We start from the raw sequence: 1,153,433 nt of genomic DNA, 5'->3' as shown, positions 1-1,153,433 counted from the left end.
TACTAATGGACTATGCTAAACAAGTTAAATGTCTTACCTGTGACTAAACATTTTCCACACACATAGCTACACACAGCCTACTTGGTCCCCACATTTCCCACTCTCCCACGCTGAATAACCTGAAGCCACAAGACTCTTCTCACAGGCTTTATTTCCCTACGTGGGAGCATTGATTTTTGACCTGGTTACATGTACTTTGACGAACACAGAAGCTTTTCGGCATGTTTTGTTATTTTTGTGTAAGAAAAAATTGAAGTCGAAGTTGGCTCTTTTACACTTGGGGTCAATGGGAAAGAATGTTTGTTTTCCCCAATTTGTAGGTGTGGTCGAGGGGAATTCCTTATTATTCCGTGAATATCGACTCGGACTATGGAGAAAGACAAGGGCAAATGTTGGTGTGTGTTGGCATCTCTTGTCCACTCTTCTATTCTCATCTCTTCTCTATCTCTATCTCTTTCCTCTTAGCTCTGGGGTGTTTATCTATTCCTTTAATAGTTCTGATTTACACGCTATTGTCCTCTTTTCTTTCCGCTCTGCTCTTTTCCCCGTGTTAGAAGCCTTTAGTGCCCCTTCATAAGCACAGAGAGACAGACAGGGAAGAGAGAGAGAGAGAAAGAGAGTTAGAGAGAGAGGCACCCACCAAGAGTGTGCTGGAGCCAATCTCAATGTGATGATTAAATCACAATGGCTTATTTTTTCGTTGGTGCCTGAACTCCTTGTCAACTTCTCCTCCACACAGATACATCACACTCATATACCTGTCTGGCTCAGGGCTGCAGGTTATTGTCATTGGGTTACACTTGGAATTAGTGTTTAGAAAAGTGCATAGAGAGCATTCCAGGTGACATAGGTGCCGAGGTAACCTGAGTTTACAAGGTCAAGCCATTAAGTTGATGGGAGTTGGATCTCTGTTTGAAATTGCTGCATAAACACATGCAATCTTAATAGGCTAGGGAAACAGCATTTTATTGTGTTTACTGAGGGAGCTTACTTTTTTATGCAGCACCACACACAAGAATGCACTGACACATAAATATATACAAACATGCTGGTATGTACTCACACACGCACACGCACACACACGCACACGCACATGCACACGCACACACACACACACACACACACACACACACACACACACACACACACACACACACACACACACACACACACACACACACACACACACACACACACCCTGCCCATCAGGATTAAATAAAACATGTTATGTGAGTGGTTACGTAGCCGTCAAAGTGTGTGTCTGTGTGTGTGTGTGTGTGTGTGTGTGTGTGTGTGTGTGTGTGTGTGTGTGTGTGTGTGTGTGTGTGTGTGTGTGTGTGTGTGTGTGTGTGTGTGTGTGCGTGTGCGTGTGTGTGTGGTGTGCGCGCTGATGTGTGAGTGTTCTTTAGAGACAGCGGGGGACAGACACCTCACACTGAGTGAGAGATGGATGGTGAGATGAAAGATGAGTCTGGTGGTATGTTGAACTCATCCTCCCTCTATCCTCCACCATTATGTAACAGTTCAAAAACTGCAACATCCTTCTGGGCTTTGTGAGAAGCAATAGTATTATAATCATGGTCTGGTAGGACAAGACTGTCAACAGTTAGTTTGTCATGGTATGTGAGGACCACAACGACCAGACCACAGAGATGCACTGTACTTCTCTCTTCCTCAGTCCAGACAAAAGATATAGAGGGTTCTAAAGGAGGGAGAGAGGGAGAGAGGGAGCGAGCGAGATAGGGAGGGATGTTGCGAGCCACAGTCACAGTACAACACAGAACGGAGCACATTTGCTCCTATTCATGATGTAATTTCAATCACGATTAAGCTGTTCGCTGTTCTCTCCAATAGGAATCATATGGAGAAAATAGAAAAGAGTTGATCACTAACATTAAACCCTATGAAGTCTTTAAAGTCATGACCTGAAAGTGCCTTGACATCATATACAGGTCATGACTTTTGGTTCATGGATGAAGACTTCATGTTTTGCTTGGCTGAAAAGCAATTGAAGTAGAAGACAATTTCATTGAAAGTTCTGGCCTTGAGAAAGATAAAATGTGAATTTCAGAGTCAAGGCCAGGGAGCTTTCCAGGGAGGTTAAAACTCTGTAATCTCTGTGTAGTTTTCCTCTCTGTCAAGTCTGTGTGGTCTGTCACTACCTGCTGTTAGTTCAGACTACTCTAAGCAGTCCAGTCTCAATACACATTACACAATATCTCCTTGAGTCCTGGAAGAAAAGTTACTTCAGCAGCCAAGTTTTATCAAATAACTTCAACTACTTTCTGACAACATCTGGGGATTGGGTCAAACTGGGCAGTATTTATTTCTAATGTAGTTCCTCAGCTACTAGCTAGAGGGCATAGTGGGTGAAGGGCACAGCCTTGCTGTTAAAAGGCCTGCTATTCTTACCCTTAACAACAGTCTCAAAAGCCAGTTAACAAGACACATCACTGCATGGCAAACACAGTGCTAAATATGGACCTCTCTATCTTTAGGGAACGACAACTGAATCAAGATGTAGATAAGAATTGTGTATAGAGTAGTGTTGCTGTTGTAGTGAAGTCCAACGCTTACAGAGAATGACTGTTACATTGACATTGTCTCATTCTGTTAGCTTAGCTAGCTCCAAAACACACGTAAAGACACTGTGTGGTCTACAGTATTGGTGTTTACTTTGGTCTCAGAGAACACAGTTACGGTTAAAGCATTTGGCAAAGGGTACTACTAAGAGTGTACCACTCCAAACAGCGAGGATGCTGGGTAAACATGTGGCTGTGTTCTGGTTGGCTGGGACCATCCGAGGGGACAAAGGGTCATCAGGGGTCAGTCTCATGTGGGACACTGGGGCTGGAGTCATCTAGTAAAACACTAAATGGGTAACATGTAAATATTTGTGGAGTAAACTGTGAGTGTGTACAGGACATTCAACCCACGCCAAGGCCCATTAACAAATGCCTGACTGGAGAGCATGTGGGTTTTTAATATGGTGTTTGATATATGGTATTTCACAGTTTATCCAATCTTGTCTTGACTGGAGTTTATATAGTAATTTAATTACATGTTTTATTGACATTACATACACAATACATGATGTAGGCCTATAGCAGGGGAGTTTCTCAATGGGTTTTGTGAGGTTTCTAAGTGATCATCTCCAGTAAGGTTCCCATCTCTTATTCCCTTTTACGACCAGTACAAATGGGTTTAGAACGTATATGAACTGACCTACCTTTTATCCAAACGTGATGCTCATGATACATGAGCCACTCTTTTGTTTATTTCCAACATCATCAGCAGGTTTTGGGAAGAGGATGAACGGGGGGGTATGACTGTAAGTAAGTGTGTGTGTGTGTGTGTGTGTGTGTGAAGAGGCATTAACGTGGCAAGGATAGATCTTCATGATACATATCCCGTGTCTTACTTTGTCATAGAATAAACTAAGGCACTGGCATAGTTACATAGTGTTGTCTGTCTTGAGCAATAGTCTCCCGTATTAGTTTCTCTCTCTAACATTTTCTGTTCCGCCGGCCACTTGGAAAGGTCTGCTGGGACTGGAGCTGATTGAAGTGAAGAGGGGGGTTGGGGGGAATTCAGCTTTTGGGGAGAGAGGCAGGTGTAATGACAAGGATGGAGCATGCATCAAGGTAAAGAGACATTAATGAGGAAGTTGGCCTTCTGTTTTCATGGCTGTTACCATGATTACACCTCTGATACAGCGCAAACATTCTAAAAGTCAATCACATATTGTTTATCTGCGTTGGTTTGAATCCCAGCCTAAGAAGCTCTGGGCAAAAGTAGTTGATGACATAGATCAGGGGTAGGCAGCCCTTTTCCTGGAGTGCCACAGGTACAGCAAGATTTTGTTCTAACTATACACCACACCAGACCAACTGAGCTAATTGATCAGTTCAGTGATTGCCTAAATTCAACACACCTGGTCTTCCAGATCAGTTCAATCTTAAACATGAAGTGCCTGCAGCCCTCCAGGACCAGGGTTGCCTACCCCTGACATAGGGAATAGAGAACCTTTCTTTACTCGCCCACAGTGACAATGACCCATTCCTGATTGGTCTAGACACTCCATTCTAAAGAGTTATGTGGCCTGCTAACACAGGTCATTGTTTCCTGCCTCACCCCATTTGGATAAGTGTTAGATAAAGATAATGCAGTAAAAATGTACTAAGTGGGTTTAGTAGGGATGAGTTGTGGCCTGTGACACATTTTCTCTTCACACCCTGCTACATTATTCTGCGAGGTTAGCGCATGATACTAGGCTATACATACAACTGAATGAATGCTTGTGTGGTGCGCTACGTGGCGTGAATGCCAACCCAGATAGAGATAGATGTAATGGGTAACGCATGATCAAAATACCCTTCAGTGTGCTGGGGTAAATATACTGTGAGACTCGAGGAGGGACGCATTTAGAGCGGGGAGAATGCTAGCTAAGTATGTGCATTCCTCCAAGGGGATGCCGCTAGACAGGCAGGAAAAGGGGAAGAAATTGTGGCTCTGGAGATAGACAGTCACACTGACATGAGGGGGAAAGAGCAGGCTATCTGGGCGACTACGATAGCGGGGTCTTCTGAGAAGAGCCATCAGAATGAGGTTTTCATGGGCTTATGAAGGAGTGTCAGAATGTTCTGACATGGACGCCTTTCTTAGTGACTGACTGTCTGTCAAAACAAATAGAATGGTTATGCAACTTAAAGAGATGTGCCTGCCTGCTTTTTAGATTTCCTGCCTTTCCTAGGGATATTACAGGCCATAGTTAAACTGGAGGACTCTGTGTGCTTTTGTTTGTGTAACTATGTTTTTATACGTCATTTCATTTCAAAATGGTAGACATTGTCCCTGCACCCTGACAAACAGTCTTCAGTATTTTATACACTTCACAACTACGAAGTGCCAAATATTATTAATATGTGAGAGAGAGAGAGAGAGAGAGAGAGAGAGAGAGAGAGAGAGAGAGAGAGAGAGAGAGAGAGAGAGAGAGAGAGAGAGAGAGAGAGAGAGAGAGAGAGAGGTTAAGTCTCTCTTCTCTAATCTAATCGGAGACTCCCTTTGTTGAACAGCTCAATGTCAAACAAACTATTCAACCTTTTAAGGAGACATTTATTCACAGTCATACTTATTAGTATTAACATTACATTCATTATCATTCTTAATGGTTAAATTTACGTTGACAACTTAGACAAGTTCTGTAGCCACTACAAATTTAGAAATGCGATCCGAGATCTGCCATTGCCAAGTACACTACATTACCAAAGGTATGTGGACACCTGCTCGTCGAACATCTCATTCCAAAATCTTGGGCATTAATATGGAGTTGGTCTCCCCTTTGCTGCTATAACAGCCTCCACTCTTCTGGGAAGGCTTTCCACTAGATGTTGGAACATTGCTGTGGGAGGATTAGTAAGGTTGGGCACTGATGTTGGGTATTAGGTCTGGCTTGCAGTCGGCGTTCCAATTCATCCCAAAGGTGTTCGATGGGGTTGAGGTCAGAGCTTTGTGCAGGTCAGTCAAGTTCTTCCACACCGATCTTGACAAAACATTTCTGTATGGACCTTGCTTTGTGCACAGGGTCATTGTCATGCTGAAACAGCAAAGGGCCTACCCCAAACTGTTACCACAAAGTTGGAAACACAGAATCATTTAGAATGTCATTGTATGCTGTAGAGTTAAGATTTCCCTTCAATGGAACTAAGAGACCTAGCAGTGGAAAAACAGCTCCAGACCATTATTCCTCCTCCACTAAACTTTACAGTTGGCACTATGCATTCAGGCAGGTAACATTTTCCTGGCATCCTCCAAACACAGATTAGTCCATCGGACTGCCAGATGGTGAAGCGTGATTCATCACTACAGAGAATGCATTTCCACTGCTCCAGAGTCCAATGGCGGCGAGCTTTACACCACTCCAGCTGACGCTTGGCATTGCGCATGGTGATCTTAGGCTTGAGTACGGCTGCTCGGCCATGGAAACCCATTTCATGACGCTCCTAACGAACAGTTGTTGTGCTGACTTTGCTTCCAGAGGCAGTTCGGAAGTGTTGCAACAGAGGACAGACAATTTTTACGCACTACTCATTTCAGCACTCGGCAGACCCATTCTGTGAGCTTGTGTGGCCTACCACTTCGCGACTGAGACGTTGTTGCTCCTAGACGTTTCCACTTCACAATAACAGCCCCTAAAGTTGAACGAGGCAGCTCTAGCAGTGCAGACATTTGACCAACTGACTTGTTGGGAAGGTGACATCCTATGACGGTGCCATGTTGAAAGTCATTGAGCTCTTCAGTAAGGCCATTCTACTGCCAATGTTTGTCTATGGAGATTGCATGGCTGGGTGCTCTATTTTATACACCAGTCAGCAACGGGCGTGGCTGAAATAGCCAAATCCACTAATTTGAAGGGGTGCCCACATACTTTGTATATATAGTGTATTAATGAAAGATCGGTGCTTATGCACAAAATACTTTATCAGTATGTTGATTACCCTCCCTAAACCCACAAAGAGCATCCTCCTCTGGCTGACCAAGTTCAGAGTATAGGATATGCACTGACTATACAAAACATTTCTCATTCCATGAGATAGACTGACCAGGTGAATCCAGGTGAAAGCTATGATCCCTTATTGATGTAACTTGTTAAATCTACTTCAATCAGTGTAGATGAAGGGGAGGAGGCCGATTAAATAAGGATTTTTAAGCCTTGAGACAATTGAGACATGGATTGTGTATGTGTGCCATTCAGAGGCTGAATGGCCAACACAAAAAATGTAAGTGCCTTTGAATGGAATATGGTAGTAGCTGCCAGGCACACCGGTTTGAGTGTGTCAAGAATGGTCCACCACCCAAAGGACATCCAGTCAACCTGACACAAGTGTGGGCAGCATTGGAGTCAACATCCCTGTGGAAGGCATTCGACTCCTAGAGTCCATGCCCTGACGAATTGAGGCTGTTCTGAGGGCAAAAGGGGGGGAGTTCAACTCAATGTTAGGAGGGTGTTCCTAATGTGTTGTACCTGTCCTAAAATAGAATCATTTCAGATCTGCACAAATACCTAGGAGCTGAAGGCCAACTTAGGTTTCAGTATCAGAACACCAAGTTATAAACGTCATGAATGGCACCCTTTTTCCTTGGGACGTAGCCATGATAAGTTGCCATTCAGAATGCCCACGCTCAGTAGTCTGCAGAATGCAGCCAGGCGGTCTGTCCAAAGTTCCCAGCTCCAATCCCCATCAGGTGGTGTTGCTACCAAGTGGGCCAGCCATTTAACATTTTGACATTTTAGTCATATAGCAGATGCTCTTATCCAGAGCGACTTACAGTAGTGAGTGCATATATTTTCATAACTTATCGTACCAACCCACACCCCACTAACCAAACCTCTAGACTTGACCCTGCCATAAGGTCAGCCTTGCGTTAGCTCCCTCTCTCTCTACAGGAGCTCAGTTCCTCAGTCTAAAATGAAATGTTTTCTTAAATCCCTGCCACAATGGCTTGGTAATCCCCAGCTAATGAAGAGAAGCTCTTTTGTTTGTTTGTGTGGCGGTGATTGTGTGGCTGCTTCCTCTGAGGCTTTAGCGTGCTGGGGTCTTAGAAGCAGCATTATGAGACACAGTGGGAATGGGCTATGGGAACAGTCTGCCTTCATCCATTTAGAACGAAATGTTGCTTGGCACTGATTCAGGAACAGTGTGGAGGAACATTGGTGAGTGGGGATTTGCTTCTAAGGCCTTATAAAGTGCAGGAGAGCTGAGAGACTGAGGGAGAGGTGGACAGTGCCCTCAGATCAATCATGTTTTATTTGCATACAGCTTTTTCTGTCCTTAAGTGCTCAACTTAACAGTCACCCAGGCCCAAAGTTCACAAGAGACTTGAAAAGGTTGACAGGACTGCCATTGCCAAGTGAGGGAGGGATGTAGCTTCTCTGTCCAGCTCCTCTCTTCCCGACAAACCTCTTGTCACTACCTACCTAATTTCCCTCTGTGTGTAGTGTACAGGCGTGGGTTGGCATAGGAGGTTGTGTGGTGTCCACAACAAGACATCCACAACAAACTAGCCCTTGACGTCTGGCTATGTGGAGAACATCCAGCAGGCCCCTCTCTTCATCCTCCATGCAGTGTGTGAATGTGTGAATGTGTGTGTGTGTGTGTGTGTGTGTGTGTGTGTGTGTGTGTGTGTGTGTGTGTGTGTGTGTGTGTGTGTGTGTGTGTGTGTGTGTGTGTGTGTGTGTGTGTGTGTGTGTGTGTGTGTGTGTGTGTGTGGTGTGTGTGTGTGTGGGGCGTGTATGTGTGTGTGTGCGTGCACGTGTGTTTGTGTAGGTAGTGACTGCCTGTTGGGTGCGTTAGTGGCACCGGTTGCCATAGCAGTGCTTTGGCAAGTATTGTGTAGAGAGGAGACACACTCACTATGTCAGTGAACAAGCCTTTCACCAGTCGATAAACACACACTGACTCAGACACACTCGACACACTTCTACGCAGGGAGTTTCAAGGCAGATCTTTCTCTCCATACTCCGTTGCCAGGTTCCACAAGCTCATAGTTAAGGTGTGAGGTTAGTTGGGGCTGGAGATGGAACTTGATAATGTTCATCACTCATTCTCCCTTCCTCTTTTTCTCTCTCTCATCGTCTCTCTCTTTCTCTCTCATCCCTCAGTCCCACCCTCCACTGCCCAGAGGTCCATCTCCTTCTTTCTCACTCCCTGTTCTGTATCTCCCTCCATCATCTTCTTCAGTACAGCCTGTTCTGTAACCCTGTTCCCTGCCTGGGGAGATGTCAGGTAATTCCATCCCTATGTCACCCTGACTCCTAACAACTGTGTTAGAGAGTGTGTGTGGTGGTGTTGTGTTTTGGAGGTGGTAGAGAGCCAGTTGGGGAGTCTTCATCGCTGACATTAGCTGAGAGAACACCCTGCTCTCTCTATCTCTGTGTGTAGCACATTGATCCCACAGAGAGAACACGGCTTCTTCCCAAATAGAACCCAATTCCTTATTTAGTGCACTACTTTTGACCAGGACCCATAAGGCTCTATATGACTACATAGAGAGTAGGGTTCCATTTAGGATGCACACCAAAGCACCTTGAACAACAACAGAAAGCCCAGTCCTTTTCCCACAGGCACGATACAGCCAATAGATCATGTTGATGGTCAAATAGTACAACGTCTATGTCATATTCATCTCCTTGTTTACTCACTATCTATTTGACCCTTTATCTGACCTGTTCATGCTCATAAGTACCTCATGGAGTACATGACGTTAACCAAGTTTCATAACTCATCTGAACTTTATATGACCATAATGTACCCGCGGTCATGTCTCCATATCCAATGGTAACACAACACGGTCTGTGCTACAGAGAAAAGGATATTGTTCTCTAGCCATGTGCTACTGACCCAACAAGAACCACATTATCCAGCGCTTACTTCATCTTCCAAATCTCATTTCAGGAATGCCAATGTTTAAAGGCCCAGTGCAGTCAAAATTATGTTTTTGCCTGTGTTTTGTATCATATTGTACAACAGCTGTTAAAACTAACACTGTAAAAGTGGGATTTTGTTTTACCACTGTTAATTCCTGATAGTTGCTGGTTGAAAATACAATCTACACAAGACCTTCTAATCAGCAGGTTTGCATGGGCGGGAGTTTCGGCTTTCCGTGGTGACATCGCCATGCGGTAAATTGGTTAATAGACCAATAACAAAGAGAGTTCCAGACCTCTGCCAATAACAGCTAGTTTTCAGTTTTCCCCTCCCCACTCAGACCACTCCCAGACTGTCCTACAAAATTCTTGCTTGAAAAATAGTTTTTTGCTAAAAAGCTATTTTTGCCCATTTTCATGGAACTCTATTACAGTAAGGTACTTACTTATTATGGCCTGTGTCAGTAAATGTAAAAGTATTTGATATTGATATAAAAACGTCTATTAAATAAGCTTCTGATGAGGTATTTTAATATAATTTTTGAATTTATAGCCATAAATAATATTTCCACAGTAGTTGATTGTCACGTGTGCTCCCTCTCCGGCCTCTAGGTCACCAGGCTGCTCATTAGGGTGCACACCTGTCACCAGCGTTAGACGCATAATGACTCACGTGGACTACATCACCTCCTTGATACCCTGCCCTATTTATGTCACTCCCTTTGGTTTCATTCCTAGTCGTCATTGTTCCTGTTCTATGTCGGTGCCCTGTTCGTGGTTCTTGTTATTTTATTTAATGAATGTATTCACTCCCTGACCTTGCTTCCCGACTTTCAGCGTACGTCGTTACAGAATGACGACTCATCAAAGGGAGTGTTTTTTTGTTGTTGTGTTTGGGGTAATGTCGGGACCGGGTGTTGGAGCCGGAGCTATCTGGGAGGCCTCAGCCGGTTTGTAGGCTCCCATGCTTCAGCGCGTTCGATAGGCTCCCATGACGAATTTGGGTGAACAGGTTCCCATGCCTCAGCCGGGGTAACCAGGGAGGTCTCAGCCGGCTCATCAGGTTCACTCCTCTGCCGGTTCATCAGGTTTCTGCGCCTCAGGATCGTCCCTGTGGTTGGCGTCCTGCGGCTGGACCCGAACGCGCCGGGGGGCACTGTCACGTATGCTGTCTCTCCGGTGCTCTAGGTCGTCATGCTCCCGTGCCTCAGCCAGATGGACAGGTTCCCGAGCCTTAGCAGAGGTGACCGGTCTGCTCCTGAACCCCGGGATCGTCATCTTGGTCGGCGTCCTGAGGCTGGAGCTGCGCGTTGGGGAGGGAGTACTGTCACGTGTGCTCCCTCTCCGGCCTCTAGGTCAGCAGGCTGCTCGTTAGGGAGCACACCTGTCACCAGCGTTAGGCGCATAATGACACTCCTTGATTACCTGCCCTATTTATGTCACTCCCTTTGGTTTCTTCTCCAGTTGTCATTGTTCCTGTTCTATGTCGGTGCGCTGTTTGTTTCTTGTTTTGTTCTTTAATTTATTAAATGTATTTACTTCCTGACCTTGCTTCCAGACTTTCAGCTTACATCGTTACATTGATGTCCAGGAGCTTGAGCTTTCCACTTTGGTATATGTGGTTTTTCACCAATGAATACAGTAACAAACTAACTTTTGATTGGCATTGAGTTGAGGGCATGCATTAGCCTGTGAATTGGGACAGTCCTGCCTATCATGTACCACTCTATTCTCATGTCCTGACGTTGTACTGATATATCTCTGGCTTAGACAGCAAAGTAGACACAGGAACTTCTGTGTGGAGATGATAAAGACAGAGCAATTTACTGCTCAGATAAACTCAGTGCCTGGAAACCAGTCGACCGATACTGCTTTGGAGTTGGGCTCCATGCTATTCTGTTCAATAGGTTTCTTCTATGGAGAGCAAGGTAATAGTATATTCTATTCCACATTTTAAACATTTCTACGCTTTGAAATGATGTACATGAAAAAAACGAGGATTATTACTGGTTATAATATGTAGCCTATAAGCCTGCTACAATGTTACACTGTTCTTCCATGACGTGCTAGCTGGTGTGTAGCTCTGTTGTAATGTATATACAGTAACTCATGCACAGTGTTAATGGGGAAACCACTTGCAAAATATCCTTGTGTTATCTTATGACGAGCTAGGTGTTGTTTTCCCCTGTTGTGATACATGGTGTAGGGATGTATCTCGCACACAGTCTCCAGAGAAGACCATGTGAGGATCTAGGTGTTTACCTCAGCTGAGAGGTGGAGTGTGACCCGCAGTGACCATGTCTGACCCGAATCATTCCCCAGATGCTCTCTCTCTCTCCCTCTGCCATCCTCAAGTGGAATGCCGTTTACACCATTCCTCCCAGGTCCCCCTCTTCCCTATTTTCCTGCTACAGCTTTCCAAAAACTGCCCTTTTGTCTTGCTGATGGCTGAACTCCACCTCTGAGATTCCCTTCAGGGTAAATACCCTAGGTTAGATTTAGGGTCAGGTCTTCGGGTCTCCCCCTCCCTCTCCCCTTCTCCTCTTTTTCTTCTCCTGTCGCTGTCAGATGAGGGGTCAGGTCTCCCCCTCTCCCCTGTCTCCCCCTTTCCTTTTTTCTTCCCTCTCCCTTCGCTGTCAAAGGAATTTCTCATCAGCGCTGCGCTGGCTGTGATGAATGTCTCACTGCTACCTTTGACAGGGAGGCCGGGAATGAAGAAGAATTCCTATAGCTAATAATAGTCAGATGGAAGCACCCCCCTCAAAAATACCTTCTGTTGTTGTTTCTTTAACAATGCTTCAGGAATGTCGTCCTTTCCAAGGACCTATGGAAAAGGGTATAGGCCGCTCAGAATTGGGGACTGGAAGGCATGCCAAAGTTGTAGACGAAATTGCTTACCAAGGCTGATCTGTGGCCTTTTGGGAATGTCGCTAACGTTGGGGCTTTTGAAGTCTAAGGAAGCCTGGTTGGTCTATGTGAAGAGATCCACATTGTTCCACAACATCCTGTACACCACAGGAAGTTCTTACTCAGACAGGAAGCAGCCATGTCCTGCAAGTGCTGAATAACAGCAGGAAGAGACTGGGTGGGCGGGGGGGGGGGGGGGGGGGGGGGGCTGGGGTCAGATTAAAAAGAAGCCACACACACACAAACATTTACTTTACAGAGTGAGGAGTGACTTATGGTTCTGTTTCCTGGCTGTGGTTTATTGAGATTGTCATTAGACACACTGGTTGATTGTGTGAGACTGTATTGGACTTTTCAGAATGTGTGTATACGTGTCTTTATCAATGTGTGCATGCTTGTTTGTGTGTTTGCGTGGGTGTGTATATCAATTTGTTTGTGTGTGTATCAATGTGTGTGCCCACAAAACACTGCACAGAGGACCCATGGCTCCAGCTTTCTTGCCCTGTCCTCTTCTCCTCCAGTGAGTGTTGAGTGATATCTGAGGGTGCTTTCTGACTAACAATGGAGGGTCCTAGGAGGAGGATTCTACAGTTACAGACAGAATACAATTATCGTTCGTTCTAAATGTTCCATTGCCATACTGGCTGGCAACGTTCTTATCCCTTACTTGCTAGCTAGCCAATTACGGCTAACATACAGTCATGTCAAACAGTGCAGCCAGAATAACAACAGTAGCTGCATTTGCATTTGCATTTGTTTGAACTGTTTTCTAGTGGCATTTATTTGGACACATCCATAACAATTAGTTAATAAGGCACGATTTTGCCTGGCATAGAAAATGTGCTCTCTCGTCAGCACAATGTTGTTCAGAGGAGCTATTCAACAACACAGCTAACACAGTCACTTCAAACAGAAGCTGGAAAGACTGCAAACTAGCTGCACTTCGTTTCGTTTGACATTTTTCATTTGTGACCGTCGGGAATTGGGACATGGTATATTTTTATATTGGATAAAAGTAGAGACTCAGAACTAGAAAATTGTATATCATACGCTACAGTTGAAAAACAATGGGAAAGTAATTCTGCTTTGAAAGTTGATAAACTTGTAACCTCCACTTTTGAGAAAATGACCCTTTGAATGTTTTGGTAAACCTACTGGAGAGCTTTTCTTTGTCTACACCCATTCAGCATCGTTCACAACCTCTTAAGCCTTAGCCCCACCCATCTCTTTAAGTATTTACATGTGAGGCCATGACCTTAACAACCAAAGATTTCAAGACTAAAGGCTAGTTTATACTAGGGGTGTGTTCATAAATTCAGTCTGGAGTGCCAGAGTGTGCGCAGAGTGCGCTCTGGGCTTTTGTAAACTCAGAGCATTGTCAGATTGTCTGTTCGTAAATTCAGAGCGTTTTGCCTCGGAGCATTCAGAGCGCACACTGGACGCTCTGGCTGAGGAGTAGGGTTGATCCGAAGGTTCTGACTTAACAACAGCAGGCAAGCACCCAAGCTAATTGGCTGAGGTTGGCTAGCTTGCTAGCTACTTCCAGATGCAAATGAGAGAACAACTCACTCTGACCATTTTACTCGCCCTACCAGAGCTAGTTAGGCTATTTTTACATTATCAATAGCGTCGGTGACTGTAACTGTGTGGCTGGCAACAATTTAATTACGCTTTTTTGTCAACGTTTACTGACACTGGCCATATTCAACTGGTGTTGAGCGTTCGTAAATTCGTCAGTTATTCTGCATTCTGGCACACTCAGAAGAGAGTGCTCTGAAATCGCTGTAGATAGCCAGAACGAATTTACCAACTACATCTATTGACAGTTGTCGCAATGAAATCATGAACATTCTATTGAAATGGTTACTTGCATAGATAGTGGAATATTTTGTTTAAACATGTAGCTACAGTAGCTAGCTAAACAATGAACCAACTAATAACATTAGTACCCTGCATGAATCTGCATGTAGCTAACCAACCAGGTTCAATGTTAGCTAGTTGATAACATTAGTCAATAACTAGTAATGCAAATGTCTCTGAGATACGAATAATATTACTACATAGATCCTATATGTAACGTTAGTTAGCGAGCCAGCCAGCTAATGTTAGCTAGATAGCTAACAGTACTCTTTAACTTGAAATGAAAATGACTTTCTGACAAAATTAGAAATGTGTAATATCTGAAAATATCACGAGCTAGACTATCTTACCCATATACATGGATGGACGCTTCTCCCTCTCTGTGACGGATGCCATGGTTTCCCTTAGTTTGAAGATGTAATCCGGAGACAGGTGTTTTATACAATAGCCTTCTGTGTGTTCTCTTTTCGACTCACTAAGCATATGTGCAATCAAACGTCAGAATTTCTCAATCTCCTTAGCTATCATACTCTAATTCCACTGATTTCAAAACTCGGTCCTACTACGTGATATCTTTCAAAAAGCCACGTTAGAAAGGATAACCTACACATACTGACCAGCTCATGTTATAGACAGAAGCGGGCTACATGGAAGACCAATCTGAGCTCATCTCTCGGCATGACCAGCCAAGCCATTATTTCAGCCAATCATGGCTATCGGGAGGGTTCCTACCTTTTTCCATGGCTAAACCAACTAGGCTCCAAATTTAACAATTGTATTCGTTTTTACAGATGGCATACAAGTTTGTTATTAAAGCACAGAAGCATTTCTGTTATTTAAAAAAAAATCTAAATGCATTTTAATTTTAAATTGCTCTCCCGTGAAGTAGTGATGCTCGACTGACTGAGAAACGCTGCCTGCCTGTCTGTCTCGTCCCGCCTCCCAACACGTTCATTACTATGGGACACCTGGAGATCGGATTTCAATATTGAAACAATGTTGCAAATGTCAGAGAGACAGACAGCAAGATTTACCAGACACTTAAACAATTATGTCATGAAGGATAGGATATCAAAGAAATGAGAAGTGAACAATGTGCATCAGGAATGTGCTAACAAGTCAGTGACGTCAAAGCGCTCGCATTAACCCATAAAAGTCTATTTGATAAAAAATGTTATTTGGCCTTGATGTTATTAGCCTATACAAGCGCATTGAATAACAATATTTTTTTTTTTTGCTAATTTATTAAAAACAAAAACCAGAAATATCGTATTTACATAAGTATTCAAATCCTTTGCTATGAGACTCGAGATTGAGCTCAGGTGCATCCTGCTTCCATTGATCCTTGAGATGTTTCTACAACTTGATTGGAGTCCACCTGTGGTAAATTAAATTGATTGGACATGGTTTGGAAAGGCACACACCTGTCTACATAAGGTCCCACAGTTGACAGTGCATGTCAAGTAAAAAAGCCATGAGGTTGAAAGAATTGTCCACAGAGCTCTGAGACAGGATTGTGTCCAGGCACAGATCTGGGGAAGGGTACCAAAAAATGTCTGCAACATTGAAGGTCCCCAAGAACACAGTGGCCTCCATCATTCGTAAATGGAAGAAGTTTGGAACCACCAAGACTCTTCCTAGAGCTGGTCGCCCGGCCAAACTGAGCAATCGGGTGAGAAGGGCCTTGGTCAGGGATGTGACCAAAAACCCGAAGGACAACCATCTCTGCAGCACTCCACAAATCAGGCCTTTATGGTAGAGTGGCCAGACGGAAGCCACTCCTCCAGTAAAAGTAACATGACAGCCCGCTTGGAGTTTGCCAAAAGGCACCTAAAAGGTTTGGTTTGATGCAACCAAGATGGATCTCTTTGGCCTGAATGCCAAGCGTCATGTCTGGAGGAAGCCTGGCTCCATCCCTATGGTGAAGCATGGGGGTGGCAGCATCATGCTGTGGGGATGTTTTTCAGCCCAGGGACTGGGAGACTAGTTAGGATCGAGGAAAAGATGAACGGAGCAAATTACCGATAGATCTTTGATGAAAACCTGCCCCAGAGTGCACAGGACCTCAGACTGGGGTGAAGGTTCACCTTCCAACAGGATTACGACCCTAAGCATTCAACCAAGACAACACAGGATTGGCATCGGGACAAGTCTCCGAATGTCCTTGAGTGACCCAGCCAGAGCCTGGACTTGAACCCAATCGAACATCTCTTGAGAGACCTGAAAATAGCTGTGCAGCAACGCTCCCTATCGAACCTGATAGCGCTGGAGAGGATCTGCAGAGAAGCTTGTAATGTCATACCCAAGAAGAATCGAGGCTGTAATCGCTGACAAAGGTGCTTCAACAAAGTACTGAGTAAAGGGTCTGAATACTTATGTAAATGTGATATTTCTGTTTTTATTATTTTTAATAAATTAGCACAAAAAAACAACTTTGTTGTTATGGGCTATTGTGTGTAGATTGAGGCTGTAACCTAACAAAATGTGGAAAAAGTCAAGGGGTTTGAATACTTTCCGAAGGCCCTGTATATCTGAGAGAGATAAGGAAACATTATTATTTTACATCTATTTACCCCTTATTTTTGGCACTAAACAGTCTCCATATATACTTCAGCAAATTTCTTTCAACTGGTACCGGGGGACTTTCAGACAAGTCTTGTGAGGCCTGTGGGCATCCTAGAACAAAACAACCAACATATACGTGTCCGTGAGATTCTCGCCGTTCCGAGGTGTCATATTAGTGTGTAGCCCAGACACATCCAATGCAAAAAAACAGATATCTCTACCTTAAACTGACAGAATGTTTTGGGGATTTTTGTATTATGTGAATTAGAATTCCACGGGGGCGCGTACATCAACCTTAGGGGGTTAAAGAAAAGAACAAGTCGGCCATGTTGAAAAGAAAGTCAAAACTCGCCTTTATGTTGTAGTGAACGTGCACTTCATCTTCCTCCTGTCCTTCCCTTACACAATAAGGGACTCAAACTGTGCCATTGGGTTCAAATTTTAGAGCATTACGGTTCAAGTTCACTCATTGAGGTTAGCGTTTGCATTTGACCGTGTCTCTCCCTTCTCGTCTAACCTCCGCCCAAGAAAACGTCTCATGGCCTCCATTAGACCCGTTTTCTTCTATTCCCATCTTTTTTTCCATTCTTCACCAAGACCCATTGTTTCTCCCATACCCCCAGGAGAGAACTCAGAGAAGCCTTATCCTCTGCTTTTTGTCCTCCTCCCATTCCACCCTTCTCCTCTCAATGTCAGGAAACCGGGTCTAAACGGTTCACACAAACCCAAACCTGCTCAGATGGAGGAAGGGAAAGAAAGCAGGCCTGAAGGAAAGAAGGAAAAGGCCAGCCCTACATTGTCCCATGGTGAATAGTCAAGTTGTTTTTCGAAGGAGGAGAGTCGGAAGACCAATGAAAAGGAAGGAAGTGTCCTTGGGGAGGCATGAAGAAGGTCAGGCTAGGGCAGCAGGCTGTAGCAGCCGGGCAGCAGCAGGATCGAAATGCTGAATGGAGGTTAGCTATACAAAGACTAAAATGATGGAGGCCAACCCTTCACCTTGGGGGATTTACTGTGGGCTGTGCTGCAGTGTGAATTGATTGGGGTGTTTTTAGCAGCAGTGGTTTGTTTAGGTGTACTGGATGTGTGAATAAAGTTGTCTTTTGGGGGTGTTTTACTGGATGTGTGAGTACAATTTTTATTTGTGTGCACTGTATGTGTGGGTTAGTGTTTGTAAGTGCTGTGTGCGTGAATATGTACTGTACAGTCATGGCCAAAAGTTTTGAGAATGACACAAATATTAATTTCCACAAAGTTTGCTGCTTCAGTGTCTTTAGATATTTTTGTCAGATGTTACTATGGAATACTGAAGTATAATTACAAGCATTTCATAAGTGTCAAAGGCTTTTATTGACAATTACATGAAGTTGATGCAAAGAGTCAATATTTGCAGTGTTGACCCTTCTTTTTCAAGACCTCTGCAATCCGCCCTGGCATGCTGTCAATTAACGTCTGGGCCACATCCTGACTGAGGGCAGCCCATTCTTGCATAATCAATGCTTGGAGTTTGTCAGAATGAGATTAAGGTCCTGGCCATGGACCCAAAATATCGGTGTTTTGTTCCCCGAGCCACTTAGTTATCACTTTTGCCTTATGGTGTCACGTCCTGACCAGTAATAAGATTATTTGCTATTGTAGTTTGGTCAGGACGTGGCAGAGGGTATTTTGTTTATGTGTGTCGGGGTGATGGTTTATGTAGTGGGGTGTTTGATTTATTATTTCCGGGTTTTTTGGTCACTGCTATATGTTAGTCTATTTCTATGTTCTTTCTAGTTAGTCCGTTTCTATGTGTAGTTAATTGGGGTGTGGACTCTCAATTGAAGGCAGGGGTTGTCTAGTTGCCTTTGATTGAGAATCCTATATATTAGGGTGTGTTTGTGATTTGTGGGAGGTTGTTTCTTGTTTTGCTGAGTGTGCCTGACAAGACTGTTTTGTTGTTCGTGCGTTCTTCATTTTGTTGTTTTTGGTGTTCCCTTGATTTAAAATAAATGATAAGATGAGCATCCACATTCCTGCTGCGTTTTGGTCCTCCATTCCCGACGACAACCGTTACATATGGAAGGTGCTCCATCATGCTGGAAAAGGCATTGTTCGTCACCAAACTGTTCCTGGATGGTTGGGAGAAGTTGCTCTCGGAGTATGTGTTGGTACCATTCTTTATTCATGGCTGTGTTCTTAGGCAAAATTGTGAGTGAGCCCACAACCTTGTCTGAGAAGCAACCCAACACATGAATGGTCTCAGGATGCGTTATTGTTGACATGACACAGGACTGATGGTAGCGCTCACCTTATCTTCTCCGGACAAGCTTTTTTCCAGATGCCCCAGACAATTGGAAAGGGGATTCATCAGAGAAAATGACTTTACCCTAGTCCTCAGCAGTCCAATCCCTGTAGCTTTTGCAGAATATCAGTCTGTCCCTGATGTTTTTCCTGGAGAGAAGTGGCTTCTTTGCTGCCCTTCTTGACACCAGGCCATCCTCCAAAAGTCTTCGCCTCACCGTGCGTGCAGATGTACTCACACCTGCCTGCTGCCATTCCTGAGCAAGCTCTGTACTGGTGGTGCACGATCCTGCAGCTGAATCAACTTTAGGAGACGGTCCTGGCTCTTGCTGGACTTTCTTGGGCACCCTGAAACCTTCTTCACAACAATTGAACCGCTCTCCTTGAAGTTCTTGATGATCCGATAAATGGTTGATTTAGGTGCAATCTTACTGGCTGCAATATCCTTGCCTGTGAAGCCCTTTTTTTGCAAAGCAATGATGACGGCACGTGTTTCCTTGCAGGTAGCCATGGTTGACAGAGGAAGAACAATGATTCCAAGCACCACCCTCCTTTTGAAGCTTCCAGTCTGTTATTCGAACTCAATCAGTATGACAGAGTGATCTCCAGCCTTGTCCTCGTCAACACTCACACCTGTGTTAACGAGAGAATCACTGACATGATGTTAGCTGGTCCTTTTGTGGCAGGGCTGAAATGCAGTGGAAATGTTTTTGGGGGATTCAATTCATTTGCATGGCAAAGAGGGACTTTGCAATTAATTGCAATTCATCTGATCACCCTTCATAACATTCTGGAGTATATGCAAATTGCCATCATACAAACTGAGGCAGCAGACTTTGTGAAAATTAATATTTGTGTCATTCTCAAAACTTTTGGCCACGACTGTATTTCTGTGTCTGGGTGTGTAGTGTTTATTTGCTTTCACTGTTTGCGAGAAACGTGAGCACATGTGAGTGAGTGAATGTGTGTATGTACGTTCCCCTTCTCTGTTTCCTCTCATGCCATATCCCAGCTCTCTGTTATCAGGGAACAACAAGGCAGTGGTGTGACTGCCAGCTGATGTTCTGAACTACATCATGCGTGTGTCAATCAATCAAATGTTATTTGTCACATGCGCCGAATACAGCAGGAGCAGGTAGACTTTACTGTGATATGCTTGCTTACGAGCCGTTCCCAATGATGCAGAGTTAAACATAAGAAAAATATAGTAATACAAGAATGAAGCTATATACAGGGAGTACCAGTACCATATCATTGTGCAGGGATACAAGGTATTTGAAGTAGATCTGTACATAAAGGCAGGGTAAAGTGAATAGGCATCAGAATAGATAATAAGAGTCAAATAAAAAACAGAGTAGCATCAGCATGTGATGAGTGTGAAAGTATATGTGGGGGTGTGTGTGTGTTATGTCTGTGTGTGGGTTTGTGTGAGAGTGTCAGTGTAGTGTGTGAGAGTGTCAGTGTAGTGTGTGAGAGTGAGTGAGTGTATATATAGTCTTGTAAGTGTGCATAGATAGGGTCAATGCAGATAGTCTGGGTAACCATTTAATTATCTATTTAGCAATCTTATGGCTATTTAGAAGTCTTATGGCTTGGGGGGAGAAGCTGTCTCTGAGCCTGTTAGTCAGTTTGCGAGACGGTAGCACAGTGAACAGTCTATGGGTTGGGTGGCTGAAGTCTTTGCCAATTTTTTTGTGCCTTCCTCTGATACCACCAGATATAGATGTCTTGGATGGCTGCAGTCGAGGTCAGGTGCATTTGCCATGCCAATTGGTGATGCAGTGAGTCAAGATGCTCTCGATGGTGCAGCTGTAGAACTTTTTGAGAATCTGTGGGTCAATGCCAAATATTTTTAGTCTCCTGGGGGAAGAGATGCTATCTTGCCCTCTTCACAACTGTGCAGATGTGTATGGACCCTGCTAAGTCCTTAGTGATGTGGACACCAAGGAACTTGATGCTCTCGACCCGCTCCACTACAGCCTCGCCGATGTGGATGGGGGTGTGCTCTCCCCTCTTTTTCTTGTAGTCCACGATCAGCTCCTTGGTTTTTCTGACATTGAGGGAGAGGATGTTGACATTGGCACCACACTGCCATGTCTCTGAGCTCCTCCTTGTAGGTTATCTCATGGCCGTCGGTGATCAGGCCTACCACCGGCGTGTCATCAGCAAACTTGATGATGGTGTTGGAGTTGTGCGTGGCCACACAGTCGTGGGTGAACAGGGAGTACAGGAGGGGACTAAGCACACCACTGAGGGGCCCCCGTGTTGAGGGTATTAAACTCTCCTGTAATCCCTGTACTCCCGGATCCAGTTTCAGATGGAAGTGTTCAGTCCCAGGGTCCCGAGCTTGCTGATGGGCTTGGAGGTGACAATGGTGTTGAACGCTGAGCTGTAGTCTATGAACAGCATTCTCTCATAGTTCTTTCCGCTCTTGTCCAGGTGGGAAAGAGCAGTGTGAAATGAAATTGATATGTTGGGGCAGAATGCAAATTGGAGTTGGTCTAGGGTGTCTAGGATGATGGTGTTGATGTGTGTCATGACCAGCCTTTCAAAGCACTTCATACAGATGTGAGTGCTATGCGATAATAGTAATTTAGGCATGTTACCTTGGAGTTCTTGGGAACAGGGACAATGGTGGTCATCTTGAAGCATGTTGGGATTAGCCTTCCCTGTAGCTCAGTTGGTAGAGCATGGTGTTTGCAACGCCAGGGTTGTGGGTTCGATTCCCACGGGGGGCCAGCACAGAAAAAAATAAAATAAAAAAAAATGTATGAAATTGTATGAAATGTATGCATTCACTACTGTAAGTCGCTCTGGATAAGAGCGTCTGCTAAAAATGACTATAATAATTACAGACTGGGACAAGGAGAGATTCTAAATGTCTATCAAGACACTTGCCAGCTGGTCTGCACATGCTCTGAGAACGCTATTCTTTCTGGCCCGGTGGCCTTGCGAGTGTTTACCTGTTTCAAAGTTTTATTCACATCGGCCACAGAGAGTGAGATCACACAGTCATCTGGACAACACGAGCTTTCATGTAAGACTCTGTGTTGTTTTCTTCAAAGTGAGCATAAAAGGCATTTAGCTCGTTTGGAGTTCTGTGTCACTGGGCATCTCATAGCTGGGTTTCCCTTTGTAGTCCATTATCAACTGCAAGCCCTCCCACATCTGACGAGTGTCGGAACCGGTGTAATAGGATTCCAACTTCCTCCTTTATCGTTCTTTTTCATGTTTTTTTGTCTCATCGGCGGTCGTAGCGTGCTTTCTTGTATGTGTCTATGTCTGAGTCCTGTTCCTTGTAAGCGGTAGCTCTAGCCTTTATCCCAGTGTGGTTACTGCCTGTAATACATGGTTTTTGGTTTGGATACGTTCATATGGTCACTGTGGGGAAGACATCTTCTATGCATTTATTGATGAAGCCCGTGACTGTGGTAAACTCCTCAATTCCAATGGGTGAATCCCGGAACATGTCCCAGTCTGTACCTGCAAAACAGTCTTGTAGCCTTGTATCTGCTTCATCAGACCACTTCCTTATTGAGTGCATCACTGGTACAGGAGGATAGAGTTGTGGAAACAGGAGGATAGAGTTGTGGTCTGATTTGCCGAAGGGAGTGCGAGGGAGTGCCTTATATGCATTTCTGTGGGTAGAATAAAAGTGGTCTAGAGTTTTAGCACCCCTTGTGGTGCAGGAGACATGTTGGTAGAATTAATTTAGCATGGTATTAAGTCCCCTGGTGTTAAAGTCTCCGCCCACAAAAAACGCTGCCTCTGGATGTGCGGTTTCTTGTTTGTTTATGCCCCATATAGTTTGTAAGTGCCAAAGTGGTGTTGGCTTGTGGTGGGATGTAGAAAGTTGTGATAATTATGGATGAGAACTCTCTTTGTAGATAAAAAGCTGTGTAGCTTACCATGAGATATTCTATATCAGGTGAGCAAAAGCTCGAGATTTCTTTCACACTGAAATCAGAGCACCAGTTGTTGTTTATGAAGACGCACAACCCTCCCCCTTTGGACTTGCCCGAGAAAGCTGTCGTTCGATCGTGTCGCTACATGGAGAAACTACTTTGTTCTATGTTCATAGATTTAGCCAGCCAAGTATCTTCAAAGCATATAATATTGTTGTTTTCTGATAGGAGACTCTCAAACGAAGCTCATCCATCTTATTCTCAAGTGACTGGACATTTGCCAATAAAACGGAGGGGTGTGTTGGTCGATTTACCCTTCGTCTCAGTCTCACCAGGACGCCAGCCCATGAAACAACAGCTGAGTCAGAGTCGGAATTGTTGTTGAAATCGAAGTTAGTAACTGTCGATCTGATGTCCAAAGTGCTAGGCGGTCAAATGTGATAATAGCATTACCGATGTATTTTTTTTCTCAATAAACCTAAAAAAGTCACTAAATAGCAAAGTCAGTTTGGAACTCGTAAGATGTCGACCTTCCCTGTTAGTGCCATCTTGTGTGTATGTGATGTGTTCATAAATGAGTGTGGGTATGTACAGTTGAAGTCGGAAGTTTACATACACTTAGGTTGGAGTCATTAAGACCTGTTTTTCAACCACTCCACAAATTTCTTGTTAACAAACTATAGTTTTGGCAAGTCGGTTAGTACATATACTTTGTGCATGACACAAGTAATTTTTCCAACAATTGTTTACAGACAGATTATTTCACTTATAATTCACTGTATCACAATTCCGGTGGGTCAGAAGTTTACATACACTAAGTTGACTGTGCCTTTAAACAGCTTGGAACATTCCAGAAAAGGATGTCATGGCTTTAGAAGCTTCTGATAGGCTAATTGACATAATTTGAGTCAATTGGAATTGTACCTGTGGATGTATTTCAAGACCTACCTTCAAACTCAGTGCCTCTTTGCTTGACATCATGGGAAAATCAAAAGAAATCAGCCAAGACCTCAGAGAAAAAAATGTAGACCTCCACAAGTCTGGTTCATCCTTGGGAGCAATTTCCAAACACCTGAAGTACCATGTTCATGTGTACAAACAATAGTACGCAAGTATAAACATCATGGGTTCATGCAGCCGTCATACCACTCAGGAAGGAGACGTGTTTCTGTCTCCTAGAGATGAACATTCTTTGGTGTGAAAAGTGCAAATCAATCCCAGAACAACAGCAAAGGACTTTGTGAAGATGCTGGAGGAAACAGGTACAAAAGTATCTATATCCACAGTAAAACGAGTCCTATATCGACATAACCTGAAAGGCCGCTCAGCAAAGATGAAGCCACTATTCCAAAACCACCATAAAAAAAGCCAGTTTGCAACTGCACATGGGGACAAAGATCGTACTTTTTGGAGAAATGTCCTCTGGTCTGATGAAACAAAAATAGAACTGTTTGGCCATAATGACCATCGTTATGTTTGGAGGAAAAAGGGGGAGGCTTGCAAGCCGAAGAACACCATCCCAACCGTGAAGCACGGGGGTGGCAGCATCATGTTGTGGGGGTGCTTTGCTGTAGGAGGGACTGGTGCACTTCACAAAATAGATGGCATCATGAGGAGGGAAAACTATGTGGATATTTTGAAGCAACATCTCAAGACATCAGTCGGGAAGTTAAAGCTTGGTCGCAAAGGGGTCTTCCAAATGGACAGTGACCCCAAGCATACTTCCAAAGTTGTGGCACAATGGCTTAAGGACAACAAAGTCAAGGTATTGGAGTGGCCATCACAAAGCCCTGACCTCAATCCTATAGAAAATGTGTGGGAAGAACTGAAAAAGCGTGTGCGAGCAAGGAGGCCTACAAACCTGACTCAGTTACACCAGCTCTGTCAGGAGGCATGGGACAAAATTCACTCAACTTATTGTGGGAACGTTGTTGAAGGATACACAAAACATTTCATCCAAGTTTAACAATTTAAAGGCAATGCTACCAAATACTAAGTGAGTATATGTAAATGTTTGACCCACTGGGAATGCGATGAAATAAATAAAAGCTGAAATAAATCATTCTCTCTACTATTATTCTGACATTTCACATTCATAAAATAAAGTGGTGATCCTATCTGACCTAAGACAGGGAATTTTTACTAGAATTAAATGTCAGGAATTGTGAAAAACTGAGTTGAAATGTATTTGGCTAAGGTGTATGTAAACTTCCGACTTCAGCTGTATATGCATTGTTTGCGACCGATCAGCCCCCCATCGACCCAACCCATCAGACCTCTTGCCCACAGCCCTTAAGTGTGTTTCTGGCTCTAAGCCCCTTGGCCTGGAGGTGCAGGCCCACTGGTGTCTGTCCTCAGTGGAGCACGTGAGAGTTTGTTTCTGCTGTGGACCACTGCTGTGTAGACATTGGGGCTCAGGGTTACAGTATATATAGTGGATCTGGCCCTGCTGTTGTTCCTCTGTCCTGAGCAGACTGCTATGCCACTGTGTGAGGGGTTGGGGAGGGGTTCAGGCTTCACAGACTTCAGAAATGAAAGTGATGGAGAACGCCAGAGATTCACTATTTTAACACTTTAACATGAACAATTGATCACTTATTCCAATTGTTATACCTGTATTTCAATCTTAAAACCAATACTTTCATTGTTTGCATATGGTTAATTTCTTCTTATGTCATATAAAACATTATTATGTAGTAGGCATTCAGGTTATACGTAGGTATGTGCGACAAAGGTTAAATACAGTGCAATCAGAAAGTATTCAGACGATTGGATATTTTCCACATTTTGTTACGTTACAGCCTTATTCTAAAATGGATTAAATAATATTTTTCCTCATCAATCTACACACAAAACCCCATAATGACAGTGAAAATATTTTTTGCAAATGTAAAAAGATAAATACCTTATTTACATAAGTATTCAGACCCTTTGCTATGACACTCGAAATTGAGCTCAGGTGCATCTTGTTTCCATTAATCATCCTTGAGATGTTTCTACAACTTGATTAGAGTCCACCTGTGGTAAATTTAATTGATTGGACATGATTTGGACAGGCACACACCAGTCAATATATGGTCCCACTGTTAACAATGCATGTCAGAGCAAAAACCAAGCCATGAGGTCGAAGGAATTGCCGTAGAGCTCCGAGACAGGATTGTGTCGAGGCACAGATCTGGGGAAGAGTACAAAAACAATGTCTGCAGCATTGAAGGTCCCCAAGAACACAGTGGCCTCCATCATTCTTAAATGGAAGAAGTTTGCAACCACCAAGACAATTCCTCTTCCAAACTGAGTGATCGGGGGAGAAGGGCCTTGGTCAAGGAGGTGACCAAGAACCCAATTGTCACTCTGACAGAGCTCCAGAGTTCCTCTCTGGAGATGGGAGAACCTTCCAGTCGGACAAACATCTCTGCAGCACTTCACCAATCAGGCCTTTATGGTAGAGTGGTCAGACAGAAGTGGCTCCTCAGTAAAAGGCACATGACAGCCCAATTGGAGTTTACCAAAAGTCACCTAAAGGACTCTTAGACCATGAGAAACAAGATTCTCTGGTCTGATGAAACCAAGATTGAACTCTTTGGCCTGAATGCCAAGTGTCAGGCCTGGATGCAACCTGGCACCATCCCTACGGTGAAGCATGGGGATGGCAGCATCATGCTGTGGGGATGTTTTTCAGCGGCAGGGACTGGGAGACTAGTCAGGATCAAGGGAAAGATGAACGGAGCAAAGTACAGAGTGCTCAGGACCTCAGACTGGGCTTACATTCCAACAGGACAAGGACCCTAAGCATACAACCAAGACAACACAGGAGTGGCTTTGAGACAAGTCTCTGAATATCCTTGAGTGGCCCAGCCAGAGCCCGGACTTGAAACGGATCGAACAACTTTGGAGCTACCTGAAAATAGATGTGCACCAATGCTCCCCATCTAACCTGACAGAGCTTGAGAGGATCTGCAGAAAAGAATGGGAGAAACTCCACAAATGCAGGTGTGCCAAGCTTGTAGCGTCATACCTAAGACTCGAGGCTGTAATCGCTGCCAAAGGTGCTTCAACACTGAGTTCTGGGTAAAGGGTCTGAATACTTATGTAAATGTGATCTTTCAGTTGTTGTTTTTTTTATACATTTTCTTTGTCATTATGGGGTATTGTGAGTGTGGATTGATGAGGGAAAAAAGCTTTTTAATCCATTTTAGAATAAGGCTGTAACGTAACAAAATGTGATAAAAGTCAAGAGGTCTGAGTACTTTCCGAATGTACTGTATACAGTATCTTATCACCCGTGATACAAGTCAGTATTTGACGTCCATCCATGTCTGAAGACGTTGGGAGATTATGTGGAACCCAGCCACTAGGGGCAACAGTGAACGCAGTTAACTTGATTTTGGTTTTGCTAGGACATGGTGGATGGGCTTAAGCATCTGCCTCTGATTTCAAAAGTTGCAAGTTTGAATCCAGCAATAGAACGTTTTTGATATTTTTGTAATCCTATCCCAAACCTTAACACTTACCTTAAAAATGTACAGTTAATGCCTAAACTTATCCTTAAACAGTCTGTAATTTGACATTTGGAACAACTTCGAAGTTTGATGTTTGAGCAACATGGATGAACATCTAAATCTGACATGAGAATGTGAGGGCTGGTAGTTTAACATGCTATTGTATTTACTCTGTCTATAGCTATTCAGTCAGTAAGTAGTTTTAGGTTATGTTGCTATGTTCCTCTTATGAAAAACAACGCACCTTCAAGGCAGCAAGAAATTACAGCCCTAAACTAGGTCTGCATCACGTCACCAGACAGCATCCTACATTCCGTGAAAAATTCCCCTTTATCATCAGGGTACAGGAAGTTCGGAAAATTGGAAAGCTCTGTTCTTATGATAACAAATTATTATGTTACATGTAGTAGGAAACCCATAAACATTCCCTTTAAGAGACACAATAGAAGGGAGTCCATGTGTTCCTGTAGGTTGTAATGGGTCTTAATTGCAGTTGGAGGGTTGTTTCAAAGCGTCACATGAGCCTGGCGTTGAGTGCTTTATGGTATGAAGGGGCCTGTAACATGAGGACCTCCTCTCAATGGCTAGAACCTCATCGTGTGTCTTCATTTGGAGATCCCCGCTGAAGACTATAGCGTGTGTGTGTGTGTGTGTGTGTGTGTGTGTGTGTGTGTGTGTGTGTGTGTGTGGGGGGAGAGAAAGGCAGGCGGACAGATGCAAACCATATTCCCCTGTGTCTGTGGTCAGTAATGTGGAGTTATGACCTCTGGATTAGCTATTCCTACAGTAAACCCTGTCGGTAAATAGCAGGAGGCCTGGGCTGGCCTGACTTCCCCTCATCCTCTCTGGTTACTGGGGCAAAGCCTGGCAGACAGCTCCCAGGGGTTTGGGGCACCCTGGTTCTCATGTTCCCACACTAAGATTGAACACTTTATTTTGATGTTGCTGCTGACCCTACTGACCTCAATGGGATCTGGTCGTTGCACAAGTGTGTGTGTGTGTGTGTGTGTGTGTGTGTGTGTGTGTGTGTGTGTGTGTGTGTGTGTGTGTGTGTGTGTGTGTGTGTGTGTGTGTGTGTGTGTGTGTGTGTGTGTGTGTGTGTGTGTGTGTGTGTGTGTGTGTGTGTGTGGGGCTGTGCATTTGTGTATGTTTGTCAGCCTTGAGCGTCTGGGGCTTGGAGGTGGACAGGAGGCTACTAATGACCTACACAGACATACACATGTACATTGAACAAAAATATAAACGCAACAATTTCAACAATTTTACTGAGTTACAGTTCATACAGTATGAGGAAATCAGTCAATTGAAATAAATGAATCTGGGCCTAATCTATGGATTTCACGACAGGGAATATAGATATACATCTGTTGATCGCAGATACCTTATAAAAAATGGGCCTCACAATGGGCCTCAGGATCTCGCAACGGTATTTCTGTGCATTCAAATTGCCTTCAATAAATGCAATGGTGATCGTTGTCCGTAGTTTATGCCTGCCAATACCATAACCCCACCGCAACCTTGGGAAACTCTGTTCACAATGTTGACATCAGCAAACCACTCACCCCCTCGACGCCATACAAGTGGTCTGCAGTTGTGAGTCCGTTTGGACGTGTTGCCAAATTCTCTAAAACAACGTTGGAGGTGGCTTATGGTAGAGAAATTAACATTAAATTCTCTGGCAACAGCTCTGGTGGACATTCCTGCATAAGCATGCCAATTGTACGCTCCCTCAACTTGAGATATCTGAGGCAATGTGTTGGGTGACAAAGTGCACATTTTAGAGTAGCCTTTCATTGTCCCCAGCACAAAGTGCACCTGTGTAATGATCATGTTGTTTAATCAGCTTCTTGATATGCCACACCCGTCAGGTGAATGGATTATCTTAGCAAAGGACAAATGCTCACTAACAGGGATGCAAAGAAATTTGTGCTCCAAATTTTTGATTAATATGTGTTTTGTGCGTATGGAAAATATCTGGGGCTTTTTATTTCAGCTCATGAAACATGGGACCAACACTTTACATGTCGCGTTTATATTTTTGTTCAGTTTAGATACATACACTGAGCTTAGGGGAGCCAGTCATACAGCAGTTTCTCATTGTCTGTAATCATACTTTAGGCCAGAGTAGTTAGTACTTGTGTCATTTTCTGTGTACGCAGATAACGTTAATCTTTAGATGCTAGTTTACAGCATCTGTTGTTTTGGTAGGCATCCCAGTAGCTCTACTTTCAGTCACACCTTTAGCAGTGTCAAGGGAACTCGCCAGCTCAGTATCTGAACTCTGGCTATGATCAAAACACTACACAGGGTACAAGCAAACAGATTATGTGTGCTTTAGACTGGGATTTGTTGAATAGGTGGATAGGAGGCATTACAGCTTCAGTTTGACTTTGATTTTGTTTTAACATGGCACTGACCTCGACTATGTACACAACTCTTGGTTCAATAGCACAATTAAGTGCTTTTTAAGTCAGTGTCTGTGCTGTTATTCTCATTTGTCACTTTGAGACACAGGCAGAGGAAAGCAACTACTGTACCTAATGTATGGGGAAATGGGTTCCCAATGAGACCATTGCAGAGAGAAGCACTTGTTTCTCTGCTTTTCAATTGTTTCAGTGCAATAACAGCCACACACACACACACACACACACACACACACACACACACACACACACACACACACACACACACACACCACACACACACACACACAGAAATCTCCACCTCCCCCAGGACAGTTTCGGACCAGCAGATTACCGGAGAATGACCCCTTCATCCACTCCTCCCCCTCTTTTCTTTCTCAGCCAATCAGAGACAGAGGGACTCAGGAAGTGTAATGTGACACTGGAGCCTATAGGCTTAGGCTTAGGCTTAATTGGGGCCAGGGCTACCAGACTGCTGTCACACTCTTTTCACACACAAACTCACACACAAACACAACTTGGCTCTCTCACACATACTCACACATACACAGCGTAGGCCACCCTCACTCACTCACACACACACATGCATTCACTCTCGGTCAGCCACACATTCACACACAGAGACAGGCCAGGAGGCGGTAGGAGTATGTGCTGAGGTGCTGTTGAGAATTAGCCAGAGAGGGGGCTGGCTGTGTGTGTTACAGACTGGACTAGATACCCTTTACCTCTATCACACTGCATACTTAAGCCTAGGAGATAGTGGCACAGGAGGGACTAGTGGCTTTAGGGGCCCAGTGTGAGGCTCTAGGGGCCCATCTCTACTGTGACTGGGGAGACTGGATGATGCAGTGTGTGCTCTCCCTACTCTCCCTTCAGCTCAGTGCCGGATCCCCATGCAGCTGTGACGTTGGCCCCGACGGGTCCAAGAAGTCTAAGAAATCCAAGAACCTGTAAGTAACCAAACAACCTTTGATTTACTGTTTCCTGTCTTTGTTTTTTACCCTCTCTCTTCTCATCTTTGTAGTTAATATTGAGAATGTCTTTGTGTTGTGAATGGGGAATCCCATGTCATGTGTTCTAGCAGTGCAGACATTTGGTCAAACTAGCATTAGTAATGCTGCTTTATGGAGTTTCCCTATTTTACGTAAATTGGATCCATGAACACTGTTGAATAAGAGAATGTCTCAAAAATGTGGGATTCTTTTGTTTCCCATTCTTGGCTGTGGCTGCTATGAACTCTAAATACACAGTTTCATTTGCTGTAGCTCTATTATGCTAACCTTTATAATCCAAAGATAAAGAGTTTTTTGTTCATTGTAGGAGTAGTGTGGCGTAATGCAATAATTGTTTTTCTTATACTGCACATGGATGACCTTGCAGCATACAGTACAGTGTCTCCTCATGTCAATGTCTTTAGCCTTAATTCTATGGCCTCATGGCAATCAAACATGGCTGAAGCCACAAGCCCATACTTGCCATTCACTCTCCCACAGACTTTTAACAGAGGTGTCAGATCTAGGGATAGGCATTTGAAATTATTTCACAATTTGAATAATAGAATCAATATCTATCCAGCTAGTCGAAATACAAGTGTTTTAAAGAAACATTCTTTTTTTTTCAACTTCAATGGGGAGTCGGGACTCAGGAGAGGTGGTGTAATCTGTTGTTTCAGCACAGGTAGGCTGTTCATATTTAAACAGCCTACCTGTTGGGAGACCATTGTAGCCTACTGCTTCTCATTTTAGCCAACTTAATTCTGTAATTGTAAATCCATTTGCATTGATTAGAAATCTCCCACTTCACATGCGACACATGGAGCCTCTGACGGTGCTGCTGCTTCGATTGACTGACAATAACAAGCTACATGTGAAAAGTGTCTAGGGTACCGGTATGTCTTTTTTATGGGTGGCACGCATAAAAACTGTCATAAAACTGTTGTTTAATTGAAATGTTTAATGTCATGTTCTATCATTGTATGTTTCAATGTCACATAGGTCATTTAATTTTAGACAAGCGTTCTCAATAAAATAGCTAACGGCCTGTTTTGAATTAGATGTAAAATGGTGCGTGTGCAGTGCATTCGTAAAGTATTCAGACCCTTTGTCTTTTTCCAAATTTTGTTAAGTTACAGCCTTATTCGAAAACAGATTATATAGCTATTTTTCCTCATCAATCTACACACAATACCCCATAATAACATTTTTGCAAATGTATTAAAAATTCAAAACGGAAATATCCCATTTACATAAGTATTCAGACTCTTTACTCAGTACTTGGTTGAAGCACCTTTGGCAGCGATTACAGCCTTGAGTCTTCTTGGGTAGGACGCTACAAGCTTGGCACACCTGTATTTGGGGAGTTTCACACATTCTTCTCTGCAGATTCTCTCAAGCTCTGTCAGGTTGGATGGGGAGCGTTGCTGCACAGCTATTTTCAGTTCTCTCCAGAGATTATCAATCAGGTTCAAGTCCGGGCTCTGGCTGGGCCACTCAAAGACATTCAGAGACTTGTCCCGAAGTGATCGTTGGGTTCTTGGTCACCTCCCTGACCAAGGCCCTTCTCTCCCAATTGCTCAGTTTGGCCTAGGAAGATTGCTCAGTCAGCTCTAGGAAGAGTCTTGGTGGTTTCAAACTTCTTCCATTTAAGAATAATGGAGGCCACGGTGTTCTTGGGGACCTTCATTGCTGCAGAAATCTTTTGGTACCCTTCCCCTGATCTGTGCTGCGACACAATCCTGTCTCGGAGCTCTACGGACAATTCCTTCAACCTCATGGATTGGTTTTTGCTCTGACATGCACTGTCAACTGTGGGACCTTATATACAGTAGACAGGTGTGTGCCTGTCCAAATCATGTCCAATCAATTTACCACAGGTGGACTCCAATCAAGTTGTAGAAACATCTCAAGGATGATCAATGGAAACAGGCTCCACCTGAGCTCTGAATACTTATGTAAATAAGGTATTTCTGCTTTTCTGTATTATATTTGCAAAAAATTATAGAAACCTGTTTTCACCTTGCCATTATTGGGTATTGTGTGTAGATTGATGAGGGGAAACAACTATTTTATCATTTTTAGAATAAGGCTGTAACGTAACAAAATGTGTAAAAAGTCAAGGGGTCTGAATACTTTCCGAATGCACTATATGTGTTGTCAAATGTGTGTGTTGACGGGGATTCCTGTTCCGTTATCGCCTCAGTGATTCATCAGCTGTTGATTGAGCCTTCTTCACACTATCACATGGAGATGAAAGGAGAATTCACAGCCAGAGGACAATGTCCATTTAAAGTGGCTGCTCAGCCTGAATGCTGATAGCTACTCAGCAAATCAACAGCTGATGAAAATTGAAATCAGAAGCGTCAAAAGCCACATTTTAGCATAATCATTAAGTAAATACAATATGTATTTTCAGTTTAGATGTTAATGACGTGTCACTACTTGACATATGTTTTTGAGTTTACATTCAGATAAAGGTGACGCCCCTAGGCCATGTGTGGGTTTACCTGTCATGATCCCCCCTCCCCCTCACAATGGTATCCCTCGCCACTTTTTGAATGCCCCTGGATAGTCTGTTTATAGAGCTGAGAGTCTGAGAATGTAAATGTGCAGTTGTTGAGAGGGATGTACCACACCTCCTATGAGGAGTGAGTGAGTTTGCGTGCGTGCGTGTGCGTGTGCGTGTGTGTGTGTGTGTGTGTGTGTGTGTGTGTGTGTGTGTGTGTGTGTGTGACTAAAGTGTCTGTTTCCAAGTCCTTAAGTGTCACCTCAATGTCACACTTCCTCTGAAGTGAGTCTACAGATGTAGGATCTTAATTTGAGCCAGATTGCTATAGTAGGAAAATAACCCTGCAGCATCAGGAAATGTGAATTATAATTAATGGACCTTTTTGTAAGGGTTGATACATTTTTCAATAGGGCAAATCAAGCCTGAAATGTCAAAGTGGAAATTACAGAATTTAGAAGCCTTTTTAAAACTCAAATACATTACAAGTTTGCATTTCTTGCATTGCAGGAAAAGTCTCAGCAACAAAAGACGGATCAATTTAAATCCTACATATGTACATGTTGAGTGGATGTGTATTGTTGTCTTCTCTTGGAGGTTTTTCCGATTAGAATTTTCTGTCTAGTCTCAATTGAGCATAATGTGACTGACCCAATTCCAATGTATGTTCTCGATATTTACACCTAGTTAATAGGGATAGCGGGACACCAGTCGGGACACCAGTCGACAACATCCGGTGAAATTGGAGGGTGCGCAATTCAAGTAAATAATCTTAATATTAAACATTCATGAACATTCAAGTATCTTATATCATTTTAAAGCTTAAATTCTTGTTAATCTAACTGCATTGTCTGATTTCAAAAAGGCTTTACGGCGAAAGCATACCATGCGATTATCTGAGGACGGCACCCCACATCAACATGTTTTTCAACCAGCACAGGCTTCATAAAGTCACAAATAGCGATTTATTAAATCACTTACTTTTGAAGATCTTTCTCTGTTTGCAATCCCAAGGGTCCCAGCTACAACATGAATGGTCATTTTGTTAGATAAAATCCTTCTTTATATCCCAAAAAGTCCTAAAAGCTACCGCTAAACTTTGTCCAAACAAGTCAAACAACGTTTCTTTTTAATCCTCAGGTACACTAAAATGAAAAATAAACTATAATAATAGGAAAGGAAAATGAGTAAGTGTGCGCCCTCTCCCTTGCGCGCCGAAAGATAAAAACAAGCCTGAAACCTTGAATAAAGACTGTTGACATCTAGTGGAAGCCATAGGAATTGCAATGTGGGAGACAGATTTACATAGAAACAATAGGTTCCCATTATAAGAGCCTGGGAGCTCAAAAAAAAGAAATGTTCCAGTTGGATTTTCTTCGGATTTTCGCCTGCCATATCTATTCTGCTATTGTCTCAGACATTATTTTAACAGTTATAGAAACTTCCAAGTGTTTTCTATCCAATACTACCAATTATATGCATATCATGGCTTCTGGGCCTGAGTAACAGGCAGTTTACTTTGGGCATCTCAATTCAGGAAACTAGATTCTATCCCAGAGAGGTTTTAAAGAAACATACCACTCAAAAATCTACAGACTTACGAAACAAATACCAAAATATTGTTTTTGAGTGGTATTTTCCTTTAGCACTCACACATACACAGACGCCCAATTATGGAACACACACACACACACACACACACACACACACACACACACACACACACACACACACACACACACACACACACACACACACACACACACACACACACACACACACACACACACACACACACACACTGAGTCACTGAAACACACCAGAGCTCTAACATCAAAGACCTTGTAGCTAAGTGCTTGTGTTGCTACCGCATCCATCCCCCTGGTGATACAGTACCTGTGTATGCTGTCTCGGGAATCTGGTCCTCTCTACAGGCTGATACCCCAGCCTATTCACTGTGAGATGGAGCTCCAGGAAGTTAAAACGTGACATGCCAGATGTGGGGAATAATCATCTAAAACAGTATATGCAGTCACTTACACCATCAGGCATATGTGCGTTACAGCGCTGCGGGTTACAAGAACGTAAAATAGAGTTGTTGCTTTTGAGTAATTTCCCAAAAGCATAGGTAGGGAGGATATTGCTGAACCTGGGGATTGACGTGTACAACGGTTGGATTACAATTTAATTGCGTTTGGTTGGGGTTACAGGAGTATTTCCTTTAGGGTAATCACATTTATATCTCTTACATGTTTCCAGTTAGTGTGTGCTACATATACTACCTTGATTAAGCACTTTGCTCAAGATGAATCTACAATGTCCTTTATTCGAACCCGTGACAATCTACTGAGTTACTCAACTATGTAGCTGTAAACTGCACCTGTCCCTACTACCCCATTACCTCTTCTTTAACAGGTATTCTTTTTCTCTCCTTTTCTCATCCATCCATCAGATTTCACTCTCTCCATTGTTTTCTTTTACCAGGAGACTGAGTTCAGTCTGAAACCTGAAGCCTTGTCTTTGTAAATTATGCCCCTTCTTTCCCCCCTGGCTCTGTCTTTCATCCCTCCCCCCTTCCTTGGTGAAGACCTCTCAACCTTCCCTCTGGGCCTCCGTATGTGTCTTGAGCCTTTCCAGACTTAATCTCCTCATGATCTTACTCCTGGTCCAATCACCAAAGAGTGTATACGCTATGCAACCTTCAGTCTTCTCAGAGGCCCCCCATACATACGTAGGAGGCCAGGTCAGGATACAAAGCTGTAGATCATTCCTGTGGCTCAAAGACCCCCGAAAGGCAGTCATTTACCGTGTGTGTGTACTTGGATGGAGTCAGATTTTTTTGAGCAATGCACGCCTTTTGGTAACATGGTCTGTGTTTTTTTTATTGTCTTCTCATTTGGGGTGAAAGCAAGGAAGAGTCGTCATCCCTTGCTAGCAGTAGCTAACTGACTTGAGCCTGACAAAAACATAGCAAGTTAGCTAGCCTTTAGTTTTCCACACATCCATGTGAAACAATCAGATTTATAATTAAATAATATGCCCTAGCAATATTGTTATACTTGCCAGTGTGACTTACAGTATTATCCCAGTTTAATATGCTGCTTCAATGTGTTCAGTTCCATCAGATAAAAATAGAACTTCATATCAGGAGAAGGCACATGGCTACCAGCATTTTTACAATTTTACTCCTCAACAAAATACCTTTCATTGTTTAAACAGTCGCTGAGATTATATTTAGTTATCAATGCAAAATTCTACTTTAAATGCACAGCAGCCTATGGCAAGAAAAAATTATGTGAACCCTTTGGAATTACCTGGATTTCTGCATAAATTTGACATAAAATTTGATCTGATCTTCGTCTAAGTCACAACAATAGACAAACACAGTGTGCTTAAACTAATAACACACAAATTATTGTATTTTTCTTGTCTATATTGAATACATAATTTAAACATTCACAGTGTAGGTTGGAAAAAGTATGTGAACCCCTAGGCTAATGACTTCTCCAAAAGCTAATTGGAGTCAGGAGTCAACTAAACTGGAGTCGAATCAATGAGACGAGAATGGAGAATTTGGTTAGAGCTGCCCTGCCCCATAAAAAACAAAGTTTGAGTTTGCTATTCACAAGAAGCATTGCCTGAGAAGAACCATGCCTCGAACAAAAGAGATCTCAGAAGACCTACGATTAAGAATTGTTGCCTTGCATAAAGCTGGAAAGGGTTACAAAAGTAGTCAGTCCACGGTAAGACAAATTGTCTATAAATGGAGAAATTTCAGCACTGTTGCTACTCTCCCTAGGAGTGGCCGTCCTGCAAAGATGACTGCAAGAGCACAGCGCAGAATGCTCAATGAGGTTAAGAAGAATCCTAGTGTCTGCTAAAGACTTCCAAAAATCTCTGGAAGATGCTAACATCTCTGTTGACGAGTCTACAATACCTAAAACACTAAACAAGAATGGTGTACATGGGAGGACACCACGGAAGAAGCCACTGCTGTCCAAAACAAACATTGCTGTACGTCTGAAGTTTGCAAAAGAGCACCTGGATGTTCCACAGCGCTACTGGCAAAATATTCTGTGGACAGATGAAACTAAATTTGTCATTTGGAAGGAACACACAACACTATGTGTGGAGAAAAAAATGCACAGCACACCAACATCAAAACCTCATCCCAACTGTGAACTATGGTGGAGGGAGCATCATGGTTTGGGGCTGCTTTGTTGCCTCAGGGACTGGACAACTTGATATCATCGACGGGAAAATGAATTCCCAAGTTTATCAGGACATTTTGCAGGAGGATGTAAGGCTATCTTTCCGCCAATTGAAACTCAACAGAAGTTAGGTGTTGCAACAGGACAACAACCCAAAACACAGAAGTAAATCAACAACAGAATGTCTTGAACAGAAGAAAATATGCCTTCTGGAGTGGCCCAGTCAGTCCTGACCTCAACCCAATTGAGATGCTGTGGCATGACCTCAAGAGAGACGTTCACACCAGACATCCCAAGACTATTGTGGAAGTGAAACAGTTTGTAAAGAGAAACGGTTCAAAATTCCTCCTGACCGTTGTGCAGGTCTGATCCACAACTACAGAAAACGTTTGGTTGAATTTATTGCTGCCAAAGGAGGGTCAACCTGTTACTAAATCCAAGGGTTCACATACTTTCCCAACTTGCACTGTGAATGTTTACACGGTGTGTTCAATTGAGACATGAACAATTATAATTGTCTCTGTGTTATTAGTTTAAGCAGACTGTGTTTGTCTATTGTTGTGAGTTAGATTAAGATCAGATAACATTTTATGACCAATTTATGCAGATGTCCAGGTAATTCTAAAGGGTTCACATACTTTTTTCCAAGCAACAGCTTCATTGCCTCCACAATACTGCCCCCAAAACAGCATAATGAACTTTCCCTAGAGTCACAGATTTGGAGCTGTGCAAAAATCTGTTGATATAGCAACACTGTGATGTAAGCAGGACTATGTTCTACAAGGAGCCGCCCATTTTGTGATATGCGTAGGTCTGTAGACCCCTTAAGCCCCATGTTTAACACACATTTCCACTTACGTACGTAGGGAGAAAATCAACACATGAGATTGTTAGGAAAACTATGCAATATGGGCTCAATGCGACTGCAACTTGATGTTTTGCATAAATTGTGCATTGATGTTGCTGGACATGTTTGAGTTGTGCATTCGTATCTCACATTCCAAATCGACCGGTCCTGAGTAGGAATAAACCAGTAACTCCTTGTGGAATGGAAAACAATTGCAACAATGTTTACTGGTATTTAATACTCTGCTATTCAAGACTATAATGGACATTAAGCTTGGACTGTTAATTAGCTAATAAGTATTAATGAATAGTCCTGGGTAAGGGCTAACGTGACTGTGGCCTTAGTGTCTGCTTTGAGGTGGTTGTTGTAGCTCGCACCGGTTGACCGTGCTAGATAATGGCCAGTAGGGGATTATAAGTGGGGAGGGAGCAGAAGTCATCAGTCATACTGTACCTGTGTTAAGTTTACGCAGTGGTGACACCCGGTTTTTGGATGGCCTATAGCGAGAGTCTGTTGTAGCCGAAACGTTAGGAGCCTCCGGAAGCAGAATGTGTAGGTTTTTGAAGAGCATATTTGATTGAATTCCAGACAAAGTTTGTAAGAGGGAACCTGAGTTTAATGCTGAGTAGGTATGGCCTTTATCCAGACAGGCTACTAGACAGGCCACTCTCTCTCCTCACCTAGCCCCCTCTCCCTCTTTCTCTCCTTCCCTCCTCTCCATACACACACACTTACACACACACACACACCACCCGAAGAAAGGATAACATTTCACTAGATGTGCTAGTATAAAATCCACCTGTTGTTGTGCTACATGACAGAAACAAAATGAAACGGTGGAAATTGATTTTTGAGTCATCTCTAGTTATGTCTGCTAGTGATAGTGAAGATGGTTGTCATATTGCTGTAGTAGTAGTAATAGCTTGTTCTACCAGGTCAATAGTAGTTGTTGCAGCATTTGTAATAGTCTAGTATTAGAGGGTTTACTACTTGCTGTTGCAGAGGTAATAGCAGTAACAGGTGTAGTTGTAACAGTAGTAGCTATTAAGTGGTTATATATTTGTGAAAGCGAAAGCATTTCCTACCCCATAAAACCCAGGCTTGTCCGGGCTTAGACAGAATGCAGCTCCATCCTCTCAGAATAACACCTTGTGATTGGGTGAGCCTTGAGCCCGCCTCCCCTGGCCCCTGGACTATATAAAGCTACAGCAGAACCTCTCCGGGTTAGAGGAATGTGACAACTGAATTACCCCTGCCCCGAGCACAGCGCTCTGACGCTCTGACACACACACTGTACACACAGGACTACACACAGGACCCTAAAGACTTGTGCCCATGTTCCCTGCTATGGTTGACTTCTCGGAGAAGTACCTGGAAAGGTAAGAAGTTGGAACCCATGGGTGGTATGCTCTGTGTGCTCTCTGCTGCATTAGGAAGAAGTAGGGAGAGGGAGGGAGAGAAGGAGGGAGATGATGTTTTAGGCTCTGTGGGGTACTACTGAAAAGCTGTTAGGAGGCCAGCTGACCTCTCTTCTGAATCTCATTTGCCAGTCGCTGGGTGAGAGGACTCCCGTGTGATTAAAACTATTTTGAGGAGACCTCAACTTGTAGCTAAAGATTGGCCTTGTCTTTTAATAATCGGCCTGGATTTCTTATGTGGTCTCTGTGGTTTGTTAGGTGGGTAATGTTGATAATTTAGATTTACATTTGGCAGATGGCTCAGTTAAGGGGGGACGGGTCCGTGCAGTGTTGATTTATACATACTGAACAATGTAGGACAATTCCTATGTTCAGCATTTGCTTTGGTTAGAAAAGAACGTACTACTGTATTTCCAGACAGAATTCAGATGCTCTCAGGCGCTCATGCAAAGGCACATTTCTGTCCCAGTGTGTTTGCCTGCTCTGTTTTTAAACAGCCTACCTCTATGCCATAGAACGACTCTGGAAACCCACATTCTTATTTACTCTGTGGTAAAAGAACGTCAGGAGCCTACTGTCTCTTGCTCCGTGATATCCTCATGTTGTTGTTGTTGTTGTTGTGACTCATAGTGGGGAATAACAGGGACATGTGCAGCTATGCCATGTTATGCAGACACACACACACACACACACACACACACACACACACACACACACACACACACACACACACACACACACACACCCTACACAGACACACACACACCTACACATACACAGACACACAGACACACAGACACACACACATTAAAACTTGAAACTTGAAACAAACACACAGACACACAGAGGCGAGGTATGTGTGTGTTCTGTGTACACGGTGCAGGGCCAGGCACATAATCTACTGCAAACAGCCAGAGTGGCAGACGGGGCAAAAACAAGCCCAAAGGCTACCTCCTATCCCTCTACCCTCTACGCCCTCCCCTGGCTGTAGGTGGATGGGGGCTGCCTGGAGGTGTCGAGAGGGGATCCAGTACACCGTGGGAAACAGAGCCACCGGGTGGAACAGGAAGGTGGGATGTATAAGGGATCCACTTCAAAGCAACAGCAGCTGTGTTTTAACAAGCCTGACGAACTGACATGGTGGAAACATCTAGTACAGTAGGTCAGAGCAGGACTGACTGTAGGCACCAGACAATGGGTGCTGATAGGCAGGCGTTTTCTTTGATTCTTTAGTGGGACTTGACAGTAATATGCATTTGTGCATCTTTCATGCTCCTATACATGTATAACTGTGTAGTACATTGGTGAAAGTCACCCAGTAAAATATTAGTTGAGTAAAAGTCTTAAAGTATTTGGTTTAATATATATTTAAATGTGCACTTTGCAGAAATCACTTCGCCATATCCTCATTGCTAAAATTCTAATAGTTAGCCTAATTTCAGTTTACGTGACAGCAATTATAGTGTAGAGAATCATTGTACCATCCTAACCGCTGTGAAATTTATTTTCAATTACCAAAAATATTGTTTTCAGCTGTTTGAAGCTGGTGTACAAAACCGGACATAAAATATGCAAAAATGAAATTTAAGAATGGGGAGCATAGAAATAGCGCACATACTGCTTCTTAGACTTGCTTTCAATGAGAATGACAGACCTATAACTGATATTTCTATGTGAATTTGGTCCGTAGCCCAAAAAGTTACATATTGCAGCTTTAAGTATCAAAAGTAAATCTAATTGCTGAAATATACTTGACTTCAACGGGATTGGTGTCCCGTCCACGGGACGGTTGAGCAAACGTAGGCTAATGCGATTAGCATGAGGTTGTAAGTAACAAGAACATTTCCCAGGACATAGACATATCTGATATTGGCAGAAAGCTTAAATTCTTGTTAATCTAACTTCACTGTCCAATTTACGGTAGCTATTACAGTGAAAGAATACCATGCTATTGTTTGAGGAGAGTGCACAATTTTGAACATGAAAGTTATTAATAAACAAATTAGGCACATTTGGGCAGTCTTGATACAACATTTGAAGAGAAATGCAATGGTTCCATTGGATCAGTCTAAAACTGTGCACATACACTGATGCCATCTAGTGGCCAAAATCTAAATTGCACCTGGGCTGGAATAATACATTATGGCCTTTCTCTTGCATTTCAAAGATGATGGTACAAAAAAAATACAAAAGAATGGTTGGTTTTTTCTTTGTATTATATTTTACTAGATCTTTTGTGTTATATTCTACTACATTCCTTTCACATTTCCATATACTTAAAGTTCTTTCCTTTCAAATGGTACCAAGAATATGCATATCCTTGCTTCAGGGCCTGAGCTACAGGCAGTTAGATTTGGGTATGTCATTTTAGGCGAAAATTGAAAAAAAATGTCTAATCCTGTATCAAAAGTAAAAATATAAATAATTACAAATTCCTTATTTTAATCAAACCAGACGGCACCCTTTTCTTGTTTTTATTTATTTACGGATAGCCAGGAGCACACTCCAACACGCAGACATAATTTACAAATGAAGCATGTGTGTTTAGTGAGTCCGCCAGATCAGAGGCAGTATGGATGACCAGGGACGTTCTCTTGATAAGTGCGTGAACTGGACCATTTTCCTATCCTTTCCTGTCCTGGGTGCTAAGGAAAGTGTATGGAGTAAAAAGTTTGTTATTTTCTTTAGGAATGTACTGAAAAGTAAAAGTTGTCAAAACTTTCAATTGTAGTACAGATACCCCCAAATACTTCAGTAAAAATACTTTAAAGTAGTACTTAAGTGCTTTACACATGGGTACTATACTATGTTATTACTTTGTTGTTGCACATTTCTAGTACATCAATGCAGTGCTTTATCTCTCTATGTGATCTAATGTTGGTGTTGACATGCCCCCCTGTAGCCCCCGTGATTGTTAGTCAGTCAGTCAGTCAGGCAGTCACAGTCTAGCACATCTACAGTGCATTTGCAGTGTGTCTCTCTGCACCTCCCCAGCGCTCCAGCTCTCCCCTTGAGTTCTTAGTGCTTAGCTAGCTAGAGATCCCTGGGAGCGTGGCCCAGTTTCACGGTACCAGTATTAGCTTGGAGAGAGGCTATTACTGTCTCTAATGTGAGCCAGGAGAAGTGGGAATAACACAGAGACCTGAGATAATTGCAGCGCCAAAGACCCTCCAGCCCACTCTACACGGACACAAGCACGCACACACACACACACACGTCTCTGCCCGGCAGATAGGGAACATGGGAGGTAACAGAAGTATTTTCTGGATGGATGGGATTAGAGAGCATCTCCCATAGAGGGATGTGGCCATTTTTAAAGCAGATTACCCTGTCAGGGTTAGGGCTATGTTTAACGAAGAGAGGAACACACAGAATGTCTTCCACTGCTGCTGGTGGGTGGGCGATTAGCTCTGTAGCCGGGGTATGTTATGCAGAGTTAGGAGTGGTGGGAGAGGGGTTGAGGGTTAAATGCAGGAGACAAAGAGATGAGACAAGGAGAGCAGACAATGCTGGGCTCTCTCTCTCTCTCTCTCTCTCTCCTCACATTCCATTGATCCCCTCTCCTCTTGCCCCTTCACCTCTTTGCATTACCAGTTGTTCTCCCAGCAGGTTGTTTGTTTTCTTGGGGTAGCTAGCCTGGGGGCAGGGGGCCTGACGACACCCAGCCGTGTGGTGAACAAGCTAACTGAGCTGTGTAGAATGTGTCCCCTGCCTGCCCTTTGTGGATGTGTGGCTGTGGTGTCTTCCCTGTGCCGAATGGGAACTCTGATACTGGCCTTTGCTGTAGCCCTCAGGCCCTCAGGCCCAGTGTATGAGCTAATAATCACAGAAGCAACGTGATGGATGGCCGTGGCCAGAGAGCTGCCATGTGCGTAACCTCCTTATCACTGCCTCAGCCTAAGACGCGTTTCAGCAGCCTCACATGTGCTTGGCTCTCGATAACACGTATAGACTCATGGCATAGGTTTATAGAATGGCATTAACACAAACAAGTAGGGTATTCAACTACTGAAACTTTGAGATGGTTTGAATGGATTGTAGGATGGTCTGTTAAGCAAAATTACATTTTACTGTAGTTTTCATCACTATAGTGTAGTTTATTCCCCTGCAAAAACGGTGAGATTTGTAAATCCGAAGGGGATTTTTTACTATCATCATCTTTTAATACCAAACAATTGAATGTTATTAGTTATTATTCTGCTACAGTACATTAAAATGTTGAGAATGGAGGGCCATATCTCTGTAGTACACTAATCCAGCCAGAAAGTGGCGATGTAGAGTTGTGAATTCAGATCCCTCTCCCAGTTCTCACTGACCAGTGTTCACAGCCCTGTGATATATTTCCACCCAGCCCGGACCAGCGGAGTTCACTCAAGTTGTATTGAAACCAGACCTGCATAATAAATGGTATCATTAAGCTTGCAAATTTTTTCCAGGGCTCATAAAAAACGAGTCCCTTTTCTCACATACGTTGGCATGGCACCCCTATTCGGCTTTAACCTCACATAGTTATAAGCCAAACGGCGATGGACACAAAATATAGAGCAATCAAATACATTCCACTTCTCTATGATGATTTTATGCCTTTCTAAAACAGCTTTTTATTTGAGGTAGTGATCACTTCAGACTGGTGACTGTGGGTTGTTGAGAGAAAAACTGTGCCAGAGGTAGAGTGTAATGTTTTTAATGTTTTTCACCACATCAACAACCCAATTTTACTCCACACTAGAGCTAGCTCCTCATCTGGATAGAGCATGGTTTAATACAGCCCTACTCTGGAATATTAAAATCATGCCCATTGCAACACCTATAACCTTTTATGGTGCCGTGTTAAAGATCACCTTCTGTTTTTAGATGAATCACAATGGCTGCTAAGCCTGTCACCCAGATAGCCCTAAAAAAATACACACTAATCAGGGACAGGATTTTAGAAAAAGATTGTTCACATTCCTGGAGGTCCGCCTTTTTTTATTTTTTACAATCAATTTCCTGATCTCGCTCAGTGAGAAATGCAGAGACATCCGGTGTCAGGGGGACGGGATGGAGGGGTTTGCACATGGTCCATTCTCTCTCTATCTCTCTCTCTGGCTGGAGGATCACCCTCTCTCTCCCATCCTGCTGAAGAGATAGGAGAGGAGAGAAGAAGTTCTGTCTTGTAGCCTTCAGAGCCACTTCCAGAAGATTCGCCACGAGGAGACAATAACCCTCTAACCAGCCCCAGCTTGAGGACATGTATATATATATATATATATATATATATATATATATATATATATACTTTTTTTTATGGCTGGAAACCCCACATGATCAGGTGCACAGAGAGGGCCTTTGGATACTGGCAGAGAGGGTGAGGGTGTACATATGTACAGTATGCATGTGTGTGTTTAAATGTGTGTGTGTTAGCGTTTATACTGAATGTGTGTGTGTTTTCAGGCTCCAAATATTAAATGCTTTTTTTTGGTTTGGTGGTCTCACTGGGGCTCTTGGTGGCATTAGGCCAGCTGACAGTGACTAGGACAGCGGCGTGTTAGCGCGTGAGCTAATAGCTAATACACAGTGGAAATCAACCAGGAAATGGGAATCGTGTGGGGTCGTGTCCCTTTGAGGAAGCATGTGAGGTCAGAGGGAGGAGCCAGGAGCCAGCCAGGGATTGTTGGAAAGCATGGAAGACTAGGGTCTCTGGGGAGATGGTGATGGGAAACGGAGTTGCAGGGTGTTGTTGATGGTGGGGGGTATAGTTTGGGTGATGGGGGTGCAGCTGTGCACCGTGTCCCATCCCGAGGGCCCCGGCCCTGGGTTATCTCCCTCTCAGGGTCCCTTTCGGCACCTGGAGAATGGTGTGATCGCGCAGAGGAGTGAGTCTCTCCTCCTTCACTGCCAGATTCACTCACTCCCTGCATAAGGACCTGCCAGGGATAGAACTAGAGGAGAGATATATTGAAAGAAGACATTGACAACGGAGAGGGAGAGATACTAGCTGTCACTGTGCTGTAACTTCCACTGGACACCACTCTACTCTACTGCACTTGAATATCCTGCTGAAGTCTGAAATGTATACAGCCCTGGCACTTTTTCCCTTTTCTGATTTTGAGCATACGGAACTGATCTGAACCACTGGAGTTTGTCTTTAAACTTGAGCTGTGTTTACCATGACTTGGATTGAATTGTTTTGTTTTTAATTTCTGGAAGACTCAACCCCCTTCTCCCCAGTTGGTCTCTCCACATCCCTTTCTTCATTCTCTCTGTTTTTCTCTCTCCATTTCTTTCTTTCTTTCTTTCTCTCTGTCCTTCCAATACTCAGGGCCAAAGACATGAAGAACCGGCTTGCTTTCCTGAGGAGGAGGAATGAGTCTCCCGGAAGCAACCCTGCTGGAAAATTCGACAAGTCCTTGAAGTCAGTAAAGTGAGTTTTTTTGTTTGCAACTATGTGTGTTTGTCAGTGTGTTTGTCGTGTGTGTTTGTCACATGCCCGCTTTCTGGGTCTCACCCCAGCTGGTGATGACTTGGCTCAGAGAGACAGACTATTTAGCACTGTGAAGAAGTGCTTGTAAAGCCACTGAGAGAAAGACAGAAGTGAAGGAGGGAAGAAAGGAGGAGTGCTAACTGATTAATTACGTCTCAATGTGTTTAACGATCTCTGGTTGATCCGTAAGCTAAGACGGATGTGATAGCCGTTACAGGTTAGGCAGATGTTATGGCTTTGGTTAAGGCAGCCATATAGTTCTTTTATGTTCCTATTTCTACCTGTTTAAATAGAGAATGTTTCAGAGAGTGTATCTCTATTAGATTTGATGTATGTGTTCTGGTGGTTGATTTTGAGTTGTAACACTGTGAAATATTGATGGATCAGTGATGGGTCAACTCTTGTAACAGAGCGATAGGTCCAGTCAGACTACAACAACATCCATGGTTACATGTCTATTTCTATACTGTAGCTATATGGCTAGTTTGATTGACAAAACTGATCCTGGTCCTGTTCAATGGCTAATGTATGTCTAATGTATAGTCTGCCATTACGTCTTTAGAGTATGCTCGCTTGAACACAAGCTGCATCTACTCAACTGCTATTTAAAATAAATTCAAGCGTGCATAATGTAATAAATATCGCCCAGCAACTGTAACAGAGCGAGCAGGAGGTCCATTTGTTTGCATATGTGAAAGTAGTCAGTCATACATTATACTGCATTATGCAATGTTGTAGAGAGAGACATACATGTTTTGTCCACAGACAGAGAGAGAGAGAGAGAGAGAGAGAGAGAGAGAGAGAGAGAGAGAGAGAGAGAGAGAGAGAGAGAGAGAGAGAGAGAGAGAGAGAGATTTAATTAATTCACAGAACCAGTTGCAACAGTAACTGATAAAAATGTAAATAAGGTAGAAAATGGAAACAAGGAACCAGTAGTGTCTCTGCATGTAGTGTTATTAGAATGGATTCAAATGGTTGGGTCCTATATTCCTCTGTTGCCATTTCAATAAGGCTGCATATGTGTTGAAGGAGAAGAAGTTTATCCTGTATCAGAGAGCAGAGCGAATGAGGGAAGCAAGGGGCGGGCATAAAAGCTGGGGGGTGGACCCTCAGGTTCAAACCCTCTCCCCATTGGCCGGCTTAGTCCCTCCCCTCCCTGCCTCCTGAGCTGCAGTGAGAGGGAGTATAAGATGAGTAGTCTAGTGGAGGAAGTTAGACAGTTTTAGGCACACACACTCATACCGACTCACACACGCTCGCTCACACACAGCCCCAGAGCGCCAGAGTGTGAAAGAGAGAAAAACAAAGAAAGAGAGAATAAGAAGAAAGGAATAGTAATTGAACAGAGGACTAGCCGAAGGACCCCACTGACGCCCCTTACCAGTACAGTGGAGCACAGAGCTTCGGATGGGTCACACTATGAGAAACCTGGCAGAGATGGGCTTGCTAAAGAACCGCTCCGCTTTCATTTGCAGGCCCACCCCGGAGGAGGCACTCAAATGGGGGGAATCTCTGGACAAGCTGCTGGCCCATAAATGTAAGTTTGCCTTTCCTTCTTATCTTCTCCTTCTTTATTCTCTCCATCCATGTAATCAATCTAACCCAGGGGCATAAAGGAAATGACTAATGCCCATCTGGGTTGATTGCCATATGGTCCAATGTGGGTCTGGTTTAAGTTGAACTGAAACATGGGGAACAATTGCATTGATTATGAATAAGGAACAATGTGCATGTGTTTTTGGGGGGGGGGGGTGTCTGGTACGGGTTGTAAATATGCTCATATTGACGTGCATTAAGCATGCATGCCTTGCTTGTGCTTGTTGCTTTTGCGAAGTGAATTCAGTGTGTGTGTGCGTTGTTGCACGCCTGGAGTGAATGGGCAGTCTGTTGAGGCACTCTGCTGCAGCTCTCCCACTAATCCCAGTGGATGAATAGAACCATGCATTAGTGTATGGGGAGAGCGACCAGATTATAGGCTAGGTGGCTGATAGAGAGAGGGAGAGAGAATGCTTCAGAGTAGTGTTACTATATTTATATGCTTCCATAATTCATAGCCTTGGTCTGAGTGCTGTGGGGTTGGTTGTTAAAATCCCTATTCAACTCCCTCTCTTAGCGGAACAACACTTTAGTGAGACAACACTTGAATCCCATTCTTTTCCTCCCTTTGCTCTTAGTGTAATGTAATCAGCCCAGGGGGGTTCATGTGAACGGAAAGGTGTGTGCAACCAGGCAGGGTGGGAATCTGCTTCCTGCTATTCATATCCTGCTGATGGCTTTTCCTTAAGTAATTAAAAACACCAATCCCAATAGCCAAAGCAACAGAAATGTATTGACAAGCAAACTGACCCCACCTAGAACAAGAAAGGCTTCTCTTTGTTCAGAGACGACATTGAAAAAGGCTTTCCAATTACTGGTGTCGATGACAGGAAAAAGTAACAGAGTATAGTGTAGGGTCAGTGGGGTGATGCTGGATAATTGTTGCATATGGGAGGTGACTGGATAGGTGTCTCGGAGGTGACTGCATGCTGGCTTTAGTCCCCTTTTTAACAGCGTGATTCAATGGACTTGGCTACTGTGCTATTTTAGGTAGTCTCCCACATTGAGAGAGATGCCGCTGTGTTGCCATGGCTCTCCAGTCACATCCACTAACCCACACCTCTGTCTTTCATCTTCCTTTCAGATGGTCTGGCAGCATTCAGAGCTTTCCTGCGAACAGAGTTCAGCGAAGAGAATCTGGAATTCTGGCTAGCATGCGAGGATTACAAAAAGATTAAGTCGCAATCCAAGATGGCGTCCAAAGCCAAGAAAGTATTTGCTGAATACATCGCCATCCAGTCTTGTAAAGAGGTGAGCAGCAATCCCCATACAAACACAGACCCGTACCCACAAGGGATGGTGGAAAATACCATTAAACAGTCATTTACCCTCTCCAGCCATTAGGCAATGTTTATACCTAAATGAGCTCTCCATTTCCATTTTCCAAATTGTTTACTTTGACTTACTGGAAAAGACTTAGTCAGCGGCCCCTCAATTAAGATAGTGTTCTCTAATCCCAACCTCACTCATCTTGATTCAGCCTTTATACGAATGTCCGCTTCTAACTCCTGCCTGACAGAAACTAGGCCATGAATGAACTTGTTCCTGCTGTAAATAGAAAAAGCTGTGATTTTGGCAGGCCCCCTCAGCATTGTTCCCCTGCTAAAGATGTTAGGTGATGAATGTGTAATGCCTGTCAGAAGGTGCTCCCACAAGGGAACGAGTGAGCTGGAGAGGACGTGAGATCATTCCAGACAAACTGGCTTTCTTTGGCCGCCTGACATGCACCAAATAGACTCCCTCACTTTTCTCCTTTCCCTTTTTGTTTCAAACCTGGAGAGCTGGGTAGAAACTTCAAATCACAAATCAGCCCCAACAGCTTGAACCAGTTATCAGTAGCACTGAAACTAACCTGTTCTGCTGCTTATTCCCTTCTCTCGTTCCCTTTCTCAGGTGAACTTGGACTCGTACACCCGAGAGCACACCAAGGACAACCTTCAGAATGTGACGCGCTCCTGCTTTGACTTGGCCCAGCGCAGGATATATGGCCTGATGGAGAAGGACTCGTACCCCCGCTTCCTCCGCTCAGAACTCTACATGGACTTAGTCAACCAGAAGAAGGCCAGCACCACGTCCACCTCCTCATCGTCGTAAACACACAGAGATCGAGAGAGAAAGTGAGAGACGATGACGAAAGAGAGAAGACATTGACTTGAAAGCAGGGGGAGGTTGATTTTCTTATACGTTCGCTGTTTTGTTTCTGCCATCTTCCTGTCCGACTATAATTTGGGTGTGAGAGAGACAGCAAACTAGGCTGTGGCATTGAGGGGATGTTGTTTACACAACGACCATAATGACGGGCCGATGGTGGATGGATGAAGGGATGGAGAGGAGAGCCCAGTCAGGACAGCTGGTCAAGTCATGTGACGGCTGGACGCTTCTCTGATCACTCTCATTGATAATTGATCACTGTCTGTGGTTCATAACGATATATGTTGGTTTGTCCGGACGTACTGTAGAAAGGATGGGGTGCTGAAACCTCCGCAGACATGAAGACAGTCCGGTACTGTTTTGGCGCTTTTGTTGATATTTTCCTTCTTTTTTTTTTACACCCCCCCATCCTCCTCCTCCTTTAGAGCCAGTTCAAATGCTGTTGGTACGACGCAAAGGTTTGTTTTGTCCTAGATTCTCAATGTCTCACAATGCATTCATGACCATTTCCAAACGGGCTTGCGAGAAAAAGGAGAAACGTGATAGCTGGATCAATGTCTGGATGACTGGACGAAAAGCCGCTTTTTGTCCGGTTTTGTATCTTTTTTTCTGTTCAAGGTGTACACAACTCTCTCAAGCACAGTCAGCATCTGTTCTGTTCAGCACTCTCTCAGAGGGTCTCACCTTATCGCATTCATCCAAATAATACAGCAAAAGACACTGCGAGACAGAGGGAAAAGAGAGAGAGAAAGATGGAAAAATACCAACAATGGAACGGACCAAAACTGCAAAAGCAGAGATGTGCCACTCTCACTCAAAAAGACTTGCTGCCTGTCTCCAAAGACCGTCGAAAAAAGAGAAGTAACACTTGACTGTGTTCTGATAAGCAATTCATTGTAGCGCCACCTAGACTCAACGAGGCAGCATTCTCAGGACATTAAGGCACTTGACTATGAAGCTTCCAAGCTTGATTTTATTGTTATTCATTTTTGTTTTTACACAGAAAATGTCTTTTTTTTATCGTTTTAAGTTCAAACCTGCACTCCATAAGTATACTGAGCAATACTGTTGGGAGGTTGCTCTTTTCATAGACATAAAAAATGTAATAAATGCTTCACCTGTACAAAGGTCTGCCTATTTATTTAGATATCTTGCTGGATGCTTCACCCATTGCACTCAGATGAAAGCTCTCCCTTCCCCTAACCACAAACCAGGTCCACCGCTGTCCTGACTTTAAGTGCAATATGTTTTTGTTTATTTTCCTTTTTTTCCATTTTTATCAGAAAGACAATGTCTTGAGCTCTGTATTATACACTTTATTTGTAAGAGTTGTGTTGCAAAATTCTGCTATAAAGTTGATTTACAGTTTAAGTAATTAATCAAGAATAGATACATGAATTAAGCAAGTCATTCTAACTGTGTACCCTGGCAGCAGGCAGCTAGGGGTTAAGGATGTACATATAATTCTTTAAGAAAATAAAGAAAAAACAAGAAAAAAACAAGAGGTTTCACTTGTATTGAGCTGGAACCTGGCTGTATCTATGTAAATATGAGAGACTCAAAGCTATAAGATGACATGTATTGTTATAAAAATGAGGAAGGGTGGCTACGGTCTGCCCTTTCCTGGTCATACACTGCTTGTCAGGAGTTTTCTGAAATGTATTTGATCATTTTCATTGTTTACAATTCAAACGCATCTCCCAAGATAGCAAGCGAAAAAGACAATAGAAATACATTTGGTGTTATTGCTGAAAATAAATAAAACAACCAGCTGGTGAAATAATAAATAATGTCTCTGAATTTTAATTCGCTGTGAATTGTATGTCATATCAGTATGTCCACTTTGTTACATGTTGCTAATCCAAAACAATTAGCTGGAGAAGAAATACATATGCATATCCAACATCTATTACAGTATGAGCGCCAATGTACTAACCACATACTACACAACAGTATTAAAAGATAGCCTGGGTACCTGGGCTCTGTATATTGTGCACATACAGTACAGTGTGTACAAAAAGACTGCAAAAATAAACATCAATGGAGGAGGAGGCAATCCCTTCTTTAATTTTTTTATTTAACTAGGCAAGTCAGTTAACCTCCCTGGGCAAGGCAGGACGCTTGCGTCCCACCTACTCAACAGCCAGTGGAATCGTGTGGCGCAAAATACAAATACCTCATAAATGCTATAACTTCAATTTCTCAAACATATGACTATTTTACACCATTTTAAAGACAAGACTCGTTAATCTAACCACACTGTCCGATTTCCAAAAGGCTTTACAGCGAAAGGAAAACATTAGATTATGTCAGGAGAGTACCCTGCCAAAAATAATCACACAGCCATTTTCAAAGCATGCATATATGTCACAAAAACCAAAACCACAGCTAAATGCAGCACTAACCTTTGATGATCTTCATCAGATGACACTCCTAGGACATTATGTTATACAATACATGCATGTTTTGTTCAATCAAGTTCATAGTTATATCAAAAACCAGCTTTTCACATTAGCATGTGATGTTCAGAACTAGCATACTCACCGCAAACTTCCGGTGAATTTACTAAATTACTCACGATAAACGTTTACAAAATACATAACAATTATTTTAAGAATTATAGATACAGAACTCCTTTATGCAATCGCGGTGTCAGATTTTAAAATAGCTTTTCAGCGAAAGCACATTTTGCAATATTCTGAGTAGATAGCCCGGCCATCACGGCTAGCTAATTTGACACCCACCAAGTTTGGCCCTCACCAAACTCAGATTTACTATAAGAAAAATTGGATTACCTTTGCTGTTCTTCGTCAGAATGCACTCCCAGGACTTCTACTTCAACAACAAATGTTGTTTTGGTTCGAAATAATCCATTGTTATATTGAAATAGCTCCATTTTGTTCATGCGTTCAGGTAACTATCCGAAGGGTATTCTAAATTCTAAATATTCCATTACCGTACTTCGAAGCATGTCAAACGCTGTTTAAAATCAATTTTTATGCGATTTTTCTCGTAAAATAGCGATAATATTCCAACCGGGTAACGTTGTATTCGTTCAAAGACTGAAAGAACAAAATGGAGAATTCACATGAACGCGCATCTCCAGTGTCACTGTCCCCAGGCAGGCCAATAACAAACTCTGCTGCTGTTTTTCGCGCAGAGACTGCAGAGCTCTCATTCCACTTTCTGGCGCCTTCTGAGAGCCAATGGAAGCCTTAGAAAATGTCACGTTACAGCAGAGATGCTGTATTTTTGATAGAGATAACCTAGAAGGACAACAAATTGTCAGACAGGGCACTTCCCGCATGGAATCTTCTCAGGTTTTGGCCTGCCATATGAGTTCTGTTATACTCACAGACACCATTCAAACAGTTTTAGAAACTTTAGAGTGTTTTCTATCCAAATCTACTAATTATATGCAGGAGTAGTAACCAGATTAAATCGGTATGTTTTTTATCCGGCCGTGCAAATACTGCCCCCTAGCCCCAACAGGTTTTAAGAACAAATTTAAGAACAAGTTCTTATTTTACAATGACAGCCTACCCCGGCCAAACCCTCCCCTAACAGGATTCAATCCAATCAGCAATAGATAATACCGCGCTTGACACTTAATTTCTGATTGAGCCGATATACAGTACCAGTCAAAAGTTTGGACACAGCTATTCCTTCAAGGGTTTTTATTTATTTTCTACATTTTAGAATAAAAGTGAAGACAACAAAACTATGAAAAAACAAATATGGAATCATGTAGTAACCAAAAAAGTGTTAAACAAATATATTTTATATTTGAGATTCTTCATAGTAGCCACCCTTTGCCTTGATGACAGCTTTGCACACTCTTGGCATTCTCTCAACCAGCTTCACCTGGAATGCTTTTCCAACAGTCTTGAAGGAGTTCCCACACATGCTGAGCCCTTGTTGGCTGCTTTTCCTTCACTCTGCGGTCTAACTCATCCCAAACCATATCAATTGGGTTGAGTTCGGGTGATTGTGGAGGCCAGGACATCTGATGCAGCACTCCATCACTCTCCTTCTTAGTCAAATAGCCCTTACACAGCCTGGAGGTGTGTTGGGTCATTGTCCTGTTGAAAAACAAATGATAGTCCCACTAAGTGATACCAGCAAAGCACCCCTATACCATCACACCTCCTCCTCCATGCTTCACGGTGGGAACCACACATGTGAGATCATCCATTCACCTACTATGCATCTCACAAAGACCAAACCTCAAATGTGGACTCATCAAACCAAAGTCCAGATTTCCACCGGTCTAATGTCCGTTGCTCGTGTATCTTGGCCCAAGCAAGTCTCTTCTTCTTATTGGTGTCCCTTAGTAGTGGTTTCTTTGCAGGAGCTATTGACCATGAAGACGTGATTCACGCAGTCTCCTCTGAACAGTTGATGTTGAGATGTGTCTGTTACATGACCTCTGTGAAGCATTTATTTGGGCTGCAATTTCTGAGGATGGTAACTCTAATGAACCTATCTGCTGCAGCAGAGGTAACTTTGTGGTGAGAGCCAGTTTCATCATAGCGCTTGATGTTTTTTTTGACTGCACTTGAAGAAACTTCCAAAGTTCTTGAAATTTTCCGCATTGACTGACCTTCATGTCTTAAAGAAATGATGGCCTGTCATTTCTCTTTGCTTATTTGAGCTGTTCTTGCCATAATATGGACATGGTCTTTTACCAAATAGGGCTATCGTCTGTATACCCCCCTACCTTGTCACAACACAACTGATTGGCTCAAACGCATTAAGTAGGAAAGAAATTCCTCAAATTAACTTTTAACCTCTATGGGCTAGGTGGGACGCTTGCGTCCCACCTACTCAACAGCCAGTTGAATCCTGTGGCACGTTATTCAAATACCTTAGATATGATATTACTTCAATTTTTCAAAAATATGACTATTTTATACCATTTTAAAGATAAGACTCTCGTTAATCTAACCACACTGTCCGATTTCAAAAAGGCTTTACAACGAAAGCAAAACATTAGATTATGTCAGCAGAGTACCGAGCCAGAAATCATCAGACACCCATTTTTCAAGCTAGCATATAATGTCACATAAACCCAAACCACAGCTAAATGTAGCACTAACCTTTGATGATCTTCATCAGATGACAACCCTAGGACATTATGTTATACAATACATGCATGTTTTGTTCAATCAAGTTCATATTTATATCAAAAAACAGCTTTTTACATTAGCATGTGACTAGCATGTGACTAGCATTCCCACTGAACACTGCCGGTGAATTTACTAAATTACTCACGATAAACGTTCACAAAAAGCATAACAAGTATTTTAAGAATTATAGATACAGAACTCCTCTATGCACTCGATATGTCCGATTTTAAAATAGCGTTTCGGTGAAAGCACATTTTGCAATATTCTCAGTAGATAGCCCGGCATCACAGGGCTAGCTATTTAGACACCCAGCAGGTTTAGCACTCATCAAAGTCAGATTTACTATAAGAAAAATGTAATTACCTTTGTTCTCTTCGTCAGAATGCACTTCCGGGACTTCTACTTCAATAACAAATGTTGGTTTGGTCCAAAATAATCCATCGTTATATCCAAACAGCGGCGTTTTGTTCGTGCGTTCTAGACACTATCCTAAAGGCTAAATAAGGGTGACGAGCGTGGCGCAATTCATGACAAAAGAATTCTAAATATTCCATTACCGTACTTCGAAGCATGTCAACCGCTGTTTAAAATACATTTTTATGCCATTTTTCTCATAAAAAAGCGATAATATTCCGACCGGGAATCTGCGTTTAGATAAACAGACAAAGGAAAAGAAACCATTCGGTCGAAGCGGGCACGCGCCTAAGCCCATAGTACTCTGAGTGGCCACTTGCCAAAAGCGATAAAGTGTTTCAGCCAGAGCTTGCCTCGATATCGTTCAACGTTTTCCCGGGCTCTGAGACCCTATGGAAGACGTAGGAAGTGTCACGTTATTGCACAGATCCTGAGTCTTCAATAAAAAGAGCCAAGATGAAACACTACTTCTCAGACAGGCCACTTCCTGCTTGAAATCTTCTCAGGTTTTGGCCTGCCATAGGAGTTCTGTTATACTCACAGACACCATTCAAACAGTTTTAGAAACTTTAGGGTGTTTTCTATCCAAAGCCAATAATTATATGCATATTCTAGTTACTGGGCAGGAGTAGTAACCAGATTAAATCGGGTACGTTTTTTATCCAGCCGTGTCAATACTGCCCCCTAGCCCTAACAGGTTAACAAGGCACACCTGTTAATTGAAATGCATTCCAGGTGACTACCTTATGAAGCTGGTTGAGAGAATGCCAACATCTGTGCAAAGCTGTAATCAAGGCAAAGGGTGGCTATTTTGAAGATTCTCAAATCGAAAAAATATTTGTTTAACACTTTTTTGGTTACTACATGGTTCCACGTGTTATTTAATAGTTTTTATGTCTTCAATATAATTCTAAAATAGTACAAATAAAGAAGAACCCTGGAATTAGTAGGTGTGTCCAAAGTTTTGACTGGTACTGTATGTAGCTTGAATGCAGTCTCTGCGAACAAAATAATGTTGCCTTTAAAAGGTGCCTAGTCGACAAAGTGCGATCGGATTGAATCCCGGACTGTTTCCCGACATATTTCCCTGATCTGCAAAGAAAATGTACAATAAAGTATATTAACTAAGGACTCTATTCAATCTGTATCCCGGAAGCGTTACAGATTGCAAAATAGAAATGTAGAGGTAATTTCCGATTGAACAAACATGGATGCAGTCTTCACTAATGCGGGAACATTGCCTTTAAATTTCTGTAACTCTGTAATGCTGAATTCCCGCGACACGGATTGAATAAAGCCTTTATTGGTGCAGAGAAAAACAACAAACATCACTGATTTAATGACCGTACACTATGAGGAAAATTAAGAATAAGGGCACTATTCAATCTGTATTGCTGAAGCTTTACAGATAGCTTGCTAGAGATTTAAAGGTAATTTCCTACTGAGCCGACATCTGCATTGTTAACAGTAAATGAAGTCTCCGATAATGCGGGAATATTGCCTTTAAATTTCAATAACTCTGCAATGTTGAATTTCAGCAATACGTATTGAATAAAGCCACATTCTGCTTCTGTAGCCTCTTTCTGTCCACCCAGTGGAAAAAAGATCTTGTGCCCACTTTCCAAATGGACCTCTGTTGTTGTCAGCTCACAGACGGAAGGAGAGGGGAAAGACAGAGGAAACGGTCGGTGGTCTATGATGAGTTTTAGGGTGGGGGTTGGGTGGGGGGTAAGTAGGGGTGGTATAGGACTTGTGGAAGGAAGGGGGGTGAGGAGGGTGTTTTTAGCATCTGAGCAGTTGGGGGTTTGAAGAGGCAGTTACTGTAGAGATAGAAACTTTAATCTCCTTCACCAGCTGCCGTCTGTTTTTCACGCAGACAAGCACTTGAACATGTGCTCACACACACACATACACACTCGTGCAGATACGCACACACACGCACGGAAACATGCACGCACACACACACCACTTGCCCTCGACCTCTCTATTGCTCTTGTTTCCTCCCCTTGTCTGTCTTGTCTTTATTCTACTCCTTTCTATCTCCAGTCTTTTTTTCCTCCCACCATGGAGGCACTAGTCACGAGCCAGCCTCTTATCCTAAATCCTCTTCCTTCCTCCCAGATATCTGTTTCTGCCATATCCCCACGTCAGTCATTCCCTAAAACGGACTGTTGTTTTAGCTACAGCAGAGCACTTCACATTTCCTGTTTATTGCCTCCTTTGTCCCAATTCAACAATGTCTACCACCGTCCCCTGGTAAATAGTGTCACGTTCTGACCAGTATAAGGGGTTATTTGTTATTGTAGTTTGGTCAGGACGTGGCAGGGGTGTGTTTGTTTTGTGTTGTCGGGGTTTTTGGGTAGTGTTCTACGTTTTGTATTTCTATGTTCTATTTTCTAGTTATTCTATTTCTATGTTTAGTTTATTGTTTTGACCTTCAATTGGAGGCAGCTGTTCCTCGTTGCCTCTAATTGAAGGTCCTATTTAGTAGGGGTGTTTTTCATGGGGTTTTTGTGGGTGGTTGTTCCTTGTGTAGTTGTGTTCCTTACAGGACTGGTTCTCGTTGGTGGCTTTTTGTAGTAAGTGTTTTGTTTCGTTTTCTTCTCATTTAATAAAGAAGATGAGCATACACAGTCCCGCTGCGCCTTGGTCTAATCAGTACGACGAACGTGACAAATAGACTTTACATTACATTTTCATATGCTTGAAAACTGAAAATATTCTACCCAGTGAAGGAGAAGCTGTTTCGTTGGCCATCTGGAACAACAGACTTGGAGAAATGTGAAATGTGTTTCATATCTTGAGTGTTTATTGTCATGGTATCCATGTAACATCCTTACTTTACAAACAAACAATGACAAATCCTCTCAGAACATGGAAACTGAACCTCAACTAAGTTTCTTAGGTCGGGATTCAATCAAATACGCATTGTATACAAATGCACTGTACTTGACTTTTAAAGCTGATTAACTCTTGAGCCGACATTTGCAGCGTGCTCCGCAATGCGTTTGACCGCTTGTGTGCAATGCTCTTGACCGCTTGTCTGAAATACGCCTCTGATTGAATCCCGGCCAAAGTGCTGTGTCTCACATGCATATCCCCCTAGGATCATTTCAAATGGAATGCTCTTCTTGATGGAGTCACTCTGTTACCATATGACCGGTCATTTATGGTTCTGATCATGCTGACATGATCTGTTCCTAACCATCGTGTTTCAGATAAATGTTCCATCTACAGTATAATTCCCTAATGTAAGAATTTACAGTCTTCTATCTGATTCCTCCTCACCATAAGGTAATTGTATCATGTTTTATAAATCATGGCATTGACTCACTGTAATACAGCAATTATAATTCTGAGTGCATGTGGTGGAATGTTTATTGTTCATGTGCTCCTATAGTCCACAATTAAACCTCACTGAGCCTTTGACAAGCTCTGCTTTGACATTAAGAAGCAGTCAGACTAGATGCATTTTGGTCCACAACTCAACAGAGTGCTTGTTGACTGCTCTCAAAATCTTCTCTCCCACACAGTGTGAATGCATATACTGTGTGTGCCATCAATAGGGGGCTTTAGACTTGATTCATCTGTAATACTCAAACCAGCAATCCCACTGGCTCTTGGTGAGTTGCTTAGGAACTGCCACATCTCCCAGCTGCAATTACCCTAACCATGCGACCCCCTGAATGCTGGTTGGCCCGGGAGGGGGAGGAATTGTTGGAGAGAAGTGGCCTCACAGCAGCATGGCAACAGGGTGACTGGGGGTGAGTGGTGGCACTGTGTGTGTGTGTTTGTGTGTGCGGGCATTAGTGTGTGTTTGTGCATGTGTGTATGTGTGTGCGTATGTGTGTGTGTTAATGTCGGGAAGCAGCCTCTCTAAAACAGCTGCCCCCCCTTGAGTCTCAGCCAAAGAAGCCCAATTCCCTCCCACATAGCACAGGAAGGACCCAGCAGCAGGTGTCCTCTCAGTGCCCGTGCAGAATGAGCTGCAGCTTAATGGAACAAAGAGGACAACATTGAGTCAAGACAGCTCTGTTTTTCTCACTTAAGCACATTGTTAATCAAGTCTCTATCTCCCTGAGTTTGTGTGTTTGTGTGTGTGTCAGCGCTGACCAGCCCTATTCAGACAGCTCAGCATAACGTGAAGAACAGGACACGCTCATACACAGTCGATGTTCTTAGACACGCTCATACACAGTTGATGTTCTGAGACACGCACATACACAGTCGATGTTCTTAGACACGCTCATAGACAGTCGATGTTCTTAGACACGCTCATAGACAGTCGATGTTCTGAGACACGCTCATAGACAGTCGATGTTCTGAGACACGCACATACACAGTTGATGTTCTGAGATAGTCGATGTTATTTGTTTGTTTGTCTTTCTTTCAGGACTGGTAGATTTCTAGGGAACCATGATGCTAGTGGGGGATTGCATGGATGTGTTTTGCACACCTGTGCGAATTGGTGTGTGTGTATTTGTATGGATGTGAATGTTGTCAAAAACGTTTGTGAGTAATAATGTGTGTGTTGTCACCAATCCTGGTCCCAGATGGGCATGTGGCTCTGAGTGGGAAGTAGATGGAGGAGTGGGTTGGATTATGGGGTAGCGTAGAGAGGTCTAGGGGCATATAAGGACATGCCACCAGGGGTCTTTTCATAGTCCCCAAATCTAGAACAAATTCAAGAAAATGTACGGTATTATATAGAGCTTATATAGAGCCCTTGTTGCATGGAACTTCCTTCCATCTCATATTTCTCAAATAAACAGCAAATCTGGTTTAAAAAAACAGATAAAACAACACCTCGCGGCACAACGCCGCTCCCCTATTTGACCTAGATAGTCTGTGTGTATGCATTGATATGTAGGCTACTTGTGCCTTTTTAAAAATGTATGTATTTCTGTCCTTGAGCTGTTCTTGTCTAATGATGTTCTGTATTATGTAATTCTCTATTATGTTTCATGTTTTGTGTGGACCCCAGGAAGAGTAGCTGCTGCTTTTGCAACAGCTAATGGGGATCCTAATAAAATACCAAAATACCAAATGCCACAGTATCTGCTGGCACCTCTCTATGACATTTGATTAACTTATCTTTGTCTCAACACCTGACTACCAAGTTATGGATCAGTTGCATTTCAAAATAATAGAAATACATAATCGGCTGATTCTGCAGGACTGGAATCCACTGAAGGATAATGTTGTCTCTCTCTCCTGTAAAGTTTTATTTGTGTTTCAGTCTTGACCAGAAAGGCACAATGTGTACGTAAAGAGAGAAAGGAAACCATAGAGGTAACACATCGACCACATCTCTCCCTCATGTAAGGTTTGAGTCAATGCACCACGCTGGATAAAACTAATATCCACCTCCTATCCTGGGTGAAGTACAAGTACACCATGTGAACCACGGCTCCCACTGACTTGTAGGTCACAGGTTGACTGACAGACGGACAACTGGATGGGAAACACTGCTGAGGGTCAAAGGTCAAAAGCTGTGCTGATTCCCCTGCAGCTGTGGCCCACTATCCAATTGTATTCAATTTAACCGCTGGGATTTCATCCGTTTGTGGCTGGGGTTCGGCTTTCCCTCGGTGGGTATCTGGGGGTGTGTGTGTGTGTGTGTGTGTGTGTGTGTGTGTGTGTGTGTGTGTGTGTGTGTGTGTGTGTGTGTGTGTGTGTGTGTGTGTGTGTGTGTGTGTGTGTGTGTGTGTGTGTGTGTGTGTGTGTGTGTGTGTGTGTGTGTGTGTGTGTGTGTGTGTGTGTGTGTGTGTGTGGTGTGCACACGTGTGCATGTATGTTTGGGGGTAAGTTTACAGGATAAAGATCCAGGTCCAAGGCCGGCAGCTGCCCTGTCCAGCTGTGCTGAGTACACTACATGTCTTTTAGGATTTGAACGTGTTGCTCAAATGAATGGACCATTTTCTTTCTGTGGGGTTAAGGACCAGCACATTTAGAGACAAGTCTTATCTAGTTAATGCTGACTCAGAGAGAGGACGCATGTGGTTTAATGAGTTTCAGGAAATAGGAAATGCCTTACAGTGCCTTAATAGTCAGAATCTTATTAAAGTAAATGTTATCTCAGGGTTAAGTCAAGCTATAGCCTTTCCCTCTGAGAGTCTAAAATAGTCTCAATGCAATAATGAATGATAATGATCACAGTAATATCACGATCAGTGCTCCGGTCAAAGTTGCAGCGCATTTCAGGCCAGGTCTCTGTATCATCGCTGTGTGTGTAGGTGGCAGGGAAGTCAGGCGCAGGAGAAACCAACTTGGTATCACTGGAGTTGTTTTAATAAAATAATATACAAACAACGAACTCCAAAACCAAAACGTACATAAAATAACATGGGCAACAATACCCGTAGCTCACTACTACAAAATACACAACACAAAATAACATACAAACAATCTCAGACGAGGACATGAGGGGAAACAGAGGGTTAAATACACAACAGGTAATGAATGGGATTGGAACCAGGTGTGTGTGAAAACAAGACAAAACCAATGGATAATGAAAAATGGATCAGTGATGGCTAGAAGACCGGTGACGTCGACCGCCGAGCACCACCCGAGCAAGGAGGGGCATCGACTTGGGCAGAAGTCGTGACACTCTGTCTCTTTCTGGAAACGTCATGGTTGATATAAAGTCATAGATCTATCCAGGCTGCCAACCTTAATTCAGCTCAACGGACATCAACGTTTATGCTTGGCCAGTAGTCATCGTGACCACTGTCTCTTGAGAGGAAGAAACTCCAGTGTGGACATTTGTCATGGAGCATACACCAATAAAGTTAACTTCATAAGCGTGCTGAGTGACGCTAGCGAATATCCTGTTGTTGCGTCACCAATGTTCCAGTGCCAGAAGCGGATACAAGGTTAGCGTGGGAGGCAATAAAGGAAATAAATCAGAGATGAGAGATGAGAGGAGGAAGAGCATGTGTTGTGTTTGTGTGTGGACAACGTATTTTGTGTGTTTGATGTACTTGTATATGTGTGTGTGTGTGTGTGTGTGTGTTGGGGTCATGTCCTCATGAAATCCTTTGTTTTGGTTGTGTCTGTCCATCTGTCTCTCCGGGGCTCCTATTCCTAGAGGGAGGATTGTTTACTTCCTCAAATATCATACTGTCTACAAATCAACAGATACCAGACACCCCATTATGTATTCCAATACGAAGAATAAAAGCACAGCGGCATCCTCTCTACATGATACCCCCTGGGCACAGACTTCAGTTCAACGTCTAGTTTTGATTTACATTTGGTTGAGTTGTCAACGAACGTGAATTCAATGTGAAATCAACCAAAAAAAATGACCATGTTATTGGATTTAGGTTAAAAGTTGGGGGAAAATTAAGAAATTCCCTTACGTTGATGACTTTTTGCAAATCCAATCAGTTTTCCATGTTGATTCAGTCATCACATTGAAATGTTTGGTTGAAATGGCATGGAAACAACGTTGATTAACCCAGTTTTTGCCCAGTGGGTATGATAAAAGCTAGCATGAGTTATAATGGAAGATATACATTGAGTGTACAACTCATTAGGAACACCTTCCTAATATTGAGTTGCACCCTCTTTAGTCCTCAGAACAGTACTCAATTAATTGGGGCATGGACTACAAGGTGTCGAAAGCGTTCCACAAGGATGCTGTCCCATGTTGACTCCAATGCTTCCCAAAGTTGTGTCAAATTGGCTGGATGTCATTTGGGTGGTGGACCATACACATAGGAAACTCGTGAGCCTGGCACCTACTACCAAACCCAGTTCAAAAGCACTTCAATATTTTGTCTTTCCCATTCACTCTCTGAATGGCACACATATACAATCCGTCTCAATTGTTACAAGTCTTAAAAATCCTTCTTTAACCTGTCTTCTCCCCTTCATCTACACTGATGGATGTGGATTTAACAAGTTATATTGATAAGGGATCATAGCTTTCACCTGGATTCACCTGATCAGTCTATGTCATGGAAAGAGCAGGTGTTCCTAATGTTTTGTTCACTCAGTACTTAGCTGGGCATACCAGAGCATACTGGAATTAGGTAATAATGTTAGTGGGCTAAATTGTAGCAACATGCCTGCCTACACAAAGGTATTGTGTAACACTTTTTAAAATAAAATATCCCCGTATGCTGTCAATGATTTCCCACTCTCCTCTACAATATGTGATTCCCGTTGTTAATTCATACTCTATGACCATAATTATACTGTATACTGAAAAGAGATTATGAGTTTAATCATGTATCAGGCCTTCAGGGCTGTAATCAGGGTGAGTAATCACAAGCAATATGTGGGTAGCAACTAGGGACAATCACAAAGGGGGCTATCATCAAGACACTTTGGGAGATTAATGTGGATGATCAATGTGCCGAATACAACAGGTGTAGACCTTACCGTGAAATGCTTACTTACAAGCCCTTAGCCAACAATGCAGTTTTAAGAAAATAAGAGTTAAGAAAATATTTACTAAATAACTAAAAAAGTAACACAAGGAAATAACAATTACTAGGCTATATACAAACGGGTACCGGTACCGAGTCAACGTGCAGGGTTACGAGGTAATTGAGGTTATATGTACATGTACAGTAGGTAGGGGTAAAGTGACTATACATAGATAATAAACAGCAAGTACCAGCAGTGTAAAATGCGAATAGTCCAGGTAGCCATTTAATTAATTGTTCAGTAGTCTTATGGCTTGGGGGTAGAAGTTGATGAAAGTTTTACTAAGCCACAGTCCACTGGTGACACAATTTTAATTGAACTAGAAACCCACTGACTGGAAGAGCTTAGTGACTAGGCAATCTTGTCTTCACATCCATGACCACTCACTTCACTTAAGGGCCTATACTGTGGATATTTTTGGTTTTTCATTTCCACCATTTTGTCCAAGAGATCAAATAAAATACAATTTTATTTGTCACATTCGCCGAATATAACAGGTGTAGACCTTACAGTGAAATGCTTACTTACAAGCCCTTAACAAACAATGCAGTTTTAAGAAAATATTTAAAAAAAAACATTTTAAAGTAAGAAAAAGGAAAAACAATAATTAAAGAGCAGCAGTAAATAACAAAAGTGGGGCAATATACAGGGGTACCAGTACAGAGTCAATGTGTCAATGTGCGGGGGCACTGGTGTCGAGGTAGTTGAGGTAATTATGTACATGCGGGTAGGGTGTTTAAAGTGGCTATGCATAGATGATAATAGAGAGTAGCAGCAGCGTGGGGGGTGGGGGGGTGCAAATAGTCTGGGTAGCCATTTAATTAGCTGTTCAGGAGTCTTATGGCTTGGGGGAAGAAGCTGTTTCGAAGCCTCTTGGACCTAGACTTGGCACTCCGGTACCGTTTGCCATGCGGTAGCAGAGAGAACAGTCTATGACTAGGGTGGCTGGAGTCTTTGACAATTTTTAGGGCCTTCTTCTGACACCGCCTGGTATAGAGGTCCTGGATGGCAGGAAGCTTGGCCCCGGTGATGTACTAGGCCGTGCTCACTACCTTCTGTAGTGCCTTGCGGTCGGAGGCCGAGCACTTGCCATACCAGGCAGTGATGCAACCCGTCAGGATGCTCCCGATGGTGCAGCTGTAAAACATTTTGAGGATCTGAGGACCCATGCTAAATCTTTTCAGTCTCCTGAGGGGGAATAGGTTTTGTCGTGCTCTCTTCACGACTGTCTTGGTGTGCTTGGACCCTGTTAGTATTATACACCATTTTAAAGATAAACTTCTCGTTAATCCAACCACAGTGTCTGATTTCAAAAAGGCTTTACGGTGAAAGCACACCATGCAATTATGTGGTCAGCGCCTAGCCACAAAAAACCATACAGCCATTTTCCAAAGAAGGAGAGGTGTCACAAAAGTCAGAAATAGCATTACAATTAATCACTAACCTTTGATGATCTTCATCTGATGGCACTCCCAGGTCTCCATGTTAGACAATAAATGTTTGTTTTGTTCGATAAAATCAATCTTTATGTCCCAATACCTCCTTTTTGTTCACGCGTTTAGTTCACTATTCCAAATGCACAAGGCGCGGGCACTAAGTCCAGACGAAAAGTCAAAAAAGTTCCATTACAGTTTATAGAAACATGTCAAACGATGTATAGAATCAATCTTTAGGATGTTTTTATCATAAATTTTCAATAATATTCCAACCAGACAATTCCTTTGTCTTTAGAAATGAAAGGGAACGGAGAAAGGAACTAAAGGCTTTCAGCCTGACCACTGGTTCCAACAGCTCTTATTCGCTCCCCTTTTATAATAGAAGCCTGAAACAACGTTCTGAAGACTGTTGACATCTAGTGGAAGCCTTAGGAAGTGCAATCTGACCCCACAGACACTGGATATTCGATAGGCATTCACTTGAAAACTACAAAACTCAGAATTCCCACTTCCTGGTTGGATTTTTCTCAGGTTTTCGCCTGCCATATGAGTTCTGTTATACTCACAGACAGTATTTTAACAGTTTTGGAAACTTTAGAGTGTTTTCCATCCAAATCTAGTAATTATATGCATATTCTAGCTTCTGGGCCTGAGTAACAGGCAGTTTACTCTGGGCACGCTTTTCATCCAAACTTCCCAATGCTGCCCCCTATCCTTAAAGAGTTTTAATATGATAGAAATAGGAGACAGAGAAAGTCGGGGTAACTTATAATTAAGACATTTGAGAGTGCCCATCCCTGCAAGTTAAAAATACATACAATTTAAATTCTGAATAATGGCACAGCATTTCATCATTTTTACAGCGGGAAATTTCATATGTTAATGTTCTTCAGTCTGAAAAAATAAAGTAGATGCTTTTTCCACTTGGAACCGGTAGGTTTGCTAGATTTAATTCATATTTTCGTCGCGCATAAAGGTGGTGGAATTATTTGGGACTTAAGTCAAGGTCAGAATACGGGTATCTGTAGACACACCTCTGCCACACCTTCATTTATTCAATCTCCACCCCAAGTGGATTGCGGGTGAATAGCATGCTATTTTCATGATTAAGTTAAAGCTCAGAATACGCACTGAGCGAAAATTGCATAAAAACTTATTCCATTCCATATACGGGCACATAACTCAGGTCGGAATTGCACATGGCCTCTATCTGCACATGGCCTCTATCTGCACATGGCCTCTTTCTGCACATGGTCTCTATCTACACATGGTCTCTATCTACACATGGTCTCTATCTACACATGGTCTCTATCTACACATGGTCTCTATCAGCACATGGTCTTTATCTACACATGGTCTCTATCTGCACATGGTCTCTATCTACACATGGCCTCTTTCTGCACATGGTCTCTATCTACACATGGTCTCTATCTACACATAGTCTTTATCTACACATGGTCTCTATCAGCACATGGTCTTTATCTACACATGGTCTCTATCTACACATGGTCTCTATCTACACATGGTCTCTATCTACACATGGTCTCTATCAGCACATGGTCTCTATCTACACATGGCCTCTATCAGCACATGGTCTCTATCTACACATGGTCTCTATCAGCACATGGTCTTTATCTACACATGGTCTCTATCAGCACATGGTCTTTATCTACACATGGTCTCTATCAGCACATGGTCTCTATCAGCACATAGTCTCTATCTACACATGGTCTCTATCAGCACATGGTCTCTATCTACACATGGTCTCTATCAGCACATGGCCTCTATCAGCACATGGTCTCTATCAGCACATGGTCTCTACCTACACATGGTCTCTATCAGCACATGGTCTCTATCAGCACATGGTCTCTATCTACACATGGTCTCTATCAGCACATGGTCTCTATCAGCACATGGTCTTTATCTACACATGGTCTCTATCAGCACATGGTCTCTATCTACACATGGTCTCTATCAGCACATGGCCTCTATCAGCACATGGTCTCTATCAGCACATGGTCTCTACCTACACATGGTCTCTATCAGCACATGGTCTCTATCAGCACATGGTCTCTATCTACACATGGTCTCTATCAGCACATGGTCTCTATCAGCACATGGTCTTTATCTACACATGGTCTCTATCAGCACATGGTCTCTATCTACACATGGTCTCTATCTACACATGGTCTCTATCAGCACATGGTCTCTATCAGCACATGGTCTTTATCTACACATGGTCTCTATCTACACATGGTCTCTATCAGCACATAGTCTTTATCTACACATGGTCTCTATCTACACATGGTCTCTATCTACACATGGTCTCTATCAGCACATGGTCTCTATCTACACATGGTCTCTATCTACACATGGTCTTTATCTACACATGGTCTCTATCAGCACATGGTCTTTATCTACACATGGTCTCTATCTACACATGGTCTCTATCAACACATGGTCTTTATCTACACATGGTCTTTATCTACACATGGTCTCTATCCCCCCCTCTCTCTTTCCAGACACAACATAATCAACACCATGTGGACACACCAGGTTCCTGTCTCTCCTTTTCTGTCCCTTAGCCTTCCCCTTCTCTATATATATCCCCCTCTTTCTCTCTCACTCTGCCGTCACAACTGAGTGCATTTGCTGGAAGTTGTATCAAGCACAAGAGTCACTGGCGTCAGCAGTGTGGCCAAGTGAGGATGATCAAACTCAGAGGCAGGGTACATTGTATGCATTTAGGAGTTCAATGGTGCACCAGTTGTACCTAGCTGATGCAATATGAACAGAGCTGCCATAAGCCAGGACCTAACAACCCAAAAAACAGACATGCAACACGAGAGAAGCTGTTGTTGGGCATATAGTCCAAAATCTATGGTATAGTCCATATTCTATTCTATTCTATTCTAAACTTCAGTGTGCATTTGTGTGCATGTGTACATTGTGTTGCAATAAACTAGGTTTTAATGGATACAGTGAGATCTCTCTTGATTAATATCCAATGAATGAGTCATTGGTGGAAATAGAAAGCAATAAGTCCTAGAATGAATGGTACAAAACTGTATCAGTAACAGTAAAAAAAAGTTGAGATAAGAGATATTGAGCAGAAAAACAGTTTGATACATTGCCTATGCATGAGCTTATCTCTGCGAAAGGATGCAGCTTCCAACAGAGTTATTATTACCTCATCGCTACCGGATGTAGACTGCAAAGAACAACATGAGAACAATACACACGATTTGTTATCACCTATCTGCCCCAATATCGTTACACAACAGAGTAGCAGCCTAACATTGTGAGCAGCTTTTTTTTTTGTCAGCCGTTTAGTCATTTTACACCATATAAGGTCCTTCCGCTGAGCCATAGCCCCTTTACATGGACACTCATTAACTCTACTGTAAAACCATTATTTGTCCTAATTGTGAAATTAGTTGGGAACGGAAATGAATGCGCATGAATCAGCCTTGATGTCACAGAGTCAGAACTACAATCTGATCATTACCCAAACAGCCATTCTCACAGCGTAATTTCTAGTGTTGATTCAGGAGTTAAATTAACTCAGTAAGTGTTAAATGAACAATCATTGGTGTAAAAGAACCATAGTGTTGGTGCTAATAACCAGAGTTAAACCAAAACCACACCCATCATTATCATATATCCTGAGGGCACACACACTTACTGTGTTGTGAATTCTGTTTTTGAAATTGTATAACTGCCTTAATTTTTCTTTGGCAGCAGCTAATGGGGATTCATAATAAATACAAATACAGGACTGAAAATAAATTAATGCATCAACCATGGGCTCTATTTAAAATGTATCGCTGAAGCGTTAAAGATTGTGTGATAGAAAGTTAAAGGTAATTTCAATTGAGCCTACATATGAAGCACTTACCGTGAATTTCAATCACCCTGTAACGTTGAACTCAATACAATATGGATTGTACAGAGTCCCATGTCTCTGTCACTAGCAAACACAGTCATGGGTGGTAACTCTACAATTCACTCGAAAGGCAAGGCACTTTAAGCAGTGTGTAAATTTAACACTGAAAAGTGTGGACGCATACAGACAAGGGAACAGTGTTAAATGTAACACTTTCAGGGAATTTGCTGTTTAGTATCAACAAAACAGTCTGAAGAGGGGATGCAGAAGCACGTACAACCCAGGAGCAGCCCAGAAATGGTATCGTAGCTACAGGACCAAACACCACGTAATGTCGGCAGCAGGAGCCAATGCTTACTTCCACTTCAGGGAAACAAACTTTTTCTTACTCCTAATCATGTGTTTTTCTTTTGCATTGGATAGCGTACACAAACAGAAGCAAAGCATGTTGCCATATACAGTTTATAGTTTTGACTACTGGGATGCCTTGCTTATTATATTACAGTGACTTATTGGTGCTGTTTGACTGCAAATCATGTGAAACTATTTTAGTTAAGGGCTCTGTAGGAAACAACTTAACTCAGAGTTACGTTGGTCCAAAACCAGGAACCGAATAAAAGTACTGTAATGCTCTTTCCAGATAATTTATGTTGACATGGGAAGAGTATTTCCAATTAAATGCGTTGGCTTTGTAAGAAATCAGGTGGCCGTCCTTGAAGAATCTCATCTTCCTTTGACGTTTCTTCTTGGTATTAGCTACAGCATCCAAATCCAAGACCTCATCACCAGTGGTGTCAGCCAAAGGGTATAAGAGAATGGGGGAAACGAAGGCACTAGTAATGGAACTCAGAACCATGGCAACTATACTCCCTTGGATAAATAGTTTGCTGGAATTGTTTTGAAGAGTGAAATTAAGGCCATTGGTTGTGCCAATGGAGAGAAGGTCTGTGTATTACAATACTTTGATGTGACACACTGATACTTCACAGGTTCTTCCATGAGGTCTCTGATGTGCTTGGGTTAGTGAATGAAGCATGGGAACTGCGAGAGAGGAACATGACGCTGTTTCAAAATAGGCAGAGGTAGAAAGAGTGACATGCTCCATCTGTCCCTCTCACTCATTGGTTCTCTCTGGGGTTTTTTCTTCTCTCATTTGTTTTCCCAGGTCCTCTGTAAATCCTACCTTTGGCGCTCTGTGTGTTGTGGATAGATCATGTGGAGTGAGTGGGGATCGCTATGAGTGGCTTTTCTAAGACTGAGGGGAATCGTAGTGCAGCAGGAAAAACACAGAACAGCCTTTGAACATATGTCACTGTGGATTGATTGCCATTAGGAAAGCTGGAATCCAAAACATGGACAAAATTGGCAATTTGATGCATTCAGAATAACAAACTGAGTGCGCTTGTGAAGAAGGCTCTTTTACAAGGGCATAAAAAAGTAGTGTGTGTGCGTTAATGTGTGTGTGTGTGTGTGTGTGTGTGTGTGTGTGTGTGTACAGTCTTGTATTCAAATCAAATGTATTTATATAGCCCTTCTTACATCAGCTGATATCTCAAAGTGCTGTACAGAAACCCAGCCTAAAACCCCAAACAACAAGCAATGCAGGTGTAGAAGCACGGTGTCTAGGAAAAACTCCCTAGAAAGGCCAAAACCTAGGAAGAAACCTAGAGAGGAACCAGGCTATGAGGGGTGGCCAGTCCTCTTCTGGCTGTGCCAGGTGGAGATTATAACAGCACATGGCCTAGATGTTCAAATGTTCATAAATGACCAGCATTGTCAAATAATAATAATCATAGTAGTTGTCGAGGGTGCAACAAGTCAGTAACACAAGAGTAAGTGTCAGTTGGCTTTTTCATAGCCATATACATATACATTCATATACATTACAGTGACCTTTGTTAAACAGCTAAACCATCTGGAAAGTTTTGGGATTTACAAACTACAGGCCACTAAGTACCCTGGTTTAAATGAAGATACCTTTCCTGTAGGGTCATGAGAGGTCCATTTACTGTTATCTAGTGAACTTTTTGCTCTATTGCCTTCAGCTATGTCTAGACTGTTGTGGTCCATGTTTGCTGTGTTCTAGTGTACTATAAAATAGATGGCTCTCCTATTCTTAGCACTTTCCAAGTCATATTCAAGGTTAGAACTACCTTTCTATGGGTTCTGATCATTCTAGCCTTGAGTTGCATTTTTGATAACATAATTACAGTATTTCCCTTTTGAATGTGTATAGTATTGCTTACTAGGTAATGTCCAATGAATTCTGTAACCACTCCCTCTTCAAATCACGGTTGATTGGAAAAAGCTGTTCAAAAGAGGACATTGTATTATCATATTGTTGTACTCCCTGACAAAGGCCATGCAGCCGAAACGGGTCAGAGTTTTTAAACTTTGTTTCCATTGAACATGCCATACAAATAAAGGCATTTTAATGACCACTAATACACAACAAATACATTCACAGTCATGTGACCATGCGCACACAAACACACACACACACCAGGGTTGGGCTCAATTCAATTGAAATTCAAATTGAATTGGCCCCACCCCACAGGATGTAGAATTTTTATTTCATTTTGAGTGACGGGAAGTAGAATTTAATTCAGTGCAATTCAAAGACATTTTAATAAAAGTAACCATGAATTCTGCTCTGTATCAGAGAATTCTACAGGAGAATGTCAGGCCATCCGTCTGTGAGCTGAAGCACGGCTGGGTCATGCAGCAAGACAATGATCTAAAACACACAATCAAGCCTACATGACAATGGTTAAAAACAACAAATTAGACATTCTGGAATGGCCTAGTCAAAGTCCAGACCTAATCCCAATTGAGATGTTGTGGCAGGACTTGAAACGAGCAGTTCATGCTTGAAAACCCACATATGTCACTGAGTTAAAGCAGTTCTGCAAGCAAGAGTGGACCAAAATTCCTCCACAGCGATCTAAGAGACACTGATCAACAGCTACAGAAAGCATTTGGTTGCAGGCGTTGCAGCTAAAGGTGGCACAACAAGTTATTGAGTGTAAGGGGGCAATTACTTTTTCACACAGGAAAATTGGTTGTTGCATGATTTTGTTAATTAAATACATAAAATAAGTATCCATTTGTTTTGTGATTTGTAAACTCAGGTTCCCTTTATCTAATATTAGATTTTGGTTTAAAATCCCAAAATAGAGAAAATCAGAAAGGGGGCAAATACTTTTTCATAGCAATGTATTTGTATAGAGTACACCTAATACAGAAAATTACAGGCATTTAAATTTCACTGAATTCAATTGTAATTCATTTCATTCAAATTTGAATTGCAATTCTTTATCCTGTTTACTGCTTCAATATCTTTATGGCATCATGAATTCAGCAATCACTCAGGTTAATGTCAGTAATTGCAAGAGCAATATGGCACTTCACACAGTAGAGCCCATAACTAGCCACGACAGTCTGTTTTTCTCTCTCAACAGATGTTTCTTGCAACACATCCCAGCTGTCATGTGTTTATAAACACTTCCTTATGGTAATTTTGTCAGGGCACGTATAGCGTACAACACACAAAGAACACAGTTCAACAAGTGACAACTTATCTAAAATCTGAAATTGTAGTAAATTAAACATTAATTATATATTTTCTGGGGGGTCAGTGATAAACAATAGCAAAATATTCATTTGATTTAAATTAAATAAAAATACATCTCAGATCTGGTGACATGAAATTAGGAAAATTCAAGTTTCTACTTCAGTTTAACTAAGAAGAGGCATCAAGTGCAGCTAAACTCAGGAAGTATATTTAAGGAGCAGAGTAGATTGCACAGCTGGAAGAAAGAGAACTCAGGGAGAGAGGACAGACTTCATGAAGAACTACAAGCCATATACAATATATTTATATATATTTTTCGTACTCATCTTTTAAATCCAATTATGCCTTGCTACCTTTCTCAAGGGAAGAAGCTATAGGAATACAGAACATCTGCTACTGTTTTGTGGCTGGTTCACGTGACGTCGGTCCCTTGAGCCTCGGTAATACTGTGCAACCGTACCCCATCACACCATGTACTTCTGTATCATCTACCTGTGAATGGGAGACAAACATGGAAACATACAGACAAAAATAGGACCTACAGAAAAAAGCCTCCATGTCCCTCTGTCTGAAGCACCTCTTGGTGTATGCCCTACAACGATGTCCATTGATACTAACACCCCAGTAATGATTTACCTCTCATCACCCAAGTTTCTACTCAGTTGACTCACTGGTGGTGAGTCAGACATGACCAAGTGAGCCCAGTTCCACCTCCACATATGTCAAACTTCTGCAGTCTACTTCTCTGCCCTCAGCGGGGACTTTTATTCCCGGCAGAGATAACTGTATTCTCTGTCTGTTTGAGATGGTGGCTGATAAATTGAATGTTAAGTGTTATTCCTGTGTAACAACATGGGGATGTTATTTCCTGTAGTCTGGATTAGGTTTGTGAGTCAAATCACTGCTGTATATAAGACAACGACCATAAATATACAGTACAGCTGTTTATGTGAATAAGGTTAAGGTCTTTAAGTGGAGGGTCTGAATGTTGCATCACTAAGGATGTGGGATAGGACAACTACATGATGTTTATTTTCAGGTGTTAAATACAGAAGCTACCTCTTAGAGTTACCGTAAAAATAGATCTGGCCATCCAAAACGTATTGTCTTACACGTCCAGTTAATAAGCCCTTAATGGACTTTGAATGGTGTAGTACAAACCTTCACCGGCAACTAACTAGCATTTCAATGGGACTCCTCAGCACTTCAGCCCTCTTCACTGTCCCCACTCCCCTGAGCCTACATTGTATATCGGTGAATCAATTTCAACATCCATGTCCCTCCCAGTCTATTCCGGGGTTACGTCGTGCTCTTCGAAATTCAGTTTGACCAATTAATAATAAATAAACACCTATTTCAACTATGACCTGTCAATATCTGGAATATACAGTTGAAGTCGGAAGTTTACATACACTTAGGTTAGAGTCATTAAAAGTCGATTTTCAACCACTCCACAAATTTCTTGTTAACAAACTATAGTTTTGGCAAGTCGGTTAGGACATCGACTTTGTGCATGACACAAATCATTTTTCCAACAATTGTTTACAGACAGATTATTTAATTTATAATTCACTGTATCAGAATTCCAATGAATCAGAAGTTTACATACACTAAGTTGACTGTGCCTTAAACAGCTTGGAAAATTCCAGAAAATTATGTCATAGCTTTAAGAAGCTTCTGATAGGCTAATTGACATCATTTGAGTCAATTGGAGGTGTACCTGTGGATGTATTTCAAGGCCTACCTCCAAACTCAGTCCCTCTTTGCTTGACTTCATGCGAAAATCAAAAGAAATCAGCCAAGACCTCAGAAAAAATATTGTAGACCTCCACAAGTCTGGTTCATTCTTGGGAGAAATTTCCAAATGCCTGAAGACACCACGTTCATCTGTACAAACAATAGTACGCAAGTATAAACACGCAGCAATCATACCGCTCAGGAAGGAGACGCGTTCTGTCTCCTAGAGATGAACGTACTTTGGTGCGAAAAGTGCAAATCAATCCCAGAACAACAGCAAAGGACCTTGTGAAGATGCTGGAGGAAACAGGTACAAAAGTATCTATATCCACTGTAAAACGAGTCCTAATCGACAGCAAGGATGAAGCCACTGCTCCAAAACCACCATTAAAAAGCCAGACTACGGTTTGCAACTGCACATGGAGACAAAGATTATACTTTTTGGAGAAATATCCTCTGGTCTGATGAAACAAAAATAGAACTGTTTGACCATAATGACCATCGTTATGTTTGGAGGAAAAAGGGGGGGTTTGCAAGCCGAAGAACACCATCCCAACCGTGAAGCACGGGGGTGGCAGCATCATGTTGTGGGGATGCTTTGCTGCAGGAGGGACTGATGCACTTCACAAAATAGATGGCAACATGAGGTAGGAAAATTATGTGGATATATTGAAGCAACATCTCAAGACATCAGTCGGGAAGTTAAAGCTTGGTCGCAAATGGATTTTCCAAATGGACAAGGACCCCAAGCACTTCCAAAGTTGTGGCAAAATGGCTTAAGGACAACATAGTCAAGGTATTGGAGTGGACATCACAAAGCCCTGACCTCAATCCCATAGAACATTTGTGGGCAGAACTTAAAAAGCGTGTATGAGCATGGAGGCCTACAAACCTGACTCAGTTACACCAGCTCTGTCATGAGGAATGGGCCAAAATTCACCCAACTTATTGTGGGAAGCTTGTGGAAGGCTACCTAAAACATTTGACCCAGGTTAAACAATTTAAAGGCATTGCTACCAAATACTAATTGAGTGTATGTAAATTTCTGACCCACTGAGAATGTGATGAAAGCGAAATAAATAAATAAATAAATCTCTCTGCTATTATTCTAACATTTCACATACATAAAATGAAGTGGGGATCCTAACTGACCTAAGACAGGTCATGTTTATGAGGATTAAATGTCAGGAATTGTGAAAAACTGAGTTAAAATGTATTTGGCTAAGATGTATGTAAACTTCCGACTTCAACTGTAAATATATATGCGTTCTTCTCTGTGTAGCTGGGCAGCCAAGCGTCCAGTCCCCTCTCTGACCCACCAACTAGCAATCAATAGGAGTTTACTCATGGATTAGATGTACTGTACCACATCTGCAGGTGGTTATTCCAGATGAATGAACTCACTTCCCCCCACCCTACCTATCTGGGCCACTCGGTTATGTAACCAGAGAGCACTAGCCCTTCTCCATCCACTCTGTTTGTCCTCCATCTCTCCCTCTCACTTTCCCCTCTCTTTTCTGATATCTTATTGAGTCAGTGTACACATCATGCATCTTTGTGCTCCCAGTACATTTTAGACGTGGAGACGGAGACGTAACAGCATTTTGTCTGCCCTCAATACCCACTGTGTGAAGAGGAGAAAGGCAAAGGGAGGCAGGCAGGTAGGCGGTGCAAACATACAAAGTCAACCAGGAAGGAACATCTGAGTCAGTAATAGCAGATCATAGAGATAGAGGACTCATCATTATATCTGTGCCATTATAGCATATGTGGATGGACAGCGCCATTGAGGCTATTTGGTAAAAGACCAAGTCCATATTATGGCAAGAACAGCTCAAATGACAGTCCATCATTACTTTGAGACATGAAGGTCAATCAATCCAGACAATTTCAAGAACTTTTCAAGTTTCTTCAAGTGCAGTCGCAAAAAAAAATCAAGTGATATGATGAAACTTGCTCCGACCGCCACAGGAAAGGAAGACCCAGAGTTACCTCTGCTGCAGAGGATAAGTTCATTAGAGTTACCATCCTCAGAAATTGCTGCCCAAGTAAAAAACTGACACATCTCAACATCAACTGTTCAGAGGAGACTGAGTGAATCAGGCCTTCATGGTCGAATTGCTGCAAAGAAACCACACCAATAATAAGAAGGGACTTGCTTTGGCCAAGAAACCCGAGCAATGGACGGTAAACTGGTGGAAATCTGTCCTTTGGTCTGATGAGTCCAAACTTGAGAATTTTGGTTCCAACCACCGTGTCTTTGTGAGAAACAGAATAGGTGAACTGATGATCTCCACATGTGTGGTTCCCACCGTGAATCATGGAGGAGGAGGATGGTGTGGGGGTTCTTTAGCGGTGACACTGTCTGCGATTTTTTTAGAATTCAGATCAAATCAAATTGTATTGGTCACATACACATGTTTAGCAGATGTTATTGTGGGTGTAGCGAAATGCTTGTGTTTCTAGCTCCAACATGTACCCAATACACACACATCTAAGTAAAGAAATTGAATTAATAATATAAATTCAGCAAAAAAAGAAACGTCCTCTCACTGTCAACTGCATTTACTTTCAGCAAACTTAACATGTGTAAATATTTGCATGAACATAACAAGATTAAACAACTGAGACATAAACTGAACAAGTTCAAAAGACATGTGACTAACAGAAATGGAATAATGTGTCCCTGAACAAAGGGGGGTCAAAATCTAAAGGAACAGTCAGTATCTCGTGTGGCCAGCAGCTGCGTTAAGTACTGCAGTGCTTCTCCTCCTCATGGACTGCACCAGATTTGCCAGTTCTTGCTGTGAGATGTTACCCCACTCTCCACCAAGGCACCTGCAAGTTCCTGGACATTTCTGGGGGGAATTGCCCAAGCCCTGACCCTCCGATCCAACAGGTCCCAGACGTGCTCAATGGGATTGAGATCCGGGCTCTTTGCTGGCCATGGCAGAACACTGACATTCCTGTCTTGCAGGAAATCATGCACAGAGCGAGCAGTATGGCTGGTGGCATTGTTATGCTGGAGGGTCATGTCAGGATGAGCCTGCCGGAAGGGTACCACATGAGGGAGGAGGATGTCTTCCCTGTAACGCACAGCATTGAGATTGCCTGCAATGACAAGAAGCTCAGTCTGATGATGCTGTAACACACCGCCCCAGACCATGATGGACCCTCCACCTCCAAATCGATCCTGCTACAGAATACATGCCTCGGTGTAACACTCATTCCTTCAACGATAAACGCAAATCCGACCATCACCCCTGGTGAGACAAAACCGCGACTCGTCAGTGAAGAGCACTTTTTGCCAGTCCTGTCTGGTCCAGCGACGGTGGGTTTGTGCCCATAGGAAACGTTGTTGCCGGTGATGTCTGGTGAGGACCTGCCTTACAACAGGCCTACAGGCCTCAGTCCAGTCTCAGTCAGCTTATTGCGGTTAGTCTGAGCACTGATGGAGGGATTGTGCGTTCCTGGTGTAACTCGGGCTGTTGTTGTTGCCATCCTGTACCTGTCCTGCAGGTGTGATGTTTGGATGTACCGATCCTGTGCAGGTGTTGTTACACGTGGTCTGCCACTGCAAGGATGATCAGCTGTCCGTCCTGTCTCCCTGTGGCGCTGTCTTAGGCGTCTCACAGTACGGGCATTGCAATTTATTGCCCTGGCCACATCTGGAGTCCTCATGCCTCCTTGCAGCATGCCTAAGGCACGTTAACGCAGATGAGCAGGGACCCCGGGCATCTTTTTTTTGGTGTTTTTCAGAGTCAGTAGAACAGCCTCTTTAGTGTCCTAAGTTTTCATAACTGTAACCTTAATTGCCTACCGTCTGTAAGCTGTTAGTGTCTTAACGACCGTTCCACAGGTGTATGTTCATTAATTGTTTATGGTTCATTGAACAAGCATGGGAAACAGCGTTTAAACCCTTAACAATAAAGATCTGTGAAGTTATTTGGATTTTTAAGAATTATCTTTGAAAGACAGGGTCCTGAAAAAGGAACGTATCTTTTTTTGCTGAGTTTATAAATATACGGATGAGCAATGTCAGAGCGGCATAGACTAAGATAAAGTAAAATAGAATAGAATACAGTATATACATATGAGATGAGTAATGCTAAATATGTAAACGTTATTAAAGTGACTAGTGTTCTATTTATTAAAGTTGCCAGTGATTTTAAGTCTATGTTTAATAGGCAGCAGCCTCTAATGTGCTAGTGATGGCTATTTAACAGTCTGATGGCCTTGAGAAGCTGTTTTTCAGTCTCTCGGTCCCAGCTTTGATGCACCTGTACTGAACTCGCCTTCTGGATGATAACGGAGGGAACAGGCAGTGATTCGGGTGGTTGTTGTCCTTGATGATCTTTTTGGCCTTCCTGTGACATCGGGTGCATGAGGTGTCCTGGAGGGCAGGTAGTGTGACCCCGGTGATGCATTGGGCAGACCGCACCACCCTCTGGAGAGCCCTGCGATTACAGGTGGTGCAATTGCTGTACCAGGCGGTGATACAACCCGACAGGATGCTCTCAATTGTGCATCTGTAAAAGTTTGCGAGGGTTTTAGGTGCGAAGCCAAATTTCTTCAGCCTCCTGAGGTTGCAGATGCGCTGTTGCGCCTTCTTCACCACAATGCCTGTGTGGGTGGACCATTTCAGTTTATCAGTGATGTGTACACCGATGAACCTCCACTGAGGTCTTGTCCATGTGCATAGGTGGCTGCTCCCTCTGCTGTTTCCTGAAGTCCACGATCATCTCCTTTGTTTTGTTGACGTTGAGTGAGAGGTTATTTTCCTGGCACCACACTCCCAGAGCCCTTACCTCCTACCTGTAGTCTTGTCATTGCTGGTAATCAAGCCTACTTTTATTGTGTCGTCTTCAAACTTGATGATTGAGTTGGAGGCGTGCGTGGCCACACAGTCTTGGGTGAACAGGGAGTACAGGAGGGGGCTGAGCATGCACCCTTTTGGGGCCCCAGTTCAAGGCACACTTAATCAGCATGGCTACCACAGCATTCTGCAGTGATACACCATCCCATCTGGTTTGCGCTTAGTGGGACTATCATTTGTTTTTCAACAGGACAATGACCCAACACACCTCCAGGCTGTGTAAGGGCTATTTCACCAAGAAGGAGAGTGATGGAGTGCTGCATCAGATTTCCTGGCCTCCACAATCACCCAACCTCAACCCAATTATGATGGTTTGGGATGAGTTGGACCGCAGAGCAAAAGAAAAGTAGCCAACAAGTGCTCAGCATATGTGGGAACTCCTTCAAGACTGTAGGAAAAAGTTTCCTGGTGAAGCCTGGTGAATGCCAAGAGTGTGCAAAGTTGTCATCAAGGCGAAAGGTGGCTACTTTGAAGAATCTAAAATATATTTTGATTTGTTTAACACTTTTTTGGGGTTACTACGTGATTCCATATGTGTTATTTCATAGTTTTGATGTCTTCACTATTATTCTACAATGTAGAAAATAGTAAAAAAAAAAAGGCTTCCCCCAAAAATGTATCTTTCGTCTCTCTGTGTCTCATAATTTTCCTTAAATTCTCAGGAGGCTGAATGTATCTCACAGGAGAAAGCATCCAAGTGAGCGAAACAGCGCCCCTCTGTCCTTCTTTGTGTAGGCCATCTATCTGATGCTGTCTGGTCCAAACGAGTATGACGTTGTTGCCGTAAGTAGCACTGAAGGTAAGGGAAGCCAGCGAGCATCTGGTCTCCCCTGACAAAATTGTCAAGGAACCAGCTTGTATTAGGCATCAATCCTATCAAATCCCGTTGACAGCATATGACATTGACAGAATTGTTGCATCTCGCTGTGTTGTTGTCCTCCAGTGGCTAGCTAGCCAGCTAGGTAAAATTTGCCCTTTCCTCAATTAGCCATGGATGGAGACAGGGATTTGGACTTGTGGTTTTACTTAATTCTCCGAGACTGGCTAATGATTATAACGGAGATTCGGATCCAACCATTAATTCATACATTGTTATGCCCCTGGCCTGAGAGAATGGAAGTTCAGTATGTAGGTACTGTCGATGTTAACTCGCTAACGTTACCCATGAATGGAAGTTAGGCTAGTGACCAAACATTTTAGTCAGGTAGCCTAGGACAACAACAAATAAAATAGTGTACTGTATGATAGAGTGATAGACCATTTCGTCAACATGAAAGAGAGCAGGATGGCGTTGCCGTTTCTTTACAAGTAGGGTGAGTCAACATGTTTTTCTACTTGACTTCCCCAGTGATTTTACCCACGCACCGCTACTGCATGTTCCACAGCGTTTGATATGCTGTTCACAAATGTTTCTGTTAGATAATATGAAGGGCTGCTAGTCATCTAATTTAACCCTATCCAATTGATATGTACAAAACAGAGTGAACAGAACAGAGCAAAAATAACAGTCTCTAAAATAGAATGTGTTTATGATCCTTTCAGTTTGCAAAGAAAAAGGACAAGAGTTTTCAAACACAACCAGGAATAAAAAATGATATCCAAAGCGTTGCACATCTGCACCGACAGAGCTTTGCCGAGAATACAGGATTGCACTCACACTTCTCAGAAATACATCTGGCCCACCACCCCCTCTCCACCCCGCTGATAGAAAAAACTCCTTTTAGAAAGATAAATATTTGGAAGCTGCGTGCCAGCGAGAATCAATCTTTACTCAATTGTATAAAGTTTATCTTCCATCACTAAGAATGTGGTGAATGATGGTTTTGGACGGTGCTGAGGGCTCAAAGCGGAGTCTAACCTGGCAAGGAGGCTGTACTGTCATTGGCTCATCTTCCCCCAGAGGCCCAATCCAAATGGCTAACTGTCTCTCACAGTGTTGCTAGGAGATGAAAGGTCTTCGGAGCAGAGACTGTAATTACGTAATACAAATTGTAACATGTATCTTTCTGTCTCTGTCTGGGGTAGACTAATGATACAAGCATTCGGGAAGTATTCAGACCCCTTGACTTGGTCCAAATTTTGTTACGGATCTCTTTGTACTTTGCTCCGTTCGTCTTTCCGTCGACCCTGACTAGTCTCGCAGTCCCTGCCACTGAAAAACATCCCCACTGTATGATGATGCCACCACCATGCTTTACTGTCGGGATGGTGCCAGGTTTCCTCCAGACATGACGCTTGGCATTCAGGCCAAAGAGTTCAATCTTGGTTTCATAAGACCAGAGAATCTAATTTCTCATGGGCAGAGTCATTTAGGTGCCTATTGTCAAACTCCAAGCGGGCTGTCGTGCATTTTACTGAGAAGTGGCTTCCGTCTGGCCACTCTACCATAGAGGCCTGATTGGGGGAGTGCTGCAGAGATGGTTGTCCTTCTGGAAGGTTCTCCCATCTTCACAGAGGAACTCTAGAGCTCTGTCAGAGTGACAATCGGGTTCTTGGTCACCTCCCTGACCAAAGGCCTTCCGCCCCGATTGGTGGTTCCAAATGTTTTCCATTTAAAAATGATGGAGGCCACTGTGTTCTTGGGGACTGTCAATTCTCAGAAATGTTTTGGTACCCTTCTCCAGATCTTTTCCTCGACACATTCCTGTCTCTGAGCTTTATGGACAATTCTTTCGACCTCATGGCTTGGTTTTTGCTCTGACATGCACTGTCAACTGTGGAACCTTATAGACAGGTGTGTTCCTTTCCAAATAATGTCCGATCAATTGAATTCAACACAGGTGGACTCCAATCAAGTTGTAGAAACATCTCAAGGATGATCAATGAAAACAAGATGCACCTGAGCTCAATTTCGAGTCTTATAGCAAAGGTTCTGAGAACTTATGTAAATAAGTATTATGTATTTCTATTTTTAATAAATTTGCAAACATTTCTACAACCCTGTTTTTTCTTTGTCATTATGGGTATTGTGTGTAGATTGAAGATTGAAGATTTTTATTTAATCCATTTTAGAATAAGGCTGTAACGTAACAAAATGTAGAAAAGTGGAAGGGGTCTGAATACTTTCCGAATGCAGTGTATATGTCAAAGTGTGTGACTATGTCTCCATAGGGACAGCATCATGGCTCAGGCAATAATGTGAGAGTTGCGGTTTTGTATAGGATCCCCTGATTATCACAAGGATAATTTACGTGTAATTACTTATATCCATGACTTATGAGGAATCACAAATCCTAGCGTCTGTATCACCTCTGAAATATTTGGGTCCTAATAAATATGGGTAATTCCTCTTTAGGGACCAAGTCATGGCTGAGCCAATAATGTGAGTTTTGTGTATCAGAATTAGAAGAATGTGTGTCTGAATGAATACATGTTTTAGAATATATTGTACTTTATATGACATAATGGACAGAAAGGTCACTCTTACTTTTTGTTAACTGTGAAGTCTGCATGTACATGTGCTTTTACTGGAGAGCTAAATCAGCTGATAAGAACATAGATCTGAATGGAAAAGGACAAGGAGCATCCATTACAAAGAGTACCACACTGACCAACACAAGATATATTAGTCTGTGATTATAGCAGTTCAAAATGCTCAGAGAAGAGTAATCAGGAACACATTGTGAATCTGTATTTTTAAACCCCTAGAGTTGATAGCGTGTCAATCTAAGTAACATAATAAAAAAATCCCCATCAAAATCTTGGACGCGTCTCAATCCATCGCATCCGCCGACGTCGCGCTTCCGCATCTGCAGTGAAAGGTGGCAGAGCTAGAGCGGTGTTTGTAAGACCATGAGACGTCCCGAAAATCAGTCTTCTCACGAAAACGTCTGTAGCGTCCGAACGGTTTGGACTACAAACTATACTGACCCCACTACGGAAAGGGGAGACTCTCTACGACCCCCACAAGTGTCACGGATGGAAGTATGGAGGTAGTTTTCTGCCAAAAAAACCTCTCTGGATGGTGTTCTCTGTTTTGCACTATGACCCCCACAAGTGCCAAGGGACTCGTCTGAAGTCAGCACCGTCGATGTGCCAACTTCGCTTTGTAGCTTCCGAACCCTTTGGGCTATAAACAAATGTGACACCACTGTGGAAAGGGGAGATTCTCACAAACAAGGTGGCATTCTCCGTTTTGCTCTACAAGCCCCAGAAGTGTAACCGGTACAGGTTTAAAAACATTCATGGAAAGTAGTTAATGGAAAGTTGTATGAAAGTAGTTTTGTGCCTACACAAAACAAGGCTTAAATATATGTAAAGAAAAAACGCCTCACAAGTCCTCAACTGACAGCTTCATTAAATAGTACCCGCAAAACACCAATCTCAAATTCAACAGTGAAGAGTCGACTCCGGGATGCTGGCCTTCTAGGCAGTGTTGCAAAGAAAAAGCCATATCTCAGACTGGCCAATAAAAAGAAAAGATTAAGATGGGGAAAAGAACAAAGACACTGGACAGAGGAACTCTGCCTAGAAGGCCAGCATCCCGGAGTCGCCTCTTCACTGTTGAATTTGAGATTGGTGTTTTGCGGGTACTATTTAATGAAGCTGCCAGTTGAGGACTTGTGAGGCATCTGTTTCTCAAACTAGACACTCTAATGTACTTGTCCTCTTGCTGAGTTGTGCACTTGGACCTCCCACTCTTTCTATTCTGGTTAGAGCAGTTTGCGCTGTTCTGTGAAGGGAGTAGTACACAGCGTTGTACGAGCTCTTCAGTTTCTTGGCAATTTCTCACATGGAATAGCCTTCATTTCTCAGAACAAGAGTAGACTGACGAGTTTCAGAAGCAAGTTCTTTGTTTCTGGCCATTTTGAGCCTGTAATCGAACCCACAAATGCTGATGCTCCAGATACTCACCTAGTCTAAAGAAGGCCAGATTTATTGCTTCTTTAATCAGAACAACAGTTTTCAGTTGTGCTAACATAATTACAAAAGGGTTTCTAATAATCAATTGGCCTTTTTAAAATGATAATCTTGGATTAGCTCACATAATGGGCCTCTTCGCCTATGGAGATATTCCATAAAATATCTGTCGTTTCCAGCTACAATAGTCATTTACAATATTAACAATGTCTACACTGTATTTCTGATCAATTGGATGTTATTTTAATGGTGAAAAAATGTGCTTTTATATATATATATATATATATATATATATAATATATATGTGTGTTTGTGTTCTGAGCTTTATTATATCTCCTAGATAGGACAAACACTTCAAAACCTTGTTTCTTATTATTGATTTTTTGACTGTCTTTTTTGCCATTTATGAATGTGTTATTCAATGCGTTTCTCTGGGCTATAGAAGAAAAGGCCAAATTCAATATTTGATCAAATAATTTTTCTGATTATTTTTTGATACCTAAAGGGGTCCTAAAATTAAATTCAAAGTATGAAAATCTTATAACAATTCCATATGTCAGCTTAGAATCTTGGTCAGGATGAGGAAAATTGTAGAGTAGCTCTACTATGACCTCCCATCACTCTCTCAGAAATGGGAAGCTCCCAAAAGCTCCCAATTGTGGTTTGTGATGGCTTTTTGTGTGCGTGTGCGTGTGTGTGTGTGTGTGTGTGTGTGTGTGTGTGTGTGTATGTGTGCAAGCATGCATGCATGTATATGTTTTGTGTCAGTGTCATCCTCTGTCTCCGACGATTCCTGGTGTGTAATTTCCAGCAGTCTGCACCTAGGGATGGCACAATTATTGTAATATCGTGTAACCAACAAGTATGGACAGTAAACGTGAACTAAATAAAGAAATAATCCTTATCATCTTAATACATATTAATTTTAGGAGAAGGGGGGATTCAATTTTATTTTCAAGTAGTTAATAGTTCACCCAATAGCAGCTTTTCATTTTTACATGAAGTGGGTAAAGTTAGTAATCATTTTACGAGCAGAGCGGCATGGTTGGGAGAAGCTTCTTTTCAAGAAGTTTCAAGCGGTCGGAACCATCAATTTCTTTAGACAAGGGTGTCACCAAAGCTGTGTTGTCTTCATTAGGTATGTCGTAGGTCATTTTCAAAGATAAATAACATGCTGAAAACATTGTTCAAAAAAAAAAGTAATTTTCTTGACAATCAATCATTACCCCAAATTCCATAATCGTCACAGCCCTATCGGCACCACACTGCTTTCAGACGTTTTTAGCATGGGAACAAGGGACGCTTGTGAAGTAGCTTTTGGCGGTGACATCATCAGATGTGGCCCGGGACTGCTGGGGGATTTACTGGCTGTTGAGTGGATGTTGATGCTACACAGCACTCTTCCTGCCAAAACACTGCAGACCTCATGGCTGAAATATTTGTTATTAGCTTTGTATTTTAACCATCAAAGGTACATGCAGACAGGCAGCCTTCAGCCCCATTAAGAGCTGAGAGGGGTTTTAATCGTCTGTAGTACAACTTCTCCCACTGTAACTCAGCCTTTGTTGACATTGTTCAGTGTTTCTCTCAGCTGTTTTTTAATTTTGAAAGAACATTTACATTTACTGATCATTTTAAATAATGTTTCAGTTCTATCTTAAACCATTTAAAGAGGGTTTTGTTTTCTGCCCACTTCATCTTTTGAATAAAGAATCTTCCAAGTAAAATTATCAAATGAACTATTCAAATTTATATATGGGTCCATAACAGTTGGGTTAAAATAAAACATAATATCAGTCTTCCAAATAAACATTAACAGTAGATTCCCTTCAAATAAAGTATTGTAACTTAATTCCAAAATTTCTGACATGAGATTAGTCCCAAAATAAACAGTCGATAGTTTCTGGATCACAAGCACAAAACATACATTTGTCATCTATAGAAATGTTGAATCTGTGTACAATAAAGGTCTTTACAGGGAACACTCTGTGAATGAGTTTATATGATACTTCTTTCACCTTGTTAGATATACAATATTTGCTAGACAACAACAAAACGTTGTTCCAGTTCACTTGTCTCAGGGCTGCATTCCAGTACATTCTAGCAGAGGGAATAGTAACACCTTGAGAGAGCTTTATTATACACATGTTATTACATTCAGTTTTAAATGTCAAATTGTTCAAGCTAAATTGAGGCTACAAATTCCTCAACAGTTGCAGTTGGAGTACCACTATATTATCCTAAGCGAAGAACCTGATTTCTAGGGGAAGCACTAACAATTATTTGAAACTCCTCAGGAGTGACTATTAGTGATAATATTCCAGATTGTATATCTATGTGGGGAAAAGTTATGTTTGTACATGATATTCCAAGTCAGAAGTTCTTGTTTATGAAAGTTGGCAAGTTTAATAGGGATTTTAGCCACATCAAAGTTGCACTTGAGTAAGAACTCTAGACCACCAACATGTTGGAATATTAAATTAGGGATTATATTCCAAATGAAATCCTTATTTCTCACTTTTCTATCCATTTGATCTTAAAGATTATATTAGTGGTTTTAAAATCCAGAGCATTCGGGCCAACTCCTTTTCGGGCCAAAATAGTTGTAGCTCAGTTCTTCAATCCTGGTGTTCTATGTAAATTGTAATTTAACCACAAAAAAAATACAACACAAATGAATGATAATGTGTGTGATTGTTTGTTTGATGCGGTCTAACAAAGGAATGAACACGTGACACAGTTTCTACAAACTTTTTTGACACATTCTATACAAAAGTAGCCTGCATAATATGATTCATTTTCTATGATGTTCTGCAAGGGGAGGACTCCACATCATTTCCAACAGTGAGCTCATGTGAGGCTGTCAATAAACATTCTATACAACATTTTGTGACACATTCCATACAAAAAGTAGCCTACTACATAATATTCATATTCTATGAAGTTCTCCACGGGCACAACAGTGTTGGTTGGGTAGGTGAGTCATCACAGTGTTGGGTAGGTGAGTCACCACTGTGTTGGGTAGGTGAGTCATCACAGTGTTGGGTAGGTGAACAACCACAGTGTTGGGTAGGTGAGCCGTCACAGTGTTGGGTAGGTGAGTCACCACAGTGTTGGGTAGGTGAGTCACCACTGTGTTGGGTAGATGAACAACCACAGTGTTGGTTAGGTGAAACATCACTGTGCCACTCAGTGAATGAGTCATCTTCCAGCCTGCCAGCCAGTGGTTGCTAAAAAGGTTACCTTCTGTATTTCCACAGTTTCCATTGTTACGCACTGTTATCATTCCTGTCCTTGGCAGTCTGAGAGAGGTCCATGCTCAACCTGTCTATGGCAATCAAAACAGCCAGAACACAACACAATCACACTGAGGTAAGACCCGCCTGCAAAACCCAGACAGCCAATATAGGTTACTCCAAAATGCCTTCAGAGCCAAGAAATGAGTGTTGTGTTATATACGGTATGTAACCATAACAGAATTAGACATGAATGGCGATGATGTACTATGATAATGTACTGTATGTTACATTTACATTACATTTAAGTCATTTAGCAGACGCTCTTATCCAGAGCGACTTACAAATTGGTGCATTCACCTTATGATATCCAGTGGAACAACCACTTTACATTAGTGCATCTAAATCTTTTAAGGGGGGGGGGGGGGTTAGAAGGATTACTTTATCCTATCCTAGGTATTCCTTAAAGAGGTGGGGTTTCAGGTGTCTCCGGAAGGTGGTGATTGACTCCGCTGTCCTGGCGTCGTGAGGGAGCTTGTTCCACCATTGGGGTGCCAGAGCAGCGAACAGTTTTGACTGGGCTGAGCGGGAACTGTGCTTCCGCAGAGGTAGGGGGGCCAGCAGGCCAGAGGTGGATGAACGCAGTGCCCTTGTTTGGGTGTAGGGCCTGATTAGAGCCTGAAGGTACGGAGGTGCCGTTCCCTTCACAGCTCCGTAGGCAATCACCATGGTCTTGTAGCGGATGCGAGCTTCAACTGGAAGCCAGTGGAGAGAGCGGAGGAGCGGGGTATGTGTGTGGTGGGTCTGAATTGTAAAGGCGTGTTATATGTTATATTAGTTTGACCTGAGCTATTACTTTGCTTAAAGGTCAGAAAAGTAAAAAATATGGATTTGTTGTAAAAAAGCATATTTCTGTGTTTATTCATTCCCTGGCCTTTTACGAAAATGTATGTTTTCCCAGCTATATTTTGTAACCATGGTGACAGTGGTGTGGTTGGCAGAAATGCACAACAGTAAAGCAATTCATTTTATTGTCCTGGTGCCTCCAACACATTGAAGTGGTTTATTTTCTCTGTATGTTTAGCCGGGAGAAGCTGAGGAACAGTTACAGCAAGAGAGAACATGTGGGATTTGGAATGTCAGCAGTCAAGGACACATCACCCCAAATCACCCTGACGGAATTATCCAGTAACATTACACGGAATTCCATAATACTCAGAACTATCCTTGTGTCATCTAATATAATACAGTATGTTGCTAATTTGGTATATCAATTGTAATTTTGAAGTTACCAACCTTTAATAACAGAAAGTTACAATCTTTATGTCTAATGTGGCAGATTCCAAAAATATGTGGAAATAATTCTCTGAAGAACCTAAAATAGCTTTGTAGATGTTGTGTGTACACTACCAATGGCAGATAAATATCTCAGCAAACACTCGAGTCATCCACTAATGTGCTGCTAAATTCATATCGGAGACCTGTTGAACCTCTTGAACTAAGTGCATATTCATGTGATAGCTAATCATTGATGGGCATGGGAGAACAACAACAAGACCTGGTGACTTAGATAATAATAATGTATCTGTAAAACAGACAAAATTCAGATAAAAACACTTCAAAACAAGCTCATACTGCCACTTCCAATAGACCCTGGCCAAATTTGGTGGAAATAAGACTTCAAAGGCCATCCAGATTATTTGTAGTAGTCCTGTGTTATGTTTTCCACTGTTGGATCACATTTTGTTGGTGGATAAGTTAATAAGAATATTATCACAGACAATTAGCTTAATGCTGGCTATGCAGACTGAGGCAGATAGCTAAAGTAATACTGCAAAAAATGTGCAATACACTTTTTTCCCTGAATACAAAGTGTTATGTTTGGGGCAAATCCAGGGCAACACATTACTGAGTACCGCCATCCATATTTTCAAGCATAGTGGTGGCCTCATCATGTTATTGGTATGCTTGTAATCGTTAAGGACTGGGGAGTTTTTTAGGATAAAAAATAAACTGAATGGAGTTATGCACAGGCAAAATCCTAGAGGAAAACTTGGTTCAGTCTGCTTTTCCACCAGACACTGGGAGATGAATTCACCTTTCAACAGGACAATAACCTAAAACACAAGGCCAAATCTACACTGGAGTTGCTTACCAAGTTAATGTTCCTTAGTGGCAGAGTTACAGTTTTGACCTAAATCTGCTTGACAATATATGGCAAGACCTGAAAATGGTTGTCTAGCAATGATCAACAGCCAATTTGAAAGAGCTTGAAGAATTTTTAAAAGAATAATGGGCAAATGTTGCACAATCCAGGTGTAGAAAGCTCTTAGAGATTTACCCAGTAAGACTCACAGCTGTAATCAGTGCCAAAGGTGATTCTAAGATGTATTGACTCAGGAGGTTGAATACTTATGTAATCAAGATGAGTGTTTTTTTATATACATGTTTTACAAATGTTCGAATTTTTCTTCCACTTTGACACTACAGAGTATTTTGTGTAAATCGTTGACCAAAAAATGACAATGAAATCCATGTTAATCCCACTTTGTAACACAACAAAATGTGGAAAAAGTCAATGGGAGTGAATATTTCTAAAGTCACTGTACCTAACAGGGTTAGCGAGTAACAGATTACATGTAATCCGTTACATGTAACGAATTACAAAATATTGTAACTTTGATCCGTTACATTACCAACAAAACTATTGTAATCAGATTACAGATCATTTTGAAAAACTAGATGATTACTTGTTAGATTACTTTTAAATTCAGAAAAGATGTTTGCAAAAAAAATCTTAGACACTGTTTTCTCAATGACATTCAAATCAGCATTGAAAAAACGTGCAAAAAAAAGTGTCCTGCCTGAGCAAGTATGATCACAGGTCAGAGACCACTACAATGACACACCTGCATTTGATGGATCGCAGGACAAGAGCAGGAGTAGGCTTTTGTAGGCTACAGTCCAAGCTATGTCTTTCAATGGTGCGACTGCTGTTGGCATCCAAAGATTATCCAACTTGAATAAACTCTTGGAGGTAAGGAGGACAGCAGTTGTGTAGCCTACAGGTGACATGGATATCACTTAGGGAGTGGTCGAAATTTACACAATTGTAACCTGGGAAAAATGTGGGAGGTTCATGCTTTTTCAATTTCATCAGGGGGAGGGATTAGTATTTTTGTTTTTAGTCCAGAGGAGGGTCATGTAATTTTTTGTCGATGAAATATTGCTCAGGGTTTGAGAATTAGTTGCTTGGTATCTTGAAAATGTGTATCTTGATGTGTGCCCGATGATGCCCCTCATCCCTGGTTCTCTGTTGGGCACTCAATAATTGGCCCAGCGTCGTCTGGGTTTGGCCAGGGTAGGCCGTCATTGTAAATAATAATTTGTTCTTAGTGACTTGCCTAGTTAAATAAAGGTTCAAATAAAAATATCAAGTGCACCTAGAGTGGTCTTAATCAAATTATCCATAGCCGATACTATAGGCTATAGGCCTATGCTATACGAAGATCATGGTGGGAGAAGCACAGGGCAAAGTTATATTTCTTAGAAAATGTACTTCCTTCCTGAGTTTTGCACTGCTGGGATGGTGTATATTAGACTAGGCTAAACTGCATTACACACTGCATTGGGTAGGCGTTCACAATCAAGAGCCCCAGCCTGCCCTGCTTTTTCTGATGTAAACTATTTTGTGCTGCCTAACCAATGACTGTGCTGTGTACGGTGGCACTTCAGGAGGCGAGTCAAAGGCTTCTTCAGAAAAAAATATGTATATGTCAAAAACATTTCATATCTCTGAGCACCTACTGATGTCCTGTTCAGTTTGAGAGGGAGAGGGCGAAGATGAGAAAGAGGACTGCTATAATTTATTTTAATAAAAACAATATGTTTTGTTGCCCGTAATGAAGCTATTTATCAGTTATTTACCTCAAAATAAGCCATTTGAGTAATTTACATAACTTAAATCACTATGAAGCAGCAACCGCGGAGATGGACAGCACATGGGTGCTATAAGAAAGCTAATTTGAGAAGGCCTAATTCATTTAAACAGCCTTTATTTTAATTTGACATTAGGCTACTAATCACAAGAGGGCTTTGTGTTGGAGCCTATTTCTTCCTATTCAAGAAATATGAGGTTAGGCCTATCTGTTCGACAGACAAGAATTATAGTCAACTATCCATAGATTTTGTCAGCCAATTCCTTCAGTCACCATGCACTCCTTAGATATCTCAGTGTCATTGAAGAGCTTGGTGTGTTAAGTTCAACCAAGGAAGGAATTGAGGGGTATGTGATGGTATTCTGATTTTTGGAGACATTTCCTGCAGTCAAATGTCCAAATTTCCCTCTAGTGGCCTCATGGGTGGAACGTTATTAATATGTTTCATGATTTCATAATAAATAAACATTTTTTTTTTAAATGATGCAGAAAATCCGGTGTTTCTATGTCAAACAGTTTTGTAATATTTCAGTCTACTTTTATGTATATAAAGTGTAATATTTTGTACATTTAAACAATTTCTGACATGGTATAGGTGTCTTCTTTTTTTAAACCAACAACCAGCGCTGCAACAACATGCATATACAGTATATTTCGCATTTAGGCTGTAAAAAATTATTATGTAGAATTAAATCATAATTAAGCAAAAAAAATGCCTTATTTGGCTATACAGTCATACTTCAGTGCCTTTGAATTCACTTTTAGAAACACGAGTTTGGCCAGTCTTTGGTTTGAGGATCATGCAGTGAGATATGTTTGCATTGTTTATTAATTTAGCCAAGCAGATACTCTTGTATTCCAATGGCCACAGTCAACACAAATCTATTTTGTAACAACAATATCATGGAATAAAATACAATAAATTAGAAAGTCATAGTTTCTCAAATGAGTGCATATGGGACTACTTCAGTTGTAACTGGTTCTGTAGTGCTACATTTTTACAGTTGATAGACAACTTTAGCACTCTTCCAAACTTAGACTATCCTCTTTTTTAACAATAGCCTGTATAGAAATCAAAATGTCTCTGGTGCCGCAACATGTGCTCATTCGTTGTCATGCTCTGTTGTGATATTAAATAAGATTAAATGGATATCTTTTCACCCCTAATATTGTCCTCAGTGTTCTGTGAATCCACAATCTTCTGTCTACTTTGCCATGTAATGCTTATAAAACGAAGAATAGTTTCTAAAACTGTATATCTAAGGCTCTGGTCTGTCTTAGGAGTGACGGCAAATGGTAGGCATGTTCTCTGCTATACACTTTATGTTTGAATTATTATTTTGGGTATAGGGGAGTGTCACTTGTTTTGTTTTTTCAAGCATTCAGGGAGGGTCAGGTAAAAATATATATTACTGAATGGAGGACCATCCATTTTCATTTCAAAGAGGTACAATTTTCTCAAGGTACCCCTCATTATAAATAACATATAGTCCCTTATTGATACAGTTTCTACATAGCACATTGATGTGAATCACTCTGCTGCTCTCTCATTTAACTATTTGCGCCTTACAGATTGTGGTTGCTGTGGATGGCTGTTAAAACATGCATACATGTATTTTAACCCAATAATGGTTGAAATGAAGAAGTTTAAGCTGTCCATCAATCACTGATCGCTGTCCATCAAAGACTTCGTTTTTTAATGTAAAGATATAACCTTTTAGCATGATTATCACATCAAAACAAATGTTATTTGGCACATGTGCCAAATACAACAGGTGTAGACCTTACAGTGAAATTCTTACTTACTAGGTCTTAACAAACAATGCAGTTTTAAGAAAATACCCCCCAAAATGTAAGAGATAAGAATAACTAATAATTAAATAGCAGCAGTAAAATAACAATATGCTATGTACAGGGAGTACCTGTACCGAGTCAATGTATCAATGTGCGAGGGCACCGGTGTCGAGGTAATTATGTACATGTAGGTAGAGCTAATAAAGTGGCTATGTATAGATAATAACAGAGAGTAGCAGCAGCGTGGGGGGTGGGGGGATGCAAATAGTCTGGGTAGCCATTTAATTAGCTGTTCAGGAGTCTTATGGCTTGGGGGAAGAAGCTGTTTAGAAGCCTCTTGGACCTAGACTTGGCGCACCGGTACTGCTTGCCATGCGGTAGCAGAGAGAACAGTCGATGACTAGGGTGGCTGGAGTCTTTGACAATTTTTAGGGACTTCCTCTGACACCGCCTGGTATAGAGGTCCTGGATGGCAGGAAGCTTGGCCCCGGTATTGCCTTGCGGTCAGAGGCCGAGCAGTTGCCATACCAGGCGGTGATGCAACCCGTCAGGATGCTCTCGATGGTGCAGCTGCAAAACCTTTTGAGGATCTGAGGACCCATGCCAAATCTTTTCAATCTCCTGAGGGGGAATAGGTATTGTCGTGCCCTCTTCACAACTGTCTTGGTGTGCTTGGACCATGTTAGTTTGTTGGTGTTGTGGACGCCAAGGAACTTGAAGCTCTCAACCTGCTCCACTGCAGCCTCGTTGATGAGAATTGGGGCGTGCTCGGTCCTCCTTTTCCTATAGTCCACAATCATCTCCGTGTCTTGATCACATTGAAGGAGAGGTTGTTGTCCTTGCACCACACAGTCAGGTCTCTGACCTCCTCCCTATAGGCTGTCTAAATGTTGTCGGTGATCAGGCCAACCACTGTTGTGTCATCAGCAAACCTAATGATGGTGTTGGAGTTGTGCCTGGCCGTGCAGTCATGAGTGAACAGGGAGTGCAGGAGGGGATTGAGCATGCACCCCTGAGGGGCCCCTGTGTTGAGGATCAGCGTAGCGGATGTGTTGTTACCTACCCTTACTACCTGGGGGCAGCCCGTCAGGAAGTCCAGGATCCAGTTGCAAAGGGAGGTGTTTAGTCACAGAGTCCTTAGCTTAGTGATGAGCTTTGAGGGCACTATGGTGTTGAACGCTGATCTGTAGTCAATCTGTAGTAGAAATCAATAGGTTATAAGAAACCTACATAACCAACCCATAAATTAAAATGAAACATCCATTTATGGCCAGCTATGTACACTCTAACATTGATTTATCCTGCAGTAGATGTTGTTGACTTTGGTAATATTCATTTGTCTTCTTCTAATGCCTCAAGGGGAAAGTAATCTAAAAGTAAATAGTAATCAGATTATGTTACTGGGTGTTGGTAATCCAAGAATTATGTTAACCTGTCTGGGGTATGTGGAACGCTAGCGTCCCACCGGTGGGACACACTGCCAACAGCCAGTGAAATAGCAGGGCGCCAAATTCAAAACAACAAAAATCTCATAATTCAAATTTCTCAAACATACAACTATTTTACACCATTTTAAAGATGAACTTCTCGTTAATCCAACCACATTGTCCGATTTCAAAAAGGCTTTACGGCGAAAGCATAGCATTAGATTATGATAGGACAGCACCTAGACAAGAAAAACCACACAGCCATTTTCCAAGCAAGGAGAGGCGTCACAAAAACCAGAAATACAGCAAAAATGTATCACTAACCTTTGATGATCTTCATCAGATGGCACTCATAGGACTTCATGTTACACAATACATGTATGTTTTGCTCAATAAAGTTCATATTTATATCCAAAAACCCCATTTTACATTGGCGTGTAATGTTCAGAAATGTTTTGCCTCCCAAAACTTCCGGTGAATGAGCACATCAATTTACAGAAATACTCATCATAAACATTGATAAAATATTAAACTGGTATTCAAAGAATTATAGATACTCTTCTCTTTAATGCAACCGCTGTGTCAGATTTCAAAAAAACTTTACGGCGAAAGCACACTTTGCAATAATCTGAGTACAGCGTTTAGACACAAAACCAAAACCGCCATTTTGTGGAGTCAACAAAACTCAGAAATAATATTATAAATATTCACTTACCTTTGATGATCTTCGTCGGAATGCACTCCCAGGAATCCCAGTTCCCCAATAAATGTTAATTTGTTTCGATAAAGTCCATATATATGTCCAAATACCTCCTTTTTGTTCACGCATTCGGTCGAGTACACCAAACGCGCTGTGCTCGCGCATTAAGTTCAGACAAAAAGTCAAAAGTTATATTACAGTTCGTAGAAACGTCAAACGATGTATAGAATCAATCTTTAGGATGTTTTTATCATAAATCTTCCATAATATTGCAACCAGACAAGACCTTTGTCTTCAAAAAAGAAAAGGAACACAGCTAACTCTCATGTGAGTGCGCGTCACTGAGCTCATGTATTTTTCTCACTCATCTACTTCCAGGAGCTCTTATTCTCTCCCTATTCACAGTAGAAGCATGAAACAATGTTCTAAAGACTGTTGACATCTAGTGGAAGCCTTAGGAAGTGCAAAATGAACCCTAAGTCACTGTATACTGTATAGGCAATCACTTGAAAAACTACAAACCTCAGATTTCCACACTTCCTGGTTGGATTTTTCTCAGGTTTTTGCCTGCCATATGAGTTCTGTTATACTCACAGACATCATTCAAACCGTTTTAGAAATTTCTGAGTGTTTTCTATCCAAATCTACTAATAATATACATATCCTACCTTCTGAGCTTGAGTAGCAGGCAGTTTACTACGGGCACGCCTTTCATCCGGACGTCAAAATACTGTCCCCTACCCTAGAGAAGTTTAAGGATTACAATTTTGGATAGGTAATGGATTACAGTTAGATTACAGTTAGAAACGTACCTACCCAACAATGGATTACAGTTATAAACTGACCTACTCCAACCTACCATTTTCTTTGCCTTCTTAACCCTCAGAGAAAAGAAAATGGGATTCATTTTAGAGGTTTAAAATAGCTCCTGAACTCAGTCTCCTGGCCATCTTCTGCTGTTTTTCAAAGGTATGTATACCTTTATGCAATCACATTAGACAGCAACTTAGCAATGGTGTGAATTTTAATGAATAGAGTTGGGAAGAGGGCACATTTAGAGACATAATAGTTCACTGATTTTAAAGGTTGCATATCAATGATGGTTGAGACTGGTGTCTCTCAGACAATGGCACAGGGGGTGAGTGGGGTTGACTGATCTTCACAAGCAGTTTGCAGCTATATCTGGATATAAGCTTTTTAATTATGAAAGAAAATGTAGAGTATGGCATTTCCTTCAGTGGCCGTGTGTGCTGTTTAAGATGAGGGAGTACTATTTTATTTTTTCATGAGCATGGCCTTATTTCTATTACAGAATATTGGATGACTGTCATTCATATTCCATTCACCCAGTTCAACGTAACAGCGATAGGTTTAGGTTACTACATGATACTCAAATTTTCCATGTACCCATCATGAGGTTGCTACAACCTAGCCTATGAAGGAAAGTTTACCACGTAGGTGCACACAGGTCCAGAGAAAAATGTAAGGTGACAGGGTGTAATCATTAGTCCAACAGATGCAAACAAGAGTTTCTATTGGACAAATTCAGGTATGTTTATCCCCGTTTTGTTCTGTTTGCTTCCATTTAAGAAACATTTCTCAACAGAATCGGCGGAATGCTACACCCCTGATCATGCAATTACATAGTTCACTTTCATTGTAGCCACGTTGTATTCCTTCTTGCATCTATGCGCTCTCCTCCTCTCACCTTTTCCCTTTGCTTGTGGACTTCAATGCACAGCACATCATCTGTATGTGACCAGGCAACTAAACCTTTCCATGCCAAACCATATCATAACCGCTACAAACAACCTACATCGTTGTCACCATATTAGCTAAAGTAACGTCATAGTCAACATAGCTAATAGAACTAACGCGTTAGTAAACCCGCTACAATCATGCAGTAACGTTACAGTATAATTAATTAGTAAAATCTTACCTTAAAATCAATGTGCAAAAAACCTAGCTAAAGAACATTAGCTTACATGGGCTAGTTGATCTGGTATTTCTGACAAGTTATAAATAGCTCTCTAAGGTATGCAATGACCGACATGTCAACAGGAAAACTGATGATACACTACCCAATTTTGAAACGGCACCTTGTGCATGCTATTATTACAACTTGCAAGAGTAAGTTGAAAGCTGGGCTGAGTTCCACAGTTTGGGAACCACTGGTCTATGGGAGATGCTGTTTTAAGCAGCTCCATGGATCACAGTTATTTACGACATGGAGCAGATGAGAGAGCGAGAGAGAGAGAGAGAGAGAGAGAGAGAGAGGAGAGAGAGAGAGAGGAGAGAGAGAGAGAGAGAGAGAGAGATGAGTGCGACTATATGGGATTGAAGCTCAGGGTCCAAACCTCAGTTAGCATGCATTAATAAAGCTATGTAAAAAAGCGATCACACTCCATACATGAAATATCCATGCTGCTTTTAGAATCAAAGCAACAACTCTCATTTAGAGAAAATCAACAAGCAGAGCAGAGTTTAGGGGTGGGTGAGGGAGGCATAGGGGAAGAAGGAGGGTCTATGTCCATATGGGAGGGTCTATGTCCCGATAACATAGCCTTACATCCTAACTTCAAAGTCCTTGTCCTTACTGACCTGCAAACAACGAGGATGTTCCCCTTTCTCCTCAGTTTGAGCTGAAATAGGGCAGGCCAGATACAGTATACCTACTGCACACTCTCCAAGGAAAATGGAGTGTTGCAAACTGCAGCTGTAACTCCTGAAATACCTTCCCTACTTTGACCACGTACAGACAAACACAGGTGATACAGGCTGGACAGAGAAATAATTGTTTATGTGCATTGATAATATCAAAGCTTTTTTTTGAAGCAGCCATTCCCTTTTTTTTTAGCTGCAGTGTATATTTTCATTGTGTTCATTCTCCAACTTCATTCTCTCTTAGATCTCATAAACAAAATGTGTTTGTTCATAATGTGAGTGGGATGTGTGTGTATGTGCGTGCATGTGTGTGTGCATTCAACTTGTAGAGCCTACAAGGTTCTCATGCGTGTGTTTTCTCTCACCTCCCTGTCACAGTTCAGAGGTGAAGTTCAATTCCAAGGTAAACTGAGTTGACGCAGAGCTTTGCCAAAACAGGGAAACGTGACTTGGAGACATGACTCTACGTCCCTCAATACACAAACCTGCTCCAAGACAGATCTTCCTCATCTAGAACAGTAGCTCTTAAGGTCAGTGCTGTGTGACCCATCTAATGCCTGATGGTTGTCTCGTGATCCACCAAACTGATAGAACAACGAATTGACACACTCCTCGTTCACTCGACCACTTAACCGCTCGATCACAGAGGAGAGAGGATGGAGGAGAGAGGATGGAGGAGGGTCTTTTTCCCAAACGAGAAAACTCCTATGTTGTTGCACCTGTTTGTATGGGGTGACATGAGACTGGCACTTGGTTTTCCCATCTTCATTCACTTTTGTGCAGCCTGGCTGTTTGGCTCAGGGTCGGTCAGCTAGACTACACTGCTCCCCTCCACACCCTGAAAGGCTACCCTTCTGCTTCACTATGTGTCAATGGAGTAGTAGAGGTGTGTGTGGGCTTGCGCCCTTGTGTGTGTGTGGCGTGAGAAGTGAGTGTGTGAATAGTGTTTGTTTAAGATGGTGGGGTGGCAGTGTTCTAGGTCTAAGACATATTTTATTATTTTACAACATGATCGTTTGGTTATGTGTATTCAAGTCATTTCATATCATAATCATACAATCTAAATGGAAGTTTCACCTTTGCTCTCAATTTGTTAATAACCCCTTGGTTTGCAGAGTGTATAACGTGTGAGTGTGTGGGTGTGTGTGATAGCCATGTGTGGTGTGTGTAGAGAGTGCTACAACAACCGTGTACATGAGTGCTGTGTGTTTTTAGCATGTGCGTGTTATGATGACAGTAGTGATCTGAAAACTCCCACTGTTCTTTGTTCGATAGCTCTGCGGTCGTCTGTGATCACACTGTCCACTATGGACCTTTGATCAGAAACAGTCATGTGGGCTGCATGCACGGCTGAAGCATCAAACCGTAGCCACTCAACATGAGAGACAGCTAGACAACAGTGTTTCTAAGAGAGCGCTGTGAGAGTGAATGGAAAGGCCATGGCCCTAGAGACTGACAGAGGAACAGAGCGGTGTGAAGAGACAAGGATCTGAATAGGAGATGAGAAGGTGCTCTGTCTCTACATTTAGTCACATGTCATAAATGAACAAGCCAATTGTGTTACAGTTTTCTAGGTGTTATGATGATCATGTCAGGTCATGCTGTAAATGACTGTGTGTGGATGAACTTACTTGGATTGTTCTTTAACTTGAACTTTAACAGGATTATGTACTGCAAGCTTGTTTAATACATGATATACATCACATGTGACCCAGTAAGGTCACGCACCCTGTGACCAGATACGCCTGTTTTTCTTAGCCTGCTTTGACCTGACAGTGACGAACTGTAGTTCATACCGCATGTGGATGTACAAATCAAATCTAATGTTATTTGTCAAATGCGCCAAATACAACAGGTGTAGACTTTACCGGGCAATGCTTACTTACAAGCCATTAACCAACAATGCAGTTCAAGAAATAGAGTTAAGAAAATATTTACTAAATAAACGAAAGAAAAACAATAACGAGGCAATATAGAGGGGGTACCGGTACCGAGTCAATTTGCGGGGTACAGGTTAGTCGAGGTAATTTGTATATGTAGGTAGGGGTAAAGTGATAATAAACAGTGAGTAGCAGCGATGTAAAAACAAAAGGGGGGGGGGGGGGGGGGGGGAATCAATGTAAATACTCCAGATGGCCATTTGATTAATTGTTCAAAAGTCTTATGGCTTGGGGGTAGAAGCTGTTCAGGAGCCTATTGGACCTAGACTTGGCGCTCCGATACCGTTTGCCATGCAGTAGCAGAGAGAACAGTCTATGCTTTGGGTGACTGGAGTCTTTGACAATTGTGTAGGTCCTTCCTCTGAAACCGCCTAGTATAGAGGTCCTGGATGGCAGGAAGCTTGACCCCAGTGATGTACTGGGTCGTACGCACTACCCTTTGTAGAGCCTTACGGTCAGATGCCGAGCAATTGCCATACCAGGCGGTGATGCAACCGGTAAGGATGCTCTCGGTCCATCTAAATAATGTTTTTGCATCTGAGGACCCATGCCGAATCTTTTCAGTCTCCTGAAGGGGAAAAGGTGTTGTCGTGCCCTCTTCACAACTGTCTTGGTGTGTTTGGACCATAATAGTTTATTGGTGATGTGGACACCAAGGAACTTGAAACTCTCGACCCGCTCCACTTCAGTCCCGTCGATGTTAATGGGGGCCTGTTCAGCCCTCCTTTTCTTATTGTCCACGATCAGCTCTTTTGTCTTGCTCACATTGAGGGAGAGGTTGTTGTCCTGGCACCACACGGTCAGGTCTCTGACCTCCTCCCTATAGGCTGTCTCATCTTTGTCGGTGATCAGGCCTACCACTGTCGTGTCGTAAGCAAACTTAATGATGGTGTTGTAGTCGTGCTTGGCCACGCAGTCGTGGGTGAACAGGGAGTGCAGGAGGGGACTAAGCACACACACCTGAAGGGCCCCCGTGTTGAGGATCAGTGTAGCAGATGTGTTGTTGCCTACCCTTACCACCTGGGGGCGGTCCGTCAGGATGTCCAGGATCCAGTTGCAGAGGGAGGTGTTTAGTGCCAGGGTCCTTAGCTTAGTGATGAGCTTTGAGGACACTATGGTGTTGAAAGCTGAGTTGTAGTCAACAAACAGCATTCTCACATAGGTGTTATTTTTGTCTAGGTGGGAAAGGGCAGTGTGGAGTGCGATTGAGATTCCGTCATCTGTGGATCTGTTGGGACGGTATGCGAAATGGAGTGGGTCTAGGGTTTCCGGCATGATGGTATTGATGTGAGCCATGACCAGCCTTTCAAAGCACTTCATGGCTGCCAACGTGAGTTTTACAGGGCGGTAATCATTTAACCCAGTTACCTTCACTTTCTTGGGCACAGGGACTATGGTGGTCTGTTTGAAACATGTAGGTATTACATAGTTGGTCAGGGAGAGGTTGAAAACGGCAGTTGGTCTGCGCATGCTTTGAGTACACATCCTGGTAATCCATCTGGCCCTGCGGCTTTGTGAATGTTGACCTGTTTAAAGGTCGTTCAGCCACGTCTCGTTAAAACACAAGATATTACAGTTTTTAATGTCCCGTTGGTAGGATAGTCTTAATCGTAGATAGTCCAGTTTATTTTCTAATGCTTTCACGTTGGCCAATAATACGGTGGGTTGTGGTAGTTACTTACTTGCCGGCACCCCACCTTCCTCCCCTTTTTCTCTTTCTTTTCTTTACACGGATGACAGTGATTTGGCCCTCGTCTCGACAAAGCAGTATATCCTTCACGTCAGACTCATTAAAGAAAGAATCTTCGTCCAGCACTTTTCGGTCATAAGAGACGGAAGCAGCAACATTATGTACAAATGAATTACAAACAATGCGAAAAAAAAGAAAAAAAATAGCTCAGCTTGCTAGGAGCCCGTAAAACAGCAGCCATCCCCTCTGGTGCCATTATCATGATCAGAATTCAAGGCAAAAGGGTGCGTGCGTGTGTGCATATACATGTGCATTATTTGTGTACACACACGTGAGCATGTGATTATTTGTGTGTGTGTGTGTCTGTGTGTGTGTCTGTGTGTGTGTGTGTGTGTGTGTGTGTGTGTGTGTGTGTGTGTGTGTGTGTTCAATGTGTGGGCGTGGGAAGAGCTGATAAATTACCACTGGTCCCACGGGGCGGCAGGTTGACCTTTGTCAAGGAAACAGCTTGCTGAGATAGATGAACTGAGCTCTGCACCAAGGCTGACTAGAACACATGTTCTCCTCTCCCACACACAGCACGCCTAATGACGGCTAACTGTCACTGTGTACAACAGGTGGCTGGCTGAATGGACATCCTATTTAAGGCACGTCAAAAATACCTAGAGTAGCAATGAAAAAGGCAATGGACTGAATAGGTTCAGCAGACCATGAGATTATTTCAAAAGCAAGGGAGTCTCAGTTATGTGGATGAGGAAGTTTGACCCTCAGCCCTCCCTCACTAACTGGTTGTTTTTTCTAGTATACACATGATACCAGGAACTGGTATCCCAAGAATAATTAATTATCTGATTACAAGTCAAGAATGAAAAAACAAAAACCTGTCCCAGCCTTACACACAACACAATGTCCCAGTCTGTCGCCAAGTGACATAGCCAGGCCCCTCTGGTGAATTTTGGTACAATACAGCACTGATCTGAAAAGCACCAATGGATCTTTAATAGAGCCCGGAGGACCAATAGTGAGTATCAGACTTATCCAACCTACTAGTCTTAGTCTCACACTCTATTTATGGATCCGATCGATCTGGGTTGAAAGGCATGGATGGAGCTTCCACTGAGCTCATTAGGACTGCTACTGCCCCTGCATTTATATTACCCTCTCAATATACAGCTGATACCTTTCAGCCACACGCACACTCTATTTTCCTCAGCTCCCACTCTCTCTATTCAGGGCAAGCTATCTAACAATATGGTGCCTGAGTTTGGAGTCCAGTTGTTGTATTTTAAGCCCAGTGTTGAGGGCTATTCTTACTGCTCCCTGAGAAAGAGAAGACTAGATGAATTGGTTCAATCCAACCAGTCCCGTTTTGGCCAGAGGTTGTGTTTGGGTATTATAGTGGGCATGTGGTAAAGGAGACCACACACACACACAATCCAAAACGAAAGGGGAGGCATGTTTTGTAGACCCCGGAGTGGATGACATATTATAGAGTTTACATCATCATCATCATCATCAGAGAGATCAATATTATCACCGTTGGCTTCTGTCTCTCTCCGTAATAGAGTACAGGCAAGTCGTTTGGTGTTATGACTAGAACAGCCGATTAATGTATTAAACTGTTAAAATAGACGCCCCAATTGGCAATAATTGGTGTTTTTAAGGCCTGGCTATTCTAGTATTACATAAACGGGTGCAAACACACACACAGACATACACACTCCGCGGTCAGTGACTCATTCAAACCATTCCACTAACCATTGACTTTCATCAGTCTCTTAGCAACAACGGCTTGATCCCCAAGCAGCCACAAGGCATTGCATTTCTCTTTTCTTCTGATGTAAAATTAGAAAATAGTATTATTGAGTGACTGGTACTGTAACTGTTTTAAGCTCTCTGTTGGCTGGGTTACAAGCCCATAGGCACCATTACAGATTGGACTTCATCGTGTCACAGAAGAAAATGCCTTTCAGGACGTACCAATCAAACGGCTGTGTTTTTGTTTACAAATTGCTCCCGACACATAAACACTAATAGAGCACATCCATATACTTGTGAAGGTAATCAAACATTTTAATCGTAACCTAAACCATTTTGGAATTTGAAACTAGGGTTAGGTTTAGGGTCAATGAAGGGTTGCAAAGGGAGGGTATATTACTGGTAACTTTCAAAGTTTACAAGTAAACTACTAGAATATTGCTAAATTACATCCAGTGGCCTTTTTTGGTTACTTCAGGTTATCACAGGTAATTGAACTCTGTAATTATCTCTGGCCCTCTGGGTTCCTTATCACATATAAAATATATAAAATAATAATATTTTTTTAAATGAATGACAAAGCCATAAAACATTATCCTAAATACAGTATAAACCATCAACTTAGTGAATACCATTGGTGTTTTATCCTTTATCCTTATCCTTATGTGCGTCAATCTAAGTAACAAAATAGAAAAAAAACATTAAATATCCTTCTTTTTTTTACAAACTTTTAGTTATTTTACTATGTCTAAATATTTCTTTGTTGTAAATGTTTTGTTGCCAAACTGGAGGCAGTTGTGAAAAAAGTCAATAGTTAGAAGACTTGCAGTGGTGTAAAGTACTTAAGTCAAAATACTTTTGGGGGGTATCTGTACTTAACTTTAGTATGTATATTTTTGACAACTTTTACTTTTACTTCACTACATTCCTAATGAAAATAATGTACTTTTTACTCCATACATTTTTCCTGACACCCAAAAGTACATTTTATATTGTTAGCAGGACAGGAAAATGGTCCTATTCAGGCAATTCTCTGGTCATCCTCACTGCATCTAATCTGGCGGACTCACTAAACACCCACGCTTAGTTTATACTGTACATGCCCCAACAAGAAGCCATGGATTACAGGCAGCATCCGCACTGAGTTAAAGGCTAGAACTGCCGCTTTCAAGGAGCGGGACTATAACCCGGAAGCTTTATAAGAAATCTCGCTATGCCTTCCGACGAACCATCAAACAGGCAAAGCATTAATACAGGACTAAGATCGAGTCGTACTACACCAGCTCGGACGCTCGTAGGATGTTTCAAGGCCTGCAAACCATTACAGACTACAAAGGGAAGCACAGTCGAGAGCTGCCCAGTGACACAAGCCTACCGGACGAGCTAAACTACTTCTATGCTCGCTTCAAGGCAAATAACACTGAAACATGCATGAGAGCACCAGCTGTACCGGAAGACTGTGTGATCACGCTCTCCACAGCCGATGTGAGTAAGACCTTTAGACAGGTCAACATTCACAAGTCCGCAAGGCCAGACGGATTACCAGGACGTGTACTGCGAGCATGCACTGACCAACTAGCAAGTGTCTTCACTGACATTTTCAACCTCTCCCTGACCACGTGTGTAATACCAACATGTTTTAAGCAGACCACCATAGTGCCTGTGCCCAAGAACACTAAGGTAACCTGCCTAAATGACTACTGACCCATGGCACTCACGTCTGTAGCCATGAAGTGCTTTGAAAGGCTGTTCATGGCTCACATTAACATCATCATCCCAGAAACCCTAGACCCACTCCAATTTGCATACCGCCCCAACAGATCCACGGATGATGCAGTCCCTATTGCACTCCACACTGCCCTTTCCCACCTGGACAAAAGGAACACCTATGTGAGAATGCTATTCATTGATTACAGCTCAGTGTTCAACACCATAGTGCCCTCAAAGCTCATCAATAAGCTAAGGACCCTGAGACTAAACAACTCCCTCTGCAACTGGATTCTGGACTTCCTGGCAGGCCGCCCCCAGGTGGTAAGGGTAGGTAACAACACTTCCGCCATGCTAATCCTCAACACAGGGGCCTCTCAGTGGTGTGTGCTCAGCCCCCTCCTGTACTCCCTGTTCACTCATGACTACACGGCCAGGCACGACTCCAACACCATCATTAAATTTGCTGATCACCGACAACAACGAGACAGCCTATAGTGAGGAGGTCAGAGACCTGGCTTTGTGGTGCTAGGACAACAACCTCTCCCTCAATGTGATCAAGACAAAGGAGATGATTGTGAACTACAGGAAATAGAGGACCTAGCATTCCCCCATTCTCATCGACAGGGCTGCAGTGGAGCAGGTTGAGAGCTTCAAGTTCCTTGGTGTCCACATCACCAACAAACTAACATGGTCCAAGCACATCATGACAGTTGTGAAGCAGGCACGACAAAACCTATTCCCCCTCAGGAGACTGAAAAGATTTGTTATGGGTCCTCAGATCCTCAAAAGGTTCTACAGCTGCACCATTGAGAGCATTCTGACTGGTTGCGTCACTGCCTGGTATGGCAACTGCTCGGCCTCCGACCGCAAGGCACTACAGAGGGTAGTGCGAACGGCCCAGTACATCACTGCGGCCAAGCTTCCTGCCATCCAGGACCTCTATACTAGGCGTTGTCAGAGGAAGGCCATAAAAATTGTCAAAGACTTCAGCCACCTTACTCATAGGCTGTTCTCTCTGCTACCACAAGGCAAGCGGTACCGGAGCACCAAGTCTAGGTCCAAGAGGCTTCTAAACAGCTTCTACCCCCAAGCCATAAGGCTCCTGAACATCTTGTCAAATGGCAACCCAGACTATTTGCGTTGCCCTCCTCCCCTCTCCACACCACTGTCACTCTCTGTTGTCATCTATGCATAGACAAATCCAAGATGGCGTAGCAGTCAGACGTCTTTGTCCTTCGTCTTGTCGTGTCCCATGTATATACCTTTTTATATATTTTTCTTCACATATCTTTTTATATTTTTCTAAACCTCAACTTCAAAATACTCTCCTTCAACCCGCCTCACCCAATGTGGTGTGGATCTGTTTTTTCTAAAGTATTTTTATTTACCTCAGAACCGGAATCCCACAACAGAAGCTAGCCAGCTCACTTGCTACCAGCTAGTAGTCAGCTAACCACCGCTAGCGGTCATCAGCTAACCTTTAGCTCGGAAAGCTCTCGCCAGTTTGTACAACGCGACTCAAACCAGAGCATAACGGACCTATTTCTCTCCATATCCCCAGATTCCTACCGCAAGCTCTGAACCTTTTCACCTGGATCTTCACAGCTAGCTAGCTGCTATCCGAGTGACTACTCCTGGCAAACGTCTGTCCTGAAGCAAGCACCAATTAGCCTAGAGCTAGCCCATGCTAGGCCCATTCTCCCGGCTTGCTGAAGAGGCCCATCAGCCACTCCTGGGCTACAATACCCGAACCCCTTCTACTGCCGGTACGGGGCACGGAACCCCGCTGATCCTTCACGGCTGGACTACGACGTAATCTGCTCAAGAGGGTACTCAACTGGCCCCTACATCGCGACGTCCCCTGAATGCCCATCTGCTAGCCTGTTAGCCTGCTAGCCGCGGCCCGCTAGCTGTCTAGAGCATATTGGACTGTTAGCTGAATAGATCCATCGGCCAATTTCTTGGGCTGCTATACCTATTTTGCCAATTGGACTTGGACCCCTCTGCTACTCGGAACCCTACTGATCCACCACGACTGGTCTATCGACGTCACCACACACATAGGCTAAAAAAGACTTTCCACCGTCGAGACGTCCCTCTAAGGCCCTTCTGCTAGCTTGCTAGCCCCGGCCTGCTAGCTGTCTGAATCGCCATTTCTCCAGCCAGCCCAACCACTCTCTGCACCCCTATGATCACCCGGCTATGCATGCCTCTCCCTAATATCAATATGCCTTGTCCATTATTGTCCTGGTTAGTGATTATTGTCTTATTTCACTGTAGAGCCTCTAGCCCTGCTCAATATGCCTTAACCAACCATTTAGTTCCACCTCCCACATATGCGGTGACATCTCCTGGTTTAAACGTCTCTAGAGACAATATCTCTCTCATCATTACTCAATGCCTAGGCTTACCTCCAATGTACTCACATCCTACCATACCTTTTTCTGTACATTATGCCTTGAATCTATTCTATCATGCCCAGAAACATGCTCCTTTTACTCTCTGTTCCGAACATACTAGACGACCAGATCTGATAGCCTTTAGCTGTACCCTTATCCTACTCCTCCTCTGTTCCTCTGGTGATGTAGAAGTTAATCCAGGCCCTGCAGTGCCTAGCTCCACTCCTACTCCCCATGTGCTCTCATTTCTTGACTTCTGTAACCGTAAAAGCCTTGGTTTCATGCATGATAACATTAGAAGCCTCCTCCCTAAGTTTGTTTTATTCACTGCTTTAGCACACTCTGCCAACCCAGATGTCCTAGCCATGTCTGAATCCTGGCTTAGGAAGACCACCAAAACCCCTGAAATGTCCATCCCTAACTACAACATTTTCCGACAAGATAGAACTGCCAAGGGGGGCGGTGTTGCAATCTACTGCAGAGATAGCCTGCAAAGTTCTGTCTTACTATCCAAGTCTGTACCCAAACAATTCAAGCTCCTACTTTTAAAAATCCACCTTTCCAGAAACAAGTCTCTCACCATTGCCGCTTGCTATAGACCACTCTCTCCCCCCAGCTGTGCCCTGGACACCATATGTGAATTGATTGCCCCCCATCTAGCTTCAGAGCTCGTGCTGCTAGGTGACCTAAACTGGGACATGCTTAACACCCCGGCCATCCTACAATCTAAGCTTGATGCCCTCAATCTCACACAAATGATCAATGAACCCACCAGCTACAACCCCAAATCCGTAAACACGGGCACCCTCATAGATATCATCCTAACCAACTTGCCCTCCAAATACATCTTTGCTTTTTTCAACCAAGATCTCAGCGATCACTGCCTCATTGCCTGCATCCGTAATGAGTCTGCGGTCAAACGACCACCCCTCATCACTGTCAAATGCTCCCTAAAACACTTCAGTGAGCAGGCCTTTCTAATTGACCTGGCCCGGGTATCCTGGAAGGATTTTGACCTCATCCCGTCAGAAGAGGATGCCTGGTTATTCTTTGAAAGTGCTTTCCTCACCATCTTAAATAAGCATGCCCCATTCAAACATTTTTGAACCAGGTTTGGTTACTAGTCCAGACCTGACTACCCTTGACCAGCACAAAAACATCCTGTGGCGTTCTGCATTAGCATCGAATAGCCCCCGTGATATGCAACTTTTCAGGGAAGTTGGGAACCAATATACACAGGCAGTTAGGAAAGCTAGCTTTTTCAAGCAGAAATGTGCATCCTGTAGAACATCCTGTAGAACAAACTCAAAAAAGTTCTGGGACACTGTAAAGTCCATGGAGAATAAAAAAAACCTCCTCCCAGCTGCTGAGGCTAGGAAACACTGTCACCACCGACAAATCCACAGCTTGCCATGCTTTCCACCTGGCTACCCCTAACCCACCACAAAGCAACTCACCCAAACCTCCCCCTTCACCCAAATCCAGAGAGCTGAATTTTTTATTACCTTTATTTAACTAGGCAAGTCAGTTTAAGAACAAATTCTTATTTTCAATGACAGCCTAGGAACCGTGGGTTAACTAGCCTGTTCAGGGGCAGAATGACAGATCTGTAATTTGTCAGCTCAGGCTTTGAATTTTGCAACCTTTCGGTTACTAGTTCATCACTCTAACCACTAGGCTACCCTGCGCCCCACACTATAGGTTTACGTGTATCGTTCTGAAAGAGCTGCAAAACCTGGACCCCTACAAATCAGCCGGGCTAGACAATCGGGACGCTCTCTTTCTAAAGTTATCTGCCGAAATTGTTGCAACCCCTATTACTAGCCTGTTCAACCTCTCTTCCATATTGTCTGAGATTCCCAAAAATTGGAAAGCTGCCGTGGTCATCCCCATCTTCAAAGAGGGAGACACTAGACCCAAACTGCTACAGACCTATATCTATCCTACCCTGCCTTTCTAAGGTCTTTGAAAGCCAAGTTAACAAACAGATTACTGAACATTTAGAATCACACCGTACCTTCTCCGCTATGCAATCTGGTTTCAGAGCTGGTCATGGGTGCACCTCAGCCACACTCAAGGTCCTGAACGATATCATAACCGCCATCGATAAGAGACAATACTGTGCAGCTGTATTCATCGACCTGGCCAAGGCTTTCGACTCTGTCAATCACCACATTCTTATCGGCAGACTCAACAGCCTTGGTTTCTCAAATGATTGCCTCACCTGGTTCACCAACTACTTCTCCAATAGAGTTCAGTGTGTCAAATCGGAGGGCCTGTTGTCCAGACCTCTGGCAGTCTCTATGGGGTTGCCACAGGGTTCAATTCTTGGGCCGACTCTCTTCTCTGTATACATCAATGATGTCGCTCTTGCTGCTGGTGATTCTCTGATCCACCTCTATGCAGACGACGCCATTCTGTATACCTCTGGCCCTTCTTTGGACACTGTGTTAACTAACCTCCAGACGAGCTTCAATGCCATACAACTCTCCTTCCATGGCCTCCAACTGCTCTTAAATACAAGTAAAACTAAATGCATGCTATTCAACCGATCGCTGCCCGCACCCTCCCGCCCATCCAGCATCACTACCCTGAACGGTTCTGACATAGAATATGTGGACAACTACAAATACCTAGGTGTCTGGTTAGACTGTAAACTCTCCTTCCAGACTCACATTAAGCATCTCCAATCCAAAATAAAATCTAGAATCAGCTTCCTATTTTGCAACAAAGCATCCTTCACTCATGCTGCCAAACATACCCTCGTAAAACTGACTATCCTACCAATCCTCGACTTCGGCGATGTCATTTACGAAATAGCCTCCAACAATCTACTCAAGAAATTGGATGCAGTCTATCACAGTGCGATCCGTTTTCTCACCAAAGCCCCATATACTATCCACCACTGCAACCTGTACGCTCTCGTTGGCTGGCCCTCGCTTCCTACTCGTCGCCAAACCCACTGGCTCCAGGTCATCTACAAGTCTCTGCTAGATAAAGCCCGCCTTATCTCAGCTCACTGGTCACCATAGCAGCACCCACCCGTAGCACTCGCTCCAGCAGGTATATCTCACTGGTCACCCCCAAAGCCAATTCTTCCTTTGGCCATCTTTCCTTACAGTTCTCTGCTGCCAATGACTGGAACGAACAGCAAAACGTTACTGAAGCTGGAGACTCATATCTCCCTCACTAGCTTTAAGCACCAGCTGTCAGAGCAGCTCACAGATCACTGCACCAGTACATAGCCCATCTAACTACCTCACCCTCATACTGGATTTATTTATCTTGCTCCTTTGAACTTGGTATCTATGTGTTGGATTATGCATTTGTTTGAAATTGTTTGAAGTTAATTGGCGACATGGTCCGTTTTGCAATGGCTTGCAGATTTGATGACGATGACACTTGCGATACAATGTAGTTGACCGTTATCTTGTATTGTGTTCCCTTCCTTCCTGCATTAGCACTGACTGTTTGGTTTGTGGTTTGTTCAGGATATTGGATCCAGTAGTGAGGGTATAGTATTGCGTTTGTTTATTCTCCTCCATTTGCCAGGGCCTGCTGCCTTCTCCAGCGGCCAGAATTACTTTAGTTTTATGGTCTCTCAGGGTAATTGATCATGTCAAAGGCACACTTGGAAATGAAATATACATTTAACTTGCCAAGTTCATCGACAAAAGGTACGAACCACTAATACGCTCCCCTGCGCTTGACTGTGATTTTTATTTGCTGTGATAAGGAGTTTTACAGCCGAGCCGTGCAAGGCTGTATGAGAATCAGCATCACACACGTACACATGTACACACACACATGCACACAAATCTTTACACACACAGGTCTTACAGTGTTTTACAATCACTCAGAGTTGGGGTAGGGGAGGGTAGGAACCAATGATTTACACTAGGTGACTATGTAAGCTGTTTTGAAGCCACCATGCTTCCATCTAGGCACTCCCCCAACATTGTAAAAAAAATTGGAAGCTATAGAAATGCATTTGTTACAGTTTTTTTCAATTGCTAACATGCATTGGTTGAAACTGAAGTCATATTGTCAAAACTCTTCACACAGTCAGCGAAACAGAAGTGTATGTGGACCAAACTGTGAATCATTTTTCATTGCTTTCACACAAAATGCATTCAATGACCACTTTCCCCTCGAAATCCATTAACTCTTTTCTCATTCATACGCCACCACCTGTAAAACTATATATTTGCAGCACATATTTTCAAATGCTAACACACTGTTTCCAAAACTGTTAAAAACACATTCAAAACAGAATGATGGCAAATGTCGTGCATTAACCAGATTGAAACATGTAGAAGATCTCAGCAGAATATTTAATCATTCCAAACACAGCTGATTGCAATTTCAGCTGAAACCCTACCTAAGTGTCCTGTTTTTAGTCTCGTTATCAAACCGACAAAATAGGACGGCTTCGGAATGATATAGTTTGGAAACATGGATCAAGAAAGACAGGTTGGTGGGGAAAGAGAGGGAGAATGCGTGGAGGACAAAGGAGAGGAAGACCAAGAGCGGTGGTCTCTGATGAGATAAGGGCCACAATTATTGACCATGTTGTAAACCAATACAATAAAGTATTTTCAAATTTTTACATGTGAAGGGGTTAAACCAAGGCCTCATACCTTTTAAAGGGTTAATAAATTGTGTTATGATAAACTGTAAGGTCTCCTCTTCTAGGAGACCTCTGTGTGTGTATTAACACCTGTTTTGAGTGTTGTGCCATTCAGACACTATCAGAAGGTGGAAACCGCCTACGTTCATACATACTCCTCCTGTCTGGGCCCCAACTGGCTATCTGAGGTTCTGAGAATACGACTGGTTTTCTGAGAAAAGAAGGCTGCCGCAGGTCTGATGAAAACAGTCACTTGTCAGAAGATGCTTGGACTCGTTCACCTTGTTTTGACCCTATACTTGTGATGAAAGGTCAAGTTTCGATCAAACCCACTTCTGAGCTTTTAATTGCTGACAATATGGTTGCTGCTGTCAGGGGGAGGTTAGATTTATTAAAATGTTGTTGCCAGGGAAACTCATGCAAGGAGGACTGGGAGAGACTATATGAGTTACAAGATGTCTTAGACATTTTGCAGAACCTGGGGAGAGCTATTATGTACTGTACTCTGTACCAACTTCTGCCTACAATTGTATTACTAAAGGAGTATTTTAATACTTAAACAAAGAGTCTGTGTTTCCTTTCCATTACTAATGTATGTTTGATAATTATATAGACCTGATCATTTGTTGAAGAAATTGACCAACACATGTACCGACATTTTGAAATATATTGATTGTTTTGTGTTTTTCAATAGGATCCAAAGGTTGCCTCCCACAGGAGGGAGAGGCAGAATATTATCAGATGTGCAGGAAATTGCCGTTGTTGACATGGTAATTGGCAACAATACAATAATACTGCGGGAAATTCAGGATGGAGTGCTGGCAGACAATATAACTTTTGAGAATGTGAATACGGTCAGCACAACGACAATTGCCAGAGTCCTAGAGAAACATAAAATAAGGATGAAGCAGTTGTACACTGTAACCTTTGAGAGAAACGGTGAACGTGTGAAAGAACTCCGGTATCAATATGTCCAGGTCAGATGTCTGTTCAATAACCAAACAGGGTACATACACAGCTATGCATAATGTAAAGTACTGTAAAACTGGGGATTTACTGTATTTTTGAGAGTAATGGAGATGGAAGCCAGGCAAACTGCACATACATTCATCTTTGAGGATGAAGTTGGATTCAACCTGGCAAAAACACGCCGCAGGGGAAGAAATGTGATTGGACAGAGAGCAACCGTGGATGTCCCAGGCCAGAGAGGAGCTGACATCACAATGTGTGCAGCACTGTCCAATGATGGTTCGCTGTTACACAAACCACTCATTGGCCCCTACAATATAGAGAGGCTCATTTATTTTATTGATGACCTGCATAATCGACTTGTGCCAGTGGTGGAGAGAGGGGCAAGAGACTCCCCTACCTTCATTGTTGTGTGGGATAATGTGGCATTCCACCACTCTGATGCAGTCACAGACTGGTTAGCTGCACATCCCAGGATGTCAGTACTCTTCCTGCCTCCATACTCCCCCTTCCTAAACCCAATAGAGGGTTTTTTTCTCTGCGTGAAGGTGGAAGGTTTATGACCACCATCCAGATGACCAGATGTCCTTACAGGATGCCATGAATGTGGCGTGTGGAGACACTTCTCCTGAAGACTGCCAGGGTTGGATTAGACATTCCAGAAGATACCTTCCAAGATGCATCGCCAGAGAAGACATAAGAAATGATGTTGATGAGAATTTGTGGCCAAATGCAGGAGAGAGGGAGAACTAGAATCTTCACAGTACTATACAGAATGAGTGATTATCATATACATGTTGATGCGAACTAGAACCCTCACAGTACTGAACAGTATGAGTGATTATACTATACATGTTGATGAGAACTAGAACCCTCACAGTACTGTACAGTATGAGTGATTATACTACACATGTTGATGAGAACTAGAACCCTCACAGCACTGTACAGTAAGAGTGATTATACTATACATGTTGATGAGAACTAGAACCCTCACAGTACTGTACAGTATGAGTGAGTATACTACACATGTTAATGAGAACTAGAACCCTCAGTGATGTACAGTATGAGTGATTATAGTATACATGTTGATGAGTACTAGAAACGTCACAGTACTTACTGTACAGTATGAGTGATTATACTACAAATGTTGATGAGAACTAGAACCCTCACAGCACTGTACAGTATGAGTGATTATAGTATACATGTTGATGAGAACTGGAACCCTCACAGTACTGTACAGTATGAGTGATTATACTATACATGTTGATGAGAACTAGAACCCTCACAGTGCTGTACAGCATGAGTGAGAATACTACACATGTTAAATGAGACCTAGAAAACTCAGTGCTGTACAATATGAGTGATTATACTACAAATGTTGATGAGAACTAGAACACTCACAGTACGGTACAGTATGAGTGATTATACTACACATGTTGATGAGAACTAGAACCCTCACCGTACTGTACAGTATGAGTGAGTATACTACACATGTTAATGAGAACTAGAACCCTCAGTGATGTACAGTATGAGTGATTATAGTATACATGTTGATGAGTACTAGAAACGTCACAGTACTTACTGTACAGTATGAGTGATTATACTACAAATGTTGATGAGAACTAGAACCCTCACAGCACTGTACAGTATGAGTGATTATAGTATACATGTTGATGAGAACTGGAACCCTCACAGTACTGTACAGTATGAGTGATTATACTATACATGTTGATGAGAACTAGAACCCTCACAGTGCTGTACAGCATGAGTGAGAATACTACACATGTTAAATGAGACCTAGAAAACTCAGTGCTGTACAATATGAGTGATTATACTACAAATGTTGATGAGAACTAGAACACTCACAGTACGGTACAGTATGAGTGATTATACTACACATGTTGATGAGAACTAGAACCCTCACAGTACTGTACAGTATGAGTGATTATACTACACATGTTGATGAGAACTAGAACCCTCACAGTGCTGTACAGTATGAGTGATTATACTGTACATGTTGATGAGAACTAGAACCCTCACAGTACTGTACAGTATGAGTGATTATACTATACATGTTGATGAGATCTAGAACCCTCACAGTGCTAAACAGTATAAGTGAATATACTTCACATGTTGATTAGAACTAGAACCCTCACAGTGCTGTACAGCATGAGTGATTATAGTATACTTTTTGATGAGAACTAGAATCCTCACAGTACTGTACAGTATGAGTGATTATACTACACATGTTCATGAGAACTAGAACCCTTACAGTACTTACTGTACAGTATGAGTGATTATACTATACATGTTGATGAGAATTATAACCCTCACAGTACCGTGCAGTATGAGTGATTTTACTATAAATGTTGATGAGAACTAGAACCCTCACAGTGCTGTACAGTTTGAGCGATAATACTATACATGTTGATGAGAACAAGAACCCTCACAGTACTGAAAAGTATGAGTGAGTATTCTTCACATGTTGATGAGAACTAGAACCCTCACAGTACTGTACAGTATGAGTGATTATACTACACATGTTGGTGAGAACTAGAACCCTCACAGTACTGTACAGTATGAGTGATTATACTACACATGTTGATGAGAACTAGAACCCTCACAGTACTGTACAGTATGAGTGATTAAAGTATACATGTTGATGAGAACTAGAATCCTCACAGTACTGAACAGTATGAGTGATTATACTATACATGTCAAGGAGAACAAGAACCCTCACATTACTGTACAGTATGAGTGATTAAAGTATACATGTTGATGAGAACTAGAATCCTCACAGTACTGAACAGTATGAGTGATTATACTATACATGTCAATGAGAACAAGAACCTTCACAGTACTGTACAGTATGAGTGACTATACTATACATGTTGATGAGAACTAGAATCCTCACAGTACTGTACAGTATGAGTGATTATACAGTACATGTTGAAGAGAACTACAACCCTCACAGTACTATAAAGTATGAGGGAATACACAACACATGTTGATGAGAACTAGAACCCTTACAGTGCTGTACAGTTTGAGTGAGTATACTACACATGTTAATGAGAACTAGAACTCTCACATTACTGTACAGTATGAGTGATTATACTACACATGTTGATGAGAACTAAAATCCTCACAGTACTGAACAGTATGTGTGATTATACTACACATGTTGATGAGAACTAGAATCCTCACAGTACTGTATAGTATGAGTGATTATACTACACATGTTAATGAGAACTAGAACCCTCACAGAACTTACTGTACAGTATGAGTGATTATGCTGTACAAGTTGATGAGAACTAGAACCCTCAGAGTACTGTACTGTGTGAGTGATTATACTATACGTGGTGATGAGAACTAGAACCCTCACAGTACTGAACAGTATGAGTGATTATACTATACATGTTGATGAGTATTAGAACCCTCACAGTGCTGTACAGTTTGAGCGATAATACTATACATTTTGATGAGAACAAGAACCCTCACAGTACTTACTGTAGAGTATGAGTGATTTTATTGTATATGTTGATGAGAACTATAACCCGCACCATACTTACTGTACAGTATGAGCGTTTATACTATACATGTTGATGAGAACTAAATTCCTCACAGTAATGAACAGTATGTGTAATTATACTACACATGTTGATGAGAACTAGAACCTTCGCTGTACGTACTGTAGAGTATGAGTGATTATACTATACATGTTGATAAGAACTAGAACCCTCACAGTGCTGTACAGTATGAGTGAGTATACAACACAGGTTGATGAGAAATACAACCCTCACTGTACTGTACAGTATGAGTGATTATACTACAAATGTTGATGAGAACTAGAACACTCACAGTACTGTACAGTATGAGTGAGTATACAACACATGTTGAGGAGAACTAGAACCCTCACAGTACTGTACAGTATGAGTGATTATACTATACTTGTTGATGAGAACTACAACCCTCACAGTACTTACTGTAGAGAATGAGTGATTATACTACACATGTTGATGAGATCTAGAACCCTCACAGTACTTACTGTACAGTATGAGTGAGTATACTACACATGTTGATGAGAACTAGAACCCTCACAGTATTGTACAGTATGAGTTATTATACTACACATGCTGATGAGAGCAAGAACCCTCTCAGTACTGTACAGTATGAGTGATTATACTGTACATGTTGATGAGAACACGAACTCTAACAGTACTGTCCATTATGAGTGATTATACTATACTTGTTGATGAGAACTACAACCCTCACAGTACTGTACAGTGTGAGTGATTATATATTTCTTGTTGATGAGAAATTGAACCCTCACAGTACTATACAGTATGTGTGATTATACTACACATGTTGATGAGAACTAGAACCTTCGCAGTACTGTACAGTATGAATGATTATACTATACATGTTGATGAGAACTGGAGCACTCACTGTACGGTACTGAATGAGTGATTATACTATACGTGTTGATGAGAACTAGAACCCTCACAGTACTGTACAGTATGAGTGAATATACTACACATGTTGATGAGAACTAGAACCCTCATAGTACTGTACAGTATGAGCGATTATACTATACATGTTGATGAGAACTAGAACCCTCACAGTACTATACAGTATGAGTGATTATACTATACATGTTGATGAGAACTAGAACCCTCACAGTACTATACAGTATGAGTGATTATACAACACATGCTGATGAGAACTAGAACCCTCACAGTACTGTACAGTATGAGTGATTATACTACACATGTTGATGAGAACTAGAACCCTCATAGTACTGTAAAGTATGAGCGATTATACTATACATGTTGATGAGAACTAGAATCCTCACAGTACTGTACAGTATGAGTGATATACTACACATGTTGATGAGAACTAGAATCCTCTCAGTACTGTATAGTATGAGTGATTATACTATACATGTTGATGAAAACTAGAAAACTCACAGTACTGTACAGTATGAGTGATTATACTATACATGTTGATGAGAACTGGAACCCTCACAGTACTGTACAGTATGAGTGATTATACTATACATGTCAATGAGAACAAGAACCCTCACAGTACTGTACAGTATGAGTGAATATACTACACATGTTGATGAGAACTAGAACCCTCAAAGTGGTGTACAGTATGAGTTAGTATACTACACATGTTAATGAGACCTAGAAACCTCAGTGCTGTTCAGTATGAGTGATTATACTACACATGTTGATGAGAACTAGAACCCTCATAGTACTGTACAGTATGAGCGATTATACTATACATGTTGATGAGAACTAGATCCCTCACAGTACTGTACAGTATGAGCGATTATACTATACATGTTGATGAGAACTAGAACCCTCATAGTACTGTAAAGTATGAGTGATTATACTACACATGTTGATGAGAACTAGAACCCTCACAGTATTGTACAGTATGAGTGATTAAAGTATACATGTTGATGAGAACTAGAATCCTCACAGTACTGTACAGTATGAGTTATTATACTATACATGTTGATGAGAAATAGAACCCTCACAATACCGTGCAGTATGAGTGATTTTACTATACATGTTGATGAGAACTATAACCCTCACAGTACTGTACAGTATGAGTGATTATACTGTACATGTTGATGAGAACTATAAACCGCACCATACTTACTGTACAGTATGAGCGTTTATACTATACATGTTGATGAGAACTAGAACCCTCACAGTGCTGTACAGTATGAGTGATTATACTATACATGTTGATGAGAACTAGAACCCTCACAGTGCATACTTTACAGTATGAGTGATTATACTATACATGTTGATGAGAACTAGAACCCTCACAGTACTGTACAGTATGAGTGATTATACTGTACATGTTGATGAGAACACAAACTCTAACAGTACTGTACATTATGAGTGATTATACTATACTTGTTGATGAGAACTACAACTCTCACAGTACTTACTGTAGAGAATGAGTGATTATACTACATATGTTGATGAGATCTAGAACCCTCACAGTACTTACTGTACAGTATGAGTGAGTATACTACACATGTTGATGAGAACTAGAACCTTCACAGTATTGTACAGTATGAGTTATTATACTACACATGCTGATGAGCGCAAGAACCCTCACAGTATTGTACAGTATGAGTGATTAAAGTATACATGTTGATGAGAACTAGAATCCTCATAGTACTGTACAGTATGAGTGATTATACTATACATGTTGATGAGAACTAGAACCCTCACAGTACCGTGCAGTATGAGTGATTTTACTATACATGTTGATGAGAACTATAACCCTCACAGTACTGTACAGTGTGAGTGATTATATATTTCTTGTTGATGAGAACTAGAACCATCACAGTACTGTACAGTATGAGTGATTATACTATACATGTTGATGAGTACTAAAATCCTCACAGTGCTGTACAGTATGACAGTATGAGTGATTATACTACACATGTTGATGACAACTAGAACCTTCGCAGTACGTACTGTAGAGTATGAGTGATTATACTATACATGTTGATAAGAATTAGAACCCTCACAGTACTGTACAGTATGAATGATTATACTATACATGTTGATGAGAACTAGAACCCTCACAGTACTGTACAGTATGAGTGAATATACTACACATGTTGATGAGAACTAGAACCCTCACAGTACTGAACAGTATGAGTGAGTATTCTTCACATGTTGATGAGAACTAGAACCCTCACAGTACTGAACAGTATGAGTGAGTATTCTTCACATGTTGATGAGAACTAGAACCCTCACAGTACGGTACTGAATGAGTGATTATACTATACGTGTTGATGAGAACTAGAACCCTCACAGTACTGTACAGTATGAGTGAATATACTACACATGTTGATGAGAACTAGAACCCTCACAGTACTGAACAGTATGAGTGAGTATTCTTCACATGTTGACGAGAACTAGAACCCTCACAGTACTGAACAGTATGAGTGAGTATTCTTCACATGTTGATGAGAACTAGAACCCTCACAGTACCGTGCAGTATGAGTGATTTTACTATACATGTTGATGAGAACTAGAACCCTCACAGTGCTGTACAGTTTGAGCGATAATACTATACATGTTGATGAGAACAAGAACCCTCACAGTACTGAACAGTATGAGTGAGTATTCTTCACATGTTGATGAGAACTACAACCCTCACAGTGCTGTACAGTATGAGTGATTATACTATACATGTCAATGAGAACAAGAACCCTCACAGTACTGTACAGTATGAGTGATTATACTACACATGTTGATGAGAACTAGAACCCTCACAGTACTTACTGTACAGTATGAGTGATTATACTTTACATGTTGATGAGAACTAGAACCCTCACAGTACCGTGCAGTATGAGTGATTTTACTATACATGTTGATGAGAACTATAACCCTCACAGTACTGTACTGTGTGAGTGATTATATATTTCTTGTTGATGAGAACTAGAACCCTCACAGTACTGTACAGTATGAGTGATTATACTATACATGTTGATGAGTACTAAAATCCTCACAGTAATGAACAGTATGTGTGATTATACTACACATGTTGATGAGAACTAGAACCCTCACAGTGCTGTACAGTATGAATGATTATACTTGTTACGGATACAGGTATCCTGTGTGTGTATCCTGTGTTTCTTTTCTCTCCTTCTCCTCCTCACAGGTGACAATCATCACTCCTCAATCAGTCCCCAATCAGAAGACACCTGTTCCTTTTCCCTCACCCAATCAGTCCCTTTCCCTTGGTTTAAAACCCCAGTCAGTTGCAATCTCTCGCTAGCTCATTCTCACTCTGTGATCAATCTTTGTGCTCATTCGCTCAATCGCTCGTGTCCAATCTCTATCTCCCTGTGTCTCTCTCTATCTCTGTATTGATCTCTTTTGTTTTTGCAACTACATGTCACATTTGTCCGGTAATCCTGTGAGTATTGTTTTGTTGTTTGACTGTTTGTTTGTTTGGTGAGAAAAGGGGGTACCAAGACAAGTCGCCCATGGGCATACATTACCCGTAGGAATACTGTGTCTAAGTACCCTAGTTAGAACTGGGCGGACCACCCTCCTGTATTTTTGGTTAACTAGCTGTTGTTGAAATAGGCTAGTCTAGCTTAGGGGTGGTTTTGGATTATTGTTTCTTTGCTTGGGTCCCGCTCAGCCCCTTTTCTCACACCCCCCCCTTACCGTGTGTTTAGCCTCTTGAGGATACCCTAGGATAGGGGGCGCCACAGCGCATTTTGAAAAAAATTCGTTCCCATTTTCAACGGCCTACTAATCAAACTCAGAAGCTAGGACATGCATATACTTATTATATATGGATAGAAAACACCCTAAAGTTTCTAAAACTGTTTGAATGGTGTCTGAGTATAACAGAACTCCTATGGCAGTCAAAACCCCGAGACCGATTGAAACAGGAAGTGGAATTCAGAATTGTGGACTCGACTTCTCATCTTTCCCTATTAATCACAGCGTTAACAATGGTTCAGTGAGCACTTCCTATTGCTTCCACTAGATGTCGCCAGTCTTTTCACAGTGGTTTGAGCATTATACAGTCGAAACTCAGTGAATGAGACGCGTTGGAAATTGGTCACAGGGGATGGGCCATCACCATTATGACGCCGGCGGCCATGTCTACCCCCACCTTTGTAAACGGTTTGAAACACAATGAAATCATCCCCCTCGAATCTTATTGGCTCTCTTGGTGTTACAGGCCCTGAAGATTGTTTTACAACGTTTGACATGTTTGAATGAACCTAAATGGGGAAAAAAACGTTTTATTTCGAAACGGCTGTGCCGCGCCCGGCAGAGTATTTGGATACAGCATTCAGACGCGCTAACAACAGAAAGCTAATGGAACATAAATGATGGACTTTTTAGACCGAAAATACATCTGTTGTGGACCTGGGATTCCTGGAAGTGCTTTCTGATGAAGACAACTAAAGGTAGGCGATTATTGACAATATTATACAAGATGAGATGTGACATGCGATTGTTCCAAGATGGCGCCGAGCTCGGTTTATTAGCTCATTTTCTGTGTATCGCATCTCCTTTTATCGCAAAGTGTGATTACCCAGTAAAGTTAATTTAAAATCTGGTATGACAGGTGTTCTCAAGAGATTCATCTATAAATGTTAGATTGACAATATAAATTTAAAAAATCGTTTTCGAATAGTAATAAATGGAATTATGCGCTGTTTCCCGGGACGCATTTGAGGGGAAAATAGTCAGTCAACGTTACGCGCCGACGTAAAATGCTGTTTTTATATATAAATATGACCTTTATTGAACAAAAGAATGCATGCATTGTATAACATGATGTCCTAGGTGTGTCATCTGATGAAGTTTGTAAAAGGTTAGTGCTGCATTTAGCTGTTTTTTGGTTATTTGTGATGCAAGTGGTTGGTCGGAAAATGGCTATGTTGCTGCTTTTTACGATGGACTCATCTAACATAATCTAATGATTTGCTTTTCCTGTAAAACCTTTTTGAAATCGGACGACGTGGGTCGATTCAGGAGAGGTGTATCTATTAAAAAAAAATATATATATATATATATATATTTTTGAAAAAAATTATGATTTTTTTTAATGCTAATTGGCGATATGATTTTTCGCTGGATTTTGATCCCGCTAACGGGATCAGACGCTGAAGAGGTTTTAAACAATAAACCTTTAGTGTTTGACGGTAGATTTCAGTTGTCTATGGTTTTTGTTCTCACTGTTACTTTTCACTATTATAATTTGCATGATTTATGTTACGGGTCTCAGTTCCATCTCCCCTAGACTGCAGGGCCAAAGGGATTCGTAACAATACTACACATGTTGATGAGAACTAGAACCCTCACAGTACTTACTGTACAGTATGAGTGATTATACTATACAAGTTGATGAGAACTATAACCCTCATAGTACTGTACAGTATGAGCGATTATACTATACATGTTGATGCGAACTAGAACCCTCACAGTACTATACAGTATGAGTGATTATACTACACATGCTGATGAGAACTAGAACCCTCACAGTACTTACTGTACAGTATGAGTGAGTATACTACACATGTTGATGAGAACTAGAACCCTCACAGTATTGTACAGTATGAGTGAGTATACTACACATGTTGATGAGAACTAGAACACTCACATTACTGTACAGTATGAGTGAATATACTATACATGTTGATGAGAACTAGAACCCTCACAGTACTGTACAGTATGAGTGAGTATACTACACATGTTAATGAGACCTAGAAACCTCAGTGCTGTTCAGTATGTGTGTTTATGTTCCACATGTTGATGAGAACTAGAACCCTCATAGTACGGTACTGTATGAGTGATTATACTATACATGTTGATGAGAACTAGAACCCTCACAGTATTGTACAGTATGAGTGATTATACTACATGTTATTGAGAACTAGAACCCTCACAGTACCTACTGTACAGTATGAGTGAATATACTATACATGTTAATGAGACCTAGAAACCTCAGTGCTGTTCAGTATGTGTGATTATACTACACATGTTGATGAGAACTAGAACCCTCACAGTACTTACTGTACAGTATGAGTGATTATACTATACATGTTGATGAGAACTAGAACCCTCACAGTACTGTACAGTGAGTGATTATACTATACATGTTGATGAGAACTAGAACCATCACAGTACTATACAGTATGAGTGATTATACTATACATGTTGATGAGAACTAGAACCCTCACAGTACTGTACAGTATGAGTGATTATACTACACATGTTGATGAGATCTAGAACCCTCACAGTATTGTACATTATGAGTGATTATACGACACATGTTGATGAGAACTAGAACCATCACAGTACTTACTGTAGAAAATGAGTGATTATACTACACATGTTGATGAGATCTAGAACCCTCACAGTACTTACTGTACAGTATGAGTGAGTATACTACACATGTTGATGAGAACTAGAACCCTCACAGTAGTTAATGTACAGTTTGAGTGATTATACTATACATGTTGATGAGAACTAGAACCCTCACACTACTTACTGTACAGTATGAGTAAGTATACTACACATGTTGATGATGTTCTTTTTGTAATTGTTATTGTAGCCCTGGAATTTCACGAATTTGTTTTTTGTTTCAACATAATGCTGCATTTCTGATTCATTCTTGTTATATAGACTTTAGTACTGTCAATAATGTGAAAAGGTGTTATCCTGTTTAGGATAGGGGGCAGTATTGACACGGCTGGATAAAAAACGTACCCGATTTAATCTGGTTACCACTCCTACCCAGTAACTAGAATATGCATATACTTATTACATATGGATAGAAAACACCCTAAAGTTTCTAAAACTGTTTGAATGGTGTCTGAGTATAACAGAACTCATTTGGCAGGCAAAAACCTGACAAGGTTTCAGGCAGGAAGTGGCCTGTCTGACAAGGTGTCGTTCTTCTTGTCTCTGTTTATTGAAGAGTGAGGATCTTAGCTGTCCCGTGACACTTCCTACGGCTGCCATAGGGTCTCAGAAGGCGGCAAAAAGCTGAATCGTGGCTTTTCAGGCTCTGGCTGAAACAAAGTAGCGCGTTTGGGTAGTGGCTGGTTACAGTACTGTGAGACTCAGGCTCGTGCCCGCGTCGACCGACAGCTTTGTTTACTTTCCTCAGTTTAGCTAAATGGACATTCCCGGTCGGAATATTATCGCTTTTTTACGAGAAAAATGGCATAAAAATGGATTTTAAACAGCGGTTGACATGCCTCGAAGTACGGTAATGGAATATTTAGATTTTTTTTGTCACGAATTGCGCCATGCGCGCGACCCTGATTTACCATTTCAGATGGTGTCTGGGACGCACGAACAAAACGCCGCTATTCGGATATAACGATGGATTATTTTGGACCAAACCAACATTTGTTATTGAAGTAGCAGTCCTGGGAGTGCATTCTGACGAAGACAACAAAATGTAATCAAACTTTTATAATAGTAAATATGATTATGGTGAGTGCTAAACTTGCCGGGTGTCTAAATAGCTAGCCCGTGATGCCTGGGCTATGTACTTAGAATATTGCAAAATGTGCTTTCACCAAAAAGCTATTTTAAAATCGGACATATCGAGTGCATAGAGGAGGTCTGTATCTATAATTCTTAAAATAATTGTTATGCTTTTTGTGAACGTTTATCGTGAGTAATTTAGTAAAATGTTAGCGAATTCCTCCGGAAGTTTGCGGGGGGTATGCTAGTTCTGAATGTCACATGCTAATGTAAAAAGCTGGTTTTTGATATAAATATGAACTTGATTGAACAAAACATGCATGTATAACATAATGTCCTAGGGTTGTCATCTGATGAAGATCATCAAAGGTTAGTACTGCATTTAGCTGTCTTCTGGGTTTATGTGACATTATATGCTAGCTTGAAAAATGGGTGTCTGATTATTTCTGGCTTGGTACTCTGCTGACATAATTTAATGTTTTGCTTTCGTTGTAAAGCCTTTTTGAAATCGGACAGTGTGGTTAGATTAACGAGAGTCTTGTCTTTAAATAGCTGTAAAATAGTCATATATTTGAGAAATTGAAGTAATAGGATTTTTAAGGTTTTGAAAATCGCGCCACAGGCTTCAAGTGGCTGTTACGTAGGTGGGACGAATTCGTCCCGCCTAGCCCATAGAGGTTATTCTTATTCTATAATGAAATACTGATTTATGTGAAAAATCATTCAAACCTCAAGAGAAATTCATCATTTATGTAATGTTCCCTGTTAGTGTTTTTTAGGTCAGTGTGTTATGAGTGACAATGTATGCTTCTGAGTGAGAGTTGTTGCCAGTGTTATGGTCGAACAAGCTTATTTTGAGACACTTATGAAGTGTTTTGGTGGTTTGAGTGAGTTTTGGAGGTGAGATTAACTGTTTGGCCAAGATGTACAGTTGAAGTCGGAAGTTTACATTCACCTTAGCTAAATACATTTGAACTCAGTTTTTCACAATTCCTCACGTTTAATCCTAGTAAAATTAGCTGTCAATTAGGATCACCATTTTTTTTTAAGAATGTGAAATGTCAGAATAATAGTAGAGAGAATTACTTTTTTCAGCTTTTATTTCATTCATTACATCCCCAGTAGGTCAGAAGTATACATACATTCAATTAGTATTTGGTAGCATTGCCTTTAAATTGTTTAACTTGGGTCAAACGTTTCAGGTATCCTTCCACAAGCTTCCCACAATAAGTTGGGTGAATTTTGGTCCATTCCTCCTGACAGAGCTGGTGTAACTGAGTCCGGTTTGTAGGTCTCCTTGCTCACACATGCTTTTTTGGTTCTGCCCACACATTTTCTATGGGATTGAGGTCAGGGCTTTGTGATGGCCACTCCAATACCTTCACTTTGTTGTCTTTAAGCCATTTTGCCACAACTTTAGAAGTATGCTTGGGGTCATTGTCCATTTGGAAGACCCATTTGCAAACAAGCCTTAACTTCCTGACTGATGTCTTGAGATGTTGCTTCAAAATATCCACAGAATTTTCCTTCCTCATGTTGCCATCTATTTTATGAAGTGCACCAGTCCCTAATGCAGCAATGCACCCCCACAACATGATGCTGCCACCCCCGTGCTTCACGGTTGGGATATTGTTCTTTGGCTTGCAAGCCTCCCCCTTTTTCTTTGCTGTTGTTCTGGGATTGATTTGCACTTTTCACACAAGTACTTTCATCTCTAGGAGACAGAACGCATCTCCTTCCTGAGTGGTATGATGGCTCCGTGGTCCCATTGTGTTTAAACTTGCGTACTATTGTTTGTACAGATGAACGTGGTACCTTCAGGCATTTGGAAATTGCTCCCAACGATGAACCAGACTTGTGGATGTCTACAAATGTTTTTCTTTGGTCTTGGATGATTTCTTTTGATTTTCCCATGATGTCAAACAAAGAGTCACTGGGTTTGAAGGTAGGCCTTGAAATACATCCACAGATACACCTCCAATTGACTCAAATTATGTCAATTAGCCAATCAGAAGCTTCTAAAGCCATTACATCATTTTCTGGAATTTTCCAAGCTGTTTAAAGGTACAGTCAACTTAGTGTATATAAACTTATGACCCACTGGAATTGTGATACAGTGATTTATAAGTGAAATAATCTGTCTGTAAAAAAATAGTTGGAAAAATGATTTGTGTCATCCACAAAGTCGATATCTTAACCGATTTGCCAAAACAATAGTTTGTTAACAAGAAATTTGTGGAGTGGTTGAAAAATGAGTTTTAATGACTCCAACCTAAGTGTATGTAAACTTCCGACTTCAACTGTATGTTGGTAATGCAGACTGTGTGAAGAGTTTTGAAAAAGTGGCTTCAGTATTGACCGATGCTTGTTAGCAATTGAACAAAACTGTAATGTCAATATTTATTTTATCCACGTGTATTCTATTAGACACGTTAATACATTCTTTTAAATTATGTTTGCGGGCTAAACACAAAAAGGTTTACAGTTACTGTCCACACTACAACAACAAAAATATCTAAATACATGTAGTATTGTCCTTTAAATATTTCATTGACATACTGTGGAATTCCATTCATTCCTATGGAGGACTGCTCCTACTGGGGAGTGCCAATATTACTGACCTGTGGTTCAAAGCCTCTAACTGGCCAATACACAGCATCAGTAATCCAGGTTTAATATACAGTACCAGTAAAAAACGTTTGGAAACACCTACTCATTCAAGGGTTTTTCTTTAATTGTTATATTTTCTATGTTGTAGAATAATAGTGACGACATCAAAACTATGAAAAGCACACATGGAATCATGTAGTAACCAAAAAAAGTGTTACATTTTATATTTGAGATTCTTCAAAGTAGCCACCTGTTGCCTTGATGACAGCTTTGCACACTCTTGGCATTCTGTCAACCAGATTCATGAGGTAGTCACCTAGAATGCATTTTAATTAACAAGTGTGCCTTGTTAAAAGTTAAATTGTGGAATTTCTTTCCTTCCTAATGCGTTTGAGCCAAACTTTGTGTTGTAACAAGGAAGGGTTGGTATACAGAAGATGGCCCTATTTGCTAAAAGAACAAGTCCATATTTGCCTAGTTGACTTGCCTAGTTAAACAAAGGTTAAAAAAGTATATATATGTATATATATTATGACAAGAACAGCTCAAATAATCAAAGAGAAACGATAGTCCATCATTACTTTAAGACATGAAGGTCAGTCAATCGGGAACATTTCAAGAACTTTGAAAGTTTCTTCAAGTGCAGTTGAAAAAAACCATCAAGCGCTGTGATGAAACTGGCTCTCATGAGGACCGCCACAGGAAAGGAAGACCCAGATGTACCTCTGCTGCAAAGGATAAGTTCATTAGAGTTTCCAGCCTCAGAAATTGTAGCCCAAATAAATGCTTCACAGAGTTCAAGTAACAACATCAACTGTTCAGAGGAGACTGTTTGAATCAAACGCCAATAACAAGAAATTTGAAATGTTTGGTTCCAACCACCGTGTCTTTGTGAAATGCAGAGTACGTGAAGATTTCCGTATGTGTGGTTCCCACCGTGAAGCATGGAGGTGTGATGGTGTGGAGGTGCTTTGCTTGTGAGATTGTTGGTGATTTATTTAGAATTCAAGGCACACTTAACCAGCATGGCTACAAAATAATTTTGCAGCAATACGCCATACCATCTGGTTTGCGCTTAGTGGGACTATCATTTGTTTTTCAAAAGGACAATGACCCAACACACCTCCAGTCTGTGTAAGGGCTATTTGACCAAGAAGGAGAGTGATGGAGTGCTGCATCAGATGACCTGGCCTCCACAATCACCCGACCTCAACCCAATTGTGATGGTTTGGAATGAGTTGGACTGCAGAGTGAAAGAAAAGCAGCCAACAAGTGCTCAGCATATGTGGGAACTCCTTCAAGACTGTTGGAAAATCATTCCAGGTGAAGCTGGTTGAGAGAATGCCAAGAGTGTGCAAAGCTGTAATGAAGGCAAAGGGTGGCTACTTTGAATAATCTAAAATCTATTTGTTTAACACTTTTTTGGTTACTACATGATTCCATATGTGTTATTTCATAGGTTTGATGTCTTAACTATTATTCTGCAATGTAGAAAATATCAAAAATTAAGAAAAACCCTTGAATGAGTATGTGTCCAAACTTTTGACTGGTACTGTTCATCATTGGTAGTAACTCAACAGTGTATGGAGGACTTTTTTTTTTGTTTATCCTCAAAGGTTATAGGGTTGCTAGGCTATTAGACATTTTCTGGAAAAATGTAATACAGAGTTTTCCCCCTACTGCTTTCCCCCATAGTTATTTTGGTGGTGCATAAAGGCCTCTCCCTGGGCCTGAACCAGTCAGAACGCTGTGACTCACCTGCTGGAACCGTCCAGACGTGGTATCTCACTCTTCCATGGCACACATTTTCATAAGTGTGTTTTCGTATTATTTTTTGAAACAGAGAGGGGAAAGGGAGAGGTTATAAGAATGAGAGCAAGAGGGAGATAGAAAGCGAGGGAGCAAAAGACAGACATTCACTCTTTTAAACTGTTGCATGTATATTGTCAACCGAGTGTAAAAAAACTGTTCTGCACGGCAGATAAAGTATTGATCTCTACAGGAAGACATTTATCATAAGATCAAATCAAATGTATTTATATAGCTCTTCGTACATCAGCTGATATCTCAAAGTGCTGTACAGAAACCCAGCCTAAAACCCCAAACAGCAAGCAATGCATGTGAAAGAAGCACGGTGGCTAGGAAAAACTCCCTATAAAGGCCAAAAACCTAGGAAGAAACCTAGAGAGGAACCAGGCTATGAGGGATGGCCAGTCCTCTTCTGGCTGTGCCGGGTGGATATTATAACAGAACATGGTCAAGATGTTAAGATGTTCATAAATGACCAGCATGGTCAAATAATAATAATCATAGTAGTTGTCAAGGGTGCAGCAAGCACATCCGGTGAACAGGTCAGGGTTCCATAGGCAGAACAGTTGAAACTGGAGCAGCAGCAGCACAGCCAGGTAGACTGGGGACAGCAAGGAGTCATCATGCCAGGTAGTCCTGAGGCATGGTCCTAGGGCTCAGGTCCTCCGAAAGAGAGAAAGAGAGAATTAGAGAGAGCATATTTAAATTCACACAGGACACCGGATAAGACAAGAGAAATACTCCAGATGTAACAGACTGACCCTAGCCCCCCGACACATAAACTACTGCAGCATAAATACTGGAGGCTGAGACAGGAGGGATCAGAAGACACTGTGGCCCCATCCGATGAGAGAGATTGAGTGAATGCACGCTAGAAGCCCTTCACTCCAAATGTTATTACAGTGTGACAGTGGATGACATTTTATTACACTGTATTCTCACAGCACTCCTATGCACAGGGGAGAGTGAGTTTTGTGCACTTATGGAAAGCATCTTTGAAGCACTTTTTGAAGCTTTGACTTCATATTGAAAAGTAGAACTTGATTGGTGAAACTGACACATCTGTTTGAGATATCACAACAAAGTTACTGCAAACGACAAACACTGTTTTTTTCCCCCTTGGACATCATTGCACTCGCGAAAGAACAACAGAATATGTACTGCCATAATGCAGGTTCAGTCTTTAAGGCAAGGATGCAGGTTTTACCAACAAAACACAATCTAGCATCTGGTAACCGGCAAACCATGACACGTTTTGTGCATCACACACTGAGTCAAATGTAATGGAGTCTGTTGTACATGTTTGGAATGGTTGTTGCTCATACAACAATATGTACATAGCTAGACACAAACACCTTGTTGGCCTGATAGACAGAGGTGAGACAGGTAGTCTCACCAACCACACACATCCATAAACATTGTTGTGTAAGAGAAAGCTGGTTTGATGTTGACACTAACCAGGTTTCCATCCAACCTTTTAATGCGAGTAAAGTACATGTCGGATAAAAAAAAATGCCATGACAGGCCTGATGGAAACAGAAAAGGTGGGATCTTGTGTCGATAAAAAATGTATTATGCAAGAAGTATCTGTGGAAATGCTTTTATGCGCAAATATTGATGTAATAACCATCATATCAAAGTCAAATTGGAAGTCACAAGAATAGGGTGGCAGCGTAGCCAAGTGGTTAGAGTGTTTGACTTGTAACCGAAAGGTTGCAAGATCAAATCCCTGAACTGACAAGGTAAAAATCTGTTCTGCTGTTGAAGTTGGCAGTAAACCCACTGTTCCTAGGCTGTCATTGAAAATAACAATTTGTTCTTAGCTGACTTGCCTAGTTAAATAGAGGTAAAATATACATGTTTTGTGACCCTCTCACTATGACTCATCTGGGAAAGCATGCAGTTTATTAGGCTACAGATTAAATTAGTTATAATGAACTTCACAGGGTGGTGAAAGTGCAAGGTGATAAGCTTGATGCTCCTTTCCAATAAATATCGAGGGTCTTACTCTGGTGACATGATCATTGTTGCTTAGCTGCTGTTTGTCAAATAAAAATAAGTATTTTTATATGTTCTATGAGCTACATGGTGACATTCAACCACATGTTTCAACTGGAATATAGCAAAAAGGATTTGAAACAAGGAGCTGGATCTAGAAGCTCAGCTACAGCAGATGACAAATACAAATACGGTTGCTAACTAAGTCTGTAATGTTTCCTGCAAGCCACCTAGCTTGCTATCTATCTTTAGTTTACCTATTGAAAGCCATATTGTGTATTGCTGGCAAACATACTACTGTGGTACAGTGGGGGGAGATAGAAAACAAAATATGTTTGCTAACTTAGCTATCTACCTACCTAGCTAACTACCTAAGTTAGCTAAACAACTACGGGTAGAAATAACAATGACAGAAAATAGAAGGGGGTTTACAATCTGAAATCAACACTGAGTTTATCAAATATTAGGACCCCCTGTGGACCCCCTCAGTACCCCATCATGGACTCTACAAGGTGTCCAAAGCGTTCCACAGGGATGCTGGCCCATGTTGACAACACTGATTCCCACAGTTGTGTCAAGCTGGCTGGATGTCCTTTGGGTGGTGGACCATTCGTTATACACACAGGAAACTGTTAAGTATGAAAAACCCAGCAGGGTTATAGTTCTTGACACAAACCGGTGTGCCTGGCACCTACTACCATACCTCGTTCAAAGGCTCTTCCATGTTTTGTCTTGTCCCTTCACCCCTTGAATGGGAGACATACACAATCCATGTCTCAATTGTCTCAAGGCTTAAAAATCATTCTTTAACCTGTCTCCTCCCCTTCATCTACACTCATTGAAGTGGATTTAATAAGTGACATCAATAAGGGATCACAGCTTTCACCTGAATTCACCTGGTAAGTCTATGTTATGGAAATAGCAGGTTATCTTATTGTTTTGTATACTCACTGTATTGTATCTTGATTGTAAAACCTCTTCTCTTTTTAGTTGTTGACATGGCTACTAATCAGGAAGCTACAATGTTACAACCAACCACCTAAAGCTAGGTTTACCAGCAAACATTAGCACTTGACTGGAGTCGGCTAGCTAGTTAGCCTGGCGCCTGCTAAATTGTTATGTGCCACGCCTCATGTTTGTAACTTGTTAGCAAACATATGTAACATCAGCAATGGTAAATAATTTAGCTAGTTATGTAACATAATTGATGAGGGTTGACATTGATTATGACAGTGGATGCATTTTAATAACACAAAATTATAAGCATGACGCAAGATAGCATTCCAAACAATTATGGCTATCCAGCTACCTACCTAGCTAGCTAAGTTTTTACTAGCTAACAGTGAGGAGAAACATTGATACAGCAATTTACTGTTGTAAATATAAAACTGATCAGCTGGTTTTACTACATGTTATGCTGGCACATTACAATTGTTGTTCAAACTGTACAAACGAGTATATTCTATATTTTCTTGTCTTATAGACAATACCATGTGGTGCCTGGGCTTCTTCCTGAGTGGATTCCAGATAGAAAGAAACATAATTCCTCTGCTTTCCTGCGCCATTGTAGCAGAACTGTATCCCGTGATCTGTATCCCTCTGGACGGATTGGACATTATGCTGGATTTCAAGCAGAAAATTACTCGAGGAGCTGAATGGCAGTTTCATCATGACAACACTCCTCCCACAGCTGTACAAGTATTTCCTGAACTTTACTACACCAATCATACTGTATTTTCTTACTGTATTTTATTTGTGAATGACAATTTCATCATGACTCTCCCATCATCTGCTGATCACCAGTTGTCTTTGCTACAGATTGTTACACAAGGTAATGTGATTTAACCAGAGTTTTGGTATCCATTACTGGGAGTTACAGGATAGGTACTGTTTGGTGAAGCACAGAGAATTTTAGACCAACCTTAGCTTTGCAATTCTCTCTACGTCCTCGATTTGTGGAAACATGAGTCTCATAAAATGTCTGTGTCCAATTGCAGGGGGTCAGTTTGAATTCAGAAGATGCTCCGTTATTAAAATGAATAACATTTTTTTTGCTCCATGAAGTAATCCAACAATGCGTACGCTGCTATTTCAAGTCTTCTCTCTTTGATCAAGACAGGTGTCTGTCATCATGACATGCAGCACTTTGGGGTGGACACCCACCTGTGAAAAAAAGATCAGAATTTGGCTGCCTGTGTAAACGCAGCTATAGTCCTTTATCTGGATTCGGTATACTGGCAATGGTGTTTGGCATGGTGTGCTGTGGAAGCGGAGACTATTTGTGCTTGTGGCGAATGGCCTTGTCCTGTCCGCGGTGTACAGCCAGTTGGATAAGACTCTGCGGTGTAGGATGTGGTGTAGGGCTTCTAGACCGTAGCCCATTCCTGCAGTCAAATGGCCTAGTGGCCTCATGGGTGGAATGGTATTTTATAATTAATAAAATAAAAACATTTTAAACAGCCAAAAATCCAGTGTTTCTATGTCAAGCAGTTTTTGTTATATTTCAGTCTTCTGTGATGTATATCAAGTGTAATATTGTGATGCAAAAACATTTTTTTTTAAATAAATTTGAACTCTATATCTGACATGGTAAAGTTGTCTTATTTTTTTAAGACCATAACCATGTGTGAGGTGTATACTTTTGTTTCAAACTAGATTTGTTTAAGACTACCAATAATTATTCTGTGTGACCCAGATTTAGCCCACTGCAGTAAAAGGTCAAGGTCTTTCTTAAAGGTATCAACCGATTCAGACCTAAGTGTTTAAAGACAGACCAGTGGATTGTTTATGGACAATGAGGGACATTGGGAGCTGCTTTTGAGAGGAAAGATCAGTCAACAAAGTAAATGGGCTGGGGAGCTGCGGAACGTGTGAATAGTCTTACACGGGCAGTTCTTACACAGCATGTATTCTTGTGTATGGGAGATTGAGGAGAAATGGCACCTTTCAATCGTTCTTATAAATAATAAAACATTTACTGACTCTAAGCACAACCCTGCACAACCAAAACGCCATTCCTCATCTCAAAGATCTATCTGTAAACCTCCCTCAGCCCATTGACTTTGACAGATAATTGTTGTCAATAGTAGTCCTTTGCAGGGGATTTTTGTAGACGTGTCTTTGCATTGTGTTTAAAGAATCTTCAGAGAGAAGAATGAGGTTGTGTCATTACTGTTGGAGTCTTGATTTTATATGTTTCAGTGTCCCTTGCTGGTTTTGTCCCACAATCCTGTTGTACTCCATAACCGCGAGGTGTGTCCGCTCCCTTATACTCGTGTAGCCAGAATTCCACCGCTTTGGGTTATTTTTCAGCAGGGCCTGTGGAAGGACTCCAGATAACCTGAGTTTTACAAAGAGAAAAGGGGTAGACTAAATTGATTACATGGTCAGGAAGGTACTCTGCGTTCCTCAGGCTACATCTAACCACCTTTAACCCCATAACACAAACACAAACCCATATAAACACTAGCCAATTTATGTTTTTTTTATTTTCTTTATTTCACCTTTATTTAACCAGGTAGGTCAGTTGAGAACATGTTCTCATTTACAATTGCGACCTGGCCAAGATAAAGCAAAGCAGTGTGACACAAACAACAACACAGTTACACATGGAATGAACAAACGTACAGTCAATAACACAATAGAAAAGTCTATATACAGTGTGTGCAAATGAAGTAAGATTAGGGAGGTAAGGCAATACATAGGCCGTAGTGGCGAAATAATTATGCCACGTTTATGCCATGCTTGGTTCACTAGCAGCCGAATACACAGGAAGTCGAAACGTACCAATTCTACCAGTGAAATTAAAATGCGCTCACTCTAGTTTGTGGTTTCGATAATTTTTATGTTTATTACAAAAACGTAATGTTGTTAATATAGTAGCGGCTATATGCCGTGTCAAAGCCAGGGTGAAATATCCCTTTAAGTCCCACAACATCAGCTCTGACCTAAGGTATTGGCTCATGTGTGTGGGGTTTTCTTAAACTAGTTTGATTTCAATGATTATTATAAGTGACAAGAAATCATTAGATGAAATTATCCGTGGGCTGATTCTTTGTATGGCTCAGCATGCAACCTGTTTTTTTTTTTTTTCTTCTGTCTAATGAAACATAAAAAAACGAGTAACTTTATCTCAAATAGTCCATCTCTGTCTCTGGAGAGGAGGCCTAATGGTTTCCAGATGACCAATAGAGTATTTATGAAGGGAGAGAGGCCAGTGTTAGGATGTAATGTTCCATTGGGCATAAATTATCTAACCGGGCCAGGCATGTGTGGCTTGGCTGGGGAGGATCTGTGTGTGTGGTGGGATATGTGGCGTGTGTGTGTATGTGTGCATGCATGCGTGTGTGTGGAGGTTTAACAGGTTGATACTAGCTGCTATTTCAGGATCTTTACCTGTTCATCTGAAACTAAACTTCCATGCTGACTGCGTCGGCGGATCTGTTGGCCATAAGACCACTTTTGTCTGACTTCCCTACGCCAAGGTCATATGGCTCTGATTAGGTACAGTATGTAAGTTAGGTATGTGAGTGACTGAGTAACTGAGTGAGTGTGGGTAGGCTATATATGTGTGTGTGACACAGATCCTTGCCAATTGTGCATCAGTGGAAATGTGACTGGTTTCAGGCTAAATTGTGGATGGGGTTGATTATTGACAACTATGAAGTGGTCAGAAATACAGAGTATTCTGGTCTCTCCAAGATTAGACACTTGAAAAGAAAAACACAGGGGGGGAAATCCACCCGCTATGGCAGTGCAACCATTGGAATAGTGAAATGTTGACACCAGAACAGGAGTCCTGTATTTACATTGTCCGTTCCCTAATACACTATAAGATGAACGATTAAAACCCTACACAGTTCATATAAAATACAACATAATCTGTGGTATTTCAGAAGGATAACATTCATTTGCTGATTCATATCCAAGCTAATAGGAGTGGACACGTGTGCAGCATGCCAAATTACATATCGTTACCCTGTATCAACAGAGCTCTGGTGCAGAATTCAGATGTTCCATACATACTTTTTATTTTATTTGAGCTTTGAAAATGGGAAAGGCAAGGGAATCATAATGCACAGCTGTTCTACATCAATCTACCGGTGTGCAGTTTAATTTGTTAGGGAGAAGCGTAATGGGCTAAAAATAGAGCTGTTCATTTACCTAAGACCTCTCTCTGGTAGAGAGATTATCTTTGTTTCTGACAAACAAATGCATGTGTGACATTTGGGGGGCTCAGTTGTGGCAAATAGATACGTTTCCCTCTCTTTTGGATTATTGATATACTTCACACTGGCGGTCAAAGTTTCAGCGCCAAGAAACACCAAGTGGAACAGTAACTGTGAGAACTGTTTCTGGGGAGGAATACATCAAAAATTACTGAAAGACTTCCAAAATGTCCGCCCCATGTGTTTATTATTACCCCTTCTACATATTTCCAGAATCAGACCTCCTCCAACAATAGTCCCACATCAGTAGCTCCAGCAGAATACTCTTGATTGATTTACAAGTTGCCGTGACAAGGCCAAAAATAACTCTTGACATTCTCTCTCCCTCTCTCATTTTCTCTCACACTTGTTGTTTCTCTCTCTTCTCTCCTCACACTCACATACACACTTGCACAAAATTGCTTGACACACAAATACTGTAAAAAAAAAAAAAAATTTTTTTTTTTAAAAAGAGTGTGAGTAGCCCCCATGCAAATTCTCTCCATTACAATGCATTTAGTTAGGCGCAATTAGTTAGGTTGAGTATTATGCAGGTGGTAGTGCATACTTTTGGCTTCATGTACTTTAATTATTGTTTAGAGAAGGATGAACATCTCCACTCACCACCCGCTGGACAAAAACTGGTTGAGTCAACATTGTTTCCACGTCATAAAAAATAAATAATCTATGTGATGACATTGAATCAACGTGGAAAACTGATTGGATTTGCAAAAAATTATCAAAGTAGGGGAATTCTGTATTTTTTCACCCAACTTTTAACCTAAATCAATGACATGACATTTATTTTCTGATTTCACGTTGAATTCATCCAAATGTAAATCAAAACTAGACATTGAAATGACGTCTGAGCCCAGTGTGCAGATGTTCTCTTTCTCTCTCAGCAGGCTTATCCCTCTGAACCACCTGAGACGCTATTCTACTGATTGGCTAATTCTCCACAGGAAATGGAAAACAGATGCTACTGTTTCTATATTGAATTTTTAGGTTAGGTAGAGTATCTCCCATCGTTTTGGGACGTGTTCAAGAGCGATATTGGATTGGAACTGAATCTGGTCCATGGGGTCCACTGAATGTACGTTTTATCTCTGGGGTTCATTAAAACGTTTCTGTTTGGCTTATATTCCGAGTGTTGTTTTAGAGAGAGTGAAAAAGAGAGAAAGCTGGAGGAAGTTCGAGGTCTATTCCATGAGACTCCTGAAACTGTGGACAGTCTTTGCGGTCAATTGACCCTGAGCCTGTCTCACTCTGCGTGCCTCATCATGTGTCTCATGAATGGACTGAGCAAGTGCCAGCCAGCCCTACTCCCTCCTTGTCTGTTGTGCCTGAAATGCTCATTGTGTTTTAATTGCTGCCACCAATGCGACCCCAGTAACCAGGCTGACCACACAAATCATAATTTCCTGTTTATTAGTTTGGACATATTTTTTCATGGCTTTAAACATGATGAGCTCACTAACTCAACAATGGAGAGTCTTCCAATTGCAAAAAAAAAGATTTTTAAGATTTTTAAAAATCTCAAGCTGTCCAGATTTGGAAGATGACCGTGTTTAATTTCCTTTAGAAAAAGTAAATAAAAGCTTAGTCTTCCATTTGGGTTCCAGTGGTCCCTTGACTTGACCCAATGATTTAAGTGGAGTAGTGGAAAAAATACATTTTGGATTGTGTTATTTGTGGGGAAAAGGGCTCATATAAAAAGGGTAGTAGGAGCACTTCACTGCATTCAACATCCAAGCTCAGACAGAGCCAAGAAATGTCTTTGATCCCACCAAATCTTGACAAGAAAAGCATCTGTGTTTTTCTTCAGAAATAATGGTACATACTGTTTGCCAAGGCTACCTCGGTGAACTCTAGGTGTCACCTACTTGTTGGCATGTTGTTGTTGTCGTCATTGAATAGAACAACAAGTGTTGAGCCAAAAGCAGACACTGCCAGGCAGAGACAAGAGGTGTTTAAACTGAAATAACTGATCTAAGCTTTGTCTCACTGTCAGCTGGTTTTGATAAAGAAAGGGCAACGTAAATATGTTTGTCATGCATTCAGAATGCACGGGGTGTGTCAGGAAGCAATACTACAGGCTGCAAGGGAAGGATCTATGGCATTAATCAAGTTCATTATCAAATGATTCCACTTCACACCACCAAGGCTGAGGCCCCAAGAGGAAGAGTGGGGCTTCTCATTGACAAACCCCTTCTGTCATTCACACCCATTCAGAGTTGCTACCCCTGTTGACGTGGACATACTGTATTGATCTGGTTCAGCTGGATGGTAAACATTGAGAGTCACATGCACACACACACACACACACACACCACACCCACACACCCGATCATCAATTACACATAAAAAAGTATGGTAAGGGACTGATTGAAAGTTACAGAATGGTTACCTGGAGGAAAATGGGGGAGGGTCATGCTTTTTCAATTTCAGTCAAGGTGATTTTTAAAATCTAGTCCAGAGCAGGGTCATGTCATTTGTAATTGATGAAAGTTCAGTATTTCTCAGTGTTTTAGAGTTAGTTGCTTATTAGGCTATATATTGATGTGTGCCCAATGCCGCCCCTCATCTCTGTGCGCCTATAGGCTATTTAGTGTGATCTCAATCAAAAGACCCATAGCCTATAGGCTACGAAGTGCATGCTTGGAGAAGCACAGAGCAAAGTTAGATTTCTAAGATAGCTGCTGGGATGGTGTAAATACAACTGGGCTGCATTACACACTGCATTGGATATTCCAGCCCTAAGCCTCTGCCTGCTCTGCTCTTACTGATCAAAACACTTTGTGTGTTGCCTAACCAATGGCTGTGTTGTGTAGGCCTAAGGTGGCAGTTCAGGAGAAGAGTCAAAGACTGCTTCCAAAAATAATTATTGATTAGGCCCAGACCAAGAAATGCACCATCTTGCACTCAGACTTGCCTATAGCCTATGTTCTGTTCAGTTTGAGAAGGAGAGCGCGAAGATGAGAAGGAGGACCGAAGGACAACAGAGTTATTGACCTCACAATAAGCCAGATTCTAGTAACTTACATTGTGGTGCTGAAACTTGAAGCAGCAGCCGCAGCACAATCAATCGGAAATTAACAGCTCATGGTGCTGAAACTAGGCAAATTTGAGTAGGCATAATTCATTTCAACAGTCTTCATTTTAATTAGACTTTACTAACAACAAGAGGGCTTTGTGTTAGAGCCTATTTCTTCTTATTTAAGAAATAAGAGTTAGGCCTATCTGTTTGACAGACTATATTAGGCTATAGGCTGCTATATCCATAAATCTGTCTGTCAATTTCTCCACCCACCATGCACTCTTTAAATAACAGACCTTTACTGACACTGAGGTAGGCTAAGTTAAAACCAAGACTTGAATTGAGGAGGTATGAGAGGGTATGCCGTATGTCTACCTTTTATTAAAGAAAATGTCAAAAAGCACAGGCCTGCCCCTTGTTAGCTTAAGATTCTGAAGAAAATAAACCGGATCTGATTATATAAAGTGATTTATAACAGCGCTTTGGTCCGCAATGCTTTATGCTAGAAACAAGCTGTAAAATACGTGGACAAGATGTGACTCCGATGCATTTGGGAATATCATTGTTTCATTTATTTGACATTCAGAGGCTGAGCTACAACCTTCTATAGCCGAGGAGACAAACAATAGACTTTGCTTGGGACATAATCATTTTCAGTACAATAGAAGATGTTTAAACACAGACAGCTTTTAGGGAAACATTTGTGAACTCCTCTTGTTGGGTTAAGCCACGGAAGAAGAGTAGCCAGCAGTTAAAGCTTAACATTTTCTGCGTTGGTAGGCAGACTCTGTCTGGATAAGTCAACATTTTTTATGTACCATACTCAGATTCCTGATGACATCTCAGATTTTATTATTTGCAAACAGGGACAGTTTCGTGGCAAACAAGACACACCGATTTGGCATTGGAGAAATATGATAAGATGAACACATCGGCCTATCTCTCTGTCCATTCTAAAACTGTCATTTTTGGTAATTTGTGTGGTATTAAAATAGTTCTGCTAATATGTGTTATTAGGTAGAATTGCATGAAATGTTAATAAAAGGCCATTGTTTCCCGGACCTGCAAATATGGTGAAAGATTCATACAATGCTTTTACTATAAAGGAAATCTTTCCACCCTACTCTTGTCTATAGTGGTCTGCAAACCCACAACCTTCTGGTCCACTGCCTTGTATGCTATCAAAATTCCTGTATTGCCATGTAATGCTTTCAGGACGAAGAACAGTTTCTAAAACTGCATATCGAAGGCTCTGGTCTGTCCAAGACGTGAGGGTAAAGGGTAGACATGTTCTCTGCTATCCATTTTGTTTAAATTATTATTTTGGGTAAAGGGGAAGATCACATGTTTTTTTAAGCATTCAGGGAGGGTTTAGGCAACATATATTTTGCTGAAGGGAGGGCTGTCCATTTTCATTTCAGAGGTCTGATTTTCTCCATGTAACCCTTATTATAAATAAAGGTTCACTCCTTAAGATTTAGGCGGCCAAGGCTGTGGGGAGGGGGATGTGTAGGGAGTAAGGTTTGTGTGTGGCTTATGACAAGGTGGAGGTCAGAAGTTGTGAAAGAGGGTACATGCCGTGCAAACAGCCCTATACCACGGGAGCTCTAATCTGGTGAGGGGTGAGGAGGAGATGGAGAGAAATAGTGAGAGAGTGAGAGCAAGAAAAGGACATAACATCTGATGCCCGGTGCCCCCTGGGTCCCCAGCCAGACATCCTATCCCCACACACCACTTATACAACTGCATGCATGCACACACACACTGGCATGCACGCACACATGCATCCCACTCAGAGATGCCCAGACACAGACATCAAGATGTCCCCTTTATTCCAGTCCACCTCTGTTTTCTTTTGTCTGTCTGGATCCATCATGGAATTTTTCTCTATTGACATCAGCGGTGTGTAGAAATAAACTGCCTTAGCTTTGTATCACCAATGTTTGTCTTGGAAATGAGAAAGCAGCAGCCTTTTTTTGGGAGCCCCAACATTACTAGGGAAAGAAACAGTATTTTTCGACTGATGTCCCTAAAGTTGGATTTGTTTGGCGAGGCCTCTCTATCAGAAGTGTGGCCAAGGCATATGATCGCAGACATTTCCTCCGGAAAGACAAGATGGCTGCTTGCTGCAGATTTTTTGGAGCCTCACAGGGCTGGCGAGATGGGAACACTCACAGTGGACTCACAACAGCATCCAGAAACAAAGGGACAATGATACTGTACAGTCAGGGATTTCTTTGTGTCCCCTAAAGTTTTTTGTAAAGCATTATTATTGTTACTTATTTATTTTTGTCAACAAAGACTGTAAAATCACCAGGAATTCAGCTGAAAATCTGTTCAAATATATTTTCGACAAAATAAGAAATGTGACAATGTCTCAATGTGATATGAAATAATGTCTCAAGATATGAAATGGTTGTTATTTTCAAATACAATCTATTTTAGGGCTTAGATGTAGTCAACTTGCAGTATACAAATTATAATAATTATGATCTGGCCCCCCCGTCCATCCAATCTGACAAAAATCAGCACGCGGCTGAATCTAGCTGCCACCCTGTTGAACACGCAGCACCACGCTTGGATGTCTCTTTTACATGAATGAATAAGATTATATGGACAGGGGGGCCTGATCCTAGATCAGCATTCCTACAATGAGACGCTTTGTGACTATGGGAACAGTCTCAACTCAAACTCTCAGTTCTACTGGAAGTAGCAAGGAAATTGAGAGGGATGAATGTCAAATATGACATGAAAATCTACAGTAGAGACATGGAACCAAGTGCACTGAGTCACAGTAGAGATGGAGTAATGTGTTTAGAATAACATATTTCCACAGGGGGAAGGATTTGCCCTTGGTTCTGTCATGGTGTTGGGAGATAACATCAAGATTTCTGACTTACAATACAGAAGGCTAAAGTGAGATGTGATTCAACCTCGCTCTCGCATTCCTGAGACCCGCCATGACGTTCCGTCCCTCAGGCCCACTGGCGTGAAACCCACAGCTCTGTGGCAGAGTTATGTCCCATGGCCGTACCATTAGAATTGAGACTTATTCAGACCTTTATGGGGGGCTGTGAGTAAACAAACACCCCATGTGTTTCCTCCACCCCCCTGTTCCTCCTCCTTGCCCACTACTGTATATTTTGGGCATTTAAGGTAGGCCCCAAAGCAGTGGCATAGGGGCGTGAAGATGGCGCCAGGGTGTAAGGTTGGCTGGCAAGTGTTGATTCGGGGACTGGAAATTCACTAGGGCACTATCTGAGGCTTAGCCTAGCAGCTGGGATGCTGGGCTAGAGAGGGCGCTCATGGGACTGGGCTGAAAGAGTGTCCTCTTGGTGGAAATACAGTACATCCTCTTCAGGATGATGTTCATCCTTATCAGTAGTGCCCTTTCGACGGGCTTTCATCAGTCAAGAACTTAATGTTTTATGGAAACGTACACCTGATTACATAAATGTGTTGAGAAACAACAGCAATATGATTTTCTACTGTCTCATTTCTGTTGGTCTTCTGGGGGCTATTGCTTTAAAAAATAAAGTGTTTTGTGGAAGACTAGACATTGTAGACATTTAAGTCCATATATTCACTAGGCTTACAGCCCATTTGCTGATGGTGTGAATATGTTTTGCTAACACTTTAAACTAAGGTCTAGTAATATTATCAATAAAGGACATTGTATTAATGATTTATTTATACATTTGTATTATACATGAAAACTACACAAATAGCATTTTTTATTGTAACTAACTGCAAATAATAATATGTATATAGCATATAGAAGATGCTTTTATCCAAAACGACTTACAGTCATGTGTGCATACATTTTACGTACCGGTGGTCCCGGGAATTGATGTAACGTCTGCTTCCAACTCACACCCTCAAACACTTAGATCCCCTGAACGCAGCTCACTTTCCAGCCCACTTTCCAGCTCACACTCTCAAACACCTAGATCCCCTGAACGCAGCTCACTCTCCAGATCCCAATCACCTGAATTTGAATCACCTGTTCACACACCTGTATGTCATTATCACACAATATTTAGTTCAGTTCTTTGCACCCCATCACTGTGAGGTATTGTTTGTTTTGTGACACACGGCTGTCAGAGCTCAGTCCTTTGGGTAGTGGACCATTCCTGATACACACGGGAAACGGTTGAGCATGAAAAACCCAGCAGCGTTGCAGTTCTTGACCCAAACAGGTGCCGCTGCCATCTGCTACCATACCCCGTTCAAAGGCGCTTAAATATTTTGTCTTGCCCATTCACCCTTTCAATGGCACACCTACACTATCCATGTCACAAGGCTTACAAAACCTTATTTAATCTGATTAAAGTGGGTGTAAAAAGTGACATCAAATATGGATAATAGCTTTCACCTGGAATCACCTGGTCAATCTACGCCGTGGAAAGAACAGGCGTCCTTCATGTTTTGTACACTCAGTGTAAGTGATAATGTACAGCTATTGTTACATTTTAAGAGGAAATGTATTTTCCCAGTGCCATGTATCTTTTGGAAGTGAAAACATGAGCACTACAAGTGCAGTACAGACCAGCCTTGTCTTGTTAGCAGGAATTGTTCCTGAAGTCTTTCCGAAGGTCAGAGTCAGACTGTGGTTGCTGAGTGGTTGTATCATCACGTCGTCTGGGGCTTTTTTGTCAGGTGTGGCTTTGGCTTGGCAGGATGTTACATCATAGGATGAGTCAGGCCTGTGTGTTTCTAGCCGTCTGGCCTATCAAGTATGCAGTGAATTTCCTTTGCAACCCCCTGTTCCTCAAGCATTTCACACACCAGCTGGGAGTGTTGTCTTGTGTCACTGTCAGCTTCTATTCTCAGTGACTGTCTGTTTCCATTGCACACTGACTGACCTGAACTGTTCTGTAGATACAATCAGAGCACTTAGCACTGCAAAAGGCCTGTCACTCAATGCACTGAAGTGCTTGTACTTCACATGTGTTATCCATTCCCCTTCTGGTACAGCAAAAAAGTGGTTGGGGGGATAATATCTAAAATATCTAAATAGAACGTACATAGAGTGCAAAGATGATTTAACATGATGTTGAAAGATTGTATGAGTGACTGTGTGTGCTTATGTGTGAGAGAGAGTATGCAAGAAGAGAGAGTGAATGAGAGGGGCTCTGTAGGGATTCAACTAATTATCTAATTTGCAGGTTATTCCGGGGACTTGATCTAGCATTTGCTGTGCAATTGGGTGTCCTGAAATCGATTCCCAATGCACCGCTGACTGCAGCCTGTGGGACTGGGGAATCTAGGGTTATCTGGATGTCACTTCCGCACAAGGCTATGGTCTTACATAACTGCTAAGCCAAGTATCCCCCTGAGTACACACTCTAGCAAAGATGAAAAAACATTTGCTTCCCACTCCTCACCCTTTATAGACATCCATTTGCTGCTGCAATTAACTAAGCCGCAGATAACACCCACTGAGTACCTTCGGAAGTGGTTGGAAGGAGATGTGGCTGAGAGTTTATTTGAGAGGTGATTCCCGGTGCCTGATTCACTGTGGCCCCTGCTTCCTCTCCAAACAGGGCAAATCTTTGGCATGCTGATCAGGCTAGCTAATCATGAGTTAGCAAGCCACCAGACAGGCAGAAACTAAAATGATCTATAGTCATTCAGACACATTAAGTCGCCTGCGTTATTTTTGGCAACCCACAGTAAGTTTGTCAGCAGTCGGATGACTGAAATTGGTAAGACAAAAAGGGTGTTAAAGGATCCTTTGTATCCGGATGGTCCCCATGAACAATAACACTCTTTGATACATCCTCCCTCTCTTCTCTCCATTTCCTGGGCCAGTAGTTTGCTAGGGGTGAGTTGGATGCAGTGTGAGAGAGAAAGCATGTAAAATAGAGGGAAAAACAGAGGAAAGCAACTGCCAATGAGGCAGTGGGTGTGAGAGACACAACGGTCTCATTGTTACATTTGCTACAAATATTGCCAACTGGGCCTGTACGGGCAGGATGGACAGAGGGTTATGAAATCTGCCGATATACACGCCTTCCTGAACCAAACATCACTTTCAGCAAGGAAAAAGGAATCATTGTTGTTAGGATTTGGATTGATATACTCAAACCAGAGGTTTGTTTTGGGGTCAATAGAGCAATAGGTCAGAGGTCAAGAAGACATGAATGTCTCTGAAGCCAGTGTGATTGAATATCTGTCATCTGAAAGCTATTCCTAGAATTGAAAAAGAGAAGAGAGTAATTTAAATTGGCCGAACTACCCAATGTGAATTTCAGGTTCCCATCCAACATTATTGTTTACTCAGCTAACCATATACAATATACTGTAGGTGTTCATCTCATCTCTACAGGTCTAGGTCTACAATTGTGTTACAATGTTTGGGTTCTCTATTATGGAATATCTGCTCTATTCCTTTTGAACATGTTTGACCTTCACCAAGTCCTGTACAATCACCATATTTTTCTGTCTGGGAGGTCCTTTAAATTCAAAGCCCACTGTCTGTATTGTAGATCAATGATTGCGTTTGAATGAAGTACTGTACACCCTCCATCAGTGCTTAGTTATAACCCTCTGGGACATTTTGTCAATACATTTAATTTAATTCATTAAGACTGATGGAATTTGTTATTGTCTGAAATATGTCAACATGTACTGCAATATGATTAAAAGATTTATTAAAGGGATGTTGCTAACCTAAATGATCTTGTAGGAACATATAGAGTGACCACATTTAAAATACCCAAATGAGGTACAACAGGATGCCACATACACACACACACACAAAAATAAATCTCCCTCCCATTCATGGTGTAGTGCAAATGTTTTAAGTGCCGGAGACCAATACAAATGTAAATTACGTCATCATTTCTCAACCTTTGTACAGACAGAATGCCATTATAGGATATGCATAAAATACATCCTCCAACTGTAACGTCTGCCTATGCCCACACACATACTGTTGGAGCTAGGAACACAAGCATTTCGCTACATCCGCCATAACATCTGCTAAATATGTATGTGACCAATAAAATTTGATTTGATATTGTCTCAATATTTTTATATTATTTTTAATGCCCTCAAGCACCAAGATAGACATACCTAATTTCAAAATAGGCCTATGAATCATCTCTGTCAATCATGAATGATAATTCTTCACATTTTACCTGTGAAATGTCCCAAATCATCTGCCAGACATTCATTTGATCTCAATCAGTTTCACGTTAATATGCATTTAGATCTTCTTGAATTACTGTTTCGTGAGCAAATTAGAGAAGATAGTGTTAACAAACTAGGCTATATAGCCTTCCTATTTTTGTTTCAATCCAAGCACCTTCTGCCTAGTGATGCGCACTGTTGAGTTTTGGCCATATGATACATCATAAAATCAATTAAGAAATTAGGTGGTGTTTTTGGTGTAACAGTAAGGTTATATGCTTTTATATTTGGTTCTGTTACGTAGAATACTAATGAATCATTATGTGCTATTCCAAGACCTTGATTCAGCTTTGATCTAACTTTACTAAAAGAGCACCATTGTGAGAAGTGGTGGCTCAGGCAGCAATACACCCCTGCATTCCAATAAACACAACAAGCAACTGAAGCACACCTAGCCAACACTTTTGCCTCATGCAAAATTTGGTTATGCATAAACGAGAGACAACTGTGGCTGTTTTTTGAAAATCTGGGAATATTTGGCCAAAGAAACATTTCTGGTTGGTCTCAGGGAAAGTAAAACAGTTAGGATGGGAGAGTTTTAAAAAACAGGCTTGAGTAAAGTAGCGGCAAATATGTTAAATGAGCAACTAATGAGCATGGAGAGCCTCACAAGTTTGACAAAATTACCTTATATCTCTCAATCTAATATATCTATTTACTTACTTTTGTACATCTTCATCAGAAGCATGCTAGTTAGGACTAAATATGACTCGTTTCAAGAACCTAGGCATATGTCACATGTCACTACTTCACAAGAGAGGCATTTGAATGTAAATATACATTTTTTATCAAAATGCATTTTTTGGGCAGAAAGGCCTTCTGGAACATGTTAACTTTCATGTGCCTTAATAACAAACTTGTATTCCATACGTAAATACAAATAAAATTGTTAAATTACGAGCCTAATTGGTTTAGCTACGGAAAAAGCCGTAGCTTTTTTATAACCTTCCTCTAGCCATGAATGGCTGGAATAATGAATGCGCTTGTCACGTTCTTCAAAATGAGTGGACCAAGGCGCAGCGTGTGTTGGGTCCTACATCTTTATTTCAGTGAAACTAGAAACAAAACTTACAAAGAACGTGAAGTTGTAGTGTCACAAGCACATACTCAAACAAACAATATGCCACAAACGCAGGTGGGAAAACGGCTACCTAAACATGATCCCCAATTAGAGGCAACGATTACCAGCTGCCTCTAATTGGGAACCATACAAAAACACCAACATAAATTTAAACTAGAACACCCCCTAGTCACGCCCCGACCTACTACACCATAGAGAACCAAGGGCTCTCTATGGTCAGGGCGTGACAGCGCAGGACATGCCGGGAGAGGAGTTTGGATTGGTCTGCCATGTAGAATGCTTCTGTTTATAACATGAGCTGCTCAGTATGTGTTGATAGTCCTTTCTACTACACCATCGGGAACTACAAAAGTTTTGCTACTTTTCTCAACAACATTGATGCCCTGAATTTAGCAGGCGCTATCGACAGATCAGTTGGTCATTGTGAACTGGAGTGACTTGACATAACGCTGGCCAAACAAGATGTAGCTACAAACAAAACTGAATTAAATGGTTCCAGTCTGCCGGAAAGCATTCATCCATGTATACGGGTAAGAATCTAGGTACATTTTCAGATATTGTGATTGCGCCAGAGGGGAAGGCTGCCGTCTTATCGGCTCTTAACCAACCATGTTATTTTGTTTGTTTTTCGCATTGTTCATAACTTGTTTTGTACACAATGTTGCTGCTACCGTCTCTTATGACCGAAAAGAGTTTCTGGACATCCGAACTGCGATTGCTCACCTCAAACTGGATGAAAAGTTAATCTTCAATGAGTTGGACGGGAGAGATATAATACAGACACACGACCAGGCCCAGATCCCCGTCATTCGCTGGAGAAGGAAATGCAGATTTCGCAGAAAGAGATCAGGGTGCCTTGTGAGGATCAGGCAACGAGTGGCTAACCTGCCCATGCCTTCCGTCCTGCTAGCTAAAGTTCCATCGCTGGAAAATAAATGGGACGAACTGAAAGCACGTTTATCCTACCAACGGGACATTGAAAACTGTAATATCTTGTGTTTCACCAAGTCGTGGCTGAACAACGACATTAAAAACATAAAGCTGGCGGGTTATACACTCTATCGGCAGGACAGAACAGCAGCCTCTGGTAAGACACGATGCAGGGGCCTATGCATATTTGCAAACAACAGCTGGTGCGTGATATCTAAGGAAGTCTCAAGGATTTCCTCACCTGAGGTAGAGTATCTCATGATAAGCTGTAGAGCACACTATCTAACTAGAGAGTTTTCATCTGTATTTTTCATAGCTGTCTACATACCACCACAGACCGATGCTGGGACTAAAACCACACTCAATGAGCTGTATTCCACCATAAGCAAACAGGAAAACGCTCATCCAGAGGCTGCCTTCCTAGTGGACGGGGACTTTAATGCAGGGAAACTTAAATCAGTTTTACCTCATTTCTATCAGCATGTTAAATGTGCAACCAGAGGGAAAAATTGTAGACCACCTTTATTCCACACACAGAGACTCGTACAAAGCTCTCCCTCGCCCTCCATTTGACAAATCTGACCATAATTCTATCCTCCTGATTCCTGCTTACAAGCAAAAATGAAATTGCATGTCCAGGGTGGAGGTCCGAACAAAGGATCCACTTCGGGAAAGTCCTATTCCTGGTCGTAATGATGGTAAGTTGCCATCACTTTTATATCCAATAGTTCTTCCCGGTTGTATGTAATAACACTTGAGATTTTCTGGGCTAACAATATATGAAATAGTACATAAAAAAAACTTTATTTTCTAAGGACCTGAAGCAAGGCGACCATCTCTGTCGGCGCCATCACCCCAGGAGGCTGAAGAAATTTGGCTTGTCATCTAAAACACTCACAAACTTTTACAGATGCACAATCGAGAGCATCCTGTTGGGCTGTATCACCGCCTGGTACAGCAATTGCACAGCCCTCAACCGCAAGACTCTCCAGAGGGTAGTGCGGTCAAAACAACGCATCTCTGCCAACATACAGACTTAAATCTCTGGCCACTTAAATAAATGTACTTAATAAAGGTATCACTAGTCACTTTAAAAATCGGCACTTTAATAATGTTTACATATCGTACATAACTCATCTCATAAGTATATACTGTATTCTAAACCATCTACTGCATCTTGCCTATGCCACACACCATCACTCATCCATATATTTTCATGTACAGTTGAAGTCGGAAGTTTACATACACTTAGACATTTACATGTACATTTACGTCATTTAGCAGACGCTCTTGTTTTTCAACCACTCCACAAATATCTTGTCAACAAACTATTGTTTTGGCAAGTCAGTTAAGACATCAACTTTGTGGATGACACAAGTAATTTTTCCAACAATTGTTTACAGACAGATTGTTTCACTTATAATTCACTGTATCACAATTCCAGTGGGTCAGCGGTTTACATACACTAAGTTTACTGTGCCTTTAAACAGCTTGGAACATATCAGAAAATGATGTCATGGCTTTACAAGCTTCTGATAGGCTAATTGACATAATTTGAGTCAATTGGAGGTGCACCTGTGGATGTATTTCAAGGCCTACCTCCAAACTCAGTGCTGCTTTGCTTGACATCATGGGAAAATCAAAAGAAATCAGCCAAGACCTCAGAGAAAAAAATTGCAGATCTCCACAAGTCTGGTTCATCCTTGGGAGCAATTTCCAAACGCCTGAAGGTACCACATTCATCTATACAAACAATAGTACACAAGTATAAACATCATGGGACCACGCAGCCGTCATACCGCTCAGGAAGGAGACGTGTTCTGTCTCCTAGAGATGAATGTACTTTGCTGAGAAAAGTGCAAATCAATCCCAGAACAACAGCAAAGGACCTTGTGAAGATGCTGGAGGAAACAGGTACAAAAGTATCTATATCCACAGTAAAACGAGTCCTATATCGACATAACCTGAAATGCCGCTCAGCAAGGAAGAAGCCACTGCTCCAAAACTGCCATAAAAAAGCCAGACTACGGTTTGCAACTGCACATGGAGACAAAGATTGTACTTTTTGGAGAAATGTCCTCTGGTTTGATGAAACAAAAATAGAACTGTTTGGCAATAATGACCATCATTATGTTTGGAGGAACAAGGGGGAGGCTTGCAAGCCGAAGAACACCATCCCAACCGTGAAGCACGGGGGTGGCAGCATCATGTTGTGGGGGTGCTTTGCTGCATTAGGGACTGGTGCACTTCACAAAATAGATGGCATCGTGAGGAATGGAAAATTATGTGTATGTATTGAAGCAACATCTCAAGACATCAGTCAGGAAGTTAAAGCTTGGTCGCAAATGGGTCTTCCAAATGGACAATGACCCCAAGCATACTTCCAAAGTTGTTGCAAAATGGCTTAAGGACCACAAAGTCAAGGTATTGGAGTGGCCATATCAAAGCCCTGACTTCAATCCTATAGAACATGTGGGGCAGAACTGAAAAAGCGTGTGCAAGCAAGGAGGCCTACAAACCTGACTCAGTTACACCAGCTCTGTCAGGAGGAATGGGCCAAGATTCATCCAACTTATTGTGGGAAGCTTCTGGAAGGCTACCTGAAACATTTGACCTAAGTTAAACAGTTTCAAGGCAATGCTGCCAAATACTAATTGAGTGTATGTAAACTTCTGACCCAATGGGAATGTGATGAAAGAAATAAAAGCTTAAAGAAATCATTCGCTCTACTATTATTCTGACATTTCACATTCTTAAAATGAGGTGGTGATCCTAACTGACCCAAGACAGGGAATTGTTACTAGGATTAAATGTCAGAAAATGTGAAAACTGAGTTTAAATGTACAACTGTATATGCATTGTTTGCGACCGATCAGCCCCCCATCGACCGATCAGCCCCCCATCTAGCTAGCTAGATGTCTAAACAAAAGACTACATGTCTAAACAAAACACTTTGCCAGATGATTACATGACCATCAAGTTAGCCAGGTGTCTGGGGGTTGGTTATAGCATTTCCTTCACATGACCCACCAATTTAGACAACTGTGTGTCAGATAAGTGTCATCTATTCATTTTTAAATATTTATGAATATTATCTGGACACTATCTGTTTTTGCTATGGCTACTTTGCAAGTATCCATTTCACTGTACTGTTTACACATTCTGTATCCTGTGCATGTGATAAATAAACTTTTAATTTGATTTGATATATTGTGTGTTTACCAGAGACGTTGTTCTTCACATTACCATGACCTGCACCAAAGTCAGATTAGGATATAGGCCAAGGACTAAATAAAGTGTATTTTTACCTGCGGTTTTTCCTTATTATAGGCTACTAATTTCAGCACTTTTAGTCTTGAAATATTTTGTTGTTTACTACACTAATCACTCTGTTGCGAATCCTTAAGGTGATGGGTGGGGCTAAGGCTTAAAATGGGTGTAGACAAAGAAGAGCCTTCTAGTAGGTGTACCAAAACATTTTAGGGCCATTTTCTCAACAGTGGAGTTACAAGTTTATCAACTTTCAAAGCAGAATTACTTTCCCATTGTTCTTCAACTGCAGTGTCTGATATAGCATTTTATAGCTCGGAGTCTATACTTTTATCCAAAGTAAAAAACACTGTTTCAAATTTTGCTGCATAAGGTCGAATTGAGGCAGTCGGTCAAAAATGTCCTCTCCAGAATGGATTTGAGAAATACTGTATGATTGGTTGATGATAGGCCTATAGCATTGGCCTACGTCTCGTCTTGCGCAGAATATCAGATCTCAACAAAGATTGGATACATATTTAACATCACCAGTAGGCTAGACTACCACATCCTTATGATATACTTTATATATTTTCATACGCGTAACCTGACTGCAAGAGACAGGTTGGGATGTCTGACTGAAATATGGTAAAAATCTACTTTTTTCTAAATTAGTGGTGTTTGAATTCATTGATAAAATGTAGGACATGATTGTTTGGTTGCGTGACGTGGGACAAAGGGCCAAAATGCAGCACAGTCTGGGACAGTCTGGGACATGTATCCACCCTTGGAACGTTCAATATTACAATAACTGTATAACATCTCTCTGAGACACCGAATTTACGACTTTCTAATGAATGCGTCTGCGTCACGTCAGGGGTTCTGTAAGCATGCTGGAGACTAGAGAAAATCAAATTTCTAAATGCTTCAGCTGTGGCTCCCTGTGGCTCAGTTGGTAGAGTATGGTGTTTGCAACGCCAGCATGGTGTGTGCAACGCCAGGGTTGTGGGTTTGATTCCCACGGGGGGCCAGTACAAAAAATAAATAAAATAAGTATGCATGAAATGAAATGTATGCATTCACTACTGTAAGTTGCTCTGGATAAGAGTGTCTGCTAAATGACTAAAATGTAAAAAATAGTTGCATTCCTCTCTTTAGCACAAAGACACAACAACGGCCAATGTGATCGTCCAATATCCTCTCTAGCGCCCTAGTAACAGTACAGGGCACATTATATTAACCGCAGGAGCGTCATATGTGTATAATATCCAGGAATGGAAAGTGTTTCCCCGAAGTGAGTAGAAGGTAAGTTCTCTTCTGGCTCACAGTTTGTCTATGCACTGTTTTCAATTGACCTAAAGCCATACTATGACACAGAAGCATACTGTGTGTCCTATTTAATCAAATCATTTTCCATATTAAATCTCAGCCTACCTTTCAGTGCAGTCCGAATATGATTTTCAGTAAAAGAAACAATGTCTCCTTAAATATGTTTTCCATAGATCCTATCCACAACCCTATGAAACTCCACAGATGATCCCAATGAAGCAGAATTTGGGAAGTGGGACTATTCCCAGTTACAGTTACCCACCAGGGTGCATCCATGCTAGCCTGCCATGGAGAGCCCAGTCACAGACACACACTAACAATAGGCTACTGAAAGACTGACAGACACGTCACATATGTGTCGCCGCCTCAATTCGGGCTTATGTAGCAAAACTTGAAACAGTGTTTTTTACTTTGGATACAAGTAGAGACTCAGAGATAGAAAATTGTATACCATACACTGCAGTTGAAGAACAATGGGAAAGTAATTCTCTTTTGAAAGTAGATAAACCTGTTAACCCCACCTTTGGGAAAATTAACCTTTGGTACACCTACTGGAGAGCTCTTCTTTGTCTACACCCATTCAGCATCGTTCACACCCTCTTAAGCCTTAGCCCCACCCATCACCTTAAGGATTCGCATGTGAGGCATTTTCTAAACAGAGTGATTAGTGTAGTAAACAACTAAATATTTCAAGACTAAAAGCGGTGAAAGTAGCAGCCTAGGCAGTGGGGGTTTATTCGATCGCCTACGATTTCTCAGAAGGCAGCCCACCCTCCGGACCCTTTTTCTCCACCTTCTCTTCATGCAAATGACGGGGATCTGGGCTTGTTCACTTCACGGGAAAGCAGTATGTCCTTCACGTTGGGCTCGCCTGTTCGTGGTGAGTAATCGCAGTTCTGATGTCCAGAAGTTATTTTCGGTCATAAGAAACGTAAGCAGCAACATTATGTACAAAATAAGTTACAAACAACGCAAAGAAAGAAACACAATTGGTTAGGAACACGTAAAACGTCAGCCTTCTTCTCTGGCGTCATCTAACTTGTTTGGCCAGTGTTGTGTCGAGTCACAGTGGTTCACACTGACAGTGGCCTTGGCAAAAAGTAGCAAATCACTTTTTCCAAATGATCTGTCGATAGCGCCTGCTAAATTCAGGGCATCAATGTTGTTGTGAAAAGTAGGAAAACAACTTTTGAAGTACTCGATGGCTAACGTTATATATTTCAAAAACGGCGCGGTAGAAAAGACTATCAACACGTACTGAGCAGCTCACATTATAAACAGAAGCATTCAACATGGCAGACCAATCCAAACTCCTCTCCCGGCATGTCCAGCCCATCCATTATCTCAGCCAATCATGGCAAGCGGGAAGGTTCCTACCTTTTCCATGACTAAACCAACTAGGCTCGTCATTTAAATGTTTTATTTGTATTTACGGATGGAATACAAGTTTGTTATTAAGGCACATGTAAGTTCACATGTTCCAGAAGGCATTTCAGCCAAAAATTGCATTTTGATAAAAGATGTTTATGTTCAAATGCCTCTTCTGTGAAGTAGTGATGTGCGACATACGCCTAGTTTCCTGAAACGAGTTCACATATTCCAGACATGTACGGTCAGTTTTTAAAGAGATTTACATGTGGTAAGGCTTGTGATTGGGGCGGTTTAACATTTGCGCAATGGGGAGCCTCTTCCACGGAGTGGAATTACTTAAGTTATGTGGAATGAATGGAATGCCAAACATGCTATATAAAACAGAAGAGCTCCATTCAAAAAGCAGGCATTGTGAGTAACATAAAACCTATTTGTCTGGACTGCTTTGGAAAGGTCACCCATCATACTTGCGCTCAAGGTGGTTCTATATTGCTCCGACATGCACTGTCAACTGTGGGACCTTATATAGACAGCCTTTCCAAACGTCCAATCAATTGACTTTACCACAGGTGGACTCCAATCAAGTTGTAGAAACTTCTCAAGGATGATCAAAGGAAACAGAATGCACCTGAGCTCAATTTCGAGTCTCAGGGTCTAAATACTTAAGGCATCTGTTTTTTATTTTTAATAATAAAATCTGTTTTCGCTTTGTCATTATGGGGTATTGTGTGTAGATTGATATGGAAAATGTTTTATTTAGTCCATTTTAGAATAAGGCAGTAAAGTTTAAAAATGTGGAAAAAATGAAGGGGTAAGAGCTGGGCCAGTTTTAATTTTTTTGCGGAGTGGGGGAGGTTAAAGATGAGGATTTAAGGAGGATATAATGATTCATGATCTGTGCTTAGAATAACCTTCAAGCTCCAGGACTATTACAATCTGGGATGAGATTCCTCAATGTCAGTGGTCACCAACCTTTTCTGAGTCAAGATAACTTTGAGTCAAAATGCAAGCTAAGATATACCGCTCAGATTTATTTACACACGACTTAAATAATGTAAGCCCACGCAACATTAACCAATTAAAAATCAATGAGGTTTGTGCACTAGGCTATCAGCCCAAAATAGTATCATTGCATATTGACTATGCTTCTCAGATCATTTTGGAATTATATATTTTTTAAATTGGGTATGTGATCACACTGGTAATAGATTATTTGATGTTTTACTTGTGAGGCACAGCTAAGTGAGCATAATAATTTGTTTCTTATTTTTTTATTGGACTGATGGACCCCATCTGATGGTCAGTCTGAGGGGAGGGAGGGAGCAGAGGTGAGGCTGTCTCTCACCCGACTCACCCTCCCTCCATCCCTCCGCCCTCCAGGGAGAAAAGGGGATACAGTCTTCCAGCTGATGATTAAACTCAAGTTGCACTGCATTATTTCTGCCTCATGCACGAATTAATGTTGTTACTGCTATGACCAGAGAAAGTGAAATATTCCTCGATATTAAAAAAGACACAAGCTGCTAATAAAACGCAAGCTTATCGGAAGGAATACTTTGCTATACTCATTCATTGCATCTGCAGTGCTGGTGGCTTATATGGGTGTGTCCCCGGGTTTGGAGCGAGTAGTCGCACTTCGCTTCGCTCCGCAGGTAATATTACATTTCATTACATTACAACGGTTTGATTTGTTTGATCTGAGCAATTTTTCTTAGCTAGCTACATAGCCGTCTTTGTATCAAAGATAATTGTGTAGTTTAGAGTAATTAGAGTAATTATCGAGGTTAGCTAGCCAGCTGTTTTCGTCCTCCTAACTTAGTCAACACTGCTAGCTAGCCAACTAGCCAACTTCTACCGACTAGCAGCACTGTAGAAATTATTACATTACAACGGAATTACTTGATTAGTGTAGTGTTAGCTAGCTACATAGTTGTCTTTGCTGTCTTTGTATCTAAGATAATTGTGTAGTTTAGAGTAATTATCGAGGTTAGCTAGCCAGCCGTGACGCGACGCGACGCCGTTGTCCAGACTCCAGACTTAGTCAACACACCTAGTCATCATCAAACCCACTGCTAGCTAGCCGACCTTTACTGACTAGCAGCACTGTAGAAACTAATACATTACAACGGAACGATTTGACTAGTGCAGTGTTAGCTAGCTACATAGTTGTCTTTGTCATAGTTTGATAATTGTGTAGTTTAGAGTAATTATCGAGGTTAGCTAGCCAGCTATTTTCGTCCCCCGCGACGCCATTTTTCCAAACCTAGCCAACTATTACCGACGAGCAGCATTGTAGAAACTAAATACATTACAAAGGAACGTCTTGATTAGTGCTATGTTAGCTAGCTACATAGTTGCTTTTGTATCATGATAAGGTGTAGTACTGAAACTATCGAGGTTACCTAGCCAGCTACACGTTCAAACAAAGTCAACAACGCAGCCACTGCTAGCTAGCCTACTTCACCAGCCAGCAGTACTGTATCATTTGTCATTTTAGTCAATACGATTTTTGCAACTTAAGCTTAACTTTCTGAACATTCGAGACGTGTAGTCCACTTGTCATTCCAACCTCCTTTGCATTAGCGTAGCCTCTTCTGTAGCCTGTCTACTATGTGTCTGTCTATCCCTGTTCTCTCCCCTCTGCACAGGCCACACAAACGCTTCACACCGCGTGGCCACTGCCACTCTAACCTGGTGGTCCGAGCGCACACAACCCACCCGCACAACCCACGTGGAGTTCCATGTGCAGAGTTCATCTCAGCCTATGCTGCCCTCCAGTCCCTCGACTTCTTGGCGCTGACGGAAACATGGATTACCACAGATAACACTGCTACTCCTACTGCTCTGTCCTCGTCTGTCCACGTGTTCTCGCATACCCCGAGAGCATCTGGCCAGCGGTGTGGTGGCACTGGAATCCTCATCTCTCCCAAGTGGACATTCTCTCTTTCTCCCCTGACCCATCTGTCTATCTCCTCATTTGAATTCCATGCTGTCACAGTTACCAGCCCTTTCAAGCTTAACATCCTTATCATTTATCGCCCTCCAGGCTCCCTTGGAGAGTTCATCAATGAGCTTGACGTCTTGATAAGTTCCTTTCCTGAGGATGGCTCACTTCTCATAGTTCTGGGTGACTTTAACCTCCCCACGTCTACCTTTGACTCATTCCTCTCTGCCTCCTTCTTTCCACTCCTCTCCTCTTTTGACCTCACACTCTCACCTTCCCCCCATACTCACAAGGCAGGCAATACGCTTGACCTCATCTTTACTAGATGCTGTTCTTCCACTAATCTCATTGCAACTCCCCTCCAAGTCTCCGACCACTACCTTGTATCCTTTTCCCTCTCGCTCTCATCCAACACTTCTCACTCTGCCCCTACTCGGATGGTATTGCGCCGTCCCAACCTTCGCTCTCTCTCTCCCGCTACTCTCTCCTCTTCCATCCTATTATCTCTTATCATTTATCACCCTCCAGGTTCCCTTGGAGAGTTCATCAATGAGCTTGATGCCTTGATAAGTTCCTTTCCTGAGGATTGTAAAGTCACCCCTCACAATCCTGGGTGAGTTTAACCTGTTTGGGATAGGGGGCAGTATTTTCACGGCCGGATAAAAAACTTACCCGATTTAATCTGCTTACTACTCCTGCCCAGTAACTAGAATATGCATATAATTAGTAGATTTAGATAGAAAACACTCTAGTTTCTAAAACTGTTTGAATGGTGTCTGTGAGTATAACAGAACTCATATGGCAGGCCAAAACCGGAGAAGATTCTATACGGGAAGTGCCCTGTCTGACCATTTCTTGTCCTTCTATAGCCTCTCTATCGAAAATACAGCCTCTGTGCTGTAACGTGACATTTTCTAAGGCTTTCATTGGCTCTAGGAAGGCGCCAGAACGTGGAATGATAGCTCTGCAGTCTCTGGGCAAAAAACAGCAGGGGTTTTGGTGAGTGGTCCTTCTGAGGACAATAACACTGGCACACGTGTGCACAAGACGACTCCATTTTTTTCTTTCTCTCTTCGAACGAATACGTCGTCGCCCGGTTGGAATATTATCGCTATTTTACGGGAAAAATCGCATAAAAATTTATTTTAAACAGCGTTTGACATGCTTCGAAGTACGGTAATGGAATATTTAGAATTTTTTTGTCACGAAATGCGCTCGTGCGTCACCCTTCGGATAGTGACTTGAACGCACGAACAAAACGGAGCTATTTGGATATAACTATGGGTTATTTCGAACCAAAACAACATTTGTTGTTGAAGTAGAAGTCCTGGGAGTGCATTCTGACGAAGAACAGCAAAGGTAATCCAATTTTTCTTATAGTAAATCTGAGTTTGGTGAGTGCCAAACTTGGTGGGTGTCAAAATAGCTAGCCGTGATGGCCGGGCTATCTACTCAGAATATTGCAAAATGTGCTTTCACCGAAAAGCTATTTTAAAATCGGACACCGCGATTGCATAAAGGAGTTCTGTATCTATAATTCTTAAAAGAATAGTTATGTTTTTTGTCAACGTTTATTGTGAGTAATTTAGTAAATTCACCGGAAGTTTTCGGTGGGTATGCTAGTTCTGAACAAAACATGCTAATGTAAAAAGCTGGTTTTTGATATAAATATGAACTTGATTGAACAAAACATGCATGTATTGTATAACATAATGTCCTAGGAGTGTCATCTGATGAAGATCAAAGGTTAGTGCTGCATTTAGCTGTGGTTTTGTTTTTTGTGACATATAGGCTAGCTTGAAAAATGGGTGTGTGATTATTTCTGGCTGGGTACTCTCCTGACATAATCTAATGTTTTGCTTTCGCTGTAAAGCCTTTTTGAAATCGGACAATGTGGTTAGATAAAAGAGAGTCTTATCTTTCAAATGGTTAAAATAGTCATATGTTTGAGAAATTGAAATTATAGCATTTTTAAGGTTTTTCGTATTTCGCGCCAGGAACGCCTGTCCATTAACCTCCCTACGTCTACCTTTGACTCATTTCTCTCTGCCTCCTTCTTTCCACTCCTCTCCTCTTTTGACCTAAACCTCTCACCGTCCCCCCCTACTCACAAGGCAGGCAATACGCTTGACCTCATCTTTACTAGATGCTGTTCTTCTACTAATCTCACTGCAACTCCTCTCCAAGTCTCCGACCACTACCTTGTATCCTTTTCCCTCTCGCTCTCCTCCAACACTACTCACTCTGCCCCTACTTAGATGGTATTGCGCCGTCGCAACCTTCGCTCTCTCTCTCCTGCTACTCTCTCCTCTTCCATCCTATCATCTCTTCCCTCTGCTCAACCCTTCTCCAACCAATCTCCTGATTCTGCCTCCTCAAACCTCCTCTCCTCCCTTTCTGCATCCTTTGACTCTCTATGTCCCCTATCCTCCCGGCCGGCTCGGTCCTCCCCTCCTGCTCCATGGCTTGACGACTCATTGTGAGCTCACAGAACAGGGCTCCGGGCAGCCGAGCTGAAATGGAGGAAAACTAGCCTCCCTGCGGACCTGGCATCTTTTCACTCCCTCCTCTCCACATTTTCTTCCTCTGTTTCTGCTGCTAAAGCCACTTTCTACCACTCTAAATTCCAAGCATCTGCCTCTAACCCTAGGAAGCTCTTTGCCACCTTCTCCTCCCTCCTGAATCCTCCTCCCCCCACCTCCTCCCTCTCTGCGGATGACTTTGTCAAACATTTTGAAAAGAAGGTTGACGACATCTGATCCTCGTTTGTTAAGTCAAACGACATCGCTGGTCCTGCTCACATTGCCCTACCCTATGCTTTGAGCTCTTTCTCCCCTCTCTCTCCAGATGAAATCGGCCGGCCGCCCAACAACCTGCCCGCTTGACTCTATCCCCTCCTCTCTTCTCCAGACCATTTCCGGAGACCATCTCCCTCACCTCACCTCGCTCATCAACTCATCCTTGACCGCTGGCTACGTCCCTTCTGTCTTCAAGAGAGTGAGAGTTGCACCCCTTCTCAAAAAACCTACACTCGATCCCTCCGATGTCAACAACTACAGACCAGTATGCCTTCTTTCTTTTCTCTCCAAAACTCTTGAGCGTGCCGTCCTTGGCCAGCTCTCTTGCTATCTCTCTCAGAATGACCTTCTTGATCCAAATCAGTCGGGTTTCAAGACTGGTCATTCAACTGAGACTGCTCTTCTCTGTATCACGGAGGCTCTCCGCACTGCTAAAGCTAACTCTCTCTCCTCTGCTCTCATCCTTCTAGACCTATCTGCTGCCTTTGATACTGTGAACCATCAGATCCTCCTCTCCACCCTCTCCGAGCTGGGCATCTTCGGCGCGGCTCACTCTTGGATTGCGTCCTACCTGACAGGTCGCTCCTACCAGGTGGCGTGGCGAGAATCCGTCTCCGCACCACGTGCTCTCACCACTGGTGTCCCCCAGGGCTCAGTTCTAGGCCCTCTCCTATTCTCGCTATACACCAAGTCACTTGGATCTGTCATATCCTCACATGGTCTCTCCTATCATTGCTACGCAGACGACACACAATTAATATTCTCCTTTCCCCCTTCTGATAACCAGATGGCGAATCGCATCTCTGCATGTCTGGCAGACATATCAGTGTGGATGACGGATCACCACCTCAAGCTGAACCTCGGCAAGACGGAGCTGCTCCGCCTCCCAGGGAAGGACTGCCCGTTCCATGATATCGCCATCACGGTTGACAACTCCATTGTGTCCTCCTCCCAGAGTGCTAAGAGCCTTGGCGTGACCCTGGACAACACCCTGTCGTTCTCCGCTAACATCAAGTCGGTGACCCGATCCTGTAGGTTCATGCTCTACAACATTCGCAGAGTACGACCCTGCCTCACACAGGAAGCGGCACAGGTCCTAATCCAGGTACTTGTCATCTCCCGTCTGGATTACTGCAACTCGCTGCTGGCGGGGCTCCCTGCCTGTGCCTTAAAACCCCTACAACTCATCCAGAATGCCGGAGCCCGTCTGGTGTTCAACCTTCCCAAGTTCTCTCACGTCACCCCGCTCCTCCGCACACTCCACTGGCTTCCAGTTGAAGCTTGCATCTGCTACAAGACCATGGTGCCTGCCTACGGAGCTGTGAGGGGAACGGCACCTCCGTACCTTCAGGCTCTGATCAGTCCCTACACCCAAACAAGGGCACTGCGTTCATCCACCTCTGGCCTGTTCGCCTCCCTACCTCTGTGGAAGCACAGTTCCCGCTCAGCCCAGTCAAAACTGTTCGCTGCTCTGGCACCCCAATGGTGGAACAAGCTCCCTCATGACGCCAGGACAGCAGAGTCAATCACCACCTTCCGGAGACACCTGAAACCCCACCTTTTTAAGGAATACCTGGGATAGGCTTAAGTAATCCTTCTAACCCTCCCCCCCACCCTCCCCCACAAAAAAGATATACATGTACTATTGTAAAGTGGTTGTTCCACTAGATATCATAAGGTGAATGCACCAATTTCTAAGTTGCTCTGGATAAGAGCGTCTGCTAAATGACGTAAATGTAAATGTATGTAAGAATGCTGTTCAATGACTACAGCTCAGCATTCAACACCATAGTACCCTCAAAGCTCATCATTAAGCTTGAGGCCCTGGGTCTCAACCCCGCCCTGTGCAATTGGGTCCTGGACTATCTGACGGGCCGCCCCACAGGTGGTGAAGGTAGGATACAACATCTCCACTTCGCTGATCCTCAACACTGGGGCCCTACAAGGGTGCGTGCTCAGCCACCTCCTGTTTACCCATGACTGTTGGCCATGCACGCCTTTAACTCAATCATCAAGTTTGCAGTCGGTCAAACAGTAGTGGGCTTGATCACCAACAACAACGAGACAGCCTACAGGGAGGAGGTGAGGGCACTCGGAGTGTGATGTCAGGAAAACAACCTCTCACTCAACGTCAACAAACAAAGGAGATGATCGTGGACTTCAGGAAACAGCAGAGGGAGCACCCCCCTATTCACATCGACGGGACAGCAGTGGAGAAGGTGGAAAGTTTTAAGTTCCTCAGCGTACACATCACGGACAAACTGAAATGGTCCAGCCACACAGACAGTGTGGTGAAGAAGGCACAACAGCGCCTCTTCAACATCTGGAGGCTGAAGAAATTTGGCTTGTCACCTAAAACCCTCACAAACTTTTACAGATGCACAATTGAGAGCATCCTGTCGGGCTGTATCACCGGCTGGTACGGCAACTGCACCGCCCACAACCACAATACTCTCCCGAGGGTGGATCGGTATGCACAACGCATCACCAGGTGCAAACTACCTGCCCTCCAGGACACCTACAACACCCAATGTCACAGGAAGTGTCACAGGAAGGCCAAAAAGATCATCAAGGACAACAACCACCCGAGCCACTGCCTGTTCACCCTGCTACCATCCTGAAGGCAAGGTCAGTACAGGTGCATCAAAGCTGGGACCAAGAGACTGAAAAACAGCTTCTATATCAAGGCCATCAGACTGTTAAACAGCCATCACTGGAACAGAGAGGCTGCTGCCTACATACAGACCCGAAATCATTGGCCACTTCAATAAATGGATCACTAGTCACTTTAATAATGCCACTTTAATAATGTTTACATATCTTGCATTACTCATCTCATATGTATATACTGTATTCTATACCATCTATTGCAACTTGCCTATGCCCCTCGGTCATTGCTCGTCCATATAATTATATGTGCATATTCTTATTCCATCCCTTTACTTTGATTTGTGTGTATTAGGTAGTTGTCGTGGAATTGTTAGATTACTTGTTAGATATTACTGCACTGTTGGAACTAGAAGCATTAGAATTTCGCTACACTCACATTAACATCTGCTAACCATGTGTATGTGACCAATAAAATGTGATTTGCGCACCTACCGCTAACAGTGCGAAACAAATTTAAAAAATAGGAACGCAAGGCTTTATCGTTGGGTTTTTTCAGAAATGTTTGGTGATCGACTAGGAATGCTTTGGACATCGACCAGTTGATCACGATTGACCAGTTGATGATCACTGCGTGACCACTGCTCTATGTTAACAGATTAGAGCCTAGCGCTAATGTTTGGCCGACAATCCCCTGTCTCTGACGTCAGCAGGGAGGTTGGTTTTGGCTCCGTTTTAGATTATGATGATGAATTATGGAGGATTTTACCCACACAAGATAAAAGGGGATGATGGCTCTAGTTCCCTACATGTTGGTGTGTGTGTGTCTCTCAGTGTAAGTGTTTGTGTGTGTGCACACGTTAGCTCGCAATTCTGCAGCTGGACCATCAAAGTTATTTGATTCCTATTTTTAGAAACATTCGTAGAAATAATACAAGGGGATGAATAAAATATAATGTATTTTCTCATGACTATGCATACCCTTGCCTTTGCATAAATGTAGAAGAATTAGTCAAGTTTAGTATGGCTTAGGGTTAATGTTTTACTACAAACTATTTTTATGGTAAGACAATGAAACACAGTAATTGAGCTGTATCATGATGAATCCATAAGAATAAAGAGGATAATGCAGTTGTATCTCAATCGAAAACTAACTAACCTACAACGTTAGCAAGGTTAAGGACCTGTTGAGGACCCCTTCGCTATATCAATCCCAGTAACGGGATTCTTTGACAACATCCGGCGAAATATGACATTAAACATTCTTGAAAATACAAGTGTCTTACACCCTTCAAAAGATTCGAATCTTGGTAATCAAACTCCGTTGTCCGATTTAAAATAGCTAATACAGAGAAACAATGGCATGCTTTTCTTTGAGAAGAGCAATCAACAACAACAAACTTTTTCCGCCATGACAGGTATGACACATTCACATTTGACGGAAAAAATAAGACTTACATTCTGATATCTTGCTCTTATTTCTCATCCTGGGGGTCTCAGGGATCAAATGAAGTGCCGTTTTCTTTGATAAAATCCATTTTTATAGCCTAACACGAAACATTTCGTAAACCGCTTGTGTCCTGAATTCCGTGTCTATCAACTTTTGACGAAGCGTTTGATGTAATTACACACACTAAGCAGACGTTTATCTAGTCATGGTTGGTTTCATTGCAATCCTCTGGATGTTTGTAACACAGCCAAAACTGATCGGTTTTTTTGTGGGGCATATTGACCGAAATAATCTGATTTGAAGACAACGAGCAATGACGTCATTGCGCACCAATAATATTAGCAATGTTTCGTTGATTGACAGTATTTTTGTCCAATGGTCATTGATTTTCTTGAAATCTAGCTTGGTAGATAGCCAATGAGCTGAGGTAAAAGCCAGTATGTGATGGTTGTGGGTTGGAACACCAGCCCTTATCAGTAAATGCACACGTAACGAACTTCATTCGTCATTGAAGATCAGACTTGTTGCAGGCATACACCGTTACGCACAGTTGTATTTTGTGAAGAGTAGTTTCAGCGATTTTAGCGATTCTAAAGAAAACATCATGGCGAATAAATCTGGAAAAGCGAAGTCTAAGGCTAACTTTACAGATTTGCAAATTTTAGAAGAAATAGATAGGGAAAGTGAGACCGAATATTTGCTTGACGATGAATCGTCATCCAGCCATAGCTTTGATTCGGAAGCTGAAGAACTGTTTCTACAGGGAGAGGACATTCTTCTGGATCGGTGAGTACGAATGCCATTGTTTGTAATATAAATAATTTGTTATTTTTTGGCAAAATTGTTTTTTTTGTGGAATTTGTTGGGGGGAGAACAGCAAACAAACACATGGCCACTGTTGGGGGGGGCAGGCAGGCCCACAATGGCCGTAGTTGAATGAAACAGCACTTGACCATAGTGACTGCTCTATATAATACATATGACCCATAACCTGTGTGTTTGTTTGTATGTTTGTATGTATGTATGTATGTATGTATGTATGTATGTATGTATGTATGTATGTATGTATGTATTACATTTTTTATAAAAATAGAATGGGGTAGAACAGCAAACAAACACATGGCCACTGTTGGGGGGAGGGCAGGCAGGCCAACAATGGCCGTAGTTGAATGAAACAGCACTTGACCATAGTGACTGCTCTATATAATACATATGACCCATAACCTGTGTGTTTGTTTGGGTGGATGTGTGTATGTATGTATTACATTGTTTATAAAAATAGAATGGGGTAGAACGTGTTTATTTTACGTGATGATACAAGGCTCATACATAACAAATCTTTTTTTTAATGTTTTCTTTCACAGTGGTAGCGACTCTGACTGGGAGCCCCCGGTGTCAAGGTGCCCATCCCCCTATGAAGCTGGTTCATCCAGCCAGACACCTGCTGTCTCTGGCGCCACACCTACCCCCGCCCGGCCATCTAGAGGTGGGAAGACGTCAAATAAGCGGAGGAAGGGAAGCGTGGAACCTGCTGGCAGAGAGGTAGATGGGCGTTGGCACACTGTGCTGGAGGAGGATGAAGATCAAGTTCCACCAGTATTTTGGCCGAAAAGGCAGCCAGGGCCACAACTAGACATGACAGTGAAGTACAGCCCCCTTCAACTATTTCAGCTGTTTTTCACCCCGTCAGTTATTGATTCACTTGTGTCTAACACCAACAAGTATGAAGCAAAAAAGCAAGCAGGCAAGAAAGATGCATGGAAGCCCATTTTCATGCAAGACCTTTTCTGCTTCCTTTCGATTGTCATTTACATGGGGCTGGTGAAGCTGAAATTCCTCAAGGCTTACTGGAAAACATCCCCGCTCTATCAACTGCCTTTCCCACCCACTGTGATGTCCTGTAAAAGGTTTTTATTTATCTGTGGCACCATTCGTACCAACAGAGTGGGTTTTCCGAAGATGAAGGTAAATGACATGCCTAAGCGGGCTGAGCGGGGAGCGATGCGATGGATTCGCCAAGATGGCCTGCTCTTCGTGAAGTGGATGGATACCAGAGAGGTGGTGATGTGCAGTACTATCCACAAGTCCTTCAGTGGCAATCACGTCGTCAGGCGTGTGAAGGGCGCTACTGGGGCATGGGCCACAAAAAATTTCCCCATTCCTGGAGCTATCAAGGATTACAACAAGGGCATGGAAAGTGTGGACCTTTTAGACGCACTGATCGGATCTTACAATGTTCTTAAGAAGACCATGAAATGGTACAAGACATTGTTTTATCATTTCATCGACATTGCTGTGGTCAATTTCTTCATCGTCCAGAAGGAAATGGCTAAGAGCTGTGGACAGCCACCCATCTCCCAGCTAGCCTTCAGGGAGCAGCTCATCCAGGAGCTTGCAGACTACAGCACAAAGTCCACTGCATCACCTTCTGCCCCCTCTACCTCTGCCCCCTCTACCTCTGCCCCCTCTACTCCTGCCGCCAGTAGTGTTCACATGCCAAAGTTCATAACTGCAGGCATGAATGTGCCTCGGGGCCAAAAGGGCACAGCATGGAGACGTCGTTGTGTTCTTTGCCGCATGAAGTCCCCCATCACCTGCAACACATGTTCGGTTTGCCTGTGCTTTACAGCAGAAAGGGACTGCTATGGGACATGGCACCAGCAGCAGAATATTGTGTAGAGGACTGAGGGTCTTCCAAGGGTCTACCTACCCCTGTTATATTTTTGTAAATATTTTTTCAATTTTTGGGGGGCATTTTGTGTAGGTATTTGCATAAAAATGTACCTTTTTTTGGTCAATATTTTTTGCACATTTTCATTCAAAAAAATTGTTGGATTTGCATTTTCTTACTTTGTATATAGTTATTTGCACTAAAAATGAACCTTCTTTTGACAACTATTTTCTGAGCAATATTTTTTGCACATTTTCATTAAAAAAAATTGTTGGAATTGCATTTTCTTACTTTGTATATAGTTATTTGCACAAAAAAATGTACCTTCTTTTGACAACTCTTTTCTGACCAATAATTTTTGCACATTTTTATAAAAAAATATTTTATATAATTATTTGTATAAAAATTTATAAAAAATATAAAAAAGGGCCAAATTTTTATAAAAAGTTTTTTTTTTTATGATACAATTGCATATTGTTATGTTGTATATAGTTAGTGGCATAAAAATATATCACTTCACCAATTCGGCCACTTGGACATATTAGGGAAACTTGTGTGGGACACCTGGGTGACTTCATGCTAAATGTCATGTAGCTCACTCATTTTTGAAGTTATCAATCTGAAACTTTGCACAACTACAGTTGCCCTCATGTGTTCGCCAACTAAATTGTCCCCGGCATCCTATCTGACTGTTTGGCATTTGCTGTACATTGAAAGATGATGCTACAACAATAACAAAACAGAATGTATGCTCTTTCTTTCTCTTTTCTTCTAACAGATCTATTGTGTTACATTCTCCTACATTCAAATTTACATTCCCACAAACTTCGGAATGTTTCCTTTCAAATGATAACAAGAATATGCATATCCTTGCTTCTGGGCCTGAACTGCAGGCAGTTAGATTTGGGTATGTCTTCAGGCAGAAATTGAGAAGGGGGGTATTACTCTAAATGAAGCGCCGTGTGAAGTGTTATCTGGCCACAGTCACCCAATTACTGATCTGATTCATTCAATCATTTCACACACATCAAAGGTTGGTCACACTTTATTTAGATAGAGGATTTACAGATGGACAATCCGGACTACAGATTATCATACTATCAACAAACTGTTGATAAGCAACTGCTTGCTAAGGTTACGGTTAGGGTTAGGTTTAGAATAAGAGTTAGGGTAAGGGTTAAGGTTAGGTTAAGAGTTAAGTTTGGGTTAGGATAAGAGTTAGGGTTAGTAGATAGTTAGTTGAAAGGTTACTGATCGTCTGCAGAGCATCTACAGATGGACTAGCCAAATAAAGTGTTACCCAAAGGTTTAATAGGAAACCTATCCCAAGCCTGGCCTGTTGAGGAGTGACGGACTCCATCCTAGCTGGAGGGGTGCTCTCATCTTATCTACAAACATAGACAGGGCTCTAGCTCCACAATGAGATAGGGTGCAGGCCAGGCAGCAGGCTGTTAGCCAGCCTGCCAGCTTAGTAGAGTCTGCCACTAGCACAGTCAGTGTAGTCAGCTCAGCTATCCCTATTGAGACTGTGGCTGTGCCTCGACCTAGGTTGGGCAAAACTAAACATGGCGGTGTTTGCCTTAGCAATCTCACTGGAATAAAGACCTCCATTCCTGCCATTATTGAAAGAGATTGTGATACTTCACATCTCAAAATAGGGCTACTTAATATTAGATCCCTCACTTCCAAGGCAGTTACAGTCAATTAACTAATCACTGATCATAATCTTGATGTGATTGGCCTGACTGAAACATGGCTTAAGCCTAATGAATTTACTGTGTTAAATGAGGCCTCACCTCCTGGTTACACTAGTGACCATATCCCTCGCGCATTTGGCAAAGGTGGAGGTGTTGCTAACATTTATGATAGCACATTTCAATTTACCAACAAAAAAAACGACGTTTTCGTCTTTTGAGCTTCTAGTCATGAAATCTATGCAGCCTACTCAATCACTTTTTATAGCTGCTGTTTACAAGCCTCCTGGACCATATACAGCGTTCCTCACCGAGTTCCCTAAATTCCTATCGGACCTTGTAATCAGGGCAGATAATATTCAAATTTTTTGTGAATTTAATATTCACATGGAAAAGTTCACAGACCCACTCCAAAAGGCTTTCGGAGCCATCATCGACTCAGTGGGTTTTGTCCAACATGTCTCCGGACCTACTCTCTGCCACAGTCATACTCTGGACCTAGTTTTGTCCCGTGGAATAAATGTTGTGGATCTTAATGTTTTTCCTCATAACCCTGGACTATCGGAACACCATTTTATTACGTTTGCAATCGCAACAAATAATCTGCTCAGACCCCAACCAAGGATCATCAAAAGTCGTGCTATAAATTCTCAGACAACCCAAAGATTCTTAGATGCCCTTCCAGACACCCTCTGCCTACCCAAGGACGTCAGAGTACAAAAATCAGTTAACCACCTAACTGAGGAACTCAATTTAACCTTGCGCAATACCCTAGATGCAGTCGCAACCCTAAAAACAAAAAACATTTGTCATTAGAAACTAGCTCCCTGGTATACAGAAAATACCCGAGCTCTGAAGCAAGCTTCCAGAAAATTGGAATGGAAATGGCGCCACACCAAACTGGAAGTCTTCCGACTAGCTTGGAAAGACAGTACCGTGCAGTATCGAAGAGCCCTCACTGCTGCTCGATCATGCTATTTTCCAACTTAATTGAGGAAAATAAGAACAATCCAAAATGTATTTTTGATACTGTCGCAAAGCTAACTAAAAAGCAGCATTCCCCAAGAGAGGATGGCTTTCACTTCAGCAGTGGACTTCTTTGAGGAAAAGATCATGATCATTAGAAAGCAAATTACAGACTCCTCTTTAAATCTGCATATTCCTCCAAAGCTCAGTTGTCCTGAGTCTGCACAACTCTGCCAGGACCTAGGATCAAGGGAGACACTCAAGTGTTTTAGTACTATATCTCTTGACACAATGATGAAAATAATCATGGCCTCTAAACCTTCAAGCTGCATACTGGACCCTATTCCAACTAAACTACTGAAAGAACTGCTTCCTGTGCTTGGCCCTCCAATGTTGAACATAATAAACGGCTCTCTATCCACCGGATGTGTACCAAACTCACTAAAAGTGGCAGTAATAAAGCCTCTATTGAAAAAGCCAAACTTTGACCCAGAAAATATAAAAACTATCTGCCTATATTGAATCTCCCATTCCTCTCAAAAAATTTTGAAAAAGCTGTTGCTCAGCAACTCACTGCCTTCCTGAAAAAAAACAATGTATACGAAACGCTTCAGTCTGGTTTTAAACCCCATCGTAGCACTGAGACGGCACTTGTGAAGGTGGTAAATTACCTTTTAATGGCATCAGACCGAGGCTCTGCATCTGTCCTCGTGCTCCTAGACCTTAGTGCTGCTTTTGATACCATCGATCACCACATTCTTTTGGAGAGATTGGAAACCCAAATTGGTTCTGGCCTGGTTTAGATCTTATTTGTCGGAAAGATATCAGTTTGTCTCTGTGGATGGTTTGTCCTCTGACAAATCAACAGTAAATGTCGGTGTTCCTCAAGGTTCCGTTTTGGGACCACAATTGTTTTCACTATATATTTTACCTCTTGGTGATGTCATTCGGAAACATAATGTTAACTTTCACTGCTATGCGGATGACATACAGCTGTACATTTTGATGAAACATGGTGAAGCCCCAAAATTGCCTTCGCTGGAAGGCTGTGTTTCAGACATAAGGAAGTGGATGTTTGTTCTAGGTCCCAAGAAACAAAGAGATCTTCTGTTAAATCTGACAATTAATCTTGATGGTTGTACAGTCGTCTCAAATAAAACTGTGAAGGACCTCGGCGTTACTCTGGACCCTGATCTCTCTTTTGACGAACATATCAAGAATGTTTCAAGGACAGCTTTTTTCCATCTACGTAACATTGCAAAAATCTGAAACTTTCTGTCCAAAAATGATGCAGAAAATTAATCCATGCTTTTGTCACTTCCAGGTTAGACTACTGCAATGCTCTACTTTCCGGCTACACGGATAAAGCACTAAATAAACTTCAGTTAGTGCTAAACACGGCTGCTAGAATCTTGACTAGAACCAAAAAATGTGATCATACTACTCCAGTGCTAGCCTCTCTACACTGGCTTCCTGTTAAGGCAAAGGCTGATTTCAAGGTTCTACTGCTAACCTACAAAGCATTACATGGGCTTGCTCCTACCTATCTTTCCAATTTGGTCCTGCCGTACATACCTACACATACGCTACGGTCACAAGACGCAGGCCTCCTTATTGTCCCTAGAATTTGTAAGCAAACAGTTGGAGGCAGGGCTTTCTCCTATAGAGCTCCATTTTTATGGAATGGTCAGCTTACCCATGTGAGAGACGCAGACTCGGTCTCAACCTTTAAGTCTTTATTGAAAACTCATCTCTTCAGTAGGTCCTATGATTAAGTGTAGTCTGGCCCAGGAGTGTGAAGGTGAACAGAAAGGCACTGGAGCAACGAACCGCCCTTGCTGTCTCTGCCTGGCCGGTTCCCCTCTCTCCACTGGGATTCTCTGCCTCTAACCCTATTATGGGGGCTGAGTCACTGGCTTACTGGTGTTCTTCCATGCCGTCCCTAGGAGGGGTGTGTCACTTGAATGGGTTGAGTCACTGACGTGATCTTCCTGTCTGGGTTGGCGCCCCCCTCCCCCCCCTTGGGTTGTGCCGTGGTGGAAATCTTTGAGGGTTATATTTATGCTGCAGTAGTTTGTGTCGGGGGGCTAGGGTCAGTCTGTTATATCTGGAGTATTTCTCCTGTCTTATCCGGTGTCCTGTGTGTCCTTAAGTTCTGGTTCCTCTCAAGGTTTCTTCCTAGGTTCTGGCCTTTCTATGGAGTTTTTCCTAGCCACCGTGCTTCTACACCTGCATTGCTTGCTGTTTGGGGTTTTAGGCTGGGTTTCTGTACAGCACTTTGAGATAACAGTTGATGTAAGAAGGGCTTTATAAATACATTTGATTTGATTTAATCACTCTCTTGGGAATATCAATTATGGAGAGGCATGCAATATGAGCTCATGATTGACGTATGCTCTGACTATAACAAAAATGGCTGCAGAAAGTAGCAACTTATGATACACATTTTTTTTCAATTGAAAACATACACATTAGATGTTTCATTAACATGTATACAGTGCCAGTCAAAAGTTTGGACACACCTACTCATTCCAGGGTTTTCCTCTATTTTGACTATTTTCTACATTGCAGAATAATAGTGAAAACATCAAAACTATATGGAATCATGTAGTAACCAAAAAAAGTCTTAAACAAATCAAAATATATTTTATATTTGAGATTCTTCAAAGTTGCCACCCTTTGCCTTGATGACAGCTTTACACAATCTTTGCATTCTCTCAACCAGCTTCATGAGGTAGTCACCTGGAATGCATTTCAATTAACAGGTGTGCCTTGTTAAAAGTTAATTTGTGGAATTTGCTTTCCTTCTTAATGCGTTTGAGTTGTGTTGTGACAAGGTAAGGGTGGTATACAGAAGATAGCCCTATTTGGTAAAAGACCAAGTCCATATTATGGCAAGAACAGCTCAAATAAGCAAAGAGAAATGGCAGTCCATCATTATTTTAAGAGATGAAGGTCAGTCAATCTGGAGAATTTCAAGAACTTCAAGTGCAGTCACAAAACCATCATGCGCTATGATGAAACTGGCTCTCATGAGTTAGCTAATCCAAGTTTATAATTTTAAAATGATAAAATTGGATTAGCTAACACAATGTGCCATTGTGATGGTTGCTGATAATGGGCCTCTGTACGCCTATGTAGATATTCCATTAAAAATCATCTGTTTCCTGCTTCAATAGTCATTTACAACATTAACACTGTCTACACTGTATTTCGGATCAATTTGATGTTATTTTGGGGCGGCAGGTAGCCTAGTGGTTAGAGAGTTGGGCCAGTAACTGAAAGGTTGCTAGATCGAATGTATCTCTGATGTTGCTAACCAAAACGTCAGACTATGTTTCCAATACATTTTGTCCACCTCTTTGGTAATGTCCTTTTGCAGACATGGCTTAGTGCATTCTCTGATCCACCTGGATTAGGTTTTACTTCGAAAGAGACAAAAAGCTTGAAAATGTTATAATTTTTTTTATTAGAAAATTGAGGATTGAATTGAAAATAGCTTATTTCATCAATAGCAGCTGATAAAATGATGTGCTTGCTTCATAGAACCACTACTTCATACTATCCTTAAAATGGCACAAAAACTATTGAAGGATTAGTGAAGAAAATGTTACATCATCTCTATCCACTCAATGCGCAAACATGAACTTTACTTTTTACTTGTTGGCACCTTTTATATTTAGGTTGTCGGCTACCATAAGAAGGTGGATTTGGCTTCATGCGAAAATATAACACGGCATGCAATTCCCCAAGCCACCATTATGCAATTACACATATGATGAAGAAATATGCTTCCATATGTGTCTTTAAACCGGGCACGCCAGCAACACGGTTCATGCAAGTGGCAGGAGTTGGCCGGTATCCTTATTTTTTCCTTCACTCCAAAAAAACCTTTTTGTAGACAGCTTAATAACCTGTCGGAACCATTTTCCATGGGGAAGGAGGTTAAGACATGAGATATGCTCCAGGGAAGATTGCTACTGTTACGCCATGAGAAAACAAGGCCAAATGGGTTCACTGAGATAAATAGGAAATATTACTCAAAGGTAAAATTATATCATCTCAATATCAAATCATTTCTGGGTAACAATTAAGTGCCTTACTGTGATTGCTTTAAAAAAAAAGAATGTCAAAAAGAAACTATGACTGCCTGGGAGTGGTCTGAGTAGAGAGGAGAAAACTGATAACTAGCTATTATTGACAGAGAGGTTTGGAACTCTCGTTCTTATTGGTCTATTAACTAATTTACCGGCTGGTGATGTCACCAGACAGTCCAAAACTCCATCCCACCATAACAGGCAACATTTTCAAACAGCTCTTACACTAAAAGGGAATGATCATCATTTTCATTATTTCACAGTATTATTTCAATCTCAGTGTGGAAATATATATAAAACACAGGAAACTCACATTCTTTGACTGCACTGGGCCTTTAAGGGGGAACATTGAGATAAAAAGGAAGTAGACAGAAAAATATCCACCATGATTTGGTATGTAATGATGAGGCTAGACCATTTTGAAAGTACAGTAGTCCTAGGCCAGCTGGTCTGGCCACTTCATCCAAAACAGTCACAATCAATGTAATCGGTGGGGGAACTGAGGTAAGGAAAATGTGTTATTACATCAGAATATGACACCCGCAGTCGAAGATTACGAAATGGCCACTTTCACATGGTTGAAAGGCTTCTGGAAAAGCACCACAAGGTGATTTACCTCAGACCAGGCAAGCAAGAAGGTATTGGATGAACCCTGGCATCCAGGCTTTCTCAGAGGGATGGAAGCGCTTACCTTCACTTTCCCCTTCTCTCTCCACCACTCACTGTGTCCATTTTGACTGCTGTGGGCATTAGGCTTCCCCTGTCTGCTGGGAGATAGGGAAGCATGTAAGTAGTCTGGGTAGCCATTTGACTAGGTGTTCAGGAGTCTTATGGCTTGGGGGTAGAAGCTGTTTAGAAGCCTCTTGGACCTAGACTTAGCGCTCTGGTACCGCTTGCCGTGCGGTAGCAGAGAGAACAGTCTTTGACTAGGGTGGCTGGAGTCTTTGACAATTTTTAGGGCCTTCCTCTCACACCGCCTGGTATAGAGGTCCTGGATGGCAGGAAGCTTGGCCCCAGTGACGTACTGAGACGTACATACTACCCTCTGTAGTGCCTTGCTGATCAGGCCTACCACTGTTGTGTCATCGGCAAACTTAATGATAGTGTTGGAGTCGTGCCTGGCCGTGCAGTCATGAGTGAACAGGGAGTACAGGAAGGGACTGAGCACGCACCCCTGAGGTGCCCCCGTGTTGAGGATCAGCGTGGCGGATGTGTTGTTACCTACCCTTACCACCTGGGGGTGGCCGACAGGAAGTCCAGGATCCAGTTGCAGAGGGAGGTGTTTAGTCCCAGGGTCCTTAGCTTAGTGATGAGCTTTGAGGGCACTATGGTGTTGAACGTTGAGCTGTAGTCAATGAATAGTATTCTCACATAGGTGTTCCTTTTGTCCAGGTGTGAAAGGACAGTGTGGAGTGCAATTGCATCATCTGTGGATCTGTTGGGGCGGTGTGCAAATTGGAGTGTGTCTAGGGTTTCTGGGACAATGGTGTTGATGTGAGACATGACCAGACTTTCAAATCACTTCATGGCTACAGACGTGAGTGCTACGAGTTGATAGCCATTTAGGCAGGTTACCTTAGTGTTCTTGGGCACAGGGACTATGGTGGTCAGCTTAATGAAATAACAGGATGTATGGCTTTCCCAGGCATTTCAGATAATCACATAATATCCCTGCTGGATTGTAGCCGTACTGTAATACAGCTAATGGTCTGTAATTTGGGGCTATAGTGGGTCCTCGTGGTTTACTTTGTCCTTGTGATTGTGGTTGGGGTTATGGGTGATGAAAGGCAATTGGACCACAGCTGCACTCTCCCAAAAACACCCTAAACGCACACCTCCCACTCAACATTGACCGCCGTGGCTGATTTCCCATCACCCCCTGGGCGCTGACAACCGACTCATAACACTGCGGTTTCCTCGCATCTACCCCTATGCCGTCTCCAAGACAACCAGTTATATACAGTAAACACTGAAGTGTCAAAACATGATTCACTGGGGCTCTATGAAGAGCAGAGATACAAAGGGTCTATAACTTGACTAATTGGACCACTTTTAGGACTAATATGTTTATATATTTTTTTCTGTCGGGTTGTAAGGGAGATTAATTGAACTAGCAAGGGGGAAAGTTATAGCGGAGTAAAAAAGTTTAGCATTGAGATGGCGGGCTTCCAGTTGGTCGTATGCCAACCTTCCAAAGTTGGGCTTTTCATTTATGTTTAATTTACTGACTGTTTACTCACAAACTCTCTTTCCACCTTCCACACATATATCTCTGAAAAGAATCCAGTTGTCAATAGTCCATGTATAGTCCTCCTTTACAGTATGGATGTGGGTGCTGTTTTGCTCTGTGCAACAAAAGCTAATAGCCATTCTTTCATGACAATAACGAGCTAATATGGCTGTAGAACATCAATTCGAAATCAGTTTTACCAATTCAAAAACAAGTGAAAGCCCTCTGACACTAGAGCCATTTTCGAGTAATTGTGAAGTATAGGTGGAATGCTAAAAATGAAATTCTGACAATTCACTCCAGAACACAATAACTTATTCTCCAAAGGATGAAAGGCAATATGTTTTTTTATGAAGCTCAGAGCATGTAGGGCAGTGCAGCTAACGTTTTGGCATTACATGTCATATTGGGATTTGGAACTGACTTGCTTATTGTCTTTCTACAGGCTGGCCCATGACATTTAACTATGGCAGATTGGGATATTTTTTTATGATTAGACAATCTGACAATGTTTACCCCAATACCCTGTAATATTGTTTTTGTTGGAAATAAAATGCTCCTGCACAGGTACAAGCTAATTAAATAAGTACAAGTGCAACCAAATATATTGTTGATTAACACATTTTCTCTTTCTTTCTTTGCATTCTTGACTGAACACCTGCCTGGGCATTATGCAGCTATGCAACTTTCTGTTCTCTATGAACCCTCAACGTAGCCTAACCAGCCTGAACGAAGATGAAGTCATCCCTGACCCCTGTCTTGGCTGTCACCACGGAACTGACCCTAAGAAGCCTTTCACTCTCCAGGTCAGACAGAAACCTGCTTGCCCCTCCATCCGCGTCCACATTCCTCAGGGTCTGTTAACTTCACATTCCAGCCGCTAAATGCCTCAGGAGACCTGCCCCACTGGCCCCCCACCTAGCCATCCCGACCCCCATCCTCTCCCCCTCATCTCCCATCCCTCTTCTCTGGGCTTGTGGTTAGTGATCCTACTACATCAGTCTGGTTACATAACCAGCTGTATAAATATTGCAAGTGCTATAGCTATCTCCATATTGTTTTTTCTGGGCTATTAATACTTCAGGGGCTGCCTGGCTAGAGATGAAGAACGAGGGGAGAGAGGAACAGGGCTTTAATGGAAGATGAGAGTGTACACAGTAACTGTCAAGAAATAAAGAAATCGGGGCAGCTCTATCAAATCTTTCCTGTCAGCCAGACAATAACACAATCTCTGACAGCCTCGTCAGACCCAGGTTTGAACTGGTAGCTTTATCATGCATTCTATATTTACCGATACTGAGTGCGTTGCATTTCTCTTGAAACCTCATTGATAATGAAGTTACAGTAAACTTCACAGTTCACTGAGCAAACCACTTAATGCTGACCATATTTAATTGTGATTAAAGATTAACCCCAAGCTTTTGCGTGATCTTCTAGTGAGCGCTCGTGCTAAACTGATGTTTTCTTCAAAAAGGAACTTGATCTTTCTATCACGTTTTGTTATCACCCATTTAATCACATACAGACAAATATTTTGAGTCACTGAATTACTGAAGTCAGGTAGTAATAATAATTTGGAGGGTGCTTATATTAGGCCTGTTACACAAAAATTTCTTTTTTTGCATATCCCAACTCCCCCTGAGACACCCGCAGGGAGTGGGGTCAAGGTCACCATTGTACAGCGCCCTTGGAACAATTAGGTTTAAGTGCCTTGCTTAAGGGAACCGTGACAGATTTTTTTTCTTCACCTTGTCAGTTACAGTATTGCAACCAGCAACCTTTCGGTTACTGGCCCAACACTCTAACCTCGAGGCTACGGCCGCTCTGGGTCTAAGAATGTAATGTTTTGGTCATTTGAAGCACTTAATAATTGACCAAATGTAGCTCTAGTCTTAAGCTATACCCCTGCTAACAACTCAAACAAGTGTTTTGTTGTGTCTGTATAACTTTTTATTTTTATTTGTTGCATTTATTTATTTTTTCAATCGTAAGTTTTATGTTGTTTTGATTTTTAGTTTTTTTATATATACTGTGAACTTCTTTGAAATGGAATTGCATGTTCTAGGTGTGTTTACCTATCTGTGGAGTCTCATTATTGCAACGTGCCATTTGTATATTTTCTCATGTCTGGCACAAAAATTAAAGCAGTAGAAATGTATTTTCTCTGTTGTCCAGACGCTAGATTGGACCAAGAGCCAATGAATAAATCCATTTATTCTCCCCCCTCAGGCTAGACTATATATAGCTCTGTCTGCATATGATTAGTTATGCTGTTAAAGTGAAAACACACCAAAAACGCTAATTTCCACCCACCAAGAAGAGAGAAAAAATAACAACATATTTTCCATTCACACATCAAGGGCTGGACGGCATATATAAACTGAAAGCTAACATTTTTGGGTTTGTTTATTTTTCTCTGAAGTATTTCATTGTGGCACCGCTTGACTCAAAAAAAGACTGGGTTAAAAATAACCCACTTTTACATTTTAAATTAATCTAGAATCTGATAGAATGTTCATATTTCATGTACCAAGGTTCATATTTGTGTTATTTAAGCCATTGTGTAAAATAGGCCATTTTAACAAGTCAAATCCAACATTTTACATTCTGACAGCACAGGGCCTGAACCATTATGGCCTGTTGTTAGAGATGGAAAATTAATCTGCAAATAAATATATTTTCTTCTCCAAGAGCATATGAATGGTGGTTTTGTTAGGATTTAGCTTTGGCCATTTATGTAAAAATAATAATAAAACTTGTGAAAAGCACAAAATATGACGTCAATAAAATTCCAGCCTGGCCTCCAGGATTTGTCTGGAATGTGTCACTGCTTGGATAGTAATTTTATCTCTGCACTTTTTACTAGCTTTGACAATTTCTTGGCAAATAACAACTTTTAAATCGATTGAATATGTGAATCATTAAACACATTCTCAGAAGAGACCAAAATACTACATTGTCCAAAAATAGGCATTTTCAGGACTTTTTAATAGTTACGGGCTTAGTTGTGGATTCTCTCCTTGCGTTGGCCTGGTGTTGGCCTATGGTCGCAGGTCTGTTTGTTCTGTCCTGTCAACTACTATGGTCATTGTAACACCATAGGCGTTGGCGAGACAGCACAAACAGATCTGGGACCAGGCTAGGTATTATCCTGCCCCCCTCTCACATGACTATGGTGACACTATTTACCAGAATGCCGCATCCACTACACTTAAACCTTTGGATGCAGTCTACCATAGCGCCCTTCCCTTTATTACAGGTGACAGTTTTAATACTCGTTACTGCATCTTGTATCAGAAGGTCGGCTGGACCTCACAAAAGGCCCGTAGATCACTTCATTACTCCTTTTTTTTTTTTTACAAAGCTCTGCTCCACAAGCTTCCAACATACCTCACTTCTCTGGTGAAATATAACAATACAGGAGACCAAACTCGTTTGCAGGGTTGGTTAACTCGAGGACCCACTTGTCTCCACAAAGTTTGGTAAATCCGCCTTTAGTTTTAATGCACCACAATTATGGAATAGCTTACAAAACAAATTACACCTTGATTCCCTGCTGCCGATAGGGCAGTTTAAATCTCTGTTGTTAAATGAGTTCACTGAAGTGTGCAATTGTTTCAGTTCATTATTATAACTTGTTATAATAACCTGATGTAATGTATTTAGAGCTGTTGAGTAGTTTATATTTTTGTTGTTGCTGTATTGGATGTAATTAGTGCACCATTTTAAATGAGACATTGGTCTCGATTAGGTTCCTCTGAATAAATCTAAGTTAATAAAACAAAAAACAAAAACATTCCTTCACTAGAAGGCTAATCAACCCAGCCGTGCTGGTCAGTCCTGTTCTTTGAACCAGGGCATGTGGGTGGACACCCCAGGAGGAGGGAGGGACGGAGAGACTCACCCCAGGAAGCCAAGGATGGATATATTCACCTGGGAAGAGAAAAGAGCAACAAAGGACAGGATAAGGAAGACGAAGGGAGAAGTGAAAGATATGACATGGAGGAGAGAGAAAGGAAGAACTAGAGGATGAAGAAAAAGGGAAGAGGAGAAGGGGAATATAGAGAAGGGAGAATTGAAGAGGGCAAGAGAAGAAATAGGATGAAAATAGATCATGAGTGCAGGGGAAATAGCTCAGAGATGGAAGAGAGAGAGAGGGAAAATGGTAAATTGGTAAGAGAGAGGGCCAATGGCTTTATTTTAGCCTACCCAGACCCTCTTTGGTTCGGTCCAGCCGGCAGAGGATGACGCACAACAATACTCAAATTCAATTCAAGCTAGCGGGAAAAACATGAGAGGAGTCCCAGGGTAGTAGAGTGATCTGCAGTGCCCTGTGACTGGAACCCTAATGGAAGAAATGTAGACTGGGCAGCCAAGCGAGGAATAAACTCAGGGGAAGGAGAGTTGAAAAGCATGAGCTTTCTGTGTATGTGTGTGTACTACATTATGCATGGTCTAATTCAGCGGTAGTATGATTTCCTGTTAGCAGTCATTACTCTGTCTTGTTTCTCTGAGTTAAATGTTAAATACAGGGGGTCTTAACAGCATCTTTCATCTGTCAATGCCTTATTGCTTAAATGGCCAGGCATTGGATTACCTGTTTATTTCAGGGTCCACAAGGCTCTAGTGATAGCATTTATAAGGAAAATGAAAGCACTTTTATCATGGGTATTCCCCCCACCCTCCTCTATTCTTAAACTCTTGTATTCAATACTTTATAGGAAGCATTAAGTGAAATCATTATCCTGGAATGTTTCGTAACTTTATTTCCTGGGGGAAACCATCTGGCCAATGTTTTGACAAGCTTCTAGGGGGGTTTCATAACTTTCTGACACATCATTGGTTGTTTTGTTCTAGATGGGGACTTTAACATATTTTTGTGTTTGGATAGATTACAATAAAAGGGCACTCTTCTCATTACAGTAGATCCCAGGCCATGTTGGCGTTGTCATGTAAGCACAGATCTTGGATCAGTTTATCCTTTTCAAAACGTAACCTTCCCATTAGGCACCATTGTTTTTATATACACTACCATTCCATGAAATCATACATGAAATGAGATGCAAAATGAAATATAGGAAATATAGTCAAGATGTTGATCAGGTTATAAATAATGATTTTTAATTGAAATAATAATTGTGTCCTTCAAACTTTGCTTTCGTCAAAGAATCCTCCATTTGCAGCAATTACAGCCTTGCAGACCTTTGGCATTCTAGTTGTCAATTTGTTGAGATAATCTGAAGAGATTTCACCCCATGCTTCCTGAAGCACCTCCCACAAGTTGGATTGGCTTGATGGGCACTTCTTACGTATCATACGGTCAAGCTGCTCCCACAACAGCTCAATAGGGTTGAGATCCGGTGACTGTGCTGGCCACTCCATTATAGACAGAATACCAGCAGACGGCTTCTTCCCTAAATAGTTATTGCATAGTTTGGAGCTGTGCTTTGGGTCATTGTCCTGTTGTAGGAGGAAATTGGCTCCAATTTAGCGGCGTCCACAGGGTATGGCATGGCGTTGCAAAATGGAGTGATAGCCTTCCTTCTTCAAGATCCTTTTTACCCTGTACAAATCTCCCACTTTACCACCACCAAAGCACCCCCAGACCATCACATTGCCTCCACCATGCACCACCAAGCACTCCTCCAGCATCTTTAAAAAAAAATCTGCATCTCACGAATGTTTTTCTTTGTGATCCGAACACCGCTAACTTAGATATGTCTGTCCATAACACTTCTTTCCAATCTTCCTCTGTCCAGTGTCTGTATTATTTTGCCCATCTTAATCTTTTATTTTTATTGGCCAGTCTGAGATATGGCTTTTTCTTTGCAACTCTGCCTAGAAGGCCAGCATCCCGGAGTCGACTCTTCACTGTTGACATTGAGACTGGTGTTTTGCGAGTACTATTTAATGAAGCTGCCAGTTGAGGACTTGTGAGGCATCTGTTTCTCAAACTAGACATTCTAATGTACTTGTCCACTTGCTCAGTTGTGCACCGGGGCCTCCAGTTCCTCTTTCTATTCTGGTTAGAGCCAGTTTGCGCTGTTCTGTGAAGGGAGTAGTACACAGCGTTATACAAGATCTTTAGTTTCTTAGTAATTTCTAGCATGGAATAACCTTCATTTCTCAGAACAAGAATAGACTGATGAGTTTCAGAAGAAAGAAAGTTCTTTGTTTCTGGCCATTTTGAGCCTGTAATCGAACCCACAAATGCTGATGCTCCAGATACCCAACTAGTCTAAAGATGGCCAGTTTAATTGATTCTTTAATCAGCACAAAAGTTTTCAGCTGTGCTAACATAATTACAAAGGGGTTTTCTAATGATCAATTAGTCTTTTAAAATTATAAACTTGGATTAGCTAACACAATGTGCCATTGGAACACAGGAGTGATAGTTGCTGATAATGGGCCTCTGTACGCCTATGTAGACATTCCATTGAAAATCAGCCGATTCCAGCTACAATAGTCATTTACAACATTAACAATGTCTACACTGCATTTCTGATCAATTTGATGTTATTTTAATGGACAAAAAATGTGATAGTCTTTCAAAAACAAGGACATTTTTAAGTGACCCCTAACTTTTGAATGGTAGTGTATATATCTGATCAGTTTTACCTTCCTCCTACCCCTCTAGATGTTTCCACTCAAGGCTGTGCAGAAACAAAATCAGCACCATGCAGAGTCAACACACTTCCCGCCTCTCTCTCCCCAGAGCCACACACACTACACTGTACACTACTGAGGTCTGATCCCCATTAACCCTCCATTAAGCCTTATGACTGCTAATGACACCTAATGACCTAATGAAAGGCCTGGAATAGCACCAGGCTCCCTGGCTTCATACCCTCCATACCATACTATTACTATCCCACCACGGAGCCACATGCCTGGGCTAGGGACCTGGGCTGGGATCTGGGCTGCATACACAACCCAGCCTACCTCTGGCTAAGGGATAATGCAAAGATCCTCAGGACTGGAAATAGCCCCTGTTAGAGGACTGGAAATAGCCCCTGTGTGTGTGTGTGTGTGTGTGTGTGTGTGTGTGTGTGTTTGCGCGCGCATGCGTGTGTGCGTGCATGTGTATGTACAGTACATGTTGGCATGCAAATCTCAGATGGACCATCAAGGTTATTTGATTCTTATTTTTAGAAACATACGTCAAAACATTACAAGCCTGCATTTATTATCTATCCTGTTGCCTAGTCACTTTATTTGTAGTTATATGTACATATCTACCTCAATTACCTCATAACCCTGTACATTGACTTGGTACTGGTACCCCTTGTATATGTAAGTTATTATTACTCATTGTGTATTTATTACTACGTGTTTTACCTTTCTATTATTTCTTTCTCTCTGCATTTTTGGGAAGGACCAGCAAGTAAGCATTTCACTGTTAGTCCACACCTGATGTTTATGAAGCATGTGACAATACAATTAGGTTGAAATTAGAAAGGAAAAGGGGGGATACCTAGTCAGTTGTCCAACTGAATGTATTCAACTGAAATGTGTCTTCTGCATTTAACCCAAACCCTCTGAATCAGAGAGGTTCGGAGGGCTGCCATAATCAACATCCATGTCTTCGACACCCGGTGAACAGTGGGTTAACTGCCTTGCTCAGGGGCAGAATTAAGATTTTTACATTGCCAGCTCGGGGATTCGATCCAGCAACGTTCCGGGTACTGGCCCAACACTCTATCCACTAGGCTACTTGCCGCCACAGAGGATGAGGATGAATGAAAGAGGATGAATGAAATAGCATGACCTTTCTCATGGTCATGCATACAGAAGCACCTTTGCATCAATGAAGAAGGCTTAGTCAAGCTTCGCATGGCTTACTAATGTGTGCATTCGTGACTTAGTGCATGTGTGCTTTTGTGTGTGTCTGCGCTTTTGTGTGTGTGTGCATCCTTTTGTGCATGCATGAGCACCCATTCTTTCCAACTTTTCAGCTGACTTCAGGTTTCCATCCTTTTTTGTTTTGTTTGTTTTGTTTTTCTATTTCACAAACAACACAAAAATAAATAAAAGCCCACTATAGAAAACATTCTCCAAGGTGATCAGCATACAATGAGTGCAAAACAATTAGCAATACATCTCTTTCCATGACACTGACCAGGTGAAACCAGGTGAAAGCTGTGATCGCTTATTGATGTAACCTGTTAAATCCACTTCAATCAGTGTAGATGAAGGGGTGGAGACAGGTTAAAGAAAGATTTTATAAACCTCGAGACAACTGAGACATGGATTGTGTATGTGTGCCATTCAGAGGGTGAATGGGCAAGACAAAATATTTAAGTGCCTTTGAACGGGGTATGGTAGTAGGTGCCAGGCGCACTGGTTTGAGTGTGTCAAAAACTGTAACGCTGCTGGGTTTTTTCCGCTCAACAGTTTCCTGTGTGTATCTAGAATGGACCACAACCCAAAGGACATCCAGCCAACAGCAGGCCAGTGGTCGAAAACGAGTCATTGATGAAATAGGACAAAGGAGGCTAACACAAATTGTGCAGAGCAACAGATGGGCTACAGTTAGTCAACTGACAGTCCAGTACAACATAGGTGCACAAAGACCCATAAAAAAATGCACAACTCGTTGTACCTTGACACGAATGGGGTATGGAAGATGACAACCTTACAGAGTTCCACTTCTTTAAGCAAAAAAAAAGATCCTGCATTTGCAGTGGGCTAAGGAACAAAAACACTAGACATTGGAAAACAATTCCTGGTCTGATGAATCCTAGTTCCTGCTGTTTCATGCTGATTGGACCACTAGGGTATGGCAACCTGGTCTCAGAGCATTTTGTATTATTCTGTACTTAAATTCTGACACTCCATTCAGTTTCATGTGTTACGTTTCACATGGTATTTTTTCATTTATGGATGTTCATCATCCATTTCGTAAGATATTGTCACGTCGGCATAAATGGTCGGGAGACAGGCGCAGCAATGCGTAATATGGGTTTTTATTTCCCAAATTACAGCGTGCCGTGTAAAGGCACGGGGACGAAGACCAAACAAACACATATACAAAACACAGGGTTGAGACCCAAACAAAAGGAGCAAGGAGTACCTCGAATAAATAACACAAGCACATAATGATACCATACGGGACGAGACCCGTAATCATCTGTGCAACACACATGACACAAAAGCAAAACAACACAGCACAGGTACTCACACGACCAACGGACATTGTAACAATAATCGACAGGACAATGGTAAACCAAGGACACACTTATACAATTACTAATCAAATGGGTTTGGGGACCAGGTGTGCGTAATGACAGTTCCGGAGGGATCCGTGACAAATATGTTATGAAATACAATTCGTATATGTTATGAATTGCAAAATGTACAATATGTTTTATGAATTTGCAACGTATGATATGTTACGAATTCCAATTTGTTGTGGCTAACATTAGCTAGGTGGCAAATGCTAATGATAGCTAGCTGGCTAATGTTAGCTAGGTTAGGGGTTAGAGTTAAGGTTAAGAGTTAGGTTAAAGGGTTAAGGTTATGGTTAGAGGAAGGATTAGCTAAAATGGTTAAGGTTAGGTGAAGGGTTAGCTAACATGCTAAGCAGTTGCAAAGTAGATAAAAGTTGTAAGTAGTTAAAATGTTGTCCATGATGAGATTCGAACATGCAACCTTTGGGTTGCTAGATGTTCGGGTTTTACGCCCCCCCCCCATCCCCCCATTTAACCACCCTCCTTTTGTTTTTGCCTTATGTAACCATCTGTCCAAACATAACATATCATAGAGTACCACATAATACCCATAAAACCTAGCGGTCAAACAAGGAAATGGTTCCAATAATTTTTTTTCCACCATTCATTTTTCCCATAAGGGATTTTAGAAACACTTAAAATAAGGGCTGTGTTTAGTGTAGGCTTACCCTGGCGTGACATTTTGATAATATTCGCCTGTATTTACCACCAAAACATTAGCTGCTAATGTGGCTATCATAAAGTGCTATAAATGCCATGATGATCTGGACGAGACTGCTGAATCGAGGAAAAGGTAAGAATCTCTGGATTCATTTTGTAATTAATAAATTGGTACATTTCTTTACATTGATAATTCTGTGAACTGTGTTGTGCAAGTTTTAAATTGACACAATACCTGTTAGCAAAGGTGTCAGCTAGAGATGATGTGCAGGAGCTTGCAGGGATTTGTAGTCGTGCACGATGTTTACTTTGATGCTAATTAGCATTTTTGAATCTGCGAGTAAATAGAGCCGAATATATTGACAAAAGTCACCTTCTCCGAGAGAGATTTACATGTTTATCAAAACGTCATGCCAGGGTAAGCCTACATGCAACACAGCCCCTATTTTAGGTTTTTCTAAAATTACATTTTTTTTTCCCCTGGTGGAAAAACTATTGGAACCATTTCCCTGTTTGACTGCTAGGTTTTATGGGTACTATGACACCTCCACTGTATGGGCTCTATAGTAATTTCAGTGTCCCAGATGTACATTTACTCTGTTACTTCTAATCTATGAGATCAGGCTGGGTATGGAGAAAACCACATGAATACACGCATCCATCATGCCACGTGCCAACATTGCAGGCTGGTGGTGATGGTGGATGGTGTGTTTTCGTGACACACATTGGGCCACTTGATAAAAGTTTGAATGCCACAGGATATCTGAACATCACTGCCAATCAGGTGAATCCCTTCATGGCAGCAGTGTATACATCTGCAAACAGATTTTTTTCAGCATGATAATGCCCCATGCCACAAGGCTAGGATTATCCAGGAATGGTTCCACAAACATTACAGTGAATTCAGCTTACTGCAGTGGCCTGCCCAGTCACCAGATCTCAATCCAATTGAGCAACTGTGGGATGAGATGGAGTGAGCTATTCGAAGGAGAGATCCACTACCAGCTAACTTGAAATAACTGTGGGAAGCATTGGAGTTAACATGGGCCAGCATCCATGTGGAACGCCATCAACACCTTGTAGAGTCCATGCCCTGACGAATTGAGGCTGTTCTGAGGGCAAAAGTGTGTGCATCTCAATATTAGGAAGGTGTTCCAAATGTTTTGTACACTCAGTGTATGTCCTCCAAATTCTGTCAGTTTATTGTTTAACTTTATAATATACAATATCTAAAGGGATGTTACGAGATAGTTCTGTCCTCAAGTTTGTTATAGAGGGTGAGTACAAGACATTCCAATTGATGGCTATGCATGTTTTTTGCAGCAAATAGACCTAAACTCAGCAAAAAAAGAAACGTCCATTTTTCAGGACCCTGTCTTTCAAAGATAATTTGTAAAAATCCAAATAACTTCACAGATCTTCATTGTAAAGGGTTTAAACACTGTTTCCCAGGCTTGTTCAATGAACCAAAAACAATTAATGAACATGCACCTGTGGAATGGTCGTTAAGACACTAACAGCTTACAGACGGTAGGCAATTAAGGTCACAGTTATGAAAACTTCGGACACTAAAGAGAACTTTCTACTGACTCTTAAAAACACCAAAAGAAAGATGCCCAGGGTCCCTGCTCATCTGCGTGAACGTGCCTTAGGCATGCTGCAAGGAGGCATGAGGACTGCAGATGTGGCCAGGGCAATAAATTGCAATGTCTGTACTGTGAGATGCCTAAGACAGCGCTACATGGAGACAGGGCGGACAGCTGATCGTCCTCGCAGTGGCAGACCACGTGTAACAACACCTGCACAGGATTGGTACATCCGAACATCAGACCTGCGGGACAGGTACAGGATGGCAACAACAACTGCCCGAGTTACACCAGGAACACACAATCCCTCCATCAGTGCTCAGACTGTCTCAGACTGACGCAAAAGGCTGAGAGAAGCTGGACTGAGGGCTTGTAGGCCTGTTGTAACCAGGTCCTCACCAGACATCACCGGCAACAACATCGCCTATGGACACAAACCCACCGTCGCTGGACCAGACAGGACTGGCAAAAAGTGCTCCTCTCTGACGAGTCGTGGTTTTGTCTCACCAGGGGTGATGGTCGGATTCGCGTTTATCGTTGAAGGAATGAGCGTTACACAGAAGGAATGAGTGTTACACTGTGCTCTGGAGCGGGATCGATTTGGAGGTGGAGGATCTGTCATGGTCTGGGGCGGTGTGTCACAGCATCATCGGACTGAGCTTGTTGTCATTGCAGGCAATCTCAATGCTGTGTGTTACCCTTCCTGCAGGCTCATCCTGACATGACCCTCCAGCATGACAATGCCACCAGCCATACTGCTCGTTCTGTGCGTGATTTCCTGTAAGACAGGAATGTCAGTGTTCTGCAATGGCCAGCGAAGAGCCCGGATCTCAATCCCATTGAGCACGTCTGGGACCTGTTGGACCGGAGGGTGAGGGCTAGGGCCATTCCCCCCAGAAATGTCCGGGAACTTGCAGGTGCCTTGGTGGAAGAGTGGGGTAACATCTCACAGCAAGAACTAGCAAATATGGTGCAGTCCATGAGGAGGAGAGGCACTGCAGTGCTTAATGCAGCTGGTGGCCACACCAGATACTGACTGTTACTTTTGATTTTGACCCCTTTGTTCAGGGACACATTATTCCATTTCTGTTAGTCACATGTCTGTGGAACATGTTCAGTTTATGTCTCAGTTGTTGAATCTTGTTATGTTCATACAAATATTTACACGTTAAGTTTGCTGAAATAAACGCAGTTGACAGTGAGAGAACGTTTCTTTTTTTGCTGAGTTTAGATTACAAAACTTTCTCTGATATTGATCACCAATATTTACATTTCCTAACAGACATAATTGTGGCGATGGATGAATATAAATTCCTAGACGCAATGAAATGACAGCACATATAGTGCTTTAGGTTACGTTACTTTACAGCCTTAATCTAAAATGGATTACATCGTTTTTTTCCTCATCAATCTACACACAATACCCCATGATGACTAAGCAAAAACAGGTTTTTAGACATTTTTGCAAATGTATTAAAAATATACCACTGAAATATCACATTTACAGAAGTATTCAGACCCTTTACTCAGTACTTTGTTGAAGCACCTTTGGCAGCGATTACAGCCTCGAGTCTTCTTGGGTATGACGCTACAAGCTTGGCACACCTGTATTTTGGGAGTTTCTCACATTCTTCTCTGCAGATCCTCTCAAGCACTGTCAGGTTGGAATGGGAGCATCGCTGCACAGTTATTTTCAGGTCTCTCCAGAGATGTTTGACCGGGTTCAAGTCCGGGCTCTGGCTGGGCCACTCAAGTACATTCAGAGACGTGTCCCGAAGCCACTCCTGCGTTGTCTTGGCTGTGTGCTTAGGGTCGTTGTCCTGTTGGAAGGTAAACCTTCGCTCCAGTCTGAAGTCCTGAGCGCTGTGGAGCAGGTTTTCATCAAGGATCTCTCTTTACTTTGCTCCATTCATCTTTCCTTGATCCTGAGTAGACTTCCAGTCCCTGCTGTTGAAAAACATCCCCACAGCATGATGCTACCACCACCTTGATTCACTGTAGGGATGGTGCCTGGTTTCCTCCAGACGTGACGCTTGGCATTCAGGCCAAAGATTTCAATCTTGGTTTCATCAGACCAGAAAATCTTGTTTCACATGGTCTGAGAGTACTTTAGTGGCCTTTTGGCAAACTCCAAGCGGGCTGTCATGTGTCTTTTATTGAGGAGTGGCTTCCGTCTGGCTTCTCTACCATAAAGGCCTGATTGGTGGAGTGCTGCAGAGATGGTTGTTCTTCTGGAAGGTTCTCCCATCTCCAAAGAGGAACTCTGGATTTCTATCAGAGTGACCATCAGGTTTTTGGTCACCTCCCTGACCAAGGCCTATCTCCCTCGATTGCTCAGTTTGGCCGGACAGCCAGCTCTAGGAAGAGTCTTGGTGGTTCCAAACTTCTTCTATTTAAGAATGATGGAGGCCGCTGTGTTCTTGGGGACCTTCAATGCTGCAGAAATTTTTTTGGTACGCTTACACAGATTTGTGCCTCGACACAATCCTGTCTCGGAGCTCTACGGACAATTATTGCGACCTCATGGCTTGGTTTTTGCTCTGACATGCACTGTCAACTGTGGGACCTTATATAGACAGTTGTTTGCCTTTCCAAATCATGTCCAATCAATTGAATTTACCACAGGTGGACTCTAATCAAGTTGTAGAAACATCTCAAGGATGATCAATGGAAACAGGATACACCTGAGCTGTAATGTAACAAAATGTGAAAAAAGTCAAAGGGTCTGAATAATTTCCGGACGCACTGTACATTTTCCCAGAATGGTGTCAGTTTGTCACAGGACCACATCATATGTAATAGTGTTCCTTTGTGCTTTTTTGCATCTCCAACAGAGAAGTGACATTTCTGGGTGCATTAGATGCATTTTGGCAGGGGTGTAGTAATTATCTTAAATTGCAGTAGTTTATGTCTTAGGTTGTAGGAGCAGGTATGAGCATTTTCACATATCTGTGACCAATGGCTCTCCTCACTTTCTTCCTTTAGTTTCCCATTTTTTCCTTGGGTTCTGAACCATCAGGTACTTTCAATCAACCCTTGATGTACTGTAACTCAGCAATCAACTTCTTTGGCGCAGCAGCTTCTTTCAGTATTTTTTATCTGCTAAATGCCTTAGGTTCATCCAGACTCTGTTGAAGTGATTAAATAACATTTCAGAGTTGTACAAACTTAAAGAAGTCGGCCTTGAATAATCCAAATGTTTCCTGTAATTGACTGAATGACAGTAATGATCCATCATAGCACACGCTCAAAATCATCAAAATATTTCCAATAGGAAAGAAATAAACATTGAATAAAAGTGAATTTGGATTATGGGTTGCCCAGGGTAAATTGGACTGGTGACTGGTTTCTACCATGACATTGGACGTTTGATTGAAGCTGGTTCTGGGTCATTGATCACCATGCTCCCCTAGGGCCGTGTATTTTATATGACCTGCTCTTTTCTCCACTTGTTTTCCCTCTATTTCTTAGATGAACTGAATACCCTCTGTGACATATTTACTAAATCGGCGGACCTTGAGATTAAAAAGGAAGGAATATTAATATTTACTACCACACGAGAGGTGGTAGGATAGGATAACATCACTGTGCAAAAGGCATATTTCTTTCTAGCATCAGTACAATATTAGTTTGACTTTATTTTCCTCAGCAGACAACATTGACCTCTCTAATAGGTTGGCACTGAAATAGCAGTTGGCACTGAAAAAGCCACGTTTTTTCCTATTTTGCCTTGAGTTGTCATGACAACGCTGCAATACCTTAGTTTATTTATCTGTGTGTTTTGGAAGATAGGTGAATCATATTTCAAAACCACTTTTACTCTGATGAATTACTGTTCCTGTACATAGAAGTGCTAGATTACTGTCAAGATAAAGATTATTTGTGCATATGGGCTGGTTCAAACATACTCCAAAGAATTTAATCAAAGCATTGGATAGGGGTAGCAACATGCAGGGTAACATTTGAACAATGCTTAACAGAGTATGTCTGAGGGGTACATACTGAGTGGCGGAAAACAACCATTTCTTGTTTAGCTCGGCTGGGTGTGACATCTGAAGGAGGTGTGTGTGTGTGTGTGTGTGTGTGTGTGTGTGTGTGTGTGTGTGTGTGTGTGTGTGTGTGTGTGTGTGTGTGTGTGTGTGTGTGTGTGTGTGTGTGTGTGTGTGTGTGCGTGTGCGTGTGCGTTCCTGAGTGTGTGTATGTGTGTAATATGTTGGGGAGTGCTGATGGAAGAGGGATGGATGTATGAATGAAGATGTGCTGCAGTGTTTTGTAACATTGCTCCCTGGGCAGCAACATCTCTGTCTCAGCCTCACCCTCAGCCCCTGCCTCCATCAGCACAAGAGGGGGGATGGAGATGGAGAGAGGTGGAGAAAGTAAGGGGAGGTAGAGAGGAAGGAGAGAGAAAGAATAGAGAAAGGGAGAAAGGGGGTGGAGAAAGGGAGGGTACCGGAGATAGGACACAGAAACAAAGAGGTGAGAGAGAAACGAAGAAGAAAAAAGAACAGAGGATAGAGAGAAAGGAAAAAGAGGGAAGGATGGGAGAGAGAAAGGGGAAAGGATATCGAGAGAATCAGACAGGGGAAAGGAATGACAGAGACAAAAACAGAGTGAAAAAGAGGAGGGAGGAAATATTGAGATCCTCAGAGAGCATTCAATCAAAAGTAAATTAGAACACTGTGTACCCACATGGCCCTCCACCGTCCCCTGCATCCCCATAACTTCAGGCCCTGACCAAGCCCTGCAGGTCTCTAATCATTCAACGTCCAGAAATAAATCATTCTCTTAATTCTATTAAAGGCCCAGTGCAGCCAAAAACTTGATTTCCTGTGCTTTGTATACACAACATGACCAAAGTATTTGGACACCTGGTCTTTGAACATCTCATTCCAAATCATGGGCATTAACATGGAGTTGGTCCACCCTTTGCTGTTATAACATCCTCCACTCTTCTAGGAAGGCTTTCCATTAGATGTTGGAACATTGCTGCGGGGACTTGCTCCATTCAGCCACAAGAGCATTAGTGAGGTCGAACACTGATGTTGGGCGATTAGGCCTGGCTCGCTGTCGGTGTTCCAATTCATCCCAAAGATGTCCGATGGGGTTGAGGTCAGGGCAGGCCAGTCAAGTTCTTCCACACCGATCTCGACAAACCATTTCTGTTTGGACCTCACTTTGTGCACGGGGTCATTGTCATGCTAAAACAGGAAAGGGCCTTCCCCAAACTGTTGCCACAAAGTTGGAAGCACAGATTAATCTAGAATGTCATTGTATGCTGTACCATTAAGATTTCCTTCACTGGAACTAAGGGTCCTAGCACGAACCATGAAAAACAGCCCCAGACCATTATTCCTCCTTCACTAAACTTTACAGTTGGCACTATGCATTGGGGCAGGTAGTGTTCTCCTGGCATCCGCCAAACCCAGATTTGGCCATCAGACTGCCATCTGGTGAAGCGTGATTTATCACTCCAGAGAACGTGTTTCCACTGCTCCAGTGTCCAAAGGCGGCGAACTTTACACCACTCCAGCCGACGCTTGGCATTGTGCATGGTGACCTTAGGCTTGTGTGCAGCTGCTCGGCCATCTAAACCCATTTCATGAAGCTCCCGACGAACACTTATTGTGCTGACATTGCTTCCATAGGCAGTTTGGAACTCGGTAGTGAGTGTTGCAACTGAGGACAGACTATTTTTACGAGCTACGCGCTTCAGCACTCGGTGGTCCCATTTTGTGAGCTTGTGTGGCCTACCACTCCTGGCTGAGCCATTGTTGCTCCTAGACATTTCCACTTCACAATAACAGCACTTACAGTTTACCGGGGAAGCTCTAGCAGGGCAGACATTTGATGAACTGACTTGTTGGAAAGGTGGCATCCTATGACGGTACCATGTTGAAAGTCACTGAGCTCTTCAGTAAGGCCATTCTACTGACAATGTTTGTCTATGGAGATTGCATGTCTGTGTGCTCAATTTTATACACCTGTCAGCAACGGATGTGGCTGAAATAGCCAAATCCACTAACTTGAAGTGGTGTCCACATACTTTTGTATATATAGTGTATATTTCCACAGTATGACATTCGAATAATACTATGAAATTGTGATAATTACTATAATGCCCTTTTAATGCAAGAGCTGTTTGAAAATACTGCCAGAAATTTCAGCCTGTTTCGGTGAGGTGGATTTTCGGGCCCTCCCCACTCAGGCCCCTCTCAGACAGTCAAAAAGTATAGCTTTTATTTTAGGCGGTAGATCAGCTTTAATATTGCAGATAAATTGTTGCTTCCATCAATGTAATTGTCTGCATCATTTCCAATTCCCCATATATATTTTTTTATATATATTTTCCTTTATTATTTTCCCCTAACTCTACCACCCCTTCTCTAATTGGAGTAAACTAATAGATATCAACACTTAAGCTTCTACTTCCATCTTACACATTCTATATGCTTTTTACGGACACAGTATTTTTAACTGTGCTGTTTCACAAAAGTTCTGAACCTATGTACATTTTATGGACACAGTATATATTATTTTTTTATTGAATATTTAAAACATATAATACACTTGCAGTGAAGCCGCTCAAAAACAACATCACACTAGTCATCTAACAGCCTCCCATCCAGAGCGACACACAGAAGCAACCAGGGTCAACGATCTCCCACAAGGTCAAAAACGGGGACCCAAACCATCAGCCACCAGCCCAAGCTTCCAACAGCCAGGCCACCAGCCCTCCAAGATCCCCCCCACAGTTCCCCAAGAGCTGCCCCTCAACCATCCGAGACCCAGCTCCCCTCCCACAGCCCCCCCGAGAAAATAAGATACAAATAAAATACAAAAACAATTCCATTCCCCACCCCCAAGACCCCCCCCCCCCCGCAATAACCAAGAAAATGAACAAAAGAGAAAGACAAAGGAAAACAGAAAACAACAATGCAAAAATCAAAACACATTAAGGACAACAAAAATAATAGCAGCAAGGCCAACTGAATATGTTTGAGTGCATGTATGGCACAATTTACATGTGTGTGTCCGTCTTTGTGCACCTGTGTGCATTTGAATGAGTGTGTGTGTATATGCATGTGTACAAACACCTGCACGGCATCAGCCTCAGGCAAACTGGAATTAGCTGTAAAAACACTGCCCCTCGGTGTCATTCAAACTGACTTTTTGTTATGTTTTATTTTGACTTATTTTGACTATTTTTTATACTTTTATCTTTGACCGTCATTCTATCCCCCGCCCAGCAACTTCACTCCCACTTCCACATCCCAACCCTCAGCTTCCCTCAACCCATCCCACCTATCTCTGCTGGCCAGCCTCTTCAGATTTCTATGCACCGTATATCTTTCAACTATGCTGTGATGTTTAACATACAATTTCAATCTATCTATCGAATAGAATCCACAGATTGCGAGTTCAAGAAAAATACTTTTACTAAGAGTATTAGTATATTAGTTATTGACTGACTCGGTCTCTCCAGATCTCCCAACAGTACTATTTCCAGGGTCAATTTTAGATCCATGTTATGCATTTTCAGCCATTCCTGAACATGAGACCAAAAACAGGCTACCTGAGGGCAACATTTTGTTGGTGGCAAAAATTCTAGGTAATTTAGTTGAAAAGCACAAAGTCTTGAATCTTGCTTCATTTAATATATCAACTCATACACCCTGTACCATGGAATCCGTATATCAACAATCTCTTCCCAACTATTTTGCAATCTGTATGGCACAGCCTGGTCCTCAAATGAAACTGCTATACTTTCCTATTTATGCTATTTTTATTCCTCCACCAGTTTTGATACTTTATATTGGGCAGACAGACCAGTTCCCTACCTTCTCCCGCTGCCACTTGCCTCCTCCTTTTTTGGGGTAATGCTGTAATCAATTGGTTGTACTCTTGGATTGAGCAGACCTTCCTGTACAATTCTGATAACTCCATGAAAGACATAACTCTACCAGTCCAATTTACAATAGAATTGAACCTCTACGGGATCGGTGTCCCCCCCGTGGGAAGGTTGAGCTAACGTAGTCTAATGTGATTAGCATGAGGTTGTAAATAACAAAAAAATCCCGATATGGGCAAATTTCTGATATGGGCAAAAAGCTTAAATTCTTGTTAATCTAACTGCACTGTTCAATTTACAGTAGCTATTACAGTGAAATAATACCATTGCTATTGTTTGAGGAGAGTGCACAAATATGAACTTGAAAATGTATTAATAAACAAATTAGGCACATTTGGGCACTCTTGACACAACATTTTGAACAGATATACAATGGTTCATTTGACCAGTCTAACACTTTGCACATACACTGCTGCCATCTAGTGGCCAACATCTAAATTGCGCTTGGGCTGGAATAATACAATACGGCCTTTCGCTTGCATTTCAAAGATGATGGAGAAAAAATATGCATGTTTTTTTCTTTGTATTATCTTCTTTTTTTTCAACTTTATTTAACAAGGTAGGCAAGTTGAAAACAAGTTCTCATTTACAATTGCAACCTGGCCAAGATAAAGCAAAGCAGTTCGACACATACAACAACACAGAGTTACACATGGAGTAAAACAAACATAATACAGTAGAAAAATAAGTCTATATACAATGTGAGCAAATGAGGTGAGATAAGGGAGGTAAAGGCAAAAAAGGCCATGGTGGCAAAGTAAATACAATATAGCAAGTAAAACACTGGAACGGTAGATTTGTAGTGGAAGAAAGTGCAAAGTAGAAATATAAATAATGGGGTGCAAAGGAGCAAAATAAATAAATAAACACAGTAGGGGAAGAGGTAGTTGTTTGGGCTAAATTATAGATGGGCTATGTACAGGTGCAGTGATCTGTGAGCTGCTCTGACAGTTGGTTTTTAAAGCTAGTGAGGGAGATAAGTGTTTCCAGTTTCAGAGATTTTTGTAGTTCGTTCCAGTCATTGGCAGCAGAGAACTGGAAGGAGAGACGGCCAAAGGAGGAATTGGCTTTGGGGGTGACCAGAGAGATATACCTGCTGGAGCGCGTGCTACAGGTGGGTGCTGCTACGGTGACCAGTGAGCTGAGGTAAGGGGGGACTTCACCTAGCAGGGTCTTGTAGATGACCTGGAGCCAGTGGGTTTGGCGACGAGTATGAAGCGAGGGCCAGCCAACAAGAGTGTACAGGTCGCAGTGGTGGGTAGTATATGGGGCTTTGGTGACAAAACAGATGGCACTGTGATAGACTGCATCCAGTTTATTGAGTAGGGTATTGAGGCTATTTTGTAAATGACATCGCCGAAGACAAGGATCGGTAGGATGGTCAGTTTTACGAGGGTATGTTTGGCAGCATGAGTGAAGGATGCTTTGTTGCGAAATAGGAAGCCAATTCTAGATTTAACTTTCGATTGGAAATGTTTGATGTGAGTCTGGAAGGAGAACTTACAGTCTAACCAGACACCTAGGTATTTGTAGTTGTCCACATATTCTAAGTAAGAACCGTCCAGAGTAGTGATGCTGGATGGTCGGGCAGGTGTGGGCAGCGATCGGTTGAAGAGCATGCATTTAGTTTTACTTGTATTTAAGAGCAGTTGGAGGCCATGGAAGGAGAGTTGTATGGCATTGAAGCTCGTCTGGAGGGTTGTTAACACAGTGTCCAAAGAAGGGCCAGAAGTATACAGAATGGCGTCGTCTTCGTAGAGGTGGATCAGAGACTCACCAGCAGCAAGAGCGACATCATTGATGTATACAGAGAAAAGAGTTGGCCAGAGGCCCGGACAACAGGCCATCCGATTTGACACATTGAACTCTATCAGAGAAGTAGTTGGTGAACCAGGCGAGGCAATCGTTTGAGAAACCAAGGCTATTGAGTCTGCCGATGAGGATGTGGTGATTGACATATTTGAAAGCCTTGGTCAGGTCAATGAATACGGCAGCACAGTATTGTTTCTTATCGATGGCGGTTACGATATCGTTTAGGACCTTGAGCGTGGCTGAGGTGCACCCATGACCAGCTCTGAAACCAGATTGCATAGCGGAGAAGGTGCGGTGGGAATCGAAATGGTTGGTAATTTGTTTGTTGACTTGGCTATCGAAGACCTTAGAAAGGCAGGGTAGGATAGATATTGGTCTGTAGCAGTTTGGGTCAAGAGTGTCCCCTCCTTTGAAGAGGGGGATGACAGCAGCTGCTTTCCAATCTTTTGGAATCTCAGACGACACGAAAGAGAGGTTGAACAGGCTAGTAATAGGGGTTGCAACAATTTCGGCAGATAATTATAGAAAGAAAGGGTCCAGATTGTCTAGCCCGGCTGATTTGTAGGGGCCCAGATTTTGCAGCTCTTTCAGAACATCAGCTGACTGGATTTGGGAGAAGGAGAAATGGGGAAGGCTTGGGCGAGTAGCTGTGGGGGTGTGCTGTTGACTGCGGTAGGGGTAGCCAGGTGGAAAGCATCGCCAGCCGTAAAAAAATGCTTATTGAAATTCTCAATTATAGTGGATTTATTGAAGGTGAAGGTGAGTTTCCTATCCTCATTGCAGTGGGCAGCTGGGAGGAGGTGTTCTTATTCTCCATGGACTTTACAATATCCCAGAACTTTTTTGAGTTTGTGTTGCAGGAAGCAAATTTTTGCTTGAAAAAGCTAGCCTTGGCTTTTCTAACTGCATGTGTATATTGGTTTCTAACTTCCCTGAAAAGTTGCATATCACGGGCGCTGTTCGATGCTAATGCAGAATGCCACAGGATGTTTTTGTGTTGGTTAAGGGCAGTCAGGTCTGGAGAGAACCAAGAGCTATATCTGTTCCTGGTTCTACATTTCTTGAATGGGGCATGCTTATTTAAGATAGTGAGGAAGGCATTTAAAAAAAAATAACCAGGCATCCTCTACTGACGGGATGAGGTCAATATCCTTCCAGGATATTGACCCGGGCCAGGTCAATTAGAACGGCTTGCTTGCTGAAATGTTTCAGGGAGCGTTTGACAGTGATGAGTGGAGGTTGTTTGACCGCTTACCCATTACGGATGCAGGCAATGAGGCAGTGATCGCTGAGATCTTGGTTGAAAACAGCAGAGTTTTATTTAGAGGGCAAGTTGGTTACGATGATATCTATGAGGTTGCCCATGTTTACGGCTTTGGGGTAGTACCTGGTAGGTTCATTGATAATTTGTGTGAGATTGAGGGCATCAAGCTTAGATTGTAGGATGGCTGGGGTGTTAAGCATGTCCCAGTTTAGGTCACCTAGCAGCACGAGCTCTGAAGATAGATGGGGGGCAATCAGTTCACATATGGTGTCCAGAGCACAGCTGGGGGCAGAGGCTGGTCTATAGCAGGCGGCAACGGTGAGAGACTTGTTTTTAGAGAGATGGATTTTTAAAAGTAGAAGTTCAAATTGTTTGGGTACAGACCTGGATAGTAGGACAGAACTCTGCAGGCTATCTCTGCAGTAAAGTGCAACACCGCCCCTTTTGGCCATTCTATCTTGTCGGAAAATGTTAGGGATGGAAATTTCAGAGTTTTTGGTGGACTTCCTTAGCCAGGATTCAGACACGGCTAGGACATCCGAGTTGGCAGAGTGTGCTAAAACAGTGAATAAAACAAACTTAGGGAGAAGGCTTCTAATGTTAACATGCATGAAACCAAGGCTATTACGGTTACAGAAGTCATCAAAAGAGAGCGCCTGGGGAGTAGGAGTGGAGCTAGGCAGTGCAGGGCCTGGATTCACCTCTACATCACCAGAGGAACAAAGGAGGAGTAGAATAAGGGTACGGCTAAAAGCTATGAGAATTTGTCGTCTATGACGTCCAGAATAGCGAGTAAAAGGAGCAGGTTTCTGGGGGCGATAAAATAGCTTCAAGGTATAATGTACAGACAAAGGTATGGTAGGATGTGAATACAGTGGAGGTAAACCTAGGCATTGAGTGATGATGAGAGAGATATTGTCTCTAGAAACATCATTGAAACCAGAAGATGTCATAGCATGTGTGGGTAGTGGAACTGAAAGGTTGGATAAGGTATAATGAGCAGGGCTAGAGGCTTTACAGTGAAATAAGCCAATAAACACTAACCAGAACAGCAATGGACAAGGAATATTGACATTAAGGAGAGGAGAGAAAATTGTCCGATAGACCTATTCAGATAGCAGCCGATAAGACAGCTAACGATTAGCGGGCCGCAGATGGGCGTTCAGGTTACGTCGTGACGGAGAGGCCAGTTGGATAACTCCCTAGGGGAGATAACATCGGTAGTCCAGTCGTGAAGGCCCAATGGGGCTCCGCATCGGCAGTAAAACGGGTCCGGATAGGTGATTGTAGCCCAGGAGTGGCTGATGGAACTCTTCAGCTGGCTAGCTCCGGAATAATTGATGTTAGCTCCAGGACTGACGTTAGCCAATAGTCACTCGGGTAGCAGCTAGCTAGCTGCAACGTCCAGGTGTAAATGTCCAGAGCTTGCGGTAGAAATCCGGGGATATGGAGAGAAAATAGGTCCGGTATGCTCTGGTCTGAGTCACGCTGTACAAAACTGGCGATAGCTTTTCGAGTTAAGGGATAGCTGATGACCGCCAACCGTGGCTAGCTGAACTCCAACGTTAGCCAGTGAACTGGCCAACCTCTGGCTAACCTCTGGCTAGCTTCTGTTGAGGATTTCAGATTTCAGGTAAATCATTTAAAAAAAAAAAATTGGTGAGGCGGGTTGCAGGAGAGTGTTTTGAGGTTGAGTTTTTAGAAAAAAATATATAAAAAAGATATGCGAAGAAAATATATAAATATAAATATATATATACATGGGACACGACAAGACGAAGGACAAAGACTTCTGACTGCTACGCCATCTTGGATATAAGGATATATATGGATATTTTACCAGATCTAATGTGTTATATTCTCCTACATTAATTTCACATTTCCACAAACTTCAAAGTGTTTCCTTTCAAATGGTATCAAGAATATGCATATCATTGCTTCAGGTCCTGAGCTACAGGCAGTTAGATTTGGGTATGTCATTTCATAGTTTCAGATTGTAAATTAAAGATAGACATTTTAGCTAAAAGTATTATTATATTATGGATGGATTGACTATGAGTTTTCAAATCACCCAGCAGTGCTATTTGCAGAGTTAGCTCCAGGTAAATGTTGCAATTCTTCAACCATTCCTGGACCTGTGACCAAAAACAAGCTACATACTGTTTGGACTGTACCAAAACAAATTATCTAATGATTATGTCTCTTCGCAACAAAATCTGCAGAGCTGGGATTGTTGTATCCACCATATAACGTTCTATAGGTTGCAAGAATTTTGTAAAATAATTTATATTAAAAATGCAGACAGTGGTAATTTTGCACAGAAAAAGTATTTTGTTGACACAGTTTCTAAAATGGAGTATCAAGTCAAGTATTTCATTAACTGCAAATCCACTCATGTCATCTACAGATTGGAATGTCCACAGTGCAAGGTGTTCTACATTGGACGGACAAAGAAACGCCTTCTAGAACGCTTAGCGAAACACAAGTATACCATATGGGTAGGCAATGAAGACTACCCCATGGCAAGCCACTATAAGTCTTTAAAACATGGCAACCTGTAACGCCCTGGCCATAGAGAGGGTTTTTTTGTTCTCTATTTTGGTTAGGCTAGGGTGTTACATGGGTGGGCGTTCTATGTTTATTTTTCTATGTTGGTTTGTTTCTTTGGTTTGGCCATGTGTGGCTCTCAATCAGGAACAGCTGTAGATTGTTGTTGCTGATTGAGAGTCATACATAGGCAGCCTGTTTTTCCTTTGGGGATTGTGGGTGATTATTTTCTGTCTAGGTTTGTGTTAATCCTGACAGGACTGTTTGGCTGTCGTTTCTTTTCGTGGTTTGTTTGTAGTGTTCATTAGTTTATTAAAATCCTTTATGATGAACACATCCTCCGCTGCACCTTGGTCTCATTGCGACGACTGTCGTTACACAACCCTGCCTCCCTACAAGCTATGAGTATTGATCATCTTCTGGCCTCAATTTGAAAAGGGGACCATTTTAAACATCTAAACCACAGGGAAAGTTTGGGGATTTACAAACTACAGGCCACTAAGTACCCTGGTTTAAATGAAGATATGGATTTCTTACCTTTCCTGTAGGGTCATGAGAGGTCCATTTACTGTTATCTAGTGAACTTTTTGCTCTATTGCCTTCAACTATGTCTAGACTGTTGTGGTCCATGTTTGCTGTGTTCTAGTGTACTATAAAATAGATGGCTCTCCTATTCTTAGCACTTTGCCCAGTCATATTCAAGGTTAGAACTACTTTCCTATGGGTTCCGATCATTCTAGCCTTGAGTTTCATTTTTGATAACATAATTACAGTATTTCCCTTTTGAACGTGTATAGTATTGCTTACTAGGTAATGTCAAATGAATTCTGTAACCACTCCCTCTTCAAATCAGGGTTGATTGGAAAAAGCTGTTCAAAAGAGGACATTGTATTATCATATCGTTGTACTCCCTGACAAAGGCCATGCAGCCGAAACGCATCAGAGTTTTTAAACTTTGTTTCCATTGAACATGCCATACAAATGAAGGCATTTTAATTCACTATAAGAAGAGTGCCTTGGTCCTACTTTCTTTTTGATGATCAATTTAGCCCTTTTACCGAAGAGCACCTTCTGTCTACCAAAATCTACTATTTGGAACCTTAGCAGCTCTTCCCTTAATTTTTTTTCTACAAGAAAAATTCTACGTTTTGAATCCGGCGTCGTTTTGTATATCAGTTCATAAACCATATGCCATGGAATTGGTACATCAAAAATGTTTTCCCAACTATTTTTCGATCTATATGGCACAGCTATTAAGGAACTGCTAAGATGCTATTTTTGCTTATTTTTTTTACATTTTAAATGAAAATATCACACTAAGGTACTTAATTGTTACCCAGAAATGATTTGATAATGAGATCAAACGGCTGCATTGGACCTTTAAGCTTTGTACCTTCCTCTGGCATTCTTATGGTCTTTGACTTTAGCTAGTACTGCTGAGAGAGAGAGGTGCATGCATGAGATCAATGCTGTTGTGTCCATATAAATATATGAAGGCTTGATGTTAACATGAGAGCCCTACTGGAGACGAGAGGAATGCTCAGAAGGGTTTTGATAATGTGCAGACTTTTGGTCAGTCGGAGAAGACCTACATTAAAAGGACATTAAAGAAGGGAAGATGAATGGTACACAACTTTGTAATGAGGTGTGGGAGCCAGAGTGATTTTGATTTGATTTGTGGGGAGAAAGGAGAAGAAGAGTGCCTCTTAATTATTATTGTGGCTGCTCCTTGGTTCGGTAGGACCGTATAGATTCTTGCTGCTGTTAGTAGGCATTCTTGGTTTTCATCAAAATAATCTGGGCTATTTTTGCTCTCTTTCCATTACCGATCAGATTCACATCCCTACCGCTGAAGTAATCAGTGCTAAGACCAATCTTCAGAGAGGGAATTTACAGTTTAACTGCTCTTGACAGTCTCAGTCTTCATATATAAAGATGACGAATGGATAGTTGGAATATAGGACATGTTTAGATAGTGTCTATATAAGCACAGTAGCATGGCTGATTCCCATTTAGATAAATCTGATCCATTTAATTCAATTATAAATGGGTGTGACTGGACCTGCCTTGGCCTTATATTTTCTATTCCAATTCTCATTGACATCACTTTGCCCATTCTTAACAGGAGAGCATATCAACTTGATTCAGTCAGAAAATCAGAGGATAGATTGTGCCCAGTTTAAGGCCCTGGAAAATGCATTTTGTTTGTAGCCAGAGGTTTAAAGCTTTATCCCCTTAGTGAGCAAACAAACACAGGTGTCAGAGGAAAACTTCTGATGGCCAGAACTTCACTTTCTTTGGATGAAGATTTGAATAATTCCTCAAGAGCTTGTTGCAATTGACTCGAAAGTAACCTGAAGACATATCGCTTGTTTTCAATTAGCCAAAGCAGCCTCAATTGCCTCACTGTTTGTATCCAATAAGTAAATAAAGCTCAAAGGGCATAACTGACCAAATTAAATGAAGTCTTAAATTGATTGATAGGTAGTATAATGATGCTGGAAACATAATTATTAGGAGGTCTTAGGAGGTCTCCACATTGCATCAAGAGTGAAACTCTTAATTCTCTGCTAAATTGTGAGAACAGTGTCTTAAGATGCTTGACCCACAGAGCAAATCACCAAGGACATTCTATTCTCCTTTTGTTTGCAACATAACTAAATTGATTCATGGTGTTGCCAGCTCTCTCTCTTTTTTTCTCCCTCTCTCCCACTTTTTGGCACACTTCATATAAATGAAACAGACGCTAACTTTGTTGGCACTACTGTCAACAGGGCTATTTTGGAATTTAGCAAAGTGGGAATTCATGTGCAACAAAATGCACTCTTTGGCATGTTATTTGTCCCTATGAGAGCATTACCCAGATACTTTGGTTTGGGAGGAGAACAACATGCTCAGAATGTCATACAGATGTAGGATCATTCTTTTGTAGCTGAGAATTTTCCTGCACAACACGAAATGCAAATTTGTAGTGTATTCAAGGTTTGTAATTTCCACTTTAAAATGTCAGACTTGATTTGCCTAACAGAAAATAAAAAAAATGTCCATTATTTATAATCCACGTAATAATTAACATTTCATGTAGCTGCAGGATTATTTTCCTGTCGCAAACTGTCTCAAATTAAGATACTACATCTGTAGACATGTTTCATTGGCCCTCGTTTGACTCTCAAAAGAGCATGTCTTGCCAGAATAGAGAGTGACCCTTTTATAGCCATGATGATGACTTCTCCAAACGTTGCATCACCGCTTTAAAAGAAATTGTCCTTGGACTCCTGAGATTGTTCCTCTCATGTCTCCACTTTTAACGGTCGGGGCTAATGAGCTTCCAATAATAGTTCAGTCATTTGGAAGATGTCAGTGTTCAGGTTACAGCTTCCTGTCTGCTAAACCTCACTGGACCGTATTCCTGATGGATCAGCGCTCTAATTTGCTTTACCTGATGATGAGCATCCCCTTTCCAATCTATAAATCCTCAAACTTTCGTCAGGGGTTCCTCTTGACCCAGAAAACCACGATGATTACAACACACCCCGGTAGTCACATTAGCATTTTCCCTCTTGTTTATACGGTGAGTGGGATTCAAGTATGAGGTCAAAGAATAATGAATCTATTAAGTAGGACACTGTGAAGGTTGAGCTATATATCTTCAAGAAGCGATTTGTATAGAAAGAGACTTGGAGGTCACTAGTGCCTGTGATAATAGATGAACAACCAATTCTTTCATTTTAATAACTGTCTATTTTACGCAGTGCATACAGTGTGATGTGTTACATACAGTATGATAGAATCCTACTTATAACATCTACAGTACAGGGTAAGTGCATGTGGTAGAGGTAAAAAGACACATCCTTGGAGGATCAACTAAGGGTATACCTTCAACTATCTCTACAATACCCTCGCTCAACACACACACATTTTTTTTATTTAACAAGGTAGGCATGTTGAGAACAACTTCTCATTTACAACTGCGACCTGACCAAGATAAAGCAAAGCAGTGCAACACAAACAACAACACAGAGTTACACATGGAATAAACAAACATACGTCAATAATACAATTGAAAAAGTCTATATACAGTGTGTGCAAATGAGGTAGGATAACAGAGGTAAGGCAATAAATAGGCCATAGTGGCGAAATAATTGCAATATAGCAATTAAACACTGGAGTGATAGATGTGCAGAAGATGAGTGTACAAGTACAGATACTGGGGTGCAAAGGAGCAAAATAAATAAAATAGATAACAGTATGGGGATGAGGTAGTTGGATGGGCTAATTACAGGTGGGCTATGTACAGGTGCAGTGATCTATGAGCTGCTCTGACAGCTGGTGCTTAAAGCTAGTGAGGGAGATATGAGTCTCCAGCTTCAGTGATTTTTGCAGTTCGTTCCAGTCATTGGCAGCAGAGAACTGGAAGGAAAGGCGGCCGAAGGAGGAATTGGCTTTGGGGGTGACCATTGAGATATACCTGCAGGAGCACCTGCTACAGGTGGGTGCTGCTATGGTGACCAGTGAGCTGAGATAAGGCGGGGCTTTGCCTAGCAAAGACTTATAGACGACCTGGAGCCAGTGGGTTTGGCGACGAATATGAAGCGAGGGCCAGCCAACGAGAGTATAAAGGTCGCAATGGTGGGTAGTATATGGGGCTTTGGTGACAAAACGGATGGCACTGTGATAGACTGCATCAAATTTGCTGAGTAGAGTGTTGGAGGCTATTTTGTAAATGACATCGCCGAATTCAAGGATCAGTAGGATAGTCAGTTTTACGAGGGTATGTTTGGCAGCATGAGTAAAGGATGCTTTGTTGCGAAATAGGAAGCTGATTCTTGATTTAATTTTAGATTGGAGATGCTTAATGTGAGCCTGGAAGGAGAGTTTACAGTCTAACCAGACACCTAGGTATTTGTAGTTGTCCACATATTCTAAGTCAGAACCGTCCAGAGTAGTGATGCTGGGCGGGCGGGCGGGCGGGCAGGTGTGAGCAACGATCGGTTGAAGAGCATGCATTTAGTTTAACTTGCATTTAAGAGCAGTTGGAGGCCACGGAAAGAGAGTTGTATGGCATTGAAGCTCGTCTGGAGGTTAGTTAACTCAGTGTCCAAAGAAGGGCCAGAAGTATACAGAATGGTGTCGTCTGCGTAGAGGTGGATCAGAGAATCACCAGCAGCAGAGCGACATCATTGATGTATACAGAGAAGTGAGTCGGCCCGAGAATTGAACCCTGTGGCACCCCCATAGAGACTTCAAGAGGTCCGGACAACAGGCCCTCCGATTTGACACACTGAACTCTGTCTGAGAAGTAGTTGGTGAACCAGGCGAAGCAGTCATTTAAGAAACCAAGGCTGTTGAGGCTGCCGATAAGAATGTGGTGATTGACAGAGTCGAAAGCCTTGGCCAGGTCGATGAATACAGCTACACAGTATTGTCTCTTATCGATGGCGGTTATGATATCGTTCAGGACCTTGAACATAACCACCCATCCACACACACACTTGGACACGTACGCACCCAAGCACACAGACACAAACATGTGCATATACATGCGCACACACACACACACACACACACACTACATACATGCACAGATTCATTTAGGTCAGACATTATCCTGCCCCCACATAGAAAGGTGAAAGGTGAAAGATCAACGGAACAGAAGCATGCAGTATGGTCCACTGCAAATACTCCAAGCAATAGTACAATACACTGATAAACAGCTTCTCAAAAGAGATTGATGATCTCAGAAGAGCTACCCTGTTTAATTCCCTTTAATCCTACCTTCACATTCTTTCTCTTCAATTACTCCCATTGTCTTGTATTCCCTTGACTCTGCCTCTGTTTAAAGTACCAGGGTCTTTTCTCTGAGCCTTCATATGAACGAGCAGATTGTTCTTAGTGAATATCTGAGTGATCCCAGAAGGGGTCTCTCTCTAGGCGCTCTTACATAAGCCAGACACCGCTGTGTAAAGACACTCTTGTTTCTCAAATAACTAAGCCACATCTTTCACTAGTTCTTCATTTTATCCCTTTAAGGCCCTAACCCATATATCCAGGCGTTGCCTGCCTGCCTCCTTGCACCACTTTAGCGTTCCATGAATGGAGCATTTTGGAAAAACTCAAATTCTGAATGGATTTGGGGCTGGAATTTTTTAACCAAACTCGTTTCCCTCCAGTTAGTGTTCCCACTGCCCTGGTTCTAAGGGGTATAAACATGGCCAAAATGTGTGGTGGGAGTTGTTTCAGTTGTTGTTGTTTTTTTGTGGGGTTTTACTCTTTTCATCAAGAAGTTTTGGCTGCATTCAGAGTTGCGAGAGTTGGTTTAGGTAATTATTCCATGTCCCTGACATTATTTAATTCAGGTTGAGGAGGGTGACTGTGTACATGCACCTCTCTCCAAATAAACACTGTTGTCAAGAATTAATCAGTCTTACCTAAGCTCTCTTTTTCTCCCCTATGGGGGTTGTTCGAACTTGGACTGTGCCAGATAGTATTGCTTGCCGAGTTTTGGGATAAGATGTTATTTTTAAGCATTGCTTGCGAAGTTTACGTAATGGCACAGTGAAAAGACTGTCTAGTAATGCAGTCCACTTTGAATCACATAGATGAAATAACAGAGTCTTAGCGCATACTGAGCCCTCCAAATCATCAAGAGGATGTATCCAAAAAGATCGTAGTCAGGCAGTTTTTCACTATGCACCATGAGCACCTGAATACAGTTATTTGAGATGCTTTTATGCAATAGGCTACTGTAGGCCAGTGGCCCATTTTTTGTGCCATAATCAATTTACTGAAGGTCTGCGTAAAATGCTTGCTTTGCACTCAACTCAGCCTTGCAGTGTGTACATTGCACTGCATAGTGTAATGCTGAATGACTTATGAATAGGGTTTCATAGGGTTATTCCAACCCCATGAATCATAGGGTTGTTATGTATCCTACCAATACCTTTCAAAGCATGTTGATGCTTGGAATACTGTACCATTATGATGAGCAAACAAGCTTACACAAGTGAACCAGAGCTGGCATTATGCTTTGAGGTTAAAATGACTCATTCTCAAAGACAGAGGCCCTATTTGATTATTCAATATGTTCTACGAAAACAACATTCAGGAATAGATGCAATGATTGCATGTGATGAAGGATGAACTATTCTAATAATGGTATCATACATATTATGGGATTTTCAAATACATTACCACACAATATCACTGACTGCATCAAATGTGCTTGGAGGAATAGTGCTCTGAGTAAAGTGCACAGAATAGAATGCCGTAAACGAAGAGCATGGAGGCAGACTCAAGCCACTGTAGCTTATTATCCCCCCCTACTGGATAGAAGGGAGCACTGCAAGATGAACATCACTTCACTTATACACAAAAGCCTATTCATTTGTTATTGATAAATCAACCATTGATATGAAACGCAATCTCAACTTCCAAACACTTCCACATTGGGTGCTTTTTATGTGTCTTGTATCAGTTTGTTCATTCAGTATTGCTTTTCTGTGCTTCACTGTGTAACTACAATCACTGCTTCACTGTCTCAAGCTCCTCAGCTCATCAGACACGAGTCACATTCCTTCATTTGCCCTTTTGTCCTATTTCCCTCCAACTGTATGTGGAACTCACAAAGGGGAACACTCACACACTCAGACGCGCCTGGCAGGCCGTCCAGCTTCCGCTCCATGCCATCCCTGCTCCCCCACTGCCGATACCCGTTTGGGGCCAAACCTGCCCCCTCTCCACCCCCGGCCTGGTTTCCCATGTGCTCCGGCTGCCAAAGGCGACCACGTAGACTCCTGTATGTGTCCAGACTCCTGTTCGACCTGGCAGCTAATCGCTGGCAGCCTAGGACTGTGTCCCTGTGTGACTCAGGCTGTTCTTGTGAATGAGATAGAGACAGACAGACTGTTACAGACCCATATCCTCTCCCCACAAACAACCCACACAAATTCTCTTTGGCCATGACCCAGACACAGTCACACACTGTTTTAGGGGAGATGTGGGAAGGAGTTGACTGAATGACTGAATGACTGGAGTGATTGATGATTCAACACTTTTCATTACAATGGAGTTTGGGCTGAATATCAAGGGTACATTGTTTTGCCTCAACACATAGAGATGCCACTCTCTTGATATCCCTGTCCGTCTGTCCGCCCATCTATCTATCTTTGTCCTAAGTTTATGTGCTCTGTGTATGCTTCAGTTCCAGTCTTCCCCAGGTGTGTGTATTCTAATGTATGGTAATCTCCAGGTCTTCCTGCATCCTTCTCAGTGGCTGCAGCCTGCAGCAGTCCCAGACCAATTTCACATCCAGGTGCTGGGGAAATGGCAGGTGTGCTTCACATGCCTCTGTGCCCGTCTGTGTGTGCTCTGCTTGTCCTTCTGTGTTTGCACTGTAAGCTCTCCAGGCCCACGCGGATAAAGGTCCCTCTGTCTCTGTTCGTGTCTCTGGGACCTAGGATCAATGGCTGGCTCTAGTAGGAGATGGGAATAACTGAAGGAGGTGAAGAATGAGGAAAAGCACTGCAAAAAAAACACAAATGCCCCCAAATAATTCACTCTCACTCTTCTAATTCAGTGTGACCGTTTTTTCTCTTGTGGTCTTTTCTCCCACCTGGTTAACCTGGTGGTCTTTTCTCCCACCAGGTTATCCTAGTGGTCTTTTCTCCCACCTGGTTAACCTAGTGGTCTTTTCTCCCACCTGGTTAACCTAGTGGTCTTTTCTCCCACCTGGTTTACCTAGTGGTCTTTTCTCCCACCTGGTTAACCTGGTGGTCTTTTCTCCCACCAGGTTATCCTAGTGGTCTTTTTCTCCCACCTGGTTAACCTAGTGGTCTTTTCTCCCACCTGGTTAACCTAGTGGTCTTTTCTCCCACCTGGTTTACCTAGTGGTCTTTTCTCCCACCTGGTTGATCTAGTGGTCTTTTCTCCCACCTGGTTAACCTAGTGGTCTTTTCTCCCACCTGGTTAACCTAGTGGTCTTTTCTCCCACCTGGTTAACCTAGTGGTCTTTTCTCTCACCTGGTTTACATAGTGGTCTTTTCTCCCACCTGGTTTACCTAGTGTCTGTCTCGCGCTTTATTTTTATTCTCTCTTTTTGCCCTTATACCATTTGTAAATATTTTATTGTCACCAATGTTTGTCATTCAATAGTTCTGTATAACTCCTTGATTTTCTTCACTGACTTTATTTTAAATGTCTTTATTACATTTTTCAAAGAACATTGAAACTGCTTGATTTACGCCAAACTCGATCAACAGTTACTCCTATTTCCAGACAAGGTCTGAGCGAATATGTAGGCTATGAGAACCACATTTTTGCTGAGACATGGCCGTGAGGAATTCGAAGCAGCTTTGTCTTTGCTCAATTCTATGATCTCAGTACAATTAATTTTCCTTTGCTTTATTTTGCTTTATTTAAAATAAACGCAGACAGCATCCAGGGGCGGTGGATTTAGCCGACTAACGTGATATACACTAAGTGTACAAAACCTTTCTAACCCCCCCACCCCCTTTTGTCTTCAGAGAAGTCTCAATTAATCTGGGCATGGACTCTACAAGATGTCGAAACTTCGTCGGGGCATGGACTCTACAAGGTGTTCCACAGGGATGTTGGCCCATGTTGACTCCAATGCTTCCCACAATTGTGTCAAGTTCACGGGGCACAACCCCTGTGCTATCGTGGAACACAAGTACAGGACATTACAAGGCTGCTTCCTACCGTTTTACGACAGCTGCCGGGGGCTGACGCTGTCGTAATCCATGTGGGGTCAAACAACATTAGGAGGGCTAGCTCGGAACTGCTGAAGATGGATTTGAAAGAATTGATTCAAGTTCTGAAAGATTCCAAAAAGTGACAATTATTTCAGGCCCAGTACCTCGCTGGGCCGCAGCTGTGAAAGATTCAGCAGGCTACTGGCATTACACACATGGTTAAAATACTACTGTAGCTCTGTTGGCATACCTAAATAACTTTGACACCTTTTGGAAACAGAAGGTGCTCTACAGGAATGACAGAGTCCATCCAAATCATCTTGGCTCCTGGATGCTGTCAACGCATTTCAGGGCTGTGTTGAGACAATGACTTATCAGTGACCCAAGCCCTGCTCAGATAATCCCTACCATTGTGTTGCTGAGTTGTCGTGTTGCTGCTGCAAATGTACCTTGTCCCAGGGCTTTGGCAGTCATAACGTAAGTAACCTAATTTATGTCCCTCTAACTCCCCTGAATGCCTCTGTCAATCCTACAGCTATTGTATGCAGTACATGCGCCTATGAACCTGAGTTATATTGTTAGCACTGAGGCGGTCTGCCATACTAGGAAGTCCACTGTGTGCAGCTCACCCTGCACTATCTGCTCAAACATAAATAGCCCTGTCATGTCTATCTCTAAGCCTCCCAGTAAAGCAATACAAACAATCAAGAATCCCAGAAAAGTGCAAAAAATAGCCCACATTAACATATGTAGAAAGAAACAAGGTTCATGAAATCGATAACTTGCTAGTAACAGATGACATTCATATACTGACTATCTTTGAAACTCACATAGATAATACCTTTGATGATACAGTGGTAGCAATACATGGTTTCAATATCTTCAGAAGAGACAGGAATGACAATGGTGGAGGTGTTGCCGTGAATGTTCAGAGTTATATTCCTGTAAAGCTTAGGGAGGATCTCATGTCAAATGCTGATATGGCTACAGTAATTTGGCTACAGGTTCACCTGCCTCACCTAAAGCCCATTCTTGTGGGAAGCGGCTATATACCACCAAGTGCTAGCAGTCAGTATCTGGATAATATGTGTGAAATGCTTGATAATGTATGTAAAATTGTATACCTGCCTTAATTATTCTGGACCACAGGAAGAGTAGGGGATCCATAATAAATACAAATACAAATAGCCTCCACAATCCAGTGGAAGAGACACTGCTTAGACCGCAAGCTGAATTAGCAAAGGTTGGTCACAAAACCGGATATCCCGGACTGGTTCGAGCAAGGGCCGCCTGAGCGTGCTCCAAGCCGAGACAAAGTACACATAATCAAATGACAAAATGTGGAAAAGGTGAATGGGTCTGACATGGCATGCACTGTGGCTGAAAATGTTTATGCAGGGAAATGCTTGCAGCACTGGTTTTAGCTCGAGAGCCAGAAACATGCTGCACTGAGATTGGAGTCAGACAGCTCTTTTTCTGGTTTCTTATGAAGCCTAAAGACTGAATACTTGACACTAGCATGGAAGTATGTAACGCTGCTTGCCCCCTCGACTCCGCCGCCACCAGCCAATCATTGTAATAGCCGGCGGCTCGTGAGCATTCTGAATTTGTAGACTCTGATGTGCTTGCTGAGGGCACATAGGTCTAGAATGGGATGCATGTTCCTTTTCCTAACCAGGAATACTGTCTGTACCAGCAGTCCCAGATCTTCGACATATGAACCACTCTGGTTTGAAGACGGGAGGATATTTCCTCCCTCAAAACGGGAACTGAGGCCTCGGGAACAGTCGACGTGATGACACTGCATGGGGGACGCACAACAAATTATAGCCTGTACCCTGACGTCACTGTTCACATGATCCAGGGTGACATTGGTTGGAGCAGACAGCAAGAGTCCCATGACATCCCTTCTGAAGGGATCAGTGACATTGGCCGTGCCAGCTGGGAGTACTGTGGTCACAACGAGCCTCACTCGATTAGGCTGGCACCCGGCACTGGACAGCACACATTAAATATAAACCCAGGGAATAAACATTATCATGGAGGTTACGCTACTGACCAGTCATAGGTACCTAGCAGGGAATGGAATAGACAGTTATGAAAAACTGACCCCTTCTGTTGTAACAAACCGATAGGGGTGGTTCTTCATTTAACATAATTCCCAGGAATTAAAAACGTTGAGCTGTAGACAGCTCATTTGAGGGCTCATATGAACCACAGAGACTGTGTGTGTCCGATAATAGCATGGTCGCGTCCAACCCTGCTCATTCCCTCAACTCCGCTGCCAACAACTAATCATCTATAAAGCCCATAACCTGTATCACTAGACAACTTATAGGGACTACTGATCTACAGGCAGGAATCAGCAATGAATCCCAATAATAAGCAATCTATGGGGAGCGGCGCCCCCTTGTCACTCTCACCCTGGGAACACCACGTGAACACTGTGAAACATTGGGTAACAGAGGGAACAGCATTAAACATGGACAAGCTTCCAACTTACGTTGTGCTTCCGTGAAACTTAATAGCCTGCATGAAGCCCGGCCCCTTTACGGGCACAGGGGGCTCTGGCATTGGCTGACGTAGCACCACGTTTGCCAAACGTGGGGTCACTGTTGTCATAGTAATGTTTTTGCGGAGGGGCGCACTAGTCACTCAGACACATGCCAAGGCCCTTCACTCCAGAGGTTACCCAAGCCAAGTGCTAGGGGTGCTGCTTCTTCATCGGAGGTGCATGCAAACCCCATTTCCTTCTCGTCCTAAAACTCCAGGAACTGAAAATAGGAATGGGGCTGCCATAACGCCGGGGGAATAAGTTTCACACACCAGAAGTTAAGCATGCTAGCCAATGTTAGCCAGGAGACTTTTTAGCATTAGCTCGGCTAGCTAGCCTCTTTGACCGCAGCATGGTCCATTTAGAATAACCAAGCGACTTAACGCTACATGAGCAACTCCACTGTGGGAAGGCAGGAATAGCTAGTCATAGCTCAGCTTGGCGAGTTAGTCATAGCTCACCTCATCGAGTTATCCAACCTGGCTAGCACGCTATGAAGCACTCCTTTAGCTAGCCCAGTCTCGAAAGTCCACTGGGCCCTTCATCAACAAGTCTGGGAAGAGAGGCAACCAGTGCTTGATCGAGGCAGACACAGACTGCTGTGGGTACCCTCTGAATCTGGCCGCCCTCTCTCTTCAAGTAGCCTCCCGTAACCTGCGACAGATTTCACAGGAGCCAGGGTGGGCGCACTCAGTCACTCGCATACCCCACGCCCAGGGAGACAAGACTTTTGCTCCGATCACCCAATCCATTTCCGCTTCCTCCAACTCGGTCCCAGCTGAGGTACCGGCATCTGGGAAAGAAAAGTTGCCATTGGTAAATCTAAACTTTCTCAAGAATGCTACATGCCTTTCTAGGGAGTTTGTACGCAGTACGTGGCAATGCACACACGGACTGGTTCGAGTGAGGGCCGCCTGAACGTGCTCCAAGCCGAGACAAAGTACACATAGAATGTGAGTATCTTTCAGAGAAATGCTATATCCGCATGCCTGGGGGCAGGATCTCGACCCCGAACCCGACATAGCCATCGTCGTATCAGTCGTTTTCTTAGCCATCTTACTCATTGCACTAACAAATTGAAGAATATCTAATTGTTTGTGATTAGAAAACAAGTACAACCTTCAGCTCACAATGTCCAGGGGGTGAGAACGCTCTACCACTATGGGCCAGTTTAGTTGGCGCAATGTAAGACAGTCTCGTTTTCCAATGGTTTGTTTAAGTAGTATGAATCGTTCCTGTTCACACCAAGGTGAAGAGTGGAATAATTGAAGGAATGAATTCGAGACTCATGCTTATCACCTGTGGAAGATGGAGCTTCTAGCAAGTCGAGGATTTCATTGACCTTGTCAGACATGATTGTAGATCTTTCAACCGAAGTCACGAGAGTGAGACTCCCCATAGTATGTTGTACCGAAGTTGACTGACTGAGAGGGAACTTTACAGCTGATGTTTGTTTGTGCGCCTCTGGCTCTTTCAGGGTCATATGCGTTCCCTTTTCACATGGAATGATCTGCAGTGCTACACTGTGCATTTAGCATTATTAAGGACTAGGGGCAGGTCACATGATGAAAAAGTATGAATGGGCGAATCAATCAATTTCCTCAAAAGTAGCTAACTATTGGGACAGTGATATTTTAGTTTTTTGTTTTGGCTCAGTACTCCAGCACTTTGATGCAATGACTATGAGGTTAAAGTGCAGACTGCCATGTTTAATTTGAGGACAGTTTAATCCTTATTGGGCAAACCATTTAGAAGTTACAGTCTTTTTTGTACATAGTCCCCATTTTAGTGGACCAAAAGTATTGGGACAATTTCACCAGTCAAAGGTTTCGTATTTGGTCCCATATTGCTAGTACGCAATGATTACATCAAGCTTGTGACTCTACAAACTTGTTGTATGCATTTACTGTTTGTTTTGGTTGTGTTTCAGATAATTTTGTGCTCAATAGAAATTAATCGTACATAATGTATTGTGTCATTTTGGAGTCACTATTATTGTAAATAAGAATAGAATAAACACTACTAAATGGAATAGAATAAACACAACGTGGATGCTACCATGATTAAGGATAATTCTGAATGAAACAGGAATAAGGATGAGTGAGAAAGTTAGAGGCATAAATAATTCATTATTCACGATTCATCCATCTATAATCATTGTAGCATCCACATTTATGTAGAAGTGTTTAAATAAATATTATATTCTTATTTACAATAAAAGTGACTCCAAAATGAAACAGTACATTATTTACCATGAATTTCTATTGGGCAAACAGCAAATGCATCCAACAAGTTTGTAGAGTCACAAGCTTGATGTAATCATTGCATGCGAGGGGACCAAATACTAAACTTTTGACTAACACATGTAAGTTAATTTGTCAAAATCTTTTGGTTCCCTAAAATGGGGGGACTATGTACAAAGATAACTGTATTTTCCAAAAGGTTCACCCGATATGGCTGAAAATAGCCTCAAATTAAAGCTGTCAGTCTGCAATTTAACCTCATTGCATAATTTCAAATTCAAAGTGCTGGAGTACAGAGCCAAAACAACAACAAATGTGTCACTGTCCCAATACTTTTGGAGCTCACTAATTACCTTTTTAAACTGTGGAATGGTCAAAGAGCATGTGAGTGTGTGTTTTGCTTGTGGAAGGAAGGAAAACAAAACAAAAAGGATAAAAAGTATATTAATGTATATAAAAAGTATGTATTAAAGAATGACACTATCTTAAGTGTTACACTATATGTAATGGTCTTTAAGTGGGTACAGTATATCAAGGTCAGACTGGAATACCTCATTCCCTTGGAATGTAATGAGAGGATTTCATGGGACACCAGGAGCTTTAGAACGATGATGTGTCTAATAATGGCAGTGGGTCTCTCTCTCCCCTCTCTCTCTCCCCTCTCTCTCTCCCCCAAACATGAAACAGGCTCAGGAAATCTCTTTCATAGTGGTAGGATAAGCTTGCACTGGTTTCATCAAAGAATGGTGCTCTGACAAAATTACACTGCAAGACACAAGCTCAGTGTAGGAAGAGAATGAAAGGATGAATGGAATGATGGATGCCTCATAGGGAGAGGGGAAGGCAAAAAGGGGAGGACAGGTGTGGTTGGGGGTGTAATACGTGTCACTGTTTGCCTGATCTTTGTGACAAGAACACGTAATGGGCTTTAAAAGTCCCTGTCGACCTGTTCCAGTGGAAGAGCTTCTCTGTGGAGCTACTGCAGAAACAGAGTGGGGAAGCACCGTCACTATCTCTCAACTGGGTTATGAGATGCACAGACAGACGTGTGTGTCAGGGGATGAGAGAGAGAGGGGAGACACTGGAGGAAGTGCTAATATTGACTCTGCAAATAGGAAATGGAACGATGGAAGGCTTCTGCTCGACTCTCTGCAAACGTGCACTCTCCAAGGCTGCAGCAGAGTGTTTGAAGAGTGGTATGTGTGTGTGTGTGTGTGTGTGTGTGTGCGTGTGCGCACGTGTGTGTCACAAGGGTCGTATTGAGTGGACCAAAACGCAGCGGGTAAAGTGCTCATCTTCTTAATTTTATTAAAGAAAACACTTAATCAAAAATAAACAAATGACAAAAACAGTCCAGTAAGGTGCACAGACTATACTAGAAACAACCACCCACAAACACAAGTGAAAACAAACACAACTAAATATGGCCTCCAATTAGAGACAACAACAACCAGCTGCCTCTAATTGGAGGTCATTGCCAAAACTCACATAGAAATAGAAAAGCTAGATTAAACATAGAAATAGGAAAACTAGAACCTAAACCCACAATACCCAAAAACACAAAACAACACCCCCTCTGCCACGCCCTGACCAACTATAATGACAAATAACCCCTTTTACTGGTCAGGATGTGACAGTCACATCCTGACCAGTAAAAGGGGTTATTTGTCATTATAGTTGGTCAGGGCGTGGCAGAGGGGGGGTTGTTTTGTGTTTTTGGGTATTGTGGGTTTAGGTTCTAGTTTTCCTATTTCTATGTTTAATCTAGCTTTTCTATTTCTATGTGAGTTTTGGCAATGACCTCCAATTAGAGGCAGCTGGTTGTTGTTGTCTCTAATTGGAGGCCATAGTTAGTTGTGTTTGTTTTCACTTGTGTTTGTGGGTGGTTGTTTCTAGGTGCATACCCCGAATGGACCTTAAACAAAAACCCCACAAAACAACCCCAAACTTAAAGGGAGGGAAGGGAGGGTGGCCACCGTCAACAACGGTCCCTGTGCTACACCCCCCCCCCCCAATCCTGGCTCTGGCTCTGGGCGTAGCTCCCATTCCGTAGACTCCGGGCTGAGGAGCGTCGCTGGAGACTCCGGGCTGAGGAGCGTCGCTGGAGACTCCGGGCTGGGGAGCGTCGCTGGAGACTCCTGGCTGGGGAGTGTCGCTGGAGACTCCTGGCTGGGGAGCGTCGCTGGAGACTCCTGGCTGGGGAGCGTCGCTGGAGACTCCTGGCTGGGGAGCGTCGCTGGAGACTCCTGGCTGGGGAGCGTCGCTGGAGACTCCTGGCTGGGAGCGTCGCTGGAAGCTCCGGACTGTAGGCCGTCTCTGCAGGTTCCGGACTGTAGGCCGTCTCTGCAGGTTCCGGACTGTAGGCCGTCTCTGCAGGTTCCGGACTGTAGGCCGTCTTTGCAGGTTCCGGACTGTAGGCCGTCTCTGCAGGTTCCGGACTGTAGGCCGTCTCTGTCGGTTCCGTACTGTAGGACGTCGCCGGAAGCACTGGACGGGGAACTGTCGCCGGAAGCTCTGGACGGGGAACTGTCGCCGGAAGCTCTGGACGGGGAACTGTCGCCGGAAGCTCTGGACGGGGAACTGTCGCCGGAAGCTCTGGACGGGGAACTGTCACCGGAAGTCAGAGCAGGAGATGTTCACCCCTCCGCGTCCAGACTGCAAATGAATCGCTCATGCGGGAAGCCGCCGCTGGCTGATCCCGCTCTGGCTTACATATATTTTTTTAACCTGAATTAGGGCCAGACTAGTTACCGTAATTTTCTCACATTGCCATTGACAGTTTTTTCTATTGTCTCTTTTCGAACCATTTAGACTCACGTTTTGTCTCTCCCACGACATTATTCCACTCTCCTACAGCATCCATCACAATTACATGCACATGGCCAATTATGCAAATTAGGTGATGACGTCATTTAGCAACTTTTAGGACAGCCAATAGCTACTTTCCTTACTGAGGAGTTGGCAACACTGATCATTCAGCCCTAAGTCACAACGTGAGATAGAGTAGGCATGGTGGTTTGATGTTGAGTAGCTTGCCACAGCCAGCAACAGCGTATTTGAATAAGTAAATCATCAAAAGTACACTTCACCAAGCAAGCAGCCATGTCCTCATCACATTCTCACTTAGGTAACGATAGCTGGCTGGCTAGCCAGCAATGTAGTTAGGCTCTATCTAGCCAGCAGGGTAGATAGCCTAGCTAAATTAGAATGTGTGTTACTAAAACAAGTGCGGCAAGCATTTTCATGCATAAACATTTTCAGCCATCAACACATGCCATTGGCAGTTGAAATATATAGCTAATACATTTTGTATTGAAAAACAGTGTAGTTTACATTATGGTTTCAGTAAGAAAACATTGTCTTAACGAACAGCTAGCGTGTGCTTGTCATAACACGGTTCTGACTTAGAATATGTGGACAACTACAAATACCTAGGTGTCTGGTTAGACTGTAAACTCTCCTTCCAGACTCACATCAAACATCTCCAATCCAAAGTTAAATCAAGAATTGGCTTCCTATTTCGCAACAAAGCATCCTTCACTCATGATCCTCGACTTTGGCGATGTCATTTACAAAATAGCCTCCAATACCCTACTCAACAAACTGGATGCAGTCTATCACAGTGCCATCCGTTTTGTCACCAAAGCCCCATATAGTACCCACCACTGCAACCTGTACGCTCTCGTTGGCTGGCCTTCGCTTCATAATCGTCGAGAAACCCACTGGCTCCAGGTCATCTACAAGACCCTGCTAGGTAAAGTACTCCCTTATCTCCGCTCACTGGTCACCATAGCAGCACCCACCTGTAGCACACTCTCCAGCAGGTATATCTCTCTGGTCACCCCCGAAGCCAATTCCTCCTTTGGCTGTCTCTCCTTCCAGTTCTCTGCTGCCAATGACTGTAACGAACTACAAAAATCTCTGAAACTGGAAACACTTATCTCCCTCACTAGCTTTAAGCACCAGCTGTCAGAGCAGCTCACAGATCACTGCACCTGTACATAGCCCATCTATAATTTAGCCCAAACAACTACCTCTTCCCCTACTGTATTTATTTATTTTATTTATTTTATTTTGCTCCTTTGCACCCCATTATCTCTATTTCTACTTTGCACTTTCTTCTACTACAAATCTACCATTCCAGTGTTTTACTTGCTATATTGTATTTACTTTGCCACCATGGACTTTTTTTGCCTTTACCTCCCTTATCTCACCTCATTTGCTCACATTGTACATAGACTTATTTTTCTACTGTATTATTGACTGTATATTTGTTTTACTCCATGTGTAACTCTGTGTTGTTGTATGTTGTCGAACTGCTTTGCTTTATCTTGGCCAGGTCGCAATTGTAAATGAGAACTTGTTCTAAACTTGCCTACCTGGTTAATTAATGGTGAAATAAATAAAAAATAAATGAAATAAAAATAACAAGCTCATTGCAGGTTGCCATAAAGTGTTTGTTTGCATGACCTTCTGTACTCCACTGCATATACAGTTGAAGTCGGAGGTTTACATACAGCTTAGCCAAATACATTTAAACTCAGTTTTTCACAATTCCTGACATCTAATCCAAGTAAAAAATTCCCTGTCTTCCCGGTCAGTTAGGATCACCACTTTATTTTATTCACATGTGAAATGTCAGAATAATAGTAGAGAGAATGATTTATTTCAGCTTTTATTTCTTTCATCACATTCCCAGTGGGTCAGAAGTTTACATACACTCAATTAGTATTTGGTAGCATTGCCTATAAATTGTTTAACTTGGGTCAAACGTTTTGGCTAGCCATCCACAAGCTTCCCACAATAAGTTGGGTGAATTTTGGCCGATTCTTCATGATAGAGCTGGTGTAACTGAGTAAGTTTTGTAGGCCTCCTTGCTCGCACACGCGTTTTCAGTTCTGCCCACAAATGTTCTGTAGGGTTGAGGTCAGGGCTTTGTGATGGCCACTCCAATACCTTGACTTTGTTGTCCTTAAGCCATTTTGCCACAACTTTGGAAGTATGCTTGGGGTCATTGTGCATTTGGAAGATCCATTTGTGACCAAGCTTTAACTTCCTGACTGATGTCTTGAGATGTTGCTTCAATATTACCACATTATTTCCCTGCCTCGTGGTGCCATCTATTCTGTGAAGTGCACCAGTCCCTCCTGCAGCAAAGCACCCCCACAACATGATACTGCCACCCCCGTGCTTCACAGTTGGTATGGTGTTCTTTGGCTTGCAAGCATCCCCCTTTTTCCTCCAAACATAACAACGGTCATTATGGCCAAACAGTTCCATTTTTGTTTCATCAGACCAGAGGACATTTCTCCAAAAAGTACAATCTTTGTCCCCATGTGCAGTTGCAAACCGTAGTCTGGTTTTTTTATGGCGGTTTTGGAGCAGTGGCTTCTTCCTTGCTGAGTGGCCTTTCAGGTTATGTCGATATAGGACTTGTTTTACTGTGGATATAGATACTTTTGTACTGGTTTCCTCCAGCATTGTCACTTGGTCCTTTGCTGTTGTTCTGGGAATGATTTGCTCTTTTCGCACCAAAGTACGTTCATCTCTAGGAGACAGAATGCGTCTCCTTCCTGAGCGGTATGATGGCTGCGTGGTCCCATGGCGTTTATACTTGCGTACTATTGTTTGTACAGATGAACGTGGTTCCTTCAGGCGTTTGGAAATTGCTCCCAAGGATGAACCAGACTTGTGGAGGTCTCCAATTTCTTTTCTGAGGTCTTGGCAGATTTATTTTGATTTTCCCATGATGTCAAGCAAAGAGGCACTGAGTTTGAAGGTAGACCTTGAAATATATCCACAGGTACACCTCCAATTGACTCAAATTATGTCAATTAGCCAATCAGAAGCTTATAAAGCCATGACATATTTTTCTGGAATTGTCCAAGCTGTTTAAAGGCACAGTCAACTTAGTGTATGTAAACTTCCGACCCACTGGAATTGTGATACAGTGAATTATAAGTGAAATAATCTGTCTGTAAACAATTGTTGGAAAAATGACTTGTGTCATGCACAAAGTAGATGGCCTAACCCACTTGTCAAAACTATAATTTGTTAACAAGAAATTTGTGGAGTTGTTGAAAAACGAGTTTTAATGACTCAAACCTAAGTGTATGTAAACTTCTGACTTCCGACAACTGTATTTACAAATCTTTAAGTTCTATCTAAAAAAGTAAACTGAAGAATTGTTTTGTATTTAATTTCATATTTGTAGAGGATATAGTAGCCCAATAATGGACTAAACGAGACTAACATTACTCCTTACAGTCCAAGGACCCTACATGTTCTGTTTAGAGGGCGAATTGGCTCTATGTCACGACTTCCGCCGAAGTTGGTCCCTCTCCTTGTTCGGGCGGCGTTCAGCGGTCGATGTCACCGGTCTTCTAGCCATCGCCGCTCCACCTTTCATTTTACATTTGTTTTGTCTTGTTTTCCGCACACCTGGTTTACATCTCCTCATGATTACTATGTCTATTTAGCCTTCTGTTCCCTCCATGTCGATGTGGGATATTGTTTATTGTCTAGGTTGGCATGCATCCGGCTGGTTTGCGCTGGGTTTTATTTGTACCCGTGATTTGTGGCAGCCGGTACTTTGTACTTTGTTGTTGTACTTTGTGCTGCCTCACTTGTTCTTTGGGCATTTGTTTTTGTGATGCGCTTGCGTTCTGTTCTTACAATTGCCTCAGTAAAGTGCTTCTTTGTTCACTCATCTCTGCTCTCCTGCGCCTGACTTCTATGCACCAGCTACACCCACCATTTGACACTCTGGCAGCCATAACAGCCAAATACTCCATCTAAACGTGAATCGATATTCGATTGTGGTACGGTTATAGAAACATAAAGCCCTGTACTTTCATATCACATCAAAATAATTTCACAAATGCTAAATATACACCTTACTGTACACTGTTTTAACCATTTTTTTTAGCTACCTTTTTCTCACCAATTTTTCTTCCCTACAGGCTCGGGAGAGGCAAAGGTGGAGTCCTGCTTGCTCCGAAACATGACCCGCCTAACCGCGCTCATTAACACCCGCCAGCTTAATAACCCGGAAGCCAGCCGCACCAATGCGTTGGAGGAAACACCGTTCAACTGGCGACCGGGGTCATTCTGCAGGTACCCGGCCTGCCACAAGGAGTTACTAGGGTGTCATGAGCCAAGTAAACTCTCCCCTAACCCGGATGACGCTGGGCCAATAAAGCCGGCCGGGTATGAACCAGGCTATGCAGTAACACCTCTAGCGCTGCGCCACTCAGGAGGCCCCAACCAGTTTTAACACAGTTGCAGCCGACAGTATTTTTCAGTGACAACACGTTTGTGGAGTCCGACTTCCATTTACAAACAGGTGTTCGGAGATGCATATAGCTAATTAGCCCAGGTAATCGACTTTGTTTCCATCTGTTTTCCGTAAACAAGCATTGTAACATGGACATATGTCCATGTAGGAACCCTTACCTTGTAAAAAGTGTTTAGTAGGTTAACCTTTTTTTATTATTATTCAGCCCTGATATGAAAGACACGTTCCTTATGTTTACATAAACGTACCATGAACGATGTGTATTAACATTTAAAGCAAGTGTCGGGGCACTAAAGGTAGTTAGCATCTGTGAATGGGGTAGAGGATTCTATTTAACCTTTATTTAACTAGGCATGTCAGTCGACTATGCAGTGCCTTCAGGATATGCAGTGCCTTCAGAAACATTTTGTTGTGTTACAGCCTGATTTTTTTCACACCCATCTACACACAATACCCCATAATGACAAAGTGAAAACAGGATTTTAGACATTTGTGCTAATTTATTGAAAATGAAATATCGCATTTACTTAAGAAATATCGCATTTACAGAAATATAGCATTTACATAAGTATTCACACCCTTGAGTCAATACATGTTAGAATCACTTTGGCAGTGATTACAGTCTCTAAGAGTTTTGCACACCTGGATCGTACAAAACTTGCACATTATTATTTTTTAAATTCTACATACTCTGTTGTTGGTTGTTGATTATTGCTGGACAGCCATTTTCAAGTCTTGCCATAGATTTTCAAACTGATTTAAGTCAAAATTGTCATCTTATTTGGCCTTGTGTTTTAGGTTATTGTCCTGCTGAAAGGTGAATTTGTCTCCCAGTGTCTGTTGGAAAGCAAACTGAACCAGGTTTTCCTGATGGATTTTGCTTGTGCTTAGCTCTATTCTGATTATTCTTATCCTAAAAAACTAGCCTGTATTTTTGTAGTGACTGGGTGTATTGATACACTGTCCAAAGTGAAATGAATAAATGGTCATGTCTATTTTAATATTTATGTTTCTATGATTTCAATAGGTTGCCTTTGGAAGATTTGACAGTATAATTTAAAACAACAGATATTCCCATTCAAGTTAACATTTTCCGATGTGTGGACCTCCAACCATTTTTGTGGTACCATTTGAAAGTAGAAATGTCTATTTTAGTCCCATTTTGGCAATTTTTTTAGCCACAATATGCCCCCCCCTGTATTCAAGAGCCTGTTGTGTCTCATCCGATGGTGGGTAAAACACAAAAACCTCAGATATAGTAAAATATAGTCTACGCTACAACATATGTGAATATTTCAATATTTTTCAATAATTTATGTTCAATGATAGAAAATGCATTTTTTTTATTTAAAACTATGCTAGCAAGCTTTTAAATGATATTAATCTCAACCATTTATATTTTCCAGTGATGAAGACATGGATGTCTCATGGTATGGTGGGGCATGCATAATAGGTCAACTTTGACCAACCTTTATCTCTTAAATGTTTTGGCATTCAGATTTACAAAGGGAAAATACTGTATGTATGGAACGTTTTGTTCAAATCAGAAGGGGTGCTGACAAAAAGTGATTGAATTCGAATGGATTTACCCCATGTGTTCAGTACATGTAATGTCCCAGTAGTTGCTATCCGATATCATTTCCTGATGTCCAATCCTATACCAAGGGAGTTTTATTTCAAACTACAGTCTGTTCATGTGTAATAAGTTTGGATATTTTCCAGGTAAAAGTCCTTATTCTTTTTCGAGAATAACACTCACCTATCTATGCTCAGTACAGTACTGTAATGTATTGCTCAGTGTGCAGTTGCACAAGCTGCTTATCCAATGTTTTCCCATTACCAATCAAAGATGATCCTGGTTTCGGGAAGAAAGGAAATGAGATGGGGCATTTTCAGAAATTCCCTGGATGTGGATTTCTGGTGTTAATCCCTAATGTGTACCCTATTACCAAACATCTACAAACACTCCCTGGACGTCTAGGGAAAATAAGTTGGGTGATCTTTAAACACGTATTGCCTAAAAGCCCTGGGGCAAATATTGAACTTGTAACAGATGTGTGTAATTCTGGGCTGCTACTATAACATAATTAATCTTACTAAAGGCTGATCTTGGATCAGATTATACAATTGAGACATTTTCATCATCAAATCAAATGTATTTGTCACATACACATGGTTAGCAGATGTTAATGCAAGTGTAGCGAAATGCTTGTGCTTCTAGTTCCGACCATGCAGTAATATCTAACAAGTAATATAACCTAACAATTCCACAACAACTACCTTATACACACAAGTGTAAAGGAATGAATACGAATAGGTACATAAAAATATATAAATGAGTGATGGCCGAATGGCATAGGCAAGATGCAGTAGATGGTAAGAGTACAGTACATACAGATGAGATGAGTAATGTAGGGTATGAAAACATTATATAAAGTGGCATTGTTTAAAGTGGCTAGTGATACATTACATCAAGATGGCAAGATGCAGTAGATGGTATAGAGTACAGCAGCGTGGGGCCATGAGGAAAGAATCAGAATCGGGCCGAGACACTAAGTGAAAAACCGGAAACCGGGACTGGGGGTCGAGGAGGTCTCCCCCCCGGAATCCTATTATCTGTTACAATTGTAATCGACCGGGAAATATTGCAGCCTACTGCCCTTTTAAAGAAGAGCCAATGCAATGTAACCTCGGTGAAAAAGAAGATGAGATATGGTATGCATGTCCCGTGGTAACCACTGTACTTGAAAGATCAAAAAACAAACATATGTGCAGGGTGAAGGTTGAAGGGAAGGAGGTTGAAGCACTACTGGATTCCGGCAGTATGCTAACCCTGGTCGTTGCAAACCTAGTGCCGACGCATAAACTGGATACAAGTCAGGATATCAGTGTTACGTGCATTCATGGGGATACCCATCTGTACCCCACAGCATTAGTGAGCATACAAACAGAGGACGGTCTGCTGGATTATGAGGTCGGTGTGGTCCCAAAGATGCCATATGATGTAATATTGGGTAGATACTTTCCTAACTTTGCGAAGTTAGGTCAAAAGAACGGCATATTTGAGAAGCCAACCACCCTGACCAAGCAGGAAGAAGCATGGGGCCTTCAACCAAGGCCAAGAAAAGAGGTCTCCCAGGGGCCAACCTCACAGGTGCTAGTAGAGGAGGATGAGGATGAAGTTGCAAACCTCGTTGATAATGAACAGCCCAGTACTAGTGGGGCTGGGGTCGATCTGAATCCAGAGGACGACTATCTAGAACCAGCAGACCTGGCAGGGTCCATGACTAATTTCGGGACGGCCCAACACCAGGATCCAACCCTGCAGCAAGCCAGAGCAGACGTGCAGGTCGTAGATGGTACTCCCATAAATGATAGGATGATGCCTAATAGTTTTCCCCACTTCATCATGAAAAATGGTTTGGTGTACAGAGTCTCAAAAATAGGGGTTGATGTGGTGGAACAGTTGTTGGTCCCCACCCGGTACAGGAAGACAGTACTGGATCTAGCTCATGGGCACATTCTGGGTGGACACCTTGGTATCGATAAAACCCGAGACCGGATTGTAAGGAGGTTTTCCTGGCCAGGAATTCAGGCTGAAGTGGCTCGGCATTGTGGAGAGTGCCCGGAGTGCCAGGTAACAGCTCCCCGACCAGCGTTTAGAAGCCCGTTAGTGCCACTCCCCATAATCGAAACGCCATTTGAGAGGATAGCGATGGACATAGTGGGCCCACTACCCAAATCTGCCAGAGGGCACCAATACATTCTGGTCATTCTAGATTATGCCACTCGCTACCCAGAAGCCATTCCCCTTCGGACAATGGCTTCCAAAAATATCACCAAGGAACTAGTGCTATTGTTCACCAGGGTTGGGGTCCCAAAGGAGATCCTTACTGACCAGGGGACCCCCTTTATGTCCCGCCTTATGGCGGACCTTTGTAAATTGTGGCAGGTGAAACAGTTGAGGGTATCGGTTTACCATCCACAGACGGACGGGCTGGTTGAGAGAGATGAGTAATGTAGGGTATGAAAACATTATATGAAGTGGCATTGTTTAAAGTGGCTAGTGATACATTACATCAAGATGGCAAGATGCAGTAGGTGGTATAGAGTACAGTATATACGTATGAGATGAGTAATGTAGGGTATGTAAACATTATATAAAGTGGCTAGTGATATATTGATAACATCAATTTTTACATTATTAAAGTGGCTGGAGTTGAGTCAGTATGTTGGCAGCAGCCACTCAATGTTAGTGATGGCTGTTTAACAGTCTGATGGCCTTGAGATAGAAGCTGTTTTTCAGTCTCTCGGTCCCCGCTTTGATGCACCTGTTCTGACCTCACCTTCTGGATGATAGCGGGGTGAACAGGCAGTGGCTCGGGTGGTTGTTGTCCTTGATGATATTTTTGGCCTTCCTGTGACATCGGGTGGTGTAGGTGTCCTGGAGGGCAGGTAGTTTGCACCCGGTGATGCGTTGTGCAGACCTCACTACCCTCTGGAGAGCCTTCCGGTTATGGGCGGAGCAGCTGCCGTACCAGGCGGTGATACAGCCCAACAGGATGCTCTCAATTGTGCATCTGTAAAAGTTTGTGAGTGTTGGGGACAAGCCTTCACCACGCTGTCTGTGTGGGTCTGTGTGGGTGGACCATTTCAGTTTGTCCGTGATGTGTACGCCGAGGAACTTAAAACTCTCCACCCTCTCCACTACTGTCCCGTCAATGTAGATAGGGGGCTGCTCCCTCTGCTGTTTCCTGAAGTCCACAATCCTCTCCTTTGTTTTGTTGACATTGAGTGTGAGGTTATTTTCCTGACACCACACTCCGAGGGCCCTCACCTCCTCCCTGCAGGCCGTCTTGTCGTTGTTGGTAATCAAGCCTACCACTGTAGTGTCGTCTGCAAACTTGATGATTGAGTTGGAGGCGTGCATGGCCACGCAGTCGTGGGTGAACAGGGAGTACAGGAGAGGGCTGAGAACGCACCCTTGTGGGGACCCAGTGTTGAGGATCAGCAGGGTGGAGATGTTGTTACCTACCCTCACCACCTGGGGGCGGCCCGTCAGGAAGTCCAGGACCCAGTTGCACAGGGGGTCGAGACCAAGGGTCTCAAGCTTAATGACGAGTTTGGAGGGTACTATGGTGTTAAATGCTGAGCTGTAATCGATGAACAGCATTCTTACATAGGTATTCCTCTTGTCCAGATGGGTTAGGGCAGTGTGCAGTGTGATGGCGATGGCGATTGCGTCGTCTGTGGACCTATTGCGGCGGTAAGCAAATTGGAGTGGGTCTAGGGTGTCAGGTTGGGTGGAGGTGATATGGTCCTTGACTAGTCTCTCAAAGCACTTCATGATGACGGAAGTGAGTGCTACAGGGCAGTAGTCATTTAGCTCAGTTACCTTAGCTTTCTTGGGAACAGGAACAATGGTGGCCCTCTTGAAGCATGTGGGGACAGCAGACTGGGATAAGGATTGATTGAATATGTCTGTAAACACACCAGCCAGCTGGTCTGCGCATGCTCTGAGGACGCGTCCGGGGATGCCGTCTGGGCCTGCAGCCTTGCGAGGGTTAACACGTTTAAATGTTTTACTCACGTCGGCTACAGTGAAGGAGAGCCCGCAGGTTTTGGTAGCGGGCCGTGTCAGTGGCACTGTATTGTCCTCAAAGCGAGCAAAGAAGTTGTTCAGTCTGTCTGGGAGCAAGGCATCGTGATCCGCGACGGGGCTGGTTTTTCTTTTGTAGTTCGTGATTGACTGTAGACCCTGCCACATACCTCTCGTGTCTGAGCCATTGAATTGCGAATCCACTTTGTCTCTGTACTGATGCTTATCACAGTTTAAGAGAATACCCCGTCCAAGAATATGGCCTATATAGTTTTTAAGATGAGAGAGAGAGAGAGTGAGATTTAGGAAATAAAATAATTCAGATCCCAACTCATGTAGTTTGCAACCCACATCAGCCCCTTCTAAACTCTTGGAGACTCTGTTAAACCATATGCCTTGCGTGTGTCCCGGGAGACAACAGGTCTGATATTCATACTGATGGACTTAAGAGAGTAATAATAACCCTTCCAGTGTATCCAGATAATGACAGGCCCCCAGTGTCCGGTCTGGAGCGTGTAGTCAGTAGCTCTGCTGTTCGGCTACTACGTAGCAACCTAGCGGTGCCAAAAGCCTATGTAAATTACGATCACCAGAACGGCCAAACCCCCAAAAACATTGTTACCCGTTTTGGGCTCTAAAATGTGTTTCTTATGGTCAGGTTCGATCCCCATGGTTAATTATTTAAAAGTTATAAATCAAGATATTTAATTTAAAAATATTTAAAAATGTATATTTAAAAAAATTCTGACTACAACATTTGTAGGAACCCCCTCCCCCTACATATTTTCTTGCACAGGTTCCAGAATAATTGTCCTGATCTTTGTCAAAGGTTGAGAACTTATGTCCATTTTGATGGGCTATCAACAAGTCTCCTCTCCTCCATTGGTGAAACCGCTGATGTGTAGTGTGTACCCAAAGAACTCTGGGCCAATGGAGAAAGATGAGTACTTGGTGTGGACCTGGGAAACAGCAAAGTCGTCCATGTCCTCCCTCAATTCATACCTCTTCCTCAGGCTGATATGGAAGCTGTTGTCCAGTCCCAGCCAGTGCTCTCCTTCTGCATTCCCAAACCCTCTCTTGTAGTGACTCCAGGGTCTGTAGAAGTTCATCCTCCTCAGGAACACGGTCCACCTTCACAGCCGACGTCAATCCGATGGGGTAGATGGTGTAGATGCCACTGGGTTGCAGTCACATGCACAAATAGGACTCTACATTTGCAGAGCACATGCCCCTTTGCCTTTCCAGTCTCCAAAGTGCTCTTTTGGGTAGTGGTATAATTTCCCCCAAAATGTTATTTTTTTGTATCATTTTATTTGTCATTGTTGTTCGGAACCCACAAGTTCACCACCCCCCACCCCGTCCGTTGGTTGCACTCAGGTTGTGCCCTGTATAGCGCTAGCCTGCACCTGGTTCTGACTTTGCCCAGTCTGTTTTGTACGGAGATTGCGCGCACCCGCGTATCCAAACATGCATGGGTTGAGCGATGCAGTCACCGGTTGAATGTGTATAGATAGCTAGCTATCTATGTGAAATTTCAACAGTACTGCCACAGCAGCAAAACATTTGATTAACACTTGATTTAGCCTACATCATCATCAATATTCAGTCTGGTTGGCTTATATGGGCAGCAGAGGGAGGCAGAAAGACATAGAAAAGTAAATCACAATCAGTAAAAGAAATCAAGCTAGCTAACAGCAGATTTACATCAATCTTCAGCATCAATGATCAGCTGATAGCCCATCCTCTTTCCCGATAGCAAACATGTTTTTAGGAGGCACTGTAACTAGCTAGCTAACCTAAAAATAATTCAGGGGGATGGGTGCCCTTTAACAATATATATATATATTGCACCTGGCCCTGAAAGGTCTGTGCATGGCCATGTTGGTTTGGCCCAGGAGGTCACGTGTCTGGATGTGTAACTGTAGCTGTCCTTTGCAGCTGGGTAAATTATTGTTACAGTAAAAAAAGGGGAAAAGCATCCATACATATGAAACATAATCAAGGGGCTTCTCTCTCATTTCCTCTGGGGGGGTATGATTCACTGCCCTTCCTCCTCCCACTCATAAACCACCCACTCCCAACGCCCCGACTACTTCCAGCACCGTACTTCCTTCCTCCTGAACCTGTGGAATTATTTGGTGACATCATCATCATCCACGGGTTCCAGGGAATGTGAGAATAGGATGAAGGGGATAGAAGGGAGGGGGGTGGGGAGGGGAGCGGAGGGCGGAAGTAAGGAAGCTGGCACTATGATTAATTATTTATTTTACAATAAATATAGACTGAAGGCCTTATCATGGACTGAGATCATTATCTTTATGTTGTCTCTGTTATGACAGTAAGAGAGAGAGAGACTGTAGGACTAATTCTCAGGGACTTTTGATTGTTATCCTATTTATTGTTGTCCTGTAGGCTACTTCTATTGGCTTGCTGTTGCAAAATAAAAACGTTCATCATCACTCTCATTATTAAAACAAATGTTTTGCTTCCCAACACAAAACTATATGAAAAGTCAGATTATACACTGCGTGCACAATTATTAGGCAAATTGTATTCCTTGGGATTAATTTTATTGTTGAACAAACACATCGCTCTCAGTCAATCCAAAATGTTATTGAACCTCAAACCTGAATGTTTAACAAAGAAAAAGTGAGTTTTGTCTTTCTCAGGGAAATATATACGTGTGCACAATTATTAGGCAACTATTAGTGTGCAGAATTATTAGGCAACTAAATTACAAAAATTATTTCTCTCAACTCACTTGTTTATTCTCAATTTTTGGAGTAAGTGTAACAGATAAGTAACACAAAATGACAATTATATAACATTTTTGGCCTTTCAAAAATATTCAGTGACCAATATAGCCACCCTTATTTTCAATAACTGCCATGAGCCTTCCATCCATGGAGTCTGTCAGTTTCATGATCTGTTCACGATCAATTTTCGCTGAAGCAGCAACCACAGCCTCCCAAATGCTGTTCAAAAAGGTGTATTGTCTTCCATCACTGTAAATCTCACGTTTGAGAAGGGCCCACAAGTTCTCAATAGGATTTAAGTCAGTTGAGGAAGGGGGCCTGGTCATTACTCAGGCATCTTTGAGGCCCTTGCTGGCTAGCCAAGCAGTGGAGTACTTGGATGCATGTGATGGAGCATTGTCCTGCATAAAGATCATGGCCTTCTAGAATGCTGAGGACTTCTTCCTGTACCACTGTTTGATGAAAGAATCTTCCAGAAACTGGCAGTAGGTTTGGGAGTTGAGTTTCAGTCCATATTCAACCCGAAAAGGTCCAACTACCTCATCCTCAATGATAGCAGCCCATACCAGTACCCCTCCTTCACCTTGCTGGCACCTGACTCAAAGTGGTGCCCTGTGTCCATTACTGATCCAGCCACGGGCCCATCCATTTGGTCCATCAAGAGTCACTTTCATTTCATCTGTCCATAAAACCTTTGAAAAATCTGTCTTCAGGTATTTCTTTGCCCAATCTTGACGCTTCAACTTGTGAATCTTATTCAGTTGTGGTCTTGTTTCAGTCTTCTTGACCTTGGCCATGTCTCTGAGCACTTGACACCTTGTAATTCTGAACACTCCAGGTAGGTTGCAGTTCTGGAATAGGGTGGCACTGGAGGATAATGGGCTCCTGGTAGTTTGACGTTTAATTCTTCTCAAGTCTTTTGCAGTTAATATGCGCCTTTTCTTCCCCATGCGTTTTTTGCGCCCCAGTTGACTATTCGCAACAAAACGTTTGAATGTCCGGTGGTCACACCTCAATAGTTTAGCTTATTTAAAGAGTGTTGCATCCGTCTGAAAGGCATTTTACATTTTTGGCTTTTCAGTGTCAGCTAAATGTCTTTTTTGGCCCATTTTACCTGAGGTAATGAGGCTGCCTAATAATTATGCACACCTTGATATAAGGTGTTATTCACTTTCGCCACACCCTCCCTCATTACACAAATACATATCACCTGAAAATGATTAAATCCAATAAGCATTCAAGTTTATATGGTTTGGAGTTTGAAAATGTGAATAGAAACAATGATAAGATCAGAATACTCACTTGCCTAATAATTGTGCACGCAGTGTACATGCATTAACTCAACAGGATGTAATATGTCTTCAAATGCAGTATTTCAAATATCGTTTTTCCTCTAATCTATACTTGCTGTGCTTTTTGTATTTTTTTTCTCTACGATTTATTCACTTAGCTTAAAAAAAGGAAAAGCTTTCAAAACTACGACATCTTCAAAAAGGTATTCCTAGAGAAGAACTAGCCATTTTTAATGTTTGTAGAGTGGAACAGGGAGAAGAAATGAGGAAGGCAGATGATTTCAAGACACTGCCAAAGACAGAAACAGTGACATGCAGTAACTTGAAGGACACTTTTCAATTGAACGGAAAGTTATTGACAAGGGCATAATTTAGGCCATTGTAAAAAGGACCAGAATGAGAACTGGCATGTCTTCAGAGAAAATAGAGCTGGCATAATTTATTCTGAGTCCCTCACTGATATGGCCCAGAGATGCCGGACAACTCATCTCCTTGAAGGCAACATTATTAAACTCCCCCAAACTCGATGGACGGGAGCAATAGACCTTGTGGAGGAACACTGTCTGCATTGAATCTGCACAGAAGAGGATTTCAATGATAGAGAATGAAACGAGACAAAGAAGTTAAAGGAGGGTTGTGTGTGCGTATGTGTGCACACACTTGCACAGATACACGTGATCATTATTTTCTGCAAAAGGCACAGTATGAAACTACAAACAAAAATGTGTTGCTGGATGAACAAGACTGTCATCAGTAGAGAAACAGATAAGACTGTGACGTGACAGGAAGGCACCCTTATTGATCATAGCAGATGTATCTCCTCTGACTTTCTCATCTCACTCAGAGTTGTCAGAGCCTATTTATCCACAGTGTCCTGTCGCTCACGTTTCCTCTGGCCTCTGGCCTCCAGGGCTCAGTGACAGTCCTCTGAGGAGCCCATCACAGCCTTTAACACCTATCTCTTAAGGATCAGACCCTTTTTTTCAATTTTCGCCTAAAATGACATACCAAAATCTGACTGACTGTAGCTCAGGACCTGAAGCAAGGATATTCATATTCTTGATACCGTTTGAAAGGAAACACTTTGAAGTTTGTGGAAATGTGAAATTAATGTAGGATAATATAACACATTATATCTGGTAAAAGATAATACAAAGAAAAAAACATGTGTATTTCTTATTTTTATCATCTTTGAAATGCAAGAGAAAGACCATAATTTAGACCATAATGTATTATTCCAGCCCAGGCGCAATTTAGATTTTGGCCACTAGATGGCAGCAGTGTATGCGCAACGTTTTAGACTGATCCAATGAACCATTGTATATCTGTTCAAAATGTTGTATCAAGACTGTCCAAATGTGCTTAATTGGTTTATTAATATATTTTCAAGTTCATTATTGTTTTCAAGTTCATTATTATTTTCAAGTTCATTATCATCTCCTCAAACAATAGCATGGTATTCATTCACTGTGATTGCAGTGTTATGGTTCAGGACAGGTAATGTGTGTTGTGGTGTCACATGGAGAAGACTAGAAGGAAATTGAAAATGAAACCTGTTCTTTATGAAACTGTAACATGAAAACGGAAGACACTGGTCAATTTCAAGTAAAGCAAGTGTATACATGCAGAGTGCTCATATGCCAGATAATTGAAGTCTCAGGAAATTGTCTTAGGGTTCCGAGATTTATAGAAATGCATTACAAGCTACGTGTTGTAGAATTATAGGGTGTGATTTATCAGTATGTGAAAGTAAAGATAATATATGTTCTTACTCTTTCAAATTCTACTGTATGGTCTGACACATTGACAAAAGGTACAGGTAGTTCAGCGATTTAACACAACACATTCAATGCCTGCGATCTGGTTGCAACTCACTGAAGAACAGTGGAAAGTGAGAAACACTGAAATGTAATTCACACCCTTCATCCATAGAAAATGTAAGTCCTGAGAGAACATCAGTCAACTGTAAATCCGCCGACTGAGCTTTTTTTCATCACTTTTCGCATGGATAGCATTATTTTCCTTTTTTAGCTTTCACCTTGGGTTTGGAGAAGTATTTTTAGACGACCATTTGGGAAAACAAGGCCTGACTGGAAGGTAGCTTGGATAGCCCTACAAAAAGGTTCAGATGGCTGACATTAAGGAAAGAGCTGAGGGGAATGGCCCTGCTTCAACTATCTGACTACATCCTGGCTGACTATAGAGCCATAGTGCTATATGAGAGCTTCACTGAAGTCCATTTATTATCTGGTATTTTGGGAGAATCTAGCAAAGTGCACAGACAGCTGGTTTAGAGTGCATTGTGGGGTATAAACAACTGAAGTAATGGCAGCTGATTACCGCTATCTGTGTGTTATTTAGTGGCTGAAGGTTTCTGAGCAAGAAGTTTGTTCATAGTTTGAGGAATGTGTCCAGAGAGAAATTGAAAATCTAGGCTGTATTACCACGGTAGTAAAATAAACATATTTTTCTAAAGGTTTTGAATGTGTATGTATTATGTGTGTTGTTTCTAACACTTGAAGAGTATTGTGTATTGAATTATCTAATATTTTTCAGATAAAACCTCTGACTGATATGGATGAAATCCATACCCATCTGTCACAACACCTAATACTAACGTGCACGCGGCCACAACTTCCTCATTTCCACTAATCCCTCAATGATTTGTACATTTTGTTCTATTGGAGCAATTCCTTTTAGCAAGGATATTTTTTTGCCAAATCAGGAGGGACCCCCTAGTAGAGGGACCTCCATTTCAAATTAAAAGCTGAGTTTTGAGCCAAATGCAGACCAGTAGTTCAAGATATCATAACATAACTCATCCATTTTGCACCTCCAAATATTTGCACCTACTTTTTCTGTTTGAAAGTGTATTCCAATCTCCATAGCAATGATAACTCTCCATGTGTTTTGGCTTGGGTGCTGAGAAAACAGACAGCCTACTCGTAATCCCTAGTGGTGGTTAATATGTAGCCATAAATTCACAGACGATGATTCTCCCCCTCTTACTAAGACTAGGGAATGGGGGCGGCTGAGGTCATAGGAAGTCTTTGGTCTAATTGGGATAGCAGTGAGGGAATAGGCTATTCTACTACTGCTGACATGGTTCTGTTTCATCCTGGCCTTGAACACACAACCGCAGTGTGAAACAGTAACTTTGAGGTTCAATGAAAAAGAGAGGGAGGAAGGTTTTCCTCATATCCAGCCCGCCCATGGAGGGGTGGATGATGTCAGGTTGGGTTGTGTGGTATTGTTTAAAATGCTCACCACCAGGGTCAATAAACGGAATTGGGAGGCAGACAAAACAATGCATTCCAAAACAGGAAGACTGGGACTAACAGGAAATGCCATTTTTTTCATGTGTGATTTTTGGGACTGTTGAGTAATCAAGGGCTAAAATTACCTTATTTGGTGGTTACAGTACCACCAGTGGTAGAGGAGCTGTATCTTCCAAATTGTGTCCACAGTGTGATATTAGGGAGTTAGTGTAATGATCAGAGCAAGTTATTTACTTGAATGTGGGCCCTGCATGTAATAGTTCATACATGGAAAAACTAAGTACATGACACATGCAACTGCATAAAAGTACAGCTTGGCTTAACTTTGATCCTAGAGATTCTCTGTAGCTCAGTTGGTAGAGCATGGTGCTTGCAGCGGCAGGCTAGTGGGCTCGATTTCCCAGGACCACCTGTACGTAAAATGTATGCACACATGCCTGTCGCTTTGGATAAAAGAGTCTGCTAAAAGGCATATATTATTATTTTAGAACAACCACTGTTTCTGACATGGGGCGCTACATCAAAGCTTGGCAGGCTGTCTCTTTTGAATAGATCTGAGCATTGGAGAGTATTGTCTTTGAACTGCTAGCCATCTGATCTGAAAATACCCATGCAGCAGCCCAGTGAGGGAGCCATCTCTGGTCTATTTGGGAGACCTTAAATGGTATTTCCTATTGTCACAAAGAAAATAAAAGAGGACAGATATTTTCAGAATTATTCTTGACCATTATTAATTGTCATTGATTTAGCTCTTGGTCTCTCCACTAAGCTTGTCAGGTAGTTTGCAATGTTGTGCAAAATGTGTCTGTGAAGCAGAAAATGGGAGGGATGCTTTTTTCTGACAGTAAGATTAACCTAAATGTTGTCTTGGTAACAGGGACATGTGCTGCTATAGGACCACCGTAGCCACTATAGCCTTACTAGATGTACTGTATAAACCCATTGTTATGAACAGACAGGACCTGAAGTATGCCTTCATGTCTAAAATAATTTACCAAAGTGCATTAAAAACCAAACCTTCATACATCAATCATTCAATATTCAAGGGATAACAATAGAGAATGATAGAGACTCTAGTGCTCAAAGCACATTTTAGCATGGGCAGTGCCATTGAGGACATTCAGCATTTTGAAGTGGTCAACTCGGTGGGCTTTCTATGGGTTAAGGAAGAATTCAGGTCATCAGAAGGGATCAGGCAATTAATTAATTCTTGTGAGCAAACATTCCATAACTACAAGTGGCAATAAATTGCAAACCTTGACTTTATACCAGTTCAAACAACACACACCAGGTAGGAGTAGGCACACTTTCAGTTTGTTTAAGTCATAAACGCAGTAGAATAAGAAAAGTGACCACTTCAAAATATAGATGGCCCCAATGGCGCTGCCCATGCACTCACAGACAACATTTATTTTATTTTAATTAACCTTTATTTAACTAGGCATAATGGGGCAGATACAAAGAGAAGTCCTCTATCCTTCTCTGCTGACAGCCGAATCAGCTCATTCATAGTTTCCAGCTTTCCATTCACAATTAACATATAGGAATTAGGTCATTTTAATGGGGTGTTTTACACAAACCATGGTGGTAAACACGCCCTCTGTGGCCCTGGGGGGACATGGCAGTAGCAGTGGAGGAAGACGGCCATACCGACCCATTGTCTGTCTGGCTGTCCCTTCTCTCCCTCACACTGTCTGAGTCTAGGCCTAAGGGAGGTCATAAGACAGTTGTGGGAGGACAATAATCATAAATGTGACATAATATAGACCCAGTAAACTTGTTGTGCAGTGTTAGGATGTTGATTTTAGGTTGCGGTTGTACTTTGTTGGTAACAAAATTACTATATGACTATGACACGATACTACATGTCTAATTAACTCTAGAAAGTGCATGACTGTCATAAAAAATCTGTTTTATCACTGTGGGAAGACTATCTTTACGTTCAGCCTCAATATCCTGTGTTTGTCCTAAACGTTCACAAAGCGGTAAAAAAGGGATATCATGTCATTCTCTTTTCATTCTGTTGCATTATTTTTATATACAGTGCATTCAGAAAGTATTCAGACCCCTTGACTTTTTCCACCTTTTGTTACGTTACAGCCTTATTCTAAAATTGATTAAATAGCTTTTGTTCCTAATCAAGCTACCAATAACGTGACAAAGCGAAAATAGGTTTTTAGAAATGTTTGCAAATGTGTTAAATAACTTAAATAACTTATTTACATAAGTATTCAGACCCTTTGCTAGGAAACTCGAAATTGCATCTTGTTTCCATTGATCATCCTTAAGATGTTTCTACAACTTGATTGGAGTCCACATGTGGTAAATTCAATTGATTGGACATGATTTGGAAAGGCACACACCTGTCTATATAAGTTGACTGTGCATGTCAGAGCAAAAACCAAGCCATGAGGTCGAAGGAATTGTCCGTAGAGCGCCGAGACAGGATTGTGTCGAGGCCCAGATATGAGAAGGGTAACAAAAGAATTCTGCAGCATTGAAGGTCCCCAAGAACACAGTGGCCTCCCCCATTCTTAAATGGAAGAAGTTTGGAACCACCAAGACTCTTCCTAGAGCTGGCCGCCCAGCCAAACTGCGAATTCGGGGGAGAAGGGCCTTGGTCAGGGAGGTCACCAGGAACCCGATGGTCACTCTGAAATAACTCCAGAGTTCCTCTGTGGAGATGGAAGAACCTTCCAGAAGGACAACCATCTCTGCAGCACTCCACCAATCAGGTCTTTATGGTAATGGCCAGACGGAAGCCACTCTTCAGTAAAAGGCACATGACAGCCTGCTTGGAGTTTTCCAATATGCACCTAAAGGACTCTCAGACCATGAGAAACAAGATTCTCTGGTCTGATGAAACCAAGATTGAACTCCTTGGCCTGAATGCCAAGCGTCACGTCTGGAGTAAACCTGGCATCCCTATGGTGAAGCATGGTGGTGGTAGCATCATGCTGTGGGGATGTTTTTCAGTGGCAGGGACTGGGAGACTAGTCAGGATCGAGGGAAAGATGAACGGAGCAAAGTACAGAGAGATCCTTGGGGGGGATCCTTATTAAATACAAAATCCTTGAAGAAAACCTGTTCGCTCAGGACCTCAGACCATGGCAAAGGTTCACCTTCCAACAGGACAACGACTCTAAGCACACAGCCAAGACAACACAGGAGTTCCTTTCGGGACAAGTCTCTGAATGACCTTGAGTGGCTCAGCCAGAGCCCGGACTTGAACCCGATCGAACATCTCTGGAGAGACCTGAAAATAGCTGTGCAGCGACGCTCCCCATCCAACCTGACAGACCTTGAGAGGATCTGCAGAGAAGAATGGGAGAAACTCCCAAAATATAGGCGTGCCAAGCTTGTAGCGTCATACCCAAGAAGACTCAAGGCTGTAATCGCTGCCAAAGGTGCTTCAACAAAGTACTGAGTCTGAATACTTATGTGAATGTGATGTTTCCGTTTTTATACACTTTTCAAAAAAATAAAGGGAACACTTAAACAACACAATGTAACTCCAAGTCAATCACACTTCTGTGAAATCAAACTGTCCACTTAGGAAGCAACACTTATTGACAATACATTTCACATGCTGTTGTGCACATGGAATAGACAACAGGTGGAAATTATAGGCAATTAGGAAGACACCCCCAATAAAGGAGTGGTTCTGCAGGTGGTGACCACAGACCACTTCTCAGTTCCTATGCTTCCTGGCTGATGTTTGGTCACTTTTGAATGCTGGCGGTGCTTTCACTCTAGTGGTAGCATGAGACGGAGTCTACAACCCACACATGTAGTGCAGCTCATCCAGGATGGCACATCAATGCGAGCTGTGGCAAGAAGGATTGCTGTGTCTGTCAGCGTAGTGTCCAGAGGAGGCGCTACCAGGAGACAGGCCAGTATATCAGGAGACATGGAGGAGGCCGTAGGAGGGCAAAAACCCAGCAGCAGGACCGCTACCTCCGCCTTTGTGCAAGGAGGAGCAGGAGGAGAACTGCCAGAGCCCTGCAAAATGACCTCCAGCAGGCCACAAATGTGCATGTGTCTGCTCAAACGGTCAGAAACAGACTCCATGAGGGTGGTATGAGGGCCCGACGTCCACAGGTGGGGGTTGTGCTTACAGCCCAACACCGTGCAGGACGTTTGGCATTTGCCAGAGAACACCAAGATTGGCAAATTCGCCACTGGCGCCCTGTGCTCTTCACAGATGAAAGCAGGTTCACACTGAGCACATGTGACAGACGTGACAGAGTCTGGAGACGCCGTGGAGAACGTTCTGCTGCCTGCAACATCCTCCAGCATGACCGGTTTGGCGGTGGGTCAGTCATGGTGTGGGGTGGCATTTCTTTGGGGGGCCGCACAGCCCTCCATGTGCTCGCCAGAGGTAGCCTGACTGCCATTAGGTACCGAGATGAGATCCTCAGACCCCTTGTGAGAGCATATGCTGGTGCGGTTGGCCCTGGGTTCCTCCTAATGCAAGACAATGCTAGACCTCATGTGGCTGGAGTGTGTCAGCAGTTCCTGCAAGAGGAAGGCATTGATGCTATGGACTGGCCCGCCCGTTCCCCAGACCTGAATCCAATTGAGCACATCTGGGACATCATGTCTCGCTCCATCCACCAACGCCACGTTGCACCACAGACTGTCCAGGAGTTGGCGGATGCTTTAGTCCAGGTCTGGGAGGAGATCCCTCAGGAGACCATCAGCCACCTCATCAGGAGCATGCCCAGGCGTTGTAGGGAGGTCATACAGGCACGCGGAGGCCACACACACTACTGAGCCTCATTTTGACTTGTTTTAAGGACATTACATCAAAGTTGGATCAGCCTGTAGTGTGGTTTTCCACTTTAATTTTGAGTGTGACTCCAAATCCAGACCTCCATGGGTTGATAAATTGGATTTCCATTGATTATTTTTGTGTGATTTTGTTTTCAGCACATTCAACTATGTAAAGAAAAAAGTATTTAATAAGATTATTTCATTCATTCAGATCTAGGATGTGTTATTTTAGTGTTCCCTTTATTTTTTTGAGCAGTATATATATAAATGTGCAAAAATGTCTAAACCTGTTTTTGCTTCATCATGTAGATTGATGAGGGGGAAAAAACAATTTAATCAATTTTAGAATAAGGCTGTAACTTAACAAAATATGGAAAAGGTAAAGGGGTCTGAATACTTTCTGAATGCACTCTATACACCCTCCAAAGTGTTTTATCTTATATGCCTTTTGGTTATCAGATGTTTACGTTCTAAGTCGGGATATGATGTTAATGCAACTATCCCCTTTATGCAGGCTTCTAATGACTTAACTAGCAATTAGGAATGGTATGCAGAATTAGAGCCTTTAATTGCCTGTGGTCATAACAACATCATCCCAAAATAAGTAGAGTGCTACTCTGTATCAGTCTTGGCCATAACCGCTTTGGGCTTTGTACCTTTAAAGCCTTTAAAGCCACATTGGCAGTTTGAAGTGACTCAAATACAATTTATTTGCATATCCGATTGGAATCGGTTCTTTTTCTTGAAGTCTGAACAGCCAAAAAGTACATGGAATTTGATATTTCATGCCACATACAAATCTGATTCATGAGGGGTATTTCTGTCCATAATGACTCCCTTTTGTGGGGAAAAGACTAATTCTGATTGGCTGGGTCTGGCACCCCAGTGGGTGGGCCTATGCCCTCCCAGGCCCACCTATAGCTACGCCCCTGACCAGCAATGTAAAATCTATAGATTAGGACATTTATTTATCTCAATTGACTGATTTCATTATATGAACTGTAACTCAGCAAAATCTTTGAAATTGTTGCTTGTTGTGTTTATATTTGTGTTCTGTATACATTACATTTTTGTTGATAGCCCCAAGTATTGAATATACAGTAGGATAACATGTTTAATTATATATGATGGTTTGTATGCTATTGAGAATTATTAAAATCACTTATTCAACAACTGTGACAAAAAAGGCTTGGGCTAACAGTGTCAATTCACACAGTTTTAATTTGGATATCTTATTGACCCAATCAAATCCACTGAGATGCAGCAACTTGTTTCGGATGGTACTGTAACTGTGAATAAAAATGTTTATCCATTGTGAGTGTGAGGTTAAAATTTTGGAATTGGTTAGTTACAGTCTCTTGTAAATAACAGGTTGCACCTGGGTCACATGTCATGTGTTAGCCGCTCTGCCCCCTAGAAAACCTGCAATTATTAGAGAAAGGGTATAGCTAATGATAGAGGGGCATTTACTCGCTTCTATTCACTCCCCCAAACCGATGGGTGAAGCTCAAATAGCTGGTTTTCCTCTTTGACAGAATGCATTACAGGAGGACAATACAGCTGGCAGTGAACCGAGATACAAAGCCCTCGCAGGCATAGCAGGTGAGGTGAAACCATGACGTGTGTGTGTGTGTGTGTGTGTGTGTGTGTGTGTGTGTGTGTGTGTGTGTGTGTGTGTGTGTGTGTGTGTGTGTGTGTGTGTGTGTGTGTGTGTGTGTGTGTGTGTGTGTGTGTGTGTGTGTGTGTGTGTGTGTGCGTGCATGCATTTGAAGCGGAACGGGGGCCTTGGTATGTGCACGTGGCTGACAGGGAGAAGGGCATCTCTGTCTTTGCCTGTATTTATAGTAGGCAGGGTCAGTTCCTTTGGATGCCCACCGCTCATTAACGAACAGTCAAAGCAGGATGCTCCCAGTTGCCACAACAGAACAAGTGGCTTGTGAAAATACAGCAACACGATATGTGCGTCGTATCTGTTTATCAATAAATCCAATAGAGAATCAAACCACATGCTGTCAATCTTTATTTGCACGAGTTGTTCTTTGTGCTTAAATTACATTAAATCACAATTCATTGCTGACTGTTTGTATAGTTGTTGTGTTTCTCTATTGCAAAGAACACGTGTTGTTTGTCATGTTGAAATGTCAAGAACAAATAAAATATAATCGAATGATTTTGATTTGAGCCCTTCTAAGACTGTGTATTGTATGTGTGCTTTTGTACTGCAAAATACATTGTGTGTGTATACATGTATGTGTGTGTACATGTCTATGTGTGTGTTTGTACATGACGATGTGTGTGTACATGGCTATTTGTGTGTCAATGTGTATGTGTGTGTGTGTGTGTGTGTGTGTGTGCACATGTCTATGTGTACGTGTGTGTGTGTACATGTCTACGTGTGTGTGTGTGTGTGTTCCCACTCTACAGTATATGATTCCAGGTGTTCTACCCTATTGAGATATTGCTAGATCACACGAGCTAAAAATGGTTCTCTAGCCAGCCAGCAAAATATAAGGGCTAAAATGAAGAGCACATTGGAGTCTCTCCTCTCCTTAGGAGCAAATGTGTTTTTCAATCACTCTAGTCTATTTATAGCCTCTGGAAGTATCTGATTGGCCAATCTTTGCTTTCATTCTCCTCACCCTGACTCACACTCTGTTCTAAGGCTGCTAACTGAAACTGGCACTAGAGCACTGTAAAACACACTGGGTTACAAAACAATTTAGTAAGTAAACCCACATGAGGAATAGAATTTCACTCCCAGAAAGAAGGTGGTTGGTTTTACTGAAAGCTATTGATTGGGTCTTATTTGGAGAGCTTTAAATGAGTCTCTGGCTTTTCCCAGGATGTGGACAATGCTGGACGTCCAAAATAGAACAATGCACTTGTATAAATTCTTATAGGGTTTTGGGCTAACAATGGTGACTGTTTTTCAGGACTCATTGGTTGGAGAGATTATCCTGATCACAGTTTCATTTTGTAACAACTGAGTGTTTATCAATGCCTGTGTGCGCATGCAGGCCTCGGCCCATCGATGCTTATTCCTTCTAAGTGTGTGATAGCATTTTTCTGCTTCCGTGTTTGTGTTTGTTTCTGTCTGAGTGGCTAGTGTTTGTGCATGTGTCTGTGTGTTTGTGTTGGGCTTTGAGGGATTCCTCCAGAGGACACATCGCAGTGAAACAGATTGTACGCACTGTAAACACAGGAGACAGGAGACACAGTGGAAATAAGGCCTACAACTCAGTCCATTTTGATGCTGATATGGAAATCCTTGTGATAGTGTAATTGCAGACATGGGTTCAACCTTAAATGTTTCAAATACTTTGAGTGTTTGCTTTAGACTGTCTAGTGTCAGCGGAGCAAGGCTAACAATTTTTGGTTATATTGCAAGAGGCAAGCCCAGATTTTCTCAGTTTTTCACAATTCCTGACATTTAATCCTAGTAGAAATTCCCTGTCTTAGGTCAGTTAGGATCACCACTTTATTTTAAGAATGTGAAATGTCAGAATAATAGTAGACAGAATGATTTATTTCAGCTTTTATTTCTTTCATCACATTACCAGTGGGTCAGAAGTTTACATACACTCAATTAGTATTTGGTAGCATTGCCTTTAAATTGTTTAACTTGGGTTAAACATTTTGGCTAGCCTTCCACAAGCTTCTCACAATAAGTTGGGTGAATTTTGGCCCATTCCTCCTGACAGAGCTGGTGTAACTGAGTCAGGTTTGTAGGCCTCCTTGCTCGCACACGCTTTTTCAGTTCTGCCCACACATTTTCTATAGGATTGAGGTCAGGGCTTTGTGATGGCCACTCCAATACCTTGACTTTGTTGTCCTTAAGCCATGTTGCCACAACTTTGGAAATAGGCTTGGGGTCAATGTCCATTTGGAAGACCCATTTGCGACCAAGCTTTAACTTCCTGACTGATGTCTTGAGATGTTGCTTCAATATATCCACATAATTTTCCTTCCTCGTGGTGCCATCTATTTTGTGAAGTGCACCAGTCCCTCCTGCAGCAAAGCACCCCCACAACATGATGCTGCCACCCCCGTGCTTCACGGTTGGGATGGTGTTCTTTGGCTTGCAAGCCTCCCCTTTTTTCCTCCAAACATAACGATGGTCATTATGGCCAAACAGTTCTATTTTTGTTTTATCAGATCAGAGGACATTTCTCCAAAAAGTACGATCTTTGTCCCAATGTGCAGTTGCAAGCCGTAGTCTGGCTTTTTATCACGGTTTTGGAGCAGTGGTTTCTTCCTTGCTGAGCGGCCTTTCAGGTTATGTTGATATAGGAATCGTTTTACTGTGGATATAGATACTTTTGTACCGATTTCCTCCAGCATCGTCACTAAGTCCTTTGCTGTTGTTCTGGGAATGATTTGCACTTTTCGCACCAAAGTACGTTCATCTCTAGGAGACAGAACGCGTCTCCTTCCTGAGTGGTATGACAGCTGCGTGGTCCCATGGTGTTTATACTCGCGTACTATTGTTTGTACAGATGAACGTGGTACCTTCAGGCATTTGGAAATTGCTCCCAAGGATGAACCAGACTTGTGGAGGTCTACAATTTCTTTTCTGAGGTCTTAGCTGATTTATTTTGATTTTCCCATGATGTCAAGCAAAGAGGCACTGAGTTTGAAGGTAGGCCTTGAAATATATCCACAGGTACACCTCCAATTGACTCAAATGATGTCAATTAGCCTATCAGAAGCTTATAAAGCAATGACATAATTTTCTGGAATTTTCCAAGCTGCTTAAAACCTGTTTGGGATAGGGGGCAGTATTTTCACGGCCGGATAAAAAAACGTACCCGATTTAATCTGGTTACTACTCCTGCCCAGAAACTAGAATATGCATATAATTAGTAGATTTGGATAGAAAACACTCTAAAGTTTCTAAAACTGTTTGAATGGTGTCTGTGAGTATAACAGAACTCTCTATCGAAAATACAGCATCTGTGCTGTAACGTGACATTTTCTAAGGCTTCTATTGGCTCTCAGAAGGCACCAGAAAGTGGAATGAGAGCTCTGCAGTCTCTGGGCTAAGTACAGCAGCTCTGTTTGTTACTGGCCTGCCTGGGGACAGTGACACTGGAGATGCGCGTCCACGAGACTACTCCATTTTGTTCTTTCAGTCTTTGAATGAATACAACGTCGCCCGGTTGGAATATTATCGCTATTTTACGAGAAAAATAGCATAAAAATAGATTTTAAACCGCGTGACATGCTTCGAAGTACGGTAATGGAATATTTCGATTTTTTTTGTCACGAAATGCGCGTCACCCTTCAGATAGTGACCTCAACGCACGAACAAAACGGAGCTATTTCAATATAACTATGGATTATTTCGAACCAAAACAACATTTGTTGTTGAAGTAGAAGTCCTGGGAGTGCATTCTGACAAAGAACAGCAAAGGTAATCCAATTTTTCTTATAGTAATTCTGAGTTTAGTGAGCACCACACTTGGTGGGTGTCAAATTAGCTAGCCTGTGATGGCTGAGCTATCTACTCAGAATTTTGCAAAATGTGCTTTCGCCGAAAAGCTATTTTAAAATCTGACACCGCGATTGCATAAAGGAGTTCTGTATCTATAATTCTTAAAATAATTTATGTTTTTTTGTAAACGTTTATCGTGAGTAATTTAGTAAATTCACCGGAAGTTTGCGGTGGGTATGCTAGTTCTGAACATCACATGCTAATGTAAAAAGCAGTTTTTTTATATAAATATGAACTTGATTGAACAAAACATGCATGTATTGTATAACATAATGTCCTAGGAGTGTCATCTGATGAAGATCAAAGGTTAGTGCTGCATTTAGCTGTGGTTTTGGTTTTTGTGACATATATGCTTGCTTTGAAAATGGCTGTGTGATTATTTTTGGCAGGGTACTCTCCTGACATAATCTAAGGTTTTGCTTTCGCTGTAAAGCCTTTTTGAAATCGGACAATGTGGTTAGATTAACGAGAGTCTTGTCTTTAAAATGGTGTAAAATAGTTGATTGTTTGAGAAAATTGAATTGTGGTATTTTAGTTGGTTTTGTATTTAGCGCCGTGCGATGCCATTGGCTGTTGGCTAGGGGAACGTCTGTCCTTAACAGGTTTTAAAGGCACAGTCAACTTAGTGTATGTAAACTTCTGACCCACTGGAATTGTGATACAGTGAATTATAAGTGAAATAATCTGTCTGTAAACAATTGTTGGAAAAATTACTTGTGTCATGCACAAAACTATATTTTTTCAACAACAAATTTGTGGAGTGGTTGAAAAACAAGTTGTAATGACTCCAACCTAAGTGTATGTAAACTTCCGACTTCAACTGTATATAAAAGTATGTGGACACCCCTTCAAATTAGTGTATTCGGCTATTTCAGCCACAGTTGATGACAGCTGAATAAACTCGAGCACACAGCCATGCAATCTCCATAGACAAACATTGGCAGTAGAATGGCCTTACTGAAGAGTTTAGTGACTTTCAACGTGTCACCGTCATAGGGTGCCACCTTTCCAACAAGTCACTTTGTCAAATGTCTGCCCTGCTTGAGCTGCCATGGTCAACTGTAAGTACCTTTATTATGAAGTGGAAACGTCTATGAGCAACTACGGCTCAGCCGGGAAGTGGTAGGCCACACAAGTTTACAGAACGGGACCGCCGAGTGGTGATGCGCGTAGCGCATATAAATCGTCTGTCCTCGGTTGCAACACTCACTATCGAGTTCCAAACTGCCTCTGAAAGCAACATCAGCAAAATTACTGTTCGTCGGAAGCTTCATGAAATGGGTTTCCACGGCCGAGCAGCCACACACAAGCATTAGATCACCAAGCACAATGCCAGAAGTCGCCTGGAGGGGTATAAAGCTTGCCAATGGACTCTGGAGCAGTGGAAATGCGTTCTCTAACCACGCTTCACTATCTGTCAGTCCAATGGACTACTACCATACGGGGTATGGTGGTAGGTGCCAAGCGTACCTGTTTGAGTGTGTCAAGAACTGCAACATTTTCCCTTGTGTATCAAGAATGGTCCACCAACCAAAGGACATCCAGCCAACTTGACAAAACTGTGGGAAGCATTGGAGTGAACATGGGCCAGCATCCTTGTGGAATGCTTTCGACACCTTGGAGATTCCATTCCCCAACGAATTGAGGATGTTCTGAGGGAAAAAGGGGTGAAACTCAATATTAAGAAGGTGTTCCAAATTTTTGGTCCGCTCAGTGTATAAAAACCACTCTAGCAGATTACTAAATACCAACAATCTCCATCATTTCTTTCCCTGCCGTCCATATATTTCCACTTTTGCAAGTGAAACCCATTTTTGCAAGTCAATGGACCTAGATCTGACCATGTGTGATATCCATGTCAGTGTTCATTTAGCCTACATTGTAAGACCCAGAGAGCAGCACATGTCCACTGATGGGTGGTGCGGTTAAGCATGCCGCCAAGGTCTGTCAGCTCGCAAGCTAATGTAGGACAGAGAGTGAGAAAATAGCATCCTTGTTGTCAGTCCCTCAAGTCAGTTGGCTTTGCAGCCACTTGAAGGAACATTACCATGAAAGTAGATTGAAGAGGTCGGAGCAAACTTGAGACCTGTTACAATGGGGGAAAAAAACTGAGACCGAGAGACTGCGAAACAGCTTCTACCTGCAGATCATCAGACTGTTAAACAGTCACCACAAGCCGGCCTCCACCCAGGACCCTGCCCTGAACCTTAGTCACTGTTCTAGCATGCTACCACCCAGTACACTAGCGTGCACCATAGCGACTGCTGCCCTATGTACACAGAGTCATTGAACACTGGTCACTTTAATGTTTACATACTGTTTCACCCACTTTATATGTACAGTGCATTCGGAAAGTATTCAGACACCTTGACTTCTTCCACATTCTGTTACTTTACAGCTTTATTCTAAAACTGATTCAATAAAACAAATTCTCATCAATCTACACACAATACCCCATAATGACAAAGCGAAAACAAGTTTTTAGAAATGTTTGTACATTTATTAAAAATAAAAAACAGAAATGCCTAATTTACATAAGCAGTCAGACCCTTTGCTATGAGACTCGGTGGTAAATTCTATTGATTGGACATGATTTGGAAAGGCACACCTGTCTATATAAGGTCCCACAGTTGACAGTGCATGTCAGAGCAAAAACCAAGCCATGAGGTCGAAGGAATTGTCCATAGACCCCCGAGACAGGATTGTGTCGAGGGACAGATCTGCGGAAGTGTACCAAAAGAATTCTGCAGCATTGAAGGTCCCCAAGAACACAGTGGCCTCCATCATTCTTAAATGGAAGAAGTTGGGAACCACCAAGACTCTTCCTAGAGCTGGCCGCCCAGCCAAACTGAGCAATCGGAGGAGAAGGACCTTGGTCAAGGAGGTGACCAAGAACCTTATGGTCACTCAGACAGAGCTTCAGAGTTCCTCTGTTGTGATGGGAGAACATTCCAGAAGGACAACCACCTCTGCAGCACTCCACCAATCAGGCCTTTTTGATAGAGTGGCCAGACGGAAGCCACTCCTCAGTGAACGGCACATGACAGTCCACTTGGAGTTTGCCAAAAGGCACCTAAAGGACTCAGACAATGAGAAACAAGATTCTCTGGTCTGATGAAACCAAGATTGAACTTGGAGGAAACCTGGCACCATCCCTATGGTAAAGCATGGTGGTGGCATCATCATGCTGTGGGGATGTTTTTTAGCGGCAGGGACTAGGAACCCAGCTAGCAATGAGGAATCGGCGCAGAAGTGGCCCTCTTTCGGGGGGCCGGAACTGATTGAATCCGCCCGGAATCGGTTGTCGGACTCGGCCCAGAATCAAAATGAGTGACTGCACAGAATCAGCCCAAGTACATCGGGCCGTTTCCGTCTACTGGCATTTTACCAGAATCCCCCCAGAAGTAGCCTGATGCAAATTTGAATAAATGTACACAAAATTACCCGATTTTAGTCATTTTAAATATTACTATTATACATTTTATACATAGAAATTATACCCATCCACAAAGTTTTTAATGATGATCAATTGCCTTCAACAAAGTATCAAAACACTAAAATACTACTTAAACAGAAACGATTCAAAGAATTTAATTAAAATGTTAATTTTATTTTTGATCACAGAAACAATGAGAAGTAGTTTGATTTTGTCTATTTAAGATTTCTTTCTATTTAAGCTATGGTAGGCATTCAGTTTTCTCCATCACTCCTCCAAGGTCTGGCCACTTCTCACTCGCTCTCTATTTTTTCTCCCTCCATCTCTGTCAGGGGCTAGCTGCATCCATCATTTTATGTATTTTTCTATCTCCACATCAGGAACTTCAGAATGGCTGCGATGCACAGCACCTTTGTAAATATTAGATAGAGATAAAATAGAACACTTATTGAAATATTGCCAGAAATGACTCGTAGTTTATGCAACCCCTATCCCTACAACACTGTTTTTTCAATGGCTTTTTGTCAAATATTTCCAGTTCATTATATACTTCCTGCCTTAAACTGTGTTGTAATAATGAACTTCCTAGCTGACATTGAAATGGACATGCTGGCCTGTTTTATTTAATTAATCACTTGATGCCTCTCTGCCCCATGCAGTGGCCTTGAAAGCAAACTTACCGATAACAACACTTTAAGGCAAGAGGTTCAAAAGCCTGTTTCCCACTGGCCCCTCTCCAATTCATTTTCATGGCCAGGCCATTTGTAAGGAGTTTTGAGAGGATTCTCCACACATTCTCCTTGGTGTTCATCCCTCCAGACAGTCCCAAATATATGGTCTGAAAAACAAAAAACGCGTATATGATGAATATAATACTAATTTGAAGGAAGCTGGAATGGTACTCTTGGTCAGATTGTGGCTTGGTTGATTACTTTTCAGCTATACATGTAATGATATCTTGTCATACCAGGTTATTTTTTAAGTCTTGATCTGAAAGTTGACCCTCAACTCTCCTCAAGTCTTCCAGCGATGACATTGGAAGTCGAAGTCTGTCAAATCTGGAACCTCATCCAGGGTTGATCTGTTCGCCTGAAGCTTTTGAAGCTGCAAAAAAAAATCAGCTTTTGCTGTTTCTTAATCATTTCTATGGAGGTTAAGATCTCACGAAGAATTGCTGCAAAAATACAAAACAGAACACAGTTGTGTTTTATCCCTCATATTCTTTCAGTAGTTAAAGTTATAAAGGAAAAATAAATATATACAACATAATCAATGCAATCACATTATAGATCAGGGGTAGGCAACTTTGATGTTGGTGGTAGCCACAATATGTACCTTACATGTAACACTTACGATCACACACTGGCTGCTGTTGTTGAATGTTTGGCTCAATCCTTGTTGGCCGATCAGAATTCCCAGGTGTCTCTCTTCTGTCCAATGGAGGTCTGATAACTGGTGCAGGTGGCAAACCCTTAGAGGTGTTTGACTGGCCCTTGAGTGAAAACTTTTCCATTGGCTCCTCATCCTCACTTTCAGTGGCACTGAATATTTGCGTATTTGTGCCCCTGATGTCAAAAATATAAGGTTATTGAACTCATAAGAACGACCAGTGAAGTAAACATATGTTGGATATTTAGGCCATCCACTGAGAATTATTTTTTTTTTAATCATATTTGTTATTGTTGTTATACCTTCCTTTTCTCTTCATATATGCAGGGCGGTCATCCTTCTCCTCAGTCTGAAGATCAGATTGGACCACAGCCATAGGATGCTTACGGCGAGCCTCTTCATATGTGTCTGTAAGGGAATATTAATGTATTGTGTTTAGATTGCAGATACATATTGTTGTCTCAGGAGGTTGATGTCAGTTATAAATCGTTGACTGCAAATATAACATTAACTCACCTCTAGTGTACCTGATGTTCACATCAAACAAGTCCCATGTTTCGTCAGGTGCTTCTTGCCATTTCATTTTTCCTTGTGCAGCGTTCTGCGGATGTACAAGGGGGCCAGTTGGCCATGCCATCCTGGACCCATGATGAAGGCACAACTTCGGTCTCCTTCTTCACCGATATAAAGTCCACAATGTGAAACATGCTGTGTAAATTGAGGATGAATATGCATGATTTATAGTACTGAAAGTAAGACTCTCATAAGAGGACTAGCTCTGCTGACCAGACAAACGCAGGCTGTGGTGTTGATTGTAACCGCTGACCCTCACTGATTCTGAATGTCCCACATTTAGCCCACTAGATTGTGTATTTGTGTCATGGTTATTTTTTAGACATGTTTTACTTTACCATGCTAGTTGGTGACTTATGTATGATCACAGGTTTGTAGTGTATGTATATTACTTAATATTTCAATATGATATGAATGATGTAGTGCTCATTACTTTAGACACACATTCATGCACTTTAAAAGACACATTTGTAGTTAGAATAGTTCAAATACTTACATATTTCACACTTTTTATACAACCATTTACATACTGATGTTACAAAAAGCAATTTCTCAGCTCTGGCATCCAACCAAAATGCAGCAGTTTTATATATTATGTTTGTAAAATACAATCAAGTATATGGCAATATCTGTTAGATTACAGATTGCAGCTGTTAACCTTCAACCAAATGAAGAAGCAGCATACCCACAAATTTGTTTTTAAATGGCAAGAGCACATTCTTTAGAAGGCTTTCATCTACCTTGACACATTTCAGATTTAAAGACATATCTGACAGAAGGAAGACTCCCAAATGTGATGATTTAACTGGGTAGTCAAGTCTGTGACAGAAGTGAACTCATTATATACAACATATATTAATCAAATTAATCAAAATTATATTTCTAACTAAACCTATACTGTCTTTGCTTTTGATGCAATTGTCACCAGTGACAACCTTGATGCAGAATTTGGCTAGATATATTTCCTTGTATTCACTGACTGGACAGGTAACATGTTGTGGAATAGGACCATCATTGTGACATTTTTTCACTTTAGGGTAAGAAATGTCACTACAACCATCAGAGGTCATACAGTATGTTCCAACTCTGATATTCGTTCTATAACTTGTGCCACAGGAAAGAGTGGACTTCTAACCATTTTTAAAATTTGACCTAAGTTCGTTTTCAATAGGAAAACCAGAGATAGTATCAACGTGACCGTGCTGTTTCACATCATCACTTAGATGTATAAGGTCATGCACATTGTGTACCAAATTCTTATCCCCATAGAGCTGGCCAAAGTGCTCTACAAAAGACACCAGCAAACGTTTTAGTAAAGTCACACATCTGAACACATAGGGAAGGACTAGCAAGAATTGATATTGCAACTGAAAGGAGCATGAAATAATTGTACAGTACACCAGTGTACTCAAAACATTGTACAGCACAGCTGGCCTAGTGTACAACAAAAACTGTCTGAATTCAGTAGCCTTCCACCTGTGTCTTTCAGCAACAGCCCTAGACTTTCTTGCAAACTCAGAGGGAGTATAGCTTTTTAGAGAAAGTAGATTCTGAGACTGAGTAACCCTCTGAGATGATTACCGGCATTGAAGTGGACCAGCGCTGCCACTCCATAGCTCTAGCAGTTTTATTGTCACTCCAAGACATACAATGTGCATGTAGTCATGGGGAAATGCTGTTACCATACCAAAACTAAGTTTGCTTAGTAGGGATGTCTCCTTGTGATATTCCTCATCAGACTGTGCATTAAAGCTCCTATCAGTTTTTAGGACACATTTAGTCTCAGGAAAGGTCATCATACCTTGAAAATGCAAACCATATTCTGTACATTTATCACACCCAGCATAGCCTGTGTGTGTCTTGATGCCTTTGATGAAAGCCCATGCAGGGACATCACACATTACTGAACTAATTGTAATGAAGAGTTGTTTCCCTTTAAAAGTAAAGCCAGAGTAATTGTTTTGCTTCTTCCACTAAATATTTTAGATACGCTGCCAATTAATTGGTGTTTAGATGTTCCACCAAAAAGTGCAATCAGAAAGGGTTTCTTAATGTTAAATCCTTGCATCAGTCCAAATATGGGCCACATCTGCATAGAATACCTTTTGAAAAGAGGAAGCTCATCAAAATTGAGTTGTAATTTCAACGTATACATATTTGGGAGTTTCTGTCAAAGTTTGTCAAGCTTGCCAGATAGAGAACTTAGAATACCAAAGTAAAAAAAAGTGCCACCAACAACCCTGTCACCTCTGTCACCTCTGTCGGTATTGAGGAGGGTCCTTGCATCTTTTGGCAAGGTTGGATGGTGGAACCTCAGAATCGAAAGCAGGGCTGTTAACGCAACTAATGTTATTCCATATTCAAGAGCCCAATTCACCAAGTAGCCTTTGAAACGGTCCGTTGGACTTTCAACCTCATCGTCAACCATCTCCTCGACATCATCACCCTCATCATCAATGTTCTCCTCAGCATCATCAACTTCCACCTTCTCCTACACCTGCAGTGTCCAACAAAGCATCCACAAACAGTTCATCCTCAAAGTCCTGACCACTGAACAACACTTCCTCAGCGGCCTCATTGGAAATATAAAATGTCTGAGGAACAGCAGCATTTTCTGCATTAATTACATCTAGACCTTCCGCTAGCGGAACACCTGCTCCAATATCCAATGATAGGCGTGGCGCGAATTACAAATTCCTCAAAAATACAAAAACTTCAATTTTTCAAACATATGCCTATTTCACAGCATTTTAAAGACAAGACTCTCCTTTATCTAACCACACTGTCCGATTTCAAAAAGGCTTTACAGCGAAAGCAAAACATTAGATTATGTCAGCAGAGTACCAAGCCAGAAATAATCAGACACCCATTTTTCAAGCTAGCATATAATGTCACATAAACCCAGAAGACAGCTAAATGCAGCACTAACCTTTGATGATCTTCATCAGATGACACACCTAGGACATTATGTTATACAATACATGCATGTTTTGTTCAATCAAGTTCATATTTATATCAATAAACAGCTTTTTACATTAGCATGTGACGTTCAGAACTAGCATACCCCCCGCAAACTTCCGGAGGAATTTGCTAAGAATTTACTAAATTACTCACGATAAACGTTCACAAAAAGCATAACAATTATTTAAAGAATTATAGATACAGAACTCCTCTATGCACTCGATATGTCCGATTTTAAAATAGCTTTTTGGTGAAAGCACATTTTGCAGTATTCTAAGTACATAGCCCGGCATCACAGGTGCTAGCTATTTAGACACCCGGCAAGTTTAGCACTCACCAATATCAGGTTTACTATTATAAAAGTTTGATTACCTTTTGTTGTCTTCGTCAGAATGCACTCCCAGGACTGCTACTTCAATAACAAATGTTGGTTTGGTCCAAAATAATCCATCGTTATATCCAAATTGCGGCGTTTTGTTCGTGCGTTCCAGACACTATCTGAAAGGGTAAATAAGGGTCGTGCGCATATCGCAATTCGTGACAAAAAAAATCTAAATATTCCATTACCGTACTTCGAAGCATGTCAACCGCTGTTTAAAATCAATTTTTATGCAATTTTTCTCGTAAAAAAGCGATAATATTCCGACCGGGAATGTCCATTTAGCTAAACAGAGGAAAGTAAACAAAGCTTTCGGTCGACGCGGGCACGAGCCTGAGTCTCACAGTACTGTAACCAGCCACTACCCAAACGCGCTACTTTGTTTCAGCCAGAGCCTGCAAAGCCACGATTCAGCTTTTTACCGCCTTCTGAGACCCTATGGCAGCCGTAGGAAGTGTCACGGGACAGCTAAGATCCTCACTCTTCAATAAACAGAGACAAGAAGAACGACACCTTGTCAGACAGGCCACTTCCTGCATGAAACCTTGTCAGGTTTTTGCGTGCCAAATGAGTTCTGTTATACTCACAGACACCATTCAAACAGTTTTAGAAACTTTAGGGTGTTTTCTATCCATATGTAATAAGTATATGCATATTCTAGTTACTGGGTAGGAGTGGTAACCAGATTAAATCGGGTACGTTTTTTATCCAGCCGTGAAAATACTGCCCCCTAGCCATAACAGGTTTTAAGTGTAAACTGCTCTTGTTGGATAGAAATCTTGAGACGTTTGCAGTACACCTTTGCTGGATGTTTGAAGTCACACTATACTCTGAATACTTCTCAGTCATTTCTGGCTGACTTTGAGGGCCGGAGCTCTAAAACACACATTGATGAACTGAATTACTAAAGGGCAGCGACTTGCATTAATATTAATTCTTAGGAACCGTAATCACCTTCGTTGGCTGAATAGCTGGCAGGCTGCAGGAGGAAGAGCTGGGGCTACTACTGGAAATAGCTGGCAGGCGAGAGAGACAGAGCAAAGATTTTTAGGTGTCAAAGTGACGGCATTAACATTCAAAAACTTGTCATTTTCAGGGAATACTCACCTTGATTAATTAGAAGAGGTTGGTTAGGCGTTGCTGTAAGTTAACATCACAGACAACACATCTGATTGCTGACTTTGAAACTGGTAACTTAAGCGGCAGTAAAATAACTTACAGTTGAAATCGGAAGTTTACATACACCTTAGCCAAATACATTTAAACTCAGTTATTCACAATTCCTGAAATTTAATCCTAGTAAGAAATCCCTGTCTTAGATCAGTTAGGATCACCACTTTATTTTAAGAATGTGAAATGTCAGAATAATAGTAGAGGGAATTAATTATTTCATCTTTTATTTCTTTCATCACATTCCCAGTGGGTCAGAAGTTTACATACACTCAATTAGTATTTGGTAGCATTGCCTTTAAATTGTTTAACTTGGGTCAAACGTTTTGGGTAGCCTTCCACAAGCTTCCCACAATAAGTTGGGTGAATTTTGGCCCATTCCTCCTGAGAGAGCTGGAGTAACTGAGTCAGGTTTGGTTTACTCGGCCTTGTCTTAGGACGGTAAGTTGGTGGTTGGAGACATCCCTCTAGTGGTGTGGGGGCTGTGCTTTGGCAAAGTGGGTGGGGTTATATCCTGCCTGTTTGGCCCTGTGCGGGGGTATCATCGGATGGGGCCACAGTGTCTTCTGATCCCTCCTGTCTCAGCCTCCAGTATTTATGCTGCAGTAGTTTATGTGTCGGGGGGCTAGGGTCAGTCTGTTACATCTGGAGTATTTCTCTTGTCTTATCCTCTCTTTCTCTCTTTCTGTCTTTCTCTCGGAGGACCTGAGCCCTAGGACCATGCCTCAGGACTACCTGGTATGATGACTCCTTGCTGTCCCCAGTCCACCTGGCCGTGCTGCTGCTCCAGTTTCAACTGTTCTGCCTGCGGCTATGGAACCCTGACCTGTTCACCGGACGTGCTTGTTGCACCCTCGACAACTACTATGATTATTATTATTTGACCATGCTGGTCATTTATGAACATTTTAACATTTTAACATCTTGACCATGTTCTGTTATAATATTCACCCTGCACAGCCAGAAGAGGACTGGCCACCCCTCATAGCCTGGTTCCTCTCTAGGTTTCTTCCTAGGTTTTTGGCCTTTCTAGGGAGTTTTTCCTAGGGAGTTTTTCCTAGCCACCGTGCTTCTTTCACATGCTTTGCTTGCTGTTTGGGGTTTTAGGCTGGGTTTCTGTACAGCACTTTGAGATATCAGCTGATGTACGAAGGGCTATATAAAAATAAATTTGTTTGTTTGTTTGTTTGTTTGTAGGCCTCCTTGCTCACACACTTTTTCAGTTCTGCCCACAAATTTTCTATAGGATTGAGGTCAAGGCTTTGTGTTGGCCACTCCAATACCTTGACTTTGTTATCCTTAAGCCATTTTGCCACAACTTTGAAAGTATGCTTGGGGTCATTGTCCATTTGGAAGACCCATTTGCGACCAAGCTTTAACTTCCTGACTGATGTCTTGAGATGTTGCTTCAATATATCCACATACTTTTCCTCCCTCATGATGCCATCTATTTTGTGAAGTACACCAGTCCCTCCTGCAGTAAAGCACCCCCACAACATGATGCTGCCACCCACATGCTTCACTGTTGGGATGGTGTTCTTCGTCTTGCAAGCATCCCCTTTTTTCCTCCAAACATAACGATGGTCATTATGGCCAAACAGTTCTATTTTTGTTCCATCAGACCATAGGACATTTCTCCAAAAAGTACGATCTTTATCCCCATGTGCAGTTACAAACCGTAGTCTGGCTTTTTTATGGTGGTTTTGGAGCAGTGGCTTCTTCCTTGCTGTGCGGCCTTTTAGGTTATGTCAATATAGGACTCATTTTACTGTGGATATAGATACTTTTGTACCGGTTTCCTCCAGCATCTTCACAAGGTCCTTTGCTGTTGTTCTGGGACTGATTTGCACTTTTTTGCACCAAAGTGCGTTAATCTCCAGGAGACAGAATGCATCTCCTTCCTGAGCGGTATGACAGCTGCGTAGTCCCATGGTGTTTATACTTGCGTACTATTGTTTGTACAGATGAACATGGTACCTTCAGGCATTTGGAAATGGCTCCCAAGGCTGAACCAGACTTGTGGAGGTCTACAATTTCTTTTCTGAGGTCTTAGCTGATTTAGTTTGATTTTCCCATGATGTCAAGCAAAGAGGCACTGAGTTTGAAGGTAGGTCTTGAAATACATTCACAGGTACACCTCCAATTGACTCAAATTATGTCAATTAGCCTATCAGACACTTCTAAAGCCATGACATCATTTTCTGGAATTTTCCAAACTGTTTAAAGGCACAATCAACTTAGTGTATGTAAACTTCTGACCCACTGGAATTGTGATACAGTGAATTATAAGTGAAATAATCTGTCTGTAAACAATTGTTGGAAAAATGATTTGTGTCATGCACAAAGTAGATGTCCTAACCGACTTGCCAAAACTATAGTGGTTGAAAAATGAGTTTTAATGACTCCAACCTAAGTGTTTGTAAACTTTCGACTTCAACTGTATTATTACAAAAATGACCCAGTTACTTAAAATCCAAATTGGATAACAAATATTATTTACTGTTGAAGTTTAACGTTATATTGTAAACACAATCACAGAAACACATAACGTGAACGTACTCTGACTTCCCGATAATTTTACCAGACCATTTAGCAAACGATACCACAAACAAAATATAGTAAATAGTTTACCTTTAACGTTAGAACTGTCACAAAATAACAATAATTAGCTGGCTAGCAATTTTGTTTCCATCTTAACAAAAGGGGTATCTACAGTCTTGATGAGTTCTAGTGACAGATTATGACAGTTGGAATACCAAGCGCCTTATTAACTCATGCGCTGGTATACAGGTTGAAGTAGATCTGCTCAAGCGCAGGTGGTGGTCCACCGTGCTCAACGAGTAGCCATACTGAATACACTCAAATTACTTTCAAAGCTGAAGTCTAAATGTATTTGTCTTCCGTATCAATTCTATTTGAACTACCATTTTATGGTAAAATAAATCAATAATGAAATGTTAATCATAAATTGTAATCATCTGTCAGAGAATAGCCACAATCGGCCCGAGCCACAAGTAATATATTTTGGCCAGATAACTCACACCGGAATCGGCCCAAGCTCAATCCTCGCATCCTAGTCATAAGTAATACTGCCAAAGGCGGGCCAGACTCAGGCCACATGACGTGCCCCGACTCTCAGCTGGAATCGGCCCAGATCCACTGTGCTAGCTGGGAAACTAGTCAGGATCGAGGGAAAGATTAAAATGGCGAAGTTCAGAGAGATCCTTGATGAAAATCTCAGACAGGGGCGAAGGTCCACATTCCAAAAGTAAAATGAATCTACAGTAAGCACACAGCCAAGACAATGCAGGAGTGGTTTCGGGACAAGTCTCTGAATGTCCTTGAGTGGCCCAGCCAGAGCCCGATCAAACATCTCTAGAGAGACCTGAAAATATCTGTGCAGCGACGCTCCCCATCCAACTTGACAGAGCATGAGAGGATCTGCAGAGAAGAATGGGAGAAACAGGTGTGCCAATGTTGTAGAAGACTCGAGGCTGTAATCATTGCTTCAACAAAGTACTGAGTAAAGAGTCTGAATACTTATGTAAATGTGATATTTCTTATTTTTTCTAAATATACATTTGCAAACATTTCTAAAAACCAGTTATGCTTTGTCATTATACAGGTATATTGATGAGTAAAAAAACAATTTAACGTAATAAAATGTGGAAGAAGTAATGTGGTCTGAATACTTTCCAAAAGCATTGTATATGCTGTATTCTAGTCATGGCTCATCCTATATAACTACTGCTGTACACACTGTCCATACTGTCTATGTATTTATATGCATTATTTATATATATATATATATATATATATATATATATATATATATATATATATATATATATATATATATATATATATATATATTCCGGTCTCTGACATTTTCATGGATCTATGTGTGTATAGTTTGTTTTGTATTATTGCTAGGTATTACTGCACTGTTGGAGCTAGAAACACAAGCATTTTGCTGCTCCTGCGATAACATTATGCAAATCTATGTACGCGACCAAATGTTGATTTGATTAGATTTAAGGAGTCCCAGGAATAATGATATAATCAAACACAGGCTTGTATCAAACACAAGAGAGTGTGAGATGACAACAATGAGATACAACGAGAAGTAACCCACTCAGGCTGCAGCTATGTGGGAGTTAACATGGATTTCTTCAGTTATCACGGCAGACCTACAGGCTTTTGACCAGAAAGCTGTTCCTAGTAGCTGGAAATGTTATAGTTTGCTGCTCTCTACTGGGCAAAAACAATACTAGCTCAGCTGGATTGACTTGCTACAGTACTAAGGCCAAGATGTCAGCTCTGAGGCCTTAAGATTATTTCCCCACTATTTACACTAGCATTACATTATGATTTTTCACTGTCAAGCCACTGACATGCTTTCATAGGTTTGATGTAATCATTTCAATATTACAGCCGATGATTTAGGAAATCATAGTTGACAATCAGCACTGTGCTGTGATTTGGAATGAGCAATTCAAAGCATGTCAGCCGTAGTAATCTGCCATGACCATATGGAAACGTGACTTGTGTGTATTGATACAGTCCTATTTCAGAACATGACATACTTGGGTTTCTGGATTTTACTTACAGGATTTCAACAACCCTAGTCTACAGTAGATAACATGACTGAAGTATGAAGTTCTTACCTCAAAATGATTCTGGAGGTTCTGGAAGTGATGCCTTCTTAGACAGAGATACTCCTGTGATGTACTCTTCACATCCTGGAAAAAGACAAGACAGGCAGAAGACACTGTTTTGATTGCCTATGTACTGTATGATATTTTATATTACCGTATGTTATTTACCCTAACTGTCATTGGCTATTGTAGCCAATACATGCATGGCTGCATTTTCCCCCCATTGTAGTACATGTATTAGCCAAAACATGACACCCACCCTGTATTCAAGAGCATGTTGTGTCTCAACTGATGCCGGGCACAACGCAAAAACCTTCCATGATGTAAAATAGGGTCTACGAGGTTTTGGATAATATATGTTAAAGGGGCAATCTGCTCTTGCTACATCCATTTGTGGACTAATACATTTATCATACGTACCCTTTGATTCTTAAATAATATAACTTAAATGTCTCGTGAGCTTAGTTCAACTGCCTAGTCGTACAGGACCAAAAATATAAGCTTGTTTTACTCCAATGTTTGTAAACAAAGTAAATGTATACGAACACTATATAGCCTCAAAACATGGTTTCAACTATAATTTTGAGATGGTCAATCCATAGTTTACAAGTTTTTAGATAATTGCCATTAAAGGTAAAAAAAATATAAAATGTTTATAAAAATATATATTTTTCCAGAAATTCTAAAATAGTTTGACTAGCTAAGTGTTGCACATTAGTAGGGCTAACTAGCTAATACAGTAGCAGAAGGAGAGAGATTTTTCTAGTTAGGACCCACCTGGGTCTGAGCATGGTTGCCAATTTCATCTCTCTTGTCATGCTACATAGGACAGAGCGTAAGGACTGATGCCGGAAATGAGAAGCAGGTATGGGGAGTCAACATTTAATAAAAAACAGCCATGAAACAAGACAGGCACAGCGTCATCACACGGGCAAAACAACGACATACGACAATCAATGCAGCAGAGATGGGGCACTGACAAATATAGTGGAGGTAATAACAGGTGATTGAGTCCAATAATACACTGACGAGGAAAGGCAGGTGTGCGTAATGCTGGGGAGCCTGGCGCCTTTGAGTGCCAGGGAAGGGGAGTAGGCATGACACCGAGGTATGTTTAACCCTAACCTTAAACCGACACGGTTCTTATACTATAAAGCTACAAACATTTAAATATATTTTGTTCTTGAAGAAAAGTTTAAGATTTCAAGTCAATTTTCTTTTGATCTTTTCAGCATAATGTCACTGCAGGTATAATTTTCAGTCAATCACCTGCATTCTTATGCCACAAATATCACATCAGGCAAACCATTTGGAACATAAATATTGTATATTGTAGAAATGCAGACTTGATTGTTGAATTATGGGGAAGCAGTCCTGATCACAGTGAGGTAATCAAGTCTCTAAACCTCAAATCCAACTAAGTCCCTAGTGTTTGAGTCCGGAGTCCTATAGATAGAGTACCAAGTCGAGTCATGAGTCCCTTGAAAGGCTAAAGATGTGGTTCAACAATCTTTGAAGCTACATTTCATAATGTTGAAAGCTAGCTGACTTACAGTGATGCACATTAGTAGGGCTAACTACAGTAGCTACTGTTTAGCAAGGGAGAGATTTTCTGATAAAATCACTACTGGTTGAGTTCGAGTGACAACTGGTCGAGTCCGAATCGAGTCACGGAAAAACTGAATTAGATCTGAGTGAAATCTGATTCCTGGAGTGTATTCATTAGACCAAGACCGTAGCAAACTGTTAAAAACAATTGCAAAGAGGTTTGCAAAGGAAACCGGTTACTAAAAAAATTGTTTATATTGGACAAATGCAGGTAGGTCCCTCCCGTTTCGTTTCGTTTGCTTCTGCTGGCTACCGTTTGGTTCCTAATGAATACGTTCAGTTTGGTTCAAGGTTTGCTATGTTGTGTGACGGTTTGTACTGAACAACACAAATTCCCCAAAATGGTTCGCACTGTTATGTAACAGCTTGTGAAGTATGTTTGCTCCCCGTGGGTGTGGTGATGTATGGCCTGATCAATATGGGTGTGACCATTTGAAATCGCAAAACTAGTGAGGCACACCATACACCATCTGGGTTATCATTATCACGCCATTCTTCAACTAGTCGTTCAGTACGGTCTCTGTTGAATTGAACACGTACTGAACGCACCCCAGGGGTGTATTCACTAGGAACCAAGCGGAATTCAAACAGAATGAAACAGGGAGGGCCGTAGATGAATTTGTATGAATAGAATAGAAACTCTTGTTTACGATGCATAGGTTTTCAGTTTGGAGTAAATGTTTTCCTTTGCAAAAGGTTTTGCAAATGTTTGCTACAGTGTATGTCTGAATGAATACACCCCTGGACTTGAGTAAACCTACAACGCTGATTGGAGTAATTGGTCAAATTAAGTAAATTGTTTGGATGATTTACTTATAGGCTAGAGCTAGTTTCACAGACACAGATTAGGCCTGGTCCTGGACTAAAAAGCGCTTTCAATGGAGAACCTCCATTGAGAATGCTTTTTCGTCCAGCACTATTTGTGCCTAGGATACTATCCCATAGAGTATTAAAATTAGGGCTGGGAATTGGGACCTCACGATATGATAGTATCACGATACTTAGATGCCGATACGATCTGTATTGCGATTTTCATGATTCTCACGATTATGATTCAATACAGTATGTATACTGCAAATGTATTGTGATTTGATGTTAAAAACATATTGCTCACTGTATGTCTGCTGCAGAGAGACGAAAGAGAGTATGAGAAAACAGTCTTTGATCAGTCAGGTGTCGTGTCTTTGGCTATGCCGGATTAAGTGATATGACATGCTAACTTATAAAATGATTTCTCTGTAATTAATATTACCTGATTAAGCTAATCATGTAAATGTAATTAACTAGAAAGTCGGGGCACCACGGAAGAGTTTATAGAGCTGTTATCTTCCGAATAAACTCTTAAAATACTTTGTAATATTTTACATCGATAGCAGTCAAAATTAACCCTTGTCTTATTTTCAGTCTCATAATGAAAGTTGTAAATTCTTGGCTATCTTCACGAACCCTGGCTAACAAGTTGAATCAGCAATACAAAATTGGGTTTAATTATTTATTTACTAAATACCTAAACTAATCACACAGAATTACATATACACAGAATACAAATGATGTCATACAGAAAACGTCCTGGTGGACGGAACCTGTATCATGGCTGGTTACACAAAGGAAAGGGGGTTGGGCTTGAATGAAAGAGCGGGAAGATTTAGGAACAGAGAAACAGCAGCTAGGCTATTGTAAATACATTATCTTATGCATTCTAAATTACCGCCCATTTGGAAAAGGAAAATGCAATAAATATTTACTCTGAGCTGCGCTTCGGTAGATTGGTCGTAGATGCTGGCCAACAGATCTTCTGTCCTCGGAAGAATGTCTCTGGTGGTAAATTGGATACGTGGTGGTATCTTCGTCCGTCTGTTAGACTGGATCCGTCGTCCGTCCTTTCCTAGCCCACGTCTACAGCGGCCGCTGCTAACTCAACGGCTAGGAACTAGCACTTCTGTAGTGAATAAGCTCAAAGTTCATACCAGTTCATACCATAGCTCACGCCGAGGTTGGCTTAGTTCTGTCCTTGACATGTGTGTCCTTCTAACGTAGAGGCTGCAGACCTCACGTGCTGGAACAACCTGGTTATCTTTTCGTCAAAGGCTTATATAGTGGAGAGGGGGGAAGGATGTGTTTCATCGTTTATAACCCCTCCTCTTCACAGGGGTGGGCCACTGATCAAGCAGGGCACTTTCCTTATGAAAACCCAAATCTCTCATTTGGAAGGTAAAATTAAATTTAATCTCTTAACAAACAATTTCAATATCAAACATTTCAATTGCATAACAATTCCATGTGACTCTGATAACTAGAGGGTGTATACTTTCCCAGGTACAGTTTATGTCGTCCTGTCATCAGTCATAATGTCTCAGATGACAACCGAACCCATATTCATTACGTTCCAAAGCATATTTCCAACTGGTTTTATTACCAAAATATGGTTCCTTTCCCCATTTGTTTGATGTTCCCAGACTCTCTATATTTAACCCAGGCTATTCAAGTCCTTCAGTAGGGTCAGAGAGAGAGGGGAAGGGAGAAAGGTATTTATGGGGGGGTCATAAACCTTACCCACAGGCCAACGTCATGACACAGGGGAATAAAAGGGCTGAAAACATGTTGGCTCAGTATTTAAAAAGAAGATGGTAAACATTTTTATTGTAAATAAAAACAGCAAAACAAATCTCTGCCCCATTCAAAATGTGTAGAATTGTGGGGAATTTCCTTTAAAACTGCAACATTTTCTTTCCACCAACAAGAGGGGTGTGAACAGTTTGGGGTCGTATGGGTTGCGGAAGACCCATTTCAGTTGATTGCATTCAGTTGTACAACGCCGATAAATTACATTATCCGTCTGAAACTGTCATTCAGGGCAGGTGGGGCAGAGTTTGTTTTGAGCCCCACCTGTTTAGCCAAAAAAAGTATATAAACTCAGCAAAAAAAGAAACATCCTCTCACTGTCAACTGCATTTATTTTCAGCAAACTTAACATGTGTAAATATTTGTATGAATATAACAAGAGTCAACAACTGAGACATGAACTGAACAAGTTCCACAGACACGTGACTAACAGAAATGGAATAATGTGTCCCTGAGCAAAGGGGGGTCAAAATCAAAAGTAACAGTCAGTATCTGGTGTGGCCACCAGCTGCATTAAGGAAAACACCATTATCAAATGTGACTGCAAATGCAATTATGCATGTAATGCTTTTATTATAAAGGTGTATTTTTATGGTGAAAATGATCTTCCCCAAACTTGAAACTCTCGCACTGCTCATGTGTGCCAGTTAGGCTCTAAACCCCTTGTAAAGCAGACTAATGTGTTTAATTTTAAGAAGTTAATTGGCCACTTTAGTTGTGATACAAAGTGGGGGGGGTCATAAACCTTACCCACAGGCCAACGTCATGACAGTCCCCTCATGTTGGGTTCAATCTTGCGATTAAACTGCATGTTGTAAACCAACATAAAAATGAACGTGGGTTGTCCTGGTTGTGGATCATCGTTGTGGTCCCCATCTGGCGGTCGACCCGGGTAGGGTGTCTGCAAATGAAGAAGTCCGCTCCAAGGCTGGGCAGCAGATGTCCAGTTGGTGGTTGCTATTGCAGTCCCCCCTCTGGTGGTCGACCCGGGTAGGGTCTCTGCAAATGAAGATGTCCGTTCCATGGCTCGGCAGCGGATGTCCGGATTGGGATCGCCGTTCCGGACCTGTCGTCTGGTCGTCCAGACTGGAATATCTGGGCAGTAACTAAGGCAGATGTTAACAACGCACACACACTCATGAAATATATCATTACATTTCCTCCCAAATGAGCGGCGTTGTGGCACTAACTGATGGTTGTATGGGGGAGTTGTTTATGGCTCTATCACTTTCTATGTGCCGAAGAAAATGAAACAAAATGAATGAAAGCATAAACAAAACAAAATATAGTTATGCCACCTTAATCATGTAATTGGACTGTATTCTATCTACGTCCATGGTCTTGGCAAAATGACCCTATCATGGCATTGTCTAATGTCATATCTAGGGCTTTCCTAATTTGCGGGGTGGCGCTTAGGGTACTATCCTAAGTTGACAACTATATAATAAGTCTACAGCTGTAAGGCACTAGTTTTGGGCAGTCTACAGGGATGACCTATGGACTTCTGGTTAGAAAACTGGTGAGTGCTGTAGAGTCAAAGGCCTAGAAGTAAATGTTCAACTTTACTAAGGCTGGTATTTTGCTTGGACCCTTAAGTGATCCTAGCATAAATCCTAATTGAATGTTCCGTTGTGCATGTGCGTTTATGCTTACACAATCGCGCATGTCAAGGGAAGAAAACCAAGTATGCTGGCAGATTACAACTTGTTCAGAATGAGTCTGACGTAGTCAGGTAATTTTCAGGTCAATGCCTGGAGGTCAGTCAGAATTGGTGTCGGGTCTGGGCCAGCCTGGCCCACTTGTAGTGGCGGTAGGTATGAAGTCTATTTCATAGCTATGTTATCCACGGAGGAGCTAACCTCACGACGGAAGTACTCTTTAAGTATTGGACCAGTCATACGTGGTGTGATCATGGTTCATGACTTCTAATAACTTTTCTCCTGAACGGAGGGTTCTATTTATTAGTGGCATGTGTTAACCATTGGAAGAGTGCAATGGAGATTCCCTTCCCCGTGTTGCACTCTGAGTGACTCCTATGACGCTATTATCAATAGCAATTTAACTTGTGAGGTTACTAATCCTCTTACTGAGTGTTGCTGGACTGACTGTGGTATTGGTACTGGTATTCAAGGGGTCCAGTTGTCCTACCGATTTATTCTGAAATATTATCTATCGGAACACATGATTGGAGCATATTACTAGTTGTATTGTAGTTGAACCTACACATGGCAAGGAATGATTATTGTTGCCATTTGTTTTGGAGGTGGACAAGTCCATTGGACTTCCTTTACAACCAGTGTGGTACACCTCAGTACTATCTTAGATGTGTTCTAAGATAATCCCCGTCTAGGGGCCTGTCTGCTCCTCACTGTTCTCATAGGGAAGTTTACAACTAGATTTGATTTATGCTCTGGCGGCCTCGTACGGTGTTGTCCGTAGTCTCGACCCCCCCCATGAGGCTCATCATGGGTCTGGGCTACTATTCCCCCCCTTTGTGTCTCGGGACCCCCCCCACCAGCGGGTGGTGTTGGTGTCCGAGGCGCAAACGAAAAGGTCGGACCCTATGTACGAGTTGTCAGTGGCCGCGTTATTATGAGAATGGCTGTAACCTTTCAACCAAATCTCCTGGTGTTTGTGCTTCAACACCCTCAGTGGCTGTCGAGGTCTGTCAGTCATAACCGCGTCCGCGTGTGGCAACCTCTTCAGTACCTGCAAACTGAGACGAGGATATCGGTCTGTGATATCGCAAAGTGTTTCACCAGTGGGAGTCATCGGGTCAGTTGCTGGACTGACGCCATTAGTGTCATTGTAAGGGGTGACAGTCCCCAACAAAGCAGAAGGTGTATCATCGGAAGCAGAGTGTACTCTGCGCATCAATGTTTTTCTTGCTGAGACGGCCGCAGTGCTTGCGGAAGTGTCCGAAGGGCAAGAGAAGTTCATCTCAACTACCGTATTGCACGACTGCAAGGAGGAGGGAAGTTGCTCATTCACAGAGACAGCTGGCTCGAAATCATGAAAAGAATGGTCAATCAGATTGGCTGATGGAATGTGTTGAGATATCGTAATATCTCCTTGGATCGGATTCTGCACCAAGAGGTTTCTAAACGTCTTTTTCCCAAGGGGTGCTTTCGACAGATACCCCTCGTGAATGACTGCGTTGCAGCTAGCATTAGGGGAAGACAGTGTGGTCAGTGGAGAAGGCACTGTGGCCTGTGACCATACCTGGTTGGTTTTCCAATCCATCAATGGGAGTAATCGATCCATCAAGTCTGCTCCAAGTAGCAGGGGTACAGTTTCGAGGCTGGTAACATACACAGGGTGAACGAGCGATACGTCCTTGAACAGTAGTTTCAGCATGACTCTCAATGTGAGAGGCGAGGTAGTCTGAGTGACCCCTCGAAGTGTAGTGTCGCATCGTTCCACTTTTAACCAACGTTTAGTTGGCTTCAAAGCCCTTTTGAGATCATCAAACAATGTTTGAGAGATGAGTGATATTGTCGCACCCGAATCAATTAGCGCATGACAAGTTAAGCAGTCCTCCAGGACTGTTTCCAGGTATGGCCGTTTAGATTCGTGGTTAGTAGACATATTCCCCACAAAGTGGAGTGGTCGTTCGCAACGATGTGATGTGCCATTTCTGTTCAAGGTGGAAGCAGATTGACTTTTCCGATTTTGAGTGGGCTTGGCTTTAACGAAGCGTTTGACCTTTTTCTTCACAACTTTTGTATCAGAGTTTACAGACAAAGCCCGGGGGCTTGTTTCTTGATCAAGCGGGCCCTGGATAGGGTCTTGAATGAGAGCGGGAGAAATTTGAACTTTAACGTCCTTGCTATGGGTGTTAATTTCTGCGGACCTGGTGTCCGGTAATTCCCCGTCTAGTCCTTGTGACTTATCTTTTACCCTTTTCTCAAATTGTTCTAGCTTTAGTTCTTCACGTAGTGGAACTTCTGGAGAACATTGGTCTACGTTTTGATCGTCCTTCAACCCTTTGTTACCCTTGTGTTCTGACACTTTGTGTGGGTTGGGTGCAGGAACATAGCGAACAGGTCGATTGTAGCGGTAGTCGTTTTGAAGGCGACGTACTTTACAGTTATTTCGACCGCGGCGGTTATTGGAATCATGGTTTCGTGGTAGAAACTGTTGTCGTGCGTCAGCTCTCGACGCTTCAATACCTGATAATGCACCCTCTAACTGGAGTGAGTGCTCCTGGTCAAACTTCAAAACCGAGTGGTCAGGGCTCTTAGCGTGCAAGCTTTTGATGCCTCAAAAGCTGTGCTTGCAAGCTCTCTGAGTTGTAAGATAGGCAAGCCAACGTGGGCTGCAGGGCCCAAGTAGGTAATGAAGGTGGGATACATGTTCGACAGAAACATTTGTTTGAATGGTAACAGCTCTTCCATTCCTGTTTCCGTGAGTAGGCCAAAGTAAGCTGAACGAAGCCTATGATAGAAAGCTTGTGGGTGTTCGTTCCGAGCTTGTTTGACCGTGTTAGCCAGTGAGCTATCATGTTTGCGAGTCGCAGAACCACTGAATTCTAATTTCAAAGCTGTGGCAAGTTTAGCGTAGTCATTTAGCACGTGTTGCTGTTGTAGGCGAATGAACCTCGTCACGTGTCTATTCGACGTTCGCTTCAACAGGTAAACCCTGTCAGAACCCGTAGCGTTCGGGTAGCCATCCAACGCGTCCTCTATGTCAGCTAGGAACGTCTCAGTATCGTTTCGCTGACCTGGAACGGGGTCAAAGGTGGGGAAATTCTTGACGAGTTTGTCAAGGTATTCCACGCCAAGCGGGCGGAGAGGGTTGGCTTCATCCTGTGGAGAAATTGGGGCCGACAGGCCAAGAGGAGAAGCTAAGCTTTGGCTTTGTTGGCCAAGAGGCTCCATATTACTCAGTGCCGAATGGCCAAGAGGAGAAGACTGAGGGACACATGATGGAGGCAATGTCTGAAACCTATCGTCTTCACTCCTTTGAGTACCGGACTCCGGTTGCTTGGATGGGTAGTCATGCTGTAGAGCGTGACCATTCTGGACTTCCTCCAGATGGTACCTATGGGTGGTCTTCTGCTGCATTGCAGAGTCCACTTGAGCGCTTAGAGTACCGATTTTGGACACGTGAGTGTCACCTCTGCTCCTTTCGGTCTCAAACTTATCTGTCATGGTTTGCAGATAGAGGTCTCGAGTACAGAGCGAGAGATTCAGTGATGAGATTTCCTCTGCTTGCTTAGAAATCAATATTTCCATCCTGATCACCTGAGTTCTCTCATCATTCAATTGGTCAGCGACTTCAATAAGTTCTGCTGATTTGTCATCCAACTTTGTCATTGTGTTCATCAACTGATCGTCTTTGGTCTGCAGAATTTGGAGTAGAACATTGTTATCTTGAGTAACGTTCAACAAAACTGCCTGCATGTTATCAAATTGTGCGCTCCTGTTTATAGATAACTCGACAGATTTATCTAGTTTGGAGTGGACTACATCGTATTTAGTTTTGGCTAAATCGAGTTGTTCCTGCAGATGACGATTTTGTTCGAGAGTTTGTGCTCGTTCATCGTCATAAGTATTTGCAATTACTTTTAATTGTTCCGATTTCAAACGCAGTTCCTCGACTAGCAGAATGTTTTCATTTCCTGCTTTTGTCAATAGTTGCTCAGTTTTCTCCACCTGTGCCCTCATGTTAGCCATGTCTCGCACGTGCTTCAGCTGTGCACTGTGGTATTGGACCGATGCCAACCTTTGATGGCGATACATAAGTGCTAAAGTGGAGAGAACAGTCACAAAGCCTGTGTTTGATGGTTGATTTTGGAGAGCGTTCGCAATTTCGGCTGTTGTTTTTCTAATGGCATAATTAGGGTTGGTATCACTGCTGAGGTCAGAGATCAATCCTTTTATGGGTGGAGGTTCACTAATTAGCGGAGGAATGGTGACCACCTCCTTTGGTAGCTTGCACATTATTAGAAAAATTTAGAGGAAAAATGTTCCTATTTTTTTTCAATGTTTGGGTTTGGAATTCATTGGAAGCTGCAAAGACAAGTTTAATCTATTCATAGATGTTGACGAACCATCAGTACTGTACCAGTAATGTGGAAGTTGGACGTGAATGAATTTGCAAAAGCAAATTGAATTAATTAATCAATGCCAATGATTAATCCTACCTGGGTAGGCTATCTGGTTATTAAACTTGAATTAACCTGAGGTTGCGTCATCCAGGTTAATATGGGAAGTTTAAAAGTGTCTCATTTGATTGCAAGAACATTAAGGTATATCATAAGTGTAAACAGTAGATCAAATGTTGGGAACACTCCCCACTATGGTACACTTCTTCCTTGGGCCGAAGCCACATGGGATTCCCGCTGGGGCGGGACTTCTGTCAGTACTGGATTACTGAATGGGTTTTGCAAAAACCAAATTTTACTGATTGATCCATTTTAATGATAAATCAAACCTGTATAGGCTATTTGGGATTTAAACTTTAATTAACCTGAGAGGTTTATTCATCTAGGTTAATGTGGAAAATTTAAAAAGTGTCTCATTTGATTGCAAGAACATTAAGGTTTGTTCAACAATTTAACTTATTAAATTGAATGAGATGATAATCCATACAATCTCCATTGATTGGATATCATAAGTGTAAACAGTAGATTAAATGTTGGGAACACTCCCCACTATGGTACACTTCTTCCTTGGGCCGAAGCCACATGGGATTCCCGCTGGGGTGGGACTTCTGTCAGTACTGGATTACTGAATGGGTTTTGCAAAAACCAAATTTTACTGATTGATCAATTTTAATGATAAATCAAACCTGTATAGGCTATTTGGGATTTAAACTTTAATTAACCTGAGAGGTTTATTCATCTAGGTTGATGTGGAAAAAAGATTACTATGTCTCATTTAGAAAACTCATCAATTTGGATATTATTTAAACTTGAGAATGTAAATCTGGCAATTTCACTTATTAGTTCAATTGAATAAGACATCGATATCCGTCTGGATATCACGAGTAACAACTTGAGTGTCACATGACTAATTCTACTTGAAGGAAAGTACTGGTGACTCTTCAGAGGTCCCTGCTGGCACACACTGAAATCAAACGGAAGTACCCAGGGTGGGACTTTCGTTCCGCAAGTCGGATGAATTACAATGTGGCACAAAACAAAATGGCTGTTTTCCCTTTTGTTAGCTTAGCATCTCGAGCAAGCTAATGCTACTTTATGCCTGAAAAATGCTCAACATAGGATTCCCTTGGCAAGGGAAAGGTTTTACTTATAACGTATTATGTTCAAACCCTTTTCGGCGATATTTTACGATGTTTTAACCGGAACTCGCGGCAAACAACAAGATGCACCGTGGTCTACTCGCATCGAAACGCGAGAGAGACAGAGAGATACTTATCGCTGGTCAAGCTAATCTCTCCTAAATTTCAATCGGCTGGGTCTTTGTCCTCGCTCGAGAAATTACTAATGACCTAGCCAACACGCGTCTGAAACGCGAGAGGCAGAAATACTTAGCGTTTGGCCAAACGCGCTATTTCTCAGATAGCTTTATCAGTCCTCATACAGAACTGTATAGCTTATGCTCGCCACTGACTACCTCAGAGCACAACACGGAGGCGATTCTCCAGAGCACACACGCACCAATAATTCCGGTCTACAATTCCCATAGTGTATATAATAAACTTGGTATATTATGTAATCTGCGTTTCAATTTTATATAGGCTGAATCAAAATGAAAGCTTCATCCTATTTTAGATTCCTCGCACGGGGGCTCCAATATCAAAATTACCCAAACGTGCGGCCTAGTTTTAGAGTCCACACAGGGTGCGCCAAAAATGTCTGTTCAGACCCTTTTCAGATCAATGAAAGTTAAATTCTTAGGAAGCAGAGTATACTCTGCTAACAAGTGGAGAAGGCACTGTAAAATTGGGTTTAATTATTTATTTACTAAATACCTAAACTAATCACACAGAATTACATATACACAGAATACAAATGATGTCATACAGAAAACGTCCTGGTGGACGGAACCTGTATCATGGCTGGTTACACAAAGGAAAGGGGGTTGGGCTTGAATGAAAGAGCGGGAAGATTTAGGAACAGAGAAACAGCAGCTAGGCTATCGTAAATACATTATCTTATGCATTCTAAATTACCGCCCATTTGGAAAAGGAAAATGCAATAAATATTTACTCTGAGCTGCGCTTCGGTAGATTGGTCGTAGATGCTGGCCGGGTTGGCCAACAGATCTTCTGTCCTCGGAAGAATGTCTCTGGTGGTAAATTGGATACGTGGTGGTATCTTCGTCCGTCTGTTAGACTGGATCCGTCGTCCGTCCTTTCCTAGCCCACGTCTACAGCGGCCGCTGCTAACTCAACGGCTAGGAACTAGCACTTCTGTAGTGAATAAGCTCAAAGTTCATACCAGTTCATACCATAGCTCACGCCGAGGTTGGCTTAGTTCTGTCCTTGACATGTGTGTCCTTCTAACGTAGAGGCTGCAGACCTCACGTGCTGGAACAACCTGGTTATCTTTTCGTCAAAGGCTTATATAGTGGAGAGGGGGGAAGGATGTGTTTCATCGTTTATAACCCCTCCTCTTCACAGGGGTGGGCCACTGATCAAGCAGGGCACTTTCCTTATGAAAACCCAAATCTCTCATTTGGAAGGTAAAATTAAATTTAATCTCTTAACAAACAATTTCAATATCAAACATTTCAATTGCATAACAATTCCATGTGACTCTGATAACTAGAGGGTGTATACTTTCCCAGGTACAGTTTATGTCGTCCTGTCATCAGTCATAATGTCTCAGATGACAACCGAACCCATATTCATTACGTTCCAAAGCATATTTCCAACTGGTTTTATTACCAAAATATGGTTCCTTTCCCCATTTGTTTGATGTTCCCAGACTCTCTATATTTAACCCAGGCTATTCAAGTCCTTCAGTAGGGTCAGAGAGAGAGGGGAAGGGAGAAAGGTATTTATGGGGGGGTCATAAACCTTACCCACAGGCCAACGTCATGACACAGGGGAATAAAAGGGCTGAAAACATGTTGGCTCAGTATTTAAAAAGAAGATGGTAAACATTTTTATTGTAAATAAAAACAGCAAAACAAATCTCTGCCCCATTCAAAATGTGTAGAATTGTGGGGAATTTCCTTTAAAACTGCAACATTTTCTTTCCACCAACAAGAGGGGTGTGAACAGTTTGGGGTCGTATGGGTTGCGGAAGACCCATTTCAGTTGATTGCATTCAGTTGTACAACGCCGATAAATTACATTATCCGTCTGAAACTGTCATTCAGGGCAGGTGGGGCAGAGTTTGTTTTGAGCCCCACCTGTTTAGCCAAAAAAAGTATATAAACTCAGCAAAAAAAGAAACATCCTCTCACTGTCAACTGCATTTATTTTCAGCAAACTTAACATGTGTAAATATTTGTATGAATATAACAAGAGTCAACAACTGAGACATGAACTGAACAAGTTCCACAGACACGTGACTAACAGAAATGGAATAATGTGTCCCTGAGCAAAGGGGGGTCAAAATCAAAAGTAACAGTCAGTATCTGGTGTGGCCACCAGCTGCATTAAGGAAAACACCATTATCAAATGTGACTGCAAATGCAATTATGCATGTAATGCTTTTATTATAAAGGTGCATTTTTATGGTGAAAATGATCTTCCCCAAACTTGAAACTCTCGCACTGCTCATGTGTGCCAGTTAGGCTCTAAACCCCTTGTAAAGCAGACTAATGTGTTTAATTTTAAGAAGTTAATTGGCCACTTTAGTTGTGATACAAAGTGCAGGTAGACTAGTCTACATGATGAGATTGTTATGGATGAGAGCAAGGATACTTTACAAGGGGTTTAGAGCCTAACTGGGGAAGATCATTTTCACCATAAAAATGCACCTTTATAATAAAAGCATTACATGCATAATTGCATTTGCAGTCACATTTGATAATGGTGTTTTCCTGCTAATGGAACATTTGCATTCATAGCCTACTGCCATGTGTGCATTGCTGCGCTTAAAATGGGAAGAAATATCCTAATAGTTAATCAAAATTTTAAGCTAAATGTTCTGATCTGTTGCGTCAGCCACATTGCGTAAGAAATAGTTTTTGATGCTAGTGGTTGTGTTAATTTGGAATCTATTCCATCCCACAACTGTCCCAGACTGTTTGGAATATTTATTTCTCGCACAGAATAGAATAGGTTAACTTTGTACTATATTAGATTGACATAGGCTAGTGCTTTTGCTGTTCGTTAGGCCTACTCATCTTGTTGGCTGACGAAAGTAAATGTGGACAGTTCTTCCAAGAGCTTCAATATGCACCTCGGAATTGGATTGTAGTAGGAGCGTAGTTGCATCACCGATGTGTCTGTCTTCACTTGTAGCCTGTGAGAAAGCCCGATCACGTGATGGAGAGGCATGTGAGTGAGATGTGCTTACGAGTGCGCAGCACTCAGGGAGAAGGGCACAATGCAGCACTCCGGGCCAAGGGCACAATGGCCACTGGGCGCAAAAGGCATGGATTTTCTTAGGGTGCATTACAGCCACAAAGGGGATCTCGCCGTAAAATTTTAGGCATTATCAAGTGCTTGTCAAGTTGTGAATGAGAGACTGATGAAGTGTGTACAGCCTGCTCAACAAACAAAGCAGAGCTCATGCCTTTCAAGCGAGTCGCATCGTGCAGCCTTACAATGTATTAAAAATCAAAACATATAGCACAACAAATTATATTAACAACTCTAAATTAAGTGTGGAAGCCAGGAGATGATAAATGTGTTAATGTTAATTAACGGTCAATTACTGTGAGACTGACAGTTATTTGCTTGACAATCACCGGCTGACTAAATTTCATGATCTCAAATGTGTTCAACATGGTTGAGGTCAGGGCTCTGTGCATGCAGTCAAATTCTTCCACACCAATCTCAACCAGCCATTTCTGTATGGACCTCACTTTGTGCATGGGGGCATTTGTCTTGCTGAAACAAGAAAGGGCCTTCCCCAAACTATTGCCATAAAGTTGGAAAAACAGAATTGTCTAGAATGTATGTTGTTGATTTCCCTTCACTGTAACTAATGGTTCTAGCCCAAACCATGAAAAACAGCCACAGACCATTATTCCTCCTCCACCAAACGTCAAGTAAAAGCTTATTTCTCTCAAATTTTGTGAAGAAATTTGTTTACATCCCTGTTAGTGAGCATTTGCCTTTGCCAAGATAATCCATCCACCTGACAGGTGTGGCATATAAAGAAGCTGATTAAACAGCATGATCAATACACAGGTGCACCTTGTGCTGGGGACAATAAAAGGCCACTTTAAAATGTGCAGTTTTGTCAGACATCACAATGCCACAGATGTATCAAGTTTTGAGGGAGTGTGCAATTGGCATGCTGATTGCAGGAATATTCACCAGAGCTCTTGCCAGAGAATGTAATGTTAATTTCTCTACCGTAAGCCACCTCCAACATCATTTTAGAGAATTTGGCAGTACGTCCAACCGGCTTCACAACCGCAGACCACGTGTAACCACGCCAGCCCAGGACTTCTACTTCCATCTTCTTCACCTGCGGGGATCATCTGAGGAAGGGTGGGAAGGGTGCTGAGGAGTATTTCTGTCGGTAATAAAGCCTTTTTGTGGGGATGAACTCATTCTGATTGGCTGAGCCTGGCTCCCTATGCCCTCCTGGGCCCACCAATGGCTGCACCCTTGCCCAGTCATGTTAAATCCATAGATAAGGGCCTAAAGAATTTCTTTCAATTGACTGATTTCCGTATATGAACTAATAGTTGCATTTATATTTTTGTTCAGTATATAACGACAAAGTGATGTTGAAGAATTAAAACCTCTTAAGGATCGGTCCCTTTTTTTCAATTTTTGCCTAAAATGACACCCAAATCTAACTGCTCAGGACCTGAAGCAAGGATATGCATATTCTTGATACCATTTCAAAGAAAACACTTTGAAGTTTGTGGAAATGTGAAATTAATGTAGGATAATATAACACAATAGATCTGGTAAAAGATAATACAAAGAAAAAAACTTGCGTTTAAAAAAAAAGTATCATCTTTGAAATGCAAGAGAGAGGCCAAAATGTATTATTCCAGGTTAGGCGCAATTTAGCAGTGTATGTGTACTGTGCACTCTCCTCAAACAATAGCATGTTATTTTTTTGAACTGCAATAGCTACTGCAAATTGGACAGTGCAGTTAGATTAACAAGAATGTAAGATTTCTGCCCACATTTTAATGTCCTGGGAAATGTTCTTGTTACTTATAACCTCATGCTAATCACATTAGCCCATAGAGTTATAAAATGCTAAAATTAAGCTAATTAATGTAAATGCTGATTTGTTTGTCCTATAATTGAATAGAGTGGTTCTTCATGTTTCCAGGTCAAAGATGGTGACAGGCAATCGGAAGTAAGTTTGAGAGCTCAATATAATTTTTGGGGTTGATGCCAACCTGTTGATTGACCGGGTGAAATTGAAATGTTGGTATGTTCCATAGAAAATTATAGATGCCTCTAGTGGCCAAAAGGCTGTATTAGCATGGGCAGTGCAATTGAGGGCTTCCACCATTTTAACTCAGTCAACTGGGTGGGACTTCCTACTTCATTGGTTGATCCCTCCTGGTGACCCTATTGGAGTCTTGTCAAACCGGGTGGGAGGGATCAGCCAATCATTTAAAATTCTGTCACAGATGCTATAATGGCACAGATACATAGATGAGTCTTCTAGCTCTAGGGAATGTTCCATTCTGAAATACATTATTGGTAAAAGGTCTTCAAATAATTGAAACCCCTCATTTATCTGGGGTGTAACCATTACTCCAGACTAGTGTTTCTATTGAACAGGTTCAGCAAACGAGAGGGACCTTTTTTCAACAGTTTGGAGTAATGATTACACCCCTGTAGTGGCCAGGCAGGGAAGGTTGGGTTGTTCCTGCTGTTGCGATTACTAAGGCAATAGTTGCGTTCCCCTGCTCAGATGTTGCATGCATCAACCAATGGTTGTGTGCCACTTCATTGACTGTGTCATCAACTGACTGATCGATACGATGTGGTTAGCTGCTACCTAAAATACCTTCCAGGCGTTGTAAGATGTAACAGGCATCAGCAACGCCTGTGCAGAGGAACGCTCCACTTACTGAGGCCTTGCTAAATTAGTTCAGTGCTTGGATACATAAATTGAATTTAGTAATTTTAAATTTGTTATGCGCAAATTTAATCATTAAGTTAATAAATTGAACTTGTATTTCATGATTTGAAACTTAATTAACTGAATGAATATTGCATTCTGTTTTAACAAGTAATTTTAATATTCAAATTCAATTAAATGTATATACTCAGTTTCAATATGGTCGATATTGCATTAATTCCAGGGTTTGAATGCAATACGCCCAGGATGTTGCCTATGGTTTTGAATTTGAATTTAGAGAACTGAATTTGAAAACTGAATCTGAAAGCATGCATATTTAAAATTATGGAATTGATTGGTTTCAGTTTATTTGTCATGTTTATTGTAAATATTGTACTGTAAGTACTGTTGGGGCAGGCATAGTACTTTTAGGCCCAATGCTTTTAGGTCTATTTTATTCTTCATTTTGCAAATAAAAGCCCTCAGAGGTAGAGGAAAAAGTGAGGGATTGGGAGAGAGGGAATGGGAAAAGACAGAAACAGATCAGTTGATCACACAATGGTGAAATCAAGTTTTTAACAATGCTGTGGTATAAAACAATGTGCATTAGTAATAATAACAATAATAGGCCTATATAGTGCCATAATAGGCTATACATTTTTTTGTGTAAAGGGTAGGCCTATTGTTAAATTGGGTTTTATTTCAGTTAGTTCCTGAAGTATGCAGCGAATTCCCGGCTAGGCATGACTTGGCTGGTATATTACAAAGCCCTATGAGCATGACATCCTGGCATTTAAAGCACACAATATTTTGCAGCACAGCCTAGGCCTACTATCCTTGTACATTCGTGTGTGGCTTAGTTGGTAGAGCATGGCACTTGCAACGCCAGGGTTGTCGGTTTGATTCCCATGGGGGACCAGTATGAATGAAGATGTATGCACTCACTACTGTAAGTTGCTCTGGATAAGAGTGTCTGCTAAATGACTAAAATGTATTTGTAAATGTACTTAGCCTCATTTGGACTGAAACTAATGCAGCATTCATAACTAAGTGGGAAGGTGGAAATTACCAGTTGGATGCATTCACATGCTTTAAACTTGTTGAGTAATGCAGTTTGGCTTTGGACAAGCTGTCATTCATCAACTAAAAGTACATGCTTGTAAAAAAAAAAAAAATGGTGTTCAAAAACAATATTAATATATTGCTTTTTATAAATAATATTGTGTTGCATTTAACTGCCAAAAATGCTGTTATCAAGGTAAATTCCTTAGTAGGTGATGTCAGCATTGGGGAGAAGTCGGAGCTCAGGGATGTAATTACCAGTTGGGGCGTTCAAGTGGATATTTCAGTCATATGTTACAAATACCACCTTCCCACTTGGTTATGAATGCAGGGTCAGCATACTCTTTGAATTGGAAATCTTCTAAAGTGTTGGCCAACCAAGAAGTCAGCAATTCTCATCTAGTTTCATTAGCCTAGCAAGCTAATAGTATGTTTTTTTTCAACAGCAGTGAAAAAATACATCACTACACATACGTGTGTATGTATGTCTGAATTATATATATATATAGATATATATTTATTTCAGACATAGCCAACTTTATTGAATAAAAAAATGGCGTGAGTGACAAAATATACAACATAATATCCTCATCTGTTTTATGGATTTATAGACTATCTTTTGGAAATACATGGACAAAGGGTGCAATTCACAGAATATTTAGAATATTCAACATCATTTGTAATCATGTGTGTCATGAAGCTGTTACTTGTTTCAACTCCAATACAAGTTTCACATTATTAGATGCAGAAATGTTATTCTGCATGTGATTTCTAGTCTCTAATTCCCTGCGCAACTTTACGGTCGTTCGACCTTTTTTCACTCTGCCCAGAATCATTTTGATATAACTAGCAGGCGTAGCAATTTCGGAATCTGTCCTTGTATGATGGCGGACGGCGAAAATTTCCACTGGAGAAACCGCAACGCATAGCCTACCCTGAATACTGCAAAAGCTGAGCCTGGGCGGACTAGCCTGCACCTTCGTCAACACAATCATACACCCGGGTTCATGCCGGAAGATGTCAAGGTTGCAATCTTGAAAATAAAGCAGTTTTAGTTGAGATAATTTGAGAATTAATAACTAATTTGTATTTCAAAGCGCTAGTTGTGCAGTCACCTTTGGTGTCCGAGGAGGATTTTGGAGCTCGAGCTATCCTACTCGCATGTGCTGCATCATTTTGGGAGGTAACGTCAAACCATTCTTAATCGTTTTTTCTGATTTACAAATCCAAAATTTGTAAATTTTATACAGGCCGCGGTTGTTGATAGTTTTCTCGACTCTGTCTTCATAATAAGTGAGGGTGTGTGTTTTCACCATTGGTTTTCACGCTAATGCATGTTTGGTGAGCTTTATCAAAAGCAAGGGTGCTGGCTTTAGTTTCCGTCGCAAATAATCTGTTGATTTTAGACAGCGATTTCGAAGAAAGTTTGAATAAACTCAGTTGTCTACACTGGCTAATTAACCTAGTGATACTTTGTTAAATGTAGCTTTAAAAGCGCGTGGGAAATGAGCAGTGGTGGTTAAATGAAGGACGAAGAACAATCTGAAAACACAACCTTGCAGCCATGTTTTGGGAATTTTGCTTCAAATTTCTCTCACATTCTATAATCACATCAATTGAGTCGTCAGTGTTTGTTGTGTTAAAGCGAAGGTAGGCTATTTGGTTCCGTTTCAATCGGTCGATATGAAGAATTTTCCCATTTCGAATATAATTTCTACTTCTGTTTTCAAAATGGTTGTAGGATTTAAATTCATTTCATTTTGAAATTGGCGCCACCTGTTGGCGGTTATTTTGTGAAATTAAGAAATTCCAATTAATTTGGCTTGTTTAAGCATTGTATTCGAACCTTTTAGTTTTGTGACTTTTTTTTTGTCGAACGTGTTTAAAAAAATAATAAAATAGGCTACATTGGTAGCCAATGATAAGGTCCCTTGACTGTTAGTTATGGACCCGTTAGAGCAACGATAGGAGTTGGCTACAGTTTGAATCAGGGTGTGTCAACTCATTTTAACGTCTTATCTCAGTTTGGACTATTTTGTTTAATAGTAACTATGTCCATAATTCAAATACTTTACTAATTAGCAGGCTCCTACTTAAAATAATCAATTATAAATTCATTATATTACAGTGAAACTGTTGCCCAATCATAACCCAAGATCTAGGCCGTATTTATCCATTGTTGATGTGTTTGTCATTTGACAACAATGTAGGCTATAGCTTCAAAATCAGTTTAGAACTAATCCTTGTTTCTACAGCTTAGATGCATTTGAGTGGTTACATTTACCCAGTCCCACCCAGCTTTACCAAACAGTGGCAGGCAGGGCCTGGCTGTTGAAATGGTAGATTTTAGCAATAAGGCCCAAGGAGGTGTGGTATATGGCCAATTTTCCACAGCTAAGGGCTGTTCTTACGCACAAAGCAATGCAAAGTGCCTGGACACAGCCCTTAGCCGTGGTATATTGGCCACATATCAAAACCCCCGAGGTGCCTTATTGCAATTATAAACTGGTTACCAACATAATTAGAGCAGTAAAAATAATTGTTTTGTCATACTGTGGTATACGGTCTGATATACCATGGCTGTCAGCCAATCAGCATTCGGGCTCGAACCACCCAGTTTATAATATGGCTTTAATACTACTAACATCCTCTCTGATGTTGCTGGTAACTGTGAAGAGGTGTTTAGTAGGCTACCGAATAAAGTAACAATCAGCCTAATCTGTCGGCTTGTTGTGCATTTCCATACTATTAAAGACATATCTAAGCCCTTAGATGTACATTAGAAGAGAGGGTAAAGAGATGGAAAACACCACTGTACATTCAAGAGATTCTGCATGTCTCCCATTCTAAGATTTTTCTATAAGAATTCCCTTTGCAATAAACAATAGAAATGCATTGTTTGAAAGGTAAAGGTTGGTCATCTTCAATTAGTTTTTTGTGTATTTTGAGAAATGATAGAGCGAATTCATGGCCTGCTCAAATGGTGAAACATGGTAAACAAGGAATGCACTGGACTTGTTATGCGTCTAAACTTAGGGGGGAAGAAAACCCTGACCAAACAAAAGGGAACAGTACACGAAAGAGGACAAATGCAGAGGAGGACAGAGGTGACACATTTTAAGAAAAGGAAAAACAATCATTACCAATCTCTGCTTTTTACAATCTTGTAGACGCGAAACAATTTTCTGTCTTGCGTGGTTTGTCATTGTAAGTAGATCTGGCCGAGCCATTTTACTTTGTTAATTTTGAAGCTGACCTTCAGAACTGTAGTATGAATTTGAAGTGTTGGTGGAATTTATTTGGTGTGTATGCTAAATTGGAACCCTGACCTTTTCCCTCCACATTCAGTGTAATCAAATGCAGGCTATGAATTACATTAGGAAATTCCATGTTTTTAAAAGAAGAGCATGAATGTATGAATGACAGAATGTTTATTATTATTTATTATTAAATGTCAGAGCAGCCAAGTAATAAAATGCATTTAGGATTTGCTTTGGACGAAGGTTGCATTGAAGTGAAAGGCACATATAGTACCAGTCTCAGAAGTTTGGACACACCTACTCATTCAAGTTTTTTTTTATTTTTACTATTTTCTACATTGCAGAATAATGGTGAAGACCTCAAAACTATAAAATAACACATGGAATCATGTAGTAACCAAAAAAGTGTTAAACAAATCAAATATATTTGAGATTCTTCAAGGTAGCCACCCTTTACCTTTGCACACTCTTGGCATTCTCTCATCCAGCTTCACCTGAAATGCTTTTCAAACAGTCTTGAAGGAGTTCCCACATGTGGGGCACTTGTTGGCTGCTTTTCCTTCACTCTGCGGTCTAACTCATCCCAAACCATCTCAATTGGGTTGAGGTCGGGTGATTGTGGAGGCCAGGTCATCTGATGCAGCACTCCATCACTCTCCTTGGTCAAATAGCCCTTACACAGCCTGGAGGTGTGTTGGGTCATTGTCCTGTTGAAAAACAAATGATAGTCCCACTAAGCTCAAACCAGATGGAATGGTGTATCGCTGCAGAATGCTGTGGTAGCCATGCTGGTTAAGTGTGCCTTGAATTTTAAATAAATCACGACAGTGTCACCAGTAAAGCACCATCACTCCACCTCCATGCTTCACGGTGAGCACCACACATGTGGAGATCATCTGTTCACTTACTGTGTCTCACAAAGACAGGATGGTTGGGACCAAAAATCTCACATTTGGACTCATCAGACCAAAGGACAGATTTCCACCAGTCTAATGTCCATTGCTTGTGTTTCTTGTCCCAAGCAAGTCTCTTCTTATTGGTGTCCTTTAGTAGTGGTTTCTTTGGAACCATTTGACCATGAATGCCTGATTGACGCAGTCTGCACTGAACAGTTGATGTGTCTGTTATTTGAACTCTGAAGCATTTATTTGGGCTGCAATTTCTGAGGCTGGTAACTAATGAACTTATCCTCTGCAGCAGAGGTAACTCTGGGGCTGCGGTCCAAACACTTAAAAGACACACCCTTGTCCACTTACCCTCGCCTTATGCCCTTGGGGAATCCCTGTTGCCATCTTGGAGGGCGGTCCAAATGATTAGCCAAGCAATGGAAATTGCAACGTATGCCCCTCAGCCCTCGTTTTTAGTCGGCTTTGCGAGTGTACAATTATGTTCTCTCCGGGGCCTGAAACTCCCCATAATTTAGTTTGTGACGATTGTACATCCGCTAAGAAAAGTCAGCGAAACGTAAACAACATCAATGGAGAAGTCAACATACAAGTGTAAGTAAAAACAAATGCAAATAAGTTAAATTGTGCTACTAATGCACATGACGGCACAAACACGTCTCGTAAAAAGTAAATATGTTTTTGTTTGGTCATCTTTTGGAAATTGTAGAAATAAAACGTTTTCCTTGAAGTTCCAGCTAGGCAGGCTAATGTTAGTTAGCTAATTCATTTGCTAGCTATCATACAGTAGGCGTATATTTACTATAAGTAGACCTGCATTCATAATTGACTGTAGTGCATATAAAGCACCCACAAGCTACCGGTAGCTGAAAAAACAATCATCGCGGGATGGACGAATTACGAATTAACGGCAAAGGGTGGTCCATTTTTATTTATCATTCCTTCCTTCCCTCTTCCCTTGCCCTACAAGTGTATACTCGTCAGACGTCATGATACGTCATCAGAAGTGTCCCCTTAATTTGAGGGCTGAGGGGATAGGGTGTGTTTTGACCGCAACTTGGGTCTTCCTTTCCTGTGACGGTCCTCATGAGAGCCAGTTCATCATAACGCTTGATTGTTTTTGCGACTACTTTTTTTGTTTTTGGTTTGCCTGACCTTCATGTCTTAAAGTAATGATGGACTGTCATTTCTCTTTGCTTATTTGAGCTGTTCTTGCCATAACCCTATTGGTAAAATACCAAGTCCATATTATCTTCTGTATACCCCCCTACCTTGTCACAACACAACTGATTGGCTCAAACGCATTGAGAAGGAAAGAAATTCCACAAATTAACATTTACCAAGGCACACCTGTTCATTGAAATGCATTCCAAGTGACTACCTCATGAGGCCAGTTGAGAGAATGCCAAGTGTGTGCAAAGCTGTCAAGGCAGAGGGTGGCTACTTTTGAAGAATCTCAAATATAAAATATATTTTGATTTAACACTTTTTTTGGGGGGGTTACTACATGATTCCATATGTTTCGTAGTTTTGATGTCTTCACTATTTTACAATGTAGAAGATAGAACACCAGGGTTTCTTTATTTTATTAACTTTTGTGTGTGGATTCATAGTAGTTTGACACCTTCTCAGACCTAAACACTCTCCCCAACCAGGTCACACTGGCTTGCGGGACTCTGCAAGAGGGGAGACCGAAGACTGAGCAGGACAGGGCTGTTTGCACCTTCAGGCACTGATCACCAAGAGGTAGGATGTCCTGGTCTGCTTGTGAACCAAAAAATATCTACCAGCCCAATTAAAACAACTCAATAGGTCTGGAAAGAAAGATGGACAACGAGATAGTAAACCATCTTGTCAGTTCATAACAATACATGAAGGCCTCCCTAGACCATATATCACTAGCAAGGACTTGGTGTCATTTATTTCTATTGTCTAGAGTGCAGTCACAAACATTATGTAGGCATACCTGTCGGTCAGTAGACCTTGTTGGAATGCAGATAGATGTAATCCTTCTGATGTTCTTGCTGAGAGCTGAAAAAGTTAAGCAATTGTAGTTGATAGTGTTTATTTTTTGGGCTTCCGTCCAAATCTGCTAAATGTATCAATATTTACCTTCCTTATATAAGCATCGTTGTCCTGATAAATCTCTGAAAATGATACCACTCAAATTAGGGCCAGCAGGATGGTATTTCAGGTTTGGACGGCTACATGAAGAGCTTTTGGCATTTGGTGGAATATGTGCATTCTGTGCATATTTCCCTCCCCTTCTCTACTTAAAATGGACCTTATTGGTCTCATGAATAATGCACAGGGACGTTCAATTGCTGCAGCAAAGATGATTTAAGGGCCGTCTTTGTGGTTATATGCACATAGGGTGTTTTTGTCAGTTTTCTAAATGTTTCAGAGCTCAATTTGCCTTTAAAAAATATATACATTTTTTACAAAGGGAAAATCTCATTTCTGTGAAGGGGGGGTCTTCTCTTGCTCTAATGAATCCATAAATCACAAAGGAGCAGCTTTACCAGACCTCAGACTGCACTGCAATTTAGATTTTCACTAAAATAAAAAAAATCTGCCAGTGTGCAAGGGCTTAGCGGCAGACCGGATGCTGCCCTGAATTTCAAATTTTAGGGCTGCTCTTTCAGGATTTATTTTTTGTATAATTCAAGGCCACTTTTCAATATCTAGTTATTAAATTTTAATTCACAGCATTAACATATAAATTGAAAAGGTTTTATGGGGTTTCGGACTGCATGCGGATGTAATTTCAAGAGTTGACGCAGTTCTGTTTCTATACCTTTCCGGCTAATAGAAGGAAATGTAGGAGGGGGGGGGGGGGGGGGGGGATATTCTCCCATTTCTCTGCATTATTGCTTTTTTGAAATCGTTGGTTGGAAGCAATTTTGAGAGACATTACACAGAGGAGGCTAGGAAAATGTGCTTCTGATTTTAAGGAGAGGGGGGAAAGCATTCAGGCTGAAATAGGATTTGTTCATCCCTGTGGCAGATAATATTCTACTCTGATACTCCCCTCTGCATAGCAGGAATATAGCAAACCAATGTATTGATCTAATTTACATAAGTATTCACACCCCTTTGCTATGACACTCCAAATTGAGGTCCAGTGCATCCAATTTCTCTTCATCGTCCTTTTAGATGTCTCTGCACTCTTGATTGGAGTCAAGCCAATTAAATTGTTTGGACATGATTTAGAAAGACAGGTGTGTTTCTATGTAAGTTCCACAGTTGACAGTACATGTCAGAGCAAAAACCGTACCATGAAGTCCAAGGAACTGTCCATAGATCTCTGAGAATTGTGATGAGGCATATCTGGGTAAGGGTATAAAACAATTTCTAGAGTATTGAAAGTTTCCAAGACCACAGTTTTCTCAGTCAGTGGGAAATGGAAAAATTATGGAACTACCCAGACTCTGCCTAGAGCTGGCCATCTGACTAAACTGGGAAAGAAGGACCTTGGTCAGGGAGGTGACCAAGAACCCAATGACCACTGACAGAAGTGGAGTTCCTTGGCTGAGATGGGAGAACCTGCCAGGAGGACCACAGTCTCTACAGCACTTCACCAATCTGGGCTATGCAGTCGAGATTGAAGCCACTCCTGAGAAAAAGGCACATGACAGCACGTCTGGAGTTTGCAAAAAGGCATGTGAAAGACTGAGATCATAAGGCATAAGATTCTGTGGTCTGATGAGACAAAAATGTCAATGGCCTGAATGCAAAGTGCTACGTCTGGAGAACCAGGCACAGCTCATCATCCGCCTAACACCGTCCTTACTGTGCTGAAGCACAGTGAAGCATGGTGCTGGCAGCATCATGCTATGGGAATGCTATGGGAATTTTACGAGAAAAGTAGCATAAAAATGTATTTTAAACAGCGTTTGACATGCTTCTAAGTACGGTAATGGAATATTTTGAATTTTTTTGTCACAAAATGCGCTCGCGCGTCACCCTTCGTATAGTGACCTGAACGCACGAACAAAACGGAGCTATTTGAATATAACTATGGATTATTTGGAACCAAAACAACATTTGTTGTTGAAGTAGATGTCCTGTGAGTGCATTCTGACAAAGAACAGCAAAGGTAATCCAATTTTTCTTATAGTAATTCTGAGTTTAGTGAGCACAACTTGGTGGGTGTCAAATTAGCTAGCCTGTGATGGCTATCTACTCAGAATATTGCAAAATGTGCTTTCGCTGAAAAGCTATTTTAAAATCTGACACCGCGATTGCATAAAAGAGTTCTGTATCTATAATTCTTTAAATAATTTATGTATTTTGTGAACGTTTATCATGAGTAATTTAGTAAATTCACCGGAAGTTTGCGGTGGGTATGCTAGTTCTGAACATCACATGCTAATGTAAAAAGCTGTTTTTTGATATAAATATGAACTTGATTGAACAAAACATGCAGGTATTGTATAACATAATGTCCTAGGGTTGTCATCTGATGAAGATCATCAAAGGTTAGTGCTGCATTTAGCTGTAGTTTTGGTTTTTGTGACATATATGCTTGCTTTGAAAATGGCTGTGTGATTATTTTTGGCTGGGTACTCTCCTGACATAATCTAATGTTTTGCTTTCACTGTAAAGCCTTTTTGAAATCGGACAATGTGGTTAGATTAACGAGAGTCTTGTCTTTAAAATGGTGTAAAATAGTCGTATGTTTCAGAAATTGAAGTTATAGCATTTTTAAGGTATTTGTATTTCGCGCCACGCTCTACCATTGGATATTGGTGAGGCGTTCCGCTAGCGGAACGTCTGTCCCTAAAAGGTTAAACAGACATACCCAAGACGACTCAAAGCTATAAATCACCGCCAAAGGTGCTTTACAAAGTATTGACTCAGGGGTGTGAATAGGTCTGTGTTTCATTTTCTATAAATGTGCACAAATTTCTCAACATGTTTTCAATTTGTCATTATGGGGCATTGTGTGTAGATGGGTAAGAAAAAACATCTATCTAATCCAGAATTCAGGCCTTAACAAAATGTGGAATAAGTTAACCTCTCTGGGGTATGTGGGACGCTAGCTAGAAATACCACACAGCCATTTTCCAAGCAAGGAGAGGCGTCACAAAAACCAGAAATACAGCTAAAAGTAATCACTAACCTTTGACGATCTTCATCAGATGACACTCCCAGGACTCAATGTTACACAATACATGTATGTTTTGTTTGATAAAGTTCATATTTATATCCAAAAACCCAATTTTACATTGGCGCGTGATGTTCAGAAAATGTTTTGCCTCCAAAACTTCCAGGTGAATGAGCACGTCAATTTACAAAAATACTCATCATAAACGTTGATAAAATTTACAACAGTTATTGAAAGAATTATAGATACACTTCTCCTTAATGCAACCGCTATGTCAGATTTCAAAATAGCTTTACGGCGAAAGCACATTGTTCAATATTCTGAGTACAGAGCTCAGCCATCAAAGCAAGCTATACAGTTACCCGCCAAGTTCTGTAGTCAACATAACTCAGAAATAGTATTATAAACCTTCACTTACCTTTGCTGATCTTCGTCGGAATGCACTCCCAGGACTCCCACTTCCATAAGAAATGTTCATTTTGTTCGATAAACTCTATATGACCAAATACCGTTTTTGTTCGCGCGTTCAGATCACTATTCCAAAGGCACGATGCGCGAGCGCAAAACCCTATACGAGAAGTCAAAGTTCCATTACCGTTCGTAGAAACATGTCAAACGATGTTTACAATCAATCCTTAGGGTATTTTTATCATAAATATTCGATAATATTCCAACCGAACAATAGCGTATTCATTACAGAGGAAAAAGAAGGAACGGCGCGCCTGCGTGATCTCGCAGTAAACAACTCATTGGCCTCAGGCAGTCCACTTGTTGAGTCCGCTCTTATTCTCTCCACAGTAACATTAGAAGCATGAAACAAGGTTCTAAAGACTGACATCTAGTGGAAGCCTTAGGAAGTGCAAAATTAACCCTAAGTCACTGTATACTGTATAGGCAATCACTTAAACTACAAACCTCAGATTTCCACACTTCCTGGTTGGATTTTTCTCAGGTTTTTGCCTGCCATATGAGTTCTGTTATACTCACAGACATCATTCAAACAGTTTTAGAAACTAGAGTGTTTTCTATCCAAATCTACAAATAATATGCATATCCTACCTTCTGAGCCTGAGTAGCAGGCAGTTTACTACGGGCACGCCTTTCATCCGGATGTCAATATACTGCCCCCTAACCTAGAGAAGTTAAGGGGTATGAATACTTTCTGAAGGCACTGTAATTTGTTCTGGTATTAGCCCATGTACTTTCCACATATTGCCTAGTATTTCTAAAGTATCTTGACAAATCAGTACTGTTAGAAATATTAATTTATTTAGTTCCCCTCCAATGTTGACCTTTCCGACATCGCTAGCATTGAGACTGATTCGCTTAGGGCTGTAGTCCAGCACAATATGTTTAATATCCATGCAATGACATTAACTGAACCACTGCCCTCAATCTTAAGGAAAGCAGTCTATTCAAATGGTTTAGTTTCAAGCTAAACTATTTTCATAACATGCTGTCTCACATACACACAGTGCCTATTGCCCCCAAAAAACCTTCAGCTTGTATTAATGCTGCTTTTATCCAAGGAATTTCAGTTTGTAATAAAATGTTCAAATGACTATTGTATTAGGGCTGGGAATTGCCAGGGGCCTCACATGTTTATTTATTTTGTTAATACATTTTCAGAAGGATCTGGTCATGTGTGTTCCTATTTCATGGCCATTTTTTCTATCAGCCATGAAATAGAAACATTTTAACCATGACATATTTATTTCAACGTTTTATTAAATAGGAATATCATTGGCGTTTTGTCAAAACAAGGTTGAAAAACATTGATGGGGATTTTTTTATAGATACAACAGAAATAATTTATGATCAATAAAAGATGGTTGTTTCACATTTTCAATTCAATAAAAGATATAGCAAGCCATTTTGTTTGCAGGGTATCCATTCTATATACATGAGTTATACTCAATGGAAACGTTCTATGGGTGCCAAAACAATTCATCGAAATTCTGAGATTCCTGACAGAATTTGACCTAGTTAGAAGCCCAAAGCAAGCATTTGTTCAATAATTTGAATGGGTAAATTCTTTAGTATTCATTTGATTCCCTTTTTCTCCTCTCAGGGTGAATTTACCTTTTTTAGTCTCCATTTTAGCAAAACCTTATGTAATGGGCTGTACTAAGGCATGATAAATGTGCTCAATACCTGACCTTTTGGCCATTGATTGATTTTTCATCCATTTCAACCAAATTGGGGGGGAGGGGGGGATCAATGCTGCCTTGCCATCCCAGAATTCATTTGTCTATGTCCATGAATGCTATTTCCAGGCTGTGTTCAGTGTGCTTACCGACACCATGTTGGAGTTAGCTTCAATTCTGTTTCACAGCATTAGATTATTTGGACACATTCTGTGGTATGTTTTTGTTCCTGATATTGAATCTTGGAAAGGATATTGTCAAATTCCATAATGTGAATAGCAAGAGGTCTAAATCCTCCATTTTGAATGTAGAGGAACAAATGTAATGTGACTATCATGCCTCTAGTTATGTGATGGAATTATTTAAACAGTGATGAAATGGAATAACCAAATTAGGCCTACATGAGGCCTATAAATTAGGTTATTTCTCATATTTATATATGCAGGTGAAAATAACTCATTGTGTGGCTTATGAGAGAAATTCCCTGAAATGGCATAATGTTTTGTAAAATGTGGTTTGTTTGCTTTCCACCATGAGATTTCACAAGCTTGATTAGATTTATTACATGGTGGTTCCAGCACAGAAGCAAACGCAAATAGACTGGGCTAACTCACAATTGCATAGCAGCCGACCAAGCAGCAAAGCATTAATGCCTACGTGTGCTAAAAGGAATTTTGTGGAGAAATTAATCACATTCTGCCATTAGGGTATGAAATCCAATCATGTCCAGCTCTGAGAGGGATTTCACTTTTCTGCTTTTTCCTCTCGGCTGATATTCCCCTCCATGTAGCTTCCTGCCCCCACCTGTTCCTGATGGGGCTGTTTTTGTAAAAAAAAAAAAAAGAAAAAAAAAGCTCTTGTCATAATTTCCAACCCAACATGGCGCATGGCCGTGACATGGCTGCTGCTGAAATGAACACTCAGCCGTTCCCTTCGCTTCCCAAATTAGCTTTTATGGCCTCCAATCTGCCCAGGCTTGTTGAATTGGCCTCTTTTGAGGGAGATTAGAATTTCCAATATTTACATTGTCGGCTAGCTATATTTCTTTGCATGCATCATTTTATCAAGTAGGCTAATAGATGTCTGAGGTGGTTAATCGTTTTGCATTTATTCTAATGCTATATGAGGTTAGTATAGCATCAGCCCCTTAAACTGTTGCACCCATGCTGATATGAAAAACATGGAGGTTCTGCCATTTCTCTAGCAGATTAGGAACGTTTTCCCTACCACGACAAACCAATGTAGGCTAGATTGCAGAAATGGGGCATGAAACAATGGAGCAGGTAACACCTTTTTTTTAAATTAATATTTAACAAAGTTGGAGTAACTGGGAATTGTTTAAGGTTTTAATGACTAGCCTACTTGCAATGAGCTTCTTCCCTCCTACCACACATCATTCTATTGAACCAATACCCTTTTACGATATTGCAGCTTTCTAAGTAACTCCTGACTAACTCATTGCCATCCAAAAATACTCCTTCCACAGCTTAGGAATCTGAAAGTTCTGCACAATCATATTTAGGGTGACAAACAAACATAGCAATGCTGTATTTTTGGGGACAACAGCTGTCCATGTAACTATGATCTGTTTTAGTCATTAGTGCCAATGTCAATCAGTTATCCCTTCCAAGAAAAGGTGTTGCCCATGAAAGGTCATTTCTCTTTACACCAAAAATCTGTCATCCTGGTTATAACTCTGTTTTGCTTGGTTGCTTTTTACTTTATTTGAGCCCCTCATTATAGTCCTAGTGTACAGTGGTACTTACTGTAGAAGGCTGGGTAATTTGGATTTTTCTGGAATTAGAACACCTGGGTGCTGTGGATTTATTGTCATAAGGTCACCCATACAAAATGAAGCACTGCACTGTAGGGCAGATAATGGGTAATAATGCATATCTCCCATCTATTCCCCTCCTATTTTGGACAAACAACATTTGTCTCGAGTAGAGATATGGTATTGAAATATTGTTTGTTTTTAAAATGTATTTAACTAGGCAATGTCCTAAATAATGTCCTTATGGAGACAATTTATAAACCCATTAAATTGCACTTTCTCTCATTGGTATGCCGGACTACCTCTAACGTTTTGATATACCTTGGACAGGCATATGGCAGTCTGAGTGTCAAGTGCCTTGCTTTAGAACTGGCTAAAGAGATGGTTTGTCAGAGTAACATTTGTTGATGTTATCCCTTGCTGTATTTGAACTGCACCCGTTTCAAAGGAAGGCTGCTGTTTCTTGAGAGTTGTATTAGTAATTCTGACTTGTTTTGTTTCGTCCTCCTTCTCCTACCTTTTGCCTGGCTGTCTGTTGCACTCACTCACAGTCCCAGGAGCGCTGGCCCTGAGCAGTCAGCCATGAGTGCTCAGGAGGTGCCCACCAATCCTGGACAGGAGCAGGTTGACGCGGGGGGTGGAGTCCCAGATGGCCCCTCCCCTACCACCGCCACCCTTACTGTCCCGGTCACGTTAAAGAAGGAGCCTGACATTCAGGGAGCCAGTAACGGGAAAGATGTGCCAGCCGAGATCTGTGTGGTCCTCGGAGGAGGAGGAGCAGCAGCAGCAGGAGGAGGAGGAGGAGGAAGGTCGCGCAATGACCAGACCCAGGGTACGACCCCCCCCCCCCCCCCCCCCCCCCCCAACATGTCACCTCCCACTCCACACACAATGGGCATGTTCATTTTGCATTGCCGTCTGTGCTCCAGGTTGTTGGAGTTTGCACATTTTAGACCATGATGGAAAAACGGGTGATGCAAATCGAACGCATCCACTCTCTCCATCATGCACCTGTCGTTTTAACTTCTCCCTCTGTATCTGTCTTCTTCCAAACCTGTGCACCTGCACCCGGCCATGCAAATGTCCTCATCTCAGCTGCTTCCTTTTTACCTAGTCCCAACATCTGGGTTCGTTACACAAAACTGTTTTGCACCTGTCATTAGCTACCTCACCCCATTCACAGCCTGCCCTCATTCACACTGGCATCCTGACATTGAATATTAACTATCTCAGCTGGTATTTACTGTGAAATTACATGCTAGGAAAACGGTACATTTCTGTACCTATTTAGAAGAAAAGGTAATTATTAGGACATTATGTCGTAACTGTCTGACCATGTAATGTATTGATAAATACATGTGAATCAGGACTGGTCACCTATTTTACAGTCTTAAATGATTGCACAAGGTTTGTCTTAGTTAAGTCTCATGTTACACACCAATGTTATCGATGCCGTTAACTCTTGTAGCTTTTGCAGCGCTCTCTATTTTGCTTTTCCTCTCTCATACAGGCTCCTACGTTTGCGGGATTTGTGGGAAGAAATACAAGTACTACAACTGCTTTCAAACACATGTCCGTGCACACAGAGGTAAGGAAGGCCTACCCTGAAACACTAAGGCTTCTTTGTGTGGCGACATGGGAATTGTTTGATACACTACATGATCAAAGGTATGCGGACACCTGCTCGTCGTACAGCTCATTCTAAAATCATGGGCATTAATATGGAGTTGGTCCCCCCCCCTTGGCTGCTATAACAGCAGCCTCCACTCTTCTGGGAAGGCTTTCCACCTGATGTTGGAACATTGCTGCTGGGACTTGCTTTCCTTCAGCCACAAGAGCATTGGTGAGGTCAGGCACTGATGTTGGGCGATTAGGCCTGGCTCGGAGTTGGCATTCAAATTCATCCCAAAGGGGTTTGGTGGGGTTGAGGTCAGGGCTCTGTGCCGGCCAGTCAAGTTCTTCCACATCGATCTCAACAAACCATTTCTGTATGGCTCTTGCTTTGTGCACAGGGGCATTGTCATGCTGAAACAAGAAAGGGCGTGTGATTTTCAAAACCTCCCAACGAGTTTCTAGCCAGATGGAGGGTATTTTTTTGCTCCCCACGTCACCGTGAAAATCAGTGTTTGAAAATTTGTTTTAACTTTTGATGTCATTGGGTAGAACCATTTTACTTTTATATTTTGTTCTACAAAACATAGAACTGTGGGGATTTCCCATATTTAGACAGTGGTATGGTGAAGTTAAAATGGTGGAGTTGCCCTCTAACTTGTCAGCTGCATTCATCTGCTAATACTTTTCAAGTAGTCCCTACTTTCCTTTCTGAATCCATTATCTTTCATGTGATCAATGCCAAATGTTGTGTGTGTGAGAGATCTGAGTGAGTCAAGCTGTTAAGCGTTTGTGCCACGCCAACAGCAGATCTCTTATGCATGTGCCTGTCTATCTCCCCCCCCCCCCCCCCCCCCGCAGAGTCCGACAGCATGCCAGGAGAGGGGGCACCACCAACTCCCAACAGTGAGTACACGAATGTGTATGCACACTAGGGTTGTGAACGTTTAAATGAAATTGAATAGTTAACGTTAATAAAAAATCCCTCACTGAAAAACCATGTCGTCCCCCCACAAAATGTTAATAACAGTGCAGTTATCAAAAAGGTACACCATCCTCACAAATGGGGAAAAAATAACAAGTAGGCTTGGGCGGTATACCGAGGTATTTGGAAATAGCCATGGGTATGTTTTTCTATACCATTTAAAACAAGTTTTTCAAAGATTTCAATACATTTTAATATTTATAGCTACTTTTTAAGTTAATACCTGCAGTCAACTTGTGCATACACTAGGAGAAAGCAGATTGCGTTCATCTACCCCAAAAAAAGGGTGCGTTTTTCATTATTTGACATTATGAAGCTTACTGTAGTTCCCCAGAACAGTTGAGCCAGTCACGTGTGTGTGTTTGTAAATAACACAATGGGAGAAAGCAGGAGCAGGTGTGTCCAGCTGTGTAGTGTTTTTTAAAAAATTTTTAATATCTATATTTTTTTATTAATAGAGTGATCAGGGACGTGCAGCTATAGTTTTTCTTCAAAGAAAATGCATTAGTGCAACACATTCGGCAAAAAATAGCATCATTTTCATCCGATGACAATAAAGTGCAACGCTGTTTGGCTGGCAGCCACACGTAAATTCTTAATGAATTAGCAAGGTCTTGTTTATCATAGAAAGAATGTAGCCAGCTACATTTCCTTAAAGTTAATCTTGCATTTTACCGGTGAAAAGTAGGCTGGCTACACATCAGTCAGTGCTGTCTGCTGATAGAATACGCATTTGTGAGTTTAGAAGTGCAACTGAACCATGAATTGAGTCTGATTCCGAGTAGAAATTACAATAAGAAGCATTTTACATGTGCTTTTACAAAACGCAGCAATATATTTCTTGGTTGGTCTTTTTTCTTTTCTTTTTTTTGTTGTTGTGAAAAATGCGAAATTCTGCATTAACACGACCCCTAAATTTAACTTGCTAGTTAATTATGAGTAAGTGGCTGAAATAATGTGATTGTGCATCATATTGTCTTAGCTTTCTGCTGTGTTTTAGAAGTCAAAGCCCTTTGGGTGAGTTATTTGTACAGCTGCCTCTCTTGATTTCTTTTCCTCTCTGTTCTCGACCCCCTCAGTCTGCTCCTCCCTCCTCTTCGCAGAGCAGGCAGGCCCGTTGCCTTAGCACAGCATTCCCCAAACATTTGTGTTTTTGCCCTTGCACTACACAAGTGATTTTTAAATAATCAACTAATCAGCAAGCTTTGATTATTTGAATCAGTTGTGTAGTGCTAGGACAAAAACGGTCCTCAGGACCGAGTTTGGGAAACGCTGTTCTAGCGAAAAAGAAAGATGCCCAGGGTCCCTGCTCATTTGCGTGAATGTGCCTTAGGCATGCTGCAAGGAGTCATGAGGACTGCAGATGTGGCCAGGGCAATAAATTGCAATGTCCGTACTGTGAGACACCTAAGACAGCGAGACAGGATGGACAGCTGATCGTCCTCGCAGTGGAAGACCACGTGTAACAACACCTGCACAGGATTGGTACATCCGATCATCACACCTGCGAGACAGATACAGGATGGCCAACTGTCCGAGTTACACCAGGAACGCACAATCCCTCCATCAGTGCTCAGACTGTCCGCAGTAGGCTGAGAGATGCTGGACTGAGGGCTTGTAGGCCTGTTGTCCTCACCAGACCTGCCTTACATCACCGGCAACAACGTTGCCTATGGACACAAACCCACCGTCGCTGGACCAGAACGGACTGGGAAAAAGTGCTCTTCACTGATGAGTTGCGGTTTTGTCTCACCAGGGGTGATGGTCGGATTCACGTTTATCGTGGAAGGAATGAGCTTTACTCCGAGGCCTGTACTCTGGAGCAGGATCGATTTGGAGGTGGAGTGTCTGGCGTGGTGTGTCACAGCATCATCGGACTGATCTTGTTGTCATTGCAGGCAATCTCAACTTTGTGCGTTACAGGGAAGACACCCTCTTCCCTCATGTGGTACCCTTCCTGCAGGCTCATCCTGACATGACCCTCCAGCATGACAATGCCATTACGCACAGAACGAGCAGTATGGCTGATTTCCTGCAAGACAGAAATGTCAGTGTTCTGCCATGGCCAGCGACGAGCCGGGATCTCAATCCAATTGAGCACGTCTGGGACCTGTTGGATCAGAGGGTGAGGGCCATTTCCCTCCAGAAATGTCCGGGAACTTGCAGTTGCCTTGGTGGAAGAGTGGAGTAACATCTCACAGCAAGAACTGGCAAATCTGGTGCAGTCCACGAGGAGGAGATGCACTGCAGTACTTAATGCAGCTGGTGGCCACACCAGATACTGACTTTTGATTTTGAGCCCCCCCCCCCCCCCCGTTCAGGGACACATTCCATTTCTGTTAGTCACATGTCTGTGGAACTTGTTCAATTTGTCTCAGTTGTTGACTCTTGTTATGTTCATACAAATATTTACACGTTAAGTTTGCTGAAAATAAACGCAGTTGACAGTGAGGACGTTTCTTTTTTGCTGAGTTTATGTATACGTGTGTGTGTGTGTGTGTGTGTGTATAACTTCATGAGCTGTATTATCGGTCTTTGCAATTTCTTTATTTTCATTTGCGCTTGTTAGAATATTTTGCTAGCAGCCTCTATTGAAATTTGCTCTTACTTGGTAGCATTCTGGTAATAGACGTCCAATGTTTTGGTGCCCCCTTGTGTACTAAGCTGGTAATGACGTATATCCCGGTATGAGAGAAGGACAGTATGATGAATTGAAAATCTGCATACCGCCCAGCCTTAATACCTAACGCAACTATTGCTGTAAGGTTAGTAAGAGAGGATATGCATCTTTAAAATTCTATAAGCACATTGTCATTAACAGTTGGAAAAAAGTGTTAATTACAGAAATTATTATAGTTGAAATGCAGCCACTGTCATTGGCCTACTTGAGTTGCGAGGTAATTTTCTAATTGAAGGACTGCAAGTGCCATTTCAGCCGCGACTCACTACTGAAACGGGTGCGTCTTTCTCATCAAAAACTCTTCACCTTTTACTCCTGTTTCAACACAGTGTTATTCCCTTTCTATAATGGGAGTTGAGACATAGTTTAACAGCATTAGGAAGCTAAAATCCTTCCATTTTTAACCAGTAGATACCTGCATTTGGCCTGTATTTACATTTTTTTTGCCTTGTATTTGATTTGTGAGCTTATACTTGGTGGATTGGCTTTTGTTAAACATGAAACAAAGTATGTCCCTAGATTGATAAATCTGTCGTGATTTGGCAAGGAATGCAGTGGTCGTATTGAATGAGACTCGTAACTGAGGGAAAAGAGAATGTAGGGAGAAGAGCTGTGATCACTTGGCTAGGTTTCTTTTTTGTTGTGAGTTGCTAATGCACATAAAAAAATGGAAGGAACACTAAAGTCAATGTGAATTAAGGGTTGGCTTTGGGACAAAATTTCAGCTGTATGTTCAGGCAGCCACAAAGCAGATTCCAGATGCTTAAGCCTACTTACTGTATGACTGACAACTTCATTGTCCCTTACACTTCAGCTCCACTATAAGTGTTGTGTTGCTTTGCCATCAGCATTGTCAATCGTCGTAGGGGTGTTGAGGGTGCTGCAGCACCCCCTGAAAATCAACAAAATTATATAAACGCTCAAAATATTGATAAAATGTATTTATGCATATCGGGTCCGGGTGAAAAAGCACCAGGTCCATTTCGGAACAGGTCCATTTCGGAAGGCCTTTACTGTTTGCACCTTCATCCTCCGATTTACACCAGAGATCTATATATAATGATGAGATGCTCATGTCTCCGCCCTAACAAGGGGAGTCATTGTCCCAAAGGTGGGAAGGCAGGCGACAAGCTTATGTCCAAAATAAACCCATAGAAACGCATTGGGCTTGTTTTGGACAGATTTTGGCGAGAGTGAAACCTCTTCCTCTCTGTTAAAAGACAGACACACACACACACACAACAAGCCCCTGCCACTCACAACAAAGTTGATCACTTCTTCACCTCTGACAAGCGGTTTCAGCTTGCTATTTGCATTGTAGGTTTGGTCCAACAGAATGGGTCACATGGACACAAACACAGACATTATTTTACTGTAATAGAGAAGTTACCTTTTCGAACCGTACCCTTTTTTATTGGGTCTCAACTCCTTAAATTGCTCGCAGAGCAGACACCACTATAACAGTAGTATCAATCAACATTTGATTCTGTAAAATCAATGCTCAGTTTGTCTTGTGCCCATTGCGGTACCACGTACCGCTAGCAGCATTTTAGTAAAGGATTCTTATACTAGCTGTCTAGTCTGTTTTTATAAATGAGCAATAAGCATAAAACATTTTATATAAGGAGTTGGCAACTCATTCTCATTCTGAGAAATAAGGTAGCTAAGCCACTTGATTTTAACATCTGAACAAAGTGGACAGGCCAGCATGCTGTTCAAACAGTTGGAGACGGACAGAAGGGTGTGCAAATAGATCCAAGTTGGCTAAACTTGAAACATGAAGGTTAGCTGGCTACTCACTAGCTCGTGGGCTTGTGCTTGAAAGATTGTTTGAGACCTGTGCTCATTTTCTATAATGCCTTCTATAAAAAGTTTGTCATTATTAGTGAATGTGCACTATGCATGGTTCTGGTTGAATTTGTAACAAAAAGGTCATTTTCGTAGACCGACTTGAAAGCCAGATCGGTGATCATTGCAAAAATCAGGTTAAACTACTGTATTGTGATTAAAAATATATATATTATGAGTGGGTCTTATGGTTGTGGAAGGCTTATATTCACCCTATATAATGTCACAAGCCCTGAATTCAATAGATTATTCCTGACTGTTTGAAATGTAGTGTATTTGACCTTTTTAATTGTACAGTAAAGCTTATTTAGAGAGAACATTACAAAAAAATCGACATATGTATTGTGAATCGCCCATAAGTTTGGGGGGGGGAAATAAGATATGATTTTTAGGCCATATCATCCAGCCCTATCCACAACACCATCTTAATAGTTTTCCCAGTAAGACAGGGCTGGGAATTGCAAGAGACCTCCTGATGCAATATTATCACGATATTTTGGTGCCGATACATACAGAATGGCAATACCTATCATATCACAATTTATCAGGTACAAGAGAGAGCAATAATAAATGCTGGGAGTCATGGTAATAAGTGCTGAAAGCATTTTATCTCACCATTTAACTTTTTTTTTTTTTAAGAAGAAGATTGAGTCTTAAGCTAGGTCTTAAGCTAAGTCTTGGCGCAGGTACAGCCAACTAGCGCTAGTTAATATTAATTACCTGGCAATTTAAACCTTTTTGAGAATCTGTACTTTGAGTCATAGACTCAATATGTTGTCAAAAATACTGCAATACTCAACTGTGTTGATTCCATCCCTAGTAAGAGAATAGGTCACATCCAAAAACAATACTTCATATTCTTCCTGTACAAAATGCCAACACTACACGCAAGCAAAGTCGATGGACCCATAACACAGCAAACCATCCACTGGTTTTTATACCTTATTGAGTGATATGAAACAAATCGGTGCTGTGCGCTAGGCTATGACCACCGGGATGTGATGTCATTGAATGCCAGTGTGCCACAGACCAGACAATGCGATCTCTGTGTATCCGAATGCAGATAGCTTCCGCTACTCCTGTGACATCTGCGGGAAGAAGTACAAATACTACAGCTGCTTCCAGGAGCACCGCGACCTGCACGCTGTGGACGGTAACTGACTACCTACCCTCTTCTCATTTACTCTCCATTATTGCATTCCTACTAGGCCTTTTCTATTCTTTGTCTGTTTGGATTCGAATGGTTGTTTGTTCTGCCTTAGACCTGGCACTGCAGTCGGCATTCCAATTAATCCCAAATGTGTTCGATGGGGTTGAGGTCAGCTCTTTGGAGGCCAGTCATGTTCTTCCATACAGATATCGACAAACCATTACTGTATGGACCTTGGTTTGTAAACGGGGGCATTCTCATGCTGAAACGGGAAAGAGCCTTCCACAACGTTGGAAGCACAGAATCGTCTAGAATGTCATTGTATGCTGAACCCTTAAGATGTTCCTTCAATAGAACTAAGGTGTGGGGGAAACCATGGTGTAGCCCGAGCCATGAAAAGCAGCCCCAGATCATTATTCCTCCTTCACTAAACTTTACAGTTGGCACTATGTGTTGGGGCAGGTAGCGTTCTCCTGGCATCTGCCAAACCCAGATTTGTCCGTCGGACTGCCAGATGGTGAAGCGTGATTCGTCAATCCAGAGAACGCGTTTCCACTGCCCCAGAGTCCCATGGCGGCAAGCTTGACACCACTACAGCCGACGCTTGGCATTGCGATCTTAGGCTTGTGTGTGGCTGCTCGTCCATGGAAACCCATTTCATGAAGGTCCCGACGAACAGTTCTTGTGCTGACATTGCTTCCAGAGGCAGTTTGGAACTCGGTAGAGAGTGTTGCAACTTTTTTTTAAATTTTTTACCTTTATTTCACTAGGCAAATCAGTTAAGAACAAATTCTTATTTACATTGACAGCCTACTGGGGAACAGTGAGAACTGCCTTGTTCAGGGGCAGAATGACAGATTTTTCCTTGTCAGCTTGGGGATTCGATCCAGCAACCTTTCGGTTACTGGCCCAATGCTCCAACCTGTCACCCCTTACAGTTGACCGGGGCAGCTCTAACAGGGCAGAAATTTGACATCCTATGTAGGTGCCATGTTGAAAGTGACTGAGCTCTTCAGTAAGGCCATTCTACTGCCAATGTTTGTCTATGGAGATTGCATGGCTGTATGCTCGATTTATACATCTGTCTGCAACGGTGTTGCTGAAAAAGCCAAATACACTAATTTGAAGGTTTTCCAGACCCTAGTGGATTGGCTGTTAATACCTAGCACTGCCTAGCCTGCTTCCTAGCATCTACCTGATGGCGACGCTAACGTGGCTATCCAAATTATCCTGTTATGGAAATGTACTGTACACCATACCGGACGCGTGCATCCGCAAATTGATTTTGTTCCCCCCACACCAAACGCGATCACAACACGCAGGTTGAAATATCAAAATAAACTCTGAGCCAATTATATTAATTTGGAGACTGGTTGAAAAGCATTGAACTTTTATGGCAATTTAGCTAGCTACCTTGCAGTTGCTAGCTAATTTGTCCTATTTAGCTAGCTAGCTTTGCTAGCTTTGTTACTAGCTAATGTCCTAAACATTGAGTTATTTTACCTGAAATGCATAAGGTCCTCTACTCCGACAATTAATCCACACATCAAACGGTCAGCCGAATCGTTTCTAGTCATCGCTCCTCCTTCCAGGCTTTTTCTTCTTTGGACTTTATATGACGATTGGCAACTTTCATAATAAGGTGCATTACCACAACCGATCTCAAGTTCATCTATCAATCACCCACGTGGGTATGACCAATGAGGAGATGGCATGTGTGTATATGCTTCCAAAAGCCAATAAGGAGTGGGAGAGGCAGGACTTGCATCGCGTTCTGCGTCACAAATAAAAGCAACTTCTATTTTAGCGCCTGGCAACGCAGACGCTTGTTGGCCCGCGCGAGCAGTTTGGGTGCCATGATTGAATAACATGTGTACATTTATTTTGTAACGCTCGCGCATGCGATGAGAGCGGTGTGGTCAGCATGTAAGCATAAGTATCATTGTTGCCCTAAAAACAGACTTCATTAACTTCCACTATCATGATTACTGCTGCTTTAAATAAAGTAACCTCTGTCAATTAACTTGACATCTTTCTCTCCATATATCTTTGTCGCCCCCCTTTCACCCCAGACCCATACGAGCAGGTTGTTCTAGGACCTGTGGAAGATGTCAAGGAGGAGGAGCCAGTGGAACCCTTCCAGAAAGTAGGACCAAGTAAGGCTGCACTGTATGCTGGTCTACTGTTGCTTGGCAGATTAGGGGTTTGCGATTGGGCACATTGTACTTTGCTTTATATACACTACTGTTCAAAAGTTTGGGGTCACTTAGAAATGTCCTTGTTTTCCATGAAAACATACATTAAATGAGTTGCAAAATAAATAGGAAATATAGTGAAGACGTTGACAAGATTATAAATAATGATTTTTAATTGAAATATGAATTGTGTCCTTTTAAACTTTGCTTTCGTCAAAGAATCCTCCATTTGCAGCAATTACAGCCTTGCAAACCTTTGGCATTCTAATCTGAAGAGATTTTATCCCATGCTTCCTGAAGCACCTCCCACAAGTTGGATTGGCTTGATGGGCACTTCTTACGTACCATACGGTCAAGCTGCTCCCACAACGGCTCAATAGGGTTGAGATCCGGTGACTGTGCTAGCCACTCCATTATAGACAGAATAGCAGCTGACTGCTTCTTCCCTAAATAGTTCTTGCATAGTTTAGAGCTGTGCTTTGGGTCATTGTCCTGTTGTTGGAGGAAATTGGCTGCAATTAAGCGCTGTCCACAGGGTATGGCATGGTGTTGAAAAATGGCGTGATGGCCTTCCTTCTTCAAGATCCCTTTTACCCTGTACAGATCTCCCACTTTACCACCACCAAAGCATCCCCAGACTGTCACATTGCCTCCACTATGCTTGACAGATGGTGTCATAGCACTCTTCCAGCATCTTCATTTTTTTCTGCGTCTCACGAATGTTCTTCTTTGTGATCCGAACATCTCAAACTTAGATTTGTCTGTCCATAACACTTTTTTCCAATCTTCCTCTGTCCAGTGTCTGTGTTCTTTTGCACATCTTAATCTTTTCTTTTTATTGGCCAGTCTGAGATATGGCTTTTTCTTTTCAACTCTGCCTAGAAGGCCAGCATCCCGGAGTCGACTCTTCACTGTTGACGTTGAGACTGGTGTTTTGCGGGTACTATTTAATAAAGCTGCCAGTTGAGGACTTGTGAGGCATCTGTTTCTCAAACTAGACACTCTAATGTACTTGTCCTCTTGCTCAGTTGTGCACCGGGGCCTACCACTCTCTCTATTCTGGTTAGAGACAGTTTGCACTGTTCTGTGATGGGAGTAGTACACAGCATTGTACGAGATCTTCAGTTTCTCGGTAATTTCTCACATGGAATAGCCTTCATTTCTCAGAACAAGAATAGAATGACGAGTTTCAGAAGAAAGTTCTTTGTTTCTGGCCATTTTGAGCCTGTAATCGAACCCACAAATGCTGATGCTCCAGATACTCAACTAGTCTAAAGAAGGTCAGTTTTATTGCTTCTTTAATCAGAATGACAGTTTTCAGCTGTGCTAACATAATTGCAAAAGGGTTTTCTAATGATCAATTAGCCTTTTTAAAATGATAAACTTGGATTAGCTAACACAACGTGCCATTAGGACACAGGAGTGATGGTTGCTGATAATTGGCCTCTACGCCTATGTAGATATTCCATAAAATAATCTGTCGTTTCCAGCTACAATAGTCATTTACAACATTAACAATGTCTACACTGTTTCTGATCAATTTGATGTTATTTTAATGGGCAAAAAAATTTGCTTTTCAAAAACAAGGACATTTTCTAGGTGACCCCAAACTTTTGAAAGGTTGTGTGTGTGTTATTTTTATTTATATATGTATGTATCAAATCAAATTTATTTATATAGCCCTTCGTACATCAGCTGATATCTCAAAGTGCTGTACAGAAACCCAGCCTAAAACCCCAAACAGCAAGCAAAGCATGTGAAAGAAGCACGGTAGCTAGGAAAAACTCCCTAGGAAAAACTCCCTAGAAAGGCCAAAAACCTAGGAAGAAACCTAGAGAGGAACCAGGCTATGAGGGGTGGCCAGTCCTCTTCTGGCTGTGCAGGATGGATATTATAACAGAACATGGTCAAGATGTTAAAATGTTCATAAATGACCAGCATGGTCAAATAATAATCATAGTAGTTGTCGAGGGTGCAACAAGCACGTCCAGTGAACAGGTCAGGGTTCCATAGCCGCAGGCAGAACAGTTGAAGCTGGAGCAGCAGCACGGCCAGGTGGACTGGGGACAGCAAGGAGTCATCATACCAGGTAGTCCTGAGGCATGGTCCTAGGGCTCAGGTCCTCCGAGAGAAAGACAGAAAGAGAGAATTAGAGAGAGCATATTTAAAGTCACACAGGACACCGGATAAGACCAGAGAAATACTCCAGATGTAACAGACTGACCCTAGCCCCCCGACACATAAACTTGTATGTATGTATGTATGTATGTATGTATGTATGTATGTATGTATGTATGTATGTATGTATGTATGTATGTATGTATGTATGTATGTATGTATGTATGTATGTATGTATGTATGTATGTATGTATGTATGTATATGAGAGATATAACACACAGTGGTTCTTCCTATAAAAGTTGTCGTACTGCTTGCAGGCTGCTGCAAAATTCTATGTTATATTATTTAAGTGTTAGCTATTGTTGCCATTAATGGTAGTTAGTGATAGTTTGCCCACCAGAGGGCATCTTTGAGAAGCTAAGTTATTGAAATGACATGGAGCTGATGGCCTAAGAGTCAAAGGGAGCCTTGAATAGCACAGACTATATGGGATAGATTTTTTTGGATTGGATCATTTGATGAATATTATGTTTTTTCTATTCCAAGAAAACAAATGCATTTCTTACTGTAGCTGTTTTAGCGTAACTTATTTGCAGCAAGGCCTACTTAAATAGACAGTACATCAATCAATCACTCATTCATTTGTGCATGTCATCACACAGCATACAAGTCATCCATGTCTTTAAATACAGTCAAGCATTTTAGTTCTAAAACTAAATAACAAAGGGAGCCTTGATTAATTTTACATTCACAGCTAAAGTGATTTAATTAAGGGTTTCAGTTAGGAAAATATGGTGCTGTACAACGTGACCGGTCGGAGTAGGCCTAGGCTATTAAGTGACTTTGAGTGAAGAACAAAATAATCCTTACATTTCCACATAAAAATCAGATTTTTAAAGACCAGTCCCCATGCTCTGTCATTCAGTGATTTTATTCCCATAGTAATTTGTTATGGATCCATCCAGATGTGGTTAGAAAACAGTGCATTTGGTGGGCTATGCAAAAGAGATGGGAGAATTGACATGCCTCGCAAACATTCATTAATACTGTACATTTAAAGTCCCTAAACTCGGCAAGAGTCTATTGTCCTGCTGAGAGCTCACAGGTGTGCCTGGAATGGATTGTGACTCAATCTTGTTCCTCGCCCTCTTCAACGTGTAATTCTCCGCCTGGCACTCCGCCAATGCATCAGCTGTAGCCCGTATTGCTGCCCTCAGAGAATTTCTCTTTTTGTAGATGAATTCATTTTATTAATATTATGGTGTTTCTATTCCATGGAAAAACCTTTCTTATTGTAGCCGATGTAGGCCTAGGAAAATATGGCGCTGTTCAGTGACATTTATTCCCTATTGTCCTGCTGATAGTTGAAATAAACATCTGCATTTTGAAAGAGTATTTTTATAATTTTATTAACGAAAGCATGAAGATGTTGATGAACAAATACTGTACAGTATATGCTTTATCCAACATTTTGTGGTTGCATGAGGTTTGGAGTTAGAAATGTAAAACTTTAGAGTACCTAATACATTGCAAGATTTTTTTCCCACACCTAGCTGAGCTATTAGCCTATCCTTTTGTAAAAGTATGAAGTCTTTTGTCCTGCTAATAGCCCATCATGGAATCGTTGTTTGCAGAATTCACAGCTTGCTACGCTTGTGAAAAACAAAATGCCTCCAGCTGTCCATCACTACTGTAAATAAAAACACAGCATCTACAGTTATTTATATATATATATATATAATGGAATTCGATAAAAAGGTTAACGCACATAATTTTCAATTTTATACAAACAAGTGGGTGCCATGGTGAATAATCCAATAATAATTGGTATGACACAGTTCTCGGAACTCATTATGAGGCGGATTCTAAATGAAAATACTTGCAGATCAATAAAATGTCCCTGTAGATCTAATTAAATTGAGGATTGGAGGATTCTAAATTAATATCTAAGGGGCATTTTTCATTAGGGCAAATCTGGTATGTGATATTGAGTTAGATATTCTCTATGGTTTTACATTTCTAAGGGGCTTTTATATAATTATAATGCAGGAATAATAATCATAATAATCCCAGAACTCATTAAGTGGCTACTATCTTAAATATAATCATTAATTCGGAAGGTTAAACCCATAGGTTTTAGACCTGCAGTAGGTTATAATAATCCCTGCCTTCTGGGAATGTTAAATCCAAAAGTTATGGGTGGAGTTAGAATTTTGGCTGTCAGAAGTGTTAAAATCAAACAATGTCAGCCTTTTTTAAATGCTTTATTATCCAAATGTTTTAAAGTGGGTGTGGGTGACGGAGAGAAACAAAATGGTGCAGTTTGAGGCCATGAGGTGGAGAGTGATGCGGGTGCTGGATATAAAATTAGTATAAAAAAAATAAGGAAAAATAAAGCTTGCAACACGCATCTGATTATTCATTATGAATAGGATTTATTTTGTTTACATTCTTCATTGTAACCACAATGTCACAAATAATTGAACACACACATGAGCAGATTAATTTGGTCAAAACATTATTAAAGACTATCAGAAAGAATGTTGGTACTTATGTATTTTGATCCAAAGCCATGAGTGAGTCACTCACTGACAAATCCTCACTGGACTCTTTCATTGCGTTTCTTCATCACATCAGCAAAGAAGGACTGTGTTTCAGAAACTCCCTTTATATATTTATTTTATTTAACTAGGCAAGTCAGTTAAGAACAAATTCTTATTTTCAATGACGACCTAGGAACAGTGTGTTAACTGCCTTGTTCAGGGGCAGAACGACCGATTTTTTACCTTGTCAGCTCTGGGATTTGAACTCGCAACCTTTCGGTTACTAGCCCAACGCTCTAACCACTAGGCTACCCTACCTAGAGGGGCTATCACTCGTTCACACTGGTAAATAAAGCCAGTTTGTTATTTAGAATGACTTATTTCTGTTTTTAGAGGAAGAGAAACCAAAACCTTTTTTTTCGAAAATCAAGGGTTTTTCTTTATTTTGACTGTTTTGTACATTGTGGAGTAATAGTGAAGACATCAACTGTGAAATAACACATATGGAATCATGTAGTAACCAAAAAAGTGTTAACCTCTAGGGGAGGTGGGACGAAATCGTTCCACACTATTCAACAGCCAGTGACAAATCAGAGCGCCAAATTTAAAACCACAAAATGTCATAATTCAAAGTTCTCAAACATAGGACTATTTTACACCATTTTATAGATACACTTCTCCTGAATCGAACCACGTTGTCTGATTTCCAAAAGGCTTTACAGCGAAAGCAAAACATTAGATTATGTTAGGAGTACATAGACACAAAAAAAAAACACAGCCATTTCCAAGCAACTAGCATGCATCACAAATACCCAAAACACAGCTAAATGCAGCACTAACCTTTGATCTTCATCAGATGACACTCCTAGGACATTATGTTATACAATACATGCATGTTTTGTTCAATCAAGTTCATATTTATATCAAAAAACAGCTTTTTACATTAGCATGTGATGTTCAGAACTAGCATACCCACCGCAAACTTCCGGTGAATTTACTAAATTACTCACGATAAACGTTGACAGAATACATAACAATTATTTTAAGAATTATAGATACAGAACTCCTTTATGCAATCGCTATGTCCGATTTTAAAATAGCTTTTCGGCGAAAGCACATTTTTGCAATATTCTGAGTACATAGCTCGGCCATCACGGCTAGCTAATTTGACACCCACCAAGTTTGGGACAACCTAAACTCACAATTACAATTAGAAAAATTGGATTACCTTTGCTGTTCTTCGTCAGAATGCACTCCCAGGACTTCTACTTCAACAACAAATGTTGTTTTGGTTCCAAATAATCCATTGTTATATCCAAATACTGCCGTTTTTGTTCGTGCGTTCAGGTCACTGTCCGAAGGGTAACGCGCGAGCGCATTTCGTGACAAAAAAATTCTAAATATTCCATTACCGTACTTAGAAGCATGTCAAACGCTGTTTAAAATACATTTTTATGCTACTTTTCTCATAAAATAGCGATAATATTCCAACTGGGCAACGTTGTATTCATTCAGAGAGAGAAAGAAAAACATGGAGAAGTCTCGTGAACGCGCATCTCAGTCTCACTGTCCCCAGGCTGACCACTCACAAACAGAGCTGTTGTACTTTGCCCAGAGACAGCAGACACCCCATTACACTTTCTGGCGGCTTTAGAGAGCCAATGGGAGCCTTAGAAAGTGTCACGTTACAGCACAGATGCTGTATTTTCGATAGAGATGCAACAGAAGGACAACAAATTGTCAGACAGGGCACTTCCTGTATGGAATCTTCTCAGGTTTTGGCCTGCCATATGAGTTCTGTTATACTCAGACACCATTCAAACAGTTTTAGAAACTTTAGAGTGTTTTCGTTCCAAATCTACTAATTATATGCATATTCTAGTTTCTGGGCAGGAGTAGTAACCAGATTAAATCGGGTACTGCCCCCTATACCACAACAGGTTAAACAAATTCTAGATTCTTCGAAGTAGCCACCTTGCCTTGACGATAGCTTTGCACACTCTTGGCATTTTCTCATCCAGCTTCACCTGGAATGCTTTTCCAATAGTCTTGAAGGAGTTCCCACATATGCTGAGCACTTGTTTGCTGCTTTTCCTTCAGTCTGCGGTCCAACTCATCCCAAACCATCACAATTGGGTTGAGGTTGAGTGATTGTGGAGGCCAGGTCATCTGATGCAGCACTTCATCAAATCAAATTTATATAGCCCTTCGTACATCAGCTGATATCTCAAAGTGCTGTACAGAAACCCAGCCTAAAACCCCAAACAGCAAGCAAAGCATGTAAAAGAAGCACGGTGGCTAGGAAACACTCCCTAGGAAAAACTCCCTAGAAAGGCCAAAAACCTAGGAAGAAACCTAGAGAAGAACCAGGCTATGAGGGGTGGCCAGTCCTCTTCTGGCTGTGCAGGGTGGATATTATAACAGAACATGGTCAAGATGTTAAAATGTTCATAAATGACCAGCATGGTTAAATAATAATAATCATAGTAGTTGTCGAGGGTGCAACAAGCACGTCCGGTGAACAGGTCAGGGTTCCATAGCCGCAGGCAGAACAGTTGAAACTGGAGCAGCAGCACGGCCAGGTGGACTGGGGACAGCAAGGAGTCATCATACCAGGTAGTCCTGAGGCATGGTCCTAGGGCTCAGGTCCTCCGAAAGAAAGACAGAAAGAGAGAATTAGAGAGAGCCTATTTAAATTCACACAGGACGCCGGATAAGACGAGAAATACTCCAGATGTAACAGACTGACCCTAGCCCCCTAGCACATAAACTACTGCAGCATAAATACTGGCGGCTGAGATAGGAGGGATCAGAAGACACTGTGGCCCCATCCGATGATACCCCCGGACAGGGCCAAACAGGCAGGATATAACCCCACCCACTTTGCCAAAGCACAGCCCCCACACCACTAGAGGGATGTCTCCAACCACCAACTTACCGTCCTAAGACAAGGCCGAGTATAGCCCACAACGATCTCCGCCATGGCACAACCCAAGGGGGGGCGCCAACCCAGACAGGAAGACCACGTCAGTGACTCAACCCACTCAAGTGACGCACCCCTCCCATGGACGGCATGGAAGAACACCAGTAAGCCAGTGACTCAGCCCCTGTAAAAGGGTTAGAGGCAGAGAATCCCAGTGGAAAGAGGGGAACCGGCAAGGCAGAGACCGCAAGGGCGGTTCGTTGCTCCAGCCTTTCCGTTCACCTTCACACTCCTGGGCCAGACTATACTTATTCATAGGACCTACTGAAGAGATACGTCTTCAGTAAAGACTTAAAGGTTGAGACTGAGTCTGCGTCTCTCACATTGGTAGGCAGACCATTCCATAAAAATGGAGCTCTATAGGAGAAAGCCCTACCTCCAGCCGTTTGCTTAGAAATTCTAGGGACAATTAGGAGGCCTGCGTCTTGTGACCGTAGCGTACGTGTAGGTATGTACGGCAGGACCAAATCGGAAAGATAGGTAGGAGCAAGCCCATGTAATGCTTTGTAGGTTAGCAGTAAAACCTTGAAATCAGCCCTTGCCTTAACAGGAAGCCAGTGTAGGGAGGCTAGCACTGGAGTAATATGATCAAATTATTTTGTTCTAGTCAGGATTCTAGCAGCCGTATTTAGCACTAACTGAAGTTTGTTTAGTGCTTTATCCGGGTAGCCGGAAAGTAGAGCATTGCAGTAGTCCATCACTCTCCTTCTTGGTCAAATAGCCCTTACACAGCCTGGAGGTGTGTTGGGTCATTGTCCTGTTGAAAAACAAATGATACTCCCGCTAAGTGCAAACCAGATTGGATGGTGTATCGCTGCAGAATGCTTTGATAACCATGTTGGTTAAATGTGCCTTGAATTCTAAATAAATCAGTGTCACCAGAAAAGCACCATCACACCACCACCTCCATGCTTCACGGTGGGTACCACACATGTGGAGATCATCCATTCACCTACTCTGCATCTAACAAAGACACAGCGGTTGGAACCAAAAATCGCAAATTTGGACTCATCAGACCAAAAGACAGATTTCCACCAGTTTAATGTCCATTGCGCATGTTTCTTCGCCCAAGCATGTCTCTTCTTCGTGTCCTTTTTATTCGTGGTTTCTTTGCAGCAATTCGACCATGAAGGCCTGATTCACGCCGTCTCCTCTGAACAGTTAATGTGTCTGTTACTTGAATTCTGACGCATTTATTTGGGCTGCGCTTTGAGGCTGGTACCTCTAATGAACTTATCCTCTGCAGCAAAGGTAACGCTGGGTCTTCCTTTCCTGTGGCGGTCCTCGTGAGAGCTAGTTTCGTCATAGGCGCTTGATGGTTTTTGCGACTGCACTTGAAGAAACTTTCAAAGTTCTTAATTTTCCGGATTGACTGACCTTCATGTCTTAAAGTAATGATGGACTGCCGTTTTTGTCTTTGCTTATTTGAGCTGTTCTTGCCATAATATGGACTTAGTCCTATTTGGTAAAAGACCATCTTCTGTATACCACCCATACAATGTCACAACACAACTGATTGGCTGAAATGCATTAAGAAGGAAAGAAATTCCACAAATGTACTTTTAACAAGGCACACCTGTTAATTGAAATGCATTCCAGTTGACTACCTCATGAAGCTGGTTGAGAGAATGCCAAGAGTGAGCCTGTCATCAAGGCAAAGGGTGGTTACTTTGAAGAATCTCAAATATAAAATATATTTTGATTTAACACTTTTTGGGGGGGTTACTACATGATTCAATGTCTTATTTCATAGTTTTGATGTCTTCACTATTCTACAATGTAGAAAATAGTCAACAAAAAAAGTGAAATCCTTGAATGAGTAGGTGTCAACTTTTGACTGGTACTGTATATTTTATTTATATTCAAAGTTTTTTTTTTTTTATATATATGAAATCCTACTTTTGCAATGTGTTATTAAGGCAATGTTTTTAGTTTTGTCCTCATTTAAATCTTTACCTCGTACTTGCAATGTATTTTGCTCTCAGGATAGGTGTTATTAGTACATATAATTTATGCCAGTAATAACATATTATTTAGATGTCTATCAATATCCCAACTACTGAAAATTAAGGAAACCATTTCAGTGAACCAAGGATGCTACTCTTACCATTGCAGAATGAGATTTTATATATTTATCGCATGCAAATGTGATATTTTAGGTAACCACTTTTTCTCATTGTCCCCCACAGAAACGGGAAGCTACGAGTGTGAGTTCTGTGGGAAACAGTACAAGTACTTTAACCCATACCAGGAGCATGTGGCTCTTCACCAACCAATGAGTAAGTAATCTCACAGGTGTACAAAAGGGACTAGTCGTCTATTGTAGTCTATAACCTCCCTCTCTTACCTATCAAACTCACCAGCGTCCTCAAATCACTTGTTATCATTGGTTCATGTAAAATAATGAAGCACTATTTATTTGATGATAATGACAGAACTATCTTCCCACAGATTTCTCCTTTGATAATATGAAGTCGCCGCGATCACGTGGAAGTGTGGATGGAAACATGGACGTCAGCAAATACAGTGCCACTAAATTAGAAACAGGTATGGAGAACTGACCTGGGATCTGTGCTTAAGCAGCTCTCGCACTCTCACAACTGAGACTTTTGCAATCACTGTGTGTGAAAGAATACAGTATAATGTATACCACATAAAGATGTAAACTTTTAGACCATCAAATAGACTTGCAAATTTACCCAAATCGTTGGTAGGTTCAATCAAACCCCACAAACCGTTAGCTGTAACATCATTTGACATCACTGTAAACCCGCGGAACTATTCCCCTCACCCCCACCTATTGGTAGCTGGGTAAAAAAAAAAAAAAAGCAGACATTCAATATTTCTTTGAACATGAAGAAGTTATTAATACTTTCTGAAGGCACTGTATCTAAACGTGTAGTATTCATGGTCAAATTACCAGTGCCCACATTGATTTTATTAGCCACTCTCACTGTGATGTCATATTAAAAACGTCAAACATTTCTCTTTGCCCCATGGCAGAATGAGTAGAATTGCATGAAATTAGTTATACAATTGCAAAATCTTCTCTCTGCCCCATGGCAGAATGTGTAGAATGGCAGCGAACTTACATTTAAACTAACTGCAACATTTTAACTTATTTCTCTCTCCGCTGTTAAGAGGGGGGCCGCTAAAATGTTTTGCTGGAAAGGTGGGTTGGGGTGGGGCACTGCAGCCCCTCATGAGGAGTTCACATTTATTGTAGTCCTCATCCCTGCCATAAACCAAGGCTACAATCTCCTGCCAAAGATGATTTGGCTTTGCTTTGTCTGCTGTGATCTGAAACGCTGCCTTCGCGCCTCTTATCTATCATATCGCTCACCTGATCAGTTCCTATCTCTCTCCACTGAGCAGTTTGTCTATAGAGAGCTATTTAAAGCTTGGCAATCTCTCCTAGTGCACAAATGTGGGTCAAAAGAGAGTGGAGAGGAGTACTCGGATACGCTATGGGTGAATATTGATTTTATTTAAAAAAAATTGTGATGGAAAGGGAGTGAATCATCCCAAGGACATGATAGAATTCAATACACAGAGTATAGTGGTCGTTTCGCTATGGATTAGTATTGTGTAGGCTTCGGAAATCCTCTATTGCGTCAATATCCCCTACTATTGTATGATATGTATCCACCTGCTTTTCACCCATGTGTTGTCAGTTACTCAAAAAATACAGTAGGTCTGCACTCAGGTATTTTTTGTGTATGTGGACTAACTGGTTCTACGCACCAGGTAGGAAACGTTTCGGGAGCGCGCCATGGTTTTCCTTTTTCCTTGTCAGTTCAAACATTGTTTATCTTTCACAGACAGTTCCTTTAGTCGGAAAATGGAGAGCAAAACCCAGTCCAGCCTGGTGGACACCAACAGTTCCCAGAACTCAAGCGGTAAGCACTGAGGCGCTTCTCATAAGCTGTGTGCCTATGTGTTTTATGAATGTCTCTCTGCACAGATGTGTTCTTACTGAGACCTGGGTAGAACACTGTGGTAGATGGAGAGTGAATCAGACAGGAGTGTGAGTGTTGCTTTAGTGTCCAAGTATATAACCACATTCAAATTGAGGCCTTAGTCTGATTCTCTACCCCGCTCCCTGAAGTACACTCATTTTCTCCACCTTGTTGATAAAAACAATAATTGATTTGCTAAGAAATATGGGGTAACATTCTCTAGCCAATGCTTACATCAATCGAAGGCTTTTAACTCCACAAGGGGAGGAGAACAAGTGCACACTCTGAAATTGGTGACAAGTAGGGAATCCTATCAAAAAATCCATGCAGTGTCTGTGATGTCACTTTCTCACGCTCTCCCTCAGGTACTCCAAGCCCCCTGGTGGCCGGTTCGTTCCCTGCATCACAGAGTGAGTCCACCTCTCTCGCTGCCTGCCTGAAAACACAAATGTGACCATTTCACCCTCTCCGTGTTGTTTATTTTGACCATAATGAGATGCAGCTACTGCCACTGATATTTTCCTACTCACTTGTCATTTCTTATCAGTCTCCCTGTTAATTTGGGCTTGTCACAATTGCACCTCCATTTCGTCAATGTTTGTCACCCTGTAGTAGTTGATGTGAAGGTTTGGATTTGGGCAGGTTACTCCATGGTGAATTGGAAGAGACTAGGTTGGCATAACTGTTTTTTTTTGTGTTGTCGTGGCAGCAGATGACTTATACTTTACTTCAGCTGGCCATAATGCTTCTGTGCCCTTCAGCAATAACCTGTTACTGTTGACAACAAGCCAGTTGGGAAATGTCATGAAAAAGTTATTCAATTAAGCAAGCAATCAAATTATGTTTATTTATTTACATCTTTTTGCAAATGCATTAGTCACAAAGTGCTTCACAACAACTATCCGGGCCTACAGCCCCCAAAACCCCAAAGACAAGGCGACAGTGGCAGAGACCAAGTCTCTAGGTAGGAAGACTCAATCACTCTTCAATGGCATAGATAGATGATATTAAGTAGGTTTAACATGTGTTTTATATGTGATAAAATTAAACATCTTGTCACAGTGGCCTAGATCTTGCACCACTCAGGGGATAGACTGGGCAGGTCCACAGTGGATGTGCTCTTGTTACAATACGGGAACCCTTTTTTCTGGGCCTTGTGTTTCTAGAACCCTACACATGTGGCGCCTGTGGCATCCCGTTCCAGTTCTACAACAACCTGCTGGAGCACATGCAGTCCCACGCTGGTGAGTTACCTGCACCTCGAGGGATAGATACAGCACCAGACTGGCTGTACCCCCAAAGTGTAACACTAAAGTGTAACACTATCAGTCAAATGGGTTGGAGAGGGGCTTTCAGCAGAAGTGGAAATGTACTGTTGTAATGGCTGAATACTTCAGATACTGTATTTCCAACTATTGGAATTGTTTATTCCTTTGCAAAAAGCTCAGCCAAATTAGGTGGCCGAAATAGCTGCTGTACATCGCACTCCAAGCTAAAACGTACACATTTCTAGGAGAGTGAAGGGATATTTTCATCTACACTTTGATTTTTGCATTTTCTAATTTCATTTTTTGCATATTAAATTGAGTATGCTCTTTGTGTTACAACCATTTCACCCCTGTTGTTTTATAATGTGTAGCCACTATTAGAGGCTACCTGTTCGCTAGTGGTTGTTTCCTAACCCTATGTAACTATCTGTTAACTTTCGAGCTAGTAGCCAATAGCCAACCCTCTGGTTATTAGCTTTTAGCTAAATCCATTGTAGCTCGTTGCTAGCTGGCCCATTAAAAAATGAGTTAACCCTTTAGCCAACCTCATGTTATTATTAGCAATTAACTAACTTGTAGCTAGTAGCTGTTGACCTTCTCTATCACAGTATGCTAACCCTCTATCCCCCCCAGCGGATAATGAGAACCACACCAAAGGGGGGTCTCCAAAGGCATCACCGGGCCCAGCCTCACAGGACCAATTGTGGAGGTCCCCCCAGCCCCAGCATCAGGCCCAAGCTCAAATAGTTCAAGTCCAGATACAGGCTCAGCCCCAGCCTACACAGAGAAACCACTACACCAACCGTGAGTAGGCTACTATTCCTCATCACTGTCATAGTCATGCTGCTTAGAAATGAACACACTTAGGCCACACTGCCTATGAATACACACACTCAAACTCGTTCTCTCTCTACCTCATTTCCCATATTTTCCATCTATTTTTCTATTTCTCCTTCCATTTCCTTTCACTCTCTCCTCCTCTCCTATGCCTCTCTCTATCCACAGATAACAGTGGTGGTCTACCGGAGAAGGAAAGGCAGCAGGTGGCCGAGCGTCTCCTCAGGGTGATGTGTACAGACCTGGGCGTGCTCAACATGCTCAACAGCAAGGACTTCCTGAAGCTGGCCCAGACTCTGGTGGACACGGGCGCCCGCCACGGTGCCTACTCCACACGCGAAGCCCTGGGCAACATGAGCTCGTTGGCCCTGCGCCAGCTTCCCCGCATGTACAACCAGATCAAGGTGAAGGTGACCTGCGCCCTGGGCTCCAACTCCTCACTGGGCATCGCTGTCACCTGCCACTCCCAGACAGTGGGGCCTGACGCCTGCCTAGTGCTGACAGCCTACCAGGTAGAGGGGTCCAGGCTCAAGCGCTATGTTCTAGGTGTCAAGGAGGCAGACCTGAGGGAGGGACCCGAGCAGGTACACCAGTGGACCCAGAACGTGCTGTCGGAGTTCGTCATGTCGGACATCCGCACGGTTTATGTGACTGAGCCGAGAGTGTCTGCGGTGGGGGTGGGGGGCTCACCGCTGGGTGGAGGCGGGCGGGGGAGGGTGTGTCTGCGATGCGCCGGGTGCTCACTGGGTGTAGTGGTCCAGGCGGTGCTGGGGAAGCGCAGCCTGCAGGCGCGGGGTCTCCACGAATTGACTGAGCTGCTGGCTGCCTGCCGTGACATTGCTGCCTCCACCAGCCTCTCGTTACGTGACGACTCCACCAGCGCCACTATGGACGAGGGCACGTCTAACCCCTCCGCTCCCCCCAGGCCTAGCCCCACCCCTCCCTGCTGGGACCGCACGGCTGAGGCCCTGCTTCAGGTGCATGCCCACTTTGAGCAGATCTGCGAGGCGTACGGGAGGAGCAAGGCCACAGCTTCCACGCTGCAGGGCCTCAACAAACATCTGCTGGGGACGCTGGCCTGCCTGCTGGCCCCTCTACGCCTGGCCGCCCTGGAGCTCAGCAGTCAGAGGAGGCCCACCCTGCAGCAGGTGCTACCTGTCTACCTGCGACTGGAGAAACTGTTCACCTCCAAGGCTGGGGAGGTGGGAACCGCCAGCAAGCTCTGCCACTACTTCTTGGAAGCCCTGAAGGAGAACTTTAAGGTGGAGAAAGCCCACCAGGTAGCCATGGTCCTGGATCCTCAGCTGAAGCTGCGTCCCGTCCCAGCCTACCAGCATGAGGAGATCATCGCCCGCGCCTGCGAGATGGCCACAGACCCCCATGATGGGGGGCAAGCCACCGGCGGGGGTTCTGGAGGTGAGGATGTGGATGGACCCTCAACACCCAAACGGCTTCGAGTGAACGTCCCCGGGGGCGGAGTGAACGCCAGAGGGGTAGTAGCCGTGTCGTCGGAGGCATCGTCAGATGAAAGCCAGACCCAGGTGAGACAGGAGGTTTTCCAGTATCTGGCTGAACCGCTCCTCCAGGGCACCACCCCAGACCTCTTCCACTACTGGAGCACCTCGGTGGGTGACCGCTTCCCCAGACTGGCACGCCTAGCTCTGTGGCTGCTGGCCGTGCCCGCCGTGGGCATCCGCAGTGAGTGTGTGAGCGTGTGTGAGCAGAGCCTGGCCATGAAGAGGAGACAGCAGCTCACCACTGAGGAGATGAACAAACTCATCTTCCTGCGCTCCAACATGGCCTGAACGTTAGTCTTACCACCAACGCTGACCTAACCATGACCTCTCCACCAATGACTACAGACCATCTACAGAGGGATAGGGGAACCCTGAGGGGCCATATTCGTGAACTTTTGCTTAGACCCAAGGTTTATACATGTAGTCTAAAATATCTAGCTGCTAGTGTTTCTCATAGGCCAACCTGGCACAATTAGCTATGATGCTGAGGACAACCAGCTGAGCACATTAAATCCTGTAAAAGATTCTGTATCGGCCTATTCAAGTCATTGACATAGTTGGACGTGATCCAGCACATTTTCACGAAAGCGTCCTTACCAGAAGTCCACCGGCAAGTTAGTAACTAGCTAGTTCACAGTGTAGAGTGTCTAGTTGCTGACAATTGTCACAACTTGCGGCGTAGGTTCGAATCCCCCATGGGATGTTTTATTTTATCTGGACTGGTTGGATACTGTTCAAGAAAATGAGGAATAGGGGGATCTTCTCAAGATGCTGATCTGGTTAGTGCCAAATGCAACAACCAATAATTATCAGCAGTTGAATGGCTTAAAATTCCTAGGATAAATGTCAAGTATGGTAAGGGTGTTGCATATGGTGCTAGCTAGTAACCTCTCTTATTCGTTGAGCCTTATAATCTCTCTCTGTCTTTCGCTGAATCACTTCTAGCCTAGTCTCGTCCACCAGCCGGCTCTGCTTCTGTCGAACAGTCTGGTTTCACAGCGCCTCAGAATGAGACTTGACTGAAAGTCTATGGCAGTAGCGGATGAAACAAGCACTGGTTTTAATTGACTGGTCTCTTTCCATCACCATCTAAACGTTAGATCCTCCCCCCTACATAGTGCACTTCAAAGCATGAGCAGCGCAACTAATTTAAACAAGGAAGTGAGTTCAGAAAATCTGAAAGTATGCATCTTATAAATGGTTTTCACATATAAAAGTTATATGCCCGAACTCCGAATCAACTGGGCTTCCCAGAAGTAATATGGTCAATGTGATAACATTTTATATTGATATTTTTCAATGTCCAATGTAATACAGCTGTAGCGGCCCACTCGCTCTACATCGACATATAATTAATTTAGCAGACATTCTTATCCACAGCAACTTAGAGTACTAGGTGCATACATTTGTATACTTTTTTTTTCATACTGGTCCCCCGTGGGACTCGAACCCCCAGTCCTGGCATTGCAAGTGCCATTCTCTACCAACCGAGCTACATGGGACCACAGGACCTCTCCCTCCTCGATTTTTAACCACACACTTTTCAAGTCCCACTTTATTGCACTGTGTTACCAGGCGAGGTTACTTCTGACCTTAGACATCATAGTCAACATCATGCCTTCACATTATCAAATTGCCTTCTTTTCACCGTTTCATCCATGGCTTAAAGTTGTCTGACTGTAGTAACTACTTGAAGGACTAAGCTAGGCATACATTAGACAACAATACAAATCTTTACGTCATTGGCGCACTCACATTATGCAAATTGTCTGCATAATCTTGTCACCCTGATGTCTGCGACAGGTGTGCTCACATTACACCAGTTTGCTTCTCATGTCTAGACCCCTCCCTGTCCTGCTATTTCCAGATGTGTCATGACCACTTCCTACGTTGCTCGGCTACAGCCACATAGGAGGACAAGTTGCAAGTCACATCGTAGCACCCCCCTCACTACACAAGATACGACTGAACATTTTGGGCAGAAAAATAATCGGGACCTAGAATGTGAATCGGGAGAGTGTAAAACCCATAATCGCACTTATTTCACCCAATCACATTATGCGACCTACGACATCTTGGTCGGAGCTTACGATATCACGATTTACCTGCGATTGTAGTGGATCCCAAATCGTGGCAAAATATCAGTTTATAATTGTATGATGTATGGTCAGCTTGAGGCGAGCGTGGCCTCCGGTGGTTGTGTATGGCCTGGCCTCAGATTCGTTCTGGACAATGTTGCAATTAGACTCCACTGTGTTAGTGACTATACTGAATGACTTGACAGTTGGGGTGGGTATGTTTGGGATCTCGTTGGCCTGATTGCCCCTGGCTTGTTAGTGGCATCTTTCTACTTTTTCAATGTGGTGTCTTTCAGTCTGGTCCTCAATTGTCTTTAGCCATGTTGTTTTTAGACCGTCTTCCACTACACCAAACATCACATGTCTTTATGTACTATGTCAGTTTCTCATATTTATTAGTCTTTCTTAGACTTCATTTGTTGTTTTGTAATTTTTACATCAAAGATAGACCCATGTGTTAATTTATCCAAAAGCAAATAGTCCAAAGAAATTTACTGGTGTGGCTGTTATGGTTTCATGCTTTTTAATTAATGCACTGGATTTGTTTATGATTTCGATTGAAGGATTAAATGTTTTGGCAATGTATGTTCATCTTTCCCCGCACTTGAATTTTGTCTGTCCTCCGTTCAGAGAGACATGTTCTAATTTAGGAGTTGTGTGTGTGTGTGTGAAATCGTTGTTGCCTTTGTACAAACTTGCACAAATTAGTTGGAATGTGCATAACATCTCAAATGGCTTGACCAATACTATATTGGAAGTGAGTGTCACACACCGAGGTACAGCTTGATAACCTTCCCATTCAGTATAGATAGTTCAGACTTTCCTCTGTCCAAAGCAATGGTGTGCTTTTTTTACCTCAAGTTCTATGACTGAAGGACATGCAGTAAAGGCTCTGGTCTGTCCGACATGATGATTTTTGGATCTGTCCAATATGATCAAATAGTAAGTGTAGCATATAGATAATGGAACTGAAATTGATGTTTTAGTTTAAGTGGTCTTTTTTTTTTTTTTTTTTGCAACCGTAGTGAAGGGATTTTACCTGTAGATCTTAAATGAGGATTTCAAGCAAAAAATGATCCTGAACATGCAGTCAGTCGTTGATGTCGGTATCTCCAATACTACTACTACGATTGCCTCATACGCTTTCTTTGGTAAGATTAGAATTATTACAAGATATGCATGTAATCAATATTAGAGTACTATTCTATGCTATCATATAAGCCAGTGTGTTTCTTCTAAGACGGAACAGTTTCAGGGGGTTAGAAGTTGCTCCTAGACACAGATCTAAGATCTGCTTGACCTCCCCAAATCCTAGCTTTAAACATTAGGGGCAGAGGCACAAAACTGACTTTAGCTCAGTCTAGGGGCAACTTTGTCGTACTCCTTTCAGGGGTGGCAGTATGTAAATACAAGAGAACTGCTGTTTTATTCCACTAGAGGGAGCAAGTGTTGCAGAAATGGGGAGCGCCGTTGATAACACCATACCTCTTTTTATAAACTAGCATTTCAAAGGTTTTGATACACACAACTCAAGCTAAATACTGTTATAGAGAACTAAATTCAAACTTAAAATAATAAAAAAATTGCTGCTAACCTATGGCTTCACAGAAACACAGGTCGCAATCTTTTTCCATTGGGTGTGTTGAAAGAAGATGCAAATGTTAACTGTAAATACAAGATGGCTAACATGAATAGTCTTTCCCTCTTGTTCAGAATTTTTGATGCTCAATTGGAATTGAGAATAGTCTATGTTGTTTTATGGAGACTTGTCATTCTTTGTTCTTTTTATACTCTGCTGGGCTGCAAAAAAAAAAATATTTCAAGTTTCTTATTTTGATTCCATAATTTGTCTTTTTATCACGCTTTGGCAAATAGTTTTGTTCCGTTTTTGTGGATTTGAGTTGTCTTATCGGTAGGCTTAATTTATACTTTTGTAGTGACACTATTTTTATACTACTGATAGGATCAAGAGTCTTTTGTCAGACGTGACAGCGCTGTACAATGTTCTGAAATACATTACCCACTGTAGTATGTGCTGTGTGAATAAACTGGCTGAAATGAACATCATCAGCCTCTGGCTGTGCTCTTATGTGCAGTGTCCATGCATTGAGTGGAGTGTGTGTAAGACAGAAAGGGCTCTTAACATATAGACCAAGTTAGTTAGCCCCTCCATTCAGATATGAACATGATGAGAGACTGGTGGCTGCTTTTCAGTGGCATAGAAAGAGGGCTCCCACATGGAGAGGGAGAGCAAGGCCTTACACAGTGGCTGAGTGAGAGACTGAGGGGGCGAATAGGCCTTACATAAAGGCAGAGTGAGAGAGAAGACTCACATGCAAGGAGAAAGAGAGCGAGGCCTTACAGAGAGGTTGGTTGGTTGGAGGTGCGTGCGAGGGTTCCCCGGGGGCCACTGGTGAGAGGGGGAGTGTGTGTCTCGGCCTGCTGTCTTTCCTCCTCCCTTCGCACCCGGGTCACTGAGCCCCTGAGGCACTGCAGACTGCAGCCATGCAGAAACACCCGCGCTGGTTTCCAAGGTTACTTCCACCACAAGCCTACCCGCGAAAGCTAATTCACAGCACATGCGCCCATCTTGGTCACCCCTTCTCCCTCCCCGCCACACTGCTGAAGGTGAGTTTTTCCACACCGTTTAACCACAGTTGGATGTTTGCTTAAAGCACAAGTGTTGGGGAAACTCATTTTAAGTCATTTAGAAAGAAAAGGGGTGGAGAAAAAAACAACCCACCACTCATAAGACAATTATGTCCCATTATGTGCTAGTGAGAGAAGTTGTTGCAGATCAGCTCTTTCTAGGGGTAGTATCCAAGTAAAGATAACTGCCAAAATAAAGGAACACAGTTCTTCTATGAGAAATTCAATAATTTGGTGTTTTGTTGTTGATAATGAATCAAAATCAAATTTATTTATATAGCCCTTCGTACATCAGCTGATATCTCAAAGTGCTGTACAGAAACCCAGCCTAGAACCCCAAACAGCAAGCAATGCATGTGAAAGAAGCACGGTGGCTAGGAAAAACTCCCTAGAAAAGGCCAAAAACCTAGGAAGAAACCTAGAGAGGAACCAGGCTATGAGGGGTGGCCAGTCATCTTCTGGCTGTGCCGGGTGGATATTATAACAGAACATGGTCAAGATGTTAAAATGTTCATAAATGACCAGCATGGTCAAATCATAATAATCATAGTAGTTGTCGAGGGTGCAACAAGCACGTCCGGTGAACAGGTCAGGGTTCCATAGCCGCAGGCAGAACAGTTGAAACTGGAGCAGCAGCATGGCCAGGTGGACTGGGGACAGCAAGGAGTCATCATGCCAGGTAGTCCTGAGGCATGGTCCTAGGGCTCAGGTCCTCCGAGAGAAAGAGAGAAAGAGAATTAGAGAGAGCATATTTAAATTCACACAGGACACCGGATAAGACAAGAGAAATACTCCAGATGTAACAGACTGACCCTAGCCCCCCGACACAAACTCCTGCAGCATAAATACTGGAGGCTGAGACAGGAGGGATCAGGAGACATAATGGTGGGATATGGTGTCTTGGGAGCCGCTCCAGAATCTCCCATAAGTCTTCAATTGGGTTGAACCTTTTTTATACCATGATGGGATGTTTTAATCACTTAATTAACTCAGGAACCACACCTGTGTGGAAACTGCAGCTTTCAATATACTTTGTATCCCTCATTCAAGTGTTAACTTTTATTTTGGCAATTACTTGTATGTTGTGCACATACAATGCATTTTCACATTCATTTTAGCACCTCTATAACCTGTAGCTTTATAACTAATTTACCCGGACTAGTGCTTCATTACATTGGCAGGCAGGGGTTAGTTTTCCAGGACTCTGGGATTGAGGGGTTCCCCTGTTTACACCCTTGGCCAGCAGGTGGCAGTACTAGGCTTTAGCTCGACTTAGCTCAAGCCATTCTTCAGGGGTGAACTGGGAACACGTTGATAGATAGCCCAACTCCAGGTAACCTTTGGCTTTGCTGAGCTGTGCTGTGCATTATGGGGCAGGAAAAGGCACATGGATCCCTCTCAGACATGCATGTCAGGACTGGAAGCGGGAGGCAGATTTATTGAACAGGGAAACTGCTGCCAAGAGCGGAGGGCCATCCAATCATAGTAGTTTTGGCTTTGTTTTGCAGCCCCTGTCCAGCGTGTGTGTGTTTTATTTGATATTCCATATACATGGAGACAGGAGTGAAACCCGATAGCCAGGATGAGGGAAGTGTGATGGGTATAGGCACTCCTTCTGTGTTAACCTCTAGTTAAACGTGAGATTACTTTCTTTTTCAGCCAGTAGTAGTTTGATGAATGAGAACTGATTATTATTGCACCCGGGAACCGTGCAAAGTCTAATTAAGTAAGCAGCCCACACACTGGTTCAATCTGATGACTCTCTCTCTGGGCATTATGCCATGTCTTCTACAATACACAACCCTACTAGCCTTTCACACTCACTCTACACCATCGCTGTGCCTCAAGTTTTATGTTCGCTTATTCATCTGCGCTAACTTACTAACACTATCGTGTGTCCCCTAGTCATTTTCTAATAAAGTGTTAGCCAGATCCTGCATCTCCAGTCGAAGGAGAGGAGAGGCACTTCAACTCACTCCAGGTCACATCCCAAGTGGACTTCTTGACTGCTACCCAAGCAGAGAGAGAACCACAGCTTCAGCTTGTGTTCTGTACATGCATCTCATACCATGTGCCTGACAATGACAAGGGTGCTGGCATCTCCACCGGTGCCCACCTGTCCCTAGCTGTCTGTTCAGTGAGCGCAGAGAGACCGATGAGGATGCAAGAACCAAAATATATAGAACTCCTCCTGTCCCTGACCGTGGCAGCAATGCTGTAGTTCTTCTTTACAGGTGCTGACTTTATCCGCGGTGACATGAATGTACAGAAGTGCCAGGGCGCATACACCCCACTGCTGTCAGGTGTCTCCCCTGTTAACACTCCACCTATCCCCCCCCGACCTCACAGGCACCCAATGTACCTTCCTGCCTGCTTGCCTGCCTGCATCTCCCTCCCAGCACTCCAACACACACAGAAACACACACACACCTTGGCCTGGATCCAAATAGCTTTTTGCAGACGATACAGTAAGGCAGAAAGATTGTCAGTGTCCTTTCTGAAGACACATGCAGGCTTTATACTCCTGGGTTACACACATTACTTCTACAACAAATGACAGAAGATGCAGTGTGTTACGCAGTCTTGTCCTATAAGGACACCGCATTCAGGTATCACTGTCATGTTTGCAATAGACACAGTGCTTCTAATAGACACATTATGCAGGTGTATCTACCAACACTAATAGCTACTGTCTAGAGAGGAAGCACACAGGTCTATCGCTGTCCAGTAATGAAATGCACAGGTGCTACTTTTCCCCCATCCAACCCACCCTCCAAACATACAGTATGCCGGTGTTAATATTTCATAGTAAAGAGGTGAGCGGAAGGTGTGAAAGAATGATGTAGTGGTCTTGGCATGAGGATGATGACCGTGGTCAGTGTGTGAAGTGAGGTCAAGGTTGAACTGACTGTCTATAAATATAGCCGTGATCTCTACATTATTAATCATAGTTATAATTTGGGGACTCGGGCTAGCTCCCTGCATGATGTCTGACAACCAATGAGAATGTCAAGATAGAGATGACAAGGAAGGAGAGCGAGCGTAATTGAGGTCTCCGTGGCCAAAGCTGCACAGATCATATCCCCAATCTTCATCAACATTAAATTTGAAAGTTACCTAATTTCCTACCCTTCCCATGTCACTGGAGGGTGTGCTGCATATGAAATGGTCCATTTTAAGCAAATGTATTATGGAATTCAGCCACTTGGCTTGTAGTGTGTCTTTCTATGTAGAAAAAAATCTAGGGTAATTGTGAGTTGCTGTCAATGAGTCAGTCAAGTTTGACACAATTAATGAAAATGCACAAGCATTTTTTTACTACTTGTTTTGTTGAGCTATACAGGACTCCTGTCATTTTCTTGTTCCCCACGTCACCGCGAATCTCAGTGTTCTTGAAATTCACTGTTTTTAAAATGTTAACTTTTTATGTCATCAGGTAGAAATGTATATTTTCTTCTACAAAACTTTGAAATGCATTGTTTTCATATGTACACATTGGTATTGGCTGAAGATAATGAAAGTGAGGTTGTAATGTGGAATTGCCCTTCAAGTCTTGATAAACCTTAATCTGACTTGAACTCACGTATGAGCCCCTGTCATAACACAAGTCTGCATCAAATAATTCAAACATTAATATTATAAGACAGCAAAACTGAAAGATGACCGAAACCCACTCAGAGCGATTTGTCTGCTTCCGTGATAGCGTCCGTGTTGTGAGGAGTGAAGGCGGTTAATGCCTTCCACCTTTAACTGCCCAGCTCTTGGCTCCCGTCCATATTATGTCATCCTAGGGTCCCGCTTTGGACTCAACGTAATGCAAGTTCATTATTAATGATTTAGCAATGAGTGGCTTTTCTATTCCGTCATCTTATTTCTCTGATTTGTAACTACTGGTGCTCTGCAATTAATATTTTGAGGAGCATAATTCATTCTTGGAACGAGAACACTGCCCTCAAAATACAACCTGTGCATTTTGTATTGGCAAAGATGCTGAAAAACAGCCCTTATCTGTCTTTTCTGATAATCAAAGCTGACAGATAATTTTGATAGTGTTTAGACAATCATCAGAAACTGAAAATGAATCTGGACACATTTCATAATTCTGTCCATATGCATTAGCTAGCTCCCCATTTAGTTAGAAATCTACTTTGATAATGGTGATTTCTGGCTCTTCATTACATGCCAAATCTTTCCTGTGTGTGTGATTATCCCATTAAAATCAATGCCTTATTGGAGATTAATGTTCATTTTACACACACACCACACACACACACACACACTGCAGCTTTATTTGGATTTGGCCCTAGGTACTTACGCTGTACAGAATATCTCTGTTAGTCAAATAGGCTACCAATCTGGGTGAGAAACACAGCAAGTAAGTGTAAATGTCTGGAGATGTGGGTGTTATTGTCATAAGGAAATAATTACCAGCTGGAGAGCTAAATCTCCTGTAAGACCCCTTTTTAGTTCTACAACAAAAACAGCAGGACTCCATGGCAAGGCAGGTGCATCATGACGCACCGCTCTCATCAATGCCAAGTCCTTGACAACGTCAATCAAGGCTCAAATACTTTAGGGATGCTAAAGGGAGGAGGCCTCTCTCCCATTCCCCTGTCTCGTTCTATCCCCAGCTCTCTTGTTAAACAGTGAGCTTGTATCTGGTTGGTGGAGAGGGGGAAAAAAAAGGCAGTCTGATCAATCAGGCAGGAGGTTATTGATCAGTGATCCTCTATGGTGACCCCTGACCTTTGACAGCAGCCCCATAAGGACTGTTCTCTCCAGAGCGAAGGATGGGGATTTGGGATCGGCATTTGTGGGAAAGACCTGAGAGGACATGTATTTATTTTTAAATGCTGATTTAAAAACACAATCTGTCAAAATAAAGGAAGATATTAGGTCAGTGTTGACCTGGTTGGGATGAGGGGGAGGGGTTTTGTGTGAGTACTGGACATTTGATTGGCTTAAATGTTTTTGTTTGGAGAATTTCATTCTGTGGCCACAAAGGCGCAATCCTTAATTTCTTTGATGTTACAAATGTCAGTTTGTTCAAAGGTAGTACACAACTCTTCAGACCTGTGGTTTGTCATGGTTTGGATGCAAGGCTGTAAGAAATACCTCAGAGTATATTGTAGATAGGCTATTGTTTTCACTGTTTATCCCTTCCCTCACTGCATACTATACATACCACCCTCATTCAACTACGCTTATTCTTACACAAACAAACACAGCCTACCAGCAAGAACACCACAGATACACAGCAGACGCAGGCATCTGGGTCCAGGCCTGGCTCCAAACCCCTGACCATTAAGAATGCACAGGCTTACATAACAAACCAGGGACAGTGACTTGACTGAATTCTTTTGGCACTCGGAGCTCTCAGGTGACTTGGTGGAAACCTTTCTGTTTGTCTCTTATGTTGCAGATGTTGTGGACGGGTAAGACAGAAATACTGTATACTGGCCAATTGCATTATGGAATATTGACAGGAATTTAAGTTAAATCATTGGTGGTGAGTACCGTAAACTAAGTCCACTGTTCGCACGCATGCACAAACACACTGCAATCTGCTGTGCACCTTTACTCAATTCCTGCACCCACTCTCTTGATGGGAATTTCTATTATTGCTTACGGGTCACACCGCCCCAGCCGGTCCTGTAGTACTTGTTCAAATACAGTGAAACGGGCACACGGCACTTGCTCCGGCGCCACTTATGTAATCGGATGCTTTGTTAAGTCGGCATTCAATTAATCTTTTATTGTTAGTATGAAGGGTAAAAATCTCCTGTGGGTCAAAATCCATCACCTCAAAGATATTATGCAATAACTTAAAAGGGTACTTTTAATCCATGTATATTGACTGGCTGACAGGTTCCTGTGTTGAACTCCACCTACTTTTGACAGCGACTGATTTACTAACTTGAATTCTTTAATCTGCTGGTAGACTGCGCACACAGCCACACATTCAATTTTGCATATGCACACATGGACATGCTTGCTTTGACAGATGTTCATACTTTAGGTATGCACTCTCTTTCTTCCTGTCACACACATACAAACACCCATACACGTGTGGCTCGACATGCATGTACACACACACACACACACACAGGCCTACTCTCCCGCACACACGCAATTGGCATCTGCAGGGAGTGGAAACGCCTCTCAATTGTCTGCGTTACATAGATATAACACCTAATAAAAAGCAAAGAGATCGCTTTAATGAGTCTGTTTTCTGCCATATATTTAGAAAATGTCAGTGGATACCATGTGGTGACCCTCTCACCCTGGGTGGGTGTGTGTTTGTGTGGGAGAAAACATTTGGAACAGTACTGAGGACGCCAGTATTGCAGTAATACCTCTGTCTTGACCCCAATTAGAACCTATTGTGGTTTTCATAAGTACATCTTTTATCTCTCTAGTGACTGAGGTTTTCACTTTTAATTGCCTTTGACAGTGTTACTATACGGCTCTGTGGTTTCCGTTATCCAACCGGATTCATCCAACAGCTTTTCCAACACCCCTGCACTTACAGTAGGACGGCTTATTCCATGTCAGTGGCGATACAGTTGATAATTTTTGCCAAATCGATGAAAATACATAGTTTTGTCTTTTTGTTGTAAGGTTGCTCAAAGTCTATGGTTGTACAGTTGTGGCCAAAAGTTTGACACAAATATTAATTTTCACAAAGGCTGCTGCCTCAGTTTGTATGATGGCAATTTGCATATACTCCAGAATGTTATGAAGAGTGATCAGATGAATTGCAATAAATTGCAAAGTCCCTCTTTGCCATGCAAATGAACCCCAAAAAACACAGGTGTGAGTGTTGATGAGGACAAGGCTGGAGATCACTCTGTCATGCTGATTGAGTTCGAATAACAGACTGGAAGCTTCAAAAGGAGGGTGATGCTTGAAATAATTGTTCTTCCTCTGTCAAACATGGTTACCTGCAAGGAAACATGTGCCATCATCATTGCTTTGCACAAAAAGGGCTTCACAGGCAAGGATATTGCTGCCAGTAAGATTGCACCTAAATCAACCATCTATCGGATCATCAAGAACTTCAAGGAGAGCGGTTCAATTGTTGTGAAGAAGGCTTCAGGGTGCTCAAGAAAGTCCAGCAAGCGCCACGACCGTCTCCTAAAGTTTATTCAGCTGCGGGATCGGGGCACCACCAGTACAGAGCTTGCTCAGGAATGGCAGCAGGCAGGTGTGAGTGCATCTACACGTACAGTGAGGCAAAGACTTCTGGAGGATGGCCTGGTGTCAAGAAGGGCAGCAAAGAACCCACTTCTGTCCAGGAAAAACATCAGGCACAGACTGATATTCTGCAAAAGGTACAGGGATTGGACTGCTGAGGATTGGGTGAAGTCATTTTCTCTGAATCCCCTTTCCGATTGTTTGGGGCATCTGGAAAAAAGCTTGTCCGGAGAAGACAAGGTGAGCGCTACCATCAGTCCTGTGTCATGCCAACAGTAAAGCATCCTGAGACCATTCGTGTGCGGTTGCTTCTTAGCCAAGGGAGTGGGCTCACTCACAATTTTGCCTAAGAACAAGCCATGAATAAAGAATGGTACCAATACATCCTCCGAGAGCAACTTCTCCCAACCATCCAGGAACAGTTTGGTGGTGATAAAATGCCTTTTCCAGCATGATGGAGCACCTTGCATAAGGCAAAAGTGATAACTAAGTGTTTCGGGGAACAAAACATTGATATTTGGGTCCATGGCCAGGAAACTCCCCAGACCTTAATCCCATTGAGAACTTGTGGTCAATCCTCAAGAGGTGGGTGGACAAACAAAAATCCACAAATTCTGACAAACTCCAAGCATTGATTATGCAAGAATGGGCTGCCATCAGTCAGGATGTCGCCCAGAAGTTAATTGACAGCATGCCAGGGCGGATTGCAGAGTCTTGAAAAAGAAGGGTCAACACTGCAAATATTGAGTCTTTGCATCAACTTCATGTAATTGTCAATAAAAGCCTTTGACACTTATGAAATGCTGGTAATTATACTTCAGTATTCCATAGTAACATCTGACAAATATCTAAAGACACTGAAGCAGAAAACTTTGTGGGAAATTAATATTTGTGTCATTCTCAAAAATGTTGGCCACGACTGTATAATATTTGTTTGGCAACAATTATTAAGATGAAAGGTGGGGCGGCAGGTAGCCTAGTGGTTAGAGCGTTGGACTAGTAACCAAAAGGGTGCAAGATCGAATCCCCGAGCTGACAAGGTAAAAATCTGTCGTTCTGCCCCTGAACAAGGCAGTTAACCCACTGTTCCATGGCCGTCATTGAAAATAAGAATTTGTTCATAACTGACTTGCCTAGTTAAATAAATGTAAAAAAAATAAAGGCTCTCAATAAGAAATAACATGTTCTTGTTTCAAGTGAACTAGTAATGAGGACACGCATACATGTGCGCACACACACCATTAAAATTGGAGTGCTGTTTGATTATAAAACCTCTCAATAGCTCTGCATACTTTGTCCTTTTTGTAGATTTTACAGGGAGCGGCTTTAGGCCTGCCCTTTTGCATATCGTCAGCTCACCAAACAGATCAGAACTCTTAGGGTCTGAATCAAACAGCCCAGCAAATCTCTCTCGAACACACTTTTGGGTAACATTATCCAACCCTCAAACTAACATACTTTAGCCATAAAGCTTCACGTATAGACACACATCCCTAACTTCAGAAGTTAGGGTAATTTGATGTCACCCGTTCAATACAGGTGAAATGTCACATTGTAGATGGTTTTTGCATGTAACCTCATCTTGTGGTCTTTGTAGGCTTTTCTATTTTTTGGCAGAAAGTCCCATTGGTGGATCCTCATCTAGTTTTTAGACAGACAGAATTGCAAAAATTATTACGTCGATCCAGTGAAAGATTTTGCCTTCCCTCAAGCTAGACTTTCGTAATACCATATGTTTTGAGTAAAACCAAGTCATTTTTCTTTCAATGGACCATATCCCATTGTAGGCTACCATATATTTTTTCTGAAAATGTTCCATCCTTCCTCACCCAAAGATGGATGAGTCTACTCCAACAAAGGTTCCAGAAACCTTCCAAGAAAACGTCCTTCCTTCTCCTTTCTTGGAATGCGTTCAGGTTTCAGCCATCACTCGAGCGAACGTGGCCTGTGCCAAGTCTCTGGGGTTCGATGCCTCGACCTGGTTAATGCCACCGCAGAAACCACTCTACTTTGTGCTTTTATGGACAAGCGTCACTGCGACTGTATTTCAAGTAGGCCGACTAATGAGGCTTTTAACCATCTCCATATGGACGAGCCCTACCGACTAGACGGGGTATGGGGCAGACGCGTGTGTGCTGCTGACTGGGCCAAAGTTTGACTCTGTGCCCCTTACACATGTAGTTAATTCGCTACAGGCAGGAAAGTTAAACCGAGAGTTAGTCCTCGAGTATTACTGTATCCCACAGAGCACTACGGCGGTGGTGAAGTTGTAGTTTGATGACTAGAAACACGTTAGTTCTGTAGGTTCAGATTTAGAGATGTCACAATAGACACAGTATCTTCAAAGCAATATTGATCAATGATTGGTGAGAAAGTTCCTTTTTAGAATTGGACACACGAGACATTGAAGCATAACCATCAGCTTCCTTTTGTACTTTTGTGTCAACTTTAAACGGCTATCTGTGTTAGGTTTATTTCTGCATGTTTTTTGCCGTCACTTCAAACAAATCATAAATTCATCTAATTGGCACATCTGGTTACAGTCTGAGGTCCAAAATTTCCATCAAGGATAAACAGCAGTGACCCAACCAAGAATCTCCACTCCACCCTGTTACATTGTGAGCCTAATCTTTGCCCTCCAGTAAAGACAACCTCACTTCTGATGCAATAGGGGTCAAATTTGTCCTGTCATGGCACTGGCTTGCGAGAGAACTGATGGCTGAATGGATGGCGCTCACTGGATTTGTCTCTATCATGTGTTTGAGATTAGGGCAGCCTGGGAAGAGGTGAGGGTGCCAACAGTTGGGCCTTGTGATTCTGATTAGCTTGTTGATTCAGTGTTGATTGTGTCCAGGAGCAGATGAGGCTGGAGAGGGAGGGCGAGAGGATAGAGATCCCGCCCATACCCAAACGCCTCACTGAGCTTAACCGTTTTGCCAGCTCATCCTCCAAAGCATCTCTCTCTTTTTGTCTGCCTTTTCCTTCTTTCTGCCTTTTTTTTTTTTTTACATTTTTGTGTCTCTCGTGGTACCTCTTCTCATTTCCCCTCTACATTATGTCAGTCTATGTACAGTCTCTCTCTCTCTCTCTCTCTCTCTCTCTCTCTCTCTCTCTCTCTCTGCTATAAGGTGGAGTGTTTTATGCATCAGTCGTGCTTCAGTAACAGTGAATGATTTAAGGAAAGTATGTGGGCCATATTGTGAGGTAAAAGAGTGAGTGTGATTCTCCACTTCACCTGCCAGCTTCAATTCATTTCTGCAGAGTTGATGTTGACTGAAATGACACTGTGTTGGTTGGTCAGTTTCCAGAATTGTTTGAGTGATAAATTAGGTGCCCAATGATGGGGCACAGCAATCTAATAGTGCTTGTAAGGAAAATGCATTTAATAAGTTATGGGAAGCCAAAATGAGTATGATGGTATGTGTGTGGGGGCTATAACATTAAGTGTAACCTAATGAGAAAATGGAGCAACATTGGGTATAGGAATAATAGCAGCGTTTACCTCAGCATATTATGCTGTCATTGTGATCTGGTGAGCAGAGGACAAAATAAGAAAAGTTGTTTGTAAAAGACGTTGTCAAACATGATTTGTTTCCTTCAAATTGAGTTAGTGAGTGACTAAGCGGAAACTACGATTTCTGTATTAACCTTTAGGATGAGTTGCGATTCGCTGCCAAAAAAGCTTGGCCTTGTTTGGATGTGAGCAGGAAATGGGAGAGATATAATGTGATTGGAGTGTAGGATGTCAGGTATTCTCTCTGTGGCAGCCAAGATGAGAAGGAGCTGGACAACGCAGTCCCTGTCGCTCTGAGGCTAGTGGCTATGACTAATAATTGATGCATCGCTTGGATAAGGAAGGGACTGGAGGAGTTTGCGGGAAAAATAATGAGAAATTGGTCAAAGTGAAGGGTTGCAATGACTGCAGTGGGCATCTCCCAGGACTCTTGGGGTGTAAATATGATCGTGTGATAGTCATAGGAAATGTCCAGGTAAAGTAATGAGTCATGACATAATTAGGAGTCATTCTTGAATTGCAGTGGTAAATGCTGTCCCTTGACTTTGACACCATTTATATAAGAACACTTTCAAATGAAAATAACTTGTTGGGAAAAAATCTTTAATTTAACTTAATAAGAAAACATAAGTCATTTTTATACTGCAAAACATATATTTGTATGCATTGTATAAACTACTGGGGGCTAGCAAATTGTCTTGACCCACTGGTGATGTCTGTGTAGAGGTGTAGTGACATGTTGGGATTTAGAGAAATCTATATTATTTTGAAGGCTAAGCAGTGACCTAAAGTATTTAATATACTGTATAGCTCAATAAAAGGATATTTAAAATAGGTTGCATGAGTTAAAATACCTCATGATAAGCTGCAGACCATATTTACCAAGAGTTTTCATCTATATATTAGCTGCCCATTTACCACCACAAACCGATGCTGGCACTAAGACCGGACTCAACAAGCTGTATAGGGCCATAAGCAAACAAGAAAATGCACATTCAGTGGTGGCGTTTCTCATGGCCGGTGATTTTAACGCAGGGAAACCGAAATCGGTTTTACCTCGCTTTTACCAGAATGTCACCTGTGCAACTAGAAGCGACAAAACTCTAGATCACCTTTACTCCACACACAGAAATGCATACAAGACCCTACCTCAACCTCCCTTTGGCAAATAAGACCATAACTCTATCTTCCTGCTTACAAGCAAAAAGTACCAGTGACATGCTGAATGTGGGAGTAGTCCAATGAAGCGAATGCTAAACTACAGGATTATTTCGCTAGCACAGACTGGAATATGTTCCGGGATTCATCTGATAATTTTGAAGAGTTTACCACATCAGTCACCAGCTTAATTAATAAGTGGATCGACAACGTTGTCCCCACAGAGAATGTGCATACCCCATCCAGAAGCCATGGATTACAGGCAACATCCGCACTGAGCTAAAGGCTAGAACTGCCACTTTCAATGAGCAGGACACTAATCCGGATGCTTATAAGAAATCACACTACGACTTCCGAGCCATCGAACAGCAAAGTGTCAATACAGGACTATGATCGAATCCTACTACACCGGCTCTGACGCTGTGTGTGGCAGAGTTTGCAAACTATCACGGATTACAAAGGGAAACCCAGCCACAAGCTGCCCAGTTACTTGAGCCAGCCAGACGAGCTAAATGCCTTTCTATGCTTGCTTCAAAGACCAGCAACACTGAACCATGCATGAGATTACCAGCTGTTCCAAAAGACCTGATCTCGCATTCCGTAGCCGATGTGAGTAACAAGGTCGCAGGGCCAGACGGAATACCAGGACACGTACTCTGAAAATGTGCAGACCAGCTGGCAAGTGTCTCCACTGACATTTTCAACCTATCCCTGACCTGGTCTGAGATGCAAAATGTGTTTCAAGCAGACCACTACAGTCCCTGTGCCCAGGAATTCCCAGGTTAACTGCCTAAAATGACTATCACCCTGTAGCACTTGCATCTATAGCTATGAAATGGTTGGTCATGGCTAACATCAACGCCATCATCCCAGACACCCTGGACCCACTCCAATTTGCATAACGTCCCAACAGATCCACAAATGACTCAATCACTGTTGCACTCCACACTGCCCTCACCCACCTGGACAAAAATAATGCCTATTTAAGAATGCTGTCCATTGACTACATCTCAGCATTTAACACCATAGTCCCCTCCGAGCTCAGGACCCTGGGACTGAACACCTCTCTCTGCAACTGGATCCTGGACTTCCTGATGGGCCGCCCCCAGGCGGTGAGGGTAGGCGACAACACATTTGCCACACTAACCATCAACATGGGGGACCCTTAGTGTTTGCTTAGTCCCCTCCTGCACTCCCTGTTCAACCACGACTGTGTTGCCATGGTGCACGATTCCAACGTCAACATCAAGTTTGCAAACGACGCGACGGTGGTAGGCCTGACCACCAATGACTGAGACAGCCTATAGGGAGGAGGTCTGAGACCTGGCGGTGTGGTGACGGGACAACAACCTCTCCCTCAACGTCAGCAAGACAAAGGCACTGATCATGGACTACAGGAAATGGAGAGGCGAGTACGTCCACATCGATGGGGCTGTAATGGAGTGGGACGAGAACTTCAAGTTCCTTGGTATCCACATCATAAATACATTTTTATTTTATTTATTTCACCTTTTATTTAACCAGGTAGGCCAGTTGGGAACAAGTTCTCATTCACAGCTGCGACCTGGCCAAGATAAAGCAAAGTAGTGCGACAAAAACAACAGAGTTACACATAAACAAACGTACAGTCAATAACACAATATAAAAATCCATGTACAGTATGTGCAAATGTTGAAGAGTAGGGAGGTAAGGCAAATATGCCATAGAGGCGAAATAATTACAATTTAGCATTAACACTGGAGTGATAGTTGTGCAGGTAGAGATACTGGGGTGCAAAAGAGCAAGAGGATAAGTAACAATATGGGGATGAGGTAGTTGGGTGTGCTATGTACAGTGATCGGTAAGCTGCTCTGACAGCTGATGCTTAAAGTTAGAGAGGGAGATACAAGACTCCAGCTTCAGCGATTTTAATATATATATATTTTTTGCAATTCGTTCCAGTCATTGGCAGCAGAGAACTGGAAGAAAAGGCAGCCAAAGGATGTGTTGGCTCTGGGGATGACCAGTGAAATATACCTGCTGGAGCGTGTGCTACGGGTGGGTGTTGCTATGGTGACCAGTGAGCTAAGATAAGGCGGGGCTTTACCTAGCAAAGACTTATAGATGACCTGGAGCCAGTGGGTTTGGCAACGAATATGTAGTGAGGGCCAACAAACGACAGCATACAGTTTGCAGTGGTGGGTAGTATATGGGGCTTTGGTGACAAAACAGATGGCACTGTGATGGACTACATCCAGTTTGCTCAGTAGAGTGTTGGAGGCTATTTTGTAAATGACATCGCCGAAGTCAAGGATCGGTAGGATAGTCAGTTTTACGAGGGTATGTTTGGCAGCATCAGTGAACGAGGCTTTGCGAAATAGGAAGCCGATTCTAGATTTAATTTTGGATAGAAGATGTGAGTCTGGAAGGAGAGTTTACAGTTTAACTAGACACCTAGGTATTTGTAGTTGTCCACATATTCTAAGTTAGAACCGTCCAGAGTAGTGATGCACGTCGGGCGTGAGGGTGCGGGCAGCAATTGATTGAAGAGCATGCACTTAGTTTTACTAGCATTTAAAAGCAGTTACAGGCCACGGAAGGAGTGTTGTATGGCGTTGAAGCTCGTTTCGAGGTTTGTTAGCACAGCGTCTACTGAAGGGCCAGATGTATACAGAATGGTGTCATCTGCGTAGAGGTGGATCAGAGAATCACCAGCAGCAAGAGCGACATCATTGATATATACAGAGAAAAGAGTCAGCATGAGAATTGAACAGGTGAACCAGGCAAGGCAGTCATTTGAGAAACCAAGGCTATTGAGTCAGCCGATAAGAATGTGGTGATTGACAGAGTCGAAAGCCTTGGCCAGGTCGATGAAGACGGCTGCACAGTACTGTCTTTTATTGATGGTGGTTATGATATCGTTTAGGACCTTTAGTGTGGCGAAGTGTAGACGATACGGTGGGATTCAAAATGGTCAGTGATCTGTTAATTAACTTGGCTTTCGAAAATTTTTGAAAGGCAGGGCAGGATGGGATACACAGTTGAAGTCAGAAGATCAAAGACGCCACCCCCCCAATAATTATTTTTTATTTTTTTTAAATGCTGAAACACAGCAAATATATCCAACAACTTTGTAGGGTCACAATCTTTATGTAGTCATTGCGTGCTATGAAGATGGGACCAAATACTTAACTTTTTACTACTTTAATACACAAGTGAATTTGGCCAAATACTTTTGCTCCCCTAAATTGGGGGGGACTATGTACAAATACGGTTCACCTGAAATAGATGAAAATACCCTCAAATTAAAGTGACAAGTCTGAACTTAAACAATGACTGTGAGGTTAAATATCAAACATTTTGAAGTATAGAGCCAAAATAAATAAAACGTTGCTTTACTTTGCCAATAATACAGATTGCACTGTATATCTTAAAAGTATGCCTACATTCAGGTATACTGTTGAAGTCTGAAGTTTACATACACCTTAGCCAAATACATTTAAACTCCGTTTTTTATAATTCCTGACATTTAATCCATGTAAAAATTCCCTGTCTTAGGTCAGTTAGGATCACCACTTATTTTAAGAATGTGAAATGTCAGAATAAGAGTAGAGAGAATGATTTATTTCATCTTTTATTTCTTTCATCACATTCCCAGTGGGTCAGAAGTTTACATGCACTCAATTAGTATTTGGTAGCATTGCCTTTAAATTGTATAACTTGGGTCAAACATTTCGGGTAGCCTTCCACAAGCTTCCCACAATAAGTTGGGTGAATTTTAGTCCATTCCTCCTGACAGAGCTGGTGCAACTGAGTCAGGTTTGTAGACCTCCTTGCCCGCACACACTTTTTCAGTTCTGCCCACAAATTTTCTATAGGATTGAGGTCAGGGCATTGTGATGGCCACTCCAATACCTTGACTTTGTTGTCCTTAAGCCATTTTGCAACAACTTTGGAAGTATGCTTGGGGTCACTGTCCATTTGGAAGACCCATTTGCGACCAAGCTTTAACTTCCTGACTGATGTCTTGATGTTGCTTCAATGTATCCACATAATTTTCCTGCATTATGATGCCATCTATTTTGTGACGTGCACCAGTCCCTCCTGCAGCAAATCATCCCCACAACATGATGCTGCCACCCCCGTGCTTCACGTTTGAGATGGTGTTCTTCGGCTTGCAAGCATCCCCCTTTTTCCTCCAAACATAACGATGGTGATTATGGCCAAACAGTTATATTTTTGTTTCATCAGACCAGAGGACATTTCTCCAAAAAGTACCATCATTGTCCTCATGTGCAGTTGCAAACCGTAGTCTGGCTTTTTATGGCGGTTTTGGAGCAGTGGCTTCTTCCTTGCTGAACGGCCTTTCAGGTTATGTCGATTTATAGAACTCGTTTTACTGTGGATATAGATACTTTTGTACCGGTTTCCTCCAGCATCTTCATAAGGTCCTTTGCTGTTGTTCTGGGATTGATTTGCACTTTTCGCACCAAAGGACGTTCATCTCTAGGAGACAGAACGCGTCTCCTTCCTGAACGGTATGACGGCTGCGTGGTCCCATGGTGTTTATACTTGCGTACTATTGTTTGTACAGATGAATGTGGTACCCTCAGGTCTTTGGAACTTGCTCTGAAGGATGAACCAGATTTGTGGAGGTCTTTGCTGCTTTCTTTTGATTTTCCCATGATGTCAAGCAAAGAGGCACTGAGTTTGGAGGTAGGCCTTGAAATACATCCACAGGTACACCTCCAATTGACTCAAATGATGTCAATTAGCCTATCAGAAGCTTCTAAAGCCATGCCATTATTTTAGGGAATTTTCCAAACTGTTTAAAGGCACAGTCAACGTACACTTCTGACCCACTGGAATTGTGATACAGTGAATTATTAGTGAAATAAACTGTAAACAATTGTTGGAAAAATTACGTGTCATGCACGAAGTAGATGTCCTAACTGACTTGCCAAAACTATAGTTTGTTAAAATGAAATTTGTGGAGTGGTTGAAAAACAAGTTTTAATGACTCCAACCTAAGTGTATGTCAACTACTGACTTCAACTGTAGGTCTATAACAGTTTGGGTCTAGAGTGTCTCCCCCTTTGAAGAGGGGGATGACCGCGGCAGCTTTCCAATCTTTGGGGATCTCAGACGATACAAAAGAGGTTGAATAGGCTAGTAATAGGGGTTGCAAAAATTTCGGCAGATATTTTTAGAGGGTCCAGATTGTCTAGCTCAGCTGATTTGTAGGGATCCAGATTTTACAGCTCTTTCAGAACATCAGCTGTCTAGATTTGGGTGAAGGAGAAATGGGGAGCGGGGGGGCTTGGGCAAGCTGCTGCAGGGGGTGCTGAGATGTTGGTAGGGGTAGCCAGGTAGAAAGCATGGCCAGTCGTAGAAAATCCTTATTGAAATTATTGTAGATTTATCGGTGGTAAGTGTTTCCTATCCTCAGTGCAGTGGGCAGCTGGGAGGAGGCACTCTTATTCTCCATGGACTTTAATGTCCCAAAACTTTTGGGAATTAGTGGTATAGGATGCAAGTTTCTGTTAGGAAAGCTAAGGCTAGCTTTTTCAAACTGACTGAGTATATTTGTTCCTGACTTCACTGAAAAGTTGCATATCGCAGGGGCTATTCGATGCTAATGCAGAACGCCACAGGATGTTTTTGTGCTGGTCAAGGGTAGTCAAGTCTGTGGTGAGCCAAGGGCTATATCTGTTCTTAGTGCTACATTTTTTGAATAGGGCATGCTTATTTAAGATGGTGAGGAATTAACGTGTTCCACACACACCCACACAGTTGTGAAGAGGGCACGACAATGCCTCTTCCCCCTTCAGGAGTCTGAAAAGTTTTGGCTAGGCCCTCGGATCCTCAAAAAGTTCTATAACTGCACCATTGAGAGCATGTTGACTGGCTGCATCACCACTTGGTACGGCAACTGCAAGGCTACTGACTGCAAGGTGCTACAGAGGTTAGTGAGTACGGCCCAGTAAATCACTGGGGCTGAACTCCCTGTAGTCAGAGGAAGGTCCAAAAATATGTCAGACTCCAGCCACCCAAGCCGTCGACTGTTCGAACTGCTACCACATGGCAAGCGGTACCAGTGCACACATTTTGGAACCAACAGGAACCTGAACAGCTTCTACCCGTAAACCATAAGGCTGCTAAACAAGACTGCTAAATAGATCATCAAATGGCTACCCGGACTACTTGCAATTTGTCTCTTGCACTTGTTCTATGCACATACACTGGACTCTACCTACACACACACACACACACACACACACACACACACACACACACACACGTACTCTACCGGTCCAAAGTTTTAGAACACTTACTCATTCAAGGGTTTTTATTTTATTTTGACTATTTTCTAGATTGTAGAATAATAGTGAAGAAATCAAACTATGAAATAGAACATATGGAATCATGTAGTAACCAAAAAATTGTTAAACAAATCAAAATCTATTTTGTATTTGAAATTCTTAAAATAGCCTCCCTTTGCCTTGACACCTTTGCACACTCTTGGCATTCTCTCAACCAGCTTCATGAGGTAGTCACCTGGAATGCATTTCAATTAACAGGTGTGCCTTAAAAGTTAATTTGTGGAATTTATTTCCTTAATGTGTTTAAGCCAGTCATTCGTGTTGTGACAAGGTAGGTGGTGTATACAGAATATAGCCCTATTTGGTCAATGACCAAGTCTCATATTATGGCAAGAACAGCTCAAATAAGCAAAGAGAAATGGCAGTCCATGATTACATTAAGACATGAAGGTCAGTCAATACGGAGAATTAAGAACTTTGAAAGTTTCTTCAAGTGCAGTTTGAAAAACCATCAACCACTATGATGAAACTATAAGTTCATTCGAGTTACAAGCCTCAAAGTGCAGCCCAAATAAATGCTTCAGAGTTCAAGTAACAGGCACATATCAAAGTCAACTGTTCAGAGCAGACTGCGTGAATCAGGCCATCATGGTCAAATTGCTGCAAAGAAACCATTACTGAAGGACAGCAATAAGAAGAAGAGACTTGGGCTAAGAAACACGAGCAATGGACATTAGACCGGTGGAAATTTGAAGGGAAATAACATTGTGTGCAATCATTAATCATACCATTAGTAAAAAAAATATAAATAATGAAGAATAGATTTGAGTGTTTGTGGCCTCCATTTCAGAAAATCCTAATTTTAACAAAAATGTCTCATTGGTGGTGGTACTCCTACTGGTAGCACAATGTTGTCATAATGGTAACAAATATTTAGTCATTAAGCTACCATATTAGTTGATTTAGAATGGGAAGTACCCAAATGCATTTTTTTTTTTTTTTTACAAGACTAAGTATTTTTTTGAAAAGGTCAAGCCCAAATGCCGCGGTAATTCAAGAACAACCCTTAGGCATTAAGACTGATGCACCAGGCACAATTACGAGCACTTAAAAATTGCTTTTCCTGAACACTTGTATTGCAAGGAGGTCATTCCACAAGTAGTGGCTTTTGTGTTGTGTAATTTTGTTCATTTTCACCTAATTTTAACTTTGTCATAAAGAGCACGTGTTCAACTTCATTAAACATGTTTTCTGATTTCCAGAGGTTAAATTCATAAAAAATAACTAAAAGGTGATTAATTAAAGTTTCAGGGTTGACTGTAACAAGGTTGACAATTTCATTTTAAATCAGCCATAACTCCCCTTGTGACCGGGGGTATAGAAGCTTGTTGTGTGCAATTGAATATATGCTTACAAAAAAACATTCACTTTAAAACAGAGTTTAATGGGTGTGATAGGAGAAAACAACTGAGGATGGATCAACAACATTGTAGTTACTCCACAATACCAACCTAAATGACAGTGGAAAAAAAGGAAGCCTGTACTGAAAAAAGATTCAAAAACATGCGTCCTGTTTGCAATAAGGCACTAAAGTAAAATTGAAAAAAAAAGTGAAATATTTATGTTCCGAAAACAAAGTTTTATGTTTGGCTTAAATCCAACACATCACTGAGTACCACACTTCATATTTTTAAGCATGGTGGCTGCATCACAGCCAGGTCACCCGTGATACAAGTCAGTATTCGACTCCATCCATGTCGGGAGATGACGTGGAAACTGGCCACTAGGGGCAGCAGTGAGCGATATCTTCAAGTTGGTTTTGTTTTTGTAGGGGGATGGGGATGGTGGATAGGCGTAAGCCAAAGGTTCGCATGTTCGAATCCAGCAATAGAAAGTTGTTTTAGAGATTTTCATTTTAAGCCTATCCAAAATTTTAACCCTTACCTTAACCATTCAGAGTTAATGCCTAACCTTAATATTTCGGAGTTAACCTAAACTTAACCTTAAAAATGTGGAGTTAATGCCTTAACCTTAAATACTTCCAAATTTGACATCTGGAACAACTTCAAAATGTTACGTTTGAGAAAGATGGATGAACGTGAGACTGTGAGAGCTAGTTGTGCATCATGTTATGGGTATGCTTGTCATCGGCAAGGACTAGGAATTTTTGGGGGGGATAAAAAGAAACAGAATAGAGCTAAGCACAGGCAAAATCCTAGAGGAAAACCTAGTTCAGTCTGCTTCCAACACACTGGATGACAAAATCACCTTTCAGCAGGACAATAACCTAAAACACAAGGCCAAATATACACTGAAGTTGCATACCGAGATGACATTGCATGTTCCTGAGTGGCCTTGTTTTTACTTAAATCTCCTTGAACATCTATGGCAAGACTTGGAAATGGCTGTCTAGCAATGATCAACAACCAACTTGACAGAGCTTGAAGATTTTATTTAAGAATAATGTGCAAAAATTATACAATATAGGTGTGCAAAGCTCTTAGATTTACCCAGAAAGACTCAAAGCTGTAATTGCTGCCAAGGGTGATTTTAGCATGTATTGACTCAGGGGTGTGAATACTTTATGTAAATTTGATATTTCTGTATTTCATTTTCAATAAATTTGCTAATTTCTAAAAACATGTTTTCACTTTGTCATTGTGTATTGAGTGTAGATGGGTGAGAATTTAAAAAAAATCAATTTTAAATTCAGGCTGTAATACAACAAATTGTGGAATAAGTCAAGGGTATCTATACTTTTTGAAGGTAGTAAGATGAAATGTCCTGCTGAACTGGCTGCCCTTAGTTGCTAAGCATGCATAACTGACAGCTGTCGTAAGCATTAGAAAAGATTTAGATATGACTTATGGTTGTATTTTTGTCATGTGAAATGGTTCTTTAGTGTATTCTTAGTTAATATGTAATACATAGTATAGTACATGGCATGGAATTCCATTTTTGTTCTCCTTCACAGAAATAACGAAATGTTTTATGGCAATTATCCATGTGCAATGGTTTTCATAGAAACATGTATGGCCGTTAGCCCTGGTATGATTTTGTAGGTGGCATGGGATTATATTCTTAAAGGCTTTAATGGATGTTCTACAGCATTATAATTTTTTAGAAGGATTCAGATTCTTACAAGGTCCCAGCACGTATCAATTGTGGCTGCAGGTTTAGGACATTCTCACTTCTTCGTTAATTACAATTTTTACAGCTGGTGTAACATTACCCAACTGAACTGTATGTCATGGAATGACATTTTCACCACCTCTTTCCCTAGCGGTGTCCGTGTAATGTATATATTTTTCCTCCTCTGGATCATCCTGAAAAATAAAGAGAGCATTTAGGTTTGCACTTTACCACAGTGGCAGATTAAGCCCAGTGCATTAATGGATTATGGTGGACAGTGACTTTTTCCTGTTTGACTTCAGTCAGTTGACCATTCAGTCCCTTGGATTACAAGTAGTATTCTCCCAGCAACAGTGGTAGATGGGGATATACTTTAGGTGGTGTATGCACACACACACACACACACACACATGTGCATGCCTCTGCCCATGCTGTCTCTCAAAGAGGTCACTCCCCTCCCAGATTGTTCTGCTCCATGCAAGAATTAAGATGTAATCTGGCCATAACAACCCAAATGCCTTTGCATGCATTGGAAGTTGAATGGTAATGGTAATCTTAACTGCATCAGTTAACCGTATCAGATCTCCCAATATGTTTTTTCCAGACACAAATTATTATGCAATATAAAACCAGCGTTGCACCATTGCATTAAATTGCATGATGCTCATTGCTCTGACACAATGTGCTGGATACATGAAAGCATCTCCTATTTTTCTGTAGTAGTGGCAATATCCGGAACGGCAGCATTGTTATTTTTTATTTCCAACCCTGGCCCACCGTTGACCTAAACTACTATCCATGTAAGAGGGCTATTGCAGGCCAGGGTTGCTAGTTTCAGTTACTAAATGGCACATGCGGAACAATAACTGACAGCATCACAGGTCATGGGTTTAAGATGGGATGCCAACATCCCTGTATAATTGCCAGGCGTAGAGCCAATTGTTTGATTTTAATGTGATTGATACTGCACCAGAAGCATGCCTGTTTTTTGGGGGCAAGTTATAGTGAAATTGAGATGAAACGTCATACCTTCAAGCACACTGCCCCGGTTCTCCCCAGTTGATATGTAGTGTGGGATAAATTGAGCCAAAGGGTTAGTTGAGCCACCCCTTGTTTCTAGGAAACACACAATTTATCATGTGACCAAATATTTTGGAAAAGGCCATTTCATGGAGTCTGAAGGAAGAAACAACACTGAAAAATTGGTAAGCAAGTTAGTTAAAAAAACACATTTTTCCCAGTCAAATTAATTTGTGTTATAGTTTTCATGATGCTTGTGTCTAAACCAAAGTAGATCGTTGTAACCCTCCTGTTGTGTTCGTTTCATATTAATTCTGTTCCCATTCCAAAAACAACCGCCCCATTATAGCTGATTATAAATCCATAATAATACATATATTATCACCTAATGTTGTGTTAGATCTTTTTATCAACTTACATTTGCTATTTATGGCCTGTAGGCCACATTGACATGAGCTCAAACAACTTGTTTTTGAGTTAAAAGAAAAAGCGTAATGTATGGATTATTTTCATTATAACAAATACTCAGATGAAACATATTGTGCTATTTATCACAGACCACTTTGTGTCAAAGTTTAACAAGGACTCTCTCCTCACCAGTGTCATGATCAAAGATATGATCAAGAGCCTCACATACAGTATATCGTTTGGTCATTGTGCTGCCGCAGAATGAATTGTGAGCATGGCCTCTAAAAAGCTTTATATCCCAGAGTTGCTAGAAAAGTTCTATATTATTGAAACAATGTTGCGATTGTTTGTGAGAATGCCAACAGGTGTGGTTCCCGTGGGGGACAGATTCTATTGGGGAAAGGTTCCTGTAGGGGTTGCCATGGAAGCCAAGAAGGGGAGTGAGGTGTGTGTGTGCGCTCAAACACACATGTATGTGGGGGTCTGGGAGGGGAAGTGTGTCCATCTGATGAATGGGCATGTGCCTGAACTCAATTGTATACAGTAATAGTAGACTCACCCATTTATTTCTAATGACCAGTCATTTTTGACCAGAAACACCACAGGTGTACAAAAGTTAAATAAAACACATTTTATGAAAATATGCATAGTATTTTTTTACCTCGTGTCATGCATATGATCTCAAGATAGTGTTACAGAGCAGACATCATGCCCTGTGTATACAAACATAAAACAAGCAGGAGTTTAGCCATTGAGGTTCTTGAGAGAGCAGCCAAGGAAGTGAGAGAAGGGAAGAAGTCGATTTGAGCAGTAACAATGGATGAAAAAAATTGACTGAATGACACTGAAGAGGTACATTGACAAAAAAGAAAATGAACATGTAGCCATGTACTTGCCTATGATTTGGCACAATCGAAACAACATCCTTGTCCCAGACAAATGGTCAAGAAATGGCAGTGTAGGTGATATTGAACAAAGAGATCTACAGTTGAAGTCGGAAGTTTACATACACTTAGGTTGGAGTCATTAACTTGTTTTTCAACCACTCCACAAATTTCTTGTTAAACAAACAGTTTTGGCAAGTCGGTTAGGACATGTACTTTGTGCATGACACAAGTAATTTTTCCAACAATTGTTTACAGACAGATTTATTTCACTTATAATTCACTGTATTACAATTCCAGTGGGTCAGAAGTTTACATACACTAAGTTGACTGTGCCTTTAAATAGCTTGGAAAATTCCAGAAAATTATGTAATGGCTTTAGCAGCTTCTGTTAGGCTAATTGACATCATTTGAGTCAATTGGAGGTGTACCTGTGGATGTATTTCAAGGCCTAACTTCAAACTCAGTGCCTCTTTGCTTGACATCATGGGAAAATCAAAAGAAATCAGCCAGGATCTCAGAAAAAAAATTGTAGACATCCACAAGTCTGGTTCATCCTTGGGAACAATTTCCAAACGCCTGAAGGTACCACGTTCATCTGTACAAACAATAGTATGCAAGTATAAACACCATGGGACCACACAGCCGTCATACCGCTCAGGAAGGAGATGCGTTCTGTCTCCTAGAGATGAACGTACTTTGGTGCGAAAAGTGCAAGTCAATCCCAGAACAACAGCAAAGGACCTTGTGAAGATGCTGGATGAAACCGGTACAAAGGTATCTATATCCACAGTAAAATGAGTCCTATATCGACATAACCTGAAAGGCCACTCAGCAAGGAAGAAGCCACTGCTCCAAAACCGCCATAAAAAAGCGAGACTACGGTTTGCAACTGCACATGGGGACAAAGATCGTACTTTTTGGAGAAATGTCCTCTGGTCTGATGAAACAAAAATAGAACTGTTTGGCCATAATGACCGTCGTTATGTTTGGAGGAAAAAGGGGGAGGCTTGCAAGCCGAAGAACACAATCCCAACCGTGAAGCACGGGGGTGCCAGCATCATGTTGTGGGGGTGCTTTGCTGCAGGAGGGACTGGTGCACTTCATAAAATAGATGGCATCATAATGCAGGAAAATTATGTGTATGTATTGAAGCAACATCTCAAGACATCAGTCAGGAAGTTAAAGCTTGGTCGCAAATGGGTCTTCCAAATGGACAATGACCCCAAGCATACTTCCAAAGTTGTGGCAAAATGGCTTAAGGACAACAAAGTCAAGGTATTGGAGTGGCCATCACAAAGCCCTGACCTCAATCCTATAGAACATTTGTGGGCAGAACTGAAAAAGTATGTGCGAGCAAGAAGGCCTGCAAACCTGAGTCTGTTACACCAGCTCTGTCAGGAGGAATGGGCCAAAATTCACCCAACTTATTGTGGGAAGCTTGTGGAAGGCTACCCAAAACATTTGACCCAAGTTAAACAATTTAAAGGCAATGCTACCAAATACTAATTGAGTGTATGTAAACGTCTGACCCACTGGGAATGTGATGAAAGAAATAAAAGCTGAAATAAATCATTCTCTCTACTCTTATTCTGACATTTCACATTCTTAAAATAAAGTGGTGATCCTAACTGACCTAAGACAGGGAATTTTTACTAGGATTAAATGTCAGGAATTATAAAAAACTGAGTTTAAATGTATTTGGCTAAGGTGTATGTAAACTTCAGACTTCAACAGTATATCTGAATGTAGGCATACTTTTAAGATATACAGTGCAATCTGTATTATTGGCAAAGTAAAGCAACTTTTTATATATTTTGGCTCTATACTTCAAAATGTTTCATATTTAACCTCACAGTCATTGTTTAAGTTCAGACTTGCCACTTTCATTTGAAGGTATTTTCATCTATTTCAGGTGAACCGTATTTGTACATAGTCCCCCCCAATTTAGGGGAGCAAAAGTATTTGGCCAAATTCACTTGTGTATTAAAGTAGTAAAAAGTTAAGTATTTGGTCCCATCTTCATAGCACGCAATGACTACATAAAGATTGTGACCCTACAAAGTTGTTGGATATATTTGCTGTGTTTCAGAATATATTTTTTTTATGGGGGTGGGGGTGTGTATGATATTTGTGCTTCTAGCTTTGTCACTCATTATTCACAATTCATTCAGGATTATCCATAGCTGTGGTAACATCCACAATTATGTAGAAGTGTTTAAAAACATTTTATTCTTATTTACTATAAAAGTGACTCAAATGACACAATATATTATATACCATTCATTTATATTGGGAACAAAATAATGAAACACAACCAAATCAAACAACAAATGCATCTAACACATTTGTAGAGTCACAAACTTGATGTATTCATTGCTCATAATCCAAAGTTTTGAAGTATAGAGCCAAAAGAAGAGAAAATGCTTCACTTTCCCAGTAATTACACTGGGTCCTGTACAATATATCAAACCCCCATTCCATGAATTAAACTTGGACCTACCATCACCCACTTACCCCAGGGTGGCTCAATTTACCCTGTCCCATACCTGGGGTACATTGTACCAAGAGACTCCTCTTTTGTTTTTTGGACAAGCTTTGTTTTTGAAACTTATGTTTACACAATGATTTATTTCCAGGTCTACCCAACATCCTGAAATATATGCAGATATCTTTGTTAGAAAGAAAACGATTTTTCCCTTGATGTAGTGATGCTGAATGTAAATAGTTTTTATCAACATACCCCACTAAGGAGAGTCGAGTACAGGGCTTGAGGTCACTCAGTTTAGAATCTCCTGACCCAGACAAAAGATGAAACCGTACTCGCACGTCTCTACATCAACTGCTGGCGTCGTTGATAGAATTGCAGTGCAATCAATGTAAGTGCCAATCTGAGCTAGAGTACAGTAGGTCTTGCAGGCCAAGACCCAGACCGACACAGAACAAGACTGTTTATGAGGTCACTAGAGAGCCAGAAGAAAGGGTGTATATATCTAGTGTATCGGGGTTGGAGAGGTAGACACATTATTCATCGTCTTTGGCTAAGAAGTTTTTACTTAACACTTAGTGGTCTACTTGAAACCTTCTCCCAGGGTTGCCCTCTCTCAACATATGTCATGTCCCCTTCCTAAGGCACAAAGGGAAATATGTGGCCACCTTGCCATGACAAAGTCACAACACTGTATGAAGAGTGAGGCAAATATTTAATGTTTGTTCCCTCTTTATGGTAGGTGGCAATTTCCAGCTGACCAAGCATACATTTACACCAAACAACCCACAGGGTGACAAAAGGGAAACATTGACATTCCTGACTGTCTCTGGGGAGAGCAATGAAAGGGTGCCATAAACATCGTATTTGTCAACTTAGGTGGTGGGAAAATATATTTCCAACTACCCAGTAAGCAAAATTACATTGCAAAAACATCTAAAAGACATTCAAACTTGCAGCAATAATACTCAAAGTTGTCCAACCAACAGAATAAACCAACAGACCACTTCAACTACAATAACATTCTCAGTAACGATTACAGAAAAAACTATATTGCTATGACTTATGTTGTTGATCTACCTTAGTTGAATGGACTGACTATAAGTCACTCTGGATAAGAGTGTCTGCTGAATGACCAACATTTGTATGTAAAAACAAACACTTGCAAAGTATGCTGAGTATTATTCTAATGAGCTCCGCACCCAAACAAGTAAACATTTGGTCGGACCAGACCAAATCTGAACAAATCATAGATGTCTAGGCTATGTTTCACAAGTTTGAACAGAACAGTACCGTATGGCTCAGTACAGTAGAGTATGGTACAGGACAGTAGAGTTTTATTCAGTATGGTACAGGACAGAGTTTTATTCAGTACGGTACAGCAGAGTATGGTACAGTACTTTAATTCAGTAGAGTAATTCAGAAGGGTAGAGCACAGTACAGTTAAGTTTGTAAAATAGGGTACAATACAGTACATTGTACTGTATTATACAATGTGTGGGTCTAATCCTGAATGCTGATTGGTTAAAACCACATTCCAGCCGGTGTCTGTTCCACAAGTTACCACCGGCTAACACTATGCCATTGAAATGCCTATTTAATCTGTTCCATCTGACTGCGCAATCCACTGTCTAATCAGCCCAGCCAGTCAATTTATAAACTTGATCTCCACTATTAAAAGCATCTAGTCATTATCTCACATTTCTTTTAGATTAACATTTAGTTTACAACAGCGTAGATTTTACAAACCTTGCTGTCTGACTCTACGACATTTGAAAAAAAAAAATCAATATTCAAATTCCAGCTGTCCCATAGTAATGAACGTGCCGGAACGAGACAGACAGGCAGGCTGTGTTTCTCAGCCAGTCAAAATCATGAATCAGTTGGAATCATTTTTATGGATATATACAAAGTAATGTAAATTGGAAAAGGGTCAAATGAAAAGAAGTGCAGCTAGTTTGCAGTCTTTCCAGCTTCAGTTTGAAGTGGAAGTGATTTTGTTAGCTGTGTTGTTGGCTAGCTCCTCTGAACAACAGTGTCCTGATGAGAGCACATTTTCTATGCCAGGCGAAATCGTGCCTCATTGGCTCATTGTTATGAATGTATCCAATTAAATGTCAGTAGAAAACAGCTTTAACAATTCCAGATAATTTGTTGTTTTTCTGGCTGCACTGTTTGAGGTGACTGTAAGTTAGCCATAGTTGGCTGGCTAGCTAGCAAGCAAGGGATAAGAACGTTGCCAGCCATTATGGCAATGGAACATTTAGAACGACTGAGTCGTGTCCATAGATAAAGAACAAAAATACTGAATGACTGGGTCGCGTCTCTGGCAACCGAACCGATAGAACGAACGACCAGCCGGCTTTTGTAGCAACCCTAGATTTATGTTGGGATAATATCTTGTGGAAGGATGAAATTCTATGAATAAATTCATCCGAATAACGTTTTTAATGATGTGGAGTATTTGTACACTAACATGCCACACTTCCTTCAGCAGAGAAGACCCTTGCTCCATCCAATGATTGCATCTTGCAACTCGCTGAACTGGTATTATCCAATAACTACTTCCTTTTTGAGTCAGACTTTTTCCTTCAAATTCAGGGTGTAGCCATGGGCTCCCCTTTTGCCCCAAACTATGTGAACCTGTGTGTGGGACAATTTGAAAAAGCACTCATTTACAAAACAGAGACACACCCCCTACTTTCTAAAATCATCCTATAGAAGAGATACATAATGTCTTTGTGCTCTGGGAAGGAAGTCGGCAGGAACTAAATGAATTCCAAACTCTGAAACGAGAGCACTGAATATCTCAAATTCACCATGCAGACTGATGAGAGAGAGAAATAAATGACCTGTACTTATGGATCATCATTGAGAATGATGCATTACATACAGACTTATACACAAAGCCCACAGATAGCAATACCTTGCTGTGCAGATAGTATGCATCCCCTTCCCCTCAAGAATGGTCTACCATACAGCCAGTTATGGAGGGTTAAACAAATCTGTGGCCACCAGTCAGATTTTGACAGCAATTCTGAGAAAATTATAGATAAATTCAAAATGAGAGGCTGCAAGGACAAAACTCTTAATGCTGCAATGATGAAAATATCTCAAAAACCAAGAAATTAATTGCTAAAAACTCAACCAAAGAAGAAAAATAACGCAACAGTGTTTTGCTCTAAGTACACCAGGTGTTCGGAGAAAATGAAAGCAATCCTGAAAAAGCACTGGCATATTCTGCAATCAGACACCTATTCAAGGAGCCCCCACTGGTGGGCTATAAGCATGGTCGCAATATTGGAGATAGCTTGATGAGATCTGACCTGCCCCCTGAGCCCACACAGACACTCTTGACACCCATTCCAAATGGGAACTACAAATGTGGATCATGCGCACAGTGCAATAGCACTACAAAAACATCCTTCAGACACCCACATACAGGTTGAAAAATCCCTGTTAGGGGTATCATATCATGCAAGACAAAGGGGGTAATCGATCTCATCACCTGTTCATGTGAGAAAGCCTATGTCGGACAAACGAAAAGACAATTAAAACAACGCATAGCTGAACACCGCAGCTCAATCAGGTGTAAGAACACAGACTATCCAGTAGCAGCTCACTTTGTTGAAGCTAACCATCCAATCTCCTCCCTTAAATACACAGGCATTGAGCATGTTGCTCTACCAAGGAGAGGAGGTAACATTGAGATCCTACTACTACAGAGGGAGGCCTATTGGATATCCTGTTTAAGAACATTGACCCCTAGTGGTCTGAATATTGACTTTGATCCCAGGCCCTTCTCATGACCAATTATGCTTTCTGTGAAGAGGTCTTGTAAATGAATGTATTTTTTCTACAGCATATCAGATTACACCCAATATGTTTCCCCTGTTGATGATGCTTATTATGCATTATGGTTGAACCAAAAGATTACATGTAACATTTTTTTTTTTTTATGAAATTGGAAATATTTAAATATATAGGTGAAATTAAATGAAACAATAATGTATGTTGATGCTAATGCTAATGATAACAATGGCATAATATATTCAATATGCTGTGGGCTTTTAACAGTTTCACTCAATTCATTCCTGATCAACCTAGCAATTATGACACTCCCCTCACTATTGTCATTGGTTGCACTAATTGCACTGTTTGTGTTCATAACCAGGGTCAAGCGTTCATGACATTGCCGGTGTTTTCGTCTTAGACCTAACAACACCCGTGCCAATATATCCTCCAAACACCGGCTTCTCGGGCATTATCACTTAACTGTACTGTACTTTACTGTATTGAACTATACTTTACTGTACTATACTTTTCTTTACTTGAATGTATTGTACACTGCTGTGTTCTACTGTACTGTGCTGTCCAAACTTGCGAAACATAGATGTCTATGTTTGGGACAAATCAAAGCCGGTCCAGACTGCACCAAAGAAATATGTCTATGATTGGTTCAGATTTGGTCCAGTCAGGACCAAAAATCTACTTCCGTGGACTTTGAAATCAAGGCCAATCCAGATTGCACAAAAGACAGACAAAAAAAGACAGCCAGACTGGACAAAAAAAAATACTTCTTAAAGATGTTGGCAATCGGTTGGTGCTTAGTTTACAATTACAATGCCATTTTGCTGGTGGAAGTACTGAACATCAAATGGTCAGTTCTACGGCTTTGTTTTAGTTAACCTAATGCACAATATTTTACTACATACATGGGAGGTTACAGTACAAGTGGGACATTAAACTGGAATTCTGGATGTAAGGTTTTTGGATGGCTTTGTTGTGCAATTATCAAATCCGACTTCAGCCCCTGGCCTACTCTTGAAAGAGAATTTTCCAATCCTGGTTGGTTACACAATTTCATTGATGACTGCTGAACATTTAAGAGTTAAGACATGACATCCAACATTGGTTTCATATATTTTAAATAGGAAATCGTATAGGGATGTTATCCAACTGCATCAAGAGAACTGTTTGAGGGCTTGTCACTTACCAGTCTAAGTCCTCTGTTTTGCCTCAGAATCAGTGAAAGTGTAGAAAATGTGTTAGATTGTTTGAATTGTAGCCGCTAGAGGGATACACATACGCTTTCCAAACTCCGTAAACACCGTCCCATCACAGTGTTCCATGGAAAAATGGAATTGCAGTGAGTACCTGTGACTTCCCACTTCGTCTGAAAAAAAAACACAGCCCGGAACATTCGAAACATCAGTTGCTCGCTCTTAAAAAGACTTTCAGAGTAATTGCTCTTAAAGCAGACGCCCAGTGCTGTCTCTCTCTCCATGTGTCTCTCTGTTTCAGGCAAATCAATGAGGATCGCAATGCTTATTACTTCTGCAGCTCTCTCTCGCTTTACAAGATGATGTTGTGCATTTCAACTTTTGAAAATCAAAAAGCAAGTCAAGGAATTTTTCTTTAATAAAATAATGACAGGTCGGTTTATTTTCACTTATTTGGAATTTTAATATGTGGCATTTTGTATACTGTTTTGCAGGTGGGATAAGGAAACAACAAAACGGTGTGACAAGCGTTTGGCGGACAATTGTGGGTTTCTGCGAGTAACTCATACAATCCAAGGAGTGATGGGGGGCACCATCAACCTCATCCCCCTCTGAATGAGAACTTATTAGTCATCCCTTTGGTTTAATGAGACCCATTGAAAAGACACCGTGGAACATATGCATGAATCAAATATTCCTGTGTTCATTGAATCTCTCCAGAAGAGTCTTACTTTTACATGGGCAAGGAAAGGGGGTCGTGGCTTAACATTATAAAGGGGGACATTACAGTATGCTTCATGGGTTTATTTAGACTGAATCTACGGTTTGACAAGCGGCTGTAAAGAAAAAAACTAAACAAAGCGAAACTCGGGAAGAGCATTGTGGACCTACGAATTTTAGCCTATATTTATCAAATTTATTTCTATTCATTGCTATTTTTAAAACTGGTACCACCTCTTCTCCTGAAAATGAAACTTTGGACTTTTCCCTGGCTGCTTTGCCTGGTGATACTCATCTTATGTTTTGGATCAGAGTGCGGGACTGTCCGGAGAAAGGGGAGATCCAAAAGAGACTTGGTGCGTATCAGGGAGGCGACAGCCACCTTTCCAGGGGCTTGTGCCACACGTCTGCCCCGGGGCAAACGCTCCTTGCCCGGCTTGGAACGACGTGTACCTCGCCAGCGCCGGCGCTCCTCCCAGGCGGAGGAGAACTCTCCAGGTCGGGGGAAAGCTGTTTATTTTACCGGCAGGGGTGACCAACTTCGGCTTAAACCGGGCGTAGAGATACCGAGAGGAAATTTTACGCTGGAGATGTGGATCAAACCAGAAGGAGGTCAACGATCTCCTACGGTGATTGCAGGTAGCCTACACAACTGTCTCAGTTCACAAATTAATGAAGGAATGGTTTTATTAGTCTTATGCGACCTAAAACGCAACAGCATATTTAAAAGTTTAGTGTGAAACCTGTATATTTTATTAAAACGCACACATGAAGCAATAAAGTATGCTATGTTAGTAAACCAAATGAAAGTCATAACTCACCTTTAGCTTTGTAGGCTATTATTATATAATTGTTTAGATCAAACCATGCACGGTTGTCACAGTAAAACAACATGCACTCATAAGTGAGTTGAGAGTGAGTTCATTTCAGAACTGATCCACACCAATGATGTAATGCCTTGAAAATAGCAGTATCAGAGATTTTATACCAGGTTATTCATACAGTATGTGTATAAAATACATTCATTACAATGAGGACCTCTGTAGTAATATCACCTGTGAACGAAAATCCTATCTGAGTGATCATAACCAAGTATATGCATGCATAAGCCTATACTTGGGTATGATAATTCAGATAGGATTTTCGTTCACAGGTGATATTACTACAGAGTTCCTCATTGTAATGAATGGATTTTATACACATACTGTATGAATAACCTGGTATATTTTTTGAAAAATTCTTTCTATGAACTTTCATGCGTAAAATGACTCAAATATTGGGTATAACAATTGTAGATAAACTAGCGTATTTTAAGGTTGTTCGATATTGGCATTTATACTGCATCACTTGATTGGCAGGTGATGTCATCGTGCGTAGAAATTGTGTTATTTATGAGGCGTCTGGCTATTTTAAACTATGATGTAATGCTAGAAACGTTGAATTCGTGGGCACGTCACAGCAGGCAAAGGGGGAGAGTGAGAGAAATATGTTTTATTCTGAAGTGACTAGAGAGCACTGTGCGTGCCGCAAATCCAAAATGCTTCCCAAATCGACACTTCTGGATTGGCTGTGGAGGTTACGAGACCGGAATAGAGCCGCGGAGTGGCGCGCTATGAGCGTCCGAGATCCCTCAAACCCAGACATAGGCTATGCGCGTTAAATTAGGTGACTCTAATTTTGACACAATTAAAACCCTCTAATAGATTGGGGGGTCTTGGCAGTACAGTTTAGAGATTTTAATATGTGGTTTAAGCGTTGTAAAGTGATCGGAGGGAGAAAGTAGTCTGCTTCATCCACGCACAACGCATATTGTGAATGTTATGCGAGTAGTCTCGGATATCCGAGACCTTGCGCAACGTAAACTAGGCAACGGCACACGGTAGCCTACATTGCCGGAAAGAATCCGCCTGTAGAGACTATTATGTGAGCAGGCACAGAACCTTATTGAGAAGACACCGAGCTGGCAAAACTATTTCATGTTACTCTGAAATTCACAATGCCAAATCTTTGACGGCATTTCTTTCCTATTTAGGTCTATGTACTGTTTATATATTTCAGTGTCTGTGCCACTGTTTCTGATGTAGATTGGTATGAGATTCGATCCCATGGGCTGCCAACAGGGAGCGTAGAAAGCAACTGATTGCTTGTGTGCAGATGCGTACTATTGTAGTTTACCCCTTGTGAGGCACTTACCCTTGAGAAGGGAGGGTTTCACGCTCACAGACACACACACTTCTGCTAAGGCAATCTTGATTACTGTGTTGTTTAGCACAGTATGTTTATTATGATAGACCTGTTATTGTTATTGTACTTAGTGAAGGCCCCTCATGGACTGAGACACACATACTGTATATTCTGGTCTACTGTACCATCCCTGTTTTTGGTGTACCTGTGTGCACGTGCGTTGTATATTTGTGTCTGGATGTGTGGCTACCCCAGCTTTTCCCAAACTTGGTCCTTGGGACCACAAGGGGTGCACATTTAGATGTTTGCCCCAACACTACACAGCTGGTTCAAAGCTTGATGACTAGTTGATTATTTGAATCAGCAGTGTAGTGTAAGGGAAAACCAAAACGTGCACCCCTTGCCTCCCAGAGGACCAAGTTTGGGAAACACTGGTCTAGCCACTGGACACACTGGTTGAGTCAATGTTGTTTCCACATCATTTCAATTCAATCACGTTGAACCAACGTGGAGTAGAAGTTGAATTGAAGGCTGTGCCCAGTGGGTAGGAGTAGAGCAGGGACGATAAACCAAAAATGATTAACACCGACCACTTATTGTGAACATTTTGCTGATATCGTTCATTACGATAAATAACATATAGTACCCTACTAGAGAAATGTAATGTTTGAAGTTAAATGTTAGCTAGTATGGGTGATTGTTGATGGGACAATTGATAGCTGCAATATTTCAAGTTGTAGTAGCAGTAGTTTTAAGGGCAATATGTTATAAACTTAGTGTTCAATTTATCATTATAGTGATAATTCAGTCAATTTATCTGGATATAGATTTTTGCCCATATTGTCCAGGTCTATTAGCTACGCTCTTAGCTACACTCTTTGGCTATCCCCCCAGGAGAAGCCTTTTTGGCTCCAAGTAGAACTCTTTTGTGTTCCACGTAGAACTACATGGAACTCAAAGGGTTCTACCTGGAATCAAAAGGGTTCTACGTGGAACTATAAAGAGTTCTCCTATGGGGACAGCCGAAGACCCCTTTTAGGTTCTAGATAGCACCTTGTTTTCTCAGAGTGTAGGTTTGGCCTGGGGTTGGGGGCAGCCTAAGCCAGACCCTTATTAAATTCTCTCTAGGCATTTCAACTCTTTGGGGAATCTGTTGAGAGCTTTGTGATTCAGATGAATGTCTTAGCCCAACCGAGTAATGTTATATCACTTATATTCAAATCAAATCACATTTTATTTGTCACATGCCGAATACAACAGGTGTAGACTTTACTGTGAAATGCTTACTTAAGAGCCCTTTCCCAACAATGCATATTAACCTCATACTTGTCTTAGCCTATCCTATGCATGTCATTTTATTGTTTGTTTTCATAACATTAAGATTAGTGTGTTTGGGAAAAGACACTTATAATGAAAAAAAGAAAAGAAATTCCCAATCAACAAATATTATAATGCCTAATCTTTTAAATCCAATTGAGACCTCCCAACAATCCCAGGCCTAAAGCAGTCCCATCCTGTTGTTTTGACCCAGGCTTGTTTTCTACAGCTGTTTCATGCTAGTTGTTTTTACCCTGGTTTTTATCACTGTCACTGCTTTTTGATTGAGCGTGTCAACTCACCGTTTGATAAGTGAGGGGAGACGAGTAGTACAGTAGTGTGGTATATACTTAGTGTTTACCATACAACACACACAGGGAGACCTCTGAGTGTGACCAAAGTGACTGGCGGAGGACCAGAGATAACTCCTGTAGAAATGTGTCTATGGTTCCTTTCTGGTCTTTATTGACTCTACAGCCCAAAACAAGGGCAAGTAGAATACTTCATGAAGTCCTAGTCCAAACCACTTTCACAGCCAGCCAGGTGTTCTAGGGCTCAGGAACCAACATGTATATGTACATATGTTGCATGGCTGACATATGTGGGGCCCACGATGTATGTATGTTGCATTGCTGACATGTGTACAGTATGACATGTACTTAGTAATACCTGTTTGTTTGTGGTAGCTAGTATGTAACATTTGCTCTGAGACACACAGAGAGGCATTCATATGATGGGCACTTGCCAGGATAACTCACTGCCTATTGACATGAGGAGATGTGCCCGCTGTCTGCTTACTGGTATCAATCAGTAAGAACAGCTGGGGATTTTAAACTGACCTGTATGACACACACACACACACACACACACACACACACACACACACACACACACACACACACACACACACACACACACACACTTTGTCATTTGTAATGCAGATATGGCCAATGGAACTGCAGGAGAATGATTCCAGCAGAACAACAAGATTCAGGACCATGAACAGCGCTGACAAAATGAGCATGCGCAAACAGGAAGTTGAAAGGACCACCCAAAAATAAGGGAAAAAGGAAGCCAGGGTAGATTCCATGGTAGCAGTAATGGAATAGCTCAGTGTTGTGATTTCATTGGCTAGCTGATTTGATTTGCGCACTCGTTCAAACACGAGCAAACCCTATACCAACACCAGTCACTGAGCAGCCTTTCATTTTAGAAACAAGGACGAGGGTTTTTGCTTTAGCGTAGACACTTTGAGCTAACCCTCCAGTCAAAACAATCTGAGGAGCCTCTGTAACTTCTCTTCTCCATATTGTGACATGTTGACATGTGGTTACAATTGGTGTCCCGCTTTTGAAAGCTACATAAAGATGGTCTTTAAAGAGGAAGGGGACACTCAAACTGTAATTTAACTTGACTGAATGCTGCCATGTGCTTTACATCCTCATGGCAGTTCATGTCACACATGTTCCGTGTCCTAATGTGAGATTAATTTTACATCTGACCTTTTTGCCCTTTTACCAGGTCATGAATGTCTGTCCCGCATCAGAGAAAGGAAAATGCAAGACAGTGGATCAGAGTTTCTCTTCCATGACCAGCTGTAGACAATAAATGCCTGTGTTGGCAGATGCATCAGCAGTGATGCACTAGTGCTATGCAGATTTTAGTTGTGAGATGATATATAACTAATAACCAATGACATATAACATCTAAGAAGACATATAACATCTAAAACATATAACATATAACATCTAAGAAGACATATAACATCTAAGAAGACATATAACATATACAGTGCCTTGCGAAAGTATTCGGCCCCCTTGAACTTTTCGACCTTTTGCCACATTTCAGGCTTCAAACATAAAGATATAAAACTGTATTTTTTGTGAAGAATCAACAACAATTGGGACACAATCATGAAGTGGAATGAAATTTATTGGATATTTCAAACTTTTTTAACAAATAAAAAACAGAAAAATTGGGCGTGCAAAATTATTCAGCCCCCTTAAGTTAATACTTTGTAGCGCCACCTTTTGCTGCGATTACAGCTGTAAGTCGCTTGGGGTATGTCTCTATCAGTTTTGCACATCGAGAGACTGAAATTTTTGCCCATTCCTCCTTGCAAAACAGCTCGAGCTCAGTGAGGTTGGATGGAGAGCGTTTGTGAACAGCAGTTTTCAGTTCTTTCCACAGATTCTCGATTGGATTCAGGTCTGGACTTTGACTTGGCCATTCTAACACCTGGATATGTTTATTTGTGAACCATTCCATTGTAGATTTTGCTTTATGTTTTGGATCGTTGTCTTGTTGGAAGACAAATCTCCGTCCCAGTCTCAGGTCTTTTGCAGACTCCATCAGGTTTTCTTCCAGAATGGTCCTGTATTTGGCTCCATCCATCTTCCCATCAATTTTAACCATCTTCCCTGCCCCTGCTGAAGAAAAGCAGGCCCAAACCATGATGCTGCCACCACCATGTTTGACAGTGGGGATGGTGTGTTCAGGGTGATGAGCTGTGTTGCTTTTACGCCAAACATAACGTTTTGCATTGTTGCCAAAAAGTTTCATTTTGGTTTCATCTGACCAGAGCACCTTCTTCCACATGTTTGGTGTGTCTCCCAGGTGGCTAGTGGCAAACTTTAAACGACACTTTATATGGATATCTTTAAGAAATGGCTTTCTTCTTGCCACTCTTCCATAAAGGCCAGATTTGTGCAGTATACGACTGATTGTTGTCCTATGGACAGAGTCTCGCACCTCAGCTGTAGATCTCTGCAGTTCATCCAGAGTGATCATGGGCCTCTTGGCTGCATCTCTGATCAGTCTTCTCCTTGTATGAGCTGAAAGTTTAGAGGGACGGCCGGGTCTTCGTAGATTTGCAGTGGTCTGATACGCCTTCCATTTCAATATTATCGCTTGCACAGTGCTCCTTGGGATGTTTAAAGCTTGGGAAATCTTTTTGTATCCAAATCCGGCTTTAAACTTCTCCACAACAGTATCTCGGACCTGCCTGGTGTGTTCCTTGTTCTTCATGATGCTCTCTGCGCTTTAAACGGACCTCTGAGACTATCACAGAGCAGGTGCATTTATACGGAGACTTGATTACACACAGGTGGATTCTATTTATCATCATTAGTCATTTAGGTCAACATTGGATCATTCAGAGATCCTCACTGAACTTCTGGAGAGAGTTTGCTGCACTGAAAGTAAAGGGGCTGAATAATTTTGCACGGCCAATTTTTCTGTTTTTTATTTGTTAAAAAAGTTTGAAATATCCAATAAATTTCGTTCCACTTCATAATTGTGTCCCACTTGTTGTTGATTCTTCATTAAAAAAATTACAGTTTTATATCTTTATGTTTGAAGCCTGAAATGTGGCAAAAGGTCGAAAAGTTCAAGGGGGCCGAATACTTTCGCAAGGCACTGTAACATCTAAGATGACATATAACATCTAAGACATATAACATATAACATCTAAGACATATAACATATAACATCTAAGATGACATAACTACTTTGGTTAAATGTCACCATTTTGACATACTGTATTTCTAATGAGATAGCTGGGTATTGAACTTGAATACCCAGATATCTAGTTATATAATACATTTGAGGAAAGCCACAGGGCATACAGCAAAAGGCTACATGTAGTCTCTTGATTTCAGACTAGGTAGATGAGCTTTGGTGTTTCTGTTGAGATAATCTAAGGCTGGAAAATTCTAAATGTTATTTCCCCCAAGATGTCTGTTACTGTATAGGTTTGCCACGAGATCATTTGCATATTACACAATTCTCTTTTGAATCATTAAACGTAATGAGAAGGTTTCAAGTTAATTACATTGTTGAAAAATGTCTCCAGTTAGTTATAGAGCAAAATGAAATTGACTTGTAATTGACTGTCATTTGAATATTTAATTGAACCCCCCACTGGAGCCTGGTGCTGTTAGGAATTGTGTTTAGAGTCTAAGGATCAATGTACATTTCCAACATGTCAAATACACGGTGTGACGATCACTTGGGGCGGCAGGGTAGCCTAGTGGTTAGAGCGTTGGACTAGTAACCGAAAGGTTGCAAGATTGAATCCCCAAGCTGACAAGGTAAAAATCTGTTGTTCTACCCCTGAACAAGCCAGTTAACCCACTGTTCCTAGGCCATCATTGGAAATAAGAATTTGCTCTTAACTGACTTGCCTAGTTAAATAAAGGTAAAAAATACAACTTCACTTTGTCTGAATGCAAAGTCCCTTTCCCTGACTTTCAGAGCCAGAACAGTTCAAAAGCCCACACAATGGGCTAGCCTCCATTGTTCCCTCTCCCTGCTTTTCATCAGATTTCTCTGACATTTGTTTTCTTTTTTTGTACCTTAGTGTGTTTTCCTTAGGGGAAGACAAATGGCAAGTGCAAGCAAGGTCGCCTTCTAAACTGACATGAATGGCTTTTAGCCTTAGCTTCAGTGTGTGTATGCAAATACCTGTGCATGTGTGTGTCCGTGCATGCGTGCATGTGTGTGCCCCATCTAAACACAGAGCAGGTTGGGTCTGGAAAAGTGTACTATGTTAGATTAATTGAGCATGGCAGAATTATGACAGCTGTTTACACTAGAAGCCCAACACGCATTTTAACATACCTTTTAGCCTTGAGTGCACTAGCTGACAGATGGAGGAGTTTTTCCTTCCACTGTAGTGGAAACACTGAGGACGTCACACTAAATACGGCTGACCTTGACATTGAACCCCACCAAGCTCTTTGAATGGCTTGGCCATTAGAATATCCCCCTTTCAGCAAACGAGGACATCCTCCTACTTAATGTGCATCATGTTAAAGGGAGTGAAGACCTTGATCGGATTTTAATCAGCATGATCATATTAATTAATTGAGGAACTGTGGGCTCCCGAACTGTGGGCTCCCGCACTCTCAGTGCTCGAGGTGTCACTACAGACCCTGGTTCGGTTCCAGGCTGTATCACAACCGGCTGTGATTGGGAGTCCCATAGGGCGGCGCACAATTGGCTCAGCGTTGTCCAGGTTAGGGCTGTCATTGTAAATAAGAATTTGTTCTTAACTAACTTGCCTAGTTAAATAAATAAGTCCTATATAGAGGGCGTAACAAAGATGGGTTGGGGATTGCATCGGATACTCCTACTTGGTTCACATTGTATGAAGAAGTCCTAGCTTGGGTCTCGTTATTGCATTATGTAGATTGGGAAGGAATGGAGATTTAACCTTTATTTAACTTGGCAAGTCAGTTAAGAACAAATTCTTATTTACAATGACGGCCTACCCTGGCCCTATGGGACTCCCAATCACAGCCGGATGTGATACAGCCTGGATTTGAACCAGGGACTGTAGTGATGCCTCTTACACTGGGATGTAGTGCCTTAGACCGCTGCACCACTCAGGAGCTGCTTTCCCTCGTGTTTGTACATGTGAGTAACGTATGCCCCTGGCAGTGGTGGTCCCCAAAATATTTTGTGAGCACATGGATTCCCTCATGCTTGAGGGGCTCTGGTGTATGTGCATAGGCGTATACACATGAACTGTTCACACATGTATGCACGCATGAACACACACTCAAACACACACGTACAGGCACACACACACACACACACACACACACACACACACACACACACACACACACACACACACACACACACACACACACACACACACACACACACACACACAACAAACACACTAAACATAAACATTTAGCATTCAGAGATCCCCTGGGAAGTGAAAAGACATTACCATACTGAACTTGACATACTGTATGCTTTCCAAGTGCAACAGGAAAAAGGTGTTTTGGTGCCTCTAGCATAACAAGGGTTTTGCATGAAACTACGTCTTCTGGTTCCCCAAAATGTTAAAATGGCCTCATAATCATGAAATATTCATTGTAAGAGTCTATGGGTCTCCCCAAGCTAAATACTGCATGCACCTTAACTCAATTTCCAGGACATTTTTCTGATGCTATCTTCAAATGTATCGTTTTAGTACATCTACCACATAATCTGTACCTTATTGTTAATGCCTACATCTGATGAATGAGAGAATGTGATTACGTGGCACACTGATGCATTTGACATTTTGTTGGATGAATTATAAAACAAACTTTACAGTAGAGTGTCTACATTTTACTGTTCATTTTACTGTTTCATTTCAAAATATGTCAAATGAACAGTAAATTGGATGAGGGTGACTCGAGGCAGACCTCCTAGGTTGATGATGTTCAGGAGACAAAGCCGTGAAGCCCCTGAGACTAAACTTTAAAAATGTTATTAACTGAGACAAATGCTGGCTCCCAGTGCTGCTCAGTGTTGATTAACATCTACTCTTTCTCTCTGTCCCAGAGGTGATCAGCGAACTATCCAACGCTCTGGCTCTTTCTCCCTCTCTCTTTCTCCCTCTGGCTCTTTCTTTCTTTCTCTCTCTCTCTCTCTCTCTTTCTATCTGGATTGTGTTGTTCTCTTTTAATTGAAGTTGCACTATGTAACCTTTTGGGGGACCTGGCCAAATTCACATAGAAATGTGAGTTATAGATCTATTATTCTACTTGAAAGCAAGTCTAAGAAGCGGTAGATCTGTTCTATGTGTGCTATTTCTATGCTTCCCGTTCTTTTGTTTTTGCCTCTCTTACTTTCGGTTTTGTACACCAGCTTCAAACAGCTGAAACAACAATATTTTTGGTTATGGAATATATATTTCACAGCTGTTTAGATGGTACAATGATTCTCTACACTATGCAAGCTTATTTTGTCACATAATTGAAATTTGGCGAACTATTAGAGTTTTAGCAACCAAGAAATGGTGGAGCGTTTTCTGCATAGTGCAACTTTAATTGAAGGTGTCTCTTAGGTAACGTACTAAAGAACATCTGAAAGTCAAAGCTTCATTCTCTCTTTTTTTCTCTCTTTCTATCCTTCTATTCTCTGTCTCTCTCCCTCTTTCTTTCTTACCATGTCTCTCTATCTCATGTTAACTGACTCTCTCGCTCTCTGCTTTCTCCCAGGTCTGTATGATAAGTGTTTCTATGCCTCCAGCGACCGGGGCTGGCTGCTGGGCATCCGGGCGGTCAGTGAGCAGGGTAACTGCGACCCACGCTTCTTCTTCTCCTTAAAGACGGACCGTGCCCACAAAGTCACCTCCATCCACTCCAATGGCCAATACCTGCCCAACACCTGGGCCCACCTGGCAGTAACCTACGACGGCCTCTACATGAAACTCTACGTCAACGGCGCCCAGGTGGGTGTTAGCCGGGAACAGTCGGGCAACGTCTTCAGCTATCTAACCAAGAAGTGTAAGGTGCTGATGGTGGGCGGGAACGCTCTGAACCATAACTACCGTGGGGCTGTGGAGAGGGTAAATCTGTGGAGGGAGGCCCGGGGACAGAGGCAGATAATCAGGGATATGCAGGGTCACGAGGATCCTCAAGATGAGCCTCAGCTGGTGATCCGGGAGACCTTTGAGCACCCGGCCAGAAAGTGGCTGACTGTGAAGGATGGCAGCTTCCCCCAGCAAGAGGAGGGTAGCAGCAGCAGGGTGGGGCAGGCTGAAGGGGTAGGAGGAAGTGGAAGTGGAGGGTCCTTGGATACCACCCTGGAACCCCCAACCTGTGGTCAAACTATCTGCGATAACGTGGAAGTGGTGACCAACTACAACCGCACCTGGACCTTCCGGAAACCCAAGACGATACGATACCGTGTGGTCAACGTGTGGGACGATGCTGGGCGCAGGCCCACTGTCACTCCTCATCAGATCCAACTGCAACACCAGGACCTCAACAAGGCCTTCGCTGTCTACAACATCACCTGGGAGTTGAGCGTCCACAATGTCACCAACTCTTCCCTGCGCCACCGTCTGGTCCTGGCCAACTGTGACATCAGCAAAGTGGGCGACGAGGCATGTGACCCAGAGTGTAACCACACACTTACAGGCTTCGACGCAGGCGACTGTAAGAGGCACCGCAGCCGATGCCCCGAGTACAAGCAGGGCAACGGGGTGTGCGACCCCGAGTGTAACTGGGACAACTTCTTCTATGACAACGGAGACTGCTGTAACCCCAATGTGACGGATGTGACCAAGACCTGCTTCAACCGCTCCTCTCCACACAGGTCAGCTCTCTGTCTGTGTTTATATCTCTGCTTCATGAGTCCTAAACAAAGATATAGCTTGGTGTTCAATTTTAAAAGTTTTTCACAGATCATGAATTGATGTCAATGAGAGATTTTGCATAGGCATTTGATACAGATATTCAAGACAGCTTAGGGCCAAAATTAGCGCCAAAATCTCACAAATCATACATTGATGTCAAAGGGAGATTTTCATATCCATTTGATACACATCGTCAATTTACGATTTGCCCATTTGTCAGGGTCTAGTCAACAGTTTTGTGTCAGAAAATTGTTAAAGAAAAAGTAATTGTAAGTACAATCAAGTATTATATACACTGAGTGAACAAAACATTAGAAACACCTGCTCTTTCCATGACATAAACTGACCAGGTGAATCCAGGTGAAAGCTATGATCCCTTATTGATGTCACATGTCAAATCCACTTCAATCAGTGTAGTTGAAGGGGAGAAGACAGGTTAAGGGAGGATTTTTAAGCCTTGAGACATGGATTGTGTATGTGTGCCATTCAGAGGCTAAATGGGTAAGACAAAAGATTGAAATGCTTTTGAACAGGGTATGGTAGTAGGTGCCATGCACACCGGTACAAGTGTGTCAAGAACTGCAACGCTGCTGGGTTTTTCACGCTCAACAGTTTTCCATGTGTATCAAGAATGGTCCACCACCAAAAGGACATCCAGACAACTTGACACAACTGTGGAGAGCATTGGAGTCAACATGGGCCAGCATCCTTGTGGAACGCTTTCAACACCTTGTAGAGTCCCACAATGAATTGAGGCTGTTCTGAGGGCTAAAGGGGATGTTTTCCTAATGTTTTGTACACTCAATATATGTTCCTGACATGGCATTCTACCCTCAACAATGTTCTTATTCAATGCTGTGATCCACTGTCCATGATTGTGAGGTTTTGATACACAGTCAGTCAGTCCTACTGTCTCCTGGCTGGTCCTTTTTGAGCAGAGTGTAACTCTACCCCCGGCGGTGTGTGTGTCTGGCCCAGCTGGGTGTTCTCTGGGACTGTTAGTCCAATCTGGCTTTCACACAGGCTCAATCACCTTCCACACTTGGGGGGGCCAGACAGATCTTTTCTCTTTTCATTTTTCAACCTCTTTTCTCTTCCTTGCTCTCTGTCTATACTCTGCAGCCCTAATTAAGCTAGATTGATTGGAGAGCTAGTGAGATTGGAAACAATGACACTCTAGACAGACCAGAAGGAGCAATTAGAGGTCAAGGAGAGCGGCCAGCATCACTCTGCTAGCGGCAGTAGGGACTCATTTCAGTGTAACACTACCTTCGAGAGACATTTTTGTGGGGGAAGTATATCTCCCTCGGCAGGGGAAAATGGGCGCCGATACGCCTTTGCACTGGTATTGCTCTTCTCTTTAAGCCTCGGGAAGAATGTTATAGGACAGGGGTCTTCAACCTTTTCTTACTCAGGGATCCCCTCCTAGGCAAACCAGCAAAACTAGGGACCCCCATCATATTACACGTTAGCAACAAATACATTACCAGTCAAAAGTTTGGACTCCTGAGACACTCCATCAGCTGAGTCTCTTCCAGGCATTCTTCCACTCATTCTTTATTTTGACTATTTTCTACATTGTAGAATAATAGTGAAGACATCAAAACTATGAAATAACATATATGGAATCATGTAGTAACCAAAAAAGTGTTAAACAAATCTAAATATATTTTAGATGTAAACATTTTCAGAGAGCCACCCTTTGCCTTTGCACACTCTTGGCATTCTCTCAATCAGCTTCACCTGGAATGCTTTTCCAATAGTCTTGAAGGAGTTCCCACATATGCTGAGCACTTGTTGGCTGCTTTCCCTTCACTCTGTGGTCCAACTCATCCCAAACCATCTCAATTGGATTGAGGTAGGGTGATTGTGGAGGCCAGGTCATCTGATGCAGCACCCTATCACTCTCCTTCTTGGTCAAATAGCCCTTACACAGCCTGGAGGTGTGTTGGGTCATTGTTCTGTTGAAAACAAATGGTAGTCCCACTAAGCACAAACCAGATGGGATGGTGTATCGCTGCAGAATGCTGTGGTAGCCATGTTGGTTAAATGTGCCTTGAATTCTAAATAAATCACTGACAGTGTCACCAGCAAAGCACCATCCCACCTCCTCCTCCATGCTTCCCGGTGGGAACCACACATGCAGAAATCGTTCGTTCAGCTACTCTGTGTCTCACAAAGACACGGCGGTTGGAACCAAACATCTCAAATTTGGTCTCATCAGACGAAAGGACAGATTTCCACCAGTCTAATGTCCATTGCTCATGTTTCTTGGCCCAAGCAAGTCTCTTCTTATTATTGGTGTTCTTTAGTAGTGGTGTCTTTGCAGCAATTCGACCATGAAGGCCGGATTCACGCAGTCTCCTCTGAACAGTTGACTTTAATATGTGTCTGTTACTTGAATTCCGTGACGCATTTATTTGGGCTGCAATTTCTGAGGCTGGTAACTCTTATGAATGTTTTGTCTGTAGCAGAGGTAACTCTGGCTCTCCCTTTCCTGTGTCGGTCCTCATGAGAGCCAGTTTCATCATAACGCTTCATGGTTTTTGCGACTGCACTTGAAGAAACGTTTTTTTTGGTTACTACATGATTCCACATGTTATTATTTCATAGATTTGATGTCTTCACTATTATTCTACAATATAGAAAATGGTAAAAATAAAGAAAACCTCTTTTGACTGGTACTGGTACTTTTGACTGGTACTGTATTTTTTGCATGTCTTGTCTTATCATCAGGTGAATGATAATGGCAAGGAGAAGTAATCAACATTTTACAATAAATAGATCAGGTACTTAGTTTTAAATTATTTTGTTCTCCCCACATTATAATTGGAAGAGGAAGTGTTAACTCTTACAAAGACTATAAACTGGAAAGGTAACTCCAATTTTGTTCTTTAAGAGCATGTGGTTAAACAAAGGTTAGCTATGTGTTGGCAAAAATGAATGTCCAAGTCAAGAAAGCTTACCAGCAGCCAGCGGCACTTGCCACACTGGTAGCCTATTCGTGGGTGCTTTTTCAAAGCCTATGTTAGATACTCCAGTGAGTGTAATTTATTCCATTTTAGTTGAGAAATAAAGTTGACATCATTAGAAAGAAGATATTCTCTTATTTTCTTCTGTAGGTATGTAATTCAAAATTTGTTTATTCTGTTGTTGCTAGTGGTATTCATAAAAACATTGAAATAAAATACATATTTTTTCCAGCAGTTTGTTAGGGTTACTGAGAGGAGATGCTGAGGCCTCCACTGCTCTAATACCTGCCAGTATGTGCAGGATTCCTACTCTGTGCCATGGAGGATGATTGAGCAGCAGTGAGAAAAACGGTTTCTGGTTCTCTCTGGAACTGCTTTTTGTCATGGACCTTGAGGGGCTCCAGTAGTAAAGGGTTTTTCTTGGCGGCCGTGAAACTCGAACACTGAGGACAGAGACATTTTGCAGCGGTTGTAGAGGGTCCTTGTGGTCTTGAATTTCTAGCGGTGACTGGAGAAAAAAAATCTACCAATGTCAGATGCTAGTAGATGTTTTTGGACAGCGTCATGCTAAAGAGAGGGGGGTGGAAAAAGCCCCAAATAGGGCTATTGTGGGGAATATTTGTGTCTTTCTGATGTAGCCAGATTCAAGGCACTAGGCTGTTTTCTATCATGCTCATTGCAAAGGCCTGGAAGTACTGTCTCGCTGGCACTCTCTGTATTTAACATGGCTGCTAAACAACTCTGTGTGAGGCGACATCAGAAAGAAGAAGCAGGTGGGTTTGCCATCTCTTTCCTCCCCTCCGTTTCAGTCATCATCACAAAGTCATTCATCAACAGTCAGCCAAGACGACGTCTCATAGAAATCAGCTATTGGCACACACTTACAGTCCCTTCCATTCAAATCTCCCTGCAGACATATGAAAGATGGGCTCTTAAAAGGGGGGATAAGAGAGATTGAAAGAGAAATGAAGAAAGAGAGAGAATTCTGAAGTTGAAAAAAGAGAAGCTCCCCGAGTGCTTCTTTATTTTGGTTTGATTATGGTATGTCTAGAGAACCTCATGGAGGGCCGCATTACAAACATTATTCGACATTCCTCCTTAATTGTGGAATTCTGGACGAACTACGCACTACATACGCAAGGGAACAATGGCTGTGAGGTCCTGCATTTATTTTTGTAGCCCTCATGCCTGTTACCACTTAGTGTGTTTAGGAATCTGGCTATGAGGGGACAGTGGTAGGCCGCTCGGCTCAGCAGCTCTGCATCGCTAGCTGCTCTTCTCTGCAGTCCACAGACAGAGGCTCCTCTGGAAATACCACTGATAATACCTAACAATCCCCTCGCATAAAAGGAAATATTTTGCATTGTTTTCACAGGCCTTTGTTGTTATGCTGTTTTACGGTTGTGCTGATATTTGATGTTATTGTCAGGGGATTTTTCATGGGATGACATTCTTACTTATGTCTGGTCCTGACTGTGCTTACCGGTATGTGAAAATCTGAGGTGAAACAACAGTTAGTATCCTTTGCAGAGAGTAAGAGGACATGATAACTCTGACAGCTTTCTGAGAAAAATAAACTGATGCTTGTCTTTGAAACACAAAAAATAGACATTCGATCTTGCCTGGTTGGAAACTGGATAGAAGTTCAAGTAAGACTCAACTAAATTGAATACATTCTACAACCTATAGAAAAGTATTTCCTTCCACGTAGATCCTACTTAGATTTACTGATTGATCTGGAGGCCGTCACGCCTCTGGCCCAGCTTTGTCAGGGGTGGAGGGCAATTTGTTCCCGCCTGGCCCCTCCGCGCATTACTGTCTCTCTGTGGTAGGTTAATGGCCAATTTTCTCTCTCTCTCTCTCTCTCTCTCTCTCTCTCTCTCTCTCTCTCTCTCTCTCTCTCTCTCTCTCTCTCTCTCTCTCTCTCTCTCTCTCTCTCTCTGTGTGAGTTCACCTGCACTCGTCTTTGTGGGTTCGTCCTCACATGTCATCAGCTGAGGTGGGGTGATGGGGGTCATTGGGTGGAAGGTAGACTCGTGCTTAGAGCGATGTGCCAGTAACCAACAATTTGCTGGTTCGAATATCGTAGCTGACAAGGTGAAAAATCTGTCACTGTGCCCTTGAGCAAGGCAGTTAACCCCAATAGCTCATGGGCCACTGGATAATGGTGACCCTGGCTGTGACGCCACTCCCTGCGGGTGTCTCAAGAAACACATTTCCATTACACAAGTGTGTAACAGAACAAATATACAGAACAAATATAAGCACACCCCCAAATTATTATTAATATTATTATTGAGGTCAGGGAGGGGGGTGGAGAGGTGGTATGTTTCCATCTACCTCCACTGAAGAGGAAAGACAGTTGAAGTACTGTATTGCTATCGCCTCCATAGAGTTAGACGTAAGGGATGAGTCTGAAGATCACAACAGGAGTTTAATTGATTTGGAAAAGCTCCAAATCAGGAGTTGATTTGGAATTTACGTGGGTGAGATAGTACAGAAATGTCATCCAGTGGCATTCACATGCAACACTGTCATGTTGAATTTGACCTGAGAATGCCAACACATTTTCAAGACTGTCCCAACACCTCTGAAACCCCACTTTAAGGTCATGATTGGTTGGTATGGACACACCACCAACACTATTAAGAGTCTCCACTTAAGATAAACAGATACACTACAAGCACTGGAAACTTTATCATGTGTTTCTAGGCACATATTCTCTATACTGTACTTTAACTCTAACTCTGGAAGTCCCAGTTGTCTAGCTTGGGTGTCCAACTTTTGAATCCTAGTGTCAAAACTTGGTCTTACGTAGGTTGTGTCCTCCATAGAGCGGGAAAAAGCACAAAAGATTAAGGATGGAGAAAAAGAGCGTGTCAGTGTGGTAATAACGGCACGGATGAATGAGGCCTTTAGGATCTGCGGTGTTGACCAAGCCGATGACAGGAGAGCTGAGGGGCCCACCGATTTAAAAGTGTTCTTGGCGTGAGGCCGCCATCACCATGCCAACTCACCGTAGCGTTTCACACTCAGCAGCCCCAGACGTATGTATACGAGGCAAATTTATGGGCTTATATGAATTATATATGGGTGTAAATGGATGAAGTCATAATCTTTCATTTAATATGTATCAGATATAAAAGCATTAACACTGCAGTTTGAGCTCTCTTTACACCCTGGACTGCCCCAGAACAGATGCCCGCTGACATCTGAATTTAGTGAAGTTACATTTTCCAATTTTTTTCCCGCCTCTTCTCTCTGAGGCTCTTCTCTCGACTTCTCTCTCTCTCTCTCTCTCTCTCTCTCTCTCTCTCTCTCTCTCTCTCTGTGTCTTTCTAAGTGATCTACAGTATATGTTCTTCCCAGGGCATGCATGAAAAGTCTTCAAATGAATGGAAAATTGTCTCTCCCCTGTGGCTCACAAGGGGCAATGGACGAGGAATATGGGGCAAGGGGCGAAGGATAGAGGATGAAGGGTGAGAGATGAGGGGAGAGGAGCGCTGAGGGGGGTGAAACTGACCCATCAGGTCCTAATTTGGGTTAAACCAGAGACATCCTTAGAGAAGAGACTGGGAGCCAGGAAAGGGAGAGTGGGAGGGAGGATGGAAATAGAGAGAACTGGAGGGAGGGAGGGCGTTAGAGATGGGGAGAGCACAAAAGAGAGGAGGGAGAGACAGGGAAAGTGAGAGCGAGTGTTAGAAAGGGAGAGAGACAAAGTCAATTGCAGGACAGGCTCAAGACTGGAATATTCACTCCCAGAGGCCCCACTGGCTAAAGTAGTGCCAGACACAGTAGCGGTGTGTGGGTAAAATCACTGAGAAGGCCAAACCAGTAAAAAAGCCATATTATAACCTATGTTGCGTTGTTTGCTCTATAACGCGTTCGTTCATACGCCATTGTGATATACAATTAGGCTGGCCCGTGATATCAAAAAGACAACAGTCACAGTGGCGGAATACATTCAACTACACATATGTTTGTTTCATCACATAACCGGAGAGCAACATCTGACCAGTGAAGTCCACAAAGCAGATATTGCATGTAGCAAACAGTTATGACCTGCAAGGTCAAGCAAGTTAATGTTTTCTACAGTTTACTAAACAACTAGTAATTTAGAACCACAGAGTTACCACAGAGTTACCACAGAGTTACCACAGAGTCAGCACAAAGACAACAGGAGCACTGCCTCCGCTATTCCTGCACCATTTCAACTTAAACATTTAAACATCAAATCAACAAGGTTATATATGCTTTAATACACTGAAAATTAACTTAATTATACCAAAAACAATTTAGTCCAATGTTGCTAAATATCATGTGGCTGTCCATGGTACTGATTTCTGTGTGAGTGCACGCAAGCAAAACAAATGTTTGGCTCACCTTACTGTACAATGCCATCCTCTCTTTCATGTTGGCAAAACGGTCTATGGTTCTGTCATACAGTATGCTTTTAGTTTTTGTTATCACAGGCTTCCTACAGTGCCTTGCAGAAGTATTCGCCCCCTTGGCGTTTTTCCTATTTTGTTGCATTACAACCTCTAATTTAAACTGATTTTTATTTGGATTTCATATAATGAACAGACATAAAATAGTCCAAATTGGTGAAGCGAAATGAAAAAAATTACTTGTTTAAAAAAATAATAATAAAGAAAAAAAACGTAAAAGTGGTGCGTGTATATGTATTCACCCTCTTTGCTATGAAGCCCCTAAATAAGATCTGCTGCAACCAATTACATTCAGAAGTCACATAATTTGTTAAATAAAGTCCACCTGTGTGCAATCTAAGTGTCAATTGATCTCAGTATATATACACATGTTCTGAAAGTCCCCAGAGTCTGGAACACTGGCAAGGGGCGCCACCAAGCAAGCGGCACCCTCAAGCAAGCGGCACCATGAATACCAAGGAGCTCTCCAAACAGGTCAGGGACAAAGTTGTGGAGAAGTACAGTTCAGGGTTGGGTTATAAAAAAATATCTGAAAGTTTGAACATCCCACAGAGCACCATTAAATCCATTATTAAAAAATAGAAAGAATATGGCACCACAACAAACCTGCCAAGAGAGGGCCGCCAACAAAACTCACGGACAAGGCAAAGAGGGCATTAATTAGAGAGGCAACAAAAAGACCAAAGATAACCCTGAAGGAGCTGTAAAGCTCCACAGCAGAGATTGGAGTATCTGTGCAAAGGACCACTTTAAGCCATACACTCCACAGAGCTGGGCTTTACGGAAGAGTGGCCAGAAAAAAATAAGCAAACATATTTGTTGTTCACCAAAAGGCATGTGGGAGACTCCCCAAACATATGGAAGAATGTACTCTGGTCAGATGAGCCTAAAATTGAGCTTTTTGGCCATCCAGGAAAACGCTATGTCTGGCACAAATCCAACACCTCTCATCACCCTGAGAACACCATCCCCACAGTGAAGCTTGGTGGTGGCAGCATCATGCTGTAGGGATGTTTTTCATCGGCAGGGACTGGGAAACTGATCAGAATTGAAGGAATGATGGATGGCGCTAAATACAGGGAAATTCTTGAGGGAAAGCTGTTTCAGTCTTCCAGAGATTTCAGACTGGGATGGAGGTTCACCTTCCAGCAGGACAATGACCCTAAGCATACTGCTAAAACAGCACTCGAGTGGTTTAAGGGGAAACATTTAAATGTCTTGGAATGGCCTAGTCAAAGCCCAGACCTCAATCCAATTGAGAATCTGTGGTATGACTTAAAGATTGCTGTACACCAGCGGAACCCATCCAACTTGAAGGAGCTGGAGCAGTTTTGCCTTGAAGAATGGGCAAAAATCCCAGTGGCTAGATGTGCCAAGCGTAAAGAGACATACCCCAAGAGACTTGCAGATGTAATTGCTGCAAAAGGTGGCTCTACAAAGTATTGACTTTATGGGGGTGAATAGATATGCGTGCTCAAGTTTTCAGTTTTTTATTTTATTTCTTGTTTGTTTCACAAAAAAAAAATGCATCTTCAAAGTGGTAGGCATGTTGTGTAAATCGAATGATACAAACCCCCCAAAAATACATTTTAATTCCAGGTTGTAAGGCAACAAAATAGGAAAAATGCCACAGGGGGTGAATACTTTCATAAGCCACTGTAGCTAAAATGCTTGCTAGCTTAACTTTCTCGCATGGGCAACAATGAACCAGCTAAGTTAGCTAGCTAGTAACATGAGCATACTAGGCTACATCTAGGCTACATATTGAACTTCAATCTCTCAGGCCAGTGGCACAACATATTAATTTATGATTAAATCAGAATCGCTGTCATAATCATTGCCTGTACAGAGAATTAAGTCCAAATCCACATCTCCATCCATGGCTTAGAAAAGGGCCGATTTAGCAAGCTACTTACTGCAGGACATCAGCACAAGCAGATCAGAAACAGACACGTTTTTCTGAAATTGACATTTTGCTTTGGATGGGATTTGATTGTGTGAATCCAAATCCAAACTGGCCTCCCTTGCAGGGCGTTTTGCTGCACCAGGACAACCCAAAGTTGAGCTCAGCTCAACGCTGATTGGCTAGATCTTTTATTTTAAAAATGCATCAAGGGAGTCCAAATTCTTGCTGGCATCAATCAATGAAATGCTACGGCGACAACGTCATACTCTTTTGCTCCAGACAGCATCAGATACATGGGCTACACATACTAAGAGGCGCTGGTTCCCTCGCTCTGATGATATCTCCGGTAAGATTCAGCCACTTGCGAATTTACATAAAATTATGAAAACACAGAGAGATGAAAGATAAATTATTTTATAATTCATATTTTTTATTGGTCAAATATTTGGGGAAGCCTGGCTTCCCTTGGCATCCATGAATACAGGCCACTGGTCAGACAGCCACTGCTCTCTACCCTTTTTTAACAGCCTCCCACTACATCAAGCAGTCAATTACTTTCATACAAAGCTGATGACATGTATACACACAGAAGAGTGCAAATCCATGCACCCTGACAGACACATTTGCAGCCGAGCCTGTTTTCATGCAGTCAAGCTAAAGCCTGCATCCGTCCATCCAGTCCACATCTGATGTGTGTTGTGTTGTTGTCACAGAGCCAATACATTAGACTTAATTGAACTCAGTTTAGATGGGTTCTGACCTACAATAGTACTGCTTTTATCTGTTGTTGATTTACTCATCTCACCATTAAACCCCCCTGACCCTTTTTTCCCCTCATGCATGGCCAAAAAGCCGGACAAATATTTTCCGAGGAAATAATGAAATTCCTGAAATTATTAGGAAGAAGGACCTTATATCATGTGCTCTCTGTAGGCCTGGCCCCTGTGCGCGCCTCCGGTTTCCCACAGGCCGAGCAGGACTTTTCCACTATGCCGTCTCTTATTCCAAACACACCTGGCCAAGATCCCATCCCAGGAACTAAGCCTATACAGCATCCTTATCCTTCCTCACCTACTGGTCTGGACTTATTTCTCTGAAGGAGCGGAGGGAAATCAATCTAGAAGAGCCAGATCAATAGTAGCAGGGGTCTAACTCTAGCAACTAACAGCAATAACGACATGTCCCCTGTCTGCACCACTTGACTCATCCTCTTTATTATTCTGTCCCAACGCTTATCCAACCATATCCTGACATGTCCCCTGTCTGCACCACTTGACTCATCCTCTTTATTATTCTGTCCCAACGCTTAACCAACCATGTCCTCACATGACCCTGTCTGCACCACTTGGCTTGGCTCACCCTCTTCATTATTCTGTCCCAACGCTTAACCAACCATGTCCTCACATGACCCTGTCTGCACCACTTGGCTTGGCTCACCCTCTTCATTATTCTGTCCCAACGCTTAACCAGCCATGTCCTGACATGTCCCCTGTCTGCACCACTTGGCTTGGCTCACCCTCTTCATTATTCTGTCCCAACGCTTAACCAGCCATGTCCTGACATGTCACCTGTCTGCACCACTTGGCTTGGCTCACCCTCTTCATTATTCTGTCCCAACGCTTAACCAACCATGTCCTGACATGTTACCTGCCACGACCATTCACTCCAATTATGCTGCATGGCACCCCACTGTCGTCCACTTCTGCAGCACAGAGGGTGGTAGCTTAGTCTATATTTTATCCACTAAGGAGGTTTTTACGGCAACTTTTATTTCTTCTTCTTCCTTTTACGATGTCCTCATTTGTCAGCATGTTTATGGCTGCCCACTTCACCCTTGTGCTCTGTTGTCCTCCTTCCCCACTTACGGATTGTCTCCCAAACTGAGTCTGAGATCTCTCCTTCGCTTTGCTTTACTAGTAATTTGAAGCCGCTAGGGCTCTCTTTAATTAATCATCGATGTAATTACATAAAATATAACAGGTCAGTTTTCTGCCGTCGTCTCCCCCTTCAGTTTTCTGGGGCCCTTCAGTTTTCCAGTTGCCCTGTGTGTATAACACAAATGTCTCTCTTCGCAAGACAGCTGACAAATATCAACTGAAGAAACTCAAATTTGTAACATATATCTCTCTCATCCAAGAATTCACTGATCTTGTCAATAGGATTTGCCAAGACCACCAGTTTGGCTATTGGATAAGGGCTTTTGACATGGGTAGAAGGAAGGGGACTGACAGTTTCATGGTGATGGACTATGTGTTGTCATTTATTCCCTGTCCACTTCTAGCATAGTATTAGCCAAGCACAGTAAACACATCTCATTCAGACCTGCTCCACTGGTCTCTTGACTACCAGCCTACATTCTGTCTCAATTTGCCTGTCTAAGCTCCAGGACTTTTCTATTCTGAAATGATTTCGCTACCTCTCTTCTTAACGGTCTTTTCTCTGAAATGATCACATTTTTGGGGAAATATCTTTGCTCTACTAACTATTGTGATGTGAAATGAACTGGCTCTTGTTCCTACATTTGTTTAAATCTCTCTCTCTCTCTCCCCCCCTCTATCTCTCCCCCTCTCGCTCTCTCTCTCCCCCCCTCTCTCGCTGTCTCTCTCTATCTGGTCTCCAGAGCCTATTTGGATGTAAAGGAGCTGAAAGAGATCCTGAATCTGGATGGCTCCACTCACCTGAACGTCTTCTTTGCCAACTCGTCTGATGAAGATCTGGCCGGTGTCGCCACTTGGCCGTGGGACAAAGAAGCCCTAACACATTTGGGTAAAGACAGACAGACAGACAGACAGACAGACAGACAGACAGACAGACAGACAGACAGACAGACAGACAGACACACACACACACACACACACACACACACACACACACACACACACACACACACACACACACACACACACACACACACACACACACACACACACCCTTCTCAACAGCCCCCGTTGTTGATTAGGAGTAATTACAGTGTGAGCCCCGAGCAGTCTCGCCATCTCTACCTCCGCTCTGACAGGGAGGAAGGTGATAATGAAGCTGTGTGGGTCGATGAATAATGCATTATCTCAATCCTTCTCCAGTTTCCAGTACTTTCTAGTGTGAATAGGTGTTTGTCTGTGTCTGCTCTCCATTCATAGGTGGTATTGTTTTGAACCCCTCCTTCTACGGCACATTTGGTCACACCCACACCATGATCCATGAGATCGGCCACAGTCTCGGGCTGTACCACGTGTTCCGGGGGATCTCTGAGATTGAGTCGTGTAACGATCCGTGTCTGGAGACTGAGCCCTCGTTGGAGACAGGAGATCTGTGTGAAGACACTAACCCCACGCCCAAGTACAAGTACTGCAGAGACCCTGAGCCTGGCAACGACACTTGCGAGCGTCGCCACTTCACACACACACCGTACAACAACTACATGAGCTATGCAGGTGAGATTTGTAACATACAGACACACGCGCGCACGCACAGACAAATAAAAAAACATAAAATGACATACAAACACGTGCACACTTTCTGACACGCATAAACAGGCACAGACACATGCGTACACACTCAGATACATCATACAAACACGTGCCGATGGTCCCATAATCCATCACACGCTGCAGTCCCATCACTTTAGAAATAAACACACATAACATAGGAATGTCCTACCATACAGTATGCTGACCCTGAGTGTCACATAAAGATGTAGGATCTTAATTTGAGCCAGTCTCCTACACCAGGAAAATAATCCTGCAGCAACAGAAAATAATGAATGGATATTTTTGAAGTGGTTGATGCATTTTTCATAAGGGAAAATCAAGTGTGACATTTCTAAGTGGAAATTACAAACTTGAGAAGCCTTTCTAAACCTCAAATACACTACACGTTTTAAATGCCCTGCAATACAGGAAAGTTATCCTGCAACGGGGTGATCAAATTAAGATCCTACATCTGTGTGTGTGCCTTAGCAGGTGTGGAATGTAGACATTGCACCTTTGTAGATTCTACTGTATGTTCAGGTAACTGACCTGTGGAGACTGTATGAATATTGCTTCCCTTAATAACATTGCTACAGACTCTGTAGATCCGGGCCCTGTTTTTCTTCCTTTTGTACGTATACAGTATATGTACATTACTTCTCAGGCATTCCCTAACCATCCCCTATTGGCTAATTCAACCTATTAACCTGTATTCTGCTATAAAATATAATGAATTTTAAATCGTACTTAAATCTCATGAATACATAATCTACATCATATTAAACTGTTTCTGATCATCTCTTCCACATAGATGACGACTGTACAGACTCTTTCACCCCCAACCAAGTGGCCCGGATGCACTGCTACCTGGACCTGATCTACCAGACATGGCAGCCCGCATCCAAACCACCACCTGTGCCCATGGCGCCCCAAGTGGTGGGGCAGGAGCATGACGCCATTACCCTGGAGTGGTTCCCGCCTATCTCCGGCCACTTCTACGACAGGTGAAATGAGCTGGACGAATGGGGCAAGCAGCACAGTCAGGGTCTTTAGTATTTACTTCCACTCTGCAGAGTACTGGAGATATTTCGGACAAATGGGTTGACTGTCTGTTTTGATTGCATCAAAATTAGCACCTGTCTATTGGCCTGTATTCAAATGAGTACCAGTCCAATTAGACTGTGTCTTAGTGAGTGTGTTTTATAAACTGTATCTAAGTTGGTTGCTGTGCCTGTCTGTTGGTTTCCTAGAGAAGTGGGATCAGTGTGTGATAAATGCACAGAGGGCCGGGTCCTGCTGCAGTACGCATCCAACTCCTCGTCCCCACGACCCTGCGCTCCCTCTGGACACTGGAGCCCCCGCGAGGCCGAAGGTAAGACAGCTCTATCCTGGCTTATTTATTACCACACGACTGACTAACTGACTGACTGACTGACCAACTGACAAACTGACTGAAAGCACTTCTCACCTCTCTGTCTCACCACTGAAACCTCTGTAACCTTCAAAGCTCAGTGCACTTCTCCTACTCACTTTACCCATTCATTTACTTTTACTCTCTTGGATTCTAACCACCCTACCTCAGAACATGCAGTACATACAGTAGCTACTGTAAACCACCCACCTTGCCTTGTAAGGCAGGCCCACCCACCCACCCACCCCACACGCATTCTCAATGTATCCCCACCCTGTCAATAACACACCTGAACTTCTTCCCTCCTCTTTCTCTTGCTGATAGCATCTTCACCACATCAGGAACTCTCACTCTCACTAGGCCAGTATGAGGCTCAATTTGGCTTCTGTGTCAACTCTCAAACATGCAAATCATTTGGTCTCTGAGTCAAGCCCCAAGCATGCAAATGATTCATCTGAGTCACGGCCCTTGACACGAGCTGAGGGACGCAGAGGGAGTCAAAGTTGAGCCAGTGTTCCCAACGGAATGGATATTCCGTATCCCAGAAATACCAAACGTGGGCTCACAGCGACAGGCATGGTGGGAACTGGGAAGAGCTCTCCATGGATCATGTCCGTGACATAATTTCTCCCATTTGTTATCAGGGAATGTGAGGACAGTGAAAGCTTAAATCAACAGAATTCCCGAAATAGGATGCGTTTTTCTTCCCCTCTCTCCTCCAGCTCTTGCAGAGGATTTTAGAACAACTGTAGAGGGACCAGCATTAGGGAGGTGGAATTTGGTCTTTATAAATAGTCTGCACAGCTGTGCACCTCTGACCGCTAGCTGGCTCTGGCATCTGCAGTATTAAGCATTGTTCAGAGTGTGTTGGAGTGTGTTTCAATGTATGTATCAGTGTGCCAGTATATCCGCCATTATTATGCCATTCTGCATCTAGAGGAAGTTTGATGGCTAAATACACAGCTGATAATATCTGTACATCAGTCTATTCAGTCTAGTCTAGATATGGAGATACAGAGGTATCAAAACTCTGTCCAAGGTTTTCTGATAAGAAATAAACTGAAAAGGAATAGATTATCCCTACTGTGTTGGTATGTTGATAGAGATGCCAAGATGGTACAGTTTCCCAAGATTCAAAGTTATTCCATTGTTATTCCGTGGTCTTTCAGGGTCAGAGCTGGAGTCTGTAGAATCCAGTGAGATCTGATCAATTTGGCAGCTGTCCGACAGCACATGGCTAATAATGAACCCAGTGACTCATTGGGCTGGGGATCAGACTGCCATTAGTGCTGTGTCTGTGTGCATGTGTGTGTGTATGTGCGTGCGCACGCTTGTGCACATGTCTGTGTGTGTGTGTCTGTTTGCATGGTCCTTGCTCCACACACAGTGTGTGTGTGAGAGGCAAGTCTGGGCTTGTCTGCGGCACTGTGTGTAAACCTCACTGTTTGGAAGTGCTCCCTGTTAGCAAGCAGCAGATTCCCACTCCCCTGTTTACACACCGATGCTAGTCCATCACAGGCTGCTAACAGCTGCATTCTTGTCTGTGTGTGAGTGTGTTGTCTCTATGGCAGCTTATGACAGTCAAGTAACCGCCACCCACAGACATCCCGACGATGCAAGCATGCAGAATGCCAATGCCATGAGTCTGTGTATGTGGGCATGTGTTAGCGTAGTGTGTATGTGTGTAGTTGAATGGATGAATTGGTGTGTGTGTGTGTGTGTGTGTTAGTGTGTGTGTGCGTGCGTGCGTGTATTGGACAGTGGGCATGTCCAGGCATGTGTTTGTGTGTGTGAATAGGCGTGTACAGGCTTATATGTGTGCGTGTGTGTCTGTAACACGCCTGACACCTGTCAGTCCCATGGCTCGTGTTCCAACACTTCTGTAGCTAGGAAACCCTGGCGTGGTCAGAGAGAGAGAGCTGGAGCACCCCTCGTAAATCTTTACTGCTCTAGACCCAGGAGAAATATGGCTGGGGGAAGAGAAACCAGAGGATGAAAAAAGAGAGGGAAGAAACCATGTGGAAACCACCCAAGATAGTTAAGCGAATTGCATGTGGTTTGTGACATTCACGAGGAGGATCCTGCAGCTGATTGGAACCAGGAGTGTGTGTGGATGGACGTGAAGGATCTGAGATGTGTGTATGCAAAGTCGTGTGTGTGTGTGTGTGTGTGTGTGTGTGTGTGTGTGTGTCTATGTGTGTGTGTGTGTGTGTGTGTGTGTGTGTGTGTGGGGAGTGGGTTTATTCAATGAGGGCCTTGTAAATTGTCTGTGTGTGTGCAAATACAGTATGTGCACGTGTGTGTGTTCACACATGGCATTTTTCTGTGTGCATATTTATGTGTATATGTGCTCGCTGCACCAAGCCGTGCATCGCCAAGTGTTCCTGTCTGACTGGCCCAGATGTCGGGCCATGCTTTCTTTAACAGCGGCCTCCTTTGTAGGCGGGGCAGTGTCAAGCCTCTCTGCATTATGTGATGCTGTGTGTGTGTGTGTGTGTGTGTGTGTGGTGAGTGTGTGTGCTCTCTCTGTCTGTCTGGGAGAACAACACTCACTGGGCTCTACTCCATTGCTGTCAGGGCTGCACACTGCAGGGACTCAGGGCGACAGGGTTCAGACACAAAGTACCTGAAGAGAAAGAACAGCTTCCCCTGCTTTATCTCCACTAGCACTTTAATGATAGTCATGAGATAATGATTTGGTGATGAAGAGGGATTGGATAGAGACATGGATGCACATAGAGACTTACAGAGACATCCACAGTCATGCATGTACTGTACGCTCACATACTCACAAACACACTTATTCTGGAGAATATCAACCCTGACGTGCGCTACCTCAACTTAAGGGATGCCCCCTTAAGGAAATACAATACAAATGACAGATCAGCCAGGAACTTGGCCAGGGCCTTGTTGCATTGTGTATGACGCAAAATATTGGAAAAGACTCCCCTGCCGCATGCCCGATTGCATTGACGGATGACCTGTTCCATCTCCAAAACTGTCCAATCCCTCAGTAGTATCTTTTCAAATCCAACAATGGTTTTACTGCTGCAATGCTCCAAATGTTCCAAAAGCTACTCACTATTTCAGAATGTCTTAATGACATTGCTTGTTTCTCTTGTTTGGCTTCTTGGCAAAACTCTTAGCAATAATGAATCACAGTGGAACCTAGAACCCAGAACGTTCCAATTCAGTGTTCCGGTTCATTTCATTGTATAATGTCACAGGAATTCCCTCCGATATCCTATAAAAGAGTTGCACTATATAAAAGAATCCGCGCGCCAGGACAAGGTTGTGTTTTTTTCCCCAACATTTGGATGTTGGGCGGAGGCCAGCGAGGTTGATCTGGAAAAGAAGGAGAGGAGTGGTGGATGTGTGTTGAACCAAATATCTGAAAACTCCCCGGGCGAGGGAGAGGAGAGGAGCCGTACTGTCAATCACCATTCCTCCTTCAGGCCCTATGCTTTCCCCATCACTCACCCTTCCCGCCACATTCTCCATCCCTCACCCCTGTCACCCACTCCAACTGTTTAGACTGCAGATATCATATGCAGAGGGATGGGATGAATGACTGACGTTTATTGGCCTTCTAGACTATGAGGAATCGCTTGATTGATTTTAATGTATCAATTGAAAAATATATGCTGTCATGCAGCTATGACTGTGTTCACACAGATGACACAGTAAGGCTCTCAAGGGGCGAAACACAAGTGAGCAAGACATATTTCCATTGTAGTTCCTCTCATGCCCTCTAGTTAGAGGTCATGGCATGAATTCAAGTAGTGCAAGTTACTTCAGTGCAAGTCAGTCAGTCTGTTGTGTGTTTGACTCCGTTCCATTAATTCCATTCCAGCCATTACAATGAGCCTGTCCTCCTATTGCTCCTCCCACCAGCCTCCTCTGAGGACAATGGTTACTTCAGTGCAAGTCAGTCAGTCTGTTGTGTGTGTTATAGAGAGTGTGACGTATGACGGAGAGGTAGGCCCCATTCTTAGAAAGCAGAGTGCATGCCCGGACATATCCCTCTATGTTTATCTATCCGTATCCCAGTTCATTCCAGTCCCCTGTTTCCAGCGCTCCACAATTCCACACCGTCTGATTCCCACATGATGGCGGAGGGCGAAACACTACACATTCAACCCTACAGCAATTAAGCTGGAATTCCTCCAAATGTATCTTTCCTCCTTTCCTAGAACAAGCGATCTCCTAGACAGGTTAATACCCCCATGGGATTAGCAAATCAAGTGAGAAAGCAAGGCCTCCTATTAAAAGGCCAGGTTTGGATTGTCTGAACACCTTGAGGGCCTTTCAGCAACCTGGGAGGCAAGGCTAGGTCAAATGCTTCAGAGCTGTTTTTATAACAGAGAGTAGAGTTAACCCTAATGAAAAGGTGCTGTCTTGGTTGGATTTTAAGGATAAAATCTGTAATACTCAAAATTACTGTACTGGTAATTCTACAGTGTTGAAAAACAGACATGGGTCTTGCCAAGGTTGCATATAATCTTTATGTATTTCTTTTACTTACTCTATAGATGATCTTATGATGGATGACATCCCCATCCTGTCTCATGGTAAATCTGGAACCTCTGGTATCCGCAGTAGGAGTTCTAGAGCAGGAGGACAGCCCATCATAACAGCTGACATTACAAAATATTTTCAGTGGCTAAAACTCCTTTCCTCAAAAAGTCAATGAAAAACTCACCACAGAATGTGAGGGGCACATTATGAGAGAGAGAGGCTGGGTGCAAAACTCTGAGTATCTCAGTTCCTCAGTTTCTTTTCTCTCCTTTTTTTCAAAGTTACCTCTACTCTGGCCACACACACACTTACAATAATAAATGTGTTGAGATAATGTGGCCTGGAAACCGAATTCAGTGCTCACTTGATTAAACACTGGAATTTTGTGCGGTGCCCAGAATTGAGGTTAGCAAATGGGTTTGTCGGTTGCCAGTTTGGAAGTGCACAAAAGGAAAACAGGGAGAACACAGTGTCTTCCATAATGCTGGCTTTTCAAAGCGCTTGATGAATGTTGGTATACGTCACTCTGGATAATACGAGGTAGCTGTGGACTCCAAATATGGCTGGAGGAGCGCTGTTTGGTGTTGTAATGACTGCCACTGAAGTGAGAACCCTGTGCAGGGCCTCTCTCAAGAGGAACACAGGCAGCTTGTCTGCTGCCTCCCCTGCTTTACTGACAATGAACTCAGTCCCGTGTCTGTCGCATGTAGTCAATTGCTGAGAAAAGCCAACAGCTCATTCAGCCCTGACACTTCACCTGCAACAGCCATTTGTAGTCAGTCAGACCACTGTTCTATATACACATTATATATATTTTATTTCGACATGCACCTGCAGCTCTTCCCTGCATACAAACGAATTCAAACAACCACACATGGTCATGTTTGCAAATGCAATTACCTAACCTTTGTTTTCTATTGTATTTCATTTTCTCTCTGTTGGTTGTGTCTGAGTGTGTATTTACTTTATAGTTGTTTATATGTTATGTTTGATTTGCTGTACCTCTGTCCTTTTGACCCCCAGGACCTCCAGACGTGGAGCAGGCATGTGAGCCCAGTGTGCGCACCTGGAGCCCCAACGCCGGCATCGAGCAGGGGGCCGTGGGACTGTCCGAGTGCCCACTGCAGGGCTGCATGCTCCAGCTAGAGTTCCCCCACCCACTGGTGCCCGACTCCCTCACTGTGTGGGTCACCTTCTTCAGCCCCGAGGAGACGGCCTTTCCCGCCATCCACAACATCCTGCTCCTGACCGTTAGTGGAAACAACCTTTCGTTGGGCCCTAGTAACGTGTTCTGTGATACGCCACTGACGCTGAAGCTGGACGTGGAGGAGGAGGTGTACGGTGTGCAGTTCTTCACCATGGAGCAGCACCTGGAGATTGATGCTACCCTGCTGGCATCTAAGCCTAACTGCCTGCTGTGCCGCCACTGCAAGCCGCTCCGCCACCGACTGCTGCGCCAGCCACCATTCTCCCATGCCCCCCACGGTGTGGTGTTGAACGAACCTGCCAGGCGATACACTGACAGGTGAGGGACCAGACCGGGATGGTTAGCGGTTTACTGTCAGTTACACGCAACTTTGAATGTCTTGACTGTGTGGGTTGCACTGTATTGGCCTAACGCAGGTTAATGATACACCAGGATTGCTGCGTTCTCTGCGTAATGGGTGAGACATTGCAGAGTAAGCATTATCTCTTCACACTGCAAATTAATCTGATCTTGAGCCCAATCTCCTCACTGACCTTGGGTCGGGGGAAAAAAATCTTATTTTTGCACCAAGTTGTTCTTGGTCAAGGGGTGAAGCGGAGCCAAAGTTAATATGCTGAGGCAAGCGCTGCAGCTGCAGGCTGATTTAAGCCTGGGCCCTGCCTGCCTGCCCGCCTGCCTGTGTCCAGAGGAGCAGCTGGTGTGGTCTTCTTGGCCCATACTCTGTCTACCCCAGCCAGGCACCAGAGATCTGGGCTGTGGGCTCCGTATATCTCCCCTCTGGGATGGGCCTCAGCCTACCTCCCCTCTCTCTGGCTCTCTGGCCAGTCCAGTCCTGGGCGGAGGGATACTTGCACTGGTAGAATTAAGTGTTTTTGACGATTTTGACGATCTCAGAAATGTTTCGCAGTTAAATCTTATGTATTTAGGGGTCGGAAGAAATGTCTTTTAAAATCCCAAATTAGAAACCTCTGTGAAAATGTTTCCTATAAAGATAAATGTCATGATGTTTCAATGTGTTCTTTTCAAACACCCTCAGGCATGTTGGTGGGCCACCACCAGTTTGATGGTTTCAAATCCACTGCCCAACACCCACTTCTCGAATCAAAGGTCATTCATTGCTAGCCACATTTTTTGGGGGAGTTGCTGGGGAAAACAAATGTCTTGTTGACGGCATTATCTGTGCACGGTGGCAGAGTTTTGTGCTTTACTTTCATGGAATGTGCTGACTAGATAAAGGTAGCACTCTCAGTGGCGTTGCCATGTGTTGTGCAATTTCACTATCATGCTGTCAGCATGGTTCACATAAGAAGGAAAGTGGATGAGAAGACACGATAGGGTGAGTATGCCTGTTATACAAGATAGAGAGGGTATGCCTGCGCATAGCACATCATAATAACACCTTGTAATAAAGCATTTATAATGAATTAGTAAATAGTTTATTCATGTATTAATCATTACTTCTTCATTTGTAAATATTTGTAAGCTAGTTATTCACACATTCATAAACACATTTTCAAGTATGTCATAATGTTTCATAAGATCATTCATAAGATGTTGAATATAGATCTTTATAAACCCGTTACTAATCATCAGTAAAGTATTTTCCCAGTATCTAAAGTGAGGGCTATTTATACTTTATAAATACTTTATAAATGTTTTGAATGCCCAGTGTCATTTCTCACAAAAAGATGGACATGTCATTGGTAGACATTCCAGCAGTACCTGATGCTCCATCATCAGGTCCTGCTCCATCCAAGGTCTCAAAATGGCCCCTGGAACATATCAATGGTTAAACAATAAGCACACAATACAGAGGATGTTTAAGAAAATATATTAAACATTTCATTCCAAAGCAGTCACACTGTTGTAGTAGTGTGATGTGTAACTTCATACACAGTCTATGCTGAGTAAAGTAATGTTTTTCTTCCGAAAATGCTTACATTACTGTTTATTACTGTTTAACTTTTCTACCAAAACCAAAGTGTGGATTGCAGTCACTCCTTCGAGCAGTTCATAGACTGCTTATGAAGTAAGAAAACAAATATCTGAATATCTGATTTTGCTGAACTATCCTAATTACATTTAAAGAGTTATGTGGTTAAAATACTGAAGCACTGGAAGCATTTAAAGGTTATACATATAACATTTCTATCTTCAAATACCTCTAAATGTCAATCACATATCAGTAGTAATGAAGGGATAAACATCCATTTGAGAAAAACTGTCTGGTCCCGCCAGCTGTTGGGTACAGGCTACATCTCCCTGTTTAATGATTCGTTGGTTCGCGAGGTTGACAAAATTGGCAAAACTCTTCCTCACGTCCTTGCAACAGTTGTTTTACAACAGTTTTTGTGAAAATATGTTTTCTTAAACATCCTGTACTGTGTGCTTATTCTTTTACCATTGATATGCTCCAGGCTATTTTGAGACCTTAATAAAACCCCTTATGGGCTAAGGGTCCGGGATGGCTTTCTACTAAGCTAACATATGGAATTGTTTTAAGATGGTCATACCAAGGAACTTTTAGATATTTGATTTTTTTATTTTAGGTACCCCTGTAGGTATTCAAAAGATATTCAACTAAATTATTTGATGAAACATTGAATTTGGCCTTACTGCTATTAGCCCCTAGAAACACATTGAATAACAGATTCATACATGGAACAAAAGATCATACATGGAACAAGAAATCAAATGAGTATGTTGTAAAGTGTCTGTCCTTTACCTGAGAGATATAAGAAAGGTCAGAAAAAAAATACAGTGGAATTATCCGTATACCTTTGACGTGTAAATGCCCCATTCCCTTCCATTCATTTTTCATCCCGGTACCGGATTACCTTCAGATGAGTCGTGTGGCACTTGTGGGGGTCGTAAAGCAAAACGTCAAGAAAAGCAAAACGGAGAGCAAAACAGAGAACACTCGTCTTTCCTTAGAGTGGTCATATTAGTTTGTAGCCCAAACCATTCAGACGCTACGTTTTCGTAAAAAGGCAGATTTTTTGGCATGTCTCCTGGCCTGACAAACAACGCTGTAGCTCTGCCACCTTCCACCGCAGATACAAATGGCCAACATTGGCGGATGCGGTGGTATGAGACGCAGCCCATACAAAAAAACAGACATTTCTAACTTAAACAGACAGATTTTCTTATGTTAATTAGATTTCGGACATCGATTAACGCGGACATCGATTAAGGAGCGTCAGGTACTACTGGAATGTCTACCAATATTTTTGTGAGAAATGACACTGGCCATTCAAAATAAAGTATAAATAGCCCTCACTTTAGATTAGACCCCACAAAAATACTTTACTAATGATTAGTAAATGGTTTATAAGGACCTATAATAAACATCTCATCAATGATCTCATGAATCATTACTACATACTTTAAAAGTTGTTATAAATGTGTGAATAACTAGCTTATTAACATTTACAAATGTGGGAGTAATGATTAATACATTATGAATAAACGATTTACTAATCCATTATAAATGCTTCATGACAAGATGTTATTGGAAGGTTCCTCCGCATGCACTGGTGTACTTAGTGGTATTGTGGCCACAGCAATTGCTCCTGGAGCTCTGAAGCTGGTAGAATGTCAGTTGTGAGTGTCTATTGGTGGTGCATTTTGGTCTATGGTCTTGGTGCATTTCAATGGTTTTAGTGGATTTCGATGGCCTTGTGTGGATCTTCATGGTGATGGTCAGTGTTGGCTTACTCTTTTGTTGTGTAAGAGGAGTTTGACGTCATTCCCAGAGAGAAAGGTCCAGGTCAACCCACAGCAAAGGATTCCTCATCATAGGAGTCAATCTAACACACACGCATGCATGCACGCACGCACGCGAAGGCGCACTCGCACACTCACGCACACACACACACACACACACACACACACACACACACTAACACACACACACACAAACAGATTAGATAGGGGTGGTTGAAGAACAGTTTGGGGGTCACCCAGATCTTTTGACATGTTTTGAAGTCGGCGGAAGTGTTGTGGTTGACCCAAGGTTTTTCTGCTGGAGTGTTTTGATTGACCCATGGTTAGTTTGCTGGATCGTCATGGTTCACTGGCTCCCCAGGCCTGTTTCCATAGACAGAGGGCTGACCTCCCACACTCAGCCCACTGCCCTTCCCCTGAAATGGGGCACGGAAGGGGGAGTAGAGGCCTCCCTGGCTCCCTATTCAAGGTTGGATGTATGAGAGGGTGAGGGGTGGGAGGTCAGGCTAGTGGGGGTGAATTATGAAGGGGTGAGCAGGGGGTGGGATGGAGATGAGAGGGAGAGAGCTGGAATGTTGGACTGGTTGGGGGTAAACCATGGAGTGGTTAGGGGTGGGCTGAGAGGAGGGTTAGTGGGGGTGATGGGGGGACCCTAGCCTTCTGAGACCCCCTGGCCCATAGGCTAATCCTCTCCCTGACCTGGGTCCTCTGGGTCCTCTGGCCTGTCAGGGTCTCAAAACCTATTCAGCTCTGACGTGACGGGACCCCCCAGCCCGGGAGGGAGAGGGCAGCTGCCCCCTACGCTACCCTTTTCACTGGGACCCCTTCCCCCCGTTCTGGCCTTCTCCTTCACACTTTTATCCCCTATGTTCTCCTATGCTCTTACCCCTGTGGCCCCATGGCCCTGCTCCTCTCCTGTCAAGTCCACTGTTGCTCTAGCCCTGAGAAGACAACCTCTTCACCTCTACTCAGAGAACTCTGTTGTTTTCTCAGCTCTGACTGCTTGACTTGTAGGTTTTCTGTTTTCTTTTCGCCAGCAATACCAGATTGGGGATGTAGAATACACTTCCTAGGTATTTGTGAGAAATGTCTGTGTGCTCCAACGGTAATTGTTTTAGATCGCCTCCATGTGCGGATTATTTTCGGGGAGGTTTTTGGTTTTGTTTGTCACATATGCGTGCAAACATTTCAGACTTTTTTTCCTCCATGGCCTAAGCCCATTTTGTATAATACTGGATATGGTTTTAAAGACTCTGTCTACTGAAAATAAAACATACCACACCTCCCCCCTCCACCTAGTGGTTGAGCATTGGGCCAGTAACCGAAAGGTTGCTGGATCGAATCCCTGAGCTGACAAGGTAAAAATGTAAAAATCTGTCGATCTGCCCCTGAGCAAGGCAGTTAACCCACTGTACGCCGGGCGCCGAAGACGTGGATGTCAATTATGGCAGCCCCCCGTACCTCTCTGATTCAGAGGGGTTGGGTTAAATGCGGAAGACAGATTTCAGTTGAAGGCATTCAGTTGTACAACTGACTTGGTATCCCCCTCTCCTCTTCACCTCTCTTCCTCCTCTTCTCCTCATAACACATTCTCTCTGTCTCCATGGCCCCCTCCACTCCCACAAAGCCCCACTGTGCCCTGCGCTCCCTCCGCCATCCTCTGCCTGCTCTCTGTCCATAAGGAGCAGCATTAGCACTGAGCCTTGCATAAGCTCTCTAATATGAACCATAATGGTGAGTGGCAGACAGAGGAAGTGGAGGAGGCAGCAGCGGGTCCCGGGATGTCTGGACGTCTCACCCGGATTTCCCAAGGATAAAATTGGGCCAGGTCCAAAAAGTAGATTTGGAGGGACAGTTAAGGTGGAATGTTCAGGAAAGGGTTAAGTTTCTCTTTGGGAAGCAGAGAAACCCATTTTACTGTAAAGTGCTAAATTGAAGTTTAAGGTCCATGCTGGTAAGATTCTAATGGTTGTTATGATAGAGGTTCCCTGTAGGGTTCCCACAATGGAGCTCCACAGGTATCTGCAGCCTCAGACTTGGGTCAAATATATACCGTATGTCAAATACTTTAAGGAACATCTATAGGGGATTTAAGGTAAAATGACTTAGCACTTTTTGTTTGACATCAATGGTTTCCATTGTTATTATTATCATTACTTATACTGTCTTTGCTGATATTCCTACTTTGGCACTGTCCATATGTTAGGTTTACTCTCCACTGTCTGATTTGGCAGAATGAGTGCACCACTCAGCAGTGAGTCACTGACGCTAGGCTAGGCCAGTGGAGCTCCTCGCTAAGTGACGTGTCAACATCTGAACCATAGGAGTGATGGAACTTCTCATACGTGTCATCAATGTGAGACAAACTGTTGGTTGACGGGGTGTCTACTGTGTAGCTTGTTATTGTGCTGTATTGAGGTAATGTCTCATTCCTTATAATATAGCGGAAAATATATTGGATCTTATGATTCAAGAGAAGAGATAGATGAGGCACTGCCACCAACCCCTTGTTACTCTGTCTGAGGCTGTGCTAATATGAACATCGTCATTTTACATTGTAGAGTTACAGGACATTGAGTTAGGCTCATTGTACCAAAGAAAACAACATAAAGATGTAAGTCTGAGAGGTCCTACTGTGTAGCACTTGAATTTGTTGAAGACTTAACAGACAGGAAACCTCACATGTATGGCAGCTGTCACCATGACAAAAGGTATATTGCTTTATTTATTGTATTAAGGTTTAAACTAAGCATTTCTTCAACATCTCAGATTTTTCTGGCCTCTCATCTAATATCTTTACGGCACAAACACGCACACACACACACAAACACACTTCCGCATGCAATCAGGTGGTGATATCAAAAACACCTTTGAAAGGCATATTACTGTGCATTGTGCCAGACTCTAAGTCTGTGGTGAGATACGGTCTCTATTCTCACAAGGGCCTTAGGGAAGAATGTCTGGATGAACTGCAATGGAAACCGCCATGACGAAATCTTATCACGCGACAACTTGTTGGCCGTAGAGCTAAAGTCTTTGGAGTGGCATGGAGAATAGGAACTAGGCTTATATTGTCCCAAGAATACACATAGAATGTTTACCTACGCTGGAGCTCAGTGGATGACTACAGGCTGAAATGAATCAGATGTGTAGTGTCACAACAACCATTTGTGTTCATCTCTATTTGCAACGATGGTATAGAATTCATCACAATACTTTTTAGAAACAAAGATATACATTGTTCTGATTACCTCTAAACAAAATATAAAGGCCCCAATCTGTTGAAGTCTTGGTCCCGCAATGTCATAAGGTGGTTTAGTGAGCTCACAAAAGCTATTTTGAAGCCCCAAGTCTGTCTGGATGGATCAGTGGTCCAGAATAGTCTCTGTGTGACCGAGTATCAGCCCAAAGTAAAGGGGCTCCCAGGGCCATAAACCACATATCTATCACCTGAATGTGTGTACACACATACACACAAATGCCTGAACCACTTCCCATCTAGATATCAGTGCTACAGATAGCCTTGAGTGATGTCAGAGTTTCCCCTCTGTGTCATGACAAAGGTGCTCTTCTTATGTAGGCCCCCCCGGAGTATATTTCACATGCAAGTTATTGTCCCTGCTGGCCCCTGGTGGCCCCAGTGTCTGTTCAGCCTCTCTTGACACTATTTGAAAAGTATGTTTTATTTTCCTTTTACCTCCTTTTTTCCATTATCTACTGCATCCCAACGTTTTTTTCTCTCCGTCCTCTTCCTCCTCCTCTTCCTCCTCCTCTTTCTTTTCCCTCCAAGACCGAGGAGCATTTGGAGATGGGAGGCCGAGAGTGGTGGTTGATCTTGGCAGAGGACATGAAGGAAGCCTCATGTGACCTGTTGCTCTGATATGAGACGCATAGTAAAAATCACCAGAGTTTTGTGACGTGGCTCTCCGAGCATCGAGAATAAGTCGTCTGCCTCTCTGTCTCTCTGTCTTGCTCTGTCATTCTCTCTCTCTCCCTCTCTTTTGCTCTCATCTTTTGATTCCCAGCCATCCTTCCCGCCGTTCCAGCCGCTTGCCTTCTCCCGCATGGGTCACGTCCATCCGTCAGGCCCGAGCGAGAAATCACAGTGTGTGTATGTTTCTTGCCCTTGTCCCGTCCCGGGCCTGGCTTAGCCTATCACCCCCAGTGTTCTTGTCCCATCCCGGGCCTGGCTTAGCCTATCACCCCCGGTGTTCTTGTCCCGTCCCGGGCCTGGCTTAGCCTATCACCCCTGGTGTTCTTGTCCCGTCCCGGGCCTGGTTTGGCCTATCACCCCCGGTGTTCTCTTTATGACAGATTCGGAGGAAGGGGAGAGAGAGGGCCATGGTGCTTGTTGGCGGCGTCACTCATCCTGTCGCTCCCTCTGCTCGCTCATGTGTCCTCCAGGCTCATGTCTCCCACAGCTTTCCTTTTCCAGAGGCTTGAATAATTCAATTAAGACTAAAGGATATTTGAGAATGACCCCGGAGTTGTCTCGAAGCGGGCCAAGACTGCGGAACACTGAGTAAAACAGAGCGGTAGGTCAGGTCAAACATCCCCTTTGATTGTTGATAATAATCCAGTCAAAACCCAGACCCTCAATCTCCTCCTCACTCCTACACAGCACCGGAGAACATTTGTAGGCCATACCTGCCTTTGTGTGTGTGTGCGTGTGTGTGTGTGTGTGTGTGTGTGGGTGTGTTTCCATTCTATCTGGGGCAGGACAGCCAATTGGAACCCCATGTTCTCTCTCCTGCTGTGGGGGAGTAGGAGAGTGACCGGGTCTTTGGGAAGAGAAGGCATGGAACACATTTCATACTGAAAACCACCATGGTAAAAAAGGCTTTCCTGCAGTAAATCTTTTGACACATTTCGAAGGCACGGGCTGTGTGTTCGGTCAGTGTGCTCTGTGCTGTACATATGTGCATGCAAGAGTGCATGTGTGTATATCTGCGTCTGAGTGTGTGTCTTTGTCTGCATTGCGCCTCTGTCTATGTGACTGTGTGTTTGTGTGCATCTGTCTGCGCCTGTGCCTGCAATGAGCCTCCATCTGTGTGCGTGTCCGTGTGCATGTGTCTGCTTCCCTCCAAGTGTGTGTTTTATTGGATGTGAGCAACCCCATTCCCAGCAGTGTCCCGGTCAGAACACAGCTAAATCCATGCATAAAAAGGCAGCCTGGGCCATTCATGTTCAGGGCTCATTTGAATGATTTGTTTTGCCACTTAATAAACGTGACTGCTTCCCTGGCCATTAGTGCCGACACCTCCTAAGTCTGCCGATGGCGGCTGGAAGAGAAGGGGAAGGGAAGGGGCGAGGAAGGGGAAGGCTCTGGCCTCGTGTGAACCCATCTGTGAGTGCGATGGATGCCACAGCCATTGCAGCGGCTCTGGAACACAGGGCCGCTACAGTGTGTGTGTGTGTGTGTGTGTGTGTGTGTGTATGTGTGTGTGTGTGTGTGTGTGTGTGTGTGTGTGTGTGTGTGTGTGTGTGTATTGTTTTGTTGTCGGGGAGTTGCCCGTAATCAACAGGCAAGGGCTTATGTTTCCCAGAGGGGGATAGACGTAAATGCTAATAATGAGGGAATTGTGAGTGTTTTTGTTTAACTATCCTTGTGGATACCAGAAGTCCTCACAAGGATAGTAAAACAAGGACAATTCGGACAAGTGTAATACTGTGTGTGTGTGTGTGTGTGTGTGTGTGTGTGTGTGTGTGTGTGTGTGTGTGTGTGTGTGTGTGTGTGTGTGTGTGTGTGTGTGTGTGTGTGTGTGTGTGTGTGTGTGTGTGTGTGAGCTCAGAGGTGTGAGTAATACCAAAGAAATTCAGAAATGAATTGGACTTGATGGTCTATGTGGTTCTATTAACTGGCATTCTATAACATCTTCCCTGTTATTCTGTCTCCTGGAAAATCATCTCCAAACATGAACCAGCAACTCTCATGATGATAACTGACCATTAAATCAAGCACAATCAAAACCAAGGCCAACCACATGCATCCAGTATCTCCTGATTCCCTTGGCATATTCATTGTAGGTTGTCCAATCAAAAACTCATATTTTGACCAATGGGTAAAATTATATGTTAGTTGTGTAGATAATCATCTAAGAAAACCAATGGTTCAAACATCATGTCTTTTATCATAATCCGTTCAAAACAAATTGGAGTGTCTACCCTTTTAGGATGGCCAGGATTAGGGTGACTAAATCAACGGAGGCCAGAGAAATAAAGTTGTCAAAAATCTGGAAAATAGCAAGGCGTCAGCTAGGCTGGAAGCTGTGTGAGAATTAAGGCTTATCGTTGAACTCGGTCTTTCTTCTCAAATCCGGAAGACATAAAACTATATAGAGGTAAGATGGATATCGATTTTGAGACATGATATGTAGTATTTTCATGTTTTAGTATACCCTATTCATATTAATGCAAAGTTCCTGTTATTTTTTTGAAGAATTCTCACATAAACAAGCTTTTCTCTGAATTGTCAATGGAGCACAGAGCATACAGCAAGCTTTTTATTTTCAAAACCTTTTACATTTAATTCGGCTCGTGTCATGCAAATTTTGCTATTTGCAACCCTTGGAAACAACTTGGAAGACGACGACCACAAAATGTAAAATTCTCAAAAGTTTCAGCGAGAAAGCTGCACCGCTTTGTCAACAGAGTTCGGTGCTATTATCGAGTACATTATGTTACGAATTCCGACTTTTTGGATACAATGTTAATGATACGTTAGAGAAAGACCCCACTGAACAATTCAGAACATGAAGAATCATATTTGTCTTGGTAAAATGTATTTTATAACATAAGGAAGTGAAATGCCATCACCACTGGGCAGAGTGGGTAGACACCCTATTTATTGTATCATAAGCTACAGTGTTGAGATATCCTGCTGGCTCGGACCGCAGAGAGCACACTGATGCAGAGCTATGCAGCTGGATGTTTTTTTAACTCCCATCTTGTTTTTGGCCTGCGCGGGCCATATTGTATTACACCCACTGAAAGCAGTGCTGAAGCCCCTCGCCAGATGTTTGTTTGTGTCCAAGTGTCCTCGGAGTGGGGCGGAAGGAGAGGTGTACAGCTGAGTATACTGTGGCCCCGTGGCTGTTCCCTCACCTCTATACCTAAACACACACAGATGCACAAAAGGCATACATACACACTCTCACACACACACACACACACACACACACACACACACACACACACACACACACACACACACACACACACACACACACACGCATGCGCGCACACAACACACACACACACACGCATGCGCGCACACAACACACACACACACAAACAGACCCACACACAAACAGACCCACACACATGCTGCGGTCACAGTGACCAGCACGCCTTGACTTTTTATTCGAATGTGAACTCACTTTGTCTGTCTGTGTGGAGCGGCTCCATAGATATATCACTTACAGCACAACATAGTAGGAGGGGGAGAGGCAGGAACCCATACAGCCAGTAGGGACAGAGGTGTGGAGAAAGAGTGTGTGAATACTGTGCCATTTTCCTCAATATACTGCAATTGAAACCTACTGTAACAGTCATACCCACCCTCACCCTGCTCATTAATCAATCAATCAAATTGATTTATAAAGTGCTTTTTACATCAGCCGATGTCACAAAGTGCTGTACAGAAACCCAGCCTAAAACCCCAACAGCAAGCAATGCAGATGTGGAAGCACGGTGGCTAGGAAAAACTCCCTAGAAAGGCCAGAACCTTGGAAGAAACCTAGAGAGGAACCAGGCTCTGAGGGGTGGCCAGTCCTCTTCTGGCTGTGCCGGGTGGAGATTATAACAGAACATGGCCAAGATGTTCAAACATTCATAGATGACCAGCAGGGTCAGATAATAATAATCACAGTGGTTGTAGAGGGTGCAACAGGACAGCACCTCAGGAGTAAATGTCAGTTGGCTTTTCATAGCCAATCATTCAGAGTTAGAGACAGCGGGTGCAGTAGAGAGAGAGTCCAAAACAGCAGGTCCGGGACAAGGTAGCACATCCAGTGGACAGGTCAGGGTTCCATAGCCGCAGGCAGAACAGTTGAAACTGGAGCAGCAGCATGACCAGGTGGACTGGGGACAGCAAGGAGTCATCAGGCCAGGTAGTCCTGATGCATGGTCCTAGGGCTCAGGTCCTCCGAGAGAACAGAGAGAGAAAGAGAGAGAGAATTAGAGGGAGCATACTTAAATACACACAGGACACCGGATGAGACAGGAGAATATTCCAGATATAACAGACTGACCCTAGCCCCCCGACACATAAACTATCGCAGCATAAATACTGGAGGCTGAGACAGGAGCGGTTGGGAGACACTGTGGCCCTGTCCGACGATACCCCCAGAGAGTGTACACCTACCCCAGGCAGGATATAACCCCACCCACTTTGCCAAAGCACAGCCCCCAAACCACTAGAGGGATATCTTCAACCACCAACCTACTACCCTGAGACAAGGTCGAGTATAGCCCACGAAGATCTCCCCCACGGCACAAACCCGAGGGGGGCGCCAACCCGGACAGGAAGATCACATCAGTGACTCAACCCACTCAAGTGACGCATGGACGAGCACCAGTAAGCCAGTGACTCAGCCCCCGTAATAGGGTTAGAGGCAGAGAATCCCAGTGGAGAGAGGGGAATCGGCCAGGCAGAGACAGCAAGGGTGGTTCATTGCTCCAGTGCCTTTCTGTTCACCTTCACACCCCTGGGCCAGACTACACTCAATCATAGGACCTACTGAAGAGGTCGAGACCGAGTTTGCGTCTGTCACATGGATAGGCAGACCATTCCATAAAAATGGAGCACTATAGGAGAAAGCCCTGCCTCCAGCTGTTTGCTTAGAAATTCTAAGGACAGTAAGGAGGCCTGCGTCTTGTGACCGTAGCATACGTGTAGGTATGTACGGCAGAACCAAATCGGAAAGATAGGTAGGAGCAAGCCCATGTAATGCTTTGTAGGTTAGCAGTAAAACCTTGAAATCAGCCTTTGCCTTAACAGGAAGCCAGTGTAGAGAGGCTAGCACTGGAGTTATATATTCACATTTTTTTGGTTCTATTCAACATTCTAGCAGCCGTGTTTAGCACTAACTGGAGTTTATTTGGTGCTTTATCTGTGTAGCCGGAAAGTAGAGCATTATGGTAGTCTAATCTACAAGTGACAAAAGCATGGATGAATTTATCTGCATCATTATTGGACAGAAATGTTCTGATTTTTGCAATGTTATGAAGATGGAAAAAAGCTGTCCTTGAAACATTCTTGATATGTTCATCAAAAGAGAGATCAGGGTCCAGAGTAATGCCGAGGTCCTTCACAGTTTTATTTGAGATGACTGTAGAACCATCAAGATTAATTTTCAGATCCAACAGAAGATCTCTTTGTTTCTTGGGACCTAAAACTAGCATCTCTGTTTGCCGCCATCCACTTGCCGCCATCCACGTCCTTATGTCTGAAATACAGGCTTCCACGGAGGGCAATTTTGGGGCTTCACCATGTTTCATTGAAATGTACAGCTGTTTATTGTCCGCATAACAGTAAAAGTTAACATTATGTTTCCGAATGATATCACCAAGAGATAAAATATATAGTGAAAACAATAGTGGACCTAAAACGGAACCTTGAGGAACATCGAAATTTACAGTTGATTTGTCAGAAGAAAAACCATCCACAGAGACAAACTGATATCTTTCCGACAGATAAGATCTAAACCAGGCCAGAACTTGTCCGTGTAGACCAATTTGGGTTTCCAATCTCTCCAAAAGAATGTTGTGATCGATGGTATCAAAAGCAGCACTAAGGTCTAGGAGCACGAGGACAGATGCAGAGCCTTGGTCTGACGCCATTAAAAGGTAATTTACCACCTTCACGAGTGCAGTCTCAGTGCATTGATCTGAGCCTTGATCGTACAGAGCCTTTATGGACCTCTCTTTGTAGGTTACTGGAATTTGTTCTTATAGGACTGAACTCAAACTGATGCGTAAAACACTAATTTTGTCAATGGGACATTTGTGTGGAAAATCAAGTTCCACACACAGATCTTAAGTTAGGATTCGTCCTTAATTGCTCTTGGTTTTTACATTTAAATTTTTGTCATTTAGCAGACGCTCTTATCCAGAACGACTTACAGTAGTGAATGCATACATTTCATACAATTATTTTATTTTTTATTTATTTCCGTACTGGTCCCCCGTGGGAATTGAACCCACAACCCTGGCGTTGCAAACACCATGCTCTACCAACTGAGCCACACGGGACCTTTTTCTAGGGCCACTAGTCTTGGCCACTCTATCACTACTCTAGGTCAGTGGGCTGAAGGTCTATTCTCTGTGTATGTTTGTAGAGATGTGGTGCCAGCTAAAGGCTTATTCTCTGTGAATGTTTGTAGAGATGTGGTGCCAGCTAAAGGCTTATTCTCTGTGTATGTTTGTAGAGATGTGGTGCCAGCTAAAGGCTTATTCTCTGTGTATGTTTGTAGAGATGTGGTGCCAGCTAAAGGCTTATTCTCTGTGTACGTTTGTAGAGATGTGGTGCCAGCTAAAGGCTTATTCTCTGTGTACGTTTGTAGAGATGTGGTGCCAGCTAAAGGCTTATTCTCTGTGTACGTTTGTAGAGATGTGGTGCCAGCTAAAGGCTTATTCTCTGTGTACGTTTGTAGAGATGTGGTGCCAGCTAAAGGCTTATTCTCTGTGTATGTTTGTAGAGATGTGGTGCCAGCTAAAGGCTTATTCTCTGTGTGTGTTTTGAAGAGATGTGATGCCAGCTAAAGGTTGCTCCCCTGTATGTGTGTGTGTGTGTGTGTGTGTGTGTGTGTGTGTGTGTGTGTGTGTGTGTGTGTGCGTGCGGCTGCGCGTGCGTGTGCATGTGTTTCCATTTTATCTGGGGCAGGACAGCTAAAGTTTTCATCTGTGTGTGTCTTTAGGGACGTGGTACCAAGCAGTGTGTACACCTACCAGGTCCAAACCATCTCAACCCGCAGTGAGAGTGAACCCTCCCCACCCCTCACCCACCAGCTTGGGGCACCATACTGCGGAGACGGGCGCATCCAGAGGTAACGTGTGTGTGTGTGTGTGTGTGTTTGCATGTCTGCGTGCTTGCGTGTGAGTGTTCTCCCAGTAACAGTCTCCTGTCTGTCTGTCTGTCTGTCTGTCTGTCTGTCTGTCTGTCTGTCTGTCTGTCTGTCTGTCTGTCTGTCTGTCTGTCTGTCTGTCTGTCTGTCTGTCTGTCTGTCTGTCTGTCTGTCTGTCTGTCTGTCTGTCTGTCTGTCTGTCTGTCGTGCTCTCTCTCTCTCTCTCTCTCTCTCTCTCTCACAGGTCCCAGGGAGAGGAGTGTGATGATATGAACTCCATGAATGGAGACGGGTGCTCCAGCCAGTGTAAGAAGGAGCCCTTCTTCAACTGTGTCGGTACGTCCTCCTCAGCACCATCAACATGTCAAAATAGAGACATTTTAACCATTGTAGTTATTTGTCCCTAGAGTTAACATATTAGTTATACGGTATGTCACTTATGGTGACATATTTTCTAAATGTCACGGACACACAACCAATCGAATATGAATAACTGTTATTTAACACAGTGGCTGGTTCTATGACTTAAAATTAATTATTGTCCACAACTGACACAGTATGCATGCTTCAAAAGGTGATTAATTGGTAAGACACAGAAGAATACAATTTCCATCCCCATTGAGATCTCTGAGGGCGGAACTACACAGACACATTTTGCTTTCCATTCCAATTTGACGATTTCATTGGTCCCTTGAACTTAGCAAGGTTATTTTGATTGGCCAGCTGTTACGGCAGTTCCTGTGCCTCTTATCGGTAGGAGGACTCTCCAGTGTGTGTGGTTGAGAGGCGTATGAGTTGTGGGGAGATGTGAGTAACATGCTAGTCACACGCTGGCTCTGTGAGTGACAGCGGCGAGGCATTTGCTAGTTTCACATCTGTGTCTGGGACTTGTCCAAGGGCTTGATGCGTTTCTCATAAGAGCAGATGCCATTGTGTATCATGGTCATGTTGATGTCTCGCTGAGAGTCTGGAAAGGATTGTCGTTTGAAGAGAGAATAAACAACTTCATTCAGTGGATTGGATTCTCTGGCGTCCTCGTCAGTCACTGTTTGGTCAATAGATGGATGATTTCCTGTCCTCCTTCGAGTGATTATTTTTCTCTTCCTATCCTGTTTTTTCACACAATAAAAAGTCCCATTGTGTCATAGCTGATCTCGCCTCGTCGAGTGATGTGTTTGTATGTGCACGGCAGCGTTGTTTTCCGTTGACCGCAGCGCTCTGGGATATGTGTGTGACTGCCTGACATATTCCTAGTTTTTGTGTGGAAATCGGACACTATAATGAAGGGACCTTCTGTCTGTCGGTTTGCCTGTTGAACGAGCGGCTAACACAGAGCATGGTGCAGCCTGACGTGCTCTCAGGCTAGGGAGAAGGGACTGATACTGTACACATACTGTTGCCATAAGGGAATAAATTAAATGTGTATAGGCTGAGGGAAGTTGACTGGGTTCCCTTGTTGAATAGAGTCATGGTACTGCTTCACCGAACAGCTCTCGTTCTCTCTGGCCTCCCCCTCTTTATCTATCTATTCCCAACGTTATTCAGCCTCTTTCTACGTCCTTGTTTTCCTCTGTAACCCTTTCTTTCTTCTCCTCTCTCTTCTGGTTCATCAATTTTATCATCGTTTCCCTCCTGAACTCAATCACCTCTTCTCTCAGTCTCTCTGTCTCTCTTTCTCTAACTCTCTCTGTTTTTCACTCTCTCAGTTTCTTTCTCTCTCTTCCTCTCACACCTTTTCTCTCTCTACCTCTCATTCCCTTTCACTCTCCATCCGTTTGGAGTGGCAGGAGTGAATTCTATATGCCCCCTCTGCAGCCCCTCGTTTCAACATCGTCAGAGCAGAGTACAGCACTAAGCGGAGCAGAGGTGGGGAGGGCTGGAATTTCGAGGAGGCCCAGCCAACTTGGCACGGAATGCCGCCTTCCCCTTAACTGGAACCCCGACACTGTGAGAGCACACGCACATCCCAGCCTTCTCTAGCCCAGCTCCAGCCCCAACTCCAGCCCCAACTCCAGCCCCAGCCACAGCTCCAACTCCAGCCCCAGCTCCAGCCCCAGCTCCAGCCCCAACTCCAGCTCCAGCCCCAGCTCCAGCCCCAACTCCAGCCCCAACTCCAGCCCCTTCCCCAGCTCCAACTCCAGCCCCAACTCCAGCCCCAGCTCCAGCCCCAGCTCCAGCCCCAGCCCCAACTCCAGCCCCAACTCCAGCCCCAGCTCCAGCTCCAGCCCCAACTCCAGCCCCAGCCCCAGCTCCAGCTCCAACTCCAGCCCCAGCTCCAGCTCCAACCCCAACTCCAGCTCCAGCCCCAGCTCCAGCCCCAACTCCATCCCCAGCTCCAGACCCAGTTCCAGACCCAGTTCCAGCTCCAGCTCCAGACCCAGCTCCAGCTCCAACTCCAGCCCCAACTCCAGCCCCAGCTCCAGCCCCAGCTCCAGCCCCAACTCCAGCCCCAACTCCAGCCCCATCCCCAGCTCCAGCCCCATCCCCAGCTCCAGCCCCAGCTCCAGCTCCAGCTCCAGCCCCAGCTCCAACTCCAGCCCCAGCTCCAGCTCCAGCCCCAGCTCCAGCCCCAACTCCGGGTGGGATGTCTGGAAAAGCCATACTGGTGTATCCTCCTGCCTGGTCTCTCTCTCTAAAATAAAACAGAAACGATCCTAATCTGTCAAGTTCATCAGATAGTGTTACGCTCCTGGAGGCCCTACTCTTTCCCAGCCTTCCCCTGCAGGAGAGGGCACCCCTTGAGTGTTACTTTATTTATGCAGACATCCCATTTCTGTCAACTGAAACGAAAACAATGATGGGAGACAAGCGAGGGAAAGCTGGAACTGCAGAGAGGGCAGCCATGTTTACACTCTGTGAGAGGGGAGGGGGAGGAGGTGAGAAGAGGAGGAGGGGAGAGAGATGGATTTTAAAATACTCCCACTGTTGATACATTGTACTCTTAGAGAGAAACTGATTTTTAAGTTGTGCAGCAATGGAGTTGTATCTTGTGGGATGTGTTTGCCACTCACTGTTGGTCAGTATCTGAGAGATCTGTCTCCGTGTTACCCAAGATGCCTTGTGTGCTTGAGGAAAAAGATCCCTTCGATAATGGACTCGTCCACTTACCAGTCCACAAAGCACACACTCTAACAAATATATATATATATATTCCATTTAGCAGACGCTTTTATGCATGCATACATTTACATATGGGTGGCCCGGGGAATCGAACCCACAACCCTGGCAGTGTAAGCACCATGCTCTACTAACTAAGGAACAGAGGACTACACAGTCAAACATTAAAAGTGTGATAAATGTACCTGTTTCTCAACTTTGTAAAGTGGGGTTCTTCCTTGTGTCACAGCTGGCCTATCAAAAGACTTTTAAAACCACAAATAGATCGAAAGTTCTGAAAAATCTATAGATATTTATTTTAAAACAGAGTATAAAATACCGACCATGCTAAAAGTGCTTATTTAAACAAATAAAAGCTTTTTATCCTAAACAGATAGCATGCCTAGCTTCCTCTGTCCCCATGTTGAATGCTCTCTACCAAATAGTTTTGGGACCTCATGAATAAAGCAGGAATAATCATTGAGGTGTGGTACAGTAGTGAGTGTGGCCTAAACATCCAACACAAGACAAGACAATAAATGAAGACAAGATCAACTATTAGCAAATGCAGTTGATAGCTAAAGTGCAATGGATAAGATATGATATATATATTGCGTAATCTGGGCCCAGTTCAACAAGTTCATTGACATCAACACTAACAGTTTTGAAACAGTTTTCAAGTTCATTCACATAAACACATTTACCTCCACACAATCCAAACGGTTTAAGAGCGAACATTAAGATTGAATCTCTTCACACTTCTCTCTTCTCTCCCTCCCTCCAGAGGAGCCCAGTATGTGTTACTTCTACGATGGTGACGGAGTGTGTGAGGACTTTGAGCGGGAGACCAGCGTGAGGGACTGTGGCCTGTATACCCCCAGTGGCTTCTTGGACCAGTGGGCCACAGCCGTGCACGTGTCCCACCAGGAGAGTCTCTACTGCCCTGGCGAGGTGGCCGCCGGCTACCCTGCTGTCACTAAGGTACTTCCTTAATGTTATAAAAAAAATCTTTACCCCTTTTTTGTGGTATCCAATTGGTAGTTACAGTATTGTCCCATCCCGTACGGACTTGGGAGAGGCGAAGGTTGAGAGCCGTGCGTCCTCCGAAACACAACCCAGCCAAGTCACACTGCTTCTTGACACAATGCCCGCTTAACCCGGAAGCCAGCCGCACCAATGTGTTGGAGGAAACACTGCACCTGGCGACCATGTCAGCGTGCACTGCACCCGGCGACCATGTCAGCGTGCACTGCACCCTGCGACCATGTCAGCGTGCACTGCACCCGGCCTGCCAAAGGAGTCACTAGTGTGAGAAGGGACAAGAACATCCCTGCCAACCAAACGCTCCCCTAACCCGGACAACACCGCCCCATGGGTCTCCCGGTTGCAGCCAGCTGCAACAGAGTCTGGACTTGAACCCAAGATCTCTAGTGGCACAGCTAGCACTGCAATGCAGTGCTTTAAACTACTGCTCCACTTGGGAGGCCCAGGTACTTCCGTAATGTACATCCTTAATCTACGCCACACCACATTATAGGTAGTGTTCAATAGGGCACTCAACAGAAAACATTGTAAACACTTTGCAACAAAATTGGTGTTTGTTATTGGACTAGTCCAGGTAGTCCCTCCATTTTTCAGAACCAAGTGGTTTTAACAATGACATGGTTTTCCATAAGTGGTTATGACAGACAGATAATGGTAGCCAATTTAATGTGTACATGCCAGCTCACATTACCTCGTTGAATATTTTTGGTACAATTATTTAGCTACTTATGAATGTCTGTATCTGTTACTGTGAGCTGAGTCTATGTTCAGGGGCTTGTAAGGTCACGAAGACAACGGATGTCTACACTTCACCTTGACAGGACCCCATGATGTCAGCATTTTGTTTGGGAGGTTTATTGCGCTTTCTCATCTCAGAAGTCTCCAGCTTTTCTTTTTGGGGGGAGGAAACTGAGCCCGAAAAGCTCTTGAAAACGTTATCTGATTCATTTTTGGCCCCGGGGTGTTGTAAAGAGAGAGCTGTCTGTTGTCTGAGGTGAAGTTTATAGCTTTCATTAATGTAATGCTTATGGAGGACAGGAGAAGATATCATTGATTCCACTCAGAGACTCTGGGGCCATTGATCTGTTGCTGTCTTGGGACACAGGGAATCACTGAGTGCCAAAAACACACTACACAGAGAACAACTGCATTAGGTTCTGTCTTATTGAACCTCTCTCTGCTCTACAGGCCGTTACCACAATGTTATTAGATTGGATTTAATGATTAACAAAGTGTTATTTAATTGGAGGCAGGCTTATTAAAGGACCCCACCAAAGGGCAACGTAACTCATGTTCTAGAGTGGAAAAGCTTGATCAGGTTCCACCTCGGAAGAATGACGCAGGTTACTTATACATATTAATGAATTGGGGGTGGGAAGGAACGTCGTGGTGATTTCTCCCTTCAAATAGGGCACTGACAGCTATCAGTGTAGCTAGCTAGCATGCTAACCTTATCTAGCTAGCTAATGTTACCTGTTGTTGCTGTATTGTTTATTTTTACTACACCATATTCAAAAGATTTGCCAGCTTGCTAGGGATATGGCTGGCTATGGCTGGAGCTGGGTTTGTCATAAGCATTTAAGGGAAAACTTTTCCAACAGATGGAAACTAATATCTTTGACTTCACTAATATAGTTGTGGCATTTAGCTGATTCATTGTGACTGTGAATCAGCTAAAGAAATAGTAATAAGATGAATCTCCGGTAATATGGATAACTGTTGAAAGGTTGACATGCGTTTTTCTTCATTGTATTGGACACGGACGGTGCAACCTTTGGTAGGTAGGCTGCTGGCAGGCTTTGGCTGCAGTACAGAAAAGCCAAATCAGCCCGTGCTCATAGTTCTCATAGGGGAAGTGAAATGATAGTCTACAATGACTTTGCTCAAGATGCACAACGCAAATGACATGTAACATCACCCTGAGCACATCAGACACAAAACACCAATACAAATGTGACAACAGCACAACAAAATAGATAAACAAGTTCCTTGAATTTCTTTTGCAGCTTCCTTTTCATTATAGGACAGACACTTGTGGTTTCTAGCTGCACCAATCAAAGCAGTGGAGTGTGTAGTGAAACAGTAGTGAATGGTAAAAACCATTCATCTTGGGGCGACGGGGGGAGAGGGGTTCCAAAATGAAATCATATCACGCAATTTTACAATTTCTAAAATGATCATATATATTTTTTAATACAGACTAGCAAAAAAATTATAGCAAATTGACAAATTATGCAATGGATTATGATAATTTTCTGGTAAAAAAATGGAGGCGCAAAAACATACGTTTGAATTTGCTCCATGGCTCAGGCGGCCAAGTGGACGCACGGCTGTTTGGCTCAGCTCAGTCGCAAAGAGGAAGAAGTTTGCAGCTGTTTCTGATTAATAAACAATGTCATAAAATCCAGCCCTGAAGCGAAATTTAGTCTGGAAATTATTTTCACAGTATATCATAACAAAACGCACGGCACTGACACGATTTCCATGAATGTCCCACTTCGGATTTCCCACTTCAAGCCCAAATATATCATACTTTGAATAAAACAAATACTCACTAGCTAGGTGTCCACCCAATTAGCGGCAGATTTTCATGCAAATATTCTAAAATCTGCATAAACAAAATACATACATTTTCCCTCCAGAGATGTATTTACATAAAATGGATTTGTTGCGGATAAAAGTCTGTGCATGATGACATAGTGCACATGAAAATTACTTTTGCAGTTAAATTCCCATGTACTGAATAAAAAATACGAGTTTAATGGGTTTCCATCGCATTTTCAACTCACTGATGGTTTTGTCACACAAATGTTTGCGTTATATACATAGCAAATGTGCCAAAAGCTCAAAAGCTCATCACCTTGCACTTTCATCACCTTGTTAAGTTCATCATCATTTATTTCATCTATAGCCTAAGAAACTGTATGCTTTCCTGAGTCACAATGAGGAGAACCACGCAACATATCATATTACTTCGATATGATGGCTATTATATGTGTTTCCACTGATATTTCTCACATAATTAAGTTTACCGACACAATAAGAGCCCACTCTAGCATATTTTGTTTTGTTGACATTTTGAGGGAAACCTGGTTAGTGACTTAAATCGTGTGCAGCATCGTGAGTAACTCAAAAAACAAGTGCCGCTGTTGTGGTACTTTAATGTGTTATATGATTGGACATAGTACAGGGAAAATGGACTGGTATGTAACGGACATTTTTGTATTATTAGTATAATATTATACTGTATGTGACAATTTCTGCCCGATTGACAGAGATCTTACTGTAAAGCCAAAACAACATTTCAAATAGACAGGAATCATCTTACAGACTTCAAAAAGAGTGGCATATATCCCACTGAAAGTATTGGGACTAGAAGCACTTCAGTGTGGTCCTTTGCAGCTCAGTTGGTAGAGCATGGTCCTTGTAAGACCAGGGTAGTGGGTTCAATTCCTGGGACCACCCATATGTAAAATGTATGCACGCATGACTAAGTTGCTTATGGATAAAAGTGTCTGCTAAATGGCATATATTAATGTTTTCAGAACTGTTTTTGCACAAAGAATGTCATTTAGTCTACACAGTGTTTTCAATACAGAGAAAGGTGGCCTCTCAATACAAGTGTTGAGCTCCTTTTGTGACGTCAATGTTCATACTATCTACACGAGCTCACAGCTCGATGTGTGTGAGAGAGGAGACAAAGTGTGTTCCCACCAATGTAGTTGCATAAGAAGCTATTTTCCCTGAAGACCCAGCAGAGCAGCACACGTGCTCCATAAATGATTTCTACTGTGAAGAACACAGTGCCCTGGGTCAGCTTGAGATGGTATCACTGCCAAACTGCAAGGCCACCTACTGTAGGCTACACACACACCATCACATACACACACACACACACTGTACGCATACACACGCATACACCATACAACAACATCTGAAGCTATCCAGGAACAGCAGCAGCTACAGTAACAGCATGTGTTCACCCTGAGTTAAGGACCTCGTGGTTTCAGTGTTTTAAAACACTTGGATGGAAACGCTGGGTTTAGTTGAGTTCATCTGACATGCCTTTACTATTGATCGTTACAGTAATGCTTACTTTTCAGCACATGCCTCCTCACCCTGTCAGACTTCCCTCAGACTCCCCGTGCCCTCCTGCCGCACCTTTTCGGAGATCCTTCATCCAGACGTGGCACGCACTCACTCTATTTGATCCTGGCCTGTGCGCTCAGAGATAATATCTCCCCCGGTCAAGATGACAATAAAGCTGTCTCACAAAATTACAGTACCCAGCTACCTCTTTGTATGGACTGCACGCCCCACACACAATATCCCCTGCCGTCCGTTCTCTCGCCCCCAAAGGTGGGCACAGGAGATGACACGTTCTGATTTCCTGTCTACTGTAACCAGAGCACCTAGGGTTTATTGGTACCAGAAGCGACTTCCACAGACTTGAGTTTGCTCGTTAAAGTTTTCCCTCCATGCAAGGCTGATTGGGGCACTGTCCAGTTCTGCTTCCCGCTGAAGGTTGCTACTGCACTGTACCGAACCAATGTTGTTCATATAGGTGTTTTTGGCAATGTTATGTGCTGTAACTAGATAGTTACACACAGGTGTAACAGCTACTTTTCCAGCGATGTTGCTGATACATAGACTTTATTGTTTTCTTTCATGACTTTTCAATGTTTACTGTTTAGTGCAGATTTCACTTGGACATAACAGGTTTACCAGAAACCTACAGTTTCCCACTGTACCGTATACATTGTATGTACTATCTACGCTTTGAGGCTGAATTTCACATGTCATGGCTCAGAGCTGTGAGGTCATGGAAACGAGTTTGGAGCATGGAACCATGGGCGCTTCTGATCTGGATCTTCAGTGGTAAACAAGGGCAAGGGCCGCCCACCAGCCAGCAGCCCCAGTGGATCGTGGGTAACTATGTTTGATGTCAGGTAGTGTGGGTGATGGTGGAAGGCTCCTGGCTCCAAACCCTCTTGTTGATTTCTACCACGCTTGTTGTGTCCCTCACCGTGGTCGGGGCGGTGTCGGGCCAGGTGGGGTTTCAACATTTCAAAGCACGGGGAGGCAGGGTGTGCGGGGACCAGAGGGAGAGAGCTAGTGATAGGAATCAGTCAGGATGCATGAAAGGAACAACAGACGTATGGAGGACGAAGGCACTTGGGATGAGTTGGACCTGGTTATTCACGGAATCTGATGTGGACTGGGGTTACGGAGGGTCTATCTACAGGCAGGCCAGACGCACACAGGCAAGCATATGTCTGCACCTGGTTAGATACAGTAAATTAACTTCTTATAGGAAGTTCAGGGCAAACTTTTGCCAAGCAAGTCGTTGGTGGATCATTCTCATCCACACATCTGCACCACTGAGCTAAACTCTGCCAGCTTCCTCCTTCCCTCCGTTTGGGTGAGCAACAACCTTCCAGCACCAGGCCATACATAAGTACATAAGAAACACATCATTTCCCCTGTCAGTCTGGCCTGTCAGTCTGGCCGTCAGGGCCAAAACCGGGCTGAGAAATGATATAACGCAGCTTGCAAAGCCTTGTACTTAGGAAACAATATATACACACTGCCACTGTGTGTAACAGCAGAGAGCTGAGTAGCCTGCAGTCTTTCTTCTTTCAAGAAGAAATCAGCGATTAAGAGAGACACGCATCTATCAGCGGCTACCGGGTCTGCCTGTTGACTTTTATAGCCCAGCGCACTGTCGGAGGGCAGGGCCCGCGCGCTGTCGGAGGGCAGGGCCCGCGCGCTGTTGGAGGGCAGGGCCCGCGCTCCGTTTGATTTTCTTTCCTAGTTTTTTTCTTCTCGCCGTCAGTTTTATCATGTCGGTTGCACAGTGTGCCGGTTGTGCAGGAGGGTAACTTACTCCATCCAGAATGAATGTGGAGGTGGCGCTCCATTGAGATGTCTTGCACTCTGAGAATGTGCAAACGGGATGGAGGGACAGACAGAAGAAGACAGAAGGAAATAGAGAGAGTGTGAGAGAGAACAGGAAAAAAATAAGGCACAGAAATAGGATGTGAGACAGAGACAGATAGAGAGAAATAGAGTAGGAAAGAGAGGGAGAGAGACAGACATAGAGAAAGAGAGAGTAGGAAAGAGAGAGACGGACAGAGAGAAATAGAGAGTAGGAAAGAGAGAGAGAGAGCGAGACGGACAGAGAGAAAGAGAGAGTAGGAAAGAGAGAGAGAGAGCGAGACGGACAGAGAGAAAGAGAGAGTAGGAAAGATACAGAGAGAGAGAGAGTAGGAAAGGGAGAGAGAGAGACAGACAGAGAGAGAGAGATGGACAGAGCAAAAGAGAGAGTAGGAAAGGGAGAGAGACGGACAGACAGAGAGAAAGAGAGAGTAGGAAAGGGAGAGAGAGATGGACAGAGAGAAAAAGAGTAGGAAAGAGAGAGAGAGATGGACAGAGCGAAAGACAGAGTAGGAAAGGGAGAGAGAGATGGACAGAGAAAAAGAGAGAGTAGGAAATAGAGAGAGAGACAGACAGACAGAGATATAGAGAGTAGGAAAGTGAGAGAGAGAGACAGACAGACAGAAAGAGATAGTAGGAAAGAGAGAGACGGACAGAGAGAAAGAAAGAGTAGGAAAGGGGGAGAGAGACGGACAGAGAGAAAGAAAGAGTAGGAAAGGGACAGACAGACAGACAGACAGACAGACAGACAGACAGACAGACAGACAGACAGACAGACAGACAGACAGACAGACAGACAGACAGACAGACAGACAGACAGACAGACAGACAGACAGACAGACAGACAGACAGACAGACAGACAGACAGACAGACAGACAGACAGACAGACAGACAGGAAAGAGAGAGTTGGAAAGGGAGAGAGAGACGGACAGACAGAGAAAAAGAGAGTAGGAAAGAGAGAGAGAGACGGACAGAGAAAAAGAGAGAGTAGGAAAGGGAGAGAGAGAGACAGACAGAGCGAAAGAGAGAGTAGGAGAGAGAGAGAGAGAGACAGACAGAGAGAAACAGAGAGTAGGAAAGGGAGAGAGCGAGGCGGACAGAGAGGAGAGGAAGAAGGCAGACAGTGTTTCTTTGTACTGTGTGCTTTGCTTTCGTCACCAGCTCTATTCCCTTCACTAAAGACCTCAGACAGTTTGTTAATGGATTATGTCTGCTGTCAATTTGATCCTAGCGAATAATGTCTACACCCAGTAACACAGGGAGGAGCAACGCTTCAGATGTGCATTTTATGGAAAATGCCATGGCTTAGAATTAACATTTCAGAACAAATAATGGACACTAATGCATAAATTGGCCAAACCCCAGTTTCACACCCCAAGGACAGCCCTTATTTAATTATTTTAAACAGATTCAAAGTCATCACAACTCTGCTTTTTTATTTAATTAAAATACAATACAGACACAAGAGATATAATTAACTTAAGCATTAAGACAATTTGAGGGTTGATAAGTGTTAATGATGATACAAATCTGCCTCCTTGAACATTTGAAATGTGTTTCTTGGCCAATTCATCTGTAGTGCTAGCTTCATCTTTCCATTGAGGAAGTGGTACGACGTTAGGGTTAGCCATGTATAGATGCATATAGAAGACCAGTGTTTGAGGGTCTGCTTTGGGAAGTTTACGTACATGAACATGTGTTTTTGCTTTCCCATGGAACACATGCACGCACGCACGTTCACACACACACCACACACGTCACATACCGTCCGCACTGTCTGTCCAGCAGCAGCTACAGTAAGTCGGCCATGCTTCATGTAGGATTATAGTCGTGGTCCCCAGAGGATTCATTGTACCACTCCTGTCTTTGTGCAGCACTACATAATGTTCACACAGTAACACCATGGGATATTTATTTTAGCTGGGTTAATTGGTGAATTGGGCTTAGCACTAGCAACCAGCAACGCATATTACAGTAAACCATTTAATGGTGAGCCAGGTGATTTCTCAGGGGATGGATGCTGCCCAGCAATCTCTGACGCAACCCTGGTCCAGAGCCCTAGAGAACCCCAGTGTTTTATCATGGATCCCAGGCAGACTACAGGATAACATTAGTAGCAGTCCACCCACGCCACAAATAATCACCAGCATATGATTCTGAGCCCAGGCATTTAGCATGTTAGAGCCATGTATGTGCACGGAGCTATGGATAGAGATTCCTTCTCGCAGGCAACTAAGACAGTGTGGTCCCTCAGGTAACTCACCGTTTACTAGAAGAGGAAGAGAGAAGAACATGAGAGAAGAGGAGGAGGAGGATGGGCAAAAAGTGTCTGGCTAGTAAAAACAAGGAAACAATCACCGTGGTTTTGTGCCGAGTCCCAGAAGTGCAGTGTGCGCAGGCAGCAACACACACACCAAAGCCCATCCAGTAGCTAACAGCTCTGTGCTCTCGGTGAGGAACTACAAGGAAGGGCATGTTTCCCTCACACTATAAACCCACTCCAAACCACACTCCTCGTCAGGCTTGCGGCCAGTGACATAAGCATGTGGTAACATTAAAAAAGCCCCGAATGGCGTTCCGACGTTCTCCTGTTTCAATTATCATTAAGGGGACCATCTGGAATCCCCATCAGGTCGGGTTCTGGAGGTATCAGCAGCCCTCATTTACATTTCGAGCTGTTAACACGTAGGTTTTGGCCGCAGGGCCGAGTGTTGGACGTGTTGAGTGAGGGACATTTATGTGCCAATGGCAGCCTGACAGAGAAGGCCATGCCCAAGGAATCCATCGCCATTCTGAATCCATCTGCGATCGGCTGGTTGGCCTGGCACTGGTGCACCCACCCACCCTGGTCCTGTGGTCGTAGCACCAGCCACTGCTTAGGTCTTGACAGATGAGATCAGGGGAGTAGGTAGACCACACTATTACTTTGCCCTCAGCTCACTCGCTGGGCTGCGGCTAGAGCACGGCCTCCTCTCAGTAGGCCGTATAAGACCCGTTATTAGCTCAGTAGCCAATGGGACGGTGTGCCTGGCGGTAAGGGTGGGGCCGGGGAGCCGTTTCTCCTCGGTGACAGGACATTACCTCACACGTCAGGCGCTTACCAGCATTCCGCTAAATAATGGCGGTTTGAACCTCGCACAGGACTCGACCCGCAAATGTCTCACAGATGCTCGCTTCTTCCACCCTGATGGAGCTCTTATTTATGCTAACTTTCACAAAACAAAGCGGGGATGAAGAAAAAAGAAAAGAAAAAGAGGCCAAGCAGCTGTTTACTGGATGTGTTTCGATGAAATAAATAAACACATTTGGGAGCAGTGGCCAAATAAGAAACATCCGCTCCCCAAATGTGCCGTAATGTGTGTTGAATCCAGTGTACTTAGGGAGGGGCAGCCGGACGTAGAGGAAACCAGCGGTAGTCAGCTAGGGCGGACAAGCTCCAACAAACGCCGTGTTCCAAAGCTGCACTTTTCATGACCAATCCTGAGAGGCCAAACAGGGTCACCCCTCGCACTGAATAGGCCTTTCATAAGCTACGCAGTACACAGGAGCAGAATATGGACCCTTCTGTTGAGAAGCAACATAGATGTTTATGGCTTGATTAGATGTCATTCATACTTATGAATGAAAATATTTGCAGAGAAGTGTATACAAGCATGGGCTATTTTCAACTCATAAACTGAGTCCCAGAGATGCTGCATGTACTCTCCTCTGCAGGATGGCCATGAGGTTAGAGAGAGAGGAACTGTGAGATCATCCTGCAGCCAGTTAACATGTTGTGAGTGGGCTGCTCTTGGGTGGCTGAGGTTACTGTTGGGTTTGGGGTTACGCTTGGGGCCTCTCCCTCTTTCTCTCTTCCAGCTAGCCTGACTGTGTGTTTATAGCTAAAGACCTGGGGTTGGGGTTAGGGCCCTCTCTCTTCCATCTTGACTGTGTGTGTCTCCGTCTAAGGCTGAGGTTGGCTTGGGTTTGGTGTTACGGTCTGGGGCCTTTCTCTTCTCCCAGCCTGGCTGTGTGTGTCTGGTTGTAGAGGTTGGGTGTTATGGTCTGGGGCCTCTCTCTTCTCCCAGCCTGGCTGTGTGTGTCTGGTTGTAGAGGTTGGGTGTTATGGTCTGGGGCCTCTCTCTTCTCCCAGCCTGGCTGTGTGTGTCTGGTTGTAGAGGTTGGGTGTTATGGTCTGGGGCCTCTCTCTTCTCCCAGCCTGGCTGTGTGTGTCTGGTTGTAGAGGTTGGGTGTTATGGTCTGGGGCCTCTCTCTTCTCCCAGCCTGGCTGTGTGTGTCTGGTTGTAGAGGTTGGGTGTTATGGTCTGGGGCCTCTCTCTTCTCCCAGCCTGGCTGTGTGTGTCTGGTTGTAGAGGTTGGTGGTATGGTCTGGGCCTCTCTCTTCTCACAGCCTGGCTGTGTGTGTCTGGTTGTAGAGCTTGGGTGTTATGGTCTGGGCCTCTCTCTTCTCCCAGCCTGGCTGTGTGTGTCTGGTTGTAGAGGTTGGTGGTATGGTCTGGGCCTCTCTCTTCTCACAGCCTGGCTGTGTGTGTCTGGTTGTAGAGGTTGGGTGTTATGGTCTGGGCCTCTCTCTTCTCCCAGCCTGGCTGTGTGTGTCTGGTTGTAGAGGTTGGGTGTTATGGTCTGGGCCTCTCTCTTCTCCCAGCCTGGCTGTGGCTAAGGCTTCCCTCTGCAGAGGTGATCTAACTTCTACCACTGGCATCCGATCTGAACCGCAGCGGGAAACGCCATGGTAGAGGCAAATTAAGCAATTAAGACCATCATTATGTCTCTGGCTCTGTGGTTTTTTACCCTCTCCCTCCTCCTTCTCTCTACGTCTTCCATTTGGTGGGGGGGATCATTGTGAGAAACGGTGCTAATAGGCAGTCTGTTCTATTTGCTGCATTTGAGCGGAACCCTGCTCCATGCTCTCTGTCTCTCTGTCTCTGTTTCTCTATCTCTGTCTCTCTCTCGTCCCCGTCTCTCTCTGGCTCCCCGTGTCTCTCCCATCTCTGTCTCTCTCTCTTTCTTTCTCTCTCACTTTCCCTCTCTCTACCACCCTGAATGATTGCCCTGGCTGCAAGAGTCTTCAAATGGAGCCTTCTCACGTAGCTTGCTAAAGCGTGTGGGTTAGGGCAGCCAACATGTGTCTTGGGATCTGACTGGTCTAGGCTGATATGAGCTATAGGGCCAAAGGGGAAGTAGGGCTCTCTGCTTCAGCCAGACTGGGTGAACCCCTCCATGGAGGAGACACACAGGAGAATGGCCTCAATGGCCCTATCCCCCCTCCCCCACCCTGTCTCTCTCGCTCGCTCGCTCTCTCAATTCAATTCAATTCAAGGGCTTTATTGGCATGGGAAACATATGTTAACATTGCCAAAGCAAGGGAAGTAGATAATAAACAAAAGTGAAATAAACAATAAAAATGAACAGTAAACATTACACTCACAGAAGTTCCAAAAGAATAAAGACATTTCAAATGTCATATTATGTATATATACAGTGTTGTAACAATGAGCAAATAGTGAAAGTACAAAAGGGAATATAAATAAACATAAATATGGATTGTATATACAATGGTGTTTGCTCTTCACCTTTTTCTTGTGGCAACAGGTCACACATCTTGCTGTTGTGATGGCACACTGTAGTATTTCACCCAGTAGATATGGGAGTTGATCAAAATTGGGTTTGTTTTCAAATTCTTTGTGGATCTGTGTAATCTGAGGGAAATATGTGTTTCTAATATTGTCATACATTAGAGGTTAGGAAGTGCAGCTCAGTTTCCACCTCATTTTGTGGGCAGTGTGCACATAGCCTGTCTTCTCTTGAGAGCCAGGTCTGCCTACGGCGGCCTTTCTCAATAGCAAGGCTATGAGCACTGAGTCTGTACGTAGTCAAAGCCTTCCTTAAGTTTAGGTCAGTCACAGTGGTCAGGTATTCTGCCGCTGTGTACTCTCTGTTTAGGGCCAAATAGCATTCTAGTTTGCTCGTTTTTTTGTTAATTCTTTCCAATGTGTCAAGTAATTATCTTTTTGTTTTCTCATGATTGATTCGGGTGGGTCTAATTGTGTCTCTCTCTCTCACACACCCACAATGAGATTGCTCTTCTGGCTGCCTGTCTGCTCTCGGCCCTCCTTCCCTCCTTTTACCTTAAGTGGTGATTTAAAAACAACAGCGTGTATCTGCAGACCGGGTGCTCAATGTTGTCTGCTCGTAAGCAGACAGCTGGTCTGAATTAAGGACCGATGGAGGGGTAGAGGGGGGGAAACACAACAGTACAGATCTTAGAGCTCCTTCCCTGCTGTTGCTGCTGTGTTGTTCAGGGAACCATAGGCTTTAGGTGTTTTGCTTCTAACTTCCAAACACCCAGTTCGAGCTGCGCAGAGGCTGAAGGGACGCAGGGGGTGGAATGGAGGGGATGAGAGGGGGGTGCACTTTTGGTGTTTGAGGATGAGAAACGGGTGCCCTCCCTCCCTCCCTCCCTCCCTCCCTCCCTCCCTCCCTCCCTCCCTCCCTCCCTCCCTCCCTCCCTCCCTCCCTCCCTCCCCCTCCCTCCGTTTACTTGTCTAGCAAGCCCCCCTTGATGTGACAGTAGAAGGGGTCTGCGGCCACATGGCCTTGTCTTTAGGCTGCTACAAGGGTGAGGAAACCGCAGAGGGCTGACAACACTACTCTCACCTCTTTTATAGGGTTATTTTTCTTTTCTTTCTTTCTCTCGTCCTCTCTCTCTCCTCTCTCTCTCTTTCTCTCTCTTTCTCTTGTCCTCTCTCTTGCAACACAGAGACCTAAAATAGTCTCTGGGACTGTCTTTTGTCAACATCTCGTGCGATAATGTTGTAGCAATCCAGTTGACCGGCGCGGCAGAGGACTTTTTTACTGCCATAACAAAGTGAACAAAAAAGGCTCTAAGTTTAGACTCAAGTGTTGTTTCTTCTTTCTCCTTTCTCCTTTCCCTTTTCCGACGTACTCTCTCAAGCTGCGGTCTCCGGCGATTTATTGTCCGGCATTTGTTTTATTTGTTTATTTTTCCCTGTGTGTTGCTTATGTTAGAGACCTTGCTTGGCTGCTCTGTTGTGGTTCGCTCCGTGATGCAAGGCCCCTGCTATGTGGTCCTCTGTGGGCTCCTGCTTTACACACAAACACACAAACACACAGGGTCAGTCCTTGGGGGAGGTTGGGGGTTGTATTTACAACCTCCTAATGACCAAATCAAATGAATGACCAATCTTACTTGGACTAGTCTGACTCTTGCCATTGTACAGGAGGAGGCTGGGGAGTAACAGAACTTTGGAGGCTGATGAACCCTCCTACCGGCATTGCTTTTTATAGGTGTTTGCTAGAGGGCAAGCTTGACGTGCAATTACAGTGTGCTAGCTCTGTCTGTCGAAAACTGTGGGGTGTTATAAAAACACCCGAGGGGGGTGGGGGACGACGACTCAGTGCTACCTGTGTTTACATAAATAAGTCATTGGTTGGCTGTCACCTGTGCAATACTCACTCACCGCTTCAGTCTGCAGCAGGGTGAGGAGCCATAGCAACTCTCAACACAAGACTGATGTACCCCAGTGCATTGAGAGGGAAGCACCATGAAGAATATCACCAAACAACAACAGATACGCACAGGTAGCTGGGTCTTCGTCACCTCAGCTCCCTCCTCTGCCTATCCATAACTGTCACCTTGGCAGATCCAGGGGACAGATAGATTTCTCCAAGAGCTTCTGGGTAGTTTCCACCACTGCGTCTGGTTCGTCTAGCTCTGGGTGGACGTCTCTGGTTACAGGTGTCTGATTTCACTGGCATCAGGCTCCGGGCGAAACTGTCTGTCCTTGTGCCTGTGTCTGTACACTCTCCCCCCAGGTAGGCAGGTAGCCTGGCGGGTAGGAGTGTTGGGCCAGTAACCAAAAGGTTTCTGGATCGAATCCCGAGATGACAAAGTAAAAATCTGTCATTCTGCCCCAGTAAACCCACTGTTCCCTGGGTGCCCGAAGACGTGGATGTCGATTAAGGCAGCCCCCCGCACCTCTTTGATTCAGAGGGGTTGGGTTAAATGCGGAAGACACATTTCAGTGGAATGCATTCAGTTGTACAACTAACTGATGTAGGTATGCCTACCTTGGCTCCTGAGTGGCACAGTGGTCTAAGGCACTGCATCTCAGTGCAAGAGGTTGCCACTACAGTCCCTGGTTCAATTCCAGGCTGTATCACATCCAGATGTGACTTGGAGTCCCGTAGGGCGGTGCACAATTGGCCCAGCGTCGTCCAGGTTTGGCTGGGGTAGGTGTCATTTTAAATAAGAATTAGTTCTTAACTGACTTGCCTAGTTAAATAAAGGTTAAAAATAATTATAATTAAATACCCCTTTCCCATTGCTATCTCTAACATGGTTCACCAGCTTCTACTGGTCACAGATAACCTCTCTCCTGTGAAGAGAGACAGCAAACAACACAAACAGCCTTCCATCTATGCCTGTCCTTAACTAAGCAGCCCTCATACAGAGGATGAAGTAGAGCTGTCAGGTAGAGGCATGGAAGTATATAGGCCTTATGAGTTGGCATCTGGCTCTCTGGTTCTGAGAAAAACATTAAAGATAGAAGAGGGGTGAGATAGAGAGAGAAAGAGAGTGGAGAGATGGAGGGATGGAAAGAGGGAACAAACGAGTGGTGGAGTGAAAGATGAAAAGGAGTAATGGAGAGTGAGATATTTAGAGAGAAAGAAAGAGAGGGGAACTGAAGCTCCCCTTTCCCCAGACTGCCTGTTTTTTCACGGCGTAAACTTGCTTAGCGCGTTACACTGGCCCTCCATGTGTGCCGTGTCACCTCAGCCTTGTTTTCCCCAGCAACTTCCTCACACCATTAATTAAGTCCAGGAATTACCCTGTTGGCAGGGCTTTGAACACATCTCAACCTTCAAGGCAACAAAATATCAAAATAATCAGAAAAATACACTTTCTAATGATGCCAATACACATTGATTTGGTTCATAATCTGAAAATGAACTATCTTGTTTCAGAAAAAGAAGCAAAGATTATCTGACATTTTAAGAAACATTTTGTTTCCACGAAATGTGTGCGAATTCTATGTACAAATGTTGCAAACATATTTGGTGTCACTACGAATCTTAATTTCTCTCTCTGTCTCTCTGTCTCTCTGTGTCTCTCTGTGTCTGTCTCTCTGTGTCTCTGTCTCTCTGTGTCTCTCTGTCTCTCTGTCTCTCTGTGTCTCTCTGTCTCTGTCTCTCTGTGTCTCTCTGTCTCTGTCTCTCTGTCTCTGTCTCTCTGTCTCTCTGTCTCTCTGTCTCTCTGTGTGTCTCTGTCTCTCTGTCTCTCTGTGTCTCTCTGTCTCTGTCTCTCTGTGTGTGTTATCAGACATGCCAGTCCAAGGTGTTTGACCTGTCTGACGGGGTTTCCCAGTACGCCTGGTTTCCCTGCAGAGAGGCCCAGCAGTCCTCCTGGTACCCCCAGTACTGGCTCAAGGTAGGTCACAGGCCATAGGTTAGAGGTCAGGAGTCATGGGATATGGGTGGGCAAAGGCTGAGACTGACCCCTGTGACTCAAATATTTCTTTTGAAGATTTACGCAAAAGCTGAAGTTACATAAACATATCTCCAGTTAGTAATATGCCCTATATGAATGTGTTGATAGTTTAGGGCACTAAATGTGAGTATTCCCTTCTCACCCAGGCCAACTTTTCCCACCCCATGGTGGCTGCTGCTGTGATAATCCACCTAGCTGCAGACGGGACAGGCTACATCGACCAGACACAGTGCAACATCACCGTTCAACTGGTGGACACCAAGGAGGTCATCCACAGCTTAGGTCTGTAAATACAACCTATGGAACTGTGGAAGCGTGGAAAGATCTCTTATGAATCCCATATGAGCTATTTCTCTAACTTTCCACATCCCTCTTTGTCCCTCCTTTCCCTGTCTCTCTCCTTCCCCCCATCCCTCTCCCTGTTCCCTCCTTCTAGGTGATTGGCGTCTGACCTGCAGGACCAACCCCCTGGTAATCCCAGTGAGCCATGACCTGAGCGTGGCCTTCTACCGCACCAAGGCCATCCTGGTCCAGTTCCGCTCCCACCTGGTGGCCATCTCTGGCGTGGGCCTGCGCTCCTTCCAGTTCTTTGACCCAATCACCATTAGCGGGTGCCAGAGCAACGAGATCTACAACCCCATGGGTCAAAGGTGAGGAGGGAGCTGGGGGGCGCAAGGGGAGACACACAAAAGGTCACTGTTATGCATGTAGAAGTAAACGTGTAGAGAAATGTTAAAAATGAGCATGTGTATAACTGTGCATACGCACGCTTGCATGCACGAACACACACACACACATGGGTGCGCACACACACAGGCCTCAGAATTTGTCAGGGGGCTGTCATGACAAATAGGGCCATTTTGGCTTTTGTTGTTTGCCAGTGAAGCAAACAAGAAAAGCTAATTGGATGAGGAGGATTTAAGTATCTGCTCTTGATAGGAAGTTGTTTGATGCCACAAACAAAGACAAGTTGCCCTCCTCAGAGTTGTCTTTGGCTCTGTGACCCATACCACTGAGCTGTCAAACTCAACAACTCACTTAGCGTTATTCAGCTGATATGTGTGGTGGCAATTCTTCAGTTTCCTATAGAGCAGAGATGGGAAGCTGGCAGCCCCCTTTTGTAGGCCTGTGGATCAATTCACAAGGTGCAAACACAAGGTGCAATCTTAAAAATGTGGTTGTGCATTAGCAGTTTTACTCTTATGTTATCATTGTTAAATCTAGAATTGGCTTCCTATTTCGCAACAAAGCATCTTTCACTCATGCTGCAAAACATACCCTCGTAAAACTGACCATCCTACCGATCCTCGACTTCGGCGATGCCATTTACAAAATAGCCTCCAATACCCTACTCAATAAACTGGAAGCAGTCTTTCACAGTGCCATCTGTTTTGTCACCAAAGCCCCATATACTACCCACCACTGCGACCTGTACGCTCTCGTTGGATGGCCCTCGCTTCATACTCGTCGCCAAACCCACTGGCTCCAAGTCATCTACAAGACCCTGTTAGGTAAAGTTCCCCCTTATCTCATCTCACTGGTCACCATAGCAGCACCCACATGTAGCACGCGCTCCAGCAGGTATATCTCTCTGGCGACCCCCAAAGTCAATTCCTCCTTTCGGCCGCCTCTCCTTTCAGTTCTCTGCTGCCAATGACTGGAACGAACTACAAAAATCTCAAAAACTGGAAACATTTATCTCCCTCACTAGCTTTAAGCACCAGGTGGCAGAGCAGCTCACAGATTACTGCACCTGTACATAGCCCATCTATAATTTAGCCCAAACAACTACCTCTTCCCTACTGTATTTATTTATTTATGTATTTTGCTCCTTTGCACCCCATTATTTCTATTTCTACTTTGCACTTTCTTCCATTGCAAATCTACCATTCCAGTGTTTTACTTGCTATACACTGCGTGCACAATTATTAGGCAAATTGTATTCCTCCGGATTAATTTTATTGTTGAACAAACACAATGCTCTCAGTCAATCCAAAATGTTATTGAACCTCAAACCTAAATGTTTAACAAAGGAAAAGTGAGTTTTGTCTTTCTCAGGGAAATATGTAAGTGTGCACAATTATTAGGCAACTATTAGTGTGCAGAATAATTAGGCAACTAAATTACAAAAATTATTTCTCTCAACTCACTTGTTTATTCTCAATTTTTGGAGTAAGTGTAACAGATAAGTAACACAAAATGACAATGATATAACATTTTTGGCCTTTCAAAAATATTCAGTGACCAATATAGCCACCCTTATTTTCAATAACTGCCATGAGCCTTCCATCCATGGAGTCTGTCAGTTTCTTGATCTGTTCACGATAAATTTTCGCTGAAGCAGCAACCACAGCCTCCCAAATGCTGTTCAAAAAGGTGTATTGTCTTCCATCACTGTAAATCTCACATTTGAGAAGGGCCCACAAGTTCTCAATAGGATTTAAGTCAGGTGAGGAAGGGGGCCAGGTCATTATTCAGGCATGTTTGAGACCCTTGCTGGCTAGCCAAGCAGTGGAGTACTTGGATGCATGTGATGGAGCATTATCCTGGATAAAGATCATGGCCTTCTAGAATGCTGAGGACTTCTTCCTGTACCACTGTTTAACAAAAGAATCTTCCAGAAACTGGCAGTAGGTTTGGGAGTTGAGTTTCAGTCCATCTTCAACCCGAAAAGGTCCAACTACCTCATCCTCAATGATAGCAGCCCATACTAGTACCCCTTCTTCACCTTGCTGGCACCTGACTCAAAGTGGTTCCCTGTGTCCATTACTGATCCAGCCACGGGCCCATCCATTTGGTCCATCAAGAGTCACTTTCATTTCATCTGTCCATAAAACCTTTGAAAAATCTGTCTTCAGGTATTTCTTTGCCCAATCTTGACGCTTCAACTTGTGAATCTTATTCAGTGGTGGTCTTGTTTCAGTCTTCTTGACCTTGGCCATGTCTTGGAGCACTTGACACCTTGGACTTCTGAACACTCCATGTAGGTTGCAGTTCTGGAATAGGGTGGCACTGGAGGATAATGGGTTCCTGGTAGTTTGACGTTTAATTCTTCTCAAGTCTTTCGCAGTTAATTTTCTTCCCCATGCGTTTTTTGCGCCCCAGTTGACTATTCGCAACAAAACGTTTGAATGTCCGGTGGTCACACCTCAATAGTTTAGCTATTTAAAGAGTGTCGCATCCGTCTGAAAGGCATTTTACATTTTTGGTTTTTGTCAGTTAAATACATTTTTTGGCCCATTTTACCTGAGGTAATGAGGCTGCCTAATAATTATGCACACCTTGATATAAGGTGTTATTCCCTTTCGCCACACCCTCCCTCATTACACAAATACATATCACCTGAAAATGATTAAATCCAATAAGCATTCAAGTTTACCGTAATTTCCGGACTATAAGCCGCAACTTTTTTCCCATGCTTTGAACCTCGCGGCTTAAACAATGACGCGGCTAATATATGGATTTTTCCCGCTTTCCAAAATAACACATTCTGTGACGTGCTCAGTTTTTTGGCGGCATGAAGCTTTCATTAGACCAATGAAATTGCCGAACGGATTAAGGTCAAACAACTTTTTTATTTACTGTTTAGATTAAATCGAGCGCTCTCAAACTTCCCATCCTGATTACGGTAGTCATTTTGTCACCCTCATCATGGCAAAGACACAGAGAAATGCATATGATGCAGCTTTCAAGTTGAAGGCGATTGATCTGGCTGTTGGAAAAGGAAATAGAGCTGCTGCATGGGAGCTTGGTCTTAATGAGTCGATGATAAGACGTTGAAAACAGCAGCGTGAGGAATTGACAGTGCAAAAAGACAACTAAAGCTTACTGCTAATGTTTTATTTTTTATTACAAGCCGTGTTTCGTTAAAGCCTATTTATTTTTGTTACAAGCCGTGTTTCGTTAAAGCCTGTGTAAAGTGCGGCTTATATTCAGGTGCGCTCAATAGTCCGGAAATTACGGTATATGGTTTGGAGTTCGAAAATGTGAATAGAAACAATGATAAGAATACTCAGAATACTCACTTGCCTAATAATTGTGCACGCAGTGTATTGTATTTACTTTGCCACCATGGCCTTTTTTACCTTTACCTCACTTATCTCACCTCATTTGCTCACTTTATATATAGACTTATTTTTCTACTATATTATTGACTGTATGTTTGTTTTACTCCATGTGTAACTCTGTTGTTGTATGTGTCGAACTGCTTTGCTTTATCTTGGCCAGGTCACAGTTGTAAATGAGAACTTGTTCTCAACTTGCCTACCTGGTTAAATAAAGGTTAAATAAATAAATTGACAGTCACTCACTTAGCCCAGGTCAGCTATATTTTTTAGACTGGTAAGTTAGTCTAGCCAGCTATCTAAACTTGTAGTAATCACGGTCAAATTACTGACACTGCGGGCCCTCATGATGAATTCAGATTTTTTTGTGGCCCCCACCCCATCAAAGTTGTCCATCCCTGCTATAGAAGATTTAAGTACTAAGTTCTGATGTAGTAGATTTACTTAGCAAGCGTTCTGGATGCTCTGTAGGCTATGCACGCTCCAAAACCAACTAGCATGCCAGACCTGGAGCTCATTTCATTGTCATAAGAAAGAAATCCTCCCTTGTCCATACAAGTTTGAATCAATAGTTTATTAACACCATTGTAATAGATTACATGCAAGAAACAAAATCAGTCAACTATATCTCTCTTGCAAAACACATTTTGATCTCAATGAGACAAAACCTGGGATGAATAAAGGGTCAAACCACTCTAAAAATGCACTGGTGCACTTTTCGTGCCCTTCGGTTGCGCTAAAGCTGGTCTGCATCCCAAATTGCACACTATTCCCTACATAGTGCACTATGGGCCCAGGTCAAATGTAGTGCACTATATAGGGAATAGGGTTGCATCTGGGACGCAGTCCTGGATTTTACTGTTCCAGTAGCAGAGCTTTGGTGGGAGGCTGGCGGTGGGAGTTTCCATGCCGACCCAGAGGAACAACGCATTCATTATTAATTAGTAATTGCCTACTATTACGGCTCCTTGTATTGACATATTTGGGGTTTGTTGTGCTCAGCGGCAGCCGTATCCAAAGTGTAAATATGATCTATTTGGCGGCTCCCTGCTTCAACAGCTCCCGCCTGAGCCTCTAGAAGGGATTTAGTGCAGGGAGTCTTAAGCTAGAGCATTTCTCCTCCTCTTACTCCTCATACTCCCTTACCTTAATTTGTCCTCCTCCTCATCCTATTCCCTATCCTCCTCTCTTCTCCTCCCTCTCCATCCTTTTCCCTTCATTCCTCTCCTTCTATCTCTCTTCGCTCCCTGCCTTCTCCCTCTTCTCTTCTGCTTCCTCTTCCCTTTCCTCTTCAACCTCTTTCACCTCTTCTCATCCATGTTCTCTTCTACCCTCTTCTCTTACTCCCGCTACTTATCCCCCTCTCTTTGCTCTCTTCCCCCCTTTCCTCCTCTCTCTCTCAAGCCAAACTGCCGATAATAATAATTCTACCTCAACAAAACACAAAGTCCCTTATTCCCTAAGTTGTTAACAACACGAGCTATTAACGTGTCCCGGTTTTATGTTCCTTCGCTCTCTTCCTTCCCTTCGTCATCCCTTCTTTCAAATGTGAAGATTTGAGGGGTAATGGCAGATTGTTGGACTGTAAGTGTGGAGGCTCTAGAGTCTTTCTCTACATTTGTCCTCGTTTCCAGTGAAGGCTTAGTTTTTGAGTGATGGGACACTCGTCATAGCCCCTTCTAGTAGTCTTCAGACTATTGATCATTTTTCAAGTGTTTAAAAAATGATCCAGGAGACGGAGCTGAAACCACACCTATAACTTAATGCATACCTTATGGTTCATGTAAAGTAAAGTGGCATGAAAACAACTCAGTGTTAAGCTGTCTATAAATCCTGTTTCTTTCCACCTACTTAGCTAAGGATCCTAAAATGTAAACACTGTAGCTCAAGCAGGGAGTTTGGTTTTGTTGTGAGTGTCGGTTTGTGTTTGCTCTGCCTTCTCGCTATACGTTTAGAGGTTCATGTTAGGCTTTCGGAGTTTGTTGTTGAGGTGGAAGGAGGGAGAAAGAGGGGAAGAGAGAGGGAGAAAAGCACTACATTTACATTTTAGCAGATGTTCTTATCCAGGGAGACTTACAGGAGCAATAAGGGTTAAGTGCCTTGCTCAAGGGCACATCAGCAGTGTGGTTGTGTGTGTGTGTTGAGACAGTGTGGCTGTGTGTTTGTTGAGACAGTGTGGTTGTGTTGAGACAGTGTGGTTGTGATGAGACAGTATGGTTGTGGTTCTTTGTGTGTTGAAACAGTGTGGTTATGTTGAGGCAGTGTGGTTGTGGTCCTGTTGAGACAGTGTGGTTGTGGTTGTGTTGAGACAGTGTGGTTGTGTTGAGACAGTGTGGTTGTGGTTGTGTTGAGACAGTGTGGTTGTGTTGAGACAGTGTGGTTGTGTGTGAGTTGAGACAGTGTGGTTGTGTTTAGACAGAGTGGTTGTGGTTGTGTTTAGACAGTGTGGTTGTGTTGAGACAGTGTGGTTGTGTTGAGACAGAGTGGTTGTGTGTTGAGACAGTGTGGTTGTGTTGAGACAGTGTGGTTGTGATTGTGTGTTTGTTGAGACAGTGTGGTTGTGTTTGTGTTGAGACAGTGTGGTTGTGTTTGTGTTGAGACAGTGTGGTTGTGGATGTGTTGAGACAGTGTGGTTGTGGATGTGTTGAGACAGTGTGGTTGTGTGTGTGTTGAGACAGTGTGGTTGTGGTTGTGTTGAGACAGTGTGGTTGTGGTTGTGTTGAGACAGTGTGGTTGTGTTTGTGTTGAGACCTTGTGGTTGTGTTTGTGTTGAGACAGTGTGGTTGTGGTTGTGTTGAGACTGTAGTTGTGTGTCTGTTGAGACAGTGTGGTTGTGTGTCTGTTGAGACAGTGTGGTTGTGTTGAGACAGTGTGGTTGTTTTGAGACAGTGTGGTTGTGGTTGTGTTGAGACTGTAGTTGTGTGTCTGTTGAGACAGTGTGGTTGTGTGTGTTGAGACAGCGTGGTTGTGGTTGTGTGTGTGTTGAGACAGTGTGGTTGTGTGTGTGTTGAGACAGCGTGGTTGTGGTTGTGTGTGTGTTGAGACAGTGTGGTTGTGTGTGAGTTGAGACAGTGTGATTGTGTTTAGACAGAGTGGTTGTGGTTGTGTTGAGACAGTGTGGTTGTGTTGAGACAGTGTGGTTGTGTTGAGACAGTGTGGTTGTGTTGAGACAGTGTGGTTGTGTTGAGACAGTGTGGTTGTGGTTGTGTTGAGACAGTGTGGTTGTGGTTGTGTTGAGACAGTGTGGTTGTGTTGAGACAGTGTGGTTGTGTTGAGACTAGAGGTCGACCGATTATGTTTTGTTTTTTTTGCGCCGATACCGATACCAATTGTTGGAGGACCAAAAAACCTGATACCGATTAATCCGCCGATTTTTATGGATATATTTGTAATAATGACAATTACAACAATACTGAATTAACACTTATTTTAACTTAATATAATACATCAATAAAATCAATTTAGTGTCAAATAAATAATGAAACATATTCAATTTGGTTTAAATAATGCTAGAGAGAGAGGTTCCAGTCATGTAGCACAGTACAGTTTAATCATACGTCCTCAGCTGTGCTTTTTTTCTAATGTCCTCTCGCCTCTGCGTCCCAAATGGCACCCTATTCCCTACATAGAACAGTACTGGTCAACAGTAGTGTGCTGTATAGGGAATACAGCAGGCAAACTGTTGTTGAAGACAGCCTTGAGGGTCCCGGCATTCCTAGAACATTGAAGTTCTCTGACTGCTACCAACGTAGCGCTTGGCCAGACTCTCTCATTGTAGTCTGCTCACAATATCCCACTTCTCCTAATTCATTAACCACACTCCCACGTGTATGTGTGTGTGTGTGTGTGTGTGTGTGTGTGTGTGTGTGTGTGTGTGTGTGTGTGTGTGTGTGTGTGTGTGTGGTGTGTGTGTGTGTGTGTGTGTGTGTGTGTGTGTGTGTGTGTGTGTGTGTGTGTGTGTGTGCAATCACAGAGACACACACAATCTGGACGCACAGACTGAAAAGCATGCCTACTACTTCTCTCTGACCATATGTGAAACATTTCTAGATTGATTAATTCATCTTTTTTTCCCACAATGTGTGTGTTTGTGTCTTGTGGGCTTTCAAATACTGATACACAGCTACAAGGAATGTATCTATCTAGCCTACCCAGGGCTACAGTACACCTTGTTGATAACCAGTAGCTACTCCACCAAACCTCAACCCAGTCTGAGCGGAGCAGCTAGCCCCAGAGAATCTTACAGCAGCCCTATACTGTAGTGTGCTGACTCAAGACATTCACTCATCCATTTGTGTTGCTGGTTCTGGTAGCTTAAATCTGTTTAACAAAGTGTATCTCATGGAAAGAGGAGATATAGCACATTCTATAGATAGCTGTGTGTTCTCCAATGTATAATGAAGACATACTGTACTGGATGACGTCAGGGATGATGTTCTGTGGGCATTGATTCATTGGCTGCGTCCCAAATGGCACCCTAATCCCTATATAGAGCACTACCTTGGACTAGAGCCCTATGGCTACCCTTTGGGCCCTGGTCAAATATAGTGCACTATATAGGGAATAGGGTGCCAATTGGGACGCTACCGTGGTTCCACTTCTAGGGCAGCCAGGTGAATGCCGTATGGCAGTGTGTGTTTTGAGGCAGTGTGGTTGTGGTTGTTGAGACAGTGTGGTTGTGTGTGTTGAGACAGTGTGGTTGTGTGTGTGTTGAGAAATTGTGGTTGTGTGTGTGTTGAGAAGGGGTGGTTGTGTTGAGACAGTGTGGTTGTGTGTGTGTTGAGACTGTGTGGTTGTGGTTGTGTTGAGACACTGTGGTTGTGTGGTTGTGTTGAGACAGTGTGGTTGTGTGTGTGTTGAGACAGTGTGTGTGTGTGTGTGTGTGTGTGTGTGTGTGTGTGTGTGTGTGTGGTGTGTGTGTGTGTGTGTGTGTTGAGATAGTGTGTGTGTGTGTGTGTTGAGATAGTGTGTGTGTGTGTGTTGAGACTGGGGTTGTGTGTGTGTGTTGAGACAGTGTGGTTGTGGTTGTGTTGAGACAGTGTGGTTGTGTGTGTGTTGACAGTGTGTGTGTGTGTGTGTGTGTGTTGAAACTGTGGTTGTGTGTGTGTTGACACTGGGGTTGTGTGTGTGTGTGTTGAGACAGTGTGGTTGTGGTTGTGTTGAGACAGTGTTGTTGTGTGTGTGTTGAGACAGTGTAGTTGTGTTGAGACTGTGGTTGTGGTTGTGTTGAGACAGTGTGGTTGTGTGTGTGTTGAGACAGTGTGTGTGTGTGTGTTGAAACTGTGGTTGTGTGTGTGTTGACACTGGGGTTGTGTGTGTGTGTTGAGACAGTGTGGTTGTGGTTGTGTTGAGACAGTGTTGTTGTGTGTGTGTTGAGACAGTGTAGTTGTGTTGAGACAGTGTAGTTGTGTTGAGACTGTGGTTGTGTGTGTGTTGACACCGGGGTTGGGTGTGTGTTGACACTGCGGTTGTGTGTGTGTTGAGACTGTGTGGTTGTGGTTGTGTTGAGACAGTGTGGTTGTGTGTGTGTTTAGACAGTGTAGTTGTGTTGAGACTGTGGTTGTGTGTGTGTTGACACCAGGGTTGGGTGTGTGTTGACACTGGGGTTGTGTGTGTGTTGAGACTGTGTGGTTGTGGTTGTGTTGAGACAGTGTGGTTGTGTGTGTGTTGAGACAGTGTAGTTGTGTTGAGACAGTGTGGTTGTGTGTTGAGACAGTGTGGTTGTGTGTTGAGACAGTGTGGTTGTGTGTGTGTGTTGAGACAGTGTGGCTGTGTGTGTGTTGACACAGTGTGGTTGTGGTTCTGTTGAGACAGTGTGGTTGTGGTTTTGTGTTGATACTGTGTGGTTGTGTTTAGACAGTGTGGTTGTGTTGAGACAGTGTGGTTGTGGTTGTGTTGAGACAGTGTGGTTGTGTTGAGACAGTGTTGTTGTGGTTGTGTTTTGAGACAGTGTGGTTGTGTTGAGACAGTGTGGTTGTGTTGAGACAGTGTGGTTGTGGTTGTGTTGAGACTGTGGTTGTGTTGAGACAGTGTGGTTGTGGTTGTGTTGAGACAGTGTGGTTGTGTTGAGACAGTGTGGTTGTGGTTGTGTGTTTGTTGAGGCAGTGTGGTTGTGGTTGTGTTGAGACAGTGTGGTTGTGTTGAGACAGTGTGGTTGTGGTTGTGTTGAGACAGTGTGGTTGTGTTGAGACAATGTGGTTGTGGTTGTGTTGAGACAGTGTGGTAGTGTGTGTGTGTTGAGACAGTGTGGTTGTGTTTAGACAGAGTGGTTGTGTTGAGACAGTGTGGTTGTGTTGAGACAGTGTGGTTGTGGTTGTGTTGAGACAGTGTGGTTGTGTTGAGACAATGTGGTTGTGGTTGTGTTGAGACAGTGTGGTAGTGTGTGTGTGTTGAGACAGTGTGGTTGTGTTTAGACAGAGTGGTTGTGTTGAGACAGTGTGGTTGTTTTGAGACAGTGTGGTTGTGGTTGTGTTGAGACTGTAGTTGTGTGTCTGTTGAGACAGTGTGGTTGTGTGTGTGTTGAGACAGTGTGGTTGTGAGTGTGTTGAGAGTGTGGTTGTGTGTAAGTTGAGATAGTGTGGTTGTGTTTAGACAGAGTGCTTGTGGTTGTGTTGAGACAGTGTGGTTGTGTTGAGACTGTGGTTGTGTGTGTGTTTAGACAGTGTGGTTGTATGTGGGTTGAGACAGTGTGGTTGTTGTTCTGTGTGTGTTGAGACAGTTTGGCAGTGTGGTTGTGGTTGTGTTGAGACAGTGTGGATATGTTGAGACAGTGTGGTTCTGTTGAGACTAGAGGTCGACCGATTATGATTTTTCAGCACCGATACCGGTACCGATTATTGGATGGCCAAAACAAGCCGATACTGATTCATCGGCCGATCTTTATGTATATATTTGTAATAATGACAATTACAACAATACTGAATGAACACTTATTTTAACTTAATATAATACATCAATAAAATCAATTTAGTCTCAAATAAATAATAAAACATACCCAATTTGGTTTAAATAATGCAAAAACAAAGTGTTGGAGAAGAAAGTAAAAGTGCAATATGTGCCATGTAAAAAAGCTAACGTTTAAGTTCCTTGCTCAGAACATATGAAATCTGGTGGTTCCTTTTAACATGAGTCTTCCATATTCCCGGGTAAGAAGTTTTAGGTTTGTCACGCCCTGACTATAGAGAGCCCTTGGTTCTCTTTGGTGTTTAGGTCAGAGCGTGACTAGGGGGGTGTTCTAGTCATTCTATTTATATGTTGGTGAGTTGTATGGCTCCCAATTAGAGGCATCTGGTAATCGTTGCCTCTTAATTGGGGATCATATTTAGGAAGCCCTTTCTCCCACCTGCTTTGTGGGATATTGTTTCAGTTAGTGCCTATGTGCGCACTGTACTTCACGTTGGTTGGATGTTTTGTTGTTTTTGTTGTTTCACTGTGAATTAAAATTATGTGGAACTCAACTCACACTGCGCCTTGGTCCACTCTGTACGGCGATCGTGACAGAATATCCCACCTCACAAGGACCAAGCAGCGTGTGACGGAGGTAAAGGAGTTTTGGACCTGGGAAGAAATCATGGGAGGACACGAGACCCTTCCTTGGCGGGAGTTGCAGAGGACTCAGGAAGGACAGCGCCGACGCCGGGGCCCGCGGCCACAGAAACCCCAAGTTTTTTTGGGTGGGGGGCACGAAGGGTGGTCGGCCGAGCCAAGGAGAGAGCCAGAGCCCGCTTGGGAGTCGATGGAGCAGTGTGAGGAGGGATATCGGAGAATGATGTTGGCTAGGAGTATGCTGCAGCGCAGGCGTTTTGAGGAGTGTGTTATCAGCCCGGTACGTCCTGTGCCGGCTCCCCGCACTTGTCCTGAAGAGCCAGTGACCGTCAGGGAGGCGATGGAGAAGTTGGGAGAGAGAGAGAGGAGAGAGATGTTGTGCAGGTGTGTTCTGCACAACATTCGACCTGAAGAGCCTGTCAGCAGTCTGGTGAGTCCTGTGCCAGCTCCCCACACTCATCCTGAAGTGCGTGTCACCAGTCCGGTGCCACCTGTGCCGGCTCCACGCACCAGGCCTCCAGTGCCGGCTTCCCGCCCCCTCCCTGAAGTGTGTGTCACCAGTCCGGTGCCACCTGTGCCGGCTCCACGCACCAGGCCTCCAGTGCACCTCCCCAGTCCGGTAAGTCCTGTGCCAGCTCCCTGCACTCGCCCTGAAGTGCGTGTCACAAGTCCGGTGCCACCTGTGCCGGCTCCACGCACCAGGCCTCTAGTGCGCCTCCCCAGTCCGGTACGTCCTGTGCCGACTCCACGTATTCGACCTGAGGAGCGTGTCATCAGTCCGGTGCAACCTGTGCCGATGCCCAGTCCAGGCACGGTGTCCAGTCCCTCTCCCTGGCAGGAGCCTTCCTCTGCGCCGGTGCCCAGTCCAGGCACGGCGTCCAGGCACGGCGTCCAGGCACGGCCTCCAGGCACGGCGTCCAGGCACGGTGTCCAGTACCGCTCCATGGCAGGAGCCCTCCTCTGCACCGGTGCCCAGTCCAGGCACGGCGTCCAGTCCCGCTCCAAGGCCGGAGCCTTCCTCTGCGCCGGTGCCCAGTCCAGGCACGGTGTCCAGTCCCACTCCATGGTTGGAGCCTTCCTCTGCGCCGATGTCCAGTCCAGGCACGGTGTCCTGTCTAGCTCCAAGGCCAGAGCCTTCCTCTGCGCCGGTGCCCAGTCCAGGCACGGCGTCCAACCCAGCTCCATGGCCGGAGCCCTCCTCTGTGCTGGTGCCCAGTCCAGGCACGGCATCTAGTCCCGCTCCATGGCCGCAGCCTTCCTCTGCACCGGTGCCCAGTCTAGGCACGGCGGCCAACCCGGCTCCATGGCTGGAGCCCTCCTCTGCGCCGGTGCCCAGTCCAGGCACGGCATCCAGTACCGCTCCAAGGCCGGAGCCTTCCTCTACGCCGATGCCCAGTCCAGGCACGGTGTTCAGCCCGGCACCATGGCCAGATCCGGGGTCTGGGCAGGGGCTACGACCCGCACCGGAGCCGCCGCCGACATTAGTCACCCCCCCACCCTCCCCATCTGGTTTCAGCTTTTGCGGCCGGAGTCTGCACCTTTGGGGGGGCGTACTGTCACTCCCTGACCATAGAGAGCTGCGCCTTGGTCCGCTCTGTACGACGATCGTGACAAGGTTATAGTTATTATAGGACTATTTCTCTCTATACCATTGGATTTCCTATACCTTTGAATATTGGATGTTCTAATAGGTACTTTAGTATTGCGAGCCTAATCTCGGGAGTTGATAGGCTTGAAGTCATAAACAGCGCAATGCTTGAAGCACAGTGAAGAGCTGCTGGCAAATGCAGGAAAGTGGTTTGAATTAATGCTTACGGGCCTGCTGCTGCCTACCACCGCTCAGTCAGACTGCTCTATCAAATCATAGACTTAATTATAATATCATAAACACACAGAAATACAAGCCTTAAGTCATTAATATGGTCAAATCCGGAAACTATCATTTCGAAAACAAAACATTTATTTTTTCAGTGAAATACGGAACCGTTCCGTATTTTATCTAACGGGTGGCATCCCTAAGTCTAAATATTGCTCTTACATTGCACAACCTTCAATGTTATGTCATAATTATGTATAATTCTGGCAAATTAATTACGGCCTTTGTTAGGAAGAAATGGTCTTCACACAGTTCGCAACGAGCCAGGCGGCCAAAACGGCTGCATATACCCTGACTCTGCTTGCACTGAATGCAAGAGAAGTGACACAATTTCCCTAGTTAAAAGAAATTCATGTTAGCAGGCAATATTAACTAAATATGCAGGTTTAAAAATATATACTTGTGTATTGATTTTAAGAAAGGCATTGATGTTTATGGTTAGGTACACAATGGTGCAATGACGGTGCTTTTTTCGCGAATGCGCTTGTTAAATCACCCGTTTGGCGAAGTAGGCTGTGATTCAATGATAAATTAACAGGCACCGCATCGATTATATGCAACGCAGGACAAGCTAGTTAACCTAGTAATATCATCAACCACTAGTGACCACTAGTGATTAGTTAAGATAGATAGTTTTTTATAAGATAGGTTTAATGCTAGCTAGCACCTTACCTTTGCTCCTTGCTGCACTCGCATAACAGGTAGTCAGCCTGCCACGCAGTCTCCTCGTGGAATGCAATGTAATCGGCCATAATCGGTGTCCAAAAATGCCGATTACCGATTGTTACGAAAACTTGAAATCGGCCCTAATTAATCTGCCATTCCGATTAATCGGTTGACCTCTAGTTGATACAGTGTGGTTGTGTGTGTGTTGAGACAGTGTGGTTGTGTGTTGAGACAGTGTGGTTGTGGTTGTGTTGAGACAGTGTGGCTGTGGTTGTGTTGAGACAGTGTGGCTGTGGTTGTGTTGAGACAGTGTGGTTGTGTGTTGAGACAGTGTGGTTGTGGTTGTGTGTTTGTTGAGACAGTGTGGTTGTGTTGAGACATTGTGGTTGTGGTTGTGTGTTTGTTGAGACAGTGTGGTTGTGTGTGTGTTGAGACAGTGTGGTTGTGTGTTGAGACAGTGTGGTTGTGGTTGTGTTGAGACAGTGTGGCTGTGGTTGTGTTGAGACAGTGTGGTTGTGTGTTGAGACATTGTGGTTGTTGTTGTGTCTCAACAAACACACAACCACAACCACACTGTCTCAACACAACCACACTGTCTCAACACACACACAACAACAACCACAATGTCTCAACACACAACCACACTGTCTCAACACAACCACAGCCACACTGTCTCAACACAACCACAGCCACACTGTCTCAACACAACCACAGCCACACTGTCTCAACACAACCACAACCACACTGTCTCAACACACAACCAGACAGTGTGGTTGTGTTGAGACAGTGTGGTTGTGGTTGTGTGTTTGTTGAGACAGTGTGGTTGTGTGTGTGTTGAGACAGTGTGGTTGTGTGTTGAGACAGTGTGGTTGTGGTTGTGGTTGTGGTTGTGTTGAGACAGTGTGGTTGTGTGTTGAGACAGTGTGGTTGTGGTTGTGGTTGTGTTGAGACAGTGTGGCTGTGGTTGTGTTGAGACAGTGTGGTTGTGAGCGTTTGTACTTTATATTGTACTGTATGGGTGTTCTACCCACTGTGAATTTAAGTTGGCTGTGTCTGGCTGTGGATGTAGCTACACTGTGATCCTGTTTCTTCTTTGTATGTTCTTCCCTGCTCTAGTTGTATCATTTATACTGTACAACATACCTCATATGGGCAGTTTATATTTAGCTACTATGTTTATGATTATACTGGTACTAAATAATTCATCCATGTGTTTGTGTGTACCCCTCCTTCTCTAGTTGTGTCCATTACTCATGTGAGGCCATCGACTGCCAGGAGCCGCTGATCCGCAATGCAGAGCTCAAGTGCAGCAGTCTGGGCTTCTTCAACGGAGCTCGCTGCACCATCACCTGTAACTCTGGCTACGTCCTGCAGGTCCACAGAGACGATGACATCATCAAGACCCAGGTATACACACACACACACACACACACACACACACACACACACACACACACACACACACACACACACACACACACACACACACACACACACACACACACACACACACACACACACACACACTAGCCATATTCTTCACCTGCAACAGCAGCTTGGCAGTGTAAACCCACTGGGAGGATGACATCATGTCAAGCCCAGGTAGCTAGCTAGACACCTCCTCCTTCCTTCCTTCTCCCTGCTTTATGCACACACACACACACACACACACACACACACACACACACACACACACACACACACACACACACACACACACACGATGGACAAAGGCACATGCACGTTCACGTGTATACACACACACACACACACATACGCGCATACTCGCACACAGACACACACACACACTATATATGTTTAGTCTTTCTGCGCTGCACCATCACCTGCAACAATGGCTATGTGTTTCTGCTCCACTGGGACGATGATATCACCAGGTACTCTCTGCTCACTGCGGCCCCCTTCCTCCATCCCTCCCTCCCTCCCTCTCCGCCTGCCTGCCTGCCTCCCTCCCTCCCTCCTTCACTCCCCCCCCCCTCCCCACTCGCACAGTGAAGTCATGCTCACAGAGCACAGATACCACAACTAGACACAGCACTGTCCAGATACTCCATGTCTTTCTAACGTCTGTATGTGTGTGTATTTAATGGATATGTATGTGGTGTTTGCTGAGATGAATTACACTGCAGCTACTTTTCATTACGACACTGTGTAGCGGGCAAGAAAAAAGTTACCCTATGACATACGTGTTAACATTTCTCACATTACTGGAGAAAGAGCTTTCTGGTTACCAAGACATCTCAGCATCCACTTCATGTAGTATCAACCCCCACACTAGACACTCAACAGATGAGGAGCACAGACATTGGCACACAAAACACTAAAACACAGAAGCATGCAGACACACAAAGCACCCCAAACAATCAGGTTAGTTCACAGGCACACAGTCAACCCATTCACTTCCACAGAGGGCTCTTAGTTAGTTCACAGTCACACAGTAAACCCATTCACTCCCACAGAGGGCTCTTAGTTAGTTCACAGCCACACAGTAAACCCATTCACTCCCACAGAGGGCTCATAGTCAGTTAGTTCACAGTCACAGAGTAAACCCATTCACTCCCACAGAGGGCTCATAGTCAGTTAGTTCACAGCCACACAGTCAACCCATTCACTCCCACAGAGGGCTCTTAGTTAGTTCACAGCCACATAGTCAACCCATTCACTCCCACAGAGGGCTCATAGTCAGTTAGTTCACAGTCAAAGAGTAAACCCATTCACTCCCACAGAGGGCTCATAGTCAGTTAGTTCACAGCCACACAGTCAACCCATTCACTCCCACAGAGGGCTCATAGTCAGTTAGTTCACAGTCACAGAGTAAACCCATTCACTCCCACAGAGGGCTCATAGTCAGTTAGTTCACAGCCACACAGTCAACCCATTCACTCCCACAGAGGGCTCTTAGTTAGTTAGTTCACAGTCACACAGTAAACCCCATTCACTCCCACAGAGGGCTCATAGTCAGTTAGTTCACAGCCACACAGTAAACCCATTCACTCCCACAGAGGGCTCTTAGTTAGTTAGTTCACAGCCACACAGTCAACCCCTTCACTCCCACAGATGGCTCATAGTCAGTTAGTTCACAGTCACACAGTAAACCCATTCACTCCCACAGAGGGCTCATAGTCAGTTAGTTCACAGTCACACAGTAAACCCATTCACTCCCACAGAGGGTTCATAGTCAGTTAGTTCACAGCCACACAGTAAACCCATTCACTCCCACAGAGGGCTCATATTAGTTAGTTCACAGCCACACAGTCAACCCATTCACTCCCACAGAGGGCTCATAGTCAGTTAGTTCACAGCCACACAGTCAACCCATTCACTCCCACAGAGGGCTCATAGTCAGTTAGTTCACAGCCACACAGTCAACCCATTCACTCCCACAGAGGGTTCATAGTCAGTTAGTTCACAGCCACACAGTAAACCCATTCACTCCCACAGAGGGCTCATAGTCAGTTAGTTCACAGTCACACAGTAAACCCATTCACTCCCACGGAGGGCTCATAACAGTTAGTTCACAGCCACACAGTCAACCCATTCACTCCCACAGAGGGCTCATAGTCAGTTAGTTCACAGCCACACAGTAAACCCATTCACTCCCACAGAGGGCTCATAGTCAGTTAGTTCACAGTCACACAGTAAACCCATTCACTCCCACAGAGGGCCTGTAAAGACAACAGCACCAACACGTTATCGGCCTCCCAGGCTCTGTTAACAGACCTGCAAGCTAATCAATTAATGCTCCCTAAAACACACACACACACGGAGACCGAGAGGGAGATGTTTATTTCTTTTCCCTTTTCTACATTAACTATTTGCAGCACTGTATACATACATAATATGACATTTTAAATGTCTGTATTGTTTTACAACTTTTGTGAGTGTAACGTTTGCTGTTAATTATTTGTTTATTTCACTTTTGTTTATTATCTTTTTCACTAGTTTTGGCTATGTAAACATATGTTTCCCATGCCAATAAAACCTCAGAGAGAGAGAGAGAGAGAGAGAGAGAGAGAGAGAGAGAGACACCTTACTAGAATCTGAAGTCAAATGTCTACAAAGAGTGCCTACAGCAGCACCTAGATCTTCTGCGCAGATTCTGTCAGACCTGGGCCCTGACAGTAAATCTCAGTAAGACAAACATAATGGTGTTTCAAAAAAGGTCCAGTTGCCAGGACCACAAATACAAATAACTATCTACATACCTTTGCCCTAGAGCACACAAAAAACAATACATACCTCGGCCTAAACATCAGCACCACAGGTAACTTCCACAAAGCTGTGAATGACCTGAGAGACAAGGCAAGAAGGGCCTTCTATGCGATCAAAAGGAACATAAAATTTGACATACCAATTGGGATCTGGCTAAAAATACTTTAATCAGTTATAGAACCCATTGCCCTTTATGGTTGTGAGGTCTGGGGTCTGCTCACCAACCAAGAATTCACAAAATGGGGCAAACACCAAATTGAGACTCTGCATGCAGAATTCTGCTAAAATATCCTCCGTGTACAATGTAAAACACCAAATAATGCATGCAGAGCAGAATTAGGCTGAAACCCGCTAATGATCAAAATCCAGAAAAGAGCCATTCAATTCTACAACCACCTAAAAGGAAGCAATTCCCAAACCTTCCATAACAAAGCCATCACCTACAGAGAGATGAACCTGAGAAGAGTCCCCTAAGCAAGCTGGTCCTAGGGATTTGTTCACAAACACAAACAGACCCCACAGAGCCCCAGGACAGCAACAGAATTAGACCCAACCAAATCATGAGAAAACAAAAATATGCACTTGACACATGGGAAAGAATTAACAAAAAAACAGAGAAAACGGAATGCTATTTGGCCCTAAACAGAGAGTACACAGTGGCAGAATACCTGACCACTGACTGACCCAAACTTAAGGAAAGCTTTGACTATGTACAGACTCAGTGAACATAGCCTTGCTATTGAGAAAGGCTGCCGTAGGCAGACCTGAGTCTCAAGAGAAGACAGGCTATGTGCACACTGCCCACAAAATGAGGTGGAAACTGAGCTGCACTTCCTAAACTCCTGCCAAATGTATGACCATATTAGAGACACATATTTCCCTCAGATTACACAGATAAACAAAGAATTTGAAAACAAACCCAATTTTGTTAAACTCCCATATCTATTGGGTGAAATACCACATTGTGCCATCACAGCAGCACGATTTGTGACCTGTTGCCACAAGAAAAGGGCAACTAGTGAAGAACAAACACCACTGTAAATACAACCCATATTTATGTTTATTTATTTTCCCTATAGTACTTTTACTATTTGCACATAATATGACATTTGTTATGTCTTTATTATTTTGGAACTTTTGTGAGTGTAATGTTTACTGTGAATTGAGATAGAGAGGGTGGGTGGGAAAGAGACAGAAAGAGAGAGTGGGGGGAAAGAGACAGAGAGAGAGGGTGGGGGGTAAGAGAAGGGGGAAAGAGACTGAGAGAGAAGGTGGGGGGAAGAGACAGAGAGAGAGGGTGGTGGAAAGAGAGAGAGGGTGGGGGAAAGAGACAGAGAGAAGGTGGGGGGAAAGAGACAGAGCGAGAGGGTGGGGGGAAGAGACAGAGAGAGAGGGTGGGGGGGAGAGACAAAGAGAGAGGGTGGGGGAAAGAGACAAAGAGAGAGGGTGGGGGAAAGAGACAAAGAGAGAGGGTGGGGGAAAGAGACAAAGAGAGAGGGTGGGGGGAAGAGACAGAGAGAGAGGGTGGGGGGGAGAGACAAAGAGAGAGGGTGGGGGAAAGAGACAAAGAGAGAGGGTGGGGGAAAGAGACAGAGAGAGACGGTGGGGGGGAAGAGACAGGGATATAGGATGGGGGAAAGAGACAGAGAGAGATGGTGGTGGGGAAAGAGACTGAGAGAGGGTGGGGGGAAGAGACTGAGAGAGAGGGTGGGGGAAAGAGACAGAGAGAGGGTGGGGGGGAAAGAGACAGAGAGAGAGGGTGGGGGGGAAAGAGACAGAGAGAGGGTGGAGGGGAAGAGACATGGAGAGCGGGTGGGGGGAAGAGACAGAGAGAGAGGGTGGTGGGGGAGACAGAGACAGAGAGAGAGGGTGGTGGGGAAGAGACAGAGAGAGGGTGGGGGGGAAAGAGACAGAGAGAGAGGGTGGGGGGAATGAGACAGAGAGAGAGGGTGGGGGGAAAGAGACAGAGAAAGAGGGTGGTGGGGAAGAGACAGAGAGAGAGGGTGGGGGAAAGAGACAGAGAGAGGGTGGGGGGGAAAGAGACAGAGAGAGAGGGTGGGGGGGAAAGAGACAGAGAGAGCGGGTGGGGGGAAGAGACAGAGAGAGAGGGTGGGGGGAAAGAGACAGAGAAAGAGGGTGGTGGGGAAGAGACAGAGAGAGAGGGTGGGGGGAAAGAGACAGAGAGAGAGTGGGGGGAAAGAGACAGAGAGAGAGGGTGGGGGGAGAGACAGAGAGAGAGGGTGGGGGGGAGAGACAGAGAGAGAGGGTGGGGGGAGAGACAGAGAGAGAGGGTGGGGGGGAGAGACAGAGAGAGAGGGTGGGGGGAGAGACAGAGAGAGAGGGTGGGGGGGAGAGACAGAGAGAGAACGTGGGGGAGAAAGAGACAGAGAGAGAGGGTGGGGGGAGAGACAGAGAGAGAGGGTGGGGGGGGGAGACTGAGAGAGAGGGTGGGGGGGGAAGAGACAGAGACCGAAGGTGGGGGGAAAGAGACAGAGAGAGAGGGTGGGGGGAGAGACAGAGAGAGAGTGGGGGGAAAGAGACAGAGAGAGAGGGTGGGGGGAGAGACAGAGAGAGAGGGTGGGGGGGAGAGACTGAGAGAGAGGGTGGGGGGGAAGAGACAGAGACCGAAGGTGGGGGGAAAGAGGAAGAGACAGAAGGTGTGGGGAATGAGACACAGAGAGAGAGCTATATTGTAAGCTCCAAAAAATTGGGAAATTATATTATTTAATACTAATTCAATTGCTCAGATAAATATATTTTGTTTAGTAAGTTTAATTTGTAAAAAAATAAAATGTTACGGTTAGGGTTCAAAATGGATAGGGTTCAAAATGATTGACAGCCCTGTTTTCAGTACCTCACCTTGCGAGGATAACGGAGCTGAGCCTGTTTCTAGAACCCTTCCAGATCCTTGATATCCTTCGTCAGCACTTATGGACTGCCCTCTTCTGAATCCTACCTTTTTGAGAAGAAAATATAACCTGTTAAACAAAACCTATTTCTCCTAGAAATTGTATTAGTATAATATAATTTCCCATTTTTTTTGTATACAATATAACTCAATATTTGAATTATTTATTTAATACAGTCATTAATGCTTGTCTTTATCAAGAGTGTCAATAATTTCAGACCCGACTGTATGTTGTTTCTCTATTAGCATGTCAACACTACATCCATATGCGTATGCACCAACAAGCATGATGCGGCTCATTTCAGTTGAACAGCATGTTGGTGTATGCAAAATGGCCCATTTGGGACACAAGCTGTTCAGGTCTATTACACAACGAAACATGTTACTACCAGCCTACGATTGTGTCTGCATGTGTCAACTCTGACAGATTCACTTCATTACCATCTGACCATCACACTTGTAACGGCATTATGTTTGATTGACAGGTCATAATGTTGATTAATATGTCAACGGTAACGCGCTTCAGGATGAAGGATTGAAGGATCTCCTTGAGAGGGTTAGTGTGGGGGAGAGAGGGGAGAGAGAGAGGGGGGAGAGAGAGGGGAGAGAGAAATAGAAAGAGACAGAACTTCAGCTCACTTCCCTCCCTTTTCGTTACTTGGGGACAGTACAATGAGTTCCTCTCCTCTTCCCCCCCCCCCCCCCCCTCCCCCTGGTCCCTGTAGACTATGAGGTTGAAAAGTGCAGCACAAAGCACAATCCTATCTCCTTTCATTAGCCGATTACATTTTTGCTTCACCGGTGTCAAGGTGGTTCTGGGAACTATCAAGGTGGTTCTGATGCTATCTCCAAAACAATCTGTACCCCCATGTCTATTTGTGTATTTGAGGTTTTATAATGCAATCCGTTTGTGTCCCAGATGTCTCCGGGGAAAGCCTGTGTGTGTGGTGAGGGGGTGGGGGGATTGTACATGTGAGAGAGCGAGAGCGAGCAGCAGACATACTTTAGCCTTTCGTGTGGACACGCTGCAGGTCTCAAGGCGAGTGGTGCTGAAAGGTCCAGATTTTATCTACCCTGGGAAATGTAGCGCTTTAAATTGAGTGAGCCTCAATGTGTTTTATGAGGCGACAAGGTCAGGGTGCTGATGATGATTGACAGCTGAGGGTGTGTTTGTGTGTTAGAAGTTGGGCCAGTAGTGTTTCCTGATCAGGTCACATGGCCAAGGAAAAACTCCTGGACTAACTATTAAGGCAAGATGAACAACAAGACAAATGACCACACTCTCAACTGTTTACCTGAAAGGGCACATTGCTTCCAGGTAGTATACAATAACGTACAACTGTCTGATACTACTACATGTAGATGTTTTGTAGGGAAATGCAGGTGGTGATTAAGATGAGGATCGGTGCAACAAGGAAACATCACTGGAGTATCTGCTTGGAGTGGCTACATAGTCCTGTCAGAGATGCCAGCAGTACAGTTAGTTTTGTGTAGTGTTACAAAATTCCATTAACTTTCCCAAAATGCACAGGTTTTCCAGAAATCCCAGGTGGAATATTCCTGGAATCAGAAGTGAATGGAAGCAGGAATTCTGGAATTGTCCATCCAGGATTTCTGGAAAACCTGCAAACTTTTGGAAAGTTACCTGCATTTTTCAACCCTAGTTCTGTATGATCCTAGCTGAACTCTAAACAGATATGTTATACTGTATGAAGTGTCATCCTGAGTAAGGTTAGGTGGGTTGAGATGAGGAGGGTTGGAGCTGTGTGTCTGTAAGGGGTGCGTACTGGCGGCAGAGAAGTCAGACGCAGGAGAGCAAAAACTGTGTTTCCAACGGAGCATTTTTTTTTTCAATCACAGGAAAACAGAACAATCAATAAATGGGTACAAAACCCGACGCACACCAGACATAACGTGCACAAGCACTTACAATAAACAATACCGGACAAGGACATGGGGGGGAACAGAGGGTTAAATACACAACATGTAATTGATGGAATTGAAACCAGGTGTGTGGGAAGACAAGCCAAAACAAATGGAAAATGAAAGGTGGATCGGTGATGGCTAGAAGACCGGTGACGTCGACCGCCGAACGTCGCCCGAACAAGGAGAGGGACCGACTTCGGAGGAAGTCGTGACAGTACCCCCCCCCTTGACGCGCAGCTCTAGCCGCGAGTCGACACCGGCCTTGGGGACGACCCGGAGGGCGAGGCGCAGGGCGATCCGGACGAAGACGGTGGAACTCCTGCAGCATTAAAGGGTCCAACACGTCCTCGACCGGAACCCAGCACCTTTCCTCCGGACCGTAACCCTCCCACTCCACGAGATACTGAAGGCCCCTCGCCCGACGCCTCGAATCCAGTATGGAGCGAACGGAGTACGCCGGGGCCCCCACGATGTCCAGAGGGGGCGGAGGAACCTCCCGCACCTCAGACTCCTGGAGCGGGCCAGCCACCACCGGTCTGAGGAGAGACACATGGAACGAGGGGTTAATACAGTAATCGGGGGGAAGCTGTAACCTATAACAAACCTCGTTCACTCTCCTCAGGACTTTTTACGGCTAGGGGTTCCGCTAGCGGAACGTTTCGACAACATCTGGGGAAATGGCAGAGCGCAAAATTCAAAAAAATTATTAGAAATATTTAACTTTCATACATTCACAAGAGCAATACACCAAATTAAAGCTTAACTTCTTGTTAATCTAGCCACCATGTCAGATTTCAAAAAGGCTTTACAGCGAAAGCAAACCATGCTATTATCTGAGGACAGCACCCCATCAAACAAACACATGACAATTATAATTCAACCCGCCAGGCGTGACACAAAACTCAGAAATAACGATATAATTCATGCCTTACCTTTGAAGATCTTCTTCTGTTGGCACTCCAATATGTCCCATAAACATCATAAATGGTCCTTTTGTTCGATAAATTCCATCGTTATATCTCCAAAATGTCCATTTATTTGGCACGTTTGAATCAGAAAAACACCGGTTCCAACTCGCGCAACATGACTACAAAATATCTAATAAGTTACCTGTAATCTTGATCCAAACATTTCAAACAACTTTCCTAATACAACTTTAGGTATTTTTCTACGTAAATAATCAATAAAATTTAAGACGGGATAAACTGTGTTCAATACCGGACGAAAACAAAGTGGAGCAAGCTTTCAGGTCGCTCGCCCCAACCACAACAGTACACTAGACTCGTTCTGAACAGCCATACTTCTTCATTACTCAAAATAAAAACATCAACCAATTTCTAAAGACTGTTGACATCCAGTGGAAGCGATAGGAACTGCAAGCAAGTGCCTTAGAAATCTAGATCCACATAGAAAACTTATTGAAAACACTGTCACCTCAAAAATAAAAAATCCTGGATGGTTTGTCCTCAGGGTTTCGCCTGCCAAATAAGTTATGTTATACTCATAGACATAATTTTAACAGTTTTAGAAACTTTGGAGTGTTTCTTCTTTATGCATATCCTAGCTTCTGGGCCTGAGGAGCAGGCAGTTTACTTTGGGCACGCTTTTCATCCAAAATTCCGAATTCTGCCCCCTATCCCCAAAAAGTTAAATGGCCCCACAAACCGTGGACCCAGCTTCCGGCAGGGCAGGCGGAGGGGCAGGTTTCGGGTCGAGAGCCAGACCCGGTCCTCACTGCAGTGGCGGTTTGGCACAGCACGGCCCGCTGAAGGTGAACACGGACAGCTTCCCATGTCTCCTCTGCGCGCCTGAACCAGCCATCCACCGCAGGAGCCTCGGTCTGAATCTGATGCCAAGGTGCCAGAACCGGCTGGTACCCCAGTACGCACTGGAAGGGAGAGAGGTTAGTGGAGGAGTGGCGAAGCGAGTTCTGTGCCATCTCGTCCCAGGGCACGAACACCGCCCACTCCCCCAGCCGGTCCTGGCAATAGGACCACAGGACCCTGCCCACATCCTGGTTTACTCTCTCCACCTGCCCATTACTCTCGGGGTGAAACCCTGAAGTAAGGCTGATCGAGACCTCCAGATGTTCCATGAACCCCTTCCAGACTCTAGACGTAAATTGGAGACCTCGATCAGACAGTATATCCTCAGGCACCCCGTAGTTCCGGAAGACATGCATAAACAAGGCCGCAGTCTGTGGGGAGACCGGGCAGAGGGAGGAGACGACGGGACTTCAAGAACCGATCCACAACGACCAGGATCGCGGTGTTACCCTGTGAGGGGGGGGAGATCGGTTAGAAAATCCACCGACAGGTGCGACCAAGGCCGTTGTGGAAAGGGTAAGGGGTATAGCTTCCCTCTGGGCAGGTGCCTAGGAGCCTTACACTGGGCGCACACCGAGCAGGAGGAAACATAAACCCTCACATCCTTAGCCAAGGTAGGCCACCAGTACCTCCCGCTCAAACAGCGCAGTGTCCGACCGATCACAGGATGAGCAGAGGAGGGTGATGTGTGGGCTCAATAGATCAACCGGTCACGAACAGCAGACGGGACGTACAGATGCCCAGCGGGACACTGGACGGGAGTGGGCTCTGCACGTAAACCCTGCTCAATGTCCGCGTCCAGCTCCCACACTACCGGCGCCACCAGGCAGCAGGCGGGGAGTATGGGAGTGGGATCCATGGGCCGCTCCTCTGTGTCATACAGCCGGGACAATGCGTCTGCCTTCACGTTCTGGGAGCCTGGTCTGTAGGAAAGGGTAAACAAAAAACGGGTGAAAAACATGGTCCACCTTGCCTGGCGAGGTGGAATGCGCACGGTGGAGACCTGGTCTGGACTCTCCACCATAGTCGCACCAACGGAAACCCCTAAACACCTCTCCGAGCACTCTCGCGACCACCCCGTGAGAGCCCTCTGTGGCCAAGAAACAGTGGGGTCATGACAAACTAACCAGGGTAAGCCTAGCACCACGGGAAATGCAGGAGAGTCAATAAGGAAGAGACTAATTCTCTCCTTGTGACCCCCCCTGCGTCACCATGCCCAGAGGAGCGGTGACCTCCCTGATCAACCCTGACCCTAATGGTCGACTATCTAAGGAGTGAACGGGGAAAGGCACAGCCACGGGAACAATGGTGATCCCTAAACTATGGGCGAACGATCTGTCTATAAATTTCCCAGCTGCGCTTGAATCGACGAGCGCCTTATGCTGGGAATGCAGGGAAAAAAAGTGACATACACAAACATATGTGCGACAGCGGGCTCTGGGTGAGAATGGTGCCAGCTCACCTGGGGTGACGCCAGAGCGCCCTGCCTGCTGCCTCGATGCCCAGAGGAACCGGCACCAACCGGCAGTGTGACCTCTGCGGCCACAGATGGTGCACGAGCTGGAACCGCCTCCGGTCTCCCTGCGCACCGCCCCTCCCAGCTCCATGGGTACCGGAGAGGGGGTGCAGGGGGATGGAACCAACAGACCCCAATCTGAACATCCGCGGGCAGCCAGCAGGTTATCCAGCCGGATGGACAGGTCCACCAGCTGGTCGAACGTGAGGGTGGTGTCTCTGCAGGCCAACTCCTGACGGACGTCCTCGCGCAGACTGCAGCAATAATGGTCGATCAGGGCCCTGTCGTTCCATCCCACGCCGGCAGCCAGGGTCTGAAACTTCAGGGCGAACTCCTGGGCGCTCCTTGTCCCCTGCCTCAGATGGAATAGGCGTTCACTCGCCACTCTAACCTCGGGCGGGTGGTCGAAGACTGCCCGGAAGCGGCGGATGAACTCCTCAAACTGGTCCAACGCCGCATCTCCCTCTCTCCACACGGCGTTGGCCCACTCCAGGGCTTTCCTGGTGAGGCACGAGACAAGGGCGGACACCCTCTCAAGGAGCAGGGTGGACGGTTGCCAGGAATAAGTCCACCTGCAAGAGGAACCCCTGGCAGTTTGCAGCCGTCCCATTGTATTCCTGGGGAAGGGAGAGACGAATCCCATTGGGACCAGGAGAAGGAGGGGCGCGAAGTGGAGACCCCGGCTGTGCTGGTGGAGGCGCTGGGAGAACTCCCTGTCTCTCCCAGCGATCCATTGTCTGGACAACGCAGTCCATGGCGGTGCCAAGATGGTGGAGCATTGCTGCGTGCTCCCGGACGCGCTCCTCCACCCCTATACCCGGGGTACCTGCTCCTGCTGACTCCATAAGTTTGGTCCGATATTCTGTAAGGGGTGCGTACTGGCGGCAGAGAAGTCAGACGCAGGAGAGCAAAAACCAACGGCGCAGTTTAATAATAAAAACCACCGGAAACAGAACAATCAATAAATGGGTACAAAACCCAACTCACACCAGACATAACGTGCAGAAGCACTTACAATAAACAATACCGGACAAGAACATGGGGGGAACAGAGGGTTAAATACACAACATGTAATTGATGGAATTGAAACCAGGTGTGTGGGAAGACAAGCCAAAACAAATGGAAAATGAAAGGTGGATCGGCGATGGCTAGAAGACCGGTGACGTCGACCGCCGAACGTCGCCCGAACAAGGAGAGGAACCGACTACGTAAGAAGTGTTTGTCTGTCTGTCTGGCTTGAGTTAGGCCCGGTAGCCAGGGTTGTTAAATCCACTCTGGAGGTGAGTCAGGCAGCTGTAAAGATTTTAAAGAAGGAAACTCCACATACACAAACTGTATACACACTTGAGCATACACAGTCATAACCCCCCCCCCCCCCCCCCCCCCCCACACACACACACACACACACACACACATACATATACACACACAGATACACAATTGGACCTATCAACACCAGCTTTTAGTCATAGTATGAGTGTTCACCGTGCATTCGGAAAGTGTTCAGACTGTTCTGTTCTGTGGAGCGAGTAGTACACAGCATTGTATGAGATCTTCAGTTTCTTGGCAATTTCTCGCATGGAATAGCCTTCATTTCTCAGAACAAGAATAGACTGACGAGTTTCAGAAGAAAGTCCTTTGTTTCTGTCGATTTTGAGTCTGTAATCAAACCCAGAAATGCTGATGCTCCAGATACTCAACTAGTCTAAAGAAGGACAGTTTTATTGCTTCTTTAATGAGCACAACAGTTTTCAGCTGTGCTAATATAATTGCAAAATGGTTTTCTAATTATAAATATGCCTTTTAAAACGATAAACTTGGATTTGCTAACACAACGTGCCATTGGAACACAGGAGTGAGGGTTGCTGATAATGGGCAAATGTACGCCTATGTCGATATTCCATAAAAAATCTGCCATTTCCAGTATTTCTTATCAATTTGATGTTATTTTAATGGACAAAAATGTGCTTTTCTTTCAAGAACAAGGACATTTCTAAGTGACCTCAAACTTTTGAATGGCAGGGTATGTAATTAAAGGGGAAGAAACCCATATACCAGGTTTCTATAAACCCAACATGTTGAAGATGGAACTGAGTTCAGTTACTACACTCTTAGAAAAAAGGGTTCCAAAAGGGTTCTTCTATTGTCCCCATAGCAGAACCCTTTTAGTTCCAGGTAGAACCTGTTTTGATTCCAGGTAGAACCCTCTGTGGAAAGGGTTCTACCTGGAACCCAAAAGGTTTCTTTAAAGGGTACTCCTATGGTGACGGCCAAATAACCCTTTTAGGATGTTGAACCCTTTTAAATGTTGGTCCTTCTGAAATATTAGGAGTTAGGGTTAAATGTTGGTCCTTCTGAAATATTAGGAGTTAGGGTTAAATGTTGGTCCTTCTGAAATATTAGAAGTTAGGGTTAAATGTTGATCCTTCTGAATGTTAAGAGTGGCTAAACTGAAAATGTTGACTCAGTAGTGCAGTTTGTGATAAAAGCACCACATTTAGCACAGAGGTAGATGTTTGTACCCTGAAAAAATATAAATATGGAGCCACCCCATATTTTGCCTCTGGGGGGCGTGGCAACCACTATAACTCAAAAATAACTCAAAAATGGAAATACATAATTAGCTTCCAATGTCTCTATACCAAGTTGAGAGTCTCATCTTTCAGATGCAATTGAAACTGAGTTGATAGCCCATAGCCTTTCCACTGTTAGAACTAAAAGTATGATGGCACCAGTGCCCATTTCACCTATAGCCCCATAATGGTGGCCATTTTAGGTCATACTGGTATGTCAGATCAGCTCAATCGCCAACTTCTCAGGCTCTGAATATCACAGAAACACAACACTTTGAATGAATATGTGGCAAAACATACAAAAATGTACTTTGGGCCATTTAAACAATTTTCTTGTGTTATAAAAGGTTAAGTAAATACAAAGTGTTACTGCTTGAAAGACAGTGTCTCTTTGAAATCATTCCTAAATTGCGGTCCAAAAATGACCCCTTATTTACAGCAGGAATGCATGAAGTCTTATTGTGTCCTTAATTCACTGCTGCTGCTAAGTATCGGCTGTAAACAGAACAACTTATTGTCATTTTTATGAACAACAGACCGCATGACCTTAGAATTATAAGGTTTCTGAAATAATTGGCTTTAAAGGATCAAACCCTCATTGGTTTGAATGGTGTCAGCAATTTGTATCTTCTTTTTTTTTTTACTTAACAACATGATTGGGGTTTGGAGTACAATATTTGCTAGGTAGAGAACATTGTACAGAACTACATTTAGGTAAAAAAGCAGATAGAACCTTGTAATTCCAACCACTCAATAGAAAGTATTTGTGTGGGTACCTGCAGTTGTATTTATCTGTGTGTGTGTGTGTGTGTGTGTGTGTGTGTGTGTGGTGTGTGTGTGTGTGTGTGTGTGTGTGTGTGTGTGTGTGTGTGTGTGTGTGTGTGTGTGTGTGTGTGTGTGTGTGTGATATATATGTCTATGTTTGGGCCTCTGAGTGTGTGTGTGTGTGTGTGTATATATATATACACTGCTCCAAAAAATAAAGGGAACATTTAAACAACACAATGTAACTCCAAGTCAATCACACTTCTGTGAAATCAAACTGTCCACTTAGGAAGCAACACTGATTGACAATAAATTTCACATGCTGTTGTGCAAATGGAATAGACAACAGCAATTAGCAAGACACCCCCAATAAAGGAGTGGTTCTGCAGGTGGTAACCACAGACCACTTCTCAGTTCCTATGCTTCCTGGCTGATGTTTTGGTCACTTTTGAATGCTGGCGGTGCTTTCACTCTAGTGGTAGCATGAGACGGAGTCTACAACCCACACAAGTGGCTCAGGTAGTGCAGCTCATCCAGGATGGCACATCAATGCGAGCTGTGGCAAGAAGGTTTGCTGTGTCTGTCAGCGTAGTGTCCAGAGCATGGAGGCGCTACCAGGAGACAGGCCAGTACATCAGGAGACGTGGAGGAGGCCGTAGGAGGGCAACAACCCAGCAGCAGGACCGCTACCTCCGCCTTTGTGCAAGGAGGAGCAGGAGGAGCACTGCCAGAGCCCTGCAAAATGACCTCCAGCAGGCCACAAATGTGCATGTGTCTGCTCAAACGGTCAGAAACAGACTCCATGAGGGTGGTATGATGGCCCGACGTCCACAGGTGGGTGTTGCGCTTACAGCCCAACACCGTGCAGGACGTTTGGCATTTGCCAGAGAACACCAAGATTGGCAAATTCACCACTGGTGCCCTGTGCTCTTCACAGATGAATGCAGGTTCACACTGAGCACGTGACAGACGTGACAGAGTCTGGAGACGCCGTGGAGAACGTTCTGCTGCCTGCAACATCCTCCAGCATGACCGGTTTGGCGGTGGGTCAGTCATGGTGTGGGGTGGCATTTCTTTGGGGGCCGCACAGCCCTCCATGTGCTCACCAGAGGTAGCCTGACTGCCATTAGGTACTGAGATGAGATCCTCAGACCCCTTGTGAGACCATATGCTGGTGCGGTTGGCCCTGGGTTCCTCCTAATGCAAGACAATGCTAGACCTCATGTGGCTGGAGTGTGTCAGCAGTTCCTGCAAGAGGAAGGCATTGATGCTATGGACTGGCCCACCCGTTCCCCAGACCTGAATCCAATTGAGCACATCTGGGACATCATGTCTCGCTCCATCCACCAACGCCACGTTGCACCACAGACTGTCCAAGAGTTGGCGGATGCTTTAGTCCAGGTCTGGGAGGAGATCCTTCAGGAGACCATCCGCCACCTCATCAGGAGTATGCCCAGGCGTTGTAGGGAGGTCATACAGGCACGTGGAGGCCACACACACTACTGAGCCTCATTTTGACTTGTTTTAAGGACATTACATCAAAGTTGGATCAGCCTGTAGTGTGGTTTTCCACTTTAAATTTGAGTGTGACTCCAAATCCAGACCTCCATGGGTTGATAAATTGGATTTCCATTGATTATTTTTGCGTGATTTTGTTGTCAGCACATTCAACTATGTAAAGAAAAAAGTATTTAATAAGATTATTTCTTTCATTCAGATCTAGGATGTGTTGTTTAAGTGTTCCCTTTATTTTTTTGAGCAGTATATATATATATATATATATATATATATATATATATATATAATATATATGTATATATATATATATATGTATGTGTCTGTGTTTGGGCCTCTGAGTGTGTGTGCGTGCTTGCTTGCGCTGGTGCGTCTGCCTGTCCGGATGTTGTCTCAGTCCAGCGGCTCTTCTGAATAACAGTGTTCGCTGAAGCGAAAGGTGCCAACATTTCTCCGCAGTTGGTATTCCGACCACACAATGCTGTGCTGGGATCAAAACAGGCCATGAATCCATCCTCCCCATGTGGAGTTGGGGATAATCCCCTGTGTACTGGCTCTGGTGGAAAGTGTCCCCTCCCCCGGACTAAATGTGGTTTGCATTAGGATGATTATACAGTAGTTGGATGTCAGCTCTGTTGACTGGGTTCTCATCATCAGTTACCTGAGCCGCTGACAAATCCCAGTCAGTTAAGTCAGTGACATTTAAGAACTGCTTGGCTCTGTTGTGTTACAATGATTTGTTGAGCAAACGCTAAATTGACAGACATACTGTGTTTGTGTGTCGTATTGTTTGTCTGTGTGAGTGTGCAGTATGTACTGTACTGGGTGGGGTTGTGTGTGTATGTGTGTGTGTGTTCGTGTGTACTTGTGTGTATTTGCATTCTTGTGTATGTGTGTATATGTGAGCTTGCAGCCATGTGTGTCTTGTCCCAATTTTCACAATTTTTCTAATGTCTCCCCTCACTCCAGTCGGACTCAACAGTGACCATCACCTGTGCAGATGGTAAGTGGAATAAGCAGGTGTCGTGTGAGCCCGTAGACTGTGGTCTACCAGACAAGTACCACGTCCACCCAGCCAACTTTAACTTCCCTGAGGGAACTACCTATGGCAGGAGGAGCACTTTCCAATGCAGGGAGCCTGCCCAGCTCGTAGGTGAGTGGTTTGGGTTTTGGCTGTGTGAAATGAATTCAGAACAGCTAATGTATTCTACAGTACTGTTCTTAGCTGGCAGATTCATGGGATATCTTTTATATCCCTTTTATATTATTTGCTTTGTTCAACTATTTGTTTCTCCAATTTCCCACCCCTCTCTCCCTTTCTCTCCTTCCATCTCTACCCTGTTTACATCTCCTCCTACCTCACTACCTCTCCCTCCCATTTCCCCTTCTCCCACCCCCCTCTTCCCCCAGGTTCTAACAACACTCTGACGTGTCTGGAGGATGGTCTGTGGTCATTCCCTGAGGCACTGTGTGAGCTGCGCTGTCCGGCCCCACCCCACGTGCCCAACGCCATGCTGCAGACCAAGCGCTGCAACGACACGGGCCTCAAAGTGGGCTCCCTCTGCAAGTACAAGTGCAAGCCGGGCTACCATGTCACCAACAAGCCCAAGAGGTGACCAACCACCCACATGCTGTTGTGAATATAAAGTGACTCACAGTCGGGGTCAATTCCATTTTCATTCAAAATCCCAGACTCAGTTCAATTGACTGGGTTTGAAATGGACTTGATCCAATTGATCCTGTTCAACTCTTTACTTCACTTATCCCATCCTTTTAACATGGAGTATGTCTCTAGTCTTTGTCCTGTCAATTAAGTTCCACTCATCTCAACCCAAGAAACTTTGTCTTGGTCTTTGGCTTTGTCTAAACTCTTATCCCCTCCTTATCTCAGGCGAGCCTTTAAGCGTCAGTGCACAGAAGACGGCAGCTGGCTGGAGGGAGCGTGCGAGCCGGTGACCTGTGACCCTCCGCCTGCCATCTTCCACGGCATGTATCAGTGCACGGATGGCTTCCGCTTCGACAGCACCTGCTGGATCAACTGCCCCGGAGCCAACCACACGGTGAGACCGCTGCACGCCGCTCCATGCAAGCAGGTCTGTCTCTCTCTACTCCTCCTCCCCTCAACTGCCAGTGTCTGTCTGTCTGTCTGTCTGTCTGTCTGTCTGTCTGTCTGTCTGTCTGTCTGTCTGTCTGTCTGTCTGTCTGTCTGTCTGTCTGTCTGTCTGTCTGTCTGTCTGTCTGTCTGTCTGTCTGTCTGTCTGTCTGTCTATGGAGCTGACTGTTTGCCTGTCTGTGGGGCTGTCTGTCTGTCTGTGGGGCTTTGTACAGTTTGTCTGCCGAACTGTCTATCTGTGTGTTTTTGTCTCTGTGGGTTTCTGTCTCTCTCTGTGTGTGTGTGTGTATGTGTGTGTGTGTGTGTGTGTGTTGTCTTTCTGTGTTTTCTGTCAATCTGTTATCTAGTTGGCTAGCTAGCTAGATGTCTGTCTGTCTGTCTGTCTGTCTGTCTGTCTGTCTGTCTGTCTGTCTGTCTGTCTGTCTGTCTGTCTGTCTGTCTGTCTGTCTGTCTGTCTGTCTGTCTGTCTGTCTGTCTGTCTGTCTGTCTGTCTGTCTGTCAGCCTGTCTGTCTGTCTGTCAGCTTTGCCTTGTCTTTTGGTGTCTTAAAACATTGTACTGGCCTCAGTGTCTAGCGGTTTGTCTGTATCTGTTGTCTTTGTGAATTGTAAGAGGATAATGTGTTAGGGAACAGGAGATGTGAAGATCAACGTAATGCAACATACAGTACTGTATGACACACACATATTCACACAGACTGCCTTTCACTGCATTGTCCTTAACCTGAGGATCTCTCTGTGTGGTAGCCTTTAATGCAGAACTGTGTGTGGATTAGTATGTTCTGGTGTGTGTGGCTGGATTATAATGAGAGGATCAGAGGGTGTTAGGTCCAGCGTTTGCATGTATAATTCATGAATCTCCCGTGGGCAGATTCTGCGTGTAGACCGAGAGGATCTGCCAGGACTGAGAGGATCTGCCAGCATTGGGAGGGGTGGAGATGTTTTTTTGCCAGAACTCTCAATTTCTAACACGTATGAACACAGAAGTTAATCAGGCAGCTGACCAAATTACACTTGATCTTACTTCTGGTTTAAAAGAGATGAATGTTTCATAGACAGAATTGATTATCCCTCTCTCACTTTCTCTTTCTCTCATCCCCCTTTCCTCTCTCCTACTGCCTCCCCTTTCTTTCTCTTTCTCTCCCTCTCTCCCTCTCCCTCTCTCGCTCTCCCCATCAGTCCGATTCAATTAGCACCGCCAGTTATTAGATTAGATTGATTTTCAAAATAGTTGTGCCACAGACAGATTAATCAAGCCCTTTAATCCTCCTTGACTACAGCTCCTCAGATGATTGTCAGATAAGAGTACCAAGTTTCGTTGTGGTACGGAAAGTGGTTCTTAATGTCCTTTTCTGTGTGTGTGTGTGTGTGTGTGTGTGTGTGTGTGTGTGTGTGTGTGTGTGTGTGTGTGTGTGTGTGTGTGTGTGTGTGTGTGTGTGTGTGTGTGTGTGTGTATCAGGGGCCTAGCACCAATGTGATCCGCTGTAGGAAGGACGGCAACTGGACTGGCACCTTCAAGCTCTGTCCTCAGAGCATGGGACAGTGCTCTCTACCTCAAAACCTCAACCCCAGCATACGAGTCAGCTGCAAGAAGGGACATGGAATAGGTCTGTATATGTGTGTGGCATAGTAGAAACCATATTATACACTATGTTTGTCAGATTATAGAGAATCACTAGGGGCCTTGAGGTAAAACTTAGGGACTTTGACATAACAAATAGATGACCAAGTGGATATGAAGTAAACATTTGAAGCGTCTTTAAATAGGATCAAAGGCCATTTTAAAATCATTATTTGATGTGTGTACAGTTTGTGCAGAGACTGATGATGTCATTGGATTTGTTCACACAGGTGAGGAGTGTGAGCTGATGTGCAAGGACAGTAACAACGATGTGGTGATCCTGCCTAGCAACATGACCGCAGACAGCGTACTCAAAGAGCACTGGAGAAACCCACCCAAAGTCAAGGTGTGTGTGTCTGTCACAAGTCCCACAGACGTACTTCACAAAGCACTGCTGCTCATGATCTGTCCTATTTGGAATTTGACACTGTGTGTCTGTATCCTGGTAATATTATGAACTACAGAAGGACCAAACCCTTCACACCTACTGTCTGTCTGGCCAATGCATCTTGGTTGGCTAGACACTGGAAAACAGATGATACTGGTAGGAACAGACAGATAGAGAGAGGGATAGAAAGAGACAGACAGAATGTGGAGATCAATATAAGAGGAACACTCAAAGAAAACAAGTTGCAGTGCACTCTGGGACATGAAGTGTTATGCTCCCACACTCGGCGTAGTCCAGCACCACCCGCTAGAGTATACCCCAGTTACATTCAATTATCTTTCTATTACCAGCACAGGAAGGCAGGTCCCAATCAACACAATAACCACCGCGGCTTGGAAGAACACAGGCAGATCCCAGCCAGTCATCTCTGAACTCATGTGAACCACAGCCAGCGCTGGGGCCAAGTCGTAAAAGTTTAAAAGCGCCGTGTCGTCAGTAATCACTATCATTTTAGAAATGACACCATAAAAACCCTAATAGTTTGATTTAGATATACTTGACAGGGATATTGTATTGATTCTTCCCTGATTGCTTAAATTGGTGGTTGCGATTGGGAAATAAGGGCGGCGGGCAGTTTACAGAAGCGTACGTTAAATGTTGTGTAAACGTTATCCCCCTGGGGGGCGCAATTCACATGGAGAGTAATGAAATACACAACGATAAATACCATAATGTCGCTGTATCTAAATGTGTTTGTCAGAGAATTCCACCGCTTCCTCACTTAATTGAACTCGATTTAAGTCAATGGGACCTAATTATTAAATTACAGTTAAAAGCTGTTTTGAAGGTTTTTAGCTGCAGTTGGATGGACCTTAAATAGGGCTAGGGACTAGGCTAACCAATGAGGGCCTTGGGAGTTAGGACTGAGAACACTACGTTTTTTTTCTGGGGGTGTTTTGTTTTCATTGCGAGTCGCGCCGAGTCAGCCGTTTGTGGCGGTACGGGGGAAATAAAATGATCTGTTTGTAATTGATTTGTGTAATTGATATGATTTATTCACTGGGATAATATTAGTCTGGAAACGAGGCAAGAGGGGGAAAGGGAGACAGGATTAATGGGGCATCGAGATGTTCCACAGGGGTTGGATGAGGAGAAATCAATAGGCTGTTCTAGTGTGCTCAGCAGCTTGTGCCTCTGTGCCGGCCCATGTCAATCGATGCATATGAATTCCTATGCAACCTGTTCCACGTCTTTGGCTACCAGACAAGGATAGGACCCCCCCCCCCCCCCCCCCCTTTAGAAAAAAAGGATGTAAACTTTGTCAGTCTGGTTGCGTGCAGCGGATGACTACTCGGTAAGGTTTGCATTAAGAGCTGACGGCTCATGCCACGGGACGTCCAGTTTCTATATTAAAGTGTCAACTCAACCTTTTCCATCTGGGAAACGCTACTGTGCAAGTCGAACACACTTCTGAAGCGCTATCTTGAAATCCACCCTGATATCTGCAAATGATTGAATCCCGGCCTGTAAGTGTTCTCAGATGAGTGATACTTACCAAATGTCATCCATACCACCTACAATATCACAAGAACTCAATAGTAGACTGATTATGATAAGTACAGTATATTTGCATAGAGAACCATCAAATATGTTGATGATTAAATCACTAATAACCCATGATTAGATTCTATGGTAATATTCTCATAACATTTTATCTTAAAAGCTCCATCATTCTACTCTAGATTCACAACAAAAAATGCAGCCGTTTCTTTAGTGTTCCACATGTTCAAGAAGAAGCCAGGCAAAAAATCCACTTTGCATTTCCATATGTGCTGAGCCAGGGGGTTTGGCCTCTTCATCACTAATAGTGATGTATCACCCTTCCGACCCATTCGTTGTGGGGTTTGACCCACTTAGGCTACCATTCTCCTCCTCTCGCTCACTCTCTGTAGCACGCTTTCCCTGCCTCAGCAGAAATGACACTGCTACCTTTAGAATCTGTCATTTTTTTGTGAATAAAATCTATTTGGGACATGACCTCACTGTGCAAATAAGGATCTATTTTGGTGGGATGTCAGTGCCTCTGGGGCAGGTGTTGGGGGCGAGGAGCCCGTGCTCGGAGGTGTTAGGCAAAGCCACAATCGTGAATTCTGCTGATTTACGGCCGAGCAAGTTTGCGGAGGACTTCATCTTAGTGAACATTTTATTTTATTTAACTAGGCAAAAACAGCAGCGAAAAGTTTTTAAACTAAGTCTCTCTAGCCCCCACCCCTCCACTTTGCAGCTGTACATTTACCAAACTTGAACCACTCACTGTGGTCATCTTAACTGTGGGAGGCTATTTGACCCACCCAACCCCTCAGTGAGCTCACCCACTTCACTAAGGCATGCTGGGAAAGGAGTGTGCTGCTACCCAGTACCCAGCTGTCCTCAGATGCTCTGTTGTTCTTTCTCTCTCTCCGCCGATCCCTCTCTCTCTCTGCCCTCTCTCCCTTCTTATTTTTTCTGCCATTGATTTGCTGACGGTACTGAAATGAAAAATACCCTAGTTTGCAGCAGGGAAAAAGCGCTTCAACTCGTGTGTTATTGGGACACAGCAGGGCTGGGAAACAGCGCTGCGGCGGAGGTCAGCCAGTCCTTTGCTGTGGATGGCACTTTTGATCCGGTCCGCACTGGGTTGCTTTTGCCTCACTGCATGTACAGGATCTCCTTCGTCTGGGGGCATCATGTTCCCCTGAAAACCCTCTCTGGTCTCACACAGACACAGTCTTGTATACGCACGTGCACACACACACACACACACACACACACACACACACACACACACACACACACACACACACACACACACACACACACACACACACACACACACACACACACACACACACACACACACACACACACACACACACACACACACACACACACTACATTCAAATCACCTCAGAAGCCCCCTTTCTTTCTCCATTAATCCCAATAAGAGCAGACAATGAAAAGAACAGTGCAGATTCCACACATACTGTGGAAATATTTGAGAACACGTTTCATATTCATACATACAGTGATGCAATCTCCCAGGGCCATTGCCCTGGTATGAAAGAGCACCTTTATATACGGATCAAGTTATATCATGTCAAGTAGATTTATTCAGCAATCTGTGGTAATCAATCAAAAGCAGGCTTCTACACCACTGGAAACATTCATGCATCCATTCATATGGAAAACACTATGGACTTTCCTCATCCTGAATGTGGAGTGAGTTAAGGTGAACACCTTTTAATAAGGAACATGGTCGTTCCACTGGAGTGTTGGCACCCTAACCTCCTTTTCAAAAACCAAGGAGAGAACATTTACCCCTTCACATTATGTGTCCGAGATCAAAGGAATTGCAGTAAGCGTTATCCAAACAGGCACACATAGCGTGGCAAGAGAGGGAGAAAAAATAATGATTTACAACAAAAGCTGTTTGATTTAGGTAAGCTAGGAACGTTGGAATGAGGTGGAGGCATGACGTGGTTGAGCAGGATAGGTCTAGTCAGCTTCAGTCGCTTTGGTAAAAACATCTCATTGTAAGGTATTTCAAGGTATTTGACCTGTAGAAACACTTGTCGGAACTCACCTTTGTGCAAGTGAATCAGCTAGGAGTGTAATGTGCTTGTGGTTGGGATCAGACGTCACTGCGAGTCGGATCTGTTGAAACAAGGCGCAGAGGTGGCAGACTTCAAAGAACCAACCAACCATCATTAGACGTGTACTATATCCTCCTCTCTAGCTTCATGACAAGTTTATATTTGTTAACGCCCCCTGCGAACCATTGACAATATCAATATAGCCTTATATGGTATAGAGAGATATGTATCAGTTAGTTGAAGGACCAAGGTTATGACCTGAGTCTGGCATTGGAAGAAAGAGAGAAAAAGCTCTGTGCCAGCGTTCCTGTCAACGTTGGCTGGTGGAGACTGTGTGTGCAGCCTAGTCTTGCCATATGACTCCTTGTTTATGTTTGTGTGGGTTTTGGGGAAAGACAACACAATGATGCATTCACAGCAGCCGGCAACAACATGCCGTTCCACATATACTTTCACTCCACAATCTAATATTGAAAGCAGGAAAAATACTTTTCCCACCATCATTACTAGTACTACTACCACTACTATGGCTACAATGTCCATCCTTACAACTATATCGCCAACCTGTCATTTATATTTGAATCAGTATATCTTATTCCATAGCTCACAGATTGACATTTCATCCATATACAGTAGAGATATTTTGAGTGTCTGAACCACTTTTGACTGTTTTCCTTTTGTCTCCTTACAGAATGTAGTGTGTACAATGGGACTGAAGTGGTATCCACACCCAGAGGTGCTCCACTGCATCAAAGGATGTGAGGTAAGAACGTCTATGAGCTTTCTGAGGATAGTAGTTTATCTATGAGATAAAGGTTTCACTTGCGATAGAAGATATGGGGGAAGGGCCTCATCTGTGTGATAGGATGTGAGGTAAGGGCTTGAACTGCATGAGAGGAAGTGAGGTAAGAGGACATGGCCTGCGTCATGGAGGCCAGTGGTGATGAGGGGAGGTGTGTGAGGAGTATAAACACTGTAACAGAATATATACACACGATTAAGTGCTCAGATAACAAGGGCTTCTTTATGTAGTTTGTAACCTATTCTGATATTTTCTAACATGTTATCAGATCAGACATCACCTTCAGTTTCCAGATATGTTGCTTTTTTCAAGTTGTTCTACTCGCCATGGAGTTTGTGCAGACACTAGCTCAGCGGGAGCTGTCAAAATCCAACACTCAGTCAGTTGTTTCAAATGGAGCTGGACAGATAAGAGAGATCAGGCCTGGTCATGTTTGAAAGAGTTGGCAGCCATTACTGGCTCTTACCTGGAACTGACTAGCACTCACACAGATACAGACACAGATACACCCACAGACACACACACTTCTGAACAGACTGCCCTAAATACAATGCCAGCCAGGTAGCTAGCTAGCTAGTATTAGACCTAGGGGAATGGTTGTGACGGGTAAATACTCGTAGCAACAACAACAAATTCCTTTGGTTGAAGTGCCAGCTGCCAGATACATGGATGACATTGTTAATCGATTCAGTCAATTCCACTCTCAATATTATTATGATGACTAGGTTTTTTAGCTAGCTATCAGAGAGACATGCCTTTTTACATCAGGCGAGCTCATTCGGGAGAGGGTTGTAATACAATATTGTTTCAGAGCATGTGTAGCTAATTGTTCTCTCCGGGGAGATGTGCTGCTCCTGTGACGTCAGTTACCGTGGATACCAGCACAAGCGGAGACGGTTGTCAGTGGAAGGCAATTAGAGGCGGGTTTGATTCATGTCGTCTCCGAAATGAAACACTTTACCCACATGGGGACCTGGATCTGTTTCAGAGAATCCCTCTGCTAGAGAAGAGAAGCAGGAAAGAACTGATACTGGGCTATAGCTTCAGTAGTTTGTCTACACGCCCTATGTAGCTGATATTGTAGTATGCCAATATTTTCAGATCAGATATGTTAACAAAATGTGTTCTTTCCTCAGGCAAAATATATATTTAGATTTGACTGTGATAAGCTATGTATTTAAATTTGATCGTGGTAAAGAAAGTATCCCCCTTCTGCTCAGTGTTGGTAAAAGGATGATGTCATCATTCACACAGTTAAAGCCAATTGGATAACCAAGGGAGGGGGGCTACCCTCATAAATCACATGATTGGAGTGTTTCTTAGCCTCATATAGTTTATGGTGTCTTCACATTGATTTACATGTCTGGACCTCTCACGACTTAAAAAGGCACATTGTGTCACAAGTGTAAATTATGCACCAGATTAATCAGCAAATTCAGCACACAACCTCAAAAATGGCACTGGGTGAGATGGGGACAAAACAAGTTTACAAGTTTAAAGCTGCACTATGTAACTTTTTGGGCGACCCAACTTAATTCCCATAGAAATGTGAGTTATATTCTGTCATTCTCATTGAAAGCAAGTCTAAGTAGTGGTAGATCTGTTCTCTGTGTGCTATTTCTATCCTTCCTGTTCTTAAGTTTAGTTTTTGCGGGGGTGACCTGATTTGTAAGTATTAATTTATTTTCGGTCAAAAGGGGTTCATTTTGTCAAACAGATTTTGAACCCAAAAGTGTATTCTAGAGGGGGACAATAAATAGAAAACTAATTTGGTTAGGGTGTAGGGGCAACTTTACTTCATCTTGTTTTCAGAAGATGTTATTGTTTATTTAGTCTGATCAGTGGAACAATTCTCATTCTTAACAATGGGCTAAAATATAGGGGTAATTAATGTGCTTGTCAGCAAGAACCCTGCAGTTATTCCCCACTATTTTTGTATTATTCCACTTCTTCCCAATTTTGCCAATGTAATCACATATTTAAAATCTGATATGCCTAACTTGTGTCTTTGAAAATGTATTATATGAGGATATGAGTTTTTGCTGCCATTCATGGAGAGTTTTGAATAAGTTATACAAATAAGCAATGGATATTAAATTCTCCAGGAATCAAATATAATTTTGTATATTTTAGTATTGTGCCCATGCTAGGCAGAGATGGTAGGGGGACTCACAACTCATAAACACATCATATTTTCTATGTAAGTAAGATGATGGCAAGGATCTTCAACTAATGGCCATAAACCACCTGAATGTTGATATTCATTCGATTTTTCTTAAAGGTTGGGTGATTTAGAGAAATTAACTGTTTTAACAAGAACATTTTGAAACACCCAGCACTTCAGGGGAGGCCAACCCTCCTGAAGAGCAAGCAGGATTTTCTTCCAGACCTATTTTAAAGAGATACTTTACCCAAATTACAAAATGTTTGTTTCCTTACCTTGAAATCAGTCTATATTTACCCACTGCCATGAACCATTAATATAAACATTTTACTGTAAATCCATCCCCCAAAAATCTGAAAGTAACAAAGTCATTGAATTTTGAGTGTTCATTTATTGTTCAAAGCATCCTGAATACGCCTGACCTGTGGTTTTAATGGTCATGCGCCTAAGCCATGTCAAAATACATAGAATTGCAGTAAATTAGCTTTAAAACTAAAATGTTCTGTCTAACACCGAACCCAAACCGGCTGTGCGCATGCGTCATCGTGTATACATTTATTTTGTCCCCCTACACCAAACGACGATCACGTTTGGTGTAGGTTAAAATATCAAAACAAACTCTGAACCAATGACATTCATTTGGGGACAGGTCGAAAAGCATAAAAAATTCATGGCAATTTAGCTAGTTAGCTTGCACTTGCTAGCTAATTTGTACTGGGAAATAAACATTAGGTTGTTATTTTACCTGAAATGCACAAGGTCCTCTACTCCGACAATTAATCCACACATAAAAACGGTCACCCGAATCATCATTTCTTGTCAACTCTCCTCCTTCCAGGCTTTTTCATTGTTTAACTTATATGGTGATTGGCTTCTAAACTTCCATAGAATTACCACGACAACCGGCAACAGTTCGTCTTTCAATCACCCACGTGGGTATAACCAATGAGGAGATGGCACGTGGGTACCTGCTTCTATAAACCAATGAGGAGATGGGAGAGGCAGGACTTGCAGCGCGATCTGCGTCAGAAATAGGAAGGACTTCTATTTTAGCCCTTGGCAACACAGACGCTCATTGACGCGCGCGAGCAGTGTGGGTGCAATAATTGAATAACATAGATTTCTACATTTATTTTGCAACGCTCGCACACACGAGCGGTGTAGTCAGGGTATAAGGGTTGTGCCAGGGGGCAATGAAATTCACATAGCAAATCTCACTCCATGCTTTCTTCAAAAGTTGGCAGCCCTGAATACAATATTAACTAAATCAAACTTAAACTAATATAGAGCACTTAAGTGGGATAATCAAACACAAATAAATCAGAGGGAATCAGTGGATTTTTCCTCTCTATGTTGTCCATATGTGTAAGTACAGTACACTGTATAGGTTGTTGATGACGTCCTGCCTCTTATTGTCTCCTCTTGTTTGTTGCTGTCTCTATCTGTCACAGCCCTTCATGGGAGACAATTACTGTGACTCGGTCAACAACAGAGCCTTCTGTAACTACGACGGAGGGGACTGCTGCCACTCCACCGTCAAGACCAAGAAGGTGAGTTACATCTGGACCTGGATTCACTAAACCTTATCAAGACAAAATGTCTTCTTTTTATCTGCCTTTTGAACTTAAGTTAAGATAAGTGTTAAGTTAGGATAAGAGTTAAGTTAGGATAAGAGTTAAGATAAGAGTTGAGTTAAGATAAGAGTTGAGTTAAGTTAGGATAAAAGTTAAGTTAGGATAAGAGTTAAGTTAGGATAAGAGTTAAGTTAGGATAAGAGTTAAGATAAGAGTTGAGTTAAGTTAAGAAAAGAGTTATGTTAGTATAAGATATGTTGCTTCTTCTTATGTTGTCACTGTGGCTACTGAGAGTTATTTGAAATCGGTTGTGAACTTGTGTTTGCTGCCATGTATTTTTGAACTTGACATTTTGAAGATAAGCTACATAAAGCTTCCATTGTCTGTTGCACATTGGCATTGCTCAGTTGCCCAGCTTTAGGGGTTGAGGGTCTTTACTCCACCAGTTGGTGCTCATGGTTGTCCTTTGCCACCTCTCTCTATGATCCAGATAAGAGCCTATTCCGCTATGTGAACAATACACAGCTGTTCTGTACACTCTGTGTTTCTCTAGCTTGTGTGTATTGTGGTCTTTTCCCCAGGCTGTGTCTGGCTTTCTGGCTGGGTTAGAAGTCTATCATAGTTCCTCTGCCTGAGTCTGTACCATTATCTGTTTCTCTGGCTCCTTCTGTTCCTCTGTGTATCTGGCTGGGTTTTTACTGTAGCATGTCTGTCTGTCTGTCTGTCTGTCTGTCTGTCTGTCTGTCTGTCTGTCTGTCTGTCTGTCTGTCTGTCTGTCTGTCTGTCTGTCTGTCTGTCTGTCTGTCTGTCTGTCTGTCTGTCTGTCTGTCTGTCTGTCTGTCTGTCTGTCTGTCTGGATCCGGAGTCTCTTCATTTCCTGCTGGGAGGCGGGCGCATGTGTCCCCTCTCCCCAGGGTCCAATCAGAACGTGTGTGATTGCTTCCGTTCCACCTTCACTGTTCCTCCCTCGCTATTTTAACGTCAGCTTTCCACGGTATCAGGGTCAATCAATGTTTTATCCTCATTTTTCTGTGCTTCCCACCATTCCACCCTCCCTGTTCCTCTCAGGCTCCTCCACGTTGCCCTGTTCCACTCTCTCTGTACCTGTTGTAAAAAGGAGAAGGTTATTGGCTTCTGTTGTGTAGCCAACCTGGTAAAATAAAAAGTCATTTGTAAGTCAAAAACTAAGAGCCAAAACCAGGATCAAGCCAGAGACGGTTGCATCGTCTTTGTTGGACCCACCCATGGTGTGTTCCAAAAGACTGCTGCTTGTTGACTAGCTGCTTTGGCCCATTGACTGGCCAGGGCTTCCAGTAAGAAGCTGTTCAGCAGCACCATGAACAAGTTGTCTTTCACAAACTCTCTGTCTCTAGATATGGAAAACCAGCAGTAGGCATGGACTGACTGGTATGTATCTGATAACGAATGTGTCTGGTATCTGTTAACAGAGCAGTAGTAGTATGCCAGTCACCAGTCTCATGCTGTAGCCTACTTGGCTGATGTTCCATCATTCTTACTGGAATGTTTTCTGTCCATTTCCTTTCATTCAAGTCAGTCATGTACTACTGTATGTTCAGACATGTTGCCCCATAGAAACAGGCTTTGTTTTTGTCCTTCACTCATCTGTTGCGTATTAGCACAGGAATAGGGGGTTTTAGAGGATTTTTAGAGGATTTTTAGAGTCTTAAGTCCATAATTGAGGGTAGAAAGACACTGTCACAGTGTGGGATGTAGCCACTGTGATAAACAAAAATACAACTCCTACCAACAATTGTTAGCTGCATAATATTGGCCACTTTGGTGGTTGGTGTCCTTGGATACCAAATACCAGACAGACAGACAGATACCAGACAGACACCAGACAGACACCAGACAGACACCAGACAGACAGACAGGCAGAGGAGAAGGCCCATCTCTGGGAGCGCGTGTCTCTGAACGTCGGCCATTTCCGCTGAGCCGCAATGATAAGAGGATCACCTGGGCTCAAGCCCCAAAGCCATGCGCTACTCCCAGGCATTCAGCCTGGCAGCTGTTGAAGCAAACACTTCAGCTGGTATTTCAAAAGTGACTTCCCTGGAAATGGTTAGGATTTGGGAAAGATAGAGAAAATTGCTCTGAAATAACCGATCATAATTTGATTTATCGGCTGCCAGGAGAGAATGGCGAAAGAGGTTACCTGAGTTGAAGACATGAGAAGGAAATATATGGAGTAGAAATGGGTCTGACAGGTGGGAGAGGCATCAAACAGTAGTCCATTGAAAATCTTCACATTTCTTATCGAGAATGTATGAGGAACTCATCCATGAATATAGAACATTTGGCATCTAAATTCAGTATAAAGACTGCTCAAAGACACCTTTTAATGCCTCATCTGACTCTGTGAAAACAGTCCAGACCTAAATGGTGTTTCATGCATATGGACTGTATTGTTGTTTTGATAAGCGTGTAGAAGTGTAGCTGGCTGTTGTTGTTTTTGCCTTCTAGATGTGGTTGTTTTTCATGTGAGGCAGAGCTCACCCTGACCCTCATCTCTGTCTGATCATCCCAGCCCCAAACAAAACAACACGACAATGACAAAGTAACTCAGACCTCTTTTTTACGACAGTCTCCATCTATTCTGCCCACTCACTGGTGCCACACAGACACAGTCAGTCAGTCACACACTGTTTTCCTGCTTGTGGGAAGTTAGTGTTGTTGTTTCAGCCACAGGCAGAGATTCCATCTAGAGAGCTGCATTCCCGCGGGTGTCCCGTGGGACATGCGGGCCCCTACAGAGCATTGCAGCACGGTTGGCATTTTCCATGCTGTGGGAGGGAGTGGCGGTCAGACAGACCACTTTGGGATGAAAATATGTTTTTGTCCCGCAGATTATTTTTGAAAGGTTGTCTTTTTGTTTTGTATGTGTGTGTGTTATCTGATGTATTAAAGCACCTCGTTGTCACACTATTCTCAATCTCTCATAGGATAATGCTGCTTCAAATTCAGTAACATACTTCTCTTGTGTTGGGCGTGCGAGATCAAATGCACTTATATGTGTGCTGCAACATACTGTATGTGTGGTCCCAATTAAATGGCCTGTAGACTAGGCTATATGGGCGGAGAAGTACGGCAATGATAGGGTTTAGTTTAGACTCCGACATTGACTGTAAATAAATATTGATAACTCAATATTGCTTGCAGATTATTGCGTTCCTTAAAGTTATGCAAAATGTTAACTGTCAATTAACTGTCAATTCAACTATATTTTGTTCCAACTATATTCTTTTTCAAACCACGTCTACCTTTTGGCTGATGTAGCTGAATAATACTGATAGCCTAATATAATGGGCCACGTGAGCATCTCTGGTATTTTAACCTATTTCTTAGGCTATTTTTGCGCATTTTGATCTTTACTAGCGGTGGGAAAATTGCTGGGACAGGGAATGCAAAGCGAGCTGCTACATACACCTAAAATAACATTTTTTGGACCAGTCCTTGCAGGAGCTGGTGGGAGTCAGACAAGGAGTCAGAGTGAGCAGGCTGGCGCGGTATGAAAAGCAGCGGGATTGGGCGAGAGCGTGATGAAGTAATCAGTCCTGCACAGACTTCTAATTCCATCCCTTCATGTTGGGAATATAGGGAATATATAGGCTGTAGTCCAGATGTAGAACACCAGTGTAACAAGGGGCTGGGAATATAGGCTGTAGTCCAGATGTAGAACACCAGTGTAACAAGGGGCTGGGAATATAGGCTGTAGTCTTGGTATACACAGTCTTTGGCAGGAGAGAGGGTTACACATTATCAACTGTTTAGACAATTATAAGGTTCGTGGAGGGACATTATTTGATCAAGTGACTTATAAACCCCATAAGGTCAGGAAAGGGTGTTTGTAGTACATAGTGAGCTAGCTGGGATTGTTGTGCTGGTATGCCTTTGTCAGAGGTCAACGGAAACCACCAGCACCCCCATCTCTCCAAACAACCATTTCTTTGTTATTGCTTTGGGTATCCCACCTTACAGCCATGGTTTATTACCGCTATGGGCTGCACTGCTGTGAAGGGAACACCACACACAGAGAGTGAGAGTGAGCATGGTACTGTGGAGTCTGGCAGCCCACACTGTGGCCATAGGGAGAGTCCCCAGAAAGGCTCTCTGGAAACCACACACGCACAGTGACACACAGTATCATACACTGCCACAACTTGTTGTGCCTGTGGGGGGAGTGACTCAGCTGGAATCCTAGGCAGGGTTGTGACACAGCCCTGCCAGCCGGAGATACCAGAGATAACATCAGAACACCCCATCCTCTCCTCCACTACTCTTTTCCTTCTCCTCCTCCTCCTCTCCTCCAAGAAAAACCTTCACCGCTTTATTTCCCCCATTCTTTTCTGTTCTTTCGTGTGAGCGTGAATAATGAAAGAGAAGAGAAGGGGGAGGCTGAAGTACTTCCCCGCCACCCCATGTTTGTTGTTGTTTCTTATCTCCACTCTTTTTCTTTCCCTCCTTCTTTCTTTCTCCTGGAGATTTGCGTATTAAGGAGTTCTGGATGACTTGCGGTGTATTATTCCTCTCAGGGACTTTGAAGGTGCGAGGCAGGCTGCACGTAAGGTCACCACAGGATCCCCCTAATGACTGCAAGCTGTTGGCAGGCAAGGGGGGAGGAGGGGAGGGAAGAGGGAGGATACGGAGTATGACTGAGGCTGCCTGCCTCTCTGCCTGCCTGCCTTGCCGGGCTTGTTCCGTTTCTTCCAGAACCCCATAGAAAAAAATACATATTGGGAAATGGAAGCCACCAGGCATGTCAACCCTTCCTCACCCCTCCACGTTCATAATGTCGCTGTTTGTTTTTGGTATTGTGGACTGGGCCAATTTGATGACTTAAGTGAACTTTTGGGAGCTCCCCCACCCCACGCCTACACCTTCCCCTCCATGACCCATATTCTTCCATAATATGCTCTTGTTTTCCCTGTGGCATTATGTCGCTTTGTCTTTTTCCAGTGTCACAGAACTCTTCCTTTCCATTGGTTTATTTACTGAGGCAGGGCACTTTGCTCCTCTCCCAAACATGCACTTTGCAGCCCGTGTTTTTTTCTAGACATCACTACTACTGACTGTTGCTGTGTTTACATCTAACTCTAACTTCTACAAGTTCCACCAGGGAGAAACTTCAAACAGACATACCTTTTGAAGTTTAAAGAAAATGTTGGTACACCAATTTAAAGAGAAAAAATTCAGCTAAATAAATATGTCAGGCCAGGTGAGGTTTGTTCAGCGAAAATGAACCACATTTTTTTGTCACTCTGCTACATTTATACACAAACACCCATTTAGACTGGCACAGCACACCTTTACAAACCGGTAATAAACTGAGATAGTCAAATCAGCAATACAACAACTTGTTTTTCAAGTCTTTTTTGTTGCTTTTCATACACTTTCTGTTTTTTCCCATAGAAATGACCTTCTCAGATCAGGAGTTCAACCAATTAGCACAGTGTTCTGGTGCTGGGGTGCTGCATCCCTTCTATAATCCTATCAATGTTGTTCAGTTTATATCAAGCAGTAATGATTGAATCAATGACCTTGGAGGTGTGGAGAGTAGCAGATTTATCCCGTTTGTTGTCTTGGGGATTATCTTTTCACACCCGATGACGCACCTGTATTGAAAAAAGTGTATTTATCCATTGTTTATTGGTATGGCTAGTACTCATCTGAGAATCAGATCATGATAATCCTTTACTGCGTCAAAGGGAGCTGTACGTGGACGTTTACCCAGCCGGATAGTGGGCGAATGATTAAATTCAGGCAATAAAAAGGCCAGCCTTCCATGGCCATTCCTCTGTGACCCACCTTGTTCGGGGCTAGGCTGCAAATACACAAGGTTCCACTATTGCCTCTTACTCTGTATCCCTTGTAACCTTGAAACTGATAATTCTTGGAAATTTTATAATTGCATAGAACACAGCTTCCTGGGCTGTTCTACTGTGAACCGGTTCTCAGAACCAATAGACTGCTTTCCGTTTGATTCTCAATGGAAGCTCTGAGCATCACTGAAGTGTCTTTGACTGAACTGTCTTGTGCTCCCAAGTCTTTGGGCATCCAGCCCCATCGCGGCCCATTCAGTTCCACCGCGGTCACAGCGTATATTGGCTAACTGCATGTAGAGAGGGCGCTGCATCAACAGCTCTTATTTTTAAATATCTGAGGGCAACCGAGTTTGACTTCTGGTCCCCATGCCAAGTCAATTAAGGGGAGAGAAGCAGTGGCGGGGGACCAGGGCCCAGCAGTGGAGCAGTGCTAGAGAGTTCTGGTCAGCAAGCATTAAGTGTTGGTTTCGTACCTGCCTTTAAAAAAAGAAATAAGGCTTAATTATCAACGTATGTCTGCCCTGCCACGCAATGTTTACGGCAATAAAACCCAATCCCTAAACGAGCAGCTCATGCCTTCCAAATAGTTTCCTTTAATCCTGGTCTTTAAGGGGGAGAGGAGGTATGGTACAGACCGGGAATGGGGGAGAGTAGGCACCGTGTCAGTGTAGGAGTGGAGGATGGAGGGGGTTGTTGAACAAAACAAGCATCTGGGAGGTGGGAGGATCGGGTTTCTCCACAACTGAGTAAAGGTAGTAACTCTCCAGGGGAAACACGCTTCCCGCAGGTTTAGGAGCCTCGGCTGTTTGCTCACGTCGAGTGCCAGGCGCTAGCAAAGTCAAAACCTGCCCTCCTTTCTCTCTGGAACTTTCTTTATCTTTCTTTCTCTCTCCCTCTTTCTCTCTTTCATGCACTCTCTTTCCTGTTCTCTCTTTGTCACTCCCTCTCTGTCTTTAGTGCTCTCTCTCCCACTCTATCCCTCTTCCATGCATACTTTCTCCCCTCCCCTTTCTCCCCCTCTCTCTCCCTCTCTCCTGCATGTGTTGTTATAACAACATGTATCTGGTGTGCAGTGGAGAGTGATCACCAGTGGTTCTCATTGGAATAACACAATTAGTTCTGGTTTGTTTTATCTGCTTGCCTGTGTTCATATGAGACAATGTTATGTGAATATTAATTAGAGAAGGGATCTTTTCCATATCATTACACTCAATGTGTTTAAATAACAAAAACAAAGCTTGATTCCAGATGTGGGATTCTCTTTTTGCGTGGTCTGTGGATGAGAATGTAGCTTCTCTCATGACACGTATTATATTCAGTTTTTATTTCATGGATTTAATGCATGCAATATGTCAGTGACCTCCTCATACATGGATACCATGGATACCTCCACCTGTAGAAAAGTAATAGCATGTTACCTAACAGGGTTGGTTGTCTTGTTGATTTTAAGGGTGTGTGTGTGTGTGTGGCTGGAGAGTAGTCCTCCCCAGCCCCAGACACACTTTTCTCCACTGAGCACAGACTGAGCACAGACTGACACGCACATACCTGGGGCCTGGCGTGATTGTGGCCTGTTTCTGAGGGTGGGGGTCAGGGGCTCTGACATGCCTGCTCCTTCATGGGGGCTTTCATGTTGCTGTGGCTGTCCTCCTTTCTTTGGCCCTGGGACTTCAACAGGGCTCCTGGCCCCCACTCGGCCCCTGCGGCTGCCCCGTTCCCAGCCACCCTCGGAGAGCCCCGATCAGGGCCAGATGTGGCAGCTGATCCAGCCACCCTGGAGGTCAAGGTCACAGGAAACCATGCCAAATTTACCACCCACCATCTCTCTCGACCAGATAGAGAGATAAACACACAGAGTGAGAGGGAAGAGGGATGGAGGAAAGGGTGTAGGGTTAGGATTATGGGAGAGAGGGATTGGGTGGAATGGAGAGATAGTAGAAAGAGAAGGGAGCTAGACTGACAGCAAGAGGGGGAGACCGAAGGGAGAGAGAGACACAGAGAGACAGAGTGAAAGTGTGAAACAGACAGCAGGAACGCAAGAGAGCACAGAGAGGAGGGGGAAAAGAAGGAAGAATTGGAGCAGTGTCACGTGCTGACCATAGAGAGACCTTGGTTCTCTATGGTGTTGTAGGTCAGGCCGTGACTAGGGGGTGTTCTAGTTAATTAATTTCTATGTTTGAGATTGAGTATGGTTCCCAATTAGAGGCAGCTGATTATCGTTGTCTCTAATTGGGGATCATACTTAAGGTGTCCCTGTTCCCACCTGCTTTTGTGGGATATTGTTTGTGTTAGTGTTTTGTAGCACTACGTTACTTCACGGTTGTTGTTTGTTTAAGTTTCACTAAATAAAAGATGTGGAACTCTAATCACGCTGTGCCTTGGTCCGTCCATTATCACGAGCGTGACAAGCAGGGTGTTTTTTGCCCCATGCCTGGCTCTAAAGAGGCACAGAGGAAACGCTGTTCATGCTATTGACAGCTGTTTCTGAAGTGTGTCCGGCCTGCGCTTGTAAAGTCGTCACATGGAGAGCCCGTTTTCTCAGAAGAGCCTGGCGCTGGCCGCCCAACCCTCGCCCATTAGGAAATCCCTCTCACAAACAACTTGGTTTAATACCCCATTTCAAAGACGGACCTGCGTCATCGTGCCTCAGCCACTGGTGCACACTCCCTCTGTCAGCCCCAGGGCCCCCGATGTCCACTCTACAAACCCCATGCCCCCAATGGCCCTAGAGGCCTGAGTCCAAGGGCCATTGTGGGCACTGTACTGTACAGTATATACCACCAAGGCTTACCACAGCATTGGTAGGCCATAGGGGAAAGTCTTGACTCTTGAGGGTTCTGAGGAATCTTTTGCTGTACTGTACTGTATCTCCTTCTTACCAGCCAATGAACTAGCTAATTGTGTTGGCCAATGACTCAGTGATGTTATTACCGTATTCAGGGTTTTGTTGTATGTTGCCGTAACAACAAACGATTCCACTTTCAGATAATAGGAAGATGAGACACTGACTGCTTAAGTCTGAAGTCCCATACCAGCCAACAGCTTTCCTAATTGTGCTAGCTATTAGGCCTAATAATTCTTAATGACTCAGTTTATTTGTTACCCCGTTGCTGTTTTATTTGTTGTGGTGGCCAGTGTTTATCTAGCGTCACTGCTCTGGCCCTTCTGTCAAAGCCACTAATAGGACAACGAAATACAAGCAGCAGACCCAAATCCGTCCAATAAGCCATGGGGGGAAGAATGCAGATATACTCTCGTCTGAATCCTCCAGGCACTTGCTGGAGCCACATGTGTAGTTAGTTTCGAGTGACTAGGGATGCATTGTGTGTACCCAAACAGCTGAAGCAGGCCCTCGTCAACAGCTGGTGCTGTTGACGCACCGCCGACAAGCGCCTGTGACGTCAAACGCTACACAGCGGCGGCCAATGGTACGCCGGGGCTATTTTGAATGTGCTTGTGGGCACTCACCACTTCTTAGAGAGTTGACACTTCACAACACTCGTAGTACTCCTCCATATGGCGCGATGGGATTGGCTGGCAGCAGTTGGCTTGTGTTGTTTGTCAAGCGGCGTTTCCCGCTAGTGGTGCCGACGGCGAGGCATCGGACACTATTACCACTGTTGTTAATAGGCTGTTTAGGACTGTATCAGCCCTTACACTGCCACAGTCCTCCTGATTGTGTTGGAACCCTGGAGAAATGGAATACAGACTGAATCCTATAACAAGCTTTGTTTATAGAGGTTTCATTGTATTTGTCTCTGTGTGTCCCCTACAGGTGATCCCGTTCCCCATGTCCTGTGACATACGGGAAGACTGTGCCTGCCGAGACCCCAATGCTCCAGAGAAGAGGAAAGACGAGCACGTCCACTCCCTGGGGTGACCCTCCCACCTCGCCCCCCACCGGATTCCCGAACCCTCGCCCCAAAACTACCGACACCCAGACCGAGGGAGACCAGCCCTCCCCCTTTTCCCTCAAATCCTCCACATGCTGCTTTATAGGAGTACCTCTCCACCCATACTGCACCCCCCTAACATACGCCTGTCTCCTCCTTCTCCACATTGGGAAAGACCTAGATGAACAGACCAGACTAGAGAGGCTATAATGGAAAACCCATTTCTCAAAGAAAGGAACAAACCTGCAAATTCATCAACCACCAAAACTTCTACAGCAAGAGAAAAAAAGAAAACAAAAATACCCGAAGGTTTTTGAATGAAGGATATGAAAAATTAACAAAAAAACTAAACAAACCAAGCCTGGATAGCATGCCTTTTTTCAGTTTTGTGTCAGCTTCTGTGTCCATTTCAATGACATTGCCGTACAATCTCATTATTTCCTTTTAGACCAAAGGAAAAAAGAAACAGAGTGAGAAACATTATCCATATCATATGGAATCTTTTATTTTTTGGGTATGCTGAAGTCATCAATGGTGGCACTGAATGACAGGCAGAAGAGCTATTGCCAAAATAACTTATAGCATGAACACACTTGATGTACCCTCATGTTGTATTACTCCAGAGCTGGCGTGTGTTCCTGGAGCCAGCACAGCACAGGGATCAGGCTGACAGTTTGTGCCCTCTGCCTTCTCTTGGTGGAAATGCATTTTCTTGTTCTTCAGAAATCACAGGTTTAGAATCTCTGCTCTTATACAGATGTGAAATAGGAAAGAATAGGCGTTGATGGGGATATAGGCGGCCATATTGGTAAAGAGATTCAAACCAGAGAGGTCTAACTCAATATATCTAACATATAACAGGAAATTAAGACATATTACAATGCCACAGGAACAAGTGAATGTGGGAAAGAGGTAGAGTACTTATGAACTTAAAACCGGTTATATAGGGCTGCAAAAAATGAACCAGTTGTGTCAGCATGGCTGCTGCTGCTATGTTTGCTGCTACTTGCAGACTATTACTACCCAGTGAGGTTGGACGGAGTCAGCCCCGTCTGCCTTAACGCTTACCTCCGAACACCTTCCATTAGTGGACACTTGTTTCTGCGTGTACAGTTCACTCAACTTAAACCTAGAATAAAAACTCCTGCAACATTGCAAACGGTTAGTAGAGAAACAATGCAGTTGCAATAGCCTCAAAAAACATAACACCTCACATTTCCATTTCTCTGTCCTTAGTTTCTGCAGTCCAGTAAGTCTTCATAGACAAATAACCTATCGGAGAATACACCAGAAATGTATCCAATCTTACACCAAAAGCAATGTTGACACAATACAAAATCCAACACATATTACTGAATTTAAAATGACTTCAAGAATGTCATTGATAACACAGTTATAACCTCTTGAATGTAGTCAATGTTCATTCACAACTACACCCTCAAACTGTTTTCAGCAGCATAGTGTAGCCTTGATTTCAATAGGCATAGTTCAATAGCACATACACATAAAAACAAATAGGAGGCTTTCCTCATTTTAGTATAGATGGCATCTGGATGTATTCATTGTCAACAAGTAGCCTTTAGTGCAGCAGTAGTAGAAGTACACTATATGCCCAGGACACTGTTGTCTTGGCTTCTCTTGAGCCCAATGGCTTGACAGATTGCATGTGTTTAGTAGCCCAGTTTGGCCTTTTCTTACCTCTGCAGCAATTCATGCTGAAGGTGCCATCCCTGGCACTTTGTCAGTATTGTGACATTTGAGTGTGTCCCCCGCCATCAACCACACAACCACCTTTACATCAATAGACTTATGGCTGCTATTCTGTGCTCTGAACTTACTCATCTCCTTTCATAGCCCTTGAACGAAACGCCAATCAACATATGGTGATGAAGGCTGCTTGGCATAAGGTCCACAGGTTGCTGCCTCATGATTCAACCATCGCTGGGCTATCTGGTTAAAACTCTATACAACCAATAACTCTATACCCCTCGTAAACTCTCTCATCTGGTATGGACCAATGGAATGGTCCCTCTGACTCATCACCCTAGGCTGCTATAAGGCATTCCAGAATATTCCCATACACCGTTCTGACCAATCACAGGTCTTCATAGATACAGACTGGTTAGAGAGATAATAGGACAATACCACGTCACATAGGAAAGTAGGGAGACATTACAACGTCAAATGTAGAATGTAAATATAACATTTTCAGTGTAATACTGCTTTTTACGTGAGAAAAAAAAACGTAAAATTGTTCTCTTGTTTTAATTTTTCTCATTTCTTTTTTATTTTTTACAAAATGTTGTCTTAGTTAATCAGTATTTGTATTATTGACCTCAGTTACTGCACTTTTTAGTTGCCATTTAAGAAGAAAAATATATAATTCAAACCGTTTAGAAGCTGCTATTGTCAGAAAGGTGATTTGATAAAGTGTGTGATGTTTTTGGTCATTGGACTCCTACGATATTACTATTAGCTTTCCTGTGATTAGTGTCTTGTATTCCCACTAGCTTTGCACCTGATATTATCAAGCCCAGTAGGAAGCCAGTGTCAAATATGATTTGTACATTCATCGTAGACTTTCTCAGATTTCGTATCCATTATCATATGATAACGATATTATTGTATCAAGGCTATTTAACCTGGGACATTTTTTTTATGTAGGTTCAAATATCAAAAAGTCAGATGTACACATTTTGAAATATTATACATGATATGTAAGCATTTACGTATTTTGTGTTCCTCCTGGTTAGGGGACAAACATTTTATTTTCTCTCCATGGTTTGTGTAATCCACCATCTTATGTATTTGTTGCAAATTGTGTCGTGGTAACCATGGAACGTCAAGGAGAATGGATAACTAAATGAAGAAACTACCAAAAAAATGGACTCTTGAAAGTTGGAGATCTTTCAGACTTTGAAAACCTGAGTAACACAACTGTCTGGACACTACATTCATCATCAAAAAGCCTACATCAGCCTCGACAATTGTGCATTTAACACTTTATATGATATATATCCCTGGTAAAATTAACTGTATTATGTTGATATTATCAAATGGTATGTAATAATACTCCCTATACTGCTGCTTTCATTAGAGATATTACCAGTAGGGAGAGATTCAACAGCATTCACTACACAAAGCCAACAACAGTACTGTGGATCATCATCACCTGCTAACACTCACACAGGATTTCTGAAACGCCATCCATGGAATTCCCCAAGGGTTATCTTGCCATTGGACCCTCCCTTCATCCTCAAACTGGACAAACATTACAGGCTGATGACCAGTCATCTTGTTCATCACCCTTTCTTTCACTCATCTACAGCTCCTCTCTTTGACGCCGTTTTGTGTCGTCATCCTCATCAATGTTATTAAAAAGTCTGGAGACCAGAAACGGTGACTCTCAGAGAGAGGGATATGAGAGTCTCTACAGAATGTGACTGCTTGTGTGTCAACCTGGACACAACCTGGACACGTTAGTTTTCTGATGTGCTCTCCGTATTGGACAAGGTACTGTTCCAAAGCCATAAAGCCAGGATGTTAAAATGAAATGAAGTTTGAATATGAGAACATCACCTCTACTGTAAGACACCACAGGATCTCTTTGCTGTACCTCATGCCTGTAATGTTTGCTGCTTCTATATTTTGGTAAATTAGTCATTTTTGCGTCTCTTAGCAATGGTGTAAATAGTAAAACTATTTATTAAGAGTGTTATACTTTTTTAAGTTATATTTAATGTTCATGTAAATTATTTTTTACATTGCTCTTATAAACAGACATATTGGTTGTGAGTTAAAAACTGTTGTCATTTTATTTCTGTCCCAATGTCGTCGTCACAAAGCATTGGTCAAGGTTGTTGTCTCATTGGTTGTCTCATTGGGCACTACTCTCGTCCAATGAGGATTTACCACATGTTTATGTAACTGAGTGCAGTGCACAAGTATGTGTGTTTTTTTATTTCTACATTACAAATCCAGAATGTACTGTCATTTTTATTTTGTTCATTCATTAACTTTTCAAATGTAATCCGAGTTTGCTCTGAAGAGAGAACCTATATCATGTTGAAGTGGTTAGATCCATACTCAATTAACTCTGAGGGCTACCCTGAGGACAGAATATACACAGCCATTCAGAACAACCAGTGGTAGGCAGGCAGGGAGCTGCAGAGGATGAGGAGGAGGGGGAGGAGTAATCAGGTAGCCAGGTGGGGTGAGGGAGAGGGTGTAGAGCAGGGGATAGGATGGGATGGGTGAAGGTGGGCTGCTTTTCCTGGCGGGCCTGGGTATTTGTCCAGGTGTGAAAACTGTGTACACACAGAGCTGCCCCTGGGCCAGCGCTGACTGGCAGCAGGCCGAGGCCGATGAGTCAGACTTTCTCCTGGAGGTGGCGGGTGTTCTCTGAGGGACTCCCCTCCTGACACGCCGGGCCATCCGTCACTGTCACGGTCAGGTCGGATAGGGAATGCGACGGTGGTAAGGTGGGCCGCATGGAAGACCAGGGAGGAGGGAGGATAGGAAGACTACCTAAGATATGAGCACTAGTGCAGCAGACTGAGGGACATGCCCTTCCCTTCGCTCTCAGACCAGAGGAATATTTGAAATGCATGGCAGAGTCCGCTTCAATGTCTTTCCATAGACAAATTCATATAGTCCATCTTATTGTGGATGGGAGGTGATTCTCTCAAATCCAAACTAGCTACATACCAGCCATGAGTAGCCTGGGTTTTGGTTAAAAACAGTTGGGTTTCTGTGGCGTTAGCTTGCTCTGCTAAAAGTGGTATCCTTTCAGCTCCTGTGGCATCCCACCATAACCCATGGGAAGCAATGGAGACAGTGGTAGCCTAGAAGTGGCTGGCTGTAGCCCTTGAGTTTGTGTACAGACAGTTGTGGAGAAAGCACTGATGTGCCATGATGTTTTTATTGTTGTTTTCTAAACTTCACTCATCAAGTACCTTTCACAGGCTCCTGGTTAAAGAATGGTCCACTTGTGTTTGTTTCTCATTCCCACTTTCAGTAATAAAAAATGAATGGTCCTTTTTATGTGGGAAAGTATCAAATTGAGTATATACATATTATGTGGATATCTAGTGGTATTATTGCAATGTTTCGTACCCGATTGTTCAGCAAAAATATTTTAAGATGTAAATAATTTTATTCTATGATGATTGTATTGGCAAAACCATGTATTATCTGTTTGGGGTAGCTCTTGGATTTATATCAGAGACAATTTTACGGAAGATACATTGTGCAATGTGTACCATCGAAGTACCACCTGAAAGAAAAGAAATACGCAGTGGCTGCGGATCCAACTTTTCTGGACCTTTCTTCCTGAGTGCTAAAGGTCCCGAAGCTTTTCTACTTCACGCAGTTTCTGTTTTACTCGTAGATAACAGGCTACTCTCATTTAATAAAGTTAAACAAAGCTGAATCAATGTCTGCAAGATCACATAATGATAGTATTCAACAGAACCGAATATAATAGCATAGTATATAAAATTACACTGTAAGACAAAAAAACACTTGTTTCTTTACCTCTACTTTAGACACACATTTTTGTTGTCTCCAGCCTTTCAAATTTCCCACTGTCAATCTTTAATTATACGTTTTACTGGTGAAACATCCATACAGCATCTGCATACCAAACATTTGATCTCAATCAGTTTCATGGGGATATGCATTTAGATCTTGAGTTATACAGTGTTGGAAGTAGCCTACAGTGTTGTTTTGAATGATGTACAGTGAGCGAATTTTAGAGCAGATGGTGTTAACAAACTGTAGCATAGCCTACCTGTGTATTTTGCCTAGTGGCGTGCGCTGTTGAGTTTTGGACCCATGAGAGAAACATGCGACCATTTGCACAATCATCCTAAAATTTCATAAGATATGTAGTGTTTTTGTCTTACAGTAACGTTATAGGCCTACATCCTATTCAATTTGGTTCTGATATGTAGAACACTCTCGTTATGCGATTTTGCAGACAGCTTTGATCTAACTTTATTAAACAAGCACCATTCTCCAGAGTAGCCCGTTCTCTACGAGTAGAGCAGAGACTGTGCGTAAATGAGAGAATCCCGTACATGCGCAGAAGCTTCAGGACCTTTAGGGCTCAGAAAGAAAGGTCAAGAAAAGTCGGGTCCGCAGCCACTCTGGGAAAAAAATACAATACCCATAATGCTTCACAACACTTGTCATCAGCAGTTATTCATTCATAAAGGCTCTACACAAACACTGTTGTCAATTGTCTAAAAAACAGTCTTATATGAAATCAAACTTAATTTATTTGTTGTCAAGATTAATAAAGCATCATGTGGTCAGTTTGTGAGTCTCGGAGCAGTCAGTTGAAAATAAATGACCAAAATGTTCCTTATTTTAGAGTGTGAAAACAAACAAAACAAGAGCAAAGCATTCATTTGAAGAGAATATTTAACATTTTACAACACATTCTTATTATCGGACATGAATGATTCTAACAGTGAACACCATTCCCCTTGAACTCACCCTCAGACTGAATGGCACCAACCAAAAAACAACTTACATATCCTTACTCCTTCCTCTACACCACAGATGTTTGCTTACTCTTTCCTCCCTTGCCTTAGAGTTTGAACTGAAAACACTGTAAAGTTACCCATCAGCACCTCTTGCTCTCTCTCTCACCTTCCCTCGCTTCCAGCACCCACTCTGTTAGGACCATTCATAGTACACCGTTTTTCAGGCACATATAACACATCAGACTTTTGTTTCAGCAGATGTTTCCTCGTATTCTTTGTTTTTTTCACAGTTGCTATTATATTTTCGGTGTTCTGGTACATGGCAAGCAGGGGTCTAATGATGTGTACTATATTTTCATAAGGATGGATCCTCATTCAAGATGAGTATCATGTTCATTTCCCTGTCATGTATTATGTAGAAATAAAACACTGGTTAAGTGGACGTAAGCCAAGGCAGTGTTGTCAATTCTTTGTCCTTTAAAAGAGTTTTCAATACAATGGAATAGAATGCCCAATTTCTACATATAACCTGACTTTTTGCTTAACATGGCTCATGATAACTTTGGGCTCTATTCAATCTGTAAAGCTGAAGCGTTACAGATTCCAGGATAGAGCCGAAATATTCAGCTTTACCCACGAACGCAGTCTTCACTAAAGCAGGAACATTGCCTTTACATTTCAATCACGCTGTAAAGCTGAACTTCCGCGATGCGGATTGAATAGAGCCCTTTGTCCAATAGTACAGATGACTTTACATAGCCAATTCCCTGTAGATAATACTACAAACCTTGTATTGTCCAACCCCTTGATGTTTACTTGAAAGTGCATTGAAGTGCTACTCACCTGGCTATCCTCACTTTGATTTTATGGACATGAAAATGTCAAAGCTACTATCAAAACAGTAGTAATGAAGTACGAATCCAAATGTAAGGCCCTCATTGATTCCTTGACATGGAAACCTGAGTGCTGTTCCTGGCACCCCAGAGACGTGAATGGCCTAATTTGTGAGAATGAACATTAGTCTACTGAGTTTTAAAGCACAGTTAATGTTGCATGAGTGGAAAGAGACTGGACCTGAGTGAAGGAATAGTTTGTGTAGAGGAGATGGAAAAAGAGAATGTTTCCCGAGAGAGAGAGGGATACCTTCAGTAATGTTATTAACTGGCATTAGTCATACCTTATACCTGCTCATTGCCACAGGGACTTATTTCCCCCGTGGAAATGAATGTAAATATTTTGTTCGAAGTCCACTATTGATGGTGAAAAAAAACACCAGTGCATGTTGTTACTTGCCTACCGTAAGCAGAGTGAAGGGGTAGATGATGTAGGAAAGTATTCACAGGTAATCCTGAGGGATATTACATACAAGTTCCCATTCATTTGCAGCTGTTGTTTTTCAATAATTCCATATGACAATGCACGTGTTTTTACATTTCTCTCCAACCAATGGAGTGTGGTATAGCCTATACCGCAGATGTGAATCAATTGGTTAAACAGAGCTACTTTCTCCTTCTTGTCCAAAAGAATGCAGATGCTTGTGGTATAGTATTTAATATTTCACATTCTCTCGAAAAAAGACAATTAAAGCCACATAATAATACATATGTTATTTACAATTTCATATTTACAATATAATAATTTACTATCACAATTGATATAACGTGAAATGAAAAAAAACAATGAGTTGGATTTTTATGTCCATGGCTCTTGAGAGATGGAAAGTCAAGTAAATGTTTCCTTGAGGGGAGGGATCCTACAAGATCCATACGTTTAAACAGGATTCCTTTATAGCGTTTCATTATTCATTGGCATTCACCTGCCATCACTCTGCAATCCATACATTTAGCATAAAATCTGGAAATCATTTGGAATATTTTCCTATGAAAATGTTTTCTTTTTCTTTTTTTCTTTACCTATATTCACCAGTTGACCATATTAATGGACAATTTTTTAAATATGGATTTTTCCTGCGGTTTAGGAGCTCTCCACCTTTGTCAACATCCGAGGAGATAAACAACAATAAACAAACAAAGCAAAAATTAAACACAGCTGGTTGAGGACTTTTCTAGCTGCAAAGCGTTACTCACACACCGTACGGGACAGCTGATGACATCACAATCCGTCACACAGGATTTCTCTGTAGTCTTTATTATAAACACTATGTTGTCTGCATTAAAAAGACTACATTATTGTAGTGGTGATATGTTTAAGTATTACAAATGAATAAAATAAAATCTAAATGATAATACAAATCTAAACGCTCTCTTTCCCATCTCTCCAGCCAAGAGGAGAGACATACAGGGAGTTGTTTTTTTGTTTGTTTGTTTCCCTGGTACGCTTCCAGTCGAAGTACCATGAGAAACTGCAATATTACATTCAGTATTTTTTTGCCAACCAATTTGCTCTGGGTTGAATGATAATTTACATGCTCACACCGCTCCTCCTCATTGATAGTAGTGGTCACTGGCATGTACATCCAAACCGTCTTTCCTCTTCAAGCAGTTCTTAGCACTTTTTTCAAAAAAGGAGTTGAGGATGTTTGACAGTAGTTCTAACAATGTCCAGTGGGGTTGAGGTTTCAGGGCTCTCCTGGTTTGGAAAAATACCAGTCAGTGGAGAAACCAGAAGCGATGAGGAGGCGGCTGTCATGGTGTCGTCGGGCAGCTTGTCTCATCGGAGCTTGGCGTTGCCGTATGTGCTGCGTTGTACTGAGATCAGTTTCTCCATGCAGGTGGTGCGGGTCTCATGCAGGGAGCCATGCCACACTTTGCTGGTGGGCCGTACCTCCTCGCTGCGACAGAACACGTAGGCCATAGTGTCGGTGCGGCTCTGGATGTAGGCACTGTGGAGCAGGGCCCGGCAGTACCGGCTGATCCTCTCCACTCTGCGCAGGATCAGGTGGGCTTTCCTAGGGGAGAGAAACACAGTCATGATTAGTATTAATGTCAGCATCAGCAGCATTGTCATTTTGTCATTCCTTTATTTATTTTTATGGTGATATAAAAATTGGTACACTTTACAGATCAGTAATAACAGGACAATAACTATGGCCATTGCCAGTAATTACCAATAATGTGGAATTAGGGCCGGCAACTGGAGGCTTTAACATCCTATATACTACGTACTGCCATTGTGCCCTTGCGCAAGGTACTTTAGCCCTAATTGCCCCAGGGGCGCTGCATTGCCAGCCTGTGATGTGATGTGTGTGAGTGTGTGTGTGTGTGTGTGTGTGTGTGTGTGTGTGTGTGTGTGTGTGTGTGTGTGTGTGTGTGTGTGTGTGTGTGTGTGTGTGTGTGTGTGTGTGTGTGTGTGTGTGTGTGTGTGTGTGTGTGTGTGTGTGTGTGTGTGTGTGTGTGTGTGTGTGTGTGTGTGTGTGTGTGTGTTAGGTTGGGTACTGTGACGGCAATAAATCAAGAATATATGTGCAAATGGACCAATAACGGAAGTATTGTAGATAAATATGCCACAACCTTGCCCCCTTGTTCAACAGCAATCTAGAAACCGAGCAGGTTCATTCATGTGTTATGTATCTTTTTGCAGGTTTGATTGAATTCCAGACTAGAGTAGAGAGGTCTGTCTCTGGTCTGTGTTGGCAGCCTACTCATGTTCCTCGCCAGAGGGGGGTATGTTAGAGACCAGGTCAATGTACAGGACAGGCAGACAAACTGCTGTAAGCAGACACACGTGCATACCAGTGGCAGTCGGTGCCGTTTAAGATGAGGGAGGATGATTATTTTACAGCATATTGGATGACTGTCATTCATATTCCATTCACCCAGTTCAATGTAACATCGATAGGTTTAGGCTACTACATGATACATACATTTTCCCTATACCCATCATGAGATTGCTACAACCTAGCCTATGAATGAAAGTTTGCAACGTAGAGAATTTTGAGTAATCAAGGTGACATTCAATACCGCCTTGCACACTCTTGCCTGCATCTAGCTGATCTAGGGAGTAATCATTAGTCCGTTGCAAATGTGAAATTCTATTGGACACATTCAGGTATTTTTATTCCTGTTTTGTTCCGTTTCCATCCGTTTAAGAAACATTTTTCAACAGAATCGGCAGAATGAATAAACACCTGATCACACGCAAACACAGTTCACATTCACAGCAGGCACATACAAACAGCATGATAATTTGCTCGTTGTATAACTCCTTGCATCTATGAGTTTTCCTCCTCTCACATCAGCTATCTGTAACCAGGCGAAAAAACCTTTCCAAGCCAAACCTTCCATTCATAACCGCTACACACAGACTATATCATTGTCACGTCATAGTCAACATAGCTACTAGAACTAACACGTTAGTAAACCCACTAGCAACAATCATGCAGTACAGTGTAGTTAGAAAGCAGTTTAGCAGTTATATTGGTGGGCTCCGGTGGCAATAAATTAATGACTTGGAAGAGTTACGGTGTTGGATAGCCATAGCCAGCTAGCTAACATAGCATCTCGCTCTGCTTGAGCCGGGTGTTTGAGTAGGTTAAACTAGCTAGCTGCATTTTCTAGCTAAGTGAAAGTTTTGTAAAAAAAAAAAATACAACCAAATATAGCTATCTCTCTCTTTCTCCTCCTCTTGCTTCTCCTTAATTTTGGAATAATACATTTTTTTCAAAACTGTTCCACTATTCTCTTTGAGTCAACTACTTTTATGCACTGCAGTGCTAGCTAGCTGTAGCTTATGCTTTCAGTACTAGATTCATTCTCTGATATTTTGATTGGGTGGACAACATGTCAGTTCATGCTGCAAGAGCTCTCATAGGTTGGAGGACATCCTCCAGAAGTTGTCATAATTACTGTGTAAGTCTCCTAAGCCTCCTAAGTTTTGTATCAAAGTTAATATACCCAGAGGAAAACAGAAGCTAGCTGTCCTCCGGCTCCACCATGGTGCTAACCTACACAGAGTGCTGCTGAGGCTACTGTAGACCTTCAATACAAAATATGTGTGGTTCCCACTGTGAAGCATGGAGGAGGAGGTGTGATGGTGTGGGGGTGCTTTGCTGGTGACACTGTCTGTGATTTATTTAGAATTCAAGGCACACTTAACCAGCATGGCTATCACAGCATTCTGCAGCGATACACCATCCCATCTGGTTTGCGCTCAGTGGGACTATCATTTGTTTTTCAACAGGACAATGACCCAACACACCTCCAGGCTGTGTAAGGGCTATTTGATCAATAAGGCGAGTGATGGAGCGCTGCATCAGATGACCTGGCCTCCACAATCCCCCGATCTCAACCAAATTGAGATGGATTGGGATGATTTGGACCACATAGTGAAGGAAAAGTAGCCAGCAAGTGCCCAGCATATGTGGGAAGTCCAGGTGAAGCTGGTTGACAGAATGCCAAGTGTGTGCAATGCTGTCATCAAGGCAAAAGGTGACTACTTTGAAGAATCTAAAATATATTTAGATTTGCTTAACTCTTTTTTGGTTACTACATGATTCCATATGTGTTATTTCATGGTTTTGATGTCTTCACTATTATTCTACAATGTAGAAAATAGTAAAAATAAAGAAAAACCCTTGAATGAGGTGTGTCCAAACTTTTGACTGGTAGTGTAAATGCATTAATGATCTGCATGTAATTGTGGCAGTAAGGGAAAAACACTGCATGAAACCTTTACTCTTCATTTAACACACAGACACACACTCTCCCTCCCTCCCACACAAACTCTCTGTGTCTCCCTCATAAACACACCACTCTCTCTCTCCCAACTTTAAAAACGTTAGGCACCCAACAGACTGTAAGGAGCACCGGAAATAGATTGATTTTTGATAGTTTAGGCTTACATTAGGCCTACATGAATCATACCTTTGAAGCACATTTCATGAGTAGAAGACCCTTTTCCTTTCTTCCTGCGCCAATCAAATATGCCTAGACCTACTCTCAAGTTACCAGGTTGTTAGCTAGCTAAGTAACATGACTGAACAATGTTGTTTGTTATCAAAACAATAATTAGCGGCCTGGTATTAGTTTAAAATGGCCCCAACATGTTTTGTGAAATTATATCAAATGTGAGCGAAATCGTGCAGGAAGAAAAAAAGGTAGCTCTGCTAACGAGTCATATGTTTTTAACCGTTTGAGCTAGAGACAAGACGTTTTCTTTGCTGTAAAGCTGCAAGCATGACTGTTTTCTTTGCTGTAAAGCTGCAAGCATGACTGTTTTCTTTGCTGTAAAGCTACAAGCATGACTGTCACGAAGCATTGGTGCGTGACAGCGAACTTGCAAAGCCTATCAGAATGGCCTGTGCTCTTAGTTATTTGGTTATAGGAGGGATGAAATGATATACAATGTATTCACTTCACTCTGCACGCTGCTGTATCAAATGTAACAACAGACAGACTGATCATGGTCTGCATCCCCGCTCGCCATCGCGGCTAAATGATATTAAAAAACTGACAGAGAAATAGATGCACAGAGAAGTAGGTGTGTGATGGTGGAAGGGGCTGCCAGGTCACCCGTGATACAAGTCAGTAATCGACGTCCATCCATGTCTGAGGACGTCGGGAGATGACGTGGACACCGACCACTAGGGGCAACAGTGAGTGCTGTTACCTTCAAGTTGGTTTTGGTTTTCCTAGCGCATTGTGGACTGGGATGGGGGGATGGGCATAAGCATCTGCCTCTGATTCCAAAGGTTGCAAGTTTGAATCAAGCAATATAAAGTTGTTTTTGAGATTTCTGTTTTAAGCCTATCCCAAACCTTAACCCTTAACTTAACCATTCTGAGTTAATGCCTAAACATAACCCTAAACTTAAAAATGCAGACTTAATGCCTAAACTTAACCTTTGACACTCCGAAATCTGACGTTTGCATCAACTTTCAACGTGAGGCTGTGAGAGCTAGTTGCATTCTCGAGTACTTTATTCTCAACAATGAAAATGAACCTCTTCTGTATGTGTGTAAGGACTTGAATGTTGACACAAATATTACAAATATCATAAAAAGAGAGCTTGAAGGAGGAGACATGTTCCATTTGTTTTGAGAAGTGGATGTCTGTTCAGCCTCAGCATCTGTCTTTGGTTAAGCTAGGAGCACAGACAACCTTTTCACATGTTTAAAAAAAAGGGCAACCTTTTTTCTTCTTTCTCTCTTCAAATTTCACTGCCTACAACAACATAACACCAAACATATGAGCAAGTGGGTCTCAAGTGCAAGTGGGTGAATTGAGGACTGGGAGTTAAGAGTATATATATTCATCAAGACAGGATCACCTTGGAGATCATAACTCACAATTCTCTAAAAGTCCTAAAGTTACAGTACCAGAGTCCTAAAGTTACAGTACCAGAGTCCTAAAGTTACAGTCCCAGAGTACTAAAGTTACAGTACCAGAGTCCTAAAGTTACAGTACCAGAGTCCTAAAGTTACAGTACCAGAGTCCTAAAGTTACAGTACCAGAGTACTAAGAGTTACAGTACCAGAGTCCTACAGTTACAGTACCAGAGTCCTAAAGTTACAGTACCAGAGTCCTACAGTTACAGTCCCAGAGTACTAAAGTTACAGTACCAGAGTCCTAAAGTTACAGTCCCAGACAGGCAGCTCTGTCGGGTTAGTGTCAGATGTATTCATTTATCTTATCAGGATGGTGTTAGATGATCGTCTGATTGTGAATAAAACCCATTTGTTTCATCCAATAAAAAGAATAGTGTAACATACACCAGTAGCGCTGTTCGAAGAGAATAAAACACACAATATGTGTGCAAAACTGCTGCTTCAATAGAAATTACTGAATATTAAGATACATGGAGACTTGACCAAAGTAGAAAAACAACCTGCAATCAAATTAAGCACAATCGACCTAATGCATGACATAAACACACACTGTACCGTACATGCATGGTGAGAGAAAGAAAAAAGTGCAGTTGTGCAACTGTGAGAGCTGACCGTGACAATGCTAGCAGTTGGTGGCTGGGTCTCAGTGTGGCTCCGTCAGTCTCCCAGGTTTCCTGACATAGTGAGTAAATACTGAGTGCTCACATTTCACTTGGCCACACTGTTACCTTTTAAAAAGGCACCACCGATAGAGCCGGCTCGTAAATTACCCCAACAAGGCCTTGCCCTGCCAATTTCAGGCAGTAAATAACCCTACACTGTCAGTCATCCAAATGCCTTCTCCAGGACTCCAATGTGCTCCCTGCTCACCCCCACCCCCCCCCCCCCCGGTCCCCACAAAGGCTACCTTCCTCTACCCCAATCACAAAAAAACATAATCTTTCTTTAAGACAAACTTGTTCCACATTTATGATATTATTTATGGCTGCCGGAGAGTGCTTCCAGGCAATGGGGGTGGACAAAACAAAACACGGGGCCTGAAACTTTAGACCCAATGTTGCCATCATTACAAAACTATTGAACCGCTGGAATCTTAACCTGGTCAGACTCACATGCCATGGATTTTTTTTCCTTTTTCTTTTTTAAGTTTCTGTCCAAATATTATTTTTTTTGTCCTGTAGACTGTGTGTTTCTCCATCTCCATATCATGCTAATGTCCCCTGTGTCTATTCACATAAAACTGCTGTGTCGGGGGTGGTCTGTTTCAGGGGGCAGACCGAGGCAGGGCTCTGCAGGAAATCTTTATGAGAATGAGGAGGAAATGGACTTGGAAGTTTAGTTAGTGTTAGTTGACTGTCAAATGTAGTGTTTGGCTTGGCGTAAGAGTGGTGTTTGGCATTGGGGCTGTAATTCGAAACAAGTATGTAACCTTATAGTCAAAGCTGACCTTACCAATTCGCTTCCCCAAATAAACACTTAAAAAAGGCTGATTGCACAACTCGGCTTCTGCTGACAGTACAGAAGGCATGCAAAGACAGGAAAACCCAAATGTCCTAATCTTCAAAAGACATTGGGGACATCTATTGCATTTGTTATGTAAGAGTTAAATAACTGTTACTGATGCTAGTTATCAATCAAACCAACAGATACATAGAACAGTGTTGATGGATTTGGACACATTCAAAAGTCATTTTAAAATATGTCATCTTTCAAATATGCTGTATTGAGACACTTGGTAGAGAGAAAAAAGTATACCACTTTTACATGTCTGTAGTATACCAAAAGTCCTCACAAGGACAGTAAAACAAGGGGAAGTGGGTGAAAAGGCTATTTTAGGCTTAGGGGTTAGGTTTAGGGTTAAGGGTTAGGTTTAGGGTTAAGGGTTAGGTTTAGGGTTAGGGGTTAGGTTTAGGGTTAAGGGATAGGTTTAGGGTTAGGGGTTAGGTTTAGGGTTAAGGGTTAGGTTTAGGGTTAGGGGTTAGGTTTAGGGTTAAGGGTTAGGTTTAGGGTTAGAGTGTAGGTTTAGGGTTAAGGTTAGAATTAGGGTTAAGGGTTAGGTATAAGGTTAGGGGTTAGGTTTAGGGTTAGGAGTTAGGGTTAGGAGTTAGGGTTAGGAGTTAGGGTTAGGGTTAAGGTTAGGATTAGGGTTAAGGTTAGGATTATGGTTAAGATTAGGGTTAGGGTTAAATTAAGGGTTAGGGGTTAGAGAAATAGAACTTTGAATGTGAACCAATTGTTTGGTCCCCACAAGGATAGTAAAACAACGTGTGTGTGTGTGTGTACTGTGTGTGCGTGCATGTGTGTTTGCACGCATGTCTGTGTGTTAGTAATGGTGTAATAACATTCCAAGACATGCCTGGTATGACATGAAATCCATTAGTGTGGTGATACCCTGGATCCCCAGACAGTCCAATAGATAACGCCTGGTCTTAAGTGCTACCATCTACCTATTGTTTTCATCTAGAGAGCGAGCCAGACATGACCAGCCCAATGTGTATTGAATCCCATTCAGCAAATACATTATAGTACCCATTCTGGGCCCAATCCTGAGAACACACATGCAGTCGTAAACACATCCCATAAGTCTTACGTAGATCTCACATCAATTCTCATCTACAAAAAAATACTGGCTTCTCTTTGGCTCCAGGAACCACTGCAAACTCTTTGAAAACACTTGTAGAAAACCAACCTGTAAATACCCCAGTGCAGGTTGGATTGAATGGAGACCTTGGGTTCAGTCTATTTCTTCAGCTCTTTGTGGGTAAAGAGTCTAGTGGTTGTAGCACAGGGGAATCGGAGCAACGCTCTCCTGACGTGGTTATGAAATCATTCCTGAGTTTACTGGGGGCTTCAGGCCTTTACAGGTAACCAGAGAAGTTGGTTTTATGAATGAGTTTTCCACACTATACACAAAGAGTGCATTCCCTATTCAACGCAACACTCGTGAATTGCCAACACCGGAGCGCTTCCATTCGCTAGGGTCCAAGACCATTGGCTACATCCTAGGCTCCCTTGTAATAACAAAGCTGTAATTTGTAGACTTAGCACTTGTGTCCAGTCACCAATTGGGTACAAAATATGAATAAGAAGGTAAATGAGAGGAAATAAAAATATCTGATGAACTTGAGTAAATGAAAACGAAAATATATGGCTGCGCCGTGTGGATTCTTTTATGAGATTTATGTCCTTATAAGATGGTACTCCAATGGAAGAAACCTGGTCATGATTGGTTTTATAGGCCAGGATTTGCAGTGAAAGCCTAAACCAATATTTTGCTGTCCAAAATTACTGCTGACCAGGGTGTTTGTGTGTGTGTGTGTGTGCATGTGTGTGTGAAAGAAAGAGAGTGTATGTGTGCGTGTGTGCGTTTGTACAGGCATATGTGCGTGTGTGTGTGTGTGTGTGTGTGTGTGTGTGTGTGTGTGTGTGTGTGTGTGTGTGTGTGTGTGTGTGTGTGTGTGTGTGTGTGTGTGTGGTGTGTGTGTGTGTGTGTGTGTGTGTGTGTGTGTGTGTGTGTGTGTGTGTGTGTGTGTGAGGGTGTGCATACGTGTCTGTAAGAAAGAGTTTGCATGTGTTTGTGTGTGCACGTATATTTGTGTGTGTGCATGTATGAACACACACACATAAACATGTATGAACACATACACATGTATGAACACATACACATACACATGTATGAACACATACACATAAACATGTATGAACACACACACATAAACATGTATGAACACACACACATGTATGAACACATACACATAAACATGTATGAACACATACACATAAACATGTATGAACACATACACATAAACATGTATGAACACATACACATAAACATGTATGAACACATACACATAAACATGTATGAACACATACACATAAACATGTATGAACACACACACATAAACATGTATGAACACACACACATAAACATGTATGAACACATACACATAAACATGTATGTCTATATCTACATGTGTTTATAGGCGTGATCCACCTTTGTGAAGATGGTTGAAGAAACAGTGGAGAAGGGGGCGCTAGGGAGCAGCAACATGTGAAAACACGTTTTCTCGGAGCTCCGATCCAGGGCGAACCATTTACTATTAATACTTGACCAAAACCTCCCCCACCGGGTTCATTTTGTAACATTTCATTTGGAATTGAACCCAATTTACAAATCTTCCTTTTTTTCCAGAAATGTTTGGCCTTTTAATCATAAAATGACAAGACAACAACGGCCCCGGGCCACAAAGGAGCAGGGCTCACCTGACAAGGACTCTGATCGCCGACCTAGCCATCGTAATGGCGGCTATCATTAAATCTGAACAGACTGTGCTGGCTAAGGTGGAGTCATTATCCACTGACCTATCCACACAAATAGCTATTCTCGCCAACGAGGTCAACATAAAGATAGACTCCGTTAATGAAGACTTGGCGAGACATGACACCTGTCTGAATAGCCTGGAAGATGGCGCAAATATTTACTCCGAAAAAGTGATGACACTGGAAGAGCAAGTGAACCTGCTTTCATCAGATGTCATCCAACTCACTTCCAAGGTTGAGGACCTTGAGAACAGACAGCACCGGGGGAACGGTCGCATTTTCGGCGTGAGAGAGGGACTCGAGACCATAGGCGGAATGTGGCCTACCCTGTCCATAGCTAAACTGCTACAGGAAATTCTAGGCCTCGATTACACCCCCACCGTTGACAGAGCGCACAGAAGCATACAGTCCGCACCGAAGAATGGGGAGCCGCCCAGACCCATAGTAGTTAAATTCCACAACCTTCAGGAGAAGGAGGATGTCTTCCGTAAGGCAGCGCGAGCGGCTCCCACCACCCACGATGGCCAGAATATTCACATTTACCCGGACTACACAGCGACAGTCATGAAGAAGAGGTCAGTCTTCAACGAGGTGAGGGGGCTGTCTGGACACCAAGTTCGGCATTCTTTACCCAGCTGTACTGAAGATCACCACTCCCTCCCGCGAGCAGAAGACATTCTTAGACCCAACCAAGGCCAAAGAATACATTGTCGTGCACCTACATCCACAGGAGGACAGGCGACATAATACTAACTAGCCATTGTGGGCTCATACTGTGACCCTGCACTAGCCGTGCTAACGTGACCAAGGACCAACAGGAATGTCAGTGTTCAGTACCAGTCAATTTTCAGTGTTCTGGCTTGTTAGGATGTTCAACAGAGGGTTACAGTACATTTATACAAATGTTCAATTTAACTGGGTTTGTTTTCCTATTTACTTATTTAATTAAATGTTTTTGGAGTATATGTGTGTATATAAGTACAGTTGAAGTGAGAAGTTTACATAGCCTTAGCCTCGTTTTTCAACCACTCCACAAATTTCTTGTTAACAAACTTCATAAACAACAGGTATGGACTAACACTGAAATGCTTACTTATGGTCCCTTCCCAACAATGCAGGGAGAAAAGTAAAACACGTAATAATAAATGTAGTAATAAATACACAATGAGTAATTATAACTTATATCTACAAGGGGTACCAGTACCAAGTCAATGTGCAGGGGTACAAGGTAATTGAGGTAGATATGTGCATATGCAGTTGAAGTCGAAAGTTTACATACACTTAGGTTGGTGTCATTAAAACTCATTTTTCAACCACTCCACAAATTTCTTGTTAACAAACTATAGTTTTGGCAAGTTGGTTAGGACATCTACTTTGTGCATGATACAAGTCATTTTTCTAAAAATTGTTTACAAACAGATTATTTCACTTAAAATTCACTGTATCACAATTCCAGTGGGTCAGAAGTTTACATACACTAAGTTGACTGTGCCTTTAAATAGCTTGGAATATTCCAAAAAATGATGTCATGGCTTTAGAAGCTTCTGATAGGCTAATTGACATCAATAGAGTCGATTGGAGGTGTACCTGTGGATGTATTTCAAGGCCTACCTTCAAACTCAGTGCCTCTTTGCTTGACATCATGGGAAACTCAAAAGAAATCAGCCAAGTCCTCAGAAAAAATTGTAGACCTCCAAGTCTGGTTCATCCTTGGGAGCAATTTCCAAACACCTGAAGGTACCATGTTCATCTGTACAAACAATAGTACGCAAGTATAACCACCATGGGACCACGCAGCTGTCATACCGCTCAGGAAAGAGATGCGTTCTGTCTCCTAGAGATGAACGTACTTTGGTGCGAAAAGTGCAAATCAATCCCAGAACAACAGCAAAGGACCTTGTGAAGATGCTGGAGGAAACAGGCACAAAAGTATCTATATCCTCAGTGAAACTAGTCCTATATTGACATAACCTGAAAGGCCGCTCAGCAAGGAGGAAGCCACTTTTCCAAAACCGCCATAAAAAAGCCAGACTACGGTTTGCAACTGCACATGGCGTCAAAGATCGTACTTTCTGGAGAAATATCCTCTGATCTGATGAAACAAAAATAGAACTGTTTGGCCATAATGAACGTCGTTATATTTGGAGGAAAAAGGGGGAGGTTTGCAAGCCGAAGAACACCATCGCAACCGTGAAGCACGGGGGTGGCAGCATCATGTTGCGGGGGTGCTTTGCTGCAGGAGGGACTGGTGCACTTCACAAAATAGATGGCATCATGAGGTAGGAAAATTATGTGGATATATTGAAGCAACATCTCAAGACATCAGTCAGGAAGTTAAAGCTTGGTTGCAAATGGGCCTTTCAAATGGACAATGACACCAAGCATAATTCCAAAGTTGTTGCAAAAAGGACAACAAAGTTAAGGTATTGGAGTGGCCATCACAAAGCCCTAACCTCAGTCCTACAGAAAATGTGTGGGCAGAACTGAAAAAGCGTGTGTGAGCAAGGAGGCCTACAAACTCAGTTACACCAGCTCTGTCAGGAGGAATGGGCCAAAATTCACCCAACTTATTGTGGGAAGCTTGTGGAAGGCTACCTGCAACGTTTGACCCAAGTTAAACAATTTAAAGGCAATGCTACCAAATACTAATTGAGTGTATGTAAACTTCTGACCCACTGGGAATATGATGAAAGAAATAAAAGCTGAAATAAATCATTCTCTCTACTATTATTCATTTCACATTCTTAAAATTAAGTGGTGATCCTAACTGACCGGGAAGACAGAGAATTTTTACAAGGATTAAATGTCAGGAATTGTGAAAAACTGAGTTTAAATGTATTTGGCTAAGGTGTATGTAAACTTCCGACTTCATCTGTATATTATAGTGATGGGGAAATTGTTTAGCACACAGGATATTCTGGCTAACCTCTATGGTCCTAATTGGGATGATGCTAAATTTTTATCTGACCTCATCGCAAAACTTCCTGACCTGAACTGTCATCATTTGATATTGGGCAGAGATTTCAATTGTGTATTGCATCCAAGTCTAGACAGATCCAGACCCGAAGCCCAACAATGTAATTTCAAAATCAGGCGCAGTAATCAACTCATTTTTAGAATGCTATAATTTGTCTGATCCATGGAGGAGGAGCAATCCCACTGCTAAACAGTACTCCTTTTTTTCTCCAGTACACCGCTCATACTCTAGGATTGACTTTTTCCTGCTGGACAAACATAATTATTCATTTTGTAACTAATAGCCAATATCACATTATCGTTATCTCAGACCATAGACCTGTCCAGCTAGATATCCGCTTTCCGGACAGTACTGTGTCACAACGCGCGTGCCGACTTGATCCACTACTACTATCCTGTAGTGCCTTTAAAAAAAAACATATCAACTCACATTGATGTCTTTTTACAGATCAACTGCACTGCTGACGTGTCTCACTCTACTGTGTGGAAACCGGATTTATCTCAGGTAGGCATTTTTTCTATAATATGTGCCAGCTGTTTAATGTTCTTTATTCTGCCCACTCAACTCTACAGCCAGAGGTTGTCATCTCTCTTGATGCTGAGGCTTTAGACCTGGTTGAGTGGGAATATCTATTTACAGTACTAGAGAGATTTGGGTTTGGCCCGTCATTCCTTTCCTGGATTAAGATATTGTACTCATCCGCAATGGCGTCTGTTCGCACCAACAATGTTACCTCCAGCTACTTCCCTCTCTACAGGGGGGCCAGGCAGGGTTGCTGTTTATCCCCTTTCCTATTTTACATTTACATTTACATGTACGTCATTTAACAGACGCTCTTATCCAGAGCGACATACAAATTGAGTCGCTCTGGATAAGACCTATTTGATATGGCTATTGAGCATCTTGCTATCGCCCTGCGGGCGGAGGAGAGGATTATGGGAATATTGAGGGCAACATAACTCACAAGGTGTCATTATATGCAGACGATCTTCTTTTATACATCTCTAACCCTGCGGAGTCTACAGTGAGGGAAAAAAGTATTTGATCCCCTACTGATTTTGTATGTTTGCCCACTGACAAAGAAATTATCAGTCTATAATTTTAATGGTAGGTTTATTTGAACAGTGAGAGACAGAATAACAACAAAAAAATCCAGAAAAACGCATGTCAAAAATGTTATACATTTATTAGCATTTTAATGAGAGAAATAAGTATTTGACCCACTCTCAATCAGAAAGATTTCTGGCTCCCAGGTGTCTTTTATACAGGTAACAAGCTGAGATTTGGAGCACTCCCTTTAAGAGTGTGCTCCTAATCTCAGCTCGTTACCTGTATAAAAGACACCTGTCCACAGAAGCAATCAATCAATCAGATTCCAAACTCTCCACCATGGCCAAGACCAAAGAGCTCTCCAAGGATGTCAGGGACAAGATTGTAGACCTACACAAGGCTGGAATGGGCTACAAGACCATCGCAAAGCAGCTTGGTGAGAAGGTGACAACAGTTGGTGTGATTATTCGCAAATGGAAGAAACACAAAAGAACTGTCAGTCTCCCTTGGCCTGGGGCTCCATGCAAGATCTCACCTCGTGGAGTTGCAATGATCATGAGAACGGTGAGGAATCAGCCCAGAACTACAAGGGAGGATCTTGTCAATGATTTCAAGGCAGCTGGGACCATAGTCACTAAGAAAACAATTGGTAACACACTACGCCGTGAAGGACTGAAATCCTGCAGGGCCCGCCAGGTCCCCTTGCTCAAGAAAGCACATATACATGCCCGTCTGAAGTTTGCCAATGAACATCTGAATGATTCAGAGACCAACTGGGTGAAAGTGTTGTAGTCAGATGAGACCAAAATGGAGCTATTTGGCATCAACTCAACTCGCTGTGTTTGGAGGAGGAGGAATGCTGCCTATGACCCCAAGAACACCATCCCCACCGTCAAACATGGAGGTGGAAACATTATGCTTTGGGGGTGTTTTTCTGCTAAGGGGACAGGACAACTTCACCGCATCAAAGGGACAATGGACGGGGCCATGTACCGTGAAATCTTGGGTGAGAACCTCCTTCCCTCAGCAAGGGCATTGAAAATGGGTCGTGGATGGGTATTCCAGCATGACAATGACCCAAAACACACGGCCAAGGCAACAAAGGAGAGGCTCAAGAAGAAGCACATTAAGGTCCTGGAGTGGCCTAGCCAGTCTCAAGACTTTAATCCCATAGAAAATCTGTGGAGGGAGCTGAAGGTTCGAGTTGCCAAACGTCAGCCTCGAAACCTTAATGACTTGGAGAAGATCTGCAAAGAGGAGTGGGACAAAATCCCTTCTGAGATGTGTGCAAACCTGGTGACCAACCTGGTGTTCAACTTTTCCCCCAATGCCTTGAGATGGATGAAATCATACCTTGAAGGCAGAACTCAGTGTGTCAGAGTGAGCAATGAGCTGTCGCCCACTCTTAGCTATGATGTGGGCGTGCCCCAAGGGTCAATACTGGGGCCCCTCCTGTTCAGCCTGTACATTAATGATCTGCCTTCCGTCTGCACTGGGTCTGAAGTTCAAATGTATGCAGATGATACAGTGATATATGTGCACGCAAAGAGCAAACAACAAGCTGCACAAGAACTCACTACTGTAATGGTCCAGGTTACAAAGTGGCTCAGTGACTCGTGTTTGCATCTCAATGTGAAAAAAACTGTTTGCATGTTCTTCACAAAGAGGGCAACAGATGCTACTGAGCCAGATGTCTATGTGTCAGGGGAGAAGCTCCAGGTGGTATCTGATTTGAAATACCTTGGAATCATACTTGATTCCAACCTCTCTTTTAAAAAGCATGTGAAAAAGGTAATTCAAATAACCAAATTCAACCTAGCTAATTTCCGATTTATACGAAATTGTTTGACCACAGAGGTAGCAAAACTGTATTTCAAATCGATGATACTCCCCCACTTAACATAGTGCTTGACTAGTTGGACCCAAGCTTGCTATACAACATTAAAACCTATTCAGTCTGTCTACAAACAGGCTCTCAAAGTGCTCGATAGAAAGCCCAATAGCCATCATCACTGTTACATCCTCAGAAAGCATGAGCTCCTGAGTTGGGAAAATCTTGTGCAATACACCGACGCATGTCTTGTATTCAAGATCCTAAATGGCCTAGCTCCCCCTCCACTCAGTATTTTTGTAAAACAGAAAACCCAAACATATGGCAGCAGATCCACAAGGTCTGCCATGAGAGGTGACTGTATAGTTCCCTTAAGGAAAAGCACCTTTAGTAAATCTGCTTTCTCTGTGAGAGCTTCCCATGTCTGGAATACACTGCCATCAGACACACATAACTGCACCACATATCACACTTTCACAAAATGCATGAAGACATGGCTAAAGGTCAATCAGACTTGTGAACATAATCCCTAGCTGTGTATTGCCGCTTTCCATGTTGTCTGTTGTCTGTAGCTTGTGAGGTGTGGAAACACTTTGTTGTTTTTATGGATTTTGTCTTGTTGCTTTTTGTTCTATGTTGCTCTGTCTGTATGCTACATCTTGCTTGTCCTATGTTGCTCTGTCTGTATGCTATGTCTTGCTTGTCCTATGTTACTCTGCGTGTGCTCACTGTTCAATGATTGTCTATATTGTAATTGTTTTTAATAACCTGCCCAGGGACTGCGGTTGAAAATTAGCCGGCTGGCTAAAACCGGCACTTTTACTGAAACGTTGATTAATGTGCACTGTCCCTGTAAAAATAAAATAAACTCAAACTCAAACTACAAGACACATCTGACCTCTGTGATTGCCACCAAGTACTAAGTCAAGTTTTGCAGAGGGGTCAAATACTTATTTCCCTCATTAAAATGCAAATCATTTTATAACATTTTTGACATGCATTTTTCTGGATTGTTTTGTTGTTATTCTGTCTCTCACTGTTCAAATAAACCTACCATTAAAATGATAGACTGATCATTTCTTTGTCAGTGGGCAAACGTACAAAATCAGCAGGGGATCAAATACTTTTTTCCCTCACTGTATACCACATCTCTTGGACATGCTACAAGATTTTGGGACATTCTCTGGTTATTAGTTAAACCTAACAAAAAGTGTGCTCCTCCCCATTAATCAGTTAGCAGAAGGAATTGGGTTTGCCAATTTCCCATTTAAGGTGGAGCATCAGGTCTTTACTTATTTGGGGCTCATTTAAGGCTCTGTTTAAACATAAATTCAAAACACTCCTGGAGCGCACTAAGCAGGATTTCATAAGGTGGTCATCTCTTCCCATTTCATTAACAGGTCGCATTAATTCTGTTAAGATGACTGTACGACCTAGGTTTTTGTACTTATTCCAAATGATCCCCATTTTTCTGCCAAAGTTGATGTTCAAACAACTGGACAGCTACATTTCCAACATCATTTGGAATAAGTCAAATCCACAAATGAGAAAGGTATATCTAGAGAGACCTAAGGCCGCAGGCGGGCGGGCTGGGCATTCCCAATTTTTTACACTACTACTGGTCAGCAAATATATCTAAATGTGTTTATTGGATTTCTACATTTGAAAACAAGGATGGTCCAACTTGGGCCATCATGGAGTTACAGTCAAGCCTTCCAACTTCTCCTGTCTCGCTTCTGTGCTCCCCAATGCCCATGAACCTTGGAACCCATTTGTTGAACCCCATTGTTAAGAACTCCCTTAAAATCTGGTCCCAATTCCGAAGTCACTTTAGCCTTAAACAAGCAAGCGACTTCTCCCCATGAACATCTAATCATCTCTTCCCAGTGTCACAGATTGACACGGCATTCCAGTTCTGGCGTAGGAACGGTCTGGTGTTTTTTGTGACCTATTTGTTTATCACACATTCGTCTCATTCCATACTCTGAGGGTTGACCATAATATTCCCAATACCCACTTTTTTAGATACCTGCAAACTCGCAGCTTTGTCAAAAAACATTTCCCTTAATTTTCACTCGCGCCTACTAAGTGTCCAGTCGAGAGTTTCTTAGCTCTTACCCCTTATCTGAAGGGCACAATCTCCAGATTATACAACATAATACAGAACATTAATCCGCCTTCCTTTGCAAATACAAAATCTGCATGGGAGCAAGACATAGGTGGTGAGCTACCCAATAATATATGGCAACAAAGTATTGTGCGTATCCACACATCATTTTGCATAAGGCATGGGCTTATGCAGTTCACGGCTTTGCACCGACTCCATTGCTCAAATGACAGATTGGCAAAAATATACCTAAATGTTGACCCCAAGTGTTTGAGATGCCACCAGAGTCCAGTCTTTGAGTGGCCTCTGGGACCCCATTTCTGAGGCATTCTCACATATGTGTAATACAAATGTTAGCCCCAACCCGGTCAGTGCCATTTTTGGGGTACTTCCCCTAGACCAGACCAGAATGCTATCACGCATCAGGCAAATGCTAGCTCGCCTTGTCCTCTTTCAATGGAAGTCTGCATAGCCACCCTCCGTTATGCAGTGGGTTAAGGAGGTGATTTCATCTCTGCCTCTGGAGAAGGTTAGGTACACTTAAGTACACTCACCGACAAAAGTTTGACTTAACCTGGTCCCCATTAATACAATACGTGGAGAGCCTGTCTTTTACTTAGTGTAACTTGCATAGTTTGGTAAGCAGTCATGTCTGTTCTAGTGACCATTTGAGCAGATAATAACTTTAATTATCATTGTTTTTGTTTCTATTACTGTTTGTTTCTGTTTTTATTTCCTATTTAACTTACTTTTATAGATGCCTTGGTGGGTGGGTGGTTGGGAGGGAGAGAGCTGGATGGATGGATGGATGGGAGAATGAGGGGTTGGGGTTGTACTGTTTTTGTTGTTATATCTGAAAATCTATAAATACATTAAAAAAATTATAATAAAGAAACAGTGGCGCTACAGTAACAGACAAATTCAACTTATCGACTGGATATAAAACTTCATGTTACAGGGTTGGAAGGCAGCCATTCTCAGATCTGCTGGAATGGAAAGATTAAAGAAAATCAGAAAACTGAAGATGATGGTGAAAACGATCATGTGGTTTTTGTCCAAAGGCCGCCTAGAACCCCAAGGCATTCTTGAGAATGTTAGTGGTTATTGCCGTTTTACTTCATGATCATTAACACTGCAGTTCTGCTGGCTCAGATAGGTCAACTTAGACCAGTAACATATTAAGTATCTGGACCAATTAGGTTGATCGTTACTTATACTTGAAATCTGTCGGCCAATGGGATAATCTCTTACTAATGAAGTGTTTTACCTGAGCCACAAGAAGGAACTTTTGGACATAGACAACAACACGTCACCATTTTCCCAGATACTTCGCTCAGTGTAAGTGGAAGACCACGTTTGACACTGACGCCAAACAAACAGTGACACCAGATGTCGTGGGGGCACCAGAATCGCTGTGACAACTTAGACGTCTCCAAGCCTTTCCGAGCCTCACCTGGGTCCCAGCTCATCTTCGCTCCGCCAGACGAAATCTCCAAACTTCTCGTAGTGGGAGTTGTAGTGGTGCTGCACCCTGTAAAGCAGCGGAGGGGGAATCTCCATCAGAGTGTTGTAGGCCGTCTGCTGCTCCTTGCCGCTGGTGTAGCCGTTGTACAGGTTATACACCTTGTCTGCTATCTCTGGCACAGGAGGAGGTGGAAGAGGGGAGACGTTGTACAGGTTATACACCTTGTCTGCTATCTCTGGCACAGGAGGAGGTGGAAGAGGGGAGACGTTGAAGTCATTTGGAAGACACTCATTTGAAAGACACTCATTTGAAAAACACAGGTAAACGTGGGATAAGTATATCAAATGAAGGTGGGCAAGTCAACCCAAGATCACCATCACAAGTAAAACCTAGTTGCTGGTGATAACCCTGGTGCTAGAATAAAACGTGATATTGTATATTGGAGAGAGAAAGGAATGGATGCTGAGAGGGATGAATGGGGAGAGTGGGAAGGTGGTGAAGGAGGGGGAGGGTGGAAAGAGAGAGATGGTGAGTAACCTGCTGTAGATTTCAAGGGCATCACAACAGGCTGTTTTAGAGAGGGGGAAGAGGGGTAGGAGAAAGAGGTGAGAATGGCGGGGGGAGGGGGGAAAGCGTGAGGGAGAGATGGAATGAAGAAAAATAATGTGGTAAGGACGGAGGAATGTGATAGGGAAAGAAAAGTGTCTGTGGGGGGGTTAAGAGAGAAGAAATTATGGGGAAAGGAGAATGTATAAAGGACGGATGGAAAGGTTCTGGGATGGACAGAGTGTAGGAAGAGAATATCAAGTATGAAAAGGGAGTATGAGGAGGAGTACCTTCTGCTCTGCTATCATCTACCATTGGACAAGAGGTCCGCACTGAGACGAAGCTAGACTCTGAATGACTCCCTCGACTGTCCACAGCATATAGAGTGAACCTGAGAGAGAGAGAGAGAGAGAGAGAGAGAGAGAGAGAGCGCAAGAGAGAGAGAGAGAGAATTAAGAAAATAAATAACACAATATAGAAGCTGACATATTTAATATGTCAACAACAATTAACAACCTTTCATATGCACTGTTACAGTATGAGGGAAATCAAAGGAACTCAAAAGAAACAGGCCTCTTTTGACAGAAAAAAATACCTATGTGGCTCCAGCCATTCCATCCCAACCTCCTTTCAAAGCAAGATACACCGAGTGTACCCGGCTCCTACACTTTGCACAGCGTTTTCATGAGCCACTGTTGACAGTAACAGAACTCCTTTTTGAAAATAGCCATAACTCAGAGCCAGGCCAGGACTTGAGACCCAGGAGTATGTAAAGGACTCAGGGGGATTCGATTATGTCTGTAAGTGATCCCTGCCTGGTACACGACAGACCAGCCAGTCGGCAGCAACGGCCATTACACCTAATAGCGCCTTTAAATGGGACTCCCTCTTCCTCTAATGACGTAGTTCCTGCTCTCCACAAATGTAAAACAGATTAAGGCCTCAGTTCCCCTGGACCTCCAAGTGGCCGTGGCTAGTACTGTACACAGTAGCGAGGTGGAAAGACATCCATGTTGCTCCCTGATGATCATGGGGTGCTAATAGATCATTGGAGAGATGGTTTCCTGTGAAGTACTGTACTGTAGGTCGTCCAGTCTTTCTCATAGAAGTAGCTTTTATTGAGATGATGGCTGTGTATGAGACATGAAATGCTCCAGAACTACCAACATGCATGTAGATAATGTGCATGTAACACAAAGGCTGTTGGGTAATCTACAGACAGAGCTGATTGGACACTCCCAAAGTAACCATACCTTAACGGTCCTTTGGCATGGATATGGTCAAACGGTAATTGTTGTTCTTAGTATTCTATTTTTAGGGTTTATACTGTAAGTTGAAATGGTGACTCAGTGCTAGACGTGTGTTGGGGGAGATAAAAAGCAGTATAAAAAGCAGTATTCTGCGACCAAATGATTGTTTTTTAATACATCTGTGAATCATCGAATATGACCATTATCTAAACTGCAAAACCGCTGGGAATAGGATGGTTTGTCCAGAAGAATACACACAGTGCCTTTGGAAAGTATTCAGACCCCTTGACTTTTTCCCTATTTTGATTCGTTACAGCCTTATTCTAAAATGGATTAAATCATTTTTTACACCATCAATCTACACACAATACCCCATAATGACAAAGCAATAACAGTTTTTTTTTTGTTTTGTTTTTACAAATGTTTAAAAAAAAGAATAATGAAATATCACATTTACATAAGTATTCAGACCCTTTACTCAGTACTTTGTTGGAGCACCTTTGGCTGCAATTACAGACCCGATTCGTCTTGGGTATGAAGCTACAAGCTTGGCACACCTGTATTTGGGGAATTTCTCCCATTCTTCTTTGCAGATCCTCTCAAGCTCTGTCAGGTTGGATGGGGAGCGTCACTGCACAGCTATTTTTAGGTCTCTCCAGAGATGTTCGGTCAGGTTCAAGTCCTGGCTCTAGCTGGGCCTCTGGCTGTGTACTTAGGGTCATTGTCCTGTTGGAAGGTGAACCTCCGCCCCAGTCTGAGGTCCTGAGCACTCTTTACTTTGCTCAGTTCATATTTCCCTTGATCCTGACTAGTCTTCCAGTCCCTGCCACTGAAAAACATCCCCACAGCATGATGCTGCCACCACCATGCTTCACCATAGGGATGGTACCAGGTTTCCTCCAGACTTGACTCTTGGCATTCAAGCCAAAGAGTTCAATCTTGGTTTCATTAGACCAGAGAATCTTGTTTCTCATGGTCTGAGAGTCCTTTAGGTACCTTGTAGGTGCCTATGTGGCTTTTACGGGCTGTCATGTGCCTCCGGCCAATCTACCATAAAGGCCTGATTTGTGGAGTGCTGCAGAGATGGTTTTCCTTCTGGAAGATTCTCCCATCTCCACAGAGGAACTCTGGAGCTCTGTCAGAGTGACCATTGGGTTCTGTGCCTCGACACAATCCTGTCGACTCGGAGCTCTACGGACAATTCCTTTGACCCCATGGCTTGGTTTATGCTCTGACATGCCTTTCCAAATCATGTCCAATTAATTGAATTGATCACAGGTGGACTCAAGGATGATCAATGGAAACAGGATGCTCCTGAGTCTCATAGCAAAGGGTCTGAATACTTGTAAATGTAAATAAGGTATGTGTTTATTATTTGTAATAAATTTGCAAACATTTATAAAAACCTGCATTCCCTTTGCCATTATGGGGTATTGTGTGTAGATTGATGAGGAAAAAATAAATATTTAATCCATTATAGAATAAGGTTGTAACGTAACAAAACATGGAAAAAGGTAAGGGGTCTGAATACTTTTCGAATGCACTAAGTGAAAATGAATATTGCTCATGACTGAACATGCAAAACTACAAATATCAAATAGGAGGCAGAATTTATTTTTCTGTTTCACAAAGCTATTTCACTGGCAGAGTCCATTTTAAAAAACTATGCCTTTTGTTTGAAGAGCCTGTGTTTTAATACCACCAACTGATTGTTTTGTTTGTAATATGGCCTGTTTTGACATTGTTCGCATAGTTTGTCCGATCTTGTTATTCATCAAGAGAAATGTGTGGTATATTGGTATTCTCCAAGAACCTCACAAAAGACAAGGGGCCAGAGTCTGTCCGAAGTTCGCAGTAGACTCTCTGCCCAGCAAAACAACGGCACATATAACAATCACATTGTTTAAATTATGTGGTCACATCACTGGCCAGTAAATGGAGGGGGGCAGGGTGTATTTATCAGGCAATTAGTAGAGTTTAGTTTAGGATCCCGGACGCAGCTTGCCAGCTTGTTGCTGTTTTTGGTTGTTTAAGTGGTTGGCATCGAAGACAGGTACTTTTCTCCGCAGCCTAATCACAGTCCTATTATGTATAGTGAAAGGAGATTACCACAGAAACTTTCTCTAGCCTTTGTGTTTTTTTTTTATGCGAAGACAACCACAAAAGGTATTTTGGCTGCTTTCTTCCCCTGCAGTTCTGTTAACACTACGGTCAGACATACAAGGCCTGTTGATCAGACTCCTATCCAAAATGTCCAATCAGAAGCGCAAGTAGGGTCTGGATAAACGGGCCTGTCACCCACAGCGCAGTGCAGCGGGGGGCTGAGTGGAGTCTGAGGTGGCAGGCTTCACCACTGGCATCGATAACTGGGAGAACAAAGCGAGCGCCGTGGTCTGCCTGCCACAAGAATGTCAAAACAGAGGGTAACATACTGGCAACATATACCCAACCCCCTACACACCCGCTCTCTCTTGCTCTCTGTCCATTCATCTCTCACACTCTATCTGTCTTGCCTCTCTCTGATTCCCTTTGTCTTTTCCACCCATTCTATCCCTCGCTCCACTCAGAAGCTGGATGTTTGTAGTGCATGGTTTTGTCCCCGTGCCATCGTTTTGAAAGCTCAACAAAAACCATATTTGTTTGAATTAGCAATGCCACCATAAAGTACCGGTTGTCCTCTAATTTAATGAGACAGGAGGGGGTAGAGAGAAGAGAGAGAGTAAGAGAGAGAGGGATAGAGAAAAAAAGAGAGGAGACAGAAAAAGAAAGAGGTAAGGGGTAAGAGAGAATGAGAGAGGTAGAGAGAGAGAGAGAGCTCTACCTCACTTACTTTGGCAATGTTAACATATGTTTCCCATGCCAATAAAGCCCCTTGAATTGAATTGAATTGAGAGAGGGGGGGGGGGGAGTGGGGAAGAGAGAAAGAAAGAGAGCAATTATGGCAGTATTTCTGGCATACTAGGCAGAGAAGAAGCCAGGCAGCCTAGGGATTCCTGGTTGATGACATCAGACGTTGGTCCGAGATCAATTGAGCTGGTCCACAAATCAATCAATTGCACCGGGAGAATATAATTCAAATCTCATTTACGTCTTCGATTTAGTTTCTCAGGTCAGGTCTGTAAGAAAGGGCTTACCGCGCTTACACTGTAATATCCTTTCTCTACAACGTGTTTTATCAATTACAGGTTAGCTTTACATACTGACTGCTGGCACCTGCACATATTACTGGAGATTTGAGCAGAAATATGATCATACTACAGTAGCAGTGGCTGCATTTTCTATCTGTATCTAAACTAAAGCTCAGAGTCTACACATGTTGTGATTGGGTGATTTTAAGTGACTAACATGAAAGCACCCAATACATGACATGCCTGGGAACAAGGGGAAATTGTAAAGATGTAATTTGCACTAATAAATAAGCCTTGTTTTGGTGTTTTATCTCTCTAAGTCCTGCCATAAAACAGATTGCTCATTCAGGTTTTCGGTACAAGCATATTGTTTGGGCTTGACATGAGATACTACACTTAATAAAGCCCCCATGTTAATAAAAACAAAGAAAGAACACATCGTACTTGTTGGGTAGACCAGATTGTCTTTTCACAGACTAATGAAGAGTTACTTGTGTGGTCTTCAAGTTTTCACATCTTACATCAGACATTATTAGCATGATGAAAGACAGACACAATTTGGTCTTAGTTGTTGCAAGGTTTGCTGGCAAATTATAATTTTTTTGTCTTCACCATTTCTTTGTCTTTGCAATTTCGGCAGCTCCTGGTTATACCAATACAACTATAGCCTTCCCTGTAGCTCAGTTGGTAGAGCATGGTGTTTGCAACGCCAGGGTTGTGGGTTCGATTCCCACAGGGGGCCAGCACAGAAAAAAAAATCTATGAAATTGTATGAAATGTATGCATTCACTACTGTAAGTCGCTCTGGATAAGAGCGTCTGCTGAATGACTAAAATGTAAAATCACAACTATTTTGTTTATATTACCAATTGGACACCAACACATAGCTCATTATGGTAGGATTGGCTGTGTGTTGGAAATACACTACATAGCCAAAAGTATGTGGACATCTGCTCAGCAAACATCTCATTCCAAAATCATGGGCATTAATATGGAGTTGGACCCATCTTTGCTGCTATAACAGCCTCCACTCTTTTTGGGAAGGCTTTCCACTAGATGTTGGAAAATTGCCAAAGAGCATTAGTGAGGTTGGGCACTGATGTTGGGCGATTAGGCCTGGTTCGGAGTCGGCGTTCCAATTCATCCCAAAGGTGTTCGATGGGGTTGAGGTCAGGGCTCTGTGCAGGAAAATCAAGGTCTTCCACACCAATCTCAACAAACCATTTCTGTATGTACCTAGCTTTGTGCTGAAACAGGAAATAGCCTTCACCAAACTGTTGCCACAAGTTGGAAGCACAGAATCGTCTAGAATGTCGTATGCTGTAGCATTCAGATTTCCCTTCACTGGAACTAAGGGGCCTAGCCCAAACCATGAAAAACAGCCCCTTATTCCTTCTCCACCAAACTTTACAGTTGGCACTATGCATTGGGCCAGGTAGCGTTTCGCTTGGCATCCACAAAGCCCAGATTCGTCCATCGGACTGCCAGATGGTGAAGCGTGATTGATCACTCCAGAGAATGCGTTTCCAATGCTTGTGTTGACGTTGCTTCCAGAGGCAGTTTGGAACTCGATAGTGAGTGTTGTAACTGAGGACAGATGATTTTTACGTGCTTCAGCACTCGGCGGTCCCGTTCTGTGAGATGTTTTCTCTGATACCGCACGGCAAGTGATACCGGAGCGGACCAAAAGGCTCCTCAACAGCTTCTACCCCCAAGCCATTAGACTGCTGAACAATTCATAAAAATCATCACCGGACAATTTACATTGACACCCCCCCACCCCCACCCCCCCGAACACTGCTGTTACTCGCTGTTTGTTTGTTACCTATGCATAGTCACTTCGCCCCCACCTACATGTACAGATTACCTCAACTAGCCTGTACCCCTGCACACTGACTCGGTATTGGTGCTCCCTGTATATAGCCTCGTTATTGTTATTCTTATTGTGTTACTTTTTATTTTAGCCTACTTGGTAAATATTTTCTTCTTCTTGAACTGCACTGTTGGTTAAGGGCTTGTAAGTAAGCATTTCACTGTAAAGTCTACACTTGTGTTCGGCGCATGTGGCAAATAAAGTTGATTTGATTTGATATGTGCGGCTCTACCAGGGCAGAAATTTGACCAACTGACTTGTTGGAAAGGTGGGATCCTATGACGGTGTCACATTGAAAGTCACTGAGCTCTTCAGCATGGGACATTCTACTGCCAATGTTTGTCTATTGAGATTGCATGGTGCTCGATTTTATAAACCTGTCAGCAACAGGTGTGTCTGAAATAGCCGAATAAACTAATTTGAAGGGCTGTCCACATGCTTTTGGCCATGTAGTGTATCATGCAGGTTCTTTGTTTAAAGAAAGAAAGCTTTCACTAGCTGTTCAAAAAGCCTTCGTCGGTCGTACTCTGCCACAGGTTGTTATGGCGCCCGCGTGGAAGACATATTTGTTGTTCTTCTGAGGGATAGTTGGCAGCGTGTTTTAGAGTGGAGCTGGATCCTGAGTATACAGTATAAAGACAACACCTCATAAGTCTCCAGCCGGGTTGGGTCACATCAAGTTTATCATGTTATGCTGTGTCATTTTCTGTGATTTACACTTGCCTCTAAAGACTTCTATTTTAGGGCTCTGAACTGCTGCTCTGGCCTGAGAGTACCATCCAAAACACTGGGAGGCAGGTGCTGAACCTTGCCCTATTTAAAGCAGTAAAGGAAGAGAAGTAAAAGAACCAACCAATGGATCCAACCAATGGATCTAGCGCACTGGAGCCTTTATTTTATTGAACCTTTGTTCAACCAAATGAATCTCGTTGAGATAAAAATCTATTTCTCAAGAGAGACCTGGACCAAGACAGCAGCATCAACACAACAGTTTCAGACAAACAGACACATGACATCAACATAAAAAGCACATGATATATCAATCAATATAAAAAGCAGCATTTCAGTAAAGAACATATACACGACACAAGTCAGAAAACAATACTTCAAAAGACAGTTATGCAGGTCGAATAGGTCATATGAAACAGATATAAGGACTGGTATCACTGTGAATGGTTTCTGTTTGTGAGGGTGATGGTAGAAACATTGAGGGTAACTTTTACCATGGCTTCAAATTGTACCAATAAAACCTAGAGATGATAATGTAAGAGGATATGATGCCATGAAGGGCAAATATGATGTGAAATGCTAGACTCACTGGTATTGCTGAATCGCCAGATCGACTTTTACTACATTCACTTAAAGCAATAGCTTTTAAGGATATGGTGAAGGTATAAAGTTATCACCCATGATATAGGTGCTAGGGATTTACTTTCTGCCATATTGCCTGTTTGTCCTGCTATTTGTCTCGGTTCTGTGTCAGCATGTCTGGGATGAGGGAGATATTTATGGGGGAGGTAGATATGAATGCAAAATTGTTATATAGTTTAGTGCTTGCAATAACTACTAAGTACTGGTATGTAGAGCCTCATGATACCGCATAAGTCATCAACCATAAATCATAAACTCATTACTCTACTAACTCTGAACTTCCTCCACTCCATTCAGCTACAGTCAAATTGTAACAAGTGTCATGTGAAAAAGTGAGATGTATCATGTCCATATGGCCACACTGTAACAAGAAAGGCTGCTTCCGGACTACTCCTCAGACTCGGCAACATTTCCAAGGGAAAGAATTGACATGTTCCTTACAGCCCTGCATGTATGACAGTGGACTCCCCAGCTGAACATCCCACTCAATACAGTGGAGAGGGAGAGAGACAGAGACAGAGAGACAGAGAGACAGAGAAAGAGAGAGACAGAGAGACAGAGAGAGAGAGAGAGAGAGAGAGAGAGCGAGCAGCAAGCCAAGCCAAGCTATGCCAGGGCCTGAAAGGAAACATTAAGGCCTGACAACCTTGGAGTACATCAAATGTAAACCAAACTACCGGCGGCCCGGAAACCTTATCTAGCCCGTCAATTAGGAGAAGCCCAGTTGGCCGCACCGAGGTGTGCCCACAGACGTAATGCCGACGTAAATGGGGCTCTTATCTGGGAGTAACAAAACTGGAGGGGGTGTCTTGACACAGATAGCACAGCTACAGAGTGGTACTCTCCCTATCTCTTTTGCTGTCTCTGTCTCGCTCTCTCCGTACATTCAGCACGGGGGAAGCAGAAGCTTCCAAGTACATTCTCTCTCCCTCTCTTTCTCGGTTGGCTTGACCTCCAAGTTGCGAAAGCCAGATGGCGGGAAAGAAGGAAGTTGCAACCGGTTGCAAGGTAATCTCCTACTACCTGAATCTTGAATAAATCAACCCTCTCAATATACCCTCACTATCACGCTGTTATGATTTCTACTGTTGGCTTCTGGGTAGCGCTGCCCCCAGCAGTACTCCCCGATTCCCTTGTTTAACATAAGCACCAACGACCTATCTGTATCATGCACAGCTGCAGGGGCCCGCTTCCCAAAACAAACAAGTGGAAAACAGTGAGCCAGACCCACAAACATAAAACACCACACAACAGTTGGGAGCGCTCAGAGGAGAGGAACACGGTGTGATGATTGGAGTGTCCCCTCTTCAATTTCATCTGGGGCCTGTTTGGTTTCGGAGCATGCCTTGCCCATCTAACTTGATTTGATAAAAATATCAAAAAAATAACTTGATTTCAAGATCGGGAGACAAGAGGAAGAGGGCTCAGGGAAGTGATACCCAAGTAGAACAAAGTGCTTCTATCAAATGCACATCACAGCGACAGCCTTTGGGAAGGCGGGCTGCAGACCCTGGGCCCTCTGAAGATTAATGTATTGTCGCTTGAGATCTCCTCCGAACAGCGCAACGTAAACGTCTCCAACTGTGATGATGTATGGATTAATAAAGGCACACTAAGTGAACGACGGGCCTGCCGGGGCCACAGACACACAGAACCATTATAGTGTCTGTTGGCAGCAGGGCAGCTTATGGAACATTCACACAAGTGACTCCATGTGGACTCAGCTGGTTTCATTTCATTTCTCCACTTTTCCCCTAATAGGCTTTTCTTTTTACTCCATCTTGATACTCACACAAGACAAGGACTCAACTAAGTGAATCTTCTGTGCAAAATGAAACACCTGCAAAGTTGACTAACAGCTGTCCCTGGTATACTCTAGTGTTCTCTGACAACCCTAATACAAGATGTGTGGTTGACTATACCCCTCACACATGCTGAGGAACTCAGGGCTGTACTTATGTCTGTCCATAGATTAAGGAGGGCTTCAACTGCGGAACATATTACTATGTATCAGTGGGTTGGGACATGTGCATGCAACTAACTGACCTGCCACAGTGTGTGTGTCCTCCATGCATGTCCTCCCTGCTGCTCAATGTGTTATGGTTCTCAGTCTTTATGACTAATTGGATTAAGAGGGGTGGTTTGTTTGTCTGTTTGCTAACCGCCCCAGACTGTAATCACCAGACAGACCGACTGGTCAATGGCTCCAGTCTCCTCCAGTCTCTGTGTGACACAAACAGCACGTTGGTTGTGATGCTCGTTTTTCACTATGACCATGTTTTCTTCCATTGAAAAGGGCCTCATGACAAACGGAACAATAACGGAAACAATAACACCAGCATCCACCACTTCCACCCTGGTGAGACCAAAATATGTGCCGCCCGCCTAATTTGAGCCAGCTGTGTTCTGACTGGAGGGAATTAAAACATGGCCATAAACAAGTCCCATTGCCAATGGGAGTACAGACACTCAGGGAAAATATGTGGTGCTGGCTGGTGATATCACCCACATATTATGTGTTAAGTCATTCCTCTTTAGGAGAGATGCAAAAATGACAACAATGCCATTGGTTAAGAAGGAGGTTTTTTATGGTAATAGAAATAGTGAACTCATAAAAGTTAGAAAGTCAGAAAATGATGAAGTCAATCGTGTTAGAACAATACCACAGGTGAGAAGGGTTGAATGTAGCGACAACTCAATGGACTTCTGTGGTGCAACATTTACCACAGAGTTAGCAGAAGTGAACAACAGAACAAAAACATCTGTCTTTTTTCCTATTCTATCCTTCATTTCTACTTGTTGTTTAGCCTACTTTAAATTTCACCCTTGGAATGGTGCAAAGCAATAGTAAATCGGGGACCGTATTAATAAAGCATCTCAGAGTAGGAATGCTGATCTAGTATCAGTTCTGCCTTTTAAATCATAATGAAAAAGATTACATGGACATAGGGGACCTAGATCAGCACTCTGAGAGGCTTTATGAATACGGGCTCAGGTCCAAAGTGCTTTAGGTTAGGGGATCTTACTTGTAGAGGCTGTCGGGCTCCAGGCACTTGAAGACCAGCGAGTAGAGCACAGAATGAGGATGGTCTCCGTTCCTCCGACCTGCCACCACACAGGACGAACCAAGACCTGAGAGCAGGTCGTCCACCAGACTTAACAACTCACCTAGAGGAGATGGAGGGAGGGAGGGAGGGGGAGAGAGAGAGAGAAAAGATGAACAGTATGTAAATTGTGCAGTGTGTGAAGAGATTTAGAATGTGAGAAAGCGAGTGAATAGATGTATGGAGAGGAAGAGAAAGAGACAATCGCAGGGTTAATACACTTACTGTATGTTGATCTGATTGGAAGCCATTTCCTGCGCCTTAAATAAAGTGTCAAATATGCCACGAGTATGTTGTTTTGTCTTAACATACATTCTCTATTGTTCTTCAGTGAGACGTTTTACAAAACAAACAAAAGCCAAGCTTGCCTTGGGTCACATGGTGCATGTCTCATCAGAAAATAGACAAGTGCAAAGAAAAGTCATGAATTCAGTTTTTAAGAGGGATATTCTTTCCAACATCGATCCTGCCACTTGACACTTAATTGTGTTCCAAGTCATTCTGAGTTTCACATCGGCTCAGCCCAGAGGGAAAGATTTCTGCAGCACGAACCTTGAGGCAAAATGAAATCAGACTTGTTCTGGCAGCCAGCCCTACATGGTACATTATAGAACCGTAAGAAAACAGGACTTTGTTCCTTTATGATCACATGATACTGTTCAATGATATCTCACTGAACACCTCTGTGTCTCACAAACACCAGTTCACAAGTTGTGAAGTATCTTTCATGTCAATTTACAGGAAAATAATGACACACTTGTTCATTCAGACATGCACCAAATCGTTTCCAGCGCTCAGAGGGGTGGTGGAAAAAAGAGAGAGCTGTCAAAACAGTTTAAAAGCAACAAAAAAAAAGGTGGGATTTCAAAGACGTAAAGGGGAGCTTCAGCTTATGTCATGTGGGCCAACTTATAAACACAGGGAATATGTCTGGAGGGCGGGGCACAGGGGGATGGTAAGGAGAGGAGGAAAGAAGTGAACGAATGAATGATTTGACATGTTCCCAGAAAGGGGCCTGTGTTTAAGAGGTTTCCCAAACACATTCCTACACTTGGGGTCTCCCTGTGCCAGGTTTACAAGGTTTTCTTTTTCTAAACATGCAATGCAAACTGGACCTAGGCCTCTATTTATTCCCGGGAGAAGAGCCAGAGACTATGTACAGATTAGGTTGTTCTCTGTTGGACCCAAATCCACTTTTGAGAACGATGCTGAAATTACTGGAATTTTCTTTGAATTTTGTTGATCCTCCACTAATATAATTTATGATTTACTTGAATGTTTATGTTACACTTGTGTAAATTCTCTCTTTTGGATTAATTCCAAAAGTTGTAAATTAAAGTGTATATATGAGCAGTCTTTGTACATTCATTGTAAATTAAGTCCAATTACAACATTTATTGTGGAGACCACCAACACACTCAGTAAACAATACATTGATGGTGGAGACCACCAGCACACTCAGTAAACAATACATTTATGGTGGAGACCACCAGGACACTCAGTAAACAATACATTTATGGTGGAGACCACCAGGACACTCAGTAAACAATACATTTATGGTGGAGACCACCAGCACACTCAGTAAACAATACATTTATGGTGGAGACCACCAGGACACTCAGTAAACAATACACTTATGGTGGAGACCACCAGCACACTCAGTAAACAATACATTTATGGTGGAGACCACCAGCACATTCAGTAAACAATACATTTATGGTGGAGACCACCAGCATACTCAGTAAACAATACATTTATGGCGGAGACCACCAGCACACTCAGTAAACAATTCATTTCCAAATCCTTCTTTGAAAAATCCACATCAATCTAACCAAAAATGAAATAAGAGAGCAAGCACATCAACACTAGTTCACAAACGCTATACTTACATATCACAGGCTTCGTCCATAAAGGCCAATATCTTGTTTTATAAGAACACTTGTGAAAAATAACACTTACAATATCACAAACGTCTCTAAGCAGACAGTTATCGGCACACAGTAACTTACTGTCCAAAAACCATGTAAAAGTGTTCATACCGCTTGAACATTTTAAATGGAGGATGGGTATGTGAGGGAAGCCATATTGTCTTAGCAGAGCTGAGCAGTCCCTTCCCACTGGGCAAAAACGTGTTGAATCAACGTTGTTTCCATGTCATTTCAACAAAAATGTCAATGTGATGACTGTATGATGACTTCATCAACTTTTAACTTTAATCTAATGACATGGTGAAATGTTTTGTTGACTTCACGTTGAATTCTTGTAAGTTGAACTGACGTTTGTGCCCAGTGGGTTTAATCCTGGGGTCAAGGCTGCAGCGTCTTCAGAGTGGTGGAGCGGGACTTGAGTCAACATGGTCCTTAAAATAATCAAAATAATAATACATTTAATTTGTATAGCACTTTTCAATACAGCGTTCTCAAAACTCGACATAGATACATATTATGATTCCACTGTTGTGCGGCCTTGCCCCACATACAACCAAGTTGCTGCTGTTGCTCACGATTTATAGAACAGATCTGCTCTTCCTTCACCATACTCCTCTCCTTTGATTCCTTTACATCTTTTTTTTTTTTTTTTTTTTGTGCTTATTATTAGTTCGTCTCCACTGTTATCATAGGCCACCTGTTTTGGGTTAACCGTTAATTGCGATGTGATGACAAAGTGTCGTTGGGGGCTACCATAAACTGGAAGAACGACTTGGTGATGTTGAATGGGATAGAATGTGTTTTTGAATGTTTTTAGCCTAACTAGAATGTTACATTTTTTTATTTTGGTAAAAACATAATAATAATCAAACAGAAAGGCAGGCGTACGGATGCTTTTAAGTTTTACCTTTCCTCACACTTAGCATATTCCAAGGGCCAAGTATGCTAACACTCAAATAATTGGTGGAACAGTAAATTACCCCTGCCAGACTACTTGATCTTTTGCATAAACAATCCTTAATGATGTGTTTAAGATTGACTATTAACCTGATAGAGCTTGCCTCAGAATGCTTTTCAAGTCTGTTTTTCCCCGTTCAATGGCACAACTATGAGAGGAATGCCCCGGACAAGCCAGAAATCTGCTGCTTCATGCAGGCTAAAAGTAGAAAGAGAGCGCAAAAGGAAGGGTGAGGGGTGAGAGGGGGGAGGAGGGAGAGAGAGAGAAAAGTCCGACGTTTTATGTTTCTGGATGTGGTCTATGGAGGAATGATGTCTTTGTATGTTTTGATAATCAGAATAAATCAGGGGCTGATGCGTGACTTGGTGCAGTCTGGGTGCAACCACTTGTGGCTTTGTCGGAGGGGGTATCTGTAATTAGCACATTATCGTGAGTCGCAAATGGCCAGAGACAAACAGCAAGGCTCACGCTCTCATCTCTCAGCCAGCCTGCCCACCCATGGCTGTCCTGTCCACTCACACAATACTGAAACCCTGCAGGGTGAAAGAGCTCACTGCACTGAGGCTAACTGCCACAAACACACACACTCTCACTGGCACGATCACACGTGCACAAACACAGGCAAGTAGGCATGTACACAAACACACACACACACACACACACACACACACACACACACACACACACACACACACACACACACACACACACACACCACACACACACACACACACACACACACATTTTCTGTCTGCATCTCACAGGAGCCTAAAGGCAAAGAGAAGGAGGGTAGAATAGAAGGGAAACGTAGACAGGTTGCTTCCCACCATCAGGGCTGTGTTTATGCATGGTTAGGTCAACCAACACAGTATTCAGATGTGTTCACATCAGCTGGTCGTGGCATACTCCACATACCAGATGGTAACATCGTCAGTTCTCTCTGAGGACTTTGCTCTCTAAGTGCTAGTCAAGACCAGAGGTCTATCTTTAGACTCTATCAGCAGACAGCAGAAACAGGAGGACAAGAGAAATAACAGAACAGCAGATATAGTTTTATGACACATTCAAAGTAACTTGACACCCTTCCTTCTTACTACTGGTAGTGAAACACCTCACCAGTTGCAGCCCCTTACCTAGCCTGACATTAAAATTGGCCCATTCAAAAATCCACCTCTCTATCCTCAGTGTTAGCCACTGCCCTGCCTTATGCCCAGCCTCAGCAATGTCCCTATATGCAGCCCCAGCACTGCACACACTGCACAACCCTATACCCAGCCCCAGCCCTAGACCCAGCTCGTAATCCTGCCTAAGACGCAGCCCAGCCTCTCACCCCAGCCTCTTTCTCCATAACCATCTCCAGCCCCCTTTCCTGTACACCCTTTCCCTTCCTGGTTGCTCTCTTGCCTGCCTGTGAGTAGCTAGCCTAGCGCTGGCAGAGGCCTCGTTTACCTTAGCTCACCCCTTTTAGGTAACACCTCAGCCCTGCCAAGCCTAGCTGTGAGCCCACTATACGAGAAAGTACACAGCGCAGCACGAGCACTCTCGCCCGCCTTCATTCATTCAGCGCTGCACAGAGAGGGAGAAGGAGGGATGAAGGAGCAGTGGAGGGGGGTGGGGCTGCCAGCACGGTTACGCACCGCTGCTGCTTTTTATTCCAGTCCTTTGGGGCTCCGTGATGGTGGCACGAAAAGTAGATAGAACCACGCCACACCGCACCGCAAGGGAGGGGGAACCTTGCTTTCCTGCGAGTACACATATCCCCACACACACACTGGCCCTTCTTTGGACACTGTGCTAACAAACCTCCAAATGAGCTTCAACGCCATACAACTCTCCTTCCATAGCCTCCAACTGCCTTTAAATGCTGGTAAAACTAAGTGCATGCTCTTCAACCGATTGCTGCCTGCACCCTCCCACCCGACTAGCATCACTACTCTGGACGGTTCTGACCTAGAATATGTGGACAACTACAAATACCTAGGTGTCGGGTTAGACAGTAAACTCTCCTTCCAGACTCACATTAAGCATCTCCAATCCAAAATTAAATCTAGAATCGGCTTCCTATTTCGCAACAAAGCATCCTTCACTCATGCTGCCAAACATACCCTCGTAAAACTGACTATCCTACCGATCCTTGAATTCGGCGATGTCATTTACAAAATAGCCCCCAACACTCTACTCAGCAAACTGGATGTAGTCTATCACAGTGCCATCCATTTTATTACCAAAGCCCCATATACTACCCACCACCGAGACCTGTATGCTCTCGTTGGCTGGCCCTCACTACATATCCGCCGTCAATCCCACTGGCTACAGGTCATCTATAAGTCTTTGCTAGGTAAAGCCCCGCCTTATCTCAGCTCACTGGTCACCATAGCAACACCCACCTGTAGCAGGTGCTCCAGCAGGTATATCTCACTGGTCATCCCCAAAGCCAACACTTCCTTTGTCCGCCTTTCCTTCCAGTTCTCTGCTGCCAATGACTGGAACAAATTGCAAAAATCTCTGAAGCTGGAGTCTTATATCTACCTCTCTAACTTTAAGCATCAGCTGTCAGAGCAGCTTACTGATCACTGTACCTGTACACAGCCAATCTGTAAATAGCACACCCGACTACCTCATCTCCATATTACTTGCCCTTTTGCACCCCAGTATCTCTACTTGCACATCATCATCTGCACATCTATCACTCCAGTATTAATACTAAATTGTAATTATTTTCGCCTCTAGGGCCTATTTATTGCCTACCTCCCAACATTTGCACACACTGTACATTGATTTTTCTATTTTACTTTTCTTTTCTGTTATTGACTGTACATTTGTTTATGTGTCACTCAGTTTTTTTTTTGGTCGCACTGCTTTGCTTTATCTTGGCCAGGTTGCAGTTGTAAATGAGAACTTGTTCTCAACTGGCCTACCTGGTTAAATAAAGGTGAAATAAATAAATTAAAACACACGCAGATGGATACACACTCACACGGAGATGGATACACACTCAAACGTAGATTGATATACACTCAAACGGAGATGGATACACACGTAGATGGGTACACACTCACACTGTGATAGGCGTCGTAAGGATTGGACCAAGGCGCAGTGGGTAAAGTGCTCATCTTCTTAATTTATTAGAAATAACACTTAAACAAAAGAAACAAACAACGAAACAGTCCCATAAGGTGTGACTATACAGAAAATAACCACCCACAAAACACAAGTGAAACAAACCTCAACTAAATATGGCTTCCAATTAGAGACAACAACCAGCTGCCTCTAATTGGAGGTCCTAGCAAAAACCCAACATAGAAATAGAAAACATAGAACCTAAACCAAAAATACCAAAACACACAAAACAAACACCCCCTGCCACGCCCTGACCAAACTACAATGACAAATAACCCCTTTTACTGGTCAGGACGTGACAGTACCCCCCCCCCCCCCCCCCCCCCCCCAAAGGTGCAGACCCTGAATGCATCTCAAACAAAAACCCCACAAAAACAACCCCAAACATAGAGGGTGGCCACTGTGCCCTGTGCTACACCCCCCCTTCCCAATCCTCCCACTACGGAGATGGCTCTGGCTCTGGGCGTAGCTCCCGTTCAGAAGACTCTAGGCTGGGGAGCGTTGCTGGAGGCTTCTGGCTGAGGAGCGTCGCTGGAGGCTCCGGGCTGAGGGTCGTCGCTGGAGGCTCCGGGCTGAGGAGCGTCGCTGGAGGCTCAGGGCTGAGGTGTGTCGCTGGAGGCTCAGGGCTGAGGAGCGTCGCTGGAGGCTCAGGGCTGAGGAGCGTCGCTGGAGGCCTCCTGCGTGGAGCTGGGACCGGTCTCCCCGGACTGGGGAGACTTACAGGAGATTGGGTGCACAGAGCGGGCACGGGGCACACTGGGCCGTGGAGGCGCATCGGCGGTCTGGAACTCAGGGCTGGCACACCCCGTCCTGGCTGAGTGGTCAGCGCTGGCACAGGGCGAACTGGGCTGGGCTGGAGAGTGAGGGCTGCTGTGCGTAGAGCAGGCGCAGGGTAAGCTGGACCGAGGATACGCACTGGTGGCCAGATGCGCTGCGCCTGCGCACTTCTCCCTAGCTGCCGGCCAACTCTCGCCCGGCAACGCTGCGGAGCCCTTACTGGCCGCACCGGACTGTGCATGCGTATGGGCGACACCGTGCGCATTTCTGCGTAGCTCGGTGCTCTCCTCGTCACCCACTCCCCACGGTAAGCACGGGGAGTTGGCTCAGGACTCCACCCTGACTCTGCCCAACTCCCCGTGTGTCCGCCCCCAAAAAGAATTTGGGGGCTGCCTCTCGCACTTGCCTTTGGGCCTATACAGAGCCTCATAATAGTGCCGCTCTGCCTTTGCTGCCTCCAGTTCCTCCCTCGGTCGCCAGTACTCCCCAGCCTGCCTCCAGGGTCCCTTTCCGTCTAAGATCTCCTTCCATGTCCACGACTCCAAATATTTCTCCTGCTGCTCCTTCTTCCACTGCTTGGTCCTTTTCTGGTAGGTGGTTCTGTCATATGCGTCGTAAGGATTGGACCAAGGCGCAGCGGGTAAAGTGCTCATCTTCTTAATTTATTAGAAATAACACTTAAACAAAAGAAACAAATGACGAAACAGTCCCATATGGTGCACAGACTATACAGGAAATAACTACCCACAAAAACAAGTGAAACAAACCTCAACTAAATATGGCCTCCAATTAGAGGCAACAACCAGCTGCCTCTAATTGGAGGTCCTAGCAAAAACCCAACATAGAAATAAAAAACTAGATTTAAACATAGAAATAGAAATATAGAACCTAAACCAAAAACTCCAAAACACACAAAACAAACACCCCCTGCCACGCCCTGACCAATCTACAATGACAAATAACCCCTTTTACTGGTCAGGATGTGACACACACACAGATGAATACACACTCAGTGGTTCTTTAAGGGCGTGTGTGTGGGTTACATATTTAGGTCAGGCATTACAGTATGTCTGGGTCACGGACACGGGTGTTATGTGGCCTGCCCGCTAAGACTCACTCAATTCACCCCTGACAATACATACAAATATAACTGCAAATATTGTAGATCATCGCAGCAGCTTGTGGAGATTGTTATTCATTCATTATTTTCAACTAACGCTCGCCTATGGAGGTGCGGATGATGTCAACTCGGTACTGCTTACGCTTTCACCAACTTTCAACAAGTCCAAAACAGAAATAACAAGGCACGGACGATTATCGAACCTGTTAACGTGTAATTCGTGTTTTGGCCCGTGTTGCCAAAACACTGCTTCCACACTCCTGTCACGTCATATAACATTGGATCGGCTTCTGGAGGGGAACTAAACAATATAAAGGCCTTTCTTTCACTAACAGGTATCTGGGTTGAAGAAGTCAACTGTAAGCACAGATCTCAGATTCCCCTCACTGAACACAAATCAGTGTCTGGTTGGGGCAACTTGTTTGGAGCTTTGGGATTGTGTGGCCTCCAGCAGAGCCCTGCTCTGGTCCCTGTCAACCTGGCTGTCAATATCAAGGCAAAACCAGCACAGCTGGCAAAGATTATGCCCCCCAAAACTACCACGGGAGAAGTCATATTGTGTGATCTCCAGTTTCGATGGTGATTAAAACCTCATGGCAAATGTCAGGTGACCTCTCCTTATAGTAAACAGAGAGAGGAACAAATTATTGCCGGGGAACGTGAAGGAGGACAGAGGAAGAGGGAACAGCGAGGCTGCAGCATTTCAGTTCCCCTCACTTCCTGACTCAATCACCTATCCCACCCATTTGAGCTTATTTGGGGGGTGTGTGGTAGCATTGTATTGGGAGGCCATACCTTCTCTTCAGAGAGAATGGCCTGCCTGACATATCGTTTCAATTATACTGTTCGATGCAGGCAGAATTGAATTGCTTTAGCCATTAGCTGCCAAACTAACCCTGATTCAGATGACCATCCTACCCATGCTAGATTATAGAAACATAATTATAGATCTGCAGGTAAGGGTGCTCTCGAGCGGCTAGATGTCCTTTACCATTTGGCCATCAGATTTGCCACCAATGCTCCTTATAGGACACATCACTACACTCTATACTCCTCTGTAAACTGGTAATCTCTGTATACCCGTCGCAAGACCCACTGGTTGATGCTTATTTATAAAACCCTCTTATCTGAGATATCTACTGCAGCCCTCATTCTCCACATACAACACCCGTTATGCCAGTCACATTCTATTAAAGGTCCCCAAAGCACACACATCCCTGGGTCGCTCCTCGTTTCAGTTCACTGCAGCTAGCGACTGGAACGAGCTGCAACAAACACTCAAACTGGACAGTTTTATCTCAATCTCTTCATGATGTATTGTTGTCTCTACCTTCTTGACCTTTGTGCTTTTGACTTTGCCCAATAATGTTTGTACCATGTTTTTGTGCTGCTACCATGTTGTGTTGCTACCATGTTGTTGTCATGTTGTGTTGCTACCATGCTGTGTTGACATGTGTTGCTGCCTTATTATGTTGTTGTCTTAGGTCTCTCTTTATGTAGTGTTGTGTTGTCTCTCTTGTTGTGATGTGTGTTTTGTCTTATATTTATATTGTATTTATTTTTTAAATCCCAGGTCCCCATCCCTGCAAGGAGGCCTTTTGTCTTTTGGTAGGCCGTCATTGTAAATAAGAATTTGTTATTAACTGACTTGCCTAGTTAAATAAAGGTTAAATAACAATAAATAAATAAAAAATAGCTCAGTATGTGTGCCTCCTCAGTCGGTGTGATGTGTGTGCCATCTTTGACGTTTTCTTCCCCAAGAGGAGGAAAGGGGAGTCCAGACTGTGACTTTAGAGAAAGATAGGAAGTTGATGCTTGTTCATTGTCATGTCTGGTTTGAACAGCTGTGGAAATTCTCTTGAATTTAGAAATTTCAGAAATTCTCTTAAATGTTGTTTATCATCTGTTCCCTGTCAGCTCCATCTGGGTCTCATTTATAACTTTTGTGTCAATTTAATACTAAATATCTGCATGTGCTTTTTCTGAAAAGATGGCACACGCTCAAAAATATAGAGATTTACTGTATAAACTTGGCGCGTGCTATACATACGCATGTTTGCCATTATAAATCAGAACGGTTGTGAAACTGTGCGCGTGTAAACAAGCATAACTCCGCCTGAAAAATGTCCATCATTCACCTTTTATGGTGACAATAACGCCCTTATTTGCTGTATACTTTGGATGTATTGGAATTAGGCCAAGACAATATCTAAGGAAATAGCAATGCATGGTGAACTTGATGTCTTTGTATGGGTTGGCAGAATGACAAAAACACTTGCACATTGTTGTGGACCTGCAAACAGATCTTTTCAATTCAATGTTTTGCATGTACTTTTTCCGGAACTTAAATAAGCTGCACTGCCTGCAAATTCTGAAACATTGTCTACTCTGGAAAAAAAAAGAAAACTAGCCTACAGTAGGCATACTTACAGTGGTAGCCTGTTCATTCTACTGTACGTTATAAAGCGCACTCCCTTTCGGATGCAAAAACTTGAATTTATAATGTCTAATAGGCACAATGAGAGATGCGCATGGTAATTTGTTGTATGGCTGCTTCAGGAATATGAACTCATGTCCAGAAAAGGTTATGATACTGTATATGTACTGTATTATGTTTCTAAATTAAATATTGTCTACTCAAGAAATTTGGCATTACAGTATTCAGACGCAGAAGTCTACAAATGTCAATGGAAAAGGTGAATAGTCTGTTCTACCATTAAATTGCGCTTCGGATTGGGTCAAATATAGCAAAATACTTGAAATAGTTTATCTATTTAGTACTGTGAAGAGGGTCCAATTAAAAAAGAGATGGAACGAGTGGATACACACTCATACGTAGATGGATACACATTCACACGTGGATGGATACACACTCACACATAGATGGATACACACTCAAACATAGATGGATACACACTCACACGTAGATGGATACACTTGCACTTTCTCCCACTCACACGCACAGATGGCTACACTAACACACTCACAGACACACAGCCAGGGATGCTTCTTAAATACCTGGCTTGAAGGGATACTACACAGTGAGAGAACACAGCAGCTAAGAGAGAGAGGATGCAACCTATACAAGGGAGAGGCAGGGAGGGCTCCCCCTCTCTATGAGTAAGGTGGGTTTGGAAGCAGTGGTTCTTTAAGGGTGTGTGTGTGGGTTACATATTTAGGTCAGGCATTACAGTATGTCTGGGTCACGGACACGGGTGTTATGTGGCCTGCCCGCTAAGACTCACTCAATTCACCCCTGACAATACACACAAATATAACTGCAAATATTGTAGATAACCACAGTGGCGATTGTTATTCATTCATTATTTCCAACTAACACTCGCCTATGGAGGTGCAGATGATGTCAACTCGGTACTTACTGCCTACACTTTCACCAAGTCACTGACGATTATCAAACCTGTTAACATGTTTATTTATATTTTACTAGGCAAGTCAGACCAGAACAAATTGGTATTTTCGATGACAGCCTAGGAACAGTGGGTTAACTGCCTTGTTCAGGGGCAGAACGACAGATTTTTACCTTGTCAGCTTGGGGATTCGATCTTGCAACCTTAGGGTTACTCGTCCAACGCTCTAACCACTAGGCTAACCTGCCACCATGTTATTTGTTTGGGCCCTGTTGCCAAAACACTGCTTGTCACTCCTGTCACGTCATATAACATTGGATCGGCTTCTGGAGGGGAACTAAACAATATAAAGGCCTTTCTTTCACTAACAGGTATCTGGGTTGATGAAGTCAACTGTAAGCACAGATCTCAGATTCCCATCACTGAACACAAATCAGTGTCTGGTTGGGGCAACTTGTTTGAAGCTAAGGGATTGTGTGGCCTCTAGCGGAGTCCTGCTCTGGTCCCTGTCCTGCTCTGGTCCCTGTCCTGCTCTGATCCCTGGCTGTCAATATCAGACGCAGAAGCCTACAAATGTCAATGGAAAAGGTGAACATCTGTTCTACCATTATACTGCGCTTTAGATTGGGTCAAATATAGCAAAATACTTTAAATAGTTTATCTATTTACTACTGTGAACTGGGTCCAATTAAATGAGAGATGGGATGAATGGTAGCCTATCCTCACTTGTTGGTAGGGCTATAGGCTATTTCGCAAATAAGAAACCATCACAATCAGAAAGGGTGAGGAATTTATTCTGCAATGATCATGGAAATGAAATAAATAATAGGAAGTAGATGCCTATTTCTACCTATTTTAGAATGCAAAGATAAAATAAAAATCGCTCTTCTCACTAACATCAAATGATTGTTACTATATTTAGCTACCTGTTTTTTTGTTTGTTATTGTCACGTCCTGACCCTAGTAAGATGTCATTTTCTATAGTAGAGTGTGTCAGGGCGTGACAGGGGGTGTTTTGTGTGGTTTTTCTATGTTTTCTATTTCTATGTTTAGTTTTAGTTTTCTATTTCTATGTTGGAGTTTTTTGGGACGATCTCCAATTAGAGGGAGCTGGTTCGCGTTGTCTCTAATTGGAGATCAAATTTAAGTTTTTTTTTTCTATTGTGTTTGTGGGCAGTTGTATTCTGTTTAGTTGTGTTCTGTGTAGTCGGCAGTACCTGACAGAACTGTTAGCTGATCGTTTTCTCTTTGTTATTTTCTTTAGTGTTCTGAGTTTAATAAACAGTAATTATGAGCACTCAACACACTGCGCCTTGGTCCCCTCTATAAGACAGCCGTTACAGAACTGCCCACCACAATTGGATCAAGCAGCGTGCCCGAGAGGAGATGGATACTTGGTCTATAGAGGAGTGGCGAGAAAGGATAAACTGGACTTGGGGCCAGGTATTGAACAGATATCGAAGCCTGCCGGGGAAGAACGAGAGGCAGCCCCCAAATCTTTTTTTTGGGGGGGCACACGGGTAGTTTGGCGGGGTCAGGGGTGAGACCTGAGCCAACTCCCCGTGCTTATTGTGGTGAGCATGTGCCTGCCTCTCGCACTCTCCCTCCAGTGCGCCTCCATAGCCCAGTACATCCTGTGCCTGCTCCTCGCACTCTCCCTCCAGTGCGCCTCCACAGCCCAGTACGTCCTGTGCCTGCTCCTCGCACTCTCCCTCCAGTGTGCCTCCATGGCCCAGTATACCCTGTGCCAGTTCTGCACACTCGGTCTCCAGTGCGTCTCCCCAGTCCGGTGAGACTTGTTCCAGCTCCACGAAAGAAGCCTCCAGTGATGATCTATGGTCCGAAGCCTGTAGAGATGATCCATGGCACAAAGCCTCCAGTGATGATCCATGGCAAGAAGCCTGTAGGGATAATCCATGGCAAGAAGCCTGTAGGGATGATCCATGGCCCGGAGCCTGTAGAGATGATCCATGGCGCGGAACCTGTAGTGATGATCCATGGCACGGAGCCTGCAGTGACGGTCCACATTCCGAAACCTTCAGCGACGGTCCGCAGTCCGGAACCTTCAGCGATGGCCCGCAGCCCGGAGTCTCCGGTGATGATCTACAGTCCGGTTCCTCCGACAACAATCCACGGTCCGGGGGTACAGAAGCAGAGGGATCTGCGGGCGGAGCGGGGGTTACGCCCCAAAACGGAGCCGCCTCCTCTGCTGGAGGATCTGCTGGATAGTAAGGTTCTGGGTACTGCACTAGATCCATGATTCCCCTCACTGAACACAAATCAGTGTCTGGTTGGGGCAAGTTGTTTGAAGCTTTGGGATTGTGTGGCCTCCAGCGGAGTCCTGCTCTGGTCCCTGTCCTGCTCTGGTCCCTGTCCTGCTCTGATCCCTGGCTGTCAATATCAGACGCAGAAGCCTACAAATGTCAATAGAAAAGGTGAACATCTGTTCTACCGTTATACTGCGCATCAGATTGGGTCAAATATAGAAAAATACTTTAAATAGTTTATCTATTTACTACTGTGAACTGGGTCCAATTAAATGAGAGATGGGATGAATGGTAGCCTATCCTCACTTGTTGGTAGGCCTATAGGCTATTTCGCAAATATGAAACCATCACAATCAGAAAGGGTGAGGAATTTATTCTGCAATGATCATGGAAATGAAATAAATAATAGGAAGTAGATGCCTATTTCTACCTATTTTAGAATGCAAAGATAAAATAAAAATCGCTCTTCTCACTAACATCAAATGATTGTTACTATATTTAGCTACCTGTTTTTTTTGTTATTGTCACGTCCTGACCCTAGTAAGATGTCATTTTCTATAGTAGAGTGGGTCAGGGCGTGACAGGGGGTGTTTTGTGTGGTTTTTCTATGTTTTCTATTTCTATGTTTAGTTTTAGTTTTCTATTTCTATGTTGGAGTTTTTTGGGACGATCTCCAATTAGAGGGAGCTGGTTCGCGTTGTCTCTAATTGGAGATCAAATTTAAGTTTTGTTTTTTTCTATTGTGTTTGTGGGCAGTTGTATTCTGTTTAGTTGTGTTCTGTGTAGTCGTCAGTACCTGACAGAACTGTTAGCTGATCGTTTTCTCTTTGTTATTTTCTTTAGTGTTCTGAGTTTAATAAACAGTAATTATGAGCACTCAACACACTGCGCCTTGGTCCCCTCTATAAGACAGCCGTTACAGAACTGCCCACCACAATTGGATCAAGCAGCGTGCCCGAGAGGAGATGGATACTTGGTCTATAGAGGAGTGGCGAGAAAGGATAAACTGGACTTGGGGCCAGGTATTGAACAGATATCGAAGCCTGCCGGGGAAGAACGAGAGGCAGCCCCCAAATCTTTTTTTGGGGGGGGCACACGGGTAGATTGGCGGGGTCAGGGGTGAGACCTGAGCCAACTCCCCGTGCTTATCGTGGTGAGCATGTGCCTGCCTCTCGCACTCTCCCTCCAGTTGACAATTGTCAATCTCCCTACCCTCCCTTTTGTTTTGTGAATTATTTTGTTTTAGTTGCATTCGGAGTCTGTACTTTTTGGGGGGGGGGGGGGGGGTACTGTCACGTCCTGACCCTAGTAAGATGTCATTTTCTATAGTAGAGTAGGTCAGGGCGTGACAGGGGGTGTTTTGGGTGGTTTTTCTATGTTTTCTATATTTAGTTCTAGTTTTCTATTTCTATGTTGGAGTTTTTTCGGATGATCTCCAATTAGAGCCAGCTGTTTCGCGTTGTCTCTAATTGGAGATCATATTTAAGTTGGGGTTTTTTCTATTGTGTTTGTGGGCAGTTGTATTCTGTTTAGTTGTGTTCTGTGTAGTCGGCAGTACCTGACAGAACTGTTAGCTGATCGTTTTCTCTTTGTTATTTTCTTTAGTGTTCTAAGTTTAATAAACAGCAATTATGAGCACTCAACACGCTGCGCCTTGGTCCCCTCTATACGACAGGCGTTACAGTTATGAATAGGAGTGTCATCATATATTCCTGCACTAGCTACTTTTGCATTCTTGCAATGCAATACTTCAACCACTAGAAACTGTGCGTTCACATGGTCTAAACTCGCAGGAGGATAAGCACATTCTCACCTCAAGTTCAGATTTTATTATATTCTAACTTTTGCGCAAAAACTGGCGCATGCATGTTTTTTTGCATATTTTGCAGCCACTGGGATTTTCTTCCAAACCTCGCAATTGTGTTTTTTACATTTCTAAAATTACAGACTCAGAGCTTCAAACTGGTATGTCATACACTAAAGTTGGGAAAAGCTATGCTGCTTTAAAAGCTGATAAACTTGTAATCCCACTTTTGAGGAAAAGCCTTGAGAGATTTTGTAGAGGTTTTCACACTAGCTAGAGAGCTCTTCTTTGTGTACGCCCATTCAGCATCGTTCACACCCCACCCATCTCTTTAAGATTTCACATTTGAATGGTTTTTTTATGTCTCCTTTGTTTAGCTAGCTAAACAAGTTCATGAGCACCAGTTCAATTCAGGGCAGCACGGTCCTGCTGTGAAATATGAACTAGCATCAAACGGCCACCTTCCTGAATCCAGTCACATTAAAATGAGAGCATGTTGGAGTTACCACATATTTCCTATTGGTGTCACATTGCAAAATGGCTTTATTGAGTGCTAAAACATGTTCTTGCAATATAAGATAAATGTTTTACCCTAACTGGAGAAACCTGGAGGCAGGATTTGCTTAGCAGTAGCTTCCTCCTGAGTGTGTAAACGTTCCGTAATGTGTCTCGGCTGACTGAACAGACAGAGGGCATCTCTGAGCCTTGGTCCAGACGTCTCTCCCTCATGTCTTTCCCGCTCTCTAAGGCAATAGTATACTAATCAGTCAGTTTCCATTCACTTATGTTGATGCAGCCACGGCCACTTCTCCCCAGTGTCCACGGGCTCTCTCTCCCCTTTCATCTGTACTGTCAAGTTAAGCCTCAGAGAAGCAACAGAAAATCATCCGTCAGTCTAAATGCTTGCAGAAAACATGTTGGTTTTCATTTCACTTGAGATCAACGCGGCGGCTCGGGGACGCCCAATTATTTCCCATTCATTATAGACCACAAGAAAACACGCCCATGTCATGGTCGGTTGGAAATATCTCCTGCGTATAAAAGGCTTTAGAACATCCCCTGAGAAATGCGTGGCCTTTCACAGCAGACTGTCAGTAAAGACTAGCATGGTGCAAGAGATCCTTTGAAGATTGTAATGACATTATTTCAAGTAGCTACCAGAGTGGGGATCAATGCCCTGCAATGATATCAATTGAAAGTTGACCCAAACTAAGCAATAGATTGTTATCTTCATTTTACTTTCTTTGCCAACACATTGCATTGCAGTGGCAGACAGGGCTTGGGAGGTTTATGAGCTAGGAGCATCACACTATAGACCACATCTCTCCTGCAGCCCTGTCTGTCCCATGGTGGTGCTGGTCGGACAGATACAAGACAGGCATTTAAAGTGGGAGGTTTGGGTCTGTACAGTACACTGGCATTCTGGGTCTATTACAAATGAGGCAGGATGAAGGTTAGAAAGAGCAGTGAGAAAGAGACAGAGAGAGAGACTGAAGAGAGCAAGAAACAGAGAAAGAATTTGAGAGAGAGCAGGGACTTTAAACAGTTTACATTGAAAGCATCTGCAGTAAGCATTATGACAAAGTCCCTCTCCTCTCCCCTCCCCTCCCCTCCTGAGTTAGCCCCAGGTAATAAAGACTAGAAAAGCCTACTACAGTATATCAGAGAGGGCCTAGCATGGCCTGTTTGATTTGAGTGCAGTGAAGCTTGGTCAGCCACCACACAGCCCCTCCAGGGGTCTCAGCCTGGGGCAGGGAGCCAAGCTCTCCTAACCTCTCCCACTGACTGGAGGCCACCAGGGATCCCCACAGCCCATGCAGGGGCCACAGGGGCTGACCACAGAACTCGGAACTGGACGACCCTCCACCGATTCAAACACCTTGACCCAGGTTGTCTTGAGTAATCAACCGATAAGTTCTGAGGGCTGGGGGGTTGAGAAGAGAAGAGGCAAGAGAGATGAAAGAAGAGAAAGAGAGAGAGACAGTGGGGGGGGGAGAGAGAGAGAGAGAGAGAGAGAGAGAGAGAGAGAGAGAGAGAGAGAGAGAGAGAGAGAGAGAGAGAGAGAGAGAGAGAGAGAGAGAGAGAGAGAGAGAGAGAGACAGTGTTCATCTCTCCTCCAGTTCACCCTGATCAATGGGTTTCTGGAGTGACTCAGCACTTGCTATAATCGATTCCATATACTACTATATGTAGCGTGTTACATACACATTCCAATGTAATACTAATTTTGATACCATTTTATTTGCTTAACATTCATATTACAAAGTCATATGCCCCTTGCTATGGGTCTTGTATTACAAAATCGATTGAGGTGAAAAAGTTGAAGTTAAGGCTTTAATCTGCCATATTACAAACAACATAACTGTACAAGCAAAAAATGTTTGCCGATCGAAACCTATGATTTATTTACCCCCAATGTCTGTCTATGTCAAAATAGTTCAGCAGAGGTAGACTGTAGCAGACAAGCTCATCGTAATGGCTGGTATGGAATCAATGGAATGGAGTCAAACACATTGTGTCCATGTGTTTGGTACAATTCCATCAGCGGCGGCTCGCTCATAAGGGTGTTAGGGGCGACGCCCCACTTGTGACTAGATAAAAGAAAATAATATGCTCATAAAAGTGAGGTAAATGTGTAGATTTTCCTGTTAAATACATATATTGTTCAAAACAAGATGTTCAGTTACTTACTACTCAGTGACTGCCAGCTCTGTGGGCGCATAGGTAATGTGAACATTGCTTCGATTGTTTTGCCATCTATTTGCTATAAGGGGGAACTGCCCCAATGAAATCACAGGATTTCATAGCATAGATTATGAGAGCACAAAGTAAATGGACCGTCCTGTGGTGCTCAAATGTGCACCCGTTCAGTCAGAACTGGGTCTGCTCTAGTCTCCCAATGAGTCATTCGCACCTGACGTCTTATGTCCACAAGTGAGACTAGATCTGCTCTATCAGGTATAGATGGTGCTAAAGCAAAAAGCTAATTGTAACTAACTTGTAAATAAACAATCATAATCATAATCATAATACATTGGACAACTACATCCAACAAGAGTCGAAGGACAGAAGGATACACTAACTAGAACCTTCTCATCGCGGATCTGGTAGGACAAAAAGCATGGCCAATGTTATTGTTTCCCCCTGTTGTTTATAAGGTTCTACTGTAGGTGACAGGCCGACATGTTGTGTGGACTAAAACAGCATAAAACCGTCTGTATCACAAAGCATGATGAAATGAATTAGCCAGCTACAGCAACTTTGAGAAATATTGAGAAATAGTTTGGTAATTTTCTTGGTCAAATTAACAAGTTAGCTATCTACCTTTGATAAGTAGATAGCTAGCTATAGCTAGCTGGTTGCTTGATAACTAGTTAGCTCCCATGCCAATTTCAAGTCTTTATAAACTAATATCTGACTAACTCAGGGCTCCCGAGTTAGTCAGGGCTCCCGAGTTACCTCAATTGGAGGTATACCTGTGGATGTATTTCAAAGCCTACCTTCAAACTTAGTGACTGTTTGCTTGACATCATGGGAAAATCAAAATAAATCAGCAAAAACCTCAGAAAAATAATTGTAGACCTCCACAAGTCTGGTTCATCCTTGGGAGCAAGGTAACACGTTCATCTGTACAAACAATAGTACACAAGTATAAACACCATGGGACCACACAGCCGTCATACCGCTCAGGAAGGAGACGCGTTCTGTCTCCTAGAGATGAACGTACTTTGGTGCGAAAAGTGAAAATCAATCCTAGAAAAACTGCAAAGGAACTTGTGAAGATGCTGGAGGAAACGGTTACAAAAGTATCTATATCCACAGTAAAACGAGCCCTATATCGACATAACCTGAAAGCCCGCTCAGCAAGGAAGAAGCCACTGCTCCAAAACCACCATAAAAAAGCCAGACTATGGTTTGCAACTGCACATGGGGACAAAGATCGTACCTTTTGGAGAAATGTCCTCTGGTCTGATGAAACAAAAATAGAACTGTTTGGCCATAATGACCATTGTTATGTTTGGAGGAAAAAGGAGGAGACTTGCAAGCCGAAGAAAACCATCCCAACCGTGAAGCACGGGGGTGGCAGCATCATGTTGTGGGGGTGCTTTGCTGCAGGAGGGACTGGTGCACTTCACAAAATAGATGGCATCATGAGGAAGGGAAATTATGTGCATATATTGAAGTAACATCTCAAGACATCAGTCAGGAAGTTAGCTTGGTCGCAAATGGGTCTTCCAAATGGACAATGACCCCAAGTATACTTTCAAAGTTGTTGCAAAATGGCTTAAGGACAACAAAGTCAAGGTATTGGAATGGCCATCACAAAGCCCTGACCTCAATCCTATAGAAAATGTGTGGGCAGAACTGAAAAAGCATGTGTGAGCAAGGCCTACAAACCTGACTCAGTTACACCAGCTCTGTCAGGAGGAATGGGCCAAAATTCACCCAACTTCTTGTGGAAAGCTTTTGTAAGGCTACCTGAAACGTTTGACCCAAGTTAAACAATTTAAAGGCAATGCTACCAAATACTAATTGAGTGTATGTAAACTTCTGACCCACTGGGAATGTGATGAAAGAAATAAAAGCTGAAATAAATTATTCTCTCTACTATTATTCTGACATTTCACATTCTTAAAATAAAGTGGTGATCCTAACTGACCTAAAACAGGAAATATTTACTAGGATTAAATGTCAGGAATTGTGTAAAACTGAGTTTAAATGTATTTAGCTATGGTGTATGCAAACTTCCAGCTAAGGTGTATGTAAACTGTATATGCCCCAGTAGTGGCAGTTAGACATTTTCAAATACCATTGAGAAATGTAACACTGAGGATTATATATTTCTTGCTGGGGATTTTAACTGTACAGTCAGTGATTTAGATAGAAATCACAAAGAACCTCATATAGCCTCAAGGACTTTAAAAAAAACGGCTTATTGTAACACATGAACTGTGTGATATTTGGCGGAGCCAACACCGAGGGACGAGACAGTACACATGGGCCCAAGTGAGAGAGAACACTATCTCTCTGGACAGGTTAGATAGGTTTTACTAGGTTTTACTGTTCTGAGCATCAATCTCAAGTCTGTAAATCAAGTGTGATCACCCCAGTGTGATTTTCCAATCATTGTTTAATAACAGTACATTAACGCTGTAAAACCCCAAAGTACATACTGGCATTTTAATATAACTTTATTGAGTGATGCTCACTTCAGGAAATACTCAGGCCCTCAAGAAAAACCTGCTGGATATCAGAGCACATGGGGTATTGGTGAGAAGTAAGTTTCAGGGAATCTCTGAAATGGATGCCACATCCAAATTTTTCTTTGGTTTAGAGAAAAAGAATGGACAAAGAAGAATTATTCATTGCCTCAAATCAGCTGTTGGACAAGAGCTCACAAGCCCAAGTGAAATTAGAAAGAGGGCAGTAGAGTTCTATGCTGAGCTCTGCAAGTGTGAGTACAAAGAGGGTATAACAGTTCCTTGATGGGCTCCCACAGGTGGCTGCAGAAGCTCAGGTTGAGCTAGATCAAATCCAATCAAATTATTAGTCACATGCGCCGAATACAACAGGTGTAGATCTTACAGTGAAATACTTACTGACGAGCCCCTAACCAACAATGCAGTTTAAAAAGAAATACGGATAAGAATAAGAAATAAATAAAAGTATTTTAAATAATAAAAGTAACAGTAACAACTAATTAAAGAGCAGCAGTAAAATAACAATAGCTAGACTATATACAGGGGGGTACAGGTACCGGAGTCAATGTGCGTGGCACCGGTTAGTTGAGGTAATATGTACATGTAGTTAGAGTTAATAAATTTACTATGCATAGATGATTACAACAGCAAATAGTCTGGGTAGCCATTTCATTAGGTGTTCAGGAGTCTTATGGCTTGGGGGTAGAAGATTTTTAGAAGCCTCTTGGACCTAGACTTGGCGTTCCGGTACCACTTGCCATGCGGTAGCAGAGAGAACAGTCTATAACTAGGGTGGCTGGAGTCTTTGACAATTTTTAGGGCCTTCCTCTGACACCGCCTGGTATAAAGGTCCTGGATGGCAGGAAGCTTGGCCCCAGTGATGTACTGGGCCGTTTGCACTACCCTCTGTAGTGCCTTGTGGTCGGAGGCCGAGCATTTGCCATACCAGGGAGTGATGCAACCAGTCAGGATGCTCTCGATGGTGCAGCTGTAGAACCTTTTGAGGATCTGAGGACCCATGCAAAATATTTTCAGTCTCCTGAGGGGGAATAGGTTTTGTCGTGCCCTCTTCACGACTGTCTTGGTGTGCTTGGACCATGTTCGTTTGTTCGTGATGTGGACACCAAGGAACTTGAAGCTCTCAACCTGCTCCACTACTGCCCCGTCGATAAGAATGGGGGTGTGCTCGGTCCTCTTTTTCCTGTAGTACACAATCATCTTCTTTGTCTTGATCAGGTTGTGGTAGAGGCTGTTGTCCTGGCACCACAAGGCCAGGTCTCTGACCTCCTCCCTATAGGCTGTCTCGGCGTTGTCAGTGATCAGGCCTACTACTGTTGTGTCATCGGCAAACTTAATGATGGTGTTGGAATCGTCCCTGGCCGTGCAGTCATGAGTGAACAGGGAGTACAGGAGGGGACATAGAGCAATCATTGTCTTTGCAGGAGAAATACAGTGCATTAAAAGGCATGGAAAATGGAAGGGCACCGGGCATTGATGGCTTTCCTGTTGACTTTTTAAAGTATTTTTGGGCTATGTTGGGAGAGGATTGGCTAGCAGTAGTTAACGATAGTTTGACCGGAGGGTTACTACCGATAAGCTGCAGAAGGGTTGTCCTCACCCTACTGCCAAAAAAGGGTGACCCTAGGGAGGTGAAAAACTGGAGGCTGGTGGCCTTATTGTGCACTGATTATAAGACTCTGTCCAAGGCTTTGTCCAACAGGCTGAGGGAGGTGAAGGGGCAAATCATACACATAGTCCCTTCATCCCCTAGGTACACTCCAAGATACTTAAAAACCCCCCTTACACCATTCCAGCCCCCCTGGCAAAGCCATGATCCCTCCAGACCATTTCCCAATCTAATCCTACTGTGTTCCCGGCAGGCAGATAGGGGAAACATTTCCCTGATTCTGGATTTTTGATACGTCTCTAGGGCTATTGGGTTGGATGCTGGTCTAATTTCAATTGATCAGGAAAAGGCATTTGACCGAGTTGAACATCAATACTTATGGTGCACCTTTGTGGCATTTGGTTTCAGCTCTGGTTTTATTGCCATGATCAGGGTGACATATGGTGACATTGAAAGTGTATTGAAAGTTAACAGTGGCTTGAGTGCTCCTTTTAAAGTGTATAGAGGTATTAGGCAGGGGTGTTCATTGTCAGGAATGATATATGCCATCGCTATAGAGCCACTACCAAATAACATTAGGAGTCGCATTGAAGGGGTGTACCTTTCAGAGGATATTCCTCCTATTAGTTTCTCAGCCTATGCTGATGATGTAGTTATTCAAGTGAAAAATCAAGCAGAGGTGGATAGTTTGAGTCTCATGGTTGATCAGTTTAGGGGAATATCCTCTGCAAAGGTAAATTGGGAAAATATGTGCTTTACAGATTGGGAAATGGTCTGGAGGGATCATGGCTTTGCCAGGGGGGCTGGAATGGTGTAAGGGAGGTTTTAAGTATCTTGGAGTGTACCTAGGGGATGAAGGGACTATGGAAAAAAAATTGGAATGGGGTGGATGAAATGGTGGAAGGGAGGATGAGGAGTTGGCGTTGGTTGTTATCTCGTATGTCATATAGGGTGGAGCACTATTATTGTTAAAAATGTGGTTGCCTCTGCACTGTGACATCGGTTGTCATGTTTAGAGCCACCATCTAACCTTCTGGCTAAGATACAGGCAATTATTGTAGATTTCTTTTGGGATAAATATAATTGGGTTCCACAAAGTGTTTTGTATTTGTCAAAAGAGGAGGGGGGACAAGGTCTTGTAAATCTTGCTAGTAGGGCTGCTGCTTTCCAGTTCCAGTTTATTCAAAGGTTGCTTTGTGGACCGGAAAATGTGGTTTGGAGAGGGGTGGCAGGTCTTGTATTACAGCGGGTAGGGGGATTAGGTTTAAAGAAGGCTTTATTTTTGGTTGATAGTAGCCAGATTTATAGGAAGGGAGTACCTCCGTTTTACAGAGACCTTCTTAGGGTTTGGAGTATAATGAAGGTGTCCAGAAGCACTACAGCGGAGTCAGTGCTTTGGCTGCTGGAGGAACCTCTGGTGTATGGGGCAAGACTGGATTGTACAACTGCAGCTGTTCCACATTTCTCCAAGATTCTGGTGAAGGACAAAATCATCACCCTAAAACAGTTCATGGACATGGCTGGGCCCACCTTAAAGGATGGAGGAAGGGTGGCTGAACATTTGGGGGTGAGGTCGGAAAGGATTGTCGGACAACTGCTGGGAAGCTGCAGGAAAGCTCTGTCAGCAGAAGAGGGGATTATGCTTAACAGTCAAAAGAAAAAGGTACAAGATGGAAACGTCCCATTTTCAAGAATAGGGATTACACCCAATATCTCAGAGTCAGAAAGAAAGGCGTTATTACTGGATTTAAGAGAGTTGGAAGAGGTGGATTTGGATGAGGTGAATGGGAAGGATTTATATAGGTGGTATGTCAAGGTTTTGAATAAAGATACATTGAAAAATAGAAAATACACTCCTTTGAGTGTAAAACTGGGCCTTGATGACAAGGTAAAGCCAGCATGGAGAGCACTGTACAAGCCACCATTACAAAGGGGTACTGGTGATATGCAATGGATGGTTTTGCATGGCAACATTGCATTTAAATATTTTGTTTCTGTCATTAACTCAGATGTTGGAGATGAATGTCCTTTTTGTAATATAAGATAAACAATTTTTCACTGGAGTGTGAGAGGATAAAGCCTGTCTTTCAAATACTAGAGTCTTTGTTTACAGCTGTAGGGGAGATTTTCAAAAACACCGTTTTTATTTTGGGGTTTCAATATAGTAAGCAACAGAAAAGAAAATGTTACATTTTATTTTGGGACAAGCTAAGATGTCAATATTTCTGAGTAGAAAACATAAGATAGACACGGATATGGGCAGGATGTAAGATGTGTTTTTAAGGGATTAGTCAAAGAATAAAAGTGGATTTTGAGTTCTTCCCGACTGTAAAAGATCTGCCATTGTTTGAGGAGAAGTGGGCTTACGAAGGAGCGGCATGTTTTCTCGAGGAGAGGAAACTATTTCTTGTTGATGAAATAAGTTGAATGTAAATGCTTTTTATTTTATGTTTATTAAGAATGACACATTTGTTGTTTAAATTTCTGAAAAGACACATTGTGCCATTATTTGTGTTAATACTTGAGTATAAAATAAATGTTTTATAAAAACAAATCTCTCTCTCTCTCTCAGTCACCAAGGCCCAGCCGATGCAATTACACAGTGGACCAATTTCAAACGAGCACTTTATATTTGCAACGGGCAGCCAAAGGTGCTAGCGATCTCTTCTGTTAAACTGTCAGCACTTGTTCCCTCAGCTCCACGTCTGGGCTTCTTCTTCTTTCCCAACAAGCACACACACACAGTCAGGCACGCACAAACACAACAACTGTATGTAGCCAAAGGGATCCTTAAAGTAGGAAAAAACAGCAAGGATCAGGGACAGCTCTAGCCTTTTGGAGGCTCTAAGCAAGATTTGGTTGAGGGGTCCCCCACCTCGCGGAAAAGCATTTTACAGCGGAGAGCAATTTTGAACTTTTAAAGTTAATTTCCTACAATTCTACCCAATTTTCCATTAGGTGGAGAGACATTTTTGCAGTTTTAAAGGTAATTTCTTACAATTCTACACATTTTGTCATGATTTATGCCATGTTAATATGATATCTGATTGAGAATGACTAACAAAATCAAATGGGGGCCCTCTGGAGGTCAGGGCCCCTGACACATCCACATCCACATTTTTTCAGTCTTACTTCGTAGTTTAGATCAACTCAGCAGCGATTAACTTGGGATCAACTTATAATATTTAAGGAGGGAGGTGAGAGGATAGGCAGGAACAAGGCACCATCGGAAATGGGAACACATCTCAGTAGGATGAGGTAGTCTCCTAAACCAGACCGTAGGCAAAAGCAATGACTAGGGTCTGGTTTCAATGATGGACTTTTTTGGCATAGAGGAACTACATCACTGCCTACGTCGATAAAATTCCAGGGACTCTCCAAACAAATCACGAGGCAGACATGCCAGAACACTGCCATTCAAAACCAAAGTTTGCAGGTAAAACCTTTGCAAACTAACCACTTGCGAAATGCACTCATAACAAATAACCTCTGTGATATCCATCTTGATAGCAAATATTTAGTATTTTATTCAAGCGGATAAAGTAGTGACGTAGGCAGTGATGTAGTTCCTAAATGCCAAAAGAATCCATCATTGAAACCAGACCCTATATACACTGGTTTTGCTAGGGTCGGGTTTACGAGACTAAGGAGGAGGGGCGCACCCGAAAGGTCAAGTTGCACATAATAGTCCATATTTTTCTAATCATGCTGAGGAGATGTCTGAAAGAGATAGAGTGCAGCCCTCTTTGGAGGTAAATAAGAATCTTTGGAGAGTCCTGTCGAGAGAAAGAACACATTGGCAGGATGATGCTGTATTTATTGTTAAAACCATATGTAAATGGGAATAGCTCATAACACCAAGGAGAGATGGAGGGCTAAAAGGAAAACAATGGAGAAGTTGTTTTGTTTCTTAATCTTGTTAGAAAAACTCAATACATCTCTGCAAAATACATCTGCTTACAAAAGGCATTCCCCCCCCAAAAAATGCATGCATGTATGCATGCAGATACACACACAGATTCCCACACACAGGCGCAAACACATTGTTAGACACACACAATTCACAGTTACCAGGAGTGTTGTTCTAACATTGAGACCGTATCAAGTCGGAGACAAACGAGACCTCACGGTTATGGGGTTGAAAAAATGATCACTTGGTGTGGGGACTTAAAGAATGTTCTGTAAGATGAATGCCCCAACCCCCCTTAATACTTCCCATGTACGGGGCCAAGCCACAACCACCAGAAACCCTAAATACAACCTCCAGTGGGCCCCAAAAACCACTGCAAAGAAAATACAAAGGAGCTAAAAAAGCGAAAGGCAGAAAAAAAACACATGAAAAGAAGAAAAGATGAAGTAAGCTCAGGACACTTCCTCTTTCCCTCTAGATGTCTCATCCAACCATGAGTAACGCAGACATGGTAAAAGTAGCAACACTACTTGTGTTTTTGTCGAAAATTAGGCACCGTTGCCAGATTCTAAACAAAACTAAACAGCATATGTTCATCTGTTACTGTTTATTATCTTGGAAAATACAGGAATTGGTGCATGTGGCCACAACAAAGATAATCAGTGACTCTCACTGAAGATATTTGTACGTAATTCATGGTGTGTTTTTATAGTTGTTGATAATGCAGCAAAAAAGCTACTAGGAAATCATGTGTCTATATCATTCCTAAACCTTGAGCTGCATCGTTTTTATGCATAGTTCTCTCTCCCTCCCCTCTCTCATTGATAAATATGCCTGCTGACAAAGTCAAAAATTATAAGATGCCCTTTCGAATAAGAGCCGAATAAAAGTGGTCTGGTTGGGGGAGAGAAAGAGGAAGGGATGGAGAAAAAGAAAGAGAGAGAGGAGGAGGAAGAGACCGCAGACGTAGGGTGAACCCATAGGCCTGAATTTCAATAGGCCATTTGCTAATCTGACATCATTGGGTCTATTCAATTCATTACCTGGGACACAATCACCATTATGGCTGCAACCCAGAGATTTGAGCCTCTGCTGCCTTGCGTCGATGTTAACTCATTGATTAAAAGCTCTCTAGAGAGGCTAAAAAGGCAGAGCAAGAGAAAAGTATGCTCCCTACATCCCCACAGAAAGATTCCAGCTAACCATCATTGTAAATGGCAAAATGATGGATCCCGATGTGATCATTTATAGTTAAGTGATTCATGACGTAAGACCTTGCTGTAGTAGACTAGTTAAGCTCTATCAACATGTGCATAGAATATACAGTACACATACATACACTACCAGTCAAAAGTTTTAGAACACCTACTCATTCAAGGGTTTTTCGTTATTTGTATTATTTTCTACATTGTAGAATAATAGTGAAGACATCAAAACTATGAAATAACACATATGGAATCATGTAGTAAACTAAAAAAGTGTTAAACACATTCTTCAAAGTAGCCACCCTTTGCCTTGATGAAAGCTTTGCACACTCTTGGCATTCTCTCAACCAGCTTCACCTGGAAGGCTTTTCCAACAGTCTTGAAGGATTTCCCACATTCGCTGAGCACTTGCTGGCTGCTTTTCTTTCACTCTGCGGTGCGACTCATCCCAAACCATTTCAATTGGGTTGAGGTCGGGGGATTGTGGAGGCCAGGTCATCTGATGCAGCACTCCATCACTCTCCTTCTTGGCAAAATAGCTCTTACACAGCCTGGAGGTGTGTTGGGTCATTGTCCTATTGAAAAACAAATGATAGTCCCACTATGCCCAAACCAGATGGGATGGCGTATCGCTGCAGAATGCTGTGGTAGCCATGCTGGTTAAGTGTGCCTTGAATTCGAAATAAATCAGAGACAGTGTCTCCAGCAAAGCAACCCCACACCATAACACCTCCTCCTCCATGCTTTATGGTGGGAAATACACATACGGAGATCATCCGTTCACCCACACCGCGTCCCACAAAGACACAGTGGTTGGAACCAAAATTATCACATTTGGACTCCAGACCAAAGGACAAATTTCCACCGGTCTAATGTCCATTGCTCGTGTTTCTTGGCCCAAGCTAGTCTCTTTGTATTATTGGTGTTCCTTTAGTAGTGGTTTCATTGCAGCAATTCGACCATGAAGGCCTGATTAAAGCAGGCTCCTCCGAACAGTTGTTGTGTCTGTTACTTGAACTCTGTGAAGCATTAATTTGGCCTGCAATTTCTGAGGCTGGTAACTCTAATGAACTTATCCTCTGCAGCAGAGGTAACTCTGGGTCTTCCATTCCTGTGGTGGTCCTCATGAGAGCCAGTTTCATCATAGCGCTTGCTTTGCTTATTTGAGCTGATCTTGCTATAATATGGACTTGGTCTTTTACCAAATAGGGCTACCTTCTGTATACCCCCCCCCCCCCCCCTCCCCCAACTGTACCAGGCAGATGGCAGACAGAGTGCATGGCGTAGCGTAGGTGAGCGGATTGATGATGTCAACATTGTGAACAGAATGCCCCATGGTGGCGATGGGGTTATGTTGTGCTCCGTGGTCTCCCATTCCTCTTTCTATTCTGGTTAGAGCCAGTTTGCGCTGTTCTGTGAAGGGAGTAATACACAGTGTTGTACGAGATCTTCAGTTTCTTGGCAATTTCTCGCATGGAATAGTCTTCATTTCTCAGAACAATAATATGTAGAAATTAACGTGGGCATTGTTTAATGCATTTCACAGGAAGAACATTCCAAGCATTTCAATGTAGGTAAGCAAGGGGGGTTACAGGTGCCCTAAAGGAACAAAACTAGAATATCAATACACAACAAAATAGTTATAACATTTATTTAACAATCCCTTGACCCCTAGCAGCCACATCGAACATTCTGCAATGCATTGTGACGTTTTATTGATAACCACCTATATATGGAGTTCCTCCGAAGTAAATTGAATAACGAGTGTCATTTTAGGAGTTAGCATGGCATCCATGTGTCCTTAATTCTCACTGGAATCCAAATATTCTACATCAAGATGAAACCGGGAAAGGTTTCCAGTCTGAGGTTGTCGTGCTTCCCAAACAAGTGTAAATAAAGACAACAGGATACAGGAAGTAGAGTATGTTATTGCATTGTGGTCAAGAGGCTTGGGGATAGTGATACATTACTGTATGTGGTCAAACTGACAGTCCATTCCGGACAGGCCCAGTATATCTGTAGAGGGTATTAAGACTGCTTGGTCAACAGTGGTCATTCTGGGTCCCTATGGTCATCTGTCACTGTGCAAGTGTGGCAGACAGTAACTCACTAAACCAGACCTGGGTTCAAATACATGTATTTGAGTATCTGCATTCTTGTATTTAAAACTATTTTTCTGTGTATTTGAGTATTTACAAATACACAGCCCAAAACAAGTACTTTTATTTGAGTATTTGAATAGTGTGCCAAATTTATATAATAAATAATAATAAATAATATATTATTTTCAAATACTTGGTTTAAATGCATGTGAGTGCATTTGAGTCAGTGTACTTCAAATACTTTCCAAGTGTATTTCCAATTACATAAAAATATTAAACTACTTGTCTTTTCAAATAAATATCAGAACACTTATTTTGAATGTAAGTGAAAGTAATTGAGATATTTGAAATAGTATTTGAACCCAGGTCTGCACTCAACATGGAGAATGTGTATCATCTCCCAATGAACATTAGGTTGACCTAAATAATAAAACTAATGCAAACATGAAGTGAACATCCCTACCACAATCTTGGGTGTGTGCATGCACGTACGCCTGTGTGAAAACTAGCTATGCTTCACCTTTATTACATTTGCTTGTCTGTCCATAAATTAGGGCGTGCCTGAACTGCTGAACACATGTAAGGGGGCGTGAGTGGGTTCACATGTGTGTGCATGCAACTGATTGACCTCCCTCAGTATGTTAATGTGTGTAATAATGTGTGCATGTGTGAGCGGCAGTAAGAGAGAGAGTGAGAGGGAGAGAACAAGCGAGCATCAGTGAGAACATCTGAGAGAAAGAGTTGCCCTGCCTGCAGAGATAGAGAGAGAGAGAGAGAGAGAGAGAGAGAGAGAGAGAGAGAGAGAGAGAGAGAGAGAGAGAGAGAGAGAGAGAGAGAGAGAGAGAGAGAGAGAGAGAGAGAGAGAGAAAGCCTGTCTTGGACCCCTGCCTGCTCTCCAATCTGCTGATGGTGAAGCTCGTGATGAGGAGGCAACCGGTGTCCATTTTTAGCAATGAGGTCATCTTTAATTAACCAAACAAAGAGAGTCAGCTGTGTCACTCCATTCTGTTATCTGCACTCATCCTCAAGGACACTGTTTATCTCCTTTTAATTGAATCTCTTTGAATGGGGGCTTATCGACGCATCGCAGCGCACTCCTTTTGAAGCAAATAATGGAGTTGTTACATAAACAGGGGAGGCCCCCAAGTAGAAGGGATATGGCTGACCCCATGGGAGAATAAAGGGATAGATGGATGAGAGGAAGGAGGGATGAGAGCAAGGGGGAAAGAGACAGATATATATATATATATATATATATATATATATATATATATATACATACATACATACAGAGAGAGAGAGAGAGAGAGAGAGAGAGAGAGAGAGAGAGAGAGGAGAGAGAGAGAGAGAGAAGAGAGAGAGAGAGAGAGAGAGAGAGAAGAGAGAGAGAGAGAGAGAGAGAGGAGAGAGGAGTGGGGACAGATCTGACTGGGACAGATCCTGATAAGCTGCCTGGAGTGATGGGAGGATGAAACTTGGACTAAAATAAAAAGATCAAATGGCTTGTCTCGCTGTCTGACAGAGCCGTGTGAGATGACATCATCGTGGCGGGTGACTTCTAACGCCATCCTCTCCTGTACTGTACCCTCCTCTTTTCTAGTCTCCTTTAGCGCCTCCATCCTCCACTCCACTCTTCTATCCTCTATCCCCTTCCCCTCCTCCCTCCTCCCCTCTGCGCGCTGCACCGTTAAATCATGTGTCTAACAGCAGTGATGGGACATAAATAGACTCCCAAGTTTTTTACTACGAATGTGAGAGAACGAGAGAAAAATGAAGGGAGAGAGAGCGAGAAAGAGAGAGAGAGTGCTACATTTTCTGATGAGGGTATTCACATGAACGTGTCAGCATGTCACCTTAACCTGGGTGTGATGTCAGGAAGGCAGCCAGTGAGCAGAGAGCCATGCTGAGCCTGGAAGGGAATCCTAGAAATAGCATAGGGATTCTCAATACCCAGAATGACAGGGAAAGACATACTTTGTAATAAGGTGGGCCATTGCTGAAATGAAGCATCCAAAATGCTTCAGCACAGTATTGATAAATGGAGGAGGAAAAAGGAGAAAAAGGTAGACAGGTTTTAGTTGAACTATGACATTGAAGTGAAAGGTAGATACATCAACTGTCTACACGTACATTCACATATTTTCTAAGAGTCATCCAAAACAAAGGAATTAATTGTTTCTGTTTTTTCTTCTTTCTTTCATATGTAGGTACTACTAATTATTACAGAAACGTTATGTCTACTTTTAGTGATTTGCATGACCTCTATATAATGTCTTTACAATAGCTACAGTATTTTGTGCTACTTAACATCTCCACCTCAGAAGTCAAAAAGTTTAACCAAGTTTCTCCAACAGTATGGGAATGCTGAGCCCTGCTGTGTCAATCCTACTACCCCACTATGAATTTGCCTCATACAGAGCGGCTGTCTCTTTAGATAATGTCATCTAATAGAAATCCTGCCTCTGCATTGGTGTGCCATCTAGAGGTCTTTACAGGCCTGAATGATCATCTACCTCTGATCACTCACAATTACAAACAGTATGTGTAACGGAAAATAACACCAACACACATAATCGAACACTGCTTAAATAAATATACTGTAACTGATACATAATAGAATGTTAATGATGTTTTCAATGTATTTCAGATATCTCAGTTTCTCCCCTTACTGCTCCAGCCGTTTCTAGATTGGTGTAGCATTGGAGTGACAGTACCCCTCCCTGTCTTTGTGCTAGCTTCCTGCACAACAGACATACTAGCTGCAGACTGTCCTATTCTCTCTCTCGCTGTATGCTTGGGGAGGTGGGGACTCCAAAGTGTAGCCAAAGGCCATTGGTGCATTCCTACAAATATTTAGACATATGCTATAGTAAAATATACCAACATGAATTTCAATAAGTCCATCAGACTGAAACAATAAATATTGACTCACATGAACCCACAAAGCCTTTGGCTGGGATCATAAAGCAGCACTATATCAAAGGGGAGCTGCACTTCTTGGGGCCAAAGCATATAGAAAAAGAGGGACAGAAAGAAAGAGTAATGGAGAGGAGGATATAGGTGAAAAGCACATTGAGTACTCTCTACCCACACTTCTAGTAAGCCTGCCCCCTAATGTAAGTACCAGTTTTTATTTGACAAAAAAATAAACCAAAAACACAACACAACACAATATATTGCTGTTTATAGATGGTGGTAGGAGAACATTGTAATTTTCCCCAGCGTTGGTCAGCTCCAAAGCTAAACATTCTCCTCAGTTTGATTAGTAAATGCAAAACAGATTTGCAGGCAGCCAGTCCAATAGCCTGGGGTTTGTTGTGAAATTTGCGCCGATATCACAACAATATGTAGGGAGTGTGGGCGGGCAGGGGGCTGGAGGGAAGAAAGGGGAGGAGTCTGTTTTGCCAGTCTACAGTTGTACGAGTTGATACTCCAAGTTCCTCTTTTAAAGACTTACCTGTCCCTTTTTTGGGAAGGCACATCTCCAGTAATACCTCAGTTGAGATTACGGAGCAGATGCTTCCTGTCTGACTTGCATTGAGGGTTAAAGGTCAAAGCAGAGGGATTCAGGCTAAAACACCAGACTAACAGTGCTCTAAAATCTAACATCTAGAAAACGAATTTGTTGAGCCCAGGCCCAATGTACTGTAGCATGTGGACTCAACGTTCTTAGTTCTCTTACAGCCCATGCTGCTAAATGGCGGCCTGGAGTTCAGATAGCATTCTGGGTTTTATGGTGATGAAGTAGTTTCCAGCGTGGCTGAGATCAGGGTGAGCTAACAAGACTGATCCCGACCATGTACCTGTTGGCTGTGCCTGTGAGGAGGAAGTCCCCAGCTTTATGATGTGGAAATGGGAGGCTTTCAAGACGAGGGGGAGAGATTTCCTCTAGTGACAAGTGATATGCTCCTTTTCCAAGAGCACAGGGAGGACAAACAGAATCTTCTCTTACCACACTCTTCTCTAATTTGGGCCATATGCCCTGTCCTCCATGGGCCATATGGACGTTACGCGATGAGAAACCCAATACGAAGGTCCAATGTCAAAGTTATTGCTCGCATCTCAAAGAAAACAGAATCCGAACACAGTTACTAACATCATTAAAGTTCCTAATGCTGGCTAGCATCTGTTACCATCATGCAAAGATACATGGGGGGGTAACCCAATACCTTAACAAACCAGTATTAATACCTGGACGGCTTCTGTTTGGGTTAGGTAATGATCAAGCGCTACCTAACATTAACATCACATCTTGTGATTCCAAGATGGCGTAGCAGTCAGACGTCTTTGACTTTGTCCTGTCGTGTCCCTTGTATATATATTTTTATATATTTTTCTTCGCATATATTTTTTAAATATTTTCCTAAACCTCAACTTCTAAATACTCTCCTGCAACCCGCCTCACCCAATGTGGCGCGGATCTGTTCTTTTCTAAAGTATTTCTATTTACTTCGGATCTAGAATGCCTCAACTGAAGCTAGCCAGCTAACTAGCTACCAGCTATCAGTCAGCAAACCACTGCTAGCGGTCATCAGCTAACCTTTAGCTCGGAAAGCTCTCGCCAGTTCGTACAACGTGACTCAAACCAGAGCATAACGGACCTATTTTTCTCTCCATATCCCCGGATTCCTATCGCAAACTCTGAACCTTTTCATCTGGATCTTCGCAACTAGCTAACCACAATCCCGGGTGACTACTTCTGGCTAACGTTTCCATCCCGGAGCAAGCACAAATTAGCCTGAAGCTAGCCCAGCTAGGGCTCCTGGGCTACCACCGAAGCCCACTGCTGGGCTACAATATACGGACCCCTTCTACCGCCGGTACGGGGCACGGAACCACGCCTATCCTCTACGACTGGAATACCGACATAATCTGCCCGAGGATTCCAACAGGCCCCTCAGGCGCGACGTCCGCTGAAGGCCCATTTTGCTAATCGCGGCCTGCTAGCTATCTAGAGCTACTTGGAACCCTACTAATTGGCCTGCTGGCCCCCCTACCTCTGAGGAAGCACAGTTCCCGCTCAGCCCAGTCAAAACTGTTCGCTGCTCTGGCACCCCAATGGTGGAACAAGCTCCCTCACGACGCCAGGACAGCGGAGTCAATCACCACCTTCCGGAGACACCTGAAACCCCACCTCTTTAAGGAATACCTAGGATAGGATAAAGTAATCCTTCTAACCCCCCCCCCTTAAAAGATTTAGATGCACTATTGTAAAGTGGTTGTTCCACTGGATATCATAAGGTGAATGCACCATTTTGTAAGTCGCTCTGGATAAGAGCGTCTGCTAAATGACTTAAATGTAATGTAAATGTAATCCACGACTGGTCTATCGACGTCACCGCACGAGGAGGCAAAAACAGACTTTCCTCCATCGCGACGTCCCCCAAAGGCTCTTCTGCTAACTTGCTAGTCCCGGTCTGCTAACTGCTAGCTTGCAAGCCCCGGTCTGCTAACTGCTTGCTTACTAACACCGGTCTGCTAACTGCTAGCTTGCTAGCCCCGGTCTGCTAACTGCTAGCTTGTTAGCCCCTGCCTACTAACTGCTAGCTTGTTAGCCCCGGCCTGCTAACTGTCTGAATCGCCATGTCCCCAGCCAGCCCAACCACTCACTGGACCCATACGATCACTTAGCTATGCATGCCTCTCTCTAATATCAATATGCCTCGTCCATTACTGCCCTGGTTAGTGATTACAGTCTTATTTCACTGTAGAGCCTCTAGCCCTGCTCAATATACCTTAACCAACCATGTTGTTCCACCTCCTACATATGCGATGACATCACCTGGTTTAAACGTCCCTAGAGACGTTATCTCTCTAATTATTACTCAATGCCTAGGTTTACCTCCAATGTACTCACATCCTACCTTACCTTTGTCTGTACACTATGCCTTGAATCTATGCTATCGTGCCCAGAAACCTGCTCCTTTTACTCTCTGTTATGAATGTGCTAGATGGCCAGTTCGTATGGCCTTTAGCCGTACCCTTATCCTACTTCTCCTCTGTTCCTCTGGTGATGTAGAGGTTAATCCAGGTCCTGCAGTGCCTAGCTCCACTCCCACTCCCCAAGTGCTCTCATTTGTTGACTTCTGTAACCGTAAAAGCCTTGGTTTCATGCATGTTAACATTAGAAACCTACTCCCTAAGTTTGTTTTATTCACTGCTTTAGCACACTCTGCCAACCTGGATGTCTTAGCCGTGTCTGAATCCTGGCTTAGGAAAACCACCAAAAACCCTGAAATCTCCATTCTTAACTATAACACTTTCCGCCAAGATAGAACTGCCAAAGGGGGCGGTGTTGCAATCTACTGCAAAGATAGCATGCAGAGTTCTGTCTTACTATCCAGGTCTGTACCCAAACAATTCGAGCTTCTACTTCTAAAAATTCACCTTTCCAGAAACAAGTCTCTCACCGTTGCCGCTTGCTATAGACCCCCCTCGGCCCCCAGCTGTGCCCTCGACACCATATGTGAATTGATTGCCCCCCATCTATCTTCTGAGCTCGTGCTACTAGGTGACCTAAACTGGGACATGCTTAACACCCCGGCCATCCTACAATCTAAGCTTGATGCCCTCAATCTCACACAATTTATCAATGAACCTACCAGGTACAACCCCAAATCCGTAAACACGGGCACCCTCATAGATATCATCCTAACTAACTCGCCCTCCAAATACACCTCTGCTGTTTTCAATCAAGATCTCAGCGATCACTGCCTCATTGCCTGCATCTGTAATGCGTCTGCGATCAAACGACCACCCCTCATCACTGTCAAACGCTCCCTAAAACACTTCTGCGAGCAGGCCTTTCTAATCGACCTGGCCGGGGTATCCTGGAATGACATTGACCTCATCCCGTCAGTAGAGGATGCCTGGTTATTCTTTAAAAGTGCCTTCCTCATCATCTTAAATAAGCATGCTCCATTACATTTTTTTTTAACCAGGAATAGATATAGTCCTTGGTTCACTCCAGTCCTGTCTGCCCTTGGCCAGCACAAAAACATCCTGTGGCGTTCTGCATTAGCATCGAATAGCCCCCGTGATATGCAACTTTTCAGGGAAGTTAGGAACAAATATACACAGTCAGTTAGGAAAGCTAAGGCTAGCTTTTTCAAACAGAAATTTGCATCCTGTAGTACAAACTCAAAAAAGTTCTGGGACACTGTAAAGTCCATGGAGAATAAGAACACCTCCTCCCAGCTGCCCACCGCTCTGAGGCTAGGAAACACTGTTACCACTGATATATCCACTATAATTGAGAATTTCAATAAGCATTTCTCTACGGCTGGCCATGCTTTCCACCTGGCTACCCCTACCCCGGTCAACTGCCCGGCACCCTCCACAGCAACCCGCCCAAGCCCCCAACATTTCTCCTTCACCCAAATCCAGATAGCTGATGTTCTGAAAGAGCTGCAAAATCTGGACCCCTACAAATCAGCCGGGCTAGAAAATCTGGACCCTCTCTTTCTAAAATGATCTGCCGAAATTGTTGCAACCCCTATTACTAGCCAGTTCAACCTCTCTTTTGTATCATCTGAGATTCCATTCTGTATACTTCTGTATACATTCTGTATACCATTCTGTATACTTCTTGCCCCTCTTTCTACACTGTGTTAACTAATCTCCAGACGAGCTTCAATGCCATACAACACTCCTTCCGTGGCCTCCAACTGCTCTTAAATGCAAGTAAAGCTAAATGCATGCTATTCAATCGATCACTGCCCGTACCTGCTCGTCCGTCCAGCATCACTACTCTGGACGGCTCTGACTTAGAATACTTGCACAATTACAAATATCTGTTAGTCTATTTAGACTGTAAACTCTCCTTCCAGACTCACATTAAGCATCTTCAATCCAAAATTAAATCTAGAATCTGCTTCCTATATGGCAACAAAGCATCCTTCACTCATGCTGCCAAACATACCCTCGTAAAACTGACCATCCTACCGATCCTCGACTTCGGTGATGTCATCTATAAAATAGCCTCCAACACTCTACTCAACAAACTGGATGCAGTCTATCACAGTGCCATCCGTTTTGTCACCAAAGCCCCGTACACTACCCACCACTGCGACCTGTACGCTCTCGTTGGGTGGACCTCGCTTCATACTCGTCGCCAAACCCACTGGCTACAGGTTATCTACAAGTCTCTGCTAGGTAAAGCCCCGCCTTATCTCAGCTCACTGGTCACCATAGCAGCACCCACTCGTAGCACGCGCTCCAGCAGGTATATCTCACTGGTCACCCCCAAAGCCAATTCCTCCTTTGGTCGTCTTTCCTTCCAGTTCTCTGCTGCTAATGACTGGAATGAACTGCAAAAATCTCTGAAGCTGGAGACTCAATTCTCCCTCACTAGCTTTAAGCACCAGCTGTCAGAGCAGCTCACAGATCACTGCACCTGTACATAGCCCATCTGTAAACAGCCCATCTATCTACCTACCTCATCCCCATACTGTATTTATTTATCTTGCTCCTTTGCACCCCAGTATCTCTACTTGCACATTCATCTTCTGCACATCTACCATTCCAGTGTTTTATTGCTATATTGTAATTACTTCACCACCATGGCCTATTTATTGCCTTAACTTACCTCATTTGCACTCACTGTATATAGACTTTTTGTTTTCTTTTGTTCTTCTGTATTATTGACTGTATGTTTTGTTTATTCCATGTGTAACTCTGTGTTGTTGTATGTGTCGAATTGCTATGCTTTATCTTGGCCAGGTCGCAGTTGCAAATGAGAACTTGTTCTCAACTAGCTTACCTGGTTAAATAAAGGTGAAATAAAAAATACATTTAAAAAAATCACTGCCGCTATTACTTTAACAAAGCCAATAGGTCATGGCACTACCTGCCATTCAAAACAGAACAGAAGAGGGAGAATAAATTATGTTCGTCTAATAAAGGACAGGAGGGGTGACAACCATCTCTAAGAGAAGAGGTAAACAATAAGAGAGGAAGGTGGATTTGGGTGCTTAGAGGCATAGAAGGATATTGGGCTCTGAGGCTCTTCTTCAGGCTCTGATCCTGGGCCTCGTGCCCTTACCTGTGGAGACCCAAGGGTGATTGATGGTCTGCCAGGGATCTGAAGACAGATTTGAGGATTGAAAAGGGAACTAGGTGCTGATGGTTTGGCGGTGGTGCAACAGCTTGATCTCACTAAGCCTCCCAAAGAACAAGATAATCCAGATAGAAGAAGGGAGTAGTACAGTAGAAGTCACGGGAGTAAATGTCACCAGGGAATAGGGAATAGGATCATAGAAAGCAGGGAGTTGTAGAAGGTTATACTGAGGACAATGTACACACGTCCTAAAACCCTCAAAACTCCCAAGGTGCAGGTCAGGTGAAGACTAGAATATCACTGTCTTTCTGAGTTTTTAACCCAAGGTGGAATCCATCCAATCCTATCTCAATACCCCCAAATATAGGGAAGTCTTTCCAAGCCCAACAAATCCTTTTGACATAGGCTAGCTGATATCATCTGTATAAAACAACTTGATGTTGATGTTGCTTCAGCTGACCAACACGATACGGCCTGAAGCCCCTAGACTTTAATTCTTTGCCGATGTAGGTATCTTTTTTAATGGAAAAGCCATTTAGTTTCCAATGGATTTAACTACTGGAAGGTCTCATACCTGTTACAAAACTTCAGATATATGAGGTATTAAACTGACTCCAGTTTTGAAGAGCACTCAATGACTTGGCAGGTGTATGAAAGCTGGTGTGTGGCCCAGATCAGAGCGGTGTGCTTTTGATCGTCCAGTGCTTGTCTGTGGAAGTCTCATCTGTGGTTTAAAGCCTGCAGGTGATCAGGGACTGGGGCTGAAGTTCAATACCTGCTGTTCATATCTATCCCAGTTCTGTTTTTAAAATAAAATAAAACTACTACACTTTTAATTCCCCTAGAAATGACTTCAATGCAAGGTCTTAAAACCAAACGATTCGTTGTGGGTATAGAGACAAAAAAAACATACTAGTCCTGGTTGCTGTCGCAGTATTTGAACTCGCTGACACTTGTTGTCTTTCCCCTATTCAGGTTAGGGTATCACTACTTTTCCCAAGTCTTGGAGAGTATATGTCCCCATTATTCCATAAATCCCCCCTCTTCGACCACGTCCAACTTTGTATCAGCACGGCTGATCCACCCAGTTTGGAGAACAATAGAGGGTTTGATTCCATCTCTCCTGTAAAACTGGGAGCCACTCAGACGGGTGTTTTTATGGTTTATGATAGATGATCCAGAGGATGTTTCCAATAGAGAGAACCTGAGCGATGCCATGCCAACGCTTCTCTCCCCTTGATTACACACACTAAGATGATAGCTGGGAATTTAAGACTCGCCCATCACTGAAATCCTTTGTTGTTACCGCCACATGTGTTTCAGGGAATCCACACACACATTAAAGCAATAAAAGTATGTTTTTTTTACTACAGTCAAGTCAATGTCAGTCCAACTTTCTCTGCTTTCTGGAGGAAGTTGAGTAAGAGTTAGAAAGAGAGAGAGAGAGAGAGAGAGAGAGATAGCAACAGAGGGAGTGAAAGAGACATACCATAGAATCAAGAGATAAATTGAGAGAAAGACTTTGTCTCCTCATCTGTATCCTGGACTGCTCTGACACTGAAGTGAGTCACACACGCCAATTGCCCTATTCCTGCCACACGCATGGCCGATGACTAAAGCCGACTTCCACCGCCGTACCTCATCTCTTCTCCTTTATTAAATCCCTACCACCCAAAGCTCTGACTCACTCCCCCAGACTTAGGGGTCAGTGCCAATTATGGCTCCTGTCAAATGTCCTCTCATCCATCCGTTCTTCCCTCCGGTTTCGCCCACTGAGTGTCTAACCTTGTCTGTGAGATAATCACAAAGAGCAGGCATCCACAGATCAGCAGAGCAACCAGTTAGATAATGTGGCTGGTCACTGGTAAATCAACTCATTAGTGTCCCTACAGCTTTCCTATAGGATAAACAACTGTCAATAACTGATGTCGGTGGGACCAAAGTGAAATATACTGTAAGGTTGTTGGAACCATAAGTTGATCATGTCTATCATGTGTAATTTATGTAGCCACCAGCGGCCTAACTACCTGTGTAGATCTCTGCCTCTGAGGGGTCCTCCACCCGCTTGTGCTGGATGATGTAATCAGAGACCTTGTAGCCAATCAGTGGCTCCACATCCAACCACTCCAGGGCCACCATGGTGCTGGAGGGTTCCAGGTGAGGGGCCAGTCTAAGTCTGAGACAGAGAGAGAGAGACAGAGAGAGAGAGAGAGAGAGAGAGAGAGAGAGAGGAGGAGAGGTGGTTCACTTTAATACAATAACAATATGAGAAGTCAACTGACACTGGGGACTAGTTTCCTGGGCACATTAAGCTTACACCTGGACTAAAAAGCGTGTTCAATAAAGAATCTCAGTTGAAATAGTTTTTTAATCCAGGACCAGGCTTACTCTGTGTTGGGGAAACCAGCCCTAAGAGTCTGTTAATAAAATGTTTAGACCAGATATGGAGAGCAAGTTGGAATCCTCAATGTATCCATTCGACAAATCAAACAAGCAAGTAGGTCCATTAAATTTAATGTGGAAATCCACTGGAGAGCCATTGTCTATTCAGTGCCTTGTATCTCTCTCCAAAAGTTCTGAGGGTTACAATAGCTGGGGTGTATGATGACTCACAACAAAGCTGGGGTAAGAGAACAAGACACAATGTTCTTTCATGGGAGTGAGCACCGGGGGTGTTGGGAACAACTGACACAATTAAAGGTTAGTCTCAGACCTCCAACAGTTCTCCCTAGGGTTGGATAGATATGAGGTAGGCTCTGACTTACACAGGCTTCCTCAGGGGACTGCAGTTGGGAAGGCCGTCTTTACTGAAGGCACTCAGGTCACAGCGACACCAGTTGTCGATGACATCGCCCTTGCCTGTGCACCAGTATGAGCTCATGGTGGCGCTCTTGAACGCCTGCGAAAGGTAACAGGTGAGAAAATTGCAATTATTTTTTGTACGTTGCCCTTCTGTGACACTCTGAGTCATCCAGGCTCCAGGATGTCTGTTCCTACACCTCTACGTGTCACCCTTCTCCCCCCTACTGACGTGCCCCCGGCATCATCACAGTCACACACAGGGGGCTCAAGTTTCTTACCTCCACCACAGGAAGAGTCGGTGATGGTCTGATGATACATGAGTGAGTATGCTTGGCGATGTAACTGACATGTTCCTGTCTTGTGGTAATTGGGAATGGTGACACATAAAGGTCAGTGTGTGTGTGTGTGTGTGTGTGTGTGTGTGTGTGTGTGTGTGTGTGTGTGTGTGTGTGTGTGTGTGTGTGTGTGTGTGTGTGTGTGTGTGTGTGTGTGTGTGTGTGTGTGTGTGTGTGTGTGTGTGTGTGTGTGTGAGAGAGAGAGAAACAAACAAACAAACAAACAAAAAATAAAGAAAGGGAAGGAGACAGAGAGCAAGAGAGACAGAGAGAGAATGTCGTAAGTTTCTGTCTCCAAAGTTTTCAAGTTTCTACCAAGGTAAGGGCCAAAAGGCCAAAAAGGTGAATATCCTCAATGTCATTAAACCGAAACATCGGCAAGATCATGATCGTGTATCACTCCAACTCTTTCCATCTCCAACTAAATTGTGCTGTTTCATCAACAAAATAAAGGGCACCATCATGATCATCCCTGAAGGCCAACCAAATGTCAATAAAATAAGGTGACGTCAGTGCTGTGCCAAGCCGCGGGCATGTCTAAAGCAGAGTTCAGGGGAGTTCGCAGGCACTTTGGCTCCCCGTCACACCGGCCAATCAATGGAGCACTTAGTTATTTATGTACGGTAATTGGTTGGCAGTGCCGCTCTGCACGGACGGCTAAGAAACGCACGGCACAGACACACCGGAAAACATCCGGAAACAGTAACGCTGAGCAACAGGCCCAATGATAAAGCCAACAAACCCAAAGGAAGCCTCCCAATAAGCCATAACACTTAGTCAGTCATCCAGAGGAGAGGGATTCTCCGATGTCTTCTCTATTCCCCTAACCCACCCTATCAACCCACCACCACAAACAAAGAAACATACACGCACATATGCAAGCATTGACATACACACACGCACACAAAAAAGGAATGACACACAGGTCATTCTTGAATTGCAGTGGCATGAGCATTACTCGACTTTGCAACAATGTAAAACACTTTAAAATGACAGTTACACATCATACATGTGTTTGTTTGTATTGAACTGTTTATCAATGATAAAACATAATGCAAGTCCTTCAAACTGCAAAACTTCCCCTTAAAGTAACTGACCAGATTTCTACAAAATACGACCTATAATTAATTACAAAATTAGTGAAATAGTTTTCCTTCCAAAATAAATATAGTTAAAAAGCAGCTTTTCTGTTTTGGAATGGTGTGGGTGTACCCAAACAAGAAAATGGTGTGGGCGTATACCGGTCATTAAACATATTAATGCAAGCAGACCGCTGATTGGTTGATCGAATATCTATCTATTATTGAACGCTAGAAAGTAAACAAAACTATTTAGAGCAGCACCGCAGATATTGAGATGAGCGAGAAGCAAGATTTCGCTCTCGCATAGTATCTGTGCATGTGCTGTGTATGGTCCCCACAGTGACCATACATACACATCTCAATCAGAAGCCATGGATTACAGGTAACATCCGCACTGAGCTAAAGGCTTGAGCTGCCGTTTTCATATGTACTTCCATTCATTTTTTTATCTGGTACCCGGCTACCTTCAGACCAGTTTTGTGAGGCTTGTGGACATCCTAGAGCAAAATAACCAACATGTACTTGTTCGTGAGAGACTCACCTTTCCATTTTAGCATTTAGCCCAAACTGTTCGGATGCTACAGACAAAAGTTGGCACTTCAGACGAGTCCCGTGATGCTTGTGGGGGTCATAGAGCATCATGTTCGTGTGAGTCTCATCTTTCCATGGAGGGGTCATAATATTTTTGTAGGCCAAACCATTCCTTTTTTGCAGGCCAAACCAGACATTTTCGTGTGAAGACCGTCTCATGAAGATGTCTCATGGTCAGACAAACACCGCTCTAGCTCTGCCACCTTTCATCACAGACGCGGAAGGGCGACATCGGCGGAAGCGGTTGATTGAGACGCAGCCCATGCAACAAAAAAAAAGATATCTCTAGCTTAAACTGATGGATTGTGATGGGGATGTTTTTATTATGCTAATTAGATGTATTATGCAACCTTTCCTTCACCCAATCTGTAATACCTATATGTTTCAAGCAGACCAGCATAGTTCCTGTGCCCAAGAGCGTCAAGGTAACCTATCTCAATGACTATCGCCCCGTAGCACTCACATCTGTAGCCATGAAATGCTTTCATGGCTCACATCAAAACCATCATCCCACCCTGGACCTACTCAAATTGACATACACCCCCCCCCCCCCCAACAGATTCACAGATGATGCAATTTCTATTGCACTCCACACTGCCCTCTCCCAAGAGAAACACCTATGTGAGAATGCTGTTCATTGACTACAGCTCAGCGTTCAACACCATAGTGCCCTCCAAGCTCATCATTAAGCTGGGTCTGAATACCTACCTCTGCAACTGGATCCTGGACTTCCTGACGGGACGCCCCCAGGTGGTGAGGGGAGGCAACAACATATCCGCCATGCTGACCCTCAACACAGGTGCCCCTCAGGGGTGCGTGCTTAGTCCCTGTTTACCCACGACTGTGTGGCTGTCCATGACTCCAACACCTTCATTACGTTTGCTGACGACGGTGGAAGGCTTGATCACTGACGACAATGAGACAGTCTATAGGGAAGAGGTCAGAGACCTGGCAGTGTGGTGCCAGGACAACAACAGCAGCACGACAAAGGAGCTGATCATGGACTACAGTAAACGGAGGGCTGAGCGTGTCCACATCACTAAGGATCTATCATGGTCCAAACACAACAACACAGTTGTGAAGAGGGCACGACAATGCCTCTTCCCACTCCGGATGCTGAAAATATTTGGCATGGCCCTCAAATCCTCAAAAAGTTCTACAGCTGCACCATTTAGAACATCTTGACTGGCTGCATCACCGCTTGGTATTAACTGCTTGGCATCCAACCGTAAGGCGCTACAGCGAGTAGTGTGTACAGCCCAGTACATCACTCGGGCAGAACTCCCTGCCATTCAGGACCTCTATACCAGGCGGTGTCAGAGGAAGGCCCTAAAAATTGTCAAAGACTCCAGCCACCCAAGTCAAATCAAATCAAATGAACATTTATTTGTCACATGCGCCAAATACAACAGGATTAGACCTTACAGTGAAATGCTTACTTACATACTCTAACCAATAGTGCAAAAAAAGGTATTAGGTGAACAATAAGTAAGTAAAGAAATAAAAACAACAGTAAAAAGACTGTGAAAAATAACAGTAGCGAGGCTATATACAGTAGCGAGGCTATAAAAGTAGCTAGGCTACATACAGACACCGGTTAGTCAGGCTGATTGAGGTAGTATGTACATGTAGATATGGTTAAAGTGACTATGTATATCTGATGTACAGAGAGTAGCAGTAGCGTAAAGGAGGGGTTGGTGGGTGGTGGGACACAATGAAGATAGCCCAGTTAGTCTGTTCTGTCTGCTAATGCACGGCAAGCAGTACAGATGCACCAAGTCTGGAACCAACAGGACCCTGAACAGCTTCTACCCTCAAGCCATAAGAGTGCTAAATAGTTTGTTAAATAGTTAACCACAAAGCTACCCGGACTATCTGCATTGACCCTTTTTTCACAAACTTTTTTCACTCATCACATACTCTGCTGCTACTGTTTACTATCTGCCCCTTTATTCCTAGTTACAGTTGAAGTCGGAAGTTTACAAACACCTTAGCCAAATACATTTAAACTCAGTTTTTCACAATTTAATCCTAGTAAAAATTCCCTGAATGTGAAATGTCAGAATAATAGTAGACAAAATGATTTCTTTCAGGTTTTATTACTTTCATCACATTCCCAGTGGGTGAGAAGTTTACATACACTCAATTAGTATTTGGTAGCATTGCCTTTAAATTGTTTAACTTGGGTCAAACGTTTTGGGTAACCTTCCACAAGCTTCCCACAATAAGTTGGGTGAATTGTGGCCCATTCCTCCTGACAGAGTTGGTGTAACTGAGTCAGGTTTGTAGGCCTCCTTGCTCGCACACACTTTTTCAGTTCTGCCCACAAATGTTCTATAGGATTGAGGTCAGGGCTTTGTGAAGGCCATTCCAATACCTTGACTTTGTTGTCCTTAAGCCATTTTGCAACAACTTTGGAAGTATGCTTGGGGTCATTGTCCATTTGGAAGACCCATTTGCAACCAACCTTTAACTTCCTGACTGATGTCTTTAGATGTTGCTTGAATATATGCACATCATTTTCCTTCCTCATGATGCTATGTATTTTGTGAAGTGCACCAGTCCCTCCTGCAGCAAAGCACCCTCACAACATGATGCTGCCACCCCCATGCTTCATGGTTGGAATGGTGTTCTTTGGCTTGCAAGCCTCCCCCTTTTTCCTCCAAACATAACAATGCTCATTATGGCCAAACAGTTCTATTTTTGTTTCATCAGACCAGAGAACATTTCTCCAAAAAGTACAATCTTTGTCCCCATGTGCAGTTGCAAACCGTAGTCTGGCTTTTTTATGGCGGTTTTGGAGCGGTGGCTTCTTCCTTGCTGAGCGGCCTTTCAGGTTATGTCGATATAGGACTTCATTTACTGTGGATATATATACTTTGGTACCTGTTTCCTCCAGCATCTTCACAAGGTCCTTTGCTGTTGTTCTGGGATTGATTTGCACATTTCGCACCAAAGTACGTTCATCTCTAGGAGACAGAACGCGTCTCCTTCCTGAGCGGTATGATGGCTGCGTGGTCCCAATGTGTTTATACTTGCGTACTATTGTTTGTACAGATGAACGTGGTACCTTCATCCTTGGAAATTGCTCCCAAGGATGAAGCAGACTTGTGGAGGTCCCCCCAAACAATTCTAAGGTCTTAGCTGTTTTCTTTTGATTTTCCCATGATGTCAAGCAAAGAGGCACTGAGTTTGAAGGTAGGCCATGAAATACATCCACAGGTACACCTCCAATTGACTCAAATGATGTCAATTACCATATCAGAAGCTTCTAAAGCCATGACATCATTTTCTGGAATTTTTGAAGCTGTTTAAAGGCACAGTCAACTTAGTGTATGTAAACTTCTGACCCACTGGAATTTTGATACAGTGAATTATAAGTGAAATAATCTGTCTGTAAACAATTGTTGGAAAAATTACTTGCGTCATGCACAAAGTAGATGTCCTAACCGACTTGCCAAAACTATAGTTTGTTAAGAAGAAATTTGTGGAGTGGTTGAAAAACGAATTTTAATGACACCAACCTAAGTGTATGTAAACTTCCGACTTCAACTGTATATGCACATACAGTGGGGCAAAAAAGTATTTAGTCAGCCACCAATTGTGCAAGTTTTCCCACTTAAAAAGATGAGAGAGGCCTGTAATTTTCATCATAGGTACACGTTAACTATGACAGACAAAATGAGAAAACAAATTCCAGAAAATCACATTGTAGGATTTTTAATGAATTTATTTGCAAATTATGGTGGAAAATAAGTATTTGGTCACCTACAAACAAGCAAGATTTCTGGCTCTCACAGACCTGTAACTTCTTCTTTAAGAGGCTCCTCTGTCCTCCACTCGTTACCTGTATTAATGGCACCTGTTTGAAGTTGTTATCAGTATAAAAGACACCTGTCCACAACCTCAAACAGTCACACTCCAAACTCCACTATGGCCAAGACCAAAGAGCTGTCAAAGGACACCAGAAACAAAATTGTAGACCTGCACCAGGCTGGGAAGACTGAATCTGCAAAAGGTAAGCAGCTTGGTTTGAAGAAATCAACTGTGGGAGCAATTATTAGGAAATGGAAGACATACAAGACCACTGATAATCTCCCTCGATCTGGGGCTCCACGCAAGATCTCACCCCGTGGGGTCAAAATGATCACAAGAACGGTGAGCAAAAATCACAGAACCACACGGGGGGACCTAGTGAATGACCTGCAGAGAGCTGGGACCAAAGTAACAAAGCCTACCATCAGCAAGGGCATTGAAGATGAAACGTGGCTTGGTCTTTCAGCATGACAATGATCCCAAACACACCGCCTGGGCAACGAAGGAGTGGCTTTGTAAGAAGCATTTCAAGGTCCTGGAGTGGCCTAGCCAGTCTCCAGATCTCAACCCCATAGAAAATCTTTGGAGGGAGTTGAAAGTCCGTGTTGCCCAGCGACAGCCCCAAAACATCACTGCTCTAGAGGAGATCTGCATGGAGGAATGGGCCAAAATACCAGCAACAGTGTGTGAAAACCTTGTGAAGACTTACAGAAAACATTTGACCTGTGTCATTGCCAACAAAGGGTATATAACAATGTGATTTTCTGGAATTTTTTTTCTCATTTTGTCTGTCATAGTTGAAGTGTACCTATGATGAAAATTACAGGCCTCTCTCATCTTTTTAAGTGGGAGAACTTGCACAATTGGTGGCTGACTAAATACTTTTTTGCCCCACTGTATCTACCTCAATTACCTCGCACCCCTGAACATTGACTTGGTACTGGTACCCCTTGTAGATATAAGTTATAATTACTCATTGTGTATTTATTACTACATTTATTATTACGTGTTTTACTTTTCTCCCTGCATTGTTGGGAAGGGACCATAAGTAAGCATTTCAGTGTTAGTCCATACCTGTTGTTTACGAAGCATGTGACAAATACATTTTTTGATAATGGTTAAAATAATTTAAAGTCAAAAGCTGCCATATTAGTTGATTTAGAATGGGAAGATGTACCCAAATACACTTAAATAAATTAAATAATTATAGATAAATGAACATAATTTCCCCCAAAATGTCATGGCCAAATGCCATCGCAATTTAAGAGCAACCCACATACACACAAGCAGACTGATTCCCACATGTGGTCATTCTCTTTCACTGGAGAAGCGCCAAAGATGATTTGTGATGTGAATTTCAGTATTTGAGATGGAGATGGAGATGAAACTAGCTCAGGCCATATAGAGGCAGACACTGAGAATGGAATGCCTCCAGAAGCCGATGTTGGCATCTGACGAAACTACGGTAGCATCGTTAGCTCTAAAAGCCCATGGAAACTGAGTTCCCCAGCCTCACTCACTTAGTGCTGTGGATCCAGCTCTGGACAGTGCAGCAGCAAGACAGACTGTGCAGCAAGAGATAAAGAGAGAGGAAAAAAGAAAGACTGAAGCAGAAAGAAAGAAAGAAAAGGAGAGGAAACGGAATTTAAAAAAAGAGCTAGAGAAAAACTGAAAAAGGAGAAGAGAGTTTGTATTCTTTTAGTGTAATGTAAGAGAGATAGGCTGGGATGCCTCCAGCGAGCCGATAGGATCAACAGGCCTCCAGCCGTCAGTCAGTCAGGTCTTTCCCCTTATTTACTCTCCAACACAACCCCCTCTAAATGAGCCAGCAGAATGAACCCATATTAGGGGGGAGCGCACTCGGCCCTAGCCAACACTGCCATCCACAGCAACCATATAATGACTTTCCTGAGAGTGACAGACAAGGTTAGAGAAATTAAATGGGGATGAAAGTGATTGCATTTCTTGAGATAATGAGATCCCCCGCCAACCATGTGGCTGATTGTTGGCTGAGAGAGAGAGAGAGAGAGAGAGTGAGGAAGACCTCCTCTACAGTCCGCACCTCAGTCAATGGGAACCAGGCCATCAGCAAACACAACAGGAAGCCTTTGGGAAGCACATGCATGCAGACTCATAGACAAACATGGGAAATTATCTCTAATGCTGTGGGAGGCTGGGCGGAGACCCCAGCTCTGGCCGGCCTTGCTTGACTGCACAGCTGCACTCACAACTGAAACATAGACAAACCGATTACGGCCCTGTGTTAACGTTTCAAAGAGTAATGCAATCCAGTCTCAACTGGGTAAACAGGGGGGAATCTAATTGTGGCTCGGAAGGGGTAGAGGAGGTAACACCAACCAAAAAACAACAACAGAACAGCCTTTTAGGGATACATGCGAAGTGTTAATATGTCAAGAATGTTTAGAATATAACAAAATATGTGACACACAGACACAGGAAAATCCCTCCACATGACCTGGCACAATTCTGCATGCAGCTAAAACACGGGGCGGAACTACATCCTGTTATATCCAAGATGGCGTAGCAGTGGGGATGTCTGTTTTGATTGTCTTTTCCCGTCCCTTGTATATTTTATTTATTTATTTTATTTCACCTTTATTTAACCAGGTAGGCAAGTTGAGAACAAGTTCTCATTTACAATTGCGACCTGGCCAAGATAAAGCAAAGCAGTTCGACAACATACAAAAACACAGAGTTACACATGGAGTAAAACAACATACAATCAATGATACAGTAGACAAAAATAAGACTATATACAATGTGAGCAAATGATGTGAGAAGGGCGGAAAAGGCAAAAAAAGGCCATGGTGGCAAAGTAAATAAAGTATAGCAAGTAAAACACTGGAATGGTAGAATTATAATTTGAAGAAAGTTCAAAGTTAAAATATAAATAATATGGTGCAAAGGAGCAAAATAATAAATAAAATAAATAAATACAGTAGGGGAAGAGGTAGTAGTTTGGGCTAAATTATAGATGGGCTATGTACAGGTGCAGTGATCTGGGAGCTGCTCTGATAGCTGGTGCTTAAAGCTAGTGAGGGAGATAAGTGTTTCCAGTTTCAGAGATTTTTGTAGTTCGTTCCAGTCATTGGCAGCAGAGAACTGGAAGGAGAGACGACCAAAGGAGGAGTTGGCTTTAGGGGTGACCAGAGAGATATACCTGCTGGAGCGCGTGCTACGGGTGTGTGCTGCTATGGTGACCAGTGAGCGGAGATAAGGGGGGACTTTACCTAGCAGGGTCTTGTAGATGACCTGGAGCCAATGTGTTTGGCGACGATTATGAAGCGAAGGCCAACCAACGAGAGCGTACAGGTCGCAGTGGTGGGTAGTATATGGGGCTTTGGTGACAAAACGGATGGCACTGTGACAGACTGCATCCAATTTGTTGAGTAGAGTGTTGGAGGCTATTTTGTAAATGACATCGCCGAAGTCGAGGATTGGTAGGATGGTCAGTTTTACAAGGGTATGTTTGGCAGCATGAGTGAAGGATGCTTTGTTGCGAAATAGGAAGCCAATTCTAGATTTAACTTTGGATTGGAGATGATTGATGTGAGTCTGGAAGGAGAGTTTACGGTCTAACCAGACACCTAGGTATTTGTAGTTATCCACAAATTCTAAGTCAGAACCGTCCAGAGAAGTGATGCTGGACAGGCGGGCAGGTGCAGGCAGCGATCGGTTGAAGAGCATGCATTTAGTTTTACTTGTATTTAGGAGCAGTTGGAGACCACGGAAGGAGAGTTGTATGGCATTGAAGCTCGTCTGGAGGGTTGTTAACACAGTGTCCAAAGAAGGGCCAGAAGTATACAGAATGGTGTCGTCTGCGTAGAGGTGAATCAGAGATTCACCAGCAGCAAGAGCGACATCATTGATGTATACAGAGAAAAGAGTTGGCCCAAGAATTGAACCCTGTGGTACCCCCATAGAGACTGCCAGAGGTCCGGACAGCAGGCCCTCCGATTTGACACACTGAACTCTATCAGAGAAGTAGTTGGTGAACCAGGCGACGCAATCGTTTGAGAAACCAAGGCTACTGAGTCTGCCGATGAGGATGTGGTGATTAACAGAGTCAAAAGCTTTGGCCAGGTCAATGAATACAGCAGCACAGTATTGTTTCTTATCGATGGCGGTTACGATGTCGTTTAGGACCTTGAGCGTGGCTGAGGTGCACCCATGACCAGCTCTGAAACCAGATTGCATAGCGGAGAGGGTGCGGTGGGATTCGAAATGGTCGGTAATCTGTTTGTTGACTTGGCTTTCGAAGACCTTAGAAAGGCAGGGTAGGATGGATATAGGTCTGTAGCAATTTGGGTCAAGAGTGTCACCTCCTTTGAAGAGGGGGATGACAGCAGCTGCTTTCCAATCTATGGGAATCTCAGAAGACACGAAAGACAGGTTGAACAGGCTAGTAATAGGGGTTGCAATAATTTCGGCAGATAATTTTAGAAAGAAAGGGTCCAGATTGTCAAGCCCAGCTGATTTGTAGGGGTCCAGATTTTGCAGCTCTTTCAGAACATCAGCTGAATGGATTTGGGAGAAGGAGAAATGGGGAGGCTTGGGCGAGTAGCTGTGGGGGGTGCAGTGCTGTTGAATGCAGTAGGGGTAGTTAGGTGGAAAGCATGGCCAGCTGTAGAAAAATGCTTATTGAAATTCTCAATTATAGTGGGCTTATCGGTGGTGACAGAGTTTCCTATCCTCAGTGCAGTGGGCAGTTGGGAGGAGGTGTTCTTATTCTCCATGGACTTTACAGTGTCCCAGAACTTTTTAGAGTTTGAGTTGCAGGAAGCAAATTTCTGTTTGAAAAAGCTAGCCTTGGCGTTTCTAACTGCCTGTGTGTATTGGTTTCTAACTTCTCTGAAAAGTTGCATATCGCGGGGGCGGTTCGATGCTAATGCAGAACGCCACAGGATATTTTTGTGTTGGTTAAGGGCAGTCAGGTCTGGGGAGAACCAAGGGCTATATCTGTTCCTGGTTCTAAATTTCTTGAAAGGGGCATGCTTATTTAAGATGGTGAGGAAGGCATTTAAAAAAAATAACCAGGCATCCTCTACTGACGGGATGAGGTCAATATCTTTCCAGGATACCAGGGCCAGGTCGATTAGAAAGGCTTGCTCGTTGAAATGTTTCAGGGAGCGTTTGACAGTGATGAGTGGAGGTCGATTGACCTCTGAACCATTACGGGTGCAGGCAATGAGGCAGTGATCGCTGAGATCTTGGTTGAAAACAGCAGAGGTGTATTTAGAGGGCACGTTGGTTAGGATGATATCTATGAGGGTGCCAGTGTTTGCGGCTTTGGGGTTGTACCTGGTGGGTTCATTAATAATTTGTGTGAGATTGAGGGCATCAAGCTTGGATTGTAGGATGGCTGGGGTGTTAAGCATGTCCCAGTTTAGGTCACCTAGTAGCACGAGCTCTGAAGATAGATGGGGGGCAATCAGTTCACATATGGTGTCCAGAGCACAGCTAGGGGCCAAGGGGGGTCTATAGCAGGCGGCGACGGTGAGAGACTTGTTTTTGGAGAGGTGGATTTTTAAAAGTAGAAGTTCAAATTGTTTGGGTACAGACCTGGATAGCAGGACAGAGCTCTGCAGGCTATCTCTGCAGTAGATTGCAACCCCGCCCCCTTTGGTCGTTCTATCTTGTCTGAAAACGTTGTAGTTAGGGATGAAGATTTCAGAGTTTTTGGTGGACTTCCTAAGCCAAGATTCAGACACAGCTAGGACATCCGTGTTGGCAGAGTGTGCTAAAGCAGTGAATAAAACAAACTTAGGGAGGAGGCTTCTAATGTTAACATGCATGAAACCAAGGCTATTACGGTTACAGAAGTCATCAAAAGAGAACGCCTGGGGAGTAGGAGTGGAGCCAGGCACTGCAGGGCCTGGATTCACCTCTACATCCCCAGAGGAGCAGAGAAGAATCAGTATAAGGGTACGGCTAAAAGCTATAAGAATTGGTCGTCTGTGACGTCCAGAATAGAGAGAAAAGGAGCAGGTTTCTGGGGGCGATAAAATAGCTTCAAGGTATAATGTACAGACAAAGGTATGGTGGGATGTGAATACAGAGGAGGTAAACCTAGGCATTTAGTGATGATGAGAGAGATATTGTCTCTAGAAACATCATTGAAACCAGAAGATGTCATAGCATGTGTGGGTGGAGGAACTGAGAGGTTGGATAAGGTATAATGAGCAGGGCTAGAGGCTCTACAGTGAAATAAGCCAATAAACACTAACCAGAACAGCAATGGACATGGCATATTGACATTGAGGAGAGGCATGCTTAGCCGAGTGATCAAAGGGTTCAGTGAGATTCAGACAGCTAGCCGGGCCATAGGTAGCAAGCTGGTGGAAGATGGAGGGAGGTCTGTTTTTAGCCACCTCGTGCGTTTCCGTCTGTGGGTTAGTGGGGTTCCGTGTGGAAGGGGGGACCAGTCCAAGTTGGCAAAATAGTTAGTTATAGTGGCCCAAGAAAAGTGTCCGATAGACCTATTTAGATCGCAGCCGATAAGACAACGATTAACGATTAGTGGGCCGCAGATGGGCGATCAGGTTACGTCGCGACGGAGGGGCCAGTTGGATAACTCCCTCGGGCAGATAACGTCGGTGGTCCAGTCGTGAGGGCCCGATGGGGCTCCGCATCGGCAGTAAAGCGGGTCAGGATAGGTGATTGTAGCCCAGGGGACACTTCAGCTGGCTAGCTCAGGAAAAGCCCACGAGTGGCTGACGGAACTCTTCAGCTGGCTAGCTCCGGGATAATGTGTGTTAGTTCCGGGACCGACGTTGCCAATAGTCACTCAGGTAGCAGCTAGTTAGCTGCAAGATCCAGGTGTAAATGTCCTGAGCCTGCGGTAGAAATCGGGAAAAGGAGAGAGAATATGTCCGGCATGCTCTGGTCTGAGTCGCGCTGTACAAAAACTGGCGATAGCTTTTCGAGCTAACGGATAGCTGAGAACAGCTAACCGTGGCTAGCTGAACTCCAACGTTAGCCAGTGAAAATGGCTAACCTCTGGCTAGCTTCTGTTGTGGATTTCGGATTTGAGGTAAATAATACTTTCTTTTTTAAATTGGTGAGGCGGGTTGCAGGAGAGTGCTTTGAGGTTGAGTTTTAGAAGAAAAAATAAAAAAATGTAAAAAGATAATGCGAAGAAAAATATGTAAATATATATATACTGCTCAAAAAAATAAAGGGAACACCTAAACAACACATCTTAGCTCTGAATGAAATAAATAATCTTATTAAATACTTTTTTCTTTACATAGTTGAATGAGCTGACAACAAAATCACACAAAAATAATCAATGGAAATCCAATTTATCAACCCATGGAGGTCTGGATTTGGAGTCACACTCAAAATTAAAGTGGAAAACCACACTACAGGCTGATCCAACTTTGATGTAATGTCCTTAAAACAAGTCAAAATGAGGCTCAGTAGTGTGTGTGGCCTCCACGTGCCTGTATGACCTCTCTACAATGCCTGGGCATGCTCCTGATGAGGTAGCGGATGGTCTCCTGAGGGATGCAACTCCTGGACAGTCTGTGGTGCAACGTGGCGTTGGTGGATGGAGCGTGACATGATGTCCCAGATGTGCTCAATTGGATTCAGGTCTGGGGAACGGGCGGGCCACTCCATAGCATCAATGCCTTCCTCTTGCAAAAACTGCTGACACACTCCAGCCACATGAGGTCTAGCATTGTCTTGCATTAGTAGGAACCCAGGGCCAACCGCACCAGCATATGGTCTCACAAGGGGTCTGAGGATCTCATCTCGGTACCTAATGGCAGTGAGGCTACCTCTGGCGACCACATGGAGGGCTGTGCGGCCCCCCAAAGAAATGCCACCCCACACCATGACTGACCCACCGCCAAACCGGTCATGCTGGAGGATATTGCAGGCAGCAGAACGTTCTCCACAGCGTCTCCAGACTCTGTCACGTCTGTCACGTGCTCAGTGTGAACCTGCTTTCATCTGTGAAGAGCACAGGGCGCCAGTGGTGAATTTGCCAATCTTGGTGTTCTCTGGCAAATGCCAAACGTCTTGCACGGTGTTGGGCTGTAAGCACAACCCCCACCTGTGGACATCGGGCCCTCATACCACCCTCATGGAGTCTGTTTCTGACCGTTTGAGCAGACACATGCACATTTGTGGCCTGCTGGAGGTCATTTTGCAGGGCTCTGGCAGTGCTCCTCCTGCTCCTCCTTGCACAAAGGCGGAGGCAGCGGTCCTGCTGCTGGGTTGTTGCCCTCCTACGGCCTCCTCCACGTCTCCTGATGTACTGGCCTGTCTCCTGGTAGCGCCTCCATGCTCTGGACACTACGCTGACAGACACAGCAAACCTTCTTGCCACAGCTCGCATTGATGTGCCATCCTGGATGAGCTGCACTACCTGAGCCACTTGTGTGGGTTGTAGACTCCGTCTCATGCTACCACTAGAGTGAAAGCACCGCCAGCATTCAAAAGTGACCAAAACATCAGCCAGGAAGCATTGGAACTGAGAAGTGGTCTGTGGTCCCCACCTGCAGAACCACTCCTTTATTGGGGGTGTCTTGCTAATTGCCTATAATTTCCACCTGTTGTCTATTCCATTTGCACAACAGCATGTGAAATGTATTGTCAATCAGTGTTGCTTCCTAAGTGGACAGTTTGATTTCATAGAAGTGTGATTGACTTGGAGTTACATTGTGTTGTTTAAGTGTTCCCTTTATTTTTTTTGAGCAGTGTATATACACGGGACACAACAAGAGGAGGGTAAAGGACGTCTGAACTGCTACGCCATCTTGGAATGCATATACAATTTTTCTTCGTATATATTTCGTATATATTTGTTTTAAATCTCATTTTCCATCTACGGACTGAACATACTCTCCTGCAACCCGCCTCACCCAATGTGGTATTGATCTGCTATTTTTACACTTTTGAACCGGAATCCCCTTCAGAATCTAGCCAGCTAACTAGCTACTAGCTAGTAGTCAGTTAGCCACTGCTAGCGGTCATCACGGTTAACCCGGATTGCCAGCCTCAGCCCAGGCAACTTTTGCCAGCCTACACAGCGCGATATCTACACAGAGCATATCGGACTGCTTTTCTCTATCACATCTCTGTATTCCTACCGCAAGCTCTGAACCTTTACTCCGGATCATCCGAGTGGCTACTCCTGTCTAACATCTCTGTCCCGAAGCAAGCACCAGTTAGCCTGGAGATAGCGTCAAACTAGGCCCATCTCCCGGCTAGCCGAAGAGATTCCATCAAGCAATCCCTGGGCTTCAATTACCTCTTTTGCCAATTGGCCTGGAGCCTTTGTTGCCGACACGGAGCTCCGCCGATCCATCACGACTGGTCTACCAACGTAACCGTCCGAGGGGGTTTCTAGCCTGAAGCAAGCACCAGTTAGCCTGGAGCTAACCTCAAGCTAGGCCCTTCTCCCAGCTAGCCGAAGAATTTCATCAGATAATTCCTGTGCTTCAATACCTCTTCTGCCAATTGGCCTGGACCCTTTGCTGCCGGCACGGAGCCCCGCCGATCCATCACGACTGGTCTGCCGACATAACCGTCCGAAGGGGTTTCAACATACTCCCCCGTTGCGACGTTCCCCTGAGGTCCATCTGCTAGCCTGCTGCTAGCTCCGGCCTGCTAGCTGTCTGAATCACCGTGCCTACAGCTCGCCTAGCTACTCACTGGACCCTATGATCACTCGGCTACACATGCCTCTCCCTAACGTCAATATACCTTGTCTATTGCTGTTTTGGTTAGTAATTTTTGTCTTATTTCACTGTAGAGCCTCCAGCCCTGCTCAATATACCTTAGCTAGCCCTTATGTTCCTCCCCCCACACATGCAGTGACCGCACCTGGCTTAAATGGTGCCTCTAGAGACAAAACATCTCTTATCGTCACTCAATGCCTAGGCTTACCTCCACTGTACTCACATCCTACCATACTCTTGTCTGTACATTATGCCTTGAATCTATTCTTCCGCGCCCAGAAACCTTCTCCTTTTACTCTCTGTTCCGAAATCACTAGACAACCAGTTCTTTTAGCCTTTAGCCTCTGGTGATGTAGAGGTTAACCCAGGCCCTGCAGGCCCCAGCATCACTCCCATTCCCCAGGCACTCTCATTTGTTGACTTATGTAACCGTAAAAGCTTTGGTTACATGCATGTTAACATTAGAAGCCTCCTCCCTAAGTTTGTTTATTCACTTTTATGCACACTCCGCCAACCCGGATGTCCAAGCCGTGTCTGAATCCTGGCTTAAGAAGGCCACCAAAAATCCTGAACTTTCCATCCTTAACTATAACATTTTCCAACAAGATAGAACTGCCAAAGGGGGCGAAGTTGCAATCTACTGCAAAGATAGCCTACAGAGTTCTGTCATACTATCCAGGTCTGTGCCCAAACAATTCGAGCTTCTACTTTTAAAAATCCACCTATCCAGAAACAAGTCTCTCACCGTTGCCGCTTGTTATAGACCCCCTTTGACCCCCAGTTGTGCCCTGGACACCATATTTGAATTGATCGCCCCCCCATCTATCTTCAGAGTTCGTACTGTTAGGTGACCTAAACTTGGACATGCTTAACACCCCGGCCGTCCTACAATCTAAGTTAGATGCCCTCAATCTCACACAAATCATCAAGAAACCTACCAGGTAACCCCTAAATCCGAAACCATGGGCACCCTCTTAGATATCATCCTGACCAACCTGCCCTCTAAATACACCTCTTCTGTCTTCAACCAGGATCTCAGTAATCACTGCCTCATTCAGCGAGCAGGCCTTTCTAATCGACCTGGTCCGGGTATCCTGGAAGGATATTGACCTCATCCCATCAGTAGAGGATGCCTGGTTGCTCTTCAAAAGTGCTTTCCTCTCTATCTTAAATAAGCATGCCCCATTCAATAAATGTAGAACTAAGAACATATACAGCCTTTGGTTCACCCCAGACTTAACTGCCCTTGACCAGCACAAAACATCCTGTGGCGTTCTGCATTAGAATCGAATAGCCCCCGCAATATGCAACTTTTCAGAGAAGTCAGGAACCAATATACTCAGTCAGTTAGGAAAGCTAAGGCTAGCTTTTCAAACAGAAATTTGCTTCCTGTAGCATTAATTCCTAAAAGTTTTGGGACACTGTAAAGTCCATAGAGAATAAGAGCACCTCCTCCCAGCTGCCCACTGCACTGAGGATAGGAAACACTGTCACCACCGATAAATCTACGATAATCAATCATTTCAATAAGCATTTTTCGACGGCTGGCCATGCTTTCCACCTGGCTACCCCTACCCTGGCCAACATCTCAGCACTCCCTGCAGCAATCCAAAATTAAATCTAGAATCGGCTTCCTATTTCGCAACAAAGCCTCGTTCACTCATGCCGCCAAACATACCCTCGTAAAACTGACTATGCTACCGATCCTTGACTTCGGCGATGTCATTTACAAAATAGCCCCCAACACTCTACTCAGCAAACTGGATGTAGTCTATCACAGTGCCATTTGTTTTATCACCAAAGCCCCATATACTACCCACCACTGCGAACTGTATGCTCTCGTTGGCTGGCCCTCACTACATATCCATCGCCAAACCTACTGGCTCCAGGTCATCTATAAGTCTTTGCTAGGTAAAGCCCCGCCTTATCTCAGCTCACTGGTCACTATAGCAACACCCACCCATCGCACACGCTCCAGCAGGTATATTGCACTGGTCATCCCCAAGCCAACACTTCCTTTGGCCGCCTTTCCTTCCCATTCTCTGCTGCCAATGACTGGAACAAATTGGAAAAATCTCTGAAGCTGGAGTCTTATATCTCCCTCTCTAACTTTAAGCATCAGCTGTCAGAGAAGCTTACTGATCACTGTAATTGTACACAGCCAATCTGTAAATAGCACACCTGAATACCTCATTCCCATATTATTACTTACCCTCTTGCTCTTTTGCACCCTAGTATCTCTACTTGCACATCATCATCTATCACTCCAGTATTAATGCTAAATTTTAATTATTTTCACCTCTAGGGCTTATTTATTGCCTACCTCCTTACTTTTCTACATTTGCACACACTGTACATAGATTTTGCAATTTTTCTTTTCTTTTGTGTTATTGACTGTACGTTTGTTTATGTGTAACTCTGTGTTGTTGTTTTTGTCGCACTGCTTTGCTTTATCTTGGCCAGGTTGCAGTTGTAAATGAGAACCTGTTCTCAACTGGCCTACCTGGTTAAATGAAGGTGAAATAAATAAATAAAAATAAATAAAAAATCTGTCCAATCCGTTAGTCGAGTCATTGCACGGCAGTGGATGATAGGATGATACACTATCCTGTATTGATTAACAGTAGATTATGCTCTTCCCAGAACACTGATGGATCCATATAAATTGTGGAAAGTGTTACTGGGGGTGGGGAGGAAGCGATATCCCACTGCTTTGCACTTCATGAAAAATGGCCTGTGTCAGACAGTGAGGCCCTTTAAGGGGGTGGGATTGTATGCTAACAACATAAGTAGAACAAAGGACACATTTTCTTAAAGTTCCAATGCAGCCATTTTTATCTTAAAATCAAAACATTTCTGGGTAACAATTGAGTACCTTACTGTTTTCAATTATAATGGTAAAAAAAGAAACCAACATAGCTTTTTAGCAAATATCAATTTCTCCAAAAAGAATTCTGCTAGGACTGTCTGGGAGTGGTTTGAGTGAACAGGGAAAACTAAAAAACAGATGTTATTGGCAGAGAGGTTTGAAACTCTTTTTTATTGGTCTATTAACTAATTTACCAAATGGTGAAGTCACCATGGAATGCCAAAACGCCATCCCACCAAAACAGGCAGAAAATTCAGGCATCCTTTTCAAACAGCTCTCACACTAAAAGGGCATTATCATAATTTTCACAATTTCACAGTGTTACTCAAACCTCATAGTGTGGAAATATATATAAAACACAGAAAAATCATTGTAATGCCTTCATGACAAAGCATTAACTTATAGATTTCAGAGTCAGGGTTCTTTTGTCCCTCTTAACACTTCCATTCTACTATTCCACACTCATTTTCATTAACACTCATTTGATTTGATTCAATTCTACACACTCTTCTCCACTCTGACCAGTGTGATATCTCTCTGCTGGATGGCCCCAGGCAGTGTACTGCCTATCCTGCTTGGGGCCACGCCACCAGATTCTCTCATATCACACTAGCCAGCAGACAGCGTGGCACCCTGGTGTGACTCACTACGTAGAAAGCCATCGTCACTTACAAGAAGAGCAGGGGATCATGGTGACCTCCTAGCATATTCATCTGTTTGGCTAATCTACGCCAGCCACATTACTGTCCATTTTCTCTGGCTAATATGTGACAACACTGGCCAGCTGGCCCGCACTATTGATTTATTGGAGGATACGGGGTGGTGAGAGTCAGCGAGGAGCAGAATAGCAGCATAGCATTTGACAGCAGTGAGGTGCGGTGTGGTGAGGACCTCTCTAGATCACTCAGGTTAATACCGTTAAAAATGGATCGAACATCTATATCTCCAGTTTCTAGGAACTCCATCGAATGGAGGACTTCCAGGAACTAGTGGACGTTGGGTGGTTCACAGGAGGGTTAATGGGGGCTGGGGTGGAAGCTAGGTCACTAGGGAACCCTTATAACAGGCCCATATTGAGTTTTAGGAGAGCCGAGCTGGTCTTAGGATGCTCTAAGCTAATTTGATCCAGGCTCAATGGCAACTTGAATGGCATTGTGTTGTGGGTTCGTGTTCAAATAAATCAATTTGGTCAAAAGCGGTGGCTTCACACTTTTTTGGGGGGTGACTAATTCTAGCTAGAGGTGGCAGTAGCCAGGTCTGTTGTCGTAACCTTTCTTAGGGAGGCTTAGAGCTTATTGGATAAACCTGCAGCCTTGGTGCACTTGGGGGTAAACCGTTTCCGGGGGGCATTTTTGAAGAGGACATCCAAACAAATACAGTTTCCATTCAATTACACCATCACCAGACACATCCCATCACTCACCCCCAACTCCTCTGATTCAGCAGAAAGCACACAAAAAAATAAGAGCTGAGAGGCCGCCTCTGTAAACTCGTTAATTCTCCCTAAACCCTGAGATTAACAAATTTAAGGAGGCTGCATGATCCAAACCTGCGTCTGAACTCCACCTTGTGCAGGACACGGCATTTACGAAAGCAAAAAAATCGGGGGGGGGGGGGGTTGGGTGTCGTGTTGGGGGGGGGGCACTCGGCAAAATTTACAGCGTTCTGAGTCATTAGCCTCACAGCCAATTTGTTCAAAAGGTCTGCCATAATTCAATCAGGGCCGTGCAGGACACAGGCCTGCTGGCAACCTCTACTGGCATGAGTTTATTTATTTATCCATTGAGGTATTGGGCTCCGTCACTGAAACAGGGCCAGGGGAGGGTTCTTCTAGGGGGAGAATAGCTAACTGCTTATCGTTAGGGCTCAGGATAGGTACGATATAGTCTCAGTGTGGGGTAGGATCTGGGGTTATGAAACATACATTCATAACAGGCCTGAATCAACACTTCCTCAGAGGTGGTAAGAGGGCTCTGTCATTATCCGTCTGGGAGATAAACCTTGTAGATAACATGTCATGAAAAACCGCTTCAAAGAACATTGTTTTCTTCCTCCTTCTGTTTTCTTTGTCAAATCCTTAAACTAGCCCTGTCGTAATCATAGCATTGGAGACAAGTCAGAGAGTGACTATTTCTTTCTCTTTTTCAAAAATTATTTCCTGGAACCGAGTTGTTGAGGTGAGGAGGGGGACAGTGAATGCCATGTCAATGCCAGGATGAAAACAGGATCAAACTGATACACGAGAAGCCCCTGAACAGACAATTTGTTGTTTTAATCCTTCACCCCATTTTTCCTGTAGGGCTGTTTTTTGAGAAAACAGACAGATGGATAATTCCAGAAAGTAACATAATACCTGTCTACCTCTGTAATGGGCAGATTGACGGAAGGAACATGACAATCCTCGTCAGAGGTAGGCAGTAAGGGCAGCAGCAGCGGATGCTAGACGGCAGCTAGGCATTGAGAGCAGCAGGTAGTTATGCATGGCTGGAGATACAAACTGGATTTATACACATAGGCACACGAGTAGGGACAACATCCTTTTCTTTTCACTTCACAATAGACAACCCTGATTCCCTTATTTTATTGTGCTGATGGAATCATCTCATTTTAGTGAAAGCTTTTTGCATGGCCATCTATTTCTAAGTCGGGGTGGGGGAGGGGGGTAAACACAAGGCACAGTCTCAATTAGGGGACTGTCTCTATTGTGCAGTAGAGATGCATGGCCAGGCCATTGTGTCTGCTATGCTAATAGAAGCAGGAGTCTTTGAGAGAGCCGGCCAAGAACAGCAGCACTGGCTTGTCTCCGTAGGGTCGATGACATCAATAACAAGCTAATAATCCCTCGCCAGCGATCCACCGCAGTCTGCCTCCCCACCTGTCCCCAGAACACCAGAGGGAAGAGGAGGGAGAAAAAGAGGACACTTTGCTCTTCCTCACGGTTATGTATCGACAGAGCCCACTAGGGGCCGTCTGCTATTGATTGTGCTTGTTTTTTTTGTGGCTGAGAAAGGCGCTTGTTATGAGTGGCACGTACAGGCTGGGGTCTTTGTTGTTGTGCATGTGTGTGTGTGTGTGTGTGTGTGTGTGTGTGTGTGTGTGTGTGTGTGTGTGTGTGTGTGTGTGTGTGTGTGTGTGTGTGTGTGTGTGTGTGTGTGTGTGTGTGTGTGTGTGTGTGTGTGATATTGCTGCTGTGCTGCCTGCTGTAATGTCAGTCAGGCAGGGTAATTAGATGCTTGATTGGGGGAGCATGGACCGGTATGATCTCGGTGGTTGTGGTGGTGCTGTATGTGTCTGTGTCTGTGTGTGTGTGTCTCTCTGTGTGTGTATCTCTGTGCAGCCAGTTCGCTCAAGATCCACTGTGAAATTCGATGTCCGTCCAGGTAAGCAGAACGTCAGGAGATGTCTTCAAAACAGGCCACTAGACCAATAGAAAAGAGAGTTCTAAACCTCTTTGCCAATAACAGACATAATTTTCTGTTTTCTCCTCCCCACTCAGACCACTCCCAGACAGTCCTCGCAAAATTCTTGCTTGAGAAGTTAATCCTTGCTAAGAAGTAATTTTTGTTTCTTTATGGCCACTTTAATTGAAAACAATCACAGGAAGTTACTTAATTGTTACCAGGAAATAATTTTAAATTGAGATAAAAACAGCTGTGTTGGACCTTCAACCCTATCTCAAACATTAACCCTTACCTTAACCATTCAGAATTAATGCCTACATTTGTTTTGTTTTAACACTATCCCAAACCTTGATGAATAAAGTTAACCTTTGGAATTGGACGTTTATGGACAAACATCGGATTCTGCAGTGTGTGTGTGTGTGTCTTTCTCTCTGTGTGTGTGTCTTTCTCTCTGTGTGTGTGTCTTTGTCTCTGTGTGTGTCTCTCTCTGTGTGTGTGTCTCTCTCTCTCTGTGTGTGTGTGTGTGTGTGTGTGTGTGTGTGTGTGTGTGTGTGTGTGTGTGTGTGTGTGGTGTGTGTGTGTGTGTGTGTGTGTGTGTGTGTGTGTGTGTGTGTGTGTGTGTGTGTGTGTGGCTCAGTTTTGAGCCAGCGCCAATGCAGGCCAGTTAACAGGTGAGTCATACACAAATACATATACACAAACACGCACGCACACCACAGTGCAGTGGACCTCCCAATTGCATCTCCCTCTCCACAAGACAAGGGATGATGTGATAAACTAAATATCAAGCGGCCCCAGATCCTCAGCTAAATCACCTTAGGGTTGAGATTCCAAAAAAATGACTATCTTCAGGTACACTACATGACCAAAAGCATGTGGACACCTGCTCGTTGAACATCTCATTCCAAAATCATGGGCAGTAATATGGAGTTGGTCCCCCTTTGCTGCTATAACAGCCTCCACTTTTCTGGGAAGGCTTTCCACAAGATGTTGGAACATTACAGCGGGGACTTGCTGCCATTCAGCCACAAGAGCATTAGTGAGGTCGGGCACTGATGGGCCATTAGGCCTGGCTCGCAGTCGGTGTTCCAATTCATACCAAAGGTGTTCAATGGGGTTGAGGTCAGGACTCTAGGCAGGCCAGTCAAGTTCTTCCACACAAATCTCGACAAACCATTTCTGTATTGAGCTCGCTTTATGCACGGGGGCATTGTCATGCTGAAACAGGAAAGGGCCTTTCCCTAAATGTTGCCACAAAGTTGGAAGCACAAAATTGTCTAGAATCTCATTGTATGCTGTAACGTTAATATTTCCCTTCACTGTAATTCAGGGGCCTAGCCCGAACAATGAAAAACAGCCCCAGACAATTGTTCCTCCTCCACAAAACTTTACAGTTGGCACTATGCATTGAGGCAGGTAGCGTTCTCCTGGCATCCGTCAAACCCAGATTTGTCCGTCGGACTGCCAGATGGTGAAGCGTGATTCATCACTCCAGAGAACGCATTTCTACTGCTCCAGAGTCCAATGGCGGCGAGCTTTACACCACTCCAGCCAACGCTTGTCATTGCGCATGGTGATCTTAGTCTTGTGTGCAGCTGCTCGGCCATGGAAACCCATTTCATGAAGTTCCCAACGAACAGTTCTTAGGCAGCTTGGAACTCGGTAGGGAGTGTTGCAACCGGGGGCAGACGATTTTTATACGCTACGAGTTTCAGCGCTGACGGTCCGTTCTGTGAGCTTGTGTGGCCTACCACTTCGCGGCATGAGCCGTTGTTGCTCCGAAACCTTAAACACTTCACAAAAACAACACTTACAGTTGACCGGGGAAGCTCAAGCAGGACTGAAATTCTACGAACTGGCTTGTTGGAAAGGTAGCATTCTATGAAGGTGCCACATTGAAAGTCACTGAGCTCTTCAGTAAGACCCTTCTACTGCCAATGTTTGTCTATGGAGATTTCATGAAGGGGTGTCCACATACTTTTGTATATATAGTGTATCTACACTGAACACAAATATAAACACAACATGTAAAGTGTTGGTCCCATGTTTCATAAGCTGAAATAAAAGATCCCAGAAATGTTCATTAAGCATAAAAAGCTTAATTCTCTTTATTTTGAGCACAAATGTGTTTACATCCCTGTTAGTGAGCATTTCTCCTTTGGCAAGATAATCCATCCACCTGACAGGTGTGGCATATTAATAAACTGATTAAACAGCATGATCTTTACGCAGGTACACCTTGTCCTGGGGATAAAAAATGGCCAATCTAAAATGTGCAGTTTTATCACACAACACAATGCCCCAGACGTCTCAAGTTTTGAGGGAGCGTGCAATTGGCATGCTGACTGCAGGAATGTCCACCAGAGCTGTTGCCAGAGAATGTAATGTTTATATCTCCAACATCACCTCATGTTTAGCATGATAGTGCACAGCCCCATGTCGCAAGGATCTGTACACAATTCCTGGAAGCTGAATATGTCCCAGTTCTTCCATGGCCTGCATGGTTACCAGACATGTCACCCATTGAGCATGATTGGGATACTCTGGATCGACGTGTATGACAGCGTGTTCCAGTTCCAGCCAATATCAAGCAACTTCGCACAGCCATTGAAGAGGAGTGGGACATCATTCCACAGGCTACAATCAACAGCCTGATCAACTCTATGCGAAGGAGATGTGTCGTGCTGCATGAGGCAAATGGTGGTCACGTCAGATACTGACTGGTTTTCTGATCCATGCCCCTACTTTTTTTTAAAGGTATCTGTGACCAACATATGCATATCTGTATTCCCAGTCATGTGAAATCCATAGATTTGGGCCAAATGTATTTATTTCAATTGACTAATTTGCTTATATGAACAGTAACTCAGTACAATCTTTGAAATTGTTGCATGTTGCTCTTATATTTTTGTCCAGTATAATAACCAAAGGCTCCTCTCAAGGGGGAAACGTCACTCAGAACAACAATACAGTCGTGACAAGACAATACAGTTGAATCCACAGAGAGTAAGGTAAACCATCAAATTATACACAATCACATGCACGCACACAACTCTCTGCATTTATCCCCACCAAAAGAGAAAACCATGATGTCACCTTTCTCGATATACCGGTTTATTTTGAAAGGTAACCCACTTACTCCACCTAGGGGGACTTTTAATAACTACATCTACAGCCAAGCATGATTGTGTCAAGTTCACTGTGTTGAAAGAATGTTCTTAACATACTGTATACTGTAATCTTATCAAAGCAGCTACATTAAGACTGGATGTGTGAAGAAATTACATGGAACTATAAAAATATGTTTCCTTTTCTTTAATTTCCTGTACAGTTACAATGAACTTTGGGATGAAGTCTTTGACCAGATGGCATATCTATTTTTACCAGTTCATTTTATATTGAAATATAATTTTATTCTATGAAATTGCTTTAATTCCTGTTCACACCCAGTAAACTGTACTGTTGTCTTGACACTTCCACCTACCTCTCCCTTTTCACCCTCCCTTTTCTCCCTCCCTGTTTCACCTATTCCATGATATCATTCTAAACGTGGCTGTTCCCCCCAAACCCCCATCGTCACCTCTCCTCCACTAACCATCACCAACCATCCTCCTTTCCCTCTCTCCTCCTCCTCCTTTCCCTTTACCTCCGTGGTGACGTAGCTCTTTATCAAACAGAGAAGAGCTCCCCATCGCCCCCTCTCTGCCACTCACCTTCCCTTCATCTCTCTCTACTGCCTCCCTCCTTCCCTCCATCCGTATCCACCAGCGAAGTCTGGAGCTGTAGGAGGACGGCTCAATGTAATGGATGGAATAGAATTAATGGAACGGAGTCAAACACGTTGTGATTGATGTGTTTGGTACCATTCCACTGATTCCATTTCAGACATTACGATGAGCCTGTCCTCCTATAGCTCCTCCCACTAGCCTCTTCCCTCTCCACTGCCTCCCTCCTTTCTTCCTCCTTCCCTCTCCACAGCCTTCCTCCTTCCTTCCCTCTTTCCCTCTCCACTGCCTCCTTCCTTCCCTCCTTCTTTCTCCACTGCCTCCCTCCTTTCCTTCATTGATTTTATTTCAGACATTACAATGAGCCTGTCCTCCTATAGCTCCTCCCACTAGCGTCTTTTGCTCTCCACTGCTTCCTTCCTTCTCGCCATCTCTCTCCACTGCCTCCCTTCTTTGCTACTTCCCTCTCCACCGCCTCCCTCACCACTGCCTCCCTCCTTCCCTCTCCACTGCCTCCCTCCTTTGAGCCTTCCCTCTCCACTGCCTCCCTCCTTCCCTCACCACTGCCTACTTCCTTCCCTCCTTCCCTCACAAATGCCTACTTCCTTCCCTCCTTCCCTCTCCACTGCCTCGTTCTTTTCCTACTTCCCCCTCCACTGCCTACCCCCTCCCTTTCCACTCCCTACTTCCTTCCCCTTCTCTCTCCACTGCTTCCCTCCTTCCCTCTCCACTGCCTACTTCCTTCCCTCTCCACGGCCTACTTCCTCCCCCTTCCCTCTATACTGACTCCCTTCTTCCCTCTCCAATACCTACTTCGTTCCCCTTCCCTCTCCACTGCCTACTTCCTTTCCCACTTCCCTCTCCATTGCCACCCTTCTCCCCTAGTTCTCTCTCCACTGCCTCCCTGATTTCCTCCTTTCCTCTCCACTGCCTCTTTCCTTCCCTCCTTCCCTCTCCACTGCTACACTCCTTCCTTGCTTCCCTCCCTCTGCACTGCCTCCTTACTTCCCTCTCCACTGCCTCCTTCCTTCCCTCCTTCCCTCTCTACTGCCTCCCTCATTTTCTCCATCTCCCTCCACTGACTCCCTCCTTTCCTATCTACTGCCTCCCTCCTTCCCTCCTTCCCTATCGACTGCCTCCCTCCTTCCCTATCTACTTCCTCCCTCCTTCCCTTTCCACTGCCTACTTCCTTTCCTCTCCACTGCCTATTTCATTTCGCCATTCCTTCTCCACTGCCTCCCTCCTTTGCTCCTTTCTTTTCCACTGCCTCTGTCCTTCCCTCTCCACTGCCTACTTCCTTCCCTCTCCACCGCCTTGCTCCTTTCCTCCTTCCTCTCCACTGCCTCCCTCTTCACTGCCCATCCCCTCTCATTCCACTGCCTACTTCCTTCCCCCGTCCTTCTCCACTGCCACCTTCCTTTCCTACTTCCCTCTCCACTGCCTCCCTCCTTCCCTCTCCACTGCCTACTTCCTTCCCTCTCCACTGCCAACTTCCTTCCCCTTCCCTCTCCACTGCCTCCCTCCTTCCCTTGTTCCCTTTCCCGCCCTCCCTCCTTCCCTCTCCATTGCCTCTCTCATTCCCTCATTCCCTCTCCACTGCCACACTCCATCCTTCCTTCCCTCCCTCTGCACTGCCTCCTTACTTTCCTCTCCACTGCCTCCTTCCTACCCTCCTTCCCTCTCCACTGCCTCCCTCCTTACTTCTTCACTGCCTCCCTCATTTTCTCCATCTCTCTCCACTACCTCCCTCCTTTCCTCCATCTCTATCCACTGCCTATTTCTTTCCCTCCTTCCCTCTCCACTTCCTCCCTCGTTCCCTCTCCACTGCCTCTTTCCTTCCCTCCATCTCTCTCCACTGCCTACTTCCTTTCCTCTTCCGTCTCCACTGCCTACTTCATTCAATCCATCTCTCTCCAGTTCCTCCCTTCCCTCTCCACTGCCTCCTTCCTTCCCACTCCGCTGCCTACTTCCTTCCGTCTCTACTGCCTACTTCCCTCCCTCCATCTCCCTCCACTTCCCCCCACCTTCCCTCTCCACTGCCTACTTTCTTCCCCCTTCCCTCTCCACTGCCTCCCTCCTTCCCTAGTTCACTCTCCACTGCCTCCCTCCTTTCTTCCTACCCTCTCCACTGTCTCCCTCCTTTCCTCCTTCCCTCTCCACTGCCTCCCTCCTTTCTTATTGCCCTCTCCAATGCCTCCCTCCTTCCCTCTCCACTGCCTACTTCCTTCCCTCCATCTCTCTCCACTTCCTCCCTCCTTCCCTCCTTCCCTCTCTACTGCCTCCCTCCTTCCCTTCCTCACCTATTTGGTGATGTAGTTCTGTACCAGATTATAGAGGAATCTCCCCCTATCATCCCTATTCTGCTCCCACTATCCTTCTCTTCTTCCGTTCCCCCTCTCTCTGCCCCTCCCTCCCTCCCTCTAGCCTCATCTATTTGGTGAAGTTCACCTTTGCACCAGACTGTATAGGGTTCCCCATCCTCCTCCCATCCCCCCCTCCATCCCTCCCACCGTCCCCCCTCACCTCCTTGGTGACGTTGTCCTGCACCAGGCTATAAAGCGGCACGATGCGGCTGACCTCCAGCAGGACGGGGATGGGCAAGGGCTGCTCGCGGCCTGCCTGATGGCACAGGTGGCAGGCCGAGGGGCAACTGCCCTTCTCCTCACAGCGGATCTCCACACCGCTGACCAGGTCCTCCGTCAGTAGCTGGGTCTTCAGCAGCCCAGACAGGTAGCTGATGAAGGGCATAGATTTGAGCTCGCGCCTGCTGCCCTGGTCTGTCACCTCTGGGAGATGGAGAGGAGAGGGAAGGAGAGATGGCATGTTTAGACAGTGAGAGGACAGGGTATGAAAACTGAAAAACAGTCTATATTCTAACATCAGATTATATCAGATTATATCAGTCCTAACCTTAACCATTATGAGAAATAGCTGACCCTGTGTCAGTGGTTGGGAGCAACACCTACCAATTCAAACACAGTTTGTGAAAGACAAGGGAATTTACCTTTCATTTAGCTTTATTTACACAGGTTAGTCTCATTGAAATGAAATCTCTTTCGCAAGAGAGACCTCATCATTATTGATAGAAGGTTGTCTGAACGATGAGAGGACCAGATCCAAACACATATAGACTGACACACAGAAACGTGCATCAGTGTATGTCTGCCACATGTCCTGAATCGCCATAACACAGGACTGACAGCTGCACTCACTTCTTTCTATCCACTCTGTCTCCACTCTCCACTGACTGAGTTTCACATGACCGCCTCACTCACATCACATGTGCCGCCATCTGGATCTACTTTCTATTGCGGTCAAACAAAATAATCCCTCATTGTCAGAAACTCCTCCACCAGGAATGAACGGTGGGTGATGACTTATTCCTGCATAGTGTAAATAAGCATTGTTTGATATTCTCATCGACGGGGAATTCTCGCGCATAACGTTCTGTGCCAGCGGGCTAACAATGTTACATTGGAAAGGAGTGAAACAGGGAGAAATGTTAATTGAGTGTTGAGTGTTTCCCTGGATGGATGGATGGATGGATGGATGGATGGATGGATGGATGGATGGATGGAGGGATGGAGGGAAGGAGACAGCCATGTGTTGCGGAGGCAGCAGATGTGCTGTCTGTCTGTGTTGATGGGAGGAGAGACCAGACAGGCTGGAGAGAGGAGGCTCTCTCAGCAATGGCAACATTGAATCAAATGTACACTATGGCAAACTGCTGATGGGGGAAATTATATTCATCATGTGCTATGGAGGATTTTGCTTAATTCTTCCCAAAGTGTATTTATTGTAGGGGGTCTTCATAACACCAAGTGGGTATGAATGTTTTCATATCAGAATGAGTAGTGTTTCTTCAATCTGTATACCTTGTCTAAGTAGTTCCATTACCTAAACTGTGCATGTTGCTGCACAGGAGCAATGTTATTGTGGTTGACTATGAGTGAATTAATTCCAGCCTCAGTCTCTCATTGTGTGCCATTATGTGGCCTACAGGTTTACTCCAATTGCAGAGCAATCAACTGACTCATATCCGTCTCATATCCAGACGTCTAGGAAAAAGGCTGAGCTAGAGCTGAATCAACAGGGGGAGGAGAACACCAGGCAGAGCCAGAGGTGGGAACCACTGCATAAACACAATAACATGCAGATGTGTTAGCTTGCTACTCCCTAACCAAAGGCCAAACTCACACAGTCACACGGTTTGTGCTAGCTACACTTTACAGGAGGGAGAGGGCAAAAAAGAGAAAGTGACATTCTTCAAGGTAGAGTAATTGGGACCAGCTTAGAGTAAAAGTCATTTTAGTGCAGCCTTCGGAATATTTCACAAAGGAAAAAGAAAACATACAGTGTGTGAACTTAATCAGCATGTGTGTCCGTTCTCTTAAACCTCACTAGTCTTGCTTTCTTTCTCGACAGCTCTTAAAAAGCCCAGCCAAGTACAGGGCTAGTTATGCCTTCAGGTTCCAATCCCTCATACACACAAACACATTTCGAGCTGTACTAGCTCACAGAACATCAGTGAAAAATAGCTTCCACTGGGGTAGATGGGGGAAAAAGCAGAAATGTAAAACAGGTGCAGATTATCTGATGTTTTCAGGATAAGATCACTAGTCAGTGACAGAGTTCTAAATTAATCTCCTACGCAAAAACAAACATTCCATTGCCACACAGAGAGAAAAGGAACACCGGCTATAATGAGACATATACACTGAGTGTACAAAACATTAGAAACACCTGCTCTTTCCATGACATGGACTGACCAGGTGAATCCAGGTGAAAGCTATGATCCCTTATTGATGTCACATGTTAAATCCACTTCAGTCAGTGTAGATGAAGGGGATTAGACAGTTTAAAGAAAGATTTTTAAGCCTTGAGAGAATTGAGACATGGATTGTGTGTGTGTGCCATTCAGAGAGTAAATGGGCAAGACAAAATATGTAAATGCTTGTGAACGGGGTATGGTAGTAGATGCCAGGCGCACAGGTTTGAGTGTGTCAATAACTAACGCTCAACAGTTTCCTGTGTGTATCAAGAATGGTCCACCACCCAAAGGACATCCAGGCAACTTGAGTCCACATGGGCCAGCATCCCTGTAGGAACGCTTTCGACACCTTGTGGTCCATGCCCCGATGAATTGAGGGTGTTCTGAGGGCAAAAGGGGGTGAACTCAATATTTGGAAGGTGTTCCTAATGGTTTGAGACCTCAGTGTCCTGTATTTACTGGACCATAGTAAAAACGACAAATACGGAGATGAGAGCTGCGTGACAGTCGATACATTTCCTCTTTCATTCAACACATGCAAGTGTGTGAGACAAATGGTACGTCATCAGACAGTGTATTGTACGTGTAGTTTGATAATAGGCTGGTGTTGTGGTGATGCTATGGGCTCCAGACACAGGCCCAGCTACAGAGCAGAGAGAGTGTGATGGGACTGGAGTAGTGAAAGAGGAGGGGGAGGGATACTCTCCTCCACATCCTATGTAAACAGGCTCAAGGGGTGGACCTAAGAGTCCAATTACATGCACTCAACACAAACACAGAAAGGAGCTGTTATCACTTGGCCCTCACAATAAAACACTGTAATTATCCCAGGTTTACTGCAGGCTTCGCAGGGCAGCTCACATCACAGCCGGCCGCATATACACCCTTCCCTCTTCCTTTCCCCTTCAACTCCATCCGTTACCTGAGACAATAACTTCTGAAAGTTAACATTAACCCCAAAGTCTTAGATAGGATTGAGAGTATGACAAGGGGAATACATGCTCCACTGTGATCCAGTCAGATACATGCTCCATGAAATACACTGAGATTCTAGGCAGAGAACTTACACATGACACAGGTTAACACATCCCTTATGCATTAATTACAGGTGTGTAGGATGATTACAACCATATAAATCCTATTAAATTAGGAGGGGCTTTGTCATGAACCCTCAAAGTTCCAGAATTGAGTGAAAATGGCAGCCATATTGGTTAGGGAGAAATCCAAACCAGTCAAAACTATGAAATAGCACATGGAATCATGTAGTAACCACAAAAGTGTTAAACAAAATATATTTATATTTGAGATTCTTCAAAGTAGCCACCATTTGCCTTGATGACAGCTTTGCACACTCTTGGCATTCTCTCAACCAGCTTTATGAGGTAGTCACCTGGAATGCATTTCAATTAACAGGTGTGCCTTGTTAAAATATAATTTGTGGAATTTCTTTCCTTCTTAATGCGTTTCAGCGAATCAGTGTTGTGAAAAGGTAGGTGTGGTATACAGAAGATAGCCCTGTTTGGTAAAAGATCAAGTCCATATTATGGCAAGAACAGCTCAAATAAGCAAACAGAAACGACAGTCCGTCACTACTTTAAGACATGAAGGTCAGTCAATCTGGAAAATTAGAGTTACCAGCCTCAGAAATTGCAGCCCAAATAAATGCTTCACAGGGTTCAAGTAACAGACACATCTCAATTTCAACTGTTCAGAAGAGACTGTGTGAATTGCCCTTCATGGTCAAATTGCTGCAATGAAACCACTGCTAAAAGAACACCAATAAGAAGAAGAGACTTGCTTTGGCCAAGAAACACGAGCAATGGACATTGGACCAGTGGAAATATGTAATTTGGTCTGATGACTCCAAATGTGAGATGTTTGGTTCCAACCGCCGTGCCTTTGTGAGACGGAGAGTAGGTGACCGGATGATCTCCGCATGTGTGGTTCCCACCATGAAGCATGGAGGAGGAGGTGTGATGGTGTGGGGGTGCTTTGCTCGTGACACTGTCTGTGATTTATTTAGAATTCAAGGCACACTTAACCAACATGGCTACCACAACATTCTGCAGCGATACGCCATCCCATCTGGTTTGTGCTTAGTGGAACTATCATTTGTTTTCAACAGGACAATGACCCAACACAACTCTAGGCTGTGTAAGGGCTATTTGACCATGAAGGACAGTGATGGAGTGCTACATCAGATGACCTGGCCTCCACAATCACCCAACCTCAACCCAATTGAGATGCATTCAAGTTTGCTCTGTTTTTTGGTTAATTCTTAAGTAATTATCTTTTGGTTTTGTCATGATTTGGTTGGATCTAATTGTGTTGCTGTCCTGGGGCTCTGTTTTTGTGTTTGTGAACAGAGCCCCAGGACCATCTTGCTGAGGGGACTCTTCTCTAGGTTAATCTTTCTGTAGGTGATAGCTTTGTTATGGAAGGTTTGGGAATCACTTCCTTTTAGGTGGTTGTAATTTGAATTCTCTTTTCTAGATTTTGATAATTAGATGGTATCCTCCTAATTCTGCTCTGCATGCATTATTTGGTGTTTTACGTTGTACACAGAGGATGTTTTTGCTGAATTTTGCATGCAGCAGCTCAATTAGGTGTTTGTCCCATTTTGTGGGTTCTTGGTTTATGAGTGGACCCCAGACCTTACAACCATAAAGGGTAATGGGTTCTATAACTGAGTCAAGTATTTTTTGCCAGATCTTAATGGGGATGTCGGACTTTATGTTCCTTTTGATGGTGTAGCAGGCCCTTTTTGCCTTGTCTCTCAGATCATTCACGGCTTTGTGGAAGTGACCTGTGGTGCTGTTTAGACTGAGATAGGGATAGTTTTCTAGGTGGAATTTGTATTTGTAGTCCTGGCAACTGGACCTTTTTTGGAACACCATTATTTTTGTACACTGTCAGGGCCCAGGTCTGACAGAATCTGTGCTGAAGATCTAGGTGCTGCTTTAAGCACCAGATCATCAGCAAACAGTAGACATTTGACTTCAGATTCTAGTAGGTTGAGGCTGGGTGCTGCAGACTGTTCTTGTGCCCTCGCCAATACGTAGATATACGTATATGTAAAATAGGGTGGGGATCAAGCTGCATCATTGTCTCACCCCACAGCCCTGTGAAAATAAATCTGTGTTTTTTGCCCATTTTAAGAGAAACACTTATTGTTTGGGTACTTGGACTTTATAACGTCGTATGTCTTTCCCCCAACACCGCTTTCCATCAATTTGTATAGCAGACCCTCATGCCAAATTGAGTCAAAAGCTTTTTTTAAACCAACAAAGCATGAGAAGACTTAGCTTTTGTTTTGGTTTATTTGGTTGTCTATTAGGGTGTGCAGGGTGAATACGTGGACTGCCGTACGGTAATTTGGTAAAAAGCCAATTTGACATTTGCTCCGTACATTGTTTTCACTGAGGAAATGTAGGAGTCTGCGGTTAATGATAATGCAAAGGAATTTCCCAAGGTTGCTGTTGATGCATATCCCACGGTAGCTATTGAGGTCAAATTTGTCTCCCATTTGTGGATTGGGGTGATCAGTCCTTGGTTCCAAATATTGGGGAAGATGTAAGAGAGGACAATGTTAAAGAGTTTAAGTACAGGCAATTGGAATTTATGGTCTGTATATTTTATCATTTCATTTAGGATATCATCAACACCACAGGCCTTTTTGGGTTGGAGAGTTTGTATTTTGTCCTGTAGTTGATTCAGTGTAATTGGAGAATCCAGTGGGTTCTGGCAGTCTTTAATAGCTGATTCTAAGATTTGTAATTGATCATGTATATGTTTTTGCTGATTGTTCTAGAGCAGAAAAAATTGGAGAAGTGGTTTATCCATACATCTCCATTTTGGATGGTAACTCTTTGTGTGGTTGGATTCTATGGATTCTTCAATTACATTGATCTGATTTATGTGCTGTTCATATTTTGTTAGTGTATTTCTGTACTGTTTTAGTATTTCACTATAGTGAAGGCGTAGGCTCAGGTTTTCTGGGTCTGTATGTCTCTATGTTTCTTTTCAATTTCTTTCTTAGGTTTTTGAATTCTTCATCAAACCATTTATCATTGTTGTTAACTTTCTTAGGTTGTCTGCTTGACAATTTATATATTTCAAATCAAATCAAATGTATTTGTCACATACACATGTGTTAGCAGGTGTTAATAATGCAAGTGTAGCGAAATGCTTGTGCTTCTAGTTCCGACCATGCAGTAATATCTAACAAGTAATCTACCAATTCCACAACAACTACCTTGTACACACAAGTGTAAAGGAATGAATACGAATATGTACATGAAAATATATAAATGAGTGATGGCCGAACAGCATAGGCAAGATGGAATAGATGGTATGTAGTACAGTATATACATATGAGATGAGTATTGTAGGGTATGAAAACATATAAAGCAGCATTGTTTAAGGTGGCTAGTGATACATTACATCAGGATGGCAAGATGCAGTAGATGGTATAGAGTACAGTATATACATATGAGATGAGTAATGTAGGGTATGTAAACATTATATAAAGTGGCATTGTTTAAAGTGGCTGGTGATACATCTAATTACATCAAGATGGCAAGATGCAGTAGATGGTATGGCGTACAGTATATACATATGAGATGAATAATGTAGGTTATGTAAACATTATCTAATATAAATAATATAAAGTGGCAAGTGATAAATTGATTACATCAATTTTCCCATTATTAAAGTGGCTTGAGTTGAGTCAGTATGTTGGCAGCAGCCACTCAAAGTTAGTGATGGGTGTTTAACAGTCTGATGGCCTTGAGATGGAAGCTGTTTTTCAGTCTCTCGGTTCCAGCTTTGATGCACCTGTGCTGACCTCGCCTTCTGGATGTTAGCGGGGTGAACAGGCAGTGTCTCGGGTGGTTGCTGTCCTTGATGATCTCTTTGGCCTTCCTGTGACATCGGGTGGTGTAGGTGTCCTGGAGGGCAGGTAGTTTGCACCCAGTGATGCGTTGTGCAGACCTCACTACCCTCTGGAGAGCCTTCCGGTTATGGGCTGTATCATCGCCTGGTACGGCACCAGGCGATGATACAGCCCGACAGGATGCTCTCGATTGTGCATCTGTAAAAGTTTGTGAGTGTTTTTGGTGACAAGCCAAATGTCTTCAGCCTCCTGAGGTTGAAGAGCCGCTGCTGCGCCTTCTTCACCACGCTGTCTGTGTGGGTGGACCATTTCAGTTTGTCCGTGATGTGTACGCCGAGGAACTTAAAACTTGATAGGGAAGCTGAAAGGTCAAATATACTGTTTAGGCTTTCTACTGCCAAGTTCACACCTTCACTATGGCAGTAAAATGTTTTGTCCAGGAAATTGTCTAAAAGGGATTGATTTTGTTGTTGCCCAATAGCTTTTTAGTAGGTTTCTATACTACTTTCCTTCTTAATATTATGCAGTTCCTTTGGCTGTGATGCCTCATGATTGAGTATTACTCTATTCAAGTAGACTGTGATTTTGCTATGATCTGATAGGGGTGTCAGTGGTCTGACTGTGAACACTCTGAGAGACTCTGGATTGAGGTCACAGATAAAGTAATCTATAGTGATACTGCAGTTTAGAGATGGAGAAGCTGTCATCGTTAAAGTATAGGGATTCTATATAGGCAACAGACATGAGGACTTTTCTCTCTGTTGAGATAGTTTGCTTATAAACTTCTGGCCAGATGTAAAAAGTATGTGGTAAAATTTCACAAATCTTAGTACAAAACTCAAAACAGATCATCAAAAAGGCTGTTTTTTTTTTATCTTTAAGCACATTTTCAATTGACTAGGTACAATACACAAAATCACAAAGTAACTTTTTCACCTAACCTAATCAGTGTTTCTTCTAGAAATAGCTTTCATATAAAATAATTGCCTTTCACAATGCAATGCTCACAATACCTTTCATCTGATTCTGTTCTCATTTGTTTAAATACATTTGACCATCACTTAATCCAACTGCACTTAATGGTTAATCACTTAACCGTCTGGTAAACCTATAGATTTTAAACTGGTTTGTCTACTATATATGGATTTTGAGAACTACAGAAATTAAATGTGTGTTTTTTCATAGTATAAACATTTAAATTACATGTATTACACATGGTAACCATACATAATGACTACTCGTTATTGTTAATGGATTTCACATAGAGGCAACCACAATTAGTCACTATATAAAAGGGGGTGTGTGAACACGTGTGAGCACATTTCTTTCAACATGGAGCAGAATAGACAGCAAGGGAGAGGAATAAGTCAACGAGCCCGTGGACAAGGGGCCCGACAGAGAAGTAGGCATGGGCCCCAACAGAGGTCAAAGAGGTGGGCATGGGCCCCATCAAAAAGGTCAAAGAGGTGGCCATAGGACCCGTCAAAGAGGTCAAAGAGGTGGCCATAGGACCCGTCAAAGAGGTGGCCGTCAGAGAGAGGTAAGCAGATGGCATGGAAAGGTTGTCTCTAATGAAGTCCGGGCCATCATCATTGGTCATGTGGTAAACAGAGGCCTTACCATGGCAGAGGCTGCCGGAATAGGTCACCCCAATCTGAAAAAATCAACTGGCAATTCGATCATGAGAACATTCCACCAAGAAAACCGGTAAATCTGCAGGATATGCACTATGCTTTACCATTACATTTACTGTAAATTACATATTGTAATGCATGTAAATTCACAAAACATGCTACAGTATTCTTACAGTATGATCTATTGACAGTATACTCTGTTTATACCCTCAGAATTGACAGAAGTCCCCATGGTGGTTGCCATGTGCTGACCGACCAGCAGGAGTGGGCAGTGGTGGAAATGGTGAGGGCCAGGAATGACATTCAGTACGGCTGTCCGAAATAAAGCAGGCCATTGAGGAGAACAATGAAACCTTTGCCAATGAGGCATCCATCAGCCTACCAACAATCGCTCACCTTTTAAAGAGGCACCAGGTATCTATGAAACACATTTACCTGGTGCCTTTTGAGAGAAACAACGACTGGGTGAAACAACTGCAGGCCTAGTATTTTCAGGTACAGCACTATACACTGTATTACTGTTACTATTTGATGCACATGCTACTTCACAATATCATATTGGAACTATATTGTAAAAATAGCTAACAAAAATATATTTTTAGAAGGTGATGGTTCTTGATGCAGCTGTGAACCATCACAGGTTTATCTTTGTTGATGAAGCGGGCTTTAACCTGGACAATACTCGGCGACTTGGGCGGGACCTTATTGACCAACGGGCGACCGTCCAAGTGCCTGGACAACGTGGGGGAAACATCTCCATGTGCACAGCTATCTCTGAAGATGGTATGGTAGGACGTAGAACATTACTTGGATCCTACAACGCTGCACACCTCATTGTGTTTCTCAATTAAATTGAGCAGGCTTGTCAAGGTGAAAGGGTCACCTATGTCATTGTGTGAGACAATGTCAGGTTCCACCATGCAGAGGTGGTTCAGGCATGGTTTGGGCCAATTCCCGATTCGTGACCCTTTACCTGCCCCCATACTCTTCTTTCCTCAACCCTATTGAGGATGTGTTTTCAGCATGGAGGTGGAAGGTGTACGACCGCCATCCCCATGAATGTGCCATCCTCCTTCTGGCCATGGATGAGGCATGCGACGACATCAATGCAGACCAATGTCAAGCTTGGATTTGCCATGCCAAAAGGTTTTTCCCACGGTGCATGAACAATGAGGACATTCACTGGAAAAGAATGTATGGCCAACTGCTCAAGACAAGCTTGATGCAAATGAATGCGTGCTAAACATATATTTTTTAATTTTCATTCATTTAATTTGTTTCATTTAATATCTTACATTTAATTATAGACAGTACACCTATGTTGCAATTATATCTGAAAAAATTTAAATAAATGTTGCATTAATGATTGTAGAGGATGTCTTCATTGATCACATCTTTGATTTCACATTCAATAGATATTATGGAAATTCTAGATTTTCTGCCAGTTTTCTTTCACTTCTGTGGGCGATTTGCATCGTTTGCTATTAGATAAAACTGGTAGGTAAAACTAAAACATTGAAAAGATATCATTATGTTGTGTTTTGGCAATTAAAAGAATGTTATCATTACATTTCACAATTAACTTATATTTTGAATCAATGGTTGTGTGGTGAGAGATGTTTACAATCCAAATGAATGCACAATGACAAGTTTTGAATGAAAGACTGGCTGCGTTAGAACTGTGACCAGTTTGGAGTTTTGTACAACATTTTGGTGAAAATAGTACCAATGTGATAAAAAAAGAAATACATGTAATTGCGTGGGTTAGGTCTGCTCTATACCAAGTTAGCATACCCCCTGAGTCTCTTCCCTGTTTCACACCTGGTAGTTTGATGGATGAGACTACCAGCTCTCTGTAGCCTAGAGGGCAACCAGTGGGTTCGTCTCCTCTATATTATGTTTCTTGTAGGATGACAATGTCTGTATTTCCAATTTCTCTCTCTCTCTCTCTCTCTCTCTCACACTAAATAATGAGCCTTTGTGGATACAGTATATTCTTTAGAACCTACCCTATGGTCATAATTGTTGCCCTGCAAAGTGTCTGATATCTCTGTGCTAATTTCAGACAGATATTGTTGGTGTTGGCATTGCTATTATTGCCCCATAAAATCTCTCTATTCAGGAGTGTTTTGACGTGCAATCTGGCCTTTTTAACAACTCTGGCACACGTCCAAATCATATCGCCTATTAATTCTCCACAGTCGGTTGATGTATGCATTTTATTAGTGAAAATGCAAGCTCAAGGGAAATTACAATGAAATACACACATGATGAGGAGGGCGAGATATAAATGTGGACAGTTTTTTTGGTTGTTAAACAAAGATGACTCACGCTTCCTAATACCACTGACTTCAACATGGCACAGCTGCAGCACAATTACAGTAACAGCACAACAGGTTTCTGTTCTGTGAGTCTAAAGCCTATTCTTTTTTCAAAAGCCATAATAAGTTGAAAATATATTAAAAGCTTACTGAGAAGGTTTAGGGAAAAAAACGTTTTAATGTATAAGCTAAAGAAAGCATATAGTCTACGTTAATTTCTCATTTTCATTTACCTTTTAGTTATGCATAGGTTAACATTATGATTGCATTTTGAAATTGCCAATCAACTAATTTCTATTGATGTGCAGTAGTTCCTTTTCTGAAATGCAATTCAGATAGGCCTGCCCTCTGCGATAGAGCTCTACAAATTGATTTTGAAATAAGACCTTTGCTGCCATCTAGGGGTCAGCTGATATACTATTTCCATGTACTGCAACACTGCACACATCTGTCCAGGAAGATAACTGTAGCAGACAACTGCTAGAGATGAATGCTTTTCAACTTTCAAAGGATACATCAAGATGTCTTCGTACTGTCCTAATTTATTGTGTATATTGTTTCAGGATGTAAGAGCATCATATTACATTTCATATAAAGCCAACAATGCTCTCAAATGGCTCACATAATTTCCCTGATTGATGGATATTTATTTTAAAGTTAATCTATTATCTGGTGCAGCCAGGATTTTAAGAGGTGTACAAAATGGAAAAATTCTGAAAGTATTCAAAAAGAAGGAATTTTCAAATTATGTATAATGCTTTGGCCATTATATTAATGTAGTTTCTATACTAAAACTAGAGATAGTGTTATACAAATTAACAAACATTTAATTTTATACTACAGTATTCAATACATCATATTATGAAACTTCATATACCATAAATATCCCCACTAATTTAACTGCCAACCACTTTCGGACCCTGTCCCAGCTGCAGTTGCAAGAACCAATGAAAATAGAGGTGGGTGGGGAATAAGTATTTGCTGGCGTTACGTCAACACCGCAGGCTCGCAGCAGCAGACCTACAAACCCCTGTGCCTTGACAGATCTGACATTGCAAGGTAAGATTTCAACCAAATAAAACTCGAGCTTTAGCTAGTATATAAATGTGAATGCTTGACTTTGAAAATGGACTCAATCATGAATTCTTACCGGACTGCCCCAAACAGGAAGTCACATCGCGATTTCGGGAGGCCTCCCACTAATCAAGCTGTCTAGCACAGCTTGCGCTAGAATCAACATAGCATCATGCCACAATATTATAAATTATTAATTGCATGTAACCAGCTAGTGCGGTTGTCATTTGCATTGGCCGTGTAGTGACAGCTTGATTCAAGCAATCTCTGTTATGCTAACACAGTTAGTAGCTAACACATTGACCGCACAATAACAAACTATGGTCGCTACATTCGTATCGCTACCTAGCGAGTTAGGCAGAACACTTATATTGGTTGTCTGTAGTTAGCTAACTGATTCTGAGAAGTTGTTTACTTGAAAGCTGGCTAGCTGCAGCAATCTAGTGTTGAATGACAGCTGGCTGCTGCTAGTGCTATCCAGTGGCAGTGATACACTCCCCTCACTTAAATTATATAGCCAGCTAAGTATCAGTGGTTACCAAACTGGGGCGCGTCCCCATATATAGTTATTATTTTTCTTAAAGAAACTCAGTATGGCTTTAAACGTACTCTTGAAAGTTGTAATAGTAGAATGCACAAGGTGAAATTAAAAAATTGGGTCTGCATCATCAGTTCCTCTTGTCATGTTAGTCATTGCATATTTCTAACTTGTCAGAAATGTCCAGCTAACATTTTCTATTTATGTTTTTTAGCCCATAGATATAAAAGTAACACAACAATTACAACAATATCACATGAATACACATTAGACATGGCAAAACAAGAAATGTCCCTTTTTCAGGACCCTGTCTTTCAAAGATAATTTGTAAAAATCCAAATAACTTCACAGATATTCATTATAAAGTGTTTAAACACTGTTTCCCATGCTTGTTCAATTAACCATGAACATGCACCTGTGGAACGGTCGTTAAGACACTAACAGCTTACAGACGGTAGGCAATTAAGGTCACAGTTATGAAAACTTAGGACACTAAAGAGGCCTTTCTACTGACTCTGAAAAACACCAAAAGGAAGATGCCCAGAGTCCCTGCCCATCTGCGTGAACGTGCCTTAGGCATGCTGCAAGGAGGCATGCAGACTGCAGATGTGGCCAGGGCAATAAATTGCAATGTCCGTGCTGTGAGACGCCTAAGACAGCGCTACAGGGAGACAGGCCGGGCAGCTGATCGTCCTCACATTGGCAGACCATGTGTAACAATACCTGCACAGGATCGGTACATCCGAACATCACACCTGCGGGACAGGTACAGGATGGCAACAACAACAACTGCCCGAGTAACACCAGGAACACACAATCCCTCCATCAGTGCTCAGACTGTCTGCAATAGGCTGAGAGATGCTGGACTGCGGGCTTGTAGGGCTGTTGTAAGGCAGGTCCTCACCAGACATCACCGGCAACAATGTCACCAATGGGGACAAACCCACCGTCACTGGACCAGACGGGACTGGCAAAAAGTGCTCTTCACTGTCGAGTCTGGGTTTTGTCTCACCAGGGATGATGATCGGATTCGTGTTTATCGTCGAAGGAATGAGCGTTACACCGAGGCCTGTACTCTGGAGCGGGATCGATTTGGAGGTGGAGGGTCCGTCATGGTCTGGGGCGGTGTGTCACAGCATCATCGGACTGAGCTTGTTGTCATTGCAGGCAATCTCAACGCCGTGCGTTATAGGGAAGACATCCTCCTCCCTCATGTGGTACCCTTCCTGCAGGCTCATCCTGACATGACCCTCCAGCATGACAATGCCACCAGCCATACTGCTCGTTCTGTGCGTGATTTCCTGCAAGACAGGAATGTCAGTGTTCTGCTATGGCCAGCGACGAGCCGGATCTCAATCCCATTGAGCAGGTCTGGGACCTGTTGGATTGGAGGGTGAGGGCTAGGGCCATTCCCCACAGAAATGTCCTGGAACTTGCAGGTGCCTTGGTGGAAGAGTGAGGTAACATCTCACAGCAAGAACTGGCAAATCTGGTGCAGTCCATGAGGAGATGCACTGCAGTACTTAATTCAGCTGGTGGCCACACCAGATACTGATTTGGACCACCCCCCCCTTTGTTCAGGGACACATTATTCCATCTCTGTTAGTCACATGTCTGTGGAACTTGTTCAGTTTGTCTGTTGTTGAATCTTGTTGTGTTCATACAAATATTTAAATGTTAAGTTTGCTGAAAATAAACGCAGTTGACAGTGTGAGGGTGTTTCTTTTTTTTGCTGAATTTGTATAGAATTGCAAGAAAATTTACTCTACAACTGCAAAATGTGTAAAATTTCAGGAAATAAGCTTTAAACCTGCAAAATTCTCTCCGCCAACGAGATGTTTGTGTCATGGACAGTGCTTGTGTCCATAGAAATAAATGCGGTGCTCACGTAGGGGCGCAGGGTGTTCCCCAATGTTGGAAGGGGGTCGCCGAGTGAATAAGTTTGGGAGCCCCTGAGTTACAGTGTATGTTTCTCACAGTGACTACTAACTGGGTTGTGCTCTCTCAAATGTATCCCAGCATCAAAAGTGAATTATTCCCATGTTCTTGAGTTAACTAGTTCAATACTCCCCCCTAGAAACTTGTAAACATGTGGTCAAAATGTAATCCACCATTACTAGAGGAATGCTAATTATTTATTCAGCCTTTTTAATGAGAAATCATGACAACATCGTTATTTGACTTGTTAGCAATGCAACCTCTCCTCAACATATCATTGTTGCCAGGACAAACATATGTTCACGATCAGCACCTTTTTGGGCTCATTCAGTAGTTTTTACCTGAAAGTAGTGTCCTGTTGAAAAATAATGTTAAGTACAATTTACCTTACTAAAACATACAGGGACAATTATTCTGTTGATGCTTCCCCTTGTCATGGCGTTTTGATGTATGACCGAGTGTCAAAACCCCAGTTCTAGATGTCAGTCCGTAGAAGGACAAAAACATCTGTTTTAAGCAATCCATTTTGTGAGACCGTGATGACTATAAACTTTTTAATACTAACATAAATCGGAGGTGTATGTCCTGTAATTCTTTTGTGGTGAGTACTTTAGTTTGTGTAACGTAATAATACTTGGTCCACCATTGGGAAATAGCCATAATATAAAATAATTAAATATTTCAATTAACAATGATAATAAATGAAGCACACAGATTTTTACAACGACATCTATTTCTCACTACTTTAACCATGGAGAGAGTAAAATAAATGCTCCTAAACACAATGTAACCAGGCACGAGACTAGAGCTTTCGTAGTGATTGTGCCACAGCCTGAAACTTTGACGTCCCCTTTTTTTTATTCCTCTCCTCTCAGGTGTGAACACGATGGCGGCAGCTTCGCCAGCTCTGGACCCGGACCTGCTCCGGGAGGTCCTGGAGTGCCCCATCTGCCTGGAGACTTACAACCGGGAGCAGCTGAGGCCCAAGCTCCTGCAGTGTGGCCACACAGTGTGCAGACAGTGTCTGGAGAAGCTGCTGGCTAGCACCATCAACGGCGTGCGCTGTCCCTTCTGCAGCAGGGTCTCCCGCATGAGCAGCATCTCCCAGCTGGCTGACAACCTCACTGTGCTCAAGATCCTGGACTGGGTCAGCTCCTGCACCACCACCCTCATGTGCAAGTCCTGCCACATCCGCCTACCCCGACAGTACTGCCTTGACTGCGGCATCGTGCTCTGTGACCTCTGCAAGAGTGAGGGCCATCAGCAGCAGGGCCATGCCGTCCAGCCCATCCGGGTGGCCGCTGAGCAGCGCCGGAAGGACCTGGGCGGTAAACTGGCGTCCCTCCACGAAGCCATGGGCCACATCCAGCAGAAAAAAGTGACCATTGACAGTGTGACAAAGAACATGCGGGTGAAGTCCCGGGCAGTGCAGCAGGAGTATGCCCGGGCTGAGCTGCGTCTGCAGGAGGAGCTGGGGCACCAGCGGCGGACCTTCGCTGCCTCCATGGCCAAGGTGGAAAAGCTGAATGGGCACATCCTTGAGGAGCAGACGTACCTGCTGAACCTGGCCGAAGTGCAGGTGGTGTCCCGATGCGACTACCTCACCATGCGGGTGAAGCAGAGCGACATCACCCTGCTGGAGGAGGACGGAGGGGGAAACGATGAGGAGGAGCTAGACCTGAGGAGCTGCCTGGACCTGCCTACGCTACTCAAGCTCCAGGACCCTGAGCTGTTGACGATGGAGCATCCCGAGGCCCTGGATGTGGCCCACCTCACCACCAAGCCCTGCACCGTCAACACTGATGAGGGGCTGCTGGAGTTTAGAGCCGGGGTTGGGGTTGATGCCATGTGCGGGACTGTGGGGATTGCAGGGGCCCCGCTGGACCTGTATAGAGACATTGATATGTTAATGTCTGTAGAAAAGGCTGTGTGTGCCTCCCCGGGCAACTTTAAGTCCATGGATGAAGGGGGGGCCTCCTCGCCCGGTGCAGAGGCCAGGGCCAGCTCTGGGCCACAGCACTGCCAGTTTGTAAAGAAGATGGGTTGCAAGGGCAACCTGCCGGGGATGTTCAACCTACCGGTTAGCATCTGCGTCACCCCGCAGGGCGAAGTCCTGGTGGCCGACCGGGGGAACTACCGCATCCAGATCTTCAACCGCAAAGGCTTCCAGAGGGAGATCCGTCGCAATCCCAGCAGCATCGACAACTTTGTCCTGAGCTTCCTGGGCGCTGACCTGCCCAACCTCATCCCGCTGTCCATCGCCATCACTCCTCAGGGCCTTATTGGGGTCACTGACAACTACGACAACTCAGTCAAGGTGTACACCATTGACGGCCACTGCGTGGCCTGCCACAAGAACCAGCTAATAAAGCCCTGGGGCATTGCAGCCATGCCCACGGGTCAGTTCGTGGTCTCGGACGTGGAGGGCGGCAAGCTCTGGTGCCTGGCCGTAGACCGCAACGTGGGCGTAGTCAACTACAACCGTCTGTGCTCGGCAGTGCGGCCCAAGTTTGTGACGTGTGACTCATCGGGCACCATCTACTTCACCCAAGGATTGGGCCTGAACATTGAGAACCGCCATAATGAGCACCACCTGGAGGGGGGCTTCTCCATCTGCTCGGTGGGGACAGATGGCCAGCTGGGCAAGCATCTCAGCCACTTCTTCTCGGAGACAGAGGACTTCCGTTGCATCACGGGAATGTGCGTGGATGCCAACGGGGACCTGCTGGTGACGGACAGTGGCAGGAAGGAGATCCTGCAGTTCCCCAAAGAGGGCGGCTTTAACGTGCTCATCCAGGAGGGACTGACATGCCCTGTGGGCGTGGCCGTCACTGAGAAAGGACAGCTGATGGTGCTGGACTGCTGGGACCACTGTGTGAAAGTCTACTCGTACCTACAGAGGAGACGCTTCTCCACCTGCTAGGTGCTAAGAAACTACAAATCCAATTGTGTGTGTGTCACTTTAGTGTAAAAGGCTGCATTCCAAACAACTTTTGCTCCTCCATGATCTGACTTCTAGTCAGTGCTTAGCAGGTCATATAATGAGTCACTGATCCCCAGTCAGTCGGTGGGACTGGCTAGGAGCACACTGGAACCAAGCCGGTGTCTATCTACAATTCGAGCTGCCTCTTTGATTTGATGGATCACAGCACTAAAGACGACAATAAGTGTTGTCACATTGGGGTGGAGGGAAACTGGTATGTCAATCAACGCACAACATTTTTTATATTTTAACTGCTGTAATGTACAAAATATTAGGGCCGGGTTGATACCTGTATTGCGATACTCGTTAGTATAGTAGCAAGGACACAAAACACGAAGCAAATTTAACTTCTTTGGGAAAACGGCCCTAATGTTGGAAACAAACATCATTATGTTGTCATCGAGTCACATTTATTCTTTTCCAATCTATAGAACACTATTGTACATACAGCAGGTTTTTAAAGGACCAAAGAGTTTGGTCTGCATAGTTTTTTTTGCCATTTAATATTTTTTTTTTTATACTGGTATCGTCACAGCCATACAAAATGATATTTCTGACAATTACTAAGCCTAATGGCATGGCAAGAAAATGTATTGCAAAAAAAGAATTGCGCTTACAGCCTTTTATCAATTTAGAAGGCATGTCTAATCAAACCTCTAACTTAAATCTATAGGGATGGGATCATGGACTTGATCGTTATAACCCAGCCATCCAATAAAAAGTATTGTGTTGGAGCTCTTCGGGGTACATCTTCAACGTGCAAATGAGTGAAGTTGCCTGTAGACACACAGCTCTAGGATCAGCTTACCCTCCCTCAAGGCTAACTTTAACATTTAGTGTATGCACAGTTTATTCTAAAATAGGTAGAACTAGGCATCTATTTCCTATTATATTTTTTCATTTCCATGATTGTTGCAGAATACATTCCTCACCTTTTCTGACTGATGGTTTCCTACTCGCGAAGTAGCCTGTCGCCTACGTCTGATCTCTTATTTAATTGGACCCATTTCGCAGTAGTAAATAGATATGCTATTTCAAGTATTTTGCTCTATGCGATCCGGAGCGTAGTTTAACGCTAGAACGGATGTTTCACCTTTTCCATTTACGTCTTTGTCAAATGTCTCGCGTAAACAATATTTAATTTATAAACATATTTTCATAGCCATTGCTGAAAAATTCCTCCACTTTTTTTTTTTCTGGCCATGATGGGTTCGTATTCCCGAAGTAGCTTTAGCCTACAACAAATTACCATGCGCATCTCTCGTTTTAATTGGGCCTATTAGATAGGCTTTTATTTAAAAGTATTTTGCTTTATGCATCCGAAAGGTAGCGCGGTTTAGAATATACAGTATAATTTAACAGAAACAGTTGATCTTTTTCATTGAAGTGTGTAGGCTACCACTGTAAGTAGGCCTACTGTAGTTTTATATTTTTACTCAATGTTTTTAGAATTCGCGGGTAGTGCAGCATAATTAAGTTCTGCAAAAAGTAAACAAAGTATTATTGAATTGAAACGATCTACAGGTTTATAACAATTTCCCATGATTTCTTTCTTTCAGATACAGAAAATGTCACTGTAAAAGTTTAAAACATCCCGCCAACACCTCCAGAGACATTTGGTCAAGTTCGTCATTGCTATTTCCTTTAGAAACTTCCATACGTATATACAATTTGTTCAGTGATTGTGTTTTTTCATTTCTTGTACTCTCATGAGACATTTGAAACCATATTTGTCGACTCACCAAAGGATTTCAATTCAGGATATGTCAGGCAGCATGCTAACCTTGTCACTGCAATAGTCTGTCACTACAAAATTATTTCTGAAATTATCATTACAGATATTCCAAACTTAACTATTACAATATTAAAATGCTAGAAAAATCAAGTGTCCTTGTTTCAATGTGATGAATAACAAGACTGTTGCTGTCTGTTTTTAATGGTAATTTTTTTATTGTTCACTCAACTTAACTGGAGAAGAGATGCATTTATTTTAGGGCTGTGAAACAAATAATTTTTTTTAAATAAGGTTAATTGCAGGATTTTCTTGGATTAATCGCAAACATTTGAAATTGCTCAAATTGAGCTGTAATTTAAGATGTTTTATACCAAAAGCATTACAAGAATATCAATATCTTGATTTTGTCCAAAGTAACGGTAAGCAAAATCTGGTAAATTAATAAAGCGCACTTTCTTTAACCTCAATGTCAAGTTGTTTTGACATCACATTGTTGTTTTTAGCTCTATAGATTATTTGGGATATTTTCAGTGAATTTTAAACGCTTTCAAACAATGCGAATAATCACGCAAAAAATAAGTGCACTTTTTGTAATTTAACTTGAGTTAAAGGCCCAATGTAGACATTTTCATATCAATATATCAAATAAGGACCTTACTGTAAGATTTACATTAAAATGGGCAAAATAACCTTTTTATTTTGGGGGGAACTCACTATTATTGGTCAATTTATGGGATGGTGAAGTCACAATGGAAAGCACACACATAGAGAATGATAGAGGCCTCTAGTGGCCAGAATTCGGTTTTAGCACAGGCAGCGCCATTGAGGACTTCCACCATTTTAATATAGTCAACTGGGTGAGACTTCCAACTTCATTGGCTGATCCCTCCTTGTGACCCTGTTGGAGACTACTTTAAAATGGAGATAGTATGGGCAGTGCCACTGAGGCTGTCACCGATGCCATAATGGTACGGATACAATGAGGCCTCTATGGCCAAAACTCCCGCCAGGACCTTCTAATCTGCTGATTATAAGGTCCTGTGTATATTGTATTTTCAGCAAGAAAGTATCAGGTAATAACTCAGCTGTTGTACAATAATGATACAAAAATAAATGAATTTTGACTCCGCTGGGCCTTTAACTGATTAACTCGGACAGCCTTAATTTCTTTAGACCTACATGTAATTGCCTATTTCCTCCTGAGTTTGTGTTTTTTTTTAAAATTTTTTTTTATAAATACTACTGGGTCTTCTTGAGTGTTCTGTTTCTGTATGCATGTGTTGAACCAACCCATGTGTCTTTCAGAAGTTTCGCCTTTGGTGGAGGCAGTGACTTTACAGTGTGTTACTATTGTATCAGATGAGTTTCTGTGTAACACGAGGCTCAATTTCATGTTTGTAATGTTATCTATTTAGTGCAATAAACCCAACATGAATGAAGATGTGCATGTTGTGGTTTCAGATTCTCTATGGAGAATTTTTCTACGCAGGAATTTACATTGTAGGAAGAACACTGACTTAATTGTAATGTAAACATTTAGAAAAGTAAAAACACTTTGTGCTATACCTATGGTAAATACTTTTGAAATATCTGCGATGCAGCAACGGAATTTATTTTCATAAATGATTCAAGGCATGTGTCTTTGTATTCCGGTGTTTACAGTACATATTTTGAACCGATTTATTTGGTAAAAGATAGGCTGTAGATATATTATTTTCATGCTGTCTAATTCAATTTTGAAGGTCTCAGTGGCATAGCATAGTACAGTACAAAAGCGCTTTCAGGTCTTGCCTAATGTTTATGAAATCAATTATGAAATGCTACTGAAGGATTTCAGAGGCTATTCTCGGCTCTGTCTCGGGGGCTAGGGCCAGTTAAAAATGAGGAAACATGTCTGCTATGAATCATATTTCTAGCTGCAGCGTCCTGAAAATTGTACCATATTGAATAAGCCCCATTTTTTGTGTTTACCCTTTCTCTGGGATTTAATTGACTCTTAAGTCTAGCCACTCACCTGGATCCCTGGGTCTAAATTGGTCACTGATTACAGTAGTATTTGTGACACGTGCATCATATGCAGTTTCCCCCTCTCACCTTTCTGGTACTGCAGCCAGAGCTGCTGCTGAGCCTTCTTGCTGGGGAAGTAGATGGTGCAGCTGAGCTCGGAGCCGTAAAGGGCCTCAGACATGTAATGGCTGCCGTACTGCTGGATGAAGGACAGCAGCTCCTCTCTGGTGCTCTCTGCAGTCAGTGTCTTCAGAACCTTGGAGAAGCCTGGGAACCAGGAAAGTGTGCAGGGGAAATAATGTGGAACAAATGGAATTGTAGTTATAGCTGAAGCAAAAAAGAGGCTTTGTAAATGCGCTAAATGCTATCCTGTATGGTTTTCCCTCTGAGTTTTCAGTACAATATGATATAGTGTAGTAGTAGTCAAATAGGTTCACCAGGAAACCTGACAGTAAATTGACACTCCATACCAGACCTGGGTCAAATAAATATATATATATTTTTTTATTTACGGTGCCTTCAGAAAGTATTCACTCCCTTAGATTTTTTTCCCACATTTTCTTGTATTGCAGCCTGAATTTAAAATGTATTACATTTACATTTTCTGTCACTGGCCTACACACAATATCCCATAATGTTAGTGGAATTATGTTTTTCAACATTTTGACAAATTTATAAAAATGAAAAGCTGGAATGTCTTGAGTCAATTAGTATTCAACCCCTTTTTTTATGGCAAGCATAAATAATTTCAGGAGGAAACATTTGCTTAAAAAGTCACAAGTTGCAATAATAGTGTTTAACATGATTTTTGAATGACTACCTCATCTCTGCACCCCACACACAATTATCTGTAAGGTCCCTCAGTTGAATAGTGAATTTTAAACACAGATGCAACCACCAATACCAGGGAGGTTTTCCAATGACTCACAAAGGGCACCTATTGGTACAGTAGATGGGTAAAACATTTCAAAAGCACACATTGAATATCCCTTTGAGCATGGTGAAGTTATTAATTACACTTTGGATGGTGTATCAATACAAAGATAAAGGTTTCTTTCCTAACTGAGTTGCCAGAGAGGAACGAAACCGCTCAGGGATTTTACAATTAGTTCAAAACCATTAGAGTTTATTGGCTGCGATAGGATGGATCAACAACATTGTAGTTACTCCATAATACTAACCTAAATGACAGAGTGAAAAGAAGGAAGCCTATACAGAAAAAAAAATATTCCAAAACATGCATCCTGTTTGCAATAAGGCACTAAAGTAAAACTGCAAAAAATGTGGCAAAGAAATGAACTTTATGTCCTAAATACAAAGAGTTATGTTTGGGGCAAATCGAACAACACATGACTGAGTACCACGTTCCATATTTTCAAGCATGGTAATGACTGAATCATCTTATGTGTATGCTTGTCATGGGCAAGGACTGGGGAGGTTTCAGGATAAAAAGAAACGGAATGTAGCTAAGCACAGGCAAAACCCTAGAGGAAAACCTGGTTCCGTTTGCTATCCAACAGACACTGGGAGACAAATTCACCTTTCAGCAGGACAATAACCTAAAACACAAGGCCAAATATACACTGGAGTTGCTTACCAAGACAACATTGAATGTTCCTGAGTGGCGTAGTTACTGTTTTTACTTAAATCGTCTTGAAAATCTTTGGCAAGACTTGAAAATGGCTGTCTTAGCAATGATTATCAACCAACTTGACAGAGCTTGAAGAATTTTACAATCCAGGTGTGCAAAGCTCTTAGTGACTTAAGTATTCGTCTCAAATAAAACTATGAAGGACCTCGGCGTTACTCTGGACCCTGAACTCTCTTTTGAAGAACATATCAAGACTGTTTCAAGGGCAGCTTTTTTCCATCTACGTAACATTGCAAAAATCAGAAACTTTCTGTCCAAAAATTATGCAGAAAAATTCATCCATGCTTTTGTTACTTCTAGGCTGGACTACTGCAATGCTCTACTTTCCGGCTACCCGGATAAAGCACTAAACAAACTTCAGTTAGTGCTAAATACGGCTGCTAGAATCCTGACTAGAACCAAAAAATTTGATCATATTACTCCAGTGCTAGCCTCCCTACACTGGCTTCCTGTTAAGGCAAGGGCTGATTTCAAGGTTTTACTGCTAACCTACAAAGCATTACATGGGCTTGCTCCTACCTATCTTTCCGATTTGGTCCTGCCGTACATACCTACACGTACGCTACGGTCACAAGACGCAGGCCTCCTAATTGTCCCTAGAATTTCTAAGCAAACGGCTGGAGGTAGGGCTTTCTCCTATAGAGCTCCATTTTTATGGAATGGTCTGCCTACCCATGTGAGAGACGCAGACTCAGTCTCAACCTTTAAGTCTTTACTGAAGACTTATCTCTTCAGTAGGTCCTATGATTAAGTATAGTCTGGCCCAGGAGTGTGAAGGTGAACGGAAAGGCTGGAGCAACGAACCGCCCTTGCTGTCTCTGCCTTGCCGGTTCCCCTCTCTCCACTGGGATTCTCTGCCTCTAACCCTATTACAGGGGCTGAGTCACTGGCTTACTGGTGTTCTTCCATGCCGTCCATGGGAGGGGTGCGTCACTTGAGTGGGTTGAGTCACTGACGTGGTCTTCCTGTCTGGGTTGGCGCCCCCCCTTGGGTTGTGCCGTGGCGGAGATCTTTGTGGGCTATACTCTGCCTTGTCTTAGGACGGTAAGTTGGTGGTTGGAGACATCCCTCTAGTGGTGTGGGGGCTGTGCTTTGGCAAAGTGGGTGGGGTTATATCCTGCCTGTTTGGCCCTGTCTGGGGGTATCATCGGATGGGGCCACAGTGTCTTCTGATCCCTCCTGTCTCAGCCTCCAGTATTTATGCTGCAGTAGTTTATGTGTCGGGGGGCTAGGGTCAGTCTGTTACATCTGGAGTATTTCTCTTGTCTTATCCGGTGTCCTGTGTGAATTTAAATATGCTCTCTCTAATTCTCTCTTTCTCTCTTTCTTTCTTTCTTTCTCTCGGAGGACCTGAGCCCTAGGACCATGCCTCAGGACTACCTGGCATGATGACTCCTTGCTGTCCCCAGTCCACCTGGCCGTGCTGCTGCTCCAGTTTCAACTGTTCTGCCTGCGGCTATGGAACCCTGACCTGTTCACCGGACGTGCTTGTTGCACCCTCGACAACTACTATGATTATTATTATTTGACCATGCTGGTCATTTATGAACATTTTAACATCTTGACCATGTTCTGTTATAATATCCACCCGGCACAGCCAGAAGAGGACTGGCCACCCCTCATAGCCTGGTTCCTCTCTAGGTTTCTTCCTAGGTTTTTGGCCTTTCTAGGGAGTTTTTCCTAGGGAGTTTTTCCTAGCCACCGTGCTTCTTTCACATGCATTGCTTGCTGTTTGGGGTTTTAGGCTGGGTTTCTGTACAGCACTTTGAGATATCAGCTGATGTACGAAGGGCTATATAAATAAATGTGATTTGATTTGATTTGATATTCACACCCCTGAGCTTTGCACACCTAGATTGTAAAATTCTTCAAGCTCTGTATTTCATTTCAATACATTTGCAAACATTTCTAAATACATGTTTTCACTTTGTCATTATGGGGTATTGTGTCTAGATGGGTGAGTTAAAAAAAAAAAAAAAAAATTTAGGCTGTAACAACAAAATGTGGAATAAGTATGAATACTTTCTGAAGGCACTGTAAATACTTATTTTCTGTGTACTTAAGTATTTTCAAATAATGTGGCCTGAATCAACTACTTCTACTTAAAAGTATTTTCAAATAATTTCCTATAAATAGCCTACTATTTGAATTATTTTCAAATACTTGGGTTAAATGCACGGGAGGGTATTTGATGTATGCATGCATGACTAAGTCACTTTGGATAAAAGCGTCTGCTAAAGGGCAGATATTTGAGTCAGTGTATTTGAGTATTTTCAAATACAGTACATGCCAATACTTTCCAACTGTATTTCCAAATACATTCCAACATTCAACTACTTGTCCTTTCAAATAAAACAAATCTGAATACTTACTTCGAAATGTATGTGAAAGGTATTTTAAATAGTATTTGAACCCTGGTCTGCTTCGTACCTGTAGACAAGGTGATGGCGCTGAGCTTGACTTTGTACAGGTTGCTCCTCACTCTCCACTGCTGAACCATGGGATAGCCCATAGCCTCATTGAACTTTGCATCACCTGCAATGGACATACACATATAAACATCGTTATGAATAACTTCCACAATATAAGTAGGCCCACATTTTTTTCAGAAGATTTGAGTAAATAACTCAGTTTCACATTAATCATGCATTGAAAGCTATGGATCATTTGTGTCGGAATTTGAGTTATACAAGCACATTTGTAACTGCCTGAAGTGCATTAGCTAGCTTTGTTTCCCTCACACAAACACTGTTCGTGTACAGTGTAGATTCTGTTGTTTTCAACAACACCATTTGTCTTAGTACGAAAGTTCCCACCCCGTGTGTAATCAATGGCAGACGCCCGCAGTAGCTCCAATTGAATTTCCAGCATTAAGGCGAGAGCAATCTCGCCTCCGTAATTGCATTATCAACTTTCATATGAGTCTGGCACAACACAGGGCCATTAGAACACAGGAGCGAAGAGAACAACAACAACTAAATCCTCCCTTAAACCTAAAGCACTTATTTATTCCCAGTGTGTGTTGGGAGAGGAGTAGCCGACACTCCTGGGAACTAGTCACAGGCCAACGGGGAGCGAAGTGCTGCAGCCAATTCAGCTAATGGACGGATTAGGGAGTAGTCCTGAGGTGCGGTTTCAAGCCAACTGACAGAGTAGTCTCGGCCCCCGCAGGGGATGTGGGAAGGGAACACGGGGCGAAGAAGGTGCAGGTGTCAGCCTTTAGAGGACCTGGAGAGGTATGCAAGTGAGTGTGTGCCTACTGAAGAGACTTTGGGATGTCAGGAACAATAGCACAATACAGTGCACTGGGAACAGTGTCATTCTAGCTGACCCTGTACTCTGATGTCACTCCTATGGATTTACTGAGCAGAGAATGCAGCATGATTTCTAAGTATTGAGCTTACAGGAAATTCAGCCGTAATTGGAAAATCCGTTAAATCCGGTAAAATACGGTAAAGTAGTTCTACATTTTTTGGAAGGAACATCTGAGAAAAAAGAAGGATATTTGATGATGAAATATAGGTTACGTACAGGATATTTTCTGTACACACTGGTATGAGTGTACAAAGATGGGTGAGGCAGGCTAACACATGTACACACACCTGTGAGGAGCTGTACATTGGACAGTGGCTCAGACAGCACTCCTCTACACTGCTCCTCCACAGGTAACGGGATAACCATCAGTCCATCTGCTAGCTGGGGGAAGTCTTTGATGAAGTTGTTGTCCCTGAAAGAGAGAGCAAGAGATACAGAAAACGAAAAAAAAGAAAGAAAAACACACACAAAACAGTCAGCCTTGTGAGACACTGTTGGGTTTTCATCTCCTCCATCAGAGTACCTAGTGCAATAGTGTGGCTTATCTCATCATTCATCATCCCTTCTCTCCACTGTGTTTCAGATGCTCCAACAAGGAGGGACAGGTGGTACAACCTGATAGTCATAGACACAGTGCAAGACAACTAACACTGGATGGAGAGAGATTTTCAGATCAAACAACACCTTCATATTCTCTCGCCAGTGCCGGTCCTAGCCTTTTGGGGGCTTTACGCGTAATTTTGCAGGCAAAACATTTTAGTGGCCCTGCTTTCGTCGGGATGCAGAGAAAATGTTTCCATTTTAAAGCAAGTTTGCTGCAATTCTACACATTTTGCCATGGGGCGGAGATAAGATTTTAGCAATTTTATAACACATTTCATGCAATTCTAATTGAGTGACTGTGGGTCAGGGGCCCCATATCGGCCTATGCAACTGCTTCTGCCTAGAGCCGGCCCTGTCTCTCATCACAATGTCTGGGTTATCAAGCAGCAACATAATGTTGCTTTGCACCACATGGATTGCTAGAAGGATTACAGAGACTTTAAAGAAATTGAATGTTCACAGTTGAAGCTACTAGATACAGTTCAAGAGTGATAAATACAATGGCTTGGGAATGTGGGGTTTTCCTGGTCAGTTCAAGAAAAACTCATGGTACTACAACTCGCTGGTTGGATCAGGTCTCTCAAAAGCATACAAGGATGTTCCATTGCAGTGTGATACTGTAGAGGTATAAGTAGGGGCAGTCTCCAAAAGAGACCGGTGCCTGGCTGCAGTAGTATGGGGGAATTGACTGACTTTGAAGTGTGAGAGAGTGTGCCGGTTGGCTGCCCTCTAAAGGAAGGAAAGAGAGAGAGAGACATACTGGGAACAGGACAGGTAGCTGCAGGGAGAGAAACCTCTTCACTTCTGTTTCTCTCTCAGCTGTAAAAGGAATGAGAGCGAGGGAAGGGAGGAGTTAGGGAGAGGGATGGAGGGAGAGGTTGAGAAATTAGATGGAAAGGGAGGAAGAGGCAAGTCCAATGCCACAATCTACAAACCTAGAAATGTGTATTTGTTCTACTCCAGCGCATTGACCCTTCTTTAAATCTGACCTTCCAGTTTCAGACTGAAAAACACAAGTGAGTGTTGTGATGCAGTTCATGCAATACTCATGGCCATGTTGTGCTATTGTGCTGAATATTATGGGGCCATGGAGGAGAGCAGACATAGAGACAGACACAGAGAAACTCAGAGATTGTCTTTTACTTCACTTTTTAATTTCTTCCCTCTCCTCTCGCTCTCTGTTTCACTCTCACTTTCATTTATTCTGTCTGGAGTACTGTCTACTGTGTCTACCCCCCTCTCCATCTCCCCTTCTCATTGACTTTCAGGAGAGCTTTCCCCCCAACCGCAGAGCCCGTTAGAGGCAATCACCGCCTCCTTTTACCCCAGGACTGCAGAGGAAACTCAAGGGCAGAGAGGAGTGGAAAGCAGAGGACAGGAGGTGCTGTAAAAAGATTACTGGCTGCTCACCGAAACCATATCGATTACCAAATTAAATCAGAGAGCTGGGAGCTCGGCACGGGGCGAGAACCCGGAGAGGCACGGCCTCTACAATATGAAGCTTTATGGATTTTTCACACCCAAACAAGACTGTGTCCTTGTCGCCCACCTAGGCGCCTTATTAATTCCTTTATTTACTTTGCAGTGGACTTGTGTTCTGGCCGGGAGAGCAGCAGGGAAGCGAGAGGTATTTTTGCTGCTCGTTATTGGAGAAAAGTGTTACTGTTTTGTACTGAATACATTAGAGAAGTGGCACATTGGGGTAAGAATGGGAATGAGATTCACAGTGGCACTCGTAGATTCAAGATGTGCCATTATCTCTCAAGGAAAGTGGATAAAGTGGAGTGGTGACCACTTTAGTGAGATTACGGTCTTGCTCGCTCTCGTCAAATCTTTAAACATGATGGAGGAGACGCCAACATGGACAAAACATAATGGTGGATTAAAGAGGAGAATTAACCCAGCTTTCCAAACACACTTCCAATTTCTCTCTGGCTCTTCCTTTTCCTCTCTGCACAGTAGGTCGTTTTAGTAATATTGTTGGTGAAAAGCTGTTTCCAAGCTGAAATGCAGGAGCATCAATTACTCATTGCAATATTAGCCAGCTGAGAAAAGCTTTAATCCCAGCATAAAAAGCAGACAATGGGATTAAATGAGGTATGATGAGGTATAATTGGATGTACCCCCCCCCCCTCTTCAGACACACAAACCCCACCCCCTCCTCTTCTACCCCCACACACAGCTGGCCACCTGCAAGGCGTACAGTGTAGTCTATGTGTTCCACTGTGGTGAGCATGGTGTGTTTACATCCTGTATGTTTCATTCAGTACCCCTGTGTGTTCATTAGGGGAGCTGAGACTAAGCTGTCCTGCCCAGCCTTATCCTTGTGCTGCTTACAGTACATGCCTCCAAATGGGATAAACTCTCTCCATTTAGATAAGGGCTTCCATGTTGAGTTGAGCACAAGTTGTTGTAGCAATGAGACAAGATCTAGGATCTTAAATTGATCACACTGTTGCAGAAGAAATTTACTGCAATGCAGAAAATGTAAAACTTGTAGTGTGGTGTAAAAAAGCTTACGAAGTTTGTATTTTCCACTTTGAAATTTCAGACTTGATTTTCCCTTATGAAAAATGTATCAACCCCTACAAAAATGTAAATGAATTCTAATCCACATTTCCTGTTGCTACAGGATTATTTTCCTGCTGTAGCAAACTGGCTCAATTTAAGATCCTACAACTGTAGGTGCAGTGTTTATAAATATGCAGGCCTACGCTTCGATGTGGAAATTTCAACAACTTTTTATATTTCTCTCTCTCTTGTTTTTCTGTAACTCTTTTTACTCTCTGAATTGCTTCCTTTTTCTCTTGCACGCACACACACACACACACACACACACACACACACAATTCCTCAGACTTCAATAGCATACTGTATCTGAATCTGTATTGTTCTAGACATTCCATTTCCCACCACCCACCAAAGCCTACATGTTCCCTTCGCTAAACGCAGAAGATAAGCTGTTGGAGCGGATGAGAATAGCGTGCAGCGATTGTTTTCTGCTGTCTCAGCCTGCTCCCTGGTGACTCTCCCTCTCTGTCTGGGCTCTGAGATGTTCATTTGCTCTTCTTCGTCTCTTCTTTCTCCTCTCTCTACCTCTCCTCCCACATCCTGTTGGCAATATAGGCAGGCAGGCACCTCTGGGCTCTGAGCAACCATACCAGCTCCAGTCACACTAGAGCTACTCTCTGTGTGTGTGTGTGTGTGTGTGTGTGTGTGTGTGTGTGTGTGTGTGTGTGTGTGTGTGTGTGTGTGTGTGTGTGTGGGCCCGTCCCCATATTGATTTTATATCCAGGGAGGGGGATTTAATAAGAAAACAATGTATGTATACCAATTAAACACAGGCTGAAAGGCACACACTTACTCTGCATTTCTCCTTGGCCTTTCCTTGCTGCCACTCACACACACAGCGGTCAGGGACAGGGGCTCATGTTAGAGCAAACACACATTCAGCAGGCTCACTCCCTCTCAGTACCTACACGGCACTCCCAAGAGAGAAAGTAATATGGGATTTATGAAAAGGGTGATGAATAATAGTATGAATTTAGAGATGCAGACATACCTGTCTACTTCATCACATTTAAACAGAGGAGGCTGGTGGGAGGAGCTGTAGGAGGACGGGCTCATTGTAATGACTGGAATGGAATTAATGGAACGGCGTAAACATATGATTTCCATATGTTTGATACCGTTCCATTCCAGCCATTACAATGAGTCCATCCTTCTATAGCTTTTCCCACCAGCCTCCTCTGCATTTAAAATATACACTGAGTGTACAAAACATTACGAACATGAGATAGACTAGCCAAGTGAATCCAGGTGAAAGCTAAGATCCCAAATTGTTGTCACTTAAATCAGTGTAGATGAAGGGGAGGAGACAGGTTAAAGAAGGATTTTTAAGCCTTGAGAAAATTAAGACATGGATTGTGTATGTGTGCCATTCAGGAGTGAATGGACAAGACAAAAGATTTAAGTGCCTTTGAACAGGGTAGGTAGTAGGTGCCAGGCGCACTGATTTGAGTGTGTCAAGAAATGCAACGCTGCTGGGTTTTTCACGTTCAACAGTTTCCCATGTGTATCAAGAATGGTCCAACACCCAAAGGACATCCAGCCAACTTGACACAACTGTGGGAAGCATTGGATTCAACATGGGCCAGCATCTCTGTGGAACGCTAGACACCTTGTAGAGCCCATGCCCCGACAAATTGAGGCTGTTCTGGGGGCAAAAGGGAGTGGAACTCAATATTAGGAAGGCGTTCCTAATGTTTTGTACACTCAGTGTATGTACTCTGACAACGTGTGCGGCTTTTAAGTTCTATCATGGAACCTTAAACCAGCTAAGTCTTCTACTGGTTTAAGACCACCAAAAAGGTCCTTGATATCATTTGCAGCATTTTTAAGTGCATATAATGTGTGTGTGTGTGTATGTGTAAGTTATATCTTAAAGCTCCATTACACTACAGTAATTCCCCTCTTAAGATGTCCTCCAAGCATTGGTGAAATGATCCATTGCCAAATTGTGTTGCTTCGGCATCCTAATATCCACCCTTACTAAATGATATTGGCCAAGGTGAAGGATGATGTGCTCTCATGTCCAAAACCCACCTCTTTATACACTCCTTTAATACAGAATTAATGAGGAGAAGGAGGGGGGATGCAACCTGGTGCAGTGTGAATGTCGGCCACTAGAGGCTACTCTTTCTCTGTATTGTGTATATAATAATGCCCTAGCGGCATTGGCAGGGATACAGTATTTTCAATCTAAGGTGTGGGCTGCGCTCTGGCTTCTTACTATGCCTGCTATGTTAGGTTTGGCCCTGCCTAAAAGGTTTCAGCAATTTGCCTGACGACATGCAATTGGGCAACCTGAGATTACATTGAGAACACTGTCCTTCATACTCTATAATCATTAATGACTTATTTTTGATTGGAGTATAAAGTTATTACATAATATATAATAATTTATTCCCCTGTATCCCCAGCTGTGCCAACCCTTCTGAAGTCAAATTCCTAACCCTTTAATTGACTCTTAAATTCCTTATTATTTGTTATTGTACTTTTTGCCCCTTTTTCTCCTCAATTGGTAGTTACAGTCTTGTCCCATCAATGCAACTCCCATACGGACTCAGGAGAGGCGAAGGTCGAGAGCCATGTGTCCAAGCCGCATTGCTTCTTGACACACTGCTCATTTAACCCGGAAGCCAGCCGCACCAACGTGTTGGAGGAAACACTGTACAACTTGCGGCCGAAGTCAGCATGCCAAACCCTCCCCTAATCTGGACGACGCTGGGCCAATTGTGTGCCGCCTCAACACAGCCTGGGGAGGCCCTTAAATTCCTTATTTTACCATAACCACTTTCTTTACAGTGAATAAAATGCTTACAGGCTGACAATGTTATGTGCTGAAGGAGCTTCGTCTCTTCGCCACACACTGGCAACTATTCAAAGCAGAATGAGGGCAATGATCACTATGGCTGCCGACAGCTGTAGCTGTTGAACAAATGGTTGTGTGAACAAGTGAGGCTGGTTGTGAATCCTTATTAAACCACATGTGTTCTGGTAAGGGGATCAGAGCAGCACTCAGGCCCCAATAGAAACCATCAGAGATATCACAGGTTATTATATTCTCTCATCTAGTCCTTTTAACCAGATGTCTTCCAAGGGCTTTGCTGTACGGGGAAATCTAAGAAGCATAGTGGAGGAGCCATGCATATTAAATGAATCACATTACAATATCACCTGGCAGTCTGACTCTTAGCATAATGACACACAATACTATATTGCTATGAGTTCTGAAAACAAATGGAAATGCTGGGATTATTTTGATGTGCTTTTTATATGGAGAATGAATTGCATATCTTTCAGCCAGCCTCAACCTTGCAGTGAACTTCAACAACAGCGTAAACTGAGGGTTAAACACTCCCAAACTGTGTGTACTAATTTAGCCATCCCCTTTCTGAGAGAGCCCTGAGTCCTGTCACACACCCACCTACCTAGCAGCCGAAACGCAACACCACAATTTGTTGCTTTGCTCCTTAGGCTACAGTACACCACCACCACTCTCATACATAATTTGGCGGTGCATTACCATAATAAAAAATTGGTATTACTCACACACTGATTCTGGAAACTCTCTCTCTCCTGTTCACTTCAGCTTCCGGGAATTGCTCCTCTGTAGCTGGCTGCTTGTATTTGTGTTATTCGTGTAGATATGTTCAGAGCGACTCCTAACACTGACAGCCTCATTTAAATAGGCAGGCTTATGAATAATACGAGACTCGATACGGGGCGCAATGCTTGAATATTTAAATATGTATTACTGTAGAAATGCAATGTTTAACTAGATTATGTTAAATTAGTTAAATTAGTTAAATTATATTTTCCGACCACACATATCTCCTATGAGTCATGTACTGTTTGGTTAAATCCTCCAGACTTCCCTCTCTTGTACCTCATGAAGAACCTGACTGCATGAGAAGTCAATGGAACTTGAGGTGGTCTGGGGTGAAGTTAAGCTTTTATGGCCTCAGTGAAGTCAACAACATGCATACTTAGCTTGCATTCGGAAAGTATTCCGACACCTTCCCTTTTTCTACATTTTGTTACGTTACAGCCTTATTCTTATATTGATTAAATAAAACATACACTACCAGTCAAAAGTTTTAGAACACCTACTCATTCAAGGGTGTTTCTTTATTTTTTACTATTTTCGACATTGTAGAATATGAAATAACACATATGGAAGAGTGTGCAAAGCTGTCAAAGGCAAACGGTGGCTATTTGAAGAATCTCAAATTTGAAATATATTTGGATTTGTTGAACACTTTTTTGGTTACTACATGATTCCATGTGTGTCATTTAATAGTTTTGATGTCTTCACGATTATTCTACAATGTAGAAAATGGTAAAAAATTAAGAAAAACCCTTGAGTAGGTGTTCTAAAACATTTGACCGGTAGTGTATATATATTTTTAAATACCTGACTGGCATAATTATTCTGACCCTTTGCTATGAGACTCGAAACTGAGCTCATGTGCATCCTGTTAACATTGATCATCCTTGAGATGTTTCTACAACTTGATTGTAGTCCACTTGTGGTAGATCCAATCGATTGGACATGATTACGAAAGGCACACACATGTCTATATAATATCCAACAGTTGACAGTGCATGTCAGAGCAAAAACCAAGTCATGAGGTCGAAAGAATTGTCCACAGAGCTCCGCGACAGGATTGTGTCGAGGCACAGCTCTTGGAAAGGGTACCCAAAGCATTGAACGTCCCCAAGAACACAGTGGCCTCCATCTTTCTTAAATGGAAGATTCTTCCTAGAGCTGGCTGCCTGGGGAAACAGCAATCGGGGGAGAAAGGCCTTGGTCAGGGAAGTGACCAAGAACCCAATGGTCACTCTGACAGAGCTCCAGAGTTTCTCTATGGAGGACAACTATCTCTGCAGCACTCTACCAATTAGGCCTTTATGGTAGAGTGGCAAGACGGAAGCCACTCCACAGGAAAAGGCATGACAGCCCGCTTGGAGTTTGCCGAAAGGCACTTAAAGGACTCAGACCATGAAAAACAAGATTCTCTGGTCTGATGAAACCAAGATTGCACTCTTTGTCCTGAATGCCAAGCCTCACTTCTGGATGAAATCTGGCACCATCCCTACAGTGAAGCATGGTGGTGGCAGCATCATGCTGTAGGGATATTTTTCAGTGGTAGGGAGACTAGTCAGGATCGAGGGAAAGATGAACAGAGCAAAGTACAGAGAGATCCTTGATGAAAACCTGCTCCAGTGCACTTAGGACCTCAGGCTGTGGCAACAACCCTAAGTACACAGCGAAGACAATCCAGGAGTGGCTTCGGGACAAGTTCCTGAATGTCCTTGAGTGGCCCAGCCAGAGCCTGGACTTGAAACTGATCAAACATCTCTGGAGAGGACTGAAAATAGCTGTGCAGCGACGCTCCCCATCCAATCTGACAGAGCTTGATAGGATCTGTGCCAAGCTTGTGGAGTCATACCCAAGAAGACTCGAGGCTGTAAATGCTGCCAAATGTGCTTCAACAAAGTACTGAGTAAAGGGTCTGAATACTTATGTAAATGTTATATTTCAGTTTTAAATGTTTTATAAATGTGCAAAAATATCTAAAAACCTGTTTTTGCTTTGTCATTATGGGGTATTGTGTTTTAGAATAAGGCTGTAATGTAATAAAATGTGGAAAATGTCAAGGGATCTGAATACTTTCCGAATGCACTGTACTTCATAGCAGCCAAATGCAGATTCGACTCAGGTTAAAATAGTATTTTTAATATTTGAAGCTGTGCTTGGCTGAACATGCCTGGCACAATGGAACCGATGGAATACTCCCAAAAGTGCTAACCCCACCCATCTGGCACTTCAGGCAGGCTCAAGCAAACACTCAAAGTATACTAACTATTTCTAACACAGCTGCTGCAGATCCAATCGGATAGCTATAATGCAGTATTCATTTCCCAACTTAGCGAATTGGACCATGAGATCAATAAGGACCATAAATAACATGATACGGACTATTTCAATGCCAATTGAAGTTCAAGGAACTGACAGGGAAGCTGTGTTACATACTTTAAGCAAGCGCCAGAGAACAGACCCACGTTGTGCTGTTCTTAAGTCATTCTTGTTTAAATAAAGCACCTAATCACAATGTGGGTGTTCCCTGGGTCTCTCTGTAGGGGGGATGCTTTGATCCAAACCCCTCAGAATAACTCAGCAGAAAGCCTATTTAGTCTGTGTGTTTTCACTGTGAACAGAGAGGGGGCTGTCACTGTTCGGATCAACTTCATCTGATGATGAAATATGGCAGCAGGTAGCGAATATATAATCACAGGTTGAGTCTAACTTCAACCGTGATTATATACTTGTTTTGGGTCTCTCTCTCACTCTCGCTCTCACTCTCACTTTCACTCTCACTCACATTGTAAATGACCAGATATGATGTAACACACTTCTTTATGACACTTTCTCTGATTGGTGTTAAAAATCGAAGGCTCCGACCGTGAGACAGTAGCGAATGGTGGTGGGCAGAACCACTTGGCAGCCCGTACTACCGCAGACAAGCTGATTTTTTCCTGTACCAACCATGTTTTTGCCTCGCAGACAGGATGACACAAACTCCATCTCTGTGTCTTGAAAACAGATGCCTTCTCTCAAGGTGTTTCAACCTTTAAAGGTATGGTCCTATTGGAAAGACCATAATTGGTCTAGGCTAGTCCCTGTTGTAAGGTGTAAGAAAAAACTATAAGAAAAAATGTCAGACACTAACAAAAATGCAATATATTGCATTAAGGTGGGGGAAGAACGGACAAATAAAAAACATTCCACTGAAATACAGATTCGCTGTAAAACCCAGCATTGATTTGCCAAAGTCAGTTGCTTATGGCTGAGACTAGTTGCTAGCAGCTGCAGTTTGTAGAGTATGTGTTAATCAGACAAGATAAACCCATTCCAAACACACAGCCTACTGAAACCATAGTCCCACACACAGAAATGTGACATATTTTGTAGTGCAGAGCCTTTAAAAAGCCTGGATTGCAATGGTGTTTTGATGTGGGCCTGAATGGGGTAATTATTATCATTCATAGAGGAAGAGCAGCACAAAAGGCAGTGCAGAGAGGGCTTGTTAGGAGCTGCCACAGACTGAATGAGCACAGGGCACCCACAATCCAGGCAGGGCACCCAAATGGGCATCCAGACAACACAAGCCAGCCAGACAAGCTTTTGTGAGGAAGATAACATAAGCGCTGGGTTGCCAGGTTGTTGGCCAGACATTGTGGTGGTAAAAAAAATTCAGCGCTATGAAATAGCTAGCAGACATTATGGAAAATAAAGAAAAAACTAAATCATCTATTGACTTGCTGTATCTATTTATTTTTTTAATGATAAGTCAAATCTAATAAACAGACAGTGCATTCACACTGCAAGCTTGGCACACCTGTATTTGGTGAGTTTCTCACATTCTTCTTTGCATATCCTCTCAAGCTCTGTCAGGTTGGATAGGGAGCGTCGCTGCACAGTTCCCTCAGAGGAACTCTGGATCTCTGTCAGAGTGACCATCAGGGTTCTTGGTCACCTTCCTGACCAAGGCCCTTCTCCCCAAATTGGTCAGTTTGGCCGGGGGCGGCCAGCTCTAGAAAGAGTCTTGGTGGTTCCAAACTTCTTCCATTTAAGAATAAAGGAGGCCACTGTGTTCTTGGGGGACCTTCAATGCTGTAGAAATGTTTTGGTACCCTTCCCCAGATCTGTGCCTCGATACAATCCTGTCTCTGAGCTCTACAGACAATTCCTTCATGGCTTGGTTTTTGCTCTGACATGCACTGTCAACTGTGGGACCTTATATAGACAGGTGTGTGCCTTTCCAAATCATGTCCATTCAATTGAATTTACCACAGGTGGACTCCAATCAAGTTGTAGAAACATCTCAAAGATGATCACTCAATTTATAGCAAAGGGTCTGAATACTTATGTAAATAAGGTATTTTTTTTATATATATTTGTTTATGTTTTCGCTTTGTCATTATGGGGTATTGTGTGTAGATTGATGAGGATTTTTATTTTTTATTTAATCAATTTTAGAATAAGGCTGTAACGTAACAAAATGTGGAAAAAAGATGCTCTGGCAATCCATTTACATTTGATGATAATGATATAAGGTAGGCCTACAAGACAGTGTTATTGGTTTTTGAAATATCACTTCTCAGAAAAAGAAAGGTTTCTGCTCAAAGATATATTATGCTATTACTGTATGATAGTACTGACAGTCTTCTCTCACACGCTCAGAAATGATCATATAATGGGTCCCATGGCTGCTCCACTAATATTGAGAGCAATGAGCATTCATAAAGAACTAGCTCCAAAGTCCATCCTTTTTTTCCATCCTACTGCTTCCAGAACTTTCCCACTTTCCCAAATTTGCCCTTGAGAACAATCCACCAATCCACAGCCACAATCTTTACCATATGAGATTTATGAGTCTTGAGATGGATCTAAATGCTGTGTAATATGCTTAATAGCTTTAATATCTTGTTGTTTGAATGATTGGGTAATGAGACAGGGCCAGCAGCCATGCCATAACAATGATGAAGCGGCAATGCCACCCCAGAGTGATTCCATGCTGAGCCTCAGCCCACTCTACACTTTATAACCTTCATAAAAGAGGAAAACAAATTAAGAATTAAAGCGTTATTAGGAGAATGCGGCAAGAATACCAAAGTCAGGGATGTTTACCTTGCGTAAGACTCTCATTAAAATCCATTTAACTCCCACGCCTGTGTAGAATGATTTAATCTAAGCGTATCAGTGAAACTTGTCAATGTTGAGTCTATCATTGATTAAACTCAAGAGTTGGTGCCATTGATCAAGTGTGTGCTGCAGGTGAGTTGTTGATGGAGAGAAGCCTATGATGAGGTTACTTTTTCTATGATGGGAATGACAACAGTAGTCTTTGCGGAACAGGCGATCAAAATGACACTGAAAATGACAATGAATCTTGATGGGCAACCATCAAACTAAAGAACCACTGACTGTCTTCACAGATAACCCTGTAAAACTGATACAACAAATCAGCTCATGTAAAGAAAAACAACCAATCAAATGACAAAACATGATATTGTGGGTGAGAAATGCTAATAAGCACTTCAGCCGTCATTATGGATACTTCCAAGTTCTACCGTACCCTCTCCTCTCTTTCTCCCTCACACCCCCTGGCAAACGGATGCACTCTACAGCCAACATTAGCTTCAGTTCGCGTGGGCCTACAGTATATTCTCCTGTTCCACCCATTCACTCTCTGACTGAGGTACGGACTGTGGAGGTCTCTCTCACACACACACACACACACACACACACACACACACACACACACACACACACCCACACACCCACACACACACACACACACACACACACACACACACACACACACACACACCACACCCCGTACACGTACAAACACACACACACACACGTAAAATCTGCCATGAGGGGGGCCAGAGAACCATGACCGGTAGTTAGTGTCCTCCGGCCCGAAACACTGCCTCTTCATTACACTGAAAGCAATGAGGAGCGCCTCGGATCATTCATTCTCTCTGAGAAATAGAGGAAGAGGGGAGAGAAAGTGAAATGAAACGAGTGGTAACCTAGCTAACACCAGCATGCTCTCGTTGTAGCCTATATGCTGTAGTTAATTACAGCTTCTAAATAGACAGGCGATTTAACAAGGAGAGCAGCATTGCAGTGGGAAAAAAATCTAAGTGAAAGAAGTACTTCTTTTGTTCAATAGATGTCACTACTAATTCAGATCTTAGAGTGCTGCTTGTCCTTATTGTAGGTTCAATGGAGACAAGAGGAATAGAGAAGGACATGCTGTGTAGCTTTTCAGAAAACTACATTTGCAATAACTTTTATTTTATTTAACTAGGCAAGTCAGTTAAGAACAAATTCTTATTTACAATGAAGGCCTACCCCAGCCAAACCCTAACCCGGATGACGCTGGGCCAGTTGTGCGCCACCCAACTCCCAATCATGGTTGGTTGTGATACATCCTGGAATCGAACCAGGGTCTGTAGTGACGTCTCTAGCACTGAGATGGAGGGCCTTAAACTGCTGCGCCACTCGGGACATTCGTGGTAGGCGTTTCAATAAAGTACTTCCAATTGATGTATTGTATGGAAGCGTTTGAGTTGAATGGCCCACAAAAATAGCCTAATCTCATCTGGTGAAAGGCAGCCAATGAGTGCTGGGTATAAGATCAAGGGATTTCTTTTTTTAATATTATGCATCTTAATACATACAGTCTTTGTAAGTCCCTGCACAACTCCCAAGTCACACGCTAACTGCCATGCGTTTAATAACTAGTAATGGGCCAAGACAGCTAAGAGCTGGTTGGGGTGCTTGTTTCATTACAGATTGAGCAGAGTGACATCTTTGGTTTTGATTAAACGTGATTATGCCACATAATATACTACCTCTCAGTGTGAAGGTTCTAATTAACGTGAGATTATGTATATCATTATACCCAATGGCAGAGAGTATGGAAATTCTACCTAATAAACTATAATTTGTCTACTAGCATCAAACATTCATTGATGTGCGAATCTGAAGCAGGTGGTTTAACTAATTTAACTTGATAAACTTAATTTATTCTCTTTAGAGTGAGAGGTCAGTTACGACTCTAGGTTACATGAAACAAGTCAATTGAAAACCCTCTCAGACTTCGACTCCTGCAGTAGATTAATCATTAAACTAAGGCACCATTCTGGGGCTAGCCATAGCCCTGAGAGTTACCCACAACCCTCAGCAGCTAGTACCCTGAAAGGGTTAAGGCTGTTTTGGATGACTAGCATAACGCTTAACAGGCACGACAGTTAATTTATACACCACATTCTCCTTCTGTCTCCAGAATCATAATGATTTAGTGGTTCCTGCAGGCTCTGGTGTTTTATCAGACTAGTGCACAGGCCTGTGCTTCTGACCAAATGGGCTAATTACTGAAAATAAAGTCATTCTCTCTTTCCATATGAGTGGATAGGATACAGAGAATGTAGAGCAGGAGCGCCCTGATAAACAAAAAAACATAAAACAGTCATGGTGAGAGACAGGCATAATATCCGGGTGTAAGGGATTGAACACAAATCTGTCGCCAGAATTGGGGAAAACAAGAGGTAAAATAAAGTGGTCTGTCAATTTTAGGGGACATAATTGAAAGGGATGTAAGTTGGAAATGAACAGGCTGTTCAATCCATTCAAAAGACATGGTTGGGTTTTGCAGTGCGTTAAAAATGGGACTCGGGCCCTGAGAGCTGATAACAGCCTATAAACCCATAAATCTCACTTCATTCTCTACAGCCTACACCTCCTTACTGGGAAACATGAATCCATAATTTAGGGAACACACGCTTTTAGAATCTGGCAAAATAGGACCGACGATAACAGTTAGTCAAATGGTGGTCTCATTATTGGTGTTCAATCTACTGTAGACCCATTGCTGAATGACTGGTTTGACTGGTACCTGCTATTGGCCTTTAAGCCACAGCACAAAGTGTGGGTTTCAGTCCAACTGCAGCCGGGCCACTTGGTTTGGAACAAAACATGCTACATTGTCTTGCAACAAACTGTACTTTGATGATTAAATAAACCCACATACATTCTCACAGCACTAGAAGTCTAAGGTTCATTTTATAATAGAATTATCAGGGAATTGAGTAGTACCAAATTTTCATTAACATAAAAATGACAGGGCCTGGCCTATGGTAAACTGTACCCAATGAAAACACTAAGGGTATAATTCCCAATAATCTTGTATTGCCATTGGGTCCTGCAGTGGGTGCAGAGTAACAGACACTTTTCCATTTAGAAAAACTATGTTTTTTTTCCCATCTCACTCCCTCCCTCTCTCCCACTTTCCCTTTCTCTCAGTCAGCAAGGTTAGTTTGACATTAGCTGACATTATGTCTGTTAGGTCAACCTTGGAGTGTGATTTATCATTGTGGCCAGTTAGGCTGTCTTAGCTGCTGCAACTACTGCTGCTATCTCCCAAAGCTCCAAACCTGCATCCTCACAGCACTGCAGTGTGCTGCGCTAGAGGACTAATCATGGGGCTTTCAGTAAATAAACTGCACTGAGAATATCTGTCTGAGGTCCCATTCAGGACATTCCCCCTGCTTTCCCAAGATTAGGAGGAGAAGGAAGCCAACGGAGGAAAAGGAAAGCCCAGGTCCTGATCGCTTTAATAGTGTAGGAGGATACTGTTAAAATGTGCTGGCATGGACAGACAGCATGATAGTGAGGTTGCAATGTGAAGGCTTGAAGGAAGAATCTTTACTTGTGTACTTTGTTGTTACCAGTGTTTGCATTCTGCAATAGTTCTCTCTCATAGCGAGAAACCAGAATCAATGGGTTTCTTTGTGTGCTCTGAGACAGCCAGGACATATGCATTAGGACAACAGAGATAAGGAGAGAAATACAAACACAGAAAAGAACACAACAGAAGGACTAATTATCCTAGTAGAAGCCTGAGCCACTGCAGCGGGTATGTGGAGCAGTAGTCAGAAAGAGGGACAACACAGTGAAGTGAGCCTTGGGCAGCTGTGGAGCTGTATACCCTCTATGCTCAAGTTTAACCCTCCACCTGAATAGTCAGCATACTAGTCTCATGGCGTCTCATTGCGTTGGAGAGAGCGTATGAGAGCTGTTGGTAACGGGTGTTGACAAAAGGATGAGACTGTACACTAAGGAGATAAATGCATGAAATTAGCTGAGAACATGGGAGGCGTGGTTTTTGTGCCTGGGAGTACATTCCCAGCCTCTAAAACATAGACACTCATTGTCTAGTAGTCTCAGCATGTAATTTGGAGAGGGGTCTCTATCCTTTTTCCTTTCTCTATCTCTCTCTCTTTCGGTGTGTCTCTGTACTGACTCAGGTGGCAGCATAACTCCAAACATTTACTGTGAGCTCTCCTCTGCTGTCCTCTCCTCCTGTGTGTGTGTGTCTTAGTGTGAGCTCATACATACGTGTGTGTGTGTGTATTTGTCTCCCCACCGGCTGAGTGAATGCTGGGTGATTGAGTGTCAGCTATTATAGATGAGCTCAGTCTCTTTCTCATCTCACGTGTCCCCAGAGTGGCGGCGGTAAAAGGAGCGGGGGTTGGCGGTGACAAGGCCGAACGCTGTCGCCAGGCCTGATAGATGGCCGTCATCACCCCTCCACCCTCTCGCATTGTGAGACCCACCCCGGCCACGTGTGTCGATGAGACAGGCTAGGATAACTGGATGGCTAGGCATCAGGACGGTTTAGGACAGGATGGACTCAAACACAGACAGGGAAACCTTAAAAGCAGAAGAAAAGTGAAGCTACAGATACCACACAAGGAGATTTTACCCTTGTGGTACAGAGCTTGGATGACAATTTGAAGTTGTGTCAATCTTCACAGATGGTCTTTTGCTTTATTCAAATATGCAGACTTCAATAAGGAAGCACCATGTATTCACATATTGTGATCTGAAAAGAAAAAAAAAGGAATGTAATCTTACTGTATATGGATTACATAAGGATGTGAGTGGATGTTTGACAGTAATACTATACCATACTGTACCTGGTAAGAGTGAGGAGGAGAAAAGTGAACTCTCTGCCTCACGAAGCATACTTCCCCAAAGCAGCATCTGTTGGGAGGAACCCTACATAACCTTGGTCTTCTGTTGGGACTTAGCACTGAGGGAGACCATTACCTGGTCTGGAAATCAACCCCTAGTTTAGTCCCCTAGCCCCTAGTCTCATCCCCTAGCTGTGTTTCCATGTCTGAAGGAAGTGGATAGGTGTAAGCGATCTCCCCTAAGACCATTGGTAACCTACAGGAGGAAGTTTTCTGCAGAGCAGGGCACCAGGCACATTGTTAAAATCCTGCTCCATATATTAGGGCACATCAGCTACTGCTAGCTCCGACTCATATGTTCACAGCAGTGAATGAGATTAAATCTGACAGCTAAGATATGCTCAGATCACTGTTCATTTGCAGGTCATATAATTGTTGTATATTAAAGTGATTTTATAAAAGAGTTATAACATTGCCAATACATATACACTGATTTCCGGGGCATATGTTTACAAACAATTGTATTACGGTAATAATTGCATGAAGTCGATTTACAAATCCAAATGCAAATGCATGCACACAGGAGTGTGGTAAAGCGAGACCAATTTAAATATCAATGTTTGCCAAACACTATCATAAATCAGAAGCAATATTTAATATAAAACACTATTTGTGATCGCCCAGGGATAAATAATACAATTCCCTTCTATCTCCCACATTTCACTCTAGGCTATTGATGCAGGGGAGTGAGGAGGGGGACAGGGTATTGGGGTGGGATAGTGGTGGGGTTGGAATCTACACATCAAATATACTATAGGCGGGAATTTGGAGGACATAGCTAGAATGTGCATTACCATCATTCTAGAGAGAAATTATAAATATGTCTATAACTGGAGTGGATCCTTCAAGCCACAGAAAAACAAAGAACAACGTTGAGACTCTCTGTATTATTCAAGAAACAAAAGACCGAACAGCCTTGATGAGGATTAAAGCAACTTTGAAAAGATGACATACAGTAATACAAACAGTGTTTGGGAAATAAATGGATCATTTTCTTTGGTGTCTGTCTTTCAATCCTTAAATCCACGACAATTAATACACTAAAGGCAAATGTCAAGTGAAATATTAACTTCTCTTTTTGCCAACCGAAATCAACAATTCTTCATCTGCAGTTCAAACAGTCTCAAAATATGACATTGAAACTTAAGTTAATATACCATTTGATAACAGCTTAAATTGATTCACAACAAATTAGGTATGTGGTGTTCTTTTTCTGAATAATGACATTGTCTAGATAGACAGCGAAGCAACACTGCACCCTAAATTAATGTCACCCTTCAGGCAGTACAACATGTTTTCATCCAAATGAAAACACATTGGTTGTACTCTGTCACACCCAACAGATCAGTCTGTTGTATTCAAATGGCATCTACAGAGCAAAGCATGACCGATACCAGTCCTCACCGGCGGCCATCTTAGAGGAGATAACTTGCCCCGTCATCCCCCAGTGGCTCGCTGGTACACCCATTCTCACCGGATGAAAATGAATCTGTCAAAGTCAATTCTGGTTCTATCTCCACTTAAGAACATCCTGGTGACAAAGCAGGCCTGCTGATGCTGTGAGGGGGAACGGATGAGAATGTCTGCCAGGCTTCCCTCAGGCCCCTCCATACACTGCTGCTGGGACTACTGGGTGCTTAGGTTTCGGTTCAAAATTACCTTTATAACTTCATTATTATCAATAAGCTAACAATGGCATTATGTGCTAGTAGTAGTGGTATTAGTAGTAACAGTAGTAGTAGCAGTAGTAGTAGTGCTACTAGTAGTAGTGATAGTAGATTTAGAAGTGATGACAATATATACACTCACCGGCCAGTTTATTAGGTATATGGCCGTGGCTTGTTATATAACTGGCTTCTCAAACCAACGCAGACATTCTGGTTGTAACTGAATCTTGGTTAAAGAAGTCTATACCGGACTCTGATGTGTCTCTGACTGGTAATAATGTTTTTAGATCTGATAGAGTTGGCAGAGGACAGGGTGTCGCCATAGAGCAACTTAAATGTGTCTGTATCCATTACCACCTCTGTCCCTAAGCAATTTCAATGTCTAGTCCTAAATGTGGGCCTTGGTAATAGTGCCCATTTGACACTAGTGGGAATTTATCGCCCTCCCTTGGCCTCCCTATGTGCTCTTAAATTGTCTGACCTGCTGTCTAACTATGCTAAATTAAAATGATTCATATTGGGTGATCTTAATCTGGATTGGTTGATTCCAGTATCTGATGGGCTGAAAGACATTTGTACTGAGCTACGTAAATCTAACTCAGCTGATAGCTAAACCAACTCACCCCAACTTTAAACACACTGAAAAATCAACTGTCTTAGATATTACTCTAAAAAACCTCTCAAAAGTTTACAACCAATGGGACATTTCCCAATGATTTTAGTGACCATTGTCCCCTTGCCTGCATAAGAGATGTTAAGCTACCTAAATCTCGCTCATACATTACTACAAAGAGACATTTCTTTTAATTTAATGAGCAAATGTTTTTGTCTGAGCTGAGGTTGCGTGACTGGTGCATTGTGCCAAGTATCACTGATTCGGATCAGGCCCTTATTTGTTTTATTTCCCTGTTTAACTATTTTGCAGATAAACATGCTCCGCACAAACTGCTAAGGGTGAAATACAGATATAATCCTTGGTTCACGCATGAGTTGTCTGTGAAATTACAGGAAATTCATTTTGCTTGGGCTAAGGCTAGACTGAATGATTCTACGTTTGATTGGCAGTCCTTGAGATATCTGGTTAGAAAAGCAAAATCAACATATTTCATGAATTGTGTATAGCATAGTGGTGGTAATCCAGCTAATTTCTGGAAAGTGGTCAAATCTTTGAAGCAAAACTCCACCCCATCATTTCCCCAGCAGGTTCTGACAGCCTCTGGTCCCATACTAGACGACATGGAAATGTGTGGTGCTTTTAATGACAATTTGCTTTAGCTGGACACCTGTTTAAAGGATACTCTGAAAATTATCCTCATTCCACTAGAGGGTCCTCTAGTCACCTCAGAACAGATTGTAGAGAATGATGCACTAATAGAGTTAAAAAAGGTATTTTTATTTCAACTATTTGATGTCTGTGATGTACTAAGTGCTTTGCTAAAGATTGATGTTAAAAATCCATAGGGGTTAATTAACTTCTTACTGCAGCTGTCACGACTTCTGCCGAAGTCAATGCCCCTCCTTGTTCGGGTGGTGCTCGGCGGTTGACGTCACCGGTCTTCTAGCCATCATTGATCCATTTTTCATTTTCCATTGGTTTTGTCTCGTCTTCCTACACACCTGGTTCCAATCCCATTCATTACATGTTGTGTATTTAACCCTCTGTTTCCCCTCATGTCCTTGTCAGAGATTGTTTGTTGTTATGTGCTCGTGTATGTGTATTGGTGCGCGACGGGTTATTTTACCCATGTTATTTTATTTATGTACATTGGTTTTTGGAGTTTGTTTTATCTTAATTAAACTACTCCAGTTACACCAAGTTGGTTTCTCCTGCGCCTGACTTCCCTGCCACCTACACACACGACAATGACAGCAGCTCTCCACCCCACTTATTGCAGAACCTTTTACCTATATCTTTAATATGACAATTGTTTCTGGTTTAATCCATAAGACCTGGAAAGCGCCACACATCCTTCCCCTACACAAAGGAGGATTCAGATAACTACCGTCCAATCTCTATATTATCTTGCCTTTCCAAAGTTTTTGAATCTCTGGCCAACTGTCAGCAAATAACTTATATACAGTTGAAGCCGAAAGTTTAAATCCACTTAGGTTGGAGTCATTACAACTTGTTTTTCAACCACTCCACAAATTTATTGTTAACAGACTATAGTTTTGGCAAGTCGGTTAGGACATCTACTTTGTGCATGACACAAGTAATTTTTCCAACAATTGTTTACAGACAGATTATTTAATTTATAATTCACTGTATCACAATTCTAGTGGGTCAGAAGTTTACATACACTAAGTTGACTGTGCCTTTAAACAGCTTGGAAAATTCCAGAAAATGATGTCATGGCTTTAGATGCTTCTGATAGGCTAATTGACATCATTTGAGTCAATTGGAGGTGTACCTGTGGATGTATTTCAAGGCCTACCTTCAAACTCAGTGCCTTTTTGCTTGACATCATGGGAAAATAAAAAGAAATCAGCCAAGACCTCAGAAAAAAATTGTAGACCTCCACAAGTCTGGTTCATCCTTGGGAGAAATTTCCAAATGCCTGAAGGTACCACGTTCGTCTGTACAAACAATAGTACACAAGTATGAACACCATGGGACCACGCAGCTGTCATACCGCTCAGGAAGGAGACGCGTTCTGTCTCCTAGAGATGAACGTACTTTGGTGCGAAAAGTGCAAATCAATCCCAGAACAACAGCAAAGGACCTTGTGAACATGCTGGAGGAAACAGGTACAGAAGTATCTATATCAACAGTAAAACAAGTCCTATATCGACATAACCTGAAAGGCCGCTCAGCGAGGAAGAAGCCACTGCTCCAAAACCGCCATAAAAAAGCCAGACTACGGTTTGCAACTGCACATAGGGACAAAGATCGTACTTTTTGGAGAAATGTCCTCTGGTCTGATGAAACAAAAATAGAACTGTTTGGCCATAATGACCATTGTTATGTTAGGAGGAAAAAGGGGGAGGCTTGCAATCCGAAGAACACCATCCCAACTGTGAAACACTGGGGTGGCAGGGAGGCCTACAAACCTGACTCAGTTACACCAGCTCTGTCAGGCGGAATGGGCCAAAACTCACCTAACTTATTGTGGGAAGCTTGTGGAAGGCTACCCAAAACATTTGACCCAAGTTAAACAATTTAAAGGCAATGCTACCAAATACTCATTGAGTGTATGCAAACTTCTGACCCACTGGGAATGTGAAATAAAAGTTGAAATAAATCATTCTCTCAACTATTATTCTGGCATTTCACATTCTTAAAATGAAGTGGTAATCCTAACTGAACTAACTAAAGACAGGGAATGTTTACTAGGATTACATGTCAGGAATTGTGAAAAATGTAGTTTAAATGTATTTGGCTAAGGTGTATGTAAACTTCCAACTTCAACTGTATATACACACACATATATATTATTAAAAAATAAAGTTTATATATTTAAAACATACAATATACTTGCAGTGAAGCCGTTCAACAACTACATCACATTAGACATCTAACAACCTCCCATCCAGTTTGACACACAGAAGCAACCAGGGTCAACGACCTGCTCAAGGGCATGTCGACAGATCTCCCACCAGCCCTCCAGGATCCCCCCCACAGTTCCCCAAGAGCTGCCCCTCAACCATCCACCCCCCCCCCCCCGCGAGAGAATAGAAATAAATACAATAATTCCATTCCCCACTCCCAACGCACCATCAATCAACAAAATAAACAAAAGAGAATAAAGAGAAAGACAACAATGCAAAAAAAACTAAAAATACTTCAAGAACAACAAAAATCATAACAATAAGTCCAACTGAATATGTTTGAGTGCATGTATGGCACTATTTACATGTGTGTGTGTCCGTGTATGTGCACATGTGTGCATTAGAATGAGAGTGTGTGTATATTGCATGTGTACAAACACCTGCACTTCATCAGCCTCAGGCAAACCGGCATTAACTGTAAAAACACTGCCCCTCAGTGTCATTCAAACTTACTTTTCGTTATGTTTTATTTTGACCGTCATTCTATCCCCCGCCCAGCAACTCCACTCTCACTTGTCTCCAATTCCACACCCCAACCCTCAGCCCATCCCACCTATCTCTGCTGGCCACCCTCTTCGGATTTCTATGCACCATATATCTTTCAACTATGCTGTGATGTTTAACATACAATTTCAATCTATTTAATCAAATAGAATCCACAGATTGCGAGTTAAAGATAAATACTTTTACTAAGAGTATTAGCATATTAGTAATTGACTGACCCGGTCTCTCCAGATCTCCCAACAGTACTATTTCTAGGGTCAATCACTTTTTACTTCTCACTCTATTCTCACTCTATTCTTAATGTGCACCAATCCGTTTTTAGACCTGGACATAGCACAGTTTCAGCTGCTACACTTCTTTTAGATGTGTTCAATTGCTTAGATCATAAAAATAATAGTGTTATTTATAGACCTTTCCAAGGCCTTTGACACTGTCGACCATCATACTCTCATTCAAAGGTTGACTGAAATAGGCCTGGATCAGGCTTCTTGCAAGTGGTTTGCTGACGGTACTGTTAAGTATGCCAATGTTTCAGATGGACTACATATTTATTCATTGAATGGTTCTCCCATCGATCAGGTTCCTGCCTATAAATATCTTGGCTTTTGGAATGAAAAGGATTTTTAACGCTTAAAAAAAAATGTATGAGCTAGTTAAAAAACTGAGATTGAAAGATTTAAAGACTGTACAGTCAACTTTCCTGACAGTTCTTGACTATGGTAACACAGTTTACCAGAATGCAGCAGCCACTACTCTTAAACCTTTGGATGCAGTCTACCATAGCGCCTTTTGCTTTATCACAGGTGACAGTTTTAATACTCATTACTGCATCCTGTATCAAAAGGTTGAGTGGTACTCATTAATTTCCCGTAGATCACTTCACTATTCCCTTTTTGTTTACAAAGCTCTACTACATAAGCTTCCAACTTACCTAACATTGTTGTTGAAGTATAAAAACATGAGTTATCAAACCAGTTCACAGGTGTTGAGGTTCCTCGGGTCTCCACCGAATCAGGTAAATCCGCATTTAGTTTTAATGCGCCTCACTGCAATTTTCAGAGCTCATTACAATTAGATGTTCCAGTGCCGTTCGGGCAGTTTAGGGTGTTAACTGAGGACGTAGTAGCTGAGGACTGTAACTTTTTTCATAAGTGTTGTGTTTTGTATTGATTGCTGTTTTGTTTAACATTATATTGGTTGTTCTATTGTGACCAGGGCACCCCTTTGGAATGAGACGATGGTCTCAATGGGTTTTCCCTGAATAAATAAATGAAAAATAAAAATAATAAAGCAGGCAGACAGGCATTGAGGCATTCAGTTACTGTTCGATTGAATGTTAGAATGGGCAAAACAAATGACCTACAGTACCAGTCAAAAGTTTAAACACACCTACTCATTCAAGGGTTTTTCTTTATTTTTACGATTTTCTACATTGTAGAATAATAGTGAAGACATCAAAACTATGAAATAACACATATGGAATCATGTAGTAACCAAAAAAGTGTTAAACAAAGCAAAATATATTTGAGATTCTTCAAAGTAGGCACCCTTTGCCTTGATGACAGCTTTGCTCACTCTTGGCATTCTCTCAACCAGCTTCACCTGGAATGCTTTTCCAACAGTCTTGAAGGAGTTCCCATAAATGCTGAATACTTGCTGGCTGTTTTTCCTTCACTCTGTAGTCCAACTCCTCCCAAACCATCTCAATTGTGTTTTAGTCGGGTGATTGTAGAGGCCAGGTCATCTGATGCAGCACTCCATCACTCTCCTTCTTGATATACTCAAATCTAACTGCCTGTAGCTCAGGCCCTGAAGCAAGGATATGCATATTCTTGGTACCATTTGAAAGGAAACACTTTGAAGTTTGTGGAAATGTGAAAGGAATGTAGGAGAATATAACACAATAGATCTGGTAAACGATAATACAAAGAAAGAAACAACCCTTTTGTATTTTTTTGTACCATCATCTTTGAAATGCAAGAGAAATGCCATAATGTATTAATCCAGCCCAGGTGCAATATACATTTTGGCCACTAGATGGCAGCAGTGTATGTGCAAAGTTTTAGACTGATCCAATGAACCATTGTATTTCTGTTCAAAATGTTGTATCAAGGCTGCTCAAATATGCCTAATTTGTTGTAACGTTATTTCCATCAAATTGACTTGGCTGTGTGAGATGATGTGGTGCACATAAAAATAACTATTGTGGTGAAATTCCCACCTACTGTAAAGAAAATACAAGTTAAATGGGTTTCCATTGCATCTACAACTCTACTTATGGTTTTGTCACAAAAAAAATTGTATTGCGAATGCGCCCACTCTGGTTTTGGCACGGGTGCTCTAGCCAACAGTTCACAGATACAGTTCGGGTTTAGCCTACATTATGACATTATTATGGACAAAAGAGCAAGATAATTTGTATTTGTCAAAAGGCAGCCAAGCACTGGTCAACATATCACCAGAATAAGATCCTCAATAGTTATTGGAAAGGAGCATCAAGCTCATCACCATGCACTTTCACCACCCTGTGAAGTTCATCATAACTTATTTCATCTGTAGCCTAATAAACTGCATGCTTTCCAGAGTCATAGTGGGAGGACCACACAACATATCATCGCGTGACTCCAAGTTACCTTCGAAAGGATTGATATTATATCAATATATGTGCATAAAAGTGTAATTGATAATTACTTTTACAGACAAAAATATCCTACCTTGTCTAGTGCATTTTGTTTGGTCGACATTTGGAAAGTTCACCGACAAATGTTCTGTTTCCATCAGACCTGTCCTAACATTTTTAATCAAATGTACTTTTCCTCACATAAAAGGGTTGGATGAAAACCTGGTTAGTGACCTCGCATCACCTTGTATGCTTCTTTTATTCTTACTCCCTCCCAGATCTAAGTCCCTAAGAAATAGAAAGTAGATGCTTAGAGGAAAGCTGTGCTATTTAAATACCTTTGGCGGTAGCAATCATACACAGCAGGGGGAAATCTTTTGTTGTCCCGAAAAAAATCCATCACATTGAGGAGGATATAAGCATAGCACAAATTGCAAGAGTTATTCAGAATAAGTTATTGCTCAACCAATCTCCTTTTACCCAACTGAGAAAATTATGTTGACGCTTGAGGAAGAGAGGCCTTTTATACTCTTTCAGGTTCTTAGTCACTCACATTGTCAAGGTATTCTTGTCTTAGGGAGCAGAATGAAAAACATCAGAAAGCACATACGCACTGACGGAAAACAAATCAAATCAAAATCAAATGTTATTTGTCACATGTGCCGAATGCAACGGGTGTAGACTTTACAGTGAAATGTTTGAAATGTTTCCTTTCCAACGATGCAAAGTAAAAAATTATAATAAAAGCAAAAGTAAAAACACAAGATTGAGCTACAGTTAGGGCTGTTTCGGAGACCGTATTACCGCCACACTAGCGGTCACGAGTCATGAAGGCAGTCAAATTCCACGTGACCGTTTAGATATGGTAATTAGGCTTCTCCTAACTCTGATGCTGCTGATGGTCATTAGTAGCCTATCAAACTTGCTAACTGCTTGGTACTCAGCACTCTATTGTCACTCTAATCACTCTGACATCAATGCAAATGAATTCGATAATCTATTCAAACACTTCATGAGTGCCCCTGAGCTCATGTTGCGCAATATTTTTATAGGCTATGCAATTGAGTGATGGCCTCTATTAAAAAGAGGACGATCCCTTCAGCTTTCTATAGGCTATGCCTACTATATTTATTTCTCTACTTTCCTAATATTAAGCAAATATTAAGCACATTGCTTATCTTTACAACAGGAGTATAGTCTACTTGGCAGGCATGAAAATGAACCACAGGAAAAGCATCCTGCATTCGCTATTTAAGTGCAGAGATTACGTACTTTTTCCCCTGCCCCTGTTTCGAGACTGGTGCATGATAATGGTCCATTCTAAATCAAAATGAATTTCACACATTTATTATTTAGTATACATAAATACAAGATTAAATCAAGAATAGTCTGATGGGTAACAATATTAGCCTATCACTTTTGAATTTTATATTATCACCTGTGAATGATGCCCAGCTTAAGGCAAGAAACAATGCCTTTTTTGTGACATTTTCGATTCATAGTCGCACACCTCATGTAGCCTATCCAATACTAAAGTGGCCAAATAACTTCTTAAAATAAAGCACAATCTGCTTTACAACAGGTGCATTTGTGGTCACTTTTGATAATGGTGTTTTCCCGCTAATGAGAATTTCACGCTTAATGAGAGACTGATGAAGTGTGTACAGCCTGCGCAAAAAAACAAAGTAGAGCTCATGCCTTTCAAGCAACTTTCTTCAAATCATCATTAGAGTTGCATCATGCAGCCTTACAATGTATTAAAAATCTAAACATAGCCCAACGTTTGTTGAACAACTAAAGTTACATTAATAACTCTAAATTAAGCATATAGGAGTACCTATTTCTTTGTTAACCACTCAACACAGAATAGCCACATATGCGCATATCCTCAAATAATTTGGAGAAAATATCCTTTAAATTTTATTCAGCTTTGTTCAATTGTATTCTTCATACTATAAAATACTATAAAATAAGCAAATCTTATCTGCCTAATAAACTAGTGTAGCCCTCAGCCATATGGCATAGCCAGATCTTCATATCATGTTTCTTTAGACCTGTCTAAAATAAATAATGGATTTATTGTGAAGGTGTAAGCTATATTACATGGATTTATTAGACTTTTTCAAATGTAGATGTTCCAAAGGTCTGCATCAGTGGCTTGTATGTGTGGAAGCCAGGAGATGCTAAATGTGTTCATGTTAATTAACGGTCAATTATCGTGAGACCGACAGTTACTTGCTTTTATTTATTTGTTTTATTTATTTAACTTTTATTTTTTATTTAACCTTTATCTAACTAGGCAAATCAGTTAAGAACAAATTCTCATTTACAATGACGGCCTACTAAAAGGCAAAAGGCCTCCTGCGGGGACGGGGGCTGTCCTATATAAAAATATAGGACAAAACACACATCCCGACGAGACACCACAACACTACATAAATAGAAACCTAAGACAACAACATAGAATGGCAGCACCACATGACAACACAGCATGGTAGCAACACAACATGACAACAACATAGTAGCAACACAACATGGCAGCTACAGCACAACATGGTAGCAGCACAAAACATGGTACAAACATTATTGGGCACAGACAACAGCACAAAGGGCAAGAAGTAAAGGTTGACCGATTAATCGGCATGTTTTCATAACAATCGGTAATCGGCATTTTTGGACACCGATTATGGCCAATTACATTGCATTCCATGAGGAAACTGCGTGGCAGGCCGACCACCTGTTACGCGAGTGCAGCAAGGAGCCAAGGTAAGTTGCTAGCTAGCATTAAACTTATCTTATAAAAAAACAATCAATCTTCACATAATCACTAGTTAACTACACATGGTTGCTGATATTACTAGGTTAACTATCATGTCCTGCGTTGCATATAATCAATGCGGTGCCTATTAATTTATCATCGAATCACAGCCTACTTTGCCAAACGGGGGATGATTTAACAAAAGCACATTCGCGAAAAAACCACAATCATTGCACGAATGTACCTATCCATAAACATCAATGCCTTTCTTAAAATCAATACACAAGTATATATTTTTAAACCTGCATATTTAGTTAAAAGAAATTCATGTTAGCAGGCAATATTAACTAGGGAAATTGTGTCACTTCTCTTCTCGGAACGGTTCCGTATTTCACTGAAAGAATAAACGTATTGTTTTTCGAAATGACAGTTTCTGGATTTGACCATACTAATGACCAAAGGCTCGTATTTCTGTGTTTATTATATTATAATGAAGTCTATGATTTGATAGAGCAGTCTGACTGAGCGGTGTTAGGGGGCAGCAGGCTTTTAAGCATTCATTCAAACTTTACTGTGTTTGCCAGCAGCTCTTAGCAATGCTTGATTCACACGCTGTTCATGACTTCAAGCCTATCAACTCCTGAGATTAGGCTGGCAATACTAAAGTGCCTATTAGAACATCCAATAGTCAAAATGATATAGAGAGAAATAGTCGATGCGTCGATGCATAATTCCTATAATAGCTACAACCTAAAACTTCTTAACTGGAAATATTGAAGAACTGAGAATATTGAACCACCAGCTTTCATATGTTCTCCTGTTCTGAGCAAGGAACTTAAACATTAGCTTTTTTACATGGCACATATTGCACTTTTACTGTCTTCTCCAGCACTGTGTTTTTGCATTATTTAAACCAAATTGAGCATGTTTCATTATTTATTTGAGACTAAATATATTGTATTTATGTATTATATTAAGTTAAAATAAGTGTTCATTGTTCATTCAGTATTGTTGTAATTGTCATTATTACAAATATATATATAAAAATCTGCTGATTAATCAGTGTCGGCTTTTTTTGGTCCTCCAATAATCGGTATCGGTGTGGAAAAATCATAATCGGTCCACCTCTAGCAAGAAGGTAGAGACAACAATACATCATGCGACTGTCAGTAAGAGTGTCGATGATTGAGTCTTTGAATGAAGAGATGGAGATAAAACAGTCCAGTTTGAGTGTTTTTTACAGCTCGTTCCAGTCGCTAGCTGCAGTGAACTGAAAAGAGGAGCGACCCAGGGATGTGTGTGCTTTGGGGACCTTTAACAAAATGTGACTGGCAGAACAGGTGTTGTATGTGGAGGATGAGGGCTGCAGTAGGTATCTCAGATAGGGGGAGTGAGGGCTAAGAGGGTTTTATAAATAAGGATCAACCAGTGGGTCTTGCGACGGGTATACAGAGATGACCAGTTTACAGGAGTATAGAGTGCAGGGATGTGTCCAATAAGGAGCATTGGTGGCAAATCTGATGGCCGAATGGTAAAGAACATCTAGCCGCATGAGAGCGTCCTTACCTGCCGATCTATAAATTACGTCTCCCTAATCTAGCATGGGTAGGATGGTCATCTGAATCAGGGTTAGTTTGAAAACTGGGGTGAAAGATGAGCGATTACGATAGAGGAAACCAAGTCTAGATTTAACCTTAGCCTGCATCTTTGATATGTGCTGTGAGAAGGACAGTATACCGTCTAGCCATACTCCCAAGTACATTGTATGAGGTGACTACCTCAAGCTCTAAGTTAGTAATCACACCAGTGGGGAGAGGGGCATTCTTCTTACCAAACAACATTACCTTAGTTTTGGAGGTGTTCAGAACACGGTTAAGGCCAGAGAAAGCTTGTTGGACACTAAGAAAGCTTTGTTGTAGAGTGTTTAACACACAATACGGGGAGGGGCCAGCTGAGTATAAGACTGTATATAAATGGATGAGAGAGCTTCCTGCTTGAGCTATGTTGTTTATGTAAATTGAGAAGAGCGTGGGGCCTAGAATCGAGCCTTGGGGTACTCCCTTGGTGACAGGCTGAGACAGCAGATTTTCTAACTTTATACTCTTTGAGAGAAGTAGTTAGCAAGCCAGGCCAAAGACCCCTCAGAGACACCCATACTCCTTAGCCGACCCACAAAAATGAAATGGTCTACCATATCAAAAGCTTTGGCCAAGTCAATAAAAAATAGCGGCACAACATTGCTTACAATCAAGGACAATGGTGACATCATTTAGGACCTTTAAGGTTGCATTGAAACATCCATAACCTGAGCGGAAACCAGATTGCATACCAGAGAGAATATTATAGACATCAAGAAAGCCAGTCAGTTGATTATTGTAGTCAGTCAGTTGACTACAAGTTTTTCCAACACTTTTGATAAACAGGGCAAAATAGAAATTGTCCTATAACAGTTAGAATCAGCCTGATCTCCCCTATAAATAAAGGACACACTGTGGCTGCCTTCCAAGCAATGGGAACGTCCACAGAGTGTCACAACGTCTACTGAAGGTGGCTCCTCTTCCTGTTCAGGCGGCGCTCGGCGGTCGTCGTCGCCGGCCTACTAGCTGCCACCGATCCCCTTTTCATTTTCGTTTGGTGTTGTCTGTCTTGTGTTATCACCTGTTTTGAGTTGAGTTTGTTAGTGGGGTATTTAGTCTGCCTTTCTAGGTTTAGGTTTGTGCGGGATTGTTTGTGTTTCCTGTCGTGGGGTTTTGGGGATTGTTTTTCCTCTCGTGTATTTTGTTGAAAGGACGTTTATCCTGGGCTGTGTCCCGACTCTGTACTGGTGGATTTTGCCCAGTTGGGTTTCCTTGTTCCCTGCCTAGTATTTGGCATTTTTGGACTCGGTAACAAATAAACGTTCTACTACGTACCTTTGGTCTCCTGCGCCTGACTTCACCCCTTCTTCACTTCTAGTGCATCGTGACACAGAGAGGAGAGACAGGTTAAATATGTCAGTGATAGGCTTGGCAATGATAGGGGCAGCAACCTTAAAGAAGAAAGGGTCTAAACCTTCAGACCCAGATGTTTTTTTGGAGTCAAGTTTAAGGAGCTCCTCGGACTCAGTGACCGCTTGCAGGGAGAAACTTTGAAACGGGGCAGGGGGAAAAGAGGGAGGAGCATCAGAGCTAGTAATATTAGAAGGGGTGGCAGATTATGAAATGTTGCGCAGGCAGAGGCATGGCTGAGTCAAATAGGAATCCCGACTTAATGAAGTGGTGATTAAAGAGCTCAGCCATGTGCTCCTTGTCAGTAATAACCATATCATCAACATTAAGGGACATGGGCAACTGTTAGGAGGATGGTTTATTTTTCCAGGTCTTTAACCGTTTTCCAGAACTTCTTGGGGTTAGACCCACAGAGAGAGAACTGCTCTTTAAAGTAACTAATTTTGCCTTCCGGATAGCCTGACTGCACTTATTTCTTATTTGCCTGAAAGAGAGCCAGTCAGCCTGAGTATGCATGTGCCGAGATTTTCGCCAAATGAAATTCTTAAGGTGGAGTAACTCTGCCAGATCACGGTCGAACCAGGGGCTGCCAGATCACGGTCAAACCAGGGGCTGAACCTGTTTTTAATTCTCATTTTCTGGGGCTTGTTTGTTAACAATACCACTGAAAATATAAAAAAAGAAGGCCCAAGCTCTTCGACAGAGGCGATCAAGCTGATTCTATACAAATTTACAGAGGCCAGGTCATTAAAGATTTATAGCAAGTGTTTATTACAAATCAGGACAAGTCGTTTCACTGAGCAGCCATTACGAACACAGGCTGTAAAACAGTGATCACTAAGGTCATTACAGAAAACACCATACCTTTCAGGATTATTTGTGAGGATAACATCAAGGAGAGTAGCCTTTTCTGGGTGTTTGGAGTCATACCTTGTGGGATTGGTAATAATCTGAGAAAGATTTAGGGCGTCCCATTGTTTTAGGACATGGTCAAATGGTTTAAGCATGTCCCAGTTTAGGTCACCTAGCAGGACATATTCAGACTTAGTGTAAGGGGTCAGGAGAGAGTTTGGGCATTTAGGGTACAGGCCAGTGCTGACAAACATAGTTTGTCCCACAGTTGGGTAAACAAGCAAGTTCTTAGTCAACAAAGCACGCAGGAGTCATGAGGCAAATAGCATAAAGCACAATAAAAAATTATAACAACTTGGGGCTAGCCATTGTAAGTTCAGAGTCACTCGCTCCAACAGTGCGTGTGTGCTGGAGGCAAGTGAAAGCTCGGGAGAGACGGGGGAGTGTGGCGAGGATATCTGTACCAGACAGGGGGAGACAGGCCAGGGCTGATGGTGAATAGATTGCCAGGTGGAATCCAAGCAGCAGTGCAGCAGGCAACTGGAGTAGGTGTCACACCCACTTGGGAGAAGATATTTTTTTTTTCAGGAGGCATATTCCTTGTAGAAAATCCCACCTAGCTAGCTAACGTAGCTAGCAAGTCTCTGTCCACCATTTCTTCCCACATGGAAAAGGAGGTCGTTGCTTGACAATCACCGGCTGCCGAAATTTTGTGACCGGCACAGCCCTAGCTACAGTGCATTCAGAAGGTATTCACACCCCTTGACTTTTTACACATTTTGTTGTGCTACTAAGTGCGATTAAAATGGATTTAATTGTCAGTTTTTGACAACGATCTACACAAAATACTCTGTAATGTCAAAGTGGAAGAACAATTTACTACAAATAAGACACTAATATATCTTGATCAGATAATTATTCAACGCACTGAGTCAATGCGTGTTAGAATCACATTTTCCACACCTGGATTGTGCAACATTTGCCCATTATTCTTAAAAAATTCTTCAAGCTCTGTCAAATTGGTTGTTGATAATTGCTAGACAACCATTTTCAGGTCTTGCCATAGATTTTCAAGCAGATTTAAGTTCAAACTGTAACTCGGTCACTCAGGAACTTTTACTGTCTTATTGGCAAGCAACTCCAATGTAGATTTGGCCTTGTGTTTTAGGTTACTGTCCTGCTGAAAGACTAATTCATCTCTCAGTGTCTGCTGGAAAGCAGACTGAACCAGCTTTTCCTCTAGAATTTTGCCTGTGCTTAGCTCCATTCTAGAAATGTTTTATCCTGAAAAACTCCCCAGTCCTTAACTATTACAAGCATACCCATAACACGATGCGGCCACCACTATGCTTGAAAATATGGAGAGTGCTACTCAGTAATGTGTTATATTAGATTTGCCCCAAACTTAACACTTGGTATTCAGGACAAAAGGTTAATTGCTTTGCCACATTTTTTACAGTGTTACTTTAGTGCTTTATTGCAAACAAGATGCACAGGCTTTCTTTTTCACTCTGTCAATTAGGTTAGCATTGTGGAGTAACTACAATGTTGTGGATCCATCCTCAGTGTTCTCCTATCACAGCCATTAAACTCTAACTGTTTTAAAGTCACCCACAATGCTCATTATGAGCAGCATAAAATCTAGCGGGAAAATCTGACCCGACAGGGAAAATGAAAACCAATGAATATAGCGGTTCTCAGGCAGGCTAGAGGCACAATATTGTTACTGTTGCATCACATTGGATGACCACTAGCGACCTATTGCAGCTTTTGAACTTAAAAAAAGTTCCATATTGCAGTTTTAAAGATGGAACCAGTGCCACTGTCCGCCCCACGGCTGTTGTTATTGTTTTGGTTTTGTTGACGAAGCAGAGGTGGGGAGCATCACGCATCACAGGAGGTTGGTCGGGGTGGATGGGTAGGCGTATAGCAACATCCCACATCTAGCCACCCAAAGGTTGCGTGTTCAAATCTCACCACGGACAACTTTAGCATTTTAGCTAATTGGTAACTTTGCAACTACCTGTTACTTTTTAGCTACTTTGCAACTGCTAACCCTAACCTTCATACTTTTATTCTAACTCTTAACTTTAAACCTAACCTTAACCCCTAATCCCTAGTCTAGCCACCTAACTAATGTTAGCGTTAGCCACCTAGCTAACGTTAGCCACAAAAGAAATTGCAATTCATAACATATCGTACTAAATGGAGACAGATTTACATTTAGGTTGCAGCAACAGTTTCACCATTAAGGATTCCAGCTTTAAAGGAAAAAATAACATCATGACAGAAAACTATTAAGACAAAACACATATTTATCCAAGAGTTAATTGGGATGAAAAGAACACTGTGTCATAACTTTTCAACACCTACATACTGCTACATGCAACAAACAATAGGCTCTGGACAAAATTATGGACTTTCACACCTCAGCTTGGCTTTGCTATTGTGACATTTGAATAATAACTTATTATATACAATAACAGCCATCCTAGTTTACCCTTTTGAGTTAGTTTGTTATGAAATTAATCTAGGAGAGAGTCCCCTTGATCACAGTCATTCAGAACAAAAAAGATTTGACATTTGTCAATGGTGACTCTCTCCTCTGCTTGGACTAATACAGTCATACACACAATATTTATAGAGTGGGAGAAAGCTGTTCAGACTGTGTGGGTTATCCTATGATCATAATTGGAAGAGATGAGAGCAGCCATATAATCCATAGAACAATTCAGTCAGATCGATGAGAGTCAGGAGAAGCAGATTGGGTTGACCTGATGGCGGAAACAAATCTTCTGGACTGCTTAGACTAGCATTATCATCCCTGTTATCATCACTGGACAGCGCTCATCAACAGTGCTTGATTGAAAGGCACTTTCTTGGCTTGTTACAAGTCAGAGAATGGGTAGAGCAGTGAATAAGAGTAAGTGTGTGTATATGTGTGTGTGTAAGTGTGTGCGCGCACGTGTGTGTGTGTGAGCAACAGTGTGTGCACGTGCATCTGTATGCGTGCATGTTGGTGTGTGTGTGCTTCAGACAGGCAGACAGTCCCTGCCTCGTTGTCTTTGATTATGGCAGTGTCCCCCTGCAGCTAACATTTGTCTTTGCTATCAGCCAGACACTGGGGCTTTGAGAGGGCTGACAGTGCTGTCTGTCTCAACACTCATCCTCTAATGGAGAAACTTCATCGCTGTGCTGTGTTAGAGCTGCAAATAAGATTGTCCACCGTGTAGATATCTCACTCACCAGTACTGATAAAAGAAAACACTGCTTTTACTCATGTTGACACTTATTCTGAAATTTCTCTCTGGAATACATCCTGTGAATTCGAACCGCCAAGATCTCATTGGGATTCTTATTGTGTAGTGGGACTGATGAGAACAAATGTCCCAAGGATCCAACTTGGATGCATTGTTTTTGGTAGTTTATATGCTGACTTCAACCATACAAAAGAGGACAAAACTTACACAAAGGGTCCATAGAGTTACTTAACCAGCAAAAAAGTCTGGGCACCAGCCTGTTTCTGCTTTAGCCTAATTCGTTATCGCTGTCATGCCACCCTGTCTAAAAACCAAGTGGTGTAAAGTACAGGTCAAAATAGTCAAAGCAACATGCCACCAAGAGTCAACCCAATACCACTACAGGTGCCACAACATTTTTAGGAAAGTTCCTGCCCCCTAGCTGTATCCAAAAAGCGACAAGCCAAAGCCAGATGTCACAAAGTGATATGGCTTGGATAACATCCCCTGTGAAGGTACCACAGGTACACAACAGTAATATGGATGACATATCCTCCTCTGGGGGAGAACTTACCGGAAGGTCATCTGGAAGACCTGTCCCAGGTTGACTTGCTGGCTCTTGTTGTTGTAGCCATGCAGCATCTCCCCAAACAGGGTGTCATTGAAACGAATGTCCTGCCTCTGGCACTTTGGCCCCTCACAGTTCTCTGTCTGGAGGAGACAGGAGCGACCGTCGGCCCCCAGCTTGTACTCCTGCACACACCTGGGTTGGGGAGTGTGGTTTATGTGTAACAAGCACATAATGCAGAGGCAGAGATATTAGTATTATGGACTCTACTCACGCACACACAAAATATCCTAATTTCCCAGTAGAGAACCGGTACCGAGCTCAAAGAACTAACAGATTGCAGAAGTATGTATTGTTAGCTGTCTAATATTTCAAATGAAAGCCATTGTGTAAGCACATCAAACATTTAAACCCAGACTTGTCTGCGTTAAAGGAAGACTGTGGTTGGATTTGCACATTAAGCGTTGTCTACTTCAGAAATGGCTGTGATCCACAAAGCACACATTTACTTAATGCTAATGAAACGAACATAGACACACTGGCAGACTCGTGAAGTAGCCTACAGTAGAATTCCATATCAACGTTCTATACTGTAGACCATTCATAAACTGCCAGTTAAGAGGTGAACATGAGAATCAATCTCACAGTTCACATGTATAAATGAGGATCACTCTCACAGTTGTTTCTAACAGTATTTTTTGCCCATCCATTTCAGTGAAAGGCTATAGCTGTCTTTCTACCATCTTAGAGTTCAATAGCAGCTGATTTAGACAACCTATTGCAAAGAGCTGCTCTTATGCTCTATTTGTGTTATCAACAATGGCCTAATTCTCACCCAGAACATATTGTTGGACCCAGGTTGCCCAGGAAAGAAGACATTTTAAAGGGGCTTCTTCCCTGATGCTGTATGTGTCCTGCCACTGGCTGACTCACCCACAGAACATGAGGATGTTGCTGGAGCTGGGGTTGTCTGGTAGGGGCACCAGCTGTTGGAGACACAGCTGCTCACAGCCCCCATTGAAGCCGTCCGTGCAGTCCGTGCCCTTTGAGTAGTCATAGCAACCCGAGCCATCCTTCATCGGCCGAAGCCCGTCGGGACACTGGAGGGGCAAGAGAGATGCACAGGAGAGGGAGAGAAACAGAGAGAGAGGGAGAGAGAAAGAGAGGGAGAGAGAGAGAAACAGAGAGAGGGAGAGAGGGAGAGGGAGAGAGGGAGAGAGGGAGAGGGAGAGAGCGCGAGAGAGAGCGAGAGAGCGCGAGAGAGAGAGCAAGAGAGCGCGAGAGAGAGAGCGAGAGAGAGAGCGAGAGAGAGCGAGAGAGAGCGAGAGAGAGAGAGAGAGAGAGAGAGGTCAACATACACTGTAAATATAAAAGTATGTGAACACCCCTTCAAATTAGTGGATTCTGCTATTTCAGCAACACCCTTTGCTGACAGGTGTATAAAATTGAGGACACCGCCATACAATCTCCATAGACAAACATAGACAGTAGAATGGCCTTACTGAAGAGCTCAGTGACTTTGAACGTGGCATCGTCATAGGATGCCACCTTTCCAACAAGTCAGTTCGTCACATTTCTGCACTGATAGAGCTGCCCTGGTCAACTGTAAGTGCTGTTATTGTGAAGTGGAAATGTCTAGGAGCAACAATGGCTCAGCCGCGAAATGGTAGTCAACACAAGCTCACAGAACGGGACCCCAAGTGCTGAAGCGCGTAGCGTGTAAAAATTGTCTGTCCTCAGTTGCAATACTCACTTCCGAGTTCCAAACTGCCTCTGGAAGCGTCGCCAGCACAATATCTGCTCATCGGTAGAAATGGGTTTCCATGGCTGAGCAGCCACACACAAGCTTAAGATCACCATGAGCAATGCCAAGCATCGGCTGGAGTGGTGTAAAGCTCGCCGCCATTGGACTCTGGAGCAGTGGAAATGCGTTCTCTGTAGTGATGAATCACGCTTCACCATCTGGCAGTCCCACAGACAAATCTGGGTTTGGCGGATGCCAGATAAATGCTACCTGCCCCAATGAATAGTGCCAACTGTAAAGTTTGGTGGAGGAGGACTAATGTTCTGGGGCTGTTTTTCATGGTTCGGGCCCCTTAGTTCCAGTGAAGGGAAATCTTAACGCTTGCACAGAGCCCTGACCTCAACCCCATCAAACACCTTTGGGATCAATTGGAATGCCGACTGCGAGCCAGGCCTAATCGCCCAACATCAGTGCCCGACCTCACTAATGCTCATGGCTGAATGGAAGCAAGTCCCTGCAGAAATGTTCCAACATCTAGTGGAAAGCCTTCCCAGAAGAGTGGAGGCTATTATAGCAGCAGAGAAGGGACCAACACCATATTAATGCCCATGATTTTGGAATAAGATGTTCGACAAGCAGGTGTCCACATACTTTTGGTCATGTAGTGTATTTATTCAGATCAGGACCCAGCAATTACCAGGAGACAGACAGCGAGATGGTCTGCTTTAATTAACAAAAATTAGGAAAGTGATGAAGAACTCCATCTCCCAGGGTTCCCCTCAAGAGTCAGTGGGGATTTGATGAAGTGTTGATTGGCTAATCAGGGAAAGCAATCAGAACAGAGCTCTCCAAATTAATCTCAACCACATGGATAAACTGCAAGTCAATTATAGAGACTCTCACTTGGATAAGGAATATTGCATACAGCACAAGAGTGCAGCATAAGTGCATACACCACTTCAAAATACCATTCAAATCAGCAAATGGTAGTACTTAGATATAATCCCCCAAAATTGGCCTGATAAAAAGTGACTTATTTAAAATGACTTGAGGCCTATATGGTGTGTGTTTACTCCAGATTAGTAGAGTGATTTGAAAGCTCTGCTAGAGCAGAGCAGAGTTTAGGGAGTTAGTACTGTGATAACCTGACAGTGCTGCTATCACACAGCGGTACTACCAGACAGTCTCTGACATTTTAGTAATTAGATGACTGCACAATCCAACTGCTGACAAGCTTTCAGAAGTAGGTTTGTCCTAAACGTAGCAGTCATTTCTTGCATGTTTTAACCCACTGCCAATTGCACCTGTTTAGTGTAGGCCTACATTCATGGTGTGATTACACAACAAAAAGGGACAGAACAATAGGTTGTCTGCTATTTTATGTGATTTTGACAGGACCACCATCGTTTTATGTAATCCAAAACCAAATCTGATGCAACACCTACTGTACACACTCACAAATAAAACCCCTTTTCAAATCTTAAAAAACACACTGAATATGCATGGACATTTGTATTAGTGCATGCAAACACCCCAAATACCTCTTATTTGATGAAAATCTAAACAACCCAGTAATATCTCTGCTCTGCGATTGTAGTGGCGGATGTTATTGTTGTTGGGACATATCTGGGGTTTATCTTATTTGGATGATGGGCAGCCATAATAACAGCAGAGTGATGTTGATGTCAAACATAATACCAGCTGACAGATAATTCGATCCTGATGGATGGCTAGATGTCTGGGAGGCCAGAGTGGAGTGTCACCCCTGGGAATTGTGGGATAGCATTCAGAGTGTGACATCACCCTTTCACTGACATCTCATGGCTGCTAAGTGGCCGAAAGACTGAACATGGGAGGAGATACCATAGGCCTAGGCTATATGGCCAGCTCTGATAAAAAGAGGCATTTTACATATTGTATGATTTCAGTATAGAGTAGTGTAGAGTTTAATATAGAGCCTTAAAATGACATGTATCTCATTGAAATTGGTCAATTTCAGGGAGTGAGATATTTTTGAACTACCTATTTCAGGAAGTGTGCTTAATCTTTCTCAAAGCCCCTTTTATGTCGAAAGCCTTGTGATGATTGCTCACAGCTATCTGCAATAAGGCCATGCTAAAGAGACATTTAGTGTAGCAGTATAACTGTATTGCAGATAAAGTAGCTATGGTGTGTTCCTGTGATAAGAAGACTGTAGACTGATAAGATCCAAGGCTGATAAACACATCCTCCGGGTTTGTTGGAAAAGTGCACTGAATCCTGGTGTGCAAGGGCAATGAGTTCATACTGTATCAGGCTAACATTAACCCTGTGACATCACACACACACACCACAGTCCAATGCAGCTAAACCAATCAATACTGTACTGCTCCCATGGGTGTCTGTCATTCACAGTATCATTCTGGAACTTGACTGTTAGAACTTGTCGTTATGGCGTCTATACAGTAATATATTGCTCATAACATCATGCAGGCTTCTTCATCTTCTCATTGGCACATGGGTCTGATCAGAATCTATCATTTCCATGCCACCAGGATCTTATTATCTAGCCTGTTCCACGTCTCTTTCGTATCGTCTGAGATTCCCAAAGATTGGAAAGCTGCCGCGGTCATCCCCCTCTTCAAAGGGGGTGACACTCTAGACCCAAACTGCTACAGACCTATATCTACCCTACTCTGTCATTCTAAGGTCTTCGAAAGCCAAGTTAACAAACCGATTACCGACCATTTAGAATCCCACCGTACCTTCTCCGCTATGCAATCTGGTTTCAGAACTGGTCATGGGTGCACCTCAGCCACGCTCAAGGTCCTAAACGACATCATAACCGCCATCGATAAGAGACATTACTGTGCAGCCGTATTCATCGACCTGTCCAAGGCTTTCGACTCTGTCAATCACCACATTCTTATTGGCAGACTCGACAGCCTTGGTTTCTCAAATGATTGCCTCGCCTTGTTTACCAACTACTTCTCTGATAGAGTTCAGTGTGTCAAATCGTAGGGCCTGTTGTCCGGACCTTTGGCAGTCTCTATGGGTGTGCCACAGGGTTCAATTCTCGGGCCGACTCTCTTCTCTGTATACATCAATGATGTTGCTCTTGCTGCTGGTGATTCTCTGATCCACCTCTACGCAGACGACACCATTCTGTATACTTCTGGCCCCTCTTTGGACACTGTGTTAACTAACCTCCAGACGAGCTTCAATGCCATACAACTCTCCTTCCGTGGCCTCCCACTGCTCTTAAATGCAAGTAAAACTAAATGCATGCTATTCAATCGATCACTGCCTGCACCTGCTCGCCCGTCCAGCATCACTACTCTGGATGGCTCTGACTTAGAATACGTGGACAACTACAAATACCTAGGTGTCTGGTTAGACTGTAAACTCTCCTTCCAGACTCACATTAAGCATCTCCAATCCAAAATTAAATCTAGAATTGGCTTGCTGTAACGCAACAAAGCATCCTTCACTCATGCTGCCAAACATACCCTCGTAAAACTGACCATCCTACCGATCCTCGACTTCGGTGATGTCATCTATAAAATAGCCTCCAACACTCTACTCAACAAACTGGATGCAGTCTATCACAGTGCCATCCGTTTTGTCACCAAAGCCCCATACACTACCCACCATTGCGACCTGTACGCTCTCGTTGGTTGGCCCTCGTTTCATACTCGTTGCCAAACCCACTGGCTACAGGTTATCTACAAGTCTCTGCTAGGTAAAGCCCCACCTTATCTCAGCTCACTGGTCACCTTAGCAGCACCCACTCGTAGCACGTGCTCCAGCAGGTATATCTCACTGGTCACTCCAAAAGCCAATTCCTCCTTTGGTCGTCTTTCCTTCCAGATCTCTGCTGCCAATGACTAGAACGAACTGCAAAAATCTCTGAAGCTGGAGACTCATATCTCCCTCACTAGCTTTAAGCACCAGCTGTCAGAGCAGCTCACAGATCACTGCACCTGTACATAGCCCATCTGTAAACAGCCCATCTATCTACCTACCCATCCCCATACTGTATTTATTTATTTATTTATCTTGCTCCTTTGCACCCCAGTATCTCTACTTGCACATTCATCTTCTGCACATCTACCATTACAGTGTTTAATTACTATATTGTAATTACTTTGCCACCATGGCCTATTTATTGCCTTAACTTACCTCATTTGCACTCACTGTATATAGACTTTTTGTTGTCTTTTGTTCTACTGTATTATTGACTGTATGTTTTGTTTATTCCATGTGTAACTCTGTGTTGTTGTATGTGTCGAATTGCTATGCTTTATCTTGGCCAGGTCGCAGTTGCAAATGAGAACTTGTTCTCAACTAGCCTACCTGGTTAAATAAAGGTGAAAAATAAAAATAAAATAAAAAATAATAACAAAATTGCTCCTCACTAAGATCGAACAGCACCTCAACTTCACTACAGGTTCTATAGGGATACAATCAGACCTTATCTTACCACGGTTCCGTCCATAACATTCCTATAGAGGATTACACGCACCCGTGCACTGCTGCTCAGCTAATCGATACCGGGTCTCATCTGTGACTCCCGTGCACTGTATGGCGATGCAGAGTGGAGAAGGGGGGGGACAAGAAATGAAGCACTCAGATGGTGTAGAAAGAGATGGGTGAGGAGGAGGAGAAGTGTTGGAGGGGAGGATAGAAGAGGGTAGAGGGAGAGCTGACTCACTCACACTGGAGAGCCTTAGAAGTGCTGTTATACGAGCCTGTCAGGCTGCGATATTGATCAGCATTGGAGTATGGGCAATAGACACGGTGTCGATGAGGCAGATTAAGAAAACAAATAAAATGAGGCAGTTTAAGAAAACAAATAAAACATGGCAAAACAATTACCCAGCATTCCTAAACGGCAACAGTAAACGCCCAATGGCTGCTCCATAAATGACGGCACAGCGCTATATCCTGATCTATCATGAGGCCAAAGGGGATAAATATGGGAACTTAGAGAACACACACACACACGCCTCCGAGGCCCAATACACCACATCACGTGACTGTAAGCCATTCATTTTTTTCTAATCATCTTTCAACACCCCAAGTTTTAATCAGGCTCTGTGCAATTTACTAAGATCCTTTTTCTTAATGACTGGGGCCTAGGATGACAGACACATTAAAATGCTTTATTTTTTAAGTTACATCTTAGCACCCAGCATATGAAGTAATGGTCAGGAAGGTGATAGCTGTTGTTGACCCCCATATGTCACCATATACCATATGGTGAGAAAGGAGCTTGGTGGAAACACCAGGGAATTAGCAATGATAGGGCAAGATAGAGGAAATACAGGAGATAACTAGTGGGTTGATAATGAATGGCGATGTACTAGGATGTTTAAGTAACAGAAACCAGGTAGACTATACTTTGAGAACAATACAGGACACACACTTCTTTATTGTAAGGGTACTAACAGGGTGAATCATATTGTCTGATGATAGACATCAAAATGTGTATTTATTTGACAGCTTGATCAGATTTGGAGGTGAAAGAGATGTATGCCCATGGAAATCCATAGGAGAGTGCCAAGAGTGCCAAAAAACGGATGAGAAACGATCCCCTCAGAGGGACGTGAAGTCTCTTCCAGCTGTTTTGTTGTCTATTTTAATTTCTGCAATGCTTAATTTCATAGTGAAATGACACAGCTGTATTTAGCTAAGGAACGGTGTCTACCAAAGGCAGTGATGACTACAGGGATTTAGACTGTACTGTCTTGTTTTGGTATATTTCATCTCTTGGTGTCGTCAGGTTTCTCAAAAACTGCTAAGCCTTTTTCTGGAATTAAATATTCATTGGATTTGTCCACAACTGTCCATGTGTAATGCCAGATGGTCAAGTAGCAATGCCTCACACACACACACACACACACACACGCGCGCATGCTCACGCAGAAAGACACACGCGTGAACACACACCCGCAGAACAGAGAGCTATAGGACAAGAAGGGAGAAATTGTGGCTAGAGCTCAATTCAATAAAGGATGCTTTGTTATTCTCCCTCCATCTTCATCTAGTCCCAACAGATAGGAGATAATATCAGGGTTCTAAGTACAATAATGTTGCTCCCGCATTCATTAAACTATTAGAGGGGAATGAAATTGAAACAGCAATCTTTCGCAGGATATCTAACCCAGCACTGCTCTGCCAGTTGGGAATAAAGTCACTGGATTTAATACTTTTTCTATCGCTTTAATGTGCAGTCGGGCTGTGACTGAGCCAAATTGAATTGCTTCTCTTCTTTTTTTTTTACCCTGACACGATATTATCAGTGAACACATAAAACACAGCCCAGCAGGGGATGAAAGATCTGCCTTGACTCCTTGATTATACTGTGATTATGATATCAAACAAAAGCACTGATTCAATTGTCATTCTTACTGTGTGGCGACCCTTGATTAATCAATGTGTTTACATGCTATTGCGATGCATCCTTTTTTTATTTCAGGGATCAGGGAGGTTAAATGATGTGTGTGGCCTTCCTTTTTCAAAATACAGACATTCAGGATAATACAAAGTCCTGTGGTGATAATGCAGTATCTTATTTTATTAGAAATAGCTGGAAAATGTGTGTTTTTCGAGGACTACACTACTAAGCCAAGCAAAATAATAAGCATTTTGTTATGGCCGAAGGAGTCATGACCACTATACAGCACAATGATCGACTCTGACAATACACTTCAATGTGAAAAACTTTAAAAGTCGGCCTAAAGCCTTATCCCTGCCCTTTGAGCCCAGTGAGATCCATGACCTGAGTTAATATTAAGGACATCACCCAGAATAAAAATATGTTTGCCTTGGAGCATGAATTTGGGTGGAATTCGATCAAGGTTTGCAGGTTACCAAAAACTCTGGGTCAAAATACTAGTTATTTTTTGTTTCAAACACATTTTCTTGAATCAGGAGCAATGCTATTTTAAGACAGTGCGGGTTTGATGTAATTCCAGTGACATGGAGAGGACTTAATGTAAACACTTCACGCAGACTGTCTCTGTGGTGTGCCATGTGTGTCCCCTAAAGAGGGTTCCCCCCGTACTATAAATGACAAGGCTCGATCCCCCCGCTTAACCACCAGTGTGTGCGAAATGAGGTGTGAATTATGAAAAGGCATTTGCAGGAAATTATAACGCATTGAAATGTAGATTAATGAGCAGAGCTGTTCAGCGGGGCAGGAAAAGTTGTGATGTGCATCTTTCCAGAACGCAGGACCGTGGGGACAAGCAGTGATAAGGAGGATAAAGAAAAAGGCAGAGCTCATGGGGAGGGGTAAGAGGCAATGTTTTCCCCCAGACATCTCTTCAATATCATACTAAGTAGGGGCAACAGAACACAGTTTTTACTTCCTGCTCAGAACAAATTATTTAATTCTTGACTTTCAAAGTGTGCTCCACATTCTAATGGGGTGTTATATAATGGGGAAAGTGCTTAGCAATGCATAACTAGCGAACCAAGACTTGTCTATTATTTCCAAAAAATCATTTCAATTTGACAGCCTGAATAAAAGTATAAGATGGGTCTGAAATCAATCACGCATCAGTGCCATACTGTATCCCAAACAACATTCCCAAAGATGTCCCAAAGGGAAAAGTGAACAGAGTGATGTCATGATAAAATTATGCCATCTGCTCTTCCCTTGACTACACCCATTAAGAAGATGGACACTGTATCTGTAGCTACAATGAATGCAGCAGAACTAACTGAGCCTCTTAGCTCTCGGATGAATACTTCAGCTGTAACCGTTGAAGTTTTACCAACACAACCAGAGTTGACAGAGTCACATGAACTTCTCCCGGCAAGACTATTGAGCACATCAAGAGTGTGGAGGTGTGTGCACTTCTGCACAGATCAATGCGTGCTTCCTTGGGGCAAACCTTGCCAATTTAAAGGTTAGCTTAGTCTTTGACTGTGTCAGGGTTGGCACTCCACCGACTCACACCCCCAGGCAGGCTAGTTCTCATGCCTGTCTGTCAGAAGGGGAAAAATCTGCCTTAACTCAGCCTTAAACTGTGATAGAACAGCACAAAATTTACGGAGCATTATTCTATGGTGAGTTTATGTGCAATATCAGCTAAACATGTAGTAATGGAAATGCAGTTACAGTGATGGTTCCACATACTATTTGTATCTCTCAGATTATCTGTGCATTGAGTGAGCGGGGGGGGGGGGGGGGGGCATTGATGCAGGACTATTCATTTCACACATATATTTGTGTAGGCCTGCTGTAGAGAACAAGCTGAGTCCCTTGCTCGCTTTACAAGCATATGCTTCCAGTAATCTTCCTATACACAGCAATTTAAACGAGAACCCCCATTTCCCTCGCTTACAGGAAAAAAAGGCAAAGAAAAAACATGAGCGGTGACTTCAAAACATAGACTTCATGGGGAATATATTTCCATAATGCTTGGCTGAGTTTGAGACAGGGTAAGGAAATTAGTCACTTAATGGAATTCAAGCCCAAGCGTGGCTGGCAACACCATTGTATGTCACTCCTTTTTGACATGGGGTGTTGTAAAGCAGACCTAAAAGAGTCAAAGAGAAAATACCACCACAACTCTGACCGCTGAGACATGCTGTGCGAGGGAAGTTTTTATCGTTGGCACATATTTGCATTAATCATGTAGGCACAGGCAGGGAGCTTTCGCCACCAGCTTTAATTCAGAATACCAATTAATAGACCATTTCCATTTCCTGGAAGTACAAATGAGTGGTGGGGTAACTAACAGCCTCCTAGCTGGAGATTTATGGCTCAAAGTCCAGACTCAGGATGGGAGGAAATTGAACAAGATGGCCGTGATACTTTCTATCTTTCCTCCTTCCCTCTCTTTTAAGTTTTGACATCACAGGTTGAACACAGCTCTCCAGGCCTTTGATATAGTTGTATCTGCATTTCAATGAGCTGTGAGGGACAGCATTACTCACATCAATGCTGGTGTCCATCCTCTTTGCAAATCAACACTGTGCTAGGGAGTTTGTTGGAAGTCAGTTTGAATGCTGACAGTGGAGGGAAGAGAGAGAGGGAGCAGAGTCTGTGGAAACTTTTAATAAGATTGCCCACTGGTCCAAACATATGCCCCGGGGCTCCATGTGGGGTAGTCTGGGAAACAATCTTATTAGTCCTGCTTCATTTATATTTCATTCACAGCGGACTCTGTCCTCACAGACAGACCAGGAAAAATAAACATTTAATTTGGGTCATTCCACCTCAAAAAGAACAAGAAAGAGGATTTTGACACCCACCATCTCAGATTATTCTGACATTTTTTTATATTGTTAGAAACAGATGAGACTAGCATTCCTGCAACATTATTTTGTTGAAATATAATTTGATCTAAGAGAAATTAAGGTAATTTATTGCACCCAAATTGGCCATTTTAGTATATAGGATTCACATAATATTCAATAAATATAGTACCTAATATCCAATTTGGACCAAACTCTTTTCTAACCATGAGTTAGTCCAAAGAAATTGTCAACAGCCACCCACACCACCCCAACACAACAACCAGTATATATAATTAGTTCTCTATGTCAGACAAGTAGTATGGATCTCTGGCTCGAAGTATTGTTTCATCCTATGTAATATATTCTCAGTGAATTTGGTGATGTTTTATTCCCCTGTTCAAATAAATGTGTAATTGAAGTTGTTAGGTTTATGTCCCAGCCTACATCCTGATACAACCAGGTTTGGACCATCTGGCAGTCTGATGGACGAGTCTGGGTTTAGTAGAAGCAAGGAGAACGCTACCTGCCCCAATGCATAGTGCCAACTGTAAAGTTTGGTGGAGGAGGTATAATGGTCTGGGGCTGTTTTTCATGGTTCGGGTTAAGACCCTTAGTTCGGGCTAGCCCCCTTAGTTCCAGTGAAGGAAAATCTTAAAGCTACAGCATACAATTACATTGTAGACAATTCTGTGCTTCCAACTTTGTGGCAACAGTTTGGGGAAGACCCTTTCCTGTTTCAGCATGACAATGCCTCTGTGCACAAAGCGAGGTCCATACAGAGATGGTTTGTCGAGATCAGTGTGGAAGAACTTGACTGGCCTGCACAGAGCCCTGACCTCAACCCCATCGAATACTTTTGGGATGAATTGGAAAGCCAACTGCGAGCCAGGCCTAATCGCCCAATATCAGCGCCCAACCTCACTAATATTCTTGTGGCTGAATGGAAGCAAGTTCTCGCAGCAATGTTACAACATCTAGCAGAAAGCCTTCCCAGAACAGTGGAGCTTGTTTAAGCAGCAAAGGGGCGGACCATGTCCATATTAATGCCCATGGTTTTAGAAATGACACAAAAATGAGAATTTTTCTGAACATGTAAAAAACAAAACTAAATTCACTGAGAATACATACATAACATGAATAAACATTACTCCAAGCTGCAGCTCAATACTAAACTCCTTTTTCAGGACCCTGTCTTTCAAAGATAATTAGAAAAATCCAAATAACTTCACAGATCTTCATTGTAAAGGGTTTAAACATTGTTTCCCATGCTTGTTCAATTAACCATAAACAATTAATGAACATGCCTTAGGCATGCAGCAAGGAGGCATGAGGACTGCAGATGTGGCCAGGGCAATAAATTGCAATGTCCGTACTGTGAGACGCCTAAGACAGCGCTACAGGGAGACAGGACAGAGAGCTGATCGTCCTCGCAGTGGCAGACCACGTGTACAACACCTGCACAGGATTGGTACATCCGAACATCACACCTGTGGGACAGGTACAGGATGGCAACAACAACTGCCCAAGTTACACCAGGAATGCACAATCCCTCCATCAGTGCTCAGACTGTCTGCAATAGGCTGAGAGAGGCTGGACTGAGGGCTTGTAGGTCAGTTGGAAGGCAGGTCCTCATCAGACATCACCGGCAACAACGTTGCCTATGGGCACAAACCCACCGTTGCTGGACCAGACAGGACTGGAAAAAAGTTCTCTTCACTGACGAGTCGCAGTTTTGTCTCACCAGGAGTGATGGTCGGATTCGCATTTATCGTTGAAGGAATGAGCATTACACCGAGGCCTGTAATCTGGAGCGGGATCGGTTTGGAGGTGGAGGGTCCGTCATGGTCTGGGGCGGTGTGTCACAGAATCATCGGACTGATCTTGTTGTCATTGCAGGCAATCTCAACGCTGTGCGTTACAAGGAAGACATCCTCCTCCCTCATGTGGTACCCTTCCTGCAGGCTCATCCTGACATGACCCTCCAGCATGACAATGCCACCAGCCATACCGCTCGTTCTGTGCGTGATTTCCTACAAGACAGGAATGTCAGTGTTCTGCCATGGCCAGCGAAGAGCCGGATCTCAATCCCATTGAGCACATCTGGGACCTGTTGGATCGGAGGGTGAGGGCTAGGGCCATTCCCCACAGAAATGTGCAGGAACTTGCAGGTGCCTTGGTGGAAGAGTGGGGTAACATTTCACAGCAAGAACTGGCAAATCTGGTGCAGTCCATGAGGAGGAGACGCACTGCAATACTTAATGCAGCTGGTGGCCACACCAGATACTGACTGTTACTTTTGATTTTGACCCCCCCTCCCCTTTGTTCAGGGACACATTATTCAATTTCTGTTAGTCACATATCTGGGGAACTTGTTCAGCTTATGTCTCAGTTGTTGAATCTTGTTGTGTTCTTACAAATATTTACACATGTTAAGTTTGCTGAAAATAAACGCAGTTGACAGTGAGCGGACGTTTCTTTTTTTGCTGAGTTTATTTGTCAGACATAGAGACCTGATACTGATACTGTTGGGGTGGGTTTGCCGGGGGTTTGGTTCAAATCTGATTTTAGGTTCTATATTTATTGGATATTATATAAATACACTTAAAAAAAATAAAAAAAATTGGGTGCAGTCAATTAGCTTAATTTCTCAGAGATCTAATTATATTTAGACAAAACAATGTTAAAGGAATGCTAATATTTTATGTTTCTAACTGCAGAAACAATTTCAGAACAATCTGAGATGGTGGGTGTCATGGCTTGCTGAAATGAAATGGAACGACCCATTTTTGTAATTTTAATCATCATCTCTCTATGCTATCAGAGTATATACCCTACTGGGGTATGGAGCATGATGATTATATGACGAAAATTGATTATTTATCAAATGCATACATAAACATTCACACACACACACACACACACACACACACACACACACACACACACACACACACACACACACACACACACACACACACACACACACACACACACACACACACACACAGTTGCACGTTGATTGCATCATAACGCCCAAACTGGAGCGAAAAAAAATACATTGAAAGCGAAAAGCCTTGACAGAGATTTGTAGCCTTTCTTTGCTAAATTAAAAACATATAGTTATTGCTGGGAACACGTGGATTGTATAGCTCTTCTATTAATTGTTCTACCTAGTGATTGCATTTGATCACTGGTACCTTGTGTTGGTGCCAACAAAAAGCAGAAACCAAATAGCAGCCTACTTCCTAGAGAGTAGGAGGATAATTAGCTTCCAGCATGAGCAGCAGTTGAAACGGCCACCGTAACCTTTGAACAAATTGAGTTGTTATTTTTTAATCATCAAAATGACTGCCACCTTTTCAGCGCCTTAAAGGGCATGCTTAGAATCGATTTACAATTGAAGCTCAAACGGTTAGTTATCTTTTAAGGGGACCAATCAGCTTTGTTGGGGATAACAATCGTTAAATTATGTTTAAGATCTGTTGGTAATAAACAAGGATTTATTTCATTCATAATCTAAGACAGACAAGACCTTTAATTCCTATTAAAACACAACATGAATCTCTATCAAACTCATTGCTGTCCAAACGAAGACAGGAACATATTGAGTAGGACCAAGATGGCTCTGTTATAGAGCAGTTTAATATCAATCCATATATCACGATGAGGCACAATACAGGAGGCAATGTACAAGATTATGTGTGAATCGGTAAAGTTATCACTCACTTTGGAGGAATAAACTGCAGTTCTCAAAAACCAATACACTCCTATAAACATGAATAAAGAAAAGTCAAACAGTTTGACAACAACATGCTACCTTTTCATGTATAGCAATAGCAACCAAGTTGACTCTAACTGATGCTTTAAAAAGTGCACTCGGCAATGGGCAGAGAGGCATTGGGATCACATAGCCAACTTGCTTGAATATGGACTGAATCATTTAATTAACAAGCTAGCAACAAATTAGCGAGGTGGAACAGCGGCCATTCAGCAACGTTCCAAATGAGATCTGAATTATGCAAGGAAATTAATTAGAATTTCACATATGGGAACCAGATTCATCCTTATCAACCCAAAGCTAGAACTCACTTTATTGCACCTCAGTCGATAGTCTGTTAATTAATACGCTTTTAGTCTATCGCTTGTTCTCTTTTATTTCATAATATATTTCAGATGTACTGCAGGAATACTTGATAATTATCCTTGGAGTGCAGGGAAATATACACCAGACAAGATTAGCTTTTCCCATTACTCTGATACAGTATATGTTAATTCCTTGAAATGAAGGCATATTGGATTCAATTGGCATGGCAACAGTTTCTCTCATGTCTGCAGTTCGCTTTTGTGTGATAAGAATATAGGCTACACTAAATGCACAACTCAAAAAAGTCACACTTCTGACAGTGAACTGAAACCATAACAAAACATTGGGTTGTGTCATGACACTAAAAGTGCAATGCAATCAAACATGCTGGTTATTGGACATTTTAGCTATTTCCTCTCTCTGAGGAGTCAGGTTGACACCAGTGTGTTGTGTCATATACAAGGTTTTCGATAAACCATGTGGGTCTTAATGGGGCAGTCAGTAATCGTATCAAAACAGAACCAGTGATATGTCAAGACAGTGCTTTGAGGAAATGAAAGCATGTCAATAAATAAAGAGCAAAGAACATGGAAACCTATGAGGCCTCGTTACATTACAGTGCTAATGGTGCATAGCTGCTGTGGGTTTAGTAAACTGAAATATCATGGCCACTGGAGAAATACTTAAGGAGACGGTCCCGTGTGGCTCAGTTGGTAGAGCAACGTTGTGTGTTTGATTCCCACAGGGGATCAGTACGGAAAAAAGTGTGAAAATGTATCCACTCACTACTGACTGTATCCACTCACCACTAAGTCGCTCTGGATAAGAGTGTCTGCTAAATAAAAATGTACAAATGTAGAAAATCACAATCATTTGTCATCAGACAATATTATGTATACTGAGCACCATTGAAAAACAACTTGATGTATTGTAGACAAAGCACTCTAAGGCTATTGAAGGAACCAAAGCCGGAAAGTCAGAAATAGAGAGTTGCGCATTGGTAAGTGATTTTTAAGCAAAATATTGATAACCGTTTGCTTGGCATGAATGTTACTTGCAAATATAAAGAGACCAGGGAAAGATCCATAATACTTTAACAGGCATTGTTATAATTCTCTTTTAGACATAAATATGGCTTGTTGCAGGGTATTTGAATCATCGACAGCAGCAGTCGCAGAAATGTAAGACCATTTAGACGATGGCATTGAGTTCTAGCGTGGTTCATTATGTTAAATGAAACAGGCTCATCTGATCTCAACGTCCTCTTCTCCTGCCCTTCCACCACTTCCCCTGTTATGGTTATTATTTTGTGTGTCTTCCAAAGCCACCTACTATAGCATTTCCCACCCTGAACCCTTCAAATTGGCCAGTTTAAGAGGTTTATACAGCTGCTTCTCATCCCCTCTCTCAGTAATAACATCTTAGACAGAGAGGTGGAGTGCACACTTAAAAGGATTCGTTTTCACAAAAAGAGTCAAAATATGATTGCTTTAGCAGAGTACTCATCTCTTTGTAACAATTTCCTAAGTAATTTGGAGATGACAAGGACTCCCAATGATGTCTTAAAATGTTGTGTTATGGGTTGTTAAAAGTCCCTAGAAATACAATAACAATATAGTAGAATTAGTCAACAAATGCCTACTGTATTTAAACACTAATTACATAGCTTGATTGAGTACCCATATTGCATCTCACTTTGCTAAGTCACCCACACAATGTGCTTCCTTCGTTGTCAATCAAAACTATTTTCCTTGACTTTTATTCAAATGCTCTTCTCCCCTCTGATGGTAATGTCATACCTCTTAATCAATGCTAAATCTGTCATGATATTGATGAAAACCATATGGTGTAAGACAAATTATGTCAAAATAATACCTCCTTCTGTTCTCTCTGATAGGCTAGCTGACATTTGTCTCTCTGTCTTGCGTCTTTGCTCTTTGGAAAAGTGCTATAGTTTAATTCCATAAAAGATGAAGCCATAATTCAATGTCAACCTTAAGGTAAGACACAACATATGCAATGAAAAGCTAGCCTAGCTTTTGAAGGGATCATCACACATTGAGAGCAGTGTCTTTCTTAGTAGAGTTGACATGTAGCTCACATCTGACTTTGAATGTTTGAATGAAATGCGGTAAATGGGGAAAAGAGTGATTACACTGAAAAGACGGTAGAAGAAAAACAACACGTGGGAGTATATGTTTCAGAAAAGAACACGTAGCCGAGAGATAATTTACAGCACCATCATAACTCAATTGATGTACCTATACGTAGTGCACGTTCCGTTCCATAACAATAAACCGTAAGTATTTGAGCCATATGGTTAAGATGTCATGGTAACTGCCAAAATAATGGTAAAACTTGAGTAAATGAGGGATACAAAGTATATTGAAATTAGGTGCTTCCACACAGGTGTGGTTCCTAAGTTAGTTAAGCAATTAAAATGATATTATGCTTATAAAAATGCTGGGTAGGACATTATTTTGGCTACCATGACAATGCCCCCATCCACATGGCACAAGTGGTGGTTTGATGGTTTGATGCGCATGAAAAATATATAAGCCATATCCCATGACCATCTCAGTTAACCAGATCACAACCCAATTGAACACTTATGGGAGATTCTGGAGTGCCTCCTGAGACAGCGTTTTCCACTACCATCAACAAAACCAAATGATTGAATTTCTTGTGGAAAAAAGTTCCAGACACTTGTAGAATCTATGCCAAGGTGTTTTGAAACTGTTCTGGCTCGTGGTGGACCAACACCCTATTAAGACAATGTATGTAGGTGTTTCCTTTATTTTGGCAGTTACCTTGTATATCCAGAGATTCATTTTAAAAAAAACATGACTTTCAATGAATAACACTACTTAGTGGACACTGGTGCCAACTAATATTTTTCATAGTTATTTTCCATTGTTAAAGCAGATAACTCTTGCCCTATTTGTTACTACATATCTATGAACTTCAGGTTTCAGTTACAGGAGCTTAGGCCATGAGGTTTTATCTAATGCACTCATGAAAAATCTCACCTTTGATGATTAAAAGAAGAAAAAGAAAAGAGCAAGCACTACATCACCATTTATAAGTCCTGGTGACTAAAGATGCCTTTTTCTCCAGCATGGCATATTTTTATGATACAGTATATGGTTCCGAGAACAACTCAGAATGTCATGGTAACCATGTATGGAGTAAGACCTGAGGGGTTAACCCTGAGTTGTATGCAGTGACTCTACCTACCCCTCTAAAGAGATAAGCATTTGAAACATTATGGAAATGCAATGATTTGGATACAACTCCGCGTATCTATTACCTGAAATAAAGCTGTGCTCAATGCTCTACATGAGTGTTGTACCCTCATGGGCAAGACAAAATATTGAAGTGCCTTTGAACAGGGTATGGTAGTTGGTGCCAGGCGCACTGGTTTGAGTGTGTCAAGAACTGCAACTCTGCTGGGTTTTTCACGCTCAACAGTTTCCCGTGTGAATGGTCCCGTCAGTGTATATGGATGTAGAATAAATATGTATGTTTCCATGTCTTTACAAATTGGAGGCATGTAGAGTAAGCTGCAACAGGTTAACACAATGTTGCACTATAAGAACACTATTGTCAACTGTGTTGGTGAATCCTCATGTGAAAGACCTCTGAGTGGTATAAAGCAATATTTAGCAATAAATTACATTTGTGGGTAAAACAATTACTCTCTGATAGTTGTGTGAGGCAAAATCCCTTTTAAGCTGGCTCTTAGCGTAGCATAGCAAGAGTTGGGCTGTTGAGCAAATCTCTCTCGATTCAGCAATTGTTTTAACAGTCCCAGTAGAAATTGTAGTATCAGTGTTTGGCTCTCATTTTTAGGGACATACAGCCCAGAGGCCAGTCAAATTACAGCAGCACCCTATCCCCTAATGATCAAGCCATCCATCACACAGCTACCCAACTGGCCCATAAATTTAATTGGTTTACGACTCGAGCCCGCCCAAACTCCCGTCAAACCTCTGGCATTGGAACTTTCCCGTCTCTCCTCCATCTCTCCTCCCGATGTAAATATGCAAATGACCAACCACGCTCACACAAAGATGTACTGTATTGCATATCAAATCAACTGTAATATGTTTCCTACAGTACACTCTGAGGTGATATCTAGAACCTAAAAGGGTTTTGGAGAATCCTTTAAATAACCCTTTTTGGTTCCAGGTAGAACCCTTTTGGGTTCCATGTAGAACCCTTTCCACAGAGAGTTCTAAGTGGAACCAAAACGGGTTCTACATGTTATCAAAAAGGGTTATCCTATGTGGACAGCCGAAGAACCCTTCTAAGAGTGTAGGCTACACTATGACAGCCTATAACTTTTAACGTTTCTGGGTTTGGCAATGTAGCTACTCCTGAAATTTCAGTTTCAGACTATCTTTTTTGGGATATACATGATTTGAGTAAGCTTGGGATCATGACATCTTCGTTTTACACCTGTTTGACTTGCTTTCAATATGCAAGCAGGTGGTGTGAACGTTCACACTTTTGCCAATCACAGATTTAGAAACATGCCCCAAGATCATTATCATCATGGAATGCTTAACACTCTTCAGAATGTGGTGGGAAACGACCGGCGCCTACTCCCTTTCCTCTGTATCAATGTGTATGTGTTAATTAGCAGATCTTCAACTGCCTAAAGCATCTTAACTCAATGAAGTCAAACTGAATCACATAAATCCTCTAAATTATGGGAGGTTATGAATCCTCTAACTGAGAAATTACACATAGCTGAGAAATTACACTTACATATAGCACTTCATTATGCAGCAATTGTCATTGTGTCATACTAAGAATAAATGTGGGAATTACATTTCTTTCGAGAGGTTTTACAGAGGTGACAGTAACTCACCATACAGCCTGTTGAGTCGACTCTGCGGTCCGACACACACTTGAAGTTTTTCCGGCAGCCCCCATTGTCCTTGGAACAGTCTCGGACCGGGCCGAAAGACGCCAGGAGATCATCTACTGTGTCAAAGTAGGTGGACATGATGGCCTCCTCCCTATGATGGGCAGAGAAGAAGAAGACACTGCCATCAATAGCCTGATCAGAATAAAGCCTGAGCACTTAACTGAAATTGGATTTAGTCATACGTTTACGCCTTGTGACTCAGGCTGTCCTACTATGGAAAACGCACTGGCACTACTTCTGATGGATTTCAGAACTCGGTTTGGTTAGTTGTACATAGAGAAAAACAGAACAAATACAGCAGTTGGTCATTTTTGGGGGGGATGCTTCAAAGTCTCCTCTGTGGCTCAATTTTATTACCACAATAACCCAATCTTTTCCTTTCCTTACAAAAACTGTATTACCTCAATTTCCTATTGTTGTGACCCTCATATTAGTGCTATCATATTGTTACAAGATAAATCATGATACAACCATTACTTTGAAAAAGAGAGAGTTTGAAAAGGAGACTTATCGTCCCCTACTTTGAAAAAGAGAGCGTTTGAAAATACATATCGTCCGTTCTGTCCTTGGTGTGCAGTACCATTACTTCTACTGGGATATGTTGCTACTTTGTCGTGCTGTGGACTGTGGGAAAATGGTACAGATGGAATCAGATGAATGGGTACGCATTTCAGGAGAGACAGAATGACAGAGATCCGCCAGCCATTTAAAGCTTAAATCAATTCCATTGTGGAATCGATCTCCAAAAGATATACTGGGATGTTTGGGCCATTGTCCAAGCTCTGTATACAACAAATGGATATTTGGTCCTGATGGAATAAAGAAAACATAGAAAGCAAGGTGAATGATGAGAGAGAGAGAGAGAGAGAGAGAGAGAAATGTATTTAATTCTTCAAGGAAGAGGAAATACGATACAGATCTCAGACCACGCCACGATACACACATATTGTGTCGAGGGTGGGAATATGCAATAAGGCTGCACGTTTCTATTGTGAATAATCAGGGCAGGAAGGAAAAAGGTTAGCAGCATTTTAGGCTGCTGCTACATTGTTGACTGACACTATTGAATGATAATTACTACCAGATAGCAAGGCCTTAACCCTTTAAACCTGTGAAATGTCTCCAAGTGGCCACACACCTCTCCAAAGTGGGCACAGTTCCTACATAATTTCAATGCACTTTCATAGCTCAAAGAAGAGTCTTCAATGATAAGGTGTTTTTTTTATCTATACTAGCTGTGTCATTGATGAACTAAAGCAAGCACACTTGTAGTTGTTTTGTTTGGATCACAACCCTTTATCCCTGCCATCACACAATTACTGTCGTTTTTTAAGCAATCCAAAAACGTCCGTTTAAATAGCAATTTGCATCAGGTGGGCATAATTTGAAAGCTTGTTCTATTGCCAACATGACTAGCTAAGTTATAAAATAGGATCTCACAGTGTTAAGCTTTCACAAGGCAATTCAGAGAAAGAGAGTGTCATTTTGGTGAGCATAGAAAGGAGTCATGTGCATTCAAGTGCTTGTTCCACGGCAAATTTTCTTCACAATAGACAAACATAGGCTCATTCTGTTCAGAACAACCCAGTGTGATGCCATGTCATCCTGTAGCTTATATCAAACCTAGTTATCATAAACATTGATGCTGTATATGACATGAGTTTTATGATATGGAAGTGTGCAAATTTGGATTCACAGGTGTTTGGCTTGCTTGTATGACATCAAAGTGGTATTTATTATAATCCTCAAAGTCTCATCTTTCAGAACACATTGAGTCCTTTTAATTTACAGGCCTTCCCTCACTCAGACAACAAAAAATGCAGGAGTGATGGGGGCAACTTCTTGTCCCATGCGGTACTCATTTTCAGAACACGTCTGTCAGTCAAACAAAACCCATACAGCGCTGTGAAGCACAGAGCCTGAGCTCTGAAGTCAATTATAGCACGCTACTGTACAGCCACTGCTTTCCAATTGTCGTGTCTTTACTATGTATTCAATTATATAACATGCTATTTTATAAAATCAATTCTCTGTAATTAATATTACCTGATTAAACTAATCATGTAAATGTAATTAACTAGAAAGTTGGGGCACCACGGAAGAATGTTTATAGAGCTGTTGTCTTCCGAATAAACTCTTAAAGACCTGGTAATCTTTTATATCAATAGCAGTCAATTATTAATTGTCACCTTATTCAGTCTCATCTGAACGTCGTATAATTTTTCACAAATCCTGGCTAACAAGTTGAATCAGCAATACAAAATGTGGTTTATTTATTTACTAAATAATCACACAGAATTACATATACACAGGATGGATCATACATTGATTATTAATTATGTCATAAAAGAAAACGTCCCTAGCGGACAAAGCCAATATGACGGATGGTTACACAAAGAAAGTGTCACGTCCTGGCCAGTATAAGGGTTAATTAGTATTGTAGTTTGGTCAGGACGTGGCAGAGGGTATTTGTTTTATGTGGTTCAGGGTGGTGTGTTTTTGTAAAAAGGGTGTTTGATTTAGTAATTCCGGGTTTTGGGTTATGTTTAGGTATTTCTATGTGGAGTCTAGTGAGTGTATGTCTATGTTTGATTAATTGGGGTTGGGACTCTCAGTTGAAGGCAGGTGTTGTCTATCTGCCTTTGATTGAGAGTCCCATATAGTAGGGTGTGTTTGGTAATTGTGGGTGATTGTTCTGAGTTTAGCCTTGTGCCTTACCAGACTGTCTGTATTTCGTTCGGTCATTTGTTTTGTTATTTTGTACGTTCATTTTGGAAGTTAATAAATCTCAAGATGAGCATACACATACCTGCTGCGTTTTGGTCCTCCATTACCGACGACAAGCGTGACAGAATCACCCACCACCAAAGGACCAAGCAGCAGAGGAAGGAGCAGAGGGAATTTGGATTGGATACATGGAGGAAATGGAGCAAAGACCGGGAATGCTACCGAGGAACACGACTGGCGATTAAACCCGAGAGGCAACCCCAAGAAAAAAATTTGGGGGGGCATATGGGTAGTTTGGCGGGGCAAGTTTGGAGCCCCAGGCCAAATCCCCGGACTGTTTCTCGGAGGCCAGTTAATGGACAGGTCTTATGCTTTGGGGTAATGGGTGTTATGGCGAGGCCAAGTGTTTTTAGGCCAGTACGCGCTATACCAGCGCCCCGCAGTTACCAGGGGGTAGTAGGCATTCAGCCAGAAAGGGCGATGCCAGGTTTAAGCTCGAGACCGCCAGTAAGCCTCCATGGTCCTATATATCCTGTTCCCGCTCCACGCACTAGCCTAGAGGTGCGTGTTCCCAAGCTGGCATATCCGGTACCAGCACCACGCACCAGGATTATAGTGCGTCAGCCCGCCAGTCAACAGTCGTCATCAGAGCTGCCCGCCAGTCAACAGTCGTCATCAGAGCTGCCCGCCAGTCAACAGTCGTCATCAGAGCTGCCCGCCAGTCAACAGTCGTCATCAGAGCTGCCCGCCAGTCAACAGTCGTCAGAGCTGCCCGCCAGTCAACAGTCGCCAGAGAGGTCAGACTGCGCTGAACTGCCGGAGTGGCCAGACTGCGCTGAACTGCCGGAGTGGCCAGACTGCGCTGAACTGCCGGAGTGGCCAGACTGCCCTGACCTGCCGGAGTGGCCAGACTGCCCTGACCTGCCGGAGTGGCCAGACTGCCCTGACCTGCCGGAGTGGCCAGACTGCCCTGACCTGCCGGAGTGGCCAGACTGCCCTGACCTGCCGGAGTGGCCAGACTGCCCTGACCTGCCGGAGTGGCCAGACTGCCCTGACCTGCCGGAGTGGCCAGACTGCCCTGACCTGCCGGAGTGGCCAGATTGCCCTGACCTGCCGGAGTGGCCAGACTGCCTAGACTGTCCCCAGTTGCCAGACTGCCGAGACTGTCCCCAGTTGCCAGACTGCCCAGAGTTGCCAGACTGCCCCGACTGTCCCCAGTTGCCAGACTGCCCCGACTGTCCCCAGTTGCCAGACTGCCCCGAGTTGCCAGAGTGGCCCGACTGCCCGGAACGGCCAGAACCGGAGCCACCTCCTGATATAGGTGGGTTGGGGAGGGGGGGGTGTAGCACAGTGCCGTCGTTGACGGCAGCCACCCTCCCTTCCCTCCCTTTAGTAGGGGGAAATTTGTTTTGTTGTTTGGGGTGGTTGTTTTTTTTGTTTTTTTTTTGTTTAAGGTGCTTCCGGGGTTAGCACCTTTAAGGGGGGGGGGGGGGGGGTACTGTCACGTCCTGGCCAGTATAAGGGTTAATTAGTATTGTAGTTTGGTCAGGACGTGGCAGAGGGTATTTGTTTTATGTGGTTCAGGGTGGTGTGTTTTTGTAAAAAGGGTGTTTGATTTAGTAATTCCGGGTTTTGGGTTATGTTTAGGTATTTCTATGTGGAGTCTAGTGAGTGTATGTCTATGTTTGATTAATTGGGGTTGGGACTCTCAGTTGAAGGCAGGTGTTGTCTATCTGCCTTTGATTGAGAGTCCCATATAGTAGGGTGTGTTTGGTAATTGTGGGTGATTGTTCTGTGTTGAGCCTATGCTTTGCAGACTGTCAGTTTATCGTTCATTTTCTTGTTTGTTGTTTTTGTATTCGTGTTGATTTAATTAAATGTTCAAAATGAACAACTGCACACCTGCTGCGTATTGGTCTACCTTTTCCGATGACGATTTTGCATTATCGTCAGAAGACGAAGATACTTGTGACAGAAAGAGGGTTGGGTTTGAATGAAAGTGCGGGATGACTGAGGAACAAGGATTGGGTCTCTATCGAACCTTATGACGCTATGCTATCGTAAATACAGAATCTTATGCATTCTAAATAACGCCCATTCGGAAAAGGAAAATGCAAGAAATAGATTTACTCTGAGCTGCACTTCGATAGATTGGTTGAAGATGGAAGGCTGGGTTGCCCAGCAGAGATCTTCCTTGTCCTTTGAATAATATTTCTGGGCAGATACGTTGTAGTCTGTCATCTTGTGGTAGAACGGATACGTTGTAGTACCATTGTCATGTGGTAGAATGAATACGTTGTAGTACCCTTTTGTAGGCCACACACCCATTTACAGCTGCTGCTGATAACTCGACGTCTAGGATATATCACTCCTTTAGTGAATAAGAGTTCAAAGTTCATACCAAGTTGCCATACTATAACCTCATACTATATTCTAGCTGGTATAGTCAAATTTATCCTTCCAGCGAGGCGATCGTCACCTCCACGTTGAAATTCGCCCTTCTAAACGTATGGACATCAGTCCTCATGTCATTCGGAACACAATGATAATTTCGTTAGATTGTAGTGGTTCAACCATTCGCAACCAGAGCTCACACTGAGGTTGGCTTAGTTCGCCGTGAATTGGGTCACAGGGGCTCTTATAGAAATGTAGAAAAGGGGTTGGTTCATCATTTCCAACCAATGCCTATTCACGTGGGCGTGGCCACTGATTGAGCATATTTTACTTCTGAAAACAATTCTCTCATTTTAAAAACAAAAATTTACATTTCATCTTTTCACAAATAGTTTCATATTTAAACATTTAAATTGCACAACAATTCCATGTGAATCTGATGTGTAGACTTTCCAAGATACAGTTTATGTTGTCCTATCATGAGTAATAATGTCTCAGACAACAACTGATCTGACATCATATTCTTTAAGTACCAACGGATACTTTCAACTGGTTGGATTACCGAATATTATTGTTCGGTTCCCAACATTTTGATGTTACAATACTCTCTCTATGTTAACAAAGAGTCCATTCTGTAGAGTGGAGAGAAAAAGGGGAAGGTATTTATGGGGGTCATAAACCTCCCCCAACAGGGCAACGTCATGACACAATGTAGGCACTTCAGTGGCCAAATCAGAAATGCTCAACCCGTATACAAGTACAAGTGTAAAGGGCTTCTAAAGTGACAGAATGAGACATAGTGAAGGAGAATATAGAGCTACAAAGACAGACAGACAGACAGACAGACAGAAATAGAGGCACATACACACAGATATTGAAGAGAAAATACCCAAGGACACCACTCTTCCTGGCACAGTACTACCGGCAAACAGCAAAAACATGTGTGCCACTGTGTCACTGCCACCCGTTTGTTCAAAGCCACCAAAGCTGCCATGTCTGTCCCTATCTTCTGGCCTGTTGTGTTGGGGAGCAGGTGGGAGTCTACAGGCGTAAAAGTGATGAGGGGGATTACGAATGGTGGCTTTTTGGTCCGATCGCTTCCAATATGATTGGACATGATTTCCCAAGGCCAAAGATCTGGCAGTGCGCAGGGGCCTGCCAGCTTATAGTAGGTTCAGGAGGCTGATGCCTGATAGCCCTCTGCCTCACACAGGTGACCACTCTGCCCAGCTCACAGGAAATTAACAAGTCATTAGAAGTGTAATGACATATAATGAAGCCATGAGTATTCCCTGTGTTTAATCTGAGCTAAACCATGAAGTGCCCTGTTTATTCTCTGTTAACCTATTTGTACATTTTTGAGGTTGTTGCTTGTCAGGTAATGTGGTCTTGTACTACTCAGATCTAGAGTAGCAATTCACCATGGTAACTAATAGAAATAGGTATAAGGAAATGCAGAAGCATGTTTTTTTCAGTTGGTATCATCAAAGGCAATACAAGATTTTAACAGAGACAAAAAGAGTGTCCATGATGAAAGGCCATCACATCTTGGCCAGTGCAAAACAAAGAGTAGCCAACCACAATGACAATCTGTTGAGCAACACACAAATAACAATCTGAAGGGGATATTGTTTTGAGCTCCTTCTTATATTGTAATCCTCTGCCAGAAAACAAAAAGCAATCTCTACGGTACCAAAAGTAAAAGATGGATTAGAAAATACTGAAAAAATAGGACAGTGTGACAATATTAGTGTCTTATTTACTGTAGCTATACAGTATCATTGTGACAGACTTGGTTCACCTAGAGTTCTTATTCCAAACGGTATGGTATGTGTGTAAGCATAGCCGCGGGAAGTAGGGGTGCTGACGATGCTGCAGCAGCCCCTGAAAAATCCAAAATAATTCTGGAAAAAATATATTTTCACAAAAGTACTGGGCCTTTAATAGTCCTGTACTAGTGGACCGACATAGCCCCCTCTTGGCAAAAAAATCACAGCACCCCTACCCCCAAACTACTTCCTGTTGATGTGTGGAAGGAAAGAGCTTAACAGTCAAAAGATCACTAAAGCTCTATATTATAATGACCTTGACATAGGTTCCCTCTGGAATTCCTTTTAACTGTTTTATTCCTCAGTGACATTATACAGTGCTAGCAATATTTCTTACTGCTCCAGTCTCCTGTTCAAGTGCTACATTAACTTTATGCTCTATGGTTATCTCAAATACACTACAGTTATTCAAACATCCAGTTGACATAGTGCAAACGGTTGGAATGATTATATTTTCATCTCTCTACCTTAGCTCTGCTTGCAATATGAAACACAAAGGCAACACATACTGTACACCTGCATCAAACACACACACACACACACACACCCACACACACAGTTATTTATTTCCAGTTGGATCACAGGAGAGAAAGCATTTTGTGAGAAGAGTGTTGAGAAGGAGAAGGAGACGGATGAGTTGGTGGTGAATGCCGCATGCAGGGGAGAAGGGGGCAGTAGTGAAGGGTGAATTATTGATCTTAGGCCTGACATGCCTCCCTGCTGCGTTCTGACTCCACAGGGGAGATGGGGTCAAAGGTCAAAACAGAGGTTTGAATCATGCTGAGAACACCTTTCCATGGATACGTCACTGTTTTCCACTGGGGTGGAATGGATAGAGGCAATATCAGTTAAGTGTTAACTTGAAACCAATATAGCTCCTCTCTGTTTGGAAATATTGTTTTAATCAATGGCAGGTCTCTGAAAATAGCCTTTTATTCATTCCAATGTTTGTTTTCCTGAATCACTATTATGACAAACTATCACTCTGGCCTCTCAATCTTCTATGGAATGGGAACATAATTTTGCAGGGTCAGTTTACGGGGTGGTGCGATCGCACACAATTACAGCAACTTCAATATTTTATGGAGTTGATCCGATGGCAATTTACTATGTATGAAACTGTCATTTGTGAGGCATCGTGGGTAGGGGCTGATGGCAGGTCGCGTACCGGGTTTTAATTGGAGAGCCGGCATTGATTGGACGCACTTGTCAACATGCGTGATGGAAGGCCGAGGATATCAGCATGCTCCATCCATTAACTTTTATTGCTAATAAAGCGAACAGGCACCGCCCGCTGGCATTGTCACAGCCTTTATGAGGTAGAGTGGAGGAGTGAGAGAGAGAAGAAAAAACAACACACATATACGCACACACACACACACACACACACACGAAAAAAGGGTTGAGGGCCCCACTTTGTGTACTATTAAGTGGTGTATTAAGGAGCTGACTCCTAGGTGGCATAGCAGTGCTGCTGAGGAAGAATAAAGGGGTCAGGCTGGAGGAGGCCTAGAGGAATGTGTTAGCTCACGGCGGCACCACAAGCCGAGAGGTCGCTTAAGTGTCAACACCTCACCATGCCTGACAATGTGTTAGGAGTGGAGAGAAACAATAGAGACAACACGTCAACAGGTCCATCTAAGGAAAGATGCAGAGGATAGATGATCGCTGCTTGCTCTCTCACCTGCAGAGCACCGGAAAGCATGCCTGAATATGCAGTGTGCTTTTTAAAAGCTAGACACAGCAAGCTATTCAGTAGAGCATGACCTTCCGTAGTTCCGTCACAATAACTAACACGATCTGAATAGAGACGCAGGTATTGTTTTTGTTTCTGTGGCAACCTTATATCATGAGGACTCCCATGTCTTCGACACAAAGAAAATTGAACCATAATTAAAACTGAAAGCCAATGTTAGTTTTTTGTCAACCTAACTGACTGCCAAGCTTGAGTGAGAACATTAAATTAAATAAAAAAACTATGCTAGATACTAAAATTAGAAATGAAGAAGCTTTGTTTGAAGTTCAGACTCTTTTTTTCCAATTTGGCTTTGAGGGAAAGACAACTCTGGAGCTTTATTACAAGTCCTGAATCAAACACCCAAACCACCTCAGCTTCTTATGAAAGACAGTAGCTACATGTTTGGATGTTGGGACCACCTCTGCCGGTCCGTTGAGTCTGGGTACTGAACTCCACGTGTCTACTGTGAGGTTAGCGGGAGGAGAAGGAACTCCTGTGGGAAAAATCGTTTTTTTTTCTTGGAAAAGGAACAAAAGTGTATTCTTTGGAACAGGGCCTTGGGGAATAGAGCACACAGGGAGGAACGACATGACTCAACAAAGGGGAACAACAGACTGTGAGTGACAGGCAGATAGGTGCCACTGTGCTAACAAACCATGTACCCCTTTCTAGTGCTTTGTCTGCACTGCTCTTATCGCTGTGGCAATTAAGAGAAAAAAATAACGAATACAATGGGATGCATATTGCAAATCATTATTTCAAGGTATCAAAGTAGTTACCTCTATGGGATCGGTGTCCCCCCCACGGGACGGTTGAGCTAACGTACGCTAATGTGATTAGCATGACGTTTTAAGTAACAAGAACATTTCCCAGGACATAGACATATCTGATATGGGCAGAAAGCTTAAATTCTTGTTAATCTAACTGCACTGTCCGATTTACAGTAGCTATTACAGTGAAATAATGCCATGCTATTGTTTGAAGAGAGTGCACAGTTATGTACTTGAAAATGTATCAATAAACCAATTAGACACATTTGGCCAGACTACAACATTTTGAACAGTAATGCAATGGTTCATTGGATGAGTGTAAAACTTTGCACATATACTGCTGCCATCTAGTGGCCAACATCTAAATTGCGCCTAAATTGCAATAATACATTGTGGCCTTTCTCTTGCATTTCAAAGGGAAGATTTGTCCCCTAAAAACTCCAGGCAGAGCAAGAAACTCACTGACTTAATGAATCATTAGAGTGAAACAGCTGCACATCAAGCAAGACAGCAAGGCGCTTAGCGACTCAGTCTGAAACAGTCTTAAGATGAATACATCCTTACTAACAGCACACACATAGACGTAGAGGAACAGTTTACAGAATACATCAATATAGAGAGCTTGTCTGGAGAAAAGGAAAGGAACGGGGGAAGAGAGGGAGATGGAAGAAATAGAGTGCAAAGATAACAAGAATAGGAGATAAACATGGAGGAAGAGAGAGAGGGGAAGAAAGGACGGCAATATGGGAAGTGCTGTCAAACACATCATTGTGCGATTAAAACATACTGTGCCGTTCAGTCAGATAGCCAGAGGACATGCGATCTGGCTCCTCTGAAAAGAGACATGAAACTCACAGTCTCACTGAGTCTTCACTGAGGGAAGACTGTAGCGCTGTATAGTCTTTCATGTGCAGCTGTGCACACAGCTCAACAGTCGGGAGAAGGTCTGATTCACCAAATTGCAGTCTAGGGACACTGACAGCCTCCTCTGAGGATCGCATCAAACACACGCTCTGCAAAATCACAGCCATTTTCTTAGAAACAGCCTTGATGTCGTTGAAGAAATGAAAGCGTGCTAAACTGACTGTGCATAATTAGCATGAGCTCTACTGTAATGAGATCAATCCAGCATTAATGTTACATATTTCATACAAAAGCACATTTTCTTTGTGCTAAATTCTTATTTTAGTTTTTCATAACTTTCCCATTATGCTGTGAAATACAATTGCCAGTATAATACAATATTGCCTTTTTTAGGCAATTGATAAAATGAGAAATATGTGTATAGTTTTTTACAGTTTTATTTCAAAAGGTATATTATGAGCATCTGTGTAAAAAGCATTGAGGACTATGCCAGGGTGAAATGATCTAATATCTCCATCTCAATGACCATATCTGCATATCTTTCAACAGTCTCTGTGGATTCTTCTCAATGAATAGTATCTAGAGGGGTTTCCATCACCCTCATATCATAGAGATGTATTCCCCATTCACACAGCTCTCCCAGGCTGCCCATGGTCATGCTGCCATGTTGAGTCAAAGCAGACTGAACAGAAAGGGTCCCTCTGGGATGGACAGATAAATATTAAACAGAACACCTTCAAACAAACAGAAATACAATTATTATGTATGAAATTCACAGTCCAGTTCACACAGAATCCAATCCCGTAAATTATACAATAAAGGAACGTTTGTAGGGTGCTTAAAGTAACACTGTGGGTGAATTTATACATTTGTTCGTAATAGTGTGCTTCGTATTTTAAATAGCTTGTTTCAGATTTATAGCGCTAAACACTGGATGACTCTGAGGTTGTGCAGTTTCATTTTGGTAGCCTTTGAGTGGTCTTGTTACTACCAAAAAATGGCTTGAGAATTTTAATAGAGCGTATGCATTGACCCTCTGCTTGAGAGAGAGAGCGAAAGAGAGAGAGAGAAGAAAATAGCAAGAGAGGGAGAGAAAGATTACTGCTAACTACGTCGTACGTTAATTCAGTGTAGGCCCAATGCAACTGATATGACCTGAGGCCAAGCCAAGAAGAGTTTGTTTGCACCCATAAGTACCATCATGTAAAATACACAATAGTAAAATTGCTGGTAAAAACATAAATCGTTTATGTATTCATACAGGGTGATTTCATAACAACATTTGTTGTAGTTGTTGTTGTAGCAGTAGTAGTAGTAGTAGCAGTAGTAGTAGTAGTAGTAGTAGCAGTAGTAGTAGTAGTAGCAGTAGTAGTAGTAGCAGTAACATTACTGGCGATAGTACTGGCATTTTCCTAGTGGTACAACATAAAGTCATTATAAATCAAACATACATTTCTATAATTATTTATGACTGTAGCTAGTCACAGCAGGAGAGCAAATATCCCAGTCATTCACGTTCTTCCACTGTCTTCCTCCATATTCACCTACCAGCATAAATCATTACTTAGAAGCAACATAGTGCATAATGCTATAGAATGCAAAGGCACAACTACTACAATCATTTATATTCGATATGACAAGTCCTTCAGCTCTGTAGAGCAGTAAACATGAAACTGACACACTGGACTGACCAAAAGAATGACCTGGCCATCTCTTCCCTATAACCATGTTGAAAGTCTGTTGTCAATTTGTTTACTGTAAAATAGCATTGTATCTGGACAAACACAAGTTTACTAAGGGTTGGTAACAGGCTGAATGGTCTGCTATTTGAGCCAGTTAAGGGGGCTTTACTATTCTTGGGTAGCGGAATGACTTTAGCTTCCCTCCAGGCCTGAGGGCACACACTTTCTAGAAGGCTTAAATTGAAGCTATGGCAAATATTGTTTTCTTCACCAAGAAAATCCCCTCCCCCACACCTCACAACTCCCACACTGATGCCTGTATATTGTGGGGGCGATTATTGGTTTATATTTAATTGAATGTGTGCCAGAGGCAAGCATATGTGAGTTGAAACGGAGGGTCTATAGTGTATAGCACTCAACCACTAATATTCATTGCAGGTGCAATTTAGGGTTCCAATGTTTTGGTTCTAGTTTGGCACCATTTGATTTGATTTAATTGCATTTCCCTATTACCACTGATGGTGTCATCCTTATTAACGAGCAATGTCCATTCTTAGACCATTAATAATTTCTGACATCTCATTTGGAACCTGTCTAAGACTGTATAGATGTTTTGGGGTTTTTTAAGAAGTGAATTCCCATGGCAATTCCATTCAGTATGGGAAGGACATTCAACAAGCACAGCACTTACACAAATGACTGATAATTGGCTGAGAGAAATTGATGATAAAAATATTCTGGGCGCTGTTTTGTTAGACAGTGTGGCTTTTGACATTATCGATTTGGAGAAGTCTGTCCATAATAAAGTGCTGCTTAGCCTTCTTAACAACACTATCAACAAGGCAGGTCCTACAGGCCCTAGCTTTGTCGCACTGAACTACTGATCAGTTGTGTGGTCAGGTGCCACAAAGAGGGATTTGGCTGAATTGGCTCAGAACAGGGCAGTACGGCTAGCCCTTAAATGTACACGGGGAGCTAATATTAATCTGGCTGAGATTGACTTCATCACTACTTGTTTTTGTAAGAAGTGTTGACAAGCTGAATGTACCGAGTTGTCTGTTTAAACTACTAGCACACAGCTACTAGCACCATGTATACCCTATAAGACATGACACCAGAGGTCTCTTCACAATCCCCAAGTCCATAACAGACTATGGGAGGTGCACATAACTACATAGAGCCATGACTACATGGAACTCTATTCCACATCAGGTAACTGAGGCAAACAGTAGAATCATATTTATAAAACAGATACAAATACACCATATGGAACAGCGGAGACTGTGAAGAGACACACACAAAAGTACAGACACACGCACATGCACACACTCTACACACACGTACATTCGAATATTATTGTATGGTGGTATTATAAATGTTGTATAGTAGATATGTAGTGGTGTAATAATATAATAATTATATGATGTACTGTTTTATATTTTGTTTTATGTGTAATGTAAGTTCCTTAATGTGTTTGGACCCCAGGAAGAGTAGCTGATGCCTTGGATCCTAATAAATACAAATACACTGACCTACTAAAATATGGATATGTGAATTAAAATGCATGAAATATCTAAGAGCCTGGATCCCTCAAATATGAAGATTTTTTGGTTTGTTTACATGTACTGTGGGAGTGTCAAAAGATAAAATATGGCTAAAATATTACACACAGGTAGCCTTTCAAATGTGGTGAGATTATTTCAAACATGCTTCTTCTTCAGACTTTGTGATGCAATTCTGTTCATGCAAAGGTTGACTGGACTGCAGTTAGTCCAGATGGAATGGGTTGAACCTTTATTTCAGCTCAAGCTAGTAGTGAGTAATGCAGTGAGTTGGTCACTCTCTATTCAAAGCACATTTCCTCACTCATCTAACCTATTCAAAATCAGAGAGAGAGGGCAAGGGAGGGAGAAAGATTACTGCTAAGAAAAAAATAGATAAAATATGATAAGAGAATGGTAGAGAGAAAGACCGAAACAAGAAACAGTTACCTAGAACCAGACTCCCAAGTACATGTGGTTGCTTCTTGCTGTTTTGTGAAATTAGTTTCTAGCAGCAGTGGAGATGACCTATTAAAGTCGCCGCCTCTAATCACTTCCTAGTCCCACTATCAGGAGCTGCTACTCACTTCCCTGTTGTGCCACTAGCGGTGCCTGCACCGCACTAGTGTTGATGTTGGACTTATATCAGAGCGTACACGTCCCTACGCCTTTTAATAAGCCCTAGTGCAAAACAAGGTTTGACTCATCAGCACGTCTGTTGCATATAAACAGGTTCTAACAATGATTATGGCTAGCGTATCTAGCCATGGTAATCACTACAGGGATCTCGCTCTCTCTCCTTATTTATTTCCCCTTCTCTCATGGTATTACTATGCTTGAGAGAAATTGAGTTCAATTAAAAAACCAGAACAGCTTCAGGCCCCTTGATCATTTCAGCCCAAAGTCCCACAGCTCTATAGGGTGACTGTTTAAAACTGAGATGTGTGTTTTGGTACTGAGACAGAGGGCAGATGGCATTTCAATGGACCAGTAGAAGTCCCGTATGTTGTTATGAATAAGGCCATTAATGCCCAAATCAATAGGTAGTTGAAGGGAAAATGGATCAGAAAACACTTGATGTACCTTTGTTAGATGTTCAGTCTTTTGACCCTGTCTAGCAATGCTGTCTTTAGAGTGTGCATCAAACATATCTATTTCTGCTCTTCCCTTCATGTTTTCAAAATAGGAAAAGTACTTACTTCCATTTGAAGTCCCATCTTTCGAACTGCATTAGCAGTCCCATCCAACAATCCCACTTTGATTTTCAGCGATGTCAATTAAGTAAAATAGCAGTTGAGAGACTGGTCCTAGAGATTAGGGTTCAAACCTCAAAGGGCATCTTCACACTGGTAAATATCAAAGTACATGAGTTAGTCTTTGTCTACTATACAAAAGGTTAGAAGTTTTAATTAAAATAGAGTAGGTCTATGGACCAAAGCCCTGACAACAATTCCTCCTCTCAACCATTAGTTTCCAAGGAAACTGGTTCCAAATTGTGAGGAAACGGTCAGCTATCTAACACACTCTCACCAAGAAGCTGAACACATACACATGTAGGATCTTAATTTGAGCCAGTTTGCTACAGCAGGAAAATAACCCTGCAGAAACAGGAAATGTGAACTCTAATTTGGATTATACTTCATGGACATTTTTGTAGGGGTTGATACATTTTTCGTAAGGGAAGATCAAATCTTCAAAGTGGAAATGACAAGACTTATTAAACGTCAAATACACGACACGTTTAAAATGTCCTGCAACACAGTGATCAAATTAAGATCCTACATATTTAGCAGCAGAAAATGTTCATTTTCACTGTTTGGGAAAAGTAAAACTGAATAGCTGTATGAGGGAGAGAGACATGTATTTGCCTGAGCAAGTTGAGCAAATATAACCATATTAGCACCCATGGAGAGGGAGCCCTCTAGCATTGGTCACCAATGAATACAGAGCTTACATGTTGACATCTGCTATTAGAACCAATCTATTAAACTGTGAGCTCTGACAATATTTCTAGGTCCCCTATAAACCCTACTGTCGAAGCTGCTGCAGAATCCGCTGCCTCACTACCACAGTATATTAGATGCAATTCCTTAAATGATGCTCGAGAGAACCTTCTGTCACACCAGCAATACATCTGAGCATATCCAATGACAATGTACCAAAACAGGGCTCTGAAACATGTGTTAAGCCGAGTGGTGCAAACAGTTACGGTAATAAGGCATTTAAGCCGAATAGGCTAATGTAGGCTGTAAAACACATAGGCTAAGCTAACCTATAGTTTTATATCAATGGTGCCTGTTGTTAGAGGATGTTCAAAAGTTTGTCTTTTTTTTTTAAAACTCTTAAATTGCGTGAGTAGGTGAACGGAATGGAAGTGAATCACTTCCAACTTCCAAGATTCACTATTCATAACAAACTATTACATAGCTCTCCACATTTCTTATGTAGGAAATGTATATATTTTTCTCTCCAATCCATTTGAAAGTGTTTGAGTGGAGTTTAGGTGGTGTTTCGCCTATTTGTTTGTGTGGATGCAGCAGATGAAATAGTGCATAGCTTTGACCTATTTGAACAGACAGCCGTATATAAGCACAAATTGCTTATATGCCTTTTGGTGTCTTAAATCATATGGGATCATACTGAATAGTACAGCACATATGCATTTCAAACTTCACATAGGGTAAGATTGAATAGGTTTTACAATTACAACACAAAGGATGAAGGAAAAAGAGGGGGAAAAAACAGGACAGGCTTTGTCAGTATCTGGAAGCTCATTCAGTCTTTATTGTTAACTTTACATTTTGAGATTTTATTGTAAAGTCCTCCAGGTGACACTTCTGGGATTTTGAATGCCTTAGTTACTCTTCAAGGGAGGTTGAGAAGAGTAACATGATTATGCAGACGTAAAGTGATATCCCATTTATCAAACAAAGAAAATGTTAAAGCACAGTAATTGCCACAATTCTGTTAGTCGTACAGAAAGCTCATGTGTATTGTTTTGTTACGGACATGTATTCTAATATAAACTCTAAAAGTGAATTTCAATGATCTATTTCAATGTACTGGTGTGTGACAGTAGTGATTTGGTAAGGAGAGAACAACAAAGTTACACTTCTCACATTGTCTATAATATATATACTGGTTAGTGTGGCGTTTTCAAAGTAGGCATATTGCGTTATGAAATTACAGCAGTTATTTCTATGATTCTATCATTGCCTGCCTTGTAAATAACTTCTGGAATGGACTAGAAATGAGAAAATAGAATAACAATCAATCCACTGATATTATTTTTGGTCTTTGGCCATGCAGTCAATTACTGTTCCATCTCCATTTGAGGCTGGTCATTTGCAGGCAGTAATCCACAGCAGAGAAATGCGCTCAACGAAAGTAATCAGACAATATATGAGGCTTTTAGCTTTCCCTGAAGGCAAATAATGTGATAAAAAAAGAACTACATGTAATATTTAAATAACGTATAAGTGTCTGCACTACTGTAAATAGGCATTTCATTATGACAGGTGGAAAATAGAAAGGGAAAGATGCCTGTAAAGAAAATACAAATGATAAGGAAGATTCTAGGAAAAAAGAAAATAATCCCTTCAAGGCTCCTGGGAAATGTACCTCCATCGTGTAACCTTTCATCCCCATGTAACCCTCTACCCATCCTAGAAGAACCACAAGCGCAGCATCGCTAACAAAACCGCTATACATAGCCCCCTCCTCATCCTGCACCTGGCCAAGTCAAATGTCTCTGCTCTGACACACACACACACACGCACAGACACACATGCTCTCACACACACAGACACACACCCAAGGTATGCTGGATCTCTCGTCAACACCCTCAGGGCGCTGCCACTCTTATCTGCCCTTACTAGTGCCCCTTTAAAGTTAATAAAGAATCATTAGTCATCTGTCACCTCTCATAGCCCTGTCATGCTTTACACACCTACGGCACAATCACACTGAAATGCTTAATGGTGGCACCTTTCTGAAAGCCAACAAATCCATAATAAAAAAGTTTGCCCTTAGCCCGGGTCTCTCCATCTCTACCTCAGACTCCCTCTCCACCCCACCCCCCCACACACACACACACCCCATTTGCGCACTCTATTTTTGGCAGCTTTCTTTTCTCAGCTAGCTTACATCCTGCAACAGTAACACATGGCTTTCTGTGCATCATCTGAGCTTGCCATACGCACAAAGCATTGACAAACGACTCCTATCTGGAGGAAAATACAGAGGGATGAAGATGAACAGAGAGAAATAACGGGTTGTGTGACCGTGTGGAGCGTGCTAACACTTCTCCTCATACATGGCTGAGCTTCTAAAGTGAAAGATAAAACAAACAGAAGTCATCCAAACTCACACCCTGCCCTGGGCATGCATTTGAAATGAGTAACTGTTTTATGTTCTATGTCACGTGGTACTTCCAATGTAACTGCCTGTGTATCATCAATGAGTCTGTCATGCCCTTGAGCTTGTGCCATATGTCAGAGAATACTGTTAATTATATACAGGTAGTGTATGTATTAGTTCACTGGCTAAAGAGTACCTGCACTTCTGCTTCAACCCTGTGCAAATCTACTTCTAATTGCACCTCTGTATCCAAGCCATTATTCCGTCATGAATATATTTTCTGGCACATAGTGCAGATGCTGGACGCAGTAGCATCTAAACAGTGACTCTAATCTACTTGTTATTAATCTGTGTTCTAGCCTTCCCCTTCTGGGTGATGAATCACCTGACTAACGCTGGGAGTAAAGTTAGAGCAATGCCCCAGCACTATAACTGACTCCGTTATTGGTGTGCCCCACACATGATTAATGCTTGTGTTCCAGCTCAGCCCACAAATATGCTGACTCTCATCAGGTACTTTTGTCAGATCGGGAGTACATTACCCAATCTTTCTTTTCCCATTCTTTACTTAATCTTAATAGAGAAATTTGGGACGAATGAAAAATGAGGCACACTGAAGTGATAAAACACAGATTCATCTAAAGGCCTTTAGTTTGAGAGTGGTCGTCCCATAAATAATATTTTTCGACAGTGGTTTAGAATTGGATGTTGATTTATTCATTTGTTTTTGTCCCAGGTCCCCATTTCCTGGGGTAGCCTATGGCTTTGCATATGATGGTGGAGATGGAATGTTTGAGGTTGGCTTGATCATGTGCATTGGGCTATTCATCACCAGTCCAGGCTGTCACAGACATCTCCACATTATCGGCAGCCTGGTATTGACAGAGCAGTGTTCTTTGAGCACAGTTCAAAATGGTTGATGTGCCATTGATTGGAAGATTTATGAAGTGTTTTTTCGACAGCCTGGCTTTATTCATCTCTGCTGGAAGAAAAATTGAAAATAAAACCAATCTTTATTTTGTGGGGGTGATGGTTCATTGAGGTTTGTGATGGACCAATCCTGTTCTAGATCAGGAGAGCCACACCCAACACTGCCCAGATTGACCCATTACAACCCAATCAGGCCAAGAAAAGTCTAGCCTTGACAAGTCTACAATATGGTATCTTAAAAGGTCAAGGAGTTTTCCCATGTTTGATTGAAATAACATTAAACAGCATGTTTAACACAGTATGTTCACCACTACTGCAGCTGCAATATGCTTCAATTTCAAAACCAACAATAAGCCATTGAATACAGTACAATTAGTACCTCTGATATTGATCTTCTAAAGCATTAATAGCCTAGTGTTATGAGGATATCAGTCTGCTAATCTGTCAGTACCTCACAGCATACCACAGTGGATGGAGATGGTTCATAAAAGGAGATTGTCAGAGAAAGCGTGTCATGGTGTAGTGGTCATATACTGTAATTGGCGAAGAACCTCAATGGAGAGTGGGTGAAAACAGTATTGTAGCAGTGTGCTGTGGAGATGTAGAGATGATGACACTGGGAAGTCAAATAATATGTTCTAGTCACATCATAAGATTTCCTTTACAGTCATATAATCAACACATTACCAAAGAGCTAGAACTGAATCTATAAGATATTTGACATGTTCTATGGTTAGTATATATTTGTTGGGGGGTGCAGAATATCCTGTATCATGTGTATGCATAACGCATTTATCTGACAATCCAACATTAGCTACATTATCAGCAAACGGGGAACACACTCTTATCATCAAATCCAGTAATCCTTTTTATTCAAATCATCATAAATCAATGTTCAGCAGTAAGCTCTGCCAACATTGCCCCCTGCACTACCATACCCATGTTTTAATGTGACTAGTGTATTTAATTCAGAGAATGATTCTTCCCCACAATTGATTACCATCTGGCTTTAAATGCCAGGGCCTTCTCCAGGGATATAATTGGCTTCTGGAACTTAATTAAAACAGACCAGAAATTAACAAAGTTTCAGAGACAGCCAGACAAATTAATATCTCTCAGCATTTTAACTCAGAAAAGTTCACATAGCCGCTTCAAAATGTGGTTGGGAAGAAATTGAATTAGCAAATTGGCTAATCATTCATTACAGCAAGCCTACTCTATTCTTTAAAATCACTATGAGAGAACAGTATGAATGAACAATTGCTGGGTGTACTCTCTTAAAGAGCAGAGGTTTTCTTTGAAAAAACGTGCCGTTATGACTAGTCATCTGTCTGCATTGTTTGCATGGTAGTCATATCGACATATTGCATTGTAGTCATTAGTATACTGCATTGTAGTTGTTTGGTACTTACACCACAATTCATAGTCGTTTGGTACTTAGGCCTCAATTCACAGTCGTTCGGTACTTAGACCTCAATTCATAGTTTTTGGTACTTATAGTGGCTGCTCCACTAAAAGTTTTGTGATTATACTGTGGGACTTAGAGGTAATTTGTGGTTTAGTACAGTACCCTGCGTCAACACTTCATTGCTCCAGACCAGCGCAATGGAGAGTTAGAGCAATGATTATGCTTTTGGGTCCTAATGTGTCTCTAACTGACAATGAATGGGCGACTTACACCTAAATAGAAACTAATAATTGTGCACGACTTCAGTACTACTTACTAAAACTGCGGTTACACTAAGGTTTTTATTATTTATTTTGTTATGATTATTTTGTTCTTACTGTAGTACTGTAGGCCACTCCAGACCAGTCATGTTGTACAGTGCCTGAGTGGTGCAATGGTCTAAGACACTGCGAGCTGTGTTGCTACAGATGCTGGTTCAATACTCATGCTGACCTCTACTGGGAGACCCATGAGATGACCTGTAGGTTTCTGGTTTCTCTCCATCTCAAAACATAAATAACAGACTGGCTTTATTTACAAATTAGTAACAATGTCTCACCCCGTGTTCAAGAACAGCCTTTATTTTCGCTCATTTTACGTTATTTGAAAACAAAATCATCTCCAAAATATTGTTCTTTTTTAAACAATGCGATTATTATTATTATTATTCATTTAGAATTATATAAAAGCCTGTTCGATATTCTCACAGGTATATTATTAACCCTGTTATTAGCAGGACAATATATATTGGTCATATTGGTCATGGCTCCTGAGTGGCGCACAATGGGATTGCCTTGCAGTTCTCCAGCTGTATCCACTAAAAGTGCGCAAGGTTCAGGGGGCACGGGATGGGCCGCAGAGCCACGCACAGAAGACCGACCTAGCCCATGGGGAAGGGAGGAGGAGGAAGGGGGAGGGGGGGTGGACCTCCACCCCGCCACATTGGCAACACTTTAAGGGGCATTGCACTAATAATGGCACTAACTAGGGAAACGTTCCCGCTGTTCTGTTCTTAGTGCCAGTCTGCACGTTCAAACTAAAATAATGTAAATAATAATGGCATCTTTATGCTTTCGTTAATAAAATAATGATAAAAATACTCTTTCAAAATGCCGATGTTTATTTAGTTATGGATCCATAACAAATTATTATGGGGATAAATATCACTGAATTACAGAAATACCCTCCAATCCTCTATATGTAATTATTGACAGAGATTTACGTCATATTTTTCGATATACTGTGGCCTACCGTAGGTGACTTGAGTCTCAGTAGTGTTGAGTAATGTGCTGTTAAAAGTGGTGTAGGTCTTATTTATTTAAAGAGCATATTGAAGTTAGAAGCAATAGGATTTGAAACAATAGCCTACAACTATTTTAGCACTGTTTCGTGCTGCTCTGAGACAAGCATGGGGACTGGTCTTGATAAATCAATTCGATTTTTATTTTCCCTGAATCTCCGTTTGGGTATTGGTTAGACTAGAATTAGAAAATTAGAAGGAAGAAATGTTATGCTCTTAGTGTAACCTTTATTTAACTAGGCAAGTCAGTTAAGAACAAATTATTATTTACAAGGACAGCCTACACCTTCTTCCCCGTCGGGGAATTAAACCCCGGTCTCCCGCATGCCCACCTGACACGGGGATTCTTTAGCTAAATAGCCCAGTACTGTAGCCAACGACTGCCACGTTGTACAGCGCCATATTTTCCGTTCCATCCTAGCGGAAACACCGTTTTTTTTTGTTTATCTTGGAGTAGAAACACCATAATATTAATCAAATTAATTAAGCAAAACTTCTTAAAATCTGTCCCATATACTGTGTTCTTACAAAAAAAGGTTTTAAATTCTCTAGTACAGCCACTATTGAAGGCTATCAGATGCTTCTCAAAGATGCCCTCTGATGGTCAAACTAGCACTAACTAGCATTAATGGTACCAGTGGTTCACACTTAAATAAAGTGCCATAGAAGTCTGCGGCACCATGCAAGCTGTGCCGCAGCACGCTGTAACTTTAAAAGGACGAACCATTGTAGGCCTCAATCAATAGTCGTTTGGTACTTAGGTCTCAATTCATAGTCATTTAGTACTTAGGCCATGTAATATTTAGACACTATTTATTTTTCCCATGGACAAATACAACAAAATAATAATTATCAGAACTGTAAAAACTCACTGCTAGTGAGTGTGTGGGCAGTTGTTCTAACCTGTTGGGGGTAGGGGGCAGTATTTACACGGCCGGATAAAAAAACGTACCCGATTTAATCTGGTTATTACTACTGCCCAGAAACTAGCATATGCATATAATTATTGGCTTTGGATAGAAAACACCCTAAAGTTTCTAAAACTGTTTGAATGGTGTCTGTGTATAACAGAACTCATATGGCAGGCAAAAACCTGAGAAGATTCTGAACAGGAAGTGGCCTGTCTGACAAGTTCTTGTTCATCTTGGCTCTTTTTATTGAAGACTGAGGATCTTTGCTGTAACGTGACACTTCCTACGGCTCCCATAGGCTCTCAGAACCCGGGAAAAAGCTGAATGATATCGAGGCAGCCCCAGGCTGAAACACATTTGCGCTTTTGGCAAGTGGCCGATCAGAGGACAATGGGCTTAGGCGCGTGCACGAGTCGACCCCATGCTTTATTTTCTTTCGTCTTTTTACCTAAACGCAGATTCCCGGTCGGAATATTATCGCTTTTTTACGAGACAAATGGCATCAAAATTGATTTTAAACAGCGGTTGACATGCTTCGAAGTACGGTAATGGAATATTTAGAATTGTTTTGTCACGAAATGCGTCGTGCTCGTCACCCTTCTTTACCATTCGGATAGTGTCTTGAACGCACGAACAAAACGCCGCTGTTTGGATATAACTATGGATTATTTGGGACCAAACCAACATTTGTTATTGAAGTAGAAGTCCTGGGAGTGCATTCTGACGAAGAACACCAAAGGTAATAACATTTTTCTTATAGTAAATCTGACTTTGGTGAGTGCTAAACTTGCTGGGTGTCTAAATAGCTAGCCCTGTGATGCCGGGCTATCTACTGAGAATATTGCAAAATGTGCTTTCACCGAAAAGCTATTTTAAAATCGGACAAATCAAGTGCATAGAGGAGTTCTGTATCTATAATTCTTTAAATAATTGTTATGCTTTTTGTGAACGTTTATCGTGAGTAATTTAGTACATTTTTTGTAAATTCACCGGAAGTTTGCTAGTTCTGAACGTCACATGCTAATGTAAAAAGCTGTTTTTTGATATAAATATGAACTTGATTGAACAAAACATGCATGTATTGTATAACATAATGTCCTAGGTGTGTCATCTGATGAAGATCATCAAAGGTTAGTGCTGCATTTAGCTGTGGTTTGGATTTATGTGACATTATATGCTAGCTTGAAAAATGGGTGTCTGATTATTTGTGGCTGGGTACTCTGCTGACATAATCTAATGTTTTGCTTTCGTTGTAAAGCCTTTTTGAAATCGGACAGTGTGGTTAGATTAACGAGAGTCTTGTCTTTAAAATGGTGTAAAATAGTCATATGTTTGAGAAATTGAAGTAATAGCATTTCTAAGGTATTTGAATAACGCGCCACAGGATTCCACTGGCTGTTACGTAGGTGGGACGATTTCGTCCCGCCGACCCTAGAGAGGCTAAACAAAGACACCGTGTAGACATGTCAACATTGACTGAATTCCATCCAGCCTTGGATTCTTGGAGCAATGCATCAACGCTCAGCATCAATACATCTATCATGACTATCATGGCTGACTGACGCAGTCTCTGACTGAATACATTTTCTCTTGGAGAGCATCAGAGGGGTGAGCTGCCCCACAGGATTCCCCACCCCCCAACCAAAACGCTTTGCCTAATTATATATTCTCTACAGAAACCCAGTCTAATCACTCATAAAATGTTATGTTCCCTTCGTTAATGTTTTCAAAGTTATTATTTAGTTCCTGGTGTGATGTTAAATAGTAATTAAGGCTGATGAATCATTCAGTAGGCTAGCACTCCCAGCGGACGAGAACACTCGCTGCTACAGTGGAGTTGGTTGGGTTTGTTTAAATAGGAATGATCTATGTTTCACTGAATAACGTTTTCAAACATACATCCACAGCAGAGCCTTTTCATCATACTGCACAACGGAGATACAGTACTGCAGCAATGTCTATAATAAGCATCCGGTTAAAGATCTATAGTGGATCAACTATGCACACACTGTGGTCTTAAATCAAAGGTTTCAAGACTAGGCAACTATTCAAAGTCAGCATTATAACCATTATTATAAGCACAAAAGTAGAGCATTAAGGTTATTTGTTGGGTCCAGATGTCCGCTCACACAGCTGACAGCTGTATTAGTGAGGACAGATTGGACATGTTTGCTTTCACACACACACACACACACACACACACACACACACACACACACACACACACACACACACACACACACACACACACACACACACACACACACACACACACACACACACACACAGCCCCTCTGAGAGTCCCAGTTCTCTGAAATTATGCCACTGGAATGGAGCAGGGAACATGCACTGTCCTTTCATAAAGACATGTCGGCTTCGAGATTAATTGCTGTAACCTAAATTGCTGTAACGTAAATGGGGCTCTCTGCTGTGCAGCCATAATGGCAAGTCCCCACTCCATTTTAGCTGGTCAATTTGGTGTTCTACTTCTGAACCGGAATTGAACTTGTAATGAAATCTATTCATCACCAGAACACTACTGAGTGATAGTCAAGATATAGAAAAAGCCCAATGGAGTAATTACCTTTTTCTCCGGGTAAAAATAGAGTAAAAAAGGTCACCTAGCAACACCAGCTTTCTAAAACGACCAATACAATCATGCCTGTACCTGTTCATATGTTTGATAAGGTATGATCAAGTGTTTGTTGAACAGTGCTATTGATCTCAACATTGTTCTTCACAGTTTTCTCCCATCACAAGCTTATTCAAATGCACGTCCTAATTAATTGGCAGTGGGATAGTAATCCTCTTTCTGGGACAACAGAATGTTGGAGTAGTAAGCACAGATGTACACTATTGCCAAGGGAGCGCTCCACTCTCAATTAGGCCTCTCCTCTAGAATCGCTAATGAAATGCTGCCTGTCGCCATTTTACGTCCATATGTTAATGTTGTGGCAATTAGTACATGTATCGCCTATGGACCACATACTGTAAAGTAGTTTTCAAACCATTATAAAACAAGAAATTGCTGAAAAGTGGTTTTATCAACGTTGCCTGCCTTTGCTAGCATGGTGTATACAGTGAGTCAGACAGTATTAGATCGAATGCTTAGCCATTTCTATCCATCAACCACCACTTAGTTGTTGACATGAGTTGCTGATGTTACTGTAGGCGTTTGTGCTGTGGCTAGAAGTTCTCTGTTGTGGGATGACAGGATACCATTACAATTTTATTCTCACTAACATGACCCAAGTAACATTGTAATATATGAAATCTCTTGTGTGTGTCTTATTAATCCTATGGTTTGACGTTGACGGAAGTCTAAATGGTCAGAATCATTGTGGAAACTGCGAGAGAACATGCCCTTCAAGCATAGATCGAAACTGAACAAAAATATAAACGCAACATGCAACAATTTCGAAGATTTTTATAATTTACAGTTCATATAAGGAAAGCAGTCAATTTAAATAAATTAATTAGGCCCTGATCTATTCACATGATTGGGAATAAAGATTTGAATCTGCTGTTTACAAATACCTTTTAAAAAAATCAGAAAACCAGTCAGTATCTGGTGTGACTAGGGTTGCAGATTTTGGGGAATATTCAGAAGTGGAAACTTTCCGTGGGAATAAATGGGAATATATGGGAATTAATGGGAATAGATAGGAATTCACGGAAATACATGCAAATTCATATTAATACCATTTAAATGTCAATGTTTTTTGCATTGGATATATTTACCATATCATAAGGAGACATAATTGCAAATAATTAAATCCTTCCATTTGAAAAAAAATATATATTTAGTTACAAATTGAACTTTAATTAAATGAGTTGACTCTTCACATGGGATGTTTTCACTGAAAAACAAAAGAAAGGGAATATTGAATGATCCCCAACGATCCATTGCGTCTCCCAAAAACGTTTTCAACATACATCTGTAAAATGATAGTCTAGAAACTAAAGCTCTGGTTGTCTTCTTCTCAGGCTTCCATGTCTTCTCCCTGGAACTCCTCAATGTCCACTTCTTGAACATCAGACTCTGAGGCCTCATCTTCACTGTCACTTTCCAACCTTGTTGAGGATGGATCGTTGTCAGGCGAGCCATCCCTTGTATTGGTCAGCCCTTGTATTGGTCAGCCAGTTGCGTGCTTTGGTGTGTGTGTTCCCAAACAAGGACCAGTTGCACTCAGGCGGCTGATGTTGGTAGGATTTGGAGGATGATGGAGGCAACAGGGGAAAGAGCCTCAGATCCACAAAGTCCCTTCCACCAGGTGGCTGATGAGATATTTTAGCACGACTGCCATATTGCATCTCTATCCCAAAGCCCTTGCATGGAAGTGTACTTCGCCAAACTGCCAATAACCTTGCTCTCATCCAGGCCAAGGTGGCAAGACACGGTAGTGATGACACCACAGGCCTTGTTGATCTCTGCACCAGACAGGGTGCTCTTGCCAGCATACTTGGGGTCCAACATGTATGCTGCGGTGTGTATGGGCTTCAGGCAGAAGTCTTCATGCTTTTTGATGTATTTCAGAACGGCAGTTTCCTCTGCTTGGAGCAACAGTGAAGTGGGCAGGGCAGTAGGGATTTCTTCTCTTACATTTACAAGCAGAGTCTGAACATCAGACAGGATGGCATTGTCTCCCTCAATCTATGCAATGTTTACTGCTATAGGTTTCAGGAGTTTCAGGCTGCTTACCACTCTCTCCCAAAATACATCCTCCAGGAGGATCCTCTTGATGGGGCTGTCCATATCAGTAGACTGTGATATGGCCATTTCTTGGAGACTCCTTCCCCCCCAGGAGACTGTCTATTTGGTAGCATTGCCTTTTGAATTGTTTATCTTGGGTCAAAGTTTCAGGTAGCCTTCCACAAGCTTCCCACAATAATTTGGGTGAATTTTGGCCCATTCCTCCTAACAGAGCTGGTGTAACCGAGTCAGGTTTGTAGGCCTCCTTGCTCGCACACACTTTTCCAGTTCTGCCCACGCATTTTCTATAGGATTGAGGTCAGGGCTTTGTGATGGCCACTCCAATACCTTGACTTTGTTGTCCTTAAGCCATTTTGCCACAAACTTTGGAAGTATGCTTGGGATCATTGTCCATTTGGAAGACCCATTTGCGACTAAGCTTTAACTTCCTGACTGATGTCTTGAGATGTTGCTTCCATATATCCACATTTGTGAAATTTGTGGAGTGGTTGAAAAATGAGTTTTGTAAACTTCTAACTTCAACTGTGGATTGCTACTATAACTCACTGATCCTTCACATACCTAACAATTTTCTTGGCTCTCTTGTAGAGTGTATCCATTGTTTTCAGTGCCATGATGTCCTTGAGGAGCAGATTCAAAGCATGAGCAGCACAGCCAATGGGTGTGATGTGAGGGTAGGACTCCTTCACTTTAGACCAAGCAGCCTTCATGTTTGCAGCATTGTCTGTCACCAGTGCAAATACCTTCTGTTGTCCAAGGTCATTGATGACTGCCTTCAGCTGATTTGCAATGTAGAGACCGGTGTGTCTGTTGTCCCTTGTGTCTGTGCTCTTGTCAAATACTGGTTGAGGGGTGGAGATTATGTAGCTCATTATTCCTTGCCCACGAACATTTGACCACCCATCAGAGATGATTGCAATACAGTCTGCTTTCTCTGATTTGCTTGACGTTCAGTTGAACTCTGCATCCAGGAAATTAGTAGATAAAACATGTCTGGTTGGAGGGGTGTATGCTGGGCGATCAACATTCAGAAATATCTTCCAATACAAATTGCCTGTGAGCATCAGAGATGAACCAGTTGCATACACAGCTCGAGCAAGACAATCACCAGCATTTCTCTGACTACGTTACTCCATTGAGTCAAAACAACTTCTGATTCCAGGAGGACCATGAGCTGTTGCTATCAATAAGGTGTCTGATTAATCATTTTCACCTCAAATAGAAGTAGATGGACGTTTGTCAGAGGTTGCTTGTTGTGAGCGCTGAGGGAACTTTATGCATTTGGCCAGATGATTCTGCATCTTTGGTGCATTCTTCACATATGATTTGGCACAGTATTTGCAAATGTACACAGCTTTTCCTTCTACATTAACTACAGTGAAATGTCTCCACACATCAGATAGTGCCCGTGGCATTTTCCTGTAAAGATTAGATTTTTTTTTTTTAAATAACCCCAAATATAATTCCATGTACGGATAAATAGTTAAGCAGTTAGATTAAACAACTCCTTTGTAAGATACATGTTTTTAAAATGAAACATGAATGGAAACAGGTGAATTAACACTCCTCAGTTAGCAGGCTCAAACAAGCTAAAACCCACATGGTAGCAAAAACTAACTACCAGAAATTGTTAAGTTAGACATGATTTAAACACACTTTGCTGTAGGCTACCATTTACTAATTAACAAAAAAATCATCTATGTCATATAAAATATATTCACCCCACCCAGTATTATAATCAAAACTTACCAGAAAGCATGAAGTCCTTGGCTCAGACAGTGTAGTAGTGTGGCCTCAATAGCATCTCATTAGTGTGCAAGATCAGCTGTACATGTGATGGAAGAGTGCACTGCACATGTGACAGAAGAATGCACTCTGCATGCAGAGGGTTGCAATTCCATTGAATTCAGGATAGCTTAAACAAAATATGCAACAAGACTTAGAATTGCCTTATGTGTATCCCACAAAAAAAGTTCACTGTTATAAGCTATTTTTTTTATGAATTTAAGCAAAATTCCCAAAATTCCCAGACTTAACTTCCCGTGGAAAATTTCTGGAAATTTCACGGAAAGTTTCCGACCCCAGTTGCCTCGGGCAGCGCGACACATCTCCTTCACATAGATTTGATCAGGCTGTTGATTGTGGAATGTTGTCCCACCTGAAGTGCGGAATTTCTGGACATTGGCGGGAACTGGAACATGCTGTCGTACACGTTGATGCAGAGCATGCTCAACAGGTGACAAGTCTGGTGAGTATGCAGGCCATTGTCCTGTTGTAAAACAAACTATAGTCCCACTAAGTTCAAACCAGATGGGATGGCGTATCGCTGCAGAATGCTGTGGTAGCCATGCTGGTTAAGTGTGCCTTGAATTCTAAATAAATCAGAGTGTAACCAGTAAAGCACCCCCACACCATCCCACGTCCTCCTCCATGCTTCACGGTGGGAACCACACATGCAGAGATCATCCGGTCACATACTCTGTGTCTCACATTGACACAATGGTTGAAACCAAAAATCTCAAATCTGGACTCATCAAACCAAAAAACAGATTGCCACCGGTCTAATGTCCATTGCTTGTGTTTCTTGGCCCAATAAGTCTCTTCTTCTTATTGGTGTCCTCTAGTAGTGGTTTCTTTGCATCAATTCGACCATGAAGGCCTGATTCAGACAGTCTCCTCTGAACAGTTGATGTTGAGATGTGTCTGTTACTTGAACTCTGTTAAGCATTTATTTGGGCTGCAATTTCTGAGGCTGGTAACTCTAACTTATCCTCTGCAGCAGAGGTAACTCTGGGTCTTCCTTTCCTGTGGCGCTCCTCATGAGAGCCAGTTTCATCATAGTGCTTAATGGTTTTTGCGACTGCACTTGAAGAAACTTGAAAAGTTCTTGAAATTTTACAGATTGACTGACCATCATGTCCTAAAGTAACAATGGACTGTCGTTTCTCTTGGCTTTTTGAGCTGTTCTTGCCATAATATGGACTTGTGTCTTTTACTTTGAAGAATGTCAAATATAAAATATATTTAGATTTGTTTCACACTTCTTTTGGTTACTACATGTGTCCATATGTGTTATTTCATAGTTTTGATGTCTTCACTATTATTCTACAATGTAGAAAATAGTAAAAATAAAGAAAAACCGTTGAATGAGTAGGTGTGCCCAAACTTTTGCCTGTTACTGTACATGTGAAATTAGTTTTGATTTAGAATGGACCATTATCATACACTAATCTCGAAACAGGGGGAGCAGGAAAAAATACATGTCATCTATGCACTTAAATAGCAAATAGAGGATTATTTTCCCATGGTTAACTTTCATGCCAGCCAGGTAGGCTATACTCCTGTTGTAAAGATAAGCAATGTGCTTAATATTAGGAAAGTTGAGAAATAAATATAGTAGGCCTAGCCTATAGAAAGCTGATGGGATCATCCTATTTTTAGTAGAGGCCATCACTCTGTTTTCTCGCGCAATTGCATAACTTATAGAAATGTTGCGCAACATGAGCTCATGGGCTCTCATGAAGTGTTTGATTAGATTTTCGATTGCATTTGCATTGATGTCAGAGTGAATAGAGGGACAATTGTGCTGAGTACCAGGCAGTTAGCTAATGACCATCAGCATCATCAGAGCTTGGAGAAGACTAATTACTGCAACAGTCCAGTCAAGACCGTGGTGAAGACGACGAGCATGCAGATGAGTTTCTGCGTTTGTGCAGAAATTCTTTGGTTGTGCAAATCCACCGTTTCATCAGCTGTCCGGGTGGCTGGTCTTAGACTATCCCACAGGTAGGAAGAAGCCGGATGTGGAGGTCCTTGTCTGGCATGGTTACCGGTGGTCTGCGGTTGTGAGGCCGGTTGGACGTACTGCCAAATTCTCCAAAACTACGTTGGAGGTGTCTTATGGTAGAGAAATGAACATTGAATGCTCTGACAACAGCTCTGGTGGACATTCCTGCAGTCAGCATGCCAATTTTCCGGTAGTCAGAATGCCAATTGCACACTCCTGAAAAATTTGACATTTTAGAGTTGCCTTTCATTGTCCACAGCACAAGGTGCACCTGTGTAATGATCATGTTGTTTAATCAGCTTCTTGATATGCCACACCTGTCAGGTATATGGATTATTTTGGCAAAGGAGAAATGCTCACCAAGAGGGATGTTAACAAATTTGTGCACAAACTTTGAGAGAAACAAGCTTTTGTGCATCTTTTATTTCAGCTCATGAAACATGGAACCAACAGCTTACATGTTGCGTTTATTTTTTTGTTCAGTATGTAAATTAAACCTACCCATCATAAAACAGAACCTTAACCATTAGAAGAAAGAAAAATGGACCTCTGATCAGGTTTTCGGAGGCGATCTTCACCCCCACATACAGAGAAGCTTGTATAGGTAAACTGACCTTAGAACAGGTCTCAGAAAATACATCTCTGCCCACACATTGTATTTTTAAAGGTAAACTGACCTGACATCCCCAGGGTCCTCTGTCACCAGCACATCAGTCTTGCAACTGGCGATGGGGTTGATTGACAGCTCCACCGGTGGCACCACAAAGCTCTTACTGACTGGCAGCCACAGACCCTGGCCTAGGCTGTAGGACGACCTGCATTGGCACAGAGACAATGAGATACTTAAGTGTCAAAAACAACAAGCACATGATCACCCTCCATATCACCCTCCACCCTCCATAACCATCAGCTAAATACAGATCAGTCAGCATTACAACAGCTGGTAAGGGCCTGTCCTTTTGACATAGAGCCACAGTCATTTTTGTCTGTTTATATTTGTTATCAATGCCATCTGTATCGAAAGCAATGGGGTGGAGGTGGCACCAAAATGCATATCATTAAATTGTGTTTAGCATTAAACTAAAAAGTTAGTGCTTACATGAGGAAAGTTGAGATAAGAGAATATTGATCCATTCTACTGTGCATAATGTTTAGACTTTGGGCCAGGGGGCTTTTCCTGACCACATGACCTGACCAATGCTGTGTGACTTCCATCAGTGCTATCAGTCATTCATCAGTGTTATCAGTCATTCAACAGTGTTATCAGTCATTCAACAGTGTTATCAGTCATTCAACAGTGTTATCAGTCATTCAACAGTGTTATTAGTCATTCAACAGTGTTATCAGTCATTCAACAGTGTTATCAGTCATTCAACAGTGTTATCAGTCATTCAACAGTGTTATCAGTCATTCAACAGTGTTATCAGTCATTCAACAGTGTTATTAGTCATTCAACAGCGCTACAGCAGTAGTGTTAATATTAGCAGTTCTACCACGGCAATTAACATTATGTCATATTACACAATTATCATTAAACATTTTAAACATTTTACATACAGTTTATGACCGTTAATCCTTGCGTATAAACTCTTACTGAGAATCAGCATTAAGTGTGCAGTGTGATCGCTGATCAAGCAACAAATGTTCTCTAAACGAGTTGGGTCATTAGCTTGAGCTGCAAATGTTTTATCGACTAATGGAGTAGGAATATGAAGAGAAAATGTATTCTCGTAGGCTCAATCAAAACTGCATTACCATGAATTATCAGTGAATAAGAAACACAGGCATAAATAAGGTATAAACGGAAGTTATGAATACACAGATATTAATAAGTTATTACCTTGCAGAAAGAATCTGTGTAGATTCTCTTTCAGTCTTCAATAATGATACACAAAATATACATTTGATTTGAATACAATTCTCAGATATTGAGTTATTACTCGATATTGTATTAAAATCAAATGTATATTGTTTGTGTCATTATCAAAGACTGAAAGAGATCTATTATGAATCATAATAACATCTTCTGCTAATGGTTTACTCAACGTGGCTTAGGCTGTTTGTCATGGCCTTGTGACTGACGTTAAGCCATTGCCAATGCTGCGTTATGTTATGGAGACTTCAGCCAATATCTCATTTTATAATCTCTTTGTCAGTAGTCATTTAAAGAGGTGCTCAGAGCAGTGGGCAGAGTGCGACCGGCCCTGACCTGGGATATAGACAGGAACACAATGAATCAGGCCTGATCAATGGCCACGTCCACTCATAAATAAGACACTGACAGCCAGTATCCCGCTCACTCCGTCCTCTCACTATGGAGCCCATTGATCGGCCCCTGCTCTTCTCCCCATCCATCACACACACCTGGAGGCTTTATCAAAGGTGTGTGTGTGGGGGGTACAAGTGTGTGTGTGTGTGTGTGTGTGTGTGTGTGCACGTACATATGCATGTGCGTGAATACAGGAGAGAATCAGAGGGTGATGACAGCTCGGTTAAGAAAAATAAATATGAGATATTCTCAGGGTTTTTTCCCTATAAACTTCCACACCAGGCATTTGATTATGCCAGGGAAAACAGCTTATTCATGAAAAGCTGAGAAAAGATCTGTAGTGATTCTGACAAGAGCGACAGAAAGGCAATATTTGAAATATAATTATCTCTCTCAACTGCAAGGTAGAGGCTCCGAGCGACAAATTCATCATAGGATTTAAGATTATTCTGCGGTGCCATAAAAACCTACAGCCCCATTTCATATTATTTACTGTTTCACTCTTACATCACCTAGTCTATTCTTATTTTGGGAGGTTAAACTATATTCTCTGACACCCCTTCCTTGAAGTCATCATGACCTCCCCAATTACAACACACCCCAGAAAGGGGGTCTTTTGAAGAAAACCACTAATTTGCCAAAGGCATGGGTTAGAAGCCCTTGAAAGTTTCTATTGACTGGCACAGCCACATCCAACTGTACAGAGCATTTGTGCTAGCACTCCTCAGGAAGATGTCACAGAGAATGTCCCTGTCAAGAATGGCCCTGTGACAAAGACTGGCACTAAGAGTACTTAAAAGCCCTGTCCATGACATACCTTCTGGCTATTTCTTCACAGGGCCGCATACTGTGTGTGTGTGTGTGTGTGTGTGTGTGTGTGTGTGTGTGTGTGTGTGTGTGTGTGTGTGTGTGTGTGTGTGTGTGTGTGTGTGTGTGTGTATGTGTGTGTATGTGTGTGTGCATTATTGTGTACTATCGGTCATACACTATTGTGTGTGTGTGTACTTTTGTGTTCAGAGCAGAAGCAGAGGCGGGTGTATGGAGGTGACAATCACACAGTCCCAGATCCTATAGTGTGTGGAAGTGGCTGGTAGTGTACACAACGTTCCAGTTTCCCCAGACTTCAGAGTAGTTGATCTGAAAGACATTATTTTGGCAGACCACCAGCTATGCTCTCAGACGAGGGCGCTTGGATTAACATGTCTCCTCACCTGAAAATCTTTTCTGGCGTTTGCTCCCCTGTGACGAGGTCATACCCCTTCTCCAGGTTAGTGTAGGGCCAGGGACTGGGGAGAGAGCAGGGAGGAAGAGGACCATTCTATGTATACACTGAACAATGCACATTTATAAACACACTCTTCTTATACATTCATGCACGATCAAAAGAAGCTAAATTGCAGAGGCAAAATCAGAGGCAGGAAAATGTTAATACACCATATTACAAAACGAATAGATTAATAAGTAAGTGAGTTGATATACAGTACAGGTTTCTGCTCAGTACAACATAGTTATGCAAGGTCATGTTATACAATTAGGTCTGGCTTTAAATACCAAAGATGATCCTCCTTTACTCCTGAATTGGCGAAATGGGATTGGATCTGTGATTGGTGGGTAGGGACCGAGTTCATGATGATGATAGGAGATTTGCATAGCTAGAGGAGGCTGACGTTTTATTGGCCCAGCTGTTGGGCCAGTCGAGTTAATTAGCATGCAGAGTCTAAGTCAGGAAGAGGGCTTACACTTGACTGGGCACAAGGCGAGGTGATGAATGTCTCATCTCCCTCTCCCTCTCTATCTCTCTCCCTATCTTACCCTCTCCCTCTCTCTCGCTCTCCCTCCCTTCTCTCCCCCTATCCCTCCCTCCCTCTCCATTTCACTTTTGCTCTCTCCCGCCCCATCTCACTCTGCCTCTCTTCTCCTCTTGTCTCGTCTGTGAGGTGACAGTGAGTGTGCAGGGCAGAGCCGGCAGGACTCACCCTTCGTTGCGTCCCCAGTCACTGCGAACACAGAGATGTTTATGCACCAGGTCAGTGGAATAGCCCTCATGACAGCTGCATTCACCTGCAGGATGGGGGGGAACAAAGTGACAGATATATGAATTCCTCCTGCAGCCGAATAAATTACCCCGTGTGTCTTCCAGGGCCTCCCTGCTCATCCATAATTAGGCAATAATCAGTTCATCAGTTGGCATTGGACTTAGTTTGGCAGCTACTGCTCAACACCAACCTACCGCCTCTTCTCTAACAATAGCAAGCCTCACCTCAATCTCCACCTCAGACTTGCTGGAACTCTAAACTGGAGTAAATACGCCCCCCTACAACTTCAACACTCACCCCTGGCATGTTCTGATCCACCCATGGTGTCTTATAAACTTTACATTCTCTTTATTCTAGACACTGTCTGGCCATGAACATTTAACCCCAAACACTCTGGGTTAAAAAAACACTGTGGGGCTCCCGAGTGGCCAGCGGTCTAAGGCACTGCATCACTACAGATCCGAGTTTGATCCCGGGATGTGTCGCAGCAGGCCGCGCCTGGGAGACCTATGAGGATGTGCACAATTGGCCCAGCACCGTCCGGGTTAGGGGAGGGTATGGCAGGCCGGGATGTCCTTGTCCCATTGCGATCTAGCGACTCTTGTGGCGGGCCGGGCGCATGCACGCTGACACGGTCACCAGTTGGACTGTGTTTCCTCCGACACATTGGTGCATCTGGCTTCCGTTTTAAGTGAGCAGTGCGGCTTGGCAGGGTCGTGTTTCAGAGGACGCATGGCTCTCGACCTTCGCCTCTCCTGAGTCCATACAGGATTTGCAGCGATGGGACAAGTCTGCAACTACCAATTGGATATCACAAAATTGGGGAGATAAAGGGGCAAAAAGTTACAATTTTTTTTTTATGTAATCAAACCTCTCCACTCTTGACTCCCAGTACTCTCTCCACCCCAAAATCAACAAGAACAACTTTTCAAACCAATGCTGTAACAAGCTCTAATCTCTAACAGCACTCTAACATCAACCCTGTACACATCTACCACAATTATCTAGTTACTCTCTACTTCACTCCCTCCATCCTTAACAACCCTCCTCTACAACAAACCTTCATGTTCTCTCCCTGACTCCATCTCTACCACCACCCATTCCCGAACTCTCTCTCACCTGGCATCTAACTACATGTACTTCACACCCAGTCCTCTCTTAATGATGCCCACCAGATGTATTCTCTGAGGAAAAAGCATGTATTTACCTCTACAATGCACCACACATCCACAGAGGCCATCCTGTACAGTATTCTCCTTCTATTTTGTAAGCAACTCCTATGAAATTGTAGATATATCGGTAGGAAGTACCATCACAACAATATAACATATGACTGTGGTACATCTTGGTGTGATGTATACTTGAAATGGCCAGACTTATTTCTCTTGACCCATCCCTCTATCAACTAAACCACCATTCCTTTTCACTTTGGACCCGCAACATTTTCAATGGCACAAAGCAAACATTAAATTCATAGCTTTTATGGTAGACTACTGTATGACAAAAGCATTGCCATAGAGGAAACAGTGCCTTTGAAAAGATAGATGCCAAGGATAAGGGGGTGGTGCTCTGAAAAGGTAGTGTTCCATAGCATAACATAAACAGTGCAATGACACTTCGCTAAAAGAGCAAAGGTGTAAAGCAAAGTGAATTATGAATCTGCACATACTGTATCTACAAAACAACTAAAAAATAAAGAATGAATGCAAAGTCAACAAAAATTGAGAAGATTAAAATGCGGCTTTTGATACTCATTGTATCTTTTTCCCTCTCACCCCTGCTCAGATGAAAGCATCCAAGGCAGGGGGGAAATGGTACAGTATGGCACATGATGCATCTTTCATTTCACATGTTTTTAATCCATACAGAATCATAGCAGGGGGAAAGCGCCAGGCCTGTTCAACCCAGGCCCCAGGCCTCAGGGAGCTGATTTATGATCTCTCAGTAGATTTGAGGCGGCAGATTCATAAAACATAAAAACATATCTAAAAAACAAACACTGATGAAGGGGAAAGCTCCCTCTGTGTCTTCTGCCATTCAGGCATTATCACTGCTCTGTGGTTTACATTGCCTCTCATCCCAACCCAGCTCTGAGTCTACTGCAGAACATTGTGTTTCTCAACACTCTGATGTTACAGAAATAAGTTGTTTTCTATGGGCCTATGGAACATCTTGAGCTGCGGAGTGAGGGACTAATACACGCATTATCGCTGCACTATGGTTCAGGCTGCCTCTCATCCACCAAAACCCCAGTCTACTGCTGAACAATTTGTTCCTGAATGTCACTCTGTTGTTACAGAACTATACAGTGTTTTGCTATGGACCTATATAACCATTTGAATTGGGGGAGTGGGTAACAAATGTCTGTTGTCAAATGACCTCCGCTGGGGGCACTTGAGTCTTACTGACAAGAACATGATGATCACATTGTTTATCTAACTGCAGACAATTCTTTCTCAGGGAGAATACCTTCCTACCTTTGATATTCTCCTCCTCACCTCTTACTTGTTGAAATGTATATGGTATGTTCACTACTCATTTTTTCATTAACCTCATTTAAGTTTTTTTGGTAAATATTTTCTTAACTATTTCTTGAACTTGATTGTTGGTTAAGGGCTTGTAAGTAAGCATTTCACGGTAAGGTCTACACCTGTTGTAATCGGTGCATGTGACAAATATAATTTGATATGATTTGATAATATTCAAATGATAGTCAGAGTGAAAAACACAATAAACAAAATAAAAAAACAGTTCTTACTCAGTATCTATATAATAATAATTTGGCGGGTGCTTATATCTGTCCTATTTCACATATGTACAAGTGTGTATTAATTGAATTCCAAATTTCAAAAACGCCGCTTTACCCACATGTGTTCTGGCTCTGGCCCAACCCATTGGATTCTGAGACCAATCAGACGGTCTAGAATGGATTTCCATTCTAGAAATCTTCGGGAGGGACTCAGATCCAAACTCACTGAGGAGAGGAATCGTCTGTGGGCATGGCGTAGCGTTTTGGCCGGAGCAAGGAGTTTTGGTAGCCAGTCAATGATTTCATATGGTCAAACTGCAATTATGGAGATTTGTGCACAGTTGTGCATTGCTCCATATGCACCACTAGTGTGAAAAGCCTATAAAAATTGTCATTGGCGGTAAAAGTCGACCATAACATTAGCATTGCACAGAATAACCGTCCTGTTGACTGGCCCATGGTCCCTCATGGGGTTATAACACTGAAATAAATATATTAACAGGAGTCATGAAACACCATTCACATTTTATCACCAAGTTCTTAATAATTCATTAAGTGAGTTTATGAGCCGGGGACATAACGGATTCAGGCACAATCACCTTGGCTAGCAGGGAACAGCTACTGCCTTAATGATGTGAGAATGTGCACCACTTTCTTGTGTTGCTAGCTACCTGCTGAATGGCAGAGACAAATTGAAAGGCCTTGATGTCGGAGGTGAGAGCTTCCTTTTCTCATAAAGGAACATTTTATCCTTGTTTAATCAGAAGCTTTTTATGAGTATTTTTTTTTTACTAATATGAATATTGTACCTGTAACCACTCCAACAAAAAATGCCAAAACAAAACTAAATGTTGTCATCAAAAAAAGGTCATATGTTGAGGGATGAGAAATCAGACCAATTAATTCAGGAATTTCATAAATGTAAGGCAATTATAGAGTCTAAAGTACCGGGGCTGGGTTTCTACTAAGCTGACATATGGAGTTTTTTTTAAGTTGTTCATACCAAGGATAATTTAACTATTTGATTTTACATTTTAAGACCCCTGTAGGTATACATTTTTTTATTAGTTGATGAAACATTGAATTTTGCCTTACTAAATCACAACAAAGTATGTTTTAAAGTGTCTGTCCTATATCTAAGAGAGATAATCGAAAGGTCAGGAAATCATTTCAATATTTTTTTTTTACCCATATTTAAAGGGATACTTCAGGACTTCCCCAGAGTCAGATGAACTTGAATGAATAACATTGTTATGTCTCTGTCCACTATGAAGAAAGTTAGCGGTAGTTTCGCAAGCCAATGCTAACTTGTACTTCTCTCCAGCATCTTCCTCTCTCGCTCTCTTTCTGGATCTATCGCTATCTCTCGCTTTCTTTCTCTCTCACACATTCACACACACAATTCTTGCCCTGCATTTCTCACTCGCTCATCTCATCTCTAAAATCTTCACAACAAACTCTTTCATAAATGCTTTTGGCAACCAGAATCCCTCATCAGCGCATTTCTTGTTTTCTAAATGAATGCCAAAATGAAAACAGTAGAGTGAGCGTTAACTGGAGACTAGGGCTGTTGCGGTAACCATATTACCGCCACACCAGCGGTCACGAGTCATGAAGGTAGTCAAATTCCATGTGACCGTTTAGATATGGTAATTAGGCTTCTCCAAGCTCTGATGCTGCTGCTGGTCATTAGTAGCCTACCAAACTTACTAACTGCCTGGGACTCAGCACTCTGTTGTCCCTCTAATCACTCTGACATCAATGCAAACGCATTTGAAAATCTAATCAAACACTTCATGAGTGCCCATGAGCTCATGTTGCACAATATTTCTATAGGCTATGCAATTGAGTGATGGCCTCTATTAAAAAGAGGACGATCCCTTCAGCTTTCTATAGGCTATGCCTACTATATTTATTTCTTTACTTTCCTAATATTAAGCACACAACCTTACAACAGGAGTATAGCCTACCTGGCTGTCATTAAAATAAACGGGGAAAAGTGTCCTCCATTCGTTATTTAAGTGCACAGACTAAATAATTTTTTCCCGCTGCCCGTTTCGATACAGGTGCATGATAATGGTCCATTCTAAATCAAAACAAATGTCACACATATATTATTTAGTATATGTAAAGACAAGATTAAATAAAGAATGGTCTGATGGGTGACAATTCTAGCCTATCACCTGTGAATTATATATTATCACTTGTGAATGATGCCCAGCGTAAGAAACAATGCCTTTTTTTTGCTACTTTTTTTAATCATAGTCACACACCTCATGTAGCCTAGCCCATAGGCCTATATGCTTTAATAGGGTTCGTATCACAACTAAAGTGGCCAAGTAACCTCTTAAAATTAAGCACATTACTCTGCTTTAGAAGGGGTGTAGAGCCTAAGTGGTACACATAAGCAGTGCGTGAGTTTCAAGTTTGGGGAAGATAATTTTCACCATAAAAATGCACCTTTATAATAAAAGCATTACATGCATAATTGCATTTGTGGTCACTTTTGATAATGGTGTTTTCCGCTAATGGAACATTCACGCTTATAGCCTACTGCCATGTGCGCATTGATGTGCTTATAATGTGAAGAAATAGCCTAAAAGTGCAACATTTTAAGCTAAACGTTCTGATCTGTTGGGTCGGCCACATTGCATAATTTTTTGTTGTTGTTGATGCTAGTGGTTGTATTAATTTGTTATCTATCTCACAGAACAGAATAGGTTGACTTTTGTACTATGGGGGATAGTAGATTGACATAGGCTAGTGCCTCTGCTGTTCGTTAGGCCTACTCATCTTGTTGGCTGACGAAAAGTAAATGTGGACAGTTCTTCCAATATCTTCAATATGCACCTCGGAATTGTATACGGACACGCGCAGTTGCGTCCCAGATGTTTCTGACTTGTGAGAAAGACCCGATCACGTGAGGGTAGAGCCATGTGAGAGAGAGACGCTTTGGATTGAGCAGCACAGTCAGGGAGAAGGGCACAACGCAGCACTCCGGGCAGCAAAAAGCATGGATTTTTCTTTAGGGTGCATTAGGGCCACAAACGCATTATCAAGTGCTTGTAAAATTGTGGAGAAAATACTTATATTTTGTTCAGCTTTGTTCAATTGTATTCTTCATACTATAAAATAATATAAAATAATGCCACGGAATACTAAGCCGATCCTGTAGGCTAAATGAACTAGTGTAGCCTACAGCCATTTGGCATAGCCACATCAGGGCCTAACATAAGGACAACTCAGAGAATGCAATTATTTTCTTCTGAAATAGACTACATTTTCATCATATCATGCCTCTTTAGACCAGTCTAAAATAAATAATCGATTATTTGTGAAGGTGTAGGCTATATTACATGGATTTATTAGACTTTTTAAAATGGCTTGTAGGCTATGTGTGGAATCCAGGAGATGCTAAATGTGTTTGTTAATTAACGGTTAATTACCGTGAGACCGACAGTTATTTGCTTGACAATCACCAGCTGACTAAATTTGGAGACCAGTAACTGATCATCTCCCTCCTTCTCTTTCCCTGCAGCCAACCTGAAGTGACTAATGACACGTTTCATTAGAACGCTTTCCCTATCTTGCACAGGCCATGTGGACCATTTTCACATTTCAAGGTTCACAGCATGGACACAGGAAAGAGATATTGTTGTCCCGATGCATATTTCCACCGTTACACCATTCCAGGGGGGAAGAAAATCTGTGTCTGGACCTTGAGGAGATTCATCCTCGACATCAACTATTGGGAGGGTGGGGTAGTGGACTGGATAAATAGGGCTGATAAAGCCGGAACGTTCCAAAACGACCTAGCCATTTCAGCACCTATTAGTTGTGGTAGGAACCTCGGAGTATTTGTTGGTGGAGAAAACGAAGGGAGGGAAAGAAGGGAAGTTGGGCTTGGGTTTTCATGAAATCCTGAACGAGAGAGGTGATGCTATTTCACATGTATCCTCCCCGTGCTGAGATGTGCTAATGTGGCCGATGGCTGGAGGAGCAGGTGGTGTGGCATTACTGATAAGCCGGAGGGATTTATCTAGAGTGTGTGTGTGTGTTTGTGTGTTTGAGCGTGTGGGTGCGTGTATGCCTTTGTGTGTGTCCAGGTGCCTGTGCGTGTGTGTGATTGAGCTGGCCCCGGACCAAACCCATTCACACGCCACTGAGGCAGAAGGAGACATCCGTATACACAGGGCCAGTGGAGCCATGTCATTCAGCCATTGACTTCCACTGTGATACCTCACATGAGATGAGGATGATAGTTAAGGCAGGGAGGAAGAGGCCAGGAGATTGTTTATCAAGCCAGGATGACACAATGGTGTGGTAATGACAGTGATGGTAGGCTGGGTGGCATTAAAGGATGGTGGAGTGACACAGAGACAGTGTTTGAGGTAGCTGAGTAAAATGACTGCAGCTGGCCAACTGGTGATACAACACAGAGGAGATGTAAAGTGAAATGTGTTTTCTTATAGGAGTATAGGAGTGTGCTTGTAATTACAACGTGCACCCTTTATTGGGTAAATAAAGTATTTTGAAAGGAATTTAATTGTTTGTTGATTGATCTGATACATTCTCCCACTCAATTCTGATTCCCCAACAACAACTTTAGACTTACACATCTCTATGTTAAAAGGAGAGGGAACTAAAATCTCATCTGTCATTAATACAGCATCTCCAAAAGAACGTCCCTCTCTGTTATCGGGGTTCTATTGAAGCCTCATCACCACAAATATTTTATCTTGCTTTGAGGCATGCGTTCAGGACCCCCGCCTCAGATAATGCCTTTGCGTAGTATTTTCATAATAGATGTGTTATCAGGTGGTGCGTGTTTGCTTTCTTGAAAGTCTTCGGGCTTTATCTCCTTCTCAGGCATTTGACTTTAATTCGGTGCAGAGGCAAGTTCACACGGCCAGGAAATGAATTTAGATCCCCTCGCCGCGCCTTTTTTTTTTTCAATGACAGCTTATCAGGCGCTCCTCATTCTCCAGCAGTGGTTCGTTTACAAAACTGCACATTGCACCGATTGTTTCCCAGGCCTTACTGTGAGCCAGTAAAGACAAGTTGGAATGAGTGAGCGCAGATGATGTCAGGGCTAGGGGTTAGGGGACTTGTGTAGTGTGCATTTTTAGGTTTTGGAAGGAGTGGTGGATGGATAAAGGCAGGTGTTTAGCTAGGCAACGTTGAAGAGACAGGATCTGCTAGTAAACCCACATAACAACTGGTCCATTCACACATCATCTGGAGCATATTTTAGAAGCAGCTGATTTGTAATAAAAGTAAACACTGCTTCTGTAGATAAACCGCTCATATTGTTTACCAAAGCATCACTGCATGGATATGAATGCAAATTGATTCAGCTTTATAAAGTTGAAATATTCTGAATTAAGAGAGAAAAAGCTCAACAATAAGCAATTCTGGTGACAGAGGACCATATCAAAACCAAAGAGTGTGAATTGAATCTCACAAATCTACCCCTAAAATACATTCTCACATTCAGTAACTACAAGAGAGTTAAATATACATGTACATCACTTTAACAAAGCTGTACTTCAGTGTTCTGAACATTCAGAACACCTGCTCTTTCCATGACATATTCCATGACCAGGAGAATCCAGGTAAACGCTATGATCCTTTACTGATGTCACTTGTTAAATCCACTTTAATCAGTGTAGATGAAGGGGAGGAGACCGGTTAAATAAGGATTTTTAAGCCTTGAGACAATTGAGACATGGATTGTGTATGTGTGCCATTCAGAGGGTGAATGGGAAAGAAAATATTTAAGTGCCTTTGAACGGGGTATGGTAGTAGGTGCCAGGTGCACAGGTTTGTGTCAAGAACTGCAACGCTGCTGGGTTTTTCACGCTAAACAGTTTCCCATATGAATGATCAAGAATGGTCCATCACCCAAAGGACTTCCAGCCAACTTGACACAAATGTGGGAAGCATTGGATTCAACATTGGCCAGCATCCCTGTGAAACGCCCCGACGAACTGAGGCTTTTCTGAGGGCAAAAAGGATGTGAACTCAATATTAGGAAGGTGTTCTTAATTTGGTATACTCAGTGTAAATTCCTCTAAGAGTTCTCTCACACACGCTCGGCTGCTTGTGTAAGAAAAAGGGGGCTAGCTCGCTGAAAGCTATCATTTCAATTATGTCGAAACAGCCCTGCTCTTTTTCCCATCTCCATTTTCTCCCTTCATTCGCTGTACCACAATCATGCTTTTCACAGAAACACAAAACACCATACGGGCTCTAGGCAAACGGAACAAAGACCCACTGAGAAGAAAACAGCATAAAGATAGTGTGTCTCCATCTCCTCTCTACTGGGTCCACTTGTGTGCTGGAAGACACAGATGAAAACATGAGAATGTGCTCTTTTGAGGAATGACTTTAATTTCCCTGTCTGAGAAGAGATGAGAAGCCTCCAAAGAGAGGCTGTACATTTGTTGCCAATTACTGACTGAAACAATCTTTTTAATTTGGAGAGAGAGAAAGAGAGAGAGAGAGAAAAAGAGAGAGAAGGGGGTAGGGAGAATGCTATGTGCCGTATAACTGTCCATATACTGAAAACATAGCCTTGAAAATGTAGAGGACATAGAGGAGACAAATAGATCTGCTGAGAAGCATGCTAATTTTGGTAGGTTGAATGTCTTAGCTAACATGGCATACCCACATTATTAGTAACAGCACAAGAAAAGAGCCCGCCAAGAAGATTACAAACAGTACTTAAGATTCTCTGAAAAAGTAATAGCTGTATTGTCTAAAATAGCTTACCTTTCAAATACATCGATGTTTCCCAATTTAGCAGAATAGTTGTCTAGGTACTGTATGTTCAGGACAGAGTCTAGTATACTGTATGATTTACCTTCCTCACCATGACACAGACAGAGAGTGCTGCCAGTGCCAAGTCCATCAGTAGTAGTTTATGTGTGATGTGTTGAGTGGCCTCCTACTGTATTCCATTATGCATCAGCCCTCAACATGCCCTTGTCTGGGGTGATATAAATTGCACCTACATTACAGCATGTAATCCATGTTAATAAACTTAGACTGACTCTACTACAGTAGGACAGGGGGAAGTATCCCACCCAGGGGACCAGACACGTTCTACCATCTGTGCTTTTACTGTGTTTTTTTGTAGGTTTTTGGGATTGGGTCCACATAAAATAATTAATTTGAGGATAAGCCAAATGAAAACTTAGTGCTAAACTGCTTTTGTGTTGTGGATTTCTTGTGGGTTCAAATAAACAACTGTGTGGAACAGAACAATATGTTTTACTGATGGTTCAAACAACAATATCCTATATATTGACCCCCGATAGAACAGGTGTTGACAGAAACTGTTACAAACGTCCCATTATAGCCCCTTTACGTGTCCGGTTAGTTCTCCTACCCAGGACTCAACAGGCCTGCAGTGAAACATTTCCAGACGACTTCCTTTACGAGACAAAGAATCCAGATTGATGATTATAACACAATGTGATGGTTCTCCACCCCGGCGAGATTATTTCTCTCACGGCTGAGTTTCTTAGGCAAAGCAAAGTCTCTCTCTGCTTACTCTGTGAGAAGTAGATTAAAAACTAAAGTGACACTTCACATTTGCATGAAAATCGCCCTTCAATGCACACCAGTCATTAAGTGGGGGTAATTGAAAAAGAAAAATTGAGGAGCGAATCAACACATCTGGTGAATCGGTGATTCTGTACCATGACTCTAAGTAGCGAGGGATAGGGCTTTGATAGCGCTCCAACCCATTGAGTCTAATGGTCATTAGCAAGGAGTCTTCTACCTCTTTGTTGGCCATAAATACCGGAGCATGAGCCATTAGGTTGGACTATAGTGGCCCATGTTGACTGATTTAATAAGGGAGAGCAATTGTTCAATTTCAAATCCTACTAAAGTTGGCCAGGCGTCTGGCCCATGTGTGACTGCCTGCGAGCGTGAGTGATGGAGTGGTTATGCAAAATGTGTCAAGGCTGTGGGTAACTGGTGAAAGGAGTCAGGCGCAGGAGAGCTGAGATACGTGGACAAGGTATTTAATTTTTAAAAAAACACCAGTATAAACACAATACTATGGTGCTGGAAAAATACCGGTACCACAAAATAATCGGGCGTAATAACAAAACCCGGTAACAATATACCAGCCGTCAGATACAGCCTTACAATAAAACAAACACGCAGACAAACATGGGGGAAACCAGAGGGTTAAATAATGAACATGTAATGGGGGAATTGACACCAGGTGTGTAAAAAACAAAGACAAAACAAATGGAAAATGAAAAGTGGATCGGTGATGGCTAGAAGGCCGGTGACGTCGACCACCGAACGCCCCTCGGAACAAGATGTACCGACTACGGCAGAAGTCGTGACAAAATGTGTGTGTTATCCATTGAAACATGGCAAGTGATCGTTTGGACGGTGGAGGTGTCAAAGAGTTTAAACACACAACGGAGCGTAAAGTTGAAAGGCACGTGTTCATATGGAGCCAGATATATAGTTAATAACCAAGTTATATTTATAGTCAAGTAATAGTCAAGTATATACTAAGGCCCTGTTTCTCCTGATGCCAGGATAAACTATTGGCCCTATAATCAAACAGGAACTTCAGCCTACCATAAAAATGACATCACCATTCCCATCAAGCCTCAAACTATCAGAATCATTCTTGAGACCTTGCCATCTTTCAAGAGACCACTTGCCCTCCTAGACCCCCCAAATATTCCCGATACAGCATCAGAGAGCCTTATTCTATAGGGCTCTCTGATGTTCCGGAGTTCCAGGGTTTACGCAAATGCAGCAGAAACCCGTGGAGTAAGACATTTACATTTACATTTACGTCATTTAGCAGACGCTCTTATCCAGAGTGACTTACAAATTGGTGCTTTCACCATATGATATCCAGTGGAACAACCACTTTACAATAGGACATCTATATATTTTTTGGGGGGGAGGGTAGGGGGAGGGTTAGAAGGATTACTTAATCCTATCCCAGGTATTCCTTAAAGAGGTGGGGTTTCAGGTGTCTCCGGAAGGTGGTGATTGACTCCGCTGTCCTGGCGTCGTGAGGGAGCTTGTTCCACCATTGGGGTGCCAGAGACACCCCATTTCACTGCCTCTCCTTCACTTTTATGAGGCTAACCTTTACTGTTTACTTAGCTTAGCCGCAGCGCTAATTCATCATCACTCATAATAACTCACATCAGACATCTTTTAGGGTCTCAGGGGGCTCCTTATAGACTTCAGTATTGGTGTGAAAAGAAAGGGGTCTGCGATAGGGAAGTATCAAAGCTATCAGACAGCAAGTCTAAATGTCAGCACTCTGGGCCCAGCGCTGTGCTAAAAGCACATTGAGAGGATGTGGTGAGGAGAGGAGGGTAATATTCTCCACACAGTACTCTGTGACATTGGCTACTCTTATCTGTTTGACTCCTAACCGGGGCTGGCGGGGGTTGAATGAGACCCAGAGCCAGAGATTAGCACTGAAGGTCAAGAGCAAATAAATGTATTTGCCGTAGAGATCCCATCAGCGGCTAAACCTCAGCCAGATGTGTTATATATCACCAAATCTTGAGACAATTCTTTCTTTCCCAAGGAACTCTCTGGAGATTGCAGCAGGGACATATACATGTATGTGTGTGTGTGTGTGTGTGTGTGTGTGTGTGTGTGTGTGTGTGTGTGTGTGTGTGTGTGTGTGTGTGTGTGTGTGTGTGTGTGTGTGTGTGTGTGTGTGTGTGGTTGTTCTTCTATTTTCGTAGGGACCTGAAATCCCCAAATTTCCCCACAAGGATAGTAAAACAAGGAAAATGTCCCACGTCCCCATGATGACAAAGGCTATTTTATGCTTAGGGGTTAGGTTTAGGGTTACAATTATGGTTAGGGTTAGGGGTTAGGTTTAGGGTTAGGTGTTAGGTTTAGGATTAGGCGTTAGGTTTAGGGAAAATCGGATTTTGAATGGAAATAGATTTTAGGTCCCCATGCGGATAAAATAACCAGTGTGTGTGTGTGTGTGCCTCTGGCTGTATGCGTGTGTGTGTGTGTGTGTGTGTGTGTGTGTGTGTGTGTGTGTGTTTGTGTCACTAACCCGTCTCTTGGTCACACAGCTGTTCACAGGGCTCGGTGGTCCTCTGGCCACAGTAGTCTCTGACCCACTGGGTGGAGGAGTTGGTCTGGTAATAAAGGATCAGCTTGGCAGGGTTCAGCCAGTTAGACACGTCCAGGAAACTGCCCATGCTCACCACAAAACTACTTCCTGGAACCAAAAGGGAACAGAACACACTTTTACTCATCACATTTCTCTCAGCAGATCATACTGATGTAGTTTGAAGTACTACAGGATCCTCCATCATTCAACGCTCAGTGTAACATATCCATGTTTATTGGAGTGAAGATCTTTCTACTGCTAACAACCTGGCTATTCTCTTCCTCTTACTAGCTCGATAGGACATAGAACTGGATATTCAAACATGTTCAATGACCCATTAGTTAAAATGTGAAAATAATGAACACCTTATAAAATATCAATATTATGAGGATACAGTTCAATAAAAATATTATCTACAGCACAATTAACAGGTATTGATGCCACTTCCACTTTGAACTCAGGTGATGTGAAGTGATAGGCCAGTCAGTGGTTCACCCATAGAGATCCTATTAAATTACTATAGGGGCTATGTCATAAACTCTCAAAGTCCCGGAATGGGGTGAAAATGGCAGCCATATTGGTCAGGGAAAAAATCCAAAACAGTCTAATTGGAATGAATGGCAGAAGAGGCATAATGCTGTTTTTACTTATGCAGGAAAATAAAACAAAGGCATGTGATATATCAGAAATTGTGTAATAGAATTATTGCCAACCTAAAATATTCATGTCCATTCTAGTATTCTAATTCCTAATTCTATGGGTTCACCAATCAGCCCAGGGAACAGTGTAATAGGGTGCTGAGTGATTCAATCCCTGATTTACTATTCAGCCGTGCCATTCCTACCACAATCGTTAAACTCCAATCACTAAACGGATTATTCTTAATTGATGCTATTGATTATTTTCTCCAGGGGGAGCAGTGAAGACATTATATTTCTACCGTCTTCAAGGATATAGATTCAAATAACTAGCACTATGCATGTTTGTAGTGTGTCCGTGTGTCTGTTTGCGTTCTCGAGACAGGAGAAAGTGAGAAAGAGACAGAGAGAGAGAGAGAGAGGGGAGGAGCAAAAGAGAAAGTCACAACCCACTCTGCAAAAACTGGTGGAATCAACATTGTTTCCACATCATATCAACCCAAAAAATCTAAAAAAGATTGACCCCCCCCCCGCCCTTATATCTGTTGGTGGGGTCTCTGCTCTGCATTTGTTGGGTATTTACACTCCTGAGCCCACTCAGCTCCCTGATAATATCCCCCAATCTGACTGAGTTAGCACCAGTCTGCCACGGGTGGCTGATGAGGGATATTTCTGCCCCCCATTCGCTGCCATTAAATGGCGGCCGTGCGTTTACTATCTTAACTACAAATGCTCCCAGCGTCCACCAGGAGCAAAAAAACATTGTGCTCAGGACAGCACTTCACCAAAATAATATCAACCTTAGTCTGGGGGACTAAGGCATCGGTGACCAGACTACCTGTTCTGTTCTGCTGATGTGTTGGACGCACAGCTTTAGAAGATAAGCGAGTGGCTAATTAAATTGCTTGGGCTCTTCATAATCACTCTCCTCCTTCCATCCATCCCTCCCCATCTCTCCCCTGGCCCTTTAGCTTACGGCGAGGAATGGGGAGTCCTGGTATCTTGCCAACTCCAGACCTATACCCATGGACCTCCCATGTCCGAAGACCTCTCAGTCAGGATGGAAGTGTAAATACTCTGGAAACTGGAGTAATTATCTAGTAACTTTTCCTATTCTGTCAGGATGCATGTGGTTTGTCCCCTGATGCAGTTTTTACAGTGTGTGCATGTTTATCTAACAGTGGTCCATAGAAATGCATAGCAATTATGACTGTATTGTTTGTTCCAGCCTAATTAACAAGGATTAATGTAGTATCTCTCAATTATGTGACGTACTTACTATAGAATGTTGTAGTATACTGTAGAATGCTATAGTAAATACTACAGCATTTAATTTGCATATACCCTGCCCATTCCCCTCCCCTATATCACAATTTCTGCCAGAAGCGCTGAACAATCCTTTCAGAACCCAGTCCTATGTACAAGTTATAGCACATTTTCTCTTTTAGTATTTCTCCAGTAGGTTTCCTCAAGGAGAAAGACTCCACTTATATGTCAAACATAATAAAACCAATAACATTGTAAATACTACAGTAATGTCAGCAAAAACACTACAGTAAATACTACAGTATAAAACATTATGCAAAAACACTAAAGTATTTACTATAGTATATACACTAGTTATTTTACTACAGTATTTATACTATAGTTAACTGCAAATACTACAGTATACTGTGGGAGAGAGAGAGAGAGTAGTTAGATGAGGAAGTTTATGGGGGATACTAACCGTCGGCAACAAAGTGTTCGGGCACATGGAGAGTAACCTTGACGGTGAGAGAGCAGGAGAGCTGCGTGCCGTAAACCACAGCCAAGACACACGTACTGATGGTGATCAACGTCAGAGTGGCCTTGTTCATCGGGCTGTGTGGACAACCTGAGGGAGGGGGAGACGGGAGTTAGGTCTCACATCAAAACTCAGGGAAGGTGCAGAGAAAACACATGCAAATTATGACTTAATTAAGCTGTTAGGACACAACACAGAAATGAATTCAAAAACAAGAATAAACAGGAATATGAACTCTTTTCTGAAAATGTCTATTTAATCTGAAATGTAGCTTAAATTGATCAGCACCATGTCAAAACCACTTTTGGTGGTCCAAAAACTGTCAAAACAGTTTCATTTCAAACACATTGTTCTTACCACCAAACATTCCCTTTTCACAAAAAACGAACTAGATAAAAACACCACATACACTCCAGTTAGCCTCTGGCTCCTGTAGATGTAGGGGGAGTTGTTGTGTTTTGATTGGAGTTTTGGTGGTGAGCTCAGAACCATCCAGGGTTCTTTCTAAACTGATTTATGAACAGCACAAGGGCTGTAGTCCAGCAGAGGCAATTAATCGTCATGATAAAAGATGTTAAGAAGGCCCAGCCTCTTTCCACCAGTACAACATCTAGTGTTGCTGATAAATGACACCATCATCTCTGACAGCGTTATAGATGGATTGTTTTGGATGCCCTTAGGGTGTCTGTGGGCTTCTCTCCACATTGGGGAGAAAGGGAGCTGAAATGAGCTCATTATCTCCCATAGAGTGGAATTCATCATACAGCAGCACGCAGGTGTCATATCAAGTGCCAGCTTACCAGTCACCAAGGTGAGGGCAGAGCTGTTATTGAGGGTCAATGGAAAGCCTGCTATTTGCTTCTGGATGACGTGTAATGATACAACTTAACTTTTCCTTCCAGTTAAAGCATCTCACCTTGAGCTATACCTCACTTTAACCGCTGGAATCACACATGTTCTGAAACCAACCTTACACATATGGCTCATACTGTGCCGGTGTTACATTCCAATAGCTGCTATTTCCAGCAAATGTGGGAATGGTTGCTATATGGAAGTGATGGAGCTTAAAAAAAATGCATAAGAAACATTTTTCACTAACGAGAATTTCAGTACTTCTGATCCTGCGAGGCCATTAGACTGCGACTGATAAACAGACAAGACCCTCCAATCACCTGGGTGGACAAACAGTAATGCCCACTGTGTGTGTGTGTGGTTGGGGACAGACATAAAAGAGGATGAGAGAGAGAGAGAGAGAGAGAGAGAGAGAGAGAGAGAGAGAGAGAGGGAGAAATTAAGAGACACTCCAATCACCTGGATTTATCTAATGACCCTGCCATTTCGGCTGGACTGGTGCAGTGGGTGTCTATGACAACAGCTCTCCAGCAACTAATCCCATCTGTGTGAACACTCGGGAATGATTAGGTCTGTGAGGGGGCCCTCAATTACTGTAAAAGCCTACAGATAACACTAACAGATGCATACACACGGCCACACATCAACACAGGGGATGATAGGTTGGCACATATATACGGACACTCACACACTTATATACACATTCATTCACACACACAAAAACGGCATAATGGCAACCACACAAACACACTAGCACATGCCAACTGCAAACAAAACGACATAATACTCAAAGCACAAGTACATTTGGTACACACAATCTGAATTTCTACCACACTCAATCACAGGCTCATACTAGCACCCTTCACACTTGTGCGCCCACGGTCTCCAGCTAATGCATGTTAACAGTGTCCTTTTTTATAGAGAAGGCTGCAGTACAGCCAACAGCTAAGATAAGCTTACTGTCATAATACACCCATATAACATACACAATCATAAACACAAAAACACAAATAAACATGCATATTATGCAAACATGAATGTATTAATGCACAGGGACGCGCTCACAAACATACAAGAAAGTCACATTCACAAGGACATCCAAGATCACACACACACACACACACACACACACTATCAAATGGCAGTTTGGTTATGCAGACTAAATCATGGCATCCATTAAGGCATTTGATTCAGCTTGCTTATCATTCAGACTCCATTTTCCTCAGCTCATGTATCTGCTGAGTGTCATGATGGTGCTATAAAGCCTTCTAACACCACTCTGGGGATGCCAATGTCTTCCCTGCTTCCAGCTCCACTCACAAACCCAAAGATATCTATTCTTACTTCAGTCGGCTCAGTCCCTTCCATGCTCCCCATACAGTTACATTGCATTTTTTTAACACCACCACTGTCAAAACAGTAAATGTAGTCATAAGCCATATTTTCAGAGTTGGATTTTTAGTTACACTGTTATTTTTTCCATAACTAAGTTGTTGTGTTTTTACAGTAGACCCAACGGTGAAATATTCTCTAGTGGTAGGATTTCACCCATTCAATATTCTCTGGTGGTAGGATTTTACTCGTTCAACGGCTTTGGCTGCTTCAGTGAAAATTCAATTCACACACTAGTCTATCGAAGCTTTGGTTCTGTCAGTGATAGAGAATGAACAAATGGGGGTTGAAATCTGGTTGAATTTGGAAAACGAATTTGCATAGCAGCATGTCCCAGGGCTGGGCGGAGGGAGTTGATACTGGATTTTTCAAATCATCAAGCTTCCCAACAAAGTTTGCAGTCAGTACTGAGAAGGTCAGCAGGCACATTTCTATTGAGAGCGAACTTCTCTGTAAACACACTTAAGAAATCACATTGACGAAAATGGGAAATTGCCCTTGAAATCCACTTAGATTAAATTCTAGCCGTAGTTTCCTCTTTCCACACACATACTGTATATGGACAATGACGCACACACACACACACACACACACACACACACACACACACACACACACACACACACACACACACACACACACACACACACACACACACACACACACACACACACACACACACACACACACAGCTTGCTTAGAGAGTACCACTTCCTCCCAATTCGATCATTACTTGGCGCAAACTCGAGACCTCTGCCTCACAAACACACGTGACCACCCTCCTCAAGCGTCTTAGCCGATCACGTCACCTCAAAAGCTAGCTTGTGAGGTGACTCAAGCGGGACACTTAAGGCTGAGGAGTAAGTTTGGCACATCCCCATGTTCTACACACGCATGCGCACACACAAACTCACACACGACTTCTCTAGTCTCACCTCTGCTGCGCCGGCGGCCTCTGTGCTGCTCTGTGTAGAACTTCAGCTGGGTCTCATCATCACCCTCTGATCCCGAGTCTCCTTGGCGCCCAAACACACTACCAGCCACTGGAAGAGGAGAGACAGAAGGCAAGAAATAGGAGATGAACGGCATGGAGAACAATTGGGTCATAAGTGTATATTGTTGCCAGTGGTGCAAAACTGCCATTACTGTGTCCGTCTGGGATGGACTCACACAATGTGTTTTTGGAGACAGCTCGTTTCAATCAATAGCACACCACATTCAATCATAACAGACCACATTCAGCCATTCATTTCTCAGTGTTCCCTCTTCCTTATTCCCTCACCCCCCAACTATAGGCCTATACAATACTCACTGACCCATCAAGATCTCCAAATAAATGGTTGACTACCATACAGCAAACATATTGCTTTAGTTTCCAACGAGCCTGAATTTCCCACTCAAAACATTTCCTAGGCCCTTGAAAGTCAAATCCGCTAAGTGTTTAGGCTACACTGCAGTCTATTCAAAGTTGCAGCTCTCTGTCAGGGTTCTTCAACTCATCCTAAAAGCACGCTGTTAAAATCTCATCTCTCAAGGACTGCAAACACAATCTCCCTGTAATGAAGAAAGGAGAAACTAAAAACGCAATGACTGCAATATGCCTTGGCCAACGTGTCTTTAGGGCGAGCTGTTTCGCATTGTGTAGTGAATTAGTAAGTCTAGTTGAAACACCGGATCAAAGGTACTAATTTTGCACCTCACGCAAAAGCGTGCCAAGGAGACAGGAGTGCAAGCAGCTTTCGCACGCAGGTTCTTGGACTGAATTATATTTAGGGAAAACAAAATCAGCATTTGATGGAAGTTGATGGAAAGGCCTTTTAGATGTCTCACTTTGTGACATTTTCAGGCCGGCATTATTGAACACTTTCTATTAGACGAGCTGTTTACATGGGCTCGCTAGGCACACCCTTCAAGGAGTTTTATGGAGCGGATCACTTGAAAGGCATGCTGCCCTTTAACCACTGAATAAAGCCATTGCAATGCACATCAAATATGTGATGATCTGCAGAAACAGAATGAAGCGTGAAGCCTTAGGTCGATGAGACCAAACTTCACCATAGTAAATAGTAACAATATATAATATATTGTAGTGAAATGTACTCAACACCTAGCAACGCCATCAAAGGGTTCTAACATCTTGGCGTATCGAATTAAGGTGTTGACTTGACAGTCGCCGGACCCGGGTTCGTATCCCGGTTGGGACTACCCCCACCGAATTTGCTACATTATTGTCAGAAGTGAGATGTCGCCTGTAAGACCATCGGAGAGGCGTGTACACATCAGCTTGGCATAGAGAAGTGTGGGGGCATGCTCTCCCAAAGGAAAGTGGTAATGTAGCGACCTTAACCAAACTGTGATTACAGTGTCTGGGATGGACTCACACAATGTGTTTTTGGAATTGGTTTGACAGTCGCTGGGTCCGGGTTCGAGTCCCCAAATTCGAGTCCCCAAGTCCCCAAACAACAATATGCAGTAGGTGCCCACTGTTCAACAATAGCAGGAGGAAAAGTTAAATGATAGTAATACAAAATAAGAAAATGTTTCAAAAAGGCAATGAAACAAAACGAAAGGACTCGGACTAAGCAGGCATTATGGCCAATATAACCCACTAGGCACAGGTGGGGTCTACTAGGCTCTGACCACCATCTACATGTGCAATTCTGTGAATGGCAAAATCAAACACTTGTCACACCATTATATATTGACCTCCCCCATGGCCACGTCAACACCTTAGAGCATTCCAAAATGTCCCACAATCTAGCAGGGATCTAATTACTCACATTTAAAATATAAGCAAAACACCTTCGGAAATCATAGCCATGTCTAAAGCAGACTGGGTAAACACTCTTTGAACATATAAACGGTATCAACAACATATTCATTAATTAGCATCACATAGGCCTAATTCCAAACAAAACAGAAGACAGGAGAATGCCCCCCTGTGCCCAGAAATACTGGCACACATTTGCGTGCACTTTAGAATGCACAGTGGAGCACGGACCAACCGGTGAAGCGCAGCAACACAAACAAAAGAAAGAATGATGATAGAAGCGGATTCAATGGCCGTGGGATAACATAAGAGTGATGACACGAGGGCATATGAAGTACAGACCTTCGTCTCCTGAGTACAAACCTTTTTTCAATCCGTTCAAGCCTTCATCTCCTGAATACAAACCAACTGGACTTACATGTACAGATGTCAGATCTTAATAATACCCATTTTGTCACAGGAGGAAAATAATCCTGCAGTAGGAGGATTTTAATAAATATTGAATATTTAAAATTGCCGCCAGGACCAGCTGGATGCGGTGTTTGTAGGCTATACAATAACTTCAACTGCAGGTCCACTGGGCGTCAGTTCAAGTAGCCTATTTAAGCTACGTGCAGGCCAAAGTGTGTCTCGTGTGAATTCTTACATGGATTATAGTACATTTTCATATTTGTAGGGGGTACATGTATTTCTAATGAGGGAAAATCTGTTTTTTAGATTCATTGTTTTACTATATGTTCAAGTCAATCAATATGCCAAATAAATTGTTGGTTGCCTCAGTGCTAGTGTGATCCAGAGGTTACAGCCACTGACCTCAAATTATGTTAACCTGTTAGGGCTAGGGGGCAGTATTTGCACGGCTGGATAAAAACATTTACCCGATTTAATCTGGTTACTAATCCTACCCAGTAACTAGAATATGCATATACTTATTATATATGGATAGAAAACACTCTAAAGTTTCTAAAACTGTTTGAATGGTGTCTGTGAGTATAACAGAACTCATTTGGCAGGCAAAACCCTGAGACATTTTCTGACAGGAAGTGGATACCTGATGTGTTGTATTACCTTTAAACCTATGCCATTGAAAAACACAGGGGCTGAGGAATATTTTGGCACTTCCTATTGCTTCCACTAGATGTCACCAGCCTTTACAAAGTGTTTTGAGTCTTCTGGAGGGAGATCTGACCGAACAAGAGCCATAGAACGATGATGGCCCATTAGACACCTGGCGCGCGAGTTCATGTTGGGTACCCTCGTTCCAATACGTTATAAAAGAGAATGCATTCGTCCACCTTGAATATTATTCATGTTCTCGTTAAAAAAGGCCCTAATGATTTATGCTATACAACGTTTGACATGTTTGAACGAACGTAAATATATTTTTTCCCCTCGTTCATGACGAGAAGGCCTGCTGGCTTAGATCATGTGCTAACAAGACGGAGATTTTTGGACATAAATGATGAGCTTTTTTGAACAAAACTACATTCGTTATGGACCTGTGATACCTGGAAGTGACATCTGATGAAGAGAATCAAAGGTAATGGATTATTTACATAGTATTTTCGATTTTAGATCTCCCCAACATGACGGCTAGTCTGTATCGCAACGCGTATTTTTCTCGGGGCGCAGTGCTCAGATTATTGCAAAGTGTGATTTCCCAGTAAGGTTATTTTTAAATCTGGCAAGTTGATTGCGTTCAAGAGATGTAAATCTATAATTCTTTAAATGACAATATAATATTTTACCAATGTTTTCTAATTTTAATTATTTAATTTGTGGTGCTGACTTGACTGCCGGTTATTGGAGGGAAACGATTTCCTCAACATCAATGCCATAGTAAAACGCTGTTTTTGGATATAAATATGAACTTGATAGAACTAAAAATGCATGCATTGTCTAACATAATGTCCTAGGAGTGTCATCTGATGGAGATTGTAAAAGGTTAGTGCATCATTTTAGCTGGTTTTATGGTTTTGGTGACCCTGTCTTTGAATTGACAAAACATTACACACAACTCTTGTAAATGTACTGTCCTAACATACTCTAAATTTATGCTTTCGCCGTAAAACCTTTTTGAAATCGTAAAACGTGGTTAGATTAAGGAGATGTTTATCTTTCAAAGGGTGTAAAATAGTTGTATGTTTGAAAAATTAGAATTTTGACATTTATTTGCATTCAAATTTGCCGCTCTTGAAATGCACCTGCTGTTGATGGAGTGCACCACGGGTGGGACGCTTGCGTCCCACCTAGCCCATAGAGGTTAACAGACAGTAACTATGATGATGCAATCGCTCTTCACAAGAGAAGATTTGAAAGGAAAAATCTTGTGATTAGTGCTCACATGTCAAAGCTGCTGAATCTCACTCCTGTGAAGAATCCTCTGACCTAAATGCATGGAGGCAGCTATATGATGAATGTGAAATTCAGACTAGGAGCTTGGAATCACTGGGTGTATTGCCAGAAACCTACGGAAGCCTACTATGCCCAATCTTACTGCATATGATTCCAGAAGACATAGCTCTTGACTATTAGTCATCAGAGGGGAGTAGATGATGAATGGAAAGTGTCTGAGATAGTCAGTTTCGTACAGAGGGAGGTTCAGAACAGGGAGAGAGCACTACAAATGACAAGATCATGCAACCAACAGAAAGAGAGCAAACCATGGAACAAGTCATGCTCCTTCAATGAAATGAAAACAAAAAGACCCAACATGCCATCTGCTGCGGCACTGCACACAGCCAGCCAGAAGGAACAAAACTGTCTATTCTGCGACAGTGCAGACCACAAATCAGAAAACAGGCTCAGACCACAATATTGCTGCACGCAAAGAGAAACTAAAGGACATGGGAAGATGCTTTGTATGTTTAGGACAGAAACACGTAGCAAAATTCTGTAACGTCAAAGACATGTCATGTGCAACATGTGGAAGCAGACATCACATTGCTGTGTGTACCGGTAAGACGAGTGAGGTGCAACCCCCTACTGTTTCTGCAGATGCTGTTATTTCCTCAGTTATTCCCCATACAGTGAAGATGAAACCAGATGGACAGAACAATGTGTTGCTACAAACGGCAAAGGCATGGGTAGAAGGCCCATCGAGCAGGAAGATAGTTTGTTGCTTACTAGATGGAGGCAGTCAGAGAAGCTTTGTACATAAAAACCCTTGTGAATCGTCTGAAGCTACCAGACAAGAGGCATTCACTCTTCACACGTTTGGATCCTCTGCTCCAGCAATGTCCCAACGCAACACAGTAAAATTAATCTTGGAGAATGTGTGGGACAAACAGCAGAGAATTTAAATAGAGGCAATTGAAACCCCACAAGTGTGCACAGCTGTGATGAAGGTTCCTGGTGAACAGATTCAACATGAGCTCAATAGAAAGGGACTGCAGCTCGCAGACTTTCCAGAAGATGACAATGATCCTGAACTCTCTGTCCTGATAGGAACAGAGTACTACTGGCAGATAGTATCAGGCTGAGTGGAGCAACTGACAGAGATGCTGTTTGCTTTAGAGAGCACGTTTGGATGGGGCAGTGCAGGGACCAGTGTCCATGGAAAGTGTCTAGTCTCCAAACAGCTGCATGCATTTTGGGAGCTTGAGTCTCTGGGTATCACAAGTGAGAAACCACAGAACCCAGAGGAAAACAAGGCTCTACAGAGGTTCGAGAGAACAACCGCCTTCAAAGATGGACGATACCACGTGTAGTTGCCATGGAAATGAGAAATGCCAGAACTCCAAGACAACTATAGAATTGCCAAGAAACATTTTGAGGTCTGAAGACTGAAGAAGGATGGGACGTTGTACAGCAGATACAACGAAGTAATAAAGGACTACTTACAACAGGATATGGCAGAGGATGTGCCGAAAGACAGCGCATCAAGCGCAGACAATGTGAAATACTACTTACCTCACCATGCAGTCCTCCGAGAGGACAATTTGACGACAAAACTGAGAGTGTTGTTTGATGCCTTGTCCCATGAAGATTGCTGTCAATTCCTCAATGACTGTCTACTCACAGGACCAAACCTGAACGTGGATCTGCTCATTGTTCTGATAAAGTTTAGACTACATGAGATCGAATTCATGGCAGACATCAAGAAGGCTTTCCTGCAGATATCCCTAGAAGAGAGAGACAGAGATGCCGTGAGATTCCTGGGGCTCACAGGCCCACCAAGGGGAGAAAATGAAGAGGATATGCGCGTGCTGAGGATGAACAGAGTGGTATTTGGAGCTTCCCCAAGTCCATTCTTGCTGGCAGCTACAATCAGGACGCACCTGAAACAATATGAAACAGAACAACCAGAAGTTGTAGAGACATTGAGAGAGTCACTCTATGTAGATGACTTCATTGCAAGTTCATGCGATGTTGAAGAGGCTTACCTTGTGACAACAACTGCAAAGTGAATGCTGTCTACTGCAGGCATGGACCTCTGCAAGTGGATGACCAATTCTCCTGAACTGAAAACAAAATGGGAGGAGAGTACGACAATTGACCACCCGTTGGCGCTAGAAACACAAGGAGTAGTGCCCAAAGTTTTAGGTTGAGTGTGGAGACCGGGAACAGATTACTTTGTGTTTGACCTCAGGCTGCTACTGAGCATTCTAAAGCAAAAGGAAAACACAAAGAGAAGTGTTCTGCATTCGTCTGCACGTATCTTCGACTCTCTTGGCTTCCTGACCCCCTTCAACATCAGTATCAAGTGCATGTTCCAGGAAATGTGGGAGAGGGGACTCAGCTGGGATGAAGAGTTACCACCTGATCAGATATGAGAATGGCAAAAGTGGTGTTCAGAACTACCTCAGCTACACCAGCTTGCCATACCAAGGTGGTACAGAACAGACATGCAGCTACAGACCAGCCACACACTGAAACTACAGTAGCTTACCTGCAAGGTGAATCATAAGACAAGGAAACAGAGAAACAACGACAAGTCTAGTCGCATCCAAGTCCAGGGTAGCTCCACTCAAGAAAATGATGCTGCCACGCCTGGTGCTCATGGGAGCTGTGATTGGAGCGAGACTAGCAAACAACCTGATGACCACACTGAAAATGGAACAAAAACAGATGTATAGATGGCCATTCCGTTGATATACTGCTTAGAAATATAGATGAACAGTTTTGTTCATCAGGGGAAGATTTTATAACTTTAATGGGTTGCAGAGTTAATGTTTACAGTGAATTTATTGAGCTGTATCTTAAGATATTTTATTTACAGTTATTTACATATGTAAGAGTAATTGTATTTGAATTCATGTGATGGAGATTGAGAGAACTATGTACATATTTCTGTTGTATCGGTTATTATTGGATTACGCTATTGACTGCAAGTAACAGAATGCCATGCGACAGGAAGTAAAAAAAAAAAAACAGAACGTGCCAGTTATGTACAAGTGACTATCTTGGCTAGCAAATTTCTTTTATTGTTTTGTAGAATCTAAAATGGTAAAATGTAATGTGAACAAGTATTATTAAAATGAAGCTTTCATCTCACAACCGACGTCCTGAGTCATTATTTCGAAGATAGTTATACTATATACTCAAGTCATTTCTGAAGGAAGTAACTTACTTTTTACTCCTGTACATTTTACCAAAATCACTTCAGTTACATAGATTTATATTGTTGCTGTCGGATGATAACCTATTAACTTCAAATTTGGTGATTTTAGTTTTCTTACATGAATCAATACTTGATTCCCCTTTATGTCTGTATGAACGTTTCAAGACCCCTTGACCAATGAAATGTATTCAAAATAGCTTTTCATCAAAACTCTTAAGTACATTGGCTCTTAAAGTTGTCCGTCAAACCCTGTATACCCATCACGATTCTTGAGGTGAAGCACGTCTCCCTCAAAGGATTTTTTTTTTTTGTGGGTTCTTAGCAAGACGCGATCAGAGGTAAGATGCACTTTAATTACATTCTGCCTTTGTAATATTAGATATAATTCTGCTGTTGAAATTGTGTTTTGAGAGTGCAAAACAAATGGCTAGGTAGCTAACATTAGCTGGATCAACTAGTCAGTCCAGCACAGCATCCTCCCACTCCATTGCGCTCTCTCACTCTGTGTGTGTCTAAATGTGTCTGTTTTTATGACGAGGCCTATAAGCACATCTGTCATACAGTCAGTGTATCATCTCAGTAAGCATTTTGTGTTATATACTATAAATAATGTGTTGGTTTGAGTTTTTTATTTACAGCTTGTAGCGGCACAACCGAGTGGGAGGAAAATGGTCCAGCCAAGAAAATAAAATACCCTTCAAAGTTGAAAGGAGAGGTTCGGAAGAGAATGAGGATGGAGGGTAAATCCTACCTTGGCAGGAAAAAGATGATTGAGATGACTATGGCAATTGATATATGCACTGTTTGATGATTTATTACTTACATGATTCTTACCTGATTACATACCTTGATGTTTAATTCCATGCTGAAATGTGTTTGACTTGCATACTAGTAACAATATTGATAGTGACATTTCAATATTGATTGTTGTTTGACTGTTGTAACTTGCCTGATTCTTTTTTATCTTTCATTCTGCATGAAAGATGAAACATCACACTTGGTGAAATACATTTCATTAATGCTATTGAAATTGTTAAATTAATTATTCCAATGTCTCGAGTACCATTTACCTTTTTATGAAATTGAGCACATTGATAGATACTAAGTCAACTTTGAATAAGACTGTAATTGAAACTGTACAGCTTACGAACTTTGATTACATTGGAGACGTCCTGTGATGGAAGACATCTGCAAGATGGTGCTGGCAGGCACCAATAATAATAAATTAATGTAAAATCAATTGCACTAAGTTGTTGTCCTTTTTGTTTGCTACCGGTCAAAAGTTTTAGAACACCTCCATTTGTTCAGTTTTTATTGAAATTCACACAGTTTAATGTCTAAATGTACTCTGAAATTAAAGCATAGAACAAATTAACAATTGGAGACAAAATAAATCATGGAATAGTTTTGTTTAACCTGTTAGGGCTAGGGGGCAGTATTGACACGGCTGGATAAAAAACATACCCGATTTAATCTGGTTACTACTCCTGCCCAGTAACTAGAATATGCATATAATTATTGGCTTTGGATAGAAAACACTCCAAAGTTTCTAAAACTGTTTGAATGGTGTCTGAGAGTATAACAGAACTCAAATGGCAGGTCAAAACCTGAGAAGATTCTGTACAGGAAGTACCCTGTCTGACCATTTCTTCCCCTTCTTGATTATCTCTATCCATTACACGGGATCTCTGCTGTTACGTGACACTTCCTACGGCTCCCATGGGCTCTCAGAAGGCGGCAAAAAGCTGAATCGTGGCTTTGCAGGCTCTGGCTGAAAAAAAGTAGCGCGTTTGGGTAGTGGCTGGTTACAGTACTGTGAGACTCAGGCGCGTGCCCGCGTCGACCGAATGCTTTGTTTTCTTTCCTCTGTTTACCTAAACGCAGATTCCCGGTCGGAATATTATCGCTTTTTTACGAGAAAAATGGCATAAAAATGGATTTTAAACAGCGGTTGACATGCTTCGAAGTACGGTAATGGAATATTTAGAAATGTTTTGTCACAAATTGCGCCATGCTCGTGACCCTTATTTACACTTCGGATAGTGTCTTGAACGCACAAACAAAACGCCGCTATTTGGATATAACGATGGATTATTTTGGACCAAACCAACATTTGTTATTGAAGTAGCAGTCCTGGGAGTGCATTCTGACGAAGACAACAAAGGTAATCAAACTTTTGTAATAGTAAATCGGAGTTTGGTCAGGGCTAAACTTGGTCGGTGTCTAAATGGCTAGCCGTGATGGCTGGGCTATCTACTGAGAATATTGCAAAATGTGCTTTCACCGAAAAGCTATTTTAAAATCGGACACCTCGATTGCACAAAGGAGTTCTGTATCTATAATTCTTAAAATATTGTTATGTTTTTGTGAACATTTATCGTGAGTAATTTAGTAAATTCACCGGAGGTTTGCGGGGGGTATGCTAGTTCTGAACGTCACATGCTAATGTAAAAAGCTGTTTTTTTATATAAATATGAACTTGATTGAACAAAACATGCATGTATTGTATAACATAATGTCCTAGGTGTGTCATCTGATGAAGATCATCAAAGGTTAGTGCTGCATTTAGCCGTCTTCTGGGTTTTTGTGACATTATATGCTAGCTTGAAAAATGGGTGTCTGATTATTTCTGGCTGGGTACTCTGCTGACATAATCTAATGTTTTGCTTTCCTTGTAAAGCCTTTTTGAAATCGGACAGTGTGGTTAGATTAACGAGAGTCTTGTCTTTAAAATGCTGTAAAATAGTCATATGTTTGAGAAATTGAAGTAATAGCATTTCTAAGGTATTTGAAAATTGCGCCACGGGATTACACTGGCTGTTGCGTAGGTGGGACGATTTCGTCCCGCCTAGCCCAGAGAGGATAACAACATTTTCTCTAAATGTTTTACCTATCAATGTAGCCACCTTTTCTAGACATAACAGCCAAACACACTCGTGGCATTCATTCTACAACGGCAAACAAATATTGCTCGGAAAGTTCTTCCTAACACTGTTGAAGAAGTTCCCACAAATGTGTTGCACTTGTAGGTTGCTTTGCTTTCACCCTTCTGCCCAGTTCAGCCTAAACCAGCTCGATGGGGTTTAAGTCTGGAGACTGTGCTGGCCATTGCATGATTTGAAGCCTACTGTCTTTTCTTCTAGGTAGTTGTGACATAGCCTGGAAGTATGTTTTGGGTTATTATCTTGCTGTAGGATGAACCCCATAGCCTGGAGGTATGTTTTGGGTCATTATCTTGCTGTAGGATGAACCCCATAGCCTGGAGGTATGTTTTGGTTCATTATCTTGCTCTAGGACGAACCACTGACCAACTAGGCGTACACCAGAGGGTATTGCATGGCGATGCAAAATGCTGTGGTAGATGTTGTGGTTCAGGGTGCCACTGTGCAAGGCACTGCAAAATGCTGTGGTAGCTGTTTTGGTTCAGGGTGCCACTCACTCTGTGCAACGCGCTGCAAAATGCTGTGGTAGCTGTTTTGGTTCAGGGTGCCACTCTATGCAAGGCACTGCAAAATGCTGTGGTTGCTGTTTTGGTTCAGGGTGCCACTCACTCTGTGCAAGTCGCCGACTCTAGATCCAGGAAAAGAGCCCCAGACCATCACGCTTCCTCCTACATGTTTGACAGTTGGTATCACACACTGAGGAATCATCAATGGCGTACAAAAACCCTGCGAGATGAACCAAAGATTTGATTCAGCGGTGCATAAGACCTTCTTTCAGTCTTCAGTAGTCCATTGGCGGTCCTTCATGGCCCAGGCAAGCCTCTTTTTCTTATTTTGCCATCTTAGCAATGGCTTTCTTACTGCCACCCGACCTGTCAAACCTGCAGGTCAAAGTCTTCTCTTCACAGTTGAAACTGAGACTTGCTTACTTCGAACAGTGTTGAGCTGTGCTTGAAGCTGTTGTCCTGTGAGCTGCCTATCACGCAAGCTGTTGACTCTCAGAAACATGTTTTCTGATTCTGTTGTGTCTTTGGGTCTGCCAGACCTCTTCCTGTCAGAGTTTCCTCCAGTTTCCAAGTGCCTTTTGATGGTGTAGGAAACTGTACTCACTGACACCTTGGCTTTCTTTTCAATTACTCTAAAGGAAAGACCTACACTTTTAAGGGTTATAATGGTCTGTCTGTCTTCCTTTGTTAATTGCCTTTTTCTCACCATGATAGCAATATACTACTTCCTGCAGTACAATACTGTCCAAATAATGCTTAAGGAAGTCTAGTAACACAGTCTGTTCCCATACTGCTTTTATACAGACAGAGGGTTTGTAAGTAATCAACAAAAGTTGGGGCATCTGTAGGACTTGTTAGCATCAACTTTCAAGGATTAATTTACTTCCATTGCTGCAGAACAGCTGTAAATTGTTAACCCATTACTTATTCCCCCCCAAAATGACTTTTTTTATAACTCTGAAAGGTACATTATTTTTCCGTTTTTGGTAACCTAAAATGATTATTTAACCTCTGGCAGATTACCGCTTACCTTTGTACCAGTTCAGGTTATTCACTGGACTTGAAGTGCTTACATTTCAATAAAAACTGGAGTTCTAAAACTTTTGACTAGTTTTAATTTGTTTTGTGACTGGATCATTTTTTACTCGAGGAGTTTCTTAAGAGGGCTACTTTTACAAATTACAATCTAATTAACAAAGGTGCAGAACCCGGATGCACCGAAACACAAAAACCCCCACAAAAATAACCCCAAACTAAAGGGAGGGAAGGGAGGGTGGCCACCGTCACCGACGGCTCCCGTGCTACACCCCCCCTCCCCAATCCTCCAACTACGGAGGTGGCTCAGGCTCCGGATTTAGTCCCCATTCTAACCTGCCCAACCCCCTTGAAGGCTCATGGCTGCAGACCACTGCTGAAGGATCTGGGCTAAGGTGCGTCGCTGGAGACCTCGGGCTGAGGTGCGTCGCTGGAGACCTCGGGCTGAGGTGCGTCGCTGGAGACCTCGGGCTGAGGTGCGTCGCTGGAGACCTCGGGCTGAGGTGCGTCGCTGGAGACCTCGGGCTGAGGTGCGTCGCTGGAGACCTCGGGCTGAGGTGCGTCGCTGGAGACCTCGGGCTGAGGTGCGTCGCTGGAGACCTCGGGCTGAGGTGCGTCGCTGGAGACCTCGGGCTGAGGTGCGTCGCTGGAGACCTCGGGCTGAGGTGCGTCGCTGGAGACCTCGGGCTGAGGAGCGTCGCTGGAGACCTCGGGCTGAGGAGCGTCGCTGGAGACCTCGGGCTGAGGAGCGTCGCTGGAGACCTCGGGCTGAGGAGCGTCGCTGGAGACTCAGGGCTGAGGAGCGTCGCTGGAGACTCAGGGCTGAGGAGCGTCGCTGGAGACTCAGGGCTGAGGAGTGTCGCTAGAGACTCAGGGCTGAGGAGCATCTCTGCAGGCTCCGGACTGTGGGCCGTCTCTGCAGGCTCCGGACTGTGGGCCGTCTCTGCAGGCTCCGGACTGTGGGCCGTCTCTGCAGGCTCCGGACTGTGGGCCGTCTCTGCAGGCTCCGGACTGTGGGCCGTCTCTGCAGGCTCCGGACTGTGGGTCGTCTCTGCAGGCTCCGGACTGTGGGTCGTCTCTGCAGGCTCCGGACTGTGGGTCGTCTCTGCAGGCTCCGGACTGTGGGCCGTCTCTGCAGGCTCCGGACTGTGGGCCGTCTCTGCAGGCTCCGGACTGTGGGCCGTCTCTGAAGGCTCCGGACTGTGGGCCGTGTCTGGCGGTTCCGGACTGTAGGACGTCGCCGGAAGCACTGGACGGGGAACTGTCGCCGGAAGCTCTAGACGGGGCACTGTCACCGGACGCTCTGGATGGGGCACTGTCGCCAGAAGCTCTGGACGGAGAACTGTCACCGGAAGCTCTAGACGGGGAACTGTCGTCGGAAGCTCTGGACGGGGAACTGTCGCCGGAAGCTCTGGACGGGGACTGCGCACTGAAGGCCCGATGCGTGGGGCTGGCTTTGGAAGAGCCAGACTAGTGATACGCACCACATGGCTAGTGCGAGGGGCAAGAACAGGATGTACTGGACTGGGCAGGCGCACTGAAGGCCTGATGCGTGGGGCTGGCTTTGGAGGCGCCAGACTATTTACACGCACCTCAGGGCTAGTGTGAGGAGCAGGAACAGGACGTACTGGACTGGGCAGGCGCACTAGAGGCCTGATGCGTGGGGCTGGCTTTGGAGGCGCCAGAACAGTAACACGCACCACAGGACTAGTGCGAGGAGCAGGAACAGGATACACTGGGTCTTGAATATGCACTGGAGGTCTGGAGCGCACAGCTTGCACAACCCGTCCTGGCTGGATTGTCACTGTAGCCCTGCACGGGCGGAGTGCTGGCACAGGGCGAACTGGGCTGTGCTGAGGCATGATGGCTGCCGTGCATAGAGCAGGCGCAGGGTAGTCTGGGCCTAGGAGACGCACTGGTGGCCAGATGTGTTGTGCCGGCACACTTCTCCCTGGCTGGATGCCCACTCTAGCACGGCACTTGCGGGGGGCTGGTATCAACCATACCGGACTGTGCGTGCGGATGGGCGAGACCGTGCGCACTTCCGCATAGCACGGTGCTCTCAATGCCAAACGCTCCCCATAATAAGCACAAGGAGTTGGTTCAGGCCTATTGCCTGACTTACTCCAACTCCCCGTGCGCCCTCCCCCCAAATATTTGGGGGGGCTGCCTCCTCACCTCCTGAAATGGAGGATATAGTGCCTCATACCTCCGACGCTCAGCCTTTGCTGCCTCCAGCTCCTCCTTCGGGCGCCAGTACTCCCCTGCCTGCCTTCAGGGTCCCTTTCCATCCAATATTTCTTCCCATGTCCACGACTCTAAATAGCTTTCCTGCTGCTTCTTCCTCCGCTGCTTGGTCCTTCTTTGGTGGGTGGTTCTGTCACAAGCGTCGTTATAGGTAGTGGACCAAACTGCATCGGGTATAGTGAACATCTTCTTTTATTGAAGGAAACCAAAACACTTACACAAAACAAACGACGAAACAGTCCCGTAAGGCGCATAGACTAAACAGGAATCAACCAACCCTTTTACTGGTCAGGACGTGACATTGTGTTACAACTTGAACTCAAAAATGATTACATTTACGTTGTTTCTCACCCGTCTACACACAATACCCCAAAATGACAAAGTGAAAACATGTTATTATAAATGTGTGCACATGTATTAAAAAGGAAATACAGACATGTCTAATTCATATAAGTATTCACACCCCTGATTCAATACATGCTAGAATCACCTTTTGGTAGTGATTGCAGCTGTGAGTCTGTCTGGGTAAGTCTCTGAGAGCTTTGCACACCTGGATTGTACATGATTGTACAATATTATTATTTTCCTCTGTCAATTTGGTTGTTGATCATTGCTAGACAGCCATTTTCAAGTCTTGCCATAGACTTTCAAAGTTATTCAACTCTGTGACTGTTTTAAAGTCATCATTGGCCTCATGGTAAAATCCATGAATCCATGTGTCTTTGAAGTGTATTGATACACAATCCAAAGTGTAATTAATGGCTTCACCATGCTCAAAGGGATACTCAGTGTGTGCTTTATTTATTTATTTGTACCCATCTGCCAATAGGTGCCCTTCTTTGCGAGGCTTTTGAAAACCTGTTCTTTGTGGTTTAATATGTGTTTGCACTGCTAGATGTAACGCCCTGGCCATAGAGAAGGGTTTTTGTTCTTTATTTTGGTTAGGCCAGGGTGTTACATTGGGTGGGCGTTCTATGTTTATTTTTCTACGTTTTTGTATTTCTTTGTTTTGGGCCATGTGTGGTTCCCAATCAGGCACAGCTGTAGTTCGTTGTTGCTGATTGGGAGTCACACATAAGTAGCCTGTTTTTCCTTTGGGTTTTTGTGGGTGATTGTTTCTGTTTAGTGCTTTCTGTTTCGTTGTTAGTACCTGACAGAACTGTCGGCTGTCATTTTGTTTATTTTGTCAAGTGTTCTCTTTTTGTATTAAAATTCATTCAAGATGAACACATCCTCCGCTGCACCTTGGTCTTTCTCTAACGACAGCCGTTAAACTAGAATGAAGGACCTTAACCTCTATGGGCTAGGTGGGACGCTTGCGTCCCACCTACGTAACAGCCACTTGCAGCCTGTGGCGCGATTTTCAAAACCTTAAAAATCCTATTACTTCAATTTCTCAAACATATGACTATTTTACAGCTATTTAAAGACAAGACTCTCGTTAATCTAACCACACTGTCCGATTTCAAAAAGGCTTTACAACGAAAGCAAAACATTAGATTATGTCAGCAGAGTACCAAGCCAGAAATAATCAGACACCCATTTTTCAAGCCAGCATATAATGTCACCAAAACCCAGAAGACAGCTAAATGCAGCACTCACCTTTGATGATCTTCATCAGATGATAACCCTAGGACATTATGTTATACAATACATGCATGTTTTGTTCAATCAAGTTCATATTTATATCAAAAACCAGCTTTTCACATTAGCATGTGACGTTCAGAACTAGCATACCCCCCGCAAACTTCCGGGGAATTCGCTAACATTTTACTAAATTACTCACGATAAACGTTCACAAAAAGCATAACAATTATTTTAAGAATTATAGATACAGACCTCCTCTATGCACTCGATATGTCCGATTTTAAAATAGCTTTTTGGTGAAAGCACATTTTGCAATATTCTAAGTACATAGCCCAGGCATCACGGGCTCGCTATTTAGACACCCGGCAAGTTTAGCACTCACCATAATCATATTTACTATTATAAAAGTTTGATTACCTTTTGTTGTCTTCGTCAGAATGCACACCCAGGACTGCTACTTCAATAACAAATGTTGGTTTGGTCCAAAATAATCCATCGTTATATCCGAATAGCGGCGTTTTGTTCGTGCGTCCCAGACACTATCCGAAATGGTAAAGAAGTGTCGCGCGCATGGCGCAATTCGTGACAATAAAATTCTAAATATTCCATTACCGTACTTCGAAGCATGTCAACCACTGTTTAAAATCAATTTTTACGCCATTTTTCTCGTAGAAAAGCGATAATATTCCGACAGGGATTCTCCTTTTCGGCAAACAGAGGAAAAAAATCACAAAGGCGGGGGCGGTCGGGTCACGCGCATAAGCCCAGAGTCCCTTGATCGGCCACTTGAGAAAGGCGATAATGTGTTTCAGCCTGGGGCTGGAATGACGACATTCTGTTTTTTCCCGGGCTCTGAGCGCCTATGGACGACGTGGGAAGTGTCACGTTAGAGCAGAGATCCTTAGTAAAAGATAGAGATGGAAAAGAAGTTCAAGAAATGGTCAGACAGGCCACTTCCTGTAAAGGAATCTCTCAGGTTTTGACCTGCCATTTGAGTTCTGTTATACTCACAGACACCATTCAAACAGTTTTAGAAACTTTAGGGTGTTTTCTATCCATATGTAATAAGTATATGCATATTCTAGTTACTGGGTAGGAGTGGTAACCAGATTAAATCGGGTATGTTTTTTATCCAGCCGTGTCAATACTGCCCCCTAGCCCTAACAGGTTAAAGGGGGGGGGGCTTTTCTTGGCTCATCGCACTCCAGCGACTCTTTGTGGCAGGCCGGGTGCCTGCAGGCTGACCCTGGTCACCAGTTGAAAATAAAATAATACAAAAACAAGCACTCAATAATAAAACATTTAAAAATCATAAAAAATATTTTACAGCAGTAGATATATAAATAGTATGTAAACATTATTAAAGTGACCAGTGTTGAATGACTATGTAAATGGAGCAGCAGTCCTAAAGGTGTATGCGAGAGTACCCGGTTGTAGCCGGCTAGTGACAGTGACTAAGGATCAGAGCAGGGTACTGGGCCTAGGCCATCTAGTGGTGGCTGTTTAACAGTCTGATGGCCTGGGGATAGAAGCTGTTTATCAGTCTCTCTGTTCCAGCTTTGATGTGCCTGTACTATCATCGCCTTCTAGATGGTAGTGCAGTGAATAGGCCGTGGCTCGGGTGGCTGAGGTCTTGATGATCTTCTTGGCCTTCCTGTGACACCGGGTGCTTTATTTGTCCTGGAGGGTAAGCATTAAGCCCCAGATGGTGTGTTGGGTTGACCGCACCACCCTCTGGGGAGCCCTGCGGTTCGGACGCTGCAATTGCTGTACCAGGCAGGGATACAGCCCGACAGGATCCTCTCAATGGTGTGTCTATACAAGTCTGTGTTTTGGGGCCAAGCTAAATTTCATCAGCCTCCTGAGGTTGAAGAGGCGCTGTTGCGCCTTCTTCGCCACACTGTCGGTGTGAAGGGACCATTTCAGGTCCTCAGTGATGTGCACACCGAGGACCCTCTACACTGTGACCCCGTCAATGTGGATGGGGGCGCGCTTTCTCTGCTGTCTGATGTAGTCCACAATCAGCTCCTTCGTTTTGTTGACGTTGAGGGAGAGGTTATTCTCCTGGCACCACTCTGCCAAGGCGCTCACCTCACCCACTTTGAGGAAAGCAACACAGAGCCACTGACATGGGCCCCCACAGCTAATGAGGACTGTCTGCTCCTGATCTCTGTGGCTGACATGGTAATCAGGCCTACCACTGTTGTTTCGTCAGCAAACTTGATGATTGAGTTGGAGACGTGTGTGGCCACAAAGTCATGGGTGAACACGGAGTACAGGAGGGAGTTCAGCATGCACCCCTGTGGGGCCCACCATTGTTGAAGATCAGCGTGGCAGAGGTGTTGTTGCCTACCTTCACCACCTAGGGTCAATCCGTTAGGAAGTCCAGGAACCAGTTGCACAGGGAGCGGTTCAGACACAGAGCCCTGAGCTTAGTGATGAGCTTGGATGGCACTATGGTGTTGAATGCTGAGCTGTAGTCGATGAAGAGCATTCTTACATAGGTATTTCTCTTGTTCAGGCAGGATAGGGCAATGCAATGGCGATTGGTGGATCTGTTGGGGCGGTATGCAAATTGAAGTGGGTCTAGGGTATCAGGTAACATGAAGGTGCTATGGTCCTTAACTAGCCTCTCAAAGCACTTCATAATTACAGAAGTGAGTGCTATCGGGTGATAGTCATTTAGTTCAGTTACCTTTGCTTTCTTGGGTACAGGAACAACGATGGACATCTGAAGCAAGTGGGGACAACAGACTGGGATAGTGAGAGATTGAATATGTCAGTTAACATTCCAGCCAGCTGTTCTGCACTTGCTCTGAGGACATGGTTTGGGATGCCGTCTTGGCCGGCAGGCTTGCATGGGTCAACACACGTAAATGTCTTACTCACGTTGGCCACGGGAGCAGAGAGTCCTCATGAGTGGCGGGGCCCCACATCAGAGGCTCGGTGTTGCTTTCCTCGAAGAGGGTGAAGAAGGTGTTTAGCTTGTCCGGAATCGAGGTGTCGGTATTTCGCAACGTGGCTGGCTTTCCCTTTATAATCCGTGATTGTCTGGAGTCCCTGCCACATGTGTCATGTGTCTGAACCATTGAATTGCGACTCCACTTTGTCTCTGTACTGACATTTTGCCTCTTTGATTGCCTTACGGACGTCAAAGTTGGTCGGTTTGTATACGTCCATATTCCCAGGCACCTTGCCGTGGTTAAATGCGGTGGCTCACCCTTTCAGTTTTGTGCGAATGCTGCTATCTATTCACAGTTTCTGGTTTGGATAAGTTCTAATTGTCACAGTAGGAACAGCGTCCCCTATGCACTTCCTGATGAACCCAGGTCACTGAGTCAGTGTATATGCCGATATTATTCCCAGAGGCGACCCGGAACATATTCCAGTCCACATGATCAAAACAAATCTTGAAACATGGATTCTGTTTGGTCAGACCAACGTTGAACAGTCCTTACCACGGGTGCACCCTGCTTAAGTTTCTGCCAATGGGCAGGGAGGAGCAGGCCCTTCCAAAAGGAGTAGCAAAGGAGATGTATTGATAGAATTTCAGTAGCGTTTCCCTCAGATTTTCTTTTTTTAAATCTCTAGCTACAATAAATGCTTCCTCAGGATATGCGGTTTCTAGTTTCTACAAAGTCTAGTTCTTTGAGAGCCGTTTGGGTGTCTACTTGTGGGGGAATGTACACAGCAGTGACTATAACCGGAAACTAATGCGGTCGGCATTTGATGGTGATGTATTCCAGATCAGGAGAACAAAAGGACTTGAGTTCCTGTATGTTCCCACAATCATACCATGAGTTGTAAATCATGAGACATACCCCTCCAACTATGTGTTTCCCGGAGAGTTCTTAATTCCTGTCCACACGTTGAATGGAGAACCCAACTGTCTCAGCCTCCAGTATTTATGTTGCAATAGTTTATGTGTCGGGGGGCTAGGGTCAGTCTGTTATATCTGGAGTATTTGTCATGTCTTATCCGGTGTCCTGTGTGAATTTAAGTATGCTCCCTCTAATTTTCTCTCTCTCTCGCTCTCTCCCTCTCTCTTCTCTCAGAGGATCTGAGCCCTAGGACCATGCATCAGGACTACCTGGCCTGATGACTCCTTGCTGTCCCCGGTCCACCTGGTCATGCTGCTGCTCCAGTTTCAACTGTCTGCCTGTGGCTATGGAACCCTGACCTGTTCACTGGACGTGCTACCTTGTCCCGGACCTGCTGATTTGGACTCTCTCTCTACGGCACCTGCTGTCTCTAACTCTGAATGATTGGCTATGAAAAGCCAACTGACATTTAATCCTGGGATGCTGTCCTGTTGCACCCTCTACAACCACTGTGATTATTATTATCTGACCCTGCTGGTCATCTATGAATGTTTGAACATCTTGGCCATGTTCTGTTATCTCCACCCGGCACAGCCAGAAGAGGACTGCCACCCCTCATAGCCTTGTTCCTCTCTAGGTTTCTTCCAAGGTTCTGGCCTTTCTAGGGAGTTTTTCCTAGGCACTGTGCTTCTACATTGCTTTCTGTTTGGGGTTTTAGGCTGAGTTTCTGTACAGCACTTTGTGACATCGGCTGATGTAAAACGGGCTTTATAAATACATTTGATTGATTTGATTGAACTGATTGTATGGATGGGGACAATATATCCAGAGAGAGCCACAATTCCATAAAACAGAGTATATTACAGTCCCGTCTGTCTCTCTGGAAAGAGATCCTTGCCCTGAGCTCATCTATTTTATTGTCCAGGGATTGAACGTTAGCGAGAACGTTAGTGGATTGTGTTTTTGTCAAATGTTCAGTGGACATGGTTAGAAGTAGTGATTGTGCATAGAGTTGTATGGCTTGTTTAACTTTGCAAGCATTCTTTTTTGTTTGACATACATTTAAAAGTGAAAATCTGAGGCTCAGCATCACTTTTGCCATGGAATTCACCCAATACAAAGTTTGGCTCCCTATATCAAAATCGAGGAGAAAAAAAAATAGCCTATAGCAGTGGACAAGCGAGATGATAACATTCAATATAATTCTCATGCAGCAATTGTTGGCTGAACATTTAGAGGGATGTTCCTGAAAAACTCAACCACCATCCTTTTTATCTGGCCTTGGTTGCATAATAAGAGTGGAAATACATCACCCTGAGCTGCTTAATTCAGTTAAAGACCAAGATGTTCTTTTTCCTTAAGCACCCCCGACCGCTTGCTTTTCGATTTCAGTCACGTACCATTAGGGGGGGATTGATGAGGACTTGAATTGTTTAATTGCGAGTGTGCTCGGAATGGAAAGGATAGCTGAGGTGCGACCATCCCTACAGAGGATAAGCTGTTGCCTCTGATCGAATTGGAAGTGTCATAGAGCCATTATCCATTGTCCTATAGATCACATCTCAGGGGGCCACATATTGGCAAGGACCCCATCCCTGCCCTTGTATTTTTATGTCCTAGTACTGTCAAGGCATTTTGAAATGCTAGCTCATTCACCTATGTTAATCTGGCCTATTCACCTATGTTAATCTTTTCTAGGCTTGGGCGATATCAAGATTTTCTAACTGTCCAAGTATTCTTCTACCATCCCGTGATTTATGATATTACCGGCATAGCAGACAAGAGAGCCCTAAAAACGCAATAAAAGCCCATTGGGCCTCTATTACCAAAATGCTCCGAAAATTTGCACAAATAATAGCGAAACCACACTGACGCTGTTAGCGAAATGCTAACGAGCGAAAAGTAACTAACTAAATGCAAATCCAGCTCATAAAGTTATACAAGCTAGTACATAGCTAGTAGCTACACAATTTTATTTTACGTGAGTGTGGACATTTACAATCGAAAGCGAACAAGAGAAATTGTGCAAATGAACAAAGTTATGATGCATGCTTTTCTGAAGGAAGAGCAGCATGTGTACAAGCAGCAGAGGGCAGAAGAACGGAAGAGGAAGAAAATGCTAGTTGGAAGCACAGGGAAAAAATGGAAGCTGTGCAGATAACTCACATAATAGCGCTCTAACTCCTAAAACACGGCAAAAAGCCGTTATAAGATATCTGATGGCAAACATTTATTAGTGAATTTCATACAAGTGTAACTTCATCTCATGTGGGCCACACAACAGAGACTTGCCGATAGGAACGCTCTGGACTCACCAGCGTTTGTCTTGTTGTGCTCTTTACAATGAGCAAGTGACTTGCTCAACTGTTATGGCGAACTACAGTAACCTTCATAATGTAAAATAATGAGACAGATGAAATGAAGGAGGCGATCTGCTTTTTGGTCCTAACATATTGCACAAATTGACTGCAGGTTTTAACTTAAAAAGTATTTCCAAATATTCACATTTATTGAAAAATGTAAAATAAATAGTTTTGACGGTATTGACAGTATGTGTCATACACGGCGCAAGCCTAAACTTGTCCGTAAGAGTGTTTACTCTAGGTACTCCAATAGCCCTCCAGTCAATCTAAAGTATTTATGAGGTTTAATCCACAGCAGACAAAACACAAACAGAGGCCAAATTACTTTGAATGGTCTCGAAGGGTCCTTGACTGGCTTCTGCTGGAAGGCCCTTCATTGGCAGAGAAGTGAAATTGATGTGTTTTTTTCACCTTAGGACTATGAAGATATTTAAGCACCATGATCCCTGAGATCAAACAAGCCACACATCCATAAAACCAAGAGGAAACTAGGATTGAGATATTATTAGCAACATGCCATATCCTTTGGGTGAAAAGGAAAATAATGAGAATGTGTAAAGGTCTCCAGTACTGCAAAAGAACAATAGTGGGACTATAAAAAAATAAGTATTCCACAGTTATCTGATCTAACTCTCTGAGGTATGGGATGTAATGACAGTGAATTATCTCTGGGGTAGATTTATGACTGTACACAGATCACAGTAAGATTTTTGGCAAAGCACACGTTTAGCATGTGCATTTAAAACACGTGTTAGAGAGGTAGTGTTCATCTCACCTCACCACTGTTTTTACCCTCGAGGTGGGTTTAGTTGACTTTGTTTAAATGGAACTATTTCTAGGTGGCTTTATACTGCAGCTAGACAGCTTTAAATCCCCTCAGTAGGCATTTTGTTTTTTTTCGATCTCCAAGCGTTTAGAGGGAACGTGTACTTTAATGTCCTGGTGGCATGAAAGTAAAGAGGAGAAGTGTTCAGTCACACAAGCACAATGACACAAACAAATGCGCACACACACACACATGCACCCAGGCATGCATGTACACCACACACACGCTCGCTCCCACACACACACACACACACACACAGGGGACGTGTTCCAGTTTGATTTGCAAATTGAGCTCTAGAGACCTAGAGACGACTGCCGAAACACCACGAGCGACTGCCTGATCAAACAATGAAAGTGGAGTGAGAGCAAGAAAGAAAGAGAGAGGGAAGGAGAGAGAAATACCAGTTCCTTAAAATACTGAGATATTCATGTAGATATATGGGTGAGTGGAACGACATCCGAGAGCGGTTAAAAAATATCTAGTAGGGGAACGTGCATATTTTTGTGTCAGTTTGAAGACTACAGTCCCATGTTACAAATGCGGCAGTAAAACTGAGGTCAGTAGTGCCTAACGAGCCTGCAAGGAAAACTGCTGCACTTCCACAAACCCACGCTCAGTGCACTGCATGTGTTTGTATTGTATGGGTTGAACCAGACAAACATAGCATGGTTGTGACATTCGAACAATGGTGGTGTGGATATTATGAAGTAAATGCCCAGTTCACTATCAAACTCACTATCACAGTGGCAAAGTGCCGCTCCAAAATGGCCCCCAAGTCACCTGACAGCTCACCTGACAGGTCAGGTGGTCATCGGGTGACCATATTAAGATGAATGACACACTCATTCACCACACAAAGCAAATAATTGTCTGGCAGCCAGCATCCAAAAACACTGTTTTTTCTTACTATGTACTTTGTAAGATAAGATGGAACAGTACACACACACACACACACAATAACATATGCACTATACATACACATGCATTTAGTACTGTAGATATGTGGTAGTGGTGGAGTAGAAGCCTGAGGGCACACAGTGTTATGTGAAATCTGTGAATGTATTGTATTGTTTTAAATTGTATAAACTGCCTTAATTTTGCTGGACTCCAGGAAGAGTAGCTGCTGCTTTGGCAGCAGCTAATGGGGATCCATAATAAATACAAAAAATACAAATGGCGCCGACAGACATGGCAGCTCTGCTTCTAGTTCCTAAGCAACCTTGCAGTATTTTGTTTTTTTTGTGGGTTATTTCTTACATTATTAACCCAGAATGTTTTTTGTGTTATTACATACAGCCGGAAAGAACGTTTGGATATCAGAGCGGGGGTAACTCACCAGCATTACGACCAGGAATACGAATTTCCCGAATTGGATCCTTTGTTCGTACCCCCCAGGGCAATTTAACTTATCCCTGAGGCAGCTTCAAGTTGCCGCCAGCTGAGCAGAGGTTTTCGGAGTGGACTTCTAGTCCGACTCAGGAGGCAGGCACACCATCCACCGCTTTGAGTATATTATTCACTAATGCTCAGTCTCTGATGTCTCTCTGATGTCTTCCAGAGAGACATCAGGGACTGTAACATACTCTGTTTCACAGAATCATTGCTCTCTCGGGATATACTGTCCCTGTCCATACAGCCAGCTGTGTTCTCAGTTTATTGCGCATACAGGAATAAACTCTCTGGGAAGAAGAAAGTGTATGCTTCATGATTAACTACCCATGGTGTGATTGTGATAACATACAGAAACTCAAGTACTTTTGTTCACCCGACCGATATCAGATCATGAATCCATTTTGCTCTTCCCTTCTTATAGGAAGAAACTCAAACAGGAAGTACCCGTGCTAAGGTCTATTCAAAGCTGGTCTGACCAATTGGAATCCATGGTTCAAGATTGTTTTGATCACGCGGACTGGGATATGTTCCAGGTAGCCTCTGAGAATAACATTGACGCTAACACGGACAGGGTGACTGAGTTCATCAGGAAGTGTATAGGGGATGTTGTTCCCACGTTGACTATTAAAACCTACCCAAACCAGAAACTGGGACTAGGAATATGGTAGAATACAAACAGTGCAGTTACTCCCTCTGTAAGGCAATGAAACTGGCAAAATGTCAGTACAGAGACAAAGTGGAGTCACAATTCAACGGCTCAGACACAAGACGTATATGGCAGGGTTTGCAGACAATCACCGATTACAAAGGGAAAACCAGCCACGTCGCCGACACCGCCATCTTGCTCCTAGACAAGCTAAACACCTTGTTCGCCCGCTTTGAGCATATCACAGTGCCACCGACGCGGCCCAGATGGCATCCCTAGCCGCGTCCTCAGAGCATGCACAGACCAACTGGCTGGAGTGTTTACGGACATATTCAATCTCTCCCTATCCCAGTCTGCTGTCCCCACTGGCTTCAAGATGTCCACCATTGTTCCTGTACCCAAGAAAGCAAAGGTAAATTAACTAAATCACTATTGCCCCGTAGAACTCACTTCTGTCATCATGAAGTGCTTTGAGAGGCTAGTTAAGGATCATATCTCCTCTACCTTACCTGACACACTAGACCCACTTCAATTTTCTTACCGCCCCAATAGATCCACAGACGATCCAATCGTCGTCGCACAGCACACTGCCTTATCCCTTTTGGATAAGAGGAATACCTATGTCAGAACACTGTTCCTTGACTACAGCTCAGCCTACAACACCATAGTACCCTCCAAGCTCATCATTAAGCTCGGGGCCCTGGGTCTGAACCCCGCCCTGTGCAACTGGGTCCTGGACTTCCTGACGGGCTGCCCCCAGGTGGGAAAGGTCGGAAACAACACCTCCACTTTGCTGATCCGCAACACAGGGGCCCCACAAGGGTGCGTTCTCAGCCCCCTCCTGTACTCTCTGTTCACCCATGACTGTGTGGCCACGCACACCTCCAACTAAATCATCAAGTTTGCAGATGATACAACAGTAGTAGGCCTGATTACCAACAATGGCGAGACAGCCTACAGGGAGGAGGTGAGGGCCCTGGCGTAGTGGTGCCAGGAAAATAACCTCTCCCTTAACATCAACAAAACAAAAGGAGCTGACCATCAGGAAACATCAGCGGGAGCACACCCCTATCCACATCGGCGGGACTGAAGTGGAGAAGGTGGAAAGCTTCAAGTTCCTCGGCGTACACATCACTGACATTCTGAAATGATCTACCCACACAGACAGTGTGGTGAAGAAGGTGAAACAGCACCTCTTCAACCTCAGGAGGCTGAAAAAATTTGGTCCTTAAGACCCTCAGAAACATTTACAGATGCACAATTGAAAGCATCCTGTCGGGGTGTATCACCACCTGGTATGGCAACTGCACAGTCCGCAACCCTAGGGCTCTCCAGAAGGTGGTACGGTCTGTCCAACGTATCCTCAGGGGCACACTTCCTGCCCTCCAGGAAATCTATTGCACCCAATGTCACAGGAAGGCCACCCGAGCCATGGCTTGTTCACACCGCTATCATCCAGAAGGCGAGGTCAGTACAGATGCATTAAAGCTGGGACCGAGAGACTGAAAAACATCTATCTCAAGGCCAGCCAACACTAGCTGGCTACCACCCGGCTACTCAAACCTGCACCTTAGAGGCTGCTGCCCTATATTCTGTACACATAGACATGGAATCACTGACCACTTTTTAATAATGGAACACTAGTTACTTTAATAACATTTACATACTGCTTTACTCATCTCAAACAGTACCAGTCAAAAGCTTGGACTCACATACTCATTCAAGGGTTTATGTTTATTTTTACTATTTTCTACTTTGTAGAATAATACTGAAGACATCAAAACTATGAAATAACACATATGGAATCATGTAGTAACTAAATATTTTAGATTTTTCAAAGTAGCCACCCTTCGCCTTGATGACAGCTTTGCACGCTCTTGGCATTCTCTCAACCAGCTTCACCTGGAAAACTTTTTCAACAGTCTTGAAGGAGATCCCACATATTCTGAGCACTTGTTGCCTGCTTTTCCTAAAGAAACAATTATTTTGATTTGTTTCACTTTTTTGGTTGCTACATGATTCCATGTAGCAACCAAAAAGTTTTGATGTCTTCACTATTATTCTACAATGTAGAAAATAGTAAAAATAAAGAAAAACCAAGGAATGATTAGGTGTGTCCAAACTTTTGACTGGTACTGTATATATATATATATATATATATATATATATATATATATACACTGCTCAAAAAAATAAAGGGAACACTTAAACAACACAATGTAACTCCAAGTCAATCACACTTCTGTGAAATCAAACTGTCCACTTAGGAAGCAACACTGATTGACAATAAATGTCACATGCTGTTGTGCAAATGGAATAGACAACAGGTGGAAATTATAGGCAATTAGCAAGACACCCCCAATAAAGGAGTGGTTCTGCAGGTGGTGACCACAGACCACTTCTCACTTCCTATGCTTCTTGGCTGATGTTTTGGTCACTTTTGAATGCTGGCGGTGCTTTCACTCTAGTGGTAGCATGAGACAGAGTCTACAACCCACACAAGTGGCTCAGGTAGTGCAGCTCATCCAGGATGGCACATCAATGCGAGCTGTGGCAAGAAGGTTTGCTGTGTCTGTCAGCGTAGTGTCCAGAGCATGGAGGCGCTACCAGGAGACAGGCCAGTACATCAGGAGACGTGGAGGAGGCCGTAGGAGGGCAACAACCCAGCAGCAGGACCGCTACCTCCCCTTTGTGCAAGGAGGAGCAGGAGGAGCACTGCCAAAGCCCTGCAAAATGACCTCCAGCAGGCCACAAATGTGCATGTGTCTGCTCAAACGGTCAGAAACAGATTCCATGAGGGTGGTATGAGGGCCCGACGTCCACAGGTGGGGGTTGTGCTTACAGCCCTACACCGTGCAGGACGTTTGGCATTTGCCAGTGAACACCAAGATTGGCAAATTTGCCACTGGCGCCCTGTGCTCTTCACAGATGAAAGCAGGTTCACACTGAGCACATGTGACAGATGTGACAGAGTCTGGAGACGCCGTGGAGAACATTCTGCTGCCTGCAACATCCTCCAGCATGACCGGTTTGGCGGTGGGTTAGTCATGGTGTGGGGTGGCATTTCTTTGGGGGGCCACACAGCCCTCCATGTGCTCGCCAGAGGTAGCCTGACTGCCATTAGGTACCGAGATGAGATCCTCAGACCCCTTGTGAGACCATATGCTGGTGCGGTTGGCCCTGGGTTCCTCCTAATGCAAGACAATGTTAGACTTCATGTGGCTGGAGTGTGTCAGCAGTTCCTGCAAGAGGAAGGCATTGATGCTATGGACTGGCCCGCCCGTTCCCCAGACCTGAATCCAATTGAGCACATCTGGGACATCATGTCTCGCTCCATCCACCAACACCACGTTGCACCACAGACTGTCCAGGAGTTGGCGGATGCTTTAGTCCAGGTCTGGGAGGAGATCCCTCAGGAGACCATCCGCCACCTCATCAGGAGCCTGCCCAGGCATTGTAGGGAGGTCATACAGGCACGTGGAGGCCACACACACTACTGAGCCTCATTTTGACTTGTTTTAAGGACATTACATCAAAGTTGGATCAGCCTGTAGTGTGGTTTTCCACTTTAATTTTGAGTGTGACTCCAAATCCAGACCTCCATGGGTTGATAAATTGGATTTCCATTGATTATTTTTGTGTGATTTTGTTGTCAGCACATTCAACTATGTAAAGAAAAAAGTATTTCATAAGATTATTTCATTCATTCAGATCTAGGATGTGTTATTTTAGTGTTCCCTTTATTTTTTTGAGCAGTGTATATTTTTTTTGGGGGGGACGCACAAACAATTTAGGCAACAGGGCTCTTGATACAGGAGGGATTGAATGTTTCTGCTGTAACCAAGAAGCTTGATCTTGACATCTAGCCACTTAGCTAGTAAGTTAACAAACCTAATGCAGAGATGGAACCCTGAGCTGGATATCCTTTATTTGACACATCTTAGATTCCTTATAGTTACACTGAACATTTAGATATAAGCAGTGGTGTAGCACACACTCCTGTGAGGTGGGGGTGCCCCCAACCCTTTTTTTTTTAAATCATACCCTCTGCATTTCAAAATATCCTGGTATACCGCCCAAGTCTACTGTACTACTTGTTTGCCTATGACTGCTTAGCTTTAGCATTTAGCATATTGCTCATTTCAGTTGTTACTGCTATTAAAGTATTACTACGTGTACTTACCTTTGTTGTAGAATGTGATGTTATATTGCTGTAGAAATTAGTCTTTAGCATATAGGCCATTTAAGTTGATGCTACTTCAGTATTGCTATTTATAGCCCTTTCGGTGCAGCATTGTATGGCAAATTGTCACAAGTATCTTCGTCTTCTGACGATAATGCGAAATCGTCATCGGAAAAGGTAGACCAATACGCAGCAGGTGTGCAGTTGTTCATTTTGAACATTTAATGAAATCAACACGAATACAAAAACAACAAACAAGAAAACGAACGATAAACTGACAGTCTGCAAAGCATAGGCTCAACACAGAACAATCACCCACAAATCGCACACACAAACACACCCTAATATATGGGACTCTCAATCAAAGGCAGATAGACAACACCTGCCTTCAACTGAGAGTCCCAACCCCAATTAACCAAACATAGAAACACACACACCAGACTAACCATAGAATACAAACACATAGACCATCAACCAAAAACCCGGAAATACTAAATCAAACACCCTTTACACAAACACACCACCCCGAACCACATAAAACAAATACCCTCTGCCACGTCCTGACCAAACTACAAAAACAATTAACCTTATACTGGCCAGGACGTGACAGTACCCCCCCCTTAAAGGTGCTACCCCAGAAGCACCTTAACAAAAAATAACCCCAAGCAACACCAAAAAAAATTCCCCTTTTCTAAAGGGAGGGAAGGGAGGGTGGCTGCCGTCAACGACGGCACTGTGCTACACCCCCCCCTCCCCAACCCACCTATTTCTGGAGGTGGCTCCGGCTCAGGCCGTTCCAGGCTGTCGGGGCAGTCTGGCAGCTCGGGACAGTCTGGCAACTCGGGGCAGTCTGGCAACTCGGGGCAGTCTGGGCAGTCTGGCAACTCGGGACAGTCTGGCAACTCGGGACAGTCTGGGCAGTCTGGCAACTCGGGGCAGTCTGGCAACTCGGGACAGTCTGGGCAGTCTGGCAACTCGGGACAGTCTGGGCAGTCTGGCAACTCGGGACAGTCTGGGCAGTCTGGCAACTCGGGACGTTCAGGGCAGTCTGGCCACTCCGGCAGTTCAGGGCAGTCTGGCCACTCCGGCAGTTCAGGGCAGTCTGGCCACTCCGGCAGTTCAGGGCAGTCTGGCCACTCCGGCAGTTCAGGGCAGTCTGGCCACTCCGGCAGTTCAGGGCAGTCTGGCCACTCCGGCAGTTCAGGGCAGTCTGGCCACTCCGGCAGTTCAGGGCAGTCTGGCCACTCCGGCAGTTCAGCGCAGTCTGGCCACTCCGGCAGTTCAGCGCAGTCTGGCCACTCCGGCAGTTCAGCGCAGTCTAGCCACTCCGGCAGTTCAGCGCAGTCTGGCCACTCCGGCAGTTCAGCGCAGTCTGGCCACTCCGGCAGTTCAGCGCAGTCTGGCCACTCCGGCAGTTCAGCGCAGTCTGACCTCTCTGGCGACTGTTGACTGGCGGGCAGCTCTGACGACTGTTGACTGGCGGGCAGCTCTGACGACTGTTGACTGGCGGGCAGCTCTGGTGACGACTGTTGACTGGCGGGCAGCTCTGGTGACGACTTGACTGGCGGGCAGCTCTGGTGACGACTGTTGACTGGCGGGCAGCTCTGGTGACGACTGTTGACTGGCGGGCAGCTCTGGTGACGACTGTTGACTGGCGGGCAGCTCTGGTGACGACTGTTGACTGGCGGGCAGCTCTGGTGATGACTGTTGACTGGCGGGCAGCTCTGGTGACGACTGTTGACTGGCGGGCAGCTCTGGTGACGACTGTTGACTGGCGGGCAGCTCTGGTGACGACTGTTGACTGGCGGGCAGCTCTGGTGACTGTTGACTGGCGTGGCTGGGTTGACGCACTTGTAGCCTGGTGCGTGGTGCTGGTACTGGGCTTACCAGATTATGTACACGCACCTCCAGGCTAGTGCGGGGAGCGGGAACAGGACGAGTCGGACTGGGTTGACGCACTTCCGGGTCCGCACGAGAGACAGGAGCTGGAAACCCAGGGCTATGGAGGCGCACAGTCGGTCTCGATCTTACCTCCTGCACAACCCGTCTTGGCTGGATGGAACTAGTAGCCCTGTACGAGCGGGGTGCTCGTACAGGGCAGACTGGGCTGTGCAGGGGCCTGATGGTAGCCGTGCGTAGAGCGGGAGTTGGGTAGCCTGGTCCTCGGAGGCGTATCGGCGACCAGATGCGCTGCGCAGGCATCCTCCTACCAGGCAGGATGCCCGCTCTAGCACGGCACCTGCGAGGGGCTGGAATAACGCGCACCGGACTGTGCGTGCGTATGGGTGAAATAGTGCGCTCCTCAGCGAAACATAGCGCTCTCCACCCCATACGCTCCTCCATATAACCACGGGTAGCTGGCTTCCGGCTCTTCTTACGCCTAGCCAAACTACCCGTGTGCCCCCCCAATTTTTTTATTGGGGGTGCCTCTCGTGCTTCTCCCTCAGCGCGTACTTGGCCTCGTACCTCCGCCTCTCTGCCTTGGCTGCCTCAATTTCCCACTGCGGGCGGCGATAATCCTCAGCCTGGTGCCAAGGTCCGGCCCCGTCCAGAACTTCCTCCCAGGTCCACTTCTCCCGCCAGTCCAACTCGAATTCCCTCTGCTCCTTCTTCTGCTGCTTGGTCCTTGAGTGGTGGGTGATTCTGTCACAAATATCTTCGTCTTCTGACGATAATGCGAAATCGTCATCGGAAAAGGTAGACCAATACGCAGCAGGTGTGCAGTTGTTCATTTTGAACATTTAATGAAATCAACACGAATACAAAAACAACAAACAAGAAAACGAACGATAAACTGACAGTCTGCAAAGCATAGGCTCAACACAGAACAATCACCCACAAATCACACACACAAACACACCCTAATATATGGGACTCTCAATCAAAGGCAGATAGACAACACCTGCCTTCAACTGAGAGTCCCAACCCCAATTAACCAAACATAGAAACACACACACCAGACTAACCATAGAATACAAACACATAGACCATCAACCAAAAACCCGGAAATACTAAATCAAACACCTATTACACAAACACACCACCCCGAACCACATAAAACAAATACCCTCTGCCACGTCCTGACCAAACTACAAAAACAATTAACCTTATACTGGCCAGGACGTGACACAAATGGAATGTGTGTTGTTGAACTGTAAAGCCACAGGGTAATTGAAGCCTGATTTTATGTTTATTGTGGATTATGTTGATTATGTTAACTGCCACTTGCTCCTTTTTGTTCTCAGAACCATACTTTCAACTATTCTCCTCAGATGATTGAACTGCCATAATAAAACCGATCAAGTGATCAAAGAGAAGTCCTGAAACTCTCTGACAAGAGCTCTTTGGCAGCCATCACCATTCTCACTAAAACCAGCCATACGGACCTTTCAAAACTAGACCATTTCTTACATGATCCTTCCAGCAGATTTGATGGCTACCAAAAAGGATGGATACAGGACATTCTTTCAGCCAGCTCTCTGCCGAAGCGGTATGGCTATAAGCACCTTAACCTGGAGATTGGCAACCTACCCAGAACTGATGCACTTAACAGCCTAAAACTGGTGCACCACCCCCAAAGCACAGTAGGGCCAGCATAACCAGCCACCAGTGCTGAAAGGCGAACCCCTGTGCAAATCTCCGTGCAACAGGCAACTCTGAACATGGAGTCATTAAAATAGTTTGTGGAGTCAGTTGAAATGAAAGAGACAGCAGATGCTGAGCAGCTTAGGAGCCAACTGCTCCAGTGCGAAAGGTGTCCGGAGAGGTTCGACCATGTTTCTTTCCTTTTTGAGGAGAATCGCAGCCCCTCAACAATTGGTCACAGTCAGGCCCAAGCCAGCATCTTAATCCCAGTACAGCCAGCTCAACCATCAGTACAGGTGAAAAAGACAGTCCTGCATTTTGGCCCTTTGTCCCGGAACCAAACAATCATGTCCCGTATTTTATCAACAAATTCAAACACACACTAATTTAGTTGCTTTGTCCCGTATTTGTCAGACATTCCAACCTGTCTCTTGCAGTCACGTTGGGCTAATGTTATGAAAAGATATACATTGAGTGTAAAAAACATTAGGAACACCTGCTCTTTCCATGATCAGGTGAAAGCTATGATCCCTTATTGATGTCACTTGTTAAATTCACTTCAATCAGTGTAGATGAATGGGGGGAGACTGGTTAAATAAAGATTTTTAAGGCTTGACAATTGAGATATTGTGTATGTGTGCCATTTAGAGGGTGAATGGACAAGACAAAATATTTAAGTGCCTTTGAACGGAGTATGATAGCAGGTATCAGGCACACCGGTTTTATGCGTGTCAAGAACTGCAACGCTGCTGGATTTTTCATGCAGTTTCCCGTGTGTATCAGGAATGGTCCACCACCTAAAGGACATCCAGCCAATTTTACAGAACTGTGGAAAGCATTGTAGTCAACATGGGCCAGCATCCCTGTGGAACACTTTTGACACCTTGTGGAGTCCATGCCTTGACGAATTGAGGCTGTTCTGAGGGCAAAGGGGGGTGCAACTCAATATTAGGAAGGTGTTCCTAATGTTTTGTTCACTCAGTGTATATCATAAGGATGTGGTACTGGTGATAAACACTTATCCAATCGTTCTCGAGATCGGATATTCTGTGCAGCGAAAGAAGAGACGTAGGCCAATGTCATAGGCCCATCGTCAACCAATCAAATTTCTCAAATCCTTTCAGGCTAAATTCCAGCTAAACTTGAAGAGGAGTTAGGCCTAACTATACTGAACAAAAATATAAGCGTAACACATAAAGTGTTGCTTTCATGTGCTGTTTCTGGGATAAAAAAATCCCAGAAATGTTTCAGATATACAGAAAGCTTATTTCGGTCAAATGTTATGCACAAATTTGTTTACATCCCTGTTAGTGAGCATTTCTCCTTTGCTAAGATAGTCCATCCACGTGACAGGTGTGGCATATAAAGAAGCTGATTAAACAGCATGATTATTACACAGGTGCACCTTGTGCTGGGGACAATAAAAGGCCACTAACATGTACAGCTTTGTCACACAACACAACGCCGCAGATGTCTCAAATTTTGAGGGAGTGTGCAATTGGCTTGCTGACTACAGGAATGTCCAACACAGCTGTTGTCAGAGAATTGAATGTTTATTTCTCTACCATAAGCCGCCTCCAACATAATTTTTGAGAATTTGCCAGTAAGTCAAACCGGCCTCACAACGGCAGACCATGTGTAACCACACCAGCCCAGGACCTCCACGTCTGGTTTCTTCAGCTGCGGGATTGGCTGAGTAGTATTTATGATTGGCTCGGCCTGGCTCCCCAGTAGGTGGGCCTGGGAGGGCATAGGCCCACCTACTGGGGAGCCAGGCTGCACCCCTGCATAGTCATGTGAAATCCATAGATTAGGGCCTAATTTATTTATTTAAATTGACTGATTTCCTTTTATGAACTGTAATTCAGTTGCATTAATGTTGCATTAAAATTTTTGTTCAGTATACTTACTTTTGTAGCTCTTCGTCAGAAGCACACTTTTGTAAGTAAATAGTCGTACTAGACTGAAAGATGTAAAGTAAGTTTGTCAAACTTGTGAGGCTCTCCATGCTCATTAGTTCCTCATTCAACATATTTGCTGCTAGTCAACTCAATCCTGTTTTTTTAAAGCCCCCCTTCCTAACTGTTTTACATTCCCTGAGACCAACCAGAAAATGCTTCCTTGGCTAAATATTGCTAGATTTTTGTAAAACAGCCGCACGTTCGCACATGAGTTCACCGAGGTGTGCAATTGTTTTGACTGACTTAATAATTTGTTTCTGATGCCTGTGATGTTTGTGATGTTCTAATGTAATATACCTCTTATTGTATCTTGCTATTCTATCTTTTATTTTTATTTTATTTCCCCAGGGACCCTTGTCTCAATTGCGCTCCCCTGATTAAATACAAGTTAAAATGTGGAATCACCAAAAGAGTAGGCGATGTGCACTTCAATTAGCTCGTCCTCCGCCACTTCTCTCAGTGGTGCTCATTAAAGTAAAGTTAGATCAAAGCTAAATCAATGTCTTGGAAGATCACATCATGATTAATTAGTATTCTACATAACAGAACCAAAATATAATAGCATAGTATCATGTTACTGTTACACAAAAAACACCACCTTGTGTATATACAGTAGCTCTACATTGCTCACAAAACAGTAACTCAGGAAGATCTAAATGCATAGTCTCATGAAACTGATTGAGATCATATTATTGTCATGCAGATGCAATTTGACGTTTCACAAGTAAAATGTGAAGAATTATCATTCATGATTGACAGTGATGATAGCCTATTTTGAAATGAGGTATGCCGAACTTGGTGTTTGAGGTTATTAAAAATAAATGTTCTTGAGACAATGTGCGTAGGCAGACGTTGCAATTGAAGGACGCATTTTTTGCATATTCTATAATGATATTTAATAGGCTACATCTGTCGGTATAAACTTTTGAAATGATGACGTCATTTACAGGTGGTGCTGCCAACATTTTGTATTCATGTGGGCTACACTGTCCCGCAAATGTCCCATAAAAGCATCATGTTGTCCCGCATTTGGGTATTTTAAATGGTGTCACCCATCAGCCATCTCCACGCCAGTACAGCCAACAGTGCCTGGCCACAGTCAGGAGGTAGGTATCTGGCTGGTCCCAACACAACTGCTCCACAACCAGCAACAGTACCTGTGCTTGAGAACAGCACTCCTGATGCCCCCTAAGAGGCATGGTGTGGATCAGAACCAGTCCTGTCAGAGTGAGCCTGGGTCACAGGCTGGACAGGAATAAGCATTTTACGCTCTTAGTGACCAAAGCAATACCTCTGACTCAGATGAGTCCTATGTCTAATTTCAAGGTTTGCAACCAGAGCAAGAGGAAGCAGAGCCTGGACCTCAAGATAGACCCCAAACTCCAAGAGACAATCCTCTTCCTCACCTAATAGGTACCTCTACTCCAGGTCCCAAAGACAATCCCCTCAGAGAGTGGTCTGCCGAATCTTGGGGTGTCCCACTTGGAAACCGTAAGTCCTACAACTGTTGAAACCCCAACCACAAGGTTCTAGCAGTCCTAACCTGTTATCCTCAGCAGAGGGCACCTTCACCACATACGACCTACATCTTCAGCCTCAGCCAGGCCTTCAGATCAGCAACCTGCCCTGTTGAGAGCACTGAGGAGCAGTGACAGATGTTTTCACCCTCTCCCGACTGCATCCCATGGACAGCAGAAAAGGGTGCAACTGTTCAGCAGAAACCCAAGTCATTTCAACTCAAGCAAGATGGACATCTGACCCACCTCGGTCCCACCATGCAGGCCCACATTGGTGCAGTGGACTCAACAGCCCGTCCTAATGGACAGCTTACCCCCAGTTGAGTTCCAGCTGAGCCACCAGATCGTACTCTCCCTCAGGCCCTACATCTGCAGCTAGAGAGAGTCCAAGCTCAAGGCCAACTGGTCCATCCATAACCTGTGCAAGTAAGCTCGAGGCCAACTGGTCCACTCATAGCCTTCCCCGTTCAAGGTCAGCTAGTGCGCTTTTAACCAGCCCCTGGTCAAGGTCAGGTCAAGGTCTCTCATCCGGTATTCGTCGCATATGACAAATAGCATTTATTTAATTTGATCCGGTCCTTGCTCAAGATCAGCCAGTGTACTTCATCAGGTCCCAGTGCCAGTCTACCCAGGTCACTCACAACAAGATCCATATCCTGAGCCAGAGTACCCAGCTTACCCACAGCAAGTTCCACATATAGCTCCAACCGGGTATCTGCAGCCACCCCCTTCTGGCGTCCAGCTCAGCAGATGAGTCCAGCCTTCAAAGCAAGTCATCCTCAGCCACTGTATGGCGCTCCTAAACCCACCTTTTACCACTGACAGTGAAAGAGAATCTAAAACTGGAACTGGACAATCTCCTTGACTCTCATCCACAACTGAATGAGAAACACAAGTGCCATGTCCTATTGGAACATCTCAAGCTCCCTGAAGAACAGAGGATTGGCCAGTCCTGCCATCATCGCCCATCACCTTACACAGCTAGCATTCAGGCACTCCAGCTCCAGTATGGCCAACCTCATTAGCTTGCTCAAAGTGAGATTGCCACCATCCTCACGGCCCAAGATGTGAAGATTGGTGACTCTCAGGGGTTCCAGAGCTTCGCTCTACGAGTCCATCTGCTGGTAAACATGCTGCTATCCTTGGAAGGTCCTTCTGGCGATAAGTTGAACTGCTGTTCCCATGTTGACAGACTTCTATGCAAGCTGCCAAAGTATCACAGAGACAGCATCATAGAGTTCCTACAGCTCAAGGGTAAGCTACACTCAACAAACCTCAATCCCTACAACCTGCAAAACCTGTCAAGGTGGCTTCAAGACAAAGCAGCAGTAGCGAATCTAAACCAAAATAGTCCAGCGCTACCATAAAGTACAGGCGCAGAGAGAGGCAGAACCCCAGTTCCAAGGGTCAGACCACCAACATCTATCATGGTGCAGAATCCCCTGAATCCTGGAGTGCACAGCCCACTCGATTAGTGGTTCTTCCTGCTACTGAAACCTGTAAGAGGTTCATTTTATAGACTGACTCTTCTGCAACAGAAATGAACACTTAATCACCAGCTGCCTGGAAATCAAGGAAGTGTCCAAGAACAAGAGAGGAGTGGATAAAAGATGGCAAACATTGTTGGAGGTGTTCTCGTGCCCACTTGCCTAAAGAGTGTACACTGAAGAAGCCATGTTGCGATTGTGGTGGGATACATTTATAGGTGCTTCCACGGTTGGCCCAGCAAAAACCCTCTACTTTCCCAATCAAAGTCTCCAATGGCAGAGTGTACCTCGACCATTCCAACCAGGTTAGTCGTGTTCTGCTGAAGGTGGTTCCAGTGCTCTTGAGAAATGGCTCCAAGTCACTTATGCCATTTTGGACTATGGAGCTGACAGAACAATGTGAGTTTTCAGACCTCACACACACACACACGCACACACACGCACACGCACACACATGCACACGCACACACGCACACACACACGCACACACACACGCACACACACACACACGCACACACACGCACACACACACCTCCCTCTCCTGTCTACTGGTGTCCAACACAGCACACCTCTATAAAAAGCATTGACTCTGGAGGCTAATGCTAAATGTTTTTTAAATTAGTTTGGCTGCCTCCCTATCTGACTTGTGCCACCCTATGGAGGGTGTCTGTCTGTCTGCCACCTTTCTCACTCCTTCAACCACTCTCCATCTGCCTCTCTCTCCTTTAACAGTGTTCTTGTGTGTGTGTTGGTGTCTGTGTGGTGCGTGTGCAGCAACACCAACACAGCAGAGGTAGATTCACACCCTTCCTTACTAAAATGTCCTCTGCAAAAAAATTTAAAATGTTCCAATTAAAACTCTCCTGCATGTGAAATTGTTCAATCAACACCTTTACTTTTTTGATTATAAAGGGTCATTCTCTATTAATTTCATGTGCTGGGCCATGTTTGTAAATATCTACTGTTTAAATAGACTCTTAGATTAGTTGAAGCTATAGTCTTTTCACAGATAAATATTGCATTCACTTCACTATCAATTACTCTAGTGAATGCTTCTGTCTTTGCATGGCACACTGACTTGCACAGACATTGATTGGAACGTGCACATGTAGTAGTTACACAGAGCATAAGAGTAATTTATACTGCAGTGACAGTCCCAAATGCATCGCCAGGTAACAAGGCAGGATGGAGCAATATGAGGAGAGGGAAGGGGGAGAAAGGCAATAGAAGAAGAGAGTGTTGGAGGACAGTGAGAGGAAAGGAGGATGGAATGAGAGGGCGTGAATAAGGTTAGATGAAGAGGGAGACCAAGAGTGAGGGTGGGGAGAGAGGGAGGTTACAAAGAAAGGCGAAAGCGAGGTGAGAGAGAGAGAGAGAGAGAGAGAGAGAGAGAGAGAGAGAGAGAGAGAGAGAGAATACTGTGGGAGAGAGAGTGAGGATGGGGAGGAGAGAGAGGCAAGAGACAGAGGATAGGGAGGGGGGAAAGGTACATGGGGAAAGAGAGGGGGAGCTGCATTTCAATCTGCCCTGTAATGGGAGTGATTAAGGGGGTGCAGGCACTGGGAGGCGAGGCAGAGATGATTTCATTCTGCACTATGAAAGCTAATCATTTTTTTGTGAGGGAGCACAGATCACCCTTTGCTACTGCCACACATACCATCACAACAACACACTGCCACATACACCATCACAACAACACACCGCCACACATACCATCACAACAACACACTGCCACACACACCATCACAACAACACACTGCCACACACACCATCACAACAACACACTGCCACACACACCATCACAACAACACACTGCCACACATACCATCACACTGCCACACCGCCACACTCACCATCACACTGCCACACCGCCACACTCACCATCACAACAACACACTGCCACACACACCACCACAACAACACACTGCCACACACACCATCACAACAACACACTGCCACACACACCATCACAACAACACACTGCCACACACACCATCACAACAACACACTGCCACACATACCATCACAACAACACACTGCCACACACACCATCACAACAACACAATGCCACACACACCATCACAACAACACACTGCCACACACACCATCACAACAACACACTGCCACACACACCATCACAACAACACACTGCCACACACACCATCACAACAACACACCGCCACACACACCATCACAACAACACACCGCCACACATACCATCACAACAACACACTGCCACACACACCATCACAACAACACAATGCCACACACACCATCACAACAACACACTGCCACACACACCATCACAACAACACACTGCCACACATACCATCACACTGCCACACCGCCACACTCACCATCACACTGCCACACCGCCACACACACCATCACAACAACACACTGCCACACACACCACCACAACAACACACTGCCACACACACCATCACAACAACACACTGCCACACACACCATCACAACAACACACTGCCACACACACCATCACAACAACACACCGCCACACACACCATCACAGCAACACACTGCCACACACACACTATCACAACAACACACTGCCACACACACCATCACAACAACACACTGCCACACACACCATCACAACAACACACTGCCACACACACCATCACAACAACACACTGCCACACACACCATCACAACAACACACTGCCACACACACCATCACAACAACAAAATGCCACACACACCATCACAACAACACACTGCCACACACACCATCACAACAACACACTGCCACACATACCATCACAACAACACACTGCCACACACACCATCACAACAACACACTGCCACACATACCATCACAACAACACACTGCCACACACACCATCACAACAACACAATGCCACACACACCATCACAACAACACACTGCCACACACACCATCACAACAACACACTGCCACACATACCATCACAACAACACACAGCCACACACACCATCACAACAACATACTGCCACACACACCAACACAACACCACACTGCCGTACACACCATCACAACAACACACTGCCACACCTAACTGACTTCAGCATGGGTGGGCTAGTGAGGGTGTGTGTGTATGTCTGTGTGTGCTCTATATGTGACGGTATGAAAGCACGGAAGGGAGTTACTGAGATGGGAACGTGCATCGTAAGGTGTGTGTGGCCGTGTGTGTGTCTTTGTCTGTGTATGTTGACATGGCAGCACATTTTATGCACCTACCCACGGCCCCCTGTGCATCTTTTTAAATCGGAAAAGGTTAAACGTGGTTTACCCAAAATAACACAGGCTTTAATTATACAGAGATGTGGATAAACAAACGCCTTCTCCGTACATCAGGAGGGAAAGCACCAGGGAAAGGCATGAAAACCAGCATGGCATGACAAGCGGGCGAGTACAGCTTACTCATTCTAAAGGTCAAGGTGTGTGTGTGTGTGTGTGTGTGTATGTGTGTGTGTGTGTGTGTGTGTGTGTGTGTGTGTGTGTGTGTGTGTGTGTGTGTGTGTGTGTGTGTATGTGTGTGTGTGTGTGTGTGTGTGATTACAGGTCCTAACCAGCTCTGCTAATGGTAATCACATTAAGAAAGAGCTGCATTCAGTGTGTCACTATCTATGACACCAGCGCACTAAGCAGCACTGCTCAAATGGATACAAACTAATACCTCAATTAATTTTGAATGGAAAACCCATGAAGACTATGATATATGATTGAGACAGGATATATCCTATTTAGAACCTGTCTGTATACTTGTTTCTATCCTCATTTCATTACCTCTCACAGGTGGTCATGCAGCAAGCTGCTAAAGTGTGATGATTCAAAATGTCCTGTTTGCCAGAAATCCTAGCAGAAACGACTGCTGAGAAATTGGTTTCTAAGGCTGTGATTATACAGACCAATTCTGATCTTTTTTTCCACTAATTGGTCTTTTGACCAATCAGACCAGCTCTTGCCGCCAATAATTAAGCAAAAGGTGAGCATTGGGCTGCTTGTGTAAACACAGCCTAATGGTTGTGGAGGAGCTCTAGCTCTCAATAGTAGGCTGTGAGACACAGTCAATATAGTGCCTTTAATAGTATAGGCTGCAATCCAAGATTGTGATGGTAATACTATGCATACAGATGCATGGTTCCTTCTCTGAAGCCATTCTAGCAGGGGCTAGTCATAGTCACCAAGGGTACTTCTCCTAGTCTCCATGGGTACTTCTCTTAGTCTCCAAGGGTACATCTCCTAGTCTCCAAGGGTACTTCTCCTAGTCTCCATGGGTACTTCTCCTAGTCTACATGGGTACTTCTCCTTGTCTACATGGGTACTTCTCCTAGTCTACATGGGTACTTCTCCTAGTCTACATGGGTACTTCTTCTAGTCTACATGGGTACTTCTCCTAGTCTACATGGGTACTTCTCCTAGTCTACATGGGTACTTCTCCTAGTCTACATGGGTACTTCTAGTCTACATGGGTACTTCTAGTCTACATGGGTACTTCTCCTAGTCTCCAAGGGTACTTCTCCTAGTCTCCATGGGTACTTCTCCTAGTCTACATGGGTACTTCTCCTAGTCTACATGGGTACTTCTCCTAGTCTACATGGGTACTTCTCCTAGTCTACATGGGTACTTCTCCTAGTCTACATGGGTACTTCTAGTCTACATGGGTACTTCTCCTAGTCTACATGGGTATTTCTAGTCTACATGGGTACTTCTCCTAGTCTACATGGGTACTTCTCCTAGTCTACATGGGTACTTCTCCTAGTCTACATGGGTACTTATAGTCTACATGGGTAATTCTAGTCTACATGGGTACTTCTCCTAGTCAACATGGGTACTTCTCCTAGTCTACATGGGTACTTCTAGTCTACATGGGTACTTCTAGTCTACATGGGTACTTCTCCTAGTCTACATGGGTACTTCTCCTAGTCTACATGGGTACTTCTCCTAGTCTACATGGGTACTTCTCCTAGTCTACATGAGTACTTCTCCTAGTCTACATGGGTACTTCTCCTAGTCTACATGGGTACTTCTCCTAGTCGACATGGGTACTTCTAGTCTACAAAAAAATAGAAGAGATACAACCAAGAGCTGGGTAGCTTAAACTACAGTAACAATGGACACAACAAACTAACGTTCTTAATTAATCAACACTGTTAAGTACATGCTAGCAGATACCCATAGACTTCCAGTCATTGTGCTAATGATAATTAGCATTGGCTCGGGAAACTACCTCTAACTTCCTTCATACTGGACACAGAGACATAAAAATAGTATTCACAATTTTATCTGACTCTGGGGAGGAATATAAAGGTTCTCATTGACGAAATTACACAGTATCCCTTTAAGGTTATAATATTGTAGAGAACAATCTAATGATTAGTTGAATGTGGTTCATAGTGACATAGGGCAAAGAAAACTACGTTTAGACATTAATTTAGTAGGGCCCTCTTGAATTTGCCCCGTATTTTCCTACATTCTAGAGTGAACACCCTACATTATAGCTCAATGAATGTGTGTGGGCAACAGCACTGTATTATATTTCACCATGCTTCATTCTAACTGGCTGTTGGGTGCAGTCTGGTCTTGGCAGGCATTATCGTGGGCTGATTAGGTGGAATGATGTCCAAGCGCAGCGAGAGAGTATCGGGAGCGTCAGTTGCCCACGCTGTAGTGCCCCAGGCAGCCAAGTGCATATCAGGAAGCAACAACACTGCAGTGGCTCCACTGATCCCTGATCAACCCTAGAGGCCCCAGGCGGGTGCCCCTCTCTCCTCATTCACACTGCACTGAGCTCAGAGAATCTACTTTCAATACTGGTCCAAGGTATATCCATGTGTATGTGTGAATCAAGTCTTTGTTTTTGTCACTTGTTTCTCTGTATTTTTCTCAGTATCTGTCGCTGTCTGTCTCTGCCCTGTATCAGACCCTTTCTGTTTCTGTCTGCCTGTGGCTCAACTCCATCTTGTTTTGAAACTGGCAAACAGGTGGCAGCACAGTTGCACTTTACAGTATAACAATCAAAAGGATTCAATAATCTCTGAGTTTTTGGAACCTGAAGGCTTTCAAAATAAGACTTTTCTAAAATTGATGTGCCACAAAGATATTGTTGAGGGCATCACAATAAAAGCACACTGACACATTTTACAGCCTGAATCCATGTCCTCATTATTGCTGTGACATGGGCCAGGGTAAAACATTGGAACAGGTGGAGGTTTAATGGTCAGTCTGGTTGCAGCACTCCCACTAACGTGGTCTTCTTCCCTACCCCCATCTCACCTGGACGTTTCTTCCATTTTGATTAATGGATCGTTTAGGCTAACGACCATATAAATGGCACACGCAGCACTACGGGTGTAATCGGTAAATGGTGGGAACAGGGAGAGAGCACTTTGGTAAATGCGATCCCAAAAGGTATGACTGATGACTGGCCGCCATGGGGGCTCAAATCCAGAGCCTTTAGCACGATGGCACCTTGGGCTATTAACACCTGCCACATGGGGTTTCATTCCTCCATCTTGGGTCATTCTTGCATCTCCCCTATGGCCCCCATACACCCTGTGCAACTCACAGTGAGGCTGGGGACACCCTGGATTGTTAGGGCCCGTCTAAAATGGATGTTTCACTCCTAACACCAGTAAGTGTCAAATGAATCCTATTCCTGTTAGCTCATCAACACTTCCATTGAAGATCCAGCGAGACAGAGGATATGGTACAGGAATAACTGCTGTAGGGCTATGCAGTCAGGCAGACATACAGTACAAGAGACATGACATATGATGAGTAGAAATCCTGTTAGTCTGGTCTGAAGAACAAGTCAGTGTCAGAGTGTGGTAATTACATTGATGGCTAGGAACACATTCCTCGACTTCCAGTGAAGTATGAGTCCATTGATTTAATAGTCTGGACAGGAGTATGCACACACACATGCACATACACACACTGTTGTGTCTGGCGGTAGATCAGCGGGCTGGCCCGTCATAGAGAACCTACGGCTTCGGGCCCAGAGCTGTAATCACTGTATATTGTCTAGAGGGAAGATTGAAGGGTGCTGAAAGTGCAGCCAAGCACAGAATGGATTCACCAGCCATCAACACTCCCTGAATCAAACACACTCTAGCATTTATTTATTTCTCTCTCTCTCTCTCAAGTAATAGGCTTTGCAAATTCAGCCAACTGCCCTCTGTCTCCTTACACTCTCTATAACGGTGGAAGAGACACAAACACAGAACACTTTTATGTGTAACTTCCAAGCATCAATTAATATCAGATAAAAAGGATAATAACCAGAAGGTCAGGTTATCATAGTGGGCCAAAGATGAGTTCTAACACATCAAACACTTGCACAGCTTATAAGAAACACATCAAACAGTATTGGCTTCAGAGAGGGAAACACGGTGCACAAAGGTGTATGCAAATCGGGACAGATTACAGAAACTCAATGAGACTAAATGCAACTGCGAAGAGACTTCAAAGAGTGTCTCTAAATTGTGGCTTGGGCAGAATGTTAACTAGCCCAATCTTGGAGCACTCAAACAATGCGCGGTGAAAGAAAGACAAAAATATGAAGAGAGAGATTTGTGTCTCTGTGTGTTGATGTCCTTATGCGTGCGTGCATGTGTGTGTGTTTGACAAGTAGCTCATATTTTAAATTGCTTTGGAAATGTAAACCTATATTTCCCATGCCAATGAAGCCCCTATGAATGTAATTGAATTAATAAAATAGAAAAGAAGAGAGAGAAGTGGAGAGAGCGCTTCTTAACTTCAGCACCAAGGTCAGCTCTCCTTTGACGGTTGAGTCTTATTAGTCTTTCACTAAATCAAACAACACTTCAACTGGACCTTTGCTCTGGAGAAACTTTACCAATACAACTACACTGAACAAAAATATAAATGCAACATGTAAAGTGTTGGTCCCATGTTTCATGAGCTGAAAAAGAAATCAGACATTTTCTATATGCTAAAAAACGTATTTCTCTCAAATGTTGTGCATAAATGTGTTTACATCCCTGTTAGTCAGCATTTCTGCTTTGCCAAGATAATCCACCTGACAGGTGTGGCATATCAAGAAGCTGATTAAACAGCATCATTACACAGGTGCACCTTGTGCTAGGGACAATAAAATGACACTTTAAAACATGCAGTTTTGTCACACAACACAATACCACAGATGTCTCAAGTTGAGGGAGCGTGCAATTGGCATTCTGACTGTAGGAATGTCCACCAGATCTGTTGCCAGAGAACTGAATTTTAATTTCTCTACCATATCCAATGTTGTTTTACAGAATTTGGCAGTACGTCTAACCGGCCTCACAACCGGAGACCATGTGTAACCACGCCTGCCCATGAACTCCACATCCCGCTTCTTCGCCGGTGGGATTGTCTGAGTGGGGGTGGGGTGGGGTTGCTGAGGAGTATTTCTGTCTGTAATAAAGCTCTTTTGTGGGGAAAAACTCATACTGATTGGCTGGGCCTGGCTCCCCAGTGGGTGGGCCTGCCTGCCAAGTGAGTGGGCCAATCCCCTCCCAGGCCAACCCATGGCTGTACCCCTACCCAGTCATGTAAAATCGATAGATTAGAGCTTAATTTATTTATTTAAATTGACTAATTTCCTTATATCAACTATAACTCTGTAAAATCTGTGAAATTGTTGCATTTATATTTTTATTCAGTATTGTTCTCACTCACACTGGACTCAGTCCTTGGTGCTGAAGTGGGGTCTCTATCTTGCCCTCTTTCTATCTCTCTCTCTCCCCCTCTATCCCTTCATTGGTATTTGCATTCCAGGCTCGGTGATGATGACCTTACTGGACTAATTCTGAATAGTCGAGGGGCATCAAGATACAGACAGGTACCTCACTCTTACTCTGTATTCTTTCTCAAACACAAGCTTACACCCAAACAAGAACAGGAACAAAACTATTTGAAGGAAAGGATCCCACAACTAGAACTGTTTCTCTTCAGTTCTCCCAACAATCTAATTCTAAGGAATGTATTTAGTGTCACTCGTCAGCAAGACTCTTAATAAAGTGCACAGATGGTGTCCTCTCCCCCTTGCCTGTATGGTGTCACTGAGACACCCCCACGCAGCATGGACCCGGTGCCACTGTGCCAAAGGGCCTGTCTCCGCCATGGCCCCTCATTACAATGTAAAAGTCATCAGCAGCAACAATGACGGGGAAAAGGAGAGAAAACCTCACAGCTGCTCTCACGCTTAATCTACTTAAAAACTGGCATCAATGTAAAACATGCAAATGTACAGTGGGGCTCGGGGAGACGGGGAGAGACGGCAGAAAAGGGAACTAATTCACAGCATAAAACGCTGTCAAGCCAGCCGAAATGAAATAGAAAAGTACTTCCCAGCCTCCCTCTCGCCTCGCACATTCCCAGTTCCCGCCTTCTCCATCGCACGTATAATTTGACTGCAAATTAATTTCCTCACGAGGCCTAATCTCCGGGCCTAGCCGCCGAACTCCCCTTTCCCTCTCTTGGCTAATTGAGTTTCCCTTCCGTAAAAGCACTAGTCCCATTAGCATGTTTGTTATCCTGGACTGGCTTCCTCTTTCTGCTGCGAAACACACTTTCAGCTGTAATTAAAGGTCATGAAAAAAGTTTATTTCCTTTCTGAGTCACAGAGAGGAAATCTCCTGCGAGTGACTTGCACTGAGACTCTCTAGGATTTGAACATTTGAGAGCTGGATCCAATGAAAGGATTTGATTTCACAGAGCCGACATTTGCTAACAAAGCTAAGCTAATTCCTGGGCTATTCGCTCAGGGTCTCTCAATGACAAAATGACTTCTAACTTGAGAGTTAAAGCTGTAAAGGAAAACAAAATATAATTTTTTCAACACCCCGTTCACGAAAATGGTTCGCTCTTACAGACAGTAGGCCATGGCCGTGACTTGCTATATAAATCAGGCAGACAGGCATCGAGGCATTCAGTTACTGTTCAATTGAACGTTAGAATGGGCAAAAATAGTGACCAAAGCAACTCTGAGCATGGTATGATTGTCGGTGCCAGGTGCACCGGTTCCATTATCTCAGAAACTGCTGGCCTCCTGGGCTTTTCATGCACAACAGCGTCTAGGATTTACTGAGAATGGTGCAACAAACAAAAAACATCCAGTCAGCTGCAGGGAGAATAGCAAGAATCAAGAACGCTAACCGGTGGCCCACAAACAGGCAAATAACGGTGCAGTACAACAGTGGTGTGCAGAACGATATCGCACAGCGCACAACTCGTTGATCCTTGTTACGGATGGGCTACTGCAACAGATGACCACACCAGGTTCCACTCCTATCAGCTAAAAACAAGAAGAATTGACTCCAGTGGGCATGCGATCACCAACACTGGACAATTGAGAAGTGGAAAAACATTGCCTGGTCCAACGAATCCTAGTTCCTGTTGCGTCATGCTGATGGCAGAGTCAGGATTTGGTGTAAGCAGCATGAGTCCATGGCCCCATCCTGCCTGGTGTCAACAGTACAGGCTGGTGGGGTGGTGTAATGGTGTGGGACATGTTTTCCTGGCACACGTTAGGTCCCTTGATACCAATTGAGCAACGTTTCCATGCCCCGTAGAATTCAGGCTGTTCTGGAGGCAAAGGAGGGTCCGACCCAGTACTAGATGGGTGTGCCTAATAAACTGGCCACTGAGTGTAGAGAAGGTGGTGTGAGGGTGACAGGGTATGTAGTCAAGAGCACGAGGTTAGCTGTCCAAGGTTAATGTCTCACATTTCCACAGTGGCCAGTCAGTCTCTTCCAGTAGGGTGTCATGTCAATGGCATGGATGGGTCTTCTACGGTCATATGTTGAGGATCCTTTGGCTTGTTAGGGTTAATGTCACATTCTTGACTTCCGACTTTCTCAGGAACATAAATTCAGATCTTGTCTGTTGCTGTGCACTCAAACATGACCGTAAAAGACCCATCCATGATTAAAAGAAGGTTTCTGTGCACAGCAACGGCCAAGATCTGAATTTATGTTCCTGAGAAGGTCTGAAGTCATGCATGTGACATTAAATCTGACAAGCCAAAGGATCCTCAACATATGCTTGGACTGTATATGTAGCCAATTATGCTGCTCTTACATTTGAACAGAATAGTGACTCATTAACTGTTGTCCCACTGAATACATACTGGATGTCAAACTTGACAGAAATATGCTCTCTGTGCGTTGATAAAAGGTGTCCATACTGAAAAGAACAGTGACTAATGAGCTGTTGTCTTACCTCTGGTGTGGCTTGGGCCTCTCTTGCGTCCTGTGGAGGAGCTGTGTGTGACGTGTTGAAAGTGGGCGATCTCCATGGTCGTGTTAGGACGGAAACTCTCCTTAAACCGCTGCATCAATGCCTCGACCGTCTCCTGCTTGGGGTCAAGGGCTGTGTGGGGGACAAAGCAATGAGATGTGAGATGTGTTAAAAGTTTTCACATTTCAAAAGGGTGGATACAAGCTTGAGAAAGAGACACTGGTATGTTGTAGATGCAAACAAGGTAGATTAAAGCAAATAAAACACATTTGAATGAGAGCAGGTCTATGAAAACACTTTGTTCAGTAGTTTCCTCAACTTTCATTTGTTTACTGGCTATGACTGAGGGCTTTAACGTGCAAAAGATTTGGAATTCAATGGTATACATCTGGGCAGTTACAATGTAAATTGCAAAGCCTAGTTACAGCAGATCAATTGGGCCTTATTCAATGGGCTTCCCCTCGCCGCTCTGTCGAACACTTCAGTCATCCTAGTTCAACCTCTGAAAAAATAACCGTCTTTGAATGTTGTCAAGTTTAGCATGAAGAAGCAGTTGTGTAATTCACAGCTGAAAAAGAAAATACCTCAGAAGCTTTGCCCTTTTTCAAAGTGTGTATCACCGCTGAATCAGGCTGCTGTAAGAGGCAAAGCACAAAGGACTACAGATGAGAAAAGTTGGACAAGTATCTTTCCAGTTAATCTTTCAAAATAGAGAGCTCCAGTTTACAATGGGTAATGGCATGGTTTGCATAGACCCCCTTTGAAAATCATTATGAGATGGAGCAAGTGTGGATTGCAGTGTAGCCCAGGCACATTTCTGCTTTTCTTCTACTAGGCAGAAAATCCCCAAACCCCGGGGGACTTGTATGACCCATCTAAACATGTTCTGCTCCATTTGTGCCACCGAGACAAAAAATGAGAGAGAATACTATTTCCGTTGTTTCCTCGGCACAAATCGTAACATGATCCCTAAAAAAACACAGAAGGAAGCAACTATTTATCTAGCGCCTCAATTACCAAGCGGTGTGCTGTTCCCCGATGGTTCACAATGCATCAAGAGTTCAATTAAAGTGAGATATGTAGACCTGAGAGTCTCTCGGAGGAACGATGATGCGTCTGGACAAGGGCTATTTACTCCAGTGCAGTGTGTGCAGGAGCGGAGCAGCCCAAAGTAAGCGACAGAGAAGGAGTTTGGAGATGGATGTGGCCCGGCTCACAGCGGTATAGCCCACTCCACAGACAGCGTCATTTCTCAACCTCCCCCACTCTGTCAGTCTGTCTCTCAGGTGTGCTCACATCATGAATTATTATCATACATCACTTTGCCGGGGACGCTCAGGGAATGCCAACGAGACTATAAAGTGGAGTGCTAAAATAAAAAGTTGTAGAATAAAAGTCAAATAGCGTGAGAATTTGAAGTTATGATGAAGTTGGATATTATGTTTCCTTACTTGTTGTACAATGGAAACACTGTTACATTCATGTGTATGGTTCAGTTAGTTTGTGTAAACTGACATTGTAATTTGCTTCCTCAAAAAGACAAGACTATGAACTGTCTTAGTGGTTTCGAAGTGTCTTATTGGTTTCAAGTATATATATATATTTTAATATGGACTTATATTATATAATATGAATCAGGATACCATTGTTCTTTAAAAGTACTTTTAAAACACATTTTACAGTTTCATCGCATAAAAATGATTTAATATGTGCGTTAAAATATTAATTAAAAACAAATCATATCGTGCTTTGCTCTATGTTTTCCAGTTAGACGCGCTAAAACATCATCAGAATGTGATCATGACTTTAATACAATACATTTTCTCATAACACTAGAACCGCCTGGCCTTTCAGCCTATAAGTAGCCGCTAGAGAATGTTGAGAACGTTGCTGGGCACCTCCTTTAGCATACGCATCAGATGCATATCAACCCACAAGGTGCGCAAACATAAGCACCAAGGCTTGATAAATATTGCATAAACAATGGTAAAGGATGAATTGCATGAAGAAATATTTGTGGAGATATATCAATTTCAAATCTAACAATAGTTATTTCCTTAGGTAGAAAGGATTGTTTTGTATAATTTTGTATAATTCTACAAAGTCCTCGAGAAAAACGTAAGCCTATAGCCTATTTTCGTTTCCCTTACAATAAGAAATGACAGTGTAATCCATTTGATCAACTTTATTTGTAGATTTGATTAGTAATAGAGTTAGTAATTAAAACCGTTCAGTTACAGCTTCTGACAAAGCAGAAACGAAATATGTAATAATAATATAACCAGTCAGGTGAAATGATTTGCTGTATTCCTAAACAAAAGCACCAGCGCATGAACAATTGTAACGGATCAATTGCATGAAGAAATAATTGTAGCAATATATCCATGGCAAGAAATAAAAACAGTAATTTGTTGATCGTATCGGTCCCTGTTTGTGCCCTTATGCATGAATTAATCACGTCTTCTCTTTATGCTTTGGGTCCACAGACAGTACACAGCTTTGGGGCTTTGCGTGAGCAAGCCCCACAAACAAATCGGTTGCACTGTACAGTTTTCTTTGGCCTTGTTCCGTGTGCACCTGCCGACTTGACATTGTGTCTTCTTTTTCCTGAGTTGAAGCTGTTGTGCGTGGGGAAGAGGGAGAGTAGGAGGCGCTTCTGCCCTGCGACAGTACAATCTCTGATGTGCTGCAACATCTGCATGTCACATAAACAAGGAAAACTGTAGAGTGTGCTGCCAATTTGTCTCTTTGCGTTAGCTGTAGGACCTGCTCTCTCATTACACTATTGTTCTAAATACAATCATCCTCCGTACCCTCATCATTCAGATCATTGAAATTCAATCCCCCCCTTCACCCACCTCCTCATCATTCAATTAATTCAAATTAAATTGTGAAGTCACATGCACAATTATCTGTTTCTATCTGGTTCCTATCGCCCATTCATCCATTGACAACATTCATTCAGTGAGGAGAGAGATGCATTAGCACCTGGGTACCAACGCACTTCGGCTCAAATCAAATCAAATATTATTTGTCACATGTGCCAAATACAACAGGTGTAGTAGACCTTACAGTGAAACACTTACTTACAAGCCCAACTTCTTCGGGATCAGTGTCCCGTCCACGGGACGGTTGAGCTAACATAGGCTAATGCGATTAGCATGAGGTTGTAAGTAACAAGACAATTTCCCAGGACATGGACATATCTGCTATTGGCAGAAAGCTTAAATTCTTGTTAATCTAACTGCACTGTCCAATTTACAGTAGCTATTAGAATGAAAGAATACCATTCTATAATTTGAGAAGAGTACACAGTTTTGAACATGAAAAGTTATTAATAAACAAATTAGCCACATTTGGGCAGTCTTGATACAACATTTTTGAACAGAAATACAATGGTTCATTGGATCAGTCTAAAACTTTGAACATACACTGCTGCCATCTAGTGGCCAAAATCTAAATTGCAGCTGGGCTGGAATAATACATTATGGCCTTTCTCTTGCATTTCAAAGAGGATGGTACAAAGAAATACAAATTAATGTTTTTTTTCTTTATATTATCTTTAACCAGATCTATTGTGTTATATTCTCCTACATTCCATTCACATTTCCACAAACTTCAAAGTGTTTCCTTTGAAATGGTACCAATAATATGCATATCCTTGCTTCAGGGTCTGAGTTACAGGCAGTTAGATTTGGGTAAGTCATTTTAGGGGAAAATTGAAAAAAAGGGACGGATCCTTATTAGCCAACAAGGCAGTTTTAAGAAAATCCCTAAAAAAGTAAGAGATAAGAATAACAAATAATTAAGAGCAGCAGTAAATAACAATAGTGGGGATATATACAGGGGGTACCGATACAGAGTCAATGTGTCAATGTGCGGGGGTTACCGGTGCCGAGGTAATAGAGGAAATTATGTACGTGTAGGTAGAGTTATTAATAAAGTGGCTATGCATAGATAATAACAGAGAGTAGCAGCAGCATGGGGGGCAATGCAAATAGTATGGGTCGCCATTTGATTAGGTGTTCAGGAGTCTTATGGCTTGGGGGTAGAAGCTGTTTAGAAGCCTCTTGGACGTGGACTTGGTGCTCCGGTACCGCTTGCCGTGCAGTAGCAGAGAGAACAGTCTATGACAAGGGTGGTTGGAGTATTTGACCATTTTTGGGCCTTCCTCTGACACCACCTGGTATAAAGGTCCTGGATGGCACGAAGCTTGGCCCCGGTAATGTACTGGGCCGTACACACTACCCTCTGTAGTGCCTTGCGGTCGGAGACTGAGCAGTTGCCATACCAGGCAGTGATGCAACCTGTCAGGATGCTCTTGATGGTGCAGCTGTAAAACCTTTTGAGGATCTGAGGACCCATGCCAAATCTTTTCAGTCTCCTGGGAGGGAATAGATTTTTGTTGTGGCCTCTTCATGACTATCTTGGTGTGCTTGGACCATGTTAGTTTGTTGGTGATGTGGACGCCAAGGAACTTGAATCTCTCAACCTGTTCCACTACAGCCCTGTCGATGAGAATGGGGGTGTGCTCGGTCCTCCTTTTCCTGTAGTCCACAATCATCTCCTTTGTCTTGATCACATTGAAGGAGAGGTTGTTATCCTTGCGCCACACAGTCATGTCTCTGACCTCCTCCATATAGGCTGTCTCATCGTTGTTGGTAATTGTGTCAGCAAACTTCATGATGGTGTTGGAATCGTGCCTGGCCGTGCAGTTATGAGTGAACAGGGAGTACAGGAGGGGACTGAGCACGCACCCCAGAAGGGCCCCGTGTTGAGGATCAGCGGGGCGGATGTGTTGTTACCTACCCCTACCACCTGGGGGGCGGCCCGTCAGGAAGTCCAGAATCCAGTTGCAGAGGGAGGTGTTTAGTCCCAGGGTCCTTAGCTTAGTGATGAGCCTTGAAGGCACTATGGTGTTGAACGCTGAGCTGTAGTCAATGAATAGTTTTCTTACATATGTGTTCCTTTTGTCCAGGTGTGAAAGGGCAGTGTGGAGTGCAATAGAGATTGCATCATCTGTGGATCTGTTGGTGCAGTATGAAAATTGGAGTGAGTCTAGGGTTTCTGGGATAATGGTGTTGATGTGAGCCATGACCAGCCTTTCAAAGCATTTCATGGCTACAGACGTGAGTGCTACGGGTCGGTAGTCATTTAGGCAGGTTACATTAGTGTTCTTGGGCACAGGGACTATGCTGGTCTGCTTGAAACATGCTGGTATTACAGACTCAGACAGGGAGTGGTTGAAAATGTCAGTGAAAACACTTGCCAGATGGTCAGCGCATGCTCGGCGCACACGTCCTGGTGATCCGTCTGGCCCAGCGGTCTTATGTATGTTGACCTGTTTAAAGGTCTTACTCACATCGGCTGTGGAGAGAGTGATCACACAGTCATCTGGAACAGCTGATGCTCTCATGCATGTTTCACTGTTACTTGCCTTGAAGCGAGCATATAAATTATTTAGCTAATCTGGTATGCTCATGTCACTGGGCAGCTCTCGGCTGTGCTTCCCTTTGTAGTCTGTAATAGTTTGCAAGCCGGTGTAGTACGATTCAATCTTAGTCCTGTCCTGTATTGACACTTTGCCTGTTTGATGGTTCGTCGGAGGGCATTTCGGGATTTCTTATAAGCTTCCGGGTTAGAGTCCTGCTCCTTGAAAGTGGCAGCTCAATCCTTTATCTCAGTGCGAATGTTGCCTGTAATCCATGGCTTCTGGTTGGGGTATGTACGTACAGTCACCTTGAGTCAACGTACTTATTGATAAAGCCAGTGACTGATGTGGTATACTCCTCAATGCCATCGGAAGAATCCCGGAACATATTCCAGTCTGCTAGCAAAACAGTCCTGTAGTTTAGCATCTGCTTCATCTGACCACTTTTTTTATAGACCGAGTCACTGGTGCTTCCTGCTTTAATTTTTGCTTGTAAGCAGGAGGATAGAGTTATGGTCAGATTTGTCAAATGGAGGGCGAGGGAGAGCTTTGCACGCATCTCTGTGTGTGGAGTAACGGTGGTCTAGAATGTTTTCCATCTGGTTGCACATGTGACATGCTGATATAAATGAGGTCAAACTGATTTAAGTTTCCCTGCATTAAAGTCCCTGGCCACTAGGAGTGCTGTCTCTGGATGAGCGTTTTCCTGTTTGCTTATGGCAGAATACAGCTCACTGAGTGCAGTATTAGTGCCAGCCTCTGTCTCTGGTGGTATGTAGACAGCTACGAAAAATACAGATGAAAACTCTAGGTAGATAGTGTGGTCTACAGCTTATCATGAGATACTCTACCTCAGGCGAGCAAAACCCTGAGTGTTCCTTAGATATCGTGCACCAGCTATTGTTTACAAATATGCATAGGCCCCCGTCCTGGGTCTTACCAGAGGCTGCTGTTCTGTCCTGCCGATAGAGTGTATAACCCGCCAGCTGTATGTTCTTAATGTCGCTGTTCAGCCATGACTCGGTGAAACATAAGATATTACAGTTTTTAATGTCTCGTTGGTAGAATATACGTGCTTTCAGTTTGTCCCATTTATTTTCCAGCGATTTAACATTAACTAGCAGAACGGAAGGCAAGGGTAAATTAGCCACTCATCGCCTGATCCTCACGAGGCATTCTGATCTCTTTCCGCGAAACCTACTTTTCCTTTTCCAGCGAATCACGGGGATCTGGGCCTGGTCGGGTGTCTGTAGTATATCCTTCACGTCCGACTCGTTGAAGAACAACTCCCCGTCCAATTTCAGGTAATCCCAGTTCTGATGTCCAGAAGCTCTTTTCAGTCATTAGAGACGGTAGCAGCAACATTATGTACAAAACAAGTTACGAACAACACGAAAACGCAAACCAAATATGGTTAAGAGCCGATAAGATGGTAGCCCTACCCTCCAGTGCCATCTTGCTCATTTGTCGTGGCCCCTTAAGTTAGTAATAGCTGTAAAATAAAAAATGCAAAAAAACTGCCTCAAATACTTTTCTGTTTACGATAAAAAAATCGGACAACTGAGCAATATAAAATTTAAATATTTAGGAAAAGTCAGGGCAGGAGCAGGGCGTTGCTATTTTTTTGGAAGATGTTTATTTTTTACAAAATCAATCGTCAGTGGTCATTGCCCTATGGTGGCTCTATTGCTAAACTTTTCATATGTGAGTTACAACTATCTCTAATGGTCGCCCCAGCGTGAGCTGTTTTATGCAACTGATTTCAGAATGCACTCACTGCTCTAAAATGTGATTATTACGCAACAGGCCAGTTAACACGTGCTGCCTGCTAATTATTAATACACTGTTTCAACTTGTCAATTTCAAATAATGAGTTGTATTTTCTAACAACAGTTTGAATTGAGGTGTGTTTCGCCTCCTCATTAACTGACATAGAAGTAGCCCATTACACAGTTGCGGACAATTTATGTTTGAGGCCTTACTGAGCCGGACAAACTTCCCTCTTCGAGGAGAGCCCTTGCCCATTTTTGTACGCAGAGGGCATACACCAGAGGGTGGCAGAGACCGTCCTAGAGACATTAACGACACTCAGGTGTGTCCTATTTACTCATTATGATTTCCCTGTTAAAATATGTGTGTTTTCTGTTGTCCTTTGCAGAAGATTGAATTGTTTAGTGTGCGGTCGTGTCCTGAGTGAGTTTTCGAGACACATATATTTTTTTCAAGTGTACTGTGATCCTGCAGCTACCGTTTCTCAGTAAAGTATCATGTTTATCCTTAACCTGTTGGGTCTAGGGGGCAGCATTTGCACGTCTGGATAAAAAAAATGTACCCGATTTAATCTGGTTACTAATCCTACCCAGTAACTAGAATATGCATATACTTATTATATATGGATAGAAAACACTCTAAAGTTTCCAAAACTGTTTGAATGGTGTCTGTGAGTATAACAGAACTCATTTGGCAGGCAAAACCCTGAGACATTTTCTGACAGGAAGTGGATACCTGATGTGTTGTATTGACTTTAAACCTATCCCATTGAAAAACACAGGGGTTTAGGAATATTTTGGCACTTCCTATTGCTTCCACTAGATGTCACCAGCCTTTACAAAGTGTTTTGAGTCTTCTGGAGGGAGATCTGACCGAACAAGAGCCATGGAACGGTGATGTCCCATTAGACACCTGGCGCGCTAGTTCATGTTGGGTACCCTCGTTCCAATACGTTATAAAAGACTATGCATTCGTCCACCTTGAATATTATTCATGTTCTGGTTAAAAAAGGCCCTAATGATTTATGCTATACAACGTTTGACATGTTTGAACGAACGGAAATATATTTTTTCCCCTCGTTCATGACGAGAAGTCCGGCTGGCTTACATCATGTGCTAACGAGACGGAGATTTTTGGACATAAATGATGAGCTTTTTTGAACAAAACTACATTCGTTATGGACCTGTGATACCTGGAAGTGACATCTGATGAAGAGAATCAAAGGTAATGGATTATTTACATAGTATTTTCGATTTTAGATCTCCCCAACATGACGTCTAGTCTGTATCGCAACGCGTATTTTTCTGGGCACAGTGCTCAGATTATTGCAAAGTGTGATTTCCCAGTAAGGTTATTTTTAAATCTGGCAAGTTGATTGCGTTCAAAAGATGTAAATCTATAATTCTTTAAATGACAATATAATATTTTACCAATGTTTTCTAATTTTAATTATTTAATTTGTGACGCTGACTTGACTGCCGGTTATTGGAGGGAAACGATTTCCTCAACATCAATGCCATAGTAAAACGCTGTTTTTGGATATAAATATCAACTTGATAGAACTAAAAATGCATGCATTGTCTAACATAATGTCCTAGGAGTGTCATCTGATGGAGATTGTAAAAGGTTAGTGTATCATTTTAGCTGGTTTTATGGTTTTGGTGACCCTGTCTTTGACTTGACAAAACATTACACACAACTCTTGTAAATGTACTGTCCTAACATACTCTAAATTTATGCTTTCGCCGTAAAACCTTTTTGAAATCGTAAAACGTGGTTAGATTAAGGAGATGTTTATCTTTCAAATGGTGTAACATAGTTGTATTTTTGAAAAATTTGAATTTTGACATTTATTTGGATTCAAATTTGCCGCTCTTGAAATGCACCTGCTGTTGATGGAGTGCACCACGGGTGGCACGCTAGCGTCCCACCTAGCCCCAAGAGGTTAACCACTGATTCCTCGTCTGGTCTCTTCTCTGCACCTGTGTCCAACCTCACCACATCACACACTTTTTTGGTTACTACATGACTCCACGGGTTATTTCATAGTTTTGCTGTCTTCACTAAATAGTAAAAATTAAGAAAAACTCTTGAATGAGTAGGTGTGTCCAAACTTTTGACTGGTACTGTATGTACAGAGCATAATGTATTTACAGTTTTGTTCACGTTTTCAAGTACTGGTGACAAATAATCCATTCCGATTATTGCATAGATTGTAATGGACAGCTATGATGTGTGTAAAATACTTTTAATGGTTTTACTGATTATAATGAGCTAATCCTAAACTATTTGCCAGCTATGAGTGGTGCCACGTTTGTTGACATTATACAATGCATTCTGGGTGTCACGTAAATGTCTGTCAGACCAAATGGTTCACTCATCTTTCGGGTAAACTTCCGTAAGTGAATGAAGGGAAGTGAATGATTGTAGACGACACACCCCCTTCAACATGCATACTTCAAACATATCAAACTCATCTTGTCTCCTGTTATTATCTTTGGTTGACGCGAAAAACAAACATGGCGGCCCACACAAACTACCCATCGTCAGATTACTTGTGATTTCTAGAAAGTGTTTTACTCAATTATTTCGATGTTGAGCTTACCGATGATGTGATGAATTATAAATAGTAATTGCTATTAGGTAATTAATATTGTGGTTTCTGTTAGCCGAGAGTTAACTAAATCTGACCGCTTGTGTTATGTCAGTTAGCGGTAGTCTAATGTAGCTTATATTTTCCGGTTTGGATGATTGTGTATGCTGTTGCTAGTTCTGTGAATGTCTGAACATTGCATCCAAAAATAAACTTGTCACATTCAGGACATAACTTTGTAAGGACTGTGTTCGCACAAAATGTTTTTGTGAAAAAACAGTGTGGCTAGCTCATATGCTGACTGTTGCGTCAATCGAAACTGGACTTTCGAAATAATCAAACCGATTTGAGCGTATGCTGCAGGGACCACTGTAGAATGATCACACATGTTTGTTGGTACGTGTGAAAAGGTATGCCCTCTGCCCTTTAAAGAAGGGGTGAAAAACACACTACCCTATGCACCATGTCCTTTACTCATGCCCACTTCTTAAACAAGGAGTGATGTAGCCATAAAGCAAACAGCTCACTCCTTCACGTCCACTTAAACACATAATGTACGGATTTGGCATGTTGAAACCCCAGTGGGGGGTTCCGTGAGCCTGGGAAGGCTCCATGAAATGGCTCATCTAATGATAGTGAGACGCTGTATACAGTGAGCTAGCCAGCTAGCAAGCATGCTACGCTAAGGCAGTAAATGCACTGAGAATTCCCCATTGGGCATTTGATGGTGCGGTAGGCTAATCCACGGGCCTCAGCTCAGCAAACAAAAACACAGGGTGGGCTGGGAGGGCAGCAACCACTTAAGCCCTGACTAAGGAGCAGCTCCCTGCCTGGCTGCATGATAGGAGGTTAACTAGGGCCATGCATATTGCATGGGCCCTGGGCGCTCTCTTTGTTCTATCAGGGAGGCGGAGATGCTATCCCAAACAGGCCCAGAGAGGCCCCGTTGCGCACTCCTTCAAACATACATCGCTTGTCTCTTTAGTGTGTTCGACAAATACTGACCTCTCTCTCTCACACACACACACACACACACACACACACACACACACCACACACACACACACACACACACACACACACACACACAAACACACACCCTCCCTCTGAATGGCTATTGATTATTGTCTTCTAAATGCAATCTAAATCATGCCTGTGCGCTGAGCCTCTGTCTCCCTTGTCTGTCTCTGTAGAAAGATATCATCTGAAGCCACTCCAACTGATATCACTTGAGGGAAAGATGCATGGTGTCCATTTATAATTATGTTGCTTTTTTATCTTTGCCATTATATTACAGCTAGGAATTGTTGAAACCAACAGTCAGTACAGATTTTTAATAATTCCAAAACACAAAGCTAATGGTTTTCAGCAAGAAACAAAAAGATAATAAAAAAAGTTCAACAATCAGGAATACAATTTCCTTTCTCCCTGAAAATGGTTGCTTAAGGAGGATTTGAAGATGAAGCACAGGATGTTAGTGGCACCTTAATTGAGGAGAACAGGCTCGTTCTAATGACTGGAGCGGAATAAGTGCAATGGTAACAAATATTTCAAACACATGGTTTCCATGTGTTTGATGCCGTTTCATTTGCTACTTTCCGGCCATTATTATGAGCCGTTCTCCCCTCAGCAGCCTCCTGTGAGATGTCGGTAAGGGATAGCTTATTGCAGCTAGCAGAATATGGAGGACATAAAAGATTACAGTACATGAAGTAATAGCTAGCAAAAGCACTAGGCTCTCAGAATAAAATCCCTTTTTCCTTTACTTATTTCCTTTACTTATGATACTTTCCTTTCCTTAGGACACTGTTGAAGGTACTTCTGGGAATGAAAGCCCAAGCTTGCTTCTCACTTACAGCTCAATACAAGCCAGCATCTTCCTTATCTCCCCTAGTCCCTTATCTGCAGCGACAGTGGGTTAACAGTGTGTTAGAAGCATTGGACACAACCACTAGCGCAGTGCCCTGTCCCATGAGATCTCAGTGGGTTCACACCTCCCAGCACCAGAACATAACCTTATGGAAAGGCACAAACAACAGTTGTGTGTGTGTGTGTGTGTGTGTGTGTGTGTGTGTGTGTGTGTGTGTGTGTGTGTGTGTGTGTGTGTGTGTGTGTGTGTGTGTGTGTGTGTGTGTGTGTGTGTGTTTGATTCAGGGAGTGTTGATGGCTGGTGAATCCATTCTGTGCTTGGCTGCACTTTCAGCACCCTTCAATCTTCCCTCTAGACAAAACACAGTGATTACAGCTCTGGGCCTGAAGCCTTAGGTTCTCTACTGCCAGACACAACAATGTGTTTGTTTGGGTGTGTGCAAGTATGAGACTTTGTGTGTATGTTTGTTGGTATGTATTGTCACGAACCGGCTCAAAGCCCATAACAAAAAGGAAGACAACATGGAGATAAGGAATAACAAAAATATATTTATTAATTGAAGTAACCTATATACAATTAACAATGGTGTGTGTAGTCAGTAATCAGTAGTGTAAGTGAGTGGTTGCGTGTATAGATGTGATAATGAGGAGTGTTGAAAGACGCCAAAACAAACAAACCGGCCACAAAAATGCCACAACCAAAATCTAACAGTGTGTCTGCATGGAGAGAGTCTCCTCAATGAATGGGGAAGAGGTGTATTTATCCCGGGACACACCCGGGCCCAGGTGTGTCCAATTTCGCTGACGACCCTCTCGGCTCCGCCCACCGACATCCTAATAAGGAAAACAAGAGCAAAGAGAAAGAATACGGCAGACAGAGTGGGAGGGTCGTCACAGTATGTGTGCATCAGCCTGAAACCAGCCAGGGGAGTCAGAATTCTATTGGGCCTTTGTTGGCATAACACTGGCCCTCAGTGGGCTCTCACATTCAATGTCTGCTAAGGAGTGCGGAACACTGAGCAGGTGAAGGGGATTTACGTCAAGTGGCCGCTCCACACCTCAAACAACCAGCTCTATTTCCTTCCCTTCTCTCTCTCCCGCCCTGCCGTATCTCCCCTCTTCCTCAGCCCTCCCTCCAGATCTCATCAGTGAGATATCGATTGATACAGAAAGCGATAAAGAGAGAAGGAGAAAGAGTGAGGAGGAATAAGGAAGGGAGATCAGTGGTCTCTACTCTCCAGTGGGGACATGGTGGACACTGTCCTTATTCAAAGTTCACCATGACTACATGCACACTCTGGGTATCTAGGTCCGAGTACAGTAACACCGCAGAAGGCCTGCTAACAAGAAATCTGTCAGGCAATGTATCTTTCAGGTCTATGCCAATGACCCCGCTGTAAGGTTGTTATGCTAAAACGGAGTCACAATATACCTATTTACAATGAGATGTCGTACAGATGTCCAGACACGTTTGCTCATGAATTCGGGTGCGTTTTGCTGCTAAGAAACCAGGCAAAGGCACTGTGAGTTTGGACTTCGGAGGAACAAATCAAATCAGACAAGAGCCATGCAAATTCACAGTGGTGGATGTATCCATGAGGGAGATGTGTTTTTCTTAAGACCCTACAAATCCCTGATGCTTTAGTCTAGAGTCACTCCACAGGGAGGAGAAAGGCTGCGAGCCCGATGATTCAACTCCCTCTCCCTCTTTTTTTTCAGCACTTTTTCTCTCCACCTTCATCGTCCATCTTTCTCCATCTCCCCTTCCCTCCCTTCCTTCTCTCTCTCTCTCCTCCCTCCGCACACTCACTCCCACTTTCCCTGTCTGGCTGAGGGATTGAAGGAGAGGGAGATAAATGGAAGGGAAATGGGAATACACCCCAGCTCCGATTCCCTCTGTGATTTACTCAACTTGCCATTGTTTCAGGATGAGTCTGGAGGGGGTCTGCACCCTGGGATGGCACAGCCATGACAGTGCTGCCTCGGAGTGTGACGAGAGAGAATGAAGAGAAGAGGGAAAATGGTGAGAAGAGAGAAAATAATGAAAAGAGAGTGTGGCGGGGGGGACTGAGAATTGGAGAAGTGGGGACAGGGGGTTGAGGGGGACAGGGGACAGGGGAGAGGAAGACAGACAGAGATTAGGGCAGAAGAAAGGGGGAGATAGAGGAGAGAAGAAAGCAACATGAGAGAGAAAGAGGAGATGGAGAATGAACCCAGAGGGAGAGGAAACCATAGAGAGACAGGAGAAGATAGAGGAAAGAAAGGTGAGATCAGGGGGAGAACAGATCAAGAGGGAAAAGGAGGGAGAGAAGAGATCGAGCACGGGGAGAAGAAGAAAAAAAAAACTAAGTTGTGCATAGAGGGAGGAGAAGAGAGCACAAAAATCATCAAACATGACCAGCATGGACATGTATTGGTGTTCTGACGCTTTTAGGGAATGAAACATTGTACATCCCACTGCTATGATGAAAGCAGTGTTTCTAAAAGCCAGCTGGAACTCGATGTAAAAGATCAAATCAAATCTCTCAAATGATGAGTATTTTGTACATACTAATTGGACTATTTATAAGCAAACATGGTACCTGCCATGGCTGTCCTACCTCCTGCAGAAAACACCCACCAGGCAAACATGAATTGAAAGAACATTGTGTCCATGTTATTTCTCCATATGTAATCAACATAACCCCACTGTCTTTACATGGCTTTTTGATTGAATTTGTACGTAGACAGTTTTTGTCTCAATTCAACAGGGTTTCCATTATGGTTTGCATTTGCTGATGATTCAATCAAATACCAATCAGAATTGGACATTGATCTGACATCTGCTCAGTAGAAATGTCCCTCTTAAGGGATGATAAGAAGGACCCACTAATCACTCGTCAAGCTTATAGAAAACAAACAAATTAATTCAAACTACCTAGGTACCTCACAGTGCATCCAGCTGTTTCTATTAGTCCTGCCTTGTGTACTGCAGGCCTGTTGGGTTAATGGGTTGATACACACACTCCAAGGGCCCACTGGGGTCTGATCAACAATGTACACAATTCTTTATGCATGCCACACTTAACTATCTATCCCTGTTGATGGACAGAAAACCCTAGAGGGTATGTTGTATGTGTTTTTCACATGTAGGACTACTGTAAAGAAATCTCCCCTTGCCCTCTTGCTTATGCAGAAAAGCATTGGCTGTGCTACAGGCTGTGTAACACAAAGTAGGGAGGAAAAGAGGTACCTATCTTCACTCTTTGCCTTTGAAGAAACTCAAATGAGGAGGAAAATAAAAATGGATAGAATGAAGAGCACCAAATGGGTCCAATTGAAACTTTTCTGGAGCCTTTCGTTCCCTCCAAATGATGTGCAGGCAGAGAGAGAGAGAGAGAGAGAGAGAGAGAGAGAGAGAGAGAGAGAGATGGTTGTGTTTGTTTTCAATGCCCCATTTTCCCATCCACCTCCTGTTTCATGCACTTATCTGTGCAAGTTTCCCTGTAGCACTGGAGAGAAAGTCTTTAAGAGAAGAAAGAGTGTATGTGTATGCGTGTGCATGTGTGTTTGTGTCTGTGCTTGGTATTTCTCAAACAGCAGTCCTTTCCCTGTAATGATCGGCAGGAGCTTTAGAACATAGTCAGAATTACTAAGACATCCAGGGAAAGGACTGCTGTTTGAGAAATACCAAGCACAGACACAAACACACATGCACACGCATACACATACACTCTTTCTTCTCTTAAAGACTTTCTCTCCAGTGCTTGTACTTATTTTGAAATTTCTGTCATTTCCTGCTTCTTGAGAGTGTGTAATGTGCCAGCTTCAGAGTCAAACAATTTCCTTTTGACTAGCACCGCCTTCCTTTGTATTTCCAGCCTCTTCTGTTTGCCGAGGAGCAGAAAAAAGCCTATCTATAGCCTCTTGCCACGGGCCTGAATGAAATATGAATGTGCTTCTTCTGCCTGTGTGCCAGCTGAGGCGTTGCGGGTCACAGTCTGGTCTCACGCTGCTTTGAGAGAAGCCACGCCACGGCATTACTGCTGCAAATTGGCCAAGAGTGTAGATATACACCTGCGCAGCCCAAAATATTTGAATATATTTACATTAATTTATCTAGTGTGATGACAACTGGAGGAGGGGAGGACAACTGAAGACTGCTGGAAATATTTATGGACACATTATGGCTACTTTGTGCATGTGTCTGCAAGAGGTAACCTGGCAACGAGGATCTATGTGTCACTCTTGGCAAGAGGAACCTGGCCCCAATGTGGAAGTCTTTAAACACTTTACAGCTAAAGAACAGACCAGATCTGTACACAAGCTGTGCAAGTAGACATTTGGTTCCCTAACATCTGTTATCAAGAGGATCTTCAATTTAAAACAATCTCCAGTTAAAAACCACCAGCATTATATCAGTCAATTCAGGGTTTTGAAAAGGAAATCTCACTATAATGACTGCAGTATGTAACATAACATCAATTGTTTTGCCATCCTGTGGTTGGTTTCTTTTTGACTCATGTTCTCCACCCTTCATGGAAATCTAAAGGTTTCTTATCAGTGCATATGTGTTGAAGAACCATGCAAATAAATAATGATCTTCACTGCAAGTGAGGAGCAGTGAAATGAGATATGAGACCATCGGATGAACCTAGTCTATTTCCATAAAGACGTGCCTAAATAACGCTCATGGACTGTCCAACTGATATGATCTCACAGCCTATGTGACCTTTACATCCCCTGAGACTTCAATTCCCAGCATCAATTAGTGACCTCACTTCTTCTGTGACCTTGGATACACTAGATTGATCAGGTTTGGGTCTGTGGAGGAAATGGAGGGCCATAAAATGTCATGAAGTCAGATTCTAGTTCTTAATGTTACCTACTTAGTCAAATGTTTGGATAAAAACAGATCCAGGTTTATGTCCATGGCTAGCTACTGTAGCTCCCTTCTTTCTGGCTAGTTTTAGAAGGTAATGAAGCCTAGGAAAATAATCACACCAACCATAACAGACAGCTAAAACAGCTAAGGACGGAGCTGCTCCTGGGTTGACAGCTCACACCCTGTCGTAAATTAAAGGAGAGGAGATTTAGAGTCTCCCTCTCCAGTATTAACCAAAGGGTTGTCTTTGTTAACAGACAGTCATCCCGCCGAAAAACTCAAACAGGTTCTAGCGCAAATACTGTAAAAATATTCCTAACATAAGAATGTGGGGAATGGTCAGTGGTGAGCTATAGAGAGATAATGTCATATGGGTTGTTATTTTGTGATGTCATTAAAAAGGTTATAAAGGAAAAAACGAACTTAAAAAGTATATACACTACAGGTATGAAGTCTCCATCCTTAACATTGTATATGAAATATGAACACTTATGAAAATATGTTTGTTAAGATAGGAATGTGATTTTAGGAGCCATATGAGAATCTATCTCCTATAAACTGTGCATGGTAGATAGCCACGCCCCGAGTAAGATCAGAGAGCGTGTCATTCTGACGGAGCCATCCCCGTCGGCCAGAGTGCATAAAAAGATTAGTGGAGAAATTAACATTAGACCAGAAAAGCGTTGAGCGGTAGCTACACATTTTAAATGGTTGGAACTTTGAAACTCAACACGAGGGGAAGAAAATAAACTCGCCTCCCAGACCAGAGAGGCGTGTAGAGCTGCAGCTCACGTCCAGAGTGGTTTGAATCTTGAATATCAACACGAGGAAGAGGCGAGAAGCTCACCTTCCAGACAATCACTGGTACGGCTGATTAGCTGTCAAATATCTAGAAAAACAAATTTATGTGGGACCATCCTAGTACTCTTCTCAAATCACTGTATCCTACTACTCTCATCACCAATGGGAACCATCGACACGGCTGGCTTAGCTACAGTGAGGGAAAAAAGTATTTGATCCCCTGCTGATTTTGTACGTTTGCCCACTGACAAAGAAATTATCAGTCTATAATTTTAATGGTAGGTTTATTTGAACAGTGAGAGACAGAATAATAACAAAAAAATCCAGAAAAAAGCATGTCAAAAATGTTATGAATTGATTTGCATTTTAATGAGGGAAATAAGTATTTGATCCCCTCTCAATCAGAAAGATTTCTGGCTCCCAGGTGTCTTTTATACAGGTAACGAGCTGAGATTAGGAGCACACTTTTAAAGGGAGTGTTCCTAATCTCAGTTTGTTACCTGTATAAAAGACACCTGTCCACAGAAGCAATCAATCAATCAGATTCCAAACTCTCCACCATGGCCAAGACCAAAAAGCTCTCCAAGGATGTCAAGGACAAGATTGTATACCTACACAAGGCTGGAATGGGCTCCAAGACCATCGCCAAGCAGGTTGGTGAGAAGGTGACAACAGTTGGTGTGATTATTCGCAAATGGAAGAAAACACAAAAGAACTGTCAATCTCCCTCGGCCTGGGGCTCCATGCAAGATCTCACCTCGTGGAGTTGCAATGATCATGACAATGGTGAGGAATCAGCCCAGAACTACACGGGAGGATCTTGTCAATGATCTCAAGGCAGCTGGGACCATAGTCACCAAGAAAACAATTGGTAACACACTACGCCGTGAAGGACTGAAATCCTGCAGCACCCGCAAGGTCCCCCTGCTCAAGAAAGCACATATACATGCCCGTCTGAAGTTTGCCAATGAACATCTGAATGATTCAGAGGACAACTGGGTGAAAGTGTTGTGGTCAGATGAGACCAAAATGGAGCTCTTTGGCATCAACTCAACTCGCCGTGTTTGGAGGAGGAGGAATGCTGCCTATGACCCCAAGAACACCATCCCCACCGTAAAACATGGAGGTGGAAACATTATGCTTTGGGGGTGTTTTTCTGCTAAGGGGACAGGACAACTTCACCGCATCAAAGGGACGATGGACGGGGCCACGTACCGTCAAATCTTGGGTGAGAACCTCCTTCCCTCAGCCAGGGCATTGAAAATGGGTCGTGGATGGGTATTCCAGCATGACAATGACTCAAAACACACGGCCAAGGCAACAAAGGAGTGGCTCAAGAAGAAGCACATTAAGGTCCTGGAGTGGCCTTGCCAGTCTCCAGACCTTAATCCCATAGAAAATCTGTGGAGGGAGCTGAAGGTTCGAGTTGCCAAACATCAGCCTCGAAACCTTAATGACTTGGAGAAGATCTGCAAAGAGGAGTGGGACAAAATCCCTTCTGAGATGTGTGCAAACCTGGTGGCCAACTACAAGGAACGTCTGACCTCTGTGATTGCCAACAAGGGTTTTGCCACCAAGTACTAAGTCATGTTTTGCAGAGGGGTCAAATACTTATTTCCCTCATTAAAATGCAAATCATTTTATAACATTTTTGACATGCGTTTTTCAGGATTATTTTGTTGTTATTCTGTCTCTCACTGTTCAAATAAACCTACCATTAAAATGATAGACTGATAATTTCTTTGTCAGTGGGCAAACGTACAAAATCAGCAGGGGATCAAATACTTTTTTCCCTCACTGTATCTTCTGAGGAGCATCTTCCAGAGTGAACAACAGTCGAAGACGGGAAAGGGGAGACCCCTTTCGGACAATCAGAGCCATACAAGCATGCCACTGAAAGGCCCAACAACCTTGCTAAGGACTGCTGGTTTCCGACAGAGATAAACGGCAAATGAAGGCATTCACACGCAACGTTAAATACATTCATGATTTCTTACTTCAAACGGGCAGAGGTTTGTGTGCAAAGCATATGATTGCTGTGAGAATAGTATCTAAAATGTATCAACAATAAGTGTCTCTCTTTTCTCTCTCTCCCTCTCCATGTAGTTGTTTAAAAAGCCACCATATTGTGTTAATCCACTAGGGAACTTTTTCTCATGTATTAAGTGTGTAAATAATTAAACCAATTTGTGTAAGTAATAAGTAAGTAAGGCTGGGGTTTTTGCAGATCCAAGAAGGGTTTATGATTTAATACGTTGACTGTTTTATGGATGTGACAGGTAAAGACCTTTTAGAGTTTAATTTGGGAGATGGTAGCACTTTAAACAACTGCTCTCGTGGTGCCCCAAGTGAGTTAATTGTTACATGATCCATTTAAAAATCGGGTGAAAATTAAATATAGTTAGTTGATTCGATAAATAACAGTTTAATGAATGTAAAGTCACAACACCTGGGATATGGTATCCATATTATAAATTCCTTTAGCCAGACAACATAGGGTGTTCCTAATATGGATGCCATACCATCAAGAACCCTCAAACTGAGTGGGATCACATGGCAGGAACCATAACTAAATATACAATGATATGTTTTGTACCATTATTAATCATGACTTTACACTAAGTTACTGTGAGCTGTGAAGCATACTGAGTTCCCTCAGCTATAAATACAATAACTTAATGTAGAAGGCTACAATAAGGACTTAACAGTGGGTAGTGCAACAGTGATACTCAGGTATTACCAACACATGTAAAGTCGGAAATAAACCAGGAAATACATTATGTAAATGTAATTATTATAGTGTGCCAATTCATCACACTCTGAGATAATTCAGTTAATGGAATGTGCCATAAATTATAATGATTTTCCTCAATTGCATATTGAGTGAATAGTCTGGAAGAGTAAAAGAAGCAGCTTCAGACTCTGTCCTCGACCACTCTACACAACAATAAAAAATACAATAGCTTGTCTACAACAAGTCTCATTCAGTGTTGTGTATGTGAGGCAGAGACACAGAGAAAGACACAGACTGAAAGAGAGAGATGAAGGTGGAGAGAAAAAAAGAGAGTAGAATCCTCAGGTGCCAAGCCTTTCTCCTCCCTGTGACTCCATTCTAAAGAACCAATATTATCTCTCTTTTGACACAATGAGAGAGGAATGTATTGATCTGCTGTCATAGGATTAATACATTTAGAGAAAAGCTCATCATGTATAAATTGCTAAATGAAGTAGACCAAATAAGGGCATGTGGAGCCAGTAAAACGTCCATTTTGTGCCCCTCCTGTGTTCCAGTTGCTCATTGTACTGTGCTGTAGTTGAGTCCTCTGGGGAAGCTGAGGTGTGATGAGTCATACTAGGACCCATCTGTGTTCTTGACCTGCAGTTATTGTAGACACTCAACTGCTGAGAGAGAGATATCAATATGCCTTTAGATCAACACAGATATCATATATATCCCATAATCATTATTATCATCATCATCACCACCACCACCATCTCAATAACAGTAAAACCTAATCGTTTGGCATTATCGTGCAAAAGAGACCGCCCATTAACTTCTATGACTGCAAGTGAGTAAATAGTACCACCCCATGTAATGTCACATCAGTAGAGAAAAATGGCTGCCAAACTTGGAACCTCTCTGGCAGCTCAGGGCAACGCTTTGATTAATAACCAATCAGGGTTGTCAACCTTCACTTTGACAAATGGTTGGGAGTTAAAATAAACTTACCCTACTTTATTGTTGTTTCACCAGGGCATCTCTCTAACTCTACTGTACTCACTCAAGGCCAATTTACCGCAATGTGCTATAATTATGTTAATTCACTTATGGGAACACACACACACACGCACGCACGCACACACACACGCACGCACGCACGCACGCACGCACGCACGCACACACACACACACACACACACACACACACACACACACACACACACACACACACACACACACACACACACACACACACACACACACACACACACACACACACACACACACACACACACACACACACACACACACAATATGGCTCTGAGAAAAATAGCCTTCCCTGTGGCTCAGTTGGTAGAGCATGGTGTATGCAATGCCAGGGTTGTGGGTTCGATTCCCACGGCGGGCCAGTACAAAAAAAATAAATGCATGAAATGTATGTATTCACTACTGTAAGTTGCTCTGGATAAGAGCGTCTGCTAAATGACTTAAATGTAAAAAGCACGCAAAAGACTCTTCAAAATGACTGCAGCATAAAAACAATACTGCCAAAAGGGTGTAAGTTTTATGTGTTTGTGTGTGTGAGAAGTGTTAAAAGGAGTTGTGTTTGTGTGAAAACAAGGCCGATAAATCACATAATAACATTTGCTTTAACGCATTCATCTTCGCAATTGAAAGACACATATCCCATAAACCTACTGTACATATCTCTCCATCTCAGACTGCAATATGACAGGCCAGGATTCCACAGCACGGAGACTTTCTTAACAGCATCAATTTCGATCAATCACAACAGCATCAATCTCCAGTGTAACATGCCTTTTATAAAGCTCAATAAGCATCAAATGAACAGCTGGGCCCAGCACATTTACTGATGAGATGATTTGAAGAGTTTATTTCGAAAATGCTATATATCCATTTTCAGAAATGTTGGTAAATTAGCTTTTATTGTTTAAAGACCTTATGAAAGAGATGAGTGTGTTTTTTCACTATCTAATCATGGCATGGGGTTGTTCAATTGCAGACATGTATTTGTTTAAAATCTATCACTTGATGGTTTCATTTCAGAGAGACAAATAATCATGTTTTTTGCAAAACACTATGTACACGCCTCACTCTGAGATAAATAAGTAGTACTGCTATGTTTTACACAGTCAAATTGTCACAACATCCACAGAAGGTGGCGCCTCTCCTCGGTCGAGCGGCGCTCGGCGGTCGTCGTCGCCGGCCTACTAGCTGCCACCGATCTGTGTTTCAGTGTCTATTAGTTATGTCTGTTTTTTGATTGCACCTGTTTTGTGTTTGTCATTAGTGGGGGGGTATTTAGTCTGTCTGTGTTTAGCTAGGATTTGTGCGGGATTGTTCGTTGTTACGTGTGGTGTTACTTCTATTATATAGGCATTAGGGTTGCCGGGCTGCGCCCCGTCTGCCTATTGAGCGGAGCTTCTTTTAGTCATTTTTTCTGACTGTTATGCTCCCAGCTGTATATGAATCTTGCTCGTGGATTTATTAAATTAAGTTTGTTCCAAAGGACCTCAGTCTCCTGCGCTTGACTCACTCCTTAAACTGTTCATTCCGCTCGTGACACAAATGCAACAAATAACTACATTTTTAATGAAGAACTGTACAAATGATACATGCGACATCAATATATATATATATATATTTATATATAAATAATTCAATACAGTAATATGAGATATGTATGTAAACATTTACAATTTACATTTTAGTTATTTAGCAGATGCTCTTATCCAGAGCAGATTAGTTGGTGAATTCATCTTAAGATAGCTAGGTGAGACAACCACATATCACAATCAAATATACAGTATACAAACATTCCATTCCAGCTAAACAATGGATATATAGCATTTTGCAATAAAATACATTCAAATTCACATTCACAAAAATCGATGAATAACAAATATGAGCACAGTAATATTTTACAAACACATGAAGGTACCACTAAGCAATCATTTCTGATTAAAAAATACAAGTGTGAAAAATGTGAGGACATGGTGTTTTGGAAATACATCTAATTCTAGGCCATGTGACGTGTGTCTGAACAGTATTTGGCATAACTCGTTGCTTGCTAGCTACGTTATTGACAGTTCAATAAGAACATGTGGGAACTAACTAGCTTTCTAATTGTTTCCAAAAAAAATTGTGAGTGTGCTAGCAAGCTAAACAGCTTGCTAGCTTGTTGACTGTTGTAGCTAGCCAAAAATGACTTGTTTTGAAAGTTGGATCACCGTATCCTTTGAGGCTTTAAAAGTGTTCTTACACTATGATTTTGAACATTCATAACAACTGGGAAACTTCCATGGCAGGCATTGTTGTCACCTTAGTTTGCTAAACAACAACTTCTGAGTTAGAGGAAGCACAAGCACCACCACCAATCAGCCTACACCTGTCGTTACTATGACAACTAACTTAGCCTATCAGCAAATGACTACTATCTGAACACACAAGTCGAGTCACAAGTCCGTTTCTAGTGCTAAGAGCTGGGGTTCAACAATCTTTGAAGCTTTTGTATGGTATACTGTAAAATGAAGTAAGGCTAGACTGCCAATACAGTACCTATCTAATATTTGCTGTTGTAGTTAGCATGTTGAATTATGCAAAGGAGAGAGACTTTCTGACAACAAAGTATTCACTGGTCGAGTCCGAGTCGCGTCACAGGTCATGAAACTCGTGAGGCCAACACAGAGAAACAGAATGAATAGAACAAATATTATTTTACAAGTATTACAAGACAGCTAAAGACTACTGGTTTATATGATGTACTGTTAGTGTGAAGCCTAGTAGAGTATTCTGACAGCATCAGCCCTTTCAAGCCCACAGAGTCTAAGCCCGATCCATAGAAAATGAATTGAAAGGGACGGTAAGCAATTTGGAATCAATAGCATGCATAGATTGCATGGCAGCACAGTGGCCATGTTAGTGGGTTTAAACATGGAATGTGTATAGAATGTTCCATGATGGCCGCACAAACACAATCACTGACCAACATATTTTGCAATGTTTTGTGCATCACACATTCACAATCAACAATAATGGTAGGGCTATGTCCAAGAGAACGTAGACCTCTTGGACATAGACTAATATTGGTTCTACTCATTCTGTTTCTACGTGTTGGCCTCTACTAATGTCAGGGCCAGCAAACAATAGAGTGTACAGTTGCGAGACAATGCTACATTTCCAGAGAAGGTCACAGAGAATTCCCATTATTTAATAACAAAACATGCAGTTTAACATGTACCATGATGAATAATACATAACAGAGGGAGAAATGGGGGGGGGGGTCCGCTTCATTCAATGTTAATGGGGTGGATGGATTGTTTGCAGAGGTTCCAGACACAGACAGTTAGAGTGTACTGAGTACTGACACAGAGACATGGAGTCTAGAGAAAAGTGTTGTTAATAGTAAACAACAACTTTATGTGAAAGGTGGGGATAGAGGTAGATGAGGGGGCCAGCCCACCTATATCTTATTTTTATGAGTATTTCACAAGGACTAGGTGTAGGGTTAATTTAGGGCCTCAATGTGAAATTATCCAGATTCACTTTCAAAAATGCAAATTCAAGAAAAATAAAAGGAAACCGAGGCATTTCTATCATCAAAGTCATACAGAAAAACTCAGCTGAGTAAAATGAATTGCTTTCTATCAGTTTAAGTTAGCCAGTCGATGCGGATGACACTATTTGCTTAAAGCTGTGGCGATATAAAAGGACAACCACAGTGATCAAAGGGACACTTTGATGCTTTGTGTAAAACACTGGATTTTCTCTCAACATCCCATTTAACTCAGTGGTAACCAAATAAGTGCAGCGGCATGCAAAGCAGCCATGACAAATGAAGTTGAAGCCTTAGTTAATCTGCCCAATTCTTTCAATTAGCAGAAAGCCAATCAATGCGACCCTACCCGTTCCATCCCTATCATCTTAGGCATTGGGGAGGGGGGGGGGGGAACAGTTGAGTCGGTGGTGAATCGGATGGCCTTTCATCTTTCATGCAAATGGACTACGTCTGCCTTAATGCAGGCATGCTTTCAACTGTCCCCATCTCACCGGTCATACCCACACACAGATGGGGAATGAGTGTGTCGGATAGGACTACTGAGCACCGTTATCCATGTTAATTGGCCAGGCTTGTCATAGTGAGGTCCTGATTTTCTTTGTGGCCGTGGCCAGATCTCCTCCAGAGCATCTGGGGTAATTGTTAGATTGAGGACATAGAGCCAATGTTCTGTCCTGTTCTTTTTTGTGTTGTGTCTTACCAGAGGATACATTTTCCAATACCATCGCCATCTGATTCGACAGCAATACATTTTGTTTATGTTGGGAGACATCATTGAACATAAATTGCTGTTATTGTAGGTACAGAGGCCAAACAATAACGTAGATAGGAAAACGGAGCAATTAACTGAGGCCTGAATTCACTCCGTTCCGCTCCGAGGGAGCTGCGGTTGGGCATTTACGGCTGTGTTTCTTCCGTTCACTCTTCATTTCTCTCCTTTTATTCCCCTCATCAATGTAAACACGACGCCAGTGCTGGTTGATAACTGGTGACAAACTAACGGCAGGTGATAAAGGCATTAACCCTGCCATCGGGGACGCTACAAATCAGCCAGCCATTGTCACTTATGGCATACGACTGGCATCGCCACAGAAACAAGATTCATTAGAAAGCTCAGTGTGTGACACTGGAGGCAGCACTGAGAAATACTGATTGATACAAGCTGGGCCATGGATGGGTGGATGGATGCTATTTTCAGTCCCCAAAGATAGAGAATCCTTGTTCATTGATTCGTATATTCTAAAGACTAATGCTAGCATTCAATAATATCCTAAATTTTCTCTGTAAGCTGTAGGGGAAGGCTAGCCTTAACATATCCACTTGGGAGTCTTTAGTGTGGGATGGTTTGTATAGTAGCAAGTCATTTGTTCATAAGAGCTGGGTCAGCCTAACCCAGGTTGAGCTTTTTTCCAATCAAAACTTTATTAGATCACTAAACAATAATTGCCTTGAATTCCTTTGTTAAAAACATTTGGATTAGACATAGCGTACATGTTCTGAACTTTGGATACCAATAGATATTACATGAATATCTTCCAATGTTATGAAATATAATGTGAAACCTAAAATGCGGTTTAAGTCAACGTTGCGCCTCAGGCACTAAGCCTGTTTTGGGACCGTGCTTTAAGAAATGTTGAGACAAGAGAAGTGGAAATAGTGGCTTTAATGTATGTGAAAGGAATACATTAGCCAGCTGGAGAACTACATAAGCAATTTTCTATGGGCAGGAAATTAAATCTAGCCTAAATAACCCAATATAATCAGGAGTTAGCGCCAGATCATTTGTATGATAACAGAAAATTATACAGGGCTATTTTGGAGAGTACATCCACCTGTTGCCTTAATCGGTGTGCCAAAACGATTGAAATGAGAGAAAGCAAACCAGGCATTTTCCCTTTAATAAAAAATTAGGGTAGAGAAAATATTTGTCGATCTTTGATATAAATGTTCTGGTTTGTTGTATGTGGAGATTGCAGTGGGTAGTGTGGAAGTTTATGACCTGCTACACTGAAGGCATGGATATAAGACAGGAAACATATCCTTGTTTGTCTACAGTTTAAGAAGATGATGCAAGATAGAAGATATCATGATGAGAATATTAACCTGCGGACTGGGGGATGTTTTGTTTACTTGATCTTCCATGAGATCTGAGGCCATGACATGACTGACTCTCTCTCTCTTCCCCGCTCTATTTATTTGTAGTTGTGGGAGTTTTATGTTAATTTATTTACTTGTGTAAACTGAATGTGCGTGGATGCATGAACATTTGTGTGTGTAACTATGTGTAATGCTCCTCACAGTTTCCGCCATCATTTCAAAAGGGACCACCTGTGGAGATAATACAAGCCAAGGAAGTTATTTCACTTGACAGGCAACGAACGCATCAGGGGCCAAGCCAAGCTGCCATTAGCAGTGTTTGTGAAGTCCCACGGAGCATGGGTAACTTGCTCGTCAGGAAGTCCCTGTACAGGTGGCCAGCGTTGCTCTGCAACTGGTGATTGTACATTGGGTGGGATATAAAGGACAGAATGCTATTTCCTGGTGTACAGTATACACCCTGACACATATCCCTCCGAGCTCATTACCAATCTTGGGACCCTGGGACTGAACACCTCCCTCAGCAACTGGATCCTGGCCTTTCTGCCAGGCTGACCCTCAACATGGTGGCCCCACAGGGAGTAAATTAGTCCCCTCATTTACTCCCCGTTCACCCATGACTGTGTGGCCACGTAGAACTCCAACACCATCATCAAGTTAGCGGACTACATGACGTGGTAGGCCTCGTCACCGACAATGATGAGACAGCCTACATGGAGGTCAGGGAACTGGCAGTGTGGTGCCAGGATAACAACCTCTCCCTCAACGTCAGCAAGACAAAAGAGCTGATCGTGGATTACAGGAAACGGTGGGATGAGCAGGCCCCCCATCCACATCAACAGGGCAGTAGTGGAGCAGGGTGAGAGCTTCTACTTTTTCTGTGTTTCACACCAGAACAGTCGTGAAGAAGGCACGACAATGCCCCTTTATGGACCCTCATGTCCTCAAAAAGCTATACAGCTACACCATTGAGAGCATCTTGACTGGCTGCATCACTGCTTTGTATGGTAACTGCACCACCCTCGATCGCAAGTTGCTAGTGGTGCGGAGTGCCAAGTCGAGGACCAAAAGTCTCCTTAACAGCTTGTACCCCCAAGCCATAAGTGTGCTGAACTGTTAATCAAAGGGCTACCAGGACTCTTGCACTGACTCTATGGAGACCCACTGGACTCTAATCACACACTAACACGGTGCAGCTGTATAACTTTTAGAGGATCTGGGGACCCATGCCAAATCTTTTCAGTCTCCTGGGGGCACAAAGGTGTTGCCGTGCCCTCTTCACAACTGTCTTGGTGTGTTTGGACCATGACAGTTCATTGGTGATGTGGACACCAAGGAATTTTAAACTCTCGACCCGCTGCACTTCAGGCCCGTCTATGTTAATGGGGGACTGGTCAGCCCTCCTTTTCCTGTGGGCCATGATCAGCTCCTTTATCTTGCTCACATTGAGGGAGAGGTTGTTGTCCTGGCACCACATTGCCAGGTCTCTGACCTCCTCCATATAGGCTGTCTCATCATTGTCGGTGATCAGGCCTACCTCTGTTGTGTCATCAGCAAACTTAATGATGGTGTTGGAGTCATGCTTGGCCAGCAGGCGTGGATGAACAGGGAGTACAGGAGGGGACTAAGAACACACACCCCTGAGGGGCCCAGTGTTGAGGATCAGCGTGGCAGATGTATTGTTGCCTACCCTTAACACTTTGGGGCGGCCCGTCAGGAAGTCCAGGATCCAGTTGCAGAGGTTGATGTTTAGTCCCAGGGTGTTGAAAGCTGAGCTGTATTCAATGAACAGCATTATAACAGAGGTGTTCCTTTTGTCCAGGTGGGAAAGGGCAGTGTGGAGTGCGATTGAGATTGCGTCATCTGTGGATCTGTTGGGGCGGTATGCGAATTGGAGTGGGTCTAGGGTTTCCGGCATGATGGTGTTGATGTGAGCCACGACCAGCCTTTCAAAGGACTTCATGGCTACCGACGTGAGTGCTACGGGACGGTAATCATTTAGGCAGGTTACCGTTGCTTTCTTGGGCACAGGGACTATGGTGGTCTGCTTGAAACATGTAGGTATTACAGACTCGGTCAGGGACAGGTTGAAAATGTCAGTGAAGAATCTTTCAAGTTGGTCCGCTCATGCTTTGAGGACGCATCCTGGTAATCCATCTGGCCCCACGGCTTTGTGAATGTTGACCTGTTTAAAGGTCTTGCTCACATCGGCTATGGAGAGCGTGATCACACAGTCGTCTGGAACAGCTGGTGCTCTCATGCATGCTTCAGTGTTGCTTGCCTCGAAGTGAGCATAAAAGGCATTTAGCTCGTCTGGTAAGCTTGCGTCACTGGGCAGCTCACGGCTGGCTTTCCCTTTGTGGTCCGTAATAGTTTTCAAGCCCTGCCACATCCGATGAGCGTCAGAGCCGGTGTAGTAGGATTCAATCGTAGTCCTGTATTGATGCTTTGCCTGTTTGAGGGTTTGTCTGAGGGCATAGCAGGATTTTGTAAAGCATCCGGATTAGTATCCCGCTCCTTAAAGCGACAGCTTTAGACTTTAGCTCGGTACGGATGTTGCCTGTAATCCATGTCTTCTCGTTGGGATATGTACGTATGGTCACTGTGGGAACGACGTCATTGATGCACATATTGATGAAGCCGGTGACTGAGGTGCTATAATGCCATTGGATGAATCCTGGAACGTATTCCAGTCTGTGCTAGCAAAACAGTCCTGTAACTTAGCTTCCGCGTCATCTGACCACTTCCGTACTGAGTGAGTCACTGGTACTTCCTGCTTTAGTTTTTGCTTGTAAGCAGGAATCAGGAGGATAGAATTATGGTCAGATTTGCCAAATGGAGGGTGAGCGAGAGCTTTGTATGCATCTCTGTGTGTGGAGTAAAGGTGGTCTAGAGTTTTTTTCCCTCTGGTTGCACATGTGACATGCTGGTAGAAATTAGGTAAAAATGTATTTAAGTTTAAGTGTTTGCTTATGGCCTTATACAGCTTGTTGAGTACGGTCTTAGTGCCAGCATCGGTTTGTGGTGGTAAATAGATGGCTACAAATAATATAGATGAGTACTCTCTTGGTAGATAGTGTGGTCTAGAGCTTATCATGAGATACTCTACCTCAGGCAAGCAATACCTCGAGACTTCTTTAATATTAGACATCGCACACCCCTCGTCTTGTCCTCATCCTGCCGATGCACAGAGAAGCCAGCCAGCTATATATTATCCATGTCGTCTCGGTGAAACATAAGATGTTACAGTTTTTAATGTCCCGTTGGTAGGATATTCTTAAATATAGATTGTCCAGTTTGTTTTCCAAGGATTGCACATTGTCCAATAACATGGAGGGTTGTGGTAGTTTACCTACTTGTCGGCAAATTCTTACAAGGCACCCCACTCTCCTCCCCCTTTTTCTCAGTCTTTTCTTCACACGGATGATGTGGATTTGGGCCTTGTCTCGACAAAGCAGTATATCCTTCACGTTGGACTCATTAAGGAAAACAATCTTTGTCCAGTTCGAGGTGAGTAATCGCTGTTCTGACGTCCAAAAGCTATTTTCGGTCATAAGAGACGGTAGCAGCAACATTATGTAAAACATTTGTTACAAACAATGTGAAAAAACAAACAAAATAGCACAGTTGGTTAGGAGCCCGTAAAACAGCAGACATCCCCTCCAGCGCCATTATCATAGTTAGCATTTCACGGTAAAGTCTACACCTGTTGTATTCGGCACACGTGACAAATACAATTATATTTCATTTGATCCTCTTCAGTACACACAGCTCAATTACGAATTTTCTGAAATGTTTTCTTGGTGCATAGCCTGTAGAGCAAACAACATGATTCAATATGAGTGGGAATGTAAATACACAAGAAGAAAAAAATGATAATTGAAAAGTGTTTTGCCACTGCCACGATAATTCACAGAGCCAATAAACTGTGATATTCTGGTTCTTATTTCTGGTTAGAAATTAATCAACTAATTCAGTGTAGCCAAGCAGATGGCTTTACTTGCCAGTGATGTAACGTAAGTGGCGGAAACATCTCAAGTACATTAAGAGCAAAGGGTGGTCCTCACTGGAGGGGGGAGAGATGGGTGCCAGTGGGGGCTGATGGTAATTGCGGTCCTAGAGGCCGTCACATGCTCAACAAGGTCCCTGGCACGGTGCTGAGTATGTGGCACCTGATTTATGGAACACCGCTGCCCACCATGTGCCCAGTGCACCAGGGCCCCACTGAATAACCACATGACAGGCCTCATTTGTTTGGAGGCCCTGTGTAAAGATTCAGCCACACATAGGAACCTGTGAGGCACGCGCCATAATGCCTCCAGATAGGGCTCTTCAGCGGGCTGAGAATGAGGTCATCTGTCAGCTGAGACAGACAGATAAAGAAACGCCTGGTATTTGGAGACCTTTGGGAGTTGCGCTGATAACAGGTAGAGAGAGTTAATCGGCTCTGTATTCAAATTATATGGCTTTGTAGGGGAGAATGGGTGAAAGCATCCACATAAATGATTGTTGTAAATGGCTCATTATTAGACATGCTTGGAGGTTGGTGTTATGGGAGAAGGACGCTTCAGTATTTAGGGCCAGGAGTTTGTCCTACATTGTGACCTGACCATGGAAAACTCCAGTCCCCAGTTAAGGGCTATATCTACATATAAATTATACACCTGAAAAGTCTTTACACTTTCAAATACAGCCTAAGGGAAAACAAATCTAAACTAACTAGCACATATTCTATTCTAAAATCCATTATGCACAGAATGACAAGGAGGAGGTGACAAGTATTTTTCTCCCTATCAAGAGCCTTTGATGTCAATTAAAACCAGTGTCCCAGACCTCCCCTTAGTAGCCTGTGCCCTGTAGCTGCTCACCCCATTGTGTGGTGACAATACCTTACAGCTAGTGATTAACATAAGGACAGGTTTGTAAAAGCAGCCAATACCAGCATTCGTCCGTCTCTCCTCTCTTTCGTCGCTCTCCCTCTCAGTCTCTCTCAGGGGAGTCAAACTGAATTAACCTCCAACCTGTCTCCTTGTTGCACGATTAAATTACATTTTTCTGCAGTTTATAAACAGGCCAAGCTTGAAGACCTTGTTTTATTTTACTGACTGCGAAATGAGAAGATGGAGAATGAAGGGAAAATGGGGCGAGTGGCAAGGCTAATCTCTCAGAGAGCAGGTTTCAAGTGTCAGGAGTTTGTTTGTTTTTGGAACAAGATGGCTCTAGACAATGCAAGTGTTCATCTTTGTTCATGGGTATTTCATTCAGCCCAAAAAGAAAGCAGCAAAAAAGACAGAGCCGAAAAAAGAAAAAAATCCCCCCCCTGTTGATTTCCACAGAGTAAAAAATGTCACACACAAGGTCATGATGCAAATATCCCCAGCTTTGAATTAATTGAGACGATTACTTATGCAAGCTAGCTGGCCGTATGGTGGATGTGTTTACGCGGAGCTGAACCTGCGCCAAGAGGATCCACTTAATGATTTATTCAAGGAAAAGGATTGTCTGTATCGCTTTGAGATATATACGGAGCATCATTAAGCAAAATCTGGGGGATGATATTATACACTACATGACCAAAAGTATATGGACATCTGCTCATTGATCATCTGATTAAAAAAACATGTGCATTAATATGGAGTTGGTCCCCCGATGGACAACCATCTCTGTAGCACTCCAACAATCAGGACTTTATGGTAGAGTGGCCAGACGGAAGCCACTCGTCAGTAAAAGGCACATGACAGCTCGCTTGGAGTTTGCCAAAAGGCACCTAAAGACTCGCAGACCATGAGAAACAAGATTCTCTGGTCTGATGAAACCAAGATTGAACTCTTTGGCCTGAATGCCAAGCGTCACGTCTGGAGGAAACCTGGCACTATCTCTATGGTGAAGCATGGTGGTGGCAGCGGCATGCTTTGGGGATGTTTTTCAGCAGCAGGGACTTGGAGACTTATCAGGATTGAGAGAAAGATGAACAGAGCAAAGTACAGAGCGATCCTTGATGAAAACCTGCTACAGAGTGCTCAGGACGTCAGACTGGGGCCAAGGTTGACCTTCCAACAGGACAACAACCCTAAGCACACAGCCAAGACAACGCAGGAGTGGCTTTGGGACAAGTCTCTGAATGTCCTTGACTGGCCCAGCCAGAGCTTGGACCTGAACCCGATCGAACATCTCTGGAGAGACCTGAAAATAGCTGTGCAGTGACGCTCCCCATCCAACCTGACAGAGCTTGAGAAGATCAGCAGAGAAGAATGGGAGAAACTCCCCAAATACAGGTGTGCCTTGCATGTAGTGTCATATCCAAGAAAACTCAAGGCTGAAATCGCTGCCAAAGGTGCTTCAACAAAGTACTGAGTAAAGGGTCTGAATACTTATGTAAATGTTATATTTTAGTCTTTACATTTGTAATACATTTGCAAAAATGTCTAAAAACCTGTTTTCGTTTTGTCATTATGGGGTATTGTCTGTTGATTGATGAGGATAAAGAAAACATCTAGTCCATTTTAGAATAAGGCTGTAAAGTAACAAAATGTGGAAAAAGTTAAGGGGTCTGAATACCTTCCGAATGCACTCTATAGTGTATCATAGTGTATACTAGACCAAGGACATTCCTAACATAGCACTTTCAAAACACTGTTATACGAGAGAAAATGTGCTCTTTTATTATTTGATTATCAACATATGCAATGCTTTCTTCATGCAACTAATAGTTCCCTGTGATTCTTCATATCAGTTCTTAAATTATTCAATCAAGCCAAACAATAAAGCCATTTGAAAACATTTTACTGCTATTAAAAACTAAAATAATACAGGCACATTTTCAATGACATTACATTTTCAGTGGCATTACACTTGACCCTCTTATGCACAGCAATCTAGCCCTACTGTTGTTGGCTTGACAGAGCACACCTCCCTCCATTGACACTGAAAACTTGGATCACTAAAGCGTTACCCTTTCTGCTACAGATGAATAATGCAAAGTTCCTTTCCCAAAAGAAAATGTATCACATAAATAAACAACATTAAATTAAAGTATAGATGTGTCCTGATCCTTCTCTTCTCACCGGGAGAAGTGTTGTGGAGTTTGGATAAATTGCTTTTTGCTGAATGATAAATACAAGTAGAGACAGGAGGGCAGCTCCAGGAAACAAGATGTTAAACTTTGTCATGCATAATTTAACATGACATGAATAGCGTTCAGACTAAAAAGCCACCGTTGCAATCTGCCATCCCTCAATTATTAAAGATGAACATTCCTGAGGTGCAGTTTGGGGTTCAACGTGGATAGTGTAATCTACGGCTATTAGAGTGACCTGCAGTCACCAGAATTAACTTTTTTTCAACGCTTTGTTCTAACAAAAACAAAACAAAAAAAAGTGCTTTGAGTCCATAATATAGGACTCCCTTCCAGGAGTATACACACTGGACAGTGTTTAGCGAGGGTCAATGAGTTTCTCATCAACTAACCCCCATTCGTAAGTGACCAGACCAATGTCAATGACCTCTTCCATCTTGACTTGTAGTCATTACTTGTGGGTGACAGACAGATGAAGGGTCAATGGCTATGGCCAGACAAGGGAACAAACTATGGATTACAGATTCACCCAGGATACATTTTCTAACATGGCATTTACCAAGAGGATGGAGATGGAGTTTTAGAAGAAAACACATAATACTTTTGGTAGATTTCTACTTTTTGAGTTAATCTGAGTTATAAAATAGTAACAGTGATAGGTAAAATCAGTTGTGTGTAGAATATTTTAAGTGTAACATATAGTGCCCCCCCCAATGCATCAGGGCATGGACTCAAGGTTTTGAAAGCGTTCCACAGGGATGATGGCCCATGTTGATGCCAATGCTTCCCACAGTTGTGTCAAGTTGGCGGCTGGATGTCCTTTGGTAAGTGGAACATTCTTGATACACACAGGAAACTGTGAAAAACCCTGCAGCGTTGCAGTTCTTCACACCAACCAGTGCAGCTGGCACCTAGTACCATACCCCTTTCAAGGGCACTTAAATCCTTTGTCCTGCCCATTCACCCTCTGAATGGCACATACACAATCCATGTCTCAAGGCTTAAAAATCCTTCTTTAGCCTGTCTCCTCCCCTTCATACATTTAACTAATTTAGCAGAATTTCTTATCCAGAGCGACTTATAGTAGAGTGCATACATTTTCCTCCATACTGGTCCCCCGTGGGCATCGAACCCACAACCCTGTGCCATGTTGCAAGTGCCATATTCTACCAACTGAGCCAAACAGGACAGTCCACTGACAGTACACTGATTGAAGTGGATTTAACAAGTGACATCAATAAGGGATCATTGCTTTCACCTGGATTCACCTGGTCAGTCTATGTCATGGAAAGAGCAGGTGTCCACCCTTGCAGTTTTCTTAAATACTCCTTATTTCTTCTAAAATAACTTGGAAGCAAAAATTGCTCTCCACACATTGTTATTGGATTTTCAACATTGCAGAATCAATTTTGCTGGTTCTCTCTTAAGTTTACAATTTTAATGTAGAGAAGAACAACAAATGGCATGGACAAAGTTAAAGCAACCAGGAGCTAATACTTGGTTGCACAGTCTTTTGGCCAAGATAACAAAAATGTTTTGTAGCCATCAATGAGGTTGCTGCACCTTTCTACTGGAAGTTGGCCCACTCTTCAGCTACAAACTGCTCCAAATCTGCAATGTCTGAGGGGTGCCCTCAATCAAATACTGTTTTCAGATCTCGCCATAGGTTTTCAATGAGGTTTTAGATCTGGACTCAATGCTGGCCACTCCAGAACAGTCTAGCGTTTCTTCATGAAACAATTCCTGGGTGCTTTTTGAAGTGTTTGGGGTTGTTGTCCTGCTGGAAGACCTAACACATGTGGCAGATACCCAGTTCTTGGACCCTGGGTTGAACATTGGACTCCAAAAAGCAGGTTGTTTGTCATAATCTTGCCCTGGAGGCAGAAGTAAGTGATTTCTGCTAGACGGGCTGGCTGCAAAGTCAAAATTGGCTATATCGTAAAAAAATCCAGATTTATTTATTTTTGCTTTTTGGTCTTAATTTAATGTTAGAGTTAGGCATTAGGGTTAGCAGTGTGGTTAAGGTTAGAGTCAAGGTTCAGGTGAGGCTTAAAATCAGCTAGAGACCACTCTGCAGAGCTGCCTTCAGGGCAAGATTCAAGCCAATAAATGCCAACCTGCCTCTACAAACATTGATAATTTGATTCTTTCATGATGCCTTACACATGTTCAAGGCCACCAGTACAAGAGGCAGAAAAGCAACCCCTCGGCATTATCTAACCTCCCCCATGCTTGATTGTAGGGAGCGTGTTCTTTTCTTTAAATGCTTAATTTGGTCATTGGAGACCCCACTGCTGAAAGAGACAAGAAACCTTGATTGAACTTTGTTTGCAAAACCACCTAAACAAGACTAAATGTTCTTTGGATCGATTTAAGAGCTCTTGGGAATACAAATCAGCTCTAATGTTTACCAAAAACTAAATGAAGCATTCAAAGAAAAGAACACCCTACCTACAATCAAACGGGGGAGGTTCTATACTGGGCCTTGAATGTGTGCAAGACATAATTTATCAGCAGATTATCAAGGTGATTTGGAGTCAAATGTTCAACCCAGTGTCCAAAAACTGGGTCTTTGTCAAAGGTTGTGGCTCTTCCAATGACCCAAAACACAACGCTAGACTGCTCGAGTGGCAACTATTGAATCCAGATCTGAATCTCATCCAAAAAAATATGGCGACATCTATAATAATAATAAATATATTCTTGAAACAGCAGTTGGTGGAGGGCACCCAACAAATATTTCAAAGTTAGAGCCATTTGCAGCGGAAGTATGAGCCAAACTTCCAGTACAGCAAGTTCATTGATGGCTACAAGAAGCACCTGTCAGCAATTACCTTTTTTTAAATTGTACCTTCATTTAACAAGGCAAGTCAATTATTTTCAATGGCAGCAGGTTAACTGCCTTGTTCAGGGGCAGAACAACAGATTGTTACCTTGTCAGCTCTGGGATTCGATCTTGCAACCTTTCGGTTACTAGTCCAATGCTCTAAGCACTAGGCTAGCTGCCACCCCACAATCTTGGCCAAAGGCTTTGCAACCATGTAAAATATAAGGAGTGCATAGGGATTAATAGGTGGAGGATGTCACCAAAAATGGTTGCTTTTCAATAAAAGTATTTAACAGAAATATAGGATATTCTCATTCTCTCAACAATTTGATTTATTTCACCTTTATTTAACCAGGTAAGCTAGTTGAGAACAAGTTCTCATTTGCAACTGCGACCTGGCCAAGATAAAGCATAGCAATTTGATACATACGACAACACAGAGTTACACATGGAATAAACAAAACATACAGTCAATAATACAGTAGAAAAAAAGAAAACAAAAAGTCTATATACAGTGAGTGCAAATGAGGTAAGATAAGGGAGATAAGGCAATAAATAGGCCATGGTGGCGAAGTAATTACAATATAGCAATTAAACACTGGAATGGTAGATGTGCAGAAGATAAATGTGCAAGTAGAGATACTGGGGTGCAAAGGAGCAAGATAAATAAAATAAATACAGTAAGGGGATGAGGTAGATAGATGGGCTGTTTACAGATGGGCTATGTACAGGTGCAGTGATCTGTGAGCTGCTCTGACAGCTGGTGTTTAAAGCTAGTGAGGGAGATATGAGTCTCCAGCTTCAGTGATTTTTGCAGTTCGTTCCAGTCATTGGCAGCAGAGAACTGGAAGGAAAGGCGACCAAAGGAGGAATTGGCTTTGGGGGTGACCAGTGAGATATACCTGCTGGAGCACGTGCTACAAGTGGGTGCTGCTATGGTGACCAGTGAGCTGAAATAAGGCGGGGCTTTACCTAGCAGAGACTTGTAGATAACCTGTAGCCAGTGGGTTTGGCGAGGAGTATGAAGCGAGGGCCAACCAACGAGAGTGTACAGGTCGCAGTTGTGGGTAGTGTATGGGGCTTTGGTGACAAAATGGATGGCACTGTGATAGACTGCATCCAATTTGTTGAGTAGAGTGTTGGAGGCTATTTTATAGATGACATCGCCGAAGTCGAGGATCGGTAGGATGGTCAGTTTTACGAGGGTATGTTTGGCAGCATGAGTGAAGGATGCTTTGTTGCGATATAGGAAGCTGATTCTAGATTTAATTTTGGATTGGAGATGCTTAATGTGAGTCTGGAAGGAGTGTTCACAGTCTAACCAGACACCTAGGTATTTGTAGTTGTCCACGTATTCTAAGTCAGAGCCGTCCAGAGTAGTGATGCTGGACGGGCGGGCAGGTGCGGGCAGTGATCGATTGAATAGCATGCATTTCTGTGACTTTTCTCTAGTCTAGTCAGTGGACTACAGTGGACTGTCACATACTACAGTGGTACCCACCTCTTTTATCCAGACTGTGTTGGAGGCTGTCCTCCCCCTTCCTCAGGCTGTCAGTGTGCTGGTTGTGGGTGTGTGTCCCCTGGCTGGGCCCAAACTCATCCAGGCCCTGGACTTTCCCATCAATCAGCTGGTTGTGGACCTGGTTGGGTGTGGAGGTGTGTGTGTGACCCATCTGATCGTCCTCATCACAGTCGTAGTCATCCAGGATGGGGGTCTCCCGGATGGGCATGCCGATGACAGAGCTGTGCTGTAGCTGGCGGGACCCCCGGAAGCTGTCTCTCCCCTGGGGTCCCAGCAGCACAGAGGGGATGTAGTGGATCTCATGGGTGGCCTCGGTGCTGGCGCTCTTCTGGGGGATACGCCGGCGCTTGCACCAACGGTGACGGGTGTACAGCACTAGTGTGAAGAGGAGGATGAGGAGGAGGAGAGCGATCAGGCCTCCCTGGAAGAAAGAGGGAGAGAGAGTGAGACAGACAAACACATATACAAGCACACAGACACTTACACAAACAGCACTGACACCGAGCCAGGCAGTGGTTTTAACATGCCAGTGTTCTAGTCAGAGTGAGTCAGTCCCACAGCCCTAGGGTTTACAAATGCCAATGCGATAAGGTTGTTAGCCTAACTCGCCCCATCTCCATCTCCAAGCCATAGCATTCCCCTCAAAGACTGCTCATGCAAATTCACCGTGTCACATCCATTGCTCCATGGTTTCTACCATTTCATGCCATCACAGACACATCAAAGACTCTCTGGCAGCCAAGCTGAGAGTGAAAAGCACACTTAATCCATACACATACAGTCACCGTGTATGGGCCATAGACTAATAGAGCTGACATATTCCAAGATTAACTGACAATTCTTCACCGTAGTGGTCATTGGAAAGAACCCGGTGAGAATCTGAAAAATTGTGACGACCTTAAGGCCATCCATCCTCTATTGCAGTCAGACACCATTTTTCTTTACGCTACACCTGCCCGCCATTCTCTGTGCCTACTGTATAATTCAGTGTATAAGAGCAGATAGGGTTATTCATCAAAACATTTAAAATTCTATCTTCATGAGTAAAAACAAACCACTCTCAAATTATAACTAATGCACTGCTGGGTGGCCATAAATCAAACCATGGAGAGGTGGGTAACTCCTAAGAGAGGAACGTCCTACGGACAATAGGAGAGCAGCTTCTGGGAAATACACTCCTCGCCTGAAACAAAGTCGCTCGGCAACAACAACAGATGAGAGAGCTAGTCTTTCATAAAACTTACAGAACACCAGAGAAACATTTTGAACTTTTCAGAAATTATTTTTTAAAAAGGATTGTGTAGAGGTGGAATTGAGACTGGCAATGCAATATTTGAAACACACGAAATAATAGACACAAACGTTAGTAAGCAAACGATGATCATAGCTGTAAAAGAAAATATAATTCAAATGTAAAATTAGTCTGGTAAGAAAAGTTAATCTTTTAGCACTCTCTTTCATTATAACAACAGCCATGTAAATTCACAATGTATCCATGAGGGAGATGTGGTTTTCATTCATCTTAAGACCCTACAAATCCCTGATGCTTTAGTCTGAAGTCACTCCACAGGGAGGAGAAAGACTGGGAGCCGGAGGATTCAAATCCCTCTCAATCTCTCTCTTTTTTTGTCAATGTCTTTCTCTCACTCCCTTCATCACTGACTTTTGCTCTCCCTTCAGCTTTCTTTTCCTTGAGCCATCTGCCTTACATCTCTCTCTCTCTCTCTGGCCCCCTGCCCCTCTCCCTCCCTCCCTCCTCCCTCCCTCACAGATTACCACCTACTCATATGGTGTATTACTGGCCACAAACTCAGCACTCACGTTTGTTCAACGTCGTTTGGAATCAATTAAGAATAAATAAATTAACAAATGACAGAGAGTTAAAACCATCTGGCAGAATTGAACACGTAACCAAGTCGCTATATCAACACTAAGCCACAATTAATGTATCCTTTTTTTCCTCAGTGGCTATCATCGACATGCTGAAAGCCATTATCCATGTATTCTATAAAGAATAGGGATGAGTGGATCAAAATGATGTGTAGCATCAAAGTGTTGTACAACTGACATCAGATTGCCCATGCCATTATGCTCTGCTGAAGAGGCTTTGAAACTAAAGACAGCTCTTGCCAGTGAGTTTCATCTGAAGAACCACTATAGGTACCTTTTCAATCTACATCAACCACTGGATACTTTGGCAGTTTTGTAAATCATTCTTCCTCATCTGTTATTCCATTATAAAGCATAATAAGCCATGCCCCGGGGATAAACTTCAGGATAAAAACAACAACACACTAGGCCAACCCATTGTGCACCTGTTCAGTTCTGCAGCCACCATCTGGGCACAGGGGAAGCAGCTCCCTCCCTGGCAGGCACACTGAGAAACTAGAGAGCTGTAGTGCATTAATCTTCAGGAAACTCATGGAACTAATATTCCATCCACACTGTATGCAAATATCCGTACATCGGTCTACATACTAACGCATTCATTCATCACATGCACACGCGCGTGCACATATGGTCTCACACACACACACACACACACACACACACACACACACACACACACACACACACACACACACACACACAAACATATGCTCCATTTCCGTGCCTGGAGGGAATGCAATGCCAATCCAGAGATGTATTTTATTCAGAGTGGAGACTGTGTATACCTCTCTAGTCAGAGAGGGTGTTAACAGTGCTGTATCACAACTAGTGGAGACTCTCAAAAGCCTGTATCTTGGTGAGTTAACCGTTGTAGCCTATATGAGATGAAACCTCACTGGAGTGGACTTGAGGGCCAGCTTCACCCTCTCTTTCTCTTTCTCATTCCATCTCTTTCTCTATCTCCCTCATCCCCCTCTTCCACAGCATGGTGTTAAAGGGCCATGTGTCCAGGCAGCTGCTATCTACTCTCCCCGTCCAACTGCAACTCCTAGAGCCAAGGGATGGAAGACTGACTCGGCTCACTTTTTTCTACACCCACATCCTTTCCCATCAGCCATAGCCATTCAGGAAGTGATGTCACCAGGAGAGTGGTTTCAAATAGATAAGGGGAAAAGAGCAGCATGTGCTGGGAACTTAGAGCCTACAGTAGTTGAAGACCTGTCCCATGTGACCTTTTCAATACAGCTTGGTGAGTGAGAAGGACATAGTTATGAATTGTACATTTTGGTTCAGAAAACTGACTAATTAATTGAACCATAAAGTATACTATGCATGTGGTGAGTTAACCAAAACAGAGAAAGCTAATTGCAAAATAAACAAATAATTGACCACCCACATAAAAAATATATTCCAAGATAATTGAAAAATGTAATATAGAAAATCCACAAACTGAGCCATGAAATCACCAGGGAAATTACATTGACCCTCGATGGCCCTACTTAATCATGAAATCTGATTAAACTCTGATTGAAAACTGAATGGAAAATCTCCATTGAGTTTTAACTGAAAATAACAGGTCGACCTCTACATTCTGTTCCTCTCTGCAGTATGGCTACAGAAAGGCAAGCATATTGATTGGCTTTGTCTGAGTTCCATCTCTCAGTCCAATCACTGCCCACCCCTGAGCCCCCATCACCTCCCCATACTTCCCCCATGTTTCTCCATGCAGCCCTCCTTGGCCCTGACTCTGATTCCCGGGTAGGGGGAGAGATTTGTGGGTAGATTTGGCTGTCTCTGGCCCTCGCCCTCCTGAATTATAGCAGGGAATTAGTCCTGAGTTACTCCCTCGCCGCTAGCCCACCCTGCCTCCCCTCTTTCTAAGCCAAGCAGCTCTGGGTAGCCCTGGATCTCTGGGTGTCCTCATATGCAGAGGGATGCCCTGCATACATAGATCATCAAGATATACAGTATAGTGTTTTATTTATATTCGTTATGGGGGTTCTTCATGCAGGGAGAAATAGACCATGGGATGATAAGCAGATAGTTTTGTTCTATCCATGTCCTGTTGCTAAGGACATACTGTACTGTCAACTTCCAAGTCGTCACAGAGATAATAATAAATCAGCAGACTTGTATTAGACACCATAGCTACATAACAGGCTGCTAGACCACATGCATCAGAGGTATAAAGCCAGTTATTATAAACTGGGAGGTTTGAGCCCTGAATGCTGATTGGCTGACAGCCATGGTATAGACTGTATACCATGGGTATGACAAAATATATATTTTTACTGCTCTAATTACATTGGTAACCAGTTTATAATAGCAATACGGCACCTCAGGGGTCCGTGGTATATGGCCAATATACCACAGCTAAGGGCTGTATCCAGGCACGTTGCATCATGCGTAAGAACAGCCCTTAGCCGTGTTATATATACAACAAACCCCCTCGTGCCTTATTGCTTAATTATACAACTGATTTACTAGCTAATTGTTTGCAACAGTTGCAAAGCATAAATCATTTTTGTTCCCCAGTTCAATAAACATTGAATATATCAATATTGAAAGGTAAACCGGAACTTGTGAGAAGGGATACAGAGAAGGGAGAAGGGATACATGTGTAAATTGAATACACTTTCTGTTTCAGCTGTTTGTTGTGTGTTGAATCTAACTTTGTACCTCAAATCAAATCAAAGTTTATTGGTCACGTACACAGTTTAGCAGATGTTATGGCGGGTGCAGCAAAAATGCTTATGTAACTTGCTCCTAACAATGCAGTAAAATGTCAAACAGGTACACAAATAATCAATTTAAAACAAAAAGAAAGAAGAAATTAAGAAATGTTGGGATTGAATCCAAATAACAACCCAAATAGCACTGTAACAGTAATCAAATGCATTTTATACGTTCAGTATCTACACCGGATGAATTTCAGATATCTTAGGAATGTACAGCAGTAGATATATTAGAATGAACCATGTAGAGAATCCAAAATGTATGCAACCTGATGCCAGTGCTGTGTGAATGTGGTCCATGGAGTGAATTGAAACAGGGTAGGGTGAGTCAGGGCATTAGAGTCTGATACACCAGCTGACTCCTCACCTGTCAGGACATCTAATACAGCTCTCACTGACTGTTCACTTCAGATAGAGTCACCGACAAAGAGGAATGATGTCCAGGAAACAGAAACACTAGTATGACATGGTTTTATAGTAATAGATGTGATAACACCAAATTGGTTGAGCTGTTGATTGATAATGGAATATATTACTAGTTTAACTTGTTATGGATAGGGGGCAGTATTTTCACGGCCGGATAAAAAACGTACCCGATTTAATCTGATTATTACTCCTGCCCAGAAACTAGAATATGCATATAATTATTAGCTTTGGATAGAAAACACTCCAACGTTTCTAAAACTGTTTGAATGGTGTCTGTGAGTATAACAGAACTCATTTGGCAGGCCAAAACCTGAGAAGATTCCAAACAGGAAGCGCCCTCTCTGACCATTTCTTGGCCTTCTTGATCATCTCTATCCAAAACAGGGGATCTCTGCTGTAACGTGACATTTTCTAACGCTCCCATAGGCTCTCAGAAGGCGCCAGAACGTTGAATGATGACTTTGCAGGCCATGGCTGAAAAACAGTAGCGCATTTGGATAGTGGTCGATCTGAGAACAATGAGACTGGTGTGCGCGTGCACGAGAAGAGTCCATTTTACTTTCTCTGTCTTTGAACGAAAACAACGACTCCCGGTCGGAATATTATCGCTTTTTTACGAGAAAAATCGCAGAAAAATTTATTTTAAACAGCGTTTGACATGCTTCGAAGTACGGTAATGGAATATTTTGAATTTTTTTTTCACGAAACGCGCCGGGCGCGTCACCCTTCGTTACCCTTCGGATAGTGTCTTGAACGCACAACAAAACGCCGCTATTTGGATATAACTATGGATTATTTGGAACCAAAACAACATTGGGTGATGAAGTAGAAGTCCTGGGAGTGCATTCTGACGAAGAACAGCAAAGGTTATCCAATTTTTCTTATAGTAAATCTGAGTTTTGTGAGTACCAAACTTGGTGGGTGTCAAAATAGCTAGCCATGATGGCCGGGCTATCTACTCAGAATATTGTAAAATGTGCTTTCACCGAAAAGCTATTTTAAAATCGGACACCGCGATTGCATAAAGGAGTTCTGTATCTATAATCCTTAAAATAATTGTTATTTTTTTGTGAACGTTTATCGTGAGTAATTTAGTAAATTCACCGGAAGTGTTCAGTGGGAATGCTAGTTCTGAACGTCACATGCTAATGTAAAAAGCTGTTTTTTGATATAAATATGCATTTAGCTGTGGTTTTGTTTTTTGTGACATTATATGCTAGCTTGAAAAATGGGTGTCTGATTATTTCTGGCTGGGTACTCTGCTGACATAATCTAATGTTTTGCTTTCGCTGTAAAGCCTTTTTGAAATCGGACAGTGTGGTTAGATAAAGGAGAGTCTTGTCTTTAAAATGGTGTAAAATAGTCATATGTTTGAAAAATGGAAGATTTCGGATTTTCGAGGACTTTGTATTTCGCGCCACGCCCATCATTGGATATTGGAGCAGGTGTTCCGCTAGTGGAACGTCTAGATGTAAGAGGTTAACTAGCTCGTCCTGCATTGCAAATAATCAATGCGGTGCCTGTTAATTTATCATCGAATCACAGCCTACTTCGCCAAACGGGTGATGATTTAACAAACGCATACGTGAAAAAAGCACTGTCGTTGCACCAATGTACCTAACCATAAACATCAATGCCTTTCTTAAAATCAATAACAAGTATATATTTTTAAAACTGCATATTAAGTTAAAAGAAATTCATGTTAGCAGGCAATATTAACTAGGGAAATTATGTCACTTCTCTTGCGTTCTGTGCAAGCAGAGTCAGACATAACATTGAAGGTTGTGCAATGTAACAGCAATATTTAGACTTATGGATGCCACTCGTTTGATAAAATACGGAACGGTTCCGTATTTCACTGAAAGAATAAACGTTTTGTTTTCGAAATGATACTTTCCAGATTTTACCATATTAATGACCTAAGGCTCGTATTTCTGTGTGTTTATTATATTATAATAAATCTATGATTTGATATTTGATAGAGCAGTCTGACTGAGCAGTGGTAGGCAGCAGCATGCTCGTAAGCATTCATTCAAACAGCACTTTCCTGCGTTTGCCAGCAGCTCTTCGCAATGCTTGAAGCACAGCGCTGTTTATGACTTCAAGCCTATCAACTCCCGAGAATAGGCTGGCAATACTATAGTGCCTATAAGAACGTCCAATAGTCAAAGTTATATGAAATACACATGTATAGAGGGAAATAGTCCTATAATTCCTATAATAACTACAACCTAAAACGTCTTAACTGGGAATATTGAAGACTCATGTTAAAAGGAACCACCAGCTTTCATATCTTCTCATGTTCTGAGCAAGGAACTTAAACGTTAGCTTTTTACATGGCACATATTGCACTTTTACTTTCTTCTCCAACAGAGATTTTGCATTATTTAAACCAAATTGAACACGTTTCCTTATTTATTTGAGACTAAATGGATTTGTAATTAATTATATTAAGTTAAAATAAAAGTGTTCATTCAGTAATGTTGTAATTGTCATTATTACAAATACAGTTTACGTACACCTTAGCCAAATACGTTAAAACTCAGTTTTTCTCAATTCTTGACATTCAATCCAAGTAAAATTTCCCTGTCTTAGGTCAGTTAGGACCACTTCACCACTTAATTTTAAGAATGTAAAATATCAGAATAATAGTAGAAAGAATGATTTATTTCAGCTTTTATTTCTTTCATCACATTTCCAGTGGGTCAGAAGTTTACATACACTCAAATAGTATTTGGTAGCATTGCCTTTAAATTGTTTAACTTGGGTCAAACGTTTTGGGTAGCCTTTCACAAGCTTCACTCAATAAATTGGGTACATTTTGGCCCATTCCTCCTGACAGAGCTGGTATAACTGAGTCAGGTTTGTAGGCCTCCTTGCTCACACACGCTTTTTCAGTTCTGCCCACAACATTTCTATAGGATTGAGGTCAGGGCTTTGTGATGGCCACTCCAATAACTTGACTTTGTTGTCCTTAAGCCATTTTGTCACAAGTTTGGAAGTATGCTTGGGGTCATTGTGCATTTGGAAGACCCATCTGTGACCAAGCTTTAACTTCCTGACTGATGTCTTGTCACGTCCGGACCAGTAAAAGGAGTTATTTGTTATTGTAGTTTGGTCAGGGCGTGGCATGGGGTGTTTGTTTTGTGTGTTTCGGGGTTTTTGGTGTATGTTCTATGTTTTATATTTCTATGTGGGTTTTCTAGTTTTTCTATTTCTATGTTAGTTATGGGAACGACCTCCAATTAGAAGCAGCTGGTTGTCGTTGCTTCTAATTGGAGGCCATATTTAAGTGGGTTTATTTTCTCTTGTGTTTGTGGGTAGTTGTTTTTTTTTTTGTATAGTCCTTGTGTCCTTACGGAACTGTTGGTTGACGTCGATTTATTTTGTTTAAGTGTTCACTTATAAATAAAAGAAGATGAGCATGATACCCGCTGCGCCTTGGTCCACTTTCTACGACGCACCTGACATGTCTTGAGATGTTGCTTTAATATATCCACATAAGTTTCCTTCCTCATGGTCCCATCTATTTTGTGAAGTGCACCAGACCCTCCTGCAGCAAAGCACCCCCACAACATGATGCTGCCACCCCTGTGCTTGACAGTTGGGATGGTGTTCTTCAGCTTGCAAGCATCCCCCTTTTTCCTCCAAACATAATTATGGTCATTATGGCCAAACAGTTCTATTTTTGTTTCATCAGACCAGCATCTTCACAAGGTCCTTGCTGTTGTTCTGGGATTAATTTGCACTTTTCGCACCAAAGTACGTTCATCTCTAGGAGACAGAACATGTCTTCTTCCTTAGCGGTATGACGGCTGTGTGGACCCTTGGTGTTTATACTTGCGTACTATTGTTTGTACAGATTAACGTGGTACCTTCAGGCATTTGGAAATTGCTCCAAAGTATGAACCAGACTTTTGGAGGCCAATTTTTTTTCTGAGGTCTTGGCTGATTTTTTTGTTGTTGATTTTCCATGATGTCAAGCAAAGAGGCACTGAGTTTGAAGGTCGGCCTTGAAATACATCCACAGGTACACCTCCAATTGACTCAAATTATGTTAATTAGCCTATCAGAAGCTTCTAAAGCCATGACATCATTTTCTGGAATTTTCCAAGCTGTTTAAAAGGCATGTAAATGTGTATGTAAACTTGTGGCGCACTGGAATTGTGATACAGTGAATTATAAGTGAAATAATCTGTCTGTAAACAATTGTTGGAAAAATGACTTGTGTCATGCACAAAGTAGATGTCCTAACCGACTTCCCAGAACTATAGTTCGTTAACAAGAAATTTGTGGAGTGGATAAAAACTCCAACCTAAGTGTATGCAAACTTCCGACTTCAACTGTATATATATAAAAATCGGCTGATTAATTGATAGGCTTTTTTTGGTCCTCCAATAAATCGGTATCGGTATCGGCGTTGACAAATTATAATCGGTTGACCTCTACTGGATGTGTGTTGTGTCATTGTCCTGTTGAAAAACAAATGATAATCCTACTAAGCGCGAACAAGATGGGATGGTGTATCGCTGCAGAATGCTGTGGTAGCCATGCTGGTTAAGTGTGCCTTCAATTCTAAATAAATCACAGACAGTGTCACCAGCAAAGCACCCTCACACCATCACACCTCCTCCTCCATGGTGGGAACCACACATGCGGAGATCATCTGTTCACTTACTATGCATCTCTCAAAGACACGGCGGTTGGAACCAAAAATCTCACATTTGGACTCATCAGACCAGAGGACAGATTTCCACCAGTCTAATGTCCATTACTAGTGTATTTAGGCCCAAACAAGTCTCTTCTTCTTATTGGTGTCCTTTATCTTTATTTTTCTTTATCTTCTGTATACCAACCCTATCTTGTCACAACATAACTGATTGGCTCAAATGCATTAAGAAGGAAAGAAATTCCAGAAATTAACAGGGCACACTTGTTAGTTGAAATGCATTCCAGGTGACTACCTCATGAAGCTGGTTGAGAGAATGCCAAGATTGTGCAAAGCTGTCATCAAGGCAAAGGGTGGCTACTATATTTGGAGAATCTCAAATATATTTATGTGTTTAACACTTTTTTGGTTACTACATGATCTCATGTGTGTTATTTCATAGTTTTGATGTCTTCCACAAGGAATACTTTTAACAATTTCCACCGATAATTTTTACCTTGTATCTGCACTGTTCTTCAAGTCAAAATGTTTTTGCAAAATGTTCAGTGGACATTTTTTAAAGTTGTCTGTTTGATTTAACTTAACAATCATCGTTTTTTGTTTGACATACATTTTAAAGTGAATAATTTGTTTTACCGTGGAATTGCCGTAAGGTTAAAATGTGACCCGTTTCAAGAAGCTAGGCATATGTCCTACGTCACTACTTCACAGGAGTGGCATTTGAACGTAAATGCATTTTTTATTTATTTATCAAAATACATTTTTTGGACAGAAATGCCTTCTGGAACATGTGAACTTTAATGTACCATAATAACAAATGTGTATGCTAGCTGTAAATACGAATACAAATGTTAAATTACGAGCCTAATTGGTTTAGCCATGGAAAAAGTCAGGAGCCTTCCCACTAGCCCATGATTGGCTGAGATAATGGATAGGCTGGATATGCCGAGAGATGGGTTCGGATTGGTCTGCCATGTAACATGCTTCTGTCTATAACGTGAGCTGTTCAGTGTGTGTAGATAATCCTTGCTACCGCAGCTTTAAAAAAAAGATATCATGGACAACTGCAACTGCTCAACATTGCTGCCCTGAATTTAACAGGCGCTATCGACAAAGATCAGCGGGAAACAGTTGTGATGGACTACTTTCTGGAGGAGGATTGTGCAATACTGACTCTCTCTGACTCTGAAAATGAATCAGATGATGAGGAAATCCCTCATTTAGGTCAAAACATTTTCATTGACCCAGACATTGTAGAGTCTTCTGATGACAGTGATGGGGAAGAAACGGCGATAAACAATGTTGATGTCACAGAAGAAGTTGATAGAGTTTTGAAATTAGTGGAATGCCAGTGGAAGCAGAGTAAGATAGCTAAGGTATTTGAATGCAAATGCGGAGGGAGTCAAAAAGAGAACACAGAAGGCTGTTGTATAACACCTGTCTCCGGATTACATCTTCAAACTAAGGGCAAACATGGCATTCGTGACAGAGAGAGAGAAGCGTTCATCCATGTATACGGGTAAGAGTCGAGCTACATTTAAAAAATATTATTTGCATCTCAGAAAGCCATTTGCATTACTAGTTATAGCCTAATGTTAGCTAGCTTACTAACATTGAACCTAGTTCAATAGCTTTAGCTGCCTGCAGATTCATGCATGGTGGCTAGCTATGACAATCAGTTTGTATTGCTAGCAGTATGGATTGGGATTATGGTTCATTATTTAGCTCACTCTGTTTAGCACATGGCCTCACATGTGAATCCTTAAAGAGATGGTTGGGGCTAAGGTTTAAGAGTGTGAACAATGCTGAATGGGTGTCAAAGAAGAGCTTTCCAGTATGTGTACCAAAACATTCAAGGGCCATTATTTCAAAAGTGGGGTTACAAGTTTATCAACTTTCAAAGCAGAATTATTGTTCCTTAACTGCAGTGTATGATGCAAAATGTTTTGCTACATAAGACCGAATTGAGGTGATGGTCACAAATGTCCAAGGTACGAGGCAAGATCACAACAGCTATGAGTCATCCATGTTAGTATGTTTACACAACTTTTGACTCAGGTAACTTTTTTCATTATACATAATTGAAGATCCTGACCCATTTTTGTATGTTTAGAAACAAACAATTACAACATTCAGAGTGGCGCAGTCATATATGTCCATTAGCTTAATTTGAAAGTAATCATAATGCATATCTGACTGAAAAAACAATTGAATCTCCATTTGTTATTCCTGCGACAGACTGGGGAAGGAACATTACGCATTTAATATTCATAGAAAATGTGAAAGAAAGATTGTTTAGATAATATCTCTCTCTCTCTCTCTCTCTCTCTCAGCTAGGGTATTTTTCTCCCTTTAATGACCTCCCATGATGCTCACTGTTTGCATGGTAACCAAATATAATTGCCTGATGATCATGCATCGCTGCCTGCACATTACTGTGGCAAATTAGTGTGTCTATTCACAACCTAATGCCTTTCCCCTTCTCTTCTTCTTTTCTTCCAAAGATACATGATACACTACATATACAAAAGTATGTGGACACCCCTTCAAATTAGTGGATGCGGCTATTTCTACCACACAAGTTGCTGATTTTCAACATGGCACCATCATAGGATACCAGCTTTCCAACAAGCCAGTTTGTCAAATTTCTGCCCTGCTAGAGATACCTTGGTCAACTGTAAGTGCTGTTATTGTGAAGTGGAAACGTCTAGGAGCAACAACGGCTCAGCTGCGAAGTGGTAGGCCACACAAGCTCACAGAACAGGACCGCCGAGTGCTGAAGCGTGCAGCTTGTAAAAATCTTTTGTCCTCGGTTGCAACACTCACTACCAAGTTCCAAACTGCCTCAGCACAAGAACTGTTCGTCGGGAGCTTCATGAAATGGGTTTCCATGGCCGAGCAGCCGCACACAAGCCTAAGATCACCATATGCAATGCCAAGCGTAGGCTGGAGTGGTGTAAAGCTTGCCACCATTGGACTCTGTAGCAGTGGAAACATGTTCTTTGGAGTGATGAATCACGCTTCACCATCTGGCAGTCCGACGGATGAATCTGGGTTTGGCGGATGCCAGGAGAACGCTACATGCACCAATGCATAGTGCCAACTGTAAAGTTTGGTGTAGGAAAAATAATGGTCTGGGGATGTTTTTCATGGTTCGGGCTAGGCCCCTAAGTTCCAGTGAAAGGAAATCTTAACGCTATAGCATACAATGACATTATAGACGTTTCTGTGGCAACAGTTTGAGGTTCATACAGAAATGTTTTGTCGAGATCGGTTTGGAAGACCTTGACTGGCCTGCACAGAGCCCTGACCTCAACCCTATCGAACACCTTTGGGGATGAATTGAAATGTCGACTGCGAGCCAGGCCTAATTGCCCGACCTCCCTAATGCTCTTCTGGCTGAATGGAAGCAAGTCCCCGCAGTAATGTTCCAACATCTAATGGGAAGCCTTCCCAGAAGAATGGAGGCTGTTATAGCAGTAAATGGGGGACCAACTCCATGTTAATGCCCATGATTTTGGAATGAGATGTTCAACGAGCAGGTGTCCACATGCGTTTGGTAATGTTGTGTGTCTTAGAGTTGAAGCAGTGCGAGCCAGCTGCAAACAGACGTGCCCTTTTCTGTGACATTTTGAATAAATAAATGTGATTAGGAAGCTAATACCAATATTTGCAGCCTTGGCACAAGGGGGTAATACAGATTGCAAATGCTGTTGATAACCAGGCAGTAAAAGGACCAGAACCATGGTGCCCTAGAGGTGGCCCTTATTAGGAAAGAGAAGGGATCGGGGACTATGGGAGAAGACAGTATGGATTTCACTCTTACAACAGTTGCTGACAGTGTTATTTGCTGACAACATTTTGGTTCATGCTCAGATAATGAGTGGTCAAATGGGATACACTACTGTGACATTCCACATTTCGGTATTCTTGTGAGGCCACCACAGAAACTAACATCAAAATTGTCATTGCTGTTAAGAAGAGAACTACTGGGTGTGAAAACTGACAAAGTGTTTTATGCTCAAGTAACTCAGCTACAAAAATGTAAGTGAGTTCAGTGACCTTGCCAATGGAGAGAGTTTAACATAAAAAATAGTATGTTTTTTTTCTTGAGAATGTTTGTGTGTCTGCGTGCATGTGCATATGTCTGAGTGTCTACTAACGGCAGCTGCGAGCTCAGCCCTTGGTATATTCCCTGTCTTTTTTGTTGAAAAGAGGCCTTTATATGTATTTGCAGCTGTCGGCCAAGTGTTGCTGGAACAGCTTGCCAGAGTAGACCTGTCAGGGAACGCTGGCACCTGAAGGGGGATCTTTGTCCATTCACAGCAGATGCTATCAAAATCTCTCTCTTCCTCTCCCTCATAATATTATGATTAATGACAGTAAGGTTACACAACTCGGTGACCAAGAGCCTTGTGGTTCATATAATGTAATTTGTGGACATAAACCTGAAAAAACATGATCGAACAGTAACTGGTAAAAACCTGTCCATTGACAATAATGTACGGTAGCAGCCACATCTGCTATCATTAGTGTTTAGGGAGAAAAACAATTGTCTGGGAAACAATAACGGGAGATTCTGTACAGATTTTAATCACTGCAGCTTCACAAAGCCATTAAAAACCATGCTGATAGGAATTAATCAAAAGATATAAAACTATTCCAAAGGAGAGAAAAGTCGGTGCCAAGACGGCGTAGACGGCGGGATGGATATACAGCGTTATCTTAGGGTTTTGAGAGGTTAATGAGATATGAAGACAGGCTCGGACTGTTTTCTCAGCGCTAAACATCCAGAAAGGGATCCATTGAATAAAAAAAAATCCCAACAGAACAGAGAAATACATACTAATTTGTAATGAGTCAGGCCAATCATCGGCACACTTGCAAACAATTCATGTCTCCCTCAATATCATTGGATTGTCTCGCAAATATGGTGCCACTGTTAGTAGCACCTAGGGCAGCACACTTTGCACTGTATTCATGGACGCAATGGAAGCCAGTGAAGGCCAGACTAAATACATCTACTAGGCTGATATACAGTATAGCCTGTTGGTACTAAATAGGTAACAAGTTAATAACATTGGTAAATCACAGTTCCTTCAGAAAAGTGCCACACATAAGTAGGTGAGGGGGAAAAACATGAATATTACTTCAAGTAGGCAGTTATACTGTACGTGCATATGAAGCCATGTGTGTGTATAATAGCTCTTTCACTTTACCTGTCACTTAAGCTCTTTTCATAATACTGAACCAGGCTGAGCTGGTACTGCTGACCTGGTACTGCATCATCCTTAATGGAACTGTGCTGGAAATAATGATACTAATATATATATATATCTGAGCCAGTCCAATACAGTTTGGGTTTGCACTATAGTGCAAAAAGGGTAAAATACTGTCCATGGTAAGATGAACAACCAGGTTTTGGGTGTCCTCCACATAATCCATCCAACATTGCCCGGTTGAGCCTGGTTGAGTACATAGAATAGACTAGAAATCAGAGTAGGTAGAATAGACTAGAAATCACCTCAGAGCTTTCTCAAGCTAAAATCGCTTATGCATTAAGTGGGGAATATACACAGAGTATATTAAACATTACGAACACCTTCCTAAACCTTCCTAATATTGAGTCACCGCCTTTTGCCCTCAGAACAGCCTCAATTCGTCGGGGCTTGTACTCTACAAGGGGCCGAAAGTGTTCCACAGGGATGCTGGCCCATGTTGACTCCAATTCTTCCCACAGTTTTGTCAAGTTGGCTGGATGTCCTTTGGGTAGTGGACCATTCTTGATACACAAAGGAAACTGTTGACCATGAAAAACACAACAGCTTTGCAGTTCTTGAAACAAACCAGTATGCCTGGCACCTACTACCATACCCCGTTCATAGGCACTTAAATATTTTGTCCCCTTCCTCTACACTGATTGAAGTAGATTTAACAAGTGACATCAATAAGGGATCATAGCTTTCACATGGATATACCTGGCAGTCTATGTCATGGAAAGAGCAGGTGTTCTTAATATTTTGTACAGGAAGATAATTGATGCATTGTTAGGGGCTGGTAGACTGACTTTTCAAGGTTAATGTTAATTAAATTAATTCTGGTTTCTCTGAGGGAGATACTGCAGGTGTTGTAAGGGTTGTATCCAGTAGTCTTTTGCTGCTATGTCTCTGGCCTTTGTGTCATGATGAAAAGCCAGGCTGAAAATGCAAAGTAGGCTGCTGTATTTATTCATGGCCCTTTAGTGCAGAACTAATTATATTTACACTGATAACAACGTGTGTACACACACCTAAGGGAGCTGGAGACAAGCATGTACACATACAGTACATGCATGTGCATGTACACTTGCTCAAACACACACATCTTGCATATCTTTTTATCTCATCTCTCTTTAGACATTGTGACATGAAATAGCACACCAGATTAACCCCAAATCCATTGTGGAGGGATTCAACATAAATCAAATGACTTTTACCATGGTTATCGGATCTGCAATTTGGGTGTCAGACATTCACTAAGCAGAATATTTAATTTGGTTCAGGCATACACTTCAGGCATAGACATACACTTAGGTTGGAGTCATTAAAACTCGTTTAACAAACTATAGTTTTGGAAAGTCGGTTAGGACATCTACCTTGTGCATGACACAAGTAATTTTTCCAACAATTGTTTACAGACAGATTAATTCAATTATAATTCACTGTATCACAATTCCAGTGAGTCAGAAGTTCACATACACTAAGTTGACTGTGCCTTTAAACAGCTTGGAAAATTCCAGAAAGTTATGTCATGGCTTTAGAAGCTTCTGATAGGGTAATTGACATCATTTGAGTCAATAGGAGGTGTACCTGTGGATGTATTTCAAGGCCTACCTTCAAACTCAGTGCCTCTTTGCTTGACATCATGGGAAAATCAAAAGAAATCAGCCAAGACCTCAGAAGAAAATTGTAGACCACCATAAGTCTGGTTCATCCTTGGGAGCAATTCCCAAACGCCTGAAGGTACCACGTTCATCTGTACAAACAATAGTACGCAAGTATAAACACCAAGGGACCACGCAGCCATCAAACCACTCAGGAAGGAGAGGCGTTTTGTCTCCGAGAGATGAACGCACTTTGGTGCGAAAAGTGCAAATCAATCCCAGAACAACAGCAAAGGACCTTGTAAAGATGCTGGAGGAAACATGTACAAAAGTATCTATATCCAAAGTAAAACGAGTCCTATATCGACATAACCTGAATGGCCGCTCAGCAAGGAAGAAGCCACTGCTCCAAAATTGCCATAAAAAAGCCAGAATATGGTTTGCAACTCCACATGGGGACAAAGATTGTACTTTTTGGAGAAATGTCCTATGGTCTGATGAAACAAAAATCGAACTGTTTAGCCATAATGACCATCGTTACGTTTGGAGGAAAAAGGGGGAGGATTGCAAGCCGAAGAACACCATCCCAACCGTGAAGCACGGGGTTTGGGAGCATCATGTTGTGGGGGTGTTTTGCTGCAGGTGGGACTGGTGTACTTAACAAAATAGATGTCATCATGAGGAAGGAAACTTATGTGGATATATTGAAGCAACATCTTAAGACATCAGTCAGGAAGTTAAAGCTTGGTCGCAAATGGGTCTTCCAAAAGGACAATGACCCAAGCATATTTCCAAAGTTGTGGCAAAATGGCTTATGGACAACAAAGTCAAGGTATTGGAGTGGCCATCACAAACCTGACCTCAACCCTATAGAAATTTTGTGGGCAGAACTCACGACACGAGCATTGTAGTCAGGGTATCAGGTGTACGTAAACTTCCGACTTCAACTGTAAGCCCTGCATTGCTGATGCTATGTATTGGCCATTGAGAGGCTTTGAAGCCACAGGTCAGAATTATTGGTACTCCCCAGTAGGAGCAGTCCTCCATAGGAATGAGTGGAATTCTACAGTATTTCAATGAAATGTTTCATGGACTAAATTACATGCATTTAAGTATTTTGTTATTGCATTGTGGACAGTAATATTAGTCATTTCAAAAAAAGTATATATTTTTGTTTATATCACATAATATAATTAAAAAGTATGCATTATGGTGTTTGTAATAGAATAAATGTGGCAAAAATGGTGGGGGAGTGCCAAAATGTAGGCACGGTGGCTTCAACACAGTGCCCCCGACCAGTGATCTAGTGCATTTCGTACATTGTTGGTTCAGGAAGGTGTAATGAGGTGGAAGCCCCAAAATTAGCTCACTTTCATGTCTTTTAACTCAACAATTGTTTTAAGATAATTGAGCTGCCGCCTGCCAGTATTCTAAATCCCAACCCAGTGCAGTGACTGGCATCTGTTTGATATGATATTGTGTTCATGTTGATTGCGGTGTCATAAAGGACATAAAGGGAGTAATCAGCTTTCTTATTAACACAGCGTTTCATGTCCTGACCGAATTAGTACTACCCACGGATAGCTGAGGATGTAGTCATATTGCCAATTGTTGCCTTGTCTTCAAGGCCTTGTTCACTGGGGAGATAAACACAGTGCCAAGTATCATTCTCTTTGCTGTTCTTTGTGCTGTGCTGGGGGTTACAATTGAGTGACATTCTATAGCTCCTTCATTACTCTACCACTGGTGTACTGGGAGAATGTGGGAGTGTATACTGCCCTCCACATATCTTCTGTCCCTGTGATCAATGAGTTGACTGGTCACTTTTGGCACATTTTAATCTGTGGAGAGGTTGGGATGGGATTGCCTCTGTCTAAGGACAGAGCAGGACTGTAAATGATTTGCTGGTGAACGGGAAGGAAGTGGAGGAGAGAGGGGCTTACTGAGTGCCACCGTGCAGGAGATTCAAATGTGGCCAAAGGAGGAATTTATGACATTCATGAATGAGCCATTGGAAGGGAGTGGTCAGTGTGATAATGGCTTTGAACCAACGTAGCTTCCATGGAGAAATATAGTGTTGAGACTTCTGCTTTTGTTAAAGGTTTTGTTGGGTTGTTTTGTGGAAATTGATTTAAAAGGGACATATGGAAGCATATCACATACTATAGTGTTTTAAAATCCCATATGGTTCCCCAAACAGGGTTAATTAAAAGTAGAGAGCCCCCATGTGAACCCCCAGGGAACTATGATGTGTATATGATGTGTATATGCTGGAATACAGTACATATTCATAATCTGTGATTCTGTAGGCCTGTCAGTTGGAAGTGAAATGCTATAAAGTATGTTGACAGATCCACTGAAGGTTGCAGCTTCCTCAGATGAATTTTGGGACATTGCTGTGCTCCAAACACATACACACTCACAAGTGTGCGTGCACACACACACTGCCACCAGCATATAGGCCACAAATCACAGCTAGTTCCATGTCAGTGTGTGATTCACAATATCTCACAGCTTCATTGAACCTTAAGCTCTTCTCTCCCTACTTAAACACAGCCTTCTCCCCAGGGGGGTGTACAGTAAGACCTACGTCACATGACACATTCACATGGATTCATAGGGAGAGACTGCACTTGACTGCTCTCTCACCTGTCTCCATGTACCTCTACTGAAGATCATCACATCTATCGCTAGGCTGAGCGCCTCAATACGCTTCACTGTTAACCCACCCCCGCTCCCACTCAATAATCCTCTCCCTCAAGCTCCAGTCCTGTCTTTGTATTCCTGAACTCCTGGTCTCCATCGGTAACCGTTACCCAGGCAACAGATCAGACGTTTGGAAGGTGAGCGGTGAGGCAGAAGGAAGGAGAAAAACAAATTCCAAACCAGGACATGGTTTTCCCAAGACAATGCAACCCTGGTACACCGGTTCAATGGCACAATGGTATGGCAATGAACACTGCTTTATGTGAGCTACATGGCATTTTAGAAACTAATTCAGTTTTGGCCGTGAATCCAGCTGCACCACAATGGCACTATTCTCCTCAGTGGTGGTGGCGGTGGTGTGTCTGTGTGTTCATGTGTTTGTGTGTACTTGTGTGTGTGCGAGTGAGTGGAAGAAGAAATGCCTTTCATAGAGCCTTTAAGACTTGCCAGCCAGATGATCACACAAGTTGTAGCTACTCATTCAATACCAGACTGGGCTGAGTGGAGCCTGGAATCAACACTGTGCTCACAAGCCTAGGTTTAGAAGAAGGAAGCTGAGCCACACAAGATGCCTTAACATAAAATCCCTGAAGCAATTACCAGCAGACAAAAAAATATCACTAAAAACATAGATCACTCAAGAAGAAATATTAGACACTTAAAACATTCAGGCGGAGAAAAGCAGGAATGGATGGCTTTCTCATAGAATTAGATTCAATATTTTGAGACAAAGTAGCGCCCCTATTTACACAAATGACAACACACGTCGCGCAATTCAGTACTTCCTGGTTCCATGTATCAAAGTTATTTCAGTTATATTAAAACCAGGAAAATCTGGAGAGTCCCCTGGTGATTACAGATCTATAAGTTTAATAAATTGTGACAATAAAATAATAACAAAGCTTATAAGCAATAGAATGGCAAAAGTGTAACCATACTTTATACATATCAATCAAACAGGGTTTAGTAAAAATAGACACTTACAAACAAATACAAAGGCATGTTTCAGTTTAATACAATAAGCAAAATAGCTAGATATAGATTCATCAATAATGCTGTTGATGCTGAAAAAGATTTTGACTGTCTTGAATGGCCTTTTCGATTCAAAACATTGGACGCTTTCAACTTTCCAGCAGAAATAATACATTTAATAGACATTTTATATAAATGTCCTAAAGCAAAAAATACAGACAAATAATACATGATCTGATGAAATAGCTTTAGAAAGGGGCGAGGATGTCCCATCACCCCTCTCCGGTTTGCACTGGCAATTGAACCGCTTGCAGTAAGAATTAGACAGGACCCAAACGTAACAGGTATCAGTATTGGTAAACATGAATATAAACTAAACTTATTTGCAGACTTATTTGATCTCCTGATATACCTGACCAATATTGAAAACTCAATGCCCCCTTTGCTAAAAAATCTTTTTCATAATACTCTAAAATCTCAGGATATGAAAATAAATAAATAATGGCAATTGGAAAAATATCTCACGATCTACAGAAACCCTTTAAGTGGACCACAAAAAATATGAAATACTTAGTATGCTTAATAAGGTGACAACAAACAACACATATATAAATATCTCTTTATTCCATTACTCAAAAATATGAAAGCAGATCTAATTAAATGGAATAATCTTCCCATAAATCCTACAGGAAGAATAAACCTCTTCAGAATGGCATGGCTTTCTAAAGTTTTTGTATTTATTTTCTGTAATACCAATTACCACACCGAAGGAAAAAAAAAAAGTATACTTGTTTATAACAGACTTCATAAGGGCAAATAAAATTCATATAATAAAAAACTTCCAGACTTGGAATAGTATCAACTCGATACCCAAGTTTTTTTATTTACTTAAAAAAAAAATAGGGGGTAGATCAGCTTTAATACTGCAGATAGATTGTAGCTTCCATCAACGAAATTGTCTGAATCATTTCCAATCCCAAGGATTTTACTTGCACTAAAGAGAAACAATGGGTACATATTGAATGCATGCTCATCCCCAGAATATTTTTATGTTTCTATTTTCAAAGGACAAAGCTAAGAACATTAATAGCTTAATAGTTAAGAACACTATAACAATATGGAAAAAAATGAAACATATTTCTACAATAACCAATATCACTCCCTAAAAACACAATCTTATGGAACAATTCTTGGATAGCTTTTCAGAATTCACAGATAAATTGGTCCACATGGAAAACCAAAGGCATAGAAACCGTAAAGGACTTGATAATAGGAAATACATTTATTTCCATGGCCGCTTTAAAAATATATTTTGGATTGACAAGTGTCAATATTTTCAAATACATGCAATTAAACGTCTTATATCACAAAATGTTGATTTGAAATCTTTTGGACATCAGAGCAATCTTGAGGGAATCCAATTTCAATCAGAAAAGGATATTCATTTTAGGTAAACTACACAAAATCTTGCAAAGAGCGAATCCAACTCAAAATCACTTCGAAAAAAATGTAAACTATTGGAACCAAGATTTAAAAATAACTGATACTGGCACAAGATGGAGGGAATGTTGGAACATAATTTATGAGATTACATTTAACGAAAATGTATGCTTAATCCAGTATAAATTAATGTATAGAATTTATTATACGAGAGACACAATTCACAATTCTACAGCACAACCCGTCTGAAGTGTAAAACTAATCAATAATCCATGCCTTTTGAGGAATGTTATGAAGTACAAAGGTTATAGGCGGAGTTAGGAAGTTGGCTATCAGAAGTATTACAATGTAAATGAACTTTTAATCCATCTGTCTGCATATTTCAAGACATGGCATATGAGGGTGCAGTGAGATACCCGATGGGTTGGATGATACTTTTCTCTTCAATCATCTTCAAAAAACATATGCCTAAAACTGGAAATCAACCAATCCTCCATCGTTAACGCAACGGAAAGGTCAAATGCTTTATTATCAAAATATTAATAGTGCGTGGGCTACGGAGAGAAACAAAATGGTGCAGTTTGAGGCCATGTGGCGGAGGGTGATGCGGGCGCTGGAGATGGGGGGTTGTGCTAGTGGGTCTGTGCAGGTGTAGTTGATGTTTGTATGATGTTGTCATTTGTATGTGTATGTTTTGTATTGTTTATAAAGTATAAAATTAAATCCCCAAATTGTAAATTGTAAGATATCTTAACATTTAGGACAAAAACATATGCATCCCTATAGTATCCAGCCACTACATTAGCCTACTGTGTGTAGCCATCGTAATTGTAAAAGCAGTAGAAATTCCTAAACTACAATGCACAGCAGAACCATAGCACACGCGCACGCACACGCACACACACACACACGCGCACACACACACACACACACACACACACACACACACACACACACACACACACAACCCCATCATATTCTGTTGACGTTAGCCACAGTGCAGGAAGGCTTCATATGTAAAAACTGTCAAGCCTCAGTATTGAATTCTGATTGGGAAATATGAGAGAGAGAAAGCATCAATCAAAGTGCTCTGAGGTATTACCAAAGCACATCCAGAAGGAAGCAGCATTTGTGATGCTTCTATAGGCTTTGAACAGTCTCAGCATATTGCACCAAAGCAATGACTTATCCAGACAAAACTATGAGCTATCCATACAAAACTATGAGCCAATACTTAGGAGAGATATGAGGCATTTAAAATGCAAGTATGAGGGATTTCAAGTTGTTCTCAACTTGATGCAATGTCCCAATAGACAGTATAGCCATAATTGCTGGAAGGAAACGCTACCAGCAGTGAATTCATTGGCATTGGAATTTACTTGCTTTCCTCCTGCTGAGTTCTATCTGTTTTCATGAAGCTCTAGGATAGAAAATAATAATTCTGTGCAATCAAGTTAGGTCTGATGGGCTGGTCTGGAGCTTGGAGATGATGCTCCTTGTGCTGAAAGGGAGAAGACAGGGCTATTCCTTTGACTCCACTCTCTTTCTCTCTCTTCAATTTCTTCCCGCCATCAGTCTATCCTACGCGTTCTCTCTCCTACTTGTATTTCGTATCTCTATTCCACATCTTCTCTCGCTCTCTGCTGTACCTCACGTGATAGACCTCTTCGCCACAGTTTGCAGCAGCCCACACTTCACTGAAGCACTCCACAGTCTTCCACCCACTCTCTCAACGCCCCTACTCTCCAACTATTGATTCCTTCCATTCTTTATACAGGTGGCAGCCATAAGCCAGTCAGCAGGGTTCCCTGAGACTTATAGCAGTCTGCTCCTATTCTCCCTAAGGGACATGTAAAGCTATCTATATCTCCTCTATAACCACAGCCTTCACATTGTAAATCCACTCCTATAACACACATCTCCCATGTTGTCCTTCTATAAGTGTCTCTTACAACAATAAAGTGCTGTTATATAGGCGTACGCTAAGTACAGTTAAAATATGTGTGTGAGGAATGACTAGTAATGAAACACCCTATTTAGGCCTAGCTAAGTGTCTGTAGGCCAAAGGTTTAAATGCTAGGGAGTATGGGATCTGACACTCTACAACAGATGCATGTGTATCTGATAACAGTGGATATTAAAATTGTCCCGCATCAAGTCCCGCTTAAATCGAACATTAATACTTCATCCCCCACAATGATTAGGTGTAAATCCAGTAAAATATTAATTTGCCCCATACACACGTCTAATATATAAGCTCTTTATTTAGATATCCACACAAGCCCTCGCTGGAGAGTGCAGGCAGAGAGGGAGGAAAATAATCTGTTGTGCTTTAAAGGAGGTCAATTAAAAATAACACAGTGGGCCACAGGGGGCTGTTCTCCAAAAGCACCTTAAGCCTTGTGCAAAGTTAATAACTCATGATGAGAAAACTCTGGCTTTGAACTGAGAATACAAATAGCACAGAAGACAAAGTGAAAGGCTTTCACAAAGTTAAAAGTTAATAAAATGAAAGGCGATGTGCATAAAGGGGGGGGGGGTTCTCAGCTTACAAGTACCCGCTAGAGAACACTGTCTGGTGTTCCCCTTAGCCCACACATCAGATTCATCTACAGTGTTGCAGTCAACCTAAATAAATACCATCGTAAAAATGTTTTTGACTCACTGAATGTGGTCATGTTTTAAGAATATTTAGTTTATTTGTATATTTTGAAGTACATAAAATGCTTGTATGAATATGTTTTGTATTATTCTACAAAGGCCTACTGCAACACATATTTTAGTTTTTCTTGCAATGAAAACACTACAATGTGATACATTTTATTAGTAATAGCAAGTAATACAGTCCAGTAAGAGCTTATTTTGACAAAGTAAAACGTAAAACAGAATAATATCAAGCCGCAAGGTGCGCGGTCAAATTATTTTCCGGAGACATAAGCACTAATGCTTGGTAACACATGTAAATAATAAATTGCATAAAGAAATATTTGTCGAATGTATCCCTGAAAAGATAGAACAAGAGTAATTTATTGATTGTACGGGACCTTGTATTGTGCCCTTACCCGTGCCTTTACACATGAATCCATCTCCCCTTCTCTATTATGCTCCTGATTTCACAGTCAGCACACAGCTTCGGTGGTTTGTCTGACCAAGACCCAAAAAGAAATTGGTTCCACTCTACAGAGATTTCATGGGCCTTGTTCCGTGTGCACCTGCCGAGCTGGCACTGTTTCTTATTTTCTCTCCCGGGTGTGAGCTAAAGCGTGCGTGGAAAATTATGTTTTAGCTGCCTTCCCTGTCTCAATTAGGCCTGTTCTGTTTTTTATTCGGTGAGGCTCGGGCAACTGAGGCTCAAAGTCGACATCAGAATCAGAAGAAGACTCTTGATCAGCATGGTCGACTTCAGGCTCAATATCTCATCCTTCATCCGACTCCAGCTCCTCCGAATTCTGTAACATCTGCAACGCTGTCAGAGCGTCCATTCGTTTGGTTCGGCTTGCCACTATGAACTATACATGCTGTACGTTGAACTCAATGTATGATTTGAATCTCGCCTAGAGGAGATTCATTTCCAGCCTTTCAGAATAAAATAATTAGATAGCCCACCATGGCCACTATTCTTCAACATCATTACACTATTGTTCTAAATTCAATCAACCTCTTCATCCTCCTTCAGATCATTCAAATTAAATCACCCTCTTCCTAACATCAAGACAGCAACAGCCCTTGAAGTGTCTCCACAGCACCTGGACATGTGTTGGAGGCACTGCTGTGAGCTTGGACAGGGGAGGGAGCAGACAAAATGCATGGGAACCTTGCCAGGGCCTCATAACGGAGAGCCCCTGGTACTATTACAACTACTACTCGGTACCCAGAGCACTAGGCCCTGCAGGATCTCCTGTCCTTCCCACATATGGTGATGCTCGCTGGTTGGAGAAAGAGAGCACTGGCTGGAGGCAGACAGCTCCTCGTGTCCTCATTGCAGGCTAATTTGGGATAATTAGGCAGTTACAGCTGTCCCACTGGTACCTGTGGCCTCATATCTACAGTATTCATATGTAGAGGATACAGTGTATAGAGGGGGGATGACAGCTATGGGGATACTGTGGAATAAACAACGAGTAGGGTGTACGATGAATGGCATTGATTTCAATGAGAGTGCATTATATATATATATATATATATATATATATATATATATATATATATATATATATATATATATATATATATATATATATATACACACTGCTCAAAAAAATAAAGGGAACACTTAAACAACACAATGTAACTCCAAGTCAATCACACTTCTGTGAAATCAAACTGTCCACTTAGGAAGCAACACTGATTGACAATAAATTTCACATGCTGTTGTGCAAATGGAATAGACAACAGGTGGAAATTATAGGCAATTAGCAAGACACCCCCAATAAAGGAGTGGTTCGGCAGGTGGTGACTACAGACCACTTCTCAGTTGTTATGCTTCCTGGCTGATGTTTTGGTCACTTTTGAATGCTGGCGGTGCTTTCACTCTAGTGGTAGCATGAGACGGAGTCTACAACCCACACAAGTGGCTCAGGTAGTGCAGCTCATCCAGGATGGCACATCAATGCGAGCTGTGGCAAGAAGGTTTGCTGTGTCTGTCAGCGTAGTGTCCAGAGCATGGAGGCGCTACCAGGAGACAGGCCAGTACATCAGGAGACGTGGAGGAGGCCGTAGGAGGGCAACAACCCAGCAGCAGGACCGCTACCTCCGCCTTTGTGCAAGGAGGAGCAGGAGGAGCACTGCCAGAGCCTTGCAAAATGACCTCCAGCAAATCAAAATCAAATCAAATCAAATGTATTTATAAAGCCCTTCTTACATCAGCTGATATCTCAAAGTGCTGTACAGAAACCCAGCCTAAAACCCCAAACAGCAAGCAATGCAGGTGTAGAAGCACGGTGGCTAGGAAAAACTCCCTAGAAAGGCCAAAACCTAGGAAGAAACCTAGAGAGGAACCAGGCTATGAGGGGTGGCCAGTCCTCTTCTGGCTGTGCTGGGTGGAGATTATAACAGCACATGGCCTAAATGTTAAAATGTTCATAAATGACCAGCATGGTCAAATAATAATAATCATAGTAGTTGTCAAGGGTGCAACAAGTCAGTAACACAAGAGTAAGTGTCAGTTGGCTTTTTCATAGCCGATCTTTGAGAGTATCTCTACCACTCCTGCTGTCTCTAGAGAGTTGAAAACAGCAGGTCTGGGACAGGTAGCACGTCCGGTGAATAGGTCAGGGTTCCAGCAGGTCTGGGACAGCAGGTCTGAGGCAGGTAGCACGTCCGGTGAACAGGTCAGGGTTCCATAGCTGCAGGCAGAACAGTTGCAGGCCACAAATGTGCATGTGTCTGCTCAAACGGTCAGAAACAGACTCCATGAGGGTGGTATGAGGGCCCGACGTCCACAGGTGGGGGTTGTGCTTACAGCCCAACACCGTGCAGGACGTTTGGCATTTGCCAGAGAACACCAAGATTGGCAAATTCGCCACTGGCGCCCTGTGCTCTTCACAGATGAAGCAGGTTCACACTGAGCACATGTGACAGATGTGACAGAGTCTGGAGATGCCGTGGAGAACGTTCAGCTGCCTGCAACATCCTCCAGCATGACCGGTTTGGCGGTGGGTCAGTCATGGTGTGGGGTGGCATTTCTTTAGGGGGCCGCACAGCCCTCCATGTGCTCGCCAGAGGTAGCCTGACTGCCATTAGGTACCGAGATGAGATCCTCAGACCCCTTGTGAGACCATATGCTGGTGCGGTTGGCCCTGGGTTCCTCCTAATGCAAGACAAAGCTAGACCTCATGTGGCTGGAGTGTGTCAGCAGTTCAATACAAGAGGAAGGCATTGATGCTATGGACTGGCCCGCCCGTTCCCCAGACCTGAATCCAATTGAGCACATCTGGGACATCATGTCTCGCTCCATCCACCAACGCCACGTTGCACCACAGACTGTCCAGGAGTTGGCGGATGCTTTAGTCCAGGTCTGGGAGGAGATCCCTCAGGAGACCATCCGCCACCTCATCAGGAGCATGCCCAGGCGTTGTAGGGAGGTCATACAGGCACGTGGAGGCCACACACACTACTGAGCCTCATTTTGACTTGTTTTAAGGACATTACATCAAAGTTGGATCAGCCTGAAGTGTGGTTTTCCACTTTAATTTTGAGTGTGACTCCAAATCCAGACCTCCATGGGTTGATAAATTGGATTTCCATTGATTATTTTTGTCAGCACATTCAACTATGTAAAGAAAAAACTATTTAATAAGATTATTTCATTCATTCAGATCTAGGATGTGTTATTTTAGTGTTCCCTTTATTTTTTTGAGCAGTATATATATTTATATACATACAGTTGAAGTCGGAAGTTTAAATACACTTAGGTTAGTCAACCACTCCACAAATTTCTTGTTAACAAACTATAGTTTAGGCAAGTCGGTTAGGACATCTACTTTGTGCATGACACAAGTCATTTTTCCAACAATTGTTTAAAGACATTATTTCACTTATAATTCACTGTATCACAATTCCAGTGGGTCAGAAGTTTACATACACTAAGTTGACTGTGCCTTTAAACAGCTTGGAAAATTCCAGAAAATTATGTCATGACTTTAGAAGCTTCTAATAGGCTAATTTACATCATTTGAGTCAATAGGAGGTGTACCTGTGGATGTATTTCAAGGCCTACTTTGAAACTCAGTGCATTTTGCTTGACATCATGGTAAAATTCCCCAAAAATCTGCCAAGACCTCAGAAAAAAAATTGGAGACCTCCACAAGTTTGGTTCATCCTTGGGAGCAATTTCCAAAAGCCTGAAGGTACCACGTTCATTTGTACAAACAATAGTACGCAAGTATAAACACCATGAGACCACGCAGCCGTCATACCGCTCAGGAAGGAGACACGTTCTGTCTCCTAGAGATGAACGTACTTTGGTGCGAAAAGTACAAATCAATCCCAGAACAACAGCAAAGGACCTTGTGAAGATGCTGGAGGAAACAGGTACAAAAGTATCTATATCCACAGTAAAACGAGTCCTATATTGACATAATAAGGCCACTCAGCAAGGAAGATGTAACATTCGTAGTAGTGAATGGACCAAGGCGCAGCGGGTTGAGTGCTGATATTTAACATTTATTGAACACTTATTAAACAAAACAAGAAAAAACGAACGGACGACAAAACAGTCTTGCAGGCAACCCACAGCTATGCAAAAAACAACCTCCCACAATTCCCATAACAAACACATACCTAATTATAGGACCTTCAATCAGAGGCAACGATAAACAGCTGCCTCCAATTGAAGGCCCCAATCCCAATTACCTAAACATAGATCTAAACACCCTAGAACAGACATAGACATATACAAACATAGAACGTAGACCAAAACCCCGGAATACATAAATCAAACACCCCTCTACATAAACACACACCCCGAACCATATAAAACAAATACTCCCCTGCCACGTCCTGACCAAACTACAATAACAGATAACCCCTTTACTGGTCAGAACATGACAGTACCCCCCCCCCCCCCCCCCCCCCAAAAGGTGCAGACCCCGGATGCACCTCACACAAAAAAATAAAAAAAAATAAACACAAAAATAAACCCCCCAAACTAAAGGGAGGGAACCACGGGAACCATCACCGACGGTTCCCGTGCTACACCCCCCCTCCCCAAACTCACTCCGTTCCGGACTGTAGGCCGACTCTCTCGGTTCCGGAATGTAGGCCGACTCTCTCGGTTCCGGACTGTAGGCCGTCTCACTCGGTTCCGGACTGTAGGCCGTCTCACTCGGTTCCGGACTGTAGGCCGTCTCACTCGGTTCTGGACTGTAGGCCATCTCTAGACGGGGCACTGTCGCTGGACACTCTGGACGGGGCACTGTTGCCGGAAGGTCTGGACGGGGCACTGTTGCCGGAAGCTCTGGACAAGGTACTGTCGTCGGAAGCTCAGGACTGGGCTGACGCACTGGAAGCCTGATGCGTGGGGCTGGTAGTGGAGGTACCAGACTGGGGACACACACCTCAGGGCTAGTGCGGGGAGCAGGAACAGGACGTACTGGACTGGGCTGATGCACTGGAAGCCTAGTGCGTGGGGCTGGTACTGGAGGTATCAGACTGGAGACATGCACCTCAAGGTTAGTGTGAGGAGCGGGAACAGGACGTACTTGACTGGGCTGACGCACTGGAAGCCTGGTGCGTGGTGCTGGCTTTGGATGTGCCAACTGGAGACACGCACCTCACGGCTAGTGCGAGGAGCGGGAACTGGATACACTGGGCCGTGAAGGCACACTGGCGGTCTTGAGCGCAGTCCTGGCTCCACCCTTACTGGCTGGATGCCCGCTTCCCCCTGGCAAATGCAGGGCGCTGGCACCGCGCACACCGGCCTGTGAATGCTTGGCCTCGACGCCGTGCGCATCACTCCAAAGCACGGGACCTGACCAGTCATAGGCTGCCTCCAATAAGCACGGGGAGTTGGCTTGGGGCTTAACCCTGGCCCAGCCAAACTACCAGTGTGCCCCCCCCCCCATTTTTTTTTATTGGGGCTGCCTCTCAGGCTTAAACGCCAACCGTGTACCCCTGTAACAGTCCCGGTCCTCTTTAGCCTTCCTCCATGGGCCCTCTCCGGCTAGAATCTCCTCCCAGGTCCACGACTCCAGATAACTCCTTTGCTGCTACTTCCCCCGCTGCTTGGTCCGTCGTTGGTGGGAGGTTCTGTAACGTTCGTCGTAGTGAACGGACCAAGGCGCAGCGGGTTGAGTGCTCATATTTAACATTTATTGAACACTTATTAAACAAAACAAGAAAAAACGAACGGACGACAAAACAGTCTTGCAGGCAACACACAGCTATGCAAAAAACAACCTCCCACAATTCCCATAACAAACACATACCTAATTATAGGACCTTCAATCAGAGGCAACGATAAACAGCTGCCTCCAATTGAAGGCCTCAATCCCAATTACCTAAACATAGATCTAAACACCCTAGAACAGACATAGAAATATACAAACATAGAACATAGACCAAAACCCCGGAATACATAAATCAAACACCCCTCTACATAAACACACACCCCAAACCATATAAAACAAATACCCCCCTGCCATGTCCTGACCAAACTGCAATAACAGATAACCCCTTTACTGGTCAGAACGTGACAGAAGAAGCCGCTGCTCCAAAACCGCCATGAAAAAGCCAGACTATGGGTTGCAACTGCACATGGGGACAAAGATTGTACTTTTTGGAGAAATGTCCTCTGGTCTGATGAAACAAAAATGGAACTGTTTGGCCATAATGACCATCGTTATGTTTGGAGGAAAAAGGGGGAGGCTTGCAAGCCAAAGAATACCATCCCAACCGTGAAGCATGGGGTTGGCAGCATCATGTTGTGGGAAAGCACCCCCACTGCAGGAGGGACTGGTGCACTTCATAAAATAGATGGCATCATGAGGCAGGGAAATTATGTGGATATATTGAAGCAACATCTCAAGACATCAGTCAGGAAGTTAAAGCTTGGTCGCAAATGGGTCTTCCAAATGGACAATGACCCCAAGCATACTTCCAAAGTTGTGGCAAAATGGCTTAAGGACAACAAAGTCAAGTTATTGGAGTGACCATCACAAAGCCCTGACCTCAATCCCATAGAAAATGTGTGGGCAGAACTGAAAAAGTGTGTGCGAGCAAGGAGGCCTACAAACCTGACTCAGTTACAGCAGCTCTGTCAAGAGGAATGGGCCAAAATGTATCCAATTTATTGAGTGAAGCTTGTGAAAGGCTACCTGAAACGTTTGACCCAAGTTAAACAATTTAAAGGCAATGCTACCAAATACTAATTGAGTGTATGTAAACTTCTGACCCACTGGGAATGTGATGAAATAAATAAAGCTGAAATAAATCACTCTCTCTACTATTATTCTGACATTTCACATTCTTAAAATAAAGTGGTGATCCTAACTGACTTAAGACAGGGATTTTTTTACTAGGATTAAATGTCAGGAATTGTGAAAAAACTGAGTTTAAATATATTTGGCTAAAGTGTATATGTAAACCTCCGACTTCAACTGTATACACCACACACACACACACACACACACACACACACACACACACACACACACACACACACACACACACACACACACACACACACACACACACAAGTTTGGGGTCACTTAGAATATTTATTAAAAAAAATATTTAACCTTTATTTAACCAGTTAGGCCAGTTGAGAACAAGTTCTCATTTTCAACTGCGACTTGGCCAAGATAAAGCAAAGCAGTGCGACACAAACAACAACACAGAGATACACAAACAAATGTACAGTCAATAACACAATAGAAAAAGTCTATATACAGCGTGTGCAAATGGCGTAAGGAGGTAAGGCAATAAATAGGCCATAGTAGCGAAGTAATTACAATTTAGCAAATTAACACTGGAGTGATAGATCTGCAGATGATGATGTGCAAGTACAAATACTGGTGCGCAAAAGAGCAAAAAAGTAAAAAGTAAATAAAAACAATATGAGGTAGGTAGTTGGATGGGCAATTTACAGATGGGCTGTGTACAGCTGCAGCGATCGGTAAGCTGCTCAGATAGCTGATGCTTAAAGTTAGTGAGGGAGATATAAGTCTCCAACTTCAGTGATTTTTGCAATTCGTTCCAGTCATTGGCAGCAGAGAACTGGAAGGAAAGGTGGCCAAAGCAGGTGTTGGCTTTGGGGATGACCAGTGAGATATACCTGCTGGAGCGCGTGCTATGGGTGGGTGTTATGGTGACCAGTGAGCTGAGATAAGGTTCTTGTTTTTGAAAGAAAAGCACATTTTTTGTCCATTAAAATAACATCTAATTGATCAGAAATACAGTGTAGACATTGTTAATGTTGTGTATACTGTACCAGTAGCTGGAAAAGGCAGATTTTTTATGGTATATGTACATAGGCGTACAGAGGCCCATTATCAGCAACAGTCACTCCTGTGTTCCAATGGCACGTTGTGTTAGTTAATCCAAGTTTATCATTTTAAAAGGCTAATTGATCATTAGAAAACCCTTTTGCAATTATGCTAGCACAGCTGAAAACTGTTGTCCTGATTATAGAATCAATAAAACTGGCCTTCTTTAGACTAGTTGAGTATCTGGAGCATCCGCATTTGTGGGTTCGATTACAGGCTCAAAATAACAAATAACTTTCTTCTGAAACTCATCAGTCTATTCTTGTTCTGAGAAATGAAGGCTATTCCATGCAAGAAATTGCCAAGAAACTGAAGATATTGTACAACACTGTGAAATACTCCCTTCACAGAACAGCTGAAACTGGCTCTAACCAGAATAGAAAGAGGAGTGGGAGGACCCGCCATTAAAAATCTGCCGTTTCCAGCTACAATAGTCATATAATAGTAGATATACAGTAGTCTACACTGTATTTCTGATCAATTTGATGTTATTTTAATGGGTATATATATGTGTGTGTGTGTGTGTGTGTGTGTGTGTGTGTGTGTGTGTGTGTGTGTGTGTGTGTGTGTGTGTGTGTGTGTGTGTGTGTGTTTTTTTGTGTCCAATGGCAGAAAATAACGTTTTGGTGAGACTACAGAAGGCCTTTTTTTCCTTTATCAATACTGTATGAGGGCTGTTTAAAGTTTGACATTTCTTCTGAAGCAGGAAGCATAATCAAAGCAGAGGACCCACAAAACAGAGCGTTTCTAATGTGTCATGCAAGGTTGTTCAAAGTAACTTCTACCGCCAATGACCTAAATTACATGTGGCAAAATGCCCTTTTCATAATATTTCCTTAAAACATGTATTGTTTGCACTCAATTTGAACCAACACATCAGACCGACAACAAATGCGCATGAGTAATGGAAAAAGGCTTATATTACAAGGGAGGAGATATTAATTATTGCTACGATATACCAGACAGCTTATTTCTTATTCCCTTACTTCAGGGGTTCCAAAACTTCTATTTTTTTTTGCAACCCCACAATTTAATAAATCCAATCAAACTTTATTTGTCACATGCGCCGAGTACAATAAGTGTAGACCTTACCGTGAAATGAGACCCTTTGAGTGATAATATTTTGTAGCTTAAACCATTCAAAAGATAGAGCCACATTTCTAGGGAGAAAACAGAAACCGCTCTGTTTATTACAACCGCATCTAGCAGCTACTGGAGGTTACTGATATAACCCCGGTTCTATGAACCAAGCAACCCTATTTTAACATCAGGTGACCCCACATGGGGGATGCAGACCTTAGTTTGGGAAACCCTGCCTTACTTCGTCTGGGGCTGAATGCTTTAACCAGGGAATGAAAGCATCTCTCGCTTTCTCTCTCATGGCATAGTGACACAGTCAAAATATCTCCAGTCGTTGGAATCGGAAACGCGGAGACGGCCTAGTTGCTCAGCACAGTGCAAGACAGATGAACACACTTTGTTGTGTCGCGGCGCTAGAATAAAAACGCTAGCAACGTTTTAAACATTGATCACCCCTGACAGGCAGCACGGGGAATGATGATACATTTATGTGGATCGGGTGGAAAAGTGACACTCAGCTCTTCCCATTTCAGCAGAATGTCTACTGCTTTATTTTTACTCTGAACATTAAAATGGGAAAAATATTCACATTCAGATTTTGTCTGTCTTGCAAATCATACTCGTGTTTCAGTTAAAGTTTGGCAGCTTTTCAGCAAGTGAATTTTACTCTGTAATCTTGCACACTAAAAGGCTCTGTTCAAGAAAACAAACCTTCAGCAGCTTATGCATTCTAGCCTCTTCTGTATGATACATACAGTGGGATCCAGAATTATTGTAAATATTATTGTAAATATTATTGTCAATAATACAAATACTGACCTATATTGTACGCAAAACAACGACAAATGATATTATTTTATACTAATACAATTGCTCAGAGAAACAAAAAAATCTCAGAAAGATCGGGGATAAAATAATTTTGACCCGTTTTCAATACTCCAGCACCGTCCCTTTGCGAGGATAACAACCCTGAGCCTTTTTCTAAAATGTTTTATGAGATTGGATCTTAGAACAGTCCACTATACAGAATCTTTCCAGATCCTTCATATCATTCGTCTGCACTTCTGGACTGTCCTCTCCAATTCAAACCACAGGTCTTCAATAATAATAATAACTTTTTGTATAGAGCTTTTCAATACAAGTAACAAAGGGCTTCACATCATAAAATAATAAAATATAAGTACTAACAAAGAAACAAATACAGGAGGAAGGAGAATTATATAAGATAGCTAACTAAAATCATTCATTAAAAGCATCTTTATAAAAGTGTCTTCAGAAGGGATTTAAAAAGAGGCACTGAATCTGCAAGCCTGATCTCCACTGGCAGACCATTCCCAATTCTAGGGTCCCTAAAGGCAAATGTCGGGTCTTCTTTCGTTTTCAACCTAGAATTGGAATGGTCAACAGTGCCCTGTCAAAAGAGCTCAGGCGCTACAGAATGGGGCTAAACCAAGCCAAGCCTTAAATGTGATCATTCAAATGTTTCCATCAGTTCTAAAAGTGACTGGTAGCCAGTTTAGATAAGCTAAACTATGTGTGATATGGTTCCATTTTCTGGTGCCTGTTAAAAGTCTTGCTGCAGCATTTTGAACGAACTGTAGATTGAGACATGTATACTGTACAAAGAGTCACAGTAATCTAGGAGTGAAGAAATAAAAGCACTGGGGTTCAAGTCCGGAGACGGGCCATTGCAAATTCTTGATTTTGGTGTCAATTAAGCATTTGTTTGCAGATTTTGATGTGTGCTTGGGGTTGTGGTCATATGAAATGAAAACAGAGGTCTCTGCCCAGGCATACCAGCAGTCGGTTTGGCCTTCGAAAGAACAATGCATATGCAGAAAATACCTCATCCCAACTGTAAAATATGATGGGAGATCTTTGATGTTATTTTGCTTCCACTTGTCCTGGGACCCTTATTAAGGTAAGCGGCATAATTAGCTATCCTAACTTCCAGAACATTTTAGCCAAAAACCTTGTTGCCTCTATTAGGAGGCTGAAACGTGACCTCAAGTGAATCTTTCAGCAAGACAATAACCACAAAATCAACATTGTGCAATGGCCATCTCAGACTTGAACCTCATTGAAAACCAGTGGTTTGAAATGAAGATGGCAGTTGATAAGCGCAGACGAAGGACATCAAGGATCTGGAAATATTCCTTATTTTGTAAAAACATATTTTGCATACAATATAGCTCAGTATTTGTATTACTTATTTTAGGCAAAAAAGACTGTATATCTTTATCAAGAGATCCAATAATTCCGGACCCCACCTTATGTGTTATGTACCCAATGATCTACGGAGCTTTGAACACCACTTTACAACAGTTGTAAATAGCCAAGGGGAAACTTAAACCACAATTGTTTGCTATGTATTTATCACAGGATGCGAGTGATATATGCTTGTATGTCCCCGAGGAGAGAAAAACTCTGTTGTTTAAACGGCAATAAAGGCATTGCTGCTGACATGGCTTAATGGATGTGTTGTGAGAAACCTCCATTTGTCTTTGGAAGTGAGATCAACCCTTTTCTTTCCTCCCAGCACTGAGATTAGCCAACTGAATATAATCTCCCCATAGGCTTATATGGGCTTGACATTTGATAGGCTAATGTTAGCGAAGCTATCATGGTGTCTGCTGAAATACCACCGCTGTATATTCCCTGTAATGATGTCAGGGGAATATTCATTCCTTTACCTTTGCTCATCATTTCAAGTGAGGAGAGAGAGCGATAGAGAGAGAGAGTGTGTGAGAGAGAGAGAGAGAAAGAGAGAGTAGTTACTTATTAAACAGTGTAATTTGAATCTGTCCAAGAGAGACGCCAAAGGGAATAGGAATGGAAATAACAATTTTGACTGTGACAAAAAAAATGCTGCTTTGGCTGCAAGCGAGCTCAGATACTGTCAATATTGTGCTGCAGGAACGGAAGGCACTGCCACAGTGGACTAATGTGTTTATTTGGCATATTGTAATTTAAATATCTCCCTCTAATTCAGTGGCTGACTGCTAGTTCTCTCCTCTCTGTCTATTCCACAACAACAAATCCTTCAGTCCTTGTCATCTGTTCCTGTCAAGGCCAAAGCAAAGCCTCTAATCAAACACTACCAGGGTGTAAACAAAAGTGTGGAAGCAAGTAATGCCTTTATTGACTGCCTAAACTTGAGCTCGCCACCATTGGCTCGCACTCTGACCAATGGCACACAACAGCGTGTCATTGGCTGCAGTATTGATACCATTCCAACTTCAATGACTGATATTGTTGCCTTGATGCTCCTGAATTAAAGACAAAACCTAAAATGAAAACACAAGATGGCCGCCATAAACCTATCCATCTACAATACAAATGTGGATGATAACAAGTCATTTAATGACAAACGTCTGACCACCCAATTTAGAATGTCAGAGACCATGAACAAGATATATGCATATTACACTGAACAAAACTATAAACACAACATGTAAAGTGTTGGTCCAATGTTTCCTGATCTGAAAAAAAGATCTCAGAAATGTTCCATATGCACAAAAAGCTTATTTCTCTCAAATGTTGTGCACAAATTTGTTTACATCCCTGTTAGTGAGCATTTCTCCTTTGCCAAGATAATCCATTCACTTGACAGGTGTGGCATATCAAGAAGCTGATTAAACGGCATGATCATTACACAGGTGCACCTTGTGCTGGAGACAATAAACGGCCACTCTAAAATGTGCCATTTTGCCACACAACATAATGCCACAGATGTCTCAAGTGTTGAGGGAGAATGCAATTAGCATGCTGACTACAGGAATGTCCACCAGAGCTGTTGACAGATCATTTCATGTTAATTTCTCTATCATAAGCCGCCTCCAACTTCGTTTGAGATCATTTGCCAGTACGTCAAACCGGCCTCACAACCGCAGACCACGTGTAACCATGCCAGCCCAGGACCTCCACATCCAGCTTCTTCACCTGCGGGATCGTCTGAGACCAGCCACCCGGACAGCTGATGAAACTGTGGGTTTCCACAACCAAAGAATGTCTGCCCAAACTGTCAGAAACTGTCTCAGGGAAGCTCATCTGCGTGCGCAATGTCCTCACCAGGGTCTTGACCTGGCGTCGTAACCGACTTCAGTGAGTAAATGCTCACCTTCAATGGCCACTGGCACGCTGGAGAAGTAGGCTCCTCACAGATGATCCCAGTTTCAACTCTACCGGGCATATGGCAGACAGTGTGTATGGCGTCATGTGGGTGAGCAGTTTGGCGATGTCAGCGTTGTGAACAGAGTGCCCCATAGAGTGGGATAGGATAAAGTAATCCTTCTAACCCCCCCCCCCCCCCCCAAAAAAATATATATAGATGTACTATTGTAAAGTGGTTGTTCCACTGGATATCATAAGGTGAATGCACCAATTTGTAAATGTAAATTAGTGGCGATGGGGTTATGGTATGGGTAGGCATAAGCTACGGACCACGAGCACAATTGCATTTTATGATGGCAATTTGAATGCAGAGATATCGTGACGAGATCCTGAGGCCCATTGTCGTGCCATTCATCTGCCGCCATCACCTCATGTTTCAGTATGATAATGCACGGCCCCATGTCGCAAGGATCTGTACACAATTCCTGGAAGTCGAAAATGTCCCAGTTCTTCCATGGCTTGCATACTCACCAGACATTTTATCCATTGAGCTCTGGATTGACATTCACGACAGCGTGTTACAGTTCCCGCCAATATCAAGCAACTTCGCACAGCCATTGAAGAGGAGTGTGACAACATTCCACAGGCCACAATCAAACAGTCTGATCAACTCTATGTGAGGGAGATGTGTCGCGCTGCATGAGGCAAATGGTAGTCACACCAGATACTGACAGGTTTTCTGATCCACACCCCTACCTTTTTTAAAAGATATTTGTGACCAATAGATGCATATCTGTATTCACAGTCATGTGAAATCCATAGATTAGGGCCTAATGAATTTATTTCAAATGACTGATTTCCTTATATGAACTGTAACTCAGTAAAATCTTTGAAATTGTTGCATTTATATTTTTGTTCAGTATAATTCAGTGAGATGAAGAGTGATTTTAGGCATAGGTCTGAAGGACAATTATCTCTTCTGAGTAAATCACTTTCCTAATAACACTTCATTCTAGAACGTTACACCCCGGTCCCCTTCAGCTGCTGGCTACTTTGCCTGTTTTATTGATTGATTTGGTATTCATGACGCTATAGCATGCACATTTGTAAAATGAAAGGAACCGAAAGGTGGCCGAGAACAATTAAACATGGAACAATTAGAACAATTAAAACAGAACAATAATTGAATGTGTTCTTGCCCATTATGTCAGCTTGTTTCGGTAAAGCCGCAATTATGGGCGGACACTGTGTGTGTAGGGACCTGTGATCTCTGTGTGCCTTAGTGACCCTCCACTCTCTGACCATCGATCACCACTGACTGGTTAATTATAAAGTGGTGGTTCCTAGCATGTAGGATGCTCTTTTCCTCTACGCATATCCTGCAGGAGAGTGATGATAAGGATACTATTCCTATACCTTTACACAGTAAACGTAATATGAATGAATGAGCCTAGGAATGGACGGAGTGGTGTGAAGGTTCATGGTTCTAAAAGAGAAATGAATAATTGTCTGCAGTGCTTGTTTAAAGGGTAGCATTTCACACATATCCATATTTATCGTATACAAATGGATGCCTTTTCGATTTCTGCTTTGGAAGATACTGTACTCATGCCAAGATCTAGTCACTTTTACCCCTACCCACATGTACATACTGTATTACCTCAATTACCTTAACTACCTCATACCCCTGTACATTGACTCGGCACTGGTACTCCTTGTATATAGCCTATTGTTTTTATTGTGTTACTATTTCCTTTTTATTTAGCAAATATTTGTCTTACTTTTTTAACTCTGCATTGTTGGTAATGGACTCGTAAGTAAGCATTTCACTGTAAAGTTTACATTCGGCGCATGTGACCAATACAATTTGATCTCTGAGAGAATGTGAAGATTATGTTCCGTAACATGACATATGAAAGGTTCAGTAGCTGCCAGCCGTTATTTAGCAATTCCACAGTATGGTCAACATGAGCACGAAAAAAAGAAATAGCTTATTTTTCCTAACTAAACTACTTTCATATTTACCTTGAATGTGTGTATTTTGAAGTAAAGACTTAATCTGGCCTTTATATTTGTCAAATTGAATGTTATTGTTACTACAAAATAGTATTTTCACTCAGATTTCATAGCTTTTGGCATTGGCTCACAGAACTTGTTCTGATACATCTGCCGTCCTATGTTTCTGACCAAGTCGGTAGGTTAATGAAACTATATGTATGGAATTATACAAATCTAGTGAAGATAGAACGCTGATTTGGACAGGCCGTTGTCACATCCATAATGTTTTTGAGGAAAGGTTGTTACTGAGGATGCCTTTCGAGTACGATTGTATGCAAACTTTCTGTGCAAGCTAAATTTCATCAGTACTCGTTCTAAGCTTAACAGATGTGACCATTACGGACGCCTCATAACATGATCAGTGACTCACTAGTCAACATCACTGCATAATGAAATCATGATAAAATGTTAATGCCCTTCCTACTGCTTCTGAAGTTTGTTTATGTTAGCAAATAAGCTAGCGGGCAATCTTTATCTGTGTGTGTGTGATCTATTTCGGGTGTACTCAAGTTCTCATATGAACTGCAATCACGCATTGTTCTGCTAACTGGAGCATTGCTCGTGATCACATGGCATAATAAAGGTCTTAAAAATCCATGAGCAACTTTCACTGGTCATGCGGAATTTGTTTACTTCCTTGAGTAAGTACGGGTAACCGCCAGTGTTATAGCCGCTACTGTATATAGCCTCACTACTGTTATTTTTCACTGTCTTTTTACTGTTGTTTTTATTTCTTTACTTACCTGTTGTTCACCTAATAACTTTTTTGCACTGTTGGTTAGAGCCTGTAAGGTAGCATTTCACTGTAAGGTCTACACTTGTTGTATTCGGCAAATGTGACAAATAAACTTTGATTTGATTTGATACTGGTCTGTATCTTTGTAGTCTGCCCTGCGCGTGCTTGTGAATTGCAGCAGTCAAGCCTGAGGTGATTTACGATCTGTCAAGAAAGGTCTACGAAAGTGCAAACCCTGTGCCACTGGTAGATTATAATTCAATTATTATTTTATTTTTTTACCATTTCACGTAACGAAAATGAAGAAGTTTAACCCTTTATAGGAAAGACATCAGCATAATGACATTCGTCAAGATATAGTAGAGATGATAAGGGATGAGTGAGGAATGAGTCCAGCAAGTAAAAAAAAACCAAGGGAATGAAATGGGTGTATGAATCACTGAGTCTTGGGTTAGCGGTACAGTGCATTCAGAAAGTATTCAGACCCCTTCCCTTTTTCCATATTTTGTTACGTTAGAGCCTTATTCTAAAATGTATTAAATACATGTTTTGCCTCATCAATCTACACATAATACCCCATAATGACAAAGTGAAAACAGGTTTTTAGAAATGTTTGTAAATGTAGAAAAAAACTAAAACAGAAATACCTTATTTACATAAGCATTTAGACCCTTTCCTATGAGACTCAAAATTGAGCTCAGGTACATCCTGTTTCCATTTATCATCCTTGAGATGTTTCTACAAGTTGATTGGAGTACATCTGTGGTAAATTCAATTGATTGGACATGATTTGTAAAGGCACACACCTATCTATACAAGGTTCCACAGATGACATTGCATGTCAAAGCAAAAACCAGGCCATGAGTTTGAAGGAATTGTCCGTAGAGCTCAGAGACCGGATTGTGTCGAGGCACAGATCTAGGGAATGGTACCAAAACATTTCTGCACCATTGAAAGTCCCCAAGAACACAGTGGCCCTCCATCATTCTTAAATGGAAGAAGTTTGGAACCATCACCACTCTTCCTAGAGCTGCCTGCCCGGCCAAACTGAGCAATCGGGGGAGAAGGGCCTTGCTCAGAGAGGTGACTAAGAACCCGATGGTCACTCTGACAGAGCTCCAGAGTTCCTCTGCTGAGATGGGGAAAAACTTCCAGAAGGACAACCATCTCTGCAGCACTTCACCAATCAGGCCTTTATGGTCGAGTGGCCAGAAGGAAGCCACTCCTCAGTAAAAGGCACATGACAGCCCGCTTGGAGTTAGCCAAAAGGCACCTAAATGACTCAGACCATGAGAAACAATACTCTTTGGTCTGAGGAAACCAATATTGAACTCTTTGGCCTGAACGCCAAGCATCACGTCTGGAGGAAACCTGGCACCATCCCTACGGTGAAGCACGGTGGTGGCGGCGTCATGCTGTGGGGATGTTTTTCAGCAGCAGGGACTGGGAGACACCTCAGGATCGAGGGAAAGATGAATGAAGAAAAGTACAGAGAGATCCTTGATGAATACCTGCTCCAGAGCATTCAGGACCTCAGACTGGGGGCGAAGGTTCACCTTCCAACAGGACAACGACCCTAAGCACACAGCCAAGACAATGCAGGAGTGGCTTCGAGACAAGTCTCTGAATGTGCTTGACTGGCCCAGCCAGAGCCCAGACTTGAACCCAATCGAACATCTCTGGAGAGACCTGAAAATAGCTGTGCAGCGACGCTCCCCATCCAACCTGGCAGAGCTTGAGAGGATCTGCAGAGAAGAATGGGAGAAACTCCCCAAATACAGGTGTGCCAAGCTTGTAGCATCATACCCAAGAAGACTCATGGCTGTAACTGTTGCCAAATTTTCCTCTAGTGTTATTATGAAAGCGCAAATATTTATATAATTGTTGAGGTATGCAACACTCTAATTTACAATGAAAATATAGATTTTCAAATAAAGAATTGTAAATGCATTTTTTGCACATTTGTGCATTTATGGTTGGTTAAGACGGGACAACTTGGATATCCTACGCAATAACTATTCAAGATACTGGTGATTTCTTGGTTCTTTGAGGTGCACTGCGTTTTCAGATGACAACAACAGTATTGTGAGGAAGTTTGGTGAAGCAATCTTTAATATATAAACACTAATTTTTTACAGTGTCATAACGTCCATAACAGAGAATGTCACAGCCATAACGGTACATTTTCCTCTCTAAAATATACATTACAATTTGTATATTTTCTTCATTGTTGTTTTAGTATGTAGCCAAGCCTTACTTTCAAATTGGCTATTCATATTTTCCCCTAAGACTTTGAGATTCCCAGACTTTTGCCTATGTGTCTGCTCTCCCAAAAATGTCTGTCCATTTACGTCACATCCATAACGCAAGTTTTGTTGTTCTGTTACTTCAAAGTGGTATGACTTAGAATTTGTGTATTATGTGTCAACACTTCCCCTATAGGGTTCGGTAAATATACATATTAACATTTATGCTTGATAACTCAGTTCTGTGAGACATTTTGTTTCTCATTTTGTGTGCAAATGTCACATCCACAACGCTGGAATTGTGTCCCATTCAGTATACCACCTGTCCTCCAAATGAACCCAAACGTGTCATTTATGTGAGAAATGTCCGCCCTACCACCACTATGGCTGACAACAATAATTTATTTATTTTTGAAACTAGACAAGAGGATCCTTACTGTGCCAGAAACAGATCTACACTCTACATACCTAGTCCTCATATCCTTATACTCCCCAGAGTCTTAGCTCAAGATTCCGACATCATGAATGGATTCTGTTCTGGCCGGAAGGGAACAGAAATTGCTCTCTCTCTCTCTCTCTCTCTCTCTCTCTCTCTCTCTCTTTCTTGCCGGGTGGTTTTGTTTAATGCACGGCGCAGTACATCTCGCAGGCCTGATCAAACAGCCACTGTGACTCTTTTGTGGCGGCAAAGTGGTTAGCGCTAGGTGTTAATAATTCCACGCACCACACTTCCTTCCTGCGCTCCGAGGGGAATGTAAAAGGATCTGTCAGAGACTGATTCATCACTATCGATTCCATTTAATTCCTATGTGTGCATGAATGGCTCTGTCAGATGGGAGGGAAAACATTCTAAAGTACGCCTTTGTTTCCTCTCCTTCCATTTCCTTCTCTTTTTGAGAGCCCAAAATTATAAGCTTGGCAATAGCTGCTCTTCAAGGTTTTCAAATGATCTCCCCACAGCCTTTGCACAATAATAGAAGTATGAAGGCCACCAGAGCAACTGGGTTTACACATAATGCCCAATTACTGGTAAACAACATAGATCGATGGTAGTGACAAGGGAGTGCAAAGCAAAACATCATCTTCTCAGTCCCTATGTTAAACCAACCAAGGTGCTTCCGAAGCTATTATTACATGTTAACTTCTTATGGCTTGGGGGCGCTATTTTCACATCCGGATGAAAAGTGTGCCCAGAGTAAACTGCCTGCTACTCAGACCCAGAAGCTAAAATAGGCATATTATTCATAGATTTGGATAGAAAACACTCTGAAGTTTCTAAAACTGTTTGAATGATGTCTATGAGTATAACAGAACTCATATGACAAAGGAATTGTCCGGTTGGAATATTATTGAAGATTTATGATAAAAACATCCTAAAGATTGATTCTATACATCGTTTGACATGTTTCTACAAACTGTAATGGAACTTTTTTGACTTCGTCTGGACTTCGTCTGTGCTCGCGCCTTGCACATTTGGATTAGTGTACTAAACACGCAAACAAAAAGGAGGTATTTGGACATAAATATGGACTGTATCGACCAAAACAAACATTTATTGTGGAACTGTGATTCCTGGGAGTGCATTCCGATGCAGATCATCAAAGGTAAGTGAATATTTATAATGCTATTTCTGACTTTTGTTGACTCCACAACATGGCGGGTATCTGTATGGCTTGTTTTGGTAGCTGAGTGCTGTACTCAGATTATCACATGGTGTGCTTTTGCCGTAAAGCTTTTTTGAAATCTGACACAGCGGTTGCATGAAGGAGAAGTGTATCTTTAATTCTATGTAAAACACTTGTATATTTCATCAACGTTTATGATGAGTATTTATGTATATTGATGTGGCTCCCTGCAAAATCACTGGATGTTTTGGAGGCAAAACATTACTGAACATAACGCGCCAATGTAAACTGAGTATTTTGGCTGTTGTCAAATCAATCCCGTTAAAGGGATTTGAGCCCTAAGTTAATAACACAGTAGTGGGCTGATTTCCAATGGGCTTATTCAGGCTTTATAACTATAGGTCAGTGTTATCCTGACACCTGTCAGCAAACGCCCCAAGGTAACCACCCAAAGAGGAGTGAAAAACAAAAGCCTAGCCGACCACCACTACATTCAGTGTGGTACCTTTAATGCGAGTGTTTGATAACTCGACGTCGAGGATGAGAGCAAAAATCAATGGCGTCCCATAAAGCCCTCCAGGCAAGGCTGCTGGAACAGACACAACATTAGCCATGCAGGGAGCGGAGCTGCTGTAAACGCTTATGTAAAGGGAGCAGACGAGTGCTGGCGCATACTAATGTTCCCCCATACAACCAGACGGTCTCGGACCAGGCCAGACGGGGGGTGACTGAGGCGTGGGAGGTCATGACGGGGGCTCTTAGTCTGACTGATCCTGGTTGACCAGCCTCATAGCACAAGGAAAATCCTTCGTAACGGCACAAAGGTTACCTTGAATTAATAGTCAATGGTTTTAAATATGCCAGTGAGCAGTCAACATAGAGCAAAGGAAAACATGGCCATCTTGACCACATTTCTATACTGCACACCAATTCAAAGGTATAAATACATTTTTCCTGAGGGGCCATTTCTCTAAAGGCGTAATTTATGCATGTGTCATGTACCCTTTTCCCTAAACAAATCTTTCCAAATAACTAGAAAAGTTAAGAGAGGCCAATGAGAGAAGCTGGTGGTGGAAGCACAGGTGGGAGCATTCTGGGCAGCTTATGGCCACAGGACCACATGGTTGAGACCCATGATCCGACTCTACTTTTTCTTCATTGAATAACACAACATTTACCTTTTGGCCCTCATGTCCGCAATTTTAACAACCTGTATTTAAATCCCTTATTTACTCTTTATTATGAGTAAGAGGAAGCTCATTATCTGAATCTCTAGCTCGTACAGCTGGCAGCAGCCTATCATCTGAGACAGAGCGAAGGTCTAAGTGAAACCTATAAAATTATCATTATCCTGGCATGCTTTCGCTAGTTCGACATGATTGACAAGCCAGCCAATTAGAGAGGAAGAATGAAAGCATGTCCTTGTTCCTTAAGTGAGTTTAATGCGACGCCTGAAGCTTGTTGAAAGCAGCTTCAAGTTTTGCATTTTGTGCTGTTTTTGGGATTGCAGTTCAAATAAGGGAATATGTATTGGGGGGGAATAGTAGTTGGATGTTAATGTTAAGATCATATACCGCATGTCTATGTTCTTATTGATATGGTAATAGGGATATACAAATATTATCTATGATCACTGTAGTGTAAAAGTTTACAACGAGTAATTGTGTTTTTATTTAGCACACAAAACTGCATATTTAACTTGTCAGAGCTAAAAGGTATGCGCTAGAAAACTTCACTTTGCAACTAAGTTGAACAGAAGGCAATGTTTCTACCGTCTAAAGATCTCAAATCACTGCCCTTCACTGCTATTGTATAAAACGGTGGTCTTCCATTAACAGGTATGGTAAGTAGAAATGCAAGATTTGCGAAGGAGAGTTATAAAACCCTGAAGGTCTGCTGAAAGTAACGCATCCCCTGGGGCAGGAAATGTGCCCTTGTAAGCTCCATACTGCACATTACTTAAGGTGATATGATGCTTAATGTGAACCCACTGTCCTTGAATAAAGACACATGAGACCAGGGAAGATCTGACCCTTAAACATACACATTAATCTGGGAAGTTACTAAGAATTTGAGCTTGAAAGCATACCTTTATTATACTGTATTACATAAGTTTTAACCCTATTTCACAATCCCATCTTTCACATTGACTGATTGGAATCATGCACAAGTTGCAAGGACATAAGCATTCCCTGCGTCAATGTTTCTTTTGGAACTCTAACATAGCATATAGACAGCAAAAAGTACTGAATTGAAAGAGTAACATTGAGGGTATATTGGTTTGTCAATTATATTTATATATATTTCTGCCATTGATTTAGTGTGGGAAAACTCCAGAACACACAATCTCAATGTAATTTACACAAAAATGTTATATTAACACAAATAACAAAAGCATTTAAATTCCAACAATATGGATGATCTACACAAATCAGAATAAACTGCACGATCAATCAACTTATCAGAGTTCCATGTCAATAAGATGTCTTTCCCTAACAGAGACGGTGATGTCCACAGCGGGCTGGGGGAGGCCTGTGATGGAGAGACTGAATGGAGGAGGAATGGAGAGAGTGAGAAATAGACAGCTCAATGCCAAAAGAATAGAGTGCCCGACTTGAACCTGCCACAGAACTGACAGAATTACACTTAATGATGCTCACTCAAAGAGCCAGGAGACATCCTGGGCCCAGAGGCCAGATGTGTACACCTTGACTCCTCATCCCAGTCAGATCTACACTAGATGGGTAAAAGTATGTGGATACCTGCTTGTTGAACATTTACTGCTATAACAGCCTCCACTCTTCTGGGAAGGTTGTCCACTAGATGTTAGAACATTGCTGTGGGGACTTGCTTCCATTCACAAGAGCATCAGTGACGTTGGGCACTGATAGTGTGCAATTAGGCCTGGCTCGCAGTCCACATTCCAATTCATCCCAAAGGTGTTCAATGGGGTAAAGATCAGGGCTCTGTGCAGGCCAGCCAAGTTCCTCAACAACGATCTCGACAAACCATTTCTGTATGTACCTCGCTTTGTGCATGGGGGCATTGTCATGCTGAAACCGGAAAGGGCCTTCCCCAAACTGTTACCACAAAGTTGGAAGCACAGAATCGTCTAGAATGTCATTGTATGCTGTAATATTAAGATTTCCCTTCACTGGAACTAAGGGGCCTAGCCCGAACCACAAAAAAACAGCCCCAGAGCATTATTCCTCCTCCAGCAAACTTTACAGTTGGCACTATGCATTGGTGATCTTAGGATTGTGTGTGGCTGCTTGGCCATGTAAACCCATTCATGAAGTTCCCGACGAACAGTTACTGTACTTACGTTGTTTCCAGGGGCAGTTTGGAACTCGGTAGTGAGTGTTGCAACCAAGGACAGACAAAGTTTACACGCTACGCGCTGTGAGCTTGTGTGGCCTACCACTTTGCGGCTGAGCTGTTGCTGCTCCTAGACATTTCCTCTTCACAGTAACAGCACTTACAGTTGACCGGGGCAGCTCTAGCGGTGCAGAAATTTGACAAACTGACTTGTTGGAGAGGTGGCATCCTATGACGGTGCCACGTTGAAAGTCACTGAGCTCTCAGTACGGGCCATTCTACTGCCAATGTTTGTCTATGGAGATTGCATGGCTGCATACACCTGTCAGCAATTGCTGTGGCTGAAATAGCCGAATCCACTAATTTGAAGGGTTGTCCACATACCTTTGGCCATGTAGTGTACTTCCTCCCCCTTCCTTACTATTCAATATCCTTCCCCCATTTCACAGATGATGAGATTCCACGCAGACACACATGCTGCCATTCACATCAAGTCACAGTAGGAGTATCAAAAGAAAACCAAGAGCGGTGACTGAAAGCATGAAATAAGGTCTGCTCTGAGTCTGAACCCCCTTTAGATCACACAACCAGCTGGCCTGGAATAACCTCTGGCTCATCACTCAGTAGAGTGATATCAGTAGAGCCTGCTGATGTTTATGCCCCGGAACAGTGCTGTGCTAGTCAGCAGAGGCACACACTGAGGGTGGGTGAGAGATTTGCAGACTAAAGCATATCAGTGCATTGGACAGCACGGATGGATGAGACACATGATACTGCAGTTCACCTGAGGACAGCGAGTCAAGAGGCAAAGAAAAAGGAGAGAGTGGTGAAGAGGTGGTAAGAGAGAGAAAGAGAGGATGTGGAGAGATATGAGGATGGGGTGTTGCGGGGTCAAGAGGGGGTAAGAGTGTGTTTCTTACCATAACAGAGATGTGCAGCAGGTGCATGTGTTCGTGCAGGACGTGAGCAGGCTCCTGGGCCGTGGGCACGGTGGTCTGTATCAGCTGCTCAGAGGTGCTCATGGACACGTGGAAATACAGCGTCCCGTTCTCAAGCCACTGCTGCTTCCAATGCACCTGAGAGATGTCTGCCCCCAAACCTGACATCTCTACAGAGAGGAAGAGAGAGAAAGAGATTTTGTGACAACCTTAAACAATTGACACTTTTAACAATTGACCCAATTTTTTTGTGGGTGTGTTTGTATGTTTGCATCGCTATGTGTGTGGATGCGTGCATGTGTGCGTGCGTGCATGTTTAGCTGCAATCTGTGTCTGAAAGAGGCACATGAGTCTTTGGGGAAATTGAACGGAAAGTTCAGGGGTGACTGAAGTCTGTGATAAGTTTGCATTAACATTCTAGTGAAGTGCTTGCTCTCTCTTAAGGTCAAGACTCGGCTACTCCGTAGAGCTAGCTGTATTAACAGTCACTCTTAGGAGGGAAAAGGCTACATTTCTGTGTAATCCTACACTGTGTCAAATGGGTAGAGAGGTATTTGGGAACTGAATTGAATTTCCAAGCAGTTTACATGATATCTGTATAATGATGACTGCTTCCCAACCAATAAGTTAAAACTCTGCCGTTAATCCAAAATTGATTGATCAAAACCTCTAGGTCAGTAAAACGTCACGGGCCTAACAAACAACATTAATCATCATGGTGGATAGCTTAGACCTTTGCTTGCATGCTCCCTGTTTGTATGAGCAGACTTAAAATCAGTAGCGTCCTAACTAATGGGGATAAGACAATGGGTATGCCATTCTGTTCGCTATCCGTCACCTAGGATTCAATTTTATTGTCAATAGCAGTTGAGAAAACGCTGCCTCGCTGTGCTCCGTCCTCTCGCTATCTCCACAAATCATCAACAGTCCTGTAAACCTAATGAATACATTAGCGCGAACAGGCCGTCAGCATTAACATAAAGAGCTACGACACCAAAGGGGAAGTGGATCAGTTAAAAAAGGAAAAAGAAAAGGCGCAACCTTGAAAAATGTAAACGAAGCCGGGTGAGATCGGACTCAGAGGGCAAGTTGATGGGAGAGAAATAAAGCAGGCAGGAAAATAACCAAGCTGGCCAGATAGGGATCAAAGCACAGGACTGTGATGCTATCGACTACTGGGGTTCCGCGGTCGCTGGGTACCGAGACAGCCTCTGAGAGCTATGTGCTTGATACAGTATTTGTCAGGGGTGGGTGACAAGGTCAGGGACAGGGGGGCGGAGCTGCTCCCAGGCTAGTGGCAGGTACAGTATGAGGGATGGCATTCAATGGCGCTGGTCATTAACCTACTGACTCTGGGGTCAGTGGACACAGCAGGAGAGGATTGCTCTGTGAGCTGCCCTCGTCACTGCCGCTCTAGTACAGGGCACACACATACAGTACATCAGGAGCACCACAGGGCTTTAAAGACCGGGAGAGAAGCAGTCACTTGATATGGTACAGTATGATAAGGAAGGCTGACACCATAGCTCTGGACTTCGACTCGGACAGATTTGTAGACAAGTTGTTTACTCAATATTTTTTATGTATAACCTCACTTCTTTGGAACTTTATTAACAAAGAAAGAATGATCTACCAAGAACACTACAGCAGCAGTACAATCCACAGTGGATGATAATAGGACAAAAGTTATGGGCTAGGCTCCTCATGGGACAATCAGGTGGAAAACTTTTCAAAAACCTTTCAAAAAGTAAGCTTTCAGCATCTTTCCTTATCATAAAAGGACAGTGTGGTAACAGTTCTGCTGACTGTACTGTCGTAGGATCAAAATGTGTAGGCTGTGAAATGTCAAGCCCTCATCTAAAAGAACATCATTGTGTGTTATCTGCAGCTTCTCATATTTGGCGATTGGGCTATTGACCTTGACAGAGGATGTGCTCCTGTGTGCAGGTCTAAAAATGAGGTGGCACTCATTAGAGGTGGCCATTTTAAACCAATAGAGGGGGACAGATTTAAGAGAGACACTTTGGCTGCCAATCACTTGCTGACTTTAGAGCCTTATGTGGACTTTCTTTTCTTTGCCTCTTCTTGGGCAAATTTAGTGGGTGCTCTTGGTGGGTGTCATTTAGGTTCTAGTTGTTGTTGCTAGTCAACTTTCAGTGGACTCTCCCATGAGTGTCTTTCAGAACCCTTCCTTAAACACCACCTCCTTTCCGTTTGAGCAACAGTTTTTGGTTTTCTTGCTGGGGAACGTCACAAAATGCTATGAGTGTTGTTATTGGGCAAACATCCAGACGTTCACATGATACAGAGGTACAGCCACAGGTCCTTTCGCCATTAACGACACATTGGCTTGTGTGTGTGTGTGTGTGTGTGTGTGTGTGTGTGTGTGTGTGTGTGCACGCCTGTGTGGGGAAAGATGTTGTTGAAGCATGTACGCTCCCAGCAAGGGCATCAGGGATGGAATGTCTACCCTGAGGCGTGCCATTGTACCCACAAGCCACTGAGAGCAGGGGAGAAGCGTGGCTGATTTTACACAAATAGAATGACAAAAGGTTCAACCACGAGAACAACCTTCTCAAGACCTCATGAGTGTGGCGAATGCCTTATCACGTCAATAGCAACCAAGGTACAAATGGGTACGAAGGTAACAGTAAAAGCTATTGGTTATTCATACGACAAACCTAAAACTGAGTTACTCCATGGTCTTTTTTCACTTTACCTTCTCTGTTAACTCGTGATCTCATTAAGCTTGCAGCACAGAGGGGACGGGATTGTTTGGAGCTTGCCCAAATCCTTGATAAAACCCTGTTAATCTTGGCCGAGGCATCGGAAGGTAGCCCAGATGTCCCTGAGTGAAATCTACTGAACACTTGCTGTCAGCATAACACTTATTACCAGCACTGTGTACCCAAAGAGTCTCCACACGCAGGACCCATTCCCCAGTCACGGCAGAGCCGCACTGACTCTATAATATTGTATTTCAGGTATTCATTTCCATTTTTGCTCGTGTTAGTCGTCTATGTTGGGCATTTTGGAGAGATTAAATTGATCTAAAATCAACGTGCAAGATTTCATTATGAAGGGAGAATGGACAAATACACATGTATTATTTTAAACTGAGTTTAATTTAAGATCGTTTTCAAATGTAGCATCCAACTGAACTAATCCCTGATGCCTCGGCAGCAGCTAATGGGGATCCCTAATGGGGATCTCTAATAAATACAAATACTGTGCCCTACATAGCTAAAAGAGTCTGTGACTGTGTCCTCATGTCTGCTAACTTTACATAATTTACTCTATTCTGGGCTGAAATGAAATATCCTTGATCACAGCATTCAGTTTGTCAGCAGGCTGGCCTTTGTTTGGATGTTGAAATATGTTGGTTATTAAACATAGGCCTGATGTTTAGCTTGCTTAATGCAATTGAACTTTCAACTTTCATTTCATTCTACAGTAAAAACAGTGACAGCAACTAAGTGAGGATTGGGTGTCTGTCAGTAAATGCTAGGAGTGGTGGTAGGAGTCAGGCGCAGAGAGCAGAGGTAAGGAAATAATGTGTTTATTCCGTAAAACACAAAAACGGTCGACGCCAACACAACCGGCGTGTAATGCGAAGTGCCCAAAACAACAGGTACACAGCACGCACATAAAATAACACTAGTCGATCGCCAGCACATCCAATAACAAAAACACACTCTGACGCAAATAATCCCTCACAAACCTGGGCGGGCTACACAGGCTTAAATAACCATAAATCAAGAGAACTAAATGAGGAACAGGTGCAAACAATAAGACATACCAAACGAAAAGGAAAAAGGGATCAGCGGCGGCTAGTAGGCCGGCGACGACGACCGCCGAGCGCCGCCCGAGCAGGCAGGGGAGCCACCTTCGGTGGGATTCGTGACAGTGTCATGTAGCCGAGGTGGATTCTGAAGAATGTGTGTTAAGGAATTGTAAGTAATAAGGACTATTCATCTCTCTCTTTAGCAAAATGAATAGTGGTCGCCCACATGCTGTAAAGAAATACTATTGTTGTAAAGCAGAAAGGTTGTGGTTATAAACACACACAGACAAGACAGACGCACACATATACAAATGGGAGTGAGATAAACAAAAACGAGCAGATGTTTGTGTGCTCTCTCTCTCTCTCTGACACACACACACACACACACACACACACACACACACACACACACACACACACACACTCCCCAAAGGTCGTTCTCATCAATTTAAAGGTGATCATAGCTGCATGTAGTCAGTAACTGTGTGGCCTGACAGCACTGTGACAGTTTGTCAGTTCAGTAACAAGGCCGTGTCATCCCCGCTTACCCTGATGAAAGTTGGCACCCTAAAGGCACTTTGCGGCTTGTCATTGCCCATGTGGCATGGCAAGCCAGCCAGCAAGCCTTCCGATAATGCTGCTGCCTAGCCTAGAGCCTCAGCCTGCCATGCCTGTCACAATATTACGGGCAGCTGTAAATTTAATAATTCATAAGCGAGGACAATGATAGACTTCCATAACCTTTGAGATGAATCTAAATATATCAGCTCCAAATGCAGAGGATAGAAGACGGTGACAGTCAGTGCCTCATCAGTACTGTCAGAGGCTATTACTAAATTCATTACACATACCAAACACATCTCACTGTGTTTAGTCTTTGACCTCAATAATGTCCACTCTGAATGGCCTCACATTTGAAACAGAGTATTTAGAGTAGTCTAACATAAGAAAACTTTACCACATATTAGGGGGAAATGAATGAGCTCGTAGAAGTACATTTGATTAGTCAGTCACCAAATGGACGGATGTCAAGTCTCCCATTCAGAAAATGCTAATGCCTGTAAAGAATGTACCAATTACCATTTCCAAACAAGTTGACGTGAGATATTGGGTATTTAGGCAAATACGGCATTACCGAAAGGCTGCTTCCCATTGAAATGAAACACTTAGCAACTTAATGTCACCCAGACATCTTATTATGCTCCCTAATTAAATTGTTGGCATTCATGGACGTAAAGGTCATTAAAAATGCAAACAATAAAAAACATATCGCGAAGAGAAGTAAGGCGCATGTTTCAAGGCATTGTAATATGCTAATTTACGCTGGCGCCTTGGCACAGTCGAGTCGTAACGTAGGGATCCCCAAAACTGTGTGTCTGTGACAAAGGACTTATTGTTAATGAGGGTGGAGCAGCAGGGCTCGATTGGCGGAATATTTCTCCACAATGAGTCACCGCAGGACCAGGCCATTAGATAATCTACCATGCCATCTATGTGAAGAGAGAAATCATATCATCCCAGCCAGGACTGAACAGCTAATAATGTTACCCAGGGAGGGAGAGGGTGAGAAAGCGAGCGAGAGAGAGAAAGAGAGAGATAGAGAGACAATAGAGATGAGGGAGGCCATCAATGTCATGTTCAGGTCCTGCCTAAGGCCTACAACTGGCATGTCAGTGTCATTAAAGTCAAACATAGCGAGACATCATTAATTAAGAGTCATCGAGACAAGCAACAAATACAAAGATTAATGGAGGTTATATAATAACGGGCCTGATGTTATTGTATTGTGATAAAATAAGCTCATTGAAAAAGCAATAATTTGATATGTGCACATTAAAGATTATCACCCAGTACATTTGTATACTTTTTAGCTAGAAGTTCTGAAAGTAGCTCGCATGAGCCAAAAATGGCGCCGAAAATTGCATACGTCGTCACATATGTGGAGATATGTACACCTCGTCATTGTTCTCTCTTTCGCTCTGCTGTGTGTGCATCATGCTAGCCGACACACTCAAATGGCGAGGGGCTAAAGCTCATTGGCTGGAACTTGAATTGTTAGGGTTCTGGCCCATGTGGGGGAAAATGGCACAGCTTCCAGAAAAACAGTCGCTTTCAAACTGGGGATTTCATGGCTAATTGAGGTAAATCAGTAATTCTGCTCATAGATTATCCATGTATGAACTACACATTGACACATCCATCCCAAAGCAGGAGGTTTAAAATCTACATCTTCCGGAGTCTTTAAATCTACATCACAGGCAAATGTAATCAGGACTGTTATAAGAAACCATAAAATGATCTGATATGACGTGGTCATATTCCCTTATATGACATGGCCATTGCACAAAGACAGTCAATAGTACCGTCTGTCTCCTGGATAAAAAGGTCTGTCACCAGGTGTCTATCCCTGTCCTAGGGGTCTTTGAAGGCTCCTTCTGCTGTGACAGCTGTCTTTAGACAGTCAGCACAGCGGTATCCAATTCTGACGACTCATCACTTCCTAGTGGATGACCTGGTCCTGACCTCTGTACCACCCGGACGCCATCACCATCTGACATCTCCACAGATGCATTTTTAAAGCCACCCAACCCTAATCATCTTAGCAATGCACTGCTACATTACTGCAGCAACACCAGCAGTGTGATTTCACCAAGACATATTTACGCTGAAATGTATCTGTCCAATGCCACAGAATGTAATTTGCGCATCTCGCTATTGCTGTTCAGGTACAATGGACAGCAATCACTTTAAATAGAAAAAAAGTAGGTCACGTGGGATAATTTGATTCTACCAGGGTCTAGGGAAGGGTCCAGTGAGAATCAGGTGTTACCAATCAGCCGTGCCAGTGGGACTGAAGGTCCATCTGTACCCCGGCGCCCACTCCTACTCCCACGCCAACTCAAACTGTGCTCAATCACAGAGCCAGCAGCTAGCCAGGGCAGTGCCCACCAGCTCCAGTAGAAACCAATCACATTTCAGACATTACTTAAAATGGTCCCTCATGGACTGAATCTATCTGACTTATACTATAATATAGGCGATTTATGACAACCAAGATAACAGAGGTAGAGAAAGACCTTATAGAGGTAAACGTAAAGATAAACTCAAGATTATGGCCTTTTGTGTAAAACTGGACGAGAGAAAACACATTTATGATCATATATTCATACAAATACAACATACCCACATGTTTTTTGATAGGCTAGAAACCACAACAGATCCTGGGTTCTTGATGATCATTTCCCATTCATTAGAACGTAGATGTAGACAAGTGCATAGACACCCATGAATTAGAGAGCAGGATGAGTGTTTGGTTTATGGTAGAACTGACTCATCTTTGGGAGTTTGTTGTGACAGAGAACATAGAGTAGAGTAAACTAATAGTGGCCTGCTATCTACCACTGCTGCTGTGCTGCACTGAGCCCTATGTATCCCTCTCCTCTATAGTGAACACACACACTCCTCCGAGCCCATCGCTCAGCCTCTAGCCCAGCAGCCCAAGGTCACCTCTGTTTTACATCTAATAATAAGCCCCCCACACCTTAACAATGCTGTAAAACCCAAAGTGCCCCCACATTATGAGATTTAATACGCAATTGAGTCATACTATCATTTGGTTTCGGCCAAAAACCCTATTCTTACAAGGGAAATTAGTGTCATTATCCAAAACAATGCCACTCTAATTTATGTGCGGATCTATAAATGGTTTGTCTCATGCTATTTGGGATTAGGGAGGCAGCGAGCCAAAAAGGGCCTAATGTATTTAAAGTGACACATTAACTGGATAAACAGTCCCCTTATCTACAGAGTACATATACTCTTTTTTTAAACAGTCCAATCCTATTAAAGGGGCCATTCTCCAACTGATTGCACCATCTCCTGCTCTCACGTGCCTGCCGTCAACCCCCTGCTAAAGAGTGAAGCCGGGGGTAATCATACACACATTGAGATTGACATATCCATTGTTCTGGGCCCTCCCCAATGAGACCTTGGTCAAATGTCTCTTTCTGTTGTGATCTCATAGAGGATGAAATCCATTAGCAGGGATGGTGTAGTGTACTCCCTAGTGAGCAGGAGGAGTTAGTGCCGATACTGCAAGATGGACAGAATCTGTTGTGTACAGTAGAAGCCAGACACATGTAAGCGGTGTTACTGATAGCTACTGTGTAAGATGATTCATCAGCATGGGAGCATATGCTTCCCACTTCACAGAGAGAGTGAGGAGCATATGGCACCCCAAGGGGGCAACAGTAAAGGTGTAAGAACCTGCCTGTCCTGTCTAAAACAGGATATTACGGTATGTGCCCTTCACCTCCAGAGAAGCAAAACACACTTAAGAGAAGCAATATAGCACACAAACACACACACGTACGCACAAACACACACGTACGCACAAACACACACACAGCTCTCAGCCTTTCATAATGCATTTGCCATTTTCTCCCCTGATGGATATATATAAACATTGGCTGATGTAAAAAGGGCTTTCTAAATACATTTGATTGATAAACGTAATGGATTTATCATTTCCCTTCTGATCACAGTAGGGCTGGGAATTTCCAGGGACCTCACGATACGATAGTATCAAGATACTTAGGTGTTGATACGATATGTATTGTGATTCTCACGATTCTATACGTGATTCGTTTCAGGAAACTAGGTATTTGTCGCACGTCACTACTTCACAGGAGAAGCATTTTAACATAAGCGTCATTTTTTGTCAAAATATTTTCTGGAACATGTGAACTTTTATGTGCCTTAATAACAAACTTCTATTCCATAAGTAAAATTGTTAAATTACAAGCCTAGTTTGTTTAGCCATGGAAACTAGCAGGAACCTTCCCACTAGTCATGATAGGCCGAGATAATGGATGGGCTAGACAAGCTGGGAAATGAGTTTAGATTGGTCTAAGAGGCCTAGTTACAGATTTGCCTTAAATCATGGGGCGGCAGGTGGCCTAGTGGTTAGAGCGTTGGACTAGTAACCGAAAGTGTGAACCAGAGTGACTTGACACAAAGCTGGCCAAACAAGAGGTAGCTACAAACAAAACAGAGTTAAATGCTTCCAGTCTGCCGTGAAGCGTTCATAGATGTATACGGGAATAAGAGTCTAGCTACATTTTCAGATATTATAAGATTCAAATTTAGTCAGAAAGTCATTTTTGTTGCATGTTAAAGCATACTGTTAATATTCTTATTTGTATGTAATCTTTACTTAACTAGGAGAGTCAGTTTACCTGTTTGGGATAGGGGGCAGTATTTTCACGGCCGGATAAAAAACGTACCCGATTTAATCTGGTTACTACTCCTGCCCAGAAACTACAATATGCATATAATCAGTAGATTTGGATAAAAAAACACTCTAAAGTTTCTAAAACTGTTTGAATGGTGTCTGTGAGTATAACAGAACTCATATGGCAAGCCAAAACCTGAGAAGATTCCATACAGGAAGTGCCCTGTCTGACAATTTGTTCTCCTTCTAGGGCATCTCTATCAAAAATACAGCATCTCTGCTGTAACGTGACATTTTCTAAGGCTTCCATTGGCTCTCAGAAGGCGCCAGAAAGTGGAATGACGTCTCTGCAGTCTCTGGGCAAAAAACAGAAGGAGTTTTTGTGAGTGGTCAGGCAGGGAACAATGACACTGGAGTGCGCGTGCACAAGACGACTCCATGTTTTTCTTTCAGTCTATGAATGAATATAACGTCGCCCGGTTGGAATATTTCATTTCATATATTCAATTATTCATTTCATACATTTCAATATTTCGTTCATCCACCTCTGGCCTGCTGGCCCCCCTACCTCTGAGGAAGCACAGTTCCCGCTCAGCCCAGTCAAAACTGTTCGCTGCTCTGGCACCCCAATGGTGGAACAAGCTCCCTCACGACGCCAGGACAGCGGAGTCAATCACCACCTTCCGGAGACACCTGAAACCCCACCTCTTTAAGGAATACCTAGGATAGGATAAAGTAATCCTTCTAACCCCCCCCCCCCCCCCCCTTAAAAGATTTAGATGCACTATTGTAAAGTGGTTGTTCCACTTGATATCATAAGGTGAATGCACCAATTTGTAAGTCGCTCTGGATAAGAGCGTCTGCTAAATGACTTAAATGTAATGTAAATGTAATATTATCGATATTTTACGAGAAAAATTGCATAAAAATTGATTTTAAACAGCGTTTGACATGCTTCGAGGTACGGTAATGGAATATTTTGAATTTTTTTGTCATGAAATGCGCCCTCGCGTCACCCTTTGGATAGTGACCTCAACGCACGAACAAAACGGAGCTATTTCAATATAACTATGGATTATTTTGAACCAAAACAACATTTGTTGTTGAAGTAGAAGTCCTGGGAGTGCATTCTGACAAAGAACAGCAAAGGTAATCCAATTTTTCTTATATTAATTCTGAGTTTAGTGAGCACCAAACTTGGTTGGTGTCAAATAAGCTAGCCTGTGATGGCCGAGCTATCTACTCAGAATATTGCAAAATGTGCTTTCGCCGAAAAGCTATTTTAAAATCTGACACCGCGATTGCATAAAGGAGTTCTGTATCTATAATTCTTAAAATAATTGTTATGTTTTTTGTCAACGTTTATCGTGAGTATTTTAGTAAATTCACCGGAAGTTTGCGGTGGGTATGCTAGTTCTGAACATCACATGCTAATGTAAAAAGCTGGTTTTTGATATAAATATGAACTTCATTGAACAAAACATGCATGTATTGTATGACATAATATCCTAGGAGTGTCATCTGATGAAGATCATCAAAGGTTAGTGCTGCATTTAGCTGTGATTTTGGTTTTTGTAACATATATGCTTGCTTTGAAAATGGCTGTGATTATTTTTGGCAGGGTACTCTCCTGACATAATCTAATGTTTTGCTTTCGCTGTAAAGCCTTTTTGAAATCGGACGTGGTTAGATTAACGAGAGTCTTGTCTTTAAAATGGTGTAAAATAGTCATATGTTTGAGAAATTGAAGTTATCGCATTTTTAAGGTATTTGTATTTCGCGCCACGCTCTACCATTGGATATTGGTGAGGCGTTCCGCTAGTCCCTAACAGGTTTTAAGAACAAATTATTATTTACAATGACGGCCTACCTGTTAGCTAGCTAGCGAACACTAGCTTGCTGGCTCGCTAGCTAACTTCACATGTATGATCTGTGTAGTAATATTATTAAAATCAGAAACAATTTGCATTACTAGTTATAGCCTAATGTTAGGTAGCTAACATTGAACCTAGTTGTTAGCTTTAGCTACCTGCAGATTCATACTACAGCTATGACAATGTTTGTATTGGTAGTAGTATGAGTTGGGATTATGCTACATGTCTAAACAAAATACTTCACCTCGCCAGATGATGACATGACCCATCAAGTTAGCCAGGTGTGTCTGGGGCTGATTACGGTAATCTATTGTATTTTATGAACATGTGTACATGTCTAGACAACAGTGACCCATCCACTTAGTTAGATGACCCATCAATTTAGACAAGTGTGTCAGGTAAGCTTCATCTAATAATGCTAAAATATTTTTATCCAGACACTTTGTTTTTGATATTGCTACTATGCAAGTAATCATTTCACTGTTTACACTTGCTGTATCTGTGCATGTGACAAATGAACTTTGATTTTAATTGATATAGTGTGTGTTTACCATAGATGGTAATGTGAAGAACAACATGACCTGCACCAAAGTCAGATTAGGATATAGGCCAAGGACTAGATAAAGTGTATTTTTAACGGAATTTATTTGCTATTGTAGGCTACTACTTTTACCACTTTTAGTCTTGAAATCATTGGTTGTTTTCTAAACTACTCACTCTGTTTAGTACATGGCCTCACATATGAATCCTTAAAGAGATGGGTGGGGCTAAGGCTTAAGAGGGTGTGAACGATGCTTAATGGCTGTAGAGAAAGAAGAGCTCTCCAGTCGGTGTACCAGAACATTTAATGGCCTTTTTCTCAAAAGTCGGGTTATAAATTTAGCAGATTATTTTCCCCATTGTTCCTCAACTGCAGTGTATGTTATATCATTTTCTAGCTCGGAGTATCTACCTTTATCCAATGTAAAAAACATAATTTCAAATTTTGCTACATAAGACCATATAGAGGTGGTCGGTCACATATGTATTGCGATTCAATACTGTGATTATATTGCAACTCCATGCGGTCTTAGTATTCAGACCCCTTGACTTTTTCCACATTTTGTTACGTTACAGCCTTAGTCTAAAATTGATGAAATAGTTTTTTTCTTGTCATCAATCTACACACAATACCCCATAATGACAAAGCAAAAAAAGGGTTTTAGAAATGTTTGCTAATTTATTAAAAATAAAAAACGGAAATATCACATTTACATAAGTATTCAGACCCTTTACTCAGTACTTTGTTGAAACACCTTTGGCAGCGATTACAACCTTGAGTCTTCTTGGGTATGACGCTACAAGCTTGGCACACCTGTAGTTGGGGAGATTCTCCCATTCTTCTCTGCACATCCTCTCAGTTTCATCAGACTAGAAAATCTTGTTTCTCATGGTCTGAGAGTCTTTAGGTGCCTTTTGGCAAACTCCAAGCGGGCTGTCATGTGCCTTTTACTGAGGAGTGGCTTCTGTCTGGCCACTCCACCATAAAAGCCTGATTGGTGGAGTGCTGCAGAGATGTTTGTCCTTCTGGAAGGTTATCCCATCTCCACAGAGGAACTCTGTCAGAGTGGCCATCGGGTTCTTGGTCACCTCCCTGACCAAGGCCCTTCTCCCCCGATTGTTTGGCAGGGCGGCCAGCACTAGGAAGAGTCTTGGTGGTTCCAAACTTCTTCCATTTAAGAATGATGGAGGCCACTGTGTTCTTGGGGACCTTCAATGCTGCAGACATTTTTTGGTACACTTCCCCAGATCTGTGCCTCGACACAATCCTGTCTCAGAGCTCTTGGGACAATTCCTTCGACCTCATGGCCTGGTCTTTGCTCTGGCATGCAGAGCAAAAACTGGGGGACCTTTTATAGACAGGTGTGTGCCTTTCCAAATCATGTCCAATCAATTGAATTTACCACAGGTGGACTCCAATTAAGTTGTAGAAACATCTCAAGGATGATAAATGGAAACAGGATGCACCTAAGCTCAATTTCGAGTCTCATAGCAAAGGGTCTGAATACTTATGTCAATAAGGTATATATTTTTATATTTGCAAAAAATTCTAAAAACCTGTTGTCGCTTTGTCATTATGGGGTATTGTGTGTTATTTGCTGAGTAAAAAAAATAAATACAATTTCAATAAGGCCGTAACGTAACAAAATGTGGGAAAAGTCAAAGAGTCTGAATTCTTTCAGAAGGCACTGTATGTCTGCTGCAGAGGGAAAGCCATGAGAAAACTAGTTTTGATCAGTCATGGAAATAAAAATGCTGAAAACAAATTGGCTCCCTTTTTAAAAAGAGGATGGAGAACAAGCTATGAAGGGAAAATCCAGAAAATAATACTGCGATATTTAAAATAATAAATAAAATAATATCCCATATGTAACTGTATCAATTATTTCCTCCATCACTAGATTACATTACTGTATGCTTCTTCAGAACACTACCACTGTATTTTCAATGAAGTGATGTTATTAGTTGTGAATGAAAGAGTGTGAGGATATATCAGCCCAAAGGAAAGTGATATCACATAGGATATGATGAATAAGAAACTGCCATGAAGCACATCACTCAAAACGTAGAGTACAGTGCTTTACCAAAGGGAATTTTACCTGTAACAGAAATGGTAAAGCCCACATAGATACGTAGATGCTGCCTTCATGTCTTTTAGCATGTGTTAAACATTATTAATATATATCCTGTGTAACATAATGGATCTATTGTTCTGTAGATGACGAAAGGAATAGCTTTACCTTGCGTACACTATTGGAGATTCTCACCATACTGTAGTATGGTTAAATAATTGTATGGCTAATATGAATGTATATTACCCCTTGGAAAATATACTACTTGCTTACCACTTTGAATACACAGTAACAACTCTGCTAAAAGAGTGGGCACTTGTTTGATTACAGGATAAGATACATAAAACTATATCCCTTACAAACTGCCTCCCTTTAAATATACTACTACTACTAACATTTATGGCCTAGCGTTAAATGTGTTTAGGTAGCACTACAGTACAAAATGCTGCGGACTTCTGCTCACTATATTGCAAATGCTAAAAGGCATGTCATAATGCTACCAGCAATCAATTGGGAGCGAGGTACTATAAAATGCATAATTGTTTTTCCATCTGTGTTTTGAGAGGGAGTACGGTAGTAGTTTGGTAAAGGAGCTTTTTTTTGCTTTTTGACAAGTAACTATTAAAAACCTATCATTTGGAATGTATATGTTCCAGGTAGTAATCATAGGTAGAAGTGCAGCATTTTTGGAGGGGAGTTAGTAATTGCTACTGACTGAACATATTTGTTACCACTGAGCACACAGTCAAGAACAGCACTTTTCATTCCATTTCCTGAGAAATGTGGAACTTTTTGAAACCCCTAGAAGCTGAGTTTGATCCCTTTTAGTGCTGACACCCCAAAAGGAGACACTTACTGTAATTGCAATTTCCAATGTCATTTTTGAGGTCTTTTTTAATAAACTGAAAGTGTGGGAACTTTAACGATTTGAGTGCTTCCATAGCAATTAGTCATAAATATCAGAACATGACAACAAAGGAATCAAAGCTCTTTAACATTTTCAAAGCTGTTCTGACTGCTTTTTCACGGCCCTAGCAAATTAGGAAAACAAAGACCGGAATTCTTCATAAGTAGATCTTAGAATTTTTATTAAATAATTGCTTAACTGGACCAACACCAAAAGTCTGTATATTTGTCAGGATTTGAATCATATAGTAGACCTAACAATATTACAACAAGTAATAGTAGTGTATTTGTGACAGCAACAATGGTAGTAATAAGTAAACAAACACTGCATGCATGTTCTGATAAGTTTTGATTAGAACAAAGTTGAGTAAAAATGATAAGGGTGCATATGGATAAAATAAGGTTGTTAATCAAATATAACTATTTCCTGTCTCAGTCAGGACATTTGATGATTCAAATGTAAAGCATTTGCAGCAAAAGGAATTATCCCTCGCTATTCGTGTTGACCTTATCCACAGGAGGCATCTGGATTCAGAAAGAAGTGATGAACATACTAAGCACTCTCATCTAATTTCACAGACTAAAGAAATGAGTGAAAGCGTATAGCATATCAGACGCCACTCTACAATGGTCAAAGTGGTGTCCTCTAGCTGTAGTCAGTAAAACATTGTCCGTGTCCAATACGTATTCAAATTCAGCTTGAGAAAGGCCTCTTAAAAAGGGACTAAGTACCAATAAATTCACTTTAGGACCTTGGTAATTTTCTCCAGTCAATAAAATGAGAGCTGAATATCTATTACACTTCTGTTTAGTCGTTGGCCATTCTCTGGTCACAAGTACCTGGGAAATGACAAGACAGGTAGAGCATACTGAATTACTTCTTTAAAGGAGCCTTCCAGACAGTACGAGCGGTGAGATTATTAGACAGTACCGGTCCTCGAGGGTCAGCCAGTTCAGATATTATACTTTTCCATTAGTAACTGATTACGAGCTGGAAAATGGTGGTCTATCCTATTAGTTCAGTAATGAAATCCTTTAGACAATGAGATCAGAGGAATAATTAAAAACCTTGGAATTGTCCATTGGAATTAAACAGGTCTGAAATCTTATGTGGTGACCCTGACAGGACTTGTACATGACTTTCTCAAGCACTTCAATAGAGCTTCAGTTCCCATAAAGGAAGTCTCTTGACATAAAGGATGAAACAAATCAATTCAATTGAATACTTCCATCTAGTGAGAACATTTTGTTTGCCGTTTATTGAGCCTTCAGTGACTTGAGAGCTCCATTCGACAGTCATTGAGGACGAGTAGTCCCATTTCATAGAGTGCAACATTTGTGCCCAACCTTGTAATGGAGGGGAATTAAGAAGTATATTGAGAAGTATGCGGTAAGCTGTTAATTAAGGGTGTTCAGCTGGAAAATGGACAGTAATTCAATCTAGAGAATTGCTTGGTAATTAAGGAAGGACACTTAAATATCACATCCAATGTTTTAGGTTTTAGTCGGAGCTCTCCCTCCTTATCTTTCTCTACAATTCCCCCCCCCTCCCGTCTCTCTTATATCTATATCTCCCTCCCTCTCTCTGAAAGACACCCTGTGCAGGTCTACACATGCCTAATACCTTTGCAAAGTTCAGAAAGCCCAGTTCCTTGACAAAGCTACACATTAGCAAGTGTGAATAGTCAGGCCTATGCTGATTTGCTAAGAGTTAATTAATTTCCAGTGCGCTGGGTGAGGTCTTGCATGATTTATAACAGCGATGCAATTGCCATGCAGAGCCAAGGTCCCTCTGTCAGAGGAGATAAATCAATGGTACATTGTATGCTGTCACACCCTGGCCCTGTCCAACAAGCTCCCTCTGGCTGGATTCATGACCCAGGATGTGAAGGGGGCCAACCACAGCACTGCATGGTCGAGGAACATGCTCTACGATGTCACTCACTAGTCACTGAACCTAACGTGAACCTAAGCTAATGCAGTTTCTTATGTTGATTTCTGAACTCCGGCTTGTGAAACATTGACCGAGTGTGGTTCCCTGGCTCATGGATGTGATTATCTAACATGACCTCCGTGGAATGCAGAGGTAATCGACAGCGTAGTGACATATTCCCTTGAGATGGAACATTTTTTATGTTCACAAAAAGAGCTTCCAAAATAATGAAAGACCAATGATTCAGCTATGAGGATTTCAACTTTTTCGGGTAACTGTCCCCTCTGTCACTAACTCCACATTCACTTCCATAAGAAACTAATGAATAAAATGCACTAAAATGATTTAAACCTAATGCCTTTCAATTGTTTTTGTATTGCCTGCCTAGATAAATAAGAGGAGTCAACTTGGCATGATACTAGTCACTATGACTTTATTAGGCTAAGAAGCTTATCGTCAGTATCCAATCCCAGCTTCAATATCACACAGTACACCATATGCTTTTACCCAGCTCACGACATCAGTAACAATAACAACAATGGAATGAAAAGTAAAAGAAGATTTTATAAAGCAGCAATGCAACTTAAAAAAGCTGCAATGTGACTGATATAGGCTCAGGGAGCCTGGGAAGCCAGCAGGAGCCTGGGAAGCCAGCAGGAGCCAGGGAAGCCAGCAGGAGCCAGCAGGAGCCAGGGAAGCCAGCAGGAGCCAGGGAAGCCAGCAGGAGCCAGGGAAGCCAGCAGGAGCCAGGGAAGCCAGCAGGAGCCTGGGAAGCCAGCAGGAGCCAGGGAAGCCAGCATGTGGTAGATCAGCAAACAACCCATCATAACGTATACTCAAACAGCTAATGAGCGTTATGTTCCATTTCAACATATTTGCTAAATGGCCATATGAATTACTTATGAATGTCATGAATTAACAGAATTTAATTCAGCAATGGATTTACCCAGTTTTGCCATTCCCCATACCATGTTGACTGTAAGTACTGGAGCTTCAGAAGGTAGCAGCTCTAATTTGCAATCCCTTTCACAGGTAGACTTATAGGCAGGTGTTATTGAACAAGTGCTCCTATAACATGTGCATAATGTTCAATGTTCGGCCCTCCCCAATACTTTAACCTTCAGTCTGTGTGCTATTCACCCAGTACGTCTGTGATTCAACCTGTAAAGGTGTTGATACCCAGTAGGACCAGAGCTGTGAATAATGCGTAGTACACTTATCTAAACTTACTCAACCTGTGCTTCTGTGACTACCCCGTCATCATTCTGAATGAATTCATTAATCCCAGATTAACCAGTGGTTCAACACATTTACTCCTAATGACACTGGATACACCATTTATTTCTCTTACCTTAGCTTCAAGCATGACAAAACCACTTCTGTATGAATGCCGTTAATAAAAACTACCCTTGCGATAAGGAACATTATTTTAAATTCCTTATGTCATTTTCTAACATTTACCCATTAATTAAAAACATAATTTTCCACATGTACTATATGATTGGTATGTTAAACGAAATCACTCATTAGCACTACGGCTAATTGGGAATCGTTAATGGCGGTCTAGTATTGACTGACAGGCCTATTGGATATCAGGGTTTGAGGAGTAGTGACAGGCCTATTGGATATCAGGTTTTGAGGAGTAGTGACAGGCCTATTGGATATCAGGTTTTGAGGAGTAGTGACAGGCCTATTGGATATCAGGGTTTGAGGAGTAGTGACAGGCCTATTGGATATCAGGGTTTGAGGAGTAGTGACAGGCCTATTGGATATCAGGGTTTGAGGAGTAGTACCAAGTGACCGGAGCATTGATTTAGATTCAGGCACAAATAAAACATCACGGGCAAAATGTAAATGTTAGGTTATTGACCTATGCTGAAAACTGCTGAGAGTTCCAGTACAGCCCTGCATCTCTATCACTTGCTTTCCCAAAGTCCCACTGCACTTTTCTTTACTATAGTGCTAGTAGTAGTGGCTAAATGTGGGTCAGTAGAAGCTGTTTCTGGGGGCCACCACTGTTAAATCACATAACACACTGCTGCGTTTCAAACCTCTGCACAATCCCATTCCATCCATCTTGTTTTAATAACAAGGGATACTTTTCACGGAAATCCACAAATCCCCTTCCCTGGCACTCCTGGTGCAGTATCTCCCCATATGCACATTACACATTTCTAATAATGTCACACTGTGCTGGTCCGTTGGCCAGAACCTTTCCCAGCATGCTCCATTTCCCAGGGAGGGAGAAGTCATACGTTTCTTTAAGTGATGAAGCAGTCGGCCTGCCTGGCAGCCACAGATAGCGGGCTAACCCAACAGAACAGGGTACACAGTACACACTTCATATTAAACACACTACCTTACAAACAAACACACACACACACACACACATCTGCACAGTGTGTTCATGTAGTGTGTAGCAGACTGTGTGAGTTCTTTTCTCGTATAGCCTCGTATCAAGGCCATCTTACATTGCATTAGGTTGCAGATTCTAGATACCAGGCAAAGGTGGGAAGTTTATATTTCCACTAGTGGCTATGTGATGTATTCCGACTTCTGATAGATGTTTTCTGAAGCAGGGGACCGTGCACACATTTCATTACTAAGTGACAACAGTGCCCAAGCCATATGCGTAGGTGTGAAATGCAATAACATGTACAGAGCTCAAACTAGTGTACCTCACCATGCACTTATCGCTTAGAGTATAGGTAGGGCCCTGGCTATCACGAAGGGAACTATCCAGGTGAATCAATCACCTAGCTCCAGAAAGCCTGCCACAGGCCCCTCTCCTCTCCTTCACACCGGCAGGCAGGCTGGGAGGCCATTAATTATAAGTTGGGCCCCTGCAGGCTACTGGGTAGCCCTGGCTGCTACATCCGGTCTCGGATTACAACAAACAACAGGCCTTCCCAGGCCCAGGGCCCAGCTAGATGGGTATTAGCAGAGCGGCATGGCCTCCCAACCCAGCAGAGCAGCGTGGAGCCCCAGCACAACCTGGAGGGCTGATGCAGAGTACAGAGCACCAAGCCTGTGTTTAGTCTCCATGCACACAGTGCCATACCGGAACCCATGCCCTTTATACAAGACTCACAGGCTAATGTTGTCTTACAATGCACAGAGCACCGCACTTGAGTCAAGCCTCTTTGTTTGAGAGTGATGGTCATCATCAAGTATTCTAGGGTTCTTTGTTGGAAACAGCATCATAACTGAATTATTGTGCTTTTTATATGACACAGCATCACACCTGTCAGAAGTCCCAGGTGTTCCCAAACAAAGCACAGCATTACACCTGATCATCCATGCCCCATGAACTGTAGGCCTATGTCTAAACACCACAAACAAAGCAACACCCCATGTTCTCAGAACATCTCACAGTGCCATTTCTGGACTCCTGTGTTCCAACACATCACAGAGAAGCACCATACCTGGCTGAGCCTTTGTCGACTTCCCCCTTTCAACACAGTGTCTCCACAATAGAGCTCCATGTTGTCAGTGGAATACATAGCATGATAGCTGTTGTATAACAGCATCATATAGTTAGGAGCCCTTGTGTTCCTTTATAAAACCAGTGTGCAACTGCAAATAGCTGAAGAGCAACCCCACTTGGCTGTATCCATATCACGGCACCAAACCTGCCTTGAGACCACATGTGCTTACAATCTAAAGTGCCAATACCCTGAATCAAACCACCTTATGGGTTCTTCACAGTGCCCAACCACACAGTCAGAGCCCCCTGGCAGAGTGCACAGCTTCTGGGATGTAATCCATGGCTCACTCTCTGTGGTCCCCCATTGTGACACAGTGGTGTCTAAGGAGGCTTTGGGTTTGAATTATAGTTATACCCGCTGCCAGGAATCTTCCACTACACTGATTGAGATCTGAGGATTCATATCTCTGACAGTCGTCTCACCTGGGTACACTTCACTGGCACATTGATTCATATCTCTGACAGTCGTCTCACCTGGGTACACTTCACTGGCACATTGATTCATATCTCTGACAGTTGTCTCACCTGGATACACTTCACTGGCACATTGATTCATATCTCTGACAGTTGTCTCACATTGATTCATATCTCTGACAGTCGTCTCACATTGATGCATGTCTCTGACAGTCGTCTCACCTAGATAGACTTCACTGGCACATTGATTCATATCTACAGATAGAAAGATCCTGCAGGACAGGTGTGTGTGCATTTATTGTGCTCTTGATTAAATATAGTCAGTGTTGTTGATATGAACAGATATGAACAGATAAAGAAGGAACATACACTGAGTTTGCAAAACATTAAGAATATTCATACTATTGATCTGGGCAATTCATCTGGGCATGGACTCACAAGATGTTGAAAGTGTTCCACAGGGATGCTGGCCCATGTTGACGCCAATGCTTCCCACAGTTATGTTAAGTTGGCTAGATGTCCTTTGGGTGGTGAACCATTCTTGATACACATGGTAAACTGTTGAGTGTGAAAAACCCAGCAGCGTTGCAGTTCTTGACACAAACCAGTACACCTGGCACCTACTACCATACCCCGTTCAAAGGAACTTAAATATTCTATCTTGCCCATTTACTCTCTGAATGGCACACATACACAATCCATGTCTCAAGGCTTAAAAATCCTTCTTTAACCTGTTGGGTCTAGGGGGCAGCATTTGCACGTCTGGATAAAAAAAATGTACCCGATTTAATCTGGTTACTAATCCTACCCAGTAACTAGAATATGCATATACTTATTATATATGGATAGAAAACACTCTAAAGTTTCCAAAACTGTTTGAATGGTGTCTGTGAGTATAACAGAACTCATTTGGCAGGCAAAACCCTGAGACATTTTCTGACAGGAAGTGGATACCTGATGTGTTGTATTGACTTTAAACCTATCCCATTGAAAAACACAGGGGTTTAGGAATATTTTGGCACTTCCTATTGCTTCCACTAGATGTCACCAGCCTTTACAAAGTGTTTTGAGTCTTCTGGAGGGAGATCTGACCGAACAAGAGCCATGGAACGGTGATGTCCCATTAGACACCTGGCGCGCTAGTTCATGTTGGGTACCCTCGTTCCAATACGTTATAAAAGAGTATGCATTCGTCCACCTTGAATATTATTCATGTTCTGGTTAAAAAAGGCCCTAATGATTTATGCTATACAACGTTTGACATGTTTGAACGAACGGAAATATATTTTTTCCCCTCGTTCATGACGAGAAGTCCGGCTGGCTTACATCATGTGCTAACGAGACGGAGATTTTTGGACATAAATGATGAGCTTTTTTGAACAAAACTACATTCGTTATGGACCTGTGATACCTGGAAGTGACATCTGATGAAGAGAATCAAAGGTAATGGATTATTTACATAGTATTTTCGATTTTAGATCTCCCCAACATGACGTCTAGTCTGTATCGCAACGCGTATTTTTCTGGGCGCAGTGCTCAGATTATTGCAAAGTGTGATTTCCCAGTAAGGTTATTTTTAAATCTGGCAAGTTGATTGCGTTCAAGAGATGTAAATCTATAATTCTTTAAATGACAATATAATATTTTACCAATGTTTTCTAATTTTAATTATTTAATTTGTGACGCTGACTTGACTGCCGGTTATTGGAGGGAAACGATTTCCTCAACATCAATGCCATAGTAAAACGCTGTTTTTGGATATAAATATGAACTTGATAGAACTAAAAATGCATGCATTGTCTAACATAATGTCCTAGGAGTGTCATCTGATGGAGATTGTAAAAGGTTAGTGCATCATTTTAGCTGGTTTTATGGTTTTGGTGACCCTGTCTTTGACTTGACAAAACATTACACACAACTCTTGTAAATGTACTGTCCTAACATACTCTAAATTCATGCTTTCGCCGTAAAACCTTTTTGAAATCGTAAAACGTGGTTAGATTAAGGAGATGTTTATCTTTCAAATGGTGTAACATAGTTGTATTTTTGAAAAATTTGAATTTTGACATTTATTTGGATTCAAATTTGCCGCTCTTGAAATGCACCTGCTGTTGATGGAGTGCACCACGGGTGGCACGCTAGCGTCCCACCTAGCCCCAAGAGGTTAACCGGTCTCCTCCCCTTTATCTACACTGACTGAAGTGGATTTAACATGTGACACCAATAAGAGATCATAGCTTTCACCTGGATTCACCTGGTCAGTCCATGTCATGGTGTTCATAATGTTTTGTACACTCAGTGTACATTACATTTCTACATTATCACCTGATTATCAGCTCCACTACGTTTGAAACATCAAATGATATGACTAAGACCAGGAGTTTACATGACCTGACCATAGAAAACTATAGGGCTATTCAAACACTCCTTTAGCATTCAACATGCTGTTGTGGTCTGAATCATGTTGTGTAAAGTATTCAAATCAGTCCTAATATGGGTGTCAGGGTTGGTGTTTTGTTTTCCGACGTGGAGGTTTGTGTGGTTTCAGCCCATATATTGAGAAGGCCTCAGTCGCTCTGAGCCTCGGTATCACATGACCACAATAGATGGCTTCTGTCAACCGTCATTAGCCAGCCACTCTATTTCCTTTAAACATTAGAGTTGAGTCACACACTCACAGAGATAGACACAGACACGCTCACACATGCATGGGCGCACGCAAACACATACACACACACACACACACACACACACACGCAAACACACACACACACACACACACACACACACACACACACACACACACACACACACACACACACACACACACACACACACACACACACACACACTTGCAGTCCTGACACGTTCCACAATGCACAGTTGTTTTCCGCCTTTAGAATAAATTATTCGTTTGGCCACTTTAGTGAACATAGCTCAAAGGAGAGATAAATTAAAACTTCCTATTGGTAGGTAAGGGGGCCACTAGACAAAGGATTTGTTTTACTTGAATGTACTGTCTGTCACTGCACATGGACAAGGCTATAATGTGATGGAGTCATATCTCATTGTGCACCAGAACAAAAATACCTATTCCTGTCAACTATTATGTAATTCACTCAGTATAACTGTCTGTCCAAAAACGAGCACCCTCATTTGATAGAGTGTATTATGCAATAATTAATTTCCATTCTATCATTCATCATCTTTCCCAACCATTGCTGTAGGAGAGTGGTGAGACAGCAGCTGTCCAACCAGACGTGCTGACAACGGGCCCTTCCACTCACATCTCTCCAGTACTGCGGGAGCTGTCCGGTGCTGAAATGTACTCCAGCTTTCCTGTGGACATGGGAGCTGTCCGGTGCTAAAATGCAGACCAGCACTGATAATGGCCGGGACGGGAGCTGTCCAGTGCTGAAACACTAGGGCACCATTCAAACAGACTACAGTCAAAGCCACATGCTATTTGCAGAGAGTGCACAGGCTGTGGGGCAAACTATTTCCTCACATACAGCAGGGTGGAAAATCACAGATAGCACAATAAAGGGGCTTCCCATTGCCACTCCTAAGGTTGCTCAAAAGGAATTGGTCTCCCTCAAAGTGTTCAGAATCGGCAGCTGGAAATTGCTTTGGGACCTTTTCTTTAACAGAATCGAGGGGAAAAATCACTTGCAATAAGCTGTGTACTAGGAGAAGGAAACAAAACATGAAGTGGATTTAACTTCTTTAGGAAAACAGCCCTAATGATGGAAACAAATATTATGTTGTCATCCAGAGTTACATTTATTTATTTTCCAATCTATAGCACACAATATTTTACATACAGCAGGTTTTTAAAGGACCAAAGAGTTTGGTCTGCTTCATGTTTTCATTTTTGCTATGGAAAAAATATTGCGATACTGGTATCATCCCGGCCCTACTGTGTACCATATAGGTGCAGTTAGTGGGGAGAGAATAGCATATTGTTGAGAGGTGTGTGTGTGTGTTCATTAAGGAGGTGGTGATGGGAGCTGGCATCCATGCACAGATGTTACAGAGTGTGGTGATGGGAGCTCAATGTACATAAAGTCCCATTTAATTAAAGCCAATCTTTCCCATGCAACAGATATCTAACGAGCAAATACAAAATAACACTCAACGCTATTCCTGATTGAAAATTTAGAGAAAGCGGGAGATGCTCATCATATGACACTGATCGCATGGAACTCAATGGGCAATTTAGAATGTAGAAAAAACAGACATGGATCCACATAATAAGGAAACAGTGAGAGCATACTGTACAGTAGTTAGGGCAGAGTCAGAGCTGGATTTACAGTGCTACTAACTAGTAGGAGGTCACCCACTCTGCCCACTTAAAATTATACAGTAACCATGGAACGAAGTAGAGTGTGAAAGGAAATTGGTGCTATGCACACACACCAAACCTAGAGATATGTAGATGTATTAGGAGGAGCAGTGTTGATCCCGACCAGCGCTAGTGTTCACTGCTTACTGTCCACATGAAAACATGCATCACTGGGCACAATCAGAGCATGTTAGATATTAGATTACATGTTAGACACTGCTGCACTGTCGGAACTAGAAGCACAAGCATTTCGCTACACTTGCAATAACATCTGCTAACCATGTGTATGTGACCAATGAAATTTGATTTGAAGTGATACAGAGACATTCAACAGCATTGTATCAACATTAAGTTTACAATGAAATAATAATTAGATATCACTCCATCACAATAATTATCCAAAGACAGATTATGTCTGTTGTTGCTCGGAACACTAAGTAACCAGCATTGTTGTGTCAACAGACTGGAAAAATAAATAAAAAAATCATACATGATTTATTTGATAACGATAAACATGATTACTGTGTATTATCGCTCAATGCCTCTGATTAATTCAAATGAACACAATCATAATATTATGGGTGAGTCTTTATCGGACATAATTGATGCTCATGAATTAACTTAGAGGGAGCTATCTGATGAACCATTTTTTTGGTTGAGCAATCACTCAAATCAAAACTATGGTAAGATTTAGATAACCTTTTGTAAGTGGTGGGAGAATTATACTGCACAAGATTCTGCACTTGAACATGTAACTTCTGGACTACACATTGACACAGCTCACTTCTGGCACTTGGAGAAGTCTGTTACTTACACCAAACTGGTAATTACACCAAACCAAGTTTTGGATTGGAAGCTGTGGGGAGTGACCGAAGAGCCGTAGTGTGTGGCACCGTCACAATTAGACAATAAATATACATGAAGGGGAGGTGTAATGCCTCTTTCTGACAAAGCAGGTTTGGAATAACATGTACAGTACCATGGTGATAATTCAGTGTATGATAGTATTTATCTCCTGGCCTTAAATGTGAAAGAAACCGATACATCACAAGACTACGTTGATCATCTGTGGTGTGTTGAACATGTCATTGAAGCAGTGACTTGAGAGCCCAAATGTAGAGATTGATCCGGCCTCCTAAGAGGAATATACATTTAGTATCAAGCATAAAGCACATGACATATTAACATAGCAAATATAGCTTACCCTTCATGTTTAATTAATGAAAAAAAACTTTCATCATCATCATGTCCAGAAATGTCCAAAAGGCATTTTGATCACAACTGAAGTGTCCTGCAGTGGTTACCTCACATGTACAGATCTAATTTGTTCAAATATGAGCTTATTCAGTTTCCAAGTAACTGGATGATTCTACAACAGTGAACAATTATGATTATGTTTATAACAAAACATATATTGGACATTTTAATAAATACAATCTCCCATTCAGAGCACAGCCAGATAGAAAACAAGTCAATCCAACCTTTTGACATGGCAGTAAACACTATATATGACGCCAAAAGCAGTTTGGGATTCTGAGCCACAATAATAACAGATAATGCCAGTCTGCCCATTGTCATATTTAGTATCACTGCAGGGACCGACATTCAGAACGGTACAATAAAAAAATTACGTCCCAGACAGACAGTCAGGGAAGTGTTTGGGTTGGGGTTGAAAAGAGGACCTTGCAGCCAGACCTTCACAGTGTACTGCAGATTCATCTGTGGAAGAAGCGCCAAGCGCTAACAGCTAACCTTCAGGAAGTCACATGGCGCTTGGCCACCTGCGGACTTTGTAGCTCCACAACTGGCACACAAAGCAATGTGTTTGGAACTGATAGCGTGAGTGGCCGCCACATAGGGTAGAGAGAGCGAGTGGAACAGTTAAAGGGCTTCTCCGTCCGCAGACGTGGGGCCGCGGGGCAGTAAAGGATGATAACAATGAGTGTCAGTCTAGGGAAAACAAAGAAAACACAGATGAAGATAGAGAGTGGGGTAATTACATGCAGACCGCTAGAAACAGACAAGGACGGAGGAGGAAACTTTACCCTCATACATAATGATGCACAGTGGAGCATGACAATGTTAAGCTTCCATATCAAAAGGCCTAGGTTTTCTGAGGATACAGACCGTTGAAGTAGTAGTGACCTTGTCACTGCTATGGACGGATACAAGAGAGCACAAAGTCTAAGTCACCAGACCAAATATTTGTTTAAATTCAAGGGAAATTAACTCTCTCTTGCATCAGCTCTGTAACAGAGCCTGGAGAGGCATGTCAACCAATCTAGTCAGGACCCTCAGCCTGCCTCACTTGACAAACTCAATTCGGAATATTAACTTAGTAGGATTATGTGCAGTGTACTGTACCACAACCTTCCACAATCTAATAGTATAACTAGCTAGAGCTGAGATTATACATGAGAGAAAGGGGAAATCAAATGAACGCATTTTAAAATGTTCCATCAGCCATGCATATCTATATACACGCAATGACCAGTTTATTAGGTACACCCATCTAGTCTCGTGTCAGACCCCCCTTTGCCTCCAGAACAGCCAGATTTCTTTGGGGGATCAATTCTATAGGGTGTTGGTATCAAAGGACCTAACGTGTGCCAGGAAAACATGTCCCACACCATTACACCACCCCACCAGCCTGTACTGTTGACACCAGGCAGGATGGGGCCATGGACTCATGCTGCTTACGCCAAATCCTGACTCTACCATCACCATGACGCAACAGGAACGGGGATTCGTCGGACCAGACAATGTTTTTCCACTCCTCAATTGTCCAGTGTTGGTGATCGCTTGCCCACTGGAGCCGCTTCTTCTTCTTGTTTTTAGGTTATTGGAGTGGAACCTGGTGTGGTCGTCTGCTGAAGTAGCCAATCCGTGAGTTGTGCGTTCCGAGATGCCCTTCTGCACACCACTGTTGGTGCCTGTTTGTGGCCCTCCTGTTAGCTTACACAATTCTTGCCATCCTCCTTTGACCGCTCTAATCAATGAGCTGTTTTCGCTCACAGGACTGCTGCTAACTGGACGTTTTTGTATGTCGCACCATTCTTGATAAACCCTAGACATTGTTGTGCATGAAAAGCCCAGGAGGCCGGTCGTTCCTGACATACTAGAACTGGCGCTTCTGTAACTGATGATCATACCACTCTCAAAATTGCTTAGGTCACTTGTTTTGCCCATTCTAACATTCAATCGAACTTGATGCGTGTCTGCCTGCTTTAAATAGCAAGCCATGGGCACACGACTCACTGTTTGTAAGAGTGAACCATTTTCGTGAACAGGGTGGTGTACCTAATAAACCAGCCACACGCACGCACGCAGGCGGGCAGACAGACAGGACAGACACACACACACTGCATGCCCCTGTCAACACAAGACCAGCTTGTGAACTGGATAATAATGCTGCCACCGGAGAGTGATGGCAGCATTATGATCAATATTTAATAAAGGGCTTTCCCTAAGCCCATTTCTTTTCCAGCGCTCAAACAGTCCACAGGAAGACATGAGTGGATAAGGCTTTCCCAAATCATGATCACTCAGGGGGAGTAAATCCCAACTCTCAACTCGCGTGTGGAGATTAACTAAGTATAATGTCCATGTTCTTTCTCTGATGCTAGGACAGCTGCAAATAAGTACAAAAAATGTCAAATGCCAAATAACACACAGTTAACTCCAAATGATTAAGCTTTCACTGAACAGCACTGTGCACTCTTTTCCAATACTAAAACTGCTGCTAAGACAGTTAGCATCTAAACTATAGATGAAGTGACACACCCAACAACTACCACATACAGTGGGGAGAACAAGTATTTGATACACTGCCGATTTTGCAGGTTTTCCTACTTACAAAGCATGTAGAGGTCTGTAATTTGTATCATAGGTACACTTCAACTGTGAGAGACGGAATCTAAAACAAAAATCCAGAAAATCACATTGTATGATTTTTAAGTAATTAATTTGCATTTTACAAAACCGTGATCCATATTGCTGTACATGCATCCAAGGTTCATCCAGAGAAAATAGACCATAGATAAAAATACTACCGACACCCCCCGTCTCATCTTTACAGTTTAATGCTCTCAGTTACCTGACAACCAATGTCAACTAGCAGAACAGGACATAGAATTAATATCTAGACAAATTAGGAAAGACACATTCAAATATGATCCAAGGTCATTTCCATGTAGGTGGATGAAGTCAATCGCCTTGCACTAAGGGGTTAATTGTTTTTAGGAGCAAATAAAATGTGTATCCAAAGTGAAGGCCTGTTTCCCTTCTCTATATCTAAACGAATATGAATATCTACTGTGAATAATGGGGGACCTAGCTTCAGTGTCAGCCTCATTACTGCTGCGTATCACTGCCCAGGGGAGGAGTCAGTCTATAAAACCATGTGACACCTCATTAGGGATCTACCTTGGATCTATCTGACATTATCGTGAATATGGCCCACCACAAATCAAATGGCTTCTGCCAAACAACAGGCAGAATGAAGCCATAGATGGAATGCTATTTAGCTAGATGGATATTCTGAACTGTATAGAAGCATTAGGGGCAACTGATTATGCAGAGCACTGACTTCTATGTGATGTACTTTATGTAGATTGGGGAAAAATGCATATGGGGAATTCCTTGGTAACAGAATTGCGCTGAGACTCCGATTTTTAACTTAAAATATGTATTTAAACAAAAATCATTGATTTCAAAGTTGAACAAACCATACAGCTCTATTCACAAGGACAACTTTTAACAATTTACACTGACATGTTTGCGGTAATTCTTATGGTTATTGAATTACAGTATGTGAAGTGGATTTACACCTGGTAACGATATTGCGGTAACGGAATTTCATCATGGGTTCCTGGTCTGAACTATACACAGAAATGTGAACCAATCATAGACGTCTTCAGTGCCTTCAGAAAGCATTCATACGCCTTGACTTACACATTTTGTTGTGATTAAATGTATGGTTTTTCTCACCCTTCTACACACAATACCCCATAATGACAGAGAGAAAATATGTTATTACAATGTTTTGCAAATGTATTGAAAATGAAATACATAATTGTATCATTTACATAGGTATTCACACCCCTGAGTCAAAACTTTGTAGAAGCACCTTTGCTGTGAGTCTTTCTGGGTAAGTGAGTCTTTCTGGGTAAGTCTAAGAGTTTTCCACATTTGGATTGCTCAACATTTGCACATTATTCTTTTCAGAATTCTTCAATCTCTGTCACATTGGTTGTTGATCATTGCTAGACAATCATTTTCAGGTCTTGCCATAGATTTTCAAATAGATTTAAGTCAAAACTGTAACTCGGCCACTGAGGAACATTCTTGGTAGGCAACTCCAGTGTAGATTTGGCCTTGTGTTCTAGGTTATTGTCCTGCTGAAAAGGTGAATTTATCTCCCAGTGTCTGTTGGAAAGCAGACTGAACCAGATTTCTTCTAGGATTTTGCCTGTGGTTAGCTCCGCTACATTTCTTTTTTATCCTGAAAAACTCCCCCGTCCTTAATGATTACAGTTTTCTCCTATCACTGCCATTAAACTCTGTAACTGTTTTAAAGTCACCATTGGCCTCATGGTGAAATTCCTGAGCGATTTCCAACAAGGAAGTACACCTGTATATTTGTAGTGATTGGTTGTGTAATGAATAACTTCACCATGCTCAGAGATATTCAATGTCTGCTTTTTACAATTTTTACCCATCTACCAATAGGTGCCCTTCTTTTTAAGGCATTGGAAAAACCTCCCTGGTCTTTGTGGTCGAATCTGTTTTTGAATTTCACTGCTCGACTGAGGGACCTTACATACAATTGAATGTGTGAAGTTCAAAGATGAGGTAGTCATTTAAAAGTCATGTTAAATACTAGTATTGCACACAGAGTGAGTCCATGCAAATTATTATGATTGGTTAAGCACATTTGTACTCCTGAACTTATTTAGGCTTGCCATAACAAAACGGTTGAACACTTATTGACTCAAGACATTTCAGCTTCAACATTTTTATTCATTTGTAAACATTTCGGAAAGCATAATTCCAGTTTGACATTATGTGGTATTGTGTGGTATTATGGGGTAGTGTGTGGTATTGTGTGGTATTGTGCAGTATTGTGTGGTATTATGTTAGGCCAGTGACATAAAATATCAATTTAATCCATTTTAAATTCAGGCTGTAAAACAACAAAATGTGGAAAAAGTCAAGGGGCGTGAATACTTTCTTAAGGCACTGCATGTTTCACAAGCTTGGAGCTTGGGCGACCGGAGGAGGGGCCATTCCCTGCACCATCTCTGGCCGCAGAGGGCACTGTCACAACATCCACAGAAGGTGGCGCCTCTCCTCGGTCGAGCGGCGCTCGGCGGTCGTCGTCGCCGGCCTACTAGCTGCCACCGATCTGTGTTTCAGTGTCTATTAGTTATGTCTGTTTTTTGTGTGCACCTGTTTTGTGTTTGTCATTAGTGGGGGGGTATTTAGTCTGTCTGTGTTTAGCTAGGATTTGTGCGGGATTGTTCGTTGTTACGTGTGGTGTTACTTATATTATATAGGCATTAGGGTTGCCGGGCTGCGCCCCGTCTGCCTTTTGAGCGGAGCTTCTTTTTTGTCATTTTTCCTGACTGTCATGCTCCCAGCCGTATGTGAAACTTACCCGTGGATTTATTAAATTAAGATTGTTCCAACGGACCTCAGTCTCCTGCGCTTGACTCACTCCTTAAACTGTTCATTCCGCTCGTGACAGGCACACTGCTGGTCGGTACTGGGGGGGTTCCTCAGGGAGTCGAGGCAGCAGGCAGGGCCCTATCGTGTCACCCCAGGTGAGTCGGCACCAGGCTCACCCAGAGCCCCCTGTTGCTCACATGTATGTGTTTATAAAATTTCCTGAGTTTCCCCCGCATTCCCAGAACAAGGCGCTAGTAGATTCAGGCGCAGCTGGGAATTTTATTGACCGTTCATTTGCCCATAGTTTAGGGATCCCCCTTGTTCCTGTGGATATGCCCTTCCCTGTGCACGCCCTAGATAGTCGACCATTAGGGCCAGGGCTGATTAGGGAGGCCACCACTCCACTAGACATGGTTACGCGGGAGGGTCATAAGGAGAGAATCAGTCTCTTCCTTATTGATTCTCCTGCGTTTCCCGTGGTGCTGGGCTTACCCTGGTTGGCCTGTCATGACCCCACTATTTCGTGGCAACAAGGTGTGGTCACGAGAGTGCTCAGGGAGGTGTGTGGGGGTTTCCATCGGTGCGACTACGGTGGAAAGTCCAGACAAGCTCTCCACCGTGTGCATCTCCTCAGAATATGCCGATTTGGCTCTCGCCTTCTGTAAGAAGAGGGCGACTAAATCACCACCTCATCGACGGGGGGATTGTGCGATAAATCTCCTGGTAGACGCAGCACTTCCCAGGAGTCATGTGTATCCTCTGTCACAGGAGGAGACAGTGGCTATGGAAACATATGTCTCCGAATCCCTGGGGCAGGGATACATTTGGCCCTCCATTTCCCCTGCCTCAAGTTTCTTTTTTGTGAAGAAGAAGGATGGGGGTCTGCACCCGTGTATTGACTATCAAGGTATCAATCAGATCACTGTGAGGTACAGCTACCCGCTGCCTCTCATAGCCAGTGTGATCGAGTCAATGCACGGGGCGCGCTTCTTCACAAAATTGGATCTCAGGAGCGCTTACAACCTGGTGCGTATCTGGGAGGGGGACGAGTGGAAGACAGCATTTAGTACCACCTCAGGGCACTATGAGTACCTCGTTATGCCGTACGGGTTGATGAATGCTCGATCAGTCTTCCAGGCCTTTGTTGACGAGATTTTCCGGGACCTGCACGGGCAGGGTGTAGTGGTGTATATCAACGAAATTCTGATATACTCCGCTACACACTCCGAGCATGTGTCCCTGGTGCGCATGGTGCTTGGTCGACTGTTGGAGCATGACCTGTACGTCAAGGCTGAGAAATGTCTCTTCTTCCAACAGTCCGTCTCCTTCCTAGGGTACCGCATTTCCACGTCAGGGGTGGAGATGGAGAGTGACCGCATTTCAGCTGTGCGTAATTGGCCGACTCCCACCACGGCAAAGGAAGTGCAGCAGTTTCTAGGGTTTGCCAACGACTACCGTTTTATCCGGGGTTTTGGTCAGGTAGCAGCGCCCATTACCTCACTGCTGAATGGGGGACCGGTGCGGCTGCAGTGGTCGGCTGAGGCGGACAGGGCTTTTGGTCACCTGAAGGCTCTGTTTACCTCGGCTCCCGTGCTGGCTCATCTGGATCCATCTTTGGCGTTCATAGTGGAGGTGGACGTGTCCGAGGCTGGGATAGGAGCCGTGCTCTCTCAGCGCTCGGGCACGCCACCAAAGCTCCGCCGTTGTGCTTTCTTTTAGAAGAAGCTCAGCCCGGCTGAGCGAAACTATGATGTGGGGGACCGGGAGCTGTTGGCTGTTGTCAAGGCTCTGAAGGCGTGGAGACATTGGCTTGAGGGAGCTAAACACCCTTTTCTCATCTGGACTGACCACCGCAATCTGGAGTACATCCGGGCGGCGAGGAGACTGAACCCTCGCCAGGCAAGGTGGGCTATGTTCTTTACCCGTTTTGTTTTCACTCTATCCTACAGACCAGGTTCCCATAACGCTAAGGCAGACGCACTGTCCCGGATGTATGACACAGAGGAGCGGTCCATGGATAACACTCCCATACTTCCGGCCTCTTGCCTGGTGGCACCGGTGGTGTGGGAGCTGGACGTGAACCTCGAGCGGGCGCTACGCCCAGAGCCCACTCCCCCCCAGTGTCCAGCTGGGCGCCTGTATGTTCCGTCTGCTGTCCACGACCGTTTGATCTATTGGGCCCATACGTCACCCTCCTCTGGTCATCCTGGCATTGGTCGGACGGTGCGTTGCCTTAGTGGGAAGTACTGGTGGTCTACCTTGGCCAAGGACATGAGGGTTTATGTTTCCTCCTGCTTGGTGTGCGCCCAGTGCAAGGCTCCCAGGCACCTGCTCAGAGGGAAGTTACAATCCCTCCCCGTTCCACAACGGCCGTGGTCGCACCTGTCGGTGGACTTCCTGACTGATCTTCCTCCCTCACAGGGCAACGCCACGATCCTGGTCATTGTGGATCGGTTTTCTAAGTCCTGCAGTCTCCTCCGTTTGCCCGGTCTCCCTACAGCCCTACAGACTGCGGAGGCCCTGTTCACTCACGCCTTCTGGCACTACGGGTGCCTGAGGACATAGTTTCTGATTGGGGTCCCCAGTTCATGTCCAGGGTCTGGAGAGCATTCATGGAACGTCTGGGGATCTCGGTCAGCCTCACCTCAGGTTTTCACCCCGAGTAAGAGTAAACCAGGATGTGGGTAGGTTTCTGCGGTCATATTGCCAGGACCGGCCGGGGGAGTGGGCGGCGTTCATCCCCTGGGCAGAGATGGCTCAAAACTCACTCCGCCACTACTCCACTAACCTCTCTCCTTTCCAGTACATACTGGGGTATCAGCCGGTTCTGGCACCTTGGCATCAAAGCCAGATCGAAGCTCCTGCGGTGGACAAATGTTTTAAGCGCTCAGAGGAGACCTGGGACACCGCCCATGTGCACCTACAACGGGCTGGGAGGGCGGCAAAAAGGGCGGCAAAAAGCGAGCGCCGACCGCCACCGCAGCGAGGCCCCGGTGTTCGCACCGGGGGATCGGGTCTGGCTCTCGACCCGAAACGGCCCCTCCGCCTGCCCTGCCGGAAGCTGGGTCCGAGGTTTGTGGGGCCATTTAAAGTCCTGAGGAGACTGAAAGAGGTATGCTACAGATTACAGCTTCCCCCAGATTATCATATTAATCCCTCGTTCCATGAGTCTCTCCTTAGGCCGGTGGTGGCTGGTCCACTACAGGAAGCTGAGGTGCAGGAGGTTCCTCTGCCCTCTCTGGACATCGAGGGGGCCCCTAGCGTATGCTGTTCGAGCCATCCTGGACTCGAGGCATCGGGCGAGGGGCCTTCAGTACCTCGTGGAGTGGGAGGGGTGCGGTCCGGAGGAGAGATGCTGGGTACCGGTGGAGGACGTCCTGGACCCTTCATTGCTGCGGGATTTCCACCGTCTCCATCCAGATCGCCCTGCGCCTCGTCCGGCGCGCCGTCAAGGTGGGGTACTGTCATGACTTCCGACGAAGTCGGTCCCTCTCCTTGTTCGGGCGGCGTTCGGCGGTCGACGTCACCGGCTTTCTAGCCACCGCCGATCCACTTTTCATTTTCCATTTGTTCTGTCTTTGTCTTACACACCTGGCTTCACTCAACCAATTACTTGTTTATTATTTAACCCTCTGTTTCCCATGTTGTGTTTGTGAGTGATTGTTTGTTTGTTGTAATTCGGTCCATCTTTGTGGGCTTGTTATGTTACGTTGTATATTTGTCTTTTTGAGTAAAAAACATTGATTACTCATATCTGCTGTCCTGCGCCTGACTATCTACACCAGCTCCACACAGGACCCTTACAAAAGTACAGCACTGTATAGCTCAGTAGAGTACAACACAGTGGAGTAGAGTTCTGTACAGTACATTAGTGTACTCAACTCTAGTGTGCTCTACTGTGTACTGTACTCTACTGTACAGTACAGCATTGTACTGTACTGAACTATACTCTACTTTTCTGTACTTTACTGTGCTGTACTGTACAGAACGTGGTCTTCTGCTCCACTATCCAGAGTGTTTTGCAGTACTGCATCACTGCTTGGTACAACAGTGTCACGGTACAGGCAAAAGCCAGTGTGACAAGACTGCTTATAAACTGCCTCAAAAATAATTGGCAAGCCTATCAACCAAACCTTTCTGCACAGCTACCACACAAACATGCTGAGGATGGCAAACAAAATAGCAGAGGACCCTTCCCATGTGCTCAACTCAGTGTGCGCCTGCCATCCAGGAAGTGCTACAGACTGCCCCTGTGCAAACTGGTCCGGTACAAAAACTATTTTGTGCCACACATACACACACTGACCCTTATGAACAAATAAGGAGGACATTAGGGGCATGGGGATACACTCACTCATTCAGAAACAGGCAATAGTGAAAAGTGACATAACTGTGTAAAATAATCATGGACATTGAAACTATAAGGTTGCGCAATAACATTATGTGCAACGCTCAGGGACCTTGGACATTAAGGGGATGTGTAACATTAAGTATAGAAGGGACAGCTATGTGTTGGGGAAGGGAGGGGTAAGAGTACTTAAGCTGTCATTTTTTCCCTATGCCATGTCTCTCACCATATCGCAGTGCATATTCTTGTACGTAAAGTAAATATCTGTGAAAATCAGTTGATAAAAAACGATTTAAATCTACTGTACTGTGCTGTGCAAACTTGTGAACCCAACTGTGGTTTTTGCCTATTATAATTTCCCACTGTAGCCAATTCAATTGCAGAAATTACATTACATTTTTTTTTGAAATTCTGATTTGGTCATCAAATTTGATATCAGTAAAAACACTAACTAATTGGTAGGTCTACCTTTACTTGTTACTTCTGTGAACATTCATTAACCTCCCTCCTCATGATGGAGAGAACTAAGAAAATATCTTAAATATGTGGGTTTTTGGTAACGGAATTTCAAAACAAAGCAATGTTTCTTAAACTTACAGAAGGCAGAAAAATGTATCCAAAATGACATATAAAAGTGTTGAGGTTAGTTGGCAGGGGTCTTTACAACATTGTGTTTTGATGCATTTCTAATACCTTTTAAGATGTTTTCTAAGTGTAATGAACATGATGGGAGACAGAGAGCTGGTTTCATGCGCAGGGCACAGCAGGTGTTTATTTGTAAAGGACCACAGGAGGAGGCAGGTCGCTGGGACCAGGGGCAAGCACAAGGTCATACACAGGGACTCCAAAAAGGCAACGTACAGGCATGGAAAAGACTAGTAACATCATCCGGGAGATCAGGCAATAGGTTGATAACAGGAAATCTGATAGGCTAAAGTACAGGCAGGGAATAGGCAAAAGGGTGTCATTAGTGAGGCAGGAAAAAAACTAGTGAGGAAATCATACACGGGAGGATTTTAACTTACGGGAAAAACAGAGCTCCGAATAGAAGTGTGTCACAAAAACTATACCACACAATGATGGTGTGCAAAGAACTGAACTAAATAGTGTGTGATAATGACATACAGGTGTGTGAACAGGTGATCAGAATTCAGGTGATTGGGATCTGGAGAGTGAGCTGCGTTCAGGGGATCTATGTGTTTGAGAGTGTGAGTTGGAAGCAGACGTTACACTAAGACCCCTTTTCCATCTTTTTAAACAGAAATCAAAGACTTTGCTTATTCACATTTTTTGGGAATGGAAAATGGTTTAAAAATGTATATATGAATTAATAAAAATAAAAATATAATCTCTCAGTTTTCATTTGACACCCAAATTGACATACTCCTATGACCTTCACATGTTGGCGAACGAGTCCTTTTACATGGAAATAGCCACATAGCCTTGGACTGCATTAGGCCATAGGCTTACATGGTGGTGGAATGGACAGTGTGTTTAGAAAAGAGAATTAGCAGGCTGAAAACTAGGTAATCCTGCAGATAACCTTCAGTCCAATTATCTCAACTTAAAACATGTCTTGAATTCACTGAAGTGAATAGTTGTCGTGCTGCATTGACTGAAACTGTTAGCTGATCATCTCCGCCAAAGGTTATGACTGTTACTGAAAATGACTTTGAACTGAAGTAAAAAGAAAAACAAGCAGCATGTCTCTTCTCTCTTCCTGCAGACATAATTTCAGTTCAAAAATCAATAACCTAAAAATGTATGTACGTAAAAATGTTTTGATCTCAGTCCATTAGGAGGTGACTTCTTTAAGCCACGTAACCTTTCGCTGCCACCGAATCGATAGGTGGAAACGAAAGACACATGTTTAATAAATATACTGACAAATAACATTAAGTAGTACAGGAAGTGAATGTTTGACAAGAGATAAGAAAACATAGCACTCCTTTTGCAGTTTGCTAGGGAGAGAGGAACTTTGGTTCTAACTAAATTACTGTACATCAGCTGGGGAGACCAAAACACAACGCGAGTAACTTCCATTATCGAGCCGAGATAATGACATATAAATGCAATTATTGTGACGGATGGGCAGCAACAGCCTGACGTTTATTTGACTCCATCATCATAGTCAGTCTTGCAAGTCTCGATAGATCAGTAGATATAATACTGGAATTCCACTGGAATGTATCCATCATACTTAATGTTGAATCATGGATCTTGGACGGTTATCCCTTGTGCCAGAGGAATAGATACAATATGACAGTATGAGTGGCAAGAATAGAAAAAGATAAGAATTCATTTATTGACTGCTAATGGCTCTCACATCATGTTTGATGTGCTCCGGGTTTGGAGCGGGTAGTCGCACTTCGCTTCGCTCCACAGGTAATATTAAATTTCATTACATTACAACGGTTTGATTTGTTTGATCTGAGCAATTTTTTCTTAGCTAGCTACATAGCCGTCTTTGTATCAAAGATAATTGTGTAGTTTAGAGTAATTATCGAGGTTAGCTAGCCAGCCAGCTGTTTTCGTCCTCCTAACTTAGTCAACACTGCTAGCTAGCCAACTAGCGAACATCTACCGTCTAGCAGCACTGTAGAAACTATTACATTACAACGGAACGACTTGATTAGTGTAGTGCTAGCTAGCTACATAGCTGTCTTTGCTGTCTTTGTATCTAAGATAATTGCGTAGTTTAGAGTAATTATCGAGGTTAGCTAGCCAGCCGCGACGCGACACCGTTGTCCAGACTCCAGACTAAGTCAACACACCTAGTCATCATCAAACCCACTGCTAGCTAGCCAACCTTTACTGACTAGCAGCACTGTAGAAACTAATACATTACAACGGAACGATTTGACTAGTGCAGTGTTAGTTGTCTTTGTCATAGTCTGATAATTGTGTAGTTTAGAGTAATTATCGAGATTAGCTAGCCAGCTATTTTCGTCCCCCGCGACGCCATTTTTCCAAACCTAGCCAACTATTACCGACGAGCAGAATTGTAGAAACTAAATACATTACAAAGGAACGTCTTGATTAGTGCTATGTTAGCTAGCTACATAGTTGCTTTTGTATCATGATAAGGTGTAGTACTGAAACTATCGAGGTTTCCTAGCCAGCTACACGTTCAAACAAAGTCAACAACGCAGCCACTGCTAGCTAGCCTACTTCACCAGCCAGCAGTACTGTATCATATTCATCATTTTAGTCAATAAAATTTTTGCAACGTAAGCTTAACTTTCTGAACATTCGAGAAGTGTAGTCCACTTGTCATTCCAATCTCCTTTGCATTAGCGTAGCCTCTTCTGTAGCCTGTCAACTATGTGTCTGTCTATCCCTGTTCTCTCCCCTCTGCACAGGCCACACAAACGCTTCACACCGCGTGGCCGCTGCCACTCTAACCTGGTGGTCCCAGCGCGCACGACCCACGTGGAGTTCCAGGTCTCCGGCAGCCTCTGGAACTGCCGGTCTGCGGCCAACAAGGCAGAGTTCATCTCAGCCTATGCTACCCTCCAGCACCTTGACTTCTTGGCACTGACGGAAACATGGATTACCACAGATAATACTGCTACTCCTACTGCTCTCTCCTCGTCTGCCCACGTGTTCTCGCATACCCCGAGAGCATCTGGCCAGCGGGGTGGTGGCACTGGAGTCCTCATCTCTCCCAAGTGGACATTCTCTCTTTCTCCCCTGACCCATCTGTCTATCTCCTCATTTGAATTCCATGCTGTCACAGTTACCAGCCCTTTCAAGCTTAACATCCTTATCATTTATCGCCCTCCAGGTTCCCTTGGAGAGTTCATCAATGAGCTTGACGTCTTGATAAGTTCCTTTCCTGAGGATGGCTCACCTCTCACAGTTCTGGGTGACTTTAACCTCCCCACGTCTATCTTTGACTCATTCCTCTCTGCCTCCTTCTTTCCACTCCTCTCCTCTTTTGACCTCACCCTCTCACCTTCCCCCCCTACTCACAAGGCAGGCAATACGCTTGACCTCATCTTTACTAGATGCTGTTCGTCCACTAATCTCATTGCAACTCCCCTCCAAGTCTCCGACCACTAGCTTGTATCCTTTTCCCTCTCACTCTCATCCACCACTTCTCACTCTGCCCCTACTCGGATGGTATTGAGCCGTCCCAACCTTCGCACTCTCTCTCCCGCTACTCTCTCCTCTTCCATCCTATCATCTCTTCCCTCTGCTCAAACCTTCTCCAACCTATCCCCTGATTCTGCCTCCTCAACCCTCCTCTCCTCCCTTTCTGCATCCTTTGATTCTCTATGTCCCCTATCCTCCAGGCCGGCTCGGTCCTCCCCTCCTGCTCCGTGGCTCGACGACTCATTGCGAGCTCACAGAACAGGGCTCCGGGCAGCCGAGCGGAAATGGAGGAAAACTCGCCTCCCTGCGGACCTGGCGTCCTTTCACTCCCTCCTCTCTACATTTTCCTCTTCTGTCTCTGCTGCTAAAGCCACTTTCTACCACTCTAAATTCCAAGCATCTGCCTCTAACCCTAGGAAGCTCTTTGCCACCTTCTCCTCCCTCCTGAATCCTCCTCCCCCTCCCCCCCCCCCTCTCTGCGGATGACTTCGTCAACCATTTTGAAAAGAAGGTTGATGACATCCGATCCTTGTTTGCTAAGTCAAACGACACCGCTGGTCCTGCTCACACTGCCCTACCCTGTGCTTTGACCTCTTTCTCCCCTCTCTCTCCAGATGAAATCTCGCGTCTTGTGACGGCCGGCCGCCCAACAACCTGCCCGCTTGACCCTATCCCCTCCTCTCTTCTCCAGACCATTTCCGGAGACCTTCTCCCTTACCTCACCTCGCTCATCAACTCATCCTTGACCGCTGGCTACGTCCCTTCCGTCTTCAAGAGAGTGAGAGTTGCACCCCTTCTGAAAAAACTTACACCCGATCCCTCCGATGTCAAAAACTACAGACCAGTATCCCTTCTTTCTTTTCTCTCCAAAACTCTTGAACGTGCCATCCTTGGCCAGCTCTCCTGCTATCTCTCTCAGAATGACCTTCTTGATCCAAATCAGTCAGGTTTCAAGACTGGTCATTCAACTGAGACTGCTCTTCTCTGTGTCACGGAGGCTCTCCGCACTGCTAAAGCTAACTCTCTCTCCTCTGCTCTCATCCTCCTAGACCTATCTGCTGCCTTTGATACGGTGAACCATCAGATCCTCCTCTCCACCCTCTCCGAGCTGGGCATCTCCGGCGCGGCCCACGCTTGGATTGCGTCCTACCTGACAGGTCGCTCCTACCAGGTGGCTTGGCGAGAATCTGTCTCCGCACCACGTGCTCTCACCACTGGTGTCCCCCAGGGCTCTGTTCTAGGCCCTCTCCTATTCTCGCTATACACCAAGTCACTTGGCTCTGTCATATCCTCACATGGTCTCTCCTATCATTGCTATGCAGACGACACACAATTAATCTTCTCCTTTCCCCCTTCTGATAACCAGGTGGCGAATCGCATCTCTGCATGTCTGGCAGACATATCAGTGTGGATGACGGATCACCACCTCAAGCTGAACCTCGGCAAGACGGAGCTGCTCTTCCTCCCGGGGAAGGACTGCCCGTTCCATGATCTCGCCATCACGGTTGACAACTCCATTGTGTCCTCCTCCCAGAGTGCTAAGAACCTTGGCGTGACCCTGGACAACACCCTGACGTTCTCTACTAACATCAAGGCGGTGACCCGATCCTGTAGGTTCATGCTCTACAACATTCGCAGAGTACGACCCTGCCTCACACAGGAAGCGGCGCAGGTCCTAATCCAGGCACTTGTCATCTCCTGTCTGGATTACTGCAACTCGCTGTTGGCTGGACTCCCTGCCTGTGCCATTAAAGCCCTACAACTCATCCAGAACGCCGCAGCCCGTCTGGTGTTCAACCTTCCCAAGTTCTCTCACGTCAACCCGCTCCTCCGCTCTCTCCACTGGCTTCCTGTTGAAGCTCGCATCCGCTACAAGACCATGGTGCTTGCCTACGGAGCTGTGAGGGGAACGGCACCTCCATACCTTCAGGCTCTGATCAGGCCCTACACCCAAACAAGGGCACTGCGTTCATCCACCTCTGGCCTGCTCGCCTCCCTACCTCTGAGGAAGCACCGTTCCCGCTCAGCCCAGTCAAAACTGTTCGCTGCTCTGGCAATGGTGGAACAAGCTCCCTCACGACGCCAGGACAGCGGAGTCAATCACCACCTTCCGGAGACACCTGAAACCCCACCTCTTTAAGGAATACCTGGGATAGGATAAAGTAATCCTTCTAACCCCCCCCCCCCTTAAAAGATTTAGATGCACTATTGTAAAGTGGTTGTTCCACTGGATATCATAAGGTGAATCCACCAATTTGTAAGTCGCTCTGGATAAGAGCGTCTGCTAAATGACTTAAATGTAAATGTAAATGTGTTGTGCTCCATTCACTTATCATATTCGTGAATCTGTGCAGAATTGATGTGAACCTGGTTTTAGAGGGAACATTTTAGAAATAGTTCACCCCAAAATACTGAACCAGAAACATTCTGGGAACCAAAACGGTTAGCTTCAATGACCCTGACATGAATTTTTGGATGAAATGTAAACAATCAATCTAACGTTTCCTTCAACTCTTATCACCCTGAAAAAAACCATGACCCCCCCAGTTCCAGATTGATTTCACACACATGGAACAAAGACAAGCTAGCATGTAATAGTAATGAGCTGCGATGGAAATTTCACCACCATGGCTGCAGAGCAAAGCATGCTGTATGCTAATTGTCCTTCTCCAGCTTGTGGGGTGTGTCGATGTTATCAGAGGGGGCTTCCCTGATAGCTCACCCTACCCAAGTCAGCAACAGAAAAGCCACTCGACACAACAACATGGCATCATAATTTGAGCTACATTGTAAGAAGTAATGTCATTTGGTTTCTCAACGTGTGGCACTGTATATTGGTCCATCATTTCTCTCAGCTGACATGACTTATGAAGCATTTTATCTGTTCCATGTGTATCAAGGTCCACCACTCAAAAGACATCCAGACAACTAGACAACTGTAGGAAACAATGGAGTCAACATGGGTCAGCATCCCTGTGGAACGCTTTCGACACCTTGTAGAGTCCATGCCCAGACAAATTGAGGCTGCTCTGAGAGGAAAAGGCGGTGCAACTCAATATTAGGAAGGTGTGCCTAATGTTTTGTACACTCAGTGTATCTCTTTATCACTGTGTAAGCTTGGGCCAAGCAGTACCTAAGACCGTAGTGTGCCAGTCCCTGATACAACATAATAATGAGAAACATGACATTAGTACTCTAACTAACAATACTATAGAGATCTATAACAAAAGAGCTAGGTGGCAGTTAGGCCGTCCTGTTGCATTAATAAAACAGCAATCTACATAAGCGTGCTACTCTCTTACTTTACAGCTCATGTTGCAGTAGTACCCCTGTGTCTCTGTTACTCTATAGTATCTTTGAGACCACAACATGTCACAGCTCTGGTGTAAAATATGTAGTGAAACAAATTGGAGGAGAGTGCAAGCTTAAGGGAGTGTGACTATTGGGGGAAACAGATCCCACAGTCCCAGTACAGCCCTGAGAAAAGGACGAAGAGCACAAAGTTACAGGCTATTGTCTGTGGGTATGCCAAGAACTACTGGACAAAATTGGTTGAATCAATGTCGTTTCCACATCATTTCAACAACAAAAAATTCTGTGATGTTGACTCAATGTGGAAAACTGATTGGATGTGAAAAAAGTCGTCAACGTAAGGAAATTGAGTCATTTTTTCACCCAACTTTTAACCTAAATCCAATGACATGGTGCATTTTGGGGGGGATTTCACATTGAATTCACATTAGTTGACAATGTAAATCAAAAGTGAATGGAATCAGAGTGGACGTGATCTCCACAAGGGTATCTATCACTTCAATAGACAAAGACAAATAGTGTAGCAAATTTTATAAGCAAGAACTTTTGTCTTCTCATTTTAAAAGCTGTTTATACTGTACACTGTACATATACATGTCAGCAAAAGGGAATCATTTCATCATACAGTTAGCATACACAGGGTATTTTTGTTGTTGTTGGAAGAAGCAAAGTTTTAATATAGAAGCCCTGTTAAAAGGTTGAATAAATTCCCTTCTATAAAACAAGAATGCAAATCTGTGGAAACGGGTGCAACGTCCATCTCCTTTACTATTTTCTATTCATGTTAGAAGGGAGGGTATGCATGAACATGGCTCCTAGATAAATAAAAGTGGAAAAAAGAAATGAAGAAAGAGAGGTGCCCTCCATCATTTCCTCACTTCAAAGAGCAGGAGGGGAGGCATGCTGGATCAGCACGTGTTCAGGTCTGCCTTGACATCGTTTTTCTCAGTATAATTAGCCTACCAACTGAACACTGCCAACCTTCGCTGCCCCATCAAAGACTATGCTCTTCTCTACTGGCTTAATAGTTCTAGAATGTCTGCACAAACTGCCAGAAACAATCTCTGGGAAGCCCATCTGCGTGCTGGTCGTCCTCACCAGGGTCTTGACCTGACTGCAGTTCGGCGTCGTAACCGACTTCAGCAGGCAAATGCTCACCATGGCACGCTGGAGAAGTATGCTCTTCACGGATCCCGGTTTCAACTGTACCGGGCAGATGGCAGACAGTGTGTATGTAGGGCTGTGGTGGTCACAAAATTGTAAGCCGGTGATTGTCAAGTAAATAACTGTCAGTCTCACGGTAATTGACTGTTAATTAACATAAACTCATTTAGCATCTCCTGGCTTCCACATATAGCCTTCAAGCCACTGATGGAGACCCTTGGAACATCTACATTTTAAAAAGTCTAATAAATCCATGTAATATAGCCTACACCTTCACAATACATCCATTATTTATTTTAGACAGATCTAAAGAAGCATGATAGGATGAAAATGTAGTATATTTCAGAAGGACAGAATAGCATACTCTGAATTGTCCTTATATTAGTCTTGATCTGTCTATGCCAAATGGTTGTGGGCTACACTAGTTCATTTAGCAGAAAATGTCACACCCTGATCTGTTTCACCTGTCTTTGTGCTTGTCTCCACCCCCCTCCAGGTGTCACACATCTTCCCCATTATCCCCAGTGTATTTATACCTGTGTTCACCGTTGCCAGTTTGTTTTGTTTGTCAAGCCTACCAGCGGGATTCCCCTTGCTCCTGTCCATTTCTAGTTCCTGTTTTCCCGATTTTGACCATTCTGCCTCCCTTTCTGTACCTTGCCACACCACCCTGGATTACTGACCTCAGCCTGCCCTTGACCTGTGGTTTTGCCTGCCCCCTGTTCTAGTAATAAACTTTTGTTACTTTGACATTGTCTGCATCTGGGTCTTCCCTGAAACGTGATAGAATTCGAAGTAAATATTTTCTGTGGCATTATTTTATTTTATTTTATTTTATAAAGAATACAATTGAAAAAAGCGGAATAAAATAGTAAGGATATTTTCTCCAAACATATAGCCAACATTTGTAGAACAACTAAAGATTCATTAATAACTCTAAATTAAGAATATAGGAGTACCTATTTCTTTTAACCACTCAACACAGAACAGTTGAAGTTGGAGGTTTACATACACCTCAGCCAAATACATTTAAACTCAGTTTTTCACAATTCCTGACATTTAATCCTAGTAAAATGTCCCTGTCTTAGGTCAGTTAGGATCACCACTTCATTTTAAGAATGTGAAATGTCAGAATAATAATAGAGAATGATTTATTTCAGCTTTCATTTCTTTCATCACATTCCCAGTGGGTCAGAAGTTTACATACACTCAATTAGTATTTGGTAGCATTGCCTTTAAATTGTTTAACTTGGGTCAAACGTTTCAGGTAGCCTTCCACAAGCTTCCCACAATAAATTGGGTGAATTTTGGCCCATTCCTCCTGACAGAGCAGGTGTAACTGCCACCCCAGGTTTGTAGGCCTCCTTGCTCGCCCACACTTTGACGTTCTGCCCATAAATTGTCTATGGGATTGAGGTCAGGGCTTTGTGATGGCCACTCCAATACCTTGACTTTGTTGTCCTTAAGCCATTTTGCCACAACTTTGGAAGTATGCTTGGGGTCATTGTCCATTTGGTAGACCCATTTGCGACCAAGCTTTAACTTCCTGACTGATGTCTTGAGATGTTGCTTCAATATATCCACATAATTTATCTTCTTCATGATGCCATCTATTTTGTGAAGTGCACCAGACCCTCCTGCAGCAAAGCACCCCCACAACATGATGCTGCCACCCCTGTGCTTCATGGTTGGGATGGTGTCTTTGGCTTGCAAGCCTCCCACTTTTCCCTCCAAACATAATGATGATCATTATGGCCAAACAGTTCTATTTTTGTTTCATCAGACCAGATAACTTCTCCAAGAAGTACGACCTTTGTCCCAATGTGCAGTTGCAAACTGTAGTCTGGCTTTTTTATGGTGGTTTTGGAGCAGTGGCTTCTTCCTTGCTGAGCGGCCTTTCAGGTTATATCGATATAGGACTCGTTTTACTGTGGATTTAGATAATTTTGTACCTGTTTCCTCCAGCATCTTCACAAGGTCCTTTGCTGTTGTTCTGGGATTGATTTGCACTTTTTGCACCGAAATCTATTCATCTCTAGGAGACGGAACGCGTCTCCTTCCTGAGCGGTATGATGGCTGCGTAGACCCATGGTATTTATACTTGCGTACTATTGTTTGTACAGATGAACATGGTACCTTCAGGCATTTGGAAATTGCTCCCAAGGATGAACCAGACTTGTGGAGGTCTCCAATTTTTTTTCTGAGCTCTTGGCTGATTTCTTTTGATTTTCCCATGATGTTAAGCAAAGAGGCCTTGAAATATATCAACAGGTGTTCTTGCATGCCGTCCATGGGAGGGGTGCGTCACTTGAGTGGGTTGAGTCACTGACATGGTCTTCCTGTCTGGGTTGGCGCCCCCCCTTGGGTTGTGCCATGGCGGAGATCGTTGTGGGCTATACTCGGCCTTGTCTTAGGACGGTAAGTTGGTGGTTGGAGACATCCCTCTTGTGGTGTGGGGGCTGTGCTTTGGCAAAGTGGGTGGGGTTATATCCTGCCTGTTTGGCCCTGTCCGGGGGTATCATCGGATGGGGCCACAGTGTCTTCTGACCCCTCCTGTCTCAGCCTCCAGTATTTATGCTGTAGTAGTTTATGTGTCGGGGGGCTGTTACATCTGGAGTATTTCTCTTGTCTTATCCGGTGTCCTGTGTGAATTTAAATATGCTCTCTCTAATTCTCTCTTTCTCTCTTTCTGTCTTTCTCTCGGAGGACCTGAGCCCTAGGACCATGCCTCAGGACTACCTGGTATGATGACTCCTTGCTGTCCCCAGTCTACCTGGCCGTGCTGCTGCTCCAGTTTCAACTGTTCTGCCTGCGGCTATGGAACCCTGACCTGTTCACCGGACGTGCTTGTTGCACCCTCGACAACTACTATGATTATTATTATTTGACCATGCTGGTCATTTATGAACATTTTAACATTTTAACGTCTTGACCATGTTCTGTTATAATATCCACCCTGCACAGCCAGAAGAGGACTGGCCACCCCTCATAGCCTGGTTCCTCTCTAGGTTTCTTCCTAGGTTTTTGGCCTTTCTAGGGAGTTTTTCCTAGGGAGTTTTTCCTAGCCACCGTGCTTCTTTCACATGCTTTGCTTGCTGTTTGGGGTTTTAGGCTGGGTTTCTGTACAGCACTTTGAGATATCAGCTGATGTACGAAGGGCTATATAAAAATAAATTTGATTTGATTTGAGGTACACCTCCAATTGACTCAAATTATGTCAATTAGCCTAACAGAAGCTTCTAAAGCCATGCCATCATTTTCTGGAATTTCCCAAGCTATTTAAAGGCACAGTCAACTTAGTGTATGCAAACTTCTGACCCACTGGAATTGTGATACAGTGAATTATAAGTGAAATAATCTGTCTGTAAACAATTGTTGGAAAATTTACTTGTGTCATGCACAAAGTAGATGCCCTAACCGACTTGCCAAAACTATAGTTTGTTAACAAGAAATTTGTGGAGTGGTTGAAAAACTAGTTTTAATGACTCCAACCTAAGTGTATGTAAACTTCTGACTTCAACTGTATACAACTATGATTAGAAAAAGTCACAAAAAAGGCATTGTTTCTTATGCGGGTTATCATTCACAAGTGATAGGCTAATATTGTCACCCGTCAGACTATTCTTGATTTAATCTTGTTTTTACAGTCAAGTGAAAATGCCCGAGAAGCCAGTGTTTGGAGGATATATTGGCACGGGTGTTGTTAGGCCCAATATATCCTCCAAACACTGGCTTTGAGGGCATTATCACTTTTATACAATGGGTTACCAACATATTCAAATAATGGATTGACATATTTTAATAAAAAATGTTATTTTTATGAATTTATTCATACTATTTCATCCTACCACAAGATATAGTCCCGAAACAAATCTAAGGTTGCTACCCAAGCCGGCTGGTCGTTCGTTCTATTGGTTCGGTTGCCAGAGACACAACCCAGCCGTTCAGTATTTTTGTTCTGTACCTATGGACGCGACCCATTCATTCGTTCTAAATGTTCCTTTGTCATACTGGCTGGCAACGTTCTTATCCCTTGCTTGCTAGCTAGCCAACTACGGCTAGCAGCCGACAGAACAACAACAGTATCTGCATTTGTTTAAGCTGTTTTCTAGTGACATTTATTTGGATACATTGATAACAATGAGCTAATGTGGCACGATTTCACTTAGCATAAAAAATGTGCTCTCTCATTAGGATACTTGTTCAGAGGAGCTAGCCAACAACACAGCTAACACAATAACTTCAAACTGAAGCTGGAAAGAACACAAACTAGCTGCACTTCGTTTCGTTTTACCTTTTTTTCAATTTACATTTCTTTGTATATATCCATGATGAAGGAAAAAAAGGAAACCGCACACTGTTCTTGATAGTATCACTGATATTTAATAAGCTTACGTATCGGCCTAACGGCCTTCGTCAAAGCTCTGACGAAGGCCGTTATGCCGATACGTAAGCTTATTAAATATCAGTGATACTATCAAGAACATTGTGCGGTTTCCTTTTTTTCCTTCATCCTGTTTCAACTGTTGCCATGCACCTGCAACAAGATTGCTCAGATGTGCGAGTGCCTTTTGAATTTTGTATATATCCATAAAATTAATGCCAGCTGATTCATGATTTCGACTGGCTGAGAAACGCTGCCTGACTCTGCCTGACTCTCTCTCTCTCTCTCTCGTCCTGGAGATCAAATTTCAATATTGAAATAATGTTCCAAATGTCAGAGAGACAGACAGCAAGGTTTACACAAATCTCTGCTGTTGAAAGCTAAATGTTAGTCTAAAAGAAATGTGAGATAATGTCTAGATGCTTTTTATAGTGGATATCAAGTTTATAAATTGCCTGGCTGGGCTGATGAGACAGTGGATTGCACAATCAGATGGAACAGCGTAAATAGGCATTTTAACATCATAGATTTAGCTGGTGATAACTTGTGGAATAAACACCAGCTGGAATGCGCATTTAACCAATCAGCATTCAGGATTAGACCCACCCGTTGTATAAAAACTAAATAATATATGTGTGAAATTTGTTTTGAAGTAGAATGGACCATTATCATGCACCTGTATCAAAATGGAGGACACTTTTCCAGTGGTTCATTTTAATGCCAGCCAGGTAGGCTATACTCCTGTTGTAAATATAAGCAATGTACTTAATATTAGGAAAGTAGAGAAATAAACATAATAGGCATAGCCTATAGAAAGCTGAACGGATCGTCCTCTTTTTAATCGAGGCCATCACTCAATTGCACAGCCTATAGAAATGTTGCGCAACATGAGCTCATGGGCTCTAATGAAGTGTTTGATTACACTTTCAAATACGTTTGCATTGATGTCAGAGTGATTAGAGGGACAACAGAGTGCTGAGTACAAGGCAGTTAGCAAGTTTGGTAGGCTACTAATGACAAGTAGCAGCATCAGAGCTAGGAGAAGCCTAATTACCATGACTAAACAGTCACGTGCAATTTGACTGAATCCATGACTCGTGACCGCCAGTGTGATGGTAATACGGTCACCGCATCAGCCCTATGTGTATGGAGTCGTGTGGGCGAGCAGTTTGCTGATGTCAATGCTGTGGACAGAGTGCCCTATTCTGGCGGTGAGGTTATCGCATGGGCAGGCATAAGGCTATGGACAATGAACACAATTGTATTTTATCGATAGCAATTTGAATGCACAGAGATACCGTGACGAGATTCTGAGGCCCATTGTTGTGCAATTTAAATGCTGCCATCCCCTCATGATTCAGCATGATAATGCATGGCCCCATCTCGCAAGGATATGTACACAATTTCTGGAACCTGAAAATGTCCCAGTTCTTCCATGGCCTACATACTCACCAGAAATGTCCCTCATGAGCACGTATGGGATGCTCTGGATCGACCTGTAAGACTGCGTGTTCCAGTTCCTGCCAATATGCAGCAACTTAGCACAGCCATTGAAGAGGAGTGAGCCATTGAAGAGGAGTGGGACATCATTCCACAGGCCACAATCAACAACCTGATCAACACTATGCGAAGGAGATGTGTCACGCTGCATGATGCAAATGGTGGTCACACCAGATACTGACTGGTTTTCTGATCCACCCCCTACTTTTCTTTTTAAGGTATCTGTGCCCAACAGATACATATCTGTATTCCTAGTCATGTAAAATCCATAGATAAGGGCCTAATGAATTCAGTAAAATCTTTGAAATTGTTGCATTTTGTGTTTATATTTTTGTTCAGTGTACTTTTGTAATACAGTACAGTGCCTTCATGAAGAATTCAAACCCCTTGACTTTTTCAACATTTTGTTGTGTTACAAAGTGAGATTAAAATGGATTTAAATCAAATACTCTGATGTCAAAGTGGTAGAAAAATTCGAACATTTATAAAAACAAACCATGAAAAAAAAAAAGAATATATCTTGACAAGATAAGTATTCAATACATGTTAGAATCAACGTTGGTAGCGATGACCGCTGAGTCTTTCTGGGTCAGTCTAAGAGTTTTCCACATCTGGATTGTGGATTGTGCAAGTCAAAACTGTAACTCGAACACTCAGGAACATTCGTGGTAGGCAACTCCAGTGTAGATTTGGCCTTGGGAAAGGTGAACTAATCTCCCAGCGTCTGGTGGAAAGAAGACTCAACCAGATTTTCCTCTAGGAATATCTGTCTGTGCTTAGCGCCATTCCGTTTCTTTTTTATCCTGAAAAACTCCCCAGTCCTTAATGATTGCAAGCATACTATGCTGGAAAAAATAGAAATTGGTACTCAGTAATGTGTAGCCCAAAAAATAAGACATTGTATTCAGGACAAAAAGTGAATTGCTTTGCCACATTTTTTTGCAGCATTACGTTAGTGCCTTGTTGCAAACAGGATGTACAGTTGAAGTCAGAAGTTTACATACACCTTAGCGAAATACATTTAAACTCAGTTTTTCACAATTCCTGACATTTAATCCTAGTTAAATTTGCCTGTTTAGGTTAGTTAGGATCACCACTTTATTTTAATAATGTGAAATGTTAGAATAATAGTAGAGAAAATTATTTATTTCATATTTTATTTCTTTCGTCACATTCCCAGTGGGTCAGACGTTTACATATACTCAAATAGTATTTTGTAGCATTGCCTTTAAATTGTTTAACTTGGGTCAAACGTGTTGGGTAGCCTTCCACAAGCTTCCCACAATAAGTCGGGTGAATTTTGGCCCATTCCTCCTGACAGAGCTGGTGTAACTGAGTCAGGTTTATAGGCCTCGTTGCACGCACACGCTTTCAGTTCTGCCCACACATTTGCAATGGGATTGAGGTCAGGGCTTTGTGATGGCCACTCCAATACCTTGACTTTGTTGTCCTTAAGCCATTTTGCCACAACTTTGGAAGTATGCTTGGGGTCATTGTCAATTTGGAAGACCCATTTACGACCAAGCTTTAACTTCCTGACTGATGTCTTGAGATGTTGCTTCAATATACCACATTATTTTCCTCCCTCATGATGCCATCTATTTGTGAAGTACACCAGTCCCTCCTGCAGCAAAGCACCCCCACAACATGATGCTGCCACCCCGTGCTTCACAGTTGGGATGGTGTTCTTTGGCTTGCAAGCGACCCCCTTTTTCCTCCTCATTATGGCCAAACAGTTCTATTTTTGTTTCATCAGACCAGAAGACATTTCTCCAAAAAGTATGATCTTTGTCCCCATGTGCAGTTGCAAACCGTAGTCTGGCTTTTGTATGGCGGTTTTGGAGCAGTGGCTTCTTCCTTGGTAAGCGGCCTTTCAGGATATGTCGATATAGGACTCGTTTTACTGTGGATTTAGATACTTTTGTACCTGTTTCCTCCAGCATCTTCACAAGGTCGTTTGCTGTTTTTCTGGAATTGATTTGCACTTTTCGCACCAAAGTACGTTAATCTCGAGGAGACAGAATCCGTCTCCTTCCTGAGCGGTATGACGGCTGCGTGGTCCCATGGTGTTTATACTTGCATACTATTGTTTGTACAGATGAACGTGGTACCTTCAGGTGTTTGGGAATTGCTTGTGGAGGTCTACAATTATTTCTGAGGTCTTGGCTGATTTATTTTGATTTTCCCATGATGTCAAGCAAAGAGGCACTGAGTTTGAAGGTAGGCCTTGAGGTACATCCACAGATGCACCTCCAATTGACTCAAATTATGTCAATTAGCCTATCAGAAGTTTCTAAAGCCATGCCATCATTTTCTGGAATTTTCCAAGCTGTTTAAAAGCACAGTCAACTTAGAGTATGTAAACTTTTGACCCACTGGAATTGTGTTACAGTGAATTCTAAGTGAAATAATCTGTCTGTAAATAATTGTTGGAAGATTTACTTATGTCATGCACAAAGTAGATGTCCTAACCGACTTGCTAAATCTATAGTTCGTTAACAAGACATTTGCGGAGTGGTTGAAAAACAAATTTTAATAAATCCAACCTAAGTGTATGTAAACTTCCGACTTCAACTGTATGTTTTTGTATATTTTTATTCTGTATAGGCTTCCTTATTTTCACTCAATCAGTTAGTATTGTGGAGTAACTACAATGGTTGTTGACCCATCCTCAGTTTTCTCCTATCACAGCCATTAAACTCTGTAACTGTTTTAAAGTCACCATTGACCTCGAGGTGAAATCCCTGAGCGGTTACCTTCCTCTCCAGCAACTGAGTTAGGAAAGATGCCTGTACACCATCCAAATTGTAATGAATAACTTCACCATGCTCAAAGGGATATTCAATGTCTGCTTTTTTTATTTTTACCAATAGGTGCCCTTCTTTGCGAGGTGTTGAAACATTTCCCTGGTCTTCGTGGTTGAATCTGTGTTGAAATGCACTGCTCGACTGAGGGACCTTACAGATAATTGTATGTGTAGGGTACAGAGATGAGGTAGTCATTCAAAATTCATGTTAAATACTATTATTGCACACAGAGTAAGTCCATGCAACTTATGTGACATTTTCATTTTTACATAGTGGGGTATTGTGTGTAACACAACAAAATGTGAAAAAAGTCAAGCGGTGTGAATACTTTCTGTAGGCACTATAAATAGCCCAAAAAATAAGGCAAATTTTACAAACTAATGTAACATTCAACCTTAAAATGATTAACATCCATGGCCACATTTTGAGGTTAGTAACTATAAATGTTTTCCTATGTAATCATGTAAAGCGTGCATGTTCAAGATAGCATGCATAGGTCACCGCAGGTCTGTGGAGATCTTCACAATTGCTGTAATAATCTGCGCAGAATCTTGAACGGCAAGGATCAATTCCACCATGTACTTTTAATGTAATCTCAACTGCAATCCAGGTCATTTGGTTCTGATATTAGATGAAGCACAGTCATAACACAATTTGATGTATAAATAAAACAAAATATCTCACATTGTGTTCCCATTTGAACTTTGCTGTGCTTTTAAAATGGTTGAAAGCACAGTAATAGACATTTGGATGACAACTAAAACACAAATCAGACATTGTTTTTCCAATGGAATTTGGTTGTGCTTTTAGATGGTTGAATCATAGTGATAACACATTGGAAATTCAACTAACTTTTGGCTGTCATTTTGAGTGGGTGATTATATGTTGTTATTTCATTGATCAACGTCTCAACCGAATATTACCCAATTAGCCACGTTGATATGACATATTTGTATTTATTATGGATCCCCACGTGGTGTGTCCAGTTGGTTACGACTGCCATTTTGAATTGTTTCATTAATTATGTTTGTTGAGTTATCGCCATTATAGAGTTAAAAGTGCATTTGCACTGATTGCGTTCATGTTATGGAAGAGCGCTCACACATTTGCTGGGTGCTGATGTGGAGAAGGCACTGTGCATGGTGTGCAACCACCTGTGAAAAGAGCTACAGCATACAGCTTGTTTCTGTTTGTTTGGGTTCTTCTCAAGTGTGTGTGTATTACTTTCAGCTAATGGCTCAATAAAGTAAGGGTCTTGGAAATAAGGATATTGAGATAAAAGCTAAAGGATCCAGAGATTTTCTATTTGGCAACACTTGACTTTAGTCAAGCTTTCATCAACATCTGAAAGGATATAGAAACACTTTATTTTACAGCCCTCCATCAGCTCCTATTTCCATGGTATCTCTGTATCCTTGAAGTCCAGGCTTAAACAAATGATAATTCTTACTGTACCTAATTCAAAATCTCACTCATGCTACACCCAGCCTTTTTAATTCAAAGCACATAAAAGAATGTTACAGGAGATTATCAATGGGAGAAAAAAAAGAACGTGGGCAAACAGGACATTGAGGAAGCTCTGGATCGGCTTACAATCCTGTTAGGTATGAACGGGGATCATTAGCAAATAGCTTACTAATCCTGGGGAAATTTGCTGACTGACTCTGGTGCACGTTCAATGTTACAAAGCTAATTTGGGCTCATATGGGCTACAGATAAAGTTATGTTGTGTATTCAAAGTATGCTACACTGGGAGGGGGCTATTTTACGTCAGTGTTTTTATAATAAGTATCTTTCAAAATAATTTCCCACAAGATTTAAAAACATGTATTTTCATTCCTGCATATGAGTGCATATTCATTATCACTATATTGCCATTGTTTGTGTCAGTATAATAATATCAGCTTAATGTCAAGGCTGTCAGAAACATAGAAGTAGGAATTAGAATTCAGTAGGAATTTAATAGGATCTCTATGGTCAGAGAGGACAATCCACATGAAGATGTCGGCCCGTCATTGCAACTTGTTAACAGCTTCCACATTTCTACTACTTCCTCATTAAACCAAGATGCAAATAACCCAAGCAAATGAAATGCAAATTAATTTAGTGCTTGATTGTGTCCACTAGCTAGCCTTCATGTTTAACAGCAATCAGACCAAATTGCTCTCTGCTGCCTGTTGATGCCACTAGCATTATGTTCCCTAGAAGCTAGGAATTAGAGCAGCAAGTCATTAATATTCCTTCCGTCTTCACTCCTTCTTTTCACCTGAATGGTAATTGGAGTGTGGTGAATTCTGCATGAGAGGGCTGCTACTTCCTGATCATGGCTGCTCCAGCTCTTGTTCATGGCCCCGGGTCACTGTTTGATTGCATGCCTAAGTGGCACATGACGCGATTACCACACAGCTCGGCTTCGGCTTCAGTTCGACTCGCCACGGGTAGGGTTTTGTCTGTGTGAGGGGGGAATATTTTTTGTTGTTGAAATGAGAACCTGCCAAGTTGCCTTGGATGCCGTGTTGTTCTGTAAACCGAATGCTTGACTGACTCACATCAACTCATTATAACTTAAATTATGATTCACCTCCATCTTGACAGAAATATTTGTTTGTCTCCGTATTGTTATTCGCAATATCAAAGGTGAGGACGTTCTTGCTAAAAACAAATATGGTGTTACAGTATATACAATGACACAAATAAAAAAAGTTGACTCTGCGGGGAGATGGCTAGTTGAAGCAGCAGTACTTCAGCTTTAAGCCCCTCTGGCAGTGGGATTGGGAGATGAACACTTTCCTCCTCACCATCAAAGACACAGATGTTCTCGCCATGGGGATTTTAATACACACAGATGGCTGTTAGGACGACGGAATCAAAATAGCCAGTGGTCACAACGACACCACAACTAGGCCAAAACACTTTGCAAACTGGCAATTCAGGGAGAGAGAAGCACAAAATCACTGTTTCATTTAGCTCTGTTGGCATCCTGTTCCTGTTGGAGAGCAACGTTCTGCCAACCAAACGAAGGGTGTTATTGCAAAGCATGCTGAATACTGCAGATCATATTTCTTTCTCGATGATTTCTATTGGGTAAAATGCCAAGCCAGATGGAGACACACTGGTTTATTTTTTTGCTACCCAAGGTACAGTGAGAGAGGAGAAATATGAAAGAATATGCCGTTGTATAATTGTCTGTGTGCGCATGCATGTGCGTGCATCGACACAGAACGTTTTAGTTATTTCACAAAATCATAACTTTACTCAATTTCAACTACATATGCTTGACAATTTCCACTGTGTTTGTGTACAGCCTCCATCAAGAAGATTTAACCCTTCCCTGTACACATACTACTCACAAATAATAATAAAAAACATCAAGCATTCTGTTGTGTCGAGTGGTGATCACCAACCTGTATTCTTAACCTCGGCGACACACACACACACACACACACACACACACACACACACACACACACACACCGAGCAGTAAATTCATGCTACGCACGTAACCGTCGCTCACCTTGACACGGCTCTTAACCCACTCTAAACACGTGGGACCTATAGGACCTGGGTATTACATAGCTTTGCACTAGAACACTTCTTCTACAGGATAATTAGTGCAAGATCCCAGCTAATCCAGAGGCAGACACAATACCTGTCAAACTCACACTGGGAGTGTGTGTGTGTGTGTGTGTGTGTGTGTGTGTGTGTGTGTGTGTGTGTGTGTGTGTGTGTGCGCACACTAAGCTTCAGAATGGGAAAGAGAGAGAGACAGAAAGTGAGAGAGTTTATAGCATACTAATGAGACTGAATTAGAGAGAGTGTATAAGTGTGTGGGGTCCAACTTCCAATGTCCCTCAAGGCTTATCAGAAGTGCATGTTTGGTGGGACTCATTGCAGTAGTTTTTGGCTGTGCTGAATTACAGCTAAGATGGGATCTCACAGAAACATATTGTGAGGGAGGAAATAGAAATGGGACTCTGTAAAATGTCACTGTTAAAACACATCGAAAGTTGTGAACTTTCCTAAACACCTCAGTACCTCACCACATGGCGCCGTTTTCGCTCCAAGGTGTGAAATTAAGGCTGATGTGAATCTAATTGCATGTCTCGTAGCTATCCTTTGTTCTCTGTGTTTAATTTCAAATGAGTGGGATTTTAGGCAGTTCAATGTTTTATTTTAAAAAATGACAGAAACTGATGAGGTAGGCCAGGGTATATCTGAACAAATACATAAGCATAGATAAAAGGTTTAGGAGCGACTGTGGGATCCATGATCATAGGGAGAATGTGTTGTGGTGGCGGCGCTCCAAGGTGTAGCCTAAAGGGAATTCTGTAGGGAATCAAATGCTATGGTTCTTTATATTTACCGGAGTGATAATGTATCTAAGCCAAGACAATGATCAAATTCAATTATGAATCACACTTTAGATTTTGATTCTGTGCTTGTCTAAAAGTCAATGTCTAAAGTTACCACATGTTGTCACAAGCGTCGTATTGGATAGACCAAGGCATACTTAATTATTTAATGAATAACACTTTACAAAATAACAAAAACGACCAACAGTTCCGTCAGGTACAACAACTAAACGGAAAATAACCACCCACAAAACCCAAAGGAAAACAGGCTGCCTAAGTGTGGCTTCCAATCAGAGACAACGAAAGACACCTGCCTCTGATTGGAAACCATACTCGGCCAAACATGAAAAACAAAACATAGAAATAGAAAACTAGAACAAATTCCCCTAGAAACAAACAAACCCCAAAACACACAAAACAACCCCCCGCCACGCCCTGACCATTCTACTATTGCAAATGACCCTTTTCACTGGTCAGGACGTGACAGTACCCCCCCCCCCCCCCCCCCCGAAGGTGCAGACCCCGACTGCACCCCGAACAAAAAACTCACAAAAACAACCCCAAACATAAAGGGAGGGAAGGAAGGGTGGCCACCGTCTACGACGGCTCCTGTGCTACACCCAGGCCCTTCCGCCAATCCTCCAGCTACGGAGGTGGCTCCGGCTCTGGGCGTAGCCCCCGTTCTGCGCTGCCGACCACCGCTGGAGGATCCGGGCTGCGGACCGCCGCTGAAGGCCCTGGGCTGCAGACTGTTACCGAAGGCTCCAGACTGGGAGGCGTAGCCGGAAGCTTCGGACTGGGAGGCGTCGCGGGGGCTCCGGACTGGGAAGCGCCGCCGGGGGCTCCGGACTGGGAAGCGCCGCCGGGGGCTCCGGGCTGAGGAGCGTCGCCGGCGGCTCCGGGCTGAGGAGCGTCGCCGGCGGCTCCGGGCTGAGGAGCGTCGCCGGCGGCTCCGGGCTGAGGAGCGTCGCCGGAGGCTCCGGGCTGAGGAGCGTCACCGGAGGCTCCGGGCTGAGGAGCGTCGCTGGAGGGCGCACTGGGGGACGAGTGCGCGGAGCCGGTACCGAACGTACTGGACCATGGAGGCTCACTGGAGGTCTGATGCTTACGACTAGCGCAAACTGTCCTGACACGATGTCGACTTTAGCCCGGCAAGGGCGGAGCGCTGGTACAGGATGAACTGGGCTGTGCTGGGGAATGAGGGCTGCCGTGCGTAGAGCAGGCGCAGGATAAACTGGGCCGAGGAGACGCACTGGAGACCAGATACATTGAGCCGGCGCACTTCTTCCTGGCTGCCGGCCAACTCTCACACGGCAACGCTGAGGAGCCCGTACCGACCGCACCGGACTGTGCGTGCGTATGGGCGAGAGTGCGCATCACACCGTAATGCATTGCTCGCCCCTCTGCACGCCTGCTCCGTCGTGCCCTTTCCGCCAGTACCTCTCTCCGGAATCTCGCGTCAAGCTCCGCGCTTGACTCCTTGACTGGCTCCGGTTTGCTCCACGGCTCTCTCCTGTACGCCCGGGCAGTTAGGTCAGGGCTCCCCTGACCTAGCCAAACTCCCTGTATGCCCCCCCAATTTTTTGGGGGGGGCTGCCTCTCAGCCTCCTCTTGCCGTCCCAGCCGTTCCTCCCAGTTCCGCCCTCGCTGCCTCTATCTCCTCCGGCGGACGGCGATACTCTCCCGGGCTTGTCCACGGTCCTGCCCCATCTAGGATCTCCTCCCAGGTCCATGACTCCAAGTACCTCCTCCCACGCTGCTTGGTCTTCTTGTGGTGGGTTATTCTGTCACATTCTGAATCCTCAAATTCCCTGTCATAAAGGAGCCAAGGCGCAGCGTGCCCGTAATTCCACATCTTTATTTAGGGAAACCGAAACCAAAACAATAAACAGGTACGCAGTAAGAAAGTAACGCACTGTGCCGTACACATACAGAAATAACAATTACCCACAAACACAGGTGGGGAACAGGCTGCCTAAGTATGATTCCTAATCAGAGACAACGATAGACAGCTGCCTCTGATTAGGAACCATACTCGGCCCAACAAAAAATACAAAAACAACATAGACATACAACACATAGAATGCCCACCCCATGTCACACCCTGACCTAACCAAACAGAGAAAAACGACTCTCTCCGGTCAGGGCGTGACGCATGTTTAAATAATAAAGATAGTAAATACAATTTGTAAAGTTTAACGATTGAATTTCGTTTTGCTTTGATGCTGAAGATGGAGGACAGTCCAACTGAGTGAGTCAGCCACCGAGAGACCATTGATTCCACTGTGCCTTTGATCCTGGTAGAAAGCCCACTCTTCTTCCAACATTAGACATTGTCTAGCTAGCTGTCCGTACTTATGGTGTGGTGAAGCTGATGGTATACTAATACCGTGTAGGCTCTATCTGATATTGATGTTGTTTATTCATGATTACTTTGTTGTCTAGAGAAAATAAATGTATCAAAAGGATTACGATTATTATCGTCTATGACAAAAAATAAACTATGAAAATATTGGATACTGGAAACATACTGGGCTTTATTGAAAATAAATGTCATTGTGAAAGAACTATCTGGGAATCTATATGTAATTGCAAAGGGCAAAATAATAATAATAAAAGGTGTTATGTAACATGAATGCTTTTTGCAAAGCAATATTTTCTATTCCACTTTCATTTCTCATTTTCTCCTAATCCTGAAAAATTGAATTGCCCTTTTTTTCCTGGTGCCATTGGCTTTTCAGACGTATGAAACCTACTCTGACAAGCAAAAAAATACTCATACAGAATAAAATACCCGTTTTTTTCAGCAACTGAAAATGTATGTCCTTAGACGAGAGTAGAATAACCTAAAAAAAAAGAAAGTTGTAAAAAAATAAAAAATAAAAAAATTAACTGACAGTATAAAATAAATAGTGGCATGCTCTGCTAGTTAGAAGAAGCACGTTTTGATGACGGCATGTGGAGAGGTGCCGTCGTCAAATGAAAACAGCAGACATGAGCACGATGTTTGAAAGCATCCGACTCCCAGGCAGAGTGGCACAGGAAACATGGCAGGCCGGGGATCAGCAAGGGTACGGAGGGACGTCTGCAGACTAGCAGAGGTGCCCGCTTCCCCTGCCAGGGCTGGATGGATGTGTTAAAGCGGGGGCTGTCTTTTTCTCTGTCTCCAGCTCCGGCCCTGTTTTTTTATTGTCAGTTTATCATGTAAGACAGGCATCATGTCAGCTATAGAAGGACTACTAGAAGACTGACTACCCCCAGCATAACCAGTTCAAATCAAATGTATTTGTCACATACACATGGTTAGCAGGTGTTAATGCAAGTGTAGCGAAATACTTGTGCTCTTAGTTCCGACCACGCAGTAATATCTAACAAGTTATATAACCTAACAATTTCACAACAACTACCTTATACACACAAGTGTAAAGGAATGAATTGATGGCCGAATGGCATAGGCAAGATGCAGTAGATGGTATAGAGTACAGTATATACATATGAGATAAGCAATGCAGGGTATGAAAACATTATACGAAGTGACATTGTTTAAAGTGGCTAGTGATACATTACATCAAGATAGCAAGATGCAGTAGATGGTATAGCGTACAGTATATACATATGAGATGAGCAATGTAGGGTATGAGAACATTATATAAAGTGGCTAGTGATACATTTAATTACATCAGATGGCAAGATGCAGTAGATGGTATAGTGTACAGTATATACATAAGAGATGAGTAATGTAGGGTAAGTAAACATTATATAATATAAAGTGGCTAGTGATAAATTGATTACATCAATTTTACCATTATTAAAGTGGCTGGAGTTGTGTCAGTATGTTGGCAGCAGCCACTCAATGTTAGTGATGGCTGTTTAACAGTCTGATGGCCTTGAGATAGAAGCTGTTTTTCAGTCTCTCGGTCCCTGCTTTGATGCACCTGTACTGACCTCACCTTCTGGATGATAGCGGGGTGAACAGGCAGTGGCTCGGATTGTTGTCCTTGATGATATTTTTGGCCTTCCTGTGACATCGGGTGGTGTAGGTGTCCTGGAGGGCAGGTAGTTTGCACCCGGTGATGCGTTGTGCAGACCTCACTACCCTCTGGAGAGCCTTCCGGTTATGGGCAGAGCAGCTGCCATACCAGGCGGTGATACAGCCCGACAGGATGCTCTCGATTGTGCATCTGTAAAAGTTTGTGAGTGTTTTTGGTGACAAGCCGAATTTCTTCAGCCTCCTGAGGTTGAAGAGGCGCTGCTGCGCCTTCTTCACCACGCTGTCTGTGTGGGTGGACCATTTCAGTTTGTCCGTGATGTGTACGCCGAAGAACTTAAAACTCTCCACCCTCTCCACTACTGTCCCGTCAAACTCTCCCTCTGCTGTTTCCTGAAGTCCACGATCATCTCCTTTGTTTGTTGACATTGAGTGTGAGGTTATTTTCCTGACACCACACTCCGAGGGCCCTCACCTCCTCCCTGTAGGCCGTCTCGTCGTTGTTGGCATTCAAGCCTACCACTGTAGTGTCGTCTGCAAACTTGATGATTGAGTTGGAGGCGTGCATGGCCACGCAGTCATGGGTGAACAGGGAGTACAGTAGAGGGCTGAGAACGCACCCTTGTGGGGACCCAGTGTTGAGGATCAGCGGGGTGGAGATGTTGTTACCTACCCTCACCACCTGGGGGCGACCCGTCAGGAAGTCCAGGACCCAGTTGCACAGGGCGGGGTCGAGACCCAGGGTCTCGAGCTTAATGACGAGTTTGGAGGGTACTATGGTGTTAAATGCTGAGCTGTAATCGATTAACAGCATTCTTACATAGGTATTCCTCTTGTCCAGATGGGTTAGGGCAGTGTGCAGTGTGATGGCGATTGCGTCGTCTGTGGACCTATTGTGGCGGTAAGCAAATTGGAGTGGGTCTAGGGTGTCAGGTAGGGTGGAGGTGATATGGTCCTTGACTAGTCTCTCAAAGCACTTCATGATGACGGAAGTGTGTGCTACAGGGCGGTAGTCATTTAGCTCAGTTACCTTAGCTTTCTTGGGAACAGGAACAATGGTGGCCCTCTTGAAGCATGTGGGGACAGCAGACTGGTATAAGGATTGATTGAATATGTCTGTAAACACACCAGCCAGCTGGTCCGCGTATGCTTTGAGGACGCGGCCGGGATGCCGTCTGGGCCTGCAGCCTTGCGAGGGTTAACACGTTTAAATGTTTTACTCACGTCGGCTACAGTGAAGGAGAGCCCACAGGTTTTGGTAGCTTGCCGTGTCAGTGGCACTGTATTGTCCTCAAAGCGAGCAAAAAAGTTGTTCAGTCTGTCTGGGAGCAAGGCATCGTGATCCGCAACGGGGCTGGTTTTTCTTTTGTAGTCCGTGATTGACTGTAGACCCTGCCACATACCTCTCGTGTCTGAGCTGTTGAATTGCGACTCCACTTTGTCTCTATACTGACGCTTAGCTTGTTTGATTGCCTTGCGGAGGGAATAGCTACACTGTTTGTATTCGGTCATGTTTCCGGTCACCTTGCCCTGATTAAAAGCAGTGGTTTGCGCATTCAGTTTTGCGCGAATGCTGCCATCAATCCACGGTTTCTGGTTGGGGAATGTTTTAATAGACGCTGTGGGTACAACATCACCGATGCACTTGTTACTCGCACACCGAATCAGCGTATTCGTCAATGTTGTTGTTCGACGCAATGGGGAACATATCCCAGTCCACATGATCCAAGCAATCTTGAAGCGTGGAATCCAATTGGTCGGACCAGCGTTGAACAGACCTGAGGGCGGCAGCTTCCTGTTTTAGTTTCTGCCCATAGGCTGGGAGCAACAAAATGGAGTCGTGGTCAGCTTTTCCGAAGGGAGGGCGGGGGAGGGCCTTATATGCGTTGCGGAAGTTAGAATAACAATGATCCAGGGTTTTGCTATCAGCACAATCGATATGCTGATAGAATTTGGGGAGCCTTGTTTTCAGATTAGCCTTGTTAAAATCCCCGGCTTTAACAACATGCCAGAGCATCAGGTATAGGGCACAGGAGGCGAGGAGAGCAGACACAAATTAAGTTGACTTAGTTAAAACTCAATCACCTGACACCGTCATGTGCATATCATTATTCCACACTGCAGAGAACTTAAAATTCAATCTGCCTGCCGAGGACTGATATTGAGAGAAATAAAATGTACAATAGGAATAGGGATAGGAAAACAATAACCCGTCAAATGGCATCGATGGAGGAAAAGTCAGTGGGTTTAATGGTACATTTCAAGCGCAGGCTTCAATCTGTGCTATGGTTTATCAAATTCTACCTTGGGAGTTGGATGACTTTACGTCGAAGCCACATATTGGCATTCATTTATACAATATACACAGTAATGAAATGAGGTCCTGTTTATTCTCTGTTGTTACTGTTTGTTGCATTTTCATTCTCTTTTATCCTTTTAAGTTCTGAAACACCCAACCCCCCTCCATACTACCTTCTGCCTGTCACTCAGCTTTGTCTTTTTTTATCTCAAAAGCAGCCTCTTTTGTCATATCCCAAATCAAATTGTCATTGCAGCATTGATAGTATTTCCAAAACACAGTGCAAGCATCATTGAAACTATTCAATTATTCAACATGTTATCCAAATAGTGTTTTGTTCGAGGAGGAACACTCTACAGCCTCTTAATGCAAAGTGACGGAATTCAGCCTAGCACACCCCCTTCCCCCCTCTACTCCACACCATGTCCTTATCCTTTGGCTTCTATTGTAAAAATGATTTTATTTTAAGAGGGCATCCATTAGGAAGTCTACTTTTTATTAAGTGGCAGGGGACACCAGAGCAGACCAAAGTACAAGCGGATTAACTAAACATAATAACTTGTATAAATCAGTGTCATGTTAATATACATTTACTTTCCACAGACTGCACAGCTCTTTAAAGTTTATGTGTAGAACATTTATACATCTTTGGGGAATTAGTTAGTGGAATACACTCTGGTAGAGTAGAGTAGACTCCACTCAGCACAGCCAGAAGAGGACTGGCCACCCCTCATAGCCTGGTTCCTCTCTAGGTTTCTTCCTAGGTTCTGGCCTTTCATGGGAGTTTTTCCTAGCCACCGTGCTTCTACGCCTGCATTGCTTGCTGTTTGGGGTTTTAGGCTGGGTTTCTGTTCAGCACTTTGTGACATCAGCTGATGTAAGAAGGGCTTTATAAATAAATGTGATTGATTGACGTGCCACTCCTCCTGTTTCTGACAAGGATCCAGACTAAGAAGAGATGAAGCTAAATCATCTGAGATATTCAATCCCCTTACTGTGAATGTTAAAGTTGGCCATAAAGACAGAAGTGTGTAACTGAGGGGCTTGGAGAGAGCCAGTTACAGCGGGATAGCGACACTATATTACATGATAACCACGGCAACAAAGCCCAACAGAAATCTATCAAAGGGCTGAATGTCAGTTTTGGGCTCATCCGGCTAGAGAGGAAGCAAGATTGGCTGGCACTTTATTTTTCTATTGATGTCATGACAAGAGTGTGGAACCCTGGTTTCAATTGACACCAAACAAAGATGAGATAGGTGAAGACGGCAAGATGACCTCTACTTGCTCCATCCCTGGGGTTGTCACTGAACTTCTGGAAGCTTTCAGAGCAAGAACAGAGAAGAGCCTCTCTTGGTGGAATACAGATTGACAGAACGGTACTTGATTAGTAACCAGGCAACCTGTCATTAGTTCTATACGTCTCAAGCTATAGCCTATCTTTAATTGTGAGCCGAGTGTCAATGACATCTCCTCTGACAGTCATATAGCCCTATGAGTGGTTGTGGAAGAAGGTGTTAGCTACACAGCAACTGACTGGTGATGATGGGGAACAAAGTCTTCTCTACTCCTACGCCATATCTCAATGTGTTACTATTGAATTCTGGCCTCAGTCACACAAAGCAGTATTTTGAAACAAATTTCATGCCAAAATCTAAATGCAGAAATAGCTAGCAATTTTATCCCATTTGCACAACGATTCATTTGTTTTTCTCTAGTCAGATCTTCAAACAGCAAATAGACATCTTGTCAGAAAGCACATGAGCAATGCCAATGAAATGTAAAACAACCGAAAGCAGTGACACTGGAACAAATAAAAGAACAGTCATTCTAACTCAATGTGAACGTTGACGGTTGCCGTAGCACACAGTACTTATTGGACAAGTGCAATGAAAACAATAGAGATGAGCACGATGTTTGAGATGGTTTGCTTGGCGTTAAAAGGCAATGCGGCCACTTTTCAACCACATTCCATTATCTCCAGCACAATACCAGTGTCTATATTATGTGAAAATGTCACATTTCTACATTTTGTAGAAAGAAATATTAAGTTAAAAAGTTCTAACCGATGACATCAAAAGTTATAACTTTTCAAACACTATGAAATTTGCGGTGATGTGGGGAGCAAGAAAATACTCTCCCTCTGGCTAGAAACTCATTGCAGGTTTTGAAAATCAGTTTCTCACTTTTAATCATACACTATGATGTCACAGAAGCATATTTTAAAGACCTTTCTTCTCATGTGTTTTTAATCACATCATAGAAACACACCATTTTCGCATATGTAGACACTGGTTTGGTGCTGAAGATAATGAATGAGGTTGAAAAGTGGCGGATTTGTCCTTTAAGCTACGCTTATGTGAAGCTATTGTTGGGTTCACCTTGGGGTCATGATAGGGGCTGTACCAAATGTTTGATGTATTATTATAGTTGATTATGCTTATGTTGTATTAATAGAAGGGGAGGGGTTATAAGACCCCTCCCTCCTTACAGTTATAGTGTCCTAGACTACAAATGTATTTATATTCATTATAAAGGTTTAATATTGTTCCACAGTCTTTTCTAGTCTCTGCCTCTTATAAAGAAACGGTCTGAGAAATGTGTGACTGTGAGACAGAACTCTGCAAGGGAGTGAAAGAGATAAGAGACTAGTCAGACATTCCACTATAAATCAACTTGGGGAGTGGACATTTACTGCTGAGCCTTTAGATAACACTGAAACTCTTGTTTGTATAGCTGTGTATTCATGGGCTTGGTCTCATGAGTAGAAGGTAATGACGTAGGCAGTGACATCACTAAGGCCGGACTTCGGGCTTAATAAAATAACTTGGACCCTTTACTATTTTGCAGAACTTACTCGGAAACATGCGTGCTATGTTCCTGTTGTCAACTTCTGTCTGCAATTGCATTAATAAAGGTTTTTGATTGATTTAATTAAAGATATTGTCTGAATGCTAATTTCACCAATGAGCCAATGATTGACAAGGAACGAACCCCAACACTATTATTGACATCTGACAAATACCTGGTTGCAAGATAAATTATTGATCCATCAAGATGGATTTTGGATGGAAGGACAAAAGGAACAAACAGTACAATGCAACACTACTACTAACATGGGATAAGATGACACAATTGTGCCAAAAATGTAAACCCTGCAACATTGCCAAAAGAACCAGCTGATTCCAGATTCGAACAACAACCACAACTTGACAGCGACATGAGCGAGCGATGCTTCCTGTAACACACTCCATTACTAACTCAAGTCATGCTGGGGAGAGATGCAATCATCATGGGTCGCTGACCACAATTCCTTCCTGATTCCGCGGCTGAAGCCATCACTTAGCCCGTTGCAGCCTGGTTAAATTGGCACATTAACTATGAGCTTGAGCCTTGACACTGATTAGTCAAAAACACCCTCAACCTTTCCTGTGTTCACTCACAATGACTGGATGTTTGGCAAGGTGAGAAACAATCTCTGAATTCTTGTGGAACAAAGAGGCTTTTGTTAATAATAAGGGTAGGGCTTTCTTTAAAAAATGCTTTTACTAAGAGTGATAGTCAATACTGAAAATGAATCTTAGCTGTATCTAGAATACCCAACCAGAGGTTACACAAAACTGAAGAAGACCAGATAGAACTTGACGGCCTACAAATACAACTCCTCAGGCAACTGTACCCTCAGGGCTGAGAGGTGATGTCATTGTTAAGCAATGCTAATCATTTGACTGACATACGTCATTGCCGCACTGTTTTACATATTTTCTTATCTTCATAGACAACGAGTAACACCAAGCAACATATGGAGAAAATTCTGATCACAAAACCACAATGGAACAAATCCAGGGACTCATGACAGATCCAGGTCCTTTATGACAGGAGGCTTCCAGACTCCCATCTTAGCTCCACAGTGTACCCTGACCCCAACTGCACTCTCAACTCCCCTCCCTGCTCCCACCAGCAGTACGCAGCTGAAACCCTGACGTGTGATTGAGACGTACCGCCGTGAGTACAGCACTCTGGGCCACAGGGTATGTACCTCTGCACTGGAGCCAACTTGCTTTTCCTATTTATTTTTTCCCCTCCCCTTACTCTCCACGGTTGCTTTCAATCTCCCATCTGCCAGACAGGTTTGAGTGAGTGAGTGAGTGAGTGAGTGAGTGAGTGAGTGAGTGAGTGAGTGAGTGAGTGAGTGAGTGAGTGAGTGAGTGAGTGAGTGAGTGAGTGATGGGGAAAGGTTGGCGAGGACAAGCCAATAGAGTGATAAGATGGCATACAGAAACATGATAAGTGCTGGAAAGGAAACAGTGTAGATGTCAGAGAAGATAAAGGAGAATTGAATTTGAACTTTTGGTCTTCCACTAGGTGCCTCAATGCTTTATAAGGTTAGTCGGTAATGAGGTGTTTCAAAATCAGCCAGTACTGAACAAAGTGATTTCCTTTGAGTCCAAGTATCTCTAAAATCTGTCAAATTCATCATCTGGATTTGCCAGTAAGAAGTACATAAGGTGCATTATTTATAGCCTTTAATTTTAAACAGGAAACTTAAAACTGCATACACAAACACACCCACACAAAGATCTAACCAAAAACACTAAGGCATAACAAAATGCACCATCTTGCAGATGCCAACACAGAGCAGAGCAGTGGCCGCTGCATATGAAATACCTCTGGTGTGTCGCCCTGCTTTCAAATGATGCACAGAACACATCACGTTGGAGAAAAATGGGAGAGAAAAATGGGGGAAAAGGATTCCTCTGCGTCCTTTTCCTTCTATGCTCATCCATTCTCAATGACACTCATAGTAATAAATCAAGACTGGGCGCTGTGGCCAGAGGGGCAAGCATCTGAAAGACCGGTCAGTCAAACACTCCCCCTCCAGCCTACCTGTGACCACCATACTTCATTCTCAAATTAAAATGCAGAGATGGGAACTGAGGGGGCCAAGTGGAGTCTCACTGTTCTGCTTTTGAATAAAGGGAGATGTGTGTGTGTGTCCGTCTGCGTCGCTGTCTGTGTTTCATATTGTGTTAGCGTGTGTGCAGTAAGGCCTAAGTCTTGGTAACATCCTGGGGCGTCAACATTTTGTCGTTATGTAAGAAAGGAGAGGGAAAACAGACAAGAAAATAATACTGATGGGATAGTGTGGGATTCCCCTCCCACCAAGTCATTCTGATTTCATAGTTAATGTTTCCTTTCAATCCCCTCTATTTGCTTTATTGCTCAATCAGAAGTCAAACAAATATCCCAGCTATAATGTTGGGAGCATCAGGAACATGTCAGCTACTATTACAGTAGACTACACCACTTACAATAAAAACACAAGAGTACAATATGATGGCCTCATGGCAAACGTACTGTCAGGAATACCACTACATACACTGTCAGTAGTACTACCACTACCTGGAGAAAAAAGTAAATATTGACACATAATATCACTGTACTGTATGGCTATCTATCTTCATGTTGACTTGTCAATACTGTCATACTGAGGTGCCCTTTAGTTAAAAAAAATAAACCACAACAAGGACATACTGTCGTGTAAGTGGATATCAACTGACAGTTTGGATACAGCTACTATACATTTCCTACAAATAACTACAGTTGAAGTCGGAAGTTTACATACACCTTAGCCAAACACATTTAAACTAAGTTTTTCACAATTCCTGACATTTAATCCTAGCAAAAATTCCCTGTCTTAGGTCATTTATGATCACCACCTAATTTTAAGAATGTGAAATGTCAGAATAATAGTAGAGAGAATTATACATTTCAGCTTTCATTTCTTTCATCACATTCCCTGTGGGTCAGAAGTTTACATACACTCAATTAGTATTTGGTAGCATTGCCAATAAATTATTTAACTTCGGTCAAACATTTCAGGTAGCCTTCCACAAGCTTTCCACAATAAGTTGGGTGAATTTTGTCCCATTCCTCCTGACAGAACTGTTGTAACTGAGTCAGGTTTGTAGGCCTCCCACACTTTTTCAGTTCTGCCCACAAATTTTCTATAGGATTGATGTCAGGGCTTTGTGATGGCCACTCCAATACCTTGACTTTGTTGGAAGTATGCTTGGGGTCATTGTCCATTCGGAAGACCCATTTGCGACCAAGCTTTAACTTCCTGACTGATGTCTTGAGATGTTGCTTCAATATATCCACATCATTTTCCTCCCTCATGATGCCATCTATTTTGTGAAGTGCACCAGTCCCTCCTGCAGCAAAGCACCCCCACAACATGATGCTGCCACCCCCTGTGCCTCACGGTTGGGATGGTGTTCGTCGGCTTGCAAGCGACCCCATTTTCCCTCCAAACATAACGATGGTCATTATGGCCAAACAGTTCTATTTTTGTTTCATCAGACCAGAGGACATTTCTCCAAAAAGTACGATCTTTGTCCCCATGTGCAGTTGCAAACCGTTGTCTGTCTTTTTTATGGCGGTTTTGGAGCAGTGGCTTCTTCCTTGCTGAGCGGCCTTTCAGGTTATGCCGATATAGGACTCGTTTTACTGTGGATATAGATACTTTTGTACCTGTTTCCTCCAGCATCTTCACAAGGTCCTTTGCTGTTGTTCTGGGATTCATTTGCTCTTTTCGCACCAAAGTACATTCATCTCTGGTGATACAGTGAATTATAAGTGAAATAATTTGTCTGTAAATAATTGTTGGAAAAATGACTTGTGTCATGCGCAAAGTAGATGTCCTAACCAACTTGCCAAAACTATAGTTTGTTAACAACAAATTTGTTGAGTGGTTGAAAAACTAGTTTTAATGACTCCAACCTAAGTGTATGTAAACTTCCGACTTCAACTGTACGTCTGAGAATTGCCAGGGATCTCACAATACAAGATCATCACGATACTAAGGTGCAGATACGATATGTGTTTGCATTTCTTAGGTCTTAGAGACTTAACCAGAAAGTCTCACAGCTGTAATCACTGCCAAAGGTGTTTGTTTTTTTTTACCCCTTTTTCTCCCCAATTTCATGGTATCCAATTGGTAGCTACAGTCTTGTCTCATCGCTGCAACTCCCATTCGGACTCAGGAGAGGCGAAGGTTGAGAGCCATGCGTCCTCCGAAACACAACCCAACCAAGCCGCACTGTTTCTTGACACAACGCCCACTTAACCTGTTAGGGCTAGGGGGCAGTATTGACACAGCCGGATAAAAAACGTACCCGATTTAATCTGGTTACTACTCCTGCCCAGTAACTAGAATATGCATATAATTATTGGCTTTGGATAGAAAACACCCTAAAGTTTCTAAAACTGTTTGAATGGTGTCTGTGAGAATAACAGAACTCAAATGGCAGGCCAAAACCTGAGAAGATTCCATGCAGGAAGTGGCCTGTCTGACAAGGTGTGTTTTATCTTGGCTCTTTTTATTGAAGACTGAGGATCTTTGCAATAACGTGTCACTTCCTACGGCTCCCATAGGCTCTCAGAGCCCGGGAAAAAGCTGAAGGATATCGAGGCAGGCTCTGGCTGAAACACTTTATCGCTTTTGGCAAGTGGCCGCTCAGAGTACTGTGGGCTTAGGCGCGTGCCAGAGTCGACCGAATGCTTTCTTTTCTTTTGTCTCTTTACCTAAACGCAGATTCCTGGTCGGAATATTATCGCTTTTTTATGAGAAAAATAGCATAAAAATTGATTTTAAACAGCGGTTGACATGCTTCGAAGTACGGTAATGGAATATTTAGAAATCTTTTGTCACGAATTGCGTCATGCTCGTAACCCTTATTTACCCTTTCGGATAGTGTCTTGAACGCACAAACAAAACGCCGCTGTTTGGATATAACGATGGATTATTTTGGACCAAACCAACATTTGTTATTGAAGTAGAAGTCCTGGGAGTGCATTCTGACGAAGACAGCAAAGGTAATAACATTTTTCTTATAGTAAATCTGACTTTGATGAGTGCTAAACTTGCTGGGTGTCTAAATAGCTAGCCCTGTGATGCCGGGCTATCGACTGAGAATATTGCAAAATGTGCTTTCACCGAAAAGCTATTTTAAAATCGGACATATCGAGTGCATAGAGGAGTTCTGTATCTATAATTCTTAAAATAATTGTTATGCTTTTTGTGAACGTTTATCGTGAGTAATTTACTAAATTCACCGGCAGTGTTCGGTCGGAATGCTAGTCACATGCTAGTCACATGCTAATGTAAAAAGCTGTTTTTTGATATAAATATGAACTTGTTTGAACAAAACATGCATGTATTGTATAACATAATGTCCTAGGGTTGTCATCTGATGAAGATCATCAAAGGTTAGTGCTACATTTAGCTGTGGCTTGGGTTTATGTGACATTATATGCTAGCTTGAAAAATGGGTGTCTGATTATTTCTGGCTGGGTACTCTGCTGACATAATCTAATGTTTTGCTTTCGTTGTAAAGCCTTTTTGAAATCGGACAGTGTGGTTAGATTAACGAGAGTCTTATCTTTAAAATGGTGTAAAATAGTCATATGTTTGAAAAATTTAAGGTTTTGCATTTCTAAGGTATTTGAATAACGCGCCACAGGATTACACTGGCTGTTAAGTAGCCCATAGAGGTTAACCCGGAAGCCAACCTCACCAATATTTCAGAGGAAACACTGTGTACCTGGCAACTGTGTCAGCGTGCACTGCGCCCGGAGTCCACAGGAGTCGCTAGTGCACGATGGGACAAGGACATCCCTGCCGGCCAAACCCTCCCCTAACCCGGGCGACGCTGGGCCAATTGTGCGCCGCCCAAACGGTTAACAGAGCCTGGACTCCAACCCAGAATCTCTAGTGGCACAGCTAGCACTTCGATGCAATGCCTAAGACCACTGTGCCACTCGGGAAGCCCTGCCAAAGGTGATTCTAACATGTATTGATAAGCGATGTGAATACTTATGTAAATGAGATATTTCTGTATTTAATTTTCAATAAATTTGCAAAAACAAAAACTAAAAAAATTTCACTTTATCATTATGGGGTATTGTGTGCAGATGGGTAGGAATATTCTTATCTTTTTTCATTCATTTTGAATTCAGGCTGTAACACAACAAAATGTGGAATAAGAAAAATCTTATGAATACTTTCTGAAGGCACTAATCTAAATCAAGACCTGATTTAATCCATCTCCACCCCCTACACAAAGGGCAGTCATGGCGAGAGCACAGCAAATTTGCTGGCTGGCTGACTGGAAGGACAGAGCGTCCTAACTCAAGAGTCGACGCGTGTCCTTAATGAGAAAAGAAAGTGATTTACAAGCATATGCTCCAGACCCTGCAGTCTGTTTAGTCTGCAGTCTCAATGCTGCTGGGCTGAGAGAGAGCGAGAGAGAGATAAAGTGAGAGTGAGAGAGACACAGAGAGACAGACCGACAGAGAGAGAGACAGAGAAATAGAGAGAGAGACAGAGCGAGAGAGACAGAGGGTTCCACAACATGTGCGGGTTACTATACTATTCAGGTGTTGTGCATAGTCATAACAAGCAATGTGTTGTTCGATTGCCATGGGGTCAAGTTCAGTATACATCTTTGTTATTGTATGAACCACAACAAAAATCAGGAAAATTAGCACATCTATTGAGTCTATATGATTCATACTCAGGGAATGTGTATGGTTGTACATATCAACTAGTTTGACACAGTCTGTTGCCCCACACACAGAGGACTACTACCTCTGAATGTGAATATAAAACAGTCATGCTGTCACGGTTGTTGTAAGAAACGGACCACGGCACAGCGTGTGTTGAGGTCCACATATTTAATTACAGTGAAGCTTCTTCAACAAAACAATAAACAAGCAACAACACGTGACTACGTGGTGCAACAAGCACAAAACCAAACAATATCCCACAAACACAAGTGGGAGAAATGGCTAACTAAATGTGATCCCCAATTAGAGGCAACGATTACCAGCTACCTCTAATTGGGAACCATACAAAACACCAACATATAAATATTGAACTAGAACACCCCCTAGTCACAGGGCGTGGCAGTACCCGGCCCAAAGGTGCGGACTCCGGCCGCAAAACCTGAAACCAAATGGGGAGGGTAGGGGGGGTGACTAGTGTCGGTGCTGGCTCCGGTGCGGTCGCCGCCCCTGCCCAGACCCCGGATCCAGCCATGGCGCCGGGCTGAACGCCGTGCCTGAACTGGGCATCGGCGCAGAGGAAAGCTCCGGCCTTGGAGCGGTACTGGGTGCCGTGTCTGGACTGGGCACCGGCGCCGAGGAGGGCTCCGGCCATGGAGCTGGGTTGGTCATTGTGCCTGGACTGGGCACCGGCGCAGAGGAAGGCTCTGGCCATGGAGCTGGATTGGCCGCCGTGCCTGGACTGGGCACCGGCGCAGAGGAAGGCTCCGGCCTTGGAGCGGGACTGGACGCCGTGCCTGGACTGGGCACCGGCGCAGAGAAAGGCTCCTGCCATGGAGCGGGACTGGACGCCGTGCCTGGACTGGGCACCGGCGCAGAGGAAGGCTCCTGCCATGAAGCAGGACTGGACACCGTGCCTGGACTGGGCACCGGCGCAGAGGAAGACTCCGGCCTTGGAGCTGGACTGGACGCTGTGCCTGGACTGGGCACCAGCGCAGAGGAAGGCTCCGGCCATGGCACTGGCGCAGGAAGCTCCGGACCATTGAACGTCACTGGAAGCTCCGGACCGTTGACCATCACTGGAAGCTCCGGGCCGTTGACCGTCACTGGAAGCTCCGGGCCGTTGACCGTCACTGAAAGCTCCGGGCTGGAGAGGCACACTGGAGGCCTAGTGTGTGGAGCCGGTACAGGTGGCACCGGACAATTGACACGCACTTCAGGGCGAGTGCGAGGAGCTGCCACAGGACGTACCGGACTGGGGAGGTGCACTGGAGGCCTGGTGTGTGGAGCCGGCACAGGCGGCACCGGACTGGGGACACGCACTTCAGGGTGAGTGCGGGGAGTTGGCACAGAACGTACCGGACTGGGAAGGCGCACTGGAGGCCTGATGCAATGAGCCGGCACAGGTGGCACTGGACTGTTGACATGCACTTCAGGGAGGGTGCGGGGAGCTGGCACAGGACTCACCAGACTGCTGACAGGATCTTCAGGTCGAATGTTATGCATTACACACCTGCACAACATCTCTCTCATCTCTCTCTCTGGCTCTTCAGGACGAGTGCGGAGAGCTGGCACAGATGGCACTGGACTGATGACTCACTCTTCAGGGCGAGTGCGAGGAACCGGCACAGGACATACCGGGCTGGGGAGGCGCACCAGTGGCCTGGTGCGTGGAGCCGGCACAGATGGCACCGGACTGATGACACGCTGTTCAGCACGCCTGCGCTACAGCCTACTTCTCGCCAACATCATTCTCCGATATCCCTCCTCACATTGCTCCATCGACTCCCAGGCGGGCCCTGGCTCTCTCCTTGGGTCGACCGACCACTTCTCTATCGCCTCCCTGACGGTCTCTGGCTCTTCCCTCTGCTCAGCCGCCAGCTCCATGTGCCCCCCCCCCCCCCCCAAACAAAATCTTGGAGTTTCTGTGGCTGCGGTCCCCGGCGTCATCGCTGTCCTTCCATGCTCCTTTGCGACTCCCGCCAAGGAAGGGTCTCGTGTCCTCCCATGACTTCCTCCCATGTCCAAAACTCCTTTACTTCATGCACACGCTGCTTGGTCCTCTTTTGGTGGGATATTCTGTCACGGTTATTGTAAGAAACGGACCACGGCACAGCGTGTGTTGAGTTCCACATATTTAATTACAGTGAAACCTTTTCAACAAAACAATAAACAAGCAACAACTCGTGACTACGTGGTGCAACAAGCACAAAACCAAACAATATCCCACAAACACAAGTGGGAGAAATGGCTACCTAAATGTGATCCCCAATTAGAGGCAACGATTACCAGCTGCCTCTAATTGGGAACCATACAAAACACCAACATAGAAATATTGAACTAGAATCCCCCTAGTCACGCCCTGACCTACTACACCATAGAGAACCAAGGGCTCTCTATGGTCAGGGCGTGACACATGCTGTTTACTATCACATTGCAATAACACAGGCCTACGGTCGACAGTCACTGTCCAATCACTGAGTTCCCTTAGGTCTTCTAAGGCCTATGGTATTCAATTACAGAACCACATGGGTATACACGTGCGCATATATTATATTCATGGTCAGGAGGTGTGGAAAGCTAAAACCTTGTTTTGCATATAGGATTAACTGTGTGTATGTTATCTGAAGATTGACAACTGTGGCCCACTGCTGTGCTTTAAAAGATACTTTTCTAAGGGACACAAATAAACACTACTCAATCAATGTAAGGCAGAGTCAACCTCATATGTGGGCCCTGGCCTAAACCCTTGCAATTTGCAATGAGAAAATTATGACACTGTAGCAAGCTTACATTATTATGCATTTCTTAATCTAACTTCCTTCAATGCTGCACATGTCCTAGTTTCTGCTATGAATAATGTGTTCATAAAAATACAAAATACCAATTTCATGCAGATTTGCACAGCTAAATTGCAATCTATGCATTCCCTCACTGCCTAATACTTAAGGCTATGTATGTCACTTACAGTCATAATTTGTCATAGTACACAAAAATGACCCAATTGGTGTGTGTATGTGCGCAAGGTGAGTGAGAGAGCCGTGTACTAATGGTGTCGAGTTCGTTCTTGCGTTTTCATTACGTTTTCATTACATGAGTGGTGTTCAGATACATATATAAGTTCCCAACGCTGTTTTACTCCCTGTACCAGATAGATATGGCACAGTGGCTCTTCCCCTTGATTGGCCAACACACCTCTACTTGGGCTATCATGTTGTTAACATTAAACTGCCATCATTTTCAAACCTAGATGACACTTCACTGTGTAGAATGAGTATTTACATTTTGAATGTATGAAAACAATTATTTTAATTCAGTAAATATAGCCTATACCACCGGCCAGGCATATGTTAGGTCCCTATGAGCAACCATTGTAAAGCCGGTGATGGATTGGGGGACAGTAAAGAGGCAGTAAGATTATAATGTTCTTACCCAGTGTGAAGTATGGGAGAGCGGTGTTGTCAAGATCATCCATAACGGAAATTCGTCCAGGTAGGTCTGTTCTAACGAATAAAAGGAGTCGGGACTCCCCTCCTCCTCCGGCCACGCTCCCCGAGCCACCGCCGGTGAAACTGAACTCATTCTCCCGGAGTACAGGCAGGGTAGAAACGGTAACGGTTTTAACTTCACAAGGGCTCTCTGCGTCGTTTTCCTTCTCCCTCTCCTCATCAAGCATCGCTCCCCCTCTGCTTCCCCGGACTGTAGCGGTCCCTGTCAGCAAGAGCCCCATGAGGAGGAGGACGTGGTGCTTTACTCTCCCTGCCATCCCGCTCCCAATGCGCGGTTCTCTAGCTTTGAGTGTGGCTCATAAACTGCTTGTTCGTTTATACTACAGCCACTGCACGCGCTCGGTAGTCATGACTGTCCAGGAGGCGGCAGCACAGGTGTAGTCAGATCTGTAGCCTAATACTTTTTTGTTGTTGATGTATACACATAATTTCTCATAATGCGGATATAAGGTTCTGTGAGGCCTCACCATAGATATGAAATGAAGGAAAGAAGGAATACATTTGTCTTAAGACAGCTTTTTCATGCAATCAAGGATATGCTTTTTGAGGCAACCAATGGGAAAAGAGGAAGTCGAGACTCCACGACTGTTATGAAGTTATAATGCATGCTTTGATGGTAAAGTTCGATTTTTCGAGTAAGTGCATTTTATAATTACAAAGGGCTTTGCATGTGGGAAATAGCATTTTATGTTTGTGATGGATTGACAAATGTCACTTCTATTTTGCTAGGCTGTCTATTTTGTCATGTGTCTGTGAATGCACTTACATTTTACATTTTACATTTTAGTCATTTAGCAGACGCTCTTATCCAGAGCGACTTACAGTAGTGAATGCATACATTTTTTTTTGTACTGGCCCCCCGTGGGAATTGAACCCACAACCCTGGCGTTGCAAACACCATGCTCTACCAACTGAGCCACAAGTGGCGGACTGGGACCATCAATCGGCCCAGGCATTTCTAACACACCGGCCCACTTTTTTCCTTGAGGCCCCCACACCGGCCCATTTGTTTGCTTGAGGCCCCCATTATAAGCCAGATACGATCAGTTTGTGCAAAAACACCCACTTTGGTGAAAATGGACCAGCCCATCTGGCATTTGCCCAAAATGCCAGATGTCCAGTCCACCCCTGACTTCAACTACAGTAAGCCTACTTCAAAGGGTGGAGAAAGGATAGTCTACTGCTCAGAGTGGGAATTACACCATGACATTCGGGGGTCTCTATTGAGTGCACACACTTGAGCCTAAAAATAAAAACGTAAATTAAACGGTATTAACACAACCAGTCATGATATTTTCATCTGATTGTCAAACAAATCACTTCAAAAAGTAGGCTACCTGTGCATGTTCACTCCAAAATAATTCCATCATACAAACTGCATGTAGCCTAAAAAAGACACTGTTACAAAACACCAAAAAGTGTGCCCACATGCCCTCAACGGTCACTTACCTTACATTTTTCTCCCCCTATGGACATTCCCCCCCTCCCTATACTTTCAATGCATCTTTCTGCAGAAAACACTGAGTTTACTTGCATTTACCCTCCACTAATCCTGCACCACTGCCAGTGACCTACCCTCTCAGCCAAGACAATTTTACACACATTAACACACACAGGTAGTCTACATTCAATATAATACATGAGTTGAATCAAAACATGTTTTACACTCTACTTCATTAGTTGTCCATAATTCATGAGTTAATACTTGGAGTCTTCACAGGTCGTGCGACATAAAACACTACGTTTCTTTCCTTACATTGGTTGTCATTATTAAGCATTTAACAATTGAATTAGAACATTGAATTTAAACACTTTATAATTCCTGGATCTTGGACATCTCTGAAAATGCACTGTAAGTGTAATTATACCTATGTAACATTTAATTATGTTTAGACATGAATACAGTTCATGGGTACACAAATCCTAAACAATGTAGGCCTATGCCATTTCAAAATTGAATGCTTCTAACTGAACGTTAAAACCTCTTCTAACCAAAAGAGTTACCTTATGGGCCTACTGTCATTAACTTACAGACTACTTGTTGGATGGGTTGGATGCACAATGGTGTCTAGCTGTAGGCTAGATGTCTAGTGATATTGTCAACCATCATCATCAGCTGATCCAGGAAAGAAAACAAATATTGACAGAAAATAAATAAATAACGCTAAATAAATGGTGTACTACTTCTGGCCACGGATGGCACTGAGAACACCAGTACTCACATTCACCTGAAAACAAAGCAATGAGCACTCTAAACAGCTGACTGACAAAAGCAAACAATGATAAATCAACGAACGGATAAATCTAATCCATTGGAATAAAGGCTAAACAAATGGTGAAAATGAGGAAGTACTAAGGAAAATCTATGCATAAAGGAGCTCAGCTGAGGTTGAAATTCAGCACTGAGTGCCACCACATATAAATAAATGGTTTAAACCATGACAGAGAAGTGGGGGTGTTTGTTTTCTTTGGAAGCTTTTATTTTCATATTTACCACTGTAAAACATATGTACCACTACATATTGAACAAAGAGGAGAATGGTTAACTTAGCATTATTTAGAGACATCCCCCCCAAAGTTGGACTTTTGTTGCATTTAGGGGAGCTATAGTCGCATTCAGGGGAGCGGAGCCCCTCCTGGCTTCCCCGTAATTCATACCTTTCTACTGTTGCTACCAGGGTGCTTGGTCATTTCACTATAATACTGTAATGTTTTGGAGTGAATAGCTTACTGTACAGAGAGTAAGCAGATGTGTCAGTCTTCATGTTTTCTCCCACAGGACACAGCCCTTCAGACAGACAGCTGTGTGACCTGGCTCAGATCAGCCTATATTTATCACCATTTAATTTTATTACTGTAATGGTATGCATGAAGGGCTGTAGGAAGTCAGGCGCAGGAGAGCAAATAGTTAGTAGCAAAACGGAGCCATTTATTTGGCGACCAAAAAACACACGGCACAAACTAACACGAAATACAAATAAGGGTTTAACATAGCCTAACGTGCACATACAGTGAGGGAAAAAAGTATTTGATCCCCTTCTGATTTTGTACGTTTGCCCACTGACAAAGAAATTATCAGTCTATCATTTTAATGGTAGGTTTATTTGAAGAGTGAGAGACAGAATAACAACAAAAAAATCCAGAAAAACACATGTCAAAAATGTTATAAAATGATTTGCATTTTAATGAGGGAAATAAGTATTTGACCCCTCTGCAAAACATGACTTAGTACTTGGTGGCAAAACCCTTGTTGGCAATCACAGAGGTCAGACGTTTCTTGTAGTTGGCCACCAGGTTTGCACACATCTCAGGAGGGATTTTGTCCCACTCTTCTTTGCAGATCTTCTCCAAGTCATTAAGGTTTCGAGGCTGACGTCTGGCAACTCGAACCTTCAGCTGTAACGACGGTCGTCAGGAATAGACCAAAGCGCAGCGGGTTGAGTGCTCATAATTAACTTTTTAATGAAAACACTTACTCAAACAAAACACAACAAAACGATAGACGACGAATACAGACTTGAAGGCAAACAACAGCAATTCAAGTGACAACCTCCCACAAATTACAAACACAAACACACCCTAATATATAGGACTCTCAATCAAAGGCAACTAGACAACACCTGCCTTCAATTGAGATTCCACACCCCAATTAACTAAACATAGAAACAGACTAACTAGAAAGAACATAGACTAACAGAGCAGCGACCAAAAAACCCCGGAATACATAAATCAACTACCCTCTACATAATACACACACCCCGAACCACATAAACCAAATACCCTCTGCCACGTCCTGACCAGCCTACACTAACAAAATAACCCTCATACTGGTCAGAACGTGACATTACCCCCCCCCCCCCCCCCCCCCCCAAAGGTGCAGACCCCGGATGCACCTCACACACAAAAAAACAAAAAACAAATAACCCCCAAAACACTAATAAATCCCCAACAGTACATGGGAGGGAAGGGAGGGTGGCCACCGTCACCGACGGTGTTCCTGCAACACCCCCCCCTAACCCCAATACTCCCCCCTCAGGAGGTGGCTCAGGAGCCGGACGCAGACCCCACTCCACCCCTGGCTCACTCCCCTCATAAACTGTCTCTACAGTGATGTCCCTCTCTGTCGACCCCGGACTGTAGGGTGACTCTAGGAGCTCTGGACTGTAGGGTGACTCTAGGAGCTCTGGACTGTAGGAAGACTCTAGGAGCTCTGGACTGTAGGAAGACTCTAGGAGCTCTGGACTGTAGCCAGACTCACTCAGCTCTGAACAGTGGGCCGTCTCACCTGGTTCCGAACAGTGGGCCATCTCTCTCCGAGGCACTGTCGCCGGAAGCTCTGGACGAGGCACTGTTGCCGGAAGTTCTGGACGAGGCACTGTTGCCGGAAGTTCTGGACGAGGCACTGTTGCCGGAAGTTCTGGACGAGGCACTGTTGCCGGAATTTCTGGACTGTAGCCAGACTCACTCGGCTCTGAACAGTGGGCCGTCTCACCTGGTTCCGAACAGTGGGCCGTCTCTCTCCGGGGCACTGTCGCCGGAAGCTCTGGTGCGTGGGGCTGGCTTAGGACGTGCCAGACTAAGGACACGCACCACATGGCTAGTACGAGGAACATGGACAGGACGTGCTGGACTGGGCTGACGCACTGAAGCCTGGTGCGTGGTGCTGGTAATGGAGGTACTATACTGGAGACACGCACCTTAGGGCTAGTGCGTGGAGTGGGAACAGGACATACTGGACTGGGCTGACACACTGGAAGCCTGGTGCGTGGTGCTGGTACTGGATATGCCAGCCTGGAAACACACACCTTAGGGCTAGTGCGTGGAGCGGGAACAGGACGTACTGGACTGGGCTGATGCACTGGAAGCCTGGTGCGTGGTGCTGGTACTGGATATGCCAGCCTGGAAACACACACCTTAGGGCTAGTGCGTAGAGCGGGAACAGGACGTACTGGACTGGGCTGACGCACTGGAAGCCTGGTGCGTGGTGCTGGTACTGGATATGCCAGCCTGGAAACACACACCTTAGGGCTAGTGCGTGGAGCGGGAACAGGACGGGTTGGACTGGGCTGACGCACTGGAAGCCTGGTGCGTGGTACTGGTACTGGATATGCCAGCCTGGAAACACACACCTTAGGGCTAGTGCGTGGAGCGGGAACAGGATGTACGGGACTGGGCTGACGCACTGGAAGCCTGGTGTGTGGTGCTGGTACTGGATATGCCAGCCTGGAAACACACACCTTAGGGCTAGTGCGTGGAGCGGGAACAGGATATATTGGACTGTGAAGGCGCACCCTTCCTGGCTGGATGCCCGCTTTCCCCTGACAAATGCGGGGCGCAGGTACTGCGCACACCGGCCTGTGAATACTAGGCCTCAACGCCGTGCACCTCACTCCAACACACGGGACCTGACTAATACTAGGCTGCCCCCAATAAGCACGGGGATTTGGCTTGCGGTTCAATCCTGGCCCTGCCAAACTACCCGTGTGCCCCCCCCAAAAAAAAATATTGGGGCTGCCTCTCCAGCTTAATAGCCAATCGTGTTCCCCTGTAGCGTTCCCGGTCTTCGCTCCATTTTTTCCCATGGGCCCTCTCTGGCCATAATCTGTTCCCATGTCCATTTCTCCCGTTGGTCCAACTCAAATTCCCTTTGCTCCGCTAAGTCCACCTGTTGCTCCTTCCTCCGCTGCTTGGTCCGGATTTGGTGGGAGGTTCTGTAACGGTTGTCGTCGGGAATGGAGGACCAAAATGCAGCAGGAATGGGGATGCTCATCTTGTATTTTATTTTCAATGAAGAGAACACCAAAAACAACAAAACAAAGAACGAACGAACAATCAACAAAACAGTCTTGTCAGGCTCACACACGCAAAACAAGAAACACACCCTAATATATAGGACTCTCAATCAAAGGCAACTAGACAACACCTGCCTTCAATTGAGAGTCCATACCCCAAATAACTAAACATAGAAACAGACTAACTAGAAAGAACATAGACTAACAGAGCAGTGACCAAAAAACCCCGGAATACATAAATCAACTACCCTCTACATAATACACACACCCCGAACCACATCAACCAAATACCCTCTGCCACGTCTTGACCAGCCTACACTAACAAAATAACCCTCATACTGGTCAGAACGTGACAACAGCTCCCTCCACAGATTTTCTATGGGATTAAGGTCTGGAGACGGGCTAGGCCACTCCAGGACCTTAATGTGCTTCTTGTTGAGCCACTCCTTTGTTGCCTTGGCCATGTGTTTTGGGTCATTGTCATGCTGGAATACCCATCCACGACCCATTTTCAATGCCCTGGCTGAGGGAAGGAGGTTCTCACCCAAGATTTGACGGTACATGGCCCCGTCCATCGTCGCTTTGATGCGGTGAATTTGTCCTGTCCCCTTAGCAGAAAAACACCCCCAAAGCATAATGTTTCCACCTCCATGTTTGACGGTGGGCATGGTATTCTTGGGGTCATAGGCAGCATTCCTCCTCCTCCAAACACGGCGAGTTGAGTTGATGCCAAGGAGCTCCATTTTGGTCTCATCTGACCACAACACTTTCACCCAGTTGTCCTCTGAATCAGATGTTCATTGGCAAACTTCAGACGGGCATGTATATGTGCTTTCTTGAGCAGGGGGACCTTGCGGGCGCTGCAGCATTTCAGTCCTTCACGGAAGTAGTGTGTTACCAATTGTTTTCTTGGTGACTATGGTCCCAGCTAACTTGAGATCATTGACAAGATCCTCCCGTGTAGTTCTGGGCTGATTCCTCACCATTCTCATGATCATTGCAACTCCACGTGGTGAGATCTTGCATGGAGCCCCAGGCCGAGGGGAGATGGACAGTTCTTTTGTGTTTCTTCCATTTGCAAATAATCGCACCAACTGTTGTCACCTTCTCACCAAGCTGCTTGGCGATGGTCTTGTAACCCATTCCAGCCTTGTGTAGGTCTACAGTCTTGTCCCTGACATCCTTGGAGAGCTCTTTGGTCTTGGCCATGGTGGAGAGTTTGGAATCTGATTGATTGATTGCTTCTGTGGACAGGTGTCTTTTATACAGGTAACAAGCTGAGATTAGGAGCACTTCCTTTAACCTGTTGGGGGTAGGGGGCAGTATTTACACGGCCGGATAAAAAACGTACCCGATTTAATCTGGTTATTACTACTGCCCAGAAACTAGAATATGCATATAATTATTGGCTTTGGATAGAAAACACCCTAAAGTTTCTAAAACTGTTTGAATGGTGTCTGTGAGTATAACAGAACTCATATGGCAGGCAAAAACCTGAGAAGATTCTGTACAGGAAGTGCCCTCTCTGACCATTCCTTGGTCTTCTTGACTCTCTTTATTGAAATCTTAGGATCTTTGCTGTAACGTGACACTTCCTACGGCTCCCATAGGCTCTCAGAACCCGGGAAAAAGCTGAATGATGTCTTTGCAGCCCCTGGCTGAAAAACATTAGCGCCTTTGGTAAGTGGTCTATCAGAGGACAATGAGACAGAGGCGCGTGCACGAGCCAGGGTTGTGGGTTCGATTCCAACGGGGGCGAGTACAATTATTATTTTTTTTAAATGCATGAAATGAAATGAAATGTATGCATTCACTACTGTAAGTCGCTCTGGATAAGAGCATCTGCTAAATGACTAAAATGTAAATGTTACAGAAGGCAAGATCCAAATCGGCATATTCTGAGGGGATGCGCACGCTGGAGACCTGGTCTGGACTTTCCACCGTAGTCGCACCGATGGAAACCCCCCACACACCTCCCTGAGCACTTTCGAGACCACCCCTTGAGAGCCCCCTGTTGCCACGGTCATGACAGGCCAACCAGGATAGGCCCAGCACCATGGGAAATGCACGAGAATCAATAAGGAAGAGACTGATTCTCTCCTTGTGACCCTCCTGCGAATCCATGTCTAGTGGAGCGGTGGCCTCCCTAATCATCCCTGACCCTAATGGTCGACTATCTTGGGCGTGCACAGCGAAGGGCATATCCACAGGAACAAGGGGGATCACTAAACTATGGGCAAATGAACGGTCAATAAACTTCCCAGCTGTGACCGAATCTACGAGCACCTTATGCTGGGAATGTGGGGAAAACTCGGGAAATTTTGTAAACACATACATGTGAGCAACAGGGGGCTCTGGGTGAGCCTGGTGCCGACTCACCTGGGGTGACACGATAGTGCCCTGCCTGCTACTTCGGCTCCCTGAGGAACCCCCCCAGCACCGACCAGCAGTGTGCCCTCTGTGGCCACAGATGGTGCAGGGAATGGCCCCTCCTTCTGTCGATCTAAGCGCAGCACCTCCCAACTCTCATGGGCGTCGGAGCGGAGGTGCTGGTGGATGAAACTGACAGGCCCCGATCTGGACATCCACGGGTAGCCAGCAGGTTGTCTAGCCGGATGGAAAGGTCCACCAGCTGGTCCAAAGTGAGGGTGGTGTCTCGGCAGGCCAACTTCCGACGGATGTCCTCGCGCAGACTGCACTGGTAGTGATCGATCAGGACCCTGTTGTTCCATCCCGGCGGGCTAGTGTCCGGAAGTCCAAAGCGAACTCCTGTGCGCTCCTTGTCCCTTGCCTCAGGTGGAACAGACGTTCACCCACCGCTCGACCCTCAGGTGGGTGGTCGAAAACTGCCCAAAAGCGGCGGGTGAACTCTGTGTAATGGTCCAACGCCGCGTCTCCTTCGCTCCATATGGCGTTGGCCCACTCCAGTGCTTTGCCTGAGAGGCATGAGATGAGGGCGGATACGCTCTCACGTCCCGAAGGAGCCGGGTGGACGGTCGCCAGGTAGAGCTCCAGCTGGAGTAGGAACCCCTGGCATCCGGCAGCCGTCCCATCATACTCACTCGGGAGCGAGAGCCGAATCCCGCTGGAACCGGGTGAAGGAGGGGTGGACAGTGGGGCCTGCTGTAGTGGGGCTGGTGGAGACGTTGGAAGACCTCCTTCTCTCTCCCATCTATCCATCGTCTGCAGCACACGATCCATGGCGGTGCCCAGACGTTGCAACATGGTCGCATGCTGCTGGACGCGCTCCTCGACGTCCAAAGGGGGGCCATCTGCTCCTGCTGACTCCATTTACAGGTGAGTGATTCTGTAAAGGTACGATTGAAGGGCTGTAGGAAGTCAGGCGCAGGAGAGCAGATAGTTAGTAGGAAAACGGAGCCTTTTATTTGGCGACCCAAAAGCATACGGCACAAACTAACACGAAATACAAATAAGGGTTTAACATAACCCAGTGTAACCAGCCTAACGTGCGCATACATGAACAGATAAACAATCACTCAAACAAACATGGGGGAACAGAGGGTTAAATAATGAACAGGTAATTGGGGAATTGAAACCAGGTGTGTAAGACAAAGACAAAACAAATGGAAAATAAAAAGTGGATCGGCGATGGCTAGAAGGCCGGTGACGTCGACCACCGAAGGAGAGGGACCGACTTCGGCGGAAGTCGTGACAATTACAACCCATCTGATTCTGGTCCAGCAGTGGTCAGCTAGGGTTTTAACATTTCCATATAGGTATGTTATATTATATGGCTTTTAACTTTGCATCAACATTCTGGTAAGAGTGCCTTGGTCCTTTGGATAAACTATGTCCAAATGTATAGCCTAATATTTGATTAATTTTGAATTGATTTTGGACTATATTTACTATTGTTCAACATAGTCCTATTTTAATGCATTCTTTTTTTCATCCCAAAATTGCTTAAAAGGATGTTAGCATATTCAAGTGTCAAAGCATCTCTCCACCATATCTTTGACTACAAATAATAGCCTAAAAGCCAAAGTACTGACACAATGCAGAAACAACTCTACTGTGATGCCACACAGTGTTCGAAACAGAGCACATCTCTTTTAAAGATATGACTTCTTTAGCAGCTGGATTTGACAGAACACTGTAGGCCTTTTGCATGCAAGTGGTCAAGCGCCATTGGGGGAGATGTCTGTGTGTATGTGTGTGTGTGTGTGTGTAGTGGTACTGCAAGGGGCAACTCTAACAAGGCTAAGAAGAACTCTGCATTCTTAATAGCTAATGGAGGGCTTTTAAACATAGTCCCTTGTTGGTTATATGAGATTTATTGGCAGCGAAATTGCCTCGACCTCCATGCCAAGGCGGCTTCTGATTCCCCAAAATTGAATTTGACAGACAACAAGGCAACGGCCGCTAGTCTAGACGGAGATGGTTAAACAGGTTTCCACGGTGTAATGAGTCCGCGTCTCTTCCCTCTCTTCCCTTCTTCTTTTAACATGACAGCTACAGACGGCTGTGTGCTGATTTCCTAAAAAGGAATGAACAACTTGTCTCCCCTTTTCGGGATTACGGGAGTTGTGCAGTCAACAACCACAATGTAATGGCTGAGAGTGCCCCATGTCACCAACATAATATTGCACATAAACATATAAAATTGTATTTTGGACTCAAATTGTATTTCTCTATGTTCATGGAACAAATACCCTATATTTAACTAGGCATGTCAGTTAAGAACAATTGAATAAGATATTATTTTTTCATCGTAGACGGGTCATGATTTTACATGCGCTATGTAAAGGCAGGCTCTCAGATTAATCTATGGAGAGATGAGGGGGCCTGGTTTACCCGCAATTGATGTGACTGCACAGCGTGCTGTGACTCAGTGGTCTGGAGTCTCGGGCTTGAAAAGGGGAGGATAGCTCAAATATTGAGCGACTTTGAGCTGCTTTTTGATTGGTTCTCATATGCACGCTTTTTGAATGCACATATCCCCCCCTTCCTCGTCAACTTGCTACGCCCCTACTAGAGAGGTAAACAAGCCAAGCTAAAGTTAGCTAACTAAAACTGTGGGGAGAAAAACTATGATTAATCTTTCTCAAAAGGAGATATAGAGATGACACTGCCACATAGTAACAACGAACATAGGGATTGAATTAAAATAGGAGCAATTTGAAGCATTTCAAGCCTTTGTTCTATGGGAGGATTTATTGGTGGATTTGGGGAAAAGCCTCATTTAGCAGCTAGTTAGCTGGTTCTAGTCTTCAAGAAGCTAGGAAAACAACCTCAAATAATGTCAATCGTCTCCCCGCTAAAGGCTGTGGTGGACGGAGGACCAAATCCGCGAGGCAACAGCCCTGGTCTCAGAGCGGTGGTTGTGGAGGAAGACAAGAATGCTATATGGAGGGTGCATGCGACCTTGACTTTGGAAGAATGGGAAGGCTGTTTGGGAAACCCGGGAGAGATGTGTTGGCCTCAGTCATATAGCCCCAACATCGTCAGAATTGTTGTGGATGACGTCCATATGACCTACATATGGTATGTACAATGACCTAGAACTATACTTTGACGGTATAGAATGGCACTGCGATGGATACATGTAATGTTGGAATGTACATTATAGTGATGGCACACCAGGGAATGACTGATTGAAAGTTTTTGTATTTGTACATACATAATGAGTAATAAGTGTTTGTTTGAATGACACCTTTGCATGATAGGCCTAAAAGACGTTGACTAGCCTAAGCAAAGTGATAGGACTGCATCATAAATGACAGGGTGACAGGCAGTATAAGGGTACTTATACTGGATTAAACTACTGTATGGGAACCCCACACACAAAGTTTTCTTATGCAAGAACTACTAGCATAGTAATCAAATGTGCTTCAATATCTTTATATTGTTACCAATTATACATTTATTCTGAATGAGGATGGGAATTAACAAGCTATAGCCTACTTTTTATCATGGTCAGCACTCCAACAACAGTATATTTCTGTAGGGGTCAGGGCTCAAAATGAAAACGTACCTTTCGGGAGAGTTTCAGTAAGCTTGGAGAACTGCGTTCTTTGGTGAAATATTACTATATATGAGCACATGATGTTCAGAATTTATATCAGGGAACATTATTTGAGTGACAGAGAGAATTAAACATGAGGAGCCATGTTGAGAAGGCATCACTTACTATAGATTATAGCCCATTTCGACTGCCTACTTTACTATGGGCCATTGCCACTAATAGATTGTCTTCAATGTAAAACAAAAAGCTCTAGGTCTTTTAATGAGATGTTAATGTTGTGTCATTTCCAAATGCCAACAAATTATACTGTTGGTAAAATGTCTTCTTAGTGCCAGCAGGACCTAGTGACATACATATATATACTGTATATAGAGAGACACAGAGAGAGATGTTGTACAACATGTGTGGGTTATTATACTATTCAGGTGTTATGCATAGTCATAACAAGCAATGTATAGTTCAGTTGCCATGGTGTCAAGTTCAAAATTAACGGTATACATCTTTGTGATTGTATGAACTACAGCATCATACCCCCCTCTCTTTTCTCTTCACTTCTCCTGCTGTAAGATGTAGAGAAGATGAAGTAGGTAGTACCTGCAAGGGGGTGATGTGGAGGACAACAGACAATGGAAAAGCTCAGAGACCCAAGCCAGCAGTCCGCCACTGACATACTAGGTGTGCCACAAATGCGCTGGCTAGGCTACCTAGAACTTTTAGTTCCAAATTATTGACTCAAATGAACCTATCAACATAGTAATGACATACACTAATTATACCAAACATTAAGAACACCTTCTTAATATTGAGTTGACTATGATCTATTAATGTATAGGATACTTCATGTTCATGCATTGCCAAAATTAGGGGGCAGGGAGGAAACTTTCCAGATATGACCTTGGGTAGTACAATAGTACCTAGCTACCTAGAATGCATGGCTCATTCACATCATTGCCCTACTATGTAAACAGAGGACATCCAAGAAAGAAAACTATTAACTTCAGTGGGGTATGGAAATGTTCAGCCTATAATTAGAAAACCAATTAATTTATAACTAAAACATACATATGATTAGCTAGCCGATTTCGAGTTGATAGCAAGCAAGCTAAAGTTATTAGCTGGCTGGCTTTCTATGGGCAGAACAATGCTAGCTAACGTCAGCGCTGCTCCACAAGATCTTAACATTTAACAGGTTGCAGTTAAAATCAAATAAAATTGTATTTGTCACATATGCCCGAAAACAACCTTATTGTGAAATGCTTACTTACAAGCCCTTAACCAACAATGCAGTTCAAGAAATAGAGTTGAGAAAATATTTACAAAATAATCTAAAGTAAAACATTTTAATAAAAAGTAACACAATAAAATAACAGTAACGAGGCTATATACAGGGGGTACCAGTTCCGAGTCAATGTGCGGGGTTACAGGTTACAGGTCTCTCTTAGATCCCAAGAGAATTCTCGTCGGTGATTGTCACAGCCGTGTATATTCCCCCTCAAGCCGATACCACGACGGCCCTCAAGGAACTTCACTGGACTCTATGCAAACTGGAAAACATATACCCTGAGGCTGCATTTATTGTAGCTGGGGATTTTAACAAAGCAAATTTGAGAACAAGGCTACCTAAATTCTACCAGCATATTGATTGTAGCACTCGTGCGGGCAATACACTGGATCACTGCTACTCTAACTTCTGCGATGCATACAAGGCCCTCCCCCGCCCTCCCTTAGGCAAATCCGACCATGACTCCATTTTGTTATTACTGTCCTATAGTCAGAAACTCAAACAGGATGTGCCCGTGATAAGAACTATTCAATGCTGGTCTGACCAATCGGAATCCACGCTTCAAGATTGTTTTGATCACGCGGTCTGGAAAATGTTCCGGGCAGCCTCAAAGAATAACATCAATTTATACACTGATTCGGTGAGTGAGTTTATAAGGAAGTGCATTGGAGATGTTGTATCGACTGTGACTATTAAAACCTACCCTAACCAGAAACCGTGGATAGATGGCGGCATAAGTGCAAAACTGAAAGCGCGAACCACCACATTGGTGGCTGAATATAAACAGTGTAGTTATTCCCTCGGCAAGGCAATCAAACAAGATTGTCGGTATAGGGACAAAGTGGAGTCGCAATTCAACGGCTCAGACATGAGACGTATGTGGCAGGGTCTACAGACAATCACAGACTACAAAATGAAAACCAGCCACGTCACGGACACCGACGTCTTGCTTTCAGACAAACTAAACACCTTCTTTGTTCGCTTTGAGCATAATACAGTGCCACCTACGCAGCCCGCTACCAAGGACTGCGGGCCCCCCCTCTCCTTCTCCGTGGCCGACGTGAGTAAGACATTTAAACATGTTAACCCTCGCAAGCCTGCCGGCCCAGACGGCATCCCTAGCCGCGTCCTCAGAGCAAAGCGCAGACCAGATGGCTGGTGTGTTTATGGACATATTCAATCGCTCTCTATCCCAGTTTGCTGTCCCCACATGCTTCAAGATGGCCACCATTGTCCCTGTACCCAAGAAGGTAAAGAAAATTGAACTAAATGACTATCGCCCCGTAGCACTCACTTCGGAGACTAGTCAAGGATCATATCACCTCCACCTTACCTGCCACCCTAGACTCACTTCAATTTGCATACCGCTCCAATAGGTCCACAGACGATGCCATCGCACTGCACACTGCCATATCCCATCTGGACAAGAGGAATACCTATGTCAGAATGCTGTTCATTGACTACAATGTTGGGAAAAGAGGGTTCTCTAAATCAGGGGTGTCAAACATTCGGCCCAATCGTTCAGGGAACAAAGTCAATATACTTTAAAATGTCTAAAACCAAATCAAAACTTTGTAGAAATTATAAAGAACCTAGAGTCATACAGTTGCTTGACTCTTCAGCTCACTAATAATCACTGTGTGCAGTTAATGGGCCTACATTTATACAGTTTCTTGACTGTCCAACTCGCAAATAATCACTGACAGTCAAGGAGAATCGAAATTACCAAAATGATGAATAGACGACTATTTATTGCAAATTGTGACGGCAAAGAAGTATAACACATTTTCAGTTCAGCCCTCTCTGACTATTTTACTGTTAACTTACAGAGACGTACGAGATACCAGACCCGGTCTCGGAGATGGCTAACTCTGGAGATCCCTTTGATCTCCACTGAGTTCCGTAAATCTGCTTTTAGTTTTTTTGCACCTTACTAATCTCCAAGGTTCTCTAAAATGTGATCAATTGGTGCCTCCTGGGAAATTCCAAAGGCTAATTGAGGAGATTTTTACTGAAGAATGTTTTTATTTTCTATGATTGTGTTTTGCTTTTCATGTATTGATGTGAATTTGTATGTGTATATTAATGTGTATAGTGTATATTGATGTGTATACAGGGATCATCTGTAAAAGAGACCTTGGTCTTAGCATGACTGATTACTTGAAATCACTTATTCATAATATGTTGATGTTGATCACATAATGAATTTAACCTTCATATGAAGCACGTAAGACTATTCCATCAATTGAAAACAAAAATCACATAATGACTACACTGGAACAACATTATTATAAAAAATGCTGCTAATGCACAGGACACCCAGAAATGCAGGTGTCTCACTGCAAAGATTATGCTTACAGTAGTTCCAACAATGTGTTGCATCTGTTCTCATCCACGTGTATTTCATATTTAGTAGTTTATAAGGATCCCCATTACCTACAGCCGAAGCTGCAGCTACTCTTCCTGTGTAACACACTAAACATAAAACTCAACATAATACATAACATTATTAGACAGGTACAGAACTACATAAATGATTATATAAAAAAATCAAATAAATATATATATATTTACACAATGATGACAATACATAGCATTAATAGACAGGTACAGCACTAGATACATTCAAAATAAGAATACACACGTTCAGATTTTTATGCCTTAGCAATCCGTTCAACATAATAACGGCTACACTGCAGTCATCCATTTTGTTACAGTGGTTTACTGTTACAATTGCAGGTCCCAATCCTAATCTCTCAGAACCAGTTCTGTAAACACGAGCAAGAATCTCAGAACATTAGGAACCACCCGTGTCCTTGGTTCTCCAGTTTGACGTCAGCACTATTCATAGAAATAATTTGATTCATAGATGTGAGTGAAAGGAAAACGACAATGGCAATGCAAGAATTCCTCCTGCTAAGGGTGAAACCACAGTTTGTCCCCTACAACCATTCTATTCAGCTCATAAATTAGTCACAGATGGAGTTTCCTCCAGCTAAAGTTGACATTTAATCCTTCACTTTAGCTACACATGTGGACTTTATAGAGATCCATCACTTCACTACGTTCAGTAAATTGAACAGTCATCAGATTGGGGCTTTTCCAAAGTCTGTCACCCCCTGCTCATGGCAATGAGCTACAGATGGAGTTTCCTTCCTACTAAGGCTTCAATTTAATCCTTCACCTCAACATCATTATCATTAGATGGGCTTCACTGATGTCCTTCACCCTGTCTAGTGCATAGAAATGAACAAAACCAAACATTTGCTGTGTTACAGTCTACCGCTCATAAAGGGTTAGCTGCGAGGCCTTTGGACTTATTCATAAAAGGAATAAAGTCCGCTTGATATGGAGTTTCCTTCATATCATAAGCTTTCAACAACCAGGTGTCATATGAAGTGCAGAACCACTAGGTACAAGATGTTGTGTGTTTCTCACAATATGAATCACCAGTCAATATTGTTTTGGGAGGGAAATAACTGACAAAACACCATATTACAGTGAAATTGTTCCAATAGACCTTAACAGACAAAAAATCTATCAATCTCTGGGGACATAAGCTGACATTGTCAGCTCTATTCGTTACATAATGGCATAAAACATGGCCCACACATGCATGCTACTCTGACTCCGCCATCAAAGACCATATATAGCCACAGCGCTATAAAATACTGTATCTATTGTTTGCGCTCCTCCTGCATGATTGGATCCATAAAAACGTTGCTTGACAAAAGGCAGATTATTTATTGTGTTTCTCCACTTCAAGTAGAAAGCATGCGGGTCAAGTCGCCCCTGGGCTATAACATAAAATCTGTGTCAAGAACAGAGGGAGTAAAACATACACCGAGCTCTTTCCACTGAATACATATCACAATGTTAAGTCAAGACATAAAAGAATGTTAGTAAATATGATGGAGGTTGAATCTAAAACTGCATAATGCTGAACATTTTTTTATTTACACACTTTGAGTAGAACGTTTAATATTATGGTCAAGGTTGGTGTTTTCAGAGAAAGATTTGATGCAATTTCCATTTCATTTTTTTGAATAGCTATCCTAGGTCCCACATTTTCCTTGGAATGTTTTCATTACTCTGCTATCATCTTGATTACCTACCTTCCTATGATTGCCTCTCCCCATGTCTCCACTGTGACCTGCTTGCTGATAAGGTTTCTCCAATTTGAAAACAATTGCACAAACGTCATGCGAAAACACATGAGAACGGAGCAAGGACACTAGTGCTATACCCCATGCACTGTTCTGACCTCAGCAATGTTGCTCATCCACATTCTACCCTGTCAGCAACAATTCTAATGTGTCAGCATATTAACACTTTAGTTAATGCTGGTTGCAAACAGGAAGGCAATGTATGTCTTTGAGCTTCTGAACCACTGGTTAGATGTAATTTATTTTATCCTGCCCTGGGGACGCATCAAGCCCTCATTGGGGTTGGGTGTATGGGTGTGGGGAAGGGAATGTGAACCCTTTTGGTTCCCCAGGACCAGGTTTGAGAAGCACTGGCTCTGAACAATGTAAAAATGTCCATGACCTTGAATGTACCTGACCCTCTGACCCATCTAAATGTATGTAACTGTATGAGGTAATCTGAAATCATAATATGTGTAATAACTTGAAATCTGAAGCAAAAAACCCGGAATGCTCAAAAGTTTGGGGTCACTTAGAAATGTCCTTGTTTTCCATGAAAACATACATGAAACGAGTTGCAAAATGAATAGGAAATATAGTCAAGACGTTGACAACATTATAAATATAGATTATTAATTGAAATAATATATTGTCCTTCTAATATTGCTTTCGTTAAAGAATCGATTTGCAGCAATTACAGCCTTGCAGACATTTGGCATTCTAGTTGTCAATTTGTTGAGGTAATCTGAAGAGATTTCACGCCATGCTTCCTGAAGCACCTCCCAGAAATTGGATTGGTTTGATGGGCACTTCTTACGTACCATACGGTCAAGCTGCTCCCACAACAGTTCAATAGGGTTGAGATGTGGTGACTGTGCTGGCCACTCCATTATAGACAGAATACCAGCTGACTGCTTCTTCCCGAAATAGTTATTGCGTAGTTTGGAGCAGTGCTTTGGGTCATTGTCCTGTTGTAGGAGGACATTGGCTCCAATTAAGCGCCGTCCACAGGGTATGGCATGGTGTTGAAAAATGGAGGGAAAGCCTTCCTTCTTCAAGATCCCTTTTACCCTGTACAGATCTCCCACTTTACCACCACCAAAGCACCCCCAGACCATCACATTGCCTCCACCATGCTTGACAGATGGCGTCAAGCACTCCTCCAGCATCTTTAAATTTTTTCTGCATCTCACAAATGTTTTTCTTCGTAATCCGAACACCTCAAACTTAGATTTGTCTGTCCATAACACTTTTTTCCAATCTTCCTCTGTCCAATGTCTGTGTTCTTTTGCCCATCTTAATATTTTCGTTTTATTGGCCAGTCTGAGATACAGTATGGCTTTTTCTTTGCAACTCTGCCTAGAAGGCCAGCATCTCGGAGTCGCCTCTTCACTGTTGACGTTGAGACTGGTGTTTTGTGGGAACTATTTAATGAAGCTGCCAGTTGAGGACTTGTGAGGTGTCTGTTTCTCAAACTAGACACTAATGTACTTGTCCTCTTGCTCAGTTGTGCACCAGGGCCTCCCGCTCCTCTTTCTATTCTGGTTAGAGCCAGTTTGCGCTGTTCTGTGAAGGGAGTAGTACACAGCGTTGTACGAGATCTTCAGTATCTTGGCAATTTCTCGCATGGAATAGCCTTCATTTCTCCGAACAAGAATAGACTGACCTGTTTCAGAAGAAAGTTATTTGTTTCTGGCCATATTGAGCCTGTAATTGATCCCACAAATGCTGATGCTCCAGATACTCAACTAGTTAAAAGAAGGCCAGTTTTATTGGTTCTTGAATCAGGACAACAGTTTTCAGCTGTGCAAACATAATTGCAAAATGGTTTTCTAATAATCAATTAGCATTTTAAAATTATAAACTTAGATTAGCTAACACAACGTGCCATTGGAACACAGGAGTGATGGTTGCTAATAATGGGCCTCTGTATGCCTATGTACATATACCATAAAAAATCTGTAGAATAATAGTGAAGACATGAACTATGAAATAACACATATGGAATCATGTACTAACCAAAAAAGTGTTAAATCAAAATATATTTTAAGTAGCCACCCAAGTATTCAGACCCCTTGACTTTTTCCACATTTTGTTACGTTACAGCCTTATTCTAAAATTCACGCAATTAAATCCCTCAAATCTACACACAATACCCCATAATGACTAAGCGGAAACAGTTTTTTAGAAATGTTTACAAATGTATAAAAAAATAGAAACAATATAATGTAAATTAAATACAATTTACATAAGTGGTCAGACCCTTTGCAATGGGACTCAGAATTGAGCTCAGGCGCATCCTGTTTCCATTGATCATCCTTGAGATATTTCTACAACTTGATTGGAGTCCACCTGTGGTGTATTCAATTGATTGGACATGATTTGAAAAAGGCACACACCTGTCTATGTAAGGTCCCACAGTTGACAGTGCATGTCAGAGCAAAAACCAAGCAATGAGGTTGAAGGAATTGTCCGTAGAGCGCCGACACAGAAGCCCAGACTTGAATCCGATTGAACATCTCTGGAGAGACCTGAAAATACCTCTGCAGCGACGCTCCCCATCCAACCTGACAGCGCTTGAGAGGATCTGCAGAGAAGAATGGGAGAAACTCCCCAAATACAGGTGTGCCAAGCTTGTAGCGTTATACCCAAGAAGACTCAAGGCTGTAATTGCTGCCAAAGGTGCTTAAACAAAGTACTAGGTAAAGGGTTTGAACGCTTATGTAAATCTCATATTTTAGTGTTATTTTGAATACATTTGCAAAAATGCCTAAACCTGTTTTTTCTTTGTCATTATGGGGTAGCGTTTACATAAGTATTCAGACCCTTTACGCAGTACTTTGAAGCACATTTGGCAGTGACTACAGCCGAGTCTTCTTACGTATGACGCTACAAGCTTGGCACACTTGTATTTGGGAGATTTCTCCCATTCTTCTCTGCAGATCCTCTCAAGCTCCTTCAGGTTGGATGGGGAGCGTCACTGCAGAGCTATTTTCAGGTCTCTCCAGAGATGTTCAATCGGATTCAAGTCTGGGCTTCCGTGTCGGCACTTTACGGACAATTCCTTCAACCTCATTGCTTGGTTTTTGCCAAAGAGTTCAATCTTGGTTTCATCAATCCAGAGAATCTTGTTTCTCATGGTCTGAGAATCATTTTGGTGCCTTTTGGCAAACTCCAAGCGAGCTGTCATGTGCCTTTTACTGAGGAGTGGCTTCTGTCTGGCCACTCTACCATAAAGGCCTGATTGGGGGAGTGCTGCAGAGATGGTTGTCCTGGAAGGGTCTCTCATCTCCACAGAGGAACTCTGGAGCTCTGTCAGAGTGACCATCGGGTTCTTGGTCACCTCCCTGACCAAGGCCCTTCTCCTCCGATTGCTCAGCTTGGCCGGGCGGCCAGCTCTATGAAGGGTCTTGGTGATTCCAAACTTCTTCCATTTAAGAATGATGGAGGCCACTGTGTTCTTGGGGACCTTCAATGCTGCAGACATTTTTTGGTACCCTTCCCCAGATCTGTGCCTCGACACAATCCTGTCTCGGAGCTTTGCGGACAATTCATTTGACATCATGGCTTGTTTTTTTTCTCTGACATGCGCTGTCGGCTATGGCACCTCACTGTATATAGGCAGGTGTGTGCCTTTCCAAATCATGTCCAATCAATTGAATTTACCACAGGTGTACTCCAATCAAGTTGTAGAAACATCTCAAGGATGACCAATGGAAACAGGATGCACCGGAGCTCAATTTCAAGTCTCATAGCAAAGGGTCTGAATACTAATGTAGGTAAGGATGAGGAAAACATTTTATTTTATCCATTTTAGAATAAGGCTGCAACGTAACAACGTGGAAAAAGTCAATGGGTCCGAATATTTTCCGAATGCAATGTAATTTCCTGTTTTTTTTGCATACAATATAGCTCAATATTTGTATTTATTTTATACAGTCTGTTTTTCTCGTCTTTATCAAGGGTGGAAATAATTATGGATCTGACTGTATATATAAAAAATGTCATTTATTTTAGTAATATAAGTACTGTGTATTGAGGACCTAATGATGGCACTTGTATTTTGAATGAACTATATGTAATTAACAGAGGTACGTGTATAAGAGCTGCAATATACATTATAATAGTGTTTAAATTACACGACATCCAGTATACATCAACGCTGGATGTGAGGTTCAATATAGTCAAGATAAAATAAGTACAGTACCATATAACTGAAAAGGAGAGATGTTAAGTGGAGAGGTACTGCGACTTCTTGTTGAGAGAGGATTTAAAAACCCACCACTTCATTAACAAGGTGCACTTGTGAGAGCCTGTACATCAATTATGTTGAAAGGCATTAGGCATGGAGACTTGCACTTAGCAGAAAATACATACTTTACTTCAAAATAGCTGATCTTGTAGTAGATAGAATCCCACAGTAAAGGCTTGGCACAAGCAATTAATCACTAAAGAATGATCAAGTCTTGAAAAGGCTTTTTCAAAATGTCAATTGTTGATGTCCACATAATGGGCCTGTACAACACTTAAAGGAAAATTCCATCTAAAAACGATCTTTTAGTATTTGCTTCATTTGTCCATTGTTGATATAGTGGAGTTTTCTTTTCACAATCTGACGTAGAATCTATGATAATTCCTGCATAAAGTAAGATTATGCATTTCAAGCATTATTTGGGACCCTGGAACCGCTGAAATTCGTATTGGATATCATATTTCAAAAGCTGTAATTTCATAATGTATTTTTTTTATAGTCTTTGTTTTCTCAAGAAGGGGATAAAAAAATCACATTTTCATGCCCTGACCTTCATCAATCATAGTTTTAGTTGACTTGCGCTCACATGCTCCTGCAATTCACAATGCTTCTCAGTTTGATGTGAAATATCATTACTTGTGACAAAGAGCATAGTCATCAATTGACCTTAGCGGTCATGGTGAAATGGTATGAAGTTCCACGTCAATGTCATGCATTTTGTACTGTACTCTCTAACCCTTGCTATGTCAAAGACTTTTCCATTTATATTAAATGAAGTAGGTCCCTGGTTTGTTTTGACAGATTAATCAAGAAATATCACCAGTTTAGTGATATTGATGGTTTATCGAAACTGATGGCTTCTATGGTTGTGACTTTACATAGCAGGTTAGGAAAACTAACGCAGCAGGTTATTAAAGGGATAGTTTACCCAAATTACAAATTACACATTGATTTCCTTTATCCTTTAAGCAGTCTATGGACAAGGTATGACAGCAATCCATGCTTTGGCTTCATTTCCCTGGCACTGAAACTAAACCAAAGCATACATTGCTGTATGCTTTGTCCATAGGCTGCATACAGGGTAAGTCCATAGGCTGCTTACAGGGTAAGGAAACCAATATGTAATTTGGGTGAACTATCCTTTTAAGATATTGAAAGTAGCAGGTTAGGAGAATTAGGTTAAGTTTAGGAAAAGGGTTAGGCTTAGATAAGATGCAACAGTTGTCCCCGACACAACCAGGGTTTGGCTCAATTCAGAAATGAATTGAGAATGCGTCATGAATTCCAAATAAATTCTTGAATTTGACTTGAAATAGTAAACAGGATACAGAATTGCAATTCAAATTTAAATGAAAGGAAAAATAATTGAATTCAGTGATATTCAATGAAATTCAAATTCCATGTATTTTCTATATTAGGTGTAGTCTATACAAATATTAATGTTTTACGTAAAACATCAAACATGTTGTTATTTACATGGATTTAAAATATTGTTGAACATTTTTTTTAGGACAAACTCTTAGAATGAATGATCAAGGAAAACAGAATTTGTATGTGAATATTCTAAGTTATGATATTTCATGAATCACTTAAATTTGGTTCAATATGATGTGAATGCATTAGTTTAACCCTCAAGTTGACCCTAAGGCCTTCAAAAAGAAGCCAAACAAATGAAAAATAATTGGCTATTATAAGCTCTAAGGTTAAAATAGTACAGTCGTGGCCAAAAGTTTTGAGAATGACACAAATATTCATTTTCACAAAGTCTGCTGCCTCAGTTTGTATGATGGATAATTTGCATATAGTCCAGAATGTTATGAAGAGTGATCAGATGAATTGCAATTAATTGAAAAGTCCCTCTTTGACATGCAAATGAACCGAATCCCCCCCCAAATATTTCCACTGCATTTCAGCCCTGCCACAAAAGGACCAGCTGACATCATGTCAGTGATTCTCTCGTTAACACAGGTGTGAGTGTTGATGAGGACAAGGCTGGAGATCACTCTGTCATGCTGATTGAGTTCGAATAACAGACTGGAAGCTTCAAAAGGAGGGTGGTGCTTGGAATCATTGTTCTTTCTCTGTCAACCATGGTTACCTGCAAGGAAACACGTGCCGACATCATTGCTTTGCACCTAAATCAACCATTTATCGGATCATCAAGAACTTCAAGGAGAGCGGTTCAATTGTTGTGAAGAAGGCTTCAGGGTGCCCAAGAAAGTCCAGCAAGCACCAGGACCATCTCCTAAAGTTTATTTAGCTGCGGGATTGGGGCACCACCAGTACAGAGCTTGCTCAGGAATGGCAGCAGGCAGGTGTGAGTGCATCTGCATGCACAGTGAGGTGAAGACTTTTGGAGGATGGCCTGGTGTCAAGAAGGGCAGCAAAGAAGCCACTTCTCTCCAGGAAAAACATTAGGGACAGACTGATATTCTGCAAAAGGTACAGGAATTGGACTGCTGAGGACTGGGGTAAAGTCATTTTCTCTGATGAATCTCCTTTCCGATTGTTTGGGGCATCCGGAAAAACGTTTGTCCGGAAAAGACAAGGTGAGCGCTACCATCAGTCCTGTGTCATGCCAACAGTAAAGCATCCTGAGACCATTCATGTGTGGGGTTGCTTCTCAGCCAAGGGAGTGGGACACTCACAATTTTGCCTAAGAACACAGCCATGAATAAAGAATGATACCAACACATCCTCCGAGAGCAACTTCTCCCAACCATCCAGGAACAGTTTGGTGACGAACAATGCCTTTTCCAGCATGATGGAGTACCATGCCATAAGGCAAAAGTGATAACTATGTGGCTCGGGGAAAAAAAAAACGATATGTTGGGTCCATGGCCAGGAAACTCCCCAGACCTTAATCCCTTTCAAGAACTTCTGGTCAATCCTCAAGAGGCGGGTTGAAAAACAAAAACCTACAAATTCTGACCAACTCCAAGCATTGATTATGCAAGAATGGGCTGCCATCAGTCAGGATGTGGCCCAGAAGTTAATTGACAGCATGCCAGGGCGGATTGCAGAGGTCTTGAAAAAGAAGGGTCAACAGTGCAAATATTGACTCTTTGCATCAACTTCATGTAATTGTCAATAAAAGCCTTTGACACTTATGAAATGCTTGTAGTTATACTTCAGTATTCCATAGTAACATCTGACAAAAATATCTAAAGACACTGAAGCAGCAAACTTTGTGGAAATTAATATTTGTGTCATTCTCAAAACTTTTGGCCACGACTGTATATGAAAAGTGATATATTCTTTGGTATCTGGAAGTGTGGCCTGTCAGATTCAATGAAACTAATAATAAGAAGAATTTGTTCTTAACTGACTAGCCGAGTTAAATAATGGTTAAATATATATATTTTTTTAACTCATGTTCTCTGACTGAGTGGAATTTCTTTGAATTGCACTGAATTAAATTCTACTTCCCATCACTCAAATTTAAATTCTGCATCCTGTTGGTTTTTGGCTATTTCAATTCGAATTCCAACTCAATTCCAAACAAATTATTTAATAAGCTTCCCCATAAATGAAAGGATTAAACCATTTTGATCAATAACTCATTTTACCGGGAGAGTAGGCTAGCATTGCCTTACTCTGTGACAAATATATTACAGAAATATTATTTGATAACATAGCCTAATCATTATAAATCAAAACTGTTGTAGCCTATATAGTAAAAGTCCTTCCAAGGTTTACAAAAAGGACAAACCATGAGCCAGGAATAGTCTACTAACAGAGTTCCCATTCTTGATTCCTATACCTGACTTTCTAATTCAAAGGCCAAACTGTGATCCTGCAGGAAAAAAAACAAGGCTCCATCCTTCTGAGTTGTAGGCCTAGTCGTGAAATAACAAATTAACTTTTATTGCTGTATAGCCCAAGACCTTGGAGCATTATAGACTCCTGTGAAACCTTGTATGGTTGTCATTTATAAAACAAATTCGACTTTTCGTCATTTTAGTGCCCTGCCAATTTTTCCCTTTTTCTTTCCCTTTTTTGTTCAGCGATATCTCCCTCATTATTTTTCTACAGCCAACAAGCCTATCTGGGCTTGTTAGACCATATACTACTGGGAGTTAAGGCGTTTACACTTTAGCATCCCGCTCACCAGCTTACGATATTCTTCCTCTTTTATTAGTTGTCTCTCCCTAACCCCAAGACAAGGAACCATTGTGTGTCTTTATCCAAGTTAAGGGCTTACATCCTATTGAGAAGACACATAGAAATCGACTGTGTTTAAGCTAGGTGGAGGTATAAGTATCTAAATTTGTATATATGGTTTGATGAAATTACATTAACGTCTCGAGACACTTAATTAACCCCTTAACCAAAATGTATGTAAAAATCTGTTACACATGTTTCAAGGAGTATATATCAGCCTGTTTTTGAGTGTTGTTTTATCAAGTCCTTTCCCTTTTCTTTTTGCGTTGGGACTCATAATGTGCATGGAGAGCCATGACTACTTTATATCTCAAATAGCAAAATGCTAAGTTTTTGGACACATTAAGCCCAGTCCTGGACTTAAGCAAGTTCATTGCATTAGGGTGGTAGGTAGCCTAGCGGTTAAGAGCGTTGAGCCAGTAACCAAAAGGTTGCTTATTCGAATCCCTCAGCTGACTAGGTGAAATGTGGATGTGCGCTTGAGAAATGCACTTAACCCTAATTGCGTCTGGATAAAAGCATCTGCTAACATGTAAGACACAGGTCTCTCTCTTGTAATATTCCAATGCTGAACTCCAGAAGCCAATTTATTTAGACAGTTTGATGTATTACAGATTTTATATGTTCTTTAATACTTCCTCTGTGTTTCTTTCAGCATAGCTCCACTTTAAAGAAACTGCAGCAGGAATTAAGACCAATTCAGAGCAAGATAAGGATTAACCATTTCTCACACTTCCCAGGGAAGAAAATTATCTTCTACTTTCTAAATCTATTTTTTTTCTAAATCTTCAATTATGTCTTTTCCATCATGAAATGAATTTACCCAAAGAAATGACATGCCCTTAATCATGTCTAATGGCATGTTCCTGCTAAAATATTTCTTAATTTAAAGTGCATGTTAGTGACCTTGAATGCTGTCTATAGACCTGACAACTCTTCCTCCATTAAATCGTATTTTATTGCTCCAAAGCGCATTCAGTCCAACAAAGAAAGCAGAGACGTTTGAGCAACATAATTACATCACAACAAATAATAAAAAACCTCAACCTTGACTCGTGATAATATAATCATCCAAGCCTAAATAATTTCCCTTATAAAAACTTTTGGCCAGTCTAAGCTCCAGCAAATGTATTTCTTTGGAATACTTTTCAGGCGGTTTATTTAGATTCAACCATGGATAAAAAGCTTTTCTTTAAATTACATAGCCACTTAGATTATTGCAAGGACAAACAATGTGAATGTTTTTCTTCAGTTGAACAGGTCACTTAGAGAAAAACACATTCGTTTTATTATTTCTATTGCACTGCTTTGAAATTGTGGAAGAAGTATATACATTTTACGAATAAGTGATATTTTAAGGCTATATTCTTAACATACCGTGTCAGAAAAACAGGGACACTGACCACAGGAAAATGCAATGTTAGTACCAGGTTAATAACTGAGTGCAAAGCAGATTGTGGAACAAGATTGTCAAAGCCAATGAAATAGCTCTGTAATGAAGTTATGTGCATTGTCAAATTTCAAACATTTCTTCATATCCATCCACAACCAGTTGTAGGTAGTTTGAGTAATAGCAGGAAATTAGCTTAAACAATTCTATAAAGTATTTATAAATCTATAAAGCAACACATTTTTTCTCTCTGCTCTATAGCAATATGTGTAGAATTGCAGGAAATTATCTTTAAAACAGCAACATTATCTCACAGCCTCATGGCAAAATGTGTAGAATAGCATGAGATTAGCTATGAAACTGCACATTTCTCTTTTTGCCTCATGGCAAAATGTGTAGTGATGTAAGTTTTTTCAACATCTGAGGGGGGGGCTTGCTCAGAGCTTGTTCTGGCCTGCTTACAGTGGATTAGTCTTGGTTGGATGTTGTCGTGGGTTTGCCACCATCCCTTAATGCTTTTAACTGAAGCACAGATGGCTGTATTTGAACATGCCCTCAAGCATGCGAAGGCATCTAAGCCTGAGTGTTTGCATCTGCATAGCCATGTGCCAGGCATGTGCCCATCTCCCCATCACTTGATGAACAATGTCAGCCAGGCATTCACCACAAGCCACATTCATGGCCAGTGCCACCACTACCCCCTAAACAGTAAAAACTGCATGAATAATCTCCCCACCAGCACTTGGCTGGACAAAACAGGAGGAGAGAGAGGGGAAAAGAGTGCATTCACATGGGGTGAAGCACTGAGCTAGAATGCCACAGGGGAACAGGAATACCCTCCTTCTTGTATTGTCACATGCTAATAAGTGAGTGAGTTCTGTTTTTGTCGCTTGTCAATTCCCTGCCATTGAAACGATGGCTAAATCCATGACAGTATTCAGGCTGCCCGTGGCCCATTCAGAATGAGAGTGCCTCCGAGACTACAGCGATGTAGATAATCCACCTTGAATCCTGAGAGGTGGACAGGAAATGTAAGCCACATGCTTCTGATGGCTTTATTCTGTAGCTGCAACAATGAAGGCCTCAGTTTGTGATACATAAACTGCACAGTGTTGCTGACTTCCAAACCATTGTTGTTAAATCTCATACTGTATTGACTGATTTTGCTTTGTAATATAGACTGTTTATTAATAAGATTGGATAGTGTAACTTGTGAGGGCAGTAGGCAATACCACAAGTATAAATCACACAGGTTAGAAACATTATAGTAACAACAGCTTTTTTGCATACTATTTACTGCTCACGTTGATTGAATCATGCCTGACTGATCTTTTATTCAAGCCCATTGAACCATTAGTCAAACAATATCCACCTGAATCAAATAAATCCAAGTTCTTATCAGTAGTATAATGCTTAGAGCAAATAGGAGCCAATAATGTATGATCTTTGAATACTTTGAGCTCTTTTATAAAAATAGTGGCCATATTAACAATGTCTTAAAGTAACTGTCCAGTGACAGTCCATTGTTAAAATAACATATTATGTTAACTCATACCCCAAAAATGTTGTTGACTCATCGTATACTCGCATTTGTGGCCAAAGCATAAATTGGAGAAAAGCACTTTAAAAACCTCACCTCAAACAGGCCGTTTCAAAATTGCTTGCCATTTCCTCAGAGGATGATGTAATCCTCCTGAGGAGGATGAACTGGCCAATCAGCGGTCTACTTACAGTTGAATCGGAAGTTTACATACACCTTAGCCATATACATTTAAACTCATTTTTTCACAATTCCGGACATTTAATCCTAGTAAAAATTCCCTGTTTTAAGTCAGTTAGGATCACCACTTTATTTTAAGAATGTGAAATGTCACAATAATAGTAGCTAGTGATTTATTTCAGCTTTTATTTCTTTCATCACATTCCCAGTGGGTCAGAAGTTTACATACACTCAATTAGTATTTGGTAGCATTGCCTTTAAATTGTTTAACTTGGGTCAAACGTTTCGGGTAGCCTTCCACATAGCTTTCCACAATAAGTTGGGTGAATTTTGGCCCATTCCCCCTGACAGAGCTGGTGTAATTGAGTCAGGTTTGTAGGCCTCCTTGCTCGCACACGCTTTTTCAGTTCTGCCCACACATTTTCTCTAGGATTGAGGTCAGGGCTTTGTGATGGCCACTCCGCTACCTTGACTTTGTTGTCCTTAAGCCATTTTGGCACAACTTTGGAAGTATGCTTGAGATGTTGCTTCAATATATTCACATAATTCTCATTCCTCATGACGCCATCTATTTTGTGAAGTGCACCAGTCCCTTCTGCAGCAAAGCACCCCCACAACATGATGCTGCCACCCCTGTGCTTCACGGTTTGGATGGTGTCTTTGGCTTGCAAGCCTCCCCCTTTTTCCTCCAAACATAACAATGATCATTATGGCCGAACATTTCTATTTTTGTTTCATCAGACCAGAGGACATTTCTCCAAAAAGTACGATCTTTGTCCCCATGTGCAGTTGCAAACCGCAGTCTGGCTTTTTTTATGGCAGTTTTGGAGCAGTGGCTTCTTCCTTGCTGAGCGGCCTTTCAGGTTATGTCGATATAGGACTAGTTTTACTGTGGATATAGATACTTTTGTACCTGTTTCCTCCAGCATCTTCACAGGGTCCTTTGCTATTGTTCTGGGATTTATTTGCACTTTTCGCACCAAAGTACGTTCATTTCTAGGAGACAGAATGCGTCTCCTTCCTGAGCGGTATGATGGCTGCGTGGTCCCTTGGTGTTTATACTTGCTTCCAATTGTTTGACAGATGAATGTGGTACCTTCAGGCGTTTGGAAATTGCTCCCAATGATGACCCAGACTTGTGGAGGTCTATATATTTCTTTCTGAGGTCTTTGCTGATTTCTTTTGATTTTCCCATGATGTCAAGCAAAGAGGCACTGGCTTTGAAGGTAGGCCTTGAAATACATCCACAGGTACACTTCCAATTGACTCAAACAATGTCAATTAGCCTATCAGAAGCTTCTAAAGCCATGCCATCATTTTCTGGAATTTTCCAAGCTGTTTAAAGGCACAGTCAACTTAGTGTATGTAAACTTCTGACCCACTGGAATTTTGATACAGTGAATTATAAGTGAAATAATCTGTCTGTAAACAATTGTTGGAAAAATGACTTGCGTCATGCAGAAAGTAGATGTCCTAACCGACTTGCCAAAACTATAGTTTGTGTAAAAACGAGTTTTAATGACTCCAACCTAAGTGTATGTAAATTTCCGTCTTCAACTGTATATTAATATTTTTAAGAACCGGTATACGCCCACACCATTATTTTGTTGGGGTATGCCCACACCATTCCAACACAGATAAGCTGCTTTTTAACATACTTAATTAAATAATTTTTTGGAAGGAAAACTATTTAATTAATATTGTAATTAACTATAGTACATATTTCCTAGAAATCTGGAAACACTGGGCAGTTACTTTAACACCCTTGCAGCATGCGATGGTGAGCTGTGTATCAAAACCAAAGATGATATGCAAAACAGGATAGTAATTACTGTGCATGAGCAATAGGAAGCATATGAAAGGCCTGGGTAGACTTACCAATTATCTACCCAACTCTTCATAGGGCATATCATTTGTTCGTAGGTTAGGACTACTTTCATCTTCAAACATGTTCTATGCTTTGATTATACCGTGTACATGTATTGATCACATTTTTAAAAGATTATACAATACTGCTTCACGGCTTACCATTTTTGACCATTGCATCTGGTATGTCTATGAAAAGGAAAACAGTCATGTTGTATGCACAACAAAATCTCACAGTTTTACCAATTTCAACTTTCAAGTTTTATTAGTTGTACGGTATGTACAGGATACACATGGTATTCACCGTCCGACAAAAGACTTACTTGCAGGTTCCTTCTCGACAATGCAACAACAATAAGATAAGAATGCGAACATAAAGTAAATGGCTCAGTAGAATAGAATAACCCTTTTAGCATCAGTATAATACAGGAAGGCACAATTTATAGTACAATATTTACACATGTATCAGAGAAGGGGGGATTGGGGGCAAATGCTTAAATTGTGTAGTATTAGCAATAGTAAATACGTGTCTGGTAGCAGCAGTTATAGCATGAATATATATGTATTATGTATGTCTGTGTGTGGGTGTCTGTGTGTGGGTGTCTGTGTGTGTGTGTGCATGTGTGTTAAGGTACGGAGAGTCAGTGCAGGTGGTCAGTCCAGTTGTGTGATCAGTAATTTTATGGCTTGTAGATACCCACAGGCTCAGAGACGGTTTCTATCAGTCATCATGCTCCGATACTGTCTGCCCAACGGTAAGGGAGTAAACAGCTTGTGGCTGGGGTGTGTGGGGTTCTTGATTATTCTGCAGGACTTCAAGTTGATCTCCTGGATGGGTAGGTACACAGCCCCAGTGATTTACTGGGCTGTCTTCACCACAGGCTGGAGGGCCTTCCGGCCATGGACGGAGCAATTCCCATACCAGGTGCAACTGGTCAGGGTGCTCTCGATGGTGCAGCGGTAGTATTTGGAGAGGACCCGGGTGGCATGCCACATTTCATCAGTCGCCTTAGGAAGTAGAGCTGTAGTCTTAAAAACAGTGTTGGTGTTGTAGGCACATGTCAAGTAATCGGTGATGTGGATGCCAAGGAATTTTAAACTGCTGACTCTCTCTACTACAGTCCCGTTGATGTGGATCGGACACACCCTTGTGTTAAGAATCAGTGTGGAGGAGGTGTTGTTGCCAATCCTCACAGCCTGTTGTTTGCCCGTCAGGAAGTCCAGGATCCAGCTGCAGAGGGTTGTGACCAGACCCAGAGCTCTGAGTTTGGAGGGAACAATAGTGTTGAATGCTGAACTGTAGTCAATGAACAGCATTCTCACATAGGTGTTCCTCTTTTCCAGATGTGTTAGGGCCATGTGAATAGCGATGGAAATGTCATCTTCCATGGATCTATTGGAGCGGTAAAGAAATTGGAGTGGGTCCATTGTCAGGGCATGTGGCCTTGATGTGGGCCATGACCAGCCTCTCAAAGCACTTCATGATGACAGGGGTGAGTGCGATGGGGTGATAGTCATTTGGGCATGTCACCTTGGTTTCCTTGGGCGCTGGGATGATGGAAGTCTACTTGAAGCAAGTGGGTACTACTGCCTGGGACAGGGACAGTTTGAAGATGTCCGAGAAGACACCCGCCAGCTGGTCAGTGCACGCTCTGTGGATGCGGCCAGGGATGCCATCTTGGCCTGTGGCTTGGTGAATATTCACTCTTTTGAGAGTTCTTCTCACATCAGCCTTGGAGAGCGAAAGCACCTGGTCATCCAGAACCTTCCTCGATGGCTCGGTAGCAAGCGTTGGACAGAAGGATTACCAGGACGCGTACTCAGAGCATGCACTGACCAGCTGGCAAGTGTCTTCACTGACATGTTCAACCTCTCCCTGACCCAGTCTATAATACCTACGTGTTTCAAGCAGACCACCAAAGTCACTGTGCCTAAGAACGCCAAGGTAACCTGGCTGAATGTCTATCGCCCCGTAGCACTCACATCTGTACCCATTAAATGCTTTGAAAGGCTGATCATGGCTCACATCAACACCATTTTTACATTTTTTTTTTTTTTATCCCAGTCACCCTGGACCCACTCCAATTTACATACCACCCCAACAGATCCATAGATTACGCAATCTCTATTGCATTCCACACTGCCCTTTCCCACCTGGACAAGAGGAATACCTATGTGAGAATGCAGATCAGCATTCAACACCATAGTGCTTTCAAGCTCATCACTAAGCTAAGGACCCTGGGACTGAACACCTCCCTCTGCAACTGGATCCTGGACTTCCAGACGGGCTGTCCACAGGTCGTGAGGGTAGGTAACAACACATCCGCAATGCTGACCATCAAAAAGGCTCCTCGGCGGTGCTTGCTTTGTCAGTTTTGGAGCCCCTCCTGTACTCCCTGTTCACCCAATACTGCGTGGCCGCGCACGACTCCAACACAATCAAGTTTGCTGACGACTCGACAGTGATAGGCCTGTTCACTGACAACGATGAGACAGCCTATAGGGAGGAGCTCAGAGACCTGGCAGTGTGGTGCAAGGTCAACAACCTCTAACTCAATGTCAGCAAGACAAAGGAGCTCATTGTGGACTGCAGGAAATGGAGGGCTGAGCATGCCCCCATTCACATCGACAGGGCTGTAGTGGAACGGGTCGAGTGCTTCAAGTTAATCCATGTCCACATCACTAAAGCTCTATCCACACACGCTGACACAGTCATTAAAAGGGCACGACGATGCCTTTTCCCCATCAGGAGGCTGAAAAGATTTCTACAGTTCTACAGATCCACCATTGAGAGCATCTTGACTGGCTGCATCACCGCATGGTATGGCAATTGTTGGCCATTACATCACTGGGTGCGACCTCCCTGCCATCCAGGACCTCTATACCAGGCGGTGTCAGAGGAAGGCCCAAAAAATTGTCAAAGACTCCAGCCACCCAAGTCATAGACTGTTCTCTCTGCTACAGCAAGGCTACCTGGACTATCTGCATTGACGTTTTTTGCACAAACATTTGACTCATCACATATCTACCTCAATTACCTCGTAACCCTGCACATCAAATCGGTACTGGTTCCCCGTGTAGCAAATTATTCCATGTGTTATTTCATAGTTTTTCATGTCTTCACTATTAATCTACTGTGTAGAAAATAGTAAAAATAAAGAAAAACACTTGAATGAGTAGGTGTTCTAAAACTTTTGACCGGTAGTGTATATAGCCAAGTTATCATTAATGTAGATGTATTATTACTTGTATTGCTACATGCTTTACTTTTCTATTATTTCTTTATTTTATTTCTCTCTGTATTGTTGAGAAGGGCTTGTAAGTAAGCATTCCACTGTTAGTCTACTCTTGTTGTGTATGTGACAAATGAAATGTGATTTTTAGCATAGAATGTGGAGGGAGGCTTTGGTGGCCACCACACAGCTGGATTTGTATTGTCTTTTTGCATCCCTAATGGATTTGCGGAGCTCGTACCAGCTTGCCTTGTTCACATCGCACACTATTGAGTCGTTGTGGTTCCTGCTGACATTGAATGGTCTCTCAGCATGGTATGAATTTCTCCGTTCATCCAGGATTTTTGATTGGGGTATGTCCGATTTGTTATTGTGGGTACAACCTCATCAAAACATTTCCTTATGAAGCCTGCGACTGACGATGTACGGTGAGCTCCAAAAGCATTTGGACAGCAACAAATGTTTTGTTGTTTTGGCTCTGTACTTCAGCACTTTGAAATTATTCAATGAGTATGAGGTTAAAGTGCACATTGTCAGCTATAATTGGAGGGTATTTTCATCCATATCGGGGGAAGCATTTAGAAATTAGGCACTTTTTGTACATACAGTGCATTCAGAAAGTATTCAGATCCCTTCACCTTTTCCACATTTTCTTATGTTAGTCTTTTTCCCCTCAGTCTACACACAATACCCCATAATGACAAAGCAAAAACAGGTTTCTAGAAATGTTTGCAAATGTATTAAAAATAAAAAACTGAAATGACATTTACATAAGTATTCAGATTATAGCCACAAGTCTTCTTGGGTATGACGCTACAAACTTGGCACACTTGTATTTGGGAAGTTACTCCCATTCTTCTCTGCAGATCCTCTCAAGCTCTGTCTGGTTGGATGGGAAGTGTCGCTGCACAGCTATTTTCAGGTCTCTCCAGAGATGTTTGATCGGGTTCAAGTCCGGGCTCTGGCTGGGCCATTCAAGGACATTCAGAGACTTGTCCTAAAGCACTCCTGCATTGTCTTGGCTGTGTCCTTAGGGTTGTTGTCCTGTCTAAACAGGTTTTCATATCTCTCTTGTACTTTGCTCTGTTCATCTTTCCCTCGATCCTGACTAGTCTCCCAGTCCCTGTCGCTGGAAAACATCCCCACAGCATGATGCTGCCACCACCACGCTTCACCGAAGGGATGGTGCCAGGTTTCCTCCAGACGTGACGCTTGGCATTCAGGCCATCTTGGTTTTATCAGACCAGATAATCTTGTTTCTCATGGTCTGAGAGTCCTTTAGGTGATTTTTGGAAAACTCCAAGCGGGCTGTCATGTGCCTTTTTACTGAGGAGTGGCTTCCGTCTGGCCACTCTACCATAAAGGCCTGATTGGTGGAGTGCTGCAGAGATGGTTGTCCTTCTGGAAGGATGTCCCATCTCCACAGAGGAACTCTGGAGCTCTGTCAGACTTTGGGTTCCAAACTTCCACAATGGCCAGTTCTAGGAAGAGTTGTGGTGGTTCCAAACTTCTTCAATTTAAGAATGATGGAGGCTACTGTGTTCTTGGGGACCTTAAATGCTGCAGACATTTTTTGGTACTCTTCCCCAGATCTGTGCCTCGACACAATCCTGTCTCTGTGCTCTACGGACAATTCCTTCGACCTCATGGCTTGGTTTTTTTCTCTGACATGTACTGTCAACTGTGGGACCTTCATATTGACAGGTGTGTGCATTTACAAATCATGTCCAATCAATTGAATTTACCACAGATGGACTCCAATTAAGTTGTAGAAACATCAATGATGATCAATGTGAACTGGATGCAATTGAGCTCAATTTCGAGTCTCATAGCAAAGGGTCTTAATACTTATGTAAATAAGGTATTTCTGTTTATAATCTTTAATGCATTTCTAAAAACTTGTTTTTGCTTTGTCATTATGGGGTATTGTGTGTTTATTTTTATTTAATCCATTTTAGAATACGGCTCTAAAGTAACAAAATGGGAAAAACGTCAAGGGGTCTTAATGCTTTCCGAATGTACTTTAGTCCCCCCATTTTCAGGGACCCAAAGTATTGGGACAAATTAATTTGTGTGTATTAAAGTAGTCAAAAGTTTAGTATTTGGTTGCATATTCCTAGCACACAATGACTACATCAAGCTACATATTTGTTTCAGATAAATTTGTGCTCAATCGAAATCAATGGTAAATAATGTATTGTCATTATTGAGTCACTTTTATTGTAAATAAGAATAGAATATGTTTCTAAACACTTTACATTAATGTGGATTCTACTATGATTTTATCATGAATAATGATGAAAGTTAGACACACATATCATATCCCCCAAAAATGCTAACCTTCCTTGTTATTGTAATGGTGAGAGGTGAGCATTTTGGGGGGGTTGATATTTGTGCGTCTAACTTTCTCACTCATCATTATTCACGATTCATTCAAGACTATCCATAATTATGGTAGCATCCACATTATTGAATTTGTCCCAATACTTTTGGTCTCCTTAAAATTGGGGGACGATGTACAAAAAGTGCTATAATTTGGTTCAGTCAATATGGATTAAAATACCCTCAAATTAAAGCTGACAGTCTGCACTTTAACCTCAGTCTTTTTTTCATTTCAAATCCACATTTTGGGAGTACAGAACCAAAGCAACAAACAATGTGTCACTCTCCCAATACTTTTGGAGTTCAATGTATACTCCTCATTGTTGATGGATGAGTCATGTGTGGATGAATCTTTGAACATATTCCAATCAGTATTCTAAAAAAATTGTCCAAACGTCACATTTCAAAGTGTTTTTGAAACACTGGGATGACTCCTGCTCAGCATCATTCCGTTTCTCCAAAAATCACATTTGGAAGTAAGGTTTTGGATAGGGTTAAAACATTACATTTAGGCAGTTAAGGTAAAACAAAACAAAATAAATTAGTGTATACCACTGAGACTGAACACGTGAACTCAGGATCCATAGGGTCCACAACACCCTAGCAAAACCCAAGCCTACTTGATGGTAATAGCGCTCACTGTTGCTGCTAGTGGCTGGTTTTGAAGGCATTTCCCTGCATTCTCAAGGCATGTACAGACGTCCAATTTCGAAGTCAATCTTGAACAAACTGCCTGGTTATGCATGAATATAGCCATGTTTCTCTTTATTCTCACCGTTTCTTCTCAGAACGAAGGGAAAAGGTACAAAAGGTGCCCAACGGGAAACTATTTATCTGGAATAAAAGAGCGTATATAAAGACTTCAGTAGACTGAAAATAAATAAAACATGTGCATTCTTTCACTGTCCTTCCTGTCCCTTAGCCACAAGTCTTTGGCGTTAGCTTTCATTCAAATAAGCATACCAATTTTGAGTTGCAACTCTTTTCCCTATTAATTCCTAGTACGTCACCCCTCTTCTCATCACATTGCATATAGCCTTCTACAGCTTTTCACAAACAGTATATTATATATAATGAATAACCTATTTTCTGACTGGCAAATTCAGAGGGTAGGGTAGCTTTCAAGTAAGATTGACGGTAGCAGAATTGCCCAGGCAGTCAGATTTCTACTTAGCCAGAGTTCATCCCAAAGTTACCCCTGCAATTATCAAGAAACATCAGCCACCTCTCCTGCATTCAGTGTCAGAGGTCACTCCATTTACCATAACGTCTTCTTTATACCGCCTTTTCTTTATCTGAAAGGGTAGGAGCAAAAACATTAAATGGTTAAAAAACACGTTCAAATTCCACCTATGGCTCTAAAACCGAGCCGTAAAACATGTTCTGTCTTTGGGATGACACTCACTTAGTTGAACCAATCCCAAAGCTTTACAGAATTGCATTACTCTTGTTCTAGTCATTGCTTCAGAATTTCACTGGTCACTTTAAGTTTTCCTCGTATGTTATCCTCTTGGGGCTAGGTGGGACGCTAGCGTGGTGCACTCCATCAACAGCAGGTGCATTTCAAGAGCGGCAAATTTGAATCCAAATAAATGTCAAAATTCAAATTTTTCAAAAATACAACTATGTTACACCATTTGAAAGATAAACATCTCCTTAATCTAACCACGTTTTACGATTTCAAAAAGGTTTTACGGCGAAAGCATAAATTTAGAGTATGTTAGGACAGTACATTTACAAGAGTTGTGTGTAATGTTTTGTCAAGTCAAAGACAGGGTCACCAAAACCATAAAACCAGCTAAAATGATACACTAACCTTTTACAATCTCCATCAGATGACACTCCTAGGACATTATGTTAGACAATGCATGCATTTTTAGTTCTATCAAGTTGATATTTATATCCAAAAACAGCGTTTTACTATGGCATTGATGTTGAGGAAATCGTTTCCCTCCAATAACCGGCAGTCAAGTCAGCGTCACAAATTAAATAATTAAAATTAGAAAACATTGGTAAAATATTATATTGTCATTTAAAGAATTATAGATTTACATCTTTTGAACGCAATCAACTTGCCAGATTTAAAAATAACCTTACTGGGAAATCACACTTTGCAATAATCTGAGCACTGTGCCCAGAAAAATACGCGTTGCGATACAGACTAGACGTCATGTTGGGGAGATCTAAAATCGAAAATACTATATAAATAATCCATTACCTTTGATTCTCTTCATCAGATGTCACTTCCAGGTATCACAGGTCCATAACGAATGTAGTTTTGTTCAAAAAAGCTCATCATTTATGTCCAAAAATCTCCGTCTCGTTAGCACATGATGTAAGCCAGCCGGACTTCTCGTCATGAACGAGGGGAAAAAATATATTTCCGTTCGTTCAAACATGTCAAACGTTGTATAGCATAAATCATTAGGGCCTTTTTTAACCAGAACATGAATAATATTCAAGGTGGACGAATGCATAGTCTTTTATAACGTATTGGAACGAGGGTACCCAACATGAAGTAGCGCGCCAGGTGTCTAATGGGACATCACCGTTCCATGGCTCTTGTTCGGTCAGATCTCCCTCCAGAAGACTCAAAACACTTTGTAAAGGCTGGTGACATCTAGTGGAAGCAATAGGAAGTGCCAAAATATTCCTAAACCCCTGTGTTTTTCAATGGGATAGGTTTAAAGTCAATACAACACATCAGGTATCCACTTCCTGTCAGAAAATGTCTCAGGGTTTTGCCTGCCAAATGAGTTCTGTTATACTCACAGACACCATTCAAACAGTTTTGGAAACTTTAGAGTGTTTTCTATCCATATATAATAAGTATATGCATATTCTAGTTACTGGGTAGGATTAGTAACCAGATTAAATCGGGTACATTTTTTTTATCCAGACGTGCAAATGCTGCCCCCTAGACCCAACAGGTTAAGCACCAACCATTTAGATTGCTCGTCTGCTGCTAGGTTACTATTATTAACTTCTCTAGGGCCAGTGGGACGATTTCGTCCCACCTACGTAACAGCCAGTGGAATCCCGTGGCGCGTTATTCAAATACCTTAGAAATGCTATTACTTCAATTTCTCAAACATATGACTATTTTACACCATTTTAAAGACAAGACTCTCGTTAATCTAACCACACTGTCCGATTTCAAAAAGGCTTTACAACGAAAGCAAAACATTAGATTATGTCAGCAGAGTACCCAGCCAGAAATAATCAGACACCCATTTTTCAAGCTAGCATATAATGTCACATAAACCCAAGCCACAGCTAAATGTAGCACTAACCTTTGATGATCTTCATCAGATGACAACCCTAGGACATTGTTATACAATACATGCATGTTTTCTTCAATCAAGTTCATATTTATATCAAAAACCAGCTTTTTACATTAGCATGTGACGTTCAGAACTAGCATACCCCCCGCAAACTTCCGGTGAATTTACAAAAAATTTACTAAATTACTCACGATAAACGTTCACAAAAAGCACAACAATTATTTTAAGAATTATAGATACAGAACTCCTCTATGCACTCGATATGTCCGATTTTAAAATAGCTTTTCGGTGAAAGCACATTTTGCAATATTCTAAGTAGATAGCCCGGCATCACAGGGCTAGCTATTTAGACACCCAGCAAGTTTAGCACTCACCAAAGTCAGATTTACTATAAGAAAAATGTTATCACCTTTGCTGTTCTTTGTCAGAATGCACTCCCAGGACTTCTACTTCAATAACAAATGTTGGTTTGGTTCAAAATAATCCATAGTTATATCCAAATAGCGGCGTTTTGTTCGTGCGTTCAAGACACTATCCAAAAGGGTAAATAAGGGTGACGAGCATGGCGCATTTCGTGACCAAAAAATTCTAAATATTCAATTTCCGTACTTCGAAGCATGTCAACCGCTGTTTAAAATCAATTTTTATGCCATTTTTCTCGTAAAAAAGCGATAATATTCCGACCGGGAATCTGCGTTTAGGTAAAAAGACGAAAGAAAATAAAGCACGGGGTCACCTCGTGCACGCGCCTAAGCCCATTGTCCTCTGATCGGCCACTTGCCAAAAGCGATAATGTGTTTCAGCCTGGGGCTGCCTCGATATCATTCAGCTTTTTCCCGGGCTCTGAGAGCCTATGGGAGCCGTAGGAAGTGTCACGTTACAGCAAAGATCCTCAGTCTTCAATAAACAGAGACAAGAAGCTCAAGGAATAGTCAGAGAGGGCACTTCCTGTAAGGAATCTTCTCAGGTTTTTGCCTGCCATATGAGTTCTGTTATACTCACAGACACCATTCAAACAGTTTTAGAAACTTTAGGGTGTTTTCTATCCAAAGCCAATAATTATATGCATATTGTAGTTACTGGGCAGGAGTAGTAACCAGATTAAATCGGATACGTTTTTTATCCGGCCGTGTCAATACTGCCCCCTACCCCCAACAGGTTAATTGCCTACCGTCTGTAAACTGTGTCTTAACAACCATTCCACAAGTGCATGTTTATTAATTGTTTATGGTTCATTGAACAAGCATGGCAAACAGGGTTTAAACCCTTTACAATGAAGATCTGTGAAGTTATTTGGATTTTTACGAATTATCTTTGAAAGACAGGAACCTGAAAAAGGGACGTTTCTTTTTTTGCTGAGTTTATGAAGGACACTTAATCTGAGGGGTATACTACAAAGCAGGATCAATGAGTTAGCCAGCTTTCTTTGAAAGATTAGCTTGAAATGGTCAATCAACAAATTTCAAAGTTTAGATTTCTTAATGAAACAGAAAATCAAGTTATTTTGGGTTGCTTATCAAAACTAGCTGGCTAATGCATTGATTCTGCTTTCTACTATACACCTCAGGTCTGATCTATACTTTGATCTTAGGCTTTTCTTGATCTTCATGCAGGTTCCTAGCACCCTCATGTTTTGCGTCTTAATTATTCTCTTTATCTCTCCTCTAGTGTCCATAGGAAAGGAGCCGATTTGGAATGCTAATGAGTTTGCACAGTATATGCCAACCCTACCAAGTCACATCAGGCTAGGATGATTGAAACATCCAGCATCTCCAGCACAAAAAGGTAACTTTCTTGCATTTATTTTCTTAGAATGATGGATTTAAGAAACATCAGGACATCTTCAACGTAATTGCGAAAAAGGAATGCGATAGGTCAAAAGGCTATCAGCTCAATGGAAAACTGAAAACACATTAAATAGTGGGAAAACTGTATGATTAATCTGACCATGATTGTTATGGACATTTTCCCAAAACTTGCATTACAATATTAGAACTTGTCATTAACTACTAGCTCCTCTAATTGCATTCTTTGTCCATCTAATTAGCTGTAAGGTGGTGGTTTTACAGCAGGCTGCAGCGTGTGGGAGGGTTGTGTCGAATTGCAGATCAGGGTCAGGTTGAACACCGATGAGCTAGGGGCATTCTGGCAAGACTGCACAGAATGAGAACGCTGCAGCGAGATGAAAGGCTCATCACGCTGTAGTAATCCTCCCCCTGCTCTCCCATCATTACCTCTATTTCCTCTCCCTCCCCCTTTTCAGTCCTTCATCTGAACCCCTTTACAGTTACTGTAAGTCTGTTAGTCTCAGGGCTGAAACTCTGACTTTTCAGACTCACTGTTACATATCAGACAAAATTCAGTATGTGACCTGAATAGAAAGGCAATGTTTATATGACCCCCTTTCAAACAGTCCCTTATTTGATACTTTCTTGTAGGTATACCACCTTTTCTACATCTCAGTGCAGAGCCGGCATCGGTGAGGGGTGGGAGTAGCTGAGGGGTATGCCGTTCTGGCCATAGCCTACTACTTGTATCTATAATTACATTTACATCTCACATTTGTCATTTAGCAGACGCTTATCCAGAGCGACTTAATGCATTCATTTTAAGAGATCTAGGTGAGACAACCATATTTCACTGTCATAGTAAGTTCATTTTTGTTCAATAAAATAGCAAAGTTGGACCTAGTAGGAAATGACAATTGTGAGTGTTTGTTTTTTGGGGGGATTTAGTAAAGATACTCTGAAGAGGTATGTTTTCAGAAGCTGGACTGGGACTCTACTGTTCTGACTTTAAGTCACACATCTGTGGAACTTGTTCAGTTTGTCTCAGTTGTTGAATCTTATGTTCATACAAATATTTACACATGTTAAGTTTTCTGAAAACAAACACAGTTGACAGTGTCATGACGTTGCCCTCTTTGAGTACAGGGAGAACAGTTGACCCCCTCCCCCTTGCACCATCCCCCAACCTACCTCCCCCCCACCCAGGCCCTGTGTGAAGGGGTGGTAAAATTCTAAGAGGAGAATCTCCTGCCACATGGCCCAGTTGAGACACAGAGGGGTTTCATAGATAGACCAAGGAAATTCTTCCAACTCACAGAATTGGGGAACCGAACAACATTTATGTTCTGGAGAAGGTATAAAAGATTGGTGAAGAATCCAGCTACGAACTGGTCCGCTTGGTACAATTTTGTGATACTCAGAAGAGACAATTTACATTTACATTTAAGTCATTTAGCAGACACTCTTATCCAGAGCGACTTACAAATTGGTGCATTCACCTTATAATATCCAGTGGAACAACCACAATATAGCCATATTACCATAAAACTGTTTATATAATAGCCTCAGCTATGGGACTTGCATCCAAATGGTTGTATAAAATGTATTAATAAGGATAAAGCTATTTGGAATACGTTGAGATGCCATGTACTGATGTTAATGTGACAGAATGTATTTCTGTTCAAAGCTTAGATCAGTCATCGGCACGCCCCCCAGGGACACAGACAGGACCAGGCGTCATGTGACAAGCCTGTTCTATGTTCACGTATAAAACCCCACCCTGATTTACTTTCTTTAGACCAGCTTACCTCAGAAGAGAGAGCCAAGGTTTGACCCCAAATTCCTCTACTGAAAGTTAACTATACCACATGGTTAAACTTTTAGACTATTGAGACCGACAGAATAATAACAAGTCTTTGATATTAATTAATAGTCTGCAGCTAGAAATTATATCATTGAACGCGAAGACCGACTAAACATCCATTCTATAATGACATTAATGAATGTCGCTTTGAAAGATCCATTCTAACCGAGAGAGAGAGAACAGGACAAAAACTCTCAAACAGGACAAAAACTCTCCAACAAGGATCCCGATGACACACTGAGCGTAAATATATATTGATTGCAATTGTACCCGAATGAGTGAGCGTTCATGTGCAAAGGATTAGCATGTCAATTGTTAATATTAATTAACTCTGTGTGCCTCCTCAGCTGCCCTTTATGACCCTTTGTTTAACAAGACACCAGCCATGGCTGTTTAGCCCACTAGGGCACATTACTCTACCAATTCTTTGTTACAATAACTACTGTTTGTATGCTTTCTGTGAATTACTTAGTTTAGTAAATAAATGATTTTAAGACAATTGATGTATGGATGACTTTAGTAAAGGCTGGATTCGTGCAGATACAACAATTTACGACGTTTGGAATGAGACTGGACGCGAGGTAAAATACACCATTTAAACCAGAAGATAATCGGCCTATACTATATAATGTTATAATATAGGAAAGTTATATTAGGAAAATTATAACTTTGTAATCTGAATATTTTCCTTGGTGCCCCGATCTCCTAGTTAATTACAATTAAACGATTAATCAGTTTAATCGCGTGATAATAATTACAGGGAGTTAATTGATAAACATGTCTTCAGTTTAATGGTGCCCAAAAGACACGACAACAGTGAGAGGACGTTTCTTTTTTTTGCTGAGTTGATATGCAGAACATTACATTTAACCTCAGGTTTCATTGTATAGCCAAATCAATGATTACACCAAATAGGGCAAAGCCCTCTATTGTCCTGTGGTCATTGTTATAGGTACTGTATAGTGGTTGTCTACTGAGACAGAGTTTGAAAACAGTGTACAGTTTATGATTTCCTGTGCCATTTGTCTGCTGAATTTGTCCAATAAATCCCAGGTTTATGTCAAGAACAGGTTCTGAGATGGCAGGCCAAGACAGACAAGGCAAAAGGTTAACTGCAAATCTCAGGGAGTACATAATAACAAAATAAATTAACACCATTCAAACAATCACACCAAACTCAGTCCTAGAGAAGACTGTTCGTCCATGCTGCTGGAGGGTCGTCAAGATGGCCGCTGCCACCACCCGTCGATCAACCATCCGCCATTGGTTCATTTGTCGGTAGTCGTTCACCAGTCGTTCCTCGTCATCATCAAGCGACTGTGGCACCCAGCCCATGGTTCGGTCAATTACAGGCCACAGATTGGGGGGGGGGGACATGCATGAGCAGGGAGCTGTTCTGAACAGAAGTTGTTAACCACACATGCTTGGGTCCCCCTCATCGGTGGCTAGGTGTGGCAGTTCGATGTTGGCGTTCTCAGCAACCCACCAAGAGTGAACTGGAAGCTCCATTTAAGGTGCTCAGGTAGCTCGTTAGTTGATTAGGCCCAGGTGTGGCAGACCTGGGCCAACGCAGTCTCCAAGAAGACCAGCCAATGAGGAGGAGTCTACAATCAATCTATCAATTAAGAAACACAAGAGGGAGAAACACAGCAACCATAGACATAGAGAATCATGCAAAATTAGAATAAGGCATGCAAAATATGTTAAATAAAAGACTGCAAAATCTAAATAATTAATAAAGACTCCAATGGTGGGGCCAACACGTGACATCTACTCTCTCATATAATTTATTACAGTAGCTATACCAAAGAAAGTAGAGCAGGTTATCTCACGATATCTCAGCAGCACATGGAGATGACTGAAGAATTTACATATCAAACAAACCCAAATGTGCCAATTTTGATAAGGGTGTCCGTTTACTGCCTGTAGACATTGAAGCTCTGCACTTTCGCCCTTCTTTGAAAAGAAGTTTAGAATACCTTATATATGATTCTCTTTTTTAAGAGGGTAGTATTGATGTACTGATATAAATGAGTTTAACAGAATTTCAAAACAAAACATTTAGTCATATTTTGATGGCTCCTAAATGACCTGTTATCCCCATTGTAAAAGCTGTATGAGAGGAGGAGACGATAAATATAATGATTATCCTCTCTAGCTCAGTTAGCTACCATTATTTTTCCCATTAGACGGCTCTGCAAGCGTTATGTCAAAATGTGTCCGTTACTCACCAAATATGGAGTTTCGCATAGCAACTAATTTACTGCCGCACTTCCAAAAAAGGTCTAAATAAAAATGTACCCCCAAAATAATTAAATAATGCCTTGTCTCAAAATAATGTATTGTTTTTGACCAAGTGTGCGGGTGCCAAATACACCTCTTCGGGAAAGATCATTGTAAAGATCTACCCTACAGTACATTGTCTTCCTAATCTACTTACATGAAATATTATTGCATTCCGTGTAGAGCGTGTGAAACAACAGGTTGATATAACATTCATACACTGTTGTAGGTGATGAAATCAATGATCTTACTTACGGGATACTGTACTGCTGCTGTATCAGCCGACCTGTGCGTGGCAGTAATTAGTGATTTTATTGGAGGTGCCGAAGAGGCGGATTTGGCACATGCACACTTGGTCAAAAAACATACATTCTTTCCAGACGAGACATCTTGTCGGTTGCTTGTACATTTAGACCTTTTTTGGAAGTACATACCGGGCGTGACGGCGGTAAAGGACGATAGCTGCTTAACGAATATCCATATTTGGTGAGTAACGAACATATTTTCATAACGCTTGCAAAGCTAGCTAATGGGAAAATGAATGGTAGCTAACTGGGCTAGAGATGAGACTCACCATATTCATTGCCGCCGCCTCTGCCCAGATACTGGTTCATATGAGAGTGTGAAATGTTATCATGATGATTACACTCCTACTTTAGGTACACTCTGCTGTACCTCAACTTTGACATCAACCCCCCACGACATCCCCTATACCTTAATCTGACACCCTCGCATCCTCATCTCATAAATCATTTACAGAGAAAATGAAAAGGGCTGAGAGATCTCATTGTGTCTCCTGTCAATGTACACATCTCAAATGGTCCTATCAAGGGTTGGAGTAGCATGACACACTGGGTTGAGGATAACAATCAACTACTCTGGGAGATAAGACTAGAGAAGGAGTGGGTTTTCTGCTATTCATTTCCTGATCTGTATATCCATGTTTGTCTTTGATCCTGCAGTCAGATTAATCTGGAGAATCAGCAGAAAGCACTAAAGATATCTCTATTGCCCAAATGCAAACTGGGACATGTGTAAAGGGTGATGCAATCCATCTGCTCCCGCCCATCTCCCCCTCTGTGTCTGTGTCTGAACTCCCATAGTTCTCCCTCTGTCTTTGTCTTTTCTGTCTGTATCTCTCTCTTTCTGTATTTTTCTTTCTTTCTCTGTCTTAACTCTCTGTCTCTCTCACTTGTGACATTGAGAGACACACAATGTATTACTACCCTGTCCCTTGTGCTTCTCAGTTCAAAGTAGGCCTTGCTATTGGTTCAAATGTTGCTCTAGCTGAGTAAATTTTAAGGCATCCCTGGTCATCCTTGGTGTTGGGTGGTAGTGTGACATGTTGCTGCGTGATTTAAGGTGTTCTCTTACCACTTAGACAAGGGGCTGGAGCTGGGTCCAGGGCAGAGACTAGGCAAGCTAGGCTAATTGCCAGGTTCTTAAATGGAAAAGCGTTGGCTGTTCTACCAGACACTATTAACTCTGACAAGACCTCATTGAGCATTGTGATGAGTTCATAGTCAGGCCGGTGTCCATATATCCCAACAATGGCCAAAAAACATACTGATTTGAGTATTGGAGCAAAAAAGCAGAATGCATAACTGGCAGGCCCCGGCAGTCTCTGAGACTTTAACGATGATGGATTTAGTGAAAAGCCATTCATGTCTCTCTCTATGATGCGCTGTCAGATTGACTCATGGGACCTCTTTGATGAGCCACAATACATCATCACGGGAAATGCACCTGACTGAACGCTCAACATTTTTGGGAAAACAGAAAAAGGGGGCCGACTGACAAACCAATTTTCATCCTGAATGAATTGTTCCGAGGCGGGAGACGTGATGAAGATTAAATACATTGGAGACAGCTGTGTTTCTCTTTAGTGAGAAGGTCCCCCAATCCACCCCTAGCGCAGTCTGTATTAAGACGGTGGTGGGTTGCTTATCTCTGCTAGAATGATACGTAGCATTTGTTTCACTAGAGAACTACAGGATATGTTAATAAGCATCTGTCAGCTCCATAACCCTTGCGTCTCGTTTAGCAGTGGATTTGTCATTGAACAGCACCTCACAAAGCTCCAGAGGAGAAATAATGACATCTTTGGCTACATTTTTTGACTACTTGTACATCATATACTAGGCATTGATGTGAAAAGGTTATTTTGTTTTCGCTGGGACTCATAATAGAAATGAGAAACTTTTCTGTTCACAGCAGAAAGTGTTCTATGTTCACAATCTAGCTCTCTCAGGGTAAATGGAAGTGCAGTCCCTTCTCACTGTACTGAACCTCTAGTACATGAGCAATGGCCTCAATTATCATGAAAAGACGCCTACATTATTTCTGCTTGACCTCCTAGTAACCCTTTCTTTTCACATACTTATTTCATATCTGGATGTGTATTGTCTCTAAGAAATATACCAAAACAACCTCCACTCTAGACTCACATTTGTATTCTCCCAAGGGCTGTGTGGTGAAAGCCTATCCAACTGAATTGCCCTCTCCTCTCTCTCCTTCCCTCTCTCTGCCCTCTCTTTTTCTCAACCACATTCTGCCCAAAAAGGGAACTATTCTGCCAGAAACAGCAGCACTCTGATTGCCCCCAGGACCGTACCTGAAGCACGACTCTTAAACAGAGGATACATACTTTGTATACTTTGAGTTCATGAGCACTGGGGAGCAGGGTCACCTGTGAAGTTGATGTGAATCTCATGGCTGGGGAAAAACAGTAATACATCTAGATAGTTACTAGCAATGGGTAGAATGAGGGATGGATGAATTTAGTTTGTTATGGACCATATACCTTTGGTTACGATTTAGACACATCAAATGGCAAAACGTTTTGTCAATCTAACTATAATCTCAGAAAAAAATCGAATCATCCTGAATTGACCTCTTGGTGCCAGTATTATTTAGCTGCAAGCATGATGAAGTTATTTGGGAGTTTGGAGCTTGGAGCTTGGCGTGTATCACACTCTGATCAATGTTGTTGAATCAGGGTTCAGAATTTTTTTTTTTATATACATTCTGATTGAGGCAGGCTAGACATAAACACACAGAAGCCAATTATCTTGAAGAATGTAGTTGACCTAGTTTGCAGTAAGGTGATTTTAATCTTTGTGTGTACCAGTGTCCACGCAAAATGTCATTTTGGGAATGAATAAAAAAAGTATATAGTAAGTTCTATTAAACATTTTAATGAGTGCTCTTTTAGCGTTTTGAATCCCAATATTGTTTTATTAACAATTTTCTGTCTAGTGAGGAAATATTTGAAGATTGGAAGTCTAGAAACAAAATTAATGATAGGGGCTGTCAAAATCACACTGTTCCACATCACATCCATCACATGTAGGCTACCCAGGGGTTTTCAGTTCACGGTACTCACAAAAGAAGCTGCAAGAACTTCAGACATTGACCCATTTCCTTGCTCTTTATTCTACTCTCTATCAGTGGAGTTCAGATTTGTCGAGGGGGTAAGAATTTGGTATGGCGCTTTGATCAATGAGACGTTTCTGTGTCATTTACAAACAGTATGTTGTTTACTCATGTAATCGAACAAGTTTGTTTTAAGCCGTAAAGTACTCCCAACTGAAATTACATTTGAAATTATAAGTTTACATACACTTAGGTTGAAGTCATTAAAACTTGTTTTTCAACCACTCCACAAATTTCTTGTTAACGAACTATAGTTCTGGGAAGTCGGTTAGGACATCTACTTTGTGCATGACACAAGTCATTTTTCCAACAATTGTTTACAGACAGATTATTTCACTTATAATTCACTGTCACAATTCCAGTGGGTCAGAAGTTTACATTTCTGTAGAGGTATAGGCAGAATGCTGCAGTGACTTCCCCAAACTAAAGATGCATGTGTCAAACACTGGCCGTGCATTCTGCAAGATTGATTTTCCTTTCAAACTATTTAAAACTAAATGCTACATCCCATACTTCTATGCAAAATATGAATTGTGTTCAATATTTTGTTTATCAATACATGATTGTGTTTCTATCTCCTGCCTTGGTATAGGTGTGACGTGGTGAGGGTGGACACAGTGGCAGAGAAGAGACCAGATGAGGAATTAGTGGTTAAGGATAAACATAATACTTTACTGAGAAACAGTAGCAGCAGGATCACAGTACACTTGAAAAACAACAAACACAAAGTCTCAACTCCTCACTCAGGAAACAAATACACACAGTAAACAATTCAAGCTTCTGCAAAGGATAACAGAAAACACACCTCTTTTAACAGGGAAATCATAACGAGTAAATAGGACACACCTGAGTGTCGTTAATGTCTCTAGGACGGTCTCTGCCGCCCTCTGGTGACAGGTGGAACCATGACAATAGGCTCTGAAATGAAATAGGCTAGGCTATGATGTCGTGCTCCTAATCCTATCACACAGCAATATTGTAGCCTACCTAGACTGTCACATACTGTCAAGGCTACCAGTCCATTTACTTTCGAGCATGCTTGGCTATTGAATGAATGATTGATAAATGGTAGCCTACTATTTGTTGTGTAGCGGGAATAATTTAAACCAGTTATGTCAGAAAAGGAGCGATGTCCATAATCATATGATTATGATTTAGGCCTATATAATGAAAGTAAAATAAACATATTAGATGACATGCTGCTATTCAATCTCCTTACCAATGGAAAATGCATACATTTTATCATTGGGCCTACTTTTTAATCAGTGGTGTAAAGTACTTAAGTAAAAATACTTTAAAGTACTACTTAAGTCATTTTTGGGGGTATCTGTACTTAACTTTACTATTTGTATTTTTGAAATAGTTTGCTTTTACTTCACTATGTTCCTAAAAACAATTATCCATACATTTTCCCTGAGATGCAAAAGTGCTCATTTACATTTTGAATGCTTAGCAGGACAGGAAAATGGTCCAATTCACTCGCATAACAAGAGAACATCTCTGGTCAACCTTACTGCCTCTGATCTGGCATTTTAAATGATGTCTGAATAAAAAAAAATGAATAAAATTGTGCTGTCTGGTTTGCTTAATATAAGGAATTTGAAATTATTTATACTTTTTGATACTTACAGTTGAAGTCGGAGGTTTACATACACTTAGGTTGGAGTCATTAAAACTCATTTTTCAACCACTCCACCAATTTCTTGTTAACAAACTATAGTTTTGTGCATGACAGAAGTAATTTTTCTAACAATTGTTTACAGACAGATTATTTCACTTATAACTCACTGTGTCACAATTCCAGTGGGTCAGAAGTTTACATACACTAAGTTGACTGTGCCTTTAAACAGCGTGGAAAATTCCAGTAAATGATGTCATGGCTTTAGAAGCTTCTGATAGGCTAATTGACATCATTTGAGTCAATTGGAGGTGTACCTGTGGATGTATTTCAAGGCCTACCTTCAAACTCAGTGCTTCTTTGCTTGAAATCATGGGAAAATGAAAAGAAATCAGCCAAGACCTCAGAAAAAAATGTGTTGACCTCCACAAGTCTGGTTCATCCTTGGGAGCAATTTCCAAATGACTGAAGGTACCACGTTCATTTGTATAAACAATAGTGCGCAAGTATAAACACCATGGAACCACGCAGCCGTCATAATGCTCAGGAAGGAGACGCATTCTGTCTCCTAGATATGAATGTACTTTGGTGCGAAAAGTGCAAATCAATCCCAGAACAACAGCAAAGGACCTTGTGAAGATGCTGGAGGAAACGGGTACAAATGTATCTATATCCACAGTAAAACGAGTCCTATATTGACATAACCTGAAAGGCCGCTCAGCAAGGAAGAAGCCACTGCTTCAAAATCGCCAGTCTATGGTTTGCAACTGCACATGGGGACAAAGATTGTACTTTTTGGAGAAATGCTCTCTGGTCTGATGAAACAAAAATAGAACTGTTTGGCCATAATGACCATCGTTATGTTTGGAGGAAAAATGGTGGGGGGCTAGCAAGCCGAAGAACACCGTCCCAACTGTGAAGAACGGGGGTGGCAGCATCATGTTGTGGGGGTGCTCTTCTGCAGGAGGGACTGGTGCACTTCACAAAATACATAGCATCATGAGGAGGGAAAATTATGTGGATATATTGAAGCAACATCTCAAGACATCAGTCAGGAAGTTAAGGCTTGGTCACAAATGGGTCTTCCAAATGGACAATGACCCCAAGCATGCTTCCAAAGGTGTGGCAAAATGGCTTAAGGACAACAAAGTCAAGGTATTGGAGTGGCCATCACAAAGCCCTGACCTCAATCCTATAGAAAATGTGTGGGCAGAACTGAAAAAGCGTGTGCGAGCAAGGAGGCCTACAAACCTGACTCAGTTACACCAGCTCTGTCAAGAGGAATGGGCCAGAATTCACCCAACTTATTATGGGAAGCTTGTGGAAGGCTACCCAAAACGTTTGACCAAAGTTAAATAATTTAAAGGCAATGCTACCAAATACTAATTGAGTGTATGTACACTTCTGACCCACTGGGAATGTGATTAAAGAAATTAAAGCTGAAATAAATAATTCTCTCTACTATTATTCTGACATTTCACATTCTTAAAATAAAGTGGTGATCCTAACTGACCTACGACAGGTAATTGTTACTAGGATTAAATGTCAGGAATTGTGAAACTGAGTTTAAATGTATTTGGCTAAGGTGTATGTAAACTTCCGACTCCAACTGTAAGTATATTTTAGCAATTACATTTACTTTTGATACTTAAGTTTATTTAAAACCAAATACCTTTAGACTTTTACTCAAGTTGTATTTTACTGGGTGACTTTCACTTTTACTTGATTCATTTTCTACTAAGGTGTCTTTATTTTTACTCAAGTATGACAATTGGGTACTGATTTGATATAATGACGATATCAATCAGTTCTGAGTTCATTGTCGGAATTACCTTGCAGCGCATGATTATGAGGTGTTTGAGCTTGACTGGCATAGATGTTTCCGGTCTTGTGGCCTACTAACTACAGTTCTTGGTTGAGGGGTGTTCCATGTTTCATAATTTTTGACAGATAGTCTCTGTCACTCCTCTTCTGACAGGGCATTGCTTCACTGGTGTGTCTACATTAAAATGAGAGTTGTCAGTATTATTTCCAAAACTTTTACATTCAAACTTTCCTATTTAACTTTGTATGTATCTAACCAAGAGCTGAAATTTTGTTCTGAATTAATAATATTGGATCGCTTCCATTTTAAAATAGAAGGGTTGTCTGTCATCTCATTCCATCATATCATTGGTTAGGAAAGTATGTACTGTAAAGAAAAAACAGTGCTTTAAACTTCATCATAATACACACACTTCTCAATTGTATAACACCCCAGAGTTGTGATATCCTTCAAACAACGATAATGTAGAAACATGCATACCACATCCATCCATTGCCATTTCCTTCATCTGCACATATTTTAAATCAATACAAATTGTACTCTTATAAAATGAATTGCATGTCATTTTACATGATCAAAGGACATTAACCTTTTACTGCAGTGGGTGAAATCAGGTCACACAGCGTGTTTATTGGTAGTCTTGGTACTTTGAAACAAAAGTATACACCTTACACACATAGTTCTGGGCTTTAAAAAAGAAGACACCTGTACCATGTCAGATGTAGAGTTGAAATGTATTACACTTTGAGGTTTCACCCCAATATTACACTTTATATACATCACAGAAGACTGAAATATAACAAAACCATTTGACATAGAAACACCGGATTTTCAGCGACAAAAAAAAGGCAGAAATTATGAAAGATATTAATAGAATTCCACTCGAGGCCACTGGAGGGTGATTTGGTCTGCAGAAAAGGTCTGCAGAAAAGGGCTACATGCCATTGTCAATCCGAATTGATCAGTAGGAGAAATTAAGACTTGTACAAACAGTACATAGCCATTTGGATAGTCATCACACATGTATTGTAACTGACATTTGCAACCACAATAAGCTGTGACCAGTGGAGGTCGGTGCCATTTATGATGGGGGAGGACGACATGTTTTTCTTCATGAGTATGGCCTTATTTCTATTACAGCATATTGGATGACTGTCATTCATTCCATTCACCCAGTTCAATGTAACATCGATAGGTTTAGGCTACTACATGATACTCAAATTTTCCCTATACCCGTCATGAGGTTTCTACAACCTCGCCTATGAATGAAAGTTTACAACGTAGGTGCACATAGGTCGAGAAAGAAATTTGACAGTGACACACATTCAATACCACCTTGCACACTCAAGCTGATCTAGGGTGTAATCATTAGACCAACAGTTGCAAATTTGAGTTTTTATTGGACAAATTCAGGTATATTTCAAGATGGCGCCGGAGAACAGGGCTTTACGTATTCCTTACCAATTGTGTATTTTTGTTTGTTTCTTTGCATTGTTTGTAACTTCTTTTTTTTTAACAAATTTTGTACATAATGTTGCTGCTAGCGTCTCTTATGACCGGAAATAACTTCTGGACATCAGAACTGCGATTAATCACCACGGACTGGCAGAATTCTTTTTTTCTTTTAACGAGTCCGACGAGCCCGACATGAATGATATACTGCTTTCTCGGGAACAGGCCCAGATCCCCTCTTTTTCCATATTATCGAAAGTAACGTCATAGTCAACATAGCTAATAGAACTAATGCGTTAGTAAACCTGCTACAATCATGCAGTAACGTTACAGTGTATAGTCAGTAAGCAGTTTAGCAGTTACACCAGCAGGCCCTGGTGGTAATAAATTAGTAAAACCAAAAGCTTACCTTGACTTGGAAGAGTTCCAGGGTTGTGTTGGATAGTCATAGCAGGCAAGCATGGTTTTTTGAGTAGGCTAAACTAGCTAGCTGTATTTGCTAGCTAAGCAAGTGAAATAAAAAATGTTGAAATAGCTCTCTATCTCTTGCTCTCCTTCATTTTTGAAGAAATTAATTTGTTCAAAACTGTTCAATTATTGTCCTTCTCTATCTTTGAGTCAACTACTCACCACATTTTATGCGGTGCTAGCTAGCTGTAGCTTATGCTTTCAGTACGAGATTCATTCTCTGATCATTTGATTGGGTGAACAACATGTCAGTTCATGCTGAAAGATCTCTGATAGGTTGTAGGACATACTCCGGAAGTTGTCATAATTACTGTGTAAGTCTATGGAAGGGGGTGAGAACCATGAGCCTTCTAGGTTTTGTATTGAAGTCAGTGTACCCAGAGGGGGATGGAAGCTAGCTGTCCTCCGGTTACACCATGGTGCTACCCTACAGAGTGCTGTTGAGGCTACTGTAGACCTTCATTGCAAAACAGTGTGTTTTAATCAGTTATTTGGTGACATATATTGAGTATAGTTTGATACTTTTTAATTGTTTTACAATTGTATTTTTATGAAATTCACTGAGGAGAATGGTCCTTCCCTTCCTCCTCTTAGGAGCCTCCACTAGCTGTGATAAGGATCTATTAATAATTATGTTTTTTGATAGGCAAGCCCAGGTCACATTTTTTTCCTCAAAGTTCAAACCGCGTAGCAAAACCACTATTCAGGCCGAGAATAGCTTTAAAGGTTTATCTTGCTTATTACACAGGTGCTGATGAAGGACCACCAATCAGAAAATGAATCAGGTCATCTTTTTTTTCTTTTTTTCTCAGAAGTGTCATTTTTGCTGCACTCTGAAATTGGGCTCCACAGTTGATTGAAAGCGCTGGGTTGGCATTTGAGATTCTCTTTTACCATGAAATAGCTTGGGCCCCAGGAAAGGAGGAGAGGATTACCACACCACCATGGTAACAATCACATTAGACAGGAGGAAGGAGGAAGAGGCACTGTAAAAATGTAGGCATGAGCCATCCATGGCTATGCACAATCTATCAGTGTGGACGGACAGTGACACTTGCCTTTGCTGGGAATTTGGAAATTAATTAGGAAATACAAAAAGGACCTTGTGTGACCTTAATTTCATGCACTGTAGGTCATTGTCCAATTTCCTGCCAATTAGAAGTCCCGTGTTGAAAAGCAGCTTTTAAATGTGTCAGCACAACCCCTCCTACCTGTGCTCAGTGTGACAGCTTGATGGATGATTGATGGCTGAGGAAAAGCAACTCACTTTGCAGAATGTCCCATTCCTTATTGCTAAATTGGAATACACATCACTGTGATGTAATTTCCGGTTCAGAGTATCTGCTGACAGGGTTGCCATGTTCGCGGTTTTTCCAGGAATTGGGCTACTATGAAAACTATGTAGAGAGTGAAAAATGTATTGGTCGCGGGTTTTTGGCTGCTTCTAAATTACACCACGGCCTCCATGGCATTTTCCTTTTTTTATTATCTACTGATTTCACTGTGATCTGCTGCTGCTGACCGATAGTCATTGAGGCAGGCTGCTGAATGAGTGAGTGGTGGCAGGGAAGGAGCTTCATATACAGTCATTGGAAGGCAGGGGCGGGCCGGAGGGTGTGTGTGTGTGTGTGTGTAGTACTGTTGAGACAGAGAGCGCTTCTGCTGCAGCAGACAGCTCAGCTGAGTCACGTCAGTGAGAGGAGAGCAGCATGTGCGTATATCATGACAGGCGATGTGAGATTACACAACAAACAGCTAGCTAGCATCATACTTCTTCCTCAAAATTATTATCTTTGTATCCTGACCACCCGCAGTCATTACAGCAAGGGAGAGAAACTGAGAAAGAATCATCCAACAGTTTCAGAGAGAGAGGGGGAGAGAGGGTTGAACACTGTCCTTGCTCTCTGGGTATGTAGCTAGCTAGCTAACAATGGGCAGAAAGTTGAAGTCAGAGGAGAGAGAGAGCAACGTGCAGTGGCTCGAAGGTGAGGACAGAGAAATGAACCGATTTTACTCGCTAGACACAATTCTACTATCAGAAGGCCAGGTAAATGGGCAAAATATGGGCACCATTTTGCAAACACTGGGAAAGAAAACAGGGTATAATGGAATGGATTAAGAGCATCCCAGGAGATGACAGAAAAGCTTACTGTAGGTATTGCAAATCAGAAATGTGAGCCCACCACGCCAATCTTATTTCTCATGCACAAACGGAGAAATGCTGCTCTATTTTCTAATGCAAGAACATTGTTTGACACAGGAACAACGTTTGTAAGAGAGAATAACACAGTTAAACGATCATAGTTACAGATGGATGCACATATTGCATGCCACTCCAGCATTGCAAATGTAAATCACCTGGGATGTGTTGTTGAAGACATTGCAAAGAAAGGAATCAATATCCACAGAACAAAATGCACAGCCCTCAGAAATGCAGTTATAGAGTCTGCAGTACACGAGGAGCTAATAAAGGACATTGGGAATGAGTCTTACTCATTTGATTATTGACGAAAGTACTGATGTCACCACCAAGAAGCAACTGTGGGTGGTGATAAGATACCGCAGCAAGAACCATAAGCACATTTGGAGGAATAATCAACATTCCAGCTGGTAAGTCACTGACTATTGGCAATGTCTTGTTCAAGTTTCTTGATTACAGTAAATTGCCCAGTGATAACTTCATCGGTCTAGCCACAGATGGCTGCAATACAATGTGTGACTAGGGCTGTTGCGGTGACCGTATTACCGCCACACCGGCGGTCACGAGTCATAATGGCAGTCAAATTCCACGTGACCATTTAGTCACGGTAATTAGGCTTCTCCAAGCTCTGATATTCCTGATGGTCATTAGTAGCCTACCAAACCTGCTAACTGCCTGGTACGCAGCACTCTATTGTCCCTTTCATCACGCTGACATCAATGCAAATGTAATCAAAAAATGTATCAAACACTTCATGAGAGCCCATGAGCTCATGTTGCGCAACATTTCTAAAGGCTGTGCAATTCCATCAGCTTTCAATAGGCTATGCCTAATATATTTATTTTTCAACTTTCCTAATATTAAGCACATTGCTTATCTTTACAACAGGAGTATAGCCTACCTGGTTGGCATGAAAAGGAACCACGGGAAAAGCATCCTCCATTCGTTATTTACGTGCATAGATGACCTGTATTTTTTCCCACTGCGCCTGTTTCGAGTTGGGTGCAAGATAATGGTCCATTCTAAATCAAAACAAACTAAAGTGGCCAAATAACTTCTTAAAATTAAGCACATCAAATCCAATCACATTTTATTGGTCACATACATATCTTTTGCAGATGTTATTGCGGGTGTAGCGAAATGCTTTTGTTCCTAGCTCCAACAGTGCAGTAATATCTAACAATTCACAACAATACACCAATCTATAAGTAAAATAATGGAATTAAGAAATACTTAAATATTAGGACGAACAATGTCGGAGTGGCATTGAATAAAATACAGTAGAATACAGTATATACATATGAGATGAGCAAAGCAGTACGTAAACATGATTAAAGTTACTAGTGTTCCACTATTAAAGTGGCCAGTGATTCCATGTCCATGTATATAAGGCAGCAGCCTCTAAGTGGTAGCCGGCTAGTGATGGCTATTTAATTAACAGTCTGATGGTCTTGAGATAGAAGCTGTTTTTCAGTCTCTCGGTCCCAGCTTTTATGCACCTGTATTGACCTTGCCTTCTGGATGATAGCGGGGTGAGCAGGCCGTGGCTTGGGTGGTTGATGTCCTTGATGATCTTTTTGGCCTTCCTGTGACATCGGGTGCTGTAGGTGTCCTGGAGGGCAGGAAGTGTGCCCCCGGTGATGTGTTGGGGAGGCCGCACCACCCTCTGGAGAGTCCTGTGCAGTTGCCATACCAGGCGTTGATACAGCCCGACAGGATGCTCTCAATTGTGCATCTGTAAAAGTTTCTACATTTCTTCATCCTCCTGATCTTGAAGAGGCTGTTGTGCCTTCTTCACCACACTCTCTGTGTGGGTGGACCATTTCAGATTATCAGTGATGTGTGTGCCAAGGAACTTGAAGCTTTCCACCTTCTCTACTGCTGTCCTGTCGATGTGGGTAGGGGCGTGCTCCCTCTGCTGTTTCCTGAAGTCCACAATCAGCTCCTTTGTTTTGTTGACGTTGAGGGAGAGGTTGTTTTCCTGACACCACACTCCGAGTGCCCTCACCTCCTCCCTCTAAGCTGTCTTGTCATTGTTGGCCTACTACTGTCGTGTCGTCTGCAAACTTGATGAATGAGTTGGAGGCATGCGTGCCCACGTAGCCATGGGTGAACAGGGAGTACAGGAGGGGGCTGAGCACGCACCATTGTGGGGCCCATGTGTTGAGGATCAGCGAAGTGGAGGTGTTGTTTCCTACCTTCACCCCTTGGGAGCTGCCCGTCAGAAGGTCCAGGAACCAGTTACACAAGGCGGGATTCAGACCCTGGGCACCAAGCTTAATGATGAGCTTGGAGGGTACTATGGTGTTGAAGGCTGAGCTACAGTCAATGAACAGCATTCTGACATAGGTATTCCTCTTGTCCAGATGGGATAGGGCAGTGTGCAGTGCGATGGCGATTGCATCATCTGTGGATCAATTGGGATGGTAAGCAAATTGAAGTGGGTCTAGGGTGTCAGCTAAGGTGGAGGTGATACGATCCTTAACCAGCCTCTCAAAGGACTTCATAATGACAGAAGTGAGAGCTACAGGGTGGTAGTCATTTAGTTCAGTTACCTTTGTTCCTGTACCCAAGAAAGCAATGGTGAACATCTTGAAGCAAGTGGGGACAGCAGACTGGGATAAGGAGAGATTGAATATGTCCGTAAACACACCAGCCAGCTGGTCTTGCGCATGCTCTGAGGATGCGGTTAGGTATGCCGTCTTGGCCGTCAGCTGTGCGAGGGTTAACACGCTTAAATATCTTACTCACGTCGACCACAGAGAACGAGAACCCACAGTCCTTGGTTGCAGGCCGTGTTGGGGGTACTGTGTTATCCTCAAAGGGGGCAAAGAAGGTGTTTAGCTTGTCTGGGAGCAAGATGTTGGTGTCCGTGACGTGGCTGGTTTTTCCTTTGTAGTCAGTGATTGTCTGTAGACCCTGCGGTATACGTCTCGTGTTGGAGCCGTTGAATTGTGACTCCACTTTGTCTCTGTACTGACATTTTGCCTGTTTCATTGCCTTATGGAGGGAATAACTACACGGTTTGTATTCAACCATATTCCCAGTCACCTTGCCATGACTAAATGCGGTGGTTCGCGCTTTCAGTTTTGCGTGAATGCTGACATCTATCCACGGTTTCTGGTTTGGGTAGGTTTTAATAGTCACCATGGTAACGACATCCCCTATACACTTCCTGATGAACTCAGTCAACATATCCCAGTCCGCGTGATAAAAATTATCTTGTAGCATGGATTCCGTCTGGTCAGACCAGCGTTGAATAGACCTCAGCACTGGTACTTCCTGTTTAAGTTTCTGCCTATAGGAAGGGAGGAGCAAAATGTAGTTGTGATCTGATTTGCAGAAGGTCGGGCGGTGGAGGGCCTTGTAGGCATCTCAAAAAGGCGAGTAGCAGTGGTCTAGTGTTTTCCTAAACGAGTACTACAGTCAATGTGTTGATAGAACTAAGGTAGCTTTACATGAATCCGCTTTACAAGTGGTGTAAAGCCTAACTGGAAAACATGAGCAGCACAAGAGTTTCAAATTTGGGCAAGATAATTTTCACCATAAAAATGCACCTTTATAATAAGCATTACATGCATAATCACATTTGCTGTCACTTTTGATAATGGTGTTTTCCCATTGATGGAACATTATTATAGCCTACTGCCATCTGCACATTTCTGCGCTTGGAATGTGAAGAAAAAGCCAAATAGTTTATCAACATTTTAAGCTTAGTGTAGTGTTAGCTAGCTACATAGTTGTCTTTGCTGTCTTTGTATCTAAGATAATTGTGTAGTTTAGAGTAATTATCGAGGTTAACTAGCCAGCTATTTTCGTCCGCCGCGCCGCGCCACTTTTCTCCTACTAAGTCAACACTGCTAGCTAGCTAGCCAACTTCTACCGACTAGCAGCACTGTAAAAACTAATACATTACAACGGAACGATTTGATTAGTGTAGTGTTAGCTAGCTACATAGTTGTCTTTGCTGTCTTTGTATCTAAGATAATTGTGTAGTTTAGAGTAATTATCGAGGTTAGCTAGCCAGGTTAGCTAGTGTTAGCTAGCTACATAGTTGCCTTAGTTTCAGTGCTACACCTTACCATGATACAATCGAGGTTACCTAGCCAGCTACACTTTCAAACAAAGTCAACAACGCAGCCACTGCTAGCTAGCCTACTTTACCAGCCAGCAGTACTGTTTCGTTTTAGTCAATAAGTTGTCTTTGTCATAGTTTGTCATAGTTTGATAATTGTGTAGTTTAGAGTAATTATCGAGGTTAGCTGGCCAGCTGTTTTCGTCCCCTGCGACGCCATTTCCAAACCTAGCCAACTATTACCGACGAGCAGCATTGTAGAAACTAAATACATTACAAAGGAATGTCTTGATTAGTGTTATGTTAGCTAGCTACATAGTTGCCTTTGTATCATGATAAGGTGTAGTACTGAAACTATCGAGGTTACCTAGCCAGCTACACTTTCAAACAAAGTCAACAACGCAGCCACTGCTAGCTAGCCTACTTCACCAGCCAGCAGTACTGTATCATTTTAATCATTTTAGTCAATAAGATTTTTGCAACGTAAGCTTAACTTTCTGAACATTCGAGATGTGTAGTCCACTTGTCATTCCAATCTCTTTTGCATTAGCGTAGCCTCTTCTGTAGCCTGTCAACTATGTGTCTGTCTATCCCTGTTCTCGCCCCTCTGCACAGGCCATACAAACGCTTCACACCGCGTGGCCGCTGCCACTCTAACCTGGTGGTCCCAGCGCGTACGACCCACGTGGAGTTCCAGGTCTCCGGCAGCCTCTGGAACTGCCGGTCTGCGGCCAACAAGGCAGAGTTCATCTCTGGCTATGCTACCCTCCAGTCCCTCGACTTCTTGGCGCTGACGGAAACATGGATTACCACAGATAACACTGCTCCTCCTACTGTTCTCTCCACGTCTGCCCACGTGTTCTCGCACACCCCGAGAGCTTCTGGGATCCTCATCTCTTCCAAGTGGACATTCTCTCTTTCTCCCCTGACCCATCTGTCTATCGCCTCCTTTGAATTCCATGATGTCACAGTTACCAGCCCTTTCAAGCTTAACATCCTTATCATTTATCGCCCTCCAGGTTCCCTTGGAGGGTTCATCAATGAGCTTGACGCCTTGATAAGTTCCTTTCCTGAGGATGGCTCACCTCTCACAGTTCTGGGTGACTTTAACCTCCCCACGTCTACCTTTGACTCATTACTCTGCCTCCTTCTTTCCACTCCTCTCCTCTTTTGACCTCACCCTCTCACCTTCCCCCCCTACTCACAAGGCAGGCAATACGCTTGACCTCATCTTTACTAGATGCTGTTCTTCCACTAATCTCATTGCAACTCCCCTCCAAGTCTCCGACCACTACGTTGTATCCTTTTCCCTCTCGCTCTCATCCAACACTTCTCACTCTGCCCCTACTCGGATGGTATTGCGCCGTCCCAACCTTCGCTCTCTCTCTCCCGCTACTCTCTCCTCTTCCATCCTATCATCTCTTCCCTCTGCTCAAACCTTCTCCAACCTATCTCCTGATTCTGCCTCCTCAACCCTCCTCTCCTCCCTTTCTGCATCCTTTGACTCTCTATGTCCCCTATCCTCCAGGCCGGCTCGGTCCTCCCCTCCTGCTCTGTGGCTCGACGACTCATTGCGAGCTCACAGAACAGGGCTCCGGGCAGCCGAGCGGAAATGGAGGAAAAGTCGCCTCCCTGCGGACCTGGCATCCTTTCACTCCCTCCTCTCTACATTTTCCTCTTCTGTCTCTGCTGCTAAAGCCACTTTCTACCACTCTAAATTCCAAGCATCTGCCTCTAACTTTAGGAAGCTCTTTGCCACCTTCACCTCCCTCCTGAATCCTCCCCCCCCCCCTCCTCCCTCTCTGCGGATGTCTTCGTCAACCATTTTGAAAAGAAGGTCGACGACATCCGATCCTCGTTTGCTATGTCAAACGACACCGCTGGTCCTGCTCACACTGCCCTACCCTGTGCTTTGACCTCTTTCTCCCCTCTCTCTCCAGATGAAATCTCGCGTCTTGTGTCGGCCGGCCGCCCAACAACCTGCCCGCTTGACCCTATCCCCTCCTCTCTTCTCCAGACCATTTCCGGAGACCTTCTCCCTTACCTCACCTCGCTCATCAACTCATCCTTGACCGCTGGCTAAGTCCCTTCCGTCTTCAAGAGAGTGAGAGTTGCACCCCTTCTGAAAAAACCTACACTCGATCCCTCCGATGTCAAAAACTACAGACCAGTATCCCTTCTTTCTTTTCTCTCCAAAACTCTTGAACGTGCAGTCCTTGGCCAGCTCTCTTGCTATCTCTCTCAGAATGACCTTCTTGATCCAAATCAGTCAGGTTTCAAGACTGGTCATTCAACTGAGACTGCTCTTCTCTGTGTCACGGAGGCTCTCCGCACTGCTAAAGCTAACTCTCTCTCCTCTCATCCTTCGAGACCTATCTGATGCCTTTGATACTGTGAACCATCAGATCCTCCTCTCCACCCTCTCCGAGTTGGGCATCTCCGGCGCGGCTCACGCTTGGATTGCGTCCTACCTGACAGGTCGCTCCTACCAGGTGGCGTGGCTAGAATCTGTCTCCGCACCACGTGCTCTCACCACTGGTGTCCCCCAGGGCTCTGTTCTAGGCCCTCTCCTATTCTCGCTATACACCAAGTCACTTGGCTCTGTCATATCCTCACATGGTCTCTCCTATCATTGCTATGCAGACGACACACAATTAATCTTCTCCTTTCCCCCTTCTGATAACCAGGTGGCGAATCGCATCTCTGCATGTCTGGCAGACATATCAGTGTGGATGACGGATCACCACCTCAAGCTGAACCTCGGCAAGACGGAGCTGCTCTTCCTCCCGGGGAAGGACTGCCCGTTCCATGATCTTGCCATCACGGTTGACAACTCCATTGTGTCCTCCTCCCAGAGTGCTAAGAACCTTGGCGTGACCTTGGACAACACCGTGTCGTTCTCCACTAACATCAAGGCGGTGACCCGATCCTGTAGGTTCATGCTCTACAACATTCGCAGAGTATGACCCTGCCTCACACAGGAAGCGGCGCAGGTCCTAATCCAGGCACTTGTCATCTCCCTTCTGGATTACTGCAACTCGCTGTTGGCTGGGCTCCCTGCCTGTGCCATTAACCTCTATGGGCTAGGTGGGACGCTAGCGTGCCACCCGTGGTGCACTCCATCAACAGCAGGTGCATTTCAAGAGCGGCAAATTTGAATCCAAATAAATGTCAAAATTCAAATTTTTCAAACATACAACTATTTTACACCCTTTGAAAGATAAACATCTCCTTAATCTAACCACGTTTTACGATTTCAAAAAGGTTTTACGGTGAAAGCATAAATTTAGAGTATGTTAGGACAGTACATTTACAAGAGTTGTGTGTAATGTTTTGTCAATTCAAAGACAGGGTCACCAAAACCATAAAACCAGCTAAAATGATGCACTAACCTTTTACAATCTCCATCAGATGACACTCCTAGGACATTATGTTAGACAATGCATGCATTTTTAGTTCTATCAAGTTCATATTTATATCCAAAAACAGCGTTTTACTATGGCATTGATGTTGAGGAAATCGTTTCCCTCCAATAACCGGCAGTCAAGTCAGCACCACAAATTAAATAATTAAAATTAGAAAACATTGGTAAAATATTATATTGTCATTTAAAGAATTATAGATTTACATCTCTTGAACGCAATCAACTTGCCAGATTTAAAAATAACCTTACTGGGAAATCACACTTTGCAATAATCTGAGCACTGCGCCCAGAAAAATACGCGTTGCGATACAGACTAGACGTCATGTTGGGGAGATCTAAAATCGAAAATACTATGTAAATAATCCATTACCTTTGATTCTCTTCATCAGATGTCACTTCCAGGTATCACAGGTCCATAACGAATGTAGTTTTGTTCAAAAAAGCTCATCATTTATGTCCAAAAATCTCCGTCTTGTTAGCACATGATCTAAGCCAGCCGGACTTCTCGTCATGAACGAGGGGAAAAAATATATTTACGTTCGTTCAAACATGTCAAACGTTGTATAGCATAAATCATTAGGGCCTTTTTTAACCAGAACATGAATAATATTCAAGGTGGACGAATGCATACTCTTTTATAACGTATTGGAACGAGGGTACCCAACATGAACTCGCGCGCCAGGTGTCTAATGGGCCATCATCGTTCCATGGCTCTTGTTCGGTCAGATCTCCCTCCAGAAGACTCAAAACACTTTGTAAAGGCTGGTGACATCTAGTGGAAGCAATAGGAAGTGCCAAAATATTCCTCAGCCCCTGTGTTTTTCAATGGGATAGGTTTAAAGGTAATACAACACATCAGGTATCCACTTCCTGTCAGAAAATGTCTCAGGGTTTTGCCTGCCAAATGAGTTCTGTTATACTCACAGACACCATTCAAACAGTTTTAGAAAATTTAGGGTGTTTTCTATCCATATGTAATAAGTATATGCATATTCTAGTTACTGGGTAGGAGTGGTAACCAGATTAAATCGGGTATGTTTTTTTATCCAGCCGTGTCAATACTGCCCCCTAGCCCTAACAGGTTAAACCCCTACAACTCATCCAGAACGCCGCAGCCCGTCTGGTGTTCAACCTTCCCAAGTTCTCTCAAGTCACCCCGCTCCTCCGCTCTCTCCACTGGCTTCCAGTTGAAGCTCGCATCCGCTACAAGACCATGGTGCTTGCCTACGGAGCTGTGAGGGGAACGGAACCTCCGTACCTTCAGTCTCTGATCAGGCCCTACACCCAAACAAGGGCACTGCGTTCATCCACCTCTGGCCTGCTCGCCTCCCTACCTCTGAGGAAGCACAGTTCCCGCTCAGCCCAGTCAAAACTGTTCGCTGCTCTGGCACCCCAATGGTGGAACAAGCTCCCTCACGACGCCAGGACAGCGGAGTCAATCACCACCTTCCGGAGACACCTGAAACCCCACCTCTTTAAGGAATACCTAGGATAGGATAAAGTAATCCTTCTAACCCCCCCCTTAAAAGATTTAGATGCACTTTTGTAAAGTGGTTGTTCCACTGGATATCATAAGGTGAATGCACCAGTTTGTAAGTCGCTCTGGATAAGAGCGTCTGCTAAATGACTTAAATGTAAATGTAGGCTAAAAGTTCTGATCTGTTGTTTCAGCCAAATTACGTAAAAAAGTGTTTTAGATGCTAGTGGTTGTATTAATTTGAGATCTATCGCATCCCACAACTGTCCCAGACTATGGAGTATTTATTTATCGCACAGAATAGAATAGGTGAACTTTTGTACTTTGGGGGACAGTAGATTGACATAGGCTAGTGCTTTTGCTGTTCGTTAGGCCTACTCATTTTGTTGGCTAATGAAAAGTAAATGTTGACAGTTCTTCCAGTATCTTCAATATGCACTTCGGATATGGATAAGGGCGTGCACAGGTGTGTCCCTGATGTGTCTGTCTTCACTTGTAGCCTGTGAGAAAGTCCTGATCACGTGATTGAGAGCCATGTGAGTGAGAGGTGCTTTGGAGTGTGCAGCTCTCAGGGAGAAGTGCACAACGCAGCACTCCGGGCCAAGGGCACAACAGCCACTGGCCGCAAAAGGCATTAATTGTTTTAGGGTGCATTACGGCCACAGACAGGGGATGCCACCGGGAAATTCGAGGCATTATCAAGTGCATGTCAAAATGTGAATGAGAGATGTGTGTACAGCCTGTGCAAAAAACAAAGCAGAACTCATGCCTTTTTAAGCAACTTTTTTCCAAATCATCAATAGAGTCATGCAGCTTTACAATGTACTAAAATCAAAACATATAGCCCAACGTTTGTAGAACAACTGAAGTTATATTAATAACTCTAAATTAAGCATATAGGAGGACCTATTTCTTTGTTAACTGTGCACACTCCCTCAAATCGTTTGGAGAAAATATAATTTCTATTTTATTCAGCTTTGTTCAGTTGTATTCTTCATTCTATAAAATAATGCCACGGAATTCTAACCAAATCTTGTCTGCAAAACTAGTGTAGCCCACAGCCATTTGGCATAGCCAGATCAGGACCTAACATAAGGACAACTCAGAGTATGCTATTCTGTTCTTCTGAAATAGACAACATTTTCTTCATATCATGTTTCTTTAGACCTGTCTAAAATAAATAATGTATTTATTGTGAAGGTGTAGGCTATATTACATGGATTTATTAGTATTTTTAAAATGTAGATGTTCCAAAGGGTCTGCATCAGTTGCGTGTAGGCCAGTGTGGAAGCCAGGAGATGCTAAATGTGTTTGTTAGTTAATGGTCAATTACCGACAATCACCAGCTGACAAAAATGTTTCTGACCCCCGCAGCCCACAGTGTGGCAAAAACAATTCTGTCCTGACAAGACTTCAAGCACAGAATCTGAATATAGTCTACATTAAATGTGTATGTCATTCCCGTCAACTCTGTGCCTGCAAAGTAGTGAATGTTCTTCCAAATGTTGAATATACTGTATGGTGTCACACACACATTCATGGTTTTCCAATGCCACCCAGCGACTCTCGAAATATGAGGACATATACACCACCATCAGTGTTGATGAAGCCCCTCTGAAGATATTAAAACTCTCTGACACCAGATGGCTTGCAATCAGTGAGTATGTCAATCGGATACTTTAACAGTATGATGAGCTGAAACTGCATTTTCAGATCACCGAAGACAGTGAGAGATAATATGCGGCAGAGCTACTTTACCAGATGTACACTGACCCAGCCAACTTTGTGTACCTGATGTTTCTGCAGCCAATTGTGGGGGAGAGTTGAACAAGATCAACAAACTTTTCCAGCAAGACTCAGCCAATCCAGGAAAACTCTGAAAATCAGATCTAATTACATTCTACTGCTTTCTTGTGGAGCAAGTCATGGCGCCACAAGAATTCCACACCTGGAGCGAACTCATGGAATTCGACTTGACAGATGAGATTCGCCTGCCGCACGAGACTGTGGACTTCGGGGTTCAGTTCCGCCTTGCCCTCTCTGAATCCAGAGGAATAGACCCACAAATAGTAGAGGACATGAAAAGCTGGTGCATAGACAACATGGTAGTTCTGACAAGGGAGATCAAGAAGAGACTTCTGGATAACAACAAACAGTTGGAGGCACTCAAGTCTCTCTCCCTGAGCATTGTGCTCAGTCACGTCGAGATGATTTCTCCTTCTTCCCTCTCTTCAAAGGAGATCCTGGAAAGGCTGACCGACAATGGAGAGTGATCCACACTCAAGAAGGGTCCAACAAAGAAGACAGTAAAATAGAAGGGTTCTGGTTAGAGGTGGCTAAACAGACTGATGCTGTGGGGGAGAAAGATTTTCAGGAACTTGGAAATGTTGCTCTCTCCATGCTTTCTTTGCCAATCAGCAATTCTGTTGTTGAATGTGACTTCTCCCAGATGGCATTGATAACAAACAAGCTGAGAAACAGAATGCAGGAAAGATCCCATGAGAACATCATGAGAGACCGAGCCCACATGCAAAGGAACAACATATACTGCCACAAATTCAGGCCGTCAGCAAGGATGCTCTCATTTTTCACCACTGACATCTACTCAGCACAGCAGGCTGAGGTAGATGAGGACAACCCTCTTATCTTAAAGAAGAGAGGAAACATACTGTAAACAGTTCAATTTAATTTGAATAGTTTGGATCTGTGGAACAAAAAAGGACAGAGAGAGACAGACAGAGTGGCAGTTCACAGCAGGAGGAGAGTGCTCTGTATACGGGCAGGGAGTTTGCTAAACACAAGAAAAAAGCAGGGTGAGTAACTTTTAAACGCTTCCTTCAGTCGTCTGTCTGTAAAGTTTCATTCCCCCTGTTTCTCTAACTCATCCCTCATTATATCTCTGTATGTTCCTCTACTCTCTGTCTCTGTTATGTAGTGATGGGGAATGGCAGCAGCACCAACTTGTATGGGGAGCACCAGCATGTACCTCGTTTGGCCCCCCACTGGCTGGAACCCTGTTGCTGAGTGACCCCTAAAGTCCAAGAAATGGCTTCAACCTGGTAGTGGGGCTCCTGGTTGGCCTAACCCAGCACTTTGTGGGTGAGCAGAACACTTACACACACACACATTTCCTTCAGTCGTCTGTCTGTAAAGTCTCATTCCCCCTGTTTATCTAACTCTTCCCTCATTATATCTCTGTCTCTTCTTCTAGTCTCTGTAGAGCAACATATAGGGAATGGCAGCAGCAGCACCAACTTGCATGGGGATCACCTCATCCTCTAGGTGGAGGGCTACTACCAAACCAGCACTACTGTTTTGGTGAGTACTTATCTCTAACTCCATTACTGACTATCAAATATAGTGTTGATGGACTGATTAACAGTAGAATACACTACCTTCATGTACTGCATCTCCTCTCTCATTAGTTGACATTTATTGTGAAATAAAAGTAGCCAAAAAGCAAACTGTTGGGGCTTTTAGATTTTTATACTCCAGTTTAAAGGAATGATTATTTTAGAGCAATGTGACTTGTTTTAACACTATTTCACAATGATTAACATTGTGTTAGCACCATGTCACAAGAATGTTTTCTGAAAAAAAAACATACCTCTTAACCATTCACTATCAGTCACTTCTATAGTTCAGATTAAATCATTTGGTGTGATGAACCAATTACAATGGGAGAAGTGCAGAGAAGCAATTTGAACATAGGTATTTAGATTGTCGTTATGGAGACAACTATTGTATAAATGTGCGAACTCCTCTCTTGCTGCTGAAAAAAAGGGCTAGTTTTCAGGCCTTGTGGGCAGGTTTTGAGTGGTCATTGGGCTAGAAATGTTAGCTTGACCTTTCAACACTGTCTGCTGACGTCGTGCTTGACTGCCACTTCTCCCTGGTACCTGTTTAGTAACAGTGTCACAACGTCAACTGAAGGTGGCACCTCTCCTTGTTCGGGCGGCGCTCGGTGGTCGTCGTCGCCGGCCTACTAGCTGCCACCGATCCTCTTTTCATTTTCTTTTGGTTAGGTCTGGTTTATGTGTGCACCTGTATTGTGTTAGATCGTTAGTGGGGGGGTTATTTAGTCTCTCTGTTTAGATTTGGGGATTGTGTGGGATTGTTTTTGTCTGGTTTGGTTAGGTTGGGGTTTAGGCATTCCCACTGCATTTTTGTGTGTTAAGGCAGACGAGTTTTCTGGGCTGCGCCCCTGCTCTGTTTTCAGGCTCTTACTGTTATTTGTATTTGCGCCCTGCCTTTCATGTTGTTGGCAGTTTTGGACTGTTGCCTATTAAAACGTGTGTTCACGGACCTTACATTTACATTTTAGTCATTTAGCAGACGGTCTTATCCAGAGCGACTTACAGTAGTGAATGCATACATTTCATACATTTTTTTCTCCGTACCTTGGTCTCCTGCGCCTGACTTCACCCCTCCTGCTGCTTTGAGTTCCTGACAAACAGTGTTTACTCGTCGGTCTTTCGTTAAGCGTTTGTTTTGTCTACTTTTCGGCCTGTTATTTTTGCCCACTTTTAGGCCTGCTGGAGTTTTGTGACTCTTATGACCTTGGATATTAGTGCTAGCTAGCTTCTTTGTTGGCTGTTAGCATATCTCTGTTTCTGGACTGCGCTGCTGTGATGACCTCCACCTGCTTGGAATCTTCCTCTGATCGATGGCCTCCTGTTTCACTGACCCACCTATGGATTATTGCCTTGGGAATTGAACTATTTTGGATTTCCCTCGCCATATACCTCCCTCTGGAATACCTATCGCATTACCCTCTTTAATTCTCCCGCAGTCCCGCCTCCCCCCTGCTTATTTACCAGCAAGCTCTATGGCATCTTCCATGAAATGCTTCTCTCCCTGGCTCTCACTCTGTTAACCCAGCCTCCACTCTTTTGCCATCACGTAAGCCCCAGACGTCAATCTCATTGAGTAAGTTTCATCTCTCTTTGCTTTTGCTCTTCTGGCGAAGGTTGTGTTTCAGATGTGTTTTGACTGTGGGTTCTGGTGCTAGCTGGTGAAAAGTAGGTTAGTTGGGCTCTGGCTTGTTGCTTTGCCAACCATAGTTTTGTGTGGATTTACTGAGGTTTTATTGGATCTTAATCACTGTCATACACCTGCCCACTAGCTCCTCCTGTTTCCTCTGGCCTGGATTACTGTGGTTAACTCCTCCCTGTTTTTTCCAGACCAAATACTATTCCCCCCATTGATCTTTGGCGTCTGAATAATAAATATCGGCTCTCCTCTGATGTGCGTATCCCTGTCCGCTCATCATGCATCCTACGTAGATGTCGCTACCTGCATCGTGGCTCACGTCGCAACTGGTCTGTCAAGTATACTACTGGTAGCAACATTAACGCTCTATGGTCTCACTCCAACCTGCTCCCAATCCATAATCTTGTACTGCTCTCGAACTGTAAACCATGACTGCCTACGCCCCCTTCACCCTACCACTATCCATAAACTCACCTCTGTCTCACAATACTAACTTTGCTCTCCTCAACACTTGATCAATGAACCAACAAAGTCCCCTTGCCCCATGAACTAATATCTGACAAGCTTGACTTTTTTCTCCTAACTGAAACTTAGCAACAACCTGGGGATTTATTTTCTTTTAACCAATCTACTCTTGCTGGTTATGGCTACCTGTGTCACCCCCGCTCCACCAGCCATGGTGGCGGCCTCACTGTATTGTACAACCCAAAATCTAAATAACTGAACTCTCTCACTACTGTCTCTTCATTTGAATACATTGCTTACAAATCATCTTGCTCAATGAACACTTACCTTGTGTACCACCCTCCTTAAGCTAAGGAATTATTCCTGTCTGAACTATCTGAACTACTCACCATTGCTGAACTACTCACCCACTTTCCTCCTGCTTACTGTTGCTTGGAGATATGAATATTCACATGGACTCATCAAACTCAAAACTTGCCTCTTGATTTCATTGCTGTTCTGGACTGTTTCAATATTACCCAACATGTCAATTTTACCACTCACATCAAGGGACTCATACTAGACCTTGTCTGTTCTATTGGCCTCAACCTAACTCATATTTCCCCCTCCCTGTTCCCACTGTCGGACCACAATATCCTTCATTTCTCTCTTACCTCATACTCACCCCACAACACTGACAAACGCTTCATCTCCTTATGCAACATCAAAGCTGTTGACCGTGTCCAACTCTCTGATGCCATCTGCTCTGCTCTGCTCTGCTCTGCCCCTTGACCACGCCCCCAATTCACCTGATGAACTAGTTTCCCAATTCAATACTGCTCAATTCAATACTGCTCTATCTCCCTCAACTCTCTGGCTCCCCTCCAAACTAAACCTGTTTCCTTCTCCTCCCCCTGGTTTACCCCTAAGCTCTGCTCCCTGAAGCAAGCTGGCCATCACCTGGAGTGCCTGAGCAAGTCTGGGCTCAATGTCCACGCTGAGGCCTACAAACTCCACCTCTACAAAGATTCCCTCAGTGTCTGGGCTCAATGTCTATGCTGAGACCTACAAACTCCACCTCTATAAAGATAATCAGTGTCTGGGCTCAATGTCCACGCTGAGGCCTACAAACTCCACCTCTGCAGAGATGCCGTCAGTGTCTGGGCTCAATGTCCACACTGAGGCCTACAAACTCCACCTCTACAGCTCCAATAATAATATCATCAACAGCTCCAATAAGAACTCCCGGAACCTGTTCTCCACTGTCAGCAAACTAACTTCTCTACTCCCTCCACTGAACTCTGCAACTCCTTCCTTCAGTTTTTCAAGGACAAGATCACCAAAATAAACTCATCAATCTCCCTCAGCTACCCATCGCCCTGTCAACCTCCCAACCGTCACACCTGAAACCCGCTCTCTGAATTTTCCCCCATTGATTCTCCCTATATCTCAAAACTCATCATGTTATCCAAGACTACAACCGTCTCCCTGGATCCTTGCTTCACTGTTCTCATCAAAGCCTGCCTGCTCTCTGTCCATATCACACACATCGTCAACCTCTCCCTCACCCACGGAACTATCCCCTCCAACTACAAAACAGCTGCAGTCACCCCCATCTTAAAAAAGCCAGGACTGGACATCACCATCTTCAATAACTTCCACCACATTTACAACTTCCCCTTCCTTGCCAAGACTCTGGAATGTACTGTTGCCTCCCAATTACAAACCGACCTGCTAATTCACAACTTGTACAAGCTCCTCCAGTCTAGTTTCCGGCCCCCTCCACAGTACTGAAACTGCACTCCTCAAAGTTATCAATGACCTCTTCACCTTTGCTGAAGCTGTTATCCTCAACATCCTGATTTCTCCTGGACCTGAGTGCTACTTTTGATACAGTGAACCTTTAGATCCTCCTCATCAGGCTGGAGGGCTTGGGTGTTGAGGGAACTGCACTTCCTGGCTACAATCATACCTCACAAACCAGACCCACTATTTCTCCCTCAATGGCCACACCTCAGACTCAGCTGCAGTTATACAGGGTATCCCCCAGGGCTCTGTGCTGGATCCCTTACTCTTCATTATCTACATCCTCCCTCTTGGTCAGATCCTCCATCACTTCAACCTTGACTTCCACTGCTATGCCGATGACACCCAGATCTACCTCAGCACCAAATCCCTCCTCAACCCACCTCTGACCCACATTGAATCCTTCCTCTATGCAATAAAAACATGGATGTAACAAAACTTCCTTAATCTCAACAGTGATAAAAACAGAACAAATCCACCCTCACCGAAGCTGGCAAACTCACCCTCACTATTGACGACACGACTGTCTCTCCCTCCCTCTATGCACACAACCTTGGCGTCATCCTGGACTCCACCCTTTCATTTGACCACCACATAAGACACTGTCAAATCCTCATTCTTCCACCTCCGCAACATTGCCAATGTCAGGTCCTCCCTCTCCCATCATGCCGCTAAAACCCTCATACATGCAATAATCTCCTCCCGTCTTGACTACTGCAACTCACTGCTCTCCGGCATCAACTCAAGCTCCCTTCATAAGCTCCAAATGGTTCAAGGCTCTGCAGCCCTACTCTTCACCCACACTGTCCTGACAGCACATCATCCCTGTCCTCCGTGAACTCCACTGGCTCCCTGTCTCTCAACGCATTGATTACAATATCCTCCTTCTGACCTACAAAGCCCTTCACCACCTTGCCCCCGAACCCCGTTACCTCTCAGAACTTCTTCTCCCCCACCAACCTACATGTGCACTCCGTTCCACCACAGCGGGCCCCCTTGTCATCCTCAGGTCGAAGCTCCAGAGCTTCGGCAACAGGGCCTTCTCCAGGGTTGATCCTAGGCTCTGGAACTCCCTCCCTCTAGCCATCCATACCCTTAAGGCCCCGACACTCTTCTCTTCACCATACTGAGCAGCACCTAAACCAAACCCTTACCCTACTCCTTACCCTAAACCGGGTTCGTATCCAAACCCCAACCCTACCCTCTCCATATACTGATACATCACATTCTTTCCGTTCTTTGAGCCCACCCTTCTCTTTATTCATGTTTTTTTGTCTGTTTTGTTTTGACTCGTTTACTTTTTCTTTTTCAGTCCCATGTATTATTATTATTATTCTCTATATAGTTGTGTTTACCGTCCCGCCGTTGTTGAAGTATCCACAATGTATCTGCCGTTGTTGAAGTATCCACAATGAAAAGCACCAAACACATTTGGACTGACAACACTGTGAGCAGATAATTACCTGAGTGTCCATAGCAGATCATTCTGAGAAGATAGCTGCTTAATAAGATGGTTAATGATGGTAATGAGTATTGGGTGAAGTTCATCATTGTTTTTTGGAGGGGAACTCTGCTGATGAGACACCTGTTTCTTCTCTAATAGTGACGGCAGGTCGAACTCCTCGGGGATAGGGTTCTTATTAACACCATGACCATGGACCATGCACCGTCGAATAAGGGCCTATCGAGAGGCTGTACCACTAATACCCCACTGGACCTGTCCCAAAGCAGCTCCCAAATTCAATTATATTTTTTTCCCCGGAACTTCACAATGTGTAGAGGATTTGTAGAGGTTTTCCTAAGCTGCTTTAGACGTTAGAATGAGATGCCCTGTCAACAAAAGAAGGGTATGTTAGCCATCGATTGGATGTTTTCCATTGACCCGCATGGTTTTGGAGATTTCCTTCAGATTAGAGAGCTGGATGATGGGGTAATAGAGAAATTGAAGGGTTAGAGGGAAGCTATTGAAGAGTCGTTTTGGAGTAATTCCAGGAGAATAGATTGAATAGTGATAGATTGAATAGTGATGGTGAAGGCCTTCAGTGTTACTATAAAACACCAAATACGGGAGGAAGGAAGGAACACGCTTGATGTAGTAGACCTTAGGGCAGCAGGTAGCCTAGCGGTTAAGAGCATTGGGCCAGTAACTTAAAGGTTGCTAGTCAAATCCCAGAGCTGACCAGGTGACAAATATGTCGGTGCCCTTGAGCAAGCCACTTAACCCTACATGTAAGTCTTTCTGGACAAGAGCATCTGCTAAATGACTAAAATGTAAATGTAAACCTTGGATATTTTCATTATTTATTCCAATTTATCTTTGACAGATTTTTCTAAAGATATTTATATACAATACAGTATACTACAAATAGATACAATCAAAATGAGGTGTTAGACATAATGCTGAAAACATATTCCACAACCATCTGGGTCAGACCATTGTATGGTTGTGTATAATCACCATAGGAAAGGTGACCTTACGACCCTTGCATTGTGAATAGTGAATGCTACAAAAAGATAAAATAGAAAGGAGCCACACTCCATGGAGAAATAATATAGACAACACTGTAGTATAACATAGAAGGCAATTGCTTTTACAGGGGTGACCCAATTTCTATGTGTGTCTGTAAGGTACTGCTGATGCACCTAGACATCCCCAGCAGTGGCATAACGGTAGTATGTTGTATAACGGTAGCATGTTGCATAACAGTAGCATGTTGCATGTGTATTGAGCCATCTGATCACGTCTGTCCGTCAGTTTGTTTGATTAGATAGTCATGTCCACAGTGCCTGAAGGTCATTAATGCCTGAATGTCCTTAGGTACTTAATGAGTCTTGGTGCTGCATACCTAATAATGTCCTTATTCCACAACAATCCATGATAAACCCCTGACTGCTCTGATCAATGTAATATTGTGCTCGGAAAGGAGAATGCTTGGGCTTTGCTTTATCTTGGCCAGGTCGCAGTTGTAAATGAGAACTTGTTCTCAACTGGCCTACCTGGTTAAATAAAGGTAAAATAAAACATTTAAAAAAATGTGAAATCACTTCATACAAGGCAGTACAGTCGGGTTTATATCCTTCAGTTAGGGTCTGGTCACTGCCATACTCTCTTCTGTGCTGTCTCTGCCCCTGTCTCTTTGCATCTTAGGGACAATTTCCTTGATGTCAGGCACGTCCAGAACTGACTGGTGTTGGCAACGCAGCAATTGATAAGAGCACCCATGCAAGGAAAAGGAAAATCTCCACATGCTGTCTAAGTAACAGGGCAAGGTTTTTTGCAGAAGTGAAGTAGTATGAATGCTGATATCCGTGCATGTTGTTTGTATCTGCTAAATCGTTTGCTATGCAATAGATCCTATGGGACAGCTTGTCATAAGCACAGCATGTAGTAAGCATTTGTACGTACACTGTCTGTTTCGGTTGCATAGCATTCTACAGTATAAAGAAACGCCAAAGAGCAAAACTAGTATGTTCAATCCAATAATACTACTTACAAGGATATGATACTTGGTTTCAGTTTGTTTCAAGTGGAAGTATTTCCATTTGATGAATGTGTGACGAGTGCAGATCCATGTCATATTTATATGTTATACTGAATGCCATAGATAAGACTTTTTAGATTTGAGGGGCATATTACCTCCATCTACTGGATAATATAAATAATTCAGAATTCATTTTTTTACTTTAACAAACCCAAATATCCCACTGGGCACAGACGTCAATTAAACGTCTATTCCACGTTGGTTCAATGTAATTTCATTGAAATGACGTGGGAACAACGTTGGTTCAACCAGTGTGTGCCCAGTGGGATGTCTGGTTCCCCAAATGTCTGAAATATGCTTATACATTTGACTTTTTGCTATAGACTGCATATTTACTGAAGGCATGCAGAAGAGGGATAACGACAGTCCTTCAGGGTCTTTTACTATACAATGTGGGCCTATACTCATTATAGGCTATCCTGAAAGGTTTCCTTTACAAAGGTACTTTTAATTGCATTATTTTACCTCCGCAGCAGTGGCTGAAAAGAGAGACTGACAAGAACCTTGACATACCTCTGATCAGCTACATTGAAAGGGACCTGTGAACAGAAACATTTACAGAGCAGGGTGAGAAAAAAAACTGTACTAGTATGCAGTAAATACAATGTAAGAAATGGATTGCAGCCGATTCATGAGTTGTTGAGGAAATTACATGAATAGAGAAAAGCCTTATGTCAGGTTGCTCTTACAGTTGTAGGGAAGGCTACTGAATAGTTTCACATATTCCCCAGTAACTCTTTATGTATATGAATCTGATAAAAAACGCCCATGTAAGACATAGACCTAATGTATTACATAGCCCAATATTATTATAGTTTCTAGTTTATATTCCTTATGCAGCGTTACAATGGGTTTTCAGTTCAAGTACGTGTGTTTCATCATAAAAGCACTATAGCAGTCAGCAAGGCGGGATGGAGTGAGTCGATAGAACCGAATAGTCTGGGTGATGGCAAATGTTAAATGCAGCCAGGAAAAACTTGAGGCCAATCTGTTGTCCACACTTGAAGGATTAAGAAAACTAAGCAGACGTGACCCAAAGTGAAGTGAAATCTCCCAATAGGTCAATGGCTATTTACTGTGCCACTGGAGAAGGTATCGATTTGAAATCTGTCCGACTGAGATTTGTGATGGCCGATGCCTCTTATGTGTCTGAATGAATAAAAGTTATCCAATTAGATCTGTACAGCTACTGGGTGACTGAGCATTGATATAACCGATCCGGGTCATGTGAGGTTGTTTAATGTAGCCAGGTGAAGAGCCAGTGTATTAATATTGAAGGAGTAGCCTAATTAGGTGGTTATGCTTTTTTGTACTGTCTATGAATTAGCCCCATTCATAATAGTCCGTCAGAATGTTGATTGGATGAATACTCTGATTTGTTTGTGTGTAGTCATCAATCTGCTGTTTTCCTGCTAGGTTTTTCCTACAATGTTGATATTGTTCATCAATCAATTAATGTGGTACAGGTAGAGTAAAGTCATGGTCATGCTCACAGGTTGCCTGTGAGGTTTCCTCACATACTTTCACTACAAAAAGCTCATCTGTGTTTACCTAATAGTCAAACTAATTGATGAGGATGATCTGAATTAATTCACATCTGTCTGAAATGTTATCAGCCATGTTTCATCTTGAGGAATAAGCCAGTGCTTCAGTGTTTCAGTCAACGTAATCAGAGGTATAGCTGTGCAGTCTGTATGCAAGCTAACAGCTGTTTGTCAAAAATAACAATTTCCTTTGAAATAGGACAGCCATTGAGAGCATCCTGTCGGGCTGTTTCACTGCCTGGTACGGAAACTGCACCGTCCGCAACCGCAAGGCTCTCCAGAGGCTGGTGCGCTCAACCCAACGCATCACCGGTGGCATACTGCCAGCCCTCCAGGACATCTACAGCACCCAGTGTCACAGGAAGGCCAAGAAGATCATCAAGACCTCAGCCAACCAAGCCATGGCCTATTCACTGCACTATCATCTAGAAGGCAGAGACAGTACAGGTGCATCAAAGCTGGGACTGAGAGACTGATAAACAGCTTCAGGCCATCAGACTGTTAAATAGTCACCACTAGCCGGCCTCCGCCCAGTACCCTGCCCTGAACTTTACAAGCCGCCTACTGTTACTAATCAAATCAAATGTATTTATATAGCCCTTCTTACATCAGCTGATATCTCAAAGTGCTGTACAGAAACCCAGCCTAAAACCACAAACAGCAAGCAATGCAGGTGTAGAAGCACAGTGGCTAGGAAAAACTCCCTAGAAAGGCCAAAACCTAGGGAGAAACCTAGAGAGGAACCAGGCTATGAGGGGTGGCCAGTCCTCTTCTGGCTGGGCCGGGTGGAGATTATAACAGAACATGGCCAAGATGTTCAAATGTTTATAAATGACCAGCATGGCCAAATAATAATAATCACAGTAGTTGTCGAGGGTGCAACAAGTCAGCACCTCAAGAGTAAATGTCAATTGGCTTTTCATAGCCGATCATTGAGAGTATCTCTACTGCTCCTGCTGTCTCTAGGGAGTTGAAAACAGCAGGTCTGGGACAGGTAGCAAGTCCGGTGAACAGGTCAGGGTTCCATAGCCGCAGGCAGAACAGTTGAAACTGGAGCAGCAGCATGGCCAGGTGGACTGGGGACAGCAAGGAGTCATCATGCCAGGTAGTCCTGAGGCATGGTCCTAGGGCTCAGGTCCTCCGAGAGAGAGAGAGAAAGAAAGAGAGAATTAGAGAGAGCATATTTAAATTCACACAGGACACCGGATAAGACAGGAGAAATACTCCAGATATAACAGACTGACCCTAGCCCCCCGACACATAAACTATTGCAGCATAAATACTGGAGGCTGAGACAGGAGGGGTCAGGAGACACTGTGGCCCCGTCCGATGATACCCCCAGACTGGGCCAAACAGGCAGGATATAATCCCACCCACTTTGCCAATGCACAGCCCCCACACCACTAGAGGGATGTCTTCAACCACCAACTTACCATCCTGAGACAAGGCCGAGTAAAGATCTCCGCCACGGCACAACCCAAGGGGGGGTGCCAACCCGGAAAGGAAGACCACGTCAGTGACTCAACCCACTCAAGTGTCGCACCCATCCTAGGGACGGCATGGAAGAGCACCAGTAAGCCAGTGACTCAGCCCCTGTAATAGGGTTAGAGGCAGAGAATCCCAGTGGAGAGAGGGGAACCGGCCAGGCAGAGACAGCAAGGGCGGTTCGTTGCTCCAGAACCGGCTACCACCCAGTTCTACCACCCAGTACTAGCCGGCTACCACCCAGTACCCTGCACCTTAGAGACTGCTGCACTATGTACATAGTCATTGAACACTGGTCACTTTAATAATGTTTACGTACTGTTTTACCCACTTCATATTTTCATACAGTACCAGTCAAAAGTTCGGACAAAACTACTCATTCAAGGATTTTTCTTTAGTTTGACTATTTTCTACATTGTAGAATATTAGTGAAGACATCAAAACTATGAAATAACACATGTGGGATCATGTAGTAACCAAAAAAGTGTACAAAGCTGTCATCAAGGCAAAGGGTGGCTACTTTGAAGAATATATTTTAATTTGTTTAACACTTTTTTGGTTACTACATGATAAAATAGTAAAAATAAAGAAAAACCATTGAATGAGTAGGTGTGTCCTAACTTTTGACTGGCACTGTAGTGTATTCTAGTCAAGTCTCATCCTATATAACTACCGCTGTACTGTCCATACTGTCAATACACACCATTATATACTTATACATGTATATTCCGGACTCTGACGTTGCTCATTCTAATATGTATATATTTCTTAATTCCTTTATTTTGGGGATTTGCATGTATTGTTAAGTATTACTGCACTGTTCGAGCTAGGAACATAAGCATTTAGGTACACCTGCGATAACATCGGCAAAATATGTGTACGAGACCAATACAATTTGATTTGATTTCAGCTTTTACTCATAACATGATAAAATGGCACCTATCTGTATCCTCAGTGTGGACTGAGAGGAAATATTTGTTGCCACCTACAGGGGGCAGTGTGGTTCCATGTTTAAACTTCTCAGCACCATGCTGCTTCCTCTGTAGTGTGGTGTTACTGCACACACAGTGAGAGGGTTAACAACAGGACAAAGTACTAAAACAAAATGAATGAAACTGCAGAAGAGAGAAATCTCTGTTCTACAGCTGGAACCAACCAAATGCTTTATGGCAGCTTCATTTGAACCATTAAATCAGGTTTCATGCTGAAACTGTTCAATAATTGGGGAATAAGGTGAGGCTAGCAGAAAATGTCAGAGTACATATATCAGCACAGGGCATTAGATGCAGGTATACTGTAGCATGACAAAATACAGAGCCAGCCATTCTCATTCCCATCTGCCCTTTATTATTTTTGGCTTGACCCTGCGGATGTAGAAGCTCCAACCAAAGTAAATCTGTTAACTGGTTTCCAATGTTCTCTGTGCTTTACTTTTGAGAACATCAACATGTACCTTTTTTAAGAACAATCCAGTCAAAGGCTGCCACTTACAAAATCTTTTGATTTTCGTTATTGAGAGATTTTGTTAAAATATATAAAAAATTCAAGTGGTATGTTGGTGGCTCTCACACAAAGACAAATGCATTGAACGTCTTAAGATCAAAGAATAAGGCTTTTAGCTATTCATAAAATATCTCTGCCAAGTGTAGGAAGTTTGTTCCGGTGGCATGCATTGAAACGCGTGGCTTTCTTTTGCAAAATAACTATGAATTAACAGACTTAGTTTCTAATAATTGTCTACATATAACATCACATTAAGGTGTGGGACATTCACTGTATTACAAGGAACAGAAGAAAGTATTTCGCTCCAGCAGCTGACATATTATGTCCGTTCACAAGTCATCTGTGGGAACATGGTGGCTCTCAACACCGACTTCAGAAAGAGTAGGCCACTACCATCCGAGAGCTTGTTCGTGAGGAAATTACCTGAAGTGCATACCTACTCGACTAAAGTTGAAAGTTTGGAGACCATGGCAAATGTGAAAGAGGGGCAACTCCATGACCTGGAAACAGTGCAAACTAAGCTAGAAGGGGAAATCAATCTCCTTAAAAAAAAGAAAACAGGATCATACAAATCATTCCCCTAAATTCAATGTTTGGGTCATAGGACTTGAAACTAGTGTGGAAGAGGGCAACCCAACTTCTTTCAAGAGCAATCTTTTCTATGAACTGTTTGGGAAGGACAACCTTGATCCCATGCTGCTGATAAACATTGCACACAACATGGGTCTTCTCCGAAATGGATCTTGGTGTATAATTGTACAAATCCACAGTTTTAAGTCAGGGGCTCTGACCCATGCGGAGAAGAGGATCAGCATCTACCCAGATCTGAGTGCCGAAATGCTGAAACAGAAGGTGACCTACAACGAGGTGAGATCACAGCTATGCAAGCTAAACCTGAGATTCAGCTTCATCCACAAAAACTAATCTTGACCTTCCAGAATACAACACATTTTCCACTGCCAAGGAGGCTAAAGACTTATTCGAGAAGCACATCAAGCCAAACACACAAGGGGAAAAGCCGACAGATCTAGGCTAACCCCAATTTGACTGGCTCAATATTCAAGTATGCTATCCATGCACAATCACGCAGTCATGGCTGTGATGCTGCCCTCAGCATAAGTGAATGATGAGGACATCCCCTCAATTGGGTAAAAGGAACACTATTATTATTGTTTTGGATAGATGGCCAGTCCCATATGGGCTACCACACAATTCCTTTTTATCTTCCTGTTGATGCCAGTCCCCCTCAAGTTATGCTGCTGAATTTATCTCTCAGGGAGTACTTGGCCTACAGGCCATGATTCATTATTGTGATGATCTAAATTATAGACAACATTCCATGCACATACCCTTTTATTGCAGATTTTTTTTTAGGGTATATTGATTTTAGGGTAACTTAGACGATATTGCTAAAAAATAATGGATCAGGAGCTATTGCTCATAAAGCCATCCTGTTTAACTGTTAAGGCTTGCATTTCTGTTAGATTTTTTCCTTTTCTCTTATTTTTTCTTCATTACCCACCCTAATCCATCAAGTCTGCAAACATAAAGACCCCCCCAAAAAATGCTTCTTGAGAGATAAGTATGGCTGCCACTCGTCATTATGCTGCCACCCTTTAATGATAGTGCAGGACGGGGGAACCAGGGAGGGAGGGCTCGGGGCAAGCGAGGGGGGACTAGGGAAGGGGGATGGTGGCTGGGGGGGCTAGGGTAGAGGGGTCGGGGAGAGGGAGGGAAGTGGGGAATGGTTCACAGGGGAAGGGGGTGGGGAGTGTTTCTGCGTGGGGAATGACCAATGAGTGGGTTTCCCTGTGGGTCTTTCTTTTTGTTTCACATCCATGGGTTTATTAAAACCAAAGATAACAATAACATAATTCATAATAGATTATTTTAAACAATGGCAATGCTAGCTATTCTCTTGGAATTTGAAAGGCCTAAACTGTCCTATTAAACGTTCCAGCTGTCTGTCACGTCCTGACCAGTAAAAGGGGTTATTTGTTATTGTAGTTTGGTCAGGGCGTGGCAGGGGGTGTTTTTCTGTGTGTTTTGGGGTTTTGTTCTTCTATTTCTATGTTTATTCTAGGGTATCTATTTCTATGTTGGATTTGTTTGGGGTTGGTCTCTAATTGGAGGCAGCTGAATCTCGTTGCGTCTGATTAGAGACCATATTTAAGTAGTTTTTTTTTTCATTGTGTTTGTGGGTGGTTTATTTCTGTTTAGTATTCTTACCTGACAGAACTGTTTAGCTGTTGCACTTTGGTTTTTGATTCAGTGTTCATTTCAATACATTTCATGATGAGCACTAACCACGCTGCGTCTTGGTCTACTCCCTTCAACAGCCATTACAGAACCACCCACCACAAGCGGACCAAGCAGCGTGGAAAAGAGGACTGGACATGGGAGGACATCCTGGACGGCAAGGGATCACCTCCCATGGGAACAGGTGGAGGCAGCCAGGAGAGCGGAGGCAACAGGAAGGAAGGACCAACGGCAACGATATGAGGGAACACGATTGGCAAGGAAGCCCGGAGGCAGCCCCGCCAAAAATGTTTGGGGGGGGGGCACACGGGGAGTGTGGCAGAGTCAGGTTGGAGACCTGAGCCAGCTCCCCGTGCTTACCGTGGCGTGCGTTGTACTGATCAGACACCGTGTTATGTGGTGGAGCGCACGGTGTCTCCAGTGCGCGGTCACAGCCCGGTACGTTACATCCCAGCTCCCCGCATCTGCCGGGCTAGGGTGAGGATCCAACCAGGAAGAATTGGGCCAGTCCTACTCTCCAGACCTCCAGTGCGTCTCCTCGGGCCAGGATATCCTGCGCCGGCTCTGCGCACTATGTCTCCAGTGCGTCGGCACAGCCCAGTGGGTCCTGTGCCTGCGCCCCGCACGTGCCGGGCCAAGGTCACCATCCAGCCAGGATGGATTGTGCAGGCTCTCAGGTCGAGACCTCCAGTGCGCCTCCACGGCCCAGGGTATCCGGTGCCTCGGTCAAGGACAAGGCCTCCTGTGTGTCTCCCCAGCCTGGTGAATCCTGTGCCTGCGCCCAGAGCCAGGCCTCCTGCAAGTCTCAACCAGCCTGGTGCGTCCTGTGCCTGCTCCCAGAGCCAGGCCTCCTGCATGTCTCTCCAGCCTGGTGAATCCTGTGCCTGCGCCCAGAGCCAGGCCTCCTGCAAGTCTCAACCAGCCTGGTGCGTCCTGTGCCTGCTCCCAGAGCCAGGCCTCCTGCATGTCTCCCCAGCCTGGTGAATCCTGTGCCTGCGCCCAGAGCCAGGCCTCCTGCAAGTGTCCCCAGCCTGGTGCGTCCTGTGCCTGCTCCCAGAGCCATGCCTCCTGCATGTCTCCCCAGCCTGGTGAGTCCTGTGCCTGCGCCCAGAGCCAGGCCTACTGAAAGTCCCGCCAGTCCGGAGCCGCCAGAGCCGCCCGCCAGTCCGGAGCCGCCAGAGCCGCCTGCCAGTCCGGGGCCGCCAGAGCCGCCCGCCAGTCCGGCGCCGCCAGAGCCGCCCGCCAGTCCGGCGCCGCCAGAGCCGCCCGCCAGTCCGGCGTCGGCGGCGAGGGACCCTGCTCTAGAGGCGCCACCAAAGTGGGGTGAGCCAGTGGTGGAGCGGCATCTGCATCCTGCTCCTGAGCCAGGGGGGGGGTGTAGCACAAGAACCGTCGTTGACGGTGGCCACTCTCCCTTCCCTCCATTTAAGTTTGGGGTTGTTTTTGTGTTTTTTCTTTTTTGAGGTGCATTTCGGGGTCTGCACCTTTTTTTTGGGGGGGGGGGGGGGGGGGGGGTACTGTCACGTCCTGACCTGTAAAAGGGGTTATTTGTTATTATAGTTTGGTCAGGGCGTGGCAGGGGGTGTTTTTCTGTGTGTTTTGGGGTTATGTTCTATGTTTTTCTATGTTTATTCTAGGGTATCTGTTTCTATGTTGGATTTGTTTGGGGTTGGTCTCTAATTGGAGGCAGCTGAATCTCGTTGCCTCTGATTAGAGTCCATATTTAAGTAGGGTTTTTTTTCATTGTGTTTGTGGGTGGTTTATTTCAGTTTAGTATTCTTACCTGACAGAACTGTTTAATTGTTGCACTTTGGTTTTTGATTCAGTGTTCATTTCAATAAATTTCATGATGAGCACTAACCACGCTGCGCCTTGGTCTACTCCCTTCAACAGCCATTACACTGTCTTGATATGCTAGCAAGAAACCATGTTGATATAGCAATCTTCCTAGAACCACACCTGCTCCAAAAGGACTCACATAGAAAATAGAACCATTTGCACCAACTGGCTTTTTCATCAGCCCCAAACAAAACTAAAGGTGTAATTAAAAAAATAAATAACATGTTTTAACCAGGTAGGCTAGTTGAGAACAAGTTCTCATTTACAACTGCGACCTGGCCAATATAAAGCAAAGCAGTGTGACACAAACAACAACACAGAGTTATACATGGAATAAACAAGCGTACAGTCAATAACACAATAGAAAAAAAGCCTATATACAGTGTGTGCAAATGGCGTGAGGAGGTAAGGCAATGAATAGGCCATAGTAGTGAAGTAATTACAATTTAGCAAATTAACACTGGAGTGATAGATGTGCAGATGATGATGTGCAAATAGAAATACTGTGCAAAAGAGCAGAAAAGTAAATAAAAACAATATGGGGATGAGGTAGGTAGATTGGATGGGCAATTTACAGATGGGCTATGTACAGCTGCAGCGAAAAGATTAGCTGCTCAGATAGCTGATGTTTAAAGTTAGAGAGGAAAATATAGGTCTCCAGCTTCAGCGATTTTTGCAATTTCGTTCCAGTCATTGGCAGCAGAGAACTGGAAGGAAAGGCGGCCAAAGAAGGTGTTGGCTTTGGGGATGACCAGTGAGATATACCTGCTGGAGCGCGTGCTATGGGTGGGTAAATTAAAGTAAAGTAAATTAAAGTAAATTCACCGGAAGTTTGCGGTGGGTATGCTAGTTCTGAACGTCACATGCTAATGTAAAAAGCTGGTTTTTGATATAAATATGAACTTCATTGAACAAAACATGCATGTATTGTATAACATAATGTCCTAGGAGTGTCATCTGATGAAGATCATCAAAGGTTAGTGCTGCATTTAGCTGTGGTTTTGTTTTTTGTGACATTATATGCTAGCTTGAAAAATGGGTGTCTGATTATTTCTGGCTTGGTACTCTGCTGACATAATCTAATGTTTTGCTTTCGTTGTAAAGCCTTTTTGAAATCGGACAGTGTGGTTCGATTAACGAGAGTCTTGTCTTTAAAATGGTGTAAAATAGTCATATGTTTGAGAAATTGAAGTAATAGCATTTGTAAGGTATTTGAATATCTCGCCACGGGATTCCACTGGCTGTTGAGTAGGTGGGACGATTTCCTCTTTCCTTCAATAACTTGGCAAAACAACTCGGCAGAACCATCTTTGTTTCAGCGATGGTATTAGTTTCGCGACAAAACCGCTACTGTCACGACCGCCGCTTACAGCTGCCACTGAGAAACCAGGGAAAACGGAAGAACTAGGGCCTTGGTCAGGGAGGTGATGAACTCACAGGTTATAGAGCAAACTATGCAACGTCTCTCCAGAGATGTTCGATCAAGTTCAAGTCCGGGCTCTGGCTGGGCCACTCAAGGACATTCAGAGACTACTCAAAAGCTACTCCTGCGTTGTATTGGTTGTGTGCTTCCATCTCGCCACTCTACCATTAAGGCCTAATTGGTGGAGTGCTGCAGAGATGGTTGTCGTTCTTGAAGGTTCTCCCATCTCCACAGAGGAACTCTGGAGCTCTGTCAGAGTGAAGATTGGGTTCTTGGTCACCTCCCTGACCAAGGCCCTTCTACCCCGATTGCTCAGTTTGGCCGGGCGCCCTGCTCTAGGAAGAGTCTTGGTGTTTCCAAACTTCTTCCATGTAAGAATGATGAAGGCCACTGTGTTCCTGGGGACCTTCAATGCTATAGAAATGTTTTGGTACCCTTCCCCAGAGCTGTGTCTCGACACAGTCCTGTTTTGGAGTTCTACTGACAATTCCTTCGACTTCATGGATTGGTTTTTGCTCTGACATGCATTGTCAACTGTGGGACCTTATATAGACAGGTGTGTGCCTTTCCAAATCATGTTCAATCAATTTAATTTACCACAGGTAAACTATCAACTTGTAGAGACATCTCAAGGATGATCAATGGAAACAGGATGCATCTGAGCTCAATTTCGAGTCTCAATCAAAGGGTCTGAATACGTACGTTTTTGTTTTTGCTAAAATGTCTAAAAAGCTTTTTCAGTTTGTCATTATGGGGTATTGTGTGTAGATTGATGAGGGGAAAAATTACTGTATCTATTTTAGAATAAAGCTGTAACGTAACAAATGTGAAAAAGGTGATTGGGTCTGAATACTTTCCTAATGCACTGTACATGCACTTTTCATTTGGGGAAACTATCATTTTCTAATTTATTCTATTTTATTCCATGATATTGTTGTTACAAAATAAATTAGGGTTGACTGTGATTAGGGCATGGGAATATAAGAGCATCTGCTAGGCTAAATTAGCATGCAGAACTCACCGCATGATCCTCAAACCAAAGAATTGCCAAACTGTTGATTCTAAAAGTCTCAAAGGCACTGTGGAATGACTGTATAGCTTAATAAGGCATTTTTCATTTCATTATTATTTAATTCTGAGTCATCATTTTTTTTAATGTCATTTTACATTAAAAATGACCTGTCCAGCTCTCTCATCGGACTCATAGACGGCAGCTTTGAGATGGGTATTAACAATAACATTGAGTTGCTTGAGAATTCATGTAGTAAAAACTAGATACAGACTACAGTATCATCCATTTTTTTGTGGTTCAGAGTCTGCTCTCAATACTGTCCAAATTTCTAGTAGCTTTGAGAAACTAACTTTGAGAAACTAACAAGGTTAGCTAGCCAACTAGCCAGCTGTATTCGTTCGTTCGCGCCATTTTCCAAAACGGCGTCAACATCACAACACCACAGCCACTGCTAGCTAGCCAACTTTACCAACTAGCGGTACTGTAGAAACTAAATACATTACAACGGAACGATTTGATTAGTGTAACGTTAGCTAGCTACATAGTTGTCTTTGTATCAAAGATAAAGGTAAACGCAGCCACTGCTAGCTAGCCAACTCTACCAGCTACCAGCTAGCAGTACTGTATCATTTTTAGTCAATAAGATTTTTGCAACGTAAGCTTTCGAGTTGTGTAGTCCACTTGTGTAGCTAGCAGGACAGACTTTGTGTTAGCTAGCCAACGTTTAATTACTTCTGCGTTGTGAAAGGAACTAGACACGGACACGAATGATCCATTGGTAGTTTGTTGTAACCAAGTATTGGTGCTAACCGTGTGTTATTGGATGCTAGCATGCTAGTTAGCTATGGCGTCATAAGATACGGTGCACTGGGTGGGTTTCACGGAAGAATACTGTACCAAGTTATCTAGCTGAATAAACAAAGTTTGAGCCTATTCCTGGAAACATTGAACCACTGTAGTTTACATCAATTATAATTTCTAAGTGGAAGTTGGAATAGTTATATTTGAGTGTTTCAGCGAATGGTTAGTGAGGGAGGCCCTGCTCTCTCGCTTCCCCAGTTGTTTAGTTAATTTTCTTTCCAATCTCCTTTGCATTAGCGTAGCCTCTCCTGTAGCCTGTCAACTATGTGTGTGTCTATCCCTGTTCTCTCCTCTCTGCACAGGCCACACAAACGCTTCACACCGCATGGCCGCTGCCACTCTAACCTGGTGGTCCCAGCACGCACGACCCACGTGGAGTTCCAGGTCTCTGGCAGCCTCTGGAACTGCCGGTCTGCGGCCAACAAGGCAGAGTTCATCTCAGCCTATGCTACCCTCCAGTCCCTCGACTTCTTGGCGCTGACGGAAACATGGATTACCACAGAAAACACTGCTACTCCTACTGCTCTCTCCTCGTCTGACCACGTGTTCTCGCATACCCCGAGAGCATCTGGTCAGCGGGGTGGCGGGACTGGAATCCTCATCTCTCCCAAGTGGACATTCTCTCTTTCTCCCCTGACCCATCTGTCTATCTCCTCCTTTGAATTCCATGCTGTCACAATCACTAGCCCATTCAAGCCTCTCTAGGGTATGTGGGACGAAATCGTCCCACCTACTCAGCATTTCTAAGGTATTTGAATATCGCGCCATGGGATTCCACTGGCTGTTATTACTTCAATTTCTCAAACATATGACTATTTTACACCATTTTAAAGACAAGACTCTCGTTAATCTAACCACACTGTCCGATTTCAAAAAGGCTTTACAACGAAAGCAAAACATTAGATTATGTCAGCAGAGTACCAAGCCAGAAATAATCAGACACCCATTTTTCAAGCTAGCATATAATGTCACAAAAAACAAAACCACAGCTAAATGCAGCACTAACCTTTGATGATCTTCATCAGATGACACTCCTAGGACATTATGTTATACAATACATGCATGTTTTGTTCAATGAAGTTCATATTTATATCAAAAAACAGCTTTTTACATTAGCATGTGACGTTCAGAACTAGCATACCCACCGCAAACTTCCGGTGAATTTACTAAATTACTCACGATAAACGTTCACAAAAAACATAACAATTATTTTAAGAATTATAGATACAGAACTCCTTTATGCAATCGCTATGTCCGATTTTAAAATAGCTTTTCGGCAAAAGCACATTTTGCAATATTCTGAGTAGATAGCTCGCCATCACGGGCTAGCTATTTTGACACCCACCAAGTTTGGCACTCACCAAACTCAGATTTACTATAAGAAAAATTGGATTACCTTTGCTGTTCTTCATCAGAATGCACTCCCAGGACTTCTACTTCATCCACAAATGTTGTTTTGGTTCAAAATAATCCATAGTTATGTTCAAATATCCTCTGTTTTGTTCTTGCGTTCAAGACACTATCGAACGGTGACGCGCGGACAAGTATCGTGACCAAAAAATTCAAAATATTCTATTACCGTACTTCGAAGCATGTCAAACGCTGTTTAAAATCAATTTTTATGCGATTTTTCTCGTACAAAAAGCGATAATATTCCGACCGGGACACGTCCTTTCCGTTCAAAGACTCAAAATCTAAAATGGACTCTTCACGTGCACGTGCGCACCGTCTCATTGTTCTCAGATCGACCACTTACCAAATGCGCTACTGTTTTTCAGCCATGGGCTGCAAAGTCATCCATCAACGTTCTGGCGCCTTCTGAGAGCCTATGGGAGCCTCAGGAAGTGTCACGTTACAGCAGAGATCCTTTGTTTTCAATAAAGAGAGTGTAGAAGGCCAAGAAATGGTCAGAGATGGCACTTCCTGTACAGAATCTTCTCAGGTTTTTGCCTGCCATATGAGTTCTGTTATACTCACAGACACCATTCAAACAGTTTTAGAAACGTTAGGGTGTTTTCTATCCAAATCAAACAATTATATGCATATTCTAGTTTCTGGGCAGTAGTAATAACCAGATTAAATCGGGTACGTTTTTTATCCGGATGTGAAAATACTGCCCCCTATCCTAGAGAGGTTAACATCCTTATCATTTATCGCCCTCCAGGTTCCCTTGGAGAGTTCATCAATGAGCTTGACGCCTTGATAAGTTCCTTTCCTGAGGATGGCTCACCCCTCACAATTCTGGGTGACTTTAACCTCCCCACGTCTACCTTTGACTCATTTCTCTCTGCCTCCTTCTTTCCACTCCTCTCCTCTTTTGGCCTCACCCTCTCACCGTCCCCCCCTACTCACAAGGATCATGTTGTCAGGCATGGTTTGTCTGACAGATGTTATTTCTATGTAAAATATTCTGTAACAAGTGTTGTTTTTGTGCTCAATGGTGGATCTATTCATAATTATTTAAGAGATGTTGATACGCTTGACCTCATCTTTACTAGATGCTGTTCTTCTACCAATCTCACTGCAACTCCCCTCCAAGTCTCCGACCACTACCTTGTATCCTTTTCTCTCTCGCTCTCTTCCAACACTACTCACTCTGCCTCTACTCAGATGGTATTGCGCCGTCGCAACCTTCGCTCTCTGTCTCTCTGTCACCATCCTATCATCTCATCCCTCTGCTCAATCCTTCTCCAACCAATCTCCTGATTCTGCCTCCTCAACCCTCCTCTCCTCCCTTTCTGCATCCTTTGACTCTCTATGTCCCCTATCCTTCCGGCCGGCTCGGTCCTCCCCTCCTGCTCCGTGGCTTGACGACTCATTGCGAGCTCACAGAACAGGGCTCCGGGCAGCCGAGCGGAAATGGAGGAAAACTAGCCTCCCTGTGGATCTGGCATCTTTTCACTCCCTCCTCTCCACATTTTCTTCCTCTGTTTCTGCTGCTAAAGCCACTTTCTACCACTCTAAATTCCAAGCATCTGCCTCTAACCCTAGGAAGCTCTTTGCCACCTTCTCCTCCCTCCTGAATCCTCCTCCCTCCTGAATCCTCCTCCCCCCCTCCTCCTCCCTCTCTGCGGACGACTTAGTCAACCATTTTGAAAAGAAGGTTGACGACATCCGATCCTCATTTGTTAAGTCAAACGACACCACTGGTCCTGCTCACATTGCCCTACCCTATGCTTTGACCTCTTTCTCCCCTCTCTCTCCAGATGAAATCTTGTGACTTGTGACGGCCGGCCGCCCAACAACCTGCCCCTTGACCCTATCCCCTCCTCTCTTCTCCAGACCATTTCCGGAGACCTTCTCCCTTACCTCACCTCGCTCATCAACTCATCCTTGACCGCTGGCTACGTCCCTTCCGTCTTCAAGAGAGCGAGAGTTGCACCCCTTCTCAAAAAACCTACACTCAATCCCTCCGATGTCAACAACTACAGACCAGTATCCCTTCTTTCTTTTCTCTCCAAAACTCTTGAGCGTGCCGTCCTTGGCCAGCTCTCTTGCTATCTCTCTCAGAATGACCTTCTTGATCCAAATCAGTCAGGTTTCAAGACTGGTCATTCAACTGAGACTGCTCTTCTCTGTGTCGCTAAAGCTAACTCTCTCTCCTCTGCTCTCACCCTTCTAGACCTATCTGCTGCCTTTGATACTGTGAACCATCAGATCCTCCTCTCCGCCCTCTTCGAGTTGGGCATCTCCGGCGCGGCTCACTCTTGGATTGCGTCCTACCTGACAGGTCGCTCCTACCAGGTGGCGTGGCGAGAATCCATTTCCGCACCACGTGCTCTCACCACTGGTGTCCCCCAGGGCTCAGTTCTAGGCCCTCTCCTATTCTTGCTATACACCAAGTCACTTGGCTCTGTCATATCCTCACATGGTCTCTCCTATCATTGCTACGCAGATGACACACAATTAATCCTCTCCTTTCCCCTTTCTGATAACCAGGTGGCGAATCGCATCTCTATAATGTCTGGCAGACATATCAGTGTGGATGACGGATCGCCACCTCAAGCTGAACCTCGGCAAGACGGAGCTGCTCTTCCTCCCAGGGAAGGACTGCCCGTTCCATGATCTCGCCATCACGGTTGACAACTCCATTGTGTCCTCCTCCCAGAGTGCTAAGAGCCTCGGCGTGACCCTGGACAACACCCTGTCGTTCTCCGCTAACATCAAGGTGGTGACCCGATCCTGTAGGTTCATGCTCTACAACATTCACAGAGTACGACCCTGCCTCACACAGGAAGCGGCGCAGGTCCTAATCCAGGCACTTGTCATCTCCCGTTTGGATTACTGCAACTCGCTGTTGGCGGGGCTCCCTGCCTGTGCCATCAAACCCCTACAACTCATCCAGAACGCCGCAGCCCGTCTGGTGTTCAACCTTCCCAAGTTCTCTCACGTCACCCCGCTCCTCCGTACACTCCACTGGCTTCCAGTTGAAGCTCGCATCTGCTACAAGACCATGGTGCTTGCCTACGGAGCTGTGAGGGGAACGGCACCTCTGTACCTTCAGGCTCTGATCAGTCCCTACACCCAAAGAAGGGCACTGCGTTCATCCACCTCTGGCCTGCTCACCTCCCTACCTCTGCGGAAGCACAGTTCCCGCTCAGTCCAGTCAAAACTGTTCGCTGCTCTGGCACCCCAATGGTGGAACAAGCTCCCTCACGACGCCAGGACAACGAAGTCAATCACCACCTTCCGGAGACACCTGAAACCCCATCTCTTTAAGGAATACCTGGGATAGGATTAAGTATTCCTTCTAACCCCCCCCCCCAAAAAAAAAAATATAGATGTACTATTGTAAAGTGGTTGTTCCACTGGATATCATAAGGTGAATGCACCAATTTGTAAGTCGCTCTGGATAAGTGCGTCTGCTAAATGACGTAAATGTAAATGTAATGTACATGTTCACAGCCTAAATGCGGAATGCATAGGCATGTTGTTGAAGTGCGGTTATTGTGTTGTTGAAATGCTGAGCACTGCTGCCAGCCTCTAGGGTGTCACAAATGCTTCACAATTGATTTCTTAAATGGCAGGCCATAGCCTTGAAATAATAATAATAATAATAATAATAATATAGCCTAAATAATTAAGTTTCATTCCTTCTTAGGCTACCTGGCTTGCGCCTGACTGATTTAGAGTTAGTATGTTGTTTAATAGCTTGTTGAAATGTTATTGATAATGACAAAATCATAAATTACTTCTATCACTATCAAACATCATTGATAGTGACAAAATCACACATTACTTCTCAAGCAAAGTACATTTTTGGTCTCCACGGCTATAGAAGGTTGTTAAGCAGCCTCTGAATTGCTGTATATAATCAAGTTAAATCTTAAACTAACAAGGGGTAGGCCTATGCTTGTAGCCACTTTAACATACCCTGTCACATACCCCTCAATTCAAGCCATGGTTTTAACATTTTAATTTTTTAATTTTAATTAACCTTTATTTAACTAGGCAAGTCAGTTAAGAACAAATTCTTATTTACAGTGACGGCCTACACCGGCCAAACCCGGACAACGCTGGGCCAATTGTGCGCCGTCCTATGGGACTCCCAATCACGGCCGGATGTGATGCAGCCCTCCACTAGCATATTTAAGTAGTGCATGGTGACTGAAGTAATTAGCTGACAAAATCTATGGATAGTGGACTATAATTTAGTCTGTCAAACATGTAGGTCTACCTCTTATTTCTTGAATAGTAGGAAATTAGCTCCAACACAAAGCCCTCTTGTTAGTAGCCTAAAGTAAAATTAAAATGAAGACTGTTTAAACGAATTAGGCCTTCTCAAAGTAGCCTACTTTCAGCACCCATGCTCTGTCCATCTCTGTGACTGCCGCTTCATAGTAATGTAAGTTATGTAAATTACTTAAATATGGCTTATTGTGAGGTCAATAACTCTGATAAATAGCTTCATTATGGGCAACGAAACATTCTGTTTTTATTCAAATCAATCAAGCTTACCTCTGGTCCTCTTAATCTTCATGCTCTCCCTCTCAACTGAACTGGACACCAGTAGGCCTAGTCTGCATGCACAGATAAGCCTTTGACTTGCCTCCTGAAGTGCCACTGTAAACAGAACAGCTGTGGTTAGGCAGCACAAAAGGGTTTACATCAGCAGAGCAGGGCAGGCCAGGGCTCATGATTGTGAATGCCTATCCATTGCAGTGTATAACGCAGTGTAGCTTAGTTTTATAAACACCATCCCAGCAGTGAAAAAATTCAGGAAGAAATATAAATATAACTTTGCCTTGTGCTTCTTCCAGCATGCTCTTCATATAGCCTGGGCCTGTAGCCTATAGTATAGACTATGCATCATTTGATTGAGACCACACTAGGCGCACTTGATATTGCACGCCCAGCAGAGAATCAAGGGCAGCATCGCGCACACATCGAGATATAATATGCAATATGACATTTAATCGATTACCAATTACATTACCCTCCCCTGGACAAAAAAATTAAATACTAACCCCCCTCTGACTGAAATGGAAAAATCATGACCCTCCCCCGTTTTCCCCTGGGTAACGATTGTTCAAATCTTGACCGCTCCATAAGTCCTTTCTAAAAGAATTAAGAACTCCACTTCTCTCAACAGAGGAAGCCACCTCGCTGGGATCCTAAATCTCTCTCAATGAACTCAAAATGGCATTGGATAGCATGAATAAAAGTAAATCACCTGGATGTGACAGTACTCCTCCTGAGGTCTATTTAAAAAAAAAAAAAAATTAGCTGCACCATTGCTCAAAATGATTAATACAGCCGTTCACAAAGGTTCATTTAGCAGTGATGTGAATACAGCACTAATTTCTCTTTTATCAAAGATAGAGGGGGGATAGTGAGAACTATTTTTGATAAACACAGATATTAAACTGTTTTCCTCCCACCTTGAGATTTACTTAGTCAAATTGCTCCCCTGGACCAAAGCGGGTTTGTTAAAAAGCGTATATACACTGATAACGTCTGCCGACTATTACATATCCTAGATGCTTCATCAGAAACAACAGCTCCTTGGGCTGTATTGTCTCTCAATGCAGAAAGACTAGAATGGTCATATCTCTGGTCTGTCTTGGAACATATGGGAATTTCATTAATATGATTAAGATACTATATGCCAATCCCTCAGCCAATATCTGCTCTGCTGAATTCAGAATCGCTAGAAGCAGCAGACAAGGCGATCCAATATCCATGGAACCCCTGGCCCAAGCAATTCGTCAATCTAAGGAAAAAAATCTAAAATCTACTGATCACTTCATCTCATATGTAGACAATATTTTACTATATCTAGACAATATATCAGCCCTACTGCCTCTCAAGACCCCGATGGAGGACTCCATCTCTACCTATGGAATCCCAATAATTTCCCATTTTAAATATTTGGGAGTAGATATATTACTTACTTACATTAAACCATTGCCAGAAATTTAACAGAACGCTCCAATCAATTTAATCTGACCTCCGTAGATGGAATAATATCCCAGTTGCTTTAACCGGCAGAATATCTATTGTCAAAATGAATACATGGCCACGGCTGAATTTCTGTAGTTCAATGCTTGCCCTTCTGGCTATTGGGATAAAATTCATAGTGCGGTTTCAAAAAGTGTATGGCAAGGTAAACAATACCAGGATAAAATGTACAAAGAGGGAAAGATGTAGGAGAACTGTCTGTACCAAACTCCATCGTAAATTGCTTTCAACACTTTTTCTGCCCTCTGGCTGAGTATAGAGAGAAATATGGAGTCTCCAATTGCCCTGGAAGAGATGGTCTTCACTGATATATCCCTTAAACAGTGTAAACTACGCTTTGGTCCTATTATTGCTCTGACAATTTCTATTTGGCGCTAAATTTAAAAACATTTGTAACTGGGAATCAAAATGGCATGCTGATACTCCAATATTTCACAATAATGCCTTGTAATCTGGAGGGTGTCCTTTTGCATCCCCCAATGTTCCAAATGTGGAATCCGTACACTTACCAATATCATGGACAGTAATGGTTTAAAAATATTCCAAGATTTGAAAGATAATGTACATAAACATCACCAGGCAACTACTTTTTAGTCGACGGATGTAATTGAATCTGAACAACCCTTTAACTGGTACAGAATATGAAAAAATATGACCTTGGCATCCCGTAATCCGAACCATCAATTTATACATTTTAAGTTTATTCACAGACTGTATTTAACACCAAGGAAACAATTTAGGATGAATTGGCCCCAACTCCCAACTGTTCACTGTGTCCCCTAAATCAGGTGGGCACATTCCTTCATATGATGTGGGATTGCCCTGCAGTTAAATGCTTCTGGGGCAAAGTTACAAAATAACTTTGAAGTGCATGAATTTAAATATTTAATGCTTTGCATATATTATGTTACTTAACTATGACAGCCCCTTGAATCTCTCTCTCAATCAATCAGAGAAGATTACTGCTGGCAGGCAGCACTGCTACGAAAGATACAGTATGTTGGCACTAAGATGATCACCTCACTCTCTCCTATTTAACCAGTGGATACAGTTACTATTAAATGTTATAACATTAGAATTATCGACAGAGAGAATGAATGGTGCTAGGCAAGGAACAATTGAGGTCTGGACAAATATACTTGACTCTGCAAAGAACAATCTCAGCTAAAGCCCCACACATACAAACCAATTACAGTGCCTTCAGAAAGTATTCACATCCCTTGACCTTTTCCACATTTTGTTGCGTTACAGCCTGCATTTAAAATGTATTCAATTGAGATTTTGTGTCAGTGGCCTACACACAATACCCCATCATGTCAAAGGGGAATTATGTTTTTAGAAATTTTTTCAAATTAATAAAAAATACAAAAGCTGAAATGTCTTGAGTCAATAAGTATTCAACCTTTTTGTTATGGCAAGCCTAAATAAGTTCAAGAATAAAAATGTCACATAATAAGTTGCATGGACCCTGTGTGCAATAAGAGTGTTAACTTACATCTAGACGTTCCGCTAGCGGAACACCTGCTCCAATATCCAATGATAGGCGTGGCGCGAATTACAAATTCCTCAAAAATACAAAAACTTCAATTTTTCAAACATATGACTATTTCACAGCATTTTAAAGACAAGACTCTCCTTTATCTAACCACACTGTCCGATTTCAAAAAGGCTTTACAGCGAAAGCAAAACATTAGATTATGTCAGCAGAGTACCAAGCCAGAAATAATCAGACACCCATTTTTCAAGCTAGCATATAATGTCACAAAAACCCAAACCACAGCTAAATGCAGCACTAACTTTTGATGATCTTCATCAGATGACACACCTAGGACATTATGTTATACAATACATGCATGTTTTGTTCAATCAAGTTCATATTTATATCAAAAAACAGCTTTTTACATTAGCATGTGACGTTCAGAACTAGCATACCCCCGCAAACTTCTGGGGAATTTGCTAACAATTTACAAAATTACTCACGATAAACGTTCACAAAAAGCATAACAATTTGAAGAATTATAGATACAGAACTCCTCTATGCACTCAATATGTCCGATTTTAAAATAGCTTTTTGGTGAAAGGACATTTTGCAATATTCTAAGTACATAGCCCAGCCATCACGGGCTAGCTATTTAGACACCCGGCAAGTTTAGCCTTCACCAAAATCAGATTTACTATTATAAAAGTTTGATTACCTTTTGTTGTCTTCGTCAGAATGCACTCCCAGGACTGCTACTTCAAGAACAAATGTTGGTTTGGTCCAAAATAATCCATCGTTATATCCGAATAGTGGCGTTTTGTTCGTGCGTCCCAGACACTATCCGAAATGGTAAATCAGGGTCGCGCACATGGCGCAATTCGTGACAAAAAAATTCTAAATATTCCATTACCGTACTTCGAAGCATGTCAACCGCTGTTTAAAATCAATTTTTATGCAATTTATCTCGTAAAAAAGCGATAATATTCCGACCGGGAATCTCCTTTTCGGCAAACAGAGGAAAAATCACAAAGACGGGGGCGGCCAGGGCACGCGCCTAAGCCCACAGTCCCTTGATCGGCCACTTGAGAAAGGCGATAATGTGTTTCAGCCTGGGGCTGGGATGACGACATTCTGTTTTTTCCCGGGCTCTGAGCGCCCATGGAAGACGTAGGAAGTGTCACGTTAGAGCAGAGATCCTTTGTAAAAGATAGAGATGGCAAAGAAGTTCAAGAAATGGTCAGACAGGCCACTTCCTGTAAAGGAATCTCTCAGGTTTTGACCTGCCATTTGAGTTCTGTTATACTCACAGACACTATTCAAACAGTTTTAGAAACTTTGGAGTGTTTTCTATCCAAAGCCAATAATTATATGCATATTCTAGTTACTGGGCAGGAGTAGTAACCAGATTAAATCGGGTACGTTTTTTATCCAGCCGTGAAAATACTGCCCCCTAGCCATAACAGGTTAAACATTATTTTTTTATGACAACTCATCTCTGTACCCCACACATTCAGAACAATTATCTGAAAGGTCCATCAGCCGAACAGTGAATTTCAAACAGATATTCAATCACAAAGACCAGGAGGGTTTTCCAATGGCTCTCAAAGAAGGGCACCTATTGGTAGGTAGGTAAACATAAAAGAGAATCCCTTTGAGCATGGTGAAGATATTAATTACTCTTTGGATGGTGAATCAATACACCCAGTCACTACAAAGATACAGGCATCCTTCTTAACTCAGTTGCAGGAGAGGAAGGACATTTCTCAGGGATTTTACCATGAGGCCAATGGTGACATTAAAACAGTTAGAGTTTAAAGGCTGTGATAGGGGAAAATTGGATTGATCAACAACATTTTAGTTACTCCACAATACTAACCTAAATGACAGAGTGAAAAGAAAGCCTGTACAGAATAAAAATATTCCAACACATGCATCCTGTTTGCAATAAGGTACAACAGCAACAAAAGTGTAAAAGAAATTAACTTCATGTCCTGAATACAAAGTGTTATGTTTGGGGCAAATACAACACATCACTTAGTACCACTCTTAATTTTTTCAAGCATGGTGGTGGCTGCATCATGTTATGGTTATGCTTGTTGGCAAGGACTAGGGCGTTTTCTTTAGGATAGAAATAAACGCAATAGAGCTAAGCACAGGCAAAATCCTCGAGAAAAACCTGGTTCAGTCTGCTTTCAAACAGACACTGGGAGACAAATTCACCTTTCAGCAGGACAATAACCTAAAACACAAGGCCAAATATACACTGGAGTTGCATACCAAGACAACACTGAATGTTGACCTAGTTACAGTTTTGACTTAAATCGACTTAAATCCATGGCAAGACTTGAAAATGGCTGCCTAGCAATGATCAACAACCAACTTGACAGATCTTGAAGAATTTAAAAAAGAATAATGTGCAAATATTGTACAATCCATGTGTGCAAAGCTCTTAGAGTCTTACCCAGAAAAACTTGGGGGATGGATGGGTGGGAGGGGGACTGATGGGCAACCTCAGTTGCTGGTGGGATGGGAAGGGGTCGGAGCATACTTTCATCGGGCATGGTTTCCGGGTGGGGGGACCGGATGCAGAGGGTTGGGGGAGTGGATGGGGACTGATGGGGGAAATGGATTGAGGTTATCTTTGTATGCATTCTTTTACATTTAGTTTTGTACCTGTAACCCCCCCTCAAAAAAATTATAATGACAAAACGAAATATAAAGTTGTCCACAAAAAAAAACTACCTCCGCCAACTTTTGCCGGGCACAATAACAATGACACCCCTTATCTATGAAAGTAAGTGCCGACTATGAATAAAACATTGAGCGATGTTAACAGCAACTCTTTGCTTTGGTTTTTACTTTAGGCTTTGTACCTACCTCTCAGGACCTGGCACGAAAACTAACATCCAAGAGAGTCAGGAGAGCAGTTCAGTGGAGAGTGGCTGTTCTTTTGAAGCCAAGTCTCCCTGGCCCATTGTAAAACACTTTGAAAGGAATAAGGGACATATTGGACCATAACATCTTAGTCCCTCGATGGAAGCTCTCTCTGAATTCATCCACTTTATATATTTATTTAGCAATTTATTTAATAGAAAGCAGACTCCCAATGCATTCAAGCAAAGGCAAGTTGGAAGGGATGATTTGCACATCAATGCCCGCTGAGTGACTATGGCACAACACTCTCCTTCTTCTGTGAAAGCCTGTCTATGCAGATGATTAAATGCACTTTTGTTCCAAACTGCCTTGTTCCATAGATGTAACAGTGGTGACTGAAACATATTTGACTGTGTTTAACAGACATATGATGTGTCCCAGAAGAGTTAAATTGCCTTTCCTCATCTTTTTTTCCTCCATGATAACAGATCGTAAGGTACTTGACAGATGAATGTGCAAAGGCTATTATGGAGAAGGATCGAGATCTTCAAGTTCCTTTGTGTCCACATCACTAAGGATCTATCATGGTCCAGACACACCAACACAGTCATGAAGAGGGAACAACAATGCCTCTTACCCCTGCTGTTATTGCGATGTGGAAACATCTACGAGCAACAACGGCTCAGGTGTGAAGTGGTAGGCCACAAATGCTCACAGAACAGGACCACAGAGTGCTGTAGCGCATAACCCGTAAAAGTCGTCTGTCCTCGGTTGTAACATTCACTACCGAGTTCCAAACTGCCTCTGGAAGCAACGTCGGCACAATAATTGTTCGTCCGGAGCTTCATGAAATGGGTTTCCATGGCCGAACAGCTGTACACAAGCCTAAGATCACCATATGCAATGCCAAGCGTCGGCTGAAGTGGTGTAAAGCTCGCCGCCATTGGACTCTGGAGCAGTGGAAACGCGTTCTCTGGAGTGATGAATCATGCTTCACCATCTGGCAGTCCGACGGACGAATCTGGGTTTGGCGGATGCCAGGAGAATGCTACCTGCCCCAATGCATAGTGCCAACTGCTAAGTTTGGTGGAGGAGGAATACTGGTCTGGGGCTGTTTTCATGGTTCAGGCTAGGCCCCTTAGTTCCAGTGAAGGGAAATCTTAATACTACCGCATACAATGACACTTTAGGTGATTCTGTGCTTCCAAGTTTGGGGAAGGCCCTTTCCAGTTTCAGCATGACAATTCCCCATGCAGAAAGCGAAGTCCATATAGTGTGGTAGAACTTGACTGGCCTGCACAGAGCCCTGACCTCAACACTATTGAACACCTTTGGGATGAATTGGAACGCTGACTGCGAGCCAGGCGGTCTTGGAAAACAAAGACTCTGCGGTCCTAATAGTTTAGTGTCAGGGGTATACAGACATATTGTTGTCCCTGTTTTTGTTCTGGGCTTACAATGCACTACCGCATGCTAACTTTGTTACTAAACCTAGGAGTTCTGGATTAGCCACTAGATCTGCAATTCAAATGCAATTATGCCCTATTCCCTTCTCTATGGTGACTCCATCAGCAACTTTATATTTTATTGGTTTGGCTTTAAAAGAGTAGAGGAATGGTCATAGTTTTCACTGATTGACCTTGTCATTTCCACATTATAACCAGTCATTAAGTACACAAAGTGTAATTTTGCAATAGAGTGCTGTTTAGAAGAAAAAAAACAGTGTGAGGCCCTTTAATAATACCTGACGCATTAAGCTTTCAGATCCAAGTTGGCACGTAAATACTGTACATCTCATTATCCCCACGTGGGTATTGAACCAGAGCTCCCCTGGCCATACGTACAGTGACCACTCTTCTATCTTTCTGCCATACTGACACAACCATAAAGTATGATGTGCTACCTCCTGTCTGTGTTGACCCCAACATCTCACCACTTATCTCTGTATGTATATCGATTCCAGCACACTTTTCTCTTCTAACCACTGTCCACCACAACAGCATTCTATAATAATAACCATCTCTGTCAAAACACTTGATGACTTAACCATGCTGAGCTGGGACTACTGCCTGGATTTGCACCAGTAACTGTGTAGCGAGGGGACAGTATCAGAGAACAAGTTCCTAGTCAACCTATGGCTAACAGTCAAGGGTTCATCACGGCCCCTGGGGATCATGGATCCGTCCCGGGTCTCCACCCACTGATCATCATCACAATAGGAGCAAGTAACAGGGACCTGGGTCCACCACTTTATTAAGCACCTTTATAGATAGGGTGGATAGGATAAGAGTCCATACTGGGGTTAGCTAGCATACTGGTGTCACTGGTAACCACCACTGCTGTCAACCCCATGATAGGAGGAACATTTTATGAGCGTAAGTGTTTTCCTTTAGTGGTTCAGTAGCTAAGTCAAGATTGAGACAACACAAGATTTCTCAACCATACATGATAGCTAATTGTAATGGGAAGTACCCAACCACTCTCTGCAACAACCTCCAGCTGTCTCACTATTGTACGAGAGGATGTTGTCCTATTAGCAGAGATGCATAGGTGTAGATAGCTGGATTAGTTGCTTCAACCTCCATATCAGCGGTATTCAACACCCTAGGACAAGGGTGTCAAACTCATTCCATGGAGGGCCTAGTGTCTCTGGGTTTTTGTTTTTTCCTTTTAATTAAGACCTAGAAAACCAGGTGAGGGGAGTTCTTTACTAATTAGTTACCTTAATTGATCAAGTACAAGGGTGGAGCGACACATGTGCCCTAGGAGGTCCAGAGTCGGCTGGTTTTCTGTTCTACCTGATAATGATTTGCATACACCGGCTGTCCCGGGCTAAATCAGTCCCTGATTAGAGGGGAACAGTGGAAAAAAGCAGTAGAACTGGTTTCGAGGTCCAGAGTTGAGATTGAGGCCTCTACAGCATCTCTGTTAGATGTTTCCATATTATCTGACACAACCATTGTCCATCCCATAGATAAATGGCAGTATATTTATGGAGACATCACAAAATACTGTGGGCCGATTGTATTGTATATTACAATCCCCTCACATCCAACTAGAAAGTAGGCTATATGAATACAGTAATAGACTGCTCCTCTAGGGGCCTATTCTAATTTTCTTTGGATCGTCTCTTTATTGTACCTGTGGTCAGGTTTTACAACACCATTTAATATAACATTAACTGTAGTAAATACTGGAGTGTCCTTTGTCTCCAAGAGCTACGGGAGCGCTTCAGAGCCATCATAAATTGTGGCTACTTTTATGAAGCAATCTTACTTTATTCATAGCGGATAACTGTAGAGATCCATTAACTTGTCAGGTTATCCATTTTCCTTATAACCTGCCCCTGCGTTCCATACAAAGTACCTCTTCTCTCACTCAACACCACTCCCTCCTCTCTTGGCTGCTCTCTCTCCCACCCACATACAGTAATTGGAAATACATTGCAGCTACCTTATAGGGCCTGTAACATTGGACAATCTAATTCACATCAGTGTGTGTGTGTGTGTGTGTGTGTGTGTGTGTGTGTGTGTGTGTGTGTGTGTGTGTGTGTGTGTGTGTGTGTGTGTGTGTGTGTGTGTGTGTGTGTATGCGAGAGAGAGAGAGAGAGAGCATGTGAAATTGTTAAAATCAACTTATTGTTGTCAAAGTTCTACATTTCATTGAAATCTGGGACAATTTCTCAGGAGTCATCTCCAGCACAGGTGTCAGTGCCTATAATCCTCCCAACCCTGCATGAAAACTGTCCACCGTGCCTATAATCTTACATCTGCTTTGATGAGACATGTTGTGTATCATGCTGTTGGTGGTCAGTGATGCCTAATAAAACCATTACTACACTCCTCATAAATCCTCAGTGATCCAAAAATGGACAACCATACTCCCATTCTCCAATATTTGAGAGTGCTGACATCCCTTTAATATAACCCCTAACCAGTCAGGTCATAAAATATACAGTATGTGAATTATTACATATGAACGTACGCCAAGAGCTATCCTGGGAAACCATGTTTTATGAATGCTGGGTTTTAGTATTTTATGAACTGGTGGGTCATTGTTTGATATTGGCAAAGACTGGACCCAAGGAAAAAAAATGTAAGAGCGTCTTGGAAGTGCCCTAGAGCAGGGTTTCTCAAACTCGGTCCTGAGGCCCCCCCGAGTACACGTTTTGGTTTTTGCCCAAGCACTACACAGCTGATTCAAATTACCAACTCATCAAGCTTTGATCATTTGAGTCAGCTGTATAGTGCTTGGTCAAAAGCCAAAACGTGCACCCAAGAGAGGGCCACAGGACCGAGTTTGGGAAACCCTGCCCTAGAGGGCTTCCCTCTGTTAAACTTAATTTTCATTAGTCTTTTTACTGTGTGTTATTATAGAAAGTCGAATGAAGCACTGATTTCACCTCATCATGGTCATGGACTCTAGTCTGGTGAGGAGGTATAGTGTAGACCAGTGTTTCTCAACTCCAATCCTCAAGTACCCCGAACAGCACACATTTTTGTTGTAACCCCAGACAAACTCACTGGATTCAACTAGTCAATTAACCATCAAGCCCTGGATGCGTTGAATCAGGTGAGTTTGTCCTGGGGCTACAACAAAAACATATTCAGTTAAATAATTGGAGTGAGTTCAATGGTGAAGTATCCCAACACAAGCTAGTGCTAAAGTCTTAGCAATTTTTATTATGTACAGTCACATCTAAATGATGAGCAAAAAGACTGAATAAAATAAATAATATACCGAGCTATATTGTATGCTATTTTTTGTTGTTGAAAATTGTTATTTTATACTAATACAATTGTTCAGAGAAAGAGATTTTGTTTAAGAAGTTAAAAAAAAAAATCTAGAAAAGATATATGCCAAAATGATTGGCATCCCTAACGAATCTTATAAATAAAATCCAACTAAATGTTATCTGCATTAATATTTTTTATTTTAAGCTTAAGGAAATGTATTGCTGCCTTTAATAGCTCCTTGTTTCATTGGAGTATAAAAATTAGGTAAAGCGCATGTGAAATCTATTTGTAATCCATCACCATGGATAAAGGCAAATAAATCACAAATGAAAAGAGACAAATGGTTGTTGAATTTCATAAATCAGGCAATGGGTACAAAAAAAACAACTGAAACCAAATACCACTATTAGGGAAACAATTAAAACGTTTAAAACCACTGGAACAGTGGTAAACTTGCCTGGTAGAGGACCCAAGTGTATCTTGTCCCCGTGCACAGTGAGGAAGGTGGTTTAGGGAGGCAAAGATAATTACAGAACCTTACAGGTTGCATCTTGGGGTCACCAAAGCCTTGTTCACACTGCAGGCCTTAAAGGCAGTGTAGCACTTATTTTTCAATGCCAGAAATGCATATGATAGTAATTTAGAGCACCCCAAGAAATTATTCCCAAATTACAAACTCTTAAATCAGTTGTTGTAATATTATGTTGTTCTAAAAGTTGTGTTTGAGGTTTTCTCCAAATCAGCTCTAACTTTGGAAAAAACCCACAACGCCCCGATGTCAGCTTCATACGATGAATGAAAAAGTTCTTAAAAAGTGTGATAAATTTGTGAGAATGAGTCGGGCAAATTGGGCATCTACTCGTTAATCTGTGGGGCACATTTCATCCCTGAGAATTTCCACGGCTGTCAACAATGGAAAGAGAGCTTCAGTAAGAAGTTGCTTCTTCAAGTGGATTCTGTCCCTACCATCAACGTGGCTTCTAAAGCATCTCAAACAGCCAGCAGCACCAGCAGAGACCGTGAGAACAGAAGTGAATTTAGTAAGTGAAAGAGCTCGCTAGCTACCTCCATGCTAACGTTAGCTAGCTATAGTGCATTTAGCTGACGTATTCCATCTAAATAACACTAATAAAACTAACCAAATGTAAACATATCTGCCAGCTGTTGGTAGCTAACTACTGATGCTGTCATACTATAGATAGTACAAGCCTGAATAGTAGTTTTGGCTGCGATGAAGGCCACTGTTATTGAATAGAGCAAGTTTTCAAGCTGTTTGTGCGGGCTGCGGTAATTTGGCCATTCTGTGGCTCCAGGAGAGTTTTCTATACAGCCTGCCGAGTGTGGATCTGAGGAGATTTCGGAGAAATGCCTTTGGAAAGGTGGATTATGGATTTTGTGATTTTAAGATAAGTGTTGCCACAGTTTGTTCTTGTTGAAGAGCCAGTTGCTAACATTAGCTAGCTATCCTCTTCTTCCATTTTAGAATTAATTCGTGGCTATTTCTTTCTAGCTGGCAAAATATGTGAGCTCGATTTTGTTTGTGTATTGCCATATGTCGATAACATAGCTAGTTAAGTTTGTCACTGGTATGAGCTAGTAAGTATCCTAAATCTTGCCAGCTAGACTGATAGCTGCAAGTTTAAACCGGGAGGAGAGAATTAACTTTCTTTTTCATCTGCTGCTGGCTTGCTAATGTTCAGTCAAATACGTATGTAATTGATAAAACATTTTTTAAACAAAGATTGTAAACTAACAACAACAAAAAATTGTCCATGTATATTGGTTAATATACAGCACCAACTACATAAATACCTCCATGCTTAATGGAATGGTGTCCGTAAGAAAGCAACTAATGAATGTAAACACTTTGAGTATGCTTAACGGCATTGGCACTTGGATTGGAACCGGGTGCTGTGGTCAGATGAGATGAAAAAATAACTCACCAGTGGTGGGTTTGGCCTCGAAAGAAGGATGCATTTGCACACAAAGAAATTGTTAATTGACCTCAAAATCAACATTTTACAATGGCAATCTCTGTCTCCGAACTTGAACCCCATTGAAAACCTGTGGTTTGAATTGAGAAGGGGTATCCATAAGCGCATACCAAAGGATATCAAGGCTCTGGAAAGATTCTTTATGAAGGAATGGTCGTAAGATCCTTCCCAATGTGTTCCTCATTCTCATAAAACACGGTAGAAAAAGGCTGTTATCCTCACAAGGGGAGGGTGCACAAAGTATTAAATACAGGGGTACGAATAATTTTGACGCCTATCTTTTAGAATATATATTTTTTCTTTTTAAACAAAATCTTTTTCTCTGAGTAATTGTATTAATATAAAATAATATAATTTCCCCCTTTCTTGAGCACACAATATAGTTAATATTTTTTGCTCAGCTTTATCAAGGGTGCCAATCATTTTGTATGTGACTGTATGTCGCTCTCCTATAAATAAACAAATCTAATCAAATCAGAGTTCAAATGCACAGGATACAGTGGGTTGTAAATGGTACAATTTTAAAATGATTACTTACGAGCTCTTCTCTCAACATTGCAGTAACAATATACATATAGTACCAGTCAAAAGTTTGGACACATCTACTCATTCAAAGGTTTTTTTTATTTTTACTATTTTCTACATTGTAGAATAATAGTGAAGACATCAAAACAATGAAATAACACATATGAAATCATGTAGTAACCAAAAAAGTGTTAAAAAAATCGAAAAATACTTTTAATTTTAGTTTCTTCAAAGTAACCACCCTTTGCCTTGATGATAGCTTTGTACACTCTTGACCTACTCTCAATCAGTTTCAACTGGAATGCTTTTCCAACAGACTTGAAGGAGTTCACTCTGCTGTCCAACTCATCCCAAACCATCTCAATTTGGTTGAGGTCGGGTGACTGTGGAGGCCAGGTCATCTGATGTAGCACTTCATCACTCTCCTTCTTGGTCAAATAGCCCTTACACAGCCTGGAGGTGTGTTGGGTCATTGTTCTGTTGAAAAACAAATGATAGTCCCAATAAGTGCAAACCAGATGGGATGTCGTATCGCTGCAGAATGCTGTGGTAGTCATGCTGGTTAAGTGTGCCTTGAATTCTATACAAACAGTATCACCGACAGTGTCACCAGCAAAAGCACCATCACACCTCCTCCTCCATGCTTCACGATGGGAACCACACATGCAGAGATCATCCGTTCACCTACTCTGCATCTCACAAAAACACTGCGGTTAGAAATCACAAATTTGGACTCATCAGACCAAAGGACAGATTTCCACCGGTCTAATGTCCATTGCTCGTGTTTCTTGGCCCAAGTAAGTCTCTTCTTCTTATTGGTGTCCTCTAGTAGTGGTTTCTTTGCATCAATTCGACCATGAAGGCCTGATTCACACAGTCTCCTCTGAACAGTTGATGTTGAGATGTGTCTGTTACTTGAACTCTCTGAAGCTTTATTTGGGCTGCAATTTCTGAGGTTGATAACTCTAATAAATGTATCCTCTGCAGCAGAGGTAACTCTGGGTCTTCCTTTCCTGTGGCAGTCCTCATGAGAGCCAGTTTCATCATTGCGCTTGATGGTTTTTGCAACTGCACTTAAAGAAATTTTCAAAGTTCTTGAAATGTTCTGTATTGACTGACCATCATATCTTAAAGTAATGATTGACTGGTGTTTCTCTTTGCTTATTTGAGCTGTTCTTGCCATAATATGGGCTATCTTCTGTATACCACCCCTAAGAAGGAAAGAAATTCCACAAATTAACTTTTAACAAGGCACACCTGTTAATTGAAATGCATTCCAGGTGACTACCACATGAAGCTGGTTGAGAGAATGCCATGAGTGTGCAAAGCTGTCATCAAGGCAAAGGATGGCTACTGAAGATGCAAACCGTTCATTCTAGCGGGAGAGGGCTCGGCTGGGTTTCCTTTTGTAATCCGGTTTGGAGCGAGCAGTCGCACCACGCTTCGCTCCACAGGTAATATTACACTTCGCTACATTACAACGGCTTGATTTGTTTGATCTGAGCAATTCTTCTTAGCTAGCTACATAGCCGTCTTTGTATCAAAGATAATTGTGTAGTTTAGAGTAACTGAGTAATTATCGAGGCTAGCTATCTTCGTCCTCCTAACGTAGTCAACACTGCTAGCTGCTAGCTAGCTAGTCATCACTGTTAGCTAGCCAACTTCTACCGACTAGCAGCACCGCAGAAACTATTACATTACAACGCAACGACTTGATTAGTGTGGCGTTAGTGTTAGTTAGCCAGCTACATAGTTGTCTTTGCTGTCTCTGTATCTAAGATAATTGTGTAGTTTGAGTTTGAGTATTATCGAGGTGTGCTAGCCAGCCGCGACACGGCGCCAGACTTACTCAACACACCTAGTCATCATTAACCCACTGCCAGCTAGCCAACCGTTACCGACTAGCAGCGCTGTAGTTACTAATACTTTACAACGGAACGATTTGACTAGTGCAGTGTTACCTAGCTAGCTACCTAGTTGTCTTTGTCATAGCTTGATAATTGTTAATTGATAATTGTTAGCTAGCCAGCCATCGAGGTTAGCTAGCCAGCTATTTCCGTCCCCCGCGACGCCATTTTTCCTAACCTAGCCAACTAGCCAACTATTACCGACGAGCAGCATTGTTGAAACTAAATACACTACAAGGAACGTCTTGATTAGTGTTATGTTAGCTAGCTAGCTACAAAGTTGCTTTGTATCATGACAAGGTGTAGTACTGAAACTACCGAGGTTACCTAGCCAGCTACACGTTCAAAGTCAACAACGCAGCCACTGCTAGCTAGCCTACTCCACCAGCCAGCAGTACTGTATCATTTTAGTCAATAACATTTTTGCAACGTAAGCTTAACTTCCTGAACATTCGAGACGTGTAGTCCACTTGTCACTCCAATCTCATTTGCATTAGCGTAGCCTCTTCTGTAGCTTGTCTACTATGTGTCTGCCTATCCCTGTTCTCTCTCCTCTGCACAGGCCATACAAACGCTCCACACCGCGTGGCCGCTGCCACTCTAACCTGCTGGTCCCAGCGCGCACAACCCACGTGGAGTTCCAGGTCTCCGGCAGCCTCTGGAACTGCCGGTCTGCGGCCAACAAGGCTGAGTTCATCTCAGCCTATGCTACCCTCCAGTCCCTAGCCTCTTGAGGATACCCTAGGATAGGGGGCGCCACAGCGCATTTTGAAAAAAAATCGTTCCCATTTTCAACGGCCTACTAATCAAACTCAGAAGATAGGGCATGCATATACTTATTATATATGGATAGAAAACACTCTAAAGTTTCTAAAACTGTTTGAATGGTGTCTGTGAGTATAACAGAACTCATTTGGCAGGCAAAACCCTGAGACATTTTCTGACAGGAAGTGGATACCTGATGTGTTGTATTGACTTTAAACCTATCCCATTGAAAAACACAGGGGTTTAGGAATATTTTGGCACTTCCTATTGCTTCCACTAGATGTCGCCAGTCCTTTCACAGTGGTTTGAGCCTTATAGAGTCAAAACTCAGTGAATGACAGGAGTTTGAAATTGGTCACAGGGGATGGGCCATCACCATTATGACGCCGGCGGCCATGTCTGCCCCCACCTTTGGAAACGGTTTTAAAGGCCATGACATCATCCCCCTCGAATCTTATTGGCTCTCTTGGTGTTAGAGGCCCCGAAGATTTATTTTATACAACGTTTGACATGTTTGAACGAACCTACATGCGCGAGGATTGCTTTCATTATGAACTTCAGAGCTGCGCTTGGAGAGAGCCATAGGACGCGCTACCAACATCAGGCTAATGGAACGTGAAGTATGGACTTTTTGACCGAAAATACATCTGTTGTGGACCTGGGATGCTTTCTGATGAAGACAACTAAAGGTAGGCGATTATTGACAATATTATAGAAGATGAGATGGTTCATACTGTTGCGTCCAAGATGGCGCCGAGCACTGTATATTAGCTGATTTTCTGAGTATCGCATCTCCTTTTATCGCAAAGTGTGATTACCCAGTAAAGTTAATTTAAAATCTGGTATGACGGGTGTTCTCAAGAGATATTCATCTATAAATGTTAGATTGACAATATACATTTAAAAAATCGTTATAGTATAGCAATTTATTGAAACGTAGCATTGTTTACCGGGACGCTTTTGAGGGGAAATTAGGTAGTCAACGTCAGACAGAGATGTAAAATGCTGTTTTTATATATAAATATGACCTTTATTGAACAAAAGAATGCATGCATTGTATAACATGATGTCCTAGGGGTGCCATCTGATGAAGTTTGTAAAAGGTTAGTGCTACATTTAGCTGTTTATTGATTATATGTGATGGAAGTGGTTGGTCGGAAAATGGCTATGAAGCTGCTTTTTACGATGGACTCATCTAATATAATCTAATGATTTGCTTTTCCTGTAAAACCTTTTTGAAATCGGACGACGTGGGTCGATTCAGGAGAGGTGTATCTCTAAAAAAAAAAAAAAAATATTTTTTATTTTTGTAAAAAATTATGATATTTTTTTAATGCTAATTGGCGATATGATTTTTCGCTGGATTTTGATCCCGCTAACGGGATCAGATGCTCAAGAGGCTAGACTTCCTGGCGCTGACGGAAACATGGATCACCACAGATAACACTGCTACTCCTACTGCTCTCTCCTCGTCTGACTACGTGTTCTCGCATACCCCTAGAGCATCGAGCCAGCGGGGTGGTGGCACTGGAATCCTCATCTCTCCCAAGTGGACATTCTCTCTTTCTCCCCTGACCCATCTGTCTATCTCCTCATTTGAATTCCATGCTGTCACAGTTACCAGCCCTTTCAAGCTTAACATCCTTATCATTTAGCCCTCCAGGTTCCCTTGGAGAGTTCATCAATGAGCTTGACGCCTTGATAAGTTCCTTTCCTGAGGATGGCTCACCTCTCACAGTTCTGGGTGACTTTAACCTCCCCACGTCTACCTTCGACTCATTCCTCTCTGCCTCCTTCTTTCCACTCCTCTCCTCTTTCGACCTCACCCTCTCACCTTCCCCCCCCTACTCACAAGGCAGGCAATACGCTTGACCTCATCTTTACTAGATGCTGTTCTTCCACTAATCTCATTGCAACTCCCCTCCAAGTCTCCGACCACTACCTTGTATCCTTTTCCCTCTCGCTCTCATCCAACACTTCTCACTCTCCCCCTACTCGGATGGTATTGCGCCGTCCCAACCTTCGCTCTCTCTCTCCCGCTACTCTCTCCTCTTCCATCCTATCATCTCTTCCCTCTGCTCAAACCTTCTCCAACCTATCTCCTGATTCTGCCTCCTCAATCCTCCTCTCCTCCCTCTCTGCATCCTTTGATTTCCTCTGTCCCCTATCCTCCAGGCCGGCTCGGTCCTCCCCTCCTGCTCCGTGGCTCGACGACTCACTGCGAGCTCACAGAACAGGGCTCCGGGCAGCCGAGCGGAAATGGAGGAAAACTCGCCTCCCTGCGGACCTGGCATCCTTTCACTCCCTCCTCTCTACATTTTCCTCTTCTGTCTCTGCTGCTAAAGCCACTTTCTACCACTCTAAACTCCAAGCATCTGCCTCTAACCCTAGGAAGCTCTTTGCTACCTTCTCCTCCCTCCTGAATCCTCCTCCCCCTCCCCCCCCCCCTCCTCCCTCTCTGCGGATGACTTCGTCAACCATTTTGAAAAGAAAGTTGACGACATCCGATCCTCGTTTGCTAAGTCAAACGACACTGCTGGTCCTGCTCACACTGCCCTACCCTGTGCTTTGACCTCTTTCTCCCCTCTCTCTCCAGATGAAATCTCGCGTCTTGTGACGGCCGGCCGCCCAACAACCTGCCCACTTGACCCTATCCCCTCCTCTCTTCTCCAGACCATTTCCGGAGACCTTCTCCCCTACCTCACCTCGCTCATCAACGCATCCTTGACCGCTGGCTACGTCCCTTCCGTCTTCAAGAGAGCGAGAGTTGCACCCCTTCTGAAAAAACCTACACTCGATCCCTCCGATGTCAACAACTACAGACCAGTATCCCTTCTTTCCTTTCTCTCCAAAACTCTTGAACGCGCCGTCCTTGGCCAGCTCTCTTGCTATCTCTCTCAGAATGACCTTCTTGATCCTAATCAGTCAGGTTTCAAGACTGGGCATTCAACTGAGACTGCTCTTCTCTGTGTCACGGAGGCTCTCCGCACTGCTAAAGCTAACTCTCTCTCCTCTGCTCTCATCCTTCTAGACCTATCTGCTGCCTTGTATACCGTGAACCATCAGATCCTCCTCTCCACCCTCTCCGAGCTGGGCATCTCCGGCACCGCGCACGCTTGGATTGCGTCCTACCTGACAGGTCGCTCCTACCAGGTGGCGTGGCGAGAATCTGTCTCCGCACCACGTGCTCTCACCACTGGTGTCCCCCAGGGCTCAGTTCTTGGCCCACTCCTATTCTCGCTATACACCAAGTCACTTGGCTCTGTCATATCCTCACATGGTCTCTCATATCATTGCTATGCAGATGACACACAATTAATCTTCTCCTTTCCCCCTTCTGACAACCAGGTGGCGAATCGCATCTCTGTATGTCTGGCAGACATATCAGTGTGGATGACGGATCACCACCTCAAGCTGAACCTCGGCAAGACGGAGCTGCTCTTCCTCCCGGGGAAGGACTGCCCGTTCCATGATCTCGCCATCACGGTTGACAACTCCCTTGTGTCCTCCTCCCAGAGTGCTAAGAGCCTTGGCGTGACCCTGGACAACACCCTGTCGTTCTCCACCAACATCAAGGCGGTGACCCGATCCTGTAGGTTCATGCTCTACAACATTCGCAGAGTACGACCCTGCCTCACACAGGAAGCGGCGCAGGTCCTAATCCAGGCACTTGTCATCTCCCGTCTGGATTATTGCAACTCGCTGTTGGCTGGGCTCCCTGCCTGTGCCATTAAACCCCTACAACTCATCCAGAACGCCGCAGCCCGTCTGGTGTTCAACCTTCCCAAGTTCTCTCACGTCACCCCGCTCCTCCGCTCTCTCCACTGGCTTCCAGTCGAAGCTCGCATCCGCTACAAGACCATGGTGCTTGCCTACGGAGCTGTGAGGGGAACGGCACCTCCATACCTTCAGGCTCTGATCAGGCCCTACACCCAAACAAGGGCACTCCGTTCATCCACCTCTGGCCTGCTCGCCTCCCTACCTCTGAGGAAGCACAGTTCCCGCTCAGCCCAGTCAAAACTGTTCGCTGCTCTGGCACCCCAATGGTGGAACAAGCTCCCTCACGACGCCAGGACAGCGGAGTCAATCACCACCTTCCGGAGACACCTGAAACCCCACCTCTTCAAGGAATACCTGGGATAGGATAAAGTAATCCTTCTAACCCCCCCCTTAAAAGATTTAGATGCACTATTGTAAAGTGGTTGTTCCACTGGATATTATAGGTGAATGCACCAATTTGTAAGTCGCTCTGGATAAGAGCGTCTGCTAAATGACTAAAATGTAAATGTAAAAATGTACTTTGAAGAATATAAAATATATTTAGATTTCTTTAATACTTTTTGGGTTACTACATGATTCCATATGTGTAATTTAATGGTTTTAATATCTTCACTATTATTGTACAATGTAGAAAATAGTAAAAAAAACAAAACCCCATACTGTTTAAAAAACATCAAAAATGCTTACTTAAAGTAAATTAGACAAGATGGAAAAAGATGTTAATATAATGCTCTTCAGATGTTAATTAAGTGTTCATTGGTAACTAGTGATTTTTTTAATGTATTTAATAAACAATACTACTGTTATTCACATAATGTGCCAACTTGTCTGGAGGGTCAGAATGAAGGTAGAATAAAAGAAGGAAATACCATGTTTATTATCTTACACTTGCACTGTGTGGACCTTTTCACCCCTCACCTCTCTCCCTGCTCGACAGTCAGTGTAACAGGAAGACATTGTCTTGTTATGGTGCGGTCAAAGCCGCTCAGGGACAAATAATTGTGTTTCAGTTGTTTACTCCTGTCTCCCTTGATCTGTTTCTGCATGGTTTCCATTTTCTGCATGGCTCTGTTTTCTGATCTGGGTCTGCTTTCTATTTCATTCAGACAAGATTATGTGAATTGTAAACCACTCTACGCTCTTCAGTTTCCGGCAAGATGCTTTAGATGAGAGAGGGCTGAGATTTTTTGAGGAGATTGTTGTTTGGATGTGATTTGATGGCCCTTGTCTAACATTGGACACACAACAAAATTTCATCGTGGAAATGTTGGTAGTATTTCGTTGAGACATTGATCAATGAGATTTCAACCTTTATTCACCCACTCAAAAATACATCTAGAAGTTTGTTGAATTCCCAATGTGTTGTCACCATGCTTTCAACCATCTAAAAGCACAACCAAATTCCAATGGAAAAACAATGTCTGATTTTTGGTTTAGTTTTCATCTAAATGTTTTATCACTGCGTTTTCATCCATTTAAAAGCATAACAAAGTTAAAATGGTTATACAATGTCAGATATTTTGAATTTATACAATTGAATGTGTTATCACTGTTCTTCATCTAATGACCAGACGACCTGGATTGCAGTTGAAATTATAATAAAAGTACATAGTGTAAGTGATCAATGCTGTTCGAGATTCTGCACAGACTATTATAGCAATTGTGAAGATCTCCACAGACCTGCGACCTTTGCATGCTATCTTGAACATGATTACATAAGAAGACGTTTATAGTTACAGTAACCTCAAAATGTGGCCATGGATGTGTTACTCATTTTAAGGTTGAATAAATACTGTTATATTAGTTTGTAAGATAGACATAACTTTAGGCTATTTACTGTTTGACAGAAGTTATACTAAATTGTACTTGTTTTTCAACTCAACCAAATATCAACATTTGAAGGAGATGTATATTTTGGAGCTGTATATTCTGGCTTTAATTCCCATTGGTCTATAAATTATTGACGGATATGTTGGATTCACGTCACCATCTCAACCAAACATTGAAGTTAAAGAATAGGACTAAATCAAACTTTATTTAAATTGAAATTAAAGTTTGATTTGATTTAGTTATATTTTTAGATTTTTGAGGGGTTGAGACACAAATCCAGAATATAAATTATTAATTTCTACGTTTTCTAAGTTTAAGAATAGGACTAAATTAAATCAAACTTTAAATGCACTTTAAATGAACTATGACTTGATGTACTCCGATTCTTTAACTTTGATTTTTGGTTGAGATGGAGACGTGACTCCAACATATTAATTATTAAGATTTCAAGTTAAGTTTGAAACTTCTAGGCCTATACAGTGCCTTGCAAAAGTATTCATCCCCCTTGGTGTTTTTACTATTTTGTTGCATTACAACCTGTAATTTAAATGGATTTTTATTTGGATTTCATGTAATGGACATACACAAAATAGTCCAAATTCGTGAAGTTAAATAAAAAAAATTACTTGTTAAAAAATTCTAAAAAATTGTGGTGCATGCATATGTATTCCTCACCCTTTGCTATGAAGCCCCTAAATAAGATCTGGTGCAACCAATTACCTTCAGACATCACATAATTAGTTAAATAAAGTCCACCTGTGTGCAATCTAAGTGTCACAGGATCTGTCACATGATCTCAGTATATATACACCTGTTCTGAAAGGCCCCAGAGTCTGCAACACCACTAAGCGAGGGGCACCACCAAGCAAGTGGCACCTTGAAGACCAAGGAGCTCTCCAAACAGGTCAGGGACAAAGTTGAGGAGAAGTACAGATCAGGGTTTAAAAAAAATATCCAAAACTTTGAACATCCCACGGAGCACCATTAAATCCATTATTACAAAATGGAAAAAATATGTCACCACAACAAACCTGCCAAGAGAGGGCCACCCACCAAAACTCACAGACCAGGCAAGGAGGGCATTAATCATAGAGGCAACAAAGACACCAAAGATAACCCTGAAGGAGCTGCGAAGGAGCTGCAAAGCTCCACAGCAGAGATTGGAGTATCTGTCCATAGGACCACTTTAAGCCGTACACTCCACAGAGCTGGGCTTTACGGAAGAGTGGCATTTGGTGTTCTCCAAAATGCATGTGGGAGACTCCCCAAACATATGTAAGAAGGTACTCTGGTCAGATGAGAATAAAATGTAGCTTTTTGGCCATCAAGGAAAATGCTATGTCTGGCGCAAACCCAACACCTCTCATCACACAGAACATCATCCCCACAGTGAAGCATGGTGGTGGCAGCATCATGCTGTGGGGATGTTTTTCATCGGCAGGGACTGGGAAACTGGTCAGAATTGAAGGAATGATGGCTGGTGCTAAATACAGGGAAATTCTTGAGGGAAACCTGTTTCAGTTTTCCAGAGATTTGAGACTGGGACGGAGGTTCACCTTCCAGCAGGAGAATGACCCTAAGCATACTGATAAAGCAACACTCGAGTGGTTTAAGGGGAAACATTTAAATGTCTTGGAATGGCCTAGTCAAAGCCCAGACCTAAATCCAATTGAGAATCTGTGGTATGACTTAAAGATTGCTGTACACCTACGGAACCCATCCAACTTGAAGGAGCTGGAGCAGTTTTGCCTTGAAGAATGGGCAAAAATCCCAGTGGCTAGATGTGCCAAGCTTATAGAGACATACCCCAAGAGACTTGCAGCTGTAATTGCTTGACAATTTTTTTTTTGGGGGGGGGGGGTGAATAGTTATGCACGCTCAAGTTTTCTGTTTTTTTTTGTCTTATTTCTTGTTTGTTTCACAATACAAATATTTTGCATCTTCAAAGTGATAGGCATGTTGTGTAAATCAAACCCCCCAAACCCCCACAACATCCATATTAATTCCAGGTTGTAAGGCAACAAAAAATGCCGAGGAGGGTGAATACTTTCGCAAGCCACTGTATGTATTGTCAAATTATTGTTGAACCCTGCATTGAATTGAAACAATTGCTGTTGATGCTATATAGGCCTACATAGTATCATTGATGATATATGATTGATAAAGTATGGTTACATTTCATTTTCTCTGTTAAACCTACCCTTTGGAATGACTTTTGATAGGAACAGTGAATCTATTTTGTTTTTAAGAGATTTCTCAATAATTATTCTCACGATAGCACATTGGTAGGAGTCAGTGACAAATGTCAAAGCGAAGCAGGGCTGGGCTTGGTTAAAACCCTGGACGAGAGACAAATGGATAGCTGTAGTTAGATCAAGTGAAATTTTATTGGTCACATACACATGGTTAGCAGATGTTATTGTGAGTGTAGTGAAATGCTTGTGCTTCTAGTTCCGTCAGTGCAGCAATATCTAACATGTAATCTAACAATTCCACAACAACTACCTAATACACACAAATCTAAGTAAAGGAATGGAAGACGAACATATACATATAAATATATGGAGGAGCAATGACAGAGCGGCATAGGCAAGATGCAATAGATGGTATAAAATACAGTATATACATATGTGATGCAAGATATGTAAACATTATTAAAGTGACTTGTGATCCATTTATTACAGTGGCCAATGATTTCAAGTTTGTATGTAGGCAGCAGCGTCTCTATGTTAGTGATGGCTGTTTAACAGTCTGATGGCCTTGAGATAGAAGCTTTTCCAGTCTCTCGGTCCTAGCTTTGATGCACGTGTACTGACCTCGCCTTCTGGATGGTAGCGGGGTGAACAGGCAGTGGCTCGGGTGGTTGTTGTCTTTGATCTTTTTGGCCTTCCTGTGACATCGGGTGCTGTAGGTGTCCTAGAGCACAGGTAGTTTGCCCCCGGTTATACGTTGTGCAGACCACACTACCCTCTGGAGAGCCTTGCGGTTGTGGGCGGTGCAGTTGCTGTACCAGGCGGTGATACAGCCCGACAGGATGGTCTCAATTGTGCATCTGTAAAAATTTGTGAAGGTTTTAGGTGACACGCCAAATTTCTTCAACCTCCTGAAGTTGAAGAGGCGCTGTTGCGCCTTCTTCATCACACTGTCTTTTTGTCCGTGATGTGTACGTCGAGGAACTTAACCAGTTTGTGTCCAGTGGATAGGCACTGTAACTCATTTCATGTCTCTCTTGAAATCCAACTATTGTGCAATGTCTGACAAAGCAATCTATACATTCTATGAATATTCAAATATTCTGCTTACACTCTTAAAGCCAATTTACACTTTACCGCGAGGTGTGTGCTGACTCTTAACCTAGGTGTTCCTCCTATTATAACCCTTGTCCCCAAGGGAGCCACGTCAGCTTGCTAAAGGAGCCTCATCGACACCAATTCAGAGCTGATGCTTTTCCGCTCTCATCAACCATTTAGACATCGAGTGACTTTTGGATTGAGTTCTCCAATGTGTGGGGGGACACATACCAATAATGTCTGTCAATTTGAAGAGGGGGCCAGGAGCAATACAGGGAGCTCTTGAGTGAGATTATCATCCCTGCTGCTCGTGTCAACATCTCCAGCTTTAGGCAATCCTATTACCCAACTACCTTAGCTACCTGACTTCAGAAGTTTTATCTCCCCACGCAGCTGTTCCAGAGAACCATTTCATGGCTTTATTGAAGCAGAGAACACCGGCCTTCTTCAAGGCTGCTGATAAAACTTCCCACTGTTTGTATACCTGTACCTGTACATATACCTTTAATAGGTGAGAGGAGAAACTAGCTACAGACATTTTGTACAGAAAACAGTTGAAAAAGCGCAATTTGGGCTCTGGGTTCTTTGCACTCGTGTGATTATGGAAGCTTTGCGTGAATAAGATGCCTGACAACAGCCATTGTCAGCTCCAGTGATGCAAAGAACCCAAGCTTTATACCCCTGACAAGGTATCCACTGTGTTGCAGTGTACATGTGTGTCTGCATCTACATGCTTATGTGCTGCGGAAGACAAAATGTCGCCTCACTTCAGGTCATTAGGAAACTATGCAGTAATTTGTTTTTAATGTATAATTTCTTACATTGTTAGCCCAGAAAATCTCATGTGTTATTACATACAGCCGGGAAGAACTATTGGATATGAAAGCGACATCAACTTACCAACATTAAGACCAGGAATACGACTTTCCTGAAGCGGATCCCTTGTTCGGACCTCCACCCTGGACATGGGATCTTATCCCAGAGGCCGACCCAAAACAACACGGTCGCCACAGGAGAGGCAGACGGAGAAGCTTACTGGTCAGACTTAGAAGGCGAGCAGACCATCCACCACTTCCGAGCATATTACTCGCCAATGGCCAATCTCTAGACAACAAGGTGGACGAAATTAGGGTACGAGTTGCCTTCCAGAGAGACAACAGATATTGTAACATTCTCTGTTTCACGAAAACATGGCTCACTCGGGACATGCTGTCAGAGACGGTACAGCCACCCGGTTTCTTCACGCATCGCGCCGACAGAAACAAACATCTCTCTGGTAAGAAGAAGGGCGGGGTTGTATGCCTTATGATTAATGACTCAAGGTGTAATCATAACAACATTCAGGAACTCAAGTACTTTTATTCACGTTACCTAGAATTCTTTACAATCAAATGCTGACCGCATTATCTACCAAGAGAATTCTCTTTGATTATAGTCACAGCCGTGTATATCCCCCCACCCCAAGCAGACACCTCGACGGCTCTGAAAGAACTTCACCTGTCTCTATGTAAACTGGAAACCATATATCCTGAGGTTGCATTTATTGTAGCTGGGGATTTTAACACAGTTAATCTGAGAACGAGGTTTCCTAAATTCTATCAGCATATCGAAGGCGCGACACGAGCTGGTAGCATTCTGGACCATTGCTACTCTAAATTCCGTTATGCATACAAAGCCCTCTCCCACCCTCCCTTCGGCAAATCTGAACATGACTCCATTTTGATGCTCCCAGCCTATAGACAGAAACTAAAACAGGAAACGCCCATGCTCAGGTCTGTCCAACACTGGTCTGACCAATCGGATTCCACGCTTCAAGATTGCTTCGATCACGTGGCTTGGAATATGTTCCGGGTAGCCGCAGACAACAACATTGACGTATATGCTGACTCGGTGAGTGAGTTTATTAGCAAGTGCATCAGTGATGTTGTACCCACTGACTATTAAAACCTTCCCTAACCAGAAACCGTGTTTTTTTTGGCAGCATTCGCGCAAAACTGAAAGCGCGAACCACCGTTTTTAATCATGGCAAGGCGACTGGAAACATGACCAAATATAAACAATGTAGCTATTCCCTCCGCAAGGCAATCAAACAAGCAAAGCGTCAGTATAGAGACAGTAGAGTCGCAATTTAATGGCTCAAACACAAGACATATGTGGCAGGGTCACGGATTACAAAAAGAAAACCAGCCCCGTCGCGTACATTGACGTCTTGCTCCCAGACAAATTAAACAACTTCTTTGCTTTCTTTGAGGACAATACAGTGCCACTGACACAGCCCGCTATCAAAGCCTGTGGGCTCTCCTTCACCGTGAACAACGTGAGTAAAACCTTTAAACGAGTTAACCCTCGCAATGATAGGGATTCAACTGTTCAGTTTGAATTGTGTGTTGTAGATATGAACCCGGATATGTGGCTGCTACTCATGTATTTAAATTTGAATTTGTCATTTTGATTAACAAATCATTTCAGGGAAGCTTTTTCCCCCAACCCTAGTGCAAAGTTAGCTGAACTGAGCTACTTGGAAGAAGAAGAGAGACTGAGCTGAGACGAAGCATCCGCAGACCAGTTGGTGCAGACCTCAGAGCATGCGCAGACCAGTTGGCTGGTGTGTTTACGGACATATTCAATCAATCCCTATCCCAGTCTGCTGTGCCCACATGCTTCAAGATGGCCACCATTATTCCTGATCCCAATAAAGCTAAAGTAACTGAACTAAATGACTATCGCCCAATAGCACTCACTTCTGTCATCATGAAGTGCTTTGAGAGACTAGTCAAGGATCATATGACCTCCTCCCTACCTGATACCCTAGACCAACTCCAATTTGCTTACCGCCCCAATATGTCCACAGACAACGCAATCACCATCACACTGCACACTGCCCTATCCCATCTGGACAAGAGGAATACCTATGTAAGAAGGCTGTTCATTGACTACAGCTCATCATTTAACACCATAGCACCCTTCAAACTCGTCATTAAGCTCGAGACCCTGGGTCTCGACCCGCCCTGGGCAACTGGGTCCTGGACTTTCTGTCGGGCCCCCATGTGGTGAGGGCAGGCAACATCATCTCCACCCCGCTGATCCTCAACACTGGGGCCTCACAAGGGTGCGTTCTCAGCTGTCTCCTGTACTCCTTGTTCACCCATGACTGAGTGGCCATGCACGCCTCCAAGTCAATCATCAAGTTTGCAGATGACACTACAGTGGTAGGCTTGATTACCAACAATGACGAGACGGCCTACAGGGAGGAGGTGAGGGCCCTCGGAGTGTGGTGTCGTGAAAATAACCTCTCACTCAACGTCAACAAAACAGAGGAGATGATCGTGGACTTCAGGAAACAGCAGAGGGAGCATCCCCCATCCACATCATTGGGACAGTAGTGGAGAAGGTGGAAGTTTTAAGTTCCTCGGTTTACACAGCGTGGTGAAGAAGGCACAACAGGAGGTTGAAAAAATGTGGCTTGTCACCTAAAACACTCACAAACTTTTACAGATGAAAGAGAGACTGAAAAACAGCTTCTATCTCAAGGCTATCAGACTGTTAAACAGCCATCACTAACATAGAGTGGCTGCTGCCTACATACAGACTCAAATCTCTGGCAACTTTTACACATTTAATAAATGGATTCAATAAAGGTATCACTAGTCACTTTAAATAACGCTACTTTAATAATGTCTCAATATCCTACATTACTCATCTCATATGTGTATATACTGTATTCTATACCATCTACTGCATCTTGCCTATGTTGCAGGATTATTGCTCATTCATATATTTATATGTGCATATTCTTAGTCATCCCTTTACATTTGTGTGTATAAGGTAGTCGTTGTGAATTTGTTAGATTACTTGTTAGATGTTACTGCACTGTCGGAACTAGAAGCACAAGCATTTCGCTACACTCGCATTAACATCTGATCACCATATGTGACCAATAACATTTTATTTGAATTGAGTATACCGACTGGACAAAAACTTGTTGAATCAATGTTGTTTTGACGTCATTTCACCCCCAAAAATATAAGTGATGACGTTGAATCAATGTGGAAAACTATTGGGAGTCATCAACGTAAGGAAATGTTATCATTTTTTCACCCAACTTGTATCTTAAAACAATGACATGGTGACATTTGTCGATTTCGCTTTTAATTCACATTAGTTTATAGCTCAACCAAATGTAAACCAAAAATGGACATTGAAATGACGTCTGTGCCCAGTTGGTACCTTGTGTATGCACACTAATGTTTGCATTTGTTTGTGGTTGTGTGTGTATGTGTGTGTGTCTATGTGCTAGTAACTCAGTGCACTAAAGACCTCTGGTCCAAATGGTCACCTCTAAATTCCTGGTTGTAGTGACAAAAGGCTGTGGCGTCTCCATAATTGTTTGGGGCAGCATTTATCTGACATGGCTTCAGTCCACAACTTCCATTAGAAGGGAGTTGATGCTGCATGAAATGCCTCCATATTGAGCAATGGTCTGTATCTCTGTAATATAGGTCCACCAGCTGGACAGGGCATACTGTAGGAAAACAATGCTCCAGGACATTCTGGCGGAAAATAGAGAAAGTTCTGCTAGAACAAAGGTTCCAGACTCCTGCATAAAATTACATTTCCATTTTACCTGTTGACTCTGTAGTTAGGAACATTATGTTGGTATTTACATTTTTGATGCACCTGCCCTGTAAAAACATTCAACTGCTTACAAGTAAATACACTATATACGCTTGGTATTGCGCATGGTTATCTTAGGCTTGTGTGCGGCTGCTCGGCCATGGAAACCCATGTCATGAAGCTCCCGACGAACAGTTCTTGTGCTGACATTGCATCCAGAAGCAGTTTGGAACTCGGTAGTGAGTGTTGCAACCGAGGACCTGTCTGCAATGGGTGTGGCTAAAATAGCCGAATCAACTAATTTTAAGGGGTGTCCACATACTTTTGTGTGCGTGTGTGTATGTATGTATTTATATATATATACACACAAAAGTATGTGGACACCCCTTAAAATTTGTTGATTCGGCTAGCCGCACACAAGCCTAAGATAACCATGCGCAATACCAAGCGTCGGCTGAAATGGTGTAAAGCTCACCGCCATTGGACTCTGGAGCAGTGGAAACGCGTTCTCTGGAGTGATGAATCACGCTTCACCATCTGCCAGTCCGACCATCTGGGTTTGAGGATGACAGGAGAACGCTACCTGCCCCAATGCATAGTGCCAACTGTAAAGTTTGGTGGAGGAGGAATAATGGTCTAGGGCTGTTTTTCATGGTTCGGGCTAGGCCCCTTAGTTCTAGTGAAGGGAAATCTTAACGCTACAGCATACAATAACATTCTAGATGATTCTGTCCTTCCAACTTTGTGGTAACAGTTTGGGGAAAGCCCTTTCCTGTTTCAGCATGACAATGCCCTCGTGCACAAAGGTTTGTCAAGATCGGTGTGGAAGAACTTGACTGGCCTGCACAGAGCCCTGACCTCCACCACATCAAACACCTTTGTGATGAATTGGAATGCCGACTGCGAGCCAGGCCTAATCGTCTAAACATCTGTCCCCGACCTCACTAATGCTCTTGTGGCTGAATGGAAGCAAGTCCCCGCAGCAATGTTCCAACATCTAGTGGAAAGCCATCTCAGATGAGTGGAGGCTGTTATAGCAGCAAAGGGGGGACCAACTCCATATTAATGCCCATGATTTTGTAATGAGATTTTCGACAAGCAGGTGTCCACATACTTTTGGTTATGCAGTGTACATTTTCTCAATTGAACCAAATATATGATTCAATGCCAACTGTTATATTTGATTATTAACAAATGTATATTTCAAGTTGCAACTTATTTCTTTCAACACTCAACTTAATTTCAACTTTTGGTTAAACCTAATAAATAACATAAATACAAACTACTGAGTTATAGTTCATATAAGAAAATCAGTAAATTGAAATAAATTCATTTGGCCCAAACATACAGAATTCACATGACTGGGAATACAGGTAAGCATCTGTTGATCACAGCTACCTTAAAAAAAGGTATGGGCACGGATTAGAAAACCAGTCAGTATCTGGTGTGACCACCATTTGCCTCACGCATCTCGACACATCTACTTCGCATAGAGTTGATCAGGCTTTTGATTGTGGCCTGTAGAATGTTGTCCCATTCCTCTTCAATGGCTGTGTGAACTTGCTGGATATTGGCGATAACTGGAACACACTGTCATATACATTGATTCAGAGCATCCCAAACATGCTCAATGGGTGACATGCCTGGTGAGTATGCAGGCCATGGGAGAACTGGGACATTTTCAGCTTGCAGGAATTGTGTACAGATCATTGCGACATGGAGCAGTGCGTTATCATGCTGAAACATGAGGTGATGGCGGCGGATGAATGACACGACAATGGCCCTCAGGATCTTGTGAAGTTATTTCTGTGCGTTCAAATTGCCATCGATAAAATTGTGTTCATTGTCTGTAGCTTATGCCTGCTCATACCTTAACCCCACCGTCACCATGGGGCACTCTGTTCACAAAATTGACATCAGCAAACCGCTCACCCACACGACACCATACACGCTGTCTGCCATATGCCCGGTTGAGTTGAAACCGGGATCAACTGTGAAGAGCCCACATCTCCAGCATGCCAGTGGCGATCGAAGGTGAGCATTTGCCCACTGAAGTCGGTTACGACGCCGAACTGCAATTAGGACAAAACCCTGGTGAGGACGACGAGCACGCAGATGAGCTTCCCTGAGACGGTTTCTGACAGTTTGTGGAGAAATTCTTCACTTGTGCAAACCCACAGTTTCATCAGCTGTCCGGGTGGCTGGTCTTAGAAGATCCCGCAGCTGAAAAAGACAGATGTGGTGTTCCTGGGCTGGCGTGGTTACACGTGGTCTGCCGTTGTGAGGGCGGTTGGACGAACTGCCAAGTTCTCTAAAACTAGTTTGGATGTGGCTTATGGTAGAAAAATGAACAACAGCTCTGGTGGACATTCCTGCAGTCAGCATGCCAATTGCACGCTCCCTTAAATTTTGAGACATCTGTGGCATTGTGTTGTGTGACAAAACTGCACATTTAACAGTGGCCTTTTATTGTCCCCAGCACAAGGTGCATCTGTGTAATGATCATGCTGTTTAATCAGCTTCTTGCTGTGCCCAACCAAAAGCCATGGATTACAGACAACATCCGCATCGAGCTGCAGCTTTCAAGGAGCGGGAGACTAATCTGGACTCTTAAGAAATCCTGCTATGCCCTCAGACGAACCATCAAACAAGCAAAGCGTCAATATAGGATTAAGATTGAATCCTACTACACCGGCTCTGATGCTCGTCGGATGTGCCAGGGCTTGATAACTATTACGGACTACAAAGGGAAACCCAGACGCGAGCTTCCCAGTGACGTGAGCCTACCAGACGAGCTAAATGCCTTTTATGCTCGCTTCGAGGCAAGCAAAACTGAAGCATGCACGAGAGCACCAGCTGTTCTGGATGACTGTGTGATAACGCTCTCGGTAGCCGATGTGAACAAAACCTTTAAACAGGTCAACATTCACAAAGCCGCTGGGCCAGATGGATTACCAGGACGTGTACACAAAGCATGCGTGGACCAACTGTCAAGTGTCTTCACTAACATTTTCAACCTCTCCCTGACCGAGTCTGTAATACCTACATGTTTCAAGCAGACCACCATGGTCCCTGTGCCCAAGGAAGCAAAGGTAACCTGCCTAAATGATTACTGCCCCGTGGCACTCATGTCGGTAGCCATGAAGTGCTTTGAAAGGCTGGTCATGGCTCACATCAACAGCATCCTCCCGGACACCCTAGAACCACTCCAATTCGCATACCGCCCCAACTGATCCACAGATGACTCAATCTCAATTGTACTCCACACCTCCCTTTCTCACCTGGACATAAGGAACACCTATGTGAGAATGCTGTTCATCGACTACAGCTCAGCGTTCAACACCATAGTGCCCACGAAGCTCATCACTAAGCTAAGGACTCTGGGACTAAACACCTCCCTCTGCAACTGGATCCTGGACTTCCTGACGGTCTGCCCCCAGTTGGTAGCAGTAGGCAACAACACGTCTGCCACGCTGATCCTCAGGGGGGTGTACTTCGTCCTTTTCTGTATTCCCTGTTCACCCACGACTGTGTGGCTAAATACAACTCCAACACCATCATTAAGTTTGCTGACAACACAGCAGTGGTAAGCCTGATCACCGACAACGATGCAACGGCCTATAGGGAGGAGGTCAGATAACTGGCAGTCTGGTGCCAGGACAACAACCTCTCCCTCAATGTGATCAAAACAAAGGAGCTGATTGTGGACTACAGGAAAAGGCGGGCCGAACAGGCGGGGCTGTAGTGGAGTGGGTCGAGAGTTTCAAGTTCCTTGGTGTCCACATCACCAACGAACGATCATGGTCTAAACATACCAAGACAGTAGAGGCCGACCGATTATGATTTTTCAACGCCGATCCCGATACCAATTATTGGAGGGCCAAAAAAGCCGATACCGATTAATCGGCCAATTTTTTTTTTATTATTCTTTAAAAAAAAAATTATATATATATATATTTTTAAATTATTATTATTATTTTTTTATTTTATTTTTATTTTTTTGTAATAATAACAATTACAACAATACTGAATGAACACTTATTTTAACTTAATATAATACGTCAATAAAATCAATTTAGCCTCAAATAAATAAGGAAACATGTTCAATTTGATTTAAATAATGCAAAAACAAAGTGTTGGAGAAGAAAGTAAAAATGCAATATGTGCCATGTAAAAAAGCTAACGTTTAAGTTCCTTGCTCAGAACATGAGAACATGTGAAAGCTGGTGGTTCCTTTTAACATGACTCTTCAATATTCCCAGGTAAGAAGTTTTAGGTTGTAGTTATTACAGGAATTATAGGACTATTTCTCTCTATACGATTTGCATTTCATATACCTTTGACTATTGGATGTTCTTATAGGCACTTTAGTATTGCCAGTGTAACAGTATAGCTTCCGTCCCTCTCCTCGCTCCTACCTGGGCTCGAACCAGGAACACATCGACAACACCCACCCTCGAAGCAGCGTTACCCAGTTGGTAGAGCATGGTGTTTGCAACGCCAAGGTTGTGGGTTCGATTCCCACGGGGGACAGTACGGGGAGAAAAAAAAAATGTATGAAATGTAAGTTGCTCTGGATAAGAGCGTCTGCTAAATGACTAAAATGTAAAATGTAAATGTAGAGGAAGGGAAAAAAACTACTCCAAGTCTCAGAGCGAGTGACGTTTGAAATGCTATTAGCGTGCACTCGGCTAACTAGCTAGCCATTTCACATCGGTTACACCAGCCTAATCTTGGGAGTTGACAGGCTTGAAGTCATAAACAGCGCAATGCATTGCGAAGGGCTGCTGGCAAAACGCACGAAAGTGCTATTTTGAATGAATGCTTACGAGCCTGCTGCTGCCTACCACCGCTCAGTCAGACTGCTCTATCAAATCATAGACTTAATTATAATATAATAAACACACAGAAACACGAGCCTTAGGTCAATAATATGGTCGAATCCGGAAACTATCATCTCGAAAACATAACGTTATTCCTGTTACATTGCACAACCTTCAGTGTTATGTCATAATTATGTAAAATTCTGACAAATTACCCAAAGTGTTGCATATACCCTGACTGCGTGCAATGAACGCAAAATGACACAATTTCACCTGGTTAATATTGCCTGCTAACCTGGATTTCATTTAGCTAAATATGCAGGTTTAAAAATATATACTTCTGTGTATTGATTTTAAGAAAGGCATTGATGTTTATGGTTAGGTACAGTCGTGCAACGATTGTGCTTTTTTTTGCAAATGCGCTTTTGTTAAATCATCCCCGTTTGGCGAAGTCGGCTGTCGTTGTTAGGAAGAAATAGTCTTCACAGTTCGCAATGATTTTAAGAAAGGCGTTGATGTTTATGGTTGGAGCAACGTTTACCTAAGCGATTATATGCAACGCAGGACAGGCTAGATAAACTAGTAATATCATCAACCATGTGTAGTTAATTAGTGATTATGATTGACTGATTGTTTTTTTATAAGATAAGTTTAATGCTAGCTAGCAACTTACCTTAGCTTCTTACTGCATTCGCGCAACCTCGTGGAGTGCAATGTAAAGCAGGTGGTTAGAGCGTTGGACTAGTTAACCGTAAGGTTGCAAGATTGAATCCCTGAGCTGACAAGGTAAAAATCTGTCGTTCTGCGCCTGAACAAGGCAGTTAACCCACCGTTCCTAGGCCATCATTGAAAATGAGAATGTGTTCTTAACTGACTTGCCTAGTTAAATAAAGGTTAAAAAAAAAAATCGGCGTCCAAAAATACCGATTTCCAATTGTTATGAAAACTTGAAATCGGCCCGAATTAATCGGCCATTCCGATTAATCGGTCGACCTCTACAAGACAGTTGTGAAAAGGGCAAGACAAAACCTTTTCCCCCTAAGGATACTGAAAAGATTTGGCATGGGCCCCCAGATCCACAAACGGTTCTACTGCTGCACCATTGAGGGCATCCTGACCGGTTGCATCACCGCCTGGTATGGCAACTGCTCGGCATCTGACCGTAAGGCGCTACAAAGCGTAGTGCGTATGGCCCTTTACTTAACTGGGGCCAAGCTTCCTGCCATCCAGGACCTATAGAATAGGCGGTGTCAGAGGACACATTGTGGATTACAGGATTACATTGACCCCCCTCCCCCTGTTTGTTTGTTACCCATGCATAGTCACTTCGCCCCCACCTACATGTACAGATTACCTCAACTAGCCTGTACCCCTGCACACTGACTCGGTACCGGTACCCCCTGTATATAGCCTCGTTATTGTGTTACTTTTTATTATTACTTTTTATTTTAGCCTACTTGGTAAATATTTTCAGCTTCTTGAACTGCACTGTTGGTTAAGGGCTTGTAAGTAAGCATTTCACGGTCTGCACTTGTTGTATTCGGTGCATGTGGCAAATCAAGTTTGATTTGATTAGATTTTTCAGGTGGATGGATTATCTTGGCCAAAGAGAAATGCTCACTAACAGAGATGTAAACAAATTTGTGCACAAAATTTGAGAGAAATATGCCTTTTGTCCGTTTGGAAAATTTCGGGGATTTTATATTTCAGCTAATGAAACATGGGGACCAACACTTTGCATGTTGCATTCATATTTTTGTTCAGTGTAATATTTCATGTTAATACAACCCATTTTTTTCATCTTGCTCCAAGTAGACTTTTCACTTTGGAGAAAATCTTCAATTAAGATCAATTTCCTGTTAATCAAAATATTAAGTTGTTTGCATAAAATTGAATAATGATTCAAAATACTCTCTTTAAGAAAGACTTTCACATTTATTGGTTACGATATTGTAACCAAATCATGACCATCTCAACAATGGAAATCACATGTGTATGTGACCAATACAATCTGATTTGAACCATACCAGGCTCTTAAGTATAATTTAGAATTCAGTTTTAGCAGTGTACATATAATCATGAAGAACAAAAAAACTGAACATATTAACTGGTATGACATTCAATCTCACGGGTGGCCAAAAACAACAACCTGAAAGCCATTCCTCCAATAAGCCTTACCTCGATCTCTTCTGACAGGCTGCTGCCGCTACATTGCCCCCACAGCTATGTAATACGTAGAAGCATGAGGTGTTGAAAGCAATTTGGAAGATTTCATTCAATACAAAAAATCACATTGATTTGTCAGATTCATTATTTGATTTCAGACAAACAGAATAGGTTGAACGAACCAAAGAGTACATTTCGATCATACCAATCAGTTGAACGACAGAGCTGTTCCACATTTTACAGCATGTGACAAGCAGGTATCATTCTGCAATAACCAATATCTTTCTTATCAGCCTCTGTGTATTAAAGAACGTTTGCACAGATTCAAATATTAATTATTTCATTTACATGTTCTTTTTTTGCAACAGTGAACAGGGGAAGAGGGTTTGTGAGAAGACACAACTCTCACCCTCCGTCAATAAGACACTGTACTGATAAGGGAACACATTGACCTGTAGGGGGTAGCAGAGGTCTATGCAGATGAAGCAGAATAACTCCCAGCCAGACAATTGCAGCTGTGCTGCACCACAATGAGGAGGTCAGAAAGGAACATTCCAAGACCACATACAGCACCAACACACTGGGAGATGTGCTGTGGGGGAGAAGGACTTTGATGCAGCCAAACACAGACACAGTACAACGAAATCTCTCTCATTTTACAACAGCAGTTGTTGCAAAGTGCTATACAGATACTAGCCTAAAACCCCAAAGAGCAAGCAATGCAGCCCTCTGGCCTGTGTTTGTTTCTGGGTTACCATTGGTGTTGATTTTGCTGCGAAGCGGAGTGTGAAGATATTGTAACAGAACGAACCGAGAGAACTATATACAGTACCTGTCAAAAGTTTGGACACACCTACACATTCAAGGGTTCTTCTTTATTTTTACTATTTTCTACATTGTAGAATACTATTGAAGATATTACAACTTTGAAATAACACATATGGAATCATTTAGTAACCAAAAAAAGTATGAAACAAATGAAAATATATTTTATATTTGAGATTCTTCATTGTAGACACCCTTTGCCTTGATGACAGCTTTGCACACTCTTGGTATTCTCTCAACCAGCTGTGTATAAATTGATTAATGCACTATTCATGAACAATGGCTTGGCAGGAGAAATTCATGTGGGGAATCAATGTTTATAATCCAGGCACTGGGAACATCCTATATTCCTTGGAATAAACAATACCTATGACAACATAATGACATGCTAATTCACACACGCTATTCTTCAGGAGAGTAACATACTCTGATATTTTACCAAGTTTAACTGACTTACTTCAAGCATCTGAAATACAATGAGTATTCTAAACATTAGGAACACCTTTGCCTCCAGAACAGCCTCAATTTGTCGGGGCATGGACTCTACAAGGTGTCAAAGCGTTCCACAGGGATGCTGACCCATGTTGACTCCAATGCTTCACACAGTTGTGTCAAGTTGGCTGGATCTCCTTTGGGTGGTGGACCATTCTTGATACACACGGGAAAAACCCTGCAGTGTTGCATTTCTTGACACAAACCACCGACTACCCTATTCCGATCAAAAACACTTCAATATTTTGTCTTGCCCATTCACCCTCTGAATGGCGCGCACACACATAACCCATCTCTCAATTGTCTCAAGGCATAAAAATCCTTCTTTAATCGGCCTCCTCCCCTTCATCTACACTGAATGAAGTGGATTTAACAAGTGACATCAATAAGGGATCATAGCTTTCACCTGGATTAACCCAGTCAGTCTATGTCATGGAAAGACCAAGTGTTCTTAATGTTTTGTATACTCAGTGTATGTTCACTGATCATTAATTTGGGATCAGTGAAATGTTATGAATGTCCACATTTATTTTAATAATCCCAAAATTGTTCGCAAGAAGGCAGCTCTTACTTATGCAAAAAAAAAAAGAGAACACATTTTCTGAAACATAATGTTGCAATGCTTGTCAAGACAATTCTTTCATTTTCCAAATATCACTATACCCAAACAATAAGTCAATGACAGAACAACAGTATGTACTTATTTATGTGCATATCAAATACTTTACCATGGCAGTAGACATTTTAGGCTGTCATAAAAGTTTGGTATTAACGTCAGGCAACATTAGCACAAACAGACCATGGCTCTACTCTTTTTTTTAATGAAGAAATAAACAAACAGCATACCGCTTTTATTTCCTCTCATTTGCAAGCGTAATATTACAGGTGTAATGTAAACTAACAATTACGAACATGCCTCAGACATTTTGACATTCCCCAAGCTCAGTGCTAAAAATGTAATTATGTAATATCTTACTAGCACCTTTACCAGAGCCATTATGCATGACTACCTAGGGCGGCAGCAGCGTTCATCTTTCTGCCTGCTCTTTCAGCTGAGAGGTTGGGAATGAACCAGCGTTGCAGGAGAGAGCGCCTCTGTTCCCGTGGCAGACCAATCAATGGCTAGGATATAGAAAATGGATTCCGTCACAGAATGGATGGAGAAGGCTGGGTCAGAAAAAAAAAAATATATCCAAGCAAGGTACCAGTTCAGTGAAAAGACAAAACTAATGAGTTGCTACTCATATCTGGTGTGACTTACAGAAGAGAATCATGGGTGCCCTTTCCCTCTCTCATACCCACCCTACCTCTATTCTTACTGCTGAGTGGAACGCTTTCTCTATGTTCCTGTGCCAGCAGAATTATGTGGAAGACCAAGGTGATAATGCTCACTTCACATGCCCTACAGCTCTTTCATTATGCTGCGGGTTCAAAAAAGTTCAGCCCGGTATAATGCAACCGCAAATTGTGGGAAAAAGCATGACGGAAGGGAGTGGAATCAATTACAGGCAGCGTGAAACACATCAAAAGAGAAGGGGGGAATCTACCTTGATAAAAAATAAGTTGTATAGGATGACAGCCTTTATTCTTCAAACTCAAGCTGCAGGATTTTTATAACTGTTAACACTGTTTTTTTTCTTCTTCTTCAAGCTAATCTGTTTGGCAGGTAATTGTATTCTAGGGTAAGAAGTATAAGACCTCACACACAAAATAACAAGCAGCAATAGAATAGTGATGAAGCAATGGGAGGGAGGTAAGTTAATTAAGCCTTGAATACTGATTGGGAAAGACCCTTTGGTTTGTCCTGGTGGGAAAAGACCTCTTAAATAAATGACTAAATACTCCCCTGGCAGTGCTCCTTACAACTGCCATCTACTGTAGGCCTGTGTCCAACACAATAGCCAGCACTGTCCTTAGAGTAAGGATGAGAGAGAATGCATTTGTCTGCACCAGTAGAATATTAGTTATAATCAGAAGAGGAGACATGTTGTAAATCATAAAGTTGAATTGCCCCTGTTCTCCCAACCCTGAAGCTATGACTAAAGGTTGAATTTTGAATCCTCTCGTCCATCAATGCATTTACCCATGGTAAGCACCATACTCTGTTTTGCAGAAAGTGTCAGATTAGGCAGGGCTAATAGGGTACAAGAGTAGACATTCTCTGACCACAACCCCTTAAATAACTTGAAATCTGCTGCAGCTGTAATGTGGGGTTGAACTTGCCCTTGCTCACCCATTGTTATTACTGTAAGGCATCTCCACAGAAACATTAGGATGTGTTGTCCTGCTCGTCTTTGAGGGCGGTAAGACAACAGTGCTCTCTGGGCCTTGTCCTTTAATGAGCATACCATGTCGCCCCCATCTCTCCACATGATGAAGTGGAGAGGAGAGGGCTGACATGGGCTTTTGATTCATAGCAGACAGGGGAATATTGACAACTGGCTCCGGGGACAGAGGTTCTGTCACTGTCCCTTTACCCTGTCACTGTCTCCGCTGGCTGGTAGGACGAGATGTGAAGTGACAGCTCGGTGGCATCTACAGACGGCTGTTAATATAATCCATGGCACTTCACTCAGTGGCTGCCCTGTATTGTCTGGGAGTTAAGATAGTAATTGAAAGAATAAGGAGAAACAAATAAATGCCTGTATTATTACAAATAGCCTTGTTGGTAAAATGGGATTACAAGAGAAGTTCTGGTACATGTCAATCATGAGCAGAAGTGAAAATGGACTACAGAGGGCCACAAATGAAATCTACAGGATACAATGATTATTTTGGCTATAACAATCTCAGAACATGAACATAATTCCACCCTCTCCCCCAATCTGTCTCCTTCATTGTATTCTCAGGGATAACTTTGGCACAATAAGAGTATAGAAAATGAATGTAGTCACTGATAGATCCAGTCACAGCTGTTATTTGTTGAACATATTTGATATAGTGTTTCTTTACTACTAATGGTACACTTTTTTATGTGTCAGATCCACAGTTATTGAAAAGCAAATGGTGATTTGATTATAAACCTTTCCTTATATGACAGTACTGGATATACTTCTCAAAAAACTATGACGTTCAATTTTAATAGTCACTGAGCTGGAGGTGGGAAAGAAGTACATACAATGCATTTGGAAAGTATTCAGACCTCTTGACTTTTTCCACATTCTGTTAGATTACAGCCTTATTCTAAAATTGATCAAATATTTTTTTTCCCTCATCAATCTACACACAATACACCATAATGACAAAGCGAAAACAGGTTTTTAGAAGTTTTTGCAAATGTATTACAAATAAAAAACATGAAATACCTTATTTACATAAGTATTCAGACCCTTTGCTTTGAGACTCAAAATTGAGCTTAGGTGCATCCTGTTTCCATTGATCATCCTTGAGATGTTTCTAAAACTTGATTGGAGTCCACCTGTGGTAAATTCAATTGATTGGACATGATTTGGAAAGGCACACACCTGCCTATATAAGGTTCCACAGTTGACAGTGCATGTCATGAGGTCATGAGGTCAAAGGAATTGTCCCTAGAGCTCCGAGACAGGATTGTGTCGAGGCACAGATCTGGGGCAGGGTACCAAAAAATGTCCGTAGCATTGAAGGTCCCCAAGAACACAGTGGCCTCCATCATTCTTAAATTGAAGAAGTTTGGAACCACCAAGACTCTTCCTAGAGCTGATCAATCGGGGGCCAAACTGATCAATCGGGGGAGAAGGGCCTTGGTCAGGGAGGTGACCAAGAACCCGATGGTCACTCTGACAGATCTCCAGAGTTTCTCTGTGGAGATGGGAGAAACTTCCAGAAGGACAACCATCTCTGCAGTACTCCACCATATCAGGCCTTTATGGTAGAATGTCTAGACGGAAGCCACTCCTCAGTAAAAGGCACATGACAGCCCACTTGGAGTTTGCAAAAAGGCACCTAAAGAACTCTTAGACAATGAGAAATAGCATTCTCTGGTCTGATGAAATCACCTTCCAATAGGACAATGACCCTAAGCACACAGCCAAGACAACACAGGAGTGGCTTCGGGACCAGTCTCTGAATGTCCTTGAGTGGCCCAGCCAGAGCCCGGACTTGAACATGATCTAACATCTCTGGAGAGACCTGAAAATAGCTGTGCAGCGACTCTCCCCATCCATCCTGACAGAGCTTGAGCGGATCTGCAGAGAAGAATGTGAGAAACTCCCCAAATTCAGGTATGCCAAGCTTGTAGCGTCATACCCAAGAAGATTCGAGGCTGTAATCGCTTCCAAAGGTGCTTCAACAAAGTGCTTTGTCATTATGGGATATTGTGTGTAGATTAATGAGGAAAAACAGCAATTTAATACATTTTAGAATATGGCTGTAACGTAACAAAATGTGTAAAAAGACGAGTGGTCTGAATACTTTCCGATAGTACTGTAGATATTGCTCACATGTTTTGAATGTGTTTTTATTAAGGTGTTTTTTAAGAAGTGCACACTATACAATACTTATTACTTTTCATTACTTTTTGCAGATGGGAGATTGAGGACAGTGTTTTGTTTAGCAAAACCAATGTCATCATTGAAATGCAATATCGTCAACAGAGTGATTTCCTGCCTTGTAATCTATAAAACAAGTTATTTAAAGGTTATGCCTAGTCAATAGCCATGGGTGTTTTGTGGTTCAAGTCCTCTTCCTTATGAATGCTCAAGGCCATTTGAGCTGTGCTCTCTCCCGGAAATGAGCTCCTTTTGTTATACAAGGTCTTCGATTAGTCAGACACAAACAACTCTTTGACACCGAGAAAAGGGTCAGGCCTACCACATATTACAGGACCATACATATATTTTGTTTATGCCATAATGTAGTTGTATATTTCAGCCCCTCAGGAAAAATGAGGACAATGTGAAATAGTCAAATTGGAAGATCACACAGAAAAGAAAATAACATTTGTTTTGTGAACTTTTTTTTATTCCCTGTTCAACTTCAGATTGCAGTTTGAGATGGTTAAGTGGACGAGGCTTGCAACCTCATGTTCTATTTGACATTTAGGGAGTACTTCCAAAAGCTCAAGTCTCACAGCACCACTGAATCCAGCACTATGTCCTTTCCTCCATGTTACCATGGAGACTTGGGATTCAGCAAAATATTTTCCAGTCAAAACGCAGAAAGAGAAACACCTGATCACTGTAACATGCCTCCTCTTTTGCTTGTACGATGCTAATTGAAAGGAGTGAATTGACTTTCTCATCACAACACCCCAAGCTGCCAATTGGGTTTACAAGTGAGAATCCTTGCAGCTGTTCAGTAGCAAGTGGGGGACTGATTCTACACAGTGGTAGTTCAATAAGTCAGTGTAGGTACCCTGAGAAATGCAGCACTCTAATATTTTCAACACTGGTTTTATATTGACCAGTATACAAATATTGAAACATCTTGACTCAGTCAGTACTGTAATTATGTAGCACTATACCAATCCATACACTAAACACACTTGCAATTGAACATGGAAACATAATCTTCAGATGAACCAGGTCTTTTTCAAATCTTTCTTTCTGTGATTCCCACCCTGGGAATGTTATTGTTAGAGCTTTACCCGTACAGTAAATTGGCTTCCACTTCCTTTGATTTCATTTCATTTCATTTGAGATTCATTTAAGTCAGATCTGAGTTGGTGGTAAAATTTGTTGAATCTATGAGTAAATCTGAAGCAAAATCGAGTTAATGGCAGACTCCTATGGAGAAGAGTGCAATATATGAATGGCTAATATTTCTTGGTGCGAGCCAGAGAGCAGGGACAGCTGTTTCATCTGTAGTAGCAGCCTGACTGCCTTCCCAATTCCCTCTGCACTCGTGAAGAAAACAGAATTAGGACTCCCAACATCTGCTCTGTGATACTTTGCCTGTTATTGCTCACATTGAACCAGGCATTATGAGGGGAACACAAGAAAGGAAGCAGTGTGTCTCTCTCTAACAGAAAAGATTGTCTTCTTTAGACTCTGAAAATTAGTTTGTAAAGAGTGAAGAAACAAATGTAAGAAACAAATGTCTTTGGCAAAGTGATATTGATGGTAAACTTAAAAAATGTACAAGTCACAGTCAATTGTACTTACTGACTGCACCTTCCCTGTCAGTCAGTCACTCATCTACAGTATGGATGGCCTTTGATAATGTACTTTACAAAAACACCTCCCTCATCCTTTGGTGTTTTGTTATAAATAGAGAGAGAACCTGTTGCCGGTATCTTCAAGGCCACACATCCATATTTCAGTGGCTGATTTAGAATGCTCTTGTACTTGGTTGGCAAGAGGACGCCCCTGTGGCCCCTTGTGTTTAGCTGCTATGAAGGTCATAGAAATTAGACATGCAGCAGTCAGCACGTCAGCTGCATCTAACACTTATTTCTGCCACCTTTCTCATCTGAACCTGTGTTTATAAAATGTTGTGTGGGCTAGGCTACACCTATGAGCTACAGCCATGCAAATGACAATGGTTCCTCTGCTTTTATGATAGACTACAGGGATCTCTTTAAGATGTGTTCAACCCGACATACTGCTTCCAGTTTTCCTGTACACACACCATTAGATGGCAGAGCCTATCATGTTGTATCAGTTACCTGCCTAAAATAGCCAGCAAAGAAAAATACTGTCTGGATTTACAGTAGCACAATTGCACCTAATTGCCTGATTTGGAAATTGTTGTTTCCTTAAATGGAAATCAGGTATATGGTTTGATGTCCCCTTTCAGGATTTGGTTCAGCCTCACAATGTGTTGTAATAAATTGTTATTTTGCTACCCCCGCCTTGCCTTTGCATTAATAACGCTGAGCTCTTCTCACTCCAGCCCATCTGCCAGGGTGCAAGTCGAGTGACCCTCTCAATATGGAACAGGTCTGTGTTTTCATGATTGCTGTCATTAGTGTTTACTGTTTATCACTGGAAGACATTTATCCCCAGTGGCATACAGAAATGAAGGGTGAGAGAGAGAGAGGCAGCAAATTCTGAAAAATCACAAAAACAGAGAGGGGCAAAAAAAGTAATTTAATTCTGAGCATTTTTCCTGCCTTTGAGTGCAGGGTGACGGAGCTAATTATAGCCTGCAGGATGTTCTAGTGTTCACAGGTATGGTTACGCAGTGAAGGAGACAAAGCAGAGCTGAGGGAGAAGCTGCTCAGCAGGTGGAGGCAGCTGTGTGCTGGATCCTCAGGGGATCGCGGTGCATCCTTAAGCACGTGTGACATGTATTATTAGCCGCATCTTTGCAGTAAGACTGTGTTCTTTGATGATTTGCATCCTTTTCCGTCCCTCTTGCTTCTCTCCTGTCGACTTGTTCTTGATAAGCTAGCCATTCCTCCTTTCCCCTTTCCACTCCTCCTCTCTCATATTGAATTAGACACATCAATATCGTTCTGCAGCTGCTTGCTTATTTTCACTATCCATGGTGCAATGCTTTGCAGAAACTGCTAATAACATGCTACCAGTTATCGGCAGTTCCGGCGAATGCCAGGTATACACTGCTAAACATTCCAATTATTCCATCAGTATGTGATGTTTTTACATTACCTGGCTAATGGAGCATGAAGGGAATGCTCAAGGGAACTGGAAGGAACTCCAACAGTCTTCAGGAAGCAGATAGCATGCCATTTCTTTAAATAGTGAAATAAATAATGGATAGATTAACACTAATGCACACGCTCTGCAAAAAATAATGACCATCTCACAACATTCCAAACCCAATGCTTCAATTAGAAATATAATACAGCAACTCATTCCTCTCCTCAGAACCTGGGTGCGCTGTGCAGTGAGTGCAGCTGTTGTCGGATGATTGCCAAATCAGCACTGAGATTTTTATGCACAGCTTGAGAATGGACTAATGTGCGTTTTGAGGAGGATAGCACTGGCGGTGATGTTGGAGAGGGGTGAGAGTGGCACTCCTCAGAATATGAGATCAATCCCCCGGAATGGGGGTGAGTTGAAAATGTCGGCCACCAAGCCTGACGTGACATCCTCCCAGGTGTTTGGGCCTTTTTCATTATTCAGCGGAGACTGGAAAATGCTTTTATACAATAGGCTCTGTCGGGGGCTGAATTGGGAATGTTCAAATTTATGGAAAAAACATGTTGACTAGCCGGTAGGACCCAAGTCAGAGCAGCCTTCATTTAACTTGTACATAATCTGTCTCCTCCAAGGTCTGTATGGTTCTGGTGGCAGGGAGGTATTTCTGTCCTGTATAATGTCTCTGTGAAGTGAGTGATATCCTTCTGTTTCTTTATAGGCCTGTCCTGTCATACATTCTGTTAGGACAGTGAGTCATGTACAATATATGTAAAAGTATGTTGTGAAATAAAGGTCAAATAAATAAAAAAATGTGGACACCCCTTCCAATTAGAGGATTTGGCTATTTCAGCCACACCCGTTGCTGGCAGGTGTATAAAATCTAGCACACATCCATGTAATATCCATAGACAAACATTGGCAGTAGAATGGCCTTACTGAGAGCTCAGTGACTTTCAATGTGGCACCATCATGGGATGCCACCTTTCCAACAAGGTATCACATTTGTCAAATTTGCCACCTTTCCAACAAATTTGTCAAATTCCAGCCCTGCTAGAGCTGCCCCGGTCAACTGTAAATGCTGTTATTGTGAAGTGGAAACAGCTAGGAGCAAAAAGCTCATAGAACGAGACCGTCGAGTGCTGAAGCACGTAGCTCGTAAAAATCGCCTGTTCTCGGTTGCAACACTCACTACAGAGTTCTAAACTGCCTATGAATAGCCATGTCAGCACAAGAAAGGTTTGTCGGGAGCTTCATGAAATGGGTTTCCATGGCCAAGAAGCCTCACGTAAGCTTAAGATCACCACGCGCAATGCCAAGCATCGGTTGGAGTGGTGTAAAGCTTGCAGTGCAATGTAAACTCGTTCTCTGGAGTGATGAATCATGCTTCACCATCTGGCTGTCTGTCGGATTAATCTGGGTTTGGTGGATGCCAGGAGAACGCTACCTGCCCCAATGCATAGTGCCAACTGTAAAGTTTGGTGGAGGAGGAATAATGGTTGGTTTGGGCTAGGCCCATTAGTTCCAGTGAAGGGAAATATAAAGGCTACAGCATACAATGACATTGTAGACGATTTTGTGCTTCCAACTTTCTGGCAACAGTTTGGGGAAGGCCCTTTCCTGTTTCAGCATGACAATGCCAAAGTGCACAGAGTGAGGTCACTACAGAAGTGGTTTGTTGTGATAGGTGTAGCAGAACTTGACTGGCCTGCACAGAGCCCTGACCTCAACCACATCGAACACCTTTGGGATGAATTGGAACGCAGACTGCGAGCAAAGGGGGGACCAACTGCACATTAATGTCCATGATTTTGGAATGAGATGTTCGACGAGCAGGTGTCCACATACTTTTGGTCATGTAGTGTACTCTCAGATGCTTCTGGAATCTCCAAGGAACGAGTAAATAATGTTGTCCACTCTTTTATGGAATGCAACAAAATTGTACACACTCTAAGCTGTGTTTACTGTGAAAAAGCTAACCAATCATAAGTCAACAAACAATGCAGCTGCCCATTTCATGCATCTTTACCTTTCTTTATCTAACATGAGCAGCACTGTTCATCTATTATTAAAGAGACATATCAAGAGTAGGAGGACCAGGCTCGAGTGTGGCTTGTGCCTTGCCAACATATCGCCAAGAGAAACAGGACGCACACTGTACATGTGCCAAGCAGACACACATTTGCCAAGCAAAAGTGCATTTTTACTCCCCAACAGGGGATAGAAAACGGAAGACTGACTACCCAGGCAGCCAGCGGAGGAGGAGGACAGGACACTCGAGCTATTGGCAAAGGCAGCTGGCAAAGGCAGCTGGCACAGGAGCCCTGCCAGAGGATGGATGCCCATTGCCTGGAGTTGTTAGGACAGGAACACTGGACAGCCCAAGAGGCCCATTCACACCGGACGAAGAGATGGCGGAGCCAGGAAAATATTGACTTTCTCACTGCTGTAAATAATTAAACTTCATAAGAGTTGATAAACGACGCATGAAAGGAGTACACCTGTACATTTTGCCAGTGTAAAGCACTGAAGACACCAAGGGGAAAATAAGTTGAGGCCCTATTTGTTTTGGTAAAGTGGTATAAATTGTACAGGTATATTGTAATTACAATTTTTTTCTCTCTCATAGTAGGCCACTGCTAATACTGTAACAGTCCAATGTGTGATTTCTGAATGGGTAAAATTAGCCATTTATTGAAGACATGCTCTACAATACAGAACAAAATTATATTTTCTTAGTCAACTGGTTGGATAATCAAAACAACTCTGATTTGTGGTAATCCTGTAACACCACTAAGCTGCAAGAGAGCCATATTAATAAGGAAATGGATTACTTGGCATTGGTGCCACCAGGATTTTCCATCAGCACCAATAAGTGTATGGCCTGACCATATGTGGATTAATTTAGGTAATTCTCCACCACAAAGACAGTTTCCTCATGTACTAAATCCTTTATCAGCGGTCAAAGATGATAACGATGAAAATAGATCCTCACATTCTCTATGGAGACAGAGCACACATTTCCAAAGGTACAGTTGAAGTCAGAAGTTTACATACACTTAGGTTGGAGTCATTAAAACTAGTTTTTCAACCAGTCCACAAATTTCTTGTTAACAAACTATAGTTTTGGAAAGTCGGTTAGGACATCTACCTTGTTCATGACGCAAGTATTTTTTCCAACAATTGTTTACAGACAGATTATTTCACTTATAATTCACTGTATCACAATTCTAGTGGGTCTGAAGTTTACATACACTAAGTTGACTGTGCCTTTAAACAGCTTGGAAAATTCCAGAAAACGATGTCATGGCTTTAGAAGCTTCTGATAGGCTAATTGACATCATTATTTGTCAATTGGAGGTGTACCTGTGGATGTATTTCAAGGCCTACCTTCAAAATCAGTGCCTCTTTGCATGACATCATGGGAAAATCAAAGTAAATTAGCCAAGACCTCAGAAAAAAAATTGTAGACCTCCACAAGTCTGGTTCATCTTTGGAGTAATTTACAAACGCCTGAAGGTACCACATTCATCTGGCCAAACAATAGTACGCAAGTATAAACACCATGGGACCACGCAGCCGTCATACCGCTCAGGGAGGAGAAAAATGCAAATCAATCCCAGAACAACAGCACCTTGTGCAGATGCTGGAGGAAACAGGTACAAAAGTATCTATATCCACAGTAAAACGAGTCCTATATCAACATATCCTGAAAGGCCCTCAGCAAGGAAGAAGCCACTGCTCCAAAACCACCATAAAAAAGCCAGACTACTGTTTGCAACTGTGCATGGGGACAAAGATTGTACTTTTTGGAGAAATGTCCTCTGGTCTGATGAAACAAAAATAGAACTGTTTGGCCATAATGACCATCATATGTTTGGAGGAAAAAAAGGGAGGCTTTCAAGCTGACGAACAACATCCCAACCGTGAAACACGGGGGTGGCAGCATCATGTTGTGGGGTGCTTTGCTACAGGAGGGACTGGTGCACTTCACAAAATAGATGGCATCATGAGGCAGGAAAATTATGTGGCTATATTGAAGCAACATCTCAAGACATTAGTCAGGAAGTTAAAGCTTGGTCGCAAATGGGTCTTCCAAGTGCACAATGACCCCAAGCATACTTCCAAAGTTGTGGCAAAATGGCTTAAGGACAACAAAGTCAAGTTATTGGAGTGGCCGTCACAAAGCCCTGACCTCAATCCTATAGAAAATGTGTGGACAGAACTGAAAAAGTGTGTGCGAGCAAGGAGGCCTACAAACCTGAGTCAGTTACACCAGCTCTGTCAGGAAGAATGGGCCAAAATTCACCCGACTTATTGTGGAAAGCTTGTGGAAGGCTACCTGAAACATTTGACCCAAGTTAAACAATTTAAAGGCAATGCTACCAAATACTAATTGAGTGTATGTATGTAAGCTTCTGACCCGCTGGGAATGTGATGAAAGAAATAAAGCTGAAAGAAATAATTCTCTCTACTATTATTCTGACATTTCACATTCTTAAAATAAAGTGGTGATCCTAACTGACCTAAGACAGGGATTTCTTTTACTAGGATTAATGTCAAGAATTGTGAACAACTGAGTTTAAATGTATTTGGCTAAGGTGTATGTAAACTTCCGACTTCAACTGTAGTTATAGTTGATTCAAGTTTAAAAACATTTGAAGTTAGGATAGCCTGAATATGTGAACGTTGGTTTGGTGTCTCTAGCTTGAACGGTTCACGAGTAATTGTTGGTGGGTTATATTAAGATACTTTATGCTAAATTATATAGTTATATTTGATAAAAGTTTTTAAGAATTGGAAGTTGAGATAGCCTGAACATGTTGATGTTGGTTTGGTGTCTCTTGCTTGAATGGTTAAACAGTTACTGTTGTTTTCCTAAAGAAAATGTGTTGTGCTTGCTAGCTTGTTTTAACGTATTAATGGTTGTGAAATAAGTTATAGTGGTGCTTGTGACTGCAGGAGTAATGGTAGTGAGTTGTTATATTTGAAAAAGTAGGTAGATGTAAAAATGGATTGATTGATTGATTGATTGCTTTGATAGTGTAGCCTGAACATGAGAGAATTTGTTTGATATCTCTAGCTTCAACTGTGAAAGAGTTACTGTTGGTGAGCTATATTATGCTAATTTATGTTGATTTATACAGTTATAGTTTATAACAGTTTTTAAGAACTGGAAGTTAGGATAGCCCGACAATGAGAATGTTGGTTTGGTGTCTCTGACTTGAATTGTTAAAGAGTTACTTTTGGTGAGTTATTTTATGCAAATTTATATAGTTATAGTTTTATAATGATTTTAAAGAATTATACATTTAAATAGCCTGAACAAGTGAAAGTTGGTTTGGTGTCTCTAGCTTGAACGTTTCTGTTGGTGAGATATTAAATACTAACTTATGCACATTTGTATAGTTATTAAAGATGTGTTTGAATTTGAAGTTAGGATAGCCTGAACATGTGAAAGTTGGACTGTTTTTTCTAGATTGAATGGTTAAAGAGTTAATGCTGGTATATACAATATATATACAAAAGTATGTGGACACCACTTCAAATTAGTGGATTCTGCTATTTCAGCCGCACCCATTGCTGACAGGTGTATAAAGTCTCCATAGACATACATTGGTAGTAGAATGACCTTACTGAAGAGCTCAGTGACTTTCTCCCTCATGGGATGCCACCTCGCCAACAAATGCCACCTCGTTTGTCAAATGTCTGCCATGCTAGAGCTGCACCGGTCAACTGTAAGTGCTGTTATTGTGAAGTTGAAATGTCTAGGAGCAACAACGGCTCAGCAGTAAAGTGCAAGGCCACACAAGCTCACAGAACAGGACCGAGTGCTGAAGCGCGTAGTGCATAAAAATTGTCTGTCCTCGGTTGCAACACTCCCTAAATAGCAGAAAAGTCAACTGTAAGTGCTGTAGCCCAGCTCTTTCTGATTGAGAGGGGGTCAAATACTTATTTCCCTCATTAAAATGCAAATCAATTTATGTAATTTATAACATTTTTGACATACGTTTTTCTGGATTTTTTGTTGTTGTTATTCTGTCTCTCACTGTTCAAATAAACCTACCATTAAAATTATAGACTGATCATTTCTTTGTCAGTGGGCAAACGTACAAAATCAGCAGGGGATGAAATACTTTTTTCCCTCACAGTAAAAGATATAAAAAATATTTTCTCAAGCAATCCGAGGTTGGGGCAGTTTGGACATTTGGAAGTTTATTTTGTGTTATTAGCTAAAATTGTATAAATTCTAGAGTGGGCTAAAGAAATAAAATAACAATATGACCATATCTGGAGTTGTGCTTTGCTTTGCATTGCAAGCACACCTAATAATAAAAGTATGTAAGAAATCTAAAGTTGTGCTTTGCCTTCAGCAAGCACACCTAATGAGAGCACATCAGACATCCCCATGCCACGTCTTTGGCAGAGACAGCTAACTGTGGGGGATTGGTGTAATACTGTAAAACACACCTAGACATAATGCTATGATCACTGGACCACATCGAAAGAGCGAGAGGACAAGTATTTTATAAATCTCAAGACACCTTGGCTGAAGAAATTGTATTCATTACTTTGGTGAAGGATGTTACTCATCGACAACAATGGCCTGAGCTGGGCTGAAACCCTCTGAAATTGTCTTGAGCCCCCCAAAGTCCCAGGAAAAGAGCACAACATTGATTCTTAGAACATTTCTTTCTCTCTCTCTCTCGATCTCTCTCTCACTCACTCTCTATGTTATTAAAGTGGACCGGATCAGAATTCTTTCCATCTGATGTGATGACATGACGTAGATACTGTAGATACTCTCCTCATCTCTAATACAGAGGTAAAATGTCAAACAGACTGTAATATAAAACTAAAAGGAAAATATTGATGATTGCAATAGCAAGTCTGGAAAGGGGATTGAGGCAACACTCAATAATGACACTCGGATAAAAGAGCTAGACAGTGTGATAGAGTCTATTGCCTTGCTCTGCAGTCTGCGGCACAGGAGCTACCAATTGCCTGAACAAGCTGAATGCAAGCAGCACACAGACCAGGAAAATAATTTTCCACGCTTGGCTCGCAAGTCAATCTACTCAATTTGTAATCAACATAAAGCACTTACTTCTGGTGGACCTGTCTTCTTTAGAGCAATATTGGACTGTTTCACACCAGTGTGATTTGATAACAATCTCTCAAATTGCGATTTGCATGCCTTTCACCACACTTCTTCAATGGTGTGTCATACTGTTTTTCACACAGTGTGGAAGAGTGCCATCAGATGGAGAAAGTATCCCACATAATGAGTTGATACTTATTTAACAAGCTCATTTTATAAACAAAGACACTTTGTGAAGTGGGTTATGTGTGCTTGATGGATCACAGTGTATGCCTTTAGTTCAGAATGTAAACAAAGACATGTACCATATAAAGAAGTAGTGGAAGAGACCAAGACATTCCCTGATTGGGCCAAGAGTGTTTCCTGGTCAAGAAAAAATCCTGGCCCTACCTATGATACAGTTGTTTTGTCAGCCGTTGAGTTGTGGCAATTGTGTCAAGTAAAAGCAATTGCAGTTGTGAGGTCAAATCTCAGGAGAGACTAACTCAGATTGTAAAACTGCCTTGCATGTCCAGATTAGGCCAGAGAAAATGCGTGTCCTTATTTGGCCACAGTGAGTGTTGATCGTTCTACCGCCAGATAAGGTGAATTTAGTTGCTCATATAACATTGAGTTATTAAGCAAATTAGACACAACTGAAAAATAACACATTTTTACTAGCTAATTAGCATAGAGAATAATTGGTGGCAAACCTGCTTAAGAGGTTTGTGTTTTAAATACATCTGACCCTTGGGGCTTCAAAAACCTTAGAAACAGTTAAAATTACATTTAGGCAAATGGCCACAAACATTTTACTTGGTAACACCCACTCCAAAGCTCATCAGCACACACACACACACAGTCTTGTACATGTAACCTTGTGGGGGGACACAATTCAGTCCCTTTCCAAATTATATTTAACCTTACCCTTACTCTAACCCTAACCTTAATCCTAACCTTAACCCTAACCCGAAATCTAACCCTAGCTCCTAACGCTAAAACTAACCCTAGCTCATAACTCTAAACCTAATTCTAATTCTAACACTAATTCTAACCTTAAACCTAAACCCCCTAGAAATAGCATTTGACCTTGAAAGGACAAACAAAATGTCCCCAGTTGGTCAGATTTTTGTTAATTTACTATTCTGGTCCCCACAAGTATAGTTAAACACGTGTACGTACACACACACGCACACACACACACACACACACACACACACACACACACACACACACACACACACACACACACACACACACACACACACACACACACACATCAGCATACACTCATCGTCTTCTCAGGTGGCGTTGAGATTGCTATCTTTGGATGTCCCCACTTCTGGTGACCTCATTCATTGAAGTGTCTCTCTAAGCTGGCGAGGCGAGTATGCATCGATGAAAACACCACAGCTCTGTATGGTGTGAACTGCTGTAATCAAAACAGCCCGGTATATGTACTTTCTCTAATCACCATTACTATGTATTTTTATGATTTCTAAATTGTTTTATTGTCGATGTCATTATCTCACTTGGCTTTAGCAACAGTGGTCTTGCCATTCATTACGCTTCTCTGAATCTTAGAGAGAGAGTGAGAGAGCGCATGAGTGCAAGTGTGTGTGTGAGAAAGAGAGAGGCTCCTGTAAAGTAAACTGCACATAATTAGCATCCAAAGACCTAGGATTTTTTTTTTAATGTTGTAATAGTGGTTAAATACTGTGTGTAAATGTCTATTGGTCTTAATGCTCACCACTGCTACGGTGTTCATGAAATCATGGCAATAGAACAGATACTATACCATTTCCTACTACAGTGTGCCAGGTAATTACACTGCACTAGAGGGACGTTTCAGCACCATTCCCCACTGCCTATCAATTGACTCGTTCCCTCTCACAAAACAGATGCCAGCTATCTAAATTGACAGGTGGTAGGATCCATTTACAAGTTCTTCTCAGGTAATGGGGATATCCAAATGAGGAAAATTAGGTCCTCCAAAGACAAATTAGCTGCCCTGAATGTCCCCCGGCAGTCTAAGCGGGACGGCGGCCGCCAGCAGGGCCAGCGGGGGCCAAGAGGTCCGGAGTAGGGATGTTACTGTATAAATGGCCCCGGCTTTGATCAATAATACATGTTTGTGGGTCCGGCTGATCTGCATGAGAGACACCTTTGATCTCCATCTCTGGGGGCGTCGAGCTGAGATCCCGCTCACCCTCTCTCGCTGCTCCGTGCCTGCCCCTCCGTGCCGGGCATTCTGAGCGACTTCCGAATGTGTCAATTATTCATTTCATATCTGCACACACAGTGCCCCACAGTTCCAAATCACTCAACGACTCAGTCTTGATCTTCTCCAAAAGCTGCAGTAGGGAAATGACTTCCTGTGTAATTATGTTTAATCTTGTCATTTGTGGGCGTGCTGGCACTGATCAGCATGAGCTGTCTGTGTGGTCTTTAGGATAATCTGAAGAAACTGAGATACCGACAGTTGTTGACTGAGGTTGCCAATCAGCTGATACCAAAGTTATCTAATTGTTGTTAATGAATCAGGGATGGTATTCTGTCATTGTGAGGTAATAGGAAGAGTTTCTCAAGGCTGGAGGACATTGGCTCTTCATGTTCATTTCACTCTACTCAGAAACCTATAGTTATCTTGTGGTCATACAGTTTTTTTAATCGCTTTGGTACTATTTTCACAAGTATGTGATGAATTTTAAAAACTCTTTGTACAAGCTGGTAACACTTGTAATGCAGCCAGTCCTACCATTCAAATCCTTTCATTGTGCTTTCATTTAGTTTATGGACATCTTTCACCACACAACCATTGATCCAAAATATACGTTTTATGTGAAATATAATTAGTACATTGGTTTAATCACCAAAACACAACATAATGCTATCTTCTCAATTTAGTTCTGTTAAAAAGCAATTAATACAATACTAAAAAATGTAAGATACGTTTCAAAATTGCCCTTTGAATGTAGTATGCTGTTACAGTACATTATGCTGAATATCAAAAGTACATAATTTCTATCCCATGTGTGATCAAAGGCGTGATCATTGAAGACATCTTTCACAATTGAATTAAATTTAAGAAATTAAAGAAACAATGTTTAGCAGCCACTAGTTTACATCAAGCCTGTCTTCAGCATGGCCATAGGCATTGCGAATCAAAGCCTGACATAGGTCTGGATTTAAATCATGTCATGCCTCATCCATGGCCTGAAGGAGGGTGGTACAATCATGGGGATGGCAATCATACATCTTCTACCTGTATTGTAATCATGTATTTTATTTGACAGTATTGTAGTGGTCCAGTACGTGGCTTTTTCATAATAGCGTGGTACTAGCAGCAGCAGAGTTGTGTGTTCGATTCCTTCTGGGGTCACATAGCAAAATGTGTGGACGGTTGTCACTTTGGATAAAAGTGTCTGCTATGTAAATGGCATATATTACAGTACCATATTGGCCAATGCAATTTTAGTAAAGCAGTTTGACCCCCCCTGTCACGCCCTGACCAGGTGAACTCTTCTATTTTGGTCAGGGTGTGGCATTTCTATAGTTTATTTTCTATGTTTTTGGTATAGCCTTGCTTTGGGGCGTATTTCTATGTTGGGTTCTGTCGATTCCCAATCAGAGACAGCTGTCACTAGTTGCCTCTGATTAGGGAATCATATTTAAGTTCCTTTTCCCCCCACGATGTTTGTGGGTTGTTGTCTCTTTTTGTTGGAGCAGTAGCGATACGTTTATTCTCTGTTTTGACCGTGTTATTTCAGTCTGTAATAAATAACATGAGTTCGCTCCCAGCTGCGCCTTGGTCCACTTCTTCCTTCCTGCACGACGATCGTTACAGAACAACCCACCAAACCAGGACCAAGCAGCGGGAGGAAAAGGAGCGCGAGAGATGGGCTCGCGAGGGAAAGGAGTTCTGGACCTGGGAGGAGATCATGTCGGGGAAAGGACCCTGGCGGAAGGATTCCCAGGTCGAGGAGGTGATGCCAGCCGGTGGAAGGAGTCGCAGGCGGCGGTCGAGGAGGCCCGGAAGACACCCCCAAGAATTTTCTTTTGGGGGGCTAATGGGGTGGTCCGTAAGGGCAGAGGAAGAGCCCAGACCACTGCTCTCGTGGGGGATAACGGCGAAGGAGGAGGCAGAGATGTGGCAGGTCCTGGAGGACCTGCGTAGGGACAGCGTGGAGGAAGAGCCTTGGGTGGCAGAGGTGCGCACGGTATCGCCAGTGCGCCTGCACAGCCCAGTGCGCTCTCTGCCAGCGCCCCACATTTGCCGGGCTATGGGGAGTGTTCAGCGAGGACGTGTTGTGCCGGCTCAGCGCTCCTGGCCTCCGGTGCCCCTTCTCGGTCCGATGTATCCTGCGCCGAGGACGCGCACTGTGTCTCCGGTACGGCTACACAGCCCAGTGCGTTCTGTGCCAGCGCTCCACACTTGCCAGGCTAAGGTGGGTGTTGAGCCAGAACGGGTGATGTCAGCTGTGCACTCCAGACCTCCAGTGCGCCTCCTCGGTCCAGGATATCCGGCGCCGCTTATGCGCACTGTGTCGCCGGTGTGTGCCCCCAGTCCAGTCCGGCCCGTCCCTGCTCCCCGCACCAGGTTAGTGGTGCGTGTCCCCAGTCCTGTCCGGCCCGTCCCTGCACCCCGCACCAGGTTAGTGGTGCGTGTCCACAGTCCTGTCCGGCCCATCCCTGCTCCCCGCACCAAGCCAGTGGTGCGTGTCCCCAGTCCTGTCCGGCCCGTCCCTGCTCCCCGCACCAGGTTAGTGGTGCGCGTCCCCAGTCCAGTCCGGCCCGTCCCTGCTCCCCGCACCAAGCCAGTGGTGTGTGCCCCCAGTCCAGTCCGGCCCGTCCCTGCTCCCCGCACCAGGTTAGTGGTGCGTGTCCCCAGTCCTGTCCGGCCCGTCCCTGCTCCCCGCACCAGGTTAGTGGTGCGTGTCCACAGTCCTGTCCGGCCCATCCCGGCTCCCCGCACCAAGCCGGTGGTGCGTGTCCCCAGGCCAGTCCGGCCCGTCCCTGCTCCCCGCACCAGGTTGGTGGTGCGTGTCCCCGGTCCTGTCCGGCCCGTCCCTGTTCCCCGCACCAGGCCCACGGCGCGTGTCCACAGTCCGGCACGGCCTGTGTCCGGTCCACCGGTGACCAGTCCTGTTCCGGTCGGCGGCTCCGCTCCGGAGCCTGAGCATGCCGCTCCACCGTGGTCCAGTCCGGGCCAGAGGGGTAGGGCTAGGGTGGAGGCAGGGGGAGAAACACGCCCGGGGCCAGAGCCTCCACCGAGGGTGAGGCGCCCACCCGGGTCCCCCCCCCTAATAGACTTTACGTTGGTGCGCCGGGAGTACGCACCGTTGGAGGGGGGGTACTGTCACGCCCTGACCAGGTGAACTCTTCTATTTTGGTCAGGGTGTGGCATTTCTATAGTTTATTTTCTATGTTTTTGGTATAGCCTTGCTTTGGGGCGTATTTCTATGTTGGGTTCTGTCGATTCCCAATCAGAGACAGCTGTCACTAGTTGCCTCTGATTGGGGAATCATATTTAAGTTCCTTTTCCCCCCACGATGTTTGTGGGTTGTTGTCTCTTTTTGTTGGAGCAGTAGCGATACGTTTATTCTCTGTTTTGACCGTGTTATTTCAGTCTATAATAAATAACATGAGTTCGCTCCCAGCTGCCCCTTGGTCCACTTCTTCCTTCCTGCACGACGATCGTTACACCCCCCCATTAAAAAGACCCCAAAAACTTCATTTTGGATACATGTTTACTGTACAGGGGATGCATTTATTTCTTGTTTCGGACATTCTGGATTATTTGCGTATTGATATTGTATTACTGCACTGAAGGAGCTAGAAACACAAGGATTTCGCTGCACCTTCTGTAACATCTGCTAATTTGTATACGCGACCAATAAACTTTGATTTGATTTGTTACATACAGTTACATATGACCTTGTCAATTGATTTTAGTCAAATAATATCATAGTAGAACATTCAAGTATATATCATACTTTTATGTTTCTACTTTAGATATATACGTTTTCATTATGTAGTTCTCAGAATCTGTAGCAAACAAACCAGTTTACATGTCAAATCAAATGTTTTTTACCAAACGCTTAAGTGATCATCAATTAACAGCAGTCAGATTAAGTAATAATACAATTTATTTTAACAAAAGAAGATAATCATACAGATGTAGGATCTAATACTGAAAAAAAATATAAACACAACAAGTAAAGTGATGGTTCCATGTTTCATGAGCTGAAATAAAAGATCCCAGAAATGTTCCATACTCACAAAAAGCTTATTTCTCTGAAATTTGGTGCACACATTTGTTTACATCCCTGTTAGTGAGCATGTATCCTTTGCCAAGATACTCCATCCACTTGACAGGTGTGGGAAGTCAAGAAGCTGATTAAACAGCATAGTCATTACACAGGTTCACCTTGAGTTGGGGACAAAAGAAGGCCACTCTAAAATGTGCAGTTTTGTCACACAACACAATGCCACAGATGTCTCAAGTTTTGAGGGAGCATGTAATTGGCATGCTGACTGCAGGAATGTCCACCAGAGCTCTTGCCAGAGAATTTAATGTTACCATAATCCACCTCCAAAGTAATTTTAGAAAATTTGGCAGTACGTCCAACCGGCCTCACAACTGCAGACCACGTGTTACGACACCAGCCCAGGACCTTCACATCCGGCTTCTTCACTGCGGGATCGTCTGAGACCAGCCACCCGGGCAGCTGATGAAACTGAGGAGTGTTTATGTCTGTAATAAATCCTTTTTGGGGTGAAAATGTATTCTGATTGGCTGGACCTGGCTCCCCAGCACCCCTGCACAGTCATGTGAAATCCATAGATTAGGGGCTAATGAATTTATTTAAATTGGCTGATTATCTTATATGGTCTGCAACTCAATAAAAGTGTTGAAATTGTTGCATGTTGCATTTATATTTTCTCCTACAGCAGGAAAATAATCCTGCAAGAAATGTGAATTATTATGTGGATTATTTTATGGACATAAGGAAAATCCAGTGTGAAATTTAAAAGTGGAAATTACAAACTTTAGAAGCCTTTTTAAACCTCAAACACACTACAAGTTTTACATTTCCTGTGTTGCAGGAAAGTTCTCCTGCAACAGGGTGATGAAATTAAGATCCTACATCTGTATCAAAATGTATATGAACATTGCATTGTGAAAGGCAGTTACTTTATATGAACATGTATTGGAATGTGAAACATGTAATTCTAGATGAAACACTAAATAATTTATGTCTGGTGAAAAATTGTCTGCATGATTCTATGTGTTATTTGAAAATTATTTTTGAAACAGCTTTTTTTTACGCTATTTTGAGTTTTGTACTAATGTGAAATGGTTGGCGATGGTGTGGTGGTGCACGCTAATAGCGTTTCAATCAGGTGACGTCACTCGCTCTGAGACCTGAAGTAGTTGTTCCCCTTGCTCTGCAAGGGCTGCAGCTTTTGTGGCGCGATGGGTAACGATGCTTCCTGTGTGTCAGTTGTTGATGTGTGCAGAGGGTCCCTGGTTCAAGCCCAGGTTGGGGCGAGGAGAGGGACGGAAGCTATACTGTTACACTAAGAGTGAAATTTGCACCAAAGTGAGAAAATAACAACGCTATTATGAGATTTGCCTTTGACAATAATAAGGCATACATTTATTGCAAGTGACATTTACTTAGAAGTTTAATGGTCACATGTACAGGGTTGCAGATGTAATTAAAGGGTACAGTGACACTCTTCAGCTCCGAGCTCCAACAATGCAGGATAAAGTGAAATAAAAACAATAAAAGTAATAATAAAAAAAAATACAACAAATAAAATAGATATATATATATATCTTAACAACTGTGGTAATGATAAATGTCCATTGGGGTGGAGGCAGGGTAACTGTCTGTTGAGGAGGGGGGAAGAACATTTCCATAGAGGAAGCAGCAGGGGGGGAGGGGCGGGGGGACAGGTAGCTTACTAGTGGTAGTTATTCAGCAGCCTGATGGTCTGAGGGTAGAAGCTATTGGCTATTGGCCAGTCTTCCAGTTTTTGCTATGATGCTCCTGTATTGCCCACGTCTGAGGGATGGAAGCAGGGAAAATAGTCTATTGCTCGGGTGGCGAGGTCCCTGATGATCTTCTTGGCCTTCCTGCGACAGGTGTTGTATGTGTCCTGGAGTGCAGGCAGTGTGCACCCAATGGTGCGTTTGGCTGAGCTTACCATCCTCTGTATCTCCTTGCGGCGGTGGAGGTGCCATACCAGACTGTGTTGTAGCCCAACAGTATGCTATTGATGGTGGTCCTGTAGAACTTATCCTTCGTCTTGTAGAACACTGTGAGGACCCTCAGGGACAGACTGAATTTGTTCAGCATCCTGAGGTCGAAGAGTTGTTTTTGTGCCTTCTTCACCACGGTGTCCATGTGGTTTGACCATCTCCACTCCTCGGAGATGTGTACGATGAGGAACTTGAAGTTTTTGAACGTCTCCACGGCAACCCCGTTGATGAGGTTGGGGCAGTGCCCAGCCTGGTTCCCCCTTGAAGTCCATAATCAGCTCCTTTTGTTTTTCTGACATGGAGGGAGAGGTTGTTTAACTGGCACCACGCTGTCAGAGTGCCTACCTCCTCCCTGTAGGCCGTCTCGTCGTTGTTGTTAATCAGGCTGTCGTGTCATCAGCGAACTTGATGGAGTTGGAGTTGTGTGAGGGCACGCAGTCGTGGGTATGCATGGAGTACAGGAGGGGACTGTACTCCCTTGTGAGGACCCATGTTAATAATCATTGTCAATGAGGTCATGTTGCCTAACTTCACCAGCTGGGGGCGGTCGGTCAAGGAAGTCCAGGACCCAGTTGCATACGGAGGAGTTTAGTCCCAGGGCCGTGAGCTTTCTGGTGAGCTTAGAGCAGGGGTTCCCAAACCTGTTTGTCCCACGACCCCATTTTGATATCTGAAAATGCTCACGACCCCAACCATGTGAATTTTTTTTTAAATGTAATTAACAGCCAATGTTTACTTTTTATATGGGTGGGTGTGCTTGACGCATGTTGCATCGGAGCTTCTCAAAGTCAGGGGACGTGGTTGACAGTACACACCTCATCTCTGCTGTCACATCCAACCTGGATCGATATTTGGTTTTGATGTAGATGAGAGCACTGTATCCAGCTTCACACAGATATGAGCTGGTAAAGGGTACCATGAGTTTTAATGCTCAGAGGGAAATTGCAAGGTATTCCCTTTGTGTCAGGAACCAAAACTCCTTTCTAGTGACCCATGAATACGTTGTCTGCAGCATTTGGTCATATGACAGCTCGATCAGCTGTTTGATTTCAGTTACCGGCATGTCAACTGAGCCAGGATCACAGTCAAACGGATTGGGAAGTAGGTACAAAATTGCTCTTCCAAGCGTTGAAAGGGAGCAGTCATCACTTGTGTGGGACACTTCCTGATGCTGTTTGCTCTTAGAAACATGTGCAGCCGAGGGAAGGGTCATGGTTGGCTTTTGAAATAATTATTTCGTCTGAATCTACTGATTCAGTCACTCATCTGTAGAATGTTTTTGTATGTCTGTTACATACAGTAGGCAAGGAGACACATTTTCTTTTCATTACACAAGTCAACCAAGTCTGTTTTTTTTTTTACATCCATTGTGAATGACAGCAGTTCCTCTCTCAATGCGAAAAATCTTTCCAACACTCTCCCTCGATAACAACCAAGCCTCGGTGTGAAATAGAACATTGTCATGATCTGATCCCATATCTCCACATAGTTTTGTGAACAGGCGTGTGTGCAGCGGTTGTGGTTTGATGTAGTTTACAATTGAAGTTACCTGCTGCAGTATATCTCTGAATTCTGTGCTCAGCTCTTTTTCTGTCAGTTGCTCTAGGTGTATCATACAATGCATCCATATGGCACATTCATAACTAGAGTGCAGAGGCCTGACTGCAGTCCGCCATAGATGGAGCCCCATCTGTGCAAAAGCCCACCATTTGATCCCATGAAATCTGTTTTTGATCAATATAGCCACGCAGCACACTGAACATCTAGTTTCATGCTTGGGAATCGTGAGACAGAAAAATATGTCCTCGTGATTAGCATCCCCCGACATGTATAGCGAACAAAAGTCAATGATTGGGCATCTCGGCCCTCACAGCTAACGTTCATTTGGAGAGCATAAGCTGGGGAGATTGAGTCGTTCTGTCAGAGTTTCCTCTTGATTGCTAGCAATAACATAAATTATTTGTTTAACAGTGTTATCTGACAATGGTGAGTTTCTGTGCCTTTGCCTCCCCACACATTGTTTCCACAATCAATTGCGGCCGGTAATATCAAAGTCTCTGTAATAGAGTGTGGTTTTCATCGCCATTCACCGTGGGAATGATTCAAGTGGCTTAGAGGGTACTATGGTATTGAAGGCCGAGCTGTAGTCGATGAACTGCACCCTCACATTTATTTTTGTCCAAGTGTGTGAGGACACTGCAGTGCAATGGCAAATGCGTCGTCAGTGGATCTGTCAGGGCGGTAGGTGATTTGGAGAGGGTCAAGTGTGTGCACTATGGTGAACGATATTGCCCACTGGGCAGAAACTGGTTGAATCAAAAAAATAATATGTATTTTAATGTGGAATCTAAGTGGAAAATACATTGGATTTGAAAAAAGACATCAAACTGTTGTTTTGAAGGTGACATTTCAACCACAGTATTATGCTAATCGTGGAAACCAAAATTTTTAACATAGACAAGCCTTGCAAAAAAAATGTTTAATTCTTACCTTTAAAACAACATCAGCTCTTCAACGTATCCACTATCAGAAAACAAGTTGGGTAGCACATCCTACTGGGGAACTGATCTACAGTATCGACAGCAACCCTTTGGTCTCCCATACAGGGTTTTATCCAAGCCCAGCCCTGCTTATCTATGATATTTGTCACTGCCTATTACTAATGTGCTATCTTGAGAAGGATTGTTGAGAGATCTCCACTTAAAAATGAAATAGATTCACTGTTACTATCGAAGTCATTCATAAGGTTTAACAGAGCAAATGAAATGTGACCATACAGTAGTTTATCAATTATACTGTATATCATCAATGATGCTATTTAGGTCTATATATCATTTGCAAAGTCATAAACAGCTATTGTTGAATTAAACCCTAAATTCAACAAAAAATGTACAACAGGCATAGGGTTTCAAGCTCTGGTTGATTTCAAATTCATGGTATTTAGTTGTTGAACTGTGTTGGAATCACGTCCCCATCTCAACCAAAAAAGTAACAACAGTATGTGTACAAATTATTCATTTGTAGACATACTACAATTAAAGCCAGACTGAGTCAGTGGCACAGATGGAACTAACCAAGCAGAAAATACATCTCCTTCAAATATTTGGTGTGTCAACAAGTTAACAAATTATATGTTGGTTTCTCATCTCCAACTCAACCAAAAATAAAAGTTAAAGAATGGGAAGTAAGCCAGTGGCTCAGATAGAACTATACAACCAGTAGATACATTGCCTTCAGAAAGTATTCATACCCCTTGACTTATTCCACATTTTGTTGTGCTACAACCTGAATTTAAAAAAGTATAAAATAAAAAAGGTCTCACATCTCTACACACAATAGCCCATAATGACAAAGTGAAAACACGTTGTTAGATATGTTTGCACATTTATTGAAAATTAAATACAGAAACATCTCATTTACACTACCGGTCAACAGTTTTAGAACACCTACTCATTCAATGGTTTTTCTTTAGTTTTGCTATTTTCTACATTGTAGAATAATAGTGACGACATCAAAACTATGAAATAACACATAGAATCATGTAGTAACCAAAAATGTGTTAAACTAATCAAAATATATTTTAAATTTGAGATTCTTCAAAGTAGCCACCCTTTGCCTTGATGACAGCTTTGCACACTGTTGGCATTCTAATTATTTGTTACTTTTATCGAGATAGACAAAGACGAACCAGTTCAACATGTCACGGAGCACGTCAATGACCACGGCCTGGAACACTGCGGGAGCGTTGGTCAGTCCGAATGGCATAGCCAGGTACTCATAGTGCATAGCCGTGTTAAAGGCTGTCTTCCATGAATCTCCTTCCTGTATCCGAACCAGATGGTAGGCGTTCCGAAGGTCCAACTCTGAGAAATTGGTCACCCCCTGGAGAGGCTCGAAAGCCGAGGAGAGGAGTGGTAGAGGGTAACGTAAGGCCCTAGTAGTCGATACACAGGCGGCAAGGAGGCGGAAGGACAAATGAACCCTGCAGCCAGAGAGTCCTCAATGTAACCTTCCATGGTCTTGGTCTCTGGACCAGACAGGGAATAAAGCCACCACCGTGGTGGTGTAGTTCCCGGGAGGAGGTCAATGGCGCAGTTGTAGGGTCGATGCGGAGGAAGAGATGTGGAGCGGGCCTTGTTGAAAAGCTCCCAGAGGTCCTGGTACTCTGCGGGAACGGCTGAGAGATCTGAGGCTTTTCCCAAGCCCGCAGGAGGATGCCCAGTGGCAAGCTGTGCCGCCTTGAGACAATGCGCGTGACAAAACGGGCTACAACCCAGGATAGATCCCGTAGCCCAGTCGATCAGTGGGTTGTGCCTCTGGAGCCATGACAATCCCAAAACCATGGATACATGAGGAGACTGAATGAGCAGAAACTGCATGGACTGTGGTTACCTGACACTCGCAGGTTGATGCGAACCGTACAGTGAGTGACCCTGCCAATAACCCATCCACCCAATGCTCAGGCGTCCATGGGAATGGAGAGAGGTTGTGTGGATATGCCCATCTCTGACACCAGGGTAGTGTCCATCAAGCTCCCGTCGGCCCCAGAGTCCATGACCGGTCACCCCACAGCAGGATAGCACGGAGAGGAGTGTGAGTAATGGGAGACCCTCTGTATGGCCCACCAGTGTACTCATACCTACTGATAAGCCTGGTCTTTTACTGGACAGGTGGATATGTAATGTCCAGAAGTACCACAATACAGACAACTTTGGAGCTCAGTCTGTGTAAACGTTCCTCAGGAGACATTCTAGCCCTGCCCATTTGCATGGTGTTCCGGAGGAGGCGAGTCAACAGTGCTCGATGATTCCTGAGGGAACTCGGGTGACATCGGATTCTCTCATGAATGCAGGCATTGGGGACTTCCGGGATTCTTCGGAGGCGAAGGGGAACCCGTGGACGAGTGTGTGTGGCTAGGAACAGACCTCTCCCTGCTGCATTCTTGTAACCGTCCATCGATCCTTATGGTCAAGGCTATGAGGGAGTCGAGGTCCATGGGCAACTCCCGGGCTGCAAGCTCATCTTTAATTCCCTCTGATAATCCGTGAAGGAAGGTGTCGAACAGGCACTCTCGGTGGCTAACACGTGAAAATCTACCATGTAGATCACTACTGGAGTTTTGACGCAGCCAAAGTAACTTCCGAGCTGCTCGTAGCAGGGTTACTGGGAGTCTTGAAGATTACCATTGTGGCTTGCTACCTAGTAGATAGTCCACGGAATTGTTCCAACAATGCATAGAAGGCATGGTCATGGCATTCCGCCAAGGTATGGAGTCCCTCCACAAGGTTTTGCAGTAACTCCTAGTGTCTTCCAATGGTGGCTCCTTGGAGGCAGACAGTGTTGCAGAGCTGGTCCAAGTCTGCTGGGTCAGTCATGGCCAGTTCGTACTATCACGACTCAGGATATGACCCAGATGCAGACACAGGAGGCGGATAGTTTGATTCTCTGAATATTTATTATAACAAAGGGCAGGTTGAGGGCAGGCAGAGGTTCGTAATCCAAGGCAGAGTCAATCAGAGACAGAAGCAGGCAGGCTCAGGGTCAGGACAGGCAGAAAGGTAAAAACAGGGAAGACTAGAAAACAAGACTTGAGAACAGGAGAAACAGGAAACACGCTGGTGAGACCTGACAAAACAAGACGAACTGGCAACAGACAAACAGAAGACGCAGGTATAAATACACAGGGGATAATGGGGAAAAATAGGAGACACCTGGTGGGGGGTAGACAAATGGGTGATTGTTTGTGCACAAATGAACATAAATTAATGTACAACTGCAATTAATTCTAATGAATGTGGAACTGCGCTGCTGGATTGCCCTGTGCTAAAGAGCAGAACAAAAACAAAGGATCTGGTTTGAACCACCATTCAGCGAAGCTTCTGAACATATTAACAAGTCATACAATGTCCATTCGGTGTCGCTATAGCCTGTTGTAGTGGATTGAGCTGTGGTGTTAATGAAATGATTGTGTCCAAATATCAGGCCAACTGTAAAGTTTTTCCATAATTGGTCTTGACATGATTTGTGTTCATGCATATCCTAAACCCTGTAATCTTTAGTTAAACATGCAACTTAATTTTGACATATTGAGATGTAAACATATCAACGTGAGAAATGTAGAGTCAATTCCATGATAATATAATGAAAAAGTTCACGTATATTGTCATGCATCTTTCCCTGGAGGCGATTAACGCTAGATGGGCCAGCTGCAATGTCAAAATTGTCAATATTGTAAAAAATCTGGATTTGTTTGGTTGCTTAATTTAAGGTTAGGGTTAGGCATTAAGGTTAGCTGTGTGGTTAAGGTTAGGTTTAAAATCCGATTTTATGACTTTTTGGCTGTGCCAGCTAGTGACCACTCTACAGAACCTCCCCCAGGCAAGATTCATGACAATAAATATCAATCTGCACAGAATGATGCTGAGACTCAGACTTTTCACTTTAAAATGTATGTCAAACGAAAACCAATGATTGCAAAGGTAAACAAACCATACAACTCTATGTACAAGGACTCCTTTTATCCATTCCTAATTAAGATTTTACAAAACACATTTACTTGAAGAACAGTGCAGATGGAACATTTGGTAACAGAATTACAGTTTGTGCTGTTTGTTCTGTCATTCGGTTACCAAACTTTGCATCTGCACTGTTCTTCAAGTAAATGCGTTTTTATAACATTTTCCGTGGACATTGTTAAAAGTAGTCCTTGTGCATAGAGATGTTTAGTTTGTTTGACTTGCTATGATTGTTTTTTGACATAATTTTTTTCAGCATCATTTTACCCTGGAATTGCCCCTAGCTCGAACATTAAAACTTCATGTTGACCTTGCTGCTTCCAAGTCATTTCACTCATACACTCTGGCTTCAAAGTGCATGCAATGGTCATTCCCTTGAGAATTCATAACTTTTGTCTATCACTTGCAGTTTATGTTGCCTTCTTCTGGCTAGTTCCAACATTGAACCATATCCCACTGGGCCAACCTATAATCCAGCTCATTAGCACTAAGCTGTTGTGGTATCATATAATTAGCGAAAGGGCACGGCTGTCATTGTAGAGTCTCTCCCAAGGAAAGTATGGTGCTTCTATGGTTCTGAATAATCAACTCTGAAAATCTTCAAGGAGCTCTATCAAATATGTAAAGAGTATGGTCAACCAGCAGGACGCATCACTGATAAGTAGCCTAGTGGTTAAGAGTTTTGGGCCAGTAACTGAAAAGTTGCTGGTCCGAATCCCTGAGCCGACTAGATGAAAAATCTGTTGATGTGCTTTTGACCAAGGCATAACCCTTAACCCTACTTACTCTGGATAAGAGATTTTACTAAAACATAGATGTTCATTTGTATTTGAAAGTTCCTACACTTGCCTTTTCAAATTCAAATACAGCCATTAAACACAGGAACAGCTTCAGATTGTAGAGTAGCCTATACAAATGGAAAAACACTACTCAATTGGTTTCAAATATGAATACATTTCCTGTTGGCTAGCTTTGTTAATGTAAGTCAGACCTTTTTCAAAAGAGACTTTACTTTGCCAAGGAACTACATGGGTCATTCACTTCTAAACACCAGATGAGATAGAGAAGATATAAGTTGCAAAACAAACTTGACTGGACACAAGGTTATTGTCCTAGAAGCCTTGAAAGCAGGTGCAAGCTTGATACAGTGGGAATTAGCATTTTTATTAGAAAATGCCAATAGATTCCGATTCTTATCTATAACTTGTTAAAGGTGTCAAAGGGTACACTGGGAACATGACTATTAATCAAATAACATTGATCTCTCGGGTTCCTCTCTCTTTTCAGATAATACTTGCCCAAATGTGTTTGTTAGAGCAACCTGGCCAACTTTCTGAGCATTCATGCACATTCAAAAAATGTGAAAGGTATTGCACTAAGTAATTTTTGGTAATCTCTCATGACACGTACAATAGCATTAAGACTTGGGAAAGGGTTTTACATTCATCCACACAAACATACAGTATTAGTACTATACATTGTTCTTATCGAGCTATTAGTCTGTCAAGGCTGATCTTCTTTATTTACTCTCAAACAAATGCTCTCTCTACGAACTGCCCAAGGATTCAGAGACCAGTTTTTAACCAAAATATGAATACACTCAAGTACAATTCAATTAGAAGGAAAAAATGACAAAGTTTAAAGGTTCTGTATTGTGTGTCAGAACTCACAGTACTGGAGAGGCGCAATGATTCGTTAAGTTCACTAGGTTCATTGTGGAGGACTTGGAAAATAAATATCTTTTTCAAAGTATGTGTAGGTGGAATAGTTCAGTGAATATGTGCTACAGAAAACATAATTATGTCTCTGAAACCTCAACAGCAGCTTGCAGTGGTGAGAGAGTCTTGGCATATCAACTCCCACATTGACAAGTTATCAGTGAATCGAATGCATTCGGAAAGTATTCAGACCCTTTGACTTTTTCCACATTTTGTTATGTACGTTTTGTCAGTCATCGTGTTCTTATCGGCAGACTCAACAACCTTGGTTTCTCTAATGACTGCCTCGCCTGGTTCACTAACTACTTCTCAGATAGAGTTCAGTGTGTCACATCGGAGGGCCTGTTGTCTGGACCTCTGGCAGTCTCTCTGGGGGTGCCACAGGGTTCAATTCTCGGGCTGACTCTTTTCTGTGTATATATCAATGATGTTGCTCTTGCTAGGGTTGTGGGTTCGATTCCCAGGGGGGACCAGTACGGAGAAAAAAATGCTTGAAATGTATTCATTCACTACTGTAAGTCACTCTGGATAAGAGTGTCTGCTAAATGACTAAAATGTAATGTAAAAATGTGATTCTTCGATCCACCTCTACGCAGACAACACCATTCTGTATACATCTGGCCCTTTGGACACTGTGTTAACCCCTGTGCGGCCTCCGTCCCGTATGCGGAGTATATCGTAAAAGTAGCCACATAGCCATTTTCCGACCAACCACATGCATCACAAATAACCAAAAAACAGCTAAATGCAGCACTAACCTTTGACAATCTTCATCAGATGACACACCTAGGACATCATGTTACACAATACATGCATTCTTTTGTTCGATAAAGTTCATATTTATATATAAAAACAGCATTTTACATCGGTGCGTAACGTTGACTAACTATTTTCCCTCAAATGCATCCGATGAAACAGAGCTTCAATTTACTAAATTACTATTCGAAAACATTTTTAAAATGTAATATTGTCATTCTAAGATTTATAGATGAATATCTCTTGAAAGCACCTGTAATACCAGATTTAAAATTAACTTTACTGGGTAATCATACTTTGCGATGAAAGGGGATGCGATACTCTGAAAAATAGGCTAACGTTACATGTCAGCGCCATCTTGGAACAATCGCATATCACATCTAGTCTTGTATACTATTGTCAATAATCCCTTACCTTTGGTTGTCTTCATCAGAAAGCACTTCCAGGAATCCCAGGTCCACAACAAATGTATTTTCGTTTGAAAAAGTTCATCCATTATGTTCCATTAGCTTGTTCTTGTTAGCGCGTCTGAAGGCTGATCCAAATCCTCCGTAGGGCGCGGGACAGCCATTTCGACAAAAAGCATTTTTTTCCCATTTAGGTTCGTTCAAACATGTCAAACGTTGTATAACATAAATCTTCAGGGCATGTTTCAACAAGAGAGCCAATAAGATTCGAGGGGGACGATTGCATTGTGTTTCAAAACGTTTCGAAAGGGGAGGGTAACCAGGGGCGCCGGCGTCATAATGGTGATGGCCCTCTCCGTGTGACCACGTTCCACAGCGTCTCATTCATTCAATTTTAACAGTAGAAGGCTCAAACCAATTTGTGAAGACTGGGGACATCTAGTGGAAGCAATATGAAGTGCTCAATGAACCATAGCTCAGGGTGTTATTAATAGGCAACGTGATGAAGTTGAGTTCGCAATTCAGAATTCCACTTCCTGTTTCCATCTGTCTCGGGGTTTTGACTGCCATATGAGTTCTGTTATACTCACAGACACCATTCAAACAGTTTTAGAAACCTTACGGTGTTTTCTATCCACAAGTATTAATTATATGCATATCCTAGCTTCTGAGTTTGAGTAGGAGGCCGTTAAAAATGGGCACACATTTTTTTCAAAAATCGCTTTAGCGCCCCCTATCCTAGGGGAACGCCAAGAGGTTAACAAACCTCCAAAAGAGCTTTAATGCCATACAACACTCCTTCTGTGGCCTCCAACTGCTCTTAAATGCTAGTAAAACGAAATGCATGCTCTTCAACCGATCGCTGCCCGCACCCGCCCGCCCGACTAGCATCATTACTCTTGACGGTTCTGACTTAGAATATTTGGACAACTATAAATACCTAGGTGTCTGGCTAGACTGTAAACTCTCATTACAGACTCATATTAAACATCTCCAATTCAAAATTAAATCTCGAATCGGCTTCCTATTTCGCAACAAAGCCTCCTTCACTCATGCTGCCAAACATACCCTCGTAAAACTGACTATCCTTCCAATCCTTGACTTCGGCGATGTAATTTACAAAATAGCCTCCAACACTCTACTCAGACTGCATCCAATTTGTTATCACAGTGCCATCCGTTTTGTCACCAAAGCCCCAAATACTACCCACCACTGCGACCTGTATGCTCTCGTTGGCTGGTCCTCGCTACATATTCGTCGCCAAACCCACTGGCTCCAGGTTATCTATAAGTCTTTGCTAGGTAAAGCTCCGCTTTATCTCAGCTCACTGGTCACCATGGCAACACCCACCCGTAGCACGTGCTCCAACAGATATATTTCACTGGTCATCCCCAAAGCCAACACCACATGTGGCCGTCTTTCTATTGTGTTATTGACTGTACGTTTGTTTATCCCATGTGTAACTCTGTTTTGTTGTTTTTGTCGCACTGCTTTGCTTTATCTTGGCCAGGTCGCAGTTGTAAGTGAGAACTTGTTCTCAACTGGCCTACCTGGTTAAATAAAGGTGAAATTAAAACATCATAGCCTTATTCTAAAATGGATTAAATAGTCCCCCCCACCCTCAATCTACACACAATACCCCATAAAGACAAAGCATTTTTTTTTTAAACCCTGAAATATTACATTTACATAAGTATTCAGACCCTTTACTCAGTATTTTGTTGAAGCACCTTTGGCAGCGATAACAGCCTTGAGTCTTCTTGAGTATGACGCTACTAGCTTGGCACATCTACAGTGGGGAGAACAAGTATTTGATACACTGCCGATTTTGCAGGTTTTCCTACTTACAAAGCATGTAGAGGTCTGTAATTTTATCATAGGTACACTTCAACTGTGAGAGATGGAATCTAAAACAAAAATCCAGAAAATCACATTGTATGATTTTTAAGTAATTCATTTGCATTTTATTGCATGACATAAGTATTTGATACATCAGAAAAGTAGAACTTAATATTTGGTACAGAAACCTTTGTTTGCAATTACAGAGATCATACGTTTCCTGTAGTTCTTGACCAGGTTTGCACACACTGCAGCAGGGATTTTGGCCCACTCCTCCATACAGTCCTTCTCCAGATCCTTCAGGTTTCTGGGCTGTCGCTGGGCAATACGGACTTTCAGCTCCCTCCAAAGATTTTCTATTGGGTTCAGGTCTGGAGACTGGCTAGGCCACTCCAGGACCTTGAGAAGCTTCTTACGGAGCCACTCCTTAGTTGCCCTGGCTGTGTGTTTCGGGTTGTTGTCATGCTGGAAGACCCAGCCACGACCAAGTTGCTTGCCTATTGTCCTGTAGCCCATCCCAGCCTTGTGCAGGTCTACAATTTTATCCCTGATGTCCTTACACAGCTCTCTGGTCTTGGCCATTGTGGAGAGGTTGGAGTCTTTTTGATTGAGTGTGTGGACAGGTGTCTTTTATACAGGTAACTAGTTCAAACAGGTGCAGTTAATACAGGTAATGAGTGGAGAACAGGAGGGCTTCTTAAAGAAAAACTAACAGGTCTGTGAGAGCCAGAATTCTTACTGGTTGGTAGGTGATCAAATACTTATGTCATGCAATAGAATGCAAATTAATTACTTAAAAATCATACAATGTGATTTTCTGGATTTTTGTTTTAGATTCCGTCTCTCACAGTTGAAGTGTACCTATGATAACAATTACAAACCTCTACATGCTTTGTAAGTAGGAAAACCTGCAAAATCGGCAGTGTATCAAATACTTGTTCTCCCCACTGTATATATGGTGAGTTTCTCACATTCTTCTCTGCAGATCCTCTCAAGCTCTCAAGCCCTGTATATTGCCTCGTTATTGATATTTTGTGTGACTTTTTATTTTATATTTTACTTTAGTTTATTTAGTAAATATTTTATTAACTCTATTTCTTGAACTGCATTGTTGGTTAAGCGCTTGTAAGTAAGCATTTCGCGGTAAGGTTGTATTCGTCACATGTGACAAATACGATTTGATTTGGATGGGGAGCGGTTTTTTCAGGCCTCTCCAGTGATGTTCGATCAGGTTCAACTCCAGACTCTGGACATTTAGAGACGTGTCCCGAAACCACTCCTGCGTTGCCTTGGCTGTGTGCTTAGGGTCATTGTCCTGTTGGAAGGTGAACCTTCGCCCCAGTCTGAGGTCCTGAGTGCTCTGAAGCAGGTTTTCATCAAGGATCTCTCTGTACATTGCGCCGTTTATCTTTCCCTCGAACCTGACTAGTCTCCCAGTCCCTGCCACTGAAAAACATTCCCACAGCATGATGCTGCCACCACAATGCTTCACCATAGTGGTGGTACCAGGTTTGCTCCAGACGTGACGCTTGGTATTCAGGCCAAAGAGTTCAATCTTGGTTTCATCAGAGCAGAGAATCTTGTTTCTCATGGTCTGAGAGTCCTTTAGGTGCATTTTGGCAAACTCCAAGTGGGCTGTCATGTACCTTTTACTGTGGAGTGGTTTCCGTCTGGCCACTCTACCATAAAAGCCTGATTGGTGGAGTGCTGCAGAGATGGTTGTCCTTCTGGAAGGTTCTCCCATCTCCACAGAGGAACGCTGGATTTCTGTCAGCATGACCACCGGGTTCTTGGTCACCTCACTGACCAAGGCCCTTCTCCCCCGATTGCTCAGTTTGGCCGGGCAGCCAGCTCTAGGAAGAGTAGCTGCTCAACAACTACATCATACAAGTCATCCAACAGATTCCCATTCAGAGCGACACACAGAATCATCCAGGGTCAATGCCCTGCTCAAGGGCATGTTGACCAATCTACCACCAGGCCAAAAAATGTGAACCCGAACCCTCCAAGATCCCCCCACAGTTCCCCAATAGTTGTCCCTCAACCATTCGAGACCCCTCCCACAGTCCCCCCAGGAAGAAAAATAAAAAATACAATTCATTCCATTCCCCACCCCCAAGAACCCCCCAATGCACCAAGAGAATGAACTAAAGAGAAAAAAGGAAAAGACAGAAGAAAACAGCAAACAACAATGCAAAAAAAAATCATAACAGCAATGCCAACTGTATATGTTTGTATATGTGTGTGTTCTAGTATGTATTTATTTGAATGAGAGTGTGTGTATATGCATGTGTACAAACACCTGCACGGCATCAGCCTCAGGCAAACCGGCATTAGTTGTAAAAACACTGCCACTTAGTGTCATTCAAATGTACTTTTTATTATGTTTTATTTAGACTTTTTTTTTACTTTTATCTTTGACCATCATTCTATCTCCCACACAGCAACTCCAATCCCACTTGTCTCCAATTCCACATACAAACCCTCAGCTTCCCTCAGCCCATCCCGTCTATCTCTGCTGGCCACCCACTTCGGGTTTCTGCGCAACACATATCTTTCAACTATGCTGTGATGTTTAACATACAATTTCAATCTATCTAATTTAATAGAATCCACAGATTGCGAGTTGAAGATAAATACTTTTACTAAGAGTATTAGTATATTAGTAATTGACTGATCCGGTCTCTCCAGATCTCCTAACAGTACTATTTCTAGGGGCAATTTTAGATCAATGCTATGCATTTTCAGCCATTCCTGAACCTGAGACCAGAAACAGGCTACCTGAGGGCAATACCAAAATAAATGGTCTATTGATTCTGTATCCTCACAATATAATCTGCAGAGCTTCGATGATTTTATGCCCCAAATATTCAACATTTTGTTGGTGGCAAGAATTCTATATAATAATTTTAGCAGAAAAGCACAAAGTCTTGAATCTTGGGATGTTTTATATATCAACTCATACACCCTGTACCATGGAATCAGTATGTGAAAAATCTCTTTCCAACTATTTTGCAATCTGTATGGCACAGTTATCAACATCCTGGTCCTCAAATGAAACTGGTATACTTTCCTGTTTATGCTATTTTTATTCCTCCGCCAGTTTTGATCCTTTATATTTGGCAGACAGACCAGTTCCCTACCTCCTCCCTCTGCCACCTGCCGCCTCCATTTTTGGGGTAATGCTGTAATCAATTGGTTGTACTCATGGATTGAGCAGACCTTTCCGTACAATTCTGATAACTCCATGAAGGACATAACTTTACCATTCCAATTTACAATATCATTTAAGAACAAAATACCATTTTCAAACATCTTTCCCATAAATGCAGGTATTTTATCAACCAGCACATTTGAGTTCAGCCATAATATTTGTTGTAATATTTATTCTATCTTTTCAGGGGGATGAAATTGAAATTGTAGCCAGCTCTACAATGCTTGTTTGAAAAAGAGAGATATTTAGAAAAAAAGTATAAAATTTTCAATTAATCGAAAATGAGACATGGCAATCTGCACAAAGGCAAAAAGGCCATTGTTAAACAATGGATGAGCTTTTCTTAGTAATCTACTTGAGAACCATTTAGGGTTCAAATAAAACTTTTGAATAAGTGAAGCTTTTGGAGAGAGGTTTAGTGCATATATATGTAATAATCTCAACCCACCCTATCATTATATAGATAGGAACGTTATATTTTGTCTGGTTTAGCGTCCCAGATAAAGCGAAATATTTTTTGCTCATATGATTTGAAAAACGAATCATCAGGCGTAGGCAGTGCCATAAGTAAGTGAGTAAACTGAGATATGACTAAGGAGTTAATCAGGGCAATTTTTCCATAAATAGACAGGTATTTACCTCTCCATGGTTGCAGGATCTCTTCACCATTATTATTTCTAGTAGTTGTCGTATATTATCTCCAACCTATTGTTCATGTAAAAAACCTGTCTGATCAGGATGAACAATACCGGGTAAAACCCTTTGAATTCTGAGTGCTATGCATTTTGCTAGTATTTTTGCATCACAACATTGAATTGTAAGGGCCTCCAGTTTTTTATATAGACAGGGTCATTATATTTGCCATCTGGGTCTTATTTTAATAATAGAGAAATCAGACCTTCCTGCTGAGTACCTGACAGACTACCATTTCTATAGGAGTAGTTAAAACAATCTAACAATGGAGATTTTAGTATATCAAAAAATACTTCATATACCTCTACCGGTATGCCATCAAGCCCTGGGGTTTTTCCAGACTGAAAGGATTTAATAGCCTCACAAAGATCTTCCTCTGTAATTTGGCCTTCGCACTGATCTTTCTGTACATTTGTTGATTTTACATTTTTTAGATTATTTGGAAAGAATTCCTTACCATAATCTTCATTCAATGGGAAAGGATGAGACGGAAAAGAGAACATCTGCCTAAAATAATTTGCTTCCTCTTTTAAAATATCGTTCGGAGAATCATAGATGACTCTTCAGTAACGAGTTTCTGCAAATTATTTTTGTTAGAATTCCTGTATTGGAGATTCAGTAAGAATTTTGTGCATTTTTCTCCATATTCCATCCAGTTTGCTTTATTATTGTAATAGATTACATTAGATCGATCTTGAATAAGTTCCTCATGTTCTTTTTGTTTTTTCTCTAACTTATTTTGTATCTCTGTAGTATAATTTTTATTGCTATCTAACTGTACTATTAGTTCATGGATTTCCGTTGTTAGTCTTGTCTCTTTAGCCAGAAACTGCTTTCTTTTTAAAATTATTGATGAATATTGAATTGAATGACCCCTGAAGGTAAATTGAAAGGTATCCCAAACAATGAGGGGATTTGCTGTACCTATATTATACTGGAAAAATGTAGTTTAAAATGATTTTGTCTTAGTTAAAAATAAGTTCTCCTCCAGTATACTTTGATTAAATTTCAAATATCCCCGTCCACACTCTAGGAAGAGTCTTGGTGGTTCCAAACTTCTTTCATTTAAGAATGATGGAGGCTACTGTGTTCTTGGGGACCTTTCATGCTGCAGACATGTTTGGTACTCTTCCCAAGATCTGTGCATAGACACAATCTACGGACAATTCGTTTGACCTCCTGGCTTGGTTTTTGCTGTCACGTGCACTGTCAACTGTGGGACCTTATATAGACATGCGTGTGCCTTTCCAAATCATGTCCAATCAATTGAATGTACCACCGGTGGACTCCAATCAAGTTGTAGAAACATCTCAAGGATGATAAATGGAAAGACAATGCACCTGAGCTCAATTTAATGTCTCATAGCAAAGGGTCTAAATACTTAGTTGAAGTCATAAGTTTACATACACTTAGGTTGGAGTCATTGAAACTTGTTTACAGACAGATTATTTCACTTATAATTCACTATGACAATTCCAGTGGGTCAGAAGTTTACATACACTAAGTTGACTGTGCATTTAAACAGCTTGGAAAATACCAGAAAATGTCATGGCTTTAGAAGCTTCTGATAGGCTAATTGACATCATTTGAGTCAATTGGAGGTGTACCTGTGGATGTATTTCAAGACCTACCTTCAAACTCAGTGCCTTTTTGCTTGACATCATGGGAAAATCTAAAGAAATCAGCCAAGACCTCCGAAACAAGTCTGGGTCATCATTGGGAGCAATTTCCAAATGTCTGACAGTACCACATTCATCTGTACAAAGAATAGTACGCAAGTATAAACACCATGGGACCATGCAGCCATCATACCACTCAGGAAGGAGACGTGTTCTGTCTCCTAGAGATGAACGTACTTTGATGCTAAAAGTGCAAATCAATCCCAGAACAACAGCAAAGGACCTTGGGAAGATGCTGGAGGAAACAGGAACAAAAGTATTCATATCCACAGTAAAACGAGTCCTATATCGACATAACCTGAAAGGCCGCTCAGCAAGGAAGAAGCCAATGCTCCAAAACCGCCATACAAAAGCCAGTCTACTGTTTGCAACTGCACATGGGGACAAAGATCATACTATTTGGAGAAATGTCCTCTGGTCTGATGAAACAAAAATAGAACTGTTTGGCCATAATGACCATCGTTATGTTTGGGAAAAAAAGGGGGAGCCTTGCAAGCTGAAGAACACCATCCCAACCAAAGCACGGGGTTGGCAGCATCATGTTGTGGGGGTGCTTTGCTGCAGGAGGGACTGATGCACTTCACAAAATAGATGGCATCATGAGGTAGAAAATTATGTGGATATATTGAAGCAACATCTCAAGACATCAGTCAGGAAGTTAAAGCTTGGTCGCAAATGGGTCTTCCAAATGGACAATGACCCCAAGTATACTTCCAAAGTTGTGGCAAAATGGCTTAAGGACAACAAAGTCAAGTTATTGGAGTGGCCATCACAAAGCCCTGACCTCAATCCTATAGAAAATGTGTGGGCAGAACTGAAAAAGCGTGTGCGAGCAAGGAGGCCTACAAACCTGACTCAGTTACACCAACTCTGTCAGGAGGAATGGGCCAAAATTCACCCGACTTATTGTGGGAAGCTTGTTGAAGGCTACCTGAAATCTTTGACCCAAGTTAAACAATTCAAAGGCAATGCTACCAAATACTAATTGAGTGTATGTGAACTTCTCAGCCACTGGGAATGTGATGAAAGAAATAAAAGCTGAAATAAATCACTCTACAATTATTTTAACATTTCACATTCTTAAAATAAAGTGGTGATCCTAACTGACCTAAGACAGGGAATTTTTACACGGATTAGATGTCAGGAATTGTGAAAAACTGAGTTTAAATGTATTTGGCCTCAACTTCAACTGTATGTTAGTAAAGTATTTCGGTTTCATTTTTAATACATTTGCTGAACTTTCTAAAAACCTGTTTTGTTGCTTTGTCATTATGGGGTATTGTGTGTAGATTGATGAGAAAAAAATATATTTAATCATATTTATAGTAAGGCTGTAACATAACAAAATGTTGGAAAAGTCAAGGAGTCTGAATACTTTCCGAATGCACTGAAACTATTGCTGCCGTGTGTGTGTGTGTGGATTTGTGTGTGTGGATTTGTGTGTGTGGATTTGTGTGTGTGTCTGTATTTGCCAGTTTGTGTGCGTGCTTGTGTCTGTGTGTTTGGGGGTTTGTGTGTATTTTTTTGTTGTGTGTTGTTTTTGCCAATTTGTGTGAGTGTGTGTTTGTGATGGAGAGGGGGGTCATTACAAAGGAAAACATGTGAACCCACTTTTTTAATGATTTAATTTGCATATCCAGGACAGCCAGATAGACCAAAGGCAAACTTTGGGGCGAGGCAATAATAGAATCTAACAGATAGTGACTGTACAACACAAAGCAAGAGTACTTCAAAGAAAGACACTCTGTTTGTGTTGGCATTGATTGTCCCCATTAAGACTTGGGTTGCTTTGGCAAGGCTGAGAAGCATATTTAATTGCATGGGCATCTATCTTGCTAGATCTAGAGAGCAGAAGTACAGTACTTCAAAAATATACAGAGAAATGCCGGGAACATTTCGGATCACAAGAATAATGTGGATTATTCAGTAAATGTTTTTACATTTCAATGTATATTTTATAAATATGACTTTCGGAAGCACATTACTAAAACCACAATGATGAATTTCACCAACAGTAGAACAAGTTAAACATGTGCGCACTGCTCTGCACTCCTTTCCCATCCTCCTATCAGAGAAAAATGGCTGGCTACACATGTGATATCTCTCTGAAGACCAACAATAATGCAGCCCAAAAACTACCTGCAACGCTATTTCCAATTTTTTGGAGAGGTTTTGATAACTGCCTGCTAATTATTTATTTTACTAGGCAAGTCCGTTAAGAACAAATTCTTATTAACAACGATGGCTTACCCCGGCCAAACCCAGATGACGCTGGGCCAATTGTATGCTGCCCTATGGGATACAGCCTGGATTCAAACCAGGGACTGTAGTGACGCCTCTTGCACTTAGACCTTAGACCTCTGGGCCACTTGCGAACCCAAAGTGACTAAAGTATTAAAAAGTGACTACCTTTAAAAAGCAACGAATCCCTTTGAAAACGGCCTATGTGGCATCGATTCGAGTCAGAAAACATTATTATAGTATCAAAATTGAGTACAAAGTATAAATAGGATAATTTTGGTCATCAAGTTGGTCTCGTCTAAAACTGAGGTTTAAACATCCTTGCGTCACAGTGGGTAAATGAAGGTTGGATCTTTATTTGAAAATGTCCATTTGCCCACTAACATGGGGTGAACAGCTGCGGTGATTTCTCTCTATCCAATAACATAGACAGTGAGACAGACCTGACCAGCAGCTTTGACTTTGTTTACATAAGACAACACGTTGCACATTTTTTTACTTCAGAAATACTGCACCAAACACCTTATTTAGATATAAAACTGAGCAACAAAAACATCTAAATTAATTTCCGATTTATGGAGTTCTATTAGATTCATTTTGGGATTTTGAGGAAGTGAAATAGACTTCCACGTTAACAGTGTCTCATGAGGGACAAGCATCATTAACCAAACTGAATCGGTCAGGAAACACCACTCCAAGACTGAAATCTAGTTTTTCTAATGAGCGACAGAAAAACAAAACGTGCCAATCAGTTTGTTCAGTGGCTCTTTAAAGAAGGCCCTTCCTTAACGCAGCAGTGCAGGTACCCAGGGTGCTTTGCCTTAGTGAGCCTTACCTCCTCCAACTAATGGCTTTCATAGCTCACTGTCAGAGAGCCTGAAGGAGAGGGATGGCCATTATGGGTGACTGCCTCAGCCCCGCAGGTATTGGCCACCTGTGAGGAAGTGACTAAACAGGAACAGGAACAGAGAGGCCTGTGGACAGGTGGTGTGCACAATGGGGGGGTAGTAGTCAACCAGACTACTATATAGTGTCCTTTTTAATGTATTTTATCCTGACTTGTTTGGCCATTTCATACACATGTAGATTGTACACACACCCACACACATGCGCACAAAAACCACTACACAGTTTCACATACAATACATACAATAGAAGAAATCATCTCTCAAGGCATGCCATTTTAAGCAGAGGAAGTACAGCAACGCAACTTGTCACTGTGTGTGGGTTGCAATTCTGAATTTCATGACTGCCTGTGAACATAATTAAATATGAGCCTCGTTTTCAAAAATACTACCCATTGTTTGAAGATCTCTGTCATCATTGAGTAGATTATCGGTACGTTCTCATTTTAGGATTTCAGATATAACCTACATATAACCCCAACAGCTTAATTTCACAGATTATTTAGCACAATAGTTGCTTTCCTTCTTTCTACATTTAGAACAATGGAAAGGAGGAACATCTTTATATGCTTTGGCAATTTTTTCAGGTGCCTCTTAGTGACAGTCTAGGGACAAACATCAGGGTAATCTTGGCAGCCACTGCAAGTATTTAATATATGAATATATTGTCTGATCTTTCATTTTAATTGCAGCAGAGTTTATGCATGTCTAGTATGAATCACAATGGAATGATCTTAACCACTTCTCAAATCCAAACATTTGGCCTTAGCATATTTACCTGCACAGTGCTCATAATCTGAATAAACAGGCATTCACATTGCTATGAATGTTGCTATGGAATAACTTGCCTTATTTGCAGCATCAATTATAAACAATATATACATTATTGCTGTAAAGCTGTCATCTCTCATTGTTCTCATCTGAATTGATTCTTTCATATGGTCATTAAAATGAGCCGTTTCTCAGACTGGGAAATATATGGTCAGATGGAAGGGTTGGAAAAGGTACATTAATTGCGATGTGTTGCACCACCTGTTCAACAGCAAATTCAAGAGGAATCACTGCAATTTATTACAAGCCCACTCTGGAGCACAGCTTGTTTGGTACTCCATACCCTCTGGATAGTTTGGAACCCAGCCCACAAGTTCTTGTGGCACTCAGGATATTTCTCCCAATAACCAGACACGAATTATACTCTTTTCTATGAAGTTTTAAGTTAAATTCAAAATAATTAAATAGTTGTTATTCGAACTGTCACGTCCTGACCAGTAAGAGAGGTTGTTTGTTATTGTAGTTTGGTCAGGGCGTGGCAGGGGGTGTTTGTTTAGAGTGTTTCGGGGTTTGTTGGGCTATGTTCTTATTTAAGAGGGGTGTTTTTTTTATGTGTTTCGGGGTTTGTGGTTAATGTTCTATGTTAGTATATTTCTATGTTCGTTCTAGTCTTTCTATTTCTATGTGTAGTTTATTGGGTTTACCTTCAATTGGAGGCAGCTGTTCCTCGTTGCCTCTAATTGAAGGTCCTATTTAGTAGGGGTGTTTTTTTCATGGGTTTTTGTGGGTAGTTGTTCTTTCAATAGCCTAGTAGTCTTACAGGACTGTTTCGTCGTTGTTTTTGTATACGTGTTTATTTTTGTTTTCCTTCTTCAGTAAAAAAGAAGATGAGTATACATATTCCCGCTGCGTTTTGGTCCAATCCCTACGACACTTGTGACACGAACAAGAGGTTGTGGTGGGTTATTAAACAAACAAACAAGGAATACAGGAATACAATGTCATGTTGTAAATGTGGCCTGCAGTAATAATAAATAAAACATGTAATGTAGTCCTCTGTTTTAAGAGCTGAACCATGTGTCTGGTTTAAAAGGAGGCTGAATTGCTTGAACACTCGACTCAGTTGGAATTTTATACCCTCTCCTGACACCTTCGTTTAAAAAGGGCATGTTTATTCCAGCTAATGGTTTTAAAGGCGTGTAGCAAATAAAACTGCAGTCTCAGATAAACAAGGGTAGGTGTTAGATAATTTCTGAGCCGTATCAGCAGAGTGGTTGTAATTCACTGAGAATCGAGAGCACAACTTCCCTGCTTCACATTAATGGATTGTAGGCATCACCTCCAAAGAAACAAATTAAATAAACTGAGAAAACATGATATTTGTTAGATATTTTTAATGATTGAGCAACGTGCTCTCATTGGATTGATACTGAAAGCCCAACATGCCAGTGACAGCTGTTCTATTTTATACTGGAGAGGAATTATTAGAACTAAATATGTATATCACCGGGCTTTAACAATCACCTGAATCCAGAACAATAATTATACGCCATTTAAGATAAGCATGATATCTAGAGTAGCATACCATATCCCCATATGTATCTGCAGTGTCTCAACTGTGAATCCTGGGGTCCAGAAGATGGCACTGTCCACAACACATTACTAACATAGAGAGTTAGTGACCTCTGGGTAGAGAGACAAAAACAGGCAGGATAAGGTTGCAGAAACAGGACTATTTTCTTGTCACTGCTATTGCATGGACATGGACAGTGAGTTTATCACTGTGTGTTGATTGTGTGTTGCTCAACAAGAATTTAATTAATTAAATTAGCATGGCTGAGAGATGCCTTGAAGGATAAATGAGTGAGATTAAATTATGCTCGCACTATATCATATTAAGGGCTAGATCCCATTATTCCTTCCATTGTCTTTTGTTGTTTTCACTCAAAGATGTTTAAGCATGTGATAATCTTACTGTTGATGTTCAATAATATCTGCATACCGAAAGTCTTTCTGACAATAAGAAGCCCTCTTTTTCAACAAGACTTTACTCTGTAGTAGAGGATTTCCTAATCTGTCTTCTTTCCATGTGAAAGGACAATACATAGTTTATAGTGCAGTAACCATATCATATTCACAACTTTTTAAAACCCCACCCAATCACTTGCTATGGTGTTTTTTAATCAGACGTCTTAGTTAAAAAGTTATAAAAGAAATTATATAACTCTCCTTTTACTTTAATCCGTAATGAGCATAGTTTATTATTAATTTCCTATTCGAATTACATTGCAATTAAAGAAAGACACAGGTGGTTCATCCATTTAATCTTCCACTTATATACCTTTCAGAGTCACCAATCCTGAATACAGGTGTCATTATGACAGTGCAGACAGTCTTTGATACAATTTATTTTTCTTTTTTTTCTTTCAGCTTTATTTAACCAGATAGGCAAGTTGAGAACAAGTTCTCATTTACAGTGAGGGAAAAAAGTATTTGATCCCCTGCTGATTTTGTACGTTTGCCCACTGACAAAGAAATGATCAGTCTATAATTTTAATGGTAGGTTTATTTGAACAGTGAGAGATAGAATAACAACAAAAAGAAAAACGCATGTCCAGAAAAACGCATGTCAAAAATGTTATAAAATGATTTGCATTTTAATGACGGTAATAAGTATTTGACCCCCTCTCAATCAGAAAGATTTCTGGCTCCCAGGTGTCTTTTATACAGGTAACGAGCAGAGATTAGGAGCACACTCTTAAAGGGAGTGCTCCTAATCTCAGCTTGTTACCTGTATAAAAGACACCTGTCCACAGAAGCAATCAATCATTCAGATTCAAAACTCTCCACCATGGCCAAGACCAAAGAGCTCTCCAAGGATGTCAGGGACAAGATTGTAGACCTGCACAAGGCTGGAATGGGCTACAAGACCATCGCCAAGCAGCTTGATGAGAAGGTGACAACAGTTGGTGCGATTATTCGCAAATGGAAGAAACACAAAAGAACTGTCAATCTCCCTCGGCCTGGGGCTCCATGCTAGATCTTACCTCGTAGTTGCAATGATCATGAGAACGGTGAGGAATCAGCCCAGAACTACACGGGAGGATCTTGTCAATGATCTCAAGGCAGCTGGGACCATAGTCACCAAGAAAACATTTGGTAACACACTACGCCGTGAAGGACTGAAATCCTGCAGCGCTCGCAAGGTCACCCTGCTCAAGAAAGCACATATACATTCCCGTCTGAAGTTTGCCAATGAACATCTGAATGATTCAGAGGACAACTGGGTGAAAGGGTTGTGGTCAGATGAGACCAAAATGGAGCTCTTTGGCATCAACTCAACTCGCTGTGTTTGCAGGAGGAGGAATGCTGCCTATGACCCCAAGAACACCATCCCCACCGTCAAACATGGAGGTGGAAACATTATGCTTTGGGGGTGTTTTTCTGGTAAGGGGACAGAACAATTTCACCGCATCAAAGGGACGATGGACGGGGCCATGTACTGTCAAATCTTGTGTGAGAACCTCCTTCCCTCAGCCAGGGCATTGAAAATGGGTCGTTGATGGGTATTCCAGCATGACAATGACCTAAAACACACGGCCAAGGCAACAAAGGAGTGGCTCAAGAAGAAGCACATTAAGGTCCTGGAGTGGCCTAGCCAGTCTCCAGACCTTAATCCCATAGAAAATCTGTGGAGGGAGCTGAAGGTTCGAGTTGCCAAACGTCAGCCTCAAAACCTTAATGACTTGGAGAAGATCTGCAAAGAGGAGTGGGACAAAATCCCTCCTGAGATGTGTGCAAACCTGGTGGCCAACTACAAGAAACGTCTGACCTCTGTGACTGCCAACAAGGGTTTTGCCACCAAGTACTAAGTCATGTTTTGCAGAGGGGTCTCATACTTATTTCCCTCATTAAAATGCAAATAATTTTATAAAAATTTTGACATGCGTTTTTCAGGATTTTTTTGATGTTATTCTGTCTCTCACTGTTCAAATAAACCTACCATTAAAATTATAGACTGATAATTTCTTTGTCAGTGGGCAAACGTACAAAATCAGCAGGGGATCAAATACTTTTTTCCCCTCACTGTACAATTGTGACCTGGCCAAGATAAAGCAAAGCAGTTTGACACATACAACAACACAGAGTTACACATGGAGTAAAACAAACATACAGTCAATAATACAGTAGAAAAATAAGTCTATATACAATGTGAGCAAATGAGGTGAGATAAGGGAGGTAAAGGCAAAAAAGGCCATGGTGGCAAAGTAAATACAATATAGCAAATAAAACACTGGAATGCAAAGTAGAAATAGAAATAATGGGGTGTAAAGGAGCTAAATAAATAAATAAATAAATACAGTAGGGGAAGAGGTAGTTGTTTGGGCTAAATTATAGATTGGCTATGTACAGATGCAGTGATCTGTGAGCTGCTCTGACAGCTGGTGCTTAAAGCTAGTGATAAATAACCTCTGATAAAGATTTTTGACTAGATATGATCTCTTGTGAGTAGCATTATTTCTATATTTACTCTCTAAGGTCAACTCAACAACTCCCAGAAACAGAAAAAAGCAAACTGCCTTTTGAATAGCCATTTTTGTGTGTCATTGATTGGAACCTTTTCTGATGGACTCCGTTGTTTACATGGACACTTCTGAAATCAGACTACCCGATGGCACTCTGTTAAATTCAGAAAATATGCAATCAAAATAAACGTTCTACCACAGCTAGCATGTTATTTTTGCAAAGCATATTGGATTCTGAGTTCGGACATATACAGTTTGTATGTGAAAACTACTTCTAAGACTCATATATTCAGTTTTTCCAAACACACTTCCCTTGCACTAAAGAGGGAGGATCGCTTGGTTGGTGCTAGAACATGTTCAGATCAAATACACCTCTGGAATGACGATTAAGGTATTTACATGTCCTAATCATTTGAAAGATTGCTTAGAAAACCAAGTGTTTCAGTCGGAGTATGCTTCCTTCAATTTTGACCTTATGCAGATTGAGATAAGCAGAGTATGGTGTTTACATAACTATGCTATAATCTGCATACTGGCATAATCAGCTTAATATTGAATTATTAGTGTACATGTAAACATTCTGATTGACTGCCAGGCAGCTCCACATCCATGGGCACATAGGCCATGTGACCATTGCTCGGATTGCTCGGATTTCATAACATAAATTATAACAGCACAAAGTAAATGGACTGTCATGTGGCCCTCGAATGTGCGTCCGTTCCGTTAGAACTTCTAGGTCTGTTGTAGTCTCCTCCTCTCAATGAGTTTTTTTGCGCCAGATGGTTTATTTCCTCACGCAAGACTTGATCTGCTCTATCAGGTACAGATTGCGCTAAAGCAAAAAGCAAACTTGTAAATAAATAATCATAACAGTCATGTGGGTCTGGGATTTGATTAATCAAACAATTATATTCAACAAGAGTCGAAGGACCAAATTAAATCAAATGGTATGTCACATACGCCAAATACAACTTGTGAAATGCTTGTTTACGACCCCCTCCCAACAATGCAGTTTAACAATAAATAGTAAAAATAGTAACAAAAGGAATATATTAAAATACACAAAAATGGAGGTACATACAGAGAGTACCAGTACCAGATCAATATGCAGAGGTACAAGGTATAGTTTTTGAGGAAGATATGTACATGAAGGCAGATTAAAGTGACTAGGCATCAGGATAGATGATAATAAGAGTAAAGTATATAGACTAGCAACAGCAAATGATTAGGGTAAAAGTCTGTGTGTGTGTGGTGTGTGTGTGTGTGTGTTTTGTCTGTATGCGTGTGTGTTATGTGTATGCACACTGAATGTGAGGATGTAGTGTGTGTGAATGTGGGTGGGTTTTGTGTGGGAGTGATAATGTAGTGTTTGTGATTGAGTGTGTATAAGATGTGTGTATATACAGTTGAAGTCGGAAGTTTACATACACTTAGGTTGGAATCATTAAAACTCGTTTTTCAACCACTCAACAAATTTCTTGTTAACAAACTATAGTTTTGGCAGGTCGGTTAGGACATCTACTTTGTGCATGACACAAGTAATTTTTCCAACAATTGTTTACAGCCAGATTATTTCACATAATTCACTGTATCACAATTCCAGTGGGTCAGAAATGTACATACACTAAGTTGACTGTGCCTTTAAACAGCTTGGAAAATTACAGAAAATTATTTCATGGCTTTAGAAGCTTCTGATAGGCTAATTGACATCATTTGAATCAATCGGAGGTGTACCTGTGGATGTATTTCAAGGCCTACCTTCAAACTCAGTGCCTCTTTGCTTGACATCATAGGAAAATCAAATGAAATCAGCCAAGACCTCAGAAAAAAAATTGTAGACCTCCACAAGTCTGGTTCATCCAATTTCCAAACGCCTGAAGTAACCACGTTCAACTGTTCAAACAATAGTACGCAAGTATAAACACCATGGGACCACGCAGCCGTCATACCGCTCACGAAGGAGACGCATTCTGTCTCCTAGAGATGAACGTACTTTGGCGCAAAAAGTGCAAATCAATCCCAGAACAACAGCAAAGGACCTTGTGAAGATGCTGGAGGAAACAGGTACAAAAGTATCTATATCCACAGTAAAACGAGTCCTATATTGACATAACCTGAAAGGTTCGGTTTACACCACTCCAGCTTGGCATTGCGTATGGGGATCTTAGGCTTGTGTGCGGCTGCTCAGCCATGGAAATCCATTTCATGAAGCTCTCAACGAACAGTTCTTATGCTGATGTTACTTCCAGAGGCAGCGCTACGTGCTTCAGCACTTGGCGGTCCCATTCTGTGAGATTGTGTGGCATACCACTTCGCGGCTAAGCAGTTGTTGCTCCTTGACGTTTCCACTTCACAATAACAACAGTTACAGTTGACCGGGGTTGCCCTAGCAGGGCAGAAATTTTGCGATCTGACTTGTTGGAAAGGTGGCATCCTATGACAATGCCACGTTGAAAGTCATTGTTCTCAATTGTATACACCTGTCAGCAACAGGTGTTGCTGAAATAGCCAAATCCACTCATTTGAAGAGGTGTCCACGTACACTACCGTTGAAAAGTTAGGGGTCACTTAGAAATGTCCTTGTTTTTGAAAGAAAAGCACATCTTTGGTCCATTAAACTGACAACAAATTGATCAGAAATACAGTCTGGACATTGTTAATCTTGTAAAGGACTATTGTAGCTGGAAACAGCAGATTTTTTATGGAATATCTACATAGGCGTACAGAGGCCCATTATCAGCAACCATCACTCCTGTGTTCCAATGGCACGTTGTGTTAGCTAATCCAAGTTTTTAAAGGGTAATTGATCATTAGAAATCCCTTTTGCAATTATGTTAGCACAGCTGAAAACTGTTGTCCTGATTAAAGAAGCAATAAAACTGGCCTTCTTTAGACTAGTTGAGTGTCTGGAGCATCAGCATTTGTGGGTTCAATTACAGGCTCAAAATATCCAGAAACAAATTTCTTCTTGTTCTGAGAAATGAAGGCTATTCCATGCGAGAAATTGCCAAGAAACAGAAGATCTGCTACAACGCTGTTTACTACTCCCTTCACAGAACAGCGCAAACTGGCTCTAACCATAATAGAAAGAGGAGTTGGAGGCCCCGGTGCACAAATGAGCAAGAGGACAAGTACATTAGAGTGTCTAGTTTGAGAAAGAGACTCCTTAAAAGTCCTCAACTGGCAGCTTCATTAAATAGTACCCGCAAAACACCAGTCTCAACGTCAACAGTGAAGAGGCGACTCCGAGATGCTGGCCTTCTAGGCAGAGTTCCTCTGTCCAGTGTTCTTTTTATTGGCCTGTCTGAGATATGGCTTTTTCTTTGCAACTCTGCCTAGAAGGCCAGCATCCCGGAGTCGCCTCTTCACTGTTGAATGAAAGTTAACTGGTTAGCGCATCATGCTTTGACATTATGTTAGCTAGCTATCCCAAGTTCACTTTTTAGGTCTGCATGCTGCGTTCTACTTGGTGCACTCATTCGTTCGTGAGCTGGCTGCCCGTTCTAAATACTATAATCTAATCTTTTCAAAACAGTGGTATCATCTGCAGCAGTGGTCATTTGGTTTTTGACATGGAAAAGTGAAATAGGTGTAGGGCCTATTTATGGTGTTGTTTAAATGCACTGATCGCTTTATACATCTTCTCAAAGAAACTATCGGTAATTTGAAAACTTGGCATCATATTTTTGTCATGCTGCTTTGTTGACAACTCCAACCACCTCACCCCCCTGGGTATTCAGCCAATCAGTAACAGTCACTGTTAACTTATCATGTCCCTCTCTCAGGTTTTGTGACTTCATTTACTTACCATTTTCCCAGGGCAAAATATTTTTCTTGAGGTAATAAAAACTAGTTCCCTCAGTGCTCAAGTTTGAATTGGATTTACTTAATTTCACAGGACCATTTTACAATTCATCATCTTCCAATATGCCCGCCATGCGGAAGGTGATTCAGGGTTAATTGTTGTTTAATGGAGAATCACGACACAATAAAAAAACATGAATGAAATTTTGATTATTCAATGGGGGGAAAACAAATGTACGACGTTGAAAGCTGATAACTCACCTCCTGGCACTCCCACTGAGAGGATCAATGATGACTCATGTAGATAATGTAATCGAAATTATGGTATCAACGTTTAGTAGAATGTTTTATCTAATAATTAGCATTTCATTGTCCTATGGATTTGTTAATTCATTTAATTGATATGTTTTCTGGAACTGGTCCATCTTTTGCATATTTTGGCATATAAACTGATGAAAAGAAACTGGAAATGTATGGTAATCTTATGTACTTTTGTTTGATGCATGATACAGCTTTGTTGTAAAAGGGCAGCATACATTGCTTTCAGAAAGAATCCAACAATATTTTGTTGTGTTACATCCTGAATTCAAAGTGTATTAAATAAAAACAATTCTCACCCATCCACACACAATACACCATAATGACAAAGTGAAAACATGCTTTTAGACATTTTTGAAATATTTAATTTAGATAAGTAATCACACCCTGAGTCAATACTTTGTAAAAGGACCTTTGGCAGCGATTACAGCTGTGTCTTCCTGGGTAAGTCTCTATAAGAGCTTTCCACACCTGGATTGTACAACATTTGCCCATTATTCTTAAAATTGGTTGTGGATCATTGTAGATAACCATTTTTAGGTATTGCCATAGATTTTAAAGTAGATTTAAATCAAAACTGTAACTCGGCCATTCAGAAACATTTACCGTCTTCTTGGTAAGCAACTCAAGTGTAGATTTGGCCTTGTGTTTTAGGTTATTGTCCTGCTGAAAAGTGAATTTATCTCCCAGTGTCTTGTGGAAAGCAGACTGAACCAGGTTTTCCTCTAGGATTTTGCCTGTGCTTAGCTCCATTCCGTGAATTTTGTATCCTGAAAAAATCCCTAGTACTTAACGATTACAAAAATACCCACCGAAAGGTTGCTGGATCAAATCCCCGAGCTGACAAAGTAAAAATCTGTTGTTCTGCCCCTGAGCAAGGCAGTTAACCCACTGTTCCCCGGACGCTGTTGGATTAAATACGGAAGACACATTACAGTTGAAAGCATTCAGTTGTACAACTGACTAGGTATAACATGATGCAGCCACCATTATGCTTGAAAATATGAAGAGTGGTACTCAGTAATGTGTTGTATTGGATTTGCCCCAAACATAACACTTTGTATTTAGGATAGAAAGTGAATTGCTTTGCCACATTTATTTAAGCATTATTTTAGTGCCTTGTTGCAAACAGGATGCATATTTTGTATTCTTTACAGGCTTCCTTCTTTTCACTATGTCAATTAGGTTAGTATTGTGGAGTAACTACAATGTTGGCCTCATGGTGAAATCCCTGAGCGCTTTCCTTCCACTCCTGCAACTGAGTTAGGAAGGACGCCTGTATCTTTGTAGTGACTGTGTGTATTGATACACCATACAAAGTGTAATTAATAACTTAACCATGCTTAAAGAGATATTTCATGATCTGCTTATTTTAATAGGTGCCCTTCTTTGTGAGGCATTGAAAAATCTCCCTGGTCTTTGTGGTTGAATCTGTGTTTGAAATTCACCGCTTGACTGAGGGACCTTACAGATAATTGTATGTGTGGGGTACAGAGATGAGGTAGCCATTTAAAAAATGTTAAATGCTATTGCACAGAGTGAGTCCATGCAACTTATTATGTGACTTTTTTTAACTTATTGACTCAAGACATTTCAGCTTTTAATTTGTAAAGACTTCTAAAAACAAAGACAAAAAAAATCATAATTTACTCCATTTCAAATGCACATGCTGCATTAGTGTTGCTACAAAATCTGAATGAAAACGACTGATGGTGGGGTAGAAAGGAATCAGGACATCTATGATGATTATTCTTCTTATTCTGATCCTCAGCCTGAAACTACATCTCCGAGGCCTAGGTGCAAATAGGCCAGAATGGTGTGCACTGAGCAGGTGCCCGCGCCACTACCAAATTAAACAGTGAGACAGGAGAGAGGATGGGATGGCAACGTTTAGATAGAACAAACCAGTGACAATGCTACGGGCCGGTTATCAGCACAAAATGTAATCACTGAGAGAGCAGGACCCTACATCTCAAGCAAAAAAACCATCAGCAAGGCACCCACCAGCTTTCGTTGTTTATGTACATTCAGGGACTCACTGCCTGAGATCTGGCTGTTGATGAGCTGGAAACAGCAAGTTCTGGCCAACTGTACACACCATTCTTCAGAATAAAGAAAGTGCCATAACTTTGCAGATATTAACTTCTCGGATCTTTTTACTATTTCAGGTATGTAACAGAACTTCTAAACTTTCTAATATCGAAAGAATATGTATTAACATGTTATTCAATTAACAAATTTGTCAAGGTATTATCACGTTAGGAAAAGGTTTTGTGTTGAACTGAGTGAGAGAAGAATGTGATTTACAATAAGCGAGAGTATATGTTAGCTTGGTACTAGCTGAGGAAAAAAGTCACAGAGACTATGTTCACTGAGTAGCTTACTTGTACTGGATTTTGTCTAGGAGATTTTATTCTGAGTTATTTTTGTCTTCATATAAAAAATGTTTCTATTCTATGAATGTGAAATATATTTTGGTTTCATGAGAAATCATACAGTAAGACAGGGATATTGTGGAATTTTTTTAAATTCTGCTTTAGGTAAAGTGCATTTATGTTGTGTAATTTAAATTGTGCACTTGTTTGATGTGGATGTTTTAAAAGTACGAACAAGAAAAGAAACAATTTAACAAGAGAAAAAAAAACATTCTTCACAATAAAGAAAGCGCTAGAACTTTGCAGATGTAAACTTGTGTCCGTTCTTTTTACTATTACAGGCCACCTCAGCTACAGACTGATGCTGGTAACAATTACACTGTTAGAATGTTGCAGTGAAAATGACTGCTCATTAGCTTGAAGGGGGGGGGGGGGGGTCCCTCGAGGCCCGTCGGTTCTAGTGTTAAACAGGAAAATAGACAGAAAATAAAAAACTTCCGTACCAGCTATAATGTCAAGTTTATATAATAAGAATAAACTCATACAATGCAATGACAATGATACTTGAAGTGCTGGTACTGCTTGATCTGTGGCAACGGCAATGTCCTTTCACCAACACCGTACCGTCCACCAGTCCAACCAGCTGTGGGATGTTGACCCCTGTCACAGTGCTGCCTTTTACCACGCTAGCAATCTCTGACAAGGTTTTCACTCTGGCCTTTCTGAAGTGCTGCTTGATGAGGCTGAAACACCAGTCGGGGACAAACTTCTAAAAGTGTCTGAAACCCTATTGGAGGGATGTGACACCATTCTTCCACGAGAAATTCCATAATTTAGTGTTTTGTTGATGGTGGTGGAAAACGCTGTCTCAGGCACTTCTCCAGAATCTCCCATATGTGTTTAATTGGGTTGAAAACTGGTGACTCGGACACTGGGACACACACCCTTTAAACCCCCTAAACTCCTTTGAGACCCCTCTTTCAAAGTCACTGAGATCTTTTTTTCTGGCTATGGTTGCCAAAATAATGGGCAATTGGGTATTTTTATACATGACCCTACGCATGATGGGATGTTAATAATTAACTCAGGAACCACACCTGTGTGGAAGCACCTGCTTTCAATATACTTTGTATCCCTCAGTTACTCAGTGTTTCCGTTATTTTTGGCAGTTACCTGTATCTTGGCATGGATGTCCTCAGAAGAAAGCAAAGACTTCATATACACCAAATCATAAGGAATTTTCATGGACATGCACACTGACTCCATACTGCTCAACAGTGCTTATTACAGTTGATATCACATGAGATTTTAACAAACATATATACAAACCTCTTAATTTAGGGCTAGGCCCCTTTTTTCTCAATTTCCGCCTGACTGATGTGCCCAAAGTAAACTGCCTGTTGCTCAGGCCCTGAAGCCAGGATATACATATAATTGGTACCATTGGAAAGAAAACACTTTGAAGTTTGTAGAAATGTTAAAATAATGTAGGAGAATATAAAACAATAGATTTGGTAGGAGAAAATCAACAACAACAAAAAATTGAGAGAGAACATGGTCTTACAATGGAAAGTACAGGGGCATACTGAATTCTATTTTGATGTGGGGTGCCGTCCTCAAACAATTGCATGGCATGCTTTCGCTGTAATAGCTACTGTAAATCAGACAGTGCAGTTAGATTAACAAGAATTTAAGCTTTCAACCGATATAAGACACATATGTACCTGAATGTTTAATATCCATATTTTTTATGATTATTTATTTGAATTGCGCGCCCTTCAGTTTCACCGGAAGTTGTCCCGCTAGTGGGACGCCTAGCCCTAAGGGATCAGACCCTTTTTTAACATTTAACATACCCAAATCTAACTGCCTGTAGCTCATGACCTGAAGCAAGGATATGCATATTATTGTCACCATTTGAAAGGAAACACTTTGAAGTTTGTGTAAATATGAAATTAATGTAGGAGAATATAACACATTAAATCTGGTAAAAGATAATACAAATATAAAAACATGCATTTTCTATTCTTTTTTTTGGGTTCCGTCTTTGAAATGCAGGAGAAAGGCAATACATTGAGATAGGATCCTATGTGTAATTTAGATGTTGTCCACAAGATGGCAGAAGTGTGTGTGTGCAAAGTTTCAGACTGATCCAGTAAATAATTACATCACTACACAGTATTTTGTATCAAGTCTGCCAGGAGTTTGCCCAAATGTGCCGAATTGGTCAATTTGTACATTTTCAAGTACATAACTATAGACAACATACAAAAATGCTATGGTAATAAAAAATGTAAGTTTGTCATACATGATGGATCATTAGCTTTCCTACAGAAAATACACTAACCTTCCCACATCTAGATGGCTGTGTGGGGTGGGTGTGGAGCCAGAGACAGCAGTGGGGTCAAAACTGTAGAACCCAGTTCCTACATTTGAATATAACAAAACTACACTACATTTTATCTCTGGGTCCCTCAGGATGACAAATCAGCGCAAGATTACTGAATGTAAGTATATTATTTACCTTCAGTGGTGAATGTATCAAACCAGTTGCCGTGATAAGTGTTTTGTTGTTGTGCACTATTCTTTTTGCTGTAACAGCTACTGTAAATTGGACACTGCAGTTAGATTAACAATAATTTAACCTTTCTGCCCATATAAGACATGGCTATGGCCCGGAAAGTTGGCTGTTGTTTACAACGTTCTCTAGTCACATTATCTCATTTTGAGCAACAACTGTCCTGGTTTAGGGACACCGATCCCGTAGAGGATAACTTCAAATCCTCATACTTAACTTTTCTTTTAACCTTTCTGGCGCAGGCATTCCACTAGCGACCCACCTCGACAACATCCGGTGAAATTGCAGAGCGCCAAATTCAAAATAGAGAAATAGTCATAATAAACATTCATAAAAATACAAGTGTTATACATCGTCTTAAAGATTAACTTCTTGTTAATCCAGCCGCTTTGTCAGATTTCAAAAAGGCTTTACGGCGAAAGCATACCATGTGATTATCTGAGGACAGCGCCCCGCTTACAAAAGCATACAAACATTTTACAACCAAGTATAGGAATTACAAAAGTCAGAAATAGTGATATAAAATGAATCACTTACCTATGAAGATCTTCATATGGTTGCAGTCACAAGAGTCCCAGCTACACAATAAATGTTCGTTTTGTTCAATAAAGTCCCTCTTTATATCCCAAAAACTCTGTTTTGTTGGCGCGTTTTGTTCAGTAATCCACTGGCTCAAAGGCGGTCAAAACATGCAGACGAATGCATCTTAATAGTACCGGTAAAGTTTGTCGAAACATGTCAAACGATGTTTATAATTAATCCTCAGGTTGTCAGTTGTCTAAATAATTGATAATATTTCAACCAGACAATAGCGTATTCGATAGAAAGGAAAAACAACGAAGGGCGCGCACTCGGTCGTGCGCAAAACCAGCACTGCATGATTCTACAGTCCACTGAGAGAAAGGTCTCATTCTTCTTCATTTTTCAGAAAACAAGCCTGAAACAATGTCTAAAGACTGTTGACATCTAGTGGAAGCCATAGGAACTGCAAACTGGGTCCTAACCCATTAGATACTCTATAGGCATTCAATTGAAAATACCCACATCAAAAAAATCCCACTTCCGTATCAGTTCTGTTATACTCACAGACATTATTTTAACTGTTTTGGAAACTTTAGAGTGTTTTCTATCCGAATCTACCAATATGCATACCCTAGCTTCTGGGCCTGAGAAACAGGCAGTTTTAACCTCTATGGGCTACCTACTCAACAGCCAGTGAAATCCCGTGGCGCGTTATTCAAATACCTTAGAAATGCTATTACTTCAATTTTTCAAACATATGACTATTTTACACCATTTTAAAGACAAGACTCTCGTTAATCTAACCACACTGTCCGATTTCAAAAAGGCTTTACAACGAAAGCAAAACATTAGATTATGTCAGCAGAGTACCCAGCCAGAAATAATCAGACACCCATTTTTCAAGCTAGCATATAATGTCACATAAACCCAAACCACAGCTAAATGTAGCACTAACCTTTGATGATCTTCATCAGATGACAACCCTAGGACATTATGTTATACAATACATGCATGTTTTGTTCAATCAAGTTCATATTTATATCAAAAACCAGCTTTTTACATTAGCATGTGACTAGCATGTGACTAGCATTCCCACCGAACACTGCCGGTGAATTTACTAAATTACTCACGATAAACGTTCACAAAAAGCAGCTTCCGGTTTGGAGCGAGCAGTCGCACTACGCTTCGCTCCACAGGTAAGATTACACTTCATTGCATTACAACGGTTCGATTTGTTTGATCTGAGCAATTTTTCTTAGCTAGCTACATAGCCGTCTTTGTATCAAAGATAATTGTGTAGTTTAGAGTAATTAGAGTAATTATCGAGGTTAGCTATCTTCGTCCTCCTAACGTAGTCATCACTGCTAGCTAGCTAGTCAACACTGCTAGCTAGCCAACCAGCCAACTTCTACCGACTAGCAGCACTGTAGAAACTATTACATTACAACGGAACGACTAGATTAGTGTAGTGTTAGTGTTAGTTAGCCAGCTACATAGTTGTCTTTGCTGTCTTTGCATCTAAGATAATTGTGTAGTTTAGAGTAATTATCGAGGCTAGCTAGCCAGCCGCGACGCGACCCCAGACTTAGTCAACACACCTAGTCATCATTAACCCACTGCTAGCTAGCCAACCGTTACTGACTAGCAGCGCTGTAGATACTAATACTTTACAACGGAACGATTTGACTAGTGCACTGTTAGCTAGCTAGCTACATAGTTGTCTTTGTCATAGCTTGATAATTGTGTAGTTTAGTAATTATCGAGGTTAGCTAGCCAGCTATGTCCATCCCCCGCGACGCCATTTTTCCAAACCCAGCCAACTATTACCGACGAGCAGCATTGTAGAAACTAAATACATTACAAAGGAACGTCTTGATTAGTGTTATGTTAGCTAGCTACAAAGTTGCTTTTGTATCATGACCAGGTGTAGTACTCAAACTATCGAGGTTACCTAGCCAGCTACACGTTCAAAGTCAACAACGCAGCCACTGCTAGCTAGCCTACTCCACCAGCCAGCAGTACTGTATCATTTTCGTCATTTTAGTCAATAAGATTTTTGCAACGTAAGCTTGACTTTCTGAACATTCGAGACGTGTAGTCCACTTGTCATTCCAATCTCCTTTGCATTTGCGTAGCCTCTTCTGTAGCTTGTCAACTATGTGTCTGTCTATCCCTGTTCTCTCCCCTCTGCACAGGCCATACAAACGCTCCACACCGCGTGGCCGCTGCCACTCTAACCTGGTGGTCCCAGCGCGCACGACCCATGTGGAGTTCCAGGTCTCCGGCAGCCTCTGGAACTGCCGGTCTGGGGCCAACAAGGCTGAGTTCATCTCAGCCTATGCTACCCTCCAGTCCCTAGACTTCCTGGCGCTGACGGAAACATGGATCACCACAGATAACACTGCTACTCCTACTGCTCTCTCCTCGTCTGCCCACGTGTTCTCGCATACCCCTAGAGCATCGAGCCAGCGGGGTGGTGGCACTGGAATCCTCATCTCTCCCAAGTGGACATTCTCTCTTTCTCCCCTGACCCATCTGTCTATCTCCTCATTTGAATTCCATGCTGTCACAGTTACCAGCCCTTTCAAGCTTAACATCCTTATCATTTATCGCCCTCCAGGTTCCCTTGGAGAGTTCATCAATGAGCTTGACGCCTTGATAAGTTCCTTTCCTGAGGATGGCTCACCTCTCACAGTTCTGGGTGACTTTAACCTCCCCACGTCTACCTTTGACTCATTCCTCTCTGCCTCCTTCTTTCCACTCCACTCCTCTTTTGACCTCACCCTCTCACCTTCCCCCCCTACTCACAAGGCAGGCAATACGCTTGACCTCATCTTTACTAGATGCTGTTCTTCCACTAATCTCATTGCAACTCCCCTCCAAGTCTCTGACCACTACCTTGTATCCTTTTCCCTCTCGCTCTCATCCAACACTACTCACTCTGCCCCTACTCGGATGGTATTGCGCCGTCCCAACCTTCGCTCTCTCTCTCCCGCTACTCTCTCCTCTTCCGTCCTATCATCTCTTCCCTCTGCTCAAACCTTCTCCAACCTATCTCCTGATTCTGCCTCCTCAACCCTCCTCTCCTCCCTCTCTGCATCCTTTGATTTTCTCTGTCCCCTATCCTCCAGGCCGGCTCGGTCCTCCCCTCCTGCTCCGTGGCTCGACGACTCACTGCGAGCTCACAGAACAGGGCTCCGGGCAGCCGAGCGGAAATGGAGGAAAACTCGCCTCCCTGCGGACCTGGCATCCTTTCACTCCCTCCTCTCTACATTTTCCTCTTCTGTCTCTGCTGCTAAAGCCACTTTCTACCACTCTAAATTCCAAGCATCTGCCTCTAACCCTAGGAAGCTCTTTGCTACCTTCTCCTCCCTCCTGAATCCTCCTCCCCCTCCCCCCCCCCTCCTCCCTCTCTGCGGATGACTTCGTCAACCATTTTGAAAAGAAGGTTGACGACATCCGATCCTCATTTGCGAAGTCAAACGACACCGCTGGTCCTGCTCACAATGCCCTACCCTGTGCTTTGACCTCTTTCTCCCCTCTCTCTCCAGATGAAATCTCGCGTCTTGTGACGGCCGGCCGCCCAACAACCTGCCCACTTGAACCTATCCCCTCCTCTCTTCCCCAGACCATTTCCGGAGACCTTCTCCCCTACCTCACCTCGCTCATCAACTCATCCTTGACCGCTGGCTACGTCCCTTCCGTCTTCAAGAGAGCGAGAGTTGCACCTCTTCTGAAAAAACCTACACTCGATCCCTCCGATGTCAACAACTACAGACCAGTATCCCTTCTTTCTTTTCTCTCCAAAACTCTTGAACGTGCCGTCCTTGGCCAGCTCTCTTGCTATCTCTCTCAGAATGACCTTCTTGATCCTAATCAGTCAGGTTTCAAGACTGGGCATTCAACTGAGACTGCTCTTCTCTGTGTTACGGAGGCTCTCCGCACTGCTAAAGCTAACTCTCTCTCCTCTGCTCTCATCCTTCTAGACCTATCTGCTGCCTTTGATACTGTGAACCATCAGATCCTCCTCTCCACCCTCTCCGAGCTGGGCATCTCCGGCGCAGCCCACGCTTGGATTGCGTCCTACCTGACAGGTCGCTCCTACCAGGTGGCGTGGCACCACGTGCTCTCACCACTGGTGTCCCCCAGGGCTCTGTTCTAGGCCCTCTCCTATTCTCGCTATACACCAAGTCTCTTGGCTCTGTCATATCCTCACATGGTCTCTCCGATCATTGCTATGCCGACGACACACAATTAATCTTCTCCTTTCCCCCTTCTGACAACCAGGTGGCGAATCGCATCTCTGCATGTCTGGCAGACATATCAGTGTGGATGACGGATCACCACCTCAAGCTGAACCTCGGCAAGACGGAGCTGCTCTTCCTCCCGGGGAAGGACTGCACGTTCCATGATCTCGCCATCACGGTTACAACTCCATTGTGTCCTCCTCCCAGAGTGCTAAGAGCCTCGGCGTGACCCTGGACAACACCCTGTCGTTCTGCACTAACATCAACGGCGGTGACCCGATCCTGTAGGTTCATGCTCTACAACATTCGCAGAGTACGACCCTGCCTCACACAGGAAGCGGCGCAGGTCCTAATCCAGGCACTTGTCATCTCCCGCCTGGATTACTGCAACTCGCTGTTGGCTGGGCTCCCTGCCTGTGCCATTAAACCCCTACAACTCATCCAGAACGCCGCAGCCCGTCTGGTGTTCAACCTTCCCAAGTTCTCTCACGTCACCCCGCTCCTCTGCTCTCTCCACTGGCTTCCAGTTGAAGCTCGCATCCGCTACAAGACCATGGTGCTTGCCTACGGAGCTGTGAGGGGAACGGCACCTCCGTACCTTCAGGCTCTGATCAGGCCCTACACCCAAAAAAGGGCACTGCGTTCATCCACCTCTGGCCTGCTCGCCTCCCTACCTCTGAGGAAGCACAGTTCCCGCTCAGCCCAGTCAAAACTGTTTGCTGCTCTGGCACCCCAATGGTGGAACAAGCTCCCTCACGACGCCAGGACAGCGGAGTCAATCACCACCTTCTGGAGACACCTGAAACCCCACCTCTTTAAGGAATACCTGGGATAGGATAAAGTAATCCTTCTAGAGCCTATGGGAGCCGTAGGAAGTGTCACGTTATAGCAAAGATCCTCAGTCTTCAATAAAAAGAGCCAAGATGAAACACAACTTGTCAGACAGGCCACTTCCTGCATGGAATCTTCTCAGGTTTTGGCCTGCCATATGAGTTCTGTTATACTCACAGACACCATTCAAACAGTTTTAGAAACTTTAGAGGGTTTTCTATCCAAAGCCAATAATTATATGCATATTCTTGTTACTGGGCAGGAGTAGTAACCAGATTAAATCGGTTACGTTTTTTATCCGGCCGTGTCAATACTGCCCCCTAGCCCTAACAGGTTAACCTGTTGGGGATAGGGGGCAGTATTTTTGGGGATAGGGGGCAGTATTTGCACGGCCGGATAAAAAAACGTACACGATTTAATCTGTTTACTACTCCTGCCCAGTAGCTAGAATATGCATATAATTAGTAGATTTTGATAGAAAACACTCTAAAGTTTCTAAAACTGTTTGAATGGTGTCTGTGAGTATAACAGAACTAATATGGCAGGCAAAAACCTGAGAAGATTCCATGCAGGAAGTGGAAATCTGATTTGTGGAATCACCTTCAACACTTTGCCTATAAGACACACCGTGAGTTAGGATTCATTTAGCACTTCCTAAGGCTTCCACTAGATGTCAACAGTCTTTACAAAGTGGTTTGAGTCTATGGTAGAAACTGACCGAAAGAGTGGCTTGGGAAGTTGGTCACAGGGGGAGGGCCATTACTACTATGACGTGGGCGCCCATGGGAACCCTTTTGTTCTGAAACGTTTAGTAAGACAATGCAATCGTCTGCCTTGAATATTATTGAAGCTCTGGTTGAAAAAGGCCCTAAAGATTTATGTTATACAACGTTTCACATGTTTGAACGAACGTAAATATATATTTTTTGCTCTTTCGTGGCGACAAGTCCCGCGCGCTACAGTACATTATGAGTAGCCTTCGGAACGCGCTAACAAGGAGCTATTGGGACATAAATTATTAACTTTTTCGAACAAAACTACATTCGTTGTGGACCTGGGATTCCTGGAAGTGCCTTCTGATGAAGATAATCAAAGGTAAGGGAATATTTACAATAGTATATTTGATTTTAGATGGTTCCAAGATGGCGCTAACATGTATCGCCTAGCCTATTTTTCTGAGCATACCACCTCGTTTATTGCAAAGTGTGATTTCCCAGTAAAGTTATTTTTAAATCTGGCAATGTATAATTCTTTGAATGACAATATTACATTTGAACAATTCTTTCGAATAGTAATTTTGTAAATTGTAGCGCTGATTCACCGAAAGCATTTGAGGGAAAATATTTTCTGAACGTCACACGCCGATGTAAAATGCTGTTTTTATATATAAATATGAACTTTATCGAACAAAAAATCCATGTATTGTGTAACATGATGTCCTAGGAGTGTCATCTGATGAAGATTGTCAAAGGTTAGTGCTGCATTTAGCTGTGTTTTGGGTATTTGTGATGCATGCTAGTTGCTTTGAAAATGGCAGTGTGATTCTTTTTTGCAGGGTACTCTCCTAACATAATCTAATGTTTTGCTTTTGCTGTAAAGCCTTTTTGAAGTCGGACAACGTGGTTCGATTCAGGAGAGGTTTATCTATAAAATGGTGTAAAATAGTAATATGTTTGAGAAATTGAAGTTATAGCATTTGAGGTATTTCGCGCAACGCGATTCCACTGGCTGTTGGCTAGGGTTCCCAGAGAGGTTAACTTGGCTGAAATGTTGATGTTTAATAGTTGCCCTGAAAATGAAACACAGACGCTATTGGATTGTCACTTTTATCATCACACTGTGCTGTGATCATCACACGGTAGGCAAGCTTTTGGAAATTAATCACAAAAGTATAAAAGGGAATAAAATAAAGCTGCAATTGGTACCAGCCGGAGTGAGACACATGGTGCTTCTGTAAGTCTGTAAGTCAGAATGACAACGAAACAGCAATGCCAACCAGATCCCGGCTGTGAGACACAGGATTGTCGCACGTCACTACCTCACAGGAGCAGCATGTGCATGTGAACTTGCATGTACCTTAACTTCTTGGGGCTATGTGGGACGCTAGCGTGCCACCCGTGGTGCACCCTATCAACAGCAGGTGCATTTCAAGAGCGGCAAATTTGAAACCAAATAAATGTCAAAATTCCAATTTTTCAAACATACAACTATCTTACACCCTTTGAAAGATAAACATCTCCTTAATCTAACCACGTTGTCCGATTTCAAAAAGGTTTTACGGCGAAAGCATAAAGTTAGATTATGTTAGGAGAGTACATTGACAATAGCTGTGTGTAATGTTTTGTCAATTCAAAGACAGGGTCACCAAAACCATAAAACCAGCTAAAATGATGCACTAACCTTTTACAATCTCCATCAGATGACACTCCTAGGACATTATGTTAGACAATGCATGCATTTTTAGTTCTATCAAGTTCATATTTATATACAAAAACAGCGTTTTACTATGGCATTGATGTTGAGGAAATCGTTTCCCTCCAATAACCGGCAGTCAAGTCAGCACCACAAATTAAATAATTAAAATTAGAAAACATTGGTAAAATATTATATTGTCATTTAAAGAATTATAGATTTACATCTCTTGAACGCAATCAACTTGCCAGATTTAAAAATAACCTTACTGGGAAATCACACTTTGCAATAATCTGAGCACTGCGCCCAGAAAAATACGCGTTGCAATACAGACTAGACGTCATGTTGGGGAGATCTAAAATCGAAAATACTATGTAAATAATCCATTACCTTTGATTCTATTCATCAGATGTCACTTCCAGGTATCACAGGTCCATAACGAATGTAGTTTTGTTCAAAAAAGCTCATCATTTATGTCCAAAAATCTCCGTCTTGTTAGCACATGATCTAAGCCAGCCGGACTTCTCGTCATGAACGAGGGGAAAAAATATATTTACGTTCGTTCAAACATGTCAAACCTTGTATAGCATAAATCATTAGGGCCTTTTTTAACCAGAACATGAATAATATTCAAGGTGGACGAATGCATACTCTTTTATAACGTATTGGAACGAGGGTACCCAACATGAACTCGCGCGCCAGGTGTCTAATGGGCCATCATCGTTCCATGGCTCTTGTTCGGTCAGATCTCCCTCCAGAAGACTCAAAACACTTTGTAAAGGCTGGTGACATCTAGTGGAAGCAATAGGAAGTGCCAAAATATTCCTCAGCCCCTGTGTTTTTCAATGGGATAGGTTTAAAGGTAATACAACACATCAGGTATCCACTTCCTGTCAGAAAATGTCTCAGGGTTTTGCCTGCCAAATGAGTTCTGTTATACTCACAGACACCATTCAAACAGTTTTAGAAACTTTAGGGTGTTTTCTATCCATATATAATAAGTATATGCATATTCTAGTTACTGGGTAGGATTAGTAACCAGATTAAATCGGGTACGTTTTTTTATCCAGCCGTGAAAATACTGCCCCCTAGCCCAATAACAAACTTGTATTCCATCCATAAATAGTTTGTTTAGCCATGGAAAAGACAGGAATCTTTCCACTATCCATGATTGGCTGAGATAATGTATGGGCTGGACATGCTTGGAGTTGATAGTCCTTTTTACCGCGCCATTTTTGAACGATGTAATGTTAGCCATCGAGAACTACAAAAGTTTTGCTAGTTTTCTCAACAAGATTGATGCCCTGAATTTGGCAGGAGTATCGATAGATCAGTAGGGAAAAGTGATGGGCTAATTTCTGCACACGCCACGGTCAGTGTGAACCGAAGTGACTTGACACAAAGCTGGCCAAACAAGAGGTAGCTACAAACAAAACAGAGTTAAATGGTTCCAGTCTGCCATGAAGTGTTCATCCATGTATACGGGTAAGAGTGTAGCTACATTTTTCAGATATAAGTTTCAAATTTTGTCAGAAAGTAATTTTTATTGAAAGTTAAAGCATACTGTTAGTTAGCTAGCAAACGTTAGCCTGCTGGCTTGCTAGCTAACGTCACGTGTATGATCTGTGTAGTAAAATTATTCAAATCAGAAAACCATTTGCATTGCTAGTCTAAACAAACACATCTAATCAAAAGACTCCACTTTGGCCAGATTATTACATGACCTATCAAATCAGCAGGTGTTTTTGGGGATGATTACATGTCTAGACAATAGTGTCCTAACCACTTTGCTAGATGTGAAGGAGGGGTGGTTATAGCATTTCCTTCACATGACCCATCAATTTGTGTCAGCTAAGTGTCATCTAATAATGATAAAATATTTTTATCTGGACACTCTGTTTTTGATATTGCTACTATGCAGGTATGCAAGTACTGTCACTGTACTGTTTACACCTTTTATAACCTGTGCATGTGACAAATACATTTAGATTTTTATTTGACATAGTGTGTGTTTACCACATGGCCTCACATGTGAATCCTTAACCTGTTGGGGGTAGGGGGCAGTATTGACACGGCCGGATAAAAAACGTACCCGATTTAATCTGGTTACTACTCCTGCCCAGTAACTAGAATATGCATATAATTATTGGCTTTGGATAGAAAACACCATAACGTTTCTAAAACTGTTTGAATGGTGTCTGTGAGTATAACAGAACTCATATGGCAGGCAAAAACCTGAGAAGATTCCTTACAAGAAGTGCCCTCTCTGACAAGATCTTGTTCTTCTTGTCTCTGTTTATTGAAGACTGAGGATCTTTGCTGTAACGTGACACTTCCTACGGCTCCCATAGGCTCTCAGAGCCCGGGAAAAAGCTGAATGATATCGAGGCAGCCCCAGGCTGAAACACATTATCGCTTTTGGCAAGTGGCCGATCAGAGGACAATGGGCTTAGGCGCGTGCACGAGTCGACCCCGTGCTTTATTTTCTTTCGTCTTTTTACCTAAAACGCAGATTCCCGGTCGGAATATTATCGCTTTTTTACGAGAAAAATGGCATAAAAATTGATTATAAACAGCGGTTGACATGCTTCGAAGTACGGTAATGGATTTTTTTGTCACGAAATGCGCCGTGCTCGTCACCATTCTTTACCCTTTCGGATAGTGTCCTGAACGCACAAACAAAACGCCGCTGTTTGGATATAACTATGGATTATTTGGGACCAAACCAACATTTGTTATTGAAGTAGAAGTCCTGGGAGTGCATTCTGACGAAGAACACCAAAGGTAATCAAACTTTTCTAATAGTAAATCGGAGTTTGGTGAAGGCTAAACTTGCTGGGTGTCAAAATAGCTAGCCCTGAGATGCCGGGCTATCTACTTAGAATATTGCAAAATGTGCTTTCACCGAAAAGCTATTTTAAAATCGGACAAATCAAGTGCATAGAGGAGCTCTGTATCTATAATTCTTTAAATAATTGTTATGCTTTTTGTGAACGTTTATCATGAGTAATTTAGTAAATTGTTAGTAAATTCACCGGAAGTTTGCTAGTTCTGAACGTCACATGCTAATGTAAAAAGCTGTTTTTTGATATAAATATGAACTTGATTGAACAAAACATGCATGTATTGTATAACATAATGTCCTAGGGTTGTCATCTGATGAAGATCATCAAAGGTTAGTGCTGCATTTAGCTGTCTTCTGGGTTTTTGTGACATTATATGCTAGCTTGAAAAATGGGTGTCTGATTATTTCTGCTGGGTACTCTGCTGACATAATCTAATGTTTTGCTTTCGTTGTAAAGCCTTTTTGAAATCGGACAGTGTGGTTAGATTAACGAGAGTCTTATCTTTAAAATGGTGTAAAATAGTCATGTTTGAGAAATTGAAGTAATAGCATTTCTAAGGTATTTGAATAACGCGCCACGGGATTTCACTGGCTGTTACGTAGGTGGGACGAAATCGTCCCACTGGCCCTAGAGAAGTTAAAGAGATGGGTGTGACTAAGTCTTAAGAGGGTGGGAACGATGCTGAATGGGTGCAGTCAAAGAAAGAGTTCTCCAGTTGGTATACCAAAACATTCAAGGGCCATTTTCTCAAAAGTGGGCCCATTCAAGGGCCAGAGCAGAATTACTTTCCCATTGTTCCTCAAGTGCAGTGTATGATACAGTTGAAGTCGGAAGTTAACATACACTTAGGTTGGAGTCATTAAATCTCATTTTGCAACCACTCCACAAATATCTTGTTAACAAACTATAGTTTTGGCAAGTCAGTTAGGACATCTACTTTGTGCATGACACAAGTAATTTTTCCAACAATTGTTTACAGCCAGATTATTTCACTGTATCACAATTCCAGTGGGTCAGAAGTTTACTGTGCATTTAAACAGCTTGGAAAATTCCAGAAAATAATGTCATGGCTTTAGAAGCTTCTGATAGGCTAACTGACATCATTTGAGTCAATTGGAGGTGTACCTGTGGATGTATTTCAAGGCCTACCTTCAAACTCAGTGCCTCTTTGCTTGACATCATGGGAAAATCAAAATAAATCAGCCAAGACCTCAGATGGTTTCTTTTTAACCTCCACAAGTCTGGTTCATCCTTGGGAGCAATTTTCAAACGCCTGAAAGTACCACGTTCATCTGCACAAACAATAGTACGCAAGTATAAACACCATGGGACAACACAGCTGTCATAACGCTCAGGAAGGATACGTGTTCTGTGTCCTAGAGATGAACGTACTTTGGTGCGAAAAGTGCAAATCAATCCCAGAACAACAGGACCTTGTGAAGATCCTGGAGGAAACAGGTTCAAAAGTATCTATATCCACAGTAAAACGAGTCCTATATTGACATAACCTGAAAGGCCGCTCAGCAAGGAAGAAGCCACTGCTCCAAAACCGCCATAAAAAAGCCAGACTGCGGTTTGCAACTGCACATGGGGACAAAGATCGTACTTTTCTGAGAAATGTCCTCTGGTCTGATGAAAAAAATAGAACTGTTTGGCCATAATGACCATCATTTTATGTTTGGAGGAAAAAGGGGAACGCATGCAAGCCGAAGAACACCATCCCAACCGTGAAGCATTGGGGTGGCAGCATCATGTTGTGGGGGTGCTTTGCTGCAGGAGGGACTGGTGCACGTCACAAAATAGATGACATCATGAGGCAGGAAAATTATGTGCATATATTGAAGCAACATCTCAAGACCTCAGTCAGGAACTTATTGTGGGAAGCTTGTGGAAGGCTACCTGAAATGTTTGACCCAAATTAAACATTTTAAAGCCAATGCTACCAAATACTAATTGAGTGTATGTAAACTTCTGACCCACTGGGAATATGATGAAAGAAATAAAAGCTGAAATAAATCACTCTACTATTATTCTGACATTTCACATTCTTAAAATAAAGTGTTGAGCCTAACTGACCTAAGACAGGACATTTTTACAGGGATTAAATGTCAGGAATTGTGAACAACTGAGTTTAAATGTATTTGGCTAAGGTGTATGTAATCTTCCGACTTCAACTGTAGGTAGAGGTAAAGTGACTATGCATAGATAATAAACAGAGAGTAGCAGAAGCGTAAAAATGGGGGTGGGCAATACAAATAGTCCGGGTATCCATTTCATTAGCTGTTCAAGAGTCTTATGGCTTGGTGGTAGAAGCTGTTAAGAACCCTTTTGGACATAGACCTGGTGCTCTGGTGATGAAAATGTGGTTTTGAACAACCAAAGAATATCTGCACAACTGTCAGAAACTGTCTCAGGGAAGCTCATCTGCGTGCATGTCGTCCTCACTAGGGGCAAGTCGTCTGGCCAAGTGGTTTGCTGATTTCAACGTTGTGAACAGAGTGCCCCATGGTGGCGGTGGGGTTATGGTATGGGCAGGCATAAGCTACCGACAATGACACAATTGCATTTTATCGATGGCAATTTGAATGCACAGAGATACCATGTCGAGAGCCCATTGTCATGCCGTTAATCCCCCACCATCATCTCATCTTTCAACATGATAATGCATGGCCCCTTTTCGCAAGGATCTGTACACAATTCCTGGAAGCTGAAAATGTCCCAGTTCTTCCATGGCCTGCATACTCACCAGACATGTCACCCATTGAGCATGTTTGGGATGCTCTGAATCAACGTGCATGACAGTGCGTTCCAGTTCCCGCCAATATCCAGCAACTTTGCACAGCCATTGAAGAGGAGTGGGACAACATTCTACAGGCCACAATCAACAGCCTGATCAACTCTATGCGAAGGAGATGTGTCACGCTGCATGAGGCAAAATGGTGATAACACCAGATACTGAATCTTTTTCTGATCTGTGCCCTTCCTGTTTTAAAGTATCTGGGACCAACATATGCATATCTGTATTCCCAGTCATGTGAAATCCATAGATTAGGGCCGAATGAATTTATTTCAATTGACTGATTTCCTTATATGAACTGTAACTCTAAAATCTTTGAAATTGTTTCATGTAACATTTATATTTTTATTCAGTGTACAGTACTTTACATCTACTTTCCCAACGTGCAAGTGGATCTCTATTGTAGATCATGTGCTATTTACAGAACAGATGGTGGCTTTGCTCTAACCCACGTTTGATTGGAATGCATAGAATCTGCCCAACGACAGCCTCCAATTTGTCAAAGAACAGTCTGAAACTCCTTGATTCATGAGATTGCTCTGTCAGGGGAATAACTGTGTTTCAAGCCTGTCAGTCTTCCTGCCCTCCCGCTGGACCCAGATTCACAGATACAAAGAGTGAATAGATAAATACCCTCTTGCTTGTAATATATGACTCTTGGTTTGATTATGTGTCTGTGGGTTCAATGCCTGGTCAGCCTGTAATGTCCCACCTGTCATCTCCCTATCCAAGCTCATCCTACAGTGCATGACAGTTAATCCACAGGGAAGGGCCACAGAGGCAGAAGTACAAACTAGCCTTAGCATTGGAATTCGGCTGGGCTGAGAGGAAAATCTCCTTCTTTGCATTACAGTCATTGCTTGAGCAATTTACGTCATGAAACATCCTCAAGCTAGAAGTTTCTTTCAAGAGAGGCAGAGAAAGCGTTGAGAGGTCTTGTGAGGTGGCTCATAAATTGTTCTTAACCATCAGTGAATGGCTATTCCTTTCAATAGGAATGGTACTACAATCCTAAGGCCTTTACCTACCCTTGACTGGAAATTAATATTTATGGTGGATGCTCAAGCATTGATTTATGTTGTTTTTCTTGCAACAGCTAAAAATAATGCAGGAGCTCCACCATAGGCAGGTCTCTCCTCCCCTTGCTTCAGAGCTGGATTTGCATACAAGAATACACACACACACACACACACACACACACACACACGTGTACATTCATGCAGATATACAAACACGTCTATACAGAAAAACACATGATGTAGACAGAAACAGCACCTTAACAGAAACAGCAGAAGAGATAAATGTAATCTGGTGAAGGATGGTGAGTTAATGAGTTGCTTGTTAGCTGACATATTTTCAGAGGTTCGGAGAGACAAAGGTCTAAGAGGACGTGCCATGACAAGGTGTGAGGCGAGCAAAATAAAGTTAATAGGCACTTTGTCACCGAGCAGACCTCAGAGTGGGGCCCAGCCTCTGTGGCCTATTTAACAAATAAGAGCAAGGAGAAAAGTATTTGCTTCAGTATAATCAGTGGTTATACAGCGTCGAGTCAGGCTGATTTGGCAAGGGGAAGGTAGTAAGAGAGCACAGATGAATGGGAGCACAATTAGGGTACAAGGAGGGATGGATTCTCGCCTACTGTACCAGAATAAATGTGAATGAAATTAATGTGATAACCTACCACATTAGGGACCCATCCAGGAAATCTACTTGAAATTCCCACCCAGAACATCTACTTGAAACAGTGACTGAGAATGTCCTGCATCATCAAACCCCACACACCCCAGCCATGTGGTGTTCACTCCCTTACCGTCGGAGCATGATTTCTAATACCAATGGGCTCAGAGACAGTTTCTATCTACAAGCCATCAGACTGCTGAACACTTGAACTGGACTGACTACCTGCACTGACTCTCCTCACACACACACACACACACACACACAGTGCCTTCAGAAAGTATTCTCACCCCTTGACTTTTTCCACATTTTATTGTGTTACATAGTGGGATTCAAATGGATTTGTCATTTTCAGTCAATGTCAAAATAAAGCGCTAATACATATTGGTTAGATAAGTATTCACCCCCTTGAGACAAAAGATGTTCGAAACACTTTGGCAGAGATTACAACTGTAAGTCTTTCTTTCTAAGTGCTTTCTACACCTGGTTTGTACAGTATTTGCCTATTATTCTTTTTACAATTCTTAAGGCTCTGTCAAGTTGGTTGTAGATCATTGCTAGAAAGCCATTTTCAAGTCTTGCCATAGATTTTCCAGAAAATTTGTCAGAACTGTAACTAGGCCACTCGGGAACACATTTAATGTCTTCTTGGTAAGCAACACCAGTGTAGATTTGACCTTGTGATTTAGGTTATTGTCCTGCTGAAAGGTGAATTTGTCTCCCAGTGACTGTTGGAAAGCAGACTGAACCAGGGTTTCCTTTAGGATTTTGTTTGTGCTTAGCTCTATTCCGTTTCTTTGTCTTAAAAAACTCCCAAGTCCTTGCCGATGACAAGCATACCCATAACATGATGCAGCCACCACCATGCTTGAAAATATGAAGACTAGTACTCAGTGATGTGTTAGATTTGCCCCAAACTTCATTTCTTTGCAGTATTACTTAAGTGCCTTGTTGCAAACAGGATGCATGTTTTGGAATATTGTTTATTCTGTACAGGCTTCCTTCTTGTCACACTGTCATTTAGGTTAGTGTTCTGGAGTAACTACAATATTGTTGATCCATCCTAATTTTTCTCATATCACAACCATTATGCTCTGTTTTAAAATCACCATTGGCCTCACGGTGAATCCCTGAGCAGTTTCCTTCCTCTCCGGCAACTGAGTTAGGAAGGATGCCTGTATCTTTGTAGTGACTGGGTGTGTTGATACACCATCCAAAGTGTAATTAATAACTTCACCATGCTTAAAGGGATGTTCAGCAGCAGCTTTTTAAACATTTTTACACATCTTCCAATCGGTGCCTTTCTTTGCAAGGCACTGAAAAACCTATCTGGTCTTTGTGGTTGAATCTGTGTTTGAAATTCACTGCTTGACTGAGGGACCTTACAGATAATTGCATATGTGGGGTACAGAGATGGGGTACTCATTCAAAATTCATGAGTCAGATTCCATGCAACTTATGTGGTTTGTAAAGCACATTTTTACTTCTGAACTTATTTAGGCTTGCCATAACAAATGGGTTGTAAAAGTATTGATTCACTTATTTAAAAAATGTTCTACAAACAAAATTCCACTTGACACAAAATCTCAATTGAATCAATTGTAAATTCAGGCTATAACAAAACAAAATGTGGAAAAAGTAATGGGGTGTGAATACTTTCATGCTACACAAATCACAATTGCTGCTACCAGACTCATATTTACCATTGCGAATACTGCACAATTTTAACACTTGTCCCCCAATCCCTCCTTTCCCTCATACATGTGTAAATATTGTACTATAAATTGTCACCCTCTTGTATTATACTTATGCTAAAAATTTGATTCTAGTCATTTACTTTATGATCGTATTCTTATTTTTTTTATTATTTCCTATTGTTGCTGCATTGTCAAGAAGGAACCTGCAAGTAAGCATTTTGTTTGACGGCGTATATCTTGTGTATCCTGTACATATGAGTAATAAAACTTGAAACTAGATATTCGGAGGCAAGCATCATTCTGGTAACATATCTGGACACATAATAATGTATATCAAATGAAAGTCAAAGAGAAATCCATACACCAGTAAGGATACAATGTAATTAAAGCATTAAGATACACTTCCGTCTCCCACCATTCATATTGTATTTGGCTTCATAGTGGCTCAGCCCCCAGGCATGTAACATTAACTCCCTATCGTTAAATAATTGTCACAGTAGGTGAGCTTTGAGCTACGTTAGGACACAAAGTTATCAGGTTGCCATCTTCCAGTGGGATCATTACCAAAAGAGGGATATGCCCACGTTTTCCGCTCTCTCTCTTCCCCATCTCTCTTCCCTTCCACAAGACATATTGAAGTGAGACAACATGGATTATAGATAACATATAGGAGGACCTCTGCTCTTCGCAATACTAGCTAGAATTTACTGCTGGTGGCAACTGTGTTTAGTAATGAAATGATATGTCTAATTCTGAAAAGAATGCAGTGTCTTTGCAGTGATGGGAAGGCAATTTACATTACCAAGCAAAGGAAGAAGCCATTTTAATATGCAAATGAGAAGACAAGTGTGTTTATCAAGTGCATTTTCTCTGACCGAAGGTTGTCTTTTCTGCATCGTAGGGGGGAAGCTGCAAGAGGATTTTCCATTTAAAAACCGGGATATGAGTTAGAAATGTTGTTAAAAGTTATTATTAAAGTTATTGGCACCAACATATCTCTCCAGTGAAGAAAATGGCTATGAAATGACCCCGCTTTTGATTTAGAAGGGGAAGCAGCTCGGTTACAAGCTCAATTCTAGGCAATCACACATAACACAATAAGAATCCAGTGTGGAGCCCCCACTCTTCTCCATTACATTTTTTTCATTTGCTCAGAAACAAAGACATCTCACAGGAAGAGATAAAGACTGATGCCAGTGAAACTACTGAATACTCCCACTTGAAAAAAAGACTAGCATATTATGGTATAAATACTATAGCATTCACTGTAGTGTTTTTTTTTTTTTTACTGTAGTATTCACTGTACTGTTGTGTGGACTAAAGTCTGCAAAAGCACTACTGTGAATACTGTAGTTCTTGTAGTATTTACAGTTAACTATAGTATAAATACTGTAGTAAAATACATTTGTAGTATACTGCACAAAAATGTAAATGCAACATGCAACAATTTCAAAGATTTTACTGAGTTACAGTTCCTATAAGGAAATCTGTCAACTGAAATAAATAAATTAGGCTCTAATCTATGGATGTCACATCATTGGGAATACAAATATGCATCTGTTGGTCACAAATACCTTAAAATAGAAAGGTAGGGCGTGGATCAGAAAACCAGTCAGTATCTGGTGTGACCACCATTTGCCTCATGCAGTGCGACACATTTCCATCACATAGAGTTGATCAGGCTGTTGATTTTGGCCTGTGGAATGTTGTCCCACTCCTCTTCAATGGCTGTGTGAAGTTGCTGGATATTGTCAGGATATGGAACAGGCTGTCTTACACATGTCTGGTGAGTATGCAGGCCATGGAAGAACTGATTAATGTTCAGCTTCCAGGAATTGTGTACAGATTCTTGTGAATTGCAATTGTTTCCATTGTCCATACCTTATGTCTGCCCATACCATAACACCCTACTGCCTCCACTGGGCACTCTGTTCATAAAGTTGACATCAGCAAACAGCTCGTCCACACACGTGTTCTCCGGTTGTGAGGCTGGTTGGGGACTAAGGAAAATGTGAAATGCTCACTAACAGCGATGTAAAGAAAAAGCCAGCCAATATTAGAAGAATAATACTACTCATTTCTAAAATTAATTGCCAATATGCCAACATTCCATTCACAGAATGCAGTCAATACACAACCATACACTGGCTGAAATTAGTTGATGATAGGACTTATACAAGTTGTAAATAAAATAAAATCTAAATAAATTGTATTTGTCACAAGCTTTGGAAACAACTGGTGTAGACTAACAGTGAAATGCCTACTTACGGGTCCTTTTCCAACAAAGCAAAGTTAAAGATAAAGATACACAATTCAATAACAAATGGAAATAGTGACACAAGTAATAAATACAGTGAATAACGAATAACTATGACAAGTAAAAAATAACATGTCTATATAGTACCAGTACTGAGTCAATATGCAGGGGTACGAGGTGTCACGAACCGGCTCAAAGTTCGTAACAAAAGGGAGACAACGTGGAGACAAGGAATAACAAAATATATACACTGCTCAAAAAATAAAGGGAACACTAAAATAACACATCCTAGATCTGAATGAATGAAATAATCTTATTAAATACTATTTTATTTACACAGTTGAATGTGCTGACAACAAAATCACACAAAATTAATCAATGGAAATCCAATTTATCAACCCATGGAGGTCTGGATTTGGAATCACACTCAAAATTAAAGTGGAAAACCACACTACAGGCTGATCCAACTTTGATGCAATGTCATTAAAACAAGTCAAAATGAGGCTCAGTAGTGTGTGTGGCCTCCACGTGCCTGTATGACCTCCCTACAACGCCTGGGCATGCTCCTGATGAGGTGGCGGATGGTCTCTTGAGGGATCTCCTCCCAGACCTGGACTAAAGCATCCGCCAACTCCTGGACAGTCTGTGGTGCAACGTGGCGTTGGTGGATGGAGCGAGACATGATGTCCCAGATGTGCTCAATTGGATTCAGGTCTGGGGAACGGGCGGGCCTGCTGACACACTCCAGCCACATGAGGTCTAGCATTGTCTTGCATTAGGAGGAACCCAGGGCCAACCGCACCAGCATATGGTCTCACAAGGGGTCTGAGGATCTCATCTCGGTACCTAATGGCAGTCAGAATACCTCTGGCGAGCACATGGAGGGCTGTGCGGCCCCCCAAAGAAATGCCACCCCACACCATGACTGACCCACCGCCAAATCGGTCATGCTGGAGGATGTTGCAGGCAGCAGAATGTTCTCCACGGCATCTCCAGACTCTGTCACGTCTGTCACATGTGCTCAGTGTGAACCTGCTTTCATCTGTGAAGAGCGCAGGGCGCCAGTGGCGAATTTGCCAATCTTGGTGTTCTCTGGCAAATGCCAAACGTCCTGCACGGTGTTGGGCTGTAAGCACAACCCCCACCTGTGGACATCGGGCCCTCATACCACCATAATGGAGTCTGTTTCTGACTGTTTGCGCAGACACATGCACATTTGTGGCCTGCTGGAGGTCATTTTGCAGGGCTCTGGCAGTGCTCCTCCTGCTCCTCCTTGCACAAAGGCGGAGGTAGCGGTCCTGCTGCTGGGTTGTTGCCCTCCTACGGCCTCCTCCATGTCTCCTGATGTACTGGCCTGTCTCCTGGTAGCGCCTCCATGCTCTGGACACTACGCTGACAGACACAGCAAACCTTCTTGCCACAGCTCGCATTGATGTACCATCCTGGATGAGCTGCACTACCTGAGCCACTTGTGTGGGTTGTAGACTCCGTCTCATGCTACCACTAGAGTGAAAGCACCGCCAGCATTCAAAAGTGACCAGACCATCAGCCAGGAAGCATAGGAACTGAGAAGTGGTCTGTGGTCACCACCTGCAGAACCACTCCTTTATTGGGGGTGTCTTGCTAATTGCCTATAATTTCCACCTGTTGTCTATTCCATTTGCACAACAGCATGTGAAATGTATTGTCAATCAGTGTTGCTTCCTAAGTGGACAGTTTGATTTCACAGAAGTGTGATTGACTTGGAGTTACATTGTGTTGTTTAAGTGTTCCCTTTATTTTTTTGAGCAGTATATTTATTAACTAAGGTAACCTATATACAAATAAACAGTGTGTCTGCATGGAGAGAGTCTCTTCCATGAATGTGGCAGAGATCTATTTATCCTGGGACACACCCGGGCCCAGGTGTTTCCCATGTAGCTGATGACCCTCCCAACTCCGCCCACCGGCATCCTAATAAGGAAACGAGAGCAAAGAGAGAGAACACGGCAGACAGAGTGGGACACAGCCTCTGCGTCCCAAATTGACACAGCCACTGCGTCCCAAATTGATGAGGGGTTACATGTTCACCTTCCACTTGCCCCAGCCAACCTCCTCCCCAGACCTCAGCAACCTTTGCGCACAGGAAGCAATGTTTAAGAGGAAAGAAGAAAATGAGACCAGGAGGGAACAAACAGAGGAGATAGAACCTGACACTACCAAACAATGGTCAGTCACGTAAACATTCAGGAACTGGGCACACAAGAGACCGTCAACTACAAGCTCCAACGAAAAGAACATCTCAGGGTCCTTCCTAATTTTTACAACATCTCCCAATGACAGTCACTTCTCAACAGTTCATAGACACTTCTCAACGGTTCATAGACACTAGTAAATACTCAAAAATTATCTCGCTCAACCCCTCTGCTGAGCACACCAGACCACAACAAGAGAAATTACAATCACACTGTGCACCACAGAAAAGAGATGATATGGAGCTTCCCCAAAACCTACAATAACTCAACCCTAGTCTTCGTGTGGATTCGTGGTGGGTAATTATGCACTGTAGCCCACTGGCAAGGAAGTAAACCCCCCAGCACGCTGGCAGATTCCACCAAGCCATGGATGTGCCCCCAAGACAACTGCTCAGTCCACAGACACCACGCTAAAATAACATTAACCATGCCCAACGTATTCCAAATGAAACACGTCGCTAAGCCTATCAGGGGAAAAAGAAAGGCTATAACTCCAGGTAGTAAGTTTCACTACCCTACCCAAATCTCCCACCGAGGTACACAGCTGATTGTACTCACCTCCTCAGACCGATGTCCCAACAGCGAGTAGAACAAGAGTTTTCAGGCTGGGCAGGGGCCTGGAAACTAACCGATGTACTCTCCAACGAAGTACAAAAACCAAACAAACAAAGGCAACCAATACTGGGCCTATCAAACTCAAACAAACTAACAAAATATGCAAACAGAGCACCTACAGAATTTAACATTAACTCCACGTTCTCTCCCAACACCATACGTTCAAATATCCCGGACGAGCTCCCACTTGTCACGAACCGGCTCAAAGTTCGTAACAAAAGGGAGACAACGTGGAGACAAGGAACAACAAAATATATATTTATTAACTAAGGTAACCTATATACAAATAAACATAGTGAGTCTCTTCCATGAATGTGGCAGAGATCTATTTATCCTGGGACACACCCGGGCCCAGGTGTTTCCCATGTAGCTGACGACCCTCCCAAATCCGCCCACCGGCATCCTAATAAGGAAACAAGAGCAAAGAGAGAGAATACGGCAGACAGAGTGGGAGGGTCGTCACAGAGGTAACTGACTATGTACATATCATCCTGAGGCCTGAATATAACGTGTTTAAGTGTTAAAGAAATATATGTTAACTATATTTTTTCAATAAAATATATTGGTATTTATATTTAATTGTAAGTGCAAAATTGTCCTCTGTAGTGGTCATTAGGACATAAATATTAAGAAAAAAAAACTTTACAGTCAATGGGTACAGTAGGTGAAAAACATAGTTGTGGCATCCGGGTGTCCACTACAGAGGACATTTCTTGATAAGCTCTGATTTAGCTTTTAGCAAAAACAATAATTTAGCAAAACAAGCTTTTAGAAAAACAAGCAGTCATTGTGTAGAGAATCATTGTACCATCTGTGAAATATCTTTTCCATAAGCAAAAATATTGTATTTTCAGTTGTTTGAAGCTGGTGTACAAAACCTAAGGTAAAAGATGCAAAAACGAAACTTAAGAACGGGAAGCATAGAAATAGGGCACATAGAAGAGATTCACCGTTTCTTAGACTTGCTTTCAATGAGAATGACCGATCTATAACTCAGATTTCTATTTTAATTTGGTCGGGTCATCCAAAAAGTTCCATATTGCATCTGTAACCTTCCTGCTGTGTTCTCTCTCTGAAAAATGTAGTTAATTTAATCTGATTGTCATAAGGTTCCATGAGTTTGTCCACACGGGGCATCTGAACACACAAAATGAATTTTGATGAATTTTATTACATTTGGGGTGTTTTATTTAACTTTTGTACACCTGTGGAGTTCCCGGTCAAAAATGACCGGTCATTAGAAATGAATGGGTGAGACTACAATTAGTGTATACAATTGAGTTCAGGCACATGCCCATTCATCAGATGGACACACTTCCTCTCCCAGACCCCCACATGCATGTGTGTTTGAGCGCACACACACACACACACACACACACACACACACACACACACACACACACACACACACACACACACACACACACACACACACACACACACACACACCCCCCCCTCACTCCCCTTCTTGGCTTCCATGGCAACCCCCATGGGAACCTTTCCCCAATAGAATCTTTCCCCCACGGGAACCACACCTTTTGGCATTCTCACAAACAATCGCAACATTTTTTCAATAATATATAGAACTTTTCTCGCAGCTCTGGTATATAAAGATTTTTTGAGGCCTTGCTCACAATTCATTCTGTGGCAGTACCAAATGACCAAACGATATACTGTATGTGAGGCTCTTGATCATATCTTTGATCATGACACTGGTGAGGAGGAGAGAGTCGTTGTTAAACTTTGACACAAAGTGGTCTGTGATAAATAGCACAATATGTTTCATCTGAGTATTTGTTATAGTCAAAATAATCCATACATTATGCTTTTTCCCCCCTCAAAAACGAGTTGAATGAGCTCAGGTCAATGAGGCCTTCAGGCCATAAATAGCAAATAGAAGTTTCAAACTTGTAATGTTCACAAGAACTTAAGTTGATAAAAAGATCTAACACCACATTAGGTGATAATATATGTATTATTATGGATTTATAATCAGCTATAATGGGGCGTTCATTTTGGACCGGGAACACAGAATTAATTAACATTAATTAACGAACACAACAGGAGGGTTAAGTATGTTGTTTGTTTTTTGGAGTAAATTTCAATTCACCCCAGAATAATTTTTCACAGTATAGTATTGACTTTAGGTTTTTCCAGTCAAGTTCTTCCACACCGCAATCGACAAGCCATTTCTGTATGGACCTCGCTTTGTGCATGGGGGAATTGTCATGCTGAAACAGGAAAGGGCCTTCCCCAAACTGTTGCCACAAAGTTGGATGCATAGAATCATCTAGAATGTCATTGTATGCTGTAGTGTTAAGATTTCCCTTCACCGGAACTAAGGGAGGGGCCTAGCGTGAACCTTGAAAAACAGCTCCAGACCATTATTCCTCCTCCACCAAACTTTACAGTTGGCACTATGCATCGGGCAAGTAGCATTCTCCTGGCAACTGCAAACCCAGATGTTGAGTTTATATTTTTGTTCAGTGTAGCTTCATTATGGGCAATGAAAGATATTGTTTTTATTAAAATCAATTATTGAAATAGAAAGATGAACTCCAGTCCTCCTTCTCTTCACGCTCTCCCTCTCAAGCTGAACAGGACATCAGTAGGCCTAGTCTGCATGCACAGATATTGCAATTTTTTTTACAAATTGACTCGCCTCCTGAAGTGCCACCGTACACAGCACAGTCATTGGTTAGGCAGCACAAAAGGGTTTACATCAGCAAGAGCAGGGCAGGTCGGGGCTCATGATTGTGAACGCCTATCCATTGCAGTGTGTAAAGCAGTGCAGCCTAGTTTTATATACACCATCCCAAAAGCACAAAAACATCTTGGGAAGGAACTACATTTTCTTAGAAATATAACTCTGCTTCTCCGAGCATGCTCTTCGTATAGCCTAAAGCCATATCCTGGATTCTACACTCGGCAGTGTCATTGGAAAGTGGGATTTCACTGATTTTTGTAGTAGTAGTTGGGCCTAAAACCTCTCGGCAAGCATCCATGACTGAGGGCATGACCAGCTTTTCAACTATAGTGAAAGGAGCCTGGCACTTGGAAATGTTATTAGAGAGTAAGTATGAAAACTTCAGTAAAACCTATTTGTCTGTGAAATTATTGTGCAGCATTTTTGTTTGGTTGGTCATCTCTTTTTTGTAAAAAAAATAATTGTCAGGTTTATCCTTGAAATGTGGATGCGGGCAGCTGTTATTTGAAACAAATGTGTTTGTGTGTATGTGTTTGGTGTAGCTATACTCAGTCATGGCAGCACAATTTGTTTACTGTGGCATGCATAGTTCAGCGCATTGCGCAAGTAGGACTAAGGCAAGTATTTATTCAAGTCAAATATGCCGAAGACCACAAAAAAACCCTAATCATAGTCAAGACAAATATGCTGCAGATCGGCAAGCATTCCTCCAAGGACTGGTGCCAGTCTACTGACTGGGGTTTGAGAAAGGCTGGTGTAGGCTATGGATATTTTTATTGCAGCATGGTCTCATAGACTAGACGTAACATAGTACATGTAAATCTAGGACAGTGATATTAGTATGTTATGTTTGGTATGGTTACATAAGACAAATGGTTACTTAAGGTAAAAAAACTAAAGTACAGTGATTGGTTGGGCTAATGATGTCTAGCAACCCACAGGTTCTCTAGCAACCAACTTTAGCATTTTAACTAATAAGCAACTTTTCATCTACTTACTACTTTTTCCGACTTTGCAACTACTTATCATGTTAGCTAACCCTTTCCCTAACCTTAACCCTTTTAGCTAACCCTTTCACTAACTCTAACCTTAACACTTTAACCTAACTCCTAAACTTAACCCTGACCTTAACCCTTACCCTTAGCTAATGTTAGCCACTTAGCTAGAATTCGTAACATATTATACGTTTTTCAAATTCGTTACATATAATATTATTATTATTTAACATATTGTACATTTTGCAAATTCGGAAAATATAATCGGAATTGTAATTTGTAACGTAACATACGAAATGGGTGATGGACATCCACAAATTAATACATACCATACGAAATGTAACATATCATACTAAAACTGAGTGTGTCGGATTTACTTTACCGAATAATATGAAGTGCTCTGAGACCAGGTTGTTTATTGAGACAACACTAGGTGCACTTGATATTGCACCCAGCAGTTAATCAGGGATGAGGGGCATCATCGGGGACACATGAAATATTATAATAAGCAACTAATTTTCAAGCCCTGAGCAATACGACATTTAATTGATTACAAAAAAAAAATACTAAACCCTCCCCCTGACTAAAATTGAAAACGCATGACCCTCTCCCATTTTCCTCCAGGTAACTATTGTGTAAATTTCAACCTCTCCTAATGGAGATGGATTTATTTAGTTAAATTGTTTTGTAGGCACACTTGTCTATCATAATCACCTAACTGAAACAGTTGTTTTATATCATCAGAGCAGCACAGTAGACAGGTCTTAAGTATTTTCAGACACAAAGTAGATGTTTGTCTTGCACACAGTGAGGCATAAAGTCTGCCTCTACCAAACCCAATTACTATTTTAATTAGCTCTATGCATCTTTGTCTGTTGTCTATTTTGTTGCCTCTGACATGCTTGTATCATTCTGCTGAAGTTATTCTACATCGGAAATGTTCCCAGTTAGTCCTTGCTGTTTTGACTGGAGACTAGTTTTCATATTTCATTTTCGGTCCTACATTTCAACACAATCAGCAAGAGTTCACCATCCCCGACCATTTGATCTGCAGCTCTGAGAGACTGAGGTTCCCAGTGGTCATGCTGGCTGGAGTTGAGGGGAAGACTTAAGTAGAGCACTGACCACAGCAACACGAAATAGGAATCTGAGAAATGTCCATTATCTGTAGTGGTTAGGAGTGTGAGATTGATGGTTATAGCCTCATCCCTAATTCCTTATAATAATTAACCTGTCCCTTTAATACCATCTGTGAGAATGTTGTTCATTGACTACAGCTCAGCGTTCAACACCATTGTGCCCTCCAAGCTCGTCATTAAGCTTAGGACCCTGGGACTGAACACCTCCCTCTGCAACTGAATCCCTGGACTTCCTGACTGGCTGACCCCAAGTGGTGAGTGTAGGCAATATCACCTCTGCCACGTTGACCATGAACACGGGGGCCCCACAGGGTTGTTTGCTTTGTCCCCTCCTGTACTCCCTGTTCACCCACGACTGCGTGGGCACGCACGACTACAAAATCATGGTGGTAGACCTTATCACCGGAGACCATGAGATACCCTACAGGGATGAGGTCAGTGACCTGGCAGTGTTGTGCCGGGACAACACCTCTACCTCAACATCAGAAAGACCAAGGAGTTGATCGTGGACTACATCGACGGGGATGCAGTGGAGCGGGTCGAGAGATTCAAGTTCCTTGGTGTCCACATCACTAGGCCGTAAAATGGTCTACACATACGTGCACAGTTGTGAAGAAGGGGTGAAGAAGGTTGAAAAGGTTTGGAATGGGCCCTCAAATCCTCAAAATGTTGTGCAGCTGCACCATTGAGAGCATCTTGACTGGCTGCATCACTGCTTGGTATGGCAATGGCAATGGCGAGCTCCCTGCCATCCAGGACCTCTATATCAGGCAGTGTGAAAGGAAGGCCCGGAAAATTGTTAAAGACTCCAGCCATCCAAACCATAGACTGTTTTCACTGCTACCACACGGAAAATCCTGAACAGCTTTGACCTCCAAGCCATAAGACTGCTAAATAGCTAACAAAATGGCTACACGGACTATCTGAGTTGACCCTTGTATTTTATTTTTGCACACTCACAGGACTCTACACACTCAAATACACTGACACTCCAACACACACAGACACACGCACACACACACTTCATTTGCTCTCACACACAACATGCATACACATTTATACTGACTCTAAAAACCCGCAAACACACTCACACACAATCATCATATACACTGCTGCTACTCTGTTTATCATATATCCTGATGCCTGTCACCTTAACCATTTACATATCTACTTCAATCACTCCAGTATCCCTGCACATTGTAAATATGGTATTGGAACTGACCCTGTATATAGCTTACTTACTTCTCCTGTTCTTCGTCAATCTTAATTTTATTTATTGTGTGTTTCTGTTCTATCTTGTGTTATTTTTAGTACTACATTGATATTGATTACTGCATTGTTGGGTTTAGAATTTTCTTAGAACTTGCACAAGTCACATTAAAACTTGAAACTTGAAACACCATCTGAGCTTTAAGAATAATTATTCACACCAAGGCTAGTACTCATAGAACCTGCATAGAAGAGGGACATGTTCTGCTATGAGCTGGCAGTCTAGTCTATGCTGCCACTGTCTGTTTCCTTTAGAGTGAATTGCCCATATGGGGATATGGCCTGTTTGTTTTAGTACCTCATGCTCGCTCTTTGGCCTGCCACAGTACTTTCCATAGGGCCGAATTGCATTCCAAAAACTATTTTTTTACAGCTGAATTTAATTTGTTAAGGCTGGTCGAGAGTGCGACAGCATGTAAGATTAATGTGCCAGGTAGGAACCTCCATGCAAGCCAATCAATATTTTATGGGGGTGTATATTAAGTGTCCCTCAATGGGCGCTGGAGTATGTATCCTACTTAGATCAATGGGCGCTGGACTATGAATTCTACTTAGATCAATGGGCGCTGGAGTATGGCTTCTACTTAGATCAATGGGCGCTGGAGTATGTATCCTACTGAGATCAAAATCAGCTTCTCTTACTACTCTCCTGTATTCCTGGATCCTACTGAGATCAATGGGCGCTGGAGTATGTATCCTACTTAGATCAATGGGCGCTGGACTATGAATCCTACTTAGATCAATGGGCGCTGGAGTATGGCTGCTACTTAGATCAATGGGCGCTGGAGTATGGCTTCTACTTAGATCAATGGGCGCTGGAGTATGTATCCTACTTAGAACGATGGGCACTGGACTATGAATCCTACTTAGATCAATGGGCGCTGGAGTATGCCTCCTACTTAGATCAATGGGCGCTGGAGTATGGATCCTACTTAGATCAATGGCGCTGGAGTATAGATCCTACTGAGATCAAAATCAGCTTCTCTTACTACTCTCCTGTATTCTTGGTCTCTATTGCAAAATAGATATAATCTCAATGACACTAACCTAGATAGAAAGGTTACATAATTATCACGTGGAAAGCAAATGCAATGCAGACATGGCCACTGTATCTGTCCAGCTTTCAGAAATCTATCAATATTTCAGAAATCTACTACCACATGGGTAATTTAAAGATGCTCATGTTATTTTTAACTTGGCAAAAGACAGCAATGATGGAAGCAAAAGACCTGTGAAATTTGTTGCATTCAAGCAGTAAATGTGTAATATCTGATGACTCTAAAGCTCATTCTTCCTTTTATGTTAAACTCAGGGTTTTTCTAACCTTCTGATAACCTTACATTGGAGACTTCTCACACATACCACTGCCAAAACCAATGCATGCCACTAAATTGAATATTTCACCGATATCATATATGTTTCAAGTACCATACACGTTATCTTTTTGTGAATATATAAGATAAAATGTGGTATGACAGGATAAGAAAATACTTGCACGTTTGTGAGCTCAGGGATTTTACTAGGAACAAAAGCACATAGGTGTATATACATATTTCAGACTTAACAATATGTACAGTATGACATGGGACAATCTAAAGCATAGCATAAGTAAATACATACATACAATGCATTCAGAAAGTATTCAGACCCCTTCCCTTTTTTCACATTTTGTTACGTTACAGCCTTACGCTAAAATTGATTAAATACGTTTTTTCCTTATCAATCTACACACAATACCCCATAATGACAAAGCAAAAACACGTTTTTAGATTTCTTTGCACATTTATTAAATATAAAAAACAGAAATACCTTGTTTACATAAGTATTCAGACCCTTTGCTATGATACTCGAAATTGATCTCAGGTGCATCCTGTTTCCATTGATCATCCTTACTTAAGATAGATGTTCCTACAACTTTATTGGAGTCCACCTGTGGTAAATTCCATTGACTGACATGATTTGGAAAGGCACACATGTCTATATAAGGTCCCACAGTTGACGTTGCATGTCAGAGCAAAAACAAAGCCATGAGGTTGAAGGAATTGTCCTTAGAGCTCCGAGACAGGATTGTGTCGAGGCACAAACATTTTCTGCAGCATTTAAGGTCCCCAAGAACACAGTGGCCTCCATCATTCTTAAATGAAAGAAGTTTAGAACCACCAAGACTCTTGCTAGAGCTGGCCACTCGCACAAGCTGAGCAATCGGGGAAGAAAGGCCTAGGTCAGGGAGGTGACCAAGAACCTGATGGTCACTCTGATAGAGCTCCAGAGTTCCCCTGTGGAGATGGGAGAACCTTCCAGATTGACAACCACCTCTGCAGTACTCCACCAATCAGGCCTTTATGGTAAATTAGCCAGACGGAAGACTAGTCAGGATCAAGGGAAAGATTAACGGAGCAAAGTACAGACAGATCCTTGTTGAAAACCTGCTCCAGAGTGCTCAGGACCTCAGACTGGGGCGAAGGTACACCTTCCAACAGGACAACAACCCTAAGCACATAGCCAAGACAACACAAGAGTGGCTTCCGGACAAGTCCCTGAATGTCCTTGAGTGGCCCAGCCAGAGCGCGGACCTGAACCCGATCGAACATCTCTGGAGAGACCTCAAAAATAGCTGTGCAGCGACGCTCCCTATTGAACCTGACAGAGCTTGAGAGGATCTGCAGAGAAGAATGGGAGAAACTCCCCAAATACAGGTGTGCCAGGCTTGTAGCGTCATACCCAAGAAGATTCGAGGCTGTAATCACAGCCAAAGGAGCTTCAACAAAGTACTGAGTAAATGGTCTGAATACTTACGGAAATGTGATATTTCCGTTTTTAAAGTTTTATACATTTCCAGACATTTCTAAAAATATGTTTTTGCTTTGTCATTATAGGGTATTGTGTGCAGATTGTTGAGGGAAAAAAACTATTTAATCAATTTTAGAACAAGGCTGTAACACAACAAAATTTGGAAAAAGTCAAGGGGTCTGTGTACTTTACAAATGCACTGTACATACAGTATCAGTCAAAAGTTTTAGAAAACCTACTCATTCAAGGGTTTTTCTTTTTGTTTACTATTTTCTACATTGTAGAATAATAATGAAGACATCACAACTATGAAATAACACATATGGAATCATGTAGTAACCAAAAAAGTGTTAAACAAATCAAAATATATATTATATTTGAGATTCTTCAAAGTAGCCACCCTTTGCCTTGATGACGCCTTTGCACACTCTTGGCATTGTCTCAACCAGCTTCACCTGGAATGCTTTTCCAACCGTCTTGAAGGAGTTCTCACATATACTGAGCACTTGTTTGTTGATTTTCCTTCACTCTGCTGTCCAACTCATCCCAAACCTTCTCAATTGAGTTGAGGTCGGGGGATTGTGGAGGCCAGGTCATCTGATGCAGCACTCCATCACTCTCCTTCTTGGTCAAATAGCCCTTACACAGCCTGGAGGTGTGTTGGGTCATTGTCCTGTTGAAAAACAAATGATAGTCCCACTAAGCGCAAACCAGATGGGATGGTGTATCGCTGCAGAATGCTGTGGTAGACATGCTGGTTAAGTGTGCCTTGAATTCTAAATACATCACTGACAGTGTCACCAGAAAAGCACCCCCACACCATCACACCTCCTCATACATGCTTCACGGTGGGAACCACAGGTGCGGAGATCATACGTTCACCTACTCTGCGTCTCACAAAGACACGGCAGTTGGAACCAAAAATCTAAAATTGGGACTCATCAGACCAAAGGACAGATTTACACCATTCTAATGTCCATTGCTCGTGTTTCTTGGCCCAAGCAAGTCTCTTTTTCTTACTGGTGTCCTTTAGTAGTGGTTTCTTTGCAAAAAGTCAACAATGAAGGCCTGATTCATGCAGTCTCCTCTGAATTGTTGATGTGGGGCTCTGTCTTTTACTTGAACTATGAGAAGCATTTATTTGGGCTGCAGTATCCGAGGCTGCTACCTCTAATGAACTTATCATCTGCAGCAGAGCTAACTCTGGGTCTTCCTTTCCTGTGGTGGTCCTCATGAGAGCCAGTTTCATCACAGCGCTTGATGGTTGTTGTGACTGCACTTGAAGAAACTTGCAATGCATTCCATGTGGTTTAGAGAATGCCAAGAATACAAAATGTGTCATCAAGGCAAAGGGTGGCGTCTTTGATGAATCTCAAATGTAAATATATTTTTGATGTCTTCACTATTATTCTACATTGTAGAAAATAGTAAAAATTGAGAGAAACCCTTGAATGACTAGGTGTGTCCAAATTTCTGACTGGTACTGTACATTTCAGTCTTCCTGACTGTTTGCAATTTTCTTACAGTTACAGTATGTCAACATCTCTGTCTATAAAATTAAGTTAATATGTGAAAAAAGGCTATATTATATAATAGTTCCCTAAAAGTGAATGAATAAATGAAATTTACAGTGTAAATGCTCACTTCTCACTGGAGTTCCTTTAGTTCAAAAAGAGATTCATATTGTCTGTGAATCTGCAACAAGGATACATTGTGAGTATTCTACTTGTTTATTAATAAGAGTGATATAACCATACATTTTTAAAATGTGTGTTTTATGATCCTGACATTGACCGATTTGAAGCTCATTTTAAAAGATGAACTCCTGACAGAGGTTTACAATTGACCTGTATTGACTTGGCTGTTAATGAAATATGCACCGCATCAGTCAAGCAGAATTAATGAAGTTAACTGGAGTTATGTTTTAACAAATATGGGCATAGCTTCACTGAATGTACTAGAGTGGAGGGTGATGGTGATGATGACAACAAATATGACAAAACAGTTATTGTATTGATAAGGGTATTAACCATAGTGATACCAACAAATACAATAGTTTTAGGTAGAGTGTAACAATGTGTAGGCAACTTACGCTATACATAGACTAGACCTATCAATGCAACTTATTTTTGTAAAGTTGGACCAGTGTAATTTATGAATGTACTTATTATTTGTGTTGTTGTTAGAAAGGTTTTCAGATAGATATTAGAATGTGAAATGGATGAGACCTCTCTTGCTCCTGGCTCACTCAAACAAGATTGTGAAAGGATGCTGAGAGAAGACTCAACATGGCTGCTAAATGCTAAGCACAGTAGCATTTAGCAGCCATGTTGAGTCTTCTCCTCACAACATCCTTTCGCAATCTTGTTTGAGTGAGCCAGGAGCAAGAGAGGCCTCATCCATTTCACATTCGAATTCCTCTCATAATGGCATGACAATATGCTCTTGCCTTTGCTCTTGTGTTTTTGTTCAGAGCCCCGGAGGGACATCTTCAAAAATAAAGGCATAAGCAATTCCACCTAGCATATTGATACGAAAAGACAGAATCTCAGGGTTATTATAAAGGCTGAGCTATGCCTTGTTGCAGGCTAAACATATCTCAAGCTGCCTTATGAGATTCATTAAACAAATGAGTTAACATTTAACAAATGGCATTTTGATCTCATCCCAGCAATAACCAATGTAAGTAATCATTTTAGATGTATGTGGGGCAGTAACGGTTGCCAGCGCTGCTCTCTGCTGTTTTAATGAGACTGTCCACTTTTCCCTTTCATCCCAAAACAATTATCTGCTTTGCCTGAGGAACACAGAGAATAATTGCTTTGTGTCTCTGTGTGTTTTACAATCCTGTATTCCTCAAATATTGTGGGTAATTTATCTAAAGAGCTTACAATGTTTTCTGAGTAGGTGTAGAGTCTGACATTTTAAAATTGTCCTCTCCAATGATACAACTGGATTGATTGGTAGGCACACTTTATATCGAGTCTACTATGTCAGTGCGTACACTAAGAGTATATGCATAGGTCTGTGAAAGTAGAGTATGGGAAGGCTTGAAGAACTTGAAGAAACTTTAAAAGTTCTTGAAATGTT

General features: G+C 42.8%; 5 protein-coding genes across 21 annotated transcripts in view; 4 read left to right on the top strand and 1 right to left on the bottom strand.

Moving 5' to 3' along the window:
• Positions 1-51,840, top strand: part of LOC106565973 (regulator of G-protein signaling 3) — a 200,272-nt gene extending 148,432 nt beyond the window's left edge. For 6 of the 10 annotated variants that reach the window (XM_014133716.3, XM_014133701.3, XM_014133709.3 and 3 more), the window contains 5 exons: positions 30,740-30,813; positions 46,142-46,243; positions 47,779-47,840; positions 48,984-49,150; positions 49,793-51,840. In XM_014133716.3, coding sequence (XP_013989191.3) covers positions 30,740-30,813; positions 46,142-46,243; positions 47,779-47,840; positions 48,984-49,150; positions 49,793-49,993 — 606 coding nt within the window. In that variant the 3' untranslated portion in view covers positions 49,994-51,840. Of the gene's footprint in view, positions 1-11,339; positions 11,356-30,739; positions 30,814-34,101; positions 34,127-39,512; positions 39,802-45,195; positions 45,893-46,141; positions 46,244-47,778; positions 47,841-48,983; positions 49,151-49,792 lie in introns of those variants that run through there. The other 4 variants (XM_045691139.2, XM_014133792.3, XM_014133774.3 and 1 more) reach the window with 4 other exon arrangements.
• Positions 51,841-280,357: 228,517 nt separating this feature from the next.
• LOC106565929 (zinc finger protein 618) lies at positions 280,358-322,581 on the top strand. 6 transcript variants are annotated; one of them, XM_082955352.1, is made up of 15 exons: positions 280,360-280,728; positions 285,366-285,456; positions 293,293-293,573; positions 294,252-294,329; positions 295,214-295,258; positions 300,929-301,018; positions 303,088-303,171; positions 313,045-313,134; positions 313,307-313,402; positions 314,677-314,754; positions 315,180-315,224; positions 315,692-315,778; positions 315,981-316,058; positions 316,716-316,886; positions 317,088-322,581. In XM_082955352.1, exons 3-15 carry the CDS (start codon positions 293,324-293,326, stop codon positions 318,722-318,724), a joined length of 2,829 nt encoding a protein of 942 aa, XP_082811478.1. In that variant the 5' UTR covers positions 280,360-280,728; positions 285,366-285,456; positions 293,293-293,323; the 3' UTR covers positions 318,725-322,581. The 6 variants fall into 6 exon arrangements, with proteins under 6 accessions (XP_082811479.1, XP_082811480.1, XP_082811482.1 ...); XM_082955353.1 differs by lacking the exon at positions 285,366-285,456 and having other exon boundaries at positions 280,358-280,728; XM_082955354.1 differs by lacking the exon at positions 295,214-295,258 and having other exon boundaries at positions 280,358-280,728.
• Positions 322,582-354,415: 31,834 nt separating this feature from the next.
• LOC106565903 (pappalysin-1) lies at positions 354,416-480,704 on the top strand. Of its 2 annotated transcripts, none has more exons than XM_045691089.2 (22): positions 354,416-355,628; positions 365,495-366,596; positions 378,583-378,728; positions 379,100-379,393; positions 380,241-380,433; positions 380,680-380,801; positions 386,382-386,883; positions 401,211-401,339; positions 401,602-401,693; positions 405,238-405,434; positions 420,779-420,886; positions 421,093-421,228; positions 421,383-421,596; positions 436,336-436,504; positions 453,326-453,509; positions 453,767-453,968; positions 454,248-454,416; positions 455,927-456,074; positions 456,319-456,434; positions 460,800-460,871; positions 464,526-464,624; positions 474,267-480,704. In XM_045691089.2, exons 1-22 carry the CDS (start codon positions 355,238-355,240, stop codon positions 474,369-474,371), a joined length of 4,890 nt encoding a protein of 1,629 aa, XP_045547045.1. In that variant the 5' UTR covers positions 354,416-355,237; the 3' UTR covers positions 474,372-480,704. The 2 variants fall into 2 exon arrangements, with proteins under 2 accessions (XP_045547045.1, XP_045547034.1); XM_045691078.2 differs by having other exon boundaries at positions 354,417-355,628; positions 454,248-454,449.
• Positions 480,705-481,504: 800 nt separating this feature from the next.
• On the bottom strand, positions 481,505-930,754 carry LOC106565912 (astrotactin-2). The gene is made up of 23 exons (XM_014133602.3): positions 930,341-930,754; positions 853,815-854,002; positions 805,013-805,454; positions 766,867-767,016; positions 718,138-718,245; positions 714,902-715,048; positions 712,478-712,645; positions 699,588-699,672; positions 698,823-698,897; positions 696,020-696,157; positions 664,290-664,440; positions 645,285-645,451; positions 644,358-644,546; positions 609,110-609,234; positions 607,938-608,042; positions 603,944-604,123; positions 582,485-582,747; positions 554,393-554,526; positions 553,655-553,803; positions 513,105-513,246; positions 502,747-502,847; positions 501,899-502,082; positions 481,505-483,783 (listed from the first exon to the last, which is right to left on the bottom strand). The coding sequence occupies exons 1-23, from the start codon at positions 930,672-930,674 to the stop codon at positions 483,546-483,548; spliced, it is 3,963 nt and encodes a 1,320-aa protein (XP_013989077.2). The 5' UTR covers positions 930,675-930,754; the 3' UTR covers positions 481,505-483,545.
• Positions 594,525-603,288, top strand: LOC106565915 (E3 ubiquitin-protein ligase TRIM32). Of its 2 annotated transcripts, XR_001319759.3 has the most exons (3): positions 594,525-594,640; positions 598,007-600,328; positions 601,674-603,288. XR_001319759.3 is itself a non-coding variant. In XM_014133617.3 (2 exons), exon 2 carries the CDS (start codon positions 598,018-598,020, stop codon positions 600,052-600,054), a length of 2,037 nt encoding a protein of 678 aa, XP_013989092.1. In that variant the 5' UTR covers positions 594,525-594,640; positions 598,007-598,017; the 3' UTR covers positions 600,055-603,288. The 2 variants fall into 2 exon arrangements, 1 of the variants encoding a protein (XP_013989092.1); XM_014133617.3 differs by having other exon boundaries at positions 598,007-603,288.
• Positions 930,755-1,153,433: the final 222,679 nt, after the last annotated feature.

Source organism: Salmo salar, chromosome 01, assembly GCF_965601325.2.
Source record: "Salmo salar chromosome 01, fSalSal1, whole genome shotgun sequence".
NCBI classification, from domain to species: Eukaryota; Metazoa; Chordata; class Actinopteri; order Salmoniformes; family Salmonidae; genus Salmo; species Salmo salar.
Note: the sequence above shows the minus strand (reverse complement) of the source record. Positions and strands in the feature narration are given on the sequence as shown.

Excerpts from the sequence above, each read along its gene's own strand:
- LOC106565929 (XM_082955353.1), top strand. The coding sequence starts at position 293,324 with ATGAGTGCTCAGGAGGTGCCCACCAATCCTGGACAGGAGCAGGTTGAC. Across the intron at positions 293,574-294,251 it reads GCGCAATGACCAGACCCAGG|GCTCCTACGTTTGCGGGATT; the intron begins GTACGACCCCCC and ends TCTCTCATACAG. Across the intron at positions 303,172-313,044 it reads CTTCCAGAAAGTAGGACCAA|AAACGGGAAGCTACGAGTGT; the intron begins GTAAGGCTGCAC and ends TGTCCCCCACAG.
- LOC106565912 (XM_014133602.3), bottom strand. The coding sequence starts at position 930,674 with ATGGCAGGGAGAGTAAAGCACCACGTCCTCCTCCTCATGGGGCTCTTG. Across the intron at positions 854,003-930,340 it reads TCTCCCATACTTCACACTGG|AGATGTCAGGTTTGGGGGCA; the intron begins GTAAGAACATTA and ends TCCTCTCTGTAG. Across the intron at positions 715,049-718,137 it reads AGGCCGCCGGCGCAGCAGAG|GTTGTCCACACAGCCCGATG; the intron begins GTGAGACTAGAG and ends CCCCTCCCTCAG.
- LOC106565903 (XM_045691078.2), top strand. The coding sequence starts at position 355,238 with ATGAAACTTTGGACTTTTCCCTGGCTGCTTTGCCTGGTGATACTCATC. Across the intron at positions 386,884-401,210 it reads GCCAGGCGATACACTGACAG|GGACGTGGTACCAAGCAGTG; the intron begins GTGAGGGACCAG and ends GTGTGTCTTTAG. Across the intron at positions 454,450-455,926 it reads ACGCCGCTCCATGCAAGCAG|GGGCCTAGCACCAATGTGAT; the intron begins GTCTGTCTCTCT and ends TGTGTGTATCAG.
- LOC106565915 (XM_014133617.3), top strand. The coding sequence starts at position 598,018 with ATGGCGGCAGCTTCGCCAGCTCTGGACCCGGACCTGCTCCGGGAGGTC.